Consider the following 1,151,777-nt stretch of genomic DNA (forward strand, 5'->3'; position numbering starts at 1 on the left):
TGGGAAAAGTTTGAGTTTTAATTCAGTTGCATAATAATTTTGTACATTATTAGTTGCCCAATAATCATGCACACATAGATATTGTCCTAAGAAAGCCAAAATCTCACTTTGGCTTTCTTAAATATTCAGGTTTGAGAAGTTAACATTTTGGTTTGAGTGAGAGCGCTCCAATGACCTCCACAGTCACCACACCTCAAAACAAAGATGCTTCTTTGGTGACATGTTAGAACTAATGTTCCAACATGTCACCAAGGGCACCTGACACCCATTTATTTCTCCGGGCCCATTACAAACACAGCAGAATCACATCCATGTTAGCTGTTTTGATCAAGATAGAAAGGAAAACATTGACTGAAGAAGATATAAACCATTTTTTATCTATATACTCACATCACATCATGGATATAATCTGGTACAGTTAGAGGTGTCATAAGAAATGGATGGTGAGTCTCTGTACATAATAGTGACTCCTCTCCATTTCTCTTCCTCTCCCATGACTAAAACCTTCATGATGGTTGCTTACAAACCCCATAAAGACATTTAAAGCTTTTGTCAACTGCATCTATTTTTGCAGTGCTTTGATTCAGAAGATGACATCATCATATCTGAGAGGTGCCAGTGCCATCCTTAAAAAGCAGCTTTGTGTTGAGGGTTATGTAATCATGAGAACAATTTAGAGATGCTGGTTGCCTGAATTTAATGACACCTGATGGAGTGGGAAGGGTTAAGCATGTAGAGTCTTTTTCTCATCAACTATTCTGACGTCACTGCTCCTGACAACTTTAAACCCAGGGGACGATTCAACCTCCTGGGATCTATTGGTTCTTTCATCACTGGAGCTTTGGTCTTTCCTTTTTAGCTGAGATATTGATCTACAGCTTAGGCAATTAGTCTGAGCAGGTCCCGCGTACCCTGTCCTCCCCTGCACTCCTTCCTTCTAAAGCTCCTAGAAAGCACCAAAGGAGAAGCTGCAAAGCTCCAAACTTTCCTTTGACTCTCCATGCTGGTAACTTACATTTCTTCAATATAGCTTAATATGATATATATACCAAAATAATAATAAAACAATAAGACAAATTTAACATTTTGCTGTTTTTTAAAATTCTTTATTCTAAATTCAGTCATACTGCCAGTTAGTGGTACGTTAAAACAAATTCCAATTCAAACTCAAAATCTCCTGAAAGGTAAGGCATTTTTGTGAAATTGCAGCTTTCAGTTGTCTTTGGTTGTGTGCTTGTGTTTATTCACACACACATAAACACGCACGCACACACACACACACACACGCACACACACACACACACACACACACACACACACACACACGCGCACACACACACACACACACACACACACACACACACACACACACACACACACACACACACACACACACACAAACAAATCATGTCAGACCACTCAAGGCACTCTCCTGCCATCAGGAACAACTGGGGGTCTTGTGTGTGGACAAGACTAAGCGGTTATCAAACAACCCTGTGATTAGCAGCCACCTGCTTTGGCACCTGAGCCACAGACACCCCATTTATTTCTCCGGGCCCTTAACAAACACAGCAGAATCACATCCATTTTAGCTGTTTTGATCAAGATAGAAAGAAAAACATTGACTGAAGAAGATATAAACCATTTTTATCTATATATTTTCTCAAGCTTTTTATTTCAGTTTTAACAGTGAATTACAGTTGGCCAGTACTCTGGGGTCAGCTCATACCACACATTTGTGTTTTTTCTCTTTTATATTATTTTGTCTCTTTTTTTTCTGGCAGACACAGTGAAAACCGAGCCTTCTACTATCATGAAATATTATGATATTCACCACTAGTATGGATTGAAAAAAACAAAACAAAACACTGTTTTCTCCAGATATTGACATTGTCACAGTATTAAACTTGACAACATGGAGAAAATTGAGATTCAAAATTTCAGTGAGATATATCTTTCTTTTTAGCCTGGTTTTGACAATATTTGGGAATCCAGATATTAACTGATTGATGTTAGGTCACTGGGTCATGATTGGTAACTAGAAAATCCTTTTCCTACCAAATCAGATGCTGTTAATGCTGAGTCATGCTTGTAAGATTTCTGCCCTTTGTCTGGTTACATTCACTCACTGCTCCAGCTGAATGCCTGGTGCCTCAGCACCTGTCTGTAATACTGTGACATCAGCTGTGATGTCACCGCTCATTCCCTCGGGTGCTGTGCTAATGCTGCCAGTTCTTTGTAAATTCAGTTATTTACATACTCAGCTCTGGTCTGAATTTGTTTGAACATTTTTTTTTTTGGCCAAATCCCTTTGGGTACTCAGTTTGGTGTGTATTTGTTTTTGTTAGTGGCAAAAGGGTAAACCTTAAACTGTCACATTTTGGCATGATTACTGTTGGGCCTGCACAATCAAGATGTCACTCAAAGGGAATCTCTTTGACAACATGAAGTGGGCTGAAAGATCTCAAAAAACAACACGTTTGGCTTTGATCTAAAAATAGTGATGTACTGGTTTGTTAAAAGGGTTAAAAATCTTAGAAAGAAAGAAAAGAAAAAACAAAGAACAAAATGAAAAAAGAAAGAAATACATAAAAAAAAAAACATTTCTAAGAGTGTTTTGTCACCTGATGGTTCGATAGTCTCTTGGGTTGCCACCTTTCATTAATTAAAATAAGGGACGCCCAACACAGCCCGTCTTGCCCTACTCTCATGGGGTGGGATGGATGTTGCAGTGATAGACATTATTTTATGGCAATGTATTTGTTAAAAAAAAGTAATTCATAGAGCAATTGTTCATAGGTAGAGGTGAGTTAAAGTACACCAAAATTGTACTCCTGTCTTAAAGATATATTTTTTTGCTTATTTGAAAGAACCTGGTAGTTATGGCTCACAGTGCAAACATATATCACACTAAAAATAAGTCAGTCAATGGGTAAAGTTTGATTGTAATTATAGATAATCACAATAGTGTAACTTCAATTCCCCTTCTCACCATTTGTCTCACAGTTTTCTTCTTTTCCAAATCAAGCATAAACAGTCAGAGTTGTAGTGAGGGACCACACATTTTCCTGTGAAGTTTATGTTTTATAACTCAGAACAATTGTATGGAAAGTGACACATGCAAGTTTCAAGCCCTGTTTTGTGCCCATGCAAGCTTTATAAATGAAACCACAGAAGATCTAATCTCAGGTGAAACGATGTAGCTAAGGAAGGGAGCAGGTAGGGGCAAATGAGGAAATGAGAAACAGCTGGGACAAGAAACAAAGTGGGAGGCTGTGGGAAAGATGAAACAATGGAGGGAAAACATAAGAGAGGACCTAAGACTGATTTAACAATGAACAGAAAGATGCACTAATCTAAGTAAACAGATTAGTGCATCAGTTTGTTTCCGATGTGATTATATATTTTCTTTCTACTTTCAGTTCTACTTTCAGTACAAAGAAAATATATAAAATACATTGATATGCTGTTCAGTTTAACGTACAAAGAAAATATATAAATTCACATCAGAAACAAACTGAAAAGGAAGCTCTAAGGAAATAATAAAGAAATTATCACAAACCAGAAGCACAAAGTCCAAACAACTACAGATCATAACATAATTTAACCAACTCTTTTTTTTTTCTATTTACGGTCATTGAAAGTAAATTATCTTTAATTGTTTAATATTTGGTTGCCAATGTTAAAGAGTTAAGAATTTTACCCCTGGCCTAATCAAATTGACACAATTTAAAGCTGAGGGTGTATGTACCGCTTCACTTATTATTACTAAGTTAAACAGTACCAGAGCAGAAAAAATCATTGAAAATAGTCCACTAATGAAGCCTTTGCAGTGATGATTGTTTTCCTGCTCAGAGCATAGTTGCTGAAACTAATTGTGTCTAAGCGATAATGAATTGATTCTTGGTCACCTGAATAAGCAGAGCTTTAATAAGAAGCGACAAGGACGACAGGTCCTGATTTAACTGTTCCTTCAATGCAAGCAGGGATAAGTCATCAGTAAACACAGCTTAGAACAAAATGCTGCTTTGATGATGTCTGATTTCAGTTTATTATACTGAAGATGGAGACACTTCAGGAAACCTTTCATCTGAATTACACTGCACCTCAAAAGAAATGCTGTTATTGAGAACCTGTTGTTAAAGGTCAGGTCTGTGCTCCTGGTGATGGGACTGTGTAAACCTCTGTTTTTCTATATGTTGCTCTCTTGTGTATCTTTTCTAGGCACTTACGGTACAGTTAAGTGTGGTTTTTCCTGCTCACAGGCTTTACTTTTAGATCCATCACACCTGTGCCTTCTGGTCTGAAAAAAGCAACTGAAGTGTACATCAGGAGACTCATAAAGAAGTGCCACAAAACTTCAGTGGAAATTGTGTCTGTCAGTGGAATGGCCGCTTATATAACTGAGCGTCAAGATGTGGAGCTATTACCAAAACCTCTTCAGTGCACATTATAAAAGAAAAGCTAAAGATTTCATAAACAGCCCTGGCTTGAGACAAGGACTATCAGGAGCATTGAGCTTTAGAGACATAGCTGAGAGGAAGACACCTGTTTAGTGTTCGGCACAGAGCCTGTCATACTGTTTGTGAGTCGAGGCAATTCCCTCAAGGTCCAAAGAGCTCTTATCTACTGTTCACTTTGAAGATGATTTCTCTTTGTGTTTGTTTCTCAAAGAACATGAACATTGCTCCTCTCGATATGTTGTTCAGTTTAACGTCTGTTTGCCACTATGCTGGATATACACCATCACCTTAGTTACCATTAGATTTTCACCAGTTTCATATCAAAGGATTTTAAACTTGAGTGAGCAAAAATGTTGCTGTTGTACATGACACAGTTGCATTCAATTCTGGTTCCTAATATGGTCCACAATCACAATAAAAATCACCTCCAGCCAAAAATCACCTTCAATTCAAATTGAACAAGACGGGGCCAGTTCAATTTGAATTCTTTCAATTAGCCATATTCAATCTTAAGCAAAGATAATCCAGTCAAACAAAGATGCTTTATTTCCAAATCTTCACTCCAAACTGCTTACAGACAATTCAGTTCTATTCAAATGACAATAATATTAGATTTGATAATTCTTAAAATGATAGAAAGAAAAAAAAGTTGTACTGAATATCTGGATTGACATCCTGAACAGGTACTGAGACCTTTAGAAGCACCAGAACAATGATTACTGAAAGATCTGTCTCCCATTGAACCTTTAGACACCAGAGATGCTCAGATCAGGTTTTTTGCTGCTGATTCCAATAACGATCACCCATGAGGCCGATCTCTGCCGATCACTGATCTTTGCCAATCACCTGGACTCATTGTTCATTTTTTACGTTGGGTATAAATGAGACTATGTGATCTTCCAAAAAGGAAAAATGATCTGGCAATAAATTCACCTAATTTAGACATAAACATGCAAAATACTTGTAGGCACAATAGAGCAGCTATTCAGTCAAAAGGACAACTTAAAAACCTGCAATCAGTAATACAATATAAAACAATAAAGCTTTCAAAGCCTAAATTATACATGAATCAAATAAATCTCATAACTTTGCCTATATCAAATAATTCAAGTTAAAAAGCAAACATTCATTCAATGTTAAACACAGGTTGCATCAAAATAAACAATCCTGAGTTACTAAATCAAAACTTCCTGAGAACATGGCTGTTTTGTTCTGGTTCTGATTGGTTGGTTCTGACTGAGCGAAGTAATTCTACAGAACACAGGAGGAGGCAGAAGAGATTGATTATTTTTTCAGAGATTATCTGTCTTATGTTAGGACACAGCGAACGTTTTAATATATATGCAAAATATTTTGTCTGTTTAACTTGCATGTTGCAGCATTAAGCAAACATTCAAAACGTTCGTTTTGTCAGGTGGAGTAGAAGCACCGCTTCTACTCCACCTAGAGTAGCGGTGCCCCATATATGAAATATTATTACCAACGGTCCAACAGCGAGAGCAGAACCAGCGTCTTGCATCGCCAGCTCGTTGATTTAAATAATTTTTCAGGTTATTTGTTTAGCTTTCTGACCGTGATGCTAATGCTGGTGTGTGGGTAAGTGTGTGTGCACAAATGCTGGCATTCTACACTGTGGTGGCAGCAGGGACCCAGCATTCCCATGCATGACACGTCCTAGGGCAATTGCTGTGGCGATTTACCCTCTGCTCTGTTGCCGTGGTGACTGAGTCACTAAGAAGGAGGAAGTGTGTGTGTAAGGGAAGGGATAAGACAAGAACCCTTGTTACTTAAAGATGATGGCTCTCTCTGTCTCTCCATTCCGTGTCTCATTTTCATCTTCTTCTGCACCCAATCACATCTTCCCTGTTTCTTTTTTTCCTTTTCTCCAATATTTCTCCTCTGGCTTTTACTTGAACTTTTTCTCCTTTATTTTTGTACTTTTTTATCTTGAACTTGCTGTTGCAGTTTTCCCTTCCTTCCCTTCACAGTTGTTACCACGTTCAGTTTGTGTGACATGCATCTGTTCACTTTGCCTCTTTGCTCCTGTGAGCACTATGACCCATTTTAAGATTTGCACAGACAGAGGCGCGCAGCATTAACAGCATTATGGTCGGATACCGCATGGCGGTTATTGTTTCCTTCAGCCACATGTTGAGGTTTTTGTCTGCTTCGACATATGGCACAAAAAATTAAAAACTGGATAACACTCTGACACCGCTCTTAACTGCATGGATGAAACCTAATACAATGCTTAGTGCTTTTTTAAAGGTTTGAATTAGGAGCTGGAGAAAAGAGAGTTGTGCTCTAAATCCACGAGGCTTGGGAGGCTTAAGGTGCGAAGGGAGAGGTATGAAATGAATGCAAGTGAAGGTGTGTGTACATGAGTCAGAAACCGTACTGAGAATAGAACTGGCAGAAGAGATATGATGAGAACATTTCTTTGAAATGTGTCTGCTGTTGTTTTGTTGAGTAAATTTTCTAATTAATATCCTGCATTAAGTTGTAACATCCTGTGCCTATTTATATTTAAAAAATGTTGGCATGAGGCTCAGTCACCTCCCTATTAATAAACTTACATATGGTAATTCAGTACCAGAGAGAGAGACTTATTTCACACCAGGAGGAATTTGTAAAATACTTTATTAAAAACCTTTATATATGCATTTTCATGACTGATTCACAGTTCACATTGATGCAGATTAGAAAAAACAGAAATCAGTCACTATGTCCGAGTCTGCTTACAGGCTAGAAACCAGGAAGCATCTTTTGGTGCAAAAGATGTTGGGTATCATCTGGAGCAACTGTCATCCAAATCTGAACATTGTGAGAAGGAAGCATTCAAGTACACAAGGGAAAACATCAAACAATCACGATGCAAACAAATATTGAAAATATTAAATGCTTACCAAAAGAAATAAAAAACAAGAACATGGAATAAGAAGTGAATGTTGGGACAGCAGGATGTGGTGATGAATCCAGAATCTGCATTGGTCAACGAAATAATGCTGGAACATTTGTTGGATGCCATACCAATTAAACATATGGAGAAATCTTTCTGAAGAACACAAATCAAAAGGCAGTACCCCTGCAAGAAACACACCTGGACAGCTGCATTTTCGACTAGTTTCTAAATCCATCAATTGAAAGTAGATCTGTTGATGATTGACTTTTGTTGGTGAAATTATCAATCCCTCCCATTTATTGTGAAATCAACAGAACCCTGCATTTTTTTAAACTACTATATAATTGTGAAATTATAGCAAATTTTCCTCAAAAATTGTCACCTCTGGGCTTAAGTGACTATTAACTCCCACCTGCAGGTGGCAGTGTTTCTTCTACTGCACTCCTGCCTCAGCCTTGATGTCAAGTTGTAGATCCAGTCCCAATACTCAGCTGTACCCTTTGCTCCTCAATGAAATGTGGACTCAGTCGAAGTGAACTTACGGGTTTGAGTGTGCAGGTTACAAGCATGCAAAAATTTGAAAACTGGGACAGAACGCCTCTGTGTCAAAACTTCGACTTCCAAATTGGTGGAACTGGTGCTGCTACAAAGTACAACTACAACTTAAAATATTGATTTTACATTTACAGTAAAGGTATTTTCGCTTTCCAAAATCATTGCTGGAGATATTTAACTGTTCAAATGTGTTTTGTTATAACTTGTTGAATGCAGAGCAAAATTCCATGTAATCACACATGTTCAGTAGAGGAAACAAAAATTATTTCAATACTTTACTTTTGAAAACAGATTTTTTTTTCTTTGTTTAGCGATAGATACAGCTTGTTCTGTGAACAGTCCCATATTTCCAAGATGACAAAAATACACATTAAAATGTGCTAATATTCAATTTAACAGTCTGTGATTTGACTAATTATAGACATGATTACATATTCAGTTGTTACTCGAAACAAAAAAACATCTCTCATGTAGCTAAAAGTTAGTTTGGTATAAAATGGAGCTAATATGCTAACAAAGAAGTTAAGGACAAACATATGGCAAATATATAACATAAGATATGCTCCAAATCTGAAAATAATGAACAGAACTTGAAGCCAATGCCCAAAACACATTCCAGAAGGAGTGAATGTCTGGCAGTCATATTTGGTGTTTTAAACATAAAAGATCATGTATAATAGTATGCACAAAAAGTCATCTCTTTATCAGCAGCATATATTAAAGAATTAAGATATGAAACAACTGACCCAGAGTTAATGATTAAATATACACATTAACTGCCAATGGATTCGACCCTTGGAGAGGATGAGGACACATTTGAGAGATGAGAGGACATCTTGTCCATAATTACACTGATAGAATTGTAAGTCTAACAAAGTCAGTGAATAAAGGCGATACTTTAAAAAGGTTAACATAATGAGGCTATTGCAATCAGCCGCAACACCTCTTCTGCCTTTGTTCACTGGTGATTATTGTGCCAAGGCAGGTATAAAAATGAGATGCATGAGTCTGCAGACATGCACAGAAAGTGACACTGGCCTTCAGCTCCATAGGGAGGTGGCCCAAGATAAGGCTGTCTGAGATTCAGTCATTCAGTATGGGCAGAGGCCAGGAAGGTCAACAAGTTTAGGGCGACAGTAGTCTAGCCTTTGTAAGCCTGGCTGAGTGAGACAACTGAGACTAAACTGAGCTTCAGTGAAAAAGAAATGTCAGAAAAAATAACAGAAATGATCAAAGGGAAAGGAGGAGTAGAAAGGAGGAGTAATGCTGCAATTTGCATTGTGCGGAAATCAAAGGATTTGGTTAGCATGGCTATTACCACCCTACACAAATTCAGTTCAGTTCTCATCTCCATCCAGTGCTCCATCCTGGATTTCTTCCATTGATCTCAATTCCACAGTTGAATTTCATCCTGACCAATCAATGAGCAGAAGAAGAGTTGTGAATAATCTCGATTATCTGCGCTGTTTTTGTGTTGTAGTATGGTTGAAGTTTGGTAGTGGAGGAAATAAATAAAGTGACCCTCTGACCGAAGCAAAGTGTAGAACAAGGGGTTGGATTTTACCAGGCTAGATTTTTGCATATTTTGTTCTATAGTGATTACCATATGTCTACATTTTTTTATGACGGGTAACTGTGAGAATTGTGTGGAAATTCTTACAGAAGTCTCAAGTCATTACCAGCCGGAGCATGAGATTCCTATGCTTCGTATCCATGGATGACAATACCACAGTTTCACAGGATTTCACATAGAACTCAGACTAATATCCATTAGAGTGTCGGATCTGTAAGATATAAAATATTGGTGGTTTTAAAACCACAACGTTTAAAAACCTCTCTACACCTTTTCACTGCTAACTGGCCCATTTCGTCATATATTCATCATATATTTTACAAAATGCTTTAGAGAGGTTTTTAATCCTGATCATTTTTAGAGATGTTTATACCTTCAGGAGACTTTACTCTAACCTATCTATAGTTCAGCTATTAAACGACTTGCGTTGCAGCAAGAAGGTCCTGGGTTTGATTCCCAGCCTGGGTCTTTCTGCATGGAGTTTGCATGTTCTCCCTGTGCATGCATGGGTTCTCTCCGGTACTCCAGCTTCTTCCCACAGTCCAAAAACATTACTGTCAGGTTAATTGGTCTCTCTAACTTCTCCCTAGGTGTGAGTGTGTGTGTGTATGGTTGTTTGTCCTGTCTGTCTCTGTGTTGCCCTGTGAAAGACTGGGGACCTGTCCACGGTGTACCCCGTCTCTCACCTGAAATTAGCGAACTTAGCATGTTCGCTAATGCTAAGTAATCCTGTAGTAAGTATATTACAGTATTACGTACCTTACATTGTAAATTTGCTCTACTGTATAATTTCTCACTCTAGCTCTCATCATATATTTCTTTTCTTTGTATGAATCTGCATGCTTCCACTTCCCTTTGCTGTGCTGCTGTTAAACCTGAATTTCCATCTTCAATTTCTAAATTTAGTTTTGCTGGCTGATGCTGTAAATTTTAGAGTAGGTCAGGTAGGGTTCTGGTTCTTGGTTCCCTGGCATATGGCAAACAGCGTTATAGGCAATTCACCAGCTATCATGATTTTGCCGAGTTTTGACAGCAATGTCAATCACTTACTTGAAAAATGTTCTATTGTTTTTATAGTGCTAATTACAACAAATGTGGATAGATTTATATTTAATTACATACTTTTCAATTTAATACTACGTACTTATATAATGCATAACCATTCAATTTAGTTAATAGGGCTGAAATGTTTTCTAACAAAGGAAATTCAGTCGTACAATAGTCACTGACACGCTGCATTCACTGTCCTGTTTATGTCCTTGGTGACAGTGGAAAGGAAGAAAAAAATAGTGGTGGGACTCAATTCAGGTTGTTCATCGAGTTAATCTCAGGGCCTGTAGTTAATCACAATTTAATCAAAAAATGTATATTGACAAAATAAGCAACAGTTTCAATTAAACTCGTTAGAGCTGCTAAATTGTTGAATAAATGAGACATATAAGCTTAAAACCAAAGATATGTATTGTTTTTAATTTGTTCTCCAGATTATCCAACCATCAGATTAGTGCAAAGTTCTATTCTATCCATTAATCTTTCCAGAGTTTCAGGAACTCCTGATCATTCGTGGAGCTTCTTTAGAAATGTGGACTGTAGATGCTGACATTCACGTTGGGGATGTCCGTGCTGATGCTACATGTTTAGCACTGAGATGCTATTTTAGGCTTCAATAACTTAATCTCCAGTGGGCCAAGAGAAACAGCTTTGTCATACATCACTGTTGCTTGTGCATCAGATTTACAGGTGTAGCAGAGAAAAACAGAGGGAACATAAAGTGAATGGTGGAATAAACCAAGGGCATAGGTTTGGTCTAAGTTTTGGTGGGGACCTTGACACCCCCCTCCCCCCCCGCAGCACAGTGAAATATGCCGAAGAGCACCGAACATTTTTGAGAAGGGGGGGGAAACCACATTGGCTTAATAACCCCCTCCCCCCAACCATAACCATATCATACATCTTGTGTATACAACCAGATACAGTCATACTCAGCAGATCAGTTCAAGAACACTTTACTTTTTCCTTTACAAAATTCAGCAAACGTTACAAGTAAGATCAAAAGAAATCCTCTGGATACTCCCTGGTCACTGGCACTCACACTGACAGCCTCCTATAGAGCAAACAAAGCGTAACCTGGTTTGTATTCACACTAGCTTAACTTAATTTAAGACTAACACTTCAAATGCCATATTTACTGAGATAATTTCACAGTATATTTCATATCTGAGAACTAACACCTCACCTGGAGCCCTGAAGCTCCAGCCACCTCTCCATCGTTCTGCTCTACCCCTTGCTCTGCTGTCTGAGCATCCTATGTGAAAAAATATTACATAATTAACAGACCTATTCTACCTCACATTCAGTGCTGACCTTACTAAACACCGGACTTTACAACAAATGCGTTGCGTGATAGATATCTAACTTATGGGTCCACTCACTGTACTTACAGCCGACGTAGCGAAATAACTTCTAATGTCTGTCCTTTTCTTTTTTGGTGGCGACATGGTCTCGGAGACTCAGAAGGAGACGCGTGTGCCCAGCTAGCCGCCGCCTTTTGCAGCTAATCAAAGAACGTCCGACGATTCAACTGACTCCCCCTCCCCCCATCCCCCCGACAGCACCGTTCCGACACGGTCTCGGAGGCTCATAATTAATGTCAAACTAAGAAGCTTCCGTTCCGCGCACCGCCTGTTGCTGCTAATCAAAGATCGTAGATCCACGTTCTTTGAGCCAATATGGCAAAAATTGGTCGGGACTTTTTCATATCCCGTGAATATTGGTCGGGACATGTCCCTACCGTCCCTACCCAAACCTACGCCCATGGAATAAACAACTGGAGAGCAGCGGGAGAAACCAACAGAGTAAGCACAATAAGGCAATGTATGATCCAACAATCTAAATCTTTAATGGCATAACTAGAGACAGCTCGGGATTACCTCAACTTCAAGCTTCATCAAAATGAAAACTTTTACCTCAAAGCAGAATCTGAAAAGTAGGGCAGGCTGTCTGCCTTTGACAAAATGACAGACAAAATGGATAAAAAGTTGGAGATGGTTTCAGAGGAGAAGAGCCTGATAGCTAGAAGGCCTGGCTCCTATTCTACTTTTAAAAATCGTCCATTTAAGCAGGATGAGCAGGATGTCCTGATCTGATCAGAAAATCTCCAACAGAAACTCTTTAATGGGAACCAATTGTACTTTTCTACCACTAGACAAGCTCTTTCAGCTTCAGATTTTAAACTTTTAGAGCGTTCTGTTTTGCACTGTGGACCAAACTGAGTTGGGTATTCACATTTTTAAGATTGCAGTTATGATTTCTTTCTATATCTGAACAGAAAATGATCCACTCCTGATTCTTCTCTTCCTTGTTTAGATTTCCATCCAAGCACCAAGACATCTTGGGACCATTAAGACACAGTTATTCTTCACATGTTAATGTATTGCTCACTGACTGAGACGATCCTTTTGCACTAAGTCTTTATTAATTGACTGTGATGATTACAGTGAGAAGCAAATCTAACAAGATTCAGCAGAACATAAGTCTGTAACAACCTCATAACATCAATGTTATAGGGTTGATCAATACTAAGAAATGTGAAATTAAACTCATCTGTAAGGCTTTGATTTGTTGTATTTCGTAGAAAATTTTTTCTCTTGAGCTTTTTTTCTCTTTGCTTCAAACAGATTTGGGTAATATATTTCATATTGAATGAGTTATTAATCCAAAAACTATAATTAGGCTATTTCAATCAAGACATGTTAATAACTAGGAAAGATTACAAATTAGATTATGTGTTTTACAGATATTCTGTGTTGCATTCAGTTTTACACCAGCTGTTTAAATCTTATCAAGATGGTCAAAAGGTTAAACTCACACACAGAGCCACGACCCCCGTGAATGCCTGCTCAGTCCACAGAGAAACTAGCTGTGTTTCAAACTATAGAGAACTACAAGCTAAATTATTCAATTCAACTTAATGTAATGTTTCAATAGAAATATCCTACATAAGAGATTACGCTGATTGAATCATCTATATAATTTGGAGCTAATTTTTCTTGTTTAAAACACTATTAATTTGATCTAATATTGAACACATGGTTAGGTTTTTACAACTAGCATATTTTAAATTTATTTTCTTAACAGTGTATATAAGCTTAATTTAACCAGGTGTGTCTCATTGAGATTAAACATCTCTTTTTCAAAAGAGACATGGTCAAAAGTGGCAGCAGCACACTGACAATTACAAATAATAGATACCAAACACAAATTAAATTAAAATATGTCTAATAAAAAGAAGAACTATAACAAAAATCAAACACAACCATAAAAGTAAAAATAGGACTAAAATACAGCTTGATATTAATCAAAGCATTTACAAAACAATACCTTATGTACCAACTGATAAAGAGTGGCCTTAAGAGACATTTTCCTTCAACTGGAAGTTTTTCAGCAGTTGATTCCCATCTGGAGGACCAGCAAACTGGAAGGATATATATATATATATTTTTTTGTCATAATCAGTGTGATATACAGCACAGGGTGTTAGGCCTATAGAGCCTATAGAGATTATGCAGGCAGTTGAGGAAGAAGAATTGGCATTATGATCATCCTCGGGTTTAATTAATCATTTATTAGACCACGAACTATGGAATTATTTAATTGTTTTGCCATATAATTGATTCAGGGTGATCTGGAGATGGGTGCTTCTTTACATTTGCAACCTCTATATTAACTTTTAAAGGTGGCGTTGGCATTTTAAATAGTTTTCAGATTACTTGTATGGTACGAGAAAATTAGAATTAATATCAATCCCTCCAGTGATTAGTGATTCTGCGATAGTGGAAATGGAAACAGATTTCCTGGTCCGCACATTTTTTTAACGCCAATTCATATTTATGCGTTTTTTCCAAATTTTATACAAAAATACTCAAAATAATTGGGTTTCAGTGACTGCAGGTGGCAGTATTTCAATCTGTAGAGACACAGAGAGAGAAACAGCAATTAGACAATTTTATTGGACTGGTAATTTGGTGCTTGGACACCGGCAGAAGACGAGCGGACTGAGAATAGCTGCAAGCTTGATGATCAGCTCGAGCGAAGCTCAGGGTAGTCTTCCCCCGGGCCTGGTCACTGGTGGTGGAGCGGAGCTTGGAGAGAGGAGTCTTGATGGGACCTAGAGACGCCAGGAGCCCGATGGTGGAGACGGATGGAGGTGGGATGAAGCACCACTGAAGTGGGACGATCTGAAGTTGCTTTGACTTTTGAAGGAGCTCTTGCAGTGTGATTGGACGAGGTGGAGTGGTGGCGTGTCCAGGTTGCCCAAAGCGGAGGCAGGGTAATTGGTGATGCCGGCTGGAGGAAAAGTCTCCCAGCTTGAATTTACGCCTAGGTTTCATGTCTTAGTTCTATTCCAGTGCTGCGTCAGCCTTACTTGATGTAATTTTATAGTTGGTGATCGCGAGTAACAAAAACTGATGTTCATAATCATAAAAAAGCACAAATACTGCAAAATTTCCTGCAAATATTTTTAAAGTAGCACAACAAAATCTATGATATTGATTACAAAAAAGCACAAAAATGATCATGAAATCCTGGAACGACTGCAAAGTGTAAAAGTTCCCAGCAATTGTTTCCTTTGTTTTAGTGTCATTTTGAACAGTAGATGTGATTCCCTCAGGGACTCAAGTCATAACCCTGTTAGCCCTGAGTCCTATGGCGTGCAGCCCATTTTAGGATTACACCCTGCTCCCCTCATTCTTAGCCCTCTGCCTCTGTGGAGCTGGCGATTTTTGAGTTAGCTTTCTCCTCCTTAAAGCGTGCAAATAGTCATTATGTAAGTCTCATGCTATTTGGAGATGTGTGAACTTTAATTATTCAACTGCCTAAATGCACAAATTTTATAGCTAGCACAGAACTGTGTAAAAAGTAGGATGTTATGTACTAGATCTTTCTTAAAAAAAAGAGCAGCTACTGTATATAAACGTTGCTTTAAGTAACACTAAACAGTTTCAAACTGCAGTAAAAAAAATCCCCTTCAAGAAACACATTCAGGAGCCTCCATCATCAGTCTTGATTTTATATGTGTGTGATGCCTCGTATGTGTTGAGCAAGGCTCTTGGGGTTGCCACCCTCAACACACAGGCACAAAAAGATGCAACAGAGATCAATCGAAGTAGAGAAGCTCGCAGTCTATCTGTAGTGCGGTGCATTCTGCAACGATTTCCTGCCGACATTTTAATGTATCTATAGGACAGGTCGATGAGCACGCCGGGAAGAATTCTATATTTCTGCCTGATGAACTACTTAATCATCTAAGGGATGGTTGGCTGAGTGAGAAAAATCCATACCCATTTTACCTTTTGTCTTTCATTGGCCACTGCCTCTCAGGTCATCAAAAAAGAGACAGACAAATAGGAGAAGAAGAGAAAGAGGGATGGAATGAGAATGGAGTAAGAATCTGAGGCTCACAACATTACAAGTCAGACCAAATGAAATTAAAAAGTAGCACCAGCTTTTTTTAAGGAAATAATTTATACAGCAAGCAAGAGTAAAAACAGCAACACATTCACACTCATTTTATGTTTCTGGAATGTCTTCATTTTGAGCTCTGATTTAATGTTCTGGAAGTGTCTGGAATCAGCACCAACACTGATTCTGATCAGTTGTTTTTTGTGTGAAGTCATTTGAAAAGAAATCACCATGTGAGCAGAAAAAAATAAAATGCTTGCCAAAAAAGTATGAGAGCCCTTTTAAACTTACGCCCTCATCACAAACACAAGCATTGATGTATTTTCTGAATTTATTTCTTCTTATCTATTTATTTATTTGACCAAAAATGCAAAATTCAATGCGGAATTTATTTTCCTGTCTCATTTATACAAACGTACTTTCTTTTTATTTGAAAGTGAGTTTTACGTGATCATTTAAGTGTCAAAATTGGGTAGGAACTGGTTTCTGTTTATTTTCCTAGGCTATAAATCATAAAACGTTTTTTCCCCCATTTTCCATTGCCTACATTCAAATTGAAAGACAGATTAACATAGGAAAATATAGCATTGAAGTCTTAAAAAAACTCAACAGTATTGAATGGGAAAAAAATGAAAAACAATTACTAATGGTAATTTGTGTTTTAAAACAATTTTTTTTTAATTTATGTGAACAGCACAAAGACGGTTTAGTTAAACATTTCTGTTTAGTTGAAGGGACATTCAAGATCTGGGCAAATAGAAGAATACAAATTCCCCAAAAGAACAAAATCTGCACTCAGTCTCTCCACTTTCAAAAAACTAAAAATGAAAAAATAATGATTTGATTGCACCACACTTTAGTCACCTAAATCTAAGTAATAAAATATTAAAATCAAATTCAATCTTCATATTTTTGTTCAAAAACTCTATCTATCTATCTATATATATATATATATATATATATATATATATATATATATATAAAAACAAAAAAAATGCTTTTTCATGTTTTAATTGTTTGAAAATGGAAAGAGGGAATGGATAAGCCAAATTTAATACCATATTCCTATTCAGTCAAATTAATGCATAATAATCACCAAAAATGTTAAGGGACCGATAGTTAAAAGTGAATTTGATTTTATACAGTAGTTCATTTTTAACAGTTTTATCTGGGTTAAAAATGGAACTTCATGTTTTACTGTAATTTAATTCAGTTTACAACTTTATTAGAGGTTTTTATGGAAAAAGCTGCTGTTGACAACACGGTGTGGATGAGAAGGATGCAGCTCCACGGTCTGAAGAAAACGCTGCATTACAGCAGCAGAGCATTAACCCATCTATGAAACACATGCTGCTGCTAAAATAGTTTGGCCCTATTTAGCTGCATCTGGGCCAGGACGGCCTGTCATAATTAATGGAACAATGAATTCTGAATTATATCAGGGAATTAGAAATTAAAATATCTGTACATCTGTTTATCGATAGAATCAAAAGATGAAAATGACTACTAAAAGCAGGCATTAAATGGCCCAGTCAAAGTCGGATTAGATGAGGCTGAGAATAAAACGACGTAATCTTCATCACACAACTTCAACTATGAGATTTTAACACTCAACCCTTTTCCTACCAAGGCTAAAATGACTCTAGTCCAGGTCCAGGTCCAGCCCTAGAGCGCTACCACCTGCAGTCCTCCTCAAACACACCTGGATCAAATCAATGGCTTGTTAGCAGGACTCTGCAGCGCTGAGACACTGTGGAAAGTCAGCCTTTTGACTCAGGCATGTTGGAGGCAGTTGCAGGGTGGTAGGACCGCTGCTCTAATCCCTCCAGGGTTAACGTTCCTCTTTGGCATCATCCTGCAGGTTCTGATGAAATAAAACTCTTTAAAACAGTTTGAAGACATATGTCTGGGATGGTTTATTATAAATACTAGCTCCAAGCTACAGAAGCCGCATTTGCATCACAGTTAAAGTGGAAACACTTCCATGTAGCTTTCCTAAATAAGTTTTTGAATGATTGATAAGAATGGTGGAACTGCAGTCTTTTTTGAAATTTTTAGTTTTTTTACTTCTTGAGCTATAACCTGTAATCATCTTATAAGTCTATGAATACAGTTCATTGCTTCATTTGATGACGTCTAGAATGAAAAACCTCAAAGATAAGGAAATAAGCTAGGGTTGTAAATATATATATATATATATATATATATATATATATATATATATATATATCCCTTTTTTAACAACCTTTAGCCACCAATACCTCTGAATTGCACTGCTTTTATAAAACAAATAAAAACGGCAGGCAGGCGCAGTCAGCTTTCCATTAGGTGAGCAGCTGCCTTTGTCTGATTCTACTCTGACTCTCTGTAATCTTCTTCACTCTGCCGAGTACTCACCTTGTCATTTCTCACTTCCTCATCCTCATTGTTTCACAACCTTCCTCTCTTTTCTCCCATCTTCACCTTCTTTATCACCACCTCTCTTTTCCTCCTTGCTGGATCTCTCTCTCTCTCTCCCTCTCTGTCTCTCTCTCTCTCTTTCTCTCTCTCTTTCTCACAGACGTGTTCTTGCCTCCATGTGCCAAATGTCTTTTTATCTCTCTCAACAGAGTTTGTATGTCCAGGGAATGTTCAGAGTACATATTGGTAAGGAGACAAGACAAACACCAAAGTGCCTGTAAATGGAGCTGACAGGGGAAAGAAACTGTGTCATTCTGCTGTTTTGTTGTTGTAGTCCTCATGCTTATCCTTGCACAGATATTTCACTTACAAATGTAGGTTGCCTTTGGTGGAAAGGGGGTTTTGCTGTTTTTGTTTTTTTGTCAGCAAGGGAATGTGAAGGGAAAAAGTTTTTTGCATGAGTGCCTGAGTGGAAAGAAGACTCGGTTTTTGAACAACAGGTTTGTTATGCTAAGTTCACATTAGAATGGTTCTCTTTGTATGGTCACTTCTTTTTTTTTTATCAAATCACAAGTATAAAATACAATATAACTTGAAACAGTGAATAGATGACTTGTGGCAGAAGTGTGTGTGAAATACTAGTAGCCTCTCATGGGCCCGGCACACAGGGGGCGACGTCACTCCCTCTTCATTCATTTCATATAGAACTTGTACGATGAGGTGACTGTCGCCCTGCAGCAAGAATCCTGCATGTGAAATGTTGAGGTCGTAGACGCAGACGTGCGCACACAGGCTAGTGATGCCACACAAGACATTTGAAAACTCTTTAACTCTTGTGATTTGCCACGGTGTCCTGTGTGTTGGGTTTCTCCTCAGCTGGCAGAAAAGTTTCTCTTTTTGTTGTTGCTGGTTGTTTAGCCCATTTATATGAGGGGCTGTTTAGGACAAAATTTACGTTTTGTCTCTCACACACTACCAAAAACTCTCGCATACTCCAAAAAAATAGCCACGCACACTCAAAAAAATTACGTTTTGTCTCTCACACACTACCAAAAACTCTCGCACACTCAAAAAAATTACGTTTTGTCTCTCACACACTACCAAAAACTCACGCATACTCAAAAAAATAGCCACGCACATTCAAAAAATACTCAAATTGCGTATACACACACTACTAAAATGTGACACACACACAAACGTTAACTTTCTCGCTCACATACACTGCTAACAGCTCGCACACACACACACAGACGTTTATCTCTCACATACACAAGACTAAAGTTGAACACACACACAGTACTAAGACTCGTTTTTTGAATGTGTGAGAGTTGTCACGGAAGAGGCGGGGCATAATTTTTGGATCAAACTGCGCATGCGTAGATCCTAAACTATAAGTTTCGATTGTTGACTCACTGTATGTTTTATTACTTAGTATATTTGTGCTTTTAAATATATATAGAACGTTTAACTTTCTTGTAGATTAAATGTGCTATAGAAATAAATGAATCTAATTGATTGATTAAAAACAGCAAAATTGCTGTAGTACAATCTGTCCACTGGGTGCCAGCATTACAGGAATTATTAAGAGGTCTTGCATAGGCGTAGGAAGCGGGGGAGACGGGGGGACATGTCCCCCCCAATATTGGAGAGAGCCACATTCGTCCCCCCCAATAATTTCACCGCTGTTGCGAAGAATTTTAAAATCTTCCACTCGCGTGCTTTTATTTTGAAGGCGCACAACAGCGCATTCAGCAGAGCGCTTCCTCCCCCTCCCCCCTCTGAACGCTCAGAGTAAAGGCAGCAGCAGACAGAGTCAGAAACTCCGTTTGAAGAAGGTAAACTGTCTGTCAGGAATGTTGCCATGAATATCGCTCGTTTATAACATCTTGTTGTCAGTTTACTTTCATATATAGAACTAAATCTTTTTGGTTTAGCCGTTTTAATTCTGGGATAGTCACATGTCCAAAATTTTACTGCTAACTTTGTTTAAAAGCTAGCTAGTCTAGTCATAATGATTTAGAATGAGACTGAAACAGCAGCGAAATTTTTATTATTTAAAGTGAGCAACATCTGATCATACTTAACCTGTATTTATATATTATATTATATTATATTATATTATATTATATTATATTATTTAGATATTTAGGAGAACAGCAGTGCTAGAATGATGCTGAAGAAAGGTGAAGAAGCTCTGGTGAAGTCTTCATTTAGTTTACTGAAATATGTATTAACTGTTTTTAATTTTTAAATAAGCTAAACTATTTTATTATGAGAGGAGCAGGTCAGGGAAGACATAAGAGAGCCAGTTGGAGTTTCAGTGTAAAGATATAAAAATTATATTAATTAATTACATTAAAAATTATATTCATTAATTATATTAAAAATTATATTAATTACAGGAGACAATAAAAAAAGTTCTTGAGGAGAGGTTTAAAAATAAATTAGTGAAATTTTTTGCTACACAATAGGGTTGAGATGTATAATAATGTATACATTTGAAAATTAAGTTGTTTAAATTCTCATTCTGTATGATAGAAACATACTTCTTATATTTAGTTCACATTCTGATACTGTACATTACTGTAGTGTCTGTTGTAAATACATGAATGTATGCAGGAACATCAGGCTGCAGAGAGTCAGAGGGAGGCAGAGACAGAAACACATATCCGTAGATATTTTAGTTAAATGTTTGCGGCTGAAAATGACAGGAGAAAAAAACATTTAGGCTTTTTGCTTCAGTGTTTTTTATGGATCTTTGGTAAGTTACTGAATGCAGGGCTGGAAAGTGAGACTGAGGAGCTAAGGTGTCTGTTAGACGTGAAAGTATAATTTTTATTTATTTTGTAGATCAAACTGTTGCACTGATGTAGAGAGATGTTCAAGAAGAACAAAACTTGTTTAGATTTTATTTTTGTTGGTCAAACTGCTGTATTGAGTTTAAAACTGTCGAGTCCTATTTTATGAGCTGTTTTCTACTTTGGTTTTAGAAATAAGTAGAACCTGTTCAATTACCAGTCAATTTTTTTGACCAATAAAATATTTCAGAATCTGGTAGCCTGTGTGTACTACCAGAGTATGTAGCTTGCTAGTTGTGAAGCAAATGCTAAAGTGAGTGTTCATCCTGGAATGACGGTCATTATACTGCATAACTTTAATCTGATTATTGGATTGTAAATAGTAACATGTTAGAATACTTGTTACTGAAACAAGGGTCAGATTAGAGTAACGCATTACTGATGTGTTGATGGCATCAGGCACGTGCAGAGGGAGGGGCTGGGGGGCTTGAGCACCTGCCCCTTTTGCTCCTTGCCCCCAAGTGCCCTTTTGGTCAATTTTTTTTTTTTTTGTATTATTTTCTAATCCCTCTTCTGACACATAACGTACTAAAATTATTTGTTGTTTACATTTTTAATAGTGTAATTCTGTAAAGACAAACTATGTCTGGTGGTTTAGCTCTGATTTACATATCTTGCTAAATTGCGGGTTTGAATATTGTAATACTTTCCTATAACAAAATAGACCTGCATAAAGAAATTACTAATAAAATATCTTACATATGCATAGCTGTATGCTCTATATAAAGATTTTCCTTAGCTTTGATTGTATATCTCACAATTTTGTAAATTATCATTGTTTATTAAACTCTGAAAGCTGTGTGGCTTTGTTAATATTCTGTCCTAGAATGCGGTGAGATGTGCCCTGTTTTTTTGAGCACCTGCCCCTTTAGTGGTCCCTGCACGGCCCTGGATGGCATAATTGTTTGACAATTCTGCTCAAGCTATTTACTGATCTGTCAGGTTTCCGATATGCATCCCCCCCAATGACAGACTTGTTCCTACGCCCTTGGGTCTTGTGAGAAATTCTGTTCCCCCGTGAAAATCTGTTCCCCCTGTGACGGGAGCGCGCATTGCAGCCAGAGACGCGGATCCGGTGAATATGACCATTTTCACGGCGCTTCTGATCGATTTCTCGGTAAAAACTACTCATATGATCATGTCAATGTGTAACTTTCAGTTTAATCGGCAGCTATCAAAATAAAAATACATACATAAATAAACGAGGTCTGGTGTGGAGGTCTTTTTTCGCTGTTTTGTGTTATTTTGAAAGCGAAGAAAATCGATCTTTTTTCAGCTTTTGTCTCGTAAGCCTGACAAATAAAAGTCAGTCAACAAACACAGGTTCCCAACACGTAGTGTGCATTTATAATTTTTCATTTCTGATGAAGGAGGAAGGAGATTAATATACCTGCAAGATCTTTTACTTTGTTTTCAAAATATTTGCACTATGTTTGACATTTGTCCTTAACATAGTTTAATATAAGGTAGCTATTGAAAGATAGTTTCAATATATTTATATATATTTAAAAGCACAAATATACTAAGTAATAAAACATACAGTGAGTCAACAATCGAAACTTATAGTTTAGGATCTACGCATGCGCAGTTTGATCCAAAAATTATGCCCCGCCTCTTCCGTGACAACTCTCACACATTCAAAAAACGAGTCTTAGTACTGTGTGTGTGTGTTCAACTTTAGTCTTGTGTATGTGAGAGATAAAAGTCTGTGTGTGTGTGTGCGAGCTGTTAGTAGTGTATGTGAGCGAGAAAGTTAACGTTTGTGTGTGTGACATTTTAGTAGTGTGTGTATACGCAATTTGAGTATTTTTTGAGTGTGCGTAGCTATTTTTTTGAGTGTGCGTGAGTTTTTGGTAGTGTGTGAGAGACAAAACGTAAATTTTGTCCTAAACGGCCCCTCATACATTTACCTTATCAATGCAGTTCAGTGCTGAAGGTGAACTGCTATGCAGAGCTTTGTATTTCTTCACAGGCAGTCTTTCTTTTAAAGCAGCTTTCTGTTTAAAAATATAATGACGAAACTGAGTGGTTCTAATTCTTCTATTTTGTGGCACGTATTATTTCATAAAAACGTGGTTTCTTTTCTACCATTTGCAATAACTAAATCAAGGTTATGGTTAATAGAAATTGCAAATTATGTTGTCAAACTTGATTTCAGCTTTTTAATAATAAAGATAAATTTGAAGTCAAAACATTCTCCTTTTATATGTTGTAGATTAATGAAAAACAACTTGGAGAACAATTTGATGGTGTATCTTGTTTTTTGATGTCATCATTTAGAACACGTTAGCACTTTTCACAATAACCAGTAAAGCTAATCCACTGACACAGGCTGATTTTCTGTCAAGCAGTCTGCCTTTAATCTCCTGCCATATTAAAGTGCAAAAGTTGTACTTGATTGATGAGGTATCGTTGCTATAACTGTGCTCACTGACCCTGCAGTCGCTTTAGAAGAAAAGAGATGAATTAGTCAGACCTTCCTGCTGACGCTATTGACTGAAGTACAAACAACAGGCAGGGATTAGGTTTCAGGCTGCACTGAAACCTTTTCCACCCAAGCAAAGATTTTCTCACTAAATTACCAGAATGAGCAGCTCCAACCATTAGTCACAAAGAAGGAAGCACGACTCAGGAGAAAGCTGGAAGCCAAATGAATGCCTCTGATGTATGGGTAAGAGTAGAAATCACATCCAATTAGTGAAGCTGATCACAGTTATGAAAGGTGTTCAATGACTGCAACTTCTTAAAATATTTCTAAACTATGGGAAAAGCCTGACTCGCATATTAGCTTCCCCACTGTGCCTACTCAGACAGCTGCTCTACCAAGGGGAGGTTCATTAGAATGGGAATAATGTAACACGGTGCTGTCAGGGCTGTCAATTCAATGTCTGACTTAAGCTTAGGAATCAAAATAATTTTCATAGAAACAAATATTTTTGGTTTACTTGTACAAATTCAATTTAGAAACTGGTAGTACGGAAATGTGAACGTATGGTAAAGTCATTCATACATTTGCTTTATTAATCACTAATGGACAATAAGGTATATTCATTAATTAATTAATTCATTAATTCATTCCAATACATGCAAAGTAAATTAATATCTTCCATATTTTGTCCTATCAAGCAAAAAATTTTGTTCATGTTTGTTTTGCAGTTTGATCATGACAGTGTGAAAGATTCCTTTGCACACACTTAGAGCCATTAAAGAAGATAGATTTACAGCTACAAACTGATTATTCTGTTTCAGTTCAACAAGAATGCCATCAGATGATAAAAGCTTCTTTCCCCAACATGGCTGCCCTTCATGTAGGCAACCGTCACATTGCAGGTACTAAGATAATTTTCCTTAGCTTTGATGTTATAATATGGTTGTTCACATTATAACTTGAATGCGAACGATGGTCTGAAACTGAGAACTGTGGAGAGGATGATGACATCACCTGCAGCATCCTGAGTTTATGGAAGTAAATGTGAATGCTACACGTTAATGTGTGTCTATCAAAACAGAGTTTTGCTTTGTAGGAGACTAACTCTACTGATGGGAAACAATATGCAGTATGTGGATTTATTTAGCCTGACAGTTTGATTAACTTGATACAGATGTATGTTCATATCCCTTTTTTCCACATGTGATGTCTTGGCATTACAGTTGTAACATTTTTACAGGATGGACAGGGAATCAGGACTTTGGTTTAGCTTGAATGTGCTAAAGATGTGACAACAATCGACAGGTTGTTACTGGGTCAGACAGCTGAACCCATCAGTGAAAACAGCTTTTAGAAAACAGAAGTTGGTGTAAGCATGTCATGCTCCAAGTTCGCCAGTAAAAGTAAGATGGACAACAAAAACTGGTAGTTTAAAGAGGAATGGACCAGACAATTTGTGTTTATTTCTGCCAGCCAGCACAAGACCAATGTGCCTATAAAAGAACAACATGATATAAAATTCACTTTTTTCAGGTTTCCATATTATAAAGTTATTCCCTCATGAAAAACACACCTGGAGTGTTGATGTCATTCTTTTATACATGTTTGAGAAATCCTTTATTCTCCTGTGGTATCTTGAAGAGGCCTTTCCTCAACAACTTAAAACAAAGGAGTGCTCAGAGTAGCTTGGGTCATAGTTAGCACAAGTTTTTAATTTAGAAATTCCTGAGTTCCTTGAACTCAGGAATTCACTGCACTTTTTTCCCCCCAGTTTGGCGCTTTATATTCATTGCTAATCCACCTCATTTGCTTTTCCCACTCCTCTATAATTATGAATCCATACACAGAGATGTTGGAGTAGGGAATGTGAACTTTACCATTTTGAAATCTGATGGAAAAGAAGACTGAAACATTTGAGAGGAAAACCAGATCCAAGTTGTAAAAACAATACCTTGTTGCCACAGTTATGCAAATAGAGACTATTTATATATTCCTTTGACTTTGGATCTCCCTAATTCTTTCATACATGTAGTGCTATGCAAACGTTGTTGATAAAAGTGTTGCTGTATTCTTCTAAGCAATTAACAGCTAATAAATCCCACAGGTTTCCTGCCGTGAAGTAGCAGATAAATGACGTTAGGCTTGAAGGTACTTTAAGACCTCTGGAGACACTCTTAATGTTTAGTATGATCAGTATGCTTAATGTTCTTAGAATAAAAAAGGTACCCTGACAATGGTGATGGTTTTGAGTTGTCAGAAAAATGTGCAACATTTCCTTTTCCAGTCTAACTGTTCAAATTCGGAGTTGAAACCACTTGATAAAAGAAAAAAAAACAACATCTGATTCATAGACACTTCCTGTTCTATCTGCAGATCAGTGGAGGAACTGCTGAGCTGCCAAGCCTGAAGACTGATGAGAAAGATTTGTCATCCAGCCAGTGATCCAATAATCACACAGAAACATTTTGGCTACAAATTGAAATTAATGACTTAATAATAAGCACACTTGTGAACATGTAGATCCATTTCACAGGTTCTTCACGTTTAACTAGCAGCTAATTGGATGTGGGACACATTTTTCTGAACAAAGCTTTCGCTTTGAACACAACTCCTAAGATAAGAAATCTTTTGAAGGCATCTATCCGTGAGCATGCAGTGAGACAGTTGATACTATAGCTGGTGCTACAGTAAATGGAACAAGTGATACAACCTGTTTAACTGGAATAAAGAAGTCAGTGGTTCACTGTATAGCACGTATTGTGCATTTGCATTGGTAAAGGACTCAAATTGATGACCAGGCATTTTCCATAAGGATTTTCTGCTACAGAGCAAAATCCATGGTTACATCAGCCAAGTCAACCAGGTGCTCAAGTATTAACCCAGTCATGGAGAACATGAAGATGTTTTTCTTCCAAATGTGAAATAGGCTTTTCTTTGAAATTTTCTTCAATATCTTTCAGTTTGTAACTATCTCATGTACAGTGGCCTCTTGGTAGTCGTGTGGGTTACGGACCACAACCACCCACAACAGCTGAAATTCAGAAATACTTGAGACCTGCTCTAAAAATGTCTTTAACTGTCTATTTTTATAATTCAAACATGTTCAATTATGTGCTAGTATGTATTAATCTGTACAATGAAAATCTTCTCTCTGGGGTACCATTATGTTTGAATATGAATGGTGCTTCTGGATCGGTTGCTTTGCGAATACCATTCAGTATAGAATTGTACCTTAGTATTTCAGTTTTCTGAGCTGTATTTTCTTTTAAATGCCTTAAATGCTTCACAAAAATTTTTGCAAATAAACAGATTTTGTACAAATAACTTCCAGTTAAATCTCCGAGAAAAATCTTTAAATAGGTGAAACTACAAGTACTGAACCTCGAGTAGGCGACGGTCCTCTGTACTGAATTTTTAACAGACACAGACTGCTGAGCCTAAGTCTTGTTCTGGATTCCTTTGTTGTTGATGCATTTGTTAGAGTAAATGTTAAATGCTTTCTCAAATGGTGACTAAGGCAACTCTTTTTGTTTTGCTGAGCCCCCAAAGCATCGAATGGCTTAACAACCATTTCCAGACTGTTGGATTTAAACTACTTTTCCTGAGTCTTTTGGATGAAAGCATTAAGTGTTGCTTTTTGAGATATTTTGATTGACTTACATGTTCTGTTTGAGAATCCAACAAATGGACAGCTAATTTAGAATTCATCATCATAAAATCCCAGTCAATTTTCATTTAAAAATTTCATATTAGTATTTATTCAGGACATATTTTTGTTATATTAACAATTAGTGATAGCCAAAAACATTTAAGTATGAGAGAAAGAAAGCAAAACAAATGGAATCTGTAAGGGGCAAATACTTTTTAACATGCCTGTGGGGACAGTGTTGTGGCATATGGCTTCTCTGTGTGGAACCATGCCACAGAATGTAGCAATTTGTCTTATTTTATCTCTAAGTTTGTCTCTGTGATCAGACTCTCAGAGAAATATGTGCTGCAAGCTGACATGAATAAACCAAAAAGTGCTCCGATTGTGGAATAACTCTTTGAAGACTGACTCTGTCACATTGTTTCTCGACATATTGTTTTGTTTACCCTTCAGCAGTCTGTAAAAACTTCTGCCTCAGTTCTTTCAAAATCTATTTGTGCAGTCAATTACACAGCAACTCTTTACCATGAAGCAGCAGATCGTGCTTTTTTCCATGTGAATGCGTGAGTGCCTCTGACTGTTCCATCCTTCCTATTAGATGTAGGACTGTGTATCTTCTGACGTCAAAAACTATCCTCCACTGAGATTAAATGAGTTTCATTTATTTTTCATATTCTTTATTTTTACTTTATGGATCTGTCAGATTGCGCCTTAATTATGTTAATACTGTTAAATTGAATCACATTTATATTAGATTCCAGATAAAAAAAGTCTGCACACATTATATCTTTAAAGTTGACAAATTTTCAACTTGGGCTTCACAGTGGTGCAGTTGGTAGCACTGTTGCCTTGCAGCAAGAAGGTCCTGGGTTCAAATCCCATGCAGGTCAACAGGTGAGAGGCAAGGTCAAACTGGACAGGTTGCCTGTCCATCGCAGGACAATACAGAGACAGACAGGATAAACAATCCCAGACTGGGATTTGAACCCAGAACCTTCTTACTGCTAGGCAGCAGTGCTACCACCTGAGGATCAAAGTCTGTCACTGATAATCTGAGACAATATTAATACAGACTTCTAAATCATGGAGTTACCTTCCACCATCTTAAATGTATGAAATATCCTGCTATCTAAGCACAAATGAGAATTGCCCTGCTGAATTTCACATTTATTGGATGACATACCATGTCTTCACACACTCACTGAAAATATTACATGCTGACAAAAACTGACTTTTTCCTTTGTTTTATGATGCATATATTAACAGAGTAAACTCATGTAAATGTGTGAAGCTACAAATCATTTGAGGTTTATTTATTTTACCACTTTCTGACCCACTGCGAATCTCAAAAGAGCAGTCAGGAGTGCAAAGCACAATCCATGAGAAAGAAAAAATATAACATTAAATCACCCAAAATGTGGTGAAGTGTAGGGTGAGAATTAGAAAAACAGCAAGACTTGTTGCTGTTTTATATTTTACTTTTGTTGTAAAAAAAAAAAAAAAAAAAAAGTCTTGTTAAAATTCTCAATCTGTATCTGTTTTGCAGTCTCCCTTTTTACACCTTTGTCCTCTTTCTTGTTAGAATCTCCTTGTTAAAAGAGGCTTGTGTGCTCCACTTTAAATTGGTAGCACTTCCTTCCTCTGCTCGCTCAAAGTGAGCTGCAGAGGAAAGGGAATTATCCAGAAACAATTCAGTGTCTTCTTTTTATCTGAAGTAAGAGGTTCTTCTCAGGTTTGTTTAAAAGAAGAGTGTGTTGGTACTGTTGACAAAACTCACCTCAACAAGCTTATGTTATCATAGAAGAATTAGATTTTGTTCTGAAACTGTGAAAAGAACTGAACTCAAATTAAACTAAAATGTGTGAATGTTCATGGTGCCTTTACTAAAGTTTGAATCAAATCTAAAAAATCTGAAACTTTTCAGGCTTCTCCTCCCCACATTTTCATTTACACTGTCAGTGTCTAGTATTAATCTTCATTTTAGAAATGCCACTTTGTACCAAACGAAAGGTACATTGGAACTTTACATGAATGATCAGGGGAAAGTAGTGAGCGGTTGTGTGTTTTTACAAAAAAAATAAAAAATAAAAAAAAAAAAACAGAAAAGTGTGACATGTAGACATGCTCAGCACGTCAAATATTGTAATATTGTATCTCCACAACATTATTCTGAAAACACTGTGCTCTAGAATAACACTGTTATTGAATGTGACAATATAATAAAAGGTAAAATATTTCTTCCTTGGTTTCATCTGATCAGAGTTCTTTTTGAGTTGTATACAGTCTCCTCCACGTGGTTTGAGATAAACTACAAAGTGGACATTTGATGGTTGTCTTTGACGTAACCCTCCCATAAACTTCTCCATATGTGTCCCATGGTCCCTAAGAAACCTCTCCTACATTTATAAAACAGATAGATTTACACTGGGATATAGTGACTTAAGGGTAAATTCTAATTTGTGAATTCTGGAGGTAAATGATCTCATTTTGATTACGTTCTAAAATCCCAACAACAAAAAATTGTGGTTGTAGTGCAACAAATTGTGGAATTTTTTAAGATGCATCATAATTTGTTATTAGAAGTTATTACAATAAACAACAATATTATTGTTTTGATGCCATTTTCAAGTAACATGATAGTAAAGAAATAGTAATTCAAGAACACATTCTCAAAGATCAATAAACTTTAAATTCTAATGAGCATTTAAGATTATAACTGGAAGACATTTTAAATATGCAAAATAAATAAAACAACAGACACAACAAATAAAATAAATTCTGAAGTCACGTTCTGTAAATAAAATTGTCCTTAGAAAAGGGCTAGCTGAGACTAAAAGATCAGACTGAAGACTTTTATCAACCAGTTTTTGGTAGAAAGCGAGAAAAGAGGAAAATGATAAATCATGCAAATGAAAAGTATTGAGCTCATTTTAATTTATAATGCAACTAATTTATTTATTGCTTATTGCAACAGGCCTTCCTAAACACCTCTATGTGGATTTGAGCTAGAACAAAATTACATGTTGACCTGCTGTGTCCCACTTTGTCAGGCTGTTTAAGAATCAGCCTGCAGCCCTAATCCAGCTTTCATACGCAAAAGGTTTGACCTCAGCCTGCTTTGGTTTTCCTCACTGTTCTGAGTCAAATGTCTTCCAACATCCCTGAGCTTCCCTCCATGATTTACCGCACTAGAAAGAGCATAGCCAAGGATGGATAGATGAAATATTGATGAAAAGCTAAATGTGTGATTTGTAGCATGGCATCAAAGGCATCTGCTTCACTGGTGCAGTAAGAAAGAGAGAGAGAGAGAGAGAGAGAGAACAGAGGGTAGAGCGAAAGTAGAGATGTAAAGTATAGATGTGTCCAAACATATGCAGATAATCGCGAGATGAGATACATCAGATTACGTTGTGGTTGGGAATCTCCTTAATGGAATCAGAAAAATGCCTCCAGTTTAAAGCAGCTAAAAACTGACACTGGACTGAGATCTGCGTTATTCAAATAAAAATACACCAATCAATGTACATGTAGTGTAAATTTTACAGCATAATAGAAACAGATAGTTGTTGACTTTAGTAAATTGAACATAGCAGAAGAACAGCTTCTGCACTCACGAAAGTTTAAACATTTGGATCACTGGGGCTCATATTTCATTGTCGAGATAAATTCTTTGCACCCTTTATGATTCCCTCACCCCAGGCTTTAGAATTCCAATGTGTGTTATTTAAAGTCATATCAAAAGCTTCATCTACACAGGTGAATTGATGGCCACACGGGGATCTTAAATTGAACCTTTTGAGCTATTTAAGATTGCATTGCCTTCCTGAACCTCTCTGAAGCCAAATGTTTCACTTCCTCCTGGAACATAACTCTTAGTTACTTTGACTTTCTCAGGTGCATTAAAATGAAAACCTAAATGATTGGTTGGAAATTCTACCACTATCACATAACATATAGCATGGAAGAGAGATAATATCGACTTAAATTCAAAGCCAGGTTAAGAAACGTCAGAACAAAGGCAACAGAAGGAAAAATAATGCAAGAAATCACATTGTTCAAATATTTTACAGTCAGGTCAGTGATTATTACTGTGACTTGGCGGCTGGGGGCGGCAGGTTGGAGAGACCTGAAGACGTATTCTGATTAAAGAGGGACTTCTCTGTGTCTTATCACTTGATAGTTTTCATATCTAAATGGTAAATGGACTGAACTTATAAACCACTTTTTCCGATCATTTTGACCACTCAAAGTGCTTTACACTGGAGTCACATTCACCCGTTCACACTCACAAACGCTCACACATTTATACACCGATACACAGATCGGTAGGCAATATGGGGTTAAATGTTCTCTTCCAGAGCAGAATATATTCAAATGAACCATGCAGACTGATTCACTGAGCTCTGCATATTTCATTGTCATTTTTATGTCCTACCTATTGCTGAAAAAGCAGATGTTTTAAATGTGTCCTTGACAAGCATAAGGCACAGTGCTTCCTCTGTTAATTTGGGATGTTAGATAAAAATATGCGGTCAAGTGATGCCATTTGTGCTTCATTAATGTAACCTAAATATGGTCCACTGCATGACCAGGACCAAGGCTAGAGGAAGGTCTCATCTAGTTTGACAAAAACACAAAAGAGATTCTGTTTGGGTTTTTACAGAGAGCCAGCTCTGAGCTCTCATTATGTCACTGAACATTTTAAAACAAATGTTAAATGTTTAAACCCAATGTTTAATTAAGGAGCTGCACAAGCCAGTAGTTCCTGTTACACCCATGTAAACCTAGGCAGTTTATTTCTACTGAGTAGTTTATCAACAACACATCTGTTTTCCATGGGAAAAAAAAAAAAGTATATATATATTAAAAAAAATTCCCTTCTCACCCTCCGCGGGTGGTCTCTCTCATCCTCTGAGCTCGGATCCTCTACCAGAGGCCTGGGAGCTTGAGGGTTCCTCCAGTATCTTGGCTGTACCTAGAACTGCACATTTCTGGACTGAGATGTCTGATGTTGTTCCTTGGATCTGTTTTAGCCACTGCTCCAGTTTGGGGGTGACTGCCCCGAGGGCCCCGATGACCACAGGCACCACTGTGGTCTTCACCTTCCAGGCCTTCTCCAGTTCCTCTCTGAGGCCCTGGTATTTCTCCAGTTTCTCGTGCTCCTTTTTCCTGATGTTGTAATTACTTGGTATTGCTACATCCACCACAACGGCTTTCCTCTGTTCTTTATCCACCACCACAATGTCCGGTTGGTTCGCCATTACCATCTTGTCTGTCTGGATCTGGAAGTCCCACAGGATCTTAACTCGGTCATTCTCCACCACCTTTGGGGGTGTTCCCCACTTTGACCTCGGGGCTTCCAGTCCATATTTTGCACAGATGTTTCTGTACACTATGCCCACCATTTGGTTATGTCGTTCCATGTACGCTTTCCCTGCCAGCATCTTGCACCCTGCTGTTATGTGCTGGACTGTCTCAGGGGCCTCCTTGCACAACCTACACCTTGGGTCTTGTCTGGTGTGGTAGATCTGAGCCTCTATTGCTCTGGTGTTTAGGGCCTGTTCCTGTACAGCCAGGATGAGGGCCTCTGTGCTGTCCTTGAGTCCAGCTTTTTCCAGCCATTGGTAGGATTTCCTGATATCAGCCACTTCAGTTATTTGTCGGTGGTACATCCCATGTAGGGGCTTGTCCTCCCATGATGGTACCTTCATCCTCTGTTCCCCATTGTCTGAGACATTCGCTGAGCACATCGTCCGTTGAGGCTTTGTCATTGATATATTTAAGGATCTTGGATGTTTCATCCTGGACAGTGGCTCTCACACTCGCTAGTCCTCTGCCTCCTTCCTTACGGCTAGTGTACAGTCTCAGGGTGCTGGATTTGGGGTGGAACCCTCCATGCATGGTTAGTAGCTTCCGGGTCTTAACATCCGTGGCCTTTATCTCCTCCATTGGCCAGCTAATTATTCCGGCAGGGTATCTGATTACTGGTAAGGCATAGCTGTTGCACGGATCTTGTTCTAGCCATTGGGCTGGCTTCTCAGGACTTGTCTTATTCGTTGGAGGTATTTGGCTGTGGCTCCTTTCCTTGTGACCTCATCGAGGTTGCCATTTGCTTGTGGTATTCCCAGGTACTTGTAACTGTCCTCAATGTCTGCTATTGTTCCTTCTGGGAGTGAGACCCCTTCTGTGCGGAAGACCTTCCCTCTCTTTGTAACCATCCGACCACACTTCTCTAGTCCGAATGACATCCCAATGTCAGTGCTGTAGATCCTGGTGGTGTGGATCAGTGAGTCGATGTCTCGCTCGCTCTTGGCGTACAGCTTGATGTCATCCATGTAGAGGAGGTGAGTGATTGTGGCCCATTCTTGAGTTGGTATCCGTAGCCAGTCTTGTTGATGATTTGGCTGAGGGGGCTCAGGCCTATGCAGAACAGCAGTGGGGACAGAGCATCTCCTTGGTATATGCCACATTTGATGGACACTTGTGCAAGTGGTGTGCAGTTGGCTTCAAGGGTGGTTTTCCACAGCCCCATCGAGTTTGCAATGAAGGCTCTTAGAGTCCTATTGTTATTGTACATCTCTAAGCATTCAATGATCCAAGTGTGTGGCATTGAGTCATAGGCTTTCTTGTAATCTATCCAAGCGGTGCACAGGTTGGTGTGTCGGGTTTTGCAGTCTCGGGCGACTGTGTGGTCTACAAGGAGTTGGTGTTTGGCTCCTCTGCTGTTTATGCCAATGCCCTTTTGTGCTGTGCTCATGTATTTATCCATGTGTCCGCTTATCTTAGCCGCTATGATGCCTGACATGAGCTTCCATGTTGTAGAGAGACAGGTTATTGGCCGATAGTTGGATGGGACTGAACCCTTTGAGGGATCCTTCTGTATCAGGATTGTGCGCCCTTCAGTTAACCATTCAGGTTAACTGAATATATATAGTTACTTTGATATTATGAAATAAAGCATATTTGGGGGCATTTCAAGGAATTAACAGATTTTATAACTGAAATCGAAAATGCAACAGTTCAGTAAGCTCAAGGATGACTTATGTTACTTTATTCATGAGTAATATTTAATAAAACGTACAAAAAAAATAAGAGACAGAGAGAGGCTTGAGTTTTTTTTTTCATTTTTTTTATTATATTGTATTCATGCTTTAGGTATGTGACCTAAATTAGGGAGACTAAAATTAAAACCGAGTTAGGAGTTTAAAACATGGTAAAATTATAATTACCATGTTTTATAATGGTAATTATACCATTATAAAACATGGTATAATGTTTTATATACCATGGTAGTGGTAGTGGTTTGTTCATCAAACCACTACCATCTTAAATGACAGAACCATTTTTCTGCTCTGAGTGCAGTGGAAAATAGTGCTGGGCAAACATTAAGCCCGTTAGTAAAAGTCTCCAACTCAAACGAGCCATGCGCCAAAGCTGATGGCCTTTGAAAATAGTCTAAGGCTTAGACTATTTTCAAAGGCCCTCAGAGTTTAAACTAAGCAAAACTTGACCTCAGATGTTGCAGTTTATGTGTCAGACTTGTGAAGACTTGTGAATATTCGCCTCCGTAACTAATTTTAGAATTGCCAATGAAAAAAAAAATCGCCAGTATCAGTACATAAAGTACAGATTTCACGTTGTTTGCTTTACTTTCACTTGCTATTTCTCTCTCTAGCCTTCCGCCCTTCACTAACTTTACTCTTATCCCAATCGAATGCAAATGTAGCCAGAAGGCTCTTTGAAATTGAAATGATGTGAAAATAGAATTGCAGTGGCAAATGAGCTGTGTTTGCCGGTACCGTTGGGGCCAACCAAGCCCCTTTGAACGTGCCTCTCCCACTGCGAGAAGGCCTTGTTCTGGGCCCCAGTCTCACTGGCACTCCCTTCCCCTGTTTTTAAACATCAGCTCCCAGTGCAGGAGAGATCAAGCTGAAGCTGACTGGAATGGAGGTTTAGTTCTCACATGTGTGCATTTGCACATTTTCACCCAGACATTTTGCTATAAGCAGAAGTGTCAACACTCACACAAACCCAGGTCTCATTCCAGATTTCATAAGTATAGAAATCCCAAGGTGAGAAATCCCAGAAGATACTTAACAAATTTGAATCAGAATCAAACCAAGGCACTGGTTTAAAGTGCCAACCTGTGGATGGGTGAACATGCCTTTGTCACAGTGATTAGGGTTGCTTTTCAAAAATGTTTGGCAATGTATGACATGAAGCTAATAGACCAGTTATTTTTCACAGAAGCTCATTGCAAGACAACTCAAAGCTATTAGGATATTAGGAGTTTAATGGGTTATGCATGATACAGGAATTTTGGTTTCATCCACGTTTTCTTGGGTGGATGAAACCTCATAACCGGATTACTTCAGATCTAAGGACTGTGGAATTTTCCACTTCCAAGCTGAACCAGGGCAAGATGCCTCTGGGCGACTCTGAGGAGATCAGCAATATTGTACAGTTGGTAGAAATAAAGATTCATGATCCAGCGAGGAATATCCAGATCAACCCAGGTTCAACTCTACTAATGACTCAAAACAATGACTAGCTCAGTATTTTTCAAAGACTTCAGTCTTTGTATATGAAGCAACTGGAGGCAAATATTGAGATCAATGCTGGTTATTTTGGAAATTAAACTCTTCTTCAACACAATGGAGAGGTCACATTCACCTCACCAAACAGCTCACCCTAAAACTCTGGGAGCTAAGCCGAAAAACAGTCTGACACTTTGAATCTGACAAGGCAACTAACAGGAAGAACCTCTCACTTAGATGAATTATTGTGTCCAGCTTTCAGCAAAAATATCCCCCCATCATCGACATCTGCTCCACATTCAGCTTCAGACCCGCTGCACCAAACAAAAATAAACCAGCAGCTGAAACTGAAATAACTCCACCGGCCTCACTTCTAAGGACAAAGTGACCAGGCTAAGCCATAGCACATTCTTAAATTCTGATGTGGCTGCTGCTTCTGCACTTTCTGGAAGCAACAGAGGTCACACTGCTGAAGCTGAAGATCCTGTAATCACAGAGATCTGAGCTGTATCCAGTCAGAAAGACTATAAAAATTACAAGCAGACAGAACAGGCAGGGCAGCCAGTGTCAATTTGTTGACACTGGCTAAAATATTTGTTGTGGTCAGTTGTATTGTTGGAAAAGACCACTAAGTGCTGTCCTATTGGCAAAACAATACTGCAGGGTTGACAATAAGAGAGGCTGTCTTGAAAAATATGTATTGCCCACCAAATTTCCATCCATTTTCTTACACCCTTGTCCCTAGTGGGGTCGGGAGGGGTGCTAGTGCCTATCTCCATCAAATGTTCCAGGTGAGAGGTGGGGTCCCGCATGGACAGGTCGCCACAAAGACACACCATACATGCACACACCTGAGGAGACTTTAGAAAGACCAATTAACCTGACAGTCATGTTTTTGGACTGTGGGAGGAAGCTGGAGTTCCCGGAGAGAACCCATACATGCACAGGGAGGACATGCAGACAGATCAACAGCACTACCAACTGTGCCACTGTGCAGACCTCCAACCAAATTTGTGTAGTAAAACTCTACATTTCTCAATTTTAGACGTACATGATGGGTCTGTGGAACTACAATGATGAGGATCAAAGCATTGCAGTTGTACTTTAAATAGACCCTGATGTAATTAAATTATTTGCATGTGAAGAGGAAGGATTTAAAAGCATGATATGTCCACTTTAAGGGTTTTTAAAAATCATTACCATTTATGTCAGAAATTAGTAACACACAAGGAAAACATAGCTTTTCATACAAGGACCTTAATCGAGTAAACAACGGCTGTTAAGATAAATGTGTAATCAGGTACATATTTCATTTTGATAATAAATTACAGGAAATGAGATTGAAGGACAGAAAGAGTTGAACAGATTGGATTAGATGCGAGATGTGGAGTGATGTAACTGAATGGCAGCAAATGTGTGTTTTTTTTAACCCATATATAGGTCCACGTTTAAACCAGGAAGCATCTGAAAATAAAAGAAAAAGATGTGACCTCCAATGACATCGCAGTCAGTGAATGGATGTAAATGGAAGAGCAGCAGGGCCTGACTGCAGCAGTCCCTGTGCTCCTGCTGCTGCTCCAGGATTACTTCTTGGCCCTATTCCCAGAATGGAAATCCCCTTCAGCCTTAATGGACATTTCATTTAATAATCAGTGATTGATCACTGCTGGTAATGATGTATAAGCAGTAAGATTCTAGAATGAAGAATATTTGCAGTCAATTGGAAAATGTAGGGCACAGCAGAAAGACAGGCAACAGTGTCGCCAATAGCAGCACGTCTCTTTAACTCTCCACTTGTCAATATGGCATCACTTTATTTGCCAGGGGCAATTAGCACTGTGGAGTCATGTTGTTGAGTCACATCAACCTCACAGAGCTAATTAGACACACTTGACCTTTTCGACATGAGGATAATTTTAGTGATGGCACTTCACTCAAAGCTTTAATATCAGGGGGAATTTTACCTCTTAATTCTGAGTTCAATTCACAGTTTGTTTTGAGTTAGAAAATGTTCAATCCAGAATGGAGGTCCGAATGCCTAAAATGGGGTGTGAATATAATATGTGACTCAGTGGTTTACATAGGACAGGACATCAGCAGATAACCTTGCACTTGGGTGATCTCCATTCCACTCATCATGAGACTACCAGTAACATTTGGCTGAATCTCTGTTGAATTAGATCAGTCACTTTAAAGGTGTTGAATATTTAATTGTCATTATTTTGTACAAATCAGTTTTTACTTTGAGATGAGAGAGTTTTTGTTGTTAATTTTTACGTCAAAAAGAAAAATGTTGATCATCACTGATTTGTAAAAGCAATGTCACAAAGTAACAGAACCAAATCTTAAGCTGTGGTTTGATCCCGTGTCAGTATTATAAAATCTTCTCAGTGAATAATTTATAAGTAAATCTTATTTACTCCACCATACTGTACTCCTTCTTTGTTCTAATAAGCTTACAGTGACAGGTTTCATTGATAGTTTTGCCTCCTTTGGTTCACTGCACATACAAATTCTGGACAGAATGATCAATCAAACACAACACAGTCCTTTACAACAGAACATTACTTCATCAATAGCACTGTGAAATTATTTCAGCTTTAAATCTAAATAAAACAATAAACTTGATCTGACTTTACCTTTCAGTTTTAAGGGAATTTACTCAATGTTTCTAAAAGAATAACATGTTCTAGCAATAAAACATAACTCTCCTCCACATGAATAAATAGGTCTGGGTAACATGTTCACACAGTCACAAACACACCAACAGTAATCCTGTAAGATGTTTGAAAGTCAGCCATGTTAGTGACATTTTGTGTCATTTAATATTCATGAAGGTGCAAGTACAGCCTCTAGGCTGAATGTAGTAGAATGGCTGCAGGAAAAACAAATAGTTTGTAACTCTTAGCTTGGATTCAAGTCATCTACAAGCAGTGAAGTTGTTATCACACTTACAGTTTAAATGAATGAGCTCTGATTTTCTTAACAAAGCCAGTGTATATATTAATAAAATATTCAGCTGTATTTGCCCCATGATATTGTTACAAAGATCTTCTTTGGACATTTATTAATTTTCCACCCATTTTCAAGCCAGTAAATGATAAGTTTTAGAGCAGAATCAAAACAATCCCACAAATACTTCAGGCATTGCATGCCTCCTAAATTCAAAGGATTGGATTAAATTATCATAATTTACAAAATCATGCAAAGTTGGCACTTTTAATGGACTTTTAATGCAACTTTTAGAGCAACTTTGCATTAAAAGTGTCATTATTTACCGAATGACACTTCATGACAACTGACATAAGCATTCATATAGACTTCTTTATGTTCATGACGTATGTTATGTCATGTTTATGACAGTGTCATGTCAGTCTTATGCACACCCCTTCAAATAAAGTGTTACCAATAATTGTATTTCTTACAAACAGGGTCATTTCCAAAGGGTTATCTAGCTCAAAACTTCAAAACTTCAAACTTCAATCAATTGCATCTGTCAACTGCTTTATGCAGATAGATTTTGGAGGGTTTTTTTGTTTCTGTTTTTTTATTATTAATTGTTATTATTATTATTATTATTATTATTATTATTATTATTATTATTTAAAGAACCCTCTTTGGGACATTGTTACTCCGGTGTAGCTGATAAGGAATGATTAACCATATTTTGTCCTCCAAACATTTGAACTACATGTTGCCATGTTCAAGTACAAGAACGAGACAGTGAAAAGACTAAAACCAAAGTCAATAAACAAAACACAAAAGGTCAAAAATGCTGACTCATGCTTCCCAAAGAAAACGTCTGTATTGAGACAAGCTGCCTGAAAGTTTTCATGTTTGAGTTCTATACCAGATATCTGTTGAAACAAACTAATGTTATCGGCATGTGGTCTAGTGTTTTACTACATTAGCTAGAGCTAACACCATTAACAGGAGCTAATGCAAATCAAATGAATTATAATGAATAGAAGTTTGAAGTGACAGTGAAGCATCTTGTGGGCATACAGTTTATTATTGTCTTTTTTTTTTTACGCTTGACTGATAGACAAGCCTCCGGTCACTAGGTGGCAGCAGTGTTCAAGCTAATCAACAGGCTTACTGTTAAAGCCAGTAGAAGTAGCCTGCACAGAGAGCTGATGGAGGAGGAAGGATACAAGCGCGGATGTTTTAAACATTATTTACTTCCACAGAGAAGGGATGGAGAAGTGACAGTGAAAAGAAAAATGGAAGCAGAGGTTAGTAAAGCAAGTTTGATGAAATGACAGGGCCCTACAAAGAGATGTATTCTTCTTTTTTAATTACAAGAATGAAATCATACTATTATCTGAACAAAGTCGTTATGAGAATGATTATACTATTGGCAAAATAAAGACAAAATATTGCTGGAAAAAAGTTGTAAATTATGAGGGAAAAAAACATTAATGAGAAAAAAAGGCTTTAATAAAAGTATCAAAAGCTGATTTGACCAGCTCATCAAGCATGTGATTATTTGTTTGAAATGGACACACAATCATAATCTATACATTATCTGATCACATTTATTAATGCAGGGCCGCGAGGAGGGGGATGGAGCAAAATGACCGTGTTGGCTGTATGGATGGACAGGCATGTTGCATATGTTGCCTACCCAGGATGCAATACAGCATAAACAACATGGAGATGTCCATGTGACGATTTCAATTTATAAAGACTAAACAGTCTGCGGTATTTTCACTGTATTGTTTTTACATCTGAAATGAATGTTTCTTATTTACAAACTGTTGCTGCAACTAGTCGTGGATCCCTTGAAGTAACCCTGGACTATCAATGAAGACCTCTTTAAATGTTACTGGGAAATTGGTCTTTTAAACTAACTTAAATAAGGATATACTTACTAGGGCTGTTGTAAACTAATATTTTAGTAGTCGAGTAATCTATTGATTATTCTTACGATTAATCGGATAAAAAAATGATAAAATAAAACATTGGTTAAAAAAAACAAAAAACATAACAGCAGTGTTACTGTCACATATCAGCATCAGTCCAATTTTCACCTTTGAGCTAACGGTAACTTTTCTGTAGTTTAGAAAATGAACAATAGTAGCTCACTTTCTAAGTTAACCTGAAGAAAAGTTATACAAAAACTGAAATTATATTCAGTGTAATAATAAAGAGGCAAGCTTACAAATATGCTTATAAAATATATCTATACTCCAGCTTTTGGTTTCTGTATTAATCTTCAGTCAGTTTTATAGATGAACTCTCACCTTGCCCAGACGTTTATAGCTTTTGTGTTCATGTCAGACGGGATTTGACACCTTCATCCGTCACACACAGAAACATCTACCAGCTACGTGCCGCCAAGATGAGGTCTGCCACACATTTGTTGAGAAAATAAATTTTCCAGTTTGTCCGTAAAGCTACACTTACGTTAATCATCTAACGTAAGTGCAGCTGCTTGCAGTCTTCAATCTATCCGCTCACCTGTATAAATACACCTGCAGCGCTCTTCCCTGCTGTTCGCTCTGAACCGGCCACCAGGCAGCAGCTCCAGGAGCAGAAAAGCTGCCGTACTCCAGGCTTCGCGCCAGTTATTTTAAGGATGCTTATCGTTCCCCAGAAAACCGAAGAAAAATCCGGACATTATCATCGATCACTAAAATCCCCATATGCTGCTAACACTTAGCTTTCGTCAACAACTTAGATGGAAATCAGAGCTCCGCTCAGCGAAATAATGTTCCGGCCGGAACACGGTGCGCTAAATAATAAAACATAATTTAACGAAGCTTCGAGACAGATAAATCTTCCTCGAGGAATTTTAATAATAGAGGTACTTGAATCATTCAAGGAATCATTTCAGCCCCAATACTTACTATGGAAACTTATTAAAATTAAATTGCCTATGTTAATATACAACAGTTTAAAAAACACTAGCATTCCAGTAAAAGGATTCTGAGCCATAGGTACGATTCATTATTTTTCAGTTTTAGTCATTTACCACTTTGAAACCTTTGGATAATTGTATATCTACCTATTTTCCACTGTACTATAAGAAGGTTATAGCTGAAACAAGATTATGGTCTACAGTCCTTCCATTAGAGGGTCCCAACAGTTGCCATGAAGTTTTGCAGTACTCATTTAACAACACAGTTCCCACTGCATGACATTTTTTAGAACATCTGTTAGCTAGCTTGTAGTTTTGAGACAGAAGAAAAGAAAGACAGCTCAGACAGCAGAAAATGAGCTGGGATTCATTAAAATGCAGCTGCATGTTCATGTTTTTTACACTAATTGGTTTTGTCACCATGAAGCCCTGGGCTTCCTTTTTAAAATCACTTTTACGTCACACACACTCGCATCATTTAAACAACACTGTCTTACACGTAGATGTGACTTCAATCTGTCATGGTAACTTACCAGACCAAGTCAAATACACGGTTTGTATCTACTAAGTCTCTTCCCATTTCATGTTTCCCTTTTAATGCTGTGTTGTTGCTTTTTTTTTTCTTTTTTTTTTTTTTTGCCTGTCGCCATAGAGAAACGTCTTAAAAAAGTTGTGGCGGCATCAACAGTATGCTTCTCTTTATTTGCAGATAAAAAGCCAAACAACAAATGTGTGAGAATGCTGCACATTATTTCAGTACATCACTGATTCTTCATTTTATAGGACAACATTAGAGCAGACATGAAAAGGTCATCAACTAAAAGCATGAGTGAGTGCTCTCCACTGCATTGACATTTAGAACCCTACCGGGATTACAGAGCTCTTCCGATTCTCTTTGATGGTGTGATAATCCTCCAGATTTTCTACATCCTTTTGCAAGAATCCTAGAAATTCCCTAAAAAATATGTTAGAACACAGAACATTATTAACATTTCTCATGTTCAGCACAAGTACAGACAGTCATCGGGAAAGTAATTACTATTTAAATATATATAACTAGTTATTATTTATTAATAACTAAACACCAATAACTATTCATATATCCATATCAAATTTTGTTTCAATTAATCTCTGGAGATCAAAGTAACCTTTAATATCTATTATAAAGAAGGTTTGGCCCACTTCTCACTTTTAAGCCAGTTTTAAGTCACACCACAGCTTCAAGATTTGGACTTTGACTGAGCCCAGAAATTTCCATTACTTAATTTTCCTGCCATTCGTTGGTGGATATCATTGTCATGGTACAGGGTCCATTTCAGCTTAGGTTTTAATTAGGAGTGCACTGATTGAAATGTTTTGGCCAATCAGAATCTTTAATCCAATTTTCCCAAATCCAATTTTGGCTGAAAATGATTATGTTTTGTCTGAAAACGTGCTGAAAATAGTGATAAAGTTGCTAAGTTGGCATCAGTTGGACCCGTCTTACAGCAGAAGGCAGGAGACACCGGATGTTTTTCAGGCCTTTGTTGACACATATAAGATCGACTTCTCATGTATTGGCTGATTTTCAGTCTCCCAAAATTAAGAAAATTTGTACCAATTTATTAGTTCACTCCTAGTTTTAATACAAATTTTTCAATATTTCCTACATAATGTAATAAAAAGATAAATCTGCAATCAATTTTTACTGTTTATATATATATATATCACTAGAATTTTTCTGCATGGTCAACATTGATATTAAATATATAGGGTGTCTTAAGTTGTCACATGGTCCATTTTTATTTGGTGCCAAATTAAAACATTCATTTTTTGAAGCAAAACACAAAAGCAGTTGAGTATGAACAGGACGTGCCTTCCAACCAGCCTTTCCTTCTCTGGAGCCATTTCTTATGCAGAGTTACACAAACATCTTTTCTGCTGAGTTTTGCCTCAAAAGCCTGAAGTCAGAATCCATATTTCTTTCTTGTGTAAGTAGGGTCACAAACTGGGGCTTAAAACCTCTGCAGTTGCTGTCATGCCATATTTCACAGTGCAGTGTGTGAACACAGAGCAGAGCTGACAAGTCTCTGTGTGAGGAGAGGAGGCTCGGTTCAAAAACAGCTTGACTCCCTGATAAATGGACTGGCCACTGGCCCATTAGCTGACAAACATGGTCAAAATGAGTCAGTTTACCAAAGGAAACAAAAAGGAAAAAAGATGAAGAAATGTCATTTTTTTCCCCCCCGTTAGCTGAGAGACATACTGCTATGACACATCCAGAGATGGATTTGGTGAGACTGGACAATGACTACTGAACCACTGAGGCTAAGATCCAACCGTTTTAAAATCAGCTCCTCTAATCCCTACAACATTGTGCAGCCCACAGTTTCTCCTACGTTTAGTTTATATGTGCTTTTATGAGTGGTTATTAGAAGTCCTTCAATATATGTCATTAACACTGAATGACAGTTTAATCTCAACTCCCAACAGAATCTAATACAAAGTCTCTGCAGGAGATGTTTGAGTTTAAAAAACTCAAAAGCAAAACTGAAACCAACAAATATTTTAGTAATGAATTACTCTATTGATTATTTGGAAGATTAAACTGACACAAATCTAACACATTCTGAAAATGTCTCATCAAAACAGTTAAGTCTTTTTTATACAAATTAATTGAAAGATGCAAATATTCAAATAATTCAGTTCCAAAGATGCAATAACAGAATTCCTTGAGTGAACGCTTCACCATTTGTAGCAAAGAATGAATCTGCAGCTAAAAACTCTTAACATCAACATGTGAAAAGCTCAGTCCTTTCTGTTGGATTGAACATAAATGTAGTGTGGAGCTGATTTGGTAATTAGTTTTGGATTAACACAAAAGTAATTGGACAGAAAAAGGGAGATATTTTCTGACATAATTTGAGCCAGGTGAATCTAAAACTGCCACTCAAGGAGTTTTGGGTTGAACATATTTACAGACAAAGAAGGTTTTCATCTCAAACACAAAATGTTTATATTTTTGAACAGTTTTGGCTTTGTTTCTCAGAACGTGTTGTTCTTTTAACAAATGTCATCTTTTCGCGTGTCTATTCCAGTTAACAATTAATCAACTACTTAAATTATTTAAAAAATCGATTAATCATCATTAATCTGATCAGTTGTTTCACCCTAGGGACAAAATTATTTTTCTCTTTTAGCAATTTATTTCTAGGTTGGTCTCCTGGTTAAACATGGTCTCTCTGCTCCTTCCACTCATACAGTGAACAACATGAAAACACAATTACAACGATTAGTGATAAAAAGAGAAGACATGAGGAATCAGAGGTTTAGATTTTGACTCTGTTCATGGAGATCTGCCTCACTTCATCTCTATCTTCCCCTCATAGTTTTGTTAATAGTCAGATAGCGTTTGACACATTAAGATTTTTGATTAGTTGCTGTCATGGACAAAGTGGAGCTACTTGTCATTGCTATCAGATGTTAGCATGTTAGAAATTATGAAACACTTGCTCACTATATGTTTTTGAAGGGCAATAAACCTTTTGGTTAAGAGTAAGCATCAATAAATCCATTTTAGCATAACTTGCATTGAGGCTTTGCATTTTGTTGATCCTTCTGGGCCACCGTGGTACTCCTTTACTTTTAATGAAATGAAAAGGGATGGCAAGTAGATTCATATTGTGGAAATAAAACAGCAGTTTTGCAGATATATCTTACTCAGTTTAGCACAGTTAACCTTGAAGGCCATGTTGTTAGTCTGTCAGATGACAGCTCAGAGCTGAGCCTCCTCTGGAACAGTATCCTCTTCCTAATGCATTTTCAGTCTGTTTGTTTAGTGTTCATTTGTACAAATGAGATGGAAAACAAAAAGCTCACTCTGTGTAAACGCAGCAAATCACGTTAAATCAAGAAGCTGTGAAAGTGCTCTTGAATACTGAAGAACTCATTACAGTACATAAAAGATCACTGTTTGATCTGCGGCTGTAATGTCTGAATCATGACCTGAACTGAGGTTTCTCTTTCTAATGTTCTTGAAGACTTCAGGTGAGATCATCCCTTTTTTCACAAGTATAGCTCCCTGAAGGAAAAAAAATCTCTCTTTAACATTGAATTTTGTAAAAAAGTAAAAAAAATAATCAACAGATTTTGATGATCTGAATTAAACTTCCCTTTAACAGGAAGAAACTTCCAGCAGAACCAGAACCTGGCTCAGTACAAATGGCCATCTGGAGGTTTGATAAGAAATAGCAGAGACACAAAGGACATAGAAGTACCCAGGAGTACTTTCTGTGTTAAAGAGAGTGACAACATAATCACAGTCGTTCTTTTAGTGGCTTCATCAGGGAGAGGAAAACCACCACATGAGCTCTGACCTGGTTTTCAAGATTACCGTGCTGCATCCCAGTATCCTTGGAAGTCAGATCTTGGAGCTGGGATTGATGCCAGACTCAAGGTAACATTGTTCAAATTGAGAAGTATGGATTACAACATGGTGGCGCCCATACATTTTTTGTAGTACCTTTTAAACATCATTTTAAGCTTTACTTTCCATAAGCAAACAGCACTTTTAATTTGTACAGTTTATAGCTGCAGGTGCCTAATTAACATTTATTTTAGATGCACTCATATGTTTGTCTTGTAAAATAAACATGTTTTTACCACAGCTTACTACTGCTGATGTAAGGAGCGACCATATTGAAATGCAAGTTATAACTGGGAATTGTCAAGAGTTTCTCCCGATTTTCCCATGGGAAATCCAAGTTTGTTGCGTGTTCCAGTTGATTTTTCCTTCTAGAAAGTTTGCATTTCACAGTTTCAAGTACAACAGGAACACAACATTAATTGCTGAGAAAGAGGCTTGTATTTTGTGGACTTCTGGAGATGAATGAACTAAGTCCTAAAAACGTGTTTAATATGTGATTTAAATAACATCCTGACCAAAACTAACACAGGTTTTTTACTTCATGAGTTAACTGAGATTGAACTAAATGAAACAAACCAAAACAGAGTGGGTCAAAGTCCCTCTGTCATGATTTGTGGTGAGGGTGGTGAGGAGAAACGCCGGTAGGCCCAGGTTGACATAATAACAGTTGGTTTAATACAGACAACTCAGGAACACAAAGGAACACAGGAATCTGGCAGACGGCAAAACACACAACGAACAACAGACGAGGACCCAACCAGAGACAAAGACAACAGGTGGGTTAAAATACACAGGGAGGGGTAATCAGGAAACTAGACACAGCTGGGAACAATCAACAGGGAAGACACAGAGACTCACAGGGGAACAGACTAATAAACACAGAAAAAGGTAACACTTTATTTGAAGTGGGGTGAATAAGACTGTCATGACACTGTCATAAACATGACATAACACATGAACATGAATAAGTCATGAACATGAATAAGTCTTCATGAATATTTATGACTGTTGCCATAAAGCGTCATTTGGTAAATTATGACACTTTTAATACAAAGTTGACATTATTCAAAATTGTCTTCGTTATGACAACTTGACATTAACCAATAAATCATTACTGTTTAAACTTTACCTTTAATAACATAAAGTTACCTAATTTTTAAAGTGCAATCAGTAATACTTTTATAACAAATCAGTAATGATTTCTTGGTTAATGTCAAGTTGTCATAACGAAGACAATTTTGAATAATGTCAACTTTGTATTAAAAGTGTCATAATTTACCGAATGATGCTTTATGACAACAGTCCTAAATATTCATGAAGGCTTATTCATGTTCATGACAGGTGTTATGTCATGTTTATGACGGTGTCATGACAGTCTTATTCAACCCCCTTCAAATAAAGTGTTACCCAGAAAAACCTCCAAATAAAACACTGAAGACCCTCTGGGACTTTGCAAAAAAAAAAAAAAAAATTAAAATAAAAAAAAATGGACAGTTATTGCAAATAATATGTGTTGCTGCCAGCTATTAGATTTATTGGACAAATAAAATAATGCATTTTCTATTTACTCAGGTTATCTTTGTATGAGATTAAAAATTGACTGATGCACTGCTACATTTAAGTGTGACATAAAAAGACACCTCTGACAAATTTGTCAGAGGTGCTTTTGCATGACAGGTCTAAAAGTCTGACTAAGTGTGTGATTTTGCGTTGCTCACATCAGAGAGATTTAAATTTATTTATGCAGCTTTGGTGTTGGGTCATGCCTTCCCTTTAAGAAGCAAAAGCTAAACCCCACAACTTAGCTAAATAAATTCTAGGCTTAGTCTGATAATGCAGTTAGTTAAAATGCCTGAAAAGTAGAGTGATTGCAAAAAAGAAAATGAGTCAAAAAAAAGAGAAATTAGAAATCCTAAGTTCAGGTAGGTAAATCTCCCCCTCCTTCTTTGGCTGCCTCCTGCTGCTTGTAAGCAGGAAAATGTTTTTCTGTGGTTTATTCCCCTTCTTTCCTGATATGATAAACATAAACAGGAATCTAAATGCAGGTTATCACATGCTAGAGACATGTGCCTGTTTAAAGTCTAGCACTGCCTCAGTTGGTTGACTTATTTAGTCCTCCTGACTTGTGTTTCCTTTCGTCACAGACCTAAAATCAGAGGCCGGTATGCAGATTTATGCAACATTTCTTCTCATTTAGTTCTGTTCTGCTGGCGGGGAGTCAAAGTGATTAAGTAATTCTCAATCCTGTCTGTCTCCTCTGACTAATCTTACTTTATATGCTACAGGCAACGTGCCTGGTGATGATCTGGAAAATTAATGCATCATCCCCCGTGCGCAGACTACCTTTTAGGATTGTATAATCTTAAAATCTTGTGAGATAGGACAGATTTTCCCCTTTAAATGACATATTTTAGTTGTTCCCCTGACACCTCATACATCATGTTTCAATGTCATCTTCACAAATGACAGCTTGATTATGTTCTCTGCTGTACAGCTGTTTTGATGGATGGCTTAAGTATTAAGTATAATTTTTTAGAAAACATGTTTAACTTTAGATCCAGCCAGATTGTGTCTGAATGTGTCAGGAATAGTTTTCATAAAGTAATATTCTGCCTTTTGAAATAGCTGTTAATATTTATTTGATGAGAATTGACTTCAGTTTGCTTAAAGCAACAGAGTTTGATTCCTCGGACAATCTGCTTTATTGGGACAGTTATGGAAGCTCACCTGAAATCTGGTGCAGACTAACCAAGCAAACTTCTGTCCAAATGAAAACATGTCATTTGGAAACATCTGATTTCTCACCCAGCATCTATGTTTCCATGGCAGCACTGTGTTGCTGCATTCTCTCTGTAGACAGAGCAAAATCCTGATATCTTACTGTCTTGCTCTTTACAAGACATTTTAATATTCAGTCGTCAGAGAGCTTAAATGTCCATAAGTCAAATTGTCTGGAAAAGATCAACATTTCAGGTAGATTGATACCCCAAATTGCAGCTAAACTTTCAATAGGTAGATACCTAATAACCAATGTTAAGGTTGGTGAAAATGCAGTATGTGTTGACATATCAATATTGTTGAAAACTGATGGGTAAAACTAGATTATGGCAGGGTTTTTTGACACCATTAATCAAAATGACAGACAACACAAGTCTAGTGTGAACCCTGCTGCAAACTACAGATGTTTCCGCCCCCTGCTGCCATCAAACAGGTTATTTTTTCGAGGATCAGCAAATAACTTATTGGTATATTACAACCACCACTTAGTATGAAGTGTCCTTTAGTCTTTGATTTGCATGGCAGCACAGCAAAAGAGAAAATCTAGTTGTGTGTATCGGCTTGTTTATAAGAGTATGAGTTGCCATGGAAAAAAATTACTTTAACAAGATAAGAGTAAGGAATTTCTTAAAACCATTTAAGGTGAGAACAAAAATACTGTCATGAGATGTGGTTGGTGGTGGTGAAGTAGAAAGCGGGGATCCAGATGAAGATGATAATGATGAATTTAATGATGGTCCAACAGAACAGAACAAAGGGCAGCAACATGAGGAACACACGACGACGATCCGACAAGAGACAAAGACAACAGGTGGACTTAATACACAGGGAGGGTAATCAAGGAATGAGACACACCTGGGAAGCAATCAATGGGGAAGACACAGAGACTCACAGGAAGGAAACTGAACACAGAAAACCCTAAAAATAAATACACAGAAACACGGATCATGACAAATACAGAATCAAAGGAATCTGTTAAGTGTGCTCTGGCTAAACAGGGATTCTGGTTTCCTTTTACAAGTTCTGGTCAGAGAAGAGAGGCTTGATTGGACTATAGGTGTGAATCTTATATTGCTATGCAACAAGGTTTCAACACAGATGGTCTTACCATTTGTCAATAGTTAAGGAAAGAGTTTGATGTTAAACAGGAAACTTTGATCCTGATTAGTTCTCGGCTGGGAAAGTAACACTTAGATAGTCCAGAGTATTAAGCACCTCTTCTCTGCTGTTATATGAAACTGCAGAGGTCTGCATGAGAGCAACTCACTAATACTTATGATAAGACCTGTTAGGTATTTTAACGTGTACATACAAAGAACCACACAGAGGGTATTTATACTTTCAATATTTGCAAAGGAGGAGAGTTTAGAGCGTCACAAAATAACCACAGTTGTGCCTCAAAACAACTCCAACAGCCTGTTTTTATAAAAAGCAGGGCGGGAGTTGGTAATAAAACACAGAAACTTACAGATAAGGAGTAGGAGCACATCTAAGCTGACTGGTACCGATATCTCCGAGAACAGGATGTTCCAGCTCACCCAGTTTCAGCTAAGAGCAGAGAGATAAACAACTTATTCATGAGATAACTATTTGCAAAACCCTAACAAGACCATTCAGATAATCAAAAGATAGAGGGGTGAGGAGCACATTATAAAATTTTCCATTACAGAATACAAGTACTTGACACTGGTATCAGGTCGATACCAATACCAACATCAATATCATTATCATTATCAGTATCATCATCATCAGTGACGTCAGTAATGCGTCACTGATGCATTACTGACGTCGGACCACTTTTTCCAGTAACAAGTAATCTAACGCATTACTATTTCAAATCCAGTAGCCAGACTACAGCTACTTATCGAAACCACTTTATATTAATGTGTGTCTAAAATCCTATTTTGAGTTTTCCAGACAATACTGGAACAAACAAAAACAAACACAAATTACTAAACTTTTTTTTTACTCTTGTAAGCTTTAAACAATCTCCCCTTCAGATCAAACATATAAGTGGAGACACATTGTTGATGTTATAAAATAACTTACAATTAATTATTGGCAAAGCTCAATGTAATTTTCACAGGTGGTGAAGCGTTGTTGTTAGCAGCTGCAGAAAGTAACTAAAAATGTAAACTTTAATGTAACTTACTTTCCAAATCAAGTCATCAGTAATATGTTACTTTTTTAAGGAGTAATCTGATTAAAGTTACTTTTTCAAAGCAACTATACCATCACTGATCATCATCAAATAGACTTTATCAAAGAAATAAATAAAAATATTTTCAAATTCTTGTCTATCCAGATAGTTTAACCTACTATAGGAACGGATCTAAAAATGTATGGGTCTGCACATATAGGCTTACTGTAGAAAACGCTTTACTGACAACAAGTAGTGAGTTCACACAGAGCAGAGATGGATTAAAGTAATGGTTACCAGTGGAGTACTTGAGACAAATGCCAGCACCCATGTCTGGTACATTTCTTTATGTGACAGCTCTGTCCAAACCAAATCTTTAACATTCCTATCATGGACCAAATTGTTTCAAGGTAATCCAGATAATGAGATAATTCATCTTGTTCATATGGCAAGATTTTTCAATTGTCGGCTGATATGAATATGCCAGATGTCAACTGGAAAATCTTGCAAAATTGATCAAGACTAAACATGAGTTCAGACTAAGCAAACTGACTGGGAAGAAGGAGTGGTGATAGTTTGTCGACTATTTTTAGCAGAGAAAAAAACTGTAGCAAAAGATGTCTTCAACATTCTGGTTCATGGTGGGAGTTGTTCAGCCTTTTGCACTTGGGATTCCTCTTGTGTGTAAATCACCTTGTTTTCTGATTGACTACCCATCACATTCAGCGACCTCCTTGCCTGTTATTCCTTGGGGAAACCGCACATGCTGCAACATGTTGAATATTCTTGGTTTTATTTTGAAAAGGTTCCAATCTCCTTCTGAGTGGACATCATTTTCAACACAACACACACCCAGATAATCTCATGAGATTATCTTGAGCTATTCCAATAATTAGAGCATCGTTAAGGTTATCAGAAAGAGAAAATCAGGACAAAAATATTGCAGTGTGAACCAGCAATTAGTGTTTTACTGTTTCTCAGTCAAGGTATCCACTGCACTGGTTAGTCAGCTGATCTGTAATGTCAATATTAGAATAACTTTAGTCTTTTCTCAACAATATGTAAAAAAAACAAAAAACAAACAAACAAAAAAAAACATAAGAAACAATATAATTAGACACCATGAATGTAGCATACTGACTCTTATTTAAAACTAATCATTCTTTTAGTTGATGAGAACTTTAGATATTGTTTTTCAGATATACGTTTTGTTCAGAGATGAACTACACCATCAAAACCTACAGATTGTGTCATTTGTTTGCTGGCAGATGCCTTAATTTACATCAGAAGTTTTGTTCAGTTCCAATAGATTCCTGCTTTTACAGTGGGGAATGGATTCTATGTTTGTAGTTTAAATCATGTCAGGATTTTATCTGTGGTTACTTGTAGATTGCCTCTTTTCTTCATTGAACTGTGTGCTCTGGTAGAGCTCCTTTTTAATCTGCATTGGTGATTGATTAAAGTTGTGTGTCTCTGTGCCAAAGCTGGCCTTGACCAAGAAATCATTATTGATATAAATTTGTTATAAAAGTATTACTGATTGGACTTTAAAAATTAGGTAACTTTACGTTATTAAAGGTAAAGTTTAAACAGTAATGATTCCCTGGTTAATGTCAAGTTGTCATAACAAAGACATTTTGAATAATGTCAACTTTGTATTAAAAGTGTCATAATTTACTGAATGACACTTTATGACAACAGTCATAAATATTCATGAAGACTTATTCATGTTCATGACGGGTGTTATGTCATGTTTATGACAGTGTCATGACAGTCTTATTCAACCCCCTTCAAATAAAGTGTTACCGTGTCTTTCCTCTTTTTACAATTACACAACAAAAACAATATATTGACAGAAATTCAAACAGTCTTTATAAAATGATAATAAAAAACAGCGTCCTGTCTGAACTGCAGCCTGTCCAAACAGTTTGCATTTAAATTACAGTTATATGTTACCACGTCCCTCCTGACCTGTCCTCTGCTAAGTGAAATTAATGCTGCAGTATGTAACTTTTATAAAAAAAATTTTTTTTTAAATATATTTGTTGAAACTGTCATTGTGTTATGACAGTGTGGCATGAGAGATAATTTGTGAAAAAAATTATTTCCTCTGCCTTCTCCCAGTGCTATCTAGAAACAACCAATCAGAGTCAGGAGGTGGATTTTAGTGCAGTCAGTCACAATCTCATGTGGCTACTCATCCTCCCTCCCCCTCGCTCTGTACTATACTGCAACTAGCATAGCTGCAGCATAGCACAGAGCTGTGCCGTTTCAAACTGTGAATGCCCAGTTTAGTTAGCATAGCTACTAGTGATGGCAGATAAACAGTTTTCCTGTAACGATAAGTTGTTTCTCCACTATTAGCACATTTAGCAGTGAATGAACGAGGTTTATTAACAACACTAAGACTGTCCTCCTGGTTCTGATTGGTTGTTTTTGGTCAGAACTTTACCTTAGCTAACAATAGTATTTCAGGGAGGAGGTGAAGGAGATTGATTTTTTTTTCCAGATTATCTGTCTCATAGCAAACTGTCACAACATTCTGACAACTTTAACAAATATGGAGACAGACTCAGGAAACTGTAACAGTAGTTGCATGGGGGGGCACTTTAATTTTTTATCATGGGGCCCGAGATTCCTGGTGGTGCCCCTGACTATGCATCATTGATTTAATTGCCAGGCACTATCAACACGCAGTGCCTGCTTTTTGAACAGAAAGGATATCTCTCTTTCTGTTGGTCTAAGCAAAGTCTTTCTTACTGAAGACACTCATAGGCTCACTAAAGTCCTTCTCACTACTTCTAACATTTTTTCGTGTTAGGAGATCTATTTTATCTCACTGAAATTCTAAGATTGTTCCCAATTTTTAATTTTTTTTTTACTCTTCTGATCATGGTTATACCTTAAATAATAAAACAGGCTTGATTTCCATCCAAATAAAAGCTTGCTTATGTCACTGCACTCTAGCCAGACTTTTCAGTCTGTGTGCAACCTGTTTAAAAGACAGTGCTGCCAAAAGCAGATGAAGAAATGAGGAGAAAGGTGTATGATAGCAGTCAGAGAAAATATAAATAAAGCTGTAACAATAACACACACAAGGACAGATAGATGAAAGTCCCATGTTCCCAATGAGAGCCGATATCAGCTGAGACCTCACCAGTATCTGTGGACATGTCTCACAGATATTCCACAGTGGCAGGTAGGGGGCTAAAGGCCAGTGTCAGGACCTGCTTGTCACTTGATGATTTAGAAATGACACTTGATTGTAGGAGGAAGTTTCTCTCTCTCACCTTTTCTTGGTTTCTGTGATAAGAGCTGTCATGCAGCTGTCGTGTCTGCTCTGATCCCCACTAACCCCCTGAGTCAAAAAAAGATGCCATAGTAATTACAGCACATGTGCAATTCCAATAGCAGCCACATCTGTCATGGTTTTTTTTTTATACCTCACAAGTTTTCATTTGTTCCTTTTTTCCTTGTTATTTTAGATCATTTATTCGGGAGTACATAGTGGTTTGAGGATTCAGTTCTCAGAAACTCTGAGGTTACTTTGTGCACTTAAGTTAGAATCTTTATTTTTTTTATTAATCGTCCTGATCTAATTGCGCTGGTTGCTAAGTTTATCTACACCAATCATGCATAGCATTATGACAATTTGTTCGGTAGCCATGCAGCATTATACTCTAACCACTGTGATACGCTGTGTGTTCAGGAGCCTTTCCCTCAAAACCAGCTCTAATTCAGACAAATGCAGTAGCAAGGCCTCAACTGTAGGATCTGACCACACACCCCATTGCATCGGTAAACATCACCAATTATCTGTTGTCAACATATTATGACAGACAACTGCAACAAATTATTGTTTTCTTTGATTTGAGCTGAACTATTTCATTTAAATATAATTTTGTATTTCTGCCCAGCTACAGTTAAAAGCATACTTATGGAAGTTGGTCTCTACAACACATTCTTATGTTGTATTCATGAAACTGCGGTAAGTGCATCTTTACTGACATGTTTCAGTGTCCCTGTAATAAAGCTAGATCCCTTCAGGAACAGGAAAAGGAAACCTTTGTTATTATATGCAGTAACTACAGTCATGGTCATTAAATTGGAATATGTTCTAATTGATTGATTTATTCAGCAGACTCCTGGTCCGCATAAACATTAAACAGAGACATGATTCACAGCAATAACAACAATAAAAGATTTATGTGTTCTGTTAAGGTTCATTTCTCAGATATATATGTTGAGAATAACATATAAGCAGGTATTAAATATGCTTTTCATTAAGCCCACAGTTCTATATTAAAATGTTTTTTATTGGTCTACTCAGTGTAGTAGTCTAATGTCAACAGGCAGAAATGATTTTCTGTGTCGCTCTGTGGTTCACTTTGATAAAATGAGCCACTGGCTGAAGGTGCTCCCGTGTCCATCCAGCATGTCAAGAAGTGGATGAGACTCATTGTGAAAGATGACCTGCGTCTTGGACCAGATGCTTCTGTCTGACATCACCGTCAGAGTCCAGCTCCACTCCAATGATGTCGTTGGCCTTCCGAATCAGTTTTTTCAGTCTGTTGGTGTCCTCCACCTTCAGCCTGCTGCCCCAGCATGACTGTATATTAGAACCATTAATCAGAGACCAACTTCAGCCTTGAAGACAAAGCCGCTCTGGGGGTGGGAGCCATGTTGCCTGTATCAAAAACAACTGGTGAAGTGCTGGTGTGGGCTGATAGTGTCAGATGGAGCTTGAGTGAGGCACTTGTGAGTTTTTGATATAAGCAGCACTGAAAGTGTTTGCTCCAACTGTGGCTGGGTATTATTGTCACAGAGAAGATTTAAGTTTGACTTTAAAATAGATTGTTTGGGAGATTGTCTTTTATTTCTGTTTGTCCCATTTTATTTCATTGCAATACTCTGCACCTAAAAAGAAAAAGTGCATTAGTCTTTGGGGATATTGTAAATTACATCATGGGGAAAGACAGTTTTATGACCAAACCCTGATGGTAAAAATACCTGAAGAATAGAGAGATGGGTGGTGCTGTTGTTTTCCCAGGAACTCTGTGATGATCAGAGGACTGAAGGGAGCCAGGAAACATGTCAAGAGTTTAATCAGAGAGAGAACAGCATTAACCGGCTTTAATCCGGATTACAGGCCAGTGAAGACACAATATCTGATTTTGTTCTCCATAATATCGTATTATCACTCAGCGTAATGCTAAAAGGTCACCATAAATGACCCACAGCATCCACGAAGTTCTGTTTTTAGAACAGGCCACACATCCCCAGGCAGCAGTCGTACCGTTCTTCTTAGGCGTTCCACATTTTGAAATAAGTGACTTTTGTGTCTACTGCTCATTCAGCACTTCCAGGAAGCACACTCAGCTTTTGCTTATCAAATCACTTGTCAGATTCACAAAGGCGAGTTGAGAGAATGCTGTGGGACAGAATTATATGCAGGGAAACTTCTTCCACTTAAAGTTATTAGAAAGAAGCACTTGCATAGCTGAGAAGGTCTGGCTCATGAACATGAGCTACTGATGCAGTTGTAAATCTTGTAAGTTATTAATACCCCACTGGGTTTACTTTTGTGCTCTTTTTATGTGACTTTTTGTTTACATTTAGTTTAATAGAGACTATGTGGGTATAAAGTCAGACTGTTGCAAAGGATGTGAGTTGCAGTGCTGGCTGGTAATTGTAGTTGGTTGGATGAGCATGGGAGTTTCCTGGCTCAGGCAGTTCAAGGCCTGGTGGCATCACATGTTCTGAGTTCATGTTGCATAAAGATCCAATCAATTGTTTTCTGCATGCCACACATCTTGCAGTCTTACTTCAGCATGTTTTTGATGTTATAAAGTTTACATGTGAGCATGTCAGTATGTCTGTACTTGTGTTTGTGTGTCTGTGTATGTTTCTGAGGGAGGTACGTGTTTATGATTCTGTGTGAATAAAAAAACTTAAATTGACAACATGTTGGATGGTAAAAGAAGCAACTGACCACTCCCCCTGCCTGAGATTCAGTGATAGAGCACAACAAAAATAAATTAATCAAAAATAATACAAAGTTTGACAAAGCACTTCTTTTTTTGTTTTTATTTCATTTTTAGTTTTGTGTTTGTTATGTTTTATTTTTCCCCATTTATTTTATTGCAGCATTGAATATAAGTACAGTTTAAATGTTTAATAGTCATCTCCAAAAAGTGGCAAAAAATCAATAATGGTCATCAATACCCAATGAGATACAGCTGAAATTTCACAGTCAAAATTAAATGTTGCCTTCCCATTTCTTGGTTTAAAAAGTACATCTAAAGAATATCAAAATTATTGGTGAAACAACTGGGCTGTGCTTTGTCTTAAAGTACATCGTTCAACTAGTGAACGTCTAGCTGACTTTAAGAAAGAACTTACATCTCTGTTAGAAGGTCAAATTAAAATGTATTTTGGCTAAGATTTTTAAAGAATTAAAAATACATTGCGAGGAAAGAAATCCATTTCAGGATCACAACATAACAAGCATCTCATTGAAGAGTGAATACTATAGAAGTCCATAAAATTCCATGTGTTTTAGTTTTACTCTCATTACTGTAGAATTACTGTCAGTTTCTTTCACAAATAAATAATAAGCTGCGTTTTATATAATGAGCCATAGACATAGCGTTACTGCCTCTGCATTAATGTGTAAAACTTTTTGTTAGAAATTAGGAATCATGCTCAACAATTTAAAGGCAATACTTAAACATGAATTTTGTTTTGAGACACACATATAATCCACATTTTTGAAAGCCATGCATACACAGGTTATTATTACATCAGTGTGACTCGCCTACTTTGATGCTGGAAGCAGTCTGGATTCAATCACCCATTTAGGATGCATCCTTAGATCTCCTTTTTATACAGCAAATCTTCCCTGACATGTCAGGTTCATGTCTGACCTGCCAAAGATAGCACATGGAAAAAAATAAAACATAGATCCTGTTATTAGTACAGAAGCGTCAACTCATTCTCATTTTGGGCCACATTAAGATCATGAGTGGTATATGTAACATGACATGGATCCCAGACATCTAAGCAAGAGCCAGTTGTGGCAAAAAGTATTGATAAAATCACTTAAACTCAACTAATGAACTGTTAAAAGATTACAGCTTTCTTTGAACTTGATTTGTACTTCTCATGATTAAATCATATTTATTGTGACATATTTCCACATTGATATAATTTGACAGAATACAAATCAAAACTGATTTGATTTGACTGGTTAAAACTGTTATCTTGAATTTACTGTAGAAATGTCCAGACACCACTTTCTTTCAGACCAAGTACGAGTACTTCAGTTTATGCACTCGCCAATACTGATACCAATACAGATACCGATAATAATAACAATAACAATAACAAAAACAAATTGGTACTTATATTTCACGCAATAACTTTTAAAAACAGTTTTATTTAGAACAGGGTGACTCTTCTTCTTTTTAAGCCTACAGTCTCTCTGTCTTGAGTTTAACACTTGTGTACCAGTACACCACAGAGATATAGAAAATGCCATAAAATGTTATATTTTTCTCTTGATTTTAGCTCAAAAACAGTCATAAATACTGAACCGGATTTTGATGCCACAGCCATAATTTTAAAATTGAAAAGTGGATAAATTTAGTTTGTTCTTACAGTAAATAAACCTGCTTAGGCTTTGTGGCTCAACAGAAAACAATTTTTATTGCTTGCAAGTTTTCAGTCTTTTATGTGGGATATGTAAATGAAGTGAAAGAGTACAACTATAATCAATCAATCAATCAATCAATCAAATTTTATTTGCATAGTACATTTGAGAAACAAGGCATTTTGAAGTGCTTTACATCATAAAAACATAAAAATACAAAGTCGTAGAATGCACAGTGAATTGAAGCATTACATTTAGCCAAGAGACATAGTAATACATCAGATAAAAGCAGCGCCATCTACTTTCTTTGCATTTCAGAGATAATTTCACATTCTTTTCAGTTTTGAATTTGTGGTTATGATATCAAAACGTCTTGCGTTACTGAATGATGCTTTAGACAGATAAATAGATTGAAAATCCAGCACAGTTTTCTGCATCATGCCTATAGACGCTGTGTTGGAACAAGACAACATAATTTTAGTATCAAGTGGAAGGGAGTTGAACATTTAAAAAAAAAAACTCCCCCAGATAAATTAAATAGTCATAAAATTTTAATGCTGTCCATTTCCCTTTGTAGTAACTCACTGACAAATTAGTTACAGAGATGCTACAGTTAGAACAAGACACATCTTGAATACTGTGCTGGAATATAGTTCATGACTGCAGTTATTTTCCAACCTTAACTGACATACATGACACAAATATGAGGCTTGTACTCTAAACTTCAATCCACAGATCTGCCACTATTTATTTGTTCTTCCTCATCTGTGGGAGACCCTTGTTACATTCCATATCAGTATGTGCCTAAAAAATGTTATTGCAAACGTAACGTAGACCTCTATAAAACGTTCACTTTTTGACCAGCAGAATTCCAACTTTAGTCTAGATGTTCATGGACTACTCAGACAAGATCTAGATAAATTCAAGTAAAAATGCTTAATGTACATAATGTACAAATAGTATATATGAACACTATTAGCATGGTGTTCATAGACATTAGACGGTAAAATGATAATTGCTGAAGATTTCTGTGAAACACATGTGGATTTGTAATTACTTGTTCCTGTAGCGTTTTTTCCATTTTTAGTGCTAACCTAGCTAAGCCAAGCTAACCTAACAATCTTGGTACATGTAACATGACATGGATCCCAGACATCTAAGCAACCAGCTTACTTTCATCACAAAAAAGTAAATTCTCTTTTTAATTCTTTTCTTTCCTTTGTTATTTTGGATTTATCAAAGGTCAAACAGGGCCACATATAAATATATTATTAATTTTTCCTACATCCATTATTTTTCTAATCTATTAATCAGCATTTAATGAGAAAGAAATATAACAAACTATGAAATTGAAAGCTAATGTGAACAAGAAATTGCTTTTAATTTTTTTCTGTTTGTATTTTGTTTACAGTGTATGCTTGTGTATCATTTAACATAAGATGAACTCTGAATGTACAAGAGGTGGAGCTGGTCATGTGCTTCTGTAGCGTGTTATGCTCTTAAAGATGCTGCTTCTTTTTATTGTCTGTTTCTTTTTCAGCTATGCAGATCATTTTTAATTGTTACGATAATACCTCAGAAATGTCGAATATATGCTAATATATGCACTGTTTTACAGTGTCTAATGTCTTTTGATCCCATGGGTTCATCGTCAGTTAATTCTTCATTTTTACCAAAGAACTAATTTTTTTTGCTTCTTTTTTAAATTCCCTCTTTTTTGCTCTGTAACTATCTTAAAGCAAACTTTTCTGCTTCAAATTCCGACTATAAACATGTGAAACTGACAATGAGGTGACGTTTCTGCAGTCGGAGTGAGAATTTTTCTTTAAAGAAGTGATAAAAGACTATATTCACTGAGAACCTTTCTTATCTTTTGAGAACATCTTTTAAAGGTTGTGTGTGTTCTTGATGACCTTGTTTTCCTCCATTTTCTCCTTCTTGGTCCTGTAGGTCCCCTTACAAAGAAACACACTGATGATTTAAGTGATAGTGACCGCACGGAAGATGAAGGTATTTTTTCCCCCAAATGCCAATCTGATTTGCATGACAAGGGAAACCAGACTTACCCTTTCTCCTCCAATTTTTATCTTCTTTGATTTTCTTACATTTCTTGTCCTTTTTTTGAAAGTAATGGACATTTTCTTTTTGCTCTTTACTCGTAAACTCTTTTTGGGCTGAATGTGTTTTGTCCTTTTCAGCTTGATGTCTTGAAGTTTACATGTGTCCCACTATTCTTTGATATTAATACTGTAACATAAATTCTCTGCTTGGATTTGCTGTTTCCTTTTACATTTTCTTTGTTTCTCTATGTTGCATCCCACCAGCAGATATAGAATCTATTAACCCCTCAGCCAACTGTTGCCACATTTTTGCATGTTTTTTTTCCTTTAATTTGCCTAAACATGGTTGTGTTGAGGGAACTAAGTCACTGGCTAATTTACTAACACTTAGACTTGTTCATGTTTCAGGCATCAAATAAAATGTTTCTACACAATTTTAAGTGCTGGCTATTTATAGCATCGGTAATCCAGTTGCATCTATCAACTTCCTGATTTTAAAATGTTAACCAAAAAAAAAAAAAATGAAACATGAAACATTGCCACCTAATATAACAAAATGCAAATGAAGAGAAAAACTGAAAAATCTTAAAATAAAATCTACTAAAAAATTATAACATTTTGAACCCTCTAATAGATTTCCTGTGTACCATGTGTGCACAGGTAAAAGAGGAGAAGCTGCACTATTTACTGAAGGTGAAGCAAATCACTTAGACCACCAACTCACAAATATATCCCTCCAGTTCTCTCCGTGCTACAATGTTTTTAAGGGATTTCTGACTCCCTTTGTGCCACAGTCTCATCAAAGGCTTCCTTTCCCATTCTAATTTACAACCTGAAAAAGCAATCTAAGATTAAAACAACCTCAAATGCCAACACAGCTTCAAGGCATGTGCAGAACTATTGTTAAAACTAGAAGTTTACATGCATGAAATAAAAAGACACACACACACACACACACACACACACACACACACACACACACACACACACACACACCTTTTTTTCCCCCTGTCAATCTGAAGTTATATGAGACCAAGCTTCTCCTGGTTAGGTCAGCTAGAATTAGCAAAACTATTTCTATTTGCTAAATTCCACAATAATGAGATAAAGATCATGTCAGATATTTATTTATTAATGTCTTCAAAATAAGAAGTTTACATACATGATAATTACTGTCTCTTTAAACAATGGTGGAAAGATTAGATGATGATGTCATGACTTTGGAAACTTCTGATAGGTTAACTGATCCATGTAAGTTAATTGTAGCCTAACCTGTGGATGGATTTTAAGGCCTCACCTGGAACTCACTGTTTTCTGATGGGAAAGTCAGCAGAAATCATCCAAGATATCAGGAAGAGAATCATGGAGCTGCTGCAGTCTGGTTCATCCTGGGAACAATTTATCAATGCCTGAAGGCAATGCGTTCATCTGCTCAATTACATCCAAATACAGACCTGATGGGCATGTCCAGCCATCACACTGCTCAGAAGGGAGACAGGTAGCAAGGTGGCATACAAACCTGGCTGAGTTATGCCAGCCAGTTCAGTCTGGAGGAGTGGGCCAGAACTCTAGTAAACTAACTTCAATCAGTCAGAAAAAATTTTTGGATGTGTCTCTTTTTTTTTGGTGTATGTAAACATCTGGTTTCAGCTGTATATATCGCTGGAACACATGCAATGCTTTACTCTTTGGTGAGTTCATGCATTCATTATATGATTCAGTCAAGCTAATGTAATGTTTCCAGGTAAAAACTGGTGTAGTGAAATAGCTGCTCTGTATGTGATTTTCAATCGCATCTGAAATGCATTTACATTTCATCGAAGCCGTTAATGCTGTAAAGGCGCCGAGTCCAACATCAACACCTTCTATAAATTATGACAAAGACAATATGAATTTAAGACTTTAGCAGTTATCTTCTTGGTATTTAAGTTGAGAGTAGAGCTCTGACTGTGTGCTTAAACTTCATGTTCTCAATATAAAAGAACAGTGGATGTCTTGCTTGATTGCTGCAGATAGTAAGTCTGTTGTAAAATCACATCAGAAAAAAATGTCCTTGATAAAATCAGAGGAGAGTGTCATATCTCCTGAAGACTGCTGCAGTGGAGCTTTAATGACAGACAGAAGGTCTTAATAAGGCACCTCTACTGTATAATATCACGAGGCAAACAGAAGTTTCACCCAAATAAGACTCACAACGATCCAGATCCTTTTGATCTGTGCCACCATGCTGTTTTTCTGGGAACTAGCATACATACCAAGTCTCTTGAACCCTTTCTCTCTCTCACACACACACACACACACACACACACACACACACACACACACACACACACACACACACACACACTCTAACAAGATTAGTGATAACCACACATATTTATGCAGTAAAATCCCAACAAGCCTCAAGTATTATCTTGATAAATGATGCATGCAAGGAAAACTAATCCAGTTTAACATAGAGGAAAATATGGTTGGGAAAACACACTGAACCAAAGTCTGTCAGGCTCGCTCTGATCAGCTCCCAAGCCCTCCACCCATTTCCCTCTACACATAATGTCTGAATACTTTTAACCTTTGACCCAATGTTGCCTTGTAGCGCAGTCAGAGAACATCCCCTGACCTCACCGCCCCTCCTGACCAATCTTGCATTTCCCTCTGTAGACTCTGGGAAGCAGGTGTGTGTAATCCTTTTTGTGTTAAGAATAGAGATGTAACCGAGAAAGTCTCTAAAAGCTGGAGATTTGCCCCAAGCTCAAGATTTTCACCATATAATGCTGAAGTAGTTAGAAATATAGATGTTATGAACTGTAGAATTCACAAGCGTTCATGCAGCTCATAAACCCCATCATACCTCATATTCATCTTTTTTGGGTATCATATTTTGAAAGGCCAAGATTTGCAAGTAGCTGGTGCAAGGCCAACAGAGACCTGAAGCTAAACCAGTGGTCATCAGGTCCAGGCCTGGAAAGCTGACAGATTTAGCTGATTGAAATCACATGCCTTATTATAAAACAACTTCTCAAAAGCACAACATCATCAAAAACTTTTGATCAGCTTTAGATGAAGAAACGGAGCTCAGATTACATCAAACATGCTAAGCTCAAACCAGGTGAGACTAAAAGTTTCTGTCATCTAGAAATGACTCCAAACCATCGTGGCTAATGCAAAGGCTTGTTTCAGTCCTTTAAATCAGCATCACCTCTAACCGTACAGCATTGATTACAGACATTGTTTACTTTCCAGTAAAGACCCTCATGGTTGATTGTAACAGTGGAAAAGCTTCTCAGTCCTCCAGGAGACTACAATGCCCGGAGCTTAAACAGAAACACCCAGACCTTTTCTTGATTCTTGTGCACAGATCACCCAAATGTGTACCTCACTTCTGATTATGGACTAGGTGAATTATACTTAACCACATTAATAGAGCAGTTATAGGTCACTAATATAGTCACTGTAACTGGTACCTAGAACAGGTAAAATGTCTTCAAAAAATCCATTTGTTTTGAATTTAAGTATTGGCCTTCTCAAATGATACAAGATGTGTTCAAAATATCTGGTCAGATTCATTTGTCTCCATTGTCTTATTGTTCTATAAAGCCTCACTTCATAAAAAAAGTTAGCATTTTACATAACTGTACCATACAAAGAAATTAAAACCAAACTCTTTCACAAAGAACCAATAAGCATTTGTTGAATTTCAATAGAATAAATACACTCCATCAAACCTTTAAAAGAGTCCATGTTTTCACTGCGTTTTAAAGATCAGAACCAGTCTTTAAGTGGAGCTTCAAAATGCACAAAGGTCGAAGAGGAGCAAGAGACAAAGGAACAGCAGAAGGCATTTTACTGAAAACACGTTAACTTGCACAGTTTAAAGTTTCACATTTTGACTAATAAAACCCAAAATGAACGTCAAACTGAACTAATGAAGAGAACCACCTTTGTTCCTGTTTAAAATTAGTTTCATTATGCTTTATGGAAATCTCCCTACAGACTTGCAGGAAATCCCTCCACTTATTGGAAGGAGCATCTTTAACGAGGAGCATCCATGTTCTGGATCTCATGGCTGTTTTTCCAAGCTTCTCTCTCCATCCATCCCCAAAATTTAAATAGGGGAATGTTTTTAGTTTTGAAGGAAATGTGGCCTCTGCTCTTCTCTCACAGACACCGTCTCTGCAGTAAGCATCAGTTAGAGCCTTAATTTAGGTTGAGTATCTGCCAGTGCATTCATGAAAGCCCACCGGATCCCCTGGCTCTGTGCAGGTGAAATTGCTTTGAGTCTACCACTTGAGTTATTTGTCCCATGAATCTCATGATATTTTAAGAGATTTAAAACGACTGCTTCCTTGCGTCCAAATTCTGCAGCAATAGCATGTAGTTGGATGTGCAGCTCAGCAGTCCTGGCATGTTCAAAGGCAGTACACCGCACTAGCCCTCTGGGGCTTGATTGTGAATGCCTGGCAGAAAACGTAATGAAAGCCAGATTTATGCTCTGAATTTTAAGGCTAACAGGCTTAAGTCTTTGATCAGCTGTTTGAGTCCGAATGCATTTCTTTAAAAGTTTTAGGCTTAGCTTGTTGCTCTTGTTCCTCCTTTTGAAGCACCACTTATAACCTTTTCATGGTCCAGGAGTATAAATATCAAATTCTTCTAAATTCTATCCCAGTTTTTCAGATTGAGATCTCTGTGCATGCTATCCAAACTGTGCAACAGGCCAGTTGCAGCTTCAATATGTGACGTTACAGTACAGATTTATTAGTTACTGAGAACCTCAGCCACAGCCAGAAGATAGGATCATAGAAAGAAAGAAAAAAAAACCTACTGCTTGTTAGTCTTGTTGGTTTGATAAGTCTTCAACATGAGCAGATGAAGAAGATACTAAAGTTGTTGCCGCAGCCTGCGGGCATCTCTCAGGGTTTGCTTTGAGAAATCTAAAGCTCCTGAATCTCTTTGATCATATCCTCATACCTGAGAAAGAAAAAATGCAGACTAGCTATTCTCAGACAGTTCTTTTCTCTCTCTCTCTCTCACCCAGACTTATTTCAGGAATGTCTAAATAGTTGAAGCGCTCCAAGATTGTGTCTCATTTTCACATATTTTCCTGTTTTTTTAGCTCACCCTAAAACAATCCAGGTTAGGGAACAACACTGATTCGTTTTCTCACTTATTCCTAGTTAGCTTAATCCAAAAGTAAGACTTGGTGAAAAAGTAGATACAAAAGGAAAATTCAATTCAAAACCGGACCAAGAGCCAGCAATTGTAGTATTACAATAAGTAATCAATATTTATGTGATTAGCAGTGGTTCTGGTAATCACTTTAAATACATCATTAAGTCATGTTACAAAAGATGAAACCCTCCACTAGCTGAATGATTAATTGAAAGGTTCTGAGGATGAAGAGGCTTTAGAGGATTGTTTTTGGTTCTCTGACAGCCAATCAAAGCATGCCAAGAAGCAAATAGAGAATTAAAAAAACTGAACTTACAGCTGGAATTTTAAAGTATATTGTGTTCTGTTGACACTGGAACTTCTTTTACTTTGTAAATCCAGGTAAATCCATCAAATCCCCACACAAAGCTGCTGCAGTTTTCCTTTAACCTCACCTCATTACCACTGACCTTCAGAGCAGAACAAAGGGAGGCCGTTGAACAGCCATGCTGGATGTACAGTATCTCTGAGGCAGACTTAATATTTTTCAAGCAGTACTTGAGAGCTCATATCCAAACAGAGCAGGAGCACTGCTTAGGTCATCCATACCCAATAGAAAGTTCAACATATTTACAGGAAACTTAACCAGAAGCATTGTTTTGATTAAAATCCAAGACACAAAAGAAAATGACCAAATATTTGAATCTGGGTGGGATCAATTAAGTTTTAATACCCACCTTATTTCTGTAACCCATGCTGCTGCCTGGACACTTGTCTGGAGTGTGTAAGGTTTCTTACAGAAGAGATGTGAAAATATTCACTTTAAATGAACAGCATAATCATATTTGCATACTCCAAGCACATATACTAGAATATGCATTTGCTTCTCAAACCTCTATGCTTTGAACAAGATGAAAATGAAATTAAGTTTAAAATTGATGTGGCATTTTCTATGCTTTTAAATCTTTTAATTGGCAATTTTACCTTACCTGTAGTTTGAGAATAGAGTCCATGATGGAAAGAAGGGAATCTTGTGGCCTTATGAATTATGATACCAATCATAAAACACACAAAGCCAGGTTCACCATTTTCTTCCCTGGGTTTTTCGTCAACAAAATGAATGGAGGCTACATTCATACAGGAGTAGACAAATGCATCATATAGCTGGGATTTCTTTTTATTTATTTATTTTTTTTATCATGATCTGACCATGATGCCGTCATGATTCGGGGTTGAAGTGCGGTGAGAGAGACGTCGTAGGACCAGGTTGAGAGATGGAAAAGAGTAGATTTTTAATGAAAAAGCCATCCACAATTGTTCCAAAACAATTGTGGACCCCTAATGTCCGACTGCGCCGGACCCCTCGCTGCGGGTCCGGAGGCCGGCAACGGCGCAGGAGGCGGACCCCTCGGGGCCGCACCGTTCCACGATGAGGCGGATGGCGGGGTAGCCACACCGTCCGGCCCAGAGACCGGCTGAGCCCCCGCAGAAGCTGCGGAGCCCCGGCAGGTGGACCTGGAGTGCCGGCGGCTCGTGGAGGGTAGCCGGGGGTCTCGGAAGGAGCGCTGGGGGTCCCGAAAGTCGACGCCTGCACAGGATCAGCAGCAGCGACGAAAGGTGCAAGGTCCCCAGTCGCTGCAGCAGGTTCAGGCATCTGCGGAGAAAACGCTACAGCCCCAGCGGAAGACGTGGTAGGTGCTGGACCCGGAGACTGCGGAGAGGCTGGAGCGGCGTGTGTGGAGGAGTGTCTCTTCTGAATGAATTCGTTGTATAGTTCGAGAAGTAGTTCCAAAATAAGAGTCTCTTGAATTGTTTGAATAGGAAATTGAATTCCTCCTTGGAGTCTATATCATAAACGTTTATCGGTTGAGTAACAGAATAGTCCTTGGAAGCTGTCTGGGAGGTTACCGGAGAGGAGCGATCCTGTTTCGCCATCAAATCATAGTCCGATTCGATTCCCATTTCCTCCAGCAGCAGCGGAGAAGGCAGGATCTCCACATCCTTGTAGAGATCCCTCTGTGCTAACTCCAACTGCTGCTGGATCCATTCTTCCTGGTCATTCGATGCCATGATTCTCATCTTGTCTGGTCGGGTCCTTCTGTCATGATTCGGTTTTGAGGTGCGGTGAGTGAGACGTGGTAGGACCAGGTTGAGAGATAAAAAAAAGTTGATTTTAATGAAAAAGCCATCCACAATGGTTCCAAAACACAGGCAGCACAGTTGAACGGATGGTAAAACTCTCACACTGGTAGCATAAGATAAATGGATTGACTGGAACTACAACTAAGAGAAGAACATAGACAAGTAACAAAGAACACGGGTGGGTTTAAATACACAGGGAGGGTAATCAGGGAATGAGACACACCTGGGAACAATCAAGGGGAAAATAGGACAACATGGAGACTCACTAGACGCAGAAACCTAAAATAAACACACAGAAAAACTCAATTTTCAAGAGATACAATGTTTGGAAATCAGTCAAAGGCCATTCCCATATGTGGTCCTAAATCAGATAGGCACCATATTGAAAGGTGATGTCACACTTTATCCATGGTTTACGTCACAGTGTTTTGTACAGGAGGTGGAAATCAGGAGCATCACAACTAAATAACGGGTGACCGCAGCGTGGCTCATGTTGTGTTTGCTGCTCTTATTTTGCGCTCATGTCCACTGTTGCCCGTTTCAGATGCATCTCTACAATCTACACAAACATGTTCCTAGACTCTCTTTCAAAATAAAAGACTTGTGACAACAGTATTATTTCTTTTGAACAGTGGATGCAAATCAGAAAGCTGTTGGGTCCAGTTGTACACAAGTAGTAGTGTTGATTGCACTTATCTGGCTGGTCACTGATCTTTAAAAAGCCTGACCTACCAGTTCAGATTTTCGCCAATACTGTTTATTTATTTATTTATTTATTTATTTTTTGTCTGAAAAGTTGCTAAACATTGTTACAAATTGCTAACAGTGGAGTGACTATTGTTAACCATTTAGATGCAAAAGTGACCTGTTGGGCAAGTCAGTGAGTCCTCTCTCACAGCAAAGCAACAGGACAAGATCTGATTGGCAGACCTTTGTAGAGATGGATAAGATCAGCTTCACATGCAAGTATGTGCCAATCACCCATTTCCGAAGATTAAGGAGATCACGACCCATTTATCAACCAGGCGTTTTATCGCTGCACCCCTAATAAGAAATGGGATATATGTTTGCTTTTATAAAGACAGAATCCTGTGTTTGATGTCCCTTTTTCTTCTGTTCTTATGGGTCACTTTGGTGCTAGATCATCCTGATCTGATGGTGATCGCATTAAAACTATGATGCAAACAACAAATAAAATCTCAGCAGAAAGTCAGATTTCAATATTAAATTCACAATGTAATGTTAGCTACATGTACTGTAGATATTACATTTGTCTTGATTTCTTTATCAGTAGATAGAAAACAAATCTCTTCTTGCAGAAATAATCCTAATGTGTATAAGGTGAACCAGCTGAAGGATCTAAATAATAAACAAGTAGAGGCAACAAGTAGGTTTTTCATCTCACATTTAGGTTAGCAGAAAGAATTAACAGAGCTGTTCTCAAGATCTTCCTTCTTTTCATTTAGATGTCTTCATTGTCTTACTGACAAGGCATGAGTGTTCCAGCATTTCTGATTGGGATCAGATTTTGTGAAAGATGGAGAGGAAATTTAAAGTTTAAAAGAAAAAAGAAAAGACCCTTTAGCAAGGGTCTAAATCATCATCTCCATGATCATAGTGATTAATAGTCATTTTTAATGCTTTAAAAGTGTTAAAAACAATATTTCATTAGAATGTGATAATCATGCGCCAGTTATTGGTTTGGTTCTTCAGCATTATTACCATGGTTATCACTATCATCAGCACCAACAGCCACCAGTCTCAGAATAGTCTCAGACAGGCATATACTTCTATAAACCAGCATGATTATCACCTTCAGCTTTGACTTAAAGCTCAAAATCATGGGCCTAATTAAGTTGTCCTACAATTTCTCATCATTCCTTCATCATTGTCTATAAAATCATCATCTATAGCAGGTAACCATAGTAACCTAATGTGTGACCACCATTGAAGAGTTGAATGTAATTATCGTTACAATCACTGCTGCTGTTGACATCAACATCAGTGTCTGTGTCTTGTTTGCTCCCATCTTCACTGTCAACATTGTTATGACTAAATTCATTTGTATAATGGCTTTAATTATGCTTATCATCACCACCATAACAGCTACTATCATCCTCATTACTGTCACTCATCACTTTCATCATCAAGGCTTCACGATTTCATTACTGAGGCTCATTGTGACCAATATATAAAATTAGAGTTACACTTACCAGCTTATACAATCAATACTCCAGCTATACATTTTAATTAATATTATGACATTAGCACTATGAGTGACATGAAAATTGCCATGGTGACTCACACAAATACTGTCAGTATTTTAATTATAGAGTACAAACACATAACCATTTTCTATTACAAGTTTTTGGAATAATTTGATGAGCTCTATGACAAGATGCTGGATTGTAGAGAAAAAAAAACTACAGATATTGATCTTAGCTATGTTTATAGAAAAGGTTAAAAAAGACAAATAAAATACTAACCACGGTCAGCTTTTAATCCTCTGTTTATCCCTCATTTCCCTTTTAAATTAAATCTTTATTTATTTAGGACATGAAAAATAAAACAATGCAAGACAGAAATTGAAAAAGAAGAATACGACAATACGTAACAAAAGGAGCAGTGAGAAGCTAATGCTTAGTAAATCCTTACCCCAGTTGACTTGTAAAGTATAAACGTTGTGCATTTCACAATGCAGAATCCAAATATGTCCATCTGGCATATTTTTAATCAATGTCACAAAAAAGTCACTGTACAAAGAATTTTTGTTAACACTTTATTTGAAGGGGTGTGTGCATAAGACTGACATGACACTGTCATAAACATGACATAACATCTGTCATGAACACAAAGAAGTCTTTATGAATGTTTATGACAGTTGTCATGAAGTGTCAATCGGTAAATAATGACACTTTTAATGCAAAGTTGCTCTGAAAGTTGCTTTGAAAGTCCATTAAAATGCCAACTTTGCATTAAATTATCAGAATTTACAAAATCATTAGAGATTTGCATATTTTCCATATGTCTATGGTTCTGTGGTTAGCCCTAAACTTCCCTAATGACTTCATCTGATTTTATATCTTTGTTTATAACGTGTAGTTTTCTACATTTGTATTTGGATGTGAATATTATTAGAACATACAGTATGGCAGACAATTTATACTCTAAACAGCATACTTTCTTTTTACCATGACTGTACACAGCTATTGTTGTGCTGCGGTTAACAAATTATGCCTATATATAATAACCATTTCCTTTGGGTTCTTAATTATTATTTTATTTCTTTATTGAGAGAAGATTTAGTTTTAATTCTGTGATAAGGAAAGTGAGAGGGTAACTACTTCAATGCAGTTCAAGGACTACACTTTTTTTGTTTTTAGTGTCGTGTGAACAAACACTCTACTCAGATGGAACCACAATTTCTTTCTTTTAGTTTAATACCATCTTTATTTTATGACATAAATGTCTAACAGAGCTTATAGAAATGATTTAACTCTAAATAAACTTCCAGACTTATGTTTTGTCATATTAGCAAAGTCTTTGATTTATTTAAACAGAAAGGTGTCTTATTTAATTTCTAATTAGTCCTGTTTGCCTCTGGTGCTATCAAGTGCTTGCGTGTTTCAGAACTGTAATGTAAAGGCAAATATTTCTCTACAGCTGAACAGATAAATAAAGCAAATACCTGATGGCAAATTTACATCTCAATGGCCTGAAAGATTTTTTATTTTATTTTTTAAAAAGGCCAATCGTAGTATTTACTAGCAGATTTTTCTGCAGATTAATTGCTCAGTTTCTGCATCAGCTTGATATGACAGGTCAGATTGCCACTCCTGCCTGTTGACAGCTGGTTTCCTGGAGTATAATCAAGACTCATCACTTTAAGTATTCTGTTTCATTAACACAGAGAGTATGTGAAATTTAAAATGGTTCACAAAATAAACCCCCATTTACCAATAAACACAGTCCAATCCTTTGAATGGAAAAAAAAAAATCAATTTGATGCCTGAAGCTAACAAGGTCTCCATATTAAAAAGCCAGTGTGCCAGGACAATTCTGGAAAACAAACTAAGAGGTAGCCAAAGTGTACTAGAGAATTAAAATTTCATCACTGTCTGTCACCTTCAATTTGTCATCTAATCAGTCCTTCTGCCTGTTCCACCTCCTCTTCTTCCTCCAGATATTAGGGAGAGTGGAAGCCCCAAGCCGGTGATGGTTTTTATCCACGGGGGTTCTTACATGGAAGGAACTGGAAATATGTTTGACGGCAGCATCCTAGCCAGCTATGGGAACGTCATCGTTATTACAGTCAACTACCGCCTGGGCGTCCTAGGTAAGGATCCTTCTGTTTCATATGTTGGAAGCAACTGGACTTTCTTTATTTGTTTCTTTGCTTCTTTGTTTCCTTCTGTTTTTCTTTCTTTCCTTCATTCTTTCTTTATATCTGTCTTCCTTTCTTTCTTTCGTTGTTGAACAAGCATAGTGTTGCTTTCTGGCTTGAACTGGGAGTACTCAGGCAGTTTTTGCTTCACTCTGCTGTAATCTGATCTGTGGCTGGTGTCGGCTCTTGTTTCCTTTCCCATCGTGAAGAAGACTCTGAAAGGTTGCTTTAAGACGGTTGCTATGTTGAGGTATTTCATTTGACAGACCAAAACCGCAGAAGATTATTAAGCATCTCTGTGGTTGGATGAGTCCACGGCATTGAAAAGTTTGTGGGCATGAGGCCATCAGGGCATGTTTTCCGTTGATTCAGCTTGAATACATTCCTGGGTTTCTGATCCCCAGCAGATGATGATTAGACGAGGCTTAGTCATACACACATAGAGTGAAGTCGATGCTGATTTGTGTTACTCAGTGTTGGATACACTTTTTTTAATTTTCACTCTGATTGACATAAATGTGACATATGTTTTTCAGTGTAAATATTGAAGGTTTGAAAAATATGGACTCACAGAGGAAATCGTCTGTTTTGTTCTCCAGTCAACAGTGTTTGATCCATACTGGGACTGTCAATTCTCACTTTTCTCTCCTCTCCATTGTATCTTGTCATCAGCTGTATTCATAATTCCTTCTGTTTTGTGTTGGGCTGTCACTAGTGTCTCCAGAGGGCAGGTATGTATCGCATATATGATGAAAACACAACTTTCACCGACTCTAAAGCAGATCATCCTGAGGTTTGTTTGAATGAGAGGAAATTATCTAATTTTCATATTGTTTGGTTACTACGGTTTCAGGTTTTTCTGGTTAAACTAGACTGGATTAGTGATTGAGGTCAATGCTTACCTTTTATACCAATAAAAATCTGTCTCTGCATATTTGTCTCTATTTGTAGATGTATGTGTGAATGTGAAGAATGAGCATGGACATGGCCCATTCCTTCCTAAGCAAATAAGCAGAATATGAGTCAAATATTAATGCTGTCTGCAGTAGTCTGCACTGTCTAGTGTTATTTGAATCATTCAGACTGATTGCTTTTATATGATTTATTTATTCGCTCTGCCAGCATACTCTAATCAGAACTGATAGGAATATTGTTGCTACACATATAGGATAATAAAAAAGACAATTCACTGGCATGAAGTTTATAAAATGTAGGATTTTGTTTTTGTTTGTATTTTTTAGTTATTCTAATTAGAGTATTCTATGTTCCTTAGTCCTTATTAGATCAGTTTTGTTTCTGTTCAGTTCTTTTACTGTTTCTTCTTATGTCTTTGTCTCTACAGTTTCTTTTTCTTTAGTGTTAGAATTATTTCCTCCTCCCCTGTGTAATCTTCCCTGTGCCCCTCTCTATCCCTCCTCCTCAATCTACCTAAACGTTCTCCAACTACTCTCACCTGCAACCTATTAGCTTATCATTCAGGTCTATTGTTCCCGCACTCTGCCCCCCAATATTTAAGGCTCTCTGCCTCTACCACTAGTTTCCAGTTTGTCTTAATTCTCATCAGGTCTCCTTGGTAATTTCCTCATCTTTATGTAGTTTCCTCATTATCTCCCATGTCTCCAGTTTTACTTTGTTTTTGGATTTTTCTGTTTCCATAGACTTTCACATTTTGTAAGTTTTTGTTCTTCATTTTTTGCATTAAATCATCAGCACCACCTGATGACTTTAGACTGCTGCATTTGAGTCGACCATCCTCAACACAAAACATGACACTGAGACTTTCTGTGAAACCAGTTTACAATACGGAAGTTAGCGTTTCCGATAAAATTATGAAGCTTTCAGACCAGATTCATTAGATTTTTTTTTCTTTTCTATTTTCTTTTTTTTTTGCTCATCATATTAAAGGCATTTTTTCCAAGTCAGAAACCTTTATCTAGTCATTATGAAAGTAAAATAATACTGGCCGTAGGATGAATCCCTGATGGACTCTTTATTGTAGACTGGGTTTATCAGAATTACAATGCTTAACGGAAGGATTTCCTACTTTATTAACATCGGTGTGCTATCATAGAAGTCATATAAATGAAACTTTGCCAGAATAAGCCATTGAGAAACTATTTTAAAAGCTTTAAAGAAAAGTACTTCATGATCAGTGATGGCTGTGATAACCATCCATACGGATCTGTACTGATGTTCATATATATAACTGACTTTTTTATCCCTTGGAAGAAAACACTTGTGTTTTAAAACAGAATAAAACTAGTCAAAACATTAACCTTTCTCATCTTATTTCCAACCTGCTTTCCTTCCTCTCCACCCTTAATTCTGTTCCCTTTTTCTTTTTGCTCTGATGTCCAAGTTGGAAATGGCTGCAGGCCTAATAGTGTTGGAGAAAACTGTCTTCCTGCTGGTTAACATGGTGTCTCTCCTTAGATTAGACTGTGTGCATGTTTACCCTCTTGGCGGTGGAAGAAGAGTGTGTTACTTTATCTTACCAAACCTTCTATCTTGTGTGTGTGTGTAGGTGTGTATGCGTGTGTGGGTGTGTGTGTGTGTGAGGTGTTGTATGGAAGTTATTAAAGTCAGTTCCACTCTGTCATCCATTTAAAAAGTACATCAGTCAGTTTGGTGGGTTGCTCTGTTAGGACATACATATTAGTATGAAATTAAGAAATTCTGGGCCTGTGTTTAATGTTCCATTTATTTTGCCTTAAAATTTTTTGAAGTAACATCAAGGAATTAAATCTTACCCAACTTAGTCACATTTCAGTTTATTTCAATGGTGGCCATGTTAGAGTGGCCGCTGTGAAGGTTCACCATGTTGACCAGAATAAAGTAGTTTCTCTGATCTGTGGCAGTTGTTCAGCATTGAGTTGGAAGACAAATCCAAAAATATTTTTGACATTTTTAGCTCTAACATGCTCATTCATATGTGAGTTATAGAGAAAGTTATCATTAAGGCTGTAGCAATTCATCAAATGTTTGAGTACCTCGATTATTAAAATTCCTCAAGCCAAATTATCTGCCTCCAAACTTTGTTAAATTATATTTAGCACCATGTGTTCTGGATGGATACATATTTTTGTTGCGCAGTACTCTCACTTCTGCTAATGATTTGTTAATGAATGCTAATGCCATTAACACAATATAGAGTGACCAAATGTTCTCTTTTTCCCCCAGACATGTCTGGGTTCTCATCCTCAATCTGGTTCCGTGTGGCAAAGTGTGAAGCAAGTGTACGCATACATGCAGACAATTGGAATGTAAAAGGCTGCACTATAACTGATACTTTGTGTAAGTGTAGCTTTACAGATGAATCAGAAAATACATTTCTGGCCATCCCTCGTGGTCATAAACGGTTAGCAGAGCGCACCCTGGCATGTCTGTTGCTGGCATAGGTTGCTTCGGTGTGTGACGAAAGTGCCAAAGATGTCTCGCTCACATGGACACAAAAGATACAAATGACTGTACAATGTGAGAGTTCAGAACTGGAGAATACAGATTTTGGATTTACGATTTTTTACAATTTTTATTATTGAATTTATTATAATTTAAGATTTTTGTAGAATTTTTGTCCAGGTTGACTTAAGAAGTGTGATATTATTGTTACAGGTACATTTTCAAAGCTACGCAAAAGTAATTGTTAGGAATGCACATTAACGGTTGGATTCATATTGATACCTGATGACACTGTGCTGCCTATTTACCCAAAGCTCCAGCTTGGAACTGCAGTCTCCAGCCGAGCTCCAGCCCCAAAGAGCACCCACCCATTCACACTCACACACACACACAGTTCCACCAGACTAGCAACAGCAGCAAACACATGGTGACAATGCACATTTGCTTAGCTCCTAAGAACCATTGTAAACTGCATCACAGAGAAACATTGATGACGTTCTGAAGGGGATGTCGAAGCTTCTTAAAGAGACAGATACCATTTTCAAGGTTTCAAATTTTAAAGTAAAATTTATTTTAAGTTGTGTTTTGCACATATAACATTTTTAAAACAACTGAAGGTAACATAGTTACTTTATTGTGCTATGAAATGATACTTTGTGCCTGGAAGATACATAGTTCCCTTTTTGGTTGAAAATTTGTTCAGTTGGTTGATATGGTTTATATAACATTGCTGTATGCTGTCCTAAACTCCATGAGAAAATACATTGACTTGAAGGTACTTTTAAACCACAGGATCATATAAAGTTTTTGTGGACCTCAAAAGGTCATAATTGAGACGCAAACTATAAGATGTTCATTTGACCTTACCTGGCCCATTACAGTCACACCTGTTTGCTGGAGTCTGCTGCTTTGCTGCCAGACCAGCCTCCTTTCCTCACACCAGTGGTTTTTCTGCTCCTCCTTGTGGGTTTGTGTGCAAGAGTGAGCACTTTCCAGAAGCCATTAATGTCTTTAAATATGTAGAGCTGCTGACACAAAGCTGTATTTATTAGTAAAGAGCCTGAGCTACAATGGATTTGGCCATGGGGCTCATATATAGTATTTTACAGTTGGTTTGTGAGTGTGTGGGTACATGTGCGTGTGTGTGTGTGTGTTTGTGAGTGTGTGGGTACATGTGCGTGTGTGTGTGTGTGTGTGTGTGTGCGCAGAAGCACGTTTCCTCAGGAGTTTCTCTGTTGTGCCGATCGGGTGTTAATGAAACACATGCTGTATTGCTGTCAAAGTGCCATTAAAAAGTGGCAAGTATTTATTGTTCATGTCATCTCCATCACTTTTGGTCTGCTCTCAGCTGGAGGCTCACATTCATCTGGTTTAGACAAATTATCAGGTACTAACCACATTCAGGCTGCATTAACTACAAACAAATGAAATAGTTTATGAATTATGTCCAACCTGAATGAAAATTGCCAGAAAAGTGGCATGATAATATTTAAAAAGATACTGACTTTGCTCGTTGTGCTGCTACAAATGAAGGGTTTCTCCATGGTGATGTGATGCAGAGCATCTAGAAAGCAAGGCTGTGCCTTTAAGGCTGGGCCCTTGCAGTGTTGAGTTTGTTTTAGCCCGGCCAAAACCTTTAATCATGCTGATTGATGAGGTGCATTTCCCTGACTCAAACCTTCTCCAAATACCTCTTCTATTCCAGCCATACATCAGCCTTTGAGCCAATTCATCAAGCCTTTGATTGTTTTAAGATATACCTGGCCAGTAAAATATCCATTTCTCTGCATGGCATGGCTCCTCTAGCTCTGCCCTGTTTACAGCACTGGGATTGCCATAGAAACCATGCGGGTGGGAGAAAATGCAGTTGGAGATTAGTGTTTTTAAGAGAATTTTATGAATTACTTTAAAGTAATTATGAATGTTTAATGAGGGGAAAACAATACCTACTAATGAGTCTTTGTTTTAAGAGGACTTGGTTGAAAGAAATTAAAAACACATTGAGTGAAAAAACATCCTATTTTTAAAGACCAGCATTGTGTGTGACATAAAGCTAACGTATAGCTACTAAAGGCATACACTTTGTACATGCTTTATTTAAATACTTGCCTTTATTTCTGCTTGACAGAGAAATCCCTTTCTGACTTAATATAAGTAAACTCAGGCAGTGAGGAGTTAGTTAAACAATGCTTCAGGTTTTTATCTACTGAGACCTGGCCCTCAGTGATGAAACATTTTTTTGCTTCTTCTATTACGGTGTTCACTTTGGCCTGCTGTGTCAAATTTAAATCATAACTGGAGGATAGCCATCAGCTATCTGATGCAAACAAAGTGCTCACACCTGTACCATTTAATGGTACAGGTGTGCAGATTGCACTAGCATGTAACCGGGACTTTCTGTGTATAACAATCTGACAAAGAGCAGACAGCTGACATAAAACATGTTAAAACTACATGGAATGCGACGTTAATGGCTGGTTCAAATGCAGTAAGATGTCTCATAGTGCATGGTTCATGTCCTCATAGCAGAAAGCTGGTCTGAGTGTGATTTCTCCATTTGCCATTTGAGCGCTATTTGTAACAGTTCCCTGCTTTCCCTTTCAATGCGATAAACAGTAAAAACAAAATTTTCATTATTTAACTCATGTATTGTTTTCAGCTTGTGTTCCCGCAATCTTTTCTAAATGATCAATGTGTGTGCTTGTTTGAGGACCAATACCTCTGACACAGGCCTTATCCTCATTACTTTCTTTTTGAAGATATTACTCACTTCCTTGCTTACTGTCATATATTTTCCCTCTATTTCTTTCTACTCTGTAATTGTGTTTCCTATTTGGTGCTTGCTTTGACCTGCTGCTTGGATGTTTGGGGCTGTTACTTTCATGCTGATTAATTCCTTTCTTCCTGAAACAAATACCCTAATGATTTACTTTCAGTGCTCTGTGCTCACAACTACTGACTTGCAAAGTGCTGCATGCAAAAAAATAATACATCTAGAAATAATTAATTTCACAACTATTTGAGGAGGCCAGAGACGCCACCAGTGCATATTTACTAATAGCAATCAAAAACATTGCACAGCTTTTTAAAGATGTCCATATGTAAATTACAGCTGCTGCTAATGAATATTTTTGGATTTGATTATTTGGATGATTAATTGATTAATCAAACATAAAATTGGCACATTTTGTGGATTTTTCATTTAACCATTTAAGCCTTTTCAGTCAATTTTTAGAAACACATTAAAAATATGCAAATAAATAATTAAATTTCTTTTTAATTAAGAGAATAAATGTTTTATTGCCTAAATGCCCTTACAGCATTCCTTTAGTGACCACTTGATTATTTGTAGCAAAGGATGCATCTGCAGTTAAAAAAATACTTCTAAGATTTACATGATTTACATGTCATTAAAAAGTGCTAATTATTTTGAACTATGCTACTTGTTGAATCCTAAATGCATTTTTTTTTATCTTTACACTCTAGTTCAGTGATTCCCAAAGCTGGTCCTCAAGACACACTGACCTGCCTTGCTTCAACACACCTTTTCAGATGACTGCAATTCAGCAAAACCCTGTTAATCAGTCATCAATTGACACCAGGTGTGCTGAAGCAGGGAAATGCCTAAAACATGCTGGGCAATGTGCCCTGACAGTCAGGGTTAAAAACTCCTCTTTAGTTAACGATTAACCAGTTGATGATTATTTCAATGATTCATCTCAATTAATCTGATTAATTGTTTCAGCCCTGTGGTACCTTGCTTGTTTTAAGCAGTTGAGATAATATTTCTGGCCATATTTTGTCTGGGATCTGGTATTTTTCTGAGTTTGGATCCCAGGGCTTTTTGTGGTAGGCTCTAAAATGTGTGTGCTTGCGTTGAATGAATCACCCATTTACCTTTAGATCTCAGTGTTCCCTACTCTACAACATTTTATCTGAACTGTGGAGAAAAGTCAGCCTTGATCAGTAAGCTAGCTGTTTAGAGTTGCTCTGCTGTTTGTAACACTCTGCGTCCCGGCTGGAGCCAAACTGGAGAACATTTTTCAACACTTCCCTTGTTTTTTTTTCTTGTGTGCATCAAAGGACAGAGGCCAAACAAAATAATGTCTGAAAAGTCCAAAGAGGTCCTATCAGGCTGTTCCTATGGTGAACAGCCAAGTAGTAGGAGCTTGTTTAGAACAATCAGGCTAGGAAAAAGGATAATCAAAAATTTTCCATCAGCCTGTGTTGAATTTTTAATATTGTCTCAAACATAAGAACATTTAGTATATCCACAGAGTTTCAGTTCTGTGGTTATAGAGTTTTTACTATGCATGGCAAGAGACTGGCTAAATAAGCATTTTATAGCTACTTTCTATTCGTTTTCCTGCATCCTCTGTTGGGGAAATGGCAGACATCTTCCTGGCTCAGCTGTGCCATCCTGCCATTTTCTACTGAACCAAAGCTTCACTCTATCCTCACTTTTTAATTCGGCATTTAGCTTACAACATAATCACCTATTCAGTGAGTGGGGGGGTAAGCTAGAGGACGTTAACCACACTAATGGTGATCTGGCAACGGAACGATTGGCAGCGTTGGGCTAACTGCAGCTCTGCTGACTGGATTCATCTGGCAGCAGCTGACTATCTAGACATGCTGGCCAAAACCTTTTCATATCAGAACTTAGTCCACCATTATACATAACACAAAAACTCTTGTTTATTTAGAATATTAATATTGATGCCCAGAGTCACTCGGAGCTTCCAACACCAAAGCTTTTAAAGAAGTTTTCCAAAGATTTTTCAAATACTACGTCTTTCTGGTTTTATTTAGCTACTTTTGTCTGGACACCTTAATCCAGGGCTTTAAAAATATTTAGTTTGAGATTAAAGTATTTTATATTAAGTTGTTACATTTAATTTCCCCACAGAGACAAAAAGTAACTTCCATCCCCCTAAATCCAACTGAAGACATCTCGATGTAAACAGCACGAGCAGATACCCATTTGCAGATCCCCTGGTGATGTTGTTATTTATTGATCAAAGCCTTTCCTTTGGCTTGCTTCTGACTGGAAGCTTAAGCCAAGGGTTGGTTGTAAGCTTATGTTCATGTCTGCATGTGTGTAATGAGGCTAGTACAGCAGACGCACATATACAAGTGCTATCAAAGTGTGTGGTGTAGTTTCTCACCACGGCATACTGAATACACAGAGGTGTGTACCAGTCATAGTTTCATTGCCTTGTAATAGTTATTCATTCCTTTGTAATTTTCAAAGCCTGTTTTAGATTTTTGCATGGTCTGAGGCAGTGGCGCAAAAAGTGGGTATGCAGCGCATGCAACGCATAGGGGCGCTGCACCAGAGGGGGCGTCAAAACCCTGTCTGGAGGGGGCGGCGCCCCGTTGATGCCTTCGCATACACTTCACCGCGCCCTTACGCTCCTTCACCTCGCGCACATGTAAATGTAAATGTAGCGAGTTTTACCTCTCACGTGTCTTCGTCTCGGGGGGTTGGGGGGTAAACATACGGTCGCTCATACGGATAGAGCGACCGTATGTTTTCTACGCTCCTTCACCCTTATGTACCTTCCTTTGGGGTGGGGGGGGGGATTTATGTTTTCGCATCCACCTGAATAATATGTAATTGCGCCCTGGTCTGAGGCATTTGCTGTAAGTGTGGTAGAGACATGTTCACCCTCTCAGGTTGTCAGTCTTTCCACTGTCCTGAGGGAACTCCACAGACTATCTACGGCACTGAATAAAACCATCGCCAACAAGCTATAAAGAAGACAAAGAGACCGAGGGACAGAACGATGAAGAGAAAATGTGATTTAAGACACAATGGGGGTTGTCCGCCCAGCACGACAAAAGCCATCTGATTGGTTATCAGTGTGAGTCACAAATCTGCCAATGCCATATTTTTAGAGGTCAGACATCAGGCAACAGGAGAGGGAAGAGGGAACAGCATGACGCTTCATGTAGCTGAGAACATGTCAGAGTTCTGCTGTCATCTTGGTCAATAACTGGCTAATAATGCATACAGACATCCTGTTTAACCTGTAGTTTGCTTTCATTCTAGTTAACATTTTCTCATAGATTTTTCTGTCTGTTATTTGAGACATTTTGTCTGAGGAATGGATGTACTGGCATCAGTTTTAATGAGCAGTTCCGTTGATTTCAACAATGTGTCAGCTTTAGGTGTCGTCCCGCTGAGCAGACTGTCCTTTATGATGTATCACTGAAAGTGCACGTTGCCGAGGTCGGTGTGATGGATGAGCATGAAGCAAGCACATCTGACTTTCACAAAGGAGACTGAACATGCAATAAATATTTGCCTTGTAAAAAGCTGCGGTACTTACTCCAACCTTACCCAAAAGACATTTTAATGCAAAACTACTGCTGTCACAACATTGTCTTAGTGTCATCCTTATTTGACTTTGAACATGCATAGCTAATAACATATACTGATATCAAAAACAGGAGGAATTTGCGCCCTCTTTAGGGCGCAGCTTAGGTAGAGGCCAACAAAGAGAACTGGAAACTGTTGTTTGATGCCATTTTGCTCTGTTAGCCACTAAGGATAGCATGAATAAATGGACCAGCGCTGTATTTTAGACTTAGTAAATGGAATTCATGAATTGAACTCACTGATTCTCCTTCAGCCTCATACATCAAGAACCTAAATGAGACAGGATAATTTTCCACAAATGTGACAGGTAACCAATCAAAAAGCACAGAAGGAAATCCCAAACAAAGAACAGCTGACATTAGAATCCAGTGGACATTGGATATGGGGGACTGTCTGATATGTGGCAACAATGTGAATGTTTATTCAACATTTGCTGCAAGGAATATCAAGACAGATGACAAGGAGAGGAGTAGGAGTGAAATTGCTAACGCAGTTGATATAACCCGTAACTTTTCAGCTATCTATTGTTAATGTGACATAAGTTAATTATTATGATAACTTTATTCATTCAGCTAGGGCTTGACACTGAAACAAGCTACATACATTTCAAGTAGATTGTAGTTGTGCTTGTAAAACATTTACTAATACTAATGTCTGGTTTTAATATTTGTTAACTAAACTTATATCTGTTATTTTGTGCCCTTTGCTCTCAATGTAATTGTAAACATAAAAACAGAACAACTTACCTCCATCTCCATATCATAGCCATTGTCTCCACTCTTTTATCCAACGTCTTTTATTTTTGTTATGTCTGTTATTGCTTAAAATAAGTTCACAAACTATTGACATTCCATGTTTGTCTACTCCAAATTCAGATATTCTCAATGTTGGGAAGTGAAATGAGTTTGTGTGTGGTGTGTTGCTCCTGCCCTGTGGCTGCACATCCACCACATATGGTACGATCCAACCTGTTATACTTAAGAGTTTTTACTGGCAGTTGTTTGGTCTCTGAGGTTTTTAAAGTCCTGCCATCTGAACTGGGCATAACTGAAGCAAACAAAAAAATATAAGAAGATCAATAGTGTGACAGGTTTTACTATATGATATCCGCCATGGAAGTGTGAGCTTACACTTTGATGTTTTTTCACATTATCAAAGATCAACTTTACTTCCCCCCCAAAACTCCCAACAGAACAGTTTAAAGTAATTCCCCTATCCATGAAGTGATAGCTCACAGACAGCATCTCAACAGAAACTAGTCTTATCCTTTCAGCTTTGTAATTTTGGGTGAACTGCTATTCGTAGCAGCAACTCTGTGATCAGACCTTTGCATTAACTTGTTGATCCTATCTCCTTTTTTGTCTTTCACTCGTTGTGCTATTCCTGCCATCTCACTGCAGCAATAGTCTATTTTCCAGAATCCATCTGCCATATTGCCTTCTCGCTTTGTTCCGAAACAAATCCCATAATCCTCTCAAAGGTCAGCCTTCTCTTTTCTTGCCTGTACAGCTCTCAGCACTTGCCATGTATTCATTTGTTTTTCCCCAATGGAAACAATAGAACAATATGGGAGATAAAAGGGAACGAGGAGGTGGATGAGATGGTGGGAGATCCTGTTGTTTCCCTCCGTCTCCCTTGTGCACCGCTGTTCGCGCTGGTTTTGGCTTCTTTTTGTTTTCAGTCATTTGGATTCAGCAGAATTATTTATTGGCATAAGAAGCGTTGTCAGAAGCCAACAATTAGCGGTTCCTACACTGTCAGTGTACTGGTTTACCTTAGTGGTTGGTTCCAAACTTAATTCATTTTGCTGAATGATTATTATCATCATTTACCATTCTCTGGGCCTGGTTTGTAAAGCCAGAAATCTTTAGGTTCGGGGTTTTGGCAAATTCAAAGCAGGCTTGTGAAGAGACCTGCGGCTGTTTTTCATTCCTCATGTAGTAACATACACTCTGCACATGGAACACATATTAGTCCCAACAGAAGTCTTCAGGCCCACACACCCTGGAGCCTGTTGTGCGAGTAAACACAGAAACGGTGGCTAAATTACAGGGAACCAGGGAACAGGGGACAGTGTGATCACTGAAAACTAAATGGCTGATTTGCATGTGCAACATTCATCTGCAGCATATTGCATCTAGCTAATGCTAATTACACAAACTATCAGCCACTTAATCATTAATCAATATTAATATGCATGATTATTAATATTTCTGTTTTCCCTCTACTGCTACAGCACTGCAGGGCCCCACTTACTTGTGTTTACATGAGCATCAATCTTCATTATACATCTTCTATTAATTAACTGTCTCCTCTTTCCACTCTCCATCTCTCTGCAGACTCTCATTTCTCTACCTTTCACTCACTGTATGTGGTTGTCACTCAAATTTGAACCGTCTCCCTTGATTACACTTTTGAATGCAAATATTGGCTAGTCCATTTGATGCAACTCAATTAGGAATGCATAAATTATGATTATGATATGAACTCTGAGACATTCATCCAAAAAAGTGCAACACCAATTTAAAGTGCCTGTAAAAAGTATTTACCTCCTTCGGTGTTTTATCCATTTTAATCCTTCTGCAAATTGATTATGCTTAACATAATTTGGATTTTTTTGAAAAAAAAATAAATAAATAAATAAATAAATAAATCTTTGTCCAATGTGAAAACTGATGTCTACAAAATAACAAAAAATATCAATCATAAAATGATAGACTGCATAAATATTCTCCTTCCAATTCTCAAAAACAGTGACTAAGCAGAAACATAGAGGAGCAAAGAAGCAAAAACTGAAGACATCTGTTTGGTAATAAATCATTTTCATGGCACTGCACATGATCATAGAACACACCATCACATTTTGTCTTGTCATTCTGTGGAATGTGACTACATGGTGGTACAATTGGTAAACATTGGGTGTTTCTGCATGGAGTGTGCATGTTCTCCCTGTGCCTTCTGTGTACTCCGACTTCATCGCTCTAAGGGTGTGTGTGTGTCTGTGTGCGCGTGCGTGTGTGTGTGCATGGTTGTTTGTCCTGTCTGTCTCTATGTTGCCCTGTGATGTAATGGCAACTTGTTCTCAGTTTACCCCACCTCTCATTCACTGAATGCTGGAGTTCGGCATCCCCACATACTCCTACACGAACAATATAATAGAGACAATGGATTGATGGATTCTGTTAAATATTTTCATATTGTAAAATTGTGAACATGTTGTCCAGCATGAGCCTCCATCAGTCGGATGACTGAATCCTAAAGACTGACTTAACTAATGTCCTCATACTCATCCTACTGAGTAATGTGTAACTCTGCAGGTATTGATTTTTAAGGACAGCGTTGTCTAATTTTAAATAACATCAGGAAAATCTTTATTCCAGTTGTTGCTGCACTTCATTTTCTTTATCTTGCTTCCCTTTTATTTCAATCTCCACTAAGGAACTTGGTACAGTTTCATGGAAAAGAATGAAAACATTTTTTAGATAGCTCTCCTTCCACAGGCCTTTAGGTCCAACCAGGAAGCAGAGCAAACAGGAAGCCCAATTACTCTTTGTTGTGTGTGATTTTGAGGAGATGTGTGTGTGTGTCTGTGTGTGTTTGTGGGGAGTAGTGAAGATCTATAAATGCTGGCCTTGCGGCTTCATAACACATCCCAGGGGAGTTGTGAACTGGTCACAGTGTTGACAAGTTTGTGCGTCTGTGTGTTTCATTTACTGCCCCACAGAGACCTTTCCACGGCCATACATTTAGTGACATTCACACTTTAACTGCTGCTGACCAAGCTGTTATTTCCTGTTGTGAGCTGACCTCTACTTTCAATCTCCAACCCCGTTTCACTAATTTGGACCCCAGCCTGTATTGTCGGCGCTAATCACGTAGTCTTAGAAAGATGGATCTTTTTTACTTTTGGCAACCAAAAAGAAGCTGAAAATGCAAACAGGACTTCTGCGAAGGCTAATGCAAAATCCATGTCCAATTTAATAACAAAATGTAATCACTTTGACCATGACATTCTTTTTATTAAAAACATAATTCATGCAAATCTGTTTACATGAACATTGTTTGTTGGTTAGTGTTAACAAAAAATATATTTAAAATATGCTAGTTTAAAACTTAACATGTCTTGATTGAAATAGCCTAATTATAGTTTTCAGATTAATTACTTATTCTGCCCTATTGACCTCCTCATTAGCTCATTAGCAGGGTGTTTTTCATTCATTGCTTGGAATGAAAAACACCCTGGCAGCAGACTGGACAACAAAATGAGCAGAACCAATAGGGCAAATATCAACAGCCACTGATCTACCAATCAGAAAGTCATAGTTAGTTAATGATAGCAACTAGAAATGTCCATGCTTGTTGCATGTGCAAGTGACTACATGATTATAGCTTCTTCCATGAATATAGACAGTATATTGTGTGAAATGTGTGAATGATGTGTGTGTTTCAAGAAGTGGACAAAAATATTGACAGTAGTATCAGAGAAGGCACCACAAGCAGTTTGTACATAACTTCATGGCAGCAGGGAAGATAAAATGTCACAATGCAGTCGGCTCAGTGACCCAAGATAATGTGGCCCATTGAGTGGTACAGGACCCAAAATACCTACACAAGGCAAATCCTCTATGTCTTACCCATTGTCTACAGATTAAGAAACTACCTGCTGTCAGCCAAACAAACACAACTCCACCCTGAGACTGCAACCCCCATCTGACTGCAGGACTGTGTAGGAATTGGTGGCTAATGTTGAAGAAGATTTTAGGTTATAATATATCTTAAGAAAATCTCTGGCTCTATCTTCTCCTCACGGATCCCAGGTTCTCCCTCGGGCCGAAGTGAAGCCACACAGAAAACAACGAGTGTAGATGTCACAGAATTTCAGAGTTTAACCTGTCTGTCACGAGAGGACCCAAATTTGGGTCCTCTCGTGACAGGGGTGTCAAACTCCAGTCCTCAAGGGCCTCTGTCCTTCAACTTTTAGATGTGCCTCTGCTGCACCACACCTGAAAAGAATAATTAGGTCATTAGCAAGGCTCAGGAGAACCGATCTACACAGGGAGGAGGTAATTAAGCCATTTCATTCCACTGTTTTTTACCTCTGGCACATCTAAACACTGCAGGACAGCGGTCCTTGAGGACTGGAGTTTGACACCCCTGTCATTGTGAATGACAACCTGTGAACAACAGGTTAATCCAATAGAAGACAACTTATGAAATTACAACAGAAACTGCTGAACAACAGACATACATTAATTTCCCTGAGACAAATGGAAAAGAAGACAAAAGAAAGAAAGGAAGAAAGAAAGAAAGATAAGCAAAGACATGCAAAGACATCTTTGGAGAATTGCAAGAGAAAATCTGATTTGTTATTCCTGTGTACAAAGTTTTATAGTAAAGGTGTATTCTTGTCTTTAATATATTCAAATAAGGCGTATCTTTGCTCATCCAACCAGGAGCTGTCTCTGACCCTCTCTAAAACTCCCTGCAATTTGCAAAATCAAAGGCCATTTGTCCCCTTTGTCTAAACAAAGTGACAGCAGAGCTTCTCTTGAACTCATGCTGTTTTATGGCTTTTCACAGATGAGTGTGAAAGCTGGAACTTCTCCTGATTGTTTCCCACACAGACAAAGGGCAGTTCAAAAGATCTTAGCAAACAATCTGCTGTAACTACAGGTAACATCATTTTCTTAAGATATATTATAACCTAAAATCTTCTTCAACATTAGCCACCAATTCCTACACAGTCCTGCAGTCAGATGGGGGTTGCAGTCTCAGGGTGGAGTTGTGTTTGTTTGGCTGACAGCAGGTAGTTTCTTAATCTGTAGACAATGGGTAAGACATAGAGGATTTGCCTTGTGTAGGTATTTTGGGTCCTGTACCACTCAATGGGCCACATTATCTTGGGTCACTGAGCCGACTGCATTGTGACATTTTATCTTCCCTGCTGCCATGAAGTTATGTACAAACTGCTTGTGGTGCCTTCTCTGATACTACTGTCAATATTTTTGTCCACTTCTTGAAACACACACATCATTCACACATTTCACACAATATACTGTCTATATTCATGGAAGAAGCTATAGTCATGTAGTCACTTGCACATGCAACAAGCATGGACATTTCTAGTTGCTATCATTAACTAACTATGACTTTCTGATTGGTAGATCAGTGGCTGTTGATATTTGCCCTATTGGTTCTGCTCATTTTGTTGTCCAGTCTGCTGCCAGGGTGTTTTTCATTCCAAGCAATGAATGAAAAACACCCTGCTAATGAGCTAATGAGGAGACAAAAGCGACAAAATTAGTAGATGTAACGTTCTCAAAGGTAGAAAAATCTGCCCAGTCAACCAACCTCCATATGCTATTTGGATAAGATACAATTTTTGTACAATAGGTTAATGATTACTTCACTTTTTAAATTTTTTGCTCTCAATATATCACCACATGTGGGTTTGTATGCACGTGTATATAAATGCCTGTGCACAGTTCTGTGTAACAGAGCAGCATCTGTTGTGCCTGAGGTGCCAGAAAGAGCCTCAGCCAGGGGACTTTACCACTAAAACATACAGAGGCATGCACCCAGACACACATACATTCACACGCACACACACACACACACACACACACACACACACACACACACACACACACACACACACACACAAATATTGCTTATTCAGGTTACTATCATCATCTCCAACCGTGTGGATGTTATCTTCCTCACTTCATCAATTAAAGGTCTCTGCTGCGTGCTTGAGATTTGGCAAATGGTCCCAAAGCCCCAGAAGAGAAGCACACACTCACTCTTCACGTCTGCATGTATGTGTACATGCAGCCATGAACAGAGGAAGATGTTCCTGTAGTGCACACATGCCAACCAAATTCACAAAATTGTTAATGGTGAAGATGATGGTACATTAATCCAAAGTTTTAAGGAAAAGTCTGAACACACACCATTAAAAACAATGGTGTGTTTTTAATGGTGTTAAAAAAACACCATTGCTATGAGATGAGTGTGTGGCATTTTGTAGGACTGTGTGTTACTCAGACAGATGAGCTTTGTGTCATTCTGCAACTCCAAACTGTTGAAATAAGTAAATGTGTGGGTTTGTTTCTGTACATGGAGCTCTGTGATTCATACTGTTAAAGACATTACAAGTGACACATTGTATTAATCACAGTAATCCAATTCTCTTTATCAGTAGCTGCTGCTGCGCTTTAATGAGCAATTCACATAGAGACACTCTCTCAAAAACAGGGTGCTGTGGCAAGATAACCAACCCACAAACTGTTCCTCTGAACCACACACGTTCCTGTCAGTTTCACATCAAGGGAAGAAAAGTATGTTTTATTTGATGAAAAAAGCTTAAAATGTATGGCTGATATATTACTTTTTTCTTCACTTTTGAAAGGAAATAATATAAATAAACTATCCCTGCACCAAGACGCTTTATGATTGTGTACCTTGTGTTGTCCTTTGGGAGCTTCCTCAGAAATGGACCAGAGCCTTTAACTATAGGCTATTTTGTTCTTGTTCCACTGGAGGGAGAGGGGGGGGGGGGGGATGGATGGATGGATGGATGGATGGATGGATGGATTTTGGCTTCCCAATTGTGGTCTCGCTCTGACTGCTGTAAGTGGGTCAGGAACAAATGAGAGTAAACTACTCTGTGCAGCTATGTCACTAAATGAGTGCAAAATAAATACTCAGAATATTACTAATTAAATTAGATCATGCTGTTTTATATCATTAATAAAAATATGCCATGGCCTCGGCACAATATGCATTCTGCTAATGTTAACCTCAGTACTCAGAGCAAATTAGCTTTAACTGTTATATTACTTGACAGTAGTCAAAGACGAAGATAAAATATAATCAAAAGTGCTGGACTCTTATTAGCTGTCATGAATTATACATGTAAATTTTAATCAGCTGGGAAGGCCAACCTGCAGTAGAACCCCCTTTGTGTTCCTGGAAGAAACAGTGATCACTGACCAATAGAGTGCGAGTCGCTTTGGCACTGCAACCTTATGCTGGGGGAGCTGCAGTCACGTTCAAGTGATTGTGATTGGCCTGGCTTGAAGGAAATTGATTTAGTGGCTTGAGGCTGGATATGAAGTGTTTCTGTGATATCGCTGCTTTGGAGAGCAGCAGAATGAGCGAACAACAGGGTTGGCTGGAGAGAAGGAATCAGCAGTAGTTTACCTCATGAGTTACTTTGTGGCCTCATGTAATCTCAGTAAGTTTCATTGGCTCTATGTCACACAACACTGTTCACAGAGTCTCACTGTAGAATAGTTGGATAGAGAAAACAAGGGCAAAAAGGAGAGTCTAGAACAAGAGTGCCATTTTTCTCTGTTCACATGTTCAACTTCAGTCTTAAGTTGGACTGACTTTTCAGACAATGGCTCTAGCAGAGGTTTGTGATACTAAATGAAAGAGTTGTGATCATGAACAATATACCTGTAGCAGCTGAGGGGATCATTTTACCTGACATATTAACGAGCTGGGCAGGTGTTGGTAATCCCATGCTCGCTCAGTGTCCACCCGTTCTTCCTGTATGCATTTTTTCCCCTGTTTTTAATCTACAGGGTGGCCCACGACAAAGTAGCCCACCTTCCTGCCAAAGTGGCGTGCTGAGTAAATCCTTCCCCAGTGAATCCTTCCACAGTGAACACGAATGTGTACATGAGAATTTTTGAGGAATTTTATGGACATTTGACGCTGGAAGAACGCGAGTACGCCTTCTTCTAACAGGACGGCGCGACTTGTCACACGTCACACATGTCACTGGCACAAATTCGGGAGGCATTTACAGAAGACAGGATTGTCACCAAAGGATTGTGGCCACCGAGATCGCCGGACTTAACAACTTGTGACTTTTATCTGTGGGGCAATTTGAAGGGCAAAGTGTAGCCTAATAACCCAAGAACTTTACAGCAGTTGAAAGACAATATTTGTAATGCAATTCAGAGCATTGGTGCCCCAGAGTTGCGTTGCATATATGACAATATGTTAAGGCATAATGATGCACAAGAGGATCATTTCCAGCACTTTCTGTAAAGAGTGAGTAACAATTTTGGCATTTCAAGTTTTTTCTTTCTTTACGGAAGACCGCCAGTAATACTGTAGTAACGCAGGCTACTTTTTCGTGGTCCACCCTGTAGTAAATGTTTCTTTGAAAATATTGGGTATGTTGGAAAGTTCAAACATGCATGATTTTGTGCATGAAAAAAACTATACATGGGATACAAACATTTTTCAAAGGGTTTTGTTGGCTGACAGTGCAGTGTGGAAGTGAACAGCAGCAGCTAGAAATGTATCAAATATTGTGATTTTGTTCCAAAGCTGAGTCTACTGGACTATCAGGTGTGAAAATACCCTAGGAAGACAAGAATTTGGAACAGCCAATATTGTGACATAACAATGATTTAACATGTCTAACTTGTATGTCTAAATTCAAAATATCTGCTTTATATAGTGGAACTTTGCTGTTGCAATTAATCTTACCAGTTTCACTTTTTCAGACTCTAGCCAGCCTAAACAATAACAAGTTTCTCCTTATTTCCTACTTCTTGGAGTTGTGTATTTTCTTTAACAACATGGAAGGGTTTCCTGGGGTTCCAGTAGCTGCAGCCTATGGTGACATACATGGGCTCCAAACCAAAAGGTCAGCTGCTAATGCTGCTAATGCAGTGAGAGAATCAGCATTGTGTAATATCTGCCATAGCATGATCATCTGTGTTAAAATCAATACTCCTTGGACGGTCAGACAACTTGGCACAGAGTTTCATCTACTGAGTTCAATCTGTGGCAAAGTGCCATCAATTTGTCACTGCTGATGCTCCATTCATTAGGCTGAACCAAGTGCTACACAGCCCCTTCAGATATATCGATGGTGTGCTTTAATGAGGCAGAATGGAATGCTTAAAATCTATTTATGCAATGTTTCAAATGACCCTGTAGAGTTTTCTTTTTGCATTTATGTGTCCATTTGACCTAAAACAATACATTTTTTTTACTTTAAATCAAAACACCATGAAGCAGGAATCTTTCAAAGTCTCAGTCTCCAAAGCATGTTTGAGGAAGTGTTATGGTACCAACGAGGGTGATCATAAAAATATGTTGCTACCTGCAGGTGTGCCTTTATAGTGCTCTTCATGTGAACCTCCAATTTTTTGTCTGAATCCTATTTTTTACTTCTTTGAGTCACAAAATTTAATGGTATTTCCATCATGTACCATTTGTTTTCCTTTTAAATGCTCCTTTTATAGTACTTGTTTTATGGCATAAAATAAGTTAAGCTTGTTATCTAATGTAGAAAAGAAGACCCTAAGACAGAGCCAAGCTGTGAATGTACCACACAGTCACACATGGCCTTTAGACTCGCAGCCTAAAGCATGTTTAGGACATTGAAAGAGGATGCTCTTTGTTTTCTGAATTCCTCAAATAACATCAACAGAAGACTCATTAGATCACTGAAAATAGACCAGAATCATAATGCTTTGTTAACCATATTAGTTGTGCTTCACTAAATACATTGCCATTCATATGGCAGACTAAGTTATAGCAAGCATGTTAGGAAATGCAGGGATTCATTTTGGATCTTTAGACAGATCAAGCTGGTTAAGCAGCAGTCAGATCATTCCTGTAGGCTGATCACGCTGTTTGCTTATTCTTTCTGAAGCTAGGATGAATGACAGAGTTGGGCTAATTCAATCTATTTTCTGTTTATCCAACTGCTTAGTCAGTAATGCGAGTGAGATTGGACAACGAAGACTGAGTGAACCATCACTTTGTCTGACAGCGAATGCTTACTGATTTGCAGAAGCTGCTAACAGTCATATGGAAACATGAGTGTGGTATTGGTTGGCTTTGTATTTACTTAGGAAGGCAAAGCTGGATAGCTTTAGTGACTCTGCAGATGACATTGACATAATTACAAACATAAATTGCATATTTTATACTGCTCTCTACATTTCACCTTCAAAATAACATAATTACTAAATTAAAAAGTAGGACAAGTGTTTGGTAAGCTGCCTAAATACAATCGGAGTGTCGTATCTCAAATCTATCACAACTCTGTTCATTAGCATCTCTAACTTGTATCATGTCAAGTACAGACATGTCTGACTCATCAGTGCAGCTGAAGCAAACATGAAACTGTAGCTATGCTGACATGAAGCTGTTGGTCATTTTCCTACAATAAACATGACTGAAAGATTTCTATGCATTAATCAGAGAATATCAAGTGATAAAAAATCTTTTGGGACTGTGGCCAATGTTTTCATTTACTAAAGATTTTATACTGTGTATTGAAAGCCAATGTGAAGTAAATTCAATGAGAAAAGCTTCCTGAACAGCTATAACGTGTTTTGGTCCCTGCACCACTGCTAGATGGTTTTATACCTGATAGGTCAGTAGACAAACTTGCCACAATATTACATTTTAAGCTGTTGTTTTTCACTTTCACACTTTATTGTGTCAGACAAACTGAACCTTTTTAGCCAGCTGTGTGCGCCTTTACCTGTGGTGGCGCTGCACCAAGAACCACTGAAGGAAACAAAACAAAAACCTGAGAAGAAAAGCGCAACCTCCTTCTTTACAAAATATGAACAAAAATGGAGTGGAAATTTCAGCAGTTGTAAGATTTCTCTCGGGAGAAATGACTCGTGGTCTTGTGGGAAAGACTAAAGTCCCACAAGACCAAGAGTCATTTCTCCCGCTAGCTGCAGACTTGTGTGTTTGTCATTAATGCAGTGGACTGTCCACTGCCAGACTTTGGAGCGGTCTCTGGTCCACTTGGCATTCGAACGTGCATTCAGACCAGAGATCCAGGTTTTTATTTTATTTTATTTTTTTACTTTTATTTAAGATCAAGCAGTGTGCATACATAAGAACCATCCTCGACAGAGGATGTTTAAACATATTAAGGTATCGAGTCCCTAGCCTCCATCTTTGTAGAAAAATGTCCATTTTCAATTGGACCTTTGAAGGCAGGTCCAACTGCCTTCAATAACAACTTAATATTAATAATAAGACAAAGCTATTAGGTTATGGAACATAACTTAATGTTATTCTTTTTAGTTTGAGGGAATAATTTTCTCCAGTTCACAGTAATAGTTTTCGTTTCAAGCAGTAAAATAAAGTGTAATATATATCTCTGGTCTTTGTGAGTCAGGGTTTCACATTCACTTCCTTTTTGTAACATTTTCTGCTGAGAGATCAAAGGTAAATGTTGAGGTGAGAAAACGAAGACCCTGCGTTAACGAAATGCAACTTTTCTTTACCTTCTGTGGACAAACTTTGGGTTTTTGTTGCTGTTTGCATGCTCTCTGGGTGTTTTGCTGTCTGCCTTTGATGCACGAGGCAGATTGTTTGATAGAGACATGACAGCTTCACACACTTGTGTGTATGCGTGTGTGTGTTTGTGTGCTTATTGACAGCTTCAGATTGCTGTGAAACGCACAGAGAGAGCAGTCTATTCCCTTTTCAGTCTGAGGCACAGGCAACATCCATCACCACTGTCAGAGAGAGGAGGAAGAAGAGGGAGGGAGGGAGGAGTGACAGGTGAAGGAATGATCTTAATTCTGAGGGGATTTTTGTTTAAGGGTTGAATAGACATCTAGTTCCATTAGAAAGCGAAATGGAGTGGTGGAGGCATTCGAAGACGAGACAAATCTGGTTTCCTTTTGCTTTCCTTCGTTGTGTTTGATGTTTCCTTTTTCACATCTTTTTCCTCTGTAGCTTCATATACCACAGTAAACAAACATACACACACTCACACATCATTTATTTTACAGGCGCAGTGGCCAAGCTAGAGCAGAATAACAGGAAACATTGAAGACTTTCTTTTCTTTGTCTGTCCTTCAAAGCTAAACATTTTTCAGCTCTCCTTTTCTGATCCTATCTTACATCACATTACCCACTCTCAGATATTCATTCTACTTTTTATTCCATCTATTTATTCACCTGATTATAGTTATACAGTGAATGGGCTGTGCAGAATGTAGAGGAAGAGCGGCTGCTGATAGTCCTCAGCCGTCCAGGATTTGATTCCCTCTGCTTTTTCTACTAATTTCCTATCTGATTTGTTGTAAATAAAAGCCACTAGTGTCAGAAAAGCCATTTACATGCTGCATTGGCACACAGTTGTTAAGAGTCTGAGACCTTGAAGTCAAAGATGAAGGATGCTCACTCAATATGTGAGCTAAGATAAAGGTGCTACATTTTTACACAGCAGCAATTATGATATTTTCTTGTCTTACTACTTTAGCACTTTCTAAACTCTTTATCCACATAAGATAGTGTCACTGACCATGTTAATGGATGATACAGAGTACCGTATTTTCCGTACTATAAGGCGCACCTAAAAACCTTCAATTTCCTCAAAAGCCGACAGTGCGCCTTATAATCCGGTGCGCCTTATATATGGACCAATATTGAGCCACAACAGGTCTAGCAACGGACCTTACCACAGGGGCCGCATTTCATTGGCTAATGCCCATTTTACGTCACAGCGCAGCTACCACGTGCGTGACCGTCTCACAAACACAAGCTACAGTACTAAACACATGCTAATGTACATTGTGGACCATCAAAACCATGAATGCCGACTTACCCAGCCTTGCAAGAACAATAGGCATCAGTGATCTTGTCCACAGCTATATGCTGAGGGTGTGAGGATCTGCTGTTTTCCTCATCTGTCGGTAGCTTTTAAATGTGACGCGCACAATGTTAGAGGCATCCCGTGGCTCAAACACCTTGATGTCGTCCAAAAAAGATGACATGAACTTGTTGGTTCCCCTGTCCATTGTCGTGGCTGATATTTTGTGAAAATCCGGCAGAAATGCTACGCTAATTAACTCAGATCGAAATGAAAGACCTCATGTTTACACAGACATGCAGTAAGCTGCTTACGTAGTTGGTCCACTACGGTTTTTTCCCCCGTAGAAGAAGAAATGCGCGGTGCATGCTGGGATAGTTGTCAGAACGTTGGTTTGTTAATAAAGTTTGATAATACATTTAAAGCCAGGGGGGGAGGGGCAGGGGAAGAGAGACAGAGACTCTCTGCAGCATGTCGGTTGGTCTGTGTTACCCAGAAAGCAGTTGGGCATAATATCGCAACACCAACACCGTGAGTGAAACAACTGGGCCAGCCTACTATATAAAGTACTCGGGGACCAGTTCTTTATAAATGTGGATGTGTAATAATAGAGTATGACGCGTCTATTCTATGCGCCTTATAATGCGGTGCGCCTAATATATGAAAAAAGTCCTACAATAGGCCATTCAGTGAAGGTGCGCCTTATAATCCCGTGCGCCTTATAGTGCGGAAAATACGGTACATTACAAGAATCATTTTTTAGCCCTTACAAACGATAGCAAGATGCTGCATGCTCAGCTGCTTTAAAATGTGGTTGTTGCTACAACGATGAAGCACGAGCAGCCAAAGTTTGTATTAGTTCACCACATAAACACAATGTATGTCCTGGTTGCTTTTGGTTAATTGGATTATTGAGTATCTGTAATAACGGTGATTATTTGAAAACTGTTGGTATATTTGAAAAGGAAAAACAAGGTTATAAAGTGATATGGGCATGGATAAAATGCCAAAGGTTACACACTATATTTTGCTATGTTCTGCTTAATCAAGGAAAACTGAAGGAAGAGCAGTCCAATTAATGTGTCACCCATTTTCACGTCCCTCCTGAAAACAAGCAAGCTGGATTCTGTGTATACAGAGTTAATTTGTTATAAAGCATCATGGAAAAAAATGAGGTCAGTGACCATTATTAGCCTATAGCAGGACTAAGATCACTCCAAAAAATACATTGGTGAAATATTTCAGGGCATATTCCATCAGAAGGTGGCTTGTTATAGCTGGACATTGTCACAGCAAGCATGGGTCATTTATCAATCAATCCATTGTCTACACCTGCTTATCATTGCAAAGTGTAAAGGAGTCTCTAGTCTCTAGTTTCTAGTCGCTGGGTGAGAGGCTGGGTTCACAAGGCAAAGCAACCGTGCTGCCAACTATTCTCTGGGCTTCATTTCTAACTATCAACCAAGAGTTTGGCCCAGACATAGAACACATGATGTTGGCTTCCATCTCAAAAGTGGGTAGAAAATGAAGAGTGGTGTCTTGTTTGAGTGACTGTCTCAAAACCTGAGACTTTTGATCCTTGATTAAAGTTCTTCTTTCTTTCTTCATGGTTTGATTTCTGCCCTTGGGACCTTTACTTTGTCTTCTCCCCTTCTCTCTCTGCCCATTTCCTATCTTACTAGCTTGAATAAAGGTCACTAGTTCCACAAACGCCGTGGCAAGACAGGAACATGAAGACATCTATTGTGAAGCCACCTGTGAATAGATAAAATCTGCAGATACCAAAGATCCTCTCTAAAAACACTTCTCACTGCCTGTTTTGATAGTTCAAACACCAAACTTACTTTATATGTAAACTTACTTTATATGTAAAGTAAGTTTGTAGAATACACTCGGTACACTCAGCAGAAACAATCTTAGCACCACCACAAAAACTAATATCTTGTGAATAGGCAGGGGTCCACTGTACTGATGTCTCAATTGTTGACTTTGGACAGAATATGAGTCATTTCTCTAGATTCAATAAAGACGATAACTGGCCAACCCAACCCAGTCAGGCAACATCTTATTGGGCTGAGACTTGAAGGATGTTGATTTTCTGCGCTGTTTAGAATTGTAACCTGCCTGTAGTTTTAGTGATGACAGCAGAGAGAGTGAAGGAAGCAGTTCAGTTCTTGTTGGTCAAATACTGAATTAACATTAAGACCCATCTTGTTCAGATAGGCACTTCTCTCTTTGCAGTGGAGGATGATTGTTTACATCATTGGAGACAACCGATGAGCTTCATGACATCGCACTACGTATGTTGCATGCACCAAAGCCAAACATTAGTGATTGCTAAAATTTAAAAACTTTATCAGAGTCCTCGCCTTCAGTAAATAATCCCACATTCAGACCCTCTGAAAGAAGCAAATAGTGTAAAACAAGGACATGGTTTTTTTAACCAGGCTACTTCCCCAGTATTCTTTTCATTCTTTTGATTCATGAAAATGTTGAAGATTATTTTTGTCATAAGGGTCATCTAAAGGGGATCAAACTGTTGCTTGTTATGTGTGCTAACTTTACCTAAGAAACATTTCCACTCAGTGGAGCATATGAATCTATACGATCTGACCAGATGTATCTTCTCTGTCCTCATCATTTGGTCATTTGGTATGGAAGCTTGCTTTGAGGCTCTTTAGCTGACCGATATCAACCTGCTTATCCATCTCTCCTCTGCAGTTAGAGGAGCAGAAAAGGAGCTATGTGATTACACTGTAATTGTGTTCTTGACTTGAGGAGATCACTCAATCACAATTGCAGAGCCTTTGCTTGTGACAAATCATGCTTAACACACCAGGCTTGAATGATGCTTCTTAACACAACCTGCCCTGTTCTGCAGATGTTTTATTTTCTCAGTGCAGATTCTGAAGTGACCTCAAGTTAAGTAACTTTAAAGAAGTGCCAAGTATGATGAGTTCATGCAGAAACAGCATACAAAGCAATCACTCATTCTCTCAAATGCATATAGTTTATCCTCTCAAAGAATACATGAGACACATTTGAAGAAGTTCCACTTGTACATAATAAAAGGACATCAAGGACTGCAAAAATTGTCATTCCAAAATATCTGGATCAGGTTAAAGTCAAGTTAGAATTTCTCTGAAATGTAGTGGAAAAAGTACAATCTATATGTGACTGAGTCACATAAATGTGTTAGCCTTTCCTCTGTCTAACTGCATGCGTGTGTGTGCGTGTGCGTGTGTGTGTGTGTGTATGTATATCTACAACAACTGTCAATGAGTTCCATTTTTTGCACCATGATGCTCTTTTAAATTTTTCTTTGGAGTAGACTGTAGCCTCAGCAGGGACAACACAAGTTAGTTCTGCTAGGAGAGATTTGTTCCCCAGAAAAGTGACCACATATCCTTTTAATTCTTCCTCTATAATACATAGTCCATCCTAAATCCTTTGATGAACTATTTTTTGCACCCCAAGAACCAATTAAACCATAGATTAGCTTCTTTCAAACTAGCTGGGAAAAGATAACCCTTACATTCACTAACAAGATAAATCTCCTATGACCCACTTCCTGTTTCAGACACATAATTATAGTGTCTGAGTTGTGAAATCCCTAATGCTCAATATTGTCAAGCAATAAATTCTCTTATTGTGTTTTTACTTTCTGTATATCTCCCAGGTCTACCCTTGTGTTCATAGGGCCTTCCATTACACTGTTTAATTATGTGTGCTAATTATTTAGCCATTATAATTTCACAGTGTGTTAATGTTCAGTGGTAATGTTCCTCTTTTGCCAAGTTTTTGCTGAACTGTGACAAAACATTGTGATCCTGCAGGGTCCATGACTCGTCTGCTTCAAGCTAAGTTTCAAGATGTAAAATACAGCACTTACAGTAAGGGCAGCTGTTCTTAAAAGGTTGAAATGTAAAATTTTAAACTCTTTAGAGAAGCAATGACATCCCTCTGCTTTGAGACTAAATCCAGTTTGTGAGACTAGAATACAACAGGATCAAGAACAAATAATTCTTACACCAGATCTCTGAACGTGTTGTATGACAACTGTACAGGTGCTGGTCATAAAATTAGAATATTGTGATAAAGTTCATTATTTTCCATAATGGCATGATAAAAATTAAATTGTCATATATTTTAGATTCATTGCACACCAACTGAAATATTTCAGGTCTTTTATTGTTTTAATTTTGATGATTTTGGCAAACAGCTCATGAAAACCCAAAATCCCTGTCTCAAAAAATTAGAATATTATGAAAAGGTTCTCTGAACGAGCAATAAAAATAATCATCTGAATCAACAAAGTAACTCTAAACACCTGAAAAAGATTCCTGAGGCCTTTAAAAACTCCCAGCCTGGTTCATTACTCAAAACCGCAATCATGGGTCAGACTGCTGACCTGACTGCTGTCCAGAAGGCCATCACTGACATCCTCAAGCAAGAGGGTGAGAAACAGAAAGAAATTTCTGAACGAATCGGCTGTTTGCAGAGTGTTATATCAAGGCACCTCAGTGGGAAGTCAGTAGGAAGGAAAAAGTGTGGCAGAAAACGCTGCACAACGAGAAGAGGTGACCGGACCCTGAGGAAGATTGTGGAGAAGGGCCGATTCCAGACCTTGGGGGAAGCAGTGGACTGAGTCTGGAGTAGAAACATCCAGAGCCACTGTGCACAGGCGTGTGCAGGAAATGGGCTACAGGTGCCGCATTCCCCAGGTCAAAGGTCAAGCCACTTTTGAACCAGAAACGGCGGCAGAAGCGCCTGACCTGGGCTACAGAGAAGCAGCACTTTGGACCACTGTTGTTCAGTGGTCCAAAGTACTTTTTTCGGATGAAAGCAAACTTTGCATGTCATTCGGAAATCAAAGTGCCAGACTCTGGAGGAAGACTGGGGAGAAGGAAATGCCAAAATGCCAGAAGTCCAGTATCAAGTACCCACAGTCAGTGATGGTCTGGGTGCCATGTCAGCTGCTGGTGTTGGTCCACTGGGTTTTATCAAGGGCAGGATCAATGCAGCAGCTATCAGAAGATTTTGGAGCACTTCATGCTTCCATCTGCTGAAAAGTTTTATGGAGATGAAAATTTAATTTGGTCTGGAATCGGCCCTTCTCCACAATCTTCCTCAGGGTCCGGTCACCTCTTCTCATTGTGTAGCGTTTTCTGCCACACTTTTTCCTTCCTACTGACTTCCCACTGAGGTGCCTTGATATAACACTCTGCAAACAGCCGATTCGTTCAGAAATTTCTTTCCGTTTCTCACCCTCTTGCTTGAGGATGTCAGTGATGGCCTTCTGGACAGCAGTCAGGTCAGCAGTCTGACCCATGATTGCGGTTTTGAGTAATGAACCAGGCTGGGAGTTTTTAAAGGCCTCAGGAATCTTTTTCAGGTGTTTAGAGTTACTTTGTTGATTCAGATGATTATTTTTATTGCTCGTTCAGAGAACCTTTTCATAATATTCTAATTTTTTGAGACAGGGATTTTGGGTTTTCATGAGCTGTTTGCCAAAATCATCAAAATTAAAACAATAAAAGACCTGAAATATTTCAGTTGGTGTGCAATGAATCTAAAATATATGACAATTTAATTTTTATCATGACATTATGGAAAATAATGAACTTTATCACAATATTCTAATTTTATGACCAGCACCTGTATGTCAGTATTTTTATTTTTAGCTGTCATGCTCCCCCAACTGCACCTGCAACCACACCCCCACACCCACTTCCATAAAATCATTTTGATATTCCCCCAGATGTGATGAAATGTAATGTCATTAGTCAGTTTTCGGGTGAGATGCTTCCTCACCCAAAAACCTACCATCTTTGACTTCCTCCCTTTTCCCCAATAAATGCAATACATTTTTTATCTCCATTAGAATGGGAAGAACGTGATTTCGAGAGATGAATCAGTAGATTTGTTTGCCTACCACTGTCCTTGTTCTGCTGTGAGTCTGAGGTGTTATCACAGAATGCATACATTCCTGCAGAGTTGTGGGTACAAATGTAATGCTGTACTTGAAGATCAAAATTCAGCACAAAGTACATATTGTGCAGAAACCCAATGTTATTAGTGAATAGCAGTGTACATATGTGGTGTTTTTGTTCTGCCAGGGTGGACCCTAACAGCTCCATCTGGCTGTGTGTTCATGCCAGCCCACAACTTTCCAGATCGGACTGAGCAATGACCTGTCTGTCTACGAGCCTCTCAGCTCAGCTGCATCTATCAGCCTCTGCCCCCACAGCTCCCTCCCTGCTTCCTGCCTGTCCAATGTATTCTTTTTCTGCTGCCCCAGGTTCACGTCACACCATAACAGGATTCATCCAAGTCAAGGGTTAGATAAAGAGCAGTAGGAGGGACTGAAATGAACTGGGAAAGAATCCTCCTTTTCATCTCTCAGCCTCTTACTGTCTCACTGTCCCTACAAGGCTTTGCAAACTGTGATGGAGCGCTGCGTCTGTGCTACAGGTCTCTGCCCTCACCCAACCACTGCTCTAATCCTGTTTCCTCTCTCATAGACTACGTGATAGACTATTTTTGGGTGCATTCATGCTTTGAAATAGTTTGTATGAGCTATTTCATGCATATTGTATAGATGGAGAGCCTGCTGTGTCTCTTCAGGGGCCAGGATATGTGAGTTTGTTGGTCAGCGAGTCTGCAGAGATGGATAGTGATGATATATGATGGGACACACACCCCAGAGGTCATTCTGGGAGCATGGTGCATTACAGTGATTGAAGCCGATAATGCACCAACAGACTCCATGCTATGTCCCTTTTAACCCAATCACAACTTTGCTGATGGCGTACCTCGCCATCTGTGCTCCTTTGATTGGATGGAGGAATGATTGATGCACACTTGAACCCATTCCAGTGACTTATTGTATCCTGCTGTAGTCTTTAAGACAAGGCTTCATGGCCATTTTTCAGATGGGTACACAAGATAGTTTCCTGCCTCATCCTTCAATCAGGAGCTCTTTGATACAAAGCTAAAATACAATTACAGCTTTTTACAACTCAGAGGCATGGCGTTTTATCTACCTGATGTGAGTTCCAATCTTTTAACAAAAATAGAGGATTGTGAACTTTCTGTTAGTGCTATTTGGAGCTGGGTGGAAAAACAGTGTGCTTAAGGTGTAGAAATGAGCCTCTTTGGGCAACACTCATACATATCAATCAATTTAAAAGGTACAGTTGTAGAGCAAAGCTTTTCATCTAGTTTATATTACAATGCAGAGACCCACAACCATGAACATAAGTTTGGAGTCGTCATTGGACTGGACATGCATGTGTTTGAACTGTGGTAGGAAACTGATGAACCTTTGTCTTTACGTATAATATACTAAATGAATCTGTCTCAAATAAATTCAAGCGACATCATATTTAATTCATCAAGTTGTTTTATATTAATTACATGTTATCACTGTAAAAGCTTTACCTCTTCAGGGAATGTTTTAAGGAGTGTGGTTATAATTTTATTTTTTTTTGACATTCTTCCAAAAATGGATTTGTTAGATTACATTAGTGTCTGCAATAATGTAGGGTGAGAAAGCCTTTGCAGTCTTTACAAAGTTTTCATTCAGTTTTTTTCACACCAAACATATTGATTAATATCTTTACAACTTTTGCTTTGTGGGAAGTCTTATTGGAACTAAACGTGTTGACAAACAAAGGTGGAAGCCCACAGTTCTGTACTGAAGAATTTCTCTGGAACAAGGAGTCCAAGCAGCCTCACATCACGATCTCTTCTGTGCTAAACTTCTTGACAAACTGCTATCTGACCATTACTGTTCTCTTTTCAACAATCAGACCCAAACTCATCAACTGGATGAACTAAGTGGTGACATGTTTTCCAGCACAACATCCAGGGTTTTGCACTGTAGTTGGTGAGAAGGGTTGAATGCAGTTGTTCTATTACAGAAAAATAATTCCTGAACTAATCAGGTGATCAGATGGAGTTTAGAGGTCTGAAAATACAGACTGCAAAAGGTTGGTGAACTCGTTGCGTCTCAACATCCATGGATTTTTAAATGGCTTTAAAGTTTATGGATGAGTTGCTGGTGTTTAGGGTTAGGGTTAGGGAACACCAGCAACACCTGTGGCCTTGGAAGTGACTGTAACACCTGACTTTAATGGCCAGTAGCGGTGAGTGGAGACTAGATAGTATGTGTAAGATGTATCAAACCTTACACTGAACCAGCAAGTACTCTTTGGGCAGCAAGCCTAACTAATACATACTGAGGCGATTCACTTTGTTAGTAAGGCGTAAACTTGCTTCCGTTGGTGTTTTTTTGCACTGTCTCCTTAGGTAATCTATTTTTACATGTGTGCTCCAAAATGCTCTCTCACTCAGTAAATAGTTTTCCAAAATCTTCAGTATCTGAGAAGATAAAACATGACTAGCTAATGGCCGTATCATTTTCTATAAAGTATCAATAGCAGTAGGGTGAATATATGATTTAAAAAGATTGAACATGAATTGATCCCCTTTAATCAATATGTGGATCACCAGTTTTCAAAGAAAACTAGAGCACCGCTGCAATATATGATAGATCCTCTGTAACTTGAGTGTTTGCTTTGCTCTGTTCCCTTTGGAAAGTCTGTTTTCTCCAAACTGTATCTAACTGACTGTACTGTCTTTATTTTGGAGCATGATCCTAAATATTGACTTCCCAAAAAGTCAATAAAGCATCACCGTGAGAGCTGCTTAGCTGTACCAGGCAGGGCTAAATGATAATACTGGCCGTATTTTTATGCTCATCCTTTCACAATCAGCCTCTGTAAATAACACAACATGAGATAAAGGAACATAAAATGAGTGCCTCTTAATAAAAGAGCTATTTTTATGAAGAATTTTTTATTTGAATCAGGAGAAACAAAGAATAATTGTACTTTATATAGATCACATTGAATGGACTTACATGTGATGCATGTCAGCATTGCGATGCCAGCAAAATGCATGTTTACAAAATGCTGTCATTAATACTGTCTATTATCTTGTTAATACAGCATTTCATTATGTTACGCCACCAACAGGACTAAAACGGCCGTAAACATTCTTTTCTTGTCCTATTTGGTGTCGGTGTATGTCAGCGTTCCTCCTACCCTTCGGTGCTCCCACTGTGTCGGAGTCTCAGTATAATACAGGTTCTTCAGAGAACAGCTGAAATGTTGCTCCAGTAACTTGGTGCATAATTCCCTGTGCCTGGGGAGCAGTGCCTGTTAGCTTCATTTCTGCAGAATGTTGTCTCCCGGTGGTGAGAGAGGCCAAAATAGAACAAAGTAAAGCATGTCAGGGTAATAACAGATGAATAAATAACTAAATGGAGAAAAAAAATCTCCATTCCTACCATGGCACTGCAAAGCCACATCTTTCACTTACCGCTAAAAAATTAATACCAAAGAAAAGCCAAATTCAGATGAGAGCATAATGACTGCCATGACTTGTTTATGGAAGAGGAAAAGGGCCACCAAAAAAAAAAAAAAAAAAAACAGAATCTCTGATATCTGGCAAATTATTCATATAAGTTTTCAATGCAGCAAGAATCTGAAAAAAAAAAACTTCCTGAAAACTGCAAAACAGCTGAAACACTGAGTTTCTTTTCTACCTGGTTAGAGTGGACTTTCAACCATAATAAATGGAACATTGACCAATATATTTGATGTGTTGATGTTTTTGATGAAGGTACTCAACAAAATGTAATGTTTGTTGCTGGTTTCTCAAATTGGTGACTGATGTTTTTATTACTTTTTAGTAATTTTTACTACTTTTTACTAATTTTAGTGTTTTTTATACATATTTTTGTGATGTAAAGCACTTGAGCTGCCATGTTGCTAAAATGTGCTGTACAAATAAACTTGATTGATTGACTGATTGATACAATGTAACTTATTTTCCATTATTCAGAAGAGGGAATTAAATAAAAAAAATTACATTAGTTTGCATTACGATATCTGTATTTGTGATATCTAAGTAGCTTTAAGTAGTTTTCTATGACCAGAAACATTTTTTCACATATTTTTCACTGTGAAAAAAAAAAAAAAAAAAACGTGTATCAGTGCAGTTCTGAGTGTGTATCCCCCGATTTTCAAGTGTCCTTTTAAGTTTCTGACCTTTTTCTACATGACAGGTAACATTTAGAACGCACTGCCTTTGCTCAATATGTGCGGGTGAAGAATAAGAGGAACAGCCTGTTTTCTGTGTTATACCCCTTGAAACATGCAGATTTTGCAAATAAAATTGGTCAGTGTGCTTTAAATAAACACATCCTGCCTAGTAATTCACTGCCATAAATTCCACTGAAATGACATGCTGACTCTACAAAAACATAATCAATTTGAAGGGTAAGAAAGGTAAAACAAATTCCAATTCTATGTGTTTCCTTGCAACCCGGAACAGAATACGTGTCTCAGGTTCAATAATAAAGATTACCCCTTGGAAAAAAAAAAAAATCAAAATCAGATACAAAAATTTTTTGGAGAATTTTTTGGTTTCTGACACTATTGCATGATTAAACACTCCCCAGGTCAAATTGACCCAGGAACATTATTGCTGTACCTCAGAAACAAACATAACAGGAGGGTCAAAAAGAATATCATGGTATTGGCACATCACATGAGGAAATTGTAAGTTTTACATAGAAAGATACCCAGTCAGATCTGTCCCACGAAATCAACCCACTAAGATAAAGTTTGCCAAGAAGAGCCATTAGACATAAGCCAGTCAGAATTGTACCAGAATATTGTTAATGGTTACAAAAAGCCAGCTGGGGTGCAACTCTCTTTGTGAGACATAATGTAATATTCCTGGGGTTGTATGTACATTTTTGAGCCTGTGTTAGGATTTTTCCAAGATCCAAAGAAATTCAAACTTGGACAAAAAGTTTTTCTTTTTAAAATGTACTGAAGTTGTTTGTTGTATGGCCATTAACCCCTGAACAAAAACATGCAAATCTGTGGAGACCCAAAATTATGGATGACCAAGAGGGACAAATGAAATACAAAAATACATCATTAAAGAATCTATTAAATGTACCATGAAATGAATAATATTAAATTCAATGTTTAAATAATTTATGTAATAACAGTTAAAAAATATTTGGAATAAAATATAATTTCTAAAATATGCAAAACTTATAATTGGAGCCCAATGCCTCACCCCTCAAATTTAATGGGTGAATTTGACAGATATAATTGACTTACGGTGATGCTGCAGCAACAAGAACCAATAAAAAAATGCATTGCTTTGTAGCCACAGTTAGATTAAATTATATTTAATTAATGAAAACAAACAATCCAAACTAATGAAGCTCCATGTAAAAAAATATAATTACCCCCTTGTTAGACATATAATGAACTATTGTGATGGACATAATGTTTTGGTCTAAACTGCCACCTATTTTCCCCTGCTGAAAAAATATCTCAAAGGAAACAAACAAAACAATGAAGGTAATGGAATGACGTAGTCAAAACATGTGCCTAATTTGAGATGCCTTGGAGTTACCTTATTTTAGCTACTAATACATATGACCCTTAAAGGGGCTGAAGTGAAACAAAACTATGAAGAGTGGAATGAAATTCCTCCAAGAAAATCTAAGTCTAGTTGATGCAAATACTTGATGTTAGTTGTTGAGACAGAATGTGACACAGCTGTTTCTCGCAGACTCTTGTTAGTTTGGATTGCACTACATGCCATGAAAAAGCAACTTTAAAATTGACATCTTCTGTTGAGTCTTCTTTTTTTTACATTATGCTCATTCTTTTCACATTTTAAATTGTCAGTTTAATATATCCTGTATGTCTATTGCTAAGCAGAGTGTAAGAAATCTTACAAGGACAGATGTGGTTTGTACTTCATTACTCTTAGCTCCTGCAGTACAAGACAAGCTACAAGGGCAAATGACAAACTAGCCTACTGATGACCTCCGCAGGCTTCATTGTTCACTCAATCGTTGCCTTACAGGTCGCAGCAGTCTGCCAAGTCTCTCAGCAGGAAGTAGATATAAATATAGTGCCTGAAAAGCTTTATGCATGATTACATCTGCTATTCACAGTCACGGAGGAACTCACCTCAGTTCATGACTTCACTGTCAGCTTAGTGGCATTAGGCCACTGTCATGATGGAATGATGTTTGCACTTTAAGGTGACCATTACCATTACTTAATGGCTCCAGTTCCATGTAGAGCTTGTGTTTAAAAGCTAGTAGATGACACTGAAGGTCAGAGGACTGCCTTTGCTTTTTCTTACTGGTTGGGAGGAAAAGTCAGTAAAAAAAAGGTTCTTAGTGCTTAAATTGGATTTGAATAGAACATGAATGTCTATGAACCTGTGCTGGGGTTAAATGCAAATAGGCATTTCACACATATTTACTGAACGGTTTAAAAATCTTTTTGATTAACTTTAGAAGGGATTTTGTTAGGAACTGGTCTTTTCAAAGTCTCAGTATGACGTTAGATTAGGGTTAGGAAATGTTGAGTAGCTAGGGCTAAGGCTTCCACATGCTGCATCCAAAGTGCCAAAATCGACTCTCAGTATAACTGCTTCTCCATTGACCATGAAATTACGTAAGGAAGGATTACAAAAGTAATTAGTTTATTTTGATTTTTCAACAAAAATGTGTTAGAGCTAGTACTATGTGACTTTTCAGGAGTATCAAAATTTGTGGATTTCACAAAACTGTAATGGAAAACCTTTTATTGCATCATGTGAGATACGATAGTTTGCATGCAGCGATAGCTCCTTCCTTATTTGTAAGCACTAGCCTCCTTGGACAATGTGAAGCTGGCTCCACCAGAGCTCTCACAGCACTGGACATTTCATCTCATGTTGAGTGTGTCATTTGACAATTTTTAATCTATAGCTCTTCTATAAAATAGCTCTCCAGAGTTTCCCCAAAATGCCGCATACATAGTTTAAGGGCTCATAAGTTTAAGGGGCTTGTCGCTCCAATGCCTCAGGAAGACGCTGACGTCTCTTCTGATGATGAACATTAGAGCCGTGACTGAAATATGAATATATCTCATGCTTACATGCACGACTGACATGATTTTTACTGACATTCATGAAAAAACTTAATCAATTATTTTAATTGCATTTTTATTTAATGGAAACATCATAACAATGAAATTGTGTTTTTTTCCAAAAAATTGCATGATGAAAATGTCATTTTTTTTTCCCTCAGAGAGGCCGCCTCCTTCCCTTCACAACACCAGTTCATTGTCGAACGATTTTGCACAGAGTTCTGTGGTTCTGGTCTGAAGTTTTTAGGCGTTATATGCAAAGCATGCTCAGACAACCATATTGATGTTTAATTTCCATTAGTCCACTTTCACTGTCTGTTTTGTGTATCTACAGGAGATCTGAAACCTTGTACAGAATGTTTTGTCCAACACAGTTAAATGTATACTTACATTTGTACAATTCTTCACAAATAGCAAGAATATGAAATGGCTAACAAGTCTGGGATGGAAATTGCAATATTGTCGTCCCTAGAGGAGGCTGTCTGTATGAGGAGGCTGTCTGTTCTCTTTGTGAGCATTTTGTAGTTAGAGTGAGGGTTTCATGTATTCTGAATTGGAAACCATGTGATCATGCCTTGACTATTCCACTTCAGATAGAGTACGTGAGAACCTTTAGAGTGTGAGATTATTTAGTTTTTATTGTGTTCATAGACCACAGACAGAAGTGTGAGCCATTTGCCTGTGCAATGTAAAAATCACTGGTTTCTGTTGGACTCTTTTATGTATCAAGAATCTCTTGATATTTGCTTTCAGCTTGCAGACCCAGTCCTTTAACGAGGGCCAAGGGTGTGGACAGTATTTCCTTTAATATCCACTCTACACTCAGTGAATTTGATCTGAGTGAATTTCAGTGAGTTTATAGAAATGGGAAAAAGAACAAGAAAAGCCAGACTCGGTAAAAAAAGAAAGGTTAAGATACATGAGGGAAAAGAATAAATAGAGTGTTAGGGTTGGGATTGTAACAAGTATGGTTGCCAGGGATACGGTCAGGGCTGTGACCCCTTATATCAATCTGTCCATTTGGAGCATATTGCAGACTAAGAGGATTGAGTTTTATGGAGATGGATTTCATTTGCTGAAACACTTTGTTTCTCTGACTTGATCACACTCCACCTCCCACCACCTTCCTACTCTGGAAATTGCTCTGGCTTTTTACTCATCTTTGTCATTGCGGTTTATGTTGAGTTTCGTGGCCATCTCTGTAGATTTCATAATCTTCCTCCTTTTTTCGCTTGATTTCCCTCTCCTCTCTGTCTCTTGTCTCTCCCCTTCAGGATCAACATGACACTCATTTGCATGAAGTCAATTTGACATAAGTCACACAAGTAAGATTGCAGTTTGTGCGGTGTGTGTCGTTCTTTTTCTCCGTGTGTCCGTCGGAAACAAGGAGAAGTCTGTCACAAAATGGGCTAGATTGGTTCAGTCTTCTTGTGTCTCTCTTAATCTGCAACACAGTGCATTGCTGATTTAGATTGTGGCTCATGTAATCCACTCAAGTGTGCACAATTTATCATTTACAGTAGGTATCGAAAACAGATGTTAATGTTAAGTTACAACAACTCTAAGATATTGTAACTTAGAGTTACAACATCTTAGAATATTTAGAAATATTTAGAAATATTCTAAATATTTCTAAATATTGTAAATATTTAGAAATATTTAGAATATTTCTAAATATTTTTATTTAGAAATATTCTAAATATTCCTATTTAGAATATTTCTATTCTAAATATTTCTAGTTAGAATAGAAATATTTCTATTCTAAATAGAAATATTTCTAAAGTATAAGATGAAGAGGAAATCTGAATGTCATTGGTTATAACATAGCATAGCTGAATGAATGAATGAATGAATGAATGCCAGAAACAGAAACAGCCAGAATTCTACTCTAGGAATTTTTATTAAAGAATTTTACACAATTGATACTCTGAATTGATGAAAGCTTTAACCAGCGCTGATGAGGATACTTATGACTGCAGATGGTTTGAGGTTGGTGAAGAATCTGCTGTCTCATTAGAATGTCTTTAATATTAACTATTCTTGTAAAAAAAAATAGTATAATATTGGAGGAGAAATAGAACAGAGATGTTAAAAAATTGTTTGGCTTCAAAATTGGTGCAAAGCTATCACATTTCATCATTTCATTTTTCACTTTTCATTATGCTGAGGGATTGCTGCAAAATCAGTTCCTCGATGCAATCAGAAAACATTTGAGCCACTGGCACTAAAACATGAATTTGAATACTTAGTTTATTTTTAAGTAAAGATAAAATTAGAATGTGTGCAATTAACTTTGAATCTGTTGGCATGTTTGGATTGAATTGACTTTATATAGATTGAATCGTTAAATGGTCTGGAGACATATATTGTAAACTGGTGATATAGAAACCAAATGGAATTTAATTCAATTCAGTCCCTCACCTAACCCTAAGCCCTAACCCTCCCCCTAACCCCATTAACTAACATTGTAAAATCACTACCTTCTCTTAGGTCCTCAATATACTTGCAGGTTCTAACAAACTTACCTTTTTTTTTTTTTTTTTTTTTTTTTTTTTTTTCCAACGACCTGGAATTGTCCAAAAAGTAGCAGCCTTCAATAGCTTAGCGAGTCTGAATCATTGGATTAAATGGAGTGAAAAGCAAAAGTGCTGAGATTACCAGGGTTAACAATGGTGATGGTCACAGGGCTGCAGTTGAAGGTATTGATTGTATTTTCTACTTATACTGTTTTAATACTGAGTTTTCAGAATGTGGTCAAGCCAGATACGAATGATTCCTGTTTTTAGCCTTTTTCATATAAATACTGTGATTCACTTAAACAAAAGCACACAAAAGACATTGTTGTCAAGCACTTTGCATATAAATAATTTCCAGAGCCTGACCTACCATGTTCTGCATCTGTTCCAACTCTAAATCAACTGTAGTTGTGAATAAAGACTTTCATAAATCAAGACAGAACAATATTTAGAAATAAAACAAAACATTGAGGCCCTATAGGATGTCTAATAGCAAACATACTCTGCAAACTAACAAGGGAGAAAATACTAAATGTCAATCAATCTTTAATTCATATTTCCTCTGTGTTGATTATGCAGCTTGCCTGCTTTGTTGTTCCTCTGTGTGTGTATTTAGAAATGTATACGTATGCAAATGTGTGTGTAAGCAGGATCCTGCGCCAAGCCCCTCAATGATTGCATCATGTTAGCATCCTACCTCAGCTTACATGCTGTGGGTAAAAACAGTTAGTGTGTGTGTGGATGTGTGGGTGCGTGTGTGTGCCTGTGTTTGTGAGAGTACCAGGTTAATATGTCACTCAGTTGGGGGCTGTGGTAACAGCTGACTTTTGGTGACACCCACACTGAACCGGCAGCATCACTCGCTGTGTCTCAGTGTATTTCTGTGTGAGAGCCAGCGCGAGTCACTGTGGAAATAACCTCTCACTGCTAAACGAGCCCATCCGTCAGAGACGGACCCATCGTCTGCATAATGTCTCCACTGTAGGGGCCCCACACAAACACATGGCAAACACACTCTAAACAGACAGTTTGGGGTCATTAATCTCTGTAAGTCTCACTCCCTTAGCCACCCTACCCATGCTCCCCTGTCCTTACTCCCTCTGGCAAAGTCATGGCTATCCTCCTTGACCAACACACTCTTCCACTGATGTTTGTGTGTGTGTTCTATCTTGCGTGTACTTCCTGTGGGTGTGAGTGCTCTATAAGTGAGGTAGATTGTCTTTGTGTTGGTGACAGAGCAGCAGAAAACATGCAGAAGCAGAGATGTGTGACAGTAACAGACAGAACTATAATTCCTAGTTGACTGCAGCAGGCCAACCAATGGAAGTCATTGGTAATGTCCTCATTTAAACCAAGCTGTGTGTGTGGCTGAGTTTTTGATATTTAGTCCTAGTCAAAGTCTGGAGTTAAATCCAATTAAAATACAGTAGTTATGACCTTAAACATCTTGTTCATACACAAAACCCTCCAGGTGGCTGACTTAAAACAAATGGAAGTGATGTCAGTTTTTGCTTCCAAAGGTGTCACATGCAGTTCTTACCTTTTGTCCACAGAGCCAGTCCAGTTTGGTTTTTTTCTCTTTCATAAATTAAATCATCATTTTTAAACTGCCTTGTGTACTGACTCAGGCTATCTTTATCAAATGTGAAAATACATTCATTGATCTGAAACATTTGAGCGCTGTATACTTTTGGAAGAAAGGATATTGTACTTTGAACAGATAGTGATATTTGGGATAATCATGGAAAATCCCTGGTTCCAAACTTTTCCCTGCATGTGATAAATTCAGCAGCACAATTTATTTAGACTTCAGACTCGTTCTTCTGTCTGGAAAGAGACTTAGAGAAGAAACCAGGGCAAAAGAGAAAAGAAAACTCTCCAAAGCATAATTTTCTGCTCCAGCTTCCTTACATTTACTCTGACATTTCCACTTTAATGTGTGGTCGATGTGGTTGCTATGGATGGTACGGAAGTTGGGGACAAAAAGGCATTAAAATTTGTGCCAGAAGAAGAAAGTGAGCCCTGGGTAATCACATATGCAGCGTTACCAGAGCTTTCGCTTATTTTATGCTCTGGCATGATGAGAGTGATTTTTTCAAGCTGCTTTCGGAGTTATGTAATACACAGATGGCATTAGATTTACCTCAACATACTGTTCCAGTGTTGTACCTCTGCTTTTCTCCAGCCTGCAGCAACAGCAGAGACTGCTCATACTGGAGCCGACAAAGACAGTCGAGCCTATTTCTCCATCATTATCTGTAAGGAAAAGAACTGAAAATATATGGATTTAGGTTCTCAAAAAAGTGCAGGTTTTCTCAATGCTTAACGGCTGTAGGAACTTCAAAGGTATTTAAACCTTCAGAAACAAAGCCAGTGTCAGCATCGTATCTCCGCATGTAATGAGAACATCGATATTTAACACTTTGTAATTGTGTAATTACAAATCCATTACATACGTGTTTCAAATAGTCTAATGCAACAGTTTAGATAAAGACCAGGCATTCTGAGTGAGGTGTATTACTAAGACATAATCCTTGCTCTGTGAGGCCAGAAGCCCTCATTCTTCTCCTATGACACTATCAGCCAGCAGCCACAGAGGCAAATCCCACTGTTGTTGGAGGAAGACAAGGAATTACTTCCTGTGTCAGATTAGGTTTATCTTAGCTGGACTGAGAGTTATTATTATTGTGAATCATAGACCTGCTTACACACACACACGCAGTGGAAGATACAAACCTACAGTAGCATTATGATGTTGGATAATCTGCACTCGGGGGCAGTTAGCTGGCAGCTAGATTCTTTATGGGGAATTGGTGTTGCTGAGAATTCCACCTGGCAAATCCATGGTAACATTACCTGGAGAAATTAACACACACAAATACATAAACGGGATCCAAATATGTTCACAAAGAAATTAAGAGAATCAAAGTGTCCAAAAGGTGAATCATTTATGGAATCAATCAACCAATCAATCAATCAATCACATTTGAAATTTGTTCCAAATTCCTGGTGGATAGAAGCTGAATGCTGCTTCCCCATGTTTGGTTCTGGTTCTGGGTATGCAGAGCAGAACCAGAAGACCTGAGAGGTCTGGAAGATTGATACAACAGCAGCAGTTCTTTAATGTATTGTGGTGCTAAGCTGGTCAGTGATTTATAAACTAACAGCAGTATTTTAAAGTCTATTCTCTCAGTGAAAGGACTTTAGAACTGTATGATGTGCTCTACCTTCCTGGTTTTGGTGAGAATGCCAGCAGCAGCGTTCTGGATCAGTTGTAGCTTTTTTTTTTTTGGGACACCTGTGAAGACACTGTTGCAGTAATCAATGTGACTGAAGGAGTTCATCACTACACCCAGATTTCAGGCCTGATCTCTATTTTCCAGCTGTTACACCTGAACCTGTGTGCTCACTCTAGATCGTTCCTCTTCAGGTCCAAAAGTAATAACTTAAGTTTTGTTTCTGTTCAGCTGGATAAAGTTGTCACATCCACATATGTATCTGTTCTAAACTGTTCAGTGCTTGGATGGGTTCTTGTGGGTAACATTGTAATGTAGAGCTGTGTATCATCTCTGTAGTTATGATAGGTAATCTTTCTATTGAGAGGTTGCTAGGCAATGGTACTTTTTTGCTCCAAGAGAGAGCAGAAAAGAATTTGCAAGCGAGCAGAGAAGTATGCAAGAGGAGATTTGATCTGAGCAGAGAAATTTTGAGCTTGAGGAGAAAGGTTTGAGAAAGAAAGCTGCTTTCTCAAAGAAGAAGTTTTGAGAGAGAGCAGAAGTTTTGAGTACAAACATTACAGGTTTTGTGAAGAAAGACGAGAAATCTTGCTCTCATACTGAAAATGTGTACTCTCTAAATATGGCAGAGAAATTCCCCCATAATCATAAGCCCCTCTGTCTTCCAAGGCAAAGTGTCCCTTACAGCTTAGCGTCCCTAGAACCTGTAGTGTATTATTAGTTGATCCTCTCAGAAGTCGTGGGGGTTTAAATTCTCATATTTACTACAACCCGTCTGCTATCTTTCATGTTGGCATGTCTTTTTTAAAACATTGCTAATAACTTGTGAATTTGTTGCTGCAGATGCTATTCAGATGGCCGAAACAGCTTCTTGTTGAATCAATAATAATTACACAGCGAAAGCTCTTTTCACTAATGATTTTACACAGCAGAGCTGTATTAGAGGAGTCAGGGTTATAAACACTGGTCTCTTGTATATAGTGAAAAGAAAAATGAATCGGGATAAAGCCACGGTGTAAACAAAGTGCAGTGGTGTGATGGAATTATCTGACAAAATATAGTGATAGAAGGAAACAAGGTGATTTTTTTTAAATTGCATTTATGCAGCGTACTTGTCATTTTGCTGGTGTTCAATTACCTAAACTAATAAATGTGCTGTTATGACAAACTATAAGAAAATACATTTCGGATAAAACAAGATGTCTTGAAATTTAAGCATGATAAGACCAAATGTATGAACACAACAGAAGAGATTGCAATATATATTAAACAAAATTCAAAGCAGGGAAAGGGTGCAAAATACATAAAAATAATATTCATCATATAATTTTTCTACTTTACATATCTTTGCCACACAAAGAAAAAATATGCAAAGTGCAGATTTGACAAGGTGATTGGCCTTTCTTTTCACAAGCTCTGTGAGATTTTTTTCTGTCGTAGAAGCTTTCAAAAAGTCCATTTCCTTTCTCTAATATTTGAAATAATGACTGTGGTCTTAATAATTAATACCACCTTTGGGCCAAGATGGGTGAAAGAATAAGAGTAAAGGGCTTGTAATAGAGACACATTAGGATACACTCATACTCTGGGGAGAGAGGATAATTAAAGCAAATGGTGCAAACATTCACTTTGATTCAGAAAGGCTTTGCAAAGCTTTTCACCCAAACGAGTCTCGTCAAACAGGGTTTGAGTAACCATGGAAGTCATGTCAGGTGTTATTACATACATTTTATTCTTTTGCATCCCTTTTCTTCTTCATGTGAAAAGATCTCAGAACTTTTCACACAGCGCTGATCACAGAACTCTTTTTGAAGAGCTCTTTGTCACTACATGACCCTTTGGTCAACACCATTACAGAATATCTCACCAGGAAGCGAAATAAAGAGTGATACATGTAGATTTATTCATCAGCCTTTACGAAGGTATCAATGCATATTTCTTACATGGGACTTCTCACCCTCCGCGGGTGGTCTCTTTGGTTCATCCTCTGAGCTCGGGTCCTCTACCAGAGGCCTGGGAGCTTGAGAGTTCTGCGCAGTATCTTGGCTGTGCCTAGAACTGCACATTTTTGGACTGAGATGTCTGATGTTGTTCCTGGGATCTGTTTGAGCCACTGCTCCAGTTTGGGGGTAACTGCCCCGAGGGCCCCGATGACCACAGGCACCACTGTGGTCTTCACCTTCCAGGTCTTTTCCAGTTCCTCTCTGAGGCCCTGGTATTTCTCCAGTTCCTTGTGCTCCTTTTTCCTGATGTTGTAGTCAATTGGTATTGCTACATTCACCACAACGGTTTTCCTCTGTTGTTTATCCACCACCACAATGTCCGGTTGGTTCGCCATTACCATCTTGTCTGTCTGGATCTGGAAGTCCCACAGGATCTTAGCTCGGTCATTCTCCACCACCTTTGGGGATGTTCCCCACTTTGATCTCGGGGCTTCCAGTCCATATTCGGCACAGATGTTCCTGTACACTATGCCCGCCATTTGGTTATGTCGTTCCATGTACGCTTTCCCTGCCAGCATCTTGCACCCTGCTGTTATGTGCTGGACTCTCTCAGGGGCCTCCTTGCACAACCTACACCTTGGGTCTTGTCTGGTGTGGTAGATCTGAGCCTCTATTGCTCTGGTGTTTAGGGCCTGTTCCTGTGCAGCCAGGATAAGTGCCTCTGTGCTGTCATTGAGTCCAGCTTTCTCCAGCCATTGGTAGGATTTCCTGATATCAGCCACTTCAGTTATTTGTCGGTGGTACATCCCATGTAGGGGCTTGTCTTCCCATGATGGTTCCTCCAGCACCTCATCCTCTGTTCCCCATTGTCTGAGACATTCTCTGAGCACATCGTCCTTTGAGGCTTTGTCCTTGATGTATTTATGGATCTTAGATGTTTCATCCTGGACAGTGGCTCTCACACTCGCTAGTCCTCTGCCTTCTTCCTTGCGACTTATGTACAGTCTCAGGGTGCTGGATTTGGGGTGGAACCCTCCATGCATGGTTAGTAGCTTCCGAGTCTTAAAATCCGTGGCCTTTATCTCTTCCATTGACCAGCTAATTATTCAGGCAGGGTATCTGATTTTATATATATATATATATATATATATATATATATATATATATATATATATATATATATATATATATATATATATATATTTACAAAATATGTTATCGGTGACCTGTCCAGAGTGTACCCTTCCTCTTGCCCAGAACATTAGCTGGAGATAGGTACCAGCAAGTCTCCCAACCCTACTAAGGGACAAGGGTGTATAGAAAATGGATGGATGGATGTTATTGGTCGCAATAGCAATATTATTACATAATTTAAGTTCTGAGACTTTAATAAACTCTAACAGAAAACATTTTGAATCTCCAGAGTTTTGATGTGTAGCTTAAATGTGTTTGAAGAATATCAGCTTTCTTACTTATGTTTATACAGTGGCTGTTACATTGTAACAGTAGAAAAGATTTAATAGCAGAAGAAAGTTAAAGAAACACTCATATATAGACAAACTGTTTTCCAACATGGTTTTCCTCTGAACTTATTGAACACATCAAGTCCACAGAAAGGTACAACGTATCTCAAGATCTGGGTGTCTGTATCAGCTGATTAAGCAGTTGTTTCTGCTTCACACATTTCATTGAAAGTGTAAACTATAGTTATATTGTATTTTCCCACATGATAAATGTGGGCAAAAAACCCCAGATATGTTAAAACTACACTTTCCCTTAATCTATACATAAATTATGCTGCATTCCTTTAGCGCACTCTGAGTGTCAGTCTCTGCTTCCTTATCTTTTATCCCATGAAATATATTACTTTTATCCACCCAATATTGGCTTTTTATTGAAATTGGGATCTCCGCCTTTCCCCAGTCAATAAAAAGTAGGTGAATGTGTGTTTGTACATATTGCCTTGCAGGCTACAAATCTGCTAGAGGCAGCAGTGAGAGCTTTCTCACAGCGGCACAAAGAGCTGCTAACCCAACAGAAAACAATTTAACTTGCCACAATGGAAGCGTCATATTTTCTGACATTTTCATCAGTTTGGAAGAGTCTTTGTCACCTGCTTTGAAACTGTTGCAATGGTGAATCTGTTAAATTAGCTTGAGCATACAAGGTTCTCTTTGTTTGGTCAAATGGTCTCTCTCTGTCTCTCTCAGACTCCTGCTGTCTCTCACACACATGTGCTGTGTTACATTATAAGTGTTTCAAGTCAGTCAACTCCAGTGGCAAGTCACTGGGATGAAAGTTTACATTTTATTAGGTTGAGTTTAAAATCATTAAATTGGTTATTCAAGCATGATTTTGTTTTAAGTCATATGACTTGACCACACACCTCTTTAAAAACACCAGTTTAAAAAACAAAAACAAATCTTCAAAAAAGACAATAATCTCATAAACAATGAGATTATTTATGACTAATACAGTGTGCCACCCTTAAAAAGAACTGAAAAACTCAAAATAGAGATTCGCATTTGTGCAAAAATCCACAGTTCGAGCCTACAACGTGTGTGGTTTTCACAGGTCATGAACTTTCAACTCCCATCATGCGTTTTGATGTTCTTAAAGGGGTATTATCATAACATAAATCTATTAAGTGAAAAAAAAAGTAATTTTAGCACATAGTTAGCCATAAACCAAATGAATTGTTCTAACTAAATACTAAATCAAATAAATGCTTGCCCAATCAGATAATCATACCTATAAATTGAACATTATCATGTTCTTAACATATTTTCAGGGTTCTACAACAGTCAGTGTTTCATGGATCAAAATTTTTGTCAAATATATGTAATTTAATACTTGCCTTACTTTACTTACTCAGAAACAAAACATTAAGAGAACATTAGGGTGAAGCGAGTCATTCAACATGTTAGCTGTGGTACACTGCTCAGTCATACAATAATTATTCTATTCTCCTCTGAAATCCATTTGTCAAATATGTGTAAATCTAGTCTCCATGTCATCAGAAATTCACAGGACAATTATGTTCTTCCTGTTAAACCAGTAACCATATTTTATATAAAATTTCTTCCGTAAAAGAATAGAAGATTATGGAACTTTTATGAAAACAGTTTGCATGTTTTTTTATGGATCACATAGGACTTGAATAAAAAAAGAAAAAAAAAAAGGTTTCTCATGTGCACCAGATATGTTCTTGTGTGCACCACCCACTCTCTCACAATAAATCAAGCACACCGGATAGTATCTTATGTGCACCGAATACTATGGACAGCCAACAAAGTGATGTCCACAAACTCAGACTAGATTATACTGCCTGAAAACACTTTATCTCTGATAATGTCATCCAAAAACTGAAGAAAGAAAAGTCTAAAGTACCAAAAAGTTCCTGATGCCCTCAAGAAATCTTTTTTTTAACCTGTGTCCCCTTAGGGGTTCCGTAATTTTGCTAATTTTTGTTTCTCAGAATTGACATTTAATACTTATGTTGGCTTACTTAACGCTTAAATTACAGTATATCTCAAACTGTTTTGCAAAACTCTAAGAAATTGATTTTTATATAAAAAAGAAGCCTCTCCAAAAAGCTGATAATAATATCAATAAATAAAATTACTTAAATGTCCATCTTAAATATTGTGTGTTCTGTGATGGTTAAAACATCCCAGTTGGATTAATTTTCAAAAAGTGATGTTAACTATGGTAACGCTAAGCTACTACAATTGTAAGCAACACAAAATCAGTAATTTTTGATCTCTGCAATATGGGATAAAGTTTGTGAAGCTGAAGGAAAAGAGTCATCAACATGTTCGTTCACAATCTAATATCGATGTCTTGCCCTCCCCTACTTCAGGGTAGGCCTAATCTGAGGCAATCAAAGAAACATTTTACCAGTGTAAACAACTACTTCCATTGCTGCCTGCAGCCTGACAGGAGGAACAGCAGGAGTTTACTCATTATGAACTAAGTACCTTCCTGCAACATCTGCTAAAAGGGTTTGTCTCCTGAAATGAAGAAAAAAACTAAATAGTTTTTCTGTGGGAAACACGCTTTTACAAGCTCGCTGTTTCTCTGAACAAAACGCACTGACTCTGTATTAATCAAATTAATCCTGAAGAGGAGAATAGTTTTCAGATTCACTTCCTTTTTAAAAATTGATTCATCCCCAATAACTCACTAACTATATATGCTGGAGTGCAGATGGATTTTTTTCAGCTAAGCTCCACATGTTTGCTCTTCTGATGAGTCCTAACTTGGACAAGAAGCTCTCAGCTGTGGAAATGGTTCTTACTACTGAATAGCTCAACACTTGTAGTTTTCTGTATTGTTGGTTTCCTTCCAGACATTCTGGATCACTATGAGAATGAGGAAGAGATACACCAATGAGTAAAAGTGGAATATAGAAAAAGGACTGGATCCCCATTTCTACAAACTTTGTGTTAATCCTAGTATTAAGCAAATGTCACTACTAAATAAATCCAGTTTACAATTCTAAAATGTTCATCTTAAATACCTGGTTCTCTTCGGTCTGCTTTCCCATAGTGAGGTGAGCTCCACAGCGACAGACATGACAGAACCATGTCTGCTGTTTCTTCAATTCTTACTTTGTGGAATTTAAGGTTTTAGTTGTTGCTCCTGTTGGCCTGGACAAAATCATTTCTGAATGCTCACAAAGAATGCTAGTAGCAAAAGTCTTAATTTTATCTCCCCACTTGGATTGTTGTACATCAGGGGTCCCCAAACTTTTTCCTGCGAGGGCCACATAGCTGTTACTTTCTCTGGTCGGGGGCCGGTCTTAGTTTTTGGAGAAAGAAACCTTAGAAAATTCTTGTCGACTGGGGGGGGGGGGGGAGGAGAGCTGTTCTGTCTTTGAAACTGTCGAGCGGGGGGGATGCACGACGACACATTCGCGCTTTTAGATAGATTTTTACCCAGAATGCAAATGGAAAAAACCGTGAGTGAAACGGTGACTGGGACTGACTAGTATATATTCCATTGAGGGAAAATTAGTTTCACATCTACTCAAGAACCCCCCTGGTGGTTGAAGAAAAATCCACATATAAACCAGAAAATACAATATATGAAAAAAAAAACACTGAATACTCTGGTATGAGGAGGCGGGCCGGATCCGGCATTGTTCAGGGGGCCGGACCAAATGACGTGGCGGGCCGGATCCAGCCCACAGGCCGTAGTTTGGGGACCCCTGTTGTACAGCAAAGCTGTTACACTGCATGCTGTCTGCGTCTCAGAAGCCTTATTTGTCAGTAGTCATGGGTAAACCGATGAATTTTCTACCACTGGCACTTAAAGCAGATAAAAAATCTTTTCAGATTTTGTCTGCAGAGCATAATCTCAAGAGATCACAGTTAACTCTACTTTCCTTTTTTGGAGAGGAAATGCCTGCAAGACTTACATAACACACACATACGCAGAGAGAAAGACACCATCAAAAATTTCTCAGATTGCTTTGACAAATCGCACATGCAAATGCTTCAGCAACAGCAGCCAAGGGTGTCATCTGCCTGTCTGCCCAAGAGCACTTCTACATAATTGAGCATCCAAAATGGCCAAGTTATTGTTGTTGTCATACAGAAGAAAGCAGAGACTGAATGGACAGATTTGGGCTTTAAAGCACAGCATTTAATGTGGCAGCAGACACCAGTTGCTGGAAGGAAAAATCAGTGTTTTCGATGGGTGTGTGTGTGTGTGTGTGTGTGTGTGTGTGTGTGTGTGTGTGTGTGCGTGCGTGCGTGTGTGTGTGTGCATGTTGACAACCCAGACATCAATGTAATGGAGTCTGTGTTGATTGAGCAGCTTTGTGGAGGAGATTGGAGACTAATAACTATTATGAAATTGATAACCTTGGCAGGCGTCAGCTCAATTTGCACCTGCTACTGTTTTCAATAAAGCGAGTGCAAAGCAAAATCATTAAGTATTATGCCCCAAATATGAACCCACTCCATTTTATTCTTCTATTTCCTGTTTGTTACGACGATGGAAAGCAGTCTAAAGGGGGAGGAGAGCAGAGGGAGTGGATTGGTTGTGACAGATCCGTTCGTGACTGGCAGCGCACTGATCAGAGCAGCCTGAGCTTTTCTGGTTAGGATGAGGAAGGCTGTTTTCACCCCTGGTAGACTCGGTTTGATTGGGTCTGAAATTGCAACAGTTGTTCCATTTTTGGCTGCTTTGGTTCTCTTTCACACTGCACTGAGTCAAACCTACCAAACCCTTTGATCAGCCTGTTCCACTCCTTACCTGTGGGAGCGCTGCACCAAAAAGCATTAAAGGAAATTACACCAAAAACTCTGAAGAAGAGAAACTAATAGAAAATTCTAAAAATAGGGTTGTCTAAAATAAGAGCTGTTGTACGATTTCTCTTTTGTCTTCAGCAAATGTGCCACACGGACACTGAATAATGGGATCAACATAAGCTATTTCTCCCACTTGCGTTGTTTTGGTTGCATTTACCCAGAATGCCTGAGACTGTAGTCCAGCTTCTGCTATCAGGGCGGTCCCCGGTCCACTCATGGACAGATGAATTTACATAATGCATTCAGACAGCACCAAAGTTCACTTCAACCAAACCAAGACCTATGTTTCTAGGCAGACTAGAGTTCACTTTTTGGTATGCATCAGAATTCAGTTCACATTCACTCATTAAACCAGTTTATGACACAGTGATAATATACGGTATCCCAGCATGACATTGGTTCTAGCTTAAATTCCATTTGATCTTCCTAACTTCTGCTTCAGAATAGTCATTTTAAATTATATTTTAGCATACCCTTCATTAGCATAATTTCAGTTTTAGCTCGACTTCTTAACTTTTTGCTTAAGCCAAAATTCCATTGATTGTTGTGTTGTGGCTTTTGTTGTCCAGTTGTGGTTTTGCATTCTGGCTGACCCTTATGGGCCACTGTAGTAACATACAGAACACATTCATTTCAGATGATGAATTGTGATGCTGTGAAACAACACCATTCTAATTTTGCTCTTTTATGTCCTCACAATCAGTGGCAAATCTAGAAAAAATATCTATGGAGTGGAAAGACAGGAACAAGGTTTTTTATTGATGATGGAATATCTATCTATGAATTTGCCACTTTCTATGAACAAATGAGGCAATTAGTCAATTTTTTAAAATTATTATTTTTAAATTACAGTGGCTCCAGTGTGCCACAACAAAAGAAAAATAATGCAAAAAAAGGCGAAGAACAATTCCAAACCACTCGCATCGTGCACGCAGACCTGTTGCTATGGCAGCCGATTAAGTTGATATCTTTGGACCTTAGTAGCTAGCCCTCATAGTGTTGACAATTAACAGATTCTTTGTGTGATTGTGTCATTTTCCCAGCCACAGATATTCCTGACTCAGTGCATGTGTGCTGCACCATTGTCACATGATGCACAAAGCAGTAATGTCAACAGACAGAACCTCTCGAGTCGGTGTCAGATTATGTGTTCAGTGTTATCAGAAGTTCTCATTCCTAATGTCTGATTTGCCATAGCTATTTATTGAATTCATAGTCACCAGCTAGGGTGGCAATGGGGGTAGCAAAGCTATGGCAACTGCCACCTAATGCCACCCTAGTAGAGCTGGCCCTGCTCACAATAATAAAATATCTTTCCAGCTAATTTGTAAATGCCGATGTAAGCACTGAAATGTGTATTTTTTCTTTTTTTTTCTTTTTAAATGAATTTATTTGGTTGCTATTTCATTACTCTTTTGTGTCACTGCATTCTGTTCCCCTTTGTTGATGAAAGCAAGGCCTTACAGGACAATCATTACCTTAGGAGAGGGGGAATGGACAGAGAAACAGAGTAAAACGTCTCCCATGCTTTCAATGTTAATTGAGGTGACGCTCCGACACGCTGTAAGCATCCTGAACGCAGCAAACACAGAAGTCAAGGTGAACGGAGAGTGAAACACAGTTGTGATGGCTGATGGAGGGCAGCCACAGCAGAGACTATCAAATCCTCCCATGTACTGTGTGTTGGACTTTTATATGTTTTTTTCCCTGCCAAATGTTTAATTGTATTATCATTTCATCAAATTTTTGTTCTGTGGCCTGTAAATTCATAATAACTAGAGAAAGTAATCCAGGTGTAGATTTTGATAATGTCACTGCTACATGCTGGCACAGAGTTTTGAATAGAAAATTATGCTGAATCATGCTGATGTTTATACATTGAAACATTTTGGTGCAATGAACTTAATGGATATGATGGATATGATGATAAATTAAAGCAGTTGTATGTGGTTTAACATTCAGCAACCAAATGTTATTTTACTGACTGTGGTTGTGTGTTTAATTTTAAGCAAGCAAAAAGCAACAGAAAACTTTGAAAGTCAACATTAATACAGTGGGACAATAGACCTAGAGGCTGACTTTCTGAGCAGTGATTGAAACATAAATCATTGCAGCTCTGGCTGAAAACAAGCTGCAACTCATTCTACATCTGTTTCTTCAGGATAGTCAATACACCTTGGATGATAAAAATATTACATTTCAAGCCTTTTTTGAATGCTTGAATAGCACAAGAATCCATCTGTAAAATAATATTCTATTATCTAAAAAGGTTTCTGCTCAAATGTTGAGAGACAGATAAAACTTGACCAGTAAGTATAATTTAAAAGTCACTGTCCACTGAGAGGAAATGCTGTACAGTTTAGTATTGTTTGTCATATTAGAGTTAAATTTGCTTCAGAAAATTAACTTATTATGTGCTGATTGACTTAGTGTGATCTACCACATACCAATTGAAGCTTACAGTCACATTTTACAACAAAAACAAACAAACTAAAAAACCATGATATTTAAAGTATATAACAGCACTGGTTGCCCTGCAGCAACAAGATCTGGGTTCAAATCCTGGCTGGAGGCAAATGGTTTGTAATGAAAGCTGTATGTTTTTTGTTTGGTAACTCTTCGAAGTTATGGAATGCATGTGTGCCTCATGTTGCATCACAGGCAAATAGTTTTTGTTGACCAAGTAGCCAGACTGATACTGATCCGTAACACGTCTACAGTCCACATTTCTAAAGAAATTCCAAGAAAGATCAGGAGTTTCTGAAACTCTGGAAAAATGAATGGATAGGGTATAACTTTATTCCAATATGATGGTTGAACAATCTTAAAAAAAAAGACTAAAAATAAATATCTTTGTTGTTGAGCTCATACGTCTATTCAATAGTTTAGCAGCAAAACTAGTTTTTGAATCGACAATGTTGCTTATTTTGTTAATATATAGTTTTATATTAAAATGCAATTAATTTTAATTAATGAATTACAAACCCTGCAATTAACTCAATAAATGTTTTAGTGAAGTCCCACCAATAGTTGTGATGTATAATATTTTCATCTATTTTATTTCATTACTTTTTGAGATTTGCTTCTCCTCACTGTATTGGTTTTAGATGAATAGTCATAAGAAAAAGCACTGCAGAAAGACAAAATGGAGTCGGAATGACGGAAGAGAAAGCATGAGTGAAGCAGGACAGAATGTGAGGGGAATCTTTAGTGCCAATGGGCTTATTTATCATTGCTCCCCTGTTACCATGGGAACCAGTATTCTGAGTCAGTCATTGGAGTTTCTGCACTAAAGGAAAAAAAAAATGTTTTTTTTAAAGAAAATTATATGTTTGAGAACTGGTATCATAATTCTATAGATGTACAGCAGTTTATCAGAAACAGCTCACTGCGTCATTAAAAAACCCCACCTACTTTAGCACTACTTTAGTAATTATAGGTAATTTTCAATAAATTATGCTTGAAATAAATATTTCAATGTATTTTTTAGCACAAAGAAAACATATTTGAAATTATAAAAATAATTTTTGAGGATGATGACTGAAAAATTTGAGAAATGCTGCTTTTTGACTAGTTTCATCTTTCTTAGAATCTGAGAAGTACTGTGAGTAATGGAGGAGCATTCAACAGTGTGCAAGTACACAGAATGGAGCAAACAAAAACAGATATGAGACAAAACAAGAAACTTAGTAAAATCAACAAAACACTACAGAATGACCCTGAAGTTGATTCTATTGCTTTCAACAACAAATAGAACCTGTAGTTATAGATGGAGGTTTTGGTATTATTCTTCTGTTCTGTACATAATTGATTTTGAAACTTTAATAAGATTTCATGAATGAGACATGGATGATTCTAAGGAACCTCAACAAAGAGACATGTCAGCTATCACTACTGACTGGCATTCCTCATTCTCACTGTTTCAACAAAGTGTGGAACATTGTATTCTCTGTAAGTGGAGCGCTCATCATGTGTAGAGAGACGAGGCTATTATTATCAGGCCTCTTAGCATCTCAGATCTGGCTATTACAATGTCATTATTACAAATGTCATTTTCCACTCAGCATGTCACTTATTCTTTGAGCCTGACTTTGCTGCAGTGACATTTGCTGTCACTAACTACTCACATAGAACAGAAAACTAATACTTGCTGAATAAAAAGTGTGGTTAAAAATACAGAGAGAGAGGGGTAAAAAGAGTAAAAGTCATTGTTGTATCTGTAGGAGGCCTTCATGATGAAACAACACATTTCAAACACAGCCACCTATTGATGGGCCTTCACAGAACACACAACCAATATGAAACCGTCCAATTAAGTTGAATTACGAATATATCTTATGGAACTGTTTACATCCGTCACTGCCATGATTTTTTATGACTTATTGCATCAACCAGCTTATTGTGGGTGATTTTAATTTAATTTCCAATTTAATGAAAATGCTGTAACAGGTTGCGAAATTTTGTTTGTTTTTTTCAACATTAGCAGAAAATAGACAAAGATATTCGCAAATTGTAATGGAAGCAGTTAGTTGGCATATGGATCAATCTCCACATTGTTCAGACCTGAACACAGGTGAAGGCTTTGGCAGTTGGACTCTCCCATCATCAATACAAGATCTAATAATGAGACACTGGATGGAAATAAATATTGTGGCTTTGCAGCAGCTTATCAAAAAACTATTTTTTTTGTTGTTTTTTTACAACTACCCACCTTGTTGACAACAGCTACACCAACATCCATTTGAGGTTAACTACCTGAGACATGATTGTAACATGTTGATAACAGAATGCCTATCTGCATATCTGTGAAAGTTGTTGGCAGTCCATTAGCATAAATCACCTGACATGAAGAAACATGGCTGTAAAAAAAAAGATTACACTTTTAAAATAGGCCAATAAGATATAATAACCTTTTCAGAGGTAATTCTTAGGAGTGTTTCCTCCAAGATTCTTGATGGTTGATGGTTGGACATTGTTCAACCATCAACAGTTCCAAATTCAGTTTGTTCCATTGCTCCAGGTACAGAGATACAAAATATTTTCATACTTGTTCAAATGCTACATATTTTGAAATTTGGTGTTCCCCTTAAGTTGTACCGACTCTAATTTTCATGAAACATTTTCTGAAGATGTTTCAGTAAAAGATTATAACGGATTTTATACATAACCAGTACAGTTTGATATTTTACAATGTCCTGCAAGTCTGATAAATTCTATTTAAAAAAATAAAGGATTTGTGTGTGCAAGAAAACTCACATTGTGTACATAGTGTATCCATTCTGAGATGTTCTTATAGGTTAAATAGCTTAGAAGAAGATCGACACACAACCTAAGGACATTCTCTGTAGTCTAGACATTTAAACACACAGAAATTATATCTGGAATGATTTTTTTAGGCTGATAACCCTGACAGTAAATGTTCTTCCCTCCATTTTCAACTTATTCTGTTATTGAAGATGATTTGATGAATAAATCTTTTTGGTCCATTTTCTGTATTTTTCACTCTTGATAAAAAGTGCCACAAAGCGTCTCAAAACACCAACACACAGTGCAAACAAGATCATGGCTGATTTAATATTTACCCTTGAGAAAATCAGCATAATGCTGAAATTATATTCAATAAAGCTCCACCTGTAATGTAAAACAATCTATTTATGTAATTAAACCTCCTTGAATCCGTTAAGAATATCGGCAGTGACCTAGCAATATCTTTGTGTTGCATGAGGATTTTGTTGTTGTTCTTTTTTGACTTTCAATGCAGGAGATTATGAAAAGGCACCCTGCTGTGCTCCCTTTTTCTAAACTCCATCCCCTTCGAATTACAGTAGGAGGGAGGAAAACATGTTTACTGTGCTTCCTTATTCTCTTTCTCTCTCCCCACAAATTGACAGCGCATCATAAATCCATCTCAGCCTGGAGGAAGAGCGTTTCAAGGCTGCCGCATCTAACCCCCCCCAAAAAAATTCTTATTAGAAAAAATCCTCTAGAGTAGAGGGAGGATAGGAAAGGGGAAGAAGGGATGGAGGAGGAGTAGAAGAGAGGAAGAGGAGGCGGCTCAAAGAGAATTATTCATCCTGTGTTTGGAGAGCAAGTTTGGTTTAAATGAGGCTTGGCGAGTGAGAACAAACTGGTTCTCACTGCAAACTGCACACTGATCTGGTCTCTTCCTGTCAGGACCTTCACTGTTCTAACAACCCTTGACTCACTTGGATTATGACCACCAAAATAAGTTGGAATAAGTTTCCTATTTACACTCATGACAAAGTAGCACGCTAAACAGTAAGGTGGTAATTTGGTTTATTTGTGTGAGGCAGTTTGTCCATTCAGTGCACACTGACACAATTCTCCACTTACTTTTTGACTCTGGGTAGTTAATCCCTGGTTGGCTGTTGATCCCTGGTGCAAGAAGTACTGGAACATGTTAATGCTAGAGGTGGTACTCAGTTCACATTTTTAATCAAGCTAATTGCAGTGTTTTAAATCGTTACATGCAATGAAACACATTTTGATTTAAAACCATATATTGACAAATTGTCCAGTTTCTTTATTCCTTTTTACTGTCCTTCCCTCAGCCTGCCTGCCTGGTCTCCCCTCCCAGCTGGACCCTGTTCCCCATCAGCCACCTGGCACTTACCAGTAATCAAGCTCCTCCTTCTCTTTCACTAACTGCTGGATTCTTCTGTTATCCACCATCACTCTGCCTGAGAGGCTGCCCATGTCCTTGCAGACAAAGATAGGCTATGTTAAAAAAAAAAAAAGACTTTGGAGGATAGCTACTTTGTACCTAATCTGCAAAGTACCTAATGTACTAAGTTTATTTGTTGAGTATATATGTCCGATATATAAGTAAATTGTTGTACAAATTATTACAGATATTTCCATCGTATAAGAGAACACTCCTCTTAATTTTTTCACCGTCTTACTGAGAGTGATTAAATGCTATTAATTTCCTCCATTTCTGCTGAATATGGCGAATCTTATGTTTCTAATTCCACAGGATTAATTGAGCTGTTGATTGAAACAGTGTCAATGTCACTGCTGTTTCTCCATTTGCTTCCCAGCCACTCTCCAAGGCCCTTCAGTTCTTCCTCCCCTGGTTGATTGTCCCTGCTTTAGCCTCACTCAGACGCTCTTCACCATGTCATTTCCAAAGAAGCAAACCTTTAAGTTTGAGAGTGCTGCTTAAGTAAGTACTGAGTAGCAAACCATACAGCATACATTTTTTATATTTGCAAAATTTAGAACTCTTCAGACTCAATTAATGTAAGAAAGCATTCTTGAACACAGTCGTGATGACTTTGAGTCTCAGGGTTGTGTGTACTTGTGTTTTGCAGGACTTTTTTCTAGTAATTTAGGTGTTTAAAACAAAATTATGAATGTACATAAACTTTAATGTCAACATAATTATTCTGGGTAGTTGAAGAGTTGCAGTGCTGTTTGTCACATCTGCGCAACAGACAAAAGAGCTACAAACGTCCAGACATTCCTACTAAGATAAATCACTGGTTTCATCCATTTTCAAAGTCACGTGGTTGTCTGCCAAAAAACATTTTTTCATAACTTAGAAAATGTTATAAAAGCAACTGGCATGGGACGTAGTATTATTGTTTCCCATCTTATAATCTATGACACACCAGTAGAGAATTTTTTATTTTTTTTGCACTCCTAAACACTCAAAGTATGCATAACACAGTATTTAAGGGCTAAAAAAATATTTTGCATGGTATGTCCCTTTTAAAAGAGAAATGTCTTTGTAGTCTCTCAGTGTATTTTTAATCTTGTATAAAATAAGCTTGGTCAAATGAAAAATCTGCAAAGTGAGGCAATCTGTTTTATTCAATTAGCCAAATAATTGACAACCTTATCGTGCGTATCTTCTAAGTAGTATCAGATATCTGGGTTAGTTTTGGAGTTGTTGACATTTGGCATGAATCTTTCTGACTGCTTTGATATTTAAATGAAACATTTTAGCTGCTTCACATGAAGTTAACATGAATAATACTCAGATATCTTCATTAGGTTGGTAGTTGTATGTGTCAGCCATGCCACAACCTGAATATTGTATGCATTCACTTTTACTCTAAGAAAATGAAACTTTTAGTGGCCCCATGATTTCTTAACTCACCAATTAGCCCAGTCTTTACCCTTTAAACTATGAAGCATCTGTCAACCTTGAAGCATGGAACAAACCCCTCAGGTGGATCTCCTTTAATGGCTTGAAATCAAAGTAGGCCAGCTATTTCTGTCTCATTTTCATTATTGGTATAAGTCAGAATCAAGTGAGGGAAAGAGAACACCAGGGTGTAACAGCCAGAGTGTCTCTATGGATGTGCAGAGAGCTGTGAGACAGCTGAGACAGTCTCATTGGTTCATTGAGAGGCCAGCTAGTTACATTGCATCACTGCAGAGGAGATGAGAAACACACAATGTCCTCCTACAATCTCCCCTCGTGACTGTAGTGTGAATATCTTAGGTGGCCAGGGGGAGAAGCAACATGAGGGAGAGCTAGAGTTAGAGAGACGGCAGTAAAACAAAGCGACAGACTCACGCTTTCCAGCAATCATCTGCTCCCACGGCATGTGCTGACCAGAACAGTTGATGTTGTGTGTTTTGAGTCAGTGGCAGCAGTGTGCAACACTGCCACTGTAGGTACTCGCCATGTCTGATCCTGCCAATAAACTTCACCATATGCTTGGACAGCTGGCTGGAGACGAAACCTGCATGGCAAAGTGTTTTGATGATATGAGGGTAGTGCATCAATCTGAAAAAAATATTCACCCAATAAAGTGCATATGCCAAATGTGGTGGCCAATCTCATTAATGATGGTTGATGCAGAGTCTTTATTATAATTTCTGTGGACTTGTTTGTCTGGCTACAAGCAAAATGAACCCTTTAGGAACAACATTATGCGCTTTTGCCCAGTATCAAGTAGGTTCCTCTTTTTCACTGCCAAAACAGCTCTTACTCATCTGGGCACTGGCTCTGACAGACTTCTAGGGGATTGCAGTACTATCTGCTGCTAATCCTTTTAATGCTGTAAGGTAGTCCAGGAATGTTTGGATTTTTTTGTCAAGTTTGCATGTTCAGTCTATGACTGTGCAGGTTCTCTCTATCTACTCTGACTTCCTTACACAATCCAAGCACATTCACACTGAAGAAGTGTTTTTCTCTTAATTACTTTTAGGGCTGAGTGTGTATGTCTGTCTGTCGGGTACTGCACAGGTTGCCAGTTAACCAAAGTTCACCCCTCTTCTTGGTTTCTGGTTGCTTATTCTACATAGACACAAAGTCCTCGAGGCTAACCAGAAGCTTATGCTTTTATTCCATTTTAAAGCATCAGGTTTGGAATGTCAGCATGACCTGGTGATCTCTGTGTGCAGCTGAAAACTAAACTTATTCGAATGGATCAAACTGCAGTGAAGATTATAGGAAGGTCTGCAGTAAATCTATGTAGAGTCTGTCCTCAGATTTGCCTGTAGACTGCTGTCAGACCACACTCGGTACGAAATGCTACCATCTGGCAAACAGTCTAGAACTAGAATCCCTGCTTGTATACTTATGAAATAAAAAAAAAATAATAAAAATTGTTCTTAATCCAGTTGTTAAATAAAGTAGGCATATTGTGTTTTGTTCTGTTCTGACTTGGTTTGTTTACTTGCTCTCTATCTATCTATCTATCTATCTATCTATCTATCTATCTATCTATCTATCTATCTATCTATCTATCTATCTATCTATCTATCTATCTATCTATCTATCTATCTATCTATCTATCTATCTATCTATCTATCTATCTATCTATCTATCTATCTATCTATCTATCTATCTATCTATCTATCTATCTATCTATCCATCCATCTTTCTCCATGTGAAAATGGATAAATATAATTCCAGTTTCACTTGGTTAGCAGCACATTGCGGTAGGTTGTGCAGGGACATGCTGAAAGGTTTTCCGGGGTGTGCCAAGGTCGCACTGCCACCAACAAACATATACATGCCATCATGCATGAACAAGTGAGCGAGCAAACATTTATTACTGTCTTCAAGCACCCCCACTGACAGGTTGAGTCATTGGTGAAGAAGGCATGTCATGGTAGCAGGTAATGGGTGTATTGGTAATGCAACCTGCCCAGCAGCAGTATGGGACTATAGTCCCAACACATTTGTAAAGTTACACATTAAAAAACTAACAATAATTTGGGGTATTTACCCTGTTATAAAATAAAAATAAGCAGGGGTTCCTTTTTATAAAACTCATACTTCCATGCTAAAACTTTAGCTTTTAACTTTAACCTAATATTAACCAAATATTTGCCCTTTAGCTAAATATTTAGTTTCCACCTGAGCTAAATATTGAGGTAATATGCAAATTAGCTTTTTGATAACCAAACACTTTCCCCAAAAACATTTGCTTGATTATGTTTGCAAGACTCTATTTATAAACTCCTGCTTACAAATTGCTTCTTGTCACTTCTTTATCATATTTTTCTTTTCCTCTTTTTTTGTACAAAATTTCAGCTTTAATCAGAGAATGAACCATTTTAAAGGCAATACAGACATGTAACAATGAAGCTACAACAACAGTGATTGCATCAGTTTTGAAGGAAGACTGTGCTTTTAGTTTGAAATTCCACTTTTGCTTGCAGGCAAGCAAATTTATAGCTAAACATTTAGTGGTGAGCCAGCTAAAAATGTTGTTAGCTAAAAATTTAGCTAGCTGAGAACCGATCTTTAGTTTGGAGCTAAATTGTTAGCTTGCTTAGTTAGCTTGCTAACTAAATATTTAGTTTGATCCTAGTTGGTAGTTGGTAGGGTCCAAATGAGACGGGCTCATTTGGACCCCACAAGTTTCTCAGAGGAGAAATGCATGTATACCTATTGAAATGATGCAATTGATGGTCATTAATCTTTAATAAATATTTCTCAAGACAAAAATGCCACATTGTGCTTCAGAAAACAAGCGCAATATGGTAGAGTTAGAGAGAAAAGAAGTGTTTTCCAGAAGAGACTACACTTTGCGAACTCAGAGAACTCAGATTGTTAGGCTGGCTGCTTTATAAATGTGAATCCTGCATCCATCCAGCTGACAAATCCAAAGGCAACGCTGCAGTTCAATTAGTCTTTTCCTCCTTGCTTTCCTTAACAGGTGCATCTCCTCTGTGAGAAGCTTGTCCTTTGTGTTCATCAGTGAGTATACGGTGCAGACTCTGTTGTCTTTTATCTCTATTTTCATTCAGACTTCTTGGGGGAAAGAGGAGAAGCAAAAACAAGAGTGCTTTATTTCAGTTTCCTGCAAACTCCAACCAATTAGCGGAGAGCTTGTTAGTTCACAGCTCAGCGGTTACAGCCAGTGACACTTGAGTCAAACTGCACACCCACATTCATGTGCACTCATGCAGATAGAACCATGCACACAGTCACATGGAAGTCATTCTCATTTGTAGGCTGTTGCATTATTACAACCTATTAGGTTAAAACAAGTTAGATTTGTAAGGTTAGGAAAAGATTAATCCACATCAGGAATTAGGTGCAAACACTAGTTGATTAGGTTTATCATGGTGGTTATTAATGCAGACTTACACTGTTATACCATCATGGTAGTGATGTATGCATGAAGGTACATTATTATGCAAAAGAGATTTGGTCACTGTCAAGCAAATCTCAAGATGCTGATTGTATTCAGGTTAAAGTTCCACTAATTATTGTGCTGGTGTCCTTTTAATTGAGAAAACAGATTGTAGAATTTTTTTCAATAGCAAAATTTTGGCAGTACATTAGTATAGGAACTGGAATAGCATTACTTTAAAATGAAACACAAACAGTTTTCTTCCCTTAATTTAGTAAACAGTTTACAACACTTCCTTCTCACTTTAGTGAATCGGCATGCAGAGCTTTGGAAACTATTCTTTCAATTTTCTGATTTGTATGCAAAGATTTGCCATTATCTGTTCGAATAGAGTTGGACAATTTCTCCCTTCTAATACGTTCTGAACATTTTGATTATAAACGTGAGGAAGAAAGTGAACTAATCTAAACCTTCTTCTGATGTCCCAATCAGAATTTATTTCAGCTGATGTCAATTTAGTAGGCATTTGTTCATTCCCAGAATCATATGTCATTAATAGGTATGTCTTCGCCAGTAAATGTTGTTCTACATTTCATCAGTATTGTAATCTAAACTATTCTATACTCTCACCAGTGACTACATGAGGTGTATACTAACTGATCATCTGAGCAATGACAGATATTTTGTACATTTTTGAAGATTTTAAACTAAAGTCTTCTTCCAGAATTTTATTTTTGCTGAAGGTCATATGACATGTAGAGGATTTTGAATGGACAGGACTTACAGAGAAAACTTTGCTTTGCATTAAACGTCATAAAATGTAATTACTGGAACTTTAGCTGCTCTTTGCACAACATTTTCCTATAACAGCTATCTCTGGCACAGAGGCAAGATGTATTCCATTGTAAACGATGAAAAACTCATTCCTACACTAAGTCAATTAAATTCCAAAATACTTTAATACCAGAGGGACATTAAATGCTGTTGTAACTTACACCATTTTCTTCAGAGTTGAAGAGGCTGATGACTGTTGCCAGGAAGGATCTCCCGTAGAATATTGTAGAATTCTTTTTTTTTTTTTTTTTTTTTTTGGCTACCTGGCTCTTTTGCCATGAGATAAACTAATCCATGACAGTCTCTGTCAGGTATGCTACACAAACTAACTGTTTGGTCAGAGCATGTCTGAATTGTTTCATCTAGCTGAGCTAGATACTGTGAAGCAGAAAAAGTATGCCTTTACTCCAGAGATGGTGGTAGTGAGGCAACCTGCTCACTGATTCTAGGATCCATTTCAGCTGTCAGGTGTTATTTTTGGGAGAGAGATACTCGTATATAAACATAAAATCTGTACATTTCTGAGCTGGAATGTTGCTCCTGTCACTGAGAAGGCTGCAGTTTGGAAAACGATGGATCACAGCAGATCACTCATAGTACCTCTGATTTGCTGCTAAGTTAGCATTAGGTGTGCTCCATCCTAGTTTGCAACTTCTACTTCCTGTTACAGCCATATGTAATGTCAAATATGCTTTACATAGATAAAAACATGTAATTTGCTTTATTTATTCATCTTTGCAATATTTTAATATTTCAAACGTACATAACAATTGGGTAGAAACATTGCTAATGTCCTAGCAGAGGTGTATTAAAAAACGTGGTGATTTACATATTTTTTACAACAATAAGGTAATTTTTTGAAAACACAATTTTAAGTGTTGCAGATGAGAGGAGACAACTGGACACAGGTTTTTACTAGTTGTTTCATGACTTCATAGGCTCATTCTGCTTATAACTTGTGATTGATTTCCATCCTAAGACAAGAAAACACCAAAAGAAAGAAAATGAGCATGCAGTATTACTACAGGCTGGTTTCTAGTTAATCAGTGTCCACTTGAAAGTGTTTACTCCTCCAGCTGCTGAAAATTTTCCAATCCAACCGGCTTCTGAGGCAGGATGGTAAAAGAACAAACAGGAAGCAGAATCAGAAGGAGCAGCCTGTTGACACTGGCTGGCTGCTGCTGCTTTAATAAAGCTGCATGATGGCAAACAGCAAGACACAATTTGTGCTCAGCTATGGAAAATAAAGCTGCGTAATGACAGCAGAGATGTAATCTGTACACTGTGCAGGAGGAGTGGAGGAGACATTGGCAGGGGGAGAGAGTCATTTGTTGCAAATCAATAAGAGCCAAAAAACTGTTAACGGTTCAGTTTTGGTGACAGAAGAGCATTGGTACCGTCAGCTATTTCTGTCAGAATGCACAAAGCATCCCATTGGTTTTTACTTTTCATGTTAAACACAGTCATCTGTTTTTTAATACTCACTATATATTTATTAGAATAAAAGAGTTTTTGCTTTTGTGCGATTGTCATTGATTTCAATTTGTTCTCTGAAATCAAACACAGAACTCAATTATTTATATATGAAACATAATCAAAACATTTTTAAAATGTTCTAATTCAAGCTTCCTGCGACAGACTGGCGACCTGTCCAGGGTGACCCCTCCTCTTGCCCAGAACGTTAGCTGGAGAGGCACCAGCACCTCCCGACCCCACTAAGGGACAAGGGTGTATAGAAAATGGATGGATGGATAATTCAAACATGAAAGCAAAACTCCTATTTGGATAATGTTTTAACCCAAAATGTCCTAAGTACATTTTGGGTTAAAAAGAGTGTTGTCTTTAAAGCAAAGACAACACTCTTAAACTGTCCAAATGTCTCAAAGACCCTATATAACCTATTTTCCATATTTGGTTTCTCACAAGTTTGCATTTGAGCTTGTTTTGTATCAGATAAGCAATAATATTGTGCAATATTCCCAGTGATGTTTTCCATCCATCATCTGCTTATCTGGGGTCAGGTGGCAAGAGCAGCAGAGAGCCCAGGTCTCCCTGTCCCCTCCTGCTCCTTCGGGGGAATCCCAAGGCGTTCCCGGCCAGACGTGTCCTGGTCTTCTTCTGGGTTTCCTACTGGCGGGATGAGCCCTGAACACCTCACCAGGGAGGTATTCAGGAAGCCTGCTATTTATCTAGTTTGTTAGAAACCAGTTTTAATTTGGTCCTGAAACGTAAAAAACTTGAACAAGTTTAAAAAGAGAATCATCACTATGGCTGAAGAATTTATGTTTTTCTACAGTTGAAGTACAAACTACATCATTTCCAATAGAACCAGCTTAGTGGGTGTTAAATGGAGATAGACTCTGATCTACTGTCAGTCACAATTGTCATCTTCCTGATGTATTGACAGATATTTTGTGAGTGGTTTGGATACATTTTATTGTCTGCTACCATATTGCACAGCACAGCTTGCTTCATTACTTGCCTTCCTGCCTCCATCCATTATGTTTTCCACCATTCCTCTGCACTCTTCCCACGTCTTTTGCTCCTTCTGCATTTTGTGTTGCTCTCCTCTTGTGTTGCTGGGGTTTTCTTCATAACATTATATAGGTCACAGAACAATGATGAATTAAAGTTCTGTGTATGCATGAGTGTGTGTAAGTGCGTGTGTGTGTGTGTGTAATGTTTGTGTGATATATTACTGGATTGTGTGTGAGTTTGATATATTAAAACAGTTTGTGTTCTGCATCTGTCTAAGGCAGTCATTTTGAGGCTGATATTTATCTTCATCAGTTTCACCATCATATCCAGGAAACTTGACAGGACATCCAACACTCCCCATGCCAGCACCAAGATATGCAGCATCATTTTGTCAGGGAGTGTCTCAGGGTTTGGGTGTGTGTGTGTGGGGGTGGGGGGGGTGGTAACACCAGCTGCTATGCTATCATGTGGTAAGGCTGATTGATACAGAAGTAAAAAATTAGGCTCTGCTCTTTTTCTTCCAGTTCCAACATTGAGAGAGACTAAAGATATCATCTTTTAAAGTTTATCAGAAATTTGTTCAAAAATATACATTAAAATTATTTGACAAATTCAAATTCGGTGGAAATTCTTCTTTAAGTTGGTTGCCAATGCCACAAAAACCTAAAGAAGGAGAAGAAAAGTTGAAAATAGTAAGAGCCTACACTTACAATATATATTTTTTTATGATTTTATATTAGGGTTTTTTGCAGGTTCCATGAAATCAAAATTTAAGATAATTTTAAAACCGTTACGATTTAAATTTAAGACCTAAGAATCTTCAGTGATGGTGGTTTGTATGTATTTTGGTTTGTGCATGAAAACCTGACAATCTTACAGGTGTACATACTGTAAAAATGATATCCCATACACCATCTTTCTTGTTAGTGGCGTATTAAAAAGAAGACCAAACAACGACATGAAGGCATAAAGGAGGGCTGTAATTCAAGCTTTTGTGTATAGATTGTACAAAACAGATCAAAGGCTTTCCAATTCAGAAAAGGAGGTTTTATTGTTATTCCATTGTGAAAACACAGTCTCTCTTTCTCTCACACAAACACACACACACACACGCACACACACACACACACACACACACACGCACACGCACACACACCCACACACACACACACACACACACACATGCACACACAGTCGAATAACTCAACACCTGGTTTGTATACGATGGCAGTTGGTCACAGATGTGACCATCTGGCATCCACTTTGACTGTGATTGTGTTTAGCTGCGTGTTCTAAAAGAACTCTGAGTGTTAAGTAACAACCCTGGGGTTGGACAAGTACAAGCATTTAACTGATGAAAATAAAAAAAAACCTATGTTCGGGAGTGTGTTTTAGCAAGAGTTACGAGGTTTTCAGTGCATGGTAATGCCGATAAGGGAAAGCAACACATTTACACACACTGGAAGAAAAGGATGGGAAGTCTATTTTGTGAGATAAAGGAGATAAAGTGTCTTTTGCATTTTTAGTGAGATGCACTTCTTAAAATTCTTCAGTCGGGTAACGATTTCCAGCAGTTTTACCAAACTTAAAGCCTGGTCATTGTTAATGACTGTTGGAATCCATTTTTATTCACAGACTGAACAGCTCTAATTCCAAAGCATTTCTTGTGCTGGAGGTACCATCACTGGAAACATCACTGCCAAACTCCCCCTAAAATAAAACTCAGAGTTGATCAGATAAGAACTGATCCTCACTACAAAAGCAAGGCCTGAATCACAAAGCCTTCTATGAGCTCTGAATGTTTTTCTTCTAACCTGCTGGCCAGGAAGAAGATTTGTTTCAAACTCTTCAAAAGTTTCACTGGAAAACTTCTAGAAAGCAGTCTGCATACCCTGTGTTTCTGCGTTTCCATAGACACGTCAGAAGCCTCTTGGTGTGTCTGCCTGTAGAGACCTGCTGTGGCGACCTCTCCATTCCTTCACCAGAACTTGTCTTGGTTTTCCAACCCATTTCCAGTTTATACTCTCATGTGAATACGGTGGTCCGTCAGAGTTTGCATAGCTTTATTTATAAGAACATTTCTATCCAGAACTAAAAACACAAAAAAATAATGAACATGAATTAAGGCTAATATTTCAGTGACAGTATTATATACCATCTTTGCACTTTAATGTTGTAGTTAGATCCACTGCCTCAGGTAAATCCCACTCCAGAATTGCCTTGCTATGCAGCTGACACTGTAACATGTCACTGTACCTTGATCTCCAGCCAAGCCTGACAGCCATTCTTTGGATATGTCAGAAAAAGATCTATAACCTGTCCTGCTCTACATATTTACGACAGACTGGCTGAGATACATTCATTTGTCTGAGCATAAATGCTTTGCTACATGTTTACTGCTGACTAAAACCAACCTGCAGCCTAAAACATCAGAGCATTGTTGTGGTTTCACAATGCTACAGTGACAGGTAGCTGTGCTGCTACACGGTGCTCCCAGCAGGCCTCCTTCTTGATTCCATTTGAAGTGGAGTGGTGTAGCTTGTAGGCTTTAAGATAATCCAGCTACCTGCTGCTCAGCTTTGTCTAACAGGTGACAGGAGTCAGCGACGGAGAGCTGAGTAAGCAGCAACCTGCTGGACAAACATTAGCAGCATATTGGATGCAGCAACTGGTTTCTAGCTTAAGTTACCATGTTGCTTTTAGCTCAGCTAAATGTTTGGAGAGGAAAGACCTGCTGTCCAGCTGCTGCTGACCCCCCTGCCTCCTCCAAGTCAAGCATTAAAGATCCCAACCACCATATGAGCAGCTCTGTTAGTTTTACTGCCATTTCCCTTTCCACCCTGTCCACCCTGTGCAGCGTTGCTTCCCTTTTGTTAGCCAAACATAACCGGTTCTCTTCTTGTATCCTCTTTGTTTTATTATTGTGTTATTTTCAGGTGCATGTTCTTTCTTCGTATCTCCTCCATTTTCGTCCTCCATCCATTTTTTTCTCAGCTGTCTTGTTTTCTTTGAAGCGCTCGTCTGTCTCTGACCACATATAGAAGAAGGAAGAGACGGAGGGAGGAAGGTGGCACTGACTCATCCTCCTTCTCTCCTTATCTCATTAAAATGGCTGTCAGAGCAAACTGCAGTTACCAAAGTAACTATGCCACCACTCTGTGTTTGCTTCCCTTCATCCAGAAAGTGTGCATGCTTCCAGTATGCGTCTGCCTCTGAGGGTGAAGTGGAGAGAGTTTTAATTGTTCGGTGGGGTGCACGTTCTCGTTTCCGACAGCCCACAGAGACCTGTCATGACCTGTCTGCCACATAATGAACTGTTCTACGCATCCTGATGAAGCGTCCTGTCTGGGTGCCCTTCTCCGTGTTGCTTCACATGGGCTGGGGCCAGGTGTTCACATGACACTGGTTTCATGAAGCAGGTGATTATAGTATCTCGAATTAAAATCCACGTTTATGAAGCAATTTTGGTTACATATGAAGAGATCTGTTGAAGGACCTGCTGCACAAACTCCAGTAATTTTTGACAAATTGTTTTATCCTCGCCTCTCTGTTCAACATATGTTTATTTGATCTCTTCATTTTCAAAAACACAAACTGTTGTGCTGTCCATGTGCTCTCTGCAGGTCTGACACAGAGTGGCCAGGTTTCTGCCATGTAAATTTATCTGAAACAAGATTTTACCATGAGGTCGGTTAATAAAATAAAACTATTGCATTTTCTGTGAAGAAACAATGTAAAAGAAAAAAGAAACAACTGGAACCACAAACTTCTCACCTCACCACACACTATACAACCAAACCTGTTATAGCTGTGATTTTTTGATCACGATGTGTAAATTCTCTCAGGTTTCAAACATCATCAGAAGATTTTAAAATATTGGTGTGTGAACCAGGCATAAGTCAAACCTTTTCTGAAGGCAGTATTCAGCAAAGAAGAAGAAATAGCTCTAAAAGATTAAAATTACTGCTCTCCATTAAACCCATTCAGTTTTGTAACTTTGTTGTCCTTGAGAGTTAAAGTACCCAAAGAATAAAAATATTAAATCAACATGGAAGAGTTTATCACTTCTGTTTCAGTGAGAGTGTTAGTTAACATCCACGCTTCATACTGGTGACCAAAACAAAAAAAACTGGAACATTTTAGACCAAACTATTAAATATCCAATCAATGTATTATCATTTTTTTGTAGGGAGGAATTGCTTTAAATAGTTACATTTTGATTTTATCACTGATGGTAACACATTTTGCAGGAAAAAATGTTAGAGATAAGTTTGGAAGTCTAGCAATATTTCAGTTACACCATTTTGTAACTTAACAAACTACAATAAGATGTCTTCCTGCTGGAATCCCATTATGTTCCAAATTACACTGGAACAAATTATGTTCCAGTATAATTACACAGCAGTTGTCACAGGTAATAAATTGGTAAGTTTGAATGATAGCATAGAATTAAAATACACATTTTTATGTCTAATGAGAATGTGTTACTTCAAAGATTGATTTATATTGATACAATATATCAGACTTAAAAACAGTATCTTCAAAATTTCAATAAAAGCATAATTTAAAATTACGGTGGGTTTTTCATGTCAGGGTTTAGTGGGAGAGATGATTCTGCACTTCTGGATTTAAAGCCATAGCCGTGACTGAGTCAGCGCTTCATCGCAGGCCTGATCTGGTTATACAGAGTATATAGGCGGCTTAGAAAAAAAAAAAGCGTCAGAGAAAGAATGAGGCGAAGAGCTTGATGAAAGAGATTTATTTTGGGTCTAGATTTGATAACCTGTATTCAATCTTCTCTGCAATGTCCTCGACCAGGCTCTGCAGATGCTGTGTGCCTCTTTTTTCTCTCCTCTTTCATAATTTCTTTTCAATCAGTTCCACCTGCCTTCTGTGATGGTGCTGAGATAAAATATTGGGCCAGCCTCAGGCTCTGAAGAGGTTTATCGCCATAGAGACATGCTGCAGTACGGCGGTGAAACCGTCACACATTCAAATCTTTAATTTTGTGATTTACAATGGACACTTCGGAGACACAAACATGACGTGAGGAGACACCTCGACCTGTCAGTGCCGTCAGCGGCTAATTACGTGCTGTGCAGTTTTCTTTTGTTTCCACTCTAATGTGAGTTATCTCAAAAACTTCAGCCGCAGTTATCAGGCGCTAAATTGGCGAGAAGGTGACTGCGGCCTCTCAACTACGGCCTCTAAGTGAAAATGAAAGATTCTATGAATAAATAATGCATGGAGAGTTGATTCATCCATCATTTTTAATGATGAATTTACACCATTAATGTCATTTACATGATTTGCACTCAACTCATCAAAATGACAAAGTGTTTGAAGGGAAATAACGCAGCAATAAAAATTGATTTAATCTGTAAATTGCAGCTGATTTGTAAGGTGTTCTGAAGGGACAAACTTCTGCATTTTCCCTCCACTAAGCCGCACAGGAAGCCGTGTTGGGATCGTTAAGTTCAGCAGGGGACAAACAGGCTCAGGCTCTGTCTGGAAGTGGGGAAATAATGACAGTGCAAAGAGCAGGTACCGCTTCTGTAGAAGCTCAAATCCTGAAATGCCAAGTGCACCGAAACTTATATTTTGTGTCAGATTTATCGCTGGTTTATTTATATCCAATTTTCCCCGGGTCACATGGGTAATAAGTGTTAGAGCTCAAATAATTCACCAACAGGTGCAAGTGTCTCCTCCTGATAGGGACTCATCTGTGCTTGTCTATGCACTTCGCTAAATCAGCCTGATGGCAGGAGCAAAGGTCAGTGGAAGGAAAAGAGAACATCCAATCAACAGTATAAGACGACATAAAATCCAAACTATTAAATTCAGTCCACCTCTTTATTTACTGGTAGGAAGTATTTGTCCCAAGGAAATACAGGAAATATATCACTGGAACGTTGAAGGCACCTTGTCCTCAGACAAAGACAGACTTCCTCCTAATAAAACTAGAAAATGTTATGCATTGTCTATCAATTCACAGGGATTAATTCGGAGAAAGAAATGTATTAAATATTCATACCGGTGGTAAACCATTTAACATGGAATGCAATAGCCTACCTAGTAAAATGAAACAGCAGTTAATGCTTTCTGAGTTAACAAATGTAGTAACGGTGCAAATCTAAAAACATTTTCTAGATTTGCACTTTCCTTTTTCTCATTGACGTGTTTTGAAGAGGAATTATAGTTTATTTCATTTATTTACAGTTTAAAATGAACATGTCACATGTTAACACAGACACATGTTCTGAATAAAAAGGAATAATTCGAAGACAAACATGTAGTTTACCTCAGTCTACAACACAAGCAACCAAGCACTATCAACCATCCACATAGACACATCCTTAAACACAAACCAGGAAATCTATATATAAAGATAATAAAGACAAAAAGTAACAACATCAAATTTACAAATTAATTCTTGATTTCACTAATATTATGTATATATCTGAATGATAAGTCACTGTGTATGGCTTTAGCAGCATAAATTATTTTTTCTCTTTCTATTTTGGAAATAAATATATTGTTGAAATTATTCTTAATATTTTTGTTATCAACTTTTGTTTTGGGGATGTTTGCTGCAAGGCTTGCATCGACATTCACAAAAAATGATTGAACTTTCTTTAAAAAAATAGTTTGGAAAACATGTTTGTCTTTTATCATATTTTATCACATTCTTTATTAAACACTACTGAGCCTTAATGTTATTTCTATTTTTACAAAATAACTGACTAATAGTCTATTTTATGCTGTTTTTTAAAATCTGTACTAACTTGTTTTTTATTTCTTATTTTTCCTTTCAGATTTTTTTTATTTGTTTGGTCTCTTAATTTTAAGAAACATTTCCATATTTTTTTCTTACTGCAGGTTTTTCTTTTTTATCTTTTTTGTCATCCATGGTTTGTTAATAACTTTGGTAAAGAGCAGCACAAATTGGCAATTTGCATTTTTTTATCATAAAGTCTTTGCAGTGTGATCCTTAATGTCATATGCCTTGTTTACATCATGTATATAAACTGTATCCCAATTTTGTTTTCCCAAGTCATCTTTCAACACTTCTTCTTCTCTTTAATAGTCACTGTAAACTGGAAAACCAGGTAAATGGTCACATCTCTTACCAAGACTACACTCCTTTAGTCAAAATATTTTTATGAGAGTTGCACTCTGTGATGTAATTCTTGGTTTATCAATCAGTGGAAATAGGTATAAACTAGTCAAGGAATTAATAAAAACACTGTTTGCATTTAGTTCTTTCATATTTCCAATATCTATATTGAAATGTCCACAAAGGAACATTTCCTTATTTGTTTTTCTATCAAATAATTTCAACAATTTATCAGTGTAGTCTAAGCATGAAATGAGAAGAAAAACCAGCAAACAGACCAAGCAATCTCCTGCTGAGTTTCCATGGTGACTAGTTAAACATACACTTTGCCAAAACGGTTTAGTTTATTTGCATCACAAGCAGATCTCCAAGTGTTGTGTTTTCACTCAGCATGCACACAGAGCTGTGTTTGTGTGTGTGGATGTGTATGTTGAGATGACTGACAACTTTAGCCTGAGGAAGGAGGAACTTCATGGTTAGTGGAAACCCATGCTGACCCATTCACTGAGAGCTGGGTTTTGGTTTTGTCTTCATTAGAAAAGGAGACTGTGTCCACATTTTCTTGAATACCAACAGAAACATTGATTTATTCCATATTTTGAATAACTGTTGGAAATGTACATCCTCATTAATACAACCAATTGGAGAATTTTAAAATATTGTGTAACACTATGTGAACAGATGAACCACATTTTCTTCTTCATGTTGCTCCTAAATAAAACTTTGAATAAAAAAACAAAACACCTCCTCTCAGGTGTTTTTTTTCTTTTCCAAGAAAAAAAACATTTGTCATGTTTTTGTTCAACATTTCCACATTTGTCAAATAAGTTCTGATGTAGCGATCATTTACCTCACATGAATGATCAGCTGTTTCTGGTGTGGGCATATCTGTCTTCCCAGATATTTCAATAGTGTGCGACAACATGGCTGGAAGCAACAACAAGTACAACAAAGAGACCAAAGTGAATGAAACTTGCCCAATTGCAACTCAGGGAAACATCAAGAAACTCTCTTGATGTTTCTGAGATGTGTGGTCTGTACTGGTGTGCAACATGTACAGTTTGTTCCAACATTTGATGTAATCACGCTTTATGTACTCCGTTAATTCACTCCAAGCCAGTAGATATAAATGCACTACAATGTAATTCACACATTTTCTTTTCTTTTGTTTTTTTTAATTTTATTTTTTTTTCTGTTATGTGACATTTTAAAGTTTCCCAAAAATTTGCATGACTAAACAACTATAAGAGAGTGGTTGTACTTCATCCGGAAGGTAAGCACTAGTTGTTCTATTGCACTGCTTCAGATTATCTATGTCTATGGAGATCTCTTTGTTAAATAACTGTAATGGCAGCACCATTTAGTAGATACATGCTTCAGTGATGGACAGTTAATCCAGCAATTTATTCCCCCCAAATCCATCATTCTCAGAGTGCAGCTTTTCTCCAGCAGAACTTCTTGGAGGTTGTTTACATTGAATCTGCATTATTCATGCTCTGTTCCACCAGCTGGCTGGAGGTGTGGCTCCAGGTAATAATGTGAATCTGCTTGTGCTGCATTTTTACCAAAAGTTATTTTTCCTATTCCCCTGAAGACTTGATTCCATGGCAAGCTGTCCATGAAGTGGAGTGGGAACATTAACGGAAAAGGAATAAAACCTATTTTTCAGTCACCTAATGTCTCAGCACGATGTAATTAAACGATGGTGTTGATTCTTTGTTTTCATTATGTTATTGAGGTGAACGTTTGGCACAGTGACCTGATCTCAGTCATCACAGGCATATAAACATAGTCAAAGTAAAAACAGCATTCTTTGTTTTTACTTTGACTGAATCCTCACATCAATCTTTTGATTTTTTTTTCTATGATTCTTGACATTTGGTGAGAATTTTAGGTTCCATTAGAAATATTAAAATATACAAACGTTAGTTTGCAACTGTATGGAGAAAGATATAAAGTTTAAATGTTTTGTGCAAGGTTTATATGCATTCCTGAAAAGTCTGGAATGGTTTGGAAATTGATTTGATGATTTTCCAATGATTAGTATAAGGAATAAATAAATAGTATGGAAAACAGTTGGAATTTTAAGACTGTACATTTCATTTTATCTCTAAAAGCCCATATAGATGCTATTTTCACATCAATTTATATTGAAACAATGACGCAAACTCATTGATTTCGGGTTCTTGGACAGAAAGCGGTCATTCAAAGATAAACAAACTTTTAACTTTGTCTTTGGACTTCATCTGAGATACTCTTTTTTCATATTTTGTGCTCTAAAAGTATTTTTAAACTTGTTATGTAAAGGACCTGTAGAAACAGTTCAGACTTCCTGTAGATGTTAACCTGATCAGCCCTGGTGCCTGGGGCAGACTCTGTTCACCACCAGGAGGAGAGGCGAGGTCAACACAACTACAAGCAATTTTGTCATCAAAAAAGGATGACAAATCCCTTTATCACACTGCATAATCTGAATCAGACTCAGAGCTGTGTTCTTTAATGATTTGCCAAATATGAATATATATATATATATATATATATATATATATATATATATATATATATATATATATATATATATATATATATATATATATATATATATAATCCAAATTATAATTATATTGTACAAAAAAATCCCCACAGTCCGGAAAAGTGGAATTTCTAAATGGAACATTCGTAGGACCTCTGACTACACCTTGTTAGCACGGCGCTTTTAGTGGCAAGAGACACACATTCAAGAAAGGAGGCAAGAAAATTGGAATGAGAGACATGGAAGTGTAAAATACAGCAGAGACAATGCCTCATGTCCTCTTGAAAACAACCCTGTGCTATGAAGCAAATGGTGGCTGATGTGGTGAAAAAGATGTGTCAGGAATCAAAAAGACACAAGCAAGAAAACATACAGTACTGGGTGAGAGGGAGGAAAGAGTCTGTGGAGGAAAGACCCTAAGAAGTGACAACACAAGAGGACATGTGAAAGTAGAGAAAATAAGGAGAGAGAGAGGTGAGAGAGACGTATACAAGGCAGAGATGATAGAGAGAGTATCATTGCTTATTTATAATCTCTGTTAGTCCCTGCCTTGATCCCCACTCAGATCTTACATTAGATATTTCTGGAAAAAAAACTGTCTATCTTTAGCTGCCATCTCTAAACCAAACAGAGTTTGTTTTTTTTTTTTTTTTTTTTTTGTTCCCATGCAGAGTGCGCCGTGTGGAAGAGGATAAAAATACAGAACAACAGTGTACAGATAATCTGTACATCATGGGTAAAGCTTTTATCTTAAAAGCTTTTACTTTCTACAGATAAAGTCGGTTTCCTATTTTTATTACCTTCTGGAAAATTTGCCTTTCTCATATTAGCCATGTTTAAAACAGTGGAAGAAAACTGATTTTCAGAGTTAGAGAACAGGCTGAGCACTAGCAGTGATAAGAGCAGTCATGAAGTTGTACTGGGAATTCAGCTCTTAACTCGACTTTGCAGGCCTATTCTGCAATTCTTTGGGCATTCATTACTGAAGTATCTCTAGTGAAGCTTAATGTATCCAGATTTTTGGCCTATACGCTTCATTATCTCTTCATCAGCACACTGGGACTTCCCTGCTGATGGCATAAACAAAGCAGCACCTCCTAAATCTTTGATTGTTCTCCGTATGTGTGTCTGCAGGTTTGTCTTCAGAGGTAGTTGTAGTGCAGGTGTCAGCAGCCATCTGGTGGCTGCCATGCCAGAGTGAAGGTTAAATATTCTCTTTGTGCTCCCAACCTCTCTCACATGCGCAAAGACAGAATCTCCTACAGTGGATGTATGATACTCATAAGACATTCAAGAGGAAAAAAATAAAAATATTCTATATATGTATATAAAATATGTCAAAAAAGTGTCTGTTGAGACTTGCATGTTACTGGATTAAAAGGAATACTTCAGTTTCTGGGAAAAGTGATGCTGCTGTCATGGGTATTAAAAAGAAAATGAAATAGAATGAGTTAGAAAAAAGCTACGAGCTGTTTTTCTTTTTCTTCTTTTTTCTTTTTTTTTTTTTTTTTTGCTATGAACTGCCATTGCTGGAAGTTTAGTTTTTTGATAGCTTAATTCTGGTAGTTTTTTTTCTTTCTTTTACATATGCTCCATAATCTGTTCCTTTGTATTATACAGTATGTGTAAAATTAATTCCTTCTATTAGTTCTCTAATATCCACAAAGGCCTATTTATTAGTTTGTTGGATTCTGTGAGCTTTCTTTAAGTAGCTGCTTGACTTCATGGTCGACCATCTTGATGTTGCAGCTTAATCAGATGCTTATGAAGGAAATGTGAAAATGTTGCTCTCTAGTACAGAATTTTTTTGAAAGATGTATTTTGTTGCTAACATTGGAGAAGCCACTGCCCTGTCAGTAATTTTTTCTTTAAATAATCATTATAGTGTAGCTAACATCCATGTGAACCCATATCGAAAAGCTTCACCAAAGTGGGCAGAGCCAATATACTCTTGTGGGTGTGGTTAGGACGAGATAAGGCACTTTGATCAATTTACTGTTACATTTGGCCGTTATATTTAGTAACTTTTCAGATCCTGCAGGGATTTTTTTGTCTGTATTATTGGAGGCTTAAGACGACGTGTGAAACCATCAGTAGTTCTTCAGCTGCAAAGCTAAGAAAAACTGCTTTGTAAATTGAGTAGGAAATAGTGAAATAAGTAGCTTTAGGGAATTTAGAGTGAAAGAACATTCTAAAACTACATTTCCTTTTTTTCATTCTGTATCGGTTTATATTTGTTGAAACATTCATTCTCGTCTTTCCTTTCGCTTTTGGCAGCTTCAGTCCTCCAAATAGAATCCCTTGGATTTTTCAACACCATCCTGAAACATTAAACATGGATATCACCTAAAATCAATACAGCAAAGCTTCCACCCAACGCTTTGTAGAGAGTTCACTCCCATATCTCCGTATTTCTATCTGTGTCTTGCTTCTCTGCTGTTATCTTTCCGTCTATTCCTCTTCCTCCATAGCTTGTCGATCTCGCCTCGGGTGAAGGCTGTTGCTTAGGAACGGCTGGAGGAGCCAGTGTATGTATTAGATATGGTTTCTTTCTTCTTTTTTTCTGAGTCCCTATGACGAGTTCAGAACTTTTTCAGTGGGAAATGTCAAAGAAAATCAATCCCTTCCGCTCTCCTCAACTTCATTTTACTCCCTCTCTGTCCTGATATGTTCTTGCTCCTTTACTTTTCCTTTCTTTCTTTGTACTCACTGCTGCCTAAGTACGACATATCTGTCTGTGTGTGCTTAATTTCATGACTGTACTGGAAGAACTTGAGGTTTTTGTTGACTGCTTATACATGTAAACATTGCCCATTTCTCATTCTCCCTGTTGTTGATTTTGAAAGGAAAAAAGAGACATTTACTGAGTTAAAGCAGCAATTTATCCAGGACCCTCAATCATCAATGAAACTGTTTATGTCATTTGTGTTCAGAACAAGAACCTAAATATTATTCTCTGTAGCTTTCAAGATTTGGTTTGATGATATGACTATTATTCCTGTGATTATTGAAACACATACGCACTCTTAAGCAGTCTTGCATACTGCAATACTTCCGTTTTTCACCATTAGATATTAACATCCAACTAGCTGAAAGTCTGCTCACACTTTAAGGTCTCAAAGAAGTTTGTATCTGATTTTTAAACATTAACTTTAAAATCTCTGACATTCTTAAGTGTTATGAGCGAACCCAGTGACAGGCAATTGTCACAATATAATTATAAATGACAGTTATTCAAGAGAAAGTAAAAGTGCTTGTTTTTGCTACTGACAGCCTCTAGCGATCATAATTAACGTCTCCGTTTCAGCATGAGACTATTTCCTTAATATAATTTTGGCTGAGCATATTTTGATGACCATATTAGACAAGAATGACAAGAATCTGAGCTTTTGAGTTAAAAATACAAACAGTTTGACGACTGATTCTGACACAAAGTATCCTTTGACACTGATGGCCTAGCCCAGGGGTCAGCAACCCAAAATGTTGAAAGAGCCATATTGGACCAAAAAAACAAATCTGTCTGGAGCCGCAAAAAAATTAAAAGCCTTATATAAGGCTTATAAAGGAGGCAAAACAAACTTTTAAGAGTTTATATTAGACTATTATTAAAATGACTAAGTGTATACATAATTAGCATTCATGATTAAATGTTTATTTATTTATTGCGTCCTGGAAGGAATGACGCACCACGTGACTACTCTGTTGTATGATGTACATTTTTATTATGAAGATCAACCGGGAAAGGGTCATTTTTTTCTTTTTGGAACTCGAAAAATCTGCTCTTTGTAAATAATCACTGTAAAGTGTGTGATCGAAAAAAAAAACGTGCAAAAAAACAACAAAACGGAACCTGTATAATGTGCCACTTGTCCGGGCAACAAACAGAGTGCAATAACGCAACCTACAGTTTTAAAATAAAGCATAACGTTTTGAAAAGGTAAAGTACATAACATTTAATTAATACAGTTTAAATCTGATTTCTGTGCAAATGCTAAGCAAGTCAGTGCAACGGTAAACATAGCAGCTTCCTCTTCTCTTTTGACACACAACCATTCTGGAACTTGAGCAACAAAACACAATAATATCACTAAATATATACTGACAAAAATCACTAATAAATTTATAAAAACAACCACTTTGTTACTACTATGACACGATTGTGTTCTTATGTGTTAAATGTGACTTCTGTTTACAGACATCACTGGACAGCTTCTCAACATCGGGCATGTAAGATGTAACTTTAATCTTGACACCGCAGTTAATGTAGCATGTTTTCCCTGGAAATGTCTTTCCGTAGTTTTCGGACTATAAGCCCTTTTCCCCCACGCTTTGACCCATACAGCTTATAGCCCAGTACGGCTTATATATGTACGTTTCCATTTTTAATTTTTTTTTGTATGACCAGCTTACAGTAAGGTGCACTATGTACAGTACTCTTTTTGTTATTTGATAACTTCTCGCTACAGATCAAACGTTCAGGTAATCTTTCCGCATTGGCAATGAATGCAAATAATTCGGTCCAAGAATTGTAGAATTTCTCCTCGGCTATTTTCCTCTTTTCCCCTTTGCTATCCATGGCCCACCACAGCCCCCTGCCTCACACCCCGCCCAGCTGAAAGAAACATGTCACAGGCTATGACGCAAATCTGTTGACGGAAATGTTGAAATGTTATATTTATTCAACACATTGTTATAGCATTGGAAAACGTTAAGGATGACTGTGTCATATTTATCCTCTTACAGAAACCATATGACAACAAAAATATATATTTCCCACCCTCATCTTTTTCCATTTTCAAACATTTTTGAAAAAGCTCCAGAGAGCCACTAGGGCAGCACTAAAGAGCCGCATGCTGACCCCCGGCCTGGCTGCTGCAAAATTATACATTAATGTTGCCTGAAACTTTTGCTCAAGAACAGCTGATAAGATTCTTCTGAAGCATGGTAGGTGGTCATTCTCCTCCCTTCATATTTATTTGCTTTTACTCAGAGGAGCACCACTAGGATGCTCCTCTGTTAAACAGACTCATCCTCCTTCACCGCAGTTATGAAAAGCTCTGCTGTGGTCTTCTACACTTCCTTGGTTGCTTTGGGCTGGTAAACCGTTCACACAGAACTCTGATCCCCAATGCACTTCCAATCCCACCTAGACATACGCTACCATTCCTACCTCACACCTCACCGCTGTCTGGCTGTCACTTCTTTTTCTATGAGATACCTGGCATTCCCAAGCAGTACTTCAGCTCCTCTCTTAGCATCCCATCACATGTGTTGTGCAGGTCCACAGACACAGAGCATCTCCTACTGACCATGCCCCGATATAATCAGAACTGTCAAATTTTATGTGCAACTGTTCTGGTATTAAACCTGTTTTAAGCTTTTTCCTGGATTAATCCTAAGAGTCAGGATTTCCCAGTCAAAATATGCAGTTACAAAATCAACCTTTAAATTACCAGTACTAATAATACTGATCATATGGATGCATCGATATGAATCTCTGCTCTGCTCTTCTCTCTTTGCAATGGAGGATTGGTGTTTATGGCGCAGTCAGTATCCAGAAAGCTTCTTAGCATTGAAATGATGCATTACATACATCACGGGCAAATGTTAGCGATGGGGTAAAATGTAAAACCTCAACAGAGTCCATGCCTCCAGGAAGCCATCGTTTCCTCAGACCCTCTGGACGAAGCTGAGCGTAGAACAAGAAGCTGGTTTTTACCAGGCTAATATTTACCTACATTTCAACACACACTGCTGGGGTGTGTAGTTAGGGCAACCACACACTCCAGATTGCTTCTCTGCTTCAATTAAACATTGCACAATCCTATCACTGTCACATGACTGAACAGATCCCACATGACAAACCCACCACATTCCTCTCCTGAAACACAAACAAAATAGATATAAACATTGGTTGTTAATATTGGGGCAGTTTTACTTATCAAACTGATACTGATATGCTGAATAGTGTCTAAAATTGATCGATACCGATGTTGATGTAGATATTTAGTGTTTCCATAGATAATATACATCACATCTGTTATTCAAATTGTCTCGGAGGGTTTATGATAAAAGAGAGATGTGACTTTCTTAAAAGCTGAGATGTTTTAAGGATAGAATTGAGTATTTTGTATCTTTTACAATGTATGGTATTATCATTAGTTATCCACGGTGAACATAAAGACAGCAAATAATTTGAGTCGTTTTCAATAATAAACAATTCTTTTTTTTTCTTTTTTTTCACCATGACAACAGTCTCTGTACCATCTAGACTGATGTATTCCAATGGTTACATTGGAATAACCATTGTTAACAAGATTGGAAGTTTCTCTGGTTGTATATCTGAACATTTTTAAACTGCAGTACTCATCTGAAAAAGATCAGTAATAATAAATGCTCTTAAATTTTGAAATATAAACATTTCATCCTCCAACACATAAATAACAGCTACTCCTTCATGGTAATATAAAATCCTGGATGTGTTTGTCCCTGTTTGTTTACATGGATGTCCTCTCCATAAGCATCAAGTCACATTCAGATTTCTTTCGCTCCTGGCTCTAGAGCCTCTCTGAATGTGCGACGTGTGCTTGCAGGAGCTTTAACTTTCCCACACATTAGCTCTCAGGAATGAGCCCAGAGACAACACACTCATGCTCTCTGTCGGTTTATTTTCTGCAGCTAGTCTTTGTATAGTTAATGAGCTGTAAAATGTAGGTCAGAACTTTTTCTCTGGACTCTGTAGAGGAGGAGGATGTATGGACCACTGCTTCTCAGATTGCAGGCCCTTTGGGGTTCCCACACCCAGGCAGCACTTTACAATCATAAGCCCACTTTAGGTTATTTATATTAGATTGCATTTACAATATTGCAATTTATTATCTCATAGTGTTATTACATGTTTCCTCACACAATGCTATTAATTATGCCGTGTTTGCTGCCTGAACCCATGTTTCTCAAACTGGAAGAAAAAATATGGGAATAGAAAGCAAAATGGCAGTTTTACAGTAGAAGTAAAATTTGCATTTGCCCAAAGGCCCTCGGATTGGTTTGCCTCCATGTGCAGCTGATTAAATTTGGCCATGCTTGATTTGTGCCAGCAGGCAGCTGTGTGCTGGTTGAGAGATGACCGCTGTCAGAGTGTGAAGAGACATGCAGTCATCAGAGAAGTGCTTATTTGCTCCAGCCTTCTGCTGGACGGCAGCAGAGCTCAAATTCATGAATTCATGTTGTTCTGATCCAAAACGGAAATTACAGCAACAGCTCCCATCTGCCTCCCTGCATAATGACTTTATTGACTGTCATACCAGGACACATTTGTATCTTACTGTGATTTATGGCTGCAATGAAGCCAATTAAAGGAAGCTCAAAATGTTAATTCTCTTTTTGTGAAACGGAACAGTTGATGCACGGATTGATTTTTGTTTTGATGGAATGTCTGAGGGGAGTGTTTCTTAGCTCACAGGCGTTCCTACACACGTGGAAATGCTGCAAATGACAGAAAGCGATTAGCTAGTGTCTGGCCAGAAGCCAGCATGACAGAACGTGTTAACACATGACACAAAGTTAGGGAGGCAGTGGCACAGTCTGGCCGTTTGGCAGACATAAGTCGATATACAAACAGGCCCCTCAGCAACATTATTTTTACTTATTACTGCTGATACTTGTCTTCCATTTGGGACAAAATGCCTCTCCACGTTCTGAAATACAGTTGGTGCATCAGTAGGTGGCAACCCATTAGATTTAAAAAATGGACCAGTTAAGTCTAAAACAGTTTTCTAATTTTGTTTCTGCCAAACACAGCAGAAACTGAACATTTCATTCAGACTCATGATTTGAGTCTCAAGTTAAAGAATAGAATCATTTTGTTATTTTGGTTAAGAACTTTGGAGCTTTGACACAGAAAGGTCCAAACCTGCAAAACCAACACTGGATTTTCTGTTACCGTTCTGCCTAAAACAACTTGGCAAGTTGGATGTTTCTCAATAAACCTGACCTCAAAACCCAAGATGGCTGCTGCATGTTTGTTTAGAGCCTCAATATCTGTAGAAAACTGTTTCATACTTTCTGACAAAAGTGTTGGTTCTCCTCTGTTAATGACTGAATACCTTACAGTGGTGACTGAAATATATTGAAACTGACAATAATAATAATAATAATAATAATAATAATAATAATAATAATAATAATAATAATAATAATAAAATAATAAATTTCTTCTGAATATTAATCAATGTAAAACATATATTGTTTTTGCATTGTGTTTCAATAGAATAATTGAACAAACATAATAAGCATTATTATAATGTTATAATAATTCTGTACATTATTATAAAATCATTAACAAACTAAACGGCGTATTCCTAAATGAATAAAGATACAATAGTATCTCGGTCGAGAAACGTTAATTCATGTTTGAGTGCGTCCAGAAAACACCATAATAAAAATATTGACTCGGCATTAGCATCCTGAGCTCTGCTAGCAATAGCTTACCATAGTTTACATGGTAATGCTAACTAAAAACAGACAGAGAGGTCAATCAAAAACTTAACATTCCGACCCAAAAATGTTAAGGACATGTTAAGGTTAACTTGGACAACAATTCTGTCCAAGTATGAACATGTTTGAATTCATATATCATGAAGATATGGTTTTTGGCTAGTAGTCTTGTATGTCTTATTATTGTCACAGAACAAATAAACTCTGGTTTCTGATTTACAGCTGAAACACAGTTCAGTTGATTGGGACATTGCTAGAATTCTGACTTCCAGTGAAAGTGGAAATATTTGAGTGTTTTATATGCTAACTGGTGTTAGCTAGTTGAGTTAGCATCTTGTTAATTCTTCACTTTGAGGCTCCATGCAGATGATTTATCTGAAACCAGTTCTTGGTGCTGAAGGATCCTTGAGTATTCATGAGTATTCACTGCAGCTCCACCTGGCTAGCATCCGTCGGTTGTACAAGTTTAGCTCTGATTAAAGCAAAGGCACACTGAACACATTCTCTCAGTAGGAAATCCTCAAAGGAGGACGACTGGTCTGTTGTTACATAGAACTCAGAGAATTTCTCCTCAATCACTAACACTAATCCTGCCGAAAAGGCTCGTTTCACTGGGATGCATTTCAATCATTTCCTGTTTGATCTGTCAGTGTTGTTTGATGAAAAGCTGAACTTGCCATACTCTGATTATCTGTCATGAAAAGGATTACAGTCTTTCCTGGATTACATAGTTTCAATCCCATTTTAGACATACACTCCTTTTTATTAGTCTGACAACTGAATATGTTGGCTGCATGTCTCAGAGAGGACGACAACTTTTAGCTTCTATATTCAGCACAAATAAAGTTTGAAAACTATGTCCTCATAATTTGACATGATTTTCAAATGGAACCCTCATTAAATAAGCAGATTTGAGCTGAAATGTTCTCTCACTGTACCTGAGTACCTCTGAACAAAAACAAGAATATTTTCAGTTTTGTGTATGGACATACACTTAATTGCCAAAAGTATTTGCTCACCTGCCTTGATTCACATATGAGTTTAAGTGACATTACATTCCTAATCCATGTGGTTCAATATGATGTTAGTTTGCAGCTGGAACAGCTTCAACTCTTCTGGGAAGGCTGTCCACAAGGTTTAGGAGAGTTTATGGGGATTTTTGAACATTCCTCCAGAAGCGCATTTGTGAGGTCACATATTCATGTTGGACAAGAAGGCCTGGCTCTCAATCTCTGCTATTGGGGTTGAGGTCAGGTCTCTGTGCAGGCCAGTCTAGTTCATCCACACCAGATTCTCCATCCATACTGCTATGGACCTTGCTTTGTGCTCTGGTGCACAGTCATGGGGGAAGAGGAAGGGGCCAGATCCAAACTGTTCCCACAAAGTTGGGAGCGTGGAATTGGCCAAAATGTTTTGGTGTGCTGAAGCATTCAGAGTTCATTTCACTGGGACTAAGAGGCCAAGCCCAGCTCCTGATGTTACACACCTGTGGTCATGTAAGTGGTTGGAATACATTCAATTTGAGCATTGAGTAAATACATTTGACAATTTCATAAATGTTTTACATATCAGTGGAGGAAGTTTGCCAGTCAAGGTACAAATGAGGTAAACATCAGACTTTCAGTTTAAAGACATTGCTCAAAAAAACACAGTCCTACAAGAGGCATTTTATTCTGAAAAGCTTTAACGCGCTTTCTATCTAAGACGGATTTTGTTCTGGTTAAAAACATAGAAAGTTAAATAAAAATAAATTCTGATCTTTGATTAAGAGTACATGCAAACCTCAGGTTAACATTCCCTGGAAAGTGATAACAGCCCTTCTAAGTTTTCAGTCACATAATAAGTCCTCTGCAGTTTTCCTCATTGGCAGAATCTGTGAGCAGGTTCTCCTTTTTCATCAAGCCTCTGAAACTCCACCAAGTGCCACTGTCTTGCAAATTTTGTATGGATTCCAGTTTCAACACACCTGGATCAAAGGAACATTTAATGACCAGATCGATGCAAAACCTTCTGACATGCAGAGCAGATAATTCAGCTTGTTGATTCAGATGCATTTGAGATGCATCCAAAAGTTGCAGGGCAGTTGCACTGGAGACCTGGAGCTGCAGACCCCAGACTGACATGAATCACACATGGGCTGTAAAAGCTGAGAGGACTGAATGGATGATGCTGATGTGAGCAAAAGATTCAGAATGAATGTTGGGAGAATGTTACAAAGAACAGTCTAGTTCAACTCTGACAAGAGAACGTTTTAAAGATGGATATGAATGTTAAAACAAACTTCATTTGTTTACTTATCAGTCTAAATTCCTTTCAGACTTAGAAAGTAGAAATCTGAGCTGGAGTTTGATCCTGGCAGAGTTCTAACTCTGTCTTTAGATTATTAAATAGTTTGCTCTCCGTGGTATGAAATGTCCCTCTGAAGCATGTCTGATACTAAGCACCCCACAGCATGAAGATGAACCTTCTACGTTCATTAAAAGCAAAAGTAAATGCTTTTGTTTTAGGAAACAAAATCATTTACCTTTCAGCATCATCACATGTTTTTTTCTTTATTAGCTTTACTGGAAATAAAATGCCAGAGATTTAGATAGCCATGAGATAATCTTTGTAATTCACTTATTTGTTTCTCACTGTGCCTTTGTGTAAGGAGATTAAGTTGGAAATTGTGTCTTTAAATGAGCTTATAGTCAGTCGACTCCCAATGTGCTGGAGTGTATAAAGCTAAATAAATAAGGATTTAAAAGTGGATCAGCAAATTTGGACAAATGCTCCAGCTTCTTAATTCTCACAGGTTAGAGCTGTTTAAATGTTCTTAAGAGAAATGAATAAAAAAAACAAAAAAAAAACACTGTATTGCTCCTCTGTAATATTTCTTCCTCTCCTACAGCATAATAAAAGGGACTTAGAGGGTGAAAAAAATCCAGTAAAATCCACTTAAGAATAGCTCTGTTACACAAACACTATACTCTCCTCAATGGCTTGAACATGTATTGTTGTAGAGCTGCTCATTAGTCAGAAATGCTTCTGACCCTGAGTAAATAATAGAATGGATGCTGGAGATGGATCTGCCTGGAGGCTTACGGTTTGCCATTTCTCCAGCACACAGAAAGTCATGAAGGAAAGTTCATCCTGACTGACTTCATTATTATTTACATTTTCCATTTTGGACATAAAAAGGGAGAGCTGTCACCTGACAAAAGACAAGGAAGACTGACCGGCACATCAGGCTCTTCCAGCCATTTGCAGTGGCCTTCAACACACCAATAAATATAGTTTCCTTAGACAGCAGACTTGAATAAGAAAATAGAAGATTTGTCCCATCCTCAATTGTGCCTTATAATCCTTTCGGTAGCAAATTCAGTTAAATATGAATAGGGGGGCATGAATCAATCACACATTGATTCCTTCAAAGAATTTAGGTCTGTAATTGTCTTCATAGTTACACTCCAACTGAGAGAGAATCTAAAAAAAATTAAATCCGTAAAATCATATATGGTTTTTAATTAATTAGCAGTCCTAAAGGCTGAGTTATAGTCAAAGTTTAGTTGTGCCAAGCCAGTGGTACCATGTTCATAGTCGGTATGTAGGTTGGAGACATATTCTCCTAAAATGAGCCTTCATAGGTTTATATAAATGCCAGTGTAGGGGGACCTGCTCTGCAAGAACACCTTCCAAATTGTCCAGTTTGTGTGAACGTTTACAAAAATGTAGAGCTACGTGACCAGGTGCCATGACTTTGTCTGATATTAGAATTTGTTTGATGATAAGAAACATTTAAGTGTGACAAAAAAGCAAAAACAGAAGAAATTTCTGAGAGGGCAAATACTTTGTAAACCTAACTATAGAGACCAGACTGGACCGGAGCGAAGCCTGGTTATGGCTGCACCCGTCCATCCAGGAGCAGCCCTGCTTGGGACAAAGTCTTCCCATTACCTCACCGTTCTATGGATGCGGCTTCCAGATGTTAAAGCTGATGTTTCCAGAACTCTTCATAATTTCATGATACATTGTGAGACACAATCATCCTCATTACCAAGCCTTATATGAAGCTATTTCAGAGGTAAGGTACTATTGACACAAGAATACATGAAATTAGAAAGAAAATTAAAATGGTAGATGAATAAATTAGACAATAATTAGTCTTGGTTACAGACTGCTTAATGAAAAATCCCAGCTAAATAAAACAAAACAGCCGCCTCTTTTCACTCGTCGACTTTTTGTTCCTTTCAACCTGCAGTTGATTAAAAGAAGCCAGATGGATTCACATGCAGGGCTTTCAGTGGCTCCTACCTGAGACCCGGGAGTGTGCAGTGAATGGACATGAGGTTCTAATGAGGCAGAAAGAGAAAGGATTGGGTTTGTCTAGACTAATTTCATTATGCTCTCCTGTTTCAGTCATTGTAGAGGAGATTTCAGATGGTTTATCATAGCTCAATAACACTCAGGAAACAGTGGATTCAACATCGCTGGGGTGAGTGGAAGTCAGTTAAATGTTTTCTAATTTGGTAAGAAGCTATAAAATATGCTAAATGTTTACATGTCAGAAGACTCTCTGTAACCTTGAGCTTCGCTTATGACTATGATGGAATTCAACATTTGCATTAATGTTTGGTTTATGTAATTATATTACAATTAATCATAATTCCTTATAAAGTTAAGTTGAGTTGGGGCTCTGTCAGTCAGACTTGTTAATCTCTTATGAAGGAATTAATTCAAAAATACCAGACAGAAGAAACTCCTCACACAACAACAAATGATCACTGACTCACTTATTTACAATTAAGTCTGAGAATTTAACAATATAATACAGCTGAACGATCCCGTAAATAACTTTATTATATAGTTTACGACATCCAAAATGTATTTTCGATTTGTTAGATGATCGGCTGACTCAAGTCTGACATGACTTCTGGGCTCCTGCAGAACAATGAATTAGAAACCGGTTCTGGTCCGACAGGCAAACTGGCTGGTGGGTTCTATGCAGAACCACCTGTACCACTTTAAGAACCAAAAGGGCAGCTGTTATACAGCAGACTGTAAAACAGTTTTACGTCTTAATTTTGATCATACATGAACCTAGATAGTTGAGTACTCCAACAGTATTTCTTTAAAAGTTCTCCATATATTATTTCAAAGCTTTTGACCCTCCTGTTATGTTCGTTTCTGAGGTACAGCAATAATGTTCCTGGGTCAGTTTGACCCGTGGAGCCTTTAATCATGCAATAGTGTCAGAAACCAAAAAAATCCTCCAAAACATTTTTGTATCTGATTATTAATTCCAATACTAACCATTTCAATCAATATTTCTGCAATGATGTTTTTTCTTTTGTATTTCTCAAAAAATAAAGGATCAATGACGACAATTTACTCATTTACTCATTTGGACATAAAAATGTCCAAACAAGTAAATTTGGACATTTACTCATTTGGACTCCTGAATCATTTGCTTTTCTACGTATTGAAAATAAAAAAATTTTATGTCCACTGAAAAATAATTATCCTTGAAATTGATCTTTTGTACATTTTTTTATATTACATTTTGAATCTTTTTTCAAGGGATGATCTTTATAATTGAACTCAAGACGTATTCTGTTGTGGGTCAAATTGACCCGCTGATTAAAATCAAGACAAATGAGTCATGCAGAGAGTATTTATGTTTCCCCCCACTTCTACTGAGTGTCCACTCAGTGTGGGTGGAGTTTGCTCACAGGAACAGAAAAGGTTCCCATCAAAAGTTGTATGAACACCTCACAGTTTCCTAGTGAAGTAAAAGAATAGCGAGAAAGTTGGCTTATGTGCGTGCGCATGTGCATGCATGTGTATACGGTGTGGTGTGGTCATCTGGTAGTTTTCAAAGTCTGATTTGAAGTATTAATATTTTTATAAATAACTGTGTAGACATACTGCCTTGGTGCTGTAGTAGTAGTCTCTGGTGGAAGGCTGATGATGTTTGAAGACATTATTTTGAAAGTGACATCTCAATGTGAATCTCTGGCGGAAAAGGAACAGAGTGTTTACATTTTCTAAAGTTTCATGTTCAGAATATTTTGTTATTATGCATATCTTAGAATCTCATGAATGCCATCCTATTATCTATGTATAATGTTCATGTGTTTGTTGTGTGAGATCACTGCAAAGAGGCAAACTTTTTATGTTTTATTCCCTCTCAGTTTTGTCCTGCGGTTGGACTGAACTCCTGAATCATTCGCTTCTCTGCGTACTGAAAATTATGTTTTTAAAAGAAATGTAGATTTTTAAATATAATTCTTTCTTCATACATATAATCTAGTGTTTCTGCATTAATACAGATTTATATTTTTCCATTCAAGGCACAACACATAACGCACAATAATGATCCCGAAGTAGCTGCCAACTGATTTATTGATGAGTTCACTAGTGAGTAGAAAAATTCTACACAGAGCAGTAAACTGATGTCGTTTGATTAAACCGAGCTCAATTTCATTCTTACAGTTTGATTTGAATGAGTGATTCTATAAATGCTAAACTGAACATTGTAGGAAATACAGGAATCTCTCTCTCTCTCTCTCTCTCTCTCTCTCTCTTTCTCTGCTTCCTTCTCTCAAGGTGCCATTAAAGAAATCCCCAATTACTCCTAATAATGATGTAATCAACCACGGCTGACATGCCAGCAAGCTTTAATTAAGTTATTAATTAGCTGAATAATGGGGGTTTTATTCACTGGGACATAAGCCACAGTCTCCCATGGCAGGAAAATGTATGTGTGAGTGTGTGTAGGTGAGGTACGACAGAACAGGGTGTGTATGAACAAGACTCAAAGACTAAGTGCAAGAGAGACCTAAAGAATGGTGTGAGGACGAAAATGGCTGAAATATAAAGAGCATGCATGTTATGATGGGTGTAATTGTGTACTCATAATGTCACAAACAGAAGTCGTCTAACATATTCCATGTTTTTTTTCTTTTTTCCTGGCTGAAATTGGAGCGCGGTAACCCGGTTCTTGGCCTGCTCCTCCCGCTGCTCCAGGCCACGTTAACCTCCTCACATGTTCAGCTGAGTTCAGGCTTTAGAGAGCAGGCTGACAAAGAGACATCCACGCAATACATAATTACCTGAATATGAATAATATGAACTGACCTCTGTGACTCCAAAGGTGTACCACAGGTTGATCCAATTAACTTTAAACTAAGGGCCTCAATTTATCTGCAAATGGCTGTGCATCTCCGGGGGAGCTGATAATGTCAAGCTTCTCCTTCACAAAATGACTCTTTATTCATTTTTTTCGCCGTGGCAAACCCTCGTTAAGTTGCTTTCTGCTCCAGCTAACCCGAGCTAAATTATACCAATTACAATTTTCCGTTACATGCATTCTACAGGATTTTATTCAGGCCATTTCTCCTTCTTTTATTACCATTTGTTTCAATATTGGAATTCACATGTATGCCAGATATGGCCTTTCAGAAAGTCAACATTCCTCTGGTGTTTTTTGGTTCCTGAGTTATTGTATGGCTCATAAAATAAGTAGGATGATCACGAGGTGCTCTATGCCCCAGTTTTTGCTTTATTCTTTTTTTGGGGGGACTAATGACACTAAATTTGTGTGATATGCTCCATATTTTATTGATTGAAAGAGAAGGGTTATATTTTTAACAAACTCCAATTCTTTTCATTTCTGAGCTTCCAAACCTGAAACGTTGAGCTGAAATTTTTGTCTTTTAATTCCAATAATCTGTAAATATTGAATGTTTAATGGTTTTTGTGGCATTAGATCAGATTTCACATTTACACATACAGTTGAAACCAGAAGTTTACATACACAAACTATGTGTACCCCGCCTCTCGCCAGGAACGTTAGCTGGAGATAGGCATCAGCAACCCTCCCGACCCCACTAAGGGACAAGGGTGTAAGAAACTGGATGGATGGATTTATATTTAACACAATGAGAGAAATGAGCCAGAGATTTACTTATTGATGTCTTCAAAACCAGAAGTTTAAATACACAGTGATTAGTGCTTTTTAAAACAAAGAGGAAAGTTAATTGAAGGCTCACCTGAGGATGGATTTTAAGCTCTCACCTGGAACTGGATCTGATGCGAAAGTCAGGAGAAATCAGGAAGAGAATCATGGAGCTGCTGCAGTCTGGTTCATCCTGGGAACAGTTTATCGGTGCCTGAAGGCGATGCGTTCATCTGCTCAACTACATGCACATACAGACCTGATGGGCATGTCCAGCCATCACACTGCTCAGGATCTGCTCCCAGACATGAAGGCATTTTGGTCCAGGCTTTCCTTTGGATTTCTGGTCAGTTCTCATTCACCAATCAGAACTTCTTCTGTTCTGTGAAAATACATTTTCATTGTGTTTTGATATCAGTAATGAAAAAGTCTGACAATTTTACACATAAAAACCTTTTCGACTCAAGCTGAAGTTCTATGCAGCAGTTCCACTTTATTCCCCTTTAATGCTTTTCACACATTGTTTATGACATATGAAACTCCTGCATTTATATGAGACGTGTTCATGATGGGTCCTAAAGGCTGCAGCAGAGCTATTAGACCATGCGGGCTTTCTCAAAGCCTGTTTGGTTATCATTAAATGGGAAAGCTAATATGAAGGCAGGGGGAACAGCTTTAATAGAGATCTGGAGATTCTTGTGTCTCTTTTTATCGGCTGTGTGTTTGACCTTGGTGTTGTACAGCCTCAGCGCTGCAGTGACCCAAAACTCCAGTTAGACGATTGTGCATTCAGTGAGCCGCCTTCGCCTGTTTGTTTTTAATAATGCTGGGGCATAAATGGAGGAAAACTAGTGTGAAAGCTCCTGTTCACTCTCTCCTCATCCAGCCCTCTTTGTCTTTGTCATATTCCCTCCTTCCCCCCCTGATCTTTTGTCCTCTCTCACTTCGCCCTCGCATACATTGTCTCAGCTATCAGCCGGTCCAGCAGCGGCTTCTATTCTTCAATAAGTGGAGGTGATCCTGCCCCCAAGAGACCGTGGAAGCCCGGTGAATACAGAAAGGCCTTTTATCTCTTCCTCTCTATATTTTATTCGGTCTCACTTGTGTTTCCATTCCTTCACTCCCCCTTTTTATCTCTCCACCACCCTCTCACGCGCTTTCTTTCTATCTCAGGAGAATGCTCTAAAAGCCAGGTGCATGCAGAGCACTGCGCCGCTCCGGCTGTAGCCGAGCAAGCTAACAGAATTATCAACTTGGCTGCAGACTTGGTTGCCAGCTTGACTCACCTTCAACCCGCTCTGCACACTGTCCAGCGTCTGTCAGCCAGCACTACGCTGGCCTTGGCTGCAGAGCAAAAGGCATGCTGGATAAAGATAGGAGTTGGAGTTTAAGTCTTTAGTACTTACTCATTCTGTAGCAAACACTTCAAGTTGCCAAGAAGAAGAAAATAGGCAAACTTTAGTAGGAGAATATTAGAAATTTGATAATGAAATGTAAACAAACAAAAAACAAAAAACAAAGAAAACCCAAACTGACTTTGCTTTCTTGTTTAATAATAATATCAGTTTATATCACAGGAGATCCATTAAAGAAAAAGAAAAAAAAAGAAGAAGAAAAAAATAACACCACAGCTTCCAAAAAAATCACAGAAACAAAAATGTAATTATTAAAAATATATTCTGATAACAATTATTGATCAGATTTGTGTATCTCTAAAGCTTGTCCTGCACAGGGAAAAGCCTGGACAGGTTATCAGTTCAAAACCTGAATCTCACTTCTGCCAGGCTCATGGTCCAGCTGAGCATTTCTCTGGACAGACGAAGTAAAGACGGCCGAGAGGCGGAGTCCACCCTGTTCAGGTCTCCAGTCCATCACAGCGAAACACACAAACATGCAGGACAACCAACCACACACTCATACACATGCACACGCACACACACACATACACACACACACACACACACACACACACACACACACACACACACACACACACACACACGCACCCACGCATACACACACACACACACACGCACAAACACACACACACACACATATATACACATACACGCACAGTAGTTCAGAGCAATGAGGCCTGAGGGGGGAAGCCAGAACACACAGATGTACAGGAAATAGAAAGTCCATGCAGAAAATCCTAAGGCAGGAAGTTTGCCTCAGGACTAAGTAAGTGCACCCCCATGATAAACTGAGCAACTCTTCTGAGAAGCCAATAAATGTTCAGCTGTAGAAAGTTTTTTGCACATGAATATATCAGTTTGCCCACATATGGCATGTAGACAATCTGACAGTCCAGCAAATATCGCCATAATATGTCTTAAGTTCTTTTCAAAGAAAAGACTAGTTAAACATTATACATCCAAGACTTTTTCCATCCTGTTCTACATAAATTTGTTCATAACGCTCTGATGCATAAGTGGGTCTGTTTTGACATGGTGAGATCATTTCTTTTGCAATATCTTTGTTATGAAATGTTTTCATAATTTCATGATCATCACAGCGATTAACAACAGATTCATTTTAAAAAGAAGCAGTACATGCTTTGGTCTTTGTTGTTTGCAGTGCACTGACTTGTACAGAAATGAAGATTTGGAGCATGAATTAGTTCACATAATGTCACATCTTATGTAAACATTTTTTTATTTAGGTGGTTCAGTTATTCGGACTTTGGTTGTACCGACAAGTAAATATTCTGGAGATCAGATTAGACACAAAAACTCAGACGCAAAGTGTCAGAAACTTTGTGTCTGAAACTGTCTGTCTTGCTGTCAGACACAAAAACTCTGTTTATACTTGAATACTGAAGGTGCATAGAAAAGAGAATCAGCATCAGAACACTGTATTAGCAGAGTAGTTTCACAGCCATGTTTTTTACAACACAAGATATCACTATACGCTACACAAAGAAAGAAAAAAAACGATCATCTTATGACTTCTGGACTTTTAAATTTTGCAATTTGTAGATATCTAGAATATGATGTTATGAATGCAGATCAATGACTTGATGCAATCTGTTGGGTCTCCATAGATAGAAACTTTTTAAATGACTTGCAGTATCAATTTGATCATACTGTACTGTTTCAAAACTAGGATCAATTGGAATGTATATGTGATAGAAGTGAAATATCTTTTCTTATGAAGTGGCTTAGGACGACATTTGTTGTGAATTGGCGCTACATAAATAAACCGAATTGAACTGAATCTACCTGAGAAGACAACCTGGATAATCGATCTGATAAAATCAGCTTTAAAGATGAGTGGAATAGCCAAACGTTCAAATATTCAGCACAACCATTTTTAAAACCACCTCTCAAATTTTTGCTTAGACACATCAGCATTATAGTCAATATCAATATATCTATTCATCCATGTCGTCCACACAGACTTTCACCTTGTCTCTCCATTAGTTGCTGAACGGTCAAATGCGGCTCTCGCCTTCAAACACCCTCCCACATATTTCCCATGTTCACTGCAGCTGCTGCTGCTGTACCTTGACAGGCAGGCAGATATTAATCTGTTTATATTACTCAGCCTAATTATCTGTCAGCTATTGATTTAGGCTGCCAGCATCATCAGTGGGTTTAAGTCTTAAACCAGCCTCATTACCCAAGCTCCCATCAGTTCTAATTGCCAGGACAGGGGTTTGTGTACTTCTGCACAGTGCTGCGTTCTACATAGAAGCTATGGAACAAATAAGACTATGGAGATGCATCGAGTGGTTTGTACCATGAAGGATACTTTTGATATCATTTTTATCTTCATATATCATTTGTCTGTGCAATAAAAACAGTGTTATCTTTTGTCCAATTAAACTTGGTTTTTCTTGGCACAGCAATTCCCCGAGGACTGGATTATGTTGCACAATTACACCATTATTTAAGTAAATCTCATTTTCTTGTTTGCAGGAAATGAGGCTGTATGAAGCTGACCTATTAAAAACTTTAATGCAATTGGTGTTTTTGTCTTCTGGCAGTTGCCATCACCGAATCAATTCCAAACAAAAAATGAGCCAAATATTTTATATATATAAAACCCTAACCCTATATATATATATATATATATATATATATATATATATATATATATATATATATATATATATATATATATATATATATATATATATATATATATATATATATATATATATGAGTTGATCAGGTTACATTAAGTTCCTTATTTTTTTTTTTTTTAAATAATCCGATAAAAAAAATCCTCTATAAATTAATACACACATTTTCAAACTTTGAAATAATGAATCCCTGTGCAGTAATTTCTCTTTTAAAGTCCAGCCGCCTTTCCTTTTCCACTCTATAGATGGCGCACCTTTCCACTCTGCAAGCTGCAGCTTCTCTGACTGGTCTGCTGGTTCTGCCTCACTGTGCCATTGGCAATAGATTATAGTCAGAGCTGCTAGTGTTTGTGTGGATATTTGCCTGTGTGTGTGTGGTTGGATGTGAATGGGGAAACACTGATCCGCCAGACTCTGATAGTTTGTTCTGTTGCGCTTTGGTTGGGTTCCACTCACCATCGTCCCCATGCCGCAGGGCAGCGGCTGTTGTTGTGTCGCCCAGAGGATGTTTGTGTTTGTGAAGTGTGTGTGGCTGGGCAAGGTTCAGACGTGATCCACTGGCCTGTTGGCTTGTTGTTTTGTCCCAAACGAGCCACTGGGAGTTGGATATTGGAGCTGAACATTGTTCTTTTTAGCAGCTAGCTGCCCTTCTTTCCCCCTTCAGTAAATCACATAACATACACTAAAATGCTTAGACTGTTTTCACACTGATAAATGTAAAGCTAAACAATAGAGCAAAACTTTTACAAGAACCTGGTTCATGCTTTGATGAAACCACTTCTGATCTCACCACTACATAAGGAACGTTTCAGGGGTTTTTTGTTTTGTTTTGTTTTTCAGAAAAAACTAATTCCTTTGTGACTAGCTTCAGTTGTCTTAGCTTGTCCAACATGTTCTCAGAAGAATAAGAAAAACACTTTCATCGGGAATACAGTATTTCCAATGAAAAATGTTTCAGTTAGCAGAAACTCGCCGGGTTCATTCCTTTTTTCTGATGATAAGTTCAAATGAGGAAAAAATTAATTGGCATGGGGAATGTTCATCAGTCATGAGCCAGGTTTGATTACCTTAAAATTGCAACAATCAGGAATGTTGCTGTGATTGTTTAGTAATGCAAAAACACTGTAATGTGTTTGCAGAATAAAGTCAAAAATTAATGGAGAGGCACTGAGGAACACCAGGAGCTGAAGTCTGTCTCCTTCAGGATCATGTCACTGATTTAAACAATAACAGTTAGATTCAGACTCAGATACAGAAATCACATGATCAAATGAAAATGTCACTGAAGGTATGTCAGAGAAATGTAGCTTAGCAAATGAAAAATATGGCAAATATATATTCTGTGGTTTTCTCCTTCAGTTTATTTAGATTAGACAACACAAGACTGTAAATAGAAACGGTCAAAATGTTTTGTTCAGGGTCATCAAGTTTGTTGCAGACCAGTTCAAATGGAATCCTTCTCATCAAATTAAATCAATTTAAAGATAATTTAATTCAGCCTAAGCAGTTAGCAACCAATTAAATCCCATCAAATCTAAATTAGTCTAATTCATTTGCTCTAATTTATTATGATAGTATTTTTAAAATACAAATAAGTTTTAAGTAGGAAGGCCAACAGCAAAGCAGTGGCTTCAAATCAAGCATGCAGTGTGCATGCGCTGCTGCTTTAAGATGAATCCATACTGGGACACAGCTAAATTAATGATTCAATTACCAATTATTCAGCATGTCATCATGTTAGAAAAGCCTTGGTAATGAGCCATTCTTTAGATCCAGGTGTGTTGGAGCAGGGATGCATCTAAAAGTTGCAGGATGGTAGCTCTTAAGGACCGAAATAATGCCTCATTTTTAATGAGTGAAACAGGTCTGTATTTTGTTTGTTTCCACTGTAAAAGCAGCCCACACATATGCGTTCACTTGGTGTTCGCATTATGCATTCAAACCCTGTCAGAATTCGCTTTAACCAAACCCAGACCTGAGACCTGGATATGCAAATTTTGGGGTTTCCTGTCAGGTTGAATGGGTAACTATTTTTTGCATAATTGATGCCTTTTCCCTCTTGGCCATTGGAGAACACATTAAAACTTTGATCTTTGTCTTTTTAGTTCAAAACAGAAAGGAAAGAAAGCTGTATGTTGTCATCTTCTTGGGCAGAAAAGAAAGACTTTGGCTGGAACAATATCACAAAGGACACTGATGAGGGCAAGAATATAGGAAAGGGAAGTAAAAAAGTAAGAACATGAAGTAAAAGAAAAGTCTCCTTCAGGATAGTAGTGGACTCTTTGGTCTTGTAGCTGCTATGTGTCTTTAAGGTTTATCATCGAGAGCAGAGTAACATGAAGATTCTGGTTTCCCCCTGCACACATCCTCACATCTGTCTCTCCCTATCACCTCATTTATTTTAAAGACAGATTGCCATTTGTCTGAAAGATTTTTATGATGATCCAGACTTGCTATGGGAGCACAACAGCTCCTGTGAGTGAGAGGTGTGTGTTAGAGAGGAACAAAAAAGCTGGATTCATGCAGTCACAGCGCACAGGGTCTCTATTCTGCAGGTGTTATTTATGCATCGGCCGCTCTTCATGTCTGATTCATTATCCTGAAAGAGAGACGGGCGAGGTGGAGGGGAGCGCGGGCGGCCCGCTGCTGCTGCTCTTCATCCCTGCCTCTCTGTCCCCGTCCTCTTCATCACATGGATCTCCCCCGAGCAGACGCTGTGAGTGCATAGTGCCAGCGCAGCAGGCTTTTATTGTGATTGAGTCTGCTGCTTACTAGGAATGATGCAGGGGAGGCCGTCTCTGTCTTGCAGACAGACGAATAGCTCAATCTCCAGCAGCCCTGTTCTGCATCCAGGGAAGAGCCGCACATGCACAAGAAAAACTGCTGAGTGCACACAGCTGTGGGAGGAAATATGTGGCTCTCGAGAAATTCTAATACCAGCATTAACGATACTTCTGGTCTTTGCTATGCAGGAAAAGTTCACATATCTTAAAATAAATAAATAAATAAATAATATTTATAATTGGTCTCATTTGATCGAAAAAATGAAGTTGAAATAGTGAAGCAGTACAAAGAAAATTCCATGTAAACTAAAGGATTCAGAAGCTTCTGGAACTTCTTTTTTCCAGCTGACTTGAAATAATAATTATTTATAAGACCTGGTCAGTTTCTTATATTTTTGTGGGGAACTTCTGGCCCACATTTTTGTTTTTGTTTTTACAATTTTACTTCTGTTTTCAGGTTTTGAAAACATATGTGCCGCCCTCTAATTTGCTGCTGTGTTTGAGATTATTTGTTTTTTTTCTTATCAATTTTCATTAAAGTTTTAGGTGGCCTAAGATTTGATCCAGAATAGTTTTGCATACCGATGACTTAAGTGCACACAGCCCAGGTGCTGCAGCGCTACAACAAGCCTGGATAATGAACCTGACAGGCATCCCTAAATGTATTGTTATGCGCAATGTACACACATCTTTAACACATCTTTACTTTACTAATACCAATGAAAAAGCTAAGATATATTTCATGCCTTTAAAGAAACATGGCAACCTTTCCAAATGAGCCTTTTTCTAACTCTCTTCAAGTTCTTCAAGAGAAGAACTTGAATAACTTGCTAGAATGCTTGAAGACTTGAACCTGTTTTGTTTTATTTGTAATTGTAAAGTGAGCAAATCCAGGTGTGTGGAAAAAAAAGGTGTTTTCAGACCTGATAGTCCAGTAGACTCAGTTCAATTAGGGACCAAAGTTCCAACATTTGTTCAATTTTCAGCTGCTGTGATTTCTCACGGATCTGAGTCAAACCAACCTGTTACCCCTCCTCACCTGTGGTGGCGCTGCACCATAAATCACTGAAGGAAAGAACATGAAAACTTCTGATAAGTCACTGAGCTCAAATTCTTTTTCCACAAAATATAAACAAGAATGGAGTGGCGTTGGATTTTAGCAGTTGAGAAGGACCTCGCTGCAGCAAACAGAAATGGGTGGGGACGGACCACTGGGAGTCTAATACCTTATTTGGAAATGGGACCATTGCACTCCGGAAGTGAAGGAGGCGCTATTTCCTATGTTATCTGCGGTCTCCCAGTTTTACTTTCTTTTGAAATCTGTGATGTGATATATCTTCACCTTTAGGAAGGAGTTCCACTCTAGGCATGTATTTGAATGTATCTCTTATTTACTTCAGTGCAGCTCACAGTTCTTTTTAACAAATTCTGTAGCTTCCTGTGTACTTCTAAATCTGCTCTTTAGTCGCATCTTTTCGGGCCTGCTACTGCCTCTAGTGGCTTGGGGGTGGTAACACAACTAATACAATTACATTACTAAATCAATGTCTACTAAGTCTTTAGAATGTAGAACTAATTAAATGATCTAAACAAGACCTCAAAGTGCTTCCAGTTTCTCTCGATGGCCAACCTGTTGAAACTGTGACAAATTTTAAATATCTTGGGTCGTTCCTGGACAGTCAGCTCAACTTTGCTGAAAACACTGACTATATTTTTAAGAGCTGTTCTTAGAGACTATCTTTTAAGAAGACCCAGTGATCTTGAAGTTACCCAACTAAAGCTTGTATACAAGACAATGTTGAGTGTTTTAACTTTTCATTTCCTCAGCTGGTTTGGTCACATGAACTGCAAGATAACAAACAAACTTTTAAGAATACTTAGAATGCCAGGTAAAAAAACAACAACAACAACAACAACAACAAGAAACTCTGTCTCAACTGTTTGCTGAAACAACATGGAAGACAGCAAGGAATTTCAGCAGATAGCATCCATCCTCTTTATTCATCAGTTTGAACCTCTAAGCTGAAGGCATTACTGTTTCCCTCTGGTACCTAAGAACAGTGATTAAAAGTCATTCATTGACAGTGCAATAATTATTTTTAACGAAACTAAATGATAACATTTACCTATGGCATGCTAAGTGTTTTACTCTATCCACAAATTGTTGATATTAAATATTGATTTTTTTATAGTTTTTCGAGTCTAAAGAAAATTTCCACCTTGATAGACTAAATAGTTTCATTTTATATATATATATATATATATATATATATATATATATATATATATATATATATATATAGACTCTACCAACAAAGAAATATCTCAGATTGATATACATTGCACCATGCAAGCGAAAATGTTAATTTTGCTTACCTGAATTTTGCCTGATATCAGCACTACATTTAACAGGAGTTGAAATTGAAATAATGAAGCAGTACTAGCAGCAGTGACTGTTAGCTCCTGGAATTAGCAATCCAGAAGAAACCATATAAAAACACAGAAAATGTCAATTTTATTTTTAAAGCACTTTACAAACAGATATCAACTACACCAAAGTGCTGCACACTTTTCATAAAACGCAGATAAAACACATACAAATAAAACACAAATTATAACTGAAGGGGGAAGGAAATTACAATGTCAGGCTTTAAGGAAAAACTAAAGAATAATACATTTTACGAAGTGATTTAAAGTGTTCCAGACTGTGGGCAGATCTAATGGTAAAAGGCAAGTTGTTCTACAGATTAGGAGCAGTAACAGCGAATGCTCAGTCTTTCCTCGGCTTTTCAATCTGGTTCTAGGAATATGTAAGAGAAATGTATTGTTTGATCGAAGTGTTCTAGAGATGGAATAGTTATGAAGAAGGTCTTGAAGATAAGCTGGACCTAGGCCATGTAAAGCTTTAAAAACCAATAAAACAATTTTAAAATCAATCCAACAACAAGGCAGTCAATGCAGAGAAGCCAATACTGGTGTTATGTGCTTTTGTTTCCAGGTTCCAGTTAAAAGTCTCGCTGCAGCATTTTGAAAATAGCATATAGTTTTTTTCTAACAGTCAAAGAAAAATTGCTAAGGATTGACAAATACAACTACCCACATGAAACACGCGAGTGCTCAACGCAAATTCACATTCTGGTCACTCCTCTGTCACCAGCTCATGGCCATCTGTTCAGGGTTAGGAGCAGTGTTAAAGACCAAGATGTCCTTGCTGCTTGTGCAATCAGTTCCTTCTAAATCAGACGCTCCTGCAACTCTGTCCTCCCTTTTGGTTTCTTTCCATCGGTTGCATTAATTAAGTCAATTCCTTTCGCTTCTCTAACCTCTTCCTCCTCCTGCTTTTCTCCTTTTATGTCGTACGTCTCGCTCCCCTCTCTCAGCTCATTTGGGTGTGGGCACACAGAGGTTAAGAAAAGACGGAAAGAGTGATTGAACATTTACAACTATCCAGGAAATCTCATTGCCAAGGCCTCGTCACTGTGACAGCCTTTATTGCCTTCTACCAGGAATCTTTGGATGGGAGGGCTAGCTCTTCATCTCTCCAGACTCGGACATTAGAGCATCTCTGTCCATACCTACGACATGTACCTCAACAGTCAAATGTCTTTGGTGAAAGCACTGTGCAAACAGCAGATATCAGGCAGACATATACACATTACTCATACAAAGCTTGTGGATCTGTACAACAAATTGGATGTTGTAGAGATGAAAGAGATGGAAAGCGAGACAGAGCGACTGAAGGCAGGGCCTTGCAGTAAAGCGGGTGCTTACGTCCACATCTTTCACAGCCACCCTCAAGGAATAAAAGGCAGAAGGCGAAAAAGGAGAAGTGAGATGAAATTAAATGAAACCGATGGGAAGAAATAGGAAAGGAGGGGCAGCAAAATGAAAATGTTGGTGGAATAAAGTATGATAGTAGAATCAATCAAGAATTCCTCCTGCTGAGCGTGTCCTTGGACGTCTGATTTGTGCGTGCAGTATTTCCTGTATGTTCGCTGCATCGTGTGCTGCAGTGTTGGACTCTGTGGACATCCAATAGGGCTGTAATCCAGTGAGATGTAACATCTGCCTGGAAATGAACTCTAGAGGCTGTTAAAGAAGATTAAGCTGGACTGACAGGCTTTACCAGCAGCGGACCTCCACTTCACCTGATGATACCCAGGAACCGTTTTAATCTTTACATGACATACAGCAACACTGGAGCATCTCTTTCATTACCATCTTACTATTATTCCCTTTGAACAGTTTGGCAAAAATACTTAAAATCCTGATATAGTACTTTAAGAAATAAAAGCAGAAATTACCTAACAAGTCTTTCAGATATAGTATGTCATAAGACAATTTTACTCCAGTAACGTTTAGTGCTTTGAGTGATATAAGAACATTATCAAAAAATGGTTTCCTAGTCATCACTGGTGTCTCAGTAATCCAGAAGAGTTTAATCAAAAGATGGAGGCTCAACTTAAAATCATATTTTTATTAGTGATTTGGTCAATCAATGAAATATTTTAAATCAAGTTAAATTGCAGGGTTTTTAAATTAAATAATTAAGGTTCATGCATGTTATTTGAAAATGTATCAACAAAATAAACATTTTCAAAGCCCCTTTTCCTGCCAAATAATTTCAATAAAGACATATGAGCTCTACAACAAAGATTGATTATTTTATTTTTATTTTTTTCTGGTTTTTAAACCACCACATTGGTGCAAAGTTCTGTTTCTGATCAGCTCCCAAGTGTTCCAGGAACACCAGATCATTCTTGGAACTTCTTTGAACAAACCTTTTAGAAAGTCGACTGTGGACGCTGGCATTAGCGTTAGGGACGTCTGTACTTCTGCTACATCAGTGGTGCCCAAAGTGGGTCCTCGAGGGCCGGCATATTGCATGTTTTAGTTCTCTCCCTGGTGGTAGTAACAAACTTTTCAGCATGTCAATGTTCTTCTGGATCAAATGAGCCATCATTTGATCCAGGTTTGTTAAACCAGGGAGAGAACTAAAACATGCAGGATGCCGGCCCTCAAGGACCCACTTTGGGCACCACTGTGCTACATGGTTAGCATTGAGATGCTGTTTTAGGCTTGAATCGCTTCAGAGAACTACTTCTTGCACAACTTGCAAAATACAATTATTTTTCTACTGTCCCATCAGATCAAATTCTGGAAATTTTCAAAATTTGCCAGGGGGCATAGGGAGACGAGGGTTAGGTTTCAGAGGAGGTCAGTTACATTTTGACTTACAGAATAAAATGTTGACCCTAAACTAATAAAAGTTAGGGCTGGGACTTTGACAAGTTAATTTTGACTAACTTATTTCATAAATGTATTTATTTTTTTTTACCTTTGTTGAACATTCTGCTGTTTGGGTCATTATCTATATTATGTCTTCAGTCATGCTATGACATTTTGCCAGTTAAGACTATTCTAAACCCAGTTTATGCAAACCTTGTGCTGTAGCACTAATGGGAGTCAAACCATAACCATGGGTTATGTCTTAGGACCCTAGGTTAGAAGACGTAATTAATTTTACAGACTATTTGTTATTCTGAGCACAGTTTGTCAAATCTTTATTTTTGTCAAAACAAAATAAATATGAACTATTAGCTCAAAAATTTGTGTATAAAAATGTGTTATTCTTTTGAATCCAACAGTGTGCATCATTTTATCTTGTGTACTGAATGTATTATCACACCCCTGCAAAACACACAAGCATAATGTCTTGTCCCATCGCAAACAGTGCAAATCATACAGGTATCCTTAAACCTGTATGTATGGAAGCAGGGAGCAGAAAGTGGTCAGTGCTTGCATTAAACATTTTGTTTCTAGATTTCATTACTGCCAAAAGCCCTGTGTAAGCACAGCAAGGACAGAAGAGAATTTACAAGCTTTGCATACTCAGAGTAGCTTTACTTACTTCAAACAGTCTATACATGGCATTAACAGCACAGATTTAATGAAATAAACACCCTGTGTTTATAATAAGCACAAAATGCTGTTGCTGTAAGTTTCTATGCACAGCTATAATGCAGATATTTTTCATTTGAACTCAGGTGTAAAGCACTTGAGATTTGTGGCCTATTTATTTAAGTAGCAGATGGTAATTTTACATCTGCAGAGAAGCCAAAATATTTCTGGTTATGTTTGACCCTGAGGAGTGCCAGGTACTTCTCAGCCTGATACACATTACTGGAATCACAGATTCTTGGTAGCTCCTCTTTTTGCAGCACTTACATCATTCCCCTGTTGGCCAGTGCATTCGTCCACCCTTTGGCTTGTAGTTCAGAATAGTCAAGTGATTGCTGCTCTGCATGCACTTGCCCTCGACAGACAAGATCATTTGATTGAAGCAGATAAGGGAATCAGCTTGCTTATGGTAGTAACCCAGCATAGGACATGAGAAAAATCAATGCTCCAAGTCAAATTATTCAACACTTGCTAACCAAAAGTAACAGAATTATTCAAATCTTCAGCCTGGCAAAAGTTGTAAAAAATACTCACCTTCAGCAGCCAAATCTGTTCATCATCTATTTGCATGTAGATGATAGGTGCTACTGCACAGGAAAAAAAACAAAACTTTTTTTTTTCATATTCATAATAAGCATCATTGATCACAATGATGGGCAGAATGAATGGTTGTGAACAGGTTAAGCATTAAGAAACCCTGGGAATATTAGCGTGATTCACTCGAATGAGGTCATAGGAAGAGATAATGTCCTCATCTCAGCTGCCTGAAGGGAGTGTGAAAAAAAAACTATAGTGTGTTACTTAGTTTTGTTGTAGGGACAGTTTGGACTAGGCAACTTCTCATAAGACATATCCATACAATGTTTTTCTTCTTTCTGGCATTCTTGTAAAGAAATCATGTGTACATTGGTAAGTGGTCAGCACTTTTATAGAGCTTTATCAAGTCAGAGGACTCCAAATCCTTCACACTACATTCAGTCATTCACACATTCACATCCAGATGGTAGTCAGACAGTTACATCGTAGCCACAGTTGCCCTGGGGCAGGGTGCCATTCAATCGGTGCCACTGGGGCTTTGACCTCCATCAGCAGACAAGGTGTGAGAAATGTCCTTGAGCGCATGGACACGACTAAGTGACTGAGACAGACTGAGTGAGTTGTGAACCCTAGCCTCCATGTATTCCTTTCAAAAGAACTCTGGATCTGACTATTTATTTCTTTTCCTATTGAATGTTTTCTGTCTTTCTCTGCAGTTTTTCTAGTCATCATGTGCAGCCAAAATCTGTGGTGAACATGGAATTGTGCACAGACATCTTGCAGATCTTATCATGAGGATACAGATGATAGATGGACATTATGGAGGCTTTGTGGTTGTGTGGGGAGTAGCACTGTTAGTTGAGGATTGACATTGATTTCTTCCTTCTCAAACTCCTTTGAAGAGGTCTAAGGGGCTTAACAAGAAAAGTATGTCCATCAGCAAATTCAACAATGTCCAAAGATGTTATGAAGTAGAGTCATAAAACTGTGAAAATCATTTCCAACTATGTGCTTTCTATGTGCATACTATCATATTACAATCTCCAAAGTCAGACTAAGGCATATGTTGGTGACTTGCATTTTGAACCTTTCAGACAGATTGGGATCTTTGGTTCTGTCATTCTCATCCAGAGAGTCGTTTTATTGCTATCCAGCCTCGTGAAAGAAAGGCTCTCTTCATGCCGCTGTCTCTGAGGTAAAGGTAATTGGGCTTGGCAAGAAATCTGGACACCATGGTGCTCTTGCTCTCTCTTAGTGTTCTCTTCATGTCCCCTAGCCCCAACTGTCTCTTTATGTCCAAAAATATACCCTTACCGCCAGATTTCCTCAGGATATGTCTGGTATTTTCTTGTACTCTCTTCTTCTCTCCCTCTGACCTTATTTTTCCCCCATGAAGTCTATTGCATCAGAAATCAGAAACGTTACAAATTTCACAGCTAAAGCAGAATTGATCTAAGAGTTGTGAATATACTTCTTACATAAGTGTACCAGCAATCATTCTTTTAAATTAAAATGGATTTCTAAAGTTTATAGCAGTTTCATCGTTTTGTGGACATTGACAACTGATTATCAATGAGACAAAGTTTTTAGACAACTCCAGTGATGGATGTACATCACCAACTTCAATGTTCGGACAAGGACAACAAAAGAAATTAAAACACCAAAATTATCTAAAATAGCATAAAAGTATTAAAACTGAGCCTCCGTCAGATACATTAAATGATGTCTTATGTATTTACAATGAATAATCAATACATTGCTTATTACTGTATGTGTCACATTTTATGACTCAGTGTCTCGGTGGGTCACTGTGGCTCAGAAGGTAGAAGGTAGGACAAACTGATAGGACAAACTCCTTCCTTCCAAACAATGGCAGAGGCTCTATTCGCCTCTGCCATTGTGTCCTTGATCAAGACACTTCCCTCACTTTGCCTGCTGCCAGTGGTACCTATTGTACAGCAGCCTCACCTCTGTCACACTGACCCAAGGCAGCTGTGGTTGTAGTTTAGTTTACCACCATGAGTGTGTGAATGGTGCATGACTGAATGTAGTGTAAAGCACTTTGGAGTCCTCTGGACTGGATACCTGGCTATATCACTGGCTTTATAAACACAATGCAGGCCACCAAACAAGTACTGCAGTCTTAACAGTGAATCTGTTGACTGCCAGTCACTGACATCTGGAGTTGGTTCTGTAGTTGAACTAGTAGCTTTAATGTATTGTTTACTGTTATTGTTGCAACTTCCAGGCATCCATTTAATATTAAAGGGATGAATAATGTAGTTTAGTATCAAAATGCTTTGTATTTCTTATAGCTAAACATAATAATCTGGCGAGTGACATCAAAACAAAACTATGAGCTCCAGTAAAAATATGGAACTAATTAGAGTCGAGTCCACATTAGTCCACAATGTGGACTAATGTGAGTCCACATTTCTCATTCTCTCTCTCTGTTTTCCAATGTGTTTTGGAGTAATTTTGTCTTTAAGGAGCAAAGTGCAAAATGGTCCACAGCACAACGAGGCAGCATCTGAATCTCTGCCCAATAACGGGCCCACTGGAGCTCAAAATGGCTGCCAGACAGACAGCTCAGATAACTGACCATTAGCTGGATGTCTGGACGATGAGCTGCTATGTTCCCCAGCCAGACAAACCGTCTGGCTTCACCATTCAATGAAGACTAATGGAGTTCTGTGTTCACAATGGACTTGTTGGTGTAGAGACCTGTGGGTGATCATGAGGCCTAACTAAGCCAATCTAGTGTTCACTCAAGACACTTCATTATCTCTACTTGGAAGGCTGAAAAGAGAAGAGATGGGCCGGCTTTCTGTGATGCCTCATATAAAACATATTCTATGTTTCATACAGTTGCTGGGGAGTGATGCTGGGTTATAAAAGCTAAATATTTCCACTAACATTCATGACATTTCCATCAGTCCAGCTGACCATAAGCAAGCCTTGGATGGATATGAACACATACCCATTACCCTTTACTAACCATAAAGTTCAAATCTTAAACTGGAATTTGCTGGGGAAAGTGGAAGAAACAAATGTTAATGTGCTTAAGTACTTTTCACAGTGAGTTTGGGCAATTTAATATTCTAATGAGCATGGTTTGTTTTTTTATGTCCTATAACTGAGGTGAAGGCTGGTAAAGCACCACTTCAGAATCCTGCATTTAGTTCTTGTTTAGTTCTTCACTGTGAGAACTAAATATAATTCACCAACAAAACTCTGTATTTGCAGAACAATGTGCATAACTTGAAGGGAACTTTAAAATTTGACCTTAGCATTTGACACTTTTATTGCATTAATTGATGGCCAAGCTTTACCTGACTAAAATTGGGAGAACATCACAAGGAATGGAAAGAGGCTGGAGTCAGGAGAAAAAACTGCAGTGGACAATGGTTCAGAGTTCTTTTTTAAAGTACACTTTGCATTTTATGTGGAAATTGAAATCCCAAGCTCAAGTTCAAGTTTATTTTTATTGTACATTTCAGCAACAAGGCTGTTCAAGGTGCTCTATGTCATAAAAACACAAAAATACAGCCATAAAACACAGTGTCATCAACTGAAAAGCATTATATTTTGTCAAGTGCCGTCGTTACATGCAAGATTGTTGATTAATGTTTCATTGATTATGTTTCAAAAGCAAATCTTATCAGGTGGGTGGGGGGTGGTTAGATTTAGTTTAAAGGAACTCAGTGTTTCAGCTGTTTTGCAGTTTTCTTGAAGTTTGTTCCAGATTTGTGGTGCTTAGAAGCTGAATGCTTCTATGTTCTGTTGATGCAGAGCAGAACCAGAAGACCTGAGAGGTCTGGAAGGTTGATCCAACAACAGCAGATCTTTAATGTATTGTGATGCTAAACCATTCAGTGATTTATAAACTAACTGTATTTTAAAGTCTATGCTCTCAGTGGAAGGACTTTAGAAATGGGGGTGAGTCTGGAGGATGAGTAGAGATGCAGATAATCCACAGGGCTTGAAGTCCAATCAGTGATGGTTCAGGATGCCACACCACATAAAGCATTACAAGTGCTTACAAATTACTGGTGTCTCGTCTGTTTTTTTTTGTTGTTGTTTTTTTTTTTGCTTTATCCAAGTGATTTAAATTCTTAATGGTCAGCGCTAAACAAAGTGGTAAAAACCCAAGAATTACTTATCTGTCCTGCTGCAAAGCAAGTCTCAGACATAAGACAGACACAGTGTCAAGTTTAAACCCACTGAATGAAACTTTAAAAGCATTTTACTTTGACAAGAGATATTGTGGCATTTAAATTTCACAATATCTTGTGACATGTGAGTTATTTCCACCTCAGTTCCCTTGTCACTAAGCAGGCTGGTCGTTTGCTCAGCAGTTTGCTGCATCCACCGGCATCTTTAAGCTCTGAAAACCATTGGTTTTAAAAGCCTACACACATTTTCAGATCTTCTGCAACCAGTAATGCCAGTCCCTGTTGAAACTGAGAAAAAAAATTCCACTTTAAACCTTAAGCCTGATATCCAACATTGTGTTGGATATCAGGGGAATTCAGGTTGTAATTATGCTCCATGTTTGTTGTTGTTTTTAGAACAACAAAAAATAATTTCTATACAGAACACTTTAAATCTTAGGGGGGATTAAGTGATGAGAAGGGATGAATTTGAACTTGGAGCCAAACAATGATGTTCAAAACATTATTCACTCAACTAAACAGGACCAAATCACTTTTATTTTCCTAATGCATTCATACCTTCAAGAAGTAATGAGGTACTTTGAAAAAATGAAACAAACACACAAGTGTGTGCGGTGTAATACTATGCATGAGTTCTGCTTGCTGCCTCTCCATATGTGATAGGAGATTGGGTGTGAAAGTGAGGCGTTTGATTTGACTCCTGATAAATCTTCCTCTGGTGCTGCATCAGAATGTATCATTGAGCCAACAGCCGGGGCCAAATCCATTTTTATCTGAGTGCAATTGATGTCATTCCAACTTCTCACAAAAGTGCCTCCACTGAGGCACCAGACATGCGTTTTCCCCCTGTTCTATTTGTACGTAGAAATCAGTGTGTTTGAATGTCACTGAATGCGTGTGTGTGTGTGTGTGTTTATGAGGTGAAAGGTGAATCGATTTCCTCAGGATGGCTTCAGGAAGGGATAGGTCTCACAACTGTCCACAGCTGTGTGCAGATAAATAATTGTGCTGTATGGCAGCTGCACATACACAGATCCTGTTTTGACAGTCGTTTTTAGCACAGCTTGACCTTAATTTCGTGACCGCACCAAGAGAGACAGCGAATCACATATTTGACAAGGTGGCTTGTTCCTGCCAGAGTGTTACATACACCCCACCCGGCAGGCAGAAGCAACCGTCACCTCTGATAACATCACCAAGGACTGTGCCGGCGATGAGCAGCTATCCAACATTACGTCATGTTGTAGTGCTTACTGGTGGCAAATGACGGGAATTCATCAATCCGGAAGTCCTCATGCTACATCGCCCGTGTCTGGAATAGTAGGAGCAAGATGAATTTTCAATGACTGGCATGAATATTTCAGTTGCCTTCCATCAGCTATTCTTCTCTTCCTTTTAGTTGTGATTTTGAAGAATTCTGCTGCATGGTTTCTTCTGTACATCTTAAAGCTTCCAGAGGCTTGATTTTTCACTCCCTGAGGATTTCTATGAAATGAACGAATTAATGAAAAAAGGAATTAATGACTTTACTGTCTCTACGCTCATGTACAGTAAGATTATAGTTCCAAAGATAGTGCAATGTAAGAAACACAATATAAATACAAAATAAACATAAAAATGGTGATATGCACAACACATACACACACACACACACACACACACACACACACACACACACACGCACACACACACACACACACATATAACCACCATGAAATCAGTTCATATTAGACTTCAGGATTTCAGGAAGAAACTGTTTTGCAGTCTGTTTGCACCTGTAGCGCCTCCCTGAGGTCAGCAGGTCAAACAGGTTGAAGCCAGGTTGGGTTCTGACCTTGGTGATGGCCTTGGCTCTGCTGAGGCAGCAGGGGGTCTAAATGTCCACCAGAGAGGAGAGGACAGCCACGGATCTTCTGATCAGCCTTTATGACCCTCCACAGCCTCACCCTGTCTGTAACAGTGCAGCTGTCGTACCATACTGTGATGCAGTATGTTAGCAGGCTCTCAATGAATGAGCGGTAGAAGGTGGGCTGGACAGTAGTCTTGGGTGTAGAGGCAATAGGGGAGGGGGCTCAGCACACAGCCCTGTCAGGAGCCAATGCTCAGTGTACAGGTAGAGATGAGATGAGGGCCAAGTCACAGTCTGCAGTTGTTTGGTGAGGAAGTCCTTTATCCATGCACATGTGAGAGGAAGAAGGCAGAGGGTGACCAGTTTTGAAATGGGTCTGTCCAGGATCATGGTGTTGAGTGGAGAGTTACAGAAATGGAGTCCTCTGTTGAGGTGTAAACTGGTGAGGGTCATAGTCTTAGGGCTGATGGTCTTTAATGTGCTGCAGAGCTAGTCTCTCAAAGCACTTCATAATTACAGGAGTCAGGGCCACCAGACGGTAATCGTTCAGGCTGATGATGGGAGATTTTCAGCACAGGGATTATTATTATTGATAATCTGTCCTGTTTGCACAGAGCAGAGAAGAGGTCTGCAATGCTCTGGGTCGGGAAAGTAAGCGTTACTTTCCCGACCCTCTATTAGTCTGAGCAGACTTGACAGATTCCTTTGATTCTGTTTTTTTGTTCTCATCTTACTTCTTCTCATCCCAACTATAAAGTCATTTTTTCCATGATAAGATCAAGAATATCATATAATAAATTATATCCAATGGGAACTCTTTGGTTTTGACTGACATACACTTCCTACCTATGAATAGCACCACACACACATAATTAAGTCAATATTTTTTACTTAAGGTTGAAGTTCTTCTATTTGGTCATATCACTTGTCATTTTGTTGCCACATTTTTGAAGGACACAATTAGTTAGTTATTTGAAACTGTTTTCCTGCTACAGGTGCATTAGTAACTGGAAACACCTCAACAAAACACATGCCTGGAAAAAAATATTCAATAGCATTTTTTTTATTCATTTATAATTGAGTTAGACTAAGTTTATTGACATGGCACCAATTCCCAATAAATATTTTTTGAGGCACTTTACAAAAAGTGTTCAAACTAAAATTCTAAATTCCATGTCTAGTTCAATTTAATTCAATCTCACTTTTTTGGTAAAAATGTCTAACATCTAAATAAAAGCAGTCATTGTCTGCAGCATTTGGGACATGTGAATGTATTTAAATGATTCAACATCAATGTCAAATGTGAACACACCAACAAATAATAGAAACGGCATCGGCTACTCATTGTATGTGTGTGTGTGTGTGTGTGTGTGTGTGTGTGTGTGTGTGTGTGTGTGTGTGTGTGTGTGTGTGTGTGTGTGTGTGTGTGTGTGTGTGTGTGTGTGTGTGTGTGTTTGTGGAACTCAACTGGGAATGTTGCAGTCTTAGCGTGAAGTATGAATTGGATGTTATGATGGTGATGTTCACTGAGCTGAAAATTAATATTTGGATGGGTGTAATAGAAAGAAATAACCGCCAGAGTAGTGGTAATACAAAGAAATCCCATGGTTCATACGAGTCCACACACACACTAATAGTCATTTTCACTCCAATAAAATTCCAACATGATGAAATTGCTGCTACATCTGCAGCTGTACTAGAGCTCACACAGAGTAAATAGTGTAAAAAATATATAGACACTATTTTTTAACCTGTAGATTAGGTTTTCTGTGCAGTGACAGCCACTGCTTCCCTTGTAACCACTTCCACTCTCTGTATCAACTCACCCGGCAGAATAGCTGTGAGCAGAGTGCATCAACATCCTCAGCTTTTAGCCTCAGACAACCATTTGAGTGGATTTTCAGTCCAGACATGGTGGGCTGTCCATCTAATAGCGCCTCTGCCCTCCCCTATGTGCCACATAAGGACTGAAGTAACATCACAGGTCTGAGAAAGCAATAACCTTCCCTGGCCCTGCCCACACGATCTCCAAAACTGGCTCTGCTGCAGACAGTAAAGACATACAATGAAAAAAACAAGGCAGGAAAAGACTCTCCTAAAAACGAGACTATAAACCAGACCGGTGACCTTTAAAAAGCTGCTTTGAAGCCTTGTGTGTTTCAAATCTGGGATGCTCTGGACCAGCTTTAAATGAAATATCTCAGGCTGGCATGGAGCTTTAGATCTTGTGGATAAAAACAAGTAACATCTGAAAGAACAGCATACAGTTGAATCCAGAAGTTTACATTCACCAAATAAAAAGACAGTTTTTTTTTCCTTACTGTCTGAAGTTAGATCAAATCAAGCTCCTCTTATTTCAGGTCAGTCAGAATTAACAAAATAATTTCTATTTGCTAAATGCCACAACGCTAAGAGAAAAAAAATATGAAGAAGAGATTTACCGTATCTTATAAGTCACACTTTTTTCCATAGTTTTGCCAATCATATAAATGATTCTTTCCTCTTCATGACACATTTTCTGACAGATTTAAATATTCATTCGTACAGATGGACATAAACCAAGGGTTAAACATTACTGTTTGCTGTCATGGGGAAGGCTAATGACAGACTCATATCTAGAAGGCCAGAGCTGGAAGAACGACTCTAGTTCATCTGGGAATAGTGCAAAACCTTTGGGATGGCTGCATGTTACAAAAGACAAAGTCTCCTAACCGATTTTTAAAATATCTCTAAATTATCAGTTCAGACAAGAAAGAAGCAAAGTGAAAGAAGCTCTTACAATTACAGAGGAGATCCATGTGAGAGGCAGACGGGGGACAGTGAGCGAGTCAGCTTTGGAGGAGAAAACGAGTGAGGAGTGGAAGGGTGCGGATGAGTGGGATTATCCAGGAAGTGACAGATTAGCAAGTCTGAAAGAAGTTCTGTCACTGAAGCCAGAGAGGCCAGCATCAGGACGTTAACTAGCGGATAGCTGGAGGGGTTCCACTGCTGGATTCTGCACTCTGATAGCAAAGGGCCTCCATCAGGAAACACCAGGAAGCACTGAGGCCTGCTGGGTAATTTAGACGCTCTGCTGCTAGAACATATGGACTCTCTCTGTCCATCTGAGAGAGTCCATCTCTGGACTCAAAGGAAGGTTCAGGATGAGAGTAGTGCCCAGGACCTACTGTTGGTTTGTTATTACACTGGGTCAGACGAGGCCAACTGTCAGCTTTTTATTTGCAGCTGAAAGCTGAAATTATCATATTGTGTGGTTTGAGGTGGTGAGGATGAGGACACGGAGACCCAGGTAAGATGAAGAATGATGAATTTAATGATAATTGTCCAAGCATGGAACAACGGATAACAGCACGGAGGAACTACTGACAGAACAAGGAAACAGATAACGCTTGACATACACAACAAGGATCCGACGAGGAACACAGACAACAGGTGAGACTAAATACACTGGGAGGGTAATCACAGGAACGAGACACAGCTGGGATCAATCAACGGGGAGGACAGGACAGAGACTCACAGGGAAACGGGACTAAACACAGAAAATCTCAAAAATAAACACACAGAAACACGGATCATGACAGAAATATGCGGAACCATTTTTTCTCTAACCAAAAAAATAAATAAATAAAAAAAATAAAATACTAAACCTTTCCTACTTTCCTATTGTAAGATATAATGGTGTGGAAAACAAGACACATTGTTGAATAACTCAGTGCATTTATTTAACGTAACACATCAAATGCTAATTATCCGAACAATGGCATTATACTTTCCATCATCTCTTGCTCTTCCTACCATTTCTCATTTATTCTTGTCAGCACCTCCACCTAATGGCGTGGAGTAGTATTACACAACACAACATAAGACAATTAGAAATATTGACAATAAATAAAAAGAAAGCCTTTCAACAAGTTCAGAAGTTTACATATATTTTTTTAATTTTTTGTAGTTGTCTCATTAGTTGTATGACTCGGGTCAAATGGAAGAGTTTTCTGTTCCCAACAGTTTACTGGGGGGAAATGATTTAAACAAACAAACAAAAAAACTAACTTAGTTTGCAACTTAATGATTTAGGGAAAATATTATTGAAATTTGTTATTCTTTTGTGAAAGTTAATGCAAAATTTATTCTGTACAAAAAGACCCTGCTAAAATCTGTTATGACTGTTTTTTTTTTTGTTTTTTTTTTGTTTTTTACAATTATCAATTCTGTCATTATGGAAGGTCTAAAGACGTGACAGAACCCTGTTTTATACTTTCTGACATATTGGTCCTTTAGATTTTTTAATGATTGCATTGAAATTTAAAGTGTGTTTGAGGTGTTGTTTAAAAATCCAGATCCTCAAATCAGGAGCTGAAACATCATCCTTTGTCCTTGAATTAATTGTTTAAAGCTTTGCAAACAAATCTTCTGTCAGCTTTGACTCATATGTTATGATGACAGAAAAGCAAGCAGAAGACATCGAGGCTGACTCTGCTAAACTAACTGCAGCACTGATGCAGGATGGAAACCTTCTGTCATATAGTGACACATAACGAGATGCCTGTAGGCATGAGATGTTTAACGTTGGTGCAAACAAAAAGGTGGAATCAGAGTCTTTGTTGTATTTTTACAGATAATTTTTTAGTCACTCCACATCAAGATAAAACGCACAGGGGCGATGGAGTGCATGGTGTCTCTGCGGTATAAATAGTCCTATTTTTGGGTTCCCTGTGGTATCTTCACAGAAATACGATGAATAATTCTGAAGTTCATGTTGCAGTCATTGCACCAACAAACGGGACACACGTACACACACACACGCACACACGCACACACACACACACACACACACACACACACACACACACACACACACAGAAATACACACATGTTTGCATGTTCAGAATACATCTTTGCAAGATATGCATAAAACGCTGTGTGTCGGAGCAAGGACTGCACGCTGTAATGGCCGCCCACTGATGTCTGAGGCTGTGAAATTTCACAAGTTGCTCATCAGAATGAGAACTCTCAGAAGTTATTTGACGTAACTTTTCTTCAAAGGCCCATTTGGTGATGTTTAAGTTTGCAGATGGAGGAGTGGGAGAGTTAGAGAGAGTAAGGGAAGGAGGAGAACCGCAAAGAGAAAAAGACACTTGCTCAGTCAGGGTCCATCTCTGACACTGCGCAACATCTGTGGGCCGGTGGGATTATTGTTCCTGACCAACCGGACTCTTCCCAAATCACTAAGGAGAGTACAGAACGTTGTGAAATCATTCATACTCCTTCAATTCTATATGTTACTTGTCACATAAATTTCTGTTTCTGTGGGGAAAAAAAACAAAACAACAAAAACACTAATTCATATGTAGGCATTACCAATTTTAAATTAATTTATTTAAATTCAGTTTGGTGTAGACCCAGTTGAGACGAAGCAGTCTCATTTTAACAATGTAGTTTTAAAGCTTCAATATGTAACTTTTATAATCAATATCTTTTTTTCTGCACATTTGTTAAAATATGACATAGATGGGTTAAAATATTGATTAATCCATTGCATTCTTTAAAATTCAAAATAAATTGGGAAATCAGCTAGATCTCCTGTCATGCCAGGGTGAGCAACATTGAGAGCTATCACAATTTCACAAAACTCATGAATGTCTGAGTCTCCCACGTTACAATGTGTGCCATGATTACGACTGAAGGTCAGAGGTGCCATGTCAGATATGCTGAAGTTTTCATTTTCATGTCACTACCTGTCTGGAACGTTGATTGTTGGCTCCTTTCCACCGATGAAATGTAGAGAGCACATATAGTCGTCTTTAGTTGCAGGTTTTAGGGTAAAATCCTCTTGCTTACAAGCTCGTATCCAGCACTGACATTCCTCAGCATTCCCTTGGAGTTTTGAAAACAGAATAAAGAAAAACTCCTTTCATTTTCTCCCCATCACCATATCTAAAGTCACTACAGCAGACACCAAAGCAGCGATGGTTTAACGAGGATTGTCTTGTTCAGCACACAGGCTACCGCTACTGTTTGTCTGAAACTAATATGGCTACATTCTACATTTAGCATTTTGATATCATTTGCGATCAGTGCCACGCAAAATCACTGTTTCTTTATTCTTGGACAGCATTAACTGCCCCTCCACCGCAGTTTATATTTTCCTATTTCCTGGCTATGTTGCCAGGACAGTAACATGGATCCGTCTTCGATTTGCATTTTACAGCAAAATGCTGGACTGAAGCTGCTCTGAAGCAGACCAAACTGCAGCTGCGGTGAGAAAGGTGTCCAACATTGCTCTCATCCAGGAGAAATTGCGCAGGGATGTTCAATATTTCAGCTACTGCATACACACACACACACACACACACACACACACACACACACACACACACACACACACACACACACACACACGCACACACTCATACACACCTATCTTTGGGGCTCAGGTGATGTCAGTGCAGGTGTCGTCAGAAAGCTTTAGGCTCACTAAGTGCAATGGAGGATGAAACGATATGGATACAGATCATGCACACATGTGCTCACAAGCTTGCCAGCACACACACTTTGTTGATTTCACTTTGTGTACTTTCAACTAAGTCGGGGAAAAAAAAGCACCATGTTGGAAAAGATTTTTCCTAAATGACTGACCACATGAAAAGCTGAGGGAGATTCTGTCTTTAATCTGTTAATAACGTGTCAACTCAACATGTTTTTCTGAGTATTTATTTATTTATTTAGCAGGGATTAGAAGCAGAAATCAACATCAGTTGCATTAATTTCCTTCCTTGTAGTACTTTTTTGTGTTTTCACTGATTCTCGTGCCCGTCTCCTTTTTTCCGCCGCTCCAACTCTCTAAATTAAAGAGGCTTTTAGCTCTCCAAAGAGAGAGCTGTCGGCCCAGCTGTCCACTTCAGCATTAAACAAATTGTCAGAACGCACACCCACATGGAGACATGTGTGCGCGCTCGCACAGACGTCCCTTCCCTCTCGGCGGCCCAGTTATTTGAGAAGGTCAAGTATGCGTTGTGCCAGCCTCGCATATGCCGGGGGATCCGTAAATTGCAGCGGTCCAGGAGGGAGCCCGGTTGCCCAATCAGACAATTAACTCGGCTCCATAAAGGCCAACGCAATTTCATCTTGCACACACATTCCTACTTGCACGCGGTCATGCACTTTTGTGTGCGCACTACTTGTTCAGACCTTACATTGATTAGATTCAGTCCAAAATCTACAGTACAAACTTAATAGTGATTCTAAGCTTCAGCCTGAGATTGCACATGGCTTCATAGTGGCTGTCCCTCACCAGTGTTGGTATCTGAGGTCCAGAACCAGTGGAAGTTGAGGGCTGGTAAAAAAAAGCAACTACTGCATCCAACATGTTCCAGCAGGCTGTTCATAGTCATGCATTTAGGAGCTTTTTGACTTATTTTAAGAAATCAATGCAGATTCAAAGTGTCTTGGCGATCTAACCTGGAACTTGTCCCCTGATTAACATCCATAAATACAGTTTCCAAACAACCATCTTGTGCAATCATAGCCTTTGGCTGTTTTAGCCAATCCTGAACCAGGGATTAGCGCCTTGTTGTAGCAACAACTCTATGAACATTTTAACCATCACTTGATTTCAGGGGAATTAGAAGAATTTGTATCTAGACCTCATTATTCCATTAGTTAGTACTGGTGTAATGCACCAGTATGACCAGCATTGAAACAAACCCTCAACATGATGCTAACACCTCGGTGCTTGACAGCCATTTTTTCTTGGAAAGGCTAACCTTAACTCCTCCAAACAGTCTTTATGCGATTTTGGCTTCACAACTCAACAGTTGTCTTGTCTTATACAAACATCTTTCTCTACAAGGCATTCAGTTGTCCATGACACCAATGCACCAATCAATTAGATGCTTGTTTCTTGGTCTGCACTGCCTCAGTTGATGTTGTAATACTGGCTTCACTGTATAACATCATTGACTGTGTAGACTATGTTATGATAGTAAAAAGCAATGGTGAAAATTCATTCGGAGATGTATACATATTTTTTTAGTCTGTATGTTATTTAATCCATATATAATGGATTAAATATGCAATAAATTAAAAATATTCAAAGGTATCATTTAAAGCCAAACAATTAAACAATCTTCATGTTTCTTGCAGACACAAAACAAAAACCTAAACATAACATTTTATTGTAATAAAGAAGCACATGGTCACTTTTTGCATTGGAACTAAGTTATTTCATTTAGATTTCTTACCTGGACAGTTTTCTGTCAGCAATAAAAATATGATCAATAGAATATCTTAACGTTCTTCAGTTCTTGATCTTGTTGCTATTTCCTCTATTATTCTTTAGAAAGTCAATAAATGACAGCAGTTGAGCTAGCTTTGTGTGTTGTGAATTGTGAGACTTTAATTGCTGCATCAGACAGGTGCCGACAGAGCGAAGGGAGATGAAAGGAAAAAAGACGGAGAAGACACTTTTCTGGAGTGACATGGCAGGAAGTTGAACAAATCTCCTATTTTGGGAGACGTCTGATTACAGGCTTCACTTTGAGTTTGAAAACAACTGTTCGCTTGAATGGTTTTTCAAGGAGGTGAGTAAGAAACAGATGTAGTAAGGATTATGGATAAACAAGTGGAATTAAGGATTACAATAAAGACTCTAGTAGGAAAAAAATAGGATATACATCAAGAAAAAAGAATCAGGCACATACGGATGTGCGTTGAGTAAAACAAAATAAAATAGATTTTTTATTTTATTTTAAACATGCTCACTGACAGAAACGAGTATCTAATTGAACAGTCAGAATGAACAGTAGCTTTTGGATGCATGGCAGAGCGGTGTTAGCCTGACCATTACCTTCCTATGCAATTCAACTACATTCTCATCTCCCTTTGTCAGGGATTTCTCCCATTGAGCTGGATTTCCCCAGATAAATTTCATCCTGGCCAATCAACAAACAGAAGGAATTGTGTTGTACATGCATTAGACTGCATCAGCAGTGTTTCACAGGGCTTTATTGGGGATTTGCTTGAGTGTTTTTAAGGGGCTCGGCTCCTGTGTCATTCAGTTGGACAACATGTGGGGGTCTATGCAGCATGGGGCTCTGGGTGCAGATGGTTTGGTTTAAGCATTGGTTCTAGCACCAGGTCTCAGTGAAACCAGCACACCCCCAGCCCAGCCTCTTGCTTGATAAGACCTTCTAGTTTATGCATACTGCAGAGTGCAACCTCCTGTATGTAAAGTCCAGGTAATGCTGTCTGACTCTGTATCATCTGTGTCTGGTGGCCTTCGCTCTTCTGAACAACTGTCCAATGCCAGCAGTGCTGTAGCTCCACATATGACATGCTGGTCTCTGGCATATTAAATCATTTGCATGTCCATCAACAGCCTTTACAGGGTCCTAAGTACATTCTTCCTGGATGCTTAACCTAAACGAAGTGAGGCCTACAAGCTAGTTCAGGCAACTAACTGGAGATTTACTGCTGCTTCACATGTGACATCCCTCACACCTCACACACACACTGAACTTACCCCGCCATCTTGAGTCCCCTATGTAAATTTCCTGTCTGACTACTTGTCCATGCCAGCCTGCTTCCTGTTGAGAAATGTGTTGAGGGAGTCTTTAGTATTGAATGATAGCTTGCTTTTGTTCCTGGTATTTGTGCCACACCTGTTTTGTGTTGTCTATTTTTGTTGACTGTGAGTTCTGTTCGTACTGTACTCACCTGGCCGTCATCAGTTATCACTAACCTGACTGTCTGTTTCCATGTGGTCGGTAATTTCAGGTGTTTCTTTCATGCTGTGGTTGTTTATTTTTTCCTTATTTAAAACCTATGTCCTGGTTTCTTGTTTCATTTGTGTCTAACCATGTTCTTCTCCTCTTACCGTAACCCTGTTTCTCTAAATTCTTTTTTCAATTTCCTTAAAAAAAAAGAAAATTACAAAAGAAATAAATAAATAGATTGAATAATTTAAAAGTCAACAGTGAAAAAGTCTTCAGCCTTGAGCAGCAGGAAGCATCAGGATGTCCAACCTGCCAGTGATAATGACAACTGGCAGCTGAGCCAGACTGTACGACTAACGACACAATACATCATTAAACTCCCTCAGACGCCCCACTGTCATTGACTCAACCTTTTTTTGTTGCCTTTCACAAAGTATACTGCTCCAATACATTTCCTGCTATGACAGCTTTACAGATGTGAATTATAACATCTCGTAACACAGAGAAATCGTATATTTAATCATAATGCAGCAATCTGTTTAGAGTCTGCTCTGCATTCTGCTCAGGAATCCTCTGCCTCACATCAAAAAACTGATTTCAGACAGAAAGAATAGACTTGATCTGGGTGTATAATGTTTATCAATCATTGTGGCAGTAATGTGCTGTCATTTAAAGTCATTTTATGAGTAATTAAACAAGACTTTGTCAGAAAGGACAATAATTAGGCTATCTGGACAATCACAAACACAGCTACATATTTTGCATAAAGACTAGAGATGGAAAAACAAGTAATGTTTAACAGAAAATGTATTAGTAAGATAAAGACAGATGCTACGATATATTAGCTTAGTTTATGCTGTATCTGGCCCTTCAGATGTCCTTGACAGATCAACCTGAAAATGAGATATTTCACACGGCAAATTGGTTACTTTTGTGCACAAATCAAAACGTGCTGCTTTTATTGAGACACAACATATTTTGTTTTCTATTTAAACATGTTCAGTCAGCAGGCCATGCATCAATAAAAACACAAAGGTGTGGGTTCCTCTGACAAATGTGGTCTCAACCCAAAAAGAAAACAATTCAGAAAATTCTACTTATTTGGTACAGCTTGTTTCTGAATAAAAGCAGACAGGATGGTGTTTTATCGATGACACATGATAAATCCTCAGTTCTAATCTCCCAAACTGCACCTTTCCACAGCTGTTCTGATACATTCACATTTTACACTCAAGCGTCCACGTATTGATGTCAGTGTTATTGCTAATGTCCCTAATAAGTATGATTTCTATTTTTCTGCATTCCTTAGTGTTGAAATCTCTACAGAATTTCATGTTTTATTGTTTAGCGCTAGATAGTGAAGATAGTATTTCATGTATTATCAACTTTATTGCTAAAACTATCTAGCATTCATGAAAATAATGTGAAGAAAATGTATGTTTCTTTTTATTTTAATAATGCTTCTTGGTAATAAATCTTATACTGTTTGTTTGCCATTAAATTATGACACAATTGTAAAAAAAAATGCATCGGTGGGTTGAACAGAAACACGTCCATGAAAACACATACGTTTAGTAATATGTATCTATGGATACTTATTCTGTCTACATAAATTATTAGAAAAGAAAATGGAATGAACGAATAAACAAAGGGATCCCCAGGCGTCATGTTTTCAGTTACAATGGATCAGTTTTATTGTTTGGTTGCTATGCCAAATGTTGCCAGAAGATTCATTATCAAATATATATATTCTACAGAAGAACTGTGATCAACCAGACTTTTGACACCAGACAGTTTTTTAGATAAAACCACATCTTCTCCAGGTTAGTCAGGGATGAACAGGTACAGCACAAACTTGCAGTGTTTGTAACTGCTTGTATGAAATATATGCATTATTATTATTATTATTATTATTATTATTATTATTATTATTATTATTATGCAATTACAAGGTCTATTCATAATATTTACATTGGCATTTGCACAATTACAACCCTGCTGCAATGCGCAGAAAGAACATGATTATTTTCTCTAGATGGATTCTCTCACAATGTTTACATTTTTCCTAAACTAAAATTCCCACAGGGTGCCTCCAGAGCTACCCAATTAAAACTTTGGAAATTGAGCTACAGGAATCAATTAACTCACTTAGTTTGACGAAAATAGATAATAAAAAAGTTAAAAAGCTCTTGCACATAATGTTCTCTATTTGTTACCTTCTTTCTCTCTTTCTTTGTTGCTTTCTTTCTTTCCTTGTTTCTTTGTCATCATTTGTGTACTTAAAAAGCTGGCTTTCAGACAATTCCAAGAGATCAGAGTAGGAGTCCAGGTGTGTTTTGCCCCCTAGATGTGTTATTTTGTGTTATTTATTATTTGAAACAACAACTAGGAGGAAACGTGTAGAAAACTGATGTCCTGTGTGGGATTATCACAGCTGACTTCTGTTTATCTGTGTGTGTGTGGGTCTGATGTGTGTGTGTGTGGATGTCCGTGCTGAGGTGCTGACATGCAAGCAGAGCCGGCCACTGCTGTTAATGGACAGCTAATATCATGAGTGAACGGTAAAAGTAGAGGCTGCTTCGTGAGCAGATAGAAAATCAATAGCCTATTAGAGTGTACAGGGCAAGGGGTTGGAGGTGGAGGGGGGCAGAGGGCAGGCGCGGGGAGGGGGGCGTGAGGCAAGACTGCAAGGACTTGGGAGATTGAAGAGATTTTAGCTTTAATCACAAGTACAACTACAGTAACACAGTAGTTACAAGAGTCTGTGTAGCGCAAAGCTACTGTTACATTGCTGTTCATGTCTACATTACTTGTCATTTTGCTTAAGAGGATTTTGCTAGCCTGGCTATTGCCTTAATGTGGAATTTCACTGGGAAAATATTCTCACTTCCAGCACAGTCTGGGCTTTCTCCCATTGACTAGGATTGTCTCTGGTAGATTTTTCTACCAGGCCAGTCAGCGAACAGAAGAAGAACTTGCAGAAGCCTGGTACAAACCTGTTTTTTACTAGGCTAGGATTTTGGAAAATTTGAATGATTTTTATCTAAAATTTAGCTAAATACACCCCTGTGTACTATAGGGGTGTGGATTTATTTAATAATTTATCATGGAAAATGTCTTGTAAAGCTTTTTGATTCATCGCTGTCATGGTGAATTTCAATTTATTGTTAAAAGTATACTAATTATCCCAGATATGATAGCACCTCAAACAGACCTCACAGATTTGTCTTGAATTTATCCCGACTTATCTTCAGTTCTCAACTATCCTACTCATCATCCTGTTTCATTCCACTCATCGTCTTCATCTGATTTTTATCATTTTCTCTCATTGTCTTTAACATTTATCAAACCTTTCTATGAAACTCTTCCTGGTTTACCTGCATTACAATCCATTTCATCCCACCCACCTCCTCTGTTTTGTCCCATATAATCTCCTTTACCCTAATTCTAGATCTGTTACATCTCACTCACCCCTTAACCTTCATTTCGCTCCCCTCATCTGTCATTAACTATGTGCCATTTACTTCTTTTTATCTGTCTTTATATTCCTGTTCACACTACTCATCCTCCAACAAATCTTCAGATATTCCATGATCCCATTGTCTCAATCAAAAGCTGGATTAAATTAAATCTTTTGCCATGTTTTGGATGTACTACCTGTTGTTTCTGGTGAATCACCAATTTTTAAAAGGTCTGACTTGCCGATTCTGACTTTGACCTGATTTCTTTGTCTGAAAAGTTGCTAAATATAAAATCAGACTATTGTTAACTGCGTACATACAGACATGACCTGTCTGTATGGTGGGTGGAGTTGGGGGGGGGTCTATCAGTCAACCCAGTCTCACAGCAGAGAAGGAGAGGACAATGGCTGACATTCAGACCTTTGCAGAGGTAGAGAAGATCGGTGGATAAGATTGTTTTTTTTAATGCAAATATCGGCTGATCGTCAATCTCCCAAAATTAAGGAAGTCCGGGTCGATTTAACAGAAGGCCAATTTATTGGTGTACCTTTACACCACATAGCTGTGTGATGCTTTAAATTGACATTCCAATCAAACCCAAATTTAGCTGAAGAACTTTTGTGGCACTTCAGAGAGCTAGACAGTTAGTATTGTACACACCAGAGCACATCACCATTAAGTGATCTTTCAGTAAACACTCCCAGATTTCCACTACATGCACTTTTGATGTGATAGTGATTTTAATTATTCTGTTCGTCATGGGATTTTTTTGCAAATGACTCTTCGAATGTCTGAGTCAATAAAGTCCGGAGAGCTAAACAGAGTGAGACATTCTGCAACACAGAGAGTGTGGGAGACAGAGAGGAAACGGGAGCGAAGGCTGGAGGGTAGCAGCAATAATGAGAGGAAAGTCCAGTCTGTGTGTGTCCGCCAGCCTCAGCAGCCTCTAGCTGACTATTAGTAACTGCAGCACAACCACAAGGCTCTGTAATAGTCAATTAAACCTCTTTATCTGGGATGCCTGCATCTCTTTCTTCTCGTCGTCCTCCTCCTCCTCTGTGCACTTTATCCTGTGTGCTCTTTTTCTTCACTTATCTTTATTCTTCCCCCATATTTGTCCTTCTTTCCACTTCCTTCTCCATTTTCTACCTCCTCCTTGAACTCCAAATAATCTACGTGCACAAAGAAACACCTCCCAGCGGTGGTAACTTGCCGAATAAACTGTGTTTACACGGAGAACCTTAACGAGCCGTCTTTGGGTTTGTGTGAATGTCTGTATGCACTATGCCTTTGGTCTAACTAATATCTGAAAAGTGTACTGTGTCTGTAGGCATTACTGTGAATCTTTGTGACGTCAAGCAGAAGCTAAGTGTCTTGCCTTCAGTGAATGATGGACTTGTTTACTGCACTGCAACAGCAGAGATTTAAAGCTGCAATATGGTGCAAAAATGACTAATTATTTATTAAATAATCAAGCATTAAATGGAGCATTAATTATTTCACTCTTGAAATGCAAACCAACACAGCCTTAGGACAGACTTGTAAGCTACCATTAGAATAGAAACACTTCATCTGACATTTCAGCATTTCAGCCTGAATATGAACAGCATCTTATTTGGTAGAACATAATAATGTCTCCTTGCTTAGAACCTCTTGAAATGACATTGAGACAGCCAATAGCTGCATTTCCATAGACTGTATATTTACTTAATTTGACATTTAGGAAATAAATTTGCTTAATGAAAACACAGCAATTTCGAAAAAAAAAAAAAAAAAAACTAGTTTTTTTTCTAAAAAAAGATTTGGTGCTAGGTTGAGGTGGTTTTTGGCTGCATTGAAATTGGTTTATTTTGAAAAACTTCAATGGAAATACTTTGTTTGCATCAACAGTTGGATGGTGCCACTGGCACAAACCAAGAAGACAACGCTGGGCTGCTTTTAATATTTTTAACGACTTATCGCATGAAGAAACGTATATTCATATGTGATTTTTAATTGTATTTGTTATTTAATGGAAACACCTCAATTGCAAAATTATGTTTTTTCAACACTAGTGCAATACTGACAAAGCTTTGCACACATTTGTAATGGAACACAGTTAATGAAGGTCATGGCTAAGAGAAGTATCAGTTCTCACCAGAATCGTCTTAATATTCAAGCAGTTGTCTAAACATTACACTCAAAGATACATTCTGACTAATCCAGGATTCTCAGATTCCAGTAACCAAGGATCAGTGTCCTGCAAATTTAGCCCCCTCTCCCTTGTCAGGTCTCACTCTGACCTGATAATGGTTTTGTTCTGGCCAAGTTGGATGTGTCTCCGGTGGCAGTGTGTTCCTCACTATGTGGGTGTGAATACTTGGACAGGAACATGGTTGTGATTATGTCATTTTGCATGTCTAAATTTAAGCAGCCATTTCTCCAAAATATTTGTTAGGCAGGTTGCTCCATTCGGTTGAAGCTGTACTTGCTCTTCTATTACACTTGATAAAAAAGTTTGGGACCTAAGGCTTTGACCATGTAATTATCAATTTGCAGTTTGCCAACTACAACAGTTCAAACAATGGTTGAAATGTTGCTGATGTAAATCCTGAGCACTAACCAGAGATGAGAATTGAGTGGAAGGCATAAGTCCAACTAGGATACACCTGGGTTGCATTCTCTCCCAGAGCTAATTTTCTTCTCACAGTCCAGAAACCATGCATGTTTAGTTACCTGTTGAATTCAGATTTCCACTTATTGTAAGTAAATATGATATGTGAAGACATTATTGTCTCTGAGATGGCCCACTTGATGGCCTGGAGATCTACAGGACGTACCCCACAGCACAACCACTCTCTGCTGGATGAGGGTCCAGTCACCCCCCCCCCAAAAAAAAGGGTATCTGACAAATAAGTATATATGTGTGTTATCTTAGGAGTCAAACTAAATGTTGAGTTGGTCTTCAAGTGAATAGACATGCTAATTATGCATTTTTATTTATTTATTTATTTATTTTTGTTTACTCATGATCTCCTTGAATAATCTTCAGATTTTGCATGGAAGTAACTAAACATTAGTAGGGAATTGAAATCGCCAGAGACACAAAGAGAGTCTATACATCAATTATTAATTTACTGAAATCATCAAGTTTGAAAAAAAAAATATTCTCGAGTGAGAGCGATGAGTCTCTGCATATGAAAAATACATTTTCAATGCCACTAAGTGGGTGTTCTTCAAACTCCAGCCCTTTGTATGACATCCGCAACCCAAACATTACCTCAAAGTGATGACAAAAAAAAACATTATAATGAACACAAATGAGCCTCTAAAGAGTTCATATTCAGCGATCATCAAATGTGGTGTAAATAAACAGACGCTCGATATCAGAGCCGCTGTGGCCTCGTTAAGTAAAATCATCAATGTCATATGGAGAGAGTGAGGAAGGAGAGAAAAGGCAGCAGCTGCACACAAGCTGAATCATCTGCTTAGTGTGTGTGAGTTACCCATACCTCACTATTTTTATTTACATATTTTAGTCTGTTCTGTGACACAGCTTGTCTGTAGATGGATCCATAAATACACAAACCATCACACATTCATAAAAAAACTTTTGTTTTGTAACTGTTACACCAGACATGTGCAATGTGTGGCGCTGTTTTAAATGTCTATGAAATACTTGCATTAGTTTTGCAAATATATTCATCAAATTATGTGAATGAAGCAATTGAAGCCTAAACTTAGCAGATTTTTTTTTCTTTTTTCTAAAAGCTGTTTTCGCCAGTGGAAGTAACGCAGTACAAGTACTTCATTACTATACTTAAGTACAATTTGTGTGTATGTATACTTTACTTAAGTAGATTTAATAATGGGTACTTTCTACTTTTACTCCACTACATTTTACAGTAAGTATCTGTACTTTCTACTTCACTATATTTCTACAAAACTGTCGCGTTACTCGTTACATCCACGTCGCGTTGTGCTTTTTGTCCGTTAAAATGTGAAGTTCAGGGACTTAAGGTGGCGCCGTAAAATCCAAGCAATAACGTGACTTAGTGTCTGTTGTCACCTATCGCCTCCACCTTTACTCGCACGCGGAGCTCCAGACATGGCAAGTGGTTTCTTCTGAGCTGGAGAAGATGTCTGACTAATCGATAATAGCTGCATAAATCATAAGATATGGTGACATGTAAAATCAGCAGCGCTTCGCTTTCACAGACGGTGGGGATTTAGTCCAACTTTTAGCGTCACTTCGAAGGAAAGCTTAAAGAAAGGTACGATCTGTGGATGTGATGCTAGCAAAGCTAGCTGAACAGAGACACATGTTGCATCTGCGATGAAAAAAGTTGTCACTCATGCGCTGAATTATTGTGTGGAGGTGTTGACTGAGGTGTCACAAATATGGGACAACGCTGTAACCAAAGTCTGCATTGATATGACATTCAGGAACGATCCGATTCTTCTGAACGGATCTTTGCTGATTAAATTTATTTCAGCTCTAAGTATTTAATATCTAGGTGTTTTATGGGAATGTGGATCTTTCAGATCAATTTGAGAAGCAATTTTGATAGGTAAAACGTCACGTAGCTGGTCTTGGGTAGTTGGTCTTGACTACAACTCTGCTCCGTGGCTCCTTGGTTGCATGTCCTCCTCCACCCACCTTCTTTCCATCCCCTTTCTGTTGGATTTCTTTAAAAATAAAAGCCACTAGTGGCAAAAAAAGTGAAGTTTATGCTATGTTAGGACAGGAGACAAGATGTTTCCATCCCTGAAATTATGATGCATAGAATCACTTATCTAAGTCTAAACTATATTACAGAGTAAACATAATAAAAACATGCTTTATCTGTGGCATTGTTCATTAAAATGGCACATTTCTAATGTATTAAAATTAAATACGATCAGTTCACTTAATGATATTGTATTAGGGATTGTGTAATGCATTCAGCAAATACTTTTGCTTTTAATACTTAAGTATTTTTAAAAGCCAGTACTTTTTAACTTTTACTTAAGTACAAATGTTAATGTAGTAGTTTTCCTTTTACTTAAGTACATTTTTTGAGTACTTTCTCCACCACTGGTTTTCGCTGATGCATTCAGCCGTCTGACCCAGTACCAGCCCATCATTGTCACATCTTTAGCTTGTTCAAACCAAACCAAAGTCACAGAGTGGTTGTTTGCTAGACCTGGGGAAAAAAAAAGAAACAGATCAATATCCATCGTGTTTTCCGGATCAAGATCTGGACTAACTGCAAACTGCAGACAGTAAGTATGCAGCCAGGAGTCCAGACACAAACGGCTCGAGGATCGGATTGGATAGCATTCACCATTTGAGGGCCACTGTTAATCTCCGACCTGTTCTGGCTTGTTTTTTAGTCTTTTGCAAAGAAAAATCGAAGTCATATTGAAGACAGTTGTATTCAAAATTGAATAAAATAATGAAATGTATGAAAAACAAAGTCAAAGGAGGACAACAAAGAGACAAAGTGTGTTTCACTAGATTTGATCTTTGTTATCTGGAAAGACTTCCACATGGCAACTTTTAACCAGAGGCCAGAAATCTATGTATGTGAGTAAGTCATGTATGTCCTTGTCTATGTCTGTGATCATAGTATGAGCAGTCACTGACCTGGAGGGCTGTTCACCACTGTGTGTGTATTGTTGCTTGAGAATGTCTCCCACCATTGTTTCATTTAAGCTCTAACACAGCTTCTTACTGGTGTAAAGGCTGAATGAACAATAGTACTGAACCAACAACTGAGAGCCATATAGGAAGTAACCATAGCAACAGAAACCTCACCCTTCCTCACACAAACCATGACAATTCTGCTAATACCTGGACATGATAATATGTGTTTAGATGAGGTACCCAATGGTCCAAGCCTGGAACCAATGGGTACATGAGGGGACACACACCTACACATGCAGATGCACGCACACACACCATGTCCTGTTGTCTCAAACTTTACTGTCTGGTAAAGTTTCTAACACATGCAGTTCGGCTGTTAATGCGACTTCACTCTATAACTAACATTCCTTGTCTGTGTGTGTTCTTTCTAAATATATATTAAAGGGATCCAGGATCAGTTGAACATGTTGGCCTAAAACTGTTGTAATTTTCCTACCGTTTAATCCCAAATTTTTTCCTGCAAAATAAGTGCATGCATTTCAATCCTTGGATCTCCCTAACACATGATATTTATGAATTATTACCTTTTATGTTGGTTAAGTTAGTGAAATTTTAGGTTTTGTATTTGGCAACAATTGTTGCCGATGGGAAACAGCATAGTCTACATTACACAAATATGGCCTATTTATACATGTCAAAAAATAAGAAAAATCATGACATGCATAACCTATTACAACAAAGAATGGTTACAAGAGTGTTCAGAAATATTTTAGATACATAAAGATTCAATGCTACATCCAGCAGATGTCATTGTCTCAATGTGCCAAGTGACCTTTGACCTCATTTAGTTATTTCATCAAAGAGCCAAAATCAGGTAAAAATGTTATTATGACCAAATCTGCATCTAAGAGGACATTGTCGCTGTTCCAACAGACCAAGAACTACACCTTGGCCTTGTCCTAAACTAGTTTCAGGCGTGGCATCATCTTGTAGTCATCATTCAATGCATAGACCACACTTTGTGTAAAGGATCGCCTTTTGGGGGTAGGGGGGGTTAAATAGGGGAGGGTTTCAACTGTGGGATGTAGAAGACATCGTTTTGAGGTTCCTTCAGGTCTAGAAGATCTAAAATATCTGACAGTTTTAAGCTGTATGGGAACAGCAAGGAATATAGAATAAACAACAAACCATTGACAGACAGCATAGTGCTGTCTTTGTATTATGCTAGTGGCAACAGTTGTTGCCATGTTTACATTCACTCTTCTTATGATCAAAATATGAATTAAGGGATACAATTTTCTTTACATATCAGTAGAAGACACTTGAAAGAACATATGTTAAAAATATTTTATTTATATTTGTTTATTTAAATACTGACTTTCTCTTGTACAGGTTTGTGACAGACATTTACCTCCAGCGGCAGGAAGTAAAGAGGTCTGATCATGTGACCTTTCACACTAGATACATGAAGTTGATATTTTTTTAGAATACACACACTATTATTTGATTTTAAAACTTCAATTAGCTGCCAAAAGTCAAAACAATTCTTCCAGAGCAGGGGTCCTCAAACGTTTTCCTTAGGGCCACATAACTTTTCCCTTCTCTGGTGGGGGGCCGGAGTCAGTTTGTAACAGAAAAAGTGTGACAATTGCTGGAGTGCCTAAATGTAAAAATTTATTGTTTTCCAGAAAGCACAATCAAATAACCCTCTCTGGGTTCTTCACAGAATAAATAGTCAGGAAATAACACTATTTATTAAATAAATACCGTATTTTCCAGACTATAAGCCGCAACCCCTAAGCGTTTTTAAAAAACCAGCAAACATACACATATAAGCCACAGATATCTCTGCCGCTCCAGGTTTTCCACAACGATGCAGCAGCAGCAGCAGAGGGGGGTGGTCCCAGTATTATTTAAAAAAAATAAATAAAATCTTGTTTTTTCCCCTCAATGCTATTTAACTGATCAACAACATTCTCAAATTTCAATTCCCAATTAAAAACTGATTCCGTTTTAATGGGCGCTTTCCTTTATGATTATATATATATGAAAAAGAATCTACATGCTCTCTGGTATTGTTCAGGGGGCCGGACCAAATGTTGGAGGCGGGCTGGAATTGGCCCGCTGGCCGTAGTTTGGGGACCACTGTTCTAGAGCTTCCAGAAATTAGTAATAATGTCTGGCAACAATTGGTGCCGGTGGGATTAAATGGGTTAACTAAAAAAGTGCTGTTTGTGAGACACCAAAACTCAAAATTACTTCAAAAATGTACATCTTTTGTAATATTTTTCACCCATGGAGGTCGCCATTTTTTCACCAATGGGTTGATGATGTATTCTGTAATGGAAAATACAGAGTAAACACAGGAAGGCTAACTTTACCCGAGTAGTTGTTTATCATATTGTGTTTGACTGGTATAATTTTAGATAATGCCACACTGTGTCACTATTGGCTGTAATTATTAAAAAAAAAAAAAGATATGAATTTGGATAATTTACCACATGAAAGAAAGAAGAGCGCAGCGGCAGAGATGGAGTGAAAAACAACTTCCAAAGGACTTAATTTCTACCCTTGACATTTCTCTCTTTGAGTCATTTGTATCAGCAGAACTAACGGAGACTCTAACAGGTGATCTTTACCTCAACGAGGTAAAAATAAATGCCATGCTGAGAAAGACAGAGCTGGATGCTCTTTGAAATGCTATCTATTACCTCCAGTACTACATCGACCGGACCAAGGCCATCCTAAACAGCTGTTACCGGACCGACACCAGACTTTATTCAGCACAGCACATGTTGCCGAACTGGACACATCACTACAGATGCTGAGAGAAATATCAAAGACAAGCAGCACTAACAGAGCTATTAATAGTGAAAATACTAATGGAGCTAGAACAGCAACACTAAATGCAAAACCACTACAACACTGGACAAAGTTCAGACCCTAAACAGCTTTTGTTGAACCAGACACAGAGTCATTCATTGTTTCCTTTACGAATCTGAAGGCAGCAGCAGCAGCAAACACCAGCTTCTATGGTCAGCTCTGTCCTCTTCTATTTGGTCCTCCTCATCATCATTACCTCTTGTGATTTATACTTTCCAATCGATTTCAACGAGCTCCAGTTCAAATTGGAAAGGCTTACCGTAATAACGTTACTCATACTGTTTTGGCTGGAGGGAGTCAGGCAGTTGGACCAATTTGACATCATTTATCTAGAATGCATTGCAGCGTGAACAACATGGCAATTTTCCTGTGACAATATTTAATTAAAATTTATAAAAACTAAATAACCCATAGTATTATTACTGTATTGTTTTTACATCTAAAATAAATATTTCTCAAATAAAGTTGATTGTTACAACTAAGTTTGGGTCCTTTTAAATATTTATTCGTAATTCTGTACTTGGTTTTATGATTTGTTGCAGACCTGGGATGTATAAAACCAATATCCTTTCAGTCTATGGAATGGCAGACAAACATTGTGCGGTGGTGGCCTTCAGGTAATTGCGTCAAACTCTCCAGTACTATAAACTTCTTGATGCTTACTTCCTTTCTAAATGTTCTAATTGTTGGTTTGATTATGTTGTTTGTAAAGCTTACTTTAATTTTGCTACAATAAAGAAACCAACAGTGTCAGCTGTTAGTGAAGACATTTAAATGCAAATTCTTGCAAATTGTATTTGCATACTCTCACAGGGCACATTAGCATATGCTCAAGTCGGACTCCACCGGACTTATTACCTTTCTCATCAGCTGCAAGAAAAATGGGAAGGGGACAAAGAGCAGCAATGAGGAGTTGTTGCTTCTGTAAATTACTTGCTGTGGGTCTGTCACTGTATTATTTTATCAGCTATTAGTAATGTGTATGTGTGGTGTGTGTATGTGTGTGTGTGGTGGAAATTATTGGGAGCTGTCTAGCAGAGGGTAGATGAAAGCAACTGGTGCAGAGACTACAGGATATCAAAAATGAAGGTGTTCTCTGATAAAAGCCGAGCCGAGAAGGAATATGGATCCAAAGCAGTCATTAGCGACGGGTGATGCTTGTCCATTTCTGTAAATTCAACTCACATGCACATTCCCAGCATCACTCTGTTTAAGCTTTCACTAATTATACATCTTTCCTGAGACACTGGCACATCCTCTCTAATGACCTAGTTAAGATGAAGTCAGCCTGATGAACCATTGCAAACTCAGAACTCCTTTACTGTGTGGAAGAATCTCACTGTGTAATATTTATTGAGTTTCTGATTATCTTATCATAAAAATCTGTTTATATTACACCTGATGAATGCACAGATAGATGGATCCAGATTAAAACAGTCATTAAACCCTACCTAAATATAGAACTTTAAAAAATTTGATTTTTGTTACCTGCGTAATTGCATTCAGGCGTATAATGTGTGCGTATATGGCAGGAATAAATTATAGAGTAGACTTTTATCAATGCCTCTTTGTCGCGCTGTCTCTCCCTCCCTGGCTTTGTGGATTATACATGTGGTGGTGATGAAAGCCTCCATCGGACTTGATTTTTCTCAGGCAGCATCATTATTAGATGAGCCCATCCTCCTTTTAGCTGGGAGCTTTTTCTTGTCTGTTCACACCAATGCAACTTTCTTGCATGCGCCTGGGTCTATATCTGGCTATCTTTTTGCGCTGTCCGTGAGCTGATGGCTCACGACACCTGCACTCACATCACCTTGGCCCTCAAGAGGGATGTACGTTTGCGTGTGTGTGTGTGTGTGTGTGTGTGTGTGTGTGTGTGTGTGTGTGTGTGTGTGTGTGTGTGTGTGTGTGTGTGTGTGTGTGCATGCAGGTGCGGGTCTGTGTTTGCAAGAGGGAGTGAGTGTGCATGTTGAAATATTGATCATCACTCCTCAGTTTCCTCTCTTATGAAAACTGCTTTTTGATGTGTGATATCTTATTTTGGGACTTTAATTTGTTTGGCTGAAACTGCTTTTGCTTCCTAAGCTGACAAACTATATTTATCACGCCATACAAATGCTGTATCTAAAACATGTTCTGCTTGTCTATAAGCATCAAGAAATTAGGTACATTTTGTGGAACATCAAATGCTATCACCTCAATAAGTTTGTCAATTTTGATTATCCCCTTTTTTGTATGTGCTTGTATTTCTGGGTCATGGGTGAATCCACATAATCTACTGAAATAGGATCTTGTTCATTATCGTTGCCATTCCAAATGCACCAAAATCTTTGTCAATATTCTGCTAGCCTTGAAGAAGCATAATTTTGCCTTTGCAGTGTTTCCATTAAATAAGAAGTAAATAAGCTTGTTCATATAATAAATTATTAAAAATCATGGCATCAATAGATGAGATTAATTCATATTTCAGCCGTGGTGCTAGAGCTCATCATCTATCAGCCAATCAGAGGAGATGATGGCTTGTTATTCAGACGTTGGAGCAACAAGCCCCGCCTACTTGAGAGCAGCTCTGGTGGTCTGCGGGCGCCCTCTAGTGGTCCATGAGGCACTTCATTTATTTGCCGTGACGTGAGCTCAAAGTGCCGCACATAGAGCTAACTTTCCAAATGACTTTGTTTCAAAATAATAATGGATAAATGGTTTAAGACTGGGTCACTGAAAAGAAAGCCTGGAGATACTGGTGGAAAGTTTCTCAAGTTGAGCTGCAGAACTTTGGTTTTTGAGCTGTGTTACAATACATAGTATGCCACAGGCAGTGATGGGATAGTTACTTTGAAAAAGTAACTTTAATCAGGTTACTGATTAAAGTTACTTTGAAAAAGTAATTTTAATTACTGATTACTCTTTGACAAAGTAACTTAGATTACTGACTACTTGATATGCAAAGTAACTAAGTTACATTAAAAGTAACTTTTTTTAGTTACTTTCAGCAGCTGCTGACAACAACGCTCCGCCACCTGTGAAAATTACTTTGAGCTTTGCCAATAATTAATTGTAAGTTATTTTATAATAAAACATCAACTATGTGTCTCCACTTATAAGGTTGAAAAAGTTTATAATTTGTTTGTTTGACTATTGTCTGGAAAACTCTAAGAAGGATTTTAAAGGTCCCATCCCCCTGATGTTTGCAGTTTTCTGGAGCGCAACGCGAAGCTCGATGTAATTAGAGGTAATATATTGACATTATCAGACACAGCGGGACGAGTCATCCGGGAAAAGATGGACAGGGAGAGTCTGACTAAAACGACCTGGATGACAGACAAACTCTGGGATTTATTATTTGTCTCTGCTTATTTCCAAGCGCAAATGAGTAACTTCACGTTCAAAAACGATCCCCAAAAAGCGCAACCCGCGACCCATTAAATTTGCAGGCGACTTTAGAAACGAAACAAGCCCAAAGCCGCTTGTAATAATCGGACTTGGTGACAGAAAATGAAAATAGTTCCCGTTTTTCCAACAACGAAATGCTCATCTCACATCTCTCCTCCATTGTTTATCTTTCTGTCACTGCTAATGTTGCATAGAAACGGCGATCACTCCCCAAGATGCATAGAGGAAATAACATTAAATTACAAAGGAACATATTAACGCACAGTAACACAAAGTGATTTCGATAAGTAACTGTAGTCTGACTACTGGATTTGAAATAGCAATGCGTTAGATTACTTGCTGCTGAAAAAAGTGACATCACTGGTCACAGGCATGCAGATCTAGGTTGCTATGCTGAATGAGACATGACAGTGACAAGGCGGTGAGCAGAGCTGCAGCCCACGCTGACTAACTGCATCTTTACAACTAAAATAAAATTGTTTATGTTGGATTATCTACTGGCCAAAAAAACTCAAGTCTGTTTTTTTATTATATACATGTTAAGATTTTGTGCTTTTGAGGGGGCAATTATAAATTAGGTGGTCTGAGAGTGTTTGTTAAATATAGTGGTCCTCAGTCTGAAAACGTTTGAGAAACACAGCTCTAGTGCTATCACGTTCAGTCCCTCTTAGTGGCCACCACATGTCAGTAATCGGTACATCCTGTCCTTTTAAACCAACAGTACTTTCTGGCTCAATTGTTGGGCAACTTACAACTCCTTTCATATGAGTTATAAAATTAAACTGACATAATAAACAATCAGATCTGGGTATGGCAGCTCAGTTATAAGCCATAGTGTTATCGGGACTCTACACCAGAGGTTTCAGGGGAACTTCTTGTTTTTGTGTTGCCAGATGCTCTCTGTTTGGGTGGCAGAGCTCAGGACTCCCACCAAACCAGACATCCTACAGTACATAGTTGAGAATATGCACATTCAGGTTTATGTCACCACACTTCTACCTTTTGTTTCATCAGATGGTTACATTAGAACCAAGCATCACCTGAACAAAGACCACAAGTCCCTGTATTGTCTTTTACATTTCTCTATTTCCGTTCAAGCAGAAAGCAAACTTCCTACACCTCCCGGCGCTCTCGCCACATCCACCCACGCGGTACAAGCTCTCACACCATTGCCTGGAGTGTGCAGGGGAGCAGGCAGGAATGTCACAGTTATTACAAATCCTGGTGTCTTTGTTTCACAACAGCAGCCACCCAATTCACCATTCATATAGAGGCACCAACACACATGCAAACTGTACACACACAATTGCATATCAGGAACATTTGACCAATAAAGTTTCATGTTACCTGCTGTAAGAATTCATGTTTGATTTCTGCTCATGAAATATGTGCCTCCTTTAGTTTCTGCTTCTGACTCAGTCGGCATTATCATTTGTGGAACATAATGAAGTTAGAGATCTGATGTCTAAGAAACACAACAACATGTACAGTATAGGTAACCTTTTGATCTCATCACCACAGGGCCTTTAACAGGCTAGAAGAAGCAGCTGACCTTGACACTTTTCGCTGGTTGTCATTTCACCAAACCAGGAAAGTCTCAAACCCACCACAGCTTTTCTTCTGGATTGAGTCAATATTTCAATGTTTCAAAGTAAATGTTAGTTCTGTAACATTTAGTCACGTAATTTTAGTTTTGTTTTTCATCACAACTTTGTCACATCATCGTTAAACATCACTTCTCTCATCCCATGATGCTTTCTGCCACAGACTAAACACACGATGGGGCGGAGTCAGTTGGTTGAGCTAACTACCTTCCCTAACAATGAAACCATCCATTGTCCCATTCTGCAAATATTTTTCATGAGCTTTTAGAGTATTTCAAGTCTTTTGTTTAATTTAGTTCAAGGCCAGAATGTCAAAATGATAGAGTACTTAAAATATATTTAAACTAGACTGAATGTTGTGTTATTTTTAGTGGTTGGACTCAATTTTAATAAAATTAATTGCATAATCTGTAATTAGTTTATCAAAGTTAATATATTTTTTAACAAAACTCTCTTTTGAGAAAATAAACATTTTAAATAAAAAATAATTTTTCTTACTCAACAACAAGAGCTCAACAAGGATATTTATTATTTTTAATGTGTTATTTATTCAATTCAAAATCAAGAACAGCACATTAAAAATGTTACATGTTGATAACAGAGCAACTGTTTTTTTAATGTAGGTTTTCTAGTCACATTCTAATTTGCAAACACAGTCCTTGGTTGGAACTTTATTGGTTTAAGTTATTTAACCATCAGATTGGTACAAAGTGCTATACCACCCTTTAGTGTTCAATGTTTCATGAACCCTGAACATTCATGAAACTTTCTTTATGAATGTGGACTGTATCATTATGGACGTATGTGCTACTGCTACATGTTTAGCACTGACATGCTTGGTTTGGATAGCTTCACTGATAGGCTACCTCCTTCATGCACAACTTTCTTTTTTAGCATCCACATTCTTTGATGAAGCAAAAATTAACCCCAGGTGGGCCAAGAGACACAACTTAGTCATCCTGTTTGCAAATTTTGCTCGTGCGTCACAGTAACAGGCGTACCAGAAACATGTGAATGCGAAGATTCCAGCTCGGGACTTTTGTATACAGAAAAAAAAAAAAAAAAAGTGATTAATGGCGATACAATTTTTAGCAAGTTAAAATCTATGGAATCAATGGTTAAAGTCCCTTCCCCAGTTATATTATTAAAGAGGATATAATACGCTTTTTAAATGGATCCCCCTGATTATCCAAGTTTATTGTTTATTAGAAAAAACAATGATGAGAAATTAACATGACCCAGGCTAATCCATTCTACCACCTGCATAGATATAAACAAACACCATGTCATTCCCTTTGTGACATTGATGCAAACATGACTATTCTGCACATACTCCACCTCTCCTGGCCATCCTCCATGTTTATGCTTACTCAAGTATTTTTCAGTCCAATAACACATCTTCCATCCATTTTTCATTATGGCTGTCATTTAATGTCATGGATGTGGTATTCCTTCAAAAAGGTAGTTGTACTTTCTGGTCAGGTTGAGTCTTTTTACATCTTTTCCTTCCCCCTACCCTCTGTCTAAAAGGGATTATGTCCATCAGTGGGATTGGTTTTGCATGAGATCAGCAGGATGGTTGATACTTCCTGTTCTCTGGCATGTGTGTGTGCTCCTGTGTGTATATGTGTGGTTTTGAACACTTGATAAACAGATTAAGGCATAGAAAAAAGTGTTCTGTGAAGCATGCATCGCAGGGGTGCTACCAAATCCTGCACAGACTTCCAGCTGTATCCCTCTGTGACAGGAATGCAAGCAAAATGTCTGTTTTTCAGAAGATAAATTCAAATGACCCCCTAATCCATTTAAGTAAAATTCCCTTCTTCCAGCACAGTTTGGCATGTTTTTTGATGGAAATGCATTTTCCTTTTTGATTTTTAATTTCTTTTTTGTTTTGTTTTTATGCAGAGCCAATTAAATCAAGGTAATGCACTTGTGGGTTTGCATGTACTTCTAAGTTTTGGAGACAAGTGGTGATTCAGAAAAAGCAGACCTTTTCTGTAAAGCAACATTATTTGCTTCAATAATATATTAAAGCAATTAAGGCAATCACACACTTATAAAATGTGTGATTGATCTTCATGGTAATCATGGTAATAAAAGTAATGTTCAAAACTTTAATTAATTCAATTAAAAAAAAATCTGACTGTTGAGCGATTAGTGGTGGTTTGCATTTTAATTCATCAGATTCTGTATGGCTGTCTCATTCCCAAAGCAAAAAACACAAATGCAAGCAACCACAAGTGTCTGTTGTTCAGCAGGTAGGAGCAGGATGTGGTGGTTTGGGTTTGGTAACAGCTGTTCTTCTCTTGTCTCGTGGCAGAGACAAGAGCAGCCACACATTTCCATACAATGAAACCATACTGAAAGAAGCCCTCTTAGGTGGAACAACATATACCTATCAGCATGGTGAGATATTTATTACTCTGTGGTCTGGGTGTAAAGAGACACAGGGGGGCGACGTCATTCCCTCTACATTCATTACAAATGGAACTGGGGCAATGAGGCGACAGCTGCTTGCTCTCCTTCAGCCAATCGATCAGTGAAATTCCTGCATCTAAAAGTTTCCAGCTTGTACACTTAGATGTGCGCAAGCAAGTTAGTGACATGACACAAGAAAGTTGAAAAATGTTCAACTTTGGCCAACATGGAGCGGGCCGTCTCTATCATGTTCCATGTTTTGGGATCAGCCTCAATGACAGAAAATGTTTGCCTGGTGATAACATTCCTCACTCCCCGTGTGTCGAGCTCAGAATATCTAGGAAGCATTCCGCTATCAGAAATGTGCACTGTGATGTAGACCGCAGAAGTCTAAGTGTTAAAGCATAAAATACTGGCATGAGGTCTGTAATGGGGAAAATGAAGTGGTATTGGTTTCTTATTTACCACCAAAGTGAGGAACTCGATCTAACTGTAACATCAAACTTAACTTAATCTTATTCCAGTTCAGAAAACCAGCAGGACATGCTTATTATATTGACTGGTTAGCTATTAGCAATATTGAATAAGGACAGTCTACTTGTCAGGAAAAAAGTTCAGCATCCTCCTTTGGCCCACAGCTTTCCTTTCACACCTCACATCTCCGATCTTCCAGCTCTGCCATTGGCCTTGCTGCTTCAGCGTCTTTGTCGACGACCAAATCAGGAGATGCTGCAGCTCCCTTTCCTTTCCCTCCCTCTCTCCCACCTGTCTGTCTGTATCTGGAAGTCAGATGAAGAGTCAGTTGGAGGCTATGAACCGGAACAAGTGTGCAGGTCCAGATGGTGTCAGTCAAAGAGTTCTGTTGGCCTGTAGGGAGCATTCCTGTGATTCTGCACGACCTCTTCAACCTTAGCATGACCCAGGAGAAGGTTGTGCTGTGGTGGAAGACATCCTGTACTGTTCTAGCATGAAAAAAACATCAGCAATCAGTCCATAACATTTTATTTCCCTTTGGGGTCAATAAACTGTTTTTGAATTTGAATTTGATAGAAATATATATATAATTGATTTTGGTTTGGTAGTGGATTGATAATATATGCATTTCTTTATTGACCATATATTCATCAGTCTGAGTTCTAAATTGCTATAAGATTGTTATCTTATAGCATTTATCACATACCAGCTTTCTTGGATAATTCTTGTGAAAAAGATCAGCCCCTTGTTGATCTTTTTCAACAAGGGGCTGAAAAAGCCCCTTGTTGAAAGGGGCTTTTTCAACAAGAATCTCTGGCCAGAATCTCTGACCATTGGTACAGAGATTCTGGACCAATGGTCTCAAACTAGCCATTGTAGTGTGCATGGCTAGTTAAACTAGCCACACTACAATTCTAAAACAGCATAGAAAGTTAATGTCATCGTTTAAGTAATCCTTCTCTTTGGCTGATTGGCCAGGATGAAATGCTTTCTGAGATTTGTGCAATTTGATCTCAAATTGAATTGGGCAAATTCAATGTCCAATTGAATTTGCATCTTTAAGACCAAAGGACTATGGCAGTTCAGTGGAACTGCATAGGAAGACAATGACCTGGCTAATCTGAGATACACAAACTCACACATTAGCAGCTATGAAATCGTTTGCATTGGTCTGTTGCTTTGTGTTAGTGTGTGAAAGACACCCCAGGGTTAAGTACCATGGACAATTAAGCTGCAATCTTAACACTTAGCTGCACTTTGAAAAAAAAAAAAAAAAAAAAAAAAAAAAAGCTCTATGTATCCTGTTTCCAAACAACACACACATGCTTTCTTAGACCAAGCCCAGATGTGTGGCCAGCGTTAACAATAAGAGGCATCCAGAGACTCTTCTAATTGCATGACCCAGTGCATCATTAAGTGAAGATTGCATTCTGCCAAGCTGCGAATCAAAGAATGGACAAAATTAAATTAGGTGAGGAGAGTACAAAAGAAATAAAATGAAAGGGATAGGTTGTAAAGAAGTGGCTCGACTTTCTGTTCAGCTGAAAATGCAGTTTGAGGACAAAAGTTTAAGAAAGAATAGAGAGTGGGAAAACATTCCAGCCGCTAATTAATTACATCAGCCACATTCTCAAGTAACGCTGGAATAACCAGGGGCTTCCATGCAGTGCCTTTCACCAACTGCCTGCACCATCTGAAATGTGCTGCTCAAAGTGTTGTGAGTGACTCAAGAGTGGATTATGTGCCTGGTTATCACATGTCAGCTCCAGCAGATGGCTCGCCTGGAGCAAGACGACTCGATGACGCTGCAGCGAGCTGAAGAACAACCGGTTGTTACACCGGTTACAGTCAGTTACACCATGTCAGCGTGTCAAATGACCGACGTACTGTGGAAATGTTCAAACCGGGGCTGTTTGTGTCTGCATGCGTGTGTGTTTTAGGGCAGAGAGGGAAATCAACAGCTCTTGTCAGCTCTGCCTTAGCCAGGAAAAGTGTCTGCATGCGCCTCAAGGTCCAGTTCATTGTATTTATTAGATCTATGGCTGAGGCCTTGGCTTATACATCACACAGGCCAGCTCCTCATACCCAACCCTCGGGTCGTATATCCACACTTTGTGTGTATGTGTGTACGTTTGTGCGTGACCATGCTTGTTTGGCTACACTTGTAGACGGTTTACTCATGGTGCCGAGGCTCTGAGACTGTTATGGCCCCCTCAATGGCTATAACCATCACACACACACACACACACACACACACACACACACACTCTTTCACACACCCTTTTTGCACAGAGAGGCATGCTGCAGGTTGTTGAGTAGCCCCACGTGTGCTTTTTCAGGAAAATGTGTTATTGAAACCATGCCTTTATGGTGGTTTGTTGGCTCTGCTGTCAACCACACACATGCAAACACACGGCCCAACGCGCACACATCCAAACAACAGTGTCTGTCATTCACGGCCTATGAAAGGCGTGCTGTGTGGTAGGCTAATCACTGCCCTCACTGCTAGCAGCTGCCTGCGTATGACTGCGTGTCTGTCATGTAATTGTGTGTTAATTTGTTTCTGAAAGCAGTAAAAGCTGGCCACAAGTCCGCTGTGGGTGATTTTCTGCATATTGGCTTTTATCTTCAGCCTCAGAAGCATAAACAGTAAACACAATTCTACCCAGTAAAATTTATTTGAAGAAAATAATGCAGCCAAAAAACAGCAATACGCTGTTTATGACTTATGACTGTGTCAGCTGTGGTCTTAATATTAATGGTCTCCATGGTAGTTATATGATTATTAAGTACTTTTTTAGCTTCATTCTTATTTTAGTTAAGCTATCACAAAACTAGGCCAATTCACCATGAAAATAATTTAAACTGCACTTTTAAAAAAGGCCCAATTTATACCATATTAAATAGAATCCAATTTGGTCTAAATTCAAATGAATGTAGTTCATTCAGAAAATTTAAATATTGTCAGATTAACCCTTGTGTTTAGAAATGGGGTCCAACCGACCCCACACCCGTAAAACCTGTATCATTTACCACAGTCCTCTATGTTTGCCTCAGTCCTCGCACACACAAGGGTTAAATTACCCAGTTGGGGGAGGAGTGGCCTGGTGTAACATAAAGGTCTTGATGTTGACTGGTGAACTTTATGGTAGCACTTTATTTGGAGCCATGTGTATAAGACTGACTCATTAAGTTGTTTCACACCACATAGTCTGGTAGACTCAGTTTCATTGGGGACCAAAATTGCAACATTTGACACATTTTCATCTGATGTGGTTCAATTTCATAATGCATTTGAGTCAAACTGATGTGGAAAAACTGTGGCTAAAGCATTCAGTGCCTATTCCGTTGAGAACCACGATGCACGTTTAGCTGCATATGTTAATAGTTCCAATAAAGTCCTTCAGTTGCTCCAAAATATCACAGTAAGAGTTTTCACCAGCAACACAAAAACGGATCACATCTGTGCCTTATGATCATCGCCACACTGGCTCTCTGAGGAATTCAGAAGTCAGAACAAAATACTTCTGATTACACACAAAGCCCTGTAATTCTAATACTGGCCTAATTTCAATACTTACTTGTTGATTATTAACTGACCAGGACCCTTGCTCAGGTTTTCTCAACATTTCCACTATAAGCTTGAAGCTTATAGTCAGCTTGAAGCCAACTCTTCTCTAACAAACACATTTGGATCATTCTTAGAGTGATATTGTGTATTGTGAAGGAAGCTACCACAGCCGATTATGTCTTGACCATTGCTCTGGCTCAATATGTTGGCCACGCTTCACTTTTTCCACCACCATTGACAAACTACAACCATAGGCAGACACATCCATGTACATATCCATGGATGGATGGATGGATGGATGGATAGATTACACGTGAATAGGTGAGTATGAAGGCACCTAAGTTAAGATGAACAAATAAATATGCTGGTGTGAATCAACCCTGGCTTTGACTAATGAGGCATCAGCTATTAGAAGCTTGTAAAAATAGTCTTTTTTTTTCTTTCTTTTTTTCAGGTCGTCTACTGTACTCAGCACCTGGAGGGATGTGTGCTCATGTTTTTGGAGTTTCAGTTTCCTGGACATTCTCCTTCTTTGATATTGAACTTTCTTTTCCCATCAATGCAGTGAATTTTTGGTGCTTGCTTCTCGATAAGATGCTGTCTGGACTGAGGCAAAGCCTTATGGGAGTATTGCTTAGTGATGTTTGTGCAAAGGCTTCAATAGACGTCACTCTGCCTGGACCTGCTGTCGCCGTCTTTGTGGGTGTACGTGGCTGTTTGTGTGTGAACTTGTTTCTCCGCACATTCCTAGAGAGGTTTGACAGCAACTCCCCAAAGACACCACATTGCCTCCTCTGCTTTCCTCTGCTCTCGTATGTTTCCCTCCATCTTTTGCTTCTTTTCCATCTTTCACCCTCTCCCTTTTCCTATCCTCTACTCTGAAGCTTCAGTCGCAGTGGCCTCCACTCTCTCCCCTTTTCTCTGCACTCTAATCTTTCTTTCCCAGCATGAATGGAGAGTCCAGCAGCGACTTCTCATCTTTGACTACGTTTGCAGTGACAGTTCCATGTGGAGTCTCTCTCCTTCTTTCTGAGACCAAACAACAGAATCTGTCATCCATCTGTGTGTGACTGTGAGTGCTCCCCACCCTGCCCAATTCTGTGGGCACATGTGGCCTTGTGTTTGGGCTTGGGCTGATATATGGATTTTCCAATATTGGCCTTGAATTAAAATCAGATATCATCCAGTCAGAGTGCGCCACCAATAATATGTGGCTGGATCTTTGCAGACTGCAGCCCATCAATAAGGTTTTATTATTTCATATCAGGTGTCTGAGCCTAGAAAATACTCCTGAGTGCTGCAAGGGGATTTTCCTTTTCATTTTGGAGAATCTGCCCCACCGCACAGCTGCCCACCTATCTGAAGAGGCTATAAATAAGCCCCCATATTACCCTGAGAAGCAGCTGGTCTCTCATGAGATTCAATAGAGGGGGATCACAGGAGAATTCATCTTAACAGGCTCCAGGCCTCAGAGATCCAGTCATTTAAGACCAATCATTTCACTGAACCTGAACTTAAATAGCTTCTAATAACAGGATGGTGAAGTGCTTGTGTGTTTAGAAGCTGTGTGGTGTACAACTTCATTCAAGGTTATTTTAAAGAAAAAAACAAACTATAATACAGTGATGTGGCATTCCATAGATTTATTGTTAGGTCAACAGCAGAAAGTTAATTGTATGAATTCATCAAGTGTTTGCAAAGTATCTGGAGATCCAGTGTGGACATTCTAAAAGGAATCTGTCATGCAAATTTAAGACTGAAAGAAATTTGTGGATTACAAAAACAAATTTGTTATGCACAACAAAATATATATGCAACAAAATATAAATTTCAAAGCTATCCATCTATCTCCCATCGGCCCTGATACTTCCAGACCAGCACTCATGCCTGCAAATTAAGGGTTTCCATCAGACAAATACACATAGATATTGAATAAAGTAATTGAATTTATTATAAAAAAAAAAAAAAAAAAAAATTCCCCTCTCACCCTCCGTGGGTGGTCTCTTTCATCCTCTGAGCTCGGGTCCTCTACCAGAGGCCTGGGAGCTTGAGAGTTCTGCGCAGTATCTTGGCTGTGCCTAGAACTGCACATTTCTGGACTGAGATGTCTGATGTTGTTCCTGGGATCTGTTTGAGCCACTGCTCCAGTTTGGGGGTGACTGCCCCGAGGGCCCCGATGACCACAGGCACCACTGTGGTCTTCACCTTCCAGGCCTTCTCCAGTTCCTCTCTGAGGCCCTGGTATTTCTCCAGTTTCTCATGTTCCTTTTTCCTGATGTTGTGGTCACTTGGTATTGCTACATCCACCACAACGGCTTTCCTCTGTTCTTTATCCACCACCACAATGTCCGGTTGGTTCGCCATTACCATCTTGTCTGTCTGGATCTGGAAGTCCCACAGGATCTTAGCTCGGTCATTCTCCACCACCTTTGGGGGTGTCCCCCATTTTGACCTCGGGGCTTCCAGTCCATATTCTGCACAGATGTTCCTGTACACTATGCCCGCCACTTGGTTATGTCGTTCCATGTACCCTTTCCCTGCCAGCATCTTGCACCCTGCTGTTATGTGCTGGACTGTCTCAGAGGCCTCCTTGCACAACCTACACCTTGGGTCTTGTCTGGTGTGGTAGATCTGAGCTTCTATTGCTCTGGTGTTTAGGGCCTGTTCCTGGGCGGCCAGGATGAGGGCCTCTGTGCTGTCCTTGAGTCCAGCTTTCTCCAGCCATTGGTAGGATTTCCTGATATCAGCCACTTCAGTTATTTGTCGGTGGTACATCCCATGTAGGGGCTTGTCTTCCCATGATGGTTCCTCCAGCACCTCGTCCTCTGTTCCCCATTGCCTGAGACATTCGCTGAGCACATCGTCCGTTGAGGCTTTGTCCTTGATGTATTTATGGATCTTAGATGTTTCATCCTGGACAGCGGTTCTCACACTCACTAGTCCTCTGCCTCCTTCCTTACGGCTCGTGTACAGTCTCAGGGTGCTGGATTTGGGGTGGAACCCTCCATGCATGGTTAGTAGCTTCCGAGTCTTAACATCCGTGGCCTTCATCTCTTCCATTGGCCAGCTAATTATTCCGGCAGAGTATCTGATTACTGGTAAGGCATAGCTGTTTATTGCACGGATCTTGTTCTTGCCATTGAGCTGGCTTCTCAGGACTTGCCTTATTCGTTGGAGGTATTTGGCTGTGGCTCCTTTCCTTGTGACCTCATCGAGGTTGCCATTTGCTTGTGGTATTCCCAGGTACTTGTAGCTGTGCTCTATATATATATATATATATATATATATATATATATATATATATATATATATATATATATATATATATATATATATATATATATATATATATATTTCTTTTTTATACATCTATAGTTCTTTATAATTTAAATGTCATATTGTCATAGCTGCAGTGCTTCCCTCTCCCACTAGCATAGTTCCCTGATTTCTGTTATTTTATATTACCCGCCTTGCGCTAGACTTCCAACTTAATTTTTATTGAATTACACCAACCAAACATGGAAATCAAATAATCAAGTACTGTTTTTTATCACTCTCTAATTTATTACAGGGACAGAAAAAATGTCTTTAAATGCAAGAATTAAAAGTAAATTAGTGAGAGATCAGTTTCCTTAGACCAAAATATATCAGCTTCATTTGTCGTAAGACAATAGCTGCAGCCAGATGCTTATTATTATTCATTGTTCAAATCTACTTCAACTTTGAGTATCTGCAACAACAAAATCTCCTGCTCTCTGATTGGTCAGGTAGATGTGTGGTTAATGCGAGGTAAGACAGACATGCCCTGAATTCACACTGGATTCACAGTCACTTTCTGCTTCTGTTTTCTGACTGTATTCAAATACTAGAAATGTGATTTTTTCCCCCCCCTTGAAGACACAGATTGTTTTTCTTTTAAATACACGGCACTTGAATTCGACTGCCGGATTTATTTTACTGATGCACAAAGCTTAATGTGTAACTTTCTAGCCTTGGAATCACTTATGAACATGAATTCAGGAGTTCAGAATCTTCCAGGCAATAATCTGAGCCCACAGAATTAGATGTTGAAAGAGGCAGGCTTGCAAGCTGGAGGGTAAATCCACCAATCACCTGGAAAAGTCAGATAATATATTCCTTGTAAAGGCAAGAGGATTACATGAGCAGGTGATAGTGTAACCATGGCAACACCTGGCACCGAAGGTTCCCTGACACCTGCGTGTCAGGTGCAGATGGGAGTTGGGCTATCAGCAGGAATCAGGAGGTTTAATTGTCACCTACTTGAGGTGAGGGGACTAAAAAAATCAAAGGCGGCTTAATGGGATGTAGGAAAGTGGCAGGCAGGAACAAGATCCTATCGGCTAAAAGCTGGATTGAGAACGCTTGGTGCTGGCTCTCCACCTGCGTCGTAACATTGCATCATGAGCTCAGCAAGAAAACCCCTGCCATGAAGTTACACAGGGGCCAAGAGCCTCATTCATCTCACAGGCACAAGGGCCACTGACTCTTTTTTGTCCCTTTTTGCAGCCATTATGTTCAGCTTACCTGCTCTTATCTCAGATCCCCCTTTTCTTTTTCTTACAGGCTGTTAATTTTCTCCACAGTAGGCAGAAAATGTTCAAATATGAACCCAAAATATTGTTGGCTTAATTTGCTGTGGCACTGTGAGTATATGTGCAAATGTGGTCTGTGTGTATAAAGTGTTCAGCAAATCCAATTCCCCAACAAGCCTGTTTATGTGCCAAGTGTGGATGTGCACATCTGTTTGCAGACTTGCCAGCCATACAGCAGATGAATAAAAGATGCCTCTGTTGACGTGTGACAATGAGAGAGGCCATGCTTAATTAATATGTGAATATGGCTTTGCTTCTGTCATTTTGCAGCAAAAGACAAAGTGTTTGATGCTTGAGAAACTCATCAACATTGAATAAAAACAGCTTTTGTTTGATTCATTAAAAAATAAAACTTTGAGCAAAGTTTTCAGAAAAGCTGTCTGACTTAATAAAATTGTATTTAGAGTTAATTTTGTGGAGGATAAAGAGAGAAACTTGTGGATCTGATGAATAGCTAACTGCTCTGATTTCCCAACATACAACAGACTGCTGTGGACTTTATAAACTTTGCTAAGATGTTTAATAAAATGAAGAAAGCTGTAGATAGTGTTGTTTACTGAAATCCTTCTCACAAGAAAAAGTACTTTTAAAAAGTATTTGCTGCCTTACACAATCCTTATGTCGTTGCTTTTTTGTCACATTATTATCCATATTGTCTCAATTTTTTAGATCTTCAAGGTGTTTTAATATCAGAGAAAATATGAGTTGTACTAAATAGATGTTTCTAAATGATATTGTCATTTAAAAACAAGAACTTTCTGAACCAACTTGGCCCTATGTAAATAATATACAATTAGCCATCTTATAAAACCATCATCTCTGATCTATGGCTGTTAAAAGTCATAAATCAGTAAGTTAAGACAGACATGTCCTGAATTCACACTGGATTCACAGTATTTTCTGTATTTTTCAAAGAATAAGAGAAAGTGGTAGCTCACACATTTACGTCAAGTCAAAGTTTGTTTTTGTAACACATTTACAACCTCAGCTGATTATAGTGCTTTACAACAATTACATCACAGGTCATTTTTTACATGATAAAATAAAAAATAAAATAATAATAATATGTCAGTTATAAAACTGACAACAAATTCCCAAAAATAATAACATGATCAAAAGCCAAGACATGCTTAATTTCAGCTGCAGTGATTTCCCAAAATCTCGATTGAGTGAAGTATTAATATACACCTTATTTTTCTTTTTAAGAAGTTATTTTGAGAAGTAAAATAATGTGTTAAAAAAGTGGCTTCTCTGTTGAATACAATCAAGGCAAACTTGCATTGTATATGTGCATATGGAAGTGTTGAGGTGCAAAAACAAAGAAACTAAAATGCCCATTACGAGGAGAGCTGAGGTCTGGGGAGCATCACGTGTCAGGAGGAATTGAACTGAGTTTTATTTTGCGATGCTGCTTACTGTCTTACTTTGTTAAAATTCAGCCTGTATTACAGATTATCTATAGTTTTAAATGTGGTAGAGTTCAGTATTTGCTGACTCTTGTCCCCATGAAAATAAACAACAGAAAAGAAAGAATAAAGTTTAATCTCATTTTTGGTTTGAATTGGGGAAAAAAAAGTATTTTAGCCAAAACTTTTTTTGTGGGAAATGGTTTCAGTCAACATGTCAGGCCCGTTTTTATCATCTTCTGTTTTCCAAACAGCATGGTGTAATAAAGATCAGAGTCTGAGGCTGACGTTTGCTCTAGGTGTGTTTTATGAGATCGACTCTGACAGATGTGTCTTTTCATTATCACAGCCCTTGTGAGGCTCACACCCACCTTTCCTCCCATGGCCCATTTCTTTACCCTGAGGCACATTACTGCTGCACTGCAGCAAAAACATGAGAAAGTCTGTTATCAGTTCCTAATGTGACATTTTGAAGATATCACTGTTTCTTCTGCTTTAGCTGCAGCCTTCCATAAGACCTCAGACTGATCTGTTAGGAGGTTAAACTATAAGAACCTAATAATAGTCTGCATGTGCAGAAAAAGGTGAGATCGATCAGTGTTCTCTGCATAAAGGTGTGTGTGTGTGTGTGTGTGTGTGAGAGAGAGAGAGAGAGAGATTTATCCCAGCATGGATGTAAGTGGTGCATGTGCTGCTTTTGGCCTGGTCTGTGCACATTTTGTCAAATGAGACCCCCAGGTTGCAAATGCACTGCATGGTGGGTAGGTTTGTGGGAGTCGGAGATTTAATTGAAAAATTATTTGCACTGTGGAACTGCACGGGTACTTTCACTGCATGTTTGTTCACCTCATTGTGCCTGCAAGAGTGCGCATGTTGTAGGTGGAATAATGAAGTGGATTATGAGTCACTGAGTGTTGTGATGGGGAGGAACAGATCGATAAATAAAGCTGATATGGACATCTTCAGGACACGACAGAGAAGATAAAACACAGTATGACGGCTGGAGTTTTGGGGAGTAAATGTGTGTGTGGGTGGCACAGAACAAAAAACAGCACAACGAGACAGAAGCATCTCCTTTGTATGTCCTTTTTTGATCCTTTGAACAAATCCAGCTTTTATGTTTCAAACTTTTATTTTTATTCTTATAAGGTACAGTTTTCCTGTCTATGCCCTTCTTTCTTCTTAGGGGTTTATGTTTAGACGGATTTACCCTTCGAAAGATGAAAATGTTGGAAGACAGTGTAAAGATAAAGAGTTTGAGGCAAACAGACAGCAATCTACCATGGCTAGTGTGCCCAGACTCTGTTCTCCTGACAAAAATTCTGCTGTTGTCTCTTGAGACAAATAGTTTTTGATCTGATGAAATCCTCCAGCAGACGCCCACAGAGACAGTGCAGACCTGACGGGCCAACCCAAATCAAAGATAAAGCCCTCCTCTCTTCATTCTGTGGATCCAAAAATAATTTTTCTTTGCATCAGCTGACATTTAAAGAAGATTTTTGGATCTGTTTTTATCTTTCTGTCCCCCCACCCCACTTCTTTAAAGTCCTCATAGATAAACTTGTATTGGAAAAGAACTATGCAAACAAAGTAAGTTGAGATTTTTTCAGTCAGTTCAGTTGAAACTTCTACTCAGTTGAAAAGCTGATGAAAGGACAGCCAAGACTAAAGTCTCTGCTGGACGCCATGAATGTGAACAGGCTGTGTGAGGAACCTGGCAGGGCCAGCGATTCTCTTCTCTCTCTCCAGATAAAACTATCTGCTGTCTGGGATTGTGTCTTTAAGGCTCATGTCTCCTGTCATCAGGCTCCAACTGCTGCTTTAAACTAGAGGTTAGCGTTGTGTTGCTGCTGTTCTGTCAGGCATCCTGAGAGCCGCTTGCTTCATGAGATATTTATTAACTAAACAATAAGTTTTCATAACTTGAGATTTCTCCTTTTGATATTAAGTAAATTGTGGAAAAATAAAATGAAATGGTCTCTTGTGTCAAAACATCTTGTACTTAGCCCACATGTTTTTGCATCTTTGGGGTGGACTCTTGTACATTCTATTAGTTTAAATGGTATTGGTCAGTTTACTTTTGTTTATTTTCTGCTCTTTCTGTAAGCTAAATGTGACTATGCCATGAGTCTATCTAAAAATGAATAAATGGACTTTTAACCGTCCCGTAGACCTAAAAGGAGTGGATACTCAGAGTAAAAAGCACATAAGCGTTTGACCCTGTGTGCAGATTCTGTGGGGCTGTACTGACCCCGCGTGTGCTTTTATGAGTTTTGAGTGACTCTAGCTAAAGGATTTACATGATTTAAATTCATTTTCACGTAGCAGTCGCTATACCTGAAAAGTAAAAAAATGTACTTTGATATTCAAATAACACCTACTCACATGCTTCTTCTATTTACAGCAGTGGTGTCCAAAGTGGGTCCTGGAGGGCCGGCATGCTGCATGTTTTAGTTCTCTCCTTGGTTTAACGCACCTGAATCAAATGATGGCTCATTAGAGGCCTAAGAAGAACATTGACTTGCTGAAATGGTTGTTACTACCACCAGGGAGAGAACTAAAACATGCAGGATGCCGGGCCTCCAGGACCCACTTTGGGCACCACTGATTTACAGGGACAGCAAATGAAAGGTATTTTATGATCACAAGACAGGAAATGTATACTGTTGCCTAGATACAGGAGGTGGGTCAACCTACCCGCTGGCCCATCTTATCCCACTCTCTCATATGTATGCAAATAATCCTCCATCAGAATTGTGTTCACATAAATATAAGCATTTCAGTGAAATCATTCCAGTCTGACCAGCTGTCCAGATGTCATTGTGCAACCTGTTTAGTTTGTCTCTAACATATGTATCAGCCAGCTCAACAAACTCATGAAATGTTTTTTCCATAAACAGTGATTTAAGAGTGCTAATCTTCTGTAACTAAAGGAATAGACTGTAAGCCCAGACGATTCAGCCTTCGTGTATCTGATAATAATCCACAGAGGCTGTTATTCAGCACGATCTGATGCTCCTTGTCCGCATGTGAGATAAAAAAAGATGCAGACAAGTTTTAAAGTTTGTGGAGATAACTGCTGTCAGAGGTACCAGTCTGCAGATTCATTGTCTTAGCCAGATAACTAACCTAATGAATAAAAAATGAAAATGAAAAGTTCATTGAAATGACATGATTTAAAAAAATAAGAGCATGCTTTTTTTTCCCCCAGAGGAATCAATTTGACTTCCTGTTTGAGTTGTGATGATAAATCGCCATGGTAACTCATGTGCTACTAGTTTTGTGAAACTGAATCTAGGTTTTTGAATTAAGACAGGATATCTGGAAAATCCTGACTTAATCTTATGTGAATCTGATATTTTTACGGCTCTGACATTAGGACAAGCTTGTCTTTTACCAAACTGCCATCATAGATAGGTGATGAGAACAACTTCGGAGAACCATCAGTGAAGTCAGAGACAGAAAAGGCCAAAGAATGACAAAACGAGCACGAAGAAGTGCCTCAGCATTGCTAACCTTTACTCAGCCTCCCCCAAATTGACAAAAAGAAGAAGAGAGAAAAGAGCAAAGTGTTCCATCTGGGCAAGTAACCTTTTCTCCAGCCACCAATCAGGTGGCTTTTGGAGTGATGTGTGCAGCAGGTATTTACTGTATAAGTGGGCTTAGAAGGGTGAAATAGTAGATGCTGGACATGAGTTTTAAGTGTATGTTGGAGAATGTATGCATATGCCTCCAGCAGCAGAAGAATGGAGAGAAGGTTGTGATCTTGCAGGGCTGTGCAACACGGTGTGTGTGGCGCTATCTTTCAGGTGGAGTTGTGTGTGTCTGTGTCTGCATATGCAGAGCTGAGATAGTGCAAGAGGCAGGCTGACATTTCCAGCCAGTCTGTTTATGACTGGAGGCGACGGGTAGCCGCGCAGCGACATCACCTCCTGGGTGGCCGGGGCCTCATTATGGTGGAAACACTGACAGAAAGGAAGAGTTGAACATGACTGCAGAAAAGAATTTCATGTAAAATGACCATCTTTTGCTCTGTTTGCTTTGGGCAATATTCTTTTTCACTTGGATCCTTTGTGTAGCGAATGGTGAGGTGTTAGTTAGCTTCCACTTTCTGAAAAACTGATATTGCAATTTCTGCTTCCACCGACTTAGAACAAAGTTCATAAGTAGACCTATGCCAACACCAAAATCTTATAAAAAACTAGCAAGCAAATATCTGTCTGTTGGTGATTTTTTAGGAATTTATTGAGCAAAAATAATTCTGCAACAAGTACCTGTGAACTTACACTCACACCTTTCATGACTATGAATGCAATGTTAATTTGGGGCTTTAATGACACATTTGATATTTGAATGTTAGACAATGGTCAAAGGAAGCAGAAGCAGGCCTACAGAGTTGTTTTGAAGCAACTGATTGGACTCCTCTGCCAGCCACATGGAGATGATATGTCATGTCATGACTGAGGGTGTGACTGAGTACATAAACACCAGAACAGTGAGATGGTTCCCGAATAACAAACCCTGGATCACCTGTGAACTACAGGAACTATTAAACAATAAAAAAGAGCCTTTATGGGACGAGACAGAGAGTTATTGAGGAGTATGCAGAAGCAGCTCAAAGTCAAAATTAGAGACAGCAAGGAGAAGTACAGGAAGAAGCTTCAGAATAAACTGCAAAGAAACAATGTCAGAGATAAAGTTCTGTTCTGGGGGCCGCTGTGGAACTCCTGAGGATGATAAATAAGGATTCTTCATAAAATCAAGAAAATGATGGACAACCCTGACCATCCTCTTCATGAGACTGTCTTGGGAAAACAGAGTGTCTTCAGATTCGCTGTAATTCAATCGTGTTTGAAAAAGTTTACATAAGGTTTTTAATTGTGAGCAGTACCAAACCATAGCATATGTATCAAAATGGCTCAGCAGGACTATGACTAAATTGTTTAACTTGAACTCAGTTCAACAGCTAGATGACTGAAAGGTTATGTGTTATGTGTGGGTTTCCAGACTATATTTATGCAAATCAAATACATCTTCCAGCTAAGGAAGACAAAACCAAAACCTGAGGAAAATCTCAGTCTTGCAATTTTTTTGCTTCTCTCCACCCTGTCATGAAGTTTCTCAGTCAGCTCATATAAGATAGCACATTGTGTCTTCTCCTTGTGCCATGACGAAGCAGTAAGACAGGCGATGGCGTCCTCTGTGGCTCCAAAACCACGAGTTGCTATAAAAGCACTAACCGGCTCGTGCAGCTCTTATAAGACATGTATATTTGAGAGGCACCTTGCCGCAACATTTTAGTAACATGCCGTTATAGTCTGACCTACATGTGGTTGAAGGCCCATCCCTACAGGTCTGCATTAGGATGAAGAACAGGAAGGAGTCTGTCTGATAGCCAGCATGAAAAGCTTGGAATTAGATGGTTTTCAGCAGGGGACCATTAAGGTATGCAAAGAAACTCTAAATGAATCAAGGATAAAAGTAGAAAATTATTTTTATTTGAATCATTGCTTTTTTCCTTCCAAATAGTGCATGTGGCACAGCTGCTTTAACCAAAATCTAATACATTATACCAGGAGAAGGCATGGAGCACCGTCTTCACCTTCCTCCTGCTTCTAAAACCACTAAAGTTGTCTTATTCAGTATTGAAATTAAACAGTCTCACACGAGGGGTGGGCACTGATTGTATTGTTTATCATTTCTCATGATAAATTTCTTGTCATATTACTTTTCTTTCATTGCTGTCACAATAAATTTCAATTAATGATGTCTAAAACCCCACTAAACTGCTCCTATTATCAGGATGGATAGTTTTATTATTTTCTCAACAATGAAAGTATCAATAAATCCCAATAAATTTGAAAAGGCAGTGATCGTGTGCAAATTACTGACACAAATCTCACTTCTTTACACATTACATTAAGTATGTATTTCAAGAGCATTATTTGTGTTTGTGGGTCGATAACTCCTGTGACACAGTCACAATCATACAGTTTCATCGTTCATTTTTATCTATGAAAGATGTAATAAATAATTCTTACAGTCAATTTTATCATTATCACAATAATACTGAAAAATATTGTACTAAAATTTTAGTACAAAATGTATTGTACTAAAACTTTAGTACAATATTTTTCAGTATTATTGTGAACTTAAAGTTCATATCGCCCACCTCCACCTCACACACACTTCCTAAGTCCATATTTCACCGTCGCTCTCAATGTCACTTATGTCTTGAAGCAAATTTGCTCCTAAGATTGTGCGCTCACAACAGTCCAGCCTTTTGAAGCTCATTACCAAAAGTCTGTACGTTGCCTGAATCGCAGCATTCACGGTGTGTGCAAAAAGTAGCAGATTATCGTCTGCAAATTACGGAACTGCTCTCAGAAAGCCAGAGCTCCAGCCTACCCAGAAAGAAAACGCCTGGATGCATGCACTGCTCCATTTACAAATCACATGAAATGAAATTTGATCTGCTCCCCACTCCTGAACTCAAGCAACCCCCACCCCGTCATGGGTGAATTACCTTTTTTCCTCCTGCCCATCTTTGTGCTTTCATCTTTCCTTCATCATCCCTCTACAGGACTGAACATGTCTGAGCTATCTCTAATTTCCCAAACACAAATTAGATTTTTCTCAAAAACACTTTTTCATTCAGAGTTCTCCCTTTTACCCCATTTCCCCATCGTCTGCCTCCTAATCTTCACCGTCTCTATTTCCCTACCTTATAACCCAAAAGCCACTTTCTCGGCCTGTTTGGTTTGCACCAATCTGTTGTCGTCTCTCGTTCTCTGTAGGGCTCTTTGCTCTCTCTTATGCTAATGATGTCCCTGCACTAAGAAAGGAAGCTGCTTACCCATTCACATCAGGGCTCAACACATTCATGTATGCATAAACAAACACACAAACACTCACTCGTACTTTATTCTGTTTCTTTGCCAGTGCATATCCCACCAGAGCAGCTCCCCATCCTGCCATCCTGGGAGCTTTGTTGCCTTTGTCTCTTCAGTACACCTTTTCTATTTTTTTTTTCATTCTTTGGAAGCTATTATTGCCATCAAACAAAGAAATTGTTGCAAAGAAAATACTTCCTTCGTTCCTTTCTTTCTTTGATTACATTCTACAGACATCCAACAATCCTGTATTATCCAGGCACATCTCTGTCACAGTAGATGTTGCACAACTGCTGAAATGTTTTTTACATTCCTAAAAGCAGGTTTCTTGGTTCTTTGTTAAAGTTGCTCATTCATACGTCCTTTGTGTATGTTTATACATGTATAACTTACAAATTATGTTTCTGTAATGGAACTGAGTGATCATAAATTATAGGATTCTTATTAACAAAAGTGAGGACATACAGTTATAATCGACCTAAGAAAGAAGGTAAAAATGAAATGCTGTAAAAAGAAATACATTTCATCTCATTTTGTTTGTCACACTTATTATCAGTAAAAGCTTTTTAAAATTAGACAAAGATAACATGAGCAAATATATAATGTGGAATCTAAAACAATATGGCCCAAGTGAAACATAGCTGCCCTCTAAACTCTGCTAACCTTGGTTGTGCTAACTTTGGAGGCAACAACCACCATCAAAGTGTTTGTGATAACTGACAGTTGTTTTCTTCATTGCTGTAAAAGAGTTTTGGCCTGCTTCTTTAGCAAAATTATTTAAGCTCCACCAATTACAGCAAGTTATCCAAGCCCTGAAGCCACAAATCAGACCCAGGGCATTATACTAATCCCACCATGTTTGATTATTGACATGAAGTCCCTGTTTTGAAAGGCTGTAGCAAATGTAGCAGGATGCACGGCGTTGGTGTGTCACCACTGGGGTCTTTTGGTCATCAGTGGTTTCTCCCTTTGTCATTTTTTGCCCGATATGTTTCTGATTGTTGAGGGTTAAATAATAACCCTGAAAGCTTAAACTATAATTCACTTTGAGCAGACACACAAGCATTAATAGCAATATTTCACAGGTCACCAGCTGGTGGTATGGAAGAGCCTAGTAGTCAGTTTTTGTTTTCATGGGGTTTGGGGTGCGGCAACAAGGGTTATTATCTTTCAGTAAGACTTTGAACACTTCTGAGACGGACACAATCATCAAATATTTGTACAACCCTTGACCTGAGATTTTCCCTGTAAATCTGGTCTTATGGAGAGCAGGAGCGTTGTTAAACTCAGCTTCAACTGTTTTCCAGTATATCTGATTGGACATGTAGATACTGCTCCGTTTCTGCAACAGAATTAAATCTTTTAAATATATCTGAAATGCTGTTTGCTATTTATTTCAGCCTGTAGGTTCTAAGCTTCTTCTCTCAAATTTGTCTCATTTAAATCTACACTGGACCTGGTTCATGTGTTCATGGATTTACCTTTTCATGAGTTTTTCTGTGGAACATAACTCCTAATTATTCTAAAAAAAAATGCCTGATCACATTTTTATGTAGAGCATTTCGACATTAGAAAGAAAAGCTGAAATGCCCAGGAACAATGCATGACATGGTAGATTTTAAATTCTGCAGAAGTGCTAAGAAAGTCTCCACTATTGATGCTTTCTAAATATGTCTGGTGTATGAACTACTAAAACAGGTAGGAGCAGAAAGTATTTTATAAATATTCAGTATGAAAATATCATAATGTGATATGTTTGAAGTAAGAACAAACTCACTTGGCTCACTCTTCCTTCTGCTTCTGGCTGGTTTGAGCCAGCTTAGAAAAGACAAGGGACAAGTGAGTTTTCAAAATAAAAAGAGAAGTTTCTTTCTGTATCACAAATTGTTTTGGAAGTTTCCATTTTGCTGGTATGTTATGCTAATGTCATCAAAAACATAGTAGATTCTGCAATCCTGTTTTTACATTTAATCTTTAAGTCATTAGCCTGTCTGTCAGGCAAACTGATTGCTCCAGCCTCTGGTTTCCTATTTGTTGACATTCTTGTGTCTTTTGCTGTGCATTTGACACCTATTTTTTTTAATCTTATCAATTACAGGCTGTTATGTATTCACACCACAATGCTGGGATATCTTGAGTAAGGGTTTAATCACATCCACACCCACACAGAAATCCTTTTCGCTCCCTTGCTGCCGTCAGCCCAGCAGAAGGAGGTAATCTATACCAGCGTGTCCTGCAGGCAAATCTGTTGGGGCAGCAACACAAATTAACACATGTTTGTGTTTGTGTAGAACAAGATGTATGAATGGGAGCTTGTGTCATTTTGAAGCTGACACCGTAATTTGATTTGCGCACAGAGAAGGGGGCGAGGCAGGGCTAGAGATGGGAGGGTTTTGAAGGTGTAGAGGCAGACAGCAGGATGCTGGGATCCGTCAGCAGATAAAACATTTATGGTGAGACAAACATCTGACTGTACAATGACAGTCAGATGACATGATGGTTTTTATTCTTTGGTGGGCCTTTTTTGTTGTAATTTTACTTGTCAAAGTTTAGATTGAAAAAGCAAACACACTAGTGCACATACACACCTTTCATTTAAGTCCTCTGGATGTTATCACAAACCCTGTTATGCTGCCCACAGCTCCCACAGCTTTACAAAATCTTTATTGTTTGTGTCATTGCCCTTGGGCCAAAAACAAATCATTTTAATTTATTAAGCCTGTTGTTCACATTTCAGAGCTTTTCAAATGTACAAGAACTTTCACAAGGTTACCATGAAATGCAAAACACCATTATTGACAAGAACTACCAATACACCAACACTATTTCTGCAGCTCCACTAGGAGGGAATGTAACTTCTATATATAAGCTCTGCTGTGAAATGTTTTCCCTCTGACTCAAAGTGGACATGCCATGATTTTAAATCCTTTCTTTTCACATGTAATTCATTCAAGTAGAACTGCAATGCTTTGGTCTGAATTCCTAGTTTACCTCAGTTCTGAGGCGTGTTTTAGAGCAACTTGTTTTAGAGCAACTTGTTTTAGAGCAACTTGTTTTAGAGCAACTTGTTGTGCTGCTCCTAGATGGTTTTTCAACCTAACTCTGCAAATCTAAAATGTTCACTGAATAAGATTTCAGTGTGACAGGAACGATGATGGTAACGGTTGTAGGAGTTTGTCCTGTAACCAATGGGTTGCCGATTTGATCCCCGCTCCATCTGGCTCAGTTGTCGTGTTCTTGGTGAAGACACTTCACCTACCTACCTGCTGGTGGTCAGATGGCCAACTTGCTTTTTTTGTTTGTTTGGTTTTTTTTGTTTGTTTGTTTGTTTGCATGTTCTGCTATTCGACGCAGACACAGGTGGCGTCTGTGTATAGCAGCCTGCCTCTGTCACTCTGCCCCAGGGAATTCATACGCCATTCACATCAGCATGTGAAGGGGTGTGTGAATGGGTGAATAACTGAATGCAGGATGGAGTCCTTTGGACTAGTTCAAGCACTATACAAGTACAGCCTGTTTGCTATTTACAGTTGGTCTCCACTCAGAGACATAAACATACAGCATGTACTCAACTTCTGGACCCACCATGTCTCAGTGGGAAAAGAAGCCAATTATGCAAACAGAAAGTTGAAGGTTAGATGTTTAGCTTTCCCACCACATGTGGATATGCTCTAGGGCAGAACTCTGAACCTCAAGTTACCAATCTCCACATTGGTAACTTGTGTGGTTTGGTAAAAAATTATAAATTTGGTCCATTTCTACTCAGATCAAACCTATAGTGCCTTACTATGTCAATCTAAGTATAATGTTAGAACGTTTTCACCTCATCATGAACAGCTCTACATGTCTCCCATCTCCAAAGCTGAGTCAGGATAACCTCACAAAACTGAAGCATACTGAACGTAGCTTACTCCACATTTTAACTCCATATTTTCAACCTGAAAGTCTTTCTTCTGACAGATGACAGTGTGTCTCTCTAGCTATAACTTTGTAATTAACATGAATTATGTTACATGTCTATAAGACACTGTGTCTACAGCGCTCACCACATAGCCAGTCATTCTTCAACTGATGTACACCGTAAGTTGTCACCATGCAAACAAGGCACACCTGAGAAACACAGCTCACTCCATTCATCCCCTCGTGCTGTCTAAATAAAGGGTGAATGAATGAACTTCCTGTAGCTCCATGTTCATTATTCCTAGTGAGAAATGTGTTGTGCCTCGTCAGCATTTTCCCCAGCCGGTTGCCCTCGGCATGCCGTTGTCTGTGCTGTTGTTGTGTGCATGGACCAGATATAAATGGAGCATTGCTGAGGCTATGTAAATATTTGGAGCTGCTGTAGCATATTTTGTTGTACAGTCAAAGACCAGTGGGGTGATGTACACTGGGAGGTGTGTATTTTAGGTGAGGTAAGCTTTTGCTGCATACTTTTTACACATTGTTTGACCAGTCATTTTGCTATCAGACATGAAAGTACTTTTAATTTAATATGTAACACAAAATGAAAAAGGTTTTGTTTTTACCCTTTTTTGCAAGATAACCAAAATGCCCAAACACAGGTCCTCTCTTATTATACCATTTTCAAACATTTTCACTGCATTTTTACCATCTTTATTTCTCCTTTGATTCATAAACATTTTAGTAATAATAGTGAGGTAAACAATAAAAACATGGAAAGATGCATTCCCTCAGGTTGTGATGAAGTGACATGCACAAGACAAGATGATATTTTAATTGTATATTTTTGGAAAATTACAAGTACCTTTTTCATCAAATAGAGTTCAGATTGTCACAAATTGTGCATAGGGTACCATAGTATAATAGTAATATGTGATTTTTTATTAATTACATAGATTGAATACGTTACACATTTTAATGCTATGAATCTTTTTTGTGAGATGAAAACTTGAATAACAGATGAAAAGCAATGAATACCTTTGTTGTTGAGGTTATATATTTATTTATCCAATACTTTATTTTGTTCATATGTAGTTTTTGTGAGGATTTGAGGGGTTTTTTTTTTGTACGTTTATTTTCTAGGTTTTGTTTTCCTGAGTCTCTGTGGTGTCCTGTCTCTTCCCCCTTGGATTGTGTCTTGTTCCCTAATTACCCTCCCTGTGTATTTAAGTCCACCTGTGTCCTTTGTCTCTTGTTGGGTCCTCGTCTTATGCTGTCCGTCATAGTTCTCTGTGCCAGACCTGTTTGCCTTCCATTCTTCCTCATGCTGCCTGTATGTTTGGATTTTGTTTTTGTGGATTTTTCATTAAAACCATCATTTTTTTCATACCTGGGTCGTCAGTGTTCTCTCTCAGCACTATCACATCCACTTCATGACAGTTTTCAATTAAAATCAAATTAATTTATCAACTAATTAAATGAACAGCTATACATATTTGCCATAATGCTAAAACATGACATATTTTTTGTTGGTATACATGTTCTATAAATCTAAATTTTTATTTTAAAGAATCTTTGTGTGGAATTAACAGTTTTGACCAGTTTGACTACAACGATAAATTCTTTAATTAAAAAGCAATGTTCTTGTTGCTTAGCACCAATAAAAAGCTAGAAAGTAGGTGCTAACGTTTGCATGATCAGCAGCTAGTTACTAACCAGTTTCCCAAGCTGCGCAAATCGTTTGTATCTTCTCTCTCACTCAGTGAATCAGAATACTGCCACATAAAGCATTTAGAAGAGGTGGGAGGGAATCCTAGAGTGCTTTCCAAGTGTCTGCCAGCCCAGTGAACTGTTTTCTATTTGTCCTCTTTTATAAGTGCTTGTTGCCCAGGTGATGCATAAAGATCATGAATTTACATGTAAAAGCGTGGTACATTCAACAAACTCAAAAAAAGAAACTGTTTTGCTGAATTGTATTAATCAAGTTTATTTGTTTACTACCTTTCTTGTCTGTAATATATTTGTTAAGCCCTCTACTTTGTTGTCAGCCTCTCTAAGCTAAAACATTGTCTTTATTTTCTCCACCCTCATGTTGCTTTTTCTGTCGTTATTTGAAATCTACATTTTCTTCCGGCTGCAGCATGTCTGCTGCCAGAGTGCATGCTTTGGTGACAGTATTCATTCTCCCACATTTTCCTCTGCAGCTCTTTTTATTCAGTCTTTTTTGACATCCAGAGTCAAAAGGATGGATAGCGAGAAAGAGAAAACAGAAAGTGGATTATTGCCCACTGACCCTCTGTGTGCAGGAAGTAGGGTAAAAAATGCCCATCTTTCTCCTCATCCAGCCTTTTCCCTCTGCGTTAACAGAGATCGAAGGGATAAAAGCTGGATTCCTGGATAAGGGTTCACCTCTTATTGTCATTCCAGGGAGCTTAGAGGTCAAGATGCTGGCTTTCAGTCCTGCAGATCAGAGGGCGTCTTTTTAGGCAAGCCCTTCATAGACCCATAATCAGCACAGGAAACCAATTCCAGCAGTGTGTGTTTGTGTGGCCCACTTAGGGAAGTGAATTCAGGCATTTTTTGTACACCTGAATCGATTAATTGTGATGAATGTGATGAATCAATCATTTAAATAATCAACTTATTTAGTAGTCAATAAATTGTTGACATGTACAGACTCAAAAAAGGGCATGTGCTAAAAGAGCAGCATACTGAGAGCATTAATTAAATTAAAACTGCATAAAAGTCTATAGATTTTGCATTTAAGATGGAAAATTTTCTTGCTTTGTAAATACATTAACCCAGAACTTGTCAAGTGGTAGTTTTAGTATAACCTTGTCCAAATTCAGTAAAAAAATTAAATAAATAAAAGTAAATAAAATTCTATTCAGCACCTTTTTCTGTTCATTTATCAATCAATTAATACAAAAATGAACAGACACTGTTATTGATGTTGGTGATGTTGGTGATACTTATGTTAGTCCAGCAGACAAGACTGAGATTTTCCCATGTTGATGTTTGAAGGATTTTTTATCTCCAGATGCATCCTTTAATTATTAAGCATTCACTAAAGGAATACTGCTATTGCAATTTAGGCAAGAAAATGTGTATTTCTTATTTTAAAAACATTAATTGGATTTCTAACATTGTATAAAAAAAAAAGTGGTTAGATGAGAAATCTGCAGTATTAGCCAATTTTTTTAGCTGATTAATTGCCAGAGTAGTCAATACAATAATCAGTTACTAATTGTAATTGTAATTAATTGTAATCGATTACTGTATTGTAATTTTTTGTTGTACTTACTTTGTCAACTGTTCTGTTTGATCGGCTTCAAACGTGAATTAATTATGAACATGTAACATTTCGCTCACACCTCCATGAGATTTCTGTGAGTCAGATTCTTCCTTTCTGTGCCAGGGTCAGAGTTTGTTCTATAGCATAAAACCTGACCTCAACTGAAAATCAGGGTTTAACTAGCGGTGATAATTGCTGAAGCCAGTTCTTTACTGGTTAGTAAGCAGGAGCGCCACCTTCAGCTGCTGCTGCTCCGCTTTACTGACAGTTCAGACAGACAGAGGCAGCCCATCAGGGAGCCAATCATACGCTCAGACATACCGCGATGCATTTAGGTGCTTCTTTGTTGACACAGTGCAAAATTAATAACTTAATTGTCTATCATGCATTGGCACATTAAACATACTGTATTTCCACAGTAATTGTCTGGAAATTGTGAATGAACAATTATTACCCTTCTTGTGTTTATTTTGGTGCTATTTGCATACGATCTTATGCTTAATTACTTTTCATAACAAGCACATTAATTTAAATCATTATGGCATGTTTGATTAAAATAAGGCCTTACGCTGAAAAGGCAAAAGCAATAAATAAAAGGAAGTAAACTAGTTCAGCATCTATTCAGATATTACAGATAAAATGAGTGAATATGAGGATGCGGTGCAATTTTTTCCAGTTACATCTTAAAGCTTTCACTCATTTCTTTTTTCAGGTCAAAGCTTCTATTGGGATTTTTTTCTCATAATAGGGCCAACACGATGTTATCAGTGAAAGGCTTTGCTGTCTGTCATGTTAGCTCAGCATTTCAGTGCCAACATTTAGAATCTAGCAGTCAACACTGAGCACAGCTGAGATCTATTGAACTGTCAAAGCATGTTGATTTTAACCAGCTGGTACAAACATTTGTCACCAAAGGTCATTGAACCAAATGTGCTGTCTTTGTTTGTTGGTGTGGGCATGGCCAGCTCAACCGCCAAACATTACGCTGCAAAAAATGTGCTGCTCAAATATGATATGTATAAAAACTGAATTGAAAAGGATATGAACGACAATCAAGTTATCTAATGTACATGTGTTCTAAAATGTTAAACACAAAAACATTTCTTGCAATAAATTAAATTAAAATAAGACAATAAGTTAAATGGTTATATAAAATGCAGACATCAAAATCTGACCAAACCAGCAGGGTGCCAGCAGGAATAAGGAGGCTCGGGAAGACTTTAATCAGCTGATTTGGACTGACCAGGCTCTCCCAGACTCTTTGATTAATCCCACCTGTCAGAATCTGCACAACAGCAGAAAGGAAAGCTGAAAGCAGGAAGTCCCTGAAATGCAGGGGAGAGTTATCCCAACTATCAGCTTAGGAACTTCCTTAAAAAAAAAATAAAAAGTGTTGAACCGTTTTCAAAGCGCAGCTAAAAAAATTAATTGAATAAATGAGCCACTATAGGGATCACTGGTTAAAAATGAAAAATATATATATGTAAGTATAGATATTCATATTCATATTGTACAGGAGTCCAACTCAGTCTGCTTAATTCATTTCAACCTAGTTCACAATCAAATTATACATTTAGAATTAGTGTCATCCAGGCCAGCTTGGTTCAGAATATATTATGAGATATATGATAGCCAGTTATGTGCTATAACTGGTTAAGATATCTTACATCTGAGCAATTTCAGATGATTTTGTCATCAAATTTGAACTGTTTCCACATGAGCAAGCATATGGAAACAGTTGGATGAAATGACTTTCCTTCAACAGGAAGACAGAAAGTTTGCTGCTGACCAAATGTTAAGCCAGGGTAGCTTTTTATGAGAGGAAGCACTGATGTGCCTGATATATGATCTGATATGCTGACTGTGGTGAATAACCGTTCATTTGACCAAAGCATTTTGTTGGTACTAGATATGATTTTATTTACAGTTATCTAATGGATGCTTCAATATTACCAATGCCAGACAGAGCAGCTTAATATATCCATAAAAGGTCTCTGATGTAAATTTTGTTAGATGTGTGTGTAAAAATTAAACGCACAATCCAAATGAACATAATTCACCAAATAGTGTCAATCATAGATTCATTGCTCTCTACATGCGTATGTGTCATGTATATTTCACAGTCTGTTTGTTTTGTTGGATTCATTCATCTGAAATGGCTGAATATCACGCCTGATGCTTAAACTCTGACTCCCATTTATATTCCATGTGTAATTTCTATCTGATCAAATTTCCAGTGGAGTCAACTCAGCATGGCGGTATAATCACTTCTGAGTATAAACACCAATTTAGCTTTTACTTTGCTTTGTACTAAGTGCCCTACACTATTTCACATTAAAAGCCTTCCAGCAGTCAGGAATATATTCCCTTCTTTTCCTCAAAGGCTTTTAGAGTCAAACATTTATCAAAGACTTTGAGCTCTGTTAGCTGTACTGTAACAATAAACCACAACAACAGCAACAAGAAAGTGGCACCAATCGGAATTATGTAGTGTCTGGAAAAGGTATTTCTTTTAAAAGGGATGGAGTGGTACTTGGGGGAAATGACAATAGTGTCCTTGACTGAAGTATATTGCTGCTGTTATGAAGATGGAAAACAAAATGACTGCCTCTCCGTTGTTTCCCTGTTTGTTTATGTTAGCAAAATGCTGGCATAAATACTCATTTTCACTTCAAAGACTTGTAATGTCCTTTATTCACAAAGGGCTGATAAAGAAACTCCATTAACAGTAGCGTCTTAAAGCCGTTTAGCTGTAGTGGTAAAGTGGTGAGAGCAAGAAGACGAGAGCTGAGTTCAGCATGTGAATTTGGGGGTTTAGTTCATTGGTGGGCTGTGGGGGGCTCCCTAGATGGGTGCAGTAGGTAATGGAGCTTTTAGCATAGAAATAAGAATTAGGAAGAGCTGCTGTGTGTTCGACATGAAATTGCTCTAAAAGACCAGAGCTTCCCTGTGGAAACACTGGAGGGTCGGTCCCTGTCAGTACATTCATACCTGGTGGCAATGGAGCTTTAGGCAGCCGCCAAGACCACAATTACCTGTGGGTTTATACTGAACTGAGAAAGAACAAAGAAGGGATTAGTAAAGTGTCCATAGTGGTATGGCTAGGACTCAGAGGAAACATTTATTTTGTAAAATGACTTTTGGATTCATTAATTATTTGCATGAGCTTTTAGAGCACATGGCAGACTTAAATTAATATAGTATCTGGCAGCAAAAATCCCGAATTGCCTCCGAAAACATTAAATATGAGAAAAGGAAAGGTCAGATTTAGACATAAATTGGCCCAGATGGATGGGCTCCAATTTGTAAAATTACAGTAAAAAATTAAGAACAATAATTTGGGTTTCCCTGTCATAAGAGTAAAACTGGGGGTTGGAGGGGTGTCATTTTTCAAAGTCACATTTTCATTGTTTTTTTTTTTTTTCATTAAATTCTAAATTTCACAATTTCAAACTAAATAGTTAGCAAACCAAATATGTAAATGTTAAATGTTTAAATATTTTCATAGCTGACTAAATATTTAACGCCAAACTAAATATTTAGATTGTTAACTAAATATTTGGTTAGCCAAGTAAGCCAAGTATTTACTTTAAAGCTAAATACTTAGCTCAGAGCTAAATATTTAGCTTCCTTATTAAATATTTATGGAGTGCCATAACTCAAGTTATTGTTATAATTTTTGACTGTGTAATTTTACAAACTGACAAATGGCATCTTGTAAACCTGTAATAGCTTGCAAATGATCAATGATTAATGTGCTACAACATGAAGAAGCATCAACTAGAGGGAAAAGGTTGAGGCATCACCAGTCCAACTTCTGTGTCAGAAAGGCCTTTTTCAAAGCATTCAGCAGCCAGTATTGACACAAAAGACTCTATGCCCAACATGTGGGGCATGAAATGTCTCACTTGAACCCAGTGCATTAACGTATGGAATGTCTTCCTGCATCTTGTTTAAAGAATGTCCACAACAGGCTACTGCACAATGTGACTCCCTGACCTATCAAACTTTGTGTTGTTTGAAACACATCCTAGTTGTGTAAAAGGTATCACCATTATTCACAGCTGCACTGCCCTCCAACCAAAAAACTAAATGGATGTTTTGCATTACGTCTTACTGTGTAGTGACAGAAAATTCAAAGGGTAAAAACAGATTTCAGTCTCTTCTACATGTCAGAAATCATAGTTTTTCCCTCTGTAGCCTACAGTATCTTGACATTGTCGCCCAGAACTTTGTTTTGAGGGTCTATTGTTACACATCGAGCAACTGCAAGAAAGGTTCGTATTACACCAGTGTGAACCTTTTTATTGTCTGTCATGATCCTGCTGTTTACGTAGAAATCTCTTCATGGTTGGGCTACTTCTTACATCACCAGGCTTTTAAACCACAACTACTTTAACTAGTCCCTTTGGTCAGCTGATCAGATGCTTTGAAGGATTCTGCGCTTTAAGCTGAAAGTCAGAGGAGTTCTCATCACAATACAGTCTACCTCTACCATTGAGTCTTTTAAGACTGAAAAATGAAAACCTGCGCAAACTCATTGGAATTTGATTATTTTGTTAATCTCTCTGGATTTGTCTTCCATGATTGTTTATGTGTAGTTTCCCAAAATCCATATCAGTGTGTTTATCAGTGCTCTGAAACTAAACCATATTCTGAAGACACGAGTGATAACGTCCCTCTTCCCTTTGTTGTCTCATGCAGGGTTCCTGAGTACAGGTGACCAAGCAGCCAAAGGGAACTATGGTTTGTTGGATCAGATCCAGGCCCTGCGTTGGACCAGTGAGAACATAGCAGCCTTTGGTGGTGACCCGCTACGCATCACCGTGTTTGGCTCGGGTGCTGGGGCATCATGTGTGAATCTCCTCACTCTATCTCACTATTCAGAGGGCAACCGCTGGAGCAACTCCACTAAAGGTAAACCTCACCTAATGAGTGTACTTACAAAATGATTCCTTTTGTCATTGTCTCACATACAAACCTGGGGTAAGTTTACCAATAATTTAGGTTGGTCTGAAGGCTGAAATTTTAGCCCATTTCTTTTTTGCCATACAATATGATAATTATCCAATTAATTTAAAAACACAAATGATCATTTAATTTAATTTTCAAGAAGTGCAGGTGGTTGATGAATCCGAATACCTTGGTGTTCATCTGGACAACAGACTGAATTTGAATTAATATGAGTTACAACATTTAATTTCCTTTAGGCAATAAAGTATTTTTGAATCGATTTGAATTCAATAGGCATAATGGAAACTCTTCAATATGAGTCGTTAAAAACTATTAAGCGAAGAGGAATGGAAAATGGACTGGATTTATGTGGTGCTTTTCTGGTCACTAGAGCCATATTCACTCTCACAAATTTATACAACATCAAAATGTGGAAGCTGGAGTCAAACCTACAACTTTCTGATTGGAAGCCAAATAGTCCTCCAAACGCCACTGAGTCACTCAGTAGGTGGAATTGTTTTTCTATGTAAGGCTAGCATGCTTTGGACACTTTTCCCAAATATTATCTTCATCTGAGAACAAATTTGTTCACTTAAACATTTAAGTGGAGCAAAACCCAAATGACACTTTATGACACTGTCATAAACATTCATAAAGACTTCTTCATGTTCATGACAGGTGTTATGTCATGTTTATGACAGTGTCATGTCAGTTTTATGCACACCCCTTCAAATAGTGTTACCAACTTTTTCCATCTTATCTAAAAAGAAAGATAGGTAATGTATGCTGTGTGTTTTTGTCCTCAGGTCTTTTTCAAAGGGCCATTGCCCAGAGTGGGACAGCTCTATCCAGCTGGGCTGTCAGTTTCCAGCCAGCCAAGTATGCGCGGATGCTGGCCCGTAAGGTGGGCTGTAACTTGGAGGACACAGTGGAACTTGTGGCATGCCTGCAAAGAAAACATTACAAAGAGCTTGTAGATCAAGACATCCAGCCAGCCCGCTACCACATTGCCTTTGGCCCAGTCATTGATGGAGATGTAATACCTGATGACCCTCAGATACTGATGGAGCAAGGTATCAGTTAAACTTGCCATACTCTACTGAAGAAGCATTTTGCTCTGGATTGTGATCTAATAGCTGTCTATGCTTATGTTTACAGGTGAGTTTCTCAACTATGACATAATGCTAGGAGTGAACCAGGGTGAGGGCCTAAAGTTTGTGGAGCTCATCGTTGACAATGACAATGGTGTCCAGGCCAATGACTTTGACTATGCAGTGTCCAGCTTTGTTGATGACCTCTATGGTTACCCAGAGGGTAAAGACATCCTGCGTGAGACCATCAAGTTTATGTACACGGACTGGGCCGACAGGCACAACCCGGAGACCAGGCGGAAGACTTTGCTGGCCCTTTTCACTGATCACCAGTGGGTGGCACCGGCTGTAGCAACAGCTGATCTGCACTCAAGTTTTGGGTCGCCAACATACTTTTATGCCTTTTACCATCACTGTCAGACGGAACAGGTACGTCTCTCTATGGTTATATCATGGGTTCTTTTAATGTTGTTTAAGTTAAAAAGCCAGAAAAGACTGATCGACAGCTTCATGCTGTTGTGCTCCTGCCCAACAGAAGGGAAGCTGTAGGTGTCCTGCTGACTTGTTCATAGGTGGGGACATAACAGAGTGGGAGATCAATAGGTTGAGCACAGTGCACAGATGGGAACTGTATTCTTATCTATTTCAGTGAAGATACAGTTCCAAGTAGAGAAAGCAGAAATTATATCTATTAAGGATGACTTTAATGTACACACAAGCCTACCAGGAGATATTTTACCATCTTCTCTACTTCGCCTATGTTGAGGGTCTCAACATAGGCTTTTGCTATTGCAAATTGGTCTTGGATCAGGCAGGGGCAGGTATTTAAGTATTAGACTTCCTAATTGCAGTCCAATATTTTGTCATTTTATAGATTATTTTATTTTAAAGATTATTTAAGTATCTGTTCTTTGTTTATTTGGTTTAAGGTATAGGCATATGTAATTTTCTAATACCTGTCCCAAATCTTAACATTTAAAAAGAAGCTAACTCTGACTGTGATCTTTACTATGAGCGAGTGAGCTTCTAGGTGTTTCTTTTAAAAATGGTTAGCGACCACTCAATTTGAATTTTCAAAGTTTTGATTTTTTAAAGACCTTTAGACCTTCTAGCTTGACACTTTTTTATTCAACATAATGCCCTGAAATTTGCCAATCCAAATATTTACTACTTATTGTACAATTTGTGATAAGTAGTACACCAAAATTGACTCCAAAAAGGTACAACACACAATTCAATATTAAAACTTTGACATTCTTTTTTTTCCTCAGCTGAATGTATTTTTCTACTAGCATGATGTGTAGGTGCTTGTCAAATATTTTTATTTTTTTTCTGAGACGCTTTGCCAACTAATGTTTTGCATCTGTCACACAGACATAATAATATTGATGTGATTTGTTTCATCTGCTGCTCATTAGGTACCACCGTGGGCAGACGCAGCGCATGGAGATGAGATCCCATATGTGTTTGGGCTGCCAATGATTGGGCCGACAGAGCTGTTTCCATGCAACTTCTCCAAGAATGATGTGATGCTGAGTGCTGTTGTCATGACCTACTGGACAAATTTTGCCAAGACCGGGTATGAACACATTAGAAAAGCTGCTAATGATGCTTTGTTTTTATGTAGAGAACTAGACATTAATTTTATCATTTAATATTGACTGAGCTAGAAACATAGGGTATGCTGTAGTTTATGCTACCAACATACTAAATTAGCTTGAGTAAAAGTACTGAAATTAAAATGAAAAATCATGAAAGGAAAATAAAGCAGTATGGGGATATGGTGGAGTTAAACAGGGAATGGAATTAAAACACAGCTGTTAGTACCCAAAAGCATTGATCAGGGATCAACTGCTTGTCCACTGAGTCAAACACATATTAGGACAATTACATGAAACATGTGCCAATTGCCCACATTGGTGACTTTTGGAATAATCTGCATAACATTTTATGTCTTCAATTCAGCCTTAATTCAAAATAATTACATCGATTTTAATTTGTTAAAAAATTTAAATTAAATACATTACAATTATTCTCAAATACTATTCAAGCCTAAAATAGCATCACAATGCTAAACATGTAGCATCAGCACAGACGTTCCCAATGTTAATGTCTGTGTATAGTCCACATTTCTAAAGAAGCTCCATGAATGATCAGGAGTTCCTAAAACTCTGGAAAGATGAATGGATAGAATAGAACTTTGCACTAATCTAAAGGTTGAAGAATCTGAAGAACAGATTAAAAACAACAAACATCTTTGTTGTTTTGTCCATTTACTCAATAATTTAGCAGCAAAAAGATTTTTTAAATTGAAAATGTTGCATATTTTATCATATAGCTTTTGATTAAAATGTTACTAATTGCAGTTAATTAAATACAGACCCTGCAACATAGGTGAGCCATGCATCTGGTACCATCAGAGGGACTGTTCTGATTTAATCCACCACTATGACATTACAATTATGCAAGCCACTAGTGGTGAAGAAAAAACACAATATAACAAGGTCTCCTTATTCTGAGGGATTAGCCTGTTCTGTGGAGAGATTAGCCTGCTCCTGGCCACATAGAGACTCAAATCTGATTGGATGAAACACACAAACATATATGGGAAGTGGCACAGCTCAGACAAACGTAAGAAACAAGAGTAGACTATTTGAAGTACCAGTAACTTAATTTAGGTGTTAGATATATCTTAAGGGATAAGTGATATATCTTAAGCGGAGAAGGCCTTGCAGGCCCTGTCGGCCCACCACTGCCCTGCAATCAACTCGATTAAAAGCGTTGATGAGTCCCACCACTAGTTAGAAGCGGCATTTTGTAAAGGGCTTTGTACCAGGATAATTGGAGCAACATACAACTGCCATTACAAGACCATGAACAAGTCAATAATTTTAGTGCAATTGTGTTTCCTCAATATTAAACTCCATTTGATGACTGGGGGGTCGTGAACAGCTCTGCTGGGTTTTATGGACCGCACAGTGTCATTGGTATTCTTTTTACACACCCTTCACATATCTTTAAATTCATTATTAATTAATGGTCATGCACTGCAAAGGGGCATTCTTTATGACCTAAAATTAAAATTCCCTTTTCCTGCTTCCGTCTCACGTTGCCTTCCAGCATCCATTGCCTTCCATGGCTGTAATTGTTTTTTTCGAGGCATAATAGGGGTACATTGGCTTTTTCTGAGCCCTGTGCAGTAACCCTAAGGGGAACAGAGAGCCTCTAATGATCTACATATATAACCCCAAATTGACGTGGAATGCTGGGTACCTGGGAGATTTATGCCACCCATTTGAATGGTTAAGCATGTTCCTGATGAGCTTTGGACGGCTCCTTATACCGCTCTCAGACAATAGGGCGCTCAGTAAGGCTGAATGGGCCACTGCAGCACAGTGTTCAGCTCAGATTGGGAGTTTATAGCACAGGACTTCATGTTCAATGTCTTCTTAAAATCCATCTGTATGTTAAACTTAAGGAGGGTTTTCATACGGGATGTTTAGCAGCGTTTACACTGACTGTGATCTCTGTGGTATTAAGTCCAGGAGCTAACATGAGGTAGATGGAGCATAATACGATGTTTTAATTACAGCAAAACTTAATGAGATAATCTGCATGGCTGAACTCCATCTTCGCCCTGACAACATCTTTGGTAAAAGCGTACATAATTTATATATAAATATGCTCACTTCAAAATAAAATAAAAAAAAAATAAATATTAATCTCTGACATGAAGTTTTATCATTCATTTTTTATCATTCAAATTTAAGATAAAAAATTGATCATATGAGGCTACTCTCTATCTAAAGGCCTTTGATTCTATCAGAACATTTCAAAAAACAAAAACTTCTGACCTTTTTTGGAGTTTATCGGATGTGATTTCTGACTCCGTGGTGACTCACATCATATGAAACCTGTGGGCTGCACTTCACTACTCCATTACAACATCGTTATAATTATACCGATTAGCCTGTGGCAAATGCCATGCTCAGTTCAATATTCTAATTTTAATAATTATACAGTGTGGTCTCAAAAGGTCCACTAAGCTCTCAGTTTAAGTTTTTATTCCAACTGCAAAATTTTAAATGTGCTTATTGGCTATGTGCAGTATTGCAGTATTGCATTGAAGAAAGCGCTTGCCCTCTTTAAGACCAAAATAACCTCAGTAAGATTAATGAATTTCTGAAAAGATTTCAAATCCTTCTTGATTTGTTTGTACACAAAACTTGTTTACTCTGAAACTCTGATCCACATTGCAATGAAAAAAATGATTTGTCCCTGAATTTGTTTTTTGAGCCATTCACATAGACACAAGATTACTAGTGTGCTTTGGATTATTGTCATCCTGCAAAATCCATGTGTGCTTGAGCACAAGAACTAACAGCCAGACATTTAGAATTTTCTAAATTAGAGCAGAATTCCTGCTTCCACTAACATGTTGCACTACTTTTACAACAGATGTAGCAAGATTCACACATCACAAAAAAAAAAATTGAATTTAGTCTCACCAGTTCATAGTATTTATCAATTTTTTTATACAGCTGTGGAGGGATTTTAGACCACTCGTGTATGTTGGTTGCCTGGTGAAAGTCCACCCCCTTGTTTTACGTTTTGCTTTGTCCAGAGCCTCTGGACCATCAGCTATCGAGAAACAATTGCTTGATGGAGGCGTGGAATTTAGGCATGTACTGATTTATCGGTGCAGATTTCCTTCATTTTGGGATGTCAGTGATCGGCCGATATGTACGTGTGAAGCCAATCTTATCTACTGGTCAACCTCAGCAAAAGGTCTAGAAATCAACCACTGTCCTCTTCTGCTCCATGAGAGAGCATGGAGCTCTCTCATGCTCCATGCTCCATGGTCACACATGCATGACCTGTCTGCATGTGTGCAGACAGGTCATGTCTGCACACATGCAGACATGACCTGGTGGGCCGGTCTGCATGACCTGGTGGTCATGGTAATCACTCCACTCTTGCCAACTCTTGCCAACTCAGCGACTTTCTTGCTTTATTTAGCAACATAAGAGAAAAAAACTTATTGGCTCAATTGGAATCATCAAGTTAAGCTTTTTAAAGATCGGTAATCAGCGATTTGCCAGAAAAGTGCAATCGGTGCACCTTTAGCGATCTCTGTTAAAGTTTAAAACAATTTTGTCTGATTTTAGAACATTTCTTATTTTAATGGTATATAACAATACAATCCTCTGACAGATTATGACTTCTTAAAAAGGTGAAAAGAGGCTTCCTCTGACTCTCCATCTTCCAGACCAGTGATGTGTATGTGTGTATGTATATCCTCTCCATTCAATGAGTATTTATTACCACTAAATATTATTGAACATGCTTTTACATTGATTAGTTTGGCAGTATAGAGTTTGAAAATACTTGAAATTGATTGATAGAACAATATTAAAGCACACAAATGTTTAAATAGAATTCAGTGGGCCACATAAAAAGCTGTGGTGGGCCAAATTTCTCCCCCAGGCCTTGAGTTTGACACGCATTCCCATAAAGTGTTGCTGTTTTACTGTTACATCCTTTCTTGTTTACATCCTTTCTTGTTTAAACAATAACATATTTTCTTTAAGGAGATATAAATCTTATGAAGAGATCTAACCTTGCAATGAGAAAAAATGTTTTGATGGAACTCTGCTCCTGAATTAACTGTATTTCCTAGTTCTGGCATTTCCAACGCTTCAGTAGTCCAGCTAACTTTAAACCCTTATTCAATAAAGTTACAGTTTGAAAACAGCTTTTTTTTAATTTTCTTGCCTTTTCTGATCTTAATTTTTGTTTGATCATCTGAAACATTTGGGTATGACAAAAAAAAACATTCCCACAGAGCGGTATGTAATATTCTTATGGATGCTCCAGAAGAGGACTGGAGCAGTCATGACACCTTGTCTTTTTCTATTTTAGTGATACAAATACACTCAATTTAACTTTCTTTTCAGGGACCCAAACCAACCTGTACCACAAGACACCAAGTTCATCCACACAAAGCCCAATCGCTTTGAAGAAGTGGCGTGGACACGCTACAACCAGAAGGACCAGCTCTACCTGCACATCGGCCTGAAGCCTCGGGTCAAAGAGCACTACCGGGCTAACAAGGTTAACCACCATCCTGTCTCTGATTTATTTAGTGTTTTAGTGTTTAATATAATTTTATTTAATGCTTTATGTTTTTTAGCATCACAACTGGCAACATTTCAGGTACACACAGTTAATTAGAGGCTAATATTACAAAAGGGAGAAAGGCTCTAAAATGTTAGAATTAGACACCATCAATAGTGTTTCATAACAAAATAGGTGTGTCTAAAAACTTTGTTAGAGATCAGTTGTAATATTTTATGGGGAATTGTGTAGCCGTTGCAGTACAGACCTAATGCTACCTTTATATATTCTAAACTGAGTGCTGTCGTTTGGTTGTTTATCTCCTAGGTCTGTTTAGGCTTTTTTCATCAGGCACCCTACCTTCATGTACAATACCTTTTTTTCCACCAGGAAGCTGACTGTAGACCCACTATCTACAGTCAGTTTTGTTATTGAATACTTTTGCACACCATTTATACTTTTAAATACATTTTACTTCCTTAAAAAGCAAACAGTAACCCCAGGTTTTAAGTTCTTTCTTTAGTTTAAGTTATAATGCCTTCTTGTTCTTCCCTCAGGTCAACCTATGGTTGGAGCTGGTTCCTCATCTACACAGCCTCAATGAGGTCACCCCACTCATCCCTACCACTACCAAGGTCAGTGGCAGCCACAGTTGCTCTGCTGTAGCTCACCAAGTCACAATTTGGCATTATTTTTGTCATGATTGGACCTGTCAACATTGCTACACCATATATTGTAACAAAAGAAATCAGTGCTTAAGAGAGTCTGCATAAACAAATGCTATATAACTTATTTGAACTACAGCAACGATTTAAAGAACAGGCCAGAATTCCTCCACAACATGAAGGACTGATGAAGTTACAGGCAACGTCTACTTCAAGTTGTTGCTGAAAGTTTCGTCTACAAGCAGCAGAATAACGAGGAGTTCATAACTTTCCTTGTGCCTCTACTGGCAGTGATGAAATATTTAGGGTTGTTTTGAATCTAATGTGATTCTTAGGTTTCTCATTGTTTGAAAGTTTGGTTGCAGAAACAAAAGGAGTCCATAGTATGTGTCTCTATGATGTGAGTTGGTCAAAGCCTGAAGTTTTTACTGCAGTCTAGTTGTAGATATGGAATTCAGAGAAATCACATTTCAGACCAAAAGATTTTTCTATAGAACAGATAACATTATTATGACTCTGTGGTTTTATAAAATCCCTAACACTCTTAAATTTTTACTGTCTAAAATCATGTCCAGTTACATAAAGATAGTATTGAATTTCTTTGGTCAAGCATATATAAAATCAAGTAGAGAGCATTAATTTAAATATTGCACATAAAATTACAGAAGCATTTCACTTCCAAAGATGGGAAATAAATACAGAATTATCTTACCAATGAGATAATTAATGAGTTTTTAAAACTTGTTAGAACACAATTCATATTTCATCGAAATCAAAATAACAAAGGCTGTAACAATAAAACAGTTGCATTTCTCTGGATTATTGTTATATTGAGACATACTTCTGTGTAGAACAGAATTACATTCAGGCATCAAGTTTTGATTTGACATTTTTGGGAAAATGTTAATAGCAAGAAGATGGTAAAGTGCTTCCAGCATTTATTTGTCACCTAAAGCAGTGGTCCCCAACCCCCAGTACCGGTCCGTGGATCAATTGGTACCGGGCCATGCAAGAAATAATTAAATATCTCCGTTTTATGATTTGAGTCTGGAGGATCTTTTATTTTGAAAATCCTTTAACCGGATTCTCTCAGTTACTTGCTCGCCTACCTGAGCCCACAAGCAGCAAAATGAGTAAGAAACAGATCAGGTGTCTTTGGAAAGTTTCTTTGCAAAGAGGAACAGGCCCAGAGAAGAGACAGGAGGATGGATTTATCCCGGACCGGTAGGTGAGTCAAACATTACAAGCCGCTCTGCGTAACATGCGGCGACCAGCTGCTAATGAGGCAATGAAGCTTCAAACTGCTTCGCCACGTTGAGACCAAGCAGGCTGAGGATATAAAAAACACTTCTGGTGTCATTGTCTCCATCACTCCCAGATGGGACCGTCTCGTTGCAGAGAAACAAGCTCAGGGTTCCCATTAGTTATTATCGTGAGTTAAAATTTTCACGAAAGTAAAATGTTCGTTTTTGTGACGCATCTGTATCTTATTGTAAACGTTACTATAGAAACCAGAGTCAGAGCATTTGGGCAGTGGTCGAGAGGAGATGAGTAGAGCTTGTGAGTCTTAAGTCTGGTTTAGACGGAAAGATTTAAGAATTGTCGGCCGATTCTCCAAACCTCTGTGACCACAGAGCTGATAAAAGTACAACAGGTTCGATCGGTTTGTGTTCAGCCACAAGGCAGGAGCAACACACCACACGAACCGATTCCAGTCACGAACATCCCAATTCCAGAGGATAATCCAGTAAAATCCCCAGCATCGCATACGGGAATTTAGAATATCCAAACACGGATGACGATCTAGAAACAATAGTGATAGTTTGTGGAGTCATTTTAAGAGATAAAAGAAACAAAAAGAAAAGGAGGTGGATAAAAGATGACGGAGCAGCCGCTCTATTTGCTGCAATATGATTTGGAGGTGAACATGTTTTTTCATAGTTAACATTTTTAACTGAATAAACATAATAAACATATATAATAATGACCTTTACATATAATAATAAACATTTCCATCATCTCTGATATCCACCGGACTCACAGTTGCGCGATATGTCAGCTGTTTGGGATTCCCCTCCGTTCTTACATCACGTGCTTTCTGATTGGCTACCTGTCACATTCAGCAGGTTGTATTCTTGTTCCCAGTCAGAGAAAACCCCACAGGCTGCAAGAAAAAGGCCAAGACAACCAAATTGGGTATATTCAGGATTTAGCGGGAACACCAACATGCAGAAGCTTTATCTGATGGTTCACGACTCCCCCCACCCCGGCCGCAGCAAAAATTCCAAGTCTCGAACGGTCCGTGGTAGTAAAAAGGTTGGGGACCACTGACCTAAAGACCAAAAGCAGTTAAAGGCTTAGAGGTGTCAAAGCTTGTATAAAATCTTTATCTGGTCTTCTATCTTTGCACAGATTCCTCCTCCAGAAGCCACTAACCGTACACCAAAGACCAAAGTTCTGGTAACCAAGCGCCCAAACCCAACTCCGTTCCCCACCGAGACGCAGGGCAGCCACAACCAGCCTCACCTGGTGGACCAGCGGGACTACTCCACAGAACTTTCGGTGACTATTGCTGTCGGAGCTTCTTTGCTTTTCCTCAACATCCTGGCCTTCGCTGCTCTTTACTATAAAAAGGACAAGCGGCGGCATGACGTGCACCGGCGCTGCAGCCCCCAGCGGAGCGCCGCCAACGACCTGGCTCACACTCAGGAGGAAGAGATCATGTCTCTGCAGATGAAGCAGCACTCCGACCTGGACAGGGACTGCAGAGGGGTGGGGGACTCCCTCCACCCGCATGACGTGGTCCTGAGGACTGCCTGCCCCCCAGACTACACCTTGGCTATGAGGCGCTCGCCAGACGACATCCCGCTCATGACGCCAAACACCATAACCATGATCCCCAGCACCATGGGAGGCCTCACCTCACTCCACTCCTTTAACACATATCCCAGCAGTGGGCAGAACAACACTCTGCCTCATCCGCACCCACACTCACACTCCACCACCCGGGTATAGCCCAGTGGATGGACCCGTACAGGCAGGACTCTGGCGGCTCAGGCAACAAGCTAACTGCAGCGCTGCAGCGGAGAGTCCAGGCCGACCTGCTGAAAATGAAAAACAGACTTTTCAGGAGTTAAACCGCCGGCCCGGAGTTGCCAAACACAGATGGAATTACACTGGAATTATACCACATTCTGTTAATACCGGAGGAAATATAATAAAAGGTTTCAGATGCTTTGGATCAGAGGATCAAAAAATAATATTAGTAATTATGGTTTTGTAGAAAAAAAAAATGGAAAGACATGAGGGGAAAAAAAGTTACAGCAGAACAACGTCTCACAAGCCGAAACATTTGAGAAAGATGTTTTTTATCATTATTTTTGTTCTGGTATTACAGCAACAAAAAGGAACAGTGAAACACTTTTTCTCTCTAGCGACAGCTATGGCCTTCGGGATTTTCTGACAAACGACTGCTTGACAGTATTATCTGGAAGCAGCGCGGAGCATCAGACACGCCTTGGAGGTGAGAAGAGGGGAGCACTTTGTAAAGGAAAGAAAACATATTGTTTTCCTTTGGCATTACTCTGCAGAACACTCTGTTTGTGGGGCACAAAGCAGACGCCGTGCAAACCAATCGAGGCATGTCTGAGGGTCGTAAATGGAGGCTGTGTAAGATAAGCCAAAAGCAGCAGAGTAAAGCGAAGGACTGAAAACTTTAAGATAAAGCGACCCTGTATGCACAACAGAACCATTTTGAGGAGAAAAAAAATATCTTGCAAATACTTTTCATCCATTTATTTTTGATTGAAACAATTTTATTGTATAGGACCTATTTACATATCTAAGCACCAAGGCTGTTTAAGCCCACTTCTCTTGGGCGGGGTGTTCACACTGCAACCTGCCAGTCGGACCGGGACGTAGGAAGTGAGAACGCACCGAGCGGCTTTCTGGCAGTTCCAATTTCAACACAGAGAGCTGAGGGGACAACAGATAATTGGGATATTTTAGCACGATGCGCATGACAATTTACCTGCTTGATGGCTGCTCTGCTGATTATGTCATTAATAAGAATAATTTTCACCCTGTTCTTTGTGTTGGAGAGATTCAAGACCTATTTCCTTATTGGATTACTAGAAAACACAACGCTCTCACGGAACCTTGGGAAATGCAGTCCCGGTTTGTGGATGTCACTGGATGGATTTAGATAGTAAAACAAAACAACAACAAAAATGGGGGTGGGCATATGGTAAAGATTTCTTGCATAACATAATATAGCTTGAGTGGGCTGGACATATAAGGACTAATTTTGTACTCTATGTGTTGGTACTACTTTTTGATAGTGGGTAAATCACATTACATTGTATCAATCAAACCCATTGTACCTTCAGTTGAAATCAATGTTTTTTGCTGTCCTACCTATTGGAGCACCTGACCGTATCAAAGTAATTACCTGCACTGTTTATTCCATTGACCTCTCGTCACCTCAATGCCCCCCCAAAAATCAACACTTCAAGATAAAAAAGTAACAGTGGAACCCAATTGGTAAGGAAAATGGAGGGTGAAATGATTGAAAAATATAGTGAAGAATTCCATCTCCAGGCGATGTAGATTTGCTAATGATTTATCCAACAAAGCTCTGAACTCCAGAGCTACTTAAACATGACTGCCTATAGATGTTTAATTCAAGATAAAAGCCAGACAGATCACACGGGGTGGGAGTCGACGGAAATCCGCAGCAGGAGGCTGAGAGGAAGAGTGGGGATCAGGCTGGGTCAATTCCCACGATGCACTTTTTATGTAGTTTTCATCATTAGCCAAGTTGAATCAAGTTAGGTGGTGTGTTGGAGAGATGTCGGTGTGTCTGCCAGTAAAGCAGGATGATCAAAAGCAAAAAGTCTTACCTCTTCAACTTAATGCCTTTTTTTTACTTTTTTTCCTATATACACACACACGGTGCTGTGCTCCAAATCTCTGCCATGGTGTCAAAGTTGATAAAAGGTACCCACTTCTTTAAAAGGGCAGCTCAGGTTCTGTTAAAAGCTTATACGCAGTTAATGTTTTATGCACAGCACATGAATCTCTTACCCTCTTAATTAAGCATGAACCAAAATGAAATCTGTCCCAGAAGCTGACGCTGATGGCTGGTCCAAAAAGAGCCAAGACTGAGGTGGACATCTACTGTCCTAACACACAACCCCAATCTAGAAAACGTCACAGCAGTTCAGTAGTTGATATTTATATAAATATCAACTACTGAACAGAAGCCAGTAGCTACATTTCCATCCAAATATCATGCATATTTTAAGCAAACTTTCAAAATGTTGCTGACTAAAAAAAGCAAAGGAAAAGCGAATGAGGTGTGTTTCCTTCTTCTGGTCCGCAGGCTGTGTAGCCTGGTTGTGATTCCATAAGATGTTGACGACACGTAGCAAACAGGAAGAAGTTGAAAACTAGCATGGACCACACATCTTAGAGAAATGAAGAGGTTTTCAGGAGTTTGCTGCTATCTGACATGTTCATTATTCTGTTATGCCAACTAGCATTGACGATGTTGCAATTCTAAAGGAAAGCAGAAACAGCTGATCAGTGATGTGAGGGAAATGTTCGCTACATCAGAATTATTCAACAAACATGTCTCCTTCTCTCCTTTAGCCCATTAACTCAGAAAAACCAAAAGCCACCTTTTGTTGTTTCAATCAACCTTTTTTAATGCGATACTTCAAAATCCACATAAAAAACAGTTGCTGTAATCATGGCCTCTGATTGTTTACACAGTAAATGGATTTTGGATGGTTTGTACACGTGAAACTCACTGAGCACCAAACATCTGATTTGTGACTGGTCAGAGTAACTGTGTGATCTGAAAGTAAATCGGTGTGAAAACCTTATGTTTACCTTTCACAGTAATTCATGTTTTTCTTTTTTTTTTACTTTATTTTAAGAACATACAAGCAGAAGTCTGTGTTGGTCTTGTTCGCTCTCAGGATGTTTTCAATCTTCTGAACCAGCTAATCTGCACTTCTATTAAATGAAGACACCAAGAAAGTTTCTAACTGCAATTGGAATTTTCTTCCTTCATTTTGGAATAAGTTTAATCTTTTGAAAATTTTACTAGCTGTTTTATCTGCATAGATCTTTTTGTCTACATATTTTTCATTGTGTTTAGTGTTTCTGTTTTCCATTCGCCCATCTTGAGGTTGCTGCTTTGTATTTTGAGTTGCCGTAAGAATAATTTAATCAACCTTTTAGTAACTATTCTTTCTCTAATCTTAAGGTTTCTTGGAATAGGTGTGACGTACATTCAAAATGTTTTGGTTTAACTGACTAGCCAACTTTCAGGTAAATAAAAGAAAAAAAAAAACTATGGTTTCTGTTTGCTGAGTCACTTCCATGAAGGCCATCAGCTGATCTGTGATCGCCAATAACTTCACCATCTTTTTCTTCAGATTATATTCTTAGCTACTGAAGGAGCTATTCATGCAAAACACTACATTACTCTGTATGTACTATTTTTCATTACCAATATACCTGGTGTCTTAGAGAATATATATTTGCCTATGTTTCTTTTCTAGATAAACTCACTAAAGGAGCTAGTCCTGCCGTTAACTCGCTTCTCAACCTGGAGCATTGCGTTTGAACTAGTCTGTATGATTGGATGGGATTGAATTGACAACATCTTTGTTTAAAGAACTATCTGTTCCTTTTGTAAAGCTTATTGAGAGAGCATTTGTTGTAAATCGGGGCTGTGTGAAAAAAACATCCTGAACTGAATCCTGATGCCAAAAGATCCACAAGGAGACAAAACATGATCAGCCGACCAGTCAACCTTAAGCTAAATTGTATTTAAAGGTTTCTTTATATGAAATGTTTTCTTTTAACATAACTTTGCTCAAAAGGGTTAAACATAATTATTATAACAGCTTTAGTTAGCAGAGCTGTTACAAGTTCATTTAATAAATATTTCTGGCTATTTTCTTGACATGCAGATTGTGATGAATTACGGAGGAGCTAGTTTCTGGGTTCAGGTTTATCACCATTCATTTGTTGCAGATTAAATTCCTGGGAAATCAAGAGTTCCAGACTGAGCAGAGTTTGTAGCCAAAATGAAGCGCTCTCCCTCCCCAACATGTTTCTTCATGCCATTTAGCCATTTAGCCAGCTGACTAAATGAGAATGCCCTTCTTTTGGAGAAGGGCATTCTCCAAAAGTTTGTTTAAAGAAATTGATATTTTTCTTCATTTTTATTGGATTGTTTGTTTTGGAAGACATCTTAATAATAATAATAATGATGATGATAATAATAATAATAAAAACATCAGGACTCTGCATGTCTGTTGGTAAAGAAAAAACTAACAAAACTGACCAAACAAAAGAAACTGGATGTTGCAGTCTCAATAATCTGACAAAGTAACCAGGTAATACCAGCTCTTCATCCTTCCAGTCGCTTTTCAAGAAGCGCAAAATCACATAATCCTCAGAAACTTAACACAAACAGAAAGAAAATCTGCGTTTGGTCATTTATTCCCAAGTTTTTGCTATGATTCTTGCTTTCATATCTTTTGCTGATGTAAAACCTGTTTTCTCTTTAAACTGCAACAATTGAAGGAAAAATTTGAGAGTTTGACAGATGAATTGAGCATGGGGTAAAAGTATTTTGGCACTTTAGAACGAGAACGATAGAAACAGGCATTTTGGTTGTGATGGACACTAGCAATACCAGAATCAACAGGATGATCCCAAGTGTCCAGTGGGGTTAAAGACTCCAGGCAATCAGTCTAATCCTCTCCACTCCCAAATTCTGGAGCCGGTCTCTGAAAAGCCTGGCTCTGTAGGGCAGAGCATCATTATCTTGGCATGTTAAGTTTGGACCAAGCCTGAGGAGATATTGGACCGCTACTGGTTGTCAGGTCTCACCTCAGTTTGAGGATGATAAGTAGTCTTGTACCATCAGTACACTGCCTCCTCTACAAACTGCTTGGCCCAGGCAGAGTGGATTTTAATGAGAACATGCCATACTCAGCTGATCAACCTGCAAATGGATTTTCCTTGCAAATGTAAAGGGAAATACACAAATTTATTGCCAAAACGTATTGGTACAGCAAAGTAATACTCAACCAAATACAGATTTCACTCCTTTTTGTGTTAAGTTTAGTATTTTGCACAACCAGTACAGGCTTCCTGTAGAACTACAGCTAAATCTAGCTGGTCTGCTATCAGGTGCCATTTGTTACTCAGTCAAAAATTAACAGGTTTTTAGTGCATCATGGGAGTCAAAACTAGGAGTTCATTTTTCAAAGTCATATTTTTGCCATATTATATAAATGTCACAGTTCAGTTCAAAATAAATATTGAATTGGGAAGCTGAAAATTTAGCTTCAAACTAAATATTTAGTTAATAACCTAACTGCTATCTAAATATTTTTGTTTGCTAACTGAATATTTACTAAGCTCACCTGCTAGCTATAAGTATTTAGTTTTTTTTTCAGTAAATATAAATTTGTGTGGAGCAAAATATTTACTTATTTACTTAATATTTATGTTGCTAACTAAATATCCTGCAGCTCCTTCAGGGCGCTCAAAGCTGCTGAGGCTTAGGACAACATTTAAAAAAGTTAAGATGTTAGTAAAACAGACAAATAAGCTGAAAAAATACAATGACTTCCAAACACTCACTGTATTATATATGATACTCTTTTCCAGCTCAGTTCATCCAGTATTTGTGTAAATATTTACAGAGGCAGACATGTCGATAACTAGTAGAGACCAAACCTTTGCAGAGCACTGTTTGGATAGGGAGGAAGATGCAGCCTGTTTTAAGTTGATGCTGAAGAGCCGTTGCTTTTCTTTCCAGGGATTGTCGTCTGGCTCATCTTTCCTGTCAAGCTGGCAGCTTGGACTGCTTAACAAAACGGCTCCCTTTGCATCTGTACCATCTTCAGTAGGCCGCCTTCTGTGAGGGCGCCTGCTAACGTCTTTAGGTCAGTGAAGCCTCAGCATCTAACAATGTTAGCCACTGAGAAGGAATGAGTCATCCAGCCAAGCAGACTGCAGTCAAATCCCATGGCTTACAAGGTTTGAGTCACTGCGGGGGCAAAGTGGTGATTTTCAAAACACACACAGTGAAAGGAATGCCATAGATAGCCTGTGCTCAGATACAAAAATCTGTATGCTGGCACAGAGAAGCTGCTTGTTAGGCTCAAATGCTTGTCTCCCTGTTTTCCTTTCACTAAAACGTAGACATGTGGAGGCCTCCGTAGTGAGGATACATCCTGCCCCTCTTGGCTCTCTGAAGCACTACGCAGCTCTTTAAAGTCATGAATACAGACTGCTGTTGCAGCACACAAGCTAGATGCAAGGTTAAATTCTGACATATTATAGGAAATGTTTGTTTTTTTTAATTTCCATTTTAAAAAAACTCAAATTAAAACTGATGCTAAATTGTTTGAGCACAGTGGTTTCTGTTCAGAATATTTCCTGCTTGCAAATCGAACTGATTCCATATAGTGTGGCATAATATTTATTAGACCCACAAACATCACCATGAGCTTATGTTTGTAATTCCATTACTGTGATTTATTTAGAAGATGTGCCAGAGACCCTTCAACAATGAAACTCTAAGTGGTCAGCTTTCTGTTGTTTCCACCGCAAGACAACAACGAGATAAAGTTATAAAACACAACCTATCAGCACATAATTCCAATAAAACAACACAGCGTTGTTAGGTAAGAAAACTATTAGCCCAATGTGAGCAGGGATCACACCCTATTTGGAAACAATAGTAGTAACTGTTATTGAAAAGTTAAATACTTCCATTATGTGTTCTCTCCAAGCCATGAAGAACTTTTTTATTTTTTTAATAAACATTTTCAGTCAGTTTTGACTGCTCTCTGCAGTTCTGGAGGGTTACATCATTATACATCATCATTCTTCACACCTGCAATATTTTACACTTATGCAAATCAACAAGTCGCAGTCTGTTAATCTGTTTATGGTCACAGACTTTTTAGTGAAGTCAGTCATATTCCTACGTTGTACCAAATATCCAAGCATTGATTTGGCGCAGAGTGCTTTAGATCACTTCATCACCAACTGACTTTCTCTTGTGGCTCTAAATAAATTAATATATAAACAAATAAATTAAAATAAAAATAATTCATTTAAAAAGCAATAAAAATAAACCCTGGATGGGCATGGTGACTGACTATGATGAGATTACTTTGCCTGGTGATGGCTAATTAAGAAATCATTTGTTGTCTTTAAAGACCTGCTTTCTTGTCATATTACAAAACACAAAAATTGAGCAGTTGATATATTTATATACACATTTAATTTTCCTTTACTAAAAGGCATTGGATTTTTATTATGTTTTTTACTGTATCAATTGACTGACAGTGAGTGTATTTATTCTATAGATCTTCATAGGGACTGAGACACTGCATCATCAGTGGTGGACTAAAGGCCAGCCACTGAATTAAACATGTAATTGCAGTAATGGATAAATAGTCAAGCACGTACAGAGCCATACTAAGTAGCTGACAGTTCAGGATGAATTCCTATTTATAACTTTATATGCAAGGCACAAATTATTACCACAAATTTGCTGGTCAGCTGCTGACATATTTCAGTTTTTCACATTACAAATGTGTCATGGTAACTAATAGCAAAACATAACTATATAGGTGGTAATTACATACAAATAAAAATATTTTTTCCCCGGAAAAAATATTTAAAGCTTACAAACAAGCTAAGAGAATTGAAAATTAGTGAAATGAAAAGAAATGAAGCAGCAATATATGTGGTGTCATTGAAGGTGAAATTTATGATCATAAAATTAGACTGGGTATAAATATTGATGTTACTCGAAATGAACACCAGTAGAACAGAAAAACAAAACTGTGAAAATTATGTATAATTTTAAGAAATATATCTATGATTTTAAGACATTTTACCTTTTTCTTTTTTTAATATTATAGTTTATAGTCTTGGTGGAAGTTTCAAGAAAGATCATTTGGATTTATTCCTTTCATTAAGCCTGGATGGCAGGCAGTAAAACATGTAAATATTAAAACATGTTCAGTACAGTAGCTGCCCAAATATATCACCAATCATAAATCTGTTTTTCTAAGAGTCTGAACAACAACGCTGCTGTTGGTCTGTAGGCTGCGGTGAGTTCCTCTTTACCAAGTATCCAAGGACTTTCCTGGCGTCAGACTGAAAACTTTAGACAGACATATAGATTATCATAACTGTTTACTGGAACTCTGCTTCCTGGAAAATCTTTTAACAACCCCACTTTAAATAAAGCAGGTTTTACAACTACTTTCTGAAGGAAACATAAGGCCTTTGAACTCATGTCTAACTGTTAAACCCAGACGTATCATTAAATGAGCAAATAAATCTGAAATGAGTTAAAAATGTCATTACAGTTATTAACTTGTATCACTTTTACAGAGAATATTAGGAGTTAGATGACAAGAAAGCTTTTCATTTTTCATTTTCTGCTGGTGATGCATGTGCTTAAATTTAACCTTTTTAACTTGTTTGTTTTGGATTCAACCCGTAGTTAAAAAAACAACAAAAAAAACAAAAAAAACAAATTGTATTTTCAGAAAACGTTATGATCATGAATAGAATGCATTATGTGGTTTTAATTGGATGTCTTTTCTTTTCTTTCCCCTTCAGAAGATGGCAACCCCACAATGTCAAAGTATAGTTGTATTTTTGTTTGCCCTGTTTTGTTGTATTCATTTTCAACTAATTAAATTAATTTGCAACATTCTGCTTTATTTTCCACAGTCAAAAACAGAGCCTTGTGAACATTGTAATAACAACTGCTCATTTAAGCCATGTGTTTCATTTCTCTTTGTGGATTGTGGTTTCAAATTTACTGGTTGCTGTGTTTCCAAAATGACATCCAGCTTGTCTGACTTTGGATTTAAAGGTGTTGCATTTGAAGCAGCACCTCTTTCAGAGCCCCATGTCCAGAACGCAGATACTAGAATGCAGATCAACGCAGATAAATACTAGAATGCCTGAGAGATGAGAATGACTCCTATCCAGTGTCACCCTCCATAAAACAGGTTTTTAGTCAATTTCAAGGGGAGCGTCTAAAGCAAACAAAACTAAATGAAGTTGCATAAGCTGTTTCCTTCGAGCCCCATCATGTGTAGGTTTTAATGAGACAAAGTAGCAGGAGACAAAAGGTTCACGGTTGGGATCTAAGGACACTTAAGAAACCCTGTTCTAGGGGGATGCTTCACTTTTGTTCTAGTGTAAACCTACCCTGACCATGGCCAACACTCAGCCTGTGTCAAAGCAGATGGACGGGGAAGAGCGAACGCTGCGAATGAATGTAGAGCAACGTGCCATTTTCTGACCTCAGTTCACAGCAACAGTCAAAACCTCAGCTACATCCTTGGAGGTTTTTTCTAACAGTCTTAAAGCTATGGAGAGGTTTGTTCTTCAAATGCCATGTGAGATGTGGGGAACCATGTGAGCAGGTCTGGCATTTGTATTGTAGAATTTTTGTCACTTGTCTTTCTTTCTGGTTAAATAGTCTTACTCTTCTGGAGCACAATAAATGATTTTAATATGCTGATATGTGTTATTATTATTATTATTATTATTACTTCCATTTCATCTGTTCCATGTGACTCCACGTACAAAGAAAATGGAGTGATCCCATTCCCTTTGAGTAGGAAGACGTCTCCATCAGTACCAGAACCAGGATGAGCAGGCATCCATCATGACTGGGTTGGACTGGGAGGATATGAGCCCTAAACATGTGTACTGTTTATGAAGCAACATGGCCAAAATATAAATTTCACCAGATTTATAGCACACACCATTTGTTCCTTAAGTAACCAATGCTAAAGACTAAACTTTACTTCATGACAAACCAATAGTTGCCCAGCCGAAATAAAGATTATGACTTTATCTTCAGCTTTGGCAAAGATAACATTTTTTCTGGTTTTTCATTGGTGTGGAGAACAAAAATAATCCCAGCGTTTATAAAGGCTAGTTTCTAATTTGAATGTATAGCAGTGTTCTCAAAAATATATTGTGGATCAAAAAGAAAGTGCAGCCCCATTAATTTAGAAAAAAATTAGTCCTCTAATCCAAAATGAAATGGTTTTAACATTTAATTAGGCCCTTAGCAACTTTTGAACTAGCTAACATTCACAGTAAGATGAAGAATAACCCTAACTTTCTTTTCAACATGTTAGCCAGAGAGACGAAGATTCACTTGGAAGTGGAGGTACACATTCATAGCACAACACACATTTACTTTGCTATAAGTGTGTGTTGTGTTTCAATGCGAACAAGGTGACATTTTCATCATGCGACTACATCAATGAGAGCGGGTTAGGTTTTAGCCCAGTGTGTTCTTCAGAGTTCAATCACATGAAGAGGATGTAACCGGCCAAAAAAGGGTCAAAATCCTAAATTCAATTCAAGATGTTTGACTTCCTGTTTGTTGTAGAGCTGGAGTGCCAGACCTCAATGAACACATAAGCTAAATGAGGCGTTGGTGGCGCTGTGGAGCAGTCTCTGTTCCAACTTTTTCAAAACCTTTCAACTTTACAAACACCTGATGTGTGTGCAGCATTTGGTGAGTGTATACATTCAAACAGAAAATTTATTTACCAGAAAAATAAACTCTACATACAATAGGCTACTCAAACCTATTAATCAACATTATTGCTTCCACACATTATTTAGCAATGCATGTGTAGTGGAGGGAAAGCTGGATTATAAGGTGAGTGCTGAATAGTCTTCACCATACGTTGTGGATGAAAGTGAACCTATTCTGTTTGATCAAAATCAGAAAATCTGTCAATCCCAGATACATTTGACCAAACTGTAAAGTTATGAGTAGATCTGTTCAGTCAGTGTCTTTGGATCCTAACAGAATAGGCTGTATGCTCACAAATGGAAGAATCTGATGTGCCTTGATTTTTACTTGACCCTTTGCTGCAACTTTGCCACAATCACAAAAAGTTTTAGAATAATTTCACCCAAAGACTATGCACATTGACAGCAGTTCAGCATTCTCTCTGAAAATGGTTTTTCTTTTATTTTTTGATTACTTTATTGTACTTCATGTTTGTTTGAGAGTTTAGTTCAAGGCTTCACGCTTCATGACAAGAGTTACATATAATCTGTGGTGTACAGTGTAGGAACCTCATTTTAAATACTCCAGGGTCTTCTGTAACTTTCTGGTTGCAACAGCTTCTCAGTGTTTCCTCTTATCTAACCGTCCCATTAATACAGTACAAGCAGTATTTCACACAACGACTCTGGGGAGGTTTGTTAGGAGGGAGCATACTGGCATTTTGTTTTAGTACTAATTGGAAATCAATCAGATTTCATCCTCTTCGGAAAACTGTGACATTTCCTGTTCTTTGCCAATGATTAGAAACAAATTATTCCGGAGACTGACTGACATTTGGAGAGCAGGTGGCTGTTTGGAGTGGAGTATGAAGGATCAACAGAGCATGTATTTATGCTCTCCGCCACTACTTTCTATGTGTGTGTGTGTGTGTGTGTGTGTGTGTGTGTGTGTGTGTGTGTGTGTGTGTGTGTGTGTGGGGGTGTGTGTGTGTGTGTGTGTATTTGTCTGACCAAGGGCACAAGCTACTCTGGGCTGCTTAGCTAGAGGGCCCTGTAGGAATAGCTTGATAAGGGGGGCTTATTTACCATAATAATGCATCTCATCTGTGCACATCAAACACTCCTGCCCAGTCTGATAACCCACTCTTTAATTTAGCACAACTGTTTGATCTAGATGTGCGGCAGTGTTCCCAGGGCCACCGTCACAGGCAACAAAACAGTTGGATAATTGCTGTGTACTTTAGCAGCGTTTCACAAATAGAAGTTTTCCATGATGCACCGATTCAGGCAGTCATTTTATGTGATGCTTCTGATAACACAGCCTTTTAGTCTGAGAAATTATGTGGAGTTTTTTCATTGTTTCTGCGAGGCACATTTAGTCTTAGTTCACTTAACCACTGATATCCATGTTTTAATTATTTGTTAACTTTTATGGTTTTAAAAGCTACATAGCTATATGCAAAAAAAAAAAAAAAACTAAACAAAAAAGCTTTCCTCCAAGTTAAAGGTTGTTTACATGTAACAAAACATTTTTGGTGATTACCTTTAAATTGCTAAAATAATTTCACAATTACTATCTACAGTTGTAAAATTCTCAACAAACCAGTAAAGCTGCTTATGTTTTGCAGATTTGACCATGAAAACAATTCTAAATCTTAAATGACGGAGTAAAAAAAACAAACATTTTGGAGATTAAAGACATAAAAGGGATAGAATTCTTTTTGTCACAAAATATAGTCTAATGCAGGAGATGGCTGAATCAGCTCAAGTCTGTCTTTTCATTTTAAAAACCACTGGCTCTACTTCAAACTCCCAGATTATGGAGCTCTTGGTCCCAGCGCTCTGCTGGAGCCCAGCCGCCTTACAGAGGAAGCTCGTTTCAGCTGTTTGCATCTAGGATCTCTTTCTAATGATCAAGAGCCATGTCTCATCAAGGTACCCTGTTTTGATTTAGACACACAACTAAAATGGCTCATCTGTTTCTACACCAACAAGTAGGGAGCATTCCACCTTTATCTTGTCACTTCTTTGCAGACATGTAAAACAGCACCATGCAAAACCAGAGAAAGGAAGAGGGGTCATCAAAATTAGTCCTATAAATCACTACAATAGGTGACCCAAAGTCACACCCATCACCGGCTCCCCACTCTTCACCACCACATGTATTAATTACTGTGGTCATTTAAAAAAACGCTCTAATTGCTTACTTGCAGCATAAATCGTCCATAAGACACAAGAGAGACACCTGATTGGAATCTCTTTTTTTAGGTTTATTGGCTCTAGTGGCCTCCACTTGACAGTGAATTAGGCAATGAGAGAGGGAAGGTTGCCTCTCTCTCATTAGTTGATCTAGAGAAACTACTCATTACCTTCAATCAACATTTAGAACCATCTGATTTATAGAATCAAACATGGAGAACCAACACTTAGTTTTATACATCACTAATCTTACCAAACATGGAGACAAACATTTAGTTTATGCTTCTTTTGTTTTATATTTTCGTACTTTCCTTTAGTTTACTGTTTTGTTTGTATTCCCTTCTAATTCATGTGAAGCACTTTGAACTGCCTTGTTGCTGAAAATGTGCTATATAAATAAAATGACCTTACCACCTGCAGCAAAGGTCATCAGGCCTGTTCTCCATGTGTGGCCACCACAGCACCTATATTCAAATCTTTTTGTGCAACTAATTAATGCGCCCATGAAGAGTTGACTCCAGTTTTTGTCTGATCACATAATCCGGAGATATGGTCTTTTATGGAAGTAAATATGTGCCATCAGAATTTGAATAAAAAATGCATCCGAATTCAATTTTTAAAAAAATTCAGTGTCATTATTTGTACATGTTTGCAATTTTCATATGTTAAAAAAATTCACATTCCTATTTCAAAGATAAAATTTTCAATATATATTTTTTCAGTGTTAAAAAAAATTCAGCATATAAAAAAATTCAACTTTTAAAAATTCAAATGCAATATTTTCAGTGTCCTAAAAATTCAACTTGCTCAAATTCGCCGTCTCAAATTCAGCGTCTAAAAATTCGCTGTACAAAAATGGCAAGGTTACTTCAGGTCACAGACATTAGCAATCGTTGTCAGATTTCAACACCCAGCCAATCACATGACGCAGGTGTCATAGTGAAGAAATACCAGCATCACCGAGGCTAGCGACCATGGAGGCGAATGCAAACCCAACCCCAACGGTGAGTCTATGCTTTCATATTTCTGTGGTATATTTTATTTTGCGCATGAGGTTTGATACATTATCTTAAAACTTGATTTAAAACACGGGTTTGGGCCGTTGTTAATCTTACACCATGTAATGCTAGCATATTAGTTCTCGCTACCTCCTAGAGACCCCAGTCCCTCCCCCCTTCTCCTTCTCTTGGATGTCCCACACCCAATGTTCCCGTGTTTTATTTCAAAAAGAAATACCACTTGTGCCAAGTCTAGAATCTTTTAAGATAACTGATGGATGGCGACTTTCCGGGTTTTGTTTGTATGCTGTCTTAGGTGAGACCGAGACAGGCAGTCTTAGTAAAGTCGTAATTTTCCGGGAGATGCTACCGCTAATGACCGCAGTGAAGTTAGTTTCAAGTTGGATATTCGATATTCGAGCTCCGGGGAGTAAGCGGCGTTTAGCTCAAGGTTGATCCGATTTATGAACGCTACTGTCGGCCAGCGGTTCTCCACCGCTCCCGGCCGCAGCGCCCGAAGGTTGACTTAGGGACTGTCAACAAATTACCGAACCAAACATTCCTGTCAAAGAAACGTTAATGCCTTGAATTGTAACCAACGAACTAATTGTCAGTGCTAATTCAGGCTTTTACATGAGCCAAAATAGCATCTATAAAATTTTAAATTCAATATTTTCAATAATTTTAATATTAAATAATATGTTTTCTTCAATAGCTTCCAGGTCATGTGACCTAATGACTCAGAATCACTTTGAAATAATTATACTAGTCTCTTTAGATGAGGCACATTTGTTTTCCATTTTTAGCCATTTTCCATTTTTTATTAATTTTTTTCGTCAAAATTTAGGGTTTTTCTTCAATATCTTCCAGGTCATGGGACCTATTGATTCAAAATCACTTTGAAATTGTTTTACTAGTCTCTATAGATGAGGCACAGTCATTTTTTTTCCATTTTAAATAATTTTCCATTTTTTAGGAATTTTTTTCACCAAAATTGAGGGTTTTTATTCAATAGCTTCCAGGTCATGTCACCTAATGACTCAAAATCACTTTGAAATAATTCTACCAGTCTGTATAGATGAGGCACAGTCATTTATATTCGATTTGAGTCCTTTTTATAATTTGTAGGTATTTTTATATTGGCTTCTAGGTCATCAATCAATCAATCAAATTTTATTTGAACAGCACATTTCAGCACCAAGGCATTTCAAAGTGCTTTACATAATAAAAATATGAAAACACAGAGTCATGCAACAATCAAAGAAATTAAGTTAAGAACTGTCATTAAATTCGTAATTGATTACGTTTCAAATACAGCTCTAAACAGGTGGGTTTTTAGTCGAGATTTAAAGGCACTCAGTGTTTCAGCTGTTTTACAGTTTTCTGTACGTTTGTTCCAAATTTGTGGTGCATGGAAGCTGAATGCTGCTTCTCCTTGTTTGGTTCTGGTTCTGGATGCAGAGCAGACCAGAACCAGAACCAGAAGACCTGAGGGGTCTGGAAGGTTGATGCAACAGCAGATCTGTAATGTATTGAGGTACTAAACCGTTCAGTGATTTATAAACTAACAACAGTATTTTTCTATTCTAGTCTATGAGCTACAGGGAGTCAGTGTAGGGACTTTAATACTGGTGTTATGTGATCTATCTTCCTGGTTTTAGTGAGAACCCGAGCAGGAGTTCTCACTAAACTTTCACCCAATTACTCGAAATCAGTGTAAAATTGTTTTAGTAGACTGGAACAATGAGGTACGCTCATTTTTAATTCATTTTGACCCATTTTATTATTTTTTAGGCAATTTTGTATTTAAAAAATATATTTCCTATTTTCTCTTCATCTCCATAGGCTGCCACCTTATCGTGATGAAAGGGTTTGAGTGCTGAAGTGACTCTAGGAGTTATGCTGTCAGGGGTTTCATACCCCTTGTAGGGTCACCCAATGCTAGAGGTGATGAACCAGACAAAGAGCAGCCCAAGACCCTTTATGAAGAGCACAATCAATGGATACAGTGTCCCCTCACCTGGACGCAGGTCACCAGGGCACCACCCTGGAGCCGGGCCTGGAGTTGGTGCTCCGTGGCAAGCATCTGGTGCCAAAACACATGGAGTCTGGCCAGGCTCAGCCAACAGTGGGTTCACCTTCCCAAGGGCTCACCAACTGTGGGCCAAAAGGCTGGGTGCAATGTGGGATGTTAGAAGGCCGAGGGAGGGGACCTTGGCCATCTGACCCTGGGCGATAGACTTTTTATCAGTGGGCATCACCTCTCTGGTGGGAGCCTGAGCTGGTGTGTGAGGTTGAGAGGTTCTAACTAGAAATAGTCTCATCTCATCATGACCCGAGATGAGAGCCATGCGCTAATTAATGGAACATTTATAAACAATCTGATATGTAGTGAGAAAATGTAATGTTTCAGTTGTTGGTCGTGTTTCTATGACTTTGTATGTTTGTGTTTTTATGGTGTAAAGCTCTTTGAAATGCCTTGTTGTTGAAATGTGATATATAAATAAAATTTGATTAGATTTTTGGATTTGGGTGTTTTCTGTCTGAGGCCACGTTCGGCCCAACCGGGGTTCTGAAGGGATCCATCTTGGTGGCCTTGGGATCACACCTCTGCTTTTGGCAGATGATGTGGCCCTACTGGCTTCATCAGGTCGTGATCTACAGCTTTACTGGAGCAGGATGCAGATGAGTGTGAAGCGGCCGGGAGGAGGATCAGTACCTCCAGATCCAAGGCCATGGTCTTGAGCTGGAAAAGGGTAGAGCGCCTTATTTGGGTCAGGGAAGATTGTCCTGACCCAAGTGGAGGAGTTTAAGCATCTTAGGATCTTGTTCACTGTTGGAGTTCATTCATTTCTGTCTCTGTTCACCACCCATGTCCGTTAACCAGTTTCAGGACCCGACCAGAACCACTCATCGTAAATGACCTTGAGAAATAATCAGATTTGGTTATATATAAAAACAAGCTTTAATGCTAAAAGATGATCAAATTCCACAAGCCATACTTATCATCCAAATGGAACATCATGCTTCTTATGTTACATTCACCGTCCAGCGTTGGGCCAAGTGAGGCAAAGATTGTAGCAAGTTTAGCTTTTTATTCATCTCTGCAGTCTGTACCCTCCCTAAACGGTACTCTAATCAGTTTCAGTCTGTTTACATGTCAGCAGTCACATATAAACATGGTTATGTATGCTGCAGCGTGTTAAGAGGCTAAAAGAGATGGAGGAAAATACAGAATCCATAAGAATGAGGGCAAAATGGACAGGAGATCAATAGAAGGATTGGTGCAGTAAAGTGGGCACTGTACCAGTCTGTCGTGGTGAAGAGACAGCTGGATCAAAAAGCAAAGTTCTTGATTTGCCAGTCGATCTACGTCCCTACCTTCATCTATGGCATAGGCTTAAAGGTCTTGACTGAAAGAACAAAATCACAAACTAACGGCCAAAATTAGTTTTTTCCATAAGGTGTCTGGGCTCTCCCTTAGTGATAGGATGAGAAGCTCAGTCATCTAGGAGGGACAGAGAGTAGAGCTGCTGATTTTTCACTTTGAGAGGAGCCAGCTGAGGTGGGTCAGGCATCAGATTAGGATGCTTCCTTGACGCCTCCCTAGTGAGGTCTTCTGGGCACGTCCCACCACGAGGAGGCCCACAGGAAGACCCAGGACACGCTGGAGGGACGATGTTTCTCGGCTGGCCTGGGAACGCCTTGGGGTTCCCCTGGAGGAGCTGGAACAAGTGGCTGGGGAGGGAAGTCTGGGCCTCTGCTGACCCCGCAACCCGACTGCAGACAAGGGGAAGATGATTGATTGATTGATTGATTTTTCTTCAATAGCTTATGGGTCATAAGACCCATAAGTTAATCAAAATCAATGTGAAATTATTCTACTAGACTGGATAGGTGGGGCACACTCATTTTTATTCCATTTAGCCCTTTTTATTCCTTGTCAGTGGGTCACATGAAATTTAAGCTATTAAACACCAATCTTTTTTTTTAAATTAGTAAATTTAAATTATGTAAAACATTGATAAAGATCTAAAATGGGGAAAAATGTGGGTGCCTCATCTCTAATGATTTGTAAAACAATTTCAAAGTGGTTTTGAATCAATAGGACACGTCTTGGAAGCTATTGCAAAAACATACTAAATTTTGACAAATAAAATTGCTAAAAATAAAAAGAATTGTTAAAATATGAAACAAATGACTGTGCCTCATCTATACAGGATACTAGAACAATTTCACACTGATTCTGGGTCAATAGGTCACAAGACCTTGAAGCTATTGAATAAAAATACTAAATATTGACAAAACAAATTGCTAAAAGATAAAAAAAAATATGTTAAAATGGAAAACAAATGTGCCTCATCTAAAGAGACTAGTATAATTATTTCAAAGTGATTCTGAGTCATTAGGTCACATGACCTGGAAGCTATTGAAGAAAACATATTATTTAATATTAAAATTATTGAAAATATTGAATTTAAAATTTTATAGATGCTATTTTGGCTCATGTAAAAGCCTGAATTAGCACTGACAATTAGTTCGTTGGTTACAATTCAAGGCATTAACGTTTCTTTGACAGGAATGTTTGGTTCGGTAATTTGTTGACAGTCCCTAAGTCAACCTTCGGGCGCTGCGGCCGGGAGCGGTGGAGAACCGCTGGCCGACAGTAGCGTTCATAAATCGGATCAACCTTGAGCTAAACGCCGCTTACTCCCCGGAGCTCGAATATCGAATATCCAACTTGAAACTAACTTCACTGCGGTCATTAGCGGTAGCATCTCCCGGAAAATTACGACTTTACTAAGACTGCCTGTCTCGGTCTCACCTAAGACAGCATACAAACAAAACCCGGAAAGTCGCCATCCATCAGTTATCTTAAAAGATTCTAGACTTGGCACAAGTGGTATTTCTTTTTGAAATAAAACACGGGAACATTGGGTGTGGGACATCCAAGAGAAGGAGAAGGGGGGAGGGACTGGGGTCTCTAGGAGGTAGCGAGAACTAATATGCTAGCATTACATGGTGTAAGATTAACAACGGCCCAAACCCGTGTTTTAAATCAAGTTTTAAGATAATGTATCAAACCTCATGCGCAAAATAAAATATACCACAGAAATATGAAAGCATAGACTCACCGTTGGGGTTGGGTTTGCATTCGCCTCCATGGTCGCTAGCCTCGGTGATGCTGGTATTTCTTCACTATGACACCTGCGTCATGTGATTGGCTGGGTGTTGAAATCTGACAACGATTGCTAATGTCTGTGACCTGAAGTAACCTTGCCATTTTTGTACAGCGAATTTTTAGACGCTGAATTTGAGACGGCGAATTTGAGCAAGTTGAATTTTTAGGACACTGAAAATATTGCATTTGAATTTTTAAAAGTTGAATTTTTTTATATGCTGAATTTTTTTTAACACTGAAAAAATATATATTGAAAATTTTATCTTTGAAATAGGAATGTGAATTTTTTTAACATATGAAAATTGCAAACATGTACAAATAATGACACTGAATTTTTTTAAAAATTGAATTCGGATGCATTTTTTATTCAAATTCTGATGGCACATATTTACTTCCATAGTCTTTCAAAAAGGCACTTAATTTGCTGACTCACATTAAAGCAAACACATTATGCTGCCATGTTTCCAATGGCAAGATTAAAACTGTGAAATTACCAACTGAAATTCCCAGGACACTTATTAGATATCCAAAATTTGCTCCCCTTTGAAGCTGCTGAGTCACACTTCTCCCCTTAACAAGCTCTTTTAATCAGGCTTTTGTTCTTTTCCTGTCAACACATGCAACAAAACTTTGTTCATCGTCCGTGTTGGATTTAATTGGGATTTGCTGAGTTTCTACATCATCTGAAACATGTTACCCTCAGGTAAGGCAATTAAAATCTCCACACTGTCTTTTTCTTCTTCTGGAAGACATGCTGGGGCTGGGAAAAGGCACACATTAAAACATATATTAAAACATTAAAACATATATTAAAACATATATTGCTTACAGGTTTATGATCAAATATTTTTGAGTTACAAATAACATCTGTTGAGATTGTTCATTTATTTTTTACACAGATTTTGTCGAGTCAGTTTTAAAAAACTGAAGATGAAATTTAAGCGGAGGAGGCTTGTTTGACAGCAAAGGAAATGATTATCTGTTCAGATTTTCAAAAGCAGGCTGATTGGGAGCCATTAGCCATCTTTTTTCATCCAAATAATTTCTAGAGAGCCACACTGTTTGAGGTAGAAGCAACTTGCGGTCATTACGATCAAATCAAGCTTACTTCTCATGTTTCATCGTATGTCTGCGAGCAATCTGCCTGCCATGATTGAACCAAACAAATTCAATCTGAAAGGATCTGATGCCTCTTCCAGCCTGTCTGACAGAATACCTCTAAGCTTAATGAGGTCTGGCAGTTGGCCTGTTCCTTCTTACTCTCTTAAAGTGAAGAAACTTGGAAGTGTCAACAGTAAAACTAATTTAACCAAACCGACAGCCAGAGTGTCTGCATTGTACTGTTCCTATCTCTGATTTGAAGTACTTGCAGGTAAACTTGCTGTGATAGTACATGTTATGTGTCAGAAGAGGGCTTAGGAAATAATAATACCAATAAATAAATAAATAATAATAATAATAATAATTTGACCAAAAGGGCACTTGGGGGCAAGGAGCAAAAGGGGCAGGTGCTCAAGCACCCCTAGGTCCCCCCTCTGCATGTGCCTGCTAGGAGAGCAAGCTCTTCAACATGCCAGATGTAATGAGCTGATGTTTTCTTTTAATTCCAAATATTAACAACTGCTACCCCCAGTAAGGCTCTGACTCCCTGCAGGTACTCACTGATCACTTTATGAGGCAGCCAAACTACTTTTATTACACATCTGCTCTGTTTTGTAGCAAAATAATTTGCAGTTGTGGCAAATAACACAGTAAATAGTTTTAATTCAATTTAACTTATTTATACAGCATACCAAATGTCATCTTGAGGCGCTTTACCAAAAGTCACTTCAGTTCAATCATACATACATTTTAATTGGTCCTAGTTCAGTGGTTCTTACCTTTTTTGAGGTTCCGAACCCACCAAGTTTCATATGCGCATTCACTGAACCCTTCTGTGGTGATGAATAAAATATGATTTTTTTTCCCCCCAACTGGGGGGTGGTGACCCAACTGGAGTAGTTGGGTCACCCCATGATCACTAAGTCTTCTTAAAAGGTAGAGTCTCTGAGAACAGTTCTTCAAAATATAGTCAGTGTTTTCAGCAAAGTTGAGCTGTCTGTCCAGGAACGACCCAAGGTATTTAAAATTTGCCAGTTTCAACAGGTTGGTAGAAACTGGAACCACTTTAAGGTCTTGTTTAGATCATTTAAATAGCTCTACATTCTTAAGAGAATGAAAAATTAATAATAAATAAGACTTTGTGGTATTCTGATTTAGTAATGTAATATTAGTTGTGCTACCACCCCCACGCCACTAGAGGCAGTACCAACCCCGAAAAGATGCAACTAAGGAGCAGATTTAGAAGTACACCGAAAGCTACAGAATGGGGTATACATAGACATAATATAAGCATAGACGCCTCATGGACCGCTCCGGCGCAGGAAATACGGCGGCCATCTTGGAGCGGTATACCCTCCTACTTTGCTCAATCAAAACAGCAGAAGATGCCTCAGCACTGAGGGATATTGTTGTTCGGATCGATGGATTACTGATGCGAGGGCTCCACAGACAACATTTCACAAGTAAGATGGACATATTATTGTGTATATATTGTGATTAGAATATTACTTTACTCTATTTATGTCCACCGGCGAGATACCAGCTAATATTAGCTACAGTGCTTGGTGTAATACGGGTTCAGCCCCGCTATGAAGGCTAACTGAGATTCCGTAAATCTAAAAAAAATTAATTATTCTCTAACATTGACTTAGATTATCTGACACAAGGGCCTATATTAGAAATGAAACAATATAACACATATTATAAAACTTTATAAAACTTATGTGTTATAACATTCACCGGCAAAGTTTACACAGGTGGTAAAGACTATTATTTATATTCTTTCACTCTGTCAAAAGTAAGATACAGCCTAAATCTTCCGTTTTTGTTTTGAAAATTTCCTAAAGACACGATGTGAGGAAGAAGAGGGAGAAATCTATAAAGAGAGACGGATTCACTGCAGCACGGATGAATCTCACATTGGATTTTGGACTCGTCGGCTGAAAAAATAAAAAAATGAAAAATTATATATATATATATATATATATATATATATATATATATATATATATATATATATATACACACACATGTTTTTATATATATATAATTCAGTATTAATCATTATTTATTTGTGCCATTATTAATCTTTATTTATTAGTGTTTGTATAGTTATATAAATATATATTGATATTACTAAATAATTTATTAAATAAATTATGAACGGGTGTGTGCTTTGTAATGTTCTTCATACATCGATATCAGAATATTCCATTCTTATTCTATTGTTATAGGCACTAAGCATATTTAAATATGATGAACGATGTATTAAAAACATACTTAAAAAATACAATTGTTTATAAATGTTGCTTTGATAGATGTTTGAATATGGTTTACAGTAACAAAAAAGTGTGTTATGATCGATTAAATCCGCTGATACGTCATTGTGCTGCTAAACACATAAGGCTGAGCGGAGTGGAGTACCGCTCCAAGATGGCCGCCCTAAATCTCGTCAGCGACAATAGGCGAGAGCGGTCCATGAGGCGTCTATCCTTATATTATGTCTATGGGGGTATATGCCACGGACTTCCGTTTTAGCACTTCCGCATTTTTTTTTCCACATAGCCTGCTTCCGGTGCACAGGTCACTCTGTGTAAGAGATGGAGTTTTTCACTTGGTCCTTGCTGGATTTGCCCACAGTAACCATTAACCATTTTAATAACAAAAAGCAGCGGGAGGATGTAACTTCACAACCTCATTTTCTAAGCAGAATCTCAGAGGGAAAAAAGAGAAATTACGTTGTGTAACGCAAGAACAGATGATAGCAGCCAAGTGGAAAAAATCACTCTAACGTGGATAATAATGATGACACAGCAAAGTTAGATAATCATATATTCGGGAAATACGTGATTTGCACCATTTGTTCTGTGGGTTTTTTATGTGGGTTGGTGCCACTTAAACGGCTGTAAAGCGAAGGTTTTGGACCTTAATCTGACTGACTTCTTGTGTGGTTTGGAGCATTGCTGCTCTCGGCTGTTTTTAAATTACCGTGCTCGGTATCGCTCCGACTGCATGTTAAATGTATTTTATATAATTGTCACATAAACAAAAACTAAGGAGTTGCCTAAAAATAATTTCATACTCCATGTAACATAAACGCACATCAACACACGTATTGACTTACCTTGTGCCGAATCGCTGCCTCTGTTCTCAGCCTGTTTCCGTAGCAGTAGATTTCCTCCGGCATTATTTTCCTCGAACAAATTATTCCACTAAACGAACCACGTACAACTCCCTTTATATCCTCCATCTTCCCATTTCTGACGCTGGATCTTCAATATCCTCAAGCTTTGAAATAGCAGGCAGCTACAAACCGTGTGTTAGCTGTAGTGGCTAAGTTTTGGCTACAGTCTGCTGTCGCCTTGATATCAGCAGGAAAATTAAAAAACTAAACACCAGATGGTACTGGCTAATTACTGGACACAACGGCACACAACAAAATTCAGTTGTTGTACCAGCAGCTCACAGATATTTTAAGTTTTGCATCTTTTTCATGGTACAGATCTTGCAGCTTCGGCCAAGAACAATAGGAGCAAGCAGGACCCGGAACCAACCTATGTGGAATAAATTCAAACGGAAATACGTCACCACCTCTCGTGGCATATACCCTATTTGGTAAAAACTGAGCTTTGCTGAAGTAATTAAAGATACAAGTTCAAATCCATGCCGAGAGTGGAACTCCTTCAATCAGGGCTCCTCCGCAGCTCTGATTGGCTAAGCAATGTGACGTGATCCTCTGCAGCAAGTGATGGCAAAGCGGGGCGTCATCACGACTTTACACAGTGTGTCTTTACCTCCGCGGCAGAGGCTCCACCGAACCCCTGAGACCGACTCACCGAACCCCTGGGGTTCGATCGAACCCAGGTTAAGAACCACTGTCCTAGTTATTAAGCAGTACAAAAAGCTCACTTTGTTATTCAAAGTAAATAATAAGACACAGATAAGATGCAGACACTTAGAAACTTTAAAACAACAATCACTTACATTGTGTTGTTGACATTAAAGCAATCCCTTATATGCATGTAGCAACAACAGAGTGAAATAACTCTCCTTTAACAGGAAGAAACCTGAGAAAGGGATTCTTCATCTGCCACCACCAACTGGGGGTTTGAGGAGACAGAGCAGAGACACAAAAGGAAGCTGAAGAACTGATGTAGAAGTGTTTAGTGTTTTCTAAGTTAAAAACAAGTAAAAAGCAGGAGCGAGAGAACGTTTTGTTATCTCAGCCAATGTTGTCCTCCAGGAAGGAATCATAGCAAAGCATAATGAATGGATCTTCAGCTTTTATGGGGAGAAATAATACCAGATAAAACACAAAGTCAACAGTTGAAATAACAGCACATAATTCAAATTGGACAGTCGAAGAAGAAAGTAGCAAAGTGAGGAAAAGTGTTCAGTTTGTCCTTCAGCAGCCTAAACCTGCAGCAGCATAACTACAGCACTGGCTGAGGATAGCATCATCTCTTAGAATGTCCACACGACACCTTCCTCCTTTTATCTTTATCTATCCATCATTTTTAGTCTAACTCATTATTTTTTTAGTAGAAATTTCTGATACATTAGTTTTGTTAGATTTAAAGACCGATCTACTCAGGTAGACTACCTACGGGAAAAAATCCATTCTAAGGAATCCTTCATGCTGTGAGACTGTAGTGCTACCTTGCTGCATTAATGCAGCAAGGTAGAGATGCAGCAGCCATCCTTTTATTTAAACTCATACTGGTTGACACTGAACAGTGATGTGACAGAAAACATATGGCAAGAGATCAAAGTGTCCAGCATTATTTTTACATGGTAAAATGTTCTCAGTGTTTACCATCTACAGCAGTAAAGTTCAGCATGCTCTGCTATTAAAAAACATTATAAATGTGACACTGTCACAGAGCACCGCTCTTTATCACCAGGGATGGCACTTTCATGCAAACCCCTCATAAACTCTGTCAGAGTATATGTAAACTTTGGACGGAGATTTTATATTTACTGCATAATTATACTGCTCATATAAAAAAGTGCAGACAAAAATAAAGAGAAACAAAAAAATATATGAGGGCAAAACCTTACAGGGTGTGTGTGTGTGCATGTGCGTGTGTGTGTGTGTGTGTGTGTGTGTGCGTGTGCGTTTGTTTGTAATACCTTGTGGGGATGATTTTCCTGACATATACTACATTGTGGGGACCAATTGCTCCTTGTGGGGACCGGAGCCTGGTCCCCACAAGGGGAAACCCTGTTTTTGGGTCAGAGGTCAGATTTAGGGCTAAGGTATGAATTGAGTTTTGGTTAGGGTTAGGTATGTGATGGATAGGGTTAGGAAAAGGGTAAAGGTAAGGTTTAGGCTGTAGAAATTAATGGAAGTCAATGGAAAGTCCCCACAAAGATAGCCACTCAAACATGTGTATGTGTGATTATGTCTGGTAAAAAGTTGTGTGTGACAAAGGCTAAGGGCTAGACTTTGTTTTCATTTGTTTATTATCAAGTGGAGGACAATTTTATATGGAGGTTAGTATGGAGGTTTATTTTATATACTCCAATTTTGTGAGGGAATTGAAGACAGAAGTTGTATACATTGTCCATATCTGTACATATGAAGGAAATACATCTCTTTCTATGTTCAAATAGGATGTGTGGATCCATCCTGACTTTATGAGTCACGATGGAGCTCAGATATGCTTTTTAAAGGGTGGAGGATTTTAAGTGTGAGTTGGTCAGTTAAAATTTAATTGGGTTTCTAAAACTAATATGAAGAGGATATGCATATGCATATTACAATGTCATATATTTTGGCAACACATGGAATAAAGAAAATGGAAGGGATTTGTATGGTTTCAACCCAATATTAAAGTTAGCATAAATGGGGGAAGCATAGCAAAGCAAAATAGCACTTTTTATGTCGTGGTTGAAGCATGCACTGGTTGAACAAAACATTAAAAAATAATGGGGATGCACCAGACAGGCTTATGGAAGAAATGGCACCAGGAGGAATCAATGGAACAAATCCTTAATAGTTGCAAGAAACAGAAAAGATCCAGAGAGAGGATGAGAAGAGAGATGAGGAGCTTTGTGTAGAGGAAATCTCACTCTTTAGAGAGGTTTGCTTATCAGAGAACTGTTGTGCTTCTTAAAGCAAATGAAAGAGCATTTCTGCAGGATATAGGAGATCTGTAAATGGCTTTTTAAAAATTTGTAGTGTATTTGAGTTGTGTATCTTGGTTTGTTTAAGCTGCCCCATTTTAGATGTACCTTGGTCCTCAAAGACGGTGGCAGTAATGCAACATTAAGTTTGTGCCAGCTGCACTTGGACAAAAAGAAGTAGTTTATTGACAAATTCTCCTGTTGTTTCTCATCATGCTGCTGGTTTCACAGGGTTTCTCATGCTGTGAATATGGCAGTAAATAACCAACACTTTGGTTATTTACTGCCATAAACATAAATTTATTCAAGCTAGTTTGGACTCAGTTTGTTTCTGAAAGTGCTTTTAATTTTAAAACTTGCTGCCTGCCTTTGTTTTAGGCCTACTTCATGAGCAAAATAATCAACAGTGTGGAACAAATAATTCTTTCTTAATGTTTAGAATTCCCCATGTAATACATGCATTCAAAATGAAGCTTTTTCAGTGTGAGAATGTGCAACTTGTACCTCCAGCCATGAAGGACAGACCTACTGGAACAAAGAGGCTGGTATAAGACCTAATAATCCCACAATGCACTGCATTTACCCACTTTCAGTTTTAGCAGGAAGAGGGGGAGTTTCACTGTGTGAATATGTGACATCATCATGTTAGCAAGAGCCCCTGTGGCGGCTCTTGCATTAGAGAGGCCCTCCCTGCTAACCTTGGAGGGGACGTCCTACTTCACTGCATGGCGCAGAAAGATGTTGCTTCTTAAAATTTGCAGTCCGTCGCCTAGTGTAACTTCAGACTATTGTTATTGTTCACAGTGTTAATATTCTGTTCAAAGGAGCAAACCTTGAGCCCGTCTTATTCATAATTTTGCAAAAGGAACCTTTGAATTATAGATTGCCCAAAAACAGGCATTGTCTGATTCAGCCGCTCACTGAGCTGCAACAAATCATCCTGAAAATGTGATAAATTTGGGTTTTCTCAAAAGCTAAACACTAGCTAAGGTAAGGCAGTTATTACTGATTTAACTGTTTCCCAAATAGCTTTCCCTCTGTCTGTGTTGTGGTCAGCCCTAGGAAATTATTGCCCTAAACAAATAATATTGTTTATGGTACATACAGTATATATCAGACTAAAAAGAGATAGTTTAAAACAGTAAAATACTATAGTGATTTAATGAAGCTATTGCTTCTAGAGCTATGTCCGTTTAAGCCACCATGTTTTGAGGGACAGGATGATGTAAATCTGCTGTTTTGGTATCCAAAAATGTACAATTCGATCCATCACTGTGGTGAGTGATAAAACATATCCAAGGGATATTTATTGTTAAATCTGCAAATTATTCAATTAAACATTACTTTCTCAAAATAATGTTTTATATTTATTGCATTGCTGTCATCTTAATTGTAACTTGACATGTTCAATAAAATACAAATAAATAAATCATTAATTCTGCTTTGCATTATGAACTGGTTGAACACATCCCTGTTCTAATTTTACCTCTTTTTCAAAATGCTTCAACACAAACCTTGTTCTCTCAGCATCAGATTCAGACTAGACTGTAATATTACTATATGTCATTCTCTGAGTTCATATGTTGGTGTTTTTGTGTGTATTAATTTATTAGTTGAAAAAAATCACCTGGCCTCATTTCCAAATTCCTCTAAAAGAAACCTGCTTTATCAACATACGCAGTTCATACTGAACATTGCATCATTTTATTCAATTTATTCTTTATTGCATGTTTTTACTGTTTTGCCTTTTGGGAGTGTATCAGTTTCATTATTCTTTCATATACTCACTTACTTCATATATATATACTTACTTAGCTGAGCGTTATTTGCTTCTTTTTTTGTTGATTAAAGTAGCTTAACTGGAAATTTTTTTGTTACATTTACATCTTGGGGAGAAGTTGTGTGTGCTTATTTCACATGTTTTTTGTGCTTTTTCCTCTGTTTACTGAATACATAATCAGCTTTTATTTATTTACAGGTTTAGTAAAAAAAAAAAAAAAAAAGAAAGTACACCCCTGGCCAATAGTAGGGTTTTAAAATATAAATCATTATCTGTCCTCAGCAATACCAATCCATTGTCATGATGTGGTTAAAGGTGGTGAGAGTGAACGCAGGCAGGACCCAGATTGAGAGGTGATGATGATGAAAGTAGCTCAACAGTCCAGTTCAGTTGACATGGCAGAGAACATAAGCAAAGCTTAAACTGGTAGCAACAGAAACAAAGGACTGACCACGAGAGCTAAACTAACCAGGACTATGCAGTTCTACTGGAGGGCTAACAAACAGACTGACATACGACGTTTGACGAGGATCCGACAAGAGACAAAAATCAACAGGTGGGTTTAAATACACAGAGAGGGTAATCAGGTAACTAAACACATCTGGGAGGCAAACAGGACAGGAACAGGACTAAACACAGAAAACCTCAAAAATAACTACACAGAAAACACAGAACTAAACATTCATCAATTACTGAATTGTAACTACCAAGCCCACAGGCTGTGGACAACCAGTTTAGCCTCGCCGTATCATTTGACTTAGTGAGACAGATATTTTACTTTAACTTCAAATCCTCGTTGCTTTTGACCCCAAGCAAAGATCAATTGCTCACTGGAACATTTAATGTTCCACAGTGGACATCTCATATTTAGAGTGTGCTTAAGCAAAGTCGATACAGCTTTGTCTAGGGCTAAAATGAAAACATTAATCCTGAGGCGGACCTGCATGATGCAGTGGATATTGGCGCAACAAAACAAAAGCACACACTTAATTCTTTTGCAGGTGATCCAGGCTTTATGTCGCTATAAATTGTCTCCCACCACAGAGTCAAACAAGTCAAACAAATAGAGCTCTAAGTCAAATAAATAAAATAAGTATCAAGGTTGGAAATTCTGAAGCAATGACCGTCAGTGCTTTGTAAACGAGCTCTTAAGTTGTGAATCACTACTGTGAAATTCCCTCTTGAGACTGCTTGTCTATATTTGCACATACTTCTGTTGTTCAAAATGATTTTTTTGTTTCATATCACATTTGGTGAAAAAACTATTTATTCCTTGAAGAGATCCAGAACAGCAAGCAGATGTTGCATTTGAGCTTCTAAATATCATGTGAAGGTTCAGATTCCTTCGACTGTCAAAGTTACAGGTTGACCCTGATGTTCCAGGCAGTTCTTCCTTTTTAAATCCCCTTTATAGCTGAAAGGAGAGAAGTGACATTTTTGAACTTGCAACAATATTAAAATCTGGTTGAATTCAAATGTTTCAATGCTGAAGAAATGAACGCTGCTTTTATTTGGGTTAGCATAGAAATGTCAGAGATGCCCTTTGTAAAATGAAAGACAATAAGATACATCAGCAAAACAAACTGAATATCTTTTACCATTTGAAAGACATGAAATAGTATTTCTGCTTCAATAAGAGCTGTTAGTCAGAGCCTGGAATCATCTGGAACATGATGCATCTCTTCCATTCATATTGTGATATAGGGTTCAGAAGGCTTTCCTATGTGGCTTAAATCCCTATAGGAACTGACTGGTTCATGTAGAGTGATTGACATGGATTAGCTAAAGAAACATTTAAAAAGGATCTGGAATTTTGCAAAAGGTGTAAACATTTTTCACCTTTTCTCACATCACTTTAAACTTCATTGGATTATTTTGAGAGTTTGTGACAGGCCAAAACATCCATCAGTCCATTTCTTATATCTGCTTAACTTTACATTGGTGCCATTCTCTAGAGGTAGCTGGGGGACATGAGGTTTATTGTCTAGTTCTGAACTAGGCAATGATGCACTGGGCTAAAACAAAATGCACAGTGCATAACTGAAGTGTAAACTATAAACCTAGCTTAATCCATCTTTACTGTCACTGGAGTATAAAAAAAAAAACCTATTTCAAATAAACACTCAGCCTGGTTGCCCATCAGTCTTCTAACACAACGCACTTTGCCCAAGTTCAGTTTAAATAAAGTTCTATACACATACCAAACATTTTTAGAACAAATATTTTAGGAGCCCTCATAAAATGTATCAAGGAGAAAAACCGATTCAATCCACATAAAAAGCCTAATCTTAGATTGCGAGGAATAAAACATTGCAGTAAATTCTAAAGCAGAGGTGTCAGAGGCTTCAGCAGCATAGTTCCTACCAATCCAGAGCCGGGCTTCAGACTTACAGAAATACTTGTATTTTCCTGCTTTAGAACTGTTCCAACATACAAGCAACGCTTCAAGGCACTTGGCCTCTTAAAACAATTGATGCTTTTAAAAAAGGTGGTGGTCTGATGCTTTCAAAGTGTGTCTGTCTCAAGAGAAGTAGTCACAGGAGATGATTGCTTATAAAGAGTTGACAAAATAGGCCCCGGAGCTGTCAATCAACCTGGGCTCCAGCTGTGCATCTTTGTGGCAGACCTGAAGGAGGCGGAAAGTATAAAGAGAAACAGAAAATATATAAATATATATTTCCTTATCCAGCCAGTTTATTTTATTGACTGTTCTCCTTGAGCTTCCAAAGGCTAGGGGACAGAGAGGTCCCTGGGGAGGTTAAAGAAAGGCCTACATGTATGCTAGAGAGACAAAGTGCATCAAAAGGAAGAGGAGAGAAGATAGAGAGAGACGAAACATGACAGAGGCAGAGAAGTCATCGCAAGGTGTCTCTGAGCTGTCAATCACGGCAGAAAAGCCGATAAGTTGCTCTGAAGTAAGCTGCAGAGTGAGAAGTGGAATGGAAATGAGGAGCAACTGCTTCCTGCGGCAAACAAACAACCTCTAAATCTTTCAAATGGAGTTACTGAATTGAAACAGACTCATGATACATTTTAGGTCTGTGTGGGGCAGATGAAGAACAGCTAATAGTTAGAAAGATGGAAACCACAAAAACTGAGGAAGTAAGGAGAACAGAGTATTTCACTTTGACTGTCAAATATATTTTGGGGATATTTTTTTTTCCTTTTTTCAGAATTCTGCAGCTAATTTTTTTTTCACAATTGTCTTAAATGAGTAAATATATTATTCTGCAATGCAAGAAGAGATGTCCAATTGGATCGTGATGAAAATAAATGTCTGAATATAAGCTTAGGGAATTTTAGAGGTTTATGTTTACCTTTAAGATACATTTTATTCATGAAACTTTTCCATCCTGCTTTATATTTGAAACACTGCAGCAAAAACAAAGCAGCTGACAAAATAACTAAATAGAGAGATCAAGAATAGGTCTATAAAACAGCTGCATTACCACACAGGAGCTGCAGAAAATTGAAAGTAACAAGTACAAACAAAGGGTAAAAGATTAGCTGACTGATGATAAACTCACACTGGGTTACAACCATGGAGAAAAGATCAAGAAATGGAGCATCAACAGATGGAGCCTGCAGCTGCAGCTCTTCTCACATTTTGGGAGTGAAAAGTTCAAAAGTCTCCTCTGGATTTATAAAATGTCTTTGGGTCAAAGGTCAGCTGACTCAGGACCCATGAGGCAAGTAAAGGAGAAGCAGTTCAGACAAATAAGAATGGGTAAGACTTTTAAAATGGGTATAAAACTGAACAGGATGGATGGTAAACTTAGACCTCGTGCTCTTGTTTGCTAGTACCACTTTAACATCTTGGTAACTAAACTAAAGGCTAATTTCAAACAAATGAGAGTTACAGAAATACAGGCATGAGGTGATAAAAGTGTATTTTGCAATGAGTTACATGACATTCATGCCTTAAAACCAAATTAAAATTTCATTTGTTTTCCAAAGTGAGATGACTTTTGTTGTGAATTAGTGAAAATTAACAAAAACATTACTTCACATTTCTCTAAACATTCCAAAAACAATGACACATCTTTTAGTGACAAGTAGGTGAACCTGATGACCCAGCGCCAGTGACAGGATGTTGGAACTATGCATAAATTTGTTAAATCATTCACCATTTCTTGAGGTTAAATTTTAAACTTCGCTCTGTGTTGTGCTAACAGGACATCTGGCGGTGTGACCCCTTTACAGCATGTGATGTGATGAGGCTAGCATGCAGAGCGCTTCAGATGGTAAAACGCTGTTCGTTGCATCGTCTGTGATCATTTCCTAAACACTGCGTGGCGGCTGGGTAAAAAGACAAAAATCATTTTAGAATGCCTGCAGAACGTCCCAGCCTGTTTTTAGACTGTCATCAGTCGAAATTTAAAGTTGGATTTTAGTTTTTCAATAGTTAAATACGTAATTAATGTTTTCTTTGCAACAGGTATTTCAAATATTCTTCTATGAAAGGATTTTTTTCTGAAAAGAAAGGCTTTCAGGCCAACCTTAATGTTTGTATACTACCTGCAAATTGCCTAGTTTCACTGTTAAGTTGTTTTATTTTTTATTTTTGATTTTTTTTTAATGTAGTGTTATTGTAAATGCTGCTTTGCAAATTCATACTTCGCTAAATAACTGTATTAATCATTGCAGAGTTGTTAGTGAAAAGAAATACACAACTAGGTGGTAATAATCTACTTAAAGATTGATCAGTATGACTTAACATAATAATGGTTCTCCATTATGAGTATATTTTTATGACAAATAATTAAATGCTTTGCCATTTAGGGGCAGTACACACTCTGTATTGACATCCATTAGTGTAAAAACCAAGTCGATGCACAATGTTACATCCTGACCTTTATCCTATTCATGGGCCAATATACTGCGCAGAAGATCGGTGGGCAGTAATTATAGGCTTATCGAATGTACTATACCCAGGTCATTTAGCTTCTCCATTCTTTGCTTAATTGATTTAAATTCAGAGGGGCATAAAACATGGCCTCCTTGCTGTCTTTAAGACGTCGATTTGGGATCATTGTTAGATGGATTACAGATCAACATATAAGGACTCGTTTCAATATTTAGAGATCCAGTTAATGAGAAATGTTTGGCTGCCACTGATTGAGTAGGATACTGTGGCACTTTGAAGGAATGCTAGTATTTAATCTTGCCCTGTTTATAGATAAGGTCCCCATTAGATCTGTGATGGTCTTTAGTAATACTTTGGAAACAATAAACAATTTGTACCAGATACGCTAATGAAGGTCTGCACTGATACAGTCTGCACAATTCAGGTTGGAAAATGTGACTGACAGAGTTTTTTGAATTTGCATATAAGTATGCGTCATATACATCATATTGTTAGGTTATGTTATTACCAAAAATGCAAACTACATTATGACATAATGTCATGGAAACAAATAAGTTGGACGAGGTCAGGGGAAGGAAAACAGAAAAGAAGTACTTTGATATGGAAGATGGAAATGTTGCATTCTGCTGAGGATGAAGCTCTCCTGGGGAGCCTAATCTAATGAGGTCCTCCTGCGGGGGGTCGGCCCCTGGGTGCTGACAGACACCATGAGGAATGGGAACATGCTCAGTGTCTGCTTGACACATAATTAAAATTGAAATGCTCATTGAAGGGACACTCACCTTTACATAGTCACTTCAAGTTCAAGTTTCACTATCAAGAGTTTCTGAGCTAATCTTACAAGTTTATGTTTGATTGTTTGGCTCTACTTGCTTTTCTCAATTTTAGAAATACATTGTCTGTATTCGTATTAGACATTCTTTAGGTATCTGTTTTACTGGGTTAAACTCAACTGTCAATCTTATCTTTAAATCAAAACAATGTGAATCTACGAAATGCAAATGTTTGACCAAAAAAATATTTAATTCTATCTGGGACAGATGTCATAACTTATATCTGCTGTACGTAACTTATTTTATAGAATATGCTTTTTACATATTTGTTAAAACTCTTACCATGTCATCATAGTTTGTTATGAGACAGATAAGAACGAACCACATTTTGATACATTGTGGAGCTGCTTGCAGCGGAACGAGCTGCTTTGACGGAAACACAAGACAAATAAATAGACACTTTATTAGGTGTAGAACAATAGGTACCTTAAATGTGTTGCAATGAACAGTTTTTAACTGCATCAATTATGGCAAACCAAAAGTGCCACAATTCAATAAAATTTATGGTATAAATGACTTATATAAGTATTGCTTCATCAAGTCCAGAGGACCTCACAGCGCTTCATATTACAGTCACTCACTCATACACTCACATGGTGGTGAGGTACTGGATAGTAGCCACAGCTGTCTTATGTCTTACAGTCTTATGGGGCGAGGCTGCCAGACGCTAGAGGAGCCGGGTGGAACAGAGATGGACCCACCAACCTGCCAATTGTGGGGCGAACACCTACCACCGTTGCCACCATCTCACCTTATGTGTCAACATGTAATTTTTTTTTCGAGATGGATGCATCAAATACATGTATTTAGCTTTAAAAATTAATGAAAACATCTTATTTCCTTATATTATTTGTAATAATCATGAAATTATTGCATTAACAATCACGTCTTTAACATGAAAATATGAATGATTTTCTTTCATCTCTGGGATGTCATGACTGGGACCTTTGCAAATTTACTTTTTGCCACAATTAAATGTTTCCAATCAACAAACAAAGTGTATTATAAAGCAAAGATAACCCAAGTAAACATAAAATGTAGTTTTCAAATAATTTCTTATTAAATGAAAAGAGCCATACACACAATCTGGTCTGATATGAAAAAGTAATCATCATTTTAGACTCTATTTGGTTACTGCAACCTTTGGCTATAGTAACTGACATCAAGCTTTCAATAGGCTACAAATAAGTTTCATCCTTCTGTTCTTCACAAAATCGTTTAAATTCAGTAACATTAGGTTTCACACATGAACGGCACGTTTATGTCTCACAGCATCTCAGTTACGCTCCTCCCACTCCTTCATTTTTCTCCTGTTGAGTCAAAGCTGCTCATCTCCTAGTGCACAGCAAAGTCCTTTAATCTCATGGCCTCACATTGTCCTTCAGGATTTCCTGCTGAACAGAAGAATTTGTCATAGCATACATCAGCCAGGTCCTACAGAAACAAAGCAAATCATTTGATAACTACCTCGACCTTAATTAAATCAGGCTGTTTTTATCTATCAGAATACACTCAATGATGTGAAATATTTAAATGTCACAAAAATATATGGAAAAATCACAGTATGTAAAGAAAAACTGAACTAATAAAATACTTTTTTACAGCTGCTACTATGAATTTTTACCTTGTGGTCCATTGCCACATTAAAACCATAAACTTTAAAGCTGCAGTATGTATAACTCATAAAAAATCAGGTTTTGACAAATTTGTTAAAACTGTCATTTGTAGCAGTTTGCGAGACAGATGATCTGTGAAAAGATCGATCTCCTCCATGAGTGACTACTGTCTGAAGAAATGAACAACCAAAAACAACCAATCAGAGCCAGGAGGAAAATCAAACTTGCATGACTGACACCCCTAGGACCTGCCTCCTGACTGATTGGTTGTTTCTAATTAGAACTGGGTGAAGGTAGAGGAGCTGGATTTTTATTATTATTATTATTATTTTTTTTTTACCATTTATCAATCTCATACCATAGTTTTTACCACAGTTTCAACAGATATGTAATATATATATATATATATATATATATATATATATATATATATATATATAAAACTTACATACTGCAGCTTCAGTGTAGTTCATTGAGAACCAATTGATACACAGTTCAGTATGACTGTGGAAGAAAATTGACAATTTTTTGAAAATTCTGTAGAACATCTGAAGTGCTGTGTGAATATTGTTTATACTAAGCTTTCTTTATTCTGAAATCTATGATAAAGCTGATAACTTCATGGTAATCTATTCAACAAGAAGCAGGAATAATTAAATGAACCAATTTTTGCAACACAGTGTGCAGACAAAGCTTCAGGTCGTACCTAAAGTAAAGAGGAACGTCCAATGGCCTCAATAGGTCCTTCTTGTGCCTGCAGACCTGAAAGGAAATTTAGAAAGATTTTGTGAGAAAAGCACATAAGGTTTCCATTTCCAATGTTTGAGGATAAAAATGTTTAGAGGTGTTCTGCTAAGAGTCACAGATGGTCAAAGAGTGCTGTTGTTTTGTGATATTAAAAACGTGAAAGAATGGATTGTTAATGAAATGCAGACAGAATTTCATAAATTTTTTGGGGGGGCAAAATGAATGTACGTAGCTGAAAATAGACACCAACGTTGGTAGTCTACAAGGTACTTTTTAAGCTTAAGGTTCTGTATTGATATTAGCTAGTCATCTTTTAGCTAACATTACCTGCATCCAACAGCTTTACTCAACTCAGTCGGTTAGTTTGGAGGGAAAAACTATGAAAAGTTCTTTGCATTTTGCTGGTTTGGTGCCGTGATTCTAACACAAACCTACGTAGCTCCGCACAGCAGCAGCAGGTCTCCTTCACAGGTGGAAACCCAGCGTGAGTCTTAGTGCTCATGTTGCGTTTAAAGGCGGCTCGGAAAAACAGGTTACAACATGTTAACAACGGACTAAACAGTTTTAACTGCTGATAAAAGTGACAGAGGACACAAATATGGGAAGTGTGGAAGCCTCTACTGTATCAAATTGACATAGGAATAACAGAGTTGGTCATTCTAAGGTAAAAACCCAGCGCATACAGTGTTCATGTTTTGTTTTTTGTTTTTATCCAGACTGCTTCCCGCGGCCCCCCTGCAATGACACGGCGCCCCCCCCCCCCCCCCCCCCGTCACCCCCCATAGGGAGCGCGCCCCACAGTTTGGGAACCTCTGGTTTAAGGGCTGCTTTGAGTGCCGTTCCATCTGAGCCTTAACAGACATAAAGATGCAGTAAATAAATCGAGTTTCAATCAGTTTTTTGCACCAAAGCGTTAATAATAATAAACACATTTTCACTTAGGCTCTATAAGAGCAATATGAATGAAATAAGTAATTATTGATATGACAGAAGCAGCGGCTTTGACACCTGGTGGTGGGCGTGTCAATGTGGGAGTGACGTCATCAAATATGAATGGGAAGGTGACGCTGCTGGCTGTGTGTGTATGAGGAAGCGGGTGAGCTGGGTGGTCAGTCCTCGCAAAGTTTGGAGCATGATAATAAAAATTTAATAAATCGATAATTGTGACAGAACAAAGAAGAGGTTAGGAGTTGATTGATACACGGACAGATGAGATTCCCCGAGTTAATCCAGTGCGGCCGTCTACCACCATTAGTTTGCTGTGTTTTATAATAATAAAACGTGTTTATTATTATTAACGCTTTGATGCAAAAAACTGATTGAAATCGATTTATTTACTGCATGTTTATGTCTGTTAAGGCTCAGATGGAACGGCACAGAAAGCTGCCCTTTAAACCATTCAGACACGAACACAATGGAGACACAATCAGATGACTTATTACCCCGCGATAATAACTCAATTGTCCATGGAAAAACCTTATAAGCTTGTATTAAAACAGAAAGTACGGCGGCCACCGTAAAAAAGGCTTACAGCATCAATTATGCCGCATGAACTGATCAGTAGATTATTGCGAGGGAACGCAAAAGTGTTGCGAGGGAACGCAAAAGAAAAAAAAAATCCCCATGTCCCCTGGGGGGCTCCGTACCATATGGTAGTGCTGCACAAACCTGAAGAACCTTTTAGTTCAGCTAGTTTCCAACGCTCATCATGATGAACCACACACAATGAAATCAAACAGAAATGATTCCAAAAGGAATATGTCGTTTGTAAAAAAAACTGTACTTTTTGTCTGCACTTTAAAAAATATGAGGAGTTTTTAAGTTTTAGAAGGCACAGAAGGAGAAGCATATATAGCACATTCTACACACTCCCCGACCTATTTGAGGGTTTAACACACAGAAATAATAGAAACACACATGCAAGTTTCAAATAAGCCTACAGTCACGTTAGGATATAAATCCAACATGCAGACTCCCCAGAGCAAATTCATGCAGCTACAACCAGCAGCAACACGGGGTGTCTACTGCAGCTCCAGCAGGACAAAGGAGGAACTACAGCTCTGGGAAGTCAGAGCATTCATCCCTCTAGTGGTAGCCCTGCTGCATGACAACCTCCACAGGGTGCCACAAGGCCCAAGAGGACTCGTCCTCTTAGATTAGCGTTTCGGGGGCCTCATGCATAAAGCGGCGTGCGCACAAAAAATGTGTGGCGCCATATTTTACGCACAAGTCGGCCTGTATAAAAATTAACTTTGCGTCAAAGTTTGCGTAAATATACATAGACTTTTTTTCCCTGGCGTGAAAATGTGCGGCAGCCATACAAACTTTTTCTGTGAACAATATCAAACTACAAAGCGTCAAAACTCACATAAATACACTGAAATCTCACTACAGTTATTTAGACAAGGAAGCATCGAACCCGATGTTTTTTTCATGGTTTTAATATTTTATTGTTTAAATGTAAACAGTGAAACTGAACCACATTTATTTTCATACAATAACATAACACGCACACAAAATCAAGAAAACAAAAATAAAAGGATACGAAAACCTCACGAGAATGTAAATAATACAGTTCCTCAGTTTTTGTCTCATAAAGATTGAACTGTGTGCCGAAGCGCGTGAAATGCATCTGTGGGGTAATTTAATTCTAGGTGATCAAGGTGTGTAGACAATCACACGTATCAATAGCTGCATAAATGTGAGCCGTGAAATTGTGGAGCGCTTTGGTTCTGATGGAGAACATCTCCAATAGAAGGATTCAGAGGGAGGATTGAATTTACCGCAAATTGGAATGTACAAAGGAAAAGTGCGCAGCCACGTGCGTGCGCACGGTTTTATACATCCGAATTCTTTTGTGCGCCGCATTTTTCTACATTTTTCTGTACGCCAAGTTTTAGTGTGAAAACTGCGCACTCTTTTTTGCATGAGGCCCCTGAGCTTTCAAGGACTTTCTGAGCGTGTATTTTCATCTCTATATATTGACTTGTTTTTACAACTTGTTGATAGTTCCTGGTGTTACACAATCAACTATACCACAAATGCCAAAAATTGGCTTGGAAATAAAAACAAAGAACAAAATATAAAATATAAAGTTATTTTGACATAATGGCATTTAAATGTCAAATGCCTTCTTTTTTGACTCCATTCTATTTCTGTGCGGCCACCTCAGACAGAGCCTGACAAGTGGACTTCCTTCTAAATAGTTTATTGTTCCATCCATCCATTTTCTGTACACCCTTGTCCCTTAGTGAGGTCGGGAGGGGTGCTGGTTAGTTTATTGTTAGCTTTGATATTATCAACTGTATCATTGCATCAAATACAAATTCAAAAATACTTTATTGATCCCAAAGAAAAATTAAGTGTTGTTGTAACTCTTATTAATTCAAATTCTTCAAAGAGTTATTGTAGATGGTGATGGCTATTGGCAGGAAAGATCTCCTGTAGCAGTCTGTATTACAGGGCATTTCTAAGACAGTCTCATGAAGAGGATGGTCAGGGTTTTCCACATTTCTCTTGATTTCATTAAAAATCCTTCTTTGTATCATCATTTCCAGAGTTTCCACAGTCATACCCAGAACAGAACTAGATTAGAACCAAACAGAACCAGCCTTCTTTACGAGGATGTTGAGTCTTTTTATCTCCCTGGTTCTGATGCTGCTGCCCCAACAGATAGCGGCAGAGGAGATGATGTTTTCAACAACAAACTGATAGAAGGTCTGTAACATCTTGCTGCAAACCTTTAAGGACCTTAGCTTCTTCAACAAGTCAACAAGTCCAGTCTGCTCTGTCTCTTCTTATAGATGCTTCACTGTCGCATCTCCAGTCTTTTTGAAGTCCCTCTTTCCGCTTTCTTTTTGCCAAGCTAGCTAATTGAACCCACTCTCCTCTCTTCCACTCTTTTCTTTTCCAATTTGGGAGGAGCCACATGCATCTCCCCTGATGGTTTAGTATGCAAACCATCAGACTGACGTTTCACTGCAGAGTCATCTGAGCATTTCTGCAGATGACAAAAGTCAGACTTGAACTGGAAGTTTGAAGTGTACAGAGTGAAATAGAATTCACTGGGTTTTATTTTAGCAATAATATCAATATTAAGTTTGACTGTACTGAATCCTCATCTTGAAGTCATTTCAGATAAAATATTCTGTCCAATGCATAAACATAAATTATTAAAAATGTATCTTGTAGGAAATATATGAAGCTTTAAGGTTTCCCAGCCCTTTAACCTTATAACTAAAACTTTGGAAAACTGTTACCTTTTCTTAAAATGCCTTGACTAATAACAAAAAAGAAAACAATGGAACCCAAAGTGCAAACATGCACCCAAATATAGCTGGAATATAGAACAGCTGTTCCCAATCACACAAGGTAACTCCATTGAAGTTCATAAATGTATGAAAGTCTATGTAAAAATGCATCCACATTTTTGGGGATTAATTTATCGTTTCAATAAAGATGTTATGATTCACGTTCCGGTCATGCATCGTCTGCTTTTTTCTTCCCTCATGTCTTCATACCACTTCTCTAATCAGCCTTATTCCACCCAACTGAGCCGTGCCTGATTACCCTGCCCTGTTTTCACCTGTGCCCTGGTCTACTGAAACCTGTCTCAGTCTCTGTTGCTCCTCCAAGTTATCAACTGCATTTTGCCAATAGAAACCTCACGACTCGTGTGTGTGTGTGTGTGTGTGTGTGTGTTCCTGGATTACTCATTGCTTTGGCCATAATGGATTCTGCGTCTTCAGCCTGATATCTGGAGCCCTGCATCACCATCATCCTGGTAAGAATACTGACCTTTACCTTCTTGTGTTTGACGGTTTACTATCAAGCAGTGGCTCTGGGTTGTGGTTTGAGTTGTGGTTTAGGGAATCACCGAGCCACTTTTTTCACTTTCATTACCTTAGGTTTAGTATCAACTGATTTTGATCCAATACAGAACAGCTCAACTGACTTAAAATGTTTTGTTTTTTAAACACAGACATACTGGACTGAATTACAAATTGATTTGTAACAGCACCAGTACAGTACCAACAGCTTCACAATCTTGTTCAAACAAGCTAAAAACAACACAACAAATTAAAATTTGTTCAGTCAGTGCAATTAGGAGTCCAACAGCAAATGCAAAATAAATAAAAAAGAAGCTGAATAAACTGACTATCTTGGTCAAATAAAAAATAAATGGCAACAAAGCTTTTTTTTCCAAATGGTTTGAAAGTGCAATTAGGAACTGTAAATATAATCTAACATTAATAAAGCATGATGGTGCTCAGAAGCACAAAGCATGGAACTAGATCGAATAGATCTGTCCTTATGGATTGTTCACATTGTCACAGATACCCGATGTAGTGTTTTTTGTTTTGTTTGTTTTTTCAGTATCTAGACCGATACAGATATTGATATGCATCTCTGCTGTAGAATGTTTTGTGATTTGAGTCCCAAATGGACCGCTGCAGAATCGGAACATTTCCCTCTTGCTGTTCTCTACAGCTTCCTCTCTCTGACGTCACTGACTGCCCCCCTGCCTGTCAACACTGCAGACCTGTAAGTCAGTAAAAAGCCATTTTCAATAAAAGTATTAATACTCAATAGAATATCCCTGTTCCTACATAAGTCCAAAAAATAAAAGTAAATTTAATCAGCAGCACCAACAGCTAACTCTAGTAGCTGTAGAGGCTTTGTTCCCATTAGACAGCAGCAGTTCTTGTCGATAATCAGTTAACAACTGCCATGTGTTAAATGGCCTTTTTGCAGTATCAATGCAACTTTATTGACAGACTGAAGGACAAAATTGAGACTGACAGGGAAATTAGAAAATGAATGTTCTACCCGAGATTTTCACTCCAAGTTCTGTTACAGCCATTAGTCAGACAGGAATTCCATCGATATGTAGACTGACACTGACTAGAAGAAATGTTCACTCAACGGTGACAATAAAAAATGTGAGTTCACTAAAGCACAGGGTGATTTAGCTTGACTGCCTGGTTGTTTTATAAGATGCATCTGTTTTCGTTTATGTTCAAATATTTTTTTGAGATTTAAAACTGGATGAAGTCAGTGCTTAATAATCTAAAACGTCACTTCATAATCTCCAGCTCAGTAGGCTCCACTGGAGTGAGAGAATAGAAATTACAGCCCGTCAGGCATCAGTGATGGAGAGGAATTTAAAATTGGCAGCAGCAGTTCTTTCTTACAAACCTGCAAAAAAAAAAAAAAAAAAAACATTATTGCTTGTCTTTTTAATTTTATGTTATGGTAGGTTGTTGTGACTTAAGTTGGACTGTATAAATCCTGACTTTAAGCAGATGGGCATTCAGGTAAATATAAAGTATAACTAGAATAAAAATGCATTTCTTGTTCAAATGTAGTGTGAATGTTGTAAAGCTGAATGTTTTTGATGAAAATTGCAGAATAATTTGAAGTCAATTGCAGAAATGTAAGAAACAGTCAAAAATGCAAAAAAAAAAAAACTGCTGAAGAGGGAAAACTTTCAGTTAATGCAAAAATCCCACCCAAAGACTATTAGAAATCACTGCAGAATACCCTTTTCATAGCAGCCTATAAGGTAAGATGAGCTAAAAAGCTAACACTAGCTAAAATACAAATAACATATCTAGCACTAGCATGGTGACCTTCAGTAACATACTCCACACAGAGGGAAACCCCCCCCCCCCCCAAAAAGCTCAAATTAGCTATAATGCTAAAGCTTGCTGAAATACTAATGTTATAAATCTTAGCTACACTATCATGTTAACCTACAGTAACAAATTCTATGCAGAGTGAAAAACCCATGTCAAAGCAAAAGCTAGCTGACGGCTAAAACTAGCTAAAGAAAAAAACAAAAACCTAATGACAGTAGCTGGGTGATTCTCTGAATTCTGTGCCTTTTGGGGTCTATGGTTACTTAAAAATATACCACAAGAAATTGTGTTTTTGAACAGTGCATCTATTGAAGGTCTCTTTTAATCTCCAAGAAAATATGTCTCCCCACCTTATGCATGAAATCCCAAACATTAATATGGATTTCTTTGCTGCTTGGGTTGCTTTAAATTCAACCCTGTAACGGGACAATTTCATTCCTCTGAGTATAACTGCATAACGTAATTAAACTAATTCTTCCAGTTCCTTTGAAATCACCTGTCCCTTGATTAAAATAACTAATTATAAGTATATTTTATGTTTCTGAATAATAATAATTAGACTGATAAGTAGAATATGGCAACTTGATGTAAAAACGCTTCTCATAAATCATGAAAATACACTTAAAAATAAAATTTAAATCGGGCTTTTTTATGTTTTTGAATCATTCTTTAAACTTTGCATACAGTCCAACAAATATTAGTCTAATATTTGCTGTTACTATAAAAAAAATAACATATCGCGTTACGGGGTTGAACCCATTGTAAAAGTTGACCAGACTGTTACGGGGTCGAACACTCTGGCTGGCTTAACAGTCCAACGTTCAACCCGTAACAAAACCACCATTTTTGTAACGGGGTTGAAGATTTTCACTAAAAGTTGCCATAAATTCACATCAGCTACGATATGGAGCAACATATGATATGAAAACAAGAAATATGTGTTTCAAAGACCGATAGTGGAATTCTATTTATCTTAGTAATTAATCAAAGATAGGCAGCCCTGGCTTTGTCTATTTGAATGCACACTTTAGCAGATATGCACACATCAACCCAGTCATACACAATTTGTAATTCGACACCTGTGGCACGTTAGTCCCACAGCATTTATTATGAATTCTGCTGTGTATAAGGGGCTACCTGAAGAAAAATGTGAGACAATTTGTTGAACTGCACCAAACCAAAACCTGCTGGTAAATCTACCAAGAACTAGTTGAGGACTTCTGGATTGAGTAAAAGTCCAGATCTGGATAATATGGAGTCACTTGAAATGGGACACATAAATCAGGAATCCTCAAACGTCTCCGAGCTGAAAGTGGGAGGCAAACCTGGTTCAGATCATGTCAGAGACTGGCAGACGGATACAAGAAGCTACAGCTGTAAAACTGTTTGCTCAGATTGGGCTCTTTCTTGGGTGAATGAGATCATGTAGATAGTATTTAAAGGGTTGTAAAAAAAATTAATTGTTCTTAAGGTAAAAGATGCCAGCACAAGAGAACAAGTGTCAGTCTTAACCATAAAATTTCAACATTAGAAAAATCTTACACCTGGTAATGTGCTGTTTAAACCTTAATCTTTGTCATTCACAACTCATTATGCTATATCATGAGTTGTGAATGACAATAACTTGCAAATGTTTTTCTTACACCATTCCATAACATAAACTGATGTACAAGAATCTCACTGTCGTCTTTTTCATCCACTTTGTTAAACGGTGAGAATTACACTGGAAGTCAAGGTGTCAAAATGCTTGTAAAATAGCCACCCATCATCATACAAGGTGAGCAACTTCATGCATGGTTACAGGCTATTTTAAAGTTATTTTTATTCAGCTGCTCTGACTGAGACATCTGGGAGTCTGACAGTTACCACATCTGCCAGCTTTTTGAAAAGATTTCTTTTCAGCCTTGACGTAGGTATAATTTCAGTGGCAGTCTGTATGGTAATGTCCTAATTGGCATATTGCCTGGAAGAGCTCAGGTTCTGATGGACAGCCACTTCACAGGGGTATAATCTACATTTTACACTCCACTAGTGGTCCTGATGCGCTCTCTTCTCAAACTGAGCCCAGTTGGTTTGAGTGAACAATTTATGCCCACAAGCTAAAGTTCAAATATCCTTTTTAATCCATGTGAGCAGCAAGTTATACTTGGAAATAAAGCAGACCTTTATGACATAAAGTGACATACAAAGTTATACTGTTAATGTCAGTGTCAGTGTGTTTACAGTTTTTCTTATCTTTACTTCAGACTGTTTTTGTATTGGTACAAAACGGCAAGAAAAAAAAAATCACTGTCACTTAGAAAATAAACCAAACTACATCCAATCACTCATTCAGCCAAGTTCTGACTGTAGCTCTTCTCTTTATGCTGATTTCATTTTATTTGTTGTAGGCAGTAAAAAAAATAAAATTGGCAAATCAAACTAGCCTGTTATACCCTGCACTTGATAATATACTTACCAACTGTAATATATGCTCTGATTACAGTTTTCTGAACTTCCACATTCTACAATCTGTCGATTCCAATTTGTCCCATTTTTCTCTCTATTGTTCTGCGTTACTGGACAGGCACCAGTTACCCCACGACCAGGTAAGAAAAACCAGGTACAGCCAATGGCTGAATGCATGGAATTTAGAGTGAAATAAAATATTATTGATCCTTAAAAGGGTCAAATATCCTGCAAATTTTTGGACATATATAATTGCGCATATAACACACACATGATTAAGAATCTGAGTACATGTTGTTCAAAAGTCAGATTGTTTTTCTATCAGTTCTTTTGCATGTTGCTTTTCGTGAACTATGATTAATTGTAAGTCAGTGAAGTGTGGAGGTTTCTGTGGGCCTTAGTGCCGTCTACTCGGAGTCCTTGCTGGGGCTGTAGTGACCGACATTAATTCACATCACCAAACTTTCCAAACGAGTTTTCTGTTGAGCAGAAGAAAAATAAAATATTCCCACAACAGTGGGATGAAAACGCAAATATCACTGAAAATGATGTAGTGCACAAGCCAGGTCTGTAGGAGGCAGTAACACTTTGAACTTTCCGATGCAGAAGTCTGTTTTCGTAACCTTTACACAACATCTGGGGCATGTAATCTGTTTTTGCTGATGGCATAAATATTCCACAAAGCAGATTTTGCTTTAACTTGCCAAATAATCTGAAGAGGTGCAGCAGCAGCAGACGTGGAGCCGTTGTTGTGATGTGTCCCGTTGAAAACTGAGCCTGGTGGTGTAAGGGCACCACCAGGCTCTGCCATCACTGTTTCCATACTGTTTCCATACGGTTTGGGTTTACATGGACTTGTCTTGCATTGTTTCACTCTGGAGCCAATGTCAACTTTGTATTAAAAGTGTCATAATTTACCGAATGACACTTTATGACAGTCATAAATATTCATGAAGGCTTATTTATGTTCATGACAGGTGTTATGTCATGTTTATGACGGTGTCATGACAGTCTTATTCAGCCCACTTCAAATAAAGTGTTACCAAAGATTTTTGATTTTATGCCAATGATTCTTTTGCTCCTTTAATTTCCAGCACTCTGCACAGAAAACCTGCATATTTTTATCCTGCTTACAAATGATCAAAATACCAATGATTGATCATCTTTAACGAGGCTGAAACCAACGGATGAGACACAGAAATGCATACAAAACGGAAATTTACACCAGTGGTGACAAGCTAGCAGCTTTATTTATAAAATGCTGTAAACGCCCACAAAACCAACATGCCATACACAAAACGATAAAGAATTGCATGATACACTAATAAAGACATAATAGAATTAAAAGGGCTTAAAAATAAATAGGCTTGTATTGAAACAAAAACAACCATACAAGCAGTCAAGACACAAAAAAATAAAAGGTTGGAATAAAAACCATTCAAAAGCAAACATCTTAGATGGTGGCTAAGGTTGAGGAGAAGAGATGGTTTAAAAAGAGAGGCAGGGAAGAGGCTGATGTACAGGGAGAGATTCCTCCATACTTCAGAGCTGGTGCAGCAAAAGCACTGGGTTGATGTGAAGAGCAGCTGATCAGCTTACTGAGGAGAACAAGGGGGTGTGTGGGGAATGGGATTTAACAGTTAGGGCAGGCGGGGCTTTTAAGAACTTTAAAAGCAAATAAAATAATTTTAAAATGAACCTGAAAATGTAGGCAGCCAGTGCAGGGAGGCTAAAACAGCAGAAATGTGGTCATTTCGGTGCGTCAGTTAAAAGGAGCAGTCTGGACCCTCTAAAGCCGAGAGACACAGGGATCACCGAGTCCTTTCTAAAGTGTGGTGCAGTGATCCAGGCAAGTGGTGAAAGGCTCGATTAAAGTTTGGCTTCATGTTGGCCAGCTGCCTCAAATGTAAAAGGGGGGAGGGGAGGAAAGCTTGACAACGTGATTTCCTAACTTGGGTTTAGCATCCACTCTGACCCCTCAGCCAGGGGCCCGACCACATGGGGAGGGGCTCAGTGGAGCTTCCAAAAGGCCATTTTTCTTATCTGATTCCATGTCTCTCTGGCCAACTTTCTAACCAGACATTTAAAGAGAGGCATAAGCAAATGAGACGATAAGCAGAGGCTGCCAACAACTGATGGTGTCACCCAGGACATGTTGCTGTAGAACAGTGGTCCCCAACCTTTTTATTAACACGGACCGGTCAAGACTTGGAAAGTTTTGCTGCGGCCCGGGAGGGTCGGGGGTCGTGAACTGTCAGATAAGGCTTCTGCATGTTGGTGTTCAAGCTAAATCCTAAATATACCCAATTTGGGACGCTTTCTGATGTCAGCTATGTTTGTCAGCTGTGATGTCAGTAACGAAGTACAACTACTTCGTTACTGTACTTAAGTACAGTTTTCGTGTATCTGTACTTAAGTAGATTTAATAATGGGTACTTTCTACTTTTACTCCACTACATTTTACAGTAAGTATCTGTACTTTCTACTTCACTATTTTTCTACAAAACTGTCGCGTTACTCGTTACATCCACGTCGCATTGATCTTTTTTTCCGTTAAAATGTGAAGTTCAGGGACTTAAGGTGGCGCCGTAAAATCCAAGCAATAACGTGACTTAGTGTCGTCACCCATCGCCTCCACCTTTACTCGCACGCGGAGCTCCAGACATGCGCAGTGGTGGATATCCGTCTAATCGTCAGTAATATAATAGCGCTGCATAAACCGTAAGATATGGTGACATGTAAAATAAGCAGCGCTTCGCTTTCACAGACGGTGGGGACTTCGTCCAACTTTTAGCGTCACTTGGAAGGAAAGCTTAAAAGGTAAGATCTGTGGACGTGATGCTAGCAAAGCTAGCTGTACTGACTGAGACACGTTACATCTGCGATGAAAAAAAAGTTGTCACTCATGCCATTGTGTGTTGACTGAGGTGTCGCATATATGGGACAACGCTGTGACCAAAGTGCAATATAGTGATATGACATTCAGGAACGATCCGATTCTTCTGGACGGATCTTTACTAAGTCCTTAGGACTTAAGCCTCACTGAGAGCCGTTCTTTGTTCTTTGTACACTGTAGTAGCTAACACATACACACGTTTATTTAATCGCCGAATAAGTAAAAGTTGAACGAACACAGAGCATGCTCATTGATTGATTTCGTCTCCTGTCATGGTGGCAAACATCGCCGTGGGAGGGAGGATGAGAACAGCCACGGTGCTCCTTCTGCTTGGTTTCTTGTTGCGCTGTTTGACAGTGTTCATAGTTGAACGTTATTTACCGTTAATTGCGATGTTTCAGTTGTGGTTTCTGACATGGGCAATATGGGCAACCGTCCAGGGTGTTATTTTTCTAGGGATAGCAGGAGACCTCTGCGGATTGTAGCACAGCGATGAAAGCAAAACGGAATGAAATGAGTTTTAATTGATACTGGTTAAATAAATTTCAGCTATAAGTATTTAAAATCTAGGTGTTTTTATGGGAATGTGGATCTGTCAGATCAATCTGAGAACCAATTTTGACAGGTAAACTTAATTTTATTGTGTCATGTAGCGGTGGTCTTGGTCTCGGGTCTTGACTACAACTCTGCTACGTGGCTCCTTGGTTGCATGTTCTCCCTCACCCACCTTCTTTCCATCCCCTTTCTGTTGGATTTCTTTCTAAATAAATGTCACTAATGAAGTTCATGCTATGTTGGGACAGGAGACAAGATGTTTCCATCCCTGAAATTATGATTCATAGAATCACGTATCCAAGTATAAACTGTTAGAGAATAAACACAATGAGAACATGTTTAATCTGTGGCATTGTTCATTAAAATGGCACATTTCTTATGTATTAAAATTAAATACGATCAGTTCACTTAATGATATTAGCGTTTAGGTTATGTATTCAGCAAGTACTTTTACTTTTAATACTTAAGTATTTTTAAAAGCCAGTACTTTTTTACTTTAAGTAAAATGTTAATGTGGTAGTTTTACTTTTACTTAAGTACATTTTTTGAATACTTTCTCCACCACTGGCTGTTTGGGGAATCCCAAACAGCTGACATATGGCGCAACTGAGTCTGGTGGATATCAGAGATATGTGGAAATGTTCATTATTATATGTAAAGGTCATTATTATATATGTTTATGTTTATTCAGTTAAAAATGTTAACTATGAAAAAACATGTTCACCTCCAAATCATATTGCAGCAAATAGAGCAGCTGCTCAGTCATCTTTTATCCACCGCCTTTTCTTTTTGTTTTTTACCTCTTAAAATGACTCCACAAACTATCACTATTGCTTCTACATCGTCATCCGTGTTTGGATATTCTAATTTCCCGTATGCTATGTTGGGAGTTTTGTGGATTTCTTCTGGAATCGCGATGTTCGTGACAGGGATCGGTTCGTGTGGTGTGTTGCTCCTGCCTTGTGGCTGAACACAAACCGATTGAACCCGTTGTACTTTTATCAGCTCTGTGGTCACAGAGGTTTGGAGAATCGGCCAACAATTCTTAAATCTTGCCGTCTAAACCAGACTTAAGACTCACAAGCTCTACTCATCTCCTCTCCACCACTGCCCAAACGCTCTCCGACTCTGGTCGCTATGGTAAAGTTTACATATCCCTTCAAAATAAGATACAGATGCGCCACAAAAACGAGCATTTTACTTTTGTGAAAATTTTTAACTCACGATAATGACTAATGGGAACCCTGAGCTTGTTTCTCTGCAACGAGACGGTCCCATCTGGGAGTGATTGGAGACAATGACACCCGAAGTGTTGCTTATATCCTCAGCCTGCTTGGTCTCAACGTGGCGAAGCAGTTTGAAGCTTCATTGCCTCATTAGCAGCTGGTCGCCGCATGTTACGCAGAGCGGCTTGTAATGTTTGACTCACCTACCAGTCCGGGATAAATCCATCCTCCTGTCTCTTCTCTGGGCCTGTTCCTCTTTGCAAAGAAACTTTCCAAAGACATCTGATCTGTTTCTTACTCATTTTGCTGCTTGTGGGCTCAGGTAGGCGCGCAAGTAACTGAGAGAATCCGGTTAAAGGATTTTCAAAATAAAAGATCCTCCAGACTCAAATCATAAAACGGAGATATTTAATTATTTCTTGCGCTGACCGGGGGTTGGGGACCACTGCTGTAGAATATGATCTCTGATGACTGAGCTGTTTGCATGTCATGACAGACATGAGACTGTCTCACAGTCTGCAGACTGAGGCCCACAGCGCCACCCCTTGAATGACATGAGTTCTAATAACATTTAATGTTCCTCGAGTATTTGAATGTAAATCTAAAAACGCAAGGACAACACTGCTGTAAATTAAAAACTTTCAAAAGAGCAGATTCTGTTCAGTGAAGAGATTTAAAACCAAATTGTAAAACCTCAAAACTATTCTGTTCTTTCAGTTAAACCATTAATTGTTTGTAGACTACCTTCTACACGATTTCTGGAAAAAAAAAAAAAAGGCAGTTTGAAACTCCTTTGCGGTTATGTCATATTTACTGTTTAAGGACTGTGTCAAGTAGACCAGGAAAGAAGGAAGGAAATGTCTATTTAACTAAAATATTTAAACTTTTTTTGTATTGTTTTTTTCAATCGAGCTATGATTGAGTTTATGGAAACTGTTGTAAATTAAAAATGGAATAAATACTAGGGATGTGCCGATCAGGTTTTTTCCTGCCGATACCGATACCGATCACCCATGAGGGCCGATTCACCGATACCGATCACATGATTATTATTTATTTATTTTTTATCATAAACACTACCGGTTACATTATGTGGAAAAAGGAACCATGAATTCACCTTAATTTAGACAAACACTTGTTTTTAATAACTTTTTCCAAGAAGAAAACTAAACAAAACAGGCTTTGTGCAAATTGTACTGGTATTGATAATACTATCTTTAACAGACTGAAAACATATGAAGGCTCTGAAGAGGCTAAATAATGCAAAGAGCCAAAATAAAACCTCTCAAGATTGCCAAAAAGTTCAAGTATAAAACTTAACATTCAAAGGCAAAAACAGGTTCCATTACAATAAACAATCCAGAGTTACTGAATGAAAACTTCCTGTTAGCATGGCGGCTAGCTGATTACTGCTAGCTCTGATTGGCTGTTTCTGACTGAGCGGAGTAATTATGCAGATCAGGAGGAGATCGATTATTTTTTTTAGAGATTATCTGTCTCATGTTAGGACAGCGAAAGTTTTAATATGTAGGTAAAATGTATTTTTTCAAGTTAGATGCTGCAGCTTTAATCAGAGGTTCGGTGTGAGAGTCGCTACCAGGTGGAGCAGAAGCGGCGCTCCGTCTGTGAAATATTACTACCTGTAGCGTAGCAGCGGTTCAACAGGAGAGCAGAACCAGCGTCTTACATCGCAGCTCGAAGACTTAAATAATTTTCCAGGTTATTTGTTTAGCTTTCTGACCGTCATGCTGCTAATCCGGGTGAGTGTTTGTAGCTGTGCGCTGCTTTACCTGCTATCTGATCCTCCGTATGTCTTTTTTACTGCAGTGAGCCTCGATGTAGCCAATCTCCGTCAAGTATGGCATTGTTTTTATGTCGTATTAGCTTCGTTGTGTTTATGAATTTTGACGTCCTTCAATTTTCCGCCGCAACATGCAAACTTCCCCATTCACTCAGTGCGTTATAGTTCCACATCGCTTAGGATTTGTTGTTGCGCGTTTGCGCAGTGAAGGAAAGAGGAGACCAGCTGCACAGGCAGGCTGGGAAATGAGAAGACGGTGATCGGTATCGGTAAAAGAGCCAATGATCGCCGATCACGCACTTTTTCACGAAAATCGGCCCGATTATGATCGGTGACCGATCGATCGGCACACCTCTAATAAATACGCCTATCTATTCAATTTCTACTGGAACTGCCAAGACAGTGATTGTCCATTAAAGTATTTTCCCTCACAAAAAATCAAATGTATATATAGTATCTACTTTTGAAGTGCTTCAGTGTATTGGCAAGAGAAGCAAATATTTAATGAAGGTCTACCTAAAACAAGTTCACAGGGATAGACACCTTCTGAGACCTGAACTCATGGTTATGATTTCAGTAATTATCACAGTGCAATGCTTGGATAATATTAGTTTAGGATGATGAAGGAGGTTGCCACTGAAAACCTACAGATTGTATCTCCAGCACCAACAATAATTTGAATCTAAAAGCTTGTATTTTAATGACGCCTTGTAGAGCCAGACGGCCCTACCTGCAGCGTCCTGACGAGGTGTGGAACTCCACTTCACTGAGCTAATTTTAGCTGATGGCGGCTGGGATGGATTACTGAGAGGCTCGAAGGCGACGTGATATCTGGGAGGGAAATTACTTCAGCTTAATGAAGTACATAACTCATTGTTCACATGCTGCTCAGTCCATGGCACACACACTCAGTCTGGGAGGACAGCTTAGAGGGCACTTCACCGAGTTGTGGAGGAGATCAGCTTCTCTTAGGAGAGTCAAATAGATTCTCTTTGGGGTTAAAGGTCAGGAGAGTTGGCTGGCCAATCAAGCACAGTAACACGATGGTAATCACACCAGCTTTTGGTGACTTTGGCAGTGCAGGCAGCTGCCAAGTCCTGCTGGAAAGTCATGACACCCTGAAGCATCCCTGACTGTGGGTCCTGGGACCTTAAATTCCAAATAAAATGTGAACTTTACTTTCATATGAGAGAGGATAGTAGACCACTGAGAAACACTCCGGTCTGGTTCAGGAGTGGCCTGACATGAGAAGCTCATCTGCAGCAGAAGTGTGGATTAGTCTGTGCATAGTCGCTTCTAATGCACTGACCCAACCCCAGACTGAAAACATTTTGCTTGACAGTTCTCTCAAGGTTGCAGTTCTCTCTGTTGCTGGTGCACCTTTTCCTACCACACTTCTTCCTTCCACTCAATTTTCTGTTAATATGCTTGGATACAGAACTCTGAATAACCAGCTTCTTCAATAATGATGTCTTCCCCTCTGTGTGGAGGTGGGGGTGTCATGGACATGATGTCCATGTCCATGACTGTCTTACAAACATCATTGTGTCATGCTGACCCAGACTGAGACATTAGTCAAAGGAAACGTTTAGAATTTATTAGATTAGGGTGCGACACCAAGAGCTTCCAATATTTAACATAATCACACTAATTAATATTTTCGGAGACAAACATGTCTTTAGTATCTGGAAAAGACTACTGTTGTGTTCAGTTTGTGCTAGGAGTTAGCCTATCAGTGAAGGTATTCAAACTTAAAATAGCATCTCAATGCTAAAAATGTAGCATCAGCACAGACGTCCCTAATGACATTGTCAGTGTCCACATTTCTGAAGTAGTTCCATGAATAATCAGGAGTTCCTGAAACTCTGAAAAAATGAACAGATTGAACAGAACTTTGCACCAATTTGATGGTTGAAGAACTTAACAGATTAAAGATATTAAATATATTTGTTGTTTAGCTTGTATGTCTAGTTATTCAATAACTAGTGTTGTCTTATGATGATATGCCTTCATGTTAGCTGGTCTTTCCCGTTTTTTTTATACAGCTGTGGGGAGAAATTCAAGCAATCTTCTGTGGTATGTTTCTCTCCGACTATCCAATAATTGTACGAGCACCACTCATATCCTACAATTATGACATTTCATTGTGTGTCCAGAGTATGTAAAGGCAGGAGCACGCCTGGAGTAATTTTAGTGTGATTACAGGTTGTAACCTGTCAACCGGCCCCAACAGGGATCAGAACTTAAAAATATTAAACTAGATCAAATTACACATGTTTTGAGCATTCTTATGACTATACTAAACTTCAATTATTTAAGTACAATTAAAGTAAATTAAAATTGGAATGTGTATAATATTTGATCTGGAGTCGATAATTCCCAAAAGCAAAAGAAGGGGATGAAGTACAAGAAACAGCTGGACGGCAGCATCAAGCCACCATTGAGCCTACAATGAGTCACTTTGTACTGAAATGGAAGTAGGAAGTTATGAAAGGGCAATATGAGTCTGAAAATGATAGGGACAGAGCGAGGGACAAACTGACCCTGAGATGCTGAATGGCTTATCAAAGGGAAAACCAGCCTTCACAACAACCAGGGCTATACCACCGGATTACAACAGAGAGGGGGTTTCAGTGATGCGCAGACATGGACGGCAGAGAACAAACCTGCTACACTCTGAGGAGAGAAGAACCACACCACAGTTTATTTTTTTTATGTTTCCCTCATTTCAAGGTAGAAAAACAGGTGCACCGTTTCTTTTTCTGCAGACTGAGTGGGAAGGCTTTTTAAGCAACAGTTTTATGTATTCAAATTTAACCAAGGATGATGACATATTTCAGGAGCAATTATGGTCAAAGTTAAATCCATCGCTCTGTTCTAACTGCCTACTCAATCACAACCTACTTCACTACTTTAATGGTTCCTCTTCTCAACATATGTAGGTGAGCTGATTTTAAAATGACTAAAATTATCCTGAATGTCTTTGTTGACCAGGGAAAGTTATTGATTGCATAAAAGGAGTGAGATAAAGTGAATGAATTGGTGAACAAAGGAATTTTTCTAATGCAGCACTTGATGTGGAAATTCCACTTATGCATAAACTTTAATGGTTATGATACAGAAGTGGGTTTTTGTAGATTTATCAGCCACCTTATACACAGAGGAAATGCTGAAACCCTGAGTTGTTTGAAATCAACTTTAACCCAGTTGTTGAGTTCCGCTTTTAAAGTACTAACTGGAACATTTATTTTAGCGTGAAGCTCAACTTTTTATACTTTTATGCTATACAGTGTACTCTTGTATGTTTTCCTCATTTGAAGCACTTTGAATTGTCTTCTTGTTGAAAAGTGCTATATCACTAAAGTCTAGGAAATAAAATGAAAATGGGGATATTCTGTGAATTTGATATAAATATGTTTTCAGTATTAAACTCTGATTTTTCCAGTCTCTTCAGGCTCGTGTGTCCAGCATAACAGTCCTTTGTGCTTTCACATTTTTTTTCTGTCATTCTAAGGTAAATTTACATTACAGTAATGTAAATGCATTACTGTTGTCCAGGTTAACATTAAAATTAATGTTAACCTTTGATTTTCAAAATCGAACATTAGTAAAGTTAGACTAATGTGACTTTCCACTGTATTTTATACTCTTACATTCTGTTCATTAGGCTGCATTATTGCTGTAGTATTTTACCAAGCCTTGGTGTTGTGCTGGTCACACCTGCAACATACTTTAATTGGACCATTCTATGCTTACATTAAGGTAAATCATTCAATAAAAGCAACAAATATAAACCGATAAAATGAGTTTACAAAATGATGCCAAACATAAAGCAGTTTAAATGACAGTTGAGTCAGTTTTAGGAGACAAAGCAGATTTGTTCTTTGGTGTTTTAATTTTCAGGACAACATTTTTAAGTTTTGAAATTTGAACAGGCTTAGGATTTGAACAACTGGATAACATCAGAAGGTTATTTGTCATTAATGCTAACCGCTGTTTACCTGGTGAGAAGCTGAAGTGACATCATTGTTCTCACTGAGCCAGAAGCTTTTTGGACTTTTTCTGCAGACTTGGATCCTCTTAGCAAGTTAAATGTTTTAAATAAAGAAAAAAACACACATGGGCTTGGAGTTTCTTAAAAACTGAACACCAATTCTGATTTGAAGCATTAAATACTGAATTAACTGTGAGCTACAATAAGTGTAGCATGTCTAGGGCAACCGTTTAAATAACCGCATCTTCATGTTTATGTCAAAACTTGCTTTGCAGGAACATGGAAATACAATGTAAGTTTTTAACGGATCTGTTCAAATATAAAAATGTTAAATCTCTTTTCTTTAACAAATATTTGGTTTGGTTTATTTTATGTTGCTAAGAATTAGTAAAAGTGTACATGATGAAGGCTATGACTTGATGTTTCCCAGAGGTCACAGTAGGTCTGCTTTATGCTCACTGTTCACTAACTTGGTATTTTTTACTCCAGTTCCCGGCCGTTAGCTCCATCCTCTGCACCTGTTCATATTTTGAGCAGGTGATGCATATCGCAATTCTTTCCCCGAACCCTCCCGAGGCTCTGAGCGCTCTAAAATCCCTTTGACAAAAGCATTTGTAAGCATCAAAGTCTCTTCGACAAAATAAACCCAGAAAGAATGTTTTATCAGAGCACCAAAGAGGGTTAGTGTAGTTTTTCACGGGGTTAACCATCTCCAAATGGTTGGGGTGGCAGATTAGAAGTGAAGGGCGTGCTCCTGGGCGAGAGAGGGGAGAGTGGATGAGAGAGCGGCCCTAATGCGGCATCTCATTACAACCTCTGTCAGGATCCCTCTATTCTACCATCATCTCCCCTTAACTTGGTAAAAGCCCAACTGTCGCTTCGAGTGAGTGTGCCGCCAAGGAGGCATTTACAAATAAATGAAAAATGTCAGACTTGATTTCACTCCTCTCGGACTGCGGCGCCTCAGCTTTGTCACAAACTGTCTTTGTTGTTCTGGTCTCTTGCAGGTCCACCTCCTGGTCGCCGTGGATAGGTTCTGGCAGGTTCAGGCCCTCTGTTTTTCTCCCAGGGTAAGCTTGGAGACAATGACCTTCCCTTCATGTTCCTGAAACACTGATTCCTCCTGTTTTTTTGTGTGTGTCCTGGCTCTGCTTCTCTTATCTTTGTCCTCGAATGGCGTGTGGTTTTTGAGCAGGCAGGAAATTGGAGCTGGTTAGCTATGACTTGAAAATAAAGAGCTGGAAAAATGTCGTGGAATCCCGCTCACAAAGAGCCAACATGGTACCGTCTTTAACCCCTTAGCTTTGTGGTTCGCCTGAGATGCCCTTGCTAGCGCTGCCGCCACCACAAAGGCAAGGAATTAAAGACACACTGCACCTTTTTTGATCGCGGATGCTTTCTCAGAATCTTTAGGATGGTTGTTTAAAGGAGAGATGCAGCTTTGACCTGGGTTCACTATCAAAATTTACACATCTCATTCGGCACTTTAATTGTATTTATTGGCTTTAGCAGAAAATTATGCTATGTCTGAATTTTTTTATCGGAGAAATGATCTTCACATACCCATGCGAACAGAATCGGGATGAACGTTTTCGCTGGAAAACATGAAAACATTTGTTGTTTTTTGTCTCCGTTTATGTAAAATCAGTAGAGTGAAAATGTTTTTCAGAATATTATCAACAATTGGAGAAGATTTCATTTAACATCAGATTCATTAGACTTGCGTGCAAATGTAGCTGAGCTTTTTTTTTTTTTAAAACCTACAGCTTATTTTTCTTTGTACTTTGATTTCATTTGGTAAAGCCTTTTGAAGTGGTTTTTAACATTACTGTTGAATGGAGCTGATAAAACGTCCCTTAGTTTACTTCATACTTGAACCTTAGAAACGTACACGATGCAAAATATCTTGGAATCCAAACATTTTTGTGTATACAGCATACCAAATATATTCTGTTATAGTTTTCTTGGCATGCTGCTGCTAAACACATCATTGCTGTGTTTACATCATGTGATGCTCCAAAAATCCAATCCTGTTGTTGTAGTCATACTTTCTGTCTGTCAGCTAAGAGAAGTTTGTGTTTTAACCACTTTTCCAGTTCGCCTCTTTGATCAGTTATTGGAAAACAAATACAATCCAGAAAAAAATCATTTTACTCACCTGCTGCCTTTAACCGTCTTCGTAAAGGAAGCACTGTATGTTCCATAAGAGTTCCTGGTGAAATACCATTACTTATAGTGGGTTTTATGGAGTACAAACGCCCCATGCAGACCCTTTGCAATGGGCTGTTAAGCTTCTTTAGTAACACTTTAAAGACTGTGAGTGGTGGGTGGGAGGCTTTAAGCAGAGGGGGTTGAAGGACAGCCTGTTTGAAGATTGTAAAGGCAGGACGCCTCAGCATTTAAAGATGTTAATGATGCATGTCGCTCACTGAGAAGCCAGCGGACTGCAGCCAGCTGGTTTCTTTAGCATAAATGTGTGAGAGAGAAAATCTTGAGATGCTTTGTGGTGTCTTGTTTTATATCAGAGTCATTTTGAAGGGTTTAAAAGTCAGAATAAACAAGGTATTTGCAGAAGTAGCCTATTTGAGGCTGTGTTTAATGGGTCCCAATCAACCATTAGACATCAAGGGATTACATAAATAAGCCGTGTTATTTACTGGTGCCTCTTGAATAGATTTCTTGGAGAAGCAAGAGCTTAAACAGCATCTCGGCCTTGGAATCATTCCAGCAGAAAAAACGCTTTTACAGGCGTCGACATGCTTGAAGAACTAAACCTAAATTCTTAGTTATCCTGGCCACTGAAGGGAGATCAGAATCAAGTGAAAATGTATCGGGAGGTATCCCGATACATTTTCACTTGATTCTGATCTCCCTTCAGTGTTCCATCTGAAATTTCTCCCATTGATCTGGATTCCTCCAGTAGAATTTCCACGGGGCCAATCAGTGAGCAGAAAAACAAAATTGTGAACGATAACATTGATTTTATGGTTTTAGAATTGTGATCTGCCTGTCGTCGAAGTTTAGTAATGGCGGTGGAGAAAGTGAATCCTATTTTATTTCTTTCAGAAACAAGAATATGAAATCCATAGCTCTCACCAATGATATGCCATAGTAAAAAAAAAAGTTTGCTTTTTATATATTTGTGTCCTGACTTGAACTATGTGTAACGCTAGTTAAGGCTAGGCGCCTGACTACGGCCAAATATAACAAATGGCGCTCAGATAGATTCGGCTATGGAGCCCGTGGGTGCGAATAAAATACCGTTAGACAAAAGTATGTTTAAGTTATTGTATTCAACTTGTTTTTTTTCTTTCATATATATATATATGAAGATATGCAATAATAATAATATTTAAAATAACAGTGATTTTCCATAATATAACCAAAAACATCACAAGGAAAAAAAAAACAAGCACTCAGCAACAAAAACAATAAACCCTGATGTCACCCAAGAGTTTCTATTTTGGTCCATCCATGAATCCAAGGTGATCAATAGTCTATCAATCAATATTTGATTTTTTTTTTCCCTTTTTGTCCATGATCCAGAGCAAATAGGTCCACAATGAGAAAACAGCTTGGTTCATTTAAATCCTACCGCGAAGCTGCGGTGATCCGGTAGCTCGCCATCCAGACGTGACACAGGGGGTGGGAAAAAAACCTGACCTAAACAAGGTCATGAATAAAAATAAAACAAATTAGCTGTCATGTTTAAACATTGTTAAACTGTTATCCAAAATAAAGAAACATTCAACAATTACAAAAAAATAAACAAATAACTATATTCCATAGAGTGTTTTCTCATGAATTTTTCAAATTAATTTCCAATTAAAGATCGCGATCAAATTCAAAGTTACATTCAGATTCAAATCAAGGGTATAGACCTTATTAAAGTTACCGGTCAAAGGTACAAATCAAATTAAAGTTACCGGTACAGATCAAATTAAAGTGCACTTTCACATTATATCTAAGTTTAATTGACGCGGTCAATTAAACTTAATTGACTTCCATATCGTTTCAATAAACAATTGTTTTTTTTTTCATTTTATTTCGTTGCGCAACTCCCCAATAAAAAACAAATGACCAAGCCCAGAGTTCTATAGGCCGTTAGCAAAAATCAATCAATAAAAAAAAAATAACTAAAACTGTCCTAAAAGGACGAATCTACAAAAATCAAAAGGCCTATTTAATATTTTAACAATGTATAATCTATTCGGCCACAAAATTAGCAAAAAGAAAATGACCTTTTAAATCAATAAATAAACTTTTCAGTCATTAATGCACAGATTAAGTGGGCGTGTCGCCACCGCATTTCTATTTCCAAAGAAAACAAAGTACGTAAATTAAACGACTCACCGTCGAGCGGTCGACACGAAACACCCAATTTAATCCTTCGGCCGTTTTAGTAAGCCTCGATCCAGCCGTATTCTTCTATAAGTTTAGAAGACGCCGAGACGAGCAGCTGACCACAGCGACAGCAGCAACAGCAATTGAGATCCGAGTCACCTGTGACCCGGAACTTAAAGGGTGCTGTCAGTTTGACCCGCCAAAATAAAATACGGGTTTCTTATTTTGTGCAGGTTACATATGCAATATCTCTATTAACCTTAACATGCAGGAGCAAATTACAGTAACCTCAGTTTACCACAGGGATGCATTTCTTTTTATTTCACGACCCGGTCTGAAATGTGTATTACTGTTGCAGTTTGCATCCACATGAAAATATATGGCCTGCCATGGAAAGAAAAGGCATGAATTCAGCCTAATATAAACCTGAACTATGATGGATGATGCACTGCCAGATAGATCAGCGCACATGTTAGAGATGCTAGCTAAAATAAAATGTAAAGTCTTCACCTGCAAGACCGCTACTGCACATCCAAACTAGTGGTCCACTTTTCAACTACTGACTTAAATATTTTCTCCATTTAACTCGTACATTGAAAGTTCTAAAGAGAAAAAATAAGAACAATCAAACAGTACCAAAATATTACAACTATCAATTGCTTGGATGCATGCTTGGGATACTGTCAACTTGCATAGCATATAATTGCAATACTGTGCGTTATTATTTACAGTAGATGTCATAATATTCACCTCATTTAAACGTGTGCATCCAGATATGAGGTCTTCATTTATCGTCACTAAACAGCCCTGTACTGCAGGCTAGAATCGCTGTTTTGACATAATTAGATGGATTTAATGCCAGAAACGGCTGCACCGATGTTTTAAAGCCTTCTTTAAACACTGATATTTTTCTCGCATAATAAAATTTCAAGACACCAGAGACATATCAGGAAATGTACAGTGGGTAAAACGGGGAAATGTATTCATCATTAGAAAAAAAGCTTGATGGTATTTAAAGTGAATATATCACCATGAAACCTTGGTACTATAGCCCACCCAGCATTGGTCCTGATCAGCAGGGCTCTAACATGCAGTTTGAAACCTGTGATGTGTTTTTGTAAGGAGGTGTTGAAATAAGTGTCCTTATTATTATTTTTTTTAAAGGGAGCAGCATCTTGAAAAAATAACATTTCATAGGTTGTTTTGTGCAGATAAAGACATAAGCAGGTTTGTAAAGCTCTGGTCTTCTGGTATTGATTCTGTCTGATTTGAGTTTTTCTTGTTTAATAACATAAGTTAATTCTGCCAAATATTTCTCTTTCCCTTCTATCTGTGAGCAGTCAGTAATGTGCTATATTAGTTGTTTTGTTCGAGAGCGGCTTCCATCTAACTGAATTTTACTTGATAATCTCTGCTCCCAAAACCAGAGTGCTAATCCCAACATGGCTGCCCTGACTATTTTATGAAAAATTAAATGAAATTACAAATCAAAGTGTCTCCAAAATTTCTCATTTATTCACAAGAATTGTCTGGCCTGCGTTTCCTTTTGTGACCATTACTGTCTGGATATTCTTTTTGGGATATTTTCTGAATTGCAAATGACGGATCTCGGCTGATCTCTCAATGCAGTGGATCAAATTTTCATGACGAGAGGACTGGCAAAGGAGAGCACCTCATACCCCAACAGGACATAATGCAGCTGAATACATTATGGATTTCTTGAGGAAGTGGAAGATGATGTGTCTGTCCATATTGTCGGTGGAGGATGTTGGAGATGTATACATACTTGGATTTTTGATAACCTGATATGACATAAACTTTTATTTTGAGAGAAAAAAATATTTATCCCTGTCAAAAGACATCAGTCAGAAGTTGATTTTCGGTCATGGAGTCAGAAATTTGATTTTGTGTACTTTTATGTTCTAGTGTGTGTGTGTTCCTATGGAGTGCTGATTGGATTGGTGTTTTCTCTATCACAAAGTAGTCTGTATTATTCTACATGGAACCTCATGAAGCAGTTACTGGTGGATGTGATTGAAGCAAAAGTGGACAGCACTTTTTTTGACTCTTTGCTTTGTGTGTTCCTTTGCATTCTGGCACTTTGAATCTCCCTTTCTTTTCACCCAGTACTGATGCAGTGCAAAGAGCGAGTCAAGCAGATCCACTCCACCTGTGGGTTTTATTGTGTTCTCTGACCACAGCAGGACAGGGGCTTTGATCATTTTCTTGTTCTTACCATTCCACAAATCAACTTCAGTGACTGGATGTGGTACAATGCAATTACCGAGAAGACTGACTGACTGGTTACCATATCACCCCACTGCATAAAGGTTTTCTTCTCCAGCAACGGATGTCTTCTGTTCAGAAGATCCATGTCCAGTTCTCTTCAACTTCACCTTCAGAAATTAAGTTGACACTTGGTAGTCTGTTGCTATGAGAGAGTCACTTGTGAAGCAGGTGTCAAAGAAAATCTTGAAGTTTCTCTCTGAGCAAGTTGGAATACCCATCTCAGGCAGCTCAGGTAGATGCATAACTTTCCCTGTACAGAAACCCGTGTGGAACACCATCAGGTCCGGTCCACCATCAGGTTGAAATTTCAACATCCAAAGTACAGGGAGGAGGACTCAACATTTTTCTGAGATGTGTGGTCCATACAAGTTTGCAACCTTTGCATCTTAACAGCCATGCATAATGTCAAAACTTTACATGGCCTGGTTGATTCATTCCAGCCCTGTACAAGAAAACACACCCAATTCACACGTTCCTCTGTTGTTTTTTTGGCACATTTCAAAATTTCTCTTAAAATTCACATGGCAATTGGGTGGAAACATAGACATTTAGTACATCATGTAAAACCTTACATTTGAACAGACGTGTTTTCACCTTTTGAGTCATTCCTCTTATAGAAACAGTGGGTCTAGAGCAGGGGTGCCCAAGTCCAGTCCTCAAGAGCCACCATCCTGCAACTTTTGGAAGTATCCTTACTCCAACAGACCGGGATCAGCTCTACAGAAGCCTGGTAACGAGCCATTCATTTGATTCAGGTGTGTTGAAGCAGGCATGCATCTGAAAGTTGCAGGATGGTAGCTCTCAAGGACTGGACTTGGGCACCCCTGGTCTAGAGTATACACACTTGACCTAAAACCAGAATATCAAATCAGACAAATCTCAGAATCATGCTGTGAAGTATGTTAGGAGATCTTTCCCTTTTTAGATATACCAACTAAAGCAGTAAGTGGCCTGAAAAAAGTAACGATCATGTATAAATCACAACAAACCAGGATGTGGCTGATGTTGCAGACATGACATCTTTGCCAGGATTGTCATCTTTAGCTGTGATAATAGCAGACTGGGTTAAAGACGTGCGTAATGAAAGCCCTTGGCGTTGACAAAGACCTTGGTCAGTTGCGCTTTGTTGCAAATTTTGTCTGTGTGTGTTTGGCATGTGAATGATGAGCTCCATTCACTCAAGGTTACTTGAGGAGTCATCCATTTCTCCAATCACTGTCTATTACTTGCTCCAGTGCACCACTTAGGCTGCACACATAAGCCTTCATGGGCTTTTTTCTGGGTGTAGAGTGTTTTTCAGTATGTTGTAGAGGGACTATATATAAAACCCAAAATGAAAATAATTTTTATATTGAAATTGATCTAATAGGCATAGGAAACATAGTCCTATGACTATAGGGAGGTGTAGTTGACATTAATACTCACATCAGCTTATACTTTTCAGATATTACTTAGGCTTGATCATTCACAGACTGAACATGAATTGTTGTCAAGCATTGGAGACCCCATAAGGGTAAATCCTCATGTAGATACGAAGCTTGTTAATACTGTTCTATTATTACTGTGCTGCTTCACATGCTGTTTTTATTTTGTTTTTAATTATGTAAAGCACCTTGAAATGCCTTGCTGCTGAAATGTGCTTTACAAATAAAATTTGATTGATTGGTTGATAATGAATAAGATTTGCATTATCCATATAGTGATTTCTCCACGAAGAGGTCAGAGGTGAGTCTTGCACATGATAAATGCCCACAGACTGCTGACCTCTGTCAACAGTGTGTGGGCTGACAGAGGTCATGTACCGCTTTCTCTTGTTTCACTCAAACTAAAGTTGACAAAGGTGATAGTCCAGTAGACTCTGTTTGATTTGGGACTAAAATTGCAATGTTTGTTACATTTTATTCATTTATTTATTTGTGACGGTACAATATATACAAACATAGAACAAAATGAGTCTGTAATTGATGCCTTAGACAAAGAGTATATAACTAAAGCTAATTCACCACTCAGGACTCTGCTTGGGCATTTCCCCTCTGCTTGCTGCACCAAAAACAACTAAAGGAAACGACAGGAAGACACTAAGGAAGAAGACACTGAACAAAAAGTCAGTTTTCACAATGGAGTAGTGTCAGATTGTATTGGTTGTAGGATTTCTCTGTAGTGTTTAATATAAGACCACAGCCAGTTCTCCCAGTAGTCCTTGGCCTCAGCGTTTATTTTGGGTATATTTACCCAGAATGCCCTGCACTATAATCTGCTTCCTGCTTTTGGAGCAGTCTCTACATTTGAACTGTGCCAGAATTCACTTCAATTGAAGAGAGACCTAGGTTTTTAGGTGGACTAGAGTTCTACATCAGAGTTTGATTGCACATTCACGCCTCTCCAAACAAACCAGACTTTCTAGGAAAACACACTAGAGTATCATTAAAGCAAATTTAAAGATCTTCCATGCAGCCAAATGGTGATGGTGATGATTTTGTAGGATTTGCTCACGAGCTGCATGTAAACCCATATTCAGGCTTCATCTCTGTTGACAGCGTTTCCTCTCTGTGGTCTATTTCTATCTTTTTCCCTCAGTTTTCCTCTCTCCTCCTGGTCTCTTGTCGACCTTATCGCTTCGTACAACAACCCATAACTCAGCTGCACACCTGCGATCCGTGACAGCTGAGCCTCTGGCCTGGTACAGTGCTGTCACTCAGCTAGCTAACTGCCTTTAAACAGCATGACCCTGCTGGCCCATTAGGCTTGTGTCAGATGGGAGTGTCAAGCCATTCCCCCATACACCTCGCTGCTTGGCCCTGCTGGTACCACATAATGACAGGCCCAAAAAGTTGTTCTCATTTTAAGGCTAAGTCTGCTTTGTTAATGTTCACATTCATTTTTTATAATCTACGAGACTATACACTGTATGTGAAGCAGCTGACATTGTGTTAAATTTATGGTATGAATAAAAAAATGAACAGTTTGAAAAAGGTTAATTGGCTGACGGTTCCACAGTCCAAGAGAGACCAAGGTAGAGTTGACACTTTTTGAATAATTACCAAGACATATCAGTATATATATTATACATAACATATTATAATTTAAAGTAGCACAGGACCTGTAAGCAACATTAAGCATGTAAGAGGAAACAAAAAAATTGAGAGCAATGTTCTTTATATAACGATTTCAACTGAGGTGGCTCAAATCACTACTTGGCTTCAGGAACATTGGTGGACATAAAAATCATGCCCTGAAATGTCAAAGCACAGCGAACATAATGCTAGTCAGAATTCAACTAGACAGGGGTGCACTGATAAATCAGCAGGCCAATCAAATATCGGCAGGCCGATCAATCAACAAACCCCATTTCATTTATTGTTTGGGCGAATGGTCAATACTTGCATGTGAACCCGATCTTGTCCACCGATCTTATCTACCTCCATGTGTGCATGTGTGTGTTGGGGTGAAGATGACAATTCAGTGTTGCAGAGTACTGGGTCATTGTATGCATTTGTGCTGCACTTCTACTGCATACATTTATTGGCCACTTTCTTATGGGGAATAGCAGTGGTAGGAGTTTGTCCTCTAACCGGTCGGTTGCCGGTCCAATCTCCACTTCTTCTCTCTGTCGTTATGTGTGACTTGTCACTTTGTACATAGGGTTAGAAGATAAGTGATGAGACAAGAAGGATAAACTTTTTTCAGGACAAATATTTAGACATTCGTCTGAATATAAAACACACGAGAAAAAAACCACTGAGGTGAGTCCAGCACCTCCACCACTGTTGACTGTCACTGTTAACGTACTCAGCCAATGCTGGATGTATGCAGTCTGCAGAGTTATGTGGCTTGTATGTTTAACTTCCTATCTGTTGGGCTGATTCATTGAACAAGTGACATGTGGTGTAGGTCTGTTTCATGCACGTTTGTGTTCACCTAAATTTTTCCACTTACCATTGTCCAGTTTTTATTCTCAGTAAGCTTTTTTCATCCTGGTTAAATATATGTTGATAATGTAATGGTGAAAATAACTGACAAACCAGTATAAAAAGTTTTTTCTTGATTTTCTTTAAGCATTTGCTGCAACATTCATCTTATTGGTTCAGTCTTAGTCTTCACTTGGTGTCATGTTAGGCGGTCTTTACAACACTGACACTTGACATGTTCATTCAGAGATTAACCAGCTATGTTGGTTGCAACAAGTCATTATTTGAGCTACTTTTGCCTTTCTGTCATCTCTAACATCTCTCCCATTTCATTCTGTGATGACATGCTGACACTGATGGTATGTTGGTTAAACACAGAGGTTGCTGAATCTACTTTATTTGTTCACAGCTGTGTTTACTGTGCCATTTATTGTGACTATGTAAATTTGCTGATGCACATTCATTATTACCAATCACTGTCTCACTGGGTACCGGTAATTTGTATTGTTGATGAAATATCGCTATTTGTATTCACCTTGTGTTCAGACTGAAAAAGATGATCCCCATTACAAAAGAGTGACGATGATCTTGCACTTTAAAATAACAATTGGCATTATCCAAATAATTACCCTTTTCTTACATGTAAATCTTCCTATTTTAAAAGCCATTGAATTTGATTTGTAAATCTGAGACTATGCACTAGTAGATGGGTAGCAGAGCAACTTCCAAAGCCTACCTAATTAATTGGTTTTGATACAGATCTTTTTTCAAAAGTACATTTATGGCAGTCAGATGGTGATTGCAGGAATTTCACAAAACTGAATCTCAGCCTGGTGTCTTGTGGTATTGAGTTTGCTTGTTATCCCCATGCATGCGGGTGGTAAATCCAGATACTCTAGTTTCCTCCAAAAGTTCAAAAACATGGCCGTAGGGCTAATTATTCCATGGTTATATGTCTAGTGTGTTTGTGTTGCCCATTGGCGGACTGGCTACCCATCCTCTGTGTACCATGCCTCCCATCGAAAGACTGGTAGCCAGCAGTCATTGGATGCCCATCTCCAGCAGTCTCATCCAATGACTGGTGGAGATGGGCACTAGCTCCCCAGCCACAGTGTTGGTCTCTGTGTGAATGGGTTCCAAGTGAGTTTCGATGGATGGATGGAAACCTTGCATGGGAGTGTGTGGTTATGTGGGGTTAGGATTACGGGGTTAGCTGTTACAAAAACCCACAGATGAAGCAGCAAGTAAACTTTTTTGGGAGACACAACTTCTAAGTCGGTGTTGTTGAAACTAACCATCAGTATCTCTTAGTCTTGCTGTGTCTTGTCCCCTTTTCTGCTGTACTTGTTTGCTTTCCTTCATCTCCCCATGGTTCTCCATAAGTGAGGCTGGCAGGCTGCTTCCGATTAATCCATCCTCTCCCCTGTTTCCAATTACCTGAACTGTACAGCTCCTCACTCACCCAAATATCCAGCCAAGATTAACATGGAGTTTTGTTGTGGGTTTCAAATGAAAATGCTTAACATTACGTTACCTTACGTAACATTATTCTTGAGCCATTCTCATGTTTGTTCAGTAAAAGAATATTATCTTTTTTTTCAAAGTTCCCTGATTTTATTTTGAGGTATTTCATATCAACATTGGATCTTCGTCTAAAAAAAACAAAACGCCTTCTTTTGGAAAACTGGCTTCCCCTCTATCAATGTAGTTTATTGCATGACAAACAATTGCAATGGACTTGGTTTTATTGGACTGTAATTCAGCTCGTCATGTGCTAAATTCATGTAAGCGGATTTAAAATAAATTCCTATCTTAACACAGCATCATACTCTCAATAGTGATCTTTTTACAATCTCATTTTGCAAACAGAACATTACTCACCCATCTCATGTAACATTTCACTGCAACTTTGGGTCTGATCCCCTATTGGACTACAGTTTCTACAACAGTGGGATGATACTGACACTAAAGCATTTAGTTCAAGGGATTTTTCTGGTTTTAGAAAAAGTGTTTAGAAAATTTACTTAAATATAATTTGAAAACAGGTTTCACAAAAGAAATCCACAAATGCTCAAATGTAGTAAGGGGTCTATTGCATGATGACTCCAATTCCCATTTTTCCACAAGTCCACACTGAACCATTCAGATGGAGAGTTTAAATGCCATCCTTACTTTGTGAATAAAATCTGATCTAAGCTCAGTAAAGAGATCAGTAAAGAATTTTTTTTCAAATGTAATTCATTGTTCTTTGTAAGGCATGGATTTTAATATTGTTCAATTAACAACCCAGATGTGATGTATAAATTCCACTGAGGAACAGGGTACCAATTATGAACAGAAATAAAAAGGAAATACAGGGAACTAAACGCCATGGACCCACTCGACGCATTAACAAAAATACAATTATAGACTCACTTTGTTATTAAAACACCCACAATATCTAATTCTCCTCTTAAGGGATGGATAGTGTTATTGAACACTGAGAACTATAAGACATTTGATGATGGTGATAAAGCTCCACAGCCACAAATCTCCAGTCTTTAGATACAAATTCCCATTCAAAGTGAGAGGCAACAGCTAGCTAAGATTATGTGACATTGCTGACAAATTCAGTGCTACTTAATAATACAAACATTTGCTAATACTGTTACACGGAGGGCTAAGAATTACACTCTAAACTGAACAAACTGAAAATGGTATATGCATATGGAAAGTACAACTTTAAATGATGATCGTAAAAGGTACTGTGAACAATGACTACCTGGGCGTCACCATGTTGAAATCCAGACTTCTCAGACTATTTTAACTGAAGCGCTGTTACCTCGGGCGTGACGTCAAATCCAGCTCTTAGTTCAGACTACCAAGGTAAATGAAATGCAGCATTACTCAAAAGCTGACTTAACACAAAGGCACAGAGGAGTAACTTGTAATGTTGATTGGCCAAACCACTACACGATAGGGAAAACAGAACTAAATATCAATGTTACCCAAGGACCAAATAATCCTACCTAACCACAAACCCTTGGTGACTAGCACATGCTGAGCTGGCATTATGCTCTGTCTTTAGCCCTTGGCCACGCCTCTTTTCTGTAAAGGAAGCAGGTAACCTGGTAACCCCCCCAAAAGAAAAACTTTTAAAATAACAGAATACAATAAAAAAAAGAAAAAAATCCACACAAATGAAACCTACTGGATTTTCTTCTTTGTTTAGCGTAGTCCTATTTTAATATATACATCTTCAAGTGGAAAACAAATTATCAAGAAAATGGCAGTGGCAACCTATAAAGCTTCCTGCATAGCATGTTCTCCTACCACATTCAGCTCACAAGAAGTTCTATAATAACTTTTAAAATAAAGAGGATTAAACATCAGTAAGAGGACAATGCTGATGTGCAGCAGCAGTCCTCTTACTTTATTTGCTCTGGGGCCCAGGATACACACAAATGATCAATAGTGTAAGTAGAGATAAGGACATTGTCTCTAGAGTAAGATTAAACAGATTATAACCAATAGCCATTTTCTCCAAGGGTGGTGTTGAGCTTTTTGAAACCAAAATACTAAAGCATCACTTTATTCCCTCAAGAGTTCTATTTTAGATACGAACCCCCATTTGTCTTCAGGGTTTTTTTTCTCCTTTTGGCAGAAATATTCACTCATTCCTCCTTTTAGGCATCTTGACCACTTTTAAGCCTGTATTTAGTGCTGTTTACTTTGCTCTGGAGCATTTCTAAGTTGAAGGGAGAATAGCATGCTGCTGCCTTGAACATATCTGGCACACACAACAAGCAAGCATTTACACGTTTGAATTCCTCTTATTGTGGTGTTGTTCCCCTCCCCCACAGAAACTATTTTCTGTCTTTCCATCCCTGAAAGATGCCGACACATTTATAGCTTTTCCATTTATATCATTGCTTACCATCTCTAGACTACATTCTTCATATTGTTCTACAATATCTCTTTTGTAAAATGTTCACTGCTTTTTTCATCAGTGTGTCTTATTTATTCTGTAAACACCAAATTGTTCATTTAAAATATACCTTTTGGACTATTGTACACTTATGAATTCCATTTAAATTATGGCTCTCAGTAGGTGATATTGGTGACATTTCAGCAGGGTTTAATGATTGGCCAACAAATGTTAAAGTTTTGTCAAATGGCTCAAATATATGTACATATGTACACCCAAGTAATATTTAAAAGAGAAAGTGGTAAATAACACACCCTTAAATGTGTTTTGCCCCGTCTTTTTTCTCAGTTCGTCAGTCTTGTTCATATCCGAGAGAATTGGATGTGCAGGGAAGCTTGGGGTTGTTTTGTGGTTGTTCTGACACAGTCTGGTGCTTTCTGCACAAAATTTAACAATGTTCTTGGCATGCACTGTCATAGCACATCGTCTAAAGAGACAGGATCTGCTTGATTTATTCCATCTTTATTCTGTCTTGCTGGGATTGTAAAACACAGGAAATGAATGAATATTTATGTGTGGTATAACATTTCAGCTGTAAAACCAAGGTTATCCAGATGAGTGCAGCATGAACAGTAGACTTTATATGCCAAGTCAAGTGACAACATACAACTGACACCTCATGTTAACTTGCACTGTCTTTAAAAACAGACATTTATTATTCTTACTGTCAGACAATAAATTTGACTAGATTGAATTACCAAAATTATCTCAATTTGCTACATGCCAGAATAATGGATAGTTTTTATTGCCTTCTAACAGATTCTAACTTTTAAAATATAGGATTACCTTACATTTAAACAATTCAAGAAAGCACTGACATCATGACTTTGTAAGTTTCTATTTGGTTAATTCACCACATCTGAGTTAAAAGGAGACAGTTATTCATGGCATCTGTGTTCAACAGCAGGACAATTATCCTGCTGTTGACCCAAACACATACATACTGGTTTAGAAACTTAAATATGCTATTCTCTTCAACATTTTATCCCATAAATTACCTTAAAACGGGAGGCGGTAAAAGAAAAATGATCACATAAAACCAAATTGTTTTTCCTGCATTTTCTTGAGTAAAAGAAAAGTTTGAATCCCCCAAATGGACAGTTCAGGTAATGTCAGTGTTCTTATCCTGTTCCACAAAAGAAAACTTAGTGACACATTTTAAACATGCAAATACAGATAATCCAAATAAATGAAACTAAGTTGATCAGAATTATATCTTGCAACAACAACTCTATCCCAGCTGTGAAATACGGGGATGGCAGCATCATGTTGGGTGAATCTCTTGAAACATGAGGGATTGGTGCCATTTCCAAAAAAGATGGCATCATGAGGAAAGACTTCAGCCACTACTTTAAAGCTTGGGTACAAATAAGTCTCCAAAATGGACAGTAAATTATGAGCATACTCCAAAATTTTGTTACAAAGTGACTTAATCGCAGCAAATAAAGGCAAAGGGGGTGTCCATCACAATGGCCTGATCCAAATTTAACTGAAATTATAATGGCAGAGCTGAAGAGGTGTGGACTTTTACTGCGATTTAATGTCAGTAAGGGAAAAAACATGTCGTATAGTGGATACATGTTTCTGACTGTAGCTGATTGAGTACTTATGATTCACAGATGTACAAAATTGTTGAGGTCCTTTCACAGTCTGGAACCTGAAATGCAAACCTTTACAGAAATTTAAGACTACATGCAGAAAGCTGTCTGCAGCCCAAAACTGTGGCACGCTTTGTAAAAACTAAATAATGCAACATTGATTTCTATCTCAGAAACTTTGGCAAATTGTCCAGTCTCTCATCACTTAGGGAGGAGGCTTTTACATTTATTCTCTTGACAGCAAACAATCTGACTATGATTCATAGTCTTTTTTTAAATGAAATATCAGTTGAAATAATTTTGTTTAAAAGAACGACACTTCAAAACCCATTATCATGAAGTGGTTGTGTTTATCCTGATGGTAGCTAATCCATCACCTCTTACATTTTTATGATTGGGCTCCCTTTCAAAATCTCCCTCCTGCTCTAATATGTTGCCCTAATCAGTCTTAAATTGTCATCTTGGTTTGATTTAACTGGGCCATAATGAGAAATCTGCCTTTAGAATGACAGTAGCCGTCCATTTATCTTTCCCATCTCTCTTTACATGGCCTCTTAACACATTCCCCGGACCGTCCAAATTGAAGTTCGACGAGGCAGCGGGGCTAGATTGTGTGATGGCAAAATATATATATTGTCCTGCAAAGAATATATCATTCACATTGTAGGCCTATGAAAGAGATGGGGAGGTCATTTGAAATTGTAATTCAAACGGTTTTGTGCAATACGTTGCTAATGGGGATTGGTAAAATATATTTATGAGTTTTGTGACCGTGTTGACTGAATGAAAGTACAGAGTGAGGGCAAAGCCCACATGGATCATTTGCACAAGGAAAAGGTCTTTTGTGTTCAGCAAGCGTCACTCATTCTTCATTTCCCTCATGTCTGAAAGCAATTACCAAAGAACGAAAGTTAAATGAAAGGCAACCTTTTCCATTTAGACATTGTTTGGTAGTTGACATGTTTGTAAGGTCTTTTTGTGTTTTAATAAAAACATGTCAGAATATTAGTTTAGAGTAGTTTAATGTAACTAATCAAATCACAACGCGTCACTTTTACTGACTTTTCTACTCATCAGGTACTATTGAGTATTTTATTGTCAGTGAGAGAATTAACTTTTCTAAAGATTTATATTTATCGAGCATAGATGTGAATCTATCAGTGTCTTAATTTCAATTTTTAGAGTCACAACTCGATTCAGAAACAATTTTTGATTCGGAAACCAATTTTTCTATTCAGAGATTTTTCTGAATAGAAAAATCATTAATTTAACTGAATCTACAGATTCAGTTAAATGATGTGACTGACAAAAGGAAAAGTCAGCGTAAACAAATCAACCATTTATTTAAAACAATTGTATAAGATTCTATACTGTATCAAATTCCATCAGTTTATAGTTAAACAAAAATAAGTTTGTACATAAAATAAAATGTGATATCCAGCGTACTTACAAATGGGAACGGCAAAGACGTTCAACTTAGACATTTTAAAATAGTTTTTTGAGCATTTTGAATCGATTCAGAATTCCCAGGACTAAGAATTGCAATTTTCTATGGAATCTTTTGTTTTTTTCTGCACCTCCGTTAGCTAGTATTGTGCACTGCCACCTCTCACACGACACAAGTCTCACACTTTTCCATTCTTTCTCACTTCTACTCTGCTCAAACAGATTTCTAAAGCGTGAAGTTGGTCATGTGACACCAGAATATTTACTTATTTACACAGGACAGTCTGATTGGTCATAGTAGTCACTGTGGTAGGTTTTGACTCACTTTTCCTGATGGTGATATTCACTCTGTCAGACCAGTAGCCCAAAGGTTCCCACATACTGAAGGGTATCATGAGATCTGTCTGGACTGTGCACCGTCCTCGGATGGTTGAGGTTTCAGATTGGATTCATTTCTCATGATGGATTCCTTAATTTTCCCTCAATTTGAATGGATAGTAGGAAGTTGGATGAGCAAGCTAGGCGTCTATCCCAGTTTCTTCTCCATAGGTCCCTCACACCTCTCAGAGCACCAGAGAGTGACAGTCACACTGCGCTTCATCACAGCTGTTTGCACCAGCTCTTAACCTTATCTGTTCAAAGTCTCATACAAAGCCCTTTGATGTGAACACCGTTTCCCACTGAGCAGCTTACGGTGGAATAAATTGACCTTTTAGTGATCGTATCCATGTTGAATCCACCTTGAGTTTGCGTGGACCTCCGTGGACTGAAGATCGCCCCAGTGTGTGGAAGACGAGGATCTCACCAAGCAGATAAAATGTAAAATCATTGCAAATAACCTGGAATGGGTTGTAAGCTGAAAGGTTTGCCCCCTTTTCAGACCCGATAATAGATTCTAACAAAAACACCTTCAGAGGTGCTATTGTGATCCAGTAACCTTACCATAATATTGTTAGTTCAACCCCTTTTCTAATTATTCATTGCTTAGATCCCCTTGTTTTGTGATGCCAGTGAGAAATCAACAATTGCATTTTGAATATTTAAAAGTAAGGTTAAAAATCAATGGGGAAACTAAAATGGCCTACATTAGATGCAGTATTAGTTAATATTAACCTCTGCTTAGGACTAGGCAGTTGGAATAGACCCCAGTTTTATTTTAGGAAGGCTTACTGCTGATAACAACTGTATTTTATCTCCTGTGATCTAAATACTCTATCACACATGTAGAACAGGTTCAATCTGAATCCATCAGGACCTTTTTCATTTCTCCTAAATCCAATCTGCAGACCTTCAAGAAAATTAAAGGCTTTTTTAATCACATTCATTGATCCAGTTCTTCAGACTACACAGCTGTTCTCCTCAAACTATGTGAGGAATTGCTCTAATTGTAATTATTGAATGCCAAAATTGCGCTTAAAAACTTCTTGGTCTAATTTTAGTATTTTATTGTCTGTAGATTTTATTTGCTTGTCACCACTTTAAAGACTATTTAATTATTCACTCAGTCAGTGACAGTCTTTAACATATCTATCCTATGCAGTGTTCTTGCCCATTTGTCACTAGTCACTTAGTTTCCAATAACGTGACCAGATGCCAACCAACTGGTGTTGGGGGTATGGAGATCAGGGGACAATATGGGAGATATTATCATTGCTGAAAGGGGAGCGAAAATGGTTTTAATCTCCAAATACAGCATATTCTGTCAGTCATGCACTTTACTAATTGTACCTTTCTCAGGAATCCACTTCCAGTCATGGACATGACTGAAAAAAATCCAATAAAATTATCTTTAAAAGGAGCAGGAAGGAGTTTATTCCACAAATATCCATACATGTACTTCAGTGTACTAACAGATTCAAATTTCCTCTCATGTAAACTACATCTTAGAGTTTAGCATTTCTATTATGATTATTTATATGATAAACAATGATGCACAACATCCCAGAGAATATATTTGCATGTTGGGTTAATTCAGCTTACAGTGAAGAGAGTAAGTGTTAAAACTGCTCTGATATTTTCGTTTTAGAAGTTCACTTCAACTTCCAAGTTGAAATGAAAGTGGATGTCAAAAAGTCTGTTTTATTAAATACACAAAGACATAATTATGACCATATCCACCATATCTACAAAAAATAAATACCCGGAGAACTGATGTAGAAGCACTTTCTAAGTAAAAACAATAAAAAAAATAACACCAGGAGAGGGAGAACGTTTTGACTGCAGCATTATCTCAGTCGATATTATCCTTCAGGAAGGAATCACAGCCAAATGGGATGCCAGACCAGATGTAAAGTCTAAACATAAAAACATGAAGTCAACAGTTCAAATAACAGCAAATGATTCAAACTGGAGAGTAGAAGAAAGTAGCAAAGTGAGGAAAAGTGTTCAGTTTGTCCTTCAGCAGCTTGAGCCTGTAGCAGCATAACTACAGCACTGGCTCAGGATAACCTCAGCTCTGCAGTCTGAGAGCAAAGTGTCTGTATCATATGATGGAGCTGATTATTAAGGGCTTTAGATGTGAGAAGGAGAATCTTAAATTCTATCCTGGATTTAACAGGGAACCAGTTAAGAGACACTATAATAGAAGAAATATGATCTCTCTTGAATATCCATCCAAAGTCTTGCTGCAGGATTATGGATCAGCTGAAAGCTTTTTAAATTGTACTTTGTGGACTTCCTGATGGTAAAGATTTTGTACAAATTTGGCAGTACGTGTCCATTTACTAGAGATTAATCGTATATAAAATTGGATCAGTAGTCAAAGAGAACACTTTAAGTAATTTGGTTGGGTCAGGGTCCATCAGTCGAAGGTTTAGAAGAAGCAAATATTTTTTGATTATTTGCTCATTGATGATCAAGTAATTACATTTGAGAGGTTGCCAATAAATGTATTTTTCATATAATCTATTCTATTTTGAAGTATTACAGCCGAGGGTTAGGGGAATTAATGGATCAGCAGTCATGACTCCAGTGATGAAAAATACGATGTTGTAGCTTGGCGTAGGATGTTTTTACAGCAGACAGTTTCTCCAGGTTAAGTACGACTTCTCCAGATGAGTAGAGCAGCATTTTCTCTCCAGTTTCTCAGCATTCTGCATTAAAATATGCAGAAGTACGCCAAAGAGCCAACCTCCCATGGATAATGGAGCTACATTGTCTAATCCCTTATGTGACCAGGAAATAAAACTATGAACAAGAATATCAATTTGTGAAAGGCTAGAGATTAAATTGCTGCTTTCTGCCGTTGTTCTGATGCCGAGAAATTAAATTGAAACAAATCTTTAAAAAGTCGTAACGGCATTATTTATTATATTTTGAATGCTATACAATAGAAAATCTTCTTGATTTAGCAAATGGATAAAGACTGAGATTATGTGTAGCTGCACACAAAAATAGATGGCCTCTAATTTTAAAATATGATTTTGCCTGGCTCTCTTCTGCTCTGATGCCATCTGCAATAAGCATTCATCTATTGTATAGGGCTGGAGCATGTTTATTATTCATAATTAATTCCAACTATCTGAATTCCACTCTTTCTGCACACAGCTACTTCAAATCAGGGCTACCAGAAACACAAATGCTTTGTAAGCTGAAAAAAGCAGCTCAGCTCCCTGTAGCATATTAAGAGTTGAAAAGCAATAACTTAAAGGCTAATGAAAATAACTAGTAGGTCAAAATCATTAGTTTTATTGATACCAGCCCTTTAAGGAGAAACTTACGACTGCAGATTACAGAGTCGGCCATGTTCACTGGCACCCCTAGTAAAGATGTTAAACACTTCCTTAAAATAAATTCATTTTTTATTGCAGTAGCATAATGTCTTGTTGATAAAATGCCCAGCAGAGAGAGATTTTTTGTCGTTTTTACAGTGGCAAAGCTAACATGGGTCTTCAGTTCCTGTGCTGTTTACTGTGTGTTTCAGAGAACTGTGCTAACCTAAAGTAAGCCAGTGACTTCAATGTGTTTGTTCCTGCTGTAGCAGCTTCCAGTGCCAACCTTGATGCTTTGAGTGGAAATAAAATAGAATCAGGTAGACTGAGATTACTAACTATTGATCCCATTAGTTTGATTTTTTTTTTTTTCATTTTTGTGAAAAACATTAAACTTTTATTCCTGTTGTATTTCATCACATTTCAGTGTTCTCCATGCATATTAGACAGATCTTTGTAAATGATCAACTGTTATACTGAATTTACTTATTTGTGCTTCAGTAATAGCTGATGAATAATCTGCTAAATAAACTCGCATGTAATTCAGCCCAGATTATGGAATGGTCTCACTTTGAATCGAGCATCAGTCCAGTCAAAGCAATGTCTAAAAATCTAAAAATTGATGGAAGAGGGAAAACTTGTTCTTTTCAGGCAGCAGGTGTAAAGTTGTCTGACGTCCCAGCTGGGTTCCAGGACTTTGTGTTGGAAAACCAAGACAAGTTCTGGTGGAGAAATGGAGAGGTCATCACAGCGGGCCTCTACAGACAGACGCATCAAGAAACTTCTGACGTCTCTATGGAAACGCAAGAACACAGGGTATGCAGACTGCTTTCTACAAGTTCTCCAGTGAGAACCATGAGAGCGGCTTTGAAGGTTTTGAAACAAATCTTCTTCCCGATCAGAAGGTTAGCAGAAAAAAGGATCAAAGCTCTTGTGTCTCTGTTGGGTTGGTGATCCAGGTGTAATGGTGCTGCATTAAAGGAAGGTCCTGCCATACATAGACAGAAGATTCAAATTCAGAAATACTTTACTGTTCCCAAAGGGAATGTTGTTGTAACTCATATTAATTCAAATTCATCAGTTATTATAGATGGTGATGGCTGTTGGCAGGAAAGATCTCCTGTACCAGTCTGTATTGCAGTGAATTTCAAGAAGCCTCTGACTCTGTTAATCTAAGACAGTCTCATGAAGAGGATGGTCAGTGGTGTCCATAATTTTCTTGATTTTAATGAAAAATCATTCTTTACATCATCATCTCCAGAGGTTTCAGTCGTCTTAGCTCCCTCAACAAGTCCAGTCTGCTCTGTCTCTTCTTATAGATGCTTCACTGTCGCATCTCCAGTCTTTAAGTCCCTCTTCCCTCTTTCTTTTTGGCAAGCTGACTAATTGAACACACTCCCCTTTCTTTCGCTCTTTTCTTTTCCAGATTGAGAGGAGCCACATGCATCTCCCCTTTAGTATTCAAACCATCAGGCTGACCCAGTCTGACGTTTCACTGCACCATGAGAGCGGCTGCGCTGCTGCACTTTATGGAATAATAAAAAATAAAATAAAAAACCCCTACACATTCCAACTATGTTGGAATGTGTAGGGGTAACCTCTACACATTCGGCCGGTTACCCCAAACCGGCCGTTTGGGTAACCTCCTATTGGCTGGTCCATCTCTACCCCATACAGTACACACCAATGCATACACATACACAGCCTTTTTTATTCTGGTGCTGTTCAAGTCTTTAAGATTCAGTGCCATCTCTATCCACTGCCACTGTTATCTCGCTGTCTGTTTCCTTTGCTTTTTGCTTCACAACATATCTCAGTTCTGCTGCCTTTTAACTAATGCGTCTGGCACTGTAGCTGCTCCATTCAGGCCTTGCTTACAAGCAGCCATACATCTTTTTTAGTCTCTTGCCTTTGCTTTGATACTCCATTCGTGATTATTCTCCTTTCACTGTAGCACATTTCCCTTCCTCTTTAATGCATTTTCCTTACCTTAATACATTTATTTTCCCAGGGCTGACTAAGGCATGGGCTGTTTGAGCTCCACATATTGATTGTTGTGGGGAATTTGATGCCTGGAGACTTGCTGTTCTCCTCTCTCTTCTCTCCACTCTCCTCCAGCCCCAGGGGGATTTTAAATGGAAACACATTACTATGAATCACACAGCAGGGAGCTCCATGATTGATAGCATTGCTTACCATTTACTAGTCACTGTCTGGAGATAAGCCCTGAATTTATGGAGTATTGGAAATCCTTGCCACTGCTACATGTGGATTAGAGTGAGGCACAGCTCCTCCCGTACTGCCAGTAGAGTCCCTTTGTCAACAGCTTAGGCAGAAAGGGAAATCCCCTGCTTAATTGTTTACTAATATTAATATTTAGTATTTCCCATTAATTATTTCTGATGGTTAATTAGACTCCTTTTCATTTTGGGCCGAATCAAGATCATGAATGCCCTTAGGGCTGGTTGTGCCAAAATGTATCGATAAAACTTGTTCAGAAACTGTTAAAATATCAATGAATTCTTAAAATGAAATATTATTAAACATCTTTTGAGTTCCTCCAGAGTTTTGTGGTACTTTTTGTAATTTTATGTAATAAAACTGAAAGTGTTTATTAATTTGGAAAAATTTGCACTAATTTATGATGGTAAATGCTACTTTTTATTATTCACTGCATAGATCATGGACATCAATTAAGGCTGAGGCAGCTGTTTAGTACAAGTGTTTGACAATTTTTGAGAAAAATATGAGATATGCTCCTAATTATGTATCGACACAAAAAGTGCAGGGATTTGTTGATCTTGCATGAATTTTCACAATAATTCTCAAGAAACTGGAGGGACAGATTGATATAATTTGGCAGATGAAAGCTGCATTTATTTGATTTATAACATAACATATAAGCACACATTGCGTTTAGTCAATGCACACACTGAACATGGAAAATAAGTGCATCAGAAAGTCAAAACCAGATTTAAGTTGCTGTGTGATATTGATGATATTGCTTGCTGGAGCCGTGGACTCTGTTTAAGTTTAATAATTGAATCTGATCTTACCCAATCAGTAACATTTGGCCGTGATGCATGTAATGTGGCAGCTACTCTGTCAAACTTACTGGAAATTATGTGCATTGCAAACCACCCCGTGGGGAGAAGGACCATCTTTACCAGCAATAAAATGTCTTAAAACATTCCCGTTTCACCAACTTCAGTTCCTCAATATTTGGAAGCGTGGCCGACATGGACTGAATGGCTTTGTTTACTTCTTTCGTTACCATTACCAAACTATAACCAGCCTTTCATGGCAGACATCATTGATGTCTTTGTTCACAACTCTTTCTGTTCGCTGATTGGTCTGGTTGAAATTTAACCAGAGAAATCAAACTCACTGACTAGAATTCCAGATGGAACACTGAAGGGAAATTAGAATTGAGCAGAATTATGCAAGAAAGCTGAAACCTTAGCTTATTTTCAATTTTGTAATTCTCAGCAAACCTTTCCTTCACCTTTGAAGCTTGCACAGCAGACTTTTTTTTTAAGTCAGCAGCTTGCAAGTTCACTCATAGCTGTGGAAAGTGTCCAATCATTTAGTTCTCAAATTGTTGGACACCTGGCTCACAAAGCTCAGCTGCAGTTTGAGCAGCCCTGCTCTGTTCGTATTGACTGGCATGTTGGGCTGGACTCCAGGAGCATGACTGATCAGTCTCCCCACCACTGCACCGTGAGACATGTTGTACCTGCACATCAGCTGATCTCCAAATCACACACAAGTCATTACATCCTGCCGGTGCATGGCATGCGGTGGCTTACTGCGGTCCAGCTCCCATTATGGAACATGGCTTCATTCTGTTTGACACAAAGCCAATTGAGGGAGTGATTGTTTTACAGGGACACTCTCTCTCCTCATACAGCATGGGGGCAGCAACATAGTGGTGGTGGGTTGCATTCAATGCTGAATGACTACAGCTGGGAGGAGATGGGGGGTATGGAGGATACGGTGTAGTCTATCACTGGACTCCCTCAGAGACTTATTACTGAAACAGGCCAGGAAGAGAGCTGCTAATTAATTTGGGGAGAGCTGATATTGGTTCTGATGTTCTGGACACTGACAGCGCCGGCTGACTGCTGTTCTCCTGGCTTCATGTGCCTATCTGTAGTATGAAAACAGAAATCGGCTAAGAAGAAAAATAAAGACAACGGAGGAGGGACAAAAAGGGGGCGTGTGGGGAGGAGGGAGTCGGCTTACATCCAACGTGAACGCTCCTCTACAAAGATCACATATGATGCATATTTATGCCTTTCCCTCACATCCCCAGCCGTCCAGCTTCTCAGCAACTCAAATACCCAGATCCACTCCCGTCTCCATCGTTGAGCCACCTTCCTCCCGCTGGTTCCTTTCTTTGTGTGTGTCATTCAAGACACCCATTTAAGAAAAAAAAAAATGAAACTATTCTTGGCTTGGCAAATTATTAATGTCACAGAATGGAAATGGGCTTGTTTCCCATTAGTTCATTCTTTCACAAAAGCTCCTGGACCTCAACACAGTGGCACAATTACAGCAGCAGGCAATCACAGAGGCTGAAAGGAAAGCAGAATTTGCTCCATCCATTTCTGGACTTCGGTTCAGGTCGCATTCAGAATCACTTTTTTACCTTAGGTCAATGATAAAATAGACATGAAATATAGTTTGAACTTATTAACAACATACATTTATTTGCAGAGGAACTACATTTAGCAAATTTAATGAGTTTTATTGGGATTAGTAGCAAATAGTTGCCAAGTGGAAGGAAATGTTTTAATGTTTAATGTTTTTTACTTTAATACCCTTAAGATCAAATGCAACCAAATGCCTTCAAAAGGTGGTGCATCTCAGTAACTGTGAATATCATGAAAAAGTACATTTCTTACAATAAAAGTTAAATATTTATTTACATATAGTTTTGAAGGTCATTGTTTGAAGCCAATTCAAGAAAAAATCTATTTCTCGGAGAGTAAAAATATTCCACTATAAAACAAATAAACTAAAATGCATTTTTAATAAACAATATTTATGGTACTGAATGGGGAAGACTGCTGACTCAAAGACCAAAAACAGGGTAAACCACATAAGGCTCAAGATCTGCTCACTAACAGAAAAATTAAGTATTTTTGATCTAATTTCTAGTGCAAATATTTTAGTCCAGCTAAAATAAGAAACAACGAACACTGACTTTAGGAGTAAAGTAATTGTTCAAAAAGATATACAAGCTTGTTTTATGTAAGTTATTTTTAAATGTAAATGAAAGGATATGGTCTTAATCAAGGTAATATTTCATTATGTGAGCACTTAGTTAATAAGTACACATTTATTTGGCATGTGCATTAAGAGCATTGAACATGAAATGCAATAAAAGCCGTTTTGTCCTTGTTCTCTCACCCTATAAAACTTTGAAAAAATAATGTCATAAATATTCAAACAGAAACGATTCACACAAATAACTCAGTATGCCAGTTTAAAAACAATCACATTTAATAAAGAACAAACATTATCTACACACATTTTAGAGCAATTCATCGGCTTTACTGCATGAAGCAAACACCATGGTGTATGCATAGGGTGGGCCATAAGTTTCCATACATAGAAAAAATTAACATTTTATATTGGACAACATTTTTTATTATGTGACTCTGTAATTGCTGCACGTGGTCTGCAACATTTCCAGTTTTCTTAAACTTGCAAATAAGTTTTGCCACGGTGTTGTGTGTGATGCTCGTTCCATGTTTTCTGTTAAAGTTTTGTATAACCTTGTGACTGCTTCCCAATCCAGCAATCAGTATAATTTCAATTCTTTGCTCTTTTGTCAAATGCATCTCCTCGGGTATCTCCAGTGGTGGAGAAAGTACTCAAAAAATGTACTTAAGTAAAAGTACAAATACACAGGCAAAAATGTACTCAAGTAAAAGTCAAAGTACCACATTAACATTTTACTTAAGTATTTTTAAAAGCCAGTACTTTTTTACTTTTACTTAAGTATTAAAAGTAAAAGTACTTGCTGAATACATAACCTAATCGCTAATATCAATAAGTATGCCGATAGTATTTAATTTGAATACATCATAAATGTGCCATTTTAATGTCACAGATTAAACATGTTCTTATTGTGTTTATTCTCTGTAAGAGTTTAGACTTAGATAAGTGATTCTATGCATCATAATTTCAGGGATGGAAACATCTTGTCTCCTGTTCCAACATAGCATGAACTTCATTAGTGACATTTATTTAGAAAGAAATCCAACAGAAAGGGGATGGAAAGAAGGTGTGGGGGGAAGACATGCAATCGAGGAGCCACGTAGCAGAGTTGTAGTCAAGACCACTGAACCCGAGACCAGGAGCAGCGCCCTGCACTACATGACACAATAAAATTAAGTTTACCTATCAAAATTGGTTCTCAGATTGATCTGAAAGATCCACATTTCCATAAAAACACCTAGATGTTAAATACTTAGAGCTGAAATATATCAATTAAAACTCATTTCATTCCGTTTTGCTTTCATCGCTGTGCTACAATCCGCAGAGGTCTCCTGCCATCCCTATAAAAATAACGCCCTGGGCGGTTGCCCATATTGCCCATGTCAGAAACCATAACTGTCTGCACCATTAAACCATGAAACATAGCAATTAACGGTAAACAACACTATGAACACTGTCCAACGGCGCAACAAGCAGAAGGAGCACCGTGACTGTTCTCACCCTCCCTCCCACTGCGATGTTTGCCACCATGACAGGAGACGAAACAATCAATGAGCATGCTCTGTGTTCGTTCAACTTTTACTTATTCGGCAATTAAATAAATGTTTGTGCGACACCTCAGTCAACACCTCCACACAATAATTCAGCGCATGAGTGACAACTTTTTTCATCGCAGATGCAACATGTGTCTCTGTTCAGCTAGCTTTGCTAGCATCACATCCACAGATCGTACCTTTCTTTAAGCTTTCCTTCGAAGTGACGCTAAAAGTTGGACTAAATCCCCACCGTCTGTGAAAGCGAAGCGCTGCTGATTTTACATGTCACCATATCTTATGATTTATGCAGCTATTATCGATTAGTCAAACATCTTCTTCCACTCAGAAGAAACCACTGCATGTCTGGAGCTCCGCGTGCGAGTAAAGGGGGAGGCGATAGGTGACAACAGGCACTAAGTCACGTTATTGCTTGGATTTTACGGCGCCACCTTAAGTCCCTGAACTTCATATTTTAACGGAAAAAAAGAGCAACGCGACGTGGATCTAACGAGTAACGCAACAGTTTTGTAGAAATATAGTGAAGTAGAAAGTACAGATACTTACTGTAAAATGTAATGGAGTAAAAGTAGAAAGTACCCATTATTAAATCTACTTAAGTAAGTACAGATACATGAAAATTGTACTTAAGTATAGTAACGAAGTACAAGTACTTTGTTACTGTAGTGATAAAATGGTATTGAATGCTACTGAAACACCCGACAATCTCAGAAGCAGATTTCCTGTCCTCACAGCTGATCTCTGGTCAACAAAATTTAATTATGTAGCAAAAGTGAGAATTAAATTTCAAATAAACAATGTTTATCAAACTTATAGGCCAATTCACTGGACAAAAAAAAAAAAAAACTCATTTACAAATCCATTTTGAACACAGATCTACTTCTGAGAAGGAAGGAAACGTGTCTGCAGTTTGCTGAAAATGTGTTTCCATTGCAAAAATAATGTGAAAGCATGCTGGGGAAAAAGCTGGGACAGTATGTGGAAGAGATTTGAGATTGCAATTAAATCAAAAATAAAAAAGCACCGTCAGGGCTTTGGGGTGTTTTGGGGTCTTTTCTGGGCTTTCATTTATCTTTGTTTCATCCTAGTTATTTTTGTTTTGATTAAATCAGCCATGTTTGTGTTTTACTTTAGATCAGTCTGTTCTTAGTTGGTTTAAAGATATGTTCATTCACTTTGTTAGATTTTTTTTTCCCAGCTTCCCTGTTTGTGTTACTCCTCCTTGCTTCCCTGATCTCTGTCTGTACGTCTGTCTGTCTGTACGTCTGTCTGTCTGTACGTCTGTCTGTCTGTACGTCTGTCTGTCTGTATGTCTGTCTGTCTGTACGTCTGTCTGTCTGTACGTCTGTCTGTACGTCTGTCTGTCTGTATGTCTGTCTGTCTGTACGTCTGTCTGTCTGTACGTCTGTCTGTCTGTACGTCTGTAGGTCTGTCTGTCTGTACGTCTGTCTGTCTGTACATCTGTACGTCTGTCTGTCTGTATGTCTGTCTGTCTGTATGTCTGTCTGTCTGTACGTCTGTCTGTCTGTACGTCTGTCTGTCTGTACGTCTGTAGGTCTGTCTATCTGTACGTCTGTCTGTCTGTACATCTGTACGTCTGTCTGTCTGTACGTCTGTCTGTCTGTACGTCTGTACGTCTGTACGTCTGTCTGTCTGTACGTCTGTCTGTCTGTATGTCTGTCTGTCTGTACGTCTGTCTGTCTGTACGTCTGTCTGTACGTCTGTCTGTCTGTATGTCTGTCTGTCTGTACGTCTGTCTGTCTGTACGTCTGTCTGTCTGTACGTCTGTCTGTCTGTACGTCTGTCTGTCTGTACGTCTGTACGTCTGTCTGTCTGTACGTCTGTCTGTACGTCTGTCTGTCTGTATGTCTGTCTGTCTGTACGTCTGTCTGTCTGTACGTCTGTCTGTCTGTACGTCTGTACGTCTGTCTGTCTGTACGTCTGTCACAGCCGTACCTTGTTTTCTAATTAACACTGTTCCATTGTACCATATTCAAACACTCAGTAATTGGCTCTCTCTCCCACATCCACTCCTCGCTGGATTCTTGTTCCCGTTCAGGCTCCCTGTGTTCTCCTGGTTTTTGTATTTGTTTTATTGTTATTTTTGTTTGTTTTCATTAAAATCTCACCGCATTTAGTTGGTAGATTAAGTACATAGTTTTCATAATTAAAAAAAACTAAAACATGGGCAACTGTCGGATAAAACTATTCATAAATCATACTTCCTTCCATTATTTATATCACTTGATCTTGGGACAAATAGAATTTCTAAATTAAAGTCCCTTCGTTTCAAGATTGAATGAAGAATTTATTAGTATGTTCTCTGTTCTCAGCATTCACTTTGTATAAGCTCTCATAGCTTTCTTTTGAGAGCTATGAGCTTGATGAAGTCTATGAATTGCTCTGAAATGCATGTAGTGTTTCAAACATAGGTTTACTATTGCCCCATATATGCAATAAGTGTAGAACAATAAATTAATGATATGTCTGGAGTTTAGATGGTTCTGAAACATTTTTTAATGAGATTTCCAGCTTAATTTTGATCCATAACAACCCTGAAACCACAGTCTAGACTAAAATCCGCGTTGCTTTTACCAGGAGCTTGGTCAACAACAACCAATCAGAACGCCATGTGCAAAACTTTTATTTTGCTTTTTATTGGTAAGATTGAAAACAGTAAAAATTTGGCTCTTCACTAATGATAAAATGTTTGATTAGCACCAGAATACCAAGCTGATTGTCTCTTATCTTCTCATGCATCACACAGTCTAAGTAGGTCAATGTGCTGCTTACAGCTTCGTCTGATACTGATTATGTTCCACTGAATCCTTAAATGGTATTTCGGGATCAGTTCAGTGTTTTCAAGTGGTGTTAATAAGTCTTGCTCTTAAAGTCATATTTAACTGCAGCGTTGGCGCAGAGCTTTCTGGTTCATCATGTCCTCCATGCTCTCTTTATTCTCAGATATTAACTGTTGGACTATTCATCTGCCTTGTGTTCCTGTTTTTCTTAGTGTTTATGCTTTCCAGTTCACTGAGGTCTTTCTCTTTACCTTGACCCTGCAGTGCTCCTGAATGAGGGTCCTTGTTACAACACTGACATAACAGAACAACGTAAATAAACAGGACCTTGAAATATGATGCTGTTGTGCACATAATGAGCATATGTAAACTTGTACCCACATCGTCCATAATTCATTAGTAGGTAATTTTTGTTCTCAGTTGATTATTTTATTTCTTACTCAGTAATAAAAGTTCAAAATAGCAAAACTTCACATCTAGAAAAAGGATCAAAGTTCCTCTGAAGATGAAGGATTTAAGTGATTCCTGAGAGGGATTCAATGTAAGCTTTATATCAAGAGGTCCATTATAAAATGCCAAAGTATGTTGTGTAAGCTCAGTGATTACAAGCTGACATAAAGGCACAAAATATTAATGTTGTCAAGCGTTTACCCTCTTTAATGACTTTTATAATCTGTGGTCTCTTTTTTTTGACTCACGCATTTTGTAAATGGAGACTTGAAGCTACATTATAAACACAAAGATGTGTATAGATACTTTTCTTCTATCTGTGAGGTTCACATGGGACTCCAGCCATCTGGTGTAGAACAACTGAACATTATTATTTTTTTTTATAATTTTAACTAGAAAACAAAATATTTCTACTTGGATTGACTTCATATTTTATCTTCCTTGTACTGTTCATGGTAAATTCTTAGAAGTTTCCATTTCAGTGACAATTCCTTGGTCCTGTTGTCCCAGTCTGTCTCTGTATTTCTTTTGTTCAATCTGCTTCTAAAGCAGAGCCCATAGTAGGAGGGAAACTAGGTCCTGGGCTTCAAATAGCAGCCCACTGCATCCCAGGGGTGCACAGCAAGGAAAGGCAGAGAGGAACAGTCAGCATGCACACACACAAATACACACACTGAAAGAGAATGAGCACTAGAGGGTGGATTGTTTGATAAAGCTGATTCGACTTATTTGTTGTGGGACACACACAGAGCTGTAATAAAGGCGTTGTTTTAAAGTGTCTTTTGAAAACGTCAACACTGTCGGTGCAGCTGGCAGGTTACGCATCCAGCTCTTCCTGTGCGATGTCTTTAAAGAGCTCAGAGGTTTGCTGGCTGTTTCTCTGTTAGCCAGTCCGTCACCAGATGCTAGTTGATTATCATGTAGTCAAATGACCGGAACTGCAGTGTGAGTGGATACGTATGAATGTGAAGTCATTGAAAAGATAGAGATGTGGAACTCAGATAAATTTGTGTCAGAACTTGATGTTCTAGTTTTCTCTTCCAGTCATGAAACTGAGGCAGTTATCTTTGAAAGCAAATTATTCACTTGAACTTCAGTTGCTACCACACACTTAGGGTGTTCCTGGCATCATCTTCAAAATAAGCAAACAAAAAGCAAACTAGATTCATTAACAAAAAACTACTAAACCGCTGCACAACATAGTTGGCACCTGAGATCTGCATACATTTTATTCAAAGGTCGCTATTTATTCTTTGCTTTTCGACCTTGCGTCCCATTTTAGATCAGTTAGGATTATCAAAATTATTTCAAATTGCTAAATTCCAGAATGACATTTTTTGAAAATTTCTTTCTTTAAACTCAGAGGTTTACATGCATTTCCTTGGTATTTAATGAACGTTTTGGTTGATTTTTTTTTAAAACTGTTTGAGTATCCCTCCAGAAACGTGGTACAACACTTTGCAAGAAGTTCCTCATGACAGGACTGGACTAACTTGGTCAGACTTGGTCATCTCTCTGATGGAACCAACCTTTTCAACTCACAAGGAAGAGAAGCTAGGATATATGGCAGAAAAGAAATGCAGAACAGAGGGATATAAGTGAGGGAAAAAAGGAGAGACGGAAGGTAGAAAGGTAGGTAGGCTGGAAAGACAAAAAGAAAGAAGGTAGAGCCAACTGTTGTGTTTTGGTGCATTTCAGCTTGACTCATCACTGTCAGTAGTAAGAAATGATGTGTATGAAATGCATACCATACAGATGTGGTCCCTGAATGTTTGTACCCTAATTCCTGGACAACCAGCTGCATGGACTGTTGCTCATTGCAATATCACACACTTGAGTCACAACAGATCCTTTCCCCCAACTCGGCTGTTACGTGGCTGTAATTATGTTGCTTGGCTGGTGAAGAATGTAGAAGTGGAGGGTTAATTCAGCTCTCTGTCCTTTCACACTCAAACGATGAAATGGCATCTTGATTTCATCTTGGTCTATTTTATGAATGTGGCCTTTGACTGCAGAAATTCCTCTTTCTAAGTAAATATGTCATCCTGCAATCCAGCTGTCACCTGTAGTCATGATGAATGAGAACAAATACAAGAGGCGGAAAAAGCTTTCTTTACATGAAGGCGTTATGTCTTTGTCTATTGTACATTTGTTTTTTCATCTCAGTGGCATTGGAAGACATGATGCCAAATATCACATTATTGATCTGAGACGAACATTACCTGATCTTACACTAGGACGAGGTTATGTAAGTAGTACTAAACACTGACCATCTAAAGCCCCTTACACTAGAGCCACATTCACATAATCCTTCTCACAGACATGTATGTATGTATTTACAAAGCAACTTGCAAGATTGCAAGACATTTATTGTACCCACTGAGACACATTGGCCCTCAAATTTAGCTGAGTAGGCAACTTACTAATCCCCAAAATTCAGACTGGAACTGAAAGTGAAATTCACACTATCCTTTAAAGTTTAATTATTTCAGATGATCAATACATATGACCATTTCAGAATACTTTTTGAGCATTTAATCTTGCTTACTAAGTTAGAATCTTTTTGAGAAGTGAATTTATTTCAGTTACTTAATTACTTAACTTAAACAAAAATAACAACTGTTGTTTTCAAGCCTTTATTTCTGATAGTTGTGGTTATTTTTGTTGTTTCAGATAATGAAAACACAACATTTAAAATCAGTATATTACATCAGACTAGTCTAAACCACTAGACTAGTTTTAGAAATGGTTTTAATGACTGCTTAGAGGTTACTTTCAAAAGGTGCTTTTAATCTGATAGACGAGGCTCATCAGAAGGTATAATAGGTATAACCTATTAAAGTTGAATGTACTTTTAATTCCCAATTTCATGCACCTGGTCATAACATAGCAGAACGCTGTGATCTCAGCAAACAGAACAGGAGTTTTCCAAAGTGCCAACATTCAGAATGACAGCAGCCTTCAGAATGTCATACTGTTGTAACGGGTTATGTCTTTAAGAGCTGCAGGCAGTTAACCACTTTACACAGCAAAGCCTTCCTGATTATGACTTTGACAAACTGATCAACAGAATTTTTGGAAAGATTCTTTAGCAAGTACAATTTTATTCTACATGGCAAACCTTGCAGGTATCATTAACACTTCCATTGATTGGACCATTGTATAGCCCTTGTTTCATTGAGGGCCAAGTCAGTAAGCCAACTTGTCCAACACTGCACCTCTTGACTGCAGCTATTGTTCATGTTATTAATTACACCAGTGAAAAAGCTCTTTTCAATGGCTTTGCAGCAGCTTTCTTGTTCTGCAACACTAATGACAAATTTCATAATGCAGTGGTAGAAAAAAAATATCAAAGGTGAGAACGAGATGTCTGGTCCATGTGCCAAAGTCATTGTGTATACCCAAATGTACAAGAAATGCATCGGTTAAAGCCTTCAGGTAGTGTACTGAACCTGTTTATTTCTCAGCATCCCATAATATCATCCTCTTCAATGTGTCCTTGAAGTTGTACTGCTGCATTTTGACATTTTACATTAGAAAGCATGGTGCTGCCAGTGGTAAAAGCTTCAGCAGTCCAGGTCCTGTAAACCCAAAAACAATATTTCCCCTCATGAGGACCAGGATTTGTCCCTACAAATGCAGACAGAAACATGTCCCCACAAGGATATAAAAACCTGGTTCACACAGACACATGCAAGTACACACCAGTCAACCCTGACCCGTCTGACCATGACATGTTTTATTAATAAGGACGCTGCTTTTCGATGAAGTGATGGCAATAAAACTGACAACAGCACATTAAGGCTTTTTTCAACAGTAAGGCTACACAGTTTTTACATAACAGAAAAGTAATTTCCCTTGCACTATTCATTGTGTCACATGTCCTCTAGTTGTTACTCCAACGTTGGATTCATTTTGTCAGTCAGAGCGAAGACAAGTGTGGGCTTTTGTAAAGAGGCTTGTCAACAGCATCATTGTGTGGATGCATATCCAATTTAATGCAGCTTCTTTCCCTTTCATTCTGCTTGGTGTCATGTTCAATGTGTTTGGCTGGTCAGAAAATGGAAGCAGCAAAATAATACAAAACAGAAACTCTGATGAAATACTGATGTGTCACCAGTAGTCATAAAATATGGAAACACGATGTATGAGTTGTAACACAGTGGAAACATTTAAGACAAACCTATTTATTGGTCTTTTTTACAAAGTTCTGCAAAAACTGTAAACGTTGTCTTATCATATTCCTTTTCTGTTTCAAGATAGCAATATATTTACTGATTTGTTCACTCTAGCACCAGTTGTGGTTTTTGATTTGGTTGACATGGCTCCCTGCACAGGGGAGGAGGTCACTAGAACGGTCCAGTACCCAAAAAGAAAATACATTAACGGCAAACGTACACATATTACTGGCCTAAACAAAGCCCAGGGTTGTTTTTCTTAACAGTACTGGCTTAAGCCTTAAGGCAATCTTTTTAAGCCTCCTAATGTTTTATTGAGCACCAGAACCCAGACTTTTTTACTACTGCTGAAGAACCATAACTGTCAAAACATTGAATGATTGAAGATCCACAACCTCCATAATGATTTTGATGGTTCTTTTTTTTGTGATGCTTTGTGCACACAGCACTGAACTTAATTCAGCAAAGAGTAGACAAAATATATTTAAAAAAATTAAATCACGTTAAAATATATTTTCCTAGGCTGTGAGAGCCGTTGGTGAAATAAACTGTAAATATTATATTAACTTTTATATTTTAACCTTTCCCAGATTATAGTTTCTGGTTTTGTTTGTCCAAAACCACAGAATTTATATAAATACATTAAAAAAAACAATTCTGATGGCAATAATTTTTAGAATGACATGCATGTCGAATGTTTGCATGTTTTTATATGTTACTATTCCATTTATAGTTGGCTGTTGTTGGACATTTTGTCACAAAGCTACTATTTCAGGAACTGTTTCCTCAGGTAGATAAAGGACATTTCTTCCAAGTGAACAATTCTTAGTAAAAAATGACTTGCATCCAGAAAAAAACCCAAACTGGTATACTTTTGAAGCAGATCCGTGTGCATCATAAAGTGTTGACATCAGGGATCCTGCATTACAAACCAATAGGGTTGTTCACTTTGATGTCATTTGTGTTTGGTTTTGTGTCTGAAATGTACGCATACTAGAAATTAATTGAATGTCACTTTTTTGCAAATAAATGGTAATGTCTGGAGTCCTTTCTATATTATTTAAAGTCTTCTACTTATAGATATAAGCTTAAGCATCTGTTGAAAATTGAAACATTAAAAATAAACTAAACAGAGAGCTTCTAATCTCAGTTCTCTCTAACATGACTTTACCATCTCCAGCTGCAGTATTCATTTTTTAAGGTTGATCAGCCATTATTTTACTGTGTGCTATCCATGGTAGCCTAGAAATGTCACTCTTTAAATATCATGTCAGCCACAGGACATCATTGTGTTAATTAGCCATGGAACAGATAAACAATGTTCTGTAATAGTCAGAAAATCCTGTACAAGTTGCAAACGCAGTGCTGAGAACATGACGGACCACTGACACTTCTGACCAGAGCCTTGTGAGAGTTATCACCAGTTACCATGTGGCCTGTTAATTTTGCAGCTTTGCTGGATCATGTGCTCCTCTGTAGTTTATCACTTAGCATTTTTTTTTAAACAAAAAAAGTCAAGTTAAAAGGAAAATTGAAATTCAGAATGCATTTACAGAAGTGCAAATATGTACTGGTGAATGACACTTGAATAGGCACAACCTTGTAGAAAAGCCATCACTTCACCTTGGTTTATCCACAATGCTTATATGTTAAACAGTCACTTACTGTAACTCTTGACACACAAGCTGATTTTTGTTGGCAAAAAAACATAAAACAAAACAGGGATCTCACTGCACTGGCTTTTGTTTTCTAAATAATATAGGATTAAACTTAAGAGAGTTTATAAAATGGTAAATGACCTCAATGATCTAAAATGGTAAATGATTTCAATATTGTTGCAAGGTTTTGATTTGGGGCAGTGGAAGGAGAAAAAGACAGAAGTGTTGATGCTTTGGATTTTTGATCAAAAAAGGAAACTGTCATTTTCTGAATATGTTTCGGCTGCATTTTCATCTTTGTGGAGAAGAAGCTGCAGAAAAATAATGAGCCCAACTGCACCTAAAAAGCTTCAACCACTTGTGGGCTAACGGAGACCAAGGAGGACTGGCTGTTTCCTCAACAGGCACCCGACCTTAAAGCCACTCAGCATTTACGACTGCACTCAAAGCTTGAAGAAGCAAACCGTTGCTTGAGTTTGGCCAACCTTGGATGTGTGTGGCCATTACAGTGAAATGAGGTCAGCTAAGACACTCTTATTTGAATAATTTTAAAAGTTTGAGACAATATATATTAACTGTCCTCTCGAGTAGTTTGGCAGATATTCCAAACACACAAAATCTTCTTTTGGAGCCTTTTGTTGCTGATATTCTCTTACTTTATTTTTCTTTAATTCCTGTACAAGCAGAGATGGATTTTCTCTGAAATCTCCTTTGCAGTTTTACACCTACCTATCAATATTTCTGTTTTCTATGTTCTCAACTTTTTCTTGCTATTCAACCCTGGAACAGATGCTCCATTGTAACTTTCACCTGCTCTTGGCCTTTTTGCTTTCATTTGTCCATCCCTTGTCTGTCTTTCCCATCCTTCCTCTCCTCCATGTCATGTAGTTCTGCTTTCTCTTGTAACTCCTTACTAGTGATTAGTTGTGCCATAGTAAATGTGTCCCTGTCTCCTCTCTCACTAGAAGCACCAGTGCTGTCCCTGGATTGTTAACTGAGCTATTGATTTGCCTCCAATGAATGCTTTTGATACAATATGGGAATGTGGTCAAACTGTCCCCATTCACAACAGGCATTTGTGTTGTGAGTGAATATCTGTGTGGTTTCTGGTTTCCTGTGATTGGCCTGAACATAAGGTCTGATTCAAGACCGCATGATTAGATGAACACTGCATTACTAGATGATGGAAGCTGTGTGCAGACCTTTCTACATGCTCTGTTTCTGGTGTTTGCTGCAATCTTGTTACCTATTGTATGTACTAGTTATTAAAACTGTTAAAAACTGATCATATCTTACCAAATGCAAAGGAAGTTTCTTTCATGTCAGAAGGCCTTTTTCGAGCAGGCATGAACTGCAGCATTGTCCTGTTGAAAGACGCAGTCAGTGATCACCACACAGATCCACATAGTCTCTGTTTCCCTGAAGAAAAACACTTCCCAGATCATAATGTTTTCTTGATATCTTGCAAATCAAGGAAAATTACCTTGCTAAGTGTATTTGACCTCTAAAAAATCCTACAGAAACTCAGAGGCGTTCTGAAAGCTTTCATATTTTACTAAAAGAAACACGGTCACAGTGTGCCTTAACCTTCAGAGCAAAGTGCCCAGCTGACTTTTTGTCACCCGTGGGAACTGATGAATCCACTAGTTTCTTTTACACTTTGCACTTGGAAGTTAAGTAAAAGTGGGAATGTATATACAGTGGATTTTGGACAGCCTTCTTACTGAGATACTGGCTAGGGTTGTAACGATTCCTCGAATGATTCAAATAACTAGCTTACTAAAATTCCTCAAGGCAAATCATCCACCTCAAAGCTTTTTTTATTTATTTTTTTCAAAGCTTTAATTATGTTTTTCTACATAGCACATTGTGTTCAGTCCAATTAATTACTTACGTTGTGCAACGCTCTTATTTCCACCTACAAGTTGTTGGTGAATGCTAAGTGCTAGCAGAATGAATTCCAATTTTCAAGTTCGATCCAGGGCTTGTGGGGGAATTTCATTGCTGATTATATCTGGGTTAGATTAGTGTGTGTGTGTGTGTGTGTGTGTATAAGAGTAACAAATGATAAAAAGAGTTTGCAGTTGTTCAAATGTTATTTTGCAAATATAAAGCTGACACTTCCATTAACGCTCCATACAGGTAGTATTTTATATATAGTACTAAGCTTGTTGATGAATATTTAACACATAATTTCTTTATAGGAAGCATCATTTAGTTTAGTTTGCCCAATTATTTAGTTTTGCCCAATTATGCCTAATTTAGCTAACTTGCATGCTAAAAACGTCATCTCTCTATTTTGTTTGTGCTATTTAATGGAACAATCTCTATCTAATTTAAAATCTTATGATTTTAATTCCAGCAGTAAGGATATAAAGAAGCATCCATGGTAATTTGAAGTTAGAACATCATTTTGGCTCATCTTAAACACCTCTTCTATTAATGCAGTCACAGCCATGTGGTAAACATTGAAATACCTTCAGCTGCTATAAATGTTTCAACAGATAGCTCTATATTTTCAAAACTCACATTTTGTTGAATATCCTGGTGTTGGCTTGAAACTCTTAATAAAGCAGGAAAATGTAGTATTTTGTCCATTGATATTTACAGATGAAGTCATTAGTTGTCCTCCTGGTCCAAGCCTCCAGTCAGAGCTCAAGTCTCTCCAATCATTGTGCTGTTACACCTAGAAAATGATGCCTAATTGCAATTAGGGACAGACAGGCCTCCTCCACTGTTGGCAATCTGTGACTCACTTGGCAGTGTGACCACAACTCATCACTCACTTTCAACTTCTCATTTTAATGGGCACAGCCTCCATGTCACTTATGTTTTCCTTGGAAGGCTGACATCTTGAGACACAGCAGGTTAAAGATGGAGGCAGATCTGTGGAACATACCCCCCCCCCCCCGGTTGATATTAATCTGTGTCTGCTGCACCCACACTTAGACACTCTGCTGCTCCAATGCCAGCGGTTCATAGGTTTAGTTTGGGTTGCAGGTGGATTTGAAAAGCAAAACTGTGCATACTTTTAAAACGAATGGACATTTCAGTACATAGAGTAAAATTATAGAACAGTCTGGATGAGGAGTTGAAAAAATGACCTACTCAAAACAAGAAAAAATGAAGTCTTGTTTAATTTTGAGGTGATCATGAATATATTGTTTGAAACTTTTATTGCTAATGTAATGAATATGGGCCTGAAAATGTATTTTTTAGTTATTGAGAAATGGGCAGGTTTATAAAAGATATTTCTTCTTCTTTCTCCCTTTTCATAAGTATAGTAAGTGTAAGAGATTGTGCTTGTAATTAATAATGAAATTTCACTTTAGTCAGTTTAACTTTAGAAGTTATCACTTTTGTTTCGAGCAAATCTAAACAGGCTTAAATCACTTCTTTGGGGAGACAAAATGTTGCTGTTTTTAAGGACTTAGTATAAAACTCATACTTTTGGTACAGTAGAAAATATAATACAAGATATTACACTACTCAATATAATAAAAAAAATCACACTAAATAAAGTACATTTGTCCGTTAACCTTACTGTGGAGTCGTAGAAAAATAGAAGTTGTCACTATGCCAGAAAGAGGAAGATGGAATTTGGAGTTACAGTAAAAGAAGTTGGCTGCCTGTGTGTGTGTTTGTGCGTGAGCGCATGTGTGTATTGAACAGTTAAAATCATATTTACATAAAACGTATAAAAACACACAATCCATTTCCCCACTATCTACGGCAGACTAAACTTTTCATATTTTAGGTCAGTTAATGTGACCAGAATGTTCTTTTGCTAAATGCCAGAATCAACGGAGAGGACAGTTTTACAGAGATGTATTTAAATTGAAATTGCGTCGTTTGGTGAAATCACCGTTTGAACTTCAAGACTTGAGTCAAAGGGATTCCTGGATTTTGTTGTCAGAACTGGTGGAACTGAGTCAGGTTTGTAGGTCGCCTTGCTCACACACAATTTCATCTCCGCCCACAAACTTTCTGAGACTCCGATCAGGGCTTCTGAAGGTCACAGACACTGGCTTTGTTACCCTTAAGCCACCTTGTGACTAAGCACACAGCATGCTCAGGACCTTTGTTCATTTGGAAAACCTGCTGCCTAGCTTGAACCTCTGGACTCATGTTTTGAAATGTTGCTTTATTTTTTCCGTTCAGAGTTCTGTGTTAAGTGCACCACTTACTCCTGCATCAAACCAGTCACACAACTTAAGTTATGAATCTCTTTACTTCAAAGTTCAGTGGCTTGCAAAAATATTAATACCTCTTGAACTTTTCCATACACATTACAACCACAAACAAATTTATTTCAACTACCTGTTCTATAGTAAGATTATTTCACTTATAATGTGGGATCAATGTCTTGTAAGTAAAAACGTTTTCCAATTCACCAGTTACTTTTTCATCAATAAGACATTATTACTTTAAAACAAGCTCATATATCAAACGTAAGTTAATTTTGTTTTATTTCATCTGTAATGATATATTTGCAATAGAAACTAGACGAAAAACACTTGGTGGGATTTTGTGTTCTTTGCTGGTTGGTCAGAAAAATGTACCAAGTCAAAGTGTGTTGGCTCACCTCTTCAAATGTCCAACAGCTCCAGGCCTGGCTGTAATCTGGGCCTTCAGATACCCAGGTTGAAAATAATGAATGACTCTGATCCTGCTATGGTTTGGGAAGCATGTACCTCTAAAGTTGGAACTTTGATTTTGGGAAACGCAGATCTGCACATAACCAGTGCACTACAACTCTTAAACTCTACAACTCATTTCACAAGTTAAAGATACGATTCAAGTAACAAATGAACTGTCAGCAGATAAGTGGAATACGGGAAACGCCCAAACAGATTTAGGATCAAACTCCCACAACCGCAGAGTAGGTCTGCTTGCATGCTCCAGTTACTGATGAATAGAATGCAGGCGTATTGATTCACCACAGGCCTGATGACACTACCGCCGTAAAAAGGTCCCGACTAAATGAGATGCAGAGTGTCAAGAGGATAAAAAGGGAGGACAGACTTGTCATTTCATATAATGCTCCTCCTATCATATCAAATATAAATGCAAATAACTGTCGTTACATGTAAGCCGGAACACTGACTGAATGTCTAATTAGAATCTGTGTCCTCTCTAAAGATGACTTCTTTGATCCACTGGACACTTATAATCTGCTTAAATGTTTTATTGATATGAGAAGTCATGTAAAAGATTAGATGATTATGCCTGATATGCATACAGATCCAGAAATGATTCTGTTTCTATGGAATAAGAGAATGATTTGTTTTTGTAAGTGTGAATATTTCTGAAAACAGTTTGGTTTACTGTAGATGCAGTGATAAAGCAAGAACTTTGAACATTTCTGATTCCTTATGTTTTTGTACAATCTTAATTCTCTCACACAAGCTTGATTTTTAAATGTTCTGAAAGAAAAAGATTTGTAAACATGGCATTCAAATATGGACATTTATTTTAATTGCAGCAAGGAGAATTGCATAAATTTGGACCAATATATCTGTGACAAGACAGTAAAACAGTGAATCTGAGCAAACAAACAAAAAGCTGGTCAGAGCAACAGAAAACTTTAAAACACCTAAAGATACAATTTTAATCAGGAGTTTCAAAGCTCAATTTTTCAGTCAGTTGGTCTGCTTCAGGGTGTGAAGAATAGAATAAATTTCTTTATTGTCCCACACCGGGGAAATTCCAATGCCATAGCAGCGATATGACAGGCGATCAAAGCAAGTAGATTCACACAAGGACATCTTATAAAATATATAAAAACAGAATAAAGAATGAGAAATGCTTTACAGTAAGGGCAAAATGTGAACACAAATACTGTGCAATTATTAGAAGCAGCATAATGTGGCATGAAGGAATGTGCAGCTCTTTAAGACAAAAATTCAAAATGTGTGTCTGAGCACATGCACATTTTTTTCTGCACCATAAATGTCAATAAAAACTGCAGATACCAGCGGAAATGATTGTTTAAATGAGTAAAAACTACAAATGCCAACATACACTGGAATACTTATTTTGTTGAGAGCAGTGATGGTGGTAGTGGAACAGCTGCTGGGAGGAAGGATCTCCTACAAAGCTGCTTTGTGCTCCTATTCATCACTGAAGGAGATCTGCAGTTCAGAAACGGCTTCATGCATGTGTGAGTGTGAGACATTGTCCATCAGTGATGATCTTTTCACCGTCTGTCTCCATCATCAGAGGACTTGTGAAATTGTTGGTGGGAGAGTTGATGAAGGGTGAAGAGGAACGGTGCTGGCACAATTCCCTGTGGGACACTTGTACTGAAGACCAGGCTGCTGGAGACGTAGCCCTGTGTTCACAAACACTGTGGACAGCCAGTGAGGTAGCCCATGTCCACTAGGACATGTGACGGTCCACTCCTGGCTGGATGGAGTTGGAGACACTGGAGAAATCAAAGATGGATGGTATCATCCACCCTGATGCCAGGCTGGGAGGCGAACTGCTGCGGATCCAATGAAACCTCACCAGGAGGTGGAGATAGTTGAGGATCAACCTCTTGAGGGACTTCATGTCTGTCACATCTGTTTACTACTGAACCAGTGGTAAACAGCTCACATTAGCTTTGTTGTTGTCAAAGTTAAAGCTTTCAAGCAGAAACTCACTTTGTGGACAAAGAGCATCCAAGAAAAAAGGACGAACATGTTTCCAATTTTGTCTGACGTTTTTGGGAGCCTCTCTGTTGGTCATTGAAATTATCTCAGCAAAACTGGCTGAGAAATTAGACACTTATCTGGGGATCTCACTCAGAGACCTGTGGGTATGTAGGATCTATTTACGGTGGCCGACAGGTGCAAATGCGCAGCAAAAGAGAAAACATGCAAACAAAAGAAAAGACACCCCCCCGAATCAAATGCAGCAAACAAAAAAGAAAACACCCCCGAATTAGAAAACACCCCCGAATTAGAAAACACCCCCGAATCAAATGCAGCAAACAAAAAAGAAAACACCCCCGAATTAGAAAACACCCCCGAATTAAATGCAGCAAACAAAAAAGAAAACACCCCCGAATTAGAAAACACCCCCGAATTAAATGCAGCAAACAAAAAAGAAAACACCCCCGAATTAGAAAACACCCCCGAATTAGAAAACACCCCCGAATGAAATGCAGCAAACAAAAAAGAAAACACCCCCGAATTAGAAAACACCCCCGAATGAAATGCAGCAAACAAAAAAGAAAACACCCCCGAATTAGAAAACACCCCCGAATGAAATGCAGCAAACAAAAAGTGTTGAAAACGGAAGTGCTCCAGACCACTATGGGGAGTCTAACAAAAAATAGCTGTGTCCGAATTCAGGCTCTGCATCCTTTCAAGGGCCCTGAGAAACTGATCCTTCGAAGCATAGACATAATAAAAGAGTACACCCTCCCCCCCACGATTGGCTGCTCCGGCGCAAATACACTTTGCTTTGCTCAACCAAAACAGCAGAAGATGCCTTCAGCACTGCGGAATATTGTTGATCGGATCGACGGACTACTGACGTGAGGGCTCGACAGACTTTTCGCAAGTAAGATGGACATATTACTGTGTATTTTTGTGATTAGAATATTACTATACTGTATTTATGTCCACTGGCGAAATACCAGCTAATGCTAGCTATAGTGCTTGGTGTTCAGCCCCCGCTCTGACAGCTAACCGAGATTCCGTAAATCTTAAAATGTTTCAGTCATTCTCCAACATTTAGATTATCTGATACAAGAGCCTACTATAGAAATGAAACAATATTATAAAAATCATAACATTCACCAGCAAAGTTTACACAGATGACAATGGCTATTATTTAATTATTTAACTCAGTCAACGTAGGATAACTCGAAAATGTCCCGTTTTTGTTTTGAAGGTTTCCTACGACGTGAGGAAGAAGGGAGAGACAGATTCACTGCACAGCACGGATGAATCTGGTATCGGATTTTGTACCCAATCTCAGCTGCTGAATCACTCTTAAACCAGAAAAACATTATATATATATATATATATATATATATATATATATATATATATATATATATATATATATATATATATATATATATATATATATATATATGTGTGTGTGTGTGTGTGCGTGCATAATCACGCATAGCCTAATGTATATTATTCAGTATTAATGATTATTTATTTATGTTTGTATACTTATATAAGTATGTATTGATAAGACGAGAGCGGTCCATTAGGCGTCTGTCCTTTTATTATGTCTATGTGAGAAACGGCCCGATCTACAGAAGACGGATCCTTCGAAGGCCACGAATATGGACGACCAGAAGAGAGAAGCTGTAGCCTCCGGCTAGCTGCCTAGCCTCCATCTCGGCGTTATGTTGCTTAGCAACCGTGACAACGTGAAGCACAGAGCAGCGAAGGAAAAAAAACGGACTCAGTTGTTTTTTACTCTTTATTTCTGTATTATTCTTCACCTTTTGTAATAAAGGTTGTTCCATAGTAAAAAGAAAATCTGTCTGATTCTAAAATGTTTAATGTATACAAGGGATATTATTCATTTTCAAATACTCTCCAGATCTCAGGTAGTAAGACATTACAGTTAAATAAACTATGTTTGAAGGCTTAACTTTAATCAGTCAAACCCATTTGCTCAGGAATAAATTAAATACTTTATTAATATCTACATGGAGCGCCCGGCCAGCTGACAGCTTGCGAGTGAAGCTGGCTGTTAATGCAGCGGGAGAAGACATCTCCGAAAACGTCGGAGCAATATTGGAAGTAGGTGATTTATTAATGAACCGAGCAGATATTTCAGATCTACACATCTACATTCTCGCCTAAAAACATTGTAAAAAATAATTTTGTGTAATTTTAAGTGTAATACAGCAAAAATTATTTTGTCGCCATTGCTGCTTTTCTGAACACCCGCTTTAAAGGATGCAGAGCCTGAATTCGGACACAGCTATTTTTTGTTAGACTCCCCATAGTGGTCTGGAGCACTTCCGTTTTCAACACTTTTTGTTTGCTGCATTTCATTCGGGGGTGTCTTCTTTTTTGTTTGCTGCATTTCATTCGGGGGTGTTTTCTAATTCGGGGGTGTTTTCTTTTTTGTTTGCTGCATTTAATTCGGGGGTGTTTTCTAATTCGGGGGTGTTTTCTTTTTTGTTTGCTGCATTTGATTCGGGGGTGTTTTCTAATTCGGGGGTGTTTTCTTTTTTGTTTGCTGCATTTGATTCGGGGGTGTTTTCTAATTCGGGGGTGTTTTCTAATTCGGGGGTGTTTTCTTTTTTGTTTGCTGCATTTAATTCGGGGGTGTTTTCTAATTCGGGGGTGTTTTCTTTTTTGTTTGCTGCATTTGATTCGGGGGTGTTTTCTAATTCGGGGGTGTTTTCTTTTTTGTTTGCTGCATTTGATTCGGGGGTGTTTTCTAATTCGGGGGTGTTTTCTTTTTTGTTTGCTGCATTTAATTCGGGGGTGTTTTCTTTTTTGTTTGCTGCATTTGATTCGGGGGTGTTTTCTAATTCGGGGGTGTTTTCTAATTCGGGGGTGTTTTCTTTTTTGTTTGCTGCATTTAATTCGGGGGTGTTTTCTAATTCGGGGGTGTTTTCTTTTTTGTTTGCTGCATTTGATTCGGGGGGGTGTCTTTTCTTTTGTTTGCATGTTTTCTCTTTTGCTGCGCATTTGCACCTGTCGGCCACCGTATCTATTTGCTCTGGATCACACTAAAAATGATTCTGGTATTCCTTCACATCTGGGATCCCAGCTTCTGGAAGGTTCAACCTACAGCACTTTAAAGTTGCAGTGGGGTAAATTGGACTTGGGATGCTTCTCGGTTCCTGTCTCAAAGGAGTATCCATCCAGCGCTGGCAGCTGTGAAACTCCTTCCCCCATTCACAGCCACATACCTGTGTGGATCAATGTTTTCCATCATGGCCAGACTCAGAGCTCCTCTGGAGGCTCCTCTGAGAGTGAGACTTTCCCCTGTTCCACCCAGACTAGATCTTGTGTCCGAGAGGCAGGTCCAAGTGTCTCATTAAGAGGGCAACATAAGAAGAGATTGTGGAATCTTGTCAAAAAAAGGGAACCGTTTTTCGTTTGTCACATGTATAATGAAAAATGGTTCATTATGTATGTGACATAATGGGTCCATTATTTTTCACAATAAATTTAATTTCAAACTTAGTTTTTCAATGTATTCTGTAAGCCCATTATTCTGTTCAACACATTTTTCATTTTTAGAGTTTTTTTTTTTTTTTTTTTATCATTGATTTATTTTGGTGGTCATAAGCTTGGTACAAGCCTTTAAATTTATTTTTGTTGCAGTTTGATTTGTTTCATGAACTGCTGGTCTGAGTGGAATCTTGCTTCGTGTGCAAGTTTTCAGACACATGATGGATAAATATCCTGGATTGAAAAAGTTGAGCCTTGAGGCCAATACACTTCTGCTTTACAATGTAGTGGTCTTCTTCAACAAAGCTTATTTTTAGCTTTGGCATTTCAGTTTCAAAAAGTATTGCATTTGTACATTTCACAGTTTGTACAAAACCAATTTATTTTGTTTTCTCTCTTGTTTTTTGTTGTGATAAGATAAAAGAAAAACTCTGGTTAATCTTGAAGTCAGCTTTTTAACTTGGACACAAAGGCCTGAAGACTGTATTTGGGAAAAAGATGAAGTGTTGATGGTTGTCTAAATCTCTAAGCATCAAAATACAATAAATTAAAAATATCTTCAAATAAATTAGGAAGATTTGTTTTTTTTTTATTAGTTTAAAAGTCATTTTTTGCATGTTTCTGTATTTCCAAATTGATATATTCTGCTTTAAGAAATGGTGCAAGAGCAAAAAAAAAAAAAACACCCAGCCATTTTCTTTTTTGGGAAAAAGTAAAAGTTCAGCTGGTAAAACGACCTGTTGCTAAACCTCTAAATTGTTGCATCACAATTATTTACCTAGTAAGTCAAGCCTGGCCCCCCAACTAGCAACTCAAGTGCAGCTACACCCGCTTTATTACAGCATACAACATTTTTGGAGTTTGAATTGTGTGTCTTGGTAAAGTGATGGGGTGTGAAATATTAAGGACAAGAACATGTCTAAACCTAAGCAGCAGCATTTTCATACAGCTTGTCCACTGACAAGCCTCTTATCCAATCAGTATTGTGGTTCAAGATGTTTGCCGTCATCTGTTTATGCACATTCTATGTCACGCCATTTAGCTCACAGGTGTATCAAATGTTTGAAAATAACTAAAAAAACTTTATCAAATCTACACTTTTTGGCCTCGCATGCAAATTTAATTCAAGAGACTTCAACTATTTTGTTAAGTTTGCGTCTTCTGTTTCTCTTTTGCTATAATAGTTGTATGCTGTTTCTAGGTAAATAAACTCACATATAGCATCAGCATCTGTCAGATCAAGTATTACTGAGCACAAAGAAGCATCTTAACAGAGTAAAAAGCTTCCAATATGAAACTGATTCTGTCTCATAACCATAAAATGTGAAAACAATATTGTATTATGCCTGAAGAGGTTCTAAGAAACAAGTAAAGAGGAAAAACATGTTAGAAAATATGAGTATGTAATGATTTTATCTCATTATAAAAGTGGCTCTTTGTACAATTGATTAAAATAGTGCAACCAGTTTCTTAGAAACCATAAGGGAGGATATTCTGATGCACTCTCTCCACCTCTGCAGTGGTTCTATTTCAGAGACGCACGTTGTTGCATATTTGTCAAAACAGCTCATATCCCAAGAGCACAAATAGCAATTAGTTATATTTGGCTCTGGGTGAGTCTGTACCTGAAATTCATGTGTTTCCGGCTAAAAATACGGGTAAGCACAAGGATTTATGGCAATAAAAAATTGTCTGGATTGATGAGTGGATTTTTTTCATGCCATATGAAAGACCAGGTCATAAAATGGAAGCGGACTAACTGAGGCAAACTGCCGCATGAAACGCAGCCATAAGCTTCTGACCATTCACACAACGCTTTGCAAAAAACAGGTCTGGTGTCAAAAAGGAAGGGGAGGAGGATGTCTCCCTGTGAACAAGAATTTTGGTCACATGAATACATCAGCAGCTGTTTTTCCCATTAATTATAGAATTGTTGCATATTGATTCCATTTTAAAAGAAACTCATCAGGATGAGGTGTGTTTTTGTTGTTTTTTTCGGCTGTATCAAAATAGCTATATTTCACAAAACTACAATGCAAAAAGTTTTTTCTACATCACATCAATCACATCATCAACATCCAGATGTTGCCATCGGCACAAACCACCAACACGACGACGGCAACTAGTAGGAGGATGATGGTTTGTTTTTGTTTGTTCAGACAATGTGCCAGTGGCTCCATCAGAGCTCTCACAGCATCACACTTCATAAAAAGTTATTGGAACATGTTGAATCCATCGTTCTTCTGTAAAATCACTGACTATAATTTCCCCAAAATGCCGCAGATGTAGCCGCTCCCAACTTTGAGGAGCTTTTAGCTCCGTGTGTTTGCTCCTGGTTATCCTGTTGTTATCCTCTGGCTGATAAATGCTGAGCTCTGAATTATGAATATATCTCATGTAACTGTTTACATCCATCACTGCCATGATGTTGAATGACTTGCTGCATAAACAGGTTTATTCACATGTTTATTTTCTTATTTAACTGTCCTGTCATGAACATTTAAATCAATGATTTGATGCAACTGCTGGGTTGAAACATTTTAATCTACTTTGAATAATTAATTGTACTATGTACTAAATTCTGTACCATTTCATTTAGAATCAGTTGGAATGTATGTACAACTGAATTTAAATTTTTTGTGTGAATTCCCTTGAGATGATATTTGCTGTGAATCGATGTTCTATAAAGAAACTGAATTTGCTAAGCTAACCTAGCTTGTACAATCTGATATGGAATTTTTTGTGTTGTTGCAATTCTCCATAGCATTCTAAACTTATTTATGAAAAATATATTAAATATACTTTGGAAATGATCTTTGAACTAGGCCTTTCACGATAAATTTTGCTGAGCAATTGTCTAAAAATTTATTGCAATAAATGATAATATGGTTTCAAGACGAGTTGACACTGATTTAATGGAAATGACTAATAATCCATGTGATTTCCTGCCATATATGGATGCACTTTATTTTCAAAAGAACACAACACTGGAACTGATAAACTAAATTAACAAAACAACCAAAAACAAAAATAAAATGGATTCTCAGTCTTCATTAACAAAAAACGTACTTGAATAAAAACTAAACAGCATAAAGCCAAAGTGGAAATAAATACTGGATTCAACCAAAAGAGTGAAGATTATGAAGTCTGTATACTATATTGCCCTTCACTAATCACTAGATTTAAATAGAGAAGATGGGCACATCCGACTATGCAATAGTTCACACTACACGATTTTTTGCCCCTATTTTCCCCTTACGATAATCTTAGAACTTTGGGCGTTCCAAGATTGTCGCTGGTGATTTCGTAACCGATCATCCTGCAGTGTGTGGTGTGTTACAGTAGGTCGTCGGTCGTGGCCGCTCCGATCTAAATCGGGGTTTTTCCCCGACTGGGAGCTTAACGCAGCCTTTTGAATGTGACAGGTAGCCAATCAGAAAGCGCGGATTCTCCTCCGTGCTTTCTAAGGGGAAATTACGGAGGGGAATCCCAAACAGCTGACACGGCGCAACCCAAAATCCTGCGGACATTGGAGATGATATGTGGAAACATTAATATTTATTCAACATTTCGAGAAATAATATAGAAATGACAAGAAGAGGAGTTGGAGCCAAATTGCTACCGCAGTTGATAAACCCGGTAGGTTTTCAGCTGTTCTTCGTTAACGTGACATAAATAGGTTATAATGACTTCCATTCAGTCAGAACTTCACGCTGACTGTAGCCACATGCATCACATGTAGATTCTAGTAAAGCATTGATTAATGCCTGGTTTTAAAATTAGTTAACTGGACTTGTAGCCATTATTTTGTGCCCATGTGGCTGGACATCACATGGCATGACGAACCCGATTGAACCGTTATACCTAGGATTTATGTGGTCTCTCAGGTTTTGAAAATGGGCCGACAATCGGCAGACAACTCGTGTAATGTGCGCTGGACATTACACTAAGGAAATAGGAAGGGAGAGTTAGTGGAGAGCATCGGAGTTGAGCCTTTTTTCATTCAGTGTCAACAGAAAGGGGAAAAAAGGTAGGAAGAGATGATAAAGCAGATAATTAAAATGAGGTCGATAGGTTTAATTTATCGTGCGATTAATTGATTTATCGTGACAGGCCTACTTTGAACCATATCCAGTTCAACCTGGACAACCTTCTCCTCTCTCTGATGCTAACCTATGGACATGGAGCTTTTGTTGAGGTGACCAACTTATTTTCAGCATTTAATCACCAGTATCTGCTGCTCTTGTTCCTCCTAAATCTTACAGAAGCAGTCTACTTGGTTATTTTCTTCTGTATAGACCAACATATGTTTATAGTTCATGTTCCTTTGTGTTAAGAGGAAAAAAGCAGGTCCACTTTCTGCCTTCGTGTGACTGAATTAGGTCACAGTTACTTATTCAAATTCCTGCATGAATGAGTGTTAATCACCAACACAATGTGCAAGCAACACTGCCAAACAGGTTGGGTGAGTCCAGGTAAGAAAGGAGGAAGGACTATTCTAATGTCAGCACACACACACACAATGAAAGAAAAAAGAAAGGGAGGGAGAGAGCGCGAGAAGCTAGCAGCTTGCAGGTAGACAGCTCAACTAAATTACAGCCAGGCTACACTGACAGGTGTAAAGGTGAGCTCTGACGGCAGGCAGCTACTGCAGACAGGTAAACAAGCTAAAGGTAAAGGAGTGGACAAGCAGTCTCACAAGTAACTAGTTTGCTTTGTAGGGAGTCAATGTGTCAGGTAAAACAGGAGGCTGCTCTCCCCGTTGGCTGTGGGATTGTTGCCTGAGAGATGCAGACAGTGGCTGCAGAACAGAAGAGAAGCAAATAGGACAGCATTTATCCTCTGCTGCCCCCTCTTTGACACAGACACACTCACAAAGACGGAGCCAACCACCTGGGTGTTCAACCAGCTCAGCTTTTACAAGGTAAATGCACAGACTGGGTTTGCTAACATCTCAAAGGCTTGACGTGGGCAAATGAATTTGCATGCAGGCCATTTATAGTTCTTGACAGTTTTAGGTGTGTAGTTCCTTTCCTCTGACCATCTTTGTGTGTTTGCTCCTGGTTATCCCGTTGTAGAGCGCTCACCAGGGCCATCTGGGGTCTTCTTTCTGTTTTGGGAGTCTTGTTTTTATTTAATAAGAAAACTCAAAATACCCACATAAAAAATGTTTACAAAAGTTGGAGTAGTTGAGGGAGTTGTAAATGCACTGGTTGCCATGCAACAGAATCCACCTGACCAGCACTGTTGTCCTGTGCTGTGTGTTCTTGCTTGAAGACCTCATCTATAAACACTTTTCAAAGTGACATCACACCCCCCCCCCTACACACACCCCCACACACCCCCCCACACACACACACACCCCCACACACACACACACACACGCACACACACACACACACACACACAATCCCTCCCTTCAGCAGGGGGACAACCATGATTCCCACTGGTGTTCCTGCCACATTGTCAACATATCAGAGTGATTTTAAGTTGATGACATACATCTCCAGGTTTGATTTTAATGGAATTGTTCCACCGCAGCAGTGCAGCCATGGATAGCAAGTAAAGGAACCGTCTTTTTGCCCTCCAGCGTTATGCACATGTGCAAAGTTTCTGGATGTAAACAATATCATGCAATGTGTATTCTATGAAGCAAAGCTGTAATACAGTGTTGCCTTTCTGCTCTGGTTTTGTCTTGGTTCATATTCGTCAGGTAGTATGCACAAACCTCAGGTGCCAATGTTGGGTTTGGGTATGAACAGGTGCTGTGGCTGCAGGCTCCACGTATCGCCGTTTCCCTCTCTGTTGGTGTGTGGAGCTGCGGCTGGGACTCCTTTGTACATCAAACACTTACTCATTCATTTAACAACAATAAAGAAGAAAGAAAAGTTAGGCTGTGAAAAAGTGACTGCTTCCCTATGGATTTAGTCAGACCATTTCAGATCATCAGACTAATTTGAATATCAAAAAGAAAACCTGAGAAAACAAAGACATTTTCAAATGAGGATTTTATTTATTTAGGAAAAAAAGCAACCTGACTGTGGAAAACCGATTAATTGTGGATACCCATATTTTTGGTTTTGTGTCACACTCAGACCTTATTACTACTAGACATTTAAGATTAAAACACTTATATATAGAACACAAAGGTTTGTCTCAAATTTTTCAACATTTCTCTGGATAAATTTCTGAAACAGAACACACACGCTCCAGCTGACTTGTCAGTCCATAGACTGGACTGTTACTGTATATCTGGTTTAAAACTGACAGAATTTCAGAAGAACCTAATATTGACAGTCAAACTTGGTGGTGTAGTGTGATGGTCTTGTCCTGATTTACTAATTCAGAGCCTTGATGTCTTGGCAGAAATAAAAGAACTGTAAATTTTGCTTGTCAGGAAAATCTACGGCTATCACTTTGTGACCTTAATATAAGCTCAGGTACACAATCAGAAGCAGTAGCATGACCTTAAACGACCAGTTTCAGTCAAACCTTTTAATGGGACTGAACCCAAACAGAGTGGATCAGAATTGTTCCACAGAAACACATTTGAAGCTTTTACAAACGTGTCATGGGAGCTGTTACTGCCAGTCATGGCTCAACCAGATATAAACAATTAATCTTCTACACAGGGCCGGATTTGGATTTGTTTTTCTTCTATTAATTGAAAGAACTGTATAGACTTTGTCTGGTAAAAGTTGTTTGGTGTTAAACGTAACACACGTTTCTTAATCCAGTCTAGATTCAGTAATCAATAGATTTCTAATAACTGATTACTGGGGACGTATATTTGTATTTACTTTTATTTTTGTCTTGGTTTGTTTTGTGTCACATCCGAAATGATTATTGATTTATTTCAGAAAGATTCAAGAAGTAAAAGCTACCAGGCCATATCCCATTTTCAATACAGTAATTTATGTTAGCAAATATATTCTTTTATTTTGTTTTGTTTTTTTGGTGACATTCTGGTGACCAAGGTGAATAAACATAACCTGACAGTTTTTAAGAAAACCAAGAAATGTCCAAGACCAAATTCTGGGTTTTCTGTCGGGTCAGCAGCTATTACCCCGGTTGACCTCATCACTGCTCTCTGTTCACCAGGTTCATGTTTTGTTGTGCAGAACCTGAAATGATCAATATTCACATCCTGAGCTGTTTTTAACCTTTCATGTCCCTTTCTAAAATTTAAACATCTGCTGATATTTATGAAATAGAGCTGTACCCAAACATTGACATACTCATTCTGTACCCAGAATGCATCACTGTAAGTTTGACCCTGCTGAGGGCAACTTAGCACATACATTGTGGGTGTTGACACTTGCTAAATACAATGCTGGTATAGCACATTAGCATTAGTTTCTGCTAAACACCCAGCTGGTATAGTGCTTTAGTGTTAGCAGAATTAAAGTTTATGATTAGTTCTTTAGGGTCAGCACAACTAATGTTTTGGTTAGTGCTGCCCACCACTGGAAATATGCTATATGAACTTCTGATCAGGGTCTTTTTGGGTATTTTCTGTATTTAAAAAAAAAAAAAAATTAAGTTAAAAAGAAACACAATTGCTAAAAAAAAAAAAAAAGCTTCAAATTGTGAAGGATAGAAAACTTTTCTTATCTGTCATGTTCTCTGAAAAATGGCCAAATTATCAGAATTTCTTTCAGAATATGAAAATGTAGGAGCACAGCTGCACAAGCAGAAAGTATGAGTGGTGGGATGTGTAGTCTAACTTATAAGGTTATTGCATGGATAGTTTTATAGTCATGGTGATTATTGTGCAGTTTAAAAACGTATACATTCATATATTGTCACCAGCAGTCTGCAGTGTGACGTGCCACTTTTCCCCATGTAGGTTGTCTCCAAAAGTATGTCAGATGCTAATTTTCTACAAAATGTTGTTTTATGAAGACATCTTGGATTCTGACACTGATTTGTACTTGATGCTCTTTGATATGGCAGACACTCTTTTTACTCTGTTGCCCCCTCCCCCTCTCTCGGTTTTTTAATATCATCTGACATTCTTTACCTGAAAGCAGACATAGTATCGCCTGTCTTCTGGTAGCATTCTCCTCTGCAACACAATCTGATGTGTCTTTCAAACAACAAAAGAGAAGTGGGGGAAAGAAAAGGTGGGTGTCAGGTAGAGAAGGAGGGCGGGCGGCTGCTCTCTGGCTCCGTATCTTACAGAGTCCAGCACTTTATCTACTTGCACTGTGGGAGGAAAAACGTCCCATCTTCTATATTATCATCAAGCATAGATAAGAACGTCTCCTCTCTGCACAAAGGCAAGCTGATACCCAGGCTGTGTGGATATGTGTGTGTTTTTAGCTCTGTGAATTTCTTGTTCCTTTATTGTCTTCATAGATAATAACATTGATGTGAAGTTGTTGATACTTTGAGACATTTGTTATATCGGACGGATGTACAATTGAATTTGGCAATGTTTAGTGACTTTAAACTAAAATCAAAGGACAAAACTTTACATTCACATACCAGAAAAGCTGTTTTATTTCTTTGCACGTTTCTAAATGTGTATTTTCTGCGTCCCGTATTAAGAAGTCTTCAAAAACATAATGTATATGAGCTCTAAGTTTCACATGCACAAATTGTGCAAGTTGCTGCTTGGCTGGATGAGGAAAAGCTCCTGTTGCCTCATCTTAGAAGGTCCATAAAAAATGAATGGAGAGGAACATTTCTAGATTAACATTTAAAAGAAAATGATTTCCTCTAAACCTTCCTACATATAAAACCTGGAAAACATAACCTTCAGTCATTTGATTTGAGACAATAAAAAAATTTCCTGAACATTTTATGAAAATGTGCATACATTGCATAGTGGATGTCCAGCTATTTATCTGGTAGAACTGAGTGTCAAAGCTGGATCTTGTTCCTCCCTCCTTCCTGTTTTAGAGGGAGAGCCTCATGGCTCCTTACTAGGACCTTAGTTGTTCACAGGTTTTCTGCTGCTGTCTTGGCTATGTCACTCTTGGAAAAGAGGTTTTTAATCTCCGAGTTATTTTTTCTGGTTAAATAAGGAATACAGATGCATTTTGATACAAATGAACAAACATACCCTACTTATGTTTGTCTTTGTTCAGAAGACAAACATAAGTAATCCTGCCAAATCAGAAAAATCTGTGTTGTATGTTGTTCATAATTCCATATACTTGCTGCTTGGAGGCAGACGATCTATGAGAATATCATCTGTGAGAGATTGTACCGTCACATTTTGCTGTACTCTTACTGGACAATTGGCCTTTTTCTGTTACTACGGCTACTACTCAGAGGAACACACTGATGATGTGAGGAGCTGCAGCTCTGAGTTTTCAAATCAAATTTAAAAATATTGTTTAAAAGTGCTCAGGTATGTAGACATTAACTGTATGACTGTGTATGTGTGGTAGTGATTAGAAAGCAACTTATAGTGTTATATTTAGTCTTATTTTATCATTGCATAGTATATCCATTTTTGTAACCCGTCAAGGGACTGCAGATGCAAATAAATTTTTATTATAAACTGGTACAATTCATCAAATGGTGACATTTATGTTGGAGCTGTATATTGTCACTTTTTAAATAAAGTCAGTCAGAACTTCATATTGTTTTTATGGAGTCCAAAAGACTTTGCTCTGTGGTTATGTATTCTATCTACAGCTGTTCCACAACTGAAGAAACAATAAAGAGAGTCATTTTGGGGAAAGACATTAATTATGAATCATGGCTTCTTCAATGCAAGAGAAATCCATAGAGCTGCAAACAATCAGGGAGTTCCATCCGAATCAGCTTTGTTGGCCAAGATTGTGTTTGCAAACAAAGAATTTGACTTACTATTCACACGCTCACAATATAACCATTAAGTACAAATATATGAATTTAGGGGAAATAAAGATAAAAAACATTTTCATACATAGATATAGTTCAAAGAAGAAGTTTACATACACCAGACATTTACCTTTTTTTCCCCACTCCCTGATGTTAAATCACAAATAGATTGTCTGGAATGTTTTCTCTAAATGGCTTTCTACGCTAATGTTGCTGCTGTTGAGGGTCTGACAATGTGCTGTTTACATATTACCTCAGGCATGTTTGTTTTTTTTACCATCTAAAAATGACATACATTGTAAATTTTCATCCAGCTCATGAAGCGCATCTGATACAGATGCTTATTTTAAACACTTTGAACTATGTGATACAGTTGGAGCATTACTAGGGTTCTAAAAAAAGTTGCAAACATGCATTCTTGCTTCATGGTGAATTGTCAGTAGGATAGAACCACCACTTGCCTTCCATGCTGATTTTCTCCGCCTGCTTTTAAAATGCTGAGTCAGTGTGAGCTGTAGGGTGGAGGTAAGAGGCAGCAAATGAACTCTGAAGTACCGACTGGTTGGTAAAACACACTCGGCATGACCTTTAGTTAACGGACAAATTGAGTTGTGGCCAGAACACGCTTCTGACTCCAGAGTGAGCCGTGCTGGGCACTGGGAAGAGCAAGCCTACATATGAATGTTACAGTTAAGGGAGCTGATGTTTTGAAATCCCTTTTTTGGAAAATATGCATTTATGTATGGAGCTAAAATGGGACCATAAAGTTTGCTTAAAAAAAAATAATACTGAAAAAGATTAGAAACTGAAAAAATATTTTGAACCTGAAAAAAAAAAAAAACTGAAACTGAAAAGAAAGTTCCAAACCGCATCTCAGATTCAAGTTTTTTTTTTGTTTGTTTTTTCCAGTTTAAACTTTTGGTCCTGTTTTAGCGTGGGCCCTTGAGTGATGGATGTGTGTGTGCGCGTGTGTATGGTGGGTGTGGAATCATGACTGACAGCCCATCACAACAGCTGGACACATTCAGGGACCACAGGAACTGAAAACATCTTTAAAACATCATCGATATTCTTTGTGTGTGATTGGTTTTGAAAAGTAATATGCTTCACTGATAAAGCCTACAACACACAAGTATCCATGGAAAAACTATGATAGTAACAAATTTGAACAGCAATTCAGTCTGTGTTAACATTTCTCACAATGCCACCAACATTTTCCCGTGTGAGATAAAATATGTTGAGGTAAAAGTTAAAACCTAAACACAGGCCACGCCTCCAGGAAGAAACTTTGTGATGGTGGTTCTGCATAAAAGTCATGATAAAGTGAGTGTATTTTGGGCAAGATCTATTTTGAATGAAATATAAAACACTGCAGTTTTTTTAACAATAAAAGCATAAATCTCAAGACTCCTGACAGGTTTATCTAAAGCCTGAAACAATGCAAAATTTTCTTTACTTTAGGTTAAAACTGGAGTTAAAATGCAAAGAAAAGTTTGATAAAGACCATTAATATTTAGAGCCGAAGAAAGCAGAGTGCTGCATTCTCTGTCAACATACTGTAGGAACACACACTGCAAGGTTCCAATCTGAGCCGTCAGCTGCTGTCAGTTGGGACTGATTATCAAAGAAATCTGACATTACAGGAAGGATTCTGGCACTTAACTGAACAGCATTAGAGAAGAAATGAATGAAACCTACAAAACAATCAGAAGCAGAGTCATAATGTTGGTTTTCCAATGAAAACATCAAACTATGACAAAATATAATGTTTAATGTACCAGTAGAAATCTATAATTAGATATTTTTCGCTCATTGATGAGCATCATTTTGAGTTTGGAATTTCCTGATTTAAAAACATGAATGATCTGATGGAACAAGAGGTTTAACATGGTTTCTCTGTAAGAGCTCCTCTGGTTGTGACCACGGCATCAGTCTGCAGACACCGCTCGGCTGCTGGGCTAATAAGCGCTTCTAATTATCGCCGGTCTCCTGTGGACGACTGCCAAGGCCGACGGAGACAGAAGCTGGAGGGATTGGGTGACATGTTTTGCTTGTGCTGTTGCAGACTGCGACTGTAGCCATGGCTTTGTTATGTTTGTGCAGTGAACTGACATGGTTCTGCTGACTGAGCATGGTGCCGAAGCGGCTTCCTAAACTGCTGTGGTGCACTGATAGGACACTTGTCATATCTGATAGAGGCACTTTGGGTTCAAATCCTGCCTGGCTTTAAAGTGCTTTATTGGCAAAGTTCATTGGAGTGGGACACGGCAGCAGCAGAGCAGATATCATAGCCATCCATATGCATATCATCAAGGGATTGGTGAACAAATATGGCCACAGCAACAACTAGTCACCGGTTTTAAAACTGCTTTGTAGACCAGAGTCTGCTCCACTTACGCCCTCATGTACATGTTATAATGTCTTCTTCTGGGAAGAGGAATATATCATTATCGCACCACTTTTCTTTTTTTGTTTTATCATACAAAAATGTCTTGTGCCAATGAATTTTATAGAAAGGTAGCAGCAAAATCAAATTTTATTTTACATTTTTAAATTTTCTGGTGTCTTGACACTTCAGTTTTCCTGTTTCTATAGCAAACTTCTCTGAAAATAGTTGTGTAACATTTAAAACCTCACTTTTCCTCTTAGGACAACCTTTTTTTGTTAAATGTAGCAGTTTTAGCTAACTGCAAGACATACATTATTTTATCTTACAGACTTTAATATCAATCAGGACATACTGTTTTTGTACTCCACATTTAATATTCTTAGTTTTTATAAAATGAATTGAGAAAATGTTATCTAAAAGGAACAAGCCAACTTATACCTTTGTAGGTGGACATGAAGATTAGAAAAAAGACTTAAATATGAAAAATGTATGACTTAATTAATTTTAGACAGAGGTGCTGTTTGAATGTGACACTGTTGTGCTATTTTCATGCGCATTCTTGGGAAACTATTCTTATTCTTTCACTGGATAACATGAACAGGTATGGATTGACAAAATGTTATTGACTTTTTGGATGATGTCTGCTGATGTGGTTTTGGATCCAACAAAACAATGAGAACAGTGAGAGATGGTTTAGATATAAAATGTGCGCCACACAGACCTGGTACAAACGTCCATTATGCATCAGCTAAAACTCTGGTGTACCACGAAAATCTAGTGCTGGAGTTAAATTTTTAACATAGCCACACTTCATTATATTTTTGATACATGGACAGAACAGGAAGCTTCCGGTACAATCATGGGCAAAACATACACACACATATATGTGTGTGTGTGTGTGCGTGTGCGTGTGTGTGTGTGTGTGTTGGACCGCTCACAGAGAAATAGCCCATGGGGTATAAAGGGATATAAATAAACCCGTCTCTTAAGACCTCTTAAACTGTAATGTCGAGAAATGTTCAATCAAATCAGATGTTTCTTTGTGCTGTTTAATTATTGCACTGAGTCAGTTTTGTGAGTCTAATCAGTTACTCGCAAGACTTGGCTATAAAGAACAAAAAAAAAAAGAAAAAAATGTTGAAGCTTAAATTCATTGGGTCTCTTCTGTTATTTCAACAAGAAGCTCTTGAAGTGAAGTGATCAGAAAATTTCCAGGAATGCTTTTCAGGTTAGGTCGTCAGAAATTGTCAGTGTGTTCTTTTCTTTGGAGGAAACAATGTTGCCTTCAAGTGTCTGAATGCTTTTGACATGATCCCTGGTGTGTGTTGAGTGCCTCAGATGAAGAGTGTAATTACACTTCAAAAGGAGACGAAGCTGAGTCTGCAAATGCTGAACAATAGTCTGTGTGACAGCCCAGAGTCATGTATGACAGCTGGTCCTGACACTGAGCATACACTGAGGATGTGAAGCACTTTCATCAGTAACATCTCCAACTTCTCATGAATTATTAAGACTTTTACAATACCAGATAATTAAATCTCTTCTATATGGCTAAGTGTGCGAGTGTTAAGGAAGAAACTGAAGCAACCCAGGAAATCCTTACTGTTCAGTGTTTTCTCGCAAGAGAAATTCATTTTATTTATTTACATTATCAAGTTTAACCATATTTACTGAAATTTTATGTAATAAATCAACACAAAGCAGTGCATAATTGAGACATGGAAGAAAAATGAACCATTATTTAAAAAAATTCACACAAGAAGCTATGGTAAAGCTAACAAAGGAACAGTCCAGGGAAGACAGTAGACGGGTCAGAGTTTGAAGCAGAATTAGGCTAGAAAACATTCCATTGTACAACTGCATACCTATAAAAATGTCCATCAATTAAACTGCCAGATTAGGCAAGGTGAGTTTTTTTATAGGGTACATACATTCATAGAGTATTTCAAATAACTTTACAAGAAAATAGCAGCACTGGTGTAAAGAAAGTTACAAGGACTTAGCTGTATATAAGCGGCAATACACTGCAAGTGCTTGTTTAGTACAAATATATCAAATATATACTTTATGGTCCCAACTAATAAGAAAAAAAACATTCAATCTGAAAAGTAGTTTTGTACACCTTATTCAGTTTCAAATCTTTATTTTTAGTTTCATTTTTTTTTCTTTTGAACACATTTTACAGCTCTAATTTAGCTCCATAGTTTTCATTCAGTCATTTGAATGGACAAAACAATTAAGAACATTCTATCCAATGGAATCCAAAACAATGTCGAGACTTAGACTTTGCAAACTGAAGAATGTAAAATGGTTCATGGCGGTATGATTACATTTGGGAGTCCTGCACAAGCTTGACATGCCAGACATGTAGGCTGTGTTAAACAGAAGAAACACACACGTGTGTGTGTTCTCATACATCCACTCATCAAAGACCACTTTGGACCCATTTCCCTCCCTCCAAGCAGCTCATCTCCTCCCTAGTCAATTTGACAAATCCATTAGGGACCCATTATAGACTTTATGAAAGCAGCTTCACTATCTTTCTCCCAGTGCTGAGAAGGAGCACCATAAATAAGATTATTGATGATAATGGCGGTCCTCACGGGGGTTTAAATGGTACGTCTATATGTGTGTGTGTGTGTGTGAACACATGTAAACACTTCAGCCTGGCTGTCATGTTTATTGTTGCGGTTGTGATTGCTCTATTTATGTTAGTAAGGCTTTATGATTGATTTGTTCCAGCCACTATTTAATGCTGTTTGCTTGAAAACAGTCTGACATGTTTTGACTTGATTCCGGAGAACCAAACTGTTATTGGTGGTATGGTTAGCTAATTCATGCCTGGCGCTGTAGCAGCTATGTTGATGAGCCACTATTCATATCACTTCTCAGGTTTTATGGCACATGTAGAAGACATTTCTGTGGAAGTCAAACACTTAACCTGCAACACATTACAGCACAAACACAGCAAAAAGAGCCTCCTTCACTGGTTGTGCAACAACTGGAAAACTCAGATGTTTTCAAAGAATACCAATATACAATCCCAAAAATGTATTTTACAATACCATAATTTTGTGGAAAACGTACCCATACAATAAATTACTGGTCATGAAGTTGCAACTGGGAAATTAAACCAGTGTACCTCCACAAGGACAATAATTCACCCATATGCACAGACAAACAGGTTCTGAGCTTATCCATTCATCCGAAGCGTGAAAATCGGCTCACTGACGCATGAAGAAAATTGCATCCTCTAGTTTGTACAGAGGTCTCCTCCTCCTCTTTTCAACAGCAGACCCAGGTTGAACTATTTCTCACACAGCTCTGTGTGACATGTTGTGTGATTTGTCTGAAGTTAGTAGCTGAATTTAATGGCGAAATGCGCTCAGTCTGCAATGTTGATATTTCACTTCAACTCCTCTACTTCCACCATCCAGCTTTTGCACCCGTAGGCGACGTGAATACCTTTGAGGAGCCTTGAGGAATTGCCTACATTTGTATGAATCTTCACTACATACCTACAAAGGATGCCAAATGGCTAAAAAACTTCTGGATGCAAATTGCATCAACGCTGTCCACGGAGAAAGGTGTGGGCTTACCTGTAGACACATTGCAGGTTATTGTTTACATCCAGAAATTGTGTGCATGTGCAGGGAGGGACTATTCTGCTGCTGCGGCAGAACAATTCTGTTAGTTGAATGAAACCTGGAGATGTAGCTTTATACGGTGCAGTGTACCGTTCAGCAAAGGGAACAATAACGCAGAAAAACCGTTAAAGGACACCTAAAAACCCCTCATTCTTTTTTCCTCGCTGTTTATCTGCTATGCTACACAGACTTATTGTCATAGCAACTGATTGACAACAAAGTCACTAATGTGTCAGGATTCAACACCAAAAAACATACAAACATTTCCATCACAAAGATCAGAACGTTCAGTCTATTACAGTTTAATGTTTTCAGGCTTTATGTTTATTTTGCAATTATTACTAAGTGATTGCTGTGGTAGACACAGTGGTGGTTGATTAGCTAATTTAAACTCCTGATCTGTGTGGATTGCTTTTTTGTCTTTTGTCGTTTACTGAATCACAACACACAGCATTCCGTAGCACATCTACATTTTAGGGTTGTCAATTTCAAGCTAGCAAGACCGATTTACTTCCCTCACCTTAGCTATTTTTTCCTTTTTTAAATTAAACATTTTTCTGGCCTTGTTATGTGGTTGTCATAGTGTTAAAAATTAGTGGCAACCACTGTGTCCCTTTTTCTTTTATGTCACACATACACTTAAGATTTAGTGTGTTATGTTGACAACTCGACAACTAAAACCCTTACTATCAATTACTTGATAGTAATTGTAACTTTTCATCTTGATGTGAATATGGGACAGCCTTTAGATTACCAGTGTTAGCCTTTAAGGCTAATCTAAAGGCTAACTGCTTTAGATTAGCAGTGTCTGCCTGTTTGTTAGAGGCAGACATAAACATATGTATCTTAAACCATGGAGCACACCTTCCTAAAATGACCTCTCGCAATGTTTTTAATAAGTGCTGTTGAATTAGTTAAATAATAGACAGGTACAGATTAGTTTGTTTCTATAGAAACAAGCTGTATGTAGTTAAATCCAAGTAATCTCATTATTCTGGAGACGAGAACCACCTGTCGCGGCAGGAAGTGGATGGCAGGAAAGCTGTCGCCAAACTCAGCTGAGCTGCTGTTTATTTACAGCGATTAATAGCCTGAAGGTGCTTCTTTCTGCACCATCACTTAAAGAGGGGTTCTCATCTCGTTAAGGATGAATCCCTCAACAATCTGCCTGGCGGGAAAGCCAGATTCTTGTTTTTTATTTTAGTATTTTCTTTCGCTCTCCACCCTGTCTTGCCCTTCAGCTCTATCAAAGTTCCTGCCTTCCACTGAAATGCCACATTCAATTTCAGTTTCTCTAAAATAATGTCAAATGCACAACTCCCCAGGGACTTCCTTACTGCCTTTACTTAGCTTGACAAATAGCTTGAGTCAGATGTTTTGTAACAGTGAGTTAGCAGTGATGGAGCACCAATAAAATGCTGTTATTTTACATTTTCATATTGTAATGATGGGTTTCTCAGACCTTTCTAATAAGAACCACGTGAAACACCTTTTTATCATTGAAAGGTGATTTTTTTTTTCATCATCAAATAAGTGATTTTGTATTTTATTTTTTATTTTTATTTTTCTCTTATTTTGTTTGTATTTTTTGTATTTTTTTTTTTTTTTACCTTTTTTTCACTATGGACCTTTTTGTGTCTGGAATAAAGATTGATTGTATATCTAATATTGAGTTATATTAAAATGCCTCAAACCAATATGACAAAGGTGATGGTCTTTGTTCCCAGTAGTCTTGACAGTGATTTTGAAACACAGTCTGTAGTTATTTTTGACAAAGCACATTGTGGTTTTACCTTTTAGGTCTATTTCATTCCCTTTGCTCATTCTAGGTATTCTTTCATCTTCTCTTTGCCCCGCTGCTGAGTTCAGGACCTCTGACATATAATGTATTGTCCTGTCGATGGACTCAGCAGTAAATGTTTTGATGCCCTGGCTCCCATTGTGTGTCAGTGCATGAGCTTCATTTTACCCGGAGCAGGTTCAATTGTGTCCATGCATGTGTGTGAGAGTGTGTGGGTGCAAATAGCTGGCCGTGAGCATGAGACGAGTGCAGTGTAAACTCATTTGTGTTGCCCACAGCTGGCCACATGGTGTGTAATCAGCACCTGGACCTCTGTGTGGGAGTCATAGATCAGGAAGTCTCACTGCAGGCAGCTCTCTTCTTCTGCAGGATGATGCAAGAACTGCTTTAAGCTGATGTGTTTCTAAGAAGAAGAATGCTGGACACAGGCAGTGTTGTGGACCTGTTGGGTTCATGATTGGTGTTCAATTTTTGGACAAGTTTATACCTAAATGTCATTTTACCACCTACTAAAAGTCAATTGAATGCAACTCTTCTATGTAATGGTTGCTGCTCCTTCAATTTATTTTATTACAGAACATTATTAGTCCCTATAAAACTAAAATTCTCAGTGTTGTTGACAGTATGAATAACCACATTTGTAACACTAGACTGAGTTGATAATATAACTGTAAAAACTGAAGGATTGTGTGAAAAGAGTAAAAACCCATGCTGAGTAGCAAGCTGCTCCTTGACTTTCCCCCAAAAGCGTTTGGGTACAAAATGACCAGAACTGAAATGGTAAAAAAAGGGTAGGATGATGTCAACAGGACTTGTGCGTTATTCAAAGTGATGGGCACACTTCTGTTAATGTGCTGAAGTACAAAGAGTTAAGTTAATTTTTCATTTAGTAAGTTAACGTATTTGCCAAGTTAGCTTTCCCTAAATTAACTTTTCCAGATTAATTATAAAGCACTAATTTAGTTGGATGTTTTATAAACTTTCAGTTGAATAAAGGTCCACATCTGGGCTGAAGTTTTGGTTTTTGACTGTTAAGAATTATTCAAACAGTTAGATGATTATATTCATACTCTTATTTAGAAGTGCGTGAAGACTGTAGCTTTTCTTTTCCTTACATTCTCTACCTGTGATGCTGACTCGTGAGTTATTGTCTTCCTTGAATATTGATCCATTACCTGTCAACAATGAAACAGGTTCTCATTCAGGACTTTCAGGCCCTCTCCTTTAACCCTCATGTTGTCTTAACATTCTGTTTACTCCCTTGTGCTACAGGTCAAAAATGACCCACCCTAAAAAAAGCCCCAAAATAAAACAAATGAATTGAATTTTGAATCCAAAATCTATTTGTCATGATGAAACAATCTGTTATCAATTCAGCTCAATTCAATAATTTATCATGTATTTTTGATACACAATACAAAAAGACGATCAATAGTATTTTTTTAACACCAATTGTTGTAGCAGTTTTCCTTTATACAGTAAAGGTTTATTATTGCAATTACATAAATGTGAAGTTATTACTTCTGAATTAATTATACTGAAAGGGAAAAAAGTGTGCATGTGCGTGGGTGTGTGCAGGTGTGTGTGTGTATGTATTAGAGAGCATTTGTGTGTGTTGAACTCTTTTTCTAAATGGTCTAAATGTTTTTTAAATGCTTTTATAATTCACGGGTCCAAAATGACCCATAAGACAATCCTTGCACTCTAGTGATGCTCAGCCCACATGGAAATATAAACAAAGTGTCACTTTTTTTAATGACAGGGTCAATTTAGGAAAAGTCATCAAATTTCAAGTCGGAAAAAGATAGTTTAGGGTATTTTTTCTACAGCTAGACATGCTACTGGGTCACTTTTGACCCGCAAGACAACACAAGGGTTAAGTTATTCTATACATTTATCTCCAAATTGGTCCTCAGGTCACTCATTCCACTTCTATTTATTCATTTATTTGTTCCTTGGATAGAGATCAGATTTGGAAATTTGTGGAAATAACATTGCTATTTAACTGAGTTTTCAACCAAATGTATTTATATTTTGCCAATTTACAACAAATGTCATCCCAAGGCACTTTACAAAAAAAAAAAAAAATCCATCATACATACTCACTTATACTTGGCAAATTTAAAAAAAAGTCAAACCACAACAGACAGATGTTTTGATCCCACCATGATGTTCATGTTGCTTCAAAACCAAAATCAGATGAAATGAAAATCAGGTGCGTCTCTGTATTGTTGAAACTGACATTAAATCTCATTGTCATCCATCCATCCATCCATCCATCCATTCATTCATTCATCCATCCACCCACCCACCCAGGAGGATTTAGAAAGATCAATTAACCTGACAGTCAAGTTTTGGACTGTGGGAGGATTGTACAGTAATTTAAGGTGGAGGAATCAGAATAGGACAGGGGAACAGAATGGTCTGATGAGCCATGACTTAGTGAAGAAAGTACAAAAACACTTGCAAAACCTGGAAACAGAACATGAGACAGGGGAGCAAATGGAAAGAACCAGTGGCAAGTAGTGAGTCCAGGAAGTAGATGTACAGAAGAGCGAGTGGAGATGATGAAGGAACTACTTAGACAAATGGATGCAGCTGTGAAGGGAGCGAGTGAGGCTTGGTGAGGTAAAAGCCTAGCAGCTGGGGAAAGGCAGTGAATGGCAGACCGACTGAAACAAGAATGTAACTAGAGGGAAACCTAAACAGAAATGATCACAAAATAAATCCAACGCCTAAAATAAGAATCTAGACTAGCGAAAGGAATGAACAATAACAAAAGCAAACAAATTCAAAACGCAAATACTTTAACTGAGGGAAAAGACTGGAATGATGAGAAATAAATGAAAGGAAATCAACACGAGAAAACCAACAAAACCAAAGAGGCCAAACAACCAGGGTTGTGACAAGTTGTACTTCACCTTTTAGATTCCATCAAAGTACTTTAGAGCCAGTAAACGTTCGTGATTGATGACCTCGGCGTATCTACTAATGTTATGATTATACCATTATAAACATGAATATTCTAAGGAAGTTTTCTTACTTGGTGCTCTTTCTGCCTTGCGTCTTCATTCTATTTGATGAATTCACAAACAGTTCCAGTACTCAAAGTCTCTGCTTGTCTGCTTTAAGCAGTAGAGAACAGCTGTTCTTTCAGCACACAAACACAAAGTGCACACGCACACAGAGCGACACTCAAACACACGCATGTAAACCAAATCCGTCACACAGACGCACTCGGATCCTCCGTTATGGGCGAAGACATCTGCTGTTTGGTGTTCACAAATTATTGATAGCAGTAAACAGAAAGTTGAGGGAAAACAGGCATTTCTCATGCTGATGAAATTTTCACGAGCTGTCAGCCCATTCAAACCAGCGCTTTGTTACCAAGTGGGACGGCACGGCAACAAAGGGAGCTTTTTCACCGAGATTTTCCCATATCGAGGAGAATGGTGCAGTGGGGGCGAGAGGGAGGTTGGGTGACAAGAACAATTTAAAGTCGAAGGGGAGAGGATAGCCAGGGTAGAGCTAATGTTTTCTTAACTCTTTTTAGTGGAAAAAAGAGTGGCATTTTCTGGTAGTGTATAAAAGGAATTACCTGGTTTCTCAACAGACCAGAATGAAATATTTTTCAGGTTTAGATACTTTTTAAAACATAATAACACCAAACTTTTTAAAAAAGTAACCAGGTTTCCAAAGTTTTTATGCATATTTTGAAGTGCAACATTAGAATATGCAATACTTATATGATTTAAATGGCAGATTTCAGAACTGCCTCAATTTCGTAAATGTTTTTTTTTTTTTTTTACACTCACCTTAGGTGCTTTTTGATTGTTCTGGAAAAGTTAATGTGTCAAAGGAGAGATGGAAACACATTTGCAGAATAAGTTTCTCTAAAGTAGCGAACATTTACATCACGAGTGATCATCTGTTTCCACTGTTGGCATTTGCATTTCTTTCTTTACGTCTCCAGGCAGCATGTAGCATATCCAGTTCCTGTTTCACAAGACAGAATTACAACCTGTCCAATGTCAACACATTCCTAACCACCTCTCTTTCTGAGATGTGCTCCATGCTAGTCTGTAACCTCTACTTCCTGTTTACAACAGCCATGCACAACATCAACATCTAACCAAATCATGCTTTGCTGGTTGGTTCACTCCAAACCAGTTGATGGGAACACATCAAATTTGCACTTTCTTTTTTTCTTTCTTTAATTTGGCATTTTAAAAATTTGCTCATGATTCACATGACAACTGGAGGGAAATCATAGTTGGTGAGAAATGAGTATGCAAGCCTGCCGAGTTTGAGACACATCAGTGAGTTGGCTGCCTGACGGTCTGCTTCTGCTCCTGATCAGCCAATCATTATTCATTTTCCTTGGAGGTGATTGGCTGGACCCCAAGATTGGAGATAAGGAAGACTGTAGATATTAGCTTCTGCAGTGGTGCTTAGACAGTTCCCACCCTGCGTATGCATGGATATTGAGGAACACATGAGCTGTGTTTCTACTATTTAAATGGGCAGTTAGAAGCGTTTTGAGGGGGGGGGTCACCATTTTCTCCTATAAATATCTCAATTTCAAGACACCCCTAAAGGAGTAACATTAGAAGCTCAGCTCAGATTTCCACATGAGGCTTATTTGCCCGTTGTATTTTATGAACTGAAGCGGTTCATATTTCAGTCTGACTTGAAGTTAGTTTTTCACTCAACTCCCTCATCTACAGTATTTGTCTCACTTCTTATGCTCATTATTCTTCCTCGGCAGCTGACCCCTCACCAATGATCATTTCACTCTTTATGATTACGCGACAGTGTGTAAATAAAATTGTTATTCACACTTCCTTGTTTAATGATCTCCAGACTAACATATTTGTTCATGGGTGGTGGGAATAATTGCACATCCTTTTTACTGTAAGCCCTTAACGTTTAATAAAAACTCATGAAGAAAATATCAGAACACAAAGGTTTAACGTGTTATGTTTCTAAATATATCTAAAAATCAGTGTTGTGGTACTCGAAGTTGGTCTTGGTCTTAAGACCGGTCTTAAGACCATTTTTTGATGGTCTCGGTCTCGTCTCGGACTCGACCGCATTTGGTCTCGGTCTTGTCTCGGTCTCGGGCGCTGAGGACTCGGCATTTTATTTCAAGACCAGTCAAGACCGCAACTGTGAAAATATCACTAAACGTACAGCATTCTGTCCACTTTGTTAACATCTTTGTTTTCAGTGGATGCAAAACGCACCGATTAAAATCCAAGCAACCACGTGTTTCTGTTACTCCCCCCTCCCCTCCCCACCTTTCACTAGCACGCGGCGCTCCACCTCTCAGCGGCAGAAAATGTTTGTCCAATCGTCAGTAATATAATAGCGCTGCATAAATAGTAAGAAATCCGATGGCCACAGCTAACTCAGCAGCACTTCGCTTTCACAGACGGTGGGGACAACGTTTAACTTTTTTCGTCACTTAGAAAAGTAGCTCAAAGAAGGTAAGCTCCGTTGACGTGATGTTAGCAAAGCTAGCTGTATAGAGACACATAAGCATTGTGATGAAAAATGTTATCACTCACTGTGCTGAATTATTGTGCGGAGGTGTTGACTGACTTGTCGCATATATGGGACAACGCTATGTGCAAAAGTCTGCAATATAGTGAGGTGACATTCAGAAACAGTTGATTCTTCTCCACGGCTCTTTACTTATTAGATAGGACTGGAGTGTCACTCACTGAGAGCCGTTGTTCTATCAGATAGCCATACGCTGTCAAGATAGCATACATGCATTAAGCATTAAGAAATCCGACCGTCAGAGGAGTTGTCAGTTCACCATACGCAGCAAGTTATGATGAACATAAGTCATTAAATTGTTTTCAATGATAACTATATAGATATACATGTGTTGTCATGGTTTCAAAGTGTATTTAAAGCAGGGTCTGGCTGCAGCTGGAGTCAACTACAACACGCGCCCGTGTAAAACTCACTTAACCGCTAAGTCAGGATGCCATACAACTGTTAATAACAAAGTGTATGACGATCTACGTCATGATTCTATGTTGTTGATTAAATAAAATCTTATGGTAATGACGTGTCTGACAGATATAGCCGGTGTTCTATCACATAGCCATACGCTGTCAGAATAGCATACATGCAGTGAGTACCATGCCAGCACATGCGCATTAAGTCCGACCGTCAGTGTAGTTGTCAGTATACGCAACAAGTTATGACGAAAATAAGTAATTAAATTGTTTCTAATATGACATAATGTGATAACTACATGGATATACATGCGTTGTCGTGGTTTCAAAGTGTGTTTAAAGCAGGTCTGGCTGCAGCTGGATGCCATACAACTGTTAATAACCAAGTGTATGATGATCTACGTCATGATTCTATGTTGCTGATTAAATAAAATCATATTGTAATGACAGCGTATGCATATCTGAGCTAAGCGTACGACTATCTGACAACGTATGCTGATCTGACAGAACACCGTGATCTGACCTGACAGAACACCCGTTCTTTGTTCTTATAAAGCTCTGTGTACACTGCATCATTATTTTCTTTTATTATGTACGTTAATATTTAAATTAATAAATAACTAAAACACAAGAACGAAAGAGCACGCAGAGCATGCACATTGCTCTTTGATTGTTTTTGTTCAAAGTGGCAGCTGTAATGTCTGCCATGGTGTCAGACTACCTGGCTTCATGTACTGGGATAGAGAGTGAAAACAGTCACGATGAGCGCCTTCTGTTTGGTTACTTCTTGCTTGTTGCTCCTTGGTCAGTGTTCATGGTTGAGTGTTATTTACCATCAGGGCATTGCCTCAATTGCTATGTTTAATGGTGCAGACAGTGGTGGTTTCTTATATGAGCAATATGGGCAAATGCCCAGGGTGTTATGTTTTTAGGGATGGCACGAGACCATCACACTTTTTAGCACATAAATGGAATATTTAATATTGGTAAAATGTATTAAGTATTTAATATCTAGGTGTTTTATGGTAATATGGATCTTTCAGATTATTTTGAGAAGCAATTTCGATCATATTTTACATTTTATTGTATCATGTAGCGTGGACCGCTGGTCTTGGTCTTGACTCGGTCTCGACTTTCCTCGGTCTTGGTCTTGACTTGGTCTCGGACCCCAAAAGTCTTGGTCTTGTCTCGGTCTCGATACACTCTGGTCTTGGTCTTGTCTTGGTCTCGGGTTAGGTGGTCTTGAACACAACACTGCTAAAAATCAACCAACAATAAATAAAAAAATCTATTAAGGGACTGTTTACCTCTCTGAGAATTTACTCATGCTATTCTTGGGCTTTTTATTGACTTGTGCAGCTTTGTTATATCCCTACTGTGCTGTGGAGAAAAGCAGCAACCTTAAGTGTTCTTTAGTGTTGTCCCTGTTGTGGTTGGACTATTTCTGAAGCAACACAGCGTTTATAGTGTGATATGGCAGGAACACATCCTCTTTTCTGTAGGAGCAATAACTTATGTGATTTCAGTGAGTGCTGTTGCTTATAGACTGGTAACTGATTGAAAATATTTTAAGTTTTAGTACTTTTTTGATGAAATGTCAGAAATGTAGTAAAGCAAGAAATTAATGTACCACCTATATTGTTATACTTTAGTACATTTTACTGTTTTTATATGCTCAATTGCTCAATAGATCTCTCTGACTATTTTCTGGGTATTCAACTCACTCTTTTTCATAACAATGAAAAGAGGAAGTGTTGCAGAACATTGCTTGTTGTGGTTGTTGTTGGGAAGAAATTTAACTTAATAAGTAGAGTTTTGATACAATCTTCCTGACATGGTGATATGGATACAATCTCTGAATTTCCTGCTACAGAAGGTTGAAAAAAATGAAATAAATAAACAAGCATTTAATGGGTCATGAGTTACCTATGGTGGATGCAGATTGAGGTCAGAGTAGTCCTTGGTGAGAAGAATCAGATCATCTTAATTGGAACACATGTAGCATATGCTAATCTCACTAAAGGTTCAGTTGGGATGTGAGGAAAACCCTGCGGTGCTCACATGAAAGCTTTCAACACAAATGAGACGTTTCATTTCAAATCTGAAGTACCTTTCACAAAATGAGGCAAAGGTCAGTCCAAAGTGACCTTTAAAGAGCCTTTGGTTCATTGTGATCAAGTTCCAAAAATCAACAAAACGAGTCAAAGAGAAGCAGCTAATATAGAAAAAAAGAACAACTCTGGAAAATTCCAGAAAGTCTTGTCTAAATTCTCTTTACTAATTAAAGAAAACCTTGATTCCTTTCAACAAGCTAGTAACAAGGAGGCTGTGGTTGAATGACATTCTTTGTAAAGACAATATGTTCATTTAATGTGTGATTTGAAGCCTCTCCATCCTTCCATTATCTCTCTCATAATCCGGGGTCCGGTCATGGGGGACAGCAGCCTTAGTGTACAGCCCAGAGTTCCAGCTCTACCAGGGGTATCCCAAGGCATTCCCAGGCCAGTGGAGAATCATTGTCCTCCCAGAATGTCCTGATCTTCTTCTGGGTCTGCCCCTGGTGGGATGAGCCCTGAACGCCTCACCATGGAGGTGCTCAGGCACCTCAGCTGGCTCTTCTTGAAGGAGAAGCATTTCTGAGTCCCTCCAAAATGGCCGAGCTTCTCACCCTGTCTCTAAGGGGGAACCCAGACACCCTGCAGAGAAAACTCATTTTGACTGCCTGAATCTGTGATCTTGTTCCCAAATCTCATGACCACAGATGAGGGTAGGAACATAGATCGACCCTTCGGTAGATTAGGAGCTCCTCCTTCCGACTGAGCTCTGTCTCCACCACAGCAGACCATTACAGGGGTCACACCACTGCCAGCGCTGGACTGGTTCCAACCTGTTTATAAGTCACAGGTGCAACTGTGGTGCTTCTGCCTCAGAGCAACAAAGTCTACAGTTTAAGTCTCAGATGGCATGTTTCTAATATGTCACCGTGTGCAAGTTAGTTTTTGGCCTGATTTAACTTTAAACAATGATGGAAAAAAAAAGATGGCAGGAACACATCCTCTGCCATCTTTATATTCAATGTATGTAAGTGTAGACTTGCAGAACGTTTGTATGACCTGCAGTATCTGTAGCTGTTCCAAGGTAAATACCATGGTAACCAGTTTGAAACCTCTGCCGGAACAGAAATTGGGCATGTTTGGATTACATGAAAATTTGATGGCAATGATTTCTAAAGGTAAGAGACAATCAAAGACTAAAGCTGTGAAGTATTAAAGCTAAAGGACGCCTGTTTCCTCTTGAAAAATGATCACCACTTTGCAGCTCTTAGGCATCTCAAAGTATCCTGTCTTTGTTTAGCTGCAATATGTCAGCAACGTTGGTCTTTTGGATTCTCATCATCAGCTATTTCTGATGAGATGTGATTAAATATATTATTGGCTAGGCTATACGGAAAAGCTGCTGAAAGACAGACTAATGAACTAATTATATATATATATATATATATATATACTCTTATTATATTTGTTGTGGCCATTTATGCAAATTTTGTGAATTGTAATTTCTACTAATTTAGTTTTTTTATTTTGGGTAGTTAGAATTTAGTTAAGTTAATTTAGATCCAAAATCTGTAATTAATTTGTATATTTGAATTGATTAGATTATGTTGGTAATTGGTTAGATCCTCCCATTAATTTGAGTAATTAAAAACACACCGGGAGGTTTTTGTAAATTATTTTTTGACCACTTTTTCGTACTTGAAACGTCAAATTAAGTTTACTTTCGTTTTCTGCTAAGTTGTAAGACATTTTTTGGTAATTATTTTGCCGCTATTTTTTAAAATAAAAAATAAAGAATATATTTTTCAAGTCGGAAATGCATTCAAATCAAACCACCTGTTATCACCCACAGCCTTGGTGGACTTTTGGTTTTTGGAAGATAGAAGGCCGCAGCAATATTTTATAGACTCTTTTTTTGTTTTTACCTTACACAATAAGCTATTCACACTGTTGCTCATTAAATAATTATCTGTTCATTTAAAGAAGTTAATGCATCTGTAAGTATCCTGAAATCAGCAGAGGTGGATGGGTGGTGGGGACTAAATATAAACTTGTGAGGATCATCTGAAAATATCTTGATCCCTACTGTGGTGAACCGGGGAGAAGAAATAGCTGAGACTAAAAACCAAAGCACTTTATCAGTCTGTCTGCTTTGCTGCCCTCACCTCACCTGTGGTCATAATCTAAAATGTCTTAAAGAACCAGACCCCATTCTTAAGGAATTGAAATGAACTTCATCTGTGGGTTGGCTGGACTGTAGAGATGAGATTATTAGTTTGCACTTCTAAGGCGTGCTCAAAGTAGACCTACCGCATTTCTGCATTGAAAGGAGTCAGCTGAGACAGTTCCAGCATCTGGGACAGACCTAGCATACATGCTAGTAGGATATGAATTCAAAATGTCAGAAGGTAGGCACCCAGGAGTCGGCCTGATTAATGCCAGAACCTCCTCAGCTTGTTTGTGTTTCTCGTTCTCTCATGAACGTAATGCGTCTTTTTCTGACATCTGTTTAACTGAAACTTGATTGATTTATAACGCCTTTCATTGTCATGAAAATCCTGATACATATTTATTACACCTTTGCAAAGATTTTGACCTTCATTTCCCTGCTTCCAGGCCCTTTTTCCCTCCACACTGTTCCATTACACGCTGTCTCTTATTGACACTGGGATTCCATGGGTTTGTGGCTTTTTAATAATTCAGCCTGCAGAATGGATTTTGGTTTTCATTTGCAGCACGAAAAGCCTTGCTCCACTGAACAATGTTCTAGCGCCTAGGCCCCTGAAGTGTCTTCAGAGGCAGAAATAAGAGGAAAAAAAACATTTTCCCCTTAGATGGAAGCTGGGAGTCTAAAAAATTGAGAAGAAGAAAAATGATAGGAGAGAAAGGAGCAGTGATTTTGTTTCTGCTTGCATGTCCAGGACAAACACCTGATATTCTTTGACAAACACCTGATATTCACTGTAGAAGAGGTTATCACTGCATATCCGAAGCAGTGAAGGAACACAGGCTTTTTTAGCACCTTGATAGATCTGCGAGCCATTTTTGCTCCATTTCCTCTCCGTCTTTCTGTGTTTTGCTGTTTCTTTTTTTTTCAGTTTTCATGACACATTTTCATGCAGTGACATATTAGTATCCATCAGTTTTGAAGGGCAGGGCGATCACAGAGGCCTGTGTGTCATACATTATGGCACAGAACTCATTTCCTGCCTGAGTTTAACAATGTCTGTGTCCTCTGAGAGGTGAGACTATATGAGGGACACATCATGAGGCCCTGCATCTTCGGATATTGTGATTGTGTGTGCGTGGAGGCTGGACAGAGAGAAGACAAAATAAGGCCAAAGGATTCTGATGTCCTCTAAAATGACATCCAAAGTCACTCTAGCATCAGACGGTTCACTGAGAAACAAACTGGGCTGCTTTCAGCATGAACAGCTGACACACATCAAGCTCAGGAATCTAATTCTACATAATGTCTGTGAATATTAGCTACTGATTAAAAATGTGCTTCAAACGATCAGCTCCACATAGTAATCGATCAGAAGACGCATCCATTCAAGTAACATCTATACTTTACTGCTTTCATGAAGTCTAATTGATGCTTACATGTTTTATATGATCTTTCTTACACAAAACGACATTTAAACAGCAGTGACTGGTCCAGTAAAGCAAGCTGTGTCACTGTTAAAGGAAAGGGCTGATCTACAAACAGACCTCAGGACCCAGTCAAAGAAGTATTGTCAGTCACAACCTCGTTGACGGGAGTCTATGGTCTTTCGGACTGTGTAGACGGGTGAGCCTGGTGGTCCCAGGTGGGTGGAGGAGGTTCGGCTGGAGGGCAAAATGTGCTGGTAAGGACTGGTTTTACTTTGGAGACATGGAACATGGGTTAAGTAAATATTTTTGTCAACTTCAAATGGCTAATGAGAGGCTTAGAGAAATGTAATATCTTCTGATTTTATTTCAATTAGCTAAACTGCTAACAGCTTTATGTGCCTTTTGCTGTACTGCTAATTTGTAACAACTATTTTGTGACGTCACCTTCATGTTCCAGGAAGTCAGAGTTCCTGGTATGTTTATGCCAGTGCTAAAATAGTACATTTATGATTACCAAATGATCTACAGCTGCATTGACTGTCAGCGTTGAAGGAGCACCAGCACCAGCAGGAGTTTATATAGAAATCCTCAAGACCCAGCTTTTATTTTGATAGCCCAAAATGCTAACACATATTTAGTTATGTGTTAGCATAGCTAACACATAACTTGCTAAATAGTTAGCTTACTATGTAAATATTTAGTCCTCCCCACTTCTGATTATGGCTTAACCAGTGCTCACTGGAATATTCAGTAGTTTGGACATTCAGTAGTTTGGACATTCAGTAGTTTGGACATTCAGTAGTTTGGACATTGCCATGTGTATTTTATAACTCTACAACATTTATAAAGCTCTCTCAGGCATACTCACAGCTTTCTAGTCTCTGCTGACAAAAGCATCTCCACAGCATGATGCCATCTGTGTGTTTTATTGAACTAAACTATTTAGTTTTGTAAATGGTTGAAACTTTAGCTGAAGATTTAGACCATAGTTCTACAAAACATTGCATTCAATGTCAGGAAGCTGGTAGAGATGCAATTCATTTTGTACATAAGAGGATGAGAGGATTTTCAAAGCAATACCTTTCAGTTTTGCTGCATACAGTTGAGCACAGCAGCATGATTAGTTATTCTTGACAGTTTTCCAGATGGACTGCAGATACACAGCCAGTCAGTTTTAGCTTGATCTACTTTTTAGAATTAGAATTATGCTTGAATGGGTGTGTGTGCGTGTGTGTGCTTGCGCGTGTCCGCGTGCGTGTGTGTGTGTGCGCGTGTGTGTGTGTGTTCTTTCAAAGCAAATGTAAACCTTAGTTTTGAAAGACCTAAATATTCAATAGAGCTTATTTTATTTTTTTATGAGGCTATAAATATTGTGGGATGAGGATAAAAGTCCTGATATTGTGCAGAATGCAATCGATGTAAAACAAACCTGCGATTCCTCCTTTGACTCGTCTATCTAACAAAGCACTACTTAGGTGACCCTCAGGCAGATTTAATCTACTTGCCAAAGTTCTGTTTAAGAACATCTGCTTTATTAACCTTTCCTTCATCAAGCATGCCCTGAATTTAACAACAGAATGTTTGATGTGAGGCAATGTGACGAGGTAAACATGAGCTAAGAACTGATTTATAATGTCAAAGGAATTTGAAGATTTAAATAAAGAGCAGCTTTACTTAACTACTTAGTGGGAGTCTGCCACTAATTCAGCAAACTGGTAGTGGCAAAATTGAGTAAAGCAGGTCGTGATCCTTTGCAACATATCTGTTCAAAAAGCAACAGCCCTCTTTCACAACATTTAAAAATTAACTTTAGTAATAGTTGTTATACTGGAAACCAGTCTCAGTGTGCATAAATTTGCCATGTTACGCCCACAGTACTATTTTGGCAACAATTAGTCAGTGTTGTGCCAGTTTATCCTAAACAAAATCTAATTCACCATCTAAATATTTCGAGTGGCTCCTACTTGAAGTACTTCATGTTTATGAACATAATTGGTTGAAAATACAGTATCAAATCATAACATAATGCAGTATATCGCAACCCCACCACTCTTGGATCCAACTACACATCCAGTTGGACTTCTCTACAGAAGTTGCAGTCAATGCTCCATAAAAAGCCGTTGATATTTGTTGTGCTTCTTTTTTATTAGCTTCTTTCGTGTTGTTATGATCTTGTGACAATACTGTCAGGTCCCATAGCTGTATAACTTCAAATTGTTTTGTAGACAGAATCATTCATTATTACTCCTGTAAATAGCAGAAGTAATGGTGGAAGTCAATATTCTTCTGTGCATGCGGCTCACGTTGGGGTGGTAAACAATCACACAGAAGTCTGATTGGATTTTAATCAGTCACATTTCGGAAAAAAGAATTTGAAATGAATGTCAAGACCAGCGTGAACGTAGGCTTTGATGCATTGGAACTGGATTCCCCCTCTATATGCTCCTCCTCTTTCAGACACTTTGCCTTCAGCTGCTGCTAGTCTGGAGGAGCTGAGTGGAAGAAGCAGAGGGGAGGGATGTTCTGTGGGGCGGTGCTTTGTGAGAGCAAGTGTTCACACACCTCAGAATGGTTGCCACGGGAGATTCAAGGATTCCACGAGCATGCATGATAAAATCAAAGCAACACTCCAGTTGCGCTTTGGATAAGGACATTTTTTTGTAGCAATGGATGGATTGACATAAGTGCCACACCAAACATCTCCATTCATAACACTCTTCTTTGTGCCAGCCCAGTGAGATAAAATCAGCCTCTTCCTGCAGTTCTCCACCATCCTCATTCACCTGCTCTCTCATCTATCTCATCTCTCTTTGATACAACACTGTTGGGCTCCTTGCCAACAGTTAGATCTCAGTGGGCCTCATCCATATGGCCGACTTGTTCAGCAGTCATTACTGGCCCATTTAACACATCTAATTGTTCGACGTTTGACATCTTGTCAGAGCAATTAGTTTAGATTACTCCTGCATGAGACACTGTGATGTTGATATTGTCACACGTTTGTTGCCATACATAATGCCAGCGTTGTGTACAGTAAAAGTGTGAGTAAGAGGGACTACTGTGATCAATGTGGAGGAGTCTGCATTGGGCACAGAAACTCGTTCTGAGCAGAAGAAAGCTCTGTGAAAGTTGCTAAATATGATCTTGTGAGGATTGTTGAATTTCTGAGTCAGACAGCATAACTCTCGCTCTCACTGTGACACAACCTCTGAGCTGATCTTTGCCATTCAAGACGATACCTGTGATACCATTAAATGTGCCGCACAGTGTCAGAAGCACTCCAGATGCCTCCCAGTAGCAGCTCTTCACTCTGTTCATGACAGGTCTATTTTTGACAGTAGCAACACTGAGCACAGACGCTTGGCAGAAAGTCAGGCTTTCAGTCTGTGGAGGGAATGTCAATTCTTTTAAACAACAGCCAGAGCAGAAATCCTATCCAATCATATCACATCACAACATTAGCAAATAACCAACGACATTAGGTCAGAGGGCTGTCAGTACTGATGGTGAAAAGTTTATAAAATGAAGAACACAAAGTGTCCTTGGACACCAAAGGCACTTTTGTATATGTATGTACTATATTGTACAATCTTCTTAATCGTTTGCATTTGCTATAATGCTGGCCCACTCTATTTAGTCCGCTCTAAACGAACTCTAATTTGTTTGTCTAGAAAATCCGGTTTGTTTGTGGAGCTCTAAGTTTGTTTGGTAATCAAACTCTGATTCGCCTACAAACCTAGAGTATGTTTGTTTGGTTCAAGTGAACTCTGGTGCTGTTCGAATGCTTATGTGAATGTCAAGCAGATTGGAGACCTCTCCAGAAGCAGGAAGTGGACTACAGTCATAGCATTCTGGGTAATTACAACAAAATCATCCTAGCTCTTTATGGCTCATGGTCTCTTGCTAAAAACAACAGAGAAATCATACAACCACTAAAATCTGATGCTTCGCCACTTTCATTTACTTTTTGTGAAGAAGGAAGTTGAACTTGGTGTCTTCAGAGATTTTCATGTCGTTTCCCTCAGTGGTTCTTGGTGCAGCACCACCACAGGTGAGGAGGGAAATGTGTGAAAGTGAAGTGCACCAAATAAAATGTTGCAATTTTGGTTCCCAATTGAACCGAGTCTCCTAGACTATGAGGGGTGAAAACACCCTAAAATTCTCTGAGTAATAACACATAATCTAATAAATCTTTTCATTTTTGAAATGTGTCCCAGTTTATATGTTTGATTCATTGTTGACACTTCTTTCATATGCTTTTATCTGAAAGGGGACATATAAATAACAACAGACTATAAAACTTTAAATATCGCTTTTTTTGCAGTCCTACACATTGCGTAATCCTGCCTGTGCTTTACGCACAGTTTCAATTTGGTGAGTGCATAAGTGAGCACAGTATGTTCACGACATATGGAAATCCATATTTCAGTCTTTCTGTAGGTTGATGGAATGCAGCTCTGGGTTATATAAAATCATGTGTACAACAGAGACATGGTAACACATGATTCTTCTGTGCATGTGTGACATACTACACAGTACATTTCCTCCCTGGAGAGAACGGAGTCAACAGAGGGAATGGCTACCTTCTGGCATCTGTCACCGTGAACTGTGTTTAATTCCATCCACACTCCCAGCTTTCCATTTACCTCATGTCTTTTCCTGTCTGCTTAACCTCCCCCCTCATATGCTTCTTTCCCATCCCTCTGCTCTTCTGCAGGACTCCATTTCTCTGACTTCAGGCACGATTCTTTCCCCTTTCCTCATTTCCACTGTAGCAAAACATTGTTCTCCCCTTCTTATTCGTACACTTTTTCCTTTTTTATACATCTGCAATCTGCTGTATTCCCCTCCTGATATCTTACAGCTACAATATGTTCTTGTGTCTTTTGGAGTTACCAGGTCAGGCGTAGAGTCTAATCTGAATTTCATTCACAGCATCGCTGGGGAATTTATATTCAAAAGAGGAGAGGGGGGAGATGCTGTCTCTTTTATTTAACAGTGTTTCTATCCTTAAGTGACCTTTCATTTTTCAGTTGTCTAACCCTGGTATATGCTTCACAATTGGGTGGTGTGGTGTCAAACCCTTGTACTATTGTAAATATGACGAGGAAGCACAGTATCAGAATGTTTATGGAAGGTCCAAAATGATTTTGTTTTGATGAGTAAGTGATTTGTTGATGTTTTTGCTTGTAATGCATGGAGTGACTGCTGAATTATAATGAAGACCAATGCCAGAATGCATGACTGAGACGAGACCAGGATCTTCAAGGGTTGAGATGAAAACCGAGGGAGGGCGAGACAGAGCCAAGACCAGACTCCTAACCCCCTATCTTTAACCTCACGTACATATAGCTAATCTTCTTCATGCTTTCTTTCCAAGTGACAATAAAAGTTTGATGTAGTCGTTCTGAAAGTGAATTGTTGTAGAATTTACAGCATCTTGTTTTATAAATATATTCTTTATGATTTATGTAGCTGAATTCTATTATTTTTAGTGTGTTTTCACAACTGATAGTCTAGTAGACTCTGTTTGATTGGGGACCAAAATTGCAACAATTGTTAAATTTTCAGAACTGTAGTTTGCATTCACACTGCTCTTGTCAAACGACCCAAACTACCTGAAAAACCTGTTCCCCCTGCTGCCTGTGGTGACGCTGCACCAAGAACTACTGAAGGAATCTACACAAACCCTCTGAAGGAGACCAGCGCAACTTCCTTCTTCACAAAAAGTAAACAAAAATGGACCGGTGTCCGATTTTAGTGGTTGTAGGATTTCTCCATTGATATACATTACTAGTTTGGACGTCGCCTATTTCCCGCTAATGCCAGCGACGCTCCTTCAGGCGCCATTACTGTGCAGTGAGTCATGTCCACAAAATCAGAGCGCTCCAATGCGGTTGAGCAAGAATCTGTCACAAAAATGATCGCAGCACCTTTATTTCTGACACGATTTCTATAAATATGGCGTAAGTTAAAGCTGAAGAAAATGCTGATATTTTGGTATGTAAAATATGTATTCTCCCTTGATATAAACCTATAAACAGTTTTGTTTATGTCAAGATGCAAGAGAGGACTAATGCTCTTCTACATTAGCAAATAATTTATTACATAATTGCTGCTGTTAAAATGTGTTTATCAAAATGTAACAAACCATAACTCATATACTTTATACATATGAGACAAATGAAATGTCATCCTATTTGATGACAAACGAGGCAACAGTTTTTGTCATTTATTTAAGGTTTAAAAATTACAGCAGCTGCAGAGTGCCACAGCAAAGGGAAAATAAGCAGATATACAGGCGCAAACAACTTTATTCTGATTTTCCTTGCTCTCTGTGTCTCCAGCAGACCCGTTGCCACGACAACTGACACAACATCTTCGCTAGCCTGCAGAGCAGAGAGTAATATATTGACAAGAATGCCCTACACTGCCGTTAACTTCCTGGTTACGGTCTCCAGTCCAGTTGCATTCTCACTGTCTTCCAACCGTTTCAGAGTTCATTTCAGTCACACCGAGACTGAGGTTTGTAGGCAGATCAGAGTTTGCTTATTTAGTCTGTTTTGGATTAACACTTCACAAATGAATTGGACTTTACAGACAAATGAATTAGAATCTCATTAAAGACTAATTTTGCCCTGGTATGAATACATCCTTGGAGTATGAGTGACAGTGATAGCAAAAATAGATAAATAGCAATTAATGTTTTTGCATGGATTTGAAACAATTCATTTTAAATCCAGTGAAAGCAAGGATGATTATTTTAAAAATGTTTTGGGAATCTAGTGACATTTCCACAGTTGAGGTCTCGACTGGTCTAGAAAACAGAATCCATCAATGTCCGAGACCGAGACGAGACCAAGTTCAAATACGGTCATGTCTAAGACAAGGCTGAGATCTGCATTTACTAGAGGTCTGGAGCCCAAGACCAGTCTCAAGTACTACAACTCTATCTTAACGAAGAAGTTTGAACTCGTTTGGCCAGTTTCAAACAAGGTCAATACATCTGCCATCAAACTTATTATCACCCTGTGGTTAAAAATTACTGCCACTATTTCAGAAACACAAACTTGCCACAGAAAAAATAAATTTGTTTGGTAGATATTTTCTGTTGTTGTAACAATGCTTCCTTGCAATAAACCTTACTTTGTCAGAAAGCTTATTTATCCTCATTTAAACTCTGGCACATTTGTAGGGAAATGCATTTGTGGCTTAAGCTGCAGAATGAAAAACTTACCATAGATTTTCATTTAACAATTGAAAGTTGTCTTAAGGCACTGAGCTTGTCAGAAAACTGTAGCTTTGTAGTCCAGGAACAAATTGTGATATGATGTCAGACATATGGATTAGATGTGCCTGATGGCCAGTTAGGGAGAGGCGGGGTAGACCCCGGACAGATGGACAATCCATCACCTGGCCTGGCTGGAATTTCTTTGTTCAAAAGTTGCTATGGACATTGTGAGTTTCTAGAAATATTTAATTGAATATAAGCAAAAAAAAAAAAAGACTTTTTGCTTTCTGACTCCCTAAAGACATTTCATTAGGAAGATCTGCCCAGCCCTTTTTAATTCCCTCTGAGTGTTAGTTTACTGCTGAGGTTTTTGTAATCAGCCCGGGAGCTCTTAAAGTATGAGTTGTTGTATAAAGGGCATACTGAGCTCATGCTGCATCGCTGTCAAAGACCCACACCCTGAGGAGCATGTCTGTCCTTGCACAAACACTGGAAGAGAGACTGTGGCTGCCACTGCAGGTCATAAAACAGTCATGTCTTAAAAAAAGAAAAAAAAAATCTCCTTTTTCACGACAAGATTGTTAAGGGTATGCATGAGAGCACAGTGTTGACCTCCAAGTGCAGTGTCAGTTGTTCTTAAAATGGTCCAGATGGGACGTTTTGACAAGCCTTTTAGTGGAGTGCCAAGGTGTTGCTCTTGTTCAAGGCCACATCTGCAGGTAGAACCAGTTTAAATGCATCAGAGAAAAAACTAAAATGTAAAACGGTTTGAGACTATCTGAAATTAAGGAGATTTGGCTTACAAATGTTAGTTAGGCTGTTTGCATCTTTACAATTTAATGTAGCTTTTTTTTTGTTACAAACAGTTGAGGCCAAAATTATTAGCCTGTCCCCCTTGTTCTCCCCATATGAAATTTTATTTTAATTAGAATTTTTAAAAAAACAACCTAAGTGCTGTTGAACTGATCAATGATTGTTTTCCTCTCCTGAGGAATCCCAGTCCATTCTTCTTTGGTCAATCTTTCAAGTTCCTCCAGATTTGATGGTCTTCTCCCATTGATGGGGTGTTCAGTGTATACCACAGATTTTCTGTGAGATTCAAGTCAGGGCTTTGTGCAGGCCAGTCAATGCCATGGCTTTCTGCAGGTAGCTCTTGAGCAGGTTTGATGGGTGTTTTGGGTCATTGTCATGTTAGGAGACAAAGTGACGATCCATAGAGAAGGGCACGCAGTTTTTGGTTGAAGTCAGTAGCAAGCTGAAGATTTTGAGGTTTTTTTTCAGAATCCTCACATATTCTTCTTTTGTCAACCTATACCAGATTCCTAGTCCCAGACACACTGAAGCATCCCCACAGCATGATACTCCCACCACCAAGTTAAACTGTGGGGACAGTGTTCTTTTGGTTACACACCTCTCCCTTCTTTCTCCAAACTCTAAAGCTTTACTTTGTTCTCATCTGACCAAAGAACATGGCTCCAGTATGCATAACCTTTCTCCAGATTGTCCTTAGCATACTTCATCTTCAGTACTTCTGGTTTAAAGGCATCTCTTCTGTAGAAGTGTAGTTTTTCTTGGCCAACATTCTCAGTTTATTTCTATGCAGGGCTCTATCTAGTGACTCTTATTTGACAGTAAACTTCCTGACATGGCTCTGTCATTAACCAGTGTTTGGTTGTTGTTCTAGACTCTGTGGGCTCATCTCTCCCTATTTTTTCCAGAGTCTTTGAAATCTTTAGCTTCCTACCGCTGCCAGACTTGATCTGTACTGTGGGACTCTTTGAAATTCTTGATGATACTTCTCACTCCACTTCTTGACACTTAAACACTGTGATAACTTAGTATATTCTGCTCCTGCTTTTTGAGCATCTTCTTTTTCCTGAGTTTAAACTGAATTGTTTCGTTTTTGGTATGATTCTTTCTCAAATGCTTAATGAGGATTTTATACTGTGTGTAAAGTGTAGGACAACCCTTAGTTTTACAAAGTGAAAGTGGTTTGTGCTTTGGCTATAGAGAAAGGTCAGTTCTCAAGGGGGCTAATAATTTTGACACTGGTAGTTTTTGGTTTTTGAGAAAGAACTTTGTTGTGCAAAAAAAAAAAAAAAGAATGTATGCATCTAGAGTGTGACACCGCTCTCTGGGCACACCACTGCTAAAACACCTAAACTTCAGTCTCCTGTGTACTTTCAGAAGATAAGAGCAGGAACAAGAACAATATACATTTCAGTTTCTAAAGTAATTCAACTGTTGATTTATTGCAAATTTCTAAATGAACATGATGGGAACCAGTCACTCCCTCATTCTCATACACCCACTCACTGTCTTACTTTTGTGTAATCAGACCTAATAGGATATGAAAGCTTGGAACACACAGTAATGAACTCACACTAAACGCGCCTACACCATTAGATCCCCCCCGTATCGCCCAGAACCTGCATGACCTTCTCTATGATTATGTGTCATGATGGATGTGGTCAGGTACCGCTATTTAATCATACTGATAGTCATGATGGAGAATTTACTACGTGGAAGTGGCAGCATGGCAGTGACATATGTTCAAACACACACTGAGACATCCACAGCCACACTCCTGCTCCGTGCTGCAGCAGGAAGGAGAAACCGAGACGTCTTGTTTGGACCAGATAGAAGGAAGCCATATAGCTATACTATGTTGTGTAAATTAAAAGACAATAAATGTTGCTGCAATTGAAATGTATAAGATGTTTCACTTTGGGTTCGGTTTTATTTTGGCCTCTTAAAACCCTCAAATGACAGCTGAAAGAAAAATATGTAATTTGTATTAACCATCTCAATCTGTCAATATAAAATTAATTTCAACATCTGTTGAAAGGAGTTCATCTGCCCAGGGCCTTTGGAAGACAAAGAGGTCCATAGCATCATACAGAGCAATAAGCATGCTTACAATTCTGATTAGGAATACAGAGTACATGGCAGATCTGCCATGTACTCTGTATTCCTAATCAGAATTGTGTAAACGCCCTGATCAGAATATTCTGACTGAGAGGGCTGGTTTATGTAAACTGCCTTGTGTGAATGTGACGTACTTCTGTCTTCAGTGGGTAGACGCTTTGTTGGAGAAGCAAAGCCTGTCTGTGGTCTCTCCTTCTGTACTGCAGGAAGACCAAGAGCACGTGTTGCTTAGCCTGAAGTTTTATTACAGAGTGCAGTAACATCTCAACTGTTATCAGACCCTGGCATGGGTCCATTCTGCGTGCTCTGCAGAGACAGAACCAACACATCACTGTGTTTGTTTGTTTGTTTCTATTATTCAGCACAGACAGAGGTACAATGTCTTCTGTGTGCTTTTAGGGAAATTTAGGGAATTTCTACAACTCTGCGAATGTCAGCACTTCTATTGAGAATAAAATAGGTGCATAGAAACATTCATTATGATTGGACTAAGTAACTTTGTGCCCACAAAGTATTCATTTGGATTAATTAATCCAAATACATTTCAATCTAAGAAAGGAATAGTGTGCATGTAGCACTAACCTCTCCTGGAATATTACATGCTAGTGTGCCATATTTGTTATTGCACTAGCATGACTGCATGTTAGGTGTTTGTGTTGAACCCTGCTGGACCAGTGAGAGTAACATAAGATGGAAAGACTCTCCTGAATATGCCAGACTATAGAGTGCTAAACCACATCGACCTATGTTGGGGTTGTGTTTTCCCCTGTGGCTGACATGTTAGCATTTGTAAGGAAAAGTCGAGACATAACATTTTTGAAACCGCAAATTCTGTAATTTTAAATTTCAAGCCACTATGCTTGACAACTGCTCTTATTAGAAAGCCTTAACCTTGACTGCAACCATACAAGTGTAGAACACATGCAGGGGGACCAAGCAGATGGAAAATCCTGACCCTGCTTGTTTTCACAGAAAACTTCACAACTGTAACACGAGCTTTTATAACGCATCAATCAGCGCAGAGCTGTGCCTCCAGGAATGCTTATGGAGCTTCGGAAATGAGACCTCAGCATCGAACTGCAGAGGTAATCACCACTGTATCGTTCAGGTCACTGCACTGCTTGCAGGGATGAGGAAGTGGAGGGAGGAGAACATAATGTGTAAGAAATGAGCAGGGGCAAGATGGGAGGGAAAGAAAATGGAGAGGACAGCTTGGTTGCTTTTAATGCCGCTAGTAGCACCTGTGTTTTAATGCTTCGTTGTTCTCTTGTCCAACCACCTTAAAATGGTTTATTGGGCAATGCTAAGTCTGTGCAGGAGCATTTAATTGGCCTTTTCTTGTAGGTTGAAAAATAAGAAATATTTAAACACAAGGTATATCAGCTGCTCTATATTCAATGTTCTCAAAAAGTAATTGGGTTACATAAATCCATAAGATGTGTGGCAACTTAGCCTAGCTTACAGAAATTCCACGTGTTACCGACTCACAGCAGTGACCAGAACTGGGATTGGGTGTCTTGTTAGGATTTAATTGGAAATCGTGTTTGAGACCGTTGACTGGAAGGACAACCTGTTATGAACTAAAAGGCAGAGATCTGGATCTGTAGGACATGCACTTTCTATTTCTGCTTAATGGCAATGCAATTTCCCTGAGTCATGTCTGGATGCCTTGCAACAGAACATCATGGCAGTTCTGGTCAGATGACTAAAAAGTTTGAAACTGGTTTAATTTGTTTTCCACCCTAAGCTGGAAAACAAATTCAACTGCCTTGTGTCAATGTGATGTAAGGCAGTTATGTCACATCGACACACTAAAGTCTTTTGTTACTGTAAAAGTAAAGATAAACTATGTAGAAGAGTGATGCAGTTTCAAAAATCAGAAATGCATTGGTCTGGAAGGTAATCACTAACATCCTACGTGTTAAGAAAATCTGTTTTAGGACAGATTATTAGTTTCTCTTTTGTTTGATTGAAGTCATTCTTCTGGGCCTCTGTCTTTGATTCTCTTTCCATTTGTGGACAATTTCATCACATTTATTAACAATAGAAATGACTTCAACAACTGGCCCCCATGAAACATGACTACATAATGAATAGGCAAATTATCGAGTGAGAGATTTTGTCTTAAGAAGTTTTTATAATAGTCATTTGATAACTCCTCTCAGCACTTGGAATTGTGGTAAAATGACTGTACAACTCTTCATGACCATATAGATGCATGATAGATTTTCTAATAAAGTCATAATATAGGGATAATGCAATGTGTAAAAGAAATGCAACAATCAGTTTTTGTTGTGATAAACTAACAGTGTTAACAGGTAAAGCACAGGTGTCTCTCCTGATTCATTAAGAGCACGTTTTCATCTCTACAGCAGAGGTCCTAAAATAACATTTCAAGGCCAGTGAGCTTTTTGTCAAAGACAGCATCTCTCTATTTTATTCTTCCTCAGGGAGACAAAAAGCAGCCAAGAAGAAACAAGGTGTTCAGCACAGCTATGAAATATTTTTTTTTATCCCCCTATAGCTCATAGTTCTTTATTTTTCACTCACTGTCCCTCTACATGCATCCCAGAGTACTATTCTTTTAAAGAGGGCATTTGCTGCACTCGACTAATCAATAAATAACTACCACTTCGCTGTGCCGCTGCTGCTGCTTCCTTTTTTTTTCCAGACCTGTGTAATTTCCAGCGCAGTGAAGCACTCCCTTCTTAGCAGAACAGCACAACCTTCTCGCCAATCCCAGGAAAGCCCACGCACATTTATAATTAAAGCGGATTCATATTTTATCTCTCTGGAGTCTGATAATTTCTATTTTTGTAAGTGAGGAAGGATCTAAAGGGAAGGCTTGACAGGAGTCCTGGACAAAGGAACAGTGAAGGAAAGTGCTACCTTTTTACCCAAAGAAGAAAAATGTGGGTATATTCACATTTTTAAGCTGCTGAAGAGGTTTTGCTCAACTGATTGCACTGTTGTTCTGTTTCTCCTCTACCTTCTATGCAGCTGAAAAGAGAGAGAGAGAGAGAGAGATAGGCTGTAAAAGCTCTGTGAAGGTGGGAATGATCAGTGGATCTTTAGGATAAAATACATTTTTTGTTACTTTAAGTTAAAACATTTTTTTGTGTTTTCTACAAGTGACTCACTGCTGCTGTGCCTGGATGAGGACTTTAACTATGAATAACTTTAATAATTGCCTAAGGCAATTATTAGAACAATTAGTAATTTAGATCAGAATTACTAAGTCAGGGCATCACTCAATTATTGAGAAAATAGCCAAATAGTTCAGTCTCACTTATTGTTCATAAATACCTGTCTGATATGACCTAGGTTTAAAAATAATAGATGAAAGCATAATGTACATGGAATAAATACACACACACACACACACACACACACACACACACACACACACACACACGGATATACAAGAGTACAAAATGAATTTGACAACTAGTTCAAATTGTATTCCAAACAGCATTTCACAACACAAATACAAGACTTAGAGGTGTGCCGATCGATCAGCCATCGATCACAATTGGCCGATTTAAGTGAAAAAGTGTATGATCGGTGATTACCGATCACCGTCTCTTGTTGCCGATCACCAAAACCGCGGCAACGAATCCTAAGCAATATGGTGAAGAACTTTAACGCTCAGAGTGAATGGGGACGTTTGCGTGTTGCGACGGAGAAATACCTCGGAGGTGAAGCACGTCAAAATGCATCAACACAAGAGTCTAATATGACATTTAAAAAACAAACACTTGACGGAGTTTGACTACATCGAGGCTCACAGCGGGAAAAAAGCGAACAGACATCAGGTAAAGCAGCGCACAACTACCAACACTCATCCAGATTAGCATCACGGTCAGAAAGCTAAACAAATAACCCAAAACATAATTTAAGTCAACGAGCTGGTAGTGTAAGACGGTGGTTCTGCTTTCGCTGTTGAACCGCCGCTATGCACCACTTGTAGTAATATTTCACATACTGAGAGCCGCTCAACCTCCACCTGCAATGAACTCTGACACAGAAGGTGAGTTTAAGCATGTAACTTAAACAAACTGACAAAATATTTTACATATTAAAACTTTCGCTGTCCTAAAACAGACAATGTCCGGGGGGGGGGGGGGGGGCTGTCGATCTCCTCTCCCTCCTCCTGGCATTCTGGAGAATTCAGCTCATCATAAAGATCAGAGCCAGAACAAAACAGCCATGCTCTCAGGAAGTTTTGATTCAGTAACTCAGGATTGTTTATTTTGATGCAACCTGCATTTGACTTTGAATGAATGTTTGCTTTTTTACTTGACATTAGTTGATATAGGTAGTGTTGTGAAATTTATTTGACTCAAGTGTAACTTATGGTACAGAGAGCCTTACTGTTAAATATTATTTTACTGATTGTAAGTTTTTCAGTTGTCCTTTTGACTGAGTAGCTGCTGTATAGTGCCTGCAAGTATTTTGCATGTTTATGTCTAAATTAGGTGAATTTATTGCAGATTTTTCCATTTTGCCAGATTGTAGCATTTATACCTAAAGCGAAAAATTAACAGCCGATCCAGGTGATTGGCAATGATGGACCCTCATGGGTAATCGGAATCAGCAGCAAAAAACTGATCGGAGCATCCCTCCAAGACATTATTATTAGGAAATAAATGTCTTGTGGATTTTTGACTGAAATAAGAACCAATACCCTTTTGAAAAAAAAAAAATAAATAAATTAGTAATAATATAAGTGAAGGTCTTCACTTTTCATTCAATGTCATGCAACGTTTTTCCCCACGGTGAGGTCTCTCTCTCTCTCTCTCTCTCTCTCTCTCTCTCTCTCTCTCTATATATATATATATATATATATATATATATATATGTATATTAGAGGTGTGCCGATCGATCGGCCACCGATCATAATCGGCCGATTTCCGCGAAAAAGTGTATGATCGGTGATCGCCGGTATCTTGTTGCCGATCACCTGCTTCTCATTTCGCAGCCTGCCTGTGCAGCTGGTCTCCTCTTTCCTTCACTCTGCGCAAACGCGCAGCAACAAATCCTAAGCGATGTGGAACTATAACGCATTGAGTGAATGGGGAAGTTTGCATGTTGCGGCGGAAAATTGAAGCACGTCAAAATGCATCAACACAACGAATCTAATATGGCATAAAAACAATGCCATACTTGACGGGGTTTGGCTACATCGAGGCTCACTGCAGTAAAAAGACATACGGAGGATCAGACAGCAGGTAATGCAGCGCACAGCTACAAACACTCACCCGGATTAGCATGACGGTCAGAAAGCTAAACAAATAACCCGCAAAATTATTTAAGTCTTCGAGCTGCGATGTCAGACGCTGGTTCTGCTCTCTGTTGAACCGCTGCTACGCTACAGGTAGTAATATTTGACAGACGGAGCGCCGCTTCTGCTCCACCTGGTAGTGACTCTCACACCGAACCTCTGCTTAAAGCTGCAGCATCTAACTTAAAAAATACATTTTACATGTATTAAAACTTTCGCTGTCCTAACATGAGACAGATAATCTCTGAAAAAAATGATCGATCTCGTCTGTTTCCTCCCTGTTCTGCATAATCACTCCGCTCAGTCAGAAACAGCCAATCAGAGCTAGCAGTAATCAGCTAGCCGCCATGCTATCAGGAAGTTTTCATTCAGTAACTCTGGATTGTTTATTGTAATGGAACCTGTTTTTGCCTTTGAATGTTAAGTTTTATACTTGAATTTTTTTGGCAATGTTGAGAGGTTTTATTTTGACTCTGCGTTATTTAGCCTCTTCAGAGCCTTCATATGTTTTCAGTTTGTTAAAGATAGTAGTATCAATAGCAGTACAATTTGCACAATGCCTGTTTTGTTTTTTTTATTGGAAAAAGCTATTAAAAACAAGTTTTTGTCTAAATTAAGGTGGATTCATGGTTCCTTTTTCCACATAATGTAACCCATAGTGCTTATGATTAAAAAAATAATAATTATGTGATCGGTATCGGTGATCGGCCCTCATGGGTGATCGGAATCGGCAGGAAAAAACCTGACTGGCACATCTCTTATATATATACAAACACCTCACCTTGGATGTATATATATGTAAGGCAATTTTCTTGTTTTGATGGCGTGTTGAAAAAAGACAAACAAAAAAATCCACTTATTCCTTGAATTAAAATTATGTTAAATCCAAATTTTCCAGGCATATGAATGTTTTTGGGCTTACTCTGAACAAGAAAATAATCTTTCCCACAGCCGTCATGTTTTTGTGTGATTTGTGCCAATGGTTTCCTATCTGTCACACACCCCATCCTTCCACTACTATCTGCCACTTTTTCACTGTTGAACCATAAAGAGTGACCAGCTTAAACTCCCTCTGAGCCTTTATCTGCACGATTCTCAGAGAGAACACTCTGGAAGGCTTTGTGAGAGGTGATACAAAAGCTCCCATCTCAAGGGAGGAGGAGAGCGAAGCAGAAGAAAAACTTTGAAAAATATGCTGCTGAGAATTTATCTCTCTTCTTTTTCCGAGCTGCAGGGGTGCCCACTTCAAAAGCCTGTATAAAAAAGGCACTTAATTTATTTATTCACACAAACAATGTATACATACAAGTGCTTGCATCTCACCTGTTTTGTTGTTGTTCTTTTGGCAGACCTTTGGAATCAGAAGATTAAGATCCAGCGCATGAGTTGTGAGTAGGAAACATTTACTTGGTGTTTAAGATGAAACACATCTGTGTTTTATCTGTCTGGTCTTTTTTTTAATCTAATATAATCCAGATGAGTTCAAAGGACTCTGTGAACTTTGCAACAGTATGCATTTGAGGTCAGTTTAGGAAGGAGTTTGGTTAGTTTTATCTGTCACCCTGCTTACTTTTTAGCTTTCTGAGGGGAAATATCAAAGCGGTACATTTTTCCATACCCAATGCGAAAACGGCTGCAATATTCAAATATGCTCACTGACAGAAAAAGTACAGATATAATTTAGGAATGCAAAAGGAATGTTCCCTTTTGCAGATGAATTGGTGCAGTGATAGATCTGTCAGTCGTGATTTCCAGTGACCTGATGCATTGAGAAAGGGTGTTAGTGAGAGGGATGATGTGTTACAGGAGTGACCCGCATTGAATCCAAAGAATGTAGCAAAGTATTTACACCCCTTAATGTTTTCCTCACTTTGGCAACAATGTTTCCAATACTGTTTAGTGAAATAAGGGCCAAAACTATTTGCTGAAAAATGAGAGTTTTATTGAAATTTCTGACTTTATCTACGAAATGTTAAATTGAGCAACTACACGGACAATGGAAAACGCAGCGAGTGACATGTCTTTAAGTCATCAACTGCAGCCCTACCCAACACACCAACTCATTGCTAAACCTTTCTGCTCGCAGACATTTGGGAACTGGAAAGGTCAACACTTTGTTTTCCTGTCACGTCACACATGACTATGTTTACGGCCGTATCTGCACATGTTTCGGTTTGTGTTACATGTGATGCTCGCCTGCAGTGTGTCTGCTCCAGCGCTTGATTTGATTGCTCACTCCAGTAGCTCTGTGCGAAATGTTAATGGAGGGCTGTTAATGTCAAATCCAGTTCAACACCATCTATACTTAAGCACCACCACCCTTGAGGAAAGACATATAGAAAGGTGGAGAGAGATTAAAAAGTAGGCTGCAGGGCCGATAAAGTGAAAAGTGTAACGCCCACCATCTCCATCTCCAGCTGCATCTCTGCGCGCCTGCAGTTATTTGTTCGCCTGAAGTTTTGCGTGGCTGAGTGGCACGTACATTTTTGTGGGAAAATGGTGTGAAGCAGTCAGCTACATCTTGTCCCTTGGCCTGTTGACCACATTGGATACTGTTGCCCTGTCGCAGCTTTTCCACACACATGCGCACACAAGCACACACTGCTCGCTCTGTTGCTCCTCTGACCTGAGATTGCTGTGTGCAGCTACTCACACCCAGAGAAGCACTCAGCCGTGCAGACACACACAGACAAACTTGCAGTCACACACACAGTGATTTATGGCCTCCAATATGGTCAATAAAAGCCAGGGCCAAGATGAAGGACTCTGAGAGCAGCGAGCCGGACACACACGTGAAAAGAAAGACACTCACACACACTGATGTCCATTAGCTAAATATACAGGAGTGAGCTGTTTTCTACTGTGTCTCTCTTCATTATGCACCTTTTTAAATCCACTGCTGCTTCTGGTGTTCAGGGTAAAAGGCTAAGGGCGTTTTTAGCCAGTGTGCAATGCTGCTATGGGGGAACAGTGATTTTCTTCAGATATTATATCTAATTTTAAAAGCAACTATTTTTTCCTTTGTAAAACAAAAAAAATCTTACTTATGAGTAGAATTATGCTTGTTTATCATTTCTTCAGCAAAATCGGCATCACATTTACCAGAACCGCCAGCATTCTTTAAGAATGACACATATTTGAAGGGACTGCATTTGATTTATTTTTAGCAGTTTATTAGTATTGAACAACATGTGGACAACATATGTTGCATGGTTGTGTTTTAGGTTGATGGATAAATATTCCAAATGCAGCTTCATGCATTCATAATAAATCATTTTAATTCAGCAGTTTCATTTTGCAAGTGAAATAAAGAAAAAAAAACATAGATTCGCTACAACAGAGTGATGTATATCACACACTTATCTTTTAACTTGGATATGTATGCATGAAACAAATTAAAACCAAAAGGAATCTCTAAAAATTTGCATATTATATAAAACCAGTAAAAAAAACATATTTATGATAAATATGATATTTAAACATCATTCAGTGGCCTGACCAGCGGACAGTTATTAAAACCCTTATGTCCTCTGCAAACAACCACCTGAAACGTTTATACTGGGAGAACTGCAACAAAAACTGGATTAATAGATTTGGATAGATTTATTGATCTGATCCAAATTATTTCAAATGGCTCAAATGCTTATCCACAAACATCCAACAGTCTGTCAGTGATCATGACTGACTGTAGACGGTCAGCTTAAAAGGGATTTGTTGCCATTACAGTTCAAGGATATCTCAGATGGGGTTAATGAGGCAGAGCCTCAGTTAGATGTGTGCTAAGCATGGGCTGGGCTCCTGCTGGCTTCATTAGGCACCCCGCTGCTCACAGCAGTGCTAAGGTGTACAGCATGAGCTGAGCAGGGTTTCCATAAAACTAATAGATACTGATCAAGTAAAAAACTATAGTTCTATCAGCACAAACTAGTAGGAAATGAAATTTTAGGAACCAGTAGGAACTGTGGGTCTTATGAAGGCTGTACGTTGACCAGGTACCTGCAGCTTGGTTGGAACTGGTTTGATAGACATTATGTCAGTTGACTGCACCGCTATGTGTGACTGGAGCTGAGCTTACAGTACAATTATGAGCAATATTCTGCTGACTTAAAAATATCCCAATAGCTTTTTCTATTGAATATGAGATAAAATTAAAGTCAAATGTGAATAAGCTTGGTTACACAAGTCATTTAAAATCATGGAAGTGACAGATGTAAACAGTTACATGAAATGTATTCATAATTCAGCCATTGTCCTGGAGCTTATATATTAGCCAATCAGAGGAGATGTCAGCGTCTTATTCAGGCTTAGGCACAACAAGCCCCGCCTACTTGGGAGGGGCTATGTATGCGGCATTTTGAGGAAATTTTAACTGGACGTTTTACAGAAGAGCTATGGATTCAACATGTTGAATCACCTGCACGTTGTCCATTAAAACAAAAACAAGCCATCATCGTCCTACTACTTGTTGTCTTCTGTCATTTTCTGCTGTGCAACATCCGGCTGGGACTTGTAAGAATAGAAAAAATACGACTGAAAAATCACCTCATCCTTGAGAAAAAACTTTTTATCCAAACGTGAGGTTTTTTTTTTTTCAAAATCAGCATGTTTCCATTAAGTAAATTCATTTTTGTAATTTCAGTTTGCGCAATTTAATGGCCAATGGGAATGTAGTTAGTGTAAAACTGCTGCTGTGCTGCTCATGCAGAATAGATGAAGAGCTTTCTGATCTAAGCTCTGCTGGTTTTAGTCTATGAGCTGTTAGAGCAAAAATGAGGCAGCATCAGGAACAGCAAGACCTCAACGTCAGCTCTGAAAGGATTTCTTCATAGACAGGAACCTCCTAGACAGGTTCTCTATTTCTGTCTGCAAAGCCTAATTAGAAACCAATTGAAATGTTCTTTATAGAAGAGCCTCTGATATTCTTAATCTACAGTTTGATCTCATCACAAAACCACTCTTTCCAGCTTGACCAAAAAATGAGGTTATTGAAATTTTTTTGATTCCCTGTGATCCCAGCCTTTCTGATGCAGTTCCATGTGTGATGTCTGTCCCCTTCCCTTCCTTCTGGTTGTCAAATGAATACAGGAGCATCTCTGTTGACAAATATATTTGCTCCTTTTTTCCTCCCTCCTGTTTTCTGATGGATACGACACAAGCTGTGCTTTCACGTAAAACAACAGCCAATTAGACTTTGTATGCTGAGCCTCTTTCTGGCCCATAAAACAAGAATAACAATGTGAAAACTAGAGACAAGATTCAGACACCTCCATTACTCATCTGCAGCCTTTGGAAATGTTTCAGTGGCCCTGTGACATTTTTTACGCTTTTCTTTAACACTGTAGAATCTGTTTATTCTAATGTCATCCATACTGTGCTTATTTAGCTCTGTCTTATTGCAATGCTCTCCTCCTCTGCTGTTTTTGCCTGGATCACTGTGTCAGAAGACAACCTTCATCACATTTTCTCTGCCCAGAACACTTTTTACTTATGAGTTTGGCTGCAGAACTCTTGGGAAGTCCCCATGGGTCCCTCTCACTGCAGCATTTGTATATTAGTTTCTGGATCCCATGCAAGAAACAAAGATCTGTCCAGATGACGTGTCAAGAACAGGCTGCAAGAATTCCCAAACCAAAACTACAAGAACAGATCGACATCATTTTGTCCCTGCTGCCCTGGGAGGGAGAACAAATGTATCTGTTCTTTCAGAATGTGTACCGACCTTTATGTACTCTTCTGACTACTGCTACATAGAAGTTATATCATGTCTTGAGAGAATTTGTCTCTTTGCTTTCACACATCCTTTTGAGACCCGGTAGAGGAACCACAGTTCTTATTTTAAACCGTAGCACGTTTCAGCACCAAGACAATTCAAAGTCCTTTACGTGATAACATCAAACTTCAAACAAAGCATCATTACAGTGGTATAATAAAGGAAAGTAATGAAAAAATAAAATTTCGATTAAATTAGTGATATTCCAGTTATCAAAGGCAACTATAAACAGGCAGTTAGTCCAGATTTATCAGAACGCAGTGTTTAAGCTCTTTTACAATTTTCTTGAAGTTTGTTCCAGATTTGTGGTGCATAAAAGCTGAATGCTGCTTCTCCATGTTTTTGTTCTGGTTCTGGATGCAGAGCAGAACCAGAAGACCTGAGAGGTCTGGAAGGTTGATACAACAGCAGCAGATCTTTAATGTATTGTGATGCTGAACTGTTCAGTGATTTATAGACCAGCTAAAGTAGGTTCGGCCAAATAAAACCTGCCTATATCCAACAAGGATCAGAATGAGAGGAAATAAAGGAAAGTGTTGTCTTTAAGCTGCTTTTACCTCGCCGTGCTGCTTTTCCTGTATGGTGATCGCCATGCATGCTGAACATGAGCGATTAAGAAAATGACGAGGCGCACAAGTGGTCGATACGGCTTTTTGTTTTTACAAATCTGTTTTGACTATTGTATGTTATTTACAATGAAGTCTGTTATTCCCATCCTTCCACATGTCGATGATGGCAAGCTATTAGATTTAATCTTGTTTTCTGTGGTGTGAATTTGGCGCCGCTGAGTCCTTTGTTTTATTATAAAATCATAAATGATTTTACATATATATATATATATATATATATATATATATATATATATATATAGGATGAGGCTGTCCAATGAGGACAGCGGAAGAACCTGGAGTGTGTGAGAGTGACGGGTCTGAAGTGAGTCTGAAGAGGCATGTCACGCTGTAACACAGAGGCGGATGAGATTCTCCTTTTTGTCGCGCGCAGTCTGCAGCTTATCCCCTCATCAAACTGGCTTAACTGGATCCAGTCACTGGAGTGGTGTACTGGGAGGATGAAACCTGCCTGTTGTCGGGTGCTTCTCCAAGACTCAGAGATAAGCACGTAGTAAATCTACAGCTTATTATTTTGAAGGTCAGCTCTGCTTGTAGCTGTCAGTTAATGCATGTTCCGCAGATCCATGAGCTGCACTAGAGACAGTCTGTATGAGGGAAAAAGAAAAGGAGTGAACAAATTGATTATGTTCACTGTAATAAGCATAGTCAAATTAAACCAAGTGGGGAGATTTGATTAAGCTTGTCTACTGTAGTTCTGTAAATACACTTGGATTCAGGGTGCTGAAACACTGCTGACAAATTGACCTAACAACAAGCACTCAGCTTTCACTAATTCTTCTTCAAGTCCTGCATTCAATCTAATAATTATTTTTAGCTTTATGACTAATTCAACACTTTTGTATCGCTAAATACATAACAGAACTGTAGAATCACATTTTATTAGACTTGAATACTAATAAAACAATAAAAGTTATCTTCTAAAAACTTGACCTTTTATGTTTCTACAATCAAGGCTACATTAGCTGCTCAGTATTTTCCTGTAGTCACCTTTCAGTCTCTCAGGACAGGAATAATGAACCTTTCTAGAGTGGCCCTTCCTTTTAATGCAATCATCAGTCGCGACATTTATTTCCACAGTGCAATAAGAGCAATCACCGTGGTGACGTTTCATTTGAACATTAATTAGTGAAGTTGGCCTGAGCTGAAAACGGATGCTGAAGGCTCGACAGCATTGGAAACCATGTTGTCTGCACTGCTGCCTGCTAATTAAAGCAGGGGAGAGTTAAAAGATTTGATGAGTGGTTTGTTTGCATCAAAGCTCTGACCTTGGTAAACCTGTAGGTTTTTTTTTTTTTTTTTTGCAGGCTATGATTCAGAATCAAAATAATGATGTTGGAATTCAGACACCACTTCATACACTACTGGATATTAGATGCAGTGGAGGCTGGAGCCATTGGTGTTTTGAGAACAGCTCGCCTTGGAAGGTACACAGTGAACAGCGTCAAACATCGTTACACCCCAAGGGCCTCAATAGGCCATGAAATTGTTACATAGCCATTTTTCTCTTTCCTTCTGAAGGAGATCTGAGGCAGGTTATTGTGAGAGTTTACTTAAGTTTTACTTTTTGACATTGTTTTGCTAATTCAAAACCCAACCTAGCTTGGGCCTCTGCAGTCTCCTATCAGACTATCAGGGACACAATAGACTCTGCAATCTGCACAATGTTTAACTAATAGGCTGTAGTGAACAAACCCAGAATTTAGAAGTTCAAGCAAAGCTGGATTATCTGGCCTTATGTCAAGTGTTGGACCTCATCATCATGTCCTCTTCAGGTTGGCAGTTTTCTAAGTTATTATGAGTTTTGCAGCTGCTGTCAATCAAAAGGATTTCATAAAGCAACTGGAAAAACATTCCACACCCTCCATCCCAATAAATACAGCATTATCCCCTGGCACAAAGTGGACTGTTGGAACTAATGAGGAGACTTGTGCATAAATAACTCTGTGTTGCACCAAGGTCGGCTTCTTCCTTCTTGTTGCTGAGAAAGAAAGAAACAAATATATTTTTTAGAATACAATTGGAGCGCAAATTCTGCGTGTTTCTGGTATCATATTTTCTGATGAGCAAGAAGAGTTTCAAACAGTTTATGTTTACGAGCCATATTCTGATCAACTCACAGTGACCAGTGCACAAATTCAGATGATTCAGATTCTTATCTGAATGGTAAACAAGAGTCAAACAGAAAACTTTTTCATTGAAGCCATAAAGGCGCCAAACCCAGTGCAAACCCCAGATTTGACCCTCTGGTGGGTCAAACCCACCAGTAAGCACCGCGGCCTCTGGTGCTTACATTCCTTCAGAGTGTAACAGCATCATGGTGGCTCTGGTTACAGACCTGCTGTACTCCAAATGTTTTCTAAAGACATATGGGCTTTCCTCAAATGTAAATATGAGAGAAAGATCTTTTATGCAAATAGCAAGAGATGACAGATAAACATCCTTTTTCTTCATGCACCCAATAGATGTGCGTTCTCCTGCACTTTATTTTGCTTAACTTTGGATTTTTTCTTTTCGTACTTTTATTGTGTTTTCAGTTGCTATTATTCCTTTCTTTCCTTGAACATTTAGAATCCGTCAGTGAGAAGACTTAAAGCATATCTCTGAAAAGTTTCACATTTCCCCAGCCTTCATTGGGAAGCTTCAAAGATGTTTCCCATTTTGATGTGAGGCTGGCCTGTCAGAGTTGGTGCTGCTATAATTTTTCAACAAGCTGCTAAAAAAACTCCCAGGGGATATTGGTTCAGTGTGACTTGACAGTATTGCACAGCTGCTGCAGATTTATAGGGAGAATCTTCATGATGCAAACCCCCGCCCTTCCATATAACGCCAATGGTTCTGCACCAGAGAAGGTTTGGTCTCTGGGATGACCACTGCAGAACCGCGACCTCAGTCTGACTGCTTTAAAGATTTGTTTCAAGGGGGAATAGCTTATATAACCTGCAGAGGCTAGGAGGAAATTAATGTTTTTTTGTTTTTTTATTATTTTGTTTTATTTTTGAGTCAATTCAAGTACTGGCTTTAATGTCACTTCTTCCAGACCCAGTTTTCTGTACATTTTTTCGCACTGCTACAACGCTGTTGGCTAATCTAATTTCATTTTGCTCGTATTATAAGTCAAGCAGTCCTGCTGAAATCATCTCAGTAATGTGATATCAGTCAGATTGTTCCAACAGTGGCTCAGATGCGGATGGAATCATCCCTCCTCCTGTGCCTCCACCGTTTCTTTGCATGAAAACAGTTTCATATGCAGGAAAGCTGCTGCCAGGAATATTGTGGCTGAAAGAAGCAGTTTGAAACTCTGCACTAAAGTACGCCACCGACTCATTGCATTGCATTAGAGGGCGACAGAAAATAAGAGAGACTGATTTGCTGTGTCCCAGAGAGTGTGTCGGGCGCTGACTCTGCATTTTCCTGGGCCTGGGTTATCTCTTTGGGGTAATGAATGGAGCCGTGCGGAGTTGAGATGCATTTAGAGAAGTTCTGCTTTCAGCCTTATCGTCACATGTTTATAGCTATTAAACATTGATGCACCAGCTGGTAATTAAACTGTAATCCACCCACTTATTTATTTAGGCGTTCCAGATACACTCTAACCCAAGCTTTGTGTATTTCACTTTCAGTTATTAATATCAGCACTTGTTTGAACATAACCTGAGTCAATACACTGAAAACATGTGTACATTTTTTAAATGTTGCTTTAAAAAAAAAAAATCTTTGTAGTGCCTTTTATGGTCCTTTTATAAGATTAACATTAAATAAATCAAAACACTACACCGCCTTGTCTGCTGGTGGTGGTCAGAGGGACAAGGTTAGTGTCTATTCATGGAGCCACAGAAGAAAAGAGTGAAATAAAAACAAAGCAATATTTTATTATTAAAAACATAAATTACCCAAAGAGCCACCTGAAGCTGCAGGTTGCTGACTCTTGATCTGGCAGATGAAAACCCTGATTATTTCTTGATATGGCTGAAGCTTAAAAGTGCAACACATTCATTTTTTAAGTAAATCTGAAAAGGTATAAGATGAAATTGATCCAGTTTCTGTGACGCGGCATATACACATAAAATTTGATTTATGTTTATCAGTACAAGGTCTTTAACTGAGGCACAGGTCCCTGCTGGCCCCTGTCCACAACAGTCTATGATCACGAGTTACCCTTAAACAACTTTCTATTCTTAATGTGGCCAAGATGGCCTCTGTGTCCCACCAATGCTGGTTGATGCATATTCTGCACATACAAGACAAATTTAATTGTATATGATAATTCATACACTGGGTTTTCTGAAGAGCCACCTAGAAAGGAACAAATATAAACAAAATGTCAGATTAAAGTATAAACATATAAATGCATAAAAAAATAAAATGTATGCAAATAAAATCATATCATTAGTTAAAATTAGCTGGACAGAGTTATGTCTAATTTAGCTAAGTTGCACATTATCTGCTGTATGCGATATCTTAAAATTTGCTTAATTTCGTATTTGATTAACAGCAACAACAACTATCTTCTGTGTAATTGTAAATAAGGACAGAAACAAAAATAAAGGATCAACATTTATTATTGTTTTGTGCCACTAAATCTAACTTACTATAGAGTAAAACCAGCTGAATTGTTTTCAATCAAATTTTCAGAGAATTTGAATTTTTCAAGCTTATTATTTTGAATCAGTTTCAAGTTTTTTCACATTTTAAATGCCAGAGATATTTGTCCTTTGCTTTTGTTTTGTGTCACCTTATAACAGTCAAATGAAAATAAAACACACAGATGACTCAAGGTTATGTTGAAAACAGTTTTTTTCTGTTTAAATGACCCGTTTCTATTTGCTGACTTTAATTAAACAAAAATGTATTTTGTTCAACTGATTTCTTTCTCTTTTTTAGCTTAATTTTTAAAGGACAAACCACATTCAATCTAAAAAACTGTTTTAAAGAACATCTTACAAATGAGAAAATTAGAAAAGCAACATTACCAAAACAGCCCTGGTGAGTAAAGGATGGTTAATGTGCTTATCAACAGCGCTGCCTGTGTGGGTATCTGTTGAACTGATACAACAGGTGAATCCCTAACACAGCATCCTGAAAATCTTTTGACAGAGACGGAGCTTCCATCTGACACAACCCGCTGTGAGTGTAATCAATTAGCAGAGCGAACCAATCAGCAAAGCACACTCCAGCTACCGCGCCGGAACACCGCTTTCTGATAATTGGTAAACTGTCCTCCCACAGATTTGATGAATAACTGTAGTGTTTGTGGGAAAGAAGATCTCTCATGAAATTTGATCAGGGCCACTTCAGATGAAACTGAACATTGTGTTCATGAGACATAAAGAGAGGAAGGCAAAGAGATGGGAGACTGGGATCCAGAATCTGGAGAGGAGGGTGTGAGGGGGTTAGTGTTGGGTGTGTGGCTCATTAACTCAGTAGATGTAATCAGTGGGAGGGAGCGGGACATTTTGCCATCGACTAATGAGCAATATGGGTAGTTTGCTGGTGAAGCCTCGCCGTATTCTCATCGGCTGAACTCTGCTGTCAGCTCTGAGGCTCCGCTGTAGCACAACTGAGTTGTGTGCAGATGATTATGTTTTCATATTTAGAGGTAGACTGGGGTGATAAGAGACACATGCACAGTAAATGTGTGGTCCTTTGAGAACTGAAACATCATCTCGTAGCAGCAGTAGTACTGTCATTTTCTCACGCATGTAATGTTTTCTGTTTGAAATGCCACATTAAAACCCCCCTGAGTTATTCCCATTTAAATCTGAACTTTCCATGCCATACAAAGTCTGTCTTAAGTGCACGTTCCCCACTGAGAATGTTTAGCCATTTTCTTCCTATTTCTTTTCACCAAATCTTTATGACCATAGTGCATTTGTAATGATAAACCCTGACAACTTTGTGGGAGGTAAGGGGCGTTTACTTCAGGACAAGTTGCTAACAAACCCACTGGATTTATTGAAAGGTTCAAGTTATGCCAATTTTGACATAATTTTCCCCTTTTTGACAATCTCAAGGATGCTCTAACTATCTGAGAAAGACTTAAGACTGGGGAATGTTGCACACTTAATAATTAGTGTGGTTTTGCGCAGGTTCTTTTATTTTGATGAACGCTGTTGAGACATGAGAGCGACAGTGAGCACCTTCGATGACCAGCCGGTACTGCACTTAATTGCCGTTGGCTCACTCACAAACAAATATTTACAATACAAGTCAATGAATTAACGAAAAAAAAAACTTCCACACATATACCTCGCCACTGTGTTCCAGCCCACCTCCCCCACAAGAGACACAAACAGCAGCACTAATTGACATTTACCTGTTGAGACATGAGAGCGACAGTGAGCACCTTCGCTGACCAGCCGATACTGCGTGCGCTTAATTGCCATTGGCTCGCTGAGTCAGGAGCGGTCACTGTGCTCTATGTGCCCACTGGTGGCGAACCGTTGTAACTGCAGTCCAGCGCATCTCAGCAAGAGAAGTGCAGCTTAAGAGCACAGCCATCACGAGAAAAATAGAAGCAAGTAAACAAAAAAAGAAAAGGGAGGGGGTGTAATTATTTCTGATGTCCATTCTGTCACAGGAAGATGCCCATCTTCCAAGACAGCAACCCACAAACATACAGGCAGATACCTCTGTGTTAGAACTGTCCAGTTAAAGTCCAGATCTAAATCTAATTGAGAAAATGTCTGTTTATAGATATTTTCCATCCAATTTTACTTAACTTCTGCTGTTTCACAAAGAAGAATGGGTAGAAAAAAAGTGGAAGTCTGGTTTGGACAGATCACATCAGGTCAGGAGCTGCATCTGCTGTGAAAGAAAGTTCCACACACACAAATCCAGCTGTACGGACAGTTTTCCAGGGCAGAGGCGAATCAGCTGTCTATCCACACTCTTTGATCAGATTCTGGGTGTAATCTCACACATAGTAGCAGCTTGGTGACATATTTCAATTCTCCAGAGAAGCAAGAATTTATCACTTTTCTTCCCCAGATTGACACATGCTCTGTGCTTTGTGCTGGCTTGCTTAGGACTTTACACCAAGAAGCATCAGATTTACAGCAAACAGTCGCTTTGTATTGTGTCACATCTGTGGACTCATCTTTTCTCTTCTCTGCATTGCTTTCCAAACTTCAGTAATCAATGAGTGTTTACACTGTATCAAATTCATCACATTAGGTCATGTGTAAAGTACAAATAGAAACTCAGAGTTGCAAAAAATGATACTTTGGACATTTTTGGCATCCGAATGCATCAATGACTCTTAGCTGCTGATTAAATGCACAGTGAGATGAAGTTGGAGTATTATTTACTCAAAGCTACATCATTTTTATTTTTCCTTCAACCTTGAAACCCAATGAAAATACAAATTGTATGTACACCTTCTCTACTCATTGTTTGAAGATAAATCAAACCAACATTTCTTGCTTTATTTTAGTTAGAATTGCCAATATTATTTCTATCTGCTAAATGCCAAAAGAAATAATATGTCAGGTATTTATTTATATCTTCAAAATCAGAACTGAATGTCTTGGGTCAAGCCTTTTGGGTTTCCGTCTACAAACTTCTCCCAGCAGTTTGAAGTTCTGGTTCATTTCAGATACATCTATGGCTGTTGTAAACGAATATTTTAGTAATCGAGTAATCTATCGATTATTCTTACGATTAATCGAGCAATCGGATAAAAATAGATAAAATAAAACCTTGGTAAATGTAACATAACAGCAGTGTTACTATTACATATCAACATCAGTCCAATTTTTCACATTTGATCTTCCTTAACAGTAAATTTTCTGTAGTTTAGAAAATTAACCTGTAACAGTAATAGATCACTTTCTAAGTTAACCTGAAGAAAAGTTAAACAAGAATCTGAAGTTATATTCAATGTAATAATAAAGAGGCAGGCTCACAAATACGCTTATAAAAAAATATCTATACTCCAGATTTTGGTTTCTGTATTCATCTTCAGTCAGTTTTATAGATGAACTCTCACCTTGCCCAGACGTTTATAGCTTTTGTGTTCATGTCAGACGGGATTTGACACCTTCATCCGTCACACACAGAAACATCTACCAGCTACGTGCCGTCACTGTGTGCTCCACTACACATTTGTATAAATACACCTGCAGCGCTTGTCCTGCTGTTCGCTCTGAACCGCCACCAGGCAGCAGCTCCGGGAGCAGAAAAGCTGCCGTACTCCAGGCTTCGCTCCCGTCATTTTAAGGATGCTTATTGGTTCCCCGAAAAATGACAAAGACCTGGACATTATCATGAATCAATAAAATCCTCCCTGGTCAAACTTGAAAACTGGACGTTATGCTGCTAACACTTAGCTTTTGTCAACAACTCAGACAGAAGTGAGAGCTCTGCGCAATGCAAGTAATAACCCGGCTGGAACACAGTGAATTAAATAATAAAATATAAATTAACGAAGCTTCGAAGCAGATTTTGATAATCGAGGTACTCGAATCACTCGAGGAATTGTTATAGCCCTACAGACATCAGACCCGCTTCTCCAATTATTTAGAAGACGGAGGTCAGGACTTTGTGACGGTCATGTCAAACATCGACTCTGTTGTTTCTAAGCACTTCTTCAGGTCATTGTCCATCTGAAGACCTTGTTCCACCTCGGCTTTAACCTTCTGTCTGATGTCTTTAGACGTTGCTTCAGTATTTCTACAAAATGTTCTTTCCTCATGATGGCATCCATCCTATGAAGTGGCATCAGTTCCCCACATGATGCTGCCACTCCCCTACCTTACAGTTAAGATAGTACAGACATAACAGATTTTCCTGGTAATGTCTGAAATGTAACGAGAAACTGTTTTAAATTCGTTTTTCACCGCTGGTAAATAAGTCATGTATACTGTCCATCTTTGAGTGAATGATTTACATAATTAAATTAGGGGAATTTAAGAGTTCAGTTTTATTTTTGGAATAATCTGAGTAATTAAAGTTTTATCAACATGGGAGAGCTGTTAGAGTTGAGGCCAACCCATCTGCACAACCTCCATAATTTGTGTTGAACAAGGAGACTTGATGTGCATCTTAATCAACCTCCTAGACCCCCTTATGGTAATACTGTTCCTGAGTTTTGCTCAGTGTGCAGTTTGTGGTATAGACAATTTGGCTCATTGTTTTCATTACAGGCTGGCACCAAAGAAACTTTTCTGTAGTTTATATCCATATTCAGTGAAATGTTAGGTGTCTGCCTGTGTGGTGATACAGCCAGAATATCTGACAGAGCTGTATTGTGGTTGATGGTTTGGAACCTTGGCACTAAACCACAGGACAGGATTACTACACTGAAAAGTTTTTCTTTATTATTTAAGATCAATTCATTCAGATTTGGGAAAAACAAAATAATATTACAAACAAAATAACAATTCTGTATTTGCATAAAAAAAAGAAAAACGATTCAAGGCAAATGCCGTGTAAAGATGATTGAAACCAGGCATGTGGTGCATTTATTAAAGCAGAGCGCGCATCCCCATCATAAAGACTAACCATATGGGGCACATTATGGGCCAACCATGCGGTGTCGTCAAAGTGACAAGACACAGTGATTTAGTGCTGCTAGAAGTGGATGGATCCACGCTTACCTTCAAAGTCATCCGTCTCCTTTCTGGCTCAGTGTGAGTCTAAAAGCCCCCAGGGACACAGTGAAGCATGTTGAGCATTCAAGGATCTCTCAATTGCTGCCTTTAATTTCCCTTCCACTGCTGGTCTGTCTCCATTAGCTGTGACGATTCTCTGAAATGTGAGGAATACACAATATGGCAGCTTTTTTCTGACATAGAGCCTTTTTTTAGCTTGCATCTTAGCTCTCATGTCATTTTCTGCTGCAAAGGCTTTATTCCAACTCTGTGGTTGCAGATCACAGAGAGGACAGGGAAATGTGACTGAACAGTCAGACTGGTTTTTCTTTTGGTATCTGTTTATCTGGTTTCATCGAGTGACACAGTCGGTAGCACTGTTGCCGTGCAACAATAACGGTCCTGAGAAGTGTGAGTGTGAGCGAGGATGCTTGTATGTCCTAACCGGTGATCTGTGCAGGGTGTATTCTGCTTCTCATCCAATAAAATAAAATGATAAAGTGCAGGTGGTTTGTTGTTGACATATTCGTGGTGAATAACCCTACAAAACAATTGTATTTAAATATCTTTGAGTAGCTAGATTTGGTTATCATGTCAGAGGTGTGCTTTGTTCAGTATTTCAGTTCCTTTTGGCTAAAAATATGTTGGGTTTATTACATCAGTTCACAACAATCTAGTAGCTTATTTGTTCCAGAAAGTCTTTAACAGAATAAACTGTCACAGAGCAATGGACAAAAAACCAATAAAATAACTTAAAATTATGTGCCAATAAGAGAGAAAATAACACTCAGTAAGATACACAATGGCCATAAACATTCAACAAAAAGACTGTTTAGACAATCTAACTGTTAATGAATGGATTTATGAAGCTTCAGAGGAATGTTCTGTAACTTTTTCCCTTTTTTCAGAATGTACAAATGTGTCTCGGAGCAGCCACATTTCTTTGTTTGCTGCGTTTCCATTATGAACTGACATTTGTAAAGTTACACAGTCAAAAATTAGCAGCACTGGCTACCTGTTGGCTACCTGTTGGCTACCTGTTGGTAGCCAATGCTGGGAGTTCATTTTTTAAGTCTTATTTTCACCATGTTGTTCAGTTTCAAACTAAGATAATTAAGTAGCAATCTAAATATTTACCTCTAAACAAAACTATGTATCTAGCTCAGAACTGGACATGTATAGATGACTGAATAACATGATAAAAAAAAAAAAGTAACTTTGAAAATTGCCCCACTCTATATTTTTTTTTCTCTCTTTTGACAGACTACATAACCAAAATTATAGCTGATAATGTTTGACTGGGTAACTTTATAAATGGCACTCCATGTTGCATTGTTGCTCTGTTGTAAAAGCTGATCAGTGTTTAATGGGTGTCGGCACCCATTGTTCTATTTGCACATCTTCTAGTGTTGCATCTTTACCCGTTGTGTGTGTTGTGTGTACGTTGTGCTCCAGGTCAGTTTAAAAGCAGGTTGGGTGACATTTGCACTGTTTGAGTCATAATACAGATTCTAAGCCACAGTTAAATCTTGCAGGTATACCTGGCAATTATGCTCAATAATGTCATATTTTATGTCGCTTGTTTTTATATCACACCTTGGTTGGAATTTTTACCCTGAGTTTGCTATCCCTAACTCAATGAAATGTTTTAATCATTTATTTTGATTAGCTTTTTGAGGCACTGGAGGATTCATGTGGCAGTAAAAGCAGAAACACAAACTCTCCTTAGTTGGATTCCAGTTCTGAAGAGATGAAATAACAAAGCAGTGAGAAAATGGAAAGATGAAAGATTTCTGTATCATGTTCATCATTATTGAATTGAGCTTCTGAAATGGAGCAGCCTTGAATTTGATGATAAGGTTATCCCCAGATAGAAATAACTTAAGTTGCTTCATGAGATCAGTATAATCATGAAAAATGGGAGAAATAAGATTTTTTTCCCTGCGGCTACCTCTGAGTCGCTTGGATGCAAAATTTAGCTTTGTGTCTTTGAGAACGTTGTCTCATGATGTGTGTATGTGTGGGTACAAACACCTAAAATCATTAGATTACACTGAGTTGACTGCCACATTTTGCTGTCCTTGTTAAAGAACATGTCTATTGTCTTTCTCTTCAAACATAGATGGAGTCTACTAGCAGAACAGATCAAGGGTCAGGTTGCCTATCAACATTGCCGGTGGATGTTTGTGCTCATGTGTTTTCCTGCATTGATTTGACAGCAGTGGCGCATTCAGCTTTAATCTGTCCATTTTGATCCTCATGCACCACAGTCACCCAGTTTATTCATTTCTGATCCTCGTCATGCACATGTAGACTCTCTGGCCGAGGCTTCTGGGTGCCCACGCCGTATCGCCGGTGCTCTGTGTGAGCCATTCGGTGAGCTGCTACAGTGATGAGCACAAGAGGCAGCCAACTGTAGCCGTCTTGTTCGACCGACACGGTCACTAAGTTTTTCTACAACCAATGCTTGCAAATCTCTGATATGGACAACCAGCAGGTGATCACTGAAAAGCAGCCATTGCTCATCTGGAGATTCAGAGGAAAAAAGATAAAGGATGGCTCAGTTATTGTTGGGGAGACGATGGATTTATTGATGTTTGAACTGAGAAGCATGGTGCATAATTACTACTGGAAGATTAGTCCATATATGCTTTGTTTGTTGTTTATGTACAATGAAAATGGTTTGCATCAATAAAATAGTGGATTATGTAAGTTTTTGGACCAAATAGATTGATATCGCCTAAGAAATTGTAACAATGTAAAATAAATTGATAAGAGAAGAAAAGCCTCTTAAGGTGATTTAATTCACAAGGTGACTCACATGAGATGCTTCTTGACTTGAGTTCATTGATATGTGCAGAATTAGTTTTTGTAGTAATTATCATTATCAGTGTTTCTCCATAAAGCCAATATTAGATGTTGTAGAAGCTATGCAAGATCTGCTATGGAGGTTTGTGTTTCACAAAACCCTCTGACTGAAGACACACTGTTGTTGGACCCCCAGGGTTGTAGTCATTGTTGTGAATCAGAAGACTTCCATGGAGTGAGAACCAACTCCCCACTTCCTCTCAGCTCTCACTCTGTGGCTCCGCCCAGCACATGGCAGAACCTTGTTTTGATTGGTTGCATGGCAGCCTTGTGGCCAATCACATGTAAGGATGCAAGATCATACCATTATGTGAAAACACAGATCAACAGTCAAGGCAGTCAGGTGGAGAATCTGTTTGTCCCCTCAGTCAGTAGACAGCGGTGGAGAGTGTCACAAAAAATATAATCAATCAGCATTTGGCTACAGTGTAAACGCATTATATAATCATATTATAAATTATTTTGTTTGCTGTATTTTGTTAATTTGCTTTTGGCCTTAATAAAAATGTTTAATTTGATTAAAATGTTACACAAAAGTAAGAATTCCTTCTTTTTTAACAGAACAGATGCATCAAATTAGAAAGTATAATACTTCTCAAAAACTCACTGAATGCTAAAGGATTTATTAGCATACAAAACATTCCCATTTGCCAGGGTAAGTTAAAATATGAGGATACAGATAATGATAAATTAAGATCCGTTTGGAAGCTCTTCATTGGGAGCTGTGCCACAAGAGTTGGCTCTGAAAAGAGAAAGAGCCCAACTTCCCATCACTCCAGGGTTGTCTATAAGGTTTTCAGTTTTAGAAGCGTCTGTCTTGGTTCAGTCAGCTCCAGAACAGTTACCAGAATTGGATGAAAAATGTTTTTCTGTTTATTCAGCCTATCAGACGATTGTAGACTTCTGTTTTGCGTTGCCATTTTCTGAATTGCAGGTATACTCTCATTTTGTCATGTGCTTCACTTAATAGGTGCTTCCACCACCTCCATATTCTGAGCCCACGTTCATTAAGCATTGAGAACACGAAACGGTAAAACGAGGATGAGTATCCCCCTGGTGGGCATATCAGACACACCCTCAGCATGAAACATCCTGAAATCAAAAGTTTATTTTGGCTTCGTCTCTTTGTTTCTTAGTTTTGTATTTGTAGCTATTGAGACACGGAGACTGCTTAGAAATATCAGTGTCATCTAAAACCCAATCGACTATCTTATGTATAATTTTCATTTACAATTTAATGCTGCACAATTAGGGAATAAATAAGCAGAGTTACCAATTTACGGTTAAGTGTTTGTGTTAAATGCTTTAAGGCTGTAAATTAAAGAAAACAATCCTATTAAACCTGGGCCAAATGAAAAACAATTTGTCTGGAGTTTCACCTTTAAAATGCTGATAATGACTCTGAAATGATTAATGTTCGCAATTTAGTGGCTGCACTGAACAGAATGGCTTGCTGCTCTACATTGAATGAGAACTAGGGGAGTGAAGGTAAAAAAAAAAAAAATACATGAAATGGTGCTAAATTAGAAATTTCCACAGAGGGAAGAGAACTGCGCATCCGAGAGCTGAAAGCAATTAACGGAATCAGGAGACTGTCTCTGTGGCTTTTTAAAACTCTGATTAAATGTTCTGATTGCTGCAAAAATCTGTTTCTCACAGAAACATATGTAGGTTGAGTAAAATAATCTGTTTGTAAATCCATTGTCTTCTGAGGCGCAGGTGTTGTAGACAATAATACTCCAAAAGATCAAAGGTTGGCATTTCACAGATGCTCCAAACTTCTGTCAGGCTCCTTCTGGATCCACACACACTCCGACTGACGGCTTCCAGGATTACCTCTGAAAAGCCACAGCAGTACAGCTAATGGATGGCACTTCCTCTTCAGATTTCTGTAATCAGGGAAACATGAATAAGTGAGGAAACACTGTAAAAAATAACATACTGAGTAGGTAAAGCTTTTCACAACATGTAAGTATTTATCTAATCAGGTCAAAGGTAAATTGGTGTGTGTGTGTGTGTGTGTGTGTGTGTGTGTGTGTGTGTGTGTGTGTGTGTGTGTGTGCGTGTGTGTGTGTGTGTGTGTGTGCGTGTGCAACATTCACCAATTTTTGCAACCTCATTTGGTTCTCTGAGAATAAGCAGAGAGGTAGTAATATTACCATCTTTGGCTTTTTTAATTAAAACTACAAAAGCAAAATATGTGATTACTTTTCTAAGATGTGCATTTTCCCACAATTTTGTTTGTCAATATTCAGTTCACAACCGGTTGTTTGAGATCTTATTCGAAATAACTTCAAAATAAGAAGTTAGTTTGAATTTTATTGTTTCCATTAACCTTTTCTAATGTACTTAAAAATGTGCATAAAAATGGTTGATGGAAACAGTTTAGCTTACATTGTCTCACTGTGGAGTTCAATCTGTAATACTAATCTGAGAAACATACTGGTCTCAAGCAAACTTACTGAATTATCAGGATGTTTGCCTTTTATTGTATGCAAGAAATAAAGATAATACAATTTTTAAGCAGTATTATATAAATATCTGGATTCAACAATAAATCTAACGTATTAAACATTTGCTAACATGATCAAAGGCATAAGAATTGACTATTAATTTGTAAAACACTGTTTTGTTCCATTACACAACAGGTAGCCAATTTATGGATCTTGATTAATAAATCTTTTTACATTAGTAGCCTCACTAAATGCAATTTAAAAAATGACAGTATTATGAAATTAGTTTGCTTAATTCAGTTGTGCTACAGCCAACTGACATTTCCATAGTTTTTTCTCTCTAGTCAGTTGCAGCAATGTTGACATACAAACATCTTGCTTGTGATCAGTTTTATAAAAATGTTTTTGACTTTAAATGAGTGCATTTCTTCTTCCTTCTTCAAACTTAAAGTATTTCCCCAGTTTGAGCCTTGCGCTCATAAGGATGTGTGGACCAGTGGCTGACCTTTTCTCTGACTGCTGTTGCTGATGGAAGAGCCTTGGCTGTCAGGGCTCCCATTAACCTGCAGTCCCTGCCTTCACAGGGCCATGACTCTGTTATGTCAAGATAAAGTAAAGGATCATTCAAAACCTCGCCCAGGCTGCGCTCCGCTTTTAATCAAACAAGCATGTATGGTTCCCATAGTGAGTGCAGGCATGTACACTGAGATTAGAGGAGGAGTGAGCAGAGGTCGCTGCAGAAGATGTGAACGAAGACAGTGAGGGAGCATCTTAGCTGTCACCTTAATATGCTCACTGAGCCTTACCATGAAGGCAGGAGATGGAGGTATAAGTCAAGTGACATTTCCATTAATTTGTTGTCAGGCAGATCTTCTCTTCACCAGTGAGCCAGAAATAAAGTCAGCTTTTTTTTCTCCTCACACATCTTAAATGAACTTCTCATGGCACACTGGGACACGGAAAGATTAAGTAGCAGAAGAGGTTATTTCAGTGGCCGACAGGTGCAAACATCTCCGAAAACGTCGGAGCAATATTGTAATTAGGTGATTTACTGTTGAACTGAGCAGATATTTGAGATCTATACATCTACATTCTCGCCTAAAAACTTTGTAAAAAATCATTTTGTGTAATTTTAAGTGTAACAGCACAAATAATTTTGCCGCCATTGCTGCTTTTCTGAACACCCGTTTTAAAGGATGCAGGTGTATGAGCAGCGCCGTGCAGAGTGGTGACTGACAGTACTAAGACCCTCCTCCTACCTCTGATTGGTTGTTTCTAGATAGCACTGAGAGAAGGCAAAGGAGTGATTTTCAGTGTTTGCTTTCATGTTTTGTCTTGGTGGCAGAGGGTCTGGTGTCTACCACCAGCAGTCAGGAGTCTGGGTATTTCTTTAGACACCAATATGTGAACATTTCTTTTAAAAGAACTGGACATTTAACAGGGTGTCCTAATTTGGGCTGCAGGCAGTAATTTAACTTTTTATTCCTCCTTTATCCCTTTTACTTCTTGCTATTTGACAGAATTCTGTGCTTTCACTTTCTTGCCCAATTTTCATCCACTTTCCCCCCTCTCCTCACTCCGCTGTGTAATGTTGTTTTTTTGGTAGAGGATGATTCATGATTGACTGGTGAGGGAGCAGGAGACGTATTAATCAAAATGCTGTAGTGGAGTTCCACCGTAATGCAAATGGAGTGTTAATTGAGTGCTGGATGGCTTTGAATAATGGCATGGGCTTTTCACTTCAATCAATGCATGTCACAACAATGAGCTGACAGCGAGCATTGCGGGATATATCCTATAATGCTATAATGCTTTTCCCCCCCCCCCTCCCGACTTCTTTGTGTAACATTAACAAGGAAGGCAGGCCGTTTATGCCTGCATATTAAATACTGGAAGGTAATTGACAGAAATTTGTGATTGCCGGATATGTTCGGTGAAATTCAGCGGAAGCTTTTCATATGCAAATGAGGGATCTGTATTTTTTTTTTTAACAGACAGATTCTGTTATCAAGAATGCGATAGTGTTTTTTTATTCATTTTTTTTAGGGTAATCAAAACAAATAAGCTTTCTTGGGTTTGACAGTTGTTGCAGAGAAGACACTGATCTGGTATTTATGAAAGTTATTAACTTTGAAACTTTACAGCCTTCTATGTTGTAAATTCTTTTTAGAAAATCTTATAATACTATATTTACAGCTTGGAAATAAATACAAAGTAAACTATATGATGGCATTGTTGGATCTAAAGAATTTAATAATTAAAGGAAGAAAACGGGTATGAAATGGAAGAGGATAAATATATAACATTTTTCGGACTATGAACTGCTACTTTTTCCCTCGCTTTGAACCATGTGGCTTATAGCCCGGTGTGGCTTTTCTGTGGATTTTTTTTTTTTTCAAGCGCCAAGGGGCTCTTTAGCAGGAACTGAATCATTTGAAGTCAAAATCATTTAGAACAAGCACATCCTAGCAGCAGGCACGACGGAGAAATGTTTTCAAACTCATACCCCCTCATCATGGAAACCGCACAAAGAAGTTCATATAATGCCCCATTTAAGTTGAAGGCCAACGATCTGGCAGTACAGATCGATAGCCGCTGGACGTCAGCTCAACGTGAATGAATCCATGGTTTGGCGTTGGAGACGCAGGGGTGCGTCCTTGTGAAAAACCGAGAGTGGCGGCGATATCAGCAGCTTATAGTCCGGTGCGGCTTATATATGTACGTTTCCAGTTTTTAACATTTTTATACACCACAAAATGCAAAAACTAACAGAAAAACTTTTCATTACTCAACCAAAACTACTTCTTGGTATAAAATTTTAACTAGTTATGACCGTTATTAGTTTATTAAATGCAGCCACACATTGATACACACTCTAAAAACAAAACTGAATTAATAAGCTTACGTTGCAAAATGTTTGTATGACAAATCTAAAAAAACAGTGAAAAATTGGTATAACTGAGATTGTGAACACACAGATGTGTTCTTTTAAAGCAAAGGACCAAATGCTGGTGTGGTTTTGGGCGATCAGTCTCGAGCCATACATCCCTGATGGTGAGCGCAAATTCTTATATTCCAACCATGTTGTCCACTTTTTACATTGGATTAAGAACCCAGAGACTTAGCTGGCTGACGGTGTGTTTTTCCAAAAACACAGAGCAGTATTCTGAGCACTCAACAGATGTACGTTTGGCCTTTAACAAAGCTAATGTTTGTAGAAGTGTGATGATGTGAATCTGGCCTTAGCCTTTCTATTTCATCCATGGAGTTGACAGATGAGACATTTCCTCTCCTGATGAATACGGAATGATTTCTGTAGAGCAGAGGGCCTGATGTATGGCTGAGGTATGAAGTGTACTAGCTAATTCTTCCATCAATTTAAGACGTTTTGTTGTCAAAATGTTTGACTCATAAAACAGTCCTGGACAGTGGTGAAGTTGCTAGCATTGTTGCCTTGCAGCAATAAGGTCCTTGGTTCAATTCCATGAAGGTCTTTCTTCATGGAGTTTCATATTCTCCTCCTGAAGGTGTTGCTTCCCTCCTGGTACTCCAGCTTCCTTCAGTAACTGACTAGATTAACTGGTCACTAAAGTTTCTTTAAGTATTAGTGTGTGTGTGTGTGTGTGCGTGTGCGTGTGTGTGTGTGTGTGTGCGTGTGTGTGTGTGTGTCTCTGTGATGACCTGGCCATCTGCCCAGAACTCCCACACCTCCAGGGTTCCTGAATGGATGGATGGAAAATCAAACCCTCCATGGTCTACTATTTGGACTTCTGGTGTCCCTTTTGCAAGTGTAAAAAATAAGCAAAGTATGTTTACATTTTCATATCAAAAAAGAAAATGCAGAAGAAGTCTCAGAATTGTATCTTTAAATGGTAGATATGGAGGCCATTCCTTTACACACACATAATTTTTTTTTTTCCAGATGTTTGATTTAATGCGTTATATGCCACGGAGTATTCTCAGGTAAACACCCCCATTCCTTCTAAGTCCACAACATCTGGCATACCCTGAACCTTTTACCTCACTGCAAGTCTTCCCACACAGGAGACTAATAGGCCCATTTGCCTTCTCTCCAATAGAATACAAGATTCCTTCACCAAGCACTGGCAATGTTTTCTACTGCTACTCTTAATTACAAAGCATCAGGCTGCTAAATGAGCTCTGCTGAGGGACCCTGTGGGGAAACAAATCGGCAAACACAGAATCACACCAGCTAGAGAGACTCTTGATCAACGTTACATCAAAATCCCAGGGATAAAGATTAAGAGGTTAGTGCTGAGAAGGGGCCTAAGAGGCTCACCAAACATCCCTGCTGGTGAATTTACTGGCAGCCACTTTGTGCTGCGGATGAAGGTGAGGATGAAGTTCTTGAAATCAACCATGCATATACTCTATGGACTCATCAATAGAGGAAGTCAAAATGAAGAAAACATGTCTTATGTCCTCTGGAGAAAAGTAAATAACCAAATCTCCAAGTCTCTTACAAATATCTTCAGCTTCATGTTCACTACAAAGAGGTTTGGACACAAAAACTGAAATGTTTAATGTTCATAACTCTTTCGCAAAGGGCGCCTCAGTTAGTGTTTTTTGTAGGTGTGAAGAGTAAAGAAGAATACAGGAAATTTTAACCAAATCATAGTTTAGGCCAGATTTATTTAACATTTTGAATAGGAAATTATCTGAAGCTCCCCTCCATGCAATTATAACATCAAATTACTGATCCTTGCTAGTTGTCGTCATTTTCAAAAGTCAAACTTATCTTGTTTTTTGTCTAAAAATATCTTAACCTTAAAAAAATCTGCCATGTTCACTACTTATAAAGTGAAGACATCAGGGTTGATGGAGAGTTCCATCAGCCCCCAGGGGGGGAGCAGCTCAGAGTTCTGCCGGGTTGTTCTTGACCATAATGACCTCGGAATCCTTCATGTGACCGAACCGTTCGCAGGAAACCAAGAGTGGAGGAACTTAATTGTGTTCTTCAGTTAGCAGTAGAGGGCAAATAGTGCAGAAAGAGATAATTGAAGACAGTTCATTAGATGCTGATCCAAATCCTCCCAGAGGGCCGGCGAAAGGCTGGAGGGAATGGGATTCATGCTGGGCAGAGAATTAGAGGAAGGATTTACTACAGGCTTTGGTTCGTCCGGACCAGACCTTACTCATCACACACTTGAGACGGAGAGGCTCACTTGCTAAAACCCACCGTAATGCTCCCATTATTAGAGGAGGAATATTACCAGCCAGATGGCTTTGAATTTATGTACATTCCTAAAGAAAGAAAGCCTTGCATGCTCCAGTTGTTATGAGGAAGTTAGCGACATCATTTGTAACTGTCTTTTTCATCTGCAAAATATTTTTACATGCACATCAAGATAATTTTTCTTTTTTGGTGTCATCAAAATGATAATGGCTAATGTTATGCCTTCAGTCGTCTTCTTTTCCTAGGTGTTAGTGTAAGTTACAACCATATGACCAAACTCTAGGAACATGGATACATTTCTGTGTCCCATGTGAATAAATATTGTGGTTTTATAACACAAATAAATGACTGTTACCTTCACTTGTTATGAAAATGCTGTATATTCTCATAACAAAAATACTCTAAAAAATAACTTTCAAGAAACTTGACTTTGAATCCAGCACCTTGAAATTGGGTCTCTGTTTCTTTAAGATGCTCCTACTCTTTCCAACACTCCTCCTTCAGCAAGCCATCACAAAAGTGCTCCTCCATGGTGTCATTTATAACTGGTCTTTGTAGTGTTGGATTGAACAGTAGCTGAACAGCCTTGCAGTTCCACCAGGTGTTGGCTAATTGCTGCTGATGCTAGTCTGGAGGGACTGAGTCGGGGAGGTGTGGGGGATCGCTGCTCTGTGAGGCGGAAGCTCGGCTGGAGACTGCAGCTCTGAGGAGGAGGAGGCAGTGCTGTGTGAGAGCAAGCATTAAGGCACCCTAGTATGGTTGCCATGGAGATTAAAGGGCTCCTCAAACATTCATGAAACAATCAAAGTATATAGTTTTGGTTATTGATTGACATTCTAGCACAATATAAAGCTAAAAAAAAAAAAGATTTTACATTATGCTAATCCCTTTAATTACTGCCATGCTCAGTGGATGAAAGTCCACCTTGTGACAAAGCACCATTAGAGACAGTAGTAATGATAAAGTTATTTATTTAGCCCTCATTCAGGCTGAGGACTTATTTTCCCATTGCAGTTTTAATTTCCTCCACAGTGAATATGTGAATTTATTCTGAATTTTAAATGATAGGGTTTGAAATGGACTGCTTCCAAATATATTTACCTAGCATTGCTTTAGTCATTCTCATGTTTTCTTTCAGATTTTGACATTAATGTTGAAGTTATATCCACCTACGTATGGATATTCCAATATTCTTGATTAAAACTCTAGAAGATGTGTAGAAGAAGTTGTTAAAAATTCTTCTGTGGTCATGTGAAGGAGAATCTGTTACTTTTAGTTTTTCTTTCTTTGTCTTATTTTTTATTGCAGCATAATTTTGACAGATAATGTGGCCAGAAAAGAAAGACAATGCAAAACAAATAAAACTGACTCTAGAAAATCATTAACAGTTTAATTATTTCAGAGGACTCTAATAACACATGATGGACTGGCTCACCCTTGTACAGTGTTGAAGAAAGGCTCAGTTCCTGGCCTCATATTCTGTGATCATCAATGCAGTGATATGAAGTGGGAGAGCCATTGTCTGCCAGAGGCGCTGAGACCCAGCCTGCGTCTCCTTTCCCGTCACGCTTCATGGCCTCCTGTTGTGCTGCTACTTGGCTCTGTTTCTTTAATTCAGAAACTCACAATTTCTAGCTTTAATCCCCATTCATTCAGTAAATGCCGCTTTTTTGCCCATCAAACCATCTGCAGCCACCCCCATCAGTCTCTAACAACAGCTCTTTTTATTATAAACTTCTTGTAAATGACTATGCACTAATAGCATTTAAGAGACCCTGCAGAATGTTTAATGGGTGTTAAAATTTAGGCCAACTGCAAAAATTAAAAAATATCAGTAAGTAAAAGGGCTGAGAAGAGATTTGAATATATATTACATTACAAAACAAATGCCTTTTTTGTTGGTTTTGTTTGATTTTGTCTGAAAGTTGTTCATCTAAACTCTGAACATACTTTATTTTATTGCACAACATGGTTCTGTTCCACTATCCACACATCAGAATCTCTAACTTGGTTTTATGCTCCAGTCATAAACTTTTACCTCCCTGTTCTTTGCTCTGATCTTCTCTTCTTCCTCTCATCTTTCCCACACTTCTCTCCTTGTTATCTTTCTCCTTTGTTTAGAGGGGCAGTATTATGTATTATCCAGGAATAGAGTGACATTTTATAGCACACTCAAGTAACTGTTACTGTCAGTTGTTATAAAAATATTTTAGATATCAAATATAACTTAGAAAACATTTGATGTTGCAATTTAAAGTCTTGAAATTGGGTCTTCTGGCTCTTTAAAAACTCCTGCTTTAATTTAATGGGGATTAAAACATTTCTCAAATGTGCATGAAAGTATTAAGGCAACACTCCAGGTATGTTTTTGATGAGGGAATAACATAACCTGATACAAAGCTCAAAAAAGTCAATTTTACGTAGTACTGGCCCTTTAAATGTTCTTGTGACGTTTTTTGTTCTTGTAATTCCAAGTCTTCCCTTGGTTGTAGCATATTCATATAAAGGCTTACATGTCTGCTATGACCTGGTTTGAACAAAACACAACTTTGTTGTATCCAGGCAATTTTTTCAGTGGCTTCTTCCCCCTTGGAGGAAAGCAAACTGATACAATTTTTTCTTGATATATGCACAGGTAGAAAAGCCATTTCCTCCCATCAGTCCCATACCGAGGTGATAGCCTCAATAACCAAAAAGGTTTAAACTCAGGTCTGAGTTGAAGTATCTTTTTCTGCTGCAACCAACTCAAAAGTTGTGTTTTGTAGTTTTTAGCAGATCTGTGTTTAACTGGCAGCACAACCACACAGCCATCCTGACATCTCTGTATTGACTGCTCCTAACACAGACCAAACAGATTACCCAGACTTTCATTTGCACCAGTAGCACAAAACCACTAATGATCTGCAGTGATAACTGAAGATTAAGTGTAAATTAAAGAGTCAACACAACAAAAATGACTTAAAATATTACCAGAAAAATACTCAGACATGGGCTATGCACTAGCTCAGTTTCTTTTAGCTCATTACATTGCTTTTTGTTTGTCCTCTTCCAGGGATTACCAAGCAAAGATTGTGACATTTTTAGCTTTCCATATTCTCCCTGCACAGTGTCCCCTCTTGTCAAACATATCTGAAAACCCCAGTTAACGTCTGGTTAAAAACATCCTGTGTGCCATGATGACCTGTCTATCTTAATGTGCCTGGGTGTGAAGCACTCAACAACACTATCTTTGTCTACTTAACAAAAGTAAAGAAAGGCACGTCCTTGTACCATCTTCTGACTCACAGCAGTGAGTAGTGATTGTGTCTATTCAGGAGTAACACTTGTACTAGTCCACCCCTAAAGTCACTGTTTTCTCTTCATATACTGTATTTTCAGAGCCCATTCATACACAACTAAACAGATACAAGATCCTTAATGCCACATACTGTTTAGTTTCAAGGAAGGTTTGACTGAGCCAGCATAAGGCAATCCATGAATGGCTGAAGCACAATGCCCACTTAAAAATCAGCATAATGATTATAGATGCTTGTTCCAGCAAAAACCTTATTAAATGAAGTAAAGTGCTGTGTGTGCATGTTTGAAAAATCTGTAGCAGTCAGCAAGTCAGTAAAGGCCTCAGTTTGCTTTGAACAAAGCAGGTCACTGATGTTTGGTCCCACTGAACCTAAAGGGGAATATGTTTTGCTAACCAGTTCTTGAAAGTGATGATCCAACACAAAGCACATTTACCACTTCCTGTTGACGTGGACACACTGGCCTCAAGACTCTTTAATTTTTATTTGTTTTAAGTTTTCCAGTTTCTTTTCAGAGAAAATTCAATAGATCAGAGGATTAATCTGCACATCCACTCCAAGGCCAGTACCTATGCTATGCCCAAACAAAACAAATGCAGGAAAAATGACCCAATTTCAACTACTTCATTATAAAACCCTCGAAGAAATTATAAGTCAATTAAGCTCCAGTTCCTGCTGTCTGGATGTCCTACCCACACATTTCTTTAAGAAAGTCCTGCCTGTCGTTGCTAATGATCTGATCCAAATAGTAACTCATCGCTCTCTTCAGGTGTTTTCCCCCAGGCTTTGAAAACAGCAGTTATCAAACCACTGATAAAAAAGAACAATCTAGACAAATCACTACTGCAGAATTACAGGCCGATCTCCAACCTCCCATTCATCAGCAAAGTTATTGAAAAAGCAGTTTTTAAACAATTAAATAACTTCCTAACAATAATGAATCGCTTGACTCCTTTCAGTTCAGTTTGATTCTGTTGGACCTCAGTGCAGCTTTCAACACTGTTGTCCACGGCATTTTACTGAATCGACTGGAGAGTTGGGTCGGACTCTCCGGTCCAGTGCTCAACTGGTTTGAATCTTACATAAAGAACAGGGATTTCTTTGTTTCAATCAGAAACTTCTCATCAAAGAGGTCAAAGGTCACATGTGGGGTACCCCGAGGTTCAATCCTAGGACCACTTCTTTTCAATATTTATATGCTCCCACTGGCTCAGGTTATAACAGGAAATAAGATTAGCTACCATAACTACGCGGATGATACACAACTTTACATCACGATGTCACCAAGTGACTCTGAACCCATCCAATCATTGAATAGATGCTTAGAACAGATAAATGTGTGGATGTGCCAAAACTTTCTCCAGCTGAACAGAAACAAAACTGAAGTTATTATCTTTGGACCTAAAGAGGAGCGAACTAGAGTCAATGCACAGCTTCAGTTATTACAACTGAAAACCAGCGATCAGCCCGAAACCTGGGAGTAGTGATGGACTCTGACCTGAACCTTCAGAGCCACATTAAGACAGTCACAAAGTCGGCCTTCTATCACCCGAAGAACATCTCCAGGATTAGAGGACTTATGTCTCAGCACGATCTAGAGAAACTCATCCATGCGTTTATCTTTAGCCGCATCAATTACTGTAACATCGTCTTCACAGGTCTGAACTGCTGGTCGCGTTCTCAATAAAACCAGGAAGATAGAACACATAACACCAGTTTTAAAGTCCCTACACTGGCTCCCTGTAGCTCAAAGAATAGACTTTAAAATACTGTTGTTAGTTTATAAATCACTGAACGGTTTAGCACCACAATACATTAAAGATCTGTTGTTGGTGTACCAACCAACTAGACCCCTCAGATCTTCTGGTTCTGGTCTGCTCTGCATCCCCAGAACCAGAACCAAACAAGGAGAAGCAGCGTTCAGCTTCTATGCACCGCAAATTTGGAACAAACTTCCAGAAAACTGTAAAACAGCTGAAACACTGAGTGCCTTTAAATCTCAACTTAAAACCCACCTGTTTAGAGTTGCTTATGGCTAAAATAGGATTAGAGTGTGGGTTTTGATGTTTTGATGTCTTCAATGTTTTTAATGTTTTTATCTTTACTTGTCATCTATTTATTAATGTCACATACTGTTTCTATTTTTTTTAATTATGTAAAGCACCTTGAAATGCCTTGCTGCTGAAATGTGCTATACAAATAAAATTTGATTGATTTGATCGATCGATTGATTTTAAAGACTTTGTGGATGCCTGAGTACACATGTCAATCTCTGCAGAGGATGTTTATGATTTTGCCGTTTATAGTAGAGAAAATTCAGGAATCGAACTGTGAAATGTAAACAAACTTCAGCCATATACACATGCACTGTGCTGATTATAAATCTATAATAACTTCTCATTAAATGATAAATTCCATAAAAATAAAAAAAACATTACTTTTATTTAAATAGTTACATCTGAACAAATGATTGAATTTTTTTTTACTTGACTTAAAGCAGACAAATAACAAAATATAATTCTTAATATGGAATTTTAAATCACATTTTTGCAGTATGACTTATCTGTTTTCCCATTTCTTTTCTATTTCTGCTGGCAGATATCATATTTTAGTCAAATTATTTCAGCTTGTAATTAAACTAATGATTAGCGTTAGTAGTTATCCCACACAGTACATGGATTTTTAAAATTATAATATGGTAAGCATAATAATTCTGAATAACTGAATTAAACTCAATATGCTGCATGATTATTCCTGCAAGGCACACAGGAGTTCCCAAGATGGGGCCAACAATTAATACACCATACTGATGATCAATAACAAAAAAGTAGAACATTTTTATTTTAAGGGAAATGTTATGAAGCTATATGTTAAAGGATACACATAGTCATGAGTTATGATGAGGACACAGAAAACACTTGGAAGAATCTGCTTTGGTCAGATGAGACCAACACTCAACTTTCTGGCCTACATGTAAAACACAACGTGTGGTAAAATGTAACAATGCACATTGCCCTGACTTTCCAAAAGGCTTTAATTGAAATAACATAAGTAACACAATATTTACTGCACTTGCTGAATAGTTGAAATATTAAATTAAATGATTAAAATGCTATACTATTTCTCAATAACAGCCCAAAGTCCAAGTTGTCTTTGATGAAAATGTATAAATATAGTAACGTTCTCCTGGTTATTGGACCAATGAGCCACATATTTTGCAATGTTTTTTCTCCACAGCATTGAAAAATAATTAGGAATATGAATAATATAAGCACACACTATCCAGTACAATGCTCCAGTCGACTATGAATATGGATGATCGTTTCTAATATGTTCATTAACAGTTTACAAACCATCTGAATCAGGGGAAAGCCATATTTCTCATGTATTCTCAGATCAGTATATATAGTGGGACACCAGATGGTAAACCTGAAGGTTGTTGCCCTTCTGTTGTACGTGCATGTATTATTCAAAGCCCATTTATCACAGAAACAGTCCCAGTGTAGCCACATTAAACATACACCAGCTCATTTGTTTATGCCTTATTCATGCCCAAGGTTCGATACATGTACAATTAGTGACCTCTATTTAACCCAGCAACAGTCCCCTTGCATTATTGAACAGCCTTCATTTCATTATGGACATTGTTATGCCACAAATTGTCTAAGAGAGAAATACAGCCACATGGAACCAATGCCATCAGTGGCTGTGACAAGAGAGAGAGGGCTTTATCTAGCTGCTGAAAAACTTCAAAATCCTACATTCTCTACTCTCCATACTCACAAGTGGACAGGATCTCAAAGGGAAATGGGGGATGGATGAAAGGTAGGACTGAAGGGCAGGAAGAGGTGTGAATTTGGGCTTCTGAGCTAAAGTTTGGTTAACACTAGTGGTGGGACTTGATTAAAATGTTTTAATCAAGGTAATTGTGGAGTCTGTAATTAATCACATTTTTATAACCAATATATAAATTCAAATACCTATTTTGCTGCTAAATTATTGAAAAAAAAAAGGAACTTAGCAACAAATATATTTAATGTTTTTAATCTGTTATGTAGGATCTTCAACCATCATATTGGATCAAAGTTCTGTTCTATCTGTTCAGCTTTCCAAAGATTCAGGAACTCCTGGTCTTTCATGGAACTTTTTTAGAAATGTGGACTGTAGTTGCAAACATTAGCATTGGGGACGTCATGGTTAGCACTGAGATGCTATTTTAGGTTTGAATAGCTTCACTGATAGGCTAACTCCTTTTAGAACAACTTGAACACAACAACATTTTTTTCCAGTGTCCAGTCAGATCGTTTTTGAAGCAACAATTAATGCCAAGTGGGTCAAGAGAAGTGGCTTTGTCATCCATCGCTGTTTATGGACGCTACCTGTGTGTCAGATGTATGGGCGTACTAGAAACATTAATACAAAGGCTTCAAATAGAATGCATTATATAATTAACTATATAATTAATTTATCAAAATTACCCATTAATGTTCTAGCCCTAACTATAGCCGTTATGCTTACTAACGTAATGACAAGACATCAAACAGCTGGATGGAGATGGGTGTCCAAATATTGACTGAAAGGAGTGTAGCCTGCCAAATTATACAGGGCATCTTTTAATGGAAGTCTTTTTTTGAAGACTACTAAACAGACGTTTTTTTAAAACGACTATGGTTAAATTGAAAAATAAAAGTCTATCTCAACTGCTCTGTGTAAATGGCTTGAATGCAGCACCATTGGGGCTCCTACATGTCCTTAATTTAAATAAGTCTGACTGTGGCTGAGCTGCTCCTTCTTTCTACTCCCCATTGGCCTGACAAACGGGGCAGAATGGACATCCCAAGCTCTTTCAACCAGCCTTACATACACATTAGTGAAACCATTTTGGTTTCAATTTATACTTCCAATATTAGATTGGTTGGGAGTTGCCAGCAGTAGTGTCTTATTAAATATTGGTTCATAGATTTATATTGGGTTTAAGTATAGGCATAGCTGGAATTCTTCTTCTGTGGTTGACTTTAGATGGAGACCTATACTTTTCTTTTTTTTCTTTTTCTTTTCTTTTTACTTATCTTTACATGCTATTTGTCTTATTTACTGGAACCAGTGTTTTGTTTTCCATAAACTGCTTCCTCCTTGATGAAGTCCTTGTAACGTACAAGAGACATTGCAAATCTATCTAAACCTGAAAGTGTTTCAAACTGTGGTCTAAACAAAGTCTGTTCACTATAAAATAATCCAGCCGAGGTCTAAGCAGTCTAAATCTTGGATGTTGAACTAGAGGCTGGAAAACACAGACTTTAAAGGGCTTTTCCCTTTGTCCACTAAAAGAAGAAGTCAATTGGCTAAAAAGAAAAAGAATCTTTTCTTGGGATTTCAAGAAGTTCTTGAATCAAGTCTCCTTAAAACGAAGAAGGAACCTATTATTTTTTGTACCGAGTTATGAGCATAAAATTGAATTCCGACTTCAGTTCCATTAATTGACGTTGCAATATTTGTATGCAAAGCTCACATTGTCCACATGGGGGGAAGCTCATTTCCACACCCTCTGGTTAATAATAATCCAGTGATTTCTGTTGCCTTTTAGATGTGTTAGGCAAGGTTAAACTCATTTTAACATGCCTAGATGTAAACTCAGCTGCTCACACACACACACACACACACACACACACACACACACACACACACACACACACACACACACACACACACACACACACACACACACACACACAGACACAGAGTTGCTTTCAGGGTTTGACCATGAAACTAGGGTGATGATGCATCTGATCAATAACCAGAAGCAAGGGCCTTGGCTTCTTCATTGTGTGTGTAGCAGCTATGGTTACACATGTACCCTTTGGATTACAAAACCATATGACTTTCTATAACCCCTGCATACTGTTATGTATGCACTTCATATTTCAATGGCAGATTTAATGCTCCTGTTTTATCTGATCCTGAGGCTAATAAACGGTGATCTCCAGACTCGGCAACCACAGATTTTTAGCAGAGCTGGGACTCCAAGTAAATTTTTTATCTAATTTTAAGTTAATTGCAGGGTCTGTAATTAATTACTTGCAATTATTTCGGATTTTAATCAAAAACCTTAAATTGGAACAGAGTAACATTTTCAATAATAAAAAAAAAAACCCAATAGATCCAAAAACCAATTTTCCTGCTAAGTTGTTGAATAAATACATATGTAGCTCAACAACAAAGATATTTGTTTGATTTTGTTAGGTTGTTCAGGTGTTATATGTATAGGATAGAATCTTTATTGCATTGTAACAGTGAAACATTGTACAATGAAATTTGGGTGCAATTCTCCAGATAAAAACTTTATCAATTGCTTATATTACACTCATCTCTTGATAAAAAGTTAACTGAAAGCTAAAATGGACATAAAAATCGAGAAGGTGAAATTGACCACTTAGCAGCATTCAGCATGGTGATGGCTGATGGGTATGTCATCTGCGCGTCAGATCTCCAGGCGTACCAGAAACACACGAACATGAAAGGTTCCAACATGGGGCTTTTGTATTTAATAAATAAATAATAATAAAAAATAATAATAATTTCATATAATTAACAGACAGATAAAAATATTATGGAGATTATGGAAATTTTCATCTGATATATTTTTATGTGACTGCAAGATGTTTGAGACTTGCAGAGAGAACGGAGATGGGAGCAACTGAGAGGGCTACATAATTTACACGTTTTTTGTGTAGCAAAATAAAACTAAAACCCCAATAGAATTCACAGATATATTGCAAACATTGAAAGGGGAGTGAAACAAGAATAAAGTAAAGTAAATGTAAAATTAAAGTTTAACTCAGTTACATGTAATAGAAAATATCCAAAAGTGTGTGATTTAAGCTGATGGTAACCAGTGCAGGTGTTGTTTTCATAGATTTGCTCACCTTGTAAATATCAAATGACTTTTGGTTTCTAACGTTGCATTTTTTTGTGATTAATTCAGCTGAGTATATGTCATCACTTGTGGGACACTAATTAAATATGCATAGAGCTTTGATCTTTCAACCTAAGATATCTAGAAAAAAATAATATAAATGGAAAAAGTAGTGGCATCAAGGTAAATAACTTCCTGTTTCCTGACAATGTGGCCCACTGTACATTTTACACCCTTCAGCCCAATACACAGCTAATAAAGCACATCATAAACAGGACACATATTTCAATTTCAAAAACATTTGAGTCGAAAACATGCTCAATTTCTTCAAGCTTAACAAATGTTGTTAGATACCCTTTATGTTTATGACTGTAGAAGGAATAGTGTGACAGCAGCTTTAGTGAAAAGCTTGACACGGACAGTGTTAGTAAAATAGCTATTTTTCTTGTCTTCTATGTGCCAAGGGTACATATTGGAGAAGTATCACCCTTGATCACAGAAGTTGTTTCATAGCGATCCTGAGCTATTTTAGCTTCAACACTTGTTTTATTTCCTTTTGAGTGGAGGAAGTTTGTTTTCATAAACACAAGCCAGAGCATGTATTTCAGACTGCCAGTGCTCTGTGGTGCCCTAGCACAGAACAACCCCCCTGTAGATTCACTCTGAGATGTGAAGGGGCTGGAAAACACAGATTTTAAAGGGCTTTTTCCCTGTCAAGACGTTTCTCTCTTCTACATAGCAGAATAGCGTTGCCTTTCCAGATGACGTTAAATGGACTCTTGGTTATTTCTTCCATGGCATGATGATGAAACGGCTGAGGATATTGTACAGAGTGCAGCTAAGATAGCTCATAAAATTTCAAAAAAAGAGAAACATAAATATAAAAACAGGAACTGAAGTGTCCACTGAAAGAAGTCAAATTGCTAAAAAGAAAAGGAATCTAGGTGAACATGTGAATTGGAATTTCAAGAAGTTTTTAAACACTATCATCAGAAGAACTAAAAGCTCTTCATGTGACTGTACTCTGAAATAGACAGGTGTTAAAAAACGTCTAATTTCCTGTTTACACCACAATGCCAAGACCGTAAAATGCAAGTGTTTTGCTGTGCTTTACATAACAACCACCTTTTGGCTGGACAAAAATGTCGTTTTCACAATGGGCTCCAAGTGAAACCTTTTGGAGACGTCTGTCTGTGTAAATGCAAAGTGTAACGTTTTAAAAACGATGACATCAGTCACATCGTCTCGCTCTTGCACACTCTGGCCCAGCTTTCACTGTTTGGGGACATCAAAATGTCCCTCATGTTACAAAATGGAGGCCACCAAACAGCAGATTTGTTTTAGTATTTATACATTTCAAACAGTTTTGGGACATTTCAAATAGATTCTGTATTGTAGTAAAGGAGAATCCAGTTTCTTATTTGAATATATATTTTTTTGTTTTTGGTAAACTTGTACCAACGAAGGGTAATGAAAACTGAATTACCAGTAAAATGTGATGTGGTACAGATATACAGGACACATGTGGCTCAAATCCTATTTTTATTCAACATGAAAGGTCATACGTTAGATGTATTATTAATAGACTATCATTATGCAGTGCAGTGACTGTGGTCCACTGAGAGGAATTTTAAATTTTCAGTTGGGAAGTTTTGGGTTTAACTCCAGTTTCCGCCCTGCCACTAGTCAGTGTGCCCTTGGCCAAGACCTTTCACCCCAAGTTATGAACTGGTGTGTGAGTATATGAATAAACTTTTGTGAGTAGACCTGCCTGGAGTGAATGTAGCTCTCGACTAAATGTTTAAATATTTATCATGACTAGATAAGAGAAAGGAAGAGTTGGCTTTATGTGTGTTACCGTGTTGATCATCCTCAGTTCAGTACGGTCACAGTCAGGTCCAGATCCTCCAACCTAATGTTGATCAGGATGCATGTATATATTTGATATTATATATATATATATATATATATATATATATATATATATATATATATATATATATATATATGTAGAATATGTAGAATAGAATAAAATATACTTTATTGATTATAGAGACTAATCATCCCATTCCAAAAAAAAAAAAAAAAAACAGTTCAAATTTATCTATTAAAAGCCCATAAAGCAGGTGGCATACATGGGCATAGTGAGTGTATGTAAACTTTTGACTGCATCTAAATGCATTTCATAAGGAAGGATGAACATTTTTGTCAAGCACTGTTTGTTAGTCATATTCTCATTAGGCCATGAGCACTTGAAGGGCTGACCTTAGATTAGCTTGTGCCTCTTAGGCTTCCTATTCAAGTCCTTAGTTTCCCTAACAACCCTAAATGCCCCAAAGAGGGATTTTAATTCAATTTAGTAAATTATGGCTTTAAGAGGTTAGGATGCCATCTTCTTCTATTTGAACAAATTATCATTAAAGTAATGAACCATCTATTAGACCTTGTTGGACTCGAAAAGGGAAGCTGAGTCTCTGGTGTACTAAATATTCTTAGTAATCAGTGAATAATAAAGTATGGCAAGCAGGCGATTAAAGCTATAGAGTTTCTTTTTAGGGTGAGGAACTAACACAAGAATGCTCTGCTATATGTACATGTATTTTTTATTCCCTCTGTGGAGTTTCAGTCTCGTTGTCAACTGCTTGTATTTTAAACTGCACATCTTCAGTAAAATCAATTCTCTGAGCGCCTGCAAATGAAAAAAGGAACACAGCTGTTAATTATGCTGTTTATTCAGCTTATGATAAACATGTTATGATCTGTTGGTTGGACCTTTATTTCATTTATATTCTGTTTTGATTGTTTGTCTTCCTGTCTTAGTTTAGTTCTTGAGTTGATTTATTTTCATAGTTTGTACTTTGTATATCAGATTCAGGTTTCTTTTCTGCATTTTCACTCTCTTTCCTTTGTGTATTCTTCCCCTTCCCCCATGCCTGCCGTTTTGCTCTCCTTCACCAGCTGCATTTACTCACCTGTGATTAGCTCTTCTGGTTTCGTTTTCATTTCCACCTCTTCCTCAGTATTTAGACTTTTAAAATTGTGTTAGTACTTGCTGCTTCCAGCCTTTATTCTTCTACGCCTCCCTTGTGTGTTCCAGAAGTCTATGTGGACGTTCTGTTTCCTGGTTTCATCTTCAGTTTTTTGTTTGAAGAATATTCTTTTAACAGCTGCAAAAGACCACAGCTGCTTCTCTGATTGGCTGATTCATTCTTTAGATTGATGTATGGATGAATTGGTGAATGGATGAACAGGTGGATGGAGAGAAGGAAAAGTATGTGCTGCATAATTATATGATAGTTGGTGAATTAAGTGTTGCTGAAGAGGTTTTGAAATAGTTTGCGTAATGTAATTCTGAACACCGAGGTTTCAGAAACCCCGTCAGTCAAAGAGCGGTTAGGACATTGATCCAACACCTGCGATCAGAAAGGGAGATGTCCAATAGTGTCCACTTTTTATTTATTGTTGAATTATTCCTTTCTTTGGGACATTCTAACTCTCACTTCATCGTTTTCATTATGTATTTAATTCTGTGTGGGTGATCGTACCCTAATATAGCATCGTTGTGTCTCCCAGATCAATACTCTGCTGCCTTTATGAATCTTCCTGTTCTTCTGAGGTATTCTGCAAAGAGCAGCTTTCTCTGCTGCCAATTATTGGACCTCTCTGGCATTAAACAGTGTTTGTTCCAATTACCACAAAGATGAATTGTGGACTATCCAATCAATGGCTCTCAGAGGATTTCTGCTGCTACGATAAAAAGGCAGAGATTAAGTGCTAAAGGTATTTCTCATGCTCATCTGTCATAAACCAAACCTTGGGGAAGATGGGACATTGTAAACAGGAAGTGTTGCTATAAGGTCACAGTGATCATAATTACAATACACAGAGATGACAGCAGGCTGCAAAAAGTATGGGTGTAAATATAGAATAATGTGACCTTTTCAGCTGATAATTTTGAAGTTGTCTTAGTGTTGTTCAGACAGCGCTGCTCATACAACAGCACGTTAGCATGGCAGAGATATGCAGCGTTGATGATGATGTCCAAATGATCACCGCTCAGAGTGAATGCAGCTTGTGATCAGTGACATATGTATACATGAATTAATCTGCTGATAACCTAACTGCCAGATAATTAAAAATAAGAGACATTTTCCTCTAGAGTTAATTGTTTGCCATTCCCGTGTTAATTAATTAGAGACCTTTTATTTACCAAATAAACACAATGCAACATGAAACTTAAAGCTAAAATCCCAATCCACCCTCACAGTTCTTCAGTTATCCCATAAAAATGAAATGGATTGTTATTTTTCTCAGATCCTTATTATATGGCTCTCTGCAGTATATACATCAGGCAGGGTATTATTACAGAGAAATCTTCTTTTTCATGACTGTGATAATTCTGTTTTGAGCCTCCTCCCTCAGTGGTCCATATACCCATTAGCATTTAATTTACATTTTCATCAAACAGTAGTTTTAACGTACGGTTTACCTGTACATAAAAAAATGTATTGGAAACAGGTAACCACATAATGTTGACATGCAACATCAATCCAAATGCATGTAAAAGAAGAGCTGTATCAAACATTAAACATGGGAATATAGCAAATCAGACATAAACATGATTTTTGTATTGTAACCTAGTTGAATTTTATTTATTTCACTTTACTTATATCAGTCGTCTATGAGACAGAACAAGTCCAATTTATATTCAGTTAAGAATTTTAGCCCAGATAATTCAGTACAACACTTTCACATTCAGTTCAGGCTTATGCAGAGATATTATAGTGGGATGCAGAGCATCATATACAATTAGCAAAGAAAATGTTATTTAAGGAAGATTACTGACTTTCCAGTAAACATTTGTTTTGACAGAAATAAGAACTTCTTATTAAGAATAAGTCAATTGCTGTCTGGCTGAGTGTTGAGTATACAGAAACTTCATCAGGTCATAGACTTTCATTATGATGATGGTAGTACATGTAGGTGGTAGTAGATCTAAGTACATGGACCTACATCATCTGTTTTCTTATGTAAGTAAGAACCACTGTAGAGTTAGAAAAGTAACAGCCATGCTGGTTTCATGACAAGGCTACAACTTCATCATCAAGCCGGCATTGTGCCAAGTCATTTATTGTAATGCTCTTGGCTAGACAGTTCCTTGGTGTGTCCCGTTTTACTAATGCTCTGGCTGGAAATAACAGAAACTCACCAACCATCCAACAGTCCACAAACTTGATGCCAAGATCAGCCGAAGATCAGGCTCCATCCACCAAGAGGTGTGCCCTGGGTCTCAGTTGTACACACACACATACACACACCTCCGAATTGTGCATTTATTTTCAGGCTGTAGTTTAAATGCAAAACACATGAAGATCCTCTGACAATCAATTTAATGATCAGGAAGGAAGACAAAGAAAGAAATTTGCAAGCAGCAAAGGATTACAGGATTTTATTAAACAGTGCTCACATCCATCCATAATAAACAATTTTCCATAAAATAAAGAGCTACACTTTGAAGATAAATTTGTGACAAATACCTATTTTAAATAAAGCACTTAGGTTTCAGTCTTAAAAATGCTTGCATATTTTCAGTGCTGAAGGCATGGACTTGGACATATATTATCAACAAAACTGGGTTGTGAATTACAGTGTGATACTAAAACACCAGAAGAAGAATGTGGAGTTATCTAACCCAACCCCTGCTCTACAATCTCAGCCCTGTGTGTATTTTGCTGTCTAAATTCAGTGATTAATCATGGAGTCCAGGGTCCAGGCCACATTTATTACATTGAAATGGGTTGATTATTTCATAATGGAATTTCCAGTGAAAGAAGTCCTTGGTCAAATGGGCTGTGGCATGCTGTTAACTACTAACACACAGCACAAACTCTCCACCCTTTCCATGTTCCTGTCGCCACTCATTTCTCTGCCCAGCCATGAATGTCCTTTCCTTTCCGCGTCTCCCATCCCTCCAGGGGTCCAGTATATATAAATTACAGGTTTGCCACAGTTAATTAAGGCCGAAGAAAATTAATGACACCACAGTGAACAGAGAAATCTTCTTTTTCATGACTGTGATAATTCTGTTCCGAGCCCCCTCCCTCAGCGGTCCGCCTCAGCGTTGTTAGAATACCGGCAAAGTTAATGAAATACAGGAAAGGGCAGCCTGCGCTCAAACCAGGTTAACATTTCATCTGGTTGAAAATGGGTGAAAGTGGGGCGCCTCAGCTCAGTGTGGGAGCAGGCGCAGCACCCGGTTCGATTCCCAACCTCAGGCCATTTACTGCATGTCTTCTATCTCTCTCTGCCCTTCTTCCTGGTCAGCTACTAATGAAAGGCCACCAGAGCCACAAAAATCTTCAAGAAAAAAAAATAGGTCAAAGTGATGTTGAGGACATTCTGTATTACTATAATTAAGTTGATGTGTAGGGAGTTTTGATGGTAGTTGCTGCTGTTCAGCAACAAGATTTTAACTTCTCTGTGGTGAACAGTTTTTTTTTTTTTTTTTTTTTTTTAACCAAATTAATGGTCATCACTTCTATTTTTATGGAAATTGAGCTAAAACAAATGCATTTCTTTTGTGTAACTCTCATCGCAAAACACATTAAGCTGGAGCTGCATTCTAACCATTTGGACCTATAAGTGAAAAAATCCCAGACAGATGTTGTTTGGAAGCTTAGAAGTAGAAACCATTTGTGATTAACTGTTGAGAAAATGGTGACAAAAGATGATGCACTCCTGACTACCAGGAAAAAAAATATTGTCCAATCACCATTTTTTTAAAATCCCACAGTCTTCGTAAGGTAATAAAAGGTTTTATGCACTTACTTTGTCTCTTCTCATAAAATGTGTTATTACTGATGAACGCCATTTTTATGAATTAGAAAAAGGTACGTACTAAAGTCCCACCCCTTCACATATGGTATCATTGAAAAGCCTTAAATGTCCTCTCCAGATACCAAAAGGAATTAATTGAGTAGAATGCAGGGGGTGGGAGATATTCAAGTTTAGAAATGTCCTCTACAGTGGACAAAAATGAACTACTGGTAGTAAGAAGGATACTCAACTTTCATTAACTTGTATAGTTTTTTTCCCTTCAGTTTAAAAAACAAATGTGCGTATTTAATTTATTTTTAATTTAGTTTTGTTTAGTTATAGGGCTGTCAACATTAATGTGTTAACACATGCGATCAAGCTGAAAATTTTAATGCATTAATATCACATAATACTGATTAATTTAACTACTATTTTGACGTAAAAGCATTTCTCCTGCGGAGGGTTACTTAGTTCACAGCAGGGCATTATGGGTCGACACACGGGGAGCGATGAACGACAGCAAAAGGTGAAAGTTTCCAACAACAACAATGTAACATTTCAACTTTCACGAGGCCACGTGTGCACATCTACGTGTACGAGCTCAAACTATCTGATTAATCACTCTTAGGTCACTCAGCTGGATGAGGACAAGAGGCTGTCACCTCATCGCACAAGTTCCACAGGAAATGAATGGAGAAGGAAATTTCTAGATTATCGTTTAAAACAAAGCAACTTCCTTTAAACTTTCCTGAATATAGAAACCCGGAAAACTGAGAATCTTCAGGCATGTTTGTTTAAAACAAGAAAACGTTTTTTTTTTTTTTAAAGTGCACGCAGTGGTGGTTTTTGATATGGGCTTAATGGACAGTTGTCCAGGGCAGCGACAGAAAGAACTACAAAGTAAAATAGATCTTATGCATCAGTTGTCCTCTAACTTGCTTTCTATTACTTGTATGCATTTGCAGTGGAGTAAGTTTTCCTTAGCTGCTGCTGAGTACTGGGAGACTGTGCTACTTGTTTTATGCTATAAAAAAAAAGTCACATAATAGTTTGAATTTTAATTGGTTGGAGAGCACAAGCATGGTCTTGCACAACTGTGTTCCTAGTTATATTTCAAGCTTACAAAGGCAGGCATAGTGATTAATCATGATTAATCACAGTGCCAGAGTGTGATCAATATGATTACCTTTTTATAATCAATTGACAGCAGTTTATAAATTTGTCGAGGGGCAGCATCATGTTACATCAACTTCAGGGCATATTTCACTTCCTTACCAGCTTCAGCAGCATCTTCACAATGTCTTTGGCTTTTAGTTTGGTGTTGACTTGACCTGGACTTGGGAAAAATTACCTAATTATATCTGTCTTACAGCGAGAGGCAAAGGCTGAAATGTTGATTGGACCAGTATATCAGGAGCTCACCTTCATGTTTACCTCAGAATACCTCTTCACTATAGACAAAGCCCCATCCCTGTTTCAATCTTCTTACCTCTCCATGCAACCACTCATGAGCAACACCCAAAGATAAGAAAAATGTGATATATTTGATTTGTTTTCTGTTTTTTTTTTTTAAATCTCTTTCTCCAGTAAACTGAATTGGTGAATCGATTGATGAGAAAATACCACAACAAAAATACCCCCAGAGATTGCAGTATTACGATGGACACCACCATCTCAATTAATTTGCATTCGATTAAAGGTTGGTTCTGTAAAAACATAAAAATCAACAAGATAGATTTATAGCCAGTGATTTAAACAGATAAAAACACGTAGTTAGTCATTCTCTCAGTTGGGCCGAAATGATCACAAGTTAGTCAGCTGAACACAGTCAGTCAGTCTGTGGGTTAAGTCATTGAGACAGATGGAGATGAAGAGAAGAAAGTAAAAATAAAAAAAAATAAAAAACTACGAGGACCAACAGTCCAGATGGCCACTGAAACAGAATCCAGCCCAAGATTAGCGCATTGCAGCCAATGTATTACCAGACAGAACCGACTCGTCAGCGGCCAACTGCCCCCTGGCTCTACAAACTGACTGCAGATGCCAATGTTTCCGGCCTGGGACATGGGTCACACTGACACAGCTACAATCAAATATATGTAATCAGTGTAAATGTGTAATCAAATATCTAAATATATGGTTTAAGGTCAAATGTTATCTAAAATGGACAAATTGGCTGAAAGACTGGTATGTATAGAAATGACAAGTGAAAAAGGCTAGCAGGATTTTTTTTTGATGATGAACAAATCAGGACACTCATATTTACAATTGTGACATTGACAAATGGATCCTTGAATGTTTATCCTGTTTGAACTTTTTTCCCACTCTAATTAGTTTCTTTACCTGACTGTTTGTGGTTTGCCCTCCACATCTGTTGACACTCCTGATGATGTGTGGAAATCCTTCATGTAACGTCTGTAAGACACAACCTGTCTTTTTCATTCCAGTGCATTTTCCTGGGGGAAAAAATGTTACAAAGTAAAGTCACTTATTCCTCCCACCTCATATTTTCTTTGAGTCTCAGAAAAATCAAAATCAGGCTATTAAAGAAATAGCTCAGCTCTCTCTTCTTCTTTTGTATCAGAAAAACAACTGGCGTTAGGTGTTTTGCTGTGCTTTACATAACAACCACCTTTTGGCTGGACAAAAATGTCGTTTTCACAATGGGCTCCAAGTGAAACCTTTTGGAGACGTCTGTCTGTGTAAATGCAAAGTGTAACGTTTTAAAAACGATGACATCAGTCACATCGTCTCGCTCTTGCACACTCTGGCCCAGCTTTCACTGTTTGGGGACATCAAAATGTCCCTCATGTTACAAAATGGAGGCCACCAAACAGCAGATTTGTTTTAGTATTTAGGTCGCATAGTAACAAAGCACAGCACATGGCGCTTGTAGGCGGGGCGCCATATCCCCCACCGCCAGGAGGCGGCACCCTGCTACAGAGCCGAGTCGGGCTGTAGAAAAGCGGTCACTCCGAAATGGAGCCGAGCCGAGCTGCTGAAGTAGAGCCGGTGGAAAATGGGGATTATAGGCAGCTCTAATGTTGACAACAGTCATTTGTCAGCTGGACAGCATTTAGAGTTGGAGCACATACAGTACATAGGCTGATGGATCTTTGACTCTTCTGCCCAATCACTCTTTTTGTTTTCATTGTCCACTTTTTGTGGTGAACTTGGAGCATGCCATGGTTACCCAAACTTACCACACTTCTTTTTTTTCTAAAAGTAATTTTCACTGATGTGTTCAGCTGTCTGACCCAGTACCAGCCCATCAACAGATTGTTGTCACATCTTTAGCTCGTTCAAGCCAAACCAAAGTCACAGAGTGGTGGTTTCTCAGACCTGGAAAATCTGGAACGGATCAATATCCATCGTGTTTTCCAGGATCAGGATCTGGACTGACTGCAAACTGCAGTTGAGAGTCACTGCTCTAGGCGCTCAGTCTCCAGATCTCAATCTGACAGAGACGCACAGAACACACAAAACTACACACACACACACACACACACACACACACACACACACACACACACACACACACACACACACACACACACCCAGTGGTAGTTTCCCTCCATTCTTTGCTAGTTTTTAATGTTATCCTTTTGTCACTTTCCATTACTCCAACCTTTTTTATTGAGCCGTTGCCCACAATGTAAGAACATCGTTCACTGCCTTGCCAATGGCAACTAACAGGCCCTGCAGGAAGGGCACTCCGCCTGCCATGTTTATGCATCATTCTGCCTTTAATACTTGGAACTCGGCATTCATATCTAAATTACTCATTGCCTCAGGCCTATCTGAGATTTTGATGTTGAGCCATCAGAGTTTCTGTCCGCCTTGCCATTACCAATTTCCAGCTCACCCTCCACAATTTCCCTCTGTGTCCTTGGCAATCAACAATTTTATCTGGCTTCTAAGAAAAAATAATTGTAAGAATTTTCAGTTAAAGATGACGGCTTTTCTCATCTGGGTGCCAAGGTATTATAAACAGAAATCTAGTGAGAAAATAATGATTGCATTAGTATCTTAGTTTTCAATAAACAATGACTCTGCTGTGCTTATTTGGATCCTTCTTCTTGTATGTCTTTCTTTACTATCTTCATATGAACGATTTTAAGGAATATCACATTTTGAACTTAAATACTTAAAAAAAAATCTACTCTAGGATGTTAAACAAGTCAGACTGTTAAAATGGCAGTGAAACCAGTTTACTTTGTGTAGCCTAGTTTTGAACATTTGTGACATTATGGTCAAACTTATTGATATTTACAAGCCATTCATTAAGCTACTGAAGTCTTTGGTTTAGCAGATACATTTGATGAAATTGTTTCTAGCAATGCACCAGCAGTGTGTAAATCAAAATGATTCTCATATCAGAATTTAAGGCCTCAGTTATACTTCTAATAAAACATGAAGGATGCGACTCATGCAGGACACTAAACCTGAGGCTGTAGATAGAGCCAGTAGTTTGACCAAGTCAAACTAAAATGATTCATGATTAAAAATCTTCATGATTCCCAAAATCACCAAGATTTCAAGTATTGCTAAATCATTTAAATACAGTGTAACAGTTTAAGAAGAAATGACAAAACCAAACCTCAGTAATATGTTTGGTTAAAAAACATTAATGTGACCTTGATCAAAACATTAAGAGGAGTACTTATCAGGATTTCAAAACTTTTAGGTCCTGTGACCCACTTCAGAACTCTCTCTAAACAGACTTTTGGACTATATTTGTGATTCTCTTTCTTTTTATGTTTCCTTCCCTCTCATGATGGAAGTGATACTGTGAATGTATGCCCTCACAAAGACATAATAAAATGTGAAAGTTTGTCTTGGGTCATTATTACCTGCTGGAGGACCATCTGTTCTCTGAGGCTCATACAGATCTGTGCCAAGTAGACAAACACACCCATGCACACACTTTGAACAGTTGCCAAGTAGATTTTGGACTCCAAAATGTTAGATATGGAATAAACACACTGTCCGCATGGCAGGGTGTGTAAATATGTGTAAATATTTACACATTATAACAATATATTTGATGCATACCTCACTCTGTATCTTAACAGAGTGAGTTCTGCATCGCCATGTTTTTGGTTGGGCCTACATACACAGCCCATGTGAAACAGGGTGATGAAGTGACGAGTTTGCATAGAGTGTGTTCCTGTTTGTGGCAGGTCCAGATGGTGAAGGTCATCATCCACCTCACCCAGCCAAGCGGGGCAGCTTCTGGTTAAGAGTAGCTCTGCTTTGGATAATTAAACCCAGAACATTTACGGTTCGTCTGCGAACCTCCGGTCGCTACTACAAGCAAAGAAGTCAAGGAGGAATTATGGAAGTGGATTGGGACTAAATAGAAGGACAATCAGACTGATACAGGGCATTTTAAAAATGTGCAGAAAAAAAAATTAAATGGAAGGACTGCAAAAAAACGCTGCTTTCTTTTGTTGGTGTCTTTGTAATCTTCATATACAGCTCACTTTGAGTCACTCCTTGTGAGTCAACAAGGAGGAGTGAGTCAACACTCCTTGTGTGTTGACTCACTCAACACACAAGGAGTGTGTGTTGAGTCAACAAGGACTCACTCCTTGTTGACTCAAAGTCAACAAGGAGTGAGTCAACACTCCTTGTTGACCTATGTTGGAATATGAGTCAATACCTGGAATATGAGTCAACGCCTGGAAGAAAGTTCCAGGAGGAATTTTTCTGGAACTCACTCCTTGTGAGTCAACAAGGAGTTGACTTTGATCCCGTTTCGCCGTCAAGTTCCTGCTGTCATTTTCCCTTGATTCCTGTTTTGTTTTTCTCTGGCTCCTTGCCATTCTTTAAAGTTCTGTTAATAATTTTTTTATTGATCCTCTGTTGGATTGACTTTACATGTTGATGATTGACTATACATTGTTCCATGAGTGGGTCTTTTTAGACCCGTGTTTGAGTCAATATGTTTTTATGCTACTTTTGTCATTTTGATTCAAAATAATGTTTAGTATGATACTTTGCGAGGTCAGCAGCCTTAGTAGGGAGGCCCAGTCTTCTTTCGGACATGACCCAAAGCTCATGACCATAGATGAGGGTAGGAAAGTATATCGACCGGTGAATCAAGAGATTCACTTTTTGACTTGGCTCTCTCTTCACCACGACAGAGCGGTACAACGCCCACTTCACTGCAGACACTGCTCCAATCCGCCTGTCACTTGGTGCAGGACATCCTCGCCGACCAAGAGAAGCAACTCTATTCTTTTTGAGCTCATTTATTTATGCATTTATTTATATAGTTATGCATTTTTATTTTATTTACTGAGATAATAAAAGAAAGAACCTTGAACACATTGATCAACAGGTTTTGCATGTCATTCAACACATTTTCTCTTTTTTTTCTCTCATCCATGGTTTCAGACACACACAGACACAAACACAGAGATAATACACATTCACAATAAAGTATAGGCAGTAACGTTAGCTAGCTTGGTTAGATAGCTAGTATTAGCTAACTTTAAAGAGGCTAATAAGTTGATTTGTGACAATAATATTGTCACAGCACTGATATTGACACACACACACACGTTTGTTTTGCTATCTTTGTGGGGATTTTCCATTGACTTCCATTCATTTCTACAGCCTAAACCTTACCTTTACCCTTTTCCTAACCCTATCCATCACATACCTAACCCTAACCCTAACCAATACTCAATTCATACCTTAGCCCTAAATCTGACCCCTGACCCAAAAACAGGGTTTCCCCTTGTGGGGACCAGGCTTCGGTCCCCACAGGGAGCAATTGGTCCCCACAACGTAGTATATGTCAGGAAAATCATCCCCACAAGGTATTACAAACAAACACACACACACACACACACACACACACATTTGTGAGGTCAAAATAAAGACACTTGTATGTAAGAGTCCTTGCTTTGTAAAATATTATTCAGGGGTGAGACTTAGGACTCGTTGTGTATGGTTCACAAAAAAATGTTTTCTTGACAGTCGGTAAGAAACAAAGATTCCCATTAAATTCCATAGGAAATGAATGTGGGTCCTTTTGGACCCGTTCACGGAAGAATGGGGTAGTGATATAAAACATATCTTAAAATGTGTAAAAGGGAAATTAAAAATTTGAATTGCATGATATTAATGACATGTTTGTTGAGGAATACCTGGAATATGAAGTGCTAAAAACTTTTCATTACAAAGATATTGCAAAAAGATGACCTCACCCGGCCCAAAAAGACCCACTTATGCATAAGGGGGTTAAACATTCTTCATCTACTTTCTACCTCTGCCTGTCTGCATCTGGGTCCAACTCAACCACTACACACAATGACACCAATTTATAATCTCATTTACTCTTTTTGCAAAACTGTTATGTTAGCTTACAAAGTACTAAGACTATATATACCTAAAGACTTCCCCATGAGGTGAGTAGATTAAATTCTCAGACAAGTAATCACCTATACAGTACCCTTTTTACATTACCTTTGCCTATATGGTGCCTCGGTATTAGGAATACATGAGATGGGATACAGTTGGTAAATGACAATGTAACTTGTGAGAACGTACTGCTTAGTGTTTAATGTGGTTTTGTTTTGTATTTTTTGCACATATAGACCCCAGGCAGTAGGTGATCTATTCATCTAATGAAAAAAAGAAATTTCTTACATCCATCCCGTTTACTGAAAATATTGTCTATGGCAACATCTGCTGTTTTCAAAGTGAAACAAGAACATCTTCCCACCTTGCTAAAACACCATCTGCAACATTAAGCAACAAGCATTAGTTACAGCTATGTAGAGTCTGGATGCATGGTAGTTTGCAAGTCACTCATATTTAATGTAGCCCAAGTAGTATTAATATTGCATGCATTTATATTGCAATAATACTTGCAAGATACTGTGCAACATTTGTGCCTCACCAAAGATTTTTAACCTTTTTGTACATTTTGCCACCTTTAAGTTTCAGTTCATTTCATTGGTATTTTATGTGAAAGACCAACAAAAGTTGCATGATTGAAAAATGGAAGTCAGAAACATTTTTTTGGACTAGTGTCAGACATGTAAAGCAACCTTTTGTTGGGATTACAGCTGCAAGTATGTCTGAAGTTGACTAAACATTTTTTCCATTTGTTTTCCCCACATTGCTCAGTTTCAGTTCAGTTGAATGAGAGTATCTGTGAACATTGTTCTTTAGGTCTTGCTACAAATTCATAGTAGAATTTAAGTATGAATTTCTACTGGGTCATGTTAATGCAACAACATGCTATGATCTGAAGTTAACTATTAGTGTGATTGTTGCCTTCCAATTCAATTCAATTCTGCTTGATTCTATCTCTCTTCGCTGCTCAGTCTGGTCTTTCTCCCATTAAAGTGAATTTCTCTGGTAGAATTTCAACCAGGCCCACCAGCGAAGTTGTGAATAATGGCTCAGTTTTAGGGTTAATAGTCTACTTGTAGTTTTAGCGACGGCAGCAGAGGACATGAACGAAGCTGTTCAGTATTTGTTGGCCAGGTTATGTAATATTGAATTAATATTGACAATCAAAACATCCCAACTCATGGCTATGGATCTCAGGCCGGGATTCAAATCTAGGACCTTCTTTCTGCAAAGTAACGGTGCAACCAGCCACACCACCATGCAGCACAGTGGATTGAATTCTACTCATCAAAAATTACATCTTGAGAAATTATGTTTTAACGTCTTGCTTTGAGTAAATTTTCCATCTACATGGTTGGATATTCTGTGTATCGCTCCTGACTTTTGGATCGGTGCCATAATGCATTTAATTAAGATTACCTATGCATACACATGCATACTCCACACGTCACTGTCAACAAGCTGTTGTTCTAGTGTCATTTTTTAAAGAAATGCAGAAGCAGAGCCTGTTTGTGTCTGTGTGTGGGTGTGCAGTGACGATGATAGGTGATAATGAGTGATGTATATCACCCTTCAGCTGTGTGATCCAAGCTATATTTAGAGCTAATTGTGCTGTTCTAGACACAATTAGCACTGTGTGTCTGAGGACTTGAGAGGTGTGACTTTCAAAAAAGCAGAAGTTTATCATAATTCAGAGTGGGTTAGGAGAACAACCTCATTTATCTTTGATTTCATGCTGCTGCTGTTTGTAAAGATGTAGACTTTCCTGGGGGAATTTTGACATTCAGATCACCACTTGAAATCTGACAGAAAAAACAAAGAAAAAAAAAATTACAGAATGGATGTGCAGTTTTATACAATGTTGTTCAATTATTATAAAGTACCCGGGTACCTGGAAATTTATTTGATGCATGATCCGATCCTACATTATCACACACTCCAGAAAGATGACGTTAGATCGACACAGAATTGCTCATCCTTTTGAAGAAACGCCCAGATAAAGGCTTGTTTTCTGAAAACAAGCACTGTGCTCTAATGAATGTTAAATGGAGCAGTTTGCACAAATAAGAACAGTTTGGCATCTGCTAAACCACAGAGATCGTTACCCATTTAGAAAGAAGAATGGATTCTATGAAGTAGAAGTAAATCCTGAATGAACAATGTGCAACTAAAGCTGCATTTGCATGTGTGGGATCAATTCCAAAGCATAGTTAAAAATCCTCCTGAAGTTACTTCTGGAGATGCAGACTTATTAAATGTCAACCACTGTCCTCCAATATGCATAAAGGTAAAATATTAACAGACGTGAGAAAAAGTCAAGCATCTTTGCAAGTCCTTTTTTTCAGTTATCAATAATCATTTGGACATAACTGGTAAGACTATTTTAATCTAACTTAAAGTGGACAAAACTATGGCATGGTAATAGGGTCAAAATTGTTTTCTTGTAACAGGAGGCTTTATCTATCTTGAATCCAGCTACTGATCTAATAACAGATTGGTTCTGGAAACTGGTTGGCCAGTTCTGGCAAATTATAAAGGAAGCTACTCATTTGTGCTGGCATTGGAGAGGCTGGTGATTAGCATGCTCAGGCTAGCCGACAGTTAGATTTCACACATAATAATTTGATTTTTGAAACAAAACTTTGACAACATAATTGGTTGACATATCTGGTTCATTTTTGCTGCTGACATGTATTAATTGCATTGGCATGAGTTGTTGTGACATAACTAACTGTAACCCAGCATCACATGAAGCATAAGTGTTATACATAAAACATCATCAGGCCAAACTTTTTTCTTGGTCGGTTAGGATTACAAAATTATTTCTGTTTCCTAATTGTTAATGAGAGAATATGTCAGAAGCATATTTATTCATGTCTTCAAAATCAGAAGCTTACAGACATTTCTTCAGTAATTGACAGAATTGTTTTTAGGGAAACATTTGTTTTGTTTCCAAAACAAATGTTTCCAAATGTTTCCAAAACCAAATGTTTTGGGTTTCCTTCTAAAGATTATTCCATCAGTTTACTGGAGTTCTGGCCCATTCCTGCTGACAGAACGGCTGGAATTGAGTCCACTTACGTTTCAAAGCCATGACATCATCATGTGTGCTTTCCCTTCTTGTTTAGAGAAGGTTATCATTTTATACATTTCTAATAAATGAATAAAATTAATTCTTTCACTATTTTTGGCATTTAGCAAATATAAATAACTTTGATAATGCTGGCCTGAAACGAGAGAAGTTCGTCTGATTTGAGTGAATCTAAACTTCTGGTTTCAACTGCATATATATCCACTCTTGGGTCACTATAATCTGAGTTGCATAACAAATCAAATGCATAACAAACAAAACACACTATAGCTAATTCATCAGCTAATGATTAGTTTATCAAAGAAATCTAATGAATGACTTATCCTTCTAATGCAGCCAGCAAGGGTGTACTTAGTTTTTCAAACAAAGCTTTTCACACAAACATGTTGCCTTAGTTTGTAGTATGTACAGTAATAGCAGTGTAGAATTTAGTTTTTTAAATAACTATGGTTATACCTTCTCTTCTTTTAAATTAAGACTGAAGTGAATGCATGCAGTGAAAGATTCTGAACAAATCTGCAAACAGCAGGATAAGATTCCTTCACAGTGTCATAAATGATTCATCTCCAATCCAATTAAGTGCTGCCAAGAGTGGATGCAGCTTTTTGGTTTTGGAGGCAACAATGGCACTTTAATTTATTGGTTTACGTTTTTTTTCCCCTCACTGATAAATGAAATAATTTAAAAAGTGCATTTTGTATTTATTAAGGTTATTACTGTCATGTTTTTGATGGTCTGAAATTTATAGGTGTGACATAAAAGCGAAAACAGAAGAAATCTGTGAAGAGGCAAATGCTTTTTCACAGCATTGTCTGTGTAATGGGGGAACATAATGGACGATATATACTTCATTTGTGTAAAAGACCTTGGCACTTGACCAAAACACTTCATTTTTTTATGTTGTATTTTTAAGTTTCTATTTTGTTGACTTAACCTAGAAGTTAGTGGTGTGTACAGAATCAGCTTTCACTTTTTATTCTTTGAACTCAATATGGGGCTTTTCACAGTTGGCCTGAACTTGCCTTTGTCAAAAGATTTAACAGCAGGCTAATTCAGAAAACGGCATTTTCCATGAGCTTCCTCTCTCAGAACAGTGTTGACTAATATTATTATCAGTTGATCCTGGGCCCTGGGTATAATGCTGCTCTCTTAGAACAATTTTGCCTCTCACAGTTAGATACCTGCCACCCCACTGGCCTAAATACTGCCAGGAAGTCAATATGTTATTCTGCCAGACCAAGAAAGACAGCTTCTTTTAGAGTAGACCCTCAGGTATTACAGCCAGCTGTGGAGGCAGGCTTTTCAGCATGTGAGTATACTCTATTGAAACTGGTCAGTTCTAATGTGTGTGGGTGCATGGCAACTCATCTAGTTTAGTTTTAAAACCCAACATTTAAGACTGAAATCATGGGAACAGTAGTCAAACAAAAAACAACAAAATCCAATCATCTTGTAGGATTCAGTTCTGTGTCTGTCTTGTAGTTTTATCCTCCTGGGTAACGTTGTAAAAGAGTTTCTGAATCGTCCCAACACTAAGTATCAGTCCCCACTCTGGTAAGATGTCAAAATACACTTTGGTTCATGCTTCATCCTTCAAACTCCAGCAACACATAAGTGCACACACACCCTGAGGCTGCCACAGGACTTTTGTCAGTCTGAAGAAATTTTAAGACATGTCTGAGAGACTGACTTCAGGGTAAAAAAAAAAAAAAAAAAGAAACAGAAACAACAAGCTGGCCACACTAAAAGCTCCCACATGTTCTGGCGTATTGTGTGTGCTCTGTGAACCTCACAGACTCTATGCAGACTGCCCGAACAGTTGGGATTTCATAGTCAAATGTACTGATTGCATACATTTCTCGTGACAAATTCCTTCATTTCCCACAATCCAAATGGATATTAACGAGTTTGCTGAGCTAGTTGGATCTCTTCTCCCTCCAGGTCAGCCACCGCACCTCTTAGAGCGCCACAAAGTGGTAGTGCAGCTGCTGCTCGTCCTCTTGACTGTGGCGACACTTACCTTATGAACAAGAGTTCGATGTGAACTCTGTTTCCACTTTGAGTCTGACTCCAGTATGTAGACCTCTGAGTAGTGAAGTACACCTGAGTCAGTCCATTTATATTTCACCCTCTAAGTGAAAAGAAAACGTCAGTCAGTCTGACTGTCACTCTTTTACTGTTTCATTGTAAATCATGAACAATGAAATAAAATTCAGTCTCTACAGTCTGAGTTTGGTCTTTTTCAATCCAAAATAAAGCATTTTAATCGTCTGGTAAAAAATCAAACAAACAAAAAAACAAATGATGTTTCTAGTTGTGGTTGCTGCTTTGGTTGTAAAAGACAAACAGTCTTCAGCAGGTGTCAACCAATTAAAAAACATGCAAGTTTAAAAAAAAATGTATAAGTGCAAGTTTACTCTTTAGAACATAGCAACATGAGAAAATTAGTTAGTGCTCATAATGTTGTGGCTTATTAGTGTAGACTAGTCATAAGAGAGTAGTTAAATAACCACAGTGTTAAATGATTACTTTAATCATTTTATGAGATCATGTTTTACACTTAACAAATTATCACTTTGTGTCATGAAAGACTTTTCCTTTATTATCTAGTTGTACATTTTCAAAGCATTATTCTTCCAGCAATCCCACCAAAGTGTGGAGTGGATGGTCTCTTTCAGCCCAGGCTAACTGATAGGCTTGATGTTTAATTAATGGCCTGACAAGGTCTAATGAATCTAATGACGCTAACTGCCCTAGCATATGGGTGCCCCATGAGAATCAACACTCCGCACACTAATTTAGATAAATGACGCCCCAGGTTATGCCGGGCTATTTGCATTTCATTTGGTGGAAGCTTTGGGACAAGTGAGGATTAAGCAGGAGGCTGAGTGGGAGATCAAACAGGAGAGGTGTTTAGGGTTGGAGGGATGGGAAGATGGAGCTGTTTACTCCAGTGAGTTTGTGTTGATGTAGATTTTCCGTTGGCTATACGGGATGCTGTTAGATAAAAGGATTGGAAGCAGAAGGGACTAATGGCAGAACTTTGGGCAGATGTTGTAAATCCATCAGAGGAATCTGGGAGACCCAGTGCTGAGTCCGAACAGTATTGTCTACTGCACAGTCATCTTGGGGCCAGTTTAAGGTTGTGTTTACGTAATCCTTCAAAAACCATCTCAAGCCTCTTAATGGCCTCTTCTTCACTGGGTGCAAAAACCAGCAAGTCATCAAGATAACAGACCAGGCTTATGAAATTCTGATCTCCAAAAATCATCAGCATCATGTGCATGAAGCTTGCGGGGCTGTAACAAAGTCCTTGAGGAAGTCTGTTATACTCATGAAGACTAACGGGTGAGACAAAGGCAGTGAACCTTTTGTACTCTTCGTGCAGGGGAATATTGTAGAACCCAGCCGTGAGGTTCATAGTGCTGAACAGTGCATTCCCTCCCAGAGCAGCAACACAATCTGCCTGATGTGGGAGAGGGTGTGCATCCTTCACTGTCTGTGCATTTATCCAGCAGAAATCAGTGCAAATGTTATTGTGTGACAAATTCTGTTGAAGTAGAAATTACAATGTTAATTGTTGCTTCATGCAAACAGCATGGAGACTGTCAGTCAGTCTCTGTTAATGTTAAGTAATTCTCACCTTATTGCTGCTACTTCTATGTGGTACTGATTAGCATCAGTTCTGCAGTTTAAAGTTGCAACTCTCATGCCTCCAGCTGTAACTATAGGAATGTTCAGGGTCTTTGCTACTTTTCTGGATCCTTCCTCATGTTTTTGCAAGGCAGTGATTTCTGTAAACAATTCTTTTTACTTCACCGTATTTCTTTAATTAAATGAAATGTTACAAAAAAGTTTATATGTTCCATTTCAAGAAGAGGTGCCATCATCGATTATGATCGATGATGGCAGGTCACTGTCTCTTGTTGCCGATCACCAAAATCGATTTCCTTCACACTGCGCAAGCACACGACAACAAATCCTAAGCAAAGTGGTGTGGAACTTAAATGCTCAGGGTGAATTGGGACATTTGCGTGTTGCGATGGAGAAATACCTTGGGGGTGAAGCATGTCAAAATGCATCAACGCAATGAATCTAATATGGCATTGAAAAAAGAAACATTTGATCGAGTTTGGCTACATCAAAGCTCAGGAAAAAGAGACATCTGTAGCGGCCAGACAGCAGGTAAAGCAACACAAAACTACCAACACTCACCCGGATTAGCATGAAAGTCAGAAAGCTAAACAAATAACCCAAAAAATAATTTAAATCATCGAGCTAGTGGTGTAAGACGCTGGTTCTGCTCTCACTGTTGAACCGCCATGCTGTTGTACTGGTGGTAATATTTCACATATGCAGAACCGTTCAACCTCCATCCACAGTGAACTCTCACACTGAACGTCTGCTTAAAGCTGCATCATGTAACTTAGACAAACAAAAAAAAAAAAAGATTTTACATATGTATTAAAACTTTCGCTGTCCAAAGACAGATAATCTCTGGAAAAAACAATTGATCTCTTCTGCCTCCTCCATGTGTTCTGCAGAATTACTTTACTCAGTCAGAAACAGCCAATCAGAACCAACAATCATTTGGCCATGAGCTCAAGAAGTTTTGATTCAGTAACTAAGGATTGTTTATTTTGATGCAAAATGCATTTTACTTTGAATGAATGTTTAGTTTTGACATTATTTGCTATAGGCAGCCTTACTGTTGAATATTATTTTACTGATTGTAGGTTTTTCAGTTGTTCTTTTGACTGAGTAGCTGCTGCATTATGCCTACAAGTATTTTCCATGTTTATGTCTAAGTTAGGTGAATTTAGTACCAAATATATATATATTTTTATTTTGCCAGATCACATTTATACCCAACGTGAAAAATTAACAGCCATTCTTGGTGCTCGGTGGTGCTCGGTATTGGAATAGGCAGCAAAAACCTGATTGGAGCATTCCTAATCTCACACACTTTTGATTCAGTTAATGAAGCCTTTAAACTGTTGCATCAGCTTTACATAAAACCTGATTTGTAGACAAAAGCGCCAGTTAAGAATTATTTTTATTGAGTTAAATAATTGACGGTAGGACTTTAGTGTTGCATTTGAATACAATTATTGTAGTATTTGTCTAAAATATTTAGGAGTGTGGGAGGAAGCTGGAGTACCTGGAGAGAACCAACACTTACACAAAGATAATATGCAGAAAATCCCCAGAGCAGGATTCGAACCTCAGGGCTTTTTGGTGCAGGGCGACAACGGCTACCAACTGCGTAAGAAATAATAATATCCATTATTTCTACTGAATAAACAGTTTAAAAGTGCTTTTATGTGTTAGAGAATCTGAGTATATTTTAATGTTTTCAGGGAAACTTGGTCATTATTTCACCCTCTGCACTCTGTTTTCCAAAATCCTCACATAACAGAACAACAAAGCCTGACCTTCAGCTGTAATGGGGTACATAACCTGTTGACTTCTGGGTAATGCAGTTTTTAATGGACTGGCTTGAATCTCCAGAGTGAATGTAGCAAGAATGGGAGCAGGGGCAGGAACAGACAGGGGTGGGGGGTGATAAAGAAAACTGGTATTGAGAGGGAGGAATAGAAAATAAAACAACAGCTAGATAAGGGTGTTTGCCTGTTATTGTTTTCCATGTCTAACATCCTGAGACATGGCCTGTGGTATTCAGGAGATTTCATGCGGAGGAGAAAAAGAGAGATCCATAAAGCTCCTGCTTTCCTTCAACACCCTAGGGAAAGCCATCTTTAATTCATGAGGACTATAAAAATAAAGGTTTTTACTCTGATGGCCCTGCAGCCTGTAACAGACTCTCAAAGCTACATGACAACATGCAGATGTTGATGCTGCGGTTACAGAATGCATCGTTTTGCAGCCATTTCAATGTATTTAATGTCTGGTAAAACAGATTCTAAACACCCTTCCCCCCTTTTTTTGGAATAATTAATAACTGTAACATAAAGTGTGTCCACTTCCCAGCAAGGTACTTGAATTAAAATACCTTGTCTGAATTTTTACAGTCTACCAAAACATAATAGTGTTTTTAACACATCTGACATAAACTGTGACAGTCGATGCTTTGGCGACGCAAAAGAGTCCAGTTGCAGTATTTTAAATGTCTTTTAGAGAATCGCTCCATTTCTTTTTATCAAATGTTTTGATAAAAAATAATTTGATAAATTTGGCCTTTTTGGATTGCTCTTGTCTGAGAGGAGTGTAAGAAAGAGCAAGAGTTTGTTAATGAAACAGAGGCCCAATTTCAATGTGTTGAATTATGAAATCAAGTTTATTTTAAGTCATGTTTGACATATACAGTATTTTTTTTTATAACAAATGTGCTGTAAAATTAATATGTGGCTGGAAAACACATAACTCTGCCCCTTTAAGGAACTGTGTCAGCTCTCACACAGAAAACCCTCCTAACTTTCCCTTTGAACTGTTGAATCAGGTAGTTGGCCTATTAGTTAGATTGTTTTGCTTTTATTAACATAACCTGTTGACTTCTGAGTAATGAAGGTTTTGATGGACTGGCTTGAACGGAGTGGAGAATGTATCAAGAATCAAAGCAGGAGCAGGAACAGACGGTTTATCCAGTTTACTTGTTTTTCCACAGGCTCAGGCACGTGCAGAGCCTGTGCTCCTTGCCCCCAAGTGTCCTTTTGGTCAATTTTTTTATTTATTTTTTATTTTTTGGTATTATTATTTCCTTAGCCCTCTTATGACACATAACATTTACTAAAATTATTTTTTTTTTTTTTGAGGTTTTTTTTTTGTATAACATAATAAGCCCTGTCATCTTGTTACCTTTGACCTTTTGCCCGTGACGGATGACGCAATTGCCTCTCGCGCAGTGAGATAAGGCGGCTAACTGGAGCTCAACGTAGCGAACGTTCCAGATTACAGAACAGTTTTTGGTGAATTAAAAAACAAAAAAAAAAAAAAACGTTTTTGGTGAATAAAGTGGAGTAGACTTGCTACTTGTCAGATGACTGAAAACGTTGAAGTATCATTTCTGCTTCAGCACAGAGTAGCAGTTTAAGCAGAGAGGTCATGAAATACAACAGACACTGTCAGGCCTCTAGTCTGCCTTTCTCTGAAGAACTACTGAGTGGGAGGAGACAGGTGAGGAAAAACTGTTCCTATCTATCGATTCAGTATTTTTATCATACAGACATTAGGCTGTTGTTGTTGCGCTATTAGCTAGCTGCTAGCTGATGACTTTGCTAGCAAAGCTAGATAACTGAAAAGCTTCTTCCCTGTATCGTTAATAACAGTCATTCTTCAGTATCGCTTGTGCAATAGGGGGCACATCGCCCATCCAAAACTTATCATCTCAATAGTGGATATATGTCTTCTAATTTCCTTTGCTGCATAAAGTACATTGCATTTATTCTGGCGTTAGGTAAATGCATCTTGAAGGAGAATAGCACTTAAATACAAGACCAATAAGGATATTCATGTAGAATTAAAAATAATTCACCCTGAATTACCATGATAGATAAAATGTATGTAATAAAAGTGTGTCATTAATGAAGGGGAAAAACTCAAGCCAGACTTTAAGTTTAGAGTCTGGTTCGCAGAGTATGAAGTTAAATTTTTTCCCCAATTATTCAATGTAAAAAAACAACTATTATAATCAAAATGTTTGGAATTGTAATGATGTCTTTTTTTTAAACAAAATGTTTAGTTTAAAAAAGCTTTTTTTTTTTTTTTTTTTATTAAATAACTCATTTTTGTCTCGTGAACTTAAACAATTATTTGCCAAACATAAACTTTTATTTGCAGACACCAGTAATCTTTTGTTGTGATTTTGGGCCCTGCCCTCGATGTCATGTGAGAATCACAAGCAAAACTTTGAGTCACAAACAAAAACTTTGAATACCGAGAAAAGATTTCTGACATGCACAAATAAATTTGTTTTGCAAAAAAAAATTCACTTCGTGAGACAAAAATGTCTAATTTTAATTTAAAAACAAAAGTTTTTTTAAGCAAAACTCAGTAGGCTTTTCTCATGGTGACATGCATTAACAATTCAATTTTTGCTTTTGTTTTTTTTTTCTTTTTTCTGCAGTTCCACGTTAAATTTGATGCAGCTTTGCTTTCCTGAATGGACCATCTTCATCTCCACTGCAAGTGTAGCAAACAGGCAGCTCTTTTTTATAGATTACAGTCCACTAAAAGGTTGCATTGTGCCCTTGTTTTTTAATAGTGTAATTCTGTAAAGACAAAATATGTCTGGTGGTTTAGCTCTGATTTACATATCTTGCTAAATAGCGGGTTTGAATATTGCAATACTTTCCTATAACAAAATAGACCTGCAGAAAGAAATTACTAATAAAATATCTTATATATATGCATAGTTGTATGCTCTATATAGAGATTTTCCTTAGCTTTGATTGTATGTCACAATTTTGTAATTTATCATTGTTTATTAAACTCTGAAAGCTGTGTGGCTTTAATATTCTGTCCTAGAATGCGGTTAGATGTGCCCTTTTTTTTTTTTTTTTTTTTTGAGCACCTGCCCCTTTAGTGGTCTCAGAACGACCCTGCACAGGTTGGTGAGAATTTAACCATAAATAAAAATATCAAGACATCAAAATGTTCTTCAGAGAATACTTCCACAATTATTTACTTAAGAAAAGCCTGCCTGGCTTCCCACTAGCACTTGACTGTAACTAGCAAGCACAAAATGTAAAGCAGGGGTCCCCAAACTACGGCCCGCGGGCTGGATCCGGCCCGCCACGTCGTTTGGTCCGGCCCCCTGAACAATGCCGGATCTGGCCCGCCTCCTCATACCAGAGTATTCAGTGTTTTTTTTTTTCATATATTGTATTTTCTGGTTTATATGTGGATTTTTCTTCAACCACCAGGGGGGTTCTTGAGCAGATGTGAAACTTACTTCCCCTCAATGGAATATATACCAGTCAGTCCCAGTCACCGTTTCACTCACGGTTTTTTCCATTTGCATTCTGGGTAAAAATCTATCTAAAAGCGCGAATGTGTCGTCGCCCCGTTTCAAAGACAGAACAGCGCGCGCACCACCCCCCCCTCCGTCGATAAGAATTTTCTAAGGTTTCTTTCTCCAAAAACCTAAGACTGGCCCCCGACCAGAGAAAGGAACAGCTATGTGGCCCTCGCAGGAAAAAGTTTGGGGACCCCTGATGTAAAGGGTCTCCATGTAGACCCTTTATCATGCCATTATATTACAGTGTGCTACCCAGATTAGCCCATGTGGCTTTTTATTTTTGTATTATTTTCTTTACTATTACTCATTATCTTACAGTTCTGCTGTGAAACACATCAGGCAGTCGGGATTACTATTTAATCTGTTTAGGTTTTCTTCATAATGTGAAAATCTATAGAGTTGGTGGCTTTTTAAGGTTGTTTTCATGTTTAATTTATGAGGAAATTTGTATAATTTTTGGTGCTCCGTTGCCCCTGCTGGTGCCTCGGTGTTGGAGAGCCGTGATTGACAGCACACTTCATATTCCATAACTAAAGCAGCTGAGGAGGTTGTGTCAAATTAAATGGTTGGGAAAAATATTCCCCCACTTTCATGCTTTGTCTGTCTGCCTTGATCAGGGAAAATGTTTGACTGTATAATCAGCATGTTGGTGTGATGACACTTTATGTATAGGAGGCAAGTAGAAAGGCTTCACACCACCTTGTCAATCTGTTTGAAGCTAACAGAGATAAAATGAGAGGTAACTGATCAAAAAAGCCACATTTATCTTCTAATGTTTATGTTGCCTATTTAGGACATTTACTGATCTTCTGAAGGCCTAAAGGCCCTAAAGTAGGAGACTCTGTTTTTTAGGGTTAGGTTTAGAGGTGTGGTGTGTATTAAGGTTTGTTTAGGGTTAAACATAAATGCAGTTATTACAAACTTTCTTATCTATTTACATCCTTCTTATTAATATTTATGTATTATTAATTAGGACCAGGGCTTTGATGTGTTCATTTCGATTAATTAATTACATCGATTTTTACGCATCAATATTTTCAACATAATCACTTTGGGGGTTTTTTCATACAAAAAAACCCCAGAGATGAAACGATCACTTTTAACAGACAGAATGGTAAATGGTTTTTTAACACTGGAAGAAGGGGACCAAGCAATTTTACACAAAGATTTCATCTGCTGATGCGTTTGCAGGAACAACCTTTGTTCTCGCACGTTTCAGCAACACTGGTGAATCTGACGCACAAGCAATATAACCAACTTATTAATCTTTATTTCTGTCATCATGCGTGATGTCTTGGCATTATAAGATGCACTAAATATTAGCTCTCTCCAATTGGAGATCAAAATCAGAGAATGTATGCTCTTTCAAATCAGTTGGACACAGTGGCACTATATACAACTTTTATAGTGGTATATAGAAGGGTTCAAAATAACCCTTCAGTTTTAAATAAAATGAAGAAAAGTATCTGAAGTTTATTTAAGGTGTTCTTTTTATGTAGATGTGAGAATTGGAAAACGGTGAACTCTTGCAAAGCCAAAGTACATGTGCAGACAATAATGGTAAAAACGGTTTAACAGGCTTTGTTCTCCCAGGCTGTGAGAGGAGTAAGGTGATGCTATCTGCACTGTGTGGGGCTTGTAACAGGAGGTCAGTGCTGCACTGAACTTTTGTTCCATTTTAGTGAGAGGAGCCTTCATCTGCATTGAGCTAGAAGTAATGAAAGTGTGGTGGAGCATTGAAGATTGATGCCAGGGAACTCCCAGACCTCCTCTCTCTGCATTTTACCCTCTCTCATTCATCTATAAACTCTCTGCCCTGTCTCTTCTGCCTTCCTGTTTTCATCTGTTTGCTTTGTCTTTGTCTCTCATAATGTGTGTTTTTCTCCTTACCTTACTCTGTCCACTCTTCTTTACAGGATTTTATCATTGCTTCTTTAGTTCTTTCTCCCAGATTTGGGAGTGATTTAGCAGTTGCACATCTGAGGCAACCACTTCAAACCTAAACTGAAATTGGTACCAATCACAGTTGCTGTGCAGTTTTGTGTTTGTTTTAATTCAACAAAGCCTCACTTAAGTACAAAGAAATGTTCATATCAAGAACATTGGTGTCGAAATATCGGCGCTGGAGTGAAAATCACAAAGCCATTCTCTTTAAGTTTAAGTACCAGAAGCAGCTTTTCTTTACGCCACTTTGTTTTATGTTTAGTGAATATAATTGCTATAATTGCCCTTTTATAGTCTGCTTTACAACGGATGACGTAAAAAGCACAATTAAGCTTAAAGACATAGTAACACATTTGCTGGAAGGTTTTATGCAGCTCAGGCTTGGCAGAGCCACAAATTGTCTTTGTACATGTCAGTCATGGAAAGCTTCAACAAAAACCTTAATGACCCGGTAGCTGGGGTCAAAACACAAGCAGGACTTTACTTAATGTCTCACCCTGTGCTAAGTATTTATCTACATCCTTTAGCCAAACACGACTTCTCTTAGCTGCATTATTACATGTAAGGCAACTTTTTATAGTTTAGATTGTCACGATTTTAGTTTGTTTTCAGGATCCACATTTACTTTGTATTCCCAAAAATATTCGTTTCACCATCTAAATAACTGAATTCAGTCTTTCCAATGACCTCCATGTCCACAGATGTATAAGATCAAACGGATTTGGAGTAAGAGTGAATTCCAACATGGTACCATAACACGACGCTACCATGTTTTATAACAACCAAATACCCTATAGTCAACTGTTGGTGGTGTTACAACAAAGTGGACCATCATGAAACTAAAATATATCGCCGATATTATGCAGTATATCGGAAAATATCATTCAATACATTGAGCAATATATTCTCATATAAGAGATTTAGTATTTTTATTTTCCAATATATTGCAATAAAGGTATTTTGCTCTCCTTGTGTGTTTCTTAACATAATTTAGCAGTAAGCCTGACTGTTAAATGAAGGATATAGAGTCTTTGCCTCCACTTTATTTTGGTGACCCAAGTACAAGTGAAACATGGAGTAAACTGTAACATATAAGCAAAAAATAGCTGTGTTTAATTTATTATCCTTAGAAAAAAGTTAAACTAAGAAAATTATAATTCCATGCCCAAAAGAAATCAACATGAACCCATAAGCACTATGCAGCTATCAAATTCCACATTTACTTCACACATTCTTAACAAGTAAGATATTAAATAACATCTACTCAAGAATATAGAATGAAAACTTACAGATAGTGATGTCGTTGGCACAAACAAAAAGCTGACTACAACAGATGCACCTCTTCACTTGTGACTGTGAAAAACTAAAGGAAGTGCCTGATTTCCTGTCCCATGCCTGACATGACCTTCAAAATAAAAGACTCAGTGCACTGTCACAAAATTAACACTAAAAACCTATTTTACAATAAATTAAAGGGCAGAACAATGGGTATAAACCATATGCATGTATATAGATACATACAAAAAATGCATATATATTGCTCATATATCTTTTCATATATATATATATATATATATATATATATATATATATATATATATATATATATATATATATATATATATATATATATATGTTATTTTTTTGCCATATAAATTGTAATAAGTGATGGTAGTTATTAATGAATATAACATAATTAATATTTTGGGATATATAAACACGTAGTTGTGTTTAATATATTGTAATATATGGAAAACTGCAATCATTTGTATATTTTGAAATATATTGCAACATATTACATGAACATATAAAATGTTGCATAATACATGCATCTTATATAATTCAATGTATTTAGAACCTATAATATACTAGAAAATGTATTGGGAAAATAAAACAGAACAACATATTTCCAGTAATACATTGGTAAATATAGTTTCCTTTCAAGAGGGGAAACAACTGGGAAAAAAGAGCGATGACGGCAACAAGGCCACGGAAAATCCCAAGAAGTGTAAGGAGATGCTGAGTTGCCCAACGCATTCAGGTTGTCAACTTTCTGCATAGTCAATGCAGTGTGTAGGGAGCTTCATGGCTGAACAGCTGCATGCAAGCCTTGCATCATGGAGAGCAATGCAGACCTTCGAATGCAGTACTGCACACCACACCACCACTGGGTTACAGAGCAGTGGAGACGTGATCTCTGGAGAGACGCAGCAGACTTCTGTCTGACAGTCCAACAGAGGAGAGTTTGATGGTTGTCAGGAGAATGGAACTTGCTTGAATACATTGTGTTGAGTGAAAAAGATGGTGCAGGAAAAATAATGGAGTTTTTATTTGTGTGTTTCTAAGTAGGTGGGCGTGGCCCCTTTGTTGAAGCTGTTATAGCTGAAGGACTGGGCTGACTTCATATTGCAGCATATGAGTTAAGAATGAGATGGCACTCAGCTGGATCTCCATTTGAAGATAAATAAGAATATAGTTTTGGCAACTGGTCTATGAACAGCCTTGACAAGAGCTGCCATGTGTTGTTTTGCAGCAGTTCAGTGGTGAATTAGACCAATGGAAATTCTAAAATGTTAATCGTTTTCGGACCAGAGTTAACTCAGGAGAAATCCTCACCATAATTCTGTCCTACAGCTGAAGAATGGACAAGCTGCAATGTTCTCTTAAAATATCTTTCTTAATTACACCTTTCTGTTGCTCCAACTGTGAGGTATTGTCTATGGCTACATTCATACTGCAGCCTGAAGTGACCCAATTCCAATTTTTGTATTTAATGAGAATGGTACCTGATGTTTACATGACACTCTGAACAACACAGATCCCATTTTTACAAATGTGGCTCAGGCCACTTGGATATGTGATATCTGATCCCTTCTAATGTGACCTGTGTCTGCATGGCCAGGTCATCTTCATCTGACCTGAATGTCATTCGACAAACTCGACAAACCTCACTGTTCTGCACCTGATACACGGAAGCAGAGGGAAAAACAACAACCATGACAGACCATAATGTTAAATAGTTAATATGCTAGCTCTGGTTGGACAACAACTTTAAAATCCCAAAATATGCTCCATCATTAGCATCCACGTTTACTTCCACTGAGCTCGCTTGCTACATGTGACGTTACTGCGCCCTCTCCTGTGCATGCGAGACACTTAGGTTGTTTGCAGTTCACTCAGGAGATGACATATAATTGGAAATGTAAATGACCACACAAAATGAGTCCAATTAAACAAAAACTATTTATTGAGCATCAAAGCCATTGTGACCGTAGCATGTGTTTCTAGAAAAGCTACAATAAACGTCTGTTTTTGTGTCTTTATGCTCCAGGTGACTTCATGGCCTACAGGAAGGTGTGTGATGCCCAGGCGGGGCCACTGGATGGAGAGGTTCTGCACTGCCCTGGATCCCTGGAACTCGACTGGGACCTGGACAAGGAGGAGCTGCAGGAAGCAGGGCCAAGCAGCGAACGCACGCAGATGCAGCATGGCGACTGCCAGAGATCAGGTCAGACATTACTGCCATCTTTCTGTTATAATTATGGTTTGTGTAGCCTAATCAGGCTAAGCTGTTGTGAATCTTTCAGCTCACATTTAGTTAATAAATGTTCCAAGTGAAGTTAGATTAATAAAACCGAGTGTATGAATCATTTATAAAAAATCTTTCACTGCACTGAAAATTCACAAAGTGTGTATTGTCAGACAATTATTGGGAAAATGAAATAATCATCATAATTCACCAAATCCAAGTTATTTTCTATGGTCTACAGTTTGCTGTTGAGATGTGTAATAAGGCTGGGCTGAACCTCATGCAATATGCATCACCCATTGATGAGTAAGATTCATGATTTTTTATAATGCAAATATGATTCAGTTTTGTGTTGCAGTTGGTTCAGAGCTGTAGCACAGATCCCACATGCTTCTGATTAGGCTGAGGAAAATATTTTCTGAAAATATGTATCAGGATCTCAAAACAAACAATAATGAGTCACAAACAAAATGTTTTTCCTCTCTGAAGGAAGAGGAAAAAAATTTCCTGGGACATTGGCGGAGTACCGGCAAAGTTTTACCGGTACTCCAGTCTTCCAACTGAAACAGTTGGAAGACCATTTATAAGACATTTAAAACTATTAAATTGACTACATCTATTTCTTTACTATGATTAATTGACTATTATCTAGATGTCTGACCTAGATGTAAATGTAAATTTAATTTAATTTTTTTATTTTTTATTTTTTCATTCATTGTCTTCGTTTGAATACTTGTCAGGATTGATTGAACCCAACATGATTTCATTTTCTCAGTCCTTCACACATTATTCTGAGCTAGGAACTGTATATTTTAGTACACGTTTTTTTTATTTTTTTTATTTTCCCTGTTTGAGTCAGAATAACCCATCGTCCCTGAATAACATATTATCTGACTTATTGTTCTTTTTTGTTTTGCTGTTTTTGTTTCTTTTTCATTAATTTAGAAATGGAAATGCTAACGTAAAAAAAGTAAGCAAAACCATTTTGTGAACTGTGACCTCTAGGTTGTTCAGACCCTGGCCCTGACCCTGACCCCGAGTTCATGGAACCCATCCAGAATTCCGTCTCAGTTTCACCTCATGGACGCTTTGAACGACTCCAAGAGGATCCCAACTACATCTCTCACTTCACCAGGACGACTGGCCACAAAGGTCAAAGGCGACTTCACTGTTTCATACTCAGGTAGTTACAGAGCAGCTTTACTGTGTTATGATGCATTTATGGAAAACACAACCAGTAAAATGTTACATCATCTCATACCATGCTAACACAGCTTTTTAGGTTAATACAAAAATCATGCAAAGAAGTTTTGATGTTTAAGGAATATTTTCAATCTGTTTAGTACACATTAATAACCGGTCAGGATCCTGGGTTGTTTGCATTGTTTTGACGTTTGTTTAGTGCTGTGTATTCCTTAGTTTCTTGCTTTGGTCAGATCAGTCTTGTTTCCGTCTCACTTTAGTTTAGTTTGTAGTGATTCTATTTATTATGTTTGTTTATTGCTTGTATCTCATTATTCTCTTTTACTCTTAGTTCTCCTGCTGTGCTCTCCCTCGCCCTGTAAGCCATGTTCTTTCTCTTTCTCCCCTCACACCTGCTACTAGTTAGTTAATTAGTCTATTGTTCCAGCGTTCACACTCCCAGTATTTAATCCTCTCTCTCATTCACTCCTTGCTGGTTCCTCCTTCTATGCTCCTCCTCCTGTTCCTGGTTCCTGCTTTTTGTGTTCATCTGGCTGTTTGCAAGTTTTGTTTGTCGTCATTATTTTCATTAAACCTTCACTGTCCATTCGTTGTCTCTACCTCTCTGAGTCCACTTCAACCTCCATGCAACATGCAAAAATCTGATTAAGCTGGGAAATTTGCAACGTCTTATGAAGGCTTTTTTCTTCACTGTGAAGCAAAACTTTTCCATTTTGAATGATAAAAGAACATTCTGGATTCTCTATTCAGTATTATACTGAATCTATACTGCTCCAGCATTAACAGGAGCAGTGCAATAATAAATTGCATTAATAATTCTTAGATCATTTCTCTTCAATTCAGATGTCAGCAGATGTTAAGTCTAAATCACCTCAATTAGGAGAAGTACAATGCTCACTTTTCTGCATGCGATATGACTTTTCTAAATGAATACCCTGACTCCAGATACATAATGCATTCATTACAATCCCCTTTGAAACTCTATTCATCTAAGTATTATTATTATACTCTGATTAGTGTTTTGTCTTCTTTTCTCTTGGTGTTATCGTTCGTATCATGTCAGCTAATCTGAAACCACTTCCTGTTCCTCTTTGCTGTGTTATACTGAAACCTTTCTCCGATTTTGTCCATAGATACTTCCTTGCCGGGGTGGGAATTTTTGTCCTTGGTATCCTCGTTGGCTGGTTCATCCACACTTCTTCGAAACGTCCCACTGCTCCTCCACCTGAAAGCTTGGACCTGCTTGAAGAGCTGCTCAGAGGAATCAAAGCTGACAAGATAGATGCTCTCCAAAAGTAAGTTTGTATTGTCCTCACAGTCAGACGACATAGATATGGCACATAAGACTTAATAAAATGGAGCAATCTGAATGTCGACTAGACAAAGGCAAATTTTACTAAGGATTCCAAAATAAAGTGTTGAGTGTTTTCTCAAACTCTATGTTCAGAGTTGTCCCTATAAAGTAGCAAGTGATAATTGGGTATAATTTTTGATAATTGAGAGACAAATACAGGCCACATTTTGTCTCTTGTGTGCCAAAAATTGTTCAAGCTTAGTTTAAAAACACGAGTTCCAACGATTTCTAACCATCCTGACCTGTGACCTCTTCTCTCCTTGTTAGCATGTGTCTATCAAAATCTCTGAGTTTTTGTGTGTGACATCATCCTGCCCTTAAATGTTCTGTGATGGCTTTCCAAGCTGTTTTCTTTTTTTTTTTAACTATTCCTCAAGCAGCACATTCATGAGGTCAGACACTGATGTTGGATGAGACTGACTGGCTGCTCAAATTCACTTTGAAATTTACTGACCACTTCAGAGACTCTCATTGTTCACATGTTTGTTGAAGCAATTTGTAAACATGCGACCATGGAACTGACTGGACACCCAATTTAAATGATGTACATTGATGGGCAAACTGTTTTGGCAACCTAATGGCTCATGTCAGAGTTGGAAACAGTTTTGAAGTTATACATAAGGATGTAATTCTTTTTACTGTAAGCTGGTACTTGACAGCACCGGTTTGGCTCTTAAAAGTGTTCTGTATACTTTTGAGAGCTCCAGTATGTCTTCAGTCTTTTTGTATCTGTAAGATTTGCCTCTTTTGTTTTCATTTCTTACTGTATGTAATGTCATGTAATAATCTGGATGTTAGTTGGCAGCAGCAAGCAGAAACTCAAGTAGGCAAATTTATAAAGTCACATAAAAGACAGAAAGACCTTACTAACTTCAAGCAAAGAAACAATGAAGTTGGAGCACATCGAAACAGCTTTGCTTGACTAAACTGGAGAGACGTTTCTGTAAGAATTAATTCTTGTTTGGATTGTAGGATTATTTCAAGCTGAGAAATGATTACATTTGCATGGATAGATACATACTTAGTCAAGAACAATCAAACTGGAACAGACAGTTGTTTCCCAGATAAATGACTTCTGCTGATGCTTTTTATTTTAGGTTTCCAATCTCCCTTCTTTGTCAGCCAGTTTAAAAAAAGAACAAAACAATACTTTTTTATTTGAGTCAAAGTGAAATACAGCAGGTTTTACTTTTTTTAATTCACTGGACTTGTTGTTCAGTGAAATTTTTATGATTTAACTTTGATGTCACTTGGCTGCTTTTCCCCCGTCTCTCTGCTGGTCAGGCTGGTTCACCTGTTAAATATCGTCCCAGACCTGAGGTAGGGGTTTATTTTCAGGGAGGTTTCCTGTCCTGCTGTGTGTCAGTCCCTTCCATGTTTTGGTTAGGTTGTCTTCTTTCCATCTTCAGCATTTTCCTCTACATTTACTTCAACTCAGGGAATGTTCATTTCTATCACTTTGATTATCTGGAGAAGTTTGTCAAAGTCCTCGGTGGAGAACAGAGGCATCCTGTACTGGCTTAGCTTGTGAACTTTTAACATTTTGCTGAAACAAATCATTCTTGCTTTGCTAAAACGGCTACACATCATTTAATCTAAAAAAAAAAAAAAAATAAAATCTGAAATATATTTTTGGGGTATATACTGAATACCTACTGATGATTTTACTGACTGTATCTAATGTTGCATCAAAACGGATTTTTCCACATGCAATGCAGTAATTTTTCAGGGTTAAAGAGGTGCAGCTTAGTTGGCGACGTCATGCATTGTTTACTTAACCTCGGCATTATAATTGTGTTGAATTCATTAAGATTCTTTCTATGCAGTGCAGACTTGTCTACTTTGATACTTTGATGCAAGGCTGGTTTCATAAATGTCCGTCAAGCATTCATGATTCCATTTTCAGTTTTTCTGTTTTTTTGTGAAGCAACGCTGCCCTGGCACATGTAGGTAACAAGGAACCATGTACCAGTAATACAAAACGTTCATAAGTAAGCTATAGACCAAAACGCCTTTCTGTGTAAAAATAATGTGCAAGTCCAGGACTGTGTGTGGGATACATGTCAGAAAACATTATCTTTAACACAAACTATTCTGTTATCGCTGTGTTCTCTGTGATCTGAACAACTGCTGTATGGGTTAGGGTTGGGTTAGTGGTGTGTGTAGTAGGTCTGACTGGAAAATTACAATTCTTCATTTGGATGTGTGCCACACCCAACTTTGTCTCTAATATTTCCTGAGAGCATGTAGCTGTCAGTGCACATCCGTCTAGCTTGATTGACACTTCAGATTAAAATGCATGTTTCCATCCATCATCCATCATCCATCCATCCATCCATCCACCCACTGTCAATATCTGCTCTTCCAGAGGTCGCAGGGGAGCCAGTGCCCGTCTCCAGCAGGCGCTGGGTGGAAGGCAGGACACATCCTGGACACATCACTAGTCCATCAGTTACATCCATCAGTACATATTACTTATCTAATGTTTACCATTATTATCACTCCAATGTCACAATTGAAAAAAGGATGCAAGTTGATATTTTTTCTTTTTTTTTCTTTTCATTTGTAGGCGAAAATAAAAAGACCAAGCAGTAAATAAGTCAAGATGTTTGCATATTTGCATTATACATACAGACGCATATTTTAATCCAGTGTTGGTAAACAATCAGACTGTTTCAGGTGTGCACTGACAACAAAATGCTTTGTCAATATCAGCAGTTAAGGGGGGAGGGAGGTTTTGTAGCAAAAACACAGAAATACACACGTTTATGAGAAAGTTATTTGTTGGAATAGTAGCTGTATATAACATTTATGTGTTTCAGAGGAGGCCCTGTTAAAACACACGCACTCACACACACAAACAGTATTAGCTCACTGACACTCTGGGGTGGGAAAGCAGAAGAGATGTGATGTAATCTGATAAGTCTGTTTTTTAAGTCCTCACATTTTCAGGCTGTTACTGCCTGAAGGCTACACATTCACTGCCCCCAGTCTGCAGCCTAGGAACAGCTTATGCACAGAGAAAACAAGAGGACAGATGAAAACACAGACAGAGGACAGGGTAAGTGATGACAGAGGAGGTTTGCATTTGGACCATTAAAATGCCATTAACATATTTTTCCCTCCCAATGAATGCTAATGGGCTTTCACTTTTGCTTTAAGTGGCATAAAAAATAAAAAGGCTGGGCAAAATGAAAAATTAGGCAAAATATGATTCATGTGCTATCTTTAGAGAAAGTAGGAATGTTTTGAATATTAGTAGCAGAAAAGGCGAGCTGAGATGGCTTCTTCAAGTCACTATTAATGGAAACATAAAGGAAAACATAAATAAATGTTTGAAACATATGCAAGGGCAGACTGAGGTCCACTGTCTTGGACATGAATGATGCATTAGGGCATTATGTTTACACACCAGACAGGTTTTCTACAGCACAGGTTTGTCATACATGAAGTATGACAAACTGTCTAACAGAGAGTTGGTCTTCATTTTGGTTTGAAAACAGCCCTGATGATTCTGCTAGACCCCTGTAAGTTTGCAGCAGTATCTGACAATGAGATGTTTGAAGATTTTTTTTAAAGTTCTGGAGGTGGTGTGGTGGAGCTCCAGGAGTTGGACCCGTTTCTCCAGCACACACCATACATACAAGATTGGATCTAAAATTGGAGAATTTGGAGGCATCACCTCGAGTTAACGGTTGTCCACCTGCCGATTGTAATGTCAACGTCAGGACGATTTTGAAATGGCTCGTTTTTCAGACACTTGTCAGAAAATTGCTGAATGATTCTTTTTAGTGCTTGGATTGTTTCTAGAAGCAGTACAGAAAAAAAAGGTACAAAGCCTATAAAAAGTGAATTTTCCATCATAGTTCTCCTGTAATAATAATGGAATGTAGCAAACACTGGGCTTTTCCACAAAAGAGGTTGCAGTTCTTAATCATGGATGGTGCTAGAGCCAGTTGTTACTGGTTTCCCAAAAGCCAAGACCCAAGTTAAGGACACGTCATTACATAATTAAGCCTCTCATTCACTTTATGTCTTTTACTCTATGTTTATATGTATGGGGACGATTTGACCACACATGCATTATTTATCCCAGTGTTTCTGAAAACCGATGCCTCAGTTGTACTTTGAACACAGTGGTGCTTATGAGTGAGCACCACTGTGCACAAATAATTTCTCATCCAAACCAGCAGCTGGAAAATTGGAGTTAATCTCAGCTTCCACAGTGAGATTTATTGACACCACCTGGAGATATTAAAAGGCCGACAGTGTTAAAGATATTAATTAGAAGTGGCATTTATGGCTAAATAATTAGCTGTGAGCACATCTCAAAGCTGGACATGACATACTTAAATTCTGTTTCAATGGATTTTGAAATGAACTTTTTGAAGATAGACAATCAGGTTGGGGTATTCTCATGTGAACTTGACTTTTCATTCCTGTTGAAGTGCATTGTTTTACTGTTATTTGACTGGTCCAAAAAAAACTCTGGCATTTTAAACGTGGCACTTACCTCATAGTAATTGGCTTCTAGAGTTTATCAACTGAGAGTTTGTCTTGGTGGAAGCAAAAAGAACTGGAGCTTAGTAAGCATCAGCACCAGTAACATTGTATTTCGTCTAAAACGCAGTGACACATAATTCCTTTATTGAACACTTGATCATGTATAGCAAATGTTGCGTCTCCAGCTGAAATAACCCTTGTAGGATCAACTTCTGAGAGGCTCGGCCCTTTCTGATTGACTTAATATCAATGCAGTGTAGACTGATCTATTGACTTTTATCATTTGATAATTAGTAAGCAAAAGATCCTTAATGGTATCTGAACCAGGTGAAGCTTAAACTCCTACTAGAGGAGCTCTGGGTAGAACAGATTTACACACAAAGAAGGTTTTTCATCTTAACTGCAAAATATATATATCAGTATATATTTTTTTATAAAACTTTGGCTTAATTATTGCTCTGTGAGTTTTATTTTTTTAAGCAAATGACATTTTTATGTATACTGCAGTTGATGATTATTTCAATAATTGATTAATCACATTTAACCCGATTAATGGTTTCAGTTGAAACTAGTTTTCAAATAGGCTCAAGTCATTCAAGACATCTTAAGCAACAAAACTACAATTTAAATACTTGTTACTTGTGACAGATAAATTGCACTTTATACATCCACCTCTGTTTTTTGTTTTTTTTTATCTTGCACTTAGAGAAGTCTCTAACAACATGCAGATGACAAAAAACAATAAAGTTGCAGCTTTTCACTTTACTTGATGTTTGATGTGTAAGGCCAAATTTGGGCATCTGTTTGGGCGATAAGCATTTATTCAGTGTGAACTGCACATAAACAGTTTTGAATAGATTGTGCATCATGCACAGACCCTCTAACTATCTGCCTGGATGTGCGTTGATGTAGATATGCAATTGCAAATCTACACATTTGAAGATGCAATGCCTCAATATGTGAATGTTTTTGGTATTTAAATTTGAAGAAGAACCATTTCAACATGACAGCTGCATCAATATCACTGTACTTTATGTTTCCTATCAGACGGTGAGCTGCACTATAACCATTTACAAATGAAACATTTGCAGTTGCAATATAAAAAAAACAACATTTTTTTTACATCAGTGATGTCTCCCTAAAGTCATTCACACATTATAGGAATGAAGAGCAGAATACATGAAGATGGGAAAGAATAAAGATGAAAACAGAAACGGTCAGCAGTAGGCAGGAGAGCGTGCATTAAGACAATCACTGAAAACGCTTCACTGATGAGGGATTTAATGGCTAAGTTAGCCACATCCAGGGCAGAAAGTTACAGTCGTCATGGAGATCAAGCTACAGAGGAAGATCAAGAGGATCAAGACAAAGATAAATTTCATTTCTTTTTTAAAAAAAATAATTTTTATTTTTTCTTTGCTTTAGAAAAAGCAAAATCCAGAGTGAAACATTTAGTGCCGAATTCTTAAAGTATTGAGGGGATTTTAACAGCATAAATATTTTCTGCTCTTTTCTGAATGGGGTTCCTCTAAGAGTGTCTCACACACTCACACACAACACACACACCACAGAGTGTTTAGTGTGGGCAGCGCATCGGTAAGAAAGTAGCTGCAATTGGTTGCTTGTAGGTTCTGTGCATGTTCAGAAGGTACAACACACGATAACTGGAGCACTGAAAGCAGTAGTATATAATGCCTACAATTTCTATGTTAGCATAATCTCTGAAGAATATTGGCTTAATTCTGACATTTGGAGACAGAATTTCGCTTATTCTTGTCCCCAATCTTAAAGACACAGGCATCAAAGTTCAGTTCGGTGATCTCCAACTTTTAGATGTGTCTCTGCTTCAGCACACCTGAGTCGGTCATTTGTAGGACGGGAGAACTTAACTGTGTACTGGGGGAAGATCACTGGATTCAGAGACACCTCTAGAAGTTTCATGACACCGCCCCTCAAGGACTGAAGTTGGACACACCTGTCTGCTGTGGTCCGGTTTATGCTTGTAACTGCCTATTTCAATGGTTCAAACACCAAATATCCGTTAATACACATTAATGTTCACAGTGGAAACCATGTTAGCAGAATTGCTGAAGCTAATATCTTAAGTCTCACTATTTTTAAGCGAAATGGTAAAACAAAAATTTAAATATATCTTGATAGGGTCACATACTACTGGTGCAGAAAAGAGCAAGAGCAAGACCAAGATTATAGATATGAATGCAGCTCATTTACTGCACAGACATTGTTCTGAAGTTGCGAAACAATCATCAGACCCAGTAAAATATCTATATATTTTTTTTATTTTGGCTGTCCTCCACTTCTCTGTTTCACAAGTTGCGGCTTGATGGAATTTGTGCAACCCTGCTGACAAACAGTCAGGCAGACAGACAAACGACTGTGATTACATGTCTCCGCCTCGCTTCATTTCTTTACAGATTGGAAAAAGAGACTCAAAGAGAAAGATGATGTTTTTGCTGAGAGTATATGACTACTGCTAAATTAACACTTAGCTTCATTCTGATGATACACATTCTCTGACCACAGACCGTTAGAAAACAGACATGGTTTCTATGATGTTTATGTTAAACATCAGGACAGACTCGTTCATCTTTAAAACAGTTGCTGGAATAATGCAATCAATCTGCTTCTACAAATTATTTGAAAAATATATTTACTCAGCCTTTTGTGCAATTTCATTTCCCTTACCATCATCTTAACATATTCAGAATAGTTCCACATTTTTTGTCTTTGAAAGTGATACTCATGTATTTCATAGATTCATTACACTTTAAGTGAAATACCTTAAGCCTATGTTTCTTGTAATTTTGATTATGGAGGATGTTGCAAATTCAAAATTTTTACAAAATTAAAATATTGCATGAAATCAATAAACAAATGTTAAAACAGAAATGTCAGGATGTTTATCTCTGTGATTGGGGCTCACACCTTACTTTGTAAAAAAAAATTGAATAGTCTTTATTTAAGAATATTCATATTATAACATGAAACACCATTGATAACAAAACGACATACACACAGAGAGCAAGATAGATAGATTGGCAGATATTCTGGAAAAGAGTTTCAAAAGAATTAGAAATCCGTCATTCCAAGTCTACAAGTGGAGAACATTCAGACCAGCTGCCAACCAGACCAGAGCCGCCTTGTTTAAAGGTTATACACTCATAAAAACATGGCATGTGAAATTTCCCATACAAACAATTTAATATACCAATAATCAACTGACCTTAGAACTCCATGACCTGCATATGTTTTTTAGGTTATTGGTCTCTCTGGTGACACCTAAAGGGTCGGCAGTGAAACTGTTGATCGAAAAACAAGCATTGTACACATCAGACACATGATGGACAGTCATGTTTGTAAATTTGCAAGTGCATATTAATGTTTTCATGCAGTTGTGCATAACATACTTTTACCAACAATGCCTGTATTATTATAACTTCCATTATATTAGTATTATTAGCAGTAGTAGAATGCTACTACTTCTTTCATATGTGAAGAGTTTTTATTGAGTGACTGAGGGAATTTTCTGATCCAAGCCCAGCACATCAGTTGCTTATCATAGATAAAGTAGTTATCTGTCTAGGTTTTTTGTGTTTTGGCCCATCTGAAGTGGTGAACAACAGAAGACTGTGTGCTGCCTCTACCTACCCACTGGCCATGCTGGTGTTCCTAACTGCTGAAGGCTCTTAGAGAGGTCTGGTAGACCGGTCAGGTTCAGCAGAATCCAAGCAATGCCAGATTTGTGGAATGGAATCATTTTTGTGTCTGCCGGGTTTATCGTATTCCCATAACCATAGTCTGACTTGTGACCTCATTGTTCCGTAAGTGAAGCGATCAACTGGAAGTAAATTGCTGCATCGGCACCAGAACAGAACAAAGATCTTCTTGTCGGCACTATGAAGACATCATCTTGTTTTTGGATTTTTTTCTCATTAAACGCTCAAACTGAGTGGCTTCCTGTTTTTGCTGGCTGAAGTTCTGAAGTTCAGAAGAGTCTACAAAGCCTCTGAGTGCACCAGTCCACAAAACAGCATTTTTGTGAATAAGCACATGCATAAAGTTTAATAACTGCAGCTGCAGTCTTTCCTCAGAGCACATCTGCATTCATTTACAAAACAGTGTGTATGTTGTGCATATAAGTGGTGGACATCACTGATTGATGTCTGTGTTTGCAAATAAAACATAAATGAATGTTGAGTAAATGCCCCATTTTAGCAGCGTCTCCAACTGACACATTAAGGACTTTGGACTATGTAGCGAAGAGAATCACACATGGAGTGCTTATTTAGATTGATTTGCATTTGTTGATGGAGGAGTGTCAAGGGAGGAGTGTACACTCAATTTCACATTGATTGGGACGTGTATAGCAAATGAGCTTGGTTTCATGCACACAGGCAGTTCCATAAATCTGGATTGTTTTTTTTTTGTTTTGTTTTGTTTTGTTTTTTTTCCATACTCAGTTTGCTTGACTTAGGTGGCTGTAAAGTACAAGGTACAATAAAAGAAATACATTGATACATACAATTCAGTTTATTTGTTTGACTCTAATTGACAACAAATATATCAGAACATGTTACAAGCATTACAACAATCAAACTTTTCCAATGTTTCCACTGGTAAATTGATAATTAATCTTTGGTGATGAACCCCAAATCTTTGAGACAGGAACCTGATCCTGCCATCACTTTATTTTTTTCTTCCTCAATGATTTTCAATCTGATTTAAGTCAGGATCCTGGTTGGGTAACTCCAGATCCTAAAATTGCACAGCTTTGCAGACTTGTTAATAATTCTTTTTGGGTTGAGGCATTGTGACTTCGGACAATTATTCCCTCTGCTTGTGGATGCTGGATAGTTATGATTTGTAACTATGGTAACAATTGATTGAATTTAAGGAAATATGGGTCACCTTTGTGCAATTTAGGGAAAGCTGAAAGGAATGAGTGGAATGGACCAAAATAAAAAAACAGCACCTAATATTAATATTAAATCACACAAATGGTATTTATTAATAAGAGAGTGATACTTGTCTAAGCATTAGAGTTGGATGATTGAAACTTTATTCATCTATATATGTTCTTTTTTTACTTTCTTACTTTCTCACATATACAACAAAAAGCCCTGGTTTCTTTTCCTCTGATTGTAGTTGCTTCTTTGCAGCATTATGCCCATGAAGGCCTGATTTACACCATCTCCTCCCAACAAGTTATGATGAGATTTGTCTGCTACTTAGAGCTCAGTAAGCTTTGATGAGAGCTTTAATCTTCAGTGTAGTTAATTGCCATATTCTAGGGCTTGTAACTATTGAACCTCTCTGCAGGAGAACTCCTAGTATTCATTCCTCAGTCCTTATTAGAGCCAGCTTTATTACAACATGGGGTGTTCTGTGAAACTTCACATTAAAAAACTTTCATAGCTCCACATTGACTAAAATTAAAAAAGAAAATTGTTCTTATACTGGTTCAGGAGAATAGATGTAAGAATTTGCATTCTCTAAATCACAATCAGTCCTGCTTTCAAAACTCAATAAAGCATCCCTTGTCTCTTCAATATATTTTGTACCTTTGTCTCTTATTCAGAATGCATGTTTTGAATACACTATGTTTTGCTATTTGATTAGTGTTTCTATTCATGAGATGGAAAAAATCCTTTTTAACAACTTTATTTAAAAAGATAAAAATAAAAAAGTGATTAGAATTGCTGCTGAAGTCAATACTGCCTGCGCCAAAAAATACACATTTGAGTTTGTGGTCTGGGGAATTAATTCTACTTTTATCTACACAAAAACCTCAGGTAAACTCGTGAAGAGTTGAGAAGTTCACTAGCTTATTCCATGTCATCAAACTTGAAGCTTGTCTTTCCCCTTGTCAGTAGTTGAAGATCAACAACAGTTACGACATCCAGGCTTTACTTAACAATCTTTAACAAACATCATGAAAATGAAGGCATGCAACGACTTGTTATCAGTTGGAGTTTGGGCCACATTCCTTACAAACTGACAATGAAAAAATTATAAAAAGGCAAAGAAGATTCAGTTATAATGTATTAGACATGGAGGGACATGCTGAGTATACAGGGAGAGTGATTACATAGAAATTGACACAAACACTTGAAGAGAGGAGACTACAAGAGGCCTGATGACAACATGGAGAACATGCACAAGCAGGAGGGACCACTGACTGACACAACAAGCAAATACCAACATGGATATATAATTATATAAAGCTACAGAGTGGTATGTGCTGAACAAAAGGGTAACTTTAGATTTCCAAATCCAGTGACAAGGCTCTGGGGTTTTCAGCCTCCTACTGCTAAATGCAACTATGATGAAAAAGCGAAACCCATCAGCAATGCAGGAAACATCAACTCAATTGACTATGCAGCTGCAGGACATTCAGAGGGAAAACATTGGGACATTTGTTATTTTACCAAGTCAAAAGGAGAGCGAGAGGTTGAAGAGTCCTCAATGTATTTGCACATTTTCAAGAGAAGTGCCTCGCCACTGAGTGAGAGTCAGGCCTGAAATAAACACTCCTTGGATGAATGTCGACAGTACGCTGAGTGGCAAGAGGCTTCCAAGTAGTTACAAGGGTCAGAAACTCAAAATGACTCAACCCAGAAGTGCTTCAGAATGTCTTAGATGACTTATGGCAGTCATCTTTCAGACAATGGTCACTTCATTTCAGGGATAAAAATCTTCATCTCTGCAATGAGGAGACATCTTGTCTTAGTACACAGTATGAATACAATATAATAAGAGTAAATGGAGACAGGCATTTCTGTAAAAGGAGACCTTACATGTCTTGTGGATGTTTTGACTTGATGTGTATCAACTGGACATGTCAGGTTGATGATAATGGTAATATACAGATCTATGTATAAGTTATTCATCTTCAATTCTGACTTAATTCAAATAATCCAGTCACTTTTAAAGGAACTGGTTAAAGTTCTGCCTGGGTTTCAATGTATGAATGTTCTGGTGTTCAGTGACCAGCCCTCTAATTCCTCCCACTTCCTTGTCTTGAGTAAAACATTTTTACTTCTGTTAGTATTTCTCATAGTATTTCTATATTGTAATTTTGTAAGGTATAGAGAGATTATCATTTGACGCTATGTATCAGCATCCAGTGTGCTGTGCATGTCTGCAGAAAGAGTGAATATTATTCCAACAATTAAAACTATTTACAATTAGGCTAATTACATTATTTATGACTGGCAGTCAACACAGGCCACCTCTCTTTGGCTGCAGCAACTCCTGCATGCAGCTTTGCATCTGATGCAGATGTCATTAGAGAGCATCAATCAGAGATAATCAGCACAACGAAGGGAGACATTGCCAATCCAGTGCTTACCAGAGGCCTGAACCCGTTAATTTTGATTTAGTTGCATACATTTTAATGCATGAAACTTAACACAATTGGCATTTTTTTCTCATACACAGGAATGGTGTTTTCGCTAGTTTTAGTAGACCAGTAAATCTGACACATAAGCAACATCTGCAAACAAACAAAAAGTACTGCTACACAAACACTAGGCCTAGGTTACCATTGGAACCGGTTTGGTTAAAAAAGCTCCCCTACTCAAAGTTGAGTAAAGATGTGGTTTGATGCAAAGGAACAACTTACAGGCTGTTCTACTGAGAAGGAACAGTTTCTTATGAGATACTTAAAGCACTAAGTAAAAATTAACTTTGACTTTTCTGCCCAGTGTTTGGAATTTACTTAATGTGTGTAAGTGGTTAAAAACAAAAGGGTTGACATTTTCACAAAAAAAAAACAAAAAAAAAACATAATCAAATAATTCACTATTTTACTATTTAGGTTAATGTGACTGAACGGTTTGTCTAAGGTTAAATGCCAAAGCTGATGTAAACTCTCTGCAGCACAGCAGCTGTGACATGTGTCATATCCTATTTATTATCATAATGTCAGTTTGAAGGAGCATCACTCCAGTCATGAAAGCTCAACAGTTCACATTTCAGTAACATCTAAAAAAAGGTGGGATGACTGTGGTGACGGTGGTAGGAGTTCATCCCGCAATCAGTGGGTTGCCGGTTCAATTTTGGCTTTGTCTTCATTTGTTGTTGTGTCTTTGGGCAAAACTTCACCTGCCTTGCCTGCTGGTGAGGTCAGAGGGCATGTGGCTGCTATTCAGTACTGTGTGAAAAGGTGAACAAATGAATGTGGTGTGAAGGGCTGTGAGTCCTCTGTAGCCATTTACCATTTTCTGAGCTTTCTGTGATGAAAACCTGGTTCGACCTAGCACCTCTTCAAGGCCCAGCTCCTTCACAGAGCTGTAGTTTCCAAGTTTCTGAGCTTCCCCCTCTCAGAGTAGCCCTCACTCAGCTCCTTCAGACTAGCCAGCAGCAATTAGCAAACACCTGGTGGTAATTTTGTTGGTGTTAATAGAGGAGCCATGTTGTGATGACTTCCTGAAAATGGAGTTTCAGAAAGAGCAGAAGTTTTTAAAGAGACAGAATCATATTTATTATAGTATATTTGTAACAACTGAACAACTGAATTTGACATAGTTACTTGATTGTGTCATCAAGTAGCCCCATGTCCCTGGAAAACATAATACTTCCCCTTTAAGTCTGACCAAATGAAATAGAACATTTATTTATTGGCAGTGACACATTTATGTTTTCAGATTTCACCCGGGAGTAAACATTGTTCAGTGATTCATTTGCATTTTTGAGATGTATGTTTACTATCATTTCCTTGTAGAACAACATCAAACATGAACTGACAGGCTCAACATATTTTAGTGTGCATACATTTGTACATTAATCTGTCAATAGAACACTACCCCAAATACAAAAAGATTTGTAAAATGATAAACCACCATCATGTCAATGTAGTCACATCAAAAGTAAGACCAACATTGTAAAAATAAGTGTAAAAATGGGGAAATGTGGCTGAAACCTTTGGTTAGTGGTTAGGTCTTAATCAGCAACAGCTGCTCCAACATTTTCACCTGAAATAAGTTTTCTGGAACTTAATACCCCTGAAGGTGACAAATTCTAAACCAGTGGAAGAAGCTTCACTGGACATGCTTCACATGTCCAAGAATATCCAACAAGCACTAAAGTGCATGACATAATTATGTTTCCATCAGTGCAGAGCTTACTTCGGCTGGTGGGAATGCATCTATAAACATAGTGAGGTTGAGTAAGACACAAAGTGCAGCAAAGACATTATTTTTTTCAATTGGTGGTTTCAAACACATTGCAAGGAATCTACCTCGTCTCCAATGAAACATCTTCTTAGTTCTTAGGCTCGTAGAGTGTTTTAACCTCTACAAGATTCTCCATTGGTCTAATTCTCCGCAACTTACATTTTCACTTACAATCCTGTTATTGTGGACAGGTGCAGGTTAAACAAATGCAAAATTGCATCCCTTGGCCAACCCTGTTGGGAACTCTGTCTTGGCTCAATGGGTTCCATTAATCTGAGCCCTCTTTGTCTTGACACATGTGATCTTCCTCATCTTTCATTGAGATTAAAACCACTGAGCTGAATGGTTTTATTTTAGTTTTGTTTTTTTGTTTTTGCACAACCCTTTCTCTCTTTAAGCTTGTAGCCCAGGTACAATAAGTTGTGTTGCACAGTCCACAGTGTAAACACCATAGCAATCTATCCCTGATGTTGACATTTTTGTGTCCATAAGTCTTTGGAGATAGCTCAATTTATTTGTCAGATATCTCAAATTCTCAGAAAGAAACTTCCTTCTCATTGCTTTCTGATATGTTGTCTTAAGAAAACATTTGGGATTTGCAGTCTGAATCATAGCAACAGCGAGAAAGTCAGTTGACAGATGTGGAAATTTTCTAAAAATTCCTGTCAAGATGCTTTAGTCAATGCAACATCTATAGCAGATTTGGAAACAGACTATGAAAAGTATTTTTAAGGGAAAAACATGTAAAAATCTGTGAGATATGAGAAAAGGCAACAGCATATTTTGCAAGTTGCAAAATTGCAACAGCATTAATCAGTCAATCAAGTTTAGTAAAGCTCATTTCAGCAACAAAGCAGTTCAATCAATGACAATAAAGATAAACTTGTGGATGAGTTTCTCTAGATCTTGCTGAGACATCAGTCCATTAATCCTGGAAATGTTCTTCAGGTGATAGAAGCCCCACTCTGTAACTGTCTGAAGGTTCAGGTCGGAGTCCATCACTACACCCAGATTTCAGCCTGATCTCTATTTTCTTGCTGTAATAGCTGAAGCTGTGTGCTAACTCTAGATGGTTTCTCTTCAGGTTCAAAGATAATAACTGAAGTTTTGTTTCTGATCAGCTGGAGAAAGTTGTGACACATCCATACATTTATCTGTTCAAAGCAAGGTGGAAGAAAAGAAATTAGAAATTGTGGAGGATAAAGCAAATTATGATACCTTTGTCTTTTTCTTGAGTGAACATCTGAGGTAAACTTATCTCTTACCTGAACAGTAAAGTAGATAAATGTACCTACTGTGTTTGTGTACAATAGTTTGAACACATGAACATGGTGCGTTCAAACCACAAATCTCTTCATTTTTTCAACTCTTTAAGTTTAAGCTATAATCATGCAGAATAGAGAGTATCTCTATTTGTATATTGTACCTATAATTTATTAATAATAATCCAAGCCAGGAAATCCATGATATTTTATGTCTAATTAAAGAATGAAATTCCAGACCGGCAGCACATTCATACAGTTCTTGATCATAGAGTCTGTCTTCAAGTCCATTGACAGATAAGTTGTAAGAACCGTGAGCTTTAATCCGATATTCACTCACAGTTTACTGTGTGAGCTTCTCAGACTCCTGCTGCTCTCTTGATCTTTCAGTCATGGATAAACTGAAATGCATTTACAGTGGAGCTTTCCCATAACGACTTGACATGAGTGAAACTCAGGCTGATAGTAATGCTGTTATGCTGCATTTCCACAATGGAGGAAGTAGACGTGTTGTAAATATCCTCAGGCACAGCAGACAAGTTTTTTGTGTGCATCTGGAGAAGATTTGGTACTTTGGAGACTGTTTTCAGCTCTCTCTACCACATGTAGGCATACTTTCCTTTTCCTCTCCTTTATGTAACACCCATCATCCATCATTTTTTCCACCGTGCATTTAGGACATGACAAGACTAACAAATGTCAGTGTTGTAAGAGTTGATGGGTTTCAGTTTGTTCCTGAAGTGTGACAGGACAGCGAGACAGGAATTAAAAGGTTGTATATGGGCAATCAGCCTTGAACGCTGGTGAGAGTTGCCATGACAACAGATCAGCTGGAATGATGAGGAATGGTGCTGGAGGCTCTTGACAAGAAATTCACCCAGAAAACGTGTCTCTGCTGCCTGTCGTGTTCACGTACTTCCATCAAATCCTTCGTCCTTAGAGGCGACTGATGAGTTTGACTCATTCTGAGTTGATGTTTAGTTTCTGCTTGGTACTCATCTGCTGCATAGTTGGCGGATAGAGTCTTTTGGGTTTAATTTCAGTTTTTGTAGAAGTAAAAGTAGGTTCCAAAGTTTCCCAGTAATTAGCTCTTCCCACTCCTCCTTTTTAGAGAGCACTTGGAATTTCCCTCGCATAATTTTTGCCCTCGCCTGCTCTCCGGGTATAAATAAACAAAAAGCTGGTGAAGTCGTTTTACACAGCTCAGTGCAAATTACAGTGGAAACTAATTTATCTGCAGCCAGAGGGAATACAGGCTGTTAAGATGGCTGAAACCCAGTCACTCATCCAAATGCTCGCATTAGGAAATTGTGGACCATTTGGTAAACACTTGAGTCTCCAAAGTCAGAGATCACTGCGCTAACATGTCAGGCTTTATTAGGAAATGTACATTTTTGGTAGAGCAATGCTCTTAAAAAGGCAAAAGAAAAAAAAAGCAATTTTTCTCATTTTTTCTCATTTTCAGACTTTAACCTCATCTGTTGACTATAAACTTTATCCAAAATGGTCTGAAATAAAATGAGTAGTATAATATTCATACTGTATAACGATGGATAATCCTGGCTGTGGGAAAGAGATAAAACCAAAAATCATCAATCAGCGAGTTCCTCAACCAACATGCATCCAAGCTACCCCCCACCCCCCTCCCGGTTCCTCTGACTACCCAGCTGAGTAATTACCAAAGCTTGTAATAAGCTAGGCAGTGAGACAGTAATGTAGTTTTCTATGAAGGAGCAAGCAGAGGCAAAGACATCCACTTTCAATTACAATCGCAAGCAATGACTTACTTGAGAATGTGTATGCGTGCACGTATGCTCAAATAGACTTAAACGCAGCTCCCTGGAGAGTGAAGCCGTGTGAAGCCCACAGGTAATTACTTTAGCACAGTGCTGTCTACCACAGCGGTGTCCCTCTGATCAATGCCGGTCTGAGCAGCAGGTGCTAGCAGCTTTAAACTTCCCTGGAGGATTCCGTTCCAGCCATAGATCTACCTTCCAAGAACTCTAATGGAGGGAAGAAAATCTCCTTTTTTAAATGCTCACCTTAGCAAGTTCTTTAATCTATTATTAAATGTTTCTTTCTTTCTCTCTTTCTTTCTTTCTTTCTTTCTTTCTTTCTTTCTCTCAAAGTGAAATAGTGCTAAAAGTGCTAGAAAAAATAAACTCATAGAACAAGATTAATTTCAGGTCAGATTCTTTCTATCTATCTATCTATCTATCTATCTATCTATCTATCTATCTATCTATCTATCTATCTATCTATCTATCTATCTATCTATCTATCTATCTATCTATCTATCTAGATGTAGATATACTACTAACCATGCATGGAGGGTTCCACCCCAAATCCAGCACCCTGAGACTGTACACGAGCCGTAAGGAAGGAAGCAGAGGACTAGCGAGTGTGAGAGCCACTGTCCAGGATGAAACATCTAAGATCCATAAATACATCAAGGACAAAGCCTCAACAGACGATGTGCCCAGCGAATGTCTCAGACAATGGGGAACAGAGGACGAGGTGCTGGAGGAACCATCATGGGAGGACAAGCCCCTACATGGGATGTACCACCGACAAATAACTGAAGTGGCTGATATCAGGAAATCCTACCAATGGCTGGAGAAAGCTGGACTCAAGGACAGCACAGAGGCACTCATCCTGGCTGCACAGGAACAGGCCCTAAACACCAGAGCAATAGAGGCTCAGATCTACCACACCAGACAAGACCCAAGGTGTAGGTTGTGCAAGGAGGCCCCTGAGACAGTCCAGCACATAACAGCAGGGTGCAAGATGCTGGCAGGGAAAGCGTACATGGAACGACATAACCAAATGGTGGGCATAGTGTACAGGAACATCTGTGCAGAATATGGACTGGAAGCCCCGAGATCAAAGTGGGGAACACCCCCAAAGGTGGTGGAGAATGACCGAGCTAAGATCCTGTGGGACTTCCAGATCCAGACAGACAAGATGGTAAAGGAGAACCAACCGGACATTGTGGTGGTGGATAAAGAACAGAGGAAAGCCGTTGTGATGGATGTAGCAATACCAATTGACTACAACATCAGGAAAAAGGAGCACAAGGAACTGGAGAAATACCAGGGCCTCAGAGAGGAACTGGAGAAGGCCTGGAAGGTGAAGACCACAGTGGTGCCTGTGGTCATCGGGGCCCTCGGGGCAGTCACCCCCAAACTGGAGCAGTGGCTCAAACAGATCCCAGGAACAACATCAGACATCTCAGTCCAGAAATGTGCAGTTCTAGGCACAGCCAAGATACTGCGCAGAACCCTCAAGCTCCCAGGCCTCTGGTAGAGGACCAACTGACTGCATTGAATCTTTGCTTCACCAGAATCGTCTTTCCCAGGCAGGCAGAGAAACTTCTCGAATGGGAAGAAATACACAAATATACACAAATAAATTCTGCTTTAAAAAAACAATCTGATCGGATGCTGGAAAAGACTATTGTTATGTTCAAGTTGTGCTAAAAGGAGTTAGCCTATCAGTGAAGCTATTGAAGCCTAAAATAGCATCTCAGTGCTAAACATGTAGCAGCACCACTGATGTCAGTGTCTACTGTCCACATTTCTATAGAAGCTCCATAAATGATCAGGAGTTTCTGAAACTCTGTAAAGATGAATGGATAGAATAGAACTTTGATCCAAGATGATGTTTGAAAAACCTGAAGAACAGATTAACAACAATATATTTGTTGTTGAGTTCATTTATTGAATAATTTAGCAGTCAAAATGGTTTATGAATTGAAAATGTAGCTCATTTTGTGACCATATAGTCAGTGGAAACTGTTCTGAGCTGTGGCCCATTTTACCTATTAAACTGCTTTCATCTTCAAACAATAATCATCATAGTTAGCTGAAATAAACACTAGAGGTATATCACTGTGTTTGTAATGAGTCCATATGATGAACAAGTTTGACTTTCGACTGAATTGCTTGGACAAGTGAACTGTTTGAGACCCTAATTTACTGAGCTGCATCAGTATCACTAGGATGTTATTGTTTTGTATCTGAAGGGATGTTTTTCAAAGTTCTTTTTGAAATTTTCCATATCTAAAAGTCATATTGCATAGTAGCAGTATGGATTTATGCATTATGCAGGAGGAGTTATTTAATATGTCCTTTATGCATGAGTTGTTTTTTTTCAAGTAGATAATTACTTTGCACACATAGAAAATCTTGCCCAAACTAAACTAAAACTGAATCAAAGAACAGATTATTTTTATGTGTTTTCTAATTGGTGACTCATTGAGCTGCCACTGTGGTCTGAATTTAGTTTATGATGTTATTTCAGAATGCAGACAAAAAGAGAATCTCTTCTGATAAACTATGTTAAGGTATGTTAGACATCTCTGCCTCTTTAGGAACTCAAAAGCACAGGAGGGGGTCTCGATGTGGAGGGAGACAAACAGCATAGCAGGAGCCCGCTCTCTTTCTAACTCTGGTTTCGTAAAAACATGAAGGCAAAAGAGGGAAAAGCGAGTGAGAAGAGAGGAACCTGTGGGATGTGTAAGCAGCAGAAAAAAGATGAGACGTGGATGCAGAAAAAGGGAGAATATCACAAACAAGGAAAGGAAACGCGGGAGAGACACAGACGTAAATGAGCCTCAGGAGGATATCTGGAAATGACAGCCTGCTGCCATGATGGCACTGTGCTGTGGGTAAACTGTCAAAACATTGACTGGTCCACCTGGCAACCCGCCCCGATCCTTTTTCATTACAAACTTTGATTTTTACACAGAAGAAAGTTGTGACAATGCGATTCTTGTTGGACACACAACAAAGAGAACACATAGGGAACATTTTCACTTTACATTTTGTTCACATTTTGATGAAGGTTGTCATTCTACATTTCTAGAAAGAAGAATGTTTACTTTTCAGACATTTATGACGTATAGAAAGAAAACTATTTTGAGAGTTTTAGACATTTACATAAAAAGAAAGACATTCTGTTTGCTGAAGAGTGGCTATGACTATTGTGTGGGTTTGTTTTCCAGATTTCATACTTGCGTAGTTGTTTCTGAGATGGTTGTGGAGAAGCACTGATTGATAGTTGTGCCTCTGTGGCTAAGGATTCATTACCTTGACAACCCGACCGTAAACATACAGCCATCCTGAGGCAATGAGTCTCTGCCAGTCACAAAACACTCTGACCTGAAGAACAGCCATTCCACTGGAGCTTCAAAGCATCGAGCAGTACCTCTCCATCCAGAGCCCCTCTAACGCTTCTGCTGTCAACTCTGTAGCCTAGCGGATAAAATGTAGCAAAAAAATGTCTGAAAAGACGCTACAGTCAGCAACAATATCACACCATAACAGTAGGCTGTTGTTTAATAAGCCTTTGCCACGAGTTTGCCTGTAGATGTTCATGAATGTATACTTTGAATCCTCGCCAATCCGCAGATTCATCTATTGGATGATTTTTCTGTGGACTGCAAATTTCAGTTATTCACAGAAAACCTTCCTTCAGTCCAAGTATTTGGTAAATTATGCCATGTAGTGTTGCTAGTTTTCAAAGGAATCCTTCCTAAGCTTTCTTTGACAACATCGCAGGGACATTACAAGCAAAAGTAAAACGAAGCCATGCAGCTCTGTTTTACGTGACTGAGGGAAAATGCATGGACACATGCTTTGTACTACTGACACTGAAGCTGACAGTAAAACATGTTCCTTTTCCAGCAGCCATTGTGCAGTGGTAAAACCAGCAGAACAAACTTAGTGTTCTCTTGTCTTGAAGTGGGTGGAGCTTCACTTGGTTTGCCAGGCAAGTGTCTGGCCTTGGTTTGGGGTTGATGGGCAAAAAAATCGTAACACAACAATTTATCAGTTTTTAAAACAAGTCTTTTTGCCGACACCAGCAGACCATCTATATACTCCCAAAAAACGGCTTAGTTTTTCTTCATTTTTTTTACTCTTGGACTGTTTAGACACAGGAGATACCCAGATGGAAGGACAGAAACATGCACGAAGTGAAATTTGCATAATTTCACTTGCAAAGTGTTTTATTTCATTAAAGATAGTGATATTTAGCAGGTGAGCTGCATGTGAGAAGAGACTGACATCACATGTGGAAGCCCTGAAGTATGACAGCGAGATACAAAAGAAAAACAACCTAACTTATAAAGATTAAAGAGCTGCACTGTTATCACTTTTCCATTGCCCACAGCTAGAACTCTTTCATAAAGCATTTGCATATCAGTGCGTTTCTGCATATGTGTCAAGATTTCATCATAATGCAGAGTGTTACTTTTGACCCCCGGGTGATTCACTGACTTCAAACAAAGTCAGGTGAACATTCATGGTGAAGGATTTGAAGTTACATGGGGGTGTGAACATTTGGTGTTTTGCAAACAAGCTTCTTGAGGTTAAAATCAAACAGAAACCATTTTCATTCAATCATTTTGTAAATGATATGCCTCTTATTTCATCATGTGTATCATCATGTGTATCTGTCAGCGTCTGCTGTATGAGGAAGCCTGAATGAACTGACATTGCAGCAAACATGGGCACAAGCATATTTATAGCACAGAGACGGCAAGAGCAGTTATTTTCTGTTAATGGGAATTAAAGGCAACCGATCTGAGAGCACAGTACACTTCAGTTTACTGCTAAGATTTTTCTCATGTGGTCGAAAAAGATTTTAGACCATGAAAAAAATGTCATCATGTTTTTCATGGTTGAAAAATTATTTGAAATTTTGTTTACTCTTTTCTTGAATCTACCTTTGCTGCAGCAGCTTCAAAGATGTTCGTTTTCTTCATGTCCAGTATTGGACGCTGACCCATTCAGTTTGATTTGTATAACCTTTAGGTTCATGTTGAACTCGAATCCTGAAGTCCTTAGTGGCATACCAATAGCCCCAGTGCTTGTTTAGAACCAGTTTTGACTTACAATACAGTTCAACAGTATTCACGCTCCATGAATGTTTTCATGTGTTACCATGTCATAACCACAAACCTCTATTTATTTTATTGGGGTTTTTTTGTTACGCCAAGTGGCAGTTCTGAACGCTGCTGAGGATGTGACAGACACGACTTAATTATTTTTACTTTTGATTTGAGAAAATTCATTTTCTCCTCCAAAAACAATCTCTTGAAAAATCTGTGTGTAGTGTGAAATAAATCTGTCCATGTTTATCTTAATACTTATATTTATTCCTCCCCAAAGTAGGATAACACACACGCAGTTCTACATGACAGTATCACCAGGTGACAATGAATCCATTTAAGCACCAAGCAGATGTGCCATAACTTTCTTTAGCTAATTAGAAAAGAAAAAAAAAAAAAAGAAAAAGAATAATTATTTTCGGACCCAAAGGAACAATCAGGAGGCAGCACACAGCTTCAGCTACTGGGTAAAGTGTATTTGTACAGCACCTATCAGAGGCATTAAAATAACAAATTACATCACAATGACACAAGCATAAAAACAACAAATAAATAAAATGCATCATTTTAGTTAAAAGCGTGTTTGTATATTGTCTTTAACTGCTTCTTAAAAGTCGATGTAGCTCCAGCGAACGAACAGTGGGAGAGAGTTCCAGCAAGAAACGTGATCAGGTCTGAAATCTGGGAGCCATCATGTTTTTTTGTTTCATTTTTCTTATTCACTGTGTTATGTTTTTGTCATATAAAGCACTTCTAATTACATTGTTGCTGAATTGTGCTGTACAAATAAATTTGACTTGAACCAAACAAAATCTTTTATTTTAAATGTTATTTTTAATGTATTTCATTTTATTGCTTGCAAACTTAGATGATGAAAAATAGATGATGAAAAACTGATGACTCGATGTAATTTTCAGCTAAATCTGTTGCTGAGAGTATTTCATATGTAGAAGTCTAGCCTCACAACTGAACATGTGCACTGTTGTTATGGAAACATTAAAAACTTGACTTAATTACTGAAAGACTGGTGTAAATATGCCATACATTTCATTTTACTCTGTCAGTGTGTTTGCAATCTTTTGATTTGCAAAGTGAACATCTAATTATCCACACAGCTCATAAGAGATGGCAGATGCTTTAACCAATACTCATTAGGTAGGCACATAACTAAATCTGATAATGTTTGCAAATGAAAGTTTGAGTTTCTGCTTGAGCTGGAATTTACTGGCGCATCTGAATCAGATTTTCTTCCAGGTCTTGGTTGTTCAGAACTGCTGCTTGGATGAATCAGGTGTGAGGCAGCACACCTGATTCAAATGGATGACAGGACGGCCCATTTGTTCAGCTAATTTATTTTATGAAGCAAAAATGTGCCGACATGAACCATGTTATCATGTTACAATGACAAAGTCTGAAAACAGTTCAGGGAAAAGGCAATACTGATATGAATATTAATTCATTGCTTTCACCTTAACAATATCAAATCATAGTTACTGTTCTGGACTGTTTCCTGTTTGTTTTAATCTTTTAGTTTTGCATTACCATCTGGCTACAATCCAGAGGGTTAGGCTGAGAACAAAGTTTACTTAAGACCTCTTCATTTGGGGTAGTTGCAGAAAAAAAATCCAGATCTTAATCATTTGGATTCAGTTCATTTGAAAGTTCTTGAAAGACCAACATATACATCTACATATTGCAAATACATTATGGCACAGGGTATAAAACAAACAAACAAAAAACAACGTTAATGTATACGCTAACCTAAATTGCATAGAGTACCAGCTGGAACAGATGCATTACACAGGTATGCAAATTTTGCCTCCACATCAGTTTAATTCTTGTCTTCAGAGCTGTGGAGGAGGATCAGACTCTGCTGTAGGACAGAGCGATGTCCAACAACCCAAGACCAAACACCATTTTAAAGCAATTAAGAAATACACACCTGCATTTATAGAAACATATTTCATTAACATAGATACAAATACATACACCTGGGATTAGGTTTAGGGCTGAACACAGGGGCATTAAACCCTTTTTTACATCTGTTCACTTTCTGGGACTGGTGATATGAGGATGGGTTGATCTGGTGAGGGGTGGATTTGGGCTGTTTCTCTTGATATGAAATTAGATCTGGACACGCAAAGATGTTTTGAATTATTCATTCCCACTCTGGTGATTGGTAGCTATTGCTACAATCCCACTGCAGTCTGTCAGACTGTGGCAGTCTGACGGAGGCGAGGCTGCCCCTCACCTGCACCATCAGCCTTTCTGACCACCACCACTAGGCGATGTTAGTGAAGTGTCTTGTCCAAGGACACAACGACAGAGACAGATGGGGGAGTCAAGCATTTGTTTGAACTATTCAGTCGTTTTTGTATTGAAGTTATCTTTTAAAGCTTTTAAAAACATTGGTTATCTCTTGCCTGAAAGCTACATGACAAAAGTTTTGTGTTTCATGGTGTTTTCACAGTCTACTGGACTCAGTCTCATCTGAGTCCAGTAGACTCAGTTGGGTCTACTGGCCCCTCGCCTGTGGTGGCGCTGCACCAAGAACCACTGAAGGAAACAATCCAAAAACCTCTGAAGAAGACACTAAATGCAACTTCTGTCTTCACAAAGTGTAAACTAAAATGGAGTGGTGTCAGATTGTAGCAGTACGAGGATTACTCTTTTGTCTGTGGTGAAAGACCATAAAACATTTCTCCAGCAAGCACTGGAATCGCATGTTTGTTTTGGTTGTATTTCCCAGAATGCCTTGCGCTCTACTCCACTTATGGCTTTTGGACCAGTCTCTGGTCCACTTCATATATGCATTATGCACCAAAGTTCACTTTAACTGAGCTTAGACTTAGGTTTTCATGCAGACCACACTTGGTTTTTTCAGTCTGCATGTATTGAAATCACCCCAAACGAACCAAGCTTTCAAGACAAATGAGCTAAAGTTGGATTAAAGCTGACTAATAAGGGCTGGCGTTAAGTCAGCCAAATAAACATGGTTCTGAAACAAACTATTACATTTCATTCCTGACCAAACAACAGCATAGTTTTGATGTTGACAAAGAAAATCATTTGAAAATTCAGTTAAAACTACTTTCATTTTCTGTGTTGCCAAACAATAGGATAAGGAACAATTTATTTTACCCTCTGTGCATTTGGTTGACAGCCTATCTTCACCTGGCAATTGAACATTTTCTTTGTACGTCGAAGAAAACAAACTAGAGTAGAAACATAAAAAAATAAAAAAACAAACAAGAGTCTGATTAAAAAAGGAATTGGTGGATTCAGCTAAGGTGTTGGAGTTGTTGCTGTATTCAACATTCAGAGCAGTCCTTGTGGAATTTTTGAAGAGTTAATAATCAATACCAGCACACCAGGCTCTGCTAATTAACACCGATAGAGATGTCGCATGACTTGGTTAATGGAGCAAAAGAAAGTGAGGGAGGAAAAGAGATTGATTTTTGTTTACCCAGACCTGCAACACTGCGTGAAAAAGGGTCTGTCCAAGATTGCTAATGTTGTTCTTAAGCAGCCTATCTGAAATTGGGAGATGAGGCAAAGATCAAGCTATTAGCTTACCCACTTAGCCTGGACTCTGAGGAGGTAACGCACCTATCCAAGCAAAAACTGAACTTGACAAGGACACACTGGGAAGGCTTCCATTACAGAGGCCTTATTGGTTACCTGTCACTAATTCTCACATGTATGATCAGTTTACACAGCCATGTTACCATACTGTAAGAGAAAACGCATCACTCACAGAACTACTCATAAAAATTATACCTAACCTTCATAGTTTTTAAACTATATGAAAACAGACAGGTTGTATGATATGCTTTTATTAGTTTTGTGAAATGTAGGGGAATGGTGACCCTTTATTGAATTAAATGATGAACTGAGTAAGTTGAAAGAGGAAAAAAGCTGCAGAAGCTGGAAAACTATGTTGGTTTATAAACAATGGGATCCTTTGTTGCATTGGCTCATCATTAAATCTCTGAAGCCCTGTCTTTGTCTGCCCTGATATTAAATACATCAAAACATACTTTCAATGATAAATGTTGAACTTCTAGTCAAAACAACTCCTATTATTAACCTGGTTGAAACTATTGACTATTCCTGACCTTTTGCACCACTGACATACACTGTCTAGAAGAGGTGTGCTGATCGATCGGCCACCAATCATAATCGGCAGATTTCCTTGAAAGTGTATGATCAGTGATCACTGATCACCGTCTCTTGTTGCCGATCATCAAAAGTGATAACCTGTATCTCACTTCGCAGCTGCGTTTGAAGCTCATCTCTTCTTTCCTTCACACTGTGAAAACGAGTGGCAACAAATCCTGTTGTGTAGAACTATAACGCTCTGAGAGTGAATGGGGACGTTTGCGTGTCGCGGTGGAAAATGACCTCAGGGGTGAAGCACTTCAAAATGCATCAACACAACGAATATAATATGGCATTTAAAAAACAAGCACTTGACGGAGTTTGTCTACATCGAGGCTCAACGCAAGAAAAAAATGACATCCGGAGCAATGAGACAGCAGGTAAAGCAGTGTAGGGCTGTTGTAAACGAATATTTTAGTAATCGAGTAATCTATCGATTATTCTTACGATTAATCGAGTAATCGGATAAAAAAAATTATAAAATGAAATATTGGTAAATCTGGCATAATACCGGTGTTACTATCAGATATCAATATCAGTCCAATTTTTCATATTTGAGCATCCCTAACAGTTGCTTTTTTGTAGTTTAGAAAACTAACCTGTAACAATAATAGCTCACTTTCTAAGTTAACCAGAAGAAAAGTTATAGAAAAATCTGAAATTATATTGAATTTAATAACAAAGAGGCAGGCTCACAAATATGCTTATAAAAAATGTCTACAATCCAGCTTTTAGTTTATGTATTCATCTTCAGTGAGTTTAATAGATTAATTAAACTCACCTTGCCACCTAACCTGTTACGCTTTGGGTTTGAAAATACGGGAAATGCCGCCTGGAGTGCGAGGAGAGGGCGAATGAACGAACGTAAGATGGGGTGGAGGGGAAGAAATAGACCAGCGGACTGACGAACCGTTAGACCGGGGGACGAACACGGGGGGAAGCAATACGGGATATTTACGACACCTTCACTGGTCACACTCAGAAACTCATCTACCAGCCATGTACGATGCGCTCCGCCACCCGTTTCTTCAGACCGGGATATGAAATTTATTGTGCGGTTCGTCGGTAAAGCTACATTTACACGGTAAGCATCAGCTACTCAGCCGCCCGCCCTGTTCAGGCTATCCGCTCACCTCAGCGCTCTTCCCGCCGTTCGCTTTCAACCAGCAGCCCCGGAGGAGAAATGCTGCCGTACTCCAGGCAACCCCCAGTCATTTTAAGGATGCTTATTGGTTCCCCAAAAACGATAAAAAAAAGTCGGGCATTATCATCAATCAATAAAATCCCCACGGGCCAATCTTGAAGATTGGACTTTATGCCGCTGAGACTTAGCTTTTGTCAACAACTCAGAGGCGGAAGTGAGAGCTCCGTGCAACGCAAATGAAGTCCCGGCCGGAACACGGTGCGCTAACTAATAAAACATAAATTAACGAAGCTTCGAGGCAGGTAAATTTTCCTCGAGGAATTTTAGTAATCGAGGTACTCGAATCATTCGAGGAATCGTTTCAGCCCTAAAGCAGTGCACAACTACCAACACTCCCCCTGATTAGCATCACGGTCAGAAAGCTAAACAAATAACCGGAAAAAGAATTCAAGTCTTGGAGCTGGCGGTGGAAGATACGTGCTACCAATATTACTACTGGTAGTAATATTTCACAGACATAGAGCTACTCAACCTCCACCAGGCAGTGAAGTCTCACACCGAACGTCTGCTTAAAGCTGCAGCATGTAACTAAAAAGAACAATTTGAGATATGTATTAAAACTTTTACTGTCCTAACCTATGACAGAGATTGCTAATTTCTGAAAAATAATAAATCTCCTCTGCCTCCTCCTGTGTTATGCAGATTTACTCAGCTCAGTCAGAACCAACCAATCAGAACCAACATTACTCAGCTAGCCATGCTCTCAGGAAGTTTTGATTCAGTAACTCGGGTTTTTTATTTTAAGGCAACCTGCACTTGACTTTGAATGAATGCTTCGTTTATTACTTGACATTATTTGATATAGGCAGATTTATTTGACTAATAATTGCAGGTTTTTTAGTCCTTTTGACTGATTAGCTGCTATATTTTGCCTGCAAGTATTTTGTATGTTTATGTTTAAATTAGGTAAATTTATTGCCAGATAATTTTTTAATTTATACCTAAAGTGAAAAATGAACAGTCAATCCAGGTTATCAATAGAGATCGACCTCATGGGTGATCGGTATTGGAATCAGCAGCAGATAACCTGACCAGAGCATCCCTACTGTCTAATGATTATTAAATTTTAGAATTCATAATGAAGACATAGCAAACTATATTCTGCTGTCCTTTGTGAAAAACAAGCTTATAAGTAGCTTTGGGTATTAATCTTCATTCTGACAGTGAAAGTACTGTTATATTTCCAGCACTAGCTCTTTGTGTCACCGATAGATCTGCAACATGCTAAAACCTATAGTTAGCTCAAGGCCTGCTGCTGATACAGAAAATACAGGAACAGGGATGAAAACAAAATCTTGGGTAAATTATGTCCTTTCAATGTCTTCTTCAAATGCTACATTTCTATTGGCTGTGGTGAAAGTATTCCACAGATAATACCTATGCTGCGTTTACACTGAGCGCATTTCATGCATCAAAAACGTCCAACGCTTCAAGTTCGATGTGTGTGCACTTTGAAGTCAGACGCTTGACACTTGCTCTTGATGCAAATCAGACACATCAAACTTTCTCTAAGCGGACATTGAAAGGAGACTCCTTGGCATTCATGTACCTCAAACTCTTCCACAATCTCCTGCATATTTTGTCTAAATAAATATGTTTATCTAATGTTTTTAATGTTTATTTAACATGACTGAAAGTTTTTGATCGATGGATTTGGATAGCTCAAATGCAGTGAAATATTTTCAAATAGTAAAAGTTACAAATTACTTGAGATTCCAACTTCCTCACTGCCTCTCCCAAGCAAGGTCCTTTGTATTCCTGCCTCTGTAGTCATAACTTGATTAGTCGTAGATTTTAGAACGAGAGCAAACGGCAACATTTAGTTTATGCTCCATATTTAATTTTTATTTTTTCTTTGTGGTCACATCGGAAAAATGCACCACTGCATCACATAGCAGAGTCTCTGATTGGTTGACTCTCTGCGTCAACACATTGGGTGTGTTTGACATTCGTAAAGTGCTTCAAATCTGCAGCACTAGAAGCACAAAATCCACCATGACACACTTTCAACGCACGTCCACATAGATTTTGAATGTAAGCCAGATGCGCCTGATGCTCAAAATGTGTTTGGTGTGAACGCACCATAACGGTTCAACCAAACTGAACTTTGACTGCAGCAATGCAGCATCCAAACTTCACACACTGCCGACCTTTTGCTTTCCATGCCACAGACTGACTTCTTCACTGTAGTTTTACATCTTGAGTACCCAATTATGATTCTGTCATAATGTATAACTCCTACTACTTTCCATCGCATGCTGCAGTGTTTTCCAGAAAAGCTGCTCATCTTTGTCCCCCCGTGACCTTAATGCTGGGAATCACTAGCTTTTAGTCATGATTCCCTTTCAAGAAAAGTCTGTCTGTTGTAGTTGGGAAACGTCTGTAGAATGACTTGGCAACCCCGACCCATCTTCACTCTAAGTCAGTCAAACAATTGGGAATCTTTTTGTCCAATCTGGACATAGATCTGAGGTGTGAACTGATTTCAGACCTCACTACAAACGTGTCACCTATGAAATATAGAGAGCTTGACACACTATGTAGGTGCAGCTATCTGTTTTTTTTATTTTTTTATTTTATTTTATAAATATACCATATTGTAGACATAGTACAAACTATTAACTAACCGGATTGATGTCTCATACGGGGAAGCTAAAACTGACATTGGTGATAATGAAGAAAAGACACTCAGAACAGAGGAAATGAAGATAATTGCCTATAATAAATTATAAAAAGATTACATTGCACCATGAACAGAAAGGTCAAAATTCTGTTAAACTGAAAAAAAAAAAGTTTAATTAATTCATAAAATAAGCACAGGTCATTTTAACAATATGTTGCGGAGCTTAGTTATAAACAAACAAGATTTATGGTTTAACACAATTTAGGTTTTCAGTTGGTGTTTTCTTTTTGTCTATGCGATCCCATATATATTGGGATCCCATATATATTGGGATCCCATATATATTGGGATCTAATATATACAATAAGCAATATATTATTATTAGCAATATATTATTGCTTATTGTTGTCCATGAAGACAGCATAAAAAACAGTTCAAAAGTAGATGATCCAAACTCATTGAATTATTGAAAAGACATCCTCAACTTTGATTTGAAGAATTAAATTATAGAATAAACTTAGCTCTTGTATATTGCATCTCTTGCATTTTAAGGATAATAAATATATTCTGTCTTAATTTTGAGCATATCTCCTACGCCAGTGGTCCCCAACCTTTTTATTACCACGGACCGGTGAAGACATTGGAAAATTTTGCTGCGGCCCGGGGGATGGGGGGAAGGGGGGTGAACCGTCAGATAAGGCTTCTGCATGTTGGTGTTCCCGCTAAATCCTGAATATACCTAATTTGGGCTGTCTTGGGCTTTTTATCGCAGCCTGTGGGGTTTTCCCTGACTGAGAACGAGAATACAACCTGCTGAATGTGACAGGTAGCCAATCAGAAAGCGCGGTGACGTAAGAACAGAGGGGAATCCCAAACAGCTGACATATCGCGCAACTGAGAGTCCGGTGGATATCGGATGATATGTGGAAATGTTTATTATTTTATGTAAAGGTCGTTATTATATATGTTTATTCAGTTAAAAATGTTAACTATGAAAAAACATATTCACCTCCAAATCATAGAAATAGAGCTGCTGCTCCCGTCGTCTTTTATCCATCGCCTTTTCTTTTTGTTACGTCTTTTATCTCTTAAAATGACTCCACAAACTGTCACTATTGAACTACATCGTCATCCGTGTTTGGTTATTCTAAATTCCCGTATGCTATGTTGGGGGTTTTACTGGATTGTCCTCTGGAATCGGGATGTTCGTGTGGTTTGTTCCTCCTGCCTTGGACACAGGAACCGATCGAACCTGTTGTACTTTTATCAGCTCTGTGGTCACAGAGGTTTGGAGAATCGGCCGACAATTCTTAAATCTTAAATCTGGTCGCTATGGTAACTTTTACATATCCCTTCAAAATAAGATATACAGATGCGCCCCAAAAACGAGCATTTTACTTTCGTGAAAATTTTAACTCACGATATTGACTAACAAGAGCCCTGTGCTTGTTTCTCTGCAACGAGGCGGTCCCATCAGGGAGTGATTTGCAGAACAGCGGATTCAATTCAATGTCGCCAGTGAATTGTTATTTTTTGAATGTGAGGTAAAACATTCATTCATCATTCATTTTATAACCCTCAGCCCCCTGTGAGTACCGAACAGGTGCCCTCACAGAGGGTAACGTTTCGGACGAAACATTACTCCGAATCGTTCACCAGTTGAACATTTCGGGGGCGAGCGGGTTAACACCCTGGACAGGTCGGCCAGCCCTTGTCACAGGGGAAATTAGAGACAGACAACCATGCACACACATTCACACCTAAGGAGAATTTAGAGGGACCCCAATTAACCTGACAGTCATGTTTTTGGACTGTGGGTGGAAACCCACGCATGCACAGGGAGAACATGCAAACTCCATGCAGAAGCGTCCGGGCCGGGAATCGAACCCACAACCTTCTTGCTGCAAGGTGTAACGGGTGGAACCACCAGGGGTCGCTTCCTCCACATTTTGAGCGAGGGGTAGTGTATTCTATAGCGCCCGTGGGTCAGGAGGGACCCCTCCGTCAGGTCCACAGGGTTGAGCTTAGAAGTGTCCCTGAAAATAGTGGAGGGGAAGGGTGTCAGGAAACTGGTTTGGAAGATGTGCAGACAGATATTGAGGCGGGAGATGAAATGGTGGACTTGCCTCAATCTGAGATTCAATCAGAGGCTGAGAATGATGATGATGATGTTGTTTCTGTTGATGTAAATTCTGATGTTCAGCCTCTTTCTGGCAAAAAACCCACACAGGAGATTGACACTACCATCATCCCTGAGCTGAGGAGGTCGGCTCGGAAAACTGCCGGACAGCATTCCAACCCTTACAGGCTGCCCTGTCCTGTGCAGAAGAAGTGATTCAGTTATTGAGTACTAATTTTTTTATGTACATCGTCGGGTCGCCGATGCATAATGATGGGGGGGAATGTAACGGGTGGAACCACCAGGGGTCGCTTCCTCCACATTTTGAGCGCCCATAAAAGGGAAGCTGTCAGGCTGGTGGGCAATTGTCAATCTCCTCTGTGTTTGACCAGGTGTGTTGGCCCACAAGTCCCACTGTTGTGATCAGGTTTGTCAGTTTTTTTGTTGTAAAGAAAAACTCTTAAACTGATTATATTTAGTCAGTGTGTTTGTGTGATGTTTTTATATAGGGCCACACTGCATGTGTTGAGCTGACGATTGCTACCTGGGCGTGTGGTTTGTCGACGCTGCAGGTAGGCTTTGTATATTTTTAACTGGATTGAATTGAATGGTTTTATTGTAAAGATTTAATAGGTGTTTGGTAATTTGTTTTTTTGTTTTTTGCAGTTGTCGCTGCACCCTGCTGTTCTTTTAGTTTGATTTTCTTTTTCCATTGTTTTTCATTTATTTTTGTTTACTTATTGTTTTTTGCAAATACACATCCTCTTATTTTGTAATAATAAATATTGTCTCTTTTATATTGGTTGTTTTTATTGCACTATAAGTGGTCGTAACATTGGCAACAGCTCTATCAACTGCGCCAACTGTGCAGCACGTTATAAAGGCCTAAAAATACTTTTAAGTCTTATAATAATTACGTCATGAGGGAACACGTGACGCAGCTCGGACCCTGTGACGTGTTTGACCCATTCCATTCTGTTCTATGTGACAACACCGCCCTCTGGTGGTCTTGTTTTGTTCCTCCTACTCATGGACTTTCACTGGCGACATTCTGTTAAGTTCTCTCAGCTGTTCTGATTTGCTTGAAGACTTTCAATTGCCCCTTTTCCACCAGCAATAGAAACAACCCGGTTCGGCTCGGCTCTATTTCGGAGTGACCGCGTTTCCACCAGTGCTATGCCCAGAAACGCATGCCTGCCCAGCAATGAAGCTTCAAACTGCTTTGCCACGTAGAGACCAAGCAGGCTGTGGATATAAGCAACACTTCGGGTGTCGTTGTCTCCCATCACTCCCTGATGGGACCGTCTCGTTGCAGAGAAACAAGCTCAGGGCTCCCGTTAGTCATTATTTCTTCTTGGCTCTGTAGCAGGGTGCCGCCTCCTGGTGGCGGGGGGTTGGGGGGGGGGTGTAGCGCCATGTGCTGTGCTTCGTTACATGCGACCCAGAGGTCGCGTTAGCGGAATATTTTCTGTATTTGACCGGTTATTTTTTTTAACTACATTAAAATTTAAAGCCCGTCGGTCATTTGACAGGTTATAATTAACACCCTCATGCGAGGACGTGATAGACTTTACGCAAAGAGTTCATCGCAGAGGAAACTAAAATCAATCAGTAAAAGAATCCTTTCTGAATATCATCTCATTGACACTGAACTAAATGCGTCTTTCTGACCGGTGTTATATCTTTAAAATTTCCTCTTCGGTCATATTTCAGTCCGTTTTCTCGTCAATATGCGAGAGCTTAGCGCGATGCGCGCTCCTGCGAGAGGGGATGCAATTTTGGCCAGGCATGCGTTTCTAGGCATAACACCTGTTGCCGCATGTTACACAGAGCGGCTTGTAATGTTTGACTCACCTACCGGTCCGGGATAAATCCATCCTCCTGTCTCTTCTCTGGGCCTTTTCCCCTTTGCCAAGAAACTTTACAAAGACACCTGATCTGTTTCTTACTCATTTTGCTGCTTGTGGGCTGTGTTGGCGCACAAGTAACAGAGAATCCGGTTAAAGGATTTTCAAAATAAAAGATCCTCCAGACTCAAATAATACATAAAACGGAAATATTTAATTATTTCTTGCGTGGCCCGGTACCAATTGGTCCACGGACCAGTACCGGTCCACGGACCGGGGGTTGGGGACCACTGTCCTACGCAACCTAAAACCCTCCATCTGAGTTTCCCTGAGGGTTTGATGCTTTCAGTTCAGTTTAGGTGACAGTTTCTGTCCGTGTTCGCCCAGCAGGTCTGATTCCAGCTCTGTGACAGTCGCCTCCTCAGCTTTGGTGTTTCCCCAGTTTTGTTTTCAAAAGATATTTCTTCCCAAATAAAAATGATGCTCATTTATTCTTCAGACTATGTCTGCATTCAGCTGTATAAAGCAGTAAGTCAGGCATTGTTATAATTTCTCACTTTATCCTTTAACTTGCTGCCGAAACTTGTTTTGCCACTACAACTTATTTATAGTTTCATGTTCTCTCTTCCTAAGGAAGAGATGTAGATGGAATTTAGCGTTAGAATCTTCCTTAGCACAGCCTAAATCTATGTCGTCTCAAGTCTTTCTGGTAGCAGAAAATAAAAACTCATCAATTAGGCACTTAAACGGAAATGGACACGCATCAGAGAACCAAGATCTATGATGTCTCTTTTACAGCTCATTAGACACTCACTAGGATGATTTGTCGTCTTAGGAAATTAACTGATTTCAGTTGTGATAATAAACTAAAGCCAGAAGTCTGACACAGCTCAGCTGGATTCTGTGAACATATGAGTTTTGACATCCAATATTTGTTACATTTACTGTGAAACTTAGCTTTAAGGCTTTGGCCTCTATAGACGTAGTCTTTCTTAGCACCTATGGAGGCGACATGCAGACCTGTGACAGTGAATGTAACTCACTATGCTGCAGCTCAGGTCATACACCACATGACTTACAGCCATAATAAGTCAGACACAGAGCCTAACATCCTGGATCTAATCTGACAAACGATTCCCACTGGCCTTCACACTCCAGAACTATAACATCAAACCTTGCCTCAAAGTTCATTAAAGTATATCAGAGTGATAACATGCAGGGAAGAAATAGGCTTTCATTCAGTCGTGTTTCCCTTTAATTACTGATTGTGTAAAATGTATAATCCCAAAGAAAAGCGCAAAATGATAGAAAAACGAGAAACTGAATGAGATACCAACACCAGAACATCTTTCAGGATGTCAGAACAGAGTGGTGCAGTAGTGAGAAACATGAAGTCCATGGACCATGGATGTTCATTTCTAGCCAGCAAGAGCTGGACAGTGTGTCATGAAGTTCTACAGGGACCTGGTGATGAAAACATAATGGAGTCAGGTGTGTCAAACAACATTGGAAACATATCTAATTTAAGCTCTTGAGTTCTGACTTTGGAGACTGGTACCGTGGACGCATGGCATGCCACAGGGTGCATTCACACCAGCCCTGCTTACTCTGCTTTAATCAAACTCTAGTTTGTTGGTGGAGGCGCTACATTTTCAGCTCCTGCTGTAAATGTAATATATGTTAAGAGATAGAAATTATTTGTTGCATTTAAGTTTTATTAGTAGGTTTACGGTCATTGACCTGCTAGAGAGACAACCACACCATCTTCCACTTACTCTGGCTTCTGATGCAGGATTATAACCCGTGTCTCACATGAATTATGTAAAAGTCTGATTAAATTCAACATGATAATTCAGACTAAAGATGCTTTGAAAGATATTGGAAAAACATCCTATTTAGAAGTGGCACAAATCTGATTTGTGGGATATTGTGAAAATATCCAAATTGGACAGTTCAGACTGCTGTGAAAACGTTGGATATGGGACACATATGGCAAAAATATCGGATTCGGGTCGCATTTCCTTGCTGTGTGAATGCAGCAAACATAAACTATCATATGCAATCTCAATAAAATACATGTAAGTTTGTGATCTGTGATTGAGAAAACCCATGAAATAGGTTTCAAGTATGAATTTCCGTTAAGTGCTGGATAATGGAAGAATTCAGACAAGAACAGAGAATGGTCGACTCAACATTCAAGAATTTCCTAATTGGATTTAAAAATTGCTGTTCACAAATACTCCACATCTCATCTGGCTTAAGATGGATTCCCTTTGTCAAGAAAAACAAACAGATCCATTTTTTAAAAAAGACTAATTGTGCAAAAGGTGTGTGCATGTGCAAATCCGTCATTTTTTCCTTCTCTTTTTCACTATTTTGTGATGATGTGGTGTAAAATCTTAAAGTAAAAGTTTGTGGTTGTAACGTGATGGTATCAGAAAGTTTGAGTACTTTTGTAAAGCTCTGTCTTTGTTCTACAAATTACATACAATATATATCAGTATGTACAACCAATTTCTGAAAACAGAATAGTTTTAAAATTATGAATTTTAAATAAGAGAAATTCCATAAAGTTTGTGAGAGGCTCTTCCAACTATACATGTAAAGATCATCATAAGATCATAACAATGTGACCACTCACAGAAGAGCTCATAACATAGCTGCTTTCTACAAAGCAAAGTTTAACCGGAAAAATAAAGTTGTTTGAAGCTGAAAATAATTACTTTCACATTATACGAACACATATTAACAGAAAAGCATTGAAGCTAAACAGAGAGCATACAAACAAACAGAGAGAGAGAACCTATTCCTTAATACTTTAACACCACTTTAAATTGGAAGCTTGTATCATTTTAACTCTGCTGCTGGATCACATTCCTTTTAATCCTCCCTATTTCACGCTAGAGGTGACAGTCAGCTGTGAAGGCTTTTCAGAGTGCGTTCAGCTGCAGAAAAACTGAGCCTTAACAGGATTATTTTGACAGAAGAATTTCAAGATCACCTGAACTTCACTTTTTTATTCATCATGGATTCATCCAGTAACCTGCAAGAGACACTACAAAACGCTTATCCTTCAGAGCAAAGTGTTTCCTTCTGTGTGTCCACAGATGTGGTGAAATCAAGTTGGTTTTAAAATTATGTTTTGAAGACAGATTATTATACTGGTTAAATTAGACAAAAAATGATGCCTAAACCGTAGCAATAAATGGAAGCATGACTAATTCAGGCTGTTTCCATTTTGTGTGTGTGTGTGTGTGTGTGTGTATATATATATATATATATATATATATATATATATATATATATATATATATATATATATATATATATATATATATATATATATATATATATATATATAGCCTTGCTACAATCTAAACTTATAATTGGGTCAGGTGAGAACACAGTGGGATCTTTGTCTAGTTTGCCTCCAGTCAGCCTTAAGAAATAAGTGATTTTAGACAATGTGGAGCAACACAAAGACTATTCCAGATCTTTTTAATATTGATACCACTGAGTAATAAAAGTTTTGAAAAAGTACAACTTTTGATCAACTTTTGATGAATCACAATGCTTTTTGTTTGAGAACTAAAATTTCTAGATTGTTCCTTACTATATTATTGTCTTGTATTAACGTTATTGGAATATTGAAAACTAAAATAATAGTAATAATAATTATCGAGCCATTCGGGGTACCTGAACAGCTGCTCTTACAACGGGCCGCCTATTTAAAAAAGCTCATCTTTGAAGCTGCAGTCCCCAGTCAAATTTCTGCCCCCCAGAGAACTTCCTCAGCCCCCACAAATCCACTAAGGAGTTCCTCCAGACTAGCAGCAGCATCAGTTAACAACATCTGGTGGAACAGCATGTCTACTGAGCCCCTCATGCAAACTACAAAACTCCTAAGAATGGTTATAAATGGCATCATGGAGAAGCATTGTTCTGATGTCATGCTGAGGGAGGGAAAGGAAGAATTTCCAGGCGTCAGATACATGTATGATGCAAAGTCAAAATTCTTTAAAGTCATATTTGATATATGCAGCATTTTCATAACTGAGGGTATTGTAGTTACTTGATTGGGATATAAAATGGCACTATGTACCTGGAAAAACCGTGATTACCCTCCTTCAACTCACAAAGACTAAAATCAGGTGAAGTATTACTGTTTAATTTAGTAGTATTGCTACATGATTAATATATTTGTGGTAATGTGACATAAGAAAAAGCCAAAGAAGCTGCACCATGTCTGAATCAGTGAGCAGCATATTTCTATTTTCAGATGAATGTACCATATTTCTCCTTCCAACACTGAAATAAAACACTTCAATCAATAAAGACATATTAATTCAGCAGTCAATCTAACATATTTGTAGCTGACACATTAAAAGGTAAACATATTTACAGCACATGTTCTGAGCAGCAGCGGTCTGATTTAGTTCTGGGGAAAATGATTTGTATAAGACATATTAATACTCCTCTGCATCTCTTTCTTTTTCAGCGTTCTAATTGAAACCTGGAATTCATCAAGCTCATATTTGTCTTTCATCACAGAAATATTCCTTTCCTTCTGCTCTTATTCAAATTGTAAGCCTTGAAAAATTCTTTCTGTAGATTCAGATCCGACTTCATTAGGCTGATTTTACTTCCAGCCAGCTCTCCATTTAATGAATCTTATAACTTTATGCTAATGCGTTTCATAAAAGTCAAAGTGTGAGGTTAACTATATTAATTAAGCAGACCCGACATATTTGATTTTGCTAACCAGGGTCATGTTGGTTGTTAGGCTAAAATTGTGTGTTCAAGATCTCCTACCTTCTCTTGTCACCACGATTCCAAAGATTAATCTCTATGTTGTCCAGGGCTTCATAAGTCAAGTGTAAAGCCTGTGACATGAGTTTGGAACTCCAGCTCTCCAGGGCCGCCAATTTTCAGATGTGTTCCTGGTTCAACAAGCCCAAATCAAATGGCTGAGTTACCTCCTCAATATGCAGTCGGGTTCCCCAGAGTCCTGCTAATGACCTGATTATTTGATGAATTTGTGTTGAAGCAGAGATGCATCTAAAAGTTACAGAGGACTCGAGTTGAAACCTGCTGGTCTGCAGTTCGGGTGTGAGCATAACCAGTTAGCACAGCTGGTGTAGAAAAGAAAAGTGAAGCTATTTTACATCCACATATACCCTTTAAATACTCTTGTATGCAAAGCAAGTATTTCTACAATGTCTTCTTGTTGTTCAAGACTGACAACACACACACTCACATGCAGTTAGAGCAGAGAAAACACTCCAGGTCCTAAGCTGTCATGGTTAATGATTAAGTGTAAGGAAGAATATAGATTCCATTCTTAGGAACCACTTCTACTGTCCTAATGTCCTGTAATTTCAAGATTAAGAGTTTATTAATTACAGGTCAGCATTTCTGACACTAAAATGTTGTCAGAACAACATATCATGCGCTGGACATCATCTATCCCCAAATAATATCATTGGAGTTCTGTTCAAGGAAGGATGTACAACCCCTGGCAAAAAGTATGGAATCACCAGTCTTGGATGAGCACTCATTCAGACATTTCATGCTGTAAAACAAACTCAGATCAAAAACATGATACAATATTAAGGTCGTTCCAAAGTGCAACTTGTTGGCTTTCAGGAACACTCAAAGAAATGAAGAGAAAATATTGTGGAAGTCAGTGAATGATACTTTTATTGACCAAACACAGGGAAATAAATATGGAATCACTCAATTCTGAGGAAAAAAGTATGGAATCATGAAAAACGCATAAACAAAAGACCATTCAAAATACATCACTAGTATTTAGTTGCACCACCTTTGGCTTTTATAACAGCTTTCAGTCTTTGAGGCATGGACTTGATGAGTGACAAACAGTATTCTGCATCAATTTGGTGCCAACTCTCTTTGATAGCAGTTGCCAGATCAGCTTTGCAGGTTGGAGCCTTCTTGTGGACCATTTTTTTCAATCTCCACCACAGGTTTTCAATTGGGTTGAGATCTGGACTATTTGCAGGCCATGACATCGACTGAATGTGTCTTTCTTCAAGGAATGCCTTCACTGTTTTTGCCCGATGGCACGATGCATTGTCATCTTGGAAAATTATTTCATCATCACCAAACATCTGTTCAATTGAAGGGATGAGAAAACTGTCCAAAATGTCAATGTAAACTTGTGCATTGATAGAAGAATTAACCACAGTCATCTCCCCAGTGCCTTTGCCTGACATGCAGCCCCATATCATCAAGGACTGTGGAAATTTGGTTGTTTTCTTCAGGCAGGCCTCTTCATAAATCTCACTGGAACGGCACCAAACAAAAGTTCCAGCATCATCACCTTGTCCAATGCAGATTCTTGACTCATCACTGAAGACAACTTTCATCCAGTCATCCACAGTCCATGATTGCCTCTCCTTAGCCCATTGGAGTCTCGTTCTTTTATGTTTAGGTGTCAATGCTGGTTTTCGTTTAGCTTTCCTGTATTGAAATCCCATCTCCTTTAGGCGATTTCTTACGGTTCGGTCACATACATTGACTCCAACTTCCTCCCATTTATGCTTCATCTGTTTAGTTGTACTTTTTCGGTTTTCAAGACAAATGGCCTTAAGTTGTTTGTCTTGACGCTTTGATGTCTTTCTTGGTCTACCAGTACGCTTGGCTTTAACAACCATTCCATGCTGTTTGTATTTGGTCCATATCTTGGATACAGCTGACTGTGAACAGCCCACATCTTTAGCAACCATGCGTGACGGGTTACCTTCTTCAAGAAGTTTCACAATCCTCTCTTTTGTTTCAAGGGACATTTCTCTTGTTGGAGCCATGGTTCTCACCACTCCACTTCGTCCAGCAGCCCTCCAAGGTGTCATGACTGCAGGTGTTTTGAACTGCACACTAACGGGCACATCTAATCTGGGGCAGGTGTCCATTTAGGGAAAGGAAATAGACTGGGTGTGTCCTTTTTTTTCTACCTCCAATTTGAGTGATTCCACACTTTTTTCCTCAGAATTGAGTGACTCCATATTTATTTCCCTGTGCTTGGTCAATAAAAGTATCATTCACTGACTTCCACAATATTTTCTCTTCATTTCTTTGAGTGTTCCTGAAAGCCAACAAGTTGCACTTTGGAACGACCTTAATATTGTATCATGTTTTTGATCTGAGTTTGTTTTACAGCATGAAATGTCTGAATGAGTGCTCATCCAAGACTGGTGATTCCATACTTTTTGCCAGGGGTTGTAGAATACTTCAAAACGAAGGACAGTTTTCTACTTGAAGAAGTAGAAGTAGAAATGGTACTTTTTATGCCTTTAAAAAATGGAATAGACTCATCCTCTGTGTTTCCGATGCTTGCGGTACAATGAGAGAACACTGAAGGTCAATTCAATTAATAATGAGAAGGGGGCACCCGATGCTTCAACATGTGAGGCCGAGGGGACCTGACCAAGCGAAGGGAGTCCTATTGAAAAACTCTATGATCGCCACACAGACGCTTGCTATATCGTCCACTGGTTGTCCACTGTTTGATGCCAGTGGACAACCAGAAGCTCTATTGAAGGAAAAAGCTCCCAGTTCATGATGGAGCCTTCTCCACTATGACATATAGATGTATACCTTCTCTTTATGTTTGGTAGGTTTACATTTTAAGCTTTATGATGTGGGTGAAATAGGTCGGGTGTCCTTCCTCCAGCTTGCTGGAATCTTGACCCGTTCCACCCTGACAGAACTGATCTAATGGAGTCAGGTTTATAGACTGCTTTGTTTGCACACCTGCTCAGGTCTGCCTGCACATTTTGTACAGGTCTGAGATCAGCTTTTTGTGATTAATTTTGTTGTCCTTTTGCAAATTTGTGGCTAATTTTCTGCTATTATTTGGATCATTGTCTGCTTAGAAAACCCATTTGCGCCAAATGATTAGCTTCTCTATTAATATCTTCCAAGAATGTTTCCATATTTTCAAATTAGAAAATTTTAAAATACTGTTGGTGATCCTGACTGACCCAAAGCTGGAGAGGTTTGTATAATATAATGGCAGTAAGGAGGGGGAAAGGTTATCTCCTTTTATACATCATGCAAACATCTAGTGTTGAACTCTTAGTAATTCCTCAGTTAAAACGCTCATGCAACTCCTACTTAAACTGGAGATCACATTATGTGTTCTACATTATCATATATGTTATTTAATGCTTTAAACACAATAGGAATGCAAGATACACAATATCATTGAAGGATATAAGAAGCGCTGCACCAAGTTTTCTGTTGGGATGTTAATTGATGAACTCTCTGATGTTCTTTCTGAATTTCTCCCCTCTAACTTGTTCTGCAGTGATATGTCAATGATGTCTTAAATCTTCTTTACTGGCAGCCTCAGTCTTCACTTGGATTACATCTAAACACCAACCCTGGCACCTGAATAAGGATTTCCTTTCATGAAGCCTGAGCACAAGCTACACACACTGAAAATATGACAAATGCAAATGGGACGAGAGAAATCAAATGTGACTAACGTGCATTGAAACAGAGAAAATCAATTGTCTCTTGAACAAATGGATGAGCTATTAAAATGATTGTGTCCTACAGGAATATATTATCCTCCGCAGCTGCCAGCAGAGGCAACAGCGTCTCGTATGCTAAGTCTGCTTGGCCCGGGAATGCACATTAGCACACTCACCAAGTCAATTATTTCTACAATATGCATCGGGTAAATGTGATTTATCTCCCTGCGCCTATGCTCCTAGCTCTTGCCTATTATCATTATAATGAGTCTGAAACATGCAATAAAAATATTGCTACACAAAGTGAAATAGGAGCATGAGAAGACATTTTTTTAAGAGATCATATGTCTGGTGGTGACAAGGAGACTGTCGGATGTTACAGTGGAGTAATACTGTCATTTTTACATCTGTGTCGTTCCAAAAGATGCTGGATTTTAAACAACCAGGGATCCAGGGAACTGTTTAATTATTGCGAACAGACTTTTCATCAATTCATACGGTGAGCAAAGTATTAATTAAAGCTTAGCTGACAAAAACACCAGATATGAAACATTACAACATAAGCTTTCATGGTTTCTGCTGCCTGCTGACGTTTAAACAAACCATTTTTCAATAAGTTTCCCTTGTGAGGGCGACATCAGAGGCAAGTCATCCCATGCATCGGGTGAAGACGCTAAGCAGACTTCAAATGCATCCATATTACCACTTCAAAACAATCAGAGCATCTTTTCAGGCACAAGAAAGGTTACACAGCATGGAAATAACACACATTATCTTAACAACCTTATTTTGAAGTTTTTCAATTGCCTTTTGGTATCGTTTCCTCAACCGAATAAATGCATAAATGTACACAGCAGCCATGTTCAATTAGCTGCAAGAAAATGTCAAGAAGACCAAACCGCCCCAAACAAAAGACAAGCATTGATGGTTGTGTCTAACTTTTCTGAACTGAAAGGTCCAGCACAATCTAAAGTGGTGACCCTATGTGGTTTAGATAAAATTAGGAATCTGTTGTCTTGTCCTCAATAATCCTTTCTTAATATCCTTACACAGGGTAATGAGCGCATACATTGATTGAGAAAGCACAATGCCATCCTTCCCCCTATCTGTATGCTTTTGCCAGAAAATCGCTCTGTTTACTGGGCATCTCTGTCAGTTGTGGGCGGTAACACTTCTGACTGATCTGATTGGCTGGATTTTCAGCTCAAATCCAGTGATGGCCAGCACGGGTTGTCATGGACGTACTTTCATACACCATATAGGAGGAAAGAATGTCAGCTGATGGTGGCATCTTGGTGTGAGGCGTCTCACATCATACGGTTCAAATCTACGAGGCAGACCTTGAAGATCTGAAAGAAGGTCATTTGTCAGGACATTTATAACAATCTGAAGATGAAACAAATATGGATTTCCAGGCATTATTCCAAATACACAGCCAAGGAAACTACAAGTTGGTTTCAATTGAAAGTCTAAAAGTTTATGACAAAACCCAACTGATCAAGTAGTTGTGCTTCAGTTCAATTGCTCACGTGTATTAGAGTTGTTTGAGGAGTCCAAACATTTGATAGCTGCCTGGTCAGTCTGGCAAATTGTGTACACAATAATATTTATACAACAGTACCTTCCTGCTCTTGGTGAAGGCAGATGCTTTTCTCTCTGTAAAATTAACTCCATAACTTTGGTAGTTATGATAAACATCCCAGTATTCCCTCTTGGCCAGAGTTGAGTCTGTGCCTCAAGCACACAAGATTGGATGCTAAGGTAACTTGTTCAGAAGTAAACAACTGACTAAATTGGTCTTGGCAGTTCAGGGATCTGACTAAAATGCCATCACGCTGCCTATTGAATGCCTTTTTTGCAGATTAGCATGTGGATTATATATTTTCTATGGCCTGGGGAAGCCTTGGTGACTCCCCCCCCTTCCCCCCCATTGGGAAAATGAAAGTGTCAGTGTAGCGATCTGAGTTTTGCTCCTGCAGCTGTTATGTTATTTTGAAGTCTATTACCAATGATTCTTTAATGTCATTGAGCTACCGACATTGTTCCTGGACTTTGCTAGTTCTAGGCTGGAAAGAAAGAGATGAACCTAGAATATAAAGCCTGGAATATATTATAGTGAAGGTGTTCCATTTTAAATGAATGTTAGTAATGAATTAATCTGTTTAAGAATTAAGATGAATTCTGATAAATGGATCCTCTATTTTCTCCAGTGGTTCTAATATTACTTAAAGGAATCCACGAGACTGTTATATTTTAACTCTTGTGCGACAGGTTCAGTGTTATTTCCTGGATCCTAAATCTTGCACTTGTCCTGAAATTTTAGCTATATGTGGAACAACCTGGGCATAGAAACCTGAATATCTACAGAAATCCAGTTTCTATAATTTTACTGGTTAATACAAATTGACCTGACATAATACTTTATGCATGTGCATGTGTATATTTTAACATGATGAAATGAATTTATTACATGAGCCATTTTCATACATAGCTTCCATTACTTATCAATTATGTGGAGGTGGAATGCATTAACATGAAAGCTCTAACCAGTTAATCCTGCTGAGGTTTTGAGAGATAAAAACCAGTATTACAGTCACTGTATGGGATGCTGTCTGTAAAGTTACAGTCAAAAATGAACAGCAATAATTTGGGTTATGTAGCTTGTCGTAGGAGAAAAGAAATTGGAGTTGAGTTTACAAAATCACATTTTTTCAGTGCTATTCATTCTTTTATAAATATCATGGATGGATGGATGGATTTCGTGCCATAGGGGAAATCCTAAATTTTTGTGAGCTTCTAATTAGTTGATGTTTCGTTGACATGGTTAGACGTCTCTAAATGCATATTGAGGCAACACCCGAAGCACACTGATTCCTTGAATGCCTTCATTGGGAAAATCATAAGAAATGTCAAAGACATGAAGAAAAGAATAGAGGACTCCCAGAAAGCTGGTTTTTCATTGGGTAATTTCCAGATGCCTGAATGTACCGCTGTCATCTGTGCAAACTATATGCAAATAGAAACAGAACTGACATCTACAGCCAGCATGTTATCGCTGTGTCCTGGAAACAAGCATGTTCTGAGAAATTTTGTGCATCAGCCACAGAACCAAAGTAAAACGCCAACGGAAGATATTGTCAGAAAATTGGTAAGATAGCATAATTATCCACAGTGTAATGAGTACCAACATGGGCTGAAAGACCACTAAGCGGGGAAGAAGCCATTATTCCAAAAGCAACATAAAAACCCAGATTACAGTTTGCAAATGCACTCCGAGGTAAATGGCTTAATTTACCTCTGAGATGTCCTGCATACTGATCAAACTAAAATAGAAGTCTTTGGCCATAATTACAATCATTACATGTGCAGTTCAAATGTGGAATCTTCCAAACCTGAGAACTCCTCCACAGCATGAAGCACATCGGTGGCTGGAGGACACTTTGGATACCCTAAATGTTTCATCAGGTCATTCAGCTTAAAAATTGCAATTCTACCAAATACTCATGAAATGTATGTACATTTATAGATTTAAGAATAAAATATCCAAAATTATTTTTCTCTAATTATTGACATTTGGCAAGAAGGAAAAATATTGGTGATTACAGCTGAGCATGGAAGGTTTAATGGAGCGTCAGTGAAAAAGGCCCTACCTTATGGTTTTTTTCTTTTTTTTAACAGCATATGTTTTTATGTTTTGTCTTTTAACTGTATTATTTTTATATGTTATTGTTAAAAAAAATTGTATTTAAAAATGTTAACATATTTGTTATATGGACACAATAGGGAATGGTAGAGTGTGAGAGCCACAGAAAACATCAGCATACATTTTAATCAAAGACAGTCAAAGATGATTACTTACAGAAGGAGCCAGTCTGACGGACACAAACACACTGATGCACATGCAGAGTCCGTTGAGACCTGAAGTGTCAGCAGTGTTGGGCATGTGTCCCAAACCACAGGGAGTCCTTCCAACCACTTGGCTTATGGTTGAAGGTCTCACACATGTCTTGGGAAACACTGTTACACACATGAATGGAAACATTTGCACACGGCCCGGCTCATCGTGGCTGCTGGAGAGCTTTGAGTCGCAGCCTTCTAACAACACAACGCCACAACGGTGTGTTTGGGCCGACTGCTCCTGAGTCTGATAGAGTTATCGTACATGTCTCTCTCTTACCCACACATTAAACACACAATTCCCATTTAAACTGATCATCCACATCATTTAAACATCTGCTTTGAGATTGAAAAGCGCTCCTCACCTGTTCATTCACACCTAGGGTGAGTCATTTTTACTAGAAGGAGGGATAATGGCCTCTCATAGAGGCTTGTGGGGAACATAACATCTTGTAGTCCTTGTTTGAATAGATGTCAAGGGTGGAAAGCTCTAATTTCCCATCCAAGTACACTCACTGACAATAACAGTTAAGCACCCTAAAGGAAGGTTTGTTTAGATGTACTTTGATATTCTCACTTGCAATTGGTGTTGAAAAGGAAGTGGAATAGGTGGTGGTACCAGAAGTTGGTACAAAGATTCACTGAAGTGTTTAGAAGTCATTCTAAATGTTGCTCAGGTGTTTTGACAACATTACCAGCACTTGATGGAGTTTGATGTAGATTTTCTAATGAATGTATTAGACAAGGACAGTGAGGATGTAGTTCACTGTAATAAGTATTTTATGGAAAACAGACACCTCCTCTGTTTGTTGGTCGCCGTGAACAACCACACCAGCAGAGGGCGCTGGACAGAACACAGGCACTCTGTTCTGTCCAGCGCAGACACAGGAAAGTGAGCTATAGCCTGTCCTTAGATTCTCACTTAATCAATACAGCGTACACCGCTGTGGGCCACTGAGTAGTGCCCAGTTTTCCCCTGGGTCTGGCGCCGGTAACACAAACATCTGCATCTGATGTGTTGAACAAAGAGTTTTTATTTTAGGTAAAGTTTATTCTCACAGCACACTGTTGAGTCTTGCTTTTGCATTTCAATGATGAATAAAGATACCCTGCCTTAAGCTTCAGTTGCCAGTTACATTTCACATTAGTGACCAAATACCATTACTTCACTTTATTTAACACTATGCAAATGTTCTGTCTGCACTGAGGAAGATTCACTCACTTTGGTCATGCCGAGTGCTTGCAGTGGTTTCAACTAATTGCTTTATCTACTCCCTGATATGTACTTAATAGACTACTGCAGGAACTCATGCACTGTCTAAAGTTCCTTCGAACTTTTTTTCCTGACGGTCAGTCAGGAGTGAATAGAACAATTTATGAAACATGTTTCCTTTTGTAATTACAATAATTGCTAATCATACAAAATTTACAAAGTATCTTTAAAAAATAAATAATAGACAATGAAATATTACTGAAGTGATAGAATGGGTGAATTTATAATCAAAATAAAAATTGCTACTGTTTGTTTTTAATTTATCGTTGAAGTTCTTGACGTTTTGTGTTTTGATTTGTGTTTTTGTGTTTTAGGGTCTTAATGTCCTTGTAATGTTTGTAAAACGCTGATATTGTTGAGGTGGTTGTGAATTTTTGTGTTGTAATTTTGTTGATAAGGTATTTTAAAATGTTATATTGTAATGTTTGTGGTGTGGAAGAATAGTTTCTACTATAGTAGAGACTAATGGGGATCCTTAAATAAACAAATATAAACATTGCAGTAGATTTCAACTCTTCTACGAGGTCTGAAGTTATATTTTCCATGCTATTGCTACTTAGCCAGTAGGATAGAGTCTGACGGCAGTTAAAATTCACACTAGACATAATTGACATTTCCAAAAGTGCTAATGCTAATAGAATAGGAAGAACAGATTAAAACAGAGAAGAAGAAAACTGTCTTATACACAACACCTGAGTTTATCATCAAAATATGTCATAGTATTGTGCAGGGAATCGGAATGGTTAGTTTTAATTTTCCATTTGCATAAAAGGAGTAGTGTGGAGGGTCAATTCAACTTAAGCATAACTGATATTGACATCGACATTCTTTCAGTAAGGTAAAATAAGCAATCTCTTGAAAAATAAGGCTGTACTTGTTCATTTTGTTTTCATACTTATAGTTCTCTTGACTTGCAGTTTTCCTGAGGTTTATTTTACTTCAGAAGTCACCGCTGGTGGAGGGCTGGGTTTTTGAGGCTGAAATGCCAGCCAGGAAAGTCTGTACAAGTCTTTATTGGTGAACTTTTGAGTCCAGCTCTCTGTGAGTCAAAACAATAAGAAGGGTAAACATCAAGAACCAAACAAACCAGGAGAATCAAATAAGACTTGGATCAATCTTTATTGACATTTCTTTTGTGCAATTAGGAAAATGAGAATGATGGGGACTCCAGAATCCTGTGAGGATTTTTGGTGTGTTTGAGAAGCAAAGAAAGACAAGAAGTTCATTTAGTTTAGCCCCCTGGCCATAGAGACTGGGGAAGAATAGAACGGTTATCTGCAATACTGCAGATCAATTAGTTTATGTTCTGCACTTATCTACACGGATTCTGAATTGGATTCTGCCCATCAGTCTTACAGGCAGGTTTTAGTTTTTGTTCCTACTTTGATTAAGCAGGATAGCAAAAGGGAACATTAACAGGTTATGTTTTTGTGACAACAAAGATGAAATGTATATCTTTTTTACTATTTTCTGTTTGCAATTAGTAATGTATGAAAATATTGATAAAAATGTACCTTGTACATTCAGGTCTACAAAACTCTCTGAGTGCTCATTGTCTTTATGTTCTTCAGTTGATTTCTCTGTGAAAAAATGTTTTTTCTGTCGCTGGTTGATGGTCCGACGTCGTTCTCTCTGACCATGGCTCCATGGAGCTTACTGGAACTTACAGAAGTTCAGAAAGCAGCTTCAGCCGTCACTTTTCACATAATTTACAACAGCACAACTTTACTGTAAATATATTTTTACTTTAAAAATCACACCACTCTGCAGTTACTTTGGTTTCAAAGAGAAAACATTTTCCAGGCATTCGGTTAATATTAAACCAACTGGTCATGATTTACACATAGCAGCAGCAGGAATCCTTTCTAAATATTGACAAATCTTAGCTTGTTCCCTTGGCTTTCAGTCCGTTTTGCATGTGATGTTGTTCATGTTTTCCTTGTGTTATTTCCACTTCATAGCACATAAGTTGGAGATTACTTTGAATTTCTTTGTGTGTGTGTTGGACTCTGAAATATGGTGCAAAATTTATCTTATAGAAACATTAGAAGTTGATGTGCTTGATACTTATTTCATTTACTGTTTATGGTTAAAGTACAAAATAAATTTTAAAATGCTATGTAGTCATTTTACTATATTGCTTGAATTTGCACCTGAGCTCAAGAATTAATCAAGCTAAAAAAACAAAACCAGACTTCATGATCCCAAACTGTTTAGCTTTCCTGATCATTATATTGTGTTCCAGGTCTTTCTCCAGCCTGGCAGGCGACAGTGAGGAGTCCAGGGCCAGGTACCTGTACAGGCAGTGGGTCGGACTTGGCCTGACTGATGTCCACCTGTACAATCACACGGTTCTGCTCAGCTTGCCTGGCTCCACTCCAAACACCATCACCGACAGATCCAGCCATCAGTGTTTTCTTCCCCACGGGACCCCGTGTGACCAGCGGGGGCCCACTGACCTGCTGAAGCAGCAGTTCTCCTACGCAGCCTACTCTGCAGTAGGCAGCGTTCAGGTACCAGCTGTCTCTTTGGGTTTGACCTACTGCATGTGAGTGGGTTCTGGCCTCTTTAACCCTTTTGATATGATCAAATCATAAAAACTTATGAGGCTTGTTTCTACTCTAACATATTTGGTCTGAGATAATGAAGGAAATTAATTGTGTTAATTGTTGAATTAACCAACAAGTAATCTAGTAATCGATTAATCGCTAACTGGAGTACTCTAAAAATGGCCAATTCAGCCAAACCTAAAAAAAAAAATAATAACCTTTTCCATTCAACATAAAAACCATTCTTTGTTTGTCTATAAATATGTGAACCCAGGACTCTTCAACTGTCAGTTTTAGATAAAAAGCAACCTCCTATTAAACACATGTTCACTATCCAGTTATTAATTCAAATAGGTCTGTAGATTTTTTGCAGATGCATCCTTTGCTAGAAATGATCACAATAGGAATCCTATTATTGCATTTTAAGCAATGATTTTTGCTTATTTGCATCTTATTGTGTAAAAAGACTTAGGTGGTTAAATGAATAATTTGCAGATGGTGTCGTTTTTCACACTGTAGGCTCTGTGATGTGGCTAATGCAGAGCTTTTTACCAACGGGTTTCTAGAGGCTGGACTGCTGCATGATGAAGAGAATAGCACAAGCTAAAGAGACAAAAGTGACATTGAGAGTGACAAAGAAAGAAACTGAGAACGTGTGTGCAGGGTATTGTAGAGAATGCGCCAAAACCATAACCGCACCTAACCCACAGGAATACAAGCGTATGGTGCATAAAAACAGCACATCTAATCCGTACAGGACCTGAAACACAGACACATATATGCTAACATGGCCTGATTACTTGAAAACAAAGCCGACCTATTTGAAGTGAACTCTCCTCCTGCCGGTTCCCAGGCTCTGGTTCTCTGTCTGTGACATCCAGAGCAGAGGGAGGTGAAGTGGCATTCGCTTCATTTCTATTCTGTTTGGTAAACATTTTGACCAGATTAAATAGTTTGAAAGTCAGTTAATTCATTTTTACTCAGCTTCACCTCATATTCAGCTCATGGAAAAAAACATCAGATGGGAAATAAACAAAAGTAAGCTAACTAGATAAATTGCAGTTTAGGTGCACACAGATGTACTTACAGGACATTTTCATACAAAAAAAACAAAAAACATTTAACTTTTTTTTTCACAATTTGGTTGATAAAGGGAGAAACAGTCAAATTATACCAAAACCTCTTAATAAAAAAGTTTTCTAAAAGAAGGTATGGATCATGTGGACACCTACAGCTGATACAAGAGTGACCTATATTGTATATGTTCATGTTGCTACATCTTTGTCTTTCCTTCCAACTACTTTGCTTTCTTTCAGTTGAATTGTACAGCGCTGATATCTCATCATCATATGTAGAAAACGTTTCAAAATCAGAATTTTTATGTCCAGGATAATGCAGCAAATTCCAAATTGAAGTAATCTTATGTAGTAACTGGACTCAAATGAGACATAAACTACACCTACAGCGAAGTAAAGTTTAATTTAAAAAAACAAACAAGTAGGTGCATCTGGTCTGAACCACTGAGCAGTTTACACATACTGTACTAACAAAGATAGGAACTGAGCTTACAAGTGCAGTGGCTCCAGATAACTCCAAAATATGGAAACCATTAAAAAAATCTTTTAAAAGATGGCATTTGAGTCATAATAGATGCGTGGTTAATCTTTTCCACCATTCTTCCAGAGTGTGAAGGTTAATGGAAGTCATTATGCATGTAGTCTGCCTGCGTTGGGCGCCAGACACACACATACAAAGAAATGCCGTCACACTATTTTTAGAGGATTTTACTTCTCTGTATCCCGGGAACAGAGAAAGGGGTTGAAGGAGAAGCTTGTTATTCCCTTGAGCCCCCCCGCTCGGCCTGAGGGCAGATGAAAAGTTGGAGCCATTCTCTGAATACCAAGTTTTTCCTCTCACTCTCCACTCCCCCCGCTCTCCGTTCTCCTTTCTCTGCTTTGCTTGATCCATCCAGCTGTCCTCTTGTGGAAGTCGAACCAAAAGGAGGGTCACAGTCATCCATCACCAGATTATTTCCTAGCTTCATTTCATTCCTTTCCTGGCATAAAGTGGCAGCTTGCAGGGTCTATGCATTGCTTTCACAATTAAATATGGCATTGGTGATTGATAGATTGGAGTCCATGTGAAGAATACTAAACTATTGATTCCTGATGTTGGCCATGTTTGGAGGGCTAGTCCTCTGGGGATGAGGCACATTTGCACATATGTATCTGTTCAAATTTGTAATGTTTATGTATATATTTGTTATAATTAAAGGAAGCACTGCAGCAGGTAGATTTTAACCAAGTTTAACATTATATATTTAGATGTGATATGAAAGATTTTCTATAGTCTGTATTCCATAGGGACCAGTGCAGTTCTAAACAAATCTATGTGTATGCAAATAACAGAGTTGAGGATGAGGTAAAGGCAAGGGCTTCATTAAGTGTCTTAACATCAGAGTCAGGGAGTTCAGGGATGCTTTTTAAATGCTCACCTTTAAAGCCTTTCAAGGAAGGCAGTAGGGAAAAGCTTCTAACTAATTCAAAACAGCTTAGAAAATTGTCTCCCTTGTCGTTTGTGTGTTTGCACTCTTCACCCCTTTTTCTTCTCTCCATTATCTGTGTTTTGGCAACATACTTCACAATCAACTGCATATGTAATGATTGTGACCAATTATTTGCCAGCCCGTTTATTGGTGCTCCCCAAGTGGAATGGTTTAAATCAAAGTATATTCATCTGACTGTACGTCGCAGTCAAAGTTGGGTTTTAACCTAAATTCAACTGACAATCTGTGAAAGGACTTGAAAACTGACCTACTTTGCAAAGAATTGGTGAACCTGTCACTCTTGGTAGAAAGGGTGTTTCTACAAAATAGACTCATCCTGCACTTTGAAAATGTTTGAAAATCGTGTGTCCTTTTCCCTCCATAGGCAATTTTTGAATGTGTTGTAAAATGCCCATATGTATGTATCTCCTGTTAAAAAGGGTCATTATCAAAATTTTGCTCAGTCTAACATGTAGTTTGCATTTTATCTCCAGTTTAAATAACAATCATGTTACTGGTTACATTTAATTGAATAAAACAGTTGTTTGTCTGTGTTGCCCTGTGATGGACTGCAGGTGTGCACCTGCCTCTCGCCCCCTGGAGTTCATCACCAGCCTCTCTTTAGCCAATACGTATCCATGACCAATAGACGGATCCAGTTGCTTGAAGGAGTTAATTTTTAAAAATAGCGTCATACATACTGTAATTTATAATTACACCCCTATGTTGTTTTTAATCCTGTAATGTTTGGTTTATAAAATGATACAGGATGTTTTGTAACAACAAAACACATGTGTCCCCATGTGTCATGGGGGACTGTGTAATTTTATAGATTCTACGATATTTATCAATATTTTTTATCCACGGGTATCAATACATTAAATCCTACTTTGAATTTTTTGTCAAATTCACATGAAATAAATTACAGCTATCACACATGGCATATTTTTTTTACCAACTTGCACATCTACAAATGTAAAAATGACATGTAATGAAACAACCAGTTACTATTAATTAAATAATGAAGTAGATAAATTACATAATATAAGTGAATAAGACAAAAAAGGTTCCTTTTCTGCATAACCAAATACACAAAGCCACACAATTAACATTCAAACAAAGCGAATGTATAACACATGCATAACAAAAACATTTATTACACCAATATTACACCATCAGTTAAATTAATTCAATCTAAGTCAAAAAAATGCCACCAAAATCACTCTGTACCTATACAATCTTTCAGAAAATCTTAATTATGTATCAAATCGTATAAATTTGTATAGTTTGTGGGTTAATGTGATATACATCTTATTGTGAGCAGAATATCGTATCGTGAGATTGGTGTATTGCTACAGCCTTTGTCATGGGTACACATGTATGAATGTTAGAAAGGAAAATAAGCATGTCTGCATTTAGGAATGTTTAAAGGTGTGTTGAGAAACCATGTCATCAATCATTGTAGAAAGAGAAGGTAAGGAAACATATTTTACTGGGTAAAATAATGCACAGATTGAGAAGCCACCACAAAAACAGGCTTGGAAGGCAGGACGTGTCCAATCACAAAGGCAGTAGTCCTGCCAGGTTAAGTGAGTCAGTTAAACAGGTGAGGACAGGCAGACGTCAGACTGTTTTACTCCTCATTGACCTTAGCAGAGGTAAAAAACAGAACTGCACCCCAAACTCTGGGTGAGATACCCTGGGGCAGTTGCTGACATCTTCAGTGGAACAGCCTGAAAATTAGATGTATTTGGGAGTTTGAGAACTCTATTAACTGTCGAGATATAATGTATGAAGTGCTGCCCTTTACGAGAAGCTCTACTTGGCCTCCTGCCGCCTGGATCAGAGGAAGAAAATGGGATAGCCCTTTCAGCCACCACCTGATTCACTGTGGAGACAGAAAACCTGTTTTCTCTATGTGATCCTCCTGATGCTGTTGGTGCTGTTGAAATATGGATCACTGCTAGACATAGTTTGAAGATCTTCTTCTCCACAACAATAACTAGTTTTTGTGGAGACGAGTCTAGTAACAGACATGTTACTAGTTACAAGTCTGTCAACAGGGTTGCATTGGGACACAAGAGATCTGTTCCTTCTCACCTTTTACTAATCACTCCTACTGTCTGATGTCAGCATGTCTGTTAAAGGCAAACCTTCAAAAGGATGCTCTCATTCATATGCATGTCTCTTATTCTCACAATAAGAGACATGCAGGTGTACCACGGCACATTTATGTTACTTACTTCTTTCTGTCTTTGTCTTTAAATCGAATTCCTAGTGATGCATATGCTTTTACACAGCTTTCCAAACTTTTCACCAATGGGCTTTTTTCTTTGCTTGAAATGGTAAGAAATGTTTGTACAAAGAATTAAGTCCAACTACGTTTTGAAGAGCTGGCAATAACCTTTCTATGCAATTGTAAATTGTAAATGAGTAATTTTTATCTCATCAGCAAAGACAAAAGGCAAGAAAATTCTCTGAGTCGTCCATCAGGTCTGTAAGGTTGTCCCAGCTAGAGGAAGAATGATGAGGGGCACAAAGTCTCATTGGATGTGAATGAAAAATGTCTTCAACACATTTTGTACTCACTTGGTCAGTAATGACTCAAATGATGTGAGCTTATGAAAATTTTGTCTTCAGGAAATTGCTTAGAAAAAAACAGCAGCATAAAAAGGTGCTTATATGTTAATACAGCAGTTAGTACAGTATATGTTTTCATGCTGACATAGAGCTACCCATGGAATTTACTCATAAAATCAAGCATAACTACCTTTGATTTGACTTTCAGTCATACAGTGTCTAATATGACACAAAATGGGATGTTAGCTACCAGTCACCTTTATACAGACCAACATGTTGCCGTCAATCACATTTTGATTCAACTGGACATGAAGTCAGCTGCAGGCTTTGATCCATTTTTCCAGACTTCATTTAGGTTTTGGAATTTGAATAAATTGTTTCCACCCTCTAAACACTCTGGGTAACAGCTGTCGGAATTGCATGTTCCCTGTTGACAACGTTTGATTTTTTAAGGTCTTATCGGCTCTAGTGGCCTTTATTTGATAGTTAGTTGACAGGAAAGTGGGTAATGAGAGAAGTGGAAGACATGCGGCAAAGGTCGCCAGGCCGGGAATCGAACCTGTGAAAGCCACGTCGAGGACTGAGGCCTCCATATGTGGACTTTGCTTAACCCCTGCGCCACCACAGCACACCCACATTTGATTTCCTTTTATTTTCCTCATTCTTTATGACCGCAGTGTGTTTGCAATGAACTCAGCAATGCTGACAGAGGCTCAGTTCCTCCACATAAGGGGCGTGTACTTCAGGGAAAATTGCAACCGCCGGTTGGTCATTTGATGACATTCCCCCTGGAATTATTGACAAATGGCATCATGTCAATTATAAAGTGATTTTTTTTTTCTGATACAAAAAAAGTCTCTCCTCTGTCAGACTGCCCTATGGCAGCTGTGGCTACTATCCAGTAGCTTGGTACCAGCAGTGTGTCAATAAGTGTGTAGGTGTGTGAATAGAGTGTGAAGTGCTTTGGGGTCCTCTGGACTTGACAAAGAGCTACTCAACTACAGGTGAAATATCGTGGTGGAGGTTCAACTTGGGTACCAAGATGTTGCATTTCAAAATCAGGTTTCCCTGTTATTTTATTCATATCTGTTGGATAATATATGAGATGAAGGTCAAAAAGGTCAGAGTAGACACCTTTTGGTGTAGTTTCTCTACATTCGATGGAGTTTCCCCATAAGGGACAGTCAAGGTAATTTCTATCCTATTTTAAATTGGGAAATATGGACAAGATCACAAAGCACATGACTTTGTCGCATCATCATCTCTGTGTTTATAATTGGTTAAAATATCTTACTTTTCTCTATCCAAAAGGTCACAAGGGAGAAACCAGTGCTTTGGCATGACAGAAAAAAGGGAAAGAAATGAACTGATGCTTTACGTTAGAAATGAACTGATGCTTTACGTTAGGCTGATCTGTCTCACATAATTCAACTAAATACATTGACGTGAATTTTGATGTGAGTTGCAGTTTTTCCCTGTGATTTTTATTTTTTTAATTTTTTTATACTTGAATGTGACCATAACTTAGAAATGAAGTAGTAATAAATTATGGGATGAGACCAGTTTAAATAATTGGGCACCATTCATCAACATATTATTTTGTTTGCCCCCATTTCTAAATCTAGTTCGAAGGACACGCATAGTGGGAAAATGAAATATTTGTGTATAATGATGCTAACTCCTTTAGCCAGAGCTGTCACCTCCATCGTTAATTTAACTACCTTGCTAAGATGAAACGGAAGAATGCAAGCCAGGAGGAGGGAGACAGGGATTCAGTTCAAGCAGAACCATCTCAGTGAGCAGGGAGATTATTCAGTATTACATTTCACTGTGCCTTGTACTGTTTCCCAGCCTGCAAGTTAAATGGAAAGACTTTTATGATGCAAATGCAGGCAGCAATGATAAATCTCTCCTGCTCTCTTCTCCTGAACTCCCCTGATTCAAAGCGATGTGCTCTCTCTCACTTTCTCTCTCTTCCTCGCTCCCTCTTTCTCTTTGACTCATTGGCACAGTCCCTCTTTACCACTTGCACGCTTTCTTCCCGCTGCAGCGTTGTGTTACACTCGCCCCCAGGCCACATGAAAAATGAATCAGAGCCAGGTGATGCGGTGAGGGAGTGTTAAAGTGAGGGTGCGGCAAGTAGGAGAGGGATGAATGAGAGCGAGAGACCCCAAAAAGTAACGCTTTGACTTTCCCCAACAACTTCTAGGTCACCGGGATGAGGAGGATGAAAACACTCTCAACGATTCACACAAACAGATGCACTCATGCCAGCAGACAACACTGGCTCGCTTTCAACACCTTTTTAGAATAAAGACTGTATGAATACAAACAAAATAATTTCACAAAATAATTTGTCCAATAATTTAAGCAAGTTTAGCAAAGTTCCCATTTTGATGTTTAATGTTGTAGTTTTAGCATTTTGTTGACTCTTGTGGCCTACCGTAGTTCCCCATCAGGACCAGAAAACTCATCAGTACATAAGATGATCTGCAGCACACAGACAGGCCACATTAAGCTTTGTTTTATATTTAAAAAACCTCTTTCTTACCAAATTATTGACTTTTTATTTTTATTTTTGTTCATTCTTAGAATTTCATTCTTGTGGGCAGGTCTACCAACAAGAATGAAATTCTTTTTTCTTTCTGAACACCGGCAGAAAGATAAGGAATAAGGTCTTCCTTTCTGAAGACCTTATTGTAAATTGCTAGTCAAAGAACGGTACGTCCTTATTTTGATGTGAGCCATATTATGACATTTGATAGCAAATGGTACAGTGACACATTGTGGAGCATCTTTGTGTTTTTGGTTTTTCATTTTATCATAGAGATTCTTGATAAAACCTAAACATCTAGACAGACAGATATATTTATTTGTCCTCATAGGTAAATTAGTTTGCAGCATTGTCAGCTGGCATTTACATAAAATATATCCATACACAAACATGTAATTAACAATGAGTTAATAAACATACATGAGTAAAAATGTTGTCATTTTAGCTGAAGGAAACAGCTTTCAGTGGATGTGTATTGTCTGCTAACGTCTAGTATCATCTCTGTATCATATTGACCACAAATATTGTTAGATTCCTTTTGAAAATGTATTTTCTGTAAGAAGCTGCTCTGTTTCTCTCCAGGGAGAGGTGGTGGATGTCCAGTATGCCAGTGTGGAAGACTTGAGAAGAGCCAAAGACTCCCTGAACCTCACTAACCAGATTGCTGTGGTCAAGCTTGGTCAAGCACCCTTATTATATAAGGTAAGAACAAATCAAAGTACAGTAGTTTTTCTGCTGATAAACGCCTCTCATTAATCACTTAAGGTAGACTATTCAGATACTTGACACCAAAACGCAGGGAATCCAGCAACAAAAAGGACCAGATTTGCACACACTGAGGAGAAACATCTTTTGACCTTCAGAAATAACTTGGTTATAACTCAGGCATGTTTCCCGTCTAATAAAAAGATTGATGATTTATCTTATGGCTCTAACTGTAGCATACTAATTGCAGCCTGTTACAAAAGGAATCTTCAACTCAACATGAGCTAATTTGTCATGCACCTCATTTTTTATACAGTATTTTCTATAAAAATCCTCAACCTGCTCCTTTGCTGGATTCCGTTAGCGTACTAACATTAGCAGTGCTTTGATTGATTAGACCTATTTCTGCTTGGATTTGTTCCAAACTCTGCTTAAAGCAGTTTTGCCATCAATTAGAATATGGCAGGGAAAATACAAATTCCTACCCAGTTAATTAAAACATAAACGTTTACTTGCATGTTAATTGCTCATAAATTTAGCTGCACGTTCCGTTCAGTCAAAAGATAATTTGATTATACAAACCTGCATGCAAACTCTAAGAGAATATTTGGTGACAGAAATTTCCTAGTGAATAATTTAAATGTTTACCACAGAAATAAGAATTGGTTGCAGTCAACTGGATTATCGTAATCCTTTCATATAGCTTTTTAAAACACTGGGACTCATCAATAAAATCTAAAATAAAAATAAATAAAAAAACAAGCGGATGTGGGACAGTGGAGGTGACTGCACATTATCTGAATGTACACAGTTGAACACATCACACCATACCGGAACCTGTGGAACCTGTAATGATCCAGTAAGAAGCTGTTGACCCATTTGCTCATCTCCACCTAGTTTGTGACAGAGTTGATCATGTGTTCCTTCTAATGGTGCTGCGAGCCAGCAGCTGAGAGAAATGATTGCCCTTTACATACAAGTGGGGAAAAAAGTGATTGATGAGCCTTGAACTCTCACTAATGAGTGTGTGACGGTGACTGCAGGCCCAATGTTACACAGCCAGCAAGAGTCACACTTGACAAAAGCAAGATGCTTCTGTTTATCTTCATGGTTAAACCCTGTTTGGTTCTATTACACTCAGAGTTAATGTATATCCACTCAGTCCTAAATCAGCATATTTTGTTCTGTGAATCGAATGTTTTCAGCCCATTAAGTGGCTTTTAGCTCTGAACATTTTTTTTATTGTTTCTGTCTTTTGGAATGAAATTAAGTTTGCCGATGCGAGACTGGTCAACAGCATGCCAGCTTTTTAGTCCAAATCAAGAGTCACTAAAAGACAGTAAGTGCTCTAACATGTTCTCCTTGTCATCCTTTAAACTCTATATATTTTAGAAGTAGCTGCCTGTGATCCACACACTCTTTATCCCTGGGAATACTATTTGTGTAATTCAAATATAATATACAGCTCTGGAAAAAATAAGAAACCACTGCACACAACCCCATTGAAAACCTCATGGTTGTTCCATCAAATATTGATTAATGAACTCCTCCTGAGCTAAAACGTTAGTATTGTTGTGTCTAAATTAATATTATTGTTTTCTTTGAGGTCTGAAAGAAATGCATCTTTTTTGTTAATTTGACCATTTTTCATTTTCTGCAAATAAATACCACATTTTTGCTTGGAATTTCAGAGACATGTTGTCAGTAGTTCATAGAACAAAATAATAATAATGTTCATTTCACTCAAACATACCTATAAAAAGTAAAACCAGAGAAAATGATCATTTTAAATGGTCTCTTAAATTTTTCCACAGCTGTATGTGATGAATCTTAAAATTTTGCACATCCTTGTTAAAAGGACACAGTATACATTAAAAAGGCCCAATAATCGTGTTGTATAAATGTCCACTCACTTTCCCCTGTATGATATGTGGCGATGAACCTGAAGTAAAGCTCAGCTGGATTAATCAGGCACATATGTCATTTAGCTAAAGCCACAGGATCAGAAGAATCTCATTATTCAAAGATATCAGAATAAAATAAAATAAAAAATCGATTATCGTCTCATGTGTTTTTAAGGATGTTTTCCCAGCTGGTAGTTGAGCAGACTAGGTTACATAGGGGACAAAAACTGCAAAATTTGTTTCATTTCCAGCTGCTGTGTTTTTTTTTCACATTGCAGTGATTCAAATCTGGCTCTAATGTAAAGTATTATTTTTTTATATGAGTACAATTGTGTCTAATATGATTATGAGGTTGTTTTAATTATGTTTTCTGTGATGTCAATTTGTCGCCATTGAGTTCCTTTTGTTATGTGTTTTGTTGGTGTAGGCAGATTGTCAGACTGAGATCAGGTGAGACGAACCCTGGTCAGCGTCCACTTAGGTTCTGAGATTCTCCCAAAGCACATCTCAAACAAAATGTCTGACGCTTGTGCACTATGACGTCATAGCGCACAAGCGTCCAGCTTGAGGCATTGGATGCGTTTTTGAAGTGCAAAACATGTTTGGCCTGAATGGAGCATAATTAAAATTGAAGCAAGAGGAAGACATTTTACTGCTGACAGAGATGATGCCGTTCATCTAGACACTTCGCTCTTTTGAGTGGGGGATGCTTGTCTACAGACACACAATTTCCGGTACAGTTTCATAGTGTAGCTTCATTCATGGTTGAGGTGGCACATTTATACATCACAGCCAAATATTAGAGTCATAGTCATACTAGAAAACAGTTTATATTTATGCTTTCATGAAACTGACATTCATGGTTTGTCGCTTGTCCTTGCTGGGTTGTGGTAGTGTTTGTTTGTAGTATTCATTGGGCAGAAGGTGAGGTACACTCTGGACAGTCTGCCAGTCCATCACAGGGAAACACAATATTAATCTTGCATACACTCACCAGGCACCTTTTAATTTTTTATGCTCTGTTCTAGTATTGATTTTGCATCTATTTTTACCTCAGAACTGCCTTAGTCATGGCATAGATTCAAAAAATATATCAGTTATATCCCTCAGAGATTTCCATCTACTTTAAAATGAAATGATGTCAGATTTATATAGCGCTTTTCAGGACCCTCAAAGACGCTTTACAAGGATTCAAACACACATTTATACACTGATGGTGGCAAGCTACTGGATTGTAGCCACAGCTGCCCTCTGTCCCCATATTAATGTAACTGATGGCATCGCATAGCTGCAGCAGATTTGCTAAACACACATCCATGATGAGAATGTCCTGTTCCACAACATCCAAAGATGCTCCATTGATGGAGGTCATGGAGCTACAGTGAATTTGTTGACAAAGCAGTTTGAGATGATTTAAGCTTTGTGACACAGTGCATTATCCTGGGTACACTGCGGTCACAACAGGATGGACACAGACACCAACAACGCTCTGCTTGGTTGATGTGTTCAAATGATTGTCAGGGTGGCCTAATGTGTGCAAAAAATAAAAAATAAAAAATAATAATAATAATAATCTGATACATGCTTTCACTGTATTTATAAAGAACATATTCTTTTTAAGAAGATTTGCAGAGAGAGTTGCAGATGTAAATAAGTTTACATTCTTTTACATTTTGTAAAATGTAAATTTACATGTTACATTTTTTACATTATTTACATTATTTGCATGATAAGACTGATTAGCAGTCTTAGCAGCTGCTAAAACTGTCTTACCAACTGATTTTGTTGCTGTTCTCTCTGTTCGGTGTTATTGCAGAGCAGGACAGAGTTGTGTAGAGTGTGGAATGTCTGTGGCTGGTGTCACATATTCAATAAAACTGTTATTTACACTCGTAAAACAATAAAAAACAGAAACAAGGACGCCTCCCACTGACAGCTGTGAAATACAGCTCTGTTCTGTGACAACTGCAACATCTTTCTGTCTTTCCCATCACTGCTGTTGAATAAATGAATGCCGTCATAATCAAACATCTGAAATCACTCAATCAGAAAATGCATTCAATAAGAATGTAAGACGCTAATTTAGTGATAACTGTTCTTTTTGTGGTAATGTGACAATTTATTGCTGTGCTGTTTTACTTGCTTTTAAAGCCTGATATTAAATAGATAAACACCTCTAAACTGTTTACGTGACGTCTGTTGCTTGCTGGAGATTTCCACAAGGTGGCACATCAACAAACTGTAACCGGGTTCGTTTCTCGATTGATTTTTTACCCAGAAAGCACATGGGCAAAAACCATAACCATGAGTGAAACGGTTGGTACTGACTAGTATATGTTCCATTGAGAAGGGAAAGTAACTATAATATATTAATTTCTCATATGTTAACATAAAGGCTCGTTTTGAAGTATAAATTGCTACTTACAGGCATCGCTTCCTGGAATGCGGCGTTCATAACGACGCGTGTTCATCTGCTCTACCGCTAGCAACCGTACTGATTAAATAACATAAAAGTCAACCAGTTCCCAACAGATGGCAGCAATGCGCCATGCAAAACAAAACACCCACAGTTTACAGAACACACTTCCTGCTAAAGCGCCCCCTGGTGGTTGAAGAAAAATCCGCATATAAACCGGAAAATACAATAAATGAAAAAAAAATCTGAATGCTCTCTGGTATTGTTCAGGGGGCCGGACCAAATGTGGAGGCGGTCCGGCCCACGGGCCGTAGTTTGGGGACCCCTGTTGTAAAGCATGAAAAAGCTGAAATAACCAGATTGCATAAGTTTGCCCACACTCGTGCTGATATTTTATTGAAACATATTATGATCTAATTTTAGAATTTAGTTTTCTTTGGTTGGTGTCGAGCAACATCCCACATTTTGACTGGATAATAGCATTATACTAATAACACATTTCACTAACAGTTCAGTGTTTTCAGGACGTCTCTTGTTCAGATTGGCTGAGCATCGTCTCTACCGTTCCAAAGCTTTAATTTTCTCACACCGAAGCTGTTCATTTCCTGGTTTTGGCTCACTGTGAAGTTTTAGGCCAAAAATGATCTAGAGCTGTTCATAATGTAATCTACCTTGACAAAAATTCTAGTTTTCTAAATCTAAAGATACCCCACAGTATAATGCTGCCACCACCATGTTTCACTGGTGGTATGCTGCACCTTTGGAGATGTATAGTGTTGTTCTTCTGCCAACATTTTCTAACCTTTTCTGCAAACTATGTACTTTGCTAAATAATGCAGGTGAGCATATTTCACAAAAAAGCTAAAACTAGAGAAGCAAACAGTTTTTTGAATCTAATTTACTTTTTACATTTCCCCTTAAACCAGTAGTTTTGTTGTGGTTTAATTGTATGACATTAATTTTTATAGTTAAGTCTGGTATTTTAACAGGGGCATGTAGACTGTTTTATATCCACTCTCCACTTATGAAATAAGAAAAAAACTATTTTTCAGGAGTACAACACGAAAAAGCACTGTATAATGAATATTTCTATAACTGTTGCTATGATGAAATTCTTTGTCATTGTCTATGGCCATTGTGTCCACTTCAGGTTATTAGTAGGTTTATAGCTTATTAGATGAGTCCTGGTTTTCTTTGTTTTGGGAAGACTTCTTGTTTGCTTGTTTGTGTCTCAGTCGTCTTGCTTCAGACTCTCATTACAACCTGTTCTCAGCATTAATCAATATGTTCCTCAGTTTGTTTTTCTAAAGATGCAAAATCTATATTTTACATGATTTGTTTGTCCTGTTCAGTTACATTTCAGTTTTTGTGCATAGTTTTCCTTAATGTTAATTTCCTTCTTTCACTGTTTGCAGTAGGTGTTTGGACCTTAGTTTTATTTACAATACCTGTCCTGCCATAAGAAATGTAACTTACAATATGTTTATGAATAAGAAGTAAAAATGTTTTTAATTATACCTTGGGAGAATTAGTGATCTCTTTAATTATACTTCTGTGTGTTTTTGTACCCAGCTGTCTCTGTTATCTGACTTCGGTTTTCGAGGCGTTCTTCTCTACATCGATCCCTGTGACGCGCCGCCTGGCCGAAACATCTGGCACGAAGCTTTCAGAGTCACTTTAAATCCTGGAGGAAACCCTTCCTTTGGTAAGTGACCAAGATGTTTGTCTTTTTTAATGCTATTAGAATAGATTTCAGCTGATATGATTCTTTAATTCAATTCTGTTGATGGCCTATTATTGTAATTCTCAAATCATAGCACATTTGCTTGTCCAGTGTATTGACCTACTGCTGCACAATAATAGTACCCACAAACAATATGGAAAGTAAATGTACTTAATTCTTGATATAATCTGATATTTTAAAAGTAAATGTAGCAAATAAATATCTTATATTTTGGTAATTCTAACTGGGCTAGAACAAGAGAGGTTCACTGTCATTTAACTTCAGACAGAGTGCACAGCTTTTTTTTCAGCATATGTAAACTTCTGGCTCAAACTCAGTAAAGTTATGTAGCATCCAGCATCTTCCCAGTCATAATATTCCAAAGTGTTAAATTGTTTCTGAAGAGGAGATCATTAATTTTTCTAGGGGTGCACCTATGTGAAAATTCTGGCCACTATCGATATCCAATATTAATATTGCAGTTATGTTTATGGATGTTATATGTATCTCCTGATCATTCTGACATGGTGAAAAAACATCCACATAACCCTGGCATTGCTTCTCTGCTCAGATTAAACTCCTCCTACTCTGTGCTGCACCACTAACCAAATACCACATGACCAACCCTCCTCTTCCTCCTGAAACACAAACAGCTGAAGGATGGAAATATATATTGGTTATTAATATCAGCACACTTTACTTATTTTTAAGAAATGACTAATGTTGGCTGATACCGATGTTAATGTTAAATCCGTAATATTTTTATGTTTTGACTGTACTTTGTAACAAACCTTACTCACATTTCTATTCAGTGGCGTTTTTAAAGGCTGACTTAGTTATTTTAGTGGAAACTCATATAAAGTGTTAAGAATGATGAGGCCACTTTGTTAGGCACACCTTGATAGAACCAGGTTAAACTTCCTTTGAATGACCCGATTGAGTGAAACTCACATCTTTATGACGATGACCTCTCTGACTTATGGTTACTCTGCTGGGTGGTTTAACACACACCAACATATAATCTACAACAGGAACAGACTAATCACTAAAAGAACAATGCTAAACAATTTACAGAAATGACTAAAATAAACATAAATCCTACCCACTATGCCTTATTGAAGGCATAGTGGGTGACACCAGAATAATGCAATCAATATTTTCCATCTTCTTCATTGGTCTTTATAATATTAAAATATGTTCACTAAAGAGCAAATCGGCAGGAAAAGTGGGTCTATTATTCACTCACATTAATACTGCTTTACCTCCTTATAACAGGGACATGGCAAGTGACAAAATAGAAGGAATAAACCATCTAATATTCACAAGTTATTTTTTTCTGACATGGCTATGCGAATTTGTTTTGCACCATTTGTTTGGGTTTATTTGGTGCAAAATTGTAAGTGTAAGATTTTTTTAAAGTGTGACTGAAGGAATACAATTTATGTCTTGTACTTTAAGAATCTGAAGAGGTGTAGCTGTTATTTTGTATTTATGATAGACTGAAAAAAAAAACTTTTGCTCTAAAAATACCTTCATAAAAACAGTCATATTACTTAAGTTACTTCAGAGTGAGCTTCTCAACATGTGCAGTGTCTTAACACAATACAATGGGGGACTTTGCAAAGGAACACACTGGATTGTTGAATTCACTCAGCCCTGTTACTGATGCACCAAGAAGGATTTTATGTGATTTTAACAAGTTAAAAAATTATGTTAAACTTAATAAAGTGTGTTATGTTTGAAATTCCAACTCGTAATAAAATTACTAAAAATAAAAAAATACAAGTAAATATTAGTTTGGGCAGAGCTCCATCTACTTAATTCAACACTAAACTGAGTTCATTTTTTGAGTGTACCTTGCGATGACAGCATTCCTCTGTTGCTGCAGACTTTTCTACAGCTCATATGTGAAGTAAATCTCTCTTTCCACCTCATCCCAGAGGTGATCTACTGGATTAAAATCTGGGGTCTGCGGAGACCATTGGAGACCAATGAAATCCTTTTCATGTCCAGTAAACCAGCTGGAGATAACTGGAGCTTTGTGACATGCTGCGTTATCTGCTGGACGTAGCTATCAGAATACGAGTGGTCATTAAGGAACTGACATGGTCAGCAACAGTACTCAGGCAGGGTTATGATGGTTAATTGATGCCCAGTTAATACCAAGGGCCCAAAGGATTCCAAGAATCACCACATAATCTCAGGTAGAGATGCAGCTCAATAAAACCACATCTCTACCTCATGTTAGTTAAATAACACCAAAACCCGCCTCCATCCTCTACAACCAGGTCATACACCAGTATTTTAAAACTACGATCTAATGAGGCTAACGTATCATAATATGTGTTGCTGGTTACCTCCACAGAAAATAGATACAGGAACCAATCACAAGTACAAACCATTGAATTATTAGGTTGATTTAAATAAGTTTCTCTAATTTTGTTGAAGTGTTCTCTCTTGAACATGCTCTCATATCTTACCCTGGCCTCAGGCGGAGGACGCAGTTCTGCTGTATTTAAATCAGCCTCCCAGGGCTCATGTCCTCTTTGACCCCAGTCCTGTCCCCACTTCCTGGTTTTATGCTGGGTCTGCTCAACAGGGATGTGTCATTACCACTCAAGTATCCTTAGTCCTTGTAATAGCCTGAGTGCCATGGTGCAAAGACCTGTTGGAACCCCAGCAGATGTCTGGAGCTGCTGTGTGAGTGTGTGAAGGAGTGTGTATGGTGTGTATTTCACTAGAAGAGAGACAGATGCTGGCCATCCTATCAGATGGCCGGTTCCCCATCAAGGTTCTCAGCGCTAACTGAGCTCAGGAGACCAGAGGATGATAAACGACGCCTAATTGCACATATGTGCCAAAGGTAGTTTGGATATGAAGGTTATTTTTAATCTTCTAAAACATGTCATACAGTAAATGAGAAGAGGGAAGTATTTAGTTTAACAAGGATTTTATCTGTGCATACAGACAACATTCTAGCCGTTTTCGCACTGCAAGGAACGGAACGGCACGGCACGCTACGGTCCGGTTCCACCCGAACTGCAGCCCTGTTGTGTTTGCATATAACTGAGGACGCCATCGAAGCTGTACCGGACGTCATTATTTTGAAACTAAACAATAGTTTCGATGTAGCAGCTGAAGCCTTTTCCTCAGAGATGCGGCGGAAAACTTTCTCTTTCCTCGTTGACCGATCTAGTTCATTCTGTACTCGTTCAATCAGGAAGTAAACGGAGGGAAATAAATGACCTCATCATGGGACCAGGTAACAGCAGAATATTGAGAGAAATTAATCGCAAATTAAAAATAGTAATAATAATAAAAATATTAAAAAGAGCACTCTTTACAAAATACAGTAAGAACAGTTTAGTGAGAGATCAACGGCTGACTCTAAACAAATCAGCTGATGAATTCTAAGCAGCCCCGCCTGGCCGGCCCGATTGGAACCACAGCTATTGTGGTTCCAAGGAGCCGGATGGAACCGGGTTGGAAGTTCTAATGCAAACACGGTCGGCGCTACTTTGAACCCGTTCCATGCCGTTCCTTGCAGTGCAAAAACGGCTTCTTTATTTGTCAATGGTCAGATCTGCAGAAACTTGAGAATTCACTGAAAAGATGAGCAGTAGCTATAGTGATAGATAACCTGTCACAGTCTATGATATTGGCTTCACAAGAACAAGATGAGATTTCACGATGTTTGTTTTAAAAATGATAGTATTTTGTATTTCCCAGGAATATTGTGGCATTTTATAGTGGAATAAAGTAACTAAAGTAAAAATGCAGTCTCTATCAAATAGGACTTAAAAAAATTGATGTCATAAGTTAAGGCCTTGAAATTAGGCCTCTGTCTCTTTAAAAACTCCTGCGTTTATGATGACTGCCTCATCACAACATGGCTTCTCTATTAACCCTTCAACATTTTTGTCAGTGTTGCACTGAGAAGTAGCTGCTCAGCTACAGCAGATGCACAGTTCCACCAAGTGTTTGCTAATTGTTGCTGGCTAGTCTGAAGAAACTTGGAAACTGCAGCTCTGAGGAGAAGCTGCGCCTGGAAGCCATTTCTATGTCTAACCAGGCGTTTATCACTGCTGAATGGTTGCCATTGGAGATTAAAGGATTTCTCAAACATGCAAGAAAGAATCAAAGCAACACTCTAGGTATGTTTTTGATGAATGAATAACTTTTTAACACAACATGAACCTCAGAAATGTCAATTTTACATGATACTACCCCTTTAAAAAAGTGTTATTTTTACAAACACACAAAATAGTTGCACAAATCACTCACTGTGGTTTATAGAATCTGCTTTAGGGGTGGTCAGTATCGGGTTGGGGGGCTGGGTGCACCTGCTTTGCCTGGATGGTTCATGTGGTCATTGCTGGTCTGGGCAGTTCTCTGGTTCCCTAGGAAACTGCTTGCCTTTGGTTAGTCTCAGTTCTTTCAGACCTCTCCTGTGGGGTAGCCCTCGTCTGGGGTCTCGTCTCTGTTGTTGCCAGAGACGAGACAGAGGCACCCCTACCTCCATGAAGTGGATATGAGAATGTTGAATTACTGTGATTCACTTATCACATCGCTTTCCAATAAATCTTTACTCAGGCTGTCATTTTTCTAATAATCTAATACCACTAACACAGTAATATATAATATTACTGCTTAAATGAAAGATAGATTTTTATTCTCTTTAAATTAATTAAATGAAAGATTATTTCGGTTCATTCACACATGACATTTATGAATCCATACTTTAATGGTTCAGTTTCATTAAAATATTTCAGGAAGCTGCAAAGTCCTCAGATCTCTGGGAGCCACGAAATGGAAAAATATTTCATTTGCTGTCTTTCTATCAGAGCAGAGAGTAAGTTGGAAGTATTCACACACCTATTCATTGACGTCCAATAATGTCTCATCTAACTGGATATTATTGGTAATATCCAGTAATATCTAAAAGCACTTGAGGTCAGAAAACAGGTGTCATAAATTTTACAGTATTTCATTTGTACCTCAGGCTGCCGGTGTCCCACACACTGAGTGAAACATATATATTTTTAATAGTGTGTGCATCCATCTCCTTATCTTTTTCTGCCAGCTTTTCACTTTTTACACGTTAGTTTTATGGAAGAGTTCATAAAAGATTTTCATAGTGTGGAGTCGGGAATCCAGCGTTGCTTCTCTGCAAGAACCTCTCTGCTAGTTGGCAACAGTGGATCTCAAAAGTATTAACACCCCTAACAAATGGCATAAAAACATGAAAAATGATTTTAAAATTCTTTCTCCTTTAATTTGTTCTATTTTGTATAATTCAACAGAACATTTAAAATGTATGTGTCATGGGAGAAAACGATAAATAATCAAACTTGATTTTACCTGCTTTTCATGTGTGACTCAGTTTAGACAAGTATCTTTTTACCCAAGGTCACACATATCTAAGATCAGTGGGGAAAATCTCATTTACAAGAAAGAAGTTCAGAATTTTCTTGACATTCTGTTGTTTTAACCTGTTACCTAAAGCCATAGTCAGCAGAAAGGGTCAGGGTGAAAGTTTTACCAAACCGTGGACGAGACCAGAAGCTGGTCAGTGCGGCTGCCAGGAGGATGGCTGCCTCACTGAGAGAATGCTGCAGGAATTTCTAGCAATTACTGCTGGTATTCTGAATGTGACAATAGCATTCTTTGTATGTCTGGACTAAGGATTAGGGTTGAAGACAGAAGGATTATCTTTTAAAAATAAAAACATTCAGGCCTGGTTGTATACCTGCAGTTTTTTTTTTTTTAATCAATGTGGTGCAGTTATCACCAGCTCTAAATACTAGGATTGTGCAATACTTACGCATATTTTGGTTTCAATTCTGACTTAAAGTCAGTATTGCTGAAATTTTGGATCAATCCTCTTTCATCCACCAAATACCAGGCAGCATTGACCCAAAACTGTCTGCTGGAAAACCGAACTTAGAAGGATTTTGTTATTGTCAGAAGAAAAGAAGTCTAGCGATGACCCAGCCAGAGGTCTGTAGGGATGTTTTGTCATTGCTGCATTTTGTAAACAGCAAAATAGCAATAGGGTGTGCAAACTTTTGATAACCATCATATCTCTCCAACTTGAACCAAAAATGGCAGTTACATTAATAATGTACTCATCATACCTTTCATTAAATGTCAAGTCCTTTTGTGTAAACTGGTTTCACATGTATGCTTTGATTTTTTATTTTTTATTTTTTCATACGGGCTAAATATGAGCTTCTGTTGATCTCTAAGTATCTTGGATAATCAGTGCTCCTGCTGATTACTTGCTTTTCTTTGGTTGGATCTTTAAATGACTCCTCATGGGGTCGAGAGGAAAATTGGATCCATTAGAGCTGTAAAGTGAGCTTGTGCCATTAGTCTGCTAATTCTCCATCAGAACCTACTTAACATGTGCAGTATTATGATGATTCCACAGTGCTGTTTCCTGGCTGCTTGATGTGTTAAGAAAAGAATCATCAGAATTGAATGAGGAGATCCTGAGCCCAGCTCGGTTCGGACCGGGCCCTTTACTCCTCCCACGCTAACCCAAACCCAGCCCTGGTGAGTTTGGAGGACGGAGGCCGTTTGTTTCCAGCAGACCCAGCCATATCAAGCAGATTGTCTGCTGTTTAGTGAGATGTTTAAAGAGCAATCGCCTCGCACCTGTTTTGGGTTTAGAAGCTTTCAGCTTCCAGGTCCTTTGGTGTTTTAAGAGGGGTGTTAACAGTTCCTTCCTTTCAAATGGAGAAATAAGCTCAAAAAAGCTGTGAGTAGAGCTCCCTGGTGGAAACGCTGCCAGTGGAGGGCTGTTTAAAAGTATTGTTTAAAGTCAATATAATTCCACTGTTTGCCTGGGTGCCATATAATATTTCCCCAGACTTTCCCTCCACCTCTCAGTTCATTGTTTGGTCTATGTTGTCTCTCACTCTGCTCCTTCACTTCCTCCTTCCTCCGCTTGTTAATTTGACTGTTCCATGAGTTGTCACCCAGAGCCTGCTGAGACATACAGCAAAAACAAACCCTCATGCATCTCTCCCAGCTGCGCCGCATATGATGTTGTTTACGTGTTCATGTCACCGCGGAGCCGTAATTTGTCTGAGCGTGGGCTTCCGTCGCCAACCATGGGTTTGTATGTTCCAAACTTTCCTTGCGTGCAGCAGTGATGGTTTTAAAGTTTTCCTGCTTCTTAGTGTTGCATCCACACATCCCTGTGTGGATGGCTCCAAGTTTTCTCCTCTTTTTTTTTCTCCCATGTTTAGTAACACTCCAATGACTAAAGCATTAATAAAAGGAGATGTGAGGGGATACAGCTACATGCAGATTCCTGCAGAGACTGAAGTGTTTGCTTTGATACCATCAGCAGGTGTTTGCTGTCAGCCTTACTCCTCGTTCATCAGGTTTGATATGCACCATGCTGCTGCAGCATGCGTTTATTCTTGGAAAAGATCCTTTAGCTTGGAGTTCACGGCTTGCCGTACAACCGTTTAGACTCTTGCAAAAGACTTTCTAAAAGTTTTTTGAAAGGATTCACAGAGCTTCACAACACAAAGTATCTTACTGATGATAGTTGTTATAAATGGTCAAAATTGTTCTTGACTCATTTAAATTCAGAAAACAACTGATTGTGTAATAATAAATTCTGCAGTTTTTATTGGTTTGTAAAAGTATTTATTACTGGATTCTATTTCAAATGAGAAATTCAAAATAAATTTGCAAGTGTTTTGTGTACACCCCCCCCCCCTCTCTCACGCTTTGAACTAAAACCAAATGCAACCAAGTCTTCACATTTTCAATAGAGCACAACTTAAGAACTCCTGCCTCAGGTCATTGTCTTGCTGGAGAATAAATATTCTCTGGAGTCGTAGTTCTCTAGCAGATGGATGCAAAATGTCCTCCAGGATTTCTTTAGATTTTGGTGCTTTCGTTTACTTTCATTACCTTTACAAGCCTTCCAGGCCCTGCTGCTAAGAATCATCCCCACAACATGTTGGTGCCATCACCACCAAGTCTCATGGTGTGTTTGGTGCCGGATCAACAAAAAACTCCATTTTTGTATCATCAACTTTCTTTTACTCGACCCTGGAGTCTCCCACCTGCCTTTCAGCAAACACTAGTGGAACCTTCATGTTGTTGTCTCACTCAGTCAGGTGACCTCTATTCCACTCATTATGAGACTAATGGCACCAACCTAATTTTGTTGAATTAGGTTAGTCACTTTAGTGGTGTGAATATTTCTGTGGCCACTTTTGATGTTATTGGAGTTTGATATTTTTGGTGTTTTGGGGGCAATGGATGCCAAGACGGCAGTGTGGAGCTCCCTGACTGGTCCCCAGCCTGTCTTCACCCCACTCACACTGACACAGAGACCATTGCTAGGGGCAATGTCAGAGAGGACCTCCTGCTGGCAGCAAAGGGAGAAGTGTTTCTCCCAAGATGCCTTCGGTGACTATATTCCGACCGAAGAAATAAGCTTTGGCCCCTGGCTTATTTGAAATTCTGCAGAAGGAATCATTGAATGATAGATTCCCCAAAAAGGAGACTCTGACTCCGTCATGAAACTGATACCACTGGCTCCTCAGCCCCAGGCTTGCTTCAGCCCGCAGCTGAGAGCAGAAACCATGGTCCTGCACCAGGCTGAGGATGCTCCAGCAGTCTAAGGTAACATGACATATATATATATATATATATATATATATATATATATATATATATATATATATATATATATATATATATATAGAGAGAGAGAGAGAGAGAGAGAGAGAGAGAGAGAGAGAGAGAGAGAGAGAGAGAGAGAGAGAGAGAGAGAGAGAGAGAGAGAGTGTCTTGTTGTTTGAGAACATCAGTGTTGGATTTATTATTCCATCTAATCTTATTTTAATACTTTTGCCTCATCATGTTACCGAGACTGGGAAGTATTTGAATATTATTTCCTGGTTATCAGGCGATGCTCTGATATTTAATTGTGGTTTAAATGACTAGTTTTCTTACCATTTGCTCTCAGCAGTCATTTATAGATATTCATAGTCAAACCAGAGCTATTGTACAATAAATAATTCTTCTTCTCCTCTATTAACCTCCTAAAGCCTTTGGTTTGATGTTCTATGACCACCCTGTATTTAAACTAATGAGCTAAAGACTACTTTCCATTCAGTGTGTTCATTTAACTCCAACAGAGGCATTAAAGTAATCAAATGGGCCATACAAAAGCTCTCATCTTCTGACCACCCTAAAGGTAACAACCTGAAACAGTTAGCATATTCACCTGCTGCATCAAGGGAGTTTTAAAAAACAGAATCAGTGCATTCGGGAGGTGAACAATTATGTGATCACAGTTAAACACAGTAACAGTAGGGATAATATCAAATACAGGCAGCAATTACAAACTGACCAGTACCACTCATTAGTTAAACATGTCGGGGGAATTCTGACAAAAAATCTCTGAAAGACAAACCCAGCACATGGCAGCTACATTAACACAACAGAGGAGATTGCCTCACTACCAGGGGCAAAAGCCTGGCAAAAGATATGAGGCATGTGATGTGATGAGGTGCCAAAAACAATTATTTTCTCTGGTTGTCACAAAGAAAGAACAGAGCATGCCTGTCCCCAGTGTTGCATTCTCTCCTGAGGGTTGCACAAAGCAGGTTTTTCCCAGGCAGATTGCCTTATTCAAATGAAAATGAAGTCCAAAAATAAGCATCTGCAGTTTCAATGAGGGCTTTGAACAACATTCCCAGACTGTTCCTGTGTAAGTGAGCAGAAACAAAATCAATACTTTATCTTTTACGGTTCCTGTATCGGCCTTCTATTCCATGAAAACAGTTGCTTTTTACATCCATGGATTTGAGTAAGTGCCATTCATTTCATTTAACCTCTGGTAAAAAAAAAATCAGTGAGTTTTTAAACAGTGACGCAAACCTGGTGAATCTCAGCCTCAAGTGTTTTGCAGAATTTATCCGGTTTCTCTTTAGGACTGTCCAGTATTTATCTCCATCCATTAGATACATAGTATTGGTCTTTCTTCACACATTGCGTTTTGTAATAACATCACATATAAAATATTGATCTCATAGTTACTGTGTCACCTGCATGGATTCATTTTATGATCGTTGTTTGGATTTTCTAACTTTAACTAAAATAGACGGCGTTGTTAGCTCCCACCTCTCTGATATATCAGTTGTTTAACAAGCTGCCTGTGATATAACTTTAGGGGTAAACAACTTCAGAGAACATCTCTTTGAGTTAACTCATTGATTAACTGCTGCTAGAATGTTTTAAAACATTTCTTTTAAAATGCACATGGCTTCATCATTTCTTTCTAAAGCTGAATATGACTCCGTGCACAGCTGTAGTCTTCCATAAACCGCTGATAATGCTTTCATCCAAAGTTGTTGTTGAAGTGGTAGCCTGATATCAACATATTTATTTGTTTTGATATGACTCATTTATAATTCTGCTTGTAACATATTTCAGTACTTTTCCAACTTATCATGTCATGAGATATCTTACAGAACATACGCTTGTCCTGCTTTGTAAATTTAAATGAACTACATTTCATGACAAGCGTTTCTCCAACAGCCGTCTGCGCATATCTGCACACAGCTAACAGAACAAATCAAATGACTCAGGCAGACAGGAAACTGCTGGAAATATTCACTTTTAATATTTTTTTAAGTGTTCAAGTTCAGCCAAAACATGGTTTGTATTTTCCAAGACATTTATTAAGATTCCTGGGATTTTAAAAAACTCGCCAGAGTTCCCGTGAAAAGATTTCACACCGACTGCTCTGATACCATATTTGCAATATTATTTTAAAATATACTCATTTTTTAAAAACTGATATGCAGATATGAGGGAAAACATACGAATGGTGTGATCTCTACCACTTTAGTATACTGTGACACATTTTCTGTTCCATATTTAGTCTACTCTGTAGTTATTCCTTGCTTCATTCCTGCGTAGCTGCGTTCATCCTAAAGTTCTCGTCTGTTCTGAGTTACAGTGCAGCTAAATCACCTGATCCTTGTCCCAGTAATCACCCTCATCAGTTTCAGGACTCCTGTCTTCAGGAATACCTTTTCCAGATCCTTCTGTCTAATCTCTGGAATAGGCCTGTTCTTTGTTGCCATGACACTTCTCACAAGTTTAAAATTGTGGTTTCAGCTTGGCTATAAAATACCTCTCTGAGGTGCTTCAGATCAGACTCCATTTGACAAACCTACCTGAATAAAAATGATTTTATTCTCATAGATTGACTGCATGGATCGCAAATCTGTTGCATAGATTTTTGCATAATTTCCGGGAGATCAAAACCAATAGAAAAGTTTTTTGATGACAACAGTCACAGTATTTCTTCATAGGGTCCAAACAGCACACCCACCTTCCCCACATGGCTCCCGTTAGCATGGCGGTCTGTAGCTGCACAGTCACATTCAGGCGTCCACATCGTGTCTGATGGGTCACTGTTAGTGGAAGCCTTTATGTCAGACGTTACATCTGCTTCAGTGTCAAAACCTTTGCAAAAGAATTTTGAAAGAGTTTTTTTTCTTTTTTTTTTAATGAATTACATATTAAATGAGACCAACATGCTTTACTGATATCAATTAGTGAAGGAATCACTAATCAAACATCCGGATGAGTTGGACTTAGAAAGTATTTTCAGTGCTCTATGCAATGAGAAAGGTCATTCTAGTTATTATTGTTCAATGTATTAAAGTATTGGAGTTCTAACTTCTCAGATTCTATTTTTAATTTTAAATATTTTTTTAATTTTTTAACTACATGTTGTTTTCAGTAATGTATTCAAACTTTAAACACCTCCTTTAGTCAAAATCGCAGCTGGAGAGGGCATGTGCAGTTACTTTTGTTAGGCTTAATAACGAGAAATATGGCAGCTGTTCCAGAGGTCTCATTCTGGAACATCAGAATTAAAAGTCTCAGTGTAGGAGATGGACTTGGTTTGATTTGTCACAAATAACTGACAGTTTGATCACAACTAAATAGTCAAAGTGTCCTTTCTCCAAATATATATATATATTTTTAATATATGGCTGCACAGAAATTTCCTTTGGTCTTAAAACAAGATACCAAATAATAAAATCATTGACAATGGTCATAATGTTTTGTTTTGTTTTGGCACCAAGACCCAAATCAAAGCTTGTTTATTTGGGTCTGATTTATTTTTATATATTTTTTAACACTTTTGGAATTTTTAATGCGGATGTCCTCTGTGAAACAATAACTCCTGTTTCTGTTTTTCTCTGTTAATCTTTCAAAATGCAGTTTTTGTTAAATACTGGACACATGATGAAATAAGAAATTTATAGATTATGTCAAAATATATATATTTTTAAAAATGACAGTTATTCCTGTATAAAATAATGTTTCATAGGAAGTCAGGCATCTATCAAAACACATAAACTCAACTCATTAATATTTGATGTCAGATTATTTGACATTAGACTTCAAAAATAATTCTTTGATTTGATGTTTTTACTGGCCAGTAGATAAAAACGTCCTGAGAAATGCTCTAAACAATTTATGGCAGATGTTGATTTCTAGGAAAACTAAAGATTTAAAAGGTTTGAAGAGCTAAATTTGGCCTCATTTGGTAAAACTGCATCAAATTAAAATCCTTTACTGGACCAGATCCAGTTTCATCTGCAGTGAAGAAGGACTGATATTCTCTCTGTGCTTTAAGGAACTGCCAAGTTATAAAAGTGGAAGTCGGGTAGCAACACTCATCCCTTCCTTTTGAATGTCTGAGAAGTCATGTGAAAAAAATAGGACGTCCTCTTGTTATTTACAAAAATGTTAGCTGATTACATGTTGTTTTTTTTAAAGTTATTTATCTCTGGGAAAGTAAGTGGTTTAAATAAGGTTAAACTGTAGCATTTAGTCAACTTTGAGAAGGCTGGAACTGATGGTGAAATGATTTATTAAAACCATCCTTGTTTGTCATCAACCACCATAAGAGCTAAACAAGAGAAATAAAAATTACAATCGTTTTTACCGTTAGTGAAGCATAAGCTCGTTACGTTGATACAATTCTTTTCATGAACCATTAATTAAGCAGTCACAAAATAAAAAACTGAAACTTCAATTCCATTTCTTGTTTCCTTATTGACTGAAGCTTAAATTTAAGTCGCCTTTTATGCATTTTTCTTGCTATTAACCTTTTTTTCTTTGCAGTTAGCCTTCTCCAGTAACTCTGTTGTTCTATTAATATAAATACGTTATACAGAATGTCACCAAAATAAAAGCATAGAATATTAACGGCTCTGAGATGCATTTTCCATGCTTCTAAGCTCCTGTCTCACAGAGGGGCCCTCCCTGTGACTCCCCCACTCAGACCCTCCAGACTAGCCAGCAGCCACCAGCAAACACTTAGAGCCATGTTGTGATGACTTCCTGAAGACGGAGACTTAGAAGTTTCTTTGAGAGAGAGATATCCAATTTCAAGGCATTAAATTATGACATAATTTTTTTAAGTCATATTTGATATATACAGCATTTTTAAAACTGAAGTTAACACAGGTACTTGATTGTGATGTAAAATGATGCTAAGTGGTGTCAGTCATTTTAGGAAAAGTCATAATGTTTGACCATTGGGCGTCTCAACTCCAGATCAATACAGAGTTAAAAAAGCTCTTAGAGCCAAACTGACTCACTGTTCAATTCTGGTTTTAAGAGTAACAACAGGGAAGGTTTGAATGAATGTGTGCTAAACCTTTTTTAATATATTGATTTTTAGTTAAAGTGTTTTTGATCTCTAGTTAGGTCAGTGTATTCAGTTGGTCAAATCAAAGAGTGAGAGGCCAAACAAAGACACAGAGGTTTTAAATATACCCCTTATTTATAACCTTATTTATAATCAAGCTTGATTAAGGCATGATAAAAAGCCTTAGTCAGGCCTTTTATCATGTTAAGGGTATTGATCGTGCAGCCTTACAGTGAATGAGGCGCCTTGTACTGCTCACATAATCCTCTAATGCTATCACAGCCCCTAAACCTGCCACCTGTGTCATACGCAATCCCACAAACCAAACACGTCTGCTGGCACCTGACATCCAGTTGGAAAGATAGACAGGTACTTCCTGTTTGAAATTCCAGTCATGCCAGCTTTACTGAACTTTGCTTTCCAGCCTATTTCACAGCTGATCCATCATGCATTTCAAGAGTGTATTTAACCCACTAAAAAGACACAGTTGGCCTTCATTACACTACTTTACTCTACTTCCTTAACCCAGAAACCCTTTGCTTTTCACGTCTTGCCTGGATTCTTGCGTGTTAAGATTTACGTGTAGGTGGTTTGGAGGAGGCTGCTGTGCAACGGAGCTTCAAATTGGCTCTCCTTGACTTCTGTCAAGAACCGCAGTTTTCCGAGGTAATAGACATGCAAATAGCACGATAAGTGTGCACATTCCAGACAGTGTCGAGTCTCGGCACTCAGTCAATAACATTACAGAAATGCGCTGTGGTTTCTTTGAGTCGGGCTGTTTGAGTTGGATAACAAGGCAGTCCAATGAGCCTGTTAGCACAGTGACAATGACAGAATGAGGTGTTTGTATTGTCACACACTCTATTACAGTGCATGGCAAAAGGGAGCAATGTGAAGAGAAATATGCACCACAGACCTAAAGACAAGAAACCATTGGTAATAAAGACCTTTACTCCATTTCCAGCGATACCAAAGTAAACATTTCCCGACTCATTCCCTGTTATCGTTCACTCGCTGTTAGTCAAATTGAGCCATGTATCAAAGCTATCAGCATACTGTGGCTTAACTCCACTTTGAGAATGGAATATCTGCTCTGTCTCACTCTTCCACCCATTTGAAGGAATGGTGGGAATGCTATTTACACACCCTGACTTCAGCTCTGTTCATTTTCATGTTGATAAATTGAAAAAGTAGCTTATTGGGAGCATGTTTGGCTAATTGTACACACATAAGCAACATTGTTGTCATCCAGATGACGGCTTTTGAATGTTATCTCAATGCATTTTCAAGTCCAGTGGGGAACTTCAACATCTGTGCATCACTGCTCACTATGCCCAGGAGAGAACTAAAAATAGATGCTCTGCCTGCAGGGACTTTGCCTCAGCAGGTAAAATATCAAATGAAGGCACAGAAAAAGGAGATTTACTTAACCTGACATTTAATTATGTTGTCTATGCTGAGTTTTTTTTTCTTACAGTAAAGTAATGTGAAAAATGTGGGAATGCATTGGAAGGAAGAACATATGGAAAAATAACATGAAAAAGGAAAATAAATCTCTAATGTATTAATAGCTTCACTCATAAATGATTAATTTGTTACAATGGGCAAATTAGGCAGACAATGAGAAACAAAGACTATATTATTTTATTTTAAGTTTTTCATTTAGTGCTCAAATTTAAAATTAACACTTAGTAACTTAGTAATCTGTACTATTCTGTTTAATAGACAAAAAAGATCATTTGAAACTTCCTCATTAAAGTAAACAGTTTTGCATTCATATAATCCATGTGAAACAGGCGTTATGATCGACCGGTTGGTATAAAAGTAGCTCTGCTTCAAGATATACTTGAGTAGCAGCTGTTTAATCTAATTAAATATGTGGAAATTATGTAGTTACACAGACAAAATAAATAAAAAAACTATGTGCAGTTTCTGGTAATTAGAATAAGATCATAAAAATGTGTCATTAGCCTCTGTGCCAGACAGATTGGTGAAAACATGCAGATGTTAGAGTTTATGTCTACTGGCCAGTCGCCACTGCTTTTGCATCACATTCCTGTTTGTGTCAGATGGAATGCTTGATGGTGAAAATAACTAATGCAAATTCTGTAGCTAGAGAAGAAACATCTGTACAACTAGAATGAAGTTTTCTAAATTTCTAGATTTGGCTTATGGCGAACCCTTTCATTCCTTAACATGTTTTGACATCTGGTCAGAAACATAGTTTAAATTAAATAGGAGTAAATGAAATCAAATGTTCTCCATTCCCACTTTCCCATCTTCTATTAAGCTGCATTCTGTGATTAATAGATTGGTGCCATCACTTCTGGCCTTTGTTTCCTGCTGCTCCCTGTGTGTGAAACTGTAACCTGAATCTGGCCATATGCAGACATGATTTACCTCATAAGGATTTGTTGTGACCATGACCATTCAAGCTTCCTCCATTGCAGAAAGCAAATCGATTCCCATTTAAATGTAAAATAAGGAGGAAGAAGATTACCGACAGCGGTGTCAGAGGTCAAAGACATTTTCTCTCCTCTCCAGTTATTCACCTGCATTCTGTCTTCTCTTTGAAGCATATGAAGCGTTCATTCTTTGTTGTAGCTGCTGTTCAATCAAGTTTTCTCCTCTGAATGAAGAACAAGACCACTGCTGAAGAATCTCTACCATACAAATGTGTATTTGCAACAGACAGACAAAAATGCATGTGTGTTAGCTAATATTTTAACTATTTATTATTTGCACCATGTTGGACCCCAATAACCTCAACAAGTTCTGGTTCATCAAGTTAAACTTCCTTGAATGTACAGCCACACCTTTTTACATAGTTTTATAACCACCATGTTTTGTTTCGTTGGTGTTTTATGGCCCAACCACCAAAAGGTAAATGGCAACTCTGGAACAACTACAGACATCCACAGCTCCACAGGTTATGACACATATCACACTGTATATTTACTGTAGTTTCATGTACTTCACATACTGTTGTTGTATTCCATGAAATCTCAGTATAATTAGAAATTGAAATATGTGGTTGTCAAATGACAAAATATAACTGAACTTAACAGGAATGAATAATTCTACAAGTGGCTGTGTTCCCATATCAGAGTGAAAGTGGCTACAGGCTGATTCAGTTCTAATCTCATTATGTCCTCATGTGTGCACACTGCAGAGCAAGCTGCTGAGATCTGGCAAAGCCACTCATTTTGTCGAGCGGAAGAAACGCCAAGTGGTATGACCTGTGTGTGTACAAATTTACTGCGAGGCTGTGTATTCAGCTGCAGTTGACCCTTGTGTAGTTGTGCTTCTGCTTCATTTCCTGGTAAGAAAAAGTAATTCTGGGCCTTAACCTCCTTATTAACATCTCTGTAGCCTGAATAATACATCCTGAGTATATCTGATGACTTCTGACTGGCCACATACATACCTTTTATCTTTCCTCATATAAATGGGAATAATGGTTCTAGTTTCATTTTATTCTCAGTATGTACTTAGACAGGCAACATGCTCTTAGTCTATCAAATGAAATGTCTTTTTCCCTCCTGGAAAATCTCATTTAAACAGCAGCTTTTGTTCATTTTTCAGTTTTAGCCGTTTCTAATTAGATTGATAACTGATTACAGATGGTGGTCTGATGTTTTTCTGTTAGCATAAAACCAGACTCAGTGCCACTAGCAACACTTTTTTCTTTGTTTAATCAACATAGTTGTCCCTTGCTGCCCATTATCACGTCATGCAGTGTCATAAAGCAAACCGATAAAGTGGACTGATATGTCAGGGCTAAACCACAATGTCCATAAGGAATATGCGAAGCTAGTATTTGCCACAACTGTATTGTATTTTATACAATAACACAAGCATAACTGTGAGGTGGTATTAGAGTATTTCCTATCTCAGGCTCTGTAATGGCCTGATTTACAGTGCATCAACTTCATCAGATTTGTGGTACTTTTCCTCTGCCTTGCTTTTAAGTGGAAGAATCTGCTGACAGGGCCGGTATTAGGGATGTACTGCAGAGGTCTGAACTTTACTGATCAGTGGCATAAAGACAGCCATCCTGTTGGTCATAATGTCGAATGTTGAATGTTTGGTCACAGCAAACATTCAAGTATTTACATGAGACTAAAGCTGATTTTCTTGTCTTGCATGAAAAAGGTGTGGAACTCAAATTACCTCTGAACACCACCCTCAGAGATGATGGTGACAGCATTAAGGGGGAAGTATTATGTATTTTCCAGGCCATTTTATAGTATGATCAAGTAACTGTTATCCTCAGTTATTATAAATATGAATCACTGAATCACAACCACTGGGTCTAGTGCATGTCTTTAGCTAATAAATCAGACAAACTGCCACTGGCATCACTTTTCCCTCTAAGGGACAAAGTTTTTCCAGCATCAGATTATTGCTTCATACAGTCATGTACAGCAGAGGAGTGGTGAGGTGTAGACAGTAACTTCCTCTGCTGTTGTGTTATGGATGAGGGGCAATGTCACAAAGCCTCAACCGAGTCAGCCAAAACCAACTGTACAGCAGACAAAGCAACTGCAGGCATGTGCAGACATGAGGACATCATATTTTCATGAAGACATTTATCTGCTTTTCTATCTAGCTACAAGTGGACTGCCTGAATGTAAATCAGGAATTGCATTCACTTGTGGAATGAAGACACCATGTAGTAGTGACCCTTCAGGATCCCAAGCCGAACAGCTAATAGTCTTGACTCTTAGCCACAGCCTCGGCTCCTCTCTGTCTTTGTTCTCCCCTCATCTTTCTCAGTTTTTGGTACACGGTGACAGTTGGTACACCAGGGTATTAAGGGTGTCATTAAATTTTCATTAAAACACCATCATCATTAGAAAGGGATTACTTATTCTTTGGATCCACCATTTGATTGGTTCAGGGACATCAAACCACAGCCAGTCTTTTAAAATAAAACAACAGTAATGAAAACCCACAACGCAGCTCCTGTTGACTTTGCAAGCTTTTTCTTTTTTTTTTTTTTTTTTTTTAAATTGGGTTTCTTTCTTTGAGCAAGAGAATATTAAGTGCAGGTACAGAATACCTAGAATTGCCAATATTCAAAATGTGTATCATTTTGAATATCCAGGCTTGCTATTTACAGGCACATATAATAGTATTAGAATTTTAGCTCAAAATATTTGCATAATGTATTTTAGTTTTAACAATTTATATGTAATTTTTAGTTTGGTAATTTATTTGCTCATGCCTATACTTTGTGATGGTAAGAAGTGGTTTTCATGGCACTGCATTGCAAATGTTTCAGATCATCAAATGCCAATGTCAACAATAATCCATTCCATCCAATTTCTTTTGGGGTCGGGAGGGTTGCTGGTGCTTATCTCCAGCTAACATTCCGGGCGAGAGGCGGGGTCACCCTGGACAGGTCGCCAGTCTGTCGCAGGAAAACACAGAGACACACAACCATGCACACACACCTAGGGACAATTTAGAGAAAAACCGGAGTACCCGGAGAAAACCCACGCATGCACAGGGAGAACATGCAAACTCCATGCAGAAAGACCGGGGCCGGAAATCGAACCCAGAACCTTCTTGCTGCAACGCAACAGCTCTACCAACTGCGCCACTGTGTAGCCCGTCAACAATAATAACCGGAGTAAATATACTGTCATTGAGAGAAAAGCTATCCAAACCAAAGTGGGCAAATGCTAAAAAGTGAATTCCCTCCAGGCCTCGTATCTGATGACAAACCTCTGATACACACATCGCTTCTTCACTTTCAGATTAACTTAGACTTGGTTTAAAGTCTGTATAAATATGTGAATGGACTATAATAGCTCCAAATGTGCTTTGAGAGCAAAATAGGATGTACTTGGACAAAAACATACATAGAACCACTTTGCACATGAGTAAGTTTTTAAAGCAATAGATAGTTTGGTTGAACATTATTGCAACAATATTGGTGACCAAGAGACAAAAAACTGTTTTGGAAAGGTGTTTAATTGACTGAAGTCGAAGACACTAGAACATTGAGCTACTGTAATGTGAACAATGTGGAAATAAGTGAAAACAATGCTCTCTGAAACCTTTCAAGGTCACCACTGAACAAACCACAGTATACTAATCTACTAAAAAAAACACTAAAAATGTATTTTTCACTGACTTCATCAGGAAAGATGGGTTTTTTTTCCAGATCTGGTCTTTTTTGTCTCTGTGTGTGTGCGTGCATGTGTGTGTGATGTGGTGATGTGGCTCCCGCTGAGCTTATTAGCTGTAATGCGTTTCTTTCCTTTGCTTTGATCATTGAGATGCTTTCAAGGATTGCATTAGTTTCATGTCATTTTTTTGTTTCTTTATCCTCTGTCTTATTATAGTTTTCTCTAGAATTACGCACAACTTTGTCAACTGTGTATGACATTAGGATTTTCTTTCAGATTTTTTTAACCGTGTTGGTTAGTGTTGGGCTTCGTTATTTAATGGCCCTGATGTCATATTGTAAGCAGCCCTTTTGCTGCGCATCGTACCATTGTATGAATGTCATGTAAGCTGAATGAAAACTGAGCAATTATAATGTAAGAATAAAAAAAATGGTTCCCACCAGAATAGATGAAGATCAACAGATTCATAAAAATGTATTTCTAAAACATCTGGTTGTTGATCATGTGACTCATATAGCACCAAAAAACCATTGCAGTTTTGCGAAATAAACCAAAAGCCCACATGAGCCTAGAGGCAAAACTTTGAATCAAATTTATGTTTTTGAAAATTGGTGTATTTCCATTTAGCAAATTTATTTTCAAAATGTCAAATTGTTTAGTTATATGGTCAATGGAAGTGCAGCTACTTTTGGAGTTAATGTCAGAGCCACAAGGAAGGCTTCCAACAGCCAAACATCTCCCGGCTCCGCAGTGCTGATTTCTAAGTGATCACATATAAAAGTGACTTTTTCAGGTAGTGTAACAGAAAAGCCTCGGCTCACTCCATGACTGCTGTAGTTGTGGTAATTAGAATCGCAGAATGCTCACAGTGTTGTTTGATCTCCAATCTGTAGGGCGACGTGCCACAGAAGATTTAATTTTACTTGTCAAAAGCTTTGGAGCTGAAGACCATGACGAGGTTCTGGTCTTGATCCCTACATTTATCCAGATGATGAAAAACTGTAAGGATCACTTCAGTTGTGCTTTGGTTCTTTGTTATTGACTCACTCCTTCCTCATGGCCCAGACAAATTACTAAAAACCTCATCTAATAACACATGTTGTATGTAGTGATACAACCAAGTCAAACGTTTTTATTGTTATTCCATCCTTTATGCACCAAGCATAGTGCAGGGGTAAAGTGGGGTTTTGTGTCTTCTACAAGGTCACTTTGATAAATGAAGTGGAGATGCCAGGGATTGAACTACTGGCCTTCCAATTGGTCCATGAGCACTCTGTCTTCTTAGCCACAGCTGCTGTATCAGCTGTGCCTTTTGGCCAGGTGGCTGGACATATGTTACTGTAAATGCTGCTTAGTTCATATTTGTCACATTTAATGTCAGTCCAATGACAACAAAAGCTCATTTTATGCTTCTTAACCCATTTTCACTTTTAAAGAAAATCTTTTTTTTTTCTTTAATTTTGTTTACACAAAATAAAAATCTATTTGAATTCTGTATGTAAGAAAAATAGTAAATACATTAAATAAAATAGTCATGGGATTGCCATTATTGTGCTTAAGAAATTTCAAATCTTGTACAGACTACAGGTGATCAAACTTTTTAAAAGATGCTTATGTTTTTAAAGTTTTACCACATATTTGAGCTTCTGAAAAGGACAGCAGCATCTATTATTAAAAATCTTCCAACCTTATGTTATTATGCTTAAAGTAGTGAAACAAAAATAAATTTGATATTAAATATATAGAGGAAACATAACAATATCTACTCCAGTTTTCTACATTACATAATAAAGCTCCAATAGCTTGACTGTATAATGAAAGCTTTTACAGTTGTCACCCCATGTCCACATAGTAGCTTCCTCCTTTTTCTTAGATTTGGACATAAATTATTAGAATGATGTCAGTTATTTTGCCTTGAGACAAAAACAAAACATAAGCCGGAACACTGCCAATGATACAAAGACATCAGCTGGGGAAAGCTAGCAGTTACTTTCAGTTCCTCAAAGGCTTCTTGACAGTTTTTCATCTAAGTAGTTGGCTGATTTCTGCCTCCCCTCTACATCATAGTAACAGCAAATGTCTTGCCTCTGTGAATATGTCAAGATGTCAGTGCCCTGCACGTCTCACCCGCACATACACACATGCACCCACACACAAAGAAAAATTGCACTTTAGAGCCAGTCTGTCAATCCAGGTATCAGTCAATATCAGTGTCCAGTAATGGAATGGCTGATTTACAGAGCGTAGATGCTGCACAACTATTGATTTGTTGAGTTCTTGCTTTACTGAACATTCAGAGAATAGAGAAGGGCTGTAGAGCGGTTAATTCCAGGAGAAAAATGAGAAGCGTTATAGGAAAAAGCTTCAAAGATTGTGAGAAAAGAAATAAGGATTGGAACAAGCTTTTTCATGTTTTTACATGAGCTTAAGAAAATGTGTTTTGTCAGACTGGATTTTTATCAGCTATACATTCATTGGAACCCAGTGGATCACCAAGACTGTTAGAGAGGGCCAAACTAAAGGCTCTCCGATATTTTATACCTCATCCAAATTAGAAATAGTCTTGAGTATGTGTTTAAAAAAATGTGCTAGATGCTACCAGGGCATCTAGCATTGAGCCCTGCAGCACCCTGGTGTAAAGCATTTCCATAAAATATAGCATGTTTCCTCAAAAACCTGGGTTTTAAATAAATCTGCATCTTTTTTAAGTTTTGTCCATCCATCCATCCATCCATCCATCCATCCATCCATCCATCCATCCATCCATCCATCCATCCATCCATCCATCCATCCATCCATCCATCCATCCATCCATCCATCCATCCATCCATCCATCCATCCATCCATCCATCCATCCATCTCTCCCTGGTTTAGATATGAGTATGCAATAAACTAACATGAATGATTTAGAGTCTACCCATAATGTGATATTGTAACTAATCATGTTACAGCTACATTCTGTAGGGTGTGAATCCAGATCCAGTTTTTGATAGCATGTAAACCTTTCTCAGATTCCATCCCCATCATCTGCCTTAAGTGGCTTGATCTGTTGCAGTGCATCCATTAAGTCCCAAATCATCCATATTCCTGGGAAAGTTAGGTTTAAAGTAATCTTTTTAAATCAAAAGATTACTTTTGATTTAAAGTAATCTTTAAATCAAAAGATTACTTTTGATTTAATCAAAAGTAATTGATTAAATCAATCAATTACTTTTGATTAAGTCAAAAGTAATCGATTTACTTTTGATTTACTTCAAAATCAAAAGTAAATCGATTTACTTTTGCGCTGTCAAATTTACTTTTGACAGCGCTGTCATTTTTACTTCTGGCTGCCTTTCCTTTCTCAGTCTCTCACCCTTTGCCTTCTCCCCTCCCTCTACTCCCTCTCGTCATGATGATACAACATGATGATACATGTTGTATCATCATGATACAACATGTTAGTATCATGATTCTAACATGATACTAACATGTTAGCATCATGTTAGTATCATCATGCTAACATGATACTTAGTATCATGTTTATGCTAAGAAAGGGACACCAACCCCGGCCTGTGTTGTCCAACTCAAATGGGGTGGGATGGCTGTTGCAGTGACAGACAACAATTTATGTCAGTGTTTTTTGTTAAAAAACAAAAAAGCGTTCCTTAGAGTAATCGTTCATACATAGAGGTGGGTGAGAGTGCCTCAAACTTATACTCCAATCAGAGTAGCATAAGTTCAACACATTTTTACTTGAGTAGAATTAGAAAGGAACCATCTAATAAATTACATAAGCTTTAACTAAGCAAATATAAAAAGTGTTTTGTTAAAAGTTTACTCAAGTACTGAGTAACTGATCATAACACCAGATTTAATATTTTACATTTAAGTCATCAGATGGCCAAAAATATAAAGTTAGGTTCAAATTCTGGTATTTTAAAGAGTATTACCAAAAATAGTCACACCAATAAGGAGTTAGGTTTGGAGGCTGGTTCTACCATATTTACTACGGGGACCAGTGCAGTGAGTGTGTTTTCATGGTGACACTTAAAAAAATGAAACAACAAACAACAACAGGGCTGCGTCCTTAAGAGCAGATTTACTGAGTCCTATCCACTCAGCAGTTAGACATCCAGGAAGACACTTTTCCCCAAACAAAATCTCTCCGGTTCTGATGGAGCTGAGAGAGAAAACTGTCATCAAAGTTTGGGAACAAGGGAACAATTGTTCCCAAAGTCTTGTGAAGTCATTGCCAAATCAATATTTGTGGTTTCACAGCCTACCGTCTTTTTCAAAGCAAACTTTGTTGCTATGGAAACAATCAGATCAGTTCTGCATGACTCTGACTAGATATGAAATAATGACTAAATATTTAAATAATAAGTAACTAAATTGTTTATTTATTTGACAAAGAAATTAACAATAGATTTTTTTTCTATGATTGAATTGTTGCATTTGTGGTTTTCCGTTCATATTTTAGGTTTTTGATCTAAACCAAGTAATGGTCAATCTCAAACGGTTCCTTATTGAACCTGGTCCAGTTCTCATTTGCACTCTTCCTGATTGTCTTTCCAAGCCCTTCTGCACAAATCCTGTCTACTTGCCTCAGCACAACCTCTTCTTCTCCTCTCTAAGTCTTCTCATCCCCTCCGTTTCCTCTCCGCTCATCTTCTCTAAAGTTTTTCCTCTCTTGCCACTTCATCTGCTATTCACCCCTTGTCTTATCTGCTCCCCTTCCCCCCCTCCCCTCCATACCCTCATCTCTTCTCCTCCAGGACTTCTTTCTCTCCAATCTTCTCCGAATGTCTCCAGACTTGCGCTGTCATTTTTACTTCTGGCTGCCTTTCCTTTCTCAGTCTCTCACCCTTTGCCTTCTCCCCTCCCTCTACTCCCTCTTGTCATGTCCCCCATGTGGTTCATGGATTATTAATCATCTTGTGGGCTGGAGTGCTGCTGTGACACTGTCTAGAAGTGTGGCAGAAAGTCATCCACCATAAATTTGGTTCAAACAGTCCCAGAGGGATTTTCCATTGGATTGTGAACTTCTCCTCTGGTGCTAAGGTTAGAACATTGATTCTTAACAAACTTAGAGCAAAATATGTATCAACTGAAAGGGTAGCTGGGATATAATGTAATGCATAATAACATACTTGAATACACATAATAAAACTAGCTGAAGAAATTAGATATTTGGCAACACTGAACCTGTTTTACCGAGTTATGGCTGACTGTAGATTATCTGACAGTTGGCAAGAAAATGCAACAAAACACTATATAACATTTTTCTGTGAATTTGCATACACAATTTTCTTTCAGAGATAAACTTCTCTACAGATTGGAGCAGGTACAGGTCACATAAACAACATATGTATTGTTCATAATGATATTTTATGCAAGCTAGATTTGATAAAAATGTTAAATAAGTGTGAGGGTTGGAAGGTCTTTCTGCATTGAGTTTACGTTTTCTTCCTGTGAACATGTCGGTTCTCTTCATGTGCTTTTGAAAATAATGTCTGATTGAAAATTCTTATTCAACTTGTTTAAGAAGTGGTTAGAACATCTGACTTCATCACATGTGATAGAGCTGTGTTTGATTAGTTTTTGGTGAACTGTGTTGCCGTTGTAGAGGTGAATAGTAAGTAATTACATTTACTCAGTTTCCTTGGGGAATAAACTGGCCGTCATTTGTTGAGCTGATGAATAGTTGGAGAACTGTTACATATCATTTTTGAGCCACTTTGTCTTGGTCCTGCTATGATTTCAAAAACTTTGTGCATTTGTTTTAATTAAGGACAGGTGAGTTTCTTTTGAAGAATGAAGCCGGGTGGTATATGCTCAAACAAGCACCAGATACTGATGTAGCACATATTTGTCTAAACCAATGAGTCATGGCTGTTCTTATAAATCGACACCCACAAAAGTATTCATTCCCCTCTACTGGCATCTGGGCTGCTGTTTGGAATAATTTAAATCCTAAAATTTTAAATTATCATTAGTAATTTGTTGTTGTAATGTAACATTGTGAAAATCTAAAGGAGTATGAACATTTTTGCAATACATTATTAAAAATTGCACCAATCTAAACTATTTCTCTACATCTTCATCCACCTGTCTTCCACTCAACACCTGTAAAAATTGTGCCATTACTTAGTTCCTCTATATCAGTGGTTCTTAACCTTTTTTGAGGTACCGAACCCACCAGTTTCATATGCGCATTCACTGAACCCTTCTGTAGTGACTTTTTTTTTTTTTTCAATTTCAAGATATAGGGGTGACCCAACTAGAGTATAGTTGGGTCACCCCAAGATCACTAAGTCTTCTTAAAAGGTAGAGTCTCTGAGAACAGTTCTTCAAAATATAGTCAGTGTTTTCAGCAAAGTTGGACTGTCTGTCCAGGAACGACCCAAGGTATTTAAAATTTAAATTTAAAATTTCAACAGGTTGGCCATCGAGAGAAACTGGAACCACTTTAAGGTCTTGTTTAGATCATTTAATTAGTTCTACATTCTTAAGATAATGAAAAATTAATAATAAATAAGAAAGACTTTGCGGTATTCTGATTTAGTAATGTAATTATATTAGTTGTGTTACCACCCCCAAGCCACTAGAGGCAGTAGCAACCCCGAAAAGATGCGACTAAGGAGCAGATTTAGAAGTACACCGAGAGTGGAACTCATAGACATAATATAAGGATAGACGCCTCATGCCCCGCTGTCGCCTATTGTCGCTGACGAGATTTAGGGCGGCCATCTTGGAGCGGTATACCACTCCACTCGGTCCTATGTGTTTAACAGGCACAGTGACGGATCAGCGCATTTAATCGATCATAACACGCTTTTTTGTTACTGGAAACCATATTCAAACATCTATCAAAGCTACATTTATAAACAATTGTATTATTTAAGTATGTTATTTAAGTATTTAAATATGCTTAGTGGCTAAAACAATAGAATAGGAATGGAATATTCTGATATTGATGTATAAAGAGCATATTACAAAGCACACAGCCGTTCATAATTTATTTAATACATTATTTAGTAATATCAATACATATTTAAATAACTACAACACAAATAAAGATTCATAATGGCACAAATAAATAATTAATACTGAATAATAATATATATATATATTCTAGGCACAGCCAAGATACTGCGCAGAACCCTCAAGCTCCCAGGCCTCTGGTAGAGGACCCGAGCTCAGAGGATGAAAGAGACCACCCACGGAGGGTGAGAGGGGAATTTTATATATATATATATATATCCATCCATCCATTTTCCTTCACCCTTGTCCCTCAGTGGGGTCGGGAGGGGTGCTGGTGCCTATCTCCAGCTCACGTTCTGGGCGAGAGGCGGGGTACACCCTGGACAGGTCGCCAGTCTGTCGCAGGGCAACACAGAGACACACAGGACAAACAACCATGCACACACACACTCACACCAAGGGGCAATATATATATATATATATATATATATATATATATATATATATATATATATATATATATATATATATATATATATATATATATATATATATATATATATATATATATATAATTTTTTTTTTTTTTTTTTTTTTTTTTTGCCGACTTCTAGCTTCAGAGATTCAGCAGCTGAGATTAAGTCCAAAATCTGATGAGATCCATCCTGCTGCAGTGAATCCGTCTCTCTTTATAGATTTCTCCCTCTTCTTCCTCACATCGTGTCTTTATGAAACTTTCAAAACAAAAACGGAAGATTTGGGATGTATCTTACTAGTGAAAGAATTACATATAAATAATAGTCTTTACCACCTGTGTAAACTTTGCTGGTGAATGTTATAACACATAAGTTTTATAATATGTGTTATATTGTTTCATTTCTAATGCTCTTGTGTCATATAATCTAAGTCAATGTTAGAGAATAATTAATATTTTTAGATGTACAGAATCTCAGTTAGTCTTCATAGCGGGGCTGAACCTGTATTACACCAAGCACTGTAGCTAATATTAGCTGGTATCTCGCCGGTGGACATAAATACAGTAAAGTAATATTCTAATATATAATATAATCACAATATATACACAATAATATGTCCATCTTACTTGTGAAATGCTGTCTGTGGAGCCCTCACATCAATAATCCATAGATCCGAACAATAATATCCCTCAGAGCTGAGGCATCGTCTATTGTTTTGATTGAGGAAAGTAGGAGTTTATACCGCTCTAAGATGGCCGCCGTATTTCCTGCGCCGGAGCAGCCAATGCGGCGTCTACCCTTATATTATGTCTATGGTGGAACTCCTTCAATCAGGGCTCCTCCGCAGCTCTGATTGGCTAAGCAATGTGACGTGATCCTCTGCAGCAAGTGATGGCAAAGCGGGGCGTCATCACGACTTTACACAGTGTGTCTTTACCTCCGCGGCAGAGGCTCCACCGAACCCCTGAGACCGACTCACCGAACCCCTGGGGTTCGATCGAACCCAGGTGAAGAACCACTGGTCTATATTCATAGCTGTTCTCCTACTTGATCTGCGCTTCTTCTACTATATACTACAGAAGGACATAATGGTCCAAATATTGTAGTTCTACTGAAGCTAAAGAAAATTCTGTTTAAAAATAACCGTGTAGGCTTCAGACTCAGTTCTGTTCCATCACAACATGACAGAACAGGACACGTTACAGCTTATACTCTGCTCTTATCAACACGTTTCCATAAAATTAATCGCCATGGTAATAATACTTCTGCTTAAACAGGATCAGTTGGAGATGAGGATACATGTAAAATGGACACTGACGGATTGAAGAGCCAAGTGTCTCTTCAATCCGTCTGAACTTGTCCCTCTTTGAAAGCAGTGCAGTGAGGTCCAATCCCAGCCTGGGGAGTTTTTCTGCCCTTACATGTGTGGGTTCTCTCTGGGTACTCCAGATTCCTTTCAGGCCCTTTATTCTTCTTGTTCAGTATTTATTTAATTTATATAAAAAAGACTTGAGGCAAAAACCATTAAAATCAAGAAGGACTGAGTTTATTTTATTCTATTTTACTGACCAGCATCAAATGCCAGCTTGTCAGCTATAACATTTACTATATCACCAATGCAGAGTTAGATTTTTAATCTAGTATGATTTAGAAATTACATTACATACATAAATTGTCATTTTGTTGGTTTGCAGGAAGATCCAAAAGAGAGTGTTTAATTGTCTTTTTTTTTTTTTTCTTGCTTGTCTTTTGTTCTGTTTTTGTGCTAGCTGGGTCTGGAGGGAGCCTCACATCCCTGCTGGTTCAGCCCATCTCCGCCTTCCTTGCCAAGACTTTATTGTCGTCGCCATCAGTGGGACAGGGAGCAGATGCCTGCACTCTTTTATCCATGCCTCCCAACACAGGTAAGCACAAAAAAAAAAATCATTTGCAGAGCTACCAATGGAATTGCATTAACTTTAGCAATTTTTAACTTTGTCTGTCTCTCACTGGGCCTCATCAGAGGACTGTTCAGCTTTGCCATCTGTTTGTAAGACACAAATCAAATGATTCTATAAGTTGTGTGATTTCAGCAGATCGGTAGTGATAGGTCTTTATGCATGGATTATGTTACCCTTAGTTTGAATGAATTAAAGGAAATGCAAAGATGAATTTGACCTCATCTTGTTTAGATGACTTAGTACATTACATAATGTTATGTACTCTCTTATATATTTATATGATGTGACCTTTGGAAAAAAATTGTGATGATTCAGTTCAAACATTAAAACAGTTCAAACTACGACCTTTTTAGATGATCAGGATTATCAGCTTGTTTGGAAATGTTAGTCCAAATCTTTCAAACTAAGAGACATTTTCAGCTGCTCACTGAGTTCAACAACAAAAAAAAAAAAATTAAAAAAATCAAATATAGGAACTGTGTCCAGTGTACACGTCAACATTTCAAATACATTAGTTGAACTTACATATTTGAAATGTTGAAGTTTGAAGAATGAATGAAGAATGTTTTTCAGTTCTGTTTTTTGCCAAGTTTGGTATATTGAAAGTTTTAATGAGAGTGCTCCAACTATGACGTCTCAGATCAGGTGTTGTTCTCGCCTACAGCTTTTGTTACAGGGTTGCTTGGTGAGTACACATATTTAGAGCACGGCTGGCAGATGGAAATTGCTTTGGTCAGCTCTGAGTGCAGCTGCAGGATAATGAATTAGGGAAGTCGCTCTAATTTGGGCCATAGACAGGACTTTGGGTTGAGTCTTTTGGGCATGGCGTACTTAGGTACCCTGGTCACAAGGTGCCCATAGATTACATGTCAGTAGATGTAGCATCTTCTCTGTAACTGTTGGCTGTTCTCCTCGTTTTAAACATGAATCCAGTTTTTTACTCAAAATTAGGATCAACTTTCCATTCTCTACAAGGCTCATGTGCAACATAAAGGCTTTTGTGCATCTCAACTGATATCCCAGCTTTAAATAATAAAATTGTTGTAATATTGTAGGCTAAATCCTTTTTTTTAATGTTTTGAAAGAAGTCCCCTCGTCCGTATGTTGGCAGATTTCCACAGGAGTTTAAAAAAATCAACCTATCAGTATCCATATTACAGTCACCTCCACTGCTCCTCTGATCCGTCCCTCTGTCTTCCACTCAGGCGTTTGTCCACCATCATCTCCTGTTGACAGCATGTTCCCTCATTTCTTGTGTGTACACTTCATCCATTTTCATTTACTCCTCAATAAATCCAAGCATCTGGCCGGTGGCTGGAAAACAGCATGCTGTCCTTTTCCTCTGGTGCTCAGATTTTAGCTACACGCAACTCGCACACACACGCATACACACACACACGCACACACACACATACACACACACACACACACACACACACAGACACACACACACACACACACACACACACACACACGCACACACACACACACACGTGCACACACACACACACACGTGCACACACTTGTTTGTCACTGTTGTGCTCCAGTGCTGTCTGAAGGAGTCACTCAACAAATAAGTGACACATCCAATATTGACAAAAGTATTGATCTTATAGTGCAGAAGTTGTTTGATGTGCTTGCTGCACTCTGTGTGGTTTTCTGTTGGAAATAAGTCAGTATCTCTGGTCTGAAAGGACAGCTGATGTTCAGTGTCCTGATGTTGGATGTTATGCCTATTCTAACTATGTTTCTGCTGGTTATGGACTGAACAGTTTGACGTATTGCAAATATGATGACAGTGTGGACCAAGCCTAACCCACACCGAATGAGCCTGCTGGGTCGGCTCTAGGGCTGAAACGATTCCTCGAATGATTCGAGTACCTCGATTACTAAAATTCCTCGAGGAAAATTTACCTGCCTCGAAGCTTCGTTAATTTATGTTTTATTAGTTAGCGCACTGTGTTCCGGCCGGGACTTCATTTGCGTTGCGCGGAGCTCTCACTTCCGCCTCTGAGTTGTTGACAAAAGCTAAGTCTCAGCGGAATAAATTCCAATCTTCAAGATTGGCCCGTGGGGATTTTATTGATTGATGATAATGCCCGACTTTTTATCGTTTTTGGGGAACCAATAAGCATCCTTAACATGACTGGGGGATGCCTGGAGTACGGCAGCATTTCTCCTCCGGGGCTGCTGGTTGAAAGCGAACGGCGGGAAGAGCGCTGAGGTGAGCGGATAGCCTGAACAGGGCGGGCGGCTGAGTAGCTGATGCTTACCGTGTAAATGTAGCTTTACCGACGAACCGCACAATAAATTTCATATCCCGGTCTGAAGAAACGGGTGGCGGAGCGCATCGTACATGGCTAGTAGATGAGTTTCTGAGTGTGACCAGTGAAGGTGTCGTAAATATCCCGTATTGCTTCCCCCCGTGTTCGTCCCCCGGTCTAACGGTTCGTCAGTCCGCTGGTCTATTTCCTCCCCTCCACCCCATGTTCGTTCATTCGCCCTCTCCTCCCACTCCAGGCCGCATTTCCCGTATTTTCAAACCCAAAGCGTGACAGGTTAGGTGGCAAGGTGAGTTTAATTAATCTATTAAACTCACTGAAGATGAATACATAAACTAAAAGCTGGATTGTAGACATTTTTTGTAAGCATATTTGTGAGCCTGCCTCTTTGTTATTAAATTCAATATAATTTCAGATTTTTCTATAACTTTTCTTCTGGTTAACTTAGAAAGTGAGCTATTATTGTTACAGGTTAGTTTTCTAAACTACAAAAAAGCAACTGTTAGGGATGCTCAAATATGAAAAATTGGACTGATATTGATATCTGATAGTAACACCGGTATTATGCCAGATTTACCAATATTTCATTTTAGAATTTTTTTAAAAATCCGATTACTCGATTAATCGTAAGAATAATCGATAGATTACTCGATTACTAAAATATTCGTTTACAACAGCCCTAGTCGGCTCCTTCCACAACATCAAATGAGTGAAACTGGGAGAAGAGCTACAAGGGACAGAGAGTCAGTGGAAGACGGAGCCCAAGAGTGAAGAGATGTATTCTGTCTCCAATCGATTAGCTGCACGGATCCCACTATCATTTGTTTCCATCTGCTTCCCTCTTTTCAATTTTTTGCTTTCTAGCCAAGTCTCTTTTTACACTTTTTTTTTCTTTTTTAATTCCAGTTCAATTAAAGGTGGCTGCATTGCCTGGCCTTGTTTAATTACTCAGGGCCCTTCTTTGGAGACCAGCGACATGACTTGGCCAGCCTCAGGATTCTTGTTCCTCTGTAGTTGCTGTGTTTTGTGTTCATACGCCCCATGCCTCACAAAAGTCCTCTTACTGCGTTTTTCACTTTTTGTAACATCGGAGCCACAAATGTCAGTGTACTTGAAATTTAATCAGATTCAAATTTACCCTATTCCCTTAAAATAATGTGTGATGAAAACTTGACATGTCACTTCATCCTGAATGGTGGTGACATTATGCTGTCAGGATGCTTTCATTTGCAAGGGTCAGGAACGGCAGACCGAGTTGATGGAGCTAAACATGGAGCAATCCTGCTAGAGGCTGCAGAAAACTTTAAACAGAATGGAGGTTCACTTTCCAACAGGACAATAACTTTAAACATCCGGCCAGGCGTGCCCAGAAGAAATATTCATAGGAGTGGCCTGACCAGAACAGTAAAGCATTGAAGGTGGCACAAAAAGACACGTCCTGGGCATCTCGGTGTCCACATACAGATATCATATAAACCAGTCGACCCTGAAGCTCAAATCGCCTCCGGTCTGAACGCAGCAGAAGGTTGTCTGCAAAGATGTCTGCTCTGCCAGAAACAGTCACCTGCAGAAACTCTCCTGACCCCAGAGGAGGCTTCCTATTTCCTGCTTCCTGCTTCCTGCTCCAACAGGAGAGAGGAGCAGCGGGGCCGGAGACATGAACATGGCAGTTTGGAATCATCCACTGAATCCGGCCATGGAAGAACTAAATTGCCTTTTCCATTGTACAGTACCTGACTGAAAACATTCAGACAGCAAAAACGTATTTTACTTGCAAGTCATTCATCATCACTGAGCTATTTAAACATTAGTTTATCCACTTTTAATAAACTAATATTACTATGTATACATAGTAATATTTTTGTTTCTTTGTTCATTTTAATGTAAAAGCTGTAGAACATGACGGTGAATGTTGGGCTGTAGCATCAAGGCTAACTAAATCTGGTCATAGTAGGACTGTGTGACTGTGGTCAGGTGGAGCTTGTGTTTGGACATTGTCAGTCCTCCTGTCCCTACATTGACCTCCACCTTGATTTTAAACCTATATTATTAAATTACCTGATGATCTGTGGAAATGGCTGGTGTGAAATGATTTCCTGCTCCTGCTTTGTGACCATGAATAATTTAACTCTCATCTTGCTTGGGCAGCTGCTTAACGGAGCCAATTGGAGCTGATTGCTGAAATGTCAAAGCCACATGAATGATTTTATTTAATTTTTTTCTGTATTGAAAAATGTTGAAAAAATATTTAACATTCTTCTACTACAGTACAGCTGGTCACAAACTGTCAATCTGAAAGGGAAAATTACAATATTCCAGATTCTGTTGAGATGGATCTAAGAGCTGTGACATTTCTTTAATTGTTTTCTGGCAATATTTTAAATACCACTCTGTATTCAAATACATAATACCTAATGCACTATAGCAGTAGTTTTTTACTGAAATTATGTTGTCTCATATAACTTCTTGACCTTTCATTTCAGAATCCCACTTTGGTTCTTGAGAATTTGTTAAAGTATTTATGTATTTATTCAATAAGCTCCACTCCAATCATGTGAGACTTCTAGCACCAGTTGGTCTGACCTCTACTGAATTAGGTCAGTCCCTTTAAAGGGTGTGATTTATTATACAATTATTATAATTTATTTTTTGTTACATATTTTTAATTGTCATTATTTTGCAGAAACAGTTATTACTTTGACAATAAATATTAAAGGGGTCTTTTTGTTGTTGTTTTGTCTTTTTTGTCAAAATATGCATAATGCTTTTGATCATGCTACAAAATCAATGAAAAGAGAAAAACATCCAGTGGGGTAAATACTTTGTATAGGCTCTTTGTTTCCACCTTGTCTCTGTGATTACAGGCCTGTTGGTGTTTGTTTGTATTGAAGCTGTCCACTTCCCTTCAAACTTTGGAGATTGAATGCATAGTGAGATTAGATATGCCATTATGACACAGTGAAATGTATGATTAGGAGAGTGTTTCTGTTTGGAAATTGTAATATTTTCAACTGTTGACTATTGTGGTAGCTTCGAATAGTTTGTTTTTGTTGGTTTTAACAACTTCTTCAGCATTGTATAATTATCAGAATCGGCTTTCTTGGCCATGTTTGTGCAACAAAAAAGGAACTTGACTTTGGTTTCACACTCTCAGGGAGTGTAGGCGTTAAGGATAAATAAATGAAGTTGATCAATATATGTACACTCACTACTTTACAGTATTTATGTAAAGGAAAGAAAAGACAGATTAATACGACAGAGTATTAGAGCCAGGCTCAGTGATTTTTAAAGCTTAACCTAAGAGAATAAAGTTGCACATCAAGAGGGTCATTATAATATGAGAATAAAGTCATAATATTACCAGAATGAAGCTGGAATTATGCAAGGATAGTTAAATTACTGAAATAAAGTCGTAAGGTGTTGGTTGTGTCCATCAGTTTGTGTCCAGGCTGCTAAATAATGTCAGTGAAGACCAGCAGCTCCTGAAGAAGGGTATGCTTTTTAAGTGAAATATATATATATATTTTTATTGGGTTAAAAATGTGTTTGCGATTGGTGCACAGATGCAAGAGAAGTTCACTTGCAACTTTAAGTCCTGGTTTTCTTTTTTTACATTTTTCAGAAGCATGCATGCTGAACCTGAGTGACAAAGAGTTCAGGGGGAACAAAAGAAGTAACCACTGCAGAATAAAGTTTCCTGTTCTACCTGCTGCAGCAGCTGAATGACTGACATAACCACACTCAGACCTTTCAAAGAAAACTGTAGGTTATAGGGACCTAATTGGAGTATGTTTGAAATCAGTAATTGCAGCAAATTGCAGTAAATGTACATTTTATAAAATGTACATAAAATGTTACATTTTATGTACATTTATACAGTTACATAAAATGCATCAAGTGTAAATGACAGCTGAAAAAAATAACGTTCCTGTGATATACTCTACTAAATCTGTTCTTGGTGGGGTTCTCTTTGTTTCATGTGATTCTTATTTTTTTCTCTCCATCTCCCTCTTCCACTCCAAAGGTGTCCCAAATTTCTGCACCAATTACAGAGCACTGCCGCAGAGGGAGAAGCGAGCAAAGCAGAACAACTTAAAATGGCTTTATAAAAAGTACTCCCAGGCCCTTTAATTACACCCATATTGATTGTGATGTGGAAGTTCCCCACTTTCAATGACTACTGTTTCTTAAATGTGCATTAAAAATGCCCTGCAGAGGATGTTACTGGAATGCTTCTCAGTGATTAGACAGCAGTTTATACGGCAAGGACTAGAAACGGATGGTAGTAGAAGGTAGTAGAAACAGATGAGATATAGTGCTATCTAAAATTTTTCAGTTCGGTTTATCTTTCCATTACTTAAACTAAATAGGTAGAACCAATATAACATACATAGCAAGTAGAAAAAACTCTAAAGCATATCTGTGTCTTCCATTTGGCCCATTGGATGAAAGTTCACTCCAGATGTCGGCAACAACCCAGTGAATTCACACACCTTGAGAAATCTAAGTACATAAATGCAAAGAGCATCCAGGAAGTATTCACAGTGCTTCACTTTGTCTACATCTTATTAGTCTTATTCCAAGTTGTATTAAATTAATCTCATTTCCCAAAATCACCACACAAATACCCCACTATGATAATGTGGGGAAAAAGTCTCTAAGTCTTGTTTTAGCAGAACGATGGTGTTGTTGGTGGTAGTTCGTCCAGTGATCGGTGGGATGCCGGTTCAATCCCAGCTCCGTCTGTTTCAGTCGTGTTCTTGAGCAAGACGCTTCACCTGCCTACCTGCTGGTGGTCAGAGGGCCGGGGGCTGTTTGGCAGCCTTGCCTCTGTCAGTCTGCCTGGGGCAGCTGTGGCTACAGTGTAGCAGCTTGCCACCATCAGGATGTGAATGTCTGAAATCCCTCCAAATAACTGATACTGTTGTTTTCCCCCTGAAAACACTCACGTACTCTGCCTGTGTGTCCGTGCAGACCACCTTACCAAAAGGTGGTTTCTATAAATTATTGCCTCAAATATATTTTGTGCTTTGAATGAATAGACCAGACATTTCCAAGGTAAATTCTTTCTGAGCCAACTGAATTCTTGAAAGGAACTGGACAAAGGCCATGTCTCTGTCTGAACGTACCTTGTGTGCATGAGGCCACAGATCCTTTTTATGTTTTGATACAATAAATCCTACAATTTAAGTGGTAGAACTTTTTAAATTTGAATGTATAAAAGGTCATTTGCTACTTTAGTTTTTTTTTTGTTTTTTTTTCTTGAAGCAGAAACAACGAACACTGAAAAAAGAAATTCTGCTTCTTCTGTTCATCACTTTGACTGCATACAACTGGACGGGTCAAGTTCATCTACTTCTCACAGCACAAAGATAAAAATGGACCAGAAAAGTCCTTAACAGAGACGTAGACTGTTAGCAAAAAGATGGTTAAAGCAGTGAAAGTACATTAAAAATATGAGACTTTTGAACTGAAGTCAAAAATCCAAACCTTTTTCGATATTCATAACAGACATACTTCTGTCAAATATTGTTCACAAATCTGTCTAAATATGTATTAGCGAGCATTTCTACTTTACCGAGATAATCCGTCCAGGTGTGGCATATCAATATGCTGTTTAGACAACATGATTATTGCCCAGGTTTGCCTTTGGCTTTCTCCAATAAGTTTTCAAACTCAAGTGTGCAACTACTGCAGGAGAAAAAGTTTTAGTAAGAAAAATATTATTAATTCTGAACTTCAAGACAACTTCAGTCTGCTTTTATTTTTAACAGCTAAAATAAGAAAAAGAAATGAATATTGCGTTGCTAACGTACAGTATCACAACAGGCTGTTATTAGTGATAACAAAGGAGAATATTTGAATTGCTTTGAAACTCTCAGTAGCTCATCTCTAAAAAATAAATCAAAACTTCTGCATACATAAGTCAGATTCCATTTTACTTTGAAAAAAGTGCTGCTATCTGAGAAAATGCAAAAAGTGCTCCTCAAAATAAAATTGATATTTGGAATAAACTAAACAAAGGTTTCATCCATGTCTGTCATAATTATTAGTTTTCAGATGTATGAGGAGAAATATATTTAGTTTGATAAAGAGCTTCTAAAAAATTCTGGAGGCAGAAAAGAAAAAATCAAAGCAGAGCAACTCAAAATGTTTACCACTGAGATTAAAACCTTACTGTAAAGGAGATATTTGTTGTAATAAAAGGTTTTATCTAAACCTTTCATAGCAGGAAACAAAAACAATAAAACTACAGCTTCTCCTGCTCTAGACCTGCACAGGCGTCTTTTATCTGCAGAAAATCTCCACCCTATAATGAAGTAAACAGTTTTTGCTTATTTCAAAGACTGAACCAATAAAGCTACTTTGCTTTCATGGAGCAGAAGATGGCCATGTTGAGATAAGCTAGATGAGACTTTGTAGCCAGCACAGTCTACAGTGAGCCTTTAACACTGACATCTTTAGCTGACAAACTCAGAATAATAACAGCTTATCCAGCTCCAAAACGCACATCTCTCTTCCTTCCACTGTTGCTTACGGTTGTGTTACTGACTCCTTGGGATGTTTTTCCATGCGAGTTGTCCTCGTGCTGAAAACGTGACTTTGTGTAACGCCCTCACTGCGACATTACTGTTTAAACTTTACCTTTAATAACATAAAGTTACCTAATTTTTAAAGTGCAATCAGTATTACTTTTATAACAAATTTATATCAGTAATGATTTCCTGGTTAATGTCAAGTTGTCATAACAAAGACATTTTGAATAATGTCAACTTTGTATTAAGTGTCATAATTTACCGAATGACGCTTTATGACAACAGTCATAAATATTCATGAAGGCTTATTCATGTTCATGACAGGTGTTATGTCATGTTAATGACAGTGTCATGACAGTCTTATTCACCCCCCTTCAAATAAAGTGTTACCAAAAAAAGTTGTCAAATTAGAGTTAGTGTTAGCTTCAGTGTTTGAAGCCAGTAATGCTATGAAAATCTGTCACTAGTTATATTTCTGTCCAGTTGTCATGTGAACTCTAAGCAAACTGTTAAAATGTCAAAATTATGCTAATGAGGCGTATTTCCATCTGCTTGTTTTGAACAGATCAATCATTTCATAATGTCATCTGATGAAGACATTATGCATGGCTGTAATAAACAGTTTGTAGTGGTTGTAAACCAGCATGTACCACACTTTTCAGAAAAATGGAGAGTCATACCCTCCAAGCCTTGAGGTTTGGACATTTTTTCAAAGTTTTGTGAAGTTACTTTGAATTTTGCCGTTTCCATCGAACCTTTTCCAATGCGGCCCTTCAGAATGTTGCCTGGAACACGTCTTCTCAGAAGTCGCAGGCCGATTGTGGCCTTCTGGTGACCTTCTCTCACTGCAGGACTTCAGATCTTCAGCCAGCACCTGAATGTTTTTGTTCAGATGTTTTTCACACATTTCTCACCCAAACATATTCACCTCTGGATCCATCTCCTTCCTGCACAGCAGAGTGGCTGAATAGACCTGTGTTTATACTTGGACTGTTTAAGCAGAAAGTGAAAGTGTCAACAGGAAACAGTACCCACAGAACCAGACCTGTAGAGACCCATCGTTCTTTTCCTGATGTCTTGGACATGTTTGGTGATTTGTTTGGATTTTTTCATGAGGACAAAATGAATCAGAGGAAGTCAAAAAGTTTCCATAGTTTCCACCAGGTTTTTCTTTCTGTGACGCTGTTAAATTTGGATGTCATGAACAAATGAAACAAATGGATGGCTGGGCCAGGTACATGTTTTTTTCATGAGTAGAGGTTTGATACCATGTTTGATTTATTCTGCAAGAATCAGAGACACATTTTAGTGTCTTTAAATAACTAAATGTTCTCTGAAAACTGTGAGTCACCTCTTACCTGCAGAAACTGCCCCATCTGTAAACTCATTCATCATGAAGGGGAATCGCTATTTGACAAATCTCTCTCCCGCTCTCTGCGTCTGCATGTCTGCAGACTGAATACGCATAAGGGCCACATGTTCCATCCCCTCTCTTTAGCTGTAGTCATTTGTGGCCATTGTCAAAAGTGATAAATGGGTTATGTGGCTCAGATAAGAGAGAGCAGTGAATTTTTATAATGCATTAAATAGGAGCGAGAGGGCAAGCAGACAGGCAGACTGGGAGGGACGGAGGAACGGAGTGGAGCGGAGCTGGGAAAGTGGGCTGTCATGCTGTGGTGCTGCAGGCGGGGGACCTCTGTCACACACAGTTTGAGCCCCTGCTTCACATCTTTACTGGCGGTTCGTCTGTATTTTCCCTCAGATATCCAGCCATCAGCCCCCTTGAGCTCACAGCGTCCACTGACTGCTAAGTCACGTGAATCTCCCAGCAGTGTGTGTGTGTGTGTGTGTGTGTGTGCGTGTGTGGTGGACGTTTTCAGTGCTTCTCGTTTCTGAATAAAGCAGTCACTGTAATTTTAGTAATGATATAATGACAATTTCTACATCTTGTCTTCCCTCTTAGGCTGTGATGTCACAAATGTTAACTCCAAAATAAATTCAGTACAAAAACTAAAACTGCAACCTTTTATCCTACCTCGCATAAACTCTTAGGCATAAAACATATAGCCTAGTTTTTTTTTTTGTTTTGAGTCAAGTAAAATCAAGCGCAAATAAAAAAAATAGAAGTTTCTTAATCAAACTAAGAAAGTTTGATTTGTCATTTGAAAGTTAACTTTCTTCTCCTTTTCATATATGTATGTATATATATATATATATATATATATATATATATATATATATATATATATATATATATGTGTGTGTGTGTATACAAACGCATGTGTTCATGCTTTTCTTCAGCAGGGTCACTAAAGTTTTTAAAGGTTCTTTAAAGCCATGTATCATATTTGTTTGACATAACATGTATAAATGGCTTTGATTTAGTTTCTCAGGTATAATCTTAATAAGCACTGAGTTGGTTGCAATATGATAATGTATGCTAAAAAGACGTAGAAGGGTATGAATACGTTTGCAAGACTTGTAGTCTCTTGTCACCTAGTTGCAGTTATTGCAAAAGTCAAGAGAAGGGCATGATGATGGTAGGGAACAGAGAGGAAAGATAAAAGAAGGGAAAATGTCTGATGACTGAGTGGACTGCAGTGAGAGGCTGGCGGCGAGGGACTGTGGGTGGTGAGTGAAGGAGCAGCAGGCAGGAGACATTACAGACAGAGCAGAAAATTTGTCAGGTAAGTGCGTCCAGCAATTGTGTAAATGTAGAGCTGATGGCAGGAGAAGCCGAGAGTGAAGAGTGAGGCGTAGTGGCAAACGGAGCCGTTTTCTTCCTCCTAAAGAGCAAGAAGACGGGGTTTACCACACAACCTAAAGCTGCTGATTGAGACCAAAAACAGTGGCTGTGTCATTGTTGAGCAGACTGAATAAACAGAATGCATGTAATTTCCTTTTTGATCTGCTTTTATCCCAGAGCGAAAGAAGATTACTGTGACTATTGGAAACCAGATGTCCTACAAGAAGATTTACAACGTTGTTGGATACCTGAAAGGAAGAAAAAACCCAGGTTTGTAAGAAATGAACAAGTATGTGAACAGAGCAAATCAGATGAACAATCTTAAAGCAGGACTCATTAAAAGTCACTGAGTTTTACGCTGCACTGAACCATCAAACACCCTGAGCATTGGGCTTGGTTTGAGGCAGGATGCTTCCTTCACATTCTGATTGAAAGAATCTGATAAAAAGATCCAGTTTGTAAGTCAATGAAGTTTGACTTTGGAAGTTTCATTAATTAATGGTCTGTAAACCTTTAAATGACAATGATCTACAGACAAGATAATTGGAAGCTAACGGACACTTCTAATTCCAGCCTTGGTTGGGCCATTTGTATATCTGAGATCATCAAACATATTTTCATAAAACCTCCTCCTTTGGTTATGACTTTATGGCAGGTGTTGCCAAGGGTGACACCATCAGCTTTAAGTTTATGTAGCCATTACAAAAAAACAAGTCAAATTTGAGTATTTTTTTTTGAAAACTGCTTTTTGAATTTGCTTGTCTGAAAATAAAATTTGTTTGACAAATTCAACCATTTAGGTGTGACAAAATATCAAAAACAGGGAGGAAATATGCTTGTACTTGGCAAATTCTTGTCACCACCATGTACATTTGCTGTTTCACACTTATTGTTGATATTAATGCTTTCTAGTTATTTCCTTGCAAAACAAAACGCTTAAAATATTTCTTTTCCGATTTGAAGTTCATTGTTGCCTCTTACATACAGTAAGTTGAGAAGTTTTTGTTTTGAAAGCAACGTCACTTCTCCTAAAAATGGAACAGTGTATCAATTTTTCATGTTACATTATGGAAAATCTTAAATTTACGAAGGACCTTTACATTTGAGTGAGTGATGTAGCAGCTTAGTTCAGCAAGGTAGAAAATAATATTATATTTTTTTCCTTTAAAAGCTGTGATGGTAAGAAATGAGGACAGTAATAAAAATGAAGCCAAACCTCTTCCACCGTGTGGAAGTAGGCCGCAGCTAGCTTTTAGCATAGCAGCACAGCTAACATTTACAGGAAGTTTGAAAAAAATAGAAGCTCCGCCATCCGTCCATCACCATGCAGATAGCTGCTTAAACTCACACAACCTGAACATTTCTTCAATGTGTTTAGATTATAATGTTGAACTTGTAATGCAGGATTTGAGTCCATTGTCGGTCACACTTCATTTTTGCTCCAGGGAATGAATTTCTGACTCGTTTTGTCTCTTTTTCTTTTATTGTCGGTATAAGGAAGGTTTTTTTCATCTTGTCCTTGCCTCTCCTCAACAGCCTTCCTCCTTACACATCCTCCCCCTCCACTCCCATTGCTGCGGTGCAACCCTACCTGTCCTGCCCACTCACCAGTGGAAAATTACCTCGCTGATTTACAGTGTGATATTAAGCAGACATAATGGGCCACTAAAACACATAATGTGGATCACAAATCTCCGCAAGTAGCAACACTTCAACTGGTTGTTGGCATTTGATCATATGCATGTTCTACACTAAAACATGAGCAGAATGAATATTCATGCATGCTCGCATCAGGCCTATCTGCCCAGCTTTATGTACTTTATGGCTGCACAAAGACAGGCAGCATCATAATAAATCTTAAAATACTCTTTGCTCCCACGCATGTGAATCCTGCAGTCAAAGCCTCGTACCTTTAAACCAAAGCTTAGTTCTGTTGTAGTTGAGGAGAAGCGACATTGTAGATGAAGTTCTCCATCTGAATAGATATTTAAAATATAATGTTGTAAAATAATCAGTGATCTTTACTTTAACACATCACAGAGTGCTTTTTGGTTCACTGTGAACTGCTATGGCAGTAATAGCGTACATTATCCTCAGGTAATCAGATAATGTAGTTTTCTTCAATCCTCTGATTTTACACAGCATAACGTTCTCAGCATGACCGTTCCTTCCCTGATTGGTTGTTTCTGACCGGGTCGTGTATTTGTACAGTTGGACCACAAAGATTTAAAACTGTCACAACATGGTGACGGTTTTAAAAAATATGTAAAATAAAGAAACATTTTGTAAAAGTTCCCAACAGCAACGTCAAAACAATTTCAAAATGGTAAATGGACTAAATGTGTGTAGCGTGTGTGCAGTCATTGGACCGCGCTTTACCCTCCATGTTCACAGTCATACAAATGGCAAAGACTTGTGAGCAATTTGGGACTTAGTACCAAGTTTAGATCTGATGTAAAGAGGAAAAATGTGTGTTAATTTCAGACTTAAGCACCAAATTATTATTTTTGTTATTATAACAGTTACATTTAGTTTCATCTAATTTTCTGACCAGCACTGTAAGCTATTATTTTTCCGACACTCATGCTTGTGAGAAAACAGATTTGTTTAGACCTCTTGTTGATGTTCTGTCTAGTCTTCTACAAAATGGTAAATGTCTGAATGAGAAGATTAACTAAAAAAATTACCAAAGTATGAATACTTAATTTGGCACAAATTGCCTTAAAAGCTTTATCTTCAGGACAGAACTGGTTAGAAAGAAAGTCTTCACCGCTGGATGCATTAAATCACAGCTGATCCTTTTTAACATTCAGCAGTTTGTTTTAGCCAAAGGGCAACAAAAAACATGGTTTCCTCTAATGTTACTCATTCACTAGCAGTTCCGTGATGAAGCGTGTCATCTTCTACTGTGTAAAATACATAAAACAAAAAACATGCACACGCACACACACGCACACACAAAATTCCTTAAAATAAAAAAAAGTCTGAACTTTGGCATATGACTGATTTGAAGAAGTTCACACTAATTAGTGTTTGTGGGATTTAGCCTGGAAGCTGCACAGCGTTGTGGTGCCAGGATTTCTGCTGCACTGATCAGGTTTCCACTCCAGGAGCGTTTTCCAGGAACCAGGCCTTCAATAACACTGGGTTACAAAAAATAATTTTTGGAACCTGTCTATGTTTTTCAGTTGAATTAGGACTATTTTGCACTGCTGAATCCAAAAATTATTTCCATTTTTCTCAATCAAGCTTTTATTCTAATTTGATTTAGATAAATCCAATCTTCTGACTAAATTTATTAAATTTTTGTGACATTATCAATTCATTTCTGTTAATATTTCTCATCCGAAAAAAGTTTTAGGAGAAAAAAAAAGTTTTCTAACAGAGTGTATTAATTAAATGTTACAAACTTGGATAATAATCACGGGTGCGTACATGTAAATTGCACATCACGTCTCCATCTCTTTTCTGTCCTGATGGAGTCTCTCCTCCTGCTCATCACTCATTGATCAGATTCTCAGGAAACTGATCCAGATGTGAGAACAAGTCATACAATTTGATGCTCATGTTGCTCCATAGTTCATAAAGTTCACCTGATTGAGCAAAATCAAAATGATTTTTAGATTCAGCACATCAAAATGACCCTACAACAGTTGAAAACCCGACAATTTCTTGGCTGTTGACCAGCGTAATTCATATATGTAGAAATGAATCTGATCCATGGCTCACATTTTCTGTTAACCATTAACTGTTTTTAAGACACTGATGCCTGATTACAGCTCAGAGAGAGAGAGGAAGTGAAACTAATAATATGGGGCTTAAAAGGTTTATGTCCCGGAGCAAAAATAAAAACATCAAGCATCGGATTATTAAGATTCTTAAGAAATTATGGACTATTGCTGCTGGGTGTGTTTGTGTGTGTGTGGCTGTGCTCCTTTGGGACACATCCCACAGGTTTAATTTATTTAATATCTGTGAATGTTACAAACTTGCTCTGACTTTGAAGTGCCTATAATTCAGTTTCACAGAGTAAATCCTGTGAAATGATCACCAGTTTATGGCTGGAACACCAGCTTTATTTCCCCAACAGCAGCTGTCGCTGCTCCTCTCTTCCATCCTCTCCACTAAAGTGAGAAAACGCGGAAACTGCTCCAAGATTTGTCGATAGATTGACTTTCGTGACAGCCGCTACCAGTCGGAATCTTTCATTTGTTCAAATGTTTGGGATTGGACTACAAAGATGTTATCTTGGATCATGTAGGATGGATTCTCTGGTAATGGTGATGTAATGCAGCCCATGAGGAAACAGCCACATGAAGGAGGAAGGAAGCAATCTCATAACAGATAACTGGATACAGCAGGCTGTCAGTTTGTCATTGCTAGTAATAATAATACATTTTATTTGTATGGGACTTTTCTAAGTGCACAAAGACACATTGCAGGAGTACAATAACAGAAAATCAAACTGGTGAAGAAGGCCCACACAGACTCCATTTCCTGAGAGTCCTAAGGAGAAACTAAAAACTGCTGGTGTCCTTCTGTCGATGCTCTATTGAAAAAAAAATCATCTGCTGTTGTCTGTGTGTGGATCTCCAGCTGGAGCAGTGAGTTACATGGTGGGGCAGCGATGGAGAAGGCTCTGTTTCAGGTGTGGAGCTTGGTATAAACCAAACGCATCCTGTAATTTTCCATCCACTCCACAATTATGCCAAACTTTATGATGCTCTGGCAAAAAGTCCACAAAAAATAAATGGAAGCTTGTGGTTGTAATTTGGACTCAATATGAAAAAGGAGTATGAATACATTAGCCCCAGTGATAGCTGGTCACTGCAGTGGACAGCTACCTAAAAGCCATTAACGTGTGTTTTTTTTTTTTTTTTTTTTCTGATATAAATGCACAAACACCACTTAAGTGGACACTAGTGTGTCATACAAGACACTATCAACTACTGACAATTCACTGCAAGTGCAAGAAAATTTCTGTTAAATCCAAAAAGGCAGACAGACAAAAATCAACTCAGGAATATCCAGTTCATAGAGCAGGTAAAAAAACATTGTGACATCCAATAGCCCCTCAAGACTAACACAACTGATGTATTTTCCAAATAACTTAATATTTGGAGAAAATTACAACTGATCACTTAGAAAAATATTTATGAATTTTTTTTCTTTTTACACATTTGTTCCCCACCTTTTTTTATGGCTTAAAAAAATCAAAAACAGTTTGGAAAATAAATTCTGACATAAAGGATCATAATTCATGCATGAAAGATTTAGTAAGAAATGTGACCACAGGGACATTTGAACATGAAAACAGTTTTGATGGATAAAGCAAGTTGTGTTGTTGACATTACGCTCACAGCTGAGAAAATGTGATAACTACAACTTATCTAACTAGAGAGGCCGGACGCTGCATGCTTCATGAGTCGGCAAATGTTTCATCATAATAACTCATGATGACTAAAACTGACACAAAGCAATCTATTGGTTTGTGTTTTAAACAGCTTTCTGTTGTAATCTTAAAAATCTTAAGTCTTCTTTTAGTGCATGACATTAAACTTGTTTCCTGTGTCTCATCCTCTTCATTCCATTCTCTGCTTAGCTGAGGTCAGACAGCTAAGCTTTCTATAGTTACATCAGGAATATTTAGCATTTAGGATTTACTTCCCATAATAACAATATTTTTATTGCACTTTTTCCACATTGAGATGATCAAATTATTGAATGCCAACACCAGCAATAGAACAGAATTGCACTATAAATTCATTGCTTTTTACATATTTACTGAAATCAACTCCACATTTATTGTCAGTGGAGGAAAATAAAGCCAGGAAGCCTGATGGTGTTTAAATATTGAACAGATGGTGGCTCTGCTGTGGAGAGGTTGCCTTGTCCCCCTGTCATTTTCCCAACATTATCATTGTGTGCTTCTGTGAATGCAGATATTTAACCCAGCAGTGATGTTCACAACAGGTGTGCATCATTAAGTTGTTCAAACAGTAAGTGACCTTGCGGTGCGAAGTGTGAGCTCATGGGTGTCTGTGTCTGGAGGCAGCGCTGCTGCCGCAGATGAGTCGCAATTTAACATTTTTATTTTGCTGAATTATTATTTTTGAAATTAATTCTGCGGCCTGGCTTAGCAGGTGGCAGCTTCCATTTCAGACGGGAGAGGCAGCGGCTACGTCTGAATAGACAGTTTGTCCTTTCAAATGGATGAAACCTCGTCACGAGGTTCATAAGAAAGATGACGTTTTTAATCAGAAGGAATTAGAGCAACATGCTGCAGAGAGAATATGAAATAACATTAGGTACTTTGCCTAATGTGTTTTTATCAAAGAAGGTTATTATACATGTATCATCTGAATATGAAATTATATTGCAGAAAACACTGTTATTACCAGTGCCAGGAATATAAAGACGAAGAGCACAGCAGCAAAATGGATAACATGATATCATTCCTGGCTCGGCACACTCATCCTCCCTTCTGCGTATTGGCTTCCATGTTTCCACAGCTGGATTGAAAATATGAAAAATAACTGTTGAACTAAATGGCACACCTGCAAGAATAATGCTTTTTATTCTATTTCTACCTTAGTGTGTTTTCTCTTTGGATTGATGTTTATTATTTTGTCCTAATGCGGCTGAGAGGTCATCAAAATGAGCTTAAGAGCTATTGAAAAAAATTGGCCCTGTTAATAAAAAAGCAATTAAATAATTTTATCCAACTTCACCCCCACACACACACCATAGCCAAAATGTATAAATGGAATATTTTAAGCATAAATATTGAAGCCATTGAACCTTTTCCGTGGTCTGGCAGTTGGAGGACTTATCAGCTGGATTTCTCAGGACAAATTTCATCATGACCAATCAGCAAACAGATCAAGGAGTTATGAACGATCAAGTTTATCTGTATTGTACGTTTCAGCAGTAAAGCAGGTTAAAGAAAACTATCTATTACTAAGAACGAGTCTCTGCAATTTCACCAAAGCAATTTATTTATTTAATTTTTTGTTTTGTTTTCAGATCGCCACGTTCTGGTTGGTAGTCGTCATGACAGCAACCAGGGAGGTGGAACTTCAGCCATTATGACTCAACTCATCGCAGCACTAACAGAGCAGACCAAACAGGGATGGGTGCCGGACCGTACCACTGTGTTCTGCTCATGGGGAGGCACAGCCCTGGGGAACATTGGGTCCTACGAGTGGGGAAAGGTCAGAGATACGCTTAGTTTCTGTAATGCCAGTTTTATGCTTATAGAGACAAGATAATAATAAATGGCATCAAACTTAAGTCTGGACTTACAAATGAAGTGGAGAGAGTCAGCTTTAACTTAGATAGGAACTCATTGTGGAGTGACGATAGGGTGACAAATATACCAACAGTTCCAGATGATAAACACTGTAGGAATCAATTTTTATTCACAAACTGACCAAAACTAATTCCTAATCATTTCTTCTGCTGAAGACAACTATTAGTCGAGTTTGTTTTCAAAGCTTGCTGAATGCTTTGCTGAAAATGTGCTGTGATATTCTGTTATGTCGTTGCTTTGCTATTTTGAGTCTTCCTCATGTTAGAGACTGGGTCCAGAACAACTGAACTCATCGTCTTCTTTCTTCACCTATCTCTTCTCCATCCCTGCCTTCTGCTTCCTTCTCTCTTTTCTTTGATTACTTCGCACTGATGTCCACTTTGTGGTCATACAAGACTCATACCATGATTTATTTGTCTAGCTTGAGGTTAGCCAAAACACATGACTGAGTTGTTTTACGACTCTTTGGTTAAGGTGGTGGGCTGGTCTGAGTCTGGACAGTGACCTTCCTGTTTTCTTTTGATCATCCTCCTCCTTCACCAGAGGGAGGAGGTTACTCTGTTTTATGAAACTGTGTGCTACTTTTATGGTTCTGTAAATCAGACTTTTCCCTTGTTTTCTGAATTTTTCATTTTTCAGTATTCCAGTTTCACTTTGTCACAGTTTGTTCATCAATCTGATTTGATTTCCATTTTATTATTCAATAACTAAATCCCCTTTGTCTTTTCATTTGTAGCTGCATTGCATCTTAGTCATTAAACAAATATTTTTTTTCACAAAATAATTCAGCTGTAAAGTTTGTTAACTTTGTTAATAATTGTCAGACTTGATTAGAAATCAGAGTTATAACTCCTTGTGTGAGTTTCTTCTGCTAGTAATCTGAATTCATTCCTTCATGAGAGACTGAGTTTGGCTTATGACCTCAGAGACCCTGGAGTTGGTGTCCTGATTAAGCTAAATAATTTTAATGTTCTTAATAATGTATTAAATAATAAATTGAGTAAATTATTAATGACATAAGCCAAACATTGATGCATCTTCTGATGCCCGACAATTATGATGTCACTGTTGGTACGGTATTTTTTGCTTCCAGGACTTTGCCTCCCATCTCCTTTTTCTCTGCTATCCTGCAGGATAACAGTGTCGTCCTTCAGAGCAGTGCTGTGGCCTACGTGAGTCTGAACTCTCCAGTTCAAGGGACTGAGACTCTTCAAGCTACAGCATCTCCAACCCTGCTGCAACTGACCTCTGACATACAAAGGGTACGTTCTTAGGCAATTTAATGATAAACACAACTGAATAATATATTCTCCAACAGACCCTCTGTGTTTTTGCATGTACTGCAAAGACAACATTTTTTTCTCAGTGTGACATTAAATCAAATCAAACTTTTCAATTTAGGATTACTGCAGTTAACTCTGTGCACTGAATGTCAAAATGACAACGTTTTTATTTTCCATCTATTATCATACCCATTTGTCCCTCGCAATGGTGCAAAAAGTGGGTATGCAGCACATGCAACGCATAGGGGCGCTGCACCAGAGGGGGCGTCAAAACCCCGACTGGAGGGGGCGGCGCCCCAATGATGCCTTTGCATACACTTCACCGCGCCCTTACGCTCCTTCACCTCGCGCACATGTAAATGTAAATGTAGTGAGTTTTACCTCTAACGTCTCGGGGGGGGGGGGGGGGGGGGGGAGTAAACATACGGTCGCTCATACGGGTAGAGTGACCATATGTTTTCTACGCTCCTTCACCCTTATGTACCTTTCTTTTGGGGGGGAAGGGGGGGGGGGGTATGTTTTCGCATCCACCTGAATAATATGTAGTTGCGCCCCTGGTCCCTCGTGGGGTCGAGTGGGACCAGGGGCCCACTTGAGAGGCGGGATCATCGCCGGTCCATCCAGACATTTTTATTTTATTTCTTCAAATTAAAACATTTACTGACATTTCTCTAGTATTTGGTACAGTTACCTTTCAAAGTGCATAAATTGGGACAAAATATTTTGGATATCCTTCCAGAAGTTTCTCACAACAGTTTGCTGGAGTTTTTGCTCATTCCACCTGACAAAGATGAGTGTAAACAAATCATGATTGTAGTTTTTTTTTCCACACACATTTTTCTGCTCTGCACACAAATTTTCTTTGGCCTGGAGGTCAAGGCTTTGTGGTGGCTCCTCCAAAACATTGACTTTGTTGTTCCCACAATGTTAAAACTTAGATTCGTTTGTGATCCAGCTTTATTTTACCGGCTGATGACTTGCAATCTTGTTAGAATATTTCTTCTTGATATTATTTCCTTTTGATTGATTGTAGTTTGTATAGTGCACCAGTTCCCTCCAACAGTGAAACGTCTTCTCATCATGATACTGCCTTATCCTTCACATTTTGGATGCTGACCTGAGGTTTCTCCAAATGTATGATTGGTGATTTTAGCCAAGCACTTCAGCTTTAGTTTAATCTGATCAAATGGCTTGTCTGTGGAAGATACATTTTTGCATACATTTGTGTATGAGAAAGCTGTAATCTGGATTATTATGCTGCTTTTGGAATGTCTGCTTCCTTTCTGAATGACCTTTTGGTCTTCGTTGGTACAGGACTCATCTCATAGAAGGGCATTCTCATGATGTCCATAGTTGCATACAATTGTTTGACTTGATGGACATCTTCAGAAATATGGAAATTGTACCCAAATATGACCCAGATTTGTGGAGGTCCCTTATATTCTTCCTGATATCTTTCCTATATGTCACAAGAATGCAGTCTGTTTGAGGTATTGCCTTGAAAAAGATGAACAAGTACACCTATATTATATATTTAGCCTCCATTTATACTCCAACCCATTGTACAAGACCTAATGGCTCGCTGTCAGCTGTCACCTATTTTTACCCACACTAATGGGTGAAACAGCAAAGTGTGATGCACCACTGGAAGGCTTGTTGTTGTCATATGGTCGACAGAGGAAATTAATAAGGTGACTGCAATGATAAAAAAAAAAAAAATTTCAGATCATCTCCTATGCCATACTTTCACAACATAATGACAGTTTTAACAAATATGTCAAAAAAATAATATATATATATATATATATATATATATATATATATATATATATATATATATATATAAAACAAAACAAACAGCACTGCGCTTTCCTTTGCAGCTATAAACTCCGAGCTAGAGGAAGCTAACCAAATAAATAAAAAGTTCCAATATTTCAGACAAATAAACATAGTTTCAGACAACTTCATCATGTGCTCACCACCACATGGAGACACCAGGGAACTGAGCTGCGACTGACTTGGTAGTCAGGAGGGACGTGGCAACAGATATATCTGTAATTTAAATGCAAGTTAAGGTAAAACTGTTTGGACTAGTTCCAGTTCAGACAGGAGGCTGTTTTTTTATTATTATTTTATAAAGATTGTTTGAATTTCTGTCAGTAATAAATATATTGTTTTTGTTGAGTAATTGTAAAAAAGAGCAAAGACACAGAGAAACCCCTATAGACTCACTGGAATGATGCTATTTAGGTTGTCATTGAACACAGTGTTGCTCACCTTTTTCACTGGGACAGGGATTAAAGGTTATACTGGTATTGGGGTTAGAGCTGCTGCTGACGGACTCATCTGTTAAGTGTGGAAAAAGTTACAGGGAAGAGATACAATATATGAATATGTTGGTAACTTTTGTTTTCTTAATTCATTAGATGCCAGTGAAATGGAGGCTAACAGTAGTCTGTAGCTAAGCTAACTATGCTAAATGGTTGACAATCTCACACAGTCTACTCACCTCTCGGAGAAAAACTGGGTTACAAATTGGCACGCTTGTCTTTTGTCTATTTTTTTGAAAACCTCACTTTATAATTTCCCTTAGCAGGTTAGTAACCGCCACAGTCTTTCTGATCTTCTACTGAATGCTGCTGAACACCGTCACTGTCAAGCACCAAGCAGGGACAAACCATTACATGTAGATCCAGGAGGGAGTTCAGTGCCAATATAGATGTGTGCTTTTTGGTCTGTGAGGGGTAACATTTAATTTTTACTGCTAAAAACAATTTTTTAAAATAGAATATAATCGACAGGGCCACAATTTTTTTCTACTTCTATAACCAAAAAAACCCCAAACTATTTTGTATGGATCTCCCTGTCGGTCAAGGGCCCTTGGAATTGTTCTAACTCCCCCCCCCCCTCCCCCATACATCACCCATGCAGACATATGCAAGACATTTCATTATCTCCTTTTAGCTGTTTGAGTCTCAACGTTGCATTGTGCAAGTATTTTTGGCATTGCAAAGATTAACATCTAGCCACCATGTTTTATTAAGTGGTTTTGGTCTTGGATATTTAATCACAACCGGAGTGAGAAAACTCTTTGATCACCACCTTCCTGAAAGGGATTTGGTCAGAGCCGGCTCTCAGGATGAGAGCACCATCCTTGGGAACGATTTTTCAAGTGTTCCCAAAGAAAAAACTACCCTGGACGGGGGAGTTTGCTTTGAGGAAAAGAAAGTAGACTGTGAAATCACAGCTACTGCTTTGACTGGGAAAACATCACAAGACAGTACTCAGGCTGAGACCACAGTCCTTGTGAAGGATTCTTCCAGTGTTCCCAAAGAACAGACTAGCCCGGACGAGAAAGTTTGCTCTGAAGAGAAGAAAGTTGACGGTAAATCACTTTGAAAAGGAAGGCATTCAAAGTCAGTATGTTTCCAACTACCTTAGAATTGAGCAGTACCCTGGATGAGAATATCTGTCAAACCACACCACAAGCAGAAAATGCTAATTTATTTCAGTCTTCCCAATGGAAAAAAACTAACCCAGACGTAGGGGTTGCACCAATTAGTCGACTAGTCGACTCGACGATTCTTTTCTCTGCACTGACTTTTTTCTGGGCCAGTCGACTAGTCGCAATTACATGACTAAACAGATTTTTCCCAGAAAATGAAAGAAGGTGGACTAGGTGAGTTCGTCAGAAAGCTCAAATTGTATAAAAATGTAAATAATTTAATAATTACAAACTGTAAATTACAGCATAGGCTACCGCAATAGGGGCGTTGCGCGGCGCGGTGGTTAGCGCGGCGCCCCGCATACAGAGACTTTAGACCGCGGTAATCAGGAGTCCGACTCCCGTCCTCCATTCGCTGGGCCCAGGCCTCTCTCCGCTCTCTCTGCCCCCTTACAGTCAGATCGTTGTCAAATAAACTAGTGCCGAAAAAATCCTTAAAAATAAATAAATAAATAAATAAAAAAGACTACCGCAGTAATGTGTTACAACGCGTCATGATGTCAGGCTTTTTTATCCATCCAACTGATCAGCGTCACCCTGCGTATTGAAGCTTCTAACCTGGCAGCTTTATGCTCTTATAAAGATATGGTTTGACTACATCTGGAAACTAAGTCCAAGCTTCATCCTGAGGATCTGATAGAGGCGATCTCGGCCGCCGTCCGCATGTCGGTTCAGAGAGCCGCTGCTGAGTCAGCAGAGATCATGCTGCGCATTGGGCGGAGGAGCAGCAGGAGGTTTCGTTAAATTCAACTGTAACCAAACGGGATCCGTTCATAAGTTTGGTTTGTGATGTTCCAAAAGCACCAGTGGTCAGTGTGATAATTTGACTCCTATACGAGTAACTATCCAGAGATCATCAGCATCAGCTGGTGTTTGGAAAAAAAAAAAAAAAAAAAAAAAGTCAGACCCGACTTTGTACAACGAACTTTTCTCCCTGCTCACGAAGAATGATCTGTTTATTGCTCTTTTAATTCTGCATAATAGACTTAGTAAAAGCAGGAGAAGGGGAGTGTGTGTGTGTGTGTGGGGGGGGGGGGGGTCGGGGAGGGTCCATATTTGCCGTGAAAATAGCTGATAAAGCCTCCAAGTAGTTGTGAAGGGTTTTTGCGCTTACGTCACTATGACGTCACCGCGACTAGTCGACATCGACTCGACTATTATCATGATGTAGTCGACCTTAAAAAATATGTAGTCGTTCAACCCCTACCCAGACGGGGATGTTATGTCCAGTCACTGCATTGTTGGCATTTTGGATAATTTCATTCTTAACCGGCACCTTAACATTCATTTGTTTGGCAGGCCCTAACACCCCTGTACAATATACAAGGGATAGCATTATGCTAATTAACTGCTAATGTACAAAATAACCCATGAAACCACAAGCATTTTCATTATCTTAAAGATAATTTGCCAAAACTGACATGTAAAACTTATCTCTGAATAGCTTAACATTCATCATCAACTCACCACATTGGGAATTACTGTAGTTAGAAAGTTAACTTAGCTTGCTTGCTTCAGTCAATGGTGACGTAAAACCACTTCTGGTTTGCCATCAAATCACTTTGACTTCATGTAAAACAAAGTGTAGAGTCCCCTAGTGGAATAGAAAGAGTGAATCCAACAGTGTCTAAGACCTTCTCCCCAGCTCTGATTGGTTGATTCTGACTGGGGAGTGGTGTATTTCTGCAGAAGGCAGTAGGACCACACAGAGGAGCTCGATTTTTTTTTTTCCCCAGATTATCTGTCTTATGTTTTACTGTCACAACATAGTGACGGTTTTAAAAAATATGGACACTATGACCACTGACAAACATATTTTTTTTATTAAATATGTATACTGCTGCTTTAAGCTGTCCCTCTATTGAATCTTGGGATTGTTTTGTTGATCTGCTTTGGCAGAGATGTTCCCTAACTTCTGCAGTCTCTTTTTACAATGGAAACTTTTGCCTCATCATGCATCATAAACGTTCTTAGTCCTTCTCTCCCTCTATTTCCACGTTCAACTCTTTTTTTAGCTCATGTTTCTTTAACATTACCTCCCTCTCTCCCCACCTGCCTTGTTCTAATATCACTCCATAATCTCTTCCTTCATCACCTGCAGGCACTGCATCCCCACACCTTTAGATTTACATCATTAAAATCTCCCAATCACATCTCTCACTTCTTTTTTTTTTTTTTTTGGTTCCACAGATCACTAACGATATTGGTTTCATGAGAATAGTCATCTATCCACAGAGAATATATCCTCTTGCCATGGATCCAGAAAGATACATGATTTAAAAAGCGAACAGCTGCAGTTCAGTGTGCCATTACTCCTCTGCTGCAGCTTGAAGTAATTACTAAAAAGGCCTGGGCTGCTTTAGTCTGCTATAATGAAGTGAGAAACATCCTGATTTTTAAAGTAACGTCTCAACAGGAAAATAAATACAAAAATCAGATAAGGTTGCACAATATTCTGCTGTGCTTTAATGAACTGAATGCAACAACACTTTTTGAATCCCCAAAGGAAAATGCCATTCTTGTAGTTAACTCAATTAAGTGAAAAAATAAAAAAAAATAAAATCAACCACACTGTTGTGATTTCTTGTCACTGAAGCCCACAGTCTTCATTAGCCCACCATATTAAATGACATAGAAACAAGTGTTTGTAGTTAAACCAAGACATACACAATCACATTCAGGAATTTTTGCATTCTCTCCTGCTCCTGCTCTTCATAACAAAAAAAGGTAACAACTAATGGCTATGAACACAGAGATGTTTTCTGATTGCTCTGGTGAAGGCAAGTTAAAAATCTGGGTAATCTGTATCAATAAAATCTCTCAAAATGTGTTTTGAAGTTCCAGTCAGACCTGACTTTTCATGCTGTACACTTTCTTTGCAAGTGGCAGAGAAATCAGACCCTTTATGTAGATACCAGGAGTAAATTAGCTGGATATTTAAAAATGTATTGAGAAGTTGTATAATTAGCTGAACTCATTTAAATTAGTTGTTTTCTTTTCAGAGAAGCCTTTCAAACAGGGCTGAGCTTGGCCTAACATTAGGCTGCCTCATCCTTCCTGCTTGTGGAAATTCGTAAATGTTAACAAAAAATATTGAATAAACCTGTAAGAAATAAAACTGTTTATTAGGTCAAAGTAATTGGACAAGTTAAAAAAAATGAAAAGAAAATGTTAATTTCCTATACCTTGTTAAAAAACCCTTTGCTGACTGACTGAAACCAGAACACACGCTCACCACTAGATGCTGGGTTTTCTACTTTCCAATGTTTTGTAGCAAACTTAATTAAAGGGTAATTTCAAAACTTTGATAATATATACAAAAACAAACCTCTGAACAATTGTATAAGTATAAAAATGCTGCAGACATTAATAAATGACATCACTGAGACAGAAACACTTAACAAGGTTCATGTAACCTTTAGGACACCAGATATCCTGTTTGTTTGTGGGTCTTTCTGTCCAAAGTTTAGTCTTCAGCAAGTGAAATTCTCAGTTGGGTTCAGATGAGGAACTGGACTTGATCATTTGAATGAATGTTCCACTTATTTGCTTTAATAAATTCTTGGGTTGCGTTTACTGTGTTTTGGCTCTTTGTCCATCTGGATAATGAAATGCTGTCCTATCAGTTTGGCTCCATCTAGCTGGATCTGAGCACACTGTGCGTCCCTGGAGACCTCAGAATATATTCGGCTTCTGTCCTCTGTCACATCATCAATAAACGGTAATGTCCCAGTGTCACTGGCAGCCATGTTTACTTACAAACATGACTGCCAGCTACAACAATGGATTTATCTAGGAGAGAACACTGAGTTGCTGAGTCAAGAAAAGCACAAAGAGCTGAGACTCTGCACATATTACTGTCCCTCGATGGTTAAGATCCCATAGTGGAGCGTACCAATTGCCTATATTTCTCATGACAAATTCATTCATTTCCCACAATCTAAATAGATACCAGGAAGTTTGCTGAGCTAGTTGGATTCTTAGCTCCATGTCTTGTGGCAGCTACGCATCCTTATGACTGGTTGTGGGAACGCTCAGCCTTATCAGCTCGGTGTCGCATACAAAACAGCTCCTTATGAACACAGTTTCCCGCTGAACAGTTTACTGTGCAACACAGAGTACAAAAGTTGTAATAATGTTGGAAAAAAATTTACCTTTGCGCAGACGTGCCCAGCAGATGTCCACTTCAAGTGCATGTAGTTCTCCACAGACTGAAGTACGCCTGAGTACGTGGGGGTCTTCAGCATCTTTGTTCAGGAAAAAGACAGGGTCAGGAATTGAGTCCTGGAGTCAAGCATGTCATCTTTGGAAAGAAGTACAAAAAAGATAAAGTTCTCTCCCGTTTTCAGAAGCTTTTTTGCTGCCATTAATTTGAGGCAGATGATTTTAAGGACAGGAAGCAGGGCATCATCGCTTTGAAATGTTCTACATGCTGAAGTCGTGAATGGTGATATGAAGCTGATGTGACAAATGAGGAATGTATTGGCTCCACACTCTTACTGTGTTTTCACACCTAATAGTCCAGTAGACTTGGTTCAATTAGGGATCAGTGTTGCAGCATTTGTTACATTTTCAGCTGGTGCGGTTCACTTTCATTCTTTACTGTGGTAAACGATCCAAACCCTTTGAAAACCTTTTCCCTCCCTCGCCTGTGGTGGCGCTGCACTAAGAACCACCTAAGAAAACAACAGAAAAACCTCAGAAAAAATCCTTCCAACATCCTTCTTTATGAATTGTAAACAAAAATGGAGTCGTGTCAGGTTTTAGGGATTGTGGGGTTTTTCTTTTGTCTTTGCTCTATTGTACACTTTCTGCTTTTGGAGCGGTCTCCGGTCTGCTTGGCATTCACATACGCATTCAGACAGTGCTAAAATTCACTGCAGTGAAACTGGCAGACCACAGTTCACTTTTTTGGTCCATATCTTACAAACAAACCAAGCCTTCTAGGAAAATGAGCTGGAGTTTGAGTAAAGTAGACTAAACAGGACTGGTTTGAATGCACCCCTGGCTACAATCTACTAACTTCTTCTAGTTTTCAGGTTGCGTTGTTATATCCTCTATCAAACAGTCCAAGGAAAAGCATTATTGCTGCTCTTGTGCTGTTTGGCCCCTTACTCTGAGATCTCCCCAGACAGATCTCCCACCTCCCAATATGTAGAAATGGTTTTAAACATCATCAATCCTTTTTCCACAACAGCTTTAATACGTGCTACTTATCTTACTTAGAGCTTGTCTTCCAAACCCAGATGCTAATGTACTGATAGCTTTGAAATGGGTGCTTAGGAACCAATTATAATAAAAAATACTGACTTTTTGTTGGGAATGTACATGGAAGAGGAGGGACATTAAGTTTGTAAATGGACAGGGAAGGGAAACAACAAGAGAAAGCAGGTCAGAAAGAAAGCAACAAAGGAGGTAAGGCGACTGTGAAACAAATGGACGGAAGCTTGTGCTTTAATTAGGTATTCTTATTCAGATTTATGTGTGCCTGGTCTCCAGCTGGTGTGTGGGTGGCATGTAGCAGGTAGCTGAAACTAATGGTTGTCAGTGGAGTCGACTGTACAGAGGAAGACCACATTATTTATTAATACTTCATAAGCTCTTATTCGCGTTTTATCTCTTAAAAATGCTCATGGGTTCAAGTTGTTTTTCTCATTGGTTAGTGCAGTTAAAACCAGGTATCATTTTATCTCTGCTTGGAGTTGATCACAGTTGTTTGGGTTCCTGAAATGTTCCATTCTGGAACCTTATTCAGATTTCAAAGAGTGCCAATGTCAGAGACTCTGGTCACTGGAGACGTATAAACGAGAAGCTGGATCGCAACAAGAATGTCACGGTGTTGACCTCAGTGAACACCCATCCTGTTGTTATCAGAGTAAATGCTTCCAATTGAATTCATGTATATATCTCACCTTTTTAATGTTCTCATTGGAAATTACTTCAAGATCTTGTTTGTAAATCATGTGATTGGCTGTTTGCATAAATCATACATCATCACTACATCATTCCCTCAACCATCTACTCAGTTATTTACTTGCGCAAGTTTTTAGAATTGAATTTACTTTTAGGAGTATTTTTACTACACGTTTACTTGTAATATTTTTATAAAGCATCACTGCTCTTACTTGAGTACAATCTGTGGATACTCTGCCACTGTGAGAAACTTCACTGAATGAAGAAAAAAAGCAAAAGCAGACACACCAACACACAAAGTTAAGATTTCTTATTTGTGCAGAAGCTTTATGCTTCTACTTTCTGGGCCTGCTGTGTAATGGATGCACTTCATTCATCCTGTTCTAACATGCAGGATGAATGTGTTATACATTCACCCTGTACGTTTTGATTTGGAAACCGTTTCTTCTTCTAAATTTGTGACTTTGTAATTTTAGTCTTTACATGTATTATTTTTCTATTTTAGTTTTTAAAATACCATAATTTGAAGATAACTTTACATTTATGTCTGGCTGACATCATTTTTAAATATTATATCAGATGATCTGATCAGTTGCAGTATCTTTGGTAAGCAATATCAGATGGTTACTTTTAGATTTTAGTTGAGTAGAAACACATTGTAAGGCAACTACCACTTATAATTTTTTGATACTTTGTCCTCGACCTTCAAGTTGGCAAAAAGGCCCTCTAGTCCCACCTTGAGGTGTGTGAATACATTTTACATACTCAGTCAAAGCTAATTTATAAAACATGCATGTTTTTGGACTGCAGGATGAAATGGGAGTATGCAGAGGAATCATGTGCACAAAACCTTTAGCTAAAACCGCGGTAAGTCAACCAAACAGCCCGAGTTATGCTGACCTTAAACTTTTTGCTGCAACAGCTACATTCACTCAAATGCTCAAACTTACTTAATTCCCCTGGTTAGTTGTCAGAGTTTCTGCACACAATAATTAGAATAGATGCAATAAAAGTGCTTGAAGCTGAAAGTTGAAACAGTTGCGGTCGTACCAGATGGGTGTTTGTGTGGAAAATAGCAGCCAGGATGAAGACACTGCAGTGGATCAAAGCCACAGGGAGACATGGTGGGGGGAATATTAAACTTGTAGGGGGTCTGTGTCTGTGGAGTTGAGCACCTGTGTTTAGTCAACTCCAACCCGACTGAAGAGAAGTAGAAAGCCGTTCCTCTGAGACGTGTTTCACCCTCTGGTTCAGATTAAGGATTCATAGTGTTGCTGTATAATGAGACCAAACACACTTCAAAGTCACATCTCATTAATATGCATTGTGTGTGCTTATGTTTTCTTTTATTATTTGTGTCACTGAAAGTCATGAAGCTAAGACAGCCTGTCCTGTACAGTTACCCCAACCTCGATCATTTTCTGTTACTTCAATAGCAGCAAAAGTCAGGAAAAAATCTTACAATGCAAATAAATGACATGCTAACTTGTGCTAGTTTTTTGTGACCTGCTGTGAACCTTCAAGCAATGAAATATAGCTGAACATACAATTTCTTCAAATTGTATGCATCAGACATACAATTTCTGATAGTGACTTTCTTCAAGAGTCACTATAGGAGTCTGAAAAGCAACTGACTAGTGACAAAAGTAGTGACTTTTTTTCTGTCTTGTTGGAGACTTTCATGCCGACAGCGCTCTACAGCTCAGCCGCAGTGCGTCTGTCCTGAGCGAGCAGCGAGAGTGGCCATTAGCCGCCGTTAGCTTCTCCAGCTTCCTCAGCTCTTCAGCCAGTCAGAATGAAGCACTACACAGTCATTTGTTCAACACCATACCTTCACCAACCGTCAGAGCAGAGCAGACCCATTGCAAATAAATCACAGATTTGTAAAACCTGACTATTGCTTTCTATCAATGCTCGCCAGTTGCCATGGTGACGCTCACGCTCCCAACTCTTGACTCGCCACCGGGCTGGCACAGACAGGAGAAAGGATGTGGGGGTTAGTTTCACTTCCAGTTTTTTTACATGACTACTGATCCCTGCTCTGGCACACTAACCGAGTTTCCATTGACCATAAAATTGCTCAAATTGGAATTGCAAAAATAAATTTGCTTAATGGAAGCACGGCAATAAAAATAAAAAATAAAATAAAAGTTTTGGGTGAGGGTTTTTTTTTTTTTATCAAAATTGGTGTATTTTGCAAAACTACCCTAGAAAGACTTTTTTGCATCGCATGAGATGGACTTTTTTGTAGGCACTGGCATCCCTGGACAATGCACAGGTGGTCTCACGGCAAGAAACAGTTCATCTGAAGTTGCGTTTGAAATTCATAAATGTTGAATCCACAACTGTTCTGATAAATTACCCACTACATTCTGCCTAAAATGTCGCATGCGTAGGTGCTCCCAAGTTAGGCGGAGCTTGTTGTTCCAACGCTTGAATAAGATGCAGACATCTCCTCTGATTGGTTGAAAGTTGATTAAAACTATACAGTACCTCCTGTTCACAAACGTTGCCTCCATGACTGTAATGACTCACTGTGTGAACAAACTTATTTACCTGTGATTTTAATTGCATGTCTTTCTTAATGGAGACATTGCAATTGCCAAATTGTTTTTTTTTTTCTTTTACCTTAGAATATCAAAAATGTTTTATGCACATTTATAACAGGATCGCAAAGCATGTAAGTGAAAGGTAATTAGTTTGTTTCTTCGAGTTTGTTGTTATTTTCTCTTTAAAATTGGAGAAAGGAAACCCAGCTTTTCAAATGTACTTCTTCTTCTTGTTTTGTTGAACTCTGACCCCAACACTCAGATACTGTGAACATAAAATATGTCCAGATCATCCACCTGTCAAACTTGACACCAGGCCCGGATCAAACTGTTTCCACAGAGCTGTGTTTGAAGAGTTGTGTTATTGGTCAGAAGTTTGTTGCTGTGTTTTATGTGAAAATGCGCTCTAACTCCACTGTCCAGTTTCTGTATCCGTGGGAGACATAAATCCTTTTTGAGGAACATTAATCTAATGCGGTGAGGAATTATGTACATTTATACAATTCTTCCCTTCACGACTACAAAGATTGTCAAATTATTAAAAGAAATTGTGCCGTCATTGTCCACAATTGAGACTGTCTGTAGAAAAGTGTGTGCAAAAACAAACATACAGCAACCGCATGACTCACATCAACTGTTTGGCTGTGACACAACGTCCAGGTTACTTTGCATGTGGCATAAGGTGCTGTCTGGACACATTCAACCTGCTTTGGATTCCACACCAGGTGAGCGTATTGCTGAAAGGCTTAATCTATTAGCTCAGTTAAAGTTTCAGTGGCACTTACATTTCGAAAATCCACACACGCTTACACCGTAGTGGATTAACAGAGAATGCTGTTTTCTGTCCTGCTGTGGAGCCTTGAACAGGAAGGACAAACTTAGATCTGCTTCCAGTCTTGTTTGTCACAGTTCCAGCTGTTCAGGTTTAAGTGAGTAGTCATGTTTTTGTTTGTTTTTTTTTATCTTCTAATTTCCCAACTAAGGTACTGACTACATATTTATTCCAACAGGAAAGCAGAAAGTCACGGATAATGTATTAAGACCTCATTAAGACTCATATCAGTATAAAAAGTTACAAACTATGCTGTTGTTACTTTAACCCAGTGGGAACTGTTACTGCTGCCAAGAAGTGATACTCACTACCCACTCCAGTGGATATGCCTGTTGAAATGCTTTCTTAGCACAAAAAGTAAATCACATACCAGCAAACCAATAGGCGAGGTGAAGAGGACCTCTTGAGGTTCAAACTGAGCATCAGAAAGGGAAACAACGGAGATTTAAGTGACCTTGAATACGGAATGCTTTTTGTTGTCAGATGGGCAAAACTTCGGATCTATTACACAAACATCCCTCAGATTTACAGTGTAAAAAAAAGGAACGCACCCAGTGAGCAGCCTTTGATTTGACTGAAATGCCTTGTTGAGGTCAGAGGATATAGACAGTCTGGTGTGAATTCATGGAAAGACCCAAATAAACACATTAAAGCTAAGATATGTGGATTACCATATTTATTATTTATTATTCTTATTGGATAATGGTATATAACAAACATGGACTCCCATAGAACACACCTGTTATTGTCCCAGTAGGAGAATAATCCAAAACCCCCAGCATGGCCACCTCAGACTGACCCAGTAAAAGTCCAAACTTAAGTTTGATTGAGGGGATGTAAACACCTCAAAGCCCTCCAATTCAAATGTTACTACAATGCATGCTGGGCCACAGTTCCCCCATAGCGATATAAAAACAGTTGTTACAAATGCTCAGGGGTGGCTTAGCCATTTATTAGGTTTGCAAGATTTACATTTTGTATTTTCTCAGGTTAGCTTTGTCTGATTTTGCAATTAGATTATCTAAAAACAAATCTGTTAGGGGTAGAAACGTTTTACAGTGCTCTATGAAGTCTCTCATAAGATCGATTTTGACACAAATGTAGTTCAAAAATCTCAGAAACCTGCTCAAAAATAGAATCAAATAAAAACATTTCATCTAGAACTTTCAGTTTAAATAATTCACACATTTCATCTTAAATGTCTTGTTTGTGCAAACTCAGTAGAAAAAATATGGCCAATATTTTAATTGGATTGAGATACCATGGCAGGTTTAAAGTGAAGGAGAGGATGACAGTCTGCTGGCTTCCGATTCGCATCATAAATGTTAAAACTGAACATCATCTAAATGAAGGAATATGCAAGTATGCCTAATTTATATGCTTTCTCACATAAAGCCAGAAGGAAGGAAGCTGACGATAAATCACCAGAATGAGTGTGTGACTTTACAGCCATCCAAGACGGTTCGACAGCGCACTTGGCATAATGTTTGAAATAGTACGCTGTTGGCAATATGTTTGAATTACCATAGTTCTTGTATTGTCAGGGAAGGCATTGTGCGACTGTGCCAGGCTCCATGAATCTGCATAATCTCAAGGAGAAGCCGCTCGGCCTCAAAGGCATTTATGCAGCTGACAGCGTGGCCCCTCCATCACAGTTTCATATCACAGCGGCAGAACATAAGTAGGAGAACGCATATGAAAATGTGTGTTAGGTGAGGAATGAGCGCTGTCATTACTCCTGGCTCTGACATTTGTCATTTTCTGTGATGTGATGCATTTGTCCAACAGCAGTTTTGTGGCTTGCCTGCCTTGCAGGCAAGCCACAAATTTTACATTTTGTTTGTGTAAAATAGAAAAGCATGCAGTCGCACTGCCAAAGGTTTCTTGACATTTATATAGGTAATTACTTGACCCAGAAATTAAGCCAAGATTGATTATGATGTAATTCTTAAGCAATATGAAGCTCGGAAATGTGTAACTGCATGAAGCACCAATTAATCAATTTCTGCTTCCTAAGTTCTCTTTTTTTGTAAGTGTTTTCTTTTAAATTTGATCAATAGAAGGCAAGCAGACAGTAGGGACAGAGAGCAATCCCAAGCTTGTGCTTTCTTAGCAATTAGCATGACAAGCTAACAAAGTGATTACTTATGAAGTGGCAGAAAAACAATACATTGTTTTTTTGTTTTGTTTTTTTTTTTTTTTTTTTTTTTGCAAATAAAAATGTAATATTTGGGACACCATAGAGAGGCTCCAGTCCTCGATGCTGCTGTCGCAGGTTTGATTCCAGCTTCAGGGAAACATTCACAGAGGGAAAGCACGATAAAAACATGCATTAACTGTGGCATTGTTCATTAAAATGGCACAACACTACTGATGTATTGAAGACAATATACAGTAGATGCAAAGATGTTTCAGAGCTTTGGATTAGGGAATATATTTAGAAAGTAAATATGTTAAGTATATTTTTGTCTCTATTTGAATGTTTACTTGTGTCCAGTGATTCAGTGCTTTCGCCACCACTGATACAGAGTCAAAGACAGATGTCAGATCCAGGAGAATCATTACAGCAGGTCTTCCAGAGTGCACCGCCATCAAAATGTCACAGACACTTTGAGTAAACCTGTTTGTGTGGAGTGGAGCAGACTGATGTTTGTCAAAGATTTCATGTTTTGCCATAAAAGAAATGAGGCGTTCTGCTGCAGCTTTTTCAGGGAGCTTTGACATAAAAGAGATTTTGGAAGATAGGCCTTTAAATTTTAAGCTGTGTAGGATCCAAATTACACATTTTTATTACTGACTTAACATCATGCTTGAAAAAGCTTATGACTATACCTGTTAAAAGTGAAGCTTTGCAAACTTCTACAATACAGATGTCTGTAGCAAAAACAAAACAAAAAACTTTTTAAACACCAGTGGAAGTGTGTATAAATATCTGGGTTTTTTACTATAAATGATTAGTATTTCTTAGTCGTCTCCACATCTGATTCTAATCAATGGCAGTTTTGATCAGTTAGCTCCATTGTTAGCACAGCAGTGTGAAGCACTGAGTCGCCATCTGGTGAGGCCAACACTCTTTCATTATAAAGGTTTCTTAATTGCACTTCAGTTGGAGTTGAATCTCAGCTGAAGGTATAATGAAGGATTAAATGAGATCAAACAGAGAGAGGAAAGGTTGGGATTACGGATTTGTTTCCAGATGCTGATTACGTTATAATGATTGAGGTTTACATCAGATGTATCTTTATCCTTGCTATCACTGTAAGCACAGGCAGGTGAAGCGTTTTCCATGAAACTCGAATCTGCAAAAGAGAGAAAGCCGCTCACTTCTTTTGTTTAATGAATATGACAAGTTAATTAGCTGATATGACTGTGGGAGGAAGCCAAATACTCCCACATAAACCCAACAGGAGCCGAGTGCAAACAGGTGTCAAAGAGTTTGTTTGTGAAGTAAGCAATGTTAATTGGTTGCAAAGTATTTAAAACTATTTGCCAGTGTTGGATTTAATTTGATATTTTTAGGCCATCTCTTGCTCAGTTGCATTCTGTGCCGTAGCCATGTGAAAGTAGCTTTCTGTCTGAAAATGCTCCATTTTGACTCTTTGTTTCAGCCTTTTTGTGCTTTTCTCTTCTTCCAGCTCATTCCCTCTTCATTTCTGCAATATTCCAGTCACTTACGTTTTGAATGGCTTGGAAATGTTTTTCAGTTCAACAGCTGCAAATGGTTTTTTCCAAAGAGTGCCGCCTGCAACGGAATTATTATTATCATCATCACAAACATAATACACAATTGTTTTCTCATTTGGCACTTTTTGCTGCTCATTGCATTCTGATTGTGGTCTGTTCTCCACCATTCTCTGCTGATTTGATATGTTGTAATGCTAATGTATGCCACTAGAGGAATATGCTTAAGTTGCTCTTAAAAAAAAAAAAACTGGCACAAATATTTGCACTTTCAGTCTGTCTAGTTATCTCTCTGTTGGTCTCATTCTACTCTAGTAAAAGTACAGAATTTATTAAAACCAACATCCCTAATACTTGAACAAAGTCTTAGATTATTTTAACCTTCTTTAACACATATACTCACACACAAACTGCTATCCATTAATTGCAACAGAAGTATTTTTTCCCTTCATACTTTTCTAAGTTGATCAGAATCTCTGGATTCATTGAGGAATTACTTCGTACTTGCCCGGGTTATACTTGCTTCAGAATGAAAGACAACATTCGGAACTCAAACAAGGCAGGATGAGGACCCATATGTTTCCAATCACCACAACACGGTGTGAGTAGTAGTAACTAAGTAGTAACCAGTAGTAAAAGCTACTAACCTTTAAATACTATTTCTATTGGTAGCACAGGAAGTGAGCAAAGCCACTCAGTCCATGTTGGCCATGCTTCCAAATATCGAGCAACTAAAGTCGGAGCAAGCGGAATGTCTAAGCCGTTTTGTTGCTGGCAAAGGTATAGTGGCCCTGTCGCCCACAAGGTTGTTTACAGCAAACACAATTTCTGGGAGGCTTCATCAAGCTGGCCCGTTACATACTTCATGGCGAAGTGTTAGCGATTAGGTAAAAACAGATCCAATCTTCTCAACTGAGTCCACACCTCTAGCAAGTAATTGCTTCTCAATAGCTAAGGTATTGGACTCTTTGTACGAAGCAACAAACAAGGAGCTGGTTTGTATCAGATAAATATACATATATGCAAAGAAATCAAAGTAGGAAGACATCCAGCGAATCTGTTAGGCAAGTCATCTGCAGTAGAGTGGATGACTTAGTGATCCATTGAACCAGTCTCATCTGCAGTGTGGAAAGAAACTGAATCAAATGTCTAAAGGTCTTTAATCTGGCCAGAGGAGATTGAATTCATGATTATCTTTTCTCCACCATTTGTTGCTATGACATCACTTTACATGTATTCCAGTTGTGTTTTATCCCCCATTGCAATGCGATGAGTTCCTTTCCTGCTGTGAACTGAGTCCATACAGTTCCAGCCCCTCATTGGGAACATCACTTCCTGAGGTTCCCTTGGACTTAACCTTCTATCTGCTCATCTAATGTGCATGTTGGAAGAACACTGGCTGGACTTTAGAGTTGGTCATAGAAGACGAGGTGATCCTTGGAAGCAACAGGCTAGATGTTGAATATATAATACCTCCACAACACTGTCTTCTTAAAAATATTGAAATGCCGTCATTTATGTGTTGTTGCAATAGTTCCCTGACCATAACACATAGATTAAGACATTTTGTCCTGGAGTTTTTAGTTAGTTTGTATTGTCTTTGTAGAATTACTAATAGTTTGGAACCCGAATCTGTTTTTGAGTTACTGCTTTAAGATGTTGATGTTCCATATGTACCAGCAGGTATCACTGATATGACACGAAGTCCAAACCCACATGAGAAAATTTTTCAGAAATCTTATTTATGGTGGGAAAGTAGTTCAGAAATATTTTCAGCAACCATCGGCTCATATCCTGTCATTCCAGACACGACAACCAAGCCAGAACTTACTCTGAACACTGTGGAAAGTAGTTGGACATCGTAATTGGTGACAAAACACCTCACGTTTCAGTTTCATAAGAGAATTTGACAGTTGCTTGAATAAGTATTGATGTGAATTCGAGTTTTCCCCCCATGAGGAGTTTCAGTTTCAGTCGGCGGTTGGTTATATTTGATGTAACTAATTTCTTTATGCGCTGCGTCCTTAGTCCGCAAACTGTCTGTTTGGTGTGGAAATGAAAATAAGATATTATCTGTGAATTTATAGCCGTGTTCCTGTCTGATGATGTAGAGTCAATATACTCTGGGAGATTATCTAGTTTCATCCTGTTACGCCTGAGTCCAGCAAGCCATTCCATGTAGCACACATGATTCTGTAGATTGAGTGATATTGAGTGGTGGGCTGAGATCTCCAAATGATTTTACTCTCCCCGTATCATAGCTGACAAAGAAATTAAATATTGATTCCCGGTGTGTGCCCACAGGCTGAAATTACCCATTCTCTCTGCTGTCCTGCTCTCTTTCCGTCCCTGCTCACTTGCCTATTCTATCTCTCCTCCCACTGAATTCCCATTTTTATGCCTCTCTTCTTTAATATTGCCTCTCTAAAGGACTCTACTCACTGTGACTGTTTCTCTTTCCCACTCAGAGTCTGTTTTAAGCCTCTGTTGGTTGTACGGGAGAAAAAGAGAAATTCAACACTTACGCTTGTCTAAAGCTCCTCTTCAGCTGATAAACTGGTGGTCTGTGCCGCTACATAACCCTTTGCCACTTAAACCCTTTTTTTTCTGAATTCAAAAACCCGATAGACCTTTAAGCCTCTAAATACCTAAATATAACCTCAAATTGTCTTGAAAGCAGCTGAATATGTTCTGAAAGCTCCAGTTCAGCTGTTTTGTCTTTGATGTTTTGTTTCCAAAAAACCCCGGAAAAGTGTAAGGTGTGTCTCCATGTCAGGGGAGCCATGTTACAGGCTGCACGCTTCTCCTGCAGAACTCTAATTGCATCACTTCCCATCAAATAAATCACTGCTATTAATTAACCCTCAGTTCTTCATGGCAGGAAGCAGACGGATCCAGTCCTCTCCTGCTCGACTGCTTACTCCCAGACACAAGAGTCATATTGAAGGTTCTGAACACATTCTAAAACCAGCCAGTTTTAGAATGTGATATACAGATATACAGCTAAAGAAAACGTATGAAAAGTAATAAACATGTTACAATGATTTAATTGCAGCTTTTATGTATATATATATGTCTAGTTTTCGATTTTCAACATTAAAAACCTGCTGAGAGAGTAAAAGTTCTTTTTTTCCCTCCCAGCTCTAAATAAGCTCAGCAGAATGATTTCTAACATGAGCGATGGCTTTAGAGTTTGTAATGGCAGCCGGCTGCAGTTTCAAGCGTGCTTGTTCAGTTGCGCACTTGCTCACAAATTGAATTGTTCAGTAGTAGTAGTAGTGCCTTTTTTTTTTTAATCACAGGCATTTATGTAAATTGAGTTCAGATGAAGTTCATTCAATATCTTGCCTCTGCAGCAATGTTCCTGTGAAATGAACAACCAACAAATATTGCCGTGACGACAGGTACGGCAATATCCATTGGAAACGCAGAGCCTCATGACATGATGGCTTTGAGTGAGTGATTGTTGGTGTCTCGTTAGAAACCAAACAACTGCTGTGAACAATAGGTACATGTTTCTGTGAAATATGCTTCTTCTGTAAAATACGGTCTCTCATTCAGTTTACAAAAACACAGCAAATGAAATTAATTTTGTGCTGATTTGGTTTAATCATACGGAAAGATTAATTTTGAAAGGCATGTTAATGTTACTGTCGTCACTTTGAATGGCTCAATAATCCTGGGTGCCACATCAATAGTTTCAGTTTTAATGGAATGATTATTCAGAATAACCTGATTGAGGCAAGAAGAAAGCTTTAATAATTAATCCCCCTCAAAATGTTCCAAGTCGTTGTGGTTTGATACTGTAAGGAACCTGGACAGGAGCTTTCCTCAGAGCTGATGGAGTTTGACTGAAGATTTAGTGCTGCTAGTCGCCATTAAATAATGGGAACACAACAGCTCCCAATTATTTAATGTTAAGTAGATATTCATTCATTCATTCATTCATTCATTCATTCTTTCTTTCATTCATTTCAGTTATAGTAATTTACTTCTGCAGCTGCTCCTCTGAGCTGCAGCTTCCAAACTTCTTTCACACAGACCGTGGTCCCCTGCAAAATCCTTTCTCAGCTCCTTCAAACTAGCCAGCAGCAATTAGCAAACACCTGGTGGAACTGTGAGTCAGCTGAGGTTATTAGACGAGTCACTTCTCAGTGAAATGCTGGTAAAAACGTTTCAGAAAGACCAGGAGTTTTTAAAGAGACCCAATTTAAAGCCACACTTCTTTTCAGTCATATTTGATGCATTTAGCAGCTAATGGTAACATAGGTACTTGGTTATGCTATAAAATGATGCAGTGTGCCTAGAAGGTACACAATACTGCCCCTTTAACGAGCACAGTCTTTTGAAAACGGCCTTCCTCCAGCAGCTGTAGTCCTAATGGCAGGAAGTAGAGCAAACCTTGAAAACGTGCTCAACACAAAATCTACATATTTGAAAGCGTAAAACATTTGTCATTGTGGAACAAATATGACAAAAGACAGAAAATTTGAGTGTGCTAAAGGATTCGTCTCTCCTGGGTCTGTCTCTGTAAGCTGGAAACATCTTCCCACTGGGAATTCGCCCAATTCTAAAGACAGAACAGTTTCATCTCCTTCAAGCTGAATGGATTCCACTGGTGCTCTGCAAATTTACAGTCATACTACAGATTCTCAATCATCCTGAGTGCTGCGATTTATTTTGGACATTGCTCAAGATCTACTACTAGGCCAAGACACACACACACACACACACACACACACAAAAAGTTTTTCTGCTCTAAATCAAAGTTTGCATTTGCAGTCATGTTTGTGTCATGGTGAACTGCGTATCTTTGGAGATGTGGTTTTTTTATGGCATGAAAGAGGTTTGCTTATCAAATCTGACAGTAAGGCACGTTCCATGATCTTTTTCATTGAGGACGGTTTTTACAGTGTGACTGAGTGTGTTTGTGTGACATTAGAAGCTTTTCAGTTAGTTAGAGCATTTAATCAGGCTGGACTTATTTCAACCAATACCTTTCCAAAATGTTAATGCTTAAGTTAAATTTGCTACAGTAAATAGTCAGAGTCTGTTCTATACATCACAAAATGTCATGAAAAAAAAAAAACTATCCCCATTTTTCCATATTTGCTCTCACCGATAGGACTGTTGATGTTTAGACCTCTGGTCTATTCTCTGGACTGTTACCTTTATGTTGATACCAGAACCAATCAAATATAACTTGCAGTTCTGAGATATATTGAATTGATTTTGGGGGTGTCAATTTCCTAGAAATGTCCACATCGTCATAATGGGGTATTTGTGTGTAGATTTTTCTTAGGAAAGAGATTAATATAATTTGTAAAAAGGCTGTAACATAAAATGTGAAATGTTTTATGGATGCCCTGTACAATGTTTCCTATATAAACTGAAATGGCTAATGGTGCATTGGGAATCTTGACAGTTTTTAATTGTTCAGTGATTTGCTTAGATTCCTTATCAGTTGCATTGAAACTAAAGACATAAACTACCAGAGCATCCATATCTACTCTCCACTCTTCCACAAAGAGCTTGAAACCCCCCTCACTAATTCCTCTTCAGCCTTGCAGTCTTGTTGAGGGATTAATTGGAAAAGTTTGGGATTAAAGAGAAATGTCACTCTGTGCTGAGGTTCCAGGTATCACTTACTGCCCCTCATTCTGTTCGACTGGGAGCCTGTCAACACAGCTGTTCATGTCCAGAGAGCAGCAGCCTTTAGGAGTGATAAACTACAACAGGCTGACAATGTGTCAGTGACCGTGGCGACAATGATTGGACACCAGAGCTCTCTCCCCTTTGACAAACCTTGATAAAAGAAAACTCTAATTAAATGCAATGGGCCAAAAGGACATTGTGACATGCGGTGGGCTCAGAGGACGTGGACAGTAGAGATAAGCCTTCAGTTGATTGACTGTTGCAGTCTGTTTGCTTCCGCTACCCACTGTTGTCTGAACAATTTCTGTTCCAGCAGCTGTGTTGCTCTTTCAATTACAGAACAACAGCGGAAAGCATCCAGTACTGCTGACAAGCTGCATGTTAGTGCTGCTGTGACAAAAGCTTGGAGTCAGCAATTAGCCACAACACTACCCTCACCACATCCCACATTCTCCACGCACTGCTTCCTGTTTAGTTAGATTTAGACTTGTAGTTAAAAATTCCGATTAGCACTGAGTCTTCACACAATTTGGAACGTCTTGTTAAAGGCAAGAAGGTTTTGTTTAAGCTTTTGACATAATGGGGAGATTCAGCGCAATGATGGAATAAATATATGGAATAATTCTTGAGATTATTCCGATTGCGCATCTTAAGCATCCAAGAAAGATGATCAGTTTTTAAATCACATCAGGTGTTTGAATGCTGGGATTCGAATATCAAGCTGCGTTTCCATTACAAATGTGCACAAAACTTTGTAGATATTCAACTAATGTAAAAAAAACCCACAATTTTGCAATTGTGGTGTTTGCATTAAATGAGAGACCATTCAAATTACATGTAGTTAGTTTGTTCAGGTATAAGTCATTAAAAACATGCCTTGCTGCCATCCTCCGACCACTTCCTGTCATCTTCTTAATCTTTTCTGCCAATAGTAACATCATGTTGCTCATCATGTGACTCGTGAAAACAAGTGTTTACATTGCAGTTTTGCAAAACACCCTAATTTCAGTACAACCTTAAAACACCTCATCCTGGTGCTAAAACTTTTCATAGCAAAACGTGAGTTCTTTTGGAAATTGACATGTTTCCATTATGCAAATTTATTTTGGCAATTACAATTTGCTGAATTTTATGGCCATCAGAAACGCAGCTTCAGTCTTCTCATTTGATATGGTTGTACTGTCGGTTAACTTTGGTGGAAACCTTTCCCTGCATATTTCTTTGCATGATTATAGCATTTTGCTGGCGACCATTTTGTTTAAGCCAATCATTCTATTTTACTTTCACTTCATACAAACCAGTCCTGAAGAATATATACCCATTTTACAGATTCACCTATTGTTTATACTCTCTTTCAATGGCACAGGAAGACAGGCGTCTTTAGGGAAAAATATTCTCCATTCACATCAACTTCAGTCTAATTTGACCCCTGCTTATGCAGTTTGGTCAGGCAGTTCAGACAGGCTGCTACAGATTCTCTTGTACATGTCAAAACGTTCTGTGATCTGATCTTTGCAATTCTGACATTCACACACCAGGTCTTGAGGCTTATTTCCAGTTTTTTGCTGATTTCTTTTTTAATATCTCATGTCAATGACATCATGGAGACCAATTTATAAAACAAAAAAAAAAACAACAACAAAAAACCACTGCATATGTTAGAATTTTAATTTGTAATTTTAGTGGAATCATGCAAAGGTTTTGTTGAACGAAAGATCCAGTTAGGTACGGCTGTGGGAGTAAAATTAGACTGCAGTGGGTCCAGGTCATTAGATAGAAATAATAAATGAAACCACTTCGATTGCAGTGGTTTAAAAAAATATATTTTATTTTATTTATTTAACATTTAATTAAACTGATTGAGAACAAATTCTCATTTAAGATCCGGTAAGTCAGTCCGTTTTTTTTAACAAATACAATTAAGTTCCAAAAAACACCTTATAAAAAATTTCTACGATTGTAAAATGTTTCAAACTTAAAGACCATTGTTGTAATCAATGTCACAACTTCAGTGGCAGACATGGAATAACATTTGGACAAGCTTCTGAAGCACTCACTTATTAATCACAATGCTACATTTCTTTACCAGTTATTAGTTTTTTTGTTGTTTTTTTTTCATTTTGTTCCAAGATAACTGAAACACTGAATACCCTGACAGAGGAACTTCTGTCAGGCTAATCTGTGTTTTTCTGCAGAAGTGTCAGAATGTGCAAAATGCTGCTTTTGTGTGATGCATTCCTAATTGGACAACAAAACATGAAAAGAAATAATCCAGTCTAGCTCTGCTGACCTTTTCTTTATTTTATGTATTCTATGTACTAAAAGCCTCCTGTGTGATCTGTAGGCTCTGCAGTGTTTTGTTGTATCTCCTGTCAGCTGTAGGTACTGACAGCAGTCAGAGTGAGGATTTTTATCAGTTTGTTGTTGGCAGAGATGGCAAAGAAACAACCCACTCTCCAAGTCCAGTCTAAAAAAATATTTGCTTTATTACTTTATTGTCACAGTTCAGTCAAGAATCCAGGACAAATAACACGTTATGGTTTCTTTCATGGAGCTGTTTTATTTTCCCCATCAAGTTGATTCTCCAGTGTTTTTTCTCACACTTCTAGAGACAGTTGCTGAGTTGCATCCGTGGAGGAAACTGTCCTGGGCCCAACGTGAGTTCCTTTCAGCTGCCTGGAGATGTGAGTTTCTTTGCCAATGAGCTGGCTGTTCCTACCATGGAATTCGCCTTTGAGCAGACCAAAGCAGAGAGTACAGAGGTACGTGTAACCTAGAGCGTCTACTGTCTTCACGTTTCATTGACCAATTGGATTGTTTTCAGTTTCTGCTGCCATTTCTAGATTAATGGAAATGTTGCGGCGTACGTCTTATGTGAAGTGATGTCCAACGCTAACTGAGTTTGTTTCCAAAGTGAGCACTGCTCAAATTGGAATTCTGAAAATAAATTTGTTCGGTGGAAATGCGCCAATTTAAAAAAATCTCACATTTTTCAATAAAAGGTTTTTGTGCTTAGATGATGTGGTTATTGAGGTTGCAATACAAAACACTTTTTTTCACATCACACCTCACAGCGTTGCTCACTTCATCACAATGTGTCAGTGTATTGAGTTTGTCATGTGAAAGTGTTGAATCCATAACTCTTCTGTAAAATCACCCACTGCAATTTCCCCATAAAGCTGCATATGTAGCTGCTCCCAAGTAGGCAGGACATGTTGCTCCATTGCCTGAATAAAACGCCAACGTCTCCTCTGATTGGCTGATAGATGATGAGATCTGGCTCATTGACTGAATTATGAATACTTGTCACTTGTTTATATTCATCATACCATGATTTTTAATGACTCATTGCATCAACAAACATATTCTCATTGGGATTTTAAATGCAAAATTGTGTTGTTTTTATTTTTTTTTATTTTTCAACATTCAGCAGAATGCTGAGTTTTGCACAAATTTCTAATGATTCAGAGAGGAGGACTTCACTAAGTTTGACTGTTGCATTCACATCAATCCTACATGACGTTTTAAGCCACTCCCACTGATACTGCAGTTTCACTGAAAATACAAAATGTTTGTCAGTGCATGTTCATAACCAAGTGAATTGCTGCAAAATTGACTCTCTGGGTGGCATTGCTAGTGGAGGAAGACACAGATTTCAATCACAGGTGCACATCTTTCATTGGAACCAGTCTGACAAAAGCTTTGTCAGTGCATGTGCATGGTCAGTTCAATGGGTTTTTTTTGTTACATTCAGGGAATAAAAAGTGTGTTTAACTTCAGAGTAGCAGCAAAAGACACACGTTGAGAGTGCAGTTAACTAACTTCTTGAGGATGAAATGTGACAATCACCATCTGCAGCTTGTAAAACTAATAGTGCTATTTTAGATGTTAAAATCATTTACAAACCCAGTTTGACACAGTGCAATTTGGATCTTGCCTCTGCAAGCAACAAATATGCATCTTAGAGAGTAGAAATTATTCATGGCCCTATTCGCTTCTATTAAAAATGCAATATGGATGTTTGTTGCACTACCTGGGGCTAGAAAAATAGAGATTTGTTTTGTTTTTTTTGTATTTTTTTCCCCAGAAATGTCAACCCACTCAAATGTGGAACTCCTGGTTCAACCGGCAACTAGGAGCTTAATTAATGTAAGAGATCTTCATGATGTTTATCTGCCTGTAAGGCTTCCTAACAGCATTATAACAACAAAAGGCAGCGAGGATAAAGTCCAGGCTTATTTAAAAGCCCAAATTAATAGTCTGATACATAAACATGTTCTGTTAAAAAACTTCCTGCAGGCAAAGATTACCATAAACTCAGCAGCAATTGAACTCATTGACATCGTTAAAAATGGGAAGAATCCAATTTCCCTCATATCTGAATTTGTAGGAATTATCAGTGCGGAAGCTGGGGGGGGAATTCAATGTTTTTTTTTTCTTGGCTGTTTACCTTCTGACAACGTTTTGGTTGGTTAAAGTATTGATTTCTCTATTTCTGCATTTTGGGCTTGCGGGACCACCATCACAATGAAACAGTTTTCATGTTGTATTTTATCTTGCTTTTCCAGTTCACAAAAAACCCTAAGAGCAAAAACGACTCAGGTTTTACTTGGCTAAAAGAAACGGCAGAGCAGTCAGACATGTTGTGATGCTTTCTGTGTTACACATTTTCAGGGTATGACAGAGTCCTCCTGATCAAGAGGATACACATTTTATGAAAGTTGATGTAAATCTAGAACAAAATCCAAGGGGAAATCATTTCTGAAATACATAAAAACAGATGCTGCTGTACAGGTACAAAATTCATATTCAGCTCTATGTATATTTTCATTTTGTACATATACAGTTGTATATACATTTTGTATTTAATATATTTTAGTTGTAAATAAATTGTAGAAAATCACACTTTGAGGTGAATCAATTGCACAGTTACATGCTAAAGTGGAACTACTTCAAGTCTACTTTGTACACTGTAAGTATATAACTTTTTATGTACTATTAATTAGTAAGAAATAAGTATACCGTTTTTTGAAAGAATTACATTTAAACTGTATTTTCTAAATTCATAAGCGTTATACTTTTGAAAAATTAGGTATTTAGTAGTTTGGAGAGATGTAAAACTGAAGACCAGTCAAGGTTTTGCTGTAGAGCCTCTCTGACCCTAACCCTCTCAGCCATCAAACACAATTATTTGTTATTACTTAAACAATTTTGAAAGAGTTTGAAGGTGAAAAAATGTAATATTACATATGTTACAGTAAGTCCATTGTGAGTTTTGTTTTATTTATATACAACATCTATTTGAAAATAATAAAGTACAATTTCAGAAAAAAAAATAAAAATACATATATATATATATATAAAAAATTCCCTTCTCACCCTCTCTTTCATCCTCTGAGCTCGGGTCCTCTACCAGAGGCCTGGGAGCTTGAGGGTTCTGCGCAGTATCTTGGCTGTGCCTAGAACTGCACATTTCTGGACTGAGATGTCTGATGTTGTTCCTGGGATCTGTTTGAGCCACTGCTCCAGTTTGGGGGTGACTGCCCCGAGGGCCCCGATGACCACAGGCACCACTGTGGTCTTCACCTTCCAGGCCTTCTCCAGTTCCTCTCTGAGGCCCTGGTATTTCTCCAGTTTCTCATGCTCCTTTTTCCTGATGTTGTGGTCACTTGGTATTGCTACATCCACCACAACGGCTTTCCTCTGTTCTTTATCCACCACCACAATGTCCGGTTGGTTCGCCATTACCATCTTGTCTGTCTGGATCTGGAAGTCCCACAGGATCTTAGCTCGGTCATTCTCCACCACCTTTGGGGGTGTTCCCCACTTTGATCTCGGGGCTTCCAGTCCATATTCGGCACAGATGTTCCTGTACACTATGCCCACCATTTGGTTATGTCGTTCCATGTACGCTTTCCCTGCCAGCATCTTGCACCCTACTCTTTTGTGCTGGACTGTCTCAGGGGCCTCCTTGCACAACCTACACCTTGGGTCTTGTCTGGTGTGGTAGATCTGAGCCTCTATTGCTCTGGTGTTTAGGGCCTGTTCCTGTGCAGCCAGGATAAGTGCCTCTGTGCTGTCCTTGAGTCCAGCTTTCTCCAGCCATTGGTAGGATTTCCTGATATCAGCCACTTCAGTTATTTGTCGGTGGTACATCCCATGTAGGGGCTTGTCTTCCCATGATGGTTCCTCCAGCACCTCGTCCTCTGTTCCCCATTGCCTGAGACATTCGCTGAGCACATCGTCCGTTGAGGCTTTGTCCTTGATGTATTTATGAATCTTGGATGTTTCATCCTGGACAGTGGCTCTCACACTCACTAGTCCTCTGCTTCCTTCCTTACGGCTTGTGTACAGTCTCAAGGTGCTGGATTTGGGGTGGAACCCTCCATGCATGGTTAGTAGTTAGTATATATATATATATATATATATATATATATATATATATATATATATGTGTGTGTGTGTGTGTGTGTGCGTGTGTGTGTAACATTTTTTTAAAAATGTGCATTTAAGATATAATTTAAGATATACATTTGTGCAAACAGCATATTTTTATAAAGTGTACAAAAATATATTTAAAAGAGTATTAGAGACATTAAGATTAAATTACAAATGTAAAATGAATACATTTTCAAAAACATAGGTCCATCTACTTGATAACATTAAAAATGTATTTCAGAAAAATGCAGCCTATCTAAAATCTACTTAGGTACATTATTTTGTCACAAGAGTTATACTTGTTATTTTATTCCTTGGTATTTTTGCTATGTCCAGATTGTGTTACAGCTATTGTCAGTTCTATAATTTGTTTCACATTATGTGTCTTTATGATATGTCCAGTGTGGGGCCACTTAAATTTCCCTTAGTGGAATAATAAAGTTTCCATTGAACCTTGAATATTGAAACAACAAAAGTGACTGTGCTCAACATCTGGCCTCAGTGTGTGTACAAAGTAAGATCATTTCTCAAAGCACATTGATGTGAATTTAACCATATGAGCACCTTTTCAGGCTCTTTGTTCTATGGTGATAATGCAGATTACAATACATAATCTGCCGCATCTGTAATTGCATCCATTCATCCTCGTGCTGAGCAAACAAAGTTGTTGAGTTGGTAATGTGTTGTGAGAGCGCCAGATGTTGTGTACAGTAGCAGTTCTGTGGAGTTCAGAAATGACACGTGGTTCACTGAACAGTATTTGTTCTGTATTTAACATCTGTTTCTCTCATTTCGTCAAGTTCTCCTTCGTGATGTGGTTATGCACCTCTAGCAACTAAAGTTTGTTGGACAAAGTTGTTGTTGAGCCATCGTGAAAACATACCATTACGTCTTATCGGTACCTTAGAGGGTCAGTTTGTTAAATTCAGTTCAGTTGTGCACAAAAACATGTTCTTCTAAAAATGACAGTGAAGTAATGGCATTATGAGGCCAGATGTGCAACTATTTCTTCCTCATTGGGATTGCGTGCAAATTTTCAAATGTCCTTCAGTCTGTGTTCTCACCTCTGCGTGCAGAAATCTGGAAGTAAAATTCTCTCCCGTCGGTGCAACGTGGGTGTCATTTCTGACATGTGTCATCAGGCAGATGCATTGGCTTTGGGGCTCTGGAGGGAAAAACTCAGGCAGGGCACTGAGGTGTGAGAGGAATATCTGACAAGAGCTCATCTTTGCAGCTACATGTTTTAGGGCAACTTTCAGGTTCAGGTAGGGATAGTGAAATATTAAGTCAGTGGGATCTTCAACTTGACTTTGGCAAGTGCTGTGTTTATACCACAGGCTATTCCTGCCGCGCTCTACAGATAGAGACAGCTGCAGTCCTCCAGACAGGTAGGGACGAAGGTGGCAGCATTGTTTTGGCCTTGTACCTTTTGCATCTTTGAAGAACCCATACCAGAAAAAGTTGTAGGCTCAGTGACAACAGGTGAAACACAAAAGCTGTGAATCTAACTTTGAATTGTGATGCTAATCAAAGAGGAAGTGTGTGTGTGTTAGCTGCTGGGGACAGGTGGTTCTGGAAGCAGTGCTATGGTGTTCAGTCCAATTTAGCAGCCTAGAGACAGCAGCAGGTTATTTCTGCTCCCCCAAAGTGAATTTTCTGTGTCTCTGGCTTTCTAACATTTTCTAACATGCCCCTCTTTCTATCCTTCAGTTATGGGATGTTTTCAAGATGATGTGACATAATTGTAACCTTGTATAGACCCCCGAATGCCTGCATATGTTTACTTTCAGCATGCATAGTTCAATATTTAGCAGGAACCAGATGAGGACTGATACCAGCCCTACTGAGAAACTTAAAGGAGACTTGGTTATTGTAGCAGAACCCCCAAAATGAGGGATTGTGGCTTTACTGATGAGCAGTGAGGTTTATTGGAAGTAAACCCAGAGCTGTACGTACAGCTATAAAAACACACTCTTACAACCCTAATGTTTGAACAAAATATTAACGTTCTCTACTAAAATATCAACCCTTACTCAAAAACTATACCAGTATTCATATACAATAAAACAAATTCACAATTTCAACCAATCAATAATAGAAATATTCTTATTTACAGATTAAATATACCTTGTGCCTCTATATAGGGGGTCGCCAATAACAAGATAATGACGTTGTTGCAACTTGTCTGTGTGTGGGACAGAGTGCATATTTACCAGGTAAAACAATGTAACAAGCTGCTCATTTAGCTGTTGAACTGCAGTCATAGAAACAGGGTCGTAAGGCAAAAATTTACCGATGTACAGCAAAAGATAAAAAATCTATGCAAGTTAATTCACAAATGCATTATATCATCACTTCACTTTGCTTTAGATGTTATCTACAGTTTTACACAAACATGTACTTTACTCTAGGGACAGACTCTTGTCTCTGTTAAGGCTGAATAGGAAACCCTTTGGCAGGTTTTACTAATAATTATTCCAAAATTCCCAAAAGAGTTCAACTTTAAAGAAAGATAAAAATGAAGGATAAGAATGTGCAAATTCCTTCCAACCCTACTCTTAAACAGTTAAAGAACCCACACCCCCCACACCCACAAGAAAACCAACTTTCAGAACAAAAGTTATTTTAATCAACTAATAAGGCAAATGTACTAATGGTTAATTGGTGGAAGGCTCCAGCCAGATGACTTTTACTGTCCTGGTTTAAAACTTCCACTCCTGAATAAAACAAGTGCCTCTATTTACCTGCTGCTTATGCATGCAGGTCAGTTCACTTAGCAGCTTTATTTGTTTTTCCAGAAGTAGTTTTGGATCTTACTTGTGTTTTTTCATATTGATCACAACAATATTGAAGAAAATACAAATGATGGTGATGATGAAGCTCAGACCTTTTTCCTAGTTGAAAATATCTGTATGAAGGGTTAAAAGATTGCTGTAAGCCTTTTATCATGTTTTTTTTCCTAACTTTCCTTAATAATTAACACTTCATCTAGTTTGATCTATCAACTATGAAACTGCATATCTCTAAGATGTTCCTTTTGCAGAGATATGTTGCAGTCTACATTATGAATGAACTGCTCTGACATATTTTTTACTCAGATGTCCCAGTGCAGGAAGAGCGATGCAACTAGCATTATACACGCACCAGTAAACATGTGATTTAGTGCATTTTTTGAAAGGACACACAAATGTCACAGCAGTTTTATATAACAAGTACTACTGGAACCCATTGAGGCTTGATCTTGTGTTTTTTTTCTTCTTCTTCTAGCTGATATACCATTTTATTACATCAATTTTACAGTGGCATTTGGCATTCCTCATGCAGCATGTCTTGGCTATAAAAACACACTAAATTGAGTCTTGTTTAGTGGCAGTGAATACCTGACGGTGCTACCAGTCATTCTGGAAGTCTGAAGCTGATGAGAAACGATGGAAGTATATTACAGCTGCTTCCAGCTCTTCTGCTGTCAGGCCAAAAACAACTATTAACAGCTACTAACGGTGGGAACACAAGGGAGGACTCACAAACTACACACAAGTACACAGAAACACTTCCCATCTTGACTCCCCATCTTCACTGAGGTCAATTCACCTACTTTGAAGAATTGCATTTGAAAAAATAAACCAAACACACACACACACACACACACACACACACATAAATAAAGATATAAATATGTTATTCATAAACCCCAGAGGGGTGAATTCAGTTAGAGGATACCTTAGAAATACAAACAGATGCCAAGACTGCCAAAAAAAGATTCCAAGAGACAGAAGAATAAACAAGTCAAGGTCTCCACTGGACTAGATGAAGAGTACTGCCATTGTTAGGGTAATCACACATGAGCCAACCCACCAAGAAGAGAAACTGAAAAATACTGGAAAAGTATACAGGAGAAGGAAGCATCACAGAAGAGTGACCACTAGAGCAGACCACACTCTAAATTATGCATGGAAAGACCACTGTAACTACATGTACAGTAAGAATGACTCCAAAGCCAATGATTCTATTCTGTTCTTTGTGTTTGAAACATTTTATGTATTTTTTGTTGAATCCTGATACACTAGTGGAACTTGATTGTACTCTAATCTTCAGGATTGATTTTAGATGAAATCTGGATATGAATTGAACCTGTTTGTCTTCTCAAGTACCCTGATATGACATTTCTTTATAATCCCTTGCTAGATGAATAACTGGTGATGTTGGGGGACTTTTAGCACCTGCTCTACCCACACAGGGACACATCAGAACCACTTGGATGGTGCTGCCTGGTTCTGTCCCTTTTGCTTTCTCCCCTGCAGCACTCATTATGAGTCACCCACCAAAGTAGGATCTGAATCCCTGAGTGTATTTAATATTCCACTTCCTGTTTGCTTACTTATGAGCGCGCTAGTATTTATCTTCCTATGGCGATTTTTAAGTATTCATTTCAAAGAAACGCTATGATCCGATCAGTTTATTGGGAAGTCATCTACATTTTCTCATGAACAGATTATAAAGCACAATTTGCAGTGGCTGACTCACCAAAACTGATGAACTGTTGGATGATTTGTTTGCTTCAGTTCACATTATAGGGAAGGAAGATTATCAACGTTTACTGGATGTGGGGCATTTTATTAAGTTCTGCAAAAAAAACGACTGTCCAAAAAACACCAAAAGCCTTTTAATAACTAAACAGGTTGTTTATGAAAAATGCAACCTCTTAATACAAGAGAAACACTATCTCTTCTATTAGTTTTAATTTAAGTTCTTGGAATGTTTCTATTGATGAGGTTATTATGTTCAGGAGCTGAAATTAACAACCTTTAGGAGTTCTGCTGTTGATGTCTGACCAGAGCCTGTTTAAACAGATCCTCAATCGAAGCATATTGGTGGGCTCTGGAGTGTCTCAAAGAATGATCATTATCCTGGTCACTTGCATTGAAAAAAAAAAGCGTTGGCTGAAGTTAGAAATGTAATGGGTTGTAAAATGATTTATCACATTAGTAGAAACAAAGACCAAATTCACCTCGTGTAAAATCTCTGCCCTTTTTCTTGTAAACTCAGAAGTTTGACAGATCGCTTGTTCTTCTCCTGATGCTTTAATGGATGTTTGGCTGTTGAGTTATTGAGATTGTATTCATCAGCCATATAATCAGACACTTTGTAGGTGGTAAAGAATATGTTTACATAGAATTTGTAAAAGTAATTTGAAAAAAAAAAAAAATCAAAAAAACTACTTACCTTAAGTTATGCAAACATGCAGGGTGGATTACACTCTGATCAGAGTGTAATCCAGTCAGATGAGTCCAGACCTAATCTGACTTTATGTTTTGTGCATGTGTCATCACATGCACAAGATTTAGCATGTGATGCTAAACCTTTCTTCTCATCTATTTAAAGCTCATAATGTCTTATTGCTGAACTCTGAACTTGTTAGATAAAAATCAAAACCTTTGTGCAAAGATAAGCATAGAAAGGAATTTAGACAGTCCATCTAAAGAGGGGAAGAGAAAAAGTACATTTTAAAAACTGTCTTTTGATGCAGATGGTAAAAAAGAAGCTCAAAGAAAATAAAGTAAATAATAAAACTACAGATCAGGGTAGGGGACTGTTAAGGACAGGTTTTGCGTCTGGCGTCAGCGTTCTGGAACATGGCCATGGTCACGTAACTCATCTGTTGGTGAAGATGATGAGCCGGGTTGCTTACTGGAAAAGGATTTTAGGGAGCCACGTTTAATTTTATAGAACTTTCCAGAAGGACGACTCAGAGGAGGATCAAGTGAAAAGCTGGCAACCTCCATAATGGGCTCAGTCTAACACCTCTAATTCTGTCAAAAGCCCATTGTAAGGCCCTACAAAGCTCCTCAGTGTCAGACAGCAGTTCATATACACAAAATGCTTCCAAATCTGAGGCACTGCAAAGAAAAACAAATAAAGGACAGTTCACACTTGTAATTTAATATCATTCCTCTTTAATGTCTGGCAGAATGAAAAGAAGTTCCATTGTTTCCCCAAATGTCTGTTTCTACCTTACAGCTTATTTTCTGTGTTTCTGTAAGTTCATCTCTCCTTCCTTTGGCTGTTTGGCCTTTTGTTTGGTACTTAGTTATTTGTTTAACACTTCTTAAGCCTTTCTATACAGCTTAGTTACTAAGGATGTGATGTAGTGATGGTGTGTGCCACCAGTTAGCCACCATTAGCTGGCACTGCATAGATCACAGTGACCAGTTGAGACAGAACAGACCACTAGACTTCAGCCAAGGGTAGTTTCTCCAGAGTTCTACAGGCTTACAGAAATCAATGCAGATATGTTTATGTGAACTTTTCAGAGAACTATCTGACATAATTAAAATATATTATCCTACGTTATTTCTGATTGTGCCTCAGCTGATTCTTTTTTGGTGTGAGAGCAAATCAATCTTAATTTGTGCATAAAAAATTGTGAAAAAGTGTGAACTCTTTTATAGGATTATTTTTCAGTTGACTGCCCCGTCATTAGTCTTCATCACTACTGGCTGCTCTCTCTATCTGTGGTTTTATTCACATGTAGCTGGCTATCTGATAAACTAAACAGGTTTTTATATGTTTTGGTCTTTCATCCACATCTAACTTCCATTTAATAGTACTAAAATATAGCACTCAAACATTATTTAATAGCACTGAACACTCCAGCCAAATTAAAGATTTGTGAATTCTCCTTTTTTGCATTTGCGTGTGAATATTGGAACCCGAGATTTGGAGATAAGGACATGACAGTCTGAAATGTGACGTCAGAGCCGTAACATTGCCGCCATGTTTAATTCCTAACAAGTCATGGTTGTTTTGAAAGATTGTGATGGCTGATAGGTTTTAGCTTTGCCCTGCACTGCCCCCTATGGGTTTGGCGTGTTTAAAATAACACTTATTTGATGGAATTCAGTGGGTTTGTGTGGATGAACAGTTTTCTTAAACCGATCAGGTGTGCACAAGATTATTTTATGGAAAATAATAGGTCTGAAAAAGACCCGGCTACATGTGGACTAGGCCTGTATGTATCCTCCTTCTATGGTTCATCTACACCCCTCACATGTGCTGTTCTCTTTCTCTTCCTAGTTTACCTCTTTCACACATAATTGTACAAAAAAAAGTACCCTTAACAGCTGTTCAGTTCAATGGGCTGGAATACAGGATTTAGTACTGTTAGCTGCAGAGCACCAATTTGTTTCAGATCACACTCCCACACACTCTGAAATGTGGGGATGGAAGATAAATTCTTTCTTGATGTATTGTAAATTGACTAAATTTATAGTGTGTTCTTCTAGTCACACTGGATCCATGGTTTCCCAATCGCATTCACAAACGTTCCCACATCCTTACAGCGATAAGCAGATCTGGAGGCAGCTTGGGGTTAAGGACCTCTACCAGCGGCACAGATGACCAGAAGACTAATCTTCCCACTGAACCAGTTTAATTCTATATCATATACTTACTGACCCTTTGTTTTATTGAACTAAGGAAATCATTTTCTGAAAGCAAACATTCAGAAAATCACAATATCGCCCCTGGGAGGTGTTTACAGGATGACAGGTAGACATTGGGCGCTAGCACCTATGTCTAGAAAAATAACAATTGCAGTATGGTCTTTCTGGTAACATCTGCTTGCTTGCTTCATATTTCTCTCTGTAGCCTAAAGATTTATAATTTTCTGGGATTATTGAAGCTATTTCAGTCCTCAGATAATAAAGCGATAAGTAGATAGATCTGGGATTTAGGAAATATTGATGCATGTTCCATTAAGTTTGCTTATCAGTTGGACTAAAGCATAAATGGAAATACAGGTTAACAGAGGAAATTCTCATTTGGCAGCTTTGAATCATCTGCCTTATCTGTTTCTCTGATCTGTCTATTACAGACTCATTGGGGGAAGCTTAGTAGCTAGGTTGAGATGCAAAATAAAGATTAAAGAAAATATTTTACCATAACAAGAAGGACACTACAATTAAATGGTGAGGAAAGGCATAACTTCCCTTTAGTTAACTCTTTTCATGGCTGTTTTGCTAAATATAAATGACTCAAAATAACATTTTCCTAAATTCATCTGTGCATTCTGGACTTACCTACTCCAATGTTGTTAGATGGATAAAGAACAGTAATCTCAGATTCCAAGGCATCTGACACTATTTAGTGTTCAGAGAAAACAAACAAAAAAATAATAATGGATGGAAATGGTGGAAATGATACAGTCACAGATCCATGAGAAATGTTGTTAACTGGGCAAACTTGAGAGTTGAGAGTTTTAATGTTGCCCCTGATGGCATCAATAGCTGTAGATTATTTGTCCCTTTGCTTCAGTTCAGGTGCCAAAGCACAAGTGCCGTCTCTAGTCCCTTAGAAGCTCCAGTTCATATCAAGTAGTCCCAGTCCATCCAGTACAATCCAGACATGTAGACAGACTGAGTTACAGACCGTCCTTAACTCTGGTTATAATGCTGTATAGTGCAATTCAGTTCATAATGCCAATTTGGAGAAATTTATCTAAGAAAGCTCAGCAAATTGCATGTAGTCTATGTCAATTTTATTTAAAAACAAATAACTGCACCAACATGCTGTACAGTATTCATAAAAACACATAAAAATAAAACTCAATAAATTAAACAGACAGGGCAGGTAAATGACAATGTCTTATGTAAATGCCAAATAATGATGTGAAGTGTTCCAGACTATGTGCAGACCTAATGTTAAAGGGTAAGTTATTCCACAGACTAAAACCAGTAACAGCAAATGTCCCAGTCTCCTCTATTCTTCAGTCTGGTTCTGGAAACATGTCATTGACTCTTTTCACATCATACTTAAAGCAGTGTCTGCTTTAAGTATTGATATATGTCTTCATGAATGTTTAATTGAATTCTAAGACCCAGAAATTGTTTGCAGGTCATATTTCCCCACATATTTTACATTGTTTGGGTGTATGTCTAATTATGTAGGGAGAGGGAGGTGGTCATTGTCAGTGTCCTTCAGCTGCTGCACTCCACAACCAGCTAGCAGACAGTGTAATTAAAGCATACATGACTGAGTGTATGCAAAACGTCTGAGTGCCAGCACAGTCTGTGTGTGCTGGCTTGTCATGCAGCCCTAACACATCCTGACAGGCCAACATGCATCTAATTCGATACGCTGGTGGATCCTGTAAGGGCTGAGAGTCATTTAAAAGGAATGTACAGAGACATGTATACTCATATACCCACACTTACACATTCAGCTGCAACCAACATACCAGGATGGAAAATATACAGATATAAATGTGTGCCGAAGGAAAGATAAATAGGTTTGAAGTTATGTTCTCTGATATGTGGTTGTGGTTTATTCTGGTGTCATTTTTGTTCCACTTCAGTCCAAAAGGCTTTTGTCTAAGGAGATATTTTTCCTTCTTGTTAGAACGCTGAACCAAAGAATCTTTGATAAAAGTGTGGAAGAAAAGTATTGAGAAAGTACACTGCTCAAAAAAATAAAGGGAACACTCAAATAACACATCCTAGATCTGAATGAATGAAATATTCTCATTGAATACTTTGTTCTGTACAAAGTTGAATGTGCTGACAACAGAATCACACAAAAATCATAATTGGAAATCAAATTTATTAACCAATGGAGGCCTGGATTTGGAGCCACACACAAAATTAAAGTGAAATGTTCCCTTTATTTTTTTGAGCAGTATATTTTTTAAAAGACGGGTCTTGAGGTCCTCTTCAGAGAAACCTGCATTTTAGAAATGCTGTAAAAGACAAACAGGAGTTGGAAAAAAATTGCTCTAGTCTACATATGATTGTATCACTTAATGCCCAATGATTTAATGCTAAACTAACTGTTAAATCAACAGCATTATGGCTCTGTTACCTTGGCCACAGCGCTGAAAAGGAACCTGAGTCAATCTAATGGTGATCTATTCCATCAGAGTATTATACGAATGTTGTCTTGTGCATCTTTATAAATGTCATTCTTGAGCATTTATGACCATGTGGTAATGATGGTGAATGGACTTCATGTGAATATTGCATGAGCCTGTAGATGTCCTGTAGTGAATATTAGAGTGGAGCTCATAGAGTGGTACATAATGACCAACGATGAGGTTTTCTGTTTCCCACCCACTCAAGTCCAAATACTCTGGCTCAGTAATGACACTGCTTTCATTTGTACAATGGCCTTAATTAAAATGGTAATGGGACCCAACTCTGATTTCTCCTAGCTTGCTTTGGCCACTGGGATTCTGTAACAGCAGAACAAACTGCTTCAGTTTGTCACTGAGGACCACCCAGATGTAAACATTTGAAACCGGAGAAAGACAGAATGAGAAAATAAAATGTGTATTAAAGAAACCAAGACTGGAAGATGAGAGGAAGGAAACGAAATGTTTTGAAACCAAACCCTATTGATCCACGCAATGTTACTGCCGTTCTTTATCTGAGCGTTCCCAACTCTTCATCTCCTCTTTCTCCATCATTTTCTCCCCACTGTCAGATTCTAATTCAACTTTTTTTTTAATACTCTGTTTCTCTCTCTTACTTTTTTGTGCCCCAAGGTATAATCAAATAACTGCCAGAAAGATTAAGTGTGCCAGGAACAGGATTGCAGTGCAGAGGATAGAAACATTCTCTTATGTTCCATAGATACTCAGTGATTAATAACAACAACCAGACAGACTTAGCTGCAGGGGTTCAGCTAAATAAAGTTGGCAGTGTATATTCTTTGAGGAATCGATTGGGTCGTCTTGTACATGACAATGACAACAGTATGACAGGATGTAAAATCATAGGAGTTTACCTTTATATATTAAATCCATTTTTTGTCTCTCTCCTTACATTTGTCCACCTGTTTACCACTGAATTCAGATAAGCAGAAGTAGAGTTAACAGGACCTGGGAGGAAACCCAGATATTTTCTCCCCACTGACTCTCTTCAACTTCATGTAGTTTAAGATGCCAAGTGTGGCATCCTCTTAAATAGTGAGCGTTAATTCAATATCTACATTATCTTAGTACCTAACTTAGTGATTTATTTAGTGAGTAACTAATGGTAGAAACTGAATAATATGATCTTTTATTAAAAGTTGCTGGTTGTGTAAGGAAACAGGCAACCCATTCTAATGCCAACTACCTTCTTGCTCATATTGAAAACCATCACTGTGTCTGAGAAGACGAACATGACTGCTTTCTTTAAGTAAATTCATAGACAAGGCTATTCAGCAAAATGTGTTTTATGTCTTCCGTTTGACATATTTTGGGCATGATCCCTTAGTAACAGCAAACTGAAAGGCTACAACAAACCCACCACAAAGTGCAATGAGCTCCTCCTCTTGGTGGCAGCAGACTCTGTTCTAATCTAAATATGTCCACTGATAAATTAGGCTGTCTTCCCTCATAAATGCCTCATTTTCCTACTTTTGATTCATCACAGTTTCTTCCATATCAGCTGAATGGACCCATGCAGACCTTTCCAGAAACGCAGCTCATCACCCGGAATTTGAAGCCTTCCTCGACTGTTGCTAATGCAGCATTAAATGTCAATGTCAGCCAATCAAGAATGTGCAAGTACCCATTGAGAACAACTAATTGTAATGTTCGCAGTATTTTTAAACTTTACCTTGCAATCACCGTAATGATGGATACAGTGATTGCCTCTGTGATTACTGTAAAGCTCCATTCTAAGCTATTATCACCCTGTCATTTGAAGAGAGCCTTGATAATGCAAAACCTCAGATTGCTCAGAGTGTTGGTCTTAATTTCCACAATATCTATGAGAAACAGGCACTGAATGGTAAAGGTCACGGGAAGAGTTGTGTTACACAAGCATAGATGGTTTGATGCATTGGTATTGATTTAGTCACAGTAATGTTACTTCAACCATGTTTTAACACTGAGGTTGGATATGGAAGTAACGTCCCAATTTGTTCACTCATTCAGTGGAGGTTGATGTTTGCAGGTGAAATGCTAATAATTTTTCCAGGTTTCTAATGAGGTAGCACATGACTATATATTTCTAAATATCAGAGCGCAGGGTTTGTGTTTTGCCTCTCAGGAGATTTAGTACAGAGCTGTGTTTTATTGTCTCACTTACTACTGAAATGTCTAACCGCTCACAGTTTGTTAAATTTTGATAGTTTTCAGTTGGATTGATCCTTGTGCGTCTGAAAATGTTCAAATCCCTGCAGCCGAGTTACTCTTGCGTCCAGAAGTTTACATACGCTCAATAAAAAGTCACATACACCTTTTTCTCTCACTGAGTACAGTTAAATCAGACCAAACTTCCCTTGTTTCAGGTCAGTTAGAATTATCAAAATTATTTCTATTTGCTACAATAATGAAAGAATATGTCAGATTTATTTGTTTGTGGTGTCTTTTAAAGGCAGTTGATTATTTGGGGATATCCGATCAAAAGGGCTGACACTTTTCAGAAGTTAATTGGTAAAAACAAAATGGAAACCATGTATATTTTTTTTTACTTCATAGTCAAACATTAACTAATTTGAATAAAAAGCTGAGCTTGACTGCATTAATAGATTGCTAATTGGAACTTATATATGACTGGATTGAATGAACTTTGCTGGTAAAGTCCCTTAAGATGGCGTGTTGTGCCTTGGCGCTGTGTTTATAAACTGAATGCGTAGTTGCCATAAGAGCTCCCAGCAAAGATCTTCCCCGAGAACAGATCTCACACACACACACCAGAATTCCAACAAATACAGTTGAAATTCTGTGAGTGACAGAACTGGAAAATGAATCCAGAGAATGATTTTGTATGATATTTCATTTGAAACAGCTTATTTTTTAAATATTTTCTACCAACAAAGAATGCACCTTAACTGTACTCTGTATTGAGCTCTACTTCCTGTTTACTATTGCCATTTTTAGCATCAGTATTTGATTAAATTGAACTGTACATAGCGTGGTTGGAGAAGACAAATTAGCTAATTTGCATTTTCTTTTTTACATTTTAATGTTACTTAAAATTCACATAATTGAGTAGAAATGTAGCTGGTGTCTTTGATTTTCTCAAAAGGTTTTTGACCCAAATCTACGGTGGCCCTGAGGTGCAAACCACTTCAATGAATTCAAAAACACAATATTAAGAAAGCGCGATTACAAATTACAAAAACACAAAAACATTAACAATGCACAATTACAACTTACAAAAACGCTACAACATTAACAACATGTAAAGGGTATGTCCCAGTTGGAGACAAGTCCTGAAGCATAAAACTCAAGAAGCAGACGCTGCAGTGGGTGAAGGTGAACAAGATGGTGGACAACTTCTCAGATTTTCACCTTGGTAAAGAGTTCATAACATTTAGATTATGCATTTAATTATCTGAATCTGTTGTACTTGTATTTTTACACACATTTTTGTTTAAGAAGTAGTGAAATATAAAAGTTTTATGTGTTTTTAAAAGTTCAAATCATTTTCTAGCCTGTTATTCTTACTATTTTGTGATAACTGAAAACCTTGGTTATGTGGAAAGGTGGTGTAATCAGATTTTTACCTCAGACTCTGGGCTTTCCCTTTTATGGTCCAACCTTGGTAATGTCCTGAAGCATAAAACTCAAGAAGCAGACGCTGCAGTGGGTGAAGGTGAACAAGAGAGAACTTCTCAAATATTTGGAAAGCCAGGGCACGATATTGTCTCGGCACACGGCTTCAGTCAGATCATTTTTAATTTGCTGGAGGACATTTAATAGAATGAAAAGAACCACAAAGTTTTTATTATAACTAATTTATTTTAATACTTTCTACTAGCAAATTTACACACATTTCTCCTCCTCTTAATAAAGTATAATGGTACATGAGCACACCCCATTAATATTTATGAACCTACCAAATGTTTAAAAGGGCAGTCTGGAAATGGAGCCCCTCCAACTGGAAAGCTTTGGAACTTTTAGTGGTTCTGTTGGTGTCGGGGCATCGATGGCGTTGAGCTGGTGGTTCAAGCAAATCAAGGCCTAGAAATGTCAACATTAAACACAACCTATTAATGAGAAGGAGGGAACACTTTTAGGGGGTTTGGACTACAGCTGACATCCTCTGGCGTAAGCTAAGAGACATTTTTTTTAAAAGTTAGCTAGACAGTTCCAATGTTTTTTCACATTTTGTCACATGACAGAGACTTCAGGTAATAGCATTTTAGATCATCCGTTCCTTCCATGATCTACGTGTCATCTTCATGCCTCACAGTCAATGGGATGGCCCCCATCAAAGTTGAGTCACTTCACTGATATTATGTTCCTGATTTACCTCACCAACTTGTAGCAATTATGAACTGTAAGGGATCATAAGAGATTGCAGAATGAGTGTGATATAATACAGAGTGAGGACAGCTGCAGGGGTCCACAAGCATAGAAGGGCTGGTTAGAGTTGACAGGAAGAAAGCTGCAGCAACATACTGAACAAATCTGGATTTAAAAAAACAGTTAAAAACTACAAAGGACTTAAGTTTCCATGTCCTAGAAGGGCCTAACCAAAGTAAAGACATAAATCCAACTGAGAATTTGAGCACAGTGGGTCTTCATCCAGTCTGACTGAATTGTAGCTATTTAAAAGGGGGAAAAAGGTGTAATTATGTCACATATATCATGAAGTGCATCTATCTTGTCATGTTGTGAGTGGTGTTGATTTAGGACCCAAATGCAGAAAGGCAGAGGTGTTAACTAAATGAATAAAGCCATGACATCATTATCTGGAATTTTCAGTGTTACTTAGAAGCACAGTGATAGTATGTTGAAGCTTCTGAGTGAAGAAAGTAATTTAAAATGGCATCTTCTTGTGATATTTAGAAAACAGGAATAACTGTGGTAATTCTAATTGACCTAAAACAGTAAACATTCACATTAATGTCAGACAGTGAGAAACTGAAGGTTTACAGTCTATGTAAACATCTGGTCTTATCTGTACGTTGCCTGGGCTGTTTTTGTGTTTTCAAGATAAAATGCCAACAAAATGACTTCAAATAATGTAAAATGTTGAGTTTCAATAATATTTATTGACTGTGGGCAGCTTGACTTTTCACTTTGGCAGCTTTAATATTTTTCCTGTTTAGTTACTTGGCATTCACAAACACAGATATCTTTAAAAAATGATCGTCCGAAAACAGATATCTATGTTTAGACTCCGAATTGTTTACAAATGGCAGGTGTTAGGGAAGTCGCTCTATCTGTTGTTTTCAGCTTAGCTTCCAAGCTTGACTGGCTGTCCAAGCTCCAGCTCCAGCAGAGTTTTAAACACACAGTTTTACAGTGAGAAAATCCAATTACATTCAGCACCTGGAAAGACAGGGAGAAGGGAGATGGACAGATGGGATCCTCTCTAAGAAACGAGAGGCAGAGAAAAAAAATCAATGGCAATCCAGCTCAGGTGGAACTAAGCTCAGCGATGCAGCGCCTCTCCTCGCTTCGCACCCATTCTGTGATGAAAGTGGATGTTTGTCTGGGTGTTCATTTTACAAGGATTCACTACATTAACCTCATGAACACTCAAAGATTTTTTAATCATCCCTTTTTTGTCTTTTACTCTTCCTTCCCTTTGTTCTTTCTAATGTTATCCCTCTCTCTCTCCTTCACTCAACTGCTTCTTTCCTGAGTATCAGCTGAACTGTCTGTTTCCCCCTGTTTTCCTCTGCCACATATGATTTTAAAGTATTTCTCCAATATATTAACAAAGCTCTTAACTTATGTATTTCTGGACGCATGCAACCGTTGTATGATTTAACTGATGTGAATATCTGAGAATTTGTTAGGCCTCACAAGCAGTTCGTCTGTAATAACTTTGTGGTTTTTATTCATTTTATTCTTTGTTTTATTTATTAGAAATCGGAATATTGGATAAAGACAACCTTAGTCAAAACAAAAAGCAGTTTTCAAACTATGTAAAATTAAATAAAAAAAAAAATCTAATGCTCACTTTAATTTCACAAACCCCGTTTGCTCCCAGTCTAAAATAGTCACCAAATAAATACGTCCTGTGGGACAAACTAAAGCATCAATTTAGAGTTGTTGACAATAGCAAACTTTCTGCAGGGAAAATGTGGAAATCCCTTTACTTTGAAAATAAATTATAAGTTCATTATTATCAATGCAGCATCTCCAAAACATTAGCAAAGCTTAGAATTAAAACTGACAGAGTAGATATGCATCCAGCCAATGAAATGAGATTTAAAAAACAAAATCCTTTGAGCTCAAAAGATAAAAATATTTTAGACATTTTGGGTGAAATAAAAAAAAATCCCCTTTTTCTGGGGGGAAAAGGAGATTTTCTGTTTTCACAAATGTCAAACTGTGTATTAGAGAATCTCAGTCCTATTCCAGTTTGATCTTTTTTTATTTTTATTTTAGATTTTAAACAAAACATGACAAAATGCTTAAGTTTAGCACCAATGGGAAGCTCTGCAGCTCTTGGTTATCAGCTGAAGTTTCATGCTCACCACAGCTTGTAAGAAATTTGGCCATTGCATTTTAAAACATTGCTTAGCATTGTTTTAAAGAAAAAATACTAAAGTTATTTTCATGCAACACATGCAGAACATTTTGATACAGTAAGAAAGTCAGCAAGTTGCAAATCATGTATTCCTTTACATCATTTGAATGTTTGTCAAAAATGTATAAAATCTAAGAAGAAAAGTTCTTTAATTCAAAAATCTAAACTGCTTCCTGTACTGGGAGGACTGTTTTTTTCTCTAAATACATTTTGTTTCATTGTTCTGAAGCCAAAAACGTCTTAGAGTTGCAAAGACAACCGCCTATATTTAATTTTTCTACAGCTGTAGTCAAGCAGCTGTGGGTCTCGTTTTTCCAAATCTATTCAGCCTTCTGGGTCCAAACATCTGTCCCAGCAGAAAAAACTCCTGGAGATGAAAAAAGGGAACCAGTTTCATGAGTTGCTGCCATTTTATAGTAACTGAAGGTCACCAATCACTGCTGTACATCGACATCAACAATCACCAGTTCAGCCAGAGTACATGAGACAGTAATACATCACACTGAGTATCTGTTTGACTGCCACCATGCAGATTGAAATCTGGAGTTAACTCAGTGAGCCCTGAGCCAGTTACCCAGCCAGTGACTCACATGGCTGCTGCTCCATTAGTGACTTCCATGGTCCTTTTTACTGATTACTTTGCAAACAGTTGATAAGACTGTTTGGTTAGCAGCTGAAGTCTGAATGTGATTGTTGCGTCCAATCATGTTCAGACAGAAAGAACTCTGTATGTGAGATGAAGCATCTTCAAAAAACCAGACAAGTCCAGCTGCCTTCTGCTTTACACTTAGCATTGTGGAGTGAATGACTGACACTTCACACCAGCGTGTTCCAGGCAGCTACATGTATTTTATACCTAAAATCTTAGATTTTTCCACCAGAGATTCAAAAGAAAGGAAAGCATCAACATATTTCCTAAAACCTTTGTTAGCTCAGTAGACAACTTCTCTGTTTGCCACTTGCTGATCATTTCCACCCACACAATCTTACAATTGAATTTTTTTTCTAAAATGATTCACCTGTACAGAATAAGGCCTTTCTTCACAAAGAGCCCAGAGTGGGCCTCAAACAAATAGACATCTGAAAATGTTTTCCCTCAAGGACAGACGGTTTGATAGAGCTCAGTCCTGTCATAATGGGTCCTAGTGAACGCACCCACATGCAAGAACACAACCAGTAGAGCGAATCACAATAATAAAGTTTATTAAATAAAGAGAAGTGGTGGGGAGATCTGGATACGGGGTTGGAACTGCAAGGTCATCAACTGTTAAATGAGAGGACAGATGTGAATAGCAGTCGGTGGCAGAAGGATCATGCAGAGATAGTCGGTGAATCTTACTTGGATAAGGGGTGAAATGGGTTTGATTGTTGCCTGATTGTTGCCTGAGGTTGCGACGGAAGACTGAGGTCCAGAGCTCGCTAATCCGGCGAGCGGTGCACGTTGGAGGACGGACAGGTAAGAGCGGCTGTAGCGGACGGCTGGCAAACGGAGAGCTCGATTCATCCAGGGGCGAGGGTACTGGCTTCCAACAGGTACTACCTGAGGCGTCAGAGGGGGTAACGGTTCCTCGGGAGGCTGACCGGAGCGGAGATCACTCGGAGACTTGTATCCACAGGCTACACGCTGGGAGACGGCAGAAAACCATTCTAGGTTAACACTCAGGCACCGGAGTGTTTGCCAGCCGCAGCATAAATACTCCACTTCAGCCCTCTTCAAATTAGCCACAGGTGCATCAACAGGGTCTGCCACCGCATGTTCCAGGGGCTCAGCCCATCGAGGACCTCTGGTGGATGGTGAGGAAACAGCAGGCAACAAAACAAAACCCAACCCCAAGATTACAAAAAAAAACAAAACAAAACACTGATCCCAACAAGTCCTGAGTGATGAGCAGGATACTTTCATTTGTCCAAACCTGTAATTATTGTCCTTCATGCTGAAGAGGTCCTTCACTGATTTATTTTCTTCTTACAGAAATGCTAATACTGACATTTTGTATCGATGTGTGTGGTTGTTTTGATGTGATATCAGAGTACACGTCATTTTGTGCATGCAGCTAATTGGAAATTTATTTTTTTTGCCTTGGCCAAGTAAATACGATGCCTATAAGGACTAATGATTATTTTAATCATCAATTATTCTGAGTGTTAATTGGATGAAAAAAATGTCACATTCTGCAGATTTTTCTTTAACCACTGTGTTAACGGACAAAGAAGTTTTTTTCCTCCTAAATGTAAAATGTGTATATTTTTTGTACAGTTTTTGCTTCATACGTCTCTCAGTATGTTGTTCTTTCAGCAAATGACCTTATTTTCAGTCTGTATTCTCCAACTAATGATTCATTGATTACTAAATTTGTTTTTCAATAATCGATTCATCACAATTAATTCAAATAATTGTTTCAGCCCAAATGCTTATTAAGCATAACCGGCTCAGTACTCTTGTTGTATTGTGTTCTTCACACAGCGCCGTCACGCTGCCATAGAGGACCAAGTGGCTGTGGTGGCATAACAAAAACAAATAAATAAAACAAGCGGTTAAAAATCATTATAATTAGTCAGAATAATTAGTAATTAATTCCTTGAGGACCGACTTTGGGCACTCCTGTGTTAAACTATAAGTCATGTTTGATATATTTAGGGTTTTTTTTATAATAACTAAAGATAACACAGTGACTTGATTGTGCTAAAGAATAGTACAAATTGCCTGGAAATACATAATACTTCCTGTTTAAATAAAAATGTGTGAAGCATGTTAGTAGATAAAAGCAATACACAGGTGACAGAAAAAGATGCACTTCCTCCTGCCTTCCTATTTTTAGATACCATCAACATTGTCTTGCAATCCTGCTGGTTCTATTGAAAGAGGAAAGTTGATGACCATTGTAGTGATTTTAATAGTCACCTTCTTTAAATAAAACATTTGGTTCAGGTAATTAGCTAATCAGCCTCAGTAAGTAGAATAGGTTCTGCTTTTATTCAAATTAAACTAAAACTGAAATAGACGTCATCCACTGAGATCATGATGTGAGCTCTTCATTTTTCCAGACCTCAGTAGATCAATAAGAAACATCAGCAGGTCTAATAGGGGAGTTTTATTTAAGGTATGCAGCTCTCACAATGAGCTAACAATTTCTATGCTTTGATAGCCCGTTTATAACCCATTAGTGATATAACCAAATCTGCTAACTGATTTAGTAGCTTGTTCATATGAACCTCTAATGATATTTTTTCTTTGCAATTGTAATTTAAATTCTTACCAGAAAAAATCAGAAAGGAAAAAAGTAGGCATGAAAGCTGAGATGAAGGCATGGCGAGCTCCTGTTGTGTGAAAGATGAAGTGAGGTGTAGATTAGCAACACAAAGGCCTTTAATGGGAATGAAACTCAGGTGTCTTTGATCTTGGCTAAAGCTCTTTTGTTTAAAACCTTCAGTTCTCCCTGGCCATTCATGCTGGCCCTGTGAAGTATAGAACAGAGTGCTTGATTTGGCCTGCTCTTTAGCACTGCGTGTCTAAGGCTAATGGCTCTGAGCTAGCTGGGAGGGGTGAGCGGGGGTGCTAATCCACAGGTGTGTGCTCAGAGTGAGGCCCTATATGTCTGAATACAGCCAAGATGTTCAGACTCCTTTTAGCTTCCTTTCAACATACCAAAGCAGTTTGGTTGGGATAAGGCTCTGTTACCATAGTAACAATGAAAAATTCAGGCCCCAGTTTGGTTTAATTGTGATTGCTTATGTATTTTCTGTCAGGATCTTTGGTTCATATTCTGTCAATTACTCACACAGCAACACCAAATACACATACAGCCCCCCCACCCCCCATAAAATAATAAATAATAATTTCAAGTATGATTATGTTTAAAGATCAAAATTTGACCTCATCAACAAAACTCCTCAATACAATTGTATTGAGGAGTTTTGTTGATGAGGTCAACAAAACTCTTTAGCACTGCTCTTTAGCCTGCAGTGCTAAAGAGCAGGCCAAATCAAGCACTCTGTTCTATACTTCACAGGGCCAGCATGAATTGTATTGAGGAGTTTTGTTGATGAGGTCAAATTACCTCTAAAGTGACTGAGATTAGTTTAGACTAATTGACAAAATGCAAAATCTTCATTTGTATCTTGTCTAATGATTCCATTTTGCTCTTCAGACCACCGGCTTCCTGTCAGAGGCCCAATTCTCTGCAGAGTCGCCAGAAACACTCGACCCATTGTTCAAGTTCCACGAAACCATTGCAAAGGTAGGGCTGCTGAGTCTGTCTAATCACTCAAACATCTTTAATTGAATATCTGGTAATTGTAATACTCAGGTAGAGTGAAAGTGTCTTTCTTGGTCATTTAACTGGGAGAAACAAATGCAATAATGTGACTTCATTGTGAAGGAATCCTTAAAATGTGAATTTTACACCCTTTATCCCCAACACAGGCCCTGTACCACAGCATCCCACATGACACACACATTCACACACATGCATTGTGAAATAAGAAACAGTTTGACTTCAACATTAAGAACACATTACTTTGAGTTGCACTTTTAAACGCCAGAAGCTCTGATTTGATTTAGTTTTTTTAAAGAGACAGGGGCGAACTTCCAGCAGCAGGGACTGTAGAAGAGCTGGCCCTTTAAGTTAGTGTTTTTTCAAAGTGGGGGCTGCCAGAGTCACAGTGAGGGCCTCAGAAAAATGGAGGGAAGATGACGGGGGGGGGGGGGGGGGAAGTAAAAAAAAAAAAATAGTCCCATAAATTTTTTCATTTTACATTTTTATCAAAATTTGTGTCTTCTGTTATTGAATAATTTTTATAAAACTAAAAACTTAGTTAAAATAATCAAATTAAATGGGTTTTTTTTCTGATTGGCTGCCAGTCAAATTCATCAAGCTGTTTTGCTTGCAAAGCAAAAAATGGAAAAGTTTCTAATGAGAAAAAGATCAAAGGAGCCGTCCAGGCTTACAAGCTTCCCTCAGAAATCCCTTTCAAAAATCATCCATAGATAATTCACTTTAACTACATGGTTTTGATTTTTAGCAAGTTTCAAAAATAAAACAATGAACTTGTTGGAAGTTAATTCCAGCGACTGGAATCCAGAATTAGCTATAAATATGACGTCTTAATTCGCCGAAAGTTTGGTTTTGTCTAAACCAAGCAAACATTTGTTGCCGCATGTTCAGCTTCGCAGCAGCCATACGTTTCCAAGTTAATATGTCAGCTTTTGTAAGGTTCACAGCAAATTCTGAGGGAGTGTTGATGTATTCATTAACAGCTGCTCATTATGCACATCCTTATAAATTAGATGCTTGAGAACATCTTTTATTTACAGTCAGCCTCAAAGCCAGCTTCAGTCAGTCACTTAGAGGAAACAGCAGGGTTATTAGCTCAGTACAGCATAAAACATCCATTTTTATCTCTGTCAGTCAAACTCTGTTCTATTTAACAATATAAACTAGAGCTGATATAGACATTGCAGCAGTTTACGTTTCTCTCCTGTTCAGCAGTGGCGGATCTAATTAAAAAAGCTGCAACAACTTTGCTGCAATTCAAAAAGCAGTTTATCCACCCAAAATGTTTTGTCTGCAAAATCTAGAAAGATATCACCCAATGGTCAGAATATGATGTGGTTAAAATCTTCCTGTTATTTTCATTGCATGAATAAATTCTCATTTGTCCCGCTTTGACATCTTTATAAAAGTCCAATAAAACACACAGAGCTTACGTAAGCTGTTGTCAAATGAAAATTTCTATCTCATGTAACTGGGCCTTTTTAACATAGCCTTGCCTGTTAAAGAGAACACTCTCATTGCTTATAAATGTCACCAGTTAACAATAGTTATCACCTCTGTGGGAAAGCTGTCAGCGCTTACAAATTACATAAGGCTCTGTGACATTTTCATTATCTTTTATGGAGCCTGGCTCTAAATGAAGACTCTTCAAATTGGTGTCTCTGCCTGGGCAGCGCAAACATTTAAAATCACTCTTCATTCAACAGGGATTTTTTAAATATGTCATTCCTTCAATAAATTCATAGGTACATAGATTTTCAGAACAAGCTGATTTATAAAAATAAATTATTTATCGTCATTTATTTTTGCTTCCCAGACAGCCTGCTGAAAATTAAAAAAAAAAAAAAAAAATCTGTAGAACAATTACTGCTTCAATAAGACTGCCTTTTCTACACTTACAGTCAAAAAGGAACAGGAATAATCTGGGTTATTTAACCTGTCTTAAATAATCTAAATGGAGCTAAATATTTAGTTTACAAACTAAGTTAGGGTTTAGCTAACATGCAAATTTCTTTGCAAATAACCAGACATGGGCTGCCAAAATAAAATCTGAGTTTTGCTAATGAAATATTTAGTTTAAAACTGTAATACTTATGTGAATACTATGGTGAAAATATGACCTTGAAAAGTAAAGCCACATTTTTTTTCTCTTATGATGGACTAAATAACCCAAATTATTGCTGTTTATTTCTGACTGTATATGGTATCACATATCAAAACCCCTAAAATCCAGAGTTAAATCAAAGAAGTTCTGATCAGTCAACAACATAAAAAAATCGTTGTGACGATCAAGTATTGACATAAACAGATTTTACACTTCTTAAAACTTCATCCTATTTAATCATTTTAAAACCACAAACCTTTGTGTGTTTTATTGTGATTTTGTGTGACAGAGATAAATGAAGTAGTTCATAATTTTGAAACATAAAGAAAATAATCCCTTGATTACAACCTTTCAAATCTTTAAAAACGGTTCAGTCCACAAATCTGGACTGTATGGAAACTGTTGGAAGAAAGACATAAAGGTTCAATGTAAAAGTTTCCCTGCAAGCCTTGCAGAGGACGCTTTAAAGATGTGGAAGAAGGTCTGTGTGCATGGTGTAATACATGGTGGTGGCAGCATCATGCTTTTTGATGGGAAGATAGATGGAGCTAAATACATGTAAACACTAAAATCTTTTTCCTGAACATTCCTAAGGATTCATTTTCATCTGAGCTGTTCATTATCGCTCCTATATATCCTCAAACATGGCTGTAGTTAAAGTCAGTTATACTGTAGGTGAAAAATAATAAGCAGTTTTGACTGCTGTGTGTGTGTGTGCGTGTGTGCGTGTGTGTGTCAGCAGATTGCAGTGCTGGCGTTCTGTGTTCAGGCGCCCTTCACATGCAGTCCATCCCTGCTGGATGGTGATTGCTCTTTTAAAAGGCGCCTGGTTGGCAGCTCATTTTTCTCTCCTGATTTGATTCAAACACCCATTTCCTTCATCTGCACAGACAGGTGCAGAAATTCACTGACCTCGAAACAAATATGAAAACTAAGGACGGCTTGTTCTAACTCAACGTGCGCATGCATCACATCTCAGCATGATGCCTCATTTTTCCTCTGTCCTTCTCTGTATTTGTGGGTTGAACGAGTTTGACTATCAGTGCCACTAAAGGAATTTTGAAAAGAAATGTTACACCTACAATACTGATATGACAAATGTTATGTATTTAATCCATACGCACTTGGGTGAAGTCTGGTGACCTCACAGCTAGAAGGTCACCATTTCACAAAGTTGAACAGGATTGTGTGTGTGTGTGTGTGTGTGTGTGTGTGTGTGTGCGTGTGCGTGCGCGTGTGTGTGTGTGTGTGTGTGTGTGTGTGTGTGTGTGTGTGCGTGCGCGTGTGTGTGTGTGTGTGTGTGTGTGTGTGTGTGTGCGCGTGTGTGTGTGTGTGTGTGTGTGTGTGTGTGTGTGTGCGTGCGCGTGTGTGTGTGTGTGTGTGTGTGCGTGTGCGTGTGTGTGTGTGTGTGTGTGTGTGTGTGTGTGTGTGTGTGTGTGTGTGTGTGTGTGTGCGTGTGCGTGTGCGTGTGTCAGTGGACGGTGACATGTATGTACTGGGAACCTGTCCAGGCTGTACGACGTCTCTCACATTAAATGTTTGAACTTGTAAAGAAAAATCCAGACCAAATCTGAATAATTCAAGTTTCCATTTGGAATAAAAGTGAAAAATGTTCCCAATGCATTTGTGTGTACTGAAATAAAAGCTAGTAAGAATCTAACTTTAGACGTTTTCAATGTATCAAAATTGAACAAGTGGTTTCAAACCCAAGTCTGAGACAACACAGAGTTCATTCGTACCATTTTGATGAGACAGTCACTGTGATCATAACTTCTGTGTTCTGTTCTCAGACGAGATCATTGGTGGCACATTCATTCATTTTCCAAGTACATAATCATCAGCTGCTCTGTAAATAGCTACACACTCCAAACGTGATGACCGATTAAAGGTTCATTACGTAGTGAAAGCTGTGATGGTTTTTAAATAGGAGTTATTAATGACAGAGATCCTCTCTGGACCTGACCCCTGTCGGCGTAGCATTTAGCTTTAGCATAAGGGTTCGGCAAATCTTGATTTATAGTTAATAAAAACACCAAGAGAAACCGCTAGTTAGACAATAACTGCTTTGAACATTTGAACAGAAACCCTTTCTAAAAATCTTGACCTATCCCTTTATGTACATTAATAAAATCCTTCACTGCACTGCTGCTCAGGACAAAGGACATTTCTATTTTGTCTTTTGCAAAAAGCAAGAACGGAATCCTCCTTCTTTGCTAATAACACATTATAAAGCAGAATATATCTGAACCATAGAAAAAGTGGGGTTTTTTACAGCTACATCTGGCAGTTTGAAGTCAGAGGATGAATTGTTCTCCTCTTTGTATAAATGAGTGACACAGAGAGGACATTTTGAATAAATGGTTTATGTGGCATTCACCTGTTTCTATGTGTGCGGTCTGTAAACATTTTTTCACTGTAGGTCAGTCCTAAATAATAAAATAAATACATGCAAACACAATTGTTAGATGGATGACCGCGTTGCACCTACAGTTGGTGGAGCAGCGTAGACAGTGATGTGTCTGCAGGAGGTTTGCAGGTGTTTTCAAGTGTATTTCTTCGCCCACATGAAGCTTAGACAAGTGTAATGAGATCACCTGCTAGTGCTGTCAAACAAGCTGTACGCGGCTCTATTTAGCAGATGAGAGAATACCATGGATGACAGTGACTGTGTTTGGATTGTCAGGACAAGTGGCTTGGAAAATAATAAGACAAGTATGTGCCACTGGGTTTAGGAGATGAATGGATTGCTGTTCTTTGGGCTGTTATGTGTTTTTCAGGTGTGTAAAGACAAAGATCTTTCTTTGTAGAAGTGCTGGCTGGACAGAACTACTTCATGTGGAGAGAAAAAAAACAATGTCTTAATGAAAGTCTGATTTCTAATTATTTTTAACCCCAAAAACCAAAAAACCAAGATAAAAAACATCCCAGGATACATTGCAGCTGCTATGCTTGTTTACCTCTAAGTTTGACCAAATCTTTCCTGTGCCTTTTAAAAATAAAATGAAGATTTCATAAATCTCAAACTGTATTTTAAAGAATCTCTGTATGTTTTTTTAAGTATTTGTCACTCATTATATTTTATATGTTGAACTAAAGATAATCAATTGTAGTTCAGATTCATTAGACCTCTTGGAAATTGTTTTTTTTTTTTAATTTAGCACTGGTAGGAGCTACAAATCGGAGGCTAATGTTATCATTATTAGCAGCTAACTGTTAGCTAGATATGTGAGGTAAGGAAAGAAGATTATTCAGGCTGATCTTCCCTCTGTCCAGGACTTGTACAGGTGCAGACCCCACATATCCTGGACACAAATTATTTAGACTTTTACCTTGGCACTGCAGGTAAAAGTCTACCTGCAGTGCCAGCGAAGTGAAAACCTTCTACTTCGCTGTCTCCTGTAAGTACAAACACTGTGTATGCACATACTTTTATTTGCATCCCGTCTTTTCCAGTAAGCATAGATAGTGCTGATTCTGATTCGGCACTCACACATTTTCAGGATTTTTGAGTGTTGCCTATTTGTTTCTTTTCCACTCCACACTCCAAAATTGTTAATATATTTCTAATGGAGCCGTTCACCATTTCATAAATTTCTAGTTTTGTAGCTGAATTTTTGTGTCTTCCACTGGATGTTTCGTCACAGGGATGCTGCAGGTCCTGCCTCCCTGCGGCGAACGCCGCAGCCTACTTTGATAACTCATTTTGTTTTATACGCTACTCATAATCTACTGCAGAAAAAAGTGGATATCAACTTTCAATCAATGTTATCTACTAGATGAAGTCAATACGTTTATCAATATATATTTGAGACACAACCAATTTTTCAAGTTTTCCTACTAACAAAAACAAGAGAGGTCTATCCTCTGCTGGGAGTGGAAGACTGTAAAAGGAAATTCAGAAAATTACATTACATAATTTTTAATAAATTAATAAATTAAATGTAATAAATTAATAGTTTAAAATTAATAAATTAATTTAAAACTGTGAGTCACATGATCACTATGACTCACAGCTAAGTTGTATTCTTTGTTGGTGGGGAAACTTGGAAGATCAACCATGTATCAAGTACTATTTCTATGTATACTGTACAGACACGATCTAAGAATTCAAAGTACTATTACAGAATTCACTAAGTTCTTGTGGAAAGGAATTTGATCAGTAAGTGTGTAAATTCAGATTTAGCATCAGTTAGAACATCTGATCTGATTAGTTTCATACTGAGATCCAAGTCTACAAGTTTGATGATCTTCTCTGAGAATATATTTTAAAAAAGCAGTCAGAGTAAGTATTTATTCGTGAGGGACCAAAAAATTACTTGTTTCCACAATTGAGACAGATTTGAACGTATAAGTGACTTATATGCTCCTCTGACAGCAGACATGAAGCTCTGTGCATATACACAGTATCACAGTGATCCTTTGCTGCAAGGGAGGACTGTTGATGACCTGGAGGGAGGACAAGGTTGAGATTTAACCAAGAGAATATAAAAAAAATACATTCCAAGTCCTTATGAAGTACAAATACAGCACATTTACTGCATTTCGCATATTTTGCCTTTTTAGCATACTAATTCTTTGTTTGTGTTGATTGTGTTAATAAAAGCGGGTGAAATATTTTTAGAGCTCCAAGCATAACCTTCCTCTTACCTTTAGGCACCAAGATTCCCTCTCTGGTTCTTTCAGTTTTTTCTACAGTAATCTGTCACAGCTGCAGTCATGTTGATTCTCCCACTGCTTTGTTTATCTTCTGTCAAAGAACAGCAGAAACATATTGCTGGTGTGAATGTGGTTTTATGTTGGTGAGTGCAGGTGCAAGATAGTGATCACTGGCACAGCTGCCAGCGTGAGGAGAATTTACACCTGATTGATGACATTTCCAAACATAATGAGCCAAGATGGAGCTGTCTTTATGCAAGGGGAATTACTTATCTTTCTCTCCCATCCAGCCACATTCATACCCAATGGAAGAATAATTTGGTTATCATTATTCAACTAGAGGTTGTGGAGTGGAATTTATGCTTTCAGTGTTGCATGAAATGGAGCACCATCTTACAGCTCTGGTAAAGATGTGGGTGAAACCTTAAAATAAATGTATCTTTAATATTCAAAGTTGTATTTAGAGTCCATTGCAAAAGGAGTTGAAAAAGAGAATTTGTAAAGGAAAGGAGCTCCAGAGTTTTGGAGCCACAGAAGGAAAGGCTGCGTCTCTTTTAGTTTAATATGAGTGGCAGTGAGAGGGTCTAGATCACAGGATGTACGAGTTCTGAGATGCAGACTAGTGTCTGTCCATGCAGAGCTTGCCATTTCTAAACCAATATCCTGAATTGCACTAAATAATGAGCTGAGAGCCAATGAAGTTGCATCAGAAGTGGAGACACTTGGAGACACATGGAGAGATGTGACTGCACTGCAAATGGTCTAGAGAGGTTTTTGTTAGACATGTTTACAGTCCATTGCAATAATCTAGAGACGACAAAACAAATGCATGAAGTGAGATTTTTGATTCTGGACGTGAAACAATAGGACTGAGTGAGGCAATATTTGTAGATGGCAGAAACAGAAAAAACAAAACAAATTGTCCAGTCTAAAACCAGAGTAGAATCTTATGTCAATGTTTCTAACCAAATATTTATCCAAATAACCAACAGGCTCAGGAACCTGCTCTCTTTACAGTTATATTTTTCTGGTGCAAAGATGATTTCTTCATTTTTTTTCTTCCTTCAGCAGAAGAAAAAGTCAGTCATTCAGCTTTTAATTCAATCCAGAGAATTTAATAAAATGTACCATTTAGAATTTAATAAAAAAAAAGAGAAAGAAATATACAACTGGATATCATCATCATAACAACAATAGTAAATATCCTTAAAAAATGATAGAAGTAATCCTACAGGGGAGGATAAACTACAATGGCACAAAATCAGAGCCCTGTGGAATGCCCAATGAACAGAAATGGGATCTGTATGTAGATGAAGCTATAAAGTGTATCAGACAACCTGATGAACCAGCCCAATTCCTCAGTCTATGTAGCTGGACTGAAAGGTGCTAAACCCCATTTAGGAGTTTTGTCCCCAATTATAAAGGGCTGAAAATGTATCAACATTGTCACAAGTATAACCAAATCATCAGGAAATAAACTGTTCATCTGATTATGCAGCAGAGATGCTATCAGGTCAAGCACCAATACCACTGACTCTCTGTAAACGAGGCACTGATTAAATATCCCAACTACAAACCTGTTTGTGACTTCATACCTGCAGGCATACATCTATAAGATTAATCAGACAGATGGAAGAGAGTGGAGCCGCAGAGTGAATTACTTAAAGTCTTTCTCCAGTAAGTCAAATTTGAAGTTGCAACTCCTGTAAGGAGACGTTGGTTCATTTTAAGTCCTCTACCAGTTCTGCCAGTTGAGTCATTTTTACTTTTCATCCACAATTGTGTTAATAGTAAAGGCTAAAGGCAGAAAATACAATCAGTATTTTCCCAGTTAGATTCCCGCTCCACCCGCCTCTGTGACTGTGTGCCTGTCTTGCCTGCTGGTGGCTCAAAGTATCAGCCTCACTTCTGTCAGACTACCTGAGGGCTGCTGTGGCAGTTTACAGTCCACATCAGCTTGCCATATATAATTGTACGTATTCTTCATATATTTTACCAAATATTGCTCAAATATCAATGCATATATTTCATTTAATTCCACATATGCAAAATATACTCTACCATATTTCAGACAGACATGTAACACTATCTTTACATATATTACCAAAACATTTTCCCATAAAAATTGTAATACATGAGGTTATATATTTATAAATATAAAATGACATATATTTTGGGATATAAACACATACAGTATATATTCATTTTCATATTAGGTTTTTGAAATAGATCCAGATAGTTATTTGTTTATTGTGAATGATTCCTTTAAGTCCCAAGCAGAGCTGCTCTGTGTTGTTAGCAATATGTTTTCACTTTTCTTATTGACTAAGTTTTTGCAAAACTTTACACTTCAGGTTATTTTTTAAAAACCTCTTGTTAATGGAACTGAAGAATAGTGGCCATTAGCACAACTTATCTCACCAGATCTCAGCTCTTTCTCCAGTTAACGTCTAGCTCCTGTTCCATCTCTCAGTCAACACATCCTGACAGCGAACTTTTCCTGTCTGTGAAATGACTACTTGACAAGCGATAAAATCTGGAGTGGTTGGTGTGTTGCGTAAACATTATAATTAAAACTCTTCTCTGTTTCTAATTAAATGTTGGGCTTGCTATCACACTTAAAAGAATCTTCACACAGGTGTTTGCAGTCGTTCTGACTGACACGTCTAACAACCATCCACGCCCACACCCACAAATTACAGCCAATTTAAAACCTCTTCTTAATGGAACTGCAGTTGGACTGTGCAAGTAAACCGAAGCACCTGGAGGAAACCCACACAGGGCCAACATGCAAACGAAAAGGTCCTGGAGGACGTTTAGCTGCATAACACCGGAGTTTTGGGACAATGTGCTGAAGGAATAAATAAACAAAGCATAATCTATCTTCTTCCTACTGAATGAGACTGATATAACTGCATGATGCTATGTCTTTTGTTAGATTTTTTTGCATAGAACTGGTGCATTTTTTCTTTTGAAATATCTATTTATGAAGAAATTCGCTGCCATAGTGACAAAGCCTAAGGGAACTAAGTAGTTGTTTGGCCTCAACCCCCATATCTTTGCAGGTCAGACAAAGGAACACATGTTGTTTGTACAGGTTGTAGAGACGGTTGATAAGGGACAGTTACAGACAGACACAGATTAATAATAAAGCACAAAGCCAGGAGTACACAGATACTCAATAGATGTCAAGATGAAGGGCAAATTGGAAGTAGCAGAGATTCCCCATGTTGAATATTCAGATCAGAACGGCAACACAGGCAGGCTTTAAGACACTTTGACCTCTTTTCTAACATGTGTGTACATCTGCTTGTACTACTAATTATCTGGGACATAAATCCCTCCACAAAGACACACAGCAGAGAAAACTTCCACCTGTTTACGGGGCACAAGATCTCGAGGGTGTAAAGTGACATGCTTTATTTCGTTGTCAGGCAAACTGTGAGGTAAAGAGACATTAATAAAATCTGTGTCACCAATTTTGTTTTTGTAAAGCAGGGATGCTCAAACTCTTAGAAAACTGTGATCCTGCAACTTCTGGATGCAGACTCAGACTCCCACATACTCAGACGTCCCCCTTGAACCTCCGCCGACGTTCAAGGTGGACTCCATGCAGACGAAGAGGATGTCCGCCGGACACGTCCTCTGAAATGTAGGACGAGGGAATATAAGAGAGATAAAAATATGTGGGAGGAAATACCTCTGACTCTGGGTGGATGAAGCATTATTGGAAATTTCCATCGGAAATCGGTATGCTTGGCTATGATAGTCAACTACCCACAGAGTGTGTGCATGGAGTCTGTGCAGCTAACAAAGTACACAAAATATATTTGAATATGTGGAAGCCTCTACTCAGATACATCTATAAAACACATCAAATGGCTGATTAATTAAAAATTAATTCTGGTCACAAAACTGATTTCTCAGTGTACTTATCCAAGGTCCTGTCCTAGCATTTGAACCTGTTGTTTCAAAAATGTCTGGCAAACGTGGCGGTACATCGGTGTAAACAATTTTGTAACAACAGAATGTATGCCAACACAATTTTATCGTAGCAAGGTTTTATCATTGATTTGTCAAGCTCTACTTTTGAAGCACAGCACTGGTTAAATACCTGCATGATTCAGAAAAGTGTTCCTCATTCTCCATTCTGTTGAAAGTTCTTGGATACAAAGAAAAAAATGTAAGTGGGTACAAAGAATCTCATCTCTGATTAAACTGTCTCTTCAGTAAACCTGGAGAACTATTGCTGAAGAAAACTTAAAAATAAAATGGAAAAGCTGAAAAGTGTTTTTACAAACATGAGGGTAGGCTATCTCCTTCTTTCTCTGGTGACTTTTCAAACTCACCCATTACCGTGTTTGCTTTATGTGCCTGTTCTTTTCCATTGTTTTGCTTGCAAAAAAAAAGGAAGGTGATTCAGGATGTGCTTGTGGTGTCAGATGATTGGTCTGCTGTCAGTACAGAAGGAAACTCGTGGGCAGCTGTCTATGCCAGACCAGTCAGCTCCCAAAGTGTGTTTTTTCAGGGGGACGAAAACCAACAATGTAGCATAATAAACTATAGTCATTGACCTGTTCTTTGGGCAAATGTTGCAGAGTAAAATAATGAACCCACTCATCCAAAAAGTACAATGTTTTATATTTAGTTCCCGAACTTATCTTTCTGAGTCATATGCATTCATTTTAGAGAAGAGAATGAACTGACATTGAAAAGATGAAGATGGCAAAACAGGACAAACTGTGGAACAAAATGATCACTGAATGATGATATTACTTTGAAAATTCACTCTAGAAAATTGAGGGACAGTAAAAGTAAATATAACTCAGTCGAATTGTACAACATATGCAAAAATTTCAAGTGCTTCTTCAAATCCACTTTGTGTGTCAACAAGTCATTCCAACAGTCAGAAGTTTATTTTAACTGCTTTTGAAAAGATAAAACTTTGTGAAGTGCAAATGATATGCAGATGTCCACTGTAAACCTCTTGCATTAACATATAATTACAAAATGACTCATGTATAACAGGGTCATTAATATTAGCTCTACACCAGCTCTTTGTTCCCCATTTGCTGGCTTAGTGTTGCACCCTTTTTTCTGTCTGCCTCCCTCTCGCTCACACATGCGCTAAAACCTGCCCTCCCGTTTATTCTCTGTGGATCAGTATATGTGCATAGTTAGTGTTGTAGCTCAGGGACTTCCTTTGCTCTAAATCCCTGTACTCATTTGTCAAGTGCAGTTTTAGATGCAGCTTGCCAGCAAGAGTTCAGGGTGGCAGGTGGCAACAGGAAGGATCTCTCCCTCCCTTTTTACCCTTTCTTTCTTTCCTCTCTCTCTACTCATGTCTCCCTTGTCCTCTCAGTGCCTACTTGTCCCCATGGAGCACATTTTAAAGCAAGGTGTTTTGCATATGCGTTGGCATGTCCTGACTTCTCAAGGTGAACCTGGCATTGACTGGGGCACAACACACTGCTGCCAAGTTCCTTTGCCAGTTTTTGCCACAAAGTACTGGTGATGATACACCTGGTGCTGTATGTAACTGTCAGGCTTGTAAAGCGCTATAACACCATTTTAAGGCTTCACAACTCAACTGAGACACAGTGAGTCCTTGTCCAGCACAACAGAAGTGTACCACCGGGATCACTCACCTCAGTTAAGGTTGGTGTCTCTGAATCACCAAAAAGAAAGAGACTGGGTAAGGAAATCCTTGGTGGATTTCAAAGGCCAAAACAATTGGTGACAAATAATGCAACGACCCATCTCACATTTTCTAAAACATATTGATTGTCCCTAAGACTTTGGCGTACTGCTTCTATTTCTAGAGTAAAACTAATACAGCAGGGGGCGCTGCATGGTTGAGCTTCACAGACAGAGACTGCAGCCTGTAGTTCGTTGCTCAGCCCTGAGACTTTTGTTACAGGCTCTCCTCTTGTCTCTCTCTTCTTTCTGTCCAGTTACTGTTGAATAAAACCCACTGGTAACTTGAAAACTTTTCAAAACTAATACAGCATTTTAGAAATGAAACATATCTGAAGTATGGTGATAGTCTCAGGTAACTTTGCTGCTTCAGGATCTGAACAACTTACCATAATTCAGAGTCAAATATTTTGCTTGGATATGCATGTTTTTATTTCATTATGTTTAATTACATGTTTTGAAAAGTTTGATGTCCAGTCACAATGTTTAGTATTTTAGGTACGCTGGTTTGTGCTGTTTGACATATTTAAACAGATTCTAGTCTTTTTAAATCTAAGAGTTCTAATAAAGTCACTTTACTTAGGAGTTTATTCCAAGTCTTGTTTAGGAAATTCCTCAAGGTTATCAGACAGCTGTGAGGTGACTGAGTGGTTATCCTCAAATCTGAAACTGAGGGTTTGTTTCCCCGACTCTAATGTAAGCAGAATAAAAGCAGTTGGCACAGCTTCTAAATCATCCACCTTCTGATGACAGAAGAAATAAATCACAGTATGATAAGGTTTTGACGATACACCCCATGTTGTGGAACAAGGTGGCATACAACATTGAGTTAACAAGAATGAAGCCAGATTCTAGCAACAATTTGTTTTGATGAAGAAGCAGAATTTTCTTTGCTAGATTCTCCACTCTGGATGTTTCAGCTTCTGCTTAAAGCAAGGACTAATCTTATGGGGAATTAGAAGGTACAGGGCATGTAATTACCTCTTTCCAGTCCTCTGAGGCAAGTTATTTCTGACTTGGTTTGAAGACAGTTTAGTAAAGATGTTAAGAAAATGAGCTTGTTTGTAGTTTTGGTAACACTTTATTTGAAGGGGGGTGAATAAGACTGTCATGACACTGTCATAAACATGACATAACACCTGTCATGAACATGAATAAGCCTTCATGAATATTTATGACTGTTGTCATAAAGCGTCATTCGGTAAATTATGACACTTTTAATACAAAGTTGACATTATTCAAAATGTCTTTATGACAACTTGACATTAACCAAGAAATCATTACTGATATAAATTTGTTATAAAAGTTTTACTGATTGCATTTTAAAAAATTAGGTAACTTTATGTTATTAAAGGTAAAGTTTAAACAGTAATGATTTCCTGGTTAATGTCAAGTTGTCATAAAGTCATTTTGAATAATATCAACTTTGTATTAAAAGTGTCATAATTTACCGAATGACGCTTTATGGCAACAGTCATAAATATTCATGAAGGCTTATTCATGTTCATGACAGGTGTTATGTCATGTTTATGACAGTGTCATGACAGTCTTATTCACCCCCTTCAAATAAAGTGTTACCGTAGTTTTTTTGTTGTTGTTGTTTTGTTTTGTATCATCCATTAAACTAGAAAGACATGTTAGACCTCAGTCTCATTTTATATTACAACATTCAGAAACAATAGAACTACAGCTATAAGTGATGGATGTTATTATAACCATGCATCTGAATCACTTTGTTAGAATTGTTGTAGACAACTAAACAGAGGGAAACAATTTAGGAAAAATTAGGAACCACAACCACCTGTGAGTAGCTGATGTCCTCAAATTCTTGAGACTCTCTGTTATATTGCTTATTGGTTGTTTTAAAAGTCCAAACACAAAATTACATTTCTTATTGTGTGCAGTGGAAGCTGTATTAGGACTACCACAGAAGCTAATATTTACTGTCTTTGTTATTTCCCCTCTTGGGGGTAAAGCCAATCAGAATCAAGGACACAAATTACTGCTCCTGGATTGGTAGTTTTGCAAATACCAACTAGTAGCATATGAAGTAGCAATGCAGCTAGGCATTTCCAACTTCCCAAGTTACATTTTCTTTTGAATGTTTTAGATATGCTTTATGAAAAAACAGGTGAGTTGACACTTGGGTGGTCTACTGGAAATGCATTTTCTCTCACCGTTAAACAGTTTACTGTCTCTGTCAGTTTAGACGACTAAACAGTTCAACATCACAATAATGGAATTTTATTAAGGCAATTGTTATTCATATTCAATATGATTATTATAATTTTATAGATTTCGGACAGGTTAATGGCCACATAAGCTTCTGATTGGTTAGTTTATAAGAGCTTTGATTGGCATCATGGAAAAAAATAAAAATAAATTAGCCAACATATTAGGAGAGATTTGGGAAATTCTGAGATTTTGGACAAACCCCAACTTCAAAATACATTAAATCTGTCTTAATTTTAAATAACACAATTCAAGAATTTTTATTTACACTCTTGATTATTTTATCTCTCTAAGTACGTCATGTTGAACTATGGGACCTCTTTTAGTTGCAGTGTGTGTCCTTTATTCTGGGTTGTCTGTGTAACATGTTGAGTCATCCCAAAGTCTTCAAGTACATCGCAGCTCTTTTGCTCCTCTGTCTTCAGGCTTGTCAACATGGATGAAGTCATCATCTTGGTTTTTGTGTGTACAACATTAGTTCTGCAATTCTTGGGTTGGTTTTCATGTCCTCAACATAGTTATGCATAATGGCATTCAGAATTGTTCTCCAGGAAATCATTTATTAGCTCATGAAATCTCTAATCATTTTGTTCAGAAACCATTTAACTTGTTGGCTTTCTCTCACGTTAATAACACCCACAGAATAAAATCAGAGCTGCTGCTGGAGCAGCTTGTCACCAATTTGAGTCATGGTTTGTTTTTTAACACACAAGTTAAGGAAGTGTAAACTGAAGACGGAAGCTTTAACCAGATGTTACAACATGATATCTGCTAAGTTTAACAGTTGACCCAGAAAATGGGAACAATCATACAGTCATATGCATGTAGATATTCTGTTGAGATGATGTAAACCTTACATCAGCCTTCTGCATGTAGACAGTGCATACTGCAGTTGTCTATTTTTCTGTTTGGAGCCATATCTGTTGTGTCCTTTTCTCAGAATAATAGCCAGAAAGCATGATCTGAAAGTCTGAGTCTGTCTTTATGTATGTAACGATTAAACAACCGACCACTAATAAGCTCTACATTGAGGTTTTTAGGTTAGGTTGTCGATATAAACCTTGCAAATAAATGGGCCAAAATATCCTCTGATTGTTGAAGCCACTCTGAATGCAATGTTGAACCACAGACTGAGAGCCATAGACCAAGATGATACTCAAAAATAAGTTCAGAAAACGACGGTCAAACCTTCTCATTTTTTGTGCTAAGTATGCACACAAGTTTGATTTTGCTTGAGAATATTTAATAACAGAAACCACTAGCTATGCTTCTGTCCAATTGTCATGTGCATTTTGAACAAACTTGTAAAACGTTGCTAAAAGATAACATGAATTAGGCGTATTTCCATCATTTTGTCAGATATTTTAATAAACAGGAAATAGACGTAGCAAACTAGCATGGAGGACACACCTCAGAAAAATGGAGAGTTTTCCCCTCCAGACTGGAGGTTTGGACTGATTCACTACATCAGAAGTTATTCAGCAAAGGCGTTCCCATCCCTGTTTAGGGCTCTAACTCTATTTTTGGAAAAGACAAAATCCAACCCAAGCAAAATTGAGGATTTATTTTATTTATTTATTTTTTCTAAAGCAATACTTTAAAATGTGCATTAAAAGACATTGATGGAAACTTGGCTATTGTCATAAAATCCTAACAGTTTTTATTTCCTCTGCTAACAGAGTCTGCAGCTGGGGTGTGTTGATGTACAGTCATTCCTCTTATAGACATTTCAGATCAGCAAAAATGCTAAAAAAAAACAAACAAAAAAAAACAAAAACACAGATAAATCAGCAACTGGTAAAACTGAAGTGTATACAAAAAAAAATCTGATTTCAAATGATAGCTTAAGTTATTTAGGGGAAAATCCTTATCCGGCTCAACCTAAAACTTTGTTTGGAACTTTTACGGTCAAACAAGTTTACAGAGTCAGTTAAGTTCAGCAGGATCTGATGCAAACAGTTTGTTGAGGTGTTTCGCTCTATATTCTATTAATAATATCATTAAATTGACTTTTTTCTTGGAAAGCACCTGATACATGTGTTGTAAGCTGGTGCTCCAGAAATAAACTGAATAGAATCAATCATAGCTCTGACAGAAAGGTAGGTAATCACAAAAATTCTTCAGGTGAAAGTCAAAGAAAACCAAATCCCTGCTCAGTGCACCGATCGGTGGACTGATCGAACCATTTGGTGAAAACCTGTTTGAGTCGGTCAGTCAGTCAGTTCAAGTCTTACAGCCCAGCTTCCAACAGCCTGCGATAAAACATGAGCAGTCACTTCTGTCTGACACACTCCGGAGTCGTGATGACGTTACCGCGGCAGCAGTGTGCAGCGCTGCCATGACAAGCTACTTTATCATTTGTTAACAGGAGGTAGAGTTTGTGTGTGTTTGGTTTGGAGGAAGTGATGAAGCAATTCCAGGTGGTCGTATGCTCAGCTAAATGTGTGCGTCCGTGTGTGTGTGTGTGTGTGTGTGTGTGTGTGTGATAGCGTGTGCAACAGAGACAGACGTGAGTGTGCATGAGAGCTGACAGAGGCATCCACATTGACAGCCTCTGTAATGGAGGAGAAGGCAATTTGTTAGACAGATCCTCCTCCGCGGCCGCCCGCACGTCTCCCTCCGTTCATCCTTCTCCCCATCGCTCTGCCTTCATCGCGTGTCCTGTAAATCTTCCTCAAGCACTCTTTCTTTCCCACTTACCCTCCATCGCCCACCATCGCTCCTGTCTAATGTTCCTGCTCCTCCATTCCTCCCCTGCTCCCCCCTTTGCTCAGCTCAGGCCCTCATCCATCAGGCCTAATGATTAAGCTTCTGCCCGGCTCATCTGAGGCCCAACTTCATATTTCCCAGAGCTGGGTTCAGGCGGTAGTGGACCGGCAGCCAAGCATGCTTTAGCTGCCATGGAAACTGACGTAAGATTCCTCGTGCCTAGCATTCGCTCAGCTCAGCCCAACTTGGACAGGGATCAGTGTTCACATGTGGAATAACTGTGAATGTATACAATGTGCAGAGGCAAACAGTGAGGTTTTTATGAATCTGCAGATATTTTTTGTTTCGGTTCCTTTTTGTTGTTTGCTTTCATTCAAACTTGTACTTTAAAATAGCATATTTACATCTCTAGTAGAAATCTGCCTCCAACATGAAGAAAAAGATTAAAATAGCTGCTATCCTGTCAGGGGAGGAGTAATCCTGTTCATAAATGCTGATTTCTTTGCACCATGACAACAAGGCTTGTTTGTTTCTCACTAATATTACAGCCACATAATTAATATCCTTACATCTTTCTCAACTGGAATGGATTATTAAAAACATCATTCCCCTGGACAAATTCAACTCAGATACTTCCTAATTACAATGGTATATGTTCATGTCATGCAATTCCACTGCTGTTTGTTCAAAGTATGATTCCCTTGAAGAAACATAAAAAGCTGCCAAGAAAACAAACTTGGTGGCATCATTCACTAACAACTCATTTGTTAAACTCCCTTTTCAAATCAAACTGACTTGGTGTATGTTTGTGTTAAAGGGGCAGTGTTATAAACTTTAAATAATGTTAGAATTTTATTTCCTCTTCAACAAAATACCTGGAGTATTGCTTCAATTCTTTCATGCATGTTTGAGAAGCGTTTAATCTCCATGGCAATGATTCCCCACACACTCAGCTCCTTCAGACTAGCCAGCAGCAATTAGCAAACACCTGGTGGAACTGCTCATCTGCTGAGCTCATTATAGCAGCTACTTCTCAGTGAAATACTGGAAAATCGTTGTTAAAGGGTAAATAGAGGAGCCATGTTGAGATGACTTCCTGAAGGCAGAGTTTTAGAAAGAGCAGGAGTTTTTAAAGAGACATAGGCCCAATTTGAAGGTATTAAATTACAAAGTCAAATTTCTCTTAAGTCATATTTGGTATATATGACATTTTTATAACAACTGATAGTAACAGTTATTTAATTGTGCGGTATAATGGTATTATGTGCCTGGAAAATACATAATGCTGCCCCTTTAAAAAGCTTTGCTTGGTGTTTTATTATTGCGCTCTGATTTTTTAGGCGGTCTGCACCGTGGCACACTTTGCAGCTAGTATTGCTGCTTTGCAGCAAAAAGGTATAACAACAGATTAATTTTGAGGTATTCGGTTCTTGTCAAGAGCATAGAGGAGAACAATGTAGGGTTTTCATATTTTAGAAAAGTATCTTTTTAATGCTGAAGAAATGGACCAAATCAAGCAAGGTGACTGAGTTTGGCCTCAGAGAAGATGTGAGGACTCTCAGCACATCAAAAGATCTTTGTTGAATTTATTCAGGCATCTGATCAGGCTCTGTGCTGGCTGCCACCTTTTGGTTATTTATGGGTATGCTGGTGGGCATGCATACAGGGCATCTGGAAAGCATTGACAGCGCTTCACTTTGCCACATTTTATGTTACAGCCTCAATCCAAGTTCTCTTCCTTTAAAATTCCACACACATACACCCCAATAAAATGTGGAATGAGAAAATTCATTAAAAACAGAAAACCAATCCCCCAATCCAATCAGGTCTGCAGTTTACCTAAAGGAAGATGAAGACCAGTAGAAAAATATTCTTTGGGCTAATGAGACAAATGCATGTTTGTTTTATATATATATATATATATGTGTGTGTGTGTGTGTGTGTGTGTGTGTGTGTGTGTGTGTGTGTGGGTGTGTGTGCAGAGCACTTAAGAAAACTTTTTTACATTGTCACAATGAGGTATATGTGTGAAAAGAGATTAATTGAAGTCAATTTGAAATAAGGCCATAGCATAACAAAATGTGGAAAAAGTGAGTTGTGAATATTTTCTGGATCCACTGTATCTCTTCTGGGATGGATGGATGGATGGATGGATGGATGGATGGATGGATGGATGGATGGATGGATGGATGGATGGATGGATGGATGGATGGATGGATGGATGGATGGATGGATGGATGGATGGATGGATGGATGGATGGATGGATGGATGGATGGATGGATGGATGGATGGATGGATGGAAGGAATTGAAGAGTATTTTAACAGCCAAATTGTGTGTCTGTTTCATTGAAAATGTTGCTTTTAGTTTGCGTTTGTATGTATCTTAAGAAATTGAAATGTTTTCTTGCTACAAAACTAAAGATAAAGAATCTGCGTGCTTTAAGCATGTGCTTAAACAGTATTTTGTTGCATGAGGGGTAGTGTAGTTTCGGGAGTGTGATGATTTGTGGTGCGTTTGCGGACACAGATTACATCTAACTGACATCATCTGATACAGACTGTAAATGATTCAAGGTGACCTTCTGGCCTGCACTCCAGTCAGCCTGAGCAGATGCAGCTGGGAGTGGCTGAAGCTGATAACAGGAACATGCTCCTCTAAGTGCAGGCTGTTGGTACTTTTGCGATGTAGTGCAGTATAGCTGTGGCCATAAAAACAGAATGCAAATTTAAAGAAGTACAAACTGAGAAGTGTTATTTTCTACTGGAGGTGCTGTATATCTCATGGTAATTATAGTAAAAATACTCAGCCTGGAAACATTACTTTTCCAAATTATACCTTTTCATGCCTTTTTATAAAGTAAAGCGCCTTGTTTCTTAAATGTGTTCTGCAAATAAGCTTGCCTTGCCTCTTGAGAGGTCCTTAAAATTCTATTTATCATAAACTTCCAAACCCTTTTTATGAATAGCAAAGAAAATAAAAACAGGAAAAATGACTCACATTTTTGACATATGTTGGAAAATGTTTTTCAGTTTTCCTCTCTGCAGCGTATCCTTAAATTAAAATTAAGAAAGGTAAAAGAAAGGTAAAAAATTAATTTATTACAGTATGTGCTGACCATTGAGATTCCATAGTTGAACGTACTGATTTTCTACATTTCTCATGATAAATTCTTTCATCTCTCACAATATGAATGAATACCAGCTAGCCTGATGAGCTAGTTGATGCCTTGCTCCGTTTCTACCCCACCAGGGCAGCGACCACAAATCTTTGCACTGGTAATGCTGACTCTCAACCTCATCAGCTCAGTGTCAGATAAAATGCAGGTCAATGTGAACACCAATACCTTTGAGCTTTGAGTATTAGCGCACCTCAGCAGAGTGAAGTACACCCTAGCACAGTGTTTCTCAACCTTGTTTGGGCCAGCGCCCCCTTAGCCCTTATCCAGCTCCCTCACCGCCCCCCACCAAAAAATTTGCAGGCTACTTTGCACTGACCATTATTTTATCATTAATATTCCTATCACTATTGTAGATGTTTTGATTTTTATGCTTGTTTCTTTATGTATCATCAAAAATAATTTCCCAGAGAACAAAAAAGCCATGGGGATAGAAATTATTTTCACAGGCGTCTACGAAAAATTTAATGAACATTCAAGTTAAAATCAGTAGGCCTAACAGCAGCCAATCAGAGTGGAAAAAATATTCTTATTTTGTGCCATTTTCTAGTTGTTAAATCTTGCACAAAATGATCAGATAAAAGATGAACAACATGCCAGTTTAAACTTTGATCTATTTGCAAACCGACTGAGCTCTGCAACATTAAAACATGGATAGAACTGTAACTACATTAATCATAACTCTTCTTCTCTTCAGTGTTTCTGTTACTGGTGGTGCAGCTCTGTGCTGCCTTCAGGAGAATGGGACATCAGAGTATCATCCATAAAATTTCACCCACATGGCATTTACTGTTCAAACCAGAGCTTTCAGTGGAAAAACAAAAGTTCCAGATCCTTTTAATGCCATAGAAATATGATACAGAAACATGGATTATATCTTTATATAGACCTGTCTATTGATTATAGATTAATAGTTTTACTGGACAGAAATTACAAAGAACAAATCTGGTTCTTAATCAAATCTAATTAAAACCATGAATAAGTGATAAGTTGTTTACTGTTATGGTCTGTAAGATATATTTATTCTCAGTACTAGATGTGGTCTCAACAAACCCATGGCACTTCAACAATATTATTTTACCTTTTATCTGGAAATAGTGTCTGTTTATTCTTGCCATACAGTCTCTGTATTAATTATTGCTCGAAAGGTCTTGCCATACCAGTTTATTCCTCTGTATTTACTTTAGTTTCTTAGTTTATTCTTGCATTTTGTTCTTCATTCGTTTCCATTTAGTTTCCTTTGATTAATATTATTCTCTCCTGGTTTATTGCTATGTCCACTTTAGTCTCTATCCTGTTGCTACATTTATTTTATCGGTTTATTGACCATCATTAATCTTCACTCATCACCTGCTGCGCCGCCTAATCGTCATGTGTTGATTTTTCACTGTTCAGCGTTGGATTCTCTGTTTTTATGCCATAATTCACATCTAGTTCGTTGCTCCGTTTTATGTCCCGCTTCTCCTGTTTCAGTTTTTTTTTTTTTTTTTTACCGCCTAAGGTGCAGGGCGGTCGGGAAACGTGTCGATGGGGAAAAGCCAGACTGACATAAACCTTTTAAAACAACGGAAACAATTTCGGTATTCTGGTTATTGAAATTTAAAAGTGTTGTGTTGTTCTATCACCCCAGTTTCATACAGGACCACTTACAGCTCCGGTGTTATCGCTATAAAATGAACGCTCTCTATTTTGGTATCACTATGGAGGGATTTCTTTATTTAAATGGGTTCATTTTTCAGAGGGATACAAAGTGAGGTGATTTTAGCTACCAGTAGCAGGAGAACGGAGCTGCGCCAAGAAGCTAACAGAAGCTAACAAACACTGAATAGAAGAAGAGCTGCCATGTATATTGTTGCAGCCAAGCATGGTTTAATGTTACACAATACAGTTTTACCAAGTTGCTCAAAGTCTAAAACTGGCATTGTTGTGCATTTAAAGTGTAAAGTTTACCTTCGACCAAACGCCCCCCAAAGGCATCCCAGCGCCCCCCTTTTGTAAAAATGTCCGCCAGCGCCCCCTGCCGTACTCTGAACGCCCCCTGGGGGGCGGTACCGCCCACGTTGAGAACCGCTACCCTAGCATGTAGGGACCTTTACTCATCAGGTGAAAACAATAGCTAACTCTGGACTGTATTTCATTAAGATCTCAGAAAAAGTATCTGCTCATGAAAATAAGCATATAAATTAGTTTTCTCTGTTTGTTTTGATGATGGTACTAAGATGCAGCTCACTTCCTGTTACTGACTCTTGATGTCTTATTTCAGGTCCCACAGAACAATTTAGACTCTGTCAAAATGGAATGTGTTAAAAGATGAACGGAAACTCCGCTGAGTTCCCTCCCTTCTGCTCTCCTCATGCTTCTGCTCATGCTGAAGAGGATGAGTGGAGTTACCAGCTTTCAACGGCACAAATGCATAGTAAAACGAGGTATTTGGCACTCAGAGACAAGCTGCCACAGAATCAAGTGATTCTTAAATGCTGCCGGCCAAACTGGCAGGTGTAGCTCTCAATATTTCAATCTTTTGTCTGATGCATTATTAATCCAAACCTAAAGTCATTCTCCTCTGTTGGTGTCAACAAACAGCACCAGATGAACTCAACCCAAAGCTTCTTCAGTGGATAAACACCAGATTAACACAATTATTTCTTTTTTACTCATGTAAAGAGTAAAGAAGAAAAAATATGTCTGCCTTTTTTTCTGATGCCCTTTGATGACCTCCAGCAGCTTTGTCCTGTATTCAGTATCTCCCTGTCTGTCTCAACAGCCTCTCTCACTGCTACACTGCAAATGATGATGAAGATAGGTAAAGGATTTGCATCAGCGTTCGATCGATAGACAGACATGAAAGTGCAGCTGCCTGCTGCTGATGGAGCGGCGTTAGTGTTGGTGTGTGAGCAGGGAAGGAAATGCCTTCAGAGAAACAAGGATCCAGGCTGGTGCCCCGACTGCAGAGATGCACTCGGGCCGTTATCAGTGAAAATAAAATTTCTATCAGGAGTCAAAAATGAAGAGTTTTTGGCCTTAGCGAGATTGGCAAGCAGAGGAGAGAGGAGAGTTTTCAGTGCGTTCGCTGGGGATTGAAGATAAATGTGAATGAGATCTCTCTCCGCAGAGACGGCGTCTTTGTGCGCGGGTCGTGTGGCAGCGGCAGCATGCTGGGTCGCTGCCTGCTTGGCTGTCACATCCATCCACAACCCATCAACCCCACTGAAGGCTGAACTGACAGAAGTGTTTAAAATAATCACACGCTTACTAAGTACAAACACAACCTCAGCCAAACACGTTTACATTTACTTATACATATGGATATACACACACAAATATACACTACATTACAATGTCACTCAGTGACTCCGAACCCATCCATGCACTGAACAAATGCTTAAAATAAATCAGTAACTTTCTCCAGCTGAGTTTTTGTAATGCATGTAACGGATTTCTCTTGTAAATGAGACAATGAGTCTCAAGAGATTCTCCCTGTATAAACAAAAGGTTTATATAGTAACAAAGCTGAAGTTATCTTTGGACCTAAAGACGAACCATCTAGAGTCAACAGACAGATTATCAGGCTGAAATCTGGGTGGGGTGATGGACTGTGACCTAAACATTCAGAGACACATAAAGACAGTTATAAAGTCAGCCTTCTGTCACCTGAAGAACATTTCCAGAATTAAAGAGCCAATGATTCAGCAAGATCTAGAGAAACTCATCTGTGTGTTTATCTTAAGTCGCATTGATTACTGCAACAGTGTCTTCACAGGTCTGCTTAAAAAAATCAATCCTCCAGCTGCAGCTGATCCAGAACGCTGCTGCTGGAGTTCTGACCAAAACCAGGAAGTTAGTTAGAGCAGATCACCTAGTTCTACAGTTCCTGGAGCTCGGAGAATGGACTTTGAAATACTGTTTATAGTTTCTAAATCACTGAACGGCTTAGCGCCACAATAAAGATCTGCTGTTATTGTATCAACCTTCCAGACCTCTCAGGTCTTCTGGTTCTGCTCTGCATCCAGAACCAGAACCAAACATGAAGAAACAGCATTCAGCTTCTATGCATCACAAATCTGGAACAAACTTCCAGAAAACTGTAAAATAGCTGAAACATGAGTTCCTTTAAATGTAGACTAAAGACCCACCTGGTTAGAGTTACTTTTGAACCAAAATAAATGAAACATTGATTGATTTCTCTAGATTACCCATAGGTGAGAAAATGTGTGTTTGTGTTTGTGTGTGCATGACTGTTTGTCCTGCGTGTCTCTGACCAATATTTTATGTCCTCACTTGACGTGGACCACAGAGTGATGGTGTTGGTGGATTTAGTCACAGCGTCAACACATAATGTTAGCATATTACTATGTTTGTCATCAACACATAATGGAGTAATGAGATGATGGGTCTGTTTCTTACATTTTGGCCAGACCAGACTGTGTAGACATCTGCAGGACAACACACTGTTGGTGCCAGCTTCCCAAATGAGACGAGGTTTCCAGCAAGTCCTGCTGCACTTTGATTCCAGGCTTTGGGGTGTTTCTGGGAATTTGCCTCCAATCTGGACACAACATCCTATTGATAGGCCCTCCTCACACATCACATTCTCATGCTGAGAGCTTTGTTGGGACGACTAAACCATTTTAACATCTGGGATTTTGTGGAGGTGTCAAGCTATCATAATTGCTCAGAACCTGCCATGCTGGGGTTGGGTTTGGTTCTCTATGTGGCCTGCAGGTGTTTCCTGATTCTTAATGATTACATCTTTTAATGATAATCAGTATTTATTTAGGTCACTTCAAATACCCCCGGTTTCCATTTCTTATGCAGTGAATCTCAAGTTATTCAGCAGTGCACACAGACATTGTCAGTTAGTTGCCACTTCTGATTCAGTGAGCTGGTTTGTGCAGAAAGCAACGTGTTTGTCTGTGACAAGAGTTGATGCCAAGAATTATGTAGAACAAATGATCCACCAGGGACACATGGAGGGTTTTTGCTGTCTCTGTTCTCCTTACTTCAATCTGGGACAGCGTACCAAAACCTTTCTGTATGCCACACTTCCTCTTTCAGTGCGTACTTCAAATGGATCTGCACGGCTCTTTGAGTTAGCAAGAGAACCATATGTTTCCCAGGAGCACAAAGAGCATTTTATCCTTTTAATAGTGCTTCTCTTCCCCATCTCCTGATTTTTTTTTATTTCTTTTTTTTTTACTTTTACTTTCCTTTATCTTTCTCTTCACCTCATCCTTTTGTTCCGATCTCATAATCACATTTTCTCTTGTCGTTCCTCCTCCCATACTCATCTTTCCCTTCATCTAGTTTCTGTTTGATTTCTGCCCAACTCCTCTCCTCTGGTTTCTTTTTTAACATCCACTGACCTGATTGCAGAAACTGATACACTGCCTTTAGAGGTGTTATTCCCCGAAGAACCTTTTTCAGATTGTGTCACGTAACAACCATAAACGTCAATGCCTTTTATTTGTATTTTATGCAGAGAGAAAAGCAAAATATTAAACAGACAGGGTGGGCAAGGTGAGCATTAGTTAGAGAAGCAGTGCCTGGTTGGTCTGCTTTAATCCAACTCTACTTTGTTTACCTGGAATGTCTGGTTCATTTGGGGAGGTGTGACTCTGTAATCACTCGGAATCAGATCAAAACCCTCTGGTCCAACTAAAAATCTGTCTAACTGACATGAACTCTGGTGTGATGAGTTTATGCCCAGTGGACCGGAGACCTTAAAATAAAACAGGCTAAAGCTCAGGGCATTCTGGGTAAAAACTGAGTTCAGTCGGGCTTTTGCAGGTTTGCACTGTGTGTGCGCGAGTTGAGCAAGCTGTGTGGATTTTATATTTGAGGCGTATGTTGGTTCAGAATTCACCAAAAATGATCCCTGGTAGAAGGCTCATATAAATGCTGGTGCAGTGAACCTGCTCTGCAGGGTTATGACAGCTCTGCAGGAGAACAGGTCGTGTCAGCTTGCTCTTCAATTCTGTTAAAAATCTTTGGCAGTTCACTTACATTCTTTTTCACCATCACTTGTTTTTGTTTCGATCTGCTGGATCAGTTGAAGTTTCTGTGGTTTTGTCCCAAAATTCCAATTTCAAGGGTGCTGCATTCCTCTATGTTTCTGACTGTTTCTGACTTTTCAGATTCAGTGAAATCTATTTTTCAAATACTCTTTTACTCTGACTTGAGCCATTTTTGATAACTGTTTTAGTTCTACTTGCAAAAGTGCTTCTTTTAGTTTTCAGCTGCTTTGCCCATCTCTGCTGACATGTTCCAGAGTTTTACCCAATAAATTTTGAAAATAAAGTGACCATTTTCCTTCAGGTTCACAATTATCCACTACTTTGTGCTAGACACATGAAACCCTTATTAAAAAACATTGAAGCTCATGTTTGTAAAGGACAAAATGAGAACGTTTCCATGGGAATAAACACTTATAAATACTTCATAACATGCTCTCTCAAGGGCATCCAAGAAGGTCATCACAGAATGTTGAATTTGTTGATATGTTCTAAAAGAAAATAACCTTCCATTGTGCAATAATGGAATAATGTTCTGATCTCATAATCACATTTTCTCTTGTGATTATGCAATAGAAAAGTATTATGGAATCAGCTGAGTTGAAAACTGAATTGGGCTTCAAGTCTGAACACTTTACTGGAGGACAGAGCAGATATTCACCACCTGCTCCAAGGGCTCAACCTAAACTGGTAGAAATATCATTTTCATGTGACACATGTGACCTTCATTGTCAAAATACAGTGGCTTGCAAAAGTATTCATACTCCTTTAACTTTTACTTTTCATAATATTACAACCACAAACATGAATATATTTCATTGGAATTTAATGTGGAAGAATAACACAAAATGGTATACAGTTGTGAAGTTGAAAGAAAACCTGGCTGCAGTGGGAGGAGCCTGGTCAAATCATTTATTAGAAGATGTGGAATACAGTGTTTTAGGGTATTCCACAAAACACAGAAGAGAAAACAAAAAAACAAACTCTGGATTTTGGTGTCACTTTTGTTACTTTAAACTTTAGAAAACTTCACAAAGACGATCCAACTTGGACCTGAGAGGGCTCCAGTGGACCAAACAGACTTTATGTTTGCATAAATGTACTTTGAACTTTAGAATGTGTTTTTTGTTGTTGTTGTTTTCTTTATAAAATGTTCATTCTGTTCCCCACATGTCAGATGTTAAGCATAAAAGTTCAAAACCAACACACATCTGCATAAAAAAATGACTAAGTAAAAATAATATCCAGTGTTTGAATTAATTTAACCTGACCTTATGCAAAACAAGGCAAACAGAAAGCAGAAGCAGTTAAAAAAATACATTTTGAGTACTACCACCCTGCCACTCTTTGCAGGTTAGTGTTCACAATTTGGTGGGAGGATTTTCTTTTTTTACTCATCATTTATTTTATGTCCTGATACTTAAGATGTAGAACTAAAATGTGTTTTTATCTTTTTTCTACCATATGAAAAAGAAAAATATTAGTTTTTTTCTGCAATTCCTTCATGTTTTATTTAATCAGGTCTTCAAAAACTGTTATTCTTTGTAATTGTATTGATTTTTTTTTTCTGTGTAAAAAAAAATTGAGTTGTATTACAACACTCAGGGAGTTACCACGGTAACCAAAGAGCGAGGTAAATGGAACTGGGTTAAAGTGTTACTGATGTAAGAGTGGTGCAGGCTGGGTATGAAGCATGAGTAGGGTGTTGTGTGCCACAAAACAAACACCTTAACACAAATGCTAAAACGCTGAAGATGCATGAAAGCATTTGTTACTGTCTGCTGCTCCTTCCCTGTTTAATATATAAATGATGAGTGCAATTTACTTCACTTGTTCACACTGCCAGCGAATGGAACTCCACAGCTACAAAACTACTACTTACATCACACAATCACTGACGCAAATGAAGACAGCAACACTAATCTTATCCTGATGTTGTGAAAATACACTTTACCATAACCAGTTTAAAGTACAACACACACGCGCGTGCACACACTAACCCTTCATTACTTCCTGTTCTTGGTTTCCTAATCAAAGGTTCTTAAGTGAAGTAAAGTTGTGGTTCCATAATGAGCAAGAATACAGAGCACCAAACGAAAAAACGTTCGTTACCATTGAACATGAAGGTATTTGTTTTGACTGTGGCTATATTTAGATCAGAATTTTCTGAATGTCTAATGCCAACGGCAGCAACGGTGGCCACGTGGGATATTTATCTGGCAAAAACACCATAGCAACTCTTAAGTGTTCCCCCTGAATGAAAAGGAAATGTGTTGCAACAATTAATTATTCATGTGTTTATTTAAGCTTTCAGCTTTGGTGTGCAATTCTAAAATTATCAATATCTGGCTGCAACTATTAAAACTTTTTTGCAGTTCCATGCTTCTGTGAGTGCATCAGGGGTTTCATTGTTGCAAAGTAAAGTTTAAAGCAAAGGAGCAAAAGCAACTTTTTTTTTCGTTACTGAGAACCCTAAAAACAACGAAGCTCAGGTTGTACTATAACCTGATGAAATGTGCGCACACAGCAGTCTCTGAGCCTGGAACTGAAAGCAGCACAAAGCAGGTTCTAACTACAGTCAACCATTTAGCATTTATTTCTGAATTAATAGCATTTACATATGTTAACAGTTGGTGAAGTGGAGAGAGGAGCAATAATGAGTTTACAAAATCTGCTTTCGTCTGTTTAGCAGGAGGCTGTCAGAGGTTTTCCTTGTGGAATTAGATGTTAGCTGCAGCAGTGAAGTCAGTGGCGCCGTGGGGGAGCTCCAGGGCTTTTCCCAGCTTACTGCTTGCTCAGATTTGAAGTGGAGTTTTTTTTACTGGAGATAAGTTTTCTTCCCAAGCACAGAGTAGAGCGGACGCTAATGGTTTGGTCACTGGGTCAAACTAATGTCAGCTCTACCAAGCCTAACGCTGAACGGTCCAGCTGCTCCACCCCTGCCTGTTACCATGACCTCACACGCTCGTACATGATTATCAGATGCTCACAAACAAAATCACGGTTTCGTAACATAGTCTGTATGAGGGGAAGTAATGTGCTTTTTTTTAATGACGTTTTTGCAATTGCAATCTCTTATTATTTGAAAAAAGTAATCAGATTACAGTAACGTATTACTTGAAAGTAAGATTTTAGCTTTTCTCATACAGTTATGATCCCTAACTCCAGCAAATACCAGGGGTCCACTGTAATTTAGAAGAACTCTTCCTGAAGCTTAAAACATTTACAACCACACACACATGCTCACATCCACACACACAGACATACAACCATCTGCCTTTGTAAGGAACATGGCTGCATGCTGCCATTGCAGTATCAATCTTCCAGGCTACATATGTCATGCAGTGCCAGGCAGAGACAGCAGGCGCCAGCATTTATGGTCACCAAAGTGTGAATTCATTAGCAACATGTGTGGTGGCTCTCCTTCACTTCTATCTAATATGTCACGCTCTATGATCTAACAAGGCCTCGAGCTGATGGGGGGAAAAAAAATCCAAGATGAAGCAAAATCACTCTCTGGTACATCCCTAAATTGTCCTGCAGCTCATGGGCTGAGTCTGAATGGAAGCTGTGGAGCTGTTGTCATTTTTTTCTTTCCTTTTTTTTCCCCTTTTCTTCATGGAATTCAGTGGCAAAATAAAACATTAAGAACTGCACAGAAATCTACCTTCTATTATTAAAGTTTTGGGGTGTTTTTGTCCAATATCATAACATAAAGATTATAGTGATTATCTATGAAAACCTGAAAATAAAAATGTTCTCATTATTTCTTCTTCGTCTTTGTGGTTCTAAAAGGTGCAGCCTAACTGCAGTGCTTATTTATGCTTGGAAGTGCTTTTCTCTGACAGAACATTTTTTTTAAGTAGAGCCACAAGAACACATGAAGTGTGTCTGGATACAAATACAGCAGATGGGACCATCTGTTATTAAAGCTCAAGCTTATTGAAGCAAGGCAGAGATATTTTTGGGAAAGCAGCTCAGTGTGTTGTGTGTCTGTAAATATTGCTCCTGGCAGTGGTCACAAGTGCAGGCTAAGATTTTCTATCAACACCAGTGGCTACCACTTGTTTTTCCTGTGGAAAAAGTTCTTTAAGTTTGAAGAAAATCTGACCTATTTATGTTTCAAATTCTTATTTTGAAATACAAAAGGAAGCAGTTATTGAGCTGATACATAACTATGGAAGAAACACCCACCTCTTTTAAACTTGTGACTGTTTTTAGCTTTTTAGTGAGAAAATAGCAACTAGCCATTAGTAGCTTATGAAGCTAATGTTAGCATCTGCTTTGTAGATTCTTTTCATGGTTCTTTTATGTTTTTGGAATGAGTCTGGCTGTATATAACCATGTCTACATTCTGGAGTATTTAGACTAATTCTTTAAACATACAGTTTTGTGAAAATATTAGCCTGCTTACTGAATTTTACTCAGTTCTCACATTCCTTTAGTACTCTGTCTGGGATTTTGCCCATCGAGATTGATTACTCCAGGAGAATATTATCCAATGTCAATATTCTTCACTGTTTTAGAACTGTCTGCCTGTAGTTTGGAGCAATTGACGGAGGTAGAGGGAACAGCGTTTCACCCATACCCAGAGCACCTAAAACTATGGTCCTGGCCTGTGAGCTTTATAATGTAGACACAGCAGGGTTCCCTCAGAATGTGATGAACACCATTCAGAGTGCTGCGGCCAAATCTGCTAGGTCCCTGTATGACTGTAAGTGGAAGGTGTTTGAAGAGTGGACACTTGTCTTTTCAATGTCCTGTTGGGGAGATTTTGGAAGAGGCCGACCAAAAACATCTGTTCTTCAAGAGATTGTTGTTGTTGGTATCTGCTGAACATGTTAGTGATGTTCATGCTGTGAACCCCTCCTGGACCAAGTTTGGTCCTGAGGATGTCAGGGTCCTGCTGCATCACCAACCCAGCTTTTGCCTAAGGTGGAGGGTTCATTCTCTGTAATTATTCTCATAACCTTTTCTCCACCACCTTTTTCTTCACCAGAGGACAGCAGCGGAACAAGCTTTGTCAAACTAGGCGTATCTGGACAGGACTAGTAGCTTCCAGAGAAACGATCAGCTCTTTGTGTCCTGGACAAAATCTTCCAGAGGGAAGCCCATCACCAAGCAACGTCTCTCCCACTGGGTTGTGGGAGCGATTGGACTGTTCTATAGAAGCCAGGTCTTTCAGGGAGCTGTAGGCCCACATGCCTACTCCACCCATGGCCTGGCTGCATCCTGGACCCTTTTTAAAGGGGTATCTATTCAAGGCATATGTGAAGTGACGAGTTTTTCTTCACCACTCACTTTTGCTCTATTTTAGAAGTTGGACTTCTCATTTCAAGTGTGGCCTCAGCTGTTTTAAACTCTGGGTACTTGCTGGAATGGGGCAATCACAGATAAGTGCTGGGGATTGCTAGAGATAAGCTGTCTGGCAATACGATAGTCTCCATATCCCACAGTGAGACATTGAAACGAATGCTACGAATGAGAAATTTAGGTTACTTCTGTAACTGCAGTTACACAAGTACTGGTGAGTGACATGTCTCACCAGACAACCCTTCATACTGGGGTGAAAGCGAGAAGAACTGCACTGTGGCACTCAGTGCATCGCCATCACCAGCCAATCAGGATCGCCACAGAAGAGATAAACACTTCTGAGGAAGATGCCAGAGGGCTGTATCCCATAGTGACACATTTCATTCATGCAAGCAACATAAAGTTCCTCCACTAATGTTAAGTTGGTCTGTGAGCACATCTGTGAGAATGTTGAGAGTGAACATGCAGCAGACAAAGCATGCACAAGCAAAGGTATACAAACTGTAAGAGCAGCAGCAGTGGGGGAGGGGGAGCAGGGATAAGCTAATCATTTAAGGTGTTATGTAGTTGATGTGAACAATGAGAAAATTGTGAACATGATAACCTTTGGTTGAAAAAACCAAGCTGGTGACATTGATCGAACATAAAAACATTATGTAAAAATATGGAAGCAGCATCTGGAGACGTCAATGAGAAAAGTAAAACTTGGTTACAAATGGGTCTTCCAGATGGACATTAACCCTAAGCATGCCTCTGATTACTTCTGAAGGACAAATCCAATGTTTTATTTTGGAGATCACGAAACCCTGATCATAATCCCATTGAAAGTTTGTAGTCAACAGACCTTGCTCAGTTACATAGGTTCTGTGAGAAACAATGGATTGGTCTGGATAGAGATGAGATTATGTTGGTAAACTTTTATTTGACAATCTGAAGACATGAAGAAAACCTTCTTCATCTAAAGTCAGTTTGACTTCAAGACAAATTAATTTAAAGCTCATCTTATTTTCCATTGTTGCTTTATGCAATGTTATTTCTGGTGATTCATTTTAAAAGCTTTTTAAAAGCCACTCTTTTGCTGTAAAGAAAAAACAGATAAACCTTTTCAATAACATGTTATACAATCCAAAAATAGAAAATGTTTACATTTCAAGGTTGTTTGAGGATAGCAGGAGCTGCATTCTGTCAGCAGTATAAAGTCCTTATCTTTATTTCTGCAGTACCCAGACAACTTCTTACTGACACATCTAATTACCAATTTTCATATAAAGTTGCTAACACACTTAAACGCTGAACTGTGGCTGTTGATCAAAAAGCTCTTGTCTGGCACAGAATAGTTATATGCTGTTGCCCCTGAGGCGGCAGAGAGCTCATTTTCTCCAGAGCTGTGGAGCCACCAGCGGAGTTTGTGCTCAGCTCCAGCTCACCATGTTGTATTCTCATCTCTCTGGTTGTCTGGGTTGACCTTTTTGTCACTGCGATGCCTGTCTTTTAAATGTAAAGATGCATCTCCACTTCCTCATACCAACATTACATGTTAGCAGTGAAATATGGAAGACTGAAATTATGCGATCTGAGTCCCACCTCATGTTTTCTTTTCACAGAGAGCTAAACTTCATACCAACCAAGTTTACTCAGTGGTAGCTAACTTTAAGAGTCCCTCAGGCCCTGAATGAGCAGAGGCCAGTTCTGTTGACTCCCCACAAAATCTAATAATATGTTGCATATTTTCTGAATATTTATGCTCTAACACCCAGAGATGTTATTCCTGGTGTCTTTGAGTTGCTCTTGGTAAGGTAGCCGTATGTCTAAAGGAAGAGTATGTGGAGAAGACAACTTGTGCAAAATGCCTCTGTTGTTCTCTAGTTAGATTCCTGTTTGCAGTAACCCTCAATTGGTCAGATGTTTTAAATTATCGATTTCACAGGACCTAAGGTGTGGTAGGGTTTGGAACTGGGAGCTGCCAAATTCCTCCACTCTGCTTGATTTCATGAGAATGGAACAGAACAATAAGAATGCTCTGCACGACTTAATTGTTTAAGTTTCAGATTTGCTAACAACTGTTTTACTGATCATTTCTAAAATCATATAGCTTAGAGAGATTGGGAAATGAGGCTGATTATGTGATTAGTAGTTATAGTACTTGGAAATACACAGTGAGTAAAAATCACACAACAAGCATCTGGATATTAGTGTTAATCGGTTTTGTAGCTGCTTGCAGCTGGAACTGTGATGTTCTGTTTCACCCACTACAGGTTAACAGTGTTTTAAATTTACTTAGTGACAGTTTGCAGGAAATATCAGAACTAACATGTTAAACAGGGCAAAAGAATAAAATATAAAGTGACTAAAATAAATGAACAATGTAAACACAACCTCAACGTTCTTCTGTTACAGCACATTTTCTTGCTCAAACTCTCAGCTGTAGCAAGTGTCATTTAGTTAAATACTCTCCAAATGTCTGTAAGCAATCGGCTGTTAAAACCAAGGGGTCTGGAGACAATGACCTTCGCCTGTATACCTCTCAGGTACTAAATTAGTGTTGCTAAGTTACAAAGTTAGGTCAAATCCAGCATTGCAACAGTTACAAAGGCTTAGTCGGCATGCACTTAGGTGATAAAACTCATCACAGATAACTGCTGGTGGAATCTTTTCATAGAGCAGTTTTTGATTGATTATTGTCAATCTGATTATATGATTGATTGCTGATCTGTATGGATGAGTGGCTTTCCAGGAGAGAAACAGATAGAACATCATGGTTGCTAGTCAGTTTGTCCTCTCTCCATTTCCTGTCTTTGTAGTTTTGTCTGTTTTCAGCATACCTTGACTTTTTCAGGTAAGCTGCCTCAGGAGGTTTTGTACAAAACGTGTCTATGCTCACCTTCTGATTTGGAAGCTATGTTGAACATTCTGCTCAGTCTATGGCTTTTTGTAACATTCAAGAAAAAAAACACTGGAGTTGTACAGGAGAGTGTTGGATGCAGTCATTGACTGCCCTCCCTAGCCAAGCAGGGTTCAGTCCCAACCCCATCGATGTAGGCCATGGAAAACCTTTACAGCTTCATAGAGTTGAGCCACGTTGAGTAAGGCCCCAGTGGAAAGAGTCGTGATTAGTGATGCGCCGATCGGCGCACCTCACCTGAAAAAGAGTATGATCAGTGATCGCTGATCACTGAAACTGATCACATTTATCTCATTTCGCAGGCTGCCTGCCTCACTTGTGAACAGAGCAAGCGCAGTGTGAACGCGCAACAGTTCAAGTGCGTGGCAACAGATTATGTGTGTGGAACTATAACGCTCTGAGAGTGAATGGGGACGTTTGCGTGTTGCGGCGGAAAATGACCTCGGAGGTGAAGCACGTCAAAATGCATCAACACAACGAATATAATATGGCATTTAAAAAACAAGCACTTGACGGAGTTTGTCTACATCGAGGCTCAACGCAGAAAAAAAAGGACATCCAGAGCAGTGAGACAGCAGGTAAAGCAGTGCACAACTACCAACACTCCCCCTGATTAGCATCACGGTCAGAAAGCTAAACAAATAACCCAAAAAATAATTCCAGTCTTGGAGCTGGCGGTGGAAGACACTGGGATCTCCTCTTGCTCTTGGACCACCACTATGCGCTACTGGTAGTAATATTTCACAGACGTAGAGCCGCTCAACCTCCACCAGACAGTGAACTCTCTCACCGAACATCTGCTTAAAGCTGCAGCATGTAACTAAGCAAAAAAGATTTTAGATATGTATTAAAATATGTCTATTATGTCTAATTTATGTGAATTTATTGCCAGATAATTTTTCCATTTTGCCAGATAATGTAGACAGGGGTGAGCAATCCTGGTCCTGGAGGGCCGGTGTCCTGCAACTCTTAGATGTCTCCCTGGTCCAACACACTTGAATCCAACAGCTGAATCACCTCCTAAGTGCAGTCAGGTTCTCCAGAGTCCTGCTAATGACCTCATTATTTGACTCAGGTGTGTTGAAGTAGAAACGCATCTAAAAGTTGCAGGAGACCAGCCCTCGAGCCCTGGAGTTGCCCACCCCAGACGTAGCATCATTTATACCTAAAGCAAAAACTGAACAGCCATTCCAGGCAATCAGCAGTGATCAGCGATCAGCAGACATCGGCCTCATGGATGATCATATCAGAATCGGCAGCAAAAAAACCTGGTCAGAGTATCCCTTGTTATGATGTTTGCAAACCTCTTCCCTTTTTGCTTACAAACATGTCTTTGGTTAAATCTCAGTTTGAAGGACGAGTTGGTGCTAACCTTTATCTTCCCACTAGGTTTCTAAAAGAATCTATACTCCAAAACTCCTAGAATTGAATGCAGAGTGTTGGGTGAGGCTGCAAAGCAGGGGGTGAAATGGGATTTGTCCTTTGAGTTCTTTAGACGGTTCCTTCACTCTCTGGGTTAGCAGTCCTGGCTGTTCTGTGTGTTTTCTCAAGCGGTACATTTTTGTCTCGCAGCCTTCAAAGTTTCCTATGCATCATGAAAATCTCGTCTTTGCCCTCTGCTCACCTCATTGGCTGCAGAGGCAGGGAATATTACTTGCAGACTGACTTTATATGATCAGAGGCGCTACATGAACGCTGTGATGTTTGTTTATGTACTGGAGCACAGCGTCAACCTAGAAGTTAAATATCATTCCTCCTACTGTACTTTACCATGCCGCATCTATCCACGCGCTGTTGTTACATAACTTAACTACTTAGTTTATGGTTTATTCATGAGGCCTATTTTTGCCCAGGCATTCTGAATGAGACCAGAATCTCTCCATCTCTCCACGAGCCCTGAGGGAAAAAAACAGGCAAGCGAGCGAGCGAGATCGCAGACCTGGACAGAATTACCACTTCACTGAACGAAAAGGAGAAAATGATCCTCGCAACCCATTCTGCCTACTCCATCCACCCATCTGACCCTCATCATTTCATTTTCTCACCAGCTTCATCTGTGTACATGTGCCTGTGGGGATGTGTGGGTGAGGGTGTGCGGCGCTGCTCGGAAGGCAGCGCTGCCACTCTAGATGTCGACATGAATTTATTTACAGTATGTAAAGTAGCCTCGTAAATGATGCTACCAATCTGGATAGGACAGGAGTTGGCTGAGAGGCTGTGGTGCTTGTGCATCACTGAGGATACAGTGCAGCCTTAGTGTGTGTGTGTGTGTGTGTGTGTGTGTGTGTGTGTGTGTGTGTGTGTGTGTGTGCGTGTGTGCGTGTGTGCGTGCGCGTGCGCGTGCGCGTGCGCGTGTGCGTGTGCGTGTGAGAGTGAGAGTGAGATGGAGAGGGGAGAGGAAGTTGAGGCAGGACGTCGCAGCAGAGCCCTCTGCTGGTGGAAGCAGCAACCATCCAGTGTGTTGTCTGGTCAGCCGTGTTTATCGTTTTTACATTTTTAGTCAGTCATAACTCTTTGACCACTAACAGGGGAAGTAAATACTTGTTAAGCCCAAAATTATTCATATCCCTGGCTGATGTAGAATTGCTTTTTATTCAAGCAAGATGTTTGTTTCTGACTCAGATATCTCTAAAAGGATAATGCAACAATCTAAAAGAAGTACCAATTAAAAAAAAATGTGATAATTGCTCCAGCTTTTCACTGGTATTTTCACTAGTCCTTTCGTGATGAGCTCCAGGTCATCAAATTGCAAAGTCAAATTTCTTCTACATATATTCTTCTTGTATATTTGATACAGCATTTTTTATGAAAAACTGAAGATAACATAGATACTTGTTGTGCTATAAAATGACACTGTGTGCCTGGAAAATACAAAGTATGCCCCCTCTCCGTCCTTCCATTACTCCCAGTCGGAAGAAAGACTTTGCAGCATAAACAACCTGAATTTAATTTAATTAAGATTTTCTCCCTCCTTGAACCAGACAGTAGAACAATGCAAAAAAAAAGAAGAAATAAATATATCCAAATAATGTCGGTAAAAATTAAAAAAGAGGCAAAACACAGACCCCTGCTGGTGGTGGTCAGATGGGCCGGTGGTGTCAGGGCCTGGCAGCCTCGCCTCTGTCAGTCTGCCCAGGGCAGTTGTGGCTACTATCCAGTAGCTTGCCACCATCAGTGTATAAATGTGTGTGTGAATTGGTGAATGTAGTATGAAGCGCTTTCGAGTCCAAGGGACTCATCAAAGCGCTATACAAGTACAGGTTATGTACCAATTACTATTTGCTATTTTATTATGGACCACAAGCAGTCGAGTTTCTCCCATCTGAATTTAAGACATCTAGATGTCCAGATGTCCATTGATCTTGGGGAAATTTAGAGTATGGATGTCCTGGATTAGACATCCATCAGAGGAAAGTTACTGATGGGGCTGAATTAAAAGATTCTTAAAACGTAAGCCTTCCAGGGGTGTGAATAATCTTGGGTTTAATTTTTAATGGTCAATATTTGGCAGGGTTATGGACCCTGCCACAAATAAAAATATATCATCCTGGGATGGTTTTGTGATGACGACAAAGACTTTGAGGTCTTCATTTGAATTTCCCCAATCTCAGCCCAAAAGATCTCTGCGGGTCAGAGCTGTTTGGGCAGCAGAAAGGAGGAACATCACACTGTGAGTCAGGTGATCATGGTGTCCAACCTGAGAGGTACAAACGGTAGAAGTGAGAAAACATTTCTGGCAGTTTCCTGAGTACCTAAATCAAACTCATCGGCAGTAGATTCTTTGGACATCAATGGTGTGTCAGAGTTGGCCTGCCTTTCCAAGATTTCATCAGACTGTCTTAAACTGGTATCTGGAGGAACTTGTGGACTGGCTGACTGGATTCTTTGACAGTTTGCTGAATTTTAACAGGTCAAACCGGTGAAAGCCAGAGTTAATGGTGTTCAAGTAGATCACTGCTCTGTTGAAAAATAAGCCTCATTTTGCATTTCTGTCATTTAAATAAATACCACTTTCTTAAGAGCTCATATATAACAATCAAATGGGTTTTATTGTGGTGGTTTTGCTTCCCAATTGCCCTGACATTAGATTCAAGTATGCCCCCAAACAACTGTCAGCTCCCTTGAAAGGTAGATGTCATTTTTCAATTTCAGTTTGTCTCAAATAGTTCCTGTTAGCTTGGCATTTTGAGTAGAAGTATAAAGAAAAAGAAATAGAATCGGACTGTTTTATACAGTTTTTCATGGCCTGCTGAGCCAGTAGAGGTTTGCTGGCGGCAATATCAAAACAGAGGCAATGATGTCAACGACGGAGCTGAAGGAGACATGAGCGTGTCTGCTGAAGAGGAATGAACTGAGAGGCCTTCTAAGAGTTGCTCCTTTATGACTTTCTAAATGATCATCTTCCTGTTTGAAACAAAATATGAACCTTCAACAGTTGCAACAGAAAAGATTTAGAGAAAAAAAATGTTTAGTTTGTTGCCAACAGATTAAAATATCATTATTGCCTTAGCTGCCAAGCCAGTATTTTAAGTATTAACTAGGGCCAGAACGCTAACACAACACTTTTGATTAATTAATAACATAACCTTTAACATATTAAAAATGTGAATAAGATTTTTTTGTAAAAAATAAATAAATAAATAAAGTCCCAAACTAGAACCTTTATATGGTACGCCCATAAATCAGATTTATGGGTGGATGATAACAATTTAGAGTTTTGTTTCACAAAACTCTAAATTGTCCACTGGGGGTTAATTTCTGCTTTAAACACAAACAGACTGAAAACACTACTGTTGTGATACAGTTGTGCTAGAAGGAGTTAGCCTATCAGCAAAGCTTTTCAAGCCTCAAATATCATCTCAATGCTAAACATGTAGCGTCAGCACAGACGTCCCCAATGCTAATGTCAGCGTCTACAGGCCATGAATGAAACTGAAACTCTGAAAGCTGAAAGGCTAGAAAGAAACTTTCCACCAATCTGATGGTTGAAAAATCTAAAGAACAGATTAAAAACAAACATCTTTGTTGTTGAGCTCATATGTCTATTTAGTCAATAATTTAACGCCATAAAGGGTTTTTGGATAGAAAAACAATGAAGAAACTGTTATGTGAAGAGATTTAGAGACCTGTACTAACTTTAACCAAATAGCCTGTTACTCCACACATCCAGTACCTTCTAAATGTTAAATGACTACAGTTCTTGTGTGTGTGTGTGTGTGTGTGTGTGTGTGTGTGTGTGTGTGTGTGTGTGTGTGTGTGCGCGTGTGCGCGTGTGTGCGTGGGTGTGTATTTATATAATATGCATACAGTAGGTGGTGATAACAGTGTCACTTCAGACACTTTATCTTTTAGATTCTGTCTTGGTTTTGTGGATTCTTGAGTTCATGTTGAGGGATTATTGTCCCCTGATCTCTGTGTTCGTTTTCTTCAGTGATTTCCTCCAGTCAGCCTACATCAGTTGCTTTGTGTAATCTGTCCACTTCAAATGACACATTAGCCCAGATACACCACAGACAGCCTGTCAAGATTCATCAGTGGTGGTCAGTGGTGTCCACTTCTACCATGTATCCATACTGCAGCTGTTCTTCCTCTAAGATCAAAATAATGAATGAATTACCATAATGTGATCAATAGAAAGCTTTGTATTAACTAGCAGGTCATCTAATATAGTTTATAGGATGTTATTCATGTACATTCTTCATTAATGACATAAAGTCAGATTGCTCTGACAGGTCATCTCTGTCCTTGTCCGTCCAACCAACAAACACTAAGCTCTTCATTTAACAGGGAAACTTGTCCCACATTGTCTCATTTTGACTCTCTATTTGCTGTCAGCTGTTTGTCCAAAATAAGTCGTCCCTGATCCCATTTCCAGTAATCACCCAGTTCTTCCACTCCTCGGTGGAGTCTCCATGCCTGTGTTTCTGTTGTTTGCTGCTTGTCTCCTTGTGTTCACTTGTTTTCCTTCCTCTTTGCATGCTTCTGGATTCTTCATCACACACGCAGACAGAAAATAACATGTCAAAGTATACATTACCACCTACTTGTGGTTCAGTGTTAATGAATTCACCTATTCACAGATTTTTTTTTGTGAAAAAAAAAACTCTAAATCATCCATGGAGTTTTTTTTCACTGACATTTTTGAAAGTGGCCACTATTGAGGTGCTAGTGGTTGACTTTTTCAATCCAGGAGCTGCATTCAAACTTGTAAACTTGCAGTTTCCAAGCTTCTGCCTCACAGAGCAGCCCTCCCTAGTGACTCCTCTACTCAGCTCCATCAGACTAGATAGCAGCAATTAACAACCACCTGGTGGAACTGTGCAACTGCTGAGGTCACTATACTTCTCAGTGCAACACTGATGAAAACATTGTTAAAGGGTTAATAGAAGAGAGGTTGTGAGCTAGAATTTTTCAAGAGGCCTGATTTCAAGGTTTTCGATTACAAAGTCAAATTTATTTAAAGTCATATTTAATACATGTAGCATTTACTTGATTATGCTAGAAAATGGCAAAGTACTTCCTGAAAAACACATAATACTGCCATTTTAATTGATGTGCTGAGAAACAGCTACTGACTTTAAAATCTTTTTAAAATTTGAAACACGAAATAAGCCAGAAGTGTTCACAGAAATTCACATCTCCTTTTGTGTATTTTGATTTTTGCTTCTGACCTTGCAGGACAAAGCCTTACTAAGGCGCTCATGCAGTACTCTGCAGTGACCCTGTTCCAATGCCATTCAGTTAAACCAGGTTATCACCTATAAAGCTGCTTTTAGAAATGGATAAAACCAATTTCCTTCATTGCAAATGACACATCAATTCATTATATGTCAGATGGTAAGTGCATTCCAGATGAAATAATAAGAGACAAAAACAGCTGGTGTTAGAATAGATGTTGGGGTTAGTTTGTTATATTTCCACACCCCACCGACTGTCACATTTCTTCAGCTTGGACATTCTTCTGCTTTTTGTTTTGTCACAGCCCCGGTTCTGCTTTTCTTCTCCTGTCATTATCTCCTGTCTCTGCGTTGCTCTCCTCCCTTGCCTCTGCCTTCGAAAGAGATGATCCAGAAATAAGGCCATAAATAAGAAATCAACGGCCTTTTCTGTCCCCCCACATTACAGGCTTTTGATGAATGCTTTCTGCAGTAGTATTACTCACTGGCTTCAAATCAATGCGATAATCCCCCCCACCCCTCCACCAGATTGATTTCGGTGGCAGTGACAACAGCGCAGAGGGGTGCAGAGCAGATCTGTACACTGTAAGCTCTTTTCAAAATACTTGCAAACGAGAGTTATATAGGTGCAGCTGGTTACAGTTAGCAGAATAAATGAGCACCCACAAATCACAGAGGCAGGAAAGCCAGTATAACTGATCTGTAGTGGAGATAGTGGTGTATTTTTAAATCTCTTTATCCCCATTTATCAGGCTCTAAAAATGGAGGTCAGGCAGTTAAAGTTCCACATGAGGTTGTGTTTGAAATTATTCAATGAGTAATTCAACGTTATCAGTGGAAAGGCAAGGAAAAAGAATGCATTTGGTATCAGAATACTGTGTAATCAATGCCTTCAAGTTCATACCACTTGAAATAAGCGCTGTGGTTGCTCTGGAGGAGCTGCATAGCTCAGGTGGAAAAATATGTCGGTATGGTAGCTATTAGTTGTGCACTCAACAAATTTCTCCTTTTATACGAGAGACACATGAAGAAAGCTGTTGTTGAATAAAATGAGTCCCATTTTCAATTTGCCACAAGTAAATGTTTTCTTGCACTAGAACCCAATTTTCTCTTATAACACAGATGCCATTTTATTGATAAAAAAAAAACTAATGTTACACAGATTCTTACAATTTCAACTGAACTTGAATCTGTCAAAATGACAAAAGACTAGACCTAACATGATCTAGATGCTTGTTTCCATCCTGATAAACACCAATCAGAATCCACTGGCAGATAACTGGGAGGCTGTAAAACAAACAGAGCTGCAGGCGTAAGAGTGGACATGATGTCTCTTGTTCTTGTTATCACAGTGGACGTATATTTTGATGTTATACCGCTTCCAGTGCATATTGCTGGCTGAATATGTGTTGTGTCTGTGACAGAGGAGAGCCAACAAATAGGGATAAAAGAAGCTCTGCAGCAATTTTACAGCTGGATTTTACAGCTTTGGTATAAACATAACAATATGGCAGATCCTAGAGGAAGGAAACAGCCAGCTTGTAAACATAAAGAGATATCCCCAGGCTCTCAAGTGTTTGAAAAGAGAGGCGACGGACGGACGGACGGACGGACGGACGGATGGACGCCATAACTTTGGATTTTTCTTTATTTTGGAAGTTATGGGGGTTAACGGAAAATAAAATTGAAAGTTACTAAATTTTACACGTTGCATTTTGAGTTGTATGCTTCTACACAGAAAGAATTTAGTGTATGATTTTGGCAGAAGAAGAATCACAAGGTGTTCAAAAGACCCTTATATATAGTTTAAGTTTGGTGTTGAGTATTACTCTTTGTATTATGTGTTTTCTGTTCAGCGTTACTTTTGTCCCTTAAGGGATACCGTAGTTAGGGCAGTGATGACGTCAACACCTTGCCGTAGCCAACGTTGCTGGTATCTGGTGGGGAAGTTTGGGTAACCGAGCCGCTGTGCTAACACGTGGGAAAGACCACAAGATATGTGTTCTCCTTAAGAGTGTGCGTCATTGATGAGAAACCACACACACACCTTCATGTAGACACATTTATGCCCATCCATGTTCAGTGGATTATCTGTGATACAGTTTGGAATACAGAACAGTTAAAGGATCCTGCCTCGTGTCTTCATTAAACTCCTGCTGCACCTCATCCAAAACTGGTCCTGAGCTGAATCCTGGCCTGAGTGGTGTTCTGGCCGACACTCCAGGTTGAGAGCGGTGACAAACCTGAACAGCGCCTAACAGTCCTTCAACTTTAGAACAAACTCACTTACATTAATGGTCCTTCGAGCCGGAGTCACTGCCTTACCCTAGTAAAGATGGATGAAAATCAGGACTTCAGAAGTGGTGCACGTCCTAAACGCCAGATTCGTCTCCCACAACGTTATGAAGATTACGAGCTTGATTTCAATGGTCTCAACTCTTACCAACACAGAGTGGAGAGAGGAAGGATGGCTACACAGGAGGGACTGGCCGAGAAGACCCCCCTCACCTCGCCATATGCTTCCCCAACAGCTGCTGAGGCATCGGTTCTCAGCGAACCTATAACACATTATGCAGTAGGGAGTCTGCTACGGTTCAAAGAGGAGCAATTAGCCCAATCGCTAGTCCCTGATGAAAGGCCAGCAAGGATATGGAGACATTCTACCCCCCCCAGTTCTTTACCTCCCACCTCGAATGAAGCTATGGCTCTAAGATCAGAGTTAGAAGAGCTCCAGCATGAAAGGTTCCTCCTTCAGCAGTCACAGCAGCGCATTTCAGCAGACCTGGCACATTTAAGAGCTATACAGACTGACATGTTACAAATAATGAATGTTGCCCATGAAGCTCAGCAGGAACAGCTTAAAGGAGCAGTATGCTTCCAGCCTTCTGACCCACCTGTTAATAATGAGGATGAGGAGTGGCCACCGCCACCACCACCAGCTTGGATGACTGAGGATGAGGAGGAAACACCAGTCCTGGAGCGCCTGGACAAAATGATGAGTGAGCTTCAGATTTTGAAAGGTGAGGCTTTGCTAACCAAACGCAATCAGTCATCAGCTCAACCAGCAACACAAATGGCCTCAGGTTATCAACAGACAAGGAACAACTATCAAACCAGCAGTCAGGTTCCTCTAGTAAACCCACTGCAGTATGGATCAACACATCCTTCAGCTACCACTCCAAGATTTAGCTCCACAACCAATTACAGGCCCATGAGCATTCAGGCTGCTCCCCCTCAGCAACCAATTCAGCAAGCACCTCTTCCGCAGACTCCTCGTGCCCCCCAAACAACCTCTCCAAATCCTGGGCCACCCTATCAAAGTTTCAGCTCAGATACAGCCTATCATGGTCCTCGTCCAACCATCCCTAACCTATTTCACAGAGACCCTGGTGAGTTTGCCCACCTCAAGATGGCTCTGGAGAACTTACTACCACCTGACAGTCCAGAGCTCTTCAAATATCAAGTTTTAGTGGACCATCTAAAGTTGGAGGATGCCAGATTGGTAGCGGAAGCCTACCTTCACTCTCCAACCCCATTTACAGATACCATGATGGCCTTAAATGAGAAGTTTGGACAGCCTCACCAACTGGCCCTGAGGAGGATTGCCGCTGTGATGGACTCACCTGACATCCGGCGTGGTGATGTTGTCGCCTTTGAGAAATTTTCTCTCCAGATCCAGTCACTGGTTGGCATGCTGAAGACGCTCGGTCCTGAGGGAGAGGTGGAGCTATACTGTGGCTCACATGTTGCTCGCCTGCTTAGTAAGTTACCCCCTGAGCAGCGAGCGGAATTCCGCAGATGCATGTTTAAGCAGTCTGGACGTAACCACACCCTTATTGATTTGTCGGACTGGTTAAAATATGAGTCTTGGTGTCAAGATTATGATGGCCAACTACCTGCCAGAGGACTAAGAGAGAAACCAAGCAGCCTGAAAGGAGAAGGAAGATTTGGGAAACGGTCAGTTGCTGTGCTCCATGGTGCGGACAGCTTATCTCAAAGCATTAAACCACCAAGTAATTCACTGAATAAAGCCAAGCCACCCCCTTATTGTGCCTTTTGTGGCGTTAAAGAGCACCATTTGAGTCAATGTGCAGCCATAAGTCAACTGACAAAGGAACAGCTGGCAAATTGGATAAGGACCAACAAAAGATGTTGGCGCTGTGCACGTGCACATCATGCTGCACAGTGTAACCTGAAGAAGTCTTGTAACCTGTGCCGGGGCCGACACTTACAAGTTCTTCATGATGTCAACACAGGGCCATCAAAGGGGCCATTACCAGCATCACCCAGCCAAGAGAGAAGTGAGAATCCAACAGGGGTGTTGTATCTCGATCGACCAACAGAGGGCAGCCGAGTTCTGTTGAAAGTAGTTCCTGTTCTCCTTCGTCATGGTGTCAGAACTCTGGAAACCTATGCAGTCTTGGATGATGGGTCAGAAAGAAGTATGCTCCTGCCTTCAGCAGCTCAGAAACTGGGACTTCAGGGCACACCAGAGTCTTTGCCTCTACGTACCATCAGGCAGGATGTTCAGACACTTAATGGATCCTGTGTTTCCTTCACTGTATCCCCCAGAAACAGGCAGAGGACTCAATACCGCATCCATAATGCTTTCACCACTGAACGTATTGACTTAGCAGATCACACTTACCCTGTTGACTTACTCAGGAAGAAATACAAGCACTTGACTGGCTTGCCAATCCAGCCCTTTAAGAAGATAAAGCCTTTGCTCCTGATAGGTAGCGACCACCCACATCTCATTACTCCTACAGAACCTGTGCGACTTGGTCCACCAGGAGGTCCAGCTGCTGTCCGCACTAGGTTAGGTTGGACACTACAAGGTCCTTCCAGCGTCCTACACCAATTTGAAAGATCACAGCAGTGTTTAGTCACCTCCATTCCCCCTCAAGTGAGTGAGTTAATGAGACATGTGGAGAAGCTCTGGAGAGCAGATATCATCCCTCTTAGGAGTGATAAAATGGTGACACGCTCCAAGCAAGATAATCAAGCTCTGGGCCTCCTAGAGGCTAAAACAGCCCGAGTGGAAGTCGATGGCATTTTACGCTATGCCACCCCACTGCTGCGATGCAAAGACATGCCTCTCCTGCAGGCCACACCTGAGGCTGTCATGCCGAGCCTGAGAGGAGTGGAGAAAAGGCTTCACAAAGACCCAGAGAAAGCGGAGATTTACAAGGCAGAGATAAACAAACTGATAAAGGCTGGATATGTGCTGAGAGTGGAACCTAAAGAGCTGGAGAAAGGAGATGAAGCATGGTATATTCCTCACCACCTCGTCAGCCACAATGGAAAGCATAGACTAGTATTCAACTGTTCCTACCAGCACCGAGGTCAAACCCTGAATAATTATCTCCTTCCTGGCCCCACCCTCGGTTCCTCTCTGCTCGGGGTCCTTTTAAGGTTCCGTGAGCATGCCGTGGCAGTAAGTGGTGATATAAAGGCTATGTTCCACCAGGTCCGCTTACTACCTGAAGATCGCCCCCTTCTGCGCTTCCTGTGGCGTAACCTACAACATGAGGAACCACCTGCAGTGTACGAGTGGCAGGTGTTACGCTTCGGCACCACCTGCAGCCCATGTTGTGCCACATTTGCTCTGCAACGCCATGCCAAAGACCACAGTCGGCCAGGAGAAGAGGTGAGGACTTCCATAGAGAGATGTTTTTATGTGGATAACTGTCTCCACAGTGTGCCAACAGCTGCCGAGGCCAGAGAACTAGTGGAGCAACTAAGAGCTCTACTGTCATCGGCTGGATTTCTCCTTAGGCAATGGGCCAGCAACGAGTCATGTGCCATCAGTCACCTACCAGAAGAAGATCGATCAGACAGTGCTGAGCTCTGGCTAGCAGAGAGTAAGACGGAGAGCCCAGAATCAACCCTGGGCCTTAGCTGGCACTTCGCTTCAGACATGCTTGGCTATAAGCACCGTCCAGTCCAGTATGAGGCTCCTACCATGCGCATCATCTACAGAGTACTGGCCAGTCAGTACGATCCACTGGGGTTCATACTACCATACACCACCAGAGCTAAGATGTTAGTCAGACGTCTGTGGGATAAGGATCGGGGCTGGGACGACCCCCAGCTGCCACCTGACCTTCTTCAACAGTGGGATATCTGGGAACAGGAGCTGCAGTTCCTTCCTGAAATCCGTTTTCCCAGACCATACCTACCCACTGATGTAGCCTGGGAGGTGAAAGGAAGAGAGCTGCATGTGTTCTGTGATGCGTCAGAGCAGGCTTATGGTGCGGTGGCGTATCTTAGAATGATGGGAGAGAATGATCAAGCACATGTATCCTTTGTTATGGCTCGCTCCAGAGTAGCTCCCAAACGTTTGCACTCCATTCCAAGGCTGGAGCTATGTGCAGCGCTTGTGGGAGCTCAGCTTTCTAAGCTTATTGAGGGTGAGCTCTCTCTGCATATTGAGAAGACAGTGATGTGGACAGACTCTACCACGGTGCTCACCTGGCTGCGATCTGAATCCTGCCGCTTCAAAGTCTTTGTGGGCACACGCATTGCTGAAATCCAGGAGTTGACTCATCTGCAGAGTTGGCGCTATGTGGAATCTGCCCAAAATCCTGCTGATGACATAACACGTGGCAAAACACTGCAGGAGTTAGCAAGACCAAACCGATGGAGTCACGGTCCTCCCATCCTACATCTACCGAGAGATCAGTGGCCGAAAGACCCCACTGATACCCTTGAAGTCTCCCCAGATGTATCTGAGCTTCGCAGATCAACCTTCTGTGCCGTGACATCTGCCTCCCCAGCCTACATGAGTCAGTATGATACCTGGCAGGAGCTGCTGGATGCAACAGTACAGGAGCTTCATGGGGCGGCAAAGGACATTTGTCCCACTGCTGAGGACTACCGTCAAGCAGAGAGGCTTCTCATTAAGAGGGCTCAACAAGAGGGTTTCCCGGATGAATTTCACCTTCTGACAGCAGGGAAACCAGTTCAAAGAAGTAGTCGTCTTTTAACACTGTCTCCAGAGCTGGATGAAAGTGGAGAACTTATAAGAGTGGGTGGCCGTCTACGTCGCGCCGAAGACCTAACCTTCTGCAACCTTCACCCGCTGGTTCTAGATCCCTCTCATCCAGTGACCAAGCTGCTCATTCAGGACTGTGACCGTTGTCTACGGCATCCCGGACCAGAACGAGTTTTTGCACAACTGCGGCGCCATTATTGGATCCTGAAGGGCAGAGAAGCAATTCGGCGCTTCCAGAGGACCTGCGCAGATTGCCAAAGATGGAGGGCGAGACCCTACTGTCCCTAAAATGGCTGACCTGCCTGTAGCTCGACTCCGCCTCTTCAAGCCAGCCTTCTTTTCCACTGGAACTGACTGCTTCGGTCCCTTTGAAGTTAAAGTAGGCCGCCGTTTGGAAAAGAGATGGGGGATAATATTTAAATGTATGACTGTTAGAGCCGTGCATCTGGATGTACTGACCTCCATTGACACAGACTCCTTTTTGATGGCTCTGCGTCGGTTTATTTCGCGAAGAGGGACACCAGCTGAGCTTTATTCAGACCAGGGCACAAATTTTAGAGGAGGTGATGCTGAGCTGAGGGAAGCGTTTTCAGCCATGACATTGGAACTTCAGCAACTACTAGCTCCACACAAGATCCAGTTCCACTTCAATCCTCCTGCAGCTCCGCACTTTGGAGGCGTGTGGGAGCGAGAAATCCGCTCTGTGAAGACAGCACTATATGCTACAGTCGGAGCTCAGCCCGTCACAGAAGAGGTCCTCCGTACAGTACTTGTGGAAGTAGAGGGGATCCTCAACTCAAAGCCGCTGGGCTATGTCTCATCCGATGTAAGAGATCCGGATCCTGTGACACCAAACTGTCTGCTTATGGGGCGGCGGGATGGTTCACTGCCACAGGTGGTTTACTCCAAAGATGAACTTCTGAGCCGTCGGCGGTGGAGGCATGCCCAAGTGCTCACTGACCATTTTTGGGCACGGTTTATTCGTCTATATCTACCTGGACTTCAGACCCGCCAGAAATGGCAAACCTCTACAGATGACATCAGAGAAGGGACGGTTGTCATGATTGTGGATCCTCATCTGCCCAGGGCTCTCTGGCCCGTGGGTCACATCGTCAAGGTTCACCCCAGTCCTGATGGACACATCAGGTCAGCAGATGTGAAGATTAAGGACAGAACTTACACTCGACCTGTGGCTCGGCTGGTGATCCTCCCTGCCATACCTGATGAGGACAGTGACCCCCAGGCGCAAGGTCGCCCTATCTAGAGTCTTTTGTTTGAGCAAATGTATTGTACACATTTGGGGGCGGCTGTTCAAAAGACCCTTATATATAGTTTAAGTTTGGTGTTGAGTATTACTCTTTGTATTATGTGTTTTCTGTTCAGCGTTACTTTTGTCCCTTAAGGGATACCGTAGTTAGGGCAGTGATGACGTCAACACCTTGCCGTAGCCAACGTTGCTGGTATCTGGTGGGGAAGTTTGGGTAACCGAGCCGCTGTGCTAACACGTGGGAAAGACCACAAGATATGTGTTCTCCTTAAGAGTGTGCGTCATTGATGAGAAACCACACACACACCTTCATGTAGACACATTTATGCCCATCCATGTTCAGTGGATTATCTGTGATACAGTTTGGAATACAGAACAGTTAAAGGATCCTGCCTCGTGTCTTCATTAAACTCCTGCTGCACCTCATCCAAAACTGGTCCTGAGCTGAATCCTGGCCTGAGTGGTGTTCTGGCCGACACTCCAGGTTGAGAGCGGTGACAAACCTGAACAGCGCCTAACAGTCCTTCAACTTTAGAACAAACTCACTTACACAAGGCTTTTTGCACAAATACAATAAGAGGCCATTAGACATAGTTGTTGGGAACATTGGACATTTTCAGGGATGTGAGAAAAGTATTTTTGGCCGGCTTTGAAATGTTAACTAGGCATCCATAAGCAATCGGCATACAGAAGCCAGAATCAATCAAAAATGGTTTGACTATTTCCTCTTGCCATTTGGCTCTGTTAGAGTTGTTGGGTGATGGATCAAATCCCAGCAGTCAATAGGTCAGCAGTGGAGGGAAATATGACATATTATAATATGGCTGGTTATAACAAGGACTGAGGCATATTAAGCAGTAATATTTAGATAAATCAACTCAAACATGGACTGTCAGGGATAATTGTCTGAGTTTTGCCTGACTGAGATCACATTTGTAATATGGGATCATTTTTGTCTCAGATTTTTGCCACTCTTCATTCGTAGAAATAGTTCAGCACCTGCAAGGAATTTTCTGATTTAAGTTTATACACATGTGAACCACTGATGGAGATGTCAGTTTTTCAGTTTACAAGAAGCTGGTTTGTCTAGAAGGGCAATACATGAAATCATGGTCTGATTAGTGGAGATGAAGTATTACCCATCCAGCAATCCCTCAGAACAGGAACTGAAGGTCAGAACTAAGCAGACAAATGTGACAGGCCACAACAAAACAAGGAAGAAGTCTCCCTGGGTATTTGAAGTTACTTACAGATTCTAAGAGTGTGGCTTCTCAGTCATCAGAGGGGAAAGAGGAGACTGATAACCTAGAGACCTCAAACGGCTGAGGAGATGTGAGAATCATGTGCATATTCTACCCAGGAGAGGAACTGACTCCAGTGGGAAGGACTAGAGGTGAGGCAGCGTAAGGCGGATTCAAGTTTTCAATTTATGTGTCTTTATTTGTGGATGGAGACCAGAAGTCAGACTGACCTTGGTGTTTAGAGCTTTGCAGAACAGAACAGTTTCCAGACTTGGGGGGTGAACTGGGGACTACAGAAAGACAGGATGTTTTGGGCTATGCACAAGACAGAAAACATGCTTGACCAAGAGTTGATCCTTGGTCTGTAGACCGGAATGATCTTGTGGATTTTAAATGACTGATTTTTGTTGCTAATATGAAATGATGAATGAATAAAGCACACTAACTTGACTTGTTTTATTTTGTTTCTGCAGATGACAGCCGAAGCCATTCTGCGCCTGGTCAGTGACCCTGTGCTGCCTTTCTACCCTCTGGACATTGTGTTGGATGTTCAAAACAAACTTAAAGGTAACATATGATGTAAAAATAGTGGTGAGACTAAAGCAGATGTAAAAAAAAATAGTAATAATATGAAAACATATTTGACTTTACACGTGTGCACTGTTGCTATAATAATATATTGAGTTCAAGAAGTAATTCTTCCAGTTGCAAAGGGCTCTGGTACTTTTCAACCAATTCCAGAATAGAGCTGGGCTTGATTATTTTTCTCCACTTTTACACATTTTCTCCTTTTTTCTGGTGGCCATATTGCCCTCATTATAATAAGAGAAACAGATTTAGTTAATAATGGCTCAGTTCCACTCGGTGCACAAGAATTAGAGCCTTGATGCACAAAGCTGGGATCCTGGAACGAGCACACCTGCTCAAACTGTCATGCTGTAATTTGATGTTAATAATTGGAGCTAAAAGACCTTCTGGAGAAAAAAATTCACTTTTTTAAGTACACCTACAAAAGCGGCTGAAATTCTCTGTGGATGAAACTGGACTCTTTGAACTTACGCTGTTCATGATTTTAGCTGAAGAACTCTGGTGCACTGTTGGCGATTGTAGTAACATTCACTCCATGCTGTTCTGTTAGGTTCCCCTGTGCAATAACATGGCAGTCAGTCAATGCATTTAAACCTGTAGAAATGGTGAAGAGAAGTTGCTGAAGTTTAAACTCAGCATCACAGGAAGGTAGACTCTGGTTTAAGTTGACTTGAATGCGGTATGGTTGTGTCCTAACAGGCTGGTCTGAGTATTGCAGATTAACTGGGATTTGCACCCACAACCTTCTCTGTTGTTTACTTACAATTGTTGAAAATATTCAGTGGTCAGGTTCTGTTTGGACAGAAAAGCCATTTTTTTAGGACCGAGAAGAAAGGGAAGACTGGTTTGAGATAATGTAATATCCCAAAATAACCCCTGTTGTGGTTGTTTTGGGATATTGATTATTTCATCCCAGTTCCATTGTTATTGTGTTCCTTGCTTCCTTATATTGATTACATCATCTTGTTTCTATTTCACTGTTCAGTCTTTTCTCAGTGATTCTAGTTTATTTATTCCTTGTGTCTAGTTATAGATTACTCTTATTCATTTTCTTAGTTCCCCTGTTCCCATGTTCTCTCTCTCTCTCTCTCTCTCTCTCTCTCTCTCTCTCTCACTTCTGCTACCTGTTAGTCAATCAGTCTGGTCTATTGTTCCAGTTTTCATACTCCCAGTATTTATTCACCTCTCTCTAATCCCTTCTTAATGATTCCTTCCATTTATCCCACTACTTCCCTGTTTCACCCTGCTGGTTTTTGTACCCTGTGATCTGTTTTTCATTCTACTCTGGCTCCCTGTGTGTGTTTTTTTATAAGTTTTTGTTCACTTTTCCTATTAAAATGCCAACATCTAGTCGGTGTATCTGCCTTGCTGCATTTGGGCCCATCATCACCACTACATTATGGTATTTTTTTCTTATAACACATCTATATAGGGGCATACATTTCAATTGATGAACTGCATAGATTTTAATGCCATTCATAGTTATTTTTTTTCCTTTTAGAGATCTCTGACGCACAAGTTACATCCACAACATCTGTGGATGACGAGGTCACTTCTCATGGTATGCTGGGGCTGCTTTGAAATATTTATTTCTGCTTCAAAGATGATCTGATTGGACACTGGTAAAGACTATTGTGTTGAAGTTGAGCTAAAAGGAGTTAGTCTATCAGTAAAACTATTCAAGTCTAAAGAGAAACTCAATGCTAAACATGTAGCAGCAGCACAGACTATGATGGTTGTAGAACAACCAAAAATTATCTTTTTTGAGCTCATGTGTCTGTTTGTTTTTCAACCATTTAGGAGTAAAATGGGTTTTTGAGAATGCTGCTTTTTTATCAATATATAGTTTTTGACTAAAATGTGATTAATGGGAATCAATTAATTACAGACCATGCAAATAACTCTGTTAAAAAATGAATTAAGTTTCTTTTTAAGTCTATAAGACATAGACCATGTGGAACAGTCAGAACAGGGAAGACTGAAATACTGAAGGCGTATAAGTAATGTGTGTACTGATTTGAAGATGAGTTGGTTTGTTGTTGCAAGCACATTTGAACTTTAGATAGTGGCTCTCTGTATGTTTTGCATAGACTAATTTACATATGTCTGCATATGCAACTTTCTCAGTTTTAAGTAAGCAGTGCTTTAGTCTTAAATGAACCCAGCCCACATTTCCATTGCCAAACATTCAGCAGTTAACATGCTGAACAAGCTCTCAGGCCCTGTGAGCAAAAATAGGCTTATTCAGTCACACTCTAAGAGCTCGCAAAGACTGTCCTTGAATATTAAAATGGCCCTTGAACAAGGCTGAAAAAAAATAGACTTTGATGCCTGTAGCCTGCATGCTGGCATCATGCAAATCCAGAGTAAACAAAATGAAATGTTACTTCCATCAAGAAGTATCCTGAAAGTACTGGAGTTTCTCCTAAGCAGAGTCACAACTAGATATAGTCAGTAGAATATGCACTGTGGAGAATTCATTCTTCATCGCCGGGACAAAATAAAATCTGTAAAGCGAGGATTATCGATCATCTACGGACCATGATCTGAGATTTAAAGCACTGTAGGCGAGCGGACGATCCTCACGTAGCTCCAGCTCCAAGTCTCATTCATTTTGTCACTAAGGCAATCACTCTAAGCCTCAGGTTCACTGGCTCTGTCTAAGCATATAAGCATTGTCCCATTAAAGCCTAGATTGAGTGGTTATGCCTCCTCATCTGAGACTAATGGAAAGATTATAACCTGAGAGAGAAATGATTATGATACCTGCCTGTAGCCCCCATGTCTGTTCCTTCATCACTCTGTCCCTCTGCATCCCCACATCTCTGCTCCCCAGTTTCTCTTCTCTTTCACTTCTTTGTTCAACAAAGTAATATAAACATTTTATTTTTAATAAGATTTATTTTTTTATTTTATTTTTAATGTTTAGCTGCTCTTTCTTTAATACATTGAATACTAATGTTGTCTATGCATGTGCTTTGAAAGGCGATGTATGTTGCCTTCTGTCCAGAAGGCAATAAACAGATTGACAATGAAACTTCACAAGATAAATGACAATGAGACATGAATAACGCTGCAGTTAGGTGTTGACCTTAAAGTGGACCTTGGAATATGTTTTATTTTAATTGTACGCCCTTCATAATTTGACATTATGGCATTGTGGTTTATAGGACGGCGTTATTTATGCTCACAATTGGTTTTATTATTCTCATCAGCCACAAATATCAGAGAGGCTGCAGTGACAGATTTTGGAATTTTTATTGAGGTTATTAAATGTAATTCTATGTCTCACTGTAAATGTGTCAAAGTTAAAATTGGCCTTTAGCAAAGGTGCAGATATTCTAAATGTTTTTTAACCCGACTGTGGAGTGAAATAACTCTAGAAAATGGAGGCAAGGTGCAGCTGGTAGTTGATGATGAACCTTCATAGAAGAACTCGGTTTAAACAAATGTCATGACAAGGTCCTTTAGAAGACACAAAACATCCAATTAACATCTTGTTATATAGAAAAATATAATCGAATTAATGCAAATTTAATGGCATGCATCGTAATTGTAAAATATAGACAAATTCAGGTTTTGACAATTGGTTGAAATTGCAGTTCCGCCTATTGCATTATTGAGTTTTTAACTCAGCAACCACTTTTACTGAGCAAGCATGTGGCAACAGTGGATAGTAATTTTTCCCTTTTACAGAGAGAAAGCAACGATTAAAAAAGAAATGCAACTAAAATCACATGCAAATAAATATTGAAAAGACATGCCGCGCCATCATCCTTCTACCACTTCCTGTCATCTTTTTCATAATCTCCAGCAGTAGTAACATACAGTTGTTGATCATATGACTCTTGTGATGCTAAAGTGTTTACTTTGCAGTTTTGAAAAATGCACTAATTTTGATAAAGCTGAAAAGCCACCTCAAGTGTTTCCATTAAGCACACTTATTTTCAGAATGTCAAATCGCACAATTTTAAGGTTGATGGAAACACAGTTGCTGTTGCAGTAAGCGGTGTGACTGAAGATAAACACATGGACAAGTTTCTCTAGATCTTTCTGAGTCATTACGTTAGCTTTAGAAATGTTCTTCAGGTAATTGAAGGCTGACTTTGTAACTGCCTTTATGTGTCTCTGAAGGTTCAGGTCAGAGTTTATCACTACTCCCAGGATTCACTCTAATCATTAGTTCCCATCTCCAACAGCTGAAGTTGTGTGCTGACTCTAGATTGTTCCTCTTTTGGTCCAAAGATAATAACTTCAGTTTAATTTCTGTTCAGCTGGTAAAAGTTATGGCACATCCATACTATGATTTGTTCTATGTGTCTACATAAGCACACTGTAATGAGCATGTCTATCATCTTTATGGTAACTTATCTTGCTATTTGAAATTTTTCCAGTGGGTCCAGCAAAGTATTATCATCAACAGAACCAGCACCGTGGTTCTTCCACACTCTGAATTTATGTGGATGTCATTGAACACTTTGATGAGGGCAGTCTCAGTACTGTATTAACCATGGAAACCAGACTGAATGACATCAAAGCGGTTGGTCAATGTGAAGGAATTAGTTAACTGTTGAAACAGCTTTCACAACAACCTTACCAATGAAGGGAAGATTGGAGATTTCAGAAAAGGACTTCCTTTAATTCTTCCATTTAAAGGTACTGCATATCTAACCTTTATAGATGTCACAGTAAACATGGAGTCCAGTGGAGCCTTTCTCCATGGAGATGTTCTTCTGACCTTCACCTTAAAGGGAGCAATGGAGTCAGTGATGTCTGAGATTGTCTATTGTAAGTTATATTTCAACTCATTCAGTGAGTTAAAGGATAAAGTGGAAGTGGAAGAGTATACCAGATTAAAATCTATGTATTTATCTACCTGTCCATGAAAAACATTGAGAGTTGTGTGTACACTGAGTAAATTATTCATATATGACTGCATCTAATGACTCACGTGTGACTGTTGAAGCTACTTGTTATTTTAACTTCATGTGATGAAGAGCTTAATATGAGACTTGCTTTGTTAGCACTTTAAAACCTTCATATAATTTGAACAATTATTTATTGCCATTTGTTTTATTAGTGCCGTTGTTCTTGGCGACATGTTGCCCGTCAGTTCTCTTGTTAGCAGTAATTTTTTTCCAGATTGCCACTTCAACTCGTTGATCAGAAGACTGGTTCTGCTGACTAATATCATTATAAGAAACTTGATGTGAAAGAATTAAAAAAGCATAACAGTTGTCAAGCCTGGTTTTTTTTTCAGTTTCCAGTTGAGATGTGATAAAGACATAATAAATTCATTATTAGTATAATAACCCCAGAGCTCAGTCCTCTCTCATGACCCGCTGTAGACAGGGCAGCACTTCTTTATTACCTGCAGGATTGACGGTTGAAATGTTCTGCCTCCTCTCAGCTGCAAGCGGGTCAGAAGATGCTCTTCCTGTTGTCTCTCGTTCTGCATCAGAATCGATCTGAAAATTCTTTTATTGGTTTAAAAACCAATAAACCAGTCTGGACCCTACCTATTTATTAGATTTACTTCTATCCCACAAACACTGAGAACCCACAGGCCTTCAATGTAAACCCAAAGTGAGACTAAGAACACATAAGTGAGATGACTCTTTTATTATTATTACCCACATTGATGGAACAGCCTTCCATCTCACCTCAGGGCAGCAGAAGGTATTGATATTATTTTTAAAAGTAATCTCCAGACTTACAGTTGTACTTTGGCCAGTTTTTATTAGTGAAACCGTTTGTGCATATCTCAAGGGCTGAAACGGTTAATCGGATTAATTGAGATTAATCGATTATTGAAATAATTGTCATATAATTTAGTAATCAGTTAATGGTTAATTGGAGTATGCAGACAAAGTCTGCAGAATGTGCCCATTTTTGTCAGATTAATCGATTATTTGTGAGAACAATTTAGAGAATAACAGATTTCTAAATTAGTTGCAGCCATCTATCTATCTAAACTGTTTACTGTTAGTTTTTACATCATTTTCTCTTTTCCCTTATTGTAGTTGAACTGTAATATTATGTCATGCTGATTTTATTTTCCCAGTAATTTTCTTCCTGTCATATTGTTTTTTTGGCAAACTCACATTGCATTTATGTTAAAATACATCTTTCATTTTCAAAATATCAGATTATGGCTTTTGTTGTAATCTGAGTCATATCCAGAAACTTTAAAATAACTCTGATGCAGTCAAACACAAATGTCTATTTCTCGCACAACATGAAAACAGAAGGTAGGAGAGAGAAAATAGAAATCTGATATTTGAGGAACATCCTGATTAATAGGCAGAGGTTAATGACCAGAACCCAAATAAATACAAATAAATACCTAATGGTATTGAATAATATAGTTGAAGTCCACTGAGGCATTTCTCTCTACTTGCTTTGTTTTGGAGAAGGACGGGGAAACCAATGATCCACCACAAACCAAGGACCTGTCTGCTCATCTATCCTGGATATTAAGGTTGCAGACTGAAAATACCAGCATGAGCAGAGGGTCAAGAAATCACTGTGACCTCACATAGATGAGTGCAAATAGTGCACCTCTCCTGAATTTAATGGCCATATGTGTGCTGGCATGTAATTAGAGCTATAGATCTTGTAACAGGAAAAAGCTGCTAGTAGGTCATAGCATGACTTGTATAAAAGAAATAGCTGTAAGTACAATTAGATAGAACATTATTCTTTATTCATCCTCACTTAATGAACCAAACTAAAACAAAAAGGGGATTTTTTTTGTGACAAAATTATTTAAAACTAATGCACATGCAGGGAAGTCCCGAGGTTTGATTGTATCTGTAGAGATTCATGTAAAAATAGAAATTATTCTGATGAAAAAAAAGCATCTCCTTGAGTGTGTTTTGTTTTTCTCACCTTTCCTCTCCCTGCTGCTCTTATCTCAAGAGCCCAAGTCCCAACTGCATAGATGAATGCAAACTCTCCCATGTATGTCCCAGGATCTTGAAAGATATGATGGATTACAACAATCAAACAATATTTCATGAGTCCCAGCTGGCTGTGAGGCGAGCCATTTAAATTTGTAGGAGAATAGCTCCCGCTGCCTATTTTTGGCCCCTCTGTCTTCACATTTTTCCCACCGATGAGTCACATTCTGTTCCAAACCTGCTGTGGCGCCGCAATATCAAGACATACCAAATGCTGCTGATTAATATCTTGGATGACAGTTCGCCTCCTTCCCAATAATGTTTATAATAAAACTGGAATTAATCCTGGGCTTCCCTTGCTTCTTCTCAGTCCTCACTGAAGGACTGTTGCTGCACTGATTTAGCGAAAATCAGTGCAGCAGCAGATGTCTTCAGGTTTCTGTTAATGTTTCAAATCGCAGAATAAATTCTGAGATAAACATATCAAGAGAGCTGAAACCTGGATGTTTACACAACAAGGTTGTTGATTCTAAATCTCCCACTATTATCCCCCAAAAATATGAATTTTTTGTAAAAGAGAAATAATTCTTGCTTGTCATTCATAACACAATTAGTAAACTGGTAAAATATTTCATGCTTTTTATTTTTTGCATTTATGATGATGGCTTACAGGTAAAGAGTCTCAGAAATTTAGAATATTTCATCAGACCAATCAACAACAGATGCTATAAGCACAAATGTCAGATTTCTGAAAAGTATGAACACGTCTATGCAGTTAGGGCCCCTTGCATGATTGACTACATCATTGCAATGTTGCGTAGAGCTGATCAGCCTGTGACTCTAGGAGTTTCCATTAATTACCCTTTTCATAGTATTCTAATTTTAAGTTGGATAAAATGCGACATGGCCATTCTGACTGCAAATGTTGTGAAAACGATCAAATATGTATGTGATTTAGCATGTGGAAGGGGACAAGTCGGGTTTTTCAGAATTGAGCCGTTCAGACAGACAGGATGTGGCATTCCTTACACCACATCAGGGCGTGGTGTTATGCATGGTGTTTCACAAAGATCATTTCTGATCAGAAGATCGTCTGATCGGAAGAAATGAAAATAACATACTCTTTGACTGCAATAAATGATCACATGTTGCCACCTTGTGACCAAACTCGACATTATGAAGCAAACTTAGCCGTATAGCTTACCTGCAGCGCCATTCCTAGGATGTATTAATGTGAAAGTTAAAATAACCTGGTAACAGACTGATTGGAAGAAATAAAAAAAGGATTTAGAAATGGGAAGAAGAATGGTAAAGTTCACTTCCAAAAATATGACATCTACTAAATAAGTTTGGTTTCTTGTCTTGATGGTTTGTAGAATAAACCTCTTTTCTTCTTTTCTTCTTTTTTCTCTTTTTTTAGTCAGTGTACTACTGAAAGCCTTGTATTTAAATAGAAGTGACAAATTGTCACCTCCACTTTTCTACAGGAGAGTGGGTCACTTGTCACTCCAGAAGTGGATTGTGAAATGCTGCTCTTGTGAAATAACTAATAATCCTGACAAACTAGAAGTTGTGAAGTGGCAACAGATTTTCCGGTGTACGGTTCAGGCTGACTGTTAAAATAACCCTTTTACTATAACTGAATCTTGTCTAAGTGTCCATTACTGACAAGGACTCAAGTTTCATTTCCTTAAATGAGTTACTTAAAATAACATAAAATACATAAACCACGCTTAGAATAATCAAATAAAGAAAATGTGAAAAGTTATGCTCAGTAACCTTAAAGATTTATCTTTGATCAGGTTCAATTAAGGCGACAAAACTATGAAGCTTACCAAAAACTGCCTGTGCTGAGCCAAACAAGATGGCTGTTAATGAGAACTGCAGGCTAAAAACATTCCTCTTGCTCTGACTTTAAGTGCTAAATGTTTGGAAATATGTCCAGCACAGACTGAATGGCTTTGTTCACTTCCTATGCTGCCATATCCAAACCATAACCACAGATACAATTCTCAGCGCAGAAACTTAACGGCATCGTTAACAACTCCTTCTGTTCACTGATTGCCCAGGATGCATCCCGAGAAATCCAGTTCAATGGGAGAAATATGAGATGGAGCACTGAAGGAAGACGAGAATCCATTGGAAAAGGAAAACAATGGCCAGGCAATATCGGATGTTTTGGAAAGTGTAGCAGTATTTAACAGAACACTTTCCTATGCCACAGGGCAGAACTGCAGTGATTAGATCTTGAGGATCATCTGACAAACTGTTGGCAGCTTCTAGTCCCAAAAACAACCATTCACTCCTTCAAATGTCTCTAAAATGTTCCATTTCTCTCAAGGCCATCCACTGAGTTCTTTGCAACCTGTAACATCTTCAGCTGCCGTCAGCTTTTCAGCAACGGGCCGCTTGCTGAAAGCTTAGCTTTAAATAGTTGAGTTTAAACACTGTGCCATTCTTAGTTCACCCTGGAGCGGACGACTGGCTGACTCAGTCATTTTTTGCTGTTCTTTGATCCACTCGAACAGTTCCATTTTCCTCCATGTCTTTTTGTTCTGGTTTCCATTTTGAAGCATTTAGGACGTTTTTAGCTGAGCTGCATCATTTTCACACTTCTTTAAGCCCCTTTCTCCTCTCCAATTAACTTTTTATTCAAGGTAAGCTGTTCTTGGGAACAATGTCTGGTGTCACTTCACTCAGAGGGAAGTAGACTATAACTAGTGTGTACAACATTTACTGACTTCTTTAAATAAGGACCACTGTCAGAATCAATAACCTCACTTTGGTTTGATTCTGTGTCGTACCTGTAAAGCTTTGTTACTGGAACGGTTGTGAGCGCACATGGAAAAGGGACGTCTGCACCACATTAGGCGTTCTTTCTTTTCCCTACAAAGTGCCAAACACACAAATTCAACAGTGGCTGTGCTCATCTGTATGAATGGATAAAGCCGTACTCTCTGTGAGCGCAGTACAACTGTCTTACCTCCACCTTGACAGATGACTGGCTGCAGAGGGAGCCCTTCACAGGGAGACGTAGCAGAGAGGAACGCTCTGTAGGAGTTGTGCTCCTAAATTTGTTCTCACATGGAGATGCAGATGTGAACAGATAAAGGGCTCTCGACAGTTAAAAGGAGACGTTTCAAGCAACTTAACGTTGTGATGTTTTTATCCAGGCAGAAAACCTCTATTGTCTCGTTCATCTGTTCAGGCTCTGTGAACAGCAGCGCTGTGTGTAGGGAGGGATCTGTGTCAGATTACCTGCTGGAGCATCCCCATGGTGGCGGGTGTCAACCAGTAGGAGATAACAAAACAGAAATATCATCCTTTTCTTCCAAACAAAATGGGTTCTTAGCTTATTAATGGCTTTCTTTTTTAACTTATTACATTTTTTTCCCTTCTCCAGGGGAAAAATATAAATAAGAGTGAATGGTGCTGTGTACAAATCCATGCAAAGTTTTTCAGATTTATATATTTATTTTTTTCTAGCTATATTTATTAACCTTTGTTTTTAAGAACAAAACTCAACACTAAGCAAAAGCTCAGCAACACAGTTTAAAGGAGAAGCCAAAGAAAGTTTCAGGGCTTTCCTGGGTCAGACTTTAGAAAAGGTCAACAGGGCAGGAGCCCCGGGGCCCGACAGTTAGGGACCCCACAAATTTTTAGTTTGTGTTTTTATTTGTGTGTTTTTTTCTTTTTTTTTTTTTAAGAAATGTGTGTTTTGCAAGCATTGTACTTTATTTAAAACTCCTGGCACGAATCATTGTGAATTGTTTAAATATTTTAGGATTTTATGAAAATGAACAAAACTCACGTATTTGAATAATATGAAGTTATGGTACTTTTTGTGTACAACATGGAGCTACCAACCAGGTAACATATTAGACCTGCATCAGTTTAGAACTGCTGATGTAAAGGAGTGCATATTAATGTACTTTAATTTGCATTGGTAAAATCTTTTTTACTAATAGAAACTGGCTCCAGCCCTGCGGCCCACACCCTGTAAATCTGACCATGATGACCGTTTATACATTTTCAACATTTTATAGTCCAAGCCTATGAGTTAATAAATGCACAACACAAGATGGTGGACACGTCTTGTTCAGTGTAGTCCAAAAAGGGTTTCCATCCAAGGATATCAGTGGACAAAGCATGACAAAAAGTCAAGAGGGTTGTTTTCCAAAATAAGCCTCCTCCACCTAAAAGCAGGAGACCACTTGTTGGAAATCCATTGCAGTAAAATACTCTTTCGAGCACAAAAGGTTGTTAGAATATTATACATCAAATCCATTTGCAAAGGTTTTTACATGTGAAAGCCATGGTGAAGTGTCTTCATGTTGTGTTTTTTCCTTCTTGTTGCTGCTCAGATAAGAATGCGGTATCGCCTCCCCTGCTGTCCTCAGCCTCCACTCTCAGAGACCACGCGGCGTTCTTCCAGTCCGAAGCCATGCGCCCGGCGAATGACCCCAAAGAGCGTGACCCCTCCCACGTACGCATGCTGAACGACGTGCTCCGTGATCTGGAAAAAAGCTTCATCATGCCACAGACACCGGCCGGAGTGTTCAGGTACACACTGGACAGACGAAGCTCCTGTCAGATTCTGTTTACTGTTCTACCAGCCCTGAGACGCTGTCTGCTTTTACATTTTGAAAAATGAATTAAATATTAAACATTCACGATATTAGTATAAAAAAAAATTGAGAATATGACAAGAGATCCGCTATTTGCTTTCAGTAAAATTTATCTTGCTTCGTGGTTTTTTATGTGCAAAATCTATCATGTTCTGCTTTAGTTAATAATTCACGATGGTTCAGAAGATTCCTACAGGGTGAAAATAATTAGTTGTAAATTACCTTAAATTTGTTTTTGGAACTTTTTCTCTACGTATTTTTTCCCGTCTTCGCCTCATTAACTTTGGATTTCTGTTATTGAAGAGTCACTCATACACAGCAGCACAGCAGTGGGAGTTTAAACACTTTTTGCTCGTTGTTTTTCTTCCAGTCAGCCTTTAAGAAAAACGGATGCATTCATGAACACTTTCAACTGCACAGAGAACAGAAAGGAAATTGAGGGAGAAGCCTGTAAAATGTGTTTGTTAAATCTATTAGTTTTATTAGAATAAACTAAAATCCTCTAAAAGCTGTCAGACAGTATGGATCCATGTCTACTGTGATTGTGCTGTACTGTCTGCAGGTCGTCTGCAGGGGACATGATTAAAATATTTATTATTTTGGGGGTCAGCTGGACTGTAGCGTTCCTGTCCAAAAGAAATAGTTTTTCAGTACAATACAGTTTTTCAGCTGTCAATTCAGACAAGTCAAATATTAAGCAAACTTTAAGTTACATTTCATCAGAATTACAAATGAATAATCCAAATCAGGAGAGCACTAAATATTCTTGCATGAAAGTGTTTCAGACAAGTTGATATGATTTACTTATATCAACCCTAAATACCAAAAGATGTATATTTATGACAACATTGCACCTCCATTATGCATTGTCTCATTTAAATAATCAATCAATTCATAAAGTCATGGACTTCTACTTCCGAAAGTAGATGAACAGAAGGTCTGCTTCGAAATATCCTAACATAGAATTAGAACTTCCATTCTAAAGTGATTCCTTCATGCAGAGGTTGGCTTAAAGTTTTCAGGACTTTTGATCACATGGACCTCGCTGCTAAATATAATCATTTAGAGTAAAACAGTTTTTTCTCCATTGAAATGATCTGCTGTATTTATAGGTGAAGAGGGTGCAGTAGCACGTTGATGCATAGTCGTACAAATTGCTCCCATCTGCTGGACATGATGGGCATCGTTTTATTTTTAGTGCAACCTGCTTTGTAAATCTGCTACAGATATGAAGGAAAAGCAGGAGTGAACAATGGACATTATAGTGATTTGTGAATGAATCCCAGAGATTTTGGGGGCTTGTTGGACTCTTTGAATCTAAGTTTAAATATCATTAACAGTCAAAAGAAAATGTAGGTACATCTGCACTACAAGGATTACAGTGCAGAGGCAGTGCTTAGTGGTCAACCAAATGGGGGATATTAATCCTGCATAAGGTGATTAAAAACAGAAAATAGTCAAAGTAAAGGTTCACTGCCACGGTTCCCTTATCAATAGTTTTCAGTTCCCAACAAATAGAAGGCAGTATTTTCTGACTAGAATATTATTAGGGCAGACAGCTCTGAAAATCCAATTTATTACAAAGTAAGATCAAGCAGATCTACATGATATGCTCTTTCATTTAATTCAGTTTAGCCCAATCGTTCTCTTAAAGTCTGAATTAATAACAATTAAAAAGCCATTCTGTGACACATATATCATTCCAAATCATGTTCCAGTGAAGGTCAAGCACTATTGAGTTTAGAATGTATAAGTGAAATGCCAGATTTGTAAATTTGACTAAAGGTCATCAGCTGAAGTAATTAGGTGATTGGTCAGTGTGTTCCACTTAAGGGCAGATGGTTTTATTGAGTGAATAAATTGGTTTTAAATAACAAAACTAATTTTGACTGTGCTCCTACAGGGCACATTAAACGCTGTAAACAGAGATCTGAATGAATTCTTCCTTGACATATCCTCGTCTCACTGTTCTCTTTTGAGAGTCATTTATTAAATGCCAAAATAAAGGAGAGTGAAACGGTCACATGGTGTGTCATATATCCCCTGGAGTTATTTAAATTCATGACTTCATTTCAAAAGGTCTTCCAGTCGTCTGCCATCAAAGAGATAATTAAACAGGCCTTTATTAAATGTCAGCTGTTTAGCATGCAAAACTCTTTATTGTCAGAATATGGTGATAAAGCAATATTGTGGACTCTGATTGGTAGAATGTTACAGCAGCTGAATGAATGCTGGGTGGGGGTTGCAGGGGAGGTGAATGCAGCTTTTCACAACCTTCTTTCAGGGTACACCTGTTTGGGTCCAATCAGCTGCCTGCTGCCCAGCAACAGTTTGTCCAGCTGCTACCAGCAACATTCAGAGCAACAGGTTGTTAGTCTGTGAGAAACAGCGAGAAAAAGGGGCTAACAAGCAGTGTCAGATGTATGTGAGCAGTGATCATTACGGTTGTGGTATTTACGATGATGATTTATATAAGTTCATATAAATAGGCTCACAGTTGAGACTGGCGCTCAACCAGCGAGCAACCGGTTCCACTTTAGTTTTATCGGACCACAGAACACGTCTCTGGAATGTTCTCTGTCCCTGTGTGCATTCGAAAACTTAATCTGACTTATTATGTTTCTTTTTGGAGTAATGGTTTCCTCCTCACTGAGTTGCCTTCCAGCCCATGTCAGTACAGGGCACATTTCACTGTGAATAACGACTCTGTCTCCCCAGCTTCAGCAGCATCTTCACAAGGTCTCTGGCTTTTTTTTTCTGGCGTCCATCTACACATTCTGGACCAGAACCCGTTTCCTTCCTGAGGGGTGGGATGGTTGGGAATTTCCATCACGTCTACATTTGCGTATAATTGTTTGAAACAATGAACGCAGCTCCTTCGAGCGCCTAATAATTGTTCCAGAGGATGACCCAAACTGGAGCTGAAGGAAAAACAAAAAATTCTGACCGAAATTTAGCAAATATTTTTTCAGCTAAATGTGCTAGTTGACGTCATAAAGAACTTTGTGTTTGAATTAATCTTGATAAGAGATTAAATTTAATCCATCAGAGCATTTGACCTTGAGGGTGGGGAAACTCACAGCTAACATATTGTCTTTGAACAGCTGTTCACAACGCTGTTGTTGTTAGTTTCCATCAATAAGATGGACGTCTGAAAGCAGAATAACTACTTAACCATGTGGGTAGTTATATATCAACCACATGGGGTTGATATATAACACATATATGTGTTGATATATATGTGCTAATTTCCAAATATTTGTAATAGATGTAAAAACAGTACAGTAAAGCTCTTGTGAGCTGTTTAGTTTTTCTAGACAGCTTACAGCGTTACCGTGTTTATGCTGCAATGCGCACTGGATGGATGACGTATGGCAGGTGTAACATAGTCCACATTGACTATTTAAAAACTGATCATTGTAATTTCTACCATCATGATTTTAACATAATAACTTGACTGAATACCAAACTGAATTAGCAGTATTTTAATGCAGGGTGAACAGATGGGGCTCCAGGCTTAGCTAAGCCTGGCTTCTAGCCTGGTCTGGAGCAGGCTAGCTGCACTGGATAAATCACCATGGTAACTTATGCATTGCTGCTTTTGTGACCAGCAGCTACATCAACAGCAATCAGGAGCTACATTGTTGGATCAAAGTCATAATGTTTTTTGGGGGGTTTTTTATGCATAACCTCACCCTTTTAAAGTGTCTCTCTGTGTTTTGTCTAATAAAACCTAAATTGTGACACTGAATTCAGCTCAGGCAGTTACACTGCTGCAGCAGGATTCTTTCTACTCATGAAATTCAGGATATTAAAGAAAAGAGCTAAACAAATAGAGTTTTGCATAACTCTGTTGGAACTCTTGTCCTGATTCTAAAACGTCTGCAGTCTCCCCTCTCGCCCGTATGTAATTAAGAGAAAAAGTATGTAAGCCACACAGGATTCAACTGACTTACGGGAAGGAACTTGAAATTACAGTCCAGCTTTGCTGCACCATCATGATAAAGAAAACCTTCTCCCTGGTAATTTTGTCTCTCTCTCAGTGAAATGAAGGAGGGGCTAGTTGTGATTTAACCCCCCACCCCTCTGATTGTTTTTCAACTAGTTTTACATCTGGAGCAGAACAGGAACAACTAGAAAATTCCTGAAGAAATTTAACCGGGGCCTGCCAAAGTGTGCCTGTCGGCTTGGACCCAGCGTTCTGATGCTAATAATAATTATCAATGCTAAGCTTAGCTAAATTGTAATCAATAACCTGTGGAGAGGCAGAAGCATGTTGACTAAGCTGTACTTGTACCATTCATTATGTTAAAATCAATGCATAAGCTAAAATTAGCTAAAATGCTCATGTTAGCGTGAAGGCTATCAGTAGTATGTGGGGCATCACTAGCATGTTGTCTGTCATTGACTTGTTCCATTTAGTATACTAAACATGGCAAATAAGTAAGAAAGGCAGTTCATTTTATCCTGAGGAAAACAAACATAAAAAAGGCTAATATTATTGCACCGCCTAAGGCGGTGCACTAACGTGGAAGGGATATTGAAGCTTTTATTTTGAAACTTCCAGTAAGCTTCATTTTAAATGACCACACTAATTCAATGTGAAACAGTAGTTTGGTTAAAACAGTCATGTAAATCCCAACAGACCAATGGGCTCTTTGCACCTACCGCGTTGACGTCACATCTCCAGGAGCTAATGCGGCTCACTTGTTTCTGCTTTGAGTTACCATGACTGGTAGAAAAGACTAAGTCGTATTTCAGATGCAAAAAAAACAATACTATTAACATTGTTGTCTTACTAATATAATGGGCTTTTAAGTTTTCATTAATTTCCAAGCGATCCTGAATTAAGAAGATGGCTTGTAAATATTTGCCACTACCAGTTAAAGCTAACGCTGTACAACACAAATTTTGCAGCCTTCACTTCACTCCGGATCAGCTTAAAAATACCAGCGAAACGGATGATAAATAAAGGAGCCTCCCTGAGTTATTTCCATGGAATCACTTCTGTATTCAGCCTGAAAGAGCGAGTTTATGGGAACGAGAGAGCAGACCAGAGCCAGACAGCCAAGCAACTGATCCGCCTGTACATACTGCTGTAAACACCGTCCTGAGCTCTTCACAAGAAACATGCAAAGGTAATAAAACGAAATAACACGGAGACCTTAAAAGACACGGTCATATTTTCTAAAAGCAGCAACTCTGAACCTGAACGGTCAGCGGAATCAGATCTCTGACACCAGAGCTGCTACTGTTAAGCTATGAGGCTTGTTGTGCTTCGTCATGCTTCGGAAGTAAAAAGCCCGAACCGTAACCGAACCCCGTTAGTCTGTGACACTAACGACAATAAACACACATAATATACTTGAAAATTAGGTAAAAACATTGTCCGTTAGAATGTTTAGATACTTAAATAGCACATTTTTACAAGAACAATGTCCGAGAATATTGCCTACTAGCATAAGCTAAAGTTAATGTTAGCCACAAAGTTTAAGTAAAACTCACCTTTGTATCAGTGAATGTATAACGAGGCGAACATCTTAAAACCTTTCTCCAGCTTACTTGTTGGGGCTTCAGATCGATGTACAAACCTTGGCCAAGCCCTAGTGTAAAATGATATTTTTATTGGATCGGAAACAATCGAGCCGCTTTTCCCCGAACGTGGAAGCTGAGGTGCAAAGAGCCCATTGCTTGATGTAAAAATGGTCAAGGCTTTTATTTTGAAATTTTCAGTAAGGGTCATTTTAAATGGCCACACTAATCCAGTGTGCAACAGTGAATGCAACGTCAATCCGCGTTTCCCTATCAGATACGGTTCCCCCTTGGTCTCCTTGCCGCTCCGCCCCGCCCACGCGGCAAAATACGCGCGTGCTCGTGATGAGCACTGAGAAAGCACGCGCGTAGCAAGCACACGTTGTTTGGCGCGCTTATCTGGGGAACTACAAACACCGTGAAAGCTCAAATAACATGCTTCGGCAAAGTTGTCACACTTTCTTCACGTTTTTGCGTGAAATTAATAATAATAATAATAATTATAATTAATATATAATATATATATATATATATATATATATATATATGTTATACATATTATAATTATAATAAATAATATATATGTATATATATTATAATTATAATAAATTATATATATTATAATTATAATACATAATATATGTTTTATATATATATATATATATATATATACATATAATAAATAATATATATATGTTATATATTTTATAATTATAATTTAATGATAAATAATAAATAAATAAATAATAAACAAAACTCGGACTACGCTGCATAAACAATATTAGCCCGACCTAAACAAGGTTGACCCACTTAAATGAATTCAACATAAACTGAACATGAGTACACCCGGACAAAATTATAGCAAAAAGTTATGACACAAAACCAACAAAGCAAATTTAGACACTCACCACAATGGTAATGTCTGGAGCAAACTTGGGGATGTTGGAAAATGTAATAGCGTCTCACTGCTGATACCAGGACATTCATTTTCTTTTCGTTAGCTCCGATAGCTTAGCCTCCTCGCGTTGTTTCCAAGCAGGAAAATAGTGAAACGAAAGTCCATTTTCCATCTTTTTACCGTTTCAGTCGTGTGATCGGACATTACATACAATAACGCAGCAAGTTCGTACCATAGCTAAATTATTTTAAGTAACTTGGATTAAAAAAAATCTGCGAGAATGTTGTTTTTGTCGGTTATGTTTATGGACACCAAAGATGGCGCTGCTATCCCTCCATCTATAGCAGTGACGTCACGTTCCAAAGCTCTATTGCAGGGGTCCCCAAACTACGGCCCGCGGGCCGGATCCGGCCCGCCACGTCATTTGGTCCGGCCCCCTGAACAATTCTGGATCCGGCCCGCCTCCTCATACCAGAGAGCATTCAGTGTTTTTTTTCATATATTGTATTTTCCGGTTTATATGTGGATTTTTCTTCAACCACCAGGGGGCTCTTGAGCAGATGTGAAACTAACTTTTCCTCAATGGAATATATACTAATCAGTCCCAGTCACCGTTTCACTCACGGTTTTTTCCATTTGCATTCTGGGTAAAAATCTATCTAAAAGCGCGAATGTATCGTCGCCCCCCCGCTCGACAGTTTCAAAGACAGAAAAGCCTCCTCCTCCTCCTCCTCCTCCTCCTCCTCCTCCTCCTCCCCCGTCGACAAGAATTTTCTAAGGTTCCTTTCTACAAAACCTGAGACCGGCCCCCAACCAGAGAAAGGAACAGCTATGTGGCCCTCGCAGGAAAAAGTTTGGGGACCCCTGCTCTATTGGGTGTACAACAATAGGTGCCTGCCATGCAATGCTATGGGCAGGCCCCAATGAAACACAAACTGGAGCTTCACAGAATCACATGCATTTTTAGAAGTTTTGATAAAATAAAGAAAATGAGAAATATTAGATTTTTGTTGTTTTTTTTTTTTACTGCATTTCTTGGCAGGAGCTCCTCGGGGCAGAACAGCTGTTATTAATTCATTGGCTCTGCTCCAGATCAGCTGATTAATTTGCTGAGGTCAAACTACACAGTTAAAAAATAAACACTATAAATGAAATGAAATTACATTTAGAGTCCAGCTGACCTTGACTGTCAGCGGGGACCTCCTTATCTGCTGCTGTAGTTGTGGGGGGGGTTTTGTGACAGTAAACCCCTGCTGGGTTTGATTTTAGCATTCATACTGGCTCTCCTCCTCCTGCGGCTCTTAAAGCGATCTGCTTTTCTGCTGGATGCTTTGACAATAAATGGTGTCTGCTTTTCATTGTTATTCACAGTTTATGGCAGTAATAGACATGTTAATTGTCCCCCTACTTCCATTAGCATCCAAACTAAAATTAGCTGCTTCATCATGCTTGGAAGCCATTAAGGCTTAATCACGTTCATTTATAAAGGACGTTACTATTCCTTCACAGAGTTGGAACAATTGGTCTTGGGATGCTGAATAATCATTAAACTGTTCACTTGGAAAACCTGAGTCATGTTTGAACCAATATAAATGCAGAAGTCATTGTGTATTTGTAATATTTAAGCTTCAGTGAAGGGTGTTTAGTTGATGACTTGTGGAGCAATGTGCACAATAATGTTTAAAAAAAGAGCATCGATATTCAGTTTTTGGGGTTATGATGTTTACCAGAATGTAAATTAATCAAAATCCAGCTTCAGATTTACAGAAACAGATTGGGAAATGTTGCATGTGAAAAAGAAAGCACACCCTTACTGTGTTCATATGAGTCACATGTATTTGATTAGCTGATTAAAAGCAGGTTTGAGCATGTTTTGCTGCTGTGTATATTACAGCTAAGAATGTTCCTGAATGTCAATCTGAGAAGAGTAACTAAGTCCATGGTTAGAGCAGGAGTCGCCCTGTCCAGTTCTCTATCGCTACTTGACCCAAAGTTCTGAAAGGTGCTACTACTGGCATAGACCCGTGATGAAAAACTCATCATTTTGTTTGAGAGGCATCTGCTGAATGCAACACCAGACCCGGGACAAACAATTTCAACCTTTGTTGTTTGGACTTTTATTTAGTGGTTTTCTCTTTGAATAAACTTTTTATTGTTTTTATTTTTGTAATCCCTTTAAATGTAAGGTTTAGTCTATCTGTACACTACCAAAGTCTCTTCTTGACATTCCAAAGGTCAGGTAGTAGTAGTAGTCTGTTTAATTATCTTTTAATCTCTATTTTGGTAGACACATGTTGAGAACGCTGGAGCAACGCTGCTGCTCTGAGCGCTGATTAAAATGTTATTTATAGTATCAAATGCTCTTTTGAGATCTGTTAATACACATACAGCAAATCTCTTTTTATCTGTAGAGTTAGTAATCTCCTCAATAAGTTCAGGTAGTGCATGTTATACTGATTGTCAGGTTTGATTTCTTGTTTGCATTTTTTCCTGTACTCTCTGTCCAGTCTGCTTCCTCTAAGTTCCTCAGCTCAGCCTTCTTCTTAATTTAGCTCATGTTTTTCACCAGTTATCCTTCTCACCTGTCTCACATAGTATTTAAGTTCTAGTCATGCCTTGGTCTGGTGTGGGATTCTTGTGCGTTTACATCTTTAGTTGGGGTAAACTGATGCAACCTCATGCATTTCTTTGAAACAGTACAAACTGCAAAACATATATTTAACCTGCAAAAGCATGTCACTAGTTCGGAATGGATAAAAGCAAAAGAGTAAATATTCATATTAATGAAAGTGTCAATGACATCAGAATGAACCACGAAACCTTTTCTGCATAGACTTTCACTTTTTGGTGTTACATTTATAAACCCACAAGTTTAGCTCTAGATGTTATGTAGGGCAAACTGTGCATAGCCCCCAGTGCCACACCAGGTAAACTAACTCCAAACTATTCCAGCCAACTGATCTTAACTTCAATATTTATTTTGACTGTACTAGTCCAATGTAATTGGGACAGCAAAGGCTTTTGAAGTGCGATTAATAATGAATCTCTCATAGTTCAGATTCCCCTCCGGTGGAGGGGAATCCAAGGCACTTCAACATATTTAACACATGGCTGTAATAGTTCACTTTGTCCCAACTTCTAGTATACTTTGCAATAATGTAAAAGCTTTGGTAATGTAGGGGATGATGGTTCATTCTGTCATTTGATCAAGTTCTAACTTCACATGTTTGAGGCAGATATGTTACAGTGAAAAATCTGAGTGTAGAAGGTGAAATGTGATGACCAGAAGAGATTAAAGCATAGCTTATGAATTCATACATGTTGAATTTGTTGGTCAGTGCTCCATTTATTATGGTACAAAAGCAGCTCTAAACAGGGGGCGGGGGTTTAGTCTAGATTTAAAGGAACTCAGTGTTTCGGCTGTTTTGCAGTTTTCTGAAAGTTTGTTCCAGATTTGTGGTGCATAGAAGCTGAATGCTGCTTCTTCATGTTTGATTCTGGTTCTGGATGCAGAGCAGAGCAGAAGACCTGAGAGGTCTGGAAGATCGATACAACAATCGTAGATCTTTAATGTATTGTGGTGCTGAGCCGTTCAGTGATTTAGAAACTAACAACAGGATTTTAATGTCTGCTCTGTCAGTGGAGTGGAAGGACTTTAGAACTAGGCAATGTGCTCTATCTTCCTGGTTTTAGTCAGAACATCGACAGCAGCATTCTGGATCAGCTTCAGCTGGAGAATTGATTTTTTTTATCCAGACCTGAGACCTGTTTTCAGTTCCAAAGCTGCAGTAATCAATGTGACTAAAGACATGAGTGCATGAGTTTCTCTAGATCCTGCTGAGACATTAGTCCTTCAATCCTGGAGATGTTCTTCAGGTGATGGAAGGCTGATTTTATAAAGCAATCGTTTCACGTTGTAAGGTGAAATGATTGCAGTAGGAGAGTGTAGTACATGTGAGGAAAGTCAATATGGAGTTACACAAAAACAAAATGGAACCAGACCAAGACCTTAACTGTCGGGAAACAAACACATAAAGCAGACAGATTACAGCAGGCTTTGTAACTATGATGAGGTTTTGCCTGTGAAATGATTGATTCATAAAATCCACAGTCTGTCACCCTGCTTGCATATATTATGCATTTCAGTTTTCATCTTTTTGGGTGTAGTGTATGACTTCAGTGCACATGCAGTAGTATTAGGCTTCAGAGTTTAAGTTCCACATTTACCTCCAAGACTAATGCGCCAACTTAACCATACAACCATCTTTTTCCAGTTTATGCACCAGAATAAAGCCTTTGATACCAGTTTGCTGCTTATTGAAGGCAATAAAAGACTTGATGGAACCACTGAATTTGCAGGCCATCTGTGTTAGAGCAAACATTTCACATTTTAAGCTGTTGCTTTTTTTTCCAAGAAGCAATAAATGTGCCAATAACAGAAGACTATATTCAGCTTTCTAACATTATCCTTATATAGTTTGAGGCTTTGTAACAAACATTATGATTATGTTGATTTAATAACACATTATTCTGTTTAACAACAGGTTCCCACTATTTAGAGTGCTTTTAGAAACTGAAGGGCTTTTTTAGTCAGTGGACTTTTATGCTCATTAAAAATGAGCCAAAAATCACTTGCAAAAAGAAACAAAACATTTCTTCAAATATGTCAAATATCAATATCCAGAAATATTTACGTTTAACATGGTCTCATATTTTATTCAGAATGATCACATAAAATGTCGTATTACTAAGAGCTTGTGGAGATAAAAGTACTTCTTTGAAGTCTGAGAGGCTGCAGATGCTCCAAGCAGCCGTCAGTCCTGGATGCTTGACACTGCAGTGCCTGGATTCAAACCTGAGGCTCCAGACTTGACTTGAACTCAATTTATGTTTCAGAGCAGCAGGTGGTCTCCATTAGGGGGTCATGTCAGGGTTTGGAGAAGCACACCAATCAATGACATATATGACATATATCTTCTCTAAACTCACAGGTTCTTCAAAAGCAGCTCCTATAAACCGGAACGCTAACAGACAGCTGCTGAATGGCCTCCTGTTTGTTATAAACGAGACTTTGAGCATCAGCTGTGTCCCTTTTGTTGGTGTGTGATGTTCACCTCCTTTGTTTCACTTTGGGTCTATTTTCAGCTGCCACTTATTCTTGTACTGGTACATTATGGCATGAAAAAGATGAGAACCAACCAGAGGTACTTAGTCAAGAATGATAAGATTGAAAAATGCGCTACTGCTTTATGAAAACCTAACATTTGTTAATCATCATCAGTTCCAGCCAGATGTGATCACTTTAATTTGTATTTTAGAACCATTATCAAGTCTCACTCTAGCCGGTTAATGTGTGGTTTGGTTCTAGCCAATGGCGGTGTGTTCCTCACTTTTGAATGGGAACGTTGGAGCCTGAGCACACAGGCACTTTGGTCGACGCTCAGATGATGTCATGTTGTAATCTCAGGCAGCTAATATCCTGAAATTTCTCGGTTTATCTGTTCATTGCTGATTGCTTTGTCAAGTTGACACTGTATGCGCTCCACAAGTGCTGCCTTTGCTCATCTCGTGACAGAAATCCACAGACCAATCAATGAATCCAGTCTGCTGCCAATCAAATTGCTTGCATGCAATACCTGGTCAGGTTCGGCTGTGATGGTTCCAAAACTGCGCAGGACAAATGCTGACTGGGGAAGACCCAGTTAAAGCCTTGTCACTAGAGAAAGGGTTGACTGGTTTGTTGCATGTTTTTGCACAATTTGGGACTGCAGAGTGAGGAGAAACGCTACCATTTTTAACAGTCTGTGAGACAAATATCAGTATTTAGTGTGGATTTAGAGCCCTGTTTCCCCGGTGCCAAGGCCTTATGTCATGCCGTTGTGTTTCCAGCTGGGAGAGCACAGACCCAGCTGAGAACCTCCCCTGCTGAGAAGCATGCTGAAACAACAACTCCAGAAAAAATTGGCACCTCCTTCAGAAATTCATTTAGAAAAACTGTTCTCTGAGCATGGGGACTGGGATTGATTTCACCTTTGTCATCCCAATAACATATTATCAACATATTCCCAGTGCCTCTGTCCTTCTGGGACAGTCTCTGTGGTATATTTAGCAGTTTCCAGAGGTAGACTGAGGATTTTCACAGTGCTCTGTCTTTGAGTCTGAATTGTGTGCTGAAGGTCAGTGCTCTTCACACCCTATAGAACACGACCTGCGTCTTAACAGATGAAGAATCACTCCATTTACTCTCTAAGACTGTCCGTTCAGCCACTTTAGGAGAAATCAATGTTCTTCAGTCCCATCGAGAGAAACACTCTGCAGTTTGTGCCATTCTGACCTACAAATGACTACTCTTCTACCCCCAAAGACTTATCTACGTATCTGTACTGTATGGAGAGAGGACTTTTACAGCCAATAACTTACATGGTGCAGACAGCAAAGAGGGCAGAGGTCACATGAGTGAAAAACAGTTCTTCACAAGTTGCTGTTTTCAGTCGACATAATGTGTCAGACAATTTACACAAAACCATGACAGAAAATGGCCACTGGAATGAATTAGAAAAAGACACGTGCTTAGGAGAGACAGCTTTCTGTTGACTGTTGATGATCATTTATGTCACTGCTAGGTGAGACCCACCTCATCTAGCAGTGACTTGTTTATTTTAAATGAGACGTGCGGCCCTGAAAATCCTACAAATAGGTTTCTGTCTTGGACCGAAAGGAACGAGCTTCAAAAAGCATTCCAGCTCAGAGCCTTTTAAAGATATCTTAAAATATCTTATATCATAAGCCTGTTACAAGCAAATAATGACATGATAAATTAAAATGAGCTTGATCATTTCCATTCTGGTGGTCAATATTCTTTGAAGGGATATGTTGTTTTCAGAGGCATCATGAACCATTTTCTTTATTGTTTCAGCTGTGTTCAAATCAACAATATTATCGATTATTGCAATAATTTTCTGTGACAATTTATTGTCCTGCAAAATGTATGATGCTGATAGGGCTACGCTATCTGAAACCTGCACATATTTCAGCCTAAATATTTAATGTCAATTTTATCCAAATTATGCTATCGTAGAATCCACCATGATTAGAGGCCCATCCAGCCCCGGGTCTGAAACATTCCAGCTTGCTGTGTGGAACCTGCCTGTAGTTTTTGGGAAAGCCCTGTGCTGGTGGGAAGCCCGTCATGTAACTGAAGGTTCTTTATGGAGGCAGCTGCTGGACTTAATTGACAACTTGAGGCTCTCTTTTGAGCAGCTGAAAGTTCTTGGTGGTTTGATGAAAAGCTGATTTGAGTGTCGTCTTGCTGGCAGCAGCATCCTTTCTTGTGAAGCTCTTTAAATGCACATCAGCAGCACGTTTCCTCTGAAGTGAACACGGTTGACAAAAGAACAATTTCTAGCACCTTCGTCTGCTCTGCTAATCGACCATTGTTAATACTTTCCCTTGAGCTAGCAGCTAAAAACATTGAAATGAAGCCTTCAGGTCATTTGTGGGATGGCTAATGTTTCACATGGTTAGTCGTTGGAGCTTGGATCTGGAAATAAAATCACAGCCAAGTTGACAGCAGTTTAGTTGCAATTTGCCATTTATTTTAGTGTCACTTGGTATTGGTGATGAAAGCCCAGAAGAACAGAGTTCTGTTCATGTTAGAACACAAAAGGAACATGTTCACAAATAGATATTTTACTGCACTGTTGTTGGCTCTGGTTTAATCAAATACAAATTGTAAGACATGCTACAAAATAATTTATGCCAGCAACTTTTACTACATTCTATATCCTTAGTAACCATGCTGGAAACTAAACTCAGAGCTGCTTGGCAATCTTGATCTTTCTCAGGCGTAATTCCAACGTCCGTGGGATGTTTTTGTTGTTTTTCCAACTGCAAATTCAGAATAGCCAACTGGCAAATATGATGAGTTTTATGATTCTGTTCATTTTCAATAACTTTTATTAACTTTGCACTTGACTCCCTTTAATCTTATTATTCTTCATAACAATGTAGAATCAATGAAAAACATCACCAATAAAAACAAGGAAACAGCAAAATATCTTCTCAAACTTGTTTATTTGTATGTAACCACAAAAGAATTTCTTCATCGCAGTGTCCAAAGCTTTGTGTTGTTTTTTCTCTTGTAATCTGATCAATTGTTTTTTTTTCTTTTTTTTTTTCTTGGTCTCTACAGAAATTTACTTTACAGCCTTCCAGGAAAAACTCCTCAGTTCTCCATCCTCAAGTTCTCCCCAGATGTGGTTCTGCACTGCAGCGTGACGAGCAAAGTGGCCAAGCACTACGCTCTAAACAAGGACGCCTTCTGCCACAGTGCCAAGAACCAGTCTCTGTCTCTGATCCTCAGGGCGCTGCGCTCGGCCGAGAGGCTGGTTGGCTTTGGGTTGGACCTGTTCCAGAATTACCCAGGCGCCACCAAATGATTCTAATGCAGATGTAAAGAGCGCCTCCTCTACCAATGTCGAAAATCACTCTGAGGTTCAAGAAAGAATGAAATTTGCAGTTTCAGCTACTTTTTTTTAAATCCAAATCATGCAAAAACAGATAAAAAATTTTTATGAATGTATCAGATCTAACTTGTTGCACACCTGCTATTTGATATGCAAATGATACGGAAAAGTGGGTCTGCTTAAATTGCACTAATCTGTCTTCCAACAAGTTTGAACCAAAAGGTGAATGGCTATTTTCTAAATGTTATGTTACTTTACCTGATTTTCCTTTTAACACTTGCTCCACTTGATGTGGAAGTTTTTTTCCTTCTCACTAAACAAATTCCAGCACTAAATGTACAAAGAAAATGAAAATAGCACTTCAGAATCAATGTGAGGTTGAAAAGAAAATCACATTTCAGTGTTTAAAAGCAAAGAAAATGGAAGAGTATTTGAGTTTCTCTTTAAAGTGTAGCCTTGGTGAATTAACATAATATATTTAACACTTTAAATCCTTTGAGCACTGCAGTGTGTTAGGCTGTTCACCAATAAAACACCAAGAAGCCATTTTGTTTCTGAAGGAGACTTTGCTTTAGGAAATCCCAACTCTCTCCAGATAGATGATGGTCTGCATTTGAAGTGAAATAAAATTCAAGTTGGAAAATAATTTTTTTCTTTAAAAAAAAAAAAAAATCTACCAATCTATTAATGCGACAAACAAAAGCCATCCTAGTAAAGTAGAGTAAAAATCACTGTGAGCTAATCCATATTTATTGTAAATATAGTTATTTTAATCTCAACCACATTACGTGATTGTTTTGTGTTATTTGATCATCAGAAATCCTTTAAAAAGGATTTTCCAGATTTTATTTAAACAAAAATTAACAGGCCTTTAAGTTTGTTGTAGTTAGGCATGATTTTTTGAAAGTTTTTGTGCAAACCATTTAATAAAATAACTTAATGCTAAGAAAAGAATAATATATTTTAATGTATTTGTAGTACAGTTTCAAGGCATGATGATTGTTCTAGTCTATTATATTTTATGATGGTTTTCTTAGTGCTAATTAGTTGTGTTCATGTGAATGTATTCCAGGAAGCCAGCTGGACAATACACAAAAATACTTTTGGTTTTCTAGGAAGAATTTCTTAGATTGATGTATTTCCTGGTTGTTTGTGTTTCTATAGCCATGATGATGCGTTAAAAACTGTAGATTTTTGAGTCTTTGCATATATTGTCTTTTTTTAAATAGATGTGCATACATTTTTAAGAAAGTTTGATAAAGAACATTTTGTAAGTTAGACCGATTATTGGTATGCAACTACCAAACTTTTGAATGCAGAAATTTACACTAATGAAACAACAAAATTATTGTCAGGGATATATAAAACAGCTTGTGTGCCTTTAATAAGGAGCTTTCTTGAGTCTGTTAAATATTTTAGCCCCCAAAAAATTCCTGTAATCTTTGGCAATATGAGGTTTTCACATTAACCTGTGATTTGCATGCAGTTTGCTCCCAACCCTGGTTTTTCTTCTTGCTTGTAAAATTGCATGGAAATACAAATTCATGTGTTTTTTAGTACTTAAAAAGTGCAACTTTTAATTCTGATTTGTCTTGTTCCGTTATTCTTGCAAGTGAGACAAATAAACACTGGAGTGGTAAGAGCAGGGGCTGCAAATTCCAGCCTACACCAACAGATGTCGCCATACTCTATAAACTCCACCTTTAACAAGGTGAGTGAAAATTGGTTTGCTGTAACTTTGAATCAAATAAATTCTTATACATGTTTTCTTTGCTGGAAAAATACAGTTATGTTTTTTTGTTTGTTATGTTTTTTTGTACAAACATAACAAATTATTGTTATAAGAAGAAGGACTTGTCTTTAGACACTGTTGGTTTGTTGGTCTGAAAACCCAGGCATTACCTTTTTACTCTCCTGGGTATTGGAGTTATAGTTTTTGTTTGCTTGTGTGCCATTTGTTTTTGATGGCAGTGTTTTATGTCTTTTTCAGGTTTGTGAACTGGATTTTGTCTGTCTCATGTTTCTCTTGCTGTGTTCCAGTAACTCTTTATGATTTTGAAGTGTAGGTTCAAAATCCAGTCGGTCCTAAATGTCATGCTGAGTGGAATTGTCAGTAGTCTGAAAATCATTCACCGAAAAAATACTGTAGCTATATGTCTCTTTGTTGGCAAAATCACTTTAAATAATTGTTTGCATGCTTTAATTTATATTAGGACAAGAAATGTCATGAGTATATCATCAGGTTATGATACTTGGTAGTTTATATTTATTTTTCTCTCTTTTTAGAATAATAGCACAAATTTATTGTTCTTTCTACACGGTGGAAAATCAATGTAAAGTCTGATATTTGCTGTGTTGCGTTGACTTTAATTTTTTCAAGGTAACTCTGTGACACAGGTTGGATTTATTCTGAGTGACAACAGTTTGGAAGTCCAGCCTCAGGCAGCACAAATACAAACAGGACATTAAATCTAACTTTGTTCATACCATAGTTAGATCCTGAACACTGGCCTTTAAATTATACAACGTAAATCATAATGGGATAATTTCAGAGACTTAAGCAGAGTTTCATCCAAACACTATTTTGGCAACAAACATTGTGTAAATTTATATTTAACTAGTAAATGCAGAAACCCAAAATAGGGGTTGGGACCCAACTTGAGGTCACAAATCAACAAGATTGGGGATTAAGATTATCTACTTAATTTAAATTATGAAGAATTTAAATTAAGAATTGTTAATTGTTAATTTAAGAATAAGTAATTAGTGGTGAATCACACATGACCATGGTGAATTTGGGTTATAAATGTTAAAGATATAAAAACGGTAAGAATTGGCTTTTGATTCTGCTTTTATTGCTGTGACTGTACTCCTAGTTGGCTTAGTAGAAATGCGAACATAGTCAATTCATAATCGGCTTCATAATCTCTGCACAGTTACAATCTTGGATGAAATCCAGAAAGCTAACAGACCAGCTTTATGTGCTGCAGGATGATTTGTTTGTTCCAGTTTATTTAATCAGGTTCATTCGTATGCTTTGTAATCGCATGGACAGAACACAGATCACTGTTCTTTAACAGTTTATGACAAACTTATCAATGTAAAAAAGCAAAATGAAAATTAATAATGACCCTAATCAACTGGTGTAAATGTGGTTACATGCAGTTCTCAATGCGTCATTGCACAACCACAGAGACATGCTACCTTTGTGAAGCCGTTTGAAAAATACCTGACTTGACCTGGTGTCTGTGTAAACTATATGTAAGCAATATTAAATTTGCCTCATTGTAGGCAGTTATGAAAACTGCTGTTTTTGGGAAATTGTACAGCATTTGAATGACGTATAGGAGTTGGTGCCAGATTCATTGTTTCTTGTCTTGGTTTTTAAAAGCAACAGAAGTTATTGTTTCTAGCAAACTAAAAAGGTGTTTGCTCTCTTACAGACTTAATCTGGTTTTGCTTTTAGTAACACTGAAACGTTTCAGATCCTCAAACAAGTTTATCAGACAAATATATTGTCAGTGAAAACAAAATGCATATTTAAAATTGTGATTTTCTTTATTATTATTATTTTTATTCAGGGAAGAAACTGTTCAAAGTAACCACACTCCATGTAAAAACGAATTACCCTGAACAGCTTGAGCCAGTGATAGTAACAACTGCCACACTTACTGGGTTAGACGACTTTCACACCGCTGTGGCAGAATTGTATCTCACTAGATTTTGTTTAAATTGAGCCACACTGGAGGGTTTCTAAGCATGACCAGGGGGTCATAGGTCATGCCACAATGCCTCAGTTGGATTTAAGAGCAGACTTTGACTTATTTTGTTTTCTTAAAACCAACGTGTACTTACTGCTGTGTTTCAGATCATTGTCCAAGTTAGTATTCCAAATTCTCTTCAGCTAACAGTAGCTGCATTTTCATTGACCATAATAATTGCACAATTTCACATTTTGAAAATAAATTTGCTTAATAGAAAAATGGTTGTTTTGGAAAAAAAATAAAACTTGTTTTTGTTTGTTTGTTTGGGGGGTTTTTTATATAAAAAGTCTTGCTGCTAGAGTGAGGTGGGTTTTTCTTTGGCCATATTGAAACTGGTTAATTTACAAAACAGCAATGGAAACAATGTTTGTACCATATGAGCCACATGATCAGCAACCGGATGTTGCCACTGTTGCAAACCACAAAGAAGATGACAACAGGAAGTGGTCATCTTCATGTTTTTTTAATTACTTATGGTATTAACAAACTTATTCATGTGTGACTTTAATTTTGTTTCTTATTTAATGTAAATACCACAATTGTAAAATGTTTTTGTGGAGCATTCACAAGAATTTGTAATGGAAATGCAGCTACTAATTAGTGGTCTAATGGATGTACTCTGTTAGGATTTTCTGGCTGAAAGTAGAATTTCTGGTCCTATCAACTCCAAGTCATCCAGTTCCCAAAGCAAAAAGCAACCCCAGACCATCACCGCGTCACCATGCCTGGTATGATATCGTTTTCTGAAATGATGTGGTAAATTTACTCCACTTGTCAGAGGTCACACACCTTCCACTTTTGTCTCTAAAGTTTGCAGAAATGTAATGGCGAAAGTCAAAATGTTTTTTGGTAAATATTTGTTTTGGTCCATAGTGGTTTTAGCCTTGGAATGGATGTAGCTTTAGATCAGTCTTTCTTAAATCATGAACACTGACCTCACCTGAGGCAAGTGAGGCCTGCAGAGTTCAAGATGGTTTTGTGATCTCCTGGATCAGTGTATTATTTTTCTTTTGAAGCTGTTCTTGAACGATTTTAGAGTCTGCACAGAGTAGAAAGGGCAAGGATGGAAGTTCCAAATAGTGCAGGAGAGAGTGAACAGCCACTGCAAAGGTGAGAAAATGAGTGATCTTAGGAAGCCCAGTAAAATTTGAATGCATTTAAAGTAATCCAACACTCCAGAAACAGTTTAGAGTATGCAAAGGTAAAAAAAAAAAACGGGAAAAAAAAGGTGTGTTTTGAATTTCTTTACATCAGGGAATGATGTCGCTTTTTTAAAATAAAAACTATTTTATAAGTCTGCAGGTCTTGCAGAAATCAGGGTCAGGTCTGGTCAGTGTTATTGAACTGAAAATATGGTTCTTAACTGTCAATGGTTGGGGTCACTTTTCTATATAGGCTGTTTTGTAAAGCATTTTTTTTAAAACTGCATGTTATATTTGCTCAGGACATTTTAGTCTAATATTAAAATCTGTCTGATGATGTAAAACATTTACATAAAAAAAATGTAAAGGCAAAATAGTTCTTTTTTTATATGTACAAATGTGTCTCAGCATTTTTTAAATGTACCATTTGACAAACCAACAATAACTTTGAAAACAAATGCTATATTGAAATGATAGAATTTGCAAGGAGCTGCACATTACGAACAGTACTGAAGGGTGACGGCTCTCACATACTCCAGTGTACTGTGCATATTCGTCTGTGCACACTGTGCACTTTCGGCAGAGAGTTTAGTTTTCATCGCCAAAAATTCTCATAATGAATTTCTTCATTTCCCACAATCTGAATGGATAGTAGTAAGTTTTATGAGTTGGCGCTTAGCCCCATTTCTTCTGCACTGGGGCCATACACAGCTGTCAGTGCGGCACAGAGAATGGTGTCTTTGCTACTGGTTGCAGCGACTCACAACCTTGTTGTTTCATACAAAATGGTTTGATGTGAACAATGTTTCCTGCCAAGCAATCAACCTCTATGCAGCCGTGTCCGGCGGTGAGTCCACTTCATGTTCTTGTGGACCTCCATGGAGTGAAGAACACCTGAGTATGCGGGGCCTTCAGTTTTACAGGCAGTGGCCAGAGCTTCTGACAGTCAGTCAAAGCAGTGAATTATGGGTTGGAAGTGACAATGACTCACTCTTACCACTGACTTATGGACACTTTGGCTAATCCCTGATAGCATTACTGTAATTTCCCTTGAGATGTCACATTAGTTACTTTTTGATGATGTCATGTTTTTGATGCCCTTCAAAACATGTCAGATCCTTGGAAATCCAATCATTATTGGACTGCATGTGCTCAAAATACATCCAAATCAGAGCATTCCTTCCAGATGTTTAACTTTGTTTTTGTCTGGTTTTAATGTATGACATCATTGTTGTTGGCATGTTTGGGGTATTTTATATATATTTGCACCCTTGAAGTAATTTAACAATGTTTTACAATAAAAGTATGTTTAACCCTGAGTCTGTTTTACTGTTGGTATCATACATACCATACTACACACACATGTACAAAACACAAAAATCTGTATGTCCAACCATATTAGGAGTTTGTTTTTACTTCCATTAATTTTAGTGGCTGCTTTTATGTTTAGCCCTAATCCTACACATTACTAGTAACCAAACTTAATTCACAACATAATTCTAAATTTAACCTCTAATGGTAAAAAAATGGATGCAACACATGAGAACAGAGCCTGATCCCCCATGAAGCTTGTCGGACTTCAGAATGTTAGTGAATACACTAGAAAAAGTTCTATGCAGGCTACAGAAATGAGAGGACACACACACACACACACACACGCCTACAAATACATTAAAAAGGGCTTCATGTCACTTTTTTCAGCAAACCTTTAAACTTCTGCTGCGTTGCCCTGAAAGTTGAATAATTAATGAAAAACATCTAATTGCAATAGTGAATAGTAAATATGGTTTACTACTAAGCCACATTTTCCCTCACTTTCTTTCCTTCATTGAAACATTCACACTATTTTTATTATGAACCAACAAGCCAGGTATTTTGGCATGAAGAATTTGCATGCATTGCACATGAAACATAGCATCCTACCAAATATTGTATCAAAGCATTCTCTTGTGATGATGAAATTAAAACAAATATATTTGTCGTGATTAAATATGTTGTGCGCCTCTGTTAAACTTGTATGATTTTCTCAGTTGTTTCATTGAAGTGCACCTGAGTGGACTGTCAAAGGATCTCGGTCTGCTTGGTTTGAGAAACAGTAAAGATTTTTACATGTAGTGGAGACAAACTGAAGGTGAGTCTTGGCTGGCAGCATTGTATTGAAAATAAATCATTTTTAATATACATGTAGCACCATTAAAAATGAAAACCTATATATAGTGACACCACTATAAACCAAAGGGCATAGTATAGAGGCTGTAGAGCAGGGACAAAGAGGTAACCCTGAGAAAACTCCACAGCAGAGTATCAAACCAGTTCAATACAAACTGCTCACTCCAGACTTAAACACTGAGGTTTACTACAGAACACGGCTAACTCCTCAGGGCAACACCTTGAGTCAGACTTCTGGACAGCTCAACTTGGATAATTGCTCACATTTCATCCCCTGGGTTAAGGGACTTATGGTCCTGTTATTCTACAATATGCTGTATTTTTTCAGTGCATCACAAGATCCAGCTCTGGAAAGAGGTTATTTCTGTGAAGTGGATAGAGACAAGTTAAACATCGAGCACAGGAAAATGATTCTACATGTATCTCACCCCAACAGACCAAAGCGACATTATGTTGCTGTCAGACAGAAATATCTCCAAAAACATAACTTTACAGGATTTTAGGTAATGTTAGATGCTATTTTTGATGCCTTCTGCTTAAAATCTTAAAATGTATCAATAAAACTCCAGACGGAGTTGAAGGGTGATCAATAGAGTGGATTTTCCAAGAAAGCAAATAACGACAAACAATGAAAATGCAAGACTGATAACACATTGTGCCCTGAACAACAACAACAACAACAAAAACTGATGAGCTAATAAAATTGACAAAATTTAAACTTTTTTTTTTTTTGTTCTTTATCAATTTACTTTAGTGTCAGTGAGCACCATGTAAATGACTGTAGTTTCATCAACATATGTCACCTTTATATTGTCTGTTTAGAAGTCTTCCCTCTTGCTTTTGGCCCCGGCCCCCTATGTGGAAGCCTATATGTAAACAGATTTAAGTATGAAGGAGAGAGGATGAGGAGAATTGGGGGGAAAGAACACAGGACAAGCCCTCAAACTATGACTAGATATAGCCAAAAACATTACTAAGTACAGAACACACTCTTTTCACAGAACAGTCAGCATCCTTCCATTTCTGTCTTTTGTTGCATTACCAATCATTGTATTACCTCCCAGCTTCACAAGCTCAAGGGCTTTGAATTGCCTTGTTGCTGAAAGTGCGCTATATAAATACAATTAACTTACCTTACTTTACATTTCTCATTATATACCAAGGGCAGTGCTAACTCAGTACACTGGCATGGTTGCCCTCTCTCTGAGTATTACCTCTCCAATGGTTCCAGGGGAGGTAGCATAATGCTAAAGCTACATAGCCTCTGTGTTGCTATTAAAACCTGTGTGGCCCCGGCTGTCATAACTGAAGTTTCTGTTTTGTCACTGAAAATTTGAATTGGTTCAAACTTCCAAATGCAACACATCCTCAAAATAAGACGTAATTTAGGAACAAATAGATAATCCTGCATAAATAGAGAAATACATGGCACTTCAACATTTCTAAAAAAGCATGTGGAACAATTTGAGGGAGTCAAGAGTACTTTGATCAAATAGTGCTATTTTTCACCAACTGAACCCTTTCCTTGAAGCCAGAAGGTCCAATTTATTGGAAGTAAGATGGAATTAAAGCTGATGGTCAGATGGAAGCAAAGCCTTTAAAACTCTCAGAAAAAAAATTACATTTTTCTCAAGAAATATGTGTGATGAGGGGAGAGAGAAATGTTCTGTGTGGTCAAGAAGTCAGAGAAGGAAATTTGGAGGGAAAATAATTACAAAATTAATTTTGTTTTATAGAAGATAATTTATCTTAGATCAGATTTTGCTGGCTGCGACATTGACAATCTCTCTCTCTATATATATAGTTCATTTTAGTTCAATATATAGTTCACTGAACTTGCTGTTCATTGAACAGGCAAGTTCAATGAAAAGCTAAACTCTCATGGATTATGAGGTGAGGCTTGAAGCCTGTGACAAAGACATGAGACAATCTCAAACTGAGCAGGTGTCTAAATGGGGAGCAGCAGAGGACAATGAGTAATCAGCAAGAGAGAGAGGGAGAGTCAGCAGCATGAATCAACTGAAATCATGAGTGCTGTCATGATTTCCTAACAATTATGCTTTCTCATTGCATGTTTTCTTGTATTTTTCTTCAATTGAAGGTGATTATGAAATGAATTACATTTAATGTTTTGTTTTTTTCATTTATTTTATTTTGGTTAATACTTTTTTTCACAAGAGTTTTAATGACTTGTCTTTTCTTGAATGGTGTATTATTCTTTGAATACAGTCATTATTACCTAAACAGGCATAAGGTTAAGTTGTTTATCACATAAAACATCAATTGAGTCAAACACACAAAAAGCCACACACACTCCACCAAACCAGAGAGTGTTAGTGTTGTCTTCTCATGCATTAAAACTAGTCAATCACAAATCCTCAGATAAATGCCAACTTCCACCTCCAGTGGGAACAATTGGACTTAATTCTAATTTTGCCCACATTCAGACTTCCGATGGCATGTCCTTAATGGGCACCTGTACATATAAGAAGTGACACCGGACTGGAGTTGAAATGTACAGGTTGTTACCAGAGCATCCAACAGCTCGACGTTACAGAGAGAGAAGGTCAGCAGACACAAAGGATTCTTTGTGCCACATAGTTGACACAATTCAATTTAATTTATTCTGTTTGTTTATAAAGCACCAATTCACATTTGTCATCTTAAAGCACTTTACTAAAAATAAATAGATAAATAAATTCAGTCCAATCCTACAGACAGATTCCAACTCAAGCACATTTATTCAGTCACTCTCCTCCTTCGCCTCCTCCCGCACTCCCTCATTATGCTTAATGCTACAAAGACACATTCTGCCCCCACAATGCAAGCACTGGTCTTAGGAGAGGTGTTAAAATCCAACCAACTAGATTGGCTGACCAGATAGGTTAACTAGGAAAACAAACATCATTTTGTAATTATTTTAGTCTCCAACTTCTTAACCATTTAGATTTTGATTTATTTTTCATAAAGAGGACAGTGCATATTAATCAACTTGTATAGAACATGTAAACATACCAACCCCTGGTAGGTCGATGTATTTAAAAAAATACATTTAACATGCATAACGACATACAGGACCTGATTTATTGAAGATCCTTTAATAAATCAAGGTATAGCTAGAAGTAGTACAATTTAAAGTAAACATTTATAATAAAAATATTTTAAAAAAGAAGTTATAACCTTTAAAAAGCAAATACACTTTAAGAAGGTTTAAACATTTTTAAAAAACAGGAATACAACTTAGATTATCTAGTAACCGTTGCTTAACTGAATTCCTAAAACAATGAACAGTGAATGCCTAGTTGAGGCAGTTTTCCACACAGTGCTCATAACACAATAAGGATACCTTGCCATTTTGGGCAACGTATTTAAATTGCAACCTGGACGCACTGTTGATCACCAAGATCAGTGCACAAACAGAGATGTTTTGTATTTTGTGTGGACCAAAGATAATTATTTGAATTCAACAGAACTGAGTGAAGAGTGAAGAGAGACATGCAAAACTTCAAGAATTTAATTGCATTCTGCAATAATCATCAACTAGATCTGAGTATTATCTTTAGGCTCTTTGAGCCTCTGGAACAAGTGATTTTAGTATTATGAGTGTTATTGTTGTGTGTGTGCACATGTGCATTATATATATATATATATATATATATATATATATATATATATATATATATATATATACACAAAAGTAGCTAATATCAGGACGTCTTCTGAATCCAACGAATCTGGGTAAGAAATATGGATATATATATATATATATATATATATATATATATATATATATATATATATATATATATATATATATATATATATATATATATATATATAAACAGGTCTTTTGGCCTTCTTTCAGCAAAGTCTTTCATAAACTGTTTAACTCTATACCAATCTGCACTAGTGTATTTCAATTAAATTTCTATAGCGCCAATTCACAACAAATGTAGTCTCGGGGCATTTTACATAAAGCAACAATAACAACAACAAAAACATTTCAATTCAATCACAAAGGCGACTTAAAGTCAGCTTACATTTTTGCTTTGAAACGAATCCTGCCAGGCACGCGCAGCCGGGAGGTCGCTCGCGCTCACTCGTGAGTGAGGGCGGGGATGTAGGAGGGGGCGGAGGAGAGAGGAAGCAGGAGAAGTGAAAATGATGGCGACCGAAGCGGGGGAGATAAGAGCTCACACAAGCCCCTGTCCCAACCCCGACTACAGCCTCAGCCCTCTGTCCATCAAAATTACGCGGAAAAACCAGGACAGACACTGGAGGTTGCGGTGCATTTATCTGCAGTGCTGTGAGTACCGACACACATTATGGGAGACAAACAGCTGTCCCCGAATGTCTGAAAAATAAATGACAAACGCGCTACCTGTCATTAATGTCCACCGTTTGCTTTGTCACATCATCATAACGGACCCAAGTCATATCCCAGTTTAGCAGAAGCAAACCCTCCAATAAACATTGGCGCTAAGAGTGGAGAGAAGGGGAGACGGGGCGAGGGGTGGGGGAGTTAGCAGGTAGACCGCAGTGAGGTGTCTGCTGTGCTGAACACCGCAGCTTCCTCAAAAATTACGTTTAGATCAATTATCACATACACATCAGTAGTATGTCTGTTGAACCATGGTTGAACTGCTTACCAATTACTTTAATAATTTATTAGCGGCACGTTTAGCACTAACGTTTGCTTAAGTTAGTCATCAAATATATATTATGTCAACCAAAACAAAAGTTATATGGAGTCGATTTTTTCTTCTTATAAGACTGATCAAAATCGTTGGTTTTCACAGTGTCGGGACGGAATAAAGGACACAGAAAATATTTTTTCCACGTATATGATTTCATTCTGGTTGATGTGTTTTCTGCTAAACATTCTCTTCTATATTAATTTTCATAAAAGGATAGTTAGGATTTTTTGAAGTGAGGTTCTGTGGAATTTCCCGTAGACGGCTAACACAAGACATGACAGGGAGTTTAAAGGAAAGTGAAGAAAGCCTAACACCAAGCCAGAGGTGCACCTGTAACATTTGATCTGATTTTAGCAGTTTAAATAAATTTAAACTAAAAATGCTCAGATTTGTGGGCTACCACCATCTCATAATAAACGTACAAACTCTGTTTCTCAGCTGAATATCTGTTCCTACAGAAAGTTATTCTGGTTGAGGCTGCCCTCTGTATTAATCTCCCTTAATCTGCGATGATACATGCTTGTGTTTTTTCCACTTTTACTTGTTTGTTTTTATTTATTTTGTCATTTGAATTTTTGTATTTAGTTTTTAAAAATGCTTTTCCATATCTGTTTAATTTTACTAACTTATTTTAATATATATTTTATTATTTGATCTTTTTAGTGACATTCTTTTGTTTTAATTTATCTTCAAAGTCTGCTTTTCCAGTTTTTGTTTTTATTTATTTTTTTTATTTTCATTTTTTTGTCACTTTTTAAATCATTTTCAATTCTCCTTAAATTATTAACTGCATGTTTCTCCTGTACAGTTTCTTTAAACGCATTTTAAAAACTGTCCCTTTAAAAATAAAAAATCTAGCTAATTTAAAAAGAAAATGTATATTCTGCTATGCTTAGGGACTACTTGTGTGGAAGATTTAAAAAAATATGAGAATTTAGAAATCCTGCTGTGTTTTTCTGGCTCTAGGTGAGTAGTGCCACATGCTGCTTCAAGATGAGCTTAAGACAGCAGCCAATAGAGCATGCCCTGTGTGTGTGTGCGTGCGGGTGTGTGTGTGTGTGTGTGTGTGTGTGTGTGTGTGTGTGTGTGTGTGTGTGTGTGTGTGTGTGTGTGTGTGTGTGTGGGTGGATGTGCGCGCGTGCCTGCGTGTGCGTAAATTTAAACTATGTTGTGAGGGTTCACTGATGGTTTTGGGTTAGGTTTAGCACCAGGGTGTAAATTGAGGTTAGGGTTAGTCAGGTACTAGTAGTGATTAGTGGTGGGATCAGGGTTAGGCTGTAGAAATGAACGGACATCAATGCAAATTCGTTGTGAAGATAGAAAGATGTAAAGTGTGTGTGTCTAAGAGCCTTTCCTTCTGTTGACTTGAGGGCTGCACAACAAAAGCTTAAACTTTTGGTAACCCACAAAATGGCTCACCAACTTATGACTTTTCTGTGAAGTTTCTTAAGATAACAGTCAGAATATTAAGACACAAAACAGACTTTTTATTTTGTCTGTCACCTTTATGAAAATGTTGGTGTCATTGTCTTTGATCTTGTTACAATATTTTGACTTCTGTATGTGAATACTGTAACTTTTTTTCTTTGAAGTGTCTGCAGTCTAAACTGGAAGAGGGTAAATTTTACTGATGTGTGTCCAGGTTTATAAAATGGTAAAATAAGTACATTTTTGCATTTGAACACAGATTTAGTTTTAGACTTCTGGGCTTTTGTTTTCTTCCAGAGTTTTCTAAGTCATTGGTGTTGTCTTCATTTTTTTTTTCTTTTTGTTTCTTATATTTACTTGTACATAGCTACAGCTCTGAATTGCTGTCAGATATGTATCAGAGTATGCATCAATCATTTTTCACTTTTATTTGATGTTTCCACTTTGTATCATGTCCTTTTTTACTTTTATAAAATGAATGTTGGCCACTTACAAAAATACAACATGCACATTTTCAGCTCAGGTGCTTTCGTAATGGTTTGAATTACCTGAATCACAGTAAATTCAAAAGGAGCTTTTAATTTTGTTCTTTGAAATAATCTTCTTTTTTTTCTGAAATCCTTTAGAAGCTGTTAAAAATATGTAGTAGGTGACATTTAGGATTACTTTTTTCTTGACTTCTTTCCTTCTTTTCAACATACAGCTTTATACTTCGAAGTTGGATCAGACTGAAGCATTTCAAAATACAAGGGAGAAAGAAGTGACAACCAACTGAAGCATCAAACTAAAAGTAGCATTTAGGTTGATTAGCGTCACTGTGCCCATGTTCCTCTGGAACTCTTATGATCTCTTTGTCAATCAGAGGTAGCTGACTGGTTGTTAGGAGCCCTGGGAATACAGACAGTGAGAGAAATTCTGATGACAGGTTTGATTACTGATCAGATGCGTCAGGAGAACATAATGGAAGGGATGAGTGAATTCTGAAAATTGACCAGGCTGATTTATAAAATGATAGCTTATGTCTAGTGATAATTTTAACTCCTCTAGTCCAAGTAATGAATATAAAATGCATCTGAAAGGTGGTGGCCTTGTCAGTACCATCAGCAGTTAGACAACACAGAGGATTCACACAGGACTGCACAAATGCCCTTATTACAAAATATGGTCACTGCAATATGAATGTGTGTAGAAAATTTTGTTTTTCTTGGCTATTAGACTTTCCATGCTAGTACTTATCAAACTGCATGCAGTCTTCCTCTTTTACTATCTCATCCGATTTTTGCAGCATCGATTCAAAATTGATTTTCAATTGAAAATGGTTATTTATAAAGAGTTCTGCTGGAATCTGTAGGATTCTGATAACCAACTCCAGGCATAGCAGAATTACAAATTGAGACATTAAAGTGTATTTTTCACATTTATTAAATTTCAAGTATTAATCCACGCTTTGATGGAATTACTCCCTCCCTCCATTCTTAGTTATGTTTTTATGAAACAGTCACAGAGAAAGCGCCACACTTTTCTCCGTGGGCAACAGCATTGGAATTTCCATCGATAATTTTTTAGCAGGAGTTTTAGGAGGTAACATGCATCAGTTTTTACTGTGGCAGTTAAACATTCCGTGTTCAAGTCGCCTGCAGATACAAAAACCTGATAGTGGAAGCTGGCTAGTTGAAGCAAAATATCAGTTTTGCTGTCCGAACACATTTCTGCATAAAACACGCCCATAAATGTCTGACCAATCACACAACACACTGCTGGCTCGGTTCTTTCACTTGATTTACAGTCAGGAGGCAAGTTATTTCAGTTTCCAGTTAGTTTTTTTTCTTTTGTTTTTTTTTTTTAACTGGCATCACAAAACATTATATATCAGGAGTAGTAATAGTTTGACTGCTAGAAATGTTATCCATTTAAGTCCACTTATGTTATGCTTATGTTTTTTTCTTTGTAAAGTGAGATGGAATTTGTTTTGCAAAGTGAGACGTAATTTGTAGGATAATCTTTAGAAAAATCAAAATATGGCTGTAAGCTGCATAAAGAAATAAAAGGTAATGTTAATGTTTTGCCTTAATGTTAAAGTTTTCAGCACTTGTCTTTCCAGACTTCCTGACCATTGCAACAATACTAGGAACTGGAATCTTAGGTAAGTTTTGAAACTATTTTATGAATTTATAAACATTCTAATCTTCCTCTCATCACATAAGTCCTTCTTGTTAGCTTTCCTCACTGGTTACAACTGAAATGTTGTTTAATATTCAGGCTAGCATTCCAAGGAGTTTTATTTTATAATGAGCACTCAAAGCTTTAGATAAGAAAAACAGGAATAAAAACATGCTATGCCTAAGAACTCCTTAAGTTCCAGGTCGCCATCAATCAATGCAATAATATACTTTGGATGCAAAAACCATTAAAAATAGCATCATCCCGTGTCTGTTGGGAACTTTTCATTATCCGTGAGAGACACCATCAGTTTTTTGAAGTCAGGTAAATCTTTGTATACATTGTTTTATTTGTTTTTGAATTATTTAAAATTATCTATGTTGCTTTTTATATTTGTGTTTTGACTTTTGCAATCTATTTTTAAAGTACTTTGCAAAAGTACTTTACAAATAGGGTGTTTACCTCTCGCCATGCTGTGTTCATGGGCCCATTAATAAATGGAAATGCCCACTATTAGAGCTCTGCACTGACTTAGTTAATAAATATGCTGCTGTGATTTCTGCATCAGGATTTTTGACAGGAATGTGATGCCATTCTTATACTAACAAACTTCACTCACTAAAATAGTTTTCCTAATTAGCAGATGTTTAAAGAGGAACAGATTTTAAAGCCCTGCTTTAAAGTCATCCATGATTTTTTTCCCCCCCTGAATGTAGTGTCTGGTAACTTTAGTAACTTTTAACTAATTTCAAGTCACAAAAATCAGACACACCTCAAATCCTTTTTAAAATCATCCTGAGAAACAATGTAGACAACCCAAAACCTCAAACCTGGCATCTTAGGTTTAAAAATATTAACGTCCTGATTTTGTAGTAGCTTTGGAAAAGATGACAGTATGAAGGTAAAGGTTCAGTGGCGACTGTTTGCTCTTTCTCCTACATGTCTTTTCTGAAATATAACTTCACTTGGAATATAATTAAAACTTTGTCCATTTCCAGGCAGGGGAAAATTTAAATGTGTTTTATGAAGTGTTGCCAACACCAGAGAGATTTTTGTAGAGGTGGAAATTACATGGGACATTACATTTAACTGCTTTGTTTTGAGCAGAGTTTTCGTGTAGTTCCACAGAGGTCCGACCCTTCTTAGTTAATACTTGCTCAGTAACTTAAATCTCTTATGGAAATTAGCATTGTCAATTATATTTTATAGAAATCTGGAGCCAGCGCAGAGAGACGTTTCTGAGACACATCGACAAAAAGCTCGACAGACAGCGTCTAGCACATGTTTTCACTTTTACCTGGGTGGGAATCAAATTCAGAGGCAGTTCAACATTATTTTCATTTTCAGGTCTTCCAGTCACTATAGCACATGCTGGCCTGGTGCCCTTCCTGGTCTCCTTTCTGGTTGGCTTCTTTGTTCAGGTAAGCAAGGTGTATTAAAATGTTAATGCAAACATTTTTCTGTCTGTTTATCTATTATGTGTTATTGATGTATTATGAATTGACATATCTTTTGCTTTGTAGGCCTTGCTCATTTATCTGTTTGTGGAACTTCTTCAAAAATGTCAAGTGGTTCAACTGGACTCTCTAAAGGTCAGGAGAACAAACCAGGCTCTGTTCCTTCTTCTACTTACAGTTTGTGTGTGACCTTCTTAGTGATGCATGTCGACTGCAGGAACCTTTTCCAGGAACCAGGGTGGTTTTCAGGAGCCAATTTTACTACTCCGTATTTCACGGATCACCCACACATCCTTGAAAAAGTCTTAAGATCATGTAGCTAAACTTAAAGTCATAACATGTCTTAAGTTAAATTTAAAAAAAATTAATTAGGCCTTAAATATGTTAATCACAGGTCTTAAATTCTGTTTGTGGCAGGAATATTTAATCATTAAACAGTTCTATTTAATGAATAAATAGGACTATTTAATCATTTAGTTTTTGCCTTTTTAGTTGTCTATCAAAAGTGTTAGTCATGCGCAGACACCTTCAAGACAGTTGAGGCTACTGGTAACAAGCTGCTAACATGCTATTGCTATTGCTAACTGTCTTTTTGAGTCTACCATGGGTAAGTGCAAATGTATTGCCAGTTTGTACGACGTTCGTTTTCACCATCAGCTCACTTCTTTTGCCAGCCTATCAGATGCTCCATGCATTCTGTGCAATAAAAGCTTGGCACTGCGGGGCTTAAGACTAGAGAGCCATTTGCAGTGTGAAAAATACACAGCTGCTGCCTGCAGCCACAAACAGACCCCAGAATTGTGACAGTTTTGATCCACTGGAGTGGCTAACGCTCCCAAGAAAACTGCTGCTGCTGCTGCTACATCATGTATTATAGATGACATTCATAATAGTCTTAAAAAGGTCTTAAAGTCTTACATTTTGGTTGGTGAAACCTGCAGAAACACTGTCTCCACTTCATTTACCTGAGTAAAAACAGATTACCAGTGCACCTTTAGTCTGTGTTTTGTTGTTGTTGTTTTTTTTTTCATTTAATCAACAATTCTTGGATGGAGGTTTGTAGTGGAAGAGGGCTAAGCATTTTAAATTGGCTTATTGGATTATCAATCAGTAACATCTGTTTAAATTCAGAGCAATTTTCTCCTGTTAATTTAAAGGTAGAGCTTATATCCGAGACAAAAAAAGCAGTAAATCCTTCAGTCAAAGTAAGATTTTAGTTAAAACAATTTATGGTCTGAATTATAAGTTAAATTAAGCACAGCCCCCACCTGGATCAGTTACAGTCTATAGAAAGTACGTATTGTTATGGTCTGTGACTAGTTTTCAGTTTATGACTCTACAGGAAAATGTTATATCATTTTTCTGATGTCTATTTTTATGCTGTACTCAGACAGGTGTTGCAGAGTGTATCGTGATGGATCAAGTGAGCCCAGAAAATCCAATCGCACCAGATGAAGAAGAGGAAGAAGAAGCTGAAAATGCAGAAGCTGGTGAGACATTTTTGTGTTTGCAGAGGATTGGACTAACATTTTTAACAGAAAATTTGGGAAAATTTGGGAAAAGAAAGCATTTTAAGTATTTGTCTTCTGACCACAGACCTCTAAGATGATTAGATGGAGCTCTTTACTTCATTCAGTAGGTTGGAATAAAATGGTCAGGATTGGTTGATGTGGAAGAATGAAGTGTGATTTATCTGAGATGCTGATTTTCCTTTTTTGTTTGAATTTGTAGTGTTGATGATCATACCTCTGTCTAGGAATCATTTTAAGCCTTTTCTGTACAGTTTACTCTTGCTTTGTTGCTAAGGTGATACTGTCCTGCAATGCTTAATCAGTGGGGGGCATATCACCTGGCAAAGAAGAGATTACTGGATAGCTGCACAGCAACCCTCATAGGCAATGTGAAGCTGTGGTGTCCTCACTTTTGCCAGGGGGGCCAAAACTGTCAAGTTTAAAGTGAAGTTGAGAGCCACAAAATGTGAACTTTTTTCCTTTAAGAATGCAAGAACATTTTAAAATGTTAAATTTAACAACCTCAACAGAAAATATGCATAATATTTGAAAATCTGATTGTCTAATGGGACCTGACAATCATTACAGATCTGAAACAACTTGGAGGTTTGCTTTGTTAAAAACAAATAAATGAAACCTGCAAACTGTCCCAAATGTTAAATTAACGTCATGTATATTTTTTTGGTGTGTTTCAGGAATAAGAACAGCCAAGTTTACTTAGTGGGTGCAACAAAGTATTCTGAGTAAACATCATTTTAAAATTTGTATTCCTCTTTTACATTGTTATTAAGAGAAGAGAACTTTGTGTTGTAGCTTCTATTTTTAGAATGCTTTATATTGTCCTTATCTTTTTTGAAAGACAGCATCAGTGAAAATGTCAGAGATGATTTTTTTTTTTTGTTTTTTGGGTCAGTACCAACCTCTTGAGCTGACAAAACATTTGTGTCATCATTGTGTTGTAGTCGAGGGCTGCATAGAATCACTCAGAACGCTGCAAGTGACCCCTGGGTCACTGTTTTGACACCCATGGTGTATGAGCAGCATGGGATTCCCCTACCCTCCAAAAAACCCAAAACATTACATCTCTCCATCTTTCTAGCTGCAGAAAGGGTTTTATTCATTGTACTATTCTGGATCACAAGCTACATGGTTGATTAGAGCAAGTCAGAGGTAGAGCACTGACTCTCCTCTGCTTTCCTCTGGCTCTGGCCTTGACGTTCTTCCTGGAAGTGTGGGCTGAGAGATAAAACTGTAAAATGCTTTGCATATGTTTTGCCAATAGCAAAAACATGCAGTTTTTATGCTGAATAATGCATACATAAGTCATGGATTTCTGACAGTACACAAAACAACACGTGTCTTATTCCAAAATCTTTAAAAATCACACATCAAACAAGGTACAGCAATTCTAAATTTAAGCAATATATTGTATGTGATGACTTAACCTGAACTGTTCAGATAAAGGAAACAATAAGGAAACAATGCAAATGCTGATGCTGAAGAAACTCATTGCAAGGTAGTGTGCGTTTCTGCGTCAATATATTTTTTTGTTTTTTTTCCCCCAGAAGGCAGAATAGTTCCTTAATGCCTTTCTTTTATGTGGACTTCAGCAAATCAAACTACCAGGCACAAAATCACAGACAGCATCCGCTTAAAAAGCAGCAGTGTCTTGTATCCAGAACTCCTTTCCCATCATGCTAAGCTGACTCTCATCAGCTTAACACAACATTCTGATTGGAAGATTATGATTCTAAGACTTACAGAATGTAACTTACAGAATGTTCCATTCAGCTAATAAAATAAAAACAGAAATAACTAGTAAATAGCTTTGTCGGAGATCTTATTTCTTTTTCTGTTGACAAGATACAACATTGTCCATTGTGCATAAAGGCTATATGTGTAGGTGCAGTTGCTGGAAGGAGTCCAGATGGTGATGCCAGCTGAGGTTATTGTATAGGTCCCATTCTTGTCTTCCAGATGTCTACAATGCTATAAATTTATCATAATTGCTCCTACCACTGCATTGAATATTATACACTCTGTGAGGACTACATTCACCAAAGTTATTACAGAACAGACAGAACACACATTGATGATCAGCTAAAATCTCTGGGGGCAGGGCTCCTGTCTGTCCTTAGCATACAGTTAGGGTCAGAATTATTTTCCCCTCTATACCTGCCTCTGATGAAATAACACAAAACTCTTAATATTTTCAAAGAAATGACCTTGATAAAAACTTTTCTTTCCAAAAGAGTACGTAAACAAACTCCACAAAGTATGATCAGTACATCTTACTGATGTTCTTAATTCTAAGAAGACAACTGAAAAATGATCAGGCCAAAATTATTAGTCTCCTTGACATTTAGTGATCAATAGTGTGGCCTGCTGGTTTTACAACTGACAACAGCCTCTCTCTGCAGTTCTTCACTAAGTTGGCACATGTCTCTTGAAATATAAGGACTCAATCTTCAATGGCAAATCATTTCAGCTCATCTAGGTTATGTAATCTTTGAGCCTCGGCATTGACCTTAAGCATGTGGCACTAATTCTCTATGGTATTCAGATCTAGGCTCTTTGAGGACCCACACTGTTGTGTCCCTTAAAAGTTTTGTGAACCAACTTGGAGGTCATTGAGTCATTACCTTGTCAAAGGATCCAGGAGCTACCTAAAGTAAACCCCTGCTCTGTTTTTTTCCATTGTCGTGTCCTTGGGGAAGACGTTTCACCTGCCTTTCCTGCTAGTGGTGGTCAGAGGACCAGGTGATGCTGGTGCATGGCAGTCTTGCTTTGTCAGACTGACTAAAATACAGTAGCTTACCAGCATGTGACTGGGTGAATGGCTGAATGTAATGTGAAGCACTGCAGGGTTCTCTAGGCTAGATAAAATGCTATACAAGTACAAACTATTTGCCCTGTGCCCAAAGAATTTGAATTTTGTCTCATCAGACCAAACACATGACCATTTTTAAATGTTCATGGGCAAACTTCGTGAGCCTTTGATGTGCCGTTTTAGCAATGGAGGTTTTCTTGGACGGTAACCTCAAGTCATCCACGATGAAGAGCTCTCACATCTGTCTTCTTTGTCACATCAACTCCAGAAGAGGCCAGTCAAGCAGACATGGCAGACACCCAGGGATTCTTGCTAACCTCTCTGATTATTTTTTCTTTAGAACATTTTTGAAATTTTGTGCTCATGGTCACGCCCAAGATTTGTCTCCTTGTCCTTTCCAGTGTTGCATTGTACTACTGTTCAGACAACATGTAAGGTTCAGAAATGGCAATGTAGCCTTCACTCTTGTGATAAATGTCTACTATCCTTTTTTTCAGAGGATCATATAATTTCTTTTTTACCAAATGCAGAGTGGCAGAGTGGTCTAGAAGTTTAAGTACCACTGGCCTTACCAGTCTCTCTCTTTTTTAAGGTCCAGTGGTAACTGTTCTCTCAATTGACCAGTGAAAGTTAATTGAATATTCAAATTTGTCTTGGCAGTAAAAAAAAAAAAGCTCATTGTTTTTGTTTTCTTGAGCTCATCAATATAATACTGATCAAACTTGGTGGATATTTTGTTAAATGTTAAGAGTTTTGTATGATTTTATTAGGGGACTAATAACTCTGACCTCAACTGACCACGGGAACTTAAACCAAAAGAAGTCACTGACGTGTTGATCGGAAGAATGTGTGACACATTCAGCTTCATAATGATCGGACACATTTAAAAGAACCACATTGACATGTATTGTAGCAGTTTGTCTCTGTCCTCATGAACCCATTTGTATCTCACAGATACTGGTTTACTACAGTCCGGCTCACCAGCTCTGTGTGACCAAGCAGAGAACCTGCAACCCAACCTTCATCTGCTTGGCTGCCTCTTCCTCTCCCGGCCCATGAGCCATGCTTTCAACTGCATTCTCCTCTTCCAATTGTAAGTTACCATGGCAATGATCTTTCCATGTCATGAAGTTGAATTGTTTACATAATAAAAGTGGAATAACGGTGTGTGTGTGTGTGTGTGTGTGTGCGTGTGTGTGTGTGTGTGTGTGTGTGTGTGTGTGTGTGTGTGTGTGTGTGTGTGTGTGTGTGTGTGTGTGTGTGTGTGTGTGTGTGTGTGTGTGTGGGAAGGAAGCGAGTGGTTGAGTTTATTGATCTGTATTCTGTTTTCCTTGGGATGCAAAGTGCTTGACAACAATAATCAAGCATATCAATCTTTTTTACATTTTGACACTTAGAAATAACTCATTCCATGTTTTATTGTAATTTATGGAATAGGGCAACAAAGCAGTGCATAGCTGAAAGAATATGTGTGAAAAAGTTTACAGAGTTTTAAATCATTTGTAACGTCCTTTCTATTTTATTTTAAACCTGATGTAATTTCTTTCCTATTTACTGAAACATGCATATGCATTTCATTTGATTTCCAGAACTGAAATAACAATTAGGAAGCCACATATATACAGGTGCTGGTCATAAAATTAGAATATTGTGATAAAGTTAATTATTTTCCATAATGTCATGATAAAAATTAAATTGTCATATATTTTAGATTCATTGCACACCAACTGAAATATTTCAGGTCTTTTATTGTTTTAATTTTGATGATTTTGGCAAACAGCTCATGAAAACCCAAAATCCCTGTCTCAAAAAATTAGAATATTATGAAAAGGTTCTCTGAACGAGCAATAAAAATAATCATCTGAATCAACAAAGTAACTCTAAACACCTGAAAAAGATTCCTGAGGCCTTTAAAAACTCCCAGCCTGGTTCATCACTCAAAACCGCAATCATGGGTCAGACTGCTGACCTGACTGCTGTCCAGAAGGCCATCACTGACATCCTCAAGCAAGAGGGTGAGAAACAGAAAGAAATTTCTGAACGAATCGGCTGTTTGCAGAGTGTTATATCAAGGCACCTCAGTGGGAAGTCAGTAGGAAGGAGAAAGTGTGGCAGAAAACGCTGCACAACGAGAAGAGGTGACCGGACCCTGAGGAAGATTGTGGAGAAGGGCCGATTCCAGACCTTGGGGGAAGCAGTGGACTGAGTCTGGAGTAGAAACATCCAGAGCCACTGTGCACAGGCGTGTGCAGGAAATGGGGTACAGGTGCCGCATTCCCCAGGTCAAAGGTCAAGCCACTTTTGAACCAGAAACAGCGGCAGAAGCGCCTGACCTGGGCTACAGAGAAGCAGCACTTTGGACCACTGTTGTTCAGTGGTCCAAAGTACTTTTTTCGGATGAAAGCAAACTTTGCATGTCATTCGGAAATCAAAGTGCCAGACTCTGGAGGAAGACTGGGGAGAAGGAAATGCCAAAATGCCAGAAGTCCAGTGTCAAGTACCCACAGTCAGTGATGGTCTGGGTGCCATGTCAGCTGCTGGTGTTGGTCCACTGGGTTTTATCAAGGGCAGGATCAATGCAGCAGCTATCAGAAGATTTTGGAGCACTTCATGCTTCCATCTGCTGAAAAGTTTTATGGAGATGAAAATTTAATTTGGTCTGGAATCGGCCCTTCTCCACAATCTTCCTCAGGGTCCGGTCACCTCTTCTCGTTGTGCAGCGTTTTCTGCCACACTTTTTCCTTCCTACTGACTTCCCACTGAGGTGCCTTGATATAACACTCTGCAAACAGCCGATTCGTTCAGAAATTTCTTTCTGTTTCTCACCCTCTTGCTTGAGGATGTCAGTGATGGCCTTCTGGACAGCAGTCAGGTCAGCAGTCTGACCCATGATGGCGGTTTTGAGTAATGAACCAGGCTGGGAGTTTTTAAAGGCCTCAGGAATCTTTTTCAGGTGTTTAGAGTTACTTTGTTGATTCAGATGATTATTTTTATTGCTCGTTCAGAGAACCTTTTCATAATATTCTAATTTTTTGAGACAGGGATTTTGGGTTTTCAAGAGCTGTTTGCCAAAATCATCAAAATTAAAACAATAAAAGACCTGAAATATTTCAGTTGGTGTGCAATGAATCTAAAATATATGACAATTTAATTTTTATCATGACATTATGGAAAATAATGAACTTTATCACAATATTCTAATTTTATGACCAGCACCTGTACTTATTCATAACTTTTCTAATCCCAAATTAAAAAATAAACTTTCAGACAAAATTCATGTGTGAAGTCCAGGAATTGTCAATGGAGGAAGTTGTTCCTAAAGGGAGTAAGTCTGGAAGCATCCAAAGCTTTTTAGGAGGTGAGAATATAAATGTGTAATTCCGATGTAATTGATCACAGATGCAGAATAAACCACCCAAATCTAACCTGCACAACTTTGAGTCAAAGCCAAAATGACTAAAAGCTGTAATTGCTCCCAAAGCTGGTCCCACTATCAACTGAATGGAGGGACTGTTGACTTTCATATGTATATTTTGATATTTTTATTTTGTTTGTTTTGTTTCTACATAAAATTACACATTCCAAAAATATATCATAAGGACTTAAGATAATGAAATGTACATTTATTTTTAACAAGAGGTCGTAAAAACTGTGTTATGAGAGAAGTGTGTGAGTGCTTGCACCATAACAGTGTTTTCTCAAAGATTTTCCACTTTTTTACTGCTTGAAGATGTAAAGACATATAACTATAAAACATGCACTTACAAATAGTGGCCTGAGGGGGAAACACACACATCCTGGAGAGATTGTTAGAAGAGTCATGGCTCCCTTCAGCCATGGTGGTTGATAAAAAGTAGTGGAAATGTTATAATTTATTAACAGTGAAAGAGATTCCCTTTGAAATAAAGACATAATGACAGCAGGTTAGATGTTTTTCTTTTTTACATTTGCAGATGTCCCAGACTGTTAGTTTTTCTTTCTTTTATCCATTGCCAGGCTATTTTAATACATACACTGCAGCCTTTTCCTTTCTCCTTGAACTTCTTTGTTCTTTGTTCTGTATTCCTTTGCTTCCTCATGATTTGAAACTTTTCCTTTTGTTCCCTTTTTGTCAACATTAACCTAAGAACAACATCACAGGCTTATCTGTACACCCTGGTCTCCCTTGCAAATTAAATTACCTTATCATACAGTAGCATTTCCTACAGGCTATTTTTGCTTTTGAACACTTTGTGATCTACTAAAATGTTCACTGCATTATTGTTGGAATGAAACTTGCCAAGTCATTTAATCTCCACTGTTGCAGACTGTTAACAGAGCTAGGACGGACTTGTGTAAAAACCGTCCTTGAGGTTAGGGCTTTACTGCCTGGCCTTCTACTGCACAGAGCTGAAATAGTGAGTTACAAGCCAAACTGAGCCAAACACTGATAAAATATGATTTATTACAGCAACTCCTGAGGCTCTGTAATTTTTTAAAGTGATCCCTCTGTTTTCAGATCTGTTGTTTGACCTTGAGTTCAGTGTGGCTTCCAGAAGAGACAACCTTACTTTAAAATACTAAATTAGTATGTGACTATAGCCATTTACTTATTGAATCCAGATTGTAACTTTGTTTTTAAAGAAAAAGCTATAGATCTTGTATTATTCAAAGTTAATGCTTGCAGCATTGACCAGTTTGTTTGCAAGAGAGTGTAAGTCCGTAGAGGGGAGGCGTAAGGTTTTTAACAACACGGGTGGAAGGTCCTGTTATCAGGGTGTGAGCGGCTTTGAAACACCTGGCCAATCAATACTTCCTTCATTGTGTTCAAGGGGTCTTAGTGGTCGATCAATGCAGAGGCTCAAGCACACTAACACACAAACGCCACGCAGAACATGACCTGCATCCTTTACCCTTGCCATGCCTTGGTCTGTTGGCATGGCTCTACACAATGACAGGGACTCATAAGCTGCATGTGTTCATAATACCAGAGCATTTTGTTTCTGAACAAAGAATGAAAAGTTACATAATTAGTAAAGAGTGTCTGTTTTCATGTAACATCTTTGGAGTAGTGATGGACGATGTGGACCTAAAGCTTTAGTGTATTAATTTGTGATATTTCATAGTTGTGAAAGCAAAATTTCAATACATCAAGAGGCGACTAGATTAAAACTCAAAACTAGATTAACTTAATATTTATATATGACTTAATGTTAAAGAACCTGCACAGGTTATTGTGAATATTGCATGCAAAGAGAAAATCACTTGGACAAGATTCAATTTTGACATAAAAGAAAATATTTTAAAACACAAACTGGAGGATCATCTCATATTTTGCCCTGGAGGCAGAAGTAAAACACCATAAACCGTAAGTTCATCAATGTAGCAATGCTAAAGATTTCAACTCTAAAAGGCAAGACTAATTACAAAGTTCATTCCTTATATTATCACAAATAATATGCTATCATTGAGAGTAGTTGAGAATTAGGGAACTATAGAGTGATCTTTAGATATTGCCCACCATGAAGATGCTTCACTGAAATACCGATCCACATGCACTGCAGGCAGACCAAAGCAAAGTAACAGGATCAGAAGCTGATTGTTTTCTAATGAGCAGTAACTAGCATAATGCTAGCTCCAAACAAGAGCAGTGAGAAACAGTCATTCATGTCTACCAGAGAAACTGTGGATCGTTGAGAAGGGTCTAGATTTTGTTGCACATGAACTGCAAGATCTGTGCCTGATTGGCATTACAATTAAATTTTTATTACAATAAAAACTTGGATGAAACAATTTAAATTTCATTATTTTTTTGGCTTTACATTGATCAGTGCAGGCAGTCATTATTCTATTGTCTGGCCACCTTTCCTGTCAGTGACATAGGAAAGTATTATGCCATAAAAAATAAGGTTGTAGTATATATTTAATGTTCATCAGCTAAGGGAGGCTGCAGCTCTGATGGCCTGTGCAGCTCTGCTGCAGAACTGATGCAACTGCAGCTAAAATATAGAATGATGCAATAATAACACTCATCAATCTAATTTTACTGTTTACAGGTGCTTTACTCACCTGGTTTCTAGATGCTTGAAAGTGACACGACTTACTTTCGATTCATTTGACAAATAATTATTTGACAACTTCTGTTTTAAGCACTTATAGAGCATTAAAATTTTATTCCCAAGCCTTCATCTCTAGGTCAGTTGTTTCTCAAAACAACACAATGAGACTGTAATAAATAAATAAAAAAACCTTCCCAACATCCTTTATCCCAATACACGTCATGTACATTGATGGGTATGATTCATATGTCCATCTACAGAGTCCCCTTCATTTTCTCATTTTTAAAACCACCTAACATTTTTTTTATTACACCAGCATACATGACAGGATAAATAGTGTGACAGCAGGTTAAATATAAAATTTTCCCATTATTAAAATGGCTATTTCATATTTGATTTTAAACCGGGGGTCTATAAATTCAGTCCTCAAGGCCTGATTAACTTGAGGCTGCTTTGTAAAGCCAACTGATTAAAATGTAAACATATACTATGAAGGGTCAAGTCTCTAGTTGACTGAAAAATGTGATTAAATGTGCAGTGCTCTAGTTACTGCCCAAACAGGGACTTCACTCTATTTTGTAGACTGAACAAGTAGAGGTCAAATATGAAGTTACTCTGAGACACAGTGAATAAGGCACAATGTCAACCTGTGGGTGGAGATAGAGATTGGGAGGCCAGATAATTCCCCTTGGATCCAGCTGTGACATCCGATTAGGCTGCAAATTGGAACGGCTCACTGAAGGACATTTTAAGGCTCTTGTGGGTCGGAAGAAATGTCAGACAAGTGTTATTCTTGGTTTTTTGGGACTTCAACTGTTATTCTCAAATGAAATCTTCCTACATAAAAGATTATATGAATTTACATATAAAAAAGTATATTTATGTGTATTGGTATTCTCACATGATCAAAATTATACATTGAATAAAACATACAGTTTCATTCATATTTGATTAAACTTCCAATAAAGCATTACAACTTGAAGGCACATTGTTTTTTGTCCCCATCAACAGGTTTCTGATACAAGTCTATCTGAATATTTATTGATTCTTTTGTATTTCAGTGATTCTTGAGAATAGGGACAAAAGAGGTCCTATGGATAAAGCACAAAATTTGAATAAAATATACACAAAATATAACTTTTTCAAATATCTGACTAAACTAACTTGGGTCATGTGACCACAACAATGTATATTTTCCTGGTGTTTGCTGAATATATTTTTTTTATTTTAAACATTGTAGTCGGTGGATGGTGTATTTAAAATTCCTTGTCCAGGAGCAGAACTCAATACATTAAAATACTTTAAAATAATTAAAGGAATACTAAGATAATATATTATGACTATTAAGTATATAAGTATAAATAATTATAAAGTATCAATAAATTGAATTAAAAATAATTTTTATATGTTTTCCAACTCCATTGAAATTTGTCTCTAGTTTTTGTCAACACCATCAGACATGAAAAGAATGTTAAAAAATCAGGCATTATTGGGGGGCACCAGAACTTCTGAGGACCCCATGACCACTTCCTTTCTCTTCCTTTGCTAAGAGGGCTAGTTAGCTCTGGTTAGCTTATGTTATTCTTTAGTTTTTTATTTTGTTTTATCCCTAAGTTGCTCATCACAACCATGATGTGTCAACACGATAACTAACAATTTACAAAACTTTGATGAAATTTTGTGAAATAAAAACTTAATTTTGATATACTGTAAATATTTCATGGACCTGATGAGCTACAATATGGCCTCCTTCAGAATAACATCATATAAATTGAGGTAGTTTGGCTTTTTGTCAACTCCGTCAGATGTCAACTCCATCAGAGTTTTTGTGATTCTTTCAGTGAAATTGTTGACAAATCTCACTTAAATGTGCAATTAATTCATTTTAATGTATTTTACATAAATTGCATTACTTCATATGTATCAACTATTTCATTTTACTCACTAGTTTGTCACCACTTTCAGTTCTGTGTTAACTCTATCAAGCACTGTCAACTCTGTCAGATGGACTTTTTGTTGTTTTTTTGTTTTAAATAATATTTCTTTTGTTTCTTTCATTTGTCTGTAAAACTGAGTAAAATATCACTAATAATTAAAAAATAATTTTACATTTACTTTTGTCAGATGGTGATGACAAAGTCCTGGGTCAGGTCGATTAAAACTGTAATTTAAAAAACAAAAATGTTGCAACTGGTAGCCTGCAACTTAGCATCTTTACATATCCAAAACATTATTTGTCATATTTGTACATAAGGTTGAGAAATAATAATAAAAAAAAAAAATGGGAAAATTTAAACCCATTCTGTCCCTATTCTCAAGGATCACTGATTTACATGACCAGAACCAAATGTGGAGAAGCAGCATTCAGCTTCTATGCACCACTAATCTGTATCGAACTTGCAGAAAACTGCAAACCAGCTGAAACACAGGTGTGTTTTTAGCCTTGATTTGAAGGAACTCAGTGTTTCAGCTGTTTTCAAGGAAGAGAGTAGAGCAGAGTAGACCAGAACCAGAAGACCTGAGTGCTCTGAAAGGTTCTTAGTAATAAGATGAGATTCTACTACCAGCAATCGTCCCACATCTCAAACTGTTGGGACAGTTCAATCTGGAGAGACTGAGATGGAGAAAAAGGAACCATTAAAACATTTTATGACAGGAATGAATAACAGTTCATTAGCGCTCAGGCCCCAGCAGTTGATTTGAGCTGAGATTTGCTGTGAACTCGGGTGAACATCCCAGAAGCTGATTAGGGATGATCTCCCCCCAGGGCCTGACACTGATGGTGGAGGTCGGGAAAGGGTGCTCTCGTACAGAGCCGAAGGATGCGGGTGGAGAAGGGGAGGTGGTGGGTTGAACGCAGCTGGAAAGCGGCTGACGGCGTGGGTGTGGATCCTTATATGCAGAGCTTGATTGATAATTGGACACGCCAGGTGAGGTCCTGCGCTGAGGTTGGAGACAAGCATGACGCAGTGATGAGCGAAACAGAGGAGGCTGAGTCTTCCAGCTTGAACTTGCGCTTTTAGCTTCATAACTCTGTCATCTGGGCTGTCAGTGCTAATCCCTACAGTTCTTACACACACTGCTGTATTAGACAAATAATTAAATTGGCAGTACGTTTTGTTTCATCAAACTTATTCCATCCAATTTAGTAAATCATACCAAACAAGAGTATTTAGCAGATTAAGCTGTTTGGCATTGACAGAGACGATTTAGCAGGTTTTTACTGGGCACAACTCCCACACACATCTCTGCTGCTCAGCCCATAGAAGAATTTTCCTTATAACTGTGGCACCTATTAATGAGGAATAAACAAGAATGATTGCTACAATAAAAAATAATTAGGCATACACATTTTCTTTCGTTCTTCCTGTATTAATTATTTTGACAAAGTATGACTTAGTTCAAATTAGCAATAAATTCAAACTTTTGCAATAATTTCTTCTTTTCAAAGGTCTTTGGTTTGTAGATGTAGATTTTTTTTTCTTTTAGATTGAAAATGGCTCTTCCTACATCTGTTTAGTATTTCCTTTGAATGGTTTGAAAGTGAGCAGAATCAAAAGCTTGGGTGTACTTCAGCCCTTAGATGTGTGGAGAAACTAGCGATAGATCTGCAGTCTTAGTAACCAACTGTTAAGAGATTACAGGAGCTTTAACATGTAAAGAGTGAACAATTGTTGAAACCTGTCTTGAAACCAACTGTAAAAGCATTCCACTCTGATACTTGTCACGCCATTCCTCTTTATAAAGACATGCACATTGTTTTGGAAATGCTGCTTCTCAGAGTGTGATGTTCGAGGAGCACATGAAGAGAAGATCCCAACGCTGATCCCAAAGGCATCCTTTGTTTTGAAAAACTGAAACTGGAACAGTTGTGGAGGATAAAGGCATTGCTTTACAAACAGGAAGTGATTTTAAAACTAAATCTCGTATTGCTTCATATCTTTCAGACACTTTGATCATGCAAAAGCTGTTTTGTTCAATGAAGGAGCTCTTCTCTAAAAGCTTTGATACCTTAATCATTTATATATTTTTCTATTTTCTTTCATTCTGTCCTGATTGTTGTTTTGTTTTTACTTACAGTATATCAATTGGAATTAGCTATGTGTTGGCTGGCAGCGAGGCTTTTGGTGCTCTTCTTGGTATCAGGTGAGTTAAATTTAAGAACGATGTGAATAATGTGTACTGGCTGGACTTAAGTAGCATTTTATGAAACCCAAAACCAAACTGTAGACACTTAATCAGCATCTTCTTAAATCTCTAATAGAATTTATTTTCCAGTTTAGTGTTAATCAGCTTAAGCAGCAAATGTACTTTTGAGATTCTCTGCTCTCCTTCACTGTGTGTGAAAGCAGCCGTGCAGGGTAAAAATAGGTAGAGTTCTATGGTTCACTGGAGGTTTTCAATTACAAAGAAATGTACATCTTTTTAGTGGTGCACTGACTGCAGTTTTCTGGCCGATCGCTGATCTTAAAAAAAGCCTGACCCGCTCATTCAGATTTTGGTGAGTACCATTTTTTGTTGATGTTTTTGCTGTCTGAAAAGTTGCTTAGCATAACGACAAAACCTCTAGGTTGGCAGCAGTGTGGTGACTATTGTCAACTGCCCATGTGAAGATGTGACTCGGATGGCGGGTCGGTCAGTCTGCTCTCTCTTTTGCAAAGCAAAAGGGAACAGTGGCTGATTTTCAGACCTTAGCAGAGGTAGAGAAAATCAGGGGATAAGATTGATTGATTTCTCATGCATCAGTTGATCGCCGATCTCCCAAACCAAAGGAATAACCAAGGCGAATTATTGGTCCACCCCTACATTTTTCCTGGAAACATTTTTGGTTGACTTCGAAAAACAAAATACATCTATCACTGGAATCAGGACTGCATTAGGAAAATTAATTAGGAAAATGTAGAATAGCTGTGAAACAATCCTAAACTTCCTTTGGCAACATTGCAGGGAGATTGCAAGCAAAAGTGAGATGAAGCTGTGTAGCTGTGTTCCATGTGACTGGAGGAAAATGTAATGACACATGCTCTGCATGGCAGCCGACAGCAAAATATTTTAATTTTCCAGCAGCCATTGTACAGTGGTAAAACCAGCAGAACAAACTTAGCGTGCCAGGTGCACATCTGCTGAGCTTATCATACAAACTGCTTTTCAGTGAAATGCTCCTAAGAACAAATGTAAATAGCATCACAGAGAAGAATTGTTTTGATGATGTGCTGAAGAGAGTTGTTGCTACTTGACTATGATGTAAAATACATAGGACAGCGTCTTTAAAAATTTAAAATAGATAGGGTGGCTTGTTTAAATTTAATCCTTTGTAGAAAGTCGAATATGAGGCAAAAATGTCATAAAACAAAAATTTGAATCCATCTAAAAATTATTTTAGATCATTTTCTCTCTGTATGAAAGGGAAAGGAGATTTGTTTTCACAGTAAAAATAGACTTTTAGAGCTTGCCTATGTGAACAGATGTGGGAAATATTTCCTCAGTGCTGCTACAAAGTTTTAAGGGACACGTTTTTAAACTTTAGGACTTTCTGATCACTGTGTGCTTTCACTCGTTCCAACATATGGGCGGAAATTAAAAACTTTTTCTGCTTGGGATTAGGACTTGGAAGGTGGCACAGTCAGGCCTGCTTTGTTAAATCCTTTATTCTTTATAAATTGTGTATATGATATTAAAGATGTATTTACATTGCGAGGAAGGTGAAACCATATTGAAATTCCTCATTTCTGTGGGCAAACAAAAGTTGTTTATCTCTTGACCAGGATGATCCTCCTGAGTTCCTCTCACTACAATTTGGTTCCTTGGTTGTTCAAAAACAAGTATATAATTGTATATTGCAAAGATCCCATTGCAAATAATATCAGGAGTTTTCTTAGAATTCTAAAAAGACAACACACCCTCAGATATGGTGATGATATTCCAGTAAAGAGGAATGCTCTGAGCAGTTGCATGTAATTGCTTGTAAAACTCAGAAAATGACCTTTTGGAAGACTTTAGAGATGGGAGGAAACTATACCATTGAGGTTTTATTTTATTTTCCATTATGATAGGAAAAAAACAAATCTGCATCTCATCTCTGTGCTAATGGACTTTAATTAGCGGGTGTTACTTTGAATGTCATGTTGCTGTAAATGTTTGTTCTGTGAGTTGTTGCTGTAAAACAGGAACTTAGGCACTTCAAAAAGTGTTTGAAGATAACCATCAGAGACATGTTTGATGCTGAAATTAGATGCTAAATTTGGGCAAAGTGACAAAATGACTGTGTCGTATGCTACATATAGAACCTACTGCTTCAGATGTAGATGGAAAGAACTGCTTTCATGTCAAAGTTTAAAGACACCCGGCTACATCAAATGTATCTGAATGGAACCGTGTTTGTTAGACATGAAACCATCTCAAAGACTAAACTAGACATGAGAACAAATTAAACCTGGTCATTAAAAGTTGTCTTTTGTAGGAATTATACATGAACATAAACAGAGCTCCTGGTCACATATGCATACCCTGCCTGACTGAAATGTCACTCCTTGACATCCATAGAATTAGATCTGACATCTTTATTTTAGTGATAGAAAAAAACTAATCATTGTACATGTTCCAGCATCCTGCAGCCAGCTGGGTCAGCCTGTATTCGGGTGCGTCAGGGCTTACTTTCTTTGAATCTGATGTGCTGCTCCACATCTTGACGAGGTTTTTAGGTGATGCTGCTTTTCATCTTTTACTTTTCAACTACATTCATGAGTTTAGATGCATTTTCCTTCAGCAAAATGTACCTAGTGGACATAGATGAACTTGGGAAGAGAGGTAAAGGATCTTCAACCCTTGATGGAGTTCAATTCTTATGCTTACCATTTTTCCTGATTCAAAACATCAACTTAGGCTCTGTTTAGTCCATGTTAGTCGTACTCCAGTTTATTTATCTAGAAATTCTGGTTTGTTTAGGGAGCTGTGAATGTGAACTCGAACCAAATATGCAAACTCTGTGCCTTCTACAAACCTTGGTTCTCGGTTCAGTTGAAGTGAACTCTGGTGTGGTTCAAATACATATTTGAACCGGAGACTGCTCCAAAAGCAGAAAGTGATCTACAGCGCACGGCATTCTGGGTAAATACAATAAAAACAAACATGTGAGTCCAGCGCTATTGGAAGAGATGACTTCTGGTCTTTTACCAAAGACACAAGAGAAATCCTACTACTGCCAAAATCTCAGAATACTCCAGTTTTGATTCCATTTTGTGAAGAAGGAAGTTGCGCTCAGTTTCCTCAGATGTTTTGGTGTTGTTTCCTTCAGTGGTTCTTGGTGCAGCACCACCACAGACGAGGGGGTAAGCAGGTTGATCATTGGGTTTGGATCGTTTGATGCAGTGCTATGTGAAAGCACAGGGATATTTTTTACTGTATTGAACTAAGAACAGAATCAGATATTTGTTTAGGTTGCTCCCTCTGTTGGCTTACTGAGCTTTTGTTCTTTTCTGCAAAACTTTTATGCAATGCATTAGTCACAGTAGTTAATGTTGCTTACAGTGATTAAACTGAATAAATACTCCAAAGAAGTAGAGTAAAAGCCAGAATACTGCTTTGTTTAAACTCACAGTTGGATTATTTGGGTCTCTTCTGGTGATTGCTGTCTCTCCCCTCAATTCACACCTCCTCTTTTCCTCCAAGGCCTATAATTACCTTTATCAGTTAACAGGGCTAATTTATTTTGTCATGCCCCAGTAAATCCTTTACCCAAATAATATTATTCACACTCTGCGGGACGGTCGGACTGCTTCATTGGCACGCTTGGGTGCTTCATTATCAGCACGCTCAGCGCCAGGGGAGATGCAGCGATTTGTTGTGGGAGTAGGAAGGCAGGGTTAGTGGAGTGAAAAAAATCTTGGGAGGCCTCCTTTGGATAAACCATCTTCCCCCTGCTTCCAGGATGTTGCAGTCAATAGAGTGCTGCAGGTTTGTGTGCAGAATGGCCTTCGCAGGGTGGTGGGCGCCTTGGACACAAACCCCCCCTGAGCTGCAGAGGATTTACAGCCTTACTGAGTCATTTCACCTCAGCATTCACTTCAATGTGATTTAACCTTAGTTTAAGCGAGTTTTAGAATTCAAAAAGTCAGGATTTTCCCTCGAGCCTAAAATATAAGAGGATTAGAAAACTATCCTTAACCCGCAAATATCAGTTAAATCTCATGTGTTTAATTAAGATGAAACCAAGCTCAGCCTTATCTCTACAGATGGTGAACTTAGTAATTTAGCTCTTGTTAATACCGCCCGCATTACTTTTTAATATTTTTTTTCTCTACTTCATATTTTATGTTATATAAGAAATACCTTGTTGATCTTTGTAGAACGCTATAACATGTTGGACCTATTTGCTCCCATGTAGGTTTTTTTTTTTTGGCTCTTTTGTGCAATTGAATATTTCAGATCATCAAACAATTCATATAATCTGAGTAAACATTAGCAGCTGTTTTTCAAATGTTGAAATTGAATTGTCTATTGGGTTTCTTGGCTTTAAAGTATTAGCTTCTGTGAAAATGTCAGAATTCCTTAAGGAAAACAGAGCTGCTATTTGAACAGCATGAACGTACCAACCTACCTGAGTGCAACTCAAACAATTCGGCACTCATTTAAATGTGTCACTCCAAGCAGATGTAAAACAAATCAATAATTAATCCTTTAAAAAAAAAATCAGTTGTTGAACAAAGATGCCGAGATGTGTTTTGGAAGGATACTGTTTGTTGGATCTCCATGGCAACAGCATGTTGATTAAATATTTCTCCCTCAATGAAAGCAGACATGTGCTGCTTAAAGCTAACAGGTAGGATTTCTCCATGTGTTTCCATGTCTCCACAGACACTTTTATGTGATCCCCGCCTTCACCTGGATTCTGTCCCTTGCCATCTTACTTGGCCACACAGTCATTCAGCCCATCACCTCGTTGCTCACCCTCCTGAAGGGAATCCTGCTCATTGTTACGGTAATTCTGCCTAATGTTGTTAGTAAAGCATTTTCCAGGGTAATTGTTCTGGTGATAACTCAAACATCGTTCTGAAGAGAAGCAGAAGGGTCAAGCTGGAGATTTTTAAAAACATGTGGATGTCATAAAACTGACTTTTAATAATTTGATATTTTGCCATAAAGAAGAAGTTAGCTAATCCTGATGTTCTTATTTTATCAAGTTCCTTGTGAAAGTATTTATGTCCCTTGAACTTATGTGCACCATACAAAACTTTATTCACGCAGTGTTTTAATATTCATCCAAAGACAAGAACCTAATACAAACAAGACTATATATAAATGGATGTTCTCACACACTCTTACCAGGCTGGTGTTTACATTATGCAACACGGCCCTCGTGGGAAATTAGAGAAAACATCTCTTCACAAACGAGTGTCCCATACTGAAGCATGTAGCCCACACTCTGTACAAAGCAGAGAGAGTCACTTAAGGTAATTTGAATATATGCAAGAGAGCTACTGATTAAAATATTTTAGATTCATTGGTGGTCACAAGTAAAAGGTGCAGGACAAAAGTAAAGGGCAAATGCAAAACAAAGAATTAGTTTTCCTTAAGTGTGGTATCAGAATCAGGCTAATTTAAATGTGTTTACCTCTCTTACTCTTTACATTGTATACTCGTATGATATATTAAGTCAGATGGTCAATGCTAGAGTCTATCAATAGCATAAACCAAGAGTTTAACAAATCAGGGTTTTGGTTTGCGAACACTCCTGGAGTACTACACATCAGCTGAAGGTTAGCTACCATTTATATCTTTCTACAAATCAGTTATTGTGAAGGAAATGTAAGACAGTCATGAAAAAACTGAAAGAGTGAGGTAGGGTCCACACTTTACTGTGGACCCTACTTGAGGTTTGAGGCTCAGTATTTACAGATTCACTCATTGGCAGATTTATTCTTAGAAACCTGCCTATTCACAAATTCACCAAAAAAAAACAACAAAAAAAAAACATATGTAAAATATTTGATTGAAAATAGAGCTAGTAAAGCTGAACAATCCAAGCATATTGCTAAATGCTATTGTACCCTGAGGTCCAAACACAAGAGTTAGGACAGGAGAGGTAACTCTTGTAAAAATACTCTGCTCCACTGTTTCTGCTTTATAACTTTGTCTTGGGTGCCTTCTTTATTGTGCGTCCTTCATTCATTTCTTGAGAAATGCAATGTTGTCGTCCTTCCAGTATGAGGTCATGCTGGGAAAATGGATGGAAACACTTGTCCTGTCATGCAGAAGTTGTCAGACATATTGAGCACCACTGTGTATTTGCTGGTTTCAGCTTTTCCAGGTCAGTGCTCGTCGTCATTTTGAAGTGTCAGTGGCTCACTGGGAGCTCTGGAGAGAAATCTTTGGGTACGGGCCAGAGTCCATTTAACACAATTGCATCCCAGATGATTACAGTCTGAAAGAGCTGTAAAGCTAGCTGCAACATCTGCTGCTGCTGCTGTAATACAGATGCAACATGTTGGCAAACATCTCACATCTTGTTTACTTTGGGAGAAGTTTAGTGTTGATTTTGATGCACCTTTTGATAGTCTGTTGATCATTTCACCAGTCTGCACTACAGAGCACACACTACCGTACTACCTCCAAAATGTATGTAGATAAAAAGAACCATTGCAAACAGTCAGCTAATAACAAATGGTTTTCCAGGTTGAATTGGTAAAAATTGCCAGAATACTGGCACACAAACACCAACTAGGAGTGAAGAGGAGATCATTTAGTCTTAAACTAATCTTAGTTATTAGTTAATTTAGCCTCATTCAAAATTATTCAAGGCAAAACTTGGTTTTGAAGTAAACTCAATGATGTCAAACTTGGATAACATTTCGTCCTTTTATTGGTTACTGGTTTTATTCTTTTTTTTTTTTTTTTTTTTACTGTTTCTTTGGTATTTCATTAGTCTTGATTCTTTTTCCATTTTCCAATAGTTTAATTGAGAATGTAACTACCTTCATTTGTTGACTGAAAAAAATGTTATCTGGAAGTTGGTGTATTTTTGTTAAGATATTCTTTTATTTTGGAAACAAGTTGTTTGTGTTTATTCTCTATGTGTCTGTTTGAAAACATCAGAGTGAAACCTAATCTTTCATCTGTTATTATTCATGAGCTAAGCCTTACCAGGCACATCTTCATACACCAATTACTGAGAGTTAGAAGTAATTGGTTATTATTTCATGATAATTAGGTGGTGTCCTGACTTGGTAATGTGTATCTAAATTATTAGTTTTGTTAATTGTTAACTTTGGCATTGTTTTTAAGTTATTCATTGTCAAATCAAATTTATTACTGCACAACACAATACTTGCATACAATGACTTCCATCCTTGCACCAGACATATTGCCTATGGTAACTTAGCGTTATTAACTTAATAACTGTTCTAGACCAGACATGTTTTGCTGTTTTATTTTTAACCAGTTATTTTATTAAACAAGTCGATTGCCCAGAGCCTTAATGTGACATAAAAGTACATAACCTCTCAACGGAACAGTAAATACTAAGATTCTCTGAACTAAATCAACGTCTGTATTATATGCACTACTTGCCACTCTGGTGATGTCTTGTTTGCTTTTTGCTGTTCCCCCTCTTTTTTTTTTTTTTTTTTAACATAAGATGCACCTGTGCTACTTGCTGCAAGACTGAAAGGTGGATGTGCTGCCCCACGAGGGAGTTTGGTACTCACTGATCTCTTTCATTGCAAAATTGTCACTGGTCTTTAAAATTTTAAAGTTGGTCAGCCACTTGCTGGTTTCCTCAGATAACCTTTTGGGGGGATTTGAATTCCTTTAGAAGACGTTTTTATCATTTTATCCTTTTGCAGTTTTGGTCATTTCATATCAGAATGTTTGGTACAAAATGGCACAATCTTCTCTGGGATGTTTCATTCTGCCAGTGCCTCAGTTTGTATCCATAAGGATAATATTATTTATGTGAGTTTCAACAGATGATTAAAAAGATTGTTCTGCAATACCTTTGTAGTCTGCTTTAATTCACAATAATATCAATAAGCACAGGACTGGATTTGTTTGATCATATTCTGTCATACTTTATGAGAGTAAACTACTCATTTTAAAAATATATTAGAATGAAAAGCAGGAATAACTAGACAGAAAAAAGAGCCACAGGATCTGTGTGTCCCTTTGATTAATGATTTAAATGAAGGAATGCAGTTCATAGTAGACCCACTGAGAACAAGGTTACTAGGCAACACCACCATCACCAGTGCCTGTACCTCTGTTGTGTCTAGCCTCTGCTCTTCCACTCTAATGTTGTTTTATAGTAGATTTTTAGGACCAGTAGTTAAAAAACAGAGAAACACAACACTTTGTTGAATGCTGTTATATCGACAAATCTTTATTGGTTACTGAAGTGCAGTACAAGCAGTGGTAGAGAATCTCCACTCAGACTAAATTCTTTATTTTGATATCAAATTGCAACCAATATGTTTGTAAGCAAAAGCCCAATAAAGCATGGATGAACAAAAACAAGAAGAAATGTTCATCACAGTACATGTTTTATGTTTTAAAGAATCATGTGTCCTTTACAAAAAGTGCACTGGTTTTTGTAGGTGTGTCACATAATTTCTCAATGAAACTTGCAATATGACATTTGAAGCCACCGGATTTTTGCAGATCAAACACTTCAGTCTAACCTCAAGAGAGCAAAAAAACACACGCGCGCGCACACACACACACACACACACACACACACACGCACACACACACACACACACAACACAGTCCTTCTTTTTTAATTATTTTACAGTAACAAAGCCAAAATGGGAGCAGATTGTGAAAAACAATCTGCATTCCAGCAATCTAGAAGTGCAATTTGTAGCAGCAATAATCACCTGAAGCAGCTGTTTTCTGGAAGACTTTATCATATCTCACACATTGTTGTGGAACATGGTTCCACTTCTCTAAATACAATATTCATTCATTGCTTGGACTAGTCTTTTTTCAGTCCAACTTCAGCATGACTGCAGAATACTTTCGTCATTCAGTGTCTTTAAGGATAGCGGAGCCTGTGGCTACAGAACAAACCACAATCATCTCCACCACTGTGCTGTACAGTTGCTGTGAGGTGTTTGTGTTGATATGCAGAGTTTATTTCCCAAACTGTGGAATATGGACAGAATGTCCACTGTGGTCTCATTAACCCAGAGAACATGATTCCAGACGTCTGGTGGTTCAGTCAGATGTTGCTCTGCAAACCAAACCTAACCTTCAGTCAGGCTGCCACATTCCTTCAGAGAGAATAAGAATATTAATTGTAAATAAAGCAAAAAAAAAAAACATCATTTTCTGTACTGTTTAATTATGTTCTAATTTGCATTGGCCTATCAGATAAAATATCCAATAAATATACTTTGAGGTTTTCATGTGGAAAAATTTAATTATTTTAGGAATTTCAATATAAATTTTCAATAAGTCAGTGTGACAGCACAGAAGCTAAATAATGAGTAATGCAAGAATGTACAGAAGGGACAAGAAACATATACAAGAGAACCAAAATGATACAGTTGCACTAAAATAAAGTTGCATGGCACAGTAAAATTAAAAAATTAAAAAAGAGAAAAACATGCACCACTTTCATTGCATTATGTCATGTAAGTCCTAGATTGCAACGTGACAATATGTGTGTTTTGTTTTTCTTTTCCTATGGTGTTCAGGTTTCTTTTCCAAAGTCCAAAACATTAATGTTCTGTTTTAACCCTTCCTGTAAGTGTAAATGTTTGTGAGCAGGGTTGATTGTCTTTGTGTTTCCAGGTTGCCCTCTGGTAAACCTCTTTGGACTGCTGGGCCTGGCTCTGGGCTCTTTCTACACTAAAGAGTCCGAAAACTGTTTTCTTTGCAAGTATACCAAGATAGAAACATTAATATTTCAACCAGAAACAGAAAAAAATCCCATTTGCTGGGTCATAAATGGCTGGTTCTTGACAGTGGTGTGTTTTATTCGGGAGCACTCGGCCTTGCCTGACCAGCTCTCACTCATATTGATGCACAGAAGAAGGAATAGCTCTCAGTGCCCTGATACACAGCTGAGCCTCTAAATCTTAGCACCTCCTTCTGCTTGGGACTTAGCTCCAGGTCACTGTTCCTTCATCTGTGTGTGTGTGTGCGTGTGTGCGTGTGTGTGTGTGTGTGCGCGTCTACATTTCCATCTACAGGGTGCAAAAACACGCTGACTACTTCCCAAAATAACGTGCATGAGGAGGTACATCATGATGAAGTGTCAGGTTGATTTTATCAGTTTCCTGTTAAAAAATAGGCATCAATAATGACTGCGAAATTGAACCACCACCTACATGACACAGACTCTGTTAAGGTGAGTGTGTGTTTGTTGCTCAAAAGGCTGTGTGACGCAGTCTGTCCCATTTCTTCATTGTTCTTCAAGGACAGGAGATCCTTTGGGGAGACGCGGTTCACTGACTGCATGTTACTGAACAGTCTGATGTTGGTCTCATGCATCCTGCTGCATTCTGATCAATCAACTAAAACTAACAAAATAACAAAGCTAAAAATAAGAAAACATTTTTGTTAAATAAAAGTGGTAATTAATGGGGCAAAATAACAAGTAACAGGAACTATATTATATGTTTATAAAACTAAAACTTACTGAAATTATAGAAATATCTATCATTTTCATGTTCATGAATCCATTTATTAGCCTAATGTTTTTATTTCTTACCCCTCACAAACAGGTTACATCAGCTGTGGGTAAATTTTGGTGCTTCATGCTCCTCCAGGCGGCACTAATGCTAATCTGCAAAATGACAACAACAAAAGTTGAGAGAAAATATCAGAGTAGGTTGGTTATTCAACAATAATGGAATACATTTGTTAAAAATTATATCTTCTGTTTAGTATTCATTACCCAATTGATGTAATCACAATACAATAGTCTTTGAATTCTGCACCTAAAATTAACCAAAGTATGAAAAACTAAAACTACTACAATAACTAATAAAAACTAAACAAAAACTTGATGTTGAAGTAATGCTAACTAAGAAAAACGAGCAAACACACTCAAGAACTAACTAAAACAACTGAATTATTCAAACAAAAGGTCACAATGAAGTGAAACTGAACTATAACGAAAAACACAAAACTTTCATAACCCTGATCCTGGTCAGTTATGCATAGGGAGAGCAAGTCAGTCACTGCTCTCCCTATGTATTGCATGGCAGGCACCTATTGTTCTACACCCAATAGAATGTCTCTTTATTTATTATTCTTCCGTCACCGTTAATGCGGCTCGTACTGCTGCAAGAAACCCCACAAAAAAGGTATCAAAACATGCGGATTGATCCCGGCATCCGGGCTCTTATTTTTATTGGGATTCTGTGTAAAAATGGCGACATAAATTGAGAAAAACGAGAAAACTTTGGGCCGAGTGTCTCTTAGAATCACTAACATTTCTCTCTGAAACACACAAACAGCACAGTGGAGGTCTGACTCCAAAACTCTTTTGAAGTCCCCCTCACAGGCACAAATAGCGGCCTATTGATCTCAAAGTTGGTCATGACATAGATACACATGCCTGCTCCCGTAAAATGTTTTCAAAATGTTTTCCTAGGGCTTATTGTTTTTTGTCAGGGTCCTGGAGACCGACGCTGGGTGTCTCACAAGTATAGAAACCAGCATCCTGTCTAACAGAGAGAGCCTGCCCAGGTGCAGATAATTAATTACCATAGCAACGGGTCCTAGACAGAGGCAGTGAGTAGTCTCACAGTGCTGAATCAGATCTCACAATGTATTGTGGGAAGAATACATTTTTCCTGTGACTATTCATGTTTTGCTTACATAAAATTATTACTTCTCTGAATTTTTGAGTGTAAATTAAAATCCTTAGTATGAAATTTTAACTTTTTTTAGAAATAAAGAATTACCAACTTTCTTCATGTTTTTTAAATTTGAATCATGAGTGAGAACAAAATGTGCGAAGCTTATAGTCGTCGGTCTCGGACCGAATTTTACTGACATGGGACTTGGCCATTGCATTTCAATTGTTTGTCAGTTCATGTATATCCTATGACATACTTGACAATACTTTAAGATATGTATGTTAGACCAGCATGGATCTATTTATCAGGACAAATCTAAAACACTGGGACTAAAGTGATGGGCACACTTTGGCAGGCCCCTTAAAATTTCTGCAGGAATTTTCTAGTCGGGAGCCACCAGCGACTTGGGAGCCACCAGACAGTGGGGAGCCACCAAAAAGTCGGGAGCCACAAGACAGTCGGAAGCCACCAAAATGTTCGGAGTCACCAAAATGTTCGGAGTCACCAGAAAGTCGAGTCACCAGAAAGTCGAGATCACCAGAAAGTCGCGAGTCACCAAAAAGTTGAGATCACCAGAAAGTCGAGAGCCACCAACGAGCCACCAGTGACTCGAGAGTCACCAGTGAGTCGGGAGCCAGCAGTGAGACGAGAACCAACGGCAAGTCGAGAACCAGCAGCGACTTGGGAGCCACCAGACAGTGGGGAGCCACCAGACAGTGTGGAGTCACCAGAAAGTCGAGAGCCACCAGCGACTCGAGAGCCACCAACGAGCCACCAGTGACTCGAGAGTCACCAGTGACTTAGGAGCCAACAGTGAGACAAGAACCAACAGCAAGTCGGGAACCAGCAGTGACTCAGGAGACACTAGCAACTCGGGAGCCACCAGCGAGTGGGGAGCCACCAGAGAGTCGAGAGCCACCAGAGAGTCGAGAGCCACCAGAGAGTCGAGAGCCACCAGAGAGTCGAGAGCCACCAGCGACTCAAGAGCCACCAACAAGCCACCAGAGACTCGAGAGCCACCAGCAAGTCGTTAGGCAGCCGCAAGTCGGGAACCACCGGCGAGTCGAGAGCCATCAGCCTGTCGAGAGCCACCAGAGTCGGGAGCCACCAGACAGTCGGGAGCCACCAACGAGCCACCAGTGACTCGAGAGTCACGAGTGAGTCGGGAGCCAACAGTGAGCCACCAGCGAGTCAAGGGCCACCAGCGACTCGAGAGCCACCAGCGACTCGAGAGCCACCAGCGACTCGAGAGCCACCAGCGAGTCGTTAGGCAGCAGCAAGTCGGGAACCACCGGCGAGTCGAGAGCAACCCGTGAGTGGGGAGCCACCAGCGTGTCAAGAGCCACCAGAGTCAAGAGCCACCAGAGAGTCGGGAGCCACCAGAGAGTCGGGAGCCACCAGAGAGTCGAGGGCCACCAGAGAGTCGAGGGCCACCAGAGAGCCACCAACGAGTCAAGAGCCACCAGAGAGTCGAGAGCCACTAGCGACTTGAGAGCCACCAGCAAGCCACCAGTGACTCAAGAGCCACCAGAGAGTCGGGAGCCACCAGAGAGTCGGGAGCCACCAGAGAGTCGAGAGCCACCAGAGTCGAGAGCCACCACCGAGCCACCAGCGAGTCGAGAGCCACCAGAGAGTTGTTAGTCAGCAGCAAGGCGTTAACCAGCACCAAGTCAAGAGTCACCAAAAGGTCGAGAGTCACCAAAAGGTCGAGAGTCACCAAAAGGTCGAGAGTCACCAAAAGGTCGAGAACCGCCAAAAAGTCGAGAACCGCCAAAAAGTCGAGAACCGCCAAAACGTCGAGAACCGCCAAAAAGTCGAGAGCAAACAGACAGTCGAGAGCCACCAGACAGTCGAGAGCCACCAGACAGTCGAGAGCCACCAGACAGTGAGAGCCACCAGACAGTGAGAGCCACCAGACAATCAGGAGCCACCGGCGAGTCGGGAACCACCCGCGAGTCAGGAACCACCCGTGAGTCGGGAACCACCCGTGAGTCAATAGCCACCAATGAGTCATTAGCCAGCAGCAAGTCGAGAACCACCAGAAAGTCAAGAGCCACCAATGAGTCAAGAGCCAGCAGCAAGTCGTTAGCCAGCAGCAAGTCGAGAACCACCAGACAGTGAGAACCACCAGACAGTGAGAACCACCAGCAGGTGGGGAGCCAGCAACGACTTGGGAAGCCAGCAGCGAGTCGTGATGCCAGCATCGACTCGTGAAGCCTGCAGCGACTCGTGAAGCCTGCAGCGACTCGGGAGCCAGCAGCGAGTCGGGAAGCCAGCAGCGAGTCGGGAAGCCAGCAGCGAGTCGGGAAGCCAGCAGCGACTCGTGAAGCCAGCAGCGAGTCGAGAAGCCAGCAGCGAGTCGAGAAGCCAGCAGCGAGTCGGGAAGCCAGCAGCGAGTCGTTAGCCAGCAGCAAGTCGAGAACCACCAGACAGTGAGAACCACCAGACAGTGAGAACCACCAGCAGGTGGGGAGCCAGCAACGACTTGGGAAGCCAGCAGCGAGTCGTGATGCCAGCATCGACTCGTGAAGCCTGCAGCGACTCGTGAAGCCTGCAGCGACTCGGGAGCCAGCAGCGAGTCGGGAAGCCAGCAGCGAGTCGGGAAGCCAGCAGCGAGTCGGGAAGCCAGCAGCGACTCGTGAAGCCAGCAGCGACTTGTGAAGCCAGCAGCGACTCGTGAAGCCAGCAGCGAGTCGAGAAGCCAGCAGCGAGTCGAGAAGCCAGCAGCGAGTCGGGAAGCCAGCAGCGAGTCGGGAGCAACCAGACAGTCGGGAGCCACCAGTGACTCAAAAGTCACCAGTGAGTCGGGAGCCACCAGAGAGTCGGGAGCCACCAGAGAGTCGGGAGCCACCAGAGAGTCGGGAGCCACCAGAGTCTCGAGAGCCACCAGAGTCGAGAGCCACCAGAGTCGAGAGCCACCAGAGTCGAGAGCCACCACCAAGCCACCAGAGTCGAGAGTCACCAGAGAGTTGTTAGTCAGCAGCAATGCGTTAGTCAGCAGCAAGGCGTTAGCCAGCGCCAAGTCAAAAAATTGGGAACCACCGGCGAGTCGGGAACCACAGGCGAGTCGAGAGTCAGACAGTCGAGAGTCACCAAAAGGTCGAGAACCACCAGACAGTTGAGAACCACCAGACAGTCGAGTGCCACCAGACAGTCGAGTGCCACCAGACAGTCGAGTGCCACCAGACAGTCGAGTGCCACCAGACAGTCGAGAACCACCAGACAGTCGGGAGCCACCAGACAATCGGGAGCCACCAGACAATCGGGAGCCACCGGCAAGTCGGGAGCCACCAGACAGTCAAGAACCACCAGACAGTCGAGAACCACCAGACAGTCGAGAACCACCAGACAGTCGAGAACCACCAGACAGTGAGAGCCACCAGACAGTGAGAGCCACCAGACAGTGAGAGCCACCAGACAGTGAGAGCCACCAGACAGTGAGAGCCACCAGACAGATGGGAGCCACCAGACAATCGGGAGCCACCGGCGAGTTGGGAGCCACCGGCGAGTCGGGAACCACCAATGAGTCAAGAGCCACCAGCAAGTCGAGAACCACCAGAAAGTCAAGAGCCAGTAGCAAGTCGTTAGCCAGCAGCAAGTCGTTAGCCAGCAGCAAGTCGAGAACCACCAGACAGTGAGAACCACCAGACAGTGAGAACCACCAGCAGGTGGGGAGCCAGCAACGACTTGGGAAGCCAGCAGCGAGTCGTGATGCCAGCATCGACTCGTGAAGCCTGCAGCGACTCGTGAAGCCTGCAGCGACTCGGGAGCCAGCAGCGAGTCGGGAAGCCAGCAGCGAGTCGGGAAGCCAGCAGCGAGTCGGGAAGCCAGCAGCGACTCGTGAAGCCAGCAGCGACTCGTGAAGCCAGCAGCGACTCGTGAAGCCAGCAGCGAGTCGAGAAGCCAGCAGCGAGTCGAGAAGCCAGCAGCGAGTCGGGAAGCCAGCAGCGAGTCGGGAGCAACCAGACAGTCGGGAGCCACCAGTGACTCAAAAGTCACCAGTGAGTCGGGAGCCACCAGAGAGTCGGGAGCCACCAGAGAGTCGGGAGCCACCAGAGAGTCGGGAGCCACCAGAGTCTCGAGAGCCACCAGAGTCGAGAGCCACCAGAGTCGAGAGCCACCAGAGTCGAGAGCCACCACCAAGCCACCAGAGTCGAGAGTCACCAGAGAGTTGTTAGTCAGCAGCAATGCGTTAGTCAGCAGCAAGGCGTTAGCCAGCGCCAAGTCAAAAAATTGGGAACCACCGGCGAGTCGGGAACCACAGGCGAGTCGAGAGTCAGACAGTCGAGAGTCACCAAAAGGTCGAGAACCACCAGACAGTTGAGAACCACCAGACAGTCGAGTGCCACCAGACAGTCGAGTGCCACCAGACAGTCGAGTGCCACCAGACAGTCGAGTGCCACCAGACAGTCGAGAACCACCAGACAGTCGGGAGCCACCAGACAATCGGGAGCCACCAGACAATCGGGAGCCACCGGCAAGTCGGGAGCCACCAGACAGTCAAGAACCACCAGACAGTCGAGAACCACCAGACAGTCGAGAACCACCAGACAGTCGAGAACCACCAGACAGTGAGAGCCACCAGACAGTGAGAGCCACCAGACAGTGAGAGCCACCAGACAGTGAGAGCCACCAGACAGATGGGAGCCACCAGACAATCGGGAGCCACCGGCGAGTTGGGAGCCACCGGCGAGTCGGGAACCACCAATGAGTCAAGAGCCACCAGCAAGTCGAGAACCACCAGAAAGTCAAGAGCCAGTAGCAAGTCGTTAGCCAGCAGCAAGTCGTTAGCCAGCAGCAAGTCGAGAACCACCAGACAGTGAGAACCACCAGACAGTGAGAACCACCAGCAAGTGGGGAGCCAGCAGTGACTCGGGAAGCCAGCAGCGACTCGTGAAGCCAGCAGCGACTCGTGAAGCCAGCAGCGACTCGGGAAGCCAGCAGCGACTCGGGAAGCCAGCAGCGAGTCGAGAAGCCAGCAGCGAGTCGGGAAGCCAGCAGCGAGTCGGGAAGCCAGCAGCGAGTCGGGAAGCCAGCAGCGACTCGTGAAGCCAGCAGCGAGTCGAGAAGCCAGCAGCGAGTCGAGAAGCCAGCAGCGAGTCGGGAAGCCAGCAGCGAGTCGTTAGCCAGCAGCAAGTCGAGAACCACCAGACAGTGAGAACCACCAGACAGTGAGAACCACCAGCAGGTGGGGAGCCAGCAACGACTTGGGAAGCCAGCAGCGAGTCGTGATGCCAGCATCGACTCGTGAAGCCTGCAGCGACTCGTGAAGCCTGCAGCGACTCGGGAGCCAGCAGCGAGTCGGGAAGCCAGCAGCGAGTCGGGAAGCCAGCAGCGAGTCGGGAAGCCAGCAGCGACTCGTGAAGCCAGCAGCGACTCGTGAAGCCAGCAGCGACTCGTGAAGCCAGCAGCGAGTCGAGAAGCCAGCAGCGAGTCGAGAAGCCAGCAGCGAGTCGGGAAGCCAGCAGCGAGTCGGGAGCAACCAGACAGTCGGGAGCCACCAGTGACTCAAAAGTCACCAGTGAGTCGGGAGCCACCAGAGAGTCGGGAGCCACCAGAGAGTCGGGAGCCACCAGAGAGTCGGGAGCCACCAGAGTCTCGAGAGCCACCAGAGTCGAGAGCCACCAGAGTCGAGAGCCACCAGAGTCGAGAGCCACCACCAAGCCACCAGAGTCGAGAGTCACCAGAGAGTTGTTAGTCAGCAGCAATGCGTTAGTCAGCAGCAAGGCGTTAGCCAGCGCCAAGTCAAAAAATTGGGAACCACCGGCGAGTCGGGAACCACAGGCGAGTCGAGAGTCAGACAGTCGAGAGTCACCAAAAGGTCGAGAACCACCAGACAGTTGAGAACCACCAGACAGTCGAGTGCCACCAGACAGTCGAGTGCCACCAGACAGTCGAGTGCCACCAGACAGTCGAGTGCCACCAGACAGTCGAGAACCACCAGACAGTCGGGAGCCACCAGACAATCGGGAGCCACCAGACAATCGGGAGCCACCGGCAAGTCGGGAGCCACCAGACAGTCAAGAACCACCAGACAGTCGAGAACCACCAGACAGTCGAGAACCACCAGACAGTCGAGAACCACCAGACAGTGAGAGCCACCAGACAGTGAGAGCCACCAGACAGTGAGAGCCACCAGACAGTGAGAGCCACCAGACAGATGGGAGCCACCAGACAATCGGGAGCCACCGGCGAGTTGGGAGCCACCGGCGAGTCGGGAACCACCAATGAGTCAAGAGCCACCAGCAAGTCGAGAACCACCAGAAAGTCAAGAGCCAGTAGCAAGTCGTTAGCCAGCAGCAAGTCGTTAGCCAGCAGCAAGTCGAGAACCACCAGACAGTGAGAACCACCAGACAGTGAGAACCACCAGCAAGTGGGGAGCCAGCAGTGACTCGGGAAGCCAGCAGCGACTCGTGAAGCCAGCAGCGACTCGTGAAGCCAGCAGCGACTCGGGAAGCCAGCAGCGACTCGGGAAGCCAGCAGCGAGTCGAGAAGCCAGCAGCGACTCGTGAAGCCAGCAGCGACTCGTGAAGCCAGCAGCGACTCGAGAAGCCAGCAGCGACTCGAGAAGCCAGCAGCGACTCGTGAAGCCTGCAGCGACTCGTGAAGCCAGCAGCGACTCGAGAAGCCTGCAGCGAGTCGGGAAGCCAGCAGCGACTCGTGAAGCCAGCAGCGACTCGGGAAGCCAGCAGCGACTCGTGAAGCCTGCAGCGACTCGTGAAGCCTGCAGCGACTTGGGAGCCAGCAGCGACTCGTGAAGCCAGCAGCGACTCGTGAAGCCAGCAGCGACTCGTGAAGCCAGCAGCGAGTCGAGAAGCCAGCAGCGACTCGTGAAGCCAGCAGCGACTCGTGAAGCCAGCAGCGACTCGTGAAGCCAGCAGCGAGTCGGGAAGCCAGCAGCGAGTCGGGAAGCCAGCAGTGAGTCGGGAGCCACCAGAGAGTCGGGAGCCACCAGAGAGTCGGGAGCCACCACCAAGCCACCAGAGTCAAGAGCCACCAGAGAGTCGTTAGTCAGCAGCAATGCGTTAGTCAGCAGCAAGGCGTTAGCCAGCGCCAAGTCAAGAGTAACCAAAAAATCGGGAACCACCGGCGAGTCGGGGAACCACAGGCGAGTCGAGAGTCAGACAGTCGAGAGTCACCAGACAGTCGAGAACCACCAGACAGTCGAGAACCACCAGACAGTCGAGAACCACCAGACAGTCGAGAGCCACCAGACAGTCGAGTGCCACCAGACAGTCGAGAGCCACCAGACAGTCGAGAGCCACCAGACAATCGGGAGCCACCAGACAATCGGGAGCCACCGGCAAGTCAGGAGCCACAAGACAGTCGAGAGCCACCAGACAGTCGAGAACCACCAGACAGTGAGAGCCACCAGACAGTGAGAGCCACCAGACAGTGAGAGCCACCAGACAGATGGGAGCCACCGGCGAGTTGGGAGCCACCGGCGAGTCGGGAACCACCAATGAGTCAAGAGCCACCAGCAAGTCGAGAACCACCAGAAAGTCAAGACCCACCAATGAGTCAAGAGCCAGCAGCAAGTCGTTAGCCAGCAGCAAGTCGAGAACCACCAGACAGTGAGAACCACCAGCAAGTGGGGAGCCAGCAACGACTCGGGAAGCCAGCAGCGACTCGGGAAGCCAGCAGAGAGTCGAGAAGCCAGCAAAGAGTTGAGAGCCAGCAAAGAGTCGAGAGCCAGCACCAGTTTTAAAGACCAATCCAGTGGAACTAGAATATCCAGTCTGGCAGAAAATATCTGAGAGTTCCAGACTGGTACATGGTCCATAAAACTGTACCTGCCCACTTACCTACTCTCAGAAGTGATGCTGGCTCCTGGCTCTCCTGTTCTGCCAGCCTTTCCTGAAGCAGAGCATTTTCATTCAACAGCTCTGCATTTTGCTTGATCACGTTCTTGATTTTTTGACGATTGCTCCGCTGTATGCTGCGCAGATTGTCCAGCTCTGCCCAAATATCGTCTAACTCTCTAGGCTGATGATGTACCGTCTCCTCTGCCGTTTTCAGCTCCATCCTTAGATCCTGGACTTCTTCTCTCAGACGTCCTTGGGCCTGTTCTAATGCCTGCGTTTCTTTTCTGTTGTCCTGATATTGGCGCTCTTTCTGATCCAGCTCTCGACAAATGGACACCAGCTGCCCACGGAGAGCGTTGTTCTGGCTTTCCAGTATGTCATATTGTGCTTGCAGGCGACTAGGCCTGCAAGCCCTAGACTTTAAGTCCTCGATTTTTCTCCGGAGGTTTTCAACAGTTTGTTTGAGTTCCTGGTTTTCCTTTTCTAGTGTTCTCTCCATCTTTTTCGTAAATGTTTTCCTGATCAATGCTGTCAAAGTCTTCACTGAAAGTAAGTGTTCCTCTGACAAATACAGCAAATGAGTTGGCATAAAGGGAGTCATCAGTGATGTCATAGAGCATGTGTGACATCACTGGTACATCAAAGCCACTAGAAGCCTGTTGTGTGTGGGTGTGTGTTCTGTATTTGATGCCTTGTGGAACCATTTTACTGGCATACAGGGGCGCGGGCTGTCTGTTCCTCTTTCGTGCATCAGAGCTCGCTCTGCAGCCATGTGGTGATGGCTTATATTGATACAGACGAACAAAACTACTACAAACACTGCACACACGCTCACGAACTCCACTTATCATCTAAAAAATTCATCCGAAACACTCCTAGTAAAATCCAAAGCGTCACTGCGCTATTCCATGTTTTTCTTCCGTTACCGTTAATGCGGCTCGTACTGCTGCGTGCCCACCCACAAAAGTGGTATCAAAATGTGTGTCTCAATCCCGGCATTGGAGCTATTATTTTCATTGTGGATTGTAGTTACGATGGCGACGTAAAAAGCGAAAAACGAGCGAAATTTCCAACTGCCGAAACGCAGAATGTAACTGACACCAACTGCCGCTTTTTTAGAGTGAGAAACAGGGTGGAATTTTGACCCCAAAATAATTTTGAAATCGCTCTCATGCATGCAAAAATTGCTCTATTTGTATGAAAGTCGGTCATGACATTGATACGAATGCCTGCTCCGGTAAAATGTTTTCACAATTGAGGCACCTGGACCGAAAACCTAGGTGCCTCAGAGCAAAGTGATGGGACAGGACTAATTGACCCTCCTCCCCAGTGTTTTACATACATTTCTGAAAAATTTCTGAGCTCAGCGCACACCATTTTTCTCTCATCACTGCAATTACTGTGAATGAGCTACAGATATGAATCGCGGTACTAAATGAGACGACAAATAGCCCTCTCATATGCTTCAAATGGTTTTTGGATCGGCCTTACGGATCCTGAACGGGAAGCAGTCGTTCGGACTGCTTTTTTCATTAAAACTGGCTGGGTGTCTCATAAAGTTAGATAAAGTCTCTGACACACACACAGCAGTTACAGAGGTTTAATCGCTATAGCAACAGAATACAGAGGAAGGCACAGCTGCTGGTTTGGACTACAAAGACTCTGTAGTTCTAAATATGGCGGAACACTTTAATACAGAGGGCAGAGCAGAAGGTCAGAACTAACATGGTGGAACACTCAATTATTACAGAAGAGGGCTAAGCTGGCAGTTAGATCTACTTCCTGTTTTGGGCATTATACAGGTAGATTAACCAAACCACTGTTACACATTGGATTAGTGTGGTACGGAAATGAAGTTTACTGAAAGTTTCAAAATAAAACTCTGAAAATTCCACTCACGAAAGTGCGCTGCCATAGGCGGTGCAATAATATAGATCTTTTTTTTATGTTTTTTTTCTCAGGATAGTGAACTGCCTTGGGCAGCAAGGCATTTCATTAACATTAGCATTTTATGGGTGTCTCAAAGATAGAAATCCTTCCCCAGCTTTCTGTCTCACACACACACAGCAGTCAGCCTGAGGATTCATCGCTATAGCAACAGAATCCAGAGAGTTTGGACTACAAACCAGCAGCCATAACTGCCATAGCTGTAGTTCTATCTATGGCCAAGACTCAGTTAAAACAGAGGCCTGAGCAGCATGTCAGAACTACAACATGGCGGAACACTCAATTATTACAGAGGAGGAGTTGGCTGGTATTATAAACTACTTGTACTTTGAGCATTATATAACTGATTTAACCCAATCACTATTACACATGGAATTAGTGTGGCAATTTCAAATGAAGCTTATTGAAAATTTTCAAAATAAAAGCCTTGACAATTTTTACATCATGTAATTGCTCTTTTTTGTGTTAGATAACTGGTTTAACCAAACCACTGTTACACATGGGATTAGTGTTGCCATTTCAAATGAAGCTTACTGAAAGTTTCAAAATAAAAGCCTGCATACTCCCCTCACGTCAGTGCACCGCCACAGGCGGTGCAAAAATATTATTCTTCTTTTATGGGTTTTTTTTTCCCTCAGGATAGTGAACTGCCTTGCTGCGCAAGGCAGTTCATTAACATTAGCACAAACATTAGCATTTCACTGCCACCCACTAGTGCATTTCCTTGCACGCATTAGCATTTTACCTAAAATAAGCTTTTAGCCAATTTATTTACTTATTAGCCATGTTTAGAATACTGATTGGACTGAGTCAATGGGTGACAACATGGTAGTGATACTCCACATTCTACTGATACCATTCATGCTATTATTAGCATTTTGGCTAATTTTACCGTATGCAACATACTGAATGGTACAAGTCCACATGCTTCTGACTCTCCACAGGTTATTGACTACATTGAAGCTTTATTTAGCATTAAGGCTAATTTTTAGCATCGGAACGCTGGGTCCAAACCGACGGGCACACTTTGGCAGGCCCCTTAAAATTTCTGCAGGAATTTTCTAGTTTAAGACTAACATCCTCTGTGATTACTGTTCACTTTATTCAAGGTATTTTTAATGAGAAAGACGTCTTTCAGCTTAAGCTCTAGATAGAAATTGTTCTTCATGGTCAAACAGTCATATCTGAGGAGATGGCAACTTTGAATGTTGGCTCTTTTTTGATGTGGTCATCCTCTAACGTCTGTCCCCCAAGTCGTTTGACGGCTGCAGTATAAACCGCTGGGCTGACTCTCCTGCCGCCTGCGGCACAAGATTTAATAACACTAAAATCAATGTCTTTGTAACTAATCCCCACAGCATCCGTTCATCTGCCAGCATGTCAATGAATAAACAGAACTGATGAGGGGCATAAGCTGCAGGAAAACAATGTTAGAGGACATATGAAAAGTGAAAGCCCTCTCATTTGGGAAAGCTCATTTCATAAAAGAGGTGTGTAGAATTTTAAAGATTGAATATTATGCAACATTTAATTTTTGGAGCTTTAGACACCAAATGAAAATATGCAACACATTTGATTTTGCTCCCATTTTTCGTGAGCTGAACTCAAAATCAAACATTTTCTACATCCACAAAGTTCTTTCAAATATTGTTGAAATTAAATCTGATTTAAATCTGTGATAGTTATCACTTTTCTGCATTAAAGGATGCATAGATGATCCATCCCACCTCACAGGCGTGACATATCAAGATGCTGATTAGAGAGCATGATTGTTTACAGGTGCGCCTTTATTGGCCACAATAAAAGCCACTCTGAAATGTGAAATGTGACGCTTTGCTTTATTGGGGGGTTTGTAAACCAGCTGATATATGATGTGACCACCATTTGCCTCATGCAGTGCAACACATGTCCTTTGAGTTGATTAGGTTTGGATTGTGGCCTGTGAATGTTGGTCCTCTCTTCTTCCATGGTTGTGTGAAGTTGCTGGAATTTGGCAGGAACTGGAATATGCTGTTGTGTCGTAGCAGCTTGTTTTAAAACAATTCCTTAGTATTTATGAAAATGTACTCATCCCGTTAGTAAGGTCATTTTATTTATATAGCATAATTTCAGCAACAAAGCAGTTTAAAATGCTCTACATGGAAGTAGTCTGTAATTTTTAATCTAGTATGGATTTCTCTGGATTGTTGTGATAAAACTAGATGTTGGTTCTCCATGTTTGGTAAGAGTTTCTCTGTATAAACTAATAGGAGTTTCTCTGGATTTTTTTGTTCTAATAGGTTTGATTCCTGTTCTGGGTTCATAGATTATTTCACTTATACCAAGTCATTTTCGGCACAAGTGAAATAATTTACCAATACAACAAGTAATTTTTCATCAGTATTAAGGAATTTGCTTAAAACAAGTTTGAAAATTAATTTAGATCAAAGCTTGTTCATGCATTTAGTGGCTCAGTCAAAGTCTAGATCATAGATTTAGATTGACTGTGAAAAATGTTCACAGATTCTTTTCATTGAATCTGAGCTCAAACTGAAGGCAAACGACAGATTTCCAGTTTCTATTGAAAAGCAATTTTCAAGTCATTTATCATTTTCCTTTTACTTCATAATCACGCACTGACATAAAATCCCAGTAAAACACAGTGAGGTTTGTGGCTGATTGTAAACATGGCAATAGTGATTCCTCAGACATGTGAATTCCAGTCCTGTGATTGGACAGATGAGATGGCTGACAGCAGTGTTTCCCTCCAAACACAGCTGTGAAGTTGCCTACCTCCATTTCCTGCCAGCATGTCTTCGCCATCCATCTGGATCTGGGAGATCCATTATGCAACGCTTTGTTCTGAAGTTAACTTTCAGCTGCCTCTCATGTTGCGCTCCATCCCGTTCGCTGGGGAATAGCAAAAACTACACATGCTAATTAAAGAATAAAATCACATCTGCCCTAGCCTTATGGGACCCCTGCGTCCTGGTGAAAATGAATTCCCCTCTTTCCGCCTCTCTCCTCCTCTGTTCTTTCCAGCGCTCTGTTCTCTCTGTAATTCCGTCCAAATCGATGTGCTGCACCAGCAGCTCCTTAAGGCCTGACATCTGACTGATTGCTTCACACAAAAACCTGCAGCTAAATAAAATAACAGGAGAACCCAAATGAAGTTTATGCACCTTTGTAGAAGCTCTATTAAGTCATTGTGAAATAGGCCTGAGTGTAGCTTTAGTCATTACATCAGCCACACATGAAAATGCTGCATTGTTCCACACACACACATACACACACTTTTCTCATGCACCAAGCAGTTGAGCAGTGTTGGAGGGGAGATTATTCATGGAGAATCGACCGCAATTTCACGGCTTTCTGGAAATAATTAGTGTGACATTTATTCAGGCTTAATAATTGCTTAGGATTCCAGACTCTCACCTCTAATAAAGTTGTCATTGAACCTTTAATGCCACTGGCTCCCATGATAGCAGGGGAGCACTGCAGCCTGGTGCAGGGCGCTAAGATCACTGGGAGGAGGACAGCACAGTCAGGTTTATGGAGTGTGTGTGTTTGTGTGGTTGAAACAGATTCTGCTGTTTGTCCAAACAGAACTGGAATAATCCCACCATGAGAGAGTGAACTCAACCATCTCTAAAACATCTTTTCAAGTCTGTTCCAGATATAAATTACTCTTAAAATAGTTATTTTTATATCTAAATGTAATAAATATTGATTTCCCCAAATTATGTATAACATTTTCTACCTAATTTCAACTAACTAGTTACCTTTCCAGTCTTTTTTGTATTTTCCTGTCCTCCCCATCAGTTGCCATATGCTTTGCTCCAACAGTGTCTTTCTGAAGTATTGACAATCTTTCAGCTTTTTCATTTTCCTCCATAACAATCACCACCATCAATACACTCTACTGGGAGTTTTATGTGATATACAACACAAATTAACACATAATTGTCAACAGAGACAGAAAATTGTTTCCCAAATATTTTGCAAATAAAAAGTTTGCCTGATTTGTGTTATATTCAGGCCCCCTGAGTCAGTACTTTATAAAATCCAATCTCATTCTTCTTTGCAAAATAGCTCATATTCTGTCAGATTGGATAGAAAGTATCCAATGTTCAGTCCAGCCTCAACCTGGAAAACCATTTACCTTGATTCTCTCTGTTTCTGATTAAGAACTGCAGCCACCACTATGTTTGGCTGTAGGACATGGTTGATGAAAAGTGTTATTTTTAAGGCACATGTAATATATTACATGTATGTCATTTGTCCAGAACTCATTCTTCTACATGTTTGCTGTGTAGAAAACTCCAAACTGGAATTATTCTAGCTTCCTTTTAATAATGTCTTTCTTCTTGAGTCTCTTATGTAAATTAAGATTATTAGTAAACTTCTGTCATCTTTTTTATTACCTTATCTCAGACAAAAACTAAATCATTTACAAAACAAATAGGAAACAAGTTATTAATAAATCATACATGCACTGTTGGAAAAATGTTTGTTCGTTTTCAGTATTTTATGCTACATAGTAAGAGTCAATTGCATTTATTGATTACATTGATTTGATTTATCATTTACTAATTTGTTGCCTTTTGACCTTATTTTTAGACATAATCCTTTTCCCTTGTTAGCAGTCTACTATCCTACATCTGTAACTCATGGTAGTTAGTAAAATTATAGAGCTAGAGATTCTCTAACTTTTATGTCTGTCTTGGTTGTTCTTTTTAATGAACATTTTTTTCTAACATGTACCTAATACTGATTGCCTCTTTTTTTAAGCAGAGGTTCATTGAAGACCATTTAAATTCGTCAAAGCTGGACTGTTTTGGATATGCTTCTTTAACTTTTTTACCACTCTGCATTCTGTGCGTGTGTGTGTGTGCGTGCGTGCGTGCGTGCGTGCTTGCGTTGCGTGCGTGCGTGCGTGCGTGCGTGCGTGTGCGGGTGTGTGTGTGTCTCAGGTGGTGGTGACATTTGCAGTGGGCTCTGAGGTGGGCCTCCAGAGCAGCAGTGACTTCAGTCAGATGGGGAAACCTTTCCTAATGGGCACCGTGGCTCTAGGTGAGACTCAGCTTTGTTCATCATCACTTCCCTTCTTCTGCCTTATCCTTTCTGGTCCTTCTGCCTTTCTTCTATTGCTGTCTTTTTCGAGTCAAAAATACTAAAGACTGCTGAGAGTTTCTTGAGGATTACTGATTAGCAACCATAAGAATACTCATGTCCATTTTGAAAATGAGATCTCAATTGGGTTTTATCTGGTTAAATAAAGGAAATAATAAAAATTAAATAAAATTAAATTCAGAAACAAATAAATATGTAAGGAGAAATGTAAATAATAAAGAAGATGCACCAACTCTAACCCTTTTTAGTTTTTCCCCTACTGATAGATTAATTATACAAAATAAGTGCCACATTAATGATGTAACAAGTTGTGAAATGATATAAAATGGTCTCATATTTTTACATTGCAAAATCTTGACTCTTGAATAGGGATGTGGAGACTTTTGGGAGGCACTGCACCTCATTCTGAAATCTGCTAAATGCAGTTTGCAGTGCAGTTAAAACCTTCCACATCATTCCCACCTGAGACCCACATCTGTTTTCCCAGCCACTGTTAGCAGTGCATGCTAGTGTCAGTCACATCGCTTCACGTTAGTTAGCTTAGCTTCAAAGTGTTTGTGGGCTACAACTAAATGGAACAAACTAACAGCTGTGGTCTGGTATTTGTCTCTTAGTAAGGATTTCCCCTAAATGTATTTTTTCCTACCATCAGCAGCAGCATGGATTTTGTGCATCAGCTTTGGTACGATGAGGAATGATTTCTCAGTTACATTAGCCTCTCTGTGACAGCTCTGACTGTACTTTTTGCGGTTTCTGTTACTTCAGAGGCCTGTTGGAATATGCAAGCAGCCAGTTGTGACAGCCGCTTTGCAGTTTGTCATTCCGAGTTGTTTGGAATGCAAAAAAAACAACTTCAAGTCATTTTGTCGAGATTTAAAAAAGACTTCCCTTGATCATGAAAATTTGGTCCAGATTTAAAAATCTGTCAGATAACTTTCAAGCAAAAGAAACTTAAAAGAAGGAAAACATTAGAAACAAGTACATCTATATCCAAAATATTATTTCCTTTTACTGCTTCTCCATTGATTATATAAAAGATCTGTTTTTTCTATGGTAAGCAGGAAGGTTTTGAAACAATATTTATATTATACATAGAGTATTATTGTATAGATCAGACAAATGTATGTGCATAATTTAATTAGATTCTCAAACAACAAAAAATATTCTGACAAAATTCAGCTAGGTCAACTGTGACAGATGACCAGTATTTAGGATATTCAAAAATCTTCTTGCAATCAGTGAACTGAGCATACCAGGTCACCATGACAACATTCCTTTGGTGTGGATGCAGTAACTTAGAGCAGAACGTGCAAAGTTAGTTGTTTGTTTAAAAATGAGCTCACATGAGTTAGAGATGTGAGAAACTATTTAATGGAATCTGCATATTTTATTACAAATTTGTGGTTCGTTCTGACTGCAAGAGTGAGAGAGAGCCAGATGTCCAGCAGCTAACAGGAAGGCTGAATGAGTTACTTAGGATTTTTCTTTTAAGTGACATTCTGAGAAATTCTTATTGATAATAGTTGGCTTTTAGAAAAGTTGGAGTTTGTTGGAACACAGTGAGAAATGTCTAGCATACCACAGACTCCAACAGCCACAGTCTTCCTGATCTCTGCTCTCATCCAATCATCTCAGAGGAAAATAAACAACAGATTGACTGCTTTTCAAACGTTAGCCAAGAGCATGTCAAGTAGCACTGAGGTATTTCAGCTTCCCGAATATTTATTTAATATAAATATTTTACATATGCTCTACGGAAAAATCTACAGATGGCCAAACTCTCCATAATTAATTTATTTTTAAATAAATTAAAACACTCTTCTCCATGTCTTTTAATCCTTGTTAATCTTTGTTCCACAGAAGAATTTTGTGAATCCAGAGTAGTCTACAATTTTAAAAGAGAATGGTAGTGCTTCTTTTTCACCAGAACAAATGGCCCTACGATTAGATTTCTAAAAAGCTCACTTCCAGAAAAAAATAAATAAAAATCTAAACTAGCACTTGAACAGGACCAAAGCTTTATAAAAACTGGAGATTGGAAATTTGCTGCAACATTCTGATCGAGGCGCTTCCAGAAAATAACAAGTCAAAAAAAACAAAAAAGAACACAAATAAATCAGACTATGTAAATGACTGAGAAATTAACCTCTTGTTTTCTTCATGTCTCCACAGGTGGGATTGTGAATGTGATGCCTCTGCTATTCTCTCAGATCTCACACAACAAAACACAAGTAATTGCTTCTTAGACTTAATTTGCCTCTACTTGTTGTTCTGTTGTCTGTTTTGATGTTCTTTCACTGCTGACTTCTAAAAACAAGCAATGGAACTGAATGACTTTCAGTTCTCGCAGCTCCTTGTTTTGATTCTATGAAATATTGATATCTACAAAACTGTTTAAAATTAACAATTATCCAGAGGAATGGAAAATATTTCTTTAAAAGAATTTGAAGATGCCTTTTATATGGACCCTATTTCTTTGTTTTGTTTGGTTTGACTGAAATAAGTTTTCAATTTTTGGTCCAGAGTTTTGTAACATTTTGATTTCAACAAAGTCCTACATGATAACTGGGTCATATTTACTTTGTTTGATAATTTGTTTACTGTCTATATTGACAAACAAATGAAGCTTGTCGAAACTACAAAAAGGGTTTTAGGGTACCATTTTAAGAACATAATAAAATAAGGAAATTAATAATTAGCATAATTTTACATGTTAAAAAAATTGTTTCTGCAGTTTTCTGATGAGCAGAAATTCCACAATCTTAATAAAATGTGCAAAGTGGTCATTGAAGTGCTTAAGATGTTTTCCAAAAAATATTGGAAGAGTTTGATATTTCCCTCCCATGGAGCGCAATATCAAGTTATTTAAAGGAATAAAATTTGTCCCTTGGATAATAGAATGGATCATTTAGAGCTGTAATAACCCACGCAGCATGTACACCCATAAGTTAGACGTGTGTGTTTTTGTTTCTGACCGTCCCCATGACAACCGCTGATAATCTATCTGGACCTGGTTGTTCACTGGCAGCTAATGGTGAAACAATGTGCTGTTAAGCGTCTGGTGATGTTGTGGATTGGAAGTAATGGAGACTACCACCAAACAACAATCAGTACAACAGTTGGTTACTATGGAGACTAAACTCAGGCTGGTGGCCAAACATCAGTTGGCAAGGAGTCTAGAGTTAAACCACCGTAGTGCCTACTGGCTGGGAGATTGATATCCATTGAAATGGGGTTGTAGAATTCTGTATTAATTTACTTATTTAACTGGATAAAATGGATGTGAGAGAAAATGAAATTTATACGAGATAAGATTAGACAAGATATAAATCCATTGTTCAGAAAAGAACAATGCTCTTGCAAGCTGGACCGTCATGAAAAAAAAAGTCATGTCTGATAACATCATAAAGTTCTTTTTCGGGTGGAACCCCTAACTAGAAACAACATAGACACCCAACAGGACAAAAAAAATTAATAAAACAAAAATGACCAACTTTTTAGACAGTTTGATTTGGACACATATGTTGCTTTTGAAAGCTCAGGTAAATGAATTTCTTACAATTACTACCAGGAAAAAAAGAGATTTAAATGTTCTACTTTAATGTCAGTAAAAACATGTTTGCATTTTGTCTGCTGTATTTTCTCATTGTCAGTGACTGAATAAAATAATGTGCTCTATTTTAGCACGCGTCTGTATTGGACTAATTAAATTTTTCTAATGATTTCCTTTCAAGTCATTTTTTTTGTCTCATTCACTCTTTTGTACCGCCAGTTGTCTAACAAATGATAGGATTATCTGATACGAAGGCACTGAGGGTTAATCTGACAACGGGTTAGTCATAGTTAGCATCATCTGCCTAACTATGAATTGCTGAATGACAGATTCTTTATAGAGATGATTCAGTGATGTTTTCCAACTTGATAATCTACATAGAAACTTTTCATTGTCTGCTCCATGTTGTACTTGTACAGACAGGCTTTGCAGGCCTCAGATGTTATTATATAAAACAGATGACATGTTTTCTCATTACCAATGAGATGTTGCATTTTGTTTTTGTCTAGATCCTGTGGTTTCGGAGAGCAGTTCTTGGAGGTCTGACAACCTGCATGGTTCTGAACATTCTCTGGTAAATGGACAAAAGTAGGAAGATTCAAATCCTTTATGTAAAACATCAGTCAGAAACTCAAAGAAATCAAAAAACACACTCAGACAAAACTTCATGCTCTGTACAGTTCACTCAGCTAGATGCAGCACTCTTAACAAATAAGAATCCCTTACTTTTTTCAGCTCAGTATTCTGTCCTGATTATTGGATTAATAACATACATTTGACAAAACCCAGAGAGCCTGGTCCAATCAATTATTTTATTATGTGTACATCTTTTGTAGGCTTTAACGTCATGTTCAGGAGTTTTCAGTCAAAAATGAAAATTAAACTGTACTGTTGACAATGTAAATTATTAGGGATTTTCTGTTCAAAAAAGCTGCATGCTATGGTGGGTTGTAATTTGTTGAAAACCTGATAGAAAAGGATAAAAATTAGCAAGGAGTGTGCAACTTTTGACAATAACCCGATGATAATCTGACATGGAAAAAGCCAAAGAATTGGATCGTTTTATCGCAAGGTTGCGTGATTGGACGAATTTATCGACCATCGACGATAGGCTGTTTCCTTCACCGTTTGTTTTTTCAAGACTGGATTTTATTTATTTATTTATTTTTTTGGCCTATGAGTTACTTTATTAATTACAGTAATTACAATGGTTTATAGAAGCCAAAAGACGTAGTTCATGGAAAAAAAATAACTATAAATAGGACTACTCAGATTACAGTATAGTCCAGCTTTTCAGTGTAATCATTTTCAGTGTAATCTGAACATCAGAAGTATCATAATTAAATATATTGAGTAATTATAAACAAGAGATTGTTAATGCACTTCAATTCTGTAAGAACATCAGCCATATTTTTTTTAATTAAGAAATGTTTTATCAGTGCCTTGGGCACATGATATCTCTGCTCCAGAAAGGTGAAGGTCTCTGGACATCCTGAGGGAAAATGCCCACTGAGGCAGCCCACCACTGGAGGACTGCAGGAATAACCACCCTGACAGTCTGTGGTGACAGTTTACCAACATCTGAAAACATATTGGGGTATATTCATGTGAGGAGCCAACATGTGACAAATCCAACACTAATGAGTTACTGTCTGAATTACCCTGGAGTGTCTGGACCACCTGCTTTCCTCCAGCTGCGAGGCCAGGAGTCTCCTGCAGAAATCAGCTGTCCTCCTTCTCACTACATTCGCTACATCTGCAGCATTCTGAGTAAGAGCTGGCTGCCAGAGCTCTGACCCCTGAGTGTTAGCCCTATGTGGTGAACCCAAGCTCTCCCTGTCTCATAGTGTTCCCTTGCTCTCTTGGTGTTCCTATGTCCACCTGGTTCCCTGCCTGAGTTTCTCTGGATTTCCTTGTTCAAGACTCCATACAAATCTGATTCTTTGGGAACAATCTCTACGTTTGGCATATTCAAGTTCTCCTTCATCATCATCATCATCATCATGCGCTTACCTGCCCAATCTCCAACACTTCTGTCTCCTTGGCGATTCTCGTTCCGCCACAAGATCCACCGCTTGTTGGAAAACCACACAAGGATCAACAACTACACCCTATTCACTTCTCTCTGGCATCTTTATCTAAACAAACGTACATAAGTGCTGCTCAAAATCTCATGGACATTCAACCATCAGCCCAGTCTCACCTGTCCTGTCTCCTCCCAGAGTTCCTGATTCCTGGCCTCCAGTCATTTCCCAGATCTGAGTACATTTATAATTCATTCTTTGCAATATAATCTTTTATTGTTAGTTGTCTTCTGAGAGTGTCTGTTCATGTGGCTCAGAAGGTTTTACACCATCATGACAAAAACACAAAGTAGTCTATTTTTTATTTCTAAAACACGTTAAAAATTGTGAAAAATTGCTCTTCACCTTCACAAATACAACCTGTATTAAATTATAAATTCCACCAAAGTAGGTTAGTGATAGGTTAGGGTTTGTTCTAATGTTTTCTGGTGAATAATTTTTACAAGACACTGGGTAAGCCATATGAAAATAAAAACTGGCTGGAGAAGCAAGATCCTCTGAGACCCTGGGCAGACATTCGAAGGGAGTGACCATTGAAAGCAGCGGTGAGCATGGTGGGCCAAAATAAAAGGCCATCTGGCAAAATAACCATCCACAAAGGACTCTAAATGCACAAGAGAGCAAAAACCATCTGCAGTCTCTTAAACCCCACTTTACTGCTGGGGAGTCAGGTGCATTTAGGGAGAATGTTTAGCCTGCTGTCTTCTGGCCTCTACACAGAAAAAGCTTCTGCAGGATGGGTTTTTGAACCAAACTGCACTAAGAGCTGAAACCAGTCGTTTGCATACATTGTGTGAAAAGATGTACAAGCATTTCTTTAAAGTCAGAAGTTTACATGCAGTAAGATTGCTATATTCACGATATTTGAGTTAAGTGGAGGTGTGCCTGGCGATGTGTTTTAAGGAATGCCTCAGTTGGTGTGCAACTTTATGAGCTTCAACTTTATCTGAGAGTTTAGTTTAGAATTTTTGTTGCATTCTTCATTTTTCCTCTGGAAAATGAGTGTTTTATACACTTTGGCCACTTTAAATGGCAGAATATGCAGTGTCATCAAAATTGGGTCATCTTTTTTCTATTTAGACTAAAATCCATCCCATATTACTTCATCAAACGTACTTTATTTCCCCATAAAAATTGACTCTATTTGGAGTGCCAAGCACCACAACACAAGCGGTTTTATGCAGCTGGTGGACACAGCATGTTTCAGTGTCCAAACTGTGGTTTCCTCCTTCTACTTTTATAAATTCACCCATACAGCAAAAAAATTGTTTAGCCTCGGTGCATGAGATGAGTCTCTGCACAGCCATGACAGATTCCGCTGAGCTGAACCCCACGACTGCTTGGTTCTGACCTATGGTGTACTTAGCTGATCGGCTTCTGGCGAAACAGAGTACAGCGGCTCCACACCATAAGTCTCTCTCCACTGGGACACTTTCCTGAGATTTCTAAGCTTCTAGCTACATTTCTCCCCCTTTTGTTTTGTGTCCAACCTGCAGTCCACATCCTGAAAGCAAAGTCATGTGGCAAATGCTCTGGTATAATCATTTTTCCCCACTGTACACTGAAAAAAATAACTCTTTGGATTAACATAAAAAAATCATGGAAAGATTTTCCACCTGATTACTTTGCTTTATTTCAGCACTATGTAATTTTGTTACTCCGATTTAAAGCAAATGTGTTGGCTCAACTTAACTTATTAAGGTTATTCCAATTTAAAGCAAATGTGTTGGTTCAACTTAATTTATTAAGGTTATTCCAATTTAAAGGAAATGTGTTGGTTCAACTTAATTTATTAAGGTTATTCCAATTTAAAGCAAATGTGTTGGTTCAACTTAATTTATTAAGGTTATTCCAATTTAAAGGAAATGTGTTGGTTCAACTTAATTTATTAAGGTTATTCCAATTTAAAGCAAATGTGTTGGTTCAACTTAATTTATTAAGGTTATTCCAATTTAAAGGAAATGTGTTGGTTCAACTTAATTTTTGTGGTTGATTCAACTTATTTACTTTAGTTGGACCCAATGTAATTTAATAGAGCCAGCCTAACTAATTTTACACTGATAACTTCACACTACTTAATTACGTTGATCCAACTCATGAAAATTAAGTTAGCTGAACAAACATGCTTCATGCTGAAAGAAAGCTATATAATCGTGTGGAAAATCTTTCCATGATTGAATTATGTTAATTCAAAGACATTTTCTTAAGTGCTATTAAATGAAGTGTTTTAAGACCACACTGAAAGAAGAAAGAACACTCAACAATGAGAAAAAGTACAACATGAACTGTATTTTCAAAATTGTTATCCATTTTCTTTTTACACAGCACAAAAAACAGCTGAGTTGAAAGTTGAAATAAACAACAAAAGGTCAGTTTTGTTATTCCAGAAAAAAACTGGGCTGTGTTTAGCATAGATCAAATTCTTAACAACATAAAAAGTGTCAGTAAATTCGCTCAACCTTGCAAACTGTAACAGTTAAAATTTAGTTTTCCATTGAGGTCTTTAGAAAAACATGTAAAGATGCATTGCTCAAGTTGTTCATCACTTCCACCCCGTCCAGGACAATCCCAACATCCTCAATGGCATCGCCAGGCTCTGCACTCTCCGGTCGAATAACAGATTCCACAGACGGTCTCGGCCATTTGTGCACCTTGATGATGGGAACATGGGTGGGGTTTTGGGTGGGAGAGATTTCACATCTCATTAAATAAAAAAATAACTTTACACTTATTTGGCTGACTCAACAACAGCTAAGGTCCATCAAAGACCTGTCTGTGTTAATTGTGAGTCCAGTGATAAGATTTCCCATTTAGAAAAGGTACCATATTTTCTACATTTTCACAAAAATCGTCTTATAATGCGGTGCACCTTGTGGTAAAATACGGTATATTGTCTCATATGGAAAAACATGAAGAGAAGGGATGAATCCCAAATAGGCCCCATATTCCATGGCCTGTTCTCCTCAATTGAAATGACAGTCTGAGGATCCACCACACAGACTGTCATTCTAAACCAGTCCAATTTATGTGCAAGTACAAAGCCCTGACTCTGTACACAAACCAAACATCTTATACATGAAGAACCTGTCTTATTTCCTGGATGGAGGAAATGTCATGACTATGTGTGGTAGTTATTTCCAAATAGATCAGTACTAACATCTGAGGTAAAGTTACTTAATATTTTTGTCTGCGTATGAAACAATGCTGTTAGAAAAAAAGGCTAAATAAAACAGGCCAAAGATCTTTTTGTGGAGTTTAACTCACCTAAAAATCCTCATTTTAAACCCACTTAACAATAACTGTAATTATATCAATCTTACTAATGATTATCCTTTTCTGTGGGAGAAATCTAAAAGCATCTCAAAAGTCAAATTAAAATTGAATGTACCCAAGTGAAAAAAAAGAAGAGTTTTAATGATCATCTCTTACTTTAAATTTATTGGTAATTCACAGGAAGTCCAATTAACTCCAACTATAATCACCTCTTTTGTGGACACAAAGATAAATTAACATACCATGTACTCTTTCTCCAGCTTCTCTGGATCTTCATTCAGGTATGCACCCAGGCCTTTTAGGATCCACTCTCGTCTGACTTCAGCAGTGTTTTCCTAAATATGCAGATCAGAAAACAATGAGAACAACCGCTAAAATCCAGCAGTATACTATAGGGTCACACACTTGAAAACTTAAATTCAAAGGAAGTCACAACGAAAGTGATCAGTGGCTTGCAGCCTATTTGAAAGATCTTTAAAATTGTTATTCTCCTTTCATTATGCCATGACTAAAATTAAGTTTAACATTTTATTTAAACTTCTAACTGAAGCTGTCACCTAAGAAATATTTATGTCTGAAACAAGGGTACAGTATAGGGGGATATACTGTGAAAAATCTATTTCCTCTGCCTTCTCCCAGTGCTAGAAACAACCAGTCAGTGGCAGGAGAGTTTTAGTGCTGTCAATCACAATCTCATGTTGCTGCTCATCCTTCTTCCCCCTTGCTCTGTACTATTCTGTAGCTAGCATAGGGCTGATAGCAGCTCATATCTACTAGACAGAGAGAGACAACACTCCTTACAGTTCCACATCCCCACGCAAATAAAGACAAAGAAAACTGACTTGCCAAATACAAGTTCAGCTGAACCCTTAATCGCTCTAACACTAGATTCAGTCATTTTAGATCTGGCAAAACTTACCATTAGCCACTGCAATCTAAAACTTGATGGCCGATGACCCCCTTCACCAGTGCTTATGTAGGTGGATAACAGACAGGTGATGTTCTGAAAGAGATCAGATTTTCAAACATTAAAATATGTAATTCACCCTGAGCAGAGTTGTATCTGAACATTCAAACTTTTAGTACAAGTCTCTTGAATGCATCATGAATCAATCAATCAAATTTTACACATTTCAGCAGAAAGGCATTTCAAAGGGCTTTACATAATTAAAAACAGAAACACAGAGTCATGCCACATTTAATATACAGTGAAACAGATAAAAAGTAAAGCCAAAAACATTAAAAACATTGAAGACATTAAAACCGCACTAAGCCTAATTTAGCTATAAGCAACTCTAAACAGGTGGGTTTTAAGTTGAGATTTAAAGGCACCCAGTGTTTCAGCTGTTCTGAAACTGAATATAACCACTGGGCACATGCAAGCATGTATGTGCAGAACAGTGGTGACTTGAACATGGTAGAAAACAATAAAAATATAAAACATAAAAATCAAAACGAAAACCTCAACATTTCAAAATTAAACCGATAAACTTAAAAATTGTTTTTGAACTACAATTATTTATGGAAAAACAAGTACAATAACAAAATACATCTTTAGAGCAGAGGAATATATGTATTTAAAAAATAAGAAAGCTCAAGTCTGTTCATGGACTAATAGGAATAATGGACAATCCTCTGAGTGTTTCAGCCAGAAAACAATACTAGAAATCCATAGTTAGCAGGTGGACATTTATGTGGACATTGCAAGCACATTTAAAGCTCTAACAGCAAAGGTTTCCGCAGGTTCCTCTGACTCAAATTTAATACTTTTTATTATTAATAAATGAAGAATCTGTATTACGATAGAAAGCCACAAAAGTTGTGTGTATCCAATGTCCACTCTGCATTTACCTACATAATAACAGTACTGAAATAAAATAATAATAAAAAAACATTTAAATAGACTTATGTTTGGCCCCATTGTTTACAATCCACTAAACCTCAGACTTCAGAGTTTGTATGGCACCAGATGCTGAATTTACATCAGTCCAACTTTTTTCCAGGGAGCTTTAACAACCTCAGGAGGAGCAAAACTGTGACATTTATGGGGTCCGTTTGTTGTCTTGACAGCAGCTTTGTGACCCTTACACTGCTTCATGTGATGTTAGCATGATTTGAGTACATCAATTACATAGAAACGTGACCGAACATAGAAAAAAATGGGTTTTTTTTAAGTCTGATTATTTTAATTTGCATCTTTTTATTTCGATTTTTATTTTGATTTAGACGGATGAAAATAGACTGAATCTTACCTTTTTCAAATTAAGCAGATCCAAATCAGGAATCTTCCCGCTTCTCTTGAAAGAACAGTTTGAAGTTTTCCCAGACACAAGATCTCGCGTGATCTTCCGTAATTTCGCTAGCATCTCGCGTGATCTTCCATAATTTCGCTAGCATCTCGCGTGATCTTTCGTAATCTCGCCAGTGTCTCGCGTGATCTCCGGGTCTCGCTAGACCCTCTTCGGCGGGAGATCAGTCTGACTAAATTGAATCACGTTGTCTCAACTTGAATACATTTTATTAACGCTAGGTTGTTGAATTTTATGTTTATTTGACGTGATTTTGTCATATTTGCCTTTGAAACATAAAATAATTCTGTTAAACATGTTATTTTTTATAAATGCAATAACCACTTCAATTCAGTTGTGCTTTGACACAAGCATGGAGCAAGCAGGAAATGGTGCAAATGTTAGAAAAACGCTGATTAATTACCAGCTAACCATCACTTCATGTGATGTTAACACATGTTAGCCACTGACATGAGTACATCAATTACATAGTGTGAAGGTATCACTGTTAAATAAGTTGGTTTCAACTAAATTTGCATTCATCTTAATCAAGTAAAGTCAATTATTTGGTCCAAAACATTGCAAATTAGTTGGTCTGGTTCTATTAAATTACATTGGGTCCAACTAAAGTAAATAAGTTGAATCGGGATCTGCCGTGATCTCGCTCGTCGCCTCCAGCACAAGATCAGTCTGACTATAATGAATCGTGTTATCTCAACATGATTCAATTTCATAAACGTTAAGTTGATGAATTTCTTGTTTGTTCAACATGATTTTATCACGTTTTTGTTTAAAACATGAAATTATTGTGTTAAAAGTACATGATATTTTTTTATTAATCTAATAACCCCCTAAGTTCATTTTTTTGAGTGTAGAATTTCATTTATTGATTCATTATAACATTCGAGTTGTTTCAAACAGCTTTTGAAATTTTCCCTACTGCCTTATGCACAAAACTATTATTTTACCTTTGTTATTTTTATGCTTTTATTAAAGAGACAATCTTGTGTGATTTTTTTTTTTTTTGTAGCTTTACAGTGTGTCATAATATTATTCCCTCATCGAATACATATCTGGAGCGTTGCTTTGATTCTTCCATGTATGTTTAAGAAATCCTTTAATCTCCATGGCAACCATTCAGCTGTGAATCGTCACCTGGGTGGACCTAGGCCTGCCTTCAAGGCGCAGCTCCTCCTTATAGCTGCAATTTCCAAGAGTCTCAGCTTCCTTCTCTGCACCTCCCCCACTCAGCTCCTTCAGCAACAATCAGCAAACACCTGAAAAAACTAAAATTAATTCATTAACATGGCACAATTGATTACCATAACTGTTTTCACTGAAAGAGATTAATCTTCTGACTGTTTGGTATTTAATGATTCAATAATGTCTGAAATATTTGATGCAAACTGAACTGGAAACTCGCGTAAACATGCTGCTTCATTCCAATCTAGGTTGAGCTCTGTAAAAAGTTTGACATCTGTGAGCATTTGATCTGAATTAACTGGAATCAGAGTCCTTCATCCAGCACAGATGCAAATCCCCTCCGTCTCCATCTCTCAGTCTCTCTCTCTCTCCCTCTTTCTCTTTCTCTCTTTCTTTTTCTTGCTCCCTCGCTCCATTCACACTTCTTCTTTTGGGGGTCCTTTTCTAGCTTGACGTCCTGGTAAGCAATTTCCTCTGCCTCCATTTTTCAGAACATAATTTTGATTGATAATTATCGTTGGGGACATAATTCTGTTGAGCCACCCTGCAGAGTGAAAGACTAGTAGAATAAAATAGAAATGGTGTGTTGTTGGGTGCATTCGAGTGAAGCCACAACAAATGAAAGGATAAATCTCTCAGAGCTGCACTGCCGACTCAACCAACAGCTGCAGAGAGGAGAAAGCTCGCTTGTTCCTTCCCCCCCTTCCCTCCCACGTCTCCCCCCTTCCTCTCTCTTCCTACAGTCTGTGGCCTTTATGGCCTTTGCTTCTGAGTGAAGAATTTCTGATTCAACCTTAGCTTCTCAGTCTGGGTTTTTTTTATTGTCACTAAGAAAACTTTCAAAGGCCTGTTATATCCTGAAGGATTATCATTCTGATTTTCAACAAACTTAAAAAGCCGTAAAAACCGGAGAGAAAATCCCCTCTGGGGTGTTTAGTTTGACCTCCCGGTCATCCATCATCTTTCAAAAAATACACAACCCAGATCTGTTAACATTTAATGGTTACCGCTGCATGCCTGCAGTTTGATGTCGGTACAGGAGTCTGAATGTTATTGACATCAGCAGCTGTTAGGGATGCCTGAGTTCTCGTTGTTGTAAAGCAAATGATAATTCATGACCGATTCCTCAAGACAATGTTCCACCTCTGAATGAGAAAGTTTGGTTCTTGTTTCAGTGGGTTGTGTTTATTTCAGAATACTGATGCAGATGCAGACAGATTTAGTGGTATGACTAAGATAACGTGAAACTTAATAGTTGAAATATTTTAACATACATTTCTTTTTGTCTCAACATTAATTCAGCTGAATATTTAATAAAAGAAAATGGTACAGAGAAAAAAGATGGTTTCTTTAACTTGTTATTTTGTAGCAGGACCTTCTGCAGCAATCACCACAAACTAGTGACCTCTCTACTCCATTTCCCAGCAGGCTTGACCCGCCCTTCCTGAGCAAACTACTCATGCTGTCTCTGGTGTATTCAGTGTTTCCATAGATGTTGAGCAGGATTAGTATGTAGGCTCATGCAGGTCCACTGTTTTTGTTTCTGTTTTTTCCACAGCCGTTCTTGTTTGCTTTTAGCTGTTTTGTTGGATGATCATTAAGTGACTGTAAGGAAACTAAATTTCTCCACACTGATCAGTGTGTTTCACCCATTAGCATTATTGCTCCTTTTTACCAGACACAGATTCAAGGTTCCGTCTGGCAGATGCAGAAAAACAAAACTGAACCCCCTCCATGTTACTCAGTAGGTATGTTGCTCCTTGCGCTGGAAGCTTCATCTTACCTTGTGCATTATTGAGGTGATGTAGCCAGCCAACAAACTCAGTTTTTTTTCTCATTAGTTCTAGAGAAACTGTGTTTTCAACGGAAAAGTTGTAAACTGGTGTAGTTCCTAACACTAGCTATGTCTCCATTTCAGATATTTTATTGATATTCTGCTGATGTAAAAAAAAAAAAAACAATTTGGGATTACAGTGTTTCCTTAAATAAGAAATGCAATTAAAATCTCATGTGAATTATTTTATTCACTTAACATGTCATTAAAGATCATGGAGGCGGCAGATGTAAACATGAGATATATTCATATTTCAGCCACAGCTCAGAATTGTTTTTGCAAAACACACCAATTTCATACAGCTGAAGGCACTACTTTTAGATTTGAAGTAGTTCAGCAAGCACCATCCCCTTGAATGCTGATTGGTCTACCTGTTTCTGTGTGAACGATTGTTTCATAATGTTTTTTCTATACAGTACTTATTCATTTAAACACAATCTGGTGTTTTACAATCACCCGGATGAAGGTCACAACCCAAAACGTGTTGGTCTCCTGATATAGTTGTTTCTTAACACTTCAAGTGTTGCTTGTTTCTTGGGCCTAGTTTCTTTTTGGCTAATCCAGCTTCCTGTAACAGCCCAAAAATAGGCATCTCTAATTTGCCTGTTGTTGTCGGTCCTGTACTCCACCCCACTAGAGATATGCACCAGCCTATATAGTTAAATGGTTTTATCAGTTCTATGGCTGTTGTAAACGAATATTTTAGTAATTGAGTTATCTATTGATTATTCTTACGATTAATCGAGTAATCATATAAAAAAATATATAAAATAAAACCTTGGTAAATGTAACATAACAGCAGTGTTACTATCGCATATCAACATCAGTCCAATTTTTCACATTTGATCTTCCTTAACAGTAAATTTTCTGTAGTTTAGAAAATTAACCTGTAACAGTAATAGATCACTTTCTAAGTTAACCTGAAGAAAAGTTAAACAAGAATCTGAAGTTATATTCAATGTAATAATAAAGAGGCAGGCTCACAAATACGCTTATAAAAAAATATCTATACTCCAGATTTTGGTTTCTGTATTCATCTTCAGTCAGTTTTATAGATGAACTCTCACCTTGCCCAGACGTATATAGCTTTTGTGTCAGATGGGATTTGACACCTTCATCCGTCACACACAGAAACACATCTGTCGTGTGCCGCCACGACATGTTGAGACCGGGATGATATGAAATACATTTTACTGTTCGTCTGTAAAGCTACACTTACATTAATCATCTAATGTGCAGCCGCTTGCAGTCTTCAGTCTATCCGCTCACCTGTATAAATACACCTGAAGCGCTCTTCCCTGCTGAACCAGCCACCAGGCAGCAGCTCCGTGGGAGAAAAGCTGCCGTACTCCAAGCTTCGCTCCCGTCATTTTAACGATATTTATTGGTCCCCCGAAAAACGACAAAGACCAATAAAATCCCCACGGCCGAACTTGAAAACTGGACATTATGCTGCTAACACTTAGCTTTTGTCAACAACTCAGGCGGAAGTGAGAGCTCTGCGCAATGCAAGTAATAACCTGGCCGGAACACGGTGAATTAAATAATAAAATATAAATTAACGAAGCTTCGAAGCAGATAAATTTTCTTCGAGGAATTTTAATAATCGAGGTACTTGAATCACTCAAGGAATCGTTTCAGCCCTAATCAGTTCTGCCTGTTATGCTTCACTATTAGCAGAAGAAACTATTTCCAAAAAGAAAAAAAGCAATCAAAGTTTACTGTGTTTGTAATATATAATTGAAAGTGTCACAAAAAACAATTTAGCACCTTAAAAATTACAAGAATAAACACTCCATATAGCACAAAGCACTTCTAGCCCTAACTTAGCTTTCCACCAATAAGACCTGTGAGTGGAGAAATTACATCAGGTTATTGTAATCAAGACAACTATTGACAGACAGGACCTTGAGGCTGATTGTTATACTGGAAGATAAATGGACTAAATACAAATTACAGTTCCTGTGGCACTGGTGAGGATTGTGGGTGAGAGCCATCATATCTCTGGGTTTTGGAATTCAGAGGGAGAAAATCTTGCCACTCAGATGTTCAATGAAAATACAGCAAAGTCTTCTGGTAAGATCACATCACTGATTAGTCTCTGAAAATTACAGTAACCCTTCCATATCAATAGCTTTAGTAACTGCCTATCAAAGGTCAAATGAAAACTTTTTTCCTTTACTCAAAAACCTACTGGAACTTTTTTCTCACAGACATAATTTGTTTTCCATCATTCCACATAGAAAAGCTTTTCCCTCTTCTCATTAAATTTCTGCAGTGATCTGAAGAGGTGATGATAAATCTGCAGATTTGCTACATCAGAGGGCAGTGCTTTTCAAACATAGTTATCCACTATTTTTAATGAAATCATACTCAACTGGAAGCAGGAAGCTAACAAAATACACCTCTTCACATGCTAAACTGCCCATTAGTCCTGTGGGAAGTTTATAATCCCTATTGCTCACCAGTCCTAAGATTACAGTTTCAGCATTTCATTTTCAAAATTCATAATGCCACAAGCACTGCTGTTACCATGGGCAACACAAACTACAGTAGAATTAAAGTGAAAAAGCATGTGAAGAACATTTGTGGAACTAAAACGACCTCAGGATAAAATGATAGGCTAACACAAAGCAAAGTATTATTTTTTCCACTGCCGAACCCTGTTTTTTTTCTGGTTGCTCTTTGCTTTTATAATTCTGTCCTGATGTGTCTCGCAGCAGGAGATTCAGCAGGGGGCACGATAAATTCAAAGGCTATGCAGCGCATAACCCAACAGACACACTGCTCTGGGGCGGTGTCTGCTCAGTATACAAGCAATAGGATCCGTATGGTCGGTTTAGCAGTAGGAAAACAAGATCAGCTAGAATTGGTGTTGGAGAGAAGAAATTAGCACACTGTGGTATTCAGCTAGTGTGTCAAATCTAAAAAAACAAGACGAAAAATATCCTCCAATGTTAGTGTCGGTTTATAACAAACTTTTCAGAACCTGTTCTTTGCTGGGTTACGGTCTCATTTATTTCAGTCTAAAATCCATCTGTTGTCCCGCTGAGGTCTTTAAAGTGGGAAGACTGCTTGGCTGTCAGTGTCAGCTATGGCTCATTTCATGAGCGGTACAGCGCGAGTTGGTTCGGTTTGGTCCACTATAATCCCTTCTCCATTGTCAGGTCTCACTCTAGCCAGTTAAGGTCTGGTTTGGTTATTGCCAAGTTGAGTGTGTCGCCATTGGCAGTGTGGTCTCACTATGTCAGTATGAATATGGGCAGGTAGTGAGCATTTTTGTTGATGGAAATCCAGGGGCCAATCAATGAATGCCAATCAAATCATTTGCATGCAATACATGGGGTTTGTTCTAACCCCTGAGGAGGTTCCGTAAAACCACAATGAAGCGGTTAAATCCAAGCCTGTGGAGAAGGGCCTGGCGTATTCAGGAGACAAGTTCCAACCTCCTTTAGACTCACTGGGTTGGCAGAGTTAAGTCACAAATGTCTAATGCTGCTTCTTTATGTCTCATGTTTGTCAAACAGTGATATTTTTCTGTTCTCTATTCAACTGACTATGTTGTGGGACTAGTTCCACTCTACTTGTACTGTACCAATGGACCTATGTACCTGCAACTGAAGGGAGGTACAGATCGGTTGAATGGGCCACTTGTACTATGGAAAAAAAATAAAACAGCATACCAAACTGACCCGGCTCAGTGGGAACAAGGCTTTAGACTGCCACACCTCTGAAATTCACCAAGATCCTGACTGGACTTGTAACCATAAGGAAGTCCTGCTGAATAATAAACATCAAAGCCTGCTGATTTTCTTTTCATCTTTGCTGTTTGAGTTGTGCTGCTATTAAAGGAAATTCCTGTAAAAAAAAAATCAGAGTGTTAGTATTTATTTAAATGTTTTCATATAATATATGTAGAATTTCATATGTTTTTTTGGTGGTGGTTATTGCATTGGGTTGTTTATGAGTGCACACATTTAGTAAACACTTTATGTTTATTTAGATCATTAACTATTTTGTTTTGCTGAGTTTGAAGGACTGGCAGGAAAAGATGATTGGTGGTGAGGCAAACCAGGAAGTGGAACAATCCATCAGGCTGCTGGAAGCAGGAGACTTGATGTTGAAGATTCTTCCTGTCTCTACTAATTTCACAATTACTAAAACATTTTCGGTGTTAGGTTGTTTTGTTTTTTATAGTTGTGTTCTAGTCAAAATGTTTTGGTTTGAATTAGTGATTTATGCTTATGCATTGTTTGTCTTTGTCTCTTCTCAGTTGCTGCTTCAGTTGCTCCGACTAGGAGAAAGGGGCTAAAAGCCATCCATAGTTTAGGATTCAGAAAGATTTATGGATAAATGCAGCTCTTTCTCAGCAGGTAGCAGTTACAGAAATTGGAGATAGAATGTAAATATCTGGTCTCAGATCCTGTCTGTCTACACTAGAAAAGGTATACTGAGGATTTAATCTGGTTTAAGTCCTAGTAAGATGCTGAAGAAAGAGTGGGAAGCAACAGAGTTTTTCCAAGGATCACATGCTTCACAAAATGAAGAAGGAACATGCTCACATAGTGTACTTACAAGAAACCCACCTAAACAAAAGTGAACATGAAAAACTAAGAAGAATGGGTTTCAACCGATTGTTCTTCTCTTCATACAAATCAGGGCATACAAGAGGAGTAACTACTCTTATTTCAAACAAGATACAATTTGAAAAATTATATGAACTGGCGGATAAGGAAGGCAGGTTTGTGCTTGTGAGAGGCAATGTAGGGGGAAACCCTGTTACGTTATTTAAGAAAGTTGGTCTGATAGACATATGGAGAGACTTTTAGCCCAGTAAAAAGGACCACACACTATTCAGCCACTCATTCAGTGTATACAAGAACTGATTATTTTTTGACACTTCAAGACGGGCACAAGATGGACAAATGTGAGATCTGAACAATAGATTTGAGTGACCACTCAGCTGTATATTTAACAGTGGACCTTGGCTTACAAAAAGAAAATAATATATGGAAACAAAATTCATATATTAAGATTTTCTTAATAACCAGTGGTTCAAACAGGAAATATGGAAAAAAATACGGAAATAATTTTTTTTTTTTTTTTTTAGATCTCAATGACAATGGAGAAGTATCTCCTCCGATATTATGGGACACTCTTAAAGCAGTTCTGAGGGGGAAAATTATAGCAATGTCATCACACTTAAAAAAATTAAGAACTAAAAGATCAAAGGAATTGCATACAAAATTGGAAGAACAAAAACACAAACAAAAGTGTACCCCAGATATACTGGAAGATCAACGATCCAGTCAACGGTTGCAATGTATCTGTAGATGTCTAATGCTCATGTGTTTATGCACCAAAACGTTATAAAAAATGCATAATGCTTTGGGAGAAAAAAAATCATTTTTTCAGTGTAACCAGTCAGAGCCAATCAAATGATATTCCACAAAGTTCCAAGTTCCAAAGATCTTCACTGTGTTTGGCTAAACATGTAAGTTCATGACTCATTTATGTATGCAACACAAGTTTTAATCATTCAGTAACTTTCAGTTTGTGTGCGTGTGCGTGTCTGTGTGTGTTTACCAGGTGCTGGGCAGTGCTGGAGATCGTCCCACAGACGTCGTCACCAGAGAGGAGGATGGCCACTGACACAACAACCCCACCCACCTCCAGCAGCCCCCCTGGTCCTCCATCTTCAGCCCTGCCCCTGCTGATTTCCAACATCTCACTGGAGGAGTAAGTGTTAACTCCAACTCCCCTGATCTTCTGCTGTTGCTCTCCTCCAGGACCTTATGCGCAAAATGAGATTTCCCTGAGAGAAGCAGTGTGTAGGCTGAATCTGACAGAGAAGCTGAAGATTCAGAACACATCCCAGGTTGACTCAGTGATCCCTTTTTATCAATAATGGATTGCATTTTTATTTCACTATCTTATTGAATTATGAATGTTTCATCTTAGATTTCGGGCTGTAAATGTGTTTGTTTCTGATGTAAGTTTTAACACTGGGGTCTATGAGAGCTCAGAGTTTTAATGTGGTCGGTTGTCCGTTCGTTGTCGGCTTCAGCATGATGACTTTTACTACTGCTGCTCTGAACCTTGGTGGCCATGCTGAACTGGGAATGCAGTTTCACTCCTCAATATGTTTAAAATATTGCACAACTGTGAAGTGGGTGGAAAAATGTCCTTTTCAGAATTTTTGCCAAAAAATCTGAAAAGTGTGGTGAATATTTATATTCAGTTTCCCTGACTCAATTGCAGCTCTGTCTTCAACTATGACACATGAAAGGACTGACGTTTTTGTGGGAGACCTTCAGTCAGGATGGATCTGTGAGCATCAATTTTAAAGCTTTGCCACAGATCTAGAGTTGGACTATTATTAGGCCATATGCTTTTTTTTATTTCCTTTATTTAACCAGGTAAACCCCGTTGAGATCCAGATCTCATTTTCAAGAGGGACCTGGGCAGACATCTGCAATACAGAGCCCTGTAGCTTTGCAGCCCTGTTTGTGTATTTAGGGTTAATGTGAACCCCGCCCATCTTACAGGATCTTCATCCAACCTTTCTATTGAAAAGAAGCTTTCCTACAGCTTGATGCTGCCACCAACATGGTTTACCTCTGTGTGTTGATGGCCACAGTTAGTTTTCCATCACATTTTGCATGTAGGTCAAAAAGTTCAGTTTTGGTCTCATCTAACCAGAGAACTTTCTTCCACATGTTTCCCATGTCTTCTGTTGGTTTATTTCTATGTGGAGATATTTAAGCCGCCTTGCTTTAAAGGGGAGTTATTATGTAAAATAAATTTTTTTGAGCTTTATATCATATTGTAATGTCATATTTATTCCCTCATCCAAAACATACTTTGGTTCTTTCATACAAATTTTGAGAAATCCTTTATCTCCCATGGCAACCATTCAGTTGCCATGGAAGATAAAGGATTTCTTTAGGCACTTGCACTCTGTAAGAGCAAGTGCCTAAACACTTGCTCTTACAGAGTGCATCTGCGTAGGATGCACTCCTAAGATCATACGTTCTTAGGAGTGCATCCTAAGAACGTTTGTTAACAGCATAATGATGTGGTTGAATGAATGAAAAATCATTAAACCTGCACCTGTGGAGAAGTGTGGCTGTTACCGTCCTGTTACCTACCACATTTATTGAGGTGCATTAGAGTAGAAGAGGCTGATTCCATGTGCAAACCAAACTATAGACTTTAATATTGTAAGCCTCTGTATTTCAACATTCTGTCTAGAAAGAACTATGAAACTTTGACAGAATCCTCGTGACCTTTTGTATTGGTTTTGAAATAAGCCTCCAAATGTATTATGGTCCTCAGAGAGACTGAGTTTGGTTTGGGTTGGCTGGCCTGCACAGGATGGCCAGGGCCTGTCCCATGCAGCTAGACCTGAGCCCTCCTTATCCTCTCCCAGAGTTCTGACCCTCCAGAGTGGATAAGAAGTTGGCCCAGCTCCTCTGCTGGGGTCTGGCTGGAGGGCAAAACCTGGATGACATCAATGGTTTGACCTTTGAGACATGGAAGGTGGAGTGTACATGGAATGAAGGCGGCAGTATGAGATGCACAGCTACTGGGTTAACAACCTTGGCAACAGGAAATGGGCCCACAAAACAGGGTGCCAACTTGCGGCTCTCTACCTTGATGGGCAGATCCTTGGTGGATAACCACACCTTCTGACTGACCAGGTATCTAGGGGCTTGGGATCTGTGGTGATTGGCATTCCGGGCATAAACAGCAGAGGTCTTGCAGAGAATAGCTCTGGCTCTTCTCCAGACTCTGAGACAGCGATGCGCTGATAAATGGGCAGCAGGAACCTGGGTGGCTCCCTCCTGAACAGATAGAATGGGCGGCTGATAGCCATAAACAACATGAAATGGTGACAGACCCGTGGCACTTGATGGTAATCCATTGATGGCATACTCTACCCAAGGTAAGTTCTGGGACCAGCGACTAGGACCATCCATGCAAAGGATGCGCAACTTGAACTCAACCTCCTGATTCATCCTCTCTGTCTGGCCATCCGTCTGAGGGTGAAAACCTGAAGAGAGACTGACGTCAATGCCGAGAAGGGTGCAAAACCCCAAAAACGGGAAATGAATTGTGGTCCTCTATCAGACACGATGTTGCTGGGAATGCCATGAAGTCTGAACACTTCTCAAGCCATCACATTAGCGAGATCAGGTGCTGAAGGCAACTTGTGTAAAGGAATGAGGTGGGTCATCTTGGAGAATCTGTCAACCACAGTGAGGAGTACCGTGTTACCTTGAGAGGGAGGTAGGCTGGTGACTAAATCCGTCGAGATGTGGGACCACGGTCGATGTGGAATCGGCAGAGCCCTCAGTAGACCGGCAGGAGGGCATCTGGAGGGCTTTACTCTGGAGCAGGTGACACATGCTGACACAAACTCTCGTGTGTCCTTTCTCAGAGTGGGCCACCAGAATCCTGAGTGGACCACTGCTAGAGTCTTTGTAATACCTGGGTGACAGAAAAGTTTATAGCCATGACAGAACTGAAGGACCTTAGATACCATTTCTTCAGGAACAAACAGAAGACCCTTAGGACATTGAGCTGGAGATGGTTGTTTCAAATCAAATTTTATTTGTATAGCACATTTCAGCAGCAAGGCATTTCAAAGTGCTTTACATAATTTTAAACAGTGAGAAAGAAAAAGAAAGTAATAAAAAGATAAAAAGAAAAGATAAAATCACAGCCTAACAGGACAAGGCCTCCAGCCTTGCAGCACCAGGCTCCGTCCGCCTGTTTCGCGAAAATTTTGCGCTAGGACTTTCGCTGTCCTACGCGGATTTTGTGCATTAATTGGTTACCTGTTAGTCTAGAATTTACAGGGTTTTATATACGCGCAATGACTCCCAGTCACTCGCAAATACATAGAAGGCATCAATTGCCATAAGCAACTGTAAACAGGTGGGTTTTAAGTTGAGATTTAAAGGCACCCAGTGTTTCAGCTGTTTTACAGTTTTCTGGAAGTTTGTTCCAAATCCGTGGTGCATAGAAACTGAATGCTGCTTCTCCTCGTTTGGTTCTGGTTCTGGGGATGCAGAGCAGACCAGAACCAGAAGATCTGAGGGGTCTAGATGGTTGGTACAGCAATAACAGATCTTTAATGTATTGTGGTGCTAAACCGTTCAGTGATTTATAAACTAACAACAGTATTTTAAAGTCTATTCTTTGAGCTACAGGGAGCCAGTGTAGGGACTTTAGAACTGGTGTTATGTGCTCTATCTTCCTGGTTCTAGTGAGAACGCGAGCAGCAGCGTTCTGGATCAGCTGCAGCTGTTTGATTGATTTATTAGTCAGACCTGTGAAGATGCTGTTGCAGTAATCAATACGGCTAAAGATAAACGCGTGGATGAGTTTCTCTAGATCCTGCTGAGACATTAGTCCTCTAATCCTGGAGATGTTCTTCAGGTGATAGAAGGCCGACATTGGAGTTTCAGATGACTCCAATGCTAGTTTAATAGTTAACAGCTCTCCGTCTCCAATGTCGTAGTTTCTCTCGGAGGCAGAGAGCCGGCGAGAAAAAAAAGGCACAAGAATGTAACCTGCCATCATCTGCAAACCATTGAGACAGAACTGCACCAACCCCAGTGTCTGAGGCATCAACCTCCACCACAAAAGGGTTAGACAGAACAGGACAACACAGAATGGGAGCTGAAGTGAAGAGACGTTTCAGCTTACCAAAAGCATGTTTAGCCTCTGAAGACCACTTGAACTGAGTCTTGGTTGAAGTGAGTTGATGAAGAGGGGCAGCCACTGAGCTATAATTCTTGATAAATGGTTATAAAAATTGGCAAACCTAAGAAACCACTGAAGCTCCTTCAGACTGGAAGGTTCAGGCCACTCCAAGTCGGCTACCACCTTTGATGGATCCATGGTAATCCTGCCAGGAGCAATGATAAAACCCAAAAAGGATACAGATGACTGATTTGAGAGCATCAGAAATGTATTCCTCCATTGCCCCTCTTTCAGGACCAGAAATGGAATACAATCTACCCCTAGTTGAGGTGGTTCTAGGGCAAAGGTGAATGGCACAGTCGTACTCTCTGTGGGGAGGCGGAGAAGTGGCCTTTGATTTGTTAAATACCTCACGCAGATCATGATAAACCTTAGGGACCTTAGACAAATCTGGATAATCATGGTTAACCTCACAGGGAGATGTCATGATAGGGGCTTCCTTCAAACAAGAAGTAGAGCAAGATGAACCCCAAGACTGAACCTCACCTGTGAGCCAATTGACTGGACTGTGTTTGATTAGCCACGGGCGTCCCAGAATCACAGGAATCTCAGGAGACCTGGTCAGCAGAAACGTGATCCCGTCGTGGTGGTTTCCTGAAATCAGTCCAGACACAGGCTTAGTACAGTGAGTTATTTGATCAATAAGGTGCCCATCAATAACAAAAATCTCACATGGTTTATCTAGAAGTTCCAACTCCAAGGCGAGCATATGAGCAAGGCCAACATCAATAAAGTCAGCATCAGCCCCAGAATCAATGAAAACAGTCAGGAAATCTGATGGTTCACTGATTGTGTGGAGGGTTCTGAGGATAGGGCTCAGCAAAGACCCCCCGAGCTTTACTGAACCTGTCCTTTTGACAGACAGTTAAGAGTGCGATGGTTTTTTTCTCCACAGTAGAAACACAGGTGATTTCTGAACCTCCTCTCCCTCTCTTCAGCAGAGAGCCTGGTCCTACCCAACTGCATGGGCTCCTCAGCGCTAACAGGGGGGGTTGTGGAGACTTGTGGCATGCTGCAGGGACTGACCTGGACAGTTGAGACCCTTCTTTGATAATTAGATGAAGCCTCCCTCTCAGGACGGATTGGATCAAAAACCCTCTTCATTTCATCAGAAAACAAGTCACAGCTGTCAGCATCATTCTCCCACTCAGAAGTTCCCCACTGCTTTGCCTTTCCAGACAGCAGAGAGATAGTGTAGGCCACCTTGGCCCGTTCAGAAGGGAAGGCAGAGGGCTGGAGTTCAAAAAGCACAGAACACTGGGTTAAAAAAGGTCTGCACTGTTCGGGATCCCCATCAAAATGCTCTGCTAGCGTTAACTGAGGGAGTGACAGCAAGAGAACGTGGCAGTGTAATAGAGCACCTAGCTTGGGCTTGAGAAGCCCTTAGAGACGAAAGTCCCTGTAAAAGCTCCTGGACATTTCTTTCTAGGCCAGTAATGGCACCCTCCACCTTAGAACACTAATCTGGATTTTGCTGTGGGTTCATTCTGGTGAGATCGTACTGTAATGTACAAGCAAAATCAGCCAGAACCCAAACGCAGCCAATACAAGTGTTCTTGGGGCTGAAATCATGACATACCAGTAATCAAGGAAAAACGAGTTGCTTTTGAGTGAGTGATATTTTCTGAATATTATATATGTGACAGTTTTGTCAATTCGTCCTTTCATAAACACTAGTGCTGCGTTTATGACACAGCCTTCAACGATTTAAATGGTGTTTACTGGAAATTATTGGTCAGTGTAGAAACCGTGCAATTAGCTCCTCTGCTGGTTTATCAATCACACAGCAAAGACTGTACAATTTACAAATACTATTTGTATTGTGGTTTTTTGACAATAAATATTTAAAGTGAATTTAATACAAATTATTTTCTACGTTAGAAAAGCACGTTAGATTAAGATGCTGAGTCCTGGAATAGAGTTAGTGCACCAGATTTATTTAGGTGCATTTAAGTAAAAGAGGCTGATTCCATGTGCAAACCAAACTATAGACTTTAATATTGTAAGCCTCTGTATTTCAACATTCTGTCTAGAAAGAACTGTCAAACTTTATTTGACAGAATCCTGGTGACCTTTGTGTATTGGTTCTGAAATAAGCCTCCAAATGCATTATGGTCCTCAGAAAGACTGAGTCAAACTGAGGTGGTAGAGTTGGTCTCCAGTGTCATGTGACTTCATCAAGGCCGGTTTGCTGTTTCTGGATGCCCAACTTTCTGTTTCAAATCTGATCCTCTCCGAGGATTTCTCGATGTTATATTCATGAAAATGGAGGCTGATAGTTAATTCGCCCACCATAAGGTTCACTTACCTGGTTCTTCTTGATTTGAAAATTGTTGTGCTGGACTGAGAGATGCTGAGGTACAGTGATGCAGAATCAGAGCCTGCGAAGGCAGCAATTCCTATCGTAAAAAAAACGGAATGACACTTTGTCAGAGAACATTTCTGAGCACAAGGCTCGTTTTATGGCTTTATATTGTCAACAGCCATTCTGAGAACAGAAAAAGGCTGCATCAGATTTCCATTTGTGCTTCTGACTCTGGGTGATTCTGTATCGCTGATGGCCAAGAGTGACAGTGATGATACATCAGCAGAAAGCTGTGAATATGTGCAATTAACAGCTCTTGAGCAGGATATGTAATTATTTCAAAGTATCTTTGGATTGCAGCGGTTCCCTGGCTCAGGCCTTCCTTTTCCATTAAAGCCTCTTTTATTACGCTGATTTGCAGAAAAACCATTTCATTCTGATTGCTTGGCATGAATTTTTATTTCTGTTATTCCCCCCTCTTCCCTCTTCAACCCATCACTGTTCATTGTTCATCTTAAAAAAAAACACTGTGACTGTGACCCATATGGCTCAGACACCTTCAATGAAAGGTACGACTTCCTCTCTGCCTTAACAGGGTTTGAGTGGAACAACATTGCCCTCTTGTGGATTTCTGTAAATTAGTAACAGGAAAGAAAAAAAAACATCTGCTCAGAGCACATGGTTGTTTATACTTCCACAAATCCCTTTCCTTTAACCTTGTTTCACTTCATCTGTTGACTCTTTGGAAACAGTTATGGGCTTTTAACACTGTTTAGATGAGGTAGGAGGGGGAATTAACAAAGACGAAACAGAGTGCAGGGAACTCTGCAGCCTTGTAGTTTGCCTCACAATCAGAGGTTAAGACATGCAGCAGTTTTAATGATCTGACGTTTGGATGAAAGTTATTGGTTGAAATTTGAAAATGCTAATGTGTCTCATCTGTAATATCTAGTGGGTTTTTCTGTAGTGTTAAGTTGGTTAAGATTACTAATGTTAATGCTGCCAGTCTTGGCCAGGATTCTCTAGCAAAACAATATTTTTAATCTTAATGTGATTTTCCTGGTGAAATGTAATAAATATTTATTTAATATTTATAAAATAAATAAATAAAAGACAATAATGCTTTCATTTCCTCTTCATTCATAAAAGGTGAAGGTTTGCTGACGTGTGTTGAGGAATACATACACAACTGGTTGACATCACAACAGAGTGACATCACTCCCAGAGTGTGGAGCCCATAAAGCCCTATATAAGTCTGATGCCATTTCATTACACTGAGGAAATCAGGTGTTACAGCATACAAAGACATTTTGAAATATGTCAGATCTTTCCTGACTGTTCCAACATGACCAAGCACTGGTGCACAAAGCAAAGTCCTTAAAGAGTGTTTGTGTTTGATATGGAGCAGCTTGCCTGCTCTGCACTTGTGTACTGATCTCAAACTAATCATCCAGCATCAGTGTTTGACCTTACATATGCTCTCTTTGAAAACCCATTTAAATGAACTTTCCCATGTAATGGGAAAGTTCATTTATGTTAGGAACTTCACCACTTAGTGAAACACATTATAGACTTTAATTGCACACAGTAGTTTATTTTTTAGCTTTTATTTCGATTAAATATGATGATTTTTCACTTCAGTTTATGAAAAAATATTTAAAATTATAATCTGAGACAATAAAAAAACATTTTGTAATACAAAAATGTGGGTTTAATGAAAAGTATGTTTAATATCAGCTTAAAGATTATTTTGAAAGGATATTTTTAATCTGACAAATAAGCCTAATGAGAAAACACATTTTAATTTATTGAAAAACATTTGAGCAGCTTAAAAGGGGGGCAACACCACACTGAAGCCTTTACTTTAAGAATAAGATGAAATTAAAGTTCATCTGTGTGTAAAGGCAAGGGGACCCACACAGTATTCAACATGGCTTTTAAACAGTGATTTTGACCAGTTAAAAAGAAAACTGAAAGATGAGTTTAAAACCATGAAGAAATTTGAAAAAGAATTTAAATGGAAAATAATGCAACTTTAAATTTATTCAAATCTGTAAACTTTATTCTAATTCCTGAATTTGCAAGTTAATTTCTGTGCAACCCCCAAGCTGCTAAATCTACAGCCAGGAGAGTGTTTGAGAGTCTTTTTATAACCCACTGTAAGAGCGAGCACTACCGACACTCAGCCTGTGGAAGTGAAAATTACTGAAATTCAAGCACACGTTGGAAGTTGGAGCACATTTTCTTTAGCTCCAGGTATCAGTCTAAAGGAGTCTAAATTATGAAGAAAATCAAATCATTACCATAAATCTTCCCGTAGAGGGACCTAACATTTAGCAGAGCAAACTTGATTAAAATGCTTTTGACATCAGAGAAGGTCAGGAATCAAGATGTGGAGGTGAGCATAATCAAATTAGAATAGCTGGTGCAAAGTGTGTTATGTCTAGTGGGTGTTAATTATTAGAGGTATAAAGAAAAGACTCTGGAATGTCAAAAGAAATATCTGAAGAAGATGAGGAGATGGAGGAACAAGCAAAACAAAAAGTGAACCAGAAATTCGTTATTAATGGTGTGTGGGATGTATTAATTCACATAGAAGAGTGGTTGGAGTTATTCATAAAATGTTAACGTATCTGTTTGGATTGTTTCCAGGCTTGTAGCTCATAGTTAGTCATTTCCATGTCCAAAATGTAGTAATATGCAAAAAAGTATGAAAGAAGAATGAGCATTAGGCAGCACAGCCAATGGGAGGCATATGATGACTGTTGTACGGAAGGGTGAACTTAAATATCAGTGAAATGCAGTGAAGTCAGGAAAAAGCAGTAGCTTGGCGATGTAAAGTGCCTTTAAACCTTTTTCACTTTTAAATCATTCACTTATATGAAGTAGAACTGCAATACTTTGGACAGAATACCTGGCTATTGTAGCTCCACAGACCCCTGGTTTACCTCTGTTCTGACGCATTTTTAGAGCAACTCGTTTTAGAGCAATTCATTTTAGAGCAGTGTTTCTCAACCCTGGTCCTCACCGCCCCCCTGTCCTGCATGTTTTAGGTATTTCCCTTCTGCTACACACCTGAATTGTATCTCGGGGTGATTAACAGGCTTCTGCAGTACTTGGTGGTCATGCAATAATTTGAATCAGCTGTTCTGGAACAGAGGCACATCTAAAACATGCAGAGCAGGAGGGGCAGTGAGGACCAGGGTTGAGAAACACTGTTTTAGAGCAACTCGTGCTGCTATTCATTTATCTACTGGCAGAGAAACATTTTATTCCAATGTTTATTAAAGACGTCCACAACATAAGACTTGTCCATTAGATCTTACATGTTGGAGCCATAGTTTAACTGTAATGTCCATGCATGTCAGATACATATTAAAATATTAATGCTACCACAATATGAATGAAGTAAACAAAGCCTAGACATAATTAAGGAGTCTTCAAGAACTTCACTGAATGCATTTGGATCATTTTTTCCCCCAAGGCAAACATGGCAAAAACAAAAACAAGTAACTGTATTCAAAACATACAGAACAGTTACATCCTCAATCAGACAAAGTGTTTTGGAAAATCCCTCTTGGTACTGGCACACATTGCTGAAGCACTCGTAATTAAGTGCCCCATGCACTTTGAAGAGGCTCCAACGCTGAGGGACGATGTAAGGAATCCTGTGTGTTAATACACACTAGAACCAAACCATTTGACTTGCTCACTTGCAACTTTGGCACAACTGAACTTGAACTACAAAATTGCTGCCGATCACAAAACTTAACAAGAAGTTAGGACCTTGTTTAGCAGTTCGTCGAGGTCATAGACAAGAAAATGTTTTGGGGGAATAGAGAAAAATGAATAGACTGAAAAATATAATCCAAAAAGAAAAAAAGGGTATCTGTGCAGCACCAGGAGAAAATAAATTTACACTCTTAGACACTCAAAGTACACAAAAAAATTTAAGTTAAAAAAGTGGATTTTGCATCACCTTAAAACTGGCACCACACCCATTGATTTAAAAGCTCTTGGTCTACCCTGGTGAAAACCTTCTTGTTTCAAATGTGGAGTCATGTGACTCTACAGCCATCTTGTACATACATTTGTATGTTTTTGTTCACAACCTGTACATTCACCACAGCCATAGCTGTGGACATGTACATTGTATCATATTTGTACATCTGTATGATATTTAGATCACCATATATATTATATTTATAACTTGCTCAAGCACTTCTGGATGGATGCAAACTGCATTCCGTTGCCTGTACTTGGAACATGTGCAATGACAATAAAGTTGAATCTGTCTGTCTGTCTGTCTGTCTGTCTGTAGTCAGCTGTAGTTTGAATTAAACTGGGTCATCAAGGTGTTGGAATGGCCTAGTTAAAACCCACACCTCATTTTGACTGAAAGGTTTGGGTAGAAAAAAGAACAGAAGCAAAAAGAGGATAAGAAATCTGATCAAGGGAAGTGAGCCAGAACTCCTCCACTGTCAGAGCAGTAATTTTTGACACATTCATTAAAATGTATTCATAAGCCTTCAGCATATGACTCTCATGAATCACTAAGCATTTGTTGCCGAGGATGCGTGTGTTTCCTTCCTGCTCTTTGTGAGTCTCTCCGTTTGTACCGTTGACCTGGCCGGAGTCGGGTTCAGGCTGGACTGTTTGCCTTGTTGGTTTTGGTTGATTTAAAACGCTGATGTTGCCCCGGTCTGGTCTGTTTGCTTCAACCTGACCCTGGAGAGGCAGACCATGAGGAAATCTGCATGGCATGGTTCTGAGAAGGGACCACGTTTCACATCAAGCGCATCCTGATACGCCACCAGTACATCACACTGATTATCGTCACACTTACTGCAACATTTAATTAGCCTGGGTTTGTTACAGTGTATGGAGCAAGCAGTCATTTACAGAGCATCAGACCAGTCTGAAATGTTAATTATTTTATATCAAACATCATTTATTCCGGATCTTGTTATTCAGGCATAGTCAATTAATTTCAAGAAGATTGTGTTAATCAATTGTTATCTTAAGGAATCGGATTGTGAATTACCTAAATGAGAACAAATGTACAGCTGTCAGTTTGTGGATCTGCTCAGCAAAAACTAATACATCCTAATGTGCTGCAATCATCATTCTGGATCTAGTCATTTATTTCAGGGTTTTTTAGTTTTGTTTGAGGTTTGTAAGCTAAAGGCGCTACCGTCGCAGGAGGAGGGGCAGGGAAGTGGAGGAGAAAAGTAACGCTGCTTGAAATAAGTAAACACTGAAGAAATTAGCATGTTTTAGGAAATTAGTTAGTCTGGCAGAAGCAAAGCTCAAGAATGATGGGAAGTTGACCTCAGATTAGAAGAAGGCAGAGGCGACTGTAGAGTTAAGCCATATAAAAATTACATTTTGAGGGCATGTGGTCAGGCAGAAATTGAATGTGGTGAACATGAAAGCTGCAGAGCAAGAGATGATGTCACTGAAGGCCAAGAAGGAGAAAGAGGAGAAGCAGGACTCAGATCCACAGAGCCCTACCTGCTCTGAATGAGCGGATGGTGAGGACGTCCCCAGTGCTAATGCTAGCGTCCTGGACCCACATTCCTAAAGAAGCTCTATGATGATCAGATCAGGGCAGCACTGACTGTCAACTATGTTTTTTGTTTTTTTTATGCATAACTTTGTGGATAAATTTCCTTTGATTTATTTGTATGTGTCACTTACCTGGGTCGTCGCCGACATTTGATGTTAATATGATCTCACTGGCCCCACTAGAAATATTAAACTGGAAAAAATCTTCAGTAGTTATTTTACCCACAGTAGCATCTTGTAGCTTTGATCACAACCTCTAGAGTCCTTTTCTGCTTTTGCAGAGGAGGACTCAGTTCTGTTATTTAAACCTGCTGTGCTGCAGATAGATAGCATTAGAGTTTAGAATGGAAGGAGTGATTCGTAGATTTATCAGTAACTCGCTGTGTGTTCCCTTTTTTTTCTGTTGGTAGCACATTTATAATTTAGGCCGTTCCTTCACTTTCTGATGTTTCTCTACACTCTGAGAGTCAAACCTTCTAGTGGAAAAGAAAAAATGTGGTCAGACTTTTAATAGAGACTTGGAAAGACAAACTAAATTTGAAAGCAGATCTCAGTGTCAGCAGGAACCAGCTGCATTATACTGCCAAAAGTATTCACTCATCTCAACCCTCGAAATTCTTGTATTCTGGTGTGATAAAGGGACATTATTATGTATAATCAACTTTTTTGTGTTTATAATGTTATTCCCTCATCAAAAACCTAGAGTGTTGCCTTGATTCTTTCATATGTTTGAGAAATCCCTTAATCTCCTATGGCAACCATTCAGCTGTGGAAAACGCCTTAGTGGACCTATCTCTGCCTTCGAGACGCAACTCCTCCTCTGCCTGCAGTTTTCAACCTCCAGAGCTTCTGCCTCATGGAGCAGCCTTCCTCCACCACTCCCCCACTCCGCTCCTTCAGACTAGCCAGCAGCAAACAACTGGCGGAACAGCACATCTGTTGAGTTCATCAGACTTTGGTCAAATTGTTAAAGGGTTAGTAGAGGAGCCATGCTGTGATGACTTCCTGAAGGGGGGGGCTTCAGAAAGAGCAGGAGTTTTTAAAGAGACAGATACAAAGAATAGAAGAGGAATTCTAGGTTACAGAACCCCCTGGACGTGTCAGCTTTCAGCACCAGAAATCACACTGGACCATTTAACTCTAGTGAGGCCTGTTAGTAACTTTACATCACAGATGACACAAATCACGTGAAAAGTTCCCCAAGGAGCGGGGCCTTGGGGCCCCTCCAATATTATATCTACGCAACATGATCCCACTACCTCAGACGATAACAAATAACATGAGAACTTACCATAATTATGAAATTTTTATCTGCTCCTTTCTTTCCCTGAACTCTCTTCAACAATTCAGTCCATTTTATGCTATTTTTTATGAAAACAGCATAAAAAGAACGTCTGACACTATTATTCTCATGGATGAGTTCTAGTTCTGTAATACTCTCCTTACACATGGACTTCTACTGACGTACACACACGCACACACACACTCACACACAAACAGCCCATCTGGTAGCTTGGTCACAAATGGCTGTTGCTTTGACTAGAAGGTTGCTCTGCCTGGCAGGATGTTGGTTCAACAAACACTCTTTTGGTTGTCATGGTGGTTCCATTTTGGATTCATTGATTATGAGGGAAATGGGGCTTTTCTCACATTTGCCAGGTGCTATTTCATCCACACTTCATGTCACCTGGGTGGTTTGAATAGTGTTCAAAGAAACAACTGAACGTTTCCAACTCAGGTTTTATTGCTTCATGTCGAGAACCAGCGTTATGTTTCACTTTCTGCCTTGTTTAGTTTCACAGTCTCTCCATGAACAGGATTAGTTTGATCCTTCATTGGAAGAAATCTAATTCCAACACCTTTTGAAAAAAAATACAAAGTGCAAGCATCTACAAGGGAAACTTGAAGTTCTGTTCTGACCCTGTTTCTGTTTATTTTTCTACTAAAATTGTTCCTGGTTGGAGATGGGATGTTTTATCTTATTGTCTGAGCAGCGTCAGTTTTCCAAAACAGAATTGTTAAATGCTTTACAGATTTTATGCACACAACACGATTAAACTTGGCATTGCCAAACATTTTGCTGATGTGAGAAATATTTAAGTATTCTTCAGATCAACCAACGTGTGTGTATGTATGATTTCTCCTCAGGTCTGAAAAGGCTGGAGAGATAGCTACCATTCCATTGACAAAGGTGAGACTTCTCAAGAATCTTCAGCGTATGATAAAATCAAGAAATTAGAAAATGAGTCCAAATTTTATTTTGCTAAACTTTTTATATGAAAATTGTGTTTAGTTTAAGCTAAACAATCCATTGTAGCGATTCTGAGATAAGCTTTGATTGAAGTTAGAACTGCACAGTAGAAGGAGCCCAGCTTCATTCAACATCATTTAAACCTGATCAGACGAATCATAAACATATTTAGTAACTTATTGACAAATTGCCTCTTAAGACAAATCGGTAACACTTTATTCGAAGGGGGGGTGAATAAGACTGACATGACACCGTCATAAACATGACATAACACATGTCATGAACATGAATAAGCCTTCATGAATATTTATGATTGTTGTCATAAAGCGTCATTCGGTAAATTATGACACTTTTAATACAAAGTTGACATTATTCAAAATGTCTTTGTTATGACAACTTGACATTAATCAAGAAATCATTACTGATATAAATTTGTTATAAAAGTATTACTGATTGCACTTTAAAAATTAGGTAACTTTATGTTATTAAAGGTAAAGTTTAATCAGTAATGATTTATTGGTTAATGTCAAGTTGTCATATCAAAGACATTTTGAATAATGTCAACTTTGTATTAAAAGTGTCATAATTTACCGAATGACGCTTTATGACAACAGTCATAAATATTCATGAAGACTTATTCATGTTCATGACAGGTGCTATGTCATGTTTATGACAGTGTCATGACAGTCTTATTCAACCCCCTTCAAATAAAGTGTTACCGACAAATCCTCAGGTTGACGCTAATTCTGCTTTACTTGACAATTGCTACATTATCAAGTAAAGCAACACTGCTACCATGTTGCTAGGTTGAGCAACACAACTCAGTCTTTATCATCTGTGACTATGCAGCCTTCCATATCTTCCACGGTCAGCCCCTGTAGGCTTGGAGGAAATACACTCTAGTGTATGAGTGTGTTTGTACATAAATGTGAATGTGAAGTCAGCTGATGTAAAGATCCATATTTCATATGCAACTAACTTCATCTGCATTAAATAGAATAATTTAGACACCTATAAAAGTGATGCTAGGTTTATCTCTCCTATATGCTCCACTTTTTTTCCCTCTGTGTTTTTCTGACGAACCCAAATGAAAAACATCAGAAGCTGTAGAGGCTTTGGCAGCCGGTGAGCGCTCCAAGAGGCCCGTGCACTGATGGATTATAATAAAGGATGAAGTCAACTGTAACAAAAATGTGATCAACCAGTGTTTGGATTCAATTAGCCAGAAAATAATGCTTCCATTCTGTAAACAGCCACCTGTGGTGCTAATAAAAACATGCAGCAGAGAGCTGCAGGGGCTGGCCAGCTCATTTAGTCCCAGTTCCAGGTCACACAACCTGAAAGGAAGGAGTCAATATTCTCCCCTCAGTGCGTCCACAGGTAGAGCTCACTCCTGACCTTCACCGCCTCTCACACCCCAACAGTTATTGGGATTTTAGTTAGTAGATCAACCTGACGTGGTGCTTTATTGAATATTTTCAACATTTCATATGAGTACAGATCTGAAAACTGTAAAGCGCTCTTTTTAATCTGATGTGTCTAAGTGGATTTTTGTGAAACCAGTTGAAATCAGCAAACTAAAAAGATTGTGATTTAATCTCAGTCCACACAGCCATAAATCTGGGAAAACTAATACATGTTTATTTTCTGGCCTTCCATCCTCACAAAAATTCTGTTTAATATCACTAAAAATAATTATTAATAAAAGCTCCAACCACAGAGGAGAGTTGACAAAACTCTGTATTTGTGTGAGTCCATGGGAAAACAGAGACTTGAGGTTACAGTCTGTGATAACTAATGCTCCAGTATATCCACTTCCTTTTCACAATTCCCAATAGAAATAGTCTCGTCTTATTATCTTTAATTCCTAACAGGAAGTCTTGGTTGTTTTGAAGTATTCTGACTGGCTAACATAGGTTTTAGTTTGTCTGAAACCGTGTGTATGATGATATTTTCTTAAACAATGTTTGGGACATATTTGTTTTTTTAATTCCCGGCTGTGTGTGAGCGAGGCCTCGGTGAGAGTGTGGTCGTTCTGTGAAGGCATCAGAGGTTTGCTACAGCCAGGTCTTTATGAAAAGAAACATCTCTGCCAATTTGTTGAGAGCAAACGACATCATGAAGACTCAAACACAGCAGACCAGGTAATGGAGAGGGCTAAAGCAGAGTTAAGAACATCCAAAGGTCTAAGCTGCTGAAGGAACCATGTCGATCTAAACATGGAGCCGTTCACCTGGACTCACCTGGCATAGACTGCTTCAGTCAGGTGGCTCAGGGTGACGTCAAAGGAGCAGGTGAGATCTACTTCTCAGAAGTATCTGTTGGCATGACAACCAGTCTGACCTTACGGAAGAGAAAACTACAATACATCTGGTTTGGAGTGAAACAGAATAGATCAGCAGGTTGGCGGCGTGATGTTGTGGGAGAAGATGAAACCAACCAAAGTTGAACTTTCTGACCTGGAAGATGGATGGAGCTGAAAACTCTCCATGTTAGAATGTTGGATGAAAACTGCATGTCTTTATGAAACATGAATATTTGAACCTGTAAGACAGATTTTCTAAACACTGTCTATCTGGACCCTTGTCGGGTCTTCATTGTTATTTGGACATCCACCTTCTCCACCACATCCTCCACCTCCACCCCCTTCCATGCAGATCATTAATGAGCGTTACAGGGCCTACTCCTGGGTGGCCCAGCTGATCCAGGTGTTCATCGCCATCAGCGTCACCGTGTCCTTCCTGGTGATGGGATCCGCCATGAAGCATACCAGTGAGTTCTGCTGCCACTGTAGAGGCTCCGGACATTTCGGCTGTCAGTAGATGGGACCGTTCCCCTGACTGCAGAGCGGCTGGGGTTGCTCTGAGCTGCACAATGTTTTGCTGGGTTTGGTTCTGACAGCGCGTTTCCTTCCTTCCAGTCGATGGTCTGGTGAGCTCAATGTGGAGCAGCCGGCTGCAGTGGCTGGCTGAAGCCTGGGGGAGAAACTCACCAATCAAACACCAGCACTGCTCCGCCAGGAGGTAACACAGGACGGCTCGTCTGGTGGAGATTTTAAATGATGATAGCTGAGAGTCCATGTCCCAATCTAAGAACAAAGAAAGCTCCAAAAAGTCAAAGAGTCAAAATTCTCTTTATCGTAGCCTAAAAACATCTTCTGTTGTGTTATAACAGTCGTGTGCAGGCTCAGGAATAATTCATTTTTGATAACCAAAGATTTATTTGTCTTCAAAATCAGAAGTTTACATACAAAATGATTACTGTCTCTTTACATAATGAGGGAAAGCCCAGATGATCCAACTTACCTGGAGGATCACTGGAACTCAATGCTTTCTGTTTTGACACGACTAGAAAGACAAAGGAAGAGAGTCATGGAGCTGCTGCAGTCTGATTCATCCTGGGAACAATTAACTGATGCCTGAAGGCGCCGCGCTCATCTGTTCAATTATATGCAAGTATTGTGTTGTTGTCCAGGTATTATCTTGCTTCTTGTGAGAGAGAGTTAATACCTGGGGTATAAACACTGGGTGCTTATACCCCTTCTGTCTGCAAAGAGTACCTACCGCAGGTTTCATAGAGAATCTTTTTAGGTGGATTATTCAAGAAGATTCATCTGAATTCTTACAACCTTCATCCAATCGTCACAACCCGTCTACGTTCTATCGGTCAGTCAACTGGCAGTCGGAGTTAATCAGCTCTTGTTGCAGATTCAGGCTCAGTTTTAGTGACTTTGACAATCAGTCACAGTGGTGTTGGTTCACTTTATGATTTTAAGTCCAAAGCAACCTAAACATCAGACTGCAGCTTGTTAATACACACAGGGACAAAGACCTGTGGAGACATGTCCTGTTTGGACATTATGACATCATTGCAATCTAAGGATAAACTGGGATGTTTGTATCATCCTAACTGGGATGTATGGGAGTGGCAGCATCATGTTGTGGGACACATAATGTTCTCTCATAAGGAGCGAGAATATTATAGTTCAGTCCAGATCCTCTATTGTTCCCCAAACAGGACATTTGTTTTGCAGGCTGGGATTTAAAACACAATGAACAAACATGAAGTACAAAGATAAATAAATGTTAAAAACAGACAAAGACACGAGTGCTAATTCATAAATATATAAAACAGAATTTAAAACTCACTAATTTAGGGACCTGATTCCTCCAGACACAACAGAGTTCTTCCATCCATTTGTAGAATGATTCCTTAGGACAGGAGCCACATAAAGAAGTGATTTGTTTCACAGCAGTGAATCATCAGCATTACTAGAGCTGAAGTGTTGTAACACAGAGACAGACGTTGGAAAAGTGAAGCATAAACTGTTTTGGTTTTAAACTCTATTCATTTTCCATTTTTGTCTTTTTGTTTCGTAGTTTCGCCCAACTCGGATTATCCCTGCTTGGATTTGGGATCATTTTCATTGTGTCAGTGTGTGATCCCAGGGTAAATGACACACACACCCACACACACACACGCGAACACACAGAGTAATGAGCCCTTAGATTTGTGGGAATAATCTGTTCTCCACCTACTTCAGGGTTTTGTTGTCATGTTGGACAAAGTTGTCTCGTTTTCCCTCAACACTGAAGTGGGCCTGTTTGTGTTCATCATGCTGAGAGAGTCCAGAGAAGAGCGATTCCAGTGAGTACCTGAACAGATGAGCCGCCTGCTCACACACCGCTGTGTGAGGTGTCCCTGCGGTGCATTCAAGCGTTGTTGTGTCTCCTGGTTTCCAGACACCTGGCCGTCCCTTTGCCAGTGGGGGAGTGTGTGTTCAGCCTCACCTGGCTGCTGCCCACGTACTTCCTGTTTGCAGTAACCTATGATGTCCTGCAGACGTTGGCAGACGTGGCCCATTACCTGCCTTACTACGGCCCTGAGCCGGAGCTGCACATCTACAACGTGACGGGAAGCGTCACAGCAGCAAACCTGTCCTCCTTCCTCTGAGCGCTCCGACGTCGACACGCCACGAAGCTGCAGCTTCGCAAGTGCTTTCTTCTTCTTGTCACTTTTAACCAATTTTTAAGGAACAGTTTAGCATTTTTGATAAATATTTCATTGTCGTTGCACTGCACTTTCATTCAATCTACTTCTGCATTTAGCATGGCTTTGAGGGTGTTTTCCCTTCTCCTACCCACCATCATGGACAAACCTCATGGACAAAGGTCGGTGTGAATTTTCTGCTCAGTCATGAAGGAAACACAATCAGAGCTTTTGTAGATACAAAAAAAGATGAATAAACTGGCTTCAAAAAACTCAGAGATTTTGAAATTAATCTCACAGACGTTCTAGAAAAAAAACTGGAAGTTTTTGAGTTTTAAAAGTTAAAAATGTTCAACTTTTGAATTTTAGAAAATTTTCAGATGTCAAAAGTTTTTGACTTTTGAAACTCAACATTTTGACTTTTGGAAAGTTTTTCTGGAACATTTTTCTGATTGATCTCAACATTTGAGTTTTTTCTCACAATTTTTCAACTTTTGGAGCTCAAAAATATCCTTGTTTTTCTAGAAAATCTCCAAGAATAATCTCATTTCTCATTTCTGAGATTTTGTTGGGGGTTTTTTTTGTCAGAAATTGACTCCTCCTTTTTTTTTCTATCTACAAATGGCCCTAACACTTCTTTGTGAGAGTCAGATGTAGGAAGCTGTGCGTACACATGAATTCATGTACATTTCTTTGATAAATCCTTATCCATATGGAACTGAAAGCACAACACTAAATGACTAGATATGTACAGTAAATACATGTAAGTTCGCCCTGCATCTGTCAGCAAACAGCTATGTCGATGCAGAAAGCAGAGGAACTTTAAGGAATTGGAATCTCAGACATTTCCAGATGAGTTTGAGGTATGAAGAACATTCACCTTGGCATGTTGTCTTGTCTCCTGCTAGTATTAGCAGCCAGCAGTAGATCAGTGGGTTGAACAGTCGGCCTGTTTATATTCCACACACCGTTCATACACAGCACCTGGAGACAGCGCCTCCTACTGCTGAGTACATCATGTGTTGTATAGAGCGCTTGTTTCCTGACAGCGGCTGAAGCCATGGCTGAGATGATTCAGAGGACACAATGTTGGCTCAGCATGAAAATGCTATTTGACGTTTGTCTTTGTAGGGATTCTGTGAAGAATTGGAGAAATAATTCCTCATCATGTCTGATAAACTCATGGATTTGGACTTCAAACAGTGGAAGTGGACTCATTGAAGTGAAATGTCAACGTTGCTGTCTGGATGCATTTCTGGATAAAACACAACACACACTTCTGACCAATCACACGACACCACACACACACACACACACAGCTGTGTCTGCTTGACCCGACATGGTGAGAAGAGGAGAGCCTGTGAACAAGAGGACGCATTTTTGGTCACACGATTCTGTCAGTGAATCTGTTTCCACACTGTGGATGAACGTCTTCACACTGTGTGATGTGATTGGCTGTGTTTTATCCAGAAATGCACTCCCATCACTGTTGTTTGTGGGTGTCACTTGTGCATCAGATTTACGGGTGTACCAGAAACACAAAACCAAGGTTCCTGCTCTGGATTTTCTTTGGAAAATAACAAAAATGTGATGAATTGCGCTAACATTTTTAACACATTAAAATACACATGTATGTGTGTCTGTTTATCTGTCTGGATGGACGGATGGTTGGTTGGTGTGTACAGTAATTCCTTCCAGGCTATTAACACTTTCTCATGCACTGTAGCCCGTCAACAAGGCGATGTGAACATGTCGTTGTAGCTTGATGGGGCCAGTTTCATTCCTCTGGCTGAATCAGCTGGCTGCCAGTACATGAGGCCCCTGTCAAACTGGACTTTTCCAGTTTGACAGGGGCCTACCTGTGGAACTACCTGTATTTGGAGTGGGGTTCCTCCTCTCCTCACTTGGTGCCAAACATCCATCTTTATGCATGTTTCGTTGATATTTGCCAGGGACTGCAGACAAGGAAACACTGAGTCATTCAGAAGACATTATGTAACATTGTTTGTCTTCTGGTATTATGTAAAATTATCTCTCTTTTTTATGTTACATAATATTATAATGTTTTCCTCCACCTCAAAAACATACCTGTAGTGTTGCTTTGATTCTTTCATGCATGTTTGAGAAATCCTTAGATTTCCATGGCAACCGGTAGGGGGTACCTAAATGCTCAGTCTAACAAAGTGCTGCCTATTTTCAGAAAGCTCCTCCTTTGAGGTTCAGTCTCCAGCTGAGCTTTCCCCTCCCCCACTCAGCTCCTCCAGACTAGCGGCAGCAACAGTTAGCAGAGCCCTGGTGGAACTGTGCATCTTCTGAATTTCCAACAACTGATGTAAATGGCATAATGGAAGAGTACTGTTACAGGTGGAGTGTATCAGAGCGGTTTGACCTCCTGATATTTTCACCTGAACATTGGACTCAGAATCTGCTGATGGAAGGATGAACAGTTCAACACCTGAATCCTCTGGAAATGAACTTTGAACTTCTGAAACACTAACTGGAAAGTCGGGTCGAAATGACAGCAGCTCAAGACCTGAGCAGTCAGTGTAGGACAACTAGCCGCTTATTTAGTATCATCTGTAGTAGAGCATTAGGAAACTTCCAGATTGCGACATTATTTTAAAATGAATAAAAATAAAACATTTTAGTGAAGAGTTCAGTCAGTGAGGTCATTCATCCTGTAAACAGGAGCCTCTGACGGCTCCATATGCTGGTCATGGTGCAGTCTTGTCTGGGAACGGAGCCACTCGACCTCACAACAGTGTCCTTCAAAAGTCCTTGTAGGGAAAAACATCTAGGAAGTGCAGAAAAGGCAGATGCTCAGCTGGAATGAACTCAGTCCTGTTAGCACCAAGAAAACCCAGAAAATCATGGAAACAAAAGGAAAATTACCATTAATATGGACTGAAGATTAACCACCATGGTCAGCTTCAAGGTGAACTAAGTTCTGCGGTGAGTTCAGGTACATCTAAAAAAAAAAAAAAAAAAACGTCAACATTGGGTAAAAGTATAACATTTCTCACCAGTCACCTCAGAAACTTTTGAAATAGCAAAACATAAAATTTTAATGAATCTCAACAAAAAGTGCGTCACTTTCTGAGACGACTGGCAAGAAATATTACACATTTATGCAGTTTTTTAAGCTACATTATTATAATTACAAATTGAGACAAAAGCTCCACACAGTCACATTGTTGAAAACAAAAGGTTAGCTTGCCAAAGAAAAAGTGACCTTGGATTGTGGTTTTCGGGTGTTTTGGAGTGGAACATTATGAAGAACGGTGGCGCTGGTTTCATGGTATGGTGATGTTTTATAATCATGCTGGGATTAATAAAGTGTTTTTAATAACTGAACTCTCCATGTTGGGCCTTTTTATTGCATCCCAATATTTATTTATTGGATTATGGACTGCGGTTCTGAAGCAGAAAACCTCCAGGGTGACGCCCAACAAGCTGCTCTGAAGTAAAACCAGGAAATGCAGAACAACTGTTCTGCATTTCCTGCAATCTTCAAACTTTTTTCAGGTTTTACAGTAGTAAAACCTGAAGTCACGTCTGCAGGAAAACTATAGAAACCATTGTTTTAACGTTCTGGACATTCCATTTTTCATGTTCTTTAAACACAGCAGTATGTACAATGTTCCCAAAGCATTCACCTAAAGCAGTGGTCCCCAAACTACGGTCTGCGGGCCGGATCCAGCCCGCCTCCACATTTGGTCCGGCCCCCTGAACAATACCAGAGAGCATGTAGATTCTTTTTCATATACCGTATTTTCTAAAAGCCGCTACTTTCTTCCTAAACTTTGAACCATGCAGCTTATAGTCCGGTGCAGCTTATATGTGGACTTTTCTTCAACCACCAGGGGGCTCTTTAGGAGGAAGTCAATTTTTGGAAGTCAAAATTGGAAATAAAAGAAGAAAGCACCCATTAAAACGGAATCAGGTTTTAATAGGGAATTGAAATTTGAGAATGTTGTTGATCAATTAAATAGCATTGAGGGGAAAAAGATTTTTCGTTTTTTAAATAATACTGGGATCCTTATGAGAATCTGAGGTATAGATATTAGGATCCAATAGATGGCAGTAGTGTAACATTAATGGATGCAAGCTGCGGTTGAAATCTAAAGAAGAAGAAGAAAGCTCCCATTTTCATTTAGCACATGCTAGTACTGCTACCATAGACATAATATAAGCATAGACGCCTCATGGACCGCTCCGGCGCAGGAAATACGGCGGCCATCTTGGAGCGGTATACCCTCCTACTTTGCTCAATCAAAACAGCAGAAGATGCCTCAGCACTGAGGGATATTGTTGTTCGGATCTATGGATTACTGATGTGAGGGCTCCACAGACAACATTTCACAAGTAAGATGGACATATTATTGTGTATATATTGTGATTAGAATATTACTTTACTCTATTTATGTCCACCGGCGAGATACCAGCTAATATTAGCTACAGTGCTTGGTGTAATACGGGTTCAGCCCCGCTATGAAGGCTAACTGAGATTCCGTAAATCTAAAAACATTTATTATTCTCTAACATTGACTTAGATTATCTGACACAAGGGCCTATATTAGAAATGAAACAATATAACACATATTATAAAACTTATGTGTTATAACATTCACCGGCAAAGTTTACACAGGTGGTAAAGACTATTATTTATATTCTTTCACTCTGTCAAAAGTAAGATACATCCTAAATCTTCCGTTTTTGTTTTGAAAGTTTCCTAAAGACACGATGTGAGGAAGAAGAGGGAGAAATCTATAAAGAGAGACGGATTCACTGCAGGATGAATCTCACATCGGATTTTGGACCGTGTGTTAGCTTTAGTGGCTAACACACGGTTAGCCACTAAAGCTAACCGAGTCGGATTTTGGACTCAGCCGACGAGTCCAAAATCCGAATATATATATATATATATATATATATATACACGTTTATATATATAATTCAGTATTAATTATTTATTTGTGCCATTATTAATCTTTATTTATTAGTGTTTGTATAGTTATATAAATATGTATTGATATTACTAAATAATTTATTAAATACATTATGAACGGCTGTGTGCTTTGTAATATGCTCTTCATACATCGATATCAGAATATTCCATTCCTATTCTATTGTTATAGCCACTAAGCATATTTAAATATGATGAACTATGTATTAAAAACATACTTAAAAAATACAATTGTTTATAAATGTTGCTTTGATAGATGTTTGAATATGGTTTACAGAAACAAAAAAGTGTGTTATGATCGATTAAATCCGCTGATACGTCATTGTGCCTGTTAAACACATAACGCTGACTGGAGTGGTGTACCGCTCCAAGATGGCCGCCCTAAATCTCGTCAGCGACAATAGGCGAGAGCGGTCCATGAGGCGTCTATCCTTATATTATGTCTATGACTGCTACTAGCATGTGCTAAATGAAAATGGGCGCATGCTAGGACACGAAGGATCAGCACTTTTACTGTTACAGTTACTATTCAGAAACTAACGTAATCAGTTCAGTTAAATCTAAATTTGGCAACTTTCTTTTTCAACCATAATAAGTGTGATATTCAATTGACCTGTTATGACTCAAATTTTGGGTGTCCACCCCCCTCTGCTGCTGCTGCTGCATCGTTGTGGAAAACCTGGAGCTGCAGAGACATCTGTGGCTTATATGTGTACGTTTACTGGTTTGTTTAAAACAAAAGAGGTTGCGGCTTATAGTCCAGAAAATACGGTATTTGTTTCATAAATAGTGTTATTTCCTGAATTTTGTCTGTGAAGAACCCAGAGAGGGTTATTTGATTGTGCTTTCTGGAAAACAAATTTTTACATTTAGGCACTCCTGCAATCGTCACACGTTTTCTGTTACAAATTGACTCCGGCCCCCCACCAGAGAAGGGAAACGTTATGTGGCCCTAAGGAAAGTTTGGGGACCACCGACCCAAAGGATATGATCGCCATAAGGATTTTTAACTTTGCTTTTTTGTTGTTGTTGCTTCTGCATAACTTATTTTGAAAATGTTGGCAACTGAGAAAAACTAACATAAGCGCTCAAGAACATTGAAGTCAAAGTTTTATTTGGTTCATAAACCCAAAATCAATTCTTTGTGTTTTGACATAAAATAAAACAAACACAACTGTCACCAATTTCTTTTCTTCTATGGTGTTTTTTTTTTTGCTTCGTTTTCCCCCAGCTTTCACATTTCATTTCCCCCACACAGAAAAATCAAAACTCAAACCTCTTATCAAAATATATTTTATTCTGCACTGAAGTTTTACTGATCTGACTTAAATGATGACACAGATGGATGAGATGCAAGCTGCAAAAAAAAAACAAAAAAAAAACGCGCTGATGGAGCCTTGGGGACTGATCCGGACCTGAACGCAGCTTCAGCAACGCCACGGCTCGTCCAAGATGGCCGCTTGAAAGTTTGGATTTCAGAACTTCAAATACAGTCGAGAAAAACAAACAAACAAAAAATATATTCATACCACACACATGACGTAAAACGGGAACATGAATCAATCTGTGGAGTCCAGAGTTCTGCTTGGGGAGGCGGAAACAAAACGTTCAGCAGCAGCTGTCAGAGGGAGGAGCTTCTGGAAGGTTTTTGGTCCAGTAAAGCCTACAAGTTCCAATTCTCTCATTTTTTCTTTTTTAATTTGATCAGAAGAGGAAAGAGTTGATATTTTTAACATTTCGGATAGGAGACAAAAAAAAAAAAAGTAGCTAGGTTTTACACCCAGAGTATTTTCTGTAAATGTCCTGTGTTCAGTTTCATGTATAAAACATGTCAACAGTAAAAAAAAAAAAAAAATTTAAAAAAAAGCTGCGACCAGCTCCGCCTCCAGATCTGCTCCTCCCTTCAAACATCCGCTGTTTTCAAATCTGTTGCTTGGTTGGAAAATTACATTCATATTTCATTGTAATCCTGTTTTTTATTTTATTTCAGAGTTGAAGAGAAAGTTCTTTTCTCCATCCATTTGGACAAATGTTTCCAACAGATCACGTTGTTATGGAAACTGATTCATTTAGTGGTTATTCACTGTAAGGAAAAGGTAAAAAGAACCATCATCTGCTCGCCTCATGTTTCTAAATGAGTGAAAAGGACAAAGTGTGGCTTTAGAAGAGTAGAAAACTGAGCAGAGGTTTGGTGAGGAGCAGACTGGAGGTCAGAGGTCATGATGCAGGGAGCAGACCTGAACAGCTCAGGTTTCTGCTAAGAGCTCATTAGTTCTTCCTTTGTGAAACCTGCATGAACACGGGCAAAACACAGAGGATGTGTGGTTGCTATGGAAACACTCCCTTTCAGCCATGCTCAGTCATCATTAAAGAGACGTGAACATCTCCAGCTGATTTGTGGGGACTGCATGTCTGGAACGGCATCTGGGGGATGAAATGTTTTCCTGCTGCAGCTGGTGGAACGGTACCAGTACTGTCCCAGTCTGTCCAGGTCCACCACTACACTGGAACCCGGGCTGATAAAAGCAAGCTGAAGGATAACAAGTCAAACTGGAGCTGACACAAAGATGATTGTAATCAGGTGAAGATGTGACAAAAAAAATAATCTCCATCCGTTTTAATAGTATGACAACTGAGTATTTTCCTTAAATCAGCCCAGATGTTCACACCATGTTTAAAGCTCCTTCATTCTGATTTGAACCGGCTTATTTAAGACCGTCAACACTGGTTGGATTAGGTTGCTTTTTTTTTTTTTTTTTTGCTTTAATAATGTTGAAACCTGTAAAGAGTTTTGCACCAACTGAATTTCTACAGCCCTTCCTGTCCTGACCTCAGCTGCTGTGACTGAAACATCCTGTTGCTCGGAACAACAGCTCAGCTGAACAGAGGACAGAAAAGCCAAACAACTGGCCGTTGAAATCAACCTGTTGGCAAAAACAAGACAAGAATTTCTGCAAAAATGAAGAGACCAGAGAAGCAAAATCCTGCTGATTCCAATTTTGGCAGACACCAATATCTTTGTCAGAATAGTTGCTAAAAGTCACTAAGTAGACAATGAAGAGGTGACCACTGCTAACCATGCATGTGCAGACGTGGCCTGGTGGTCAGTCAGTCCTCTCTCACAGGAGGAGATGGTGCCTAATGTGAAAGTGGATAAGATTGGTTTTCCATGTGTGTATCGGCTGATCAATCAGCTTCCAAAGTTGAGCAAATCCAGCCTGATTTATTGGTGTTGCTCCAAGAAGAGACTTAGTAAATATTTCATGTTTCATGGGTCTTTTCTGCCAGCTAAGTGGTTATTCCTAAACCAGAGCCAGACTCCAGAGGTTCAAACATGGTGTATTCAAAGTTTTGGTTTGTTATTATTGGTCTCCATGAGAAGTTCTGGCCCAGTCCAACCAGTTGATCGGTACCAGTTGAAACACAAACCACTGCTGTCAAGAACAGCACTAGTGCCAGTTTCACACTGGAACTGGTTCAGTGGAAAGCCTTTAAAGGTTGGAGTGTTGGTACACTGTATTGACTAAATCCACAGAGACATCTGCTGTCAGGCTGGAAATATTCTAGCCACATTTCTCTCACAGCCACTGGAGGGCGCCATACTGCTGAATGGAAACATGTTATGACTGGAAAAAAGGGAAACTATTCCATTTAATTTAAAAAGCTGTAAAAATGACATGGAAAACAGTAAAAAACACACAGAGCTCCTAGTATTCCCAGTTTAAAATCATAACAAACCAGCAGTCAGTTTGAACCTGGTTCTGGTTCTACTGCAGCTTCCAGGTCAGGAAGGGGTCTGAGGGGGGGACATCATGTGTTATTTTCCCGAGTGGATGAATCAGAGGAATCCAGAGTTTGATCTGCATGGTGAAGCTTAGTGAGCTGCTGCCACCTGCCTGGGGGGGAGAGAAGGGACGTCTCCATGACCTTTGACCCTCCCACATGATAAAAAATATAGAACGAGAGGTCTGAAATTAAAAAAAAAAAAAAAAGAAACCCTAAGTGCCATCCTATCTGTGGTGGAGGAGCCGATATGTCCACAATAAGATCTGACTAGTAACATAGATCAACACGTTTTCATTGTTTTACATTTTGATGACGATGGGAATGTTTCCCAGATCAAAAAGCCAAACAGCTTCCATATTTTGGTAAATATTCCGATCTGTCACGTCTCTGCTCCATTTCCGGTGCATCCCGCTTCTGCTTCTCTCTGAGAGTCTGACCCAACAGAGGGGGGCGCCACTCCGTTCATCTGTCCCTTTATCCGCGTGTGTGGACCTGCTGTGTCGGTACTCGCTTCCTGTTCCTGTGTCCTGCTTCCTGTAAGTTGGTGGGCGGGGCCTAAGCGTGAGCAGTACGCAGGGCAGGCAGGGACAGTCATTTGGCTATGTACACATTCATGGTCGGTCCATGGCTTCCAACGAACAGCAGCTTTATTTCCGCAGGTCTAATACACACACCTGGAGGAGAAGAGTCGGAAGTCAGCTGGGGCATCGCTACGACAACGAGCGGCCAACTCATAGTCCTGCGTACTCACAGATCCGTCTGACGCGCTGGCTCCCACTTTGTCTCCCGCTGCATTCCAACACACCTCAAAGATCCCGCCTGTCCCTCTGTAGCTGTGCACCAGCGCCCCCGTCTGGAGGCAGAGAGTACTGTGTGAGACCACGGGAGGTCGATACACCGTCGCAGCATCTACAGACTCATCTGCCTACCTGTGTGTTCCAGATGTGAACACATTTGTCGAAGGAGCCGCTGGCCAGGTGGCGCCCGTCAGGGCTGAACGCCACGCTGTACACCGGTTCCTGGTGCTTGGTCAGCGTGTGGATGCAGATCCCCCGGTCCACATCCCACAGACGCACCGTGGAGTCAAACGATGCACTGCAGACAGACAGACAGACAGACAGACAGACAGACAGACAGACAGACACACACACAGAGCTGGTTCAAGTTACTGAAATAAAACATTTGGCTAGGCTAGCAGAACCCATTTAAAACTAGCGAGACACACACGTCACATGATCAACAGCTGGATGTTGCTATTGATGGCAGTATCATGATGGTTTGTTTTCGGGGGGTTTTCGGTCAATGTGCAGACTCCACCAGAGCTCTCACATCACACACTTCATAAAAAGTCGTGTGTCATTCCAAAGTGCTGAATCCATTACTTTTCTGTAAAATCACCAACTACAATTTCAACAAAACGCTGTATATGTAGTCGCTCCCAAGTAGGCGGGGCTTGTTGCTCTACTGCCTGAATAAAACGCAGACGTCTCCTCTGATTGGCTGATCGGTCAGATCTAACACTATGACTGAATTATGAATATACCTCATGTACCTGTTTACATCCATTGCTGCCATGATTTTTAATGACTTATTACATAAACAAACTTATTCACATATCATTTTAATTTAATTTCTAATGCAATGTAAACATCTCGATTGTAAAATTGTGTTTTTTTGACATTAGAAGAATATAGAGAAAGATTTGCACACATTCATAATGGAAACACAGCCAGTGATGCACAGTCTCCTCACATGTACACACACTCTCACCTCGCTAGCATGAGGTTAGCACTGGGATTGTTGGTTCCCGGTCCAGTAGGACTCCATTTAATGGTGTAGATTTCTTTGCTGTGGGCCTGCAGGTCGTGGATACATGAGTCCTGCTTCATACTCCAGATCTGAAAACACACAACAACAAAAAACTGTCACTTTCCAGGTTTCATAAGATGTTAAGCTGAATTCCACTGAACATCCACAGTGCAAAAGAAACTAAACAAGATGTTTAGTTGTTTAGTTTAAACTGATATTACACCTGGCCAGTGGTAAGCACCGCTAGCTAAGAAGCGAGCTGCGCTAACCCTAAAGCAGCAATCAAACATTAGTTACACTGTCATTTGGATTAGCCACTCCTTGCTACGTGTATATGCTACATTGGTATCCATATCAAGTATTACTTCATGTATAGCATATGTGTCAAACTCAAGGCCCCCGGGCCACATGTGGCCCGCCATATCATTTTATGTGGGGCCCCCCAGCGTTTTATAGGCCCATGATTGACTTAAAATAGGTTTTGAGCACAAATTGACAAAAAACTACACCTCCCATAATGCATTCTGATTGTTACCAGCAAACATTAAGGCTTCTTGCCACTAGAGAGCAGCAGAGTTACTTCAAGCTGCTTATTGATTTTACCAGTGAATAAAACTGAGACATCGACAAGCTAACATCAAAACGTCCAAGAAAAGAAAAATCGATTTACAAGTAAGACTGTGACTGAAGATGTGTGAGTTGGTGTCAGTGCGGCAGGTCTCGCTAGACTTTTGTTATCTTTACCGACAACATTAAAAAAAATCGGTCATGTACCATTTTTATCCGTGAAATTACAATAATATTAACATCGGCTATTTAGTTGCATTTTATGCGGTTTAGCTAATATTCGCCGTGAATCCAGATCCCATCACAAATTAAGCAGATAAATGCATCTACATTTTTCCCCGTAGTGACAAAAACAACTGACTGTTGCCCAAATAACTTTTAATAAATTAAATTAAGCGACTTCACTTAAATTAGCATCACTTCACCCACTGGGGTCTGAACGCACTTCCTCCTGGTCCCCATCTGCAGAAAAATCTGCGCTAATTCATCAGTCAGTTGGATCTGTCTGATCCAAACAGATCAACTGAACTCTGTGAGTGTTTTACCCTGCGTGGTCCGGTGTGCGCCTTTACCAGGATTTTTTTTTTTTTTTTTTTTTGCGTGGTCTTGCTTCTCCCAAACGGACAGATGTTACGTCTGCAGCTCCTCCAGAGCGCCGCTCTCCTGGGTAACGTGCACCCAGAAGGCTCCATTTGTTAAATCCGCTGGATGAGTTACTTCCAGCGGTTTTTAATTCTTCGCAGCGGCGGAGCCTCGTCTGCAGTGGTTGAGCAGCGGACTGCGCATGTTACAGTCTAATCAACTTCTGTATCGTCATTTATTTCCTCAAGATAAACTACCGGCTCCTCAGATGGATTATATACAACGTTGCATTCTCTTTAGTTTTCTCTGGTCTGTAATGGAGACTTGAATTTAAAGCACCATTTCAACCAAAGGTTTTGAATGCGCTTCCTAACCAGACGCTCCAAAGCGTCCGGTCCATAACTCTTCAACACGCTGTCAGCTCCGGTCAGAAAGAGGCATTTAGTTCAGAGACCATGAGATGATATTCAGAAAGGATTTTTTTTATTAATTGATTTCAGTTGCCTCTGAGACTAAATCTTTGCATAAAGTCTATAATGTACACCCCTACCATTATTTATTTATGGTAGGGGTGCCCAAGTCTAGTTTTCCAGAGATGCCATTCTGCAACTTTAGATGCGTTCCTTCTCTAAAACACCTGGATCATTTACTCATAATAAGCCTCTACAGAACTGAGTTGCTGCTAATGAGGAAAGTCAACCTTTTGTCTGGGATATATTTTAGCAGGGATGCGTCTAAAAGTTGGTAGTATGGAGGACACTCCTCATTTGTACCGTCAATATGGCCCGTTGAGGGTGGCTAATATGCAGAAGTGGCCCTCAGTGAAATTGAGTTCGACACCCCTGATGTATAGTGTGCGCTTGGAATGTTTTTGTTGGCGGAAATGCTGTTGCCCACGGCAACTGGGGCGCTCAGGCTGTAGGGGTGAAAAACTTGTGTTTTATGTGGAACAGAGACGATATGTTTTACCTTCAACGTCATATCATCTGAGCAGGATGCTAACAGGTTCCCCGTAGGGTCCCACTTGATTGCATTAACTTCATTCTGCAGAAAGAGAGAGATAAATGAGGACATGTAGAGACAGAATAAGATTGGTTTCAATATGTATGATTTAAAAACACAGAGCGTATCTGCCTCCACGTCACTCACTGAGTGTCCCTGGAATGTCTTAATAGGCCGGTCCTGTCCCAGTTTGCAGACGTGGATGCACATGTCCGTACTACAAGAAGCAAACGTGTTGTTGCTCTGCCAGTCCACATCCAGAGCTGGAGCTGTGGAAGATGGACAGCAGGATGTTGGTGAGTTCAACGAGACCCCAACAATCCCTATACAACCCATAGGAGCCCCTGCTGTACCTGAATGGAAGGGGAACTGCTGCTTGGCCTCTCCTGTGTGAGCGTCCCATATGATTGTAGTCTGTAGGAACAGATGGAGGGATGAATTAAGCTCTGCTGTGTGTCATCTGGGCAAATCTTTCTCATCATGTGCTCACCTTGTCTACTCCTGCACTGAGGATAAAGTTGCCTTTCTTATTCCACTTCAGGGCAAAGATGGGGCCTTTGTGTTGCCCCAGGGTGCTGGCTAGATTACCTGCAAGACAACAACAAAAACTGATGTCAACTGACACTGAGACGTGACATAATGCTGCCAGTAGATGGCAGTAAATAGGAAATTATTACAGGATCCAGGGACATGATGATGAACACTAGCTGATTGTGAACAAACATTTTTCATTTCCATCAAAGCCATCTCACCATCTTTTGTCCATATTCTGGCAAAGCCGTCATATGAGCCTGTGGCCAGCAGGGTGCCCTCGCTCTGCAGCACAAACACAAACATTACTGATGCAAGCTGAGCTGCAGATTCATGCTCAACTTATTAGCCAACATTGTCTGGAAAAACAAAAAACGACATCCATACAGCTGATGCTGAGTCACCATGGTAATCTGCCTAATGCTCCATGACAGCTTGGTGAGTGTCGGTGTGCATTTAGAAAAATGAGATGATGTTCATGTGTTGTGTCCATTCCTGTTCCAGAGGAAGTTTCAGTAAAGTGACAGTGATCTATTCCTCATCAATGCATGCCACGTTTTATAGCTGAAACTTTTATTTTAGCCATCTGTCATTTTATGATGTCACTCCCTCATCAAGGGAGTGACATCCCAGCATCGGGATTTCTGACACATCCCTTGAGTGTCAGAAAATTATTAAAAGATACTTTAAAAGACAGATTTTTAAGTTATTTTTTTATATACACAGTATTTTAATAACTGAAAGTAACAATTACGTGACTGTGGGGTTATAACAATTCATCGGATTAATTGTGTTTAATTAATTATTGAAATAATTGTTAACTAATTTAGTAATTGCAATCAATTATTAAATTAGTTAATTATTTCAAAATATCCCGTCAGCTGAGAGAGCAACACACTCAAAGAAAATATTAAGCTAAACTGTCCAAAACATTAAAGACAAAACATCTTCTGTCTGTAAATCTGTCCTACCCAGAACTGATCTGGTTGGTTAAATAATCTGGTCTGAAGGCAGCAGCTTTAATTGGACCTCACAGCTTGTTAGTATGAACTCACATTCCAGTCCAGCGAGGTGACGTCTTTGTTGCTGGGGACGTCCTGTCCTCCTTCTCTGATGCAGTGCCTCAGGACCAGCTGTGTGGAGCTGCTGGTGCTATTTTCACTCAGGTTCCAGATACGAGCCGTCGAATCCCCAGACCTAGATAGACACAGACACACACACAAGACACACACACACACACACACACACACGTACGTTACATCTTCCAGATTCTAGCTGATGTATACTGTGTGTAGGGGAAGAGGAACTGACCCAGAAGCCAGCAGGTCGCTCACTGGGTTCCAGGCACAGATAAAGACCTCTGACTCATGGCCCCTCAGGACCATGGCCTTGTTCTGAGGGATCTCCACGTCTCCATCCACCTCCATCAGATCTGAGTGGTTGTCTGTGGACACAATTGGACATGTCACACACCCAACAGATGGGGGCTGTGGCTTTGCTAACCAGAGAGCTCCTACTCACTAGCTAAGGCGTGGGCTCCATTCTCCTCCCCGTTGGCAGTGTTCTCTCCGTTCTTGGCGTTGCCGGCTATGCTGCCCCCTGCGGCCGATGCCGGCGCCGAAGCTGCAGCCTGCTGTTGGGCCATTTTGTCCCGGTACGCCTGCTGCCTCGTCTGGACCACGTCTGGCATCACTGCATCGATGAGCGACAGAGACTCGATGGGTCGGCCGTCGAATAACGTGCCATCCTGCGGAGCAAGAGAGGAAAGGACAGAGACAGGAAGTGAGAGTTGAACAAAGATGGAGCGCTCTGCAGCAGGACCAGGTGTAGCATGAAGGGGAGGGGCTTGTTTCCCACCTCGTTGATGCTGACTTCAGCTTCCACATACTGCAGGCCCTTCTGGATGATGCTGATGAGGGCAGCAGGGGGCACCAGAGCTCCGTTGATGTTGGACTGGCTGATGTGGCTCTCTATGCCGAATGTAAATGCAGAGTGGGAGAACCCTGACAAACAGGAGCACACCAGAGAGGGTTTTTAACAGCATCGCCATGGAAACCAAGGCTCCCAGAGAAAACAGAACCCATTATTAAAGTTTTTTGAACTTAGGTTTTGAAGACTGAATGATAAAATGTTACTTCATCTTTCTGTGTCTTGTTTTGACTTTTATTGTAACAAACATGGAGTAAGCCCATGTTTACCTAGCAGAAAATTTATTGTGAACATAAAATATGCAAATATTTAAGAATGGTAGATATCTCTGGCTACAACTAGTTAGTTTAATGACTGGCTGGGTGATCAGTGGATTCTCAGAAGTAAATTTATGAAATTCTGTCACTTTTGGGCGATACTAAAGCTTTGTTCCCAATTTTATGTTGAGTCATCAAATGATGGCCAAGAAAAATGAAATGAAAATGTCGCTGATTAGAACTGAAGCTCTGGGTCTTCATCAAACCTGGAACAGTGAACAGCTGAACTAAATCAAAGCCTCTGTGTGGTTTCCTTCCTGCCTTTGCTCTTTTCTAACCCACATTCACAGTGTTTGGTAAACAGCTCATCACCTTACAGAAAATCACTCACTTTGAAGGTTCTTTCAAGGTGTGATGATGTGTTTGTGTAAATAACGTTTGTAAGGTGACAAGATGTCAAATCTGAATGTAAAGTAGCAGAAGAGCCTGTCAGATTCTTTGGTGGAAGTGGGGATGGATACCTGATTCCTGTAAGTATCTGTAGACCAGGAAGTTGACCTCATCACTGCTAATGCTCATTTTTAATCCGGTTACACCATGAGGTCAGCACACACACTTCTATCCTGGAACACAGAGAGGAGCATCATCAGTGGCAGGGAAATAAACACACATTGTTTATTATATTGGGTCATGAAAATGAGATGTTTCTTGAACAAAAAAAAAGTTTTAATAAGACTAATCAGTATGGAGTATTAATAATTTCAATCAGATGCGAAGAGCAATTCAGACTCAAAAATAAAACTGAGTCATTTGGATGTGAGGCAGACGACAACACAATTCTGACTCCATTATCATTAGACTGTTAGTTAGAGCTTATGAACCATTTACATCTGACTTCTGAGGATTTAATTTTCTAAAGACTCAACATGGCAGCGTCAGGAGAACTATGCTGATAACTGATTCCAGCTTGAAGCTCACGTCTATATCCAGGTCTCAGTAAATACATTTACCACCAGTTAGTACTACAGAGACAGACATGATGTATTTCACAGAGACAAATAGAAATTCATAATGGTTGTTGTGGGAGTTGAAAGTTTAAAGTTTTAGATTAATGAATATAATCCCCCCACAAGTCAGAACAATTCCAAGAAAATTAAAGGATTTCCAAAAACCCAACCACAAAAATGCAATATGGCTGCCAGTAGAAACGTGACAGTATGGCAACCGGCAGAAACGATAGAAATTTGGCCAGAGATCTGCAGTCTACCAGCTAACTGCACTAATGGTTGTTGATGACATAACCATCTGGCATCAAAGCAGATGAAGCGTTGATGCCTGTGTTGAAGCAGTGTGGCTGAGAGCTCAAGGGAAGACCTCGTTACAAAGGCAGGGGCTAAACGACAATTACCTGGACCTGGCTCAGGTTCAGTTATTGTGTTTCTATATAGAGATATTTTTCTTATGTAACTTTGATTTAACCAGGTGGTCACCATTCAGATTAATTAAATATAAAGCTCCTCATCAGAGTGGCTCCCTACAGTATGAAAACGGAGAACTTTATTTCAAACAAGAAACATTATACAGCTACATAAAACATGGACTGCAGAGAAAAAGATGTACACATAAACACATTATTTAAGGACATTATATAACATGTAATGGGCTGCACAGTGATGCAGTTAGTAGAGCTGTTGCCTTGCAGCAAGAAGGTTCTGGGTTTGATTCCAGGCCCAGTGTCTTTCTGCATGGAGTTTGCATGTTCTCCCTGTGCATGCGTGGGTTCTCTCTGGGTACTCCGGTTTCCTCCCACAGTCCAAAAACATGACTGTTAGGTTAACTGACCTTAATTGATGTGAGTGTGTGTGCATGGTTGTTTGACCTGTCTGTCTCTGTGTTGCGCTGTGACAGGCTGGTGATCTGTCCAGGATGACCCCGCCTCTCGTCCAGAACGTTATCTGGAGATAGGCACCAGAAACCCTCCCGGCCCCAATAAGGGATAAAGGCGTACAGAAAATGGATGGATGGATATAACATGTAATGTCAAAATTTAATTGGTGCTTGAGTCTTTCAAGGACAGATATAATTTGAATTGAAGTTGGCACTTTAGCATTAGCTTCTGCTAAATACTGTGTTGAAGTAACACTTCAGCATTAGCAGAATGATTGGTGCTTGAAAATTAGCGCAGCAAACTTTTTTGTTAGCGGTACCCACCACTGCCTTTTTATTATTTGCTACCGCTTATTATTATTTGCTATGTCCTCCAAGTAAACTAAGGCAACCTCTGTGCTTACCCAACTGGACAGATTTCATTTTCACGAACAACACAGTAGTGGTTCTACTTCCTGAGCTGTCTTTACTCCTCTATTGAAATTCAGACTGAAAACAATGTTTCACACTAAGAGTTAGTCTCAGACAAAAAAAAAACAACAATTATGTTGCTTTAGCAAACATAAAACACAACAATGTTGTTCAATGATTGTCAGTAGAACATGCATGTCACTGATAAACTCACAGATCTTATTTCCACCTGTTGCCAACATATAATCCCTGGAAAATGAATAATGTGTTATTCTGGGATTAATGACAGAGTGCAGTGCCTTCAGAATTTGAGCCTGCTGTTTCTGGAAGCAGTCGGGGTCAAGGTGCTGTTACACCCGAGCCACATTTCTCAGCTATCGCTACCCTTCCACTGTGTTCTCTGAGAAAATACCTGCCCAACAAGTTGAAAGGTCAAACTCTGCTTCTTCCTTCAATCACAAAAAAGGTCTACAAACATGTACTATCCAAGGCCCGGCTCAGGCTGGCTGCCACAGCGTTAGTCCTGTACATGGTTTCCGTTAATGTGATCGTTGTGTTGATGCATTTTGACGTGCTTCAATTTTCCGCCGCAACACGCAAACTTCCCCATTCACTCAGTGCGTTGTAGTTCCACATCGCTTAGGATTTGTTGCTACGCGTTTGCACAGAGTGAAGGAAAGAGGAGACCAGCTGCACAGGTAGGCTGCGAAATGAGAAGCAGGTGATCGGTTTGTGTGATCGGCAACAAGAGACCGTGATCGGCAATCACCAATCATACACTTTTTCATGGAAATCGGCCGATTATGATCGGTGGCTGATCGATCGGCACACCTCTATTACCTACAGATATGTGTCTCTCAGTTGGTGACTACACCATAACAAGAACTAGAGAATGATCTCTCAACACACACACCTGCTGCTGTACATGAAGGGAAAATGCTTTGTTCCTACAACCCATAAACATCTTAACAAATTTATTTCAATCAGACTGATGGTATCACAGAAAGTGAACCCTGGTTTGTTTTAACCATAAACCATAAAGTGGGGTTTATGGTTAAAGACAACAGCCACCACATTAACTCTGTGTAGGTCCTGTTGGTCTTCGTGAAGCAGCCCAGGGTCTAAGTGTGGAGTGTGTTAGCAGGGTGGTACAGGTCTGCTTTCTGTCCATCGTAATGTCAAAGTCTGGGGTTTTACAGCACAACACTGAGCAGTTTCACACAGTTTTCAACATCAGGTGTCATAATGTTGCTGCTTTTGTAGCAGTAGCTTTTCTTCCTGTTCATAACAGTTTCTGCTTTTCTTTGAGACTTTTTTTCCCCAAAGTACTGTAACAGAAAATAAAATCAAGTGTCCTGCTTGCTCTTTGATATAGGTAGGATGTTTGAATCTGACCATCAGTCACTGAAATACAGGATTATTTCATTTTATGAATCTAATGAAAATCACATAAAACTAAGGAACATGTGCCTAAAACATTGTTTCTCAACCCTGGTCCTCACCCCCCACCGTCCTACATGTTTTAGGTATTTCCCTTCTGCTACACACCTGAATTGTATCTCGGGGTGATTAACAGGCTTCTGTAGTACTTGATGGTCATGCAGTCATTTGAATCAGCTGATCTGGAATAGAGGCACAACTAAAACATGCAGAGCAGGAGGGGCAGTGAGGACCAGGGTTGAGAAACACTGGCCTAAAATAAAACGTCTGTATCAGGTAACATGCTGAAGCTTGAGATGTTTTTACACCCAGAAATTGTGAATTTTACTTTCTAGTGTATTTATAAACATAGAAACATTTATCTGATTGTTCAGTATTTCACCTATCAATAAGCAATCCAAGCCAGTAAAGTAATATTAAATTTAATTTCTGGTTAATTCTATAAGCTGAGTTGAACTTCAATGTTTTTAAAGCTTTTAGCATTTTCTATGTAATAACTACAAATTTTGGGGGAAAAGATCAGGAAAATACAGTACAAATTAGTAATTCAAAGGTTGGTTACTTTTCATTGATGACCTAACATGGTGAATGAAGCAGCAGCACAAAAAATGATTGCATTCAGTATACACACTAGGGCTGAAACGATTCCTCGAATGATTCGAGTACCTCGATTACTAAAATTCCTCGAGGAAAATTTACCTGCCTCGAAGCTTCGTTAATTTATGTTTTATTAGTTAGCGCACCGTGTTCCGGCCGGGACTTCATTTGCGTTGCGCGGAGCTCTCACTTCCGCCTCTGAGTTGTTGACAAAAGCTAAGTCTCAGCGGAATAAAGTCCAATCTTCAAGATTGGCCCGTGGGGATTTTATTGATTGATGATAATGCCCGACTTTTTATCGTTTTTGGGGAACCAATAAGCATCCTTAAAATGACTGGGGAATGCCTGGAGTACGGCAGCATTTCTCCTCCGGGGCTGCTGGTTGAAAGCGAACGGCGGGAAGAGCGCTGAGGTGAGCGGATAGACTGAACAGGGCGGGCGGCTGAGTAGCTGATGCTTACCGTGTAAATGTAGCTTTACCGACGAACCGCACAATAAATTTCATATCCCGGTCTGAAGAAACGGGTGGCGGAGCGCATCGTACATGGCTGGTAGATGAGTTTCTGAGTGTGACCAATGAAGGTGTCGTAAATATCCCGTATTGCTTCCCCCCATGTTCGTCCCCCGGTCTAACGGTTCGTCAGTCCGCTGGTCTATTTCTTCCCCTCCACCCCATCTTACGTTCGTTTATTCGCCCTCTCCTCCCACTCCAGGCGGCATTTCCCGTATTTTCAAACCCAAAGCGTGACAGGTTAGGTGGCAAGGTGAGTTTAATTAATCTATTAAACTCACTGAAGATGAATACATAAACTAAAAGCTGGATTGTAGACATTTTTTGTAAGCATATTTGTGAGCCTTTGTTATTAAATTCAATATAATTTCAGATTTTTCTATAACTTTTCTTCTGGTTAACTTAGAAAGTGAGCTATTATTGTTACAGGTTAGTTTTCTAAACTACAAAAAAGCAACTGTTAGGGATGCTCAAATATGAAAAATTGGACTGATATTGATATCTGATAGTAACACCGGTATTATGCCAGATTTACCAATATTTCATTTTATAATTTTTTTTATCCGATTACTCGATTAATCGTAAGAATAATCGATAGATTACTCGATTACTAAAATATTCGTTTACAACAGCCCTAATACACACCATGTAAAATGACAGAGCATTAGTGTGTTTGTGTCGTTATTGTTGCTAATTTTAAGAATAGGACGTGTTGACTTAACACTGTGACTGTTAGACAGAGCACCTTCACAGGAGAATAAAGCTGCCAATGCTGATCTGTGGACTCTGTATAACCCCTAGGACATCAAAGGAGAAAAGGTTATGTGTGTTTCTCTGACATGTTGGCTCAGCAGTGCCTACAGATCTGCAGCTTGGACCATTGGTGGAAAGTAAGATTTAACTGTGTTTTCTATAGCAGGGTTTCCCCAGTGTGTTAAAAGCATGGCAGGCGGCCTGGCTTTACTGCGAGTGAATATACCTTTGTGAGCAAAGAATAATGTGCGGTGTGTTTACATCTCAAACACAATACATGTTCACGCTTTGCTCTGTGTCTGCTCTTGCAACTTTGATAGTTAAAGTAATTTAATCACACCAGCAGTCAATCACAGACAGGTCTTTTTTTTAACCAGAGTATTCACTGGATCCACTAGCTGATTACTTTATTAGGATTTAACTGAAACGCAAAATTTGATATTTCTTTTAATTTTGTCGTATTGTCTGCTTTTTTTTTTTAAGACTCTATAGTTGGTGTTTAACTATTGTCAATGTTGTCTTCCAATTACAAATAATTGCCTTGTTATATTTTCTGCCAACTTTTAACATTTCTAATTCAAAAACACAGACGGCTGGTGGACTTCACTGGTGCTCCTACCACCAGGCTTAGCTAGGTTTCTGGGGTACACCCTCCAACTACCGACCTTTAAGAAATTAGTTAAAGTAACTAGTAAATAATATAGAAAACACAGACTGTTTTTGATGTTTACAGTCGCTGTGCTGACCACTGTTATGAGATGCTAAAGACAGTTTAAAAAAAAGTTACGTTTGTAACAATTCTCTCTGTGTCAGGACACTTAAAACCTGTTTCACAGTGATTATTTTTTCACACATGGAGTGAAATCGCCTCTGAGCCTAATGTAAATATTTTATGACCCCTCCTGGCAAGAAGGCTACATGAAAACTGTTCCCAGATCTCTGTTACAAAAGATAACAGAATAAAACAATCCTAACTGGCTACATTTCTATCATCTGATTAAAGTCTTACAAGAACCAGAGATAGGAAAACTACAAAACTCAGTGTTTTTTAAAATATGACTCATACAAATGGTTCAAATTAAACAAAATGTACATTATATCTGATAAAGGTAGCAATTGTGAATAAAACTGAAAATAAAAGGGTTATAAATCTATCTAATTAGTTCGTCATCATTCCATCTTAAATGGTCACAAGCAGAAATAATCTAAATTAAAACTGAATCGGCATTTGTGGCCCTCACAGCTCGGCGCTACTCTAGTCTTGTGGTCACCGCCGCCGCTAGAGGTCCAGCACTGCCAACAAGCTTGTTGCTTGATTATTGTTGTCATAGTAAATCCATAACCACCCCCTACACAGATGGCTGTCATGGTTACAAAGTTCCTGGAAGTGTGACATCTCATAACTATACATTGTTTTTAAGAATAGGAAAAATGCAATACCACACTCATTGACTAAGTTGAGCAAAATTACAAATGTAATCCAAATAAGCTGATTTCCCACTTGCTTTAGAACATGGCTCCAAGAGACTCTTTTGTAGCTCTTAAGATAAACGTGTATCAAATTTCAGGATTGTCAGTCATGTCCTGTAAACATGCCCAAAAACTCAGGATTTTGATAACTTTTAATCCCCCATTTCTTAACAACATACTGACCAAAGTTGAAGCCGATGGCTCAAAATCCCTAAGAGGAGTTTGCTAAAGCTCAAAGTGTAAATACAAAAAATAACCCAAATTTGCCCTCTGACCCAAAATGGCCACTACCCCATACATTTTAAGGCATACCTCCAAAAGACTTTTTTTTTCCCTCTTGATTCGGGGGTCAACCTATGTATTGTATTCCAGATCTCTATGATATGTGCAGCATCTCCCCTGCAATTATCCAGGGGGGAAGCGCCCCAACCCAACCTGCCTCCCAAGGAGATCAGAAGAGGCACAAAGGAAAGAAATCAGCGTTTTTAACACTATCGTGGTCTCAGCGTGACGCTCAGGAAGAGTGCAGCAAATATCATGGTTGGACAGTGGGGACGGGATGTCCCATAAGAGTAGTAGTCCTTCAGTTTCTGAAACCACACAAAGAAAACCTTGTAAAAGCACAAACAAGTCAGTGCAGTTCAAATGATCTTGTCTCTTAAGACCGCTGGAGGGTTAAATGTGTCAAGTTTTGGCAGCAGATTGCTCTCTTGTAAGTAGCAGGAGGACTAAATGTTTTTACTGTTAGTAAAAATAGTAGGGGTGCACTGATTGAAGTTTTCTGGTCAATCACCATTATTGAAACCTGCCATGTTTCAATGCTTGTTCTACATATATAAAAATTTAAAAAAAGCAGATTAAAGCAGTAAACACCTTTAAAATTAATGCCAAGAAATGCACTGTAATGTAAAGAATCTGTCCCACAGATTTGAAAGCCCCATTTAGCAGCAGCAGCAGCAGAATGTTATAATTAGATCCAGGCTTTGTGTAGCCATCCAGCAGCTATTTTTAAACGACCATTTTTCTGTTCCCCGTCCTCGACCCAGTTTGAGCTGCAGAGACCATTCAGGCAGTGATAACTTCAACGCTGTAGTCAGCAGCGCTGTCTGTGTAACACTGAAACTTTGTAAACAACAAGCTGCATTTCACTTTGCTGCAGTGGCGCTGTGGAGCCACAAACCGCAGCAGCAGCTCTGTTCACAGCGTGGGGACAGTGGTGAGAGGGGAATCTCTGTCTTTGCATCCCAACCCCCTCTTCTCCTCTCCTCTCTCTGAGACAACTGCCAGCAGCAAACTGGTGAGTACAAGTTAATCCAGCCCCACTTCTGGAGCCACACAAAGACTGATAGATCAGCAAGAGGAGGAGGAGGACCAGGACACGTTTCAGCACTTGATAAAGAACAACATTAGCTATGAAATGACTACATTCAAAACCACTTGTGAAAGAGGTCATGTATGTTCTTACTGAGCTGAAACTCAAAATTTTACCTAGCAAGTCTAGAAATCTGTTATAGAACATGAGTGATGTAGAAGGAGACTGTAAATAAACTGGCTTACCTCAGCGGCTTTTATTACGATTTATTTTCCACACTGTGTTTATCTAAACTATGTTATCACAACAACAGAAGTTCATTTTTCTGTGAAATGTAAAAACCCAGTCACATATAACCTGACATGGTTAACGGCCATTTTGCTTTACTGCCAATTAAATAAAATCTTATGGACTGATGTCCTGACAGAGAGTGCTTTAAGGTGTTTTCACACCTTAAAGTCCGGTAGACTGGGTTTCATTGGGGACCAAAATTGCAACATTTTCAGTTGGTGTGGTTTGCCTTCACACTGCACTGTGTCAAACAATCCAAACTAATTGAAAAACCTGTTCCTTCCATCACCTCTGGTGGCGCTGCACCAAGAACTGCTGAAGGAAACAACATAAAAACCTATGAAGAAGACCAGCACAGTTTCCCGCTTCCCAAAATGTAAATAAAAATGGCGTAGCATCAGATTTTAGCAGTTGAAGGATTTCTTCATTGATATACATTACAATGAAGAAATTTAACTATCAGCTGACTATCAGCAGGCTATCAGTGACACTAGTGACAGTCCTGCAGGTGCCATTACTATGCATTGAGTCATGTCCACTGTTCCAATGAGGGATGAACATTGGAACAGTGTTCCAATGTTCTACGACCAAAAGTGGTCATAGTGCCCTTATTTCTTACCCAATTTCTATAAAATATGGTTTAAGTTAAAGCTGAGAAATTTGCTGATGTTTTGATATGTAAAGTTTGTATTTTCCCAGAATACAAATCTACAAACAGTTTTGTTTCTGCCAGTCCTGTCAAGACGAAAAAGAGAACTAAGCAAAATTATCGTTTACATTTGTCAATAATTAGGAAACTTAGGAAGATAGAGCACATCACCCCAGCTCTACAGTCCTTGGAGCTCCCTGGAGCTCACAGAATAGATTTTAAAATACTGTTAGTTTATAAATCACTGAACAGCTAAGCACCACAAAACATTAAAGATTTGTTGTATCAACCGTCCAGACCTCTCAGGTCTTCTGGTTCTGGTCTGCATCTCCAGAACTAGAACCAAACATGGAGAAGCAGCATTCAGCTTCTATGCTCCACAAATCTGTAACAAAACTGCAAAGAAGCCGAAACACTGAGTTCATTTAAATATAAACTAAAAACCCACCTGTTTAGAGATGCTTTTGAGACATCATAAATGAAACAATCAACATTCTGATGTGTAACGATGGCACTTTATAATTGAGGACTGTGTGTTCTACAACTTTGTATTTTTTTGTGGGGTTTTTTTTTTTTTGATGTTATAAAGCACTTTGAACTGCCATGTTGCTGAAATGTGCTATGCAAATAAACTTGATTGGTTGATTGATCAAGTTGACCACAGGGTCTAATTAAATAACTGCAATAAATCACAAACCATTGACAAAATAAGCACCTATTTCAATACTAAAACCTTTCCTGCTGCTAAATTCATGAATAAATAACGTTGGGCGACTAGACGAGAGTATAAATGACCAGCGATAGGCTGTGCCATTCTCCATTTGTTTTTGTTTTTTTTAAGATTGATTTTTTTTTTTTCTCTTTGTTGCTTTCTTAATTACAGTAATAATGCTTGATTGACACCAAAAGAAACAACTCATGGAAAAAAAAAAAGCTAATACCATTTTTAATGGCCATACAAACTCCTTCCAGCTGTAATCAACGTTTTTATTTTTCCCAGAGTTCCTTCAAGTGCAACGACGATTTATTTACTAAACCTGGATCAGAAAGTTAGTATCCTGAATTCAGAAAATACATTAAATAATAATTCAAAGCATAACAGAGCAGCTTTTACCAACTTCAAACCTCATGGTGTTAATGTGGGCATGAATAATAAAAAAATAAAGATATAAAATAAACATTGCTTAAAAACAGAGAAATAATTTGTCCCTTTTACACTTAGCAGTTCAATACGCTCATTACCATTATGGTCTAGCTAATGTATTTCTTCTTAGTATTATTTGCGGCCAAATATGCTACATTAGCAATATCATTTTACCTTTTATCTAAAAACAAAATCCTGAATATTTATTTCCTTTAGATTTTTTCATGTCATGATCCACTGTGTTTTATTTCAATTATGTTCTTGTCCTGCTTTGCTCAGTCCCCCGTGTTAATTATTGCTAGAGATGTCTTGCCATCTAAATTTATTCCACTGTATTTAGTTGTTAGTTTATTCATGCATTTGTTCTTTGTGCATTTCTATTTAGTTTTCTTTGGTTAGATGTAAATCTTCCTCTTGCTTCTACTGTAGTCATGCTCACCAGTGATCTTCACTCATGCTAATTATCTGCACTCATCTCTGTTTCACCTGATCTGCCACTTATAAGCTCCTGATTTTTACTGTTTAGCATTGCTGTTGTTTACTCTATAACTTGTCCATCAGACTTATGGGCATACCAGAAACGTGTAAATATAAAGGTTCTCCCTCAATGCAGCCATGGTATCCCTACGTCGCCTAATACTGTGACAGGTAAACCAAGGGATGGGTACCAATTTTGATATTTTTATAAGTACTGACTGAAATCTTGCCTATTCTACCTATTCACGTAAAATCAGACGGTACCTTGTTTCGTTACCTAAAGACATTATTGGGATAGCATGGAAAAAGAGTGAGGGATTTTCCATGCTTGTCCTGAATGCAGCATAAGCAAGAGGGTAATGGACGTCAGGAACTGACTAGTTCAATAAGCAAAGAAAGCCTGAACGATAGAAAGTGCTCAAATGTATGGCTCCACTTTTCAAAATGGAATGCAAATTATACTCGTTGAAATATTTGCAACGCGAAGTACAAGGCCAGCGGTGGAAACACGTCTAGTTTGAGAAAGCACCTGGCCAAGCACAAGATTTTTCTTAAGCCTGAAGAGTGCACAATTTTTGACACTCACACCTACAACTCTTTTGCTAGCCTCCATTAGCACGCCTGTACGTGTCAGCAACTGAATTTGTAGCCAGCAACATGAATGAACAAATGTTTAATGGTGATGGTGACAGCAACATTTACAATGCAAGTGAGGGGAAATGACAAAAAGGAATACATGGAGCTGGATCTTAATTTGTGCAATAAGACAAAACACTCTGTGTCACAAACAGATACACCAGTTCCATTTAGAGCGTTGACCCAGGGCAAGAACACTTAAAGTGACTGAACAAAACTCTCAAAAATATTTCTAATGGCAATCGAACTAAAACTGGAACCTACATGATGTTCACTCCTCTCCCGGCTTCTGTAGAGCTCCTGGTCTCTTTATGTGACAGATTGTATTGGCAGGGTTCTCCCTGCCTCGCATGCCCCATTTGGGGTCAACAAGGAGAAGTGTGTGTCAGTGACAGATGGTGGCATGCAGGCTGTGCCAGCAAGGCTCACTTGATGAGCAGTTAAACCTGCTCTGCATGCTGCAGGTTAGCTGAGGCACAGCCACTCAATCAGCTATGCTGAGCTATGCTTTCCTCAGTACGAGGAAAGCATAGCTCAGTATGCTTTCCTCATACTGAGCTAGCTTACATTAGCAGTCAAGTTAGCCATCTCTTCAAAAAAGTTACAGAGAAACAAGTCCTGGGGCTGCTCTGGAATTTCCCAATAGGACTTTCATTAACAGAAAGAAAGAAAAAAAAAATGGAGATCTTCATTATATCAAAGCTTTGATTAATGAGCTTTTAATGCACCAATTAGCTGCTCACAGTTGTAAAAATAATAAATTATAAAAATAATACATTGTTGCCACAAATATGCATCATAGCAACTGTCTGAAAGTAGTGAATAGAAAGAGTAAAACTCATTTTTGCTCAGGACAGGATCTAGAACCAGACAGAATAATCCTCCAAACACACAATAATTCAACCAGAAAAATTATGAAGATTCTACAGAAAGAAGACTTGTACATATTTAGTAATCTGCACATTCAGGAAATAATCTAATCCAAATATTGTAAAGGATTTCTAAAAACCTGAAGTTAACCCTGGAGTTGCAGTAGTAAATGTTCCATCATTTCTGGCTCAAGAAAAGAAATGTAATTAGTGACATCTGATCTCTTTAATCTAATGTTTGTTTCCTAGAGGGAAACAAACATATTTTCTAAAGGGCATTTCAAAATATATAAAGGTAATGGCTTAATTAATATTTTGGAAGAATAATTTAAGAAATCATTTTAATTTTTTTTAAATTATGAAATTACTGTTACATTAATGGAGCCTTACAAATACCTTTATCATAAGTGGTCATTATTTCTGTCAGGCCCATGCATCTTAGAGAACAGTCAGTTCTGCAGTTAGACAGGTTTTCATTACATTTCACAGTAAAAGCAACATGACCACAGGCTTGACTGTCTTTAGCATCTTATATTAGCACAGTTAGTATAAATAGCTGTAAATGTTGATCCCTGTAGAGTGTACTCTATATTAACTCTGACATTTTCAACAGGTTTTCAGGAGTTCTTCATCCAGAACGTTCCATAACTATGGAACGTTGCTGCCGTATATCGAGTATCCTCTTATTTATGGATGTCTAGCTTCCTGATGTGGCAGCCTAAACTAACAGCTGGCATGGCTCTGTGGAAAATATGGACTTTATTACAACGCATATTAAAACAGTTTCAGCATGTCAAATTTTAAGGGACTTAAAGACCTTTTTAAATCCTGCTGCATTACAATTATGCATAGCAAAAATTGAGACATTTCTGGGGTCTGTTTGTGACTCTTGACAGTGGCTTTGTGCTTCTCATGTTCCCACTTCATATGGCGCAGTGGGAGGATGAACATTTTGGCCAACATCAAAATCCAAAATTATTGCTAAGACTTATAACTGGTATCCACACCACTGACTTCCCTGCTTCAGTTATAATACCCACAATTCTGCACTGCATCATTATCCTCTACATTACCATACACAAATGGCAAGATGATGGAAAAAAACATGGATTCTTTATAGAGGTGTGCCGATTGATCAGCACACCTCTATAAATGTAACCGGTAGTGCTTATGATTAAAAAAATAATTTTGTGATCGGTATCGGTGATCGGCCCTCATGAGTGATCGGAATCGGCAGGAAAAAACCTGATTGGCACACCTCTAGTTCTTTACTATTGGCTCATTATGTTAAAAAAAAAAAAAACAATCAGCCTGTCTGATGTCAGTGCTGATATATCATGTATTCCTATTATACAGTTTTAGTTTTCGAGTATTTTATCAAGTTGTGTCCTGCCACGTTTTCAATAATAGTTCCCTCTGTGAAGTAGATGGAAGAGCTCAGTGTGGTGGAAGCCAATACTTGATGCAATCTGCTGGGTTTCCTAGGATAGAAACTTTTTAATCTTCTTTGAATAATTTAGTATACTGTCCTGTTGATAACTAGGATCAATTGGAATGTATGTGTGATTGAAGTGCCTTGAGACCACATTTGTTGTGAATTGGTGCTATATAAATAAATAGTCCGAGATATTTTGTGTGTTTTAGCTTACTTTAGAAGTTTAAAATAATTCAACCTGAAAATGTTCACATCAGTGGGATGTAATGTTAAGTTGGCAGATCTTACATCCCACAACAGATTGTTAACATGCTGCTTTAGCTCGGCCACGTACAATAAACCTTGTAGATTTTTTTTTATCAGTTGTACAGCAGGGTCAAAGCCCCTATGTTCCTGTAGAATGAGCCGTTAGCTTAATCTTACACCTTTCCTGCTTCCACACATTTTTAAACTGCTCATCAATACTTAAAATGTCTGAGTGAGCAACATCCGATTATGTATGGTGAATTGCTAGATCAGGTTTTTAGATTCTGACAAACCTGGGGAGAATAAAAAGACTTCCTGTCAGGAGATACCTCTGAATGATGTTGCATAGTTTATGACACTGGAATGTTGATAGGCTTGGTGTAAACTAACAGACATGGAGTTCGGCTTGGCTGGCAGCAGTAGAAACTGTTCTAATTCTGCAGGTTTTCAGATGCACCGATCCAATATTAATATCTGTTAGATATTGAAAAATATTCTAGCTTGGGTATTGCTGACAATGTACCTGATCCATAAGGCCTGATCTAGTCAATTTAATTCTATTTTTTGGGTTTCCAGCAAGAGCTGGTGGCCCGCCACCACAGCAAAAAAAAGTCCCATTCCTTCAAAATTAAGTTTTTGTATTACTCTTTTCTATGTTAAAGGAATGTAAAAGCATATGTGATACACCAAATGCACACTTATATTTCATAGAGTTTAAAATGAAAGGTGTAAGGGGGTTCTGGGGCATTTGAGGTCAAAGTGGGGGTTGGGGGAGAGGAGTGTGTCAATGTCACCCCCCCTAAGATGCTGCCCTGGGTGGTTGCCCATGTCGCCCACTGCAGAGGCTAACAAGACAAAAGCTCTCAACTTAGTTTAAAAATGGAGCAAAAGCTGAAAACTTCCAAAGATGTATATTTCTAACTATAAGTCATACCTGTTAAGAGTATGATGGGACGTTCAATTCTTTTGATCAGCTCTATGCCGTGACTCCAGTCTATTTTTTACAACTTAGCTTACTTATAATGCTCTGCACATACAACAGCTATTGTTATCGTCATTTCTTGTTAAATCATTTAATGGAGAATGCAATAGACAAGTACAACTGATGGAAATAAGGGGATGGTTTTTATATTTCATGGTGCATAAGAGGGTTTTTGTTTCTGTATTTTGCAATGTTTCAACAAATATTAATTCTCCCTCCTCCCTGTTTACTAATTATTTTACATTATATTTAGCATTTATAATTGCACTTTATGAACCATTTGACAGAATGTTTGTTGCAGTTTATTTCTGCATGTTTGACCAAGGTAGTCAGTCTGTTGTTTTTGCCAGTTACTTTATTATTAATAAAGAAGCCGTTTCCCACTAGTTGGCTGTTCTACTCTTAATTGGGCCAATTGAACAAATTAAAATTGTGTTGTTTTCACATGTTTGACCAAGCTCTGGAAGCTTTTTGGTGGCTACCTAATATCCCAGATTATGCCCTTTGTTTTGTGTCGTTTTAACAGCTTTCCTGTAGTAATCTGTTAATTATCCTAGCACACAGCAATAATCTATTTTCAGTAACACCGTGACAAACCAGAAGTGGTTTAACAGTCAAACAAACAGGAAGCCAGAGGCAATCAGGTGACCATAAACAGATCCATTACAAAGCATTTTAGGATAAGAGGTTGTAAACCAGGTTATCTGTGGAAGCACCCAATCAGCTGCCAGAGCTGCATAATACTTTAATACAGACGGAAACTAATGTGCCTTTTACAGCAAGAATGACTCATGCAAACACTATTGTGTAAATGTGGATAATTTCCAAAAAACACCATTACCCTCAATAATTATTATCACCAACTTTAGCAGATTTTAAAATGAACTATGAGGCTGAAGGTGACATATAAATAAGGCCTAAAAACAGGCATAAAGAATAAATAAAGAAATAAATAAAATGACCTCCAGGTTCAGTCACCCCGTCCCAATTTGTTAATTCATTCAGTATCACAAGTACTGATTATTTAAGCTTTTTTTGTTCTATATGGTGCAAGTATGGAAAAGCCTGACAGTTACAAACTGAAGCATGGTTGGTCTGAAAAATTCCCATGGTCAAACGGATCCATTTTGTCTTGTCTGTTGCAACACAAGCGGGAAAAGAAAAAAAAGGCCCAAGTTAAAAGAACAAAACATCCAGCGCTATGAACATTCCTCTATTTGGTAGCTTTAATTAGCCTTCATGCTAATGTTTGCTTAGGTCATGGCCTCATTTTTTACTTGAACTAGCAGAAACAGCTGTCATACATCTAATGTAAAACAACAGTAGAGGATAAACATTATTTTTCACAGTTATCTTGTAGTAGTTTGTGAGTACCACTTAAATGACAGCAGAATTTCAGAGTGTAAAGTAGGAAATCAAACAATGATTTAAATTGCTTTAGAGCAGCGTTTCTCAAAGGGGGTGGTACCGCCCCCCAGGGGACGTTCAGAGGACGGCAGGGGGCGCTGGCGGAATTTTTTACAAAAGGTGAAGCGCTGTGAATACTCTGTGCATGCCATCATCCTGCACTGACCATATTTAACCAGTAAGCATGGAGGTCCCTCTATGAGCAGCACTGTTTACAGTAAACTGGCACACACTGGCCAACAGTAACACAGTAAACAGAGAGGTTTAACAGCCAGAGCTGAGAGCACTCACCCCAGCAGTAAGTCTGTATGCACCACCACTATGATCAGTCAGTCAGGAGTTGGACCATGGGCTCAGAACCTGCAGCAAAGACAAAAATCAACAGTTAGCACAACGCAATATGGGTGATGAATGGATGCAGGGAGCAAAGGGTTAGCTTGGATTTTTGTTTTGTTTTGTTTTTTTAACAGAAATATCAGCAAGAGGTTGTTGGAAATTAAGTTATGGCCCCTCAACAGCGCAGCCAGACTCAACTCTACTTTACACAGTTGAGGTTTTAGTCTTACATTTAAATGTGAAAATTTTAAATCTTATTTATCTTTGCTGAAAATATTAAATCAAAATTAGTAGCATTGACATTCTCAAACAAATATTAAAACATTAAATTAGTTTCTTATGTTCCGAGTTAAAATTGTACCATTTACCCTAACCCTTGAAGGCCCGCCTTTACTTAGTTCATTTATGCCTTGGGCCGGCTCTAAATGTGATCAGTATCACATCGTGTTTTTACCAAAAAATATATATATATTTTAATTAGAATTTTGTTTGTTGTTTTTAAGGCTCTATAGTTGTGTTTTTAAGTGTAGGCAAATAGGGCTGTTGTAAATGATTATTTTAGTAATCATGTTTTCTATTGATTATTCTGACAATTAATCAAGTAATTTAATAAAAAAAAATGTATAAGGTAAATTTAATCATGACTTAATGTTTCATATTCCTGAGCTGAAGAACAGCATAAATTCATTTCAACTGTCAAAATCATCCATCAAACTCAGTTGGCAGGGTTACTGGAAGACTCCAATGTCTGATTGGCTGCTTCAAACAGCAGTCAAGATAACTTCTTCCAAGTTTGTTATGACTCTTGGTCAGTATTTTTACTGGAAATGTGGAAATAACATCAATAAATTGTTGTAACTGATTTACTACAAACTCTGGGGGAGCAATTCCAGCCTCAATAGCTCTACCGTTTGAAATGTTTCAAACTAGAGCTATGGTAATATATTAATTTCATTTTTAAAATGAAATCAATATATTTGATTGAGGCACGTCAAATTATTTATTTAATGTTATTGCTGTATTTATTTCTCATTTTAATAAACTAATGACATTTAAATATTTATTTCATACACTGTTTATTATAATTTGGCACCATTAACTCTCCACAGTAACGGAACAGGATGATACAGAGAACTTTTGGAAATTAAAAACTTTAGCAATGATCAGCATAATCTAGAAGACAGGCATGAAAACAACAGTTTTAGACAAGTTAATATAACAGTTAAAATGTTGACTCATATGCCTCTATAGTTTATCTTCACTCTTTATGTTGGGTAAAACTATTATTTGTAGAAAATGTAAAAAAAAAACAAAAAAAAAACAGGAAAGAAAACATCAACAAAAAACACTGTCCCAGAAAACTCAGTGGCTGATACAGGCAGCAGCCATTGTGCCCGACTAGAAAGAAATATTGTTGCCGTCTGAAGCAGCGCAGCTCAACGTCATCAAATGGAAAATCCTCGCTCACTAATGCACTGACCTGAATGCTAAAATGCTTACAGTTCCAGCCAAAAGCACAAGAGTGTGACATCACGTCTGATTTTACCACAAATTATGTCTTCAGTCAAAATCTCTTGGATTTTATTCTCCATATTTGAAGAGTGAAAAATATGAAGCAACACTGCCTTGACAATGCCTAAATCTCCACCAATCAGTGAAACCATGATCAAAGCCAGGTAATTATGACAGACAATCTGAACATGTTGGGTTTTTTCTGGCCTCCTCCTGCCTTGCTTCCCTGTTTTCCCTGACCTGAATTCCCTCTGTAGTGTTTTAGTCATTTTTTCCATTCATTCCTTCATCTTTCCCCCTCCTCAGGTTTCCAGCCTTCAACAGTGTTGGAAGGCCTGCAGATAAAAGCCAGAAATACAGTTAACCACTCAGAAGCCAGTGGGAGGAACTGGGTGTGGCTACAAATGCTTCTGTGTTTAAAGCTGCAGTGTACTTGGTGGAGGACACAGCCCTGGCATGCCAGGAATGAGCTTTGTAAGTAGAATAAAACTTTAAGATACTTAGCTCCAATCAAGACATCCGTGAGATCAGACCAACTCTGGATGCTACAGAGGTACAATGACACACTACTGAAGCACGTGGAACCATTCCAGATCTTACCGGCTGTGCGTTTTCCTAAAGAGAAGTCATGGTTTCCCCCAGTATATAATAAGCCTGGCAGGCCAGGCTAATATAATGTGTCAGACATCAAGCAGTAATGGCGTGCAAGACAATACGCACAGGCGCCAGTGGTGTGTGATTGGTCCACGCTTTATGGCCTATTAAATGCATCAACTATAAACCACATTTTAGGAATAATTCTGCTTCGCCAGTGAAACGCTCAGCGCAACAGAGACCCTTGCAGTCTAACTCATTAAAAAAATAAAATAAAATAAAATAATAATAATAATAATAATAATAATAAAGATTGCTTAATTATTATTATTATTATTATTATTATTATTATTATACAAACAAAAACAAGCAATGCTTAGCCTGGCAGAGGCTTACAATACACTGGAGGAAACCCTGTATAAGTAAACAATATCAGCTTCATTTTACTGAAACAAAAGATGCCAGCGGAAATCTGTATTCTGACTGAGGAAGCAGTGAGTCACACTACCCTGTTTCCAAGGTTCTTTTCCAGAAATGCTGTTTGGTTTAGACCAAACATGTCTTCTGCTCTGGTGTCCAAATAATTCAGTCTGACTCATTTGTCAAAAGAACGGTTTTCTGTCTGCCAAATTTTAATCTGGCTTTCCTGGTTTTCTTAAACAACCAAGGTTTCCTCTTGTAGTCTCTTTCTGATTGTCCAGTCATGAAATTCCATATCAATAGGAGCAAGAGACTGCTGTGTCCTGTGATAATATTTTAGGCTTTTGGGAAACTCCTAGCATCCTGTTTTCAGCTTGAAGTTGCTAAGATGACCAGACCTCAGCATCAAATCCCTTATTAGAGTCATTAACTGCTACAATCTTCTTTCTGAATGAATCAGACAGCTCTTTCAATCTTACTGTGGTGTTCACTCCAACTTCATCAGGACTTGCGCCAAAGTAAATGAGGCTTAAACAGACCAAACCTGGATCATGATTAGGGGTGGAAATTTTAAAGTGCTTTAGAATTTGATTACCATTCGGAAGGTGACCATGGGATTACAAATTGGTTATTTATGTAGCAACACAACCCACCCCTCAATCCTAAACTGCCAGTCAAACCCTTTTAGGTCAACAAAAATATAATTTATCAGTGCAGGGCAATAAAACAATTAGAATAATTCACTGTGAAAAAGGAAACCTTAACTAAAAAAGTAGGTCCTTCTTTAGCTATTTAATTTTCCTTTGGAATCAATAAAGTATCTCTGAGTTTAAATTCTGGTCTAGACAATCTGATATGTTTGCTCCTCAACACTAGAAGATTAGGGACATTTCCAGTGAGCCAGTACAACTCCGGTCGGTGAGGTTCGGTACACCATATTACTCATCTCCACTGTGAAAGCAGCCCATACAACCACCCACCATGCATGGACCCCCTTCAGTTGTAGGTACAGGGGACAATGGTATGCTTAGTGACCTAAGCACAGTCCATCAGGGGACAGAAAAATGCCACTGCTTGCAACGAGTAGAGACATACTAGTGTGCCACATTTGTCGTCGCATTGGCATGACGCTACATTAGGCGTTTGGGTTTAACCCTTGTTGCCCAGAGAGTCCAACTGGTTCTCATAAATATGCCGGATATAAAATGGCGTATCGAACCGCATCGACCCATGTTGTACCAATCAGTGGAAACAAGGCAAAATCTCCTGTTATTCCTTTTCAAATGAAACACCGAGGCTCTGTTTGTTCTGTTTTCTGTCCTAAATGGTGCAAATTAAAACTGAAAGCAACTTCAAAGTTTTAAAACTAGAGCTCCATGACACCACCAACCTCCAGCTACTGATTACAGCAGTTCTTTGCTCTGGCCTAGCGTAAAGTGTCGGTACAGATGCCATCGGTTAATCTGTACCAGAATTAGTTCTTACAGCAGTGCAAGGCTTAAAAATCTACAGATGACAGGCAGTAATCATGCCTTCCATCTCTAAAAGGTGCATTCAATCCATTGGTGTTCAGCTTATGCAATTCAAATGCAGCAAAGGATTCCCAGAAGCTGAATGTGATACAAAGACGGGAGTTTATTATTTAGCTGTCAAAGCAAGAGCCCTTACTCTGAAAAAACAATAGGCTCCTAAGTGCGACTAATTAGTTGAATCATCAGTTTGTGTGCCAAGTGTGAAATTAAAAGTACACCTTTTGTCCATATCATCATCATCATATCGTAGAAAGAAACAAAATGTAATAAAAATCAGCGTGCGTGCGTGCAGGCCAAAAGTGTTGTGTGAATGAAAGAAGATGGAGGGATTTTGTAAGCAAGTCACTACAATAATCTGAGTGGCATCATTTTTCAATGTAGTCGTCTGTGTGTGTCTGGCCAGCAAGAAGCCTATGGTCACTTCGGCTTTACACCAACTCTGCATTTTCAGACCTTTTTCTGAAGTAGATACGATCAGTAGATAAGGTCAGTTTCACATGTAAGTAAGTATCATGATCACCTAAAATTAAGAAAATCGGGTCAATTTATTAGAGCACTCACAATTTCCATAGCAAACTGTCTGCATCTAATTTGCTTGCAGCTCAGTTTCTCTTGGTGCTCATGGAATGGATTACTGCCCCTCCTCTCAGGCAGAACATTCCACCTTGTGCAGATTTTTCTTTTAAACCAGGTGATCTGAGAAAGCATGGAAACACTGCTAAAAATGTGAGGAGAGCTTCAGGATTTATAGAGTCTTCTTTGTCAGATGTTTGATTAAGAGACAGATTACTTGTCTGGATCAAAGAGAGATGATCAGGAAAAGAAAACGGGACTTTTAGCACGAATCTCTGGAAGAGATTTTAGGTTATTGATACTGAAACTCTTCGTGTTCAAAGGATACAAACAATCTTCTCAACATACTCATTTATTTTAAACCAAGAAAGTTCTGCTTTCTGTATCAAAGCTCAGCTCTCTGAGTGATGTGCTGCCTCTGCTCAACTTGTGTCAGTACTGCGTGCTTTTGAGCAAGCTGTTTTTGTGTATGGCCGGGCTTGTTTATACAGCTTTCAGATTCCCAGTGTTTCCTGTACCATTATCCAAGGAGGGCGCCCCGCTCCACAAAAAAGATCATGGCACATAGTAATATAAGGTTCTGTCCCTACATGGTGACTCTTCTACTTTTGTATAGTTTACACATTGAACTGAGTGTAACATTTGCTTGGCTTGCGCAGGCTCATCATAAACTCTCAATCACCAACACCAAGGTTGACAAAACCAGGACAAAAACACCTGCTTTCTACTCTGTCACCGATGCTCACACACACCGAGTCAGGTGAGGGACAGACAGAGAATGCATACCACTGCAATGTGTACCTGGTGCACATGGCAGTGGTACAAGTTGAAATACCCAAGATTGTTTGTGACCTAACCCTGACATGCAGCAAAAATCCAGTCCTCACCTGATTTGGATGACTGACAGGAAATACCCCATTTAATGAAAACACTCTAAAAGAAGATGAACTCACCTAACAAACTGCTCATATGAAATACAACATTTAAAGAGATGGCATCTGTGGAGTTACAGAAACATTTATAAGTAGAATTCGCATGTTGACAACTTCTTATAAACACAAGATGAACGCACTTTGGATAACACCTTAGGATATAATCATCACCAACAAGTAAATGGGTCTTCATTAAACCAACATCAAACTCAAAATGGAGCACAGAATTGGAGAAACTTCAAACAGGAAAACGTCTGAGCTAATAAAGCAATAATTAGGACTTTTTGGAAGTTTTATGGTTTGACATAGAATATATTCTACCATACAGTGTACACTCAAAAAAATGAACTTAGGGGGTTATTAGATTAATAAAAGAATATCATGTACTTTTAACACAATAATTTCATGTTTTAAACAAAAACGTGATAAAATCATGTTGAACAAACAAGAAATTCATCAACTTAACGTTTATGAAATTGAATCATGTTGAGATAACACGATTCATTATAGTCAGACTGATCTTGTGCTGGAGGCGACGAGCGAGATCACGGCAGATCCCGCGAGATCATGGGAAATCACACGAGGCCCTGCGAGATGATTGTTTTTCGTGCCAGGAAAACGCCAGCTGCAGTTTAGAGAATACTAAATTTTCCTGGCAGGATTGTGCACATATCAGTGTTGCTATGTACACTGAAAGAAATAACTCTTTGGATTAACATAAAAAAAATCATGGAAAGATTTTCCACCTGATTACTTTGCTTTATTTCAGCACTATGTAATTCTGTTACTTCAATTTAAAGAAAATGTGTTGGCTCAACTTAATTTATTAAGGTTATTCCAATTTAAAGCAAATGTGTTGGCTCAACTTAACTTTTGTGGTTGATTCAACTTATTTACTTTAGTTGGACCCAATGTAATTTAATAGAACCAGACCAACTAATTTGCAATGTTTTGGACCAAATTGACTTTACTTGATTAAGATGAATGCAAATTTAGTTGAAACCAACTTATTTAACAGTGATACCTTCACACTATGTAATTGATGTACTCATGTCAGTGGCTAACATGTGTTAACATCACATGAAGTGATGGTTAGCTGGTAATTAATCAGCGTTTTTCTAACATTTGCACCATTTCCTGCTTGCTCCATGCTTGTGTCAAAGCACAACTGAATTGAAGTGGTTATTGCATTTATAAAAAATAACATGTTTAACAGAATTATTTTATGTTTCAAAGGCAAATATGACAAAATCACGTCAAATAAACATAAAATTCAACAACCTAGCGTTAATAAAATGTATTCAAGTTGAGACAACGTGATTCAATTTAGTCAGACTAATCTCCCGCCGAAGAGGGTCTAGCGAGACCCGGAGATCACGCGAGACACTGGCGAGATTACGGAAGATCACGCGAGATGCTAGCGAAATTACGGAAGATCACGCGAGATGCTAGCGAAATTACGGAAGATCACGCGAGATGCTAGCGAGATCACGCGAGATCTTGTGTCTGGGAAAACTTCAAACTGTTCTTTCAAGAGAAGCGGGAAGATTCCTGATTTGGATCTGCTTAATTTGAAAAAGGTAAGATTCAGTCTATTTTCATCCGTCTAAATCAAAATAAAAATCGAAATAAAAAGATGCAAATTAAAATCATCAGACTTTTTTAACAAAACATTTTTTTCTATGTTCGGTCACGTTTCTATGTAATTGATGTACTCAAATCATGCTAACATCACATGAAGCAGTGTAAGGATCACAAAGCTGCTGTCAAGACAAAAAACGGACCCCATAAATGTCACAGTTTTGCTCCTCCTCAGGTTGTTAAAACTCCCTGGAAAAAAGTTGGACTGATGTAAATTCAGCATCTGGTGCCATACAAACTCTGAAGTCTGAGGTTTAGTGGATTTTAAACACTGGGGCCAAACATAAGTCTATTTAAATGTTTTTTTATTATTATTATTATTATTTAATTTCAGTACTGTTATTATGTAGGTAAATGCAGAGTGGACATTGGATGCACACACACTTTTGTGGCTTTCTATCTTAATACAGATTCTTAATTTATTAATAATAAAAAGTATTAAATTTGAGTCAGAGGAACCTGCGGAAACCTTTGCTGTTAGAGCTTTAAATGTGCTTGCAATGTCCACATAAATGTCCACCTGCTAACTATGGATTTCTAGTATTGTTTTCTGGCTGAAACACTCAGAGGATTGTCCATTATTCCTATTAGTCCATGAACAGGCTTTCTTTTTTTTATGCATATATTCCTCTGCTCTAAAGATGTATTTTGTTATTGTACTTGTTTTTCCCCAAATAATTGTAGTTCAAAAACAATTTTTAAGTTTATCGGTTTAATTTTGAAATGTTGAGGTTTTTGTTTTGATTTTTATGTTTTATATTTTTATTGTTTTCTACCATGTTCAAGTCACCACTGTTCTGCACATACATGCTTGCATGTGCCCTGTGGTTATATTCAGTTTCAGAACAGCTGAAACACTGGGTGCCTTTAAATCTCAACTTAAAACCCACCTGTTTAGAGTTGCTTATAGCTAAATTAGGCTTAGTGCAGTTTTAATGTCTTCAATGTTTTTAATGTTTTTGGCTTTACTTTTTATCTGTTTCACTGTTTATTAAATGTTGCATGACTCTGTGTTTCTGTTTTTAATTATGTAAAGCCCTTTGAAATGCCTTTCTGATGAAATGTGCTGTACAAATAAAATTTGATTGATTGATTCATGATCCATTCAAGAGACTTGTACTAAAAGTTTGAATGTTCAGATACAACTCTGCTCAGGGTGAATTACATATTTTAATGTTTGAAAATCTGATCTCTTTCAGAACATCACCCGTCTGTTATCCACCTACATAAGCACTGGTGAAGGGGGTCATCGGCCATCAAGTTTTAGATTGCAGTGGCTAATGGTAAGCTTTGCCAGATCTAAAATGACTGAATCTAGTGTTAGAGCGATCATAAGGGTTCAGCTGAACTTGTATTTGGTAAGTCTGTTTTATTTGTCTTTATTTGCGTGGGGATGTGGAACTGTAAGGAGTGTTGTCTCTCTCTGTCTAGTAGATATGAGCTGCTATCAGCCCTATGCTAGCTACAGATTAGTACAGAGCAAGGGGGAAGAAGGATGAGCAGCAACATGAGATTGTGATTGACAGCACTAAAACTCTCCTGCCACTGACTGGTTGTTTCTAGCACTGGGAGAAAGCAGAGGAAATAGATTTTTCACAGTATATCCCCCTATACTGTACCCTTGTTTCAGACATAAATATTTCTTAGGTGACAGCTTCAGTTAGAAGCTTAAATAAAATGTTAAACTTAATTTTAGTCATGGCATAATGAAAGGAGAATAACAATTTTAAAGATCTTTCAAATAGGCTGCAAGCCACTGATCACTTTCGTTGTGACTTCATTTGAATTTAAGTTTTCAAGTGTGTGACCCTATAGTATACTGCTGGATTTTAGCGGTTGTTCTCATTGTTTTCTGATCTGCATATTTAGGAAAACACGGCTGAAGTCAGACGAGAGTGGATCCTAAAAGGCCTGGGTGCATACCTGAATGAAGATCCAGAGAAGCTGGAGAAAGAGTACATGGTATGTTAATTTATCTTTGTGTCCACAAAAGAGGTGATTATAGTTGGAGTTAATTGGACTTCCTGTGAATTACCAACAAATTTAAAGTAAGAGATGATCATTAAAACTCTTCATTTTTTTCACTTGGGTACATTCAATTTTAATTTGACTTTTGAGATGCTTTTAGATTTCTCCAACAGAAAAGGATAATCATTAGTAAGATTGATATAATTACAGTTATTGTTAAGTGGGTTTAAAATGAGGATTTTTAGGTGAGTTAAACTCCACAAAAAGATCTTTGGCCTGTTTTATTTAGCCTTTTTTTCTAACAGCATTGTTTCATATGCAGACAAAAATATTAACTAACTTTACCTAAGATGTTAGTACTGATCTATTTGGAAATAACTACCACACATAGTCATGACATTTCCTCCATCCAGGAAATAAGACAGGTTCTTCATGTATAAGATGTTTTTTTGTGTACAGAGTCAGGGCTTTGTTTGCACATAAGTAGGACTGGTTTGGAATGACAGTCTGTGTGGTGGATCCTCAGACTGTCATTTCAATTGAGGAGAACAGGCCATGGAATATGGGGCCTATTTGGGATTCATCCCTTCTCTTCATGTTTTTCCATATGAGACAATATACCGTATTTTCCGCACCACAAGGTGCACCGGATTATAAGACGATTTTTGTGAAAATGTAAGGCTTTTAGGTGCACCTTATGGTGCAGAAAATATGGTACCTTTTCTAAATGGAAAATCTTACCACTGGACTCACAATTAACACAGACAGGTCTTTGATGGACCTTAGCTGTTGTTGAGTCAGCCAAATAAGTGTAAAGTTATTTTTTTATTTAATGAGATGTGAAATCTCTCCCACCCCAATACCCCACCCATGTTCCCATCATCAAGGTGCACAAATGGCCGAGACCGTCTGTGGAATCTGTTATTCGACCGGAGAGTGCAGAGCCTGGCGATGCCATTGAGGATGTTGGGATTCTCCTGGACGGGGTGGAAGTGATGAACAACTTGGGCAATCTATCTTTACATGTTTTTCCAAAGACCGCAGTCGAAAACTAAATTTTAACTGTTACAGTTCGCAAAGTTGAGCAAACTTACTGACACTTTTTATGTTGTTAAGAATTTGATCTATGCTAAACACAGCCCAGTTTTTTTCTGGAAAAACAAAACTGACCTTTTGTTGTTTATTTCAACTTTCAACTCAGCTGTTTTTTGTGCTGTGTAAAAAGAAAATGGATAACAATTTTGAAAATAAAGTTCATGTTGTACTTTTTCTCATTGTTGAGTGTTCTTTCTTCTTTCAGTGTGGTCTTAAAACACTTCATTTAATAGCACTTAAGAAAATGTCTTTGAATTAACATAATTCAATCATGGAAAGATTTTCCACACGATTATATAGCTTTCTTTCAGCATGAAGCATGTTTGTTCAGCTAACTTAATTTTCATGAGTTGGATCAACGTAATTAAGTAGTGTGAAGTTATCAGTGTAAAATTAGTTAGACTGGCTCTATTAAATTACATTGGGTCCAACTAAAGTAAATAAGTTGAATCAACCACAAAAATTAAGTTGAACCAACACATTTCCTTTAAATTGGAATAACCTTAATAAATTAAGTTGAACCAACACATTTCCTTTAAATTGGAATAACCTTAATAAATTAAGTTGAACCAACACATTTCCTTTAAATTGGAATAACCTTAATAAATTAAGTTGAACCAACACATTTCCTTTAAATTGGAATAACCTTAATAAATTAAGTTGAACCAACACATTTCCTTTAAATCGGAGTAACAAAATTACATAGTGCTGAAATAAAGCAAAGTAATCAGGTGGAAAATCTTTCCATGATTTTTTTATGTTAATCCAAAGAGTTATTTTTTTCAGTGTATGTACAGAGCATAAGACCGTCACTGAACACTGATCACACAGTGGTTCTAAGTCTGAGCAATCTTAGATAATCCATGAAAAGAACACGTTTATTGCAATATGCATGTTAGGTCGTAAAAAGGGTAGATTTTTATAATAAATGACAAATATCTGTAAATAACACTCTCACTGTGAATAAGTGCATCACTCTCATGGCGAGAACATCCCAAGTTTTAGGGAAGCAAAGGACAAACTAGACGAACCTTTGTTGTATTCTTGGGCATAAAACGATATTTTTTTTTATTGCTGTTAGCATAATTTGATTATGACGCAACAAGACACGGTATCAGGCTGAATGCGCTCCCATAGCGCGTTACTTCGCGACAGCACCCGATCTAACCCCATCACTTCTTGTCACAACACTTGGTTTGTTCCAGATGTCGGCACCAACCTTCTGAGAACTGCCTCCCAGGCTACTGCAGGTGGCAGTTCTCGTGAAGCTAGTGAATTCGGTTTGGAGAGGCACAGAAATTCTTATTTAAAATTACTAGAATAACGGACACTTACAGGGAAATTAATAATACAGGAAGAAGGAGGAAATCAATGGTAGAATATTGTAGTTTTCCGACCAAAACGGGCATCTTGACTGGTATGTTTTTGTCCTGTAATGATAAGCTTGTTAAAGCTACTTAAAGCACTGAGGGGTCCTCCTGACATTTTGAAAGTCTGGTATTATGTAACTACCTCCACCTGAGCAGCCAGGCTTAACATGGAAGTGTGCATGTCTGATGGAAAATTGACAGCCATGGTGCAAATGGCTTTCAGCAGAGTGTGGCCAAGAGGAGACAAGAACTCCCAGAGGACAGACGGAGTATTCTGAAATATCAACCTAAAACACACACTCTGTGGTCAGTGTGTGTTTATTGCTTTCATGAACCCAAAGGAAGCTGCAGAGGAGGCTGGCAGATGACAGCTAGTGTGCTTCAGTTTTACCCATGATGCAACAAATGACTATATTCTACAGAATAAGGCTAGTTTAATCCGCTGAGGTTCCCCTGCCTGCATGTCTCTCTTGGGATTGTTGTAAATTATTTTAGTGATCAAGAAATCTATTGACTATTATTATCAAGTAATAATCAAGTAATCAAACTTAAAAAAATAAATAAATTGCTGACATTAAATACTGGTAAATTCTGTAATAAGAAAAGGATTCGTATTGGATATAACATCGGCGCAAATTTCTGCATAACTTACTTTTCTGTAGCTTAGAAAATTTACCTTAACAATAATATCTTACTTTTTAAGTCAACTTAGACAAAAAAAACAAGTATAAATAAAGCAGCAGGGTTGCAAAGACATTAAAAATGTCTACACTCCAGTTTTTAGTTTACATATTCATCTTCAGACAATTAAAGATATGAACTCTCACTTTTCCTGGTCGTTGTGTGTCCATGTAAGCGACGGGGTCCTTGGCACCTTTTTAAAATGTAAAAAAATTGTAAACGTAAAAATTACTGAAAAAAAATATTTATAAAATCCATTTTATAAATAAAGTGGATTATGTTGTACAAAACTGTCCTCCAAAATACATTAACAAGTTACCAAGCTCATTTTAATTTACCATGCAATTTATTGATTAATTGCTGCAACAGGCTTGACTGAGCGGGATGATCCGATGTCGCCAAGCAGCCAATACCAGAACATCAGCATGCGCAGAAAGCACCACAATAAAAAATGAACTATAAAAATTGAGGAAGGGGGATTTAACCAGCCATGCCTTCATTAGAACTCACTTATTTTTGCAGAATGTCTGGGAACTCAGGATTTGATATTAGCCTGTGCAAGGTTAGCAAAATACAAATTGAGCACTTCGGGAACACTGCAGCAGAGCCAAACTACACCACCTCTAGAACTTAAGATCCCAGAACTTTAACATCTACCTGGACTGTGTGCCGAGTGCATTTCACTGAATAGTCTGAAACGTTAGACATTTAGATTACATCCCCTGCAAAATCATGTTTCCATCAAAGTTTTTTTATGCCCATTTGAAGTATCACATTAGAAAAGGTTAATGGAAACTGCAAAATTCAAAATAACTTCCTCAATTAAAACAAAAAGAAAAAAGAAAAGTGTTTACACTCGCTTGAGGCGGTTTTTGGCTTTAGTGCAGTTATTATACTAAAAGGGAAATGGAATCCGTTTCCCAAATAAGTTCACCTTTCATGATGTATCGGCTGTTTTTGCTGTTAGAATAATTAGAAATGCATTTCTTTCTCTTTGTCTCCAGACAAGTAACATTGGCATTAATAGTTGACAAGTCAGAACAATTACAACTTGCCTGATGGAAACACTGTCCGGAAAACCTATTTAAAGACAATAACCTGTGAAGCAGCTCAGAGCTCAGGGTGGACCTACTGGTGTAATAGGACACAGACAGAGTGCTGCCTTTAAGATACAGCTTTTCCTCAGAGCTGCAGTTTCGAAGCTTCCGAGCCCTCCCCAATGACTCCTTCAGACTAGCCAGTATCAATTAGAAAACACCTGGTGGAAATGAGTTCATTATAGGAGCAACATCTAAGTGCATAACTGATAAAAATGCTGTTAAGGGGTTAACAGACAAGCCATGTTCTGATGACTTCCTGAAAGCAGAACTTCCAAAGTGTTTCTTGAAGAGACAGAAGCTCAATTTCAAGGTATTAAATTACAAAGTCAAATTTCTTCTGTCATATTTCATTATGCAACATTTTAATAAGTGAAGCTAACAGTTACTTGATGCGCTAGAAAATGGCCAATGCATAATCCTCCCCCTTTAAACATCACTTTTGGTCTCAAGTTAAATGTATGAAAGAGATGATAAATCAACACTAATATTTGTTCATATTGGCCTATTTATCAGATAATTCTGATGTGGTTTATACTGTCCAGTAATCATTGGAGAAAGGAGTGTTTCCAGGTGCTGTCAGACTAAAGCAAAGGGAGCTACAACCCTGCAAATATTGACGCTAAACAGGAGAAAAGAAAAAGGTATAACGTATTCTTCAAAATGTAGGAACTGACCCCGCAAGTTACCACACAGACACACCACACACTCAGAGTTCAGCTGTTCAGAAAACATTTAATAGAGATGCACCCGTTTTAATGGTTTTCAAACTGCAGATAAAACATCAACATGTTTCTTCAACTTTAAAAAAATGAGTGAACAAACAAGAGAAACACCTTTCAGAGCAAATACCACAGGAAATAAAGGAGCATTCACAACAGTCCATTTTTAGTCCGCTTTAATCCAAATTCACTTTTTCTGACTAGAAAATCTAGTTGGTTTGTGGAGGTGTGAATGTGTGATCAAACTCTGATGTGGATCAAAAAGTGAAATCTGGTTCACCTAAAAACCTGTTTTGGTTCGATCAAAGTGAACCTGAATGTGTGCGGTTTGAATGGATTTGTAAATGCCAAGTGGACCAGAGATCGCTCTAAATAGGTACCGGCAGCGACGCTCTTTCCACTCAGGAATGGGAGAGAACGCGCGCTGATCATAGAAAATGCCCTAACTTCCCACCATCAAAAGTCCTTTTTAGAATATTTTTTTTCCAAAAGCAACACTACTGTGTTAAAGTTCATTGATTTTCCTTTCCAATGATACCAGTTTTATGTATGTTGAAGCAAATTAAACACTTTAAATTTCCCAGTAATTTTCATAATTTTTTCGAAAAGCCGCATTATTTATGCTAATTCGAACGCCCCTCCTGACACATAGTTCAAGAAAATCAGTTGGCGCGTCACGAACATATGACCAAATGAGTCAACAGTGATATCATATTAAACCTTAAACTATAGGCTTTCTCTACATACCCGTAGGGCTGAAACGATTCCTCGAATGATTCGAGTACCTCGATTACTAAAATTCCTCGAGGAAAATTTTCCTGCCTCGAAGCTTCGTTAATTTATGTTTTATTAGTTAGCGCACCGTGTTCTGGCCGGGACTTCATTTGCGTTGCGCGGAGCTCTCACTTCCGCCTCTGAGTTGTTGACAAAAGCTAAGTCTCAGCAGCATAAAGTCCAATCTTCAAGATTGGCCCGTGGGGATTTTATGGATTGATGATAATGCCCGACTTTTTATCGTTCTTTGGGGAACCAATAAGCATCCTTAAAATGACTGGGGGAATGCCTGGAGTACGGCAGCATTTCTCCTCTGGGGCTGCTGGTTGAAAGCGAACGGCGGGAAGAGCGCTGAGATGAGCGAATAGACTGAACAGGGCGGGCGGCTGAGTAGCTGATGCTTACCGTGTAAATGTAGCTTTACCGACGAACCGCACAATAAATTTCATATCCCGGTCTGAAGAAACGGGTGGCGGAGCGCATCGTACATGGCTGGTAGATGAGTTTCTGAGTGTGACCAGTGAAGGTGTCGTAAATATCCTGTATTGCTTCCCCCCATGTTCGTCCCCCGGTCTAACGGTTCGTCAGTCCGCTGGTCTATTTCCTCCCCTCCACCCCATGTTCGTTCATTCGCCCTCTCCTCCCACTCCAGGCGACATTTCCCGTATTTTCAAACCCAAAGCGTGACAGGTTAGGTGGCAAGGTGAGTTTAATTAATCTATTAAACTCACTGAAGATGAATATATAAACTAAAAGCTGGATTGTAGACATTTTTTATAAGCATATTTGTGAGCCTGCCTCTTTGTTATTAAATTCAATAGAATTTCAGATTTTTCTATAACTTTTCTTCTGGTTAACTTAGAAAGTGAGCTATTATTGTTACAGGTTAGTTTTCTAAACTACAAAAAAGCAACTGTTAGGGATGCTCAAATATGGAAAATTGGACTGATAATGATATCTGATAGTAACACCGGTATTATGCCAGATTTACCAATATTTCATTTTATAATTTTTTTTATCCGATTACTCGATTAATCGTAAGAATAATCGATAGATTACTCGATTACTAAAATATTCGTTTACAACAGCCCTACATACCCGGTTTGTCAAGGATTATTTTTTTAGTTTTTTTGTAAATCATAAAAGTATCAAAACTTCGTCAAATAGCGAACGAATTATAAAAAATAAACCAGACAAACTGGGTATCAAAATAAAGATTAATTTGTTAGCTTTAATATAATACAGGAATCACACTTGTAGAATCAATGTGCGTGACGCGCCGAGCATATCATCAACGAAAGGCACGTCGCCCCTCTAGCATAAAAAAATGGAGCCGCCTTCTGTGGACGCTGCTGACTGTTCGGATCACTGCTCTATTCCGGACGTACTAATTCCATACTTGGGTAAGTTAGACACACCTTCTTACATCAGATATCTTTAAAGTAATGTAAAGATAATAGTTAGCGTTATTTTGATATGTGATTGTAGCCATTTAATCCGGTGTGGGAAGGCGGTTTCTGCCGATCTGGTCGGGCTTTCTCTAACTTCGCCGTCCTGTTAGCAAGCTGCTTGTTTTTAGCTGGGTTTCTATATAGCTTACGCTTAAAATACAACACGGAGTGGTAGAAGATGGAGCGTATATGTGTGAATTTAGATACCTGGTCAATAAAATAAATAATATTGATTGTATATTCTCAGAGAAATGGGTTCGGTCTTGGAGCGGATTTTTTTTTTTTTTTTTTTTTTTTCATTAGTGTGCCGCTTACGCTACAACCAGCGGTTAAGAAACAAAAATATCAATGCTCATTATACATGCTAGTTATTAAAGATACGTTGTTACTTCATTTCTCAAATCGGACTCTTTTTATAGACTATTTAATTTTACTTGTCTGGTGACATCGCAGCACAAACGTGCGAGGTTTCACAGACGAGAGAGTCTGTGAAATCGATCGATTTCCCAATGTCTGTGTACAGAAAAACATCCGACATGACAGTTCATGGATGAAAATAAACAAATGAACATGGTGTTTTTTCATGTTTATTAGTTTTATTTAGTTTTTTTTTTAACAATAAGATGTGTTCATTTTTATAATCAAAATCAACGTGAGCAATAAAAAAAATCAGGGTATCTAATTTCAGTAGAAGCTCAAATACATGTAAAGCTTAAAAAAATTTGATATTGAGAATATTCATTGCTGCTTTCTTGTTTTTCAGTGAATGATGACTACTACTCGTTAAAATACATCCTGCTGTTCACTGGAAAAGGGCGTCAGATTCTGATTCAGATTCTGGAACAAGTTTTGTTCCAGAATCCAGTGGTTCATCTCATATATGTAAAAATGAGTGCTTTGTCTGGAGAAGTGACTGGATGTGTCCAAAAAGAATAAACTCTAGACAATTTTTATGAAAAATGGCACCTTCTTTGGCACTTTTTCAGATGGTCGCTAATAGTGAATTTTCCATTAAAAAAAGGAAAAATCTATATTTTCTGTGCCAGCTTTATTAAGAAAACTACTGAAGATAGCCCTAAGTAAATGTCTTTATCTGATGCAGCAGCCTAATTGACATCTAGGAAGGAAGTTTCTATGAAACGCATAAAACAACAAACATTTTGGAGCAAGTCAAAAATTGTCTAAAATACAAATTTTTTAAAAAACGCCTCAAAATCCATCTTTCCTACCTGCAATATTAAGGAAACTATTGAAGGTAGCCAAAAATGGATGTCTTTATAATGTTCAGCAACCTAATTTACTTGTACTAAAGAAGTTTCATTGAAATCCAATGAAGGATACAAATTTGAGGAGTGGTCAAAAAATACTCAATTTTGTCTATTTTTGAAATTTTGTTCCGTCGGTCAAATTAGCTTAGGAAGCATTTTTGCAGCCAAATAATTTTGTTTGACTGTCCCAGACCCCTACAAAAAATTGGGCTTGTTAAAATCACATAGCAGCCTGGGAAAAATGGCTTTTGGGCCTTAGTTTCAATATATATTTTTTAATATCATATCCCAAACATGCCATCTCTGCTGTCAGGGTAAATATTGAAATTTCTGTTATTTTAAAAATTCAATTTTTTAAAGAACCTTCATTTTTAAAGTAAGCTAATTATACTGCACATTTTCATGTTTTACAATATAATTTATATCTATTTAAAGAATGTAATTACAAATAAGTGTTAAATTGATTTATTTTTTGAGTAATCGACTTTCAAAAACCACATCTTTTTCTACTCCAAGGTGCGTTTGTGGGAAGGTACACCTAACCCCCAAAATCTCAAAAACCGTTAGAGATAATGGGCTGAAATTTTTTCTGCTCTTTTCTGGTAATACACTTAGTAGAAAAATGCATTTAGAGTACCAAAAATCTAAAGAAAAAAAATTGGCTGCCGGTACCTACTCTAAAAGCAGGAAGTGGAGTATAGTGCAGGGCATTCTGGGTAATATACTGCCGAAACAAATGTGCACGTCCAGCGCTAGAGAAACGACATGTGGTCTTTTCCCAAAGTCAAATCCTACAAACACTGAAATGTGACACTTCTCCATTTGTTTAAATTTTGTGAAAATGTGCTCAGTGGCTTGTTCTGAGGTTTTCTTCTTTCCTTCAGTGGTTCCTGGTGCAGCACCACCACAGGCGAGGAGAGGAACAAGTTTTTTCAAACCTTGTTCAACTTTGATCCCCAATGGCACCAAGTCCACCTGACTATCAGGTGAGAAAACATCCAAATTCAAGCTAGTTTGTGAAACTATGTCCTGTGTATTTCTGCATTATAAACTCAGTTTAAAAACTTCACTCCATTCTGCAGCCAAACTGGAGCCAATAGAAGGGATTCTGAGAATAAAAATAGCTACCTGTGATGGACTAGTGGATATAACTTTTACCATTTTCTAATTTGCAGTTACATAAATTGAACACCCACATTTAAAAAAATCAATATGAAAACTCTTAATTCAGGGTTTTCATATCCTCCTTGCCTTGAGCTCTGTGTGTTGCCAACATTTGCTGCCTTCATCCATCACCCCCAACTTGGCACGCTGAATGCCACAGTTTATCTAACAATGTGCTCTGTGTGTGCTAAAAGCATGTGCACATGATAACACACACATTCAAACATGGGCATCAATAACATGTTACAAGTAGAGCCCACCACCCCAAGTTCACACATAAGGGAATGTTTTCTAGACGTTCATAGAGTTGCTCCACAGCTGCCATTCACACATACATTAGTCAGCAGGAGATTATTGGCTAGAAACTCATTTGGACAACTAGAAATATTACAGAGTAGAATCTGGGAGCAGGGCAGAGGAAGCAGGACATGGATGCCGAGTCAGTTAGCAGCGCACACTATTCTGTTTCTTTATGTGCATTATGGCTGCACTGGTATCTGTACTGGAAATATTCATGCTCAGTACACACGCGTACCAAACAAATACAGTCCAGTTCTCTACTTGAACACATCCTGAACTCATCCAAAATGTTGATGCGTGATCTCTGTGCAGTGTTCTGAAGAGCAACATTAAGAAGTGCCACCAAAACAAAGAGAAGACTCCCCGCTGTCACTGAAACATTCAGGTTTGTCATGCAGCTGCGGAGGAGAAAGAAAGGTGGACAGAACCAGAACTTTATGTCAGCATATTTAAATAGTGTAAGTTATGCAGACCACTCTGCACTGAGCTGAGTAAACTACACACCTGGAACTGAATCAATCAGCTGAAGCCCAAATCCAGCTGCCTGCAGCAGTCAAACAAACTAAAACACTGCACTTTGTCAGATGCAATAACACACTGGTACTGTCTTAAAGCTGCAATATGTAACTACTATTCTAGTCAGAATAAAAGTTAGCCTTTTATCACCTGAATAATATTTACAGGATTAAACATCTTCATAAACTCTAGAGAAACTCATCCATGCGTTTATCTGTTGATAACTGACAATGATTACTGCAACAGTTTCTTCACAGGTTTGCCTAAACAGAAAAAATAAATTCTCCAGTGCAGCTGATACAGAACGTTGCTGCTGATGTTCTGACTTAAACCAGGAAGATAGAGCACATCACCCACTTCTAAAGTCCTTCCCTGAGAGAACAGACTTTAAAATATGGTTGTTAGACCAAACTAGACAAACACAATACTTTTTATGAGTCATATTCTGTTAACTTTGTGTCACAAAAGGACTCTGGCATTTTTGTTCTTAAACAACATTTAAGACCAGCCACCCACGCTGAATATTAATGTTTCACTCCAATGCACTGATGTCACAAATGAGTCAGATATTGTGTCTTTAAATAGTCAGCTGTAATCCTTATCCAAGCTATGTGAGGGTTTTTTCCATTTCTTTCCAGAAGACCATATAAAGGTTCCGGAAAGTTACATTCCAGACCAAAAACATTCAGGAATCCATCGTGGAAACAGATTTATGTGGATAATTACTCTCAGATTGTGTCATAGCAAGTATTTGATAAAGGTATTGAACCATCACTCCAAATTTTAAAGAAATGTGTTCAACTAGAATGGATTTTAAATCAACTGCACTAATCCAGACTCCTACCGAGTGTCCAGGGAGGACAGAATACGTGACTAAAAAATGGGACATCATTTTCACTATTAACAGCAGATCTGATTATTCTTTCAGAACGATCATACTTTCTAACTTATAAATCATAATTAGAGGTGTGCCGATCGATCGGCCACCAATCATAATCGGCCGATTTCCGTGAAAAAGTATATGATTGAGATCGCCGATCATGGTCTTTTGTTACCGTTCACCAAAACGATCACATTTATCTCACTTCGCAGCTTGCGTGTGCAGCTCATCTCCTCTTTCCTTCACACTGCGCAAGTGCGCAGCAACAAATCCTGTCGTGTGGAGCTTTAATGCTCTGAGTGAATGAGGAATTTTGCGTGTTGCGGCGGAAAATTACCTCGGGAGTGAAAATGCATCAACACAACGAAGATAATACATCCATCCATCTATTTTCTTCCGCTTCATTCGGGGTCGGGCCGCAGGGGCAGCAGCTTCAGAAGGGAGGCCCAGACTTCCCTCTCCCCAGCCACTTCTTCCAGCTCCTCCGGGGGAACCCCAAAGCATTCCCAGGCCAACCGGGAAACATAGTCCCTCCAGCGTGTCCTGGGTCTTCCCAGAGGCCTCCTCCCAGGGGGGTGTCCCTTGAACACCTCACCAAGGAGGTGTCCAGGAGGCATCCTGACCAAATGCCCGAGCCACCTCAACTGGCTCCTCTCAACATGAAGGAGCAGCGGCTCTACTCCGAGTCCCTCCCGGATGACCGAGCTTCTCACCATATCTCTAAGGGAGAGCCCAGCCACCCTGCGGACAAAACCCATTTCGGCCGTTTGTATCCATGATCTCGTTCTTTCAGTCATGACCCAAAGCTCATGACCATAGATGAGGGTGGGAACGTAGATCAACCGGTAAATCGAGAGCTTCGCTTTTTGACTCAGCTCTTGTTAACAAGCACTTGACGGAGTTTGGCTACATCGAGGAACAAAAGGACATACGGAGCGGCCGGTAAAGCAGCACACAACTACCAACACTCACCCAGATTAGCATCACGGTCAGAAAGCTAAACAAATAAACCAAAAAATAATTCAAGTCTTTGAGCTGGTAGTGAAAGACGCTGGTTCTGCTCTCGCTCTTGGGCCGCCGCTACATGCTACTGGTAGTATTTATTTCACAGACGGAGCGCCGTTTCTGTTCCACCTGCAGTGAACTCTCACAACGAACCTCTGCTTAACGCTGCAACATGTAACTTAAGCAAAATAAAAAAAGATTTTAGATATGTGTTAAAACTTTCGCCGTCCTAACACAAGACAGACAATTTCTGAAAAATAATAATTCTCCTCTGCCTCCTCCCTGTGTTCTGCAGAATTACTCCACTCAGTTAGAAACAGCCAATCAGAACCAGTATTAATCAGCTAGCCATGCTATCAGGAAGTTATAATTTAGTAACTCAGGAATATTTATTTTAATGCAACCTGCATTTGACTTTGAATGAATCTCTCCTTTATTAATTGACATTATTTGATATAGGCAGATTTATTTGACTAATAATTTATGGAACCGAGTCTTACTGTTGAATATTATTTTATTGATTGTAGGTTTTTCAGTTGTCCTTTTGAATAGCTGCTGTATTGTGCCTGTAAGTATTTTGTATGTTTATGTCTAAATTAGGTGAATTTATTGCCAGATAATTTTTTAATTTTGCCAGATCACTTAGTATCATTTCTACCTAAAGCGAAAAATTAACAGTCAATTCAGGCAATCGGCAGAGATCGGCCTCATTGGTGATCGGTATCGGAATCGGCAGCAAAAAACCTGATCAGAGCATCCCTAATCATAATAAATGATAACATATTATTTGCATAATACTTTTCTAAGCACTCAAAGACACTTTACATGAATTAAGTAAGGGAAAGCGGAGGAAGGAGAAGTGCCCTGGTTCCACTAGAATGTACCTTCTGTCACCAGCATGGCCTCCCTGGGCACACACATGTAGAGAACACAGAAGGATGGCGAAATATTTGGCTTTCTGCAGGTTTCATCAACTCAAATGACCACTATACTCACACCCATTTGCTGCACCCTAATGACTGGCTAACACTATTTATAACTGAGGGTACTACGCCAATCTCTGTATGTTCTAGACATATAATGTCAAGCAAAAAAAATATATTTTTTAGTCTGATAATCCCACATTTTCAGCTGTATTTCCCTCCATAGTATCAACTGGTAATATTTGTGTTTGAGCACCATGTTAAAGTCACTAAACCTATGACTTCAGGGTTTGTCTCACAAAAGCTAGCCAGCAATTGTAAACAGCTAGTTAGCCGGTAGCTGTAACCGCCTCGAGTCACAGAACATTATGATGACGTCACGACTCAAAGAAATGTCTGACAGAAACGTCCTGGGAGAAAAAAAACTACATAGAATATGGGATTAAATAGTCCTTCTGTGGCAAAATTTAAGACATGTGGTTCACATTTCTAAAACAAGCTTAATTTTTTATGAATTTAAGAATTTAGGGCATTAATTTTAGATACATGAGTTTAAGACTTTGTAAGAATGAGTGGACACAAGAGATACTAATCTTTCAGTGTCTAGCAATGACTCAATTACGATTTTTAGGGTCACTTTTCAAGTCAGAATCAATTTTTCTATTGAAAAGGTCTAGAAATTCTGTTTAAATTATGTAACTGATAAGATTAAATAAATAGAACATTCCATTCCATTGTTTTATTGCCCTCTTCAAATCCATCTTTAGGGAACAATTCTGCTCTGCCGGTGAAATCATCAGCAGAGCATGAGGATTTCACCTCAGTAAGGGGGTTACCCTTACTGCATGGGTAAACCCTTAGGCATGCAGTAAGGGGTTACTGGTATGTTTAAAAAAAAAAACTATTTTAAACTATTTCATATATATAAAAACAAGCTTAGCCTGAGGCAGGAGGTAAGTAAGCCAGGCTTATAATACACTGGGGGAAACCCTGATAGGTAAGGGAGATTTGTGTGTGCCAGGAGAGGTGCTCTGTTTGAAAGATGTTATTGAGACGTTTTCATGGACCTTTGCCCACTTTTAGCACACCCAGTGAAGGCAGAGCTGATGAATCCCTGCTGCCTTACAGCTCCAGGAGACTCAATATAGATTATGAAACTTGTTATACAACATTAGTGGATATTTCATCAGGTAAAAAAAAGGGGAAGACTAAAATAATCTGCTCTGATACTAAGTCAAACCAAGTGTTCACCTTCTTTTGTAATGAATAAAAATCTCTAGCAATACCTGGAGTATTTTCTACTTCATCCCACCACTCTCTTATGTCCTGTCAATGACTTGTTACGCCTCCACCATTAAAAAAAAAACTACACATCATACAGACTTTTAATGAACTAAATCGAAATCAAGGATTAATGTTTGTTCTATATTTATTTGTTTCTATTTGTTATTGGGCCTAATGAAGCAAGGTGTTTTCAAGCACTGTACTAAAGCCCATTTTGTCTGTCCCTTCACTATTCACAACACCGCCCAGCACTGGTTACGTAACCGCACTACTCCAACACGCCTCCTGTGTGATTTATTAAGGCCAAGTAATCACAGTGTCCTACATAGATAATGTGACTCAGCTTGCTGATCTGCAGCTCGCCATATTCCTGGGTCCTCACTGCTGCTGTCTGCTATATTGATAAACAAGGCAAGCACAACACAAATATATACACATATGCATACATACATAAATACATACATAAAGACAGACATGCATTTAAACCTACAAACACACACACATATATATATATATATATATATATATATATATATATATATATATATATATATGTCTGGTAAATGGCATCCAAGCATTTCCCCATTTCATATTTGATTGCTTCTATAATGTTGAAACAGGAGTGAATCTTGAGTTGTTAGAAATGAATGTAGAGGGTTGCTAGTTTGAGGACAGGCCGGTAATGTGATCAGCATGTTTTTCCAAAACAGAAAATCAACTCTGGAAAGATCATCAGGGAGATTGATGTCCTCCAGTATCAGTGGCAGTCAACATGTGCAGCTGTGAGGAATATGGAGAAGAAACTGTTGCCTGGTAAAGACACAGCAGGAGAAAGAGACCCAAATCTGAGGGTTTTTTGGCCCACAAGTGACCTATGTCCAACTGTTTCATAGCAGTCGGAATGGCCAGATCCAGCCTTTTCACCAAAAAAATGTTTTTTTGTTTTGTTTTATTAATTTCTGCCACTTCCACATATGGAACTAAATTAGACATAATATACCCCATAGTTTTAAATGCATCTGAATGGTCTTTTTATATTTTATCAAACTTTTACGTAATTGACGTGAGACATGCGTTGTAACTCTGAACCAGAAGAAGACAGACGTAAACAATGGCTGAAAATTACATTTATTTTGATATTTTGAAACATCACATCCCAATCCCATCACTCATGGTTCTGTCTTCACATCCAAGCAGACTTCTCTACAGAAGCTGCAGTCAATATGCCATTAAACGTAATAGTTATATTTTCTTTTCATTAGCTTCCTTCATGTTGTTATGACCAAGTGACGATAATATACAATTTTAAAATCCATCCATGGAAAGCTCCATCCATTCCATAAACAGAGTGCTGCTGTTTGACTACGATCTTTTGTGCACGCGGGTCGTTTTAAGGTCGTAAAGCGTTCACACAAGTCTGTTTGCGGTCGCATTTAATTGTAAGTATTGAAAACTACACAAAAAAAATCTGATTTCAGTAAAAAAAAAAAAAAAAATCTGAATTGAGCATCAAGACCAGATGTATGCTTGGTCTGTTAGCCAATCAGCTTATCTTAGGAATATGGAGAAGAAACTGTTGCCTGGTAAAGACAGGCAACAGTCTTTACCAGGCAATCTAAGGCATCATTTCCCACCCAACTGAAAGAGTTAAAGCAGGAACGTATAAAACAGGGGTCCCCAAACTTTTTCCTGCGAGGGCCACATAACTGTTCCCTTTTCTGGTCGGGGGCTGGTCTTAGTTTTTCGAGAAAGAAACCTTAGAAAACTTTTGTTGACGGGGGGGCTGGATTACTGCCGACGACATATTCACGTTTGTAGATAGATTTTTACCCAGAATGCAAATGGAAAAAAACCGTGAGCGAAACGGTGACTGGTACTGACTAGTATATATTCCATTGAGGGAAACTAAGTTTCATATCTGCTCAAGAGCCCCCCTGGTGGTTGAAGAAAAATCACATATATATGAAAAAAACACTGAATGCTCTCTGGTATTGTTCAGGGGGCCGGACCAAATGAGGAGGCGGGCCAAATCCAGCCCGCGGGCTGTAGTTTGGGGACCCCTGGTATAAAACAATCCAACTGATCTTAATTCGATTAGAAACTTATGCACAACTATAAAACTTCCCTTGATCTGCTCTCATCCGATCCAGTGGGAGGACATCACACCAAAACCTTCTGCTCTTTCTTTAGATAACATGGAAAATAAAATGACATTTTCCAGTCTGTCATTATTTCCTCCTCCAAACTTGTGAACTTGTAATAATCGTTGCTCTCTGCAATGATCGCTGTGTTTACAACCATGTTGTATATCACACATGGTAAAACAACATGGAGCAGCGGAAGGAGGCGCTCGACTTGGAGCGTCTTGTGGATGGTGAAAGGTGTGTGCAAAAACAAATGTCTGAAAATCACGTGACCACACATTGACACTTCGACTTCAGGCCGACCATGCTGGGCTCTTTAGTCAACACCCTGCCAGCAAGCCAGTATAACCAGTCAGTACATGTTACTATAACCAAAATATACCTCCTAGTAAATCTTTAACAAGAAAAACAGCTTTTTCTGTTAATCTAAGTCTTCCTTCATTGCTAAAAATGGCACTTAGAATACACGCATCAACAGCAGAGGTTCTAGTGAAAGCAAGAGAGCTGTCGTGCAACACAAATAACCTTTCAGCTAAATCAGTGTGTTAAGCACTTTAACAGAATTTATTACAATATTTAACAAAATTTTGAAGCAGATAATTTGCCTAGACATTTTTTTTTTTGTATTTTAGTTACCCCAGTTATTCGAGGAATTGTTTCAGTTTTTCACAACATTAAGGTAGGGAGACCAAGACCACGGGATAGTCTGAGCTTTCAGCTCATGCTGCTGGGACTAGCTCCGCCCTAACGGGAACGCACCAAATGGACCTACAGTGGGATGGTTTAAGTCCATCCCACTGTAGGTCAGTTGTATATGGGCAACCGACCAACAATTTGGTACACCATTTTAATAATGGTGTACCAAACCAACCCGACCAGAACCACACTGCTCAGTGGAAATGAGGCATAACAGTTCATAGTGTCTTACAGGTATAATACCACCTCCCAAGGGGGAGGAACCCGACCTTATCCACCTCTGCTGTGAGAGAGTTGACTGACAGACTCGCCAATCAGGTCACGTCTGCGTAGTTAACTATAGTCACCCAACTGTTGTGACTTTGTTGCTATACTTTTTAGACTATAGTCTGAAAAGTTATACTTTTCAGACTATACTTAGTCTGAAAAGGATTTTTTTTTTGTCTGAAAAAAATTTTTTTTTTCAGACAAAAAAAAAAATTAACTGGCATCTGCAGGTCAGGCTTTTTAAAGATTGGTGATGAGATAGAAAACTGCCATCAGTGCCCTCTAGGGGTGGTGTTTGATCTTTCCTCTATAGAATTATAAATTTCTATTACAGTACCAGGAAATTGTTTAACCCAAATTATAATCATGTAAGTAACCATCCATCAGCTGTCCAAAAATTGCCAGATTTAAATAAGAAAAAAAAAAAAAACTGTATGGCCTTTCCAACAATTATTCACACACGTAGCATTTGTTCCATTGTAAAATTATAATAATAAATAAACAATATGCAATCTGGTAAGAAATATTACACCCTGCCCTATTTTCTGTGCTTGTTGAGAAGAACTGAAAAGATTCCCTAAGAAAATCTTTCAGGTTACAGCAGTGGTGAGTAATTCATTTTTCCAAAGGGCCACCTGGGGAGCCGAGACTGTTGCAAAGGCCCAGATCAATTAGCTCACTGTGCTTTTTAGTGTGAGCTGACATTTCAATGGGTAACTCATGTCTACAATGTGTTGACCAGTGCATTCACTTCTTATGCAAGCACACACACACACACACACCAGACTGTTGAAAACATGGCAGTCAACCTTTTATGCAAATGAAATCATTGGAAAAATTCAAAATAAAGCGATATATTTATATTTTCATGCAATGATGGTTATTTCATATTTTAATTTGAACTCAAATTATTTTTTCCCCTATCGTTCACAGACTAAAGGTTTCACGAAAATGTGATCCAAGGAATCTTTTAATTATCCTGTTCATATTTGATCAATTTAAAGTATCTTGAGTCTTGAACTAGACATACACAATTGCAGTCCAGACTCAAAAGTACAAAGCAGATGCCAACTTCAGTAACATTAACAATTAGCGGCTGACTAGTTGAGGCATTCCAAGAGTGCTTAAATGCAGAATTCCCACCTTGTCTGTCACTGTTACCACGTTAACAGGGCTGGAAGCTTCTTCTGTAATTTCATTACAGAGTTGTGATTCAGCCTGACAGGAAGCCTTTCATAAATGAGTATCGGCACAACAATTCGAAACCTGCTTTCCTACTTTCAGAAGATATAATGATCACAGTTGAAAAGCTACACTCCTATTTATTAACGACTTCCACTAGGATTATTTAGAAACATCTCAGACAAAAAAAAAAGACTAAAATCATCTGGCTTCTTAAAGATCGGTGATCAGCCAGAAAACTGCCATCGGTGCACACCTATTTCACAAAACATTTCTTTTTACTCATTTATTTTATTACTCTATTCAAACAATATCTACTTGTTTTGGGTTGATTGGGTCAAAATCACTCATTTAATAAGAGTCAACTGGCTCAAAAATGTTTTAACACCCAAATGAATAGGAAAATTGTATACTAAAAAGTTTAAAGAAAATATCTGCTTAACTTTAACAATTATGTGCTAAATGTAATCATTTCTATGACCATTTATTGCTATGAATATACTTTACACAAAAAACACAACACATACACAACTGGTTAATTGCATGGGCATGACATTGTTTACAAGTACAATAGCATTACTGACAGCACAAAACATCACTGTATTAGTATGAGTTGGCAAAAGAAGGTGCAAATTGACCGAATAATAGAATACTCGCTTTAAACCTCTAAAATTATCAAAATAAAAACAGATGTCCATATCTGCTACATGATCACAACAATTAATGTGTTCGAAACCCACAATGCTGTGGGCTTTAAACACATTCTGTTAGTTGGTAACAGAGTTACAGAAGGCTTATCTGGGACTAGTACATTGTGTCACTGAGTTGAGATTCACAAGGTTGGCAAGTGGCCATCTCAGCTGTGTGTGTATGAATATGAGCGAGAGAGAGAGAGAGAGAGAGAGAGAGACAGAGAGAGACAGAGAGAGAACATTTGTGTGTATTCACCCCTCCCCCACTGCTCTTACAACTTTAAAGCCGCCAACAGCACTGCACTCTAGTAAACTTTCATCAACCTAAAAGGAAGGTAATTAAGTGGATGGTGAAACTTTTTAGGTCAAAGTGCAACCTTAGTTTAAGAGGTTTTAAAGCAAAAAGCAGACAAGGATAACTGTTGTTTTCAAACTGTGAGCTACTAAAAATGTATTTATTGACACTTGATCATTAAAATGCCTGGTATAACATTAAACTGACTTATCTGTGAAGACAATGCACACATTAATGCCTTATGAAAGTCATTCAAATCTTGTAAGTTGAAAAAGCAAAAAGTTGCCAAGTACAAGGCCAGCTTGAACACAAGCATTTAATTTGAGAGCAAAACTCCACCAACAGTAACTACATGTTCGAAACATTCTCTAAATGACTGAGGTTAAAAATGACAACAGAGGGTTTCATTTACAGCTAGCAGGAAGGAAGGGCGCGCTCACAAACACAAACCACACACGGGAACTGCTCAGCGAACACGTGCACAATACGCGCGCGCCTACTCACGCGCTGATGTTGCCCATCCCCCACACAGAAACAAAATGTTGAAATAAACACCGAAAACAACGTTATAATGCGCCCAAACCTTAACTGGACATTCACACAGCACCGCTGCACATCGGGTTATAAGTTATAACGGCAATAATAAAGCCAAAATATGATAAACACTCACCTAAAGCTCCAAATCACACAAGGGGGGAGGGGGTGCCTTCTCCTCTGTGCTCCTAATATGGAATCTCCTCCACTACCACCGCTGTTTTCAAGCTCTAATTAAACCCCGAAAAGAGCGTTATAACGGCCTTCGGAACAGGTCAACCGATAGCTGGAATCCCCAGTGAGCGATGTGTTTTGAATATACGGGCATATATAGTGATAAATCCCCTTAAAATTGAGCTGGGTGTACAGTCGGGTCTTGAATGTAGTGTTGCTCGCTAGTAGAGAAAAGAGCCAAACGGTTCCGTAGCAGCCAACGGCTTCAGACTGAAACACAGAGCAGTTGACCTGCCAGGCGAAAATGAGGTAGGCCTGAGCTCTTCTCTGCAGGAAGCACACTCCAGTCACATAAACATCAAAATGGGTGTCGCAGTATGAGAAAGGATTGTGCTGTCAGGCTGGGGGTTGGCGTTAGCTGCTTAATAATAATTTTAAAAAATATTGTGTTAAAAGCAATTGGCCTTATTTAACACTACGTAGTCTAAAATCTTTTTTTTTATTGTTTTTTTTGGCACTCTATACATTTCTATTAAAACAAAATCTTCACAACTATATGTTTTGGTTTGTGTTTTCTTGTTTACTTACATGCATTTTATTTTGTTCTTTTTTTTTTTTACACAAGTAAAAAATAAAACACACACACACACATGTTTGCGTGGCTATCTTTGTGGGGATTTTCCATTGACTTCCATTCATTTCTACAGCCTAAACCTTACCTTTACCCTTTTCCTAACCCCACCCATCACATACCTAACCCTAACCCTAACCAAAACTCAATTCATACCTTAGCCCTAAATCTGACCCCTGACCCAAAAACAGGGCTTCCCCTTGTGGGGACCAGGCTTCGGTCCCCACAGGGAGCAATTGGTCCCCACAACATAGTATATGTCAGGAAAATCGTCCCTACAAGGTATTACAAACAAACACGCACACACACACACACACACACACACACACACACACACACACACACACAAACATATATGTGTGTGTATATGTATATATATATATATATATATATCTATATATATATATATATATAGATATATATATATTTATAGTCTGGTTCTGTGAGAGGTTATAAAAAGCATCATCTTGCGTACTATCAGTTCGTCTTCTTACCGTTTCCGTATATTACGTATATTGCCATGCACAGTGTGTTGGTGTAACAAAATAAGATTGTTTTGTTCACCAGTTGTTCTAAAAACAATTGGTGAACAATTTTTTCATGTCATCTGAGCACATTTGGATATTAGCATTTAGATGTTTGGACAATATGTGATCATTTGTTAATTTGTTATTTATATATATAATTAGTCTGGAAAAGACTACTGTTGTGTTCAAAAGTGGAAATAGTGAAGTTTGCCTGTCACCAAAGCCATTCAAGCCTTAAATACCATCTCAATGCTAAACAAATAGTAACAGCACAGTTGCTCTGACGCTAATCGGGACATGCTTACGGGGACACAGCCCACAATAAATATCTTTGTTGTTGAGCTCATATGTCTATTTATTCAATAATTTAGCAGAAATAAGGTTTTTTTTAATATTGGAAATGTTTATTCTGTCAAAATATGGTTTTCAATTAAAATGCGATTTATTTTTGATTAATTACAAACTCTGTAATTAGCTCAATGAAAGATTTCAATTGAGTACCACTACTAATATGGTGGTGCATTTATAACATTAATTGCCCCTCACCCGCATAAGGACAGCCAGACACAGGCACACACATAGTCTTCAGAATTAAGAAGAAAAATTGTTGGCTACTCATGTTTGATTTAACTGAAATCGTATGCTTATCAGTATGCTCGAACACACATGTACTTGTACAGATAAGGCTTGGCTGAGTCAAAGAGACATGCAAACATTGACAGAATGCCTCGGGCTGCTTCGTAGAGTGAACTACGGTGTGGCTGTAATAGAGGAGTGGAGGATGGGTAATAGCACAGGGACTGCAGGAAATTTTAACTTTTACTTTACATTGCCACGATGGGTCCACCATTCAACATCCATCCACACCTGCTTCTCCTTGCATGGTCTCATCTCCAGTGAATATTGGGTGAGAGGCAGGGACAAGTCTTCAGTCCATCGCAGACCAATCAAAATGACTTCAGCATATATGATTATGCCAATATTTACTATAGATATCTGAATTTCTAGATTAGGAAGGCAATTGTCTGGTTTTATTAAAGTGGATGTGTTTGACAATATTGTCTCATAACATAACTTGTTATAACAACTGAATGTCCATATTAAGCTACAATGCAAGGATTTTACAAATAAAGCTTGAAACATATCACTCATTTTTATTTTTGTACTTTTTGAGTCATATATTGTTTTTGCTTTTATTATTCATTTATATATCTTATATGTTGATGTTTTGCAATGTCTTGCAGACTTTGCTTCATAAGGAGATTGTTGAGCCTTTTGGGAAGTATTAAGCCATCTGCTTTTTTTCATGCAATATAGTTGCAGGTATGATCCCTTTTCAGTGCTGGCTCATGGTCAAAATCAAAAATCAGGCCAGCCATATTCTGTGCAGATAAAACCAAACCAAAGGTACCCAACTCCAGTCTTCAAGAAGTACTCTATTTCAGCTTTTCATTGACACTCCTCTTTAACACACCTGAATCAAATGGTTCTCATTTTAATTCTCGAAGACTGGATTTGGGCACACCTGAATAAAGCAGAGTCAATGCTGAGTGCCACACATAAAACGTGTGTTGTAGAAATCCATCCGTTCTAAAGGGAGGAACATATCGTGAGTCATACGGTTGTCATAGCCTGTTCTGAAACAAAACCCTTAGTTAATGTAACTAGTTATCAAGACGTGGCATTGGATCAGAGGTCAAACTAATCCCAAACAAATTTGAAGAGAAGACTGTCCACATCAGGACCTTAACATGGTGAAGGTAGTTCATAGAAGTTTGTGCCATGTGGGTATGGATCGTGTTGAGAGAGTGGTCAGAGTGGTCTTAGGAAGTGAGAACCAAGCTGCACTCTAAGACGTGTGCTGACAGGGTGGCAGTCACCAGCGGTGACCTGGAGTCATAGCCAACAATGATTGGAGTAACACCGGTGGGTTGACAGGAATGGTTCTTTTCTATTTTGGACTCAGACAACAATCATATGTATAAATGCACAACCAAGGAAGCTCATATCTGAACATGAAACATGAAACATGAAACATGAGACATGGTCTTTAATCATCAATACATGCCTGCAATTGATGCAAATCCAAACATTTGCCTTTGTTCTAATGACCACAGAAGAGACAGTGAACCAGTCTGCCAGCTGTTAAGAAATATATCGACTTCAAAGGTGTACATAAAAAGTTCAGCACCCGTGTCTGAATCGCACAAACACGTATTTTGGGGTTCTGTCATCTCTGGCAATATTGGTGAGGTCTGACTGGAGCAACTAACTTCCCTTTGACCACTTCTCAGAAGCTGCACACCTGAGAATTCCACTTTTAAAAGCCTCAAACAGCATAAACATTCACAAGACAAGCAATACTTCTTCCCACCGCAGGGATAGTTAGTGTTCAAACAATAAAAAGGTCTCAACAAAGCTTGGCTCCATAATATGTCTCCTTACAGTAATGGCTGTCGTCTACCTAGTGAGTTATAATTTACCCTCTGCAGCAGAGCCTGGAATAGAACGCTTGGCTGTTTCTGTTAACTGATTAAATTATTTAACGCAGCAGAGATGGAGACAGAAGGGGGGGAAAGATATTGCAAGGTGTCTCTGTGCGGTTTGTGTGTGAGCAGGGTAGAGGAAAAACAGAAAGAGATGAGTTACTCTTTCATGAGTGTTTTTGTGTGCTGACCATTAAAAAGGGGAACTGCACAGCATGTTCTGCATCATCAGGCTGATAAGACAAAAGGGGAAGTTGGCCCATAAGCTCATCGATCCCAGCTCACCCAGTTAACATTTATAACTAGACAATCCAGCTTGGACAAAGACACAGCCTGCTGAGTGAAGAAAAACAAACAATACCAATAAAATAAGTAAATGAAAGCAAAACTATTGATTTTTCTCACTGCATTATTATTGAAAGATTTTATCTCAATTTTATGTGAATCTGCTTTGAACCAGAGACCTGGATGGTTGTGAAATTTCAAAGCAGATTTTTTCCCTATATGGTTTATAGTCCTAGTAATGAGATGTCAAAGGAAGTGTTGGAGTAAATTGAGTTTTCTCCAGTGTTACAGAGTATACAGCTGCAGAGCCTCTTTCTGCTGTGCATTAGCTGCTGATCATAAAACTGCACAAATTGGAATTCTGTAATAAATATGCTCAATAGAATAAAAAAAACAACAAAAAAAAACATTTTATATGAAAAAAGGTTTTTGCGGCAGGATGAAGTGGTTTGTGAGCCATATTGTATTTGGTGAATTTACCAAGACTGTAATGGAAATTATGGTGCCAGCCTACTGACAAAACAATCATGGCCATGACCTAATATCTTGTGGTAATGACTTGTTTATTTTGTGGGAACCACATAATTATAACAAGCACAAATAGTTCATTTTCTCCCATGTCACCTGACAGACTCCGTACGAAACGTTTTTGGCATCACATCTCTTAATAGGCGAATCCAGCTTGGACAATACACATCTGGCTCCACCGGTGGTCTCACAGAATCACACAACTCATCTACAGTGGAGTTTGTCATTTCAAAGTGTTGAATCCATAGCTCAATCAAAATGGCATACTACAGTTTTGAATATGTAGTCACTCCTAAGTTTAAGGAGCTTGTTGCTCCAATGCCTCAATGAGACACTGACAACTGAGGAGAGGCAGTTCTGTGGCTGAACTTGTTCATCCATCATGTGAACAAACACTTTCATAAACAAATTTCTAAATTTGGCAATTATGAAACTAAATACTTTTTTGTTTCCATTAAAAATGAGCATTTTGCACTCATTTTCAATTGCCTGAAAGAGAGTTACTACATTTTCCCTTATACAAGAAAAACAGATTTAGCTTAGGTAATTTAGTTTCTATTGCAAATAACAGACACAAGCTGTGTTTCCATTACAAAACTTTGTCAGTATTCTGCTAATGTAAAAAAAACAAAATACACAATTTTGCAATTGTGGTGTTTCCATTAAATAAGAAGCACAATTTAAATCCTATTTGATTAAGTTTATTCATGCATTGCCATTAAAAAACATGCTGTGCCGTGGTCCTCCATCTATTTCCTGTCATCTTCTTCATGATTTGCACCAGCGGCAACATCCAGTTGTTGATCATGTGATTCGTGATACAAAAAAAGTGTTTCCATTGCAGTTTTGCGAAAGGAAACAATTTTTATACAGCCAAAAAAACACTTCCTTCTACTGCCAAAACTTTTTTTTTTCATATAACAAGAGCTGTTTTCTGAACTGGCATGTTCCTGTTAAGCAAATGTTAAATTGTGCAATTATATGGTTAATGGAAATACAGCTACAGAGCAAGTCTATAAACAGTGTAAATTTAAATGGTTACCCTACCATGTAAAACTATACAGCTTCCTAAAAATTAGTCTTCTCCCATATGATTCATTTTCCTATATTAAATGTTCTATTCTGACAATCTGAAAATCTGACTAAACTCATTCTCATTTGATTCTGATTTAAATTGGGTTCCAGGATGCTAAACTAAGCTGGTAAGCCTGAACAGCAGCTGCAAGGCTCCCCCAAACATCCCAGCGATGCCATGTGACAGGTTATGATAGACTTCCATAAAAGGAAACAGCTCTGTGGGGAAGACTCTGGAAAAATAACCCACTGAAGACGTGTCGTGGCTCATCCCTCACAGTGTATTACTTACCGTAGTTCCTTCAAAGAGGTCTGCAAGAAAGCTGCACATTAATCAAAGTCCAGCATATACACTTCATGCACAGCTTGAAGCTTCATGCTTCAGTTTGGAGCAAACCTGAGATAAACCAGGCTGTGTTTGCTTAAAAGTTGATGCAATGAGGCTGTTATTGTCTGCTGGTTAGTTTGGCATGCAGTCAGTCAGTATCCAAAGGGTTTTTGTTGGTGATATGGAGTGAGATGGTAAACACATGTCCTCAACCAAAGGCAGCAAAGCCCTCTGTGTTTATCCTGAAATAAAATGGGCTGCATGTTCCCCCAGTGCATGCGTGGGTTTTCCTCAGGGACTCTGGCTTCCTCTCACAGTCCAAAAACATGCATTTCCAGTGTTTTAGTGAGCTCAAAAATGACTGCTGGTATGGATGTGGGTGAATATTCAAGCCAGAATCTGGAATAGTGTTTTTTTTAAAACTTTGACTTGTAGAGTTTTCAAAAAGTTAGGACTGAAAACAGCAGCCCTGTTTTTCTTGCTGAGGAATTGTGGGATCTGGCTAACCTAGTGGCCCCCAGGACAGACCCTCAGTCCCATCTATTCACTGCAGATCCTAACTGCACGCTGACGGATGGGCTGTCATGGCCTATACAAATAGGTACAAAGATGGTGCATGGAAGTGAGTGGAAGAGCACTGTTACTGTTTTCAACTCATTGCAGAGATCACAGTCAAACTGTTCAGATTAAACAAAATTGGTGTCCAATATTTTGCTGGTTTGTGCTTCAATTTTTTTGTTTGTACCCCCTCGTCACGGCTCCCATGAACAAAACCAAACAAGCTTGATATAAATTTATTATGCTACATTTGTTCAGCTAAAATACTTGTAGCACAGTCAGTGGCGGCTCCAATGGAGCGCTAGGGGGTGCTATAGCTCCCCCTGGAAAAGTCATAGCACCCCCATAGCACCCTCAGAAAATATTAGATTTTTTTTTTCATCTGATTTAACATTACATATATGTAGTTGTTGCGGCATTTTCATCAAAAGACACAAAATAAAAATAAATTATTATATACTGAGTTAAAATAATAATAATAATAATAATATAAAAAAAACATCCCACAAGAGGATTTGTCTGCGTATTATCACTTCCAGGAAACAATTGACATGATGCCGGCTCCGCCCCCATGCAGACGTGGAGCAATCCTCCCCCAATCATTCCAAGGTATTTGTCAGCAACTGACCAATTTTTCAGAACGTGTACGTCCCATATGTAGATGAACTGACTTGATTATACTGACAGTGTTTATCATAGCAAACTACCATGTTAGTCAGCACGAAGGTAACCAGTAGCATAACATTTTTTTTTAAATCATAATAGTGATAGTCAAATCAAGCTCTGTAGCGTTTAATTAGACAATTAAATAAAGTTAAAAAAAAAAAAAAAAAAAAAAAAAAACAAATATGACAATATGACCCTTTGCACGTGACGTCACTGTCTCCACCACGATGGATGTATAAAGCCTGCCAAAATATGTACATGTGGTAGCCTAATATCGTTTTTATTTAGTTGATTTCGCAGTAAAATGGTGACAAGGTGCTGCGCGGTCGGCTGCACAAACAGACAAGGGTCAAAACCAAGCTTGTCATTTTATTTTAATGAGGAAAGATGCGGCAGTCATTATGACTGACGGCTGCTATCCAGCTCTTGGTGTAACCACGGATTTACAGCTAACACTTTATACAAGGCAAGAAGATTAACGTTCATATACTTTATAAGTATGATTAGAAAAATATCAAATATCGCATTATGGAAAAGGTACGAGTTTAACTATCAGTAACCATGGAAACAGTGCCACGCCGTCATGTAGCCTAACAACTATAGAAAAAAATGAGTAGCGTCTCGTCTTCTGTACGTTTTTAAGGCTGCTCCGGTTTAACCCTTTGAAGTCGGTGGCGGGCATCGACTTCAAAGGGTTAAGGGGAAACGCTGTTTATGACATTGTTACATAAATCATGTGGTGTGAATTCAGGCAATTTGATCAACACGTCAAGCGGGATGAGGTTCGGGTCGGTTTCTAAGCTAGCTTTTTCAGGCTTCTTTAAATACCGCCGTGTATGAGGCCCAACCAGGTGTGTTACGTTCACAGACAAATTAGCTCGACTCTAACAAGTAGAAACCATGAATAAACTGACAAAAACAACTTTAGCCGCTCAGTTCAATACTCCCGATTCTTAGTCGGGAGTATTGATTCCAATGTACATCATGGCGCTTCGAATGATTAAGTGACTAGTAGCAAAGGGTCAATATTAGGGTATCCCCTTCGTCATAAATGCTGTTTTAACCTAAACAATGTAATATTATCTGGAAGTAATCTGGCTAATGACTCAAAGCTTTAGGCTGACGTCTAAGCGTCAAATAAATGCAAATCAGTCTGAAAAATAACAATACTAGCACCCTCAGTAAAATGCCTTGCTCCCCCTTAGTAGCACCTACAACTGAGGACAGTTGACTTTTACTGAGAAGCTGACTTTGCTGCACCAAAATAAGCTTCTGTCTAATTCATTAAACTTGGCTAACTGTAATCCTGTTCTTACAACTGAGAATAAATTTGCTTAATCAAGTCCAAATTCATTTGAAAACTATATACCTTTCTTTTAATACAGCAATGGTACAAAATCCTTTTTTAAAGTTGTAGATCTATGAAAAATAACACATTGCTTTACTACAATAAAGAAAAAAAATGGACTACTTTCCTTGGTTGAAATATTTTGCATTTAACTTGTTGAAGAGCAAGCAAAAAAAAAAAAAAATTTTTTTTTTCCTTATTTTCTTGGCCCTCGGGATGTTTTGGCTCAACAATTTCAGTTAGAATGTGTTGCAGCCACAGGAGCTCTTTACAGTCCCCACCTATGTTTAAATCCAACCTTCATTTCAAATGGTCACTGCTCCTCTTTGGAGGCAGAAGAAAATTGTTCTGGGAAAATAAGAAATAGAAATAGAAATGGAATTGGATGTGGTTGCTATAGCTATGATCCCCCACCCCCATACTGAGCTGCACTCAGCCTCAATGACTGATAAAGTGTCTTGTGATTGAATTCCTTGTTCAAAAACAACCATTTTCCCCCATAAAAATAGGCCTGAGAATGAGTTTTATTATTTATTAAAACATTTAAAGAAATTGTTAATGTACATGAAGAGGAGGAATAAAAAAAAAACAAACAACTGCAGCAGCTGCTGCTTTTTTGTTACAGGAATGCATCAGTTAAATGGTGAGAAGTCCTTGGGATGGAGGGCATGCAAAATGTGTTTGAGGCGAGGAAGGCAGAGTGAAAAGAAGAACTCAGCGTGAATAATAAATGGTGTGTGGGAGCAGCTCAGATGTGTAAATCTTTATGGATCTCACTAAAACACTCATACCATGGAATAGAGAACAGCTCTGGCCGACTGTATCTGGAAAACATGCGGAGAGTTGTACTTTCACATGTTACAGGGAACGACTGTTCCATTAGAACAAATCAGCGTGAGTGACTAAAGACATGTTGACTGATGTGCTGCAGTGAGAGAAAATGACATCTGTTTGAAACAAACAGTTGCAATTACATCATTAAGTCAGACTTATTGATTGTATTGATTACATGGCATAGAGTGTCTGTAACTCACACTGTCATAAGGCTTTTATTAATCATTACTGTAATACTCACTTGAATTTATCAGTGGATTTTACTAGGATGAATGATTGCACAACACACAACTTCATAGATTTCTGAGGTTGGGGCTCCTAATGCAAGCCTGCATTTTTCATTCCAAATAAGAATTTTAAAATGTCATGAAAGGTGATATTTGGAAACACTTTGATGAAGATATCAGTACTGATAAAAACCATATTGTCCATACTCCTCTATTTTTCATCTGTGAGCTTTTAGCCATTTTATTGCTTTGAGACTCCATCCAGTAGGCTGACTGCTCCACTGGAATGCAAAGAATGAGCTCATGTACCTTGAAATATCCACTGTGTGCAGAATTATGAGACAAGTTGTATTTCTACAAGTTATTTTTTAAATATTGAACAAAAGTGTTCCAAAGTGTTAATGACTCTCCAACCTGAGTATCTGAGTAAATCACGGGGATCTTTTAAAATAATTTAAAATAGTTTATTTTTTAACGTACCGGTAACACCGGACCACATGCGTCTCTGCTGCGCTGAGCATTTCACCGGCAGCACTAGCGGAACAAGTCAGCGTCGGGCCATGGCGCGGGGCCAATGACCGGGCCCCTGACGAATGACCGGACCCCTGACGTGTATCACCTGTGCTGCTGGAAACTATTTACGGGGCCTTTGTCATTTTATTTTTACCCAGGAAGCACATTGGCTACACCGTGAGTGAAACAGTCACTGGGACTGACTACTATATATTCCATTGAGGGAATGTAACTTTAACATCAAATACACCTTTCTCAATAGGCGAGGGCGCACTTTCTCCATCTATAATCAGACATTAAAGTGAGTTGAAACCATTCCTCCCTCCCCGGGCCCCCATGGGCACCCATCTGGGACGGGCCGGGTGGCAGCCGGCCCCCAGGCCCCTCCATAGCTCCACGCCTGACCGGCAGAACAGGATCATTCCTGAAAGATGTGTTTATGATTGATGTATTTAACAGGGCAAGAAAGTGGGAGAGCACCAATCACAACGCTGGTGCCTCTGAGTGTTGGCCGCCTAGCGCGCTGCAGCAGCTGCATCTCTGAAGTTTACATTGGCCCGGTCAGAGCTCTCACAGCATCATAGTTAAAAAAAAAGTTGTTTGTTATTTAAATGTGTTGAATCCACAGCTCTTCTGTAGAGTTGGCAACTTGTTTTTCCAAAACCTGAATAAGACATCATCTCCTCTAATTGGCTGATGGATGGTGAGCACTAGCATCTATCCCTTTTTAATGGCTTATCATGTGAACAGAAAGAAAAGAGGGAAAAAATATTCTAATAGTTCTAACAGCGGAAAGAACTGATCAAATGTTCGCTGTGCCAGAACTTATTTGGCAGATTGGTTTCCATCTCCTCTTTACTGCATCAACATCTTTTCTTAGAGAAGCCAAAAACCTTCCCAAGTGATTGTGGAAACCTTTCAGCAAAATTGAAGAAGTTAGAATTTTGTTGTTTGCTGCAATACTGGAAAATGCTCATAAAGTATATCGATAGAAACATGGTTAGTAACTGTGTTTCCAATTGCCATAAATTGGAATTACGAAAATAAATTGGCTTAATGGAAACAATTTTGTAAAAATATCATGATTTGTGATAGAAAAAATTTTGAGGCTAGGTCGGGTGGTTTAGTTTGTGTATTTTGCAAAACTGCAACAGAAAAACTTTACTTTTTATGACACCAGTTTAGATGCAGCAGCAGAACTTCAAAAAAGTATAAAGTTATTTCTCATCAGAATGAAGATGGTGTAACCCTGACAGATGAGATGCATAGAGGGAAACCAGCAGATCTCTCCTCGTACTTCCCTAAAACACACTTGTTTTTCTTCTGTCTGTGATCCGACCTGTTGTTTCCTTCATCTGCTTTTTGGCGCCCCCCTTTGGATAGATTTATTACTGTAGCTGTCGGATTGCACAGCCAGTGTGATCAGAAAAATCCCAAAGTGGGTCAGACCGGTAGATGACAAGATTTAAGTCCCTCAGACTTTTCAGTTCAGTGGAGGCAAGAGAGGAAGGGGGCCATGAAGACGACCACAGAGGGAATTTACCAGTCAGAGCTGATGAGACAAAATATTTGCATTTGAGTAAATAACACAGAAGTTTTTCAGAAGTGTATTCATTAACATCTCTTTGTAATGCTACACTTTCACTTTGACTTGTTTTAAACGGCCCATCAGACCATTTCTTTACTTCCCTCTAACCTGAAATCTTTCTACTACATGTAGGGAAATATAACTGATAATGTCTCCACATAACCTACAAATATATTCAAACTCTCCCTGCAAGCTGACAGAATCTACTTACTGGAAGATAGTAAAGAATATGCACTCAAGAGATGATATGACAATATGGCTTGAAAGATTATTTATTGCTAATTTATTTTTGTTTGCAGGGATTTGTACCATCATAGTCGTGTATAACAGATCCCTGCCTGGTCTTTGTTTTGCTGCTGGTGTTTACGTAATGAAGCACAAATACAAACACTGTGCCGAAAACTGAGGGATAGTAAGCAGTGGGATCTGGCAAATGAGACCGTTTTACATAAATTTTACAGAAGATTTCAACGTCTGATCTTTGAACCTTTATGTCCGTGTATCTACCTGGCAGATTAAATGGAATCATCCATCTTCACATGAGAAAGAGAGAGAGAGGAATGGGGCGAGAGAAACAGAGCGGTGGGGGAGGGGTACATGGAGCTTATTGTAAACTGTAAGAGGTGTGCAGCAACTGGGACAGATTATGTCTGCGGAAACGAGGACTGCAGGATCCCACCCATCCCCCACACTGCACAGAGAGACACACACAGACACACACGCACACACACCCCCACACACACACACACACACGCACACACACACACACACACACACACACACACACACACACACACACACACACACACACACACACACACACACACACACACACACACCAGCTCATTTGTGCTTGGCCGGTCACCACACTGCAATAGATAGATTCCACCCCACCCCCTATCTTCTGCTCAGTCATTCAGACCTGGGAGAGTCAATAACAAGCTGACATCATCATTGGTTTTGTAGGATACAGTGCTGCCTTTATTCCAGCAGCCACATGTATATATATGTGTGTGTGTGTGTGTGTGTGTGTGTGTGTGTGTGTGTGTGTGTGTGTGTGTGTGTGTGTGTGTGTGTGTGTGTGTGTGTGTGCGCGCGCGTGTGAGAGAGAGGAAAAAAAGAGCAACATCTTCCATGCTGCTGATGAGGCTGGAGGCTGAAGAGCATGATGTAGGTCAGCAGGTGGAGATAGGTGGCTACACACGCACACGCACACACACACACACACCTACACATGCAAACACACACACACACACATAGACAGAGAGAGAGAGAGAGAGAGAGAGAGAGAGAGTTGTCATATGGGGGAGGGGAAGAAGCACCATGAAGTTTCCTTCCTTCTGTGGCCTACAAAAAGCCAGAGCCATTTGACACATGCACAATAGTCCGTGAAATATTCCAGACCTTCTGGTCTGCCTATAGGAATATTAATAACCATGACATTTAGTTAAAGATGGTCCAGGCTCTGTGGAGAGAGAGAGAGAAAGAGGGAACTGCAAAATGATGTGTCCTTATTTATTTATTTATTTTTTTACCTTTGTGCTCACTTGGAGGAAAACAAATTGTCAAATTAAAAAAAAACAAAAAAAAAAACTATATATATATATATATATATATATATATATATATATATATATATATATATATATATATAATCACCAACACACACACAAAAAATTCGCTTTTGGTAAGAAATAACTGAAGCCCTTACTTTAGGAAGGTGATGATATGCTGTATAAGCCAAAGTGTTCAAGATTACAGAATAAGAAGCACTGAGAGAACTCGTGGGGTGTATTGTGAAAGCAGACTAATTTGATGTATCTTCAGTAACCATTTTCTGGGTTATGTGTCCGTAAAAATGCTTGAGTGGGACCAAGTGCACTTCACCTCACAGAAAGCTATAAATCTTCAGACAATGTGAACATCTTTTTTTTTATAATGCCTTCTGTGTGTTCCTCTTACAAAGCGGCTGAGTATTTTCAATTATTGGTGCTCATTTCACAAAGAATCTGCTGCCTTGAAGTTCTGTGAATGACAGGAGATAACTCACTTCATATTCTAATGTATTTGTGTGAAACAAGTCAGTATATCTCTCTAGTCAGATTTTCAAATACGTTCATTTAATGAGTCTTTGAGCCTTTATTCAAGAGTGTCCCAAAAATATAAAATAAAACATTGTGTTTTTTTTCCAAAGCAAACAACACACACATTTAGATTTATTGTGGGATCTTTTTCTAAAGTAAACACTCCAAATTATCCATCCAGGGTGAAACAGATATATAAACCCACCATATGCCCCTTAGCAAAAGATGATGGCGTTCCTGGCTGGTTATCTAATCACTGTTCTTGGCAGAACCAGTAGAGTTAATTTAAACTGGCTTTTCGGCACAGACTTGGCTTTTAAGCATGGGCAATACATTTTTAATAGGGTTGAGGTCAGGGTCATTCCAGAAGCTTAATGTCATTCTGCTTTGTGCATTCCCAAATCCACTTAAATGTAAAGCTAGATAATATCTAGCTTTAGATTAAATACAAGTTAAATACAAGGATGTCTTCATCATCTCAACTGCTGGTACTGCTATGCTTCACGGTTGCTAAAGTGCTTTTAGGTTTCAGGCCTTTACCCTCGCACCTCCAAACAGACATCTTTGTCTTGTTTGATCATAAAATCTTTTTGTCTATACCTTTGCTTTGTCTATGTGGAAAGCTTGAAACTTCAGTCAAGATGGAGTGGACCCCACATGGGTTACTGACTACAACTGGCCATGTTTTGCTGTAATCCAGGAATACTTGAGACCTCCTAAAAGCACTCATAACTGTCTACTTCAAACACCAAATATATCTTAACATGCATTAATATGTAGAGTCAAATATTCTTGACTCTCCTGCAAAAACCACAGTCTTCCACTTTTATGGGAACAGCCAATCAGTGGACAAGAAGGGAATGGTGTTTTGCCTTCTTTACCAGGCTGTTGAACATTATTAGCTCCCTGGTTCTGATGCTGCTGTCCCACCAGATGATGCTTTCAACAACAGACTGATGGAAGATCTGCAGCATCTTGGTGCAAATCTTGAAGGATCTTAGCTTCCTCAGGAAGTCCAGTCTGCTCTTCCCTTCATATAGATGCTTCTCGCTCTGGTCCAGTCCAGTCTGTTGTCCAGATGAACACAGAGGTATTTATAATCCTCAACCATCTCCACTTCTTCTCCCATGATGGAAGTAGGGTTGATCTAAACCTGTTTCTCCTGAAATCTACAATCATCGCCTTTGTTTTGTTCACATTTAAGATGATTGTTTCCACACCATGACACAAAAAGTCCACCAGATCTCTGTACTCAGATTCTTGTCCATCTCTACAGACAAAGAACTGCAGAATCATTTGAGTATTTGTGGAGAAGACAGACGTGGGAGTCTGAAATAAGTCTGAAGTATGCAGAGTGAAAATGAATGGTGAGAATACAGCTCCCTGTGGTGCCCCTGTGCTGCTGACCACCTAGTTAGAGACAAAGTTCTTCAGTTTCACAAACTGTGGTCTGTTTGTGAGGTAGTCATGGATCCAGGTGATTGTTGTGTCTTGACGTGACACAAGTGGAGAAGGTTTGTCAGCCATATCAAAATTTGTGTATTTCACAAAACTGCAGTGGAAACACTTTTTTTTTTTGCATCATACCAGTTTGCATACAGCAGTAAAACTAAAGAGGAAGAAAAAAGTTATTTATTTCCAAAAACACCACATGAAAATGGTGTTTTTGTGTCCTTAAACCATTTTGGAGGGTTAAACTCTTGTGCTGAGCTCGACAGATACGGGTTCTTCAAAGCACATCTGTTGTTAACAGCTGTTGTGTTTTTAGCAGAAACCAAATACTGAAAAAAATAAAGAGGAAGCATAATTTTCCATAATTTTCCATTTAAATAAACCTTGGATAAAAAAATGTCGACAAGGTTTTTTCTGGTACAGCAATTTTTAGGTATTCTCTTGTCACAAAGTATGGTGGTTGGATAATATGTAACAAGCTCTCCCTCTCCCCTCCGCCAGTAGGTTACATGAGAGAAAACACTTCGTTAGAGAAGCTCTGGCTGAAGGCTCATTATACAGAGAACTGTGAGGAAGGAACAGAAAATATTACCACATAAACCAAAACTTGTGAAGCTTCTGACCACTACTGAAAGCTTATGTTTCAGTGAGTAACCACAAACATCAAGGCTGAGAAAAAGTCTGAGAAAACTTACAGTGAGAAGGAAGTACTGTCCAAAGAGCACAGCATAGTCACAAAGAGACACAATGGAAAATATTGAACATAAAAATGTCTGAAACTCCTAAAGGGGACGAGCCAACTATGGGTTGACAAACATGTTACCAACAACTTTATCAGTCTGGTTTCTATTTACTTTCCTGTTGGGATCAGTAAAGTACTTTTTCATTTTGATTTTAATAATAATAGATGCATTCAGTTTTTACTGATATTCACAATCCAGTTGTCTACATGTTAAATGGGGCACATCACTGGGTTATCTTCTCAGTCTTCCATTATTGGATTTATTTATCAAACTCCTCAGATATTGGGCGATCATTTATGCTATTTTAGATTTCACAAAGTTTCCTTTTATGCCGAGGCTTTAGTGCTAGTACTGTTATTTTAATTCCCATATTTCTCGTAATTAGGTTATTAACAAACTTTTCAAGAAAAGAAGGAAGTACTTACAGTTGACCTTTCTAAATGCTCCTTTAAGACACCACTGTGAACACCATGGCAGATTCAAAATTGCTGTCTGAGACTTCGAGAAACCAGATTATAGTTGTTTATGAGTCTGGAAAGAGACTTAAAGAGGCATAGAAGGATTTGAAATCACCCATTTGTCTTTATGGAAAATAGTTAAGCGTGGGAAATTCAATCAAACTCCCAACAAGTTCAGGTCTGACACCTTGTCCTGAGAGCTGAGTGCCTGATGCAAAAAGAAGTCTCTAAACACCCTACAATGTAATTTGTTTCAGTGTGAAAGTGTACAATATTGTGAGGGTTTACATAAAGGAACTATTTCTCTCCAATGCCTCAATTATGCTTCTTTGTTGCTGCACCGTCTGCTCAAGCACAAATACTGTGTAACGTAATTTTCACCATGTGTACCTGCCCACTGTGCTACTGATAGTCTGAAATTAATTATCTTACTTCTTTATTCTCATGGTCTTCTAGTAGAGACTGCCTTAACCAGCAAAGTACTGCTCCCTGTGAGCCCTTAGTTACAACTGCATATTTCTGAGTGGAACACACCTGTCTGTGAACACCAAGCGACTCATATGAAGACAAAGAATAATTCATAAGGAAAAAACAAAACAAAACATGAAGACCAGACTATGAAACAGAATTCAAAGATCAGAATTATTGGAGCTACAGCAGAACCCTGCCTAGGCCAGCATTTGTGGATTCAACTATTCACAGTTTTCACTGAGGAATATCACTCCAAACTTCCCTATTGGTGGATATTTTCATACAGCAGATCTAACATATTTGAAAGAAAGTACAGCTTAGGAGGCTGAGCCTTGGTGCTGGTTGGCTGTGCCCCCAAGAGCCAGGATAATGACAGGCTGATGTCAGAAGCTGGTTACAGGAAGTGTCTCACAAGTCACATCATACAACTAAATCACTTTCTTTACTGGGAGAATTTATGGTGGAAAACAGTTTGCCTCATTATTATGTGTATAGGCCACAAAGTTTGGTGGCAGTAGAGTTGTTGTGTTTAAATTATGTATTTGTGTTATGTAGGATTTTTGTTCAATCACTAAAACTGTTCAGAGTAAAAAAAAAACAAAAAACTTTTCTTATTCTTGCTAATATTATCAGATGAATGTGCTTCTGCATGTTTCCCAATGTAAACCATGAAACCAAGCAGACAATAATCAGCTCTTTAAATTACACCTGCTCTTTTTGCATTTTTGTTTGTTTAAACTAGTCAACATTTGTTGTAAAGACCAGGAATCACCTCTGAAGGTTATTTACTTTTGCATGTTTTTATTTGAGATTCATTAGCAGTAAGCTAGGCTAAAGGTACCTAGCAGCACCTTTAGCCTACCTTACTGCTAACCTGCTAAATTTAACAGTTTTTTTTTGTTCTTTGGCTACAGTGTAAAAATAGATATACTCATGTTTTTTTTTCTCTAGTTTATTTTTTGTTTATGTGAAACTAGTCTGGCCACTTCTTTACTCACAGTGGTATTTGCACCATTATCACCACAATCCCCAGCACTCAGAAACAAAGCAGAGCTTCTGCAGTGCACTGATGTTTTCCTTGAAAGGCAGACAGGCAAGTAGTTACAGCCACAACTGCTATGCCCTTCCCCACTACACACAGGCACAGACAAACCATGTACTGTGTGACACACACACACACACACACACACACACCCATGCACACACACACGCACACGCACACACACACACACACACACGCACACACACACACGCACACACGCGCACACACGCACACACACACACGCACACGCGCACACACACACACACACACACACACACACACACACACACACACACACACACACACACACACACACACACACACACACAGCCTACACAACATTCCAATCAATTTTCCACACTCTGGGTTTAGCATTCCAGGCTTGCAGCTCCTCTCCTTTCACTGAACACAGACAGCCTTGTGCAGGAGTCTGCTGGTGTGTGTATCTGTTTGTGTGGATAAAAAGCTGTAGAAGTTGTTATAGGGACCATGTTGAGCTCAGTTTCTGATCCACGACAGCCAACAAAGTGCTCTATCCTCCCACTTCAAAACTGGACTCCTATAAAATGTCTTGCAGAAATATTCATTTCCTAACCACAAACTTTAAAAGTAAACCTTATTTTCAGTGGCACCACTAACATAGAAGTTAGTTCCAATTTACGCTAAAGACCAACACAAATCAAATCAAATCAAATTATATCTTCTACCCTTGAACATCAATTTAATGTTGACATTATAATCTGCCTGTTATATAATGCCCTTTGATATTGTATTTACGTTTATATCTTGTTCTCTGTTGTCTTTTATTTTGATCTAGTTTCTAGTAAATTATCAGTTTAGAAATATCTTTAAAAATTAACTCAGGGGAAGCTAAGTGTGCAAAATGTTTCAAAAGTGCTGAACCACTAAGCAAAAAATAAATTTGCACATTATCGGATTAGCGAAAATGTGCCCACCACTATTTTTTGAAGTTGAGGAAAAATTAATGCAGCAATTTTCTGATTTTGCATCTAAATTAAATTTTTAATTAAAATAAATATGAAAAAAAAAACACTTTTTATAAAAATTACAAAGTCCAGCCTTTATTTTAAACACTACAAATAAAGTAAGGTTATATGGATGGAAGCAATTCAGATTCAAAGAAATGTCAACATAACTTTATGCTTTCAATCTGATCCACATAAAAACACAGCTCTAAAAACCAGTCATGTCAGAAATAAACATTCATTTGTCTGGAGAGGAAAATATAAAGCTTGTATCTTTACACACAGCAGGGTATTATTAGACATTCTGCAGCATGTTGTATGAACGCTGCTCATCAGCATGTATACTGAGCATGTAGCACAGTGGACTACTGGCCACACTAACACATCGCCTCCTCAGCTAAAGGAGCTCAGCTTGGCTTTGGAGGTGTGTGCAGTCGGCTACACGTTTGACTACAGTTCAGGTAATTTCACGGCCCAGTGGTGCTGGTCCCAACCGTGATGTGGTAGTATAGTCAGCGACATGTAAACATGTAAGCGGAAATGCTTCAGCAATCAGCAGGGACCACTGCAATGACCGCTATATGAGAAACAGGCAACAGTTTCTAATAGTGCTGAAATCTTTGTAGAAATGGATAAAAATACTAACAACAGAAAGCTTGGAGAGAATTGATCCAACAACTGTGGCTCTGTGGAAGAGTAATTGTCCTGTGTCAGAATATATTTGATATGTATGATTTTGGTGATGACATTCATCAAAATGTAATTCCATCTTCCTCCTGCTTCATGTCAATGTGTCCTTGGGCAAGGCACTTAACCCCAATTTGCCTACTGATCTGTGTATTGGTGTATAAATGTGTGAGTGTTTGTGAGTGTGAATGTGACTCTAGTGTAAAGCGCTTTGAGTCAAAATGATCGGAGAAAGCTCTATATAAGTTCAGTCCATTTAACTGTGCATGACTTACTTTCTCTTCCTCCACTGTCATTCCCATCCTACAGGCAGGCTAGAATTGTAAAACAGAGCAGAAAACTGACATCATTGTTCACAACTTCTTCTGTTTACTGACTGGCTAGGTTGAAATTTAACAATAGAAATACAACTCAAAGGAAGAAATTCACACAGAGCACTAAAGAGAAATGAGAATCAAGCAGAATTGAAGACAAAATTAGAAGTCCTCAGTTTTACTTTTTACAAATCGAGTAAATTGATGGAATTAAAACCAGTCTTTCATTTAAATAGACTTGGAAGATTTTATGTCATAGGAAACTATATATTTGAAGCTGAAAATAGTCTCTTTTTGTGGGAAGAAGTGGTCGTATTGAAATATTCTGCCATTTGGATGCATGTATGAACTGCCACAGAAACACTGCAACTGTGACCAAAATGTTGCGACAATGACCGGATAACGTGTGGATGTGGGATGTTGGAAAATGAAAGGGAAACTTATGCTGTCTGATTAGTTTGGCTAATAATTATCTGACCAAACCTTTTCTGTTGTATTAACCAATGTGTTCTAGACATCTGACAGACTGGCATCCGATGGATGGATGGATGGATGGATGGATGGATGGATGGATGGATGGATGGATGGATGGATGGATGGATGGATGGATGGATGGATGGATGGATGGATGGATGGATGGATGGATGGATGGATGGAGCTTTCCTATCTATTGAATTGAATTATAGATGGATTTAGTGGTGAAATCCCTTCCTTGATTCTGACAGAATTCGATCGTATCTCCAGCAGGCTGTATTGAAATGAAATTGATTTGTTGGCATTTTTCTGCTGTGGTTTCATCTGGGCTTCTTTGTTAACAGAACTACAGAAAAACTGAAATTAACTTTGTATTAAGTTTTTGCAATCAATAAACGTTTTGGGGAAAGTGTATACAGGTGCTGGTCATAAAATTAGAATATTGTGATAAAGTTAATTATTTTCCATAATGTCATGATAAAAATTAAATTGTCATATATTTTAGATTCATTGCACACCAACTGAAATATTTCAGGTCTTTTATTGTTTTAATTTTGATGATTTTGGCAAACAGCTCATGAAAACCCAAAATCCCTGTCTCAAAAAATTAGAATATTATGAAAAGGTTCTCTGAACGAGCAATAAAAATAATCATCTGAATCAACAAAGTAACTCTAAACACCTGAAAAAGATTCCTGAGGCCTTTAAAAACTCCCAGCCTGGTTCATTACTCAAAACCGCAATCATGGGTCAGATTGCTGACCTGACTGCTGTCCAGAAGGCCATCACTGACATCCTCAAGCAAGAGGGTGAGAAACAGAAAGAAATTTCTGAACGAATCGGCTGTTTGCAGAGTGTTATATCAAGGCACCTCAGTGGGAAGTCAGTAGGAAGGAAAAAGTGTGGCAGAAAACGCTGCACAACGAGAAGAGGTGACCGGACCCTGAGGAAGATTGTGGAGAAGGGCCGATTCCAGACCAAATTAAATTTTCATCTCCATAAAACTTTTCAGCAGATGGAAGCATGAAGTGCTCCAAAATCTTCTGATGGCTGCTGCATTGATCCTGCCCTTGATAAAACCCAGTGGACCAACACCAGCAGCTGACATGGCACCCAGACCATCACTGACTGTGGGTACTTGACACTGGACTTCTGGCATTTTGGCATTTCCTTCTCCCCAGTCTTCCTCCAGAGTCTGGCACTTTGATTTCCGAATGACATGCAAAGTTTGCTTTCATCCGAAAAAAGTACTTTGGACCACTGAACAACAGTGGTCCAAAGTACTGCTTCTCTGTAGCCCAGGTCAGGCGCTTCTGCCGCTGTTTCTGGTTCAAAAGTGGCTTGACCTTTGACCTGGGGAATGCGGCACCTGTAGCCCATTTCCTGCACACGCCTGTGCACAGTGGCTCTGGATGTTTCTACTCCAGACTCAGTTCACTGCTTCCCCCAAGGTCTGGAATCGGCCCTTCTCCACAATCTTCCTCAGGGTCCGGTCACCTCTTCTCGTTGTGCAGCGTTTTCTGCCACACTTTTTCCTTCCTACTGACTTCCCACTGAGGTGCCTTGATATAACACTCTGCAAACAGCCGATTCGTTCAGAAATTTCTTTCTGTTTCTCACCCTCTTGCTTGAGGATGTCAGTGATGGCCTTCTGGACAGCAGTCAGGTCAGCAGTCTGACCCATGATTGCGGTTTTGAGTAATGAACCAGGCTGGGAGTTTTTAAAGGCCTCAGGAATCTTTTTCAGGTGTTTAGAGTTACTTTGTTGATTCAGATGATTATTTTTATTGCTCGTTCAGAGAACCTTTTCATAATATTCTAATTTTTTGAGACAGGGATTTTGGGTTTTCATGAGCTGTTTGCCAAAATCATCAAAATTAAAACAATAAAAGACCTGAAATATTTCAGTTGGTGTGCAATGAATCTAAAATATATGACAATTTAATTTTTATCATGACATTATGGAAAATAATGAACTTTATCACAATATTCTAATTTTATGACCAGCACCTGTAGGTGTTAGAATTACTTTGGAAGCATAATAAATGAAACACTGAGCAACATATTTGATATGTATGATTTTGGTGATGACATTCATCAAAATGTAATGATTAGTTATTTACTAACTACATGGTGTTTTCTTTATAACTTTGTAGTTTTCTCTTTTTGTTATGTAAAGCACATTGAACCACCTTGCTGATGAAATGTGCTATAAAAATAGACTTGATTGATTGGTTGATTGATTGATTGATTGATTGACTAATGTATGGCCTACTTGAAGCAGTGGCACACACTCACTGTGTGCTTTAACAGGAAGCAGAAAAAAGGAGGGTTACAGAAGTTTTATGAGTGAATCTTTAAAGAGACGTGTTCCCCTGGGTCAGCTTCTGTCTCAGCTGCCTAGTCTAGAAATCCATTCCAGTGGCGCACTGGAGGTGAGGATTAAGGAGACCCATTACAGCACATTAGAGCCTATTGGCTGCTTCCTGAAGGATGGATGTGTTCTAATGTTCTAATGTGTTCCTCTCACATTAGAATGCTCATCAGTGCTGACGTTCCCCGTATTAAGGGATTATATTATAAGTGGACATTTTATAAAAATCTTCTCAGCGATCTTGTTTAGAAGTAAAGTGGTCCACCACCATCGTGAAAGGCGACTTCGCCTCGTCCCATACCACCTTAACCAGTTCTTCCATCACCAGCTCTCTGACAGCGAGGCTATTATTTCATATTCTTCAAATGTTTTAATGGTTTCATGCTCTGCAGAGAGAGAAGTTAAAATGTTTCACTCAAGTTCACTGACCTTCTCACTGGCTTTAAAAAAAAACAAAAAACAAAAAAACAATCCTGAGTCGTGGTTTCCTTCTCAAACTACTGGAACTGTAAGGATTGCAGTGTTTAAAATAGTTATGTTAAAAAAACGTAGCATAAAACAATTAACTTCACAATTTAATGTTATTACTCTTGTTGATTGAGCTAAATCATTATTGTTTGGATTAGAAGAAGGAAGCAACAGAAAGAACTAATGGGTCAGTTCCAGGTAGGTTGTTTGCAACCAAGTTAGACAATCTGGCAGGGTGAGAGGGTTTTACTAGACCGTGAGAACATAGTTCATCTTCTGACCCGTTTTTCAATTACAACTTTCTTCTTTATAAGTCATAGAAACATGTGCTCAGCAGGAACATGCTCTGGAGGAGACTTTACACTTTTGGTGGACCGTGAACATTTATTTAGCCAGGGAAAACCTCAACATAACTCATGGGTTGCCATTTGTAAAGTTACACAGTAAAAAAACACAAACAAAACAACAACAACAACAAAAAACAGCAATATTTTGGTTTATTTAATTGTAATAGAGAAAAAAGGCCATTCCTTTTTCAATCAATTTTTCACCATGTTATCTATACATTTATAAATGTTCCAAACTAAATATTTATTTCACAAGCTAAATATTTAGCTGAAAGTAAATATCCAGTTAAATATTTAATTTGGAGCTACATATTTAGTTTGGAAGCTAAACACTTTGCAGGCATTATCTATTTTTATTCATAATATTTGCCACCAAAGTGATTTCCATGCAGGTCCGAGCAAAAAGACATACATTTTTGATCAGGTTTCGTTGTCGTACAGACTAATAATACCTTAAACTTCCAATTTTCCCTCCTCATATTGTAAATGGCCTGTGCAGTAAATACCCATGAGAAACAGATTCAGTGAGAAGTGAGCAGATTCCTTTCCTCACCCTCCTTTGTTCTCTATCTGCGCCGTGCCACCTGTTCTCTCCGTCTCTCACTGATTCCAGTGAAGAGGCTGCCATGACGGATCTTCTGTTTTCACAGGAGAGGAGCTTAACTTGAGAGAGCTCTGCAGATCAAAGCATTCACACGCACACACAAACGCACGCACGCACACACGTGCACACACACGTGCACACACACGTGCACACACACACGTTCATGCACACACATAGAGTATAATTCTGGAGTAATGTGTGTGTGTGCGTGTGTGTGTGTGTGTGCGTGTGTGTTTGTGCGTTCACTTGCGTGTGTTTTAGCATTTCCAATGGTGTAAGGCTCGTATTTTTCAAAAAAGAATATATTGTGAAGACCCACTGCTCCTGGTGGGTCCCAAAGCCAGGAGCCCCATCAGAAGAAGTGCTGTTTTTAGGTTAGAGGTGTGTGTAATGTCACAGGGAAGGAAGGATGAGAAATGTCAGCATCAAACTGGAGCTGACAGAGTCTTTCCCCTGGCTCTCTCAACACATTACATACCCACAGAAAATATCTGTAGCAAAGAGGAAACTACTCCAGGTATTCAGCAGCTTTTCATTCTTTTACAGCCCAAGATCTGTTTCTGAGTCCATTCTGGCTGAAGCATGTCGAACCATAATACATTTTGGTATTGACTGACACAATTTCTTTCCATCTGAATTGTTTTAGATTTGACTTATTGAATGGCCCGATGCGTTGAAGCATCAGTCTATTCAGAGGCAAATATGTGATGTGATAAATAAATGATATGTGAGATCTGAACATTTTTTAAAATAATTGATCTGTGATGATCCATGGATGTTTGAGTTTTATGCTTGTTTTCTGATCATTTCTGAGTGTTTTGTCATTTGAAATTTTCCATATGGAAATTTAATTTTGCTAGGTCGTGTTTTATTAGTTCATTCCTTTGTGTGAACGCTTTTCAGGAAGCGGCCCATTCCGCCACAGTGTTTCCTGTAGGGACTGGGTCTTGGGGAACATTTTGGAGCCCAGATTGATTGCCTCCTCACCTCCCCATCCTGAGTTTAAGTGATCGGTCAATACTTGCATGTGAAACTAATTTTATCCACCGGTGTTTTCTACCGCCACCACTACAAAGCTGCGTTCAACAACAGTCTTCTTACTGTTCCAAACTTTGCAACTTTTTTTTGACACATTTAGTACAGAAACAAATCGGTGTAGGCCAGAAGCACTCAGGCTTTTTAAATATCGGCTAGAGAACTGCAGTGCACTCCTACTTTTTTAATAACAGGAATTTGTCTAAATAACAACTGAGTAAAGACTATTAATAAAAACAAAATATATTCAACAGCTTTTGAAAAAGTACTTGAACATGTCTTGGGCATTAAACACTTAGGCTAATTCTACCTTGTACCTTCGGCATATGAACCAGGAATAGGAGAGTTATTTCTGCTAACTAAAGAAGACCAAGTGTTGCTTTCAAAACAAAATTTGACGGATTTTAAAAAAAAAAAGGATATTCTTGTTTTTGCAAGTGTTTTTCTGTCTACTGGTGAGAGTGTGTGTTCGTTCACTAGCATGTGAGCCCACAGCACTCAGCGTGTGTAGACGCCGGTGACAGAATAGTAACGCGAACCTTCGTCCAGCTTTTGTAAACTTTAGCATTGGTATTTTTGAAGGTTTGAAGCTGAGAAACAGTGTGGCTTGGAGTGAGTTCAATGTGTCAACTGTGAACCAAGCTTGAGAGAGAACTGAAAGTTAAGGAGCGACCACGTAGAGACAGCAATCTATGACAGGAGTCACTTTCTCTCCTCATCACCTTATCAGCCCAGGTCCATTTTTCCAGCATTCACTCTCCCAATGCTCCTATCACCTCTCTCTCGTTCCTCCCATAAAATCCTGTTTCTTTCCTGTTAATACCTTGCCGGCTTTCATTCCTTATACCATTGTATTTTGCCCTGCTTTGGCTCCCTGTCTTCTTCATGGTTTTGTTGTAAGTTTTTGGTCTTTGTTTTTATTTTTTTTAACTAAATCTACAAAATATACTCAGTGAATTCTGCCTCCATCAATTCACACCTCATGACATTATTTTATCGTAAAGCAGTTTTTGATGAAAGAAGACGGCAATGGACAGCAGCCATCAGTCGTAGGACTGGCAGCCCTCGTATTTGTGGATTTGCAGCAAACATTTTTTACAAGGTAAAAATATTAATGTTCATACACTTGACAAGTAAGTAATATTAGTAAAATACAATTAAATATTCCATAATGGAGAAGGTCTTTGTGTATTAGTAACCACTGAGAGGATGCCCCTCCATCATGTAACCTAGCATGTAGAAAAAAACTCGTAAGCATCCAGACTTTTCTACTGTTTTATGTTTGCTCCAATGGAAGGGGAAACACTTTTTACAACATAGTGGATTAAATCATGTGTCATGGCAGGCTTTTACTATTACCAACCAAAACAGAAATGGAGAACTTGTATGTACTCACCAGTTCAGAGCTGGTGTATGAAGTGGTAACTGGAAAGGTGCCGCTTCTGTTGTTTCTGATGTTAAAATAAGCATTCTTGTTTTGGCAGCTTTCCAACCTTCTGTCAGCCTCTCAGCATGCAGTGAGCAGACCCAGTACTGTATTTGTCCTCCTCAGATGTCGCTGTAGCAGTGAAAGTTGATCTTGACCTCTTTCCAGGCACCAGCTTTAGGCACAGGCCCAGGTTCTGGCAGAGAGCCGCTCTGCTGTTTGAAAGGCTAACGATCTTGGTCTCAGTCCCCTTGTAACTTTGAGAAGTCGAGAAGTTTGATGGCTCAGTTCCATCTCTGAAAAAGTGTTTAAAAAGAATGATGTCAGCCTCTTGTCAGATTAATGTTTCTGTTTTTATCTCTTTTACTGTGCTCCACTCATACATTCTGTTGGCACAGGATGAAGGTTAAACTTCGACCAATGACAATATAGAAATCACTGTGGGCAGTTTTTGCAAAGAATGCCAGCATCATGACATAATCTCTGTCCACTTGAAAATTGATGTGGATTAAAGAATTTCAAGTATGTGTGGTTAATTAACCATCTTTAAAGCAATCTTTTTTATAATTATGTTGAATTTGTTAAGAACAGATAAAAAGAAAAATAGCTGTGGTTTATTTTGGACTTCAACAAGTTTGAAAACCTGGTTCAGTCAACCAGTGGGCCCTGTATGTTTCAGCCTGTGATGCTGGAGTTTTTTTTTTTTTTTTAATATCTTTGTGGAAGAATTGGATAAGTACAGACCCACTGAATAAATGACATAACTGAAGAACCCTTCAATTTTAGGATTTTTATCACTAAGTCACTATCACTAATTACACAGATTATTTTCAAAAAGTACTTTTAATCTTACATACGAGTCTCGTTGGAACTCATTCTTAATTCTTAAATATGAATGTTATATGGAAAAAAATTGGAATACACCACAGAATGGAGGACTGGTAAGTATGGCTAATGCTAATGCTTGCCATAGACGTATTTGTGCTTTTATGTGTGTATTTATGTTTTTATCTGTCATATTGAAGAGTTTTACTTATGTTCTGTATGGCTGTAGAAAAAGCTCAGGGCTATAGCGATAGCACTGCTAGGCTATAGGGTTTTGTATAGACTATAGGGTTCTGTATAGGGTACAGGGTTCTGGATAATCTGACCACATTATCCAGAATCTGGTCAGATTCTGGATAAATGCAGCATTTAGGTAAAATTCTGCAGATGCTGGCCAGATTTTATTTTCAATTAGCAACTAAAAATCAGACTGGGATCTGCAAAACAATCGCAGAACAATCCACCAATGATTCATCATGATGGACAATAAAACAGACTGATGACGGGTCCACATGAATCAGCATTAGCCCTCTGCGTGGGCATCATGACTTCAAGAGTCTTGTAGACTTGGAGCAGATTCGATCACTGCAAAAACTGAAATCTTAGTAAGATTAAATATCTTAAATTAAGGAGATTTTCCTTGTTTTCTTTCTGACAAGATAATTTTTCTCACCAAGAGGGGTTTATGCTAGAATATTTTTTTTATTTTAAGTGTTTTTGTACTTAATTATCTCAGTAAGATATAAAAGCTTGATATTAAGAAAATATTACTTATTATGAGTAAATATGTGCTAGAATCTAGAATATCAATATTTACCAATCAAACTTCAAGTCTAGAACTTATTTTATATAAGTAAAATTTTCTTATTTCAAACACAAAAAGAGAAATCACTTCATGAAATGTCTCCGGATAATTAAAACAGACTATGTCCAAATGGAATCCTTTGTGCTATTGTCAATGAAAAATAAAAAAGAAACATGAACTTATACTCTTGTATAAGTTGGCAGAGTGTACTGGAAATTATTTAAACGGTTTACATTTAACACAACAATTTCAGAGACAATATCAGTTTATATATCAAGATAATTCTTGGCATGTTTCCATCTGCTATGGACCTTCGTAATCTGATCTTCTTGATGCAAGATGTGGGACCTCTTACTGACATGTCATGAAATTTCTATTGATGTGTGATTTGAAATGGCTGGTATTCCACACAATGAGATTAGAATCAACAACATTGATTAGCTCAATGTGATGATAAATATTTTAATTTTTGGTTTATATTTCAAATTCTCACTTTATAAGTTACTAATATTAGTTTGAACAATATTTTATTCATCATGTTTGTCACCCCTTTTATGACATCATACAATCCAAATGGGAAAGCGCCCAAAATGTCAGTGAGGTAGTAGTAATGTTCGATACAACAGATTTTCTTTCCAATCCAATACCGAGTAAAATTTAAGCTGGTATTGGCAATACAGATCCCATACTTTGTGCAAAGACAGTTAATTTGTTTCTTAATTAAATAAAAAAAAAGTAATCCATATCTTGGCTTTATAAAAAGAACACAATGTACTCTCATGCACTCATTTTAAACTCAGAAGTACATTGTGACAACAATCTCGTTTACTATAAGCTATTTTAATTCAGCAGAAATATACAAAATATGTGAAAATGGTGTTGCAAATTAAAAAACAAAGACAATTAGTAGAGTAATAACCCTACTAAATATATCTTTGTTTAATTATTAAAACTACTATAAAATGACAGGTGAAATAGCTCCATGTCACTTTTATAATCTGTCAACATGTTAATTTCTGAGTGAGTGAGCATCAGCAGCACGCTGCGCTTGGACATTGCACACTTACCAGGCGGAAGAAAAAGTAGTTCCCATTAACAACGTTTCGTTTAGGCAAGATCTCAATAATTTAGTTACTTTCTAACGTGCTCTTGTTAATCTACATTATCTCAAATTACTAAAGTGTGGAAAGTATTGATCCTTGGATCTGACAATAGATTTAAAGAATTAAGTTGATCCTTGGATCTGACAATAGATTTAAAGAATTAAGTTCTGGTATCGGAAGAATCGATATTTCAGTATCAATCCGCACATCACTAACGGCAACGCCAGAGATCATTTAACTGCCCTGATTAACGGTTAATTCAGTTGTAACAGTCTAACTAAGCTATTATCTACTGTACTTTTATAAGATTTTCTTTTGGCAAATTCTCTAATCTCGATTGGACATGGATGAAGATGGAGGACTTTTTTACGTGTATAGACCCTAGAGCTGCTGTACTGAGAGGTAAGTTTAAAGCTGTCTATCTTTCTAAGATAAGCTAACTGTGAAGCTAGTTAGCATGTCGTGATATGCCAATTTTCACCCGCGGGTTAAAGAGCCGCTCTTGTGAATATGAGCTTTGAACAGTGATTAACCACAATAGCTGTGGCTTAAAAATAATATCGACACGAGTTTTTGGTAGCTTCCGTTTTTTAACATAGCTAAGGTGGCTTCTCATTCGTAGCTTCTGATGCGGGAAATGGTTAAAGGGAAATTCCGCCTAGTATTTCACTACCTTTTAGGGTGTTTGATGTGCTGTAATTTAAAAACTTAAATGCAATGAGTCTAAAAGCCTAGGTTAGATATTCCACACTGTTACCAGGATATTTTAAACACTATTTTTGATTGGTGAATTTAAGTAGTCCTATTTTGATTTAATTAAAATGACTGTCTTGCTATCTTGAATTCATGTAATATTGTAATTGAGCACATGAACTAAAATAAGACTTGTTTTATTTTTCAAGTAAACCAAACTGTTGCCATGGTGAAGCCTATGCCAGACACCTTCAATCATGTATTGCACCATCTACAAGAAACTTTGGGAATTGCAAGTGATGCTGTACTTCACATTCTTGAGGTAAGAAATTTATGATACTTATTCATCATTACACTGATTACTCCCTAAAACGTGGTTTGTTTTGTGATTGTTTTTCTGTCTGTGCTCTAATTAGCAGATGACCCAACAACTTCAATCAAACAAAACCACTTTTCAGCACTGTGGTGATCGTGAAACCAACTTTCTACTGTCCTTTTCCAAGTCAGCGTTCGGTTCCGATGCCGAGTCCTTTTCTAAGTCAGTGTCCGGTTCCGACTCCGAGTCCACTACCGAGTCATATTGAGAGCGTCCTAGAATTTCTCGGTCGTCTGAACTGCCTCCACAGCAGAAAGCGTGTTGCATCCACCTCCAGGCCTTTCTGAGATGGTCTCTCTGTAGATGTACCTTTCTTGGACGTGAAAGTGTTTTCTTGAAGCTTTCTATGAGCTTGTGGATCACTATTCTGTTGTCACTTTTCATCATCTTAAATAGGAATTTTTTAGCTGTTTTGCCATTGCCACACATTAACTGAAAGATGTCCTGGCAGACTTTTTCTTCTATATTGTCAAAAAAGACAAAATCCATGTCCTTTAGTTCTTCCCAAATTTTCGGCGCTAGCTTCTTGTGAACAAGTACAGTCTGCTTCATTTTGTTGGCAGCAAATCTATTTTGAAGACAGGACTTATAAATTAATCGCCCAAGGATCTTTTCTACCAGATCTCTTCTTTGCTCTTCGGTTCCACTGTTGAAACCCATCCTCTTCCCGTCCCTCAAAAATCTTTCAGGATCCATGCCTGCCTGAGTATATTCCTCACTCAGGCAGTTTTCATTTGAATACATGTGCTCAGTCGGAAAAAAGGTCTTTCTGATCCTTCTTCTTGTATCTACAAACATTTTCCTCTGAGGGAAAGGATTCTCCAGGTGATATTTGATTTTTTCCACTATAACTTCACGTCCTGCTGAATAATCTAGAAGTCCAATTAAATGGAGCCCAGAAGCAAAGTGGAATTCATCTTTAGCAAGACTTTGGAAAATCCGTTCACTCAGTTCTTCTGAAACCTCCGAGAGTACGTCCACATTTATGTCTCGTGTTTTTCTCAATAGTAGGGGCAAAACTTCCAGGTGTTGCTCCCAAAATGTTTCTCTGACGATATGCAGAGTTGGTTCGTCTGCAGCCTTTTCAATCACCTGCCAGAGAAGTCCATCGAGGAAGTTTATTTTGCTGTAGATTCTTGGAGTGGTTTTGTGTATGTAACCCTTGGCTGTGAGAGTCGAGTCCTCGTTGTTCCGTGGACTCTGCGTTGTGTACTCTTTAAGGTTTTCGTCGGAAGGAAACAAGACTCTGACACACACTGCGGTTTGGGATCGTGGTTGTGACCGTTTATTCGGACCACCTGACAGCGATGCGGCTTCGCCCTTTAGAATGCAGAGCAGAAACTGCTTGTCAACTTTCATTCACGTAGTTATTTTTTTTTTTTTGATTTACAGATGCAGAATATATATATAAAAAAGAAGAAAAGAAGACAAAATGATACAAAGCTAACAATGATACAAAACTAACTAGCTGAACATTAAAAGTAACATTTTGTTACATTGAGGAGCTGGCGGTCAGTATTGCCTACCTTTAGAATGCAGAGCAGAAACTGGCCGTTGTATTACCAGCGCACACTAACGAATGCCAAGTACGGTGTCCTTCAGAGGACATACTCCACAAAGCTCCACAACACAAAGAGCAAATCCAACACTGACATGCGCCGACACATTCAAGCACTTCCCTACATTCACCCCTTGTTTAATTGATGGCGTCCCAGTCATCAGACTAAATACAAAACAACAACGAATGAACGAATGAATGAATGAATGAATAAATAAATAAATAAATAAATAGGCTGTGTGGTGTGTCAATTGCTGCCATGTGCTCCATTAAGTGGAACTTTCTAAGTGTTTATTGCTTTTTTTTTTTTTTTTTTTTTGCTTTAGCTTTCTCCCACAGCTTCCTTCCTCTCTTTATCTTCTGTTGAGTGTCTTCACTTTCCACTACTTCTGACTCACAGGACAATCTGTTTGGGGGGTGCCGATTCCTCTGCATGTTCCTTCTCTGAGCACTGTGTCCAGGGGCTGAAATGATGCCCCCATCTGTTGCATGTTCTGTCCATCCTTTAGATTTTCTATTTGGCATGTTCACTCCTTCCATTTCAGGCTGCTCAACCTGTTTATTTGTTGTCTCGCTTGCAACTTCCTCCACATTTTCCTCCAACTTTTCGGGCTCTGCATCCTCCATCCCCTGCATAGTCACTCCAGAGGCTGGTCCTGTCATAGCCTCTGTGTTCTCCATGATCTCCTCTGCTGTGCCTGCCTCTTCCTGGTCTATTGGGAGGAACATACATTGTGTCAACAGGTTTTGGTGGACCACTCTTTCAGTATCGCCGTTTTCTGGTTGCACCACATACACAGGTATATTGGGTTGCTTTTTCACCACAATGTAAGGTTGCGACTCCCACTTGTCCCCTAGTTTTTGGCGTCCCTCAACATGGCAGACTTTGACTAGGACTCTGTCCCCTTGGTTGAAAATCTGACCTTTTGCCTTCTGGTCATAGTACTTTTTCTGTTGACTTTTGGCTTGGTGAGAGGTCTGGTTTGCTTGGGCGTATGCCTGTGACAGACAGTCATGAAGTCTCTGCACATATGCACTGTATTCTCCTGGTTCATTAGCAGTCTGGAGCCCAAAGATGATGTCAACTGGGAGTCTTGGATGTCTGCCAAACATCAAAAAGTATGGCGTATACCCGGTAGAGTCATGCCGTGAACAGTTATATGCATGTGTCACTGCATCTAAGTGCTCGTGCCACCGGGGTTTCAGATGTGGCTCTAATGTTCCTAGCATATTCATGAGCGTGCGGTTGAACCGCTCAGTGATGCCATTGCCCTGTGGGTGGTAGGGGGTTGTATGGGTTTTAGTGATGCCCATACATTTGCATAGCTCCTTCACTACAGCACTTTCGAAGTTGCGCCCCTGGTCAGTGTGCAACTTAGCAGGAAGCCCAAACCGGCAGAAAAAGTTTCTCCACAGCACTCTGGCTACAGTGTTGGCCTTTTGATCTTTAGTGGGATATGCCTGTGCGTAGCGTGAGAAATGATCCGTGACCACAAGGACATTCTCCATTCCACCTTTTGACTTTTCCAAAGTTAAAAAGTCTACGCACACTAGTTCCATGGGGGCATTACTGTGAACACTGACCAATGGAGCCTTGACTCCCGAAGTTGGTGTTTTCCTGAGGCAGCATCTCTCACACTGCTCACACCAGTTCTTAATTTCCTGGAACATTTGAGGCCAATGAAATCTCTCTCTTAACAGCTGAACTGTTCTCTCAAAGCCCAAGTGTCCGGAGTCATTGTGAAGAGCCTTCATAACTCCCTCACGCAGCTTCTCTGGTAGCACTAGCTGTTCCACCACTCCTCTTTGATGATCACGGCTGCGACGGTACATGATACCATCTCTGATCACTAGCCTCTTCCACTCTTTCAGGAGAAGACAGACCTGTCGGCCACCACTGTCCCTCTCACTGCGACTGGGTTTCACATTCCGACTTTTATAATGCCAGACAGGTCCAATAACAGGATCCTCTTTTTGTCCTGCGCGGATCTCTTGCTTTGTCATGGCGGGAAGTGACTCCATTCCCATGTCTCTGTATGGCTCACTAGATCCTGGTGATTCTGAGTCCAAGTTTGCTGAGACCACTGTGTTCTGGTTTGAGGAGTTGTCTGGGTCTTGTATGGACTGATCTGTACCCTGTTCGGGCTTTTTGGTGCTCACCCGCAGAGGACATGAGTGCAGAGTCTCTGTGACCTCCTGATTGGACATACGGGAGAGGGCGTCGGCGTTCGCATTGCTTTGTCCTCTCCGGTACTGGACATCAAAGTCAAAAGCAGCCAAACGGGAGACCCACCGCTGCCCTGTGGCATCCAACTTTGCAGAGCTCATGATGTACTTGAGGGGGTTATTGTCTGTCTGGACAGAGAACTTGCGCCCATAGAGATGGTCATAGAATTTGTCTGTTACCGCCCACTTCAGGGCAAGGAACTCTAGCTTGTGGGCGGGATACCTTGCCTCTGCTGGACTCAACCCTCGGCTGGCGAAGGCTATGACTCTCTCTATGCCATCTTGAACCTGGACCAAGACAGCGCCTAGTCCTTCCCCTGATGCATCTGTCTGAAGCAGAAACGGTAGGTTGTAGTCCGGGTAACCCGGACCTTTAGTCCTTTTTAAAAAGTTTAAAAAGGACTAACAAGCTCCAACTCACTTACACAGCTCCCCTCCGTACTCATACAGTCAGTATCAGGAGCTATAAGGCAGAGTAAGTCTGTGCTTTAAGGCCAGGAATGCCTCCTCACATTCCTCCGTCCATAAGAATGGTGGGTCAGAAGCCAGGCCTTTTTTCCCCCTTCTTTTCTTCATCCTCGGATCACCACCTGTGAGCCTATATAAGGGAGCTGCTAGGACAGAGTACCCACTGACATACCGCCTGTAGTAGCCAGCAAACCCCAGAAATTGCAGCACCTCCCTGCGGTTTGTTGGTCTGGTCCAGTCTTTCACTCTGCGAATCTTCTCTGGGTCAGTCCGGATTCCCTCAGCAGATACCAGATGACCTAGGTAGTGCACTTCTTTTCTCATCAGCTGGCACTTAGAGGGTTTAAGTTTTAGACCGTGTTCCCGGAGCCGATCAAACACCAACTGCAGTCTGTTTAGATGCTCATCAAAGGTTTTAGAAAAGATGATAAGGTCATCCAGATATATTAGAAGATGGGTGAAGTTCAGGTCTCCAAAACAGCAAGTCATGAGCCTCTGGAAGGTTGATGGAGCATTCTGCAACCCAAAAGGCATTCGGTTGGCCTCATACAGACCCATTGGTGTACTGAATGCTGTTTTGTGTTTGTCCTGCTCTGCCACCTCCACCTGCCAATAGCCTGAAGTGAGGTCAAGCGTAGAGAAAAACTTGGCCTGACCCAATGCTTCCAGAGCCTCTTCTATTCTTGGTAGGGGAAAAGCATCTCTTGTGCTGCAGGAGTTCAGTTTACGGTAATCAATACACAACCGTAGTGAGCCGTCTTTCTTTGTGACCACCACTACGGGTGAAGCATAAGGACTCCTACTGGGCCTTATTACACCTGCCACCTCCATCTCGATTAACATCTTCCTGACATCTTGCCACTGTGATGGGGGAATCTTGCGGTAGGGGAGCCTGAATGGCTTAGAGTCTACTAGTGGAATTTCATGTTGCACCGTCTTTGTGTGACCATAATCTAGAGGATGTTGGGAGAATACATCAACATTCCTCTCTACCAGCTTTTGAAGAGTGGAGCGCTGGTCCTCGTTCTCGACCGCAGATTTACTTAGGTCAACACAACAACTCGATATTACCTGTGTCAGACTCAGACATGTGTCTTTGGACCTGCGTTCATGGCTTTGGCCCTGCTTTTTGTCGGAGAAATCCACAACACCATCCACTAGGGACACATTTGCTAGGTGTGTGTTTGGCTTGATAGTGACTGGATGTTGAGACAGGTTCATCACTCTGACAGGGGTGCATCCTCTTTTCACATTAGCAAGGACCTTGGCAACCAGAAGGTCTTGAGGAAGCTTCAGGGAGTGGTGGCTCTCAATCAGTGCTGTATACGTTCTTCTCTTCGGGCCGGCAGTCACCTTGCACATTAGATCCATTTCTTTTCCCCCAGGAATATGTATTTTGTGGCCTGTATACACAGCTGGACCCACTCTGTCCTCCACATTATACTGTTCTGTGTCACTCACCTCCAGGAGAGAAGTGTACCATTCTGGGTGACTCTCTCTGACATGCTGGAGAAATTGTTGGCCATATGTTGCTTGGAGATGGGTTCTGGAGGCGCGGAGAATATTAGTTCCTATCAGCAGAGGGACAGACAGGCGATATTCTGAATCCTCAACCACAAAAGCTGGCACATTCTTAAACTCTTTTTCCAACACTTTCAAGTTAATGCATAGAACACCATGGTGGGTTACACTCTGACCGGCTGCACCTTCTATAGGTATCAGAGAGGGCTGTAACTTCTGTTTTTGAAGGATGGGGTGGCTGCACCAGTAGCTGCGGGTAATAGTGGTTACCTGAGAGCCAGAGTCAATGAGTGCTCTGGACTTCATTCCACTGATTTCCACCTCACCTTCGTTTCTAGGGCCCACTAATGGAGTACTCTCTCCTCCATCAGTCATCTTTATGTCTTGTGGCTGGGGGTCTGACTGCTTGCCCATGGTTGCCCCGGTGACCACAGGCTCTACCCGTTTAAAGGCTGAGCTGGGTGGGGGTTGTTCCCATTCACTTGACTGGGGTCTGGTAACACTGCTCTGCAGACTCTGGCTATGTGCCCTTGTTTACCGCATCTGTGGCATGTCACAGTTGAGGTTTGAGTTCGGATTGGAGGCCCTATGGGTGCCTGGACTTGTGGTGTTGGGACAGGCAATGGAGCAGCAACTCTTGATTCAAGGTTGGTCAATTTGGTCATTTGCTCTGCTTGGCAAAGAGCTAACTTTTTAACCAGTTCTGTGAGCTCTGACAACTCTGATGCATGGGTGGTCTTCTCCACATACACAGATGGGCTGCTGCCTGATGCAGTCTGGATCTGGGTGTGAGCCCGCTTTGATTTGTGGAATGACTGGAACTTTTTAGTTTCTTTGGTCATGTCTCTGAGCTCAGCCTGCAGTTCTCTGAAGCTTAAGAGCCTGGGCTTAAGTGGAGCGATTCTCATGTACACCTCCTCATCATTAAGACCCCTTAAAAACTGCCGAGTGAGTTTGTAGTCCCGGTCTGGGAATGGCTTGCCTCCTCTTTGGCTGTCCTCTACCGCTCTCAGATTAGCTTCCAGCGATATAGCATATGAGCAGGCAGACTCCCCTGGTCTTTGGCTCCGCTCGTAGAAGTCAGCCAGTGGATCTAGGGAGCTCTGTGTGTCCCCATACTCAGCCCTCAGTTCTTCAAAAGCCCTCTCAGGGGTTTGGTCATATAGAGGTAGGTTCAGGACCAATTTCCTGGCCTCGCCACTCAGGTGACGCACCACAGTGGAAAACCGCAGGTGTGGTGGGAGCTCAATAGCTTCCAGGAGATATTGCATGTCCCGAATCCAATCCTCCACCAGCATCCTACTGTCAGCATTACCGGTGAACACAGGAACACTTTTCACCTGGTGGGTCTGCAGGAATCCGCCGTATGCAGCCCAGCTGTGTCCATAGAATGGATCTGTATGGTTGTGAGCTGCGTGATTCATAAACTGAGGGTTGGGCTTATTTGGAGGAACACCCCAGGGACCACTGGCCAATGAATACAGTGGAGCTTGGGGCACAGTGGGAGAGCCAGCATAACTAGGGGGGTGCTGGCTCACTGGCTGATAAAGCTCTGCTGGCTGTGGATAGATGGTTGGAGCAGTAGGCTGCTGCATAATTTGGCTCCCTGTCATAGTCTGAGGTGGTAGTGAAACTGCAGACATATGCATGCCAGTCCAAGGTGTAGAAGTATACTGATCCATATAGGGAGTCAGAATTGGGGTTGCGGGGGTGTGCTGTGTGTGCACTTCTCCATCATGGCGGTGGGGAGCTGGGGTGTACTGTTGCTGCTGATCATGAAACCCTGTGGGTTGGTTGGATGACTTTGGCCTCACTTCTGGTGGTTGGTTGCTGGCATCGGCTGTTGCTCCCCCTCCAGGTAGGTAGGTGTGTGGCACCCCCGAGGAGTCGGACCTGTGGCTCAGTACTGGTTCAGAGGTAAGTAGGTGGCCAGATGTTGCTGCAGAGGGCATTTGCCTCATTGGGGTAACTGAATAGTTATTCATTATTTTCACAAATCTATTTCTCTAAGGTAGACAGCCAAATAAAATAAAATGTATGTTTGTATGTGTAACTCTCCCTTTTTTTTATGTTTAATTGTAAATGAAAAAATAATAAATAAATAAATAAATAAATAAATTGTTTGGCACAGTTATGTTAAATCACTCCCAAAATTCCAGTTAAACTTATATAAATTATTAAAATAGAATAACAATAAATATTACAAACAAAATGAAATTATCTATATTTGTTGCTATGAAGAATCAAAGGTAAATAAATAACAGTTATCTTCACACACTCCCAAAATTCTGATTACATACACAAAAGAAGGATATAATCACAATATAATAAATATTTCAAACAAAATGTAGTTCACGAACCCTTTTTTTTTTTTTTTTTTTTACAAAAAAAAAGTGACACTAAAATAAGTTGCAGCTTTAGCTTCACACGTTAACTCAGATTGCAAACTACCAGGACGAAACCGTTGAGTAACGGGGCTGCTGGCGTTGTTGCCTCGGTGATCTTGAAGCACCACGATCCGGGTCACGGCACCAAAGATGTAACCCTTGGCTGTGAGAGTCGAGTCCTCGTTGTTCCGTGGACTCTGCGTTGTGTACTCTTTAAGGTTTTCGTCGGAAGGAAACAAGACTCTGACACACACTGCGGTTTGGGATCGTGGTTGTGACCGTTTATTCGGACCACCTGACAGCGATGCGGCTTCGCCCTTTAGAATGCAGAGCAGAAACTGCTTGTCAACTTTCATTCACGTAGTTATTTTTTTTTTTTTGATTTACAGATGCAGAATATATATATAAAAAAGAAGAAAAGAAGACAAAATGATACAAAGCTAACAATGATACAAAACTAACTAGCTGAACATTAAAAGTAACATTTTGTTACATTGAGGAGCTGGCGGTCAGTATTGCCTACCTTTAGAATGCAGAGCAGAAACTGGCCGTTGTATTACCAGCGCACACTAACGAATGCCAAGTACGGTGTCCTTCAGAGGACATACTCCACAAAGCTCCACAACACAAAGAGCAAATCCAACACTGACATGCGCCGACACATTCAAGCACTTCCCTACATGTACAACAGTGGGTTTATATATCAGAATTAGGTTCTGAAGACAATCATTATCCTATTCAGTTTCAGCATAGAGATGGAAACCAGCTGTCCTCTGCAGGCTTGCATAGATAAGCAGGAATAGACAACAGACAGATGGATGGACTGTCTGTTTGATCCTCATAATTAGTCATATTCTGGGTCAAACATGTAAGTCTAAATCCCTGCATCAAGTAACCTGGGTCTTCCCTTTGAAATGCAGCATTTTGGTAAAATTCTGCAAATGAAATGTATTCTTTTTGTATCCTGCTATTTGTATACTCTAATTGTGCAGAACAGGCCTCAACAATACATCAAGAGAACAGCAGGTGTTGTGTTGATGTAAAAGACCTACTAAAAAATCTGTGATAATAACAAGAACAAATTGTGAACACTGTGTAATATTTCAATATGCTGCAGGCCCCAAGCACAAGCCAAGTATTTGTGTAAGAGAGAGAGAGAGTATTGTTATGTTGCTTTGGGTTTTGAGTCTGTCATTGGTGAGATTTGCTGCCTGGATACAGCTTAACCAATGACAGACTTCCTGAGTTTCCTTGGCAACACTGTCAACTTTTACTGTGAATGAGGAATGATTTTACAAAGATAGAAAACGTGCTAAGTACAAACACTGAACATCCAGTTACTTCCTTTGTGTCTCTGGTGTTGTTTGGCCTGAAAGATGTTTGAATGAAAAGCAGCGAGAGACGGAGCCTGTTCCAGAAACCTCAGCAATTCAACATGAAGTACCTGCCTTTAAAAATGTTTGACCTTGAAATGATTGTTTGAATGTTTAAAGCTGGCCTGTTGGCGCAGTGTGGGAACTTTTTGACATGCTTTAGCATTGCCTAATCCCACTGCGGTTTCTTATTGAGCACCCTGGATGGTAGACGGGAAGGAAGCAGGAAGCAACTGTCAGCAGAACAGAGACTTATCACAACTGGTCACATCTGTTGAGTAAAAACGGCAATAAAATCAGCAATTTATGTGCTGCCTAAGATATACACTGATGAAGTTTCTTCTAATCGGGAAGTTTCATTTTGCCCGTTAGCCAAACCATTTCCACTAATCTGGTCCAGACTGGAGCTGTATGGCTTAAAAAGAGTGAACTTAGATCAAATCCAGAACAAACCCAGTACTTAAAGCAATTTCAAATTCAAATGATGCCAGTATGAAATGGGAATTCTGACTACAGTCTCATTTATGATCTCTGTATGAGCACAAACAGAACATGTTTTTTGAAAGAGAAGGGGTTACTCAGTTCATAGTGTAGACACAACAAGAAAGAGCTTTTGTATTTCAATTATGGAACAAGTTAAATGAGGAGTTAAAAAAGTACCAATTTAATACATTTTAAAAAGAAACATGAGGTAATTTTCACAAGATATAGAGCTATGGGTGAGAGATAGCACTAATGTGTATATGTAAGTTGAGGCTAATGCATGAGTGTGTGTAGATATGGATGTATGGATGTGTATATTTAAACATGTAAATCCAGATAAAATGGAAAATTAATTAACTTATGTTTTTAACTTTTTTTTTTAAATCTGATTGAATAATGAGGGTCCATCTGAATGAGTTTATGGGGCAGGAGTTCATAAGTTTCTTACTTCTTCCTACTCCTTCTCAAGCATGTTAGGATTATTGTGGTACAAAAAACAAACAAACAGTTTTTTGCATTCCTTGATCATGTGTGTTATTTTATACTTCCTGGAGAGGAAGCCATAGCTGCCAAATAAAAAATTACCTTTGATTCTGCTTCTTCCTGTTTTAACTCACTGATTATTTAACAAGAACTCAGTTTGTTATTTGCTCAGTTTCTCACCTTCACATGCATCTGTCAAGTAAGAGCCCCAGGATAGTGGAGAAAAAGAGCTCTGGGCTTCTCCAGCTGATCATACTCCATGTTCAGAAAGTAAAGCCAAGTTATAAATGTATGGAAGATGTCAGTCTATGGGCCATGTTAATGCTCCGATTGATTTGTTTCAGTTTCTGCTGTAGTATAGAGATATACTGTGGATCATATTCATTAGAAGGTCTAATGTTTTAACATATTTAAACAATTTTACACTGTTTATATTTTTACTGAAAGCTTATTGTGCTGTTTACTTCTAGCTTATGTAAGCTTCTGTGCAAATTTTGTTCTTGATGAATGCTGGCAACCTTGAGTGTTAGACAATGCCTTCACTGGCATTCTCATCTTGGCTTTATTTTGAAATAATACTCTGGGATGTAAACAAAAGTTTGAATGAATAATTTTTTATCAACCTTCATATGATCATGTACCACAAACACTCTGTGTTTGATGAGGTGATCCACCACATTAAGTAAGTTATTATCTATGTGTCCTGGTGTATCACTGCTCAGTTAGACTAAATGTACAGTTGAAACCAGAAGTTTACATACAATAAAAAGACGCACACACCTTTAGTCCTCTTTCTGAAGTTAAAGCAGATCAAAATTCTCTTGATTTAGGTCTGATAGAATGACCAAAATTATTTCTATTTCCTAAATGCCACCATAATGAAAGCGAGAGAATATGTCAAATATTTATTTATTTCTTGAAAATCATAAGTTTACATTTATTTCCTAAATATTTTGTAGCATTAAATTTGAACTTTAAATTTTTGGGTCAGACAGTGGATGCCAGTGGGAACTCAGCCAGCAGTTTTAGCTTCCTGGCTGATGTCTTTATATTTATTTAATGCTTATGGATTCATATGAAGCACGTTGATCCAGTGATGTTTAAACAAACAGCAACAAGTTTGGAAGCTTGGAAACTACAGCTCTGAGGAGGAGCTGCGTCTTGAAGGCGGGGCTATGTCCACAGCTGATTGGTTGCCACGGGAGATTAAAAGTTCTCTCAAATGTGTGTGAAAACATCAAAGCAACACTCCAGGTGTGTTTTTGATGAGGGAATAACATAACTTGATGTAAATCTCAAAAAAAGCATAGATTTTGCATGATCCTAAACAAACCGTTCTCTCTCAACTGATTTTAGTTAAAGTTTGCAAGCAGAACTATCTGACTGCTTGATTCTTGTTCTGAACTAAAATGGATTAGCACTACCCTTCAGCTAAATATGAATGCAAGAAAATGTAGCATTGAGATTTTAACCTTGGAGAGCGCAGTGCGTTTGCTGAACCTGAATCTGTTTCTTTCAGCCACGTCTGAAGGAGAGAAGGGAGAATTTGGGGATGTAGGCAGATGGCAAACACTTTCCTGCTGTAAGGAACCATGGCAGACTGCAGAGCACTGCTGCTCTCTGCTTGACAAGACTGAGCAGGCATACTAGGTGTGTGTGTGTGTGTGTTTGAGGAGCTCTCAGTGAATGTAGGTGAAAGGGCTTTGCTGTCAAAGCCAGGCAATGCAGAGCCCAGCAGAGCAGAGTGGAGCGGTGGAGAGGGGGATCGATATGGGAGGAAGGAGGAGGTGAGACACTGAAGCCACTTGATTAACTTTTGAAACAATGGCGGCAGTTTTGTGTTCGGTCTCATGCAGCCGTCTTTCAGTGTCGCGTCTTCTTGGCCTTGCAGGGAAATTGGGAGAGAAGAAGAACAGCTGGGGTCAGTTCAGACTCAAACCGGCTGGCTGCCCCACCTGAGTCTGTCCAAACAGGAAATGTGTGTATTTTAGTGGAGCTGTATTGTTCAGTTATTATTATGAGTGGATGTCTTCAATAGATATAAATACTAAGGACTAATGATGCAAGGTAAAGAAGAAATCTGGTCAACTACTTGCTTCCACTTTATTGCTATGAAAATCTTAATTTTTATGGGGTCAACTATCATCACGCATACAGACTGCTGTCCTTTTTGATTATACATATTGTGGTATAAGTTGAATTCTTTTCCACATGTTCTGGACCAGCCATGTACATTTATTGGTAGTTTATTTTCTCCTTACTTTAGGCTGCAGTTATTTTCACACAAACGCATCGTAGAAAGAGAGTAGAAACATCAGCTTCCGCCTCAGCAAGGCCTAGTTCAAGTACAGAGGTCTTCTTCAAAACTGCAACAGAGAGGTGGGGAGTTATGAATGAACTAAATGACTAGGCTCTAGAAATGGTGAAAGCTGTGATTCCATAGTGCCGTCCTGCTGTTGGAGCTTATTACTTTAGACCAACATTTAGCTTTATACTTTTAATATCAGAGCAAGACCTAAGGAAACTCCTATTAATTTACAAATGTAGAATAAATTTAGAAAGTAACAACCCTGAACAAGAATCAAGCATGGAGAACCAACATTTAGTTTTATTAGAAGAAGAATCCAGAGAAACCCCTACTAGTTTATGAATTATGGACTCCTACTTCTTATTCTTATTAAACATGGGGAACCAGTATGTAATTTTATACTTTTACCTTTTGTCTTTATTTTGGTTTTGTAGTTTTGTTTGTATTTCCTTCTAATTCATGTAAAGTATGTTGGACTGCCTTGTTGCTGAAAATGTGCGACATAAATAAAATGACCTTTGGGCCTCCCCAAACTTGTTCAAGTCTCCTGCAGATACAAACATCAGATAGTGGAAGCAGACTAGTTGAAGCATTATATCAGTATTGCTGTCTGAACACATTTCTGCATACAACACAGCAACAAACCTCTGACCAATCACACAGCGTAGTTCCAGCAGGGCCTGGTGTGGAGAAGGGGAGGCAGTTTTCATCTGGATCATTACACATAATGTTCAATATTCTTTTTAAATCATTCTGATTTATTATCCATCTTTACATAATCAGAACTATTGATTCTGATTTGTATTTAGATTTACAAAACCCTTTGCTCTCTTTAGCTATATCTTTTTAAATTCCATTTAAAGTCTCCACATATTTCAGTTTGTTGTTCCTTTCTCTTCACCTTATCATCTGTATCCATATGCAGATGCACCGGTGCATATTTCTGTTTCCACTGGAGATCTCAGGTCCGTTTGCAACATCTATTTGTGGTAGCAACTGACGGATCCTCGGCCCCGTTTCAGCAACAGAACAGACACAAAACCGAAACACTTGTGGTTAACACAAAACGTCCGAGGTTGAACGTGTGTTCCAACTTGACACTGGTTCCTCCGAAGATATTCGGAGCATGTTGGCAATCAAGGAAACATCTTGACTAACCTCCGTTTTGAAAACTTACTTTTCAAAAATCATGATGTCTCTCCTGGCATGCAGGGATGTTAAATGTGCAAACGCTCTGGTTTATGGTGCCTGGCTTCAAGAAGGATACACACACACTACAGTCGGACAAAATGACACAATGTACCTTGTTCTTCTGGGCTTGTGTAAAGTAAACACGGTCAGAGAAAACAAAAAAGATCAAATCAACATAATTCATCCACAGCACAGCTGGAGAAAGACAGACTTCAAATAACCCAAATACTTTCCTAAGACAGCTTTAGAAAAGTCCTTGGTTATATAACACAAAGCTGTTTGGGCTGCAGGAGATGTTCACTGTTCACCAGGGAGAGATCTGCTTCCTGTGCTTAACAAGACTGAGCTATAAAAAGACAAAGATTCAGCCTGCCAGTGTGTATATTTGTGTCGGAACCTGCATGAGCTGCCTGCAGGCACAAACCGGGAAGGACAATCAACATTTCCAGGCAGCTGAGAGCTGGTAGGACGAAGGTGTGAGGGAGGTGCAGCCGAGAGACGGCAGAAAAATGAATCAGGGTACATGTGAGCGCTTGGCTAGGTCAGATAATGAATTGCTGCGAGAGGGGGAGAGACGGGGGCGCAGAGGAGTAAGGTTGAGGTCACTTCAGGCCAAGCTGTCCTCAAGGGACCAACAGATTACACCAGAGCAGCTAAACAAAGCAGGCAAACAGGAAGATCAAAGGATCACAAAATCATTCTTTCCAAGTAAACCGTTTTCCCACAAACACTGCAGAGCTGGAACTCTGCAGATATTACCTGACAGAGTAAGCGTGTGTGCTAATCCTTTCTTTAAACATACGTACAAAAACATATAGCAGATGCTGTATTTTAGTAATCTGGTTTAGCCAAACTCTAGTTTGTTTGGAGAAGTGTGAATGTGTGCAAGACCCTACAAACCCGGGTCTTGGGTCATTGGGATGTGAACGCCAAACAGACCGGAGACCGCTCCAAAAGAAGGAGGTGGATTACAGCGCAGGGCATTCTGGGTAAATACAACCCAAACTAACATGTGAGTCTAACGCTAATGGGAGAAATGACCCGTGACCTTTTACCAGAAGATGTGATCCGGTGACACTTTGTGTTCAGTTACCTGCTTTCCAACAAACTCACAGAAACCGTCGACCTTCGACTGGAATTGTGCTGGTAGATTTGGACCCAGCGATGTCCGTGCTCTGGTGCTCCGATGGAAGGGCGGTTATGCTGCTTGTGTTGCTCTGAAGTGGTAACATCAAGAAAAAAAACTGCCTGCACATTTTTTTAAATATTAATCTCCCAGGCAACTACAAGGGTATGGAGGGTATGAATTAACATTTAATCCCTTAATCATGAAGAGGTAAACAAGACTGAAGTCACACCTGACTGCAAGATGCATGAATAGAAAAACTACAAAAAAAGAGAAGTGTGACTTATCGTCTGGAAAACAGTTTATAGAATTTAGATAGTGTGACGATAAGTCACATCATGCACGTTTACACAAGAGTTAGACATTGATCCAACTGAATGTGTCATGGTTTTGTTAAGATGTCTGACCCACATGCAGATGCTCTCAGGAGAATAATAAGATCTAAAAAGTGAATCCAGGGTGATTGCTCTGAGTGGTGGTTAGAGAAAGAGGAGGCTGATGTTTCCTGGGAGTAAGTTGGTGCTGGAAATTTGGAAGATAAAACGGTTGCACAAGGATGGTTGTTACCAAGAAGTTCAGGCTGCTAGCCGCGAAGATGAGGATCCTGAATTATGACTGAAGGATTTTCCAGGTGAGGCATAACCAGTGGTTTGTTCAGGAGGGAGAATCACACTTGGAGTCAAATGAGAGAAACTCAGGAGCTCAGGGAAATCCAGCTCAGAGGTACCTAAAAGAACACAAATTTTAAGTAAGGGGCATAACATGCCCTTTCTCCCATCAGTTGATGGGACTGAGGATACATTTTTAGACAAACTGATGGGAGAAATTGATTATAAGGGGCATAACATGTCCCTTATAAGTAAGGGGACATGTTCTGCAAAAGACACTAGGGGTAGTGAAGTGTTTTCTATGTCAAGGTTTCGGAGCGCATGTTGAGTAACCCAGGAAGATTTTCAAGGCTTGTGTTGATGGAGGTTGTGACGTTTGAAGCCTCTGAAGCGGACCATACACGGTGACTGATTCAGGAACTGGTTCGTCAGTTTGCTTGCAGATCAAAATAAATGGCACCAAAATGCTGCTGTTTCACCGTCACATTTTCTTATTTTATGATTTTATTGTGTGCATGAGAAACAACTGAAAAATAGTGCTGAATGTTATTTTATCAGAGTAACAATTGAAATGACGTTCTGTGTCTCATTGTAAGAACTTTCTTGCCATCTTGTTTGACTCTTGTTGCCTAACTCCAATCTTTGAGTTAAGTTGGAGTTAGAAACTTTGAGGCAGTTGGTGTTTCTAACTCAGGTTCTGTTGGAGAGAAGGTTTTTTTTTTCACCCTCACAAACTCTTTGTTGTAAGTAACAGAAAATGATGATTGTTGTGACTTAGCAAAAGTTCATTACTAGGGTTTTTAAAGAGAGTGGAAAACATCTCTGCATAATAGGGAGGCTCCCCATCTTCAGTGGTGGATGGGAATGGTAGGTATTTGAAATATGGCTGCTCTTGAATAGCATTTTCTGAGCAGCTTGTGTGTGACAGATGGAGCACTAGTGGTGTGTGGAGTTTGGGGGTTGGGTTGATGCGGTGTGCCAAAGTCAGAGAAAGTGATTCCCCTAAGTGCATGTCCCAATAAAACATGGGGCGTATCTGAGACTTGACTGGATTAGACTATTATATAAAAGCCTGGGGCAACGAGGAGAGATGGACTGCTGGGTGGGGCAGGAGAGCTGACGCCAACAAGACTCTGAAAACATACAGAGTAATACTGAAAAGAAGAAAACAAAGGGAGAAAGAATGAAGGACACATACAGGCTCAGACGGTCTCAGATGATTGACTACTGCTGAATTCCATTGCTGCATTTGATGTGGTTAAATTCAAATTCAAAATACTGTATCTGTAATACTGAAATTAAATATTGCTGTAGCTTACAGGTATACAAACAGATGTACTACAGCAGGACGACAACCTGAAAATTAATATGGCTTGCAAACTAGTATGAAAAAGAAAGAAATATTAAGATGCTGCATAAAAAACAAGCAATGTACAAGTGAAAAGGTTCAGGTTGGACCAGAAAATAGTTTGACCTTACATGTTTCAGTTGTTTTTTATTTTCAAACCTTTCTGGATACAAAAAGATGCAGTCATCAAGCAATCTGTACATTGAAGTAATTTTTCATATAATCTTAGTGCTGTGAGAAAATGTGTTTATGTGGCTCTAATAATTTATTAGCTTATTCAGTCAAAAGTCAACTTGAGTTCAACTGGAAAAGAGGACGTAGCATTAGCTTCTATGCTCCTCAACTCTTGAGAAAACTTGAGATATGCAGACAGACTGAAAACAAGAGGTAATGTCTTTCATACTGAGGTGGACAGATTGATCCAAAATATGAATAATATTGGTACCAAGTCAGTATATGTTTCTGCTTCAGTTTCAGATTCCCTCTTGAACATTTACTTCAATTTTTTTTGTAGTTTCTCAACTCTACCTCAAAAAACATTGTTTTGATTAGCTGTCAAATGATTACTTTTTGCACTACTTTAATTTACGAAACATATGCACAAATATGTTTTGGTTCACTATCGTGTCTGTTTATCATGTAATGAAATACATTATTAAAGTATTTTGTAGAAACCTTTAATTTTTGCCCAAATTCTGTCCAACATTTTAGCAAAATAATTCAAAGGAAAACCACAAAAACACCTGATGATCACAGTTCTGATATATTGAACTAAAAACATCAAAAATAACAATATTGTGTACACATGCAAACACACTAGTAGAGTGTGTATGTTTTGTCAATAAACTTTCTATATAATGCTAATAAATTCTACTGAAAAATAATTTATGTTAAAACTATTTACAGCACATCACTTTATGCATGCGTTCTGCACATACACAGCCTTATGTACAGTCAAGTACAGGTGACGAGGAAAAACAGAAGCTTTACAATTCCATGGTTCCATTCCGGAGCAAATGCTGAATGAATGCAGGTTGTACATTTGAGATAGAAGCAGAACAGGAGGGAGAAAAAGTTGAGGAAAAACTCAAAGGGAGAAAAAAAATGGCGGTGAAGCCAAAACACAAGTGTAAAACTGTGGCTGTCTCGTAGAGTGAGAAGTGCGTGTGTGTGTAGGTGTGTGTGTGTGTGTGTGTGTGTGTGTGTGCGTGTGTGTGTGTGTGTGCGTGTGTGTGTTTCACTCAGAGTCTAGGGAGCTGCTGCTGCCTGATCAGTGCACTTATTTATAGATCTAAAGAAACAGACATTAAACACTCTTGTTAGAGCATGACACTCTATTCCTGCATTGTTTTCTAGCCCAGGATTCTCATAAAGAGCTAGTGACAATTTTTTGAAGTTGTCATCGGTAACCTTACTTAGATGTCATTAACTTCTCCAACTCTGAAGCATTCTCTTCATGTTGAAAAAGATTTGAAGCTTTAATCTGATGGAAATCACCAAGAATAAAAACCTTCTACCATTTTTAAAGCTACTATTAATAGCAGTAGGCTTTTTTTCAATTCTAAATAGACAGGATAGTAATGCAGAATTTGTGTAATCTGTGAAAAATGTCTTCCAGCATTTTGTGTTTTTTCTGTCCAGAACTGATGAAGAACACAAAGAGACTTCTCCTCTGTGTGTGTTTTGATTCCCACAAAGTCTGCAACATTCTGACTTCATCTTTGCAAAGTCTGCTTTGACTTTGAAAATCTAATAATGCACTTCTTTGACATCTGACTGATGATTTCCTTTTCCTGCTTACTTTAGATTTTTTGTGGAACTGGATTATTCTTTACCTTAAGCTCTTGTGTATCATATCTGTCTTTGAGTTCACTGACAAAGTCAACATCAGTTCATTAATAACTATATCTGCTCCTGCAAGAAGAAACTCCTTCATAACCTCAGTGAGCGAAAGCTTCCCTCTGAGGAGGAGAGAGGGAAGGTGTAACTTAATCCCTGCTATGTGTTGAAGCTCTTACCGTTTTCTACATGATGTGTTTTGTTCCATATATTAGAGGTGGGATTCAGATGGCAGAAGTCAAAATCCAGATCATCTCAATTGATTGGCTTATGTTCTTCTTTTGTCTCCCAATATGTTTTCAGTAACAATTTCACACATTCATTTAAAATATTAAGTTATTTCCCCCAAAATCTTACCTAATACATTTCTGTCCTCTTTTATTGTTAATGTTGACTTTAGTCAGACGTCTTTGCCTATTTACAAAGAAGCTTGAGTCTCCTGGGTTTACTGTTCACTCCACAAAGAACAGTAGATTACTGAAGTGAGTCAAATAGAGACTGAACTGCGAAGCATGTATCATGTTTGGAGAGAAAAAAAAATATTTTAATTTCCTTTTTGTATTTTTTGTACATTTTTCCTGTTATTTTTCCTTTAGCAGATAATGATGTCAGATGTTCTCTGAAAAAAAAAACAGCATTAAATTCACACCCATTACTTCTCCAGTCTCATCAGCAGCTCATGCTGAAACTCTGCAGTTCATTAATAAATACTCCAGGGCTTTTACCAAGTGTTGGTGTTGCTAGACTAATTAGAGTCTGTCTGTGATGGGTTTGGCATTCGCCTAAAAAATTTGTTATTTAGGCGAATTTTCTCTTCAGGTCACTATGCGGTTGGGGAAAAGCACCAAGGCTACCGTGTAGGACACTTAACATCTTGATTAACCAGAATAGGTCGTGCAGTTTGGTTTTGTGCACCGCTTGGCTGGTTTTCTTAGGCGAGGTTGGCGTTGGCTCGCTCTGAGGGCCGTTGGATCTTAACATCTCCATGGAGGGCCATTATATCCCAACATCTCCATGTTGGATAAGTTTTACTTTGTTTTGTTCTTTTTAGTGTTGGCTGTTAAAGCAAATTGAGTGTCCTTTTCCCAAAATAGGGAATGTATTGTAGGTCGGATAAACTCCAACACTTTTATGGTCCATTTCTGTGGACAGACACTTGTTCTCTTTTACATGCGTTTTGAGGTTGAACCTTTGGAGTGAGCTCCGAAGCTTCAAGTGCTAAAATTGTGTGTCAACTCTGTTACAACAGTTCTGACACCCGGGACCTGTAACATAATGCATACAATATCAGTACATATCGGTTATCGACTATAACTGTCTCAATAATTTCAGGAATACATTAAGAGATTCAAAGTGGCTTCAAAGGGATTGTCAAGTTTACTTTGTAAAAGTGCAAAGAATAATATTCATTGTTTGATTTTTGAGTTACCACAGTTACAATCAGAGGTTTAGTTCTTTCTTTGTATTTGAGCTCAGTTTGTTTACTAATACAAGTCAGCGAATAAAAAAACGCAATCTGATCTGGATGTCAACAGCAGCACTGGTCGTCATTGCTGACTCCTTGTTTATTTTCTCTTCAGATTGTGTCAACTCTGTTACAGCAGTTCTGACACCCGGGACCTGTAACACATAGTGCCTCAATCAAGTAGCTAGGTTACCTTCAGTTATTGTGAAAATGTGAAATCAAATATGACTTAAAAGAAATTTGTCTTTGCAATTTAAACCCTCCTGACCCTGCTAAGGGACAAGGGTGTACAGAAAATGGATGGATGCAATTTAACACCTTGAAATTGTGCCTCTGTCTCTTTAAGAAGATCCTGCTCTTTCTGACTTTTCACAAAAAACTAAGTGGGGACCTTGAGTTATGTTTGCCAGTCTTGCCAGATAGGTTTGTTGGTATGTTTCCATGACGCCATGACGTGAACCAGCTATATTTTCTATGAACCACCCGAGGGTGCTGTAGAGTAATTTAATAATTCAGTTTGAGTGCCATCTGCATTTATTTTTCTAATTTCTTATTTAATAAATAAAAAACAATAAAAATGGTTAAAACCTCCATTTTAATCTAACGTACTTTTTTAGCGTAGAAAGTAATTTGCATTAAATTCATTTAAAATATTTCTTGTCAAAAAACCACAAAACAATATTTGTAAATTGTACAGTCTGTCCAGTGCTTTGCTGTGTGACTGATAAACCAGCAGAGGAGCTAATTGCACGGTTTCTACACTGACCAATAATTTCCAGTAAACACCATCTAATTTGTTGAAGGCTGTGTCATAAACGCAGCACTAGTGTTTATGAAAGGACGAATTGACAAAACTGTCACATATATAATATTCAGAAAATATCACTCACTCAAAAGCAACTCGTTTTTCCTTGATTACTGGTATAAATGTTTTATGTTTTTATATTTTTTTCCTAGTTTCACAATTTGAAAAAGAAAACACAAATTGTTTTCATTCAAACTTGATGAATTTGAATGAAAACATCAATTGATGTGACATTGATGTGATGTCACATCAATTTGTGACATTTATATATTACATAACAAAACTGCAATCTTGAATTCTAGCTGACAACCAAGAAACATTTAAGGTGCTTTCGCACTGCACGGAATGGAACGGTACGGTACGGTACGGAACGGTTCCAGCTCTGTTGTGTTTGCATTACACTGAGGGCGCCATCGAAGCAGTGCCAGATGTCATTATTTTTAAAACTAAACAATGTGGTTTGAGCTGGTTGATTGCTAACTGCCAATTTAATAAAGAACAGCTACTACTACGACGACAACAACAATGGACGACATGGAGGGAGAGTGGGGGATGGATGAGTGGGGGGTTTTAAATGTTAATTAATTTCATACCTCTGACTGCAGCGGTGACCGGGGATGGATGTAGCAATACCAAATGACTACAACATCAGGAAAAAGGAGCACGAGAAACTGGAGAAATACCAGGGCCTCAGAGAGGAACTGGAGAAGACCTGGAAGGTGAAGACCACAGTGGTGCCTGTGGTCATCGGGGCCCTCTGGGCAGTCACCCCCAAACTGGAGCAGTGGCTAAAACAGATCCCAGGAACAACATCAGACATCTCAGTCCAGAAATGTGCAGTTCTAGGCACAGCCAAGATACTGCGCAGAACCCTCAAGCTCCCAGGCCTCTGGTAGAGGACCCGAGCTCAGAGGATGACAGAGACCACCATTATGTTGTGACAGTAGTATTATAAATAATAAAAATAATAAAAGAGATAATAAAAAATCTATTTCCTCTGCCTTCTCTCAGTAATATTAAGAAACAACTAATCAGAGACAGGAGAGTTTTTAGTGCTGTCAATCACAATCTCATGTGGCTGCTCATCCTTATGTTCTGCTCCCGCTTCACAGACGAAGCTTTGCTTCTGTTCCACCCGCAGTGAACTCTCACACCGAACATCTACTTTAAGCTCCAGCTTGTAGCTTAAATAAACAAACAAAAAAGATTTTACATGTGTATTAAAATGTTTGCTATGTAATAATATAAGCTAGATAATCTCTAAAAAATATGTATCTCCTCTGCCTCCTCCCTGTGTTCTGCAGAATTACTCGGCTCAGTCAGAACCAGCGAATCAGAACCAGCATTAATCAGGTAGCCATGCTGTCAGGAAGTTTTGATTCAATAACCCAGGTTTGTTTAATGTGATGTAACCTGGATGTGACTCTGAATGAATATTTCTTTTTTATAGGCAGTGTTGTGAAATTTATTTGACTCATGTATAATTTATGGTACAGAGAGCCTTACTGTTAAATATTGTTTTACTGATTGTAAGTTTTTCAGTTGTCCTTTGGACTGAATAGCTGCTGCATTGTGCCTGCAAAATTTTGCAGGTTTATGTCCAAATCAGGTGAATTTATTGCCAGATAATTTTTCCATTTTGTCAGATTATATAGCAGCATTTATACATAAAGAGAAAAATTAACAGCTAATCCAGGTGATCGGCAGAGATTGGCTTTATGGGTGATTGGCATTGAAATCGGCAGCAAAAATCCTGATTGGAGCATCCCTAGTATGTACATGAAAATTTAACATTAGGTCTCCATCTCTTTTCTGTCCTCATGGAACCTCTCCTCTTGCTCATCACTCATAATGCAGATTCTCAGGAAACCAATCCAGATGTGGAAACAAGTCCTGCATTTTGATGCTCATGTTGCTCCATAGTTCATAAAGTTCACCTGATTGAGCAAAACCAATGTGATTTTTGGATTCAGCTCATCAACATGACCCTAAAACAGTTTAAACAAACCCATGAAATTTTTTGGCTGTTGACCATTGTTACTGTCTCTGTCATGACTTTGGAAATGTCTGGTAGGTCAAAAGACATAATCAATTAATCCAAATTAAGTCATTAAATTCCCAGACCTAGACAAAATGTGAAAAACAGTGCATAGTTTTGGAATTAGTTTTCATCACCTATTTTTCTGAAACTCTAAGATGGAAAAAGAGAGGATATAGTAGCCTGAAGCTCTGCAGTCTAAAAGTAGTGCAGGTGGAGAGAAGCTGTGGGTTGGTGAAGAGACAGGGTGACTGAGGCCATGTGAAGGCAAGGAGGAACACAAAGTAATTTGATGAATGAATGATAAACGTGCTGGAAGGCGGGAGTGAATGTTTGAGGAGGGCACACACACATATGTTCTTGTACACACACACACAGGAAGAGATACATAGACTAGAAGCCATGTACAGAGTGAGGGGACCAGATATAGCAAGCCAGAAGTGGAGAGCATACATGGAACAGGCTGAGATCTTTGCCAGCAGCAGGAACAGCAGAGCAGCACAGGCACATGTACAGCTGCACCAGCTTCCATGACAGGAACTACTTTTATTTATAGAAGTAGACGTTGTGTGTCGTCACTGAATCAGACACTGATTTACCTCTTAGTAAAAACCAACACTACTGCTTCAAATCAATTCTTTTTGTGGTATTTTCTTCACAGATGGAGTTAAAGGGGAAGAAGAGGAAGAGTGGTGATGAAGGTGCCTGAGACTTTTAACTTAGCTCTGTCAGTCATACAATCTAGAGAAAACTCTGTACACTGTGTAGAAAAGTTTTAAAGGGGCGGTATTATGTGTTTTCCATTCACATAGTGTTATTTTATAGCACAATCAAGTAGTTGTGTTACCTTCAATTGTTAGAAATATGTTAAATACATGTCAAATATGACTTTAAACAAGTTTTATTTTGTAATATAAATGCCTTGAAATTGGGCTCTTTAAAAACTCCTGCTCTTTCTGAAACTCTGCCTTCAGGAAGTCATCACAACATGGCTCCTCTGTTAACCCTTTAACAATTTTTTTTTTTTTTTAACCAGGATTTCACTGAGAAGTAGCTTGTAAAATAATATCAGCAGATGCGCCATCCCACCAGATGTTTGTTATTTGCTGCTGGCTAGTCTGAAGGAGCTCAGTGATGGAGTACTGCTCTGCGAGGTGGCAGCTTGGAAATTCCATCCAGGCATTTATCACAGCTGAACGGTTGCCAAGGGAGACTGAAGGATTTCTCAAATATGCATGAAAGAATCAAAGCAACACTCCGGGTATGTTTTTACTTATAACATGATGTAAAGCTAAAAAAAAAAAAATACTGCCCCTTTTAAAGTTCATTTCCAGGCAGTAAGGCATGAAAAAGAAAATGCACAAAGGCATCAGTAGATGAGAACATCACTGACATCCATTAGTATACAGAAAACAATTATGCAGTTATTAGTTGAAATTAATATCAGAAACTTTGGCCTAGACTAGTGGTTTCCACAGTCAGTCCATGAGGGCCAGCATCCTGTTTTATTTCTCTCCCCGGATCCATGTGGCTCATTAGAGGCCTAAGAAGAGCAGGAGGTTGATACGACCACCAGGGACAGAACTTAAACATTCAGCATGGTTTTTTTTTTTTTTTTTTAATCGGCTCTAGTGGCCTTTATTTGATAGTTAATTGACAGGAAAGTTGGTAATGAGAGATGGGGAAAGACATGTGACAAATGTTGCCAGGCTGGGAATCAAACCTGCAACAGCCACATTAAGGACTAAGGCCTCCATACATGGGTTGTGCTTAACCCCGGCACCACCACAGCACACACGCATGGGTTTTTTCTAATCATGTGTATTAGAAAAAATATACACATGCTTTTTCTAATAAAAAACATGTGAACACCAATGTGTTCACTTGGTGATATCGTAATGTAGAACTGTGTATCATCTGCATTGCTGTAGCAACAAATCCTTTCTTAACCTGATCTATTAGGAGCATGTAGATATTAACTTGGAGAGGTCCTAGGACTGAATCTTGAGGTACTCCTCCTGTGACATCTATGGAAATATGGAAAAAATAGCTTGGATTAGCTTGGATGCAAGCATGTAAACTTTTCTTGCCTTACGGTATTGTACTTTTCGGCTGTGACAGGTGAACTGATATCTTTCATTCTTGGCTGGCAAAATGAGACACTGAATTTCTTCTCATTCATTCAGTTACTAAAAAGTGTCTCTACAGTGAACCAAAGATGGTGAAAAGATTTGCTGTAATTGTTTGCAGCATCCTGTTGCACCAGCTTCAATGAACATCCATTCAATGTTACTGTTACTAAACAAAGATCTTACAGAGCAACGTTACGAGGGATTGATCTGCATGCAAATAAGTGCAAAGTTTGCCTCAAGGCAAATTTCACCCAAAGATGATGGGAAATCTGATGCCATAGTTGGAAAATTATACCAATGTACAAATTGTCAAAAATACATGGGTGATGCAACAGTGGTTTAAAGCACCGTGGCTTGTTCTTGAGTCAGTATTTATTCATTGTGGCAATGTGTGCAAGCAGGCGTTGACATGATGCCATGCGACAGATTGAGGCCACTGTGAAGAGTAAAAGTGAGGCTTCAGTTATTGATCCAGGGATTAAGCTGCATAGAAAACACAATGGCTACAGCACACAACGTCCATGATACCAGACTGGATTACTTCAAAAAATAATCATGTTCTGCTTGTATATGCAGAATACAACTTTAGGTTTTACAGTAGAAAAACTTTAGCATAAAATTAATGCCAAAAAACATGAGAGCAGCAGCAGGTGATGAAATTCATAGATAACCCTCTATGAAATCTTAGTGCAATTCTGTTACTGAGAGCGTGTTCACACAGGATTATGGTTGTGCCATGAATTTTGGTAAATTTGAAAAATCTCCTTCAGTGTAAAGTCCATCATGTTGCCCTCACCATGAAGATTTTTCCCTCCTGTCTCAGATGTTCTGCAGTAATGCATGTTACTAATACTTTCACCCAAAGTATTAGTGCTGACTTGTGCTGAAAGGAAATCCTTTCAGCACAAGTCAGAGTCCGGTCACCAGCAGAAACACATGAAAACTCTCCGATAACTTTGCAGGTCAGGTTTTTTAGAACAAGACAGTAAGAGCCGGCGGAACATGACTGACAAAACTATTTATGTTCAGTCCATTTACCGTCTGTTGGAGGAGCTGTTCTTAAAGACAAAATGAGCATCTATGCATCCTTCAAAGCACAGTAATCCAACAGTGCGCTTTTAGTCAAATGTTTCTTTATATCCGCGACAAGGACGCTTTGAAGAAATGTAGAAACTCTGACATCTAATTTCCCGTCAGGATTAGTGAAGTCTTGGTTTGAATTATGTTCAATTTTATTCAACTGAAGTCCAAACAAACACATTCAACTGGTTCATAGTGTTGAAACAAACACTGAAGGGAAATGTGTAACATGTTTTATGAATAAACTGTTTCCCTGGGTGATTCTGTAATATAGTACGGCCAGCTTTTTTATTTTGAGGGTTGTAAAATTTGGTTCTCTGATGGTTTGTTTTATGTTTTCAGTCGTGTTGAACCTCCTGGCTGCATGTAGAGGAAAAAAACTTACATAAAGTGGGACTAAATTGACATTTTATGGAATACAGATGAAGACTGGTGTGTTAATGTGGAACATTTACCACTGTATGATGCAATTTTGTTTTCAACATAATACACTGGATTTGCTTGGCTCCAACATTGAGAGAATACTGGGTTTCTGGGTATATCAACCCGTGTTCCAGCGATGATGAATGAGTTTAGCAGGACATGTAACTCATTAGGAAATTAAAGAGCCACGCAGACTGAGCAGACCTTCTATGAGTCCCTGTGGAGAATTACTTGCTGCTTGTCACAACAAAGCGAACTGCTAAAGATTAAAAAGAAAAGGGTCGGAGGTTAAGTGGCTACCAATGACTTCTGAGACTGAATGCTTGGATGTTGTTCCCTACATCACCCCCATAGACTGCAGCTGTTATCTGCTGGAGTTTAACCACTTCTAATGAAAAGCTTCTGTGCCTACACACTGAATAAGCTGAACATGTTAAAATTAGAATATGGATGTCAGAAAGAGTGACAACTCATAAGTCATCATGTAAATAGATTGTGGATGATTCTAGCATTGTATCATGTTGCGCAATTCCATTTTTGTTCTGCCAATGTAGCCACTGCTTGACAATTCAACATAGATTAAATTCTCCCTGTTATAATGTTAATTGTTTAATATTTGGAACTTGGTGACGGAATTAAAATCATGGTAAATGATAATAGACCCTGAATCATTTTATCAGGACGGGTTATTTTTACCTGTTGTCTGAAAACAAGGTGCTTGATTTCACAAAATGATCCTGTTCATGAGATCTAGCTCCAGTAGACATACTGTGAAAAATCTGACAGATGCAAATAAAAGTTGTATTTTTGGCTCTTTTTTTAACGTTTATGTTTTCACTATTGGTCTTTTGGTTTATTTCTTGTTTTTAATGGCTGAATAATATTTTATTCAGTGCATATATATATGCACTGAATATATATATATATATATATATATATATATATACACATATAAATTTGCCTTGCCTTACAGTGCTGAAGCTAAACAATGAATCCTACAGCAGCTTTCCCATTGCATCTCTTCTACAGTCTGTCCTTATGCAACTCAGTGTCCTCACTCAACTCTGCCAATGTCAGATATAAATAGCAGCATGGCCGCCAGTGCTCACAGCTCACACCCAAAAGCACTCAGACAGAAATACAGCTTGACAGCATGTTCTGTATGATAATCACAGAGCTTTCATTTTCAGCTGGAACAGTTCAGTTTGTTCACAGACTGAATATGCATTGATCTGTTGCTTGGATACCTGCACATTCGTCATTAGAAATAATACCATCCCATGTTCTCCTCTGTCCTGCTGGGCAGTAATAAGGCACAAGCTTGGCTGAACCATGCTACTTTAGTAGTCATCTCATATTTCTTTAAAAATAATTCATGTTTTCATCTGTGGCTGCTGTGGATTGATTCTTGTTTGTACATTGGACACTGAGCTCCTCTAAAGGCTTTTTTTGTGTGTAGAGGGACGGAGAGCCAGACGGGGGAGGGGTGGGAAAGACTTGAAGGTTTCTAATATGCTTGGGATCTGGTGTGATTCAAAAATGAACACGTGCAAACACAGATTACTTATGCTTGCACACAGTGTGTAAATATGTTTGGAATATGGTTATGAAAAGATGGTAATATCCTGTTTTTCACATTGTTAATGCAGGTTTGCCCATGTGTTCAGTGGTGTTTTCTCACACACTGAAGACCTGGTCTTACAGGTGTCCAAATTTCATGCTGCTGTTTTGTAACCAGCTTGCAATGGGAAAAACAGGAGTGAGAGACAAGCGATAGATTGGGAAATTTATTGACCATGACATTTAAACGCACAGGTTGTTAAAAGTTTGAGAGCATAAACCAGAAACAATCAAAACCAGAAGTAGTAGTATACAAAAAGGACCCAAAAGTGAAGCACAAATGTTATTGTTGGATCTTATTGATGTTCTTGATGACTTACCATTGTGGGTAGAGATGTACACAGCAGGTGGGTGCAGTTGTTAGTGAAAGGTCACAGGTCGCTGTGTGGAGCGCTGCACTCAGGCCCAATATAACTAAAGGCTGAACTGCAGCGTTGTCCTTTTGAAGACAATCACCACTGGACAGATGAGGACCTTTAGTGAAGACGCCTGTCCCCCCCCCCCCCCCCAACATCCCCTTACAGCAGGGGTGCCCAAAGTGGGTCCTCGAGGGCCGGCATCCTGCATGTTTTAGTTCTCTCCCTGGTTTAATGCACCTGGATCAAATGATGGCTCATTAGAAGGCCCAAGAGGAACATTGACCTTCTGAAAAGGTTTTTACTACCACCAGGGAGAGAACTAAAACATGCATGACGCCGGCCCTCGAGGACCGACCCTGCCTTACAGCCTCCTCTCAGGCTGGCGCTCCTTTCATGCAAAGGAAAAAGCTCCCAGATCAAAATGCAAACTCGTAAGTTTTTCTGCCTTTAGATCACAATCCTTGTCAATCCATTGTTGAGTTGCTCCATGACACTGCCTACACCAAATGGTGTTTGACATCGGTAGTGAAGTTTTGACAAGTTTTTTCCAAGGTGCAACTCACATACTCAACTCTACCAACACATTTTCCTTACAAATGTGGCATTTTGCTAAGATACATCGCTACAGCAAAGAAACTCCCCCCCCAAACCCCCCCCGATATTTTCTTCTGTAGAAAATTCTTGAACTGACAGAAGTCTAACATCTGATCAACAGAGGACGATACAAACTGATATCAGACCAACATCTATAAATTTCATCGTCATACAGTCTTCAGTCCAAACCAAGTCAACCCACTCCTACACTGTCAAAGAATGCATCTTATTTAAATTAGTTGTATGCCATGTTGCATTGCTTTGTCTGATATTTTATCTTGGGAGTTTGCCTTTAAAGAATATGAATAGGCTTTTCCTATTTTTTGTTTTTCAAAGTTCTCTCAGAAAATGCTCAATACACAGAATCTTTCAGTTCTTTGCTCACTTTACAGTTTTACTGAGAACATTGCATGCATGACAAAATCCCAGTTGAGCTCTTTTTAAGAATGAACTCTGTCATTTGTATTTTCCAAACTTGTATTTTCCATACAAGTTTTCATCGTTGTGCCAGTTTTGCCCTGTCCTAGAACCACGCCAAGCCAGAGTTATTGTGTGAAATATTTGGGGGAAAGAAAAGAATGACATTTCTGTCCTGCTCCAGAAGCAGAGACACAGCCTGCCTTCAGTAGTTGGAGTGAAATATTCAGCAGGAAGCAGATGAGGAGCCAGAAGGTAGTTGGAGAGAATTGGACTTCAAAAGTATTCTTAGGCATTTTTATCCAACAAGTACAAAGGTTTGAGTTCAGTCTCCAGTGTATTTAAGTTATAGATGATCTTATGTAGCTTCTGTTGGTATAAAATATTAGTCTCTCCTCATGGTTGGGTGAATGGATGGATGAAATTATCCATTGTTAGGCAAGAAATGGCTTTGTTAATATTTCAGGTTTAACCAAGTTATTTTTGCTCACTTTACATTCTATTGTATTTTTCCAGCTGGAAACTAGAAAATTGCAATTTTTAACATCAAGTAAAAATTCTGTGTTGTATGCATTACAGACCTGAAACTGACATACTGAACCCACAAAACAGAGGAATGAGTTTTTCATGACCCAATCTGGAGTCTATTTTTAGATACTGCAGTCCATCACTTAAATATGAGAAAACAACATTCCTGAAGCCAATTAGCATATTGAAAAGCCAGTGTAATCTGAAATTACTTTCACTTCACAAAATCATTCCTGCTGAGACACAGCAAACATGGCTTCTAGTTTAAAACGATGGAGAAACAGTTGTAGGTGAAAGACTGGGTGTGCTCTGTTAACCTAGAGCTGAGGAACGAGAACGAGTCATGGAAGTGATGCAGCTCAGTGTTTGTGTTTTTATTTTCAGATATTCTGTACATGAGGGTGTGGATAGAATGAACCGATAACCTGAATGAAGACGCAAGTTTGCTTATGCATCAGTCTCATCCTTTACAAAATAAAAGCAGCTAATGTCAGTTTCAATGTAGATCATTAACATAAACACGATGGTTTAATTGTATTTCACAGGTACAATGTTCCCATGGTTACCAAAGTTATACGTCACAGATATCTGGGTGCATATGTGACGGGACCAGCGAGATCTAAATCGGCAACTTAAATTTAAAACCAGTATTTTAAAAAAGATAATTGTTTGCAATGACTCCACTTAAAGTTAGGCTAGAGACAATCTCTCACAAGTCAATAATTTTATTTACCGCACAATTGTTTTAACCCTTAGAACCCGACGGACCCACCGGTGGGTCCAGCTGCCACGACCTCGGCTCGCTCTGTAAACAAAGGCTCCACGTGCCTTTAAATTTTTTTTATTTTTCATTATCCGCTAAAAGAGGCTTTGATCTTTCAAAAACTAATCCGCATAAAGGTTTTGCCCAAAATGTTAAGTTTAAATTTATTTATACCCCCTGAGGGTGTATTAATTTAAAACCACTCGCACATTAAAAGAGAGTTGTAACTCAACTCAGATGGCAGCGCAAATCAGGGTAGTGACCTTAAAAAAAAAAAAAAAAAAGAAACGCATCAAACAAAATAGCAAGAATAAAAGAAATCGTGCACCAAACCCAGAAGTAGTACCACCACCCGGGAAGTCCACCACCAACACCACGAGCTGGCCGTTCCTGTCAATAAAAGAGAAAGAAACATTTAAATTACAAATACAATTATAGAGTTCAGTCCATAACAAATCAAGCAGCAACATTCCAATTAATTGTCCGTCCACAATCTTACATTTTCTAAATTTAGTTTTGACTTTTGATGGCAGAAACAAAGCACAAAACGTAGCATCTATTCAAGGAAACCTTGCTGATTGCCTCCTCATCAGTAACTTATTTACTTTGATTAACAGAAAAACTGTGTTTAGTTGAGCCGATAAAGTGACTCTGGTGTATCAAACCTCTTCTGACTCTTCAATAGGGTCTTCAAATACAAACAGTTGCAAGAAAAACAGCTTTGGCCTTCACTGTTTCTGAGTTTTAGCAAAAATTAATCCTGTAGATTATGTTGAGATATTTCCTCCTGCAGTGCTGTTGTTCACTCAGGTGAATTACTGAGATATCGTTTGCATCTCCATATGGCATTCTATTGAATAATTCATCATGTTTGGCATACTTTGTCTCACTGGGATTTTAAAATTCAAATTGCTTCTCTGTAACACTATGGAAACCTTTGGAACTCAAACTCCTGCAGTATGTCTTTAACAGAGGTTAACTGCTTGACTACTGTTAAGTCTGAATGTGACTCTAAAGTTTAAGATGCAATTTATATCAACTGCTAGGTGACTAAACTGGTTCATCTTGGCTTTAAGATCAATCAGTCTCACATAATATGCTGCCCATAATCAACAAAAAAAATGCTACACTGAATTATTAAATGTTTTTGTCATTTTTAAAATGAATTTATAATAATTTGCATATAAATTGTTAACTTATTTTCATAATTTATAAAACAATAGCGCAAAGAACAATAATGAACTCAGAGTAGGACTATTTGTGTTTTTTCCAGCTTTTTTGTTCACACTTGTCCTTCACCAGTGTTTACTGGTATTGTGTGTGATGCAGAAAGATCTCCATGCTGTACGTGAACACTGTATCAAAAAAATCTGTCACCAAAAATTCAAGAAAATGGTTTGTGAATAATAGCAGGGCAGACGAAAAACAAAGTTCAGGTTTGATTGCCAGGAGCTGCTGCACCGCTGCTTTATCCAGCCCAGCTGCCAGCAGCAAGCAGGCAGACTTCTAATGGGCCAAGTCAAACCAGTTAGCCTCCACCATGTAACACAGCCTGCATCATTAACATTATTTCAGAGAATCACACAGTCCAAGCTGTGGGTGTGATCCAAGACAGGTTAATATTACAACACAAAGCTTGATGGTCTACTGCCAGCAAACATTTACAATGCATGATTCAGTTATGCATATGTCAGAAATACTTCCCAGCCCTGATTATGCTGACACAGTAATGCAAAATGTGAAACTACTATTCTAAAACAGTATATCACTTTGGATTTAAATGCTGTCTCTCTGGCTCTAGATCTGCCTGTTACATGACATATCTATGCAATTCCATAAAGAGTGCAGAACAGACATCAAAAGCAATGAAATGAAATAATATAAATGGATTCATTAAGTCCTGAAGAGGATCAAATCAAAATCAAATAAAATTTTATTTGCATAGCACCTTTCAGCAGCAAAGTACTCTGCATCATAAAAATACAGAAATACAAAGTCATAGAACATGCAGAAAACAACTTTACATCTTGCACATCAGATTACTGATTAATGTTTCATGACTAGGTTTTGAAAACAGCTCGAAAACAGCTGGGTTTTTGGTCTAGATTTGTCAGAACTCAGTGTTTCGGCTGTTTTGCAGTTTTCTGGAAGTTTGTTCCAGATTTGTAGTGCATAGAAGCTGAATACTGCTTCTCCATGTTTGGTCCTGGTTCTGGATGCAGAGCAGAACCAGAAGACCTGAGAGGTCTGGAAGGTTGATACAACAACAGCAGATCTTTAATGTATTGTGGTGCTAAACCATTCAGTGATTTAGAAACTAACAACAGGATTTTAAAGTCTATTCTCTGAGCTACAGAGAGTCAGTGTAGGGACTTTAGAACTAGTGTTATGTGCTCTAACTTCCTTACTTTAGTGAGAACTTGAGCAGAAGCGTTCTGGATCAGCTACAACTGGGTGATTGATTTTTTAGGTCGATCTGTGAAGACACTGGAGTAATCAATACGACTAAACATAAACACATGGATGAGTTTCTCTAGATCTTACTGAGACATTAGTCCCTTGATGACATTGTAATGTAGAGCTGTGTATCATCCACGTAGTTATGATAGCTAATCTTTTTTCCTGTTATAACCTGAGGCAGAGGGAGCATATAGATATTAAATAAGAGAGGTCTTAGGATCGAACCTTGGTGTTTCCCACATATTACTTCTGTCTGCTTCGATCAGAAGTTTCCTATTGAAACAAAGAAATCCGTGTTCTTTATGTAAGATCAGTTGAGTACTGAACTGGAGAGGGAGAGTCCGACCCAACTCTCCAGTCGATTCAGTCCCACAAGATCAACAGTATCAAAAGCTGCACTGAGGTCCAGCAGAACCAACACTGTGGTTCTTACACAGTCCGTGTTTATATGGACGTCACTGAACACTTTTATGAGCCCAGTCTCCGTGCTGTGGTGAGACTGCAAACCAGACTGGAAGGAATCAAAGTGGTTGGTTACAGTTAGGAAGCTATTTAACTGCTTAAACAGCTTTTTCAATGATTCTGCTGATGAATGGGAAGTTGGAGATCTCCCTGTGCAGTAGATCACTACTGCAATTCTGCAGTAGTGATTTGTCAAGGTTGATCTTTTTTGCAGTGGTTTGATAACTGATATTTTTAAAGCCTGGGGCAAAACACCTGATGAAAGCGATGAGTTTACTATTTGGATCACATCATTAGCAATGACAGACAGGACTTTCTTAAAGAAATGTGTGGTTAGGATGTCCAGACAGCAGGAACTGGAGCTTAATTGATCTATAATTTCCTCTAAGGTTTGGGTATAGTATTGGTACTGGATTTAGTGTGGGTGTGCAGATTAATCTTCTGATTTTTTTTACATTTTCTCTTCATACAATCATTGTCCTCAGCACCATTTGGTTTCACACTGGGCATTCACTGCAGCATCCATCATAACTTGTGGATAATCAGAGTCATATCCTGCTTTACAGCTGGAATGCTCCCTCTGTCATATGTTATATCTTATCATTGACTTGCGTCCCAGAGAAAAGAAATCAGTCGGATTAGATGAAAGTGCTCTGGTATCCAAGTCGTAATCTGTGAGAAGTGTACCAACAAATCCCCCTAAAACCTGCATGTTTCCATTTTCCGTTCCATTTATTGCTATTCTCACTACCTGTGTAAGGCCCGACACTACTCATCTTTGAAATTATATTACCTGGAAATTGATTATGCAGACATGTTTTTTATATTGCATTTTTGTGAAATTCCACAGTAGGCATATTTTTTCATGCTGTTTTTGTAATGGACTAAAGGTCATTGAAAATGAAATGGAACTCTAACCAATGATGGACAAACTTCTGCAATTCTGCAGATGTGCTAATAGCACAGCTAATTTTTCACTTAGCACCTAAATGTTTTCATTAACTTTGAAAATGGTTCATGCACTCAAACTTCCCCTACATCATTTTCTAGATAAATTCTAAAGTGTTAATTTATGTGGCTGTTTCACATGTTTTAGGTGAATAAAGTCTGACATGTATGTTGAAATGTTGGTTATTAACAGTTTATAAATGTCTAAACTGCTTCAAGATTTCTTGTCTTTTTTTTTAAGTGGGTGAACGCCAAAACATTTTTTGCAGCAATACTGCTTCCTCTCACTTCCCCCCCAAAATTTCAAACATTCAGGAACAAATTAAAACAAGAAACATAATTCACATGTTTTCCAATCCCCTTAAATGCTGTACTTATGTCAAAATTAAATTGATGCTCAAGGATTATAGTCTTACTGTCATGAGGTGGCGGTTTGTGAAGGTGAGAATGAACGCAGGAGTCCAGGTTACGAAGAAAGTGATGATAAATTTAATGATGAAAGTGGCTCAAACAGTCCAGATCAGGCAGCACGGCAGAGACAAAAAGCACACAGCTAAATACTATGGACCTAAATACACTGGCAGGGTGATCAGGGAACGAGACACACCTGGGAAACAATTAACTGGGAGGACAGGACATCACAGAGATTCACAGGGAACAGGATCACAAACAGGAAAAAACCAAAAAATAAACACAGAAAACTCAAATCCTAACACTTACAAAGGCATATGTAATTTGAATTTAAGTTAGCGCATTAGCATTAGCGCAAATAACTTTTAAGTTAGCGGTGCCCACCTCGGCCTCTAAAAATTACCTTTTGTCTTGTTCCTGCTTTAAGAATCTTTGTCTAACCAAATAAGATGGTAAGGTACTTAACTGCTATGGGTAAAATATTGATTACTCATAATCTCTTTGCAAAGCCTCACAAAAATCTGAACTGTGCCTTAAGCTTCACAAACCTATACCCAACATTTCAGAGAGCAAACCTCTGAACATACTATTCAAATGTTTCATGTTGCTTTTTTGGAAATAAAACTTAATCATTTTGAGTTATAAAATGAATCACTTTCCATGAGTGATGATCCATGTGATCTATAAAGTTGTCTTCACATAACAGTATGTGGATCCATGGTCAGGTTCCATTTTCTGTAGATGACTTTTAACATAGCTATGGTTTTTATTGAGGTCCAGAGTTGGATCCATTTCTTTTCTTCTGGTATTATACAACAAAAACTTAAAACATTAATATTGTCAAATTGTACAGTTCCAGAATTATGCCATTTCTACCATCTACACTGAGTTTAATGAGCAGTTTTCTGGACCAATCAATATTCCTTCCATCCACATTAAAATAATCCCAGGCATCAATAGAGCATTTTGTTTTCCACTGTGTGCCTCAGCCAGGCAGAACCGACTCTTCATTTGAAGTGGAGCACACAGCCTCTGGTCTCCCAGGCAACAAGCCAGGTTTCCTGGGGTAACAAATCACTGAAGCCCATTGGTGGGAGGATGAGGAGCTCCCTGCAGCATTCCCATGGCAACCAGCTCTGTGGTTTCTGAGAAATGATGGCATGTTTTTTTTATAACTCTGTAACACCAGGCTCACCCCCATGCAGACTCTGCACACTGCATACATTTCATGACTATAAAGCACAGCCTCTTTTTCTCTTGCTTAAAGACAAAAGCACTCCAGTTCTTCTCCTAACTGACAGAAGCAATAAAACCTGCTCTTCCATGGGCTTTCTTTGTTAAACTACTGTAGCTTCAAGGATTCCTAGAACTGTATAACCTTGACTGTTGGTTTCCTGCCTCACTGAGAACAAGGGCCGGACTCTGAAAATAACTACTAATGTTTATGTGCATTTAAGAAGTCATCTGATTGAATGAATTGGGGAGCAATTCGAGATTTATTATTCCTTTTTAAGGCAACAGCAACATACTTGGTGATTTGCTATATTTTATACATCATGGCTTATTGTTCTCGCCTCAAAACAAGTGTAGTTATTTTGTGTAGTTCCTCTTTTTCTAAATTTTAAATTAATTTCTTTATGGACACTAACAGAATCCATGCATAGTCATTTTTTCACCAAGGTGATCTTTAGGTCTTCTGGTTATTTCTACCCTTTATCACTTTTTAGCCCCATTTTCTGACTTCTTGCTTCCATGTTGTGTCCCTTAAGTTTAAACACACAGAAGTCCAGCATCAAGACCCACTGTGTAGATGAAGTGTTAGTGTGGAAAAGACAGGTCAAAACTGACCCTTCAGGGGACATTATAGTATTTCTATGGGACCTCTGGTCCCATAGAAATACTGCTATACAGTGTTTAAATGTGTTTAAATGTATCAAGGGATGAGGAATATTTTACCAGTTTGCTTTGCTAGTTGTTAGGATGTTCACTGAGCCAAACAATAAGCCATTCCTAAGAGTTTTCTCACTTGAAACCATGAGCAGGGAGTTACGGCACGATTTTAGTGCCAAAATTAAGACTATTGCGCTCCCAACTTTGGCTACTTCCTTGTCACAGAAGTTTACTGTAAGTCAGCTACTGATCTGATTAATGACCTTTTGCATAGATAGGCTAGTGTTAGCATTGAATATACTGCCATTAGCCTTGAACAGGCTAGACTTAACATTGGCATACAGTAACTGCTGGCTGGCTGGTAACTTAGCCAGGACTGCTGACCTATCGTAAATCAAATCTGCAGCTGGTCGATATATCCAGAATGGATATATTGACCTGCAACAAGGAGGGGCTGCAATAGTCTTAATTTTGGCACTAAACCTGCTGTAGAAGGTCACACCTTTCCCAGATCTAAGTTCTGAGGACTAATTTCCAAGTAACCCTTACCCTAACACCAGGGATACCATTGTATCTTACCAATTCTCCATTATGGTTGCTTAGTATATCTTTGAGCAAAAAAGGAAAACAAAAAGACAGATATACATGGAATATTCAGGGCCCTCTTTCATCACCCCCGTCTGACTCAGTGGTTGCTATAGCAATGTGCAAGAATAAAGCACTGAGCAGCAGCACTATGGTTTTCATTACTGATGCAACATTTACCATAACCCCAACACCATCCACCCCCACACATCCACACACACACGCATCCACACACACTCACACAGGCAGAAAGCACTTTCTCACTTTTATCTCTGAGAGTTTTGCGGATTTTGTATGTAGGTCACCTTTTTTCTGGGAGGAGAGATGGAGAATGAAAAATGCATCCCGCTACAGTAACTGCTGTTGATTGGACAGAACACACACTCACTCACATAAACACACTCAGAAAGTGCTCTCATAACTGATTCTGAGTGGTCATCTCTCTGCTCCTGTGTTTCTCTGACTTCAACCCACATGAAAGAGGTCAGATGTCTTGTCCTCTTTAGTCCTTTCTTGTTTTGACTCTATCTACATTCGCTTCACCTCCTCCACCCGCCTATATAGCCTTTGACCTACATTTGCCTTTAATGCTTTGGTCTCTCTCTGTCTTGCTTTCTCTTCCAATACCAAACACAGTGGAGAAAACACACACACACACACACACGCACACACACATATTAGCCAACACAGAAGGATCTGGGTGAGGTGGAGTCACTGAGTCCACTTGGATCTGTTAGGGTGGAGTTCCAAAATAGAAGCCAAGCTAAGCCTGAGTGAACTCTGTTCCAAAACACTGCATGTCAGAGGCGGGAACTATGGAGGATGTGTGGAAATATCACCTCCTTCAGACAGCCACCACCTCTCTCATGTCTGCGCTTTTAAGCTCCACAGTGACCCCTGCAGAGCCCTAAGCAACATTGGAATTATGTTCGTTATGATTTCGCTGTCAGATCAGCTCTGCTGACACCAAGTGGTATGTCTTATAACAGCTTTTAACCCAGTCTTATAATCCACATTACACAATACATTCCATTCTGTTACATATTACAGTGTGTGGTATGTGTGAAAGTCAGGGTGTAGAAGTTGGACTCAAAGTCAAAATATATACATATAGAGATTAAAAGATTTGATTTTATTGAACTATATTATGTCAAACTGGTGTTTAGAAGACCTTAAATCGATTTAAAATTTCTGATTCTTGTTTTTCCCTTCTCTCTCTACCCTTCTTTTTGTCTACTTATTGTTGAATAAAGGTCAGAAATGCTGTAAAAAGATTAAAAAATGTTGGAGGTTTACAAACTCAAGGTCCATTATGGCTGTTATTGTTATGAGAAGTAGTGGTAGCTGAATATAATATGGATATTATTTGTACTTTTAATTATCTATACTTAATTGCATCACACTCTACATGAGTGCTGCTCAATTTTTGTTATCAAGTGTGTAGCTATAACCTGAGTTGATTAGCACCTTTGTACCTATGTTGTACAATCCATCCATTATCATACATGCTGATCATGAGGGGTACTGGTGCCTATCTCCAGCGGTCATCGGGCGAGAGGTGGGGTACACCCTGGACAGGTCGCCAGTCCATTGCAGGGCAACACAGAGACAGACAGGACAAACAACCATACACACACATGTAAGGAGAATTTAGAGAGACCAATCGAGCTGACAGTCATGTTTTGGACACAGGGAGAACACGCAAACTCCTTGCAGAAAGACCCGCGGACCTTCTTGCTGCAAGGCAACAGTGCAACCAACTCCACCACTGCAGCCCCGATCCTTTGCCATTTTATTATTTTTGAATTTCATTTTGAACTTGTAAAAGTGCAAACCACAGCACATCAATTTTTTTTATATCTTACTTAGGCAAGAATTATGGAGAAAGAAAACTTCCCCAGTCTCATATCCAACATAATGAATTGGAATTTTTCAAATGAAAACATTGTATTATGCTTGATTTCCATTTATTTTAGTTTAATTTAATTATTGACTGATTTTGATTCTGATTCCAGTTAAAGACAATAAATGGCCTCTTGCTGGGAGATATTATTTATTGGAATAATTTCCTGGTAATAGACAATGAGTAGGCCTCCATTTCTTACCCAGAAGGACCAGGTTTGAAGAAAACCAAAACTAACAGTGAAGGGGCGAAATGACCAGCATGCTTCAGAAAAATACCATATTGTTTTTTACAGCTAATTATTGTTAGCCTCACATAACATTTAACAATTGGTTGTCCATGTTTCAACTGGAGCACAGTCAGAGAGGAAATGTTATTCCTGGTTGTTTTTCTGCAGTGTTGACTGCTTGTTTTTTTTTCTTCACTTCCTTCCTCTCCCTCCCTGCCTCCATCCTCGGCCACCTCCCCACGCAAAGTTTGCATTACTACCAGTATGAGGCCTTTATCTTGACTTTCATTCACTTTAATAACTACATTTATGTCTCACCCAGGGATTTTAGCCAACCCTAACCATTACTAATCCTAATCTTTACCAAATCTTAATTCACACCTTTCCTCTAAACGAGACGACTTTAGTCTCCATAAAGCCTATCAGTCTTCAGGTAGAAATTGTCCTAAATGAGATTGTTAAACAAGTGCACCCACACACACGCACACGCACCTACACACACCACCCATCCATCACAACGTCTCACCGGCTGATGACGTTGCTGTGATTCATTCTGTCTGGTATTTTTGTGCATATGTTTTTTTCAGTTCTGTGATCATGTTAAGCAGCAACTTATATTAAAAAGTGTTTTATTTCCGTCTGAAAGCTGCCCGATTCCATGGAAGGACAACAGAAAATCGCTCTTATAAACATGTAATTACTAAAATCACGATACCCTCACTGTGTATCCCTCTGAAAAATGAACCCATTTAAATAAAGAAATCCCTCCATGGTGACACCACGATAGAGAGCGTTCATTTTAACACCGGTGCTGTAAGTGGTCCGATATGAAACGGGGGTGATAGAACAACACAGCACTTTTAAATTTTAATAATCAAAATACCGAAATTGTTTCTGTTCCTTTAAAAGGTTTATGTCAGTCTGCCTTTTCCCCATCGATACGTTTCCCGACTGCCCTGCACCTTAACGGGTTAAAATAAAAAACGACGCGCACATCGCGCAAAACTCTGAAACAGGAGAAACTGGACATAAAACGGAGCGACGAGCTAGATGTGAATTATGACATAAAAACAGAGAATCCGACGCTGAACAGTGAAAAATCAACACATGATGTGAAACATGACGATTAGGCGGAGCAGCAGGTGATGAGTGAAGATTAATGATTGTCAATAAACGATAAAATAAATGTAGCAACAGGATAGAGACTAAAGTGGACATAGCAATAAACCAGGACAGAATAATATTAATCAAAGGAAACTAAATGGAAACGAATGAAGAACAAAATGCAAGAATAAACTAAGAAACTAAAGTAAATACAGAGGAATAAACTGGTATGGCAAGACCTTTCGAGCAATAATTAATACAGAGACTGTATGGCAAGAATAAACAGACACTATTTCCAGATAAAAGGTAAAATAATATTGTTGAAGTGCCATGGGTTTGTTGAGACCACATCTAGTACTGAGAATAAATATATCTTACAGACCATAACAGTAAACAACTTATCACTTATTTATGGTTTTAATTAGATTTAATGTATTTATTTCTTCAATATTATTTTTCATGTCAGTGTTAATGTCATGAGGCTGATGACTCCATGACACTTTCAATTTGACTCATTAGGATTTGATTAAGAACCAGATTTGTTCTTTGTAATTTCTGTCCAGTAAAACTATTAATCTATAATCAATGGACAGGTCTATATAAAGATATAATCCATGTTTCTGTATCATATTTCTATGGCATTAAAAGGATCTGGAACTTTTGTTTTTCCACTGAAAGCTCTGGTTTGAACAGTAAATGCCATGTGGGTGAAATTTTATGGATGATACTCTGATGTCCCATTCTCCTGAAGGCAGCACAGAGCTGCACCACCAGTAACAGAAACACTGAAGAGAAGAAGAGCTATGATTAATGTAGTTACAGTTCTATCCATGTTTTAATGTTGCAGAGCTCAGTCGGTTTGCAAATAGATCAAAGTTTAAACTGGCATGTTGTACATCTTTTATCTGATCATTTTCTGGAATATTTAACAACTAGAAAATGGCAAAGAACAAGAATATTTTTTCCACTCTGATTGGCTGCTGTTAGGCCTACTGATTTTAACTTGAATGTTCATTAAATTTTTCATAGACACCTGTGAAAATAATTTCTATCCCCATGGCTTTTTTGTTCTCTGGGAAATTTTTGATGATAAATAAATAAACAAGCATAAAAACGAAAGTTACTGCTGTAACTACGGTTCTATGAATCCCGGATGACCGCCAGAGGCGGTGCTTCAAGCACTGGAATGATCATTCTTGCGCATGCGCAGGTCGAGTACTAATGACAACAATGTCACCTGTGACCTGCCGGGGACCCACGTGACTCTATATAGTCACATGACACCCGGCGTTCAATCCCTCCACCTTCTCGCGAAGAGCAAGGATTCCGAGGGACCAAGCACTCTGGCGGTCATCCGGGATTCATAGAACCGTAGTTACAGCAGTAACTTTCGTTCTATTTCATCCCTACTGACCGCCAGAGGCGGTGCTTCAAGCACTGGATGACTCATAACAACAAGGTCACGAGGAATAGGCAACATCCAAGGGATAACCACCGCACCACCCACCTCAATGTGATGTAGGGGCGTGCTGCTCCAGAATTCCTTGAAGGGGATGGGGCGCAGCCACATTCACCCTGTAAAACCGAGTAAAGGTACTAGCCGACTTCCAGGAGGCTGCACGGCATATAACGTCCAACGGTACCCCAGACATAGCTGCAAACGAGGTCGACATTCCCCTTGTAGAGTGGCACCTCACGCCGGCCGGCAGCTCCTGGCCCTGCAAGGCATAAGCCTTGGAGATCAAATCCACCACCCAGTGTGCAAGTCGTTGCTTAGAAAGCGCCTGACCCTTTCGTGAGCCAGCGTAGCAAACGAAAAGGCTATCTGTCCGTCGGAAGGATGCTGTGGCATTGATATATGCCTCAAGGGCACGAACAGGGCACAGTGGCTCAGAGGAGCCACCGGTGTAGAGCCGGGCAAGATGGAGTGGCTGGGTACTGCCTGCCCCCCCTGACACCTTAGGAATAAATGTTACATCAGGCCACAGTGTAACACCTGAGCCATCCGGATTCCACCGGCAGCAGGGCTCAGCAATCGAGAGAGCCTGTAATTCCCCCACACGCTTTGCGGAAACCATCGCCAAAAGGAACGCCGTCTTCATTGAGAGCCATTTGAGGTCCGCAGATGCCAAGGGCTCAAATGGGAGGGACCGAAGAGCATCAAGCACCAGAGAAAGGTCCCATGCTGGTGCCACAGGACGAGCGGGTGGGTGCAAACGCAGAGCACCTCTCAAAAACAGCACAACATCCTTGTCTCGGCCCACTGAACGACCATTCAGACCGACATGCCAGCAGGAAATGGCAGCCACATACACTTTCAAGGTAGATGGAGACCTTCCCTGATCCAATAATTCCTGCAGGAAGGTCAGTATGTCAGAGACCGAACACTGCACTGGATCCCGCCCTTTATCGTGGCACCAGGTCGCAAAGGCCGCCCACTTGTTAGCATAGACAACTCGCGTGGATGGCGCCCATGCATTAGCCATCGTACGGCCTACCGACCCAGTATAGCTGGAGAAAGCGGCTCCCGGCCTTGCAGGGGCCAAAGGCAGAGTTGGAGCTGGTCCGGTTCGGGATGCAAAATCCGACCCCCCATCTGGGAAAGAAGATCCCTCCTGGAGGGGAGACGCATTGGAGACCCTGAGCTGAGCTCGCAAAGGAGAGGAAACCAAGCCCTTGCTGGCCAGCAGGGGGCCACCAACAGAACCCTGTGCCCTTCCTGACGAATCCTCAGGAGAGTCTGGAAAAGTAGGCTGAACGGTGGAAAGGCATAAAGGAGGGTCCGGGGCCAGTCGTGTGCCAGCGCATCGTGGCCCAGAGGACCGCTGTTGTCCAAGGAGAACCAAAGGGGACAGTGAAATGCGTCCCTCGAGGCAAATAGGTCCACATCCGCCCTGCCGAAAGCCGTCCAGATGCACTCCACCACCTCCCGGTGAAGTTTCCATTCGCCTGGAAACGGCTTCTGACGGGATAGAAAATCGGCCGACACGTTCTGTGGCCCGGGGATGTAGGCTGCCCTGAGGCTGGTCAAGCATGGGGCTGCCCAGATCAGGAGCCGCCGAGTCAAGTAAAATAGTTTCCTGGACCTGGTCCCCCCCTGGTGGTTGATGTGAAAAACCACAGAGGTGTTGTCTGACCTCACCAGCACATGCTTCCCCCCTAAGCCTGGAAGAAAGCTCCGGAGAGCGAGAAACACAGCCTGCAATTCCAGGAAGTTGATGTGTTCCCGGCACTGCCGCGGGGACCATGTCCCCTGTGCCATTTGACCCCGCCATGTTGCACCCCAGCCCGTGGAGGATGCATCCGTGAACACAACTTCCCGACGACACGGGAGGGAACCGAGCGGGACCCCTTGTGTCATGAACGACTTCACCCTCCACTGGGACAGAGACTGAAGACATTGAGGGCCCACCCGAAGCCTCCTGCGGCGATGAGCGTACCTTGTGGAGTCCAGATTCAAGGTGTTCAACCACATCTGGAGGGGCCGCAATGACAGCAGCCCCAAGGGCACTACGGCGGATGCTGCCGTAAGCATGCCCAGGAGTCGAAGATACCGCACAAGAGGTGGTGCCATGCCCCGCCTGAATTCTGGGAGCATGCCCAATATACCGCTCACCCGCTGGGGCGAAGGGCAAGCAGTCATCGAGACGGAATTCATTGCCATACCCAGGAAGACGGTCCCCTGGGAGGGAGTCAAATTGCTCTTCTTCATGTTCACCTGCAAGCCCAAACATTCCACATGATGGAGCACTAACCGAGTATCCCAAATCGCCTGTTCCCGTGACGTGGCACAAATGAGCCAGTCGTCCAGGTACGGGAGGATCCTCAATCCTCGTCTCTGCAGAGGAGATAGAGCTGCTGCGACACATCGGGTGAACACTCTGGGGGACAGCGAAAGTCCGAAGGGGAGGACCCTGAACTGGAAGTGTCTCCCCTGAAAGGCAAAACGAAGAAACCGCCAATGGGGCGGAGCAATGGGAACATGAAAATAAGCATCCTTGAGATCTATGGAAGTGAACCAATCGCCCGGGGAAATGGCTTGCAACACTTCCTTTGTGATCACCATATGAAAGGGCATTACCTTCAAGTACACATTCAGGCCCCTGAGGTCCAAGACCGGACGTAGACCTCCAGTCTTCTTGGGAACCAGAAAGTACATGGAATAAAAGCCCCCCGGATCCCGCAGGGGGTCCACCGGCACTATAGCACCCTTGTCCAGCAATGTGCAGATTTCCTGGTTCAGTGCCTGTGCTTTCACCGGGTCGCAGATCACAGTCATCCTGACCCAGCCAGGGACGGGCGGCCGGCGGCGGAATTGAAGGCGGTACCCCTGGGACAGGGTGGACAACACCCACAAGTCCGGTGTGTGGGCAGCCCAGAAGTGGAGCTGTCCCGGGGTAAAACAACCGACCGCCGGCCGTAAGGCATCACCTGCGGGCCCCCCGGCCCCTCGATGGCCTGGGAGGACACCGGCCAAACTGCGCGGCTCGAAAGGGGTGAGATGCCCTGGCCCCAGCTCGGTCTTGAGCTCGGTTCCCCTGATCCGGAGCAGGTCGTTGGGCCGACCTCTGACCCGTCACCAGACCCTGGGTCTCAATGAAAGAAGGAGGTGGGCGCGAGGACCTCCGTGAAGGACCCGCAGCAGCCCAAGAGCCAACCCGCAGGCGATCACGTCTGTGAAGCCCTGCCAGCTGCTGCCGTGTTCGAGAGGCCTGGGCTGTACGATCCAAGGCATCGAGTGCCGCAGAGCCGAAAAGTTCCCCAGGAACCACAGGCAGGGTCCGGAGGGTCCTCCTACAAAGCTCCGTAAGAGATGACTGCGCCAACCAGACCTGGCGGCGAGCGTGAACCAGCGTGGAGAGTGTGCGCCCCAGCTCCCTCGTCATGAGAGCAAAAGCCTGCAGAGACGCATCAACCAGGCCTTGCGTCCTGTGGTCCAGTGGAACGGTTTCCAAGGAAGAGGACAGGGCCAGCAGAAGATGGGAGAGGGAGTTCCCAATCCGGCCCATGCGGGCCCCAGAATCATAGGCCTTGCAGAGAAGGTCATCAGTAATACGGCACTGAGGCCGCGGACAACGAGCATTGGGCCGCAAAGCCTCATCAGGGGGGATAATAAGGGAGGCGATGCCCGGTTCCACCGCAGGCATCTGCCCCAAGCCAACCGTGGGCGCCTCCTGCATAGACGCCAGAACCCTGCCGTCCGTCGTCAGACGTGAAAGTGCCTTTGTATCCGACCAGCAAGCATGTAGTTCCCTAATATATTCCTCTGAGGGAGGAACCACTAAGGCAGCCTCAGATCTACCGCGCCTAAAGAAAGCGCTGGAAGCTGCAGGTCGGGTCTGAGGAACACCAATCTTTAAACGAGCAAGAGCCACTCGAATGGCGGCAGTCACAGATTCCCCTGTATCCTCCTGGGAGGCAACGGAGTCAGATTCTGAGGCCCCAGACTCCAATCCTGGAGGTTCATCACAAAAATGGGTGCCCGAGGCCGCCACCGAAATAGCATCGTCATCATTGACCGATGCCTCATCCCGCTCGGGAGGGAAAGCCGCACTGTGCTCACCATCAGTTCTAAACGACTGGAGGAGGGTCTTCATGCGGGTTAGCTCCGTAGAGAGGTGATCCACCTTCGTGGACAACCTCCCTGCATCGGTCCGTCTGGCTCTCTTCGCAGGTTCCGAAGTCGCAGTTGCAGTAGGCCGTTTGCACGTCGCCTGTCCGGGGGGCAACGAACCATGCGGCAGAGCGCCCACGCAGTCAGTAGGCCTCTCCAGCGCCGCCAGCCGATCCAGTCTGACAGAGCGGGGCATGATGCAACAGTTGGGGCAAGCCTCATCCGACAGAGCCTCCCGGAGATGTTCCACACCGAGACAGGAGGGACACAAGTCATGCCCGTCGTCGGGTTGAAGTGGAGCCAGACAGGTCGAGCAGCAGAAATTGTCCAACATCATATTGCTGAAAGGCGTGATCCCTTCGACACCAACAAGAACTCAGCGCAGAAACGCCACTGGTGAGTTCAAATAACTTATAGAAGGACTCAGCGCGAGCAGAAACGCCACTGGCGAGTCAGACAACCAAACTCAAATGAACTCAACGCGAGCAGAAAACGCTACAGGTGAGTTAGAATACAAACAGAAAATTAACTCAGCGCGAGCAGAAACGCCACTGGCGAGTCAGACAACCAAACTCAAATGAACTCAACACGAGCAGAAAACGCTACAGGTGAGTTACAATACAAACTGAAAATCAACTCAGCGCGAGCAGAAACGCTACAGGTGAGTCAAAGAGCCACAACTAGGCAAATCAAAGCAAAGAAAAAAACCAAACACTTACCAGTCGTCGCAGTGCGACCGCAGATCTGGTAAATGGGGAAGCAGCTTGTGCAGCCCCTGGAGGGCGAGACTTACGCCCGCAGCTCCGACCAAATTCGGTCACGGGGCTACTAGCAACAAGCAGATATACTACAGTGGTACACAGAAGCAGCTAGCTTCACACGACCACACACCTGTTCTCAACACACCTGCGCGCGAGAAGAAAAAAGGGATTGAACGCCGGGTGTCATGTGACTATATAGAGTCACGTGGGTCCCCGGCAGGTCACAGGTGACATTGTTGTCATTAGTACTCGACCTGCGCATGCGCAAGAATGATCATTCCAGTGCTTGAAGCACCGCCTCTGGCGGTCAGTAGGGATGAAATAGAATCAAAACATCTACAATAGTGATAGGAATATTAATGATAAAATAAGAGTCAGTTCAAAGTAGCCTACAAATTATTTGGTGGGGGGCGGTGAGGGACCTAGATAAAGGCTAGGGGGCGCTGGCCCGAAAAAGGTTGAGAAACTGATTTAGTTGGTAATGTTGTATGTTCAAAATTACTTGCAAAAACATTGACTGAAAGGACTCTTATTTAATGTTGAGGGATTTTTGCCTGTAAGGCGAACCTTTAGGGCACAGACATTTAACATTTTGTTTTGAGTTGAAATGAACTGAAGTCTTATTTAAGCTTGTTTGTTTAGCTAATTGTATTGTTAATTGTATTGTTAGAAGCAATTGTTTGCAGTATCCAAAGACACTTTTTATTAAACTGTGATAGAAACGGTATAGTTCATTTCTATCACCAATCTAAGTTTCAGGCTCAGGATTTTTTTTTACTTTAAGCCCTGAATCTATCATTGTAACACAAATTTTGACTTTTCCCCCCATTCCCTATTGTCTTTGGAGAATGAACTGGAGCTGACATTTGGCAGTTCAAAAACACACAGTTCAATGAATGTTGTTGAATACCCATCAATGATTTGAGTAAATAAATAAAATAATAGAGCAAGGGGTCAAATCTTTGACCCCTGGCTTCATTAAGTGAATGGGAGGTGTGTGCAGTTATGGTCTCCTGCCATCAGGAAGGTAAGAACAGTCTCCACTTCCTCCTATTCTCCATCTGTTTGCTTATGGGATTCCAGTCCATCCTGTGGGCCTGACCGTTGGCAGTCCTCTCGTCCTCTCAGTCTCTGGCCTGCTGATACAAACAGTAACAACTGCATCCAGCACCAGAGGAGCTTCAGGCTAACCATCATCCTCTGCAGCCGAGGGTTAAGACTTACAGTAAGTTTTTGTTTTCATTCTGTCCTCTCCGTCTTGGTTTTACTCTCCTTATGCTGTGACACATATACTTGTATATTGTATATAATATGAATGGAGGTTGTCCCTCTTAAGTCACTATTAAACTGTTTTATGGTTTGCATGAAATCTTTGGTATAATTTTGAAAAACACTAATTTGTTTACGCACTTTACTCAGTTATTATCTGCGTTACATCCCAAAGGAACCAATAATAGCAGATGTTTTGCAAAACAAAACAGATTTTATTAAAGCATGAACAAATTTAGGAAAGATATACTATATTTTATCACATCTATGATTGTTTTCCCATCTTACTCTTTTGTTTTAACCATTAACTATGACGTTTAAGGTTTTGCTGAAGTTTCTGATACATAAAGCAAAGACTGAATAGACTGGAAATAAATAATGATGAAGACCACCGATGAATGATGTCATCAACCCTTTGACATCCCACCAGAATGAAGTCTCACTTAGTGCCCATAGGAGACAAATGGAACCCTCCAGAGAAACTGCAATAAAAATAATACATATTACATTTTGTTCTGTAATCAGAACTTTAAGTATTCATTAAAAAAAATGTTTTAACAGCAGCTTTGCTCTGACATCAAGAAAACTGTAAAACATCCAGAATGCCATGTTAGGAGTGTTTTGGGTGTGTATGGTTTATGAAAATTATTTTGAGTGCCGATTATATTCTTTATTTAATACAACAAAATACAACTGAGAGGTTCGGCTCAGACTCCTACATTAGCTCTGCTGCCCTCTGGTGGTTAAATATAAGATGTCTTTAAGAAAAATCCCTTCAATACCCTCAGGCTGGATGCTTCTAGTGGTCAGTGTTACAGGAGGTCTAAAGAAGCCTCTACCTGAAAACACTCTGCTGTTGTCTGACTGTTTCAGGGAGAAGAAGTTTAAGGAACTGTCTTTACAGTATCACACTGCTTTGGAATTTCATGTCCAGAAATTTCAAAGCAGTCTTGTTCGATTCTTCCAGATTTTGCCCTAGATCCAAGTTATCAGTTTTTTGTCTCTTATCTTCCACACATTCTCTACCAGAGACAAGTCTGGACTGGCAGGCAGAATCTGAAATGTCTTCATGTAGTTGGACTACGTAGAACAGCAGTTTGCAGTCACTTGTTGAGAAAACATGGCCCTGGACTTCCTACGGACAATCGTTTGTTTTCTACCTCCTTGCATCAGTACACATAGGGTTGAGTGTTCTCAAAAAAACTGAACAAAAACAGAAATCCTGCAGACATTTTTCCTGTGTTTAAAAGCCATGCTTACACTCTGTGATGTTCCATTTTGAAAAGCCTTTGAGATTTTGTGATTTGGGCTAACATGCCAATCTATTTATTGCACAGGAACGTTTACAGCAGTATGTGTTAATGTGACTTGTGCTCCACAAAGCTTTTGTAAGTAATCCCCTGTCCTTGGGGTTCTGTTAGCAATGAATCAGAGACTGACGAGAGGGATCGTAGATCAGAAATACGCTCTTTGAGCTTAGGTTTGCATTTTTCTCAATGAAATGACTCCATATTCTTAAAATCTTTACTGTATTGTGGACAATCTAATGTCATCTCTGATTATAAAAAATGTTTTCACGTTCTCCTGGATAATCTTCTGTCAAAACTGACATTGTGTATAAAATAATATTTTTAAATTTTAGAAACAGTGCATTGACTTTTTCTTTGCTTTACAGTCTGTCTTTACCTGTTTGTTGAAATTCTTGCCCCTAAATCCTTCTGACACATAATATCACTTACATATCAGAGTACACAGTGAGGGCCAATGACTGCTGCTCGCTCTACAGTCTAGAGGCGTACTGAAGACTGCCAGTGTAGCTCAGTTCATGAAATCCTCATTACATGATGCACTTCCTACAAGGACACAGCAGGATACAGCCTCAATGAAAACCTAGAGCAAGGAAACGTTTTGGTGACTTCTCCATTTTAGGGTAAGTTCAGAATCTTAGGTTCTGTACAGCAGTTTAGGTAAAATGTGTTGCAGGCCAGGAATTTCATAACTGATTGGAAGTTTACAATGTGATGTTTACAAAGTTGTGGCATCTCTTGCATCTCGTGCCTATCTGTGAGGATGTGGTTGTGGAAATACCTAACTAAAATTAATCCAATTAACATTTTTAATTCAATTTGATTAAATAAAAAAGCTTTTCTCAACACAACCTACACTGCAAAAACAAAATCTTACCAAGTGTTTTTGTTTTTGTCTAGTTTCTATTGCAAATACCTTAGAAAACTCGAAACAAGGCAAAACTAACTTAAAAGTAACTTGTTTGAAGTCAATAATTCCTTATTATTGATCAATAAGCACAAGTTCCACTGGCAGATTATTTCACTTATAACGTGGGAAAAATATCTTGTTGTAAGTAAATTAATCTGCCAGTGGAAGTAGGATAACGTGCTTCTCATAACTGCTGCTGTTTCTAAGATATTTGTGCACCAATATAGTTTTATCACCCATTGGCACCGTCATGGAGGTTCACTAGTTATAAAATAAAAGTTCACCTCTTAAAATTTGTGCTTAAATTTCATTTCTGCATTCCTGTTGCCAGATTTAAAATGCTTGCTCAATTCAGCCTTTTCAATTTAAAGTTAATATTTCATAGAAAATATTGATCCTAGTCATTTAATTGGCTACTTGAATCAAATAACACACAATATTGGTGCATCCGCCTGAGAAGCAGCTGGATGATTGAACAGTTTATTACAATATAAGAGTTAAATAAAGCTAGAAGTGCAATGTAACACATTTCTAATCTTCGAGATTCTTTAAATTTTGATGATCACAGAGGTTCATAGTTTGATTTCCATTAGCTATCGTTCTGTATTTACTTCCTAGTGTTTTAAAACACTAGGAATATATAAAATCCACATTTTTAAATGATACATTTCTAAATTTCCAGTTTTTATTTTTATTTTTCAGGTTGATATTGGTTTCTACTGTTCTGTGGCTTTCTTTAGTAATTTAATTACATGTACCAGAATGACGCTTTAGTAATCTGGATTATTTCATTAATGCTACATTGCTGTGAGGAGACACCGAGTCTGATCTTGACTATTAACACCAGCTGTCCCTGCTGCTCTACTATTACTCATTCTAACAATCACAACAGAAGTGACAGATGAGCCAGTCTGAATCTCACTGTCCTTCACTTCCTGCTCTTTATTAAAGGGGTTTTGGGGGAGGTAAGTATTGACTTCCAAATTAAATATTTATTTTCCAAATTAAACATTTTATTTAAAAAATTAATAATTTTCATAACAAAATATTGACTTCAGACCTACATATATAGCTTGCTAACATGTTTTGCAAGCCAGCTGGATGTTTAGCTTGTTAATTAAATGTTAGGTTGGTAGCTAAATATTAAGCTTGTAACAAAATATTTAGGTCCAAGCTAAGTATATGCAAGGTAGCTTGTCGACAAGCGGAAGTAGAATATCAGAATAAAAGCTGGGTTTTACAGAATTCTGCTGCTGGCAGAGCTAAATCATTGCTCAAGTAAGATCTGTCTCTTATTATCATCGATTCTTTTCTTCCTGGAATGTCCAATGTGTTAGTTGAAAACATTGGACTGTTAGAATCTTGGGTTGTTTTGGGGTTTGATTTGATTCTAGTTTCATTATTATTCTGTTAGTTTCTTATTTTGGTTAGGTCAGAATTGTTCCTGTTTTTCTTTAGTTCAGTCCTTTCTTAGTGATTCTTGTGTACTATGTTTATTTCTTGCGTCCAATAGTTCATAGTTACTCTCGTTCAATTAAGTTTTCTGTCTTTAGTTTTGCTTGATTGTCAGATTCATTCTCTAGGTCCCTGTGCTACTTTCTCTCTCTCCCCTCAAACCTGCAATCAGTTAATCAGCTCAGTCCCGTTGTTCCAGCATTCTGTCTCCCAGTACTTCTACAACTTTTCTTCTCTCATTCCTTGCAGATTCTCTGCAGCCATTAAAGCAGTACATTCAATGTTTTCATCTAAAACGTTGGACATGTTGGGGGGCAAAGAATCAACAGTAATTCAAGTAACAGTAACAGAAGTAACAGTAAAAAAATGTTACTTCAGTAACAATTCAGTCCCACTGGTGGAGTTTATATAGCAGCCCCCAGAATCCAACTTTTATTTTGAAATTTCACTTCCACTTGTTGGAAACTAAATTGCATATTAGCTAAATATTTAACTTGGACCTAAATATTTAGTTAGCCAGTTAAATATGTGTCCTCTGCCTCCCAGAGGTGACCAACTACATGCTGACCGGAGACCAGAACTCCGGATTGGCTTATTTTGTTTTTTTTAATTTTCTGTTTGAAAAAGGATGGATCTACATCAACATAGTACACCCGCAGTTTAAAAGTGTTTGAACATGAAATGCTGAAAAATACTTCATCAGCTTGTGTAGATATATGTAGTGAACTGAGCATAAAACAAACCTCTGTGGTTTCCCATATTACAGCAGAAATCTTAGGATGCCAGGAAAAACATCTTTCCTAGATCCAAGTTCTGTCCCAGAGGTAAAGCAGCATATTCCTAAATAATCAAACCTGTCTATTGTCTATTCCCGCTCATCTTTGCATGGCCGTGTGCGGCTGGTGCCTATCATCAGTGTTCTTTTGAAAAGATTCACCAGAGACACACAGGACAATGCCACTGTGCACACACACACACACGCACGGACACACACGCACAAACACCTAAGGGCAACTTAGAGAGGCTAATAAACCAAACAGTCATGGTTTTTGGACCTGTGTTAGAAAGCTTGAATACCCAGAGAGAATCTATGGAGAACATAGAAAATCCATGGACAAAAGCTCCAGTCCAGGACTCAAACCAATCGTCTTGATACAAGGCAACAGGGCTGCTGACTGTGCCATGTGCAGCCCTCTGTCAGACATTTCAACAGTTTACATCCTGGCTATGCATGCAATGTGACCTTCACAAATGACCTGACGCTTTACAGCAGCTCTTTACCCTGAATGATAGGACTTGTGTCTCAGGTAGTGACGGCTAATAATAATAATGCTGTCTGAACATACATCATTCTCATTGCCTACGCTTTGTTTGGTCACATGTCATGGCGGCTCTGTGCGCCACCTGGCTGCTCCACTGATGGTCACGGTGCTCCTTTCTCCATGGTTTATTTCTTATTTGTTGCTTCTTGGTTAAAGTTCCTAGTTGAGTGTGACCATTGGTGCGTTGCCTTAGTTCTTATACTAAATGGTGCAGAAGAGGAATTTTGTTTCAGCCAAAACAACACAAGACCAGTTTTTTTCCTCTGTTCTTGGTTACATTTTCCTTTTTATTTGTTGCTTTATATTGATGATTCAAAAACAATTAATATAAAACTGTATTAATGGTAAATTGTCGGTATTTAGAAATGAAACTGTGATGGTAAGAAAAAAAACAAACAAAACAAGCTGACTAAAGTCCTCATGACATCACTTGAAAACACACAATTTCATTGAAGTAGAACAGTGCAGGGAAGCCATCAAGACCAATTTTGCAACGACATTCAGTCTGGATTTGAGGTTTACACAAAACATATGTTTAACTTTAATAAACAAGGTATTGTTTATTAAAGTTGCAATACTAATGTAATAAAACTGTCATGCAATTAACCTTTCTGTAACAAGATCATAATTTTACTGAAACTATGTCTGCCTATGTTACAAATGTTAGAGGTCCATACAAACCAAAGTCCAGAAGCATAAGTCATGACATTAGACTGATGGTGTGATTTAAAGTTAGGTTAGGGGATCCAAAAGGGCATCCAAGCATAGAGTTATGTGAGCATGAGTTTCCATGTAAAAGCATGTATGTATGCCAGCAAGCCCAACCATGTCACTCAGAGCAGCAGCAGCAGCGCCAGCGCCACGCCACCTGCCAGTCCGGCCTTCCAGGAAGAGGAACACTCAATGCGTCAGAAAGAGACAAGCGTCTTATGATCTGCTCCAGAAGAAGCCAGCATGTGCATGTGATTGAATGCATGGGTTGGTGTGGTATGTTTTTATGTAAGCATCAAACGATGAAGGAAGGGACGCCTTGGCAGTGCATTGGTACTTTTTTTAATTATTTTTGTTTTACACAGAGTCATGTTTTACACAGAGTCATGTTTTACACAGTCGTGTGTTTTCTTTTTTCCTGTGTTGAAAACAAACACCTCCATTTAAAAACTGCATTTTGTGTTTATTATTGTCTTTGACAAATATTTCAGTTGGTTTGATGTTCTGAAACACTAAAGTGTGATAAACACGTAAATTGATTAACACAATCACTTGCGTTGAGATTGTCAATTTTACAACAATTTCTCATGTCGAGAATGAAATGAAGGGGAAAAACTCAGATTTAGCAGGAAGAAACATCCAGGAGAACCAGGGGCCTTATGCATAAAAGAGTGCTAAAACTTGGCATACGGAAAATTTTAGAAAAGTGTGCCGCACAAAAAACATCGGATACATAAAGCCGTGCGCACGCACGTGGCCGCGCACCTTTCCTTTATAAATCCTAATTTGCGGGAAATAGAGCAGCTGCTGGTCCGCCCTGTCACCACCCACAAATACATATGTAAATTAGTATAAATATCCGGCCGGAAGTCTGCCACCACGTGAAGCAATAACCATGGCAACGTCCTTGTTTGAAGCAGTATTAGTATTTATAATAATAATAATAATAATAATAATAATAATAATAATAATAACATTATTATTATTATTATTATTATTATTATTATTATTATTATTATTATTATTATTATTATAAATTTTATTTATAAGGTGCTTTGAGGGCACATACTGTCACCTGACAAAAATAAAAATAAATTTTAAAGAAAAAAAAACATCCAAAAAAACCTGAACCGCATTTATTAAAATAAATCTAAACGGTAATAAAACATAATCAACATGTTATGTTTTAAAAACATCGAACCCGATGTTTTTTCTCTTAAGGTCTAAATAACTGTATGTAGTCAGATTTCAGTGTATTTATGTGAGTTTTGACGCTTTGTAGTTTGATATTGTTCACAGACAAAATTTGCGTGGCTGCCGCACATTTTCACGCCAGGGAAAACGTGTACGTATATTTACACAAACTTTGACGCAAAGTTAATTTTTATACATGCTGACTTGTGCGTAAATTATGGCGCCGCACATTTTTTGTGCGCACGCTGCTATATGCATGAGGCCCCTGGTGAAGGAGTACTTTCTATGTTAAAGTAAAAAGTTAATAGCAGGAAAGGGACAAGTTTCATTGTTGGCAGCACTAATTCAGTTTTCATTCACCCCAGTGACTGCCTGCTGATTTGGACTGATGACTTCTGGACAGGGGCGCCGTGAAGGGGGGAAATGTTAGGATAATTTCAAGAACCCCTGACCAACAAGGGGAACCCCCACAAAATATATATTTTTTGTTCCTAGAAATAGAAAAAAATGGGACCTGTCAATTACAAAATTAATCATATTGTATTTTTTAAGATTGTTTTAAGCAGTAAAAATTAAATGTTATTACTCCCAGGCTCAGGATACCTAAACTCATCTACTTCCTGTATCTCTTTGGTTCAGCCTTCTGTCTCATTCACATGTGATCTGTCCTGCTACAGAGCAGGGTTTCATTTCTCCACACTTTCTTCCAGTTCCTTTCTACTTTAGCTAAAAATCATATATCCTGCTCAGACTTCACCCAGAGTTTATCAGTCAGTCTGTTCACCACAACTGCAAACAAGAGAAGACTTAGAGTTGATCCTTGACCTAAGAGCTACCACCTCTCTTCTTACTCCATGCTCTACCATTCTATTTCCACACATTACAGATACCTCCCACATCTATGCTGACAGATGCTGATGTTCTCTCGGTTACAATTACCCAACCTGTCAGACAAGAAGACCGCCAAGTCCAGTCCTCGAGAGCCACCATCCTGCAACTTTTAGAAGTATCCTTACTCCAACAGACCGGGATCAGCTCTACAAAGGCCTGATAACGAGCCATTCATTTGATTCAGGTGTGTTGAAGCAGGGATGCATCTGAAAGTTGCAGGATGGTAGCTCTCGAGGACTGGACTTGGCCACCCCTAAATTACACTTTTTCACCTCCGCCACAAAGATACATTGTCTGGAATGATAGCTTGGATCTGGACCATTGATGATAAATGATCAGCTCTTTGTTGTCTCAGTTTCCCCCCCCCCCCAAGAAGAATGTTGAGTTTTAGATTTATGACTTCTAAGTTAGAAAAGTATAAACTTTTTTCTTCATTTGTTCTATTTTCTTTTCAAGGGTACAAGGGTGTAGCTGTGTTCTACTTTAAGGCAAATTTTACTTAACAGTCACAGGCAATAAGTGTATCAAAAGGCAACAAAAGGAAAGTCAGGATAGGTCAATGGATGGACAAGCTGTGAGGTTACTTGAGCCATGTTGGGAGAGAAATGCTCCTATATGTTAACAGTTGCTCTTTGTCTGACTGCACCACCAGAAACCAGGTGAGTTCTGCTTCATCATCACTTCTTACCTGGCCTGAAAAACACAAGACTGTTTTATATTTAATACGTTCTGCAGATTATGGCAGGAAGACAGTATTTCCTTGACACTTCACATGAAAAAGAAAAAAGTAGCAATTCTATCCACCCAGCTTAAAATGACTGGCTAAGAGGTGAGCTAGAATTTAAGCAGTTAAATTCTCAGTAGTGAAAACATCCAGATTGGTAGCAGTGCTCAGGTGAACCATTTATTCAGAATAGAGATGCAGGATTGTAATTCTTCACTGATGTTGGTCCAGCTATTCTCAGCCATGTTCAGTGCTTTGCTGCCTGGTGTTTTTGGACTGAACATCAGCTAATGGAATGGTGCTCAGCTGGGTTTGTGCCAGCGCTCCAGCTCTGCCTTTCATCATATTCCACCTCTTCACCCTGAATAGATTTTGGATTGCCACAAATAATACATTGAAATCATTGTCCTGCTGAATGGCATGTGTTGCAACCATTGAGTCCTATCCATCACCTGTCAGCAGTGAATTCATCAGCAAAGGCCACTATAACAGTCATGTTGGCATCCAGCCATGCCTGAGCTGCAACCAAAGATGAGGATGTGTGCGTTGGGTTAAGATCTCTGTTTTTTTTTAATTATTATTATTTCATTGTACTTTCATTTGACAGAAGTTAATTGCAGATGGGACCAGATTCTATTTTTGTTTGGAGCAACTTTCTTTTCAGTTTATGATGTTTACCACATTGCTTTGGGTTTATTTCAAATGCAGGGCAAAGATAAAGGAAAAAGGGTGGGGTAGAAAGTTAAAAAGAGGGAGGTAAGACTTAAAAAGAGGAAGGATAGAGAATACAAGGAAACACCCTAAAAGTCTGCTCCTACATCTGCAAACAGAGAGAAAAAAACAAGAAACCACAGTAAACAATAACATGTAGATACAGGTGCTGGTCATAAAATTAGAATATTGTGATAAAGTTCATTATTTTCCATAATGGCATGATAAAAATTAAATTGTCATATTTTAGATTCATTGCACACCAACTGAAATATTTCAGGTCTTTTATTGTTTTAATTTTGATGATTTTGGCAAACAGCTCATGAAAACCCAAAATCCCTGTCTCAAAAAATTAGAATATTATGAAAAGGTTCTCTGAACGAGCAATAAAAATAATCATCTGAATCAACAAAGTAACTCTAAACACCTGAAAAAGATTCCTGAGGCCTTTAAAAACTCCCAGCCTGGTTCATTACTCAAAACCGCAATCATGGGTCAGACTGCTGACCTGACTGCTGTCCAGAAGGCCATCACTGACATCCTCAAGCAAGAGGGTGAGAAACGGAAAGAAATTTCTGAACGAATCGGCTGTTTGCAGAGTGTTATATCAAGGCACCTCAGTGGGAAGTCAGTAGGAAGGAAAAAGTGTGGGAGAAAACGCTACACAAGAAGAGGTGACCGGACCCTGAGGAAGATTGTGGAGAAGGGCCGATTCCAGACCTTGGGGGAAGCAGTGGACTGAGTCTGGAGTAGAAACATCCAGAGCCACTGTGCACAGGCGTGTGCAGGAAATGGGCTACAGGTGCCGCATTCCCCAGGTCAAAGGTCAAGCCACTTTTGAACCAGAAACAGCGGCAGAAGCGCCTGACCTGGGCTACAGAGAAGCAGCACTTTGGACCACTGTTGTTCAGTGGTCCAAAGTACTTTTTTCGGATGAAAGCAAACTTTGCATGTCATTCGGAAATCAAAGTGCCAGACTCTGGAGGAAGACTGGGGAGAAGGAAATGCCAAAATGCCAGAAGTCCAGTGTCAAGTACCCACAGTCAGTGATGGTCTGGGTGCCATGTCAGCTGCTGGTGTTGGTCCACTGGGTTTTATCAAGGGCAGGATCAATGCAGCAGCTATCAGGAGATTTTGGAGCACTTCATGCTTCCATCTGCTGAAAAGTTTTATGGAGATGAAAATTTAATTTGGTCTGGAATCGGCCCTTCTCCACAATCTTCCTCAGGGTCCGGTCACCTCTTCTCGTTGTGCAGCGTTTTCTGCCACACTTTTTCCTTCCTACTGACTTCCCACTGAGGTGCCTTGATATAACACTCTGCAAACAGCCGATTCGTTCAGAAATTTCTTTCTGTTTCTCACCCTCTTGCTTGAGGATGTCAGTGATGGCCTTCTGGACAGCAGTCAGGTCAGCAGTCTGACCCATGATTGCGGTTTTGAGTAATGAACCAGGCTGGGAGTTTTTAAAGGCCTCAGGAATCTTTTTCAGGTGTTTAGAGTTACTTTGTTGATTCAGATGATTATTTTTATTGCTCGTTCAGAGAACCTTTTCATAATATTCTAATTTTTTGAGACAGGGATTTTGGGTTTTCATGAGCTGTTTGCCAAAATCATCAAAATTAAAACAATAAAAGACCTGAAATATTTCAGTTGGTGTGCAATGAATCTAAAATATATGACAATTTAATTTTTATCATGCCATTATGGAAAATAATGAACTTTATCACAATATTCTAATTTTATGACCAGCACCTGTATATGAAAACAACATCACTGAAAAGCACACAGTACTAATTAACATAAGTGAGATCTGAAAACAACTAAATCCAAACCTCAGCGAACACCTGGGCCCAGTTTCACAAAGCAGAGTTAACAAAGTGGAAGGCAGATATTCTGAATAAACCTTCCTAAACGCTATTCACCATGGCAACGGGAGGAAAAAAAGAAGCAGTCCACATTTCTCGTCAATGGAGTAAGACATTTTATTGATGGCATGAGAATATCAAAACATAATTATATAAAAAAAAAGAAAAAAAAACAATGCTGCTGCCAAATAGTCAGTTAGCATGATGCACCATGAGAACCTGAGAACTAAAATAACACTCAAAATACAACTTTCCTTGGTGAAAATTACTGAGGTCATATTTAATCTTGGCTAAAAGTAATTAAATAAGATTCTGAACATATCAGCTTTATTGTATGTAAGGCTGAAAATATACCCTGATTGTGCCAACTCACAGTCATAGTTAGAACATCGGCTGCTTTTGCTGATTGATGAATTAGACTTGTTAAATTTAGGACGTGTATAAATAGGAGCCATGATGGATCACCTCAGTGATGATGACATATTCAAATGTAGTGTATTCTGAACACTTGTTGTGCACTGCAGTCTGTTCATCAGCTCATATGTTAAAGGAGAAATATGACCCTTGGAGTCACTTTGTATTTGCAAGGTTAGAGCATGGTGAAGCAAAAGTTCTCCTCTGAGAAAATGAAAATGAATCAGAATTCACAGATGATCTAGTTGGTTCTTCCTGATTCAGCCCCAATGAATCCAGGTTGTTTGAAACGTTGCTGCATTCTTTGTTGCAGGTGGATCACATCCTCTAGCAGCAGCGGTGGACTCCCGTCTCCAGACTTCTCAGAAACAATGTTTCTCTTTGTAGGAACTAAAGTCACAGAGAGAAGGAACGAACGCAGGTACCACCTTTACTCTGATCCAGTTTCGTTTTGAGTTTGTTAGATTAATTCATTCCTGCTGAAGTATATGGAAAACACAAGAAACTCACATCATTTTAACCCTGTTCAGTTCTATTTACCAGAGGATTCGGGACCATGAGGTGCTGGACAGGAGGAAGACGGTGACGGCTCTGAGGGCAGGCGAGGACAGAGCCATACTGCTGGGCCTCAGCATGGTCTTCCTCTCTGTCATGATGTACTTCGTCCTCGGCATCACCATCCTGCGCTCTTACTCTGACAGGTACTGTCCTGTTTTATACTGGACCAACTTCTGGAAAGGTGATCACATCTACAGTCCCTTAAAGGTGTAGTATGTAATTTTTTATTTTAAAAAAATATGTTTTTTTTTCATATGTGTTAAAGCTGTCACTATGTTGTGGCAGGATGTTATGAGACAGATAATCTGTGAAGTGGCCCTGAGCTACTATTACCATGTTTATGAATGCACTGCCCCCAACCAAAAAGAGCCAATCAGACCCAGGAGGATTGTCTTAAAGCTGTCAATCAATCTTACGTAGTCGCTGCTAAATGTGCTAATGTTAGAGAAAACACTTACAGGAAAACCATTTATTTCCTGTCATTGGTGGCCATGCTAACTAGCCTTAGCATTCACGGCAGGTGATGCTAGCTGCAGTATAGCAAAGAGCAAGGTGGATGTTAGAGGGGGGATGAGCAGCACCACATGGAGAGGTGATTCAGAGCACCAAGACCCTCCCCCTGTTTCTGATTGGTTGTTTCTAGTCAGAACTGGGAGAAGGCAGAGGAGATACCAAACTGTCACAACATGGAGACCATTTGAACAACCATGTAAAAAATATATTGATTTTATAAAACTTGTACACGGCAGGTTTAAAGACATACTCTAACTACTTCCTCTTCTATACATTTTATCATATGACAGACATGAGTTTAAATACATTTTGTGTGAATTTTGTGACAAATTCTAATATAGAAGGCAAATGTTAAATGATTCTCAAAATGAAGATAAACATTTAAAAAAATCTAAAATGTATTATTTTACACATGAGTCTAGTAGAACCACCTTCCACTGTGATTAAAGCTGCAGATCTTTAGGAGTTTGTCTCCACCAGCTTTGCACACATGCGAAATACATCTACCACATGTCTACTGTGTGCAGTACGAACTTAAAACTTGACTTTTCATCATGTTTTTTTTTCACCATTAGCTTGCATCCAAAAAGTGAACAAACAGAGTTTGTTCATTAATGTAGCCTTGATGATGTTTGGTTACAATGAATTTCATTTTCTCTCATGTTAAATATCAATTTCTTTTTGCTTACTCATCATGTCTTACTTTGTCTTGTGGTCTTGCCCTGTCCCATAAAATCCCATTTAAATACATTGCGGTTTTATGTTGGATCACTGACATAATGTGGAAACCATCAAGAAATTTGAATACTTTTTCCAAGACACAGTATTAAAAAATGACTGCCGTTGTCTCTCCAGTGTGTGGACAGATGAGGATTGCTGCACCATTGTGAACTCCACCATAGTGTGGGATGTAAACTGTTCATACAGCTGTGGAGTAGAGTGCTGGAAGAGTTCCCGTTACCCCTGTCTCCAAGTGTTTGTCAGCCTGAACTCATCAGGACGGCTGGTCCGATTGCTGCACAATGAGGAGACACACGACAGCAATCCCGAGGTATGCAACCGCAGATGCTGCAGCTGTGGCTTCATGTCATTCACGAAGGACAAGTCTGGTTTGAACAACAAGTGGTGTCACCCAGAACGTGCTACTGTCAGGTGTAGTCTCTGCAGCCTGGATATTGAACTCTTAGTAAGTTTTATCCGTATCATTTACCAAGATTGTTATTTCGGTAACCACCATCAGCTGTTGCTGACACTGCATGTGATGTCATCCTATCTCTTGTTGCTAAGCTATAGACACAACACGTCAATGTGTTTGTTAGCTGCTGTACCAGAGAAAGTAAAAGGCTGCAGTTGTATGCCTGTGTCAATGCTTCTTACACCTCCACAAAATGAACCTCTACTTGGAAAATCAGATCACAATCTTGTCTTTCTCTACTCAGAATATAAATCCCTTGTTCAAAGATATAAAAAGATAACTGTGAAAATTGTCACAGGAAGTTAAAGATGGCCTTCTGTGTTATGTGTCTATACAGTAGGAAGGACAGAGATGATGTCACTGACTGTACAAACTCCCCACCAGAACAGTGAGATGTTCCCAAATAACAAACCATGCATCATCAGTGTTCCGAAGGGACTGTTAAAACGTGAAAAAAAGAGACTTTAGGGAGGGAGACAGGGATCATTGAGGAGTATATAGAAACAACTTGAAGTCAAGACAGCAAAGAAAAGTAGAGGAAGAAGCTGGAGATCAACTTCCAGCAGAACAATATCAGACATGAAGATCACAGGCTCCAAGCAAAAGCAGGATTGGAAAGATGGAAGCCTGGATAGATCAAATGAGTAGAACATATTCTTCAACAGGTTCATCTTGGGAACAAGCTCATCCTCCTCCTCTCCTGTCCCCAACCAGACAGACATCCCGCCCTCCTCTGACCCACAGCTTTCCTGTGAAACCTCAGATGTTTTATCTTCTGCCTCAGTCACTCTTCTGCTTCCACAAGCTGGAGAGACTGAACCAGGGCAAGGCTGCAGGTTCAGATGGTGTAAACCCCAGAGTCCTGAAGGCCTCTGAGGGATTCTGCAACATCTCCTCATCCTCAGCCTGACCAAACAGAAGGTACTGTTGTTGTGGAAAACATCCTGCCTGGTTCAGGTACCAAAAAAAACTCATCAATCAGTCATTAACAACTACAGACCTGTTGCCATGACATCACACATCATGAAGGTCCTGGAGAGACTCCTGTTGGCCCACCTGAATAAGCAGACAAGCTCTTATCAGGACTCTCTGCAGTTTGCTTATCACCGTAGAGTTGGAACTGAAGATGCCATCATGCACCTGCTTCAACAAACCCACTGTCATCTGGACACAGCAGGCAGCACTGCTCTGCTTTGTGTCATGTTGTGGGAACAATTATTTCATCTTTAATGTAAACAAAACAAAGAATATGATTGTAGATTTCAAGAGAAACAGTTCCTTTTTGTTCCTTTTAATAAGTTAAACTACATGGTCATATATATTATATAGTGTTAAATCTCTAAAGTAAGTCGTGTTGGTTCATTAAACAGCAACTATTACCATAATATCTAAGTATTAGACAAGTATAAAAGAAAAGTGTGAAATATAAATCTGCCTTTTACCAGACAAATCACAATGAGTCAATTTTTTCTATTTTTCAGTGTTTCTACATTCCAAAGTGTCATAAAGACTATGCTGCCACGCATGCCATGGTTCAGGACATTTCTCAGAGACTCAGGACTCAACTCACAGTTCAGTGTTATGTCGACCCAACAGAGAAGACAGACAGCGCCATCATGACCCAAATTTATGGTCGAATTGCCGTCTTCCACTCTTTATTCTGGCCAACCTGCTCTTTGATCGGAGGAACCGTCATCATTGCCATGGTGAAGCTGACCCAGTATCTCTCCATCATGTGCGAGAGACTCAGCCGCATCAAAAGGTGAAGGGAAACAGACGGATGGTCAAAGACAAATTGAGGTTTTTTTTTTGTTGTCTCCATAATAAAATAAGGGAAGAAGTAAAAGCTGATTGTGGACTGCTGTTTCATGAACTAAAGACATTCATGTCTCACAACCTCCATGCAACCTACAGAAGAAGCAGATACACTTTTGGAATGAAGTCTGTTTCAAACATAGGCATCTGTTCCTTATAAACAAAGCTGCTTCTATGTTGTATATATTTGGTTTTCTAAGTTTTCTTTGAAATTCACAACCAATGGGTGCAGATGGCGAGTGCAGCTCATTAACTGTAGTTGAATTTCAACAGATCTTGTAATAGCCTTGTTTGTAGACACAGCACTTGAAATACTGTCATTCTTTCCTGTTATTTACAGACATGCATATTAAACATTTTAGCTAACATTATTAAAATGTCTTCCTTTCTCTTTATGTAGCCCAACAGATTGTAAGGTCAATACCAGTACTATGTACAAGTGAATGGATTGTTTAGTATTGGAAATTGCGGGTGTGGTTAAATAAAATGAGTATTTAAATACATTACTCATTTATTCACAGTCACTGTGTAAGGTACACCTTGTGGATGTGAGGGCTATAAATAAATAATAAAGTAAATGTCAAACTAGAGGAAAGTTGCATGTTTGTAGTACAGACCTCTGTAAAGTGAAATTAACCAGACAAACTTACATTAGCCACAGGTAATCTCCACTCTTATTCAAAGATAAGCAGGTGGAGTAAATTGGATTTATTGAGCGCTTTAATAAATAAGAATCCAGGCCACGCAAAGTGCTTTGTTATGCTAATGTGCACAAGAAAGATGTACGTCAAGTGAAAATTTCTTTGTGCAGCACATTTCAGTCACCAGGCAGTTGAAAGTGCTTTACATTATGAAAACATAATGCAAACATAATGCAATGATAAATTATGGAACAAGCAAAAAACATTATACTTTGGGAAATGCCATCATCACAAATAATCATCATCAAAATAAAACTTGCTTCATTTTTATAATCAGTAGCAACAACAGGTTTGGGTTTGATGCTTACTGTCTCCTGACACCAAATAAACACCACAATGTCTGGTTTAATTATATCTAGCTAAAGTATACAGTGCAACACTCGGCACACGTGTAAATTAATTTTGTGTAGGGGCCTATTTTATTTTCTGACTGGTTGTTTTCATTTTTATTTCAGATTTTACTACATGGCACTCATGTTGACCAAGAGTTACTGTAATGAATGTTTCTTTTCAGTTTAAACATTCATTGCCACTCTTAACCTTTAAGAGTGGCAATTAATCAGTAACTATAAATAAATGTTTACTGTATCTGGACAGTTTTAAAGAAACAAACACATACTTTCTGACGGTATATAAGTTTGCTTTGGAAAAATAAATCTGGGTTTAGAAATGTGAAGCCAGTGCAATTTGTTGCTGTAAAATCCTTTGTTTACTTGTGGAGAATCCACAACTAACGTTCATGCTACTTTTAATCTTATGCGTTTTATTGGAACTTTTCTCAGTCATTAAAATTTCTATTTTCATCTGTATGTTTCTCTGTCTCACCGAAACATGTCAAGCGTCGGGTTTTGTGATCAAATAGGGCCATTGCCAGAGAATTATGTTTTAGAGCAAATTGACAACTCAATGTTGCAGATTCAACATTAATATTTTTGCTTTATGCTTTGAAATGTTACATTTCTGTCTTTCGGTCCTATTTTGGAGTAAAGATAAAGTAAAACATCTAATAAACAGATAGTCATAATGAAAAGGGGTGGATTTTTTTTTATCATATATGCAAGGTGTAGAAGCCTAAATTCAATTTTAGTTCATTCAGACCTTTTGGATAAATTAGTTTATATTTCTTATACTAATTCGTTACATTGGATTACTAAGGTCATGTAAATTTGCATAAGTAATTGGAGTTAAGGATTTTAGGGTGTGGCCAGGCAAAATCAGTTGGGCAGTTGGAGTGGAGCCACACAGTTTTTTGACCTCTCTCTCTTTCTCTCTCGCTTTCTCTCTTAGGACTCTTTTGTTTATTATTTCTGAGGAAAGGTAATATTTGTACCGTTTTTATTTTGAAGTAAAACCGTTAACTTTTATCAAGAGGACCCAGTTTGCCTTTTTTTGGTCGTTTTTTTTTTTTTTTTGTCAACAAGTGGACTGAAGGCGAAGGACGGAGAGCGTCAAGCTTATGGCTTCAATATTTAGGAACCTACATTAGTCAAAAAACTAGCTCTACGTGGACAGTATCGACTTGGAACAACCCAACTTATAAGGAATTATCTCCGGGAAAACAGCACGAAGACTTGGGAAAAGGAGTAAATTGGATAACGAGCGACACGTCGAGTAGGAGACGGCTCGTTAATAGATGCGGAGCCCACTTTTGTGGGGTTTCTCGCAGCGGTACGAGCCGCATTAACGGTAACGGAAGAATAATAAATTATATTTATAATAATAAAGAGGCATTCTATTAGGAGAAGAACAGTAGGTGCCTGCCATGCAATGCATGGAGGCAGTGACTGGCTCTCCCTATGCATTGCTTATGGCAGGCCCCAATAATAAAAAGACATTCTATTAGGTGTAGAACAATAGGTGCCTGCCATGCAATGCATGGAGGCAGTGACTGACCTGCTTTGCAGGTCAGTCACTGCTCTCCCTATGCATTGCTATGGGCAGGCCCCAAATATGACCTAGAAAACTTGGTAACACTTTATTTGAAGGGGTGTGCATAAGACTGATATGACCTGTCATAAAAATGACATAACATCTGTTATGAACATAAAGAAGTCTTTATGTTTATAACAGTTGTCATGAAGTGTAATTTGGTAAATAATGACACTTCCAATGCAAAATTCCTCTAAAAGTTGCATTGAACGACCATTAAAAATGACCATCAAAATCATGCAAAGTTGGCACTTTTAATGGACTTTTAATGCAACTTTTAGAGCAACTTTGCATTAAAGTTGTCATTATTTATGTCATTATTTACTGAATGAGACTTCATGACAACTTCATAAACATTCATAAAGACTTCTTTGTGTTCATGACAGGTGTTGCGGACTAGCGTAAATGCCGGCAGGTGGCATAATGGAGAACCATAATTTGCTAACAGCTGACGTAAACTGCTTGTGTGAGGGAAATAAAAAACAAAAAAATAAATTTCAGAACAGTTAAAAAGGCTAATAAATAGATTCATAAGCACAAAAACAAAGGGTATTATATCTAGTTTTATAAATGCATGATATAGTTGTAGTTAGTTAACCTTGGTAGAAACTGCAGCGCTCAGACATGAACAGAGGCGGAGCGCATTAAAACAGCTGGTTCAAGTCAGAGCAGGACGCCAACCTTTAGCGTGTAAAACGGTGTGGGGAGTCAAAGCAATGTGTAATCTGAGTGGAGATTTAACGGTGATAAAGTGTTGACGGAAGCTCTAAACACACCAGCAGCACTTTCCATCCGTCTTTGCAGGTCTTCTTCTTCACCATAGTCTTTTCCCAAACAGCAAGTTGGTACACTACCGCCACCAGCTGGTCAGTCTGTGTAACCTTTAAATCAGCTGATCTTGGTTCGTCTTCATCTACTATCCAGGATTGCCTCGGATTTTGATCCTCCCCGTTACCCAAAATAATGATTGTTTTTTATAGATTTAGTTTACAATGACAAACAAAAATCATGCGTTTGCATAGATCTGAAAATGACATAGCCTTGACATTTACTGTGGCACACATTGTGTTTGTGGTGGTCAAGCATGGTGGGATGGGTTTGAGATCCCTGGTTTTCTCATGGGTAAATCTTACAACTTTATTTGTGCTCTGCCCACACAATTTATTTGGTTTGTTACTTTAATTAGTTCATGTCATTTTCATTTAATTGAATGATTTTATATTTATATTTATGGCATTAACTTAGCAAACCGTTACCTGTTCCCACATCAATGTTCCAATGTTTGCTGACACAAGAACAAGAAAATAAATGTTTGACTAAACAAGCAAAATTTACTTTCTTATGTATAGATACTGAAAAAAGTTCAAAAGAAATTATCATATATGGGACAAAATCCAAGTGAATCAGACTATTTTGAATATAAACAAGAATAAAAAGTATGCCATTTGCTGGTGGGATGATGTAACACCACCAGCAAAAGAAGAGTCTGTGATGTCACTAGTGAGGCAGTCTGTGTGATGTCATAAACTATACATATAGAACAGAATTCTGCATATTTTTCATTGCTGTATCACTGACTAGTTCAGACATTAGCAAAGCTTTTTCAAAACGACCGTTCAGGTAATTTAGAAATCGATAGATTTTGGAGAACGTATTGAGGGAAAATGTCTTATCAAAACCCGAGAAGCCACAATGGAATGATGGGACCCCAGGTGAGAAGGGGCATCCATCGAAATGTCCAAGGCGGGTTCCATCCTGTGCACCCGAATGTTTTGCACGAGGAAATCCAAAGGATGGGCTCTCTTTTAGAAATGGAGAGAGCCCAAAGGTTTGAAGACAATCAAAGACTGGCCCAGCTGGAAGCAGAGCTGGAAGAAACGAAACTCCAGTTAAAAAGGCAGAAAGCTCTTAAAGAAGTGTTTATCAACAAGGGCAAAGAGACAAAGAGGGAACTCGAGAGAATAGAGAAGCTTTGTGATCCAGCAGTTATTAATGCTGCGATCCTCGCTTCCAAGGTGCACAATGATATGAAATATAAGAACAAGAAGATGCTCCAACAAGACTTTGTAGAATTAAAGATGGCCCACCTCCACAGCCAAGAAGCATTTACATCAGAAATCCAGGCTGAGAAAGAAAAAAGCAAAACCCTTCAAGAAGAACTGGACAAACTCCAGACTTCCCACGAGGAGCTTTGCTCCAAGTATGAATCCGACGTTGCTCTGGTGAGGCAGGAGGCCGAGATGCAAAAGTTTTATGAAGAGAGGGTTAGTGAGGTACAACTGGTCCTTGAGAATCTAAGAGCTGAAAAGGACGATATGTTTCAAAAGATGTCAGAAGACATCACATTTCTGCAAAGTAGCGAAAAAAGTTTACAGGAAGAATTGCACCAGGTGAAACGTTCATACGAAGAACTCAATGAGAAGTATGAAAGAGATGTTTCTGGTCTTAAAGTCCAAGTGGAAAGACATCAGAAAGAGCTAGAGCATGAAAGAGAAGCCTGTTCAGATAGAGCAAAGAAAGACATCGAGGAAATCAACAAACTGAGAGAAGATCGAGACTTTATTTATGAATCAATGACAAAAGAGTTCACGTTTCTGCAAATCAGTGAACACAATTTGCTGGTGGAGTTGGACCAGGTGAAACGTTCATATGAAGAACTCGATCAGAAGTATAAAAGAGATGTTTCTGGTCTTAAAGCCCAAGTGGAAACACATGAGAAAGAGCTAGAGCGTGAAAGGAAAGCCAATTCAGATAGAGCAAAGAAAGACCTCGAGGAAATCAACAATCTGAGAGAAGATCGAGACTTTATCTATGAATCAATGACAAAAGAGTTCACGTTTCTGCAAAGCAGCGAAAAAAGTTTACAGGCAGAATTGGACCAGGTGAAACGTTCATATGAAGAACTCGATCAGAAATATGAAAGAGATGTTTCTGGTCTTAAAGCCCAAGTGGAAACACATGAGAAAGAGCTAGAGCGTGAAAGAAAAGCCAATTCAGATAGAGCAAAGAGAGATGACCTTGAGCAAATCTACAAACTCAGATATGAAGCAATGTCAAAAGAGGTCCAGACCCTGCATCAGAAATTCAAGAAGATCGCAAAAGATTTAAAATGTAATATGGGCCAATATGAAACAAGCCATTCTTCACTTCTACAGAAGGTGGAAAAGCTTCAGATAAAGATAATTCAGGAGACAAAAGAACACTTGAAGAACGTGGTGCTTCTCAAGAATATGAAAGCCATAAATGCCACCCTCCGAGTAAACACGGCAAAAGAGATAGAATTACTGCAAGAGAAGGAAAGGGATGCGCAGACTAAGTTAGAGAAGATAAAAGATTTATACCAGGTGCTGCATTGTAGATATGAAACCGACATTGCTGCACTGAAACAAGAAGTAGAACAATTTCAGCAAGTAAGTTGTGAGAGAAATATTAATTTGGAAAAAGCAAATGACTATCTAGACCTTGCCAACTTTCTGACAGATGAGAAGGAAGATCTCGAACAAAAAACACCACAAGAGTTCATAGATTTTCAAGAGGAGGAGAAAGAGAGCCAACCTGACCATGTTGAAGTTTTACATCAAGAGGTTTCTTCTGAGGAGGATTTCTTAGAAGAAACCTCATCAATTTGTCCCCTGTATTTGGAAATGACAGACTTCGCTGCAGGATCCATCCAGGAGAATTTGGACAACATGGAGGATGATAAAAGGAAAAAGCCAAAGCTTTCAATTTGGAAAAGGATGCAAAACTCTATGCGTTTCAAGAAATCGAAAAAAGAAAGAAAAGAGTGAACTAAAATCAAGAACATCTAGCTTTAACCATCGTGCCATGCGACACTCCGTTATGAGGAAATTTAGAAAGGCCAGTTTTTTTCCTCCCATTAAAGAACTATAAAAAAGATCCCTTCCTAACCCAATTCAAAAACACACTAAAACTTTAAGATGAATTTGAAATAGAAAAAGAATGGGCAGCACGGAGATGCAGTGGCTAGCACTGCAGCTGCACAGAGAGGATGTGTCACATCTTTGCTGTGTGGAGTTTGCATGTTCTCCCCGTGCCTGCGTGGGTTTTCTCCAGGTGCTCTGGTTTCCCCCACATCCCCTAAAACATGTAGGTTAGGTCAATTGGTCAATGTAAATTGCCCCCTAAAGGAGTTTAAGAAACTGCAAGAATTGCTTCTTTACACACATGCACACATATAAACATGCTAAATAAATATTTAGCTTAATGCTAAACATTTAGCTTAATTTATTAAGCTAAATATTTATTTAGCTTAATGCTAAATTTATTAAGCTAAATATGTATTTAGCTTAATGCTAAATTAAACTAAATAAATATTAATAAAATAATAATATTTAATTATTAAATTAAATATTTATTTTAATAAATAATATTTAATTATTAAATAATAATTAAATAATTTAATTAAATTATTTATATAAAAGCTAAATAAAATATTTAGCTTTTATTAAGCTAAATATTTATTTAGCATTAAGCTAAATATTTATTTAGCTTAATGCTATATGTATTTTTTAAACTAAATATGTATTATTTAGCCTGATTGGGCTCCGTGGGTTAAAGCCCGGCCACCAGGCGCTCGCTGTCGAGCGCCTGATGGACGTTATAAAAGCTTAATATTTAGTGACTAAGCTATATATTTGGCATTGACCTAATAATAAGCCTTGAGCAAGCTGAATACTTAGCTCTGAGCTAAATATTTAGTTCAATTTGGAGTATTTACCTCCAAACTAGCTATTTAATTTTAAGCTAAATACTTTGTTGGTAAAGTAAATATTTACCTTGCTAATTGAATATTTAGTTTGAAATGGTGACATTTATAAATCAACGAATAACATGGAGAAACTACAAAATTCCTGCAGAAATTTTAAGGGGCCTGCTAAGTGCACCCATCACTTTTAACCCAGTGTTTCAAATTTGCAGAGAAAAATAGATATATGCAGGTCTGACATACTTTACCCACCACTAGCACACAGTAACTGTAGATATTGTGAGATATATTATGATGATATGAGTAACCATTGAAATGCAATGTATAAACCCAAAGTCAGTGAAATTCAATCCGAGACCGACGACTATAAGCTTCGCACATGTGGTTCTCACTCATGGTCCAAAATAAAAAAAACATGAAGAAAGTTGGTAATTGTTAATTTCTAAAAAAAAAAAAAAAATTCAATTTTCATACTAAAATTTTTAATTTAGATTCAAAAATTCAGAGAAGTAATAATTTTATGTAAGCAAAACATGAATAGTCACAGGAAATATGTATTCTTCCCACAATGCATTGTGAGATCTGATTCAGCGCTGTGAGAATACTCACTGCCTCTGTCTCGGACCCTGCTATGGTAATTAATTATCTGCACCTGGGCTGGCTCTCTCTGTCAGACAAGATGCTGGTTTCTATACTTGTGAGACACCCAGCGTCGGTCTCCAGGACCCTGACAAAAAACCATAAGCCCTAGGAAAATTTTGAAAACATTTTACAGGAGCAGGCATGTGTATCTATGTCATGACCAACTTTGAGATCATTAGGCCTCTATTTGTGCCTGTGAGGGGGACTTATAAAGAGTTGTAGAGTCAGACCTCCACTGTGCTGTGTGTGTGTTTCAGAGAGAAATCTTAGAGATGCTGTGAGTTCCTCAGACTCAAGTTTTTTCGTTTTTCTCAATTTATGTCGTCATTTTTACACAGAATCCCAATAAAAATAGTAGCTCACTTGCCGGGATCGAGCCGCACGTTTTGATACCACTTTTGTGGGGTTTCTCGCAGCGGTACGAGCCGCATTAACGGTAACAGAAGAATAATAAATTATATTTATTGCCTCCATGCAATGCATGGAGGCAGTGACTGACCTGCTTCGCAGGTCAGTCACTGCTCTCCCTATGCATTGCTATGGGCAGGCCCCAACTAGAAAATTCCTGCAGAAATTTTGAGGGGCATGCCAAAGTGTGCCCGTCGGTTTTTAATCCAGCGTTCTGATGCAAAAAATTAGCATTAATGCTAAAGAAAGCTGCAATGTAATCAATAACCTGTGGAGAGTCAGAAGCATGTGGACTAAGCTGTACTTGTACCATTCAGTATGTTGCATACATTAAAATTAGCCAAAATGCTAATAATAGCATGAATGGTATCAGTAGAATGTGGCAACACTAATCCCATGTGTAACAGTGGTTTGGTTAAACCAGTTATCTAACACAAAAAAGAGCAATTACATGATGTAAAAATTGTCAAGACTTATATTTTGAAAATTTTCAATAAGCTTCAATAAGCTTCATTTGAAATTGCCACACTAATTTCATGTGTAATAGTGATCAGGATAAATGAGTTATATAATGCTCAAAGCACAAGTAGTTTATAATACCAGCCAACTCCTCCTCTGTAATAATTGAGTGTTCCGCCATGTTGTAGTTCTGACATGCTGCTCAGGCCTCTGTTTTAACTGAGTCTTGGCCATAGATAGAACTACAGTTATGGCAGTTATGGCTGCTGGTTTGTAGTCCAAACCAGCAGCTCTGCCTTTCTCTGGATTCTGTTGCTATAGCGATTGGCCCTCAGCCAACTGCTGTGTGTGTGAGACAGAAAGCTGGGGAAGGATTTCTATCTTTGAGACAACCATGAAATGCTAATGTTAATGAACTGCCTTGCTGCGCAAGGCAGTTCACTATCCTGAGAAGAAAAACATAAAAAAAAGATATATATTATGCACTTTTGTGAGTGCAATTTTCAGAGTTTTATTTTGAAACTTTCAGTAAACTTAATTTTCATAACCACACTAATCCAATGTGTAACCGTGGTTTGGTTAATCTACCTGTATAAAGCCCAAAACAGGAAGTAGTTCTAACTGCCAGCTGAGGCCTCCTCTGTAATAATTGAGTGGTCCACCATGTTGTAGTTCTGACCTTCTGCTCTGCCCTCTGTATTAAAGTGTTCCGCCATTCTTAGGACTACAGAGTATTTGTAGTCCAAACCCCAGCAGTTCTCCCTATCTCTGTATTCTGTTGCTATAGTGATGAAAGTGCCCTGGGTGTGTGTGAGACTTATCTATCTTTATGAGACACCCAGTCAGTTTTAATGAAAAAAGCAGTCCGAACGACTGCTTCCCGTTCAGGATCCGTAAGGCCGATCCAAAAACCGTTTGAAGCAAATGAGAGGGCTATTGGTCGTCTCATTTAGTACCGCGATTCATATCTGTAGCTCATTCACAGTAATTGCAGTGATGAGAGAAAAATGGTGTGCGCTGAGCTCAGAGATTTTTCAGAAATGTATGTAAAACACTGGGGAGGAGCGTCAGTTAGTCCTGTCCCAAAACTTTGCTCTGAAGCACCTGGACCGAAAACCGTAAGCCCTAGGGAAATTTTGAAAACATTTTACCGGAGCAGGCATTCGTATCAATGTCATGACCGACTTTCATACCAATAGAGCAATTTTTGCACGCATGAGAGCGATTTCAAAATTATTTTTGGGGTCAAAATTCCACTCTTTTTCTCACTCTAAAAAAGCGTCAGTTGGTTTCAGTTACACTCTAAGGTTTGGCAGTTGTATGGAATGAACCATTGCAAGTGATTAACAGTGTGGACAAAGGACCATATGCAGTAAAGACAATCTTGGGCTGGACGGTGAATGGACCGCTTAGAAGTAAAATGGACATGATGAGCGACACATTGACAGGAATTACTGCAAACCGGATCTCAGTGGCTAAACTAGAGGAACTCTGGCAACTGCAGTTCAAGCAGGACTTTCCTGATGCTGGACAAAGGGAAGCCATGGAGATATCCAAGGACGATCATCAGTTCATGAGAATGGTGTCTCAATCTGTGAAATTGGAAGATGGTCATTATAACATTTGCTTCCCAGTGAAGGAGACATCTATAAAGATGCCAAACAACAGAGCAGTTGCAGTACAACGTGCACTGAATTTACGTAAGAGGTTTTCAAAGGACATTAAGTTTCATGGAGAGTACGTTGGATTTATCAATGATCTGCTCAAGAGAGGCTTTGCAGTGAAACTTGACAGTAATACCTGTGGCCCAGAGGGAAGAACATGGTATCTGCCTCATCATGGGGTTAGACATCCAACCAAGCAGAAACTGCGAGTCGTCTTCGACTGTGGAGCAAGCTTTCAAGGAACAGCATTGAACAAACAACTATTGCAGGGGCCGGACCTTACTAGCTCTCTAGTAGGTGTTCTCGTGAGGTTCCGTCAAGAGCCTGTGGCGGTCATGGCGGATGTTGAAGCCATGTTCCACCAAGTTAGAGTCTGCAGTGAGGACACAGATCTCCTTAGGTTTCTCTGGTGGCCTGAGGGGAACTATGACACGGATCTGGTCGAACACAAGATGTTAGTGCACATTTTTGGTGCAACATCATCACCAAGTATTGCTACCTATGCACTTCAAAGGTGTGCTACAGATTTCGCAGACGAGTTTACTGAGGAGACGGTCAAAACAGTGCGGAAAAACTTTTACGTAGATGACTGTCTTAAGTCAGTTTCTGATGAGGACAAAGCCATCACACTATGTGCTGAGTTAAGAAGCATGTTGAAAAAAGGAGGTTTTCGACTGACCAAGTGGTCAAGTAACAGCAGGAAGGTCCTCAGTTCAATTCCAGAAGAGGAAAAGGCACAAGGATTTAAAATTCTGGACTTAGATGAAGACCATCTGCCGATGGAAAGAACATTGGGCATCCAGTGGTGCACTGAATCAGATCAGTTCAGGTTCAAGATCAACCTCAAAGATCGACCACACACTAGGAGAGGTCTGCTTTCCTTGGTCAGCTCCATCTTTGACCCTTTGGGATTTCTTGCTCCAGTAATACTTCCAGCAAAAAGAATTCTACAGGATTTATGTCGGCAGAAGTATAGCTGGGATGAAGATCTACCAGACGATGTGGTAAAAATCTGGAAAAGTTGGATTTCAAGTCTGTCTCTGCTCGAGAAGTTTGGAATCAACCGATGTGTCAAGTCAAAGCAGTTTGGTGTGCCAGTGTATACACAGCTTCATCACTTTGTTGATGCGAGTGAAGATGCCTACGGAACAGCAAGTTACCTGCTGCTGTGCTCTGAAACAGGGGAAACTCAATGCACACTGATCATGGCCAAGACAAGGGTTGCACCTTTAAAATCACCAACCATCCCAAGAATGGAATTTATGGCTGCTACAGTTGCAACAAAGATGGACACACTGCTAAGAAAGGAGCTGGAGCTGGAGCTTGCTAAATCGGTCTTTTGGACTGACAGCACGGCTGTGCTAAAGTATCTCAGGAGTGAAAGCACCAGATTCAAGACTTTTGTCTCCAATAGGATCTCAGCCATCCTGGAACACTCTGAGACATCACAGTGGGGATACATCAACACTAATCTGAATCCAGCTGATCATGTTTCAAGAGGACAAACTGTGGAAGAATTTTTGAAAAACAAGGTTTGGCTATCTGGACCCAGTTTCTTGCTTGGCTCACATGACCAATGGCCCAAAAATCCAGATCCTGGAATGCCAGATATTGATGACCCGGAGATCAAAAGAATGACTCAAGTGCACATCATTCATGTACAAGAATCAAAGGATGTCTTGGATCCGCTGATGAGCCATTATTCATCTTGGACAAAGCTGAAACGTGCTGTAGCTTGGTTCTTAAAACTGAAAGAGTTGCTGAAGGAACTTAAAGAAAGGAGGAAGGAACTAAAAGATGATGAGAACAAGATGGACAGGTTCAAGAAGATTTTCAAAGCAAAGAATTTGACATGTGACAACTTGGTTGAAGCGGAAACAGAAATTGTTAAATACTATCAAAGGCAAAGTTTCAAAGAAGATTTGGCTATGCTGCAAGAACATCGGAGGGTAAAGAAAAGTAGCTCACTTTTTAAGCTAAATCCAGTGCTAGAAGATGGAGTTATGAGAGTTGGTGGAAGGTTGCACCGTTCAGCAATGCCTTTCGATTCCAGACAGCAAGTCATCCTGCCAAAGGAGTCACATGTCACAGATCTTGTGCTGAGACACATTCACGACACTACAGCTCATGCAGGAAGGAATCACATGTTGGCTCAACTGCGACAAAGATTCTGGATCCCAGGAGCCAGCGGAGCCATCAGAAGATTTCTATCCAAATGCATAATCTGCAAAAGACTACATGGAACCACAGGCAAACAACTTATGGCAGATCTACCTACCTGCAGGATCCTTCCGGATGATCCTCCATTTACCAGAGTTGGTATTGATTATTTCGGCCCACTCCTAGTAAAAAGAGGTAGAAGTCAAGTAAAGAGATACAGCGTTATCTTCACCTGTCTTGCTATAAGAGCTGTGCATCTCGAGATTGCCTCTTCACTTGACACTGATTCATGTCTGAACGCAATCAGAAGATTTATTGCCAGAAGAGGACAGGTGAGAGAGATTTATTCGGATAATGGAACCAACTTCAAGTCAGCTGACGCTGAGATAAGAAAAGCAATTAAGGCATGGAACACCAGCAAGATTGAAAATCATTTGCAACAAGATGGTGTTCAGTGGCATTTCAATCCGCCAACAGGTTCACACCACGGAGGAAGCTGGGAGCGTCTAATCCGTTCAGTGAGGAAAATCCTGAACATCACAGTCAAGGAGCAACTTTTGGATGAGGAGGGTCTACACACCTTGCTTTGTGAAGCAGAAGCAATTATAAACAGCAGGCCCATTACAAAGGCTTCATCAGACCTTCACGACCTGGAGGCACTAACCCCTAATCATCTGTTGTTGCTAAGGGGTAATTCCTGTTGGTAATTCAAACCTGAATTACCAACAGGAGTCTTTCAGAAGGATGATCAGTACACAAATCGCCGTTGGAGACAGGTGCAATACCTCGCAGATATCTTTTGGAAACGCTGGTGCAGGGAATATCTGTCCCAGTTCCAAGAACGTCAGCGGTGGTCTTCACCTAAAAGAAACTTCTGCGTGGGAGACGTGGTTCTGATCGTGGACGACACCTCTCCCAGGAACTCATGGCCACTTGGAAGAGTTGTGGAGACATTTCCGGACAGAAATGGCTTTGTTCGGCAGGTGAAAGTAAAGACTAAGACTAATGAGCTTTGTCGTCCCATAACAAAGCTATGTCTTCTGCAGGGATCAGAAGATGACAGATAAAGGATCTAAGGTCAAGGCCTCATTCCTGAGGTGAAAGACAATGGACTTGATTTTCTCAGTAAATGTGATGTAATTTAGGCTTTTCTTGTTCATGTAAACTCTTACGTTTGTAATTGTTTCAAGAATATTGATAACAATTAGGGGCCGGTAATGTAGAAGCCTAAATTCAATTTTAGTTCATTCAGACCTTTTGGATAAATTATGTTTATATTTCTTATACTAATTCGTTATATTGGATTACTAAGGTCATGTAAATTTGCATAAGTAATTGGAGTTAAGGATTTTAGGGTGTGGCCAGGCAGAATCAGTTGGGCAGTTGGAGTGGAGCCACACAGTTTTTTGACCTCTCTCTCTTTCTCTCTCGCTTTCTCTCTTAGGACTCTTTTGTTTATTATTTTTGAGGAAAGGTAATATTTGTACCGTTTTTATTTTGAAGTAAAACCGTTAACTTTTATCAAGAGGACCCAGTTTGCCTTTTTTTGGTCGTTTTTTTTTTTGTCAACAAGTGGACTGAAGGCGAAGGACGGAGAGCGTCAAGCTTATGGCTTCAGTATTTGGGAACCTACACAAGGTTTAGCTTAAGTGTTTCCAGGAAGTGTTTACTGACGTGTGTTAAACTGTACTACATCTGCAGAAATATGCCTCAACTGTGCTGAAGTTTATTAGTCTGGCAACAACATTAAAGAGTGAATGGGATGTCGGTAATAATTAACGAGGCAAATAACCACAATATGTCTGCCCCTTGACTCATAAAATTGATTAGATAGTTTGTGCATTATCAACACAGGCGTTTCCTTTGATGTTCAAAAAGAGCAGAAGATTTACTGTGTGAAGGAGTCTGCATCTGGAGCCATGATGCTCAGGTGGATCGTTCTGCTGTTTGGGTTTGGACTGGTAAGTACTGAGTCTCTTTAAATGTGGATAAGATGCTTCAGAGGAGTGAAGATATGCAGCGATGCAACTCAATATGTTTTATGTTACAGACAGCAGCAAAACTGACAAGTGAAACAGGTGGGTGAACACATTTAGAACAAGACGACTCAATTCTCAAGGTTCTGCTTTTTGCTTTCAAGCCTTCATTTAGTAGCTTTGAGTTTCTTCTGCTGCCCAGTTTACTTACAGGTCAAAAGGTAAAGTTAGAAATTACATCAAAAGTCATCCTCTAATTGAAAGCTGTAATTTGAAAGTATACATATAGCTATCTATTTATGTAAATCTATATATGCTTCCAAGAAGCAAATTTATTGAAACTTTCCTCCTAAGAAGCAAGACAAGAAACCAGTCTGCCATGTATATCTTGGGTACATCAACCAATTCTACAGAAGGAACATTGAAACCCAGAAACTTAGTGACTGCAAACTCCTACCACTTTTGCCACCATTGTCCCACTGTACAGGGTCTGAACCCTCATTCATTGAGAAATGATTGGTGGAGGCAAGGACTCTGGTGAAGTTTGAAACGATTGGAACTGATTTTACACTGATTCTTTAACATCAAGGCTGTGAAGGATGCAATGCGCCAGTTCAATCATGAAGGAAGTTACACTATGAAGCTTACCAGAAATTGCATGTGCTGTAAACCACCATCCCTCACTGTGAACAGAGAAGTTTTGAGCCAAACTAGAGGGGTGTTAATTAAAGCTGCAGGCTTTAAACATTCCTCTTGCTCCGACTTTAATTGCTCAATATTTGAAAGCTTGGTCAACAGGAACTGAATGACTTTGTTCACTTCCTCCACTGCCAATGGCAAACAACAACCACAGGCAGACTACAGTTCTACAGCAGTGCAGAATACAGCTAACAAGTCCTGCTTCTATTTGCTAATTGGCCCGGATGACATTCACCTTGAAAATTTGAGCTCAAAGGGAGTCTGAAGGGAGGTACGAACTGAGTGGCATTGTGGACAAAGGAAATGGCCAAACTTCACCCAAAGTAAAACAGTTACTTCAGAAACGACAGGAACTGATGTTCACAAAATTCTCATGATCTCCTCATGTAGACATGAGGAGATCTTGAGAATTAACTTATTTTGTGCATTTTGTAACTTATTTTTCAAAATGCCACCATACTGTACATGACAAGTTAGGAAACAGTGCTGCAGCATCTTAATATCCTGACTTATTCCACGTCCGCAGAAACTGATGTTGATCAGAGCCAAGACTGGGACATCTTTGACATCAATAAAGGTTTGTTTAGTTTTGGTCATCTTGCTGTTCTCAAAGTTTGTGCTTAACCTCTCATCAATAACTATAATCCTTCCCAGCCGCCGACCTGGACCTGCTGGAGGGGGATATAGAGAAGGATGAAGTGAGTGTCATGAAGCTGTATTTTCACTCCAATCTCTTCACTGTTGATCCAAACCAAAAATGTGTGGACTATTATATATTCTCGGACACTCCTCAGTAATAGTGAAATTCCAACAGCAATCACATGACAACTTTTGATTACAACTGCTCTGGATTAATTCTACATTATAACAGCATTCCTCTTTCAATCTAGAACCTTGACAGAAATTCCATCATAGGGGATGAGTATCGCTGGCCAACAACCATTCCCTACTACCTGGAGGACAGCTTAGGTAAGATGTACTGAAAAGTGACATACTACACCATAAACGTATTAAAACATGCTGCTTTAAATGGCTCCTGCTCTTTGTGATATAGACATCAATGCTAAGGGAGTAATACTGAAGGCATTTGATCAGTACAGACTAAAGACTTGCATTGACTTTACACCGTGGAAGGGAGAGGAGAACTACATCTCTGTGTTCAAAGGCAGTGGGTGAGTAAAGCTTGACTGTTGCCTTTACTTCAAGTCTCTGTTTCTTTTCTGCTTAATAAGTTACAAATCAAAACCAGGAGCATGGCATAAAACCCGAAACCATCGCATAAGCAATCATGACAGGTGCCCTTGCTCCCTTAATTAATATCTGACTGTCACACACATTTTGTCATGGTACAAGTCACAGAAAATGAGAAATATTATTTTAATTAAACATATGTAGAGAAGAAACCTAATTGGCAGCATTAACCTCTCAATTCCTTCGCTCTATTAGTCTATTAGTCATCCTCCTCAGTATCTTTACTGTGGCGTCTAAAGTCAGTTCTCAACAGCAGGTATGTTGTGTATTTTCTGTACCTAGTTCAGCACATCTGAGTCAAACAGCACCTGTGCAGAACGTTGACATGCTGCAGAGGAAGCTGGGCTGTTTGAATCAGTTGTGTTGGAGTAGAGACTCGTCTAAAAGTGGTAGGACACTGGACCTTAGAAAGACGACAAATGAGATTAAACCGTTCCATAGTCACTTCCTGCCCTAAATAGATACATCACTGAAGCATAGCAGTGACGTATCATATTCATTGTGTCATAGAAGCCATATGGTATGGTACATCTCATACCACAGTTGTCATGCCAACTATGGTATCACATAGTTAGTGGAGGTTCTACATAGATACCCCATTGACGCACTTCGTTATCAGTATGCATTTTCTGGCTTCTGTACATAACAATCTGCTCAGAGGGAGCCACCTGTTATCGGCTGCAGTTCTCCAGTCTGACCCTGAACTCTGCTGTGTTTATATAAACCATTGAGTCACAGCTGATTTCCCACATTTTTCTGTTCTTAAGCTGGCACTTTGGAAACTATTCACACTATTCTCAAGGCATCTGAGCCCCAGTTATGAATTATCATATTACTACTCAATATATTTTGATCCCACTCTCTATGGCATAAAACCCCACAGGTCTGTATGATGTGTACTCTGTCTGGTAGTTTATCACATCTTCAAACTAAGTCGCCGTGCTTTGGAACACATCATGACTGGTTTCTGTGTTTGCATAATCAGAGTTTTTTTTTTTTTTTAGGCCATAGGTCCATCCAAGCCCTTCTTCTGAATTATCATTTTTCTACCTCAACACATATATTATTCATATATATCATATTCACTCATTCTCCTGTTCAAGTTCTTTGCAGATTTTACACAAGAGTCTTTCCTACTACTTTAAACATAAAATGACTGAGTTTCAAAACATTATTGCTCAAAGTCATAAGATGCAGATTATAGACTCCAGATCTATATGCAAGTCTTTGGATTAAATAATTTTCTCCTATTTAAGGAGGTATTTACAGATCTTAGAGAGCATCAGGCTGTTGCCAAATATAAATTCTTTCAACCTGGGTGAATGTTACTAAAAATGCTACAAAAAAAAAATCATAATTTCAGGCCTGGAATGATGAATCAGTCATTGTGACTGTTGAGAGATAACAGTGTGTGTTTCCTGACTGTTTTTTCTCTCTGGAGATGTTACTCCTCAGTAGGTAATCGGCGTGTTGGGAAGCAGCAGCTGTCCATTGGTACAAACTGCGACCGACTGGGAACAGTAGAGCATGAGTTCCTGCACGCTCTGGGGTTCTGGCATGAGCAGTCCAGAGCGGACCGCGATGACTACGTCAACATTATATGGGAACAAATTGAACCTGGTAACATCTTGTTCTTTTCTCTTCAAGTTGATTTCTATCAATTAGCCTTTTTACCTGCATTATAATTATGAATTTATAATAAAGAAACAAACATGTTGGAGTCAGTTTTGTAACTCAGAATAGAAACTGAAGCAGTTTGCTTTTTGACATTCATCCTTCTTGTAGAATCCCAATGTGCATTCTATGAAGTAGTATCTAAAAAATGGTTTATATTCTGTTGCAGGCCTGAGATGAATGTACAGCAGCAATCAGTCCTGGCCCTCAGGGCTGAGGACACACACTGGACACACACTGTCCTGTGTGTTTTAGATGTTTCTGTGACTGCATTAGTATGCCATAAACTGGCTTCTGCATTAGCTCCAGAAGCCAGTTAATCACCCTACAGCAAAAATATAGACAGTGGCAACTCTGAACCTAACCCTTCAAATTTTATGAGGCAACCTGGAGTGGATTTCCTTTAAGGTTATGAAACCCTATAAAGAATGTTAATGTTACCATCTCTGCCCTGTTTGCATTCTCTGAACTCAAGACCCAGGAAAGATACTGACTGAATTCAGTCAGATCAGTGTGAAACTGTGAAATGGACTTTAGATTGAAATAAGTGTATATAAGGGCTCTTGATATCATTGAACTAGTAATACATGTGCTTTTCTTATAGACAGAATGTCAGTACACTTTTAAGCAATTTTCATCAGCCTGTGATATTGTTCAATGACAGGCCTGAAATCTCCCAATATGTTCATGTCCTCCAGGTAAGGAGCACAACTTTAACACATATGATGACTCTGTGTCCAACACGCTGGGGGTCCCATATGACTACGGCTCTGTGATGCACTACAGTAAGACAGCCTTCACCATCGACTCTGAGCCCACCATCGTCACAAAGATCCCACAATTCATGGATGTGATTGGTCAGAGGATGGGATTCAGTGCCAGCGACCTAGCCAAGCTCAACCTGCTCTACAACTGCAGTGAGTTTCAACATGAAGCCCGCAAGATCAAGTTTGAGTTTAAAAGGGCAGTGTTATGTCAAGTTAACTTTTTTGAGCTTTATGTCAATTATAATGTTATTCCCTCATCACAAACATACCTGGGGTGTTGCTTTGATTCTTTCATTCATGTTTGAGAAATCCTTGAATCTCCATAGTAACCATTCAACTATGCAAACACCTGGTGGAGCTGAGCACTGCCTTTGAGATGCAGCTCCTCCTCTGAGCTGAAGTTTCCAAGCTTCAAAGCTTCCAGCTCACAGAGCTCCTGTCCACCACAACTCCCTCACTCAGCTCCTTCAGACTAACCAGCAGCAATTAGCAAACACCTTGTGGAATTGCTCATCTGCTGAGCTCATTATATGATCTACTTTGCAGTGCAAAGCTGGTAAAAACAATTGAAGGTAATATAGTTGATTGTGCTATAAAATGGCACTATGCGCCCCTTTAAGAAAATATTTATATTCATCATAAGGTCATATAAGCTCAACACTTAGCATTAGCAACACTTAATGGGAAGTTTGTTCACAGTATTTTTAAAGTAGTTGGTGATAATTCTGTTCTGGCCTTTATACAAAACCAAACAGGTAAAAAACTGGGCAAATGAAACAGAATTGTTGAAGTTTGTTTTTCATGTTGCTGCCGTGCTATAATAATCTCAGACTTCAGCTGTCAGGGAGCTGTGAATATCTTAGCTGCAACACAAGCATGCAGAAACTGGAGATGACAATAGGTATTCTATCCCACTTTATTAAGGAGATTAGCATCTCTCACACTCAGCAACTTATCCAGGCCCTCTGCTTATTTGTTCTCAGTCTTCTGCTCTCTTCAGTTTTACTTTTTGTCCTTTGGGCTCAAATGTATCTCAGCAGATTTTAGTTGATCTGATCATAAAGATCTACTGCAATTAAACGTTGCCCTCATTCAGGAGATCAGGTTATAGCCTCTTATTGAAGTCAACCCTTTCGTGTGTCTCAAGTAAAAGAGATCTGGCAACATAGCAGATCAAAGGTGCCTCATTCAGTTCACTTACATAACAAGTATAGTTTATGGACTGTTGATAAATTGATATAAACTGTTGATGAATACTATCTGAGGCTGTATCTTACTGTTCTTTATCTTGAACTGCAGAGAAACCAGCATTCACAGCCTTTCATGTTAACAGGTGAAAAATGTGCTGTGGAAATGAATAATATAAATAGAAAAAATAATGTTAGGAGGTGTAGTGAACGCTACTTATAAAACTATAAATTACTATGACTCAACATATATTACAGTCTTTTTCATGTTTACCCACCCAGCCTGGCCAGTTTATTATTTCATGAGATGGAAAGGTTTAGGGTCTACAGCAGGGGTGTCAAAGTCAAATGGACGGAGGGCCAAATAAAAAATTTAGCTACAAGCTGAGGGCCGGACTGATCGAATGTTCATTGAAATTTTTTTAAATGACGCATATAGTCTAGTGAACCTAATTGAACCTACTGAAAACCTAACAAATATATTCCAATATGATCAGATAGATAAAGCAATATTTTCTTATGGCTCTGTCAGTAATCTTTAATTTTCAACAGACACAACTGAAATATTTTTAAAATATAATTGGATTGAAATACAATAAAATAAAGTGGAAAAATCTATTAATCCACATATGTCAGAGTCAAGGCATTTAGATGTGTCGCCGGCGACACATCTAAATTTGCAGTACCGTAATTCCGCCACACGTAGCGCTAAGTGGAAAAATTCCAACGGTTTCTGAAAGGGGAGACGTTGCACTTTCCAGCAAGTATCGGGTTAATACGGTAACTTCGCAGCTGCAGCTGCAGAGAGTGTAATTAATCCGGGGGGCACTCGTTTAATAGACGGTATATTTCGGCAATAACTTGGTGGATATTGAAAGTTCCGGTTGTTATGGATACATGGGTAAGTACATAATCTCACAGAACATTTAAAGAACTACTTACAGTTCAAATAAGGAAGATATTTTTTTTCAGACGGGGTGCCGGCTTGCTGCGGTCTGCGGGCCGGTTCTAATAATAAATCAAGATCATCCCAGGGGCCGTAAAAAACCTTCTCGCGGGCCGGATGTGGCCCGCGGGCCTTGACTCTGACATATGTGGTCTACAGGAATAACTCAGGATCCACTGAGGCTCAAGTGCGTTATAAACTGGAGCATGCTTGTCTCTGTCCACTTAAAGCTATTTTTATATCATTATGTACTGAGAGGATGACAACTGGGTAAAACACCCAAATCCAAAACCAACACCAGCAATCTCAACCCAAATACAGCCATACTGAAGCATGGTACCATTCTAGTGAAATGTTTTATGATGAAAAGCTGAACTACCTACCCAGAAGTGATGAGAAAAATATTCGGAGGATCCAGATTAATAATTTCAAAGTGAATTGACCATTAAGCCTGCTGGTGGAAGCATCATCCCATAGGACTGCTTTCTTTCCTCTACTAATAGTGCGTTGCAGAAAGTAGATAAATAGAGAGATTGGAGGACACAATTATCACAATTTCTGGACTGTGATAATCCCACCTTTATTGAAAATGTATGGACCATAAAGGCACATGGCAAGAAAAACATGTAAGAGTGATAAGAACTGTGATAAGAAAGAGTGACAAAATATCCATTTTGTCATGCAGGGTACAAGATTTGTCTGTAAGAACAAACCTTTTGTAGCGTTCTAGGTATGCAGCTGGTTAGGTACATAACTAGCTGAAAATATTTTGTTTTCATTAAGTTTTAGCAGGAAAATAATCAGGGTTAAGATAAATATATGTTAAACATCTATTTTTGTCAAATTAATCTATGTAATGTGTCTCACTTGAAGACATATAGAGTTACTGGAACAAATGAACTTCAATTATATTCTAATTTACTGAATGAGTCTATAGATAGACAGATACAGTTCCTTGATGTAGCTGATACTATTTCTTCTCCACAGCTAAGTCCTCCACCTTTGTAGACAGCTGTAACTTTGAGGAGGAGAACATCTGCGGGATGATTCAGGGTTCCAGCACGGCCATGTGGGAACAGCTCAGCTCTGTGTCCGGAGGCCCTCACACTGACTTCACCAACATGGGACAATGCAAAGGTGATCTGCAAGTCATTACAAGGTGTTGAGCTTAAGGATGGCATGATTCACTGGTCAGGGTCTTTTACAACAGCCACCTGTGTAAATACAGGCAAGTGTAGGATCATGCTGATAGAGATTTTACAAGACAAATATGATCAAATAGAAGTAAAATAGTGGAAAGATAACAGCACTCTCTCTTCAGACCTACAGGATTCTCGGCCAACATGTGAAATAGGAAAGCACTTTGTCACGTAATGCCGTACTTAACCGTATTTATACAATATGTCAACATGTTTATGGGGTGATGAGAAAACCCAAAGCTCTATGTTGAATAATAATAGTAAAAAATAAGATGACGAAATCAAAATTTATCTTGTTTATTCTAAAACATACAATATGTTTTAATACTTGCATGTCATTGTACACTGATATAACAGGGACAGGTGTGATTTAAAGCTGTAAACTACTCAAACCTCCTGCTCTTAATAGGCATTTAAGAGCTGCAATGTCATATTTGACCTTTGACTTGTGGGTTCAAAAGATTCAGAGCTAACAGCAAGTGCAGGGGAATCTTCAAGGACCAGTGCTGTTATTTTCTTTTTACAGTATTGTTGTTGCTCCGACTGCAGTATAACTGAATGAATACAAAGTTTATCTTTGTTAACTAATCTTAGATAGAAACAGGTCGTAAACTATGTTACCTAAGAGTTTTACAGCATTGTGTTTGCAATTAAGGTAACATATTGGTCTAAAGTTTCTGACAGTGGTGTCCAAAGCACAGGGGCCATTTCAGGTCCGGGGCTGATTTTGTGCAGCCTCTGACTCCAATTCATGAACGTCATCAACTTGATTGATGTACATGGAGACTTTTTGTTTCAACTGAAGCAAAATTATTCTCTACAAATTAAAGTCTTGTTAGAAGGTTTAACAAAACAAAAATTTGCTTTATTTGCTTTATTTTAATAAACTTGGATGAAAACAGGAAGAGTTTTAACAGAAGGAATTCCTAAGAAATGCCACAAGTGTTTTCTATTGTTTTGTTTTTCAATTGATCCCAGAGGAATTTGCAGCCTTGATGCCTTTCTCTTAATAATTGTCTAGTTAAAACAGGAAAAACACAAAATATATTTTTGTGATTTTATCTTCTTATTCTTTTAATTGTTTTCTAAACCACATGACAATACGTTTGGAGACCTCTGATCTAAGATAATCATACAAATTTATTTCACTAGTATGATATTCTGATTTTGAAATATAATTAAATGACCTGTTTAAAATGTTGGCTGTGCAAATCTAGACATGGTGTCAAAGCTGAGATGTGGAATAAGTTTTTTTTTTTTTGGCCGTCCCTGCACAGGAAATGGCTACTTCATGCATTTCAGCACAGAATCTGCTGAACCGGGGGAGAGCGCTTTCCTGGAGAGTCGTTGGCTTTACCCCAAAGCTGGAGCTCAGTGTCTGCAGTTCTTCCTCTACAACACTGGGGCAGCTGATGATGTTCTGAACATATGGGTCAGAGAGTATGACCCAGCCAGCCCCAGTGGCAAACTCAAACTATTCAAGAGCATTTCAGGTGAGAAATAATTCATTTTAACCTGCATGAACCTGTACTGAGCAGACTGCGTATGATTCAAAAATATGGGACTCTGGTGCCACCTTGTGGTAAACCCATTAATGCTCTCAGACCTAAACTAAGTCACATTTAAATGCAAATGCAGCTGATGCAGAGACTCATCTTCTGGGTGTTTGTTCTGCTTCCTTCACAGGAGGAGTGATGGGCTCTTGGGAGCTGCACTCCATCGACCTGAGCATGACCCGGAAGGCCCGGCTGGTTTTCGAGGGGTTGAGGGGAGAGAGTCCGTCACATGGAGGTTTCTCTCTGGATGACATCAACCTGTCATCCACAAAATGCCCCCAACACATCTGGCACATCCGCAACATGAGCCACCTGCTGGCCACCACGCCACCAGGACAGAAACTGTACAGTCCTCGCTTTCTGTCACCGTCCGGTTACTCCTTCCAGGTAACACACAAAAGAGGAATTATAACGCACCTTTAAAACCTAAGAGAAAAGGCATTTTTGATCTTTATTCTTGATGTAACCTCTGCAGCCTCAAGATAAAATGAAATATTTTCCTCCTGTGTAGTAAAGTTCATCTCAATGGGGTTAAGTTCCAGCCTTTGGTTCATTGTATATTGTTGATATTCTGCTAATGTTGGAAAAAGCACAATTTAAAATCACACATTAATAAGTTTTTTCACATGATAGATTATTAAAAACCTGTCATGAACCTTGACTAGGAAATGAGTTAAAACAGATTGTTTTAACTGAAGATTTAAACACAAAGCTCCTCAGAGTTTTTTCCTGTAAATTGTTGGACCATTGCATGATTTGATCTTTTAGGGGATTTTTTTTTCTCCCTGTTGAATGATGAAAATTAAGTTGTTTGGAAAACGGCCATCCAGTGGAGCCCAGTGCTCATGGTGGTTAGGTAACTGGTAATATCTGTGTTAGACGGATGAAAATGACAAGACAAAAATCTAATTTAGAAAATCATTTTCACTGTTCTTTAAAGTTACACAAATGACCTTCACTAAACATGTTACTGTATCTGTTGACCCGTTAATCTCCATATTTCTCTGGTGTCTTCAGGTGGGTGTGTACCTGAACGGACGGAGTGGCACTTCTGGGTACCTGGCTACCTACTTCCACCTGACCTCAGGCCCCAATGACCACAATCTGAAGTGGCCGTGTCCATGGCAACAAGTCACAATGGCCCTGATGGATCAGCAGTCTGATGTCAGACAGCAGATGAACATGCACCGCATGGTGACCACCGACCCCAACAAGATGTCCTCAGATGGTATGAGGGTGCTGACGGTGGGAGTCTGTTGGAGGCGTTTTCAGGAAGCTGCTGTGCCAATCAGTGTCCTGTTGGTTTCAGGTACTGAGTTTTACTGGGATGACCCCAGGAAGGTGGGCTCTGAGGTAACTGGGTCTGACGGCAGCTCTTACTACCGAGGCCCCGGCTACGGGACCAGCACCTTCATCTCACACAGCAGGCTGAGGAGCAGGAGCTTCATCAAGGGAGACGATGCCTTCTTCCTACTCAGTCTGGAAGGTGAGAGGAGTTTCTGAGGATGACGATCTAATATGGGAAAATACATAAGGCAGTATCATCCCATATATGAGATTTAGTGTTTAAATTTTCTTATACTGCAATGTCAGCACAGACAATATATGTGAGTATATTGATAAATATAAAAGAATTTATTACAGTCACGACCAAAACGGGCACTGTGTTTTTACATTTCATTTGTAACTATGTATTGTAAGTACACTGAATTACATGTTTATTATTTATGTATTTTGCAATAGATTATATAATTATGTAATCGATTAAAAATATAAAATATACAAATGATTGTGTCTTTTCACATATTACAGCATATTAAACATGTTTATTAAACATTGTCTGTGAACAGACATATCAACAGTAACTAAAGGAAATGTACTCCTCTACACAGATTTACAAGTGGTAGTAAATACTTAATTACATTGATAAGATAAAACGCACTGATCAGTTCTGTCTTTTCCTGATTGGTCAGTAATTCTACACTAACCTGAGGTCTTTTATTTATCCTCTCCTAGACGTATCTGAGCTGCTGGGTCCTCAGCCTCTGCCCCAGTCTGCAGCCTTCGCTGTTGGCCGTCTGATTGGAGCAGCAGACCAAACAGCCAGTCAGCTCTCTGCAGCTACAGCAGTGGGAGCGTGTGTAGCAGCAGCCATGATGTTGGTGGCCATGATGATTGTGGGTAATGTCTGGAGGCTGAGGAGGAGGACGAGGAGGAAGGAACAACATGTGAGGAGTGGTTGCATGGTCATAGAGAACATGCCTGGCTTCATGGACAGTGTGAGTTACACCGAGTCAGCACACATCCAGACAGACAGCTCCTTCTTCACTTTGTGTCAGCAAAACCTTTGACATGTTTACAGAAAAGCAGAGCATAACTGTGAAGTGGAAGGACATGCTCAATGGTTTTTAACGTGAAATAAGACGTAGATCAACAAGCTGCCACACTGAGAACAGGACGCCTGCTGAGCAGAACCCAGAACTCTGAGGAAAAAGTTCTGAATTCTACAATTAAAGTCAGACTTTTGAAGAAAAAAAAAACTGAGTTCTAAGATTTGTCAGAATTCTGAGAAAAACATAGAATTCTAATAAAGTCAAAATTAAAAGGTTTGAATTAAAATCAGAATTCTGAAGGAAAAAGGTCAGAATTCTAAAATTAAAGGAACAGTTATGCAGAAAAAAATAATTTTAAGATTCAAGTCATAATTCTGAAATAAGGTCAGAATTCTAAAATTTGTCAGAATTTCACTGGTTAACAACCATTCAGCATGTTTTTCCACTAACAGTTACGCCATTTTTCGAAAATACTACTGATAAATCTTGGACATAAATCTGTTTGTAGCATATTATAGACTTTATTTCAGCCACATTCAAATTGTCTGTGGTGAAAAACCTTGTATTCTCTATCAGATCACAAACTGCTAATAAAATCCACTGATGTTTGTGGTATAATGTGACAAAATGTAAAAAACTTCAAAAAACTTCAAGGGTTATGAACACTTTAATAAGGCGCTATACCGCTGCAGTTCAAGCTGTATTGTGCTTCGTCTCTTCTGATCCATCGAGTTGTTTAATGTGAGAAAAATGTCTCCTCCCCCACAGGAGCATCCAGCCGCAGACTTACCTTCTCCTTTATCTGCTCCATGATGGCCAAGAAAAGAAAGAACCACCGACCAGACTGTCCGACCATTATCACTCTCCAATAAAATCTATGACACCAGTTGTCTTTGACTTTCATCATCCCTCTAGCTTGCCTGTCATCAGGGAGACACTTCAGTCTCTTAATTTTGACCCATCAATGAATCAAGAATCACTGAAGCTGGTGGGACATTGATCCAAAGGGGATTTGTGGATATCTTTAAAGGGGCAGTATTATATAAAATCGGCCTTTTTTTAGACTTGTGTTATGTTATTCCCATATGGAAAACATACCTGGAGTGTTGCTTTGATAATTTCATGCATGTTTGAGAAATCCTTAAATCTCCATGGCAGCAATTCAGCTGTGCAAAATGTCTGGGTGGATCTAGTCCCGCCTTCGAGGCACAGCTCCTCCTCAGAGATATTAACCCAAGCTGAAGTTTCCCAGCTATCGTGACTAAAAGAAGAATTTTTAGGATCATCAAGAGTTTTAAAGGTTCAGTAATGTAGAGACAGGTGGCAAAAAGTAACCACACTATTTCATGAAGAACTACTGACATGCCGTTCAGATCATCTTATCAGGGAGATGTTTGAAAATATGCAAGATTATAATTTAAAAATCAAAAGGAGCTAATACAATAAACAACCAACCACAACAAGTTCACATTAGCATTTTTATTGTGATTTTTTTCAAACAGCATGAGTGCAACAATTCACACAAATGGAGGACAGGAAAAGATGGATAAACTCACAAAGTTTCACACATGTTGCATGTATAGTGACCTTTGTTCACTGTGCTTCTGTTTAAGTTACAGAACCTGAAGAAACAATCATTTCACCTGCGGGACATGTCAGGAAAAATAAAGAGCCAAAATGGCTACTACTCCTCTCATCAAAACAGTGGCTATGAGGAAGACTTCCAAGGCCACAGATTGTCTTTTGACTGTCTAGAATGGTTCAGACATGTTTTAATTGCTAACAGTCACCATCAATAATGTGCAACTTCTCCTTTAAGTCTTAATGTTTTGGTTTGATCCAGCTAAGAGCTTTGTTGACCCTTAGAGCTTTGCTGCTGTTTACTTTTCTCTCACATATTAGTTTGTAAGAAGCGAGATAAAACAGGGCCTGTGGGTTTGGTTTAATACTGACATTTTAAGGCATTTCAGGGCTGTGCAAAGCAGGATTGTAAATGACCTTTAAAGACGCCGTCACCAAATCTGCTTCCCTAAAAATTTAGACTACAGTTCCTTTGGTTTCTGTCTGACAAAGCAAAAAACAATTAAACCACATTGAAAACAAAAGAGAAACATTTTTCCATGCAACACTGCATGTTTCTTTCTTTTATCATTTCACAGATATGCTTCACATCCAAATAAAAAGATAAAGAGTTGATACCTGACATGGAACAACAGGACAACTCCAGCTACAACCAGACTGCTGCTCTACATCACCTTCAGCTGATCAGTCTCGGCAGCATTCTTGACTGAGCAGAACTTTCTTCCTGTGACATTTTAAAGGCCAAAATGAAAACTGTTCAAGATGAGCTCAGATTCTCATCGAGTTCCAGTTATTGTGCATGTAGGAGATAAGCCTGGATGCTAGAAATAAAAGGTTTGCAGCATTCTCCACTTCACACACAAATTTCACTTTGTATCTGCTGACTAAGGAATACCATGCACAACTCTGCAACTGAAACCTAGAAAAACTGCCTCTAGAAAACGCTACACAGTTTAAAGTAAACAAACCATCACTGCACAACCTTAATGAGGGATTGGGGTTTAATTGACAGATCAGAACAAACCAGTGCATAATGGTACATGGTGTAAGCCAGTGTCCCTCCTCCATCAGCCAATCAAAAAGCTGACTTCTCATCTACAGGAAGCTGCTACTTAGACGTTCCTGTGATCTGGAATCAGAGAAGTTTCTCTTGGTCCTTGGAGACTAGGATTGTTCATGCCTGGTTTAGATCAAAGCAGAATGGCCAAGTCAAAGTGCAGTCTTACAAATCCAATCAATTAAGCATGGGTGGCAAGGCTTGAGACACACCCTGAAAGTTGAAGGGCAGTAAAAGGCAGGCTGTTGTAAACCAGCCTCTTGTTCTATGTTTTGAGTCTCAGCTTTATTGAGAGTCAATTGCTTGCTGGAGATGTGGACTACTGAAGTTTTAAATCATTTATCTGATTGTACCCAGTTGCTAACGTTTAGCCATGGCATAAGTAATGGCCAACTTCATGAAGCTTACAGGATGTCCCAAGCGCTGTAAACAACCCGGTCAGGAGTCGGGCCACAAGATCTTTTCCAGCAATAAAATGTCCTTGACTCTATCTTGCTCCGACTTCAGTTGCTCAATATATGGAGGTGTGGCCAACACAGACTGAGCGGCTTCATTCAGTTACTGCACCAACATTGTCAAACTACAACCCTATGTTGCCAGACAACAATACTAAAACAGTGCAGTAAATCTAGATCATCGATCACAACTTCTCCTTTGCTGATTAGTTTGGTTAAATTTCAACTGGGGAAATCCAGGATGGAGCACCGAAGGGAGATGAAAATTGAGCGGAATTGCATGGGAAGGCAATGGCCAAGTTAAGTAAAAGTACAAAGTAGTTCTTCATACTTATGCACTACTTTGTGTTGGGATTTCACATAAAGTCAGAACAAAGTGCAAAAATGTGAAACGGCTCCTGAAAATCTTTTTGCAACACAATGTCCAACTAATGGACAAACATTTAACAGCCTGTATTCACTACGTCTTTGCCTTCCACATGCCCAGTGTTAGCAGTACATAGAGGTAAACTAAGCGATGCAGTGCTGGGTTAGAGCCTGTATCTTTACAGACATGTTGATGTCTGAACCAGACCGTGTGCTTTTTTAGGTTTTCTGAGTAGAAAACATGGGGAGGGGACAACTAAATATTATAGAGAATATTTTTGCCTTTCACAAGGATATGTAGCAGAAGAGATCTCATTCCAGACTGAAAACTGTGGAGGAGGGATCTCCATGTGGAAAGAGTAATGCAGCGTCTTTTGATGCTCGTTTTCTCATTTAGGGTCTGAAACACCAGAACTTGTGAAGTTGAATTTTGATATTGTTAATCCAAACACATCATGCATAGGAAGAGAAAAATCAAGACATGCCTAAAGCTAACAGGTTTACCAGATCCATCATTTTAGGCTGCTGTTAAATGAGTAGAAAACTATTTTAATAATTACTATTATATTGTTTTTAATGCATAGTGACTGGGCTGCCATTTTTACAGAGGCCCAAGACAAAGTTGTTAACATTTTGCATTTTCTTTCAACAAAAAACACCTTTCCCACACACACAAGGAGTAGGAAGCATCCAGCATTTGCTGGAATATAAAAATTAAGCCACTAGGTGTCCCTAGTTCTCATACTCAATCTTTAAACAAAAGCTTCACATTAAGGGTTAGTTTGATTTTTTTGAGTGATTTTATCCCTTTGCTTCAGTGCTGTGCCACTGAATTACCGTGGCTTAGTGTTTGTGTGCAAACCTAACGACTTTAAACGCATCCAAAGCCTGCAGGGTGGGATGTCAACTAACACTTGGAAAACTGTAAACTGGTGAAGTAGGCAGCATGAACAATATCTCAGAGGCTCCCCCAACTTGAATGCAAGTAAACTTTCAAAACTTCAAAGGGTTTGAGCAATTCTTGGCGGCATATCTGCAAACTTGCAACATTTAGCCTCTGCTAGACCTGGAGATTTTGTATCCCAGCATCTCCAGATGAGAGTCAAAACTTATCCAAAATCTTTCTCCAAAGTAAGGGCACGTCAATATAAGGGTTGGATGCTTCCTGTGATAGAAAAGATCTTGTGTTTGCTCTGTCAACGAATACCTAGTTCACACGACAAACTTTTTATGCTAAATTTTGTCCCCACGTCCCCCTTTCGACAATCTTAAGGACACTTGATTATTGTGATATCTCTTATGATCACAAGGGATATTCCTGTCATGTGTGGTGTGTTAAGAATGATTTTGTCTGCTCAGAAGGACTTCATGACCTAAAGTCGATATATTCAACACACTGGATTGTCTTGGTCCGATATCGCAGTGTGTGTGGTCTTCCCCAAGAACACAGGAGAACTCACACAGCCTAAACCTTCCTTAAAGAGTTATGTAATTCTTCACATTCCTGTAGAGCAGTCAGCTCTTCCATTGAAGAAAATGACGGGGCTGATCACTCTGTTCTCTCCCTGTAATATTTTCATGTCCCAGTCCTGCTGGCACCACCACTCTTTAGTGGGGGTGCTGTTATTGAGTGAAGGAGACTCAAAGTTTGCCATTTGCAGGTGAGGAAAATGTAGGAAGCTAGTTAAAATATTGGCTAAAACATGTCACTACATGTCTGCTACTCATTTAGGCTGCAAGACAGCGAGAGAAAGTCAGGCGTTCAACAACAGGAAGCAAGAATACTTCTTAGAAATCTATGAGGCAAGGTAAAGATCTATATTCTCTAGATAATACAACCCATTAGTGCTGTTATTTAATGTAGCCATGCTAGTTGCTAATATAAGATATTACAGAAAGTTTAAATGGCAACTCTGTAATCATTTTTGACATTTTAAAATAGTATAACCCTGTTTTACTATGAATGCACTGTCACACACACCATGTGACATTGCCCCTGCTTTTAATGTGAGGCTATTATGCAACTACAAGGTGTCTTCAATCAGTAAGCTACTATGGTGCAGATAGCTACAGGAAATCCTTACTGCCCACAACCATCAGCATCTACATGAAGAAACTAAGATAATATGAGTTAAAACATCAAAGTTCCCTTTTGGGATTAATAAAGTCAGTTTGAAATTAAATGAATTGGAATAATGAATGAATATTTGCAGCAGGGAGACTACACCTAGGGTCATATTGATCTAAAAGTATTTCTACTTAAACATAATTGCATGATTTTCTAAGGAAAAAATTCTGAAGTTTTATAACTACAATTATCTTAAATTAGTTCAAGTACTATAAAGTCTTGGGTGTCCAGCTCCAGTAATTAAGGTCTAGTGTCTTGCCAGTCTTAGATGCGTCTCCATCCCAAAACAGCTGATTCAAATGCTCCAACTAACTCATCAGCGTGACAATGTTCTGCTAATGATCCATCATTTGATTCAGGTGTGTTGAACCAGGGAAACAACTAAGACTGGCATGATATCAGCTCTTCAGGACTGACTGCACTTCTGCTTTAAATGGAAGATTATAACATTTAAAAAGGAGACAAACTTCTGTGTCAGATATGTGACAAAGTACAAGGCACAAAATGAAAGAAAATGTTCCATGAGGTTGCAGTTTTCAGGCTGGTGCAAACTGTTCTTCACTGAAAACTAATTTCAAGCTACACAAAGATATTTAGTCTAAACACTACTTTGAGAGAAAACAGGTATTAACTTTTCTTCAGGCACGTAATATTTGAGAGGAACCTTCTTGACACCAAAACTGCACTTTTCCCATTACATATAGACTTCAACATCTTCTGTTGAACAAAATCAACAATTTATTTTCAATCTAAGGAAGTGCATAAGTTCTTTAAAAAAAAAAGTCTAATTTGCAATATAGGCATAAACTTTTTCCATTTTTAACTTTTGATACCTAAACACTACAGACATGATTCTATTCTCAGAAAAAAATTACTGCTATTGAAAATAATGCCACACTTTTGGAAGCATTTCCCCCCAAACTTGTGGAGAACTCTCTGACTCATTGTATCACAGCTTATTTAGGGGCGGCGGTGGCTCAGGAGGTAGGGTTTCGTCATGGAACCAGTGGGTTGCCCGTTCAAACCCACATTCTGTCTGTTTTAGTCAATTTACAGGTGAAGTGTCTCATAGTAACAAAAAGGTTGCTTTTTGACTTTTGCAGAATCGTTCGAATCCGGTCAATAGCATAGTGAACAGTGCTCATTTGTTAGCAGTGGTAACCAGGGAAGATTTAATAGGTAAGCATAATCAGTGCTTTAGTTTTTCAGCCTATTTATAGCAAAAAACAAATGGAAAAGCCATCCAACATCGCTTAAGTTACATATGAAATGTGGATCTGTTCCAACTAAAATATCACATCTCCATTTGTTTATATAATATAGAAATAAACCTCATCAACTAATTGACTTTCTTGGCATGTAAAAAGCAAATGTATTTTTATAAAATAGGTTGCAATAAATTCTTATTGTCTAGCAGCAATAATGGAGATTAAACGGAGATCATCTTTAAGGCAAAGGACACAGGAGTGGTAATGGGTTAGATTCATTCATTTCAACATTCGACGGATAATTAATCAAACTAATTATTCAATTAGAATGTGTAGTTTGTGTGTAATGTTTAACAGACAAACATACTCTACCCATTTCCTGTTACAGCAGCATTTTAAATGCCATTTGGCACTTGTGATAGTATAATAATAATTTTACTATTACTTGAGTATTGTTACTATGAAGTATCACTGCTCTTACTTAAATAAAACTGGGTATTCAACCCACTGCGAGTAACTTCACTGAATGAAGAACAAACATGTTTAAACCAAAAAAGTACCTGATAGAGACACACAGAGCTACATTTTATGATGAAGTGAGATCTCTTGTTTGAAGAGGTCTCACTTCTTGTTCATCAGGTTTGTTATTCTGATGATTTTTTATCTGATGAAATAATTACAGGTGGAAAAAATACAGTAAACACTATACATTTTCACTGGAATTGCTTTACCTTGTTCTAACATATATAAAGAAAGATAACTTACTGTATTAGTTTAGTATGTTTTATTTATAAAAAAGGTATTTGGAAAAATTATGTAATTAATTGGAATCAATTCTTTTCATTTTGGTTTTTCAAAATGCTAAAAAATGCAAATGACTTTGTTTTGTTTGTTTGATGATGTCATTTAAAAATATCATATTAATGTTCTCATCAGTTACTGAGTACTTGAGTAGCCTTTTTAACAAAATACCTTTTTACTCATGTCGAGTAATTTCTTGGATGGATATGTTTTACTTGAGTACAATTTTTGGGTACTGAACCTCTACATCTTGTTATAAATTGGAAGATGAACCAGGGGTTTCATAATTGCTTATTCTACAACAGTAAGTCCATAACATTGCAAAAATTTCCAGCTTTCTGTCATCCAGGGTGATCTGCTTGAAGCAGTCAAGATGGAAAATACAGAAGAAAAAAACTTTCTATTTGACAGCTTGAAAAAAAAAATCTAAACTTTCTATTGATATTTCAAACACATATTTCTGCAGAACAGCACTGCTACAAAGCTGGGTTAAAAATCAACCCACTGCTTCTTGCACTGACTAACCATAACACACCAGGAGATTGTCAAACATTCCTTTTTTTCCTCACAGTCACTTCAGCAGCCTGTGTAGAAACATTTAAAGGTGCCACAAAGTGAAGAAAATAAAAAGTGGTGCCAACAAGAAAAACTCCATCATCCCAAAGCAATGTCGCATAGCAATGTCTGTGAAGAGAGCTACAGGTGGTTCTCTGCTGTGGCTGACTGAGTTCGCTTTAAATCTGCATCTGGAGCAACGCTTCGTTTCCAACTGGCAGCAATGCCAGTTGCCGTAATGAGACGTTTTCTACTTCTGGTCAGAACATTTTCTGAACTAGAAGAAAACCATAATTTCTAACTTAAATGTTTTACAGGGTTTCCTACCTGATCTTTGTGTAAACATTACAGACATTCTCAGACTCCAAAACTTCTTTGTTCCTTGTGCTCATTTTAAAATGTACATTTAAAGTTTTCTTTTTTTGAGGTATGAACTGGAAGCTTGCCCATGACGTAGCCCTTCTTTCCCTCACTGCTGTCTGGAGCACACACGTATGGAAAATGGATGGATGTTTATAAAGTGGGCAGGTTTTTCATATTGCTACTGCAGCAACAAGAACCTAAGAGGAGGAAAGGACTGAAGGCAAGATAAAAGGAAGGAAATAAGGACACAAAGAAGAAATGAGAAAGAAAGAGTGGAAGAATCAATGTCAAAAAGTAGGACATAGCTCAGAGCCAGAACAAGAGAGGAAGAGGACAGGAAGGATGACACTAGGAAAAAAGTTTGATGGGAGGAAAAAAACTAAATTATTTTCCATATAGTTTTCTACACTTATCCAGTACATGAGTGTAGAGAAGTCAAACGGCATCCTTATGAACTCTGGATTGAGGATGTGTAATAGTTCTTGTGATATTTTCAGTGCTACAGTGAAAACATGAAGTTTTCCTGGATGGAAGCTCAGTCAGAGGAAACATTTCATCAACAGCTACAGGACAACTTCCTGTAGCCCCGCATGTGCTCAGACAGGAGAGCAGCCACAAGGGGGCAGTATATCCCTCAGTACCATGCCTCCACCTTAAAATACATAACATAGCCCAAAATAAATAGATAAAAATAAACTGCTGTAACAACAGTACCACATGTTAGCTTCCACCAGAGTGAACCTTCAGCTTCTCTTTAGGATTATGTAGTTTGAAGATCTAAAACATCTAAATCACTTGATACACAGAACAAATGACATCCCTGACACACAACGTCAAATGGGTTTTCATTAGCCACTCATACTGCACTATTCAAAGGCAACGAAGCACAGCTTCTCCTGCAGCAGACAGCTAATGTTCCAGCAGAGTCATCAGACGAGTCGGATGTTTTCACAGTGAAGCACTGGGAGGGTGTCTGCACACCGAACATCACAGCTAGTTTCAGCTGCTGCTCTGATGGAAACATTGCTGAGCAACATGCCTTTCAGCAAAGCAGTTGCTGCATTTTAAACAACTCATCTCTTGTGCGCTTTGTAAAACTTCAGCAATGACCAAGACATGCAGATTAAGCCTGTAAGCATCGCAGCGGTGTTAAACGGGAACAAAGTCTTGATTTTTGCTTCCAATTGCTGCATAAAGATGATTGTAAACTCATCTTAGAAATGTAAATATATTGTCAGAAGAACTCCAACTTTAACTTATTTTCTTAAGAGTAGAATTAATATAGCAATTCCCCTACAGGAGAAGCTTGATAATCTAATGTCTGCATCTGCATCCAGGTGTTGAAAGTATCAGTATACGGGATGCAGGCCAAAACACAGCGCTGTTCTTTAAATGAGGTGGACGGAGGAGCAGACTGATCCTCACTGCACCGTCTGGTACAGGTAACCTCTCTTGTAGGCGCTCAGCGGGTAGAAGGTGGCCACCACAAACCTCCCGTCGAAGGTTCGGCCGGTCAGCAGCCGCTGGGCTTCTTTGGAGTCGCTGGAGTTGGCATACTCCACAAACACCTGATGGGAACGAAAGGGTTAAAGGACGAGTGAAAGAAACCATGAATGTTATTGTAGAAACAGTCAGAACACTGAGCACTGATTCAATCTGTCTAAGGCTACGTTCACACAGCAAGTCTACATCCTCTATTCCAAATTTTGGCTGAAATCTGATTTCTTTTGCGTGGTCATTCATACTACTGATTGAATGCGACCCAAATCAGACTTTTAAGTGTGAACATGGTAAGACCCCAAAGCGGAGCGTTGGATGTGTGGCGGTGAGAGAGGTGCTTCACTGCTGGCTCCAGACACTGTTTAATGCATCTGGCTTCTTCTGCTGCAGAATCATGACGTGTGTCATGTCAAAGACGTAATAGATGGATCCGACATATCCAGATTGCAGACACTGTGAAAACTATTGGATATGTTTCTGATTTAGCAGCACATACAGCCTGGTAAAAACCAGCCTCTTTGCTGGACCCTGGATATGGAGGAACTGTTGCTTCCTGGAGGTGTGGACTCTGTTGAAGCTTGAGACTTTAACCAACTGCTAAAATTTGACGTAGGTAATGTCCCAGCTTGAAGCTTACTGGAAATTGCCTTCACTGTAAACATCCATCCCTCACTGCAAAGAGAGAGAAGTGCCGAGCTGAACAAGATGGCTGTCAATGTTAAGTTGATGTCTGGAAGCATGGCCAACACGGACGGAACGGCTTTGTTCTCTTCCTCTGCCGTTATTGCTAAAACTACAGGCGGACTACAGTACTAAAACAGCAGAAAATCATTCACAACATCTTCTGTTCGCTGATTGGCCCAGAAAAATGTTATAGGCTGAATTCTGTTAGGAAGGCAGTGGACAGGGTATAGCACAGGGTGACACAATTCAGATTTTTTTTTTCTGAAAAAATTGGGCCGTTCAGACTGCCATGAACATTTACCTGCTATGTGAACAATGACTGACTTGTTGGTTAAATCCTCTCACCTGCCCTTTTCCAGGATTCTCCTTAGGAATGAGCAGAGAAACCACTGAGCCGTACTTCTGGCACTCCTCTTTCATGTCCTCCAGTATGTCTGGGAACAATAATCAACACAGACTGTTGAGCTTCTGCTTGCATTCACTGTGGGAAGATTTTTTTTTATACGTTAGATTTCCCTTTTTTTTTTTTTACTTATATTAACCTCTAGTTACATTGACACGTACCGACTATACATTCTTCTGTACTAATTGCAGTCACCAGCTGGTTTCTCTAATTGTTATGGCTCAATTAATTCATCCATTTGTGCTCAGGAATGTATCTCATGTTTCACTGAAGTGAAGGAGTCCTGGGAAGCTCACATAGCAGAGATGCCGACATTGGCACCAGAACGCTCAACTAAGGCTTGGACTGACCGATGGCCCTCCTGTCTTTACTTTTTAAAAATGGGAGAGAGAAGAAATTTCTTGCTTCTTGTGCAACACGAAGCAAGACCTAAAAAGTTTGTGCAATTCTCTAATGTTCTCACAAAGATGCTCTGAAACATATCTGAAGTGTTTGCTTGAAAATGTGCCACACATTCTCAACTGAAGCGTCCGTTGCTCTAAAGTCGGTGGATGACGATGTGTCGCCACGACTTCCACTTCCTCCAAAACGATCTCAAATGCTGTTTTATATGCCTACAGTAGTCTTTCTCAAACCGCGGTCTGCGCACCAGTGGTGGTCTGCAGGTGCCCCCTGCTCAAGTGGTCAAGAATGTTGACCACTAGGAGGCAACATTTGAGGTACTGCATGTAAACGACCGTTTATTTGCCGAGACTATAGCTTAAAGTGGGACACAGTTAGCTTACCAAACGATTTTGTTAAGAATAACGATGGAAAACTGGTTTAAAACCGGATCACTCAAAAGAAAAGCTGCATACATCGGTGAAAAGAAAACAACTCCAGGACTACTTCTATGATCAGAGGAGCTAAGTGCTGAGTGTTGATGTGGATTCCTTTGATGTGGATACCGGTTAGCGGTAGGAATCGCTCCAGTTAATCAGAACTGTTCTTTGTTTTTTATGACTTTGTTTGGTAATGGATAATGCTCTGCTTTTAGGTAAAAAGCATTTTTATTTAATAAAATAAATAAATAAATAAATAAATAAATAAATAAATAAATAAATACAGTTGTTAGAAATTGGTCAATTATTCTTATATTTAAAGGTGCAGTAAACGATTTTTTGTTTCTGTTAAAGCAACTCAAGTCTATTTTTCTTTATTTGTGCTTCTAAATCACAAGTAGCCCTAAATGTTAATAACACTTGGTAGTAAAGAGCAACTCCTTTTTTATTTCCATGTATTTGAGCTCATTTGAAAGCTTAGACACTTTCAGAATATCTAAATAACTCAAAATGCCCAAGTAGACCTGTTCATGTCTTTGTCGTCACATTAACCAAACAGCACCACTCTTCTCATTAGGAAAACAAAGAAACAACAGTAAGTGAGTTAAGAGACTAATATTTTCATTTCGGGTTGCATCATATATTAAGTTGTGTTATCGCAGGGCAATTTCAGGTTAGGTGGTCCATGACTGTTTGTTAAATGGGTTAAGTGGTCCTCAAAAAAGTTTGAGAAACACTGGCCTACAGTAGATTTTAACTGGAACAAAAAAAAAAAAGAAAAATGAACAAAATACAATAGAAACACACAATACCTTCATACTCTTCGTCATTGTGCAGGTGGCTGTCGTCAATCAGGTTAAGCAGACGCAGAACAGGAGAAGGCAGTAGAACCAGATCCTCTATGTGAGGGGCTGACACACACACACACACGCGAACACACACACACGAACACACACACGCGAACACACACGCAGGTAAATATAGCAGAGTAGGAGGTTCAGGGATGACTGCAGACATGCAAAGTATGTCCACCTACCGAAGGGAATACTGAAGAACGGGTTGAGCAGGGCAGCTTCAGCTGTGCATCTCTGCTTTGGGTTGTTGAGCAGCATGCTGCACACAGAGCAAACAGCCCACTTCACTGCAGACTACGTCAAGAAACAGAGGCAGAGTCCAGGAGCCAACGCTTACCTTTTAATAAGGTCTCTGAGGTGATAGACTGGGATGGCAGGGCACATCACGCCATTACTGGCAAAGATGCGGTTGACGACGGCAACGCTGTTGTCCTGTAGCCCAGAAACAGAGGCAGTGTGATCTGATTTCATTATCCAACAGATTTGCATTATTAAATATTTCCTTGTTTTAAGCATAGAAAAACACAGAAGTGTTCAACTGGAGCATGAAAATGAACTCAGCAGTAGCATTTCATTATCACTAGAAACACATTTAATAAAATAAAAGCATTAAAATGTTAACATTTCTAGTTTTAAAAGAATATAAAAGAAATGGTTAAAACTCAATATTTTCCTTAATAAATCCAGTCGTCCTGGTTCTGTGGAGAGTTTGGCAGTACCTTCCAGTCCTGTGAGCGGACGGTGTCTTTCAGTTTGATTCCTGAGAACATCTCCAGCAGGATGACGCCAAGGCTCCACATGTCGATGGCGGCTGTGCAGCCGGAGTCTCCCTCCATCCCAGCCTGGGCCAGGCTGTTCTGGAGCTCGGCTTCCGGGGCTCGATACCCATCCGTCTGGATGTACTTCACATCCTATCAAAACAAATGGATCATTTTAAGAATCCCTGCCAGCCCGTCTTCTATTTTCTCACAGCCCAACATACACACAAACCTGGTTTCCCTGTTTGAAGCTCAGCCCAAAGTCGATGAGCTTGAAGCACTCATCATCGGCACTCCACAGGATGTTGCGTGGTTTGAGGTCAGCGTGGACGTAGCCTTCCCTGTGAAGGAAGGCAAGAGCCTCCAGGATGTCTCTGGCACAGTGCTGCACCAGCCACATGGAGTGGCCCTTCTGGGGTCTGCTGCAGGGCATCAAACACAGGGGGCCAGCCATTCATTTCTCATGTTATTGGCTTTATTTGCAACTATAAAAGGACAAATATTAGTAGCAGAGCCAACAGCCTTGATTTTAATGAATTTGTTTAATCCATTCTTGTTTTCCATGGTGAGATGATTCAATGACAAAAAATATGCTTTTTAAATCCAAGAATTTGGTAAAAGGTGTCATAAGAAATAAATCAAGTGGCAAATAATAAGACAACTACAACTGGTTCTTGAAGCCAAATAAACTCTCTGACTTTCCTGTCTGCAAGTATTCCAGCAGTAAGACAGGAGCTAAGACGCATAACCTGCCTGCTCCAACCAGAGTCCAAGAGTGACAGTGTGATCAGCAGCAACATGGAGCTGCTTACCTTACACCCTTGACACCATTGCTGCGCCTCACCAGCAGCTCCGATACGCTGACATCCAGGAGCTCCAGCAGGAGGCAGCGCGTAGCCACCCCCACACAGTTGTGGTTGGTGAACACGCCATACAGTGTGACTGAGAAACAGGAGGACACATCATGCATCATAAGGAAAGTAATCAAAACTTTTTTCAATTTTGGTCAACTTACAAACACAGGCTTCAACATATTTTAAAGAAAGTACATGCAGTGGGCCAACACAAAGTGCTGTATAACTGGGAAAGCAAATATAAAACATGTTGTTACATATAAACATCTGACAATTCCTTCCATCTCTTGATGGTGGATCTAACTTAACTCCAGAGGATGTTCAGGGACTTAGAGAATGTTTTGCAAAGTACCTGCAAAACAGGTACTCTGAGGCCAGTGCAGCAAAAGCTGGTGTTGCAGTGCTAACTTGGAGGGACTAAATGCAACTGCACGCCACTAATTTTTTTCCAGACAAGTTTTGAAAACAGTGTAATAATTATCTTCCACTTCACTTGAAGTGTAATTCATTTTTAGATCTATTTCACAAACTCCCAAAGAAGAGACTGAGGTTTGAGTTTTAACATGACATAATGTGAATACATTTAAAGTGTGTGAATGCTTTTGACTCGCTCTGCAGATTAACTACTGGAAAGGAAAAACAATACCTTTGGGATTTATGCAGAATTTGGCTAATTACTAGCCACAGTTGCAGAAAGCCAAAACTCGGGTAACCCTTCTCCAAAAAGTAAGCAACTAAACACACAGGAAGCAACGTCACCTCTGCAACCAAGCACACACTGAAGACGTCGAATATTGCTCTTACCGATGTTCTTATGCCCCTGGATGTCCTCCAGCACGGTCCTCTCTTTGTGATAGCCGTAGTCCCCTCCCTGTGAGTCGCCCTGGAACTCCTTCACTGCGGCCGTGGCAGCTCTGCCGGAGCTGACTTGATAAACCGAGGCCGACACTCCTTGACCGAGCCGGGACTGAACGGTCCAGATCTCGCCGAAAATCTCAAACAGCACCGGCCTCATGCTCTGGTCCACGCTGACCTGGGACGGGATACTTTCTGGAGCCTGAACCTTGGAGGTTGGCTCGGACGGGACGCAGTGAGCCATCGGAGGGCGACGGAGGAGAGAAAAGCAGAGGAGGGGAGGCAGCTAGTTGAAAGGTGGAAGCAGCTGCAGGAACATTGCGAGCCAAGATCTATGGTCACCTTATCAGCGCTGCTAATTAAACACCTGGACGAGTCAACGCCAGCTAACACACAGCGTGGTTACACCAACAAGCCTGTTTAAAGCCAACACCGAGTAACGTCGGAGCATATTAGGAGAAGGTTTGCTGTCAAACGAGTCAGCTGACAGATAACGTTAGCCAACTTAGCTTCCACAAACAGTTTAACTAGCCACCGACTTTGAGGGCAAAAACACACAGCTCCCACGGCGGATGGGAGATAACTTCCTCCATAATGCACCAATAACTTCTAAAGCGCCCAAATGTTATATATAAATTACACAAAAACTAGTGTATCAGAACACTGCGAAGTTTTGCTGAAGTTGTAAATTCAGATTGTTGTCACTTAACTAACTTCCGTTTCTGCTGGATTCATTTCCGTCTTCTCAAACGAAACGTCTGCCCCCTCTCGGTTAGGAGGGTGCTCACACTTAGTGTTTTTGTATGAAGCTGCTTTTGAAAACCTTAACGTTATTAAAATTTACACTATGTCATGTTTATACCATAGTAGAAATAAAAATTATATTTTTTCATAAAACGGGTTTGTAATTGAACCCCAAAATATTAAGAATAACGAGACTGTAAAACTGTTCATATCAAAATAAATACATCAATAAAGGTGGACTGCTACCCTAGGGGAACAGTAGAGAAGTTTTGCATCTTGGTGTCTTTGTTCCACAAGATGGTGGCTCTGGTCAGTCTGTCATGGTAAAGAAAAAGTCGACTCAGATAATCTGACCAAAATAATGAGATCCTAAGTCCAGACTCAGAAGTTCTTGGAGAGAATATATTTCTACTGACTCTGGAATACCTGGGGATCCCCCAGAACAAGTGTGGCAGAGTTTTTGGGTAGATGGATGAACGACCTTTCCTCCTGGGTCTATTACTCTTGTTATCGAGCATTCTAAGAAAAAGGTTGTTGTTGTTTTCCTTTTCTTCTTTAGTTTCCTGACCTTGCAGTCAAAAGATTTGTTGGGATGTCTGGATGTCCACTGGATGGACTTCAGGTGCCTGTTTGGAAATGGCCAAATCCAAGTCTATATGTGTTGGTATTGAATTCCCAGTTGTTGGGCAGCAATAACTATTTATCTCAAGGCATTTATGATTTCTTTGAAACTTGGTATTATGTTAACAACACACCTGTGTGGTCCAGACCAGCAAACAGCCCATTGGAAGCATCTGGTTGAATTCCCACACTTCCTGTTGTAACAGCTGTATTGTGTTACTGTTTTCATACGCTACTTTCACATTTTGAATTATTTTTTGTTTAATATATACACATGGCTGAGTCTTTTTAAGATTTCAGTGCATTTTAAAATCTGAGCATTTCTGTTTAATTGACCATTTTTAACTTTAATTTTAAAAAAGAGCTAATGCATAGTATTTTCGCCGGAAATCGAGGAATGTACTCTTCCGGGAAAAGGAAGCGTCAGCAAAATCAGGGTGGTGTTTTTGAACAGTTTAAACAGAAAGTGGCAGCTCTGCCCTGGAGAAGCTAAAAGAAAAGGAGTTGTTGTTGAAGTAGCAGGTGGCGGTGCAACCTTTAGATCAGCTCTTCGGTGAGTTAAGCGACGCGGAGCGCCATGTTGGTTGTTCTGTCATTTATTTCACTGCTGATAACAAGCAGCCATGCTCTTATTCAGGAGTCAAATCCTAAAGCGAGCGTTACCTCGGTTATTCTGTGAGGCCGCTAAAAGGGTGAGTTAGATCAATGCTGCCTTTTCTGGTCTGCGTATAATTTTTTAGCCGTGAATACGGAACAGAAAATGGGGAATATGCCTGCTCATATACGGAGTTCCAAACTGGAGCACCATTCTGCTGGCTAGCTGCCTTTATTAAATGAGCTGCAGGCAGCAGCAACTTGGTTTTACAATTTGAACTGTATAATAAATAGAAGCCGGTGAGAAATAATTTTTAGCACTTAGTTATTGGTTGACTTGAAAATATCCAGCGCGAGTACTTTAAGTCCAGTAAACGCGAGAGCTGTGGTTACAGCAGCTAACAGATGAAGCAGCCAGGGACTACAAGATAAATTCACTTTGGTCACGCGCACAGCTGGCTCCTAGATCCTGAAAGTCACGTGACATTCAAACGACTCGATGTGAAATATTATGGACTGCGTTGTTTGGACTAGCCTAGGTTTTCAAGTTTTTGTTAAACTTGAGTCTAACTTATGAATAATTGTGGCAGAAAAAAACGACTAAAGTCTAATTCACCTCTTTGCTGAAGAAAGTTTGTTTGTTAAATTCTTCCATAGGCACGGTTTGTAATGTGTGCAGAGTTTAGTTTTTTTTTTTTTTTGCTTTCCATTTGGAGCGTGGTGCTGAAGTAGTTACAATTAGCCCAAGTGGTATCAGTAGTACCTAAGTTCAAGATAAAATTTTCCTGCATTTATTCCGCTGTCACATCTGCATATTTAAAACTATGAAGTCAGTTTTCACCCATTATGTTGTATCATATCATCCTCATTGCCGTTTGCACAGATTTAGTTCAGTTTTATGTCACCTCAAGCCTCCCCCCCAACCATCCTAGTCAAAGTAGAAAACTTTTTAAATTTACCAGATGTGTCCAAGGTTAGTTTAGTGTATTTTTTAAAGCTTTGAACCTCCAGGTAAACTACTTTCTCTCATCTTTTCTGTGTAAGGTGTTTTGGAGAGGCATGAATGACTTTGCAGTTCTCAACACTGGGCGGAAGATGCCCCTTATTGGACTGGGCACATGGAAGAGTGAGCCTGGAAAGGTAAAAATAGGATTTTATGTTATTCACCTTTTTAAGAGATGCTGTATATTGTCAAAAATGTGTACATCGTTGTATTCAGGTGGTCCAGATGGATAAAATCCTGCACATATAAGTTCACTCACGAGCTCGGTGAATTTACAACAGATGCCACAAGAATTCTGTTGATACAGATTTATTGCTACTAAATATTACACAGTTAACTGTTGGTGTTATTATAACAAAGTGGAAGTGACTTGCATTTTCAGTCATGAGCTACTAGGCCATAACATGGTGGTCAGAACCACCAGTGGACTCTGGAGAAGTGAAGTGAAGTATTGTTGAAAGACTTGTACGATTAATTGTCTCCTTCTGACAATCCAATGGATGAGTCTGGGTTTGGTGGTTACCAGGACAACTGTACTGCCCTGACTGTAGCGCCAAACTAGCAACTTAATGTTATTTTTCTGGGATTCTTTGAAATGTGCAATTAAATGTGAATCTGTCTGTTTTGATTGGATTGATTTGAATTTATTTCTGGATATGGATCGTAACTGTTGTGAACTGACATCTACAAATCTACAGAATGTAACTATTTAGCTCATCCACATTACCAATTAAGAATTTTGAATGTATTTAACTGCCCCCAGTGGACAAAAGTCTCAGTGATTTTTAGGGCTGTATAAATAAATCAATTTGGCGATATATATCGATATTTTCTGCCCTAGGAAAGTATCGATTTTTCATCCGCGAGTATCGATCCGTTAAATCATAGGGGTCCATAGCCTGACAGCTCTTTTTAACGTCTAGTTTGTTACGGCGTAGCAGCAAGACTCCGCCTCCCTCAGTCTAACTTTCAACTCGAGCTTAAAGTGCACATTATAAACTACACACCAGTTTTTAAATTGTGTTAATAGGCCAAGTATAACCGGAGTTACGCTAAAATTAGTAAACCATATTTTTTCCGAATGCCAGAGAAATGTCAAAAGCGCCGCCATTTCCCGGCTTTTCCGATTATGTGAGAGGGAATGAGCTTCCAAACGTACAAAACGAAACGAAACATTAGATTCCTGTGTTTTTGGAAATGTAAAATCTTCAATAAATAACAATGGGCTGTATTTTGTTGGTGAGGAACGAAGTAAAGTTGCGCAAGTAACCGTGAAAGAGAAGCGGAAAGGAGTAGCGGCGCGAACGGAGCAGCTGCAAAAGCAGCAGCAGGGCCGAGCGCAAATCGTGACACCGCACCTACTAATGGCACTGCAGTGGCACCTACTAATGGCGAGGTGCCACTGCTTTCGGGACTAGCTGCCAGAGTTGCCACTGTGTTCGGCTGACTTCGGCACCTCGTACTGGCACTTCCGCTGACACCTGCCACAAGTGCCACTGCTTTCGGGACTAGCTGCCAGTGCTGCCACTGACTTCGGCTGACCTCGGCACCTCGTACTGGCACTTCCGCTGACACCTGCCACAAGTGCCACTGCTTTCGGGACTAGCTGCCAGAGTTGCCACTGCGTTCGGCTAACTTCGGCTGACCTCGGCACCTCGTACTGGCACTTCCTCTGACACCTGCCATTAGTGCCACTGTTTTCGGGTCTAGCTGTCAGTGTTGCCACTGACTACATATCCCATGATGCTTTATTACTAGTAGAAGAAGAACTTAAAGACAGACGAAGAAGACAGAATTTAATAAGAGTTTTTTTTCGCAGAAATACTTATGTTAGCTGAATTCCTACACGTTTTGTACATCATGGATGATTCGTTCATCCTATTTATTCACTAAAGTTCATCTGAATAATCCAGCCGACTCCTTTCGTCTTTGTATTAATCAAATACACAACAGGTATCAGGGATGCCATTGGTTTCGGCACCTTCGTAACAGCTGAGTCTGGCTTCCACTAGAGCTGCCGTTAGGTGTCCAGGATGTTTCAGAGCTGTCACAACTGGTGCCGATGTTTTGGGGGATGGCAATGACAGTTTTTTTGACAACGTGTTACTTATAATGCGTGTTTATAAAAAAAAAATCAATGGTAATTGGTTATTTATCCATTTAACACTTTGAATATTTTTGACTGAGTTTAATTCAAGCAAGATGGCCAATTGAATATACTATAAAGTGTCACTATTACAGTGGAACCTGTCACTATGTTCAAGGACACATCTGGTTAATCACACATCACTGATAGTTAATAGGACTTTTTACTTAATCAAAATGACATTCAACCCTTGCCCATGTTTATATCGCAGAACAGTGGCTGACATGGTGCAACAGGAAGCCAAATGTTGCAACTGGATAATAGTAATAATAATCACTCTGTAAGCTATGCTAATTAACATATATTGTAGAAATTAATAAAGTTTGAAAACTAAATTTAAGCTTAATGATCATAATTTCTCATGGAGGAATTATGATTTACTGCATCAGGATCAAATTATTATTTGATCCTGATGCAGTAAATTCACACGTTGACTAAACATGAATTTTACAGCAGACTTCAAATTGCTGTTTAAAGTATTTACATACAATGGCTAATAAATATTGACAAATCAATTACTATGCATATACTTTGTGACATAAACTTGAAAAAATTTTGAAACATATCTGCCAAATGAAATATGTAAGCAGCACAATTTTCTTTGAAAAAAGCATTTTCATCTTAAGTATAACCCAAAGTAATTTTTATTTCCAAAAATATGTAACAATCTTGTTCTTAATGCTGCTTAGGATTCACACATTTTCAAATTTTTTGAGGTGTAAATACTTTGTGTTTTGACTTACCAATATTCAATATTGGTGTAAAAAAATTGAAGGTGGTTTAACTTGAAAGTGAAAGTCCTCCTGTTGCCTTGAAAATGCTGTTGAAATGCATTTTGTAGCTCAGATTTTAGTCATTTTCTCATCTTTGAATAAGAAAACTTTGAAGACAATGAACAGAACCAGAAACAAACACAGAGAAGCAACCTTCATTTATGCCACACAAATCTGTAATAAACTTGACAAATAATGAAAAATAGCGGGGATTAAATTTAATAAATAAAAACAAGTAATAACTATTTAAAACTGGTTAACAGGCATTTTTGGAAAATTATGATAACATGTTTCTTTTTTTAAAAATTGCATTATCTTAACAAAAAACAATGAAAGTTATAGTGGCTGCCTAGTCTATTAGATAATAGACCAGGCAGCCACTATAACTTATGACATCCTGTGCACTGTCATGGAACCATGCTGAACATAATGTCACTGTGGAATTGTCAATATCTCATGTTGCCACTGTCACAAATATTAACTAATAAGTCAATATTAGTGAACTTACCCGGTTTAATAATCAATAGCATTATATTAAGGTCAGTGTATGAAAATAATTATAATCCGGAATTGACAGGAGCTTGTCAGCACTGACATACCATGGCAACCGAGTGTCAGTTAGGTACCTAGTGAAGTTAGGTACCTAGTGATAGCTATTATCAGCTGTTGCAGAAGAGGTCCCATCTGACAGTGCAGGAGTTGTCTTTCTCTATTTAAGTCTGAACACCGGCTGTATATTTAAATATGTATGAGAATTATGTTTTAATTAAGATATATTTTATTTCTATTTGTTTGAACTAAAGTTATTCATATGCTACATTCTGTCTGAAACAGATAGAGAATGAGGTTAGCAGCCTGTGGCACCCATGGCCATCTTACTTGTGCCACCTTACCCAATGGTAAGGTGGCACAAGTGGCACCTTACCCAGAAGCCCGTGGCACAAGTGACAGCTTATGGCAACTGTCAACATGTTTTCACTGAGGCTGTTTATTGGAAACTGAAATTTGAGACTGTATAAAAAATAGATCAGGGCATATTTGCTTTTTTAAGGGAACAGAATACTTAAGAGGAAATGCAATACTTTGTGCCAGATCCACCATTATTTTCATTAATTATAAATTCATTCATATTAAATCTGACACAGAAGCTGTCACCAAAGAATATTCTATTCCTATTCTATTGTTTTCCCCACTAAGCATATTTAAATATGCTGAAGTATGTATAATACAATTAAAAATACTTTAAAAATACAACTGTTTATAAATATAGCTGCATGTATAAGGTTTCCAGTAACAAAACAGCGTGTTATGAAAGATTAAATGTTCAAATACGTCATTGTGCCTGTTAAACATATAACGCTGAGTGGAGCGGTCGAACGCTATAAGATGGCCGCCCTAAATCTCGTCAGCAAAAATAGGCGAGAGCGGTCCGTGAGGCGTGGGAGGTGCCAGTATAAGGTCGTGGCAACCCTTGGAAGGTGCCGAAGTCAGCCGAAGTCAGTGGCAACACTGACAGCTAGACCCGAAAACAGTGGCACTAATGGCAGGTGTCAGCGGAAGTGCCAGTAAGAGGTGCCGAGGTCAGCCGAAGTCAGCCGAACGCAGTGGCAACTCTGGCAGCTAGTCCCGAAAGCAGTGGCACTTGTGGCAAGTGTCACACCTGCCACCGGAAGTGCCATTAGTAGGTGCGGTGTCACGATTTGCGCCTGCTGTCTCTCAAAAGCAGTGAAATCGCGAAATTAATGCACATTTTGACTGGTAGCATTCACTTCGTAATTAGTTTTTAGCTTAGCGGTTTCTGTTCTGTATATAAAGGATTACCTGAAGAATGAACATGGGTTGATGACATCCGAAGCGGGCGCGCAGCGGCGCTGTGTTTTGAGCAGGAAGACGAAGAGACAAAACCCCTAGCCGGAATCCGCGGCGCAGTGAGGATTTCCATGACAACAATGGCTGATCAATCATTCTTATTAGCAACAGACAAAAAGTATCAGAGACTGAGAGTACTATGAGATGCTGGCAGTCTGAGAGGCAGCTACTCAGAGATCCAAGCAGGGGAATAGCGTAGCTGCAGGGAGTCGATTACTACGGGGTGAGGCGGAGCCACGACTTTAGCAGTTAGACGAAAGCAGCTTACAGCCACGGCTAACTCCGGGAGACAAGGTAGAAAAGCCTTTTTCCCCATAGTCCAAAAGACTGCATTTGTGGCTGCATTTTTACTCCAAAATGCAGCCACAGTGTCCAAAAGAAAAAACATAAGTGCAATCATTTGCATATTGAGAGTCTACAGAGGCTGATAATCTCCCCACTCTGCTCCTGGATTACCGTTTAAACTTTTGAGTTTTATGTCAAATCCACATGAATTAAATGACAGAAACTAATTCTCTCACTGCATCTTTGATTCATTTTGTCCAGCTGCAGACTGTTAGACTGTCCAATCATAGTCAGGTATTGCGTAGTTGGTGCTTTTAATCAGTTTTCAGTTAACTAAATTCAAGTCTATGGAACACAAAATGTCACTAAAATTACTCTGTCCTTCTAAAATCTTTCAGAAAATCGTAAAAATGCACTGAATCGTAGTGAATTGTATCGCTCAACAAATATCGTGATACATATTGTATCGTGACCAGAATATTGTATATCGTATCATATCGTGAAATTATTGTATCACTACACCCCTAGTGATTTTAACAACTGATGTGATTTTTAACATTTTTTGTGTGCGAGTTTTAAAGAGGGACAGACAATTCCATCATTCTTAGGAAGTTCTTCATTCTCCAGACCTTCATATGAGTTTTCATAACTGCTCAGGTCTCTGCTCATCTGAACTGACAGGTGAAACAAGCTGTTCTGTGGGCCTTGGAGGCTGGCTATCGTCACATTGACTGTGCAGCTATCTATGGGAATGAAGTTGAGATTGGAGAAGCTCTGCAGGAGATTCTGGGTCCAGACAAGGTGAAGCAGCCCGTCTCATCACACTGAGCCCTGAGCTGATGTTTTACTCTTTATCCTTTTGTATTTTATTATGCACATACATGTTCCACTTTCATGGATGTTGAAACATTATGTTTATAGTTTTCTTAACATAATAATTAATGTAAAAAAAAATTTCTTTTTTTTTTTTTACAGATTCCCTCCTTTTATGTCACACATTCAAAGTTATTTAAAGTGTTTTTTTCCTAAGATCTCTTGTCCTGTTCTTCAGTCTCTGAGACGAGAGGACGTATTCATCACATCTAAGCTGTGGAACACCCGCCATCACCCAGAGGATGTGGAGCCCTCCCTCCTGAAAACACTGAAGGACCTGAAGCTGGAGTACCTGGACCTGTACCTCATCCACTGGCCCTACGCCTTCCAGTAAGTTCAGCAGCTTTTTTTAGATCAATGTAGTGATGGGAAAACTGTCCTCACTGTGGCTCGGTGCCTTATAGAACCGCCTGTGGGAACAATAACTCTGTGGTTGTTTTCTGTCTGACTTTATCAGCCCCATCACTAGCTGCTCCTCTGACCATATAATTTTGTAGTTTGACATTTTGAAAATAAATCTGCTTAATAGGAACACGCAAAAAGTTTTAGATTTCGATAAAAAGTGATCAAAATGTCTTTATTTCGTAAAACTGGAATGGAACCGCACTCGACCAACAACCAAATATTGTCATTGGCACAAACTGCAAAGAAGACAACAGAAAGTAGTTGGAGGATGATGATGTGACATGTGTTTTAATGACTTATCACATGACAAAACTTATTCACATGTGATTTTAATTGCATTTCTTATTTAATGCAAACACAGTAATTGCGAATTGCATTTTTTTTTTTTACATCTGTGGAATATTGACAAAGTTGTTCGCATTTGTAATGGAGACGCAGCTTTATTCCTTTCATTGAGATGTGCTGAGATACATTTATGCACTGATAGTCTGAAGGACCTACCAATGCCTTTTGATCATGTTGTAGTCTGGACTTTGACCGGGCCATTGGTACACCTAGATTACTTTCATTTTCAGCCATGGTGTTGTAGAGTTGCCCAATTTAATTTTAGTCAAATGGTAATTTGACTGATCATTTCAGTCGGTGATAATAACTGCATAGCTTAACATAGCTATTACCAGTCCCCTTCCACCCTAACAGTTTAATTGTACTAGTGCATTTATTCAGTGATAATACAGGAAAGGGGGCAGAGATACTGTAAGGTTAGGAGTCAAACTGTGTGCACCACTCACACCTGACTCCCCTCTCTGTGTGTCAGACGAGGAGATGCTCCATTCCCCAGGAAGGAGGACGGCTCCCTGCTGTACGATGACACAGACTACAAGGTGACCTGGGCAGCCATGGAGAAGCTGGTGGAGAAGGGCCTAGTCCGATCCATCGGCCTGTCCAACTTCAACAGCAGGCAGATCGACGACATCCTGTCTGTGGCCAGCATTAAGCCCACCGTTCTTCAGGTACATAATGTCGCTTTAAGGCTGAGGAACGGAGAACAATCAGCTGAGGGGGCTTCTGTACTTCTGTCCGGCAGGTAGAGAGCCACCCGTACCTGGCCCAGGTAGACCTGCTGGCACACTGTCGGGACCGGGGTCTGGTGGTAACCGCCTACAGCCCTCTGGGGTCTCCAGACCGAGCCTGGAAACATCCAGATGAACCCGTCCTGCTGCAGGAGCCTGCAGTTCTGTCACTGGCAGAGAAGTACAAGAAGTCTCCTGCTCAGATCATCCTCAGGTGATTTTACTGATAAAAGCGTATAAACACCACATGCATGTAGCATTGACTACATGCATGCAATATGTAATATTGTGTATTACATACACATCGTGTATTACTGCATATTGTGTAGTAATGCACTGCTTTGGTGCTTACTGTATGTTAGATGGACTTTAAAATAGCACTCATCACTGTCACCATAATAACTGTTGCTCCATGATAAATTGCAATATCATGGTTTTAACACCATTTTCAAGTAATAAAATAATAATGGCTCACTAATGCAACAACACATTCTCAAAAATCAATAAACTTAAAAATATTTTAAACATTTAGCACTGGGATTGGATGACATTTTAAATATCCAAAATAACTAAAACAGAAACAACAAATAAAATGAATTATGAAGTCTCTGTAAAAACAAGTGTCCTTCAGAAAAAGACCAAATCACCAGACTGAAGACTTTTATCATGCAGTTTTTGGTAGAAAGAAAAAAAAAGATAAATCATGCAAATGGAAATTATTGAGTTTGTTTTAATTTATCATGGATTAATTGATTTATTGCTTATTGGGACAGGCCCAGTCACAATGCATGTTTTGAAATATTAACTACTCTGTATTTATTTTACTCTCCTTTCTGAAGCATCAGAATGGAGGAAAATACAGCAGTTGTCTCAGATTAATATGAACAGTAATTTTATTAATTAAATTAAAGTTAAAGTGGTTTTGTTGTTTATAGGGGATATATTTTAAGCCAGTTTATGTAATTATGGCTAATATAAATTCTACATTCAGCTTCTTGTTAAATTATTATATTACATAAAATCAATAGAACAGCATTGAAATGTTACGTTGCATATTATAGAGAGAGTTGTCCAGATGACAGTTGTTGACTCTGTAACAAGGAAGGTCTTCAGAGGGTTGTATCCAAGCATAAGATTAGAAGGAAAATGTGGCATGATAAAAAAATATAAATAGGAACAAGAGACGTCTGGAGTATTTGGTTGATGACTTGTATCCAAAAAATAGTGACAGTATTTTTTTGCATTGGATTAATAATAAATGCTGCAGGTTTTCTGTTGGCCCCACACAAATAAGTAAAAAAAAAATAAACATTTGTTGCTTTCTGTTGCTACTTTTCTGGTGCCAATTCCTGCTATTTAGCTGTATTTTTTCAACTGTGATACAGGATGTCACCACTCATTCCAATATGAAACTATGTACATTTTTTGTTTACAGACTTAAAACTGTCTTTACAGTGACCCTATGAACTGACAACTAAATTTTTAAAACAAGAATATGCTGCATCTTTTAAAACTATTGCAAATTTAGTTGGTTGTCAAAGAAAAAAAGGGAAGCACCATGAGCTAATGCTGGAAAAAAGTCAGTGAGTCAGCAAAAAAACCCACTGATTTAGTGGAAGTAAAAGGACAAACAAGAGGAAGCAGCAATGACTGGAGTTTGGAAAAATCCCAGTAATGAAACATGTCACTGGTTTCCTGCTGAGTGGGTTCCAGTTATGCACATCTTGCAACGAGTCTTTAGCTGGAAACTTTTCAGCCCCACAGAGAAGCATTTCATCTCCTGAGAAAAAAATAACCTGTGATTAAATGAAATTTAGTGTCAGTTGGCAACAATAGAAGAGAAATGAAAATTGGACTTTAAAGGGGCAGTGTTTTGTAAAATAAACGTCTTTGAGCTTTACATCATGTTATAAATTATTTCCTCACCATACACATACCTTTAGTGTTGCTCTGATTCTGTCATGCATGTTTGAGAAATCCTCCTCCCCTGAGCTTCCGCCTCACAGAGCAGCCCTCCTCCACGGCTCTCCCACTCAGCTCCTTCAGACTAGCCAGCAGCTCATGTGATGAAATCATTATAGGAGCTATTTCTCAGTGCTGGTAAAAACATTACTAAAGGGTTAATAGAGGAGCCATGTTGTGATGACTTTCTGATGGCAGAGTTTCAGAGCAGGAGTTTTTAAAGACAGAGGGCCCATTTTCAACATGTTAAATTAGGAAGTAAAATATATTTTAAGTCATATTTGATCTATATAGCATTTTTATAACATCTGAACTTGATAATGCTATAAAATGGTACCATGAGCCTGGAAAATACATTCTGCCCCTTTAAAAAAATCTGTAATTCATGAAGATATAATGGATATAACCTCTTTCCTGCCAGGCAAGCGTGTCTTTGAATTGGATCTTTAAATATAAATGTCTTTTTTTTTTTTCTTTTGTGGTTAAGGATATTGGTCCACATTTCAATTTTTCTTCCATATCTGTATTTATGTAGCCTTAAACACGGTTTCTCCAACTCTGTTAAACTCTGATCCTTTCAGATGGCAGACACAGCGAGGCGTAGTAACAATTCCTAAGAGTGTGACAGAGTCGCGCATCAAAGAGAACCTCCAGGTAATCTTTCTGTCACATCAGTTTTCTTCCACATAACATGTTCAATGAGCTCAGGTGTTTCTGTGCTTCAGGTTTTATTTGGTGAATAAACTCTCCTTCTTTCAGGTGTTTGATTTTACCCTCGAAGCAGAAGAAATGAAAAGCATCACAGCACTGAACAGAGGCTGGCGCTACATTGTACCAATGATTGAGGCGAGTAGGCAGCATGTCAACATGATTGGCAGTTCCTCTGCAGCCGTTTGAAGCAAAAACATGACCGAGATGTCAAAAAATATCCGCCCAGACGAGAAGCGCACTGACTTTGGCTCTAACTGTTTTCAGGTGGAGGGGAAGCGAGTTCCCAGGGATGCAGGACATCCCCACTACCCCTTCAACGACCCCTACTGATGACCGACACTATAGCCTCAATTTGTGCCTTCAACTTTAACCTCACATCGCTCACCAGTGTAGTTGTGCCATCCGTCTTCACTCTGTTAGATTCTGCACTTGTCGTTTGAACGCATCATGGTGACAGTCTGAGACTGTAAAGGAATTACTGTAACTCAAATGCACACCTGTTCTTTTTTTAAATAAACATTTTGTTACGTTGTCTGGTGGATTGTTTCCACTGCTGATCATGGAAAATCATGAAGCAAAACAGTACTTTATTAACTCTAACCGTTTATTTTTTTTTCCTTGCTATAACAATCCATTATTAAAATGTTTTAGTGAATGTGTAGAAAGTGGTCAGGATGTTTCTGAAGCAGCTGGCTCCGCCTCCATTTTCTGTAGAACCTCCTCTACGTTTTCTCCCTGTGAGGTTTGGGACGTCTGCGCCTGCAAATGCTCTGTGAAAAACAAAGTTTAATCATCAACCTGCTTTGAAAATTCACAAATTCTGAAGTTTAACCTAAGAATTACAGTCGTAAAGCTGCAGTATGTAACTTATAAAAAATATATTTTTCCACATATCTGTTGAAACTGTCAGTATGGTATGAGAAGATTGATATCTGTTTGATTGGTTGTTTCTAGTTAGCACTGGAAGCAGGAAGGGCTCGATTTTTTTTTTTTTCTTCACCTGCTCCCAGTACTAACTAGAAACAACCAATCAAAGCTAGGAGGCGGGTCTTGGTACTGTCAATCACCCCATCCCTTGCTTTCTGCTATGCTGCAGCTAGCATAGCCTATTGTGAATGTTAGGCTAGTTAGCATGGTCACCGATGATGGGGAAACTTTTCTTTACCCTTAGCACATTTAGCAGCAAATACATGAGCTTGATTGGAAGCGCTAAGCCCCTCCTGGCTTTGATTGGTGGTATTTGGTCAGGGAGTGGTGCATTTCTTCAGAGGAGGAGATCGATCTTTTGACAGATTATCTAATAAACTGTCATGACATGGCAACAGTTTTAACAAATATGTAAACATTTTCTGTAACAGTTACATACTGCAGCTTTAAGTAAACAAATGTCATAATGCAGAGGCATGAATATATCAAGAAGATAGAATGGAAAGTATGCTAGACAGACCATTGACCTGCAGTATCTATACTCCTATGCTGGTGCAGTTCTAGACATCCCATTGAATTCTGCTCATAATCAGTTTTAGACTCAAACTTTCCAAATAACTTTGAAACTGACCTGAAATAGCAACTTCAAAACATCAGGAGATATGATGGAAACAAAACCACCCTTGAAAAAGCTCTTTTGTCTTAACTAAAAAACATTTGAAGACACAACATTTATTTGCAAATAAAGATCCTGATAAGGTAGCACATTCAAAAATACTTTATTGACCCCAAAGGGAAATTAAACATTGTTGTAAATCATGTTAATTCAAATTCTTTTAAGACACAAGAGTCTAAGGCTGACCCGCATGGTTTCCTCCAGCGTGGTGTATCTGTAGTTGGGGGGTTCCAGGCTTTGCATCAGGCAGGCATGGAGGTGTTCACTGCGCTCTATGAACTGCTTGGTAATGGCCAGCTGCTGCTTCAGCATTTCATTCAGAGCAAATCCAGCTGGGTCCAACATGCTCACAGCTGATGGAGTGAAAAAGAAATCTGGTCAGTACTACTTCTGCAGAACTCATGACGTTCTAAATCAATGATCCGCTGGTGTTATCTACCTCCACAGGACGTAAAAAAAAAAAATTATATATATATATATTATTTTTAAATCAAAAAGTGAAATAATAGCAGCCAAAATGTGAGAAGATCATACATAAATAATACAGATTTTTAGGTTTTTACCTTAAATATGACCTATTCTTAGTCTGCATAGCTCCAAAGTGGATTGCCTAATAAAGTAGATAGAGCTACAACAAAGTACATGAATAGAATATAAGAGCATTCTATATTTATATATGAAACAAGAAGAGCAGGAATCTGAAAGCTGGATGCTGCAATAACTAAAAGTAGTCTCTTATCGTCATAAGAGACTACTACAACCTGCAAACGCAGCATTCCACCCATAGATGGCGATGCAGAACATCTTTAGCTTCAAAAAGACAATCAGAAAGCATAGATGAACTATCTAAGGTTTTCCCCCATCTTTTTGAAAACCAATCATCTCTGTCTTAGTGATGATTTCAAAAGATCTAGTCGAACCTCACAGAAAGAGAACTCTCTGTGGTTTGTGATCCCCGCCCCCACCCAACAACCATAAACTCCCTTTAATTCAGCACCAAAGGTGAGGTTGTGCATCTCAATCTGGCCCGGGGCCAGTGAACGTACCTTCTAACCTGTCTGCACTGAAGGCATGGGGGGCCACAAATGTGGGTCCCATGTAGATCCTGCCAACCATGGGGTCCAGCGGAGCCATACCTTCAGAACAACGAGAGCCAAGGTTCAGACAAAGCTTCATGAACATGATCAGAACTCAGTCTGACAAATATCAATGAGAACGCAGACTGACCTGCTGACCAGGAGTAACCTGGTGGATCAGGCCAAGTCTGTGCTGCTGCATCTTTGAAACTCCTCCTGACTGAAGCGTGCCTTCTTGAATGCTGAGAGAAGCTCCGTCTGCTTCTGCTGAACGATTCTGATCTCACACTGGAGAAAGTACTGGAATAATCATCTTCCGTCTTCCTGAGAGACTCGTCTGTCCTGGAAACCGCCTGTGTGACCTTTGATCTGACCTTTGATCTCACCTCTGATCTGACGTCTGATCTGACCTCTGATCTAATGTCTGACCTGACCTCTGCTTCCTCATCATAACCTCCTCCTAGGTACTCTGAAATCTGCCTGGCGCTAGAATCAGTGTCAAAGTTGCTGTGATAGTCCACCACCGCCTCTTCTTCCTCCTCCCATGGTGACAACTGGCGTCTACTTTGGGATCCAGGAACAACGTCGGCCATTTTGTTTTGATTCTGCATTGGCACCAAGACCAAATCAGCAAAGTGAGTCTTTTGGTAATCTAATGAGCTCTGGAACAAAAAGTTAACATGGGTTAATATCGAAGCTTTTTTTTTTTTTTTTTTTTGATTAAGTTGACATCATTACACTGATTTTCCATCACGTTTTGTTCCCACCTGTCTTTCTGGCGTTTCAGAGGGAATCAGCTCATCGAGAGTCATCACATTGACCCTGATCTCTGCAGAAAAGCAACAGAAAATAGTTTTCTCTTAATAAATGAGGCCACCGATGTTGACACATGCTGATGTCTCAGATGGATGTAGCATCTTTGCAGTTTTAGCAGCTCTGTTTTGAGAACTTAGTGTCTTGAAAAAGTATTCGCACCCCTTAAACCTTTCACATTTTGTCATGTTCCAACCACCAACTTTAATATACCTCTAGAGCAGTGGTGCCCAAAGTCGGTCCTCGAGGGCAGGCATCCTGCATGTCTTAGTTCACTCTCTGGTGATAGTAACAACCATTTCAGCATGTCAATGTTCTTCTTAGGCCTTCTAATGAGCCATCATTTGATCCAGGTGCGTTAAACCAGGGAGAGAACTACAGCATGGAGGATACCGGCCCTCAGGACTGACTTTGGGCACCCCTGCTTTAGAGGGATGTTGTGTGATTGAAATGCACGTTGTGGGATCTGAATTCAGATTGGGAAAATGGAGGCGCTTGGATCAGATACCATAAATCCACATTTTACTTTCTCTGTTTCCAACGTTCAGTGTAATCTTTAAGAACACGTGATACTTGGAATAGTTGTGGAAAAATTAAGACACTCAATTAAATGTTGAGTTCTTTATTAATAATGGCAGAAGTTTTATCCTTTTTGGTTGAAGTAACTTTAGTGAGATACTTTCTGAGACTGATCTGAGGAAAGTTCAACCACAGTACTGGTATCACCACCATGTTCTTCAGCTGAACAGAAACAAAACTGAAGTTATTATCTTTGGACCTAAAGAGGAACGATGCACACAGCTTCAGCTATTACAGCTGGAAACTAATAATTAGAGTGAAATCTGGGTGTAGCGATGAACTCTGATCTGAATTGTTAGAGATGCATAAGGACAGTTATAAAGTTGGCCTTCTATCACCTGAAGAACATTTCCAGAATTAAAGAACTAATGACTCAGCAAAATCTATGAGTTTATCTTTAGTCACATTGATTACTGCAACAGTATCTTCACAGGTTGGCCTAAAAAAATCAATCCTCCAGCTGCAGCTGATCCAGAACGCTGCTGCTGGAGTCCTGACTAAAACCAGCAGGATAGAGCACATCACCTAGTTCTACAGTTCCTGAAGCTCAGAGAATGGACTTTAAAAACATTTTATTTTATAAATTACTGAACAGCTTAGCATCACAATACATTAAGTATGTATTTTGGTCTGGTTTGCTCTGCATTCCCAGAACCAGAACCAAACATGGAGAAGCAGCATTCAGCATCTATAGTCCACAAATCTGGAACAAACTTCCAGAAAACTGCAAAACAGCCAAAACACTGAGTTCCTTCAAATCAAAGCTGAAAACTCACCTGTTTAGGATAACTGCAACATCATAACATCTGTTTTTCAACTTGTGTCTTATTTGTCATTTTTATCATGAACTGCCTTGTTGCTGATATGTGCTGCACTAAGAAACTTGCCTTACCTTCTTGAAGATTTCACTTTTTATTGTTTTTTTTTTTGTATAACTTAAATTCCTCAGCATTGTCAAACTGATTAAATAATCCTATTTATCACAAATGGTATTTTGGTCAACAATTGTTGCATCCTAAACAATCCTTTGCAAAAATAAAATTGTAAACTGTGAAAACATTCTAATCATATTTTGTATAAACTTAATTTAGCCCCCTTTTACTCTGATACTCCTAAATAAAATCCAGTCCAATCACTTGAGCTCAGAAGTCGAAATAATTAATAGGGTTTGTTTAATTTTAAGAACAAATCCAGCTGTTCTAGAAGAACAAAACTTCTCCAAAACACTAATAATCCACCAGGCACAGTGTGTTGGTTCAAGAGAGGAAAAATGGACGTACCTCCTGGGCCTTCTGGGATGCATGAGAGGAAGAGGGACAAGAATAATGTTAAAGCCTACTGATGTCTGACCTTCTCTGCTTTCAGTCAAACTAAGGGGTAAAGCTGCTCTCCTCCCCTGATGGGCCCCTCTCACCTTCTGAAGAAGCTGAACTCATGTGACTGTGTGGATGCTCAGATCCCGGCCCCACAGGGAACAGCTCCTCCAGAGAAAGCACTTCAGCATGGCTTGACGAGGATGAGTGGCAGCGCCGCGGACCCTCTGCCTTCTGAGTGGAGCCCTGCCTCTCTGGGGTGGTGGAGGGACGGTGGGGGGAAGGGGGTGATGGAGACAGCGCCGAAGGACTGAACTGGGCCCGGGCCTGGCCGGTGAATCGGAACGGAGAGCTGTGACAGGAAGGAGAGGGCGGTGAAGGGTGGGCAGCAGCCTGCCTTTCATCCTCCTCACTGGGACTGCTGAGTGTCTGCATGAGAGGGAAGAACAGCCAGGCTTTTAAATCTGCTCAGGTTTTCAGAGCAGTACAGCTTCACCAAAATCCCCTGATGGATTCAGTGAAACAACCCAGGTAAAAAAAAAAAAGGTAACACTATTTGAAGGGGTGTGCATAAGACTGACATCATGACACTGTCATAAACATGACATAACATCTGTCATGAAACTAAAAAGAAGTCTTTATGAATGTTTATGACAGTTATCATGAAGTGTCATTCGGTAAATAATGACTCTGTTAATACAAATTTGCTGTAAAAGTTGCATTAAAAGTGCCAACGTTGCATGATTTTGTAAATTATGATAATTTAATGCAAAGTTGGCATTTTTAATGGACTTTCAATGCAACTTTTGGAGCAACTTTGCATTAAAAGTGTCATTATTTACCGAATGACTCTTCATGACAACAGTCATAAACATTCATAAAGACTCATTCGTGTTCATGACTGGTGTTATGTCATGTTTTTGACAGTGTCATGTCAGTCTTATGCACACCCCTTCAAATAAAGTGTTACCAAAAACAAAAAATTTCAGTTTAAAATCACTACTTTTAACATTTTACTACCTCAAAACAAACAAACAAAAAAAAAAAAACTAACTCCATGAATGTGTAATTTTCACCGTCTCTGTTGTGAATGTATGAGTCTGTGACATTGCTGTGGAGGACGTCCACAGCAGTTCTCTTTCTCTTTCTGTTGTTGCTTCAGGTAACTGAGGTTAGTGGCCCCACATCAGGCGGTGGCGTCTCCAGGTCCCACCTCCACTGATTCAGTAAGGTTGGGGTCCAGACCTCAACCGGCTTATTCAGCACTCTCATCCATCTGTTTTATCCTGCTCCCATGGACGTTTGCTGCTGTGCTCAGCATCAGACTTTTATCGTTTCACAGATTGACGCTGTGGTGAACCCACTGAGTCATTCACTCCTGGAAAAGTTTTCACTTGTATAAACTGAAGAATAGCTGACTTCAAATTCTTTGGAAATTGGTAAGTAATAGAGCTTAATTAATCAAATGAATTGTTCAATTTTGATCCAAATGATCACAAAAGCAAATAAACAAGTATTTTTTCCATTAGTTTGGCATGTTCCACACCAAGAATGAGTAGTGGGAAGAGGATCTGTTTAATATTTACATAAAAATCTACATTTGAATAAATACTACATTATACAAGAATGTCTCAGAAACCGTTTAATGCAGACATTTCTCAGAAAATGTTTAATGCAATTAGATGTTTTTTTAAGTGAAATGCACACATTTTTTTCAGTAATCAATAGTTTAGAATATTTTTAATATTGACCAAAATGATCATATTTTTTTTCCATAAGAGAGCAGCAGTATGGAGGGCCAAAGGGGACAAAATTATCAAATAAATACATCCTTAAATCATTATTTAAATCTACCAAGAAATAAGTAAGTGTTTAAAAAATGGCTAAATCATTTAATATACACGTAATTTTATTAAATATGTCACTAAATTATTAAAATGCAAACTGACAGTAGCCAATGTAGGTAATTTATGAAATATATAATTAAATATTTCATGATTCCTGTTGCTGCAGAATTACCACAAAATAATATTGTCCATCAAATCGTCCAATAAAGTCAAGAGGCGGGGCTGTGGGCGGGGCTAACACTGATCTGTGCAAACAGTCACATATTTAAAGTGCAATTTCTTGTTTGACCATAAACACATAAAGACAGATTTTTTTCCAGGGGGTTTTATAGCTGAATTATCTCAAAGAGATTAAATTAGACAAAGTGAAAGCAAACCTACCCTGTCTGGTCTTTTCACAGATGAAGATCTCCCGGGTCCGGACTTGCTGATCGATTCTACTGAGTCTCCAAGCAGTTTCCTCATGTCTTCTTCATCACTTTCCAGACTCACACCGCTCATTGGTCTCCTTGGCTTCCTCTCCAACCCCCCAGAAAGTTCAACAGCATCTCCGGCTCTTGATCTGAACCCGACGCCAGCAGCAGCATGTCTTGTTGCCTCGGGGGTAGCAGAGCTGCTGCGGTTTTTCTTTTTGAGGAAACGGTTCTCCCTCTGGCTCTGGTCAGTGTTGAACTGCGCTGACAGTGCCGCAGAGGCCTCCTTGGTCTGGACGACTGCTTCTGGTGCCATTTCCACATCCGAGGCTGGACTGAGGACAGCTGCTGAGGCCTTCTTAGCCTGTTCTAGCTCCTGCTTGCGGCTCCGGACACGACTCTCGATTTCAGCTAGCCTACGCAAGGCTGGAGCCTGAAAGCCACCCTGGGAGGATGACACACATCTGACCAAAGAAACCGCAAAATAGATCAATTGACAATCTAGTTAGACCTTTTATAGAGCTTTTATAGGAACAGGAGTTCACCTTGGTTGTACCACAGCCTGTGCTCGGTTCCTGCTGACCGGCGAGTGGCTGCTGTTAGCTGGTTTTGGAGCCTTCTTTAGGAACCTGCTCCCTTCTGCCAGTGACTTCTGAGGTCTGAGATCCTAAAGCAAAGGAATCAGACCAAAGATTAGGACTCGGTTAAATGGTAAATAGACTGAAAGGCCCTCTTTCATAGATCTTTCACCTTGCTCAACAGTGAGCGTGATCCATTGTTCATGCTAAACTCACATGGAGAGTTTATGCCCTAAAGCTTAATTACATCTGTCCAAAGCAAACTGTACATGATTATGTTTGTAATAGTAAGACAAAAAAAATCTTAATTCTTGTATAAATCAATCAATCAAAAAAAAAAAAAAAGAAAGAAAAAAAACACTTAGTACTCAGATAGAACATAATGGTTGTTATGGATACCTGGTGACCAGGAGAGGACCTGATTTACAGCTGGTCCCCAACACACTACCGTTTTTCTTCTAGATTGTAAAAGGTAAATTTGAACACCTCTTCACAAGGGGAACCAAAAATGTCTCTTTATATTTCCCTTGACATTCAACTGTATTTAATGATGACATTACTATAACTCACCTGGGTTGAATCTCCCTTTATCTCAAGGTTCTCTTGTGTATTAGCAAATCTGGGAGATTCAGCAGTCTGTTTAGAAGCAGAGGTGTCTGAGGAGAGGTCACTGAGGTCAGAGAACAAGTTGTGGCTGTTTGGAGGAACAGGTCCAGCTCTGAAGGAGGCTCCCTAGACACAAGGAGAGGTGCAACAAATTCATTTGTGTTCTAATCTCTGTCAGAAAGCAGTTTAACAGCAGAGGGGTAGAATTAAATATTTACATTTTGTTTCATTTTTACTGTCATAAATAAAATATTAACATCTTACAATTAGCATGACCAGTTAGATCAGAGGATTATACATGTCACTAACAGTACATGGAAAGAAATTGACAAGTTGACCTTCAATTAATAGCACTAGCTTCCAGTTTCTGCAAATTTAAATAAGTTCAATCAGTTGAAAATGGTGCTAACAACAGTAGAGTTCAACAAGAACTCTGACTGTCCTAGTTTTATTATTTTCCATGTCATAAAAACTCACATTGACTCGTTGGCATATTTAGTCACTTCTTTTTCTTTTTTTTTTATTTCATAAAAGTGAACAGTGACATTTTTTTTGTTATTGGTGACAGCATGTCACCAAAGTCTTCAATTTGTAGGAATTAATTCCTACAAAGTGTACAGTGGTTTATTTTGTTTGCTCTTAAAAGTAAATTTAAACACCTCAACCTCAATGTAATGATGATTCTTACATCAATCATTTCATTGATATGAGGATCTGATCCCACTAATCGTTCTAGTTTCAGCTCCTGCTGATACCTTACACACAGAACAATCTACATAGAAATCCAAGACCTTGAGATGAAAGAGTTATTTATTTTTTCGTGTGGTATTGCTTGTCAAGTTCCTAGATATGTCTAAAGTGAAGTAGCCATGATGATATTCATGTAGAAGAAAAAATATTCATGGATTATGCAAATGACATGTTTACAAATAATTATTAGTATGACTGCATAATTCACTATCCACATCTTTCTAAAATGAGCATCTATATTCTTTTCGAAGCGCCATGATTTCGATGAAAACACATTTTCAAAACGTCCCGGACTGTGAGTGCACACCTGTGTTTTGGTGGTTGAGTCGTGTGTGGAGCCTCCTCCGTCTCTTGTGCTGCTCCTCTTGCCTGACAGCAGCGCCTCTGCCCGGTTCAGAGCCGAACTCCGACCGCTTACTTTCCACATATTTCAGCTGGTTCTCATGAGCTGTCCGAACCCTTTCTGGACGTTACGTCGTCAGTCGTTGTTTCCCCTTACATGTTCCTCTTCTTTGGTTTTTACCACACAGGAGAAACATTCCTAGCTAGTTTGCAGCTAAATCGGTAGTAGCTAATTTCAGCTGCATATTGCGCTTTCTTTGGATTCATTCGGAAATCTCATAACCATCATCTACCGAACAACACAATATAACCAGTTTCATCTTGTTTTAATGATTCGCTCACTCATACCAGCAGACTGGCGTCCCTTGTTTCCATGGAAGAGGTTCTGTTCTTCTTCTTGATATTGAACGTAGGACGAAATCAGATTAGTAGCGCCACCTACAGTTTGAACGTGTTAGTGCATGAATCAGCCAGTCTTTCATGCGTCTCCTTTTAGGATGTTTTTTTTTTTTCATTAAGAGTTTTAATTCGTCTTGAGACATTGGAAAAACATTCTATAAAACATTTAAAAGAGTTTTTTTTTTAGACTCCCCAGGGGACACTGTAATGGAAGCTCATTTCTGCAATGAAAGAAGAAATAAAACCCCAACAGAAAATCATAATTTCGGCTCTTAAAGTCATGACTTTGAGATACAAAGTCATAATTTAAACCTTCAAAAGGAAAATTATGAGATTCAAAGCCATATTTATGAAACGGAAAGCCATAATGTTGAGATTCAATGTTCAACATAAAATAAGGCCTTGCTTTGGATCTCATGTTCATCAAGGGAAATCCTTTCCACTTCTGCAATCTGGTAAAGATAATGTTAGCCAGGTAGAAAACCACCCCTTGTTCTACGCTTTGCTTCATACAGAGGGTCTAAACCCTCAGGTAATGAGAAACAGTTGCTTGCTGGAGGCAATTCTAAGTTTTGATATAAAAAAAAAATTCACATTTTTTACAGAGAAGACAAAATGTCTTCTGGAATGAAACCTGCATTTATGCCAAATCAAGACTAAAAAGTCGTAGCCTAATCATAAAAATGATGTTTGTATGATTACGGCCATTCTTTTTTGGAAATCATATGCAAATATATTTGCATTTTATTATTGTTTCCACAACAGAATGGTGATAAGAAAAAGTCCTAGAATTGAGTTTTTATTTTTCTACTTACTTGTCTTATCAGTTTAGGCCCAGGTTATCAGGACAACTGTGAAAATCTAAGTAGCAATAGACCCCTAAGTGCCTTAAAATAAATGTACTAAGCTCACCTTATGATCTTTCTTTTCACAAAACAATGTATTTGGGTTGGCCACGAGATTCTGCTATTTCTCTGATTATGTGTGTCCAGATCTGGGTGAGGGATAAACAAAAAAATCCAATGCTTAGGGCCTGGCCAGGCTGCCAGGCCAGACGCAGGGATGGGTTGTTGAACCTCGGGAGGCTGTGGGTGGCTTAGTCTTTTTGACACACTCACAGAGTTTAACACTCAGAGTATGTAAGCTGTTAAAATTCCAGATCAGAATTAAAAAAAAAAAGATTAAAAGTCCACTATGTATTAGTCTACTTTATCTTGCTAGTTAAGTTTTTTCAGTCATTCTCATCTCTACAGCCTCTTGGTCTCAAGAGGGGATGAAACACACACACACACACGCAAACACTCATGGCGTTCGTTTTTCCATGCATGCACAACCACTGAAATAGACATGAAAAGCTTTTCTGTTTTTTCCATAATCATTTGGAAAAGTGTTTGAGGAAATGCCTGTCCATAGTTTGCTTATGAAGGACAGGAAGAGACAAGTAGTGGCTAAAAGGATGTGGGTACTTAATGTGCTCTCAGCGAGTCAGAAATTTTGAGAGCTCGAACTCATCCAAAACCTGCACCTGTGCTCTGGGTGCTTCCAGCTCTACCTCCAACTCAGCATAATCTGCTGAGGACCGACACTAACTTCAGGAGGTCCATTAATCCAAAATAGTAAAATATAACCTGATCCGCTTCTGTATTAGACAGAATTTGGTATATACAGTTTTCAGACTATTTTCTTCTTTACTTTTTTATGGCAAACATTTATCAAAGGTTCAGAAATATTCCATAGAAATTTTGATCTATATCAACATTAAAGCATCATGCAGCTGGTGCAGATTTGTAGACTTAACATTTATGATGCCAGTCTTGACTTTCACCACATTTCAAAGATGCTCTGTTGATAAAGATCTGGTGATTGTGGAAGTTTAGTGTTTGAAAACCAGCTTGAGATGATTTGAGCTTTGTGACTTCGTGCCTTATTCTGCAAGAAGTAGCTTTCGGAACATGGGCACACAAAAATGGTCAAATGATTTGCAACCACACTAAGGTAGGCTGATTGAAATCCAGTTCAGACTAATGACTGAGAACAAGAAAATATCCCCCTCACTATTACATCAACAAAATGTAATAGTGCTCAGTAAATGGTGGCAATGGTTTTGGAAGTTTGGATTGTTGGCTCACAAACCTTGCTTCATCTTTCTTGGGCACGGCACTTCACCTGCCTTGCATCCTGCAGGTGGTCAGAGGGCCTGGTGGAGCCGGTGCATGTCAGCTTCACTTCTGTTAGACCACCCCAAGGCAACTGTTGCTATAATGTCATGTGTGAATGTATGTATGAACTGGTGAATGACTGAATGTAGTGTGAAGTGCTTTGGGGTCCTCTGGATTTGATTTGATTATTTGATTATTTTAAAAGCTTTCTGAATGTCCTTATAACAAAAAAAGGTTCAGTTTTAGTATGAAACAGGTTGTGAAAAAATGGCTTTGCACTTTGAGAAGCATCGATGCAGAAAACAATCAGTGCATTAATGAACATTGGTCCAGTTTTCTCCATTAAATTCAAAACACACAGATCTGTGGTTATAGTTTCTATCTGGTAGAAAAAAACCACCTGAGCTCAATCTAGGCTTTTTAGGATTCCAATAAAGCAGCAACAAAGCATCTGGATCCCTCCTGGAAGTCTTAATGTGAAAGAGATATAGGTATTTTGTCAAAGAGTTATGATATCGTGTTTTTGTTTTGTTGTTGTTTTTTTTGCAGTAATGCAGAAAAAGCTCCACAGATTTATTAATCCACCTATTTCTCCCGCCACATATAGCCATATGGTGTGGATCATAACTGCAGAAACAAGATGTGAAGTGGCTGAAATGAGAATCCTCCGTATGCTGGCTCAGCTCAGTGACGGCTGAGGAGTTGTTTCATCTGGGAGGAGACCCCCGTGTCAGACCCACAGCAGGCTGGAGAGGCCTTACATCCCTTCTGGCCTGGGACCACTGCTGGACTTCAGTGTTTGCTCTCTCTCACTCACTGTGTCACCAAAATAATGCTTTGAGCAGATAATTATAGGAATAAATGAAAGTATCTAAAGTTGCTGGATAAATTCAGTTTAAAATTCAAATGCAAGAATCACATCACACAGATCGATATGAAGAATATAAAGGTTGTGCAATAATTGACATCTATTTACACAGAAAGGTAAGAAATAAAAAGTGCCTTCATCACAGACCAGCTTATGGTCATGACAGAACTGCTGTAGCTGAGAATGGAGCTAAAAATATACAGCTATTGACGAGTAGCAAGTTACATGACAAATAATCCATAACACTGACTTAGAGGAAGATTTGACTGCTGCTACACAAAGGAGCAGCTGCTAGAAACCTTATTGAGCCACAAGGACTGTAATTCCAAAAATAAGTTGTTTTCTAAAGACCTCTGAACTTAGAAAAAAAAAACACTCTGCTAAGAGCTGATAGATAGTCAACCTTCCCTGCAAAGTGTTGAACCTGGGAGTTACAAGTGAGGCCAGTATCAGTATTAAATCTTAGCATAAAAGTCACAAAGCTCTAAGTTGATTATGATAAAACAATGTGTTTTATCATCCATATCCAGCTAAGTCTTTAAAATCAAGGCAATCATTTCTTGAGCTGTGTGTACGGTTGTGGGCCGTCTACTGACCGGTTCTGCTCTGCCAGAACAAATGGAGATTCTGATACTTTAATGTTCATGAGGTTCCCTCTGGGTACTGCAGCTTCCTCCCACAGTCCAAAACCATGAATGTTAGGTTAACTCTTAGGCATGTGTGTGTGTGTGTCTGGTTGTTTTTCCAATTTCAGGTTATAATGCCAGTTTTTAAAATGTTTTCTATGTGAGGAAACCAGTTACTTTGAATGTTTACTGCAGTGATCCCTCACACTGAGGGAGCCTGTGGTAATAGCAGAGAGGAACCGATCCATTTTTAAAGAGATTAAGGTATAAATAAAATAAAGTCAATTGCTTGCTGTTATACTTTAACAAGCAGGTAGAATAGGTGAAGTACGGACACATTACTTTAGACAAACATTTTACTTTAAGAGAAATATTTAATCTGATTGCTGTGTTAGAAACATAAATGTCCACTTTTGTAAAACACGCCTGCCAGCATCAGCATCTTGCTTGATAAGCATTGTCATGACAACATGACATGTTGACAAGTCTGTGTATGTACAAGGAATCTTTAGTAGCATGATGTCTCTGAAAGAGTATTTCCTTTAACTGCTGAATATTTATCTGCCACTCTGTGAGTTTCAATCAGAAAATACAAAAGGAACAGAAATAAAATGGGATTCATTCTTTGAATGCTTAAATGGGACTTTAGAACACAAATGGCTGGAAAGGTGTCAGAAATGTCCGGGCAGCATCCATGACCAAATATCTTATGTGTTTACAATCCTGAGCGGGTTGGAATGTGAATATGAAACTGGATGTCATGTTGAAAAGCTTCTAGCTCACAATCCTGCTAAATTTCATTCAGAAGTTTTCTTCTTTTAAAACCATTTTTATTTGACATCTCCGGAGGATTTTGCAAAAGTGAATATTTGTATGTTATTCATTTGCAGGGGATCTTACCGCTATTAAAGTGCCAGCTTACTGTGCTGTGAAAAAATCAGACCATAAATCATTCAAAACCCCAAAAATATGTGTAATATTCTGAACAATTAACCTGAAGAACAAACCAATCTGTTCTAGAGAAAATTAAAAGAAGGAAAAAAGGATTCTGGTCACATAGATGACCAGAATATAGCTGACCCTAAACTAACTTTGTCGAAGCGCCTTTTGATTAATATTTGTTCACTCTGCCTTACAAATATTCTGGTCCACATTGTCTGGACCAGAACATTCACAGATGATTCATTTGAGTCCACTGACTCTTGGCCAGATTTAGCTTTGGACTCTGACTAGGCCATGCCAGTCTTCTGTTTTCTAGCAGAGGCTTAAAGATTTTAGTCGGTGGTCTGATTGGTATTTGGAACTATTCATAACTGCTTTCACCTTGACGAATCCCCAGCTCTACCCAACGCAAAGTTACTTATTCATTTGGCTAAAAGAGGTAGAATAATCTCCAGGAAAAAAGGCAGTCAGTCTTGCACTATGCCAGATATTTTTCTTAAAGTCAGTACTCTGCACTCAAAAGTCAAAGATGGAAACAGAACTGAAGCAATATGTTTGCATCTTTAAAAAGATTATTCATAAAAATGAGAGTGGGGACCCAGCAGCCAGGGTTATTAATCTGTTTGGAGCATCTTGGTCAGAATGGGGCCAGTCTCCTGGTGAGTCACTCTCAAATATTAAATTGTTTGCATCCTACAGAGCTGATGACTCACAATACCCAAAACATTGTCTTTCAACGAATGTTGTCTGTGGACACATCAAACCTCAGACTGGCTGAATTTATTGTTAGTTATTCTGTGCTTAGCAGCATCAATAAAAGTATGATTTTAATGCAAAGACATGTATCAAAGTCTAATTTTGTCTGCCCATTTTGCCAAGGATGTTTCTTTCTTTGCGGATATGGTGGATAATCAACACCTGTGGTTCTGTCAGACTTCCGCTAGAACGACTTACCATGCAAAACCTCTCCCAAATTGGAGCTACTCTTCCCCTGTGCATCAGGACATCTGTAATAAAATCCTGTGATGAAGAGGACTAAAAATAAAAAAAGTCAGTTTTTGTCTCTCTGGTGTTACAGTGAAATCTCTTCAACACAAAGAACAAAAAGGGCTTCTGGAAAAAACAGAATGGTGTTCATATTAATCTGGGGATTCAAATGATTTGACTGACTTTTTTTTCCAGGCCCAACATCACAGGATGTTCAAAAACAAGAACTGGGAAAACCAGCCTGAACTTACTTTGGATTTTCTCTAATCCACAAAAGAGCAAAATCACAAACAGAGGCTCCAGTATGATTACATGGACCCTCACTCATACTTTGTTTGATGTTCATTTGAAATCTGCTCCTCCACCACTGAGATGATACCACGACATCTGACCCCTCTGATTGGTGTTCATTACTAAGATAGTTGAATTCCTGCATGGATTCAGCTTTTCAGAATAGTCCAGGCTCAGGGCTTTATGGAGTATTCCAGAACTTTAATGGCACAGTCATTGTTTCTTTTTGAGCAGCTTATTGTGCCAGACTTTAACATTCAGAGTCCTGCATGGTCAAGCTTCTTCTGATAATAATGGGTTTGTCAGGCCACATGCCCCTCTAATCTGTTTGTTTGTGTTTCGTCTTTAGTGAGCCACACTGGGGTTTGGGGTGTTGAGTTTATTTCAAATACACAGCGATGGAAAGGGAAGGAAAGGGAAACATTTAAAAAGGGGTAGATAAGAATAGAGATGAGAAAGGAAGATAAAGAGAATAAGAAAACCTTAGAAGTCTGTTTCTACGCCTGCAGAAAAAGAGCAAAATCAGAACTGACAGCGACAAACAACGTGACAGCCTTTACTGCTTACTGCTAAAAATCTCTGGCGGTACCTGAAAATGTTTCACCAAAGGGTTATTTTACGGTTTTTATTGTTTTTAGTACTTTTTTTAATATTAGGACCTTCACAGATTGAGAAAAGCAGCAACTTCAAAATAAGAATGAACACAATATCTTCTTTTGTCTCATGAGATTACTAAACAGAAATCAGTGGGCTTGACCTTTAGCCCTATACTAAATATGTATGATAGTGACCCTGTGTGGGTTAGAAAAAAATCTACAGTGAATTCACACTTTTAAAGTTATTTGTTTTGTTGAACATTCAACTGGGAGGTGAGAAAGTACAGAAAAGTAACTTTTACCAAAAGCTTTGATGCTTCTGAATGTTTAAAGATTTCAGCCATGAACTGTGGCCGTTGAGCTTTAGTGAAACCCAAAGCTTTCTGACACTGAGCTGCACCTGCAGCAGAGCTTCAGGATGGAAACTGTACTAACCCACCAGGTTCTGTTTCTCCTGAAAAGAAATGAGGCTAGTGGAGAATCTATGAATGAGTTGAGAGTAAATGATGACAATTTGCAGATCATTATGAAATTATGTCTAAACTGCAGGACGAAGATGCCCTTGTATGTTTTCAGCCCACATTTTATTTCATGGCAGTCTCTATGGTAGAACTTGGGAGTAATCCCATCCAACAAATGCTAACATAGATTGCATCAGAAAAAATCTTCAGTTTGTACCTCACATATGAGGTACAAACACACAGATCACACAGAACAAGGAGTGTTCAAGTAAAACAACATTGTACCTGCCTTTTTCTCCCTGTCTCTGTTTTCTCCCTTTAAGGCCATTTAAAAAAAAAGTATTCAGCAGATGCACTCCCCCACTAACCTGCTGCATTTGCTGGATGTTTTTCAAGGCCTCCTTCACTAAAACTGAACCTTGCAACTTAAAGTTCTTAGTGACTCTGTCAGCAAGAACTTTCCTACACATGAGGCCATTTCGATATTATATAACAATAGCAGAAAGTCCTTTTTTAGAGGGAACCTTTGCCGATATTAGTCTTTTTGTTTTTTTTACGTATCGTATCGGTCAGATAAATAAAACTGGGTCAATGTTAATGGTATTTATTTCCATCTTGTTGCCATTTTCTTCGGGAGACAGGAGGAGGCCGGTCATGTGGTCTCTGTTTGGTCATATGATAGTGATCGCGTCACAAGATTGTGGGAAGTTTAACTGAAGCATAGAAGCAGTGGTAAAGATAGCAGTGTGGTCGTTTTTTCCAAAGTGTTGAAAAGGAAGTTATCGGCCACATCAGCAATAATACACATATGGCATATTATTATATTATGCACTCAGGTCTTCATGATCAAATTATTTTATGAAGGGATAATAAGCCTCGCCCAGCCCTTAAAACCACCAAGATACCCCCAAATTGTTTCAAGTTTCATATAATTAGCTTTTAAAATGACCAATAAATTGGCAGTCTAGAAAAAAAAGAAGCAAAACGTAAACACATTTGCATCCCAAGGTGCCTCATGGTTTAAACTGAACTACATCTGAGTTGGTTCAGACCAAAATATGTTCTTTGTATGTGCTGAATAGAATATAAATGGTCTCTGTTTGTATTAGTTAATATCAGCTCCCACCACTAGCTGGATGAAGGCAGATGGACTGAGGCATTCTGTTAGCATCTGTCCTTTAAACAGCTTTCTAACCTCTTCTGTCTACAATAAAGCACTTACTTTTTTATGCTGTCATAGCAATGATTGTGCCATGCATTATTGCTATGATGATAAAACATATCATGTCTTGCTTTGTCATGCTTGTCTCAAGTTTTAGCTTCCAAAGAGGATAATAACAGATGAAACTCAACAGGGATGCAGAAGGCAGAAAGAGGAGTAGATCTGCACAAACCCCACAAAAAAAAACTTTTGAGTAACAAGGCAACAGCAAAAAGTCACCCGTTTCCCTCCTAATGTGGAACAGAAAAACAAACTGTTTTCTCATACCAATAAGGCAAAAAGAAACTATTCAAGACGAAAAAAGATTAAGTAATTTCAGATTTAATGAAAACAACACACAAAAATGTCCTCAGAATGGAAAATACACACATAAAAGCAAGAGGTACAGTAGCAAATATTCAGTACAGTAATATCAAACATAAACATTTGTGTAAACAACATTAACTATATTGAAAGGTATTTACATTCATGAATATTCTTAAAAGCTGCATTTGTGGTGTTGTTCCAAGACTTGAGCATCAGGTTGACAGCTGGCTCTGAAATTCACCCAGGTCCTTTCCACAGCAGTCATATCAGAGTGGAGAACAGGAGAACTGACTGCACAACACAACTGGACAAAAAGGTTAAAGCAGGTAGGCTTAACCTTACCTGCCACAATGTGGCACCACACAACGTGGCAGCGTGGTGCAGCAGCTCTGATGAGAGTTACTTCATTTAAATACCTTATAGGATTAATAAAAGCTGGATTGTAGGTAATTCTTAGTTTTAGCATTTACTGATCAATATCAAAAATCAAATTTAAAGCTTAAATGAAAATGGCCTTTTACTTCTTAGTGAGCTAAGAAGTAAAATTTCCTTGGTGTTCAAAATAGAAAAGAATCAAACACAAACTTTTTGAAAATTAGATGCTTGTCTTTCAATAAGGCAAATATAAGACCCTTGATATGATTTGGGTTTACATTAATTTATATATCAATTTTTGACAAAAAAAAAATCTTATTTCATTTCTTTCAAATACTGCATGATTAGTGGATTGTTAAAGATGTTAAAATAAAACAAACAAAAATAATTGGTAACCTAAATGTTCATAAATACTCCTTCATGTTCATGACAGGTGTTATGTCATATTTATGACAATGTCTTGTCAGTCTTATGCACATCCCTTCAAATAAAGTGTTAACAAAAAATGCCTGAAAAACTACATTTGTAGTTTGAATTTTGGTGGCCCTTGAGTACTTTCACCTTGACTATTTTGACTAAAGTATTGTATTGTTGTGCTATTTTAATTGATTATCACTTCAATTTTCAGAGTTACTTTTTAAAAGCCCATCTAGGGACAAGTGCTGTGAATTAGCTGTTGCTATTGCACCATGATGCAAACATGGGACTGCTGTTTTATTCAGTTTGTCTGTCGATGTGTGTCTGTCCCTATCAAATAAACTTTATAATTTGGCGAAAAAGATCCATATTACAGTGACATGTTTCATGGCCCATGCTTGTGTGAAAGGTTGAAGTTACTGAAGGATCTCAGCTTTGCATAACAGTACTAACTTTGGATTAGATCTTATGTATGTGACATTTAATAATGCACATTTCTTCAGATAAAAGCCGATGTAGTGTTTATGTTTAGAAATGACAGGCATAAAATGAAGCACAGCCTCACCTGCACCTTAATCACATTGAGGTTTTTGGTTTTCCTGTACCCGTCTTTTCAAATCCAAAATCAATTCGTAAACCAATTTTACCAATCATACATCAGTCTGTACCCACTGATGGAACACTTTGTATCTGCTGTTTGGCAAAAAGTTATTTATTTAATTAGCTTTCTACATTCCACTCGGTGTTCTGGGAGGAAATGTTGTTCTGTGAGGTTGCCTAGAGTTCTGTACATCTTATATGGGGTGAGACTGTGGGTCAGAACCAAAATGAATGGAAAAGGGTTTAATACAATGTTTTCAGAAAATAACATGAAAATAACAGTATGTGAGATTTGTGTATTTTTATGGAATACACAAATCTCACATTTGTGTATTCCAAATGGACATTACCTGTCTGAAATGGTCTGTTAATGGGTATGAAATTAAAATAGAAATGAGGAGAATGGTAACACGAAGGAACTAAATGGTGCTATAAATAGCTAAATAAAGCAGAACTTACCTGATACTAAAACTGTAATAATTTGTTTGTTTAAAAGACGAAAACTAATTTGGAAGTGATTTGTACTATTTCTGTTCATAGGCGAAGTTTTCCTTTGAGCCAAATGCTAACAGGATGGTTGGAGGCTCACAAAGCAGTACTAGCTTGTTTGCTTATTAGCCCAAGACACAAAATCACTTTGCTAGCATGTGTTACAGCTCATATTTTTAGCTTCACTGTACAACTTATGTCACATAAAGCCATTTCTTCTTCTATGCTGCTAAAAACAGACAATCGCCAAAGTTCAGGAGACATTTTCTGCTTATTTTTAGGTATTGACACAAGTTCCTGAGATCTGAAATAGACGCCTGACATTCTTTGGTCAAAAAGCCAACGACAAAGAACCAAATCTTGGTTTTCAGCCATGAGTGTACATAACTGAAAACCGTGTGCATCCACAGCGAAGAGATTTAGAGAACGCATTGAGGCACTTAACTTCATTCCATCATATTCTTCTATATTGGTGAGTAGTTTTCTATTCTTGATTCAACAGCCAAAAACTACAATGTGAATGTACATTCAGGTTTAAAAAGGCGTGAAAAACATTTTCCTATCTGAACAAAAGCATCAGTGATAAGCTTATACAACAAGAAACCACACAGATAAATATTTAGCAGCCATAATAGCCTTTTAATACTTACATTTCCCTCAGCGTGAGTTCAATCTTAGACTGCTGCCACTGGTCTATCTATAAAGAAGAGCCCCATTTGTATGAATGACGTGAACTGATAAACATTTGTGAAAACAGCCAGTTCAAAAGGATCAAATCCCTGCAATTCTGTGTTGCTCAATTTATCAGTAGTATCAGTCTGTTCATTTTTGAGGGCCCAAAAAAATGGGCCCTCAGTTGTGCTTTCTACTGATTTTGTTGAAAGCACATTTCAACAAAATCAGTTTGTTGAAATGTGCTTACCCTATTTTATAATATCCTTGGTGAAATGCCTGTGAGCAGTGAAGACACTCAAATTACCACATCTCATTAAACTACATATCTATTAAAACCAAATAATTTAGTTACTTACAGTTTTGAAATAAAAGTTTGACTGACTAGAGCAGAAACACTTACGAAAACTCGATACAAGTACGTGTAGACATAAGTTTTAACATTGCTTAGGTCCAGATTTACAGCATCTGGCTTCTTCAGAATGTCTAATGTAAAAGTGGGATTAAAAACATAACAGTTTTAGACTGCAGGTGCTATGGGAATATGGTTGCGTATTTTCATAGTGTATCTGTGTTCTATTTGTGTTCTATATGTAATACATACACAGATTTTTTTTAGAGGGAGAAAAGATCAGAAATGGGCTGTTCAGACTGCCGTGAAAAAGTTGGATTTTCCGGCTGTGAATGCAATCTGCGAAGATGAAAATGAGGATCAGTCCGGCCAATATTGTTAAGAGAGAGAACCGTATCGTTCCACTGAGGAACGTATAGAAATTGACATAGAGTTAGATTAGAGTTGGTGATAATCTGGCACACAGCTGTGCCAACATAGTGTAGAATAGAAAGGCTGCATGACAACACTCTGATAACATCATCACCTGTATCCAAGGTGGAGGTGGTGCCACCTATTACTTATTTGATCTGATATTAATGATCCTCAAAACAGACAAATATTGTTTCACTCATTTCATTCCACCAAGCTATTGTGTGCTTAACCTTTATGAGTGTATTTTTGAAACCCAAGGTGCCCTAACAAATTGCATGTTGTGGTTTTTCTAGAACTTTAAAGATATTAGGCACTTTAATCATCAAAATATGTGCTTTCAATCCTCATTTCCCCCATAAATGTATCCCAATATGACCAAAAAACAAATTTTGACATCTTCAGGTTGTAAAGGTTTTCCTCCTTTGATACCAGGGCTAAACAGAGAAACACTATCATCCCTGAATCCTTAAAAATAGAACTAAAAATACACACACGACATTAGAATGGTGTTAATGTTGGTACTGTTGAGCTAAATATGTACGCCTGTGTAAATGATGCAAGAGAAAAGACGAGCATGATGTGCTAATGGACTGTGATTATAAAATCTATTCAGATCTCAAAGAATACTGACAGCTTTTAGGGATGAATCTGGATTTCTAGAGCAGAATATGTAAAATTACCGGATAGATGGTGATAAACAGCCTTCACTGCTCACATTGTTTTTTTTCTAAATAAAAGTACAAATAATTAAGGACATGAAGTAAATCACAAACCCAAACAAGGGCAAACACATTGGTTTAAAAAACAGCGATCCCAGAAAAGCTTTCCATCCGCCTGTTTAGTTCTGACAAACTCTACCGGAATTTCAATTATTTTTGTTCATTGTTATGGGCAGCATAGCTTCCTTTTTTTTATCAAGACAGATACAATAGAAACACTTACTTCAATGTTAACTAATTAAACAGCTATAAAACTAAAGCTCAAATATTAAACGTTAACTGTCAAAAATCTGACTTGCAATTCAGGTTTTCCCACAGATGGGGGCCACAATAAAGTTTTTGCACTTGCAGTTTGGTTCTGTTAAATTAAATAATGATAATGTATTTGTTGATAAAATACAAACAACAACTCAGATTAAACTATAGGGGCAGAGAAGAAAAAGACATTAACACAAATCCAAAATTTTGAAAAACGTGTCGTCCTACGTAGGGTTCTCCACGTTGATGGATGTGACAGTGGCCATGAAGCAGCGCTGGAAAAGGCGGTCGGGGTCTGGCTGCTGGTTGTCACAGTCTAGCTTGCCTCTTACAAAGTGTTTCCTGAGGCCTTGTGGGCCAGCAGGGGCGCTGCTGTGGCTGGCTCCGGCTCCTTGTTGACTGATGATGGCGTCTGAAATAATGAAAAAACAAAACATAAAAACCTGAGGATGGATTCAGCATGAAAAACATATTGCTGCTTCTCCAACAGATTTATCAAAGCAACTTAACCCATTTAAGATTGAATGGCCTACTGTGAGGAACACGATTCATAATGAGGAAGAGAGTCTATGACACAAATGGCTCAAAGCCAGTAGTCTTGGTGTGATACTGAGAAATGGGACCCACGTACGTTTAAGCTGTGTTTCACAAAATAAAATAATTTTCTTAAAACCAAACTGAGACCAAGATAACATTTTGCACCCAAAACGGAGGCAGCAATAAAGATTAAACAGTTATTATCAACAACCACAGAATGTCTTAAAGTTTCTTTTGCTACTGGACACTCAGATTACTTTGTCTCTTCAGACATACCTGACATGTTTCCATGATATGCTTCTTAGTCTGAAAACTGAGAAAAAAGAAAACTTGAAGAGGTGTCACAGATGTTTCCAGAAGCAGCATCAACCAATCACTATGACGACGAACTAACATTGCCTACTGCTACTGGCTTTTTGCTTGACGATGTCATTCCAGGTGTAGGAAGGCTAGAAGGTCCCTCATCCCGGTCTGTGGCTGTGTGGGTTTGCTTCCTAACCTCCACCACCTCCATGATCCAACGCTGATGTCTGTTGTTTCTCCTTTTGATGATCTTGGCCCTTTCCCAATCCATGATGTGACTTTCCCGTTTACTGTGGTCCGCGGTAGCTGATTTCAACTTTTCTTGCAATGCCTGTGTTTTTTTTTTTTTTTTGGCTTGTTGCTAGGCTTAGGAACAACAGCTGTCACCCCTCTGATGAAGACGTAACCATACAGTCGAAATGTCAGGTAATTTCAGTATCTAATGACAAAATCAACTTTAAGATTTTATTGCATATAGACACAATTAGTTTTATTGAAATAATAATAAAAGGTGAAAGAAGGAACAGAACGGCCTTTCAGGTCAGACTCTAAGAGACAGGATGGTAACTGACTGGTAACACAACAAACAGGAAGTTATGTTTTATCCAGCAGCTGGTTTCCCAGGTTTTCCTCTTCAGAGACTCAGATCTATTAGTGCATTAGCAGATAAGCCTTCCGTTCCTCACAAGACTAAAGATTTGAAAAGATAGTCTCACTCACTCCAACCAATCAAATGTTTTTTCAGCATCAAATGACATTATTGCCTCACAGGTTTCTCTCTCTGGATGTAGATGAGTGGTATAGAATGTTATACTGGTGTCTGATGTTAAAAGAATATTGATCTTTTCTGAATCCTGTCTGATCAGGGAACATAATCATTGGGATTGCCTTCTGAAGATGACATGCCAATACCTTAGCAATAATTTTTGTCAGTGTTAAGAAGAAAGATAGGGCAATTAAAAACTGCAACTAAGCAGCTCTTTGCCTTTTTTGAACAATAAAGATAGAACTACTACCTTTGATGTCACACTGACAGCAGCAAGGCCATCCGGACTGGGTGCTTTCCTACTTCTGAATGCTGACGCTATTTCTGTAATTGTCAGATCTTCCTCAAGCTCATTAAAATGATCAGCAGTGACAGAAGGGATTTGCAGAGATCTGAAAATGTTTTCTCAGCTCATCAGCGCCAGCGGGCAAGTCAGAACTTTACATTGATTTGTAAAAGTCTCTACAGCAGGAATTCATTTCTGCATCAACAGTGTGTCGCCCCAATCAACCTGTCTTCTTACCTTTTTATGATAGCTATCATTTTGGATACAATATATTCAGCTTGTTGTGTAGAAAGAATATCAAATTCAGTTTTAGTGAATTTAGTAAAAAGGTCTGCTGTCGGATATCTATGGTATAACTCATCCACATTTAGAATCTCTTTGGTTAGTTGTTTAAGACGTTCCTTTTTGCCATATGAAATTGTTATGCCCCCCATACAGGTGTTCAAAGTGTCCCATAATGCCAAAGTCGACACTCCAGGAATGTGATGAACTGCTACATAGAATTTACTTTCAGATTAAACATATTTCAAAAATACTTATTCTGAGACCAATAAGGTAATTCATAGAGCGGCCCAGGGTCTGAGATGACTTTACATCCAGAATCACACTTTGTTATTAGATGCAACATTCTCCTATTAACACAAATATGAATTCTATATGTGAAAAAGTTTTATAAGAGAAGAAAGAATACGTGCTGGAGGTGGGGTTATGGAAGCACCCCACTGTAATTTTCAAGCAGTGAGTTAATGGACTGGGTAGATTTTGACAGGGTGCGCTTAAGAGAGCATACGCTTTGCATCACATGTGATTATAAAATTGTGTATTGCCATATTTGGAAAATTAGAAAATAAATTGTAGAAAAATAAAGGATAATCCTAATTCAGGAACATAAAAAAGGCCAATACTGGCAGTGTATAAAATTGTTCAATTACAATCACTATAGTGCCAAGCAGAATCTGAATGTACAACAGATTCTACAAATTGCACATTGCTGCTAATTATAGTTACTGGTGATGATGGAATGATGATGACCTCCAGCCAGCCACCTGTATTCCTCTTGCCCAACCCGTTGGGAGTGGTCAGTCACCATGTCTTTCTCAAGCTGCATCACTGGGGCTATCATAACTGCCAGAGAGTTGGAGGCAGGCTTCTTGGGCAGATTAAGGATTCTGATGTTGAACCTCCTAAGGATTCTGTCATTTCTTTCCCTTCGATCTAGAAATAGCCATGTATGTGTTTCTTATTTCCAGACTTGACTGTAGCAATGGACTACTTTGTATTGGTATTTCTCAGTCCTCCTTGAAATTACTTCATCATATCCAAACCATGGCTGCCCACCTTTTAGCTAATTCTTCATATCACCCTGGTGCCTTTTCCATTACATTGGCTCCCTATTCATTGCACAATCCAGTTTAAACTCTGATTGCTAGTTTTGAAGGCTTTGAATGGTCTTGGCCCATCTACTCTAATATAACTCTATCTTATTTTTCAGTCCTCTTAAGGTTTTCTGTTCCATGTCAAGATATATGGAATAAAAAATTCACACTACTGATTTTTAGGATTGGTGAAAAAGTTTCAAGTACTCTTTTGTTTTTTGTTGTTTTTTTGCACTGCTGGGTTTAAATTTGTTGTAATTAGAGCTTAATACAAAAATAGTGACTTTTTAAGCTAACTGTTCTTCAGCTGATCTAAAGTTTAAGAACATTATCTTAAAAGTCCAAATTAACACACAAATCTGACTTTTGTTTTCTGTAAGTCTCTCGAACCAGTCAGTCAAGATTGGACAAAAATTCAAAAGGTCTGAATAGATTCTGACTATAGCCCAGTAACCATATGTGAGACAAGAAGTCAGAGGATTCAAGCCATCTCCAAAGGGAATGTTTCCTAACACAAACTCGCTTGTGTGGGTTTTACGAGGCAGACATTGATAAGAAGGTTTCATTCTCTGATGGCAGGGTTGGTTCCCAGGTAACTGTCTTCTAGGTGGCACAGGAAAGGAGGCCCCGTAATTATCGGGAGCCTTTTCCTTTCAGTGGAACAAAGACGCTGTGGACAGACTTGGGTCATCACATGCAGAAGTGGCAGTTTGAATCCCGCTTACAGGTCTGGCTCCTTCAGCAGGATTTCGATCGGGGGAATGTGCAGAATTGTACAGAATACGGTTGTGATAGTTAGAGCTATTCACCAGTGGACATCCACCAATCTGTGGATTCATCTATTCACCGATGTTTCTGTGGAAAGTAACTCCAAATTATTTGCAGAAAACTCCTATTCACGGAATTGTGTCTTTATTTTCAAATATCTGAAAAAAGCATGTTTACCAACAACTCATTTATTTCCCTCAAGGCAAGAATGCTAGGGAAAACATATTGAACACTTTTCTTTTATCAGATTAAATTTGCAGAGGAAGGTTAAAGCTTTACAAAACCCAAGATCTTAAAATGTTCAAAAACTTCGGATTGGTATACAACTTGCTGATGCTGGACTGTTATTCAGTGAGTTACAATCAGTGAGAAAGTGATTCAAAGAATTAACAAAGTTCAATTATTTCACAATTGTACGTATGCAACGTTTGTATGTATGTCTCATTTTCAAGAGAAAATGGGAAAGAATGGCAGCAACACAACTACCAATCAAAACTTCAGACATCAAAAATTAAATGAAAAGACAACAGTCCACAACAATATCCCGCTTATGCCAAATGTAACTTCGCCTTCTTCAGTCATTTTCTAACAGAAATGCAATTTAAGGACATTACAGCAATTATAACAATAAAGACCAGACACTGCCCCAGGTAGTGACTTCAGTAGCTAAACTCTTGAGTCTATTTTGTGGGTTTAATACACAAAAAGTACTATGCATTCTATGGATTTTTGGTGATTTTTCTTGAGAAATCAATCGGAAAATCAACCAAAGGAAAGAGATATTTTATTCTGCAATAACAAGAGCCTTCCATGGCAGACAATGTATTCCTCTTTTAACTTCACAAGATAAAAATAGTGCAAGTATTTCAGTTCTCATTAATTAATGTAAAAAAAAAATGTGGTAGTGACTTCGGAAGACAAAAAGCTGGTGAAGTCAGACACACCGGTTGAAAAGGAGTCACTTGTCTGTCTGAAATTTAACTTAACAAAAAATGATCAAAGCACGAATAGAGAAAAATTCATGATGAAGTTACACTGCTTCCTTTTCATGAGCCACAAACACCAAACAGTCATCCATGTAGAAAGAAACAAATTACCCACAGTTTAGTTACTCAACTCATTCATTCATCTTTTACACATTTTCTCAGGGCAAATCCAGTCCAACATGGGGACAACGTTGGGCTAATTGCAATACTAACAGACAGCCCCTATTAAAGGACCAGCATTGTTTTTTCCAGGCATATATGCCATTTTATAGCACAATCAAGTAACTATGTTAACTTCAGTTGTTAGAAAAATGCTACTTATATCAAAGAAATTTGTCTTCGTAATTTAATGCTTTAAAATCAGGCCTCTGTCTCTTTAAGAAATCCTGCTCTTTATAAAACTCCACCTTGAGGAAGTCATCACAACATGGCTATTCTATTAACCCTTTAACAATGTCTTTACCAGCGTTTCACTGAGAAGTAGCTGCTAAGAGCTAGTCTGAAGGAGCTGAGTGGGGCAGTCCTGGGTTAGTGCTGCTCTATGTAGAAGAAGCTCAGAAGCTTGGAAACTGTAACTTCGAGGAGGAGCTGAGTCTTGAAGGCGGAGTTAGGTCCACACAGGCTTTTTGCACAGCTGAATGGTCGCCATGGAGATTAAAGGATTTCTCAAACATGCATAAAAGAATCAAGGCAACGCTTCAGTAATGTTTTTGATGAGGGAATAACATAATATGATGTAAAGCTTAAAAAATTGATCGTACATAACACTGCCCCTTTAAGCCGCTTCACACAGACGTTTTGTTTTCTGCAATATTTGTGTCCATATCCATAAACTCAGAGCTGTCTTTGTTTTCCTCTGGATGAAAGAGTAACACAGTTGGGTGTTGAGAACCAGGTTTTTCAATGGCAATCCATTTTCTTCAATCATCCCTGATGTATCCAGTACACAAACAGCCAAATAGATGCCATTCTCCTTCAAGAAGCTAATCTTCTCTCAGTGGACCTTTTGTTCCAACTGTGCACATGATGCTGGCACATCTACTCTTCCACAACAAAGACACTTTGTGCTGTCAGAACTGCCTCTTTCAGTTTCACGTTTTTCTCTTTCTTTTCCAATAAAGTGACATCTGTAGCATCTGTAGTTCCCTTTAACCAAAAATGAAGTTGTGATCTCTGCTCCTTCACACATTTATTTAGGTTTGATAAGGGAGCATAGTTGGCGACTCCAAATAAAGGGAAAGTTAGGATAATTTTTCTCTTAATAGAGAATAAAGTTGGTCGTTCCATTTTTTCTGCAGTTTGTAAGGCACCTTTTTGGTGGCTACTATACTCTATCTGTGATGTCCAACTCATCCAGGCAATGAACTCCTTCCATTTCACTGGAGCGTCCTCTAAGGACATGGCTGTGCTCCTGAAGCATCATCCCTTTTTGTGGGAGGCTGAGATAAAACTCGTTCCATGGGAGCATGGGCAATATTCTGCTAAATAATGTTTCTGCTTTCAGGATTGAGAGTCTGATGGGCTCCTTCAGACGCCCATCAGACCTCATTTCCAGAAGATAAAGTCAACCACTCAGTTATCTTTATTGAAAACCAAGCTATGTTTTTTTGTTGCTAAAATGGAAGGCATTGTGTTGTATCCTTATTATGTACAGCATATAGTTATGATCCTCATTTCCTGAGCTGTGATTAAAATTTTGAATGCTTTCATTTTGATGTAGTGTCCTCTCTCTGTTAGTAGAGAGAGGACACTACCTCTCAGCGGGATACAACGTTTATTAGATACAGATGCAATGTGTAGCTAGCTTAACTCCCTCTGAATGAAGAGTCCAATAACCGCTTCCTTTGATGCTCTAGTAATTCATCTTTTTCCACTGCTGATTTCTCATGCTGTTTATTTCTTAACTGATACTGCAGCAATTTCAGAGGAGGAACAAAACGCTGCTGGGTTAAAAAAGAGACACTGAGATTAAAAAATGTCTTGCATTACTTTACTATGTAAAAACACAACTTAGAAAAATTATGTGCAAGACACGATTAAACTAAAAATGATTTCAAGACGTGAAGCGGTCACAATTTCTTCCATGGTACTCAAGCAGGTGGGTGAATAGCCCCTAATTACAAGTTTAATTGAATTACATATTGATAAGAAAATAAGAAAACTACAAAATTTGAAACCTAAATGAATGAACATCCGACAAATTACTTTAATGGCTCCTACAGAAACGTTTACGGACCCAAACAGATGTGAGCCTTCATGAATCAAGCTGGTGATACAGAGCCCTGTTCAAGCCTCCAATGGAACTCAACAGGACTCATACAGAGCATTTCATGTAAAATTAGTGCCAAGAATCTTCTGTTCATTAAAGTGAAATGTTAATGTGTACATATGAAATACACATAGTAATACACAGCGTGACGGCGGCGATGGCGGTAGGAGTTTGAGCTACACTGGGTGGTATGCCGGTTCGGTCTCTGGGCAGCTTGCCAGCCCACGGCAACTGTGGCTACAATCCAGTAGCTTGTCGTCATCAGTGTGAATGTGCCCTTTATGATTTTGATCTGAATAAAGGGCATTATAAGTAAAATTGATTATTTGTATGTGAATAACCTTGCTCATGTGATAAGTCATTAAAGATCATGGCAGCGACGGATGTAAATAGTTATATGAGATTTATTCGTAATTCAGCAATGGCGCAAGCAATCATCATCTATCAGCCAATCAGAGGAGACTTCAGCATCTTATTCAGGTGTTAGAGCAACAAGCTCCGCCTACCTTGGAGTGGCTGTGTTCTGAGGACATTGTATTTGGCTATTTTACAGAGGAGATGCAGATTCAACACTTCTGAATGACAAGCAACATTTTCTGAACTGTGTGATGCAGAGAGCTCTGGTGCAGCTCCAGCTGAACATTGTCTGAAAAAAAAAAACATCATCCTGCTACCACTTCCTATCGTCTTCTTTGTCGTTTTCACCAGTAGTAACTTAGTTGTTCATCATGTGACTCATGAGATGCGAAAAATGTGTTTCCTTTGCAATCTTTCTGAAATACGATACAGCTGAAAAACCATCCTAGCGCAAAAGCTTTTTATTGAAAAATTTGAGTTTTTTCAAAAGTAGCATGCCTTCACTTCATAGTTTTAATTTACACTATTCTATGGATAATGGAAATGCATCTAACGTCTGTTTAAGGTCTCTTAAAACCGTGGGTTAACCCTGGTCAAATGTATAAAAGTGTATCTTTGGCCAGCTGGCTACACAAACAGATACATCAACCCCTGGAGCTGCCAAGTCAGCTAATCCAAACATTTTGGATTCTGAAAACTCTAAAAATGGGCAACAACCAGTTAAGGTACATTAGCCTTTTAATTTTTAAGCTAGTTGACAACATTCATACTCAAGAATTCTTAGACTGATTGATTCATGTAAATCTGCATCCAGCAGTCAGTCATTTACTTTCTGTTCCTGCTTCATTCTTTCCAGGGTCAAAGAGGTTACAGAGCTATTGCTAACACCACGATATATTGTCGATCGTGGACACTGTCACACATCAGCCACTAAACTTGTCATGCATGAGTTCGGAAAAGAAGGAGCCCAGAGAAAAGCCCCACTGGCACAGGAATATCCTGAGACTCAAACTTGGAATATTTCTCCTACTTGGTTGATGCTGCTTGGATTTTATTTGACCTTGTCACAATGGGTTTATTGTTAGAATTTCAATCACTCTCCACTCACCAATTCTAAACTGAAATCATGTTTAAAGCATGCTTTAAACATGATTTACATAGTTTGAAACATCGTTTTAAGCACATCCTATGAGTAAGATGCCTCGAGATCCAGAGATGCACAGAGATAATCCTCTACAGCTCTATAAACTTCATTGAATTCTCCCCAAGATTATTCAAACCCCAGAGGGATGAACGCTGTGGGGCAACACTTAATGCCAAGTGTGTGAAGACAGACAGGCTAAAACTATTGACATTATTAAGTATTAAAAGTTTAAGGTCTTGAAAATACATTTACAGCCCAGTCCGTCTTTTTTTTCATCCCAACACTATTGTCAGTGGACTACTAAATAATTTAAAAACATATCAATGTTTTAGTAGACTGGGCCCCGCACAGACCCTGCATCTGGAGACAGTACCTGGTGCTCGAAGGGGCAGTCCGCTGTCCAGACCTCTGGGTTTGGTGGTGACAAACAGGTAGCAGAGGACGCACAGAGTGATGACGAAAGCAAGCAGGACCACAGCTGCAACGGAGAGACCCACAAGAGCTCCGAGGCTGCAGGGCACAGCAGAAGGAAGCTTAGAGCAGAGAACAACAGAGCAGGACTAGAAGATTTTTTTTTTAATCTCCGCTCGCAGCTGCAGCCCTTCGGCTTCCTGCAGGAAAAATAGTTTTGCGCCTCTTTTCCAATTTTGCAAAATAAAAGCTGCAGGTGTGTTGGGTAATTAAAGCTGACAAATTTCTTGTCTGAGTAGCAATGATAAAACAGAATCTGTTCTATGAAGAGAAAAATAAAGTCTGCTTATATTTTATTAGATCATTTCACGTGATTATCTTCATATTCTGCAAATACAAGAATGAAAATGAAGTCAAGAAAATCAGCCAATTGGAAACACGCTCCACTTTCCACGCAGCGACTCAAAGCTGAATGTCAGATTCTGATTAGTCTGTCCATTAAAAACATGCTGGATAATTTGGACCGAATGTGCTGGTTCTGTTGGTTTCACAGTCCGGACACACATACACACACATGCACACACATGCATACTTATACCAACTGGCTGAGAGCAACAGTCATTCAGCAAAAACTGAGCTGAAATATCTGCGCCGCTCATAAGAACATATTGAGATTCTGGTGAGCTTCCCAGGATATACATTATGCAGCATTAGAGTCTACAGCACAGCCACAAGCTCATTACACATAATGCCACATAACGATGCACAGTGGCCAGCATACACAGACCAGAGCCAGTAATTCTCCTGGACCTCAGAGCTGTTGCACAATCATGTCGGGTCTATATTCATTTCATAAACATAGAAAAGCAAATGCACTCAGTGACTGCTCAGCTCATATACCGTTTTTGGCAAATATGTTTTATCTACAGAGCGACACGCAGCAGCTCCACCTCCGTCACAACAGAGGTAGACACCTGGATTGATCCAAAGCTGCTTCCGCCTGCGTGGGCTGCAGGTGAGGAATGAAATAGGTTTTCACAACCTGGCAATAATCATGACATTTCATGGAGTCCGTCTGGCAGCAACAGTCTAACCTTCAAGGACTTATTGTAACTACAACCGTGATTAACATGTTGATTTTGTAAAATTATGTGGATCTTAAGGCACAGAAAACTTTAATGCAATTAATCCACTTTTTTTTCTAACATACAAAGTTTCCAGAATTTTTGTATTCACGCATTTCTGGTACGTCTGTAAATCTGATGCAGAACCGACATCCACAGTGAACAGCAGTGATGGACGACAAAGTCACTTCTGACTTGTGGTTTCGACTCTGAAACGTCTTCAGGGTTATAAAAAAAGACCAATGGAAAGACTCTGCAACTTCATTATGGGATCAGTGTACCCCTCTAGTTTCTCTGGTTTATGAAAAGAAATTAGTGCTGCAACAACTATGAAACTATTGAGAGTTTAAGAGTTGATTTAATACATGTAGAGTGCGAAGGGTACACTGACCCTGTAAAACCACTTCTGGTTTTGTCGTCCATAATTACTGTAATTTTGGCCTGGCAGCCTCTCCTCTGTCAGACTGCCTCAGGGCAGCTATGGCTACAATCCACCATCGTGAATGGGTGAATGTAGTGTGAAGCGCTTTAGGATCCTCTGGTGTTGATAAAACTCTGTACAAGTAGCGGTATTTACTTCTCTTGGTCCATTGGGAATGTAGAGTGTGCCCAATTGGGCGTCAAACTCTGCTTTGAAAAACCATCTGCTGGAAAAAATTATTATTATGTTCAAGTTGTGCTAAAAAAGAGTTAGCCTATCAGTGAAGCTATTCAAGCCTAAAGTAGCATCTCAGTGCTAAATAGCTAGCAGCAGCACAGAGTCTCTAACATTAATATCAGCGTCCACAGTGCACATTTCTGAAAAAATTCATGAATGATCAGGAGTTCCTGAAACTCTGGGAAGATAAAGGGACAGAACAAAACGTTGATCCGATCTGATGGTTGGTTTAACAGACTAAAAACAAAACTCTGTTGTTGAACTCTATTTGCTATTTATTCAATAATTCAGCAGCAAATGAGGCTTTTTTCCTAATATAAGCATTTTAGCTATTTTTTATTTATTAGCACCTGAATTGCTATTAATTGCAATTTATTAATTACAGACTGCAATTAACTATAATTAAACATTTTAATGGAGTCTCACCACTAAATCAAACTCCAGTGTCAACGTGATTCTGGTTTTATTACCAGTTTGTCAGCAGTCTGAACACACTGAGATATCTCAGCACACACATGCTTCATTTAAAAACTTGTTGAATAGCTGCTTTGTTCAGTTAATTATTAAACCTTTCATAAACTCACCAGCTCCTGCTGACATTAAGCAGCGCCTCGTTTATTTTACGCTTCATTGTTTGAACGTTTTTAATCAACCCAGAAGCAGTTCCGCTGTTATTATCTGACATAAAGCAATAAAACACGCAAATTCCTCACTGCGCGGAAACTCTACAGGCTAAATGTCAGCAACACCTTCCTGAGCGAACCAGAGGTGTTCAGTTCAGCCAGGTCAGGGAGGAGCGCAGAGATCAGTCTGCTCCTGAAACATGTGAGCTGCTGCTGACCTGAGCAACAGGCAGTTTGATCACCTCCTGAACCCAAACTGAGCTCCACCTGCACAGTCACAGTGATCCCTCACCTCAGCCACCACATGTATCCATACTCGTAGGGGAAGAAGCTGTTCGGGTCATCACAGCAGTACTTCAAGTCACTGAAGCCGCAGCAGAACACCGCTGTGGACTCGCCCCCCGCCTTCGGACACGTGAAGCTGTCCACGAACACCTTTTCCCTGGAGTGGTAACTCTCGCACACCGCGCTCATGTCAGGCGCACAGGACGCGCAGCCGGCCAGCGGGAACAGACTGCTCTCATTCCGCCCTGATCCAGCTGCTGAGGGTGGGAGAGAGAGAGAGAGAGAGAGAGAGAGAGAGAGAGAGAGACCCAGGAGCTGCACACAAGCCCCCGCTTCCCCGCCTCCCCTCTCTGCATCACTGCCTCACCTGCTCCAGAAGCTCCCCACTCAGCTTTAGATATCATGGACTAAAGTTGGGGGGGGGAGAGGGGGGCGGATATAAATAGCGCAACTTTAAATATATTTAGCTATAGCATAACTTTTATTTATGCATATATAAAATGTTTGACAGTTTGGTGTGAGAAAGATAATCTGTGAGCAGATCAATCTCTTCCTCCTCCTCCCTGAGCTGCTATTGCTGTCAGAAGCAATGCACCGCTCTCAATCAATAACAACCAATCAGAGCCCGGAGGAGGATTTAGTGCTGTCAATCATCCTCATGTACTAGAAACAACAGGAGAAACATAATCTGCCATCATCTGTGGCCGTTAATTAGAACTCGAAGGAGACAGAAGAGTTTTTTGTTTTTTTTCACAGAAGTGGCTATGAGACAGTATAGTCTCATACTGTACTGTCATGACATAGTGACAATTTCAACATACACACACACACACATATATATATATATATATATATATATATATATATATATATATATATATATATATATATATATATATATATATATGTATATATATATATATATATATATATATATATATATATATATATATATATATATATAATAAAAGTTACATACTGCAGCTTTAAGTGTGCTAAAGTGAAGTGTCTTCAAGTGTACTGAGGTACATCTTAGTCTATAGTTTATTCTGTAGTAATTTACTGCTTTATTATTACACATCTGCTTTTCTGAGCTCTAAATACATTTAGAATATATTTTAGAGGCAGCTGGTGGCACAGTGGCAGAGTGGGAGGTTTGATTCCCATATGTGTGAATTACTGAGAATAAACATTACAATATTCTTCTGTGGTAGTTCTAAGACTGTTTCCTGTTCAGGTATGTACTTTTGCATTATTATAATAGTTATAAAGGTTCAGAAGTAGCCAAGTTTTAAATATTTATTGGTGGTTGTGGTCCCCTGCAAACTGAGGGGTTCGCTGTAAAATGGTTGATGTTTTTCTATCTTTATACCATAACCTCCTTAAAATAACAAATATACACATTTACTGCTTTATGATAATTTTTTGTTGGAATCATATTTACATAACGCTAAAACCAGAAGGAACTGTTTCCCTGTGTTGTAAAAACTGTCAGAGTGATGAACCTCAGGGTAAACTGCAAAAGAGTGGAAATGAAAAACTGATATTTTTGATTATGTAAACTTGTATATAATTTAAATTTAACAGCAATATCAATATGACAATGAACAAACAGGTTTTCCTCCCCAGCTAATTTAAAGAGGTAAAATGTGGAACAAGAGAAAATGGCAAATAAGAAAACATTGTGTAAAAACATTGCCATAGAAAGATGCTTGTGAAATCCCTCAGGCTGTTTGGTAAAGATAAAGTCAATATTAGGGATGAAAATCAAAAGGACTGATATAGTTGATCTGTGATTTTGTTCTGACAGAAGTCAGATAAATTCTTGCATCATACAGAAGTCTGGTACAAATACACTGAGAAAACCTTTTCATGTGTGGAGCCTCACTGTAAAACAGACGGCTTTATACACAAAAAGTTTATTGTACACCAATGGAGGCATTTGTCAATAGTTTCATCTCAATAAAAATACATGAAAACATTAAAAAAATAGAATATAACACATCTAAAAGATGTGTTATTGATGTGAAATCAAATGCTCTTGCTTGCAAGTTACAATCATCAAAGTCTTTAAACGGCTCTTTGTTATTTCTCCAAAAGGGAAAATAAATGTTGCCATAACTCGTCATCATCTCAGTATTTTCAAAGAGTCGTGGATTGTCATTCTGTGGGCAGGAAGGTAGCAGTCAGGGTTGCAACGGATCTGAAGAAGCCTCTGACAAAACACTATTCCTGTATGAGTCCAGTGATGACCTTGACATAACAGCTCAGTTCCTCGACAGCAGAGAGACAATGTTCAACACGTCTTGGATGACATCATCGGTTGTTGGCAAGCACTGCTAATCCACCTTGTCTGATTTTGCTGCTCCTCTCCAAGTCTCTGTTAGGTTAGAAAGTCTGGGAGAGAGATGTTGGAATCGAGGACATGGTGGTTTAAACTTCCTGCTTCTCTCTCTGCTCTTTGGTACTGCTCTGGATCCATTTGATCTCCAACCCAGATTAATGTTGAACTGCAACCCCCTGAATGGCAGGAGACAAACGGGTCGAATAGGCTGATTGAACAGGAACTGCAAAATAAAAACGTAAAAAGGGTTTCACTTGCATCTCAAACAGTAGCTCTTGAGAGTCATCCAGTGAAAGGAAATGCAGTTTGGTTTCACAGAAATTTTAAGATTCACTGAAAGGTTTCACTTCACCGTAGCAACCATGCAAAGAGAAAAACAGAAAAAGGACACAAGCACTTGTGAAGTTATTAGGAATGATGATCATCTATTGGATTACCAATATTAATCAATTAATACAAGCAAACCCTAAATTACAAATGTGTTATAAGCAACCCTGCAAAGCATCATAGTGTTAATTTGTAATGGTTGTATGTTTTTTGAGGAAGTGTGTTATGAAAGGGGTTCTGATTAATGCTCTCCTGGCCCTGTCTGCTGGTTTAGATAGACTAGAGCGTTTTTGCAGCGCTTTTTCAACTTTTAGATGATGGACTGAACAGAGTTCAGGGAGGTGTTCAAAGCTTGTGATATTGTTTTCTAACCTAAACTGCTTTAAACTTCTTGTTACAGTAATTCCCCACTCCCAGCTCTGTCCTTACAGAGTTCTGACATCCATTCAGTCCTGTGAGTGAAACAATCTCCAGTAAACCCCAACCTTTTCTCCCCCTGACACCCAGAAGAACTTTCTCCAAGTTTACAAGGTTGCTGGATTCCTTGGTGCCAAGAATTCACTTTAATCATGTAAAACCTCACTTCCTGTTTCAACATTATTATAAATCCACAGTCTGTTTTAATATGCAGAATTTGGCTGGTAAACTATCTGGAGGAGAAGCTGCTGATCTTTTTGGAAATTCCACTTATTGTCAATAAATACTCTGACTTTTGATATTGAATCATACAAGAATCATTTTATATCCAACAGCGTTCACTTAAGCTGTTAAATATCAGGTGATCATTTACATAGATTGAGCAGAATTATTCAGTTTGAATGTTTTTAAAGTCGACCCAAATGCAGAGAGGAAGGCAGCAGGTGATTTTTGAATATTTAATAAAAAAATGTTGAAAAAGCAAACTTACAAAAATACAGAAATCCAGAGTTGAACAAAAACAAACCATAACAAAGCAGCCAGGACACGAACAAAGAATAACTGCAGACAAGAAATGAACATAAGCAGGAACACTAAGAGGAACGGACCTAAAGGAAAACAGGAACAAGACAGATCTAACAAAATAAGAATGCAAAAATAATAATGAAACTCGAATCAAACAAAACCAAAAACAACTGAACAACCCGAGATCCTAACAAGCAGAGTTTACAGCTACAATTCTCCACAAAGTTAATGCTGCTGTCCTCGTTAGTACATTTGTGAAAAGATGGATGGATTATCTTCAGGTTGGAGGAGAGAAACTGTCAAATTCATTTGTGCATGTTTTAGGCAAGCTTGATCCTATAGATAACATTCCTATAAAACAGGGGTCACCAACTCCAGTCCTCCAGGGCTAACATCCTGTAACTTTTAGATGCGTATCTGCTCAAACACACCTGGATCAAATAAACTGCTCGTTTCCAGCCTATTGCAGAGAGGAATGAATGCTGGTGAGGGAATTCAGACATTTTGGAGCAGAGGTGAATCTAAAAGTTGCAGGATGGTAGCCCTTGAGGACTGGAGTTGGTGACCCCTGCTATAAAGAATAGAACAGAATGTTTTTTTCTGTTGAACTTAATCATTCGATTTTCAAGGAACCAGCAGCATAATCACAGGAAGATTCTCTGCTTAGATGTGGATAATTATCAAGCAAGAAGAAAAGAGCACTGTACCAGCTGACTGCATGACTATCTGCACAAGCACACCAACTCAAACTCAACAAAGCTCAGTGGAAACGATCGCACCAACCTCGCTGAATTTAATGAGAGTCTCTGGGCCATGCCATGGCAAATAACAACTGACCTTGACATTGTGTAAACATGTTTCACTGAGCTTGAACCATTTTCCAGCTTCTGCTCCCTGTACTCACTTACACACTCTGTCACTTGTCGGTTTTCTTAACATCCAAACCAAGTTACCCACAATGCAATTCATTCTAAATAGACCCAACAAGTATAGTGTGTTCAACATAAAGGACCTTTTCTGTAATATAATTAAATACTTTAAAAAACTGAATATGTTGGTATGGCATATTTTTTAATTAGAAAATAATACATTTCACTGCAAAACTCAAAATCTTACCAAGTAATTATGGTCTAGTGCAAACATCTTAATACACTTGAAATGAGGCAAAACTGATTTACAAGTAACTTTTCAGCAAGATTTAGAGACTTGTTTTAAACAAATAATTTCTGAATATTGATATACAAGGACTTGTTCCATTGGCAGATAAATTAAATTATAACATGGGAAAAAAAAGTCTTATAAGTGAAATAATCTGCCAAGGAAACTTGTACTTTTGTATCAAAATTAAGAAATTATTTACTTAAAACAAGTGTCTCTATATCTTGCTAAAAAGTTACTTGTGAGTTAGTTTTGTCTTATTTCATGTGTACTAAGATATTTGAAGTAGAAGCCAAATCAAGAAAACTTGGTAATGTTTGTGTTTTTGCAGTGTGTCAGTCAATGTACAGCTTTGAATTGAATGTGACTAAATTTTAAGATATATACAAATTTTTGTATTGTCATTAAAAGCAGATTACCTTTAACACTAATTTTTCTGCCTTCATTTCCAAGAAAAAGACAGAGTTCTTGTCAGAAACCTTTCGTCCATTTTGCAGAGTTCCTGTTCTAGCAGGACAGTGAACTGGTGCCTCATAGCCCACCTCTGGGAGGACATAGAGTGGAAAGTGCAAGATAGACCATCTTGTCCAACAACAGTGCTTGACCACATCTATGCTCAACTGGATCAATGGTCCAGTTGACCACTGATAAACTAGAAAGCCACCCTCAGAGGAATTGACACTGCAAAGGCTGTTCATTGAAGGGCTGGCAGAAAGAATAGATGGATTATTTGTCGTACATCTTCTTTCCTTAACAAACTATTGTGGCCTCTTTTGGGAGAAAGTAGATGCTTGAGAATACATTGGGATCAGTACAACCTCTGAACTGACTCAGACAATAACTAAATTCACAACAAAATAGGTGTCATGTAAGTTTTAGGTTTTTTTAAAGTCAAACAGTTACATAATGCAGCTGCCAGTCGCTGACTGACAAGGTTATATTAGAAAACTTTAAATTAAAGGGATCAGATTGAGTCATTTCCACCTGCTTCTACTAAAGTGGTTAAACAACCCCAGCAGGGGGAGCGAGGTTACACACCTGAACACAGGTCAAATCTCCATACAGTTTCCAGGTAACGTAAGAATATCTAATATTCTAAATCTATTTTATACAAAAAAAAGTAATTTCAATTGTGAGGCAAATATAATATAACATTTAAATTACATAATTACATACATAAAAGTTAAAAAAAAATCTTTTAATAAAAAGTGATAGATTGTCCCATTACTTCAGCATGTTTTAATTAAAATGTTGAAAATCAGCTGAAAAACTTCATAAGTCTGACGTCAGACTTATGAAGCACTTTTCAGGACACTAAAGACACTTTACATGAAATCAATCATTCTCATCCACTTACCAATGGTGGGAAACTACTGGATTATAACCACAACTGCCCTGTATCAGCCTGACAGAAGCCAGGCCGTTATAACAAGCCATCGGTACCAGAGACTCAACAAATGCAGGACAAACTTCAAAATTCCTCCAGTGTGCATCTAATCTGAAACCCTTGTCACAAAACACTCACAGTCAGACCTAAGTATATTCAATACACTAGATGCATTTTCACTAGAAATGTTTGCAACACTTTGTCAATATTCGTCTAATGTCAAAAAATCACAATTTAGCAATTGCAGTTTCCATTAAATAGAAAACAAATTTAAGATCACACATGAATAAGTTTATTGATGAGTCATTAAAATACATTCAGTCCCATTGTCCTCCAACTATTTCCTGTTGTCTTCTTCTTTGTGGTTTACACCAGCGGCAACATCCGGTTATCAATCATGTAACTCGTGTGATATGAGAAAAGTGTTTCCATTAGCAGTTTTGTTATAACAAAACCATAAAATGACATACTGAAACCTATTTCAATATGGCCAAAAAAATAAAATTATTTTTGAAATGTCAAATTGTGCAAGTATATGGTTAGTGGAAATGCAGCTACTTAGGTTGTGTTCACATGAAACTGCTGTATGGAAACTGACAATATTTTCGAATGCTGATCAGAGAAAAATTCTATGTTCAGACATCACCTACAAGTCACTTTGAATGTGCTGTAGTTGTCATGCCAGGCCACTATGTGGTGCTGTCATTTTAATTATTCTTCATCTCAATAGTCTGTTGAGTATCTACATTAAACGCAAAGTGAGTCAAACACATATCCTGCATTAGAAGATGTGTTAAGCTGAACAGGTTAAGTAGCACAACACAGTGTAATGCTGTCCACCATGTTTTTTCCTGCTACTTGCCCATGCATGCATAGAACAAATCCTGCACATGTGCTCTGAATACTTCACTCTGCTCTAGGGCGTGTCCCCGAAAAGTTTCACTCCAAAACCTGGTTTCAAAAAGCATCAGTGTGAGAGGCTCCGATCTCTGCAGACGTGTTATAACGAGGAGCAGGAATCATAAACAAAAAGGTTATGGTTCCACTGAAAACCCGATTTGTGCAAACGTGACCTAAGACTGTACAGACAGCAACGAGTATGAATTCACCTTATTTTTAGTTCAGTTGAAACACAGCGGTCCAGTCAGAAATATGCAGCTTTCACTAAGCCTGAAGGGGAGGCAGGGCGGTGGTGGGGGGTGATAATCTGCTAGTTTGGATTCTGTCTACACAGATTAGAGAAGCACCATAGTCCAGAAGTCTGAATAAAGTGATTTCTCACAGGGAAACCAATGCAGGTCTTTGTCCTACTGAGAAATAAATTATCCAGACGGGGAAATCTGCAGTATTTCTGCACATGACATTGCTGTTTTTCTTCTTCTTATCATGTTACCCATCATTTCCTCCACCTGCTCTGTGTTTGAAGCATGTAAACGTCTGCAGTGGACAGGTACACATGGCGTAATGTATGTCACACAGACAGTTACTGGGTTCGGTGGTATCAATCAGGCCTTCAGGGTCTTCTTGACCTTGAAGGCCTGAAGGCTACCCACCTGTCATTTTTGTAGGGATAAATGCTGCTGTCTTGATGTCTGCCACCTCATCTTTCTAGTCCCTCAACAGTTCCAAATCAACATCTTCAAACACAGACAGACTCATCCTACCACACATGCTCAGTGGGGTTCAAATGGAGGCACTGACAGAACAAACAGGAACTGATTTCACCACCTGTGACTGAGCAGAAGGTTAAAGATTTATGTGAGCTGGGAGCTGTAAAGTGTTTAGACTGTTGCTGGTGTTGATCATTTCACTTCCTCTGTGTGCTGGATTCTTTGCTTATATTTCCATAAAATATAATCTTAGAAGCATTTTCAAAACCCATTAGACAGTTTGACTCCATACTAAATGTATCCCTAAGTGAATGCCTGCAGAAATAAAGCATATTATCAATGTGCATTATTCTGGTTAAAAATGTTGCCAATTCAAGCAGGTCACAGATGGACGTGGATTTTAAGAGCCAACTTTCTGACAGACTGATTCAGTCAGATTATCATCAGATCTCACCAGAGTTCAGAAAGGTTTTATCTGTTTGTCTTTTGGAATATGTGCAAAAAAAAATGTTACAGCGCTTAGGATAATGTCACAACTTTTATTTTACATATTTAAGGGAATGGGTGGAAGGCTATTTTATGTTTGCAGGCATTTTGCTTTCATGATGTGTATTGTTACATCATATCTATCACAAGCACTGTGATTAGACATATTTATGAAACCATATAACACATTTGTTATATGGTTTCATAAATATGTCAAGAAATACCTGATATGCATCATAAATATGTTTTTGTTGATAGTTTCCCAGTTTTGCTTCATCAAGTTTTAGAGTGTTTTGATTCTACTGTTTCTATAGCTTATAGTTTTCTAATTTATTTATATTATAATTTCGGTCATATTTTAAAAAAAAACAACAAAAAAAACTGTTGTCTTTCTGCATGAAGTTTCCATGTTCTTCTTGTGTGCTGGTTCTCTCCTGGTACTCTGACTTCCTCCTACAGACCAGAAACACGACTGTTAGGTTCATTGATATCTCTAAGTTGGCTCTCGATATGAGTGGGTGTGAGCCTGGTTGTTTGTGTCTCCATGTTGCTCTGCAGATAAAGGCACCAACAGCGAAAAGGAGGGATAAACAATAGTTGGATCTATTCCTTGTTCTGCCTTCAGAAAACAGAAGAAAAAGTAATAAGTATCCAACTCCTGCTGAACCAGCAACATTTCACTAAACAGATTTGGTCAATAATGATAAAAAGAACTTTGCAGAGAAATATCTGAACTACAACAAATGATATTAATGATAGTATTGATTCACTACATTAAAAAAGTGCATGTTTTAGTCAGAGTTATTGTTGCACCACAAACACTGTTTTCAGTGAGTCTGTGTTTATCCGCTTTATTGTTCTCAAGTGATCTGGTGAGAGACATGAATTTAACAGCAATCTTTTGTTGCTGCCTTTTTCGCTTTCACAGTTGTTTGTATCAATATAAATGTGATGCATTTTAACCACACTGAGTGAACTTGAAAACATGATTACCACTTGTAGTTTGTGACTGTGAATTGTCGAAGCACAAAAAGCAGAAACAGCAGGTGTTCCATTTCACAGGCCAGGTAAAATGATCTTGTGTGATTTTCTTGTCAGTCACCGAGTCGAACAGAAACTCCTGGTATTTTTGAGTCAAATATGAGACCATTTGAAAGCTGCAGCATTTGCTCCAAAATTAGTAATTGACAAGACAGTGATCCCAATTACGGCAGCAAATCTACAACAGAACGGCCGAGGAAAAACAAGGATTATGGTGTTGACGTGGCCCAGTTAAAGTCCAGACCTCAATCTGACTGGAATGATGTTGCGGGACCTTCAGGGAGCTCAACGAAAGTCCTTCAGACCTCAGTAAAGTGAAATCCCAGCATAATGAAGAATACTTCATCTGATAAACTTTCTAATTCACATCCTTTGATTCAGCATTTATTCTACACAGGGATATTTTAATAGTTTTTTATAGAATAAAATAATAAAAAGTTTCTCTTTTCAAAATCTAACATGCTTTGAGCTGTTAGTTCAATTAAAAGAGTAATTTCAACAATTATTTTTTATTATTAAGACTGCTCTTGTAAGAGGAAAAAACTCAAATCGTACAACAAAGTCAAGTTCCGTTAATCATTTTTGATAAAAGTTTTTATCAAAGAAACCGTGTAGATCAAATTATGTCATTAACTTCATTCCCATTGCAAAAGTAAGGTAAGGTCATTTTATTTATGTAGCACATTGTCAGCAACAAGGCAGGTCAAAGTGCTTTACGTGAATTAGAAGGAAATACAAAAAAAACAACAAACCAAAGGAAAGAACAAAAGGAAAAAATGTATAAAACTACTTATTGGTTTCTCATGTTTAAGAATAAGTAATCTGTTGTGATCTGTTTTCTGTGTATTTATTTGGAGGTTTTTCTGTGTTTAGTAGTCTGTTCCCCTGTGAGTCTCTGTCTTCCCTGTTGATTGTTCCCAGCTGTGTCTCATTTCTTTGATTACCCTCCCAGTGTATTTAGTCCCACCTGTTCTCTTTGTCTCTTGTCGGATCCTTGTCATGTGTAACCAGCCTGTTTCCCTGTGCCGTCATGTCTGTTCTGCCGTCGTTCTGTCTGTGGATTATCATTAAAAACCATCATTTTCACTTTGATCCTGGGTTCTGCCTGTGTTCTACCTCACCACCCTCAAACCAAATCATGACATCTGTAATTTATAAGCTAGTGTATTCTTGTTCTGATAAAACTAGATGGTACTTTTTTAGTTTATTCTTGATTTGTAAACTAACAGGAGTTTCTCTAGGTCTTGTTCCAATGTTAAAAGTTTAAAGCTAGATGTTGACCTAAGGTAATGAGGAGTTTCTCTGGATTCTAAGCTTGTTCTAAATCCTCTGCACAAAACTTTTTTGATAGTTGAAAAAACACCAATTTATGGATAATCGTGGTGTCAGATTTTACAGAACTATGTATTCTATATGAATGACAAAGTCAACTTGTGATGAAGTGTGTGATGTCTTGTGGCACAGGCTGCGTAAACGTGAGCAATTTGCTGCTGTATATAAACTGGCGTGATGTGAAAAAACAGTTTTGTGAAATACACCAATTTCACAAAATGATCAATAAAAGGAATAAACATTACACAAGAAATGAAAAATGACTTTTTCTCAGCTGTGAAGGTTCTGCTGGCCAAATGGCCGTCGTCAGATAAGAATCAATGATAACAGCTCCTGGCTTTTGCTTGGCTATGTTACAGCTATCTAAGTGCTTTTTTAATTACTCAGACAAACATAAAGAGAGCAGGAATACTGAGACCAGTTGCTTTCTCCAATTCATTCTCTGGAGGCAGGCCCATAACATCTTATGAAGATTTTATAAAGTCCAGTGTTTGATCGACTTCTGAGGAGCTGAGTGGAGCTGGAGGGCAGCTGGACGGGCTGGGCAAAACAGGAGGGGTGCTGAGCAGAACTGGAGGACGCCTGGGCAGAACTGAATGTTGAGAGAGCAGAGCTGCAGGGTGGCACTGGTCGGCTGGGTGCTGCTGATAAATTAAACGCTGATGTGCTGTAATGGCTTTGGAAAACTTTTTGTAGGGGCTTTTGCTGTCTTTGATCGAGCATCAAGGTAGCCAACAAGCCGGCAACAAACAGCAAGTTTGAGGAATCATTGAATCTCCTACCACTCTGGGGTGCCTAAACGCTTGCCACTTATTTACCCAAAGTTCTGTGGATGTGCAGTCCTCAATAGTGATGGATCGTGTATTTGTCCTCAGAGCTGGCTTCCTGTTTTTTGCTGCTCAGCTCTCACTCTCAGTGGCTCTGCCCTGCTTACAGTGGAACTTTGATTTGATTGACAACATGACGGCCTTGTGACCAAACACATGAGGAGGTGCAATCATACTGTTATGCGAAAACAGAGTAGTGGACAGATTCAAGAGTCAGGTGGAGAATCTGTCCTCACTCAGTCAGTAGACAACGGAAAGGGAAAGAGTGCGTCGCAAAACTATATAAATATAGCTGACACCTGTAAACAAAGTAGCAGCTGGAATACAGTTTAAAGAGGTTATGCAATACTCTGTATTATACAATAATTATTTTTATGTCCCTGCTGGGTATATTTGTTTGTGCTGTTTTGTTAAATTGATTTAGTGTCATATAAATAAAAGATTAATTCAAATATTATGCAAAAGTCAGCATGCCTGCTGTCGTAAATTCATAAAATGATGCAATTATAAGACTCCTCAAAAAAACACTGAATACAGAAGAATTTATTAACAAAAAAAAGTCATTCATAAATGCCAACTTAAGCTAATATATGATGCTTTAAAACAGGGTTGTGTGAATATGTCTCCGTTTAATTGTTCAATGAGTTCAGTGATTTGAAGAAATAAGCTCAATATCCTCCCCACCAAGCCTTCATTCAAAACTGGAAGCTATAGGATGAATATATAGAATTGCTATTTTTCTCCTGGCTAACCAAGAAAAGGTTCAGCTAAGAGATTTAAAAGCCTCTGCAGACTTTTATATATCTCACACATTCCTCCATTCTGCCTTCATTAAGCCGCTCATCTTTAGACATTCTCTCTCATGGTTAAAGTGCAAAGACCTGTCCATGAGCCGAAGAGTCTCATCAGTGGTGTCAGTGTCACATTTCCTCTCAAATTATTGGAGCTAATGACTGAAGATAATCACATCTTCTCTGCATTGCAAAAGTATTCATACATTTTGAAGCATACATCCAGGAAGTAGTCACAGGGAAATTGTTGCCTCTTTTCCTCCAAACGTGACACCTGACATTTAACCCGGTAACCAGGAAATCATTACTGTTTAAACTTTACCTTTAATAACAAAGTTACCTAATTTTTAAAGTGCAATCAGTAATACTTTTATAACAAATTTATATCAGTAATGATTTCTTGGTTAATGTCAAGTTGTCATAACAAAGTCATTTTGAATAATGTCAACTTTGTATTAAAAGTGTCATAATTTACCGAATGACGCTTTATGACAACAGTCATAAATATTCATGAAGGCTTATTCATGTTCATGACAGGTTTTTATGACAGTGTCATGCCAGTCTTATTCAACCCCTTTCAAATAAAGTGTTACCTTAAACCCAAACAGTTCAATCCTCATCACATCAGACCAGAGAATCTTGTTTCTCCTGGTCCTTCAGGACCAGCTGCCATGAGCCTTTTATTAAGGAGTCGCTTTAGTCTGACCACTCTACCCTACAGGCCTGATCTGATTGGAGGATTGCTGCAGAGATGTTTCTCCTTCTGGAACGTTCTCCTCTCTCCACTGACGGATTTGATTGTTGTGTTGGTGGCCTGAATGGTTTAAAGGGCCATTTTCATGTGCAGTTCCATCTCAGCCTTACACAAACAAGTATTGGCATAATGGGGTGTTTGTGTGTAGAACTTTACTGAAAGAGATTCATTTCATACAATTACAAACATGGCTTTAGAATAAAATGTGGAAAAAGTGAAGCGGTGTTGTAAATACTTTCTGGATGCACCGCAGCAACCACAAACATGTCTGGTGAAAAAAAATAAAGAAATACAAATCATGCATTTTTTTCCCCTTTATTTCCAAAATGATGATTGTGTTTGCGTCGGTCTGCCATATACAAACTCAGAACAAATCGATTTCCAATCAGTTTTTTGCACTAAAGAGTTACTAATAAACATGTTTTCACTGAGGCTCTTTAAATGTGTATACATTTTACATTTTAAATTGACATTTGTGACTGTATACAAAATAGACCAGCAAATACTGCAGTAAGCATATTGCGAGGGAACATGAAACTTATTTTGAGGTAGTGCAAAAGAAAAAATGTTCCGTATGGGGCTCCGTAAAAAAACCCAACAAAATACATTGAGGTAAAAAATAATATTTTGTAAGATGCTGTATTAGAGTTGGTTTTATGATGTGAAACTTTACAAGTCAAAAAGTTTACTTTTTCCAAATTTCCATCTACAAAACTCCAAACCTGTAAGTGTTTCTCATCTCATTGAATATGTGAAAGATTAATGCTTTGGAGCACCTAGTCTTAGAAGATCCTAGAAGTATTTAAGGTAAGATATTTCTTTATTGCATCTTTCACAAAAATAAATTCTTGGGGACTGAGGGGGGACAACACAAGAATATCTTGCTGAAGATAATGCAGTGACCTCAGAGAGTCCATTTCATTTGCTAAGCATAAAACGTTTGTTGTTGTTTGGTACAAAGGTGAAATCACAGGACAGCTTCCCTCCCAGCTTTCCTCTTTCAGCTGGACGACCTTCAGCTCTGAGGTAAAGATGGTTCCTTCACTCATGCTTCAGTGACACTCCCACCATGTTCATGATATCATAGCAAGAAGACCAGGTCTGTGTTGTGTAATCATGCAGCACACTTTCCTGAGACCGAAGGAAAGGCTCAGGACCTGTGTTAAAGTGTGGCCTACATATGCATCTGATTTGGGGATGAAGGGTGAATTTTGGCTCTGTTGGAGGCATGTGAGCAACTGCATATGGGTTTTTAATGAATGACTGCATGTCGGCCTGGGCATGGTTGTCTAATCCTGTGTAATCCCTCCCTGATGAAACCAGACACAGTTGAAATATTGGCAAAAGAGACGGATTAGCGATCATGGAGTCTGCCAAAGCATGTGATCCCAGCGTGAGCACATGCTTTACTCACATCTATGCAGCTGTCTGATGGACCAGAGCGGCACTGCAGCACCGAGCTTCAGTTCTCTGTTCGGGATATAACTGCTCAAAGTATGTTTAATGATGCATCATCTGCAGCCATGAACAGACTCAGGGGTTTAATTGGACAACTTCTTAATGTGACCTGACTGCAGCACTCTTCATGATCTCACTACGAGGACAGAATGTGAAGCTCAAATCGATTTGACTCACTTGAGCATACGGAGGATTAAACTCTGCCTTCTGGATGAAATAAATCAATTCAATCAAATCCGTGCTGCAGATAGAACAGGTCAGGGATGGAGGGGAGACAGGATGGGCAGGCTGGACGTGTTTTAGAATGTGGACCTGGATAAACAAAGCAGTGAGGAGTCTTTAGCTTACCTCTGCTCAGTCCTGGTTTCCTATCAGATGGAAACGTGATGGAATCTCATCTCAACTATTTGATGAGTTTATGATGTTTGCAGATCAACAGAGCCGACTGTTTAAACATGGCCTGATAGAAATCGGTTTGATCCAGATATGGAAGTTCTCCATCAGAGCAAACTGACATCATCTTAGCAGTTCCATTTTTTTATTGAGTTATTTCAAGTCATTCATTTATAGTTTACACTGTTAGCGACCACACGAGAAATGCTGACGCTGCCATTGTGGCAACCAATTATCTAATAAAGCCAACTGATCTTAAACAAAGTAACATGACTTTCAAACAAACACAGTAAAGTCTTTGCAATAATGTAATACATTCTTAAGTTGCTACCGTATTGAATATTAAATAACTACTGCAGCATAGAATGTACTATAATATCTAAAATAAAAATAGAATATTGTGTAAAATTGTTTAATAATTTTTGCCACACATCTCAGAAAGTTAAATATCATTTTATAGAGATTCATTACACTGAAACGTCTAACTGTTCAAGGGTTTTGGAAGGTACAGAATATGAAGATGTGCTTTGGTTTCTGAGCTTCTTCTTCTAACAAAAACAGTCTTTCGTATTTTTCTTTACCTGAACTTTGATGACTATTCCTGGCTCCTTCTGGTCTCAATGATGATGTGATTAAAAAACTAATTTTTTAAAAGAGTAACTCTTTTAAAAAATCTTCAGTAAAACTGAAGATGTCCAGAAAAATACAATCAAATTTTGTTTTGGAGAACAGAAAGGATCAGAAGCCTGATTCCCTCCAGCTGCAGCTACTGAAACCTCTACAGGAAAAATTAATTCTGTCTGATGAAGGACAAGAGTCACCCTCAAACTATCTACATAACAATTTAACAGATAATTACATGACTGTGTCTATTTATTTTCGCCTATGTGAGAAGTAACTGATTTTAATCTATCTCGACGTATGAAAATACAAGAAGAGAATGTTTTGAGATAATGTAGTTCAAGTTTCGTAGGGGTTTTTAAGGTAACTAAACTGTTTGCTGTTGGATGTAAGAGAAACATTTATCTTTGACTTCAGAAAAGCCTTCAAAAACGTTCAGAAAAACATAAAAAAGTTCAAGCAGATTAAACTTCAGACAGCTAAGCAGAACCTGATGAAAAAAGAGGCTTTACTCTGCCGCAAACAAATCCCAGGAGTTTCAAATACAAGTCAGGAAAAGTTTTCCTGCTCATGCATTAAATTTTTATCTGCAATAAATATCCATGCTAACGTTTCTTTCATATTTCAAAGTCTGAAAGAGAGCAGAAAGCAATGATGGCACCTTTCAAGCACTTCTTCAGTTACGTCCTGTTTCAAAAGGTTGCCACTGCAGATGCTTAAATTTCGCGTCAAGCCCTGAGATTTGCATCACTAACACACTTCCATCAATTACTGATTCACTTTGCAAACATTAATTACTAGTATCACGTTCTACTATTTACCATATAAAACCAACAAACCTTTCCTTCTGCTGCTTTTCATCAGAGTAAGACAGCACTGTCCTGCCCTGTCCTTCCTGAAGAAAGAAGACAACTATGTTTTGTTTTTTGACTTATTGTGCTGTTCTTTTTGTTTGTTTTTTTTTTTCCGATCCTGAAGGACATCAACTGTCAGGTTGTTTTCCTAAAAGAACAGTCAGAGAAAGGCTTGCTGTTAAAAGCCCCATAATGACCCTAAATGGGTTGACAGAATGTTCCTGCTGTGCTCTTGCCAAAGTAAACAAATTCTATCTGAATTTTAAAAGAACATAATGAGGTATTAATGTCTGGCAAAAACCTCCCCAGTCACTGGGCCTCCCGTTACTCTAAAGAATAAATATTCCAATGAATAAATGGAATAAGTAATCTGTAGAACGTCATTGAGTATTTTTGCGCAACAGTAGTGAGTAATTTTTATCATCTTTGCTCATATTCTGTGGGATTGTAGTGTGAAAACCATTTCCTGTTGACATAATTATTCAACAGGAAGATGACAGGACTGCAAAAGTGGTCAAATTGTCACAAAAGAAGTCTCAGGAATAGCACCCAGAAATGACTGGAAAGAAGCAATAATGTGCATAAACAGGAAACGTATCCTGACCAAAGATAAAATGTTTTGGTGACTTTTTAAGACATAAAAATGTAGCTATTGAAAAAGCTGTACAGAACTTCACTTTTCTGTTTTATCTGAATGTTTTTTCTTCCTTTTCTCATGGTCATAAAGTTTAGAACAAAATACTTGAGTACTGGAGGCAAAAATGGTTCAACTCCAATTTTTCTGATCTTAAGTTTACGTTTTTATAAGCATTTGAGCAGCACAAATTTAATTCTTCTGTTGTCAAAGCTCACCCATGTGATCCTAAATTGGATATGATATGTGTTAATGTGGTTCAAAGGAATCTCGATCTGAACTGTCATGTCTCATTTTTTTTTTTTACTTTTATGTAACTGAAGTGTAACAGAACTAAAGTGTTGTGATGCAGGAAGCAGAAGCCTTCAGGATCGCTTGTCAACAATGTGAATATTGTTCTGTTAATAACTTTACAGAACGGCCACATTTGCAACCCCCTATGCATTACGGGATGTAAATTATTTTCCATATACATCAATCTATCTTCACACATTAAATGTTTATTTGAAGATGTTGAACTACATTGGCAATATCATCCTCCATCCATTCATTTTCTTACTTTCTTACACCCTTATCCCATTGAGGTCCTGAGGGGTGCTGGTGCCTATCTCCAGCTGTCAACGGGCAGGAGGCGGGATGCACCTTGGACGGGTCGCCAGTCCATGGCAACCCGTCATGTTATTGATTACGTCTTTTCTTAAGTTGGATGGAAATTACAACATCATTCAATTTTCGTTGTCCATGGAGGAGGCTGACTGTAGAAAGGCGTGGCGCTCTCTCCATGACCGTTTCATAAAAGCAACATGGAGGATGCGGGGAGTGTGTGGGGAAGCTGTACCTGCATGCCACAGTGGCGTAACGTATACTGAAGCAGGAGGCTTGTTCCCCAGGTGGTTTATGCAGTTATGAAAGATGTGTGAAAATACAAATGTTCCGCAATGACATGATCACACATCGACTGATTGGCTTTGGATGAAGTATGGGAGAGCCTTAGATGTTTCACTAAGACAGGTGTGCCACAGTTTAAGAGATTAAAAGGTCATTTTGAAGCAAAAATCAGTTTTGAATTAAACTGTGGCCCCAAAAATTGGAAATGAATTGTGAGATAGTAAGATTCCCATGCCTACTGAGAAGGACGAAAGGCCTGCAACACACAGCACACAAGAGCAGCGAAGGACATGAGGACTTGGCTTTGGAAGGCCAGTAGAAGTCCTGCTAATGCTTCTTGAATGAAAGGCATTTGAGGTCATGTGTGGGATATTTCAGGTATTATCTGCATTCATTTAAGTATAGAGAGGAAAACAGTTGGCATTTTAAACGTTAATCAGCTGCAAAAGTTGAGGAATTTAGTTTTAATACCTGGAAATGTCAAAGATGGAAGTATTCCCACAGAACCCTGGACAATGATGTGTAGGAGATTACAAAACACAACAGTTTGACAATCATTCTTACATTCTGTTTTATCCCTTTTGCTGTCAGGGACAATAACAGATGCTTTGCTAATGCATTTGTTGTTATCAGTGCAATATGAATATGAAGTTTGTCCATTGTGCTGCTCTGTGAAAAGGTTTTTTTTACTTCTGAAAGTTGTGTGCCGCACACCAGAGAGCTCAAACATTCTCCAGTCAGCATACCAGGTTCAGAATCCCCCGTGAGGTTGCTCTGATAACCTCTGTCAAATCGCTCACAGATCTTTAATCCAGCTTCGGACCTGTTTAATACAGCGGCACTCTAACAGGATTGTGGATGTTAACCCATCGGGACAGGGTTTAGCAGTTTCTCCCTCCCCCAGGCGGTGGGTGAGCGCACGCAGGGCTGCCGATGGGTGGAGCAGAGTGGGCAGTGATGCCTGGAAAGTGAGAGGATCCTCTGAGCTTAGTGCGGACAGACGGAGCGTAAGGACGACAGAGATGCTGATCCCAAAGGTGCTTTAGAACATCACAGAGGGTTGGATATCTTGCGTTTGCCCCCTGGAGTTTCCCTTTGTTTGTTTTACTTTCACCGTCTTACCTGGAGTTCAAAGTTTTGGAAGAGCCACATTTATGGATTACTGAGAGGACAGGGGGCACGCAGCTCACGATGGCCGTGGCTTTAGACGCAGTGTGGGTGAGGGTCAAGAATGTCCTCAAACAGAACGGTCTCCTCATCCTGTCCGTGTTGGCTGTGGTCATCGGGTGTCTTCTGGGGTTCTTCCTGAGAACACGGCGTCTCTCAGAGCAGGTCAGTCTGTCTCCTCCCCTTGACCCACAGTGACGTCATCCAGAAACATCCTGTCCTTCACGCAGCACAGCATTATTCTGTTGACATGTTTACATGCACTCTACTATCCTCCTCTGAGCCTCAGCTTTCAGGTTACCCTACTCTTCTCCTAACCTCTGTTTTGAGGTGAAGTTCAGCCCAAAATCATTCATACCTGTTGATAGATTTACATTTCAAATGATTTTATTCAGCCCAGAAGTTTGTTTGTGTCATGATCCGTCTTTCTGTGTATTTATTTTAAGGTTTTTCTGTGTTCAGTTTCTGTCCTGAGTCTCTGTTTCTGCGTTTTCCCTGTTGATTGCTTCCCAGGTGTGTCTCATTCCTTGATTACCCTCCCTGTGTATTTAAGCCCACCTGTTGTCTCTGTCCTTTGTCAGATCCTTGTCAGTTGTCGTCTTAGTCAATAGTTCTCAGTTGAACTGGAAAGTCCTGAGGCTATACCTTGCTCCGTCTTTTGTCAGTTGCTACCGGTATTTAGCTGTGTGCTATTGTCTATGCCGTGCTGATCTGGACTGTTTTGAGCTACATTCATTATTAAATTCATCTTCTTCATCACAACCTGGGTCGTCAGCGTTCGTTCTCACCACCACTTGCCACAACTCATGACAGTTTGATAGGGAATGAGACACACTAAATAACACTAAATTACATCTTTATAATTGTTGCTACTAGTTTCACTTTACTTGAGGTAAGAGTTAATATTAATGACACTGTAATGACACTTAATGACATCTTAACTGTTGCTACTTGTTTCACTTTTCTTGAGGTAAAAGTTAATATTAATGACACTTAAGGACATCTTCATAACTGTTATTTGTTTCACTTTACTTAATGACACTTAATGACGTCTTCATAACTGTTGTTACTTGTTTCATTTTACTTGAAGTAAAAGATAATATTACACAGTAAAAACTGCTGGGTTAAAAATAACCCAATACGTAACCCAGCGCTGGGTCAAATATGGACCGACCCAACGCTGGGTTGTTTTAACCCAACTGGGTTGGGTTGAGGGTTTGACCCAGCACATTGGGTCATGGCAACTAACCAAACGTTGGGTTAAATTGACTTGTTTAAATTGGTTAAACTGACCCAAAATTGGGTTGAAATTCATAACCCAACACAAGGGTTATTATACCACTATAGTTGGGTTAAAAAAAATTATTTTAAATTTCACTATATAAAAACAGGATTAAAAGACATATGAATTTAAAGCTTCTTTTATTTCCACATGATACATATATAGAGCCAGCAATTTCATTTACAAAAGTTACAAAACATAAGTAGTTAAATCACTTCAATTCATTTGGCTACAACTCCAGAAGTATCTGTTACTCCATATTAGAAAACATTTAATGAAAAAAAGTCTGTTTTAAAGCAAACTACAAGTAAACCTTTCAGCCATTAAACAAGGAGCATTTTTAACGACACTTTAGCATTTTGCCTGTCTCCCTGCATGAGGACATACAGGTTGTCACATTTTGTAGACGCACCACCAGGTTTGTCCCAACCTGATGGAGAGAGAAGACAGAAAATAACAGGCCATTAGTGATGAACTTATATAAACAGCAAACAATTTGAGCATGATTCAGAGATGAATGTTGACTTACAGGCTGGATATCAATGAAACCCTCTGAACTTCCAGGTTGATGGATCTGAAACTCTTCTCCCAAATGTGTAAGTAGGGAGGAGCACTGGCAGCAGCTGCAGGGCTACATCATCTTGTCTGCATGGGAAACATAAGCTTGTGTTAAAATGTTAAATGTTAACAGTTTATAAACATCTCTTGAGCTTCAATACCTTAAGGGAGAAAATTCATGTTGTTGAGAAGACGGCCGCTCCTTTCTCTTCTTGGCCATACAAAAGATCTTCGTTGAGAACAAGAGAGAGAAGCACAAAAACAGGCCTTTAGTGAATTTAAAGGTAAAGGGCTACATTCTCAAAAACTAATTTCTGACTGATTCTAGTTTAACACAAAACCTCACTATTGAATGTGATGCACTTAAACAATCTGAGCATTATTCAGAGATGAAGGTTGACTTACAGGCTGGATATCAATGAAAACATCTGAATTTCCAGGTTGATGGATCTGAAACTTCTCCCAAATTAGTAAGGTGGAGCAGGAAGGGGTACTGGCAGCAGCTGCAGGACTACATCATCTTCTGTATCAAACATAAGTTAGTGTTAAAATGTTACAGTAACTAAAAAGCATGACAACATTTTAGAGAACATTTCTTCTGAGCTTCAATACCTTGAGGGAGCAGACTCATGTTCTTGGTCATGCAGAAGGTCTTCGTTGAGAACGAGGAGTTTGGGTTTCGCTTAATTCTCCTGAAGATCCTGGATGTAAAATTACAAAATCTATCAGAAAAGACAAAATCACAAATCAAACTTTAATGACTGAATTAAATCTTATAGCTGTCTCAACTGCAAATAACTTGTAATTAACCTACCGTAATAAACATTTTAAATAACCATAAAAATAAATATCAAACATGTTTGAAATAAATTCAATTTATGTATAAAATTCTATAAACGTTGAAACTTTATCTTCTTTTTACTTACCATGTCTTATTTCAAAGTAGAGGAGAAGTCCGTTATGCAATGTTCACAGTCATGTTGAAAATGGAGGCTTGTGAAGAGGGGCGTGGCTTCTTCCAAGTTTCATCTTTAACCCAACCGTTTGGGTAAATCTACCCACCCAACTCCTGGCCCAACAGAAGTGTGCAAGATGTAGACTTCCGATAAATTTCTGACCCAACTCATGAGTTATGAATTTTGACCCAATATTTGGTCAAACTAACCCAACCTATGACCCAACAGCTTCAACCCAGAAATTGGGTTATGAAAATAACCCAGCATTTTTTACTGTGTAATGACACTGTAATGACATATTCATAACTGCTGCTATGTCTTCCATTTTAGTTGATGTAAAAAAAATTAATGAGTCTGTTAAATCATTTGACAGTGTAATAAAGCTTAATGAAATCTATTGCTTGTCCTACTTGTTTTGCTTTATTTCAGGAAGTGGAAATATTACTCATTGTTTTGTTAAAGCTTTTGCTAATGTAATAATTAAATCATTATGACTACTATTATGACAAATTTATGTCAGATCAGGATTTCTTGGTAAATGACAAGTTGTCATAACGAAGACAATTTTGTCTAGGTTAATGACAAATTGTCATAACTTGTCATTAAAGTTATGACAAAGTTGAATAATGTCAACTTTGTATTAAACGTGTCATGATTTACCGAATGACACTTTATGACAACAGTCATACATATTCATGAAGATTTATTGATGTTCATGACAGGTGTTATGTCATGTTTATGACAGTAAGTGTTACCCAATATTACATCAGATCAATAGAAAACCATATTTAAGACCCAAATTTGTCTTAATGAAATGTATGTTTAATACTTACCTAAACATTATTTTTAAAAGACAAACAAGTCTAATCTAAACACATAGCATACTTTATTAAATATGACTATATATTTCTAAATAATTTTTCTTTTTGGCATTTCAGTAAAACCCTCTTATAATTGCTGATCAGTTTTTTTTTTCTTTTGTTTGTTTCCATTGGTGTATTAATGATTTATTTTTGGTAATGAGCTCAAACTCGTTAAGCCTGTAAGACCTCCTTACCATAACCCCAATCTTTAAGCTTAAAGTTTCTAAAATAAATTAGCTTTTCAATAACATTAATTTATTGAATGAGAGATGGAAAGTTACATGTAAGCTTTTCTTATTATTATTTCAAGTGTTTTGATTGTGTTTTTGCAGTGTTCATTCAACTTAATACAAACACAGGTATGTGTCAATTCACAGTATGTTAATTTGAGTCATATTGGTTTTTTTAAAAACCTCTGTAAAAAAGAGATTTTTCCAAAAACTGAAAAAAAATATCTACATTAAACAGCTATACTACAAAACCGCACAGACAGTTTATTAAATAATCTCCATGTCAGATATCACCAAAGAAATATTACATGTATTCTCTGCTTTCAACTTTCTTTGCTAAAAAGCAGAACTTTTATTTTAAAACTTCTTGTCTAAGCCCGTCTGTAAGGAAGAATGTGAACACACTACAGTTTCAGAAAACCTACCACCCTTTTTTTTTTTTTTTTTTTTTTTTTTTTTTTTACTCCAAGTCCAAGTTTGTTAGAAGATTAGATACCTGTAGTATATGAATGGATGTGGCATATTTAGCCTCCTCACTTCTATGAAACAGGATAATCTGGGGTGAGGGAGTCCAGTTGTAAGGGGGATTTCTACCATGTTAAAATAAATCCTGGCTCAGTCATCACATAGGGGTTCATAAAAACAACAGTTTATAAACTGGGATGGTGATTTAAATTAAAGTCTGCAGTCTTCTCCACTAAAAACCATGTTGGTCCCTGGCCTGTTCTCTCATGTACAATAGAAACCACACATGATAGAAAAGAAATGCCTTCTGCAAACCTGTGGAAATGTAATGTTTTTGTTGTTGTTGTTAAGCTATAATACTGTGGGATCAGTGACGTACGGTGAGGTTCATTGCTGGTGAGGCACTGACTTATGACTTAGACACCACACATGTTATTGGACCTACAAATTTCGCGCAAGCATACAACGCTGGAGGGCAAAAAGACTAATCATTTACATGTCATCCATAGCCGCGTTAACTCAGTGAAACTTAGAAATGTAGGTATTGATTTCGTGCTATGATCCACAGCAAAGTGATCTGTATTCGTTAAGCTACGCAGATTCGTTGCCATAGCAACTGACAACAATGCCACTTCATGTTTTAGGATTTAACACCAAAAAACATTCAAGAATTTTGCACACATAACAGAACATTCAGTCTGTTGTTGTAGTACGTTTTAGGCTTAATGTTTAATTAATAAATAATTGCTGTGGTAGATTAGCTACCGCTTCTACTTAACTGAATTATTTAGACATACAAACTGTAGCCTAAAAAACGTACATTTCATTAAAAAAAAGATCTTATTGCTGTCTTACCTTTATCTATCAATGAAATCCATGCACCGCTAATTCTGCACAAAAATATCCGTTCATCCAAAGCCAAGTCTATCCTTGGGATGTCTTTTCTACTCCGTTTGAGAATCGTCAAACTCTCGAAGTAAAACTATCAGCTCTGGTGTTGGTCTTCCTTTAGTTATTATCTCTTGCTTCAAATGAAAATCCACTTTAGAAAACTGTTTAAGTGTAGAAATTTAGTCTTTCATGTTTATGTCGGAAGAGAGGAGAAAACAAATATATCGCTGTACTTTGCTTATTTACTGTGTGGCTAGCTCCATGGCTAGCTCACTGTGTCTTACTCTGCAGTTGTGCAGTCACAACAAGGGCGTAGGTTCGGTCTAAGTTTTGGTGGGGACCTTGACACCCCCCCCCCTCCCCCCCCGGCAGCACAGTGAAATGCCCAAGAGCACCGAACATTTTTGAGAAGGGGGGGGGAAACCACATTGGCTTAATAACCCCCTCCCCCCAACCATAACCATATCATACATCATACAACCAGATACAGTCATACTCAGCAGATCAGTTCAAGAACACTTTACTTTTTCCTTTACAAAATTCAGCAAACGTTACAAGTAAGATCAAAAGAAATATCCTCTGGATACAGCAAACACAATTGCAGATAAGAAGAAATCAATAATAAAAGAAAAAAGAAAAAATATTACATAATTAACAGACCTATTCTACCTCACATTCAGTGCTGACCTTACTAAACACCGGACTTTACAACAAATGCGTTGCGTGATAGATATCTAACTTATGGGTCCACTCACTGTACTTACAGCCGACGTAGCGAAATAACTTCTAATGTCTGTCCTTTTCTTTTTTGGTGGCGACATGGTCTCGGAGACTCAGAAGGAGACGCGTGTGCCCAGCTAGCCGCCGCCTTTTGCAGCTAATCAAAGAACGTCCGACGATTCAACTGACTCCCCCTCCCCCCAGCCCCCCGACAGCACCGTTCCGACACGGTCTCGGAGGCTCATAATAAATGTCAAACTAAGAAGCTTCCGTTCCGCGCACCGCCTGTTGCTGCTAATCAAAGATCGTAGATCCACGTTCTTTGAGCCAATATGGCAAAAATTGGTCGGGACTTTTTCATATCCCGTGAATATTGGTCGGGACATGTCCCTACCGTCCCTACCCAAACCTACGCCCATGAGTCACAATATCTCGGATCATGAGCGCCCCCTGCCATGAGGCAAGAGAACTGCCTGCCTCCCCTGGAATCTGTTTTCTGCCGTTTCTGATCGCTCCTCCTCACACAAAACACGATACACACACAGTTGGTGACAAAAAAACACTGTACATTATATACATAAGCGAAATTATGGAAAATCAGTCCATATATTAAATGTTTTTTAGCCATATTATTACCGGCGTACAGACGGGACGCACATGCTCCCATAGAATGGCAGCCAATGCAGTTAGCGAGAGGTTGCGCAATACCAGGTGAGGCTCAGCTCGCTGCTGCCTCACCGGCTTCGCTTCTGAGCATTTGAATGGGAAAATGCGAAAATCCAGCGATTTTGAAGAAAAAACTCATCAGAATTGGTTAAGCTAAGTAAAAAATAGATACTTTATAGTACAAACCACAGGGTGAAAATAGCAATATAAATGGTTTTATTATTATTTTTCCATGACCGCATGTCACTGTGTGGGATCCATTTTATGCAATGTGGTGAGAACACTGCTGTATCAGGGACATACACAACTGCATTTTATTTTTAATATTTTGATTTATGACAATAAAAACATAAAAGAAAACTTTGAATAGGTGAGATTCCACTGTACACATTTTGTACTTTTTTTCTATGCTTGGTCTGTGTTAACTAATTTCTCTTTTTAATTTTGTTGTTTAATTGTTGCTTCCTGTTTTGAGCTATGAAGAAATATGTGTTGCATTCACCAGATAGATAGATAGATAGATTCCTGTTCAGTATGAGAAGTAAGTGTAAAGACTTTGAGTCTGACAAAAGTCATTGGTGCAAAGTCCAAAACATCTAGAACTGAAACACACTCACCATCTACTACCTGCTTCTTGACTAAAACAGTAAAACAGTCAGTTACATGGCAACAGCTCACTGTTAAGGACATTTAGATGATGTGAAGACAACTTGTTGAAACTTAATGTAAGAATCAGAAAATCAGAAAGAGGAAGCAAGAGGCATTGTAGTGGCTTCAAATGTTGCATGGTCATTGGTTCCAGACAAGCTGGTCTGATTATTTTACAAACGTCTGACATACTGGAATTTTTCTCTCAGGCTTACAGAGAATGGTTCAAGAAAAGCGTTAACATCCAATGAGAAGTGGCTGTGTGGACTAAAATACATTGTTGATGTGACCAGTCAGAGGAGAATGACCTGGATTAAGATATTAATTAAACATGCATTACAGGTGCTGGTCATAAAATTAGAATATTGTGATAAAGTTCATTATTTTCCATAATGTCATGATAAAAATTAAATTGTCATATATTTTAGATTCATTGCACACCAACTGAAATATTTCAGGTCTTTTATTGTTTTAATTTTGATGATTTTGGCAAACAGCTCATGAAAACCCAAAATCCCTGTCTCAAAAAATTAGAATATTATGAAAAGGTTCTCTGAACGAGCAATAAAAATAATCATCTGAATCAACAAAGTAACTCTAAACACCTGAAAAAGATTCCTGAGGCCTTTAAAAACTCCCAGCCTGGTTCATTACTCAAAACCGCAATCATGGGTCAGACTGCTGACCTGACTGCTGTCCAGAAGGCCATCACTGACATCCTCAAGCAAGAGGGTGAGAAACAGAAAGAAATTTCTGAACGAATCGGCTGTTTGCAGAGTGTTATATCAAGGCACCTCAGTGGGAAGTCAGTAGGAAGGAAAAAGTGTGGCAGAAAACGCTGCACAACGAGAAGAGGTGACCGGACCCTGAGGAAGATTGTGGAGAAGGGCTACAGCAGCAGACGACTTGTGTATTTAATAAGGATAGTTTCAGGACTTGACAAATTTTGTGGATCAAACATGTTAAACTGCATAAACATAAACCCTATTTTTTGTTTGCAATGTAATGAAAACCGACACATTTTAAAGAAGATTTCTGACGTTTTAAAACGTCCTGATCAGCTGATTCTCTGTCCTGGTCCAGCCCGTCTGCTCCGTGTTTACAGAACGACTCAGCGACTAGTGAATGGTATAATCCATTCTGTCCGTCTTCACACTTCTCTGTGTCTGTGAGGATCGCTTAAGATTTTTAATCAGAAAAGAATACAGAAAAACCCAAAGACAAGATTACAGACATACACTCAGGTTCCACCCATTTAGTACCATTGATGAATTACCTGTAACACATCCAGAGAGGAGCTCCATGAAGTAAAAACATCACCCCTAAAGGCTAAAGCCTCCTGTTGTCAAATACTCCTAAAAATAGGCCATGTCTCCTTTACTCTCACAATAGGGGATTACAGTCCAATCAAACAAATGCTTTCTGTAACTGTACATCAAATAAAAGTGCCTGTCTGTGGGATTCATCCCAGGAGACACCAGAGGTACACACCTGTGTGTTTCCAGACAGCCTGTAGAAGTGCAGACTCTCCTCTATGAGGACATGGAGCTACTCATTTGTTCAACTCTACATACTATGTTGTGGGGATGAGGGCTCCGTATGGGGCCCATACTCAGGCCCCACAAGAAGAAGTCCTGTCTTAGGTTTAGTGGTTAGGTTTAGGACTATGTGGTGAAGTGAGTTTAGGTCAGGGATAGGGTTAGGCACGTACTGGTAATGGTTATTTTTTGGATTAGGGTCAGGGTAAGACTGTAGAAATAAATCAAAAAATGACTGGAAGTAAATGCAAAGTCCTTACTTGAATGGAAGTACAAGGATATGTGTGTTTGCGCGTGTGTGCGTGCATGTGTGTGTGTGCGTGCGTGTGTGTGTGTGTGAGAGAGAGAGAGAGAGGGAGAGAGAGAGAGAGAGAGAGAGACTCCTGTGAGCTGAGATAAGAAATGTTTGAGGTGAATTAGAATATTGAGGATTAGCCCAAAGGACTGCAGCTAATTTCTGTTTTGGTGGTCCACAAACCTATTAATATTTTTCCCATTTAGTCAATTCATTTTAACCATCTCTCTGCTCTCTGATGTCCCATCATCTGTTCTGAGCATATATTGTATGTATGTTTTCACTTATGCAAGTGTGTGCAGTCCTTTATATCATGTCATACAGTCTCATGGTACAATGATGTGTGATTTCTTTCTCTGATTAGCTTTAATCTAAAGTTTTAAACACTTATGTCAAACCTAGATTATTTTTTGTATCACATATAATAGAATTCTGTTTATGGCGCACACACACGCACACACACACATACACACACACACACACACACACACACACACACACACATATATTATTAATCTAAGTCTAGCAGCTCTACATGTAAGCGGCTGCTTTCAGAGTACATTTATTTTAATTCAGAAATGATCATTTGAAGTCAAATTTCTCTAAACACTTTACAAGGACAAACATTTTCCCTCACTGTCTGAAAGATATTTTAGAGCATCAGTGCCAAAATTGTCTACATTTCTCAGATGTGGAAAGATTTTCATTTTATGCTGTGGTTCATTCAGAGCATTGCAAATCTTAGTTATTCTTTCATGTTTGTGTGTTTTTGTTTTGTTTTGTAAGAAGAGGTTTTCTGCTGGAAATTCTTCCAAAGAAGAATGTTCATCACTCAAAAGACAATGAAACAAAAAATAGATGTCTGAAACAAAAAAAAAGTCTGATTTGAATCACGTTTTAATAAATTTGGCATGTTTTAGATGGGCAAGAAAGTGGAAGCTTATTTATATAGCAGCACAGATGCAACTCAAGATGCAGTATGGAAAATGACGTTGAAATTGAAAAAGTTTAACTTTCATCTAAAGAGCTTATTTTGTTACTTAGAACCTTTGCATCTATTGAAGTTCTTACTATTAAAATATAAGCTTTGACATTACAGGATTCCAGCTCTTCAAATTACTGTTTGTTTCCGCTGACTGCATGTTTCCGCTGGTATTTCATCTGTGCAGATGAGCTCCAGGTCTCTGAGACTGGAAGGACTCTTTGCCATCACCGTAATCTTTACTTCCCTGTAGTACGCTTAGGGCTATTGTATTTGTAGGGAAAATAACTAAAATGTAAAAATCTAGGAGAGCACACTGAAAAAAACAACAACAAAATGTCTCTAATTCACGGAAATTACCGGCAGGTGTGGTTGGCAGAATTTAATTCTGTATTTTTGTGGTAATTTTTTTTTTTTTACAGTGCACTTGTACATGTGTTCATCAACAGGATCAACCAGTTTAAAAGTGAACTTTTAGGAGCTTAATTTTTTCACAGATTATCAGTCTCATACCATAATGTCACAACAGTGACTGTTTCAACAAATACTGTATGTCAAAAAATATTTTTGTAAAAGTTACTCTACTGCAGCTTTAAATGTCTGCATGTTCATTCACACATTTAAAGTGTATCTGTATCTGCTCCACAACGAGGAGGTTTCTTTTCCCTGGCGTCACATCCTGAGCCTTTGGTTCGACTCAGTCTGTGAACTGTCTGCACACTTTTTGCAGCATCAGTTTTTCCTTAGGATGAAAGCAGAGAGTAAATCCCAAGAGGTCATATAGAGAAATAGTGGAGCAGCATGCTTCTGTCGCCATGGTTATAATTACAGATTTTAGATGCAGGCCGATGTAATCTGATACCTGTTTTTTGGCTGAAATTGGACTGATTTCTGACATCGATATGGGATTGGGAGACCCCTAGTTGAAAATATACATAATGTCGGTAAATATCAGTTAACAGCAATATTAATATCAGATATCGAGATCTGCCCAAAATTGCTTATGGGTGCATGTATTATTTTTGTGGCTTTACACAAACATAACAGTAATAAACTGTGATCATAGTTAATATTCCAGTTGATTTTCTGTGACCAGATGTTTTAATCCACAGCTGGAGCTTCCAGGAGGACATGACACCAAAGAAGAACTGTCAGTCTGTATTGCTGCTGCTGTTAAAGCTCTCCATTTTTCCACAATAAGATGCAGAGATGGTCATAATCACTGTTTTGTACTGTACAGTGGTGAAACATTTTTTGTGTCACAAATCAAAGCCATTTCATGTAGCTTGAAGTCTGTGAGCATGTCTGGACCAGGGAGACGGTGTCCATCATGGCTGATTTGCAGAATAAAGACAACTTACAGTTTTCTGGTTTATTTGGGCAGTAAGAGCCATGATGGGATGTGTACCATTCTCCTGCATTACTCTCAACTTGTTTGTTTCTGCCCCTTCATGTCATGTCAGTCATTTATCTGGTGTATGTATCTTCCTTGTATTTATTGTCTTTTGAAAAAATATTTTTGAGCTGCAAGCCTGACCTCTGACCTCTGTTATCCGACATCTGGAGCCTTCCGTTAACAGGCAGTGGAAATTCATTATGACCTTGTTCATTTCTTTCTAAGGATTCCCAAAGGATTTCCACAAAAGAGGAAAGTTTTTTTCTTTTTTCATTTCATCTGCTTTGAAATCCCTGTTATGCACAAACTGCATCAGAGGGAGTTATTGGTGGCATCTCTTTTCCAGATGGATGAAGTTGTTTATATGTTTTCTGTTTGAGACCTGTCTGTTAGTTCTCAATCTTATCAGTTCAGTGTCACATGTAACACTGTGTCCACTCCAGCCAAGCAGTGACATCGAGCACATGTACACGGTCATAAAGATTTGTGTTTGTGTCCACTGGACGTCTCAAGTAAGAGCAGACCTGTGAGGAGAAGTACTCCTGAGTATGCAGGGACCTTTACTGCCTCACTGTTCACACCTGCATTTTCTCCCATCAGTCTCCATAGCTTTAGTCTCACTGGGGTCGTTTCCACTTGAAGGTCATGACTTTCCTCTTCCTCATTAAAGGCTGAGTCACATTCTGTGTCTGGGTTTGTAGCAGATTCCACCCACACAATCTTTGAAACAGCACATTGTCGTTCTCTAGCAATGTTAAGTGTCACATCATTTATTATGCCTGATGCGCCTCTTTGTGTTGGGTTTGGTCTACTCGCTTGACTTTCTGCAGCTGTTGTATGACGGTAGATTGGATGAGTTATGTGAAAATTTCAAAGGTGAGGCTCTGACTACAACCTCTTGAACTGTGACTCTTTTTAAATCAGCCATAACATATTCTACACTTCTTAACAAATGTCCTGCTATCCTTCAGCTGTCTCGTTATACACAAAAGTCCAGAATTTGTCATTTTGTTACAAAAGGCTTTGTTCTTGAGACACTTCTCTTAATCCTTTTATGTCCTCTTGTCGCTGGTGATTCAGCTGCACAGAGAGGACGGATGGAGGTAATTAGGTTGGACGCTACTTGAGCTTCAAACAGGAGAAATTCTGCAAATTCACCAATCATTGGAAATTCTTTTTTTTCTTGCATCATAGCTTTTGTAACCTGATTTTTTTTTTCTGGCAGCTGCCTAGTCTGATAGTTTTGTGTCACTTTTGACTTTCTTCACAATCGTTTTTTGTTTTTTTTTATTTTGACCTTTTACCTCATACCTGGTCTGGTTTCCTCCAGGTATTCTGATCAGCTGATTCATAACTTTTGAAGTTCCTTGGAGTAATTTCAGAGCCGTGCCATGAATATGTTTTTGTACAGTTATTGGATTGTATCTCAGTTGAAATCCTGTCATGAAAGATGTTTTCTATTGAGTGCATTGAAGTGGTTTTGACATAGAAAGCCTGTTTATTGTTATATCCTGCAAAGCTTCAGTCAATTCAGAAATATGGACTGGTTTGAATAAAGCTGATTGAAATGACCCACCAGGTTATGCTGTGCATCAGCCGTCTGTGTTATCTCTCTGTTTTAGTCATAATGTCTGGTACAAGCTTCCACTTCCCTTCCAACATGGAAACACTCTTGCTCAGATCTTTGAACTTTAAGTTGCTTGCCCTGATGCTCTCGTAGAGCTTATATTTTTCCTCTTCTTTCTTCTTGTTCTAGTCAATCTTCGGTCTCCTTTGCCGCCACCTCTGCAGTAAAGTTGCCTTATTTTCATATGATGTGAGGAGATGAAGAGCAATATGAGATGTGGGATCAGGCAGCAGTAGACTCATGAAAGGAGAATGAAAAGTTTTAATCTAGAAACTTCAAGGCAACATTGTTCATGCCTTAATTTAACTTTAGGCCACATTTTGAAAGTGCAAGCAAAATAAAACTCCATTAGCTAATGGCCTTCATGACTATAAAACTGAATATCAGTTTGTGAAGGAGTAAAGGTTAGGTGACTGCCCTCTGCCATGTGTCCCTGAAATACAAAGGAAATTATAACTGAGACAGATTTTTTAAAAGTTGCTAGAAGATTGTTTAAAGATCTACAATTAAAATTTCTGGCAGCAATGTACTAAACTCAAAGGTTATTAGGAAAATACAAGATAGAATTAGGATTCAATATTCACACTAAATATCATGTGAGCACAAGGTCAAGGCTGTGTGGACAGGAGGGAGGAGGTCTGCAATTGTTTGGAGCAAAGTCAATATAATCTGAGATAACATTCTGGGCAATATTGATGCCAGTATGACTGTTAAATTGCACCATAATAACAACTTTATCTGTACTTAACACTGAGCCAAATAAGAAATCTGAAAAATGAAAATCTATAAAATCAGAATAGAGGCTTTGTGGACTATATAACAGTTGAGCGTTTAGTCTTTATAACCAGGATAAAAATAATAATAAAAAAAACCTATGGGGTAGATATGTAACAATGTAGTTGTTAGTATTGATGTATTATATCTTTTTAATAGACAGTTACCACTCCTCTTCCTCTTCCTCTCCCGTTATGTAGAAGAATGTGAAAGACGTTTACTGACTGATGTTGATTTACACCAAGATAATTCATACGGCTTCTGTCAGTCAGGCTTCTGTGAGGAAAAAAATCTGTCTGATTATAAGAAATTCTTTCATTACCAAAATCTTTGAAGAGATTCCATGTTTAGTAAAACTTCATTTAGTTGTTTTGATCAGTTGAACAAGTGTCAATTTTTCTGATATTTTCACTATCTATACCTGTTACGTGGTTTTGTTTTAGTCTATTTAGTGGTCAGGACTCAGTGGAGTTGAGTCATAAATACTGTTTGACGATGAAATTCTACTTCACTTTATCCTGCCCAATAATTTTTATGTTTGCAGTCAGTTATTAGGATTCTTTAAAAGCAAATGAGGCAGAACACTGAGGGTTTACAACTAAAGTTTCAAACTCCTTTTTTAAAAAAACAGGGGCTTGTTTTGGTTAACATTCCTTTGCTGTGCTGTATCCTTCTAACAGGTGACTGCAGCAGCAGTTTGTTGAATGCTGCTGACTGTTTCATTGCAATTCACACCTCAGTGAAGTTGATAAAAAAAAAAGATGTCATGGGAATAACCCACTAAAGGACAACTGATATCTTAACCTTCTGCTAAATCAATGGATTTTGTGGAAGGGAGATATAAAAGCCATCAAAGAAGTAACAGCTTACCTGTCTGGGGAGAAAAGACTTCAGGAGGAATGGATTTTCTTCTGCACAAAGAGACAAACTTGTCACCTTGGCCATCAGTTCAAACAGAAAAAAGGTATTTTATGTGTGAATAAAAAGTACTTTAACGCACGAGAAACCCCAACAGAAGCAAAGGGTATAAATTACTGAAATGTTTGGTTCACATCTAACTATGGTTGCTTTTACCATTCGAGACAAAACAAACTACTTTGCTTTTTGCTTTTTAAAGCCCCAGTCACCTAGATTTGAAAAAAGTGGTAAACACAGAAACTTAGTTATGAGAGATCAGCTGTAACCGTTAATCCTCAGCTCTCATGAGTGCTGCAAACTGGTGAATATGAAAGATTTTTAACAGGAAGTGAGAAAGTTTCATATTCATATCACTGTAGGCTAAATGCTTTATAATGACTTACTCACTCCTCAGTGTAGGAATATATTCCTCTATGAGTTCTTAAAAACATTAAAAGTTGCAGTCCAGTTGTTTTTCTCCTTAACCAGGTAAGATGCCTGTAGCCTGCGACTGGTGTGTGTTTGTAGGATTAGTGTGTGTGGGGAGCTGTTCTTGATGTGCTGACTCCAGTCTCCAAAATTCTTGAGTGCATTGTGCTCAACATTCCTCTCACGGCGGTTATCCCTATTGCTGCTTCACATTTTCCTACTAACGTTTTTCTTTCCACTGAACATGTAATGACCCAGTTACATGAATCTATGTGAGCTCAAACTGAACTCTTTTTTTTTTTTTCTTTTTACAATATTCACATTTTTAGAGCTGTGGGCCTAATTATAAATTCCACTTTCTGTGTTTATATTCTGAGGGTTCTGTTAGGTGTTAGCATTCCCTGGCAGGATGCCCGAAAGGTTAATCTCCATTATGCTAGTAATTTTAGAAATGGGAAAACCATTCCATGAAATAGTTGCAGACAGTAAAAGTTATGGGGAAGAGGCTTTGCATATATTGTCAAGTTTAAAAATCCTTGAAATGAACAATGCCAACTCTTAAAAAGCATTCCTTTCTCACACCACTATCAGCAGCAGAACTTCTGCAGCCAAACTGTTCTAAAATCAACTTTTGGCTTAATGGATTATTAAGCCAAATCAGCATTTTTTGTTTTATTTTGTGCTGTAATGTCATTCCTCATCAAACACATCCTGGCCTCAATTTCTGCTTTGTGATATTATGTTTTTGTTGTTGTTGTTGTTGTTGTTACTCTTCTCAATGGGTGCTGCTGTTGATCATTAATCACCTGACTCATTTGAATGTACTTTCACATTCATGAGGTTTTCTGCATTGACCTTTTATGGTTGAATGTTGGATGTAAAGACCACAACATGAGGCAGAACCTGGAAGACAAATCCTTTCCAATCATTACTGTTTAAACTTTACCTTTAATAACATAAAGTTACCTCATTTTTAAAGTGCAATCAGTAAAACTTTTATAACAAATTTATATCAGTAATGATTTCTTGGTTAATGTCAAGTTGTCATAACAAAGACATTTTGAATAATGTCAACTTTGTATTAAAAGTGTCATAATTTACCGAATGACGCTTTATGACAACAGTCATAAATATTCATGAAGGCTTATTCATGTTCATGACATGTGTTATGTCATGTTTATGACAGTGTGATGACAGTCTTATTCACCCCCTTTCAAATAAAGTGTTACCGGAATTTTTTTCCCAAAGTGTTTTTGATTTTCTTAAGGGATAAGAAAGAGGTAGGAAAAAGAATTCTGTAAAAAAAAAAAAAAAAAAAAAAATCTAGGATTTTTTTCTAGGGATGAACATAGGGTTTATCCCTTTGTTTTGTAATTTTCTCCAAATATGTTATTTGGAAAATACATCAGAAGTATTAGTCTTTAGGCACTGCTTGATGTCACAGTGTATTTCTTTTACCTTTTTTTACCTTCTACTGCAGTCCTCTACAGTAGAAGGAAGGACTGGATATTCCTGAGTTGGTCAGCATGCTGTGTTGTGTATGAGGGGCCGTTTAGGACAAAATTTACGTTTTGTCTCTCACACACTACCAAAAACTCTCGCATACTCCAAAATAGTAGCCACGCACACTCAAAAAAATTACGTTTCGTCTCTCACACACTACCAAAAACTCTCGCATATTCCAAAAAAATAGCCACGCACACTCAAAAAATACTAAAATGTCACACACACACAAACGTTAACTTTCTCGCTCACATACACTACTAACAGCTCGCACACACACACAGACGTTTATCTCTCACATACACAAGACTAAAGTTGAACACACACACACAGTACTAAGACTCGTTTTTTGAATGTGTGAGAGTTGTCACGGAAGAGGCGGGGCATAATTTTTGGATCAAACTGCGCATGCGTAGATCCTAAACTATAAGTTTCGATTGTTGACTCACTGTATGTTCTATTACTTAGTATATTTGTGCTTTTAAATATATATAGAACGTTTAACTTTCTTGTAGATTAAATGTGCTATAGAAATAAATGAATCTGATTGATTGATTAAAAATAGCAAAATTGCTGTAGTACAATCTGTCCACTGGCTGCCAGCATTACAGGAATTATTAAGAGGTCTTGTGAGAAATTCTGTTCCCCCGTGAAAATCTGTTCCCCCTGTGACGGGAGCGCGCATTGCAGCCAGAGACGCGGATCCGGTGAATATGACCATTTTCACGGCGCTTCTGATCGATTTCTCGGTAAAAACTACTCATATGATCATGTCAATGTGTAACTTTCAGTTTAATCGGCAGCTATCAAAATAAAAATACATACATAAATAAACGAGGTCTGGTGTGGAGGTCTTTTTTCGCTGTTTTGTGTTATTTTGAAAGCGAAGAAAATCGATCTTTTTTCAGCTTTTGTCTCGTAAGCCTGACAAATAAAAGTCAGTCAACAAACACAGGTTCCCAACACGTAGTGTGCATTTATAATTTTTCATTTCTGATGAAGGAGGAAGGAGATTAATATACCTGCAAGATCTTTTACTTTGTTTTCAAAATATTTGCACTATGTTTGACATTTGTCCTTAACATAGTTTAATATAAGGTAGCTATTGAAAGATAGTTTCAATATATTTATATATATTTAAAAGCACAAATTTACTAAGTAATAGAACATACAGTGAGTCAACAATCGAAACTTATAGTTTAGGATCTACGCATGCGCAGTTTGATCCAAAAATTATGCCCCGCCTCTTCCGTGACAACTCTCACACATTCAAAAAGAGTCTCGCTCTCACACATTCAAAAAACGAGTCTTAGTACTGTGTGTGTGTGTTCAACTTTAGTCTTGCGTATGTGAGAGATAAACGTCTGTGTGTGTGTGCGAGCTGTTAGTAATGTATGTGAGCGAGCTGATAGTAGTGTGTGTGCGAGAAAGTTAACGTTTGTGAATGTGCGAGCTGTTAGTACAGTGTATGTGAGCGAGAAAGTTAACGTTTGTGTGTGTGTGACATTTTAGTATTTTTTGAGTGTGCGTGGCTATTTTTTTGGAGTATGCGAGAGTTTTTGGTAGTGTGTGAGAGACAAAACGTAATTTTTTTTGAGTATGCGAGGCTATTTTTTTGGAGTATGCGAGAGTTTTTGGTAGTGTGTGAGAGACAAAACGTAATTTTTGTCCTAAACGGCCCCTCATAGTTGTGTCTGCCATATTGGATTTAACAAACATTTTCCTGAACTTGCAGTGAATGGTCAGTAGTTGAAAGTGGACCAGTGGTCTGTGAGGCAGAACCTGCTAACATAAAAATCCACAAGAAACACAAGAAAATGGCTTTTAGATACAGTCGCTGTCCACTGCAGTGACCACTGTGCATGAAAGGGATAGTTTTGTTCACTCAGTGAACAAAACTATCCCTTCTTGTTTTGAGATTGTCATTTTAATAAATTCTATGCAGAAACACATTTTGTTCTCTCTCACACAGCTGATAATAAATGATGCCATCCTCCTTTGGCCCTGGTTGGAACTTCTTGTTGTTTGTTCTTGATGCATCATTTGGACAGAACTTTTTTCTTGCATGGTGCTCAACGCCCGTTATATAGAAATACGTCAGTGTGAAGAACCCGTGGGTCTTTCCAAGAGGACTGCAGCCATGTTATTGTGAAGTATGGAATGTCTTCTCCAGAACAAACTTTATTCAACGTGACATCAGATTTCTATGCTTTCATGGAGGTTATGTGTTTAGCCTTTATCTTTGGTAGAGCTTGATCGTTTTGTGTTCCTTTCTCAGTTTTATAGTCATTTTCTGTGATCGTCTCTGTTTGGTTTCTCAAACACTGTGCACTCCACTGATTCGTCTCTCCTGATTTATTTGTAACTCAGTCCAGAAACAATGTCAAACAATGTCAATGTCATTAGCTCTTTGTGAGATTCTTCCATTGTCTATTTCCACACCATTCCTCATGTCTCCTTGCATCACATTATTCATCACAGCTCGTGTTTAACATTCCTCTCATGTCTCTGTCTGCCTAACAGCTTCCAGTTCAGTAAATCATCATCACCTACAACATCAGGTTGACATTTGCCGGTCTGGCGTTGGGTCCAACTTCACAACAAATTATGACAGATTTAACATTTAACCTGTTGGCTGCTTATCACTTCTTTTCTCTCTCCTTGCTCAACCTGTCAGTTTGGATGAATAGTCATAATATAATCGAAGTCATAATATAATCGAGTACTTTGTGAAATGTTCAAACCTTAACAGGTTTAGAACCTAATTATGCAATTTTATTTTTGACTTCCTCCCTGCTGTGTCTGCTGTTCTCAGGTTTTTTTCATGCTGTTTGTTCTCTGATGTTCTGAAGTTAAACGTTTTGATTATTCACAAATTCAGCCAACAGTTTGCTTTTGTCAGTGTCTCGTCTTTGTTAACATGATGTCACATTCATGCAACAAAATGCTTCCTGTTCCTGCTTTAACTGCTAATAGGTTCATAAAGCTGTGGTTCAGTCCGTGGCTGGAGGCCCGACATTCTGTACCACAAGCGATGAAGTGAGTGAGGGGCCACATCAGGACCATGAATGTACTCATGGGCAACAAAATATAATGATAAAACTACCGAATTACACAATTATTTGCTAAAATATTATCTCTGCATTCAGTGAGAACTTCTAAAAGTTTAACAGCATTGAACATCTTTTCACATGTATGTGATTTGAGAGAATACAGATAAAAACTGCTTTGGTTTAATTGAAACAATATTTAAACTTACTGTACTGTTCTCTTGGCAGCTCCGTTTATGACTCTCTAAAGTCTACAGGGCCACATAAAATGTTATGGCCGTTAATGACCTTGAACAGAAAATGATTCCAACGCACTAATGCTACATTGATGATTGATCACATCTCCAGAGATCAATAGTGTTTGCAAGTTGTCACATGAAAACCAGGGTTTCTTTGCATGCTGTCCAGACTCTGCAGCATGTTGTGTTTCATTAGACATCTGTTGCTGAGCTACAGCTGTAACATCAGGTTTAAAAAAAAAACGTCCTAAGAAGCTTTTTCAAACCCCTGATCCATGGCCAAGTTTGTTTTGACAGAGTGAAGAAATGAGATTGGTCTGCAGAGAGGCAGCAGCCCAGAGGACAAGACAAAACACATGAGCGCCATGTTTGCTGGTTACAGATGAGCTTTTCGCTAAGAGTTATGGATTGTGTTTAAGTGGAAATAAATCTACGTACTCAAGTATCAAAGGACAAGAGTGGAAAAGCTCAGTCTGTCACAATGGTTGCACTGGCATCTCCTGTCTGCAAAACTGGAGCTTCCAAATGACTTTAGTTCCATAACTTACATCCTTTTCACTTTCATGCTTCTTTCTGTTCAGGTGATTGATGCCCGATTGCGCAATGCAGGTAAATTCTGCAAACCACTAGAGGCTTTTTTGTCATTCTTGTAATATTAAATTAGACAGACCTCATGAAATACAAAAGGTTCTTTCCAAATAATTATTTAATTTATGATATTTGAAACAAACATGCAATTAAATGAATGCATAATTACTCCACTTGTTAAATCATAAATTTACCATGATGAATTACAATTATTTGCAACACTGGAATAAATTTTCCTTGCTGAACTCTGGCCTGATTACCACCAGAGCTTCAGAAGAAACTCTTATGCTAACTAGCTAGGCTAAATGTCTAAAACTAAAACTGGGCATTTTAGAAAAACATCATACAGTCGAGCAGAGGGTTGGCAGGGTGATGGTTGCTCAGCATGTGGTGCAGCTGAAAATTCTCAAAGCTTCATCACTTACATACTACCTCCTCATAAGGTGTGGCATTAGGGCCAAAATTCAGGCTACAGCACAACCAGCGATGGCAACAACTTTGTCACAGGACAATATGTCCATTCTTAAGGCAGCTACTGATCCGATTAACGATGGCACCAAAATGAGACTACTCGTGTTAGCATTTTAGAGGCTAACAACTAGCATGCCCAACCTTGCTCAACCACTGGATTACACATGTCAACACAGAAAAAAATATCATGAGAAAAGATTGACATATACAATATCTGTGATTGTAAAGACGGAGTATTCATGATATCATTGAGTATTAATGTCTCTTGTGTTTAATATTACATGCATTAAGATTATTGAATGTCAGCCATCAGTTGCTGCTTGTTAGTTTTTTTAATGCTAGCACCAACTTGTCCATATTAATGTACAGCAGAGCAGGTATGTTAGTCACTAGCATCTCCAAAGCTGAGACAAGTGAGTAATCCTCTCATTCGCCAGCGCTGGCAGCTAAGTTGCTGATGCCAGCCTATCATTAATCAGATCAGCAGCCAAGAAGGCAGCTGACCAGCTGGACTGGAAAACCTGACTCCATGCATCAGGTCTGTTTGTCCAGAACATCCCACAGTGTCTCATTTGGATTGAGAATTTGGAGGCCAATGTAACATCCAAACCTTTCTGTGTTCACTAAACCGTTCCTGAACCATTGTTGCTTTATACCGGGACACGTTTATCTGCTTTAATGCCGCGGCTGTCTCCGTCCTGACTGGTCTGTTGCTATGTAGCCATAAACGCACCAAACTGTAATCCTCTTTGTATTCTGACACCTTTCTATCAGGACCAGCAGTTTGAGCTGCACTGGTTCATCTGAACACATGGAACAGCGTTTAGCATCCCATGTGGTTCGGTAAGCCTCTCCAGCCCATGAGCCATCTGCAGTTCATCCCTGTTCCTTTCTTGGACCAATTTTGATTCTGGCTTAAGTCCTCCCCCTATTTTTTTTCACCAGCTTCTCACAAATCAACTTTGATGACAAAATTATCACTGCCCCAAATATATCGTATGGGATGATGATGAGATAATTAGTGTTATTAGTGATTAGTGTGTATTGACAATGACAAACTAAGCTGAAATGCGCTGGTTTTATAAATATTGGCAATGGACTTCACCCCAGCATGATTGACTAATAACAAGCACAGCAATACAGCCTGCAGTCCAACAGTTGCAGCCAGGAGGATCAGCATAGCAACAGTCTCCACGTGGCTGACAGCAAGCTTTTGGTCATTAGAAAACTTTTTGTGTTTGAGCTCATGCGGTCATGACATTCTTGCAATGCTCTGCACAGATTAGCTCATCATTTCTCCTCTTAGTATCTGGAGCATGATGGGGCAGCACCACAGTTCTTGTCATGATCCATATGTTTCTCCCTGCGAGCATGCCTAGGTGGGCCCCATGTGGGGAAAAGGAGGGCAGACTATATGGGTCCCATATGGGTTTGTCCACGGGTTCCACGATGGCCCCACATGGGTTTGCCCATGTAGGGCCAGAGCCCACATGGGCCCTGCGTGGGCCCTATATGGTGGTGGCCCACATGGGTTTGTCCATTTAGGGCCCATGTAGTGCCCATGTGGGCTGTGGCCCTACATGGGCAAACCCATGTGGGGCCATCGTGGAACCCACGGACAAACCCATATGGGACCTATATATCAGCCCTCCTTTCCCCCACATGGGTCCCATCTAGGCATGCTGGCTGCAGCAGTGGGTGTCAGAGCAATGCTCCCATGTCTACATGGGTAACAGGGAGTCTCACCTTTTAAAGACCGTGTAAATCACCATGCATGAGAGTCAACTGAAGTGTCTCTGCTACCACATTTCGAAAGGTCAAGGGTTAAAAGTGTTCCATCCAAGAACCTCTCTCTCCGTCTACCCATCTTCTTTAAGTTGGTTTCATACTTAAAACCTAATTTTCCCCAATTTTGTATTTTAGTACATCCAGTGGAAACCTGTACCAGTGTTTTGGAGGATGGAAAGACTGGAGCTGGTCTGTTCTGACTGACAAACAGTAGATGCCCTGCACTTAGTTAAAAAATATGGCTTACCAGTGTTGTGTTCAAGACCACCTAACCCGAGACCAAGACAAGACCAAGACCAGAGTGTATCGAGACCGAGACCAAGTCAAGACCAAGACAGAGGGGAGTTGAGACCGAGTCAAGACCAAGACCAGCGGCCTGTGCTACATGACACAATAAAATGTAAAATATGATCGAAATTGCTTCTCAAAATAATCTGAAAGATCCATATTCCCATAAAAACACCTAGATATTAAATACTTAATACATTTTACCAATATTAAATATTCCATTTCTGTGTTACAATGTGTGATGGTCTCGTGCCATCCCTAAAAACATAACACCCTGGGCATTTGCCCATATTGCTCATGTAAGAAACCACCACTGTCTGCACCATTAAACATAGCAATTGAGGCAATGCCCTGACGGTAAATAACGCTCAACTATGAACACTGACCAAGGAGCAACAAGCAAGAAGTAACCAAACAGAAGGCGCTCAACAGTTGTATGGCATCCAGCTGCAGCCATACCTGCTTTAAATACACTTTGAAACCATGACAACGCATGTATATCTATCTAGTTATCATATCATGTCATATTATAAACAATTTAATGACTTATTTTCGTCATAACTTGTTGCGTATGCTGAACTGAGAACTCCACTGACGGTCGGACTTCTTAAGGCGCATGCGCTGGCATGGTACTCACTGCATGTATGCTAGCAACATAGAATCATGACGTAGATCGTCATACACTTTGTTATTAACAGTTGTATGGCATCCTGACTTAGCGGTTAAGTGAGTTTTACACGGGCGTGTGTTGTAGCTGACTCCAGCTGCAGCCAGACCCTGCTTTAAATACACTTTGAAACCATGACAACACATGTATATCTATATAGTTATCATTAAAAACAATTTAATGACTTATTTTCGTCATAACTTGCTGCATATGGTGAACTGACAACTCCTCTGACGGTCAGACTTCTTAATGCGCATGCGCAGGCATGGTACTCACTGCATGTACACTATTCTGACAGCGTATGGTAATCTGATAGAACAACGGCTCTCAGTGAGTGACACTCCAGTCCTATCTAATAAGTAAAGAGCCGTGGAGAAGAATCGACTGTTTCTGAATGTCACATCACTATATTGCAGACTTTTGGACATAGCGTTGTCCTATATATGCGACAAGTCAGTCAACATCTCCGCACAATAATTCAGGCAGTGAGTGACTTTTTTTCATCACAAATTCTTATGTGTCTATGTACAGCTAGCTTTGCTAACATCACGTTAACAGATCTTACCTTCTTTGAGCTACTTTTCTAAGTGACGAAAAAAGTTAGACATCCCCACCGTCTGTGAAAGCGAAGCGCTGCTGAGTTAGCTGTGGCCATCGGATTTCTTACTATTTATGCAGCGCTATTATATTACTGACGATTAGACAAACATTTTCTGCCGCTGAGAGAAAACCACTGCGCATGTCCTGGTGGAGCACCGCGCGCGAGTGAAAGGTGGGGAGGGGGGGGGGAGGGGGGAGTAACAGAAACAGTAGTTGCTTGGATTTTAATCGGTGCGTTTTGCATCCACTGAAAACAAAGATGTTAACAAATAAACTGGACAGTGAACTGGACGTGAATATCACGTTTAGTGATATTTTCACAGTTGCGGTCTCGACTGGTCTTGAAATAAAATGCCAAGTCCTCAGCGCCCGAGACCGAGACAAGACCGAGACCAAATGCGGTCGAGTCCGAGACGAGACCGAGACCATCAGAAAATGGTCTTAAGACCGGACTCGACACCAAGACCGATCTCGAGTACCACAACACTGTGGCTTACTTTTGCCTGCTCTGTGAATGTAGCCTAAGATTCAAAAGTAAATAAAGAGATCAAAACACAAAAATAAACTAAGAAACTAAACACCAATGAATAAACTAATGTGGTAACACCTTACTAATAATAATTAATACAGACCAGCAACCTGAGTATTAACTATTGAACAAAAATAAACACCAAGGCAATAATCAAAACCAAACAGGGATAAAAGCCCAAACATCTAAAGATCATAAAACAGAAATATTGCAATTAATTTGGAAACAAACAAAAACGTGGCCCCTGATTACTTTTAACTTGGAAGTTTTGGCCCATGGAGCAAAAGGCATGAAACATAACATTAGGATTGAGAGCAAAAATAAACCAGTGATTAAAACTGAATTGACTTTATATATATGGTTGGATTTTTTCTGTAGTGTCTTAATGCCATATTTACTGTCAGTTGACACCATCTAAATGAACCGAATGAGAAAAAATCTATTGAAATATTGAGTATATTTAGTTACCTTATCTTAACACCCTTTAACTGAGTGCTGCAGATGTTGAGATTTGACATTAGCCACTATTTTCATAGTTTTGCTGTACTTCTATAATGAGCTGGATTAAAAAGCTCTCTGAGACCCAGGTCCTGGGCTTCACTCTGAACACACAGCAGTGGGAGTTTTGCATGTATGAACCAATTAAACATCAGGGGAGGATTATGTGACAAGAGGTTGAGTATTGAGTCAGGACTCATTTGGTTCTTAGTATTGATCATCCTCTGTGAAGTCCTGGACAGCAGACTGTGCAGGTTCATCCAGCAGGAGGTGGTGAAGTTCTTGCTTCTGCAGATTCAAGGATTCCTCAGACAAAAATCAAAGCAACACTCTGGATATGTGCTTGATGGAGCTTTATAACGTGACAATAAATTGAAGAAAATGGATTTTGTACAATAAAAATCCTTTAACAGATTATCACCAATAATCAGTGCATACGGCATGGCTGTTAGAGTTCCTGCCTGCTTTTTTTTCTGCAGCTGAAACAGACGTCTCTCAGTCAGCATTGTGCTCAGATGTGTCAGCCCTGGTCTCTAAAGCTCAGTTTGATTGATTTTTTTCCTCTGGCAGTGTATTTTTTTTCTAAGTGGGGTAGATGAGGAGGTCATGACACGTAGAGGCCTACCTGCTGTGAGCAGGTAGGCCTCTACATGTCAGTTAGCTTTCTTCCAAGAAAACAGAGCCTTAAATGGGTGACAGTGGTGGGAGTTCATCCTGTAACCAAAGGGTTGCTGGTTTGAATCCCGGATTTGTCTGTCTCAGTCATTGTGTCCATGTGACACTTGACCCGTCCTGGTGCCGGTCAGTACAGCCTGCAGCTGTGCATACCTTTTGACTTTTCCTTTAAAGAAAAAAACTGTTTTTTTTATTTTTTATTTTCTAACACCCTTTCCTATTAACAAAATTGTGGGGAAAAAAAAATTCTCCACATCTCAGACATCTGTGTGAGTCTGTGGGGGTGGGCAGCATAGGGCACATGTACGTGGTAAGCCTAAATGTTATTGGTCAGTTTACTTATCTGGCGGCTTGCATGAGCAGAGTTTGAACCCTTCTAAGAGTTGTTGAGTGCATTCCGCCTGAACTTTTTGCTGTGTGCGATTCTGACCTGGTTGCCATTTTCCAGCAGCTTTTTTGTGGTTTTGCAAACTGAAGAGCTGATGGGTTACCCGGTTAGCCGACTGTAACATCTGCCGCTCTTCCTGAGCATTGCGCTGAAACTGCGGGAGAGTTAAACAGTTATATTTGGTATCTGATTATCATCTGATTTGATAAAGTACTTATCCAATACAGACCATTTACCATAAAGAAAATTAAGGACCTTGTTTTTTTGGGCTGGCTGTAACTGTCTTCAAAAAGGAAGGGGTCTCTGGGGCAAAAGGGATCAATAACAAAATCAAAAGATTCACTAATGTGTTGCCATGTCTGTAGTGTGCACCAGTTTTTTTTAACTAAAAAAGGAAAATCAATGTCACCAGCCTCATTTTTGTTCATTCCTCTGGTTGCTTCTAAGGTGGAACACTCAGACTATTCAGAAGTTATTTTATTATTTTACCATCCTCTATTATTAATCATGACCTTTTCTTAAACGTCATTAGATTGCTTTTCTTATCCTTCCTTCACGGACTTCCTTAATGAACCTCTCCCTGCTCTGTCCTGTGCTCTGCTCCTGGCAGGAGGTGAAGTACTTCCAGTTTCCTGGTGAACTCCTCATGAGGATGCTGAAGATGCTCATTTTGCCACTCGTCGTGTCCAGGTACCTGCACTCATAGCCCCCACCAAACTTGTCCACAACTCTGCAGTGGCCAGAATCAACACCTCTGGGCTGCAACTTTTTCACATTGTGTCACAAACCCTTTGGCATTTTCTATGGATTTTATGTGGTAAACCTTAACAATTTAACACAGAGAAACTCAAGTTGGATGAAAAGAGTCTGCAAATTGTTGTTTTCAAGTCTGGCCATATAAATCAATTTGGATAAAGGTCTGGTTATGCAGAAAGGTAAAGTAAGGAAAGCATCCCCGCAGCATAATGCTACCACCACCAAGCTTCACTATGGTTGCATCGTGGTTCAGATTTTGAGCTTATGTCCCATGTGACATTTTGTGTGAAGGCTAAAAGCTCAGCTTTGTTCTAATCTGACCTGAGCACCTGTTCCTCTACAACAAACGGCAATAAGAATTTCATCTGACTTCAGTCTGTTTCCTTCCATTTGACATCAAGAACTAAGGAGTGGACCACACTGTAAAACATTTGAGCCACATTTGTGTCTATCTTCTACTCTTTAAGTCAAATAAATTTAGCAAGTTTCAGATTTTGTACCTAAGTGTGTGTTTGTGAAAGATAAACTTACAGCAGTAAGTTGTGTTAACTTTTTATTAATTGTGTCAAACCTACAACTGTTGAATAAACCAGAGTTTTCAGGTTAGCACATAAAACAACTGAGAGAAGAATAAAACAGCATTGGAGCCTATTTCCCAGAATGCTTAGTGGCTTATTTTTGTATCCTGAGATTGATCTGACTGTGTTATGAGGTTCATTTTAATGCAACACTTGAGGATAAATGTCCTGTTCACACTAAATATTTCATAGCAAAATTCATTGTGATGTTTAATAAAATTCATTATCAGATCACAAAATGTCTTCATTCAATTTGAAACAAGAACTTTAACTCTCCTAAAGTAAACTAAGTAGTTATTTTACTGTATTTTATTGTGAGTAAAAATAATAGAGAAATGTGTCCTTTAACCAGGTGAGGGCAGTTTTTTTTTCTTGTGTATTGTGAAATAATTATTTGGATTAAATTGCAGCATTAATATTAATGAGCTTAAAAAACAATGCTTAGACAATTTGTCTCTTGTTGTTAGATCAGCTTTATGAACAGTTTTCTTGTTGACTTAAATTGCATTTTCAAGGCAGCTCTTTAAAGACTATCTTGGTCGCAGCGTTTCTGTCAAAGCACTACAACTTAAAAAAATAATAATCTGGAAATACGGACAAATTTCAATGACCAAGTTCATCTTTCAATTTCAAGTTAAACCACCTTCAAATATTTTACAATGCACTGTTAGTTAATGTTTATAGATCTCCTGTCCTGAGCTTTGTCTTTGTGTAGCTCCTTCAGTTTTACCTTGTGGCCGCTTCTTTAAGTAATCCTCCTCTTGCCTGGCAGGTTACCTAGGATAGGTGGCCATGGAGTCCAATAACGAGACCAGCTGCGTTAAAGCAGTTTTGTTTTGTTTTTTATCTAAAGTGTCACCAGATGGTTACAGATGCAGCTGTCTGTTTCTTTTTAGTTTATTTAGCAGAATGTTTTATTATAATCTGAAATGCTCCTGCTTAGTTGCATAACTTAATAGTAATTTAATGTAGTTGCAATATTGTACATGTTGAAGCAAAGAAACTCTTAAATGTGTTCAAATACTTATTAATATACTGGAAAGATGGCATTGGGAATTCAACCCTGGAATGAGTTGTTTGCATGAACTCCGCTTTACAACAACAAGGCATGTATATGTAGGTCTTCATATATTGCTTATGAAAGTACATTTTCTGTTCACAAATAACATAATGCTTCATTATTTACAGAAGAATGTTACAAATGCATGTTATAAAAGTAGCAGCCTGTTGGCTGAATACATAAGTTGCTGTTGTTCTGTGGTTTGATCCCAGTACAGGGACTAAAGGACTAAAGGAATAGACCACAGCATTAATAATCAAGTTCCACTGAATCGTGACAGGAAAAAATAATGTAAACCAAGAACAACGCTGGAACACACCACTTTTGTTTCTTAGTGAAACAAAACAATCGTCCTTCTCCTTTATATGATAATCGAAGCTGGAGTCGGAGCTCACAGTTTATAATTCCTTTCTGTTGATAGAAATGTGATTCATGCCTCAGTGCAAAAATACTTAATTACAGCCTTGACTCTAAGGAAATCTAACTTTTGCATTCAGTAATAAAAACTGGCGATGTGTGCCGTTATTATTATTACTATCACCAACAATGCTTCAAATGTCTCCCATTCAAGTTTTTTCAAAGCAAAACAGTAGGTCTGCATTTTAAGATGCCTAACAGTCAGATACTGATCCAGATGTTCATAAAGAGAATCGCTAAACAGAACCCAAGAAAAAGATCCACTGGAAATTCTACAAATTCTAATCGCTTCAGTTCAGTCATGAAAGAAACATTAAAGTCTCGCTCTGAGTCATATGTTTAAGCAACTCAGGTTGTGAACCAACGCAGCAGGAATGTTGGAGCAATGTAAGAATTCTTTCATTCATCTTCAGCATCCTCATTCTTCTGTTACTCACATGTCAAAACAAACACCTGCTTATTCATTTTTAGGTTTCTGCTAAAACGTGAATTTGTCTCGAATGAGAAACCTATTGATTCACTGAAGTGGGTGAACGCAGCGATTTCAGTCACACTGGCTCCTTTCCCATTAGCCGTGGGTTGGCGCTAATTGAAATTACGACAATAAATTCACACTTTTGATAAAGTTTTTTTTATGAAAAAAAAATTTGATTAAAAAAAGCAGTAGTTTTTCAGCCTTATCAGAAGATATGTATAGTACTTCGCAAATCTGCAATGAAAAATTTTTTCCACGTCACACGAGTCACTTGATCAACAACTGGATGTGAAGGAGCTTATTCATGTGTGATTTTAATTTCATTCTTTATTCATCTTGAGTAAGAACCACAATTGCAAAACTGTGTTTTTTCAACATCAGCAGAATATAGAAAAAGATCTGAGGATATTTTATAATGGAAACACAGCTGCTGTGACTGGAGCCAGATCTGAAAGGGAAATTCGGCAGAGATTTAAAAACAACAAAAAAAAGATGGCGGAGGATTTGCCCGCTCTAGGTTATCCAATCAAAGTTGTAAAGCTAACAGGATAAGGTCATGTGTCACGCTACGTTTGCAGTTGGATTGTTTGAATTGGAGGCAGAACTATGAGCAACTTCCTTGAGTGACATCATGGAAAAGTCTAGAGAAATCAGACAAGATATTTGGTAAAGAGTTATGGACCTTCACAGTCTGGTTCAGCCTTCAACACCACTGAAGGCTCCACATGTAGATGTTCAAACTGAAGCATAAACAATATTGGATGACCTAGTCGTCATAGTGTTAAGGATGAAAGGTGTTCTGAGTCAAAGAGTGTGAAAATGTGAAATGTGTGAATCATCACCAAAACAAAAGCAATAGAACTTGTGAAGATGCACAATGAAGCTGATAGAAAACTTTACTTTTCCTAATCGTTGAACTAAACAACCTTAGCTGACCTTTTGTCCTTGCAAATCAGCTGATGTCCTCAGGGTTTCCTACTTCATGTTCAAGTCCAACACTAAACCCCGTTGACCAACATAAAAAAAACTAAAAAAAAAAAAAAAAAAAACTAATTCCAGCTCCGTCTGTCAGGATCATGACAGGAGGAATCTGAGATATTACCACCTCTCTCTGGTGCTGTGTTACGTGACAATGTTTTGTCCGAAACATAAAGAACCTGATGCAGAAATCAGAAGACGACTTGCAAACACTTTTAACTCTGCACATATTTTTAATCAGCCAGAAGTCATTTGTTCCCTATCACAAAAAGAAACAATATCTTTACAAAAACTCATCAGCATGTGGTTCTGATTTTTAATGACTTCTTAGTCAACAAGGACGGCATGACCTTACACATTCATCTTGAGGAAGGACTGAGTTAATTGAAAATGTCACTTTTATTTTACAAAAATGATCCTGGGATACGCAGCTGAAAAAGCCTTTACTGCCTGAATCAATCATTTAGAAGACGATAGAGTTCAACTGTGGAGCCATTTTTTATTTTTTATTTTATTTTTTATTTTTTTGTGACTCTAGTTGCTTTTTTTACAGGACAAAGGAAAAGGGTGAAGAAATAAGACGTTCAGCAGACGTCAGGAATCAAACCTGAGACGGAGGTCTGAGTGGGAGCCCACTCTCCACCTCCACACCACCTCCCAAACTCAGTTTGATTTAGAGAAATGTTATAATTTGTCACAGAAAGTTATTGACCATGACAAAGTAGTTAATTAAAAGCAGTGCCGCTTTCAGTATAAATTTATTTTGACATTTAAAATGCAACTTAGGTTTGCTCCATTTATGACAAAAAACAAAATCTTTATTAACAAGTCCATATATGAAGAGCAGGTTTCATAAAACACTCCAACACATAGAGCTTTGCACAACTGAAATCCACAAGTAAACAATTCATTTTTAAAATATAAATATAGCAGTGACATACAGTGTTGTACACTGTATTTGTGTGGGGAAAATAAAAAGATGAAATTGAGGACGAATTTCTGAAAACTAAATAAAAAAATGCAAAATTCAAAGAGGACTTAAAAGATAAAATGGTTCTGTTATTCAAAATGAAATGAATGATAAATTCTATTTATCTGTGAATAGCTAAAGCCCTGTACACTTTCAGAGTTTACAAAAGCTCAATTTGCTTGAAATCAGCAAGAAGAAATATGTATTTGAACAGCAGCAAACAGCATTTTATTATGGATTCTGTGTAACATGAACAAATAAAAAACATCCAACTCTTCTTTCTTGCAGCTTGATGTCTGGACTGGCGGCTCTCGATGCCAAGTGCTCCAGCCGGCTCGGCCTGATCACCGTGTCGTATTATCTCTGGACCACGTTTGTGGCCGTGATCGTGGGGATCATGATGGTGTCCATCATCCACCCGGGCGGAGCGGCCCAGAAGGAGGACTCTGAGGACAGCGGGAAGCACATCATGAGTTCTGCCGACGCTCTGCTGGATCTAATCCGGTAAGACGCCAACAGTCTGAGCTCCAGAATGACATCACGGGCCGATGGGAGAGCAGAGACACAGACCTGACAGCATCAGAACCGAAGAGCCGCTTTTTGCTCCGTTATTCCGACAGGGTGACAGGCCCTGCTGGTGGTGTGTGATTGATTCACATTAGCAGGAGGAACACAAAGCAGGGAACAAGTAATGCTTGTCAGAGCAGAGGCAAATCAGTGTTCTCAAAGCAAAAATCATTAAGTACAAGCAGCATGGAGGCTGCTGCGGTGAGCTTCAGATTGATACTGACTGGAAAACTGTCTCCACTTCTTATCCGGAGGACGAAACCTACGGAATGAGTGTTTAAGGGGATGAAACGTGGGCACTGACTGAACGGATCTGAGCACACATTTCTTGAGAGCTGGTGGATTCAGTCCTAAGTTATTTACTGGAGCAACTGCGGTTCAGTGGAAGAATTCAGAAAGTTGTCAGTCTGATTCATTTTTCCTCCCCTGGCACCTATAGAGGTAACCTCTGAGCAAGGCACTTATCCACCAGTTACCTATCAATTTATACACAGCCACCTGAACAACGAACCAGGAAGAAGAACTGCTCTGTTCTCCTATCATTTGAACCAAAGAAATCTGAGCATTCAGTACATTGTGATACATTTACAAAGTCTGAAAAACTGATGCTTTTGAATTCTTCCATAGCAGCACAGTAGAATAGAATAGAATAGAATAGAATAGAATAGAATAGAATAGAATAGAATAGAATGTGTTTGTTTGTTGACAAACCACTCCATCTAAGGTATTAAATATCAGTCAAACAAATATAAGTATAAGCGATATATGCTAAGAGTAATGAGGTAATTTAAGGTATAACAAGCATGCACATGCAAATATGTGATCTATAGATAGTCTATAAATGAGTGCAGAGAAAATTAGAATGAAGTTACTCAGACATTTACACTGTAAAGCCCACTGGCTACAGGAAGAAATGATTATGTGTGTCATTGCACTATATCCTTACAGCAATAATATTTTTTGTTTGTTTGTTTTTCTAATATATATATTTAAGAAAAGCGAAACGATAATGATGATTTGGTAAAATCCCAGCTTGGACTCTTTCTGCATTGGCTTTGTGAGTCTTTTCTCTTTTCTGTGGATGTTCTGCTTCTATCAGATGTGCTTTTGTCCAACTCACTGCCTAAAAGTAACTGTAATTTAGTGCAGCTCATGCTCATAAGAAACATTTCTTCTTTTTTGCCTCTGATGTACGAGTCTGTAGAAGCGCAGATCCAAATGTCTTCTTAAACCATCTGTTTTATGGAGAAATCCTAAAATGCACAGTAACTGTGGAAGGTGAAATCTATCGGGTCAGATGATCTCCAAACAACCTATGTCCAATCTCAGGAAACTTCCACAGGGTTAAAAAACAAAAGTCTGGATATTTAATTAGTGAATAATTAATGAGTCTGCCTCACCGCGGCTCTGAGCTTTTAATGCATATTTCTCAGGTTTTGATTGCAAATTTGACTCAACACAACATGAACGTTTGAAACTAATAATATTCAAGGTGCATCAGCTGAATGAGCCTCCACTCACAGACCAGTTAGCATTAGCTGCTGTTTAGTTACTGTTTCTCTGGCATGTTCAACACCTCGTCTTCTACATTCGTCTTTCTTTGTCATTCTGACAAGAGCAACCAACATGTCAATACGCACGGCCCAGTTCATGGATATGCTGTCATCTCCTCCGCTCCCTACTCACGATGTAAAGCCATAACAAACCATGCTAGTGTCCTTCAAACCAAAATCTTGAGTCTGTTAAAAACTCATGGTTCATCATGAAAAACAGGAAGTCTGCTGAGTTTTCAACCCCCTCAGCTGATTTTATCAGCCAAACTATTTCTACCAACACGGAGTAGAAACAAGGAAGATCAAGGCCGTTGCTTCCTTCCCCCAGGAGAGTTAGCTATATGGATTTGATCATCTTACCAAAGGATCATGGGAGCCTCATTGACCACTCTAAATCCCTGCCACTACTTGCTTGTGTTACTGCTTCAGTTGCCACATCAGAGATTGTCCCTAAATATCTTTTTTATTGTCTTACATTAATCTGCGTGAGCTCACCATCAATACAGCAATAAAGATTAAGGACGGCTGTCTGAGGCATGTAAGGAGAAATCCATGAGGGCATTACTGTCCATCTGCAGTGTGCTTAAGAACACATGGATAAACCACAAGGCAGATGGAGCTGCATGTTGATGGAGCATGAGATCATATTTTGGGCTCCTGTTGGCAGTAAAAACCAGTTTGTTTCTAATAAGATTCTTTTGAATTAACAGAAGAAATACTGGTCACTCACTATACATGTAATTATGTTTGATGCACACATGATGACAATTAAAGAAAATTAGCACTTTGTAGATAATACTGATAAATTAAACACTCCATGAGGCCATTAGTGTTTTTTTTTAACAACCTGTTTAAGAAAATTGATAAAAGGAAATAAATATTCACTACAGCGACAAAATTATTCACTTCTCTGCCTTCAAACTTGCACAACCTTCAGTGACATTCTTAATACCTAGGGTTGAATTTGATGTTGGCCCATCCATCCCTGAGGTTTAGAAGTTTGTTCATGAGAATATCTGACCGATCTGTCAGATCAGACACTGATGCTGGACGGGAAGGCCTCCATTTGAAATGATCCAGAAGGTAATTTGTCAGACTACGGTTCAAACCCTGAGCAGACCAGTCAGTCCTTATTGAACTTGGCTTTGCATCCTGGTGTGCAGTCATGTTGAGGCAGAAAGGGGCCATCCTTACATCCTTAAACTGTTCCCATGACGATGAGAACAAGATATCTCAGTATGTTGAAGCACTGAAGGTTCCTTTTTCCTGAAACTTCTAAAAAGCTTGTAACCCTCCCTCTGGACCAAACTTTACACTTGACACAGCACACTCAGTCATACCGTTCTTCTACTCATCCATCTGCCTTCCAGAGAGGTGAAATGTCTCCACTGCTTTAAAGTATAGCTGACATAACTAACAGTTGACTGTGAAATATTTATGAAAACAGAAATATATATATATATATATATATATACATATATATATGTATATATATATATGTATATATATATATATATATATTTTTTTTTTTTTTTTTTTTCACTTTCAATTTTTTTTCTTCAGTTTCAGTTTCCATTTTTTTAAGAAACCTTATGGCCCCAATTTATCACCGTATATGTCTGACTGTTTATCATTTATTAAACACATCTTATCTCCGCTCACAGAACCACAGTTGATTAGCAGGAGGAGATCATCTTCTAGCAGCTTGTATTTTATGAACATCCATGATTTTTAAATGAGTTTTTCAGAGGAACTAAACTTTATAAAATGCAGAGTCAATGCTGCTGCTGACTCCACTCTGGAACTGGCAATGACTGCCATTTTGTTCAGACCTTGTAAACTATCGAGACTCTTTTCACTGAACACAAATGAGGTTTTTCATTAAAACTAGACATTTTCTTCATATTTTAAGCTCAGCTCAGTTTAGTCTGGGCTTAGAATGCCTTTCTCTGATGTTCTAAGCTAAAGTCGTAGCTTCTAGTTCTTCAGCTGCACAACTTCAGCTGCAGCATGCAACTAAACACGAAAGGAAATGTTTATTTAAGAGTGATTTGGATTGCCTGACACCAGCGGAACATAATCTACACAGTGGAGTGTAGTTTTATCAGCCCAGGGAGACGGAGTGATAGGCATTATGTAAAGGAGTTCATTTTAATCAGTTTTCTGAATGAAGTCTCCTTGGAGCAAGTTCACAGTTGTTAACTCTGTGTTGTTTTACTTTGTCCAAATCACTGAAAGACTCTACTCTTAAAAAATCTGCTGGGTATGTCTCCTTGAAGTTTCGTGTGCATAAAAGTTTGGAGCACAAAACTGTTTGCCATAATTATAAACTGTAAAAAAGATTAACATAATAAAACAGACTTCACTATAGAGAGAACCAAGTTGCTTTAGGGTTTTGTTTTGTTTTGTTTTGTTTTGTTTTGTTTTGTTTTACATCTGTCTCTCTTTTTCTTTCTTTACAGAAATATGTTCCCATCAAATCTGGTCCAGGCCACTTTTCAGCAGGTAAGATACGACAGAGAGTTCTTTAAAGGTACAGGACAGGTAAAAATGTTCCTCTGTCAATTGTAGTTTTTTTTTTAGTTTAAATAAATACATTAACAATAACCAACTAATGGAAAGAAAATTTCATAAGTATATGAGAAACTGGTAAAGTCAGTCTGAACATAATAATAACAGAAGAGGTGAAATACAGTAAATCAACCTGGTAAAACCAGGGGTTTGAAGATTTTAGGACATTTCCAAGTTGAAAACATAAAACCATAGAAATTAACTGGAGTTTATCAGAATTAATAGAAATATATGGGATTAAAAGGGACTAAAACTGGAATATGAAACACTAATGGGTGACTTATAACAGGGATTTTAAATACTGATGGGGATAAAACAGCAAATTCTTGGCTAAAACAACCAGGTTGCATCCAGTCATACATGCCTGTCTCTAAAGGTCAAAAGGCAAGAGGCACATCATCAGTCCATTACAGTAACTGCATATGAAAACGTGTCCAGGCTGTCCATAGCTTTACCTAGCACCATTTAAGTAGTGAGGTCAAGGGTTGAAAAATATTTTATTCAATATTTATGTTTTTGTTATTTAATGAAGGATTTCATCACTAACTAATATTTCCTTACTTGCTTAATTTGTTTTAGTGTTCTGTTTCAGTAATCCTTTGCTAACTTAAGTATTGCATACATTATAGAAATACATTTATGTCTATTAGTTAGCAAATCTGGCAAGACTGGGTGTAACTTTAACTTCTACATGGCATCAAAGGGCTTCAAAAATAATCTTTAATATGTGCTGAATATGGATTATTGAATTTTCCAGCCTTCATAGGATGCACCTTACATGGTGGTTTGAAGTAAGTCTGCTAAAATTCTAAAGAAGGAGTTAAACTAAAGCTCTGCTGACAACCTCTGATGAAAAGCAATGTTTTTAATTCAGCTGTTTGTCAAAATATCACCTCAATTTCCAGTTCATTCCAGTTGGAATGCTTCAGAGAATTACCCAGAAATCAATTTGTATGTTCTGGTTCAAAAAAATCTTAACACAATTTCTTCAACCTCATGAAAAGTGTCACTGTCTCCCCTGACAACAGTACCAAACACGGAGCCAGCTCATCGTGAAGCCGAAGCCAACGGTGAGTCAGGCCCAGTCAGAGTCCACCACGCGGCGACCGCTCATCTACGGCATCCAGGACGATAACGGCAGTGATATCCAGAACTTTGCTCTTGACCTCACCCCTCCTCCGGACGTGCTGGTGCGCACTCGTGAAGGAACGAGTGACGGAATGAACGTCCTCGGGATTGTTATCTTCTCGGCCACCATGGGTACGTGTTCCAACTGTGTTTGAAATTTGGAACCATTTCAGAATGATATGCTTTTGACATCTCGTTGTTTTGACAGGCATCATGTTAGGAAGAATGGGCCCCAATGGAAGCGCCTTGGTCAACTTCTGCCAAAGTCTCAATGAAGCGGTTCTTAGAATTGTGGCCATTGTCATATGGTGAGGACCTTTAATGATACTTAAAGGTACCATTAAGTACCTTTAAGTACTTAGTGGTACATTATACTTATATGTACTTATACATAGAAGCATAAGTTCTGTTGAAGCTTGTTACATATTGTTATAACAAGCTACATATTGTTGAAGCTTGTTATATTTGTTGAAACTGTCGCTATGTTGTGACAGTTTATTACAAGACAGATAATCTGTGAAAATATTGAGCTTCTTTGCCTTCTCCCAGTGCTCCCAGTTCTTACTAGAAACAACCAATCAGAGCTAGGAGGCGGGCCTTAGCGCTGCCGGTCATCAAAGCGTGCCGTGAATGCTAAGACTAGCTAGCATGGCCACCAATGACGGCAGATAAACGGTTTTCCTGTAATGGTAAGTTGTTTCTCCGCCATTAGCACATTTAGCAGCACATTCACTAGAGCTTTTGACAGCACTAAAACGCTCCCCCTGGCTCTGAATGATTGTTTTTCGTCTGAAACAGTGCATTTTCATAGATTATCTGTCTGTCACTACAAGGTGACAGTTTTAAAGTATATGTGAAAAAAAATACATTTTCAGTGATTCTTGAGAATAGGGACAAAATGGGTCATATGGATAAAGCACAAAATTTTAATAAAATATACACAAAATATATTTTTTTTAAATATCTGACTAAACTAACCTGGGTCATGTGAGCACAACAATGTATATTTTTCTGGTGTTTGCAGAATTTTTTAGTTATTATTATTATTTTAAACATTGTAGTAAGTCAATGGTGTCTTTAAAATCCCTTGTCCAGGAGCAGAACTCAATACATTATAATAGTTTAAAACAATTAAAGGAGAATATATTATGACTATTAAGTGTAAGTATTCATATAAATAATTATAAAAGTATCAACACATTGAATTAAAAATCATTTTTATATATCATATCTCAATGTTCAGAACTTCTGAGGACCCCATGACCACTTCCTTTCTCTTCCTTTGCAGCTCTGGTTAGCTTATGTTATTCTTTAGTTTTTTCTTCTGTTTTATTCCTAAGTTGCTTGTCACAACCATGATGTGTCAACACCATAACTGACAATTTACAAAACTTTGATTAAATTTTGTGAAATTAAAACTTAATTTTGATATACTGTAAAGATTTCATGGACCTGATGAGCTACAATATGGCCTCCTTCAGAATAACATCATATAAATTGAGGTAGTTTGGCTTTTTGTCAACTCCGTCAGATGTCAACTCCATCAGAGTTTTTGTGACTCTTTCAGTGAAATTGTTGACAAATCTCACTTAAATGTGCAATTAACTCATTTTAATGTATTTTACATGAATTGCATTACTTCACATGTATCACGTTTTTCATTTTACTCACTAGTTTGTCACCACCTTCAGTTCTGTGTCAACTCCATCAAGCACTGTCAACTCTGTCAGATGGACTTTTTGTTGTTTTTGTTTTAAATAATATTTCTTTTGTTTCTTGAGAAGCATTTGTCTGTAAAACTGAGTAAAAAAATCATTAATAGGGTCATTAAAAATTATTTTATATTTATTTTGTCAGATGGTGACAAAGTTCTGGGTCATGTCCATTAAAAATTTAATTTAAAAAAAAATGTTGCAACTGGTAGCCTACAACTTATCATCTTTACATTTCCAAAACATAATTTGTCATATTTGCATACATAAAGTTGAGAAATAATTTTTTTAAAAATTGGGGAAAATGTAAACCCATTTTGTCCCTATTCTCAAGAATCATTGATTTAATAAAAGTTACATACTGCAGCTTTAAAGCTCCATGTTCCATGGAGTACAGAGAAAATTTAACATTGAGATATGGTACTTTCTTTCAATGTTTTGTTTAAATTTCAAAGAAAAATATTAAATACATCTAGCGAATAATTCATCAAGGACTTTATTCACAATTAATCTTAACATGAACTGAATTCAATAGAGCCACCTTCAGCGGCCATCATAATAGAAACTGAATAGCAACAACTGAGACCAATAGGAAGAAAAGGTAATATTTTCCTCAGCTATATAGAATGAAAATATTCTACTGGTTTTCATTATCCATGAAGTTATTGCATTATAAAACTTTTTATATTGAATAGCTACATTATATTCATTTATAAACTGGTGGTGAACAAAACAACTCTATCGAGATTTCTTCAATACATGGAGGACTTAATGAATCAGTGAATGAATCAGTGATACATTCATTAGTATTTCATCACAGTGCAGAAAATGCAAACAAATAAAACACAAGGTCGGAACAAGATAAAATAAAGGGATGGATATTACCTTATGATCAAAAGATTGCTAACACAGAAGGAAGATAGTGTTTCTTTTACAAGTGGTTGCTGAGTGTCCTTGTCTTCCGCGGTCTACGGTGGCTTGCTATTGTGGCAGTGTGTTGGGGTCTTGGCAGTGCATTGTGGGACGGCCTGGTAAAGCTGCTGTGCATTGTGTTTCAGCGCTACATCACTAAAAGCAGTATGCAGCTGGAGGACTCAGCTCAGGGTCTACTTATGCCAAAAAATCAATATTTTATACACTCATCTGTTCTTTTAGTTGAACCTAAAAGCATTTCTTCCCATTCTTGCTGAAAGAGGAAAAAGGAAATGTGCATGTGGTTGAGCTTTTGCAAAAAAAATTACTTCATCTGCATCCCATCATGTTGCTGATGAACTAAATTTGTTAGTCATAACCTTGATTGTTAAAATGAATGTGCTGACTTTGCACTGTGCTACTAATGCACTGCTGAACCTAATGATAGTCACTCACTGCTTATTAAGCACATGTTGCCATTAGCATGTTGGTATTCCTTAAAAACTGCTTTTAATTTTTTGTGGCATAAACTCAGCAAGAAGTCAGGAAGATTCCTCAGAGATTTTCATCCATACCAGCTGCATTTCCAGTTCCTATTGTTACGACCAGTCGAGGGGCGGCTAGATCGCAACATAAAGGATCCATCCTCTTCAGATCTCAACAACCGACACACACGAAGTTGAACAGTTGATAATTATTTATTTTAAAAAAATGTATTTTTTGATGAAGATGTTACAATTAGAGTATTTGGCTTCAGAGTGAGCTATAGCCGAAAACAACAAACAAAAAGAAACTATCTAAATATTAACAGAAACTTACCTAATTGAAAGTAAATAAACCAAAGGACAAAAACTTACCTTCGTTACTAAGAAAAACATGAGAAAACTGAGGAAACATAAACGACAGCTCACTCGTACACTCCAGAACTCTGTCAACAGGTGAACAAAGGAAAGAGGAGATGAGTAGAGGATGGAACACAGGAAGTCGCTTCAGCAGCTTTTATGTCCGTCACCTCCAAGAAGCAGCCAATTGGACGTCTCCGTCGTTTTCTTGGAACCAATCAGGGACAGACACCTGCACACTCATGTTTGTAATTAACTTTACAACATCAGTCGTAACACCATAAAATTGCACAAACTGAACGTAGAAAAGTAGATTTGCTTATTGGAAACAGCAATTTTAAAAATAACTTGCTTTCCAATTAAATGTTTTTGCGCTAGAATGAGGTGGTTTTTCAGCTGTATCAAAATACATGCATTTCATAAAACTGCAAAGGAAACACTTTTCTAATCACACGAGTCACAAGATAAACAGCCAAATGTTACTACTGGCAGAAAAGATGAAGACGACAGGAAGCAGTAGGATGATGATGGTTTGGTTTAGTTTTTTTCAGATATAGAGCAGCTGGCTCCCCCAGAGCTCTCACAGATTCACACAGTTCATAAAAAGCTGTGTGTCATTTGAACGTTTTGAATACATAGCTCTTATGTAAAATCGCCAGCTGCAATTTCCCCAAAACACCGTATGTAGGCGGGACTTGTTGCTCCGACGCCTTAATAAGATGTTTCCTCTGATTGGCTGCTAGATGATGATTAAGGTAAAAGCTACAATTCTTCCAGATTCTGATGATCGGTTTAAACTTCAGCACATCAACATCACCACATGTAGATCCCTAAATGCATTGAATTGCTGCCATTATCTAATCAACATGTGTACCTAATAAAGTGCCATTAGAGTGTGTAAATGAGAAAAATAAGAAAATCACAAAATGGTCTTGGAAACAACAAATGAGAAGCCCCTCCCACAGCAGTGGCATTTCGGTTCTGCTGCAACATGAAGCAACAATGTACAAGTCATGAAGAAACAGCATTGAAAAAAGTTGGTCAAAACAACCAAAGTGTCTAAGTAATAAGAGTTAAAACATTATAATTATGTTCACACTGAAGGTTTCATTAATTAGCAGATCCAGATCTGCTTTCCTAAACAGTGTGTGGTTGTGGAGGCCATAAAATAGTCCTTATCCTGTGAGAAAGGGTCATAAATATTTATGTATCTTCACTTACTAGTTGTCCTAATGTTTGCACTCATAAATGAACTAGCTGGTGTACACTTCGTCCTGCCAGGTACTTTCCATTTGGCATCGTTTTCCTGGTGGCTGGTAAAATCCTGGAGATGAGTGATCCCTCTGCAATGGGGAAGAAGCTGGGTTTTTATGCCATCACCGTGGTGTTTGGTTTGGTGTTGCACGGCTTGTTCATCCTGCCTGCCATGTACTTCTTCATCACCAAAAAGAGTCCCATCGTTTACATCCGGGGAATCCTGCAAGCCTTGCTTATAGCCCTGGCCACTTCCTCCAGGTAAAGAAATAAGTAGCACAATTGGAGACATATGTTCTACATTTGTTTCTGGTCATCTTTTAAAAGGTTTTCTCTTGATCTTTTCTATGAAAGGATTTAATCTGATTTTGGATTTTTAATTCTCTAATGAGATCTCTTTTCTATCTTCGACAGCTCTGCCACTTTGCCTATAACCTTCAAGTGCCTCTTAGAGAACAATCACATTGACCGGCGCATCATCCGATTTGTGCTCCCAGTGGGCGCCACCATCAACATGGACGGCACTGCCCTTTATGAAGCTGTGGCGGCCATCTTCATTGCACAAGTTAATAATTATGAGCTGGATTTTGGCCAGATCATCACTATCAGGTCAGTGATGTTGCATCATACCAGCTTTATAACAACATTTACATGTGATTGGTAGGAGTTTAGAACAATGGTAGGTCCAAAGCGCAAAATCTTAATCTTTAATAAATTCAAATGTCCCTTTTTTTTTCAATTTATTAAATAAAAAATAGAATCAATTGTGTTATCCAACCAGTAGCTTTTCTAAAAGTATAAATATACTGCTCAGAAAAATAAAGGGAACATTTCACTTTAATTTTGTGTGTGGCTCCAAATCCAGGCCTCCATTGGTTAATAAATTTGATTTCCATTGATGATTTTTGTGTGATTTTGTTGTCAGCACATTCAACTTTGTACAGAACAAAGTATTCAATGAGAATATTTCATTCATTCAGATCTAGGATGTGTTATTTGAGTGTTCCCTTTATTTTTTTGAGCAGTGGTAAAGTATTGACACATAGACTTTTTTTCTGACTGTTAGGCAAAATCTGTCCAAACCACTGATTTTGTCAGTGGTTTGATCCACAAATTACAGATTTTGATGGCATGTTTAGTCATTATCCACTTGAAAACCCATCTCTTTCTTTAGCCTTAACATCTTGGTTGATGTCTTGAAGTGGTACTTTAAGACATGGTACTTTATTTTCATCAATAAAAGTCATTTTTTATAAATACATAGGAAATGAAATGAAACTTATGGCCAGAGTACCTTGCCAACTAGATGCCACCCTGTGTTATTGCCCCTGTCGCAAAATCTGTGGTGACATCATGAGAAACCTTCTTTTCTCATGATGTCATCTATTTCACTTTAAGTCCCCTTTTCAGCAAAACTCTTAGATAGCATGAAGGTTTTATGAAAGTCTAATAAATTCTAAGAAACAATTATTTGAGCATACTCAGAAATTCTAACATGATTCCTGAACATTCCCTTATTATTCCAGAAACTTTTATTCTCATCAGTAGAAGTCATTTTTTATATATATTTTGTATTATATTGAATATATACTTTGATTTGATTTACTTGGAGGCTCACTGGAATTATTTTCCTTCTCTCTGAAAATGACAGTCCTAAGAAATAGATTGGACTCCTCAGGACTTTGAAAGCATAGTAATTATCTATTCAATGGAAATGTTCAATGAATTCAACATTTATCAGTGACACAAAGTTTTATGAACTGTGTGATGCTGTGAGAGCTCTGGTGGAACCAGCGTGCATTGTCCTAAAAAACAAACCATCATCCTCTTACTGTTTCCTGCCATCTTCTTCATGGTTTTCTCCAGTAGCAACATCTTGTTGTTGATCACATTTCTTGTGTGATGCGAAAAATATTGTTTACATTACTGTTTTTCCATAAAAGTTGAAAAACCACCTCATTCGAACCTAACGCACAAACCTTTTATCTAAAAATGTGTTTTGTTTTGTTTTTTTTTTTGTTTTTTTTTTCATTTTTCAAAATTGCCATGTTTCCATTGATCAAATTTATTTTCATTCTTTCAATTTGCACAAGTCTGTGGCTAATGGAAATGCAGCCATCGTAAGATTGTGCGACTGTGTATGCATGTACGTGTACATGTGTGCGTATGTGCGTGTGTGTGTGTGTGTCTTGGTTGGGTGTGAAACAAGAGCAACAAAGGATTAAAGTATTTCTAAAATTGCTGTCATTACTGTGTGGTCAGTCTGATCTTGTAACAAGATGGCTGCCGTGGCTGGAACATTGGCTTCTTGAAAGGTAGAACTTTAGAAAGTTCTCACCAACTTGAGCCAGGTCTTTGTTTCAGACAACCTCCCACCGTGCCGCCCTCCAGGGTAGCTGAGATGATGGAAGAGTCTGGAAGAAAAGACTGTGTAAAAACAGATGGAGAGTGAAACAGAGGGAGTGAAACATTAGAGCCTGAGGTTTTATTTAAATAAGTAGTTTCACCTTTCTAACCATATTTTAGAGTAGAGAACCTGTTCACCTTGAGCTATATGAACAGAGGGAGGTGACCTGTCTGCTTGGCTCTTTCACAATACTCTCGACATGAACCCCGAAAGGCAAACTGCCTCTGAGCTTCCCCTGACCACTCAATCACAAGTGAATACAGTGTTATCCCCTCACCCCTGACTCCCCCACTCAGCTCCTTCAGACTAGCCAGCAGCAGTTAGCAAACACCTGGTGGAACTGCACATCTGTTGAGCTCATTATAAGAGCTTCTCAGTGAAACGCTGGTAAAAATGTTGTTAAAGGGTTAATAGAGAAGCCATGTGATGGCTTCCTGAAGACAGAGTTTCAGAAAGAGCAGGAGCTTTTAAAGAGACAGAGACCCAATTTCAAGGCGTTAAATTAAGAAATCAAATTTCTTTGAAGCCATATTTAATATATTGCATTTTTTCTAACTGAAGTTAACATAGTTGCATAATTGTGCTAAGAAATGGCACTAAGTGCTTGGAAAATACATAACTCTGCACCTGTAACCTTCTCATCAGAAGTCCTGTTTATGCTTGTAAATCGTGATTTTTGCTGGTCACACACACCCCAGTCACACAAACCATGAATCATCACTACATCACTCCTTCCACCCCTGCAGAAGTCAGCTGATTAAGAATTCACTTTTGAAAACATAGGTAATAGAGGTGGGCTGACTTTAACCCCCCTCATCACGTCAGTCTTTCACAACACACACACACACACGCACACGCACACACAAAATATGGAAACAGCAAAAGAGCAACTCAGTCCTACCTTAAAGTGTGACAGGGCCACATATGACTCATTTTACACTTCATTTATGGGCTTTATTTCTTAAAACTTTGTCACTGATGGTTGGATGTCATGGGACTTCTTCAGAAATGTGAAGACTTTTGATTGTTACCACATTAAGGCTGTGTTGCTCTTAACAAAGAGCCCCCATGGCCACTTCCACCACATCCTCCATCCCTTTGGGTTAAGCCCTGCTCCCAGCTGTCCCCAAGCTTCAAAGTTCTGATAGTTCTGTAACCAATCAACCATGATCCAGTCCTTCTTAACATTTGGTTGGTACGGAGTATGTCCGATGTTTCAAAGTCATTATAAGGTAGTTTTTATAAGGTACCACCCCCGAGTCCCATATGTGGTTAAAACTCATATGAGATCAAACGATGTTGTTCAGCGGTTATCACACAGAAGAATCTGAACCAGTTCTTTGACCTTGAGCATAAACCATATCATGAGCAGTGGAATGAATGTCTGTTTTATCTTTGTACGCTGCCTCATCTCTGGCTTTATTGACTATTTCAACTTGAGAGCATTTTTTCTTTTCAAGGTGAAGGTACTCATGCTGTGTAGTCGTCATAGCAACCATGATATTCCCCATTTCTCTTTTCTTCTATGGCTGATGCTCACACTACCACTACCAATGTTAGCGCCACCTTCCTCATTTTACTCCACAACTGCATCTTATGTTTACACACCTGCAGTTCATTTGTCATTTGAATGTGAAGGTCTGTCCACAACCAGCCAGGTGAACCTCTGACCATACACATTCAGTACAATGTTCTCTGCTAAGTTACCATTCTACTTAGGCCAAATTTAACTTATAATCAGGGATCATTTTAAATTTGAAACATCACAACAGTATGAAAGGTTTTTTTTTGCATTTTAATGAAAAACATCTTCTGATTTCCTTCGTTTTTACCATTGTCGATCACCAAGGTCATGGGAGACATCTTGCTGTGGTCTTTAAAGAGAATTACAATTTTAATCAGATGGAGGATGGCTCCTTCACTTCTGAATACCAAGTCTTCAAAGTAGGCGTGAAAAATATATTCTACTGTATTGTAATTATTGACCCCCTGCTCCGGTTGAGCCTTTACATTCTGAATGTGTAGAGACATTTTAACACTAATTATCAAGTGGAAGGTTTTAATTGTTTATGATTTCAACTTTCACATTGATTACCCCCTCCTGTGATGAAGCTGCAGACTCTGTCAACTTAAAACAAGATGGTGGGCACTAATAAAACGAAGCATACATTTGATCTTCTCTTCTCTTTAGGACTAATCATCGACCATTTATATATTTGAAGAGATTTTTGTGAGTGACCATAGCTGTGTTTTCTTAAGGCTTATCCTAATATTCACCCTGCAGCAGTTTATTTTTGCTTTATTCAACTGAAAAGGAATTGATATCTGGTGTTTTTAAAAGTGTTGTAATCAAACTCAGCTTCTGGGAAGTTCACACGTTGAGCCTTAAGGCCTTTGAATCCAATATTTAAAACAACTCCAGAACTGTTCTCAAATCCAGTATTGTCGAGCAAAAAAAATTGGTAAAATAAATGATATTGCTTCTCCTAAATACCTGTAACTTTTACAGAGATTTTACATTGTAGATTTCATCACCTTATTTAACACACTTCTTAGTTTGGTGGAAATGTCTGAATGGAGGGGTTTGGATCTTTGGTGACCATATCATGTCAGATTCTGCTGGGTATGTGGTGCACCTCAAGAACCTTTTTGCTATATGTCATATATTTGCTATATTGTATTTTTACTCACTTGGAGAGATCATTAGCATATTTTATAGTATTTCCTATTACATTTATTCAAATGAAGGAAGACAGATATTGAAACTGTCAGAATTACAGTGTCTTAAAGAAATAACAAACTTTTTGAAAATTAACACACTTTAACTGAACTCTGAGACTAAATATTTGATAATTGTGCCCAGAGAGCACCATTCATTAATTAGAGGACAGTCTTGGTGAAGTTGACTAAATGTTTGCAGTTACTTTGTTTGTTTAAATACCCACACTTTGAACAACCCAGCTGTGGATAATATAAATTAGTGTTTTTAGCTTGAGACTTTGAGACAGAACATAAACACTAATTTCAGTCCTTCATTGGAACAATGCTAACCTTCCAAATCTCTACCAGCATCACAGCGACGGCAGCAAGCATCGGCGCAGCAGGGATACCACAAGCTGGACTGGTCACCATGGTAATTGTGTTGACATCTGTTGGATTGCCCACTGATGACATCACCCTCATCATTGCAGTTGACTGGGCACTGTAGGTCATGCTTCTTTTTACTAATGTTCTCTAAAAACCCATCGGGCTAAGCATGCCGGCTTCATTTTTGCTGCATAGTCGCTGCATTTCTGATTCGACTTCCCTTTCTCTCCTTTGCAGGGACAGATTCCGAACGATGGTAAATGTAATGGGGGACGCTTTGGCCACAGGCATCATGGCACACATCTGCAGGAAAGATTTCATGAAAGAGGGAGATGGGGTTGGTTCTAACTCATTGGTTGTTTATACTTCTGTTTAAAACCTTTCATTGAAAAAAAATTCATTCTGTTTTGGTTTTTTAAACATGGATCAACATCATATTTTTAAATTTGCAAAACAATTCTTTGTCAAACATTTATCAACAAACAATGATTCAGTCAAAGTCTGGTTATTTGTAATCACATTTCTATTGAGTATTGATGGTTGAATTTCCTTTTAAAGTTTCAGCTTAAAACTTTACTTTTTTCAGTTGGATTTTCATTTTTGCTGTGTTCAATTCTCTGGAGGTGTTTAATCAAAACAAAAAGAAACAAAAACTGTTGTTTTTTTTGTTTGTTTTGCGTTTTGTAAGTACTTTTTTTAATGTCCTGTCCACAGGTACCTCTGGTCTGTGAGGCTAAAATCCCACTGAATCCCCCACCCACAATGAACTGCCACAACAACAATGGGAACGTTCGACCGCCTTCCTCAGGAGTCAAACACAAGCTCATCCCTCCTGATGTTGCTCGACTAATGCAGCTTGAGGAAGGTGTTCAGCAGATTTCAGACAAAAAGAAACCTCCGATTCCTCCAAGATATCTCAAGAAGAGCAAAGAACACTGCACTATTGACATGAATGGCCTTGAGACCAATGTATAGCCACTGAGTGCAATTTCATTTGATATTAGTGTATTTGGACAAATGGATGCCCAGAAGCAAAGGAAACTTGTAACGGCATCAATATTGTATTTTATATCCTGCAGTACCAAAATCTATCTATCTACCTATCTGTCTATCTAGCTATCCAGCTAGCTAGTAATCTGTCTGTCTAACTAGCTAGCTAGTTTGTTGTATACTGCATCACTGGTCATGCCAAAAGAAATGACAAAAAGTTGTTCTTCTAAAGGTCAGAATTTGTGAGCAGTAGACACTGGCCAGAGTCACACCTTGGGAAACATGGAAAAATCGTCTGGAAAGTTTTTATGTGGAGGAAAGGTCTGGTCCATATGGTTTAGTGGAGAATAAATTAACATAAGTTTTTCATACAAATTACATGTTGTGTGTGGTGAATGGAGTTTGTTTTCCAGCTGTGATATTTTTATTTTATTTATTTTTTCAATTCTGACTCTGTCGGGTTTTAAAAACTTCTTATTTGCATTTCTTCATTGCGAGGAAAAGGACTGCAAAACCATTTCTCTCCATTGCCATTATGTTTAAGCATCGTTTTTCTGATCCAGGACTGGTTTTCATGCTCACACACAAGAAGTCACTCCTTGTTCCTTCCAATTCGCAGCTTCCTAAGTGACGAGACGGTTCCGCTCACACAGTGAAAACGTGTTTACAACGATACAATGACATGTAAAGAACATTACAATGATTGGTTGGAGCACATTGTGAGGTAACTTGTCTCTGTCTCAGAGTCAGATATTGACTGATGCAATTGTATATTCAGTTAAGATAGTTCAGTTCAGTCACTTGTCTGAAAAATGCACCAAGAGAAGGATTCTGTAGAGTCTGTGTGTGTGTGTGTGTGTGTGTGTGTGTGTGTGTGTGTGTGTGTGTGTGTGTGTGTGTGTGTGTGTGTGTGTGTGTGTGTGTGTGTGTGTGTGTGTGTGTGTGTGTGTGTGTGTGTGTGTGTGCTCGTGTGTGTATGATGAGTTGTTCCTCACCAGTGTTATCATACTGGAACTACAGTGAATAATGTTGAGTATCAGAAATACTGTGACATTACTCTCACTTTTCATGAAAGGCCAGTTTGAAATGCTACTGACATCTTGGTACTAGAATCTAAAACTGGGTTCTCAAAAGACAATTTTTCCTTCATAACAAACTTAAAATTTTCTGTGGCACTTTACAGCTCAACTCCTTGACCATTTTTTTCTTGAGCATTTGTCAGATTGATTGCACAGTTTGTCTGCTTCTGTCAGTTGCAGGAAAAACTCTGACTTTCATAAATGCTTTACAGAACCACCTTCATGCAAAAGAACGTACATTCAAGCTTGGTGATGAAAAGGTAAACTTAAATGGTTTTGCCTTATTATGGTCCTTGACTGATAAGGACGGGAACTGAAGTGATTTTGTTTTTTATGTTTCAACTAATATGTGCAGAAAAAAGACATTTTGATTTGATCAGGTTTAGCCAAAAGTCATTAAATTTGTCATATACAAAGACTTGGGACTTTATTTGGATTTGAGCTTTTTGACATTTCTTCAATGAACTATTAACGTTGAACATTTCCAGACAGCTTTCACAATTACCCAGCCTCCCTGTAACAACACAACATTCAATGAAGTTGCTGAAGATAAGCATAAAGAAATTTGGATAAAGAAATGTTTCCAGAAATGATGAGGTGGTAAAAAAGAAACAGTCAAGTGTGCAAGGCTGAACGGAAAGCACATCATGGCAATCAAGGTTTGGGGCTAACATAAATCGAATGTTATCTTAACAACAAAGTCTTTTTTTTTTTTTTGCTTGCTACTTACATCATAGAGACAGAAAAGTCATTTTGTTTACAAGAGGTGAAGTGTTGGCTGATCTTATTGGTTAATCTGAAAAAAACACATTTACAACCAGTCTAAAAATAATACTTTCACTTGTTTAGTCCAAATCTCAAAACTGTTAATATAAATAAGACTTTTTACAACACAAATAAACTCCTAACTCTTGTCTATATATATTTTTTGTGTCTGTTTATTTGAGCTGCTGCCTGTGTTTCTCCAATATTAAAGATTATGTCCACAGCCAATGCTGTTTCAGAAAGGATCAGAAAGGAAAAAGGCAAATAGTGGATCACCCTTTTCCTTTTGACCAGTGGAAAAGGGCGATCTACTAATCATCCTTTTCTCTGCTAGAGTGGTGAAAAAAATGCTCTCAATGTTTAATAGACTGGCATTCATAGTTTCAGCTGCAATGTCCGAACATGAGTGTTATATAGAAACCGGGGCAGGATGTGCACACTGGGCCTCTACAGCAGGGTTGTGCATATGGCTAATGGCTAATAACCAATTCACATAAAAGCCAGAAACACTTACAAGAAAGTCAGACCTACGTGTGCCATAACACACACTGGTTTCACTCCGCTGCATCATCTGTCTTTTTTTCATATACACAAAAGCTTCTGAAGGCCAAGAACCTAGAGTAGAAATTAACATTCAAACATATGGAACGCGGATTACGCAAGAAAGACAGAGATGAAGAAACACAACCTTGCTCTGGTTGTTCAAAGTGAATCAAGTGATCGGTGGTACAAACGCAAAGTGTAGTTTGTGGTAAGAGAACATCCAGTGCTCATTTTAGCAGACCTTCACACAGAGAAACTTGTAAGAAATAACAGATATTTTATTTGGCTCACAATTTATAGAAAAAATAAAGATAAAAGTGGTCACAACTTTATAAGACACAAATATTTTAATGTAAAAGAAGGAAAGACTAAAACTGAGGACTTGGCTGGCCTGCTAATAAGCAGCTGCAGACTCACCTTGCAGGGGAATGAGATGCTACTCATCCATATAGTCTATTGCTGGCCCAGTAAATAGTCTTGAAATGTATCTCTCATTGCCCACTTTTCATGGAACAGTAGTTGAACATGTTCCTCTCTGTGGTTCTGAGTCTTCAAAGCCTTATCCACAATCATCTGATCAATGGTTACCTAACTGCCGTTGCCACTGACAACCCCAGGTATCAGCTATTAGCTGTTGGCTGCCAATTTTGCAAAGCCTTCAATAAATCGTCTATAGTAGCTGACAAACCCCAGAAAGGATTGCACCTCTGGGACACTGGTTGGACAATCCTGAAGAATTCACTTTTTTAGCCTCTCTTTTAGTCCCTCTTGTTTCAGGTGGCTTCATCACAGTTTCCAAACGATGCAAACATTCATCGACTGAGGAAGGGAGAACATCAAGAGGAAAGGAGAACCTTAAGGTCATCCAAGAGACTGACAATTTTGAGACCCAAACATTTCCTCCATTAGTCGCTGAAACGTGTTGGGGCATTGCAAAGTCCAAATAGCATTCTGTTAAATTCAAACAACTCAAAAGGCTTACGGATGACAGTCTTCATCTCATTAGGTTAGCCCACATTGGCCTGGTCACCACCACTAGTTAAATCAAAGGTGAAGAACCACTCTTGACAGAGTGCCCAAAGGTTCCTCAATTCTTGGTAGAGGAAAGGCACCATGGCAGGTCTTATGGTTAAGTTACTTGTGGTCAAAACACAGGCGGTTACTCCCATCCTTCTTCTTACCAACGATGAGGGAACCATTGGGGCTGCAGCTTTCTGACCACCAGGCTATTTAACAGCTGCCAGTACAGCATACTCTGTCCATACTATGCATGAGGCACATTAGCTACCACTGTACAGCCCTGATCACTACCCTGAGCAGAAAACACTCCCTCATACTTCTTCCTGTGCTGATCTCAGTTTTGAAGGGCTAATTGATCTTTATAACTTGACATGTTCTGACATTCTGGGCTCTGCTGCTCCTCTGAGGCCTAAGTGAGCCAAACCACCCAATCAGCCTTGGCTGAATGAATCCTCTCTTGCTCTTACAGAGAAAAGATGGAAGAACAAATTCCAAGTGTCAAAGTAAATTCTTCATGGCTGTTTATCTACAGATCAGAGGAATGTGACAGCTCTGATATCTAGCTAAATCTGCTTTTTATGGAGTGTGATCTTTGTTAGTAGTCTCAAACCTCAAGTTCTTTTTAATTATTAATCCCTGTGACACTGTTTCCATGGAGGCCATAAACATTGTGACACTTTCTTGGATCACTTTGTAGGAAAAATATGGATGCTAAGGTCTTCTCAGTCTCGGTCTGTTTTAGATAGTTCTGTGCTCTCTGATTGCTCTGCTGTTTTTCATCAGTTTAAACAAAATGTTTTGTTTCTTTTATTTGAGACCTTCCAATTTCCCACAAGACTTCCCTTCCCATCTTTTCGATGAGACTCTTCATGTCATTCACCTAGCATTTTAGACATTTTAAACACCTCTTCGTCATCTGGCTGTGTACCAGTTGTATTCAAGCATGCAGCCAGTCATCAAAATGAAGAATCATGATCTTTATGTTTCTTTGAACTACAGGCCACCTTCCAGATTACAAATTACTCTTATCCAACCAAGATTTTGGAAAATGCTGATTTTTTTAGTTAACCTTTTTAAGGACTGAAAAAAGTTGTTAGTCTCAAAGTTTTGGTTTTCGACCCACTGCAGTCTCTGTTAAACAGTCTACTGGGTGTTAAAGAATGGTTAACTCAAAACTATCTGACCCTAATGACAACAAAACCAAAGTTATTGTGTTTGATGATCTCACCTTCCGATTCAAACTGATTTCTTGTCTCCCTTAACAGTCCATTGCTCCTCCACTGTCAGGAGTCTCTGAGTGTTTTTAGGTAGTTCCTTGAAATTTCAGAAAGTGTCCACAGTATTCAGGATTTACATTCTTCCTAAAATCCTTGAAAATCTTTTACATTAATTTGTTATCTCTAGATTAGATTACTGCAACTCATATTATGAACTGGATCAGTCGACTCTCCACTGTCTGCAGTTAGTCCAAAATGCCAGATCTCCCAGCCAGATCCTCGTAGTGCAGTGGAGATCAAGGTTTTTGCTGCATGATCTTTGAGCTGCAGAGTCTCTTAGAAACTCTCTGGCTTTCAATTTTTTTGCTCCATCATACCTGTTTGATTGTGATGTTATCTCCAGTTTTTTACGGTGTTAGTTTGTGCTGGTGTTGCTCAGAGGGCCCGGTGGGGCCGGTGCCTGGCAGCCTCTCCTCTGTCAGACTGCCCCAGGGCTGCTGTGGCTACTATCAGGTAGCTTGGTACCATTAGTGTGTGAATGTTTTTCAAACAAAGACAAACATTTCTGTGCCAAACTGTTTTTATTGACGTGACATGCTTTTCTTTAGAGAAACACATGCCACAGTTTTTGATGTTATTCTTTAGTACATTAAGGGTGCGTTCAGACTGCACCCTGAAGTGACCCAATTCCGATTTTTTTGACGTAATGCGGCCTGTATCCAATCTTTTCATGGCAGTGTGAACAGCACAGGTCGGATTCTTTTTCGAATGTGACCCATATCCGATACGTATCTGATTCAAATGCGACCTAAAGTTCAGGTAGCATTCATCCGAACTGAACGTCACTGTTTCTCAACAAATCTCACTATTCTGCGTCCTGATACGCGCAAGCGGGAAGAAAAACAACAAACACGGCAGACTATATGAGGATTAAGTTGTTAATATGCTGCTCCAGCGGGACAACTTCAAATATGTAAGCTAGCTCCACCGTTAGCCTCCATGTTTACTTCCGCAATCACTGAGCACTTCTTCTTTTTATGGCAGTTGGCAGAACACTGAGAACGCTGACGCTATTGCGCCCTCTACTGTGCATGCGGGACACTTTCAGGTTGTTTGCCCGTTCACACTGCAGAACGCATACAGGTCGCATTTTCTGGCAATGTGAACGGCCCCTGCAAAAAAATCGGAATTGCCAAAAAATCGGAATTGGGTCACTTCAGGCTGCAGTGTGAACTCACCCAAAGTATGTACAAATACTGAAGCTCCAACTAAACCTTTGTCAAAACATCGCATGAAATCTCTGTTGTTTTTCATGGACAAGCAATTTCACTAAGTTAGAAATGAATACATCTACCGTTCAGTCGCTGTTGACAGTGTCCATTAGATTATTGGGGTTATTACAGGGAATGCTTGAAAAGATTGCCTTGAAACAGCAGAAAATTACTGTCCTACATGAAAGATTTCAGTTACTTTGAGCGATTGGCTCACACATAAGGTCAAACTGCTTTCAGGTTTTCAGTCTTATGACCAACAGTAGGTTTCACAGTTTCAGTTTTCCTCATCAAGTCACCTGACTTCTGTGATGTTGACATTCCTCTGTGCTTTCTTTTGGCTATACACAACCCCCTCTGCCCCTGATATGAAGCACCATGGCACTTGGTGCACAGTGAGACCAAATGATTGTACGTCAAACAACTTTCAGTTTGTAGGACAACCTGCAGCGATGTTATCCAGAAGATTATGCTGACTCTAAGGAAACAGACAGCAATTTTTTTCATCGTTTTCAATGATTTATTGCTTTTTTGAATAACTGTAATACTCTATGTGACGATACAAGGCTACAATATGTGCAAGTGACTGTGTTCATAGTAATGTGATGAAAGTTATATGTTAGTTAAGCATTTTAATTTGATAGGAAATATTTGATATCTTGGTGGAAAACAGGCTGGGGCATAAAGGAAGAGCAGCAGGAACGTTTTCCTCAGCTATATTGGTAAGGGTTTTATTATTTTTTTCTTTTGATTGAATTATTTCATCCAAAAATACAGCATGATACTGAAAATAATAAGAACATGCATAGCTCATTATTTATTTTTACACAGAAGTCAGTCATTGGCTGCATTTAGTGTAACATTAAAGAGGTTCTGGCTTCAGATCAGTGCTGATATCGAAATGTTTTTCAGGCTATGTATGAGGCATAAGTCTGATCATTTATCATTTTAATTGTGGCTGCAATTAAAATGATAAATGTGACTAACTTTGATTGGTTAGGATTACACAGCACTACATTACAACTAAACTCATGGTCACAGCTTAGTTTGAGCATATAAAGATGCCGAAACATATCCAATATGTCCATTTACCTTTTTGCCATTTCTCGTTGGAGAAAGGAGACATTTTATCTAGATAAATTTATGGTAACACTTTATTTGAAGGGGGTTGAATAAGACTGTCATGACACTGTCATAAACACCTGTCATGAACATGAATAAGCCTTCATGAATATTTATGACTGTTGTCATAAAGCGTCATTTGGTAAATTATGACACTTTTAATACAAAGTTGACATTATTCAAAATGTCTTTGTTATGACAACTTGACATTAACCCAGAAATCATTACTGATATAAATTTGTTATAAAAGTATTACTGATTGCACTTTAAAAATTAGGTAACTTTATGTTATTAAAGGTAAAGTTTAAACAGTAATGATTTCTTGGTTAATGTCAAGTTGTCATAAAGTCATTTTGAATAATGTCAACTTTGTATTAAAAGTGTCATAATTTACCAAATGACGCTTTATGACAACAGTCATAAGTATTCATGAAGGCTTATTCATGTTCATGACAGGTGTTATGTCATGTTTATGACAGTGTCATGACAGTCTTATTCAACCCCCTTCAAATAAAGTGTTACCAAATTTATTTTATACTACAATGTAATAAAATATTGACTGGGGCATACAATCAGCTGAAGAATATTTATTTTAAAGGCAGCCACCACTGTCACCCAGGAGAGTATGTGCATGGTTTTGATTGTTTTCTTTCAATACCAGCCACAGAAAACGTGCAGATGGAGAAGAAATCTGAAGAACTCCACACCATAGCAGTGCATGATTGACTGATAATAATTCATGATGACATGCAGGAAGCCATGCTGTTTTGAGGTGATGTTATGAAAGTATTTTTGGACTCAGATTTTTCAGTTCCATGTGGCCTTTTGTTTTTCACTAAGATAAGGTTTGATAAGCTGACCTTATCTTAATTAGTAATTTATTTGACTATTTCTTCAGAAAATTAGATACTGTTCAGTTTTCAATTTTTTGTTTGAGACTGTCTGTAGAGCACTGTTGAGATTAATTTGGATGAAAATTGTTTAAATGCTTAGAATGTTAAAGAGAAATCATTAGGTAATAAATCATCTTTACTTGTTGAGCAAAACCATTTTCATCCGAAGTGCAGGAGAGGTTCTCCATGTCTGTTTTTGAAGGTTATTTTATGCCGAGGTGTAGTTTAATCTAGCATTTGGTGTCATTTTTTCCTCTTTTACCAAACCCATATCAAACCGGGACTTCAAAGCAGAGTGTGTGTATCCTTACGGCCCTGATGCATTGGGTCTTGCAAATCAAATGTTCTGGTTTACAAGTAGGAAAATTGAACCCATGGACATACTGAGAACATTTGTTATACTTTATGATCACACAACCTTTGACTGGGAGAAAGTCCACCAGTCTTTAAAAGATCACATCTATGAGTCCATTTGAGGTCGGCAGTACAATGAAAGGCTGCTGCTCAACCACAAAAATCTTACTCTGTAGTTGTTTTATTACTACTCTGGCTTAAAATAACTTAAAACATTTAGACTTTTGTTACATTGCTGAATAATAACATCAAAACAAATCTTGTCAGGTTTGTGTTGGTCTGTAATTAGCTATGTAAAATATCCAGGAACAATAATATGGAATTATGTCCCTGATTTCTATGTTTGATTCAACTGTTTTTGTGGTTTTAATAACAAAATGAGTATTTTGGTTGCTATATTTGCTTTCACAAATCCAAGTAGATTGCATTGGTAATATTGCTGACAGAGCAGCCATTTTCAAAATGACATAAAAATGAAGAGGAAAACAGGAAGTGACTCATTTTTCTTGTTTCTTCCCAAGTTGGTGTTCAGATGCATATATGAGAGATTCCTTCTTTCTTCTCTTTTTTTCAGTTTTTTTTAAAGATAAAGATTGAATATGAAAAATCAAAAGCAATTTTTAAAGTTCAGTTTAAACAAAATGAACTTCCATCCGGTATCCTGCACCAGAAATATGTGGCTCTGCATCTCAGCATGATTTAAAGATAGAGATATAAAAAAAAGAAAACAAAACAAAAACATTCACAGGTTCCGTCCTGTTTAAAAGCCTGTTCTGTTGTCTGAAACATGCAGTCCAGTTCTCTATGTTTCCTGTTCCATCACCTCTCCACCTTCTTTCTCATCTCTTTTTGAGGACAGCTCTGTGTTTCCCGTCCCAAAGTCCAGCACCTGCAAGTTGACGAGGTGGGCGAAGGAGCTCTCGTCTACAGAGTCCACAGACAGCCGGTTAAACCTTGGAACAAAAGACAGGAAGGACGGTTTAGTTTGTAAAATTGGCACTTCCTCTGCTGAAGCCGAAGGTCTCACTTAGCAGAAGAACTTAAATTTACAGATCTGTCTGGTGATGCTGGTCCAGAATCAGTTCAGAAGGGTGCAAATTGTGAGCATCTCTTACAACTGTTGAACAAAATTAGTTTTTGTTGTTCTGCACTATTTACTCACTGAAGTGTTGACTTGAGTTACCTCAAAGTATTTTTAAGAAATGTATGAGATCAATTCCATTTACTTGCATGTGTAGAAACCGATTACACAGCCTATCCATGAGTTTAATCATCCATCACCAAGTGATTTCTGTGATATTACAACATTTATTTCCATTTCCCTCCTGCTGCAAACACTCCAGTTGGTACAGACCATGTGCTTAATACTGCAAGTGGAGGGAAGCAAGGGGAGAGAACTGGAGCAGCAGCTGATATGACAATAATGGCAAACCTGCATCCCGAGAGGGGTCAAAGCTCGTAAGCGTAGCTATAAAGCAACAAGGTTAAGGTCACACTGAAACCAAACCAGAACAAATACCTTGAAAGCACATGTTCAAAACCTCTTAACTCTTGTCTGACCGCTGCTTTCAGCTGCAGGGCTTGTGGCGGTAAGCCAGCAATACGTGGAATAAACCAAAGTGGAACATTTTCTGAATGCACTCAAGTTAGTGGAGTTGGAGAGATTAGATCCTGTGTTACGGTACTCTACAAAATGAAGCTAAGTCCGAATGCGCAACAGACAGTGCTTTCTTTTGATTTGCGACAGAGCGGCGCACACAGAAAGTCGTCCATGTGAGGAAAAATCTCATTTCATTAACACTAAAACCAAAAACAGCTCCAGAATGGAAAATGGTTCCAAGTGTAAACGCTGAATGTTGTAGATCTTACAAATAAGTGTTGAATTATTTGTAAGTTGACAAATAATTTATTTTATCCAGATAGTGGATTTGATTCATTATCTGGTCTATCTAAGTTTATAATTCAGAAAGCACCAATGACCTGCCAGCGGAAACACATCCATGAGTTTAGATCAAAGGTGAACAAATAGACCAGGGAATGAGAACATTAGTGCAGATACTGTGTCTTTAATTACTTTTTTAAGCATGCAGATGCGGCCATGTTTCAGGTTCAACACATACAAAACTCAATGGATTTGAGTGAGAAAGGTTAAGGATGTTTGTGCGTCTCTTACCGAAGGAAGATGCCTTTAATGTTTGGAGTGCCTTCAAAGGCTGAAGCAGGAACACTGGAGATCCGGTTGCTTTGCAGGTAAAGATACTCCAGAGACTCAGGAAGGTCTGATGGGATGTGTGTTAGCTGGTTACCAGAAAGGTCTAGTGTCTAAAATAATAATAATAAATACATCATCAAAAAGGAACATATCAAAATAAATTAATGTTACTCATATACCACTATCACATGTAACCCATTCAGATGGATGGATGGATGATAGATGATAGATGGATGGATGAATGGAGGCAATTTCTGCATCATTTTTATTTTTTTTTTTGCATTTTGTCACACTTGAAGTATGTAACTTTTCTAAAAATATTTTTAGCATATTTTGTACACCTGTCAGTATGCTGTGACAGTATATCATAAGACAAATGATCTGTGAAAAAAAATCAAGTTCCTCTACCTTGTCCTACTGTAGTCAAAAACAACCAATCAGAGCCAGGAGGAAGGTATTAGCACTGTGAATTAACATTTCAGTAACATTAAGTTTTTCAGCAACTTAATGTTACTGAAAAACATTTTATCTGCCAACATCAGTGACTTATGCTAACTAGCCTAGCATTCATGGCAGGCTCTGGTGAGGGAATCTAGCTGTAGCATAACAGAAACAAGGGGCAGGGTGTGAGTAGTGCATACACGAGCATGATTCTGATTGCTAGGTTCTGAAGCGGTGTATCTCTGCAGATCTGATGACAAGGATGGAGGCAATGAAGCTCAATTTTTTTCACAGATTTTTTTTCACAGTCTCATTTAAAACAAATAATATAAATAAAAATAATCTATTGCAAGTTTTAACCTTCTATGTTAAGGTAATAGACTAGGGTTACAAGACCTGTTACTAAGCATAATCTGACCAGTATCTCTACAGGTCACTCACTGTGAGTGCACTTAGCTCCATCCAGGCTCCTTGGTAAGCTGAGTTGAGTTTTAGTTTGTTGTCACTCAGGATCAACTTCTGCAGCTTCTGCATTCCTGCCAGGGCTCCATATGGTATAGCACTGAGCTGGTTGTTCTTGATCTCCAGAACCTTCAGACTGTGCGGAAGGCCCAGGGGTATGGCATGAAGGGCATTTCCAGACAGGTCCAGAGTTTCCAGTATGCGCAGCTTTCTGAAGGCGTCACGGTGAATCTTTGTGTTGGTCAGTTTGTTGTAGCTCAGATTGAGCTCAGTCAGGGTATACAGCAAAGACAGGTCATTGCGGCCAATTTCAGAAACAAAGTTGTGGAGCAGCATGAGAGTCTTGGCTCGCCGAGGTAAGCCTCTGGGAACTCGTTCCAGCAAGTTATTATACAAATGAAGAGTGTGCAGCTTCTTCAAACCCTAGGAGAAATAAGCAATTCAAATGAATGAAGAGCACTGCTGCTATGCAGTGCATTTGAGGATATGCACTGCCATTACACATTTGTGAGTAGCATCTAATATATGATCAACGTTTCCTTAAAGTACCTGGAAGGCCATTGGGTGTATAGAGCGGGAGCGCAGCTTGTTATTGTGTAGAAGCAGGTATTCAATGTTCCGCACAGAGATGAGAGCATCTCCAGGAATGCTGCGGATGGCGTTCTTCTCCAGGTGCAGCAGCACCAGGTTGCGAGGCAAACCCTTAGGAACAACGCTCAGGTTGTTATTTGACAAGTCAAGATACTCAAGGCTACTCAGCTGGCTGTGGAAACAGAAGAGGAGGGAAATCATGCAAATTCCAAGGTTTGCATTTAAAGATGCTTGAAATGCACACTGGGAGTTGAAAATAGTAATAAAAACAAATTTTGTCCAAGTAGGATCAAGGGATGATGTATACCAGGAGACTTCAGTTACCCCTGCAGCTTTAGCTAAATGTACTGGCAGTTAACCAACTACCAACTACCGTTCAGACCACCAAGTGGTAAGTTTGCTGAAGTGGAATATATCGATTCTATTGTGTTTATGGTGACAGTGGAAGAAACATTAAGAAACTGCACAGTTTATTAAATCCTTGTTCTATAGAGCAAAGATAAATGTTGACCAAAATGTTAAATATCTGCAGCTGGTGGTTATAATTTTACAAGCAGATCGGTTCATTTTGGATCAGGTAAAGTCTTTTGCCCAGCAGTGCTGTTCATTTAGGAAGATCTGAGATCTGATGATCACATTACCAAACCATTCACAGTACAGACTCCCTCTTGGAATGCTGTGGACTTGTTAGTTGTGTACATTTTGAGGTATGATCTATTTGTGTTGTGTGACACACTTTTGTGTTCTTTATTTTAGTTATGAAAATACAAAGTGAAATATTTTAATTGCTTTGTTTTGTGACTAAAATGTTAAGCGCACCTGAAAGTCTCGTTGTCCATCCCATCATTGGTGAGGAGGTTGTTCTGGAGATAAAGCTCTCGAAGGTTTCGCAAGTCCTCAAAGGCCCCTGTTGGAATTTTCTCCAGCCTGTTACTCTGTAGCATGAAAGAAATATTTCTTGATCAATAAAATGATATCCTCTCCACAACCTTTGGCAGAAAGTGGCTGGACTGGGGCAAATTAACTAAAACTCTATTGGCGTGAAGTCAGTCATGATCCTGCCAGGCTCAAGTACTCAGCAAGCAAAGTTTCTCCAGTTCACATCACTACTGTGTCTCACCATGACGACCCCACCAGATCATGCAGGAACATGCAAGAAGATTTAAAGGGTTCAAAACACTTGAACTTACAACAAATAAAACAGTAATAATAATAAATAAGCGAAATATGAAAAAAAATCATTAGAATTTATTAAAACTTTCTCTTTGTATCCAGTTCCAAACATTTCAGGTTCTTTTTAAATAAAAATTATTCCAGGAAACATCTGCTGCATATTTACAGGCATTTTTCCCTAATTCTGTTCTGGCTTGTTTAACAGATGTTTCTAAAACACAGTCAAAGCGAAGGATTACTAGCTGGTGTTTACATAAAAGCCCAAGCACAGATAAACTCTGGATCTAAAAGGTTTACAGGACCAAGATAAACCTGCCAGATTTTTAGGATGTGAATAAAAACCAGACTAAATTATGTCATCTTAAGTCTTTTTATTCTGACGTATTAATCATGTTAAATATCCACTGATGGGAAACACCTGGTGGCTTCATCAGGAAAGATATTCAAGATTTTAAGAGATGAGGAAAAAATGTGATGTGTTAACACACAAGGAAATGAGCAGAAAAGGAACAAGAAAAAGAAGAAGAGCACAAGAAGGCGAAGAAGAACAATGACGGGAGGAGACGGCGTAGAGGCAGGAAACAAGAAGTGGCTCCGGACATGGCCTCAGGATTTGATTTGACTGAGATGGAGTCCTGGATTTTTAAGTGTCTTGTTCTGCATTTTAATTACTGTGTTGGTCATAGAATGCTTTAGAGAAACACGAACCCCAGCTGGCTCATACTAAGAAACTTCTATATATATTATATAAATAGACAGAACCATTTTTCTGTCTGATATTAAATCTGTCTATAAGCATCAATAAAGATTGCTATAATTATTTTTATTTGCAAATGTTCTAAATAACTAGAAATATAATTTTCTTAGATATTTTTATGTTCCTTGGGTTTCCCACTACAAGCTTCTCACAACAATTTTTGAATTTTGACCCATTTCTTCTGGTTTAGTTTAGTGAGGTTTGTAAGTTTGCTCTCTTTTGGTTCTGCAAACTTCTATGGAACAAATATCAGAGGTTTTTGATTTTCAGTTCAAAACATTAACATGTTGTCCTTAATTAACTTTGTTCATCTGGAAGACCTATTTGTGCTGAAGACTCAACTCTTGAAATGCTGCTTCAGTATTTCTACATAATGTTCTTTTCTCACGGTGCTATTTAATGAAGTGCACCAGTCCCTCCTGCAATATAACACTAACACAACATGATAAAGCCACTACCGTACTTATCTGTTGAAATAGTTTTTCCTCTTACTTCAAAGATGCTCATTAACCCTTAAATTTTCCATTAATCAGGCAACAGACTAGACTTGTTTTTTCAAGGTGTATGAAGTGTTGAACAGTCAATTACTCTTGATCCAAAACATTTACATATGCTAGAAAGTTGCAGAGCAAGATGAATTTTACTTTCAACATCAAAGTGAGTCTGAGGCTAAGGAAAAGTATGGTTTAAATAAAAGTTTTAAATTCAAGTCCGGATCTGTGGACAAAGATGTCCACACAAAGCAAGAGGTATAAAGCAGCCTGGGTAAATATTTCCAAGTCAAAATGTAGGATGCCAATAGAAAATAAAAACCAAAGTATTTCAACTAAGTTTTAACTTCGACTCTACAGACTTATGCAATGAGCTTGTTGAATTTATTTCATTTTCTTATATTCTTTCTTCTGAAATGTGCTTTTCAGTTAAACTGTGCAAGATACTTTACACAACAACAGTAAGAGATATATTGTAACTGAGGTGTATAGGCTTTTGATATAGATTGTACCCATACGAGCCAGTTGGACAGTATGTGGAGGTCAAGGCTGCCATGTATCTAGGACAGCAGTGACGCATACAGTTCCCATTATAAAGAATAATATGCTAAACACAAACCTAGACATATTCCAACATATTTATGCCAATACCAAGTGCATTTATGAGCAAATTTTTTGCACCATGCAAAAAGTTGTTTAAATCAAATATGGAATATAATATGATAATGATTAGATTCAATAGCTTCACATTAATTCCCTTGAAGAGTTTTGATTTCCAATGTTTAAACTACTTGTTGCCCTTTTAGAACATTTAGCTGCTAAATTGTCTGCATCTAAGCTAATTCTGTTCTAAATGAACAAAAACAAAACATGAAATGCAAACCTGAGAAATTCTAAATGATGCATTACTACTAATAAAGATAATAACAGGAAATTGTATCATCTGCATAGTAACAATTTTGGATTCGTGGTCACTGCTGCTGCTACCATCTGTCATGTAAGACCCAACATTTCTGCCAATAAACCACATTCACCCACTGCTCTCATAATTAAAGGCCTCACCAGAGACCATCCATGCTCAGCCTGACTGCAGTACATCTATCTTCAGCCAGAGAAAAGGCACCCTAAGATTAAATGCATGTATTAATTGAAATATGCTCTAGTGTGTTATTATAATCGCTTGTGTCCAACTATTATTGTTGTTGCTGCATGTGTGAGACCTTCAGATGAAGTCGGAGAAGACTGGCTGGCAGATTGCTGGGAACGACCCTCAGGAAGTTGCTGGATATGGTGAGGATCTCCAGCGTGTCAGAAGCATTGAACATGTTATCGGGAAGTCCTTCATCTGTCAGCTTGTTGTTATGGAGATACACAGACCTATGGAGTCATGACACACACACACACACACACACACACACAGGACATGTTCTACTAACTGTACCTGAAATAAAAAGAGGTATAATCACACATAAGACATGTCGGTACCTTAGTTTTGGTTTATGACCAAATGTGTATGGGTAGATCCTGGAGAGCTGATTAGCAGCAAAATCAGCGCTGACCAAAGACGGCGGCAGGACTCTTGGTGCAGAGGAGAGCTACAAGCACATCAGAGATTGAATGAAATATTGTGATTTATTTTTTATTTTTCTCTATGTGGTTTACATGTATTTATTGTCACCACTGGCCATTTGCCATGTTTTCTGAGCCGCCTGTGTGATTTATTTTTGTTTTGTTTTTTTGCTTGAAAGATACAATTTATTCAGAATCAGATAAAGGATAAATTTTTGAATACTGAATAAGAAATGCTTTAAATGCCTTATTCTGGCTAAGCTGTTGGAGACAAAGAACTGTAAATTGTTTGTTGTTAGATCTTCCTTCCAAAAGCACAAGAGGCCACTTGTATTAGTAGAGGGAGTGAAAGAGGCCGTCTCAGTGTCAATAGAGAGAGCGATTTTAGGAATCTACAAACAGAACTGCAGCAAACAAGATTTGAACAGGGAGAAGAAAGAAAATAAGAAAAGAGGTGCTTCAAACATTTGCATAATAAAAATATAAGGTTAATCCATACATTGAGGTGAAAATTCTTCCAGTCTGATCCAGACTGCATTTACTCTCCAAGAAGTCATCCTGAATCAAATTCTGATTGATGATGGCATGAGACACGCAGTTTCTGAAAACAAGTGTTGCATATTATATAATATGATAACCCTTCTATTGGTCCTGTCACATTTCCAGCATGCATCGTAATCTCCTGGTTTCATTTCTGCCATTTTATGGAAACTCCAACTACTTATGCAATCTCCACCTTCCCTAATGTCTTACACCTGAAGCCAAAAGTCTCTTTCCACATCTCCTTTTCTATTTTTCTGATCTAAATCACAGCCCAGATTACCCAGAAGCCTCTGAGCTCTGAGACCTCTCATCAAATTACATCAACAATCAAAATGTTGTTACCCCTAAGCGATTAATTATTATGTATGCCTCAAAGCATGTAACATGTAAAATGGTTTCATTTAGCAGGTTTTCCAAGCAAAAGAAGTGTTTTCCTTCCATTCAATTGTTTTATATATAAATTGCTTGGATAAAGTTTACAATATTTAACTTTTTGGAAGATATAAAAACATTTTGAGAAAAAAACTGAATCTTGGTTTAACTCTATTTGTAACCTGTAATTATCAAAATTCCAATAATTAAAGGCTTAAAATATCTCCCTCTATGTGTAGTAAATCTATATAACAAACAAGTTTTTCTTTCTGAACATCATCATAGTTAAAAAGAAAAGATGTATCTCTTCAATAATATAAGACTCTCAAATGCTAAAATCTGTCAAATGAATATAGAAAGCAGAGAAGCATTTTTGAGATTACACATTCATTTAGAGCTTTCTCCTTAATAACATGGTTTATGTATTAAAGTAACACGGGATGTCTTTGAGGCTTAGTGAGCTCTTAAAAATCCTCTATTCTTCCTGCATTCTGTTTTCCTGTTTGTCCCTTTAGACACACAAATCTGCCCATCCTTTCTCTCTCACTCGCCTTGTCCAGGAAGGTCAGTAGCATTTTTAGCTTTGACCAGCTAAAACACAATACGTAAGCTATTACTGTCTGTCTCAACAAAATGTTTTGAGAGCAAAGAAACAATCGTGCCATTGTGCAGTGTGATAATTCTGGGCATTTTAGATTCTTGCATATGACTCACCTTGTTGTTAGCCAGGTACAAATAAGCCAGCTCTTCAAGCATTTCAAAACCTTCATCTTCAAGGCCTGAAAAATAGACAAAAATGTGAATTAATATAGATATGCCTGCCAAAAATTCATTGCATTGTCCGAAAGGAGGGGTAATATGTATTTTCCAGGCACATAATGCCATTTAATAGCACAATCAAGTAACTGTATCAACTTCAACTGTTATAAAAATGACATATCCAACATTACTTAAAAAAAAAATTGACTTCATAATTTATCACTTTGAAATTGGGCCACAGAGAAAAAGACCTGGAGATCAAAGCTGTTTTAATACTTAATCTTGCCTATGAAATCATAATGTCACATGCATGCAAGTTTTTCGGTCAAACCTAGATGTTTCAGATCACACAATTTCAAAATCAGATAAAGCTAAATAGAATATGTAGTGTTCAAGATGATTTCATTCATTAGAGGAGCAATCCTATCCAAACCACCCTGACAATACATGAAGATCTAATTTTTAAATAACTGACTAACTGTGATTAACCACATTTGTTTAGTTCTGTTTCCCTTGCCACGCCTTCTTGTCAGTGGAATTAACAAATCCCTTAAAAACAACCTGCCTAACAACATGAAGTGGGCTAAAAGATCTGAAAAAGCAACACATAAAATCCTATTTAAAAGAAAAAAATCAATATCCGATGAGAAACAAAGTCCCTGATGTCTATCACACCGGGAAGGGTTACAACCCCGTTTGTACAGCATTCAGACTCCAGTGAACCACAGTGAGAGCCGTTATCCACAAACAGAGAAAACACAGAAGAGTGGTGAACCATTCCAGGATTGTCTGGTAGACCAACGTTACTCCAACATCTCAAAAGAACTTCTAAAGCAGGGGTCCCCAAACTTTTTCCTGCGAGGGCCACATAGCTGTTCCTTTCTGTGGTCGGGGGCCGGTCTTAGTTTTTGCAGTAAAAAAAACCAAAAAATTCTTGTCGAGGGGGTGGGGGGGGGGTTGTTCTCTATTTGAAACTGTCGAGCGGGGGTGGGGGGGGGGGGTAGACGACGACACATTCGCGCTTTTTGATAGATTTTTACCCAGAATGCAAATGGAAAAAACCGTGAGTGAAACGGTGACTGACGAGTCTATATTCCATTGAGGGAAAGTAAGTTTCACATTTGCTCAAAAGCCCCCTGGTGGTTGAAGAAAAATCCACATATAAACCGGAAAATACAATATATGAAAAAAAACACTGAATGTGTGCATTATGTAACATCTTCTAGAGTAAACCTAACACGACATTATAGAAAAAGGACATTGTAATAAGGAGAGTCAAACATGACAGTTGTAATAGGATGGTCTGTGGCGGCTTTCATTCTTTTTGACCTTTTGATGGGATTCTGACATTTTCTCTCTATGAGAAAACTCTGAAAGAGAATATTCCTCTCTCGATCCAAGCACACTTGGGTTTTACAGCAGGACAGTGATTCGAAGCACACCAACAAGTCCAGATCTGAGCTTTTCATATGTTACCAAATCAGATCATTTGGAGTGGCAAAGTCAAAAGTCTGGACTTAAATCTAATCAAGTTGCTGTGGCATGACCATAAACACACCATCAATGCTTAAAACCCTTTACTGCAGCTGAATTAATACAATTATCCGGAGAAGATTGAGTTGATGATGACACAGTGAGCTGAAAGACTCAGTGCCATGTTATCACCAAGGCTTGATTGATGGCACAGTGAACTATCTGCTGTGGATTGAGTGTTAGAAATTTTATTACATCCTCTCACATTACATTATTCACCTAAATTATGTTATGTCTTTATTCACAAAACGTTTTACAAAAGTTTATTCTTTTGTTGAATAAACTTTACCTAGTCATCCCTGAAGGTTATTCTTAAGGGTTGTAGTTTGTAAAGTCTGTTTGTTTAGGTGAATCTTCTGTCCTTGGCTATAAAACTTATTGACTCTGTCTGGCAGAAGTTTTTTCTTTGCCCTGAACAACAACTCTTGAGGGACGGAGCACTCATATCTTTTACAAGCAATATTTCATATGGTGTTCTACACTGAGAAAAACAGTTGCCAGCAAGTCCTATTACATTTTTATATTTTCGTTATTTACTCATATCTATGTTTTTGATATTACTTTTACTTGTATTTTATTTCTACATTTGATTATTACATGTGTTTCTAATGCATGTCAGATCTGCCTTAAAAAATTCAAAGGTTCTATTAGTTCATTTTATGGATTATTTTTAGTTTAGCACTTTCATCACTGTTATTTTTTAAGTAAATAAAAATAGAGTTGGCTTGATGAATCCTGGTCGAGGACTCTTTCTATGGAACTTGAACATTCTTCCCATGAATGCATGAATACTTTCCAGGTATTATTTCACCCACAGTCCACAAAACAATTGTTGGGGTCATTAAAGACTGTAAATATTCCTTAAGTGAAAGTACAATTGTGTGTTCTGTCTCTCACTCTACAAAAGTGTGCAAAACTTCTATGTTCAGCTAAAGCACACTTTTGCAATTGTAGTGTCTCCAATAAATAAGAAATAAAAAGAAAATCATACATGAATAAGCTTGTTCATGCAATACGTCATTAAAAATCATGGCTGCACAGGTTGTAAACAGCTACATGAGATATAATTAAGCCATGGTGCTGGCACTCATCCTATATCAGCCAATCAGTGGAGAAGTTGGCGTCTTATTCAGGCGTTGGAGCAACAAGCCCCGCCTACTTGGGGGCAGCTACATATGCAGCATTTTGGGGAAATTGTTGTCGTGGGTTTTACAGAAGAAGGATTCAACATGACACAGAACTTTTTATGAACTGTGTGGTGCTGTGAGGGCTCACACAGGACTCCCAGTGAACACAGAGATCCTGCAAAGTGTTGAGACTTGGTTACTTGTTTACCCTCTGTGGTGAGCCAGTGTGTTTTTGTTTATTGTCCCACACAAAAAAGTCAAAAAACAAAAACTCATCCTTCTGCTGCTTCCTTTGTCATTTTCAGCAGAAGTAACATCCGGCTATTGGTCATATGTGACATGTGTTGAGTGAAAAGTATTTCCATTGTAGTTTTGTGAAATAAATCTATTTTTATATGGCTGAAAAAACACGTCATCCTAGCGCAAAAAAACCTTTATTGAAAAACATCAAGTTTTTGTTTTGTTTTTTGTTTTTTTTTAATTGGCATGTTTCCATTTAGCACATTTTTTTTTTAAATTTCAATTTGTACAATTTTAAGTTCATGGAAACGCAATTTGTCTCACCATGTAACCAACTGGAAGTTTGTTTATACCCTGTCTCATGCTGACTCAGCAGATTGGCTCCCTGGCTGCAGAGTTGAAGTAAATCCAATAACTAAATTGAAGTAATCTGGATTAACACACTCCTAGGTAAGCTTAATGTTGAATATTAATCTTAGAAGCCAATTTTTGTGGTTAAAAATCTTAATGAATGGCTGGGTTAAACCTATGACCCAATTTCTACATCTGATCCAGGACCAGGCATACAAAATAACCCCAACCATGACATTTTTCACAAGGAAGAAATATGCTGCTTTAAGAATTTGCCTTCTAAGTTTCTGTATTGCCTGCTACTCAATACCCCATGTCATTTAAACAACACTTCAGAAACCTTTCTGTCAAAAAAAATAAAAATGGATTCTTTCGTCTCCATCCATTGCCATCTATTTCTTGTATGTGACTATTTGCTGGAATTAAACACACATTGGGACAGACCGCTGAACCAGGCAACAAGTGAAATAGTAGCAATTCCTCTGCTACTGACAGGTGCATATTGAAGATATTTACTTCAGTCAGCCAATCTACAAAAAAACTGCACTGATAAAATGTTCCACTCTGTCTCTAATATGCCCTTGGAACCATGTCTGCAGTTTCCCTCCCCAGTGAACACAGAGTTCCTGCATAGTGTTGAGTCTTGGTTACTGTGTTTACCCTCTGTGGTGAGCCAGTTGTTTTGGAGGTTGAGAGTCTCGAGCTGATGCAGATGGGAAATGTGCTCCACTGTTATTTCCTTGATTTTGTTGTTCTGCCATCAGGGAAGAGAATACGCAACATTTACAAAGGCAGATTAAAGTTCAGCACTTTGTGTTCTGAGCAATAATTTCAGATTATGAATAGGTAGGTGTACTGCTGAAATTGATGAGCAATGTGCGTGTGCGTGTGTGTGCGTGTGTGTGTGTGTGTGCATGTGCGTGTGTGTGACTACTTGTTTAGCTGTATTTATGGATCTTTTGAAAACAGATAAGCCTTATCAGGGCCAAACATTGTATTAGGACCAACTGTTGGTCCTAATACAGAGACCCCTTTGTTTACATTTAGCATCAGGGTTTAGAAGTAAGGTGTGAATTAGGTTAAGGTTAGGATTGGGGTCATGGGAAATTGTCTGGATTAACCCCAACCATGACTAGTATGGGTAGAAATGCAAACTTGTGTGTGGTCTTGTATTTTATGCAAAGCAATGGCCACTTTCCTAACTCTGCCATGTTGTGGGGACCAACTGCTCAGGGCCCAAAGCCCAGACCCCAAGAGAAGAAGTTTTGTTCTTCAGTTGGAAACATGTTCCCTTGTGGGAACATATTTCTGTTGACATTGTGGGGTTGTGGTGACCATTGCTTCTTGAGGGGACAAATCCTGGTCCCCATAAGAGGAAGTGTTGTTTATGGGTTAGGGGTTAGATATAATAGGGTTAGGGTTAAGAATAGGGCAAGGGTTAGGCTGTAGAAAATGAATGGAAGTCAATGTAAAGTCCCCACAAGACACAAAAACACAACTGTGTGTGTGTGTGTGTGTGTGTGTGCGTGTGTGTGTGTGTGTGTGTGTGTGTGTGTGTGCGTGTGTGTGTGTGTGTGTGTGTGCACGCACGCGCGTGCATGTGCATGTGTGTGTGGGGGGGACCTGTAGAGAAAGCTGGCGGATCTTATCAGGCAGCTCTTCGGGGAACTCTGTCAGGTCAACTCCTGCACAGTCCACTGTTCCCTCTGTTGTGCAGCTGCATTCTGAAGGGCATTCAGTTGTTACCAGTGTTGCAGTGTCAGCTTCCTTTACCGCCTCTTCCTCTTCTTCTTCCTCAGGTTCCACTGGGGTCTGGCAACGTACTAGCATCCACACCAAGAGCATCACACTGAAGGCCTGCAGGATGGAATGCTTTGGAAAGTCCATGTCTACTCTTGATCTGTCCTGATACACAAGCAAATACACAGCAACAGTTATCTCCACTGTTCAACGAAAAAGCAACAATCAGTCTTCTGTTTTCCTGTTTTGTTTCATCTCATTAAAGAAACCGAAATATCAGATAAAGATAACATGAGTAAATACAATAGCAGTCCCAAATGGTTTTCTTCTTCAATGGAAAATAGCTATCCAAACCTACCAGACTCTATGTGAGACTGTAATTGACCCCTGAAATCTAATATCTGTTTGTGCCACTCTTGACAGCAGCAACTGCCACCAGGCATTTGCAAAAACTGACAATTAGTATTTTTTTTATCACTGTGGAGGAAATTTGAAACACCCCGCTAACTCGGCAACATTGGAAGGAAGATCAGAAGGTTTTTGAGTGTTACCAACCTGTTTACCATCATGCCACAGGATATCAAACGGTTTTTAATCTGAACTTTGACGACATCACTTCAGAACCTTCTTTTTTATCGTCATTCATAGTTGGACTTGCCTGTGTGGTTTGAATTATTTCCCTGCTGCATATTCCATGAAGCAAGGCAGTACATGCACCTCAGTGGATGTACTGCCTGATAAAACTGATAAAACTGATGTCCAGTTTAAGGTCACAAACTGGACATTCATCTTCAGAATTTTCTCACAGGTTTCGATCATGACACACACATTCCAAAATGTTTAATTCCTATCTTATTACTCAGCAGGATATGTTTTTCCTAATGTCAGAAATCTTCAAGATGGTTGACTACAGAAATGAAAGTCTTCCAAGCAGTGAAAGGTCTGCATTTCCTAACAATCTGTCAAACTAGCCAATCCATTCTCGTGTTTGAAATGATGTTATTATTAGTCAAGAAGAAGTCAGCTATACTTGAGGTGGCTAAAAAAAAGAAACTTTTTGATTGGGATATTTCATACCTCAAAAGAAACAAGTGAAGAATTTTCAGGAAGTGCTCAAAGGCCTTTGCCTCACAGGTCTGTTGGGGTGATGGGTCAAGAACAAGCTGCAAGAGCACTCAAAAAATTATGTAGCTCTTGACTTTGATCTTCAGTATGTCTGTCTGCTCTGAGATCTCCTTCATTCAAGACTGGATGAAGGAGATCCTGCAGCCCAAACCAGGGCTGCAGGAACAGAAGAGTGCTGTTTCTTACTGGTAGCACTGGGAGAGAAATCAAATATCTCTGTTCTTGCAGAGCTTGTATAGACCTTAAAGGCTCTGACGTGCTTCATCCATAGCTTCAAAATGTAGACGCATGACGAATATGGCATCTTCCTGCAGGACGCAGTCTTCCTCTCATTCTCACAGAGCTCAGTGAGATCCTTTGTATAATTGGTCAGAAGTTTGTATTTATGCAGAAATGAGCTCGGATGGCAATGCTGATATTTCGTTTCAACTTGTCTGTTTTCACTATCCAGTTTTTGAATCGCAGCTGACTTTAATTCTTTTGAGGAGCATTTATCAAATGCAGTAATAATAGGTATTTTGTCATTACAAAATACCTACTATAATGACAGTTAAATGGCCAAAAACTCCTGGATGAAAATTCCGAGGTAGTTGTTCACAGAGGAGCCAGTCTGTGAACTGCCAGAGAAAAATAATACAAAGTAATTAAAAATCAAAACTTACGTATGCCACAATTTGGTTACTTTAACTTTAACTTGGTTAGTTAAAGCAAACTGAAGGATGCAGGGACAGAGTGGAGAAGCCAGTGTGGGGTATGATGAAGGTCAAATGGTGTTCAAAGGTGATCTGTGCCGTGTGTGAAAGGTGTGTGCAAATACAAATGTCCAGCAACTACATGACCGAGTGTCGACTGTTGGCTTCAGGTGAACCTACTTCATGTTATCAGGCAGGTTTCTATTTAAACAATTCCTTGATTCTATAGCATTAGTTGTTCTGGTCAAGCTGAATTCATTTTCAAAAAGAAATGCGGTTATTCACAGCTGACTCTTCATTTAGCAAGTACTCTGCATACTTCTCACATAGTGCTCATAGTGTTCATTTGGATGGATTTTAAGAGACAAAATCATCATTTGAAAGGGTTTTTTTGTATTTACTCAGGTTATTTTATCTGATAGTAAAGGTCTGATTACCTGAAGCACTTGAGTGTGACATCACAGGAAAAACTGAAGAAATTTATAATGAAGCAAATTTTCACAGATACAGCCTGGATATAAACCAGATTGATTTAAAATATTTCACCTCAAATCTGTCTGGGTATCAGTCTCTAACATATATAAATAAACATCATAAGCACATCTCCACCAGTAGCAGAAGGTCAACTCCCAAAAGTAAAGTCTAATTTAAAGAAACAAAAGCATAACATGTTAGGGCTTTTGCTCTGTTTCTCCTAAATGCACCAGTGATTTGCTGCGATTTGAAGTCTTAAGTGAGGTGTGTGCAAACCTCTTCAGCAAAATATTGCTGTTTTTTATTCTTTCTTGAGCAATTCCAAGAAAAAAAAACACAGCTTCATTAAATCCTCTGATTCTGACAGAGATACTACTGTTATGCACTCAGAGCAGCTCTAAAGGCAAGCTTCTAAAAGCTGTCCATCAAAGGAACCTTTTCAGGCTGTCGCAGGGCAAGAGCTAATACAAACAGCTTAAAAAACATGGGCTGGAGTAGACTCAGCGCAGCGAGCACTTAGTGCACACAGACGACTTCATAAAAACATCATAGCAACCAAGGGTCATAGAGAAGTTTAACGCCATCTCTAAGAGAACACCAATATCCTGCTAAAAGTTGTCATTTATGGGCTTAAAGTACAAAATAAAGATACTGAGTACTTTTATGGCTTTGGTCTGTTTTCATGCTGTTTCTGAGCAGAGCAGAGGTTATGAAGAGGCTCTGCTCATATTTAGCTGACTGGATTGTCTTAACACATACCAGAAGGCAGAACTGTCATGCATAAATGAATTACCTTGACTCTGGAAACTCAGTGCGAGCTCTGTCCAACATAACAGCCAACCGCAAATCATGCAGCAGAGTTACTACACTACTTTACCCCTAAAAGCTGTCCTAAAAGTGGAACAGTATTTGCTGAAAAGAACCGACGCGTGATATCTGGTCCAAGCTGAGGCTGTCCCATAGCAGGCGAGGAGTCACAGATCTGCAGTAGAACCCCCTCCAGATGTGAAGTGAGAGAGGGAAGGTTAAAGGGAGAGAAGAGGGAAGGAAGATGTGAAAAGGAAGGGAGTTTGGAGGAGGGTCAGCCAAAAACGCAAATTCTTCCTTGTTTTTTGCTCTTTTAAATAGAAAAAAGAAACTGTGGAATTTGGGTTTTAAAAAAATATCTTCACCAAAATGTTCTCAGATTTCTTCAAAAAAAAAAGAAAGGATACTCAAAAGCAGTCAAGTTTCTCAGGGCCATAAATCATTGTTGTACCAATTGCCTGAAAAATCTGCTTCAATTATTTAAGGAGGAAAGTGAAAAGGTTAACCATCCAGACAAAATAGTCAAGTAAAAGAGCAGCAAGTCTTAATGTCACATTTATTTAAGCACATCATAAAACAGTTTAAACAAATACTCGACTGAATAAACACAGAAAGGGAAGAAAGGGAAAACTTGTTGCTAATTGGCGCTATTGAATTGAATTGAATCTGGAAGAATTAAATATTCTTGGATCCAGACCATTCCATTTCTAACTCTGGTTTTATGTTTGCAGTAGTTTTCTTGCTGCAAGGCGATCTTTCTCCCCAGCCTCTAATCTTTTGGAGCTTTTTACAGTTTTTCCTCCAGGATTCACCACGCTGTCCTCTCTGACCTGCCTGCTGTTCCTTGGTCTCCATTAGTTCCCCAATGTCCTCTAACAAGCCTGATCCCTTCACAGAACAAATGGATTTATCCTGAGATTAAATTACACACAGGGGGATTCTGTTTCCTTATTAGGTGACTTCTCAGTAACTTTAATAAATTATTATTGTATCACTGGGGGCTAAAAGAAACACACATTAAACTTTGGCGATGTTGAAAATCGTAAATCCTCTTCATTCTAGTGCAACAAAGGAAAAACTTTGTTTCAGAAATGCTCACTAAAAATACTGATGTACTCATAACTTGACAATGAGGTTCATGGAAGTTGAATACTTCAACAAATTAAATTTATTGTTGAGTTTTCGTGTAGATAAAAAAGAATTGAACTACTGGTACGTTGAAGGAAATCTTGTCATTTGCAGAGTGCTTTTGTAAGCATATAAAGCAAACTGAAAGTAAGCTTTGTTCAAATGGGAAAAGATTGAAGGACCAGCCTTCATCAGCTTTTTGAGTTCAGAAACAAAAATCCTTTTCAGAACCATAATCATAAAGTTCATTAAATGCAAATAAACCCCAAAGAAATGCCTCCAAAACTCTAAATATCTATGCTTACCATTTGTGCTTTTAAAGATTACAGACAAAATGTAGAGGCGGTTGCAGGGCAGGTGAGAGATTTAAAATCCTGCTATCACAGTGAAGTGCCTGGATCAGGAAGAAGAGAGGAAGGAAGAGGTGGGGGCAGATTTACAGAGGCTGGAGAGTGGAAAGATGATTGGTCCAGATAACACCCTGCTAAGGGACAGAGGGGTCAAAGAGAAAGGTCAACGGCCTTTTAAACTGATTGTTTAACTCAACCCCCAAGAGTGAGAGGACTGAAAAAATTCAACAAATCATAAAGGGATGGCTGTTGTTTCACATAGTTTATTTAAAACATTCCAACATGTAATCCTACTGTTCATTATTATTAATAATTATAGAAGTCATTATAGAAACCAAAAAGACCCAATATTTCATTCTTGTTACCACTGTGGTTCATTTCTTGCCAATGTTTTTCTTCACAATAAGCAGAATCAAATGTTTGAAAAGGAAAAGATATTGGTTGGTTTTTGTTTTTTTTGACATGTTGCAAAAACAAACAAGAAAATACACTATATATCAGAGTTTGATGAGTGAACCAACATCATATGAAATCCAATAGATTTATACTGGCATGTCCCGCAAGGTTATGTATGACGGCAGAGAGAATCGTTTTCGCAACATTAATGATTAGTAGACCCAATAAAGTCCTCTGCTTCTGAACAAATATAAACTAAGTGGTCAACATTTTTTCTTATTGTATATTTACAATACATTACTAAATTAAAATATAGGATCCACAACACTTACTGATATATTAAGTCACATCAATCAGCATAATTAAAAATAAGAGCTGATGATGCTTCTTGATGGAGACTCCTATTTCCCAAGGGAATATTTTCAAAACTCCTTACATTAAATGTCATGATGGGGGAAGAGGAACCTGGGATTCAAACTAAAACAGATAATATATAGATATATTAAACTAGGACTAGGTGTTTATTTTTGGGGCGGGGGGTTGCAGCATCAAATTTGGTTTATTTCCCAAAACTTCAATGGAAACACTTTTTCTACATCACACGAGTCACATGATCAACAACCAGATGTTATCACTGGCACAAACCACAGTGAAGAAGATGGCAAGAAGCAGTTGGAGGATCGTGTTTCTTAATAACTTATCACTTGAACAAACTTATTCACAAGTGATTTTAATTGTTTCTCATTTACTGGAAACATTGCAATTGCAATATTGTGGGGGTTTTTTTTGGGGTTTTTTTTTATACTTTAGTGGAATAGTGACAAAGTTTTGAGCACATTTGAGAGGGGAACACAGCTGGTGGAGATGCAAGGAGTTGCTGTGCAGAAGGTCGGCAAGTTTAACCACCAGGGCTTCACCATTCAAATCAACCAGCAGTGCACAAGAGAGACAAAGAGCACTGGGGTAACTTGGGGTGGCAGCAAATAGACAAGACAATCTGTAGATGATGAAGATGTGTCGTTTTCTCTGGTTTCAAACTTTGGTTTTCACACCACTGGAAATCAGTGGTGTGAAAACCACACCACTGATTTCCAGTGGTGTGGAACCAGCTCTTGTGTGCTGG

The 1,151,777-nt window shown here is 38.7% G+C and overlaps 15 protein-coding genes and 3 long non-coding RNA genes across 22 annotated transcripts in view; 9 read left to right on the forward strand and 9 right to left on the reverse strand.

Moving 5' to 3' along the window:
* nlgn1 (neuroligin 1) overlaps nt 1–253,746 on the forward strand; it is a 295,070-nt gene extending 41,324 nt beyond the window's left edge. The window contains exons 2-12 of the mRNA XM_088005107.1: nt 12,332–12,348; nt 33,153–33,173; nt 49,011–49,036; nt 72,205–72,350; nt 241,124–241,309; nt 242,179–242,445; nt 242,531–242,892; nt 243,882–244,042; nt 248,421–248,577; nt 249,138–249,215; nt 251,658–253,746. Coding sequence (XP_087861233.1) covers nt 12,332–12,348; nt 33,153–33,173; nt 49,011–49,036; nt 72,205–72,350; nt 241,124–241,309; nt 242,179–242,445; nt 242,531–242,892; nt 243,882–244,042; nt 248,421–248,577; nt 249,138–249,215; nt 251,658–252,260 — 2,024 coding nt within the window. The 3' untranslated portion in view covers nt 252,261–253,746. The remainder of the gene's footprint in view (nt 1–12,331; nt 12,349–33,152; nt 33,174–49,010; nt 49,037–72,204; nt 72,351–241,123; nt 241,310–242,178; nt 242,446–242,530; nt 242,893–243,881; nt 244,043–248,420; nt 248,578–249,137; nt 249,216–251,657) is intronic.
* A 105,931-nt stretch (nt 253,747–359,677) lies between these two features.
* Nucleotides 359,678–718,285, forward strand: naaladl2 (N-acetylated alpha-linked acidic dipeptidase like 2). The gene is made up of 17 exons (XM_088005108.1): nt 359,678–360,078; nt 401,226–401,264; nt 468,129–468,305; nt 469,332–469,509; nt 470,663–470,824; nt 520,608–520,875; nt 529,173–529,292; nt 535,188–535,320; nt 564,410–564,544; nt 576,322–576,414; nt 583,171–583,358; nt 584,590–584,718; nt 609,484–609,636; nt 633,939–634,028; nt 685,521–685,614; nt 696,902–697,100; nt 711,787–718,285. The coding sequence occupies exons 2-17, from the start codon at nt 401,258–401,260 to the stop codon at nt 712,031–712,033; spliced, it is 2,373 nt and encodes a 790-aa protein (XP_087861234.1). The 5' UTR covers nt 359,678–360,078; nt 401,226–401,257; the 3' UTR covers nt 712,034–718,285.
* LOC148160003 (uncharacterized) lies at nt 630,972–631,554 on the reverse strand. Its single transcript, XR_015762712.1, has 2 exons — nt 631,130–631,554; nt 630,972–631,054 (listed from the first exon to the last, which is right to left on the reverse strand). It is a non-coding gene; the product is annotated as an uncharacterized LOC148160003 (long non-coding RNA).
* Nucleotides 718,286–723,219: 4,934 nt separating the features above from the next.
* Nucleotides 723,220–809,371, forward strand: LOC106908354 (uncharacterized). The gene is made up of 18 exons (XM_088005111.1): nt 723,220–723,441; nt 727,362–727,403; nt 728,768–728,841; nt 728,944–729,012; nt 730,268–730,367; nt 734,173–734,311; nt 743,337–743,402; nt 748,110–748,233; nt 769,767–769,866; nt 772,099–772,157; nt 773,989–774,053; nt 789,751–789,900; nt 803,957–803,999; nt 806,717–806,831; nt 806,980–807,082; nt 808,439–808,508; nt 808,603–808,706; nt 808,802–809,371. The coding sequence occupies exons 1-18, from the start codon at nt 723,297–723,299 to the stop codon at nt 809,010–809,012; spliced, it is 1,779 nt and encodes a 592-aa protein (XP_087861237.1). The 5' UTR covers nt 723,220–723,296; the 3' UTR covers nt 809,013–809,371.
* Nucleotides 777,833–781,863, reverse strand: LOC148160004 (uncharacterized). The gene is made up of 4 exons (XM_088005109.1): nt 781,089–781,863; nt 779,756–779,839; nt 779,079–779,171; nt 777,833–778,214 (listed from the first exon to the last, which is right to left on the reverse strand). Exons 1-4 carry the CDS (start codon nt 781,200–781,202, stop codon nt 778,047–778,049), a joined length of 459 nt encoding a protein of 152 aa, XP_087861235.1. The 5' UTR covers nt 781,203–781,863; the 3' UTR covers nt 777,833–778,046.
* A 7,385-nt stretch (nt 809,372–816,756) lies between the features above and the next one.
* tbl1xr1a (TBL1X/Y related 1a) lies at nt 816,757–871,877 on the reverse strand. Of its 2 annotated transcripts, none has more exons than XM_088005113.1 (16): nt 870,979–871,877; nt 841,286–841,354; nt 824,999–825,095; nt 824,149–824,294; nt 823,813–824,038; nt 823,603–823,735; nt 823,347–823,488; nt 822,513–822,576; nt 822,251–822,348; nt 822,114–822,174; nt 821,908–822,029; nt 821,728–821,802; nt 819,571–819,698; nt 818,730–818,895; nt 818,552–818,653; nt 816,757–818,474 (listed from the first exon to the last, which is right to left on the reverse strand). In XM_088005113.1, the coding sequence occupies exons 3-16, from the start codon at nt 825,054–825,056 to the stop codon at nt 818,448–818,450; spliced, it is 1,548 nt and encodes a 515-aa protein (XP_087861239.1). In that variant the 5' UTR covers nt 825,057–825,095; nt 841,286–841,354; nt 870,979–871,877; the 3' UTR covers nt 816,757–818,447. The 2 variants fall into 2 exon arrangements, with proteins under 2 accessions (XP_087861239.1, XP_087861238.1); XM_088005112.1 differs by having other exon boundaries at nt 824,999–825,100; nt 870,979–871,876.
* Nucleotides 849,704–851,574, forward strand: LOC148160005 (uncharacterized). The gene is made up of 3 exons (XR_015762713.1): nt 849,704–849,817; nt 850,404–850,496; nt 851,390–851,574. It is a non-coding gene; the product is annotated as an uncharacterized LOC148160005 (long non-coding RNA).
* A 75,061-nt stretch (nt 871,878–946,938) lies between the features above and the next one.
* LOC148160006 (uncharacterized) lies at nt 946,939–948,462 on the reverse strand. The gene has a single exon (XM_088005278.1). The coding sequence runs from the start codon at nt 948,460–948,462 to the stop codon at nt 946,939–946,941; it is 1,524 nt and encodes a 507-aa protein (XP_087861404.1).
* An 11,589-nt stretch (nt 948,463–960,051) lies between these two features.
* s100p (S100 calcium binding protein P) lies at nt 960,052–967,805 on the forward strand. Its single transcript, XM_014977423.2, has 4 exons — nt 960,052–962,080; nt 962,190–962,360; nt 963,586–963,781; nt 965,407–967,805. The coding sequence occupies exons 1-4, from the start codon at nt 961,929–961,931 to the stop codon at nt 965,689–965,691; spliced, it is 804 nt and encodes a 267-aa protein (XP_014832909.1). The 5' UTR covers nt 960,052–961,928; the 3' UTR covers nt 965,692–967,805.
* A 2,184-nt stretch (nt 967,806–969,989) lies between these two features.
* On the forward strand, nt 969,990–972,544 carry LOC106911435 (uncharacterized). Its single transcript, XM_088005304.1, has one exon. It carries the CDS (start codon nt 970,035–970,037, stop codon nt 972,156–972,158), a length of 2,124 nt encoding a protein of 707 aa, XP_087861430.1. The 5' UTR covers nt 969,990–970,034; the 3' UTR covers nt 972,159–972,544.
* A 7,098-nt stretch (nt 972,545–979,642) lies between these two features.
* On the forward strand, nt 979,643–992,903 carry LOC106910742 (meprin A subunit beta-like). The gene is made up of 15 exons (XM_014977424.2): nt 979,643–980,390; nt 980,480–980,507; nt 981,631–981,681; nt 981,759–981,802; nt 981,995–982,073; nt 982,159–982,276; nt 983,797–983,975; nt 984,728–984,946; nt 987,917–988,066; nt 989,406–989,621; nt 989,815–990,071; nt 990,702–990,912; nt 990,994–991,170; nt 991,701–991,963; nt 992,786–992,903. Exons 1-15 carry the CDS (start codon nt 980,349–980,351, stop codon nt 992,828–992,830), a joined length of 2,079 nt encoding a protein of 692 aa, XP_014832910.2. The 5' UTR covers nt 979,643–980,348; the 3' UTR covers nt 992,831–992,903.
* A 578-nt stretch (nt 992,904–993,481) lies between these two features.
* uhmk1 (U2AF homology motif (UHM) kinase 1) lies at nt 993,482–1,007,995 on the reverse strand. 2 transcript variants are annotated; one of them, XM_014977426.2, is made up of 9 exons: nt 1,007,210–1,007,995; nt 1,006,364–1,006,493; nt 1,005,784–1,005,970; nt 1,005,513–1,005,704; nt 1,005,131–1,005,225; nt 1,004,976–1,005,052; nt 1,004,752–1,004,850; nt 1,003,061–1,003,149; nt 993,482–1,002,099 (listed from the first exon to the last, which is right to left on the reverse strand). In XM_014977426.2, exons 1-9 carry the CDS (start codon nt 1,007,502–1,007,504, stop codon nt 1,001,953–1,001,955), a joined length of 1,311 nt encoding a protein of 436 aa, XP_014832912.1. In that variant the 5' UTR covers nt 1,007,505–1,007,995; the 3' UTR covers nt 993,482–1,001,952. The 2 variants fall into 2 exon arrangements, with proteins under 2 accessions (XP_014832912.1, XP_014832911.1); XM_014977425.2 differs by having other exon boundaries at nt 1,005,784–1,005,973; nt 1,007,210–1,007,994.
* Nucleotides 1,007,996–1,009,021: 1,026 nt separating this feature from the next.
* On the forward strand, nt 1,009,022–1,020,851 carry akr1a1b (aldo-keto reductase family 1, member A1b (aldehyde reductase)). 2 transcript variants are annotated; one of them, XM_088005115.1, is made up of 9 exons: nt 1,009,022–1,009,178; nt 1,010,264–1,010,359; nt 1,015,977–1,016,096; nt 1,016,347–1,016,498; nt 1,017,391–1,017,586; nt 1,017,661–1,017,860; nt 1,020,190–1,020,262; nt 1,020,368–1,020,454; nt 1,020,584–1,020,851. In XM_088005115.1, exons 2-9 carry the CDS (start codon nt 1,010,279–1,010,281, stop codon nt 1,020,647–1,020,649), a joined length of 975 nt encoding a protein of 324 aa, XP_087861241.1. In that variant the 5' UTR covers nt 1,009,022–1,009,178; nt 1,010,264–1,010,278; the 3' UTR covers nt 1,020,650–1,020,851. The 2 variants fall into 2 exon arrangements, with proteins under 2 accessions (XP_087861241.1, XP_087861240.1); XM_088005114.1 differs by lacking the exon at nt 1,009,022–1,009,178 and adding an exon at nt 1,009,202–1,009,317.
* Nucleotides 1,020,852–1,020,902: 51 nt separating this feature from the next.
* On the reverse strand, nt 1,020,903–1,031,056 carry cunh19orf44 (chromosome unknown C19orf44 homolog). The gene is made up of 10 exons (XM_014976375.2): nt 1,030,205–1,031,056; nt 1,029,112–1,029,273; nt 1,028,509–1,028,630; nt 1,027,932–1,028,427; nt 1,025,805–1,026,132; nt 1,023,766–1,023,827; nt 1,023,150–1,023,660; nt 1,022,969–1,023,058; nt 1,022,109–1,022,275; nt 1,020,903–1,021,089 (listed from the first exon to the last, which is right to left on the reverse strand). Exons 1-10 carry the CDS (start codon nt 1,030,322–1,030,324, stop codon nt 1,021,042–1,021,044), a joined length of 2,106 nt encoding a protein of 701 aa, XP_014831861.2. The 5' UTR covers nt 1,030,325–1,031,056; the 3' UTR covers nt 1,020,903–1,021,041.
* Nucleotides 1,031,057–1,042,852: 11,796 nt separating this feature from the next.
* shisal2a (shisa like 2A) lies at nt 1,042,853–1,056,113 on the reverse strand. Its single transcript, XM_014976379.2, has 3 exons — nt 1,055,293–1,056,113; nt 1,052,558–1,052,694; nt 1,042,853–1,043,804 (listed from the first exon to the last, which is right to left on the reverse strand). The coding sequence occupies exons 1-3, from the start codon at nt 1,055,472–1,055,474 to the stop codon at nt 1,043,617–1,043,619; spliced, it is 507 nt and encodes a 168-aa protein (XP_014831865.1). The 5' UTR covers nt 1,055,475–1,056,113; the 3' UTR covers nt 1,042,853–1,043,616.
* Nucleotides 1,056,114–1,074,323: 18,210 nt separating this feature from the next.
* On the forward strand, nt 1,074,324–1,125,056 carry slc1a7b (solute carrier family 1 member 7b). The gene is made up of 11 exons (XM_088005279.1): nt 1,074,324–1,074,464; nt 1,101,411–1,101,490; nt 1,106,323–1,106,538; nt 1,110,617–1,110,659; nt 1,111,754–1,111,985; nt 1,112,062–1,112,161; nt 1,116,601–1,116,834; nt 1,116,988–1,117,182; nt 1,122,050–1,122,184; nt 1,122,305–1,122,404; nt 1,122,782–1,125,056. Exons 1-11 carry the CDS (start codon nt 1,074,324–1,074,326, stop codon nt 1,123,040–1,123,042), a joined length of 1,737 nt encoding a protein of 578 aa, XP_087861405.1. The 3' UTR covers nt 1,123,043–1,125,056.
* On the reverse strand, nt 1,075,705–1,077,354 carry LOC148160007 (uncharacterized). 2 transcript variants are annotated; one of them, XR_015762715.1, is made up of 6 exons: nt 1,077,066–1,077,354; nt 1,076,752–1,076,861; nt 1,076,545–1,076,662; nt 1,076,301–1,076,368; nt 1,076,111–1,076,226; nt 1,075,705–1,076,011 (listed from the first exon to the last, which is right to left on the reverse strand). It is a non-coding gene; the product is annotated as an uncharacterized LOC148160007 (long non-coding RNA). The 2 variants fall into 2 exon arrangements; XR_015762714.1 differs by having other exon boundaries at nt 1,076,752–1,076,840; nt 1,077,066–1,077,352.
* A 3,187-nt stretch (nt 1,125,057–1,128,243) lies between the features above and the next one.
* podn (podocan) lies at nt 1,128,244–1,148,991 on the reverse strand. The gene is made up of 11 exons (XM_015004310.2): nt 1,148,767–1,148,991; nt 1,145,566–1,145,847; nt 1,144,603–1,144,696; nt 1,140,647–1,140,711; nt 1,138,934–1,139,043; nt 1,138,669–1,138,825; nt 1,135,847–1,135,962; nt 1,134,986–1,135,199; nt 1,134,416–1,134,859; nt 1,133,495–1,133,643; nt 1,128,244–1,132,274 (listed from the first exon to the last, which is right to left on the reverse strand). The coding sequence occupies exons 2-11, from the start codon at nt 1,145,827–1,145,829 to the stop codon at nt 1,132,124–1,132,126; spliced, it is 1,764 nt and encodes a 587-aa protein (XP_014859796.1). The 5' UTR covers nt 1,145,830–1,145,847; nt 1,148,767–1,148,991; the 3' UTR covers nt 1,128,244–1,132,123.
* Between the last annotated feature and the right edge of the window lie 2,786 nt (nt 1,148,992–1,151,777).

Source organism: Poecilia mexicana, unplaced genomic scaffold, assembly GCF_051168715.1.
Source record: "Poecilia mexicana isolate PSO_F unplaced genomic scaffold, ASM5116871v1 scaffold_4, whole genome shotgun sequence".
Classification (NCBI taxonomy): Eukaryota; Metazoa; Chordata; class Actinopteri; order Cyprinodontiformes; family Poeciliidae; genus Poecilia; species Poecilia mexicana.

Bases quoted from the DNA above. Each gene is read 5' to 3' on its own strand.
- naaladl2 (XM_088005108.1), top strand. The intron at 564,545-576,321 runs GTAAGCACAAAA...CTTTTATCCCAG, and splicing joins ATCCATGCCTCCCAACACAG to AGCGAAAGAAGATTACTGTG. The intron at 685,615-696,901 runs GTAACATATGAT...GTTGCTGCTCAG, and splicing joins TGTTCAAAACAAACTTAAAG to ATAAGAATGCGGTATCGCCT.
- LOC106908354 (XM_088005111.1), top strand. From the start codon at position 723,297: ATGATGGCGACCGAAGCGGGGGAGATAAGAGCTCACACAAGCCCCTGT. The intron at 743,403-748,109 runs GTGAGTTAAATT...ATGTCTCCACAG, and splicing joins GGTGCTCTTCTTGGTATCAG to ACACTTTTATGTGATCCCCG. The intron at 808,509-808,602 runs GTAAATGACACA...CACCTACTTCAG, and splicing joins TGTCAGTGTGTGATCCCAGG to GGTTTTGTTGTCATGTTGGA.
- LOC148160004 (XM_088005109.1), bottom strand. From the start codon at position 781,202: ATGCTAGCGAAATTACGGAAGATCACGCGAGATCTTGTGTCTGGGAAA. The intron at 779,840-781,088 runs GTAAGATTCAGT...GATCTCTTTCAG, and splicing joins ATCTGCTTAATTTGAAAAAG to AACATCACCTGTCTGTTATC. The intron at 778,215-779,078 runs GTATGTTAATTT...CCCATCATCAAG, and splicing joins AGCTGGAGAAAGAGTACATG to GTGCACAAATGGCCGAGACC.
- tbl1xr1a (XM_088005113.1), bottom strand. From the start codon at position 825,056: ATGAGCATTAGCAGTGATGAGGTCAACTTCCTGGTCTACAGATACTTA. The intron at 819,699-821,727 runs GTAAAACATATC...GTGTGTTTTCAG, and splicing joins CAGATGATATGACGTTGAAG to ATCTGGAGTATGAAGCAGGA. The intron at 818,654-818,729 runs GTAGGCAGATGA...CTCTGCCTCCAG, and splicing joins TTCACATCTGGAACACACAG to ACGGGGGCGCTGGTGCACAG.
- LOC148160006 (XM_088005278.1), bottom strand. From the start codon at position 948,462: ATGATGTTGGACAATTTCTGCTGCTCGACCTGTCTGGCTCCACTTCAA.
- s100p (XM_014977423.2), top strand. From the start codon at position 961,929: ATGAATCCAGGTTGTTTGAAACGTTGCTGCATTCTTTGTTGCAGGTGG. The intron at 962,361-963,585 runs GTACTGTCCTGT...TTGTCTCTCCAG, and splicing joins CTGCGCTCTTACTCTGACAG to TGTGTGGACAGATGAGGATT. The intron at 963,782-965,406 runs GTATGCAACCGC...TCTATTTTTCAG, and splicing joins CACACGACAGCAATCCCGAG to TGTTTCTACATTCCAAAGTG.
- LOC106911435 (XM_088005304.1), top strand. From the start codon at position 970,035: ATGTCTTATCAAAACCCGAGAAGCCACAATGGAATGATGGGACCCCAG.
- LOC106910742 (XM_014977424.2), top strand. From the start codon at position 980,349: ATGATGCTCAGGTGGATCGTTCTGCTGTTTGGGTTTGGACTG. The intron at 982,277-983,796 runs GTGAGTAAAGCT...TTCTCTCTGGAG, and splicing joins TCTGTGTTCAAAGGCAGTGG to ATGTTACTCCTCAGTAGGTA. The intron at 983,976-984,727 runs GTAACATCTTGT...CATGTCCTCCAG, and splicing joins ATGGGAACAAATTGAACCTG to GTAAGGAGCACAACTTTAAC.
- uhmk1 (XM_014977425.2), bottom strand. From the start codon at position 1,007,504: ATGGCTCACTGCGTCCCGTCCGAGCCAACCTCCAAGGTTCAGGCTCCA. The intron at 1,004,851-1,004,975 runs GTAGGTGGACAT...TGTGTGTGTCAG, and splicing joins GTTCTTCAGTATTCCCTTCG to CCCCTCACATAGAGGATCTG. The intron at 1,003,150-1,004,751 runs GTATTGTGTGTT...TATTGTTCCCAG, and splicing joins CAATGACGAAGAGTATGAAG to ACATACTGGAGGACATGAAA.
- akr1a1b (XM_088005114.1), top strand. From the start codon at position 1,009,249: ATGCTCTTATTCAGGAGTCAAATCCTAAAGCGAGCGTTACCTCGGTTA. The intron at 1,016,499-1,017,390 runs GTAAGTTCAGCA...TCTGTGTGTCAG, and splicing joins CACTGGCCCTACGCCTTCCA to ACGAGGAGATGCTCCATTCC. The intron at 1,017,587-1,017,660 runs GTACATAATGTC...TCTGTCCGGCAG, and splicing joins TTAAGCCCACCGTTCTTCAG to GTAGAGAGCCACCCGTACCT.
- cunh19orf44 (XM_014976375.2), bottom strand. From the start codon at position 1,030,324: ATGTGGAAAGTAAGCGGTCGGAGTTCGGCTCTGAACCGGGCAGAGGCG. The intron at 1,028,631-1,029,111 runs GTGAGTTATAGT...CCTTTGCTTTAG, and splicing joins TAAAGGGAGATTCAACCCAG to GATCTCAGACCTCAGAAGTC. The intron at 1,022,276-1,022,968 runs GTACGTTCACTG...TCACTCCATCAG, and splicing joins CAGTGCAGACAGGTTAGAAG to CTGTGAGCATGTTGGACCCA.
- shisal2a (XM_014976379.2), bottom strand. From the start codon at position 1,055,474: ATGAGCGCGGTGTGCGAGAGTTACCACTCCAGGGAAAAGGTGTTCGTG. The intron at 1,052,695-1,055,292 runs GTGAGGGATCAC...TGTGCCCTGCAG, and splicing joins GGATACATGTGGTGGCTGAG to CCTCGGAGCTCTTGTGGGTC. The intron at 1,043,805-1,052,557 runs GTACTGTCTCCA...TCATTATTTCAG, and splicing joins ACTGCCCCTTCGAGCACCAG to ACGCCATCATCAGTCAACAA.
- slc1a7b (XM_088005279.1), top strand. From the start codon at position 1,074,324: ATGGCCGTGGCTTTAGACGCAGTGTGGGTGAGGGTCAAGAATGTCCTC. The intron at 1,110,660-1,111,753 runs GTAAGATACGAC...CCCTGACAACAG, and splicing joins TCCAGGCCACTTTTCAGCAG to TACCAAACACGGAGCCAGCT. The intron at 1,111,986-1,112,061 runs GTACGTGTTCCA...TTGTTTTGACAG, and splicing joins TATCTTCTCGGCCACCATGG to GCATCATGTTAGGAAGAATG.
- podn (XM_015004310.2), bottom strand. From the start codon at position 1,145,829: ATGGACTTTCCAAAGCATTCCATCCTGCAGGCCTTCAGTGTGATGCTC. The intron at 1,139,044-1,140,646 runs GTGAGTCATATG...ATGTGCTTGTAG, and splicing joins TGTACCTGGCTAACAACAAG to CTCTCCTCTGCACCAAGAGT. The intron at 1,134,860-1,134,985 runs GTACTTTAAGGA...TATTTCTCCTAG, and splicing joins TACACCCAATGGCCTTCCAG to GGTTTGAAGAAGCTGCACAC.